General features: G+C 40.5%; 1 protein-coding gene and 1 pseudogene across 1 annotated transcript; both read left to right on the top strand.

The window, feature by feature from the left end:
• Window positions 1-11382: 11382 nt before the first annotated feature.
• On the top strand, window positions 11383-963324 carry LOC126417029 (dynein axonemal heavy chain 1-like; the record flags this gene model as incomplete). The annotated part of the gene is made up of 63 exons (XM_050084920.1): window positions 11383-11616; window positions 11705-11943; window positions 52747-53082; window positions 54023-54149; window positions 73923-74058; window positions 76022-76233; window positions 89306-89473; window positions 107312-107527; window positions 127949-128208; window positions 163757-163982; window positions 174615-174758; window positions 182823-183065; window positions 205060-205240; window positions 219805-219936; window positions 220123-220251; window positions 257822-258013; window positions 258093-258270; window positions 270657-270789; window positions 280987-281214; window positions 301738-301851; window positions 314051-314254; window positions 318176-318339; window positions 346473-346680; window positions 346853-346950; window positions 347057-347170; window positions 392167-392422; window positions 399347-399509; window positions 409702-409812; window positions 420582-420673; window positions 429278-429631; window positions 451194-451530; window positions 459097-459259; window positions 485523-485641; window positions 498725-499093; window positions 537590-537750; window positions 605103-605321; window positions 646785-647018; window positions 651181-651513; window positions 671734-671942; window positions 688260-688362; window positions 702148-702276; window positions 717130-717250; window positions 717437-717567; window positions 723497-723602; window positions 737893-738047; window positions 744223-744411; window positions 775835-775999; window positions 780635-780851; window positions 787124-787398; window positions 798615-798925; window positions 806366-806591; window positions 824933-825128; window positions 827054-827247; window positions 827487-827641; window positions 836659-836914; window positions 856030-856140; window positions 885228-885407; window positions 886412-886663; window positions 917874-918026; window positions 943267-943535; window positions 958301-958527; window positions 962940-963121; window positions 963304-963324. Coding segments are annotated over exons 1-63 (12060 nt in total), but the record flags the coding sequence as incomplete, so codon positions are not given.
• On the top strand, window positions 853342-853459 carry LOC126417922 (5S ribosomal RNA; annotated as a pseudogene).
• Window positions 963325-1153433: the final 190109 nt, after the last annotated feature.

Here is a 1153433-nt window from a genome sequence, read left to right on the forward strand (position 1 = left end):
AAACCACCCCTTCCTTCCTCCTCCTTGATTTCTATCTCACCATCTATGGCCGTCCTATCGCCCTCACTCCCACCCTTACGTACCTTGGCGTCACCCTCGACCGTCGCCTCTCCTGGACTCCCCACCTCCGGACAATCCAAGCCAAGGCACGCTCCCGACTCAGTCTCCTCAAGCTCCTCTCTGGCCGTACGTGGGGTCTGGACCCCTCCACACCTATAAGTCCCTCATCCGCCCTGTCCTTTGTTATGCCCATCCGACTTGGATCTCCGCCCCCCCCCCCCCCACCTTTTATAAATCCCTCCAAATCCTTGAACGTCATGCTCTCCGCCTCGCCTATCGCATCCGTCTCCCCTACCCCACGCGGCTCCTGCACGATCTTATCCCCTTCCCCCACCTCCTCCTTTTCCTTGAAAGGATACGGCTCCTGTACACCTCCCGCAAACTCGATCCTCCTCATCTGCTCGTCTCCCCGATCCTCTCCCACCCCCACCTGCTGCCGCGCCTGTATTCGCACGTCCCACCCGGTCTCCATCTCCCCACCCTCCTTACCCTCTCCCAAGGTGGCTTCCGCCAGCTCCCCCTCCCTGATGATGCCCTCTTCCCCTCCATCTACCCCTCCTACCAACTTTGATCCTCCCGCCCTCCTCCTGTGCTTGCTCCTCTGGGCTCCCTCCCTCCCATCTCTCCCTTTTCCCTCCCTCCTCCTTTTCTCCCCCCTCCTCCCGCGGGCCTCCCCTCCACTGTCCCTCTTCTCCTGCCCCCGTCTTCTCAGCCATTGGCATCCTTTTTCTCCCCTCTCCCCCACCTCACCCCTGTTCCCCTCTTGGCAGGTCCCCGGACTTGCACACGCTCAGTGGACATCCGCGCGCCAGAGATCACCGCCATCAGTGTTTCGTGTGTGCCGCCGTGTTTAGTGTTCAGTGTTCACCGTCACACTCCATTGTTCAGCAGTGCCATTGTCATCTTCAGTGTTTGTGCGTCGTCTCATCAGTTGGCAGTGTGGATTATCGACGAGTGTGAACGGCTCCGTGTTTGTCTCTATGTGTCTCCTGTTTTATTGCCCACCGTTCTGTAACTTATGTGTCTTCTCACTGTTTTTGCTCCTTGTATATTCTATGGCTGAAGAGCAGCGTAGTGTGCTGCTGACAGCCTGTCTGTTGTACAGGTTTTAAAATAACAATAAAGTAAAAAAAAAATTGCCAATTCCCCCCCTTCCATCCTCTTTCTTCCACACCTCCCCTCTCTTTGCCCCCTTCTCTCCCCCGAGTCCTTTTACATTTCCCTCCTCTGCCTCCTCTCATTCCGTCTCTCGTCTGCCATTCTCCCCCTTTATTAGTCCTCTCCCTCCTTGGTTCCCCCCCCCCTTCTCGTTTTTTCCTCTCCTCCCTCCTTGTTTTTCCCCCTACTCCAGGTCCCCTCCCCCCCCCATCTGCCTTGGGTCGGGAGTGCCATCTTTGTGCCGCCTTTTTCGTGCAGTGTTTTACAGCGTGTTTTTCCAGTGCGTGCTCCGTGTTGTGTCTTTTGGGAAGTGTAGCGAACAGCCATCATACTGTCGCTGGGTGTGCTTTTTATCACTTGCGAACAGAAACCAGACTGTCGCCATGTTTTTTAATTGTGTGTCTACTATGTTACTTGTCTGATTCCTGTGTATTTTATCAACATTGCCGTCCCCCCTTGCTTTCTGTTTTAACTTTCCGGATTTTTACGCCATTTTCCGCTTTAAATCACCATTTTATCGCCTGTTTTTTCTTGTTTCTTTCTTCTTCCTTTTTTTTAAAAAAAAGTCTGTAGGCTGTAGAGCAGCGTAGTAAGCTGCTGCCAGCCCGCCCCCTTGGGGGGAATTGAAAATCAATAAAGAAAAAAAAATTGCCAATGGCGATGATTAGCAGTAAGTTAACAACTCTTTTCATAGGAAATCAGAAAAGCATTCCCAAAAATGCGTGCTTCTGGATATCGTTTGCTCGTGAAGTAGCGTGATATCTGGAGTTTTCTGGTGCCAAAAAATCTCCGTCTCTTCCATAAGGTCGAGAAAGCGGCCTTTTTCACCCTTGTGCAACAACTTCAAATGCGATATAAAATCTGGAGTTGTATGATCAGTAGCTATCAGATGGGCTGCGAAATTCTATTTTTCCGCAATCTCTTTCCTCCCAAGTGCTACGTGTTCACTGAACCTCGTTTCTAATTTTCTTCCCGTGTGCCCTATGTAACCTGCATTACACGTGGCACACATAAGCTTGTAAACACCTGATTCATGCAAGAAATTGCAATCATGAATATTATTCATTAAAAGCACGCCTAGTCTGTTCGTCGTTGAGAAACCTACATTAATATTCCTCTTCTTGAATACTCTGGCAATTTTATTGCTAATGGGACCATAGAAAAGCAAAGTGATAAATTTTGGGTTTTTAGTTTCGTTTGTCTTTTCTGACTTAAATTATCTTCACTATATTTTTTGGATACCATCTCATAAATGTCCATGACGTATTTTAACGCGTAATTATTATTTCTTGCAATGTGTTTGACTATGTTTAACTCTTTCTCATGGTTTTCAGTGGATAATGGTAATCGGAACATACGATTAAATGCAAAATGGAAAAACGCTTTTTTGTGTTGGTCAGGGTGTTGTGAACCATAATCTAAGATGATATCTGTAAATGTTGACTTTCTGTAAATGTCAAATGTATGTTTTCCATTTTCCCTTCTAATGGTTAGATCTAAAAAATTAATGACTCCATTCTCTTCTTTTTCAACTGTGAAAGTAATCTTGTTGTGTAAACCATTAAATGTACTGACGATTTCTTCAATATCAGATTGACTGCCATTAATTAGCAATAGCGTGCCGTCCACATATCTATAGTAGTATACGATCTTTTCAGCTAATGTGGGAAAATTTTTTAGTAATTTCAGTTCAAGATAGTTAATAAAGATGTCTACCATAATCTCTGACACAGAGTTTCCCATGCTGAGTCCGTCCTTTTGGACATAAATTTTGTCATTAAATGTGAAGTAGTTATAGTTTAAGCAGAATGACAACAGTTCTATGAACTCATTGATTTCCACGCTGGACATATTACTGTGGTTTCTGAGATTAGCATCAATAATTTGTACTGTTTCCTCAATCGGGATATTCGTATATAAATTGACAATGTCTAGCGAAAGAAACGTAATAGTGTCTGCAATAGGTATATCTTTTATTTTCCCTACTAATTGGGCACTATTTCTAACCGAGAACTGTTGCTCAAATTTGTAATGCTTATTCAAATTAGTTAGGCATTTTTTCGAAATATTCACCAATGGGCCCACTCTCCCATGAACTACAGGCCTAATGGGGTTAAACTCCTTATGAACCTTGACTTGTGATCTTAGCCTAGGAATTTTTGGATTCATTACCTTGAGATGCTGTATCTCACGAGGGGCTATTAAATTTGAAAGTGATTTAAGCCTCTCATTTGACTTTCTTTGAATCTCATTCGTTCAGTCTCGCGCAACTGATGTAATACCGTTTTCTTGAAAAAATTTTAAAGTTTTTTCTACATACATATCTTTTGTAACAATAATAACAGAATTCCCTTTATCAGCCTTTGTGACAATTGCATTTCTTTCTTGTAATTTGTTATTCAAGCTTTTTACTATCAAACGATCCCTCCTGTTTTTATTACTTGCTTTTTCTACCTCGTTCTTTAATAGCTTTTCTACTGCTACAGCCATTTTATTCTGTACTACCTTATTTATTTTACAACTATCCATCGCGAATTTTACCTGCACTAGTGTATTCTTAATTGCCCTACTATCCAATTGTTTATGTGCGTTATATTTTAAACCCTTACTCAAAAGTTCATTCTCTTCTTGATTAAATACTATATCGGTTAAATTTTTAACTCTTGGATAGAAGCTATATTTATGTTCGCCATTTAACACTTGTCTTTTCCCTTCTCCCATTAGGTTAGCTATTTTTTGACATGTTTAGCTCTTACTTTGCAAACTGCATTATACACGATCTCATTCACTCTTGAGAGTAACAAATCTAAGGTCAAAGGAGAAACAAGTTCAACCAAATTGGTGTGTGCTTCGAACAACTGAGAATTAATAACACTTTCAAAAAAAGTTTCCTAATTTCACTTCTCATCAAAACCTTTTCGCATTTTTTCACTGTCACTGCGCACATTTGTCTTCGTCTATTGAAGTAACTTTGTTCATACCGTGGGGTAACATTTTTCTTGATACACACTTTGTTGAACTGGATATGTTGACTTGTGATCGCCAGCTTGATTTTTAACTTCTTGTATTTAAAATACGCTGCACATGCCCAGCTAGGCAAAATTTTATTGAATGGTGACTCCATGGAGTGTTGTGTGCACCACGACCAAATAGTGGATAGAATTATCTGTCCTTCCTAATGATGGTTTCCCGATGTATGATGTATACTACTTGTTCAGACCTTGTATTTTAAATTTATTTCAATAACACAATTAGAATTATAGGTATTTCTTAAGTCTGCTTTTATTTCATGTGTGTCCCACTGCTGCTATAAGTTATGTAAAATCAAATTATTTTTATTAGGATTCAAAACCGGTTGCTTGGCAATTTTATTATTGTTTTATCAACCTGTGAATGTATGTATGGGTTCTGACCCAGGGCTTATGTAGAAGTGTACAACCAGTGTTATAAAAAATGTTAGCTTGTCCAAATGGGACGAATGATATCTACATCATCGCGTCGTTAAATATGATAACAAAATTGTTAGTCCACATCCCCAACCTTTTTTTTTGTTGTTTTAATGAATATTGTTTCATGGCATTTGAATTCTTACTTAGTGGCATTTTCATACTATTACTATTTTTATATATTTGACTCCTTAGTCTTAACGTAACATTTTACGTAAATCACGAACGTTATACTTCTAACTTCCCACGCCAGATGGTGCATACTATGTTTTTTTTTAAAACTGTGTTATACCTCATTTCATGTTATTCATATATTACTCTTTTTCCTTTTCTTTTTTTTCTCTTTTACTTGTCCTGCACTCTGACAACTTATTGTCGATCTGTTTTATGTTTTGTAAGTTTTTTTTTTTTAAACAATACGCCAGTGTATTTTAGATGTTTCCTCCCCCTTCGTCTGCTATGTTTTTACGTACATTTTAAATTTGAATTACTTCATGATTCACAAATTCACAAGAGGTATTTTGTGTTAATATCTTGCAAAACCTGTAATATTAAGTCTTCACGTGACAGAAGTCACATAGAGGGGGTTCCAAACCCTGGCACATCGAGGTCTGCTGTACAGGTGCATGTAAGCGGCCTCAGTTTATGTGATCGTTCTAAGCTTGTGGTAATAACTTGATACCAGTGCCTACTAATTTTAATTGTATATTACAGGTATGTTCTTACCAACTGTTATGTCCATACGCAGGTGTAGTTGTGATTTTCTGTTTTATACTCTCTGATCGTTATGTGAAAAAATTTTTAACTTCTAGCACTGAGGATGGTCACTAAGTGACCGAAAATCGATTTTGCTGACAATAAAACAACAAAATACGCCCAATGCTGATTTTCCTTCCAATTCTATCGACTTTACCAAAGTCAAAGACTGCATAACAACATTGTCATGGATACATACGAACTGATTAGAAATCTATTTGAAATTAATGTTTGAATCATTGTTAAGAGCACAAAACTTTACCTCACAATACTTGTGTATTCCGTTTCATATTATAAGCAAATTTGGTTGCTATACCTTAAGATTCACTGTTGAAATAATAATTTAAAAGAAATTCTTGATCAGTCAAGGAAATTGAAGAATTTTTATGAAATGGAAGATACTTAATAAAACTTGAGTTTGAATTGAGGTACTTGGAAAACTTATAAGTGCTGAAGTAATTCTGATAGATTTCAGGTAAGTTGTAAATTCAGATACACAATTGTAGTAGGAGAAAGACAGCTATTGTCAAAACAGATCTGAATCCCTTTAACTGTAATAAATTATTCACCGCAACCCAATGTTGCAAGATTATTCTGCTCTGCTACAGTGAAACTTATTTTAGAAGACTGAGCTGTGTCTTATTAGCAAAGAAGCATTGCATTATATTCGAATTTTATTTCGTTTGGCAGTAGAGTGAAGATTTCGTATTGCCAAATAACGAAAATTATATATATACAGCGTGGTCCATTGATGGTGACCGGGCCAAATATCTCACGAAATAAGCATCAAACGAAAAAACTACAAAGGACGAAACTCGTCTAGCTTGAAGGGGGAAACCAGATGGCGCTATGGTTGGCCCGCTAGATGGCGCTGCCATAGGTCAAACGGATAACAACTGCGTTTTTTTAAATAGGAACCCCCATTTTTATCACATATTCATGTAGTACGTAAAGAAATGTGAATGGCTTAGTTGGTCCACTTTTTTCGCTTTGTGACAGATGGCGCTATAATAGTCACAAACGTATAAGTACGTGATATCACGTAACATTCTGCCAGTGCGGACGGTATTTGCTTCGTGATGCATTACCCGTGTTAAAATGGACCGTTTACCAATTGCGGAAAAGGTCGATATCGTGTTGATGTATGGCTACTGTGATCAAAATGTCCAACGGGCGTGTGCTATGTATGCTGCTCAGTATCCTGGACGACATCATCCAAGTGTCCGGACCGTTGGCCGGATATTTACGTTATTTAAGGAAACAGGAAGTGTTCAGCCACGTGTGAAACGTCAACCACGACCTCCAACAATTGACGATGCCCAAGTAGGTGTTTTAGCTACTGTCGCGGCTAATCCGCACATCAGTAGCAGACAAATTGCGTGAGAATCGGGAATCTCAAAAACGCTGGTGTTGAGAATGCTACCTACAACATCGATTGCACCCGTACCATATTTCTATGCTCCAGGAATTGCATGGCGACGACTTTGAGCGTCGTGTACAGTTCTGCCACTGAGCACAAAACAAATTACGGGACGATGACAGACTTTTTGCACGCGTTCTATTTAGCGACGAAGCGTCATTCTTCAACAGCGGTAACGTAAACTGGCGTAATATGCACTATTGCGCAACGGAAAATCCACGATGGCTGCGACAAGTGGAACATCAGTGACCTTGGCGGGTTAATGTACGGTGCGGCATTATGGGAGGAAGGATAATTGGCCCCCATTTTATCGATGACAATCTAAATGGTCCAATGTACGCTGATTTCCTACGTAATGTTCTACCGATGTACATGTTTCAGTGCATGACAGAATGGCGATGTACTTCCAACACGATGGATGTCCGGCACATAGCTCGCGTGCGGTTGAAGCGGTACTGAATAGCATATTTCATGACAGGTGGATTGGTCGTCGAAGCACTATAGCATGGCCGGCACGTTCACCGGATCTGACGTCCACGGATTTCTTTCTGTGGGGAAAGTTGAAGGATATTTGCTATCGTGATTCACCGGCAACGCCTGACAACATGCGTCAGCGCATTGTCAATGAATGTGCGAACATTACGGAAGGCGAACTACTCGCTGTTGAGAGGAATGTCATTACACGTATTGCCAAATGCATTGAGATTGACGGACATCATTTTGAGCATTTATTGCATTAATGTGGTATTTACAGGTAATCACGCTATAACAGCATGCCTTCTCGGAAATGATAAGCTCACAAAGGTACATGTATCACATTGGAACAACCGAAATAAAACGTCCAAACGTACCTACGTTCTGTATTTGAATTTAAAAAACCTACCTGTTACCAACTGTTCGTGTAAAATTGTGAGCCATATGTTTGTGACTATTACAGCGCCATCTATCACAAAGCGAAAAAAGTGTTCCAACTAAAACATTCATATTTCTTTACGTAATACTCGAATATGTAATAAAAAATGGAGGTTCCTATTTTAAAAAAACGCAGTTGATATCCGTTTGACAGTTATACTTTTTTTTTAAAAAAAGATTTTTTGCTTGATTTTATAGACCAAATACTATTTGTATGATGGCCTCCCGAAAGCATACACATAAAATTTAAAAAAAAATGTGTTTTCGGAATAAAATGAAAAACATAAGCCATTTTAAGATCCTATTTAACAAATCAGACCCCCCTCTTTTTGATAAAATCCTGGCTACATCACTCTAGAAAGCAAGTCAAAGTGCGAAAGCTTAACATTAGGCTGCCAGGGGTGCAAAGCATGTGGAGAGGAGTCCAGAGCCATTCCAGGCCGCCTGCGAACGCTCAGTTGCCTTGGTGACCACGATGCCTCTGCTAGGAACAGAAGAGGTGGCACAGTCTGTCGTAGCAGTGTTGCCGTGCCGCTAGGTCGCACAGAGGCCAGCAGCAATGTCGCCTCCTCTCTAGGTTCCTCATACGTTACTTGTGTCATATGCAGTGCATATGGGGAATTAAATAACCTGCAAACTAAGGTCTGTGAAATTGCCCCCCCCCCCCCCTCCCCCCATGTTATTTTCGTTCACTTTTTGCACATCATTTGGATTTTGTTATGCAGCAGATCTATTCTTGTATAAAATCACAAAGCCTTATTTTTCCCGCTTCAGATTATTCCTGCTTTCTTCCAGCGGTTTTCCAAATGCACAGCAATTCTCGACATTGTTGTTGGTAAACGCATTCCTTCAAACTGCGAAACGAGATGGAACTATAGCGCCAGAATAGTGTCTGCCATTCACGAAAACCTTCCGAGGCTAATTGAGGTTTTACATGAAATAATCGGCAGTCCAGACTCTAGTTCAACGACTACAAGTCTGTGTTTCACAAAAAACCTCCAAGTTTTTAGCTTTTTCTTCACTCTGTTTTTCAAAGCATGTTTTTGAAAACTGAACTGCTTTTCAACATTCTTCAGAACAAAACCAATGATCCTCAATTGTGCTACAATGCTGTCTCAGAATGCATAGCTTACATGAAAAACTTAAGAAATGAATATAAATTGATCGCCTTTTTAAATTCGATGAAACGCTCGACTAATTTGCAACCTGAAGCTTCTACGGATAGAGCTGAAATGATGGATGAATGCGTTGACAATTGTTTGATGTCAAAATACACAGGTGTACTTCTTCTGGATGATATTGTAACACAGCTGGAGACAAAGATTTTCACAGCGTGATAAACAGCTCGTCCTTAAACAGGGCGATGCTACTTAGTTCGCCAGTTATGCTCAGTATTTCCCTGTAGACAGCTTGAATTCATTATAGGGCGTCCTTCAATCTCTCGCGGTTATGCATACAACTGGAGACTGTACTTTCTTCCCGCCATGAAGAAACATTTCAATCTGTCGGCATCGGGTATGCTGTCAAAAGAATGACTGTGAATCAAACAGGCCACATTCTTCCAGTAGTTTTCAAACCATTTTGTCTAATTGCTTCCATTTCTGCAACAAGTGTTCATCTTAAACGTGTAAAAACGTATTTGAGAAACAATATGGACCAGGATCGCTTATGAGCTCATGTTCGTACCTCAGTTGAAAAACCATTACTACGAATACTTGAAAGCAAAGACACATGGTATGGGGACCGAGCGGTTCTAATCGCTTCAGTCTGGAACCGCTACGGTCGCAGGTTTGAATCCTGCCTCGGGCATGGTTGTGTGTGATGTCCTTATGTTAGTTAAGTTTAAGTAGTTCTAAGTTCTAGGGGACTGATGACCTCAGATGTTAAGTCCCATAGTGCTCAGAGCCATTTTTGAACACATGGTATGACGATATCAAAGAAAGATACGAAAAGAAGAAGGATCGTCGAGTTAACTTGTTTTACAGGTAACAAAGCTCAAACACCCAATCTGCCAGTTTGTTTGTAAATGAAAGTGAGTTTCATTGTTACTGTGACCAGCGACCTTGCCGCAGTGGTAACTCGGGTTACCATCAGATTACCGAAGTTAAGCGCTGTCGGGATTGGCTAGCAGTTGGGTCTGCCGAGAGCTGTTGGCTAGTGGGATGCATTCAGCCCTTGTGAGGCACATTGAGGAGCTACCTGACTGAGAAGTGGCGGCTGGGAAAGCGGTGTGCTGAGCTCACGCCCCTCCATATCTCCATCCATTGACATCTATAGGCTGAGGAGGACACGGGGGTCGGTCAGTACCTTTGGGTCTTCTGAGTACTATTCGGACAGAGTTTTAGTTTTATTATTATTATCATCATCATCATTATTATTAGCGGTAGTAGTAGTAGTAGTAGTAGTAGTCGCAGTACTAGCGGTAGTGATCGCCGTTAGTTACGCTAAGTACACGTACATTCAAACGGAACGAAAGGGAGTTCAATATGTTTCCTGGCCTCTCCAGAATTTGGGCTCATGATCCGCCCCTGCTGCCAGACACATCACTGCGAATTAATACTTACGACAACCAGCTTGAAACTGACACTGACCAGGTCCGTAGTGCCCTTGATGTCAGTCTGAATGTAAAAAATATATCTGGGGTGTTTGAAGTTTTGCGGCAAAATCTTATGCACTTTTACGGTGCAAGTACTGAGATTGGGAGGCAATAACTCTGATCCATAAGTTGCTGAGGTAAAGTGTAAATTGTTTGCGTGAATAAAAATCAGATATTAATTTCCAGCCATAAGTTTCTTAGCTAAAAATACGGAGTTTAGAATGCTCTGTCATCCTCTATAATTTTATTCCCAAAGATATAAGACCACAGTATTGTAGGCTTCAGTCCAAAACATGGTTGGATTGCCGCTCCTCGCGCTGATGTATCTTGGCAACTCTTTTCATATCTGCGTAACTACATCATCTGAACTGGCTTACTGTGTACAAATCTCTCTCTCTCTCTGATTCCGCTCCCCCCCCCCCTTCTCATACTACCCACAATAGTAAGGGACCTATTCCCTATTCCTTGATGCTCCAGAATGTGTCCTGTGCAACATATTCCCTGTTTTAGTGAGGCCGCGCCACAATGTTTTCTCTCCACTTCGACCCTTCGAAACTTCAAAATTCTTCTCTACGATGACTCTGGATACATTTTAATGTTTCTCGGCGTAACATTCGAGAAATGACACGTTCAACGGGAAATTTTGTGCTTACAATGATACGGCAAGTTCTCGATGCTAATTGAGTCGACTTCTAAGACTAAATGCCCCAAATTCATTATAGTATTACGACTCGCATCTATAGGATGGGTTTCAATTCAGTTTTTAAAAAATTATTGGAAATTTCACATAATTCGATAAATTATGCACCTAGTACTGGTCGCTGCAAAGAACAGCTGTCTTGTTTTAACAATAAATCTAATATTTAGGATTCCATGAAGCATAAGTATTCCGAGGTGACAAGACAGTCATAAGCAAAGAAAAACAATTTAGTTAGTGTTCCCTCTACGTCGGTTCGCGAGTCAACGTAGAGGATCAATCGAGTATTAGATAACTGAATTATTGAAAATAGTGAGAGGAAAACTGACACACGAAAATGAGCTATACTAATCAAAAGAATCTGTACGCTGCTGCGTACACCAGCGAGGAGGAAGATGAAGAAGAGTTACCGGCAATAAAGAGAAGACACAAGTGTCCGCAAAGCACGAAGTTGGCTGAAAAGATGCGAAAACAGCCCTCAGTTTATATGAGAAAAATTCCTCCTATTGCAAGAGAGACGTACGTAGCAGCAGCAAGACAGTGGACGACATATTTAGAAGGGCGGGACATAGTGAGTACCATAAATCCCGAAAGTGAGTTCTCAAATTCTTTTTTCTAAAGAATAATACTTAAATCTTTTTCTCTTAACTTTCCACCAGGCATTTCCTATCAAGTCGTTCAAGCCAAAGGTTCAAGTCGGCTACACGTTTCGGCAACAAAGGGAGTACGCTAGTCTGAAAATCAGCGAATTGTTAGAGGAAATGGATATTAGTAACGAGAAATTGATACCACCTCATGTTATGGAGCATTATACTAGCTACAAAAGACGATTTGGATTGTACAGCACTGTGAATTATCTGCCACTGGAAATATTTGACGACGAAGATTTCGACTGCAGGTCTGAATATTTGCACTACTCTATTTCATAGGTTACATCTTTAAAGCCAAATATAATGTAATATCTGTTAGCCCTACAACCACGGTTCAACTAACTTTAAATTTCATTTCTCTATTTAATCCCCCCACCCCCTCCCACCGTTGTCTGTTTAGCCAGGCATGCGCAAGTATTGTAAGGTTGTGTTTCTCACTTTCATTTTTAACGTGTTACACAGAACATTTGATATGAAATTTAGGCTTGTTTATCGCAGTTTTCTTGTTCGATGGGATCCTTAGTCCTAATTCGCTAGGTGTCAGTAGTAGTTTGAAGACTTCGGGATGCTAGTGTTTATATAAGGACGTTACAGAGTAAATTTGCTTGACTATAATAGACTAACATTACAGATCTAACGATAAAGTTCTGTGTGTCTAATGCTGGGTAGAGTTTACAGTAGGCAGTGAATGCAGTATTGCGCTCTCTGGCTTGTTAGTTGCAAAATGTCGACTAATCCAATTCCGCGGCCGTTGCGATAGCTGTTATTTCTAGGATACATGGTTAGATTAACAGGCGGCGGAGCCCTAGACCGGATATTTTTCTGGGGTCAAAAGCAAGGTCCATTTCTACTCGTCCGCTTTGACCCAAGACGTCTTGTATGACGTCGGTAGTTTACTTTGCAAAGGATGTAAGCGACCTGTTATTAAATGCTGTCTTTGTTTTTATTAGTATCTCGTATAATATACAATGCATTGTGCTGTTGTATTTTTATTTCTAGACACATTTGCGCTTGTAATTTTTCGACGTTTTTAGAAATAGTGTCTGGTATTGCTATCTTCGTTTGATCGCTATAGGTCAAGCGAATTGTTCGATTCAGAATATGTATTTTCTGTATATCTGCGTTCCGTTTCTTCCAGATAAATTCTCGTGTCCTATTTTTCGATGTCGTGGTTCCTCTGAGATGATACTATCTTTATTAATTGTTTTTCAAGCTTATCCCCGCCTAAAACCCCTTCATTTCCTCGGATGCCTCGTTAATTTCATTTTCTTTGCCGACTGAAATACTTTGGGTGTTATTTACGTTCGTGTATGAACATAATGGTCTATTGCCATCTTCAACAGTGTAATCGGCCTGTTATTAAACATAAACTATGGTTGTTGTGTCCGCCCCTCGTGGTCTCGCGGTAGCGTTCTCGCTTCCCGAGCACAGGGTCCCGGGTTCGATTCCCGGCGGGGTCAGGAGTTTTTCCTGCCTCGAGATGACTGGGTGTTGTGGTGTCGTCTTCATCATCATTCATCCCCATTATGGTCGGAGGAAGGCAACGGCAAGCCACCTCCATTACGACCTTGCCTAGTAAGGCATCGTTCACCTGCGCTCTGTAAAAGAAGCATGGGACTTCATTTCCATTTTCATGGTTGTTGTAACTAAGATAACACGTTCGTCTCTACGCCTAATATCACATCATTGGTCAGAGCCGAACCTCGTCATCCCCAACATCTTGTTTTCGACTTTCTACATTTCTAGTTTTCGTACATTTCTTTGTTTCGCTACAAAGTTAATATTCCATGTTACAAAAATTGTAATAATTAATGGAATTGCTTAAACGACACGACATCTTCCTTTTTCCGTTCAACAGTTATTTTGTTTACCGATGAGCTTCTTTACATCGCCCGTCGTGTTGCTTGTTGCACAGACTACTTTTAAAAAAATTAAACGATAGTGTGGCATTGATGGCCGGGAGACCCCATCCGGGGAAGTTCGGCCACAAGTCATATTGCAGGTGATACCACATTGGGCTACTTGCGCGTTGGTGATGATGGAGGGAGCATTTCACCCATTCCACGAGCGGAAAAAGTGTCCAACCTGGCCGGGAATCGAACTCGGGCCCGCTGCATGGTAGGAAAACACGTTACTACCCAGCTAAGCAGGCGGACAGTATATTTTTTTTAATAGTAACTATCACGTGTAATGATGAGCTGACAACTAAAGCAATGTTAAACCTTGAGCTGGCGCGCCAATGTATAAAATGCGCCAACCACAAATAACATTGCTTTTATCATTCCGTTGTTGTTACACAGTTGCGAGCCTGTGCCTATTCTTTCACTACAGCTTCAGATAGCACCCTGATAAGTTGTGCTGTATGTCCAGGTGAGCAGCATTACTGTAAAATGAACCGCGAGCTAGGTGAGAAAAAAATTAATATCTGTGCAAGAAAATAACTCAGACTGTGAGCGAGCAGCACATTCTGACATTATGGCAGTTTTGTATGGGTTAATTAGTAATCGACTAAGCGTTGGCTGCAATCTGATCAACTGCGCCTTTTAATGCTTTCTGTGGTGTAGCACTTGTACGCTGCAGAACACTGATATAATGAAAGTCTATTTTCTCATTATTTAACTAAACTAAGATTAACTGTGATTTTGCTCGTATATGTTTACCTTGGTAATCTAATGACAGCAGTTCTTTGCAAGCGTACAAAATACGCAGAGCGCCAGCTTGTGTCACGAAAAACGGCGCGCCCCTTCGAAGGTTAATCTTTTACCCGAATTGATGTGAAACAGCTAGAAATTGGTCGTCCGTGAACTAACGGGTCGAAAGGAACGATACAAAGATGAACGGAAGGAGACAGGAACGAATTCTAAGGAACTGTCTTTGATAGTTCACTTCGGTCGCGGCTTTCTACTTATAGTTCCCGGGAACGGGAAACGGTTGGTCTCGTTCCCGCAACGGCACGTCGGCCGGTCTCGTTCCAGCCTCGTTCCCGTTCCAGTCCCTGTCTCAGTCGGTCTCGTCCTTCGCGTGGCCACTCGTCGCAGTTCCACTGCCGACTGCTCCTAGTGTCGAGTTGTTCGTTTCGCTCGCTACACACGCCCACTCTAAATCTGTTTCAAACCTTTCTTGAACTCTGTATTTCTGGTTCTTTTTTCTATTCAGCGTCCGCGACCAGTAATGAAAATGTATTTCATAATTATGTAAATTACATAAAAATTACATTGTATGTAATACATACATCTTTTCAGTTAAGAAAAGGACATATCAGCTTGCTTCATTATTTCGATAAACAGCAGAAGACATAAAAAGACAAGTTTTTTTTGTCATTACACATGCAAAAGAAGTCAGTCGGCACGGGGGACACGAGTGGCCATTTTCAGTCCTTTTTGATACAAGGTAAAACAGCATTTTCGTTGTTATGGAAGGCAGACCAACTTACAACCGATTGAAGCCCGCACTTCATAATTCGAGTATCTGAGGAGGAGGTGATTAGTGTTTAACGTCCCGTCGACAACGAGGTCATTAGAGACGGAGCGCAAGCTCGGGTGAGGGAAGGATGGGGAAGGAAATCGGCCGTGCCCTTTCAAAGGAACCATCCTGCCATTTGCCTGAAGCGATTTAGGGAAATCACGGAAAACCTAAATCAGGATGGCCGGAGACGGGATTGAACCGTCGTCCTCCCGAATGCGAGTATCTGATCTCATAGTTTGTGAAGATAATATGATATCTTCTACAATATTATTTCACCGGTACAGGGTGGCGCACGAAAAATCGGCACCGACCACTAGACTGCTCATTGTCGCCCACCAATCATCAATTGTTTCGAAGTTATTGTTTGCATTAGCTTATTTGTTATTTCTTCACTGCCTAATAATTACATGTTTATCAATTCTGCTCGTAGCGGTCAACAAATCGTGTGTAATTGGCGAGCGGTCTGTAGTCGCTGGCGGTTTTCAGTGCGCCACTTTATATTATTTCACTGCGACCAGCCACTTTACACTACAGTTGGCTAAACGAGAGGTTTTACAGAATCACGGAACATAAATAAAGACCTTGTACTCCAGGGGGGTGGCCAGTACTCTCTCCTGGCGCTCTCCATCCTTCAGTTACGTATGCTACTAATTTTCAAGTTTCCATAAGAACCATGTACCATGCACAAATAAACGGTGAACGAGTAAAAATGAACGGTTCCCAAAAAAAAGAGCGATCACCAGTGAATTAGTTCCCAAGGAAGAACGAGTTTGCCCATCTCTAGATACAACACAACAGTTGGACCAGTGACATTAACAATCGCAGTCCTACAACTGCAGCGCCGATCGAGATCACTCGGCGCCCCCATTCCGTACGGCACCCGTGGCCAAGTCAACAGGAAGAACTTATATATCCATACTCTGCAAGCCATCCTAAGGTGTGTGTCAGAGGGTATGTTGCGTACCAATCCTATTCTCTACCTTTCCTAATCCAGTCGCGAGTACTCCACGGGGAGAACAATTGTTGCTGAGCCTGCGTGTGAGCTCGAAACGCTCTGATTCTACTTTCACGGTCTTTCCGTGAAATATTCGCACGAGAAAGCAATGTATTGATTGACTGTTCTAGGAACGGACGCTCTCGGAATTTTAGCAGTAAACAGTTTCGTGATGCAGAACGCTCTCTTGTAGCGCTGCAGTCTTTTCTCAAATGACAAAAATTACTTCAGAAAATTAAACTTTTTCCAGATGTACAGCCATGTTACAAGATACAACATGGTCATGTACGTAGGCACAAATATTCTAATGAAATTTAAAAGCGCTGCAATCGAGAAAATCTGGTGAATACTTTATTTTGTAGACTGTTATATTATTACTTTACTACACACCAGTAATCAGTAAGCGAAAGCAAATTAAGGAGAAGTACTATCAAAAACCGGTTGAAAGTTAAATACATTTTGAAACTGAAGCTATTGTAACACAAATTTAAATTTTCAAGACTGGTAAAACTGTTAAGACATTGACGGAATTCAGTTATATGCAATTTCAATGAGTTTCGTACCCATCATCTTCTGGCGATGTGATGGGTACGAAACTCATTGAAACGTTGCGACAATACGACGCCACCACTCGGCTGATAACCCGAGAAGTTAATTTGCAAATAGCTCATTTTACATGGCAGAAGACCCTCTGTTCTAAGGTTCACGATGGTGCACGGCCGATTAAGTATGGCTTTACCGTCCGCACGTTATGTAGTTAATTTTAAAAATATATATAATTTAAATTGCCATAAAATACTGTAGCTAAAGAACTAAAAATGTGTCCCAAAAAACATTAATATATTATACAGCACTTAAATATGTAGAACTCGAAATATTTACAAATGCTGTACAAAACGCAATTTCATGTCTGACAATAACAAAAATTGTAGAAAATGGAGGGAAATGCTTAAGGCAGTCTCTAGTGCGCATTCCTTCACGCGATTCTAAAATCAGACACTACACTGAGAAGCACTGAAAATATTTGTTCCTAGATACATTATCCTCTACGTACAATTTTCTCCCCTACGAATCCCAGGCGAGTAATATTCAAGTATTGACAAAATGATGATGTTGTAAGTCATATGCTATAACGAGCGGTGAAAAAGTTTCCGTTTGTGGGCGTCACTGCATCGTATAAGTAACGTAGCAAGACTTCGATGCAGCACCGACATGTAGGCAAGGAATTAGTGTAGCGTTCGTGTCTTTCCAACTTCCATGCGGTAAATGCAGGAACTTGGACTATGAATACGTTATTACCAAATGGAGCAAGACAGGACCAACGCGCTGTTGTTATTTTCTTGGCTGCTGAAGGACAAACATCGGTATACGTCCGCCGGAGAATGAAAAATTTGTATAGGGCAGCATTGTCGTCGGAAACCACGGCTGTGGAATGGTGTGCCGCGGGGTGCCGCTGCTTCATGAAAACGCACGTCACCATATCGCACGTGCCGGAAGGCCAGTATTACACTATCAAACTTCTTGTCAAAGATTTGATCAAAGATGTGATCAAATATTCCGTCAAATCTATTTGACTAAGATCTTTGACGTAGCGCTAGGAGGGGTATTACACTGTCATAATATTTTTCGTCAAAGTTCAAGATGACTGACAACAACAACTTCTTTATTAATCGCAGCAGTTGCGTGTACCACAATTGCTCTGTGTGCGCATGCGGAAGAGAAGCTGGGGAAAAAACGGAAACATACCTGGGTGAAGCCGTGGGTTTTACGACGACACGATAAGAGCATTCAACAAAACTTGTTATGTGAGCTTATAGTGGAGGACGTCAAGTCGTGCATCAATTACTTAAGAATGGGTGAGCATACATTTCTGTATGTGCTCAGTGAAGTGTATCCTCATATCACAAAGCACAATATTCACTTAAGAACTGCTACATCTGTAGAAGACAGGCTCACTGTAACACTCCGATTCCTTGCTACAGGAGAGGGTTAGGTTAGGTTAGGTCAGGTCACGTCTCCAATGTTCTTAATCTATTTTTGTATTCAGGGTGTCTCACGTTGTAAAGCACCTCACACCACAGACAGAATGCTGCAGCGATGCCAGCGCTCCATGTGGTAACATGTCACATTACAGTGAACAGAAGACAACCGACTTCTTTGATCAAATCTACAGCGAGGCCCTAGATTTGATCAAATATTGGACGACATTTGACATCTACAGCGAGGCCCTAGATGATCAAATATTGGACGACATTTGACAAAGTTCCCTATTACACCATCAGATATCATTGACAAAGATATTTGACAAAGAAATTTGATAGTGTAACGCCGGCCTAACGCAGAAATTACGCCAACTGGAGTGGGAAACACTTGAACGCCCACCCTATAGTCCTGATCTCTTCCCATACGATTATCACGCTTTCGGTCTCTTAAAAAAGGCCTTTAAAGATCGAGATTCCTGTCGGACAAGGATGTGCAGCAGGCAGTTACAGACTTCTTTACGTAGTAGGATACGGTATTTAACCAGTACTGTTTTACCAAACGTGTATCTTCAATCCGGTGATTCTGCAGGATGATTGCCTCAATGCTCACGGCGATTTCACCTGATTGTCATGCCGACTCTGGATTGTTACGGTCCTCGAACTGTTACGGTCCTCGAACGGGAACTTTTTGATCGTCCGTTATATCCCGTTAGTCGATGACTACACTTCCTGAGAATTCTCCCAGTGAATCTCAGTTTAACATCTTCCTCACCAGCGATTAGTTTTATGTAGTCGTTGTATACAAACTCTCAGACATTTAATGAATGTAACTGCTTCCAATAATTGTTCTGCAATTGTGTAATGATACAATAAAGAATCTTCCTGTCTACGTTTACGCGCAGTATTTATTCACGTTGAAGATCAAATTCCAATCCCTGCACCATGAGTCGATCCCCTGCAGTGCTTCTTGTATTTCGCTACAAATTTCTAGCGTTGCTGTTCCCCTACATAAAACACCAATCATAAAAAGCGTCTTCCACCAAGTTCAAAATGGTTCAAATGGCTCTGAGCACTATGGGACTCAACTGCTGTGGTCGTAAGTCCCCTAGAACTTAGAACTGCTTAAACCTAACTAACCTAAGCACATCACACACATCCATGCCCGAGGCAGGATTCGAACCTGCGACCGTAGCGGTCGTGCGGTTCCAGACTGTAGCGCCTTTAACCGCTCGGCCACTCCGGCCGGCTTCCACCAAGTTATTTACATTATATTGTGAAAAGTAAGGGTTCTAGAACACTTCACTGGGATGCGCCCTAAGTTACTTTTACTGCTGAAGATCACTCTACATTATTTAAGAATGTCAAGCTGTACTCTGCTTGCTAGGAAACAGAAACGCCGATAGAGGGTTCTACGCGCCCCCTTTCCTCCTGGTGCCCTAGGTGTGGAGTACATGGTCTATGCGTAAACAGGAGTTTGTTGGGAAAAAGTTGGATTGAGTATGTAGTGAAACGAGAAAAGCAATGCCGCAAAATCTCGAACTAAAAACCTGACAATGAAATCCGTTGCAGTTAGTGCCAACTACTGGAACCGACCACAACAGAACCTTCACAAATAATAGACAGAGCCGAGACAGTAGGAACACGCAGACCACGCAAGTCCCCATCGAACTGTCATGCCATTACGATATTCGAAACCAACATCAAAATCACGTGACGGCTGAAACAAGACCAAGGCCCTATCATTAAGCAATTTGTAACATACAGTTTGGTGAATAACAAGCCAACTATCAAGTATGTATGTTTAAATGAAACTAAGACCAAACTCCGTCCGAAAAGGCCCTGTAGGGCCCAACAGTAACGACCGACCGCCGAGTCATCCTCGGCCGATAGGCGTCACTAGATGCGGATATGGGCGGCATGTGGTCAGCACACTACTCTCCCGGCCATTGTCAGTTTTCGTGAACGGAGCCGCTACTTCTCAATCAAGTTGCTCCTCAACTTCCCTCACAAGAGCTCAGTGCTTCCCGCTGCCAACAGTACTCGGCAGACCCGGACTGTCACCCATCCACTGCAGCGCATACCTTTAGTGATCTGACGGTCACAGATTTCTCTCATTTGTAGCTGAAATTAAGCATTTATTTTAACCAAATTTTAATCACTGAGCGTTTTCATTTATTAGCTCAACATGGTAAGTACTACGATTGGCGTAATCTCTGCAAAATCCTCAATATTAATGCGACAGCTGTCATTTTAACATTCGATCAGGGAAACGAACTAAATGAAGTCTTCAATACTGTTCAGTACAGTGAGATGTTCGATCACCTCTCTAGTCCTAAATTGGTAGAAGTCGGAAGACTTCGGCTGATAGTCATTTGTTTTTGGTTACAGCCAACGTTACCTATCTTAGTGCTGTGTGAGGTAGCCATTGTTGTCTGCTGTGTTGTACTCCACTGCATTTCGCACATTTTTCTTTCCTTGTGATAGTGTATGTAACTGTTTCAAAAAATGGTTCAAATGGCTCTGAGGACTATGGGACTTAACATCTGTGGTCATCAGTCCCCTAGAACTTAGAACTACTTAAACCTAACTAACCTAAGGATAACACACACATCCATGCCCGAGGCAGGATTCGAACCTGCGACCGTAGCAGTCGCGTGGTTCCGGACTAAGCGCCTAGAACCGCTAGACCACCGCGGCCAGCCGTAACTGTTTCAGTTATAATTGTTATTACTTGTGATAAGTGTACGTGATTGTTGCAGTTAGATCGTTAATTAACATGTCAGTTCGCCAGATAATTTCAGTTTCGATTACTAACAACATTTAAGCGATTATTAACCTCCGCGCGTGACTTTTACTGTCGCGGAAGCAGAAGACAGTGACAGTGCCTGTACTGCGAGAAGCTGGCGGGTTTGTTGTACCTCCACCTCATGGCTCCTCAGCCCGCCGCTTTCTTTATGGAGGTCCAGACAGCTTCCTCTGCTTCCTGCAACCCGCCAACTTGAAGTTAACACGCTGCATTTATATCTTTTTTGTATTTCTCTGTGCAAGCGCCGGAATTATCTTTTCTGCAGCCGATTCCCCTTTCTAGCTACACTGTTCATCTTTCGATTCATAGTTTACAAATAAGAGGAATACAACATACTTGTTTGGTAAGAAAATTCGTTTTCAGACGTTTCCTCAAAAATAAACGCAAAAGTTTTTCCTGCCGTTGTCAAAACTGGCGTCCATGTCTAAACTTTAGACTAGGGCCAGTACCAATCACTACGGAATTCCGTTCATAGGCTGTCTAAAGCGTCGTTTCGCGTAGCCAATAGAATGATAGTTCAAATAGACCTCCCACTGAGTTGCCTGAGCCCAACAGTCTGGCGGATAGTGTTGCCAACACATGATAATTTTCTCCGGCAGACCAACACCGAAAAGTCGGACAGAATTAAATATCTCAGCGTCTTCTTGCAAAACTAAAGGTGAAATTAAAATTAAATTTAAATACTGTACTCATTCTAATAACATCTGTCAAAAATCCGTAAACCGACAAAGCCAAATTTTACCCGTCATACGATTTGAAATTCCGTCAATGTTGAGAGAAATCCGTGAAGTTGGCGACACTGCTGGAAGGCGTGGCGGTGGCGTAGTGTTTGCGATCGTCAAGTCTCAGCGGCTTCTCATTGTTCTCAATGAAGAAGTGTCGCAAATACGTGTACAGGAGAGCATCTAAGCGTGCTTGCCGCTGTTTTTTTTAAATATAAAACGAACTAAATCACCTACGCACCTGTCCTGTTAGAGAATTTTAACTAAGGTATAGTAAAATATATTTATTTCCAATAAATCTGATTTCTCCAGACACAAAGAAAGGTCCGATTTTACCCCAGACACCTCCGTCCCCGTTACCCCAGAACACACCCGGACGACCTCAAAATTAGAGCTAACCCGGGGGGAAGCCAGGACGTATGGCATCCTTTGTTTCATATAACCAGTGAGAGGCGCGAAAAGAAGCATAGCGCTGAAACTGAAAATATTCTCTTCTTCGCTGTTGATTCGCGGTTTTGTCAGTGATTTTGTTCTGATTATGTCAGTGATTTTTTTCTGATTACGGCTGGTAATTCCATTAAGCGTAATCTACTGGGGAATTTGTTGCTCCACGGTGACAGTGCTTTGGTGTATGTATCACGGGTGCATGGTCAAACATTGTAAATGTAGTAATTGTGAGGAGGACATGACACTGTAAGGGCGTAGGACTGATGTCGATGGGGCAGTGCGGAAATTTAGCGAAAGCTGCTATCTTCGAAGTGCTCGATTCGTAAGGGAAATTGATACGACTGTGCAGTTTCAGTAATTGTAGGTACGGTAGTGCAGATCTGTATTCGTATTCCGCGAACTGGGCTTGAAAAAAACAGTTATCTAATAATGACTAAGAAGTCGAGATTGGTGATGATGCCATTTGTGTGATCTGATGCTGAAGAAATACATAAAAGAATTTGTTAACAAGATGCTCTTACTTTTATGAATGACTTAATTTTTTAAATTAAAATTAATTGATTTATTAAGCGTTTACTTACAGTATCAATACCAAGCATTGGCTTATTCTATACCTTTACAACATTTTACGGTAATGTAATAAGCAGTGGTCAGAGATATATTTTACGTTGCAATAGGGCGGGGCAGTACCGAGGGGGAGGGGAAATAGGACCTCCCCAAGGGCACAGGAATACACGGCGTACAAAAACAGACAAAAAAAGACGGTTTGGGGATTAAGTAGAGATATGTGTTCCAGTTGTTTATGTAATGCTGTATTTATATGTTCGTGTTTTCTTTTGTGTGAATGTGCATTGCTGTATGTTTCCGGTTTTTGGTTTGGCGCGCGCCAGCGTGCTGCGACACTTAGAAATACGAGGTGCATTCAAGTTCTAAGGCCTCCGATATTTTTTCTCCGGACTGGAAAGAGATAGAAACATGCGCATTGTTATAAAATGAGGCCGCGTTCATTGTCAATACGTCCCAGAGATGGCAGCACCGTACGGCAGATGGAATTTTACCGCCAGCGGCGAGAATGAGAACTGTTTTAAATACTTAAAATGGCGACGTTTTCCTTACTTGAACAGCGTGCAATCATTCGTTTTCTGAATTTGCGTGTTGTCAAATCAATTGAAATTCATCGACAGTTGAAGGAGACATGTGGTGATGGAGTTATGGATGTGTCGAAAGTGCGTTAGTGGGTGCGACAGTTTAATGAAGGCAGAACATCGTGTGACAACAAACCGAAACAACCTCGGGCTCGCACAAGCCGGTCTGACGACATGATCGAGAACGTGGAGAGAATTGTTTTGGGGGATTGCCGAATGACTGTTGAACAGATCGCCTCCAGAGTTGGAATTTCTGTGGGTTCTGTGCACACAATCCTGCATGACGACCTGAAAATGCGAAAAGTGTCATCCAGGTGGGTGCCACGAATGCTGACAGACGACCACATGGCTGCCCATGTGGCATGTTGCCAAGCAATGTTGACGCGCAACGACAGCATGAATGGGACTTTCTTTTCATCGGTTGTGACAATGGATGAGACGTGGATGCCATTTTTCAATCCAGAAACAAAGCGCCAGTCATCTCAATGGAAGCACACAGATTCACCGCCACCAAAAAAATTTAGGGTAACCGCCAGTGCTGAAAAAATGATGGTGTCCATGTTCTGGGACAGCGAGGGCGTAATCCTTACCCATTGCGTTCCAAAGGGCACTACGGTAACAGGTGCATCCTACGAAAATGTTTTGAAGAACAAATTCCTTCCTACACTGCAACAAAAACGCCCAGGAAGGGCTGCGTGTGTGCTGTTTCACCAAGACAACACACCCGCACATCGAGCTAACGTTACGCAACAGTTTCTCCGTGATAACAACTTTGAAGTTATTCCTCATGCTCCCTACTCACCTGACCTGGCTCCTAGTGACTTTTGGCTTTTTCCAACAATGAAAGACACTCTCCGTGGCCGCACATTCACCAGCCGTGCTGCTATTGCCTCAATGATTTTCCAGTGGTCAAAACAGACTCCTAAAGAAGCCTTCGCCGCTGCCATGGAATCATGGCGTCAGCGTTGTGAAAAATGTGTACGTCTGCAGGGCGATTACGTCGAGAAGTCACGCCAGTTTCATCGATTTCGGGTGAGTAGTTAATTAGAAAAAAAATCGGAGGCCTTAGAACTTGAATGAATCTCGTATGCAGTACTGTCCTAAGCGTTCTTTTAATGTGTGTCAGGGCGCTGATGACCTCGACGTTGAACACCCGTAAGCCCCAACACACACACACACACACACACACACACTCGCAAGAAGCAGACGTGTTTGTGCATGTGGAAGTGTTTTTTGAGTGTGTGCAGGGGATGCCAGTTGTGCTGTTGGCTTTAAAGTCTCACAATCGCCAACACTACAGGGACTGTAGTAGTGCTTCATGCTTTCCCTCGCGATGCAAGTCTACAAAAGACTCAGATGTCGAAATCCTGTAGAAACTACGTGAATGTTGCAAATGCTAGAACATGGTCTCATCATCTCAAAGAAACTGATTATGTTAAATACATACACTTGCGTTCGGAACTGCTAATTTATTGCGACAGTGAGTGCTTAAGAGCGATGCATTTCCGTCGTGTATCTTGCCTTGTAGCGGCAGCGCTAGTGGTAGCACACAGCGTGCAACAGAAGATAGGGAGGAAAGTTTCAACAAACGTGTGAAGTACAGAAGAAGAAGAAACACTTTAGAAAAGCTTTTACCACGGGAGAAGAGTACTGATAAATGAACATTTACAGATGAAGTTCACTTGTGATGATTCAGATAAAGCCAGTTTCAGAATTCTGCACACAAATTGTGGTCACGTAATAGAGATGTTCGAAGTTAGTTGCCATCAAGCGACCGACTTCTGGATAATGAAGAAAGTAATGAAAATGCACTTCTTGTGTGGAATTAATGGAGTACTGGGCAAAATAGTTTCACCCAGTAAAATTAGAAGTTCATTACAGTGGTCAAAACTGGTTCGATGGATGAAAGATGCAAGTCAATTACTTTGTACTGCGTTTCAGAGAAAAGTTTCGTTTTCTTCAAGGAAAAACTCGGATATCATCTACCAGCAGCGCCAGCCTTGCTTTCTTGGATAAACCACAGTTTCACTTGCCACGGTAATATTGGGGGATATTTTAGTTAAACTACCTAATTAATTTGCTTTATACAAACAAGACGCTTGTATAATTTGAGTGAAGTGTCCACATATTAGAGTAGCTGTTCTTTTAAACCTGTGATGAATACAAGGCGAAAATGGGCGTAAACAGGGTGATTCGGCGATGATGTTATAAACTTTCAGGCGTAATGGGGAAAGGTAAGTTGCATCAAAAATCTTTAGTATCCATGGACTACAAATGCTTACCGTAAGAGTTATGAACTTCTCTTCATCTACGATTCTATGAAACAAATCTCTTCTACCGCAAACTCTTTGCTCTCCGCATTTTGTGAGGTGGTAGTATGGACCAAAACAAGAAAAAAAGCTGTGTGGTAAACAGGGTCTCTAGAGTGCACACTTTAAGAGCTACGAGTACTTATTTATCCTTGCTACTGTAAAACCCATGTCTTCTACTGGTCAAGTGGTCATAGATTTTGAGACAGGTCTTTTAGAGCCCATGTTTATTAGACGTTTTTCATACATTTACCCTTCTCCATCATCCCTGAAAGTTTGTATCATCATCAAGGAATCACCCTGAATAGATCCTGTTAACTCGCTAAAACCTTTCTCAGAGCCAAGGTGGGAAATTGCATGCTCATTTCGAACACTGACTTGGACAGCCGTAGTTTTCCGAAGAGAACCACGATAGGGGGCAATTAAGGTCAGTTCTGACCGCTATGACGAGGAGTATTTTTCTTTGCGAACTTGAAGAAGTGGATGTTGGGGTGTCTGGTTCCAACAAGACGGCGCCATGGCTCACTCGGCACGAACATTGATGACTCTCTTGGGTGAACATCTTTCCGAGTGTGGCAGGGGGCGAAAGACATTCCGGAGGGCTGAACGGAAAGCCTCTCCAGTTTGTCTGACGAACCGGTTTCAGGCTCTGTCTCAGGCTGATACTGATCTTCGGCCTGACATGGCTGCTTGTCCTGTTCCAGAGGTTGCCCCTCAGTCTGCAAGATCCGGGCAGTCGCAGAGGGTGGGCTTACTGGTAGTTGGGAGCTCCAACGTCAGGCGCGTAATGGGGCCCCTTAGGGAAATGGCAGCAAGAGAGGGGAAGAAAACCAATGTGCACTCCGTGTGCATACCGGGGGGAGTCATTCCAGATGTGGAAAGGGTCCTTCCGGATGCCATGAAGGGTACAGGGTGCACCCATCTGCAGGTGGTCGCTCATGTCGGCACCAATGATGTGTGTCGCTATGGATCGGAGGAAATCCTCTCTGGCTTCCGGCGGCTATCTGATTTGGTGAAGACTGCCAGTCTCGCTAGCGGGATGAAAGCAGAGCTCACCATCTGCAGCATCGTCGACAGGACTGACTGCGGACCTTTGGTACAGAGCCGAGTGGAGGGTCTGAATCAGAGGCTGAGACGGTTCTGCGACCGTGTGGGCTGCAGATTCCTCGACTTGCGCCATAGGGTGGTGGGGTTTCGGGTTCCGCTGGATAGGTCAGGAGTCCACTACACGCAACAAGCGGCTACACGGGTAGCAGGGGTTGTGTGGCGTGGGCTGGGCGGTTTTTTAGGTTAGATGGCCTTGGGCAAGTACAGAAAGGGCAACAACCTCAACGGGTGCGGGGCAAAGTCAGGACATGCGGGGACCAAGCAGCAATCGGTATTGTAATTGTCAACTGTCGAAGCTGCGTTGGTAAAGTACCGGAACTTCAAGCGCTGATAGAAAGCACCGAAGCTGAAATCGTTATAGGTACAGAAAGCTGGCTTAAGCCAGAGATAAATTCTGCCGAAATTTTTACAAAGGTACAGACGGTGTTTAGAAAGGATAGATTGCATGCAACCGGTGGTGGAGTGTTCGTCGCTGTTAGTAGTAGTTTATCCTGTAGTGAAGTAGAAGTGGATAGTTCCTGTGAATTATTATGGGTGGAGGTTACACTAAACAACCGAACTAGGTTAATAATTGGCTCCTTTTACCGACCTCCCGACTCAGCAGCATTAGTGGCAGAACAACTGAGAGAAAATTTGGAATACATTTCACATAAATTTTCTCAGCATGTTATAGTCTTAGGTGGAGATTTCAATTTACCAGATATAGACTGGGACACTCAGATGTTTAGGACGGGTGGTAGGGACAGAGCATCGAGTGACATTATAATGAGTGCACTATCCGAAAATTACCTCGAGCAATTAAACAGAGAACCGACTCGTGGAGATAACATCTTGGACCTACTGATAACAAACAGACCCGAACTTTTCGACTCTGTATGTACAGAACAGGGAATCAGTGATCATAAGGCCGTTGCAGCATCCCTGAATATGGAAGTTAATAGGAATATAAAAAAAGGGAGGAAGGTTTATCTGTTTAGCAAGAGTAATAGAAGGCAGATTTCAGACTACCTAACAGATCAAAACGAGAATTTCTATTCCGACACTGACAATGTTGAGTGTTTATGGAAAAAGTTCAAGGCAATCGTAAAATGCGTTTTAGACAGGTACGTGCCGAGTAAAACTGTGAGGGACGGGAAAAACCCACCGTGGTACAACAACAAAGTTAGGAAACTACTGCGAAAGCAAAGAGAGCTCCACTCCAAGTTTAAACGCAGCCAAAACCTCTCAGACAAACAGAAGCTAAACGATGTCAAAGTTAGCGTAAGGAGGGCTATGCGTGAAGCGTTCATTGAATTCGAAAGTAAAATTCTATGTACCGACTTGACAGAAAATCCTAGGAAGTTCTGGTCTTACGTTAAATCAGTAAGTGGCTCGAAACAGCATATCCACACACTACGGGATGATGATGGCATTGAAACAGAGGATGACACGCGTAAAGCTGAAATACTAAACACCTTTTTCCAAAGCTGTTTCACAGAGGAAGACCGCACTGCAGTTCCTTCTCTAAATCCTCGCACAAACGAAAAAATGGCTGACATCGAAATAAGTGTCCAAGGAATAGAAAAGCAACTGGAATCACTCAATAGAGGAAAGTCCACTGGACCTGACGGGATACCAATTCGATTCTACACAGAGTACGCGAAAGAACTTGCCCCCCTTCTAACAGCCGTGTACCGCAAGTCTCTAGAGGAACGGAGGGTTCCAAATGATTGGAAAAGAGCACAGATAGTCCCAGTCTTCAAGAAGGGTCGTCGAGCAGATGCGCAAAACTATAGACCTATATCTCTTACGTCGATCTCTTGTAGAATTTTAGAACATGTTTTTTGCTCGCGTATCATGTCATTTCTGGAAACCCAGAATCTACTATGTAGGAATCAACATGGATTCCGGAAACAGCGATCGTGTGAGACCCAACTCGCCTTATTTGTTCATGAGACCCAGAAAATATTAGATACAGGCTCCCAGGTAGATGCTATTTTTCTTGACTTCCGGAAGGCGTTCGATACAGTTCCGCACTGTCGCCTGATAAACAAAGTAAGAGCCTACGGAATATCAGACCAGCTGTGTGGCTGGATTGAAGAGTTTTTAGCAAACAGAACACAGCATGTTGTTATCAATGGAGAGACGTCTACAGACGTTAAAGTAACCTCTGGCGTGCCACAGGGGAGTGTTATGGGACCATTGCTTTTCACAATATATATAAATGACTTAGTAGATAGTGTCGGAAGTTCCATGCGGCTTTTCGCGGATGATGCTGTAGTATACAGAGAAGTTGCTGCATTAGAAAATTGTAGCGAAGTACAGGAAGATCTGCAGCGGATAGGCACTTGGTGCAGGGAGTGGCAACTGACCCTTAACATAGACAAATGTAATGTATTGCGAATACATAGAAAGAAGGATCCTTTATTGTATGATTATATGATAGCGGAACAAACACTGGTAGCAGTTACTTCTGTAAAATATCTGGGAGTATGCGTACGGAACGATTTGAAGTGGAATGATCATATAAAATTAATTGTTGGTAAGGCGGGTACCAGGTTGAGATTCATTGGGAGAGTGCTTAGAAAATGTAGTCCATCAACAAAGGAGGTGGCTTACAAAACACTCGTTCGACCTATACTTGAGTATTGCTCATCAGTGTGGGATCCGTACCAGGTCGGGTTGACGGAGGATATAGAAAAGATCCAAAGAAGAGCGGCGCGTTTCGTCACCGGGTTATTTGGTAACCGTGATAGCGTTACGGAGATGTTTAATAAACTCGAGTGGCAGACTCTGCAAGAGAGGCGCTCTGCATCGCGGTGTAGCTTGCTCGCCAGGTTTCGAGAGGGTGCGTTTCTGGATGAGGTATCGAATATATTGCTTCCCCCTACTTATACCTCCCGAGGAGATCACGAATGTAAAATTAGAGAGATTAGAGCGCGCACGGAGGCTTTCAGACAGTCGTTCTTCCCGCGAACCATACGCGACTGGAACAGGAACGGGAGGTAATGACAGTGCCACGTAAAGTGCCCTCCGCCACACACCGTTGGGTGGCTTGCGGAGTATCAATGTAGATGTAGATGTAGACGGTCTTCAGTGGCCTATCGCACGAGCCCTGTTGTTTGTGAGCGGAGGCTGGTGAGCCTCCGCTGTCTATTCAATGTCTTCTTCTCGTGATACGCCAAGCATTTAGGGCACTGTATGTTCCTACATCGCTACCATCCATTTACGTTGTTCAGTCGCCACAGGAACGGCTGTTCGATCATCGACCACACTCAACATGGCCATTTGGGATCGGTGCAAGGGAGAGCCTACAGTTATTACAGTTGGGGGGGGGGGGGGCATTAAGGTCCTAAGCCAGGTGTGGAGTAGGGCCTCCCCCTGGCTACTACCAAGGCACAGATTGCTTTTAGAACTGACGGCTTACAAGAAACATTGTACCACAGACTATGTTTTTAAAATTACATTTAATGAAATTTTACGTAGCCACCCAGATTTTATTAATCGTCTACACGCATGGTTCTAAGCAGGGAGATGCTTTCGGTTGTTCTGTCATGTTCCCCGACATTGTCCTCAGGATAGGGCTCCCAGAGCAGTTTTCAGTTTATTACGCGGAACTTGTTGCTATCCTGAGGGCAATGGAGCAGATGAGAAGGCGTCGTGACAAACTTTATCTTCTGCTCTGATTCTCAAAGTGCCCTTCTAGATGTTGCACAGATGTACCCAGCAGATCGTATGGTGCAACAGATACAGGACGCTCTCCTTCTGTTGCGCAGGCAAAACAAGGAAATCATTTTTTGCTAGTTTCCAGAGCACATAGGCATCCAGGGAAGCGAACTCGCTGCTGCTGCTGCTGCTAAGGAGGATTGCCCCCTTCCTCCTCCAGCCCGCCGTTCAGTCCCTTTGCTGGCTATCACTTCATTTGTAACCAAGAAGGCTACATGTTGGTGGGAGCCCAAGTGGCTGGAAGTGAGGGACAATAAACTATGTTCCATGAAAACTTCAGTGCGACCATGGATCACCTGCTTCCGCCCGCGTCGGTGTGAAGAAGTAGCCCTTACTCGGCTTAGAGTGGGACATTGTCCACTGACACGCGGCTTCCTCTTACTTACGTCAGAGATACGGGACCCAGCTGTCAGTACGACATCTTTTAACCGAATGTGTTCTATATGACGACCTGAGGGTTGAACTGGGTCTCCCACAGTATCTTCCCTCAATTTTAACAGATAACGAAGCGAGTGTTGTTCGTATCTTAAAATTTTGTGCGGTGTGCGGAATTCTCCCCAAAATACTTGATGTGCAATCTTATTGTGTCACAGAGTGGCTGGGTCACGTGTTATTTCTAAGTCGTCATCCAACCACGCTTATTTGTCCCTTTCTTAACAACATCTTTACAGGTATTTTCTCCACGATTTCATTTAGTTATCCCGCTGTGTCTCGCTGGCGTTTTATTACGGGCTTTTCTGAACCTCAACTTCCTGGTGTTGCTTTACATTTCCTGTGGTGGACTCAAACGTAGTTTTCCAGTTTATTGATCTCCTTCCATAGATTATGAAAATCTTCTTCGGCATAACATTAATGCAAGGGCGCTGATGACCTAGCTGTTTAGTACCCTCCAGCATAAATCATCATCATCATCATCATCATCAGTGGCCAGCACGCTCGCCTGATATAGCCCCCTGCGACTTTTCTTATGGGGTTATCTTAAATCTTTGCTGTATACCAACCGTCCACGGACCCTGGTTACGCCTTAGAACAATATTCGCGCTCCTATTGCTAAGACAGAGACATACTGGACAAAGTGCACCGAAACTCCTGCTTTCGACGTCCAAATGTATTGAGCAGAACGGAACCCACCTTCAAGTTCTCAAAACCCAATGAAACAAAACTTTAAATGTACATTTACGTAAAGGAAAGAGAATTAAATTGGTATCTCCAATACTTTCTCTTTTATGATTTTCTAAAATAAGTAAGTTCAAACTCCACGTGCCGTATTTTCCATGTTGGGCGGTCTGTTAGAGGCACATGGCATATTGTAACTGTTACAGTAGATGGGTGGAACTTAAAATAAAAGTAGTCTGTGTGCCTCATTGGTAAACTTATTTCTTAACCTGAGAGCGTCAACGACCTTCCCCGCACCTGGCAATGTCAGGACGAGAACCAAAAATCATGCTCAGCGAGAGGATTGTGAGTTCTCCAATCCCTCGTGTTCGCATCTTCTGCCTACCAGAAGAAGCCTTACCTCAGTCTGCGATTGTAAACGCACACTGTATCGATGTGCCTTTTGTACTGTCATATTATTAAAGTAACATAATATAGAAATGACTACTATTAGACGCATGTCATTAAAATATAGATTATATGGCAACTACCGCCTACAGAACTAGCTCTAATCAACAATGGCGTTCTTGCTCGCGACGATATTGTTGGACATAAGAGGTCGGCAAGCGGGAGTCGAAGCAAATATACTATGTGACAGAAGAATTTCGATTTTTGCCGATTGAGGATTGGAGCGAGACTGAGATAGACTATTTCAAATTACGTGAAAGGTCTCATACTTTCGTATCAGGAAACACCTTCATGAAAGCATTGTATCTTATTCTGAAAAAAGTGCAGCTGATTTTGGTGCCAAATATAGGGAAGATAGTGATACAGCGAAGCTAGTTAACGAAATATCTGCTTTCAAATTCCAAGCGAAAGGTTTGCTGAAGAGTATTGTTAGATATTTTGAAGATTTTTTTCAAGATATGGGTCGACTGATACTTATACCATAATAGAAAAACTTTGAGCATATTTACAATTCTGCCAGTGACTGTAACACGTTGTGAACGCAGTCTCGACGAACTACAGATGTCAAAAAACTACATAAGGTCGAGTGTGAGTGCCAGCAGGTTCTCAAATTTAGATATCTTGTCGACAAAATACGACACAGGTGCTAAACGTGAACTCAATAAAATAATCAACGAGTTTGCTTCGCCCAAAACAAGGAAATACAAAATAAAACTATAATAAATACACAATATATAAGAAAAATTTTAAGCTCTTAATTTTATCTCTTTTTCTTGTATTTCTAATAGTATTTTATGTACAATTAATAGTCCTTGAGGTAAAAGTAAATATCTATTCTTCATTATGTATCACACTAAAACGAGTGCACAGTAGCTGTCACAAACAATTTTTTGTTTCTTTTTCTATTTTTTACAGCTTCTAATCCTTGTAATTTATTTAACAGAGTGACATATTTAATTTGTTGTGTGCAATATTTTATATTAATATAGTTCATTTAATTAATAATTTTCAATAATGCCTAATTTTCATTAAATCTTTTAAAATGGTAGAACCTGCATAGAAAAACTACACAAAGCTAGTTTTACTAAAGGGCGGGAGTGGCTGCTTCGACTGTTCCCAGGAATTCAGGAACACCGCGGTGTAGTCGGCAGGTACGACGTCACACAGGGTATCTGAGAGCAGGCAGCGAACATTTTGTTTTTGGTGGCCATGAGGGCAACATGTCATATAGGACGTAACCAATGTGTTTCAATAAATGCGTTAACGTGTAAGTCGAACTTTTACTTAAGCTATCACGACAGATATTCAAGTATTCAAAACTATTTTCCAGTAGTTAGTTTCTACTGCTTACTTCTAAATTATAAAGTAATACAGGAAAAACAACAGAACATAGTACTAAATTCAGATGTATGTAATACTGTACCAACAACCGTTATTTTGATTTTATTGGAATAGGCAACAAGTTTCGACACTCCAGTCACGTCACCTAAAAATTTATCCCGTGAACGGTAACAAGTACCACTCTTGCATGTATAAGACAAGGCGCCTGTATTCGTATTTGGTTCCGTAGATATCCGAACTTCATGAGCATGTGTGCTTGCTCTTCACATACGTGACAGCAACTCAGAACTGTCAAGGGTAGACATGCCCATGGAGTTCGGATGGCTAGGAAACCAGCTACATACATTTGTGTCTTGTCTTACACATGCACGAGTGGTACTTGGAGTCATTCATGTGACAGGCCTGAAGATGACGTGATTGGAACGTCGAAAATGGCCGCCTAATAAAACAATATCAAAATAACGGCTGTTGACACGGTATCATTACATTTCATCGACCAGCCGCTGTTCCACGCTCCAATGCTCAAGATGGAGTTACATGTAACGTAAATTCAAGCAGAACTACAGCACCCTCTCTAATTAAAAGTTTCCCATTTTAAAAATCTTAATACAAAGTCATACACTCTGCACACGGTATGCCAATTCTTTGACTTAAAAGTAGGTCTACTGTGTAGTTTAATAGAACGTCATAGTTCTAAAACATTACAAATCATGCCGTTCTCTGGCTCTGACGTTATAGGAGGTCAATCATTATTTAGTTTTTTATTTATTATTGGTTTTCTATATACAGAGGACTGATTATTTTTTGGCCCACAAAGACCAAAGAAATCGGAATCAAAACTGAAGACAAATCTTAGAAAGAATGGAACATGCCAGTTAGAATTTGAATTTTATAAGAGTAATTGTCGTTCTCTCTTACGCATGTATTGTAATCCATTGTCTACCTGTCAAAAATACGAAGACGTGACACTAAATATGTTAAATGGAGCAAAAGTGTATGTTCTATGAATAAACAGATAAAACATTAATGTACGTTAGCTAAGAATAGTTCTTGTGCCTTGACGGATACGCAATCCTCAGCCGGAATTTGGTTGCACGTCTACGATAAAATATTATACAGTATTTCAGTTACATGTTCTTTTTCTCCTTTAGTGTTATTTAATTTCCATTAACAACAGACGCGTCAGGGCTGAGTAACTGGAATTGTATCATTCTTAATTCCGGTGTAAACGTTGAAGTTAAACAGCCCCTATACCTCCCAGGGTACTAACTCAGTGACATAGCTTATCGAGTATCGGATCAGATTTGTGATCTGGATTCAAGGTTTCCTTGCAGACAGAAGTCAACGCGTCGCTCTTGACGGAACAAAATCAACAGATGTAATTTCAGGAGCACCCCAGAGGAGAGCGATATAACTTACTGTTTTCTATACATATAAATTGTCTAGAGGACAACGTCAGAAGCTTCATGAGGCTGTTTGCAGATGACGCGGTTCTCTGTAGAAGGCTCCATTGTCAGAATATTTTAATGAACTGCAGGAAGACTTGCAGGATAGACGGATGGTGCAGAGACTGGCATTGACCCGGAACGTCAAAAAATGTAACATTTTGCGCGTACATAGGAGAAGTAATCCACATTATTGGCAAACAATTGCGAGAAACAGTGACTACCGTAAAAAGTCTAGGAGTAACCTTCCGTAGCAATCTTAAACGGAATGACCATAGGAAACATACAGGGTGTCCCAGGAGAAATGGTCAGTATTCAGGGATATGACAGGAACTGTCACGCGAAGTAAACAAGTGTAGTAAACATGGGCTCTAGCATTCATACCGTAAGAACTATGGTTCAAATGGTTCAAATGGCTCTGAGCACTATGGGACTTGACTTCTGAGGTCATCAGTCCCCTAGAACTTAGAATCACTTAAACCTAACTAACCTAAGGACATTACACACATCCATGCCCGAGGCAGGATTCGAACCTGCGACCGTAGCGGCCGCGCGGTTCTAGACTGTAGCGCCTAGAACCGCTCGGCCACTCTGGCCGGCTAAGAACTATGAGCACTACATCTTCGCTGTTGTGAAATTCATCTCTTCTGCTGAACAAGTGCTCATAGCTCTTAAGGTATGCATTTTAGAACCTATATTTACTACAAAATTTTATCTTATTTTGGTCCATACTACCATCTCCCAAAATACGGAAAGCAAAGAGCGTGCAGTAGAAGAGATTTGTTTCACAGTACCGAATATGAAGAGCTCTTAGCTCGTAAGGTATGCAGTTTACATAAACTTATGGTTTTTTTTTTTCATACACATTTTAACTGTTATTACTTTTATCCTCCCCCCATGAACCATGGACCTTGCCGTTGGTGGGGAGGCTTGCGTGCCTCAGCGATGCAGACAGCCGTACCGTAGGTACTGTTGAGAGGCCAGACAAACGTGTGGTTCCTGAAGAGGGGCAGCAGCCTTTTCAGTAGTTGCAAGGGCAACAGTCTGGATGATTGACTGATCTGGCCTTGTAACAATAACCAAAACAGCCTTGCTGTGCTGGTACTGCGAACGGCTGAAAGCAAGGGAAAACTACGGGCGAAATTTTTCCCGAGGGCATGCAGCTTTACTGTATGATTAAATGATGATGGCGATATCTTGGGTAAAATATTCCGGAGGTAAAATAGTCCCCCATTCGGATCTCCGGGCGGGGATTACTCAAGAGGATGTCGTTATCAGGAGAAAGAAAACTGGCGTTCTACGGATCGGAGCGTGGAATGTCAGATCACTTAATCGGGCAGGTAGGTTAAATTTAAAAAGGGAAATGGATACGTTAAAGTTAGCTATAGTGGGAATTAGTGAAGTTCGGTGGCAGGAGGAACAAGACTTTTGGTCTGGTGATTACAGGGTTATAAATACAAAATCAAATAGGGGTAATGCAGGAGTAGGTTTAATAATGAATAGGAAAATAGAAATGCGGGTAAGCTACTACAAACAGCATATTGAACGCATAATTGTGGCCAAGATAGATACGAAGCCCACATCTACTACAGTAGTACAAGTTTCTATGCCAACTAGCTCTGCCGACGACGAAGAAATTGAAGAAATGTATGATGAAATAAAAGAAATTATTCAGATAGTGAAGGGTGACGAAAATTTAATAGGCATGAGTGACTGGAATTTGGTAGTAGGAAAAGGGAGAGAAGGAAACGTAGTGGGTGAATATGGATTGGGGCTAAGAAATGAAAGAGGAAGCCGCCTGGTAGAATTTTGCACAGAGCACAACTTAATCATAGCTAACACTTGGTTTAAGAATCATGAAAGAAGTTTATATACATGGAAGAACCCTGGAGATACCAAAAGGTATCAGATAGATTATATAATGGTAAGACAGAGATTTAGGAACCAGGTTTTAAATTGTAAGACATTTCCAGGGGCAGATGTGGACTCTCACCACAATCTATTGGTTATGACCTGTAGATTAAAACTGAAGAAACTGCAAAAAGGTGGGAACTTAAGGAGATGGGACCTGGATAAACTGAAAGAACCAGAGGTTGTACAGAGTTTCAGGGAGAGCATAAGGGAACAATTGACAGGAATGGAGGGAAAAAATACAGTAGAAGAAGAATGGGTAGCTTTGAGGGATGAAGTAGTGAAGGCAGCAGAGGATCAAGTAGGTAAAAAGACGAGGGCTAGTAGAAATCCTTGGATAACAGAAGAAATATTGAATTTAATAGATGAAAGGAGAAAATATAAAAATGCAGTAGATGAAGAAGGCAAAAAGGAATACAAACGTCTCAAAACTGAGATCGACAGGAAGTGCAAAATGTCTAAGCAGGGATGGCTAGAGGACAAATGTAAGGATGTAGAGGCTTATCTCACTAGGGGTAAGATAGATACTGCCTACAGGAAAATTAAAGAGACCCTTGGAGATAAGAGAACCACTTGTATGAACATCAAGAGCTCAGATGGAAACCCAGTTCTAAGCAATGAAGGGAAAGCAGAAAGGTGGAAGGAGTACATAGAGGGTCTATACAAGGGCGATGTACTTGAGGACAATATTATGGAAATGGAGGAGGATGTAGATGAAGATGAAATGGGAGATGCGATACTGCGTGAAGAGTTTGACAGAGCACTGAAAGACCTGAGTCTAAACAAGGCCCCCGGAGTAGACAACATTCCATTGGAACTACTGACGGCCTTGGGAGAGCCAGTCCTGACAAAACTCTACCATCTGGTGAGCAAGATGTATGAAACAGGCGAAATACCCTCAGGCTTCAAGAAGAATATAATAATTCCTGTGGTGTCACCGCCAGACATCACACTTGCTAGGTGGTAGCCTTTAAATCGGCCGCGGTCCGTTAATATACGTCGACCCGCGTGTCGCCACTGTCAGTGATTGCAGACCGAGCGCCACCACACGGCAGGTCTAGAGAGACGTACTAGCACTCGCCCCAGTTGTACAGCCGACTTAGCCAGAGATGGATCACTGACAAATACGCTCTCATTTGCCGAGACGATAGTTAGCATAGCCTTCAGCTACGTCATTTGCTACGACCTAGCAAGGCGCCATAGCATTTGATAATTAATATTGTGAAGTATATAGCGTAACGAGAGATGTTCTACAATTGTGGATTAAAGTTAAGTATTATATCAACTGCGTACTTTATTTGCTACTATTAATTCCTTTAACTTTTCCAGACCTCACGCCAATCTGCGTGAGCTTAACGCGTGACTTTCGGCTTCCTCTCATTGTGACTTGGCTGTCTTGCCAAGTCACAACAATTCCAATCCCAAAGAAAGCAGGTGTTGACAGATGTGAAAAGTACCGAACAATCAGTTCAATAAGCCACAGCTGCAAAATTCTAGCACGAACTCTTGACAGACGAATGGAAAAACTAGCAGAAGCCGAACTCGGGGAAGATCAGTTTGGATTCCGTAGAAATACTGGAACACGTGAGGCAATACTGACCTTACGACTTATCTTAGAAGAAAGATTAAGGAAAGGCAAACCTACGTTTCTAGCATTTGTAGATTTAGTGAAAGCTTTTGACAATGTTGACTGGAATACTCTCTTTCAAATTCTAAAGGTGGCAGGGGTAAAATACAGGGAGCGAAAGGCTATTTACAATTTGTGCAGAAACCAGATAGCAATTATAAGAGTCGAGGGACATAAAAGGGAAGCAGTTGTTGGGAAGGGAGTAAGACAGGGTTGTAGCCTCTCCCCGATGTTATTCAATCTGTATATTGAGCAAGCAGTAAAGGAAACAAATGAAAATTTCGGAGTAGATATTAAAATCCATGGAGAAATAATAAAAACTTTGAGGTTCGCCGATGACATTGTAATTCTGTCAGAGACAGCAAAGGACTTGGAAGAGCAGTTGAACGGAATGGATACCGTCTTGAAAGGAGGATATAAGATGAACATCAACAAAAGCAAAACGACGATAATGGAATGTAGTCGAATTAAGTCGGGTGATGCTGAGGGAATTAGATTAGGAAATGAGACACTTAAAGTAGTAAAGGAGTTTTGCTATTTGGGGAGCAAAATAACTCATGATGGTTGAAATACAGAGGATATAAAATGTAGACTGGCAATGGCAAGGAAAGCGTTTCTGAAGAAGAGAAATTTGTTAACATCGAGTGTAGATTTAAGTGTCAGGAAGTCATTTCTAAAAGTATTTGCATGGAATGTAGCCATGTATGGAAGTGAAACATGGACGATAAATAGTTTGGACAAAAAGAAAATAGAAGCTTTCGAAATGTGGTGCTACAGAAGAATGCTGAAGATTAGATAGGTAGATCACATAACTAATGAAGAAGTATTGAATAGAATTGGGGAGAAGAGAAGTTTGTGGCACAACTTGACCAGAAGAAGGGATCGGTTGGTAGGACATGTTCTGAGGCATCAAGGGGTCACCAATTTAGTATTGGAGGGCAGCGTGGAGGGTAAAAATCGTAGAGGGAGACCAAGAGAAGAATACACTAAGCAGATTCAGAAGGATGTAGGTTGCAGTAGGTACTGGGAGATGAAGAAGCTTGCACAGGATAGAGTAGCATGGAGAGCTGCATCAAACCAGTCTCAGGACTGAAGACCACAACAACAACAACATTACTTTTATGTTGTAATGTCATGTGCTGACACGTTCCATGCCCTCGGAGATTTGCTCCTCAATTTGGACCTACCTAACTAGACGTGTAAAATAAAATAAAAATTTAGCGCCCTTGTTTATTAGACTTTTTTGATACATTTACCCTTCATCATCCCTGAAAATTTGTAATATCTTTACGGATTCACCCATACATCGCTCATTTTCAATGTGTAGTCACTGCAAGTTTAAAAGAACTTCAACTACAGGTACCGAGCGAGGTGGCGCTGTGGTTAGCACACTGAACTCGATTCGGGAGGACGACCGTTCGAAACCTCGTCGGGCGATCCTGATTTAGGTTTCCCATGATTTTCCTAAATCACTTCAGGCAAATGCTAGGATGGTTCCTTTGAAAGGTACACCCGACTATCTTCCCCATCCTTCCCTAATCCGACGAGGGTCCACTCACCCAAATCAACCAGCCAACTAATAGGTGGACACTGGGGTTTTCACTGGAGAAACTATAGAAGCGCCTTATTTATAGAAAGAGATTGAATTAGCTAATATAACTGAAACATCGTTTAAAATTTCCTGGGTCGCAGCTGTGCAGTAGAAGACATGTGTTTCACTGTAGCGAAGGTAAACAAGTGCTTATAGCTCTTAAGGTATGTAATTGAGAGCCGAAATTTACCAGATTTATTTGCTACGGTTGATCGTTCCTGTCACATCCCTGAATACTGACCCGTTCTCTTGGTGACCCTTTCCTCTGGCATGCCCCCATTAGTAGGAAAAGCAGATGCCAGACAGATTCATAGAAAGAGTCTTAAGGAAATGTAATTCGTCGACGTAAGATGTGACATACAAAGCACTAGTTAGGCCGATTCTTGAGTATTGCTCGTAAGTCTAGAACCCTTACCAGATTGCGTTAATAGAGGAAACACACGAGATCCAACGAAGAGCGGAGAGTTTCGTCACGGGATCGTTTGGTCGACCAAGAGCGTTAGGAAGATGCTCAATTCCAGTGTCAGACGTTACAAGAGAGGAGTTGTGCTTCACGGAGATGTTTACTGTCGAAATTCCGAGAAAGTACGTTCTGGGAAGAGTTGGTCAACGTATTTTCTCCCACTTAAGTCTTGCAAAGTGAGCACAACGTAAAAATTAGAGGTATTAAGTCAATACGGAGGTTTACCGATACTCATTCTTCCCACGCGCCATTAGCGAATGGAAGAGGGAGAGGGGGATCAGATAGAGGTACCCCAACTTTCCTACGCCACGCACTGTCACCGTAGCTTGTGGTGTGTAAATGTAGATGTAGAAGCATTCACCGTCGAACGCTTCGGTATTCTGATTACAAAGGGACTACATGTAGTGCAACTAGGATTATACGACGAACTGATATTCTAATAATTAGTTCAATACTTATCAAATCACTGTCTTTAGATAGTTCCCAAAATTATATCACTTTCCTGAAGTCCTAATAAGAATTGCAAGCTCCCTGCCGCCATTGGATAAGCAGCAGCCAGCAGCAAGTCGTATAATCTTAGCTCACTTATTTGTTTCCTAGTTTAATTCTTAATTTCTTTGCGTGTTTTTGGGTACTTGCATAGATTAATTCACAATTTCGGGCTTATTATAGGATTTGAGAGTTCTGAATAGTGTATTTCCCCGTAGGCGTCAGTCATTTGTTTGTTTTGAACGGCTTGTGAGATAAATGAGAGGAAAAAATTGTTGGGGATGGATACGGACTGCGCCTGTTGTGTACGGATTCAGGGGGAATTCGCCACCGTCCGTAAACAGCTGGAAGCTGTGTTGGCCGTGCTCGACAGGCTCCAGGCTGTTGCCCTGGGCCGCGGTGACATTGAGACATCCAAGGCGAGCGCTTTGGCGCCTCTGGAACCTGTAGCATCGCCTGGGATCTTTGATGCCACTGCGCCCTCGGATTCGGACGTCCCTGCCGGTCGACACTTGCCTGACGGTGATTGGCGAACCGAGGCGGGTCGCGAATCCCTGGACGGAAGGCGAAAGTTGGTGCTGGCCACAAGGCTGTACACTTCCTCCATAACAGGTTTGAGGTACTGCCCACTGCTGAAAGTACTTCTGAGCCAGCAAGGGCGGCCTCGCCTGTTGCGGCAGCGGCCGGTCTTCCTGAGAGGTCCGGACAAGCGCAGAGGGTGGGAATTGCTTGTCATTGGGAGCTCCAATGTTAGGTCGGTGATGGAGCCCCTTAGGGATTTAGCAGCTAAGGGCGGAAAGAAAGCCAATGTGTACTCCGTGTACATACTGGGGGGAGTCATCCAAGATGTGGAAAGGGTCCTTCCGCATGCCATGAGGGGTACAGGGTGCAGCCAACTGCAGGTGGTGGCTCATGTTGGCACTAATGACGTGTGTCGCTGTGGATCGGAAGAGATTCTCTCTGGTTTCCGGCGGCTATCTGAGTTGGTGAAGACTGCCAGTCTTGCTAGCGAGATGAAGGCAGAACTCACCATCTGCAGCATTGTCGACGGGACCGATTGCGAACCTTTGGTACAGAGCCGAGTGGAGGGTCTGAATCAGAGGCTCAGACGGTTCTGCGACCGTGTAGGCTGAAGAATCGACCAAGCAACAGTCGGTATTGTAGTTGTAAATTGTCGTAGCTGTGTTGGAAAAGTACTAAAACTTCAAGCGCTGATAGAAAGCACTGAAGCTGAAATCTTTATAGGAACAGAAAGCTGGCTAAAGCCGGAGGTAAATTCTGCCGAAATATTTACAGAGGCGTAAACCGTGTTCAGAAAGGATAGATTAAATAAAGTAGGTGGTGGTGTGTTTGCGTCTGTTGGAAGTAGTTTATCTTGTAGTGAAGGTGAAATAGATAGTTCCTGCGAATTACTATGGATACTCAACAGCCGTACCAAAATAATAATTGGCTCCTTCTACCGACCGCCCGACTCAGATGATATAATAGCTGAACAGTTCAAAGAAAACTTGAAGCTCATTACAAATAAGTACCCCACTCATACTGTTATAATTGGTGGAGACTACAATCTACCATTGATTTGTTGGCGAAAATACTTGTTGAAAGTCAGTTGAAGACAGAAAACATCTTCCGAAATTGTACTAAATCTTTCTCTGAGAATTACTTTGAACAATTAGTTCATGAGCCCACACGAATTGTAAATGGTTGCGAAAACACACTTGACCTGTTAGCCACAAATAATCCTGATCTAATAGAGAGCGTCATGACGGATACAGGGATTAGTGAACACGTAGCGAGGCTCAAAACCATATCAACCAAAACCACTAAAAATAAACGCAAAATAAACATTGGCTTGATGCATTCCTAAGAGAGAGTCTCCATTCCTTCCAAGCTAATTATGTAAGTGTAGACCAGGTATGGCTCAAATTCAAAGATACAGAATCGACAGCAATAGATGGATTCATACAGCATAAGTTAATAAGAGACGGGACTTATCCACCATGGTACACAAAACACGCCAGACACTGTTGCAGAAGCAACAAAAAAAGCATGCCAAATTCAGAAGAACGCAAAATCCCCAAGACTGATAAGTTTCACGGAAGCTCGAAATTTAGTGCGGACGTCAATACGAGATGCTTTTAATAGTTTCGACAATGAAACATTGTCTCAAAATATGGTAGAAAACACAAAGAGATTCTAGTCGTATGTAAAGTACGCCAGTGGCAAAAAACAGTCAATACCGTCACTGCACGATAGCGATGGAAATGTTACCGATGATGGTGCCACTAAAGCGGAGTTACTAAATAAGTTTTCCGTAATTCCTTCACGAAAGAAGATGAAGTAAATATTCCAGAATTCGAAACAAGAACAGCTGTTAGCATGAGTGACATAAAAGTAGATATCTTACGTGTTGCGAAACAACTCAAATCACTTAAGAAACGCAGGTCTTCCGGTCCAGATGGTATACCAATGAGGTTCCTTTCAGAGTATGCGGACACACTAGCGCCTTTCTTAGCAATCATACACAAATGCTCACTTGACGAAAGGTCTGTTCCTAAAGACTGGAAAGTAGCACAGGTCACACCAATATTCAAGAAAGGAAATAGGAGTAACCCATTGAATTACAGACCCATATCACTGACCTCAACTCGCAGTAGGATTTTGGAGCATATACTGTACTCGAACATTTTGAATCACATTGAAGGAAATGACTTACTGATACATAACCAACACGGATTCAGAAACTATCGTTCTTGTGCAACACAGTTTATTCCAATGAACTAATGAGTGCTGTCGACAAGGGATCTCGGATCGATTCCACATTCCTAGATTTCCAGAAGGCTTTTTCTATCGCGCAATAGGGGTGAGAGTGTCACTAATATGATACGCGAGTTGGGGTGGCAGTCACCGAAACATAGGAGGTTTTCTTTTCGGCCAGATCTATTTACGAAATTTCAATCACCAATTTTCTCTTCCGCGAAAATATTTTGTTGACACCCACCTACGTAGGGAGAAATGATCATCACAATAAAATAAGAGAAATCAGAGCTCCAACGAAAAGATTTAGGTGTTCCTTTTTCCCACGCGCCATTCGAGAGTGGAATGGTAGAGAAGTAGTATGAAAAAGGTTCGATGAACCCTCTGCCAGGCACTTAAGTGTGAATGGCACAGTAACCACGTAGATGTAGACGGGAAGTGGTATAGATGCAATATCTCCAGTTTACAGTAGGGCTGTGCACACGGTACACGCTTTCGAACGGGCACACTGTTTCACGCCATTTCACAATTCGCCGCAAAGCTCGTTCGGGTATGAGCTGCTCGAACATCCGCATGATATTTGATTCGCGTGGCGTGAGTGAGAGCAAGTGATACGTGAGAAATACCAACTTCCCACAAGAAGTCATAACTCTGCTTAAAATTTAACATTTTCATGAGCTTGAAATTCGAGCATCGTACCTTTAAACCAAGCGCAAACGAAAATAACATTTCATTTACGTGTTTGAGACTACAAGTAAACTATCGATTCTCCCATGTATAAATCCGCTTCAAATGTCTGGTTGCTTTACAAATGAATTGCTGTGATAAATATTAACGCTAAGCTTGTAATCGAGGCTAAGATTAGAAAATGTTTGATATTATGTTTAAAGTTTATCTGAAGTATCTAAGTGCTCTCATTATAAACACTGAATGAATATAGTCTGTATAATTTGCTCTCCATTTTAAGCAAAAGCTTGTTTTTCACGCATCTTAGTGCTTATGACAAAAAAAAAAAAAAAAAAGTTCAAATGGCTCTGAGCACTATGGGACTTAACAGCTGAGGTCATCAGTCCCCTAGAACTTAGAACTACATAAACCTAACTAACCTAAGAACATCACACACATCCATGCTCGAGGCAGGATTCGAACCTGCGACCGTAGAGGTCCAGATTGAAGCGCCTAGAACCGCTCGGCCACTCCGGCCGGCAGTGTTTTTGACGTCATATGTTCTAAATTACGTGTCGTACAGTGAAATAATTTTGCAAGTACATTCAGTGGTAACAGGGTGAATATCTAAAACTTGCACCGCAAGTATTGCGAAAATGGAAAGCGTTATTGATTTCCAGTTTTCACAGAATGGGTTGGTAGTCAGTGGCTCGTATTTTTAGCCAATAAACAGATTGTAATAATACTTAGAAAATGTATCTTTTATGCAAGCATTCACTTTAAGTGGATCAGTGCCTATAGACATTACCAGAATAAAAAGTAGGATAAATCAGAATGTCAGTGGTAATAGTTTCCACGCCGATTCTTTGTTTGTGCCTTTCAATGTACGTAATTGCTAGGTGCGGTGTTGTTATTACGGTATTACTTTTGGACCATCTAATTACAACTGAATGAAAAATTTTCGTGCCATTCGCGTTTCCCCTTTATTGTTTGCAAGGGCATCTTCAATGGCAGGTTCCGTGTTGTTTTTTTGTTCCATTTTTGGCTCTGTTCTTTTTCTTATAATTGCCATATGAGTTTTTGATTTCCACGCTTCACGGCGCTAGGAAATGAACAAAATCAAGTATTCACAGACCCGCAAATAGCAATTATTAAAAGAAGAACAGCGTAAAAAATGGAACAAAAACAGAACATGTAGAACATAATACATGGAATTTTTCCATTGAAGATGCCTTGCAAAGAATAAAGGCGAAGCGCATATGGCACGAAAATTGTGTATCATCCAGTTGCAATTGTCTACATGTCGTAATATTACACGCAACCAAGGAGAACAGGACTACAGAGTTGAAGATGGTACGATGTTGTTACGAGCGCATTGCGACTTGCTACTCAGATAATGTGTGACAGTCCAAGCAATACGTCGTATGAGTGGACAATGGGACTTGCAGAAAAAAAAACCGATATGCTCATAGTGTATGGAAACTGAAGGAAGACTGCTGTTCGTTCTTGTACGTTGCATGCAGCAAGATATCCCTATATACGTCAACCATCTCTGCAATTATTTATCAACCCCTTCGACTAGTTACGTGAAAGTGATAGTGTAACAGCTAGAGAACGTAACAGAAGGAAAGAAATGACGACCGAAGAGGGCGGAATTCATTTTCTTTATGCTGTTGTAATTGATCCGCACGTTAGCTCCAGCACAATCGCACGAGGAAGTGGCGTAATTCAGGAAGTGTCCTGCGTATTTTCCATCGACATCGGTTCCGTGCCTATCACATCTACATCTACATCTACATCTACATCTATACTCCGCGAGCCACCTTACGGTGTGTGGCGGAGGGTACTTATTGTACCACTATCTGATCCCCCCTTCCCTGTTCCATTCACGAATTGTGCGTGGGAAGAACGACTGCTTGTAAGTCTCCGTATTTGCTCTAATTTCTCGGATCTTTTCGTTGTGATCATTACGCGAGATATATGTGGGCGGTAGTAATATGTTGCCCATCTCTTCCCGGAATGTGCTCTCTCGTAATTTCGATAATAAACCTCTCCGTATTGCGTAACGCCTTTCTTGAAGTGTCCGCCACTGGAGCTTGTTCAGCATCTCCGTAACGCTCTCGCGCTGACTAAATGTCCCCATGACGAATCGCGCTGCTTTTCGCTGGATCATGTCTATCTCTTCTATTAATCCAACCTGGTAAGGGTCCCATACTGATGAGCAATACTCAAGAATCGGACGAACAAGCGTTTTGTAAGCTACTTCTTTCGTCGATGAGTCACATTTTCTTAGAATTCTTCCTATGAATCTCAACCTGGCGCCTGCTTTTCCCACTATTTGTTTTATGTGATCATTCCACTTCAGATCACTCCGGATAGTAACTCCTAAGTATTTTACGGTCGTTACCGCTTCCAATGATTTACCACCTATGGCATAATCGTACTGGAATGGATTTCTGCCCCTATGTATGCGCATTATATTACATTTATCTACGTTTAGGGAAAGCTGCCAGCTGTCGCACCATGCATTAATCCTCTGCAGGTCCTCCTGGAGTACGTACGAGTCTTCTGATGTTGCTACTTTCTTGTAGACAACCGTGTCATCTGCAAATAGCCTCACGGAGCTACCGATGTTGTCAACTAAGTCATTTATGTATATTGTAAACAATAAAGGTCCTATCACGCTTCCCTGCGGTACTCCCGAAATTACCTCTACATGTGCAGATTTTGAACCGTTAAGAATGACATGTTGTGTTCTTTCTTCTAGGAAATCCTGAATCCAATCACAAACCTGGTCCGATATTCCGTAAGCTCGTATTTTTTTCACTAAACGTAAGTGCGGAACCGTATCAAATGCCTTCCTGAAGTCCAGGAATACGGCATCAATCTGCTCGCCAGTGTCTACGGCACTGTGAATTTCTTGGGCAAATAGGGCGAGCTGAGTTTCACATGATCTCTGTTTGCGGAATCCACGTTGGTTATGATGAAGGAGATTTGTATTATCTAAGAACGTCATAATACGAGAACACAAAACATGTTCCATTATTCTACAACAGATTGACGTAAGCGAAATAGGCCTATAATTATTCGCATCTGATTTATGACCCTTCTTGAAAATGGGAACGACCTGCGCTTTCTTCCAGTCACTAGGTACTTTACGTTCTTCCAGCGATCTACGATAAATTGCTGATAGAAAGGGGGCAAGTTCTTTAGCATAATCACTGTAGAATCTTAAGGGTATCTCGTCTGGTCCGGATGCTTTTCCGCTACTAAGTGATAGCAGTTGTTTTTCAATTCCGATATCGTTTATTTCAATATTTTCCATTTTGGCGTCCGTGCGACGGCTGAAGTCAGGGACCGTGTTACGATTTTCCGCAGTGAAACAGTTTCGGAACACTGAATTCAGTATTTCTGCCTTTCTTCGGTCTTCCTCTGTTTCGGTGCCATCGTGGTCAACGAGTGACTGAATAGGGGTGCCGGCCGAAGTGGCCGTGCGGTTAAAGGCGCTGCAGTCTGGAACCGCAAGACCGCTACGGTCGCAGGTTCGAATCCTGCCTCGGGCATGGATGTTTGTGATGTCCTTAGGTTAGTTAGGTTTAACTAGTTCTAAGTTCTAGGGGACTAATGACCTCAGAAGTTGAGTCCCATAGTGCTCAGAGCCATTTGAACTGAATAGGGGATTTAGATCCGCTTACCGATTTTACATATGACCAAAACTTTTTAGGGTTCTTGTTTAGATTGTTTGCCAATGTTTTATGTTCGAATTCGTTGAATGCTTCTCTCATTGCTCTCTTTACGCTCTTTTTCGCTTCGTTCAGCTTTTCCTTATCAGCTATGATTCGACTACTCTTAAACCTATGATGAAGCTTTCTTTGTTTCCGTAGTACCTTTCGTACATGATTGTTATACCACGGTGGATCTTTCCCCTCGCTTTGGACCTTAGTCGGTACGAACTTATCTAAGGCGTACTGGACGATGTTTCTGAATTTTTTCCATTTTTGTTCCACATCCTCTTCCTCAGAAATGAACGTTTGATGGTGGTCACTCAGATATTCTGCGATTTGTGCCCTATCACTCTTGTTAAGCAAATATATTTTCCTTCCTTTCTTGGCATTTCTTATTACACTTGTAGTCATTGATGCAACCACTGACTTATGATCACTGATACCCTCTTCTACATTCACGGAGTCGAAAAGTTCCGGTCTATTTGTTGCTATGAGGTCTAAAACGTTAGCTTCACGAGTTGGTTCTCTAACTATCTGCTCGAAGTAATTCTCGGACAAGGCAGTCAGGATAATGTCACAAGAGTCTCTGTCCCTGGCTCCAGTTCTGATTGTGTGACTATCCCATTCTATACCTGGTAGATTGAAGTCTCCCCCTATTACAATAGTATGATCACGAAACTTCTTCACGACGTTCTGCAGGTTCTCTCTGAGGCGCTCAACTACTACGGTTGCTGATGCAGGTGGTCTATAGAAGCATCCGACTATCATATCTGACCCACCTTTGATACTTAACTTAACCCAGATTATTTCACATTCGCATTCGCTAATAACTTCACTGGATATTATTGAATTCTTTACTGCTATAAATACTCCTCCACCATTGGCATTTATCCTATCCTTGCGGTACATATTCCATTCTGTGTCTAGGATTTCGTTACTGTTCACTCCCGGTTTTAACCAACTTTCCGTTCCTAATACTATATGCGCACTATTTCCTTCAATAAGAGATACTAATTCAGGAACCTTGCCCTGGATACTCCTGCAGTTTACCAATATTACGTTAACTTTTCCTGTTTTTGGTCTCTGAGGACGGACGTTCTTTATCAACGATGATAATGTCCTCTCTGGTAAGCCGTCAGGTATTTTATCGTTTCGCCCAAGGGGGGGTCCCTCTAACCTAAAAAACCCCCGTGTGCACGCCACACGTACTCTGCTACCCTAGTAGCTGCTTCCGGTGTGTAGTGCACGCCTGACCTGTCTATCTCCATCAAGAGCTGCATGGAAATGATTATGAGAATCGGTTGATTTCTGTACATGGGCATTAAGATAGGATGGCCTAGAAGTGTCATGTATCTTATTCAGTGATGAAATGAAATGAAATGATCGTATGGCATTGTTGGCCGGGAGGCCCCATGCGGGGAAGTTCGGCCGCCGTATTGCAAGTCCTCTTTAGTTGACACCACTTCGGCGACTTGCGAGTCAATGATGATGAATGACACACAACACCCAGTCATCACGAGGCAGAGAAAATCCCTGACCCCGCCGGGAATCGAACCCGGTATCCCGTGCGCGGGAAGCGAGAACGCGACCGCAAGACCACGAGCTACGGACTTGTTCAGGGATGAAGCCACATTTATCATTCATGGCCAGGTAAACCGCCGAAACATACACTGTTGATATGTCGACAATTCCCTTTGGCTTCGTGACTTCGACCGCCAGCGTCCATGGATTGTAAACATGTGATGCGGGACAGTGAACCATCAGCTCATAGGCCCGTTCTTGATAACACGGAATACTGAACGCGCTCAACTAGCACAGCCTCCTACAAACCATATTCCACGGATGCTGGAAGACGTTCCTCTGCAGACTAGGATCAACTTGAGGTACCAACATGATGGCTGTCTATCTCATAGTGCACGAACTACTACAGTATGTCTTCACGAATTGTTTCCATATCGCAGGATTGGACGCAAAGGACCTGTATCTTGGCCGACCCGTTCCCCGTATTTGACGCCTGTAGACTTTTTTCTGTGGGAGAGGCTGAAAGACACTATCTACAAAGACATATCAACTACACCCGATGATATGCAACTACGTATTAGTGCAGCCTGCTCTTGACTTCTCCGCTGAAATGTTAGCACGTGTGCAGCAGTCGTTCCATACCAGACTGGAAATGTGTGTTACCGCTGCCGGTGGTCATTTTGAACACAACCTGTCAGAGTCCACTTAATTAATGTGTACATTTGTGTTTTTCTTTAGTGTGTGCTACCACAGGTCTTGTACAAGAGTCGGCGTGAGAGCTTTTCGAAATACATCTCGTAACCGGCTCGCACTACATTCCTACAACAAATACCACCGACATTCTAATTTAATCTACTTTTAGTTTGTTAGTGCCCAAAGCCATTGTTCCATTTCAAAAAGTGAATGTTTGCACAAGAAATATACTTTCTAAGTATTATTACAATCAGTTGATTGGATAACAATTCGGGCCCCTGACTACCATTCCATTCTGTGAAAACCGCACTTCAGTAGCACTTTCCAGTTCCGCAATATCTGCGGTGCAAATTTTAGGTAGTTTACCGTGTAGGCCTATATGAATACGGTCTGCAAATCGTACTGCGATTATAATTGGTAGAAAAGAAGTAATAAATTATTTCGACATGCCTGCAGTTGAAATTTTACTGCATGAACAGCGAAAATGCAGTAAGCGATAAGAATTTTTCCTGTAATCATCATGAAGCGAGAAAAAGTTTCACAGAAGTTTGAAATTGTGTGGCTCGTTCTTTGCAAGTCACCAAGTGCTCTCACACTGGAATACTGGATGAATATAGAGTCTGGGTAATTTGCGCGTCCTGAACTACTACAATACCTCTCGTACTGTGTTAAACCTTTAACGGAAGATTATAGCTCTTAATTAGTAGATTATGGCAGCATTCTAAATTCGGTCAATTACGATACGAAATATTGCAAATCAATATTTGTTGCCGCTTGAAGCCGTTAGATAGATAACCTGAAACTGAAACCGCGTGGGGTGCACCGAATTAGTCATTTCGCAATATAGACACAATAGTGGGTTGCTAATGACCGTTTCGTTCCCTGCTCACATATTAGAATACCAGATAAAAAAATAGCTATTACCCTTTAATCAACCTGAAGACAAGAAGGGAATTTATTATTTTATTATTTACTTATCGTATGGCAATACAGACACGTAAGAAAGAAACAGACAAATCACTAATATAACAAACGTTAATAATTGCAAACAAACATTACTAATATAACAAAGTGTAAAGCTAGTTCGCGTCCGTAGTATAACTACACGTGCACCCTGGGTAACGCTAAATGAACTAGCACATACCGGCAGTCAGATAATCTGAGGATCTCCTGCCTATAAGACGCTTTCAGTAAGAGTTATGTCACCAGAAAAGAAGAGAAAACAATTGCTTAGACATTAAATGCCAAGTAATCAAAATAATCATAATAAATGAGTTTAGCTACTATCGCGAAAACAAAGAGTTGGGAGATAGTACCAACAGACGTCGCTAGATCGCGGGACAAGCGAAAGCTTAAAAATTAGGTTGAGTATGATTACTTACGATCTGCACCATAGAAGATACTTCAATCCTTTATTAATAAAGTCCATAGTACATTAATAACATTGTTTTATTCTGTTGTGAATAAATTCCTGTACAACGCCGAAATCAAATGCGATTGCGAAAATATTATGACAGCCCTGGCACACGTCGTGGAGATAGTACGAATAGAAATTGCTACATCGCGAGACGATCGAAATCTTGAGCACAGCCTGTGACGTAGATTGCGCGATCTGTTTCAGTCGTGCTTAAACGCAGCACTAATTTGCAGTCTTTGGCTTTGTCCACGTTAAACAAAATAATCAACAGGCCGATTCATAACAATAACCTAACGTACAGATGTGACTAAATACTTAGACCAAGAGAATCAGAAAGTAAGTACGAATTAAGATATACTAACTTTCTTATGCAAGTAAGAGAATTATGACTGAAATATTAATCAGATAATTAATATTTTAAGCATTGGCTAGGCGACCGTTATTTAGTTCCGATCGCTCGATAACTTTTGTCTTCTCAGCTACTAACAAAGTTTCAAGTTAAATACACTAATATGGCGTATATAAATGAAATCAACAGCATATAACATAGGCACCAAGTGAAAAATTTTATAAATATGCTGACTGCTGTTTTGACAAGAAACTGAAATCATCATAAAATACTGGGATTTCATTTATTCACATGTCACTAGAGTTGTTTATAATACTTATTTATGTTACCCTATAACAGCTCACACACACACACACACACACACACACACACACACACACACAAAACACTAGTAGCCATCTTGATTATCATTGAATGTATTAACCGACTCCGGTAAGTACGTTCTATTGTCGATACTGCCACATTTTTTAAGCTTTGCACTACTTTTGAATCTTTTTCTGTTAAAAATAGTGTTCTTATTATTTGAAACGTCTGTTGCTAAGTAACAAAAGATTTTGTAATTGATTGATCAGTTAAATATATGGTAATTGTGCAAAGCCGCCACTTATAAGTTTAAAATGGTGGTAGCTACTAAAGTGAGAATTCATGTTTTGCCATGGGAACTTTCAATTCCCCTCGTTTCGTGGTGCGAAGAAAGAATGTAGCAGCAGCCTACTGACAACAGCACCTTCCCAATACTACAAAATTTACTGATTTGCATGTTGCAGAATTAGTTTTAACCGTGTCACATATAAAATTTCTGTACTTACAGGACTCCGGATGAATGGATAAATGTCGGCATCGTCGACGATGTTAGGCACCCAGTTCCAGCCGAAGCATTTATCCCGCTCACCGGAGGAACTGACGGCAGCATCCCTACCGGCCCAGACAATGATATAACCAGCCTCTACGATTGGGTCCGCGTTGCAGTCACGGATTACGACAAGGAGGCGAAGCTGTACACAGTTCTCAGCACATCTGATGGGACTGACAGAATCTTTCATCTACCCAGGATCTACGTCATGTTTAAAGCGGAAGATCCAATAAATTTTGCCGATAGAATCGCAGATGCCGTTCAGAGGAGAGACGAGGCCGAAAACAATATAAAGTGAGTAAGCCGGAAGTGCAAACCAGAGGGCACTTCATGCTATGCAGCAGCAACCATAGTATCCTTTTTTTGCTGGTTCCCGAATTGTTAAAATCTGTGACATTCAAAAGCAGTTAGAAATATTAATACAAGATAACATAATGATCACAGACTCTTTTAATGGTTTTATTTCTATACTTTCGACTAGTAGCAGTATTCAAGGACTCAACTTATTAGCTATACGAATAATCACTACCATTCTGTATAAAGATATACTGGATCAACTGTATTCGTTCTTTTCTTTTTTTTTAAAAAAAAGTGTAAAGATGTACTCATTCTCATAGCATTCGAGAGATTTTTTAATTTATTGGTTTTCGATACGCGCCCACACAGCCACCTCAACAGTGAACAGACGATACGACAGTGTGCTTTGACAATTCAGTATGTTCATTAGCGTCAAACCGAAACCCTGGTTCGAAGCTACAACGGCTTAGATTTGTCATGTGACGCCATGCTATCGTTTTTTATGTTAGCTATGACGATACGAAGGTAAGAACAACGCAACACCCAGTGCGAGCGGAGAAAATTTCCGACTCGGCCAGGAATCGAACTCGGGCCTTTTCGGTTAACAATCTACCGCGCTAAACCCACAGCAACCGAGCAGCACTCGATAATGTTTGCAAAGAAACATTTTGCAACAAACAGTTCACCTCGCTCGGTAGTTGTTTCAGTATTTCACTATATACAATGGGAGAGAGTGTGTAGGAAAATACTAAAATACCAAAATAATCGCCTTTTTGAAAAGTGTGAAGTATAAGGTACATTATTTCAGTATATCGAAATGTTTGTGAACAGTGGTGAGTACGTTATATTCTAAACTTATCGGATTAATTGATATTCATGTGTCACAATTAGCCGCTATACGTTTTAATAGTTTTTATTTCTCACTGTTATTCCGAAGGTACCAGTTCTACGTCGACTGTATGATGCTGCCGGGAATACCAGATCTAAACGAAGCAAGCCTCAATAAACTGCTGAAAATGGCATCAGGCTTAAAGTTTTCGCCTCCAAGGGACAGTCTCGACAGGGTAAACTGATTTGAAATGTTCCTGAACTAAATGTTTCAGTTAGTTTAGTTACATAGACAAGCGATATTTACGCACTCTACTATCACCACGCCTGAGGTTCAGTATACCCTCGTAGAATGACTTTGTCTCACGTACACAGGATCTGAAGACTCTCAGTCACTCTTACATTAGGTTATTGTTAAAAACATATTTATTTACTTGGCATTGTTATTGGTTGGATTCTAAACTACAGCAAGAATTTGATTTTAAAGCTGGACTATGCGACTGACCTGTGAAATATTGCTATACCAAGAACGGAATTCAGCTTTTTGCTCACAGCTGTTTTTTTTTCCTTTTCTTCTTCTACTTCTTCTTCTTCTCCTCCTCTGACATTTGGACTGACTTGTCCAATTAGTTGTGGGGGAACTACATTAGAGCTTGGACTCCAAATCACAGTGCATTTCTCACAATAACATCGTTTGCCAGAGACGAAGGTGACGGTAAGTGACAGAAAACATTTGAATCGACTGGAGATCGAATTCCCAAAACGCTGGATTCGTAACTTGGCATTTACACTTTTCCTTTTTTCTCCGAAAATGAATAGAAAAAAAGGATGAGTTGAAATAGAACATCATCTTCTCTTCTTGTGGTTTATTACTGCGAAACGCAAGGGAAGACTCAACTCCTCCTGATAAACGTAACTCAAATTGTCTTTGAAAATAAAATATTTCAGTCTTCTTGTGCTAATTCTACTTGGCGACCAAACTTCTGAAGTGAAGATTCTATCTGAGATTAAAATCTGTTGGAACTGTGGAAATTCATTTAAAGTGACGCCAGTCTAAAACCCGACAGCCGTTCTTAAAACAAATCTTCCTGGCAATGCCGTTCTTAAACTAAACGCCCTAGGATGCTAAAACTTGGTTATGAAATTAAATCTCTACTTACACATTAAAAGAAAAGCATTCGCTAATAACGAAGACTGTAAAACAAAAGTTTTCTTGAGACCAAGACGCTGCTTAAAGGCGTAAAAATCTTCGACTGAAATCAGCTTTGATTCCCCGTTCGATTACTGACCGAAAGAAACTTGACAGAGACCGCGTCGCGAACCCTCTTCATATAACTAAAATTCCTCATTCCGAAAATTTTCATGTTGCGCTTACAATAACTAGGATTAAGTTAACTGGAACATCTTTCCTAAATTAGCGATTTATATGCAGGTGCCTTCCATATACTATCCGAATCTTGCGTTACTAACCACATCTGCAAGCATCACCAAGTCAAGTATGCATTGTTTTACAACTTTTTCTCATGTCTACATCTTACTGAACCACTGTCCGCTATAATTACATCCTTCAGAAGTCATTCCGTGTCCACTTGTTGCAATAATGATCCGAAGAGCGTAACTTTAATCTCATGTCTTTTGATTACTTTCTTTAGTCCGAAATACTAAGCCCATATTGCGAAACAAAAGATTTCCCACTTTTATTCTCGCTCGTTTAGAAATCGTCCAGAGCTGCTGACCAAGCAGTTACCTCAAGTTGTAGCTACTGTCTTCATAGCAAAGACTACAAAATGTGCAGTATCCAGATGGTTTTTTCGTGAGGGAGTTCTTCCAATCCGGTAGTAAGGTATCTTCGATTTGTAGGCAATTCCACGATGTTCTTGTAATGAGTGCTAATACATCACAGTTTCAAACCTGAAAGCTATCTTCGCAAGTAAAATGGTGCACCGTTGAAGCCATCACTTAACATTCACGGCAAACCGAGGAGTCTGTTAAACACATTTTAAAACTTTCTTTTTTCCTTACTCATGATTAATACGGTTACAGCAATGACTACGAACGTTTGTATGAAAGGATTACACATTTTTGACCGTACCTGTGCCAATTTCGGGTACAGATTTTCAAGATCCGCAGGTGCTCTGGGGAAACTAGCATGGATTTTTCGTACGTCTAAATAGTACTGACAGACGTAACTAAATCCAGCTATTCTTAGGAGAAGAAAAACTTCTTAGCCAAGATCGCAATAAAACACTGCATTGTGGATGAACGCTTTCGGTAAAACTATGTTACCATCATCAGATCTTCGTACTGGTTATTATAAACATCTTGTTTCGGATGCAGGTGCACAACATATGACGTGAATGATGTGTACGCACGTCAAATGTAAAATTTAAAATTATCGTGTACACAAATCGCCTACTTAGGGTGGTCATCCACAATGCAGTGTTTTATTGTGATCGTGGCTAAGAATTTTTTCTTCTCCTAAGAAAGTAAATACATATCGCCCCTTCATACTTAATATGAGTAAACTAATAAACCCAGATATTCTGTTATTGATGTCCGTCGGTGGTTCTACAGTGCAGTATTAGAAAGTTACTTCATAAAACTGTTTTCTTCATCTGTTAATTTTGTGCACTCTGCAGAGATAGTGTCAGTTTACTTCGAGACTGCACAAACCTAAATCCCCATTTTTTTCCACATTCAGTGTTGCCCCACAGCCCTGCTCGTAAACAACCTTGACTTCGCATAGCTTGTCTGACACCTGTTGGTTGTTTACTAGAACACTTGCATTACCAATGTAGGAGTTTGGCGCTGTCCTCAACGCCTAAGTAGTAATCTCGGCATCACAAGTCTCCATTGCGAATGTGTACAACGTAGCGAATAACACGCGATGGCTGCATGCGTTAAAGGCTTTTATCCCGCTGGGAGACGAGACAATCCATTACTGTTTCGTTGAATGTGGTGGGCCGCTGACGGATGCAAACCGCATTCACTCTCTCTCTTCCTCGACCGACAGAAACTGGCATTCACGCATGTCTCTCATCAAATTACCAAGGATGAGAAAATCACACGGGTGCACGGAGGCCGAATGGCATTGTGGGGGCGGGCTTTATCGCGCAACAGGATGATTCCATCCAACAGCATTCCCGTGCGTTTTGCCTTGATAGTGCGTCGCAGTTTCTGCAAAGTGTCTTCACAGCGCGGGAGATTCACGCTCGAGGAGCTCGACGAGCATAGGGCTCCTGCTGTCGAAAAAGAGGTCACTATTAATAGTCTTTGTGCAGCGCGTGACGTCATCTAAGGATTACACGGTCACCACTGAATGTAGGTAGGTGAAACAGATTTGAGTTGTACCATTGCTAGCAGTTTAGCATTTTTGTGACCAAATTTAGCATGTTTTAAAGTAATGCGGTATGAAAAAATTAATCAAAGATAGTTTATTTTTTGTTCAAAACATAAAAATACATTATTAGGATTGTCTTAGTTTCCACCGGGCCGCCACACTGTTTTATTAACATTCGACTTGCCGTGTAGTGTCGTAACATCACACTTGTCGGACATTCTTAATAGTTTGTTGTAGTTGCTTGGGGGAATCCCAGACAGGACAGAAACTTTATTGTAGATCCAGACGGGAGATTATTTGTTAATTTTTTGTTCGATCGCAGCTAATTAGTACGTAATGGTTATGTCGGATTAATGATCATAATTCACTAGTAATATTTTGACAATTACCACGAAATACAGTAAAGTTCAGAGTGCACGTTGATATACGAGTTTGAAGACTAGCCTAAACAAATCGAAAGCTACTCCACGAAAATATACTGTAAGTATTGCTAGTGCAATATTGTGGCTGAAATCTGCTCTTTAAAAGAACATATTCCATCTTGAAGACACGTCAAAGCCCTTTAACCATTGAAACGTCAAAGAAAGATTGAGTTCCCAAAAATAAAATTACTTGACGATGCAAAACGCAGAAACCACGCTAGCCGTATTTGTGTGTCTGCATATTTCTATTTTGACGACTGACCATTTATCCCAATTAATGTTAAAAAAGTTAAGCATCCATAATGTTTATCCTTATTTTTAACTAATACAGGTACCATAAAATATTAAAAATGTATTGTTCGTTCGTAATTTTAACCGAAAATTATATCTTAAGTTTTGTTTTAGATAGTTTTTAAGATAGTATTTACCTACATGTCACGATATCTCCTACCGACGCAAGGTAATTGATGTTTTCTGTTCCTTTCATCGAGTGATACATAGACGTGGGTACGATGATACACTGTGAACACAAACTACCTTACTAATATCCTTCGCCCTCCTACCTTTGGCGAGGAAGTTCCAAATTTTTATACTCTCTCTCTCTCTCTCTCTCTCTCTCTCTCTCTCTCACTCTCTCACACACACAGTATAATATTAACTGATAACTTTAAAGAAACAGTAGGCTTGTTATTAAAATTACAGTATTATATAACAATGAATTTCTTCAATATGGTAGAATGGTGGTTTGAGTGCTTGTTCTGGTAAATAATTTGTGCCTCATGAGGTCATAACTGTTAAGTAAGCTTGACAATCTGCTGTAAACAGGTACATTACACTCCTTAAATACTTTTTGATAACATATTGCAATTATAATTATGTAGTTATTTACACGCACAAACTGCTGCTCTCATTTGTTCCTTTAGTGGCGTCATTTTGACAGTAATAGCAACTCCAGCTAGTTTTTCTTTCATTTTATTTATTTTATTCATCCAGTGATCCTCTCTCAAAGATGTAGGATTTGACGTAATGCAACGAAAATAAATAGTTCAAAATATAGCCTACATAGACAATGAATGTATAATTATATGTTTTTTTGGCAGTAGGACAGGTGGTGTGCCATGGACTTGCTGAAGCCACTATTGTGGCATTTTCCCGAAATGATTTAGGGAAACCACAGAAAACCTATATCAAGATGACTGGGCAGACAAAACCCCATCCTCCCGAATATGAGCTCATGGTCTTAAATTTCAATGCTTTGTTAAATAGGCCTGTATTGTAGAATGTTCTTTTAATTACATCAGATAACTTATAGTATTAAACATAGTTTGCACAGCATTACTCCAAACCCTGTAATAAGGATACCCACTGGTGACTCCTGGCCCATGAATGTGCTGATATGGTCCTTGCACTCCCTCCAATATGTTCGGGAAACTGACTCCAGCCTCATAATCGTGCAGCGATGCTCCTTGCATATCTTAATGTCCTCTCTTCACTCCACCTGCAAAAGTCAGTATCCCACCATGGTGAGTGATAGGACATTACTATTATGCACCTGTTTTGTGGGCAGGGATAAAATACGGGGAGCAAAAGGCTATTTACAATTTGTACAGAAACCAGATGGCAGTTTTGAGAGTCGAGGGGCGTGAAAGAGAAGCAGTGGTTGGGAAGGGAGTGAGACAGGGTTGTAGCCTTTCTCCGATGTTATTCAATCTGTATACTGAACAAGCAGTAAAGAAAACAAAAGAAAAATTTGGAGTAGGTATTAAAATCCATGGAGAAAAAATAAAAACTTTGAGGTTCGTTAATGACATTGTAATTCTGTTAGAGACAGCAAAGGACTTGGAAGAGCAGTTGAACGAAATGGACAGTGTCTTAAAAGAAGGGTATAAGATGAACATCAACAAAAGCAAAACGAGTATAATGGAATGTAGTCGAATTAAGTTGGGTGATGCTGAGGGAATTAGATTAGGAAATGAGACGCTTAAAGTAGTAAATGAGTTTTGCTATTTGGGGAGCAAAATAACTGATGATGGTCGAAGTAGAGAGGATATAAAATGTAGACTGGCAATGGCAAGGGAAGTGTTTCTGAAGAAGAGAAATTTGTTAACATCGAGTATAGATTTAAGTGTCAGAAAATCATTTCTGGAAGTATTTGTATGGAGTGTAGACATGTATGGAAGTGAAACATGGACAAGAAATAGTTTGGACAAGAAGAGAATAGAAACTTTCGAAATGTGTTGCTACAGAAGAATGATGAAGATTAGATGGGTAGATCACATAACAAATGAGGAGGTATTGAACAGAATTGGGAAGAAGAGGAGTTTGTGGCACAACTTGACCAGAAGACGGGATCGGTTGGTAGAATATGTTCTGAGGCATCAAGGGATCACCAATTTAGTATTGGAGGGCAGCGTGGAGGGTAAAAATCGTAGAGGGACACCAAGAGATGAATACACTAAGCAGATTCAGAAGGATGTAGTTTGCAGTAGGTACTGGGAAATGAAGAAGCTTGCACAGGATAGAGTAGCATGGAGAGCTGCATCAAACCAGTCTCAGGACTGACCACCACAACAACACATCAACAACAACAACAACAACAACAACATCGTGCACTATAAATCTTGGCAGAAAATTTTCTTGTAAAAGCATTGTATTGTGATCAGGTGTTGTAATGTGGCAGAGTGTTGTCCCTTTTCATTAGGCCAATTAATCATTACTCTGAGTTCTCTCACTAATATTTAATTGAGCAGTCTGTGTTAGCTCCCTTTTTAAACAGGTGTAGTGTAGTAGGACTAATCTTTTTCATCTCATTTGGCAGTTTGTATTTATGTATAAAAATTCAACCTGCATTTGTTTGTGGTTGCAAAACTCGAAAACTAAGTCAATCAACTGACTTGAATTGCAAGTTTTTATCTGCCTATTTTTTCATAAATATAATAATAAATAAATATGTAACATATAAGAGGGAAATGTCCCAAAATTCTCAAAAATTCTTGTCCAATTTACTTCAGATTTTTACATGTTAGTGTAAGAAACATTTGGATGATATTTTTTAAACAACAATGTAGATTTTTCTGGTAAAACTGACTGCGAGGAAGAAAATACTCTGCTGTAAAAATTTGGTAATTTGTTTCCTTTGTCGCAGGTAATTTCAACTACGATAGCAGGGCATTTAAATCATTAGAGAAAATGTTTCACCCAATATATATTCTTTCTTATAATATGTTTTTAAACATGAATTGTTCATACAACAATGTGCAGTTTTGTTGTCTTCCTCACAGATTGTTTTTACAGAAAGCAGGAAAGTTGTATTTATGGCGTATCAGCTTCTGTTTGGAATTCTACTACAGAATCTGAATTGGCAATAACAGTAAACGAAGCTCAAGGTCACAGGAAGGAGGGAGAGAGGAGATGGATAGAGGGGTGGCAGGAAATAGACATAGAGAGCAGAGAGTAGGAGAGGGGCAGGAGGAGATGGAGAGACGGGGGGGGGGGGGGAGGAGGAGAAGAAGAAGGAGATGGACGAAGAGAGTGGGAGGAGGAGATAAGACAGGGACGGGGGGGGGGGGGGGCAATGTGATTAGAATGTATGTCCATTTCCCGTACATATTAGAAACTTGTGCTTTCACTTTTCTTTCTTTTTCATTCAACCAGACTGAGCCACAGCAGTGCATGGCTGGGTACAGCTGGTAGTATTAAATAATTTTAATTGATGATAGGAAATGTGTTTGGGTTTCTTGTTTTTGCTTGGTAAATATAAATGCAATTTGGCTCTTCTTCCACGATTGTGTAGAACTAGTAATGAAATACTTTGTAACATTTTCCCTAATTTGCATGACAGATTGGTAAAAGTACTAGCTTGGTGCAGTAAGAATACATAGTTTTTTAAATAGTTCCTGTACATTTATCCCAACAACTTTTGATTATAATTCTTATTGCCCAGTAAAACAGTCCTCTAAGAGCGTATTGTATGTAGGAATAGTATGTCATCACAGGACATTGGCTATTACAAAGTAACGCCATTCTTTTTTGTTGACGGTATCTTTGTATATTTGTTCCATGTTAATTGACAGTCAGTATTCACCCTAAAAACTTTCTGTCAGTTACACAATTTATAAATTTGTCATTTATACTTACCATGATGGAATTGTGTTTCCTCTTTATTTTGAAGCACATACTGTTTGTTTTCTTTATGTTCATTCTTAATTCATTACATATAGCCCAAGTGTGAACATCTTGAAAGTTATTTGTCTTTTCTAGAAGGAGTTCTGGTGTTTTATGAGTGATTATGATGTTGATGTTGTTGACAAAGAAACTTTTTCTTCGTATCTTGTACTGTCTGGAAAGTCATTGCAGGGTGTCTCATACTTTTTGGGTCAAATTGAAAGAGGTGATACTGAGTCCACAACCAATTATATTGAGATACTTATTTCCTGCCTCCCTGATTGGTTCATGTTACCTACTGTTGCAGCAAGATGAGCTGCCACAGTTCTTGGAAACTGTAGCCTTGTTGTCCATGAAAGGCTGTGGTTTCAACACAACAGAGCACCAGCCCATTTTAATGTTAATCTGTGCGTGCATCTGTACAACATGTATACACCTTGTTGTATTGCAAGGGATGGGAAGTCCTGTGCCATCGCCTGTGGGATCGCTGGATCTAAAACCTCTGGACCTTTTCTTTTGGGGTTACATCAAGATGTTGGTGTATGAAACCCCCATGGAAATGAACCCTCGTAGAAACGGATGAAGATCCGGTTGCTAGGGTCCAAGGTGTCTGTCTCCTGGTACAACAGACAAAAGGGTACTTAGAGAGAGCACAGCAGAATGTCATGCACCATTGGCATGCATACATTGAGGCTTGTGGTGATTACTTTGAACAGTTACTGGGAGCTACGTTGTAGTTATGTGGCATGCACTATGTACATCTGCATCTACATGATTACTGTGCAATTCACATTTAAGTGCTTGGCAGAGGGTTCATCGAACCACAATCATAATATCTCCCTACCATTCCACTCCCGAACAGCGCACGGGAAAAACAAACACCTAAACCTTTCTGTTTGAGCTCTGATTTCTCTTATTTTATTTTGATGATCATTCCTACCTATGTAGGTTGGGCTCAACAAAATATTTTCGCATTCGGAAGAGAAAGTTGGTGACTGAAATTTCGTAAATAGATCTCGCCGCGACGAAAAACGTCTTTGCTTTAATGACTTCCATCCAAACTCCCGTATCATATCTGCCACACTCTCTCCCCTATTACGTGATAATACAAAACGAGCTGCCCTTTTTTGCACCCTTTCGATGTCCTCCGTCAATCCCACGTGGTAAGGATCCCACACCGCGCAGCAATATTCTAACAGAGGACGAACGAGTGTAGTGTAAGCTGTCTCTTTAGTGGACTTGTTGCATCTTCTAAGTGTCCTGCCAATGAAACACAACCTTTGGCTCGCCTTCCCCACAGTATTATCTATGTGGTCTTTCCAACTGAAGTTGTTCGTAATTTTAACACCCAGGTACTTTGTTGAATTGACAGCCTTGAGAATTGTACTATTTATCGAGTAATCGAATTCCAACGGATTTCTTTTGGAACTCGTGTGGATCACCTCACACTTTTCGTTATTTAGCGTCAACTGCCACCTGCCACACCATACAGCAATCTTTTCTAAATCGCTTTGCAACTGATACTGATCTTTGGATGACCTTACTAGACAGTAAATTACAGCATGTATGTTGAGATAAAAAACCAGTAGTCAGAAATACATATTTATTGTGTTATGGACGTTATACAAGGGCGATGTACTTGAGGACAATATTATGGAAATGGAAGAGGATGTAGATGAAGATGAAATGGGAGATAAGATACTGCGTGAAGAGTTTGACAGAGCATTGAAAGACCTAAGTCGAAACAAGGCCCCGGGAGTAGACAACATTCCATTAGAACTACTGACGGCCTTGGGAGAGCCAGTCATGACAAAACTCTACCATCTGGTGAGCAAGATGTATGAGACAGGCGAAATACCCTTCAAGAAGAATATAATAATTCCAATCCCAAAGACAGCAGGTGTTGACAGATGTGAAAATTACCGAACTATCGGTTTAAAAGTTACAGCTGCAAAAATACTAACGCGAATTCTTTACAGACAAATGGAAAAACTGGTAGAGGCGGACCTCAGAGAGGATCAGTTTGGATTCCGTAGAAATGTTGGAACACGTGAGGCAATACTAACCTTACGACTTATCTTAGAATAAAGATTAAGAAAGGGCAAACCTACGTTTCTAACATTAGTAGACTTAGAGAAAGCTTTTGACAATGTTGATTGGAATACTCTCTTTCAAATTCTAAAGGTGGCAAGGGTAAAATACAGAGAGCGAAAGGCTATTTACAATCTGTACAGAAACCAGATGGCAGTTACAAGAGTTGAGGGACATGAAAGGGAAGCAGTGGTTGGGAAGGGAGTGAGACAGGGGTGTAGCCTATCCCCGATGTTATTCAATCTGTATATTGAGCAAGCAGTAAAGGAAACAAAAGAAAAATTCGGAGTAGGTATTAAAATTCATGGAGAAGAAATTAATACTTTGAGGTTCGCCGATGATATTGTAATTCTGTCAGAGACAGCAAAGGACTTGGAAGAGCAGTTGAACGGAATGGACAGTGTCTTGAAAGGAGGATATAAGATGAACATCAACAAAAGCAAAACGAGGATAATGGAATGTAGTCAAATTAAATCGGGTGATGCTGAGGGAATTAGATTAGGAAATGAGACACTTAAAGTAGTAAAAGAGTTTTGCTATTTAGGGAGTAAAATAATTGATGATGGTTGAAGTAGAGAGGATATAAAATGTAGACTGTCAATGGTAAGGAAAGCGTTTCTGAAGAAGAGAAATTTGCTAACATCGAATATAGATTTAAGTCTCAGGAAGTCGTTCCTGAAAGTATTTGTATGGAGTGTAGCCATGTATGGAAGTGAAACCTGGACGATAAATAGTTTGGACAAAAAGAGAATAGAAGCTTTCGAAATGTGGTTCTACAGAAGAATGCTGAAGAGTAGATGGGTAGATCACATAACTAATGAGGAGGCATTGAATAGGATTGGGGAGAAGAGAAGTTTGTGGCACAGCTTGACAAAAAGAAGGGACTGGTTGGTAGGACATGTTTTGAGGCATCGAGGGATCACAAATTTAGCATTGGAGGGCAGCGTGGAGGGTAAAAATCGTAGAGTGAGACCAAGAGATGAATACACTAAGCAGATTCAGAAGGATGTAGGTTGCAGTAAGTACTGGGAGATGAAGAAGCTTGCACAGGATAGAGTAGCGTGGAAAGCGGCATCAAACCAGTCTCTGGACTGAAGACCACAACAACAACACATGGACATACACAGTGGACATCACATTGTCCAATATCATCTGATAGGTCCTTATTTGCTGCCTCCCCATTTGACTGGTCCATGTTACCTGGTGTTTCTGCAAGTTATGGTGTTGCAGTTCTCGGAGACTATACCTTTGTTGTCTGTGAAAGGATACGGTTTCAACTTGACGGTGCACCAGCCCACTTTAATGTTAATCTCTGCGAGCACCTGTACGACATGCACCCTTGTCGTTAGGTGGAAAAGGGATGTCATCTCCCGTGGCAGCTCAATCACCGACTTTCACACCTCGGGACTTTTTCCTCTGGGGTTTCATCAAGTTGTTGGTATATGAAACTCCTTTAGAAACGGATGAAGAACTAATTGCAAAGGCCCAAGCTGCCTGTCTTCTGGCACAGTAGACACCAGGTAGCTTTGAGAGAGTTCATGTTGTTGCAGGACATTTCACATATAAATGTTACAAACTTTGTTAATGTTTATTGTACAACTCTAAACTAAAACTGTCCCAGCAGGCCTCAGAAGGCTCAGTGGTACCAACTGACCACTATGTCATGGTCAGCCAATAGACGTCACTGGATGCAGATGTGGTGGAGCATGTGGTCAGCATACTGCTCTCCCGGCTGTTGTCAGTTTTTGCGACTGGAGCCACTACTTAGCAATCAAGCAGCCCCTAAATTGGCCTCGCAAGGGATGAGTGCAGCCCATTTGCCAAAAGTGCTCGGCAGACGTGGACGGCCAACTTTGTCATTAGATTTTCTGTAACTGGTTCAAATGGCTCTGAACACTATGGGACTTAACTTCTGAGGTCATCAGTCCTCTAGAACTTAGAACTACTTAAACCTAACTAACCTAAGAACATCACACACATCCATGCCCGAGGCAGGATTCGAACCAGCGACCACAGTGGTCGCTCGGCTCCAGACTGTAGCGCCTAGAACCACTCGGCCACTCCGGCCGGCTTTTGTAATTCTGCTGGAACTGATTTCACTGTTTTCAGTGAATGTATGTAACCTCGCTATGCAGCTCAGCATCCATCGCCATGTGCTGGCTCAGTTTCCCTCATTTCTGCCATGCGGAAATCAAGGCAATTTCTGCTTTCAGGCGTGTCAGGTACTTACTCATCTCTGTGTTCAGCTTGCTGTGGCCCCTGACTTTCCTGTCTGGCCTGGCCGCTGTACAGCAAGATGCCAGCCATATATTGCTCAGTTAAATTTTCCATCCTTTGATCGGTATTTTTATAAGAACTGCTGTCTGTACTTCACACAACTCCAGTTTGTGTAATATTAGCTTGCTTCATATGACACAGAGTAGCACCAGTCTGCAGGTGTTTAATGTCAATTTCTTTACATGCGTACTTGTAGTACCAAACCATTTGTTATCATCTGTGTTGTGGATTGTTCAGCATGAGTATTACACGTTCCAGTTACATTAATGTGACCACCACCTATGTTTGATGTTAACGTGCAATGATCATTCACAGATAAGCAGTGGCAGCACTAGCTATGGAGGGTAAATAAAGCAGGGATGTGGAAAACTGCAGTCATTATCATACTGTAGGAACAGAGCGATTTATTTTACATACAAAAGGGCATGATCATTGGCAATCGGGCCAAAGGTGGAAGGATTTCTGAAGCAGCTAAGTTTCTAAATTGTTTGCTTGTCACTGTGGTTAAAGAATATCATGTGTTGCAAAATGATACTATCCCAAATCGGTGCTGAGGAAATTGTGGTGCACCACAGGCCATAGATGACAGGGGTGAGCAATGGCTGTGGACATGAGTGAAAGCAAATGGATGTGTGACTTTTGAGCATCTGACCACTCAGATGAACCAAGGGGCTACCAGCAGTGTCTTCTCAACAACTGTTCAGTGAGCGTTGCTGCATATGGGTCTCCGCAACAGGTACCTGATTTATGCATTCATACTGACTGCTGTTCAATGATGAAGACTGTAATTTGCATGTAAATATCACAACTGGATATCAGCTGAGTGGCAGAAGAGGGCATTTTCAGATGAATCATGTTTTATGCTCTGTCGGACAGATAACCTTTGTTGTGTATGGTACGAAAGTCTGAAATTTGAGGTGACAGCCTGAAGAAGGGAGTGTTATGGTCTGTGGAGTGTTTTTGTGGCATTGTCTAGGTGATCACATCATTCTGAAAGGCACAGTGGATCAACGGAAGTTTACTTCAATCCTTGGGGACCATATCCACCCATGCATTGAGTTCATTTTTCCTCAGCATGATCTACCAGCACGACGCACTTTTTTTTCCTGAGTAAGGTCTACGAGCAGGACAATGCAATTTGACACACAGCTCGAAGTGTATGTGCATGGTCCCAGTCGCACCAGGATGAGTTTACCATACCCCCAGACCACCAAACTCCCCAGATTTAAATCCAGTTGAGAATCGGGTTGTTCATGCTGTGGATCCTCAACCTAGAAACATAGTGCATCTGGCCATGGCACTGGAGTCAGAATGGCTCCACATCCCTTGTTGTTACCTTCCAGAGTGGTATGGACTCTCTTCGTGCTGTCTCAGAGCGGTCTGCACTGTAGAAGCTGGTTACTCAGGCTTTTGACAGGTGGTCACATTAATGTGAGTGGACCGTATAATACTCATATCTCATCGGTGGGCTTGCAGTGTATTATTGTCAACTCTGCTGCATCCATGCTTGTACTTCTCACTGTAATTAACATCCCTTCACTATGTTTCTGTGTGTAGTTCATTGTTTCTATCAAGTAGAGATGCCCTATCTGTTGTATTAGCGTTACTGCAGTCCCTCTTCAGGCCACATAGGTACAGCCAGCAATCTTGTGCATCTACCACTAGCCAAACCATCTGATAAAATACCATAAAATTCTCAAATAAGTCACTGCTGTGATAAGCAGACACACACGACTCCCAGTGATTAGGCTATGTTAACCCTTGTTGCAATCATCATATATCCATTGTGCATTGCTTTCAATTGAAGTTAATTAAGACAACTAGAAACAAAAACATACATATTTAAATACAAACATCTGCTTACCTCCTCTGTTTTCCACACACTACGATGTACCACGTAACTATATTAAACATATGCATGTCGCCAAACCATTGTTCATGAAGGTGATAACATATACCTAAATTTTCAGTCCATTATTTAAATGACCCAGTTTATATGAACAATCCTAGTAAATTTGGAAATTTTATTCAGGAAATTTTATTCAGCACATGTACTGATACAGCTCGTTTTATCATAAGGTATTGTGTAAGATGTTTGGCTACTGTAATGAATTGGTCAGTATATTGATGTCAACAGAAAAGGCCTATTCATCGTTCATTGGAAAATTAGGATCTGTGGGAGATCTTTTCAGCTTTAAGCACAGATATTGCATTAACATACATGGTTATTCTGCATTTGTGCAATATGTAATGTGTGAAACAACACTTCATTTTCATGACCAAGTGCAGAACCAGAACATTTCTATGCTGGACAGCTGGCAAGAATTCTACAGGAAGAAGAAATTAACACTTTTCATGGTAAGAATTCTCAGTAAATGGTGTGGTTAGGTTATCCTTAGCAACATTAGTTAATAGTCAAGATTGAATAGCAGTGCTGAAGGTAATTATACCATACTGCAAGTGAAGATGATATGATTAGTTGATGAGCAACTGTTAAATCCTCTGATTACAGTTACTATAAACAAGAATTTTAGTAGTCAAAAAAATTTCACCTACCACACCAGAAGGCACCCACCACACCAGAAGGCTTCAGTCGTGCCATCAGTTCCATGACAGCTTCACAGCAGTCATTGCAATCACACCTGTGGCTCTTCAGCTGACAGTGTTGGCTTCATCTGTTCTCTAGCCTCCAGTCTGCTGCAATATTGCCTGATTATTGTAGTCTCTCCTCAGTCGCACAAACTTCTGATCACCCCAAAATAGAAAGTCTAAATGAGTGCAAGAATTTGCTCAAGAATGTAAATGACACAATAATTTGAATTGCATTAACACATATTTATTCTTCACTAAGCTCAATTATTAGGAACAGTGACCAGTAGTTTATCGACTATTTTCATAATATTAGCACACTGAAAGAGACCAACATGTACAATTAGAGTGGTGAAGATAATTGTCCTTTTGTGGCACAAAATAAAGTTCATATCTACATTAAAATATTACATTTCACACTTGACACAGTCCTGTAGTAATTTATTAGAGAAAAAATACTATGTGGTAATTTAATTAAGCTTGTCCATAATGAACATCGTCTGTCAAAAAATCACTACTTTCATTGACAGTAATCAGCCATACCACATAATAATCATAGTTTAGTAAAAATGTTTGTTGATTTAGGTTACAGAAAACATTCAAAAGTTACTAAACATTAAAGTTCTTGAGTTCGCAGTTTTTGGTGCGCATATTTTCTCGTACTGCATGTGCATAGTAGTGGTGTGACTCAGTGCTGTAAGCTCACCCAAATTTGTGAGCTTTCAAACTGCAAACTGCTAGTTCTGAGCAACGTTTGGTAACTTATAGACAGGAGTAAGAATGAATTTATTTCCTAAATTACATTATGCATTGAAAATCAGCTAGGCTGGATTTCACTGTTTTTGATGAACTACAAGAACTAATGTGATTTTGATTTATAAAAAAGTTTGTTGGTCACAAATTCAGAAAGATACATTGACACTATTATTTTTATACAGTGTGGATCCCCTGGTTTACCTTTATGATGCAGATTTTAGTAAATTAACATGATTATTATGTAGTGAGTTAATTAACCAATGCTGTACGTCATTTTGTCCAGAAAAATTAGAGTAACAAAAGTATGTAGCTGAGGATCGAAACTTAACAGTGAAGAACTCTGCAATGGAAAATGGGTCAGCTTGTGAACTTAGTTTAATTATTTCATAAGATAATTAGTTCCATATAAGTGAAAAGATGCTACTGGAAAGTTGGAGTGCTTAGCTGTACAGTGGATATGTTACTACATGAAATTATACTGATTAGCTCACAAAATTTTCACATACTGAACTGTAGTGCTAGGTTTAATTAACCATAACTGAATCATCATGCTCTATAGCCAAACTAATGGTATCAGCGAAATCAGAGTAGTTTGAAGAATAAACAACAATAAACATATATGGAGAAAAGCATATTTATGCTTCTGGAATATCAGTACTTAATGCCACATGTTACTTATAAAACAGTATTAAAAATAAAGAATTAGAGAAAGGAAAAAATAGTTATTAGCAGCAGTCAAAGACATAACAGATGTGGAGAATCCACCATGCTACATTGCAAGTCATACAGTACCCAGCATTGATTGGGCTTTCCATGAGTATTGTAACCTGATGAGCACCACAAGAAATTTGGTGACCTGTACTGTCCCACTGAAGTAGTTTTGTGCTTGACTATAGTGATGGTGTTTGTGTTGTGTGAACTGCAGGTGATCTGAAAACCAAAGTTTGTGGGTGTAATATGGTGGTATGTTTGGTACTATTACAGTAATAATCTAATTTTAATTATAAACAACAACATTATGGAAAGATGCTACTCACCATATAGTGGAGATGTTGAGTTGCACACAGGCACAACAAAAAGACTGTTAACAGGTAAGTTTTTGGTCAAAAGACTTCCTTCTGAATTAGACAACATACACATATTCATGCAAACACAACTTGCTCACACATGACCAATTTCTCTAGTTGATGAGGCAGCTTACTTGTTTAGCAGTCTTTTTGTTGTGCTTGTCTGTGATTCAGTATCTCCACTGTATTGTGTGCCCAGAGGCCTAGGCAATTTGTTTGGACATCCAATCCCTAAGTAACTCATGGAATGGAATACAATTACTGCTCTACACTGGATGAGCCAAACCAATTGCAGCATACTGCATGATTTATGTTAACAAAACTATGAAACGAAATTAATTATCAGATGACACTAATTTGTTACTACATAATCATGGGAAGATGAGCACACAGACATAAATTTAGTGGCTGAGCTGCTAATCTAGAGGTTGTGATGGTTGCTTTGTGTGCTTATGAATGCATCTAATGATTATTTGGGAGGCTTAAGGAAACAGTCAGTGAATAATGTAAAAGAATACACGACTAAAGTGCTTAAATAAAAAGGGAAGCAAAGTTAATGAACTTTCAGGATTTAATGTAGACTAACCACACTATTAGATTTCATTGTCAGTTTATTCACAGGTGATAAAAATTTACGTTGAATGATGGCCTTACACATGATAATGTTACTCTCAGTGCTATAAGTGAAATAAAAAACAACTATCCTATCTGAGCATACACAGGCAATGACTAATGTATGCTGAAGGCAATGTGCAGGGCATCAAATTGTTAATCTGAATGGTCCTAATGTTTAACCAGTTCACTCAAGCCTATTGCAATAGCTGATACTTTAAATTATAGCTCAGCAAACTGCACACAGTGCTGTCACTTTAACACGTTGCTCATAGGTCACACCAAACCTCACCATCTTACTCCACTAAGAACAGCATCAAAAGAAGATCCCTCTGCCATTTCAGCTTGCTCCCTTAAACTCTCTCGCATGACTAACACTGTAGTCAGTCAGCTCTAAAGTTCTGGTGTTCTATAATATTATTTTAACTTACAAGATTTTTTAACATATTCAATTTCAAAGAGATAAGAACACATCTTTACGATTAATTAGCATCCCATTATAACATAGACTAATTTTAGATACAGCTGAAACTGTGTTTTCAGATAATTGTTTTACACTACAAATCAAAATTGCAGGAATCTAGTAAAATTCATGTACAGTATTTGGTCTTCACATTCCTGGAGTACTGCTCTAATCAGCTAACCTTCTTACAACATAATATTACCAAATCTTGGCTTAAAATACATATAAATAAATTGGGATAGTAAGGTAACTTGTTGGCAGAACACTAGGAAAATGCAGTTAATATGCAAAGGAGATTGCTTACAGAATACTTGTGTGACCTATCCTAAAATATACATTAAGTGTATGTGACACACACACCATATAGTACTAACAGGTAATACTGAACATATACGAAGAAGGGCAGCAAGTCTACCCACATGTTGTACAACCCGTTGGAGAGGGTCATGCAGATGTTGAAAAACCTGATTGACTGATTCTTAAGGATAGACTTCAACTGTTCCTCAAAAGCCTAATCAAAATGTTTCAAGAACCAGCATTCACTGAGGAATCCAGAAATGTAGCAAAATTTCCTATTTACCAATCCCATAGGTGACTTGAAGCACTCTCGCATGCATTATAAGCAAATGGAACAGGAAGAAGCCCTCCTAAATAGTACATTGGGAAATACCTTCTCCAGTGTCATTCACATTGTTTTGCAGAATATAGATGTAGATGAATATATTATGCAGAACATCTGTAACTTCTGAAAATTCTCAAAATATTCCCTTATTCACATGATACATAGTGAAATTGGCATGAGTGTTTCTTGTTTTGTTTCTGTACAGTAATACTATTGCTTAAACCACGTAAAGCAAAAATATAGATTACACCTGATGCTATAGAATGAAAATAGTTTTTCGTGGCACTTGAGATTTGAAAATTCAAAGTATTTCACAACACATTGCACAAATTTTGTTACAATCAACAAAAAAATCCCATTTAAATTTTACATAAAATTTTAGGATCTAGGTTTTCAAAGTGAATTTATCTGAGACAATGCAAGTCAGCTTAAAAAAATAAATGTATGGATTTTGCAAATAGCTGGTTCCATGATACTTTCTACACTAGCATGCAAAAGGTGAACAATGTAATGAAATTAACCACAGAAATAGTGAAAATATAGAAGTGCAACAAAGCACTTTTTTGCATAGGGTGGGTAACAATGTGCAATAGTTTTATAACTTTCCAACTCATAATCTTTAGATAAAATTTCCATAGAAACTCTGTATTCTCATATTAAATATATTACAAATCAACGCTTCATCCACTGAACTAAGATGTCAACACTTTGTGATGTAGGAGAGCACCGAGAATCTAAAAGAAATTTAAATACAGTTCCAGGAAAAGTATACTGTTACGTCACTCACACTGGATGTGTCACCATGAGATATTCCAAAACTGGCTTAGAAACTACTGATATAGTGCAACAGCATTCTGTTAAATAGTTGGTGATGACCATGATAGTAATAATAATAATAATAATAATAATAATAATAATAACTCAGTGTAGCTCAGTGGCCTGGTGCAAGTGTTTCAGTTGGATGCCACTTCAACAACTTGGTATCCCTTCCATTCCTGCTGAATCTTTATATCAATGACAAGTGAATGCTAGATTAATGGTAGACTGAAAATTCCATGGTCTGAGCAGGATTCTATCCCACAACCTCTTCATTCCCAGGCAGTGGCTTACCACTAGACTACTGGGCCCCACTTTGCAAAATAGATAATTGCCAATGTTTTGACTGTTTAATAACATACTGAACATCGGGCATCCCGGAAGAAAGTAGTCATCAAATTGGAACGTATTTTATATATTTTAAGATACAATGAAAATACTTGGGTGCATCATAACCCATCTCTTATCATGTTTGTCATTTGTATAATGAATGCATAAGGAAGCAATTTTTTGCTCTCTGTGATTGATCTCTCATCCTCTTGTAGTTCATTTAAGAGCTTGGTTCATAATCATAAAAAAAGTAAATTTAGATTCTTCACACTTACATTGTGTTCTTACTTTGTTTACTACGAGAGATTATTTGGCCTTGTTTTTTTTGTGTGTGTGTGTGTGTGTGTGTGTGTGTGTGTGTGTGTGTGTATGAGGTGTATGAGAGAGAGAGAGAGAGAGAGAGAGAGAGAGAGAGAGAGAGAGAGAGAGTTTTAATTTGCTCTGCTTTTTCGTGTCATAGCTGGAACTTGAAATAAGGAATGATTACAAGAGAACAATGTGTGAACTCAGCTTTCGTCGCACTATTCAACTATATCCAACTACCTATGCTTATGTGAGACCACCAGAACAGCAACAGTATACGGTGCCAGTGAAGGGTAAGTCTATGAAATAAGACATTTTTTCAACAATGTTCTTTTATTTTTAACAATGTTGCTGTGAGTACGTAGGGCTTATTTGAGTCTGCAGTTTTTGATATTAATCTTAATAGGTCTATCAAATTCCATAACTAGGTCCATATTGGCTATGTAGCATATATTTGTGGCTACTAAGTAAAGTAAATAGACTTGTTCAAATGACAAATGGCTACGTCTTCCCAGAACACTTTTTTTACTTTTTTAATATTATTTTGAAAATTAGTATATCATTGCACACCTATTTTTTGGAGCAAACATTCTTGATCATCTTTTGGTTTGGCTTTTATCGAATTCTTTGTGTAGAAGATCATATATAATATCAAAAATCAACTCCTGTCAGAGCCAACCAACTGAATTGGTCCTGTTGGTGTTTTCATTACGGTTGCCTTTAATTGAGTGGACTGTAAGATTCTGTTGGGAAATGGAATTCTCAAGGCACTAACAGAATTCTTTGTATATGTAGGAGGTTCTGCCTTCGTTAGAGAAAGGTCTCTTGGACAAATCACAACCGAGGGATAAAACTAAACTTGGAATGAGGGAACATAGCATATGGAGCCTCTCATAGTTCAGTACGGGGTGTTTTCCTGTTCTTAACATGCACCAGTGAGCTGTCTAAGTCTTTCTAATGACAGAATCATAGTAACTGTAGGTCTAAATCAGCCATACCTGATGTAGCCTGGATGATGGCTGAACAGGTGTATAAGTGACTGATAGCAAAAGCTTTATTGCTTCCTGTTTTGATGTAGCCTACCACAAATTCCTCTCCTGTGCTAACCTCTTCCTATCAAGGTAGCACCTGCACTTGGTGTCCTCAATTATTAGTTGACTATATTGCTTCCATAAGAAGCTCAGCTTCAGACGGCCTCCCACCATCATCATGCTCTCCAACCCACCCCGATTTTAATGATGTAGGGTGGCCATAATGACTAGCCATGGGAGGCTAAGTAGTTGTAAACATTGCCACCCCCAACCCACTTCCGGCACGCGCTACTGTTACCTGCAACCTCTCTTGTAAATTGAACATAGTAGTTTAGATCAATCTTTGAATCAACAAGTTGTCCCTGGAGTTGGAGCCAATTCCATCTCCCATACTCCCTTGAGCACCCACTCCCTCCCTATGGTGGAGTTCTGTGCTAAAATATGTGCATGCAATCACTTGCAGCCACTTGCCTGTTTTCTCTGAAAGCCTTCAGACCCCACCATTTGGTACAGTGTTTGATTATTGCTTGTTGGAAGATTTTGTTCTTTTTGGTATTCACTGTGGACTGATCTTCTAAGCTTATGACAACTCTCCTGTGTTACAGATTTTGTCCCTTGCCAACCTTCACTAGGTGAACTTGATCATTACTGACCACTAGGAACTGGGATTTGTTCCACTGATTACTGTGTCACTGAACACTGAGTGATGTTGTACCTCAGATACCAACATCAAGTAGGATCATAAGCTGGGGATGACCATTACTTACACTGAGCAGGAGGAGTCATGTCCACATACAAGTCTGTCAACAACACTTACGTTGGTGGAACCATCAACCAGCTGTCCACCTAAATGTATAGCCACTATAAAATTGTGGCTAAGGGCAGAATTAACCACTCAGTTGTGTAATGTACTGCTGAATACAACTTGCCAACATGCACAGCTTCAGTGACTGTTTCTCAACCCATACCTTCTGATTTAGTAATGTCATTTTTAAGAATTGTGTTAAACACGTGTATTGTTTATGCTTAGTTTTTTGTGTATGATAATTATTGTTGATTTTATTTCAATTGAGCTCTTGTTTTAACCAATGTGCTAAGCTTTCACAGTGAACCTCCCACTCTGCAGTTGTCTAACATTGCTAACAGAAATCAGTTTATCAAGCACAATAGTTTAGGTATTGGTACTGCAGGCATTGTCATTAACTTAATGTTTTTCACTTTACAGGCTGCATCGGCACTGGCATGAATGATTTTATTGGTAAAAAAAGTAACTTACCGCAGCTTACAATCTATGCAATACCTGAAAGCTATCACGCTATGCTGCATATAGTTGAAGAGTGTGACAAGGTTGCTAATATGAACCTTTTCACATCTGCATTTGGAAAATTTGTGCCACTTGAAGAATTTGAATCTACTCAGACTCATACTACTGAAAACGTATGTACAGTAGTCATTATATAAACCTCATGTGTGTTGGGTCACTGTGTTCTTACAATTGTAAAAATTGCACTGCAAAGAAAATGAATTTTTTCATGCAGTGATGGTGACATTTTTCCACCAGGGTTTTAAATTCTTTTGGACTCTCTTATTGGTAACATCATAAACACACACTACTAGTTTCTTCTCACACTGGCATTTTTAATTGTAAAAGTACGTCAACAAGTACGTCATAAGGAGCAGGCTATAAATTTCACTAAGTCTGTCGTACTGCATGCCAGAAAGCTAAGTTCATATTTGTATTTCTGCATCTACATGCATACCAATGGAAGTGTGTGGCAAAGGGTATTTGTCATTGAAACACTTTTAAGAGTTTCTTGTCATTTCATTTGTGTGTGGCTTGCTAATGCCTCTGTGCATGCTGCAGTTAGTCTAGTCTTGGCTTTGCATTCCTTATGGTAGCAATGCGAAGGGAACTGAAGTATGTATATATATAGATTCTTCTCTTAATATGGATTCTTGAAAACCTTGTAATTAATCTTTTGTGGGATAACTGATATTTATCATCACACATTTACCAACTCAGATTATTCATTTCATTGACACTCCCCTGTGAATCAAACTTGTGGCTATTCATATTGCCCTTATTTGTGTACAACTGATAGCTTCTATGAGTCCTATTTGAAATGGGTTCCTCACAAACATGAGTGGTGTTCTAAGATTGGACATGCAATAGTTTTGTAAGCAATTTCCTTTGTGGGCTGACTGTTTTTTCCCAATGCACTATCAGTGAAGCAAAGTCAGTCACTTGCTTTACCTACAAATGAGACCATGTGGTCATTCAGTCACCACACTTTTGTTACACCAAGTTATTTATACGAAGGGTAGTCATAAAGTTTGAATTATCACCACAAAAATATCAAGCTGTGTTTGTGATGGTGTTGATTCTTCTCTGCATATTCACCCTCCAATGTGACACTTTTTTTTCCAATGGTTAATGACTTGGCAGTGACTTTTAATTGTAGATATCTGCATTTTAATTCTTTAGGAAATGTTCCATGTTGAAAATCACCTCATTTTCATTCGGTAAATGCCTGACACACAATAGTTTCTTCGTCTGAGGGAAGAGTAAAAAGTCACCGGGTACTATGTCAGGAGGATAATTTAGATGGGGCCGGGGAGGGGGCGGCGGCAGAAGAAAAATTTGCCCGAAGAACAGCATGTATGACAAGATGACAAGTGTTCTGCGAAGAATGAAGTGGGACATCGTGGAACAATGACACTCCTTGTTTTACCACCACACTATGTCACTTAAAAACTCTAAACATCATCTTATCTGTTGACGATTGTGACTCCTCGTTTTTGTTTTTTTTCAATGTTGAATCCACATTTGCTTGTATCACTCATCCATTGTGATTAGGTGGTTAAAGAAGTCATTTGGATTGGCCTGACTTGGCTGTTACATTTGCACAGGTGTCTTGATTCTGCAAGCTTTTTGAAAGGGAGTGAGTAGTTGCAGGATGCAGTGGGGAGCAACCCTTGTCCTGTTCAAAATGTCATATGGGCCTCCAATTCTCCTGAAACACCTGATTTTTTAGAGAGATTGTCTGCCACATCATTTTTTGTTGTTGATATTTGTTTGAACAAACTCCAAGAATTTGCACCACCTAATCACTTTGTTATACGATAGTGCATTGTTGCTGTAGAGTTCCACCAACATAGCATTGATTGTTCCAGTATTGTTCTAACCTTGGTTGGTCTCATAGGAACTTACCTCCACCTACCATCTAAGCTTGGGCACAGTTTTTATGTTCGAGGGCTGTATGGTTGGTAAAAATGGGAGCTAACTCAGCTATAAATTCTGTATGGAATTCAGTAGGAATTCTATTGGATTTGATACAGAATTTATAACTGAGTTAGCTCCCATTTTTACCAACTATGCTCAATAATGGTCATTCTATTGGGTATTGGAGCCTTTTTTGTGATAACAGCTTTTCCTGAATGCCACTGACATTAATCCCTCATCATTGGATTGGTGTGTGAATTAAACTGAGGCAGTATTTTTGTACCTACCTTTGTAATGGAGCTTAACATTTCTGACCTCAGTTTTATTTCCTGTGTCATCCATGAAAGTCTGGCACTAACTTTGGTGCCACTGACAGTCTTTACATATAACTAGAATTTCTTTAGGTTTTGATCAAGGTGTTTTGGTTAGATTCTTCTACAGTGGTCACTGAAGCCTTCATGCATTGCCATTTTGACAGTGAAACGTATTTCATTCAGCATCTCTCTATCTGTAAGTTCCTCATGGAGTATACCACTACTGCCTGTTTATGTATTTGTAGTTTACTGAACATTTAAATCTTTCTGCTCATTTTGATTGTCCTTTGTACTTCAGTAATAATTGTTGCTACAACAGCAGTGATCATTGGTGCTAGTGTGATCATCCTGAAAGAAGTCAGGTCTATTTGTTGGCATTATGTCTAATACACACTGAAGCACCAAAGTAATTGGTACAGACATGCATATTCAAATACAGACATATGTAAGCAGGAAGAATACGCACTGCAGTTGGTAACGCCTCTATAAGACAACAAGTGTCTGGCGCAGTTGTTAGATTGGTTACTGCTGCTACAGTGGCATGTTATCAAGATGTGAGTGAGTTTGAACATAGTATTATAGTCGGCACATGAGCCAAGGTAGTGATGAAGTGGGATTTTGCCGTACGACCATTTCATCTCTAACTGACAAACCAGGGACTCCTAAGATACGACGTGGCAAACAAATGGTAATGAGATGGGGAGCTATTAATATCAATGGGGGCTACTCTGGGAAGAAGTTAGAGCTGGCAGAGGCTTCAAGTAAGATGGGGCTGGACGTTTTAGCTGTTATTGACATTATTGACATTCGGGTAAGGGGTGAGAAAGAAGAGGAAGTGGGAGAATACAAGGTCTACCTGTCAGGAGTCAAAGGAGGAATAGCACAATGGGGTGTAGGGCTTTACATCAGGAAAGAAATGGAACCCAGTGTAGTTGCAATAAGGTATGTAAACGAACGATTGATGTGGACAGATTTGACGGTGTCTAGCAAGAAAATTAGGATTGTGTCAGTATATTCGCATTGTGAAGGGACAGATCAAGATAAGATGGATAGTTTTTAGGAGGCACTCAGTGATGTAGTTGTTAGAGTAAAGGAAAAGTACAGTGTTCTGCTCATGGGTGATTTTAATGCCAGGATTGGAAATCGAACAGAAGGGTATGAAAAGGTTATGGGTAAATTTGGAGAGGACATGGAGCCCAACAGGAACGGGAAACAACTCTTGGATTTTTGTGCCAGTATGGGCTTAGTAATCACAAACTCCTTTTTTAAACATAAGAACATTCACCCGTATACTTGGGAAGGCAGGGGAACCAGATCTGTCATTGACTATATAATAACAGATCAGGAATTCAGGAAGGCTGTGAGGGACACACGTGTATTCAGGGGATTCTTTGATGACACTGATCATTATTTAATCAGCAGTGAAATTGGGATTGTGAGGCCGAAAGTGCAGGAGGTCAGGTCCATATGTAGGAGGATAAGAGTGGAGAAACTTCAGGATAAGGAAATCAGGCACAAGTACATAACAATGATCTCAGAAAGGTACTAGTTAGTTGAATGTAGTCAATTTACAGAAATTGGAAAAGGAATGGACAAGGTACAGGGACACAGTACTAGAAGTGGCTAAAGAATGTCTTGGAACAGTAGTGTGTAAAGATAGGATGAAGCAAACAGTTTGGTGGAATGACACAGTCAAGGCAGCCTGTAAAAGGAAAAAGAAGGCGTATCAAAAATGGCTACATACTAGAACTCAGGTAGACAGAGAAAGTTATGTTGAAGAAAGAAACAAAGCCAAACAGATAATTACAGCATCCAAGAAGAAATATTGGGAAGACTTTGGAAACAGGTTGGAGACTTTGGGTCAAGCTGCTGGAAAACCATTCTGGAGTGTAATTAGCAATCTTCGAAAGGGAGGTAAGAAGGAAATGACAAGTATTTTGGACAGGTCAGGAAAACTGCTGGTGAATCCTGTGGATTCCTTGGGCAGATGGAGGGAATATTTTGAAGAGTTGCTCAATGTAGGTGAAAATACAATCAGTAATGTTTCTGATTTCGAGGTACAATGGGATAGGAATGATGATGTAAATAGTATCACATTTGAGGAAGTGGAGATAATGGTCAGTAGATTGCAGTGCAATAAAGCAGCTGAGGTGGATGAAATAAGTCGGAACTCATCAAATACAGTGGAATGTCAGGTCTTAAATGGCTACACAGGATAATTGAAATGGCCTGGGAGTCGGGACAGGTTCCATCAGGCTGGACAAAAGCAGTAATCACACCAGTCTTTAAACATGGAAACAGAAAAGATTGTAACAACTACAGAGGTATCTCTTTAATCAGCATTGTGGGTAAAATCTTCTCAGGTATTGTTGAAAGGAAAGTGCGAGTATTAATTGAGGACCAATTGGACGAAAATCAGTGTGGGTTTAGGCCTCTTAGAGGTTGTCAGTACCAAATCTTTAGCTTACAGCAAATAATGGAGAAGTGTTATGAGTGGAACAGGGAATTGTATCTATGCTTTATAGATCTAGAAAAGGCATATGACCGGGTTCCTAGGAGGAAGTTATTGTCTGTTCTATGAGATTATGGAATAGGAGGCAAACTTTTGCAAGCAATTAAAGGTCTTTACATGGATAGTCAGGCAGCAGTTAGAGTTGACGGTAAATTGAGTTCATGGTTCAGAGTAGTTTCAAGGGTAAGACAAGGCTGCAACCTGTCTCCACTGTTGTTCATATTATTTATGGATTATATGTTGAAAACAATAGACTGGCTGGGTGAGATTAAGATATGTGAACACAAAATAAGCAGTCTTGCGTATGCGGATGACTTACTTGTGATGGCAGATTCGATTGAAAGTTTGCAAAGTAATATTTCAGAGCTAGATCAGAAATGTAAGGACTATGGTATGAAGATTAGCATCTCCAAAACGAAAGTAATGTCAGTGGGAAAGAGATATAAACGGATTGAGTGCCAAATAGGAGGAACAAAGTTAGAACAGGTGGATGGTTTCAAGTACTTAGGATGGCAACATAGTGAAAGAACTGGAAGCGAGGTGTAGCAAAGCTAATGCAGTGAGCACTCAGCTATGATATACTCTCTTCTGCAAGAAGGAAGTCAGTACCAAGACAAAGTTATCTGTGCACCGTTCAATCTTTCGACCAACTTTGTTGTATGGGAGTGAAAGCAGGGTGGATTCAGGTTACCTTATCAACAAGGTTGAGGTTACGGATATGAAAGTAGCTAGGATGATTGCAGGTACTAGTAGATGGGAACAATGGCAGGAGGGTGTCCACAATGAGGAAATCAAAGAAAAACTGGGAATGAACTCTATAGATGTAGCAGTCAGGGCGAACAGGCTTAGATGGTGGGGTCATGTTACACGCATGGGAGAAGCAAGGTTACCCAAGAGACTCATGAGTTCAGCAGTAGAGGGTAGGAGGAGTCGGGGCAGACCAAGGAGAAGGTACCTGGATTCGGTTAAGAATGATTTTGAAGTAATAGGTTTAACATCAGAAGAGGCACCAATGTTAGCACTGAATAGGGGATCATGGAGGAATTTTATAAGGGGGACTATGCTCCAGACTGAATGCTGGAAGGCATAATCAGTCTTAAATGATGATGATGATGATGATGATGATGACCATTTCATGAGTATACTGTGAATCAGGAATCTGGTAAAACATCAAATCTCGGACATTGCTGTGTCCAGAAATATCCTGCAAGAACGGGACCAATGCCAACTGAAGAGAATTTTTCAGTGTGACAGAAGTGCAACTATTGAGCATCAACAAGTGTCAGTGTACGAACCATTCAACAAATCATCATCAGTATGGGCTTTCGGAGCCAAAGGCCCACTCGTGTAACCTGACACAAAGCTTTATGCATCGCCTGGACCTCTCAACCTGACGTTTGACTGTTCATGACTGGAAACATGTTGCCTTGTTGGACAAGTCTCATTTAAAATTGTATTGAACGGGATGGTATGTGTGCAGTGTATGGGTATGGAGACAGCCTCATGAATCCATGGACCCTATATGTCAGAAGGTGACTGTTCAAGCTAGTGGAGGCTCTGTAATGGTGTGAGGCATGTGCAGTTGGAGTGATATAGAACCCCTGAAATATGTAGTTATGACTCTGACAGGTGACACATATGTAAGCATCCTGTTTGATCACCTGCATCCATTCATGCCCACTGTGCTTTCCAACGGACTTGGGCAATTCCAGCAGGACAATGCGACACCCGACACATCCAAAATTGCTACAGAGTGGCTCTAGGGACACACTGCTGGGTTTCAACACTTCTGCTGACCACAAAACTCCCCCAACATGAACATTGTTGAGCATATCTGGGAAGCCTTGCTACGTGCTTTTCAGAAGAGATCTCCACCTCCTTCACATTCTTATAGATTTATGGACACCCTGCAGGACTCATGGTATCAGTTCCTTCCAGCACTACTTCAGACATTAGTCGAATACATGCTACGTCGTGTTGCGGCACTTCCGTGTGCTCGTGGGGCCGCCACACGATATTAGGCAGGTGTACCAGTTTCTTTGGCTGTTCAATGTATTTGTGTCATGAATGGGCACATGAACTATTTATTCTAAGTAGCATTAAGAGAAAGTGTTTTATGTCATTTCACATTGTCTTGTCATGCCATCTCTTACAAAACTCTAACCCTCCAAACTCTTTGATGATTAATGTCTCATTCATTAATAAGAACATGGTTACGTCCTAGAGGTTTGATTTTCAGCTACATCTGGAAGTGAGTCAGTAGTTGATAGAAGGACCCAATTATAAGCAATGTTTACCCATGACGCTAAGTGTTGCCCAAACAATCTAGCATGCAGCTTCAGTTTCCACCTTGGTGGACTGAGTTTCTTCTCTATTGCTATGAATTCAACAACTTCATTTCCCATTAGCCTATCCTTTCAATATGCACTTAGATTTAGACAAAAAATTTCATTATTGTTAAATTTGGGATTCATGCAGTGTTCATATCGTATATCAAAAGTCATAGAATGATAATTATGAACACCTGTACAGATAACAGCAGAACTGTGTACCTATATAAAAACCTGAAACATTACTGACCTGTAACGGGAATCCAATAGCTACCTGAATGCAATTAGGTACTGGTAGTGTAACATTCTTGGTCACTTCAACAGCAACTGCTGAGCTTATCGGTATGGCATCTTGCTGTATAACTTATTGCTGGCACACTGGCCAACATATCCATAGAATTCAAGTAAACAGAAGTAATTGTAGATGCTGCAGTTTGTACCTTAATGTATGTATATAATTATGTATTTTTCTTTCATGACAATACTGTCAGTTTCTGTATATTTATGGACAGGAAAGATTTATATAAATTATGAAGAGAAAAATAATCCAAAATCTATGATTTGTAATTACTTAATGCAAAATTGACAGTTTTCACTAATTGTCATGAAATTTGGCATTTTCCCCAGTTCTGTGTAAAAATGAAAATCTGTGGGTGGTAGTTTACTAGTATTGGTAACTAACAGTTATTCAATGATGGAATTGGATTTTGACTTTTTTTTATCAAGTCTTAGAATTTAGTATTGTCTTAAAATAACAGTTGACTTCCCACGTAAAGAAAAAAGATGTGACTTCAAACTAACTGCATTCCAGTAACAGCACTAGTCATCATTATGATATTTCCCAACCCTTTTGCCGAATATGTTACACAAATAATTGTATTTTTAAGAGGTCTTTAATATGGTTCTAAATTAAACTATATATTTTAGTAGTACACAAATATAAATGTGAAAAAAATCAGGTATGACACTTTTTTTGCAAACATGTAAGCCAATGTGGCATCTGATAACCTCCCAACCTAATCTAGGCTCCAGCCTGTGCAACGGATCACGCTGTGATTACAGATCTCATTCATGAAATGGTAGCAATAGTATTGAACAAATATTGAAGTAAATATTATTCGTATGGATAGACCATATTTGCATGGCAACATGTGTTCTGTGCTGCAATTGGCTGATAGAAGCAAGTGAGTGGGAACAATGTTGATTATGTGTTTGTGAAGCTAAATTTCTGTAGTTGGCAATTTTCATATTTACTCTTGCTTATGACAAAATATATGCAGTTTAATTGATGCACTACATTAAAGATCTATTCAAACAACATTGTTTTTGGTATGATTTGTTGCCCAAAAATATAGGAAAATCTGACATTGCTGTATGAAAATATTACCTGTGTTCCAAGTTAAGACAGAGGATAGTTTTATCATTGTGAGAAAAATGAATTTATGGTGATTAAAACAGTAAGATTTTGAGAAATATAGGGACTAAATATATGAGGCACAAGTGAAGGAAATGCTGAAATGCCCTCTGTTGCATCTTCAAATCAGGCTTTTAACTATTCTGATCACAAATCCATGTATTAAAAATTTTGCACATGGATGGAGCATCAACCATAGCATTAAATCTTCTTGTAGTGTTAGTAAACAGTCAGTCAGTTGGAAAATGGAAGGTTTATTAAAATCCCTTTACCATAGTTTCAACATTTGTTAAAATGTTTTCTTCAGAAACAGGTTTTGAATGGAAACTTTTGTGATCGCTCCTTATATAAATGATTTTTTAATAATGTAAATAAATCTGATCTGTGATGTCAATATATATAATGCAATTCATAAGTATATTTTCATTTTCGATGTAAAGTGGAAAACAATTAAATAAGACAAAAATAGGAACATACAGTACTTAAAAAAAGCCGTCTGAAGCAATTACTGAAATTGAAAGAAAATAAAGCCACAACTGACAGAAGATAATGTAGAAAATAATGAGCATCAACAAAATTTGCAAAAAATAATACGCAAGCTGCCCATAATATAAAATAGTTTTTCCTGTTTCTCCTCATATTTTACATAACTACTCATTCAGCTATTTCAGTTATTTTCAATTGCAGCTGTTTTCTTGCTCTGTTATACTTCTTATCAAAGTATTGAAGTGGGATGTGATTCATTCCTCATTGTGTCTGCAGCATTTCATGAGTGGCACATTGTTCTGGTGGTTACAAATGGCTAACGTCGTGGGCCACTCACTGAACATTCACTAAGTTTGGGTACTAGAGTTCCACACTGGTCACTGTGCATGATTCCTCAGTTTTGAGCATACTTTTGACCATCATTTAGCAGGATAACTTTGTCTCTCAGGTAGGGAAATCCTGCCTTATTTGTCTCTGCCTGGATTTTGAGAAAATTCAAAACCCCAAAAAACTCATTCTTAGTGTGAGCTCTACACTGAATAAGTGAATGGTTACTGAGGGCAGACAGTCATTAGTGATTGGACTCTGTGGCACTTGATACACATCAGTTGTATTAGGTTTACTCAAGCATTTGGAAAAATTTTTCACCATTCATCCATTGTTTCCCAAAGGCCCATGAGACTACCAATTAAGGGGGCCACATGTGTATATACACTTCAACAATTGATAGAACTGGATCACATTACTTCTGAAACATGGTAAAAGTCATGACGGCCCTTGCTACTACCTATTGTGCCTCATTATCGCCACCTGAGGAACAGCGTTATAATGGAACTACATGATTGCTAGAGATACAAACGCCATCATCACAGTCCCTATTACCAGTAATTTGTAGTGTGATTTGTATATCTATGGCTGTAATAGTGATCAAGATGAAAACAAAATTCTCTTAACAGAGATTCCATAAAATGACTGTTGTCTGTGACTAGGACTTGTCAATAGTGTAATACTTGTGCTGTATGTTATAGTTCAGTGACTGCAAACCCATCAATACTAAAAGCACAACCTTAGTGTTATAAAGCTTTGGAATGAGGTTGTTACATTTATTGTTGCCATATTTTGTACATTTAACCAAAAAGGTGCAATGTCGTTGAAATCATGAAATGTTCCCCAGAGCCAAATCTGTACTTCTTAATGTTTGTAATTTAAGTACAGTTACAAATCAGACTTTTGCCTTTAACAGAAGAGACATAAATGATCCCAGATGTAAAAATAATCTGGATGAGGGTGAGTAGGACTTAACACACCAAGACTTCTGTACAAACTTAATTATGTATACAGATTGGTTCATTCATCGCAGGAATTGACAGTTTCAACAATTTTTTATTTTTGCGTATTATTGACATTAATAATGGCAAGATATCAAAATATGTGACATAAATGGCCGTATCTTTTGATTGGATTGAAATAGAAACTTTAATATTTTAGACCGCCAATTGACCATGGACTTTAGTATGTGGAAAAATGTCACAGTGATTTCTAAAAAGCTTATGATTCCATACTTTTGACAATAAACGTAGGTGTGGTACTATGATGTGATGTACCAAGTGAAATTTGTGACTGCATTGAGTACATTTTGACAGGGAGGATGCAGTATGTTATGTGGGATGTAGAGTTATTGTCAGATGTAGAGTAACTTTGGTTATGCCTCAGAGAAGTGTGTTGGGACTCTTACTGTTCATTTTCTTTGTTAATGACCTTGTGGGCATTATTAATGGTAACCTTAGACTTTTTACAGATGATGCAGTCATCTATAATGAAGTACTATCTGAAAGAAGACTCGTAAATATTCAGTCAGATCTTGATAAGATTTCAAAGTGGTGCAAAGATCGGCAGTTTGCTTTAAATGTTCAGAAATTTGAAATTGTGCACTTTACAAAATGAAAGAGTATAGGATACTATGACTATAATATCAATGAATCACAGTTGGAATCTGCCAACTCATACAAATACATGGGTGTGCAAAGATTGCCAGCTTGCTTTAACTGTTCAGAAATTTGAAATTGTGCACTTCATAAAATGAAAGACTGTAGGATCCTATGACTATAATATCAATGAATCACGATTGGAATCTGCCAACTCATACAAATACACGGGTGTAACACTTCGTAGGGATGTGAAATGGAATGTTTGCGTAGGCTTAATTGTGGGTAAAGCAGGTAGCCAACTTTGATTTACTGATAGAATACTAGGGAAGCGCAATCAGTCTGCAAAGGAGATTGCTTACAAATAACTTCTACAACCCATTCCATAATATTGATCAAGTGTGTGGGACACATACCAAATAGATCAACAGGAGGTGATGAATGTATACAGAGAAGGGCAGCATGAGTGGTCACAGGTTTGTTTGATCTATGGGAGAGTGTCACAGAGATGCTGAAGAAACTGAATAGAAGACTCCTGAATTCAGGCTTAAGCTATCCCATGAAAGTCTATTAACAAAGTTTCAAGAACTGGCTTTAATTGACAGCTGTAGAAAGTTACTACAATCTTGGGTGTATCATTCACACAGGGATCACGAGGACAAGATTCGGATAAGTACATCATGCACTGAGGCATTCAATCAATCATGAATGGAATGGGAAGAAACCCTGATAACTGGTACAGCAGAATGTACCCTCTGCCATGCACTTAGTGGTTTGAAGAGTACAGTTGTAGATATAGACGTAGAATAATACCAGTCTTCAGGCATTGTCCATAGGACTAGGTTAGCTTAACCAGTTTGAGTGAAGAATGTAAAGAGACGCAAAAAGATGTAGAATGTATTATTTAAGTACTTCGCAGATTGAGCAGCAATCTGCAGTTCAGTGGACCAAATCTTCTGAAAGGGAAAGGAATGTTACGCCAGCATCTTCCCTAATAGATGCATGTTGCTTTCTAAATTGCAACGGCAAGGCCATGGTACTGCTGAGGTGACATGATATGAGCTTCCAGCCTGGTCCAGTGGAGTGTTGGGTTATTCATTCCATACACCGTTTTGTAATAAAACCGAACAGAGCAAGTATAAATACTAGCCGCCCAAACCTAACAGTGGCTGTTGTTGACTGCTGCCCACTCTGAGAACTAGTCCACACCAGCTGTCTTCCCGATGTGGGTAATCCAGCCTCATTTACAACTAGCCATTGTTGTTGATAGCTGCTGGTCTATGGTCCACACCTAGAACTCATGCTATGGGGGCTTCAACTGGTTCCATCTGCTGGGGCCTCCTGCAGGCTGACAACAACCGTCTCTTGGGTAGCTTTGAGAGGCACACCTGACGTACTTCAGGTCCACTGCCTGCTCTGTGTAGAGGCACCCTGCTGCTCGATGCTCACATTTGTGGGCCACTCATGCTGCTCTCTTCACTGTGGTCCCAGGTTCGAAGCACTGCACATCTCTCCTTTAGGCTGCTATCTGGGGCTGTAGGCCACACACACCAGCTCCTGTCACTGCCCTCCACTGCTGGACCATCCATGCTGCATCAGTACCCCCAAACAGAACCACTGGGACATAGTTACAGCACAAGGCCACAGCACTGTTGCGGTTTTCTGACTGGAGGAATTACTGCCACCACCACACACTGCCGTCCTGTTGTCAACGCTGCAGCCATGATGCCGTCCATAGTGGCTGTATGAATGCTGCTGAAAAAAATATGTTATTGATACCACTGCTTTTATGATTCCATGACAGCTGCGGAATTAGCTCTTCCTGACATTCTGTGGTGTGAATAATTCACTAATCATCCGAGCACTGTAATTTAAAAATATGATTCCAGGTTAAATGAGAGAAACATCCTTATGGCGTTAATCTTATCAAGATAAATAAATAAACCAAAATACAACCTATTTCCATAAACATTATTAGTTCTTAATGCCTATCTGTGAAGAATGTGAGCTTTATGGATGTACACACCCTCCTTTTTCAGTGTCAGCCAAGCCCAAATTGTACGAGGCTTCCATAATGTAAATTGCTTACAGATGTCTTGGGGACCTACTGAAAATACATCTCTGTCCTTTGAGACTCTTACTTTGCTTGTTTTCAATACCAAATGACATTCAAACTGGTGGTTTCTAGGAGACACCTTGTATCAGCACTCTAGTTCTGTTGAATTACTAATCAACATATTTAAATATTTCTTGCTTGTTGAGAGAACATTAGGTTTTGAGGTTAACACTGGCTTACTACTTACAGGTTATCAAATTTTTGCAAAGTTCCTGGCTGGAAACCATTACTACGAATATCGTAATGTGTTTGCGAGATGTTGGGAAAGGTTGGTTTGATATATTTGTTGACAAGTGGCATGTATATGAAGTTTCAAAGCTCTCTAGAATGATGGAACTAGCAAAGCTCCGGATGCAGGTATTTCTTCCATTCTTTTCATTATCTAAATATGTTACAACATAATGGACGTTTCATTTGTGACATCTTCCAACTTATGTAAATTGTAGCTGTGTAAAACATTTTTGTGTTTAATTTTGAAGTTGTTTCAGTGTTCATTCGTAGCACATGTTGGTGTAATTTTATGATTTTGATACTCTAGTGTGTTAACAGCTTGTTTCTATTACACATTATTTTGAAAGTAGTGATATATTACTACATAATACAGTCTGCCTCGATAGCTGAGTGGTCAGCATGACGGAATGCCATGGTAAGGGGCCTGGGTTTGATTCCCGGCTGGGTCGGAGATTTTCTCTCCGCTAAGGGTCTAGGTGTTGTGTTTTCATCATCATCATCATCTCATCCCCATCTACATGCAAGTTGCCGAAGTGGCGTCAACTCAAAAGACTTGCACCAGGCGACTGGTCTACCCAACAGGAGGCCCTAGCTACACGACATTTCGTTTCATTTCACTACATAATACAATAACTTCCAAGTGCCTCCATTTTCTGTTTGGAAAAAAAAAAAATTTAAGGCTTTCGTTTTACTCATCCAGCACTGAAGGTGATGGGCTTATCTTTCTACCGAAGTTATAAACAGGGAGTCACAAAATTTTTTTGAGAGGTTAAAAAAAGGTAGGGCAGAGCAGGTAAAATAGAAGAAAAGACAAGTAACACAATGACTTAAAAAAACCACTCCGTCTTCAGGCCACGAGTGGCCTACCGGGACCATTGGACCACCGTGTCAACCTCTGTGGAGGATGTGGATAGGAGGGGCGTAGGGTCAGCACACCACTCTCTCGGTCATTAAGATGGTATTCTTGACCGAAGCCGCTACTATTCAGTCGAGTAACTCCTCAATTGGCATCACAAGGCTGAGTGCACCCCGAAAAATGGCAACAGCGCATGGGGGCCTGGATGTTCACCCATTCAAGTGCCAACCACACCCGACAGCGCTTAACTTCGGTGATCTCACGGGAACCGGTGTATCCACTGCGGCAAGGCCGTTGCCCAACACAACGGCTTAAGTAAAAAAATAATTAAAAAATACCTTTGATAATGCATTCTTTTACAGAGCTTTCAGTTATTTTCCATCTTTTCATACACTATGTGATCAAAAGTATCTGGAGAACCCCAAAAACATTTGTTTTTCATATTAGGTACATTGTGTTGCCACCTACTGCCAGGTACTTCATATCAGCGACCTCTGTAGTCATTAGAGATCGTGAGAGAGCAGAATGGGGTGCTCTGCGGAACTCACGGACTTCAAACGTGGTCAAGTGATTGGGTATCACTGTCATATGTCTGTATGCTAGATTTCCACACTCCTAAACATTCCTAGGTCCACTGTTTCCAATGTGATGGTTATAAACAGGGAGTCACAAAATTTTTTTGAGAGGTTAAAAAAAGGTAGGGCAGAGCAGGTAAAATAGAAGAAAAGACAAGTAACACAATGACTTAAAAAAACCACTCCGTCTTCAGGCCACGAGTGGCCTACCGGGACCATTGGACCACCGTGTCAACCTCTGTGGAGGATGTGGATAGGAGGGGCGTAGGGTCAGCACACCACTCTCTCGGTCATTAAGATGGTATTCTTGACCGAAGCCGCTACTATTCGGTCGAGTAACTCCTCAATTGGCATCACAAGGCTGAGTGCACCCCGAAAAATGGCAACAGCGCATGGGGGCCTGGATGTTCACCCATTCAAGTGCCAACCACACCCGACAGCGCTTAACTTCGGTGATCTCACGGGAACCGGTGTATCCACTGCGGCAAGGCCGTTGCCCAACACAACGGCTTAAGTAAAAAAATAATTAAAAAATACCTTTGATAATGCATTCTTTTACAGAGCTTTCAGTTATTTTCCATCTTTTCATACACTATGTGATCAAAAGTATCTGGAGAACCCCAAAAACATTTGTTTTTCATATTAGGTACATTGTGTTGCCACCTACTGCCAGGTACTTCATATCAGCGACCTCTGTAGTCATTAGAGATCGTGAGAGAGCAGAATGGGGTGCTCTGCGGAACTTACGGACTTCAAACGTGGTCAAGTGATTGGGTATCACTGTCATATGTCTGTATGCTAGATTTCCACACTCCTAAACATTCCTAGGTCCACTGTTTCCAATGTGATGGTGAAGTGTAAACGTTAAGGGACACATACAGCACAGAAGTGTACAGGCCAACCTTGTCTGTTGACTGACAGAGACCGCTGACATTTGAAGAGGGTCATTATGTGTAATAGACAGTCATCTATCCAGACCATCACTGCATCAGGACCCACTGCAAGTACTACGACAGCTAGGCGGGAGGTGAGAAAATTCAGATTTCATGGTCAAGCGGCTGCTCATAAGCCACACATCATGGTGGTAAATTCCAAACGACGCCTCGCTTGGTGTAAGGAGTGTAAACATTGGACGATTGAACAGCGGAAAAACGTTGTGTGGAGTGACGAATTACGGTACACAATGTGGCGATCTGATGGCAGGGTGTGGGTTTGGCGAATGCTTGGGGGACATCATCTGCCAGTGTGTGTAGTGCCAACAGCAAAATTCAGAAGCAGTGGTGTTATGGTGTGGTTGTGTTTTTCATGGAGGGGGCTTGCACCCCTTATTGTTTTGCATGGCACTATCACAGCACAGGCCTACATTGATGTTTTAAGCACAATCCTGCTTCCCACTCTTGAAGAGCAATTTGGGGATGATGATTGCATGTTTCAACACAACTGAGCGCTTGTTCATAATTCACAGCCTGTAGTGGAGTGGTTACACGACAATAACATCCCTGTAATGAACTGGCCTGCACAGAGTCCTGACTTGAATCCTATAGAACATCTTTGGGATGTTTTGGAATGCCGATATTGATACCTCTCTTCAGTGCAGCACTCCGTGAAGAATGGGCTGCCGTTCCCCAAGAAATCTTCCAGCATGTAATTGAACGTATGCTTCTGAGAGTGGAAGCTGTCATCAACGCTAAGGGTGGGCCAACACCATATTAAATTGCAATGAAGGGCGCCGTGAACTTACATGTCATTTTCAGCCAGGTGCCTGGATACTTCTGATCACATAGTATATATCTAGATAACCTTATATATAATTTGAAACCAATCCAAGTAACTCAAATACGGCTTTGTTTGTAAACCTCTGAACAATAACAGAAAAAAGCTTCTTGTGATTCCACAAATGACAAGACAAGAGAATCATACAGGAAATGCAACATAAGCAATACATAGAACAACTGAAGTGAGCAGTACAAACTAAAAGAACATAGTGATAGTGAATTAGTACTTTTCTGCACATATACAGGTGTGAGTTGCTGGAAGATGGCACGACAGAGACAGTGCCATGTGCACGCTTCCTGCAGGCAGCCTCTAATGGCCAGCTCATGCTGATACTGTTGACAGTATTTAAGTTCATACTCAACAGCGACACTACACTTGGCGCACTCATACTCACATGGACTAGTCGCAGGATACAGCATACCTTTCCCTCACGTAAAGAGGCCCCCAGGCGACGTAGGAGATGTCAGCCATCCAATGAGAGACACAACCATCAGATCCTGAGATGCAGTAGCTGGTGCTGATTGCAGTGGCAGGACAATGTGGCAGGTGGGCGCCAGAACATAGGGCCAGAATGCATGGGTTGTGGACATGCATGAGGGCAGTGGGCCTGTGCAGTGTCTGATGACAGCACCTGCGAGGAGGGTGCCATTTCAATCTCTGCATCATCATCAGCAGGCTGGTCTCAGTGTGGATGAGATGGGGCTAGACAAACCAGCATTATGGTTGAGGTGGTGATGGTGAGGGGTCCGTTGGAGGTGGCCTGACCAGAACAACTGTCGATGGCAATGGACTCAAGGCTGGAGATGGACTGGCGCTCATTGCCAGGAAGCTGGAACCCCAGGGTGCCGCATGTGAAGGAGACAACCAGTGAAATGGGGGGACCTGCACAGCGGGGGGGATGGGCTCAAGGTGAAGGGTGATGGGACGGGCTGTGGCGACATGGGTCGCACCAGCTAACCTTTAGCTTCCAGTGGTGAGTGTTGGCGCAACTTATCAAAGTGGCATCCTACCAGCCTGTCGGTCATATGGACATCACAAAGACAGTGTTTGGTGGACAACAGTGGCTGGTATCCAATTTGTCTGGCAACCAAAACCTCACACCCAAACTGATAATCCTGGTGTCCAGCATCCGGATGAACCCAACTGCAGCAGGCAAGGTGTGGGCTGCAGAATGGGGAGGAGCATGTGTGGCTGGTGGTTGTGTAGCATCTCAGCTGGGCTCCAGTCCCCCATAGACATGAAGTGATAGGTGATAGGTTCTCAAAAAAATGGAGAAGGGCTGGAATGTACAACAAACTTTTTCATTTGGGATTTGAATGTATGCACTAGTTATTCCACCTCACCGTTTGATTGAGGAGGGAATGGCAGAGCCATAACATGATGAATGCTATTACAGGAACAAAACAATTGAAAGGTGTGAGATATGAACTGGGGCCTGTTATCAGATGCTAAAGAACAAGGTAACCCCTCAATAGAAAAAATCCTCGAAAGCATATTGATTGTGACCTCAAGTGCCACTCACCAGAGAAAGTAAGAAATTTGGGAAAAGTATCCACTAGCAACAGCCAGTAGGAATTTAAGAAGGGTCGCACAAAGTCTATGTGAATGCATTCCCATGGCTGGCACGGAGTGGGCCAGGGGGAACAGAGGTGCCCTAGCAGCTACCTGTAGTCGGACACACTGCTCACAAACTGCAACAAAACTGGCAATTTTGCCATCAGTCCCTGCTCAAGAAATGTCTCCTAGTTGACAGTTTCCTGTTGAGGAAGGCGTAGAACCTCTCGACGTAGTGCAGCAGGAATGACTACTATGGGAGATAGGTCTTCCGTGGACAACAGCAAAACACTGTCAGAAACAGAGGCGATCCATTGAGGAACAGTAGTTGCTCAGGGGGTCCAAAGCCTGACCCGGTGGTTTTTTGGTAAGCCCTGTTGAACAAACCAAACCACTTGATGGAGAACAGGATTGGTGAAAATGACAGCTGCTGTGCGCAAGCTCGTTATCGGGAAACCCTCGACTGCCACCTGAGTTTCGACATCAAGAAGGAAGCAAAGCAATTTTTCATAATCAGGACAGGAATATGGGACAAGGCATTGGCATTGGCATGTTTAGACATAGGTCAAAAATGGACTTCGTAATTCTAGCAAGACAAGAACAGCGCCCAGCATTGTAGGCAGTGTGCTTGCTTTGCCAGGCAAGAAAACATGAAGGTTAAACAATAAAACCAAGGGTTTATGGTCAGTAGTAAGGTGAAAGTTGGAGCCTTACAAATAAAACATGAAATTTCTGGAAAGCATAGACTATGGCTAGAGCCTCTTTTTCCACCTGAGAGTAACACTGCTGAGCCGGAGTGAGAGACTGAGGCCAATATTACAGTATCGTATTTCTTTGACAAAGATATGATCAAATATTTGTCAAATTTGTGTGACAAGATATTTGATGTGGTGCTAAAAAGGGGTGTTACACTGTCATCATATTTTTCATCACAGTTCAAGATCGTTGACAGCAACAACTTGTTGTTATGCACAGCAGTTGCATGTACTACAATTGTACTGTACACGCATTTGGAAGAGAAGCAGGGGGCTAAAAAAGAAACTTACCACAGTGAAGCCATGGGTGTTATGACGAGACGATAAAAGCATTCAACAAAATTTGTTATGTGAGCTTCTAGTGGAGGACATCAAGTTGTACATAAATTACTTAAGATTGGATGAGAATAGATTTTAGTATTTGCTCAGCGAAGTGTCTTGTCATATCACAAAGCACAGTACTCACGTAAGAACTGCTGTATCTGCAGAAGACAGGCTCACAGTAACACACTGATTTCTTGCTACAGGAGAGAGTTACCCTAGCGTACAGTACAGCACTCAAATACCCACCACAGTGTGTATTAACTAAAATAAAATGTGGAACGTGTGAAGCAATCTATAAAGCACTAAAGGACCAATATCTGAAAGTAAATAAATCTTCAGTTCACTTTATGTGCATTAAGAACTATTTTTATTGTAGATCAAATATCCCTCCATGAACCATGGACCTTGCCATTGGTGGGGAGGCTTGCGCGCCTCAACGATACAGATAGCCATACCGTAGGTGAAACCACAATGGAGAGGTATCTCTTGAGAGGCCAGACAAACGTGTGGTTCCTGAAGAGGGGCAGCAGCCTTTTCAGTAGTTGCAGGGGCAACAGTCTGGATGATTGAGTGATCTGGCCTTGTAACACTAACCAAAATGGCCTTGCTGTTCTGGTGCTGCGAACGGCTGAAAGCAAGGGCAAACTACAGCCGTAATTTTTCCCGAGGGCATGCAGCTTTACTGTATGATTAAATAATGATGGCGTCCACTTGGGTAAAATATTCCAGAGGTAAAATAGTCCCCCATTCGGATCTCCGGGGGGGGGGGGGGGGGCTACTAAAGAGGGCGTTGTTATCAGGAGAAAGAAAACGGGCATTCTACGGGTCGGAGCATGGAATGTCAGATCCCTTAATCGGGCAGGTAGATTAGAAAATTTAAAAAGGGAAATGGATAGGTTAAAGTTAGATATAGTGGGAATTAATGAAGTTCGGTGGCAGGAGGAACAGGACTTTTGGTCAGGTGAATACAGGGTTATAAATACAAAATAAAATAGGGGTAATGCAGGACTAGGTTTAATAATGAATAAAAAAATAGGAGTACGGGTAAGCTACTACAAACAGCATAGTGAACGCATTATTGTGGCCAAGATAGACACGAAGCCCATGCCTACTACAGTAGTACAAGTTTATATGCCAACTAGCCCTGCAGATGATGAAGAAATTGATGAAATGTATGATGAGGTAAAAGAAATTATTCAGGTAGTGAAGGGAGACAAAGATTTAATAGTCATGGGTGACTGGAATTCGAGAGTAGGAAAAGGGAGAGAAGGAAACATAGTGGGTGAATATGGATTGGGGGAGAGAAATGAAAGAGGAAGCCGCCTGGTAGAGTTTTGCACAGAGCATAACTTAATCATAGCTAACACTTGGTTCAAGAATCATTAAAGAAGGTTGTATACATGGAAGAATCCTGGAGATACTAGAAGGTTTCAGATAGAATATATAATGGTACGACAGAGATTTAGGAATCGGTTATAAATTGTAAAGCATTTCCGGGGCAGATGTGGACTCTGACCGCAATCTATTGGTTATGAACTATAGATTAAAACTGAAGAAATTGCAAAAAGGTGGGAATTTAAGGAGATGGGACCTGCATAAACTGACTAAACCAGAGGTTGTACAGAGTTTCAGGGAGAGCATAAGGGAACAATTGACAGAAATTGGGGGAAAGAAGTACAGTAGAAGAAGAATGGGTAGCTTTGAGGGATGAAATAGTGAAGGCAGCAGAGGATCAAGTAGGTAAAAAGACGAGGGCTAGTAGAAATCCTTGGGTAACAGAAGAAATATTGAGTTTGACTGATGAAAGGAGAAAATATGAAAATGCAGTAACTGAAGCAGGCAAAAAGGAATACAAATGTCTTAAAAATGAGATCGACAGGAAGTGCAAAATGGCTAATCAGGGATGGCTAGAGGGCAAATGTAAGGATGTTGAGGCTTATCTCACTAGGGGTAAGATAGATACTGCCTATAGGAAAATTAAAGAGACCTTTGGAGAAGGGAGAACCCCTTGCATGACTATCAAGAGCTTTGATGGAAACCCAGTTCTAAGCAAAGAAGGGAAAGCAGAAAGGTGGAAGGAGTATATAGAGGGTCTATACAAGGGCGATGTACTTGAGGACAATATTATGGAAATGGAAGAGGATGTAGATGAAGATGAAATGGGAGATACGATACTGCGTGAAGAGTTTGACAGAGCACTGAAAGACCTGAGTCGAAACAAGGCCCCGGGAGTAGATAACATTCCATTAGAACTACTGACGGCCTTGGGAGAGCCAGTCCTGACAAAACTCTACCATCTGGTGAGCAAGATATATGAGACAGGTGAAATACCCTCAGACTTCAAGAAGAATATAATAATTCCAATCCCAAAGAAAGCAGGTGTTGACAGATGTGAAAATTACCGAATTATCAGTTTAGCAAGTCACAGCTGCAAAATACTAACAGAAATTCTTTACAGACGAATGGGAAAACTAGTAGAAGCCAACCTCTGGGAAGATCAGTTTGGATTCCGTAGAAATATAGGAACACGTGAGGTAATATTGACCCTACGACTTATCTTAGAAGCTAGATTAAGGAAAGGCAAACCTACGTTTCTAGCATTTGTAGACTTAGAGAAAGCTTTTGACAATGTTGACTGGAATACTCTCTTCCAAATTCGGAAGGTGGCAGGGGTAAAATACAGGGAGCGAAAGGCTATGTACAATTTGTACAGAAACCAGATGGCAGTTATAAGAGTCGAGGGGTATGAAAGGGAAGCAGTGGTTGTGAAGGGAGTGAGACAGGGTTGTGCCTATCCCCGATGTTATTCAATCTGTATATTGAGCAAGCAATAAAGAAAATAAAATAAAAGTTCGGAGTAGGTATTAAAATCCATGGAGAAGAAATAAAAACTTTGAGGTTCGCCGAAGACATTGTAATTCTGTCAGAGACAGCAAAGGACTTGGAAGAATAGTTGAACGGAATGGACAGTGTCTTGAAACGAGGGTATAAGATGAACATCAGCAAAAGCAAAACCAGGATAATGGAATTAGGTTGGGTGATGCTGAGGGAATTAGATTAGGAAATGAGACACTTAAAGTAGTAAAGGAGTTTTGCTATTTGGGGAGCAAAATAACTGATCATGCTCGAAGTAGAGAGGATATAAAATGTAGACTCTTAATGGCAAGGAAAGCGTTTCTGAAGAAGAAAAATTTGTTAAGATTGAGTATAGATTTAAATGTCAGGAAGTCATTTCTGAAAGTATTTGTATGGAGTGTAGCCATGTATGGAAGTGAAACGTGGATGATAAATAGTTTGGACAAGAAGAGAGTAGAAGTTTTCGAAATGTGGTGCTACAGAAGAATGCTGAAGATTAGATGGGTAGATCACATAACTAATGAGGAGGTATTGAGTAGAATTGGGGAGAAGAGGAGCTTGTGGCACAACTTGACTAGAAGGAGGGATCGGTTGGTAGGGCATGTTCTGAGACATCGAGGGATCACCAATTTAGTATTGGAGGGCAGCGTGGAGGGTAAAATTCGTAGAGGGAGACCAAGAGAGGAATACACTAAGCAGATTCAGAAGGATGTAGGTTGCAGTAGGTACTGGGAGATGAAGAAGCTTGCACAGTATAGAGTAGCATGGAGAGCTGCATCAAACCAGTCTCTGGACTGAAGACCACAACAACAACAAAGTAATAATTACATTCTGTGTTTCACAACTACAAAATTAATAGAAATGAATGAAGTTGATGAGGCGCTTAACAATGTGAAGCATCATGAGTACAAAAATAGATTAAGAAGACTAGTGAACTCAGAAAATTTCATATATACACTGTGTCCCACTCAAACCTCCCTGATCTCAAGGACCCAGGAGGCAAAAACCCAGTAGATACGAGAATGAAAAGTGCACCATATTGTAGAGCGTCACAAAGAATTAATATTCCCACATCAAAGTGCCAAGTATCATCGCCAGAGTGCAGGATGGTCGCATTAAGTGAAAATGGCAGCTCCACGGCAGCATGCGCAAGTAGTAATGTGTTTTGCTGAAACAAAATTGCCAATTATGGTGCAAAGAAATTACCGCCGTGTGTATGAATGTGATCCACTTGATGTGAAAACAATTAAGGAAGGGTACAGGGAGTTTCTGGCAACAGGAAGTGTTCTGAAACATTCTGGCAGTGCACGTTATGGAGTTTCAGAAGAGACACTGGAGGACATCAGACATTTCTCAGAAGTCCATGTAAGTCAATTTGTCAAGCATCTAGGCAACTTGATGTACCTTGATGAACATTGCATTGTATAGTTCACCAGTGTCTTCGTATGTGTGCTTACAAAGTGCACATTCTGCAACATCTGATGCAGAACAAAAAACCACGCCAACAACAGTTTGCTGCGGATATGCTGCAGCATATTGATATGGATGCCAGTTTCTTGGAAATATGTTGATTTTCAGATGAGGCAACCTTTCATCTATCAGGAAGGGTTAATAGGCATAATGTTCGGATTTAGGGTTTGCAAAATCCACATGGATTGTTGGACCGTTCTTCTTTGCGGAACAAACAATGAATGGGTCAGTGTATTTGTGTACCCTCAGATACAAGACCTGCAACCCAACATCATTTTTCAACAAGATGGAGCTCCGCTGCATTGGTCAACGGCTGTTCACAAGCTCCTGTATAGGAAATTTCCCAGTCGTTGGATTGGATGCGGAGGATCCATTGCCTGGCTACGACATTCACCTGACATTATGCCGCTTGATTTCTTCATGTGGGTATTTGTGAAGGACCACATGTATCCGACAAAAGTGGATGATATTCCTATGTGGTGACATTATATTACTAATGTGATTGCAACTATAACAGACGAAATGTTAACAAAGAACTCGCCAAGAAATTGAGTATAGACTAGATATTCTTCGTGCTTCAAGTGGTTGACATGTAGAGGTGTATTGATGATAAATAAATAAATTCTTTGAGATGCTCTACAGTGTGGTGCATTTTTCATTGTCGTATCTCATGAGCATAGCTTGAGCGGAGGCCGTTTATTTACTTTATGTCCGCAGCTGTGCACCTGGGCCGAATCTCACGGCTAATGACCTCCGCAATTTTTTTGTAGCTCTCCACTCTTCTTAATCTATTTTTGTACTCGGGGTGCCTGATGTTGTAAAGCGTCTCATCAGCTTCATACATTTCTATTAATTTTGTAGTTGACGGCACACACGAATTAAACTTCGCAGCCATGTTTACAAACACACTACTGGTGACAGAACGCTGCAGCAATGCTAGTGCTCCAAGTGGTAACATTTCACATTGCAGTGAACAGAAGACAGTGAGGCCACAGATTTGATCGTATTTATTTGACGACAAGCAAGATTTGACAAAGTTCCCTATTAGAGCATCAAATTTCTTTGACATAAATATGACATATCAGCTTTGACAAAGAATTATGATAGTGTAATACTGATGAGTGAAAGCAATAGGTCATTCAGAGCCATTGTCATTTCAGTGCGATAGGGCCACACCGAGGCCATACTGTGAGGCATCAGTCGCCAAAACTATGTGCTGGTCCAGAGAGAATGTAGCTAAACAAGGGGCCAAGTGTAGTTTGGATTTCGACATTCAAAAAGTGTGTTCACAATCCAGGCTCCAGCAAAAAGGTATGTTCTTGCATAACAAGGCATGCAATGGGTGAGCCAATGTGGCTGCCCCCAGCAGGAATTTATTGTAGTAGGCTATCTTCCTTAGGAAGGCCTTAAGTTCCCTTGTGGACGAGAGGTGAGGCATAGACATAACAGTGGTGATGTGGTAAAAAATTGGAGGTTGAAAAAACAGATTTCGTGAGGTTACACTGTAAGCCTGTGGTCTGTAAGGTAGAAAATAAAGTGCGCAAGTTTCTCAGGTGATTGCCCTTAGAGGAGCCCATGACAACACTTTCACCTAGATAATGATTGCAACCTGGGGCACTCATAGTCAATTGCTTTAAAAATCATTGGAAAATAGCAGGGGCACTAGCCACACCAGAAGGAAGGCACAAAGGGATCAAAAGGAGTATTGAAAACCAGAACTCGCTGAGACTCTTCATCCTCAGGAACCTGCAGAGACACTTCTGACAAATCAGTTGTAGAAAAGTACTGACCACCCAATATTTTTACCAACAATTGCTCCTGGCATGGGAGAGGATACGTATCCATGATCGACTGTGCATTGACAGTAGTACTTGAGTAGCCATAGAGGCAAAGTTCCTTGTCGGCTGCCAAACTACAACCAATGGAGATGACCAATATCTAGCCATACCGGTGTCAACTGCAGTGTGCCTAAACTCACATAGGTTTGAGAAGTCAGTAATGTCACTGCAGCACCTGAGAGAAGTCACAAGCTTTGGAGTCACACAGTTTAAACCATGTCCATATCCTGAGAAACCTTTGGCAAATGACTCACAAAGGCCACATGGCCTTTTTTCTGGCAAGCATTACAAGAATTGCAGTGCTTAGGCCACACTAAATGTTCATGCTGGACAAAACAGAAAGGAGAAGATGGAAACAGAGATCACTGATGCTGGCACTGTGGCAGTTGCAGTTGCTTGGCCTGGTCCTGGTCTGTTCAATGCTGGGCCCGCATGTTTATCATCACTACTGCCAATTCCTCATGCACACTATCTGTGGTATTAGTCGGTACATCTTGTGCCACTACTGCCACATCACCTCGCGCTTCAATTTGATCACCCACTGCCCAAGAAACTCCAATGAGCTATTTTCAAAACTTCTGCCAGTGGTGGTTTTTCACAGAATAAAGCCTTATGGTGCACTTCCTTGTCTGTAGCTAAACAAATAACTGTGTCACATACCATAAAGTCTGCATAAGAGTCATTATGGGCATCAGTAGTGAATTGAACTTATGGTTAGGTCTGTGAAGTTCGACTGTCCTGGCCTTGTATGATTGGCTTGGTTTCTTGCAGCATTGGTAGAATTGAATTGGTTATTATGAAAATGTCAGAGTCCATAAAACATGACTTTGAGATATTCAAAGAAAACTGTTTTATGCTTCAATGGTAGAAGATATGAAGTACTTGGATTTTTATACTCTGGTGTCCATGGAAACCATTGAATCTACATCTTCAAATCATCAATTTTTATTTTCATATTCTTCAGATTAATTTTTTTTATCTTGGTGACATGACCTTTTTGAACCAAATTAAAATATATAATATTACAACTATAGAATAATTTATTAATAAACACAAATTACAAATAGTTTTTTAACATAATCATCATTACAGATAAGCATTGTTGCAACATTTTCTGTAGGTTTCATACATTTTCATCTTCAGCTGTTGTAGGCCAAGTGAATAAATTAATATAAAAATTTTTATGCTCCTCTGGGATGTACTGTTTCAGTTTTTGTATATCGTTTATCTTAACTTTGTTTATAGGATATTTCTCTCCATGTGCTAAGGTTGTTGGGAGTCTGATATTTGCTAGGGATTTTAAAAGTCTGAAAGAGTTTTGAGTCAGTCCATCAATGAATGATCGGGCTACTAATACCTCTGGGTTGTGGCTGTCATACTCAAACATATTGTACTGTGAAACACTGAAGTTGACTTTCATTGAACCGTCTTTTCCTATAGTGTTTCTGAACCCTGGGAATTGTGTTTAAAAAGATCTGGCCACCAGTCCTTATAGTTTTTAACAATGTTGTTATCCTCAAGGTAGTTGGCAATGAATGAGGTATTTTTATTGGCAGAATGAAGAATAAGTTCAGTATATTCTTTCACAGTGTAAATCCTTATCAGTTTGTCATAACTTTCTTCTTATACCCCCAAACACCCTATCACAAGGTAGGAAAGAGTGCCCTCGGATAGGAAAGTATTGAAAATTGTTTTCAAACATACCAGTCCCTACTAATGCCACTAGGAATCGGACTACTGTATTGTTATGGTTTTGTCCTGGGCAAAAGTAATGTTCTTTGAAGAATGCAAACAAGAAACTACAAATCTCATTAGCTCCCTTTTTGGCTATTCCTTCATGGAATACAAAGGAATGAGGTTTGCCACTCTTAAGGTCGTAAATACAGAAAGTAAAGACCCAGAGCTGATGTAGGTAAGACACTTCCTGTACTGGAATGCAGGGAAATGGTACGCTCTGCATAAAATCCATACATATGCCTTTGACATCATCATTTTTCTTGCACTTTTCCTGTACAGTTTTTATCTTTTTATAAAACTTTTTGGTCCTTCGAATATGAACTATTTGCTCAGCAACAATCACTCTTTTAGCTCAATCACAAATGTAAGTGTTTTTAGTTTAGTTTTAAGCTCCTCAAAGTAACCACAAACATCTTTTTGAGGTCTATCAAGCCTGTAATTATAATTCTCATGGTAAAACTTTAAATAAAATCCATATTTTACATCCAAATCAGCGACGTCTCTAGAAATAGTGAATGCATGATCTTTACATTCAAACCAGCCTTCAGATACTTAATATCTCTGTTTGCATAGTGAGTAACTTTTACCTCAAACGATTCAATGTGTTCCTTTATTTTATCAATAACATCACCTTTTATAGCTCTGATTCCCATGTTATCTACAGGAGATTTTCCTAAAACCAGCAGGTCTCCTAATCTTCGAATCCTCCTCTCACTCTTCAGGCCATGAATACAAATAAATGCAGTTTCACATACCGGTATTCTCTTTCCCTGAACTTGAACATGATATTTGAAGTTCTTCTCGCTACTTTTTGGATTAGAATAAACAAGGGAAACACAGGCTTTATTTTAACTATACATATACAAAACATGTATTCAACCTTTAGTTTTTAAATTCATACTCAAATTTTTCCCCATTGCAGTTGCAGGAATGTTTTGTCCTTTGTAGTTAATGTATTCTTCTCCTTGTAATCTAACCTTCTTTGTATTCGTATTTATCATAATGCCGTATACCTTTCCTGTTGTTATGACTGTTACCTTCTTCATTTGAGTCCATGCTCTCTTTTCTGATTAAATTACCACTACTAATGAAAGGTTAGACAAGAACCACACGAGATTTTTCTTACAATATGGTGCCAACAATAGATCCTGAAATCAGTACAGGTAAAATCTGATTGTTGTTAATGTAGGAACATAAACCATAGACCATGTCCGGTGATTCAAAAAAATATTACATAAAACTAATGGAACATGTAGTACGAAAACTCATGATATTTTCGTACCAACTAAATACTTTGGCAACGATTTTCTTGGTTTTAAAACTCATGACGTTCTGAATGCAGTTGCATGCATCTACAGATAGAGAATGCAAAAATACTGAAATATGAATTTATGAAAAATTGGACTCGTGACCTTTTCGTAATAATTGATTCAATTCAACTCGTGCCACTCTGTCATGCATTCATTTGTGATGGTGTTTGGACAATAAACTGCACACGTGATCAAATGGAAGAGCTGCCGGTTCTTATAAGGAGCAATCTGACACAGTGATTGACACACCTTGGGTGGAATCCACGAGAGGAATAAGGCTTTGTACAAATTCGAGTCTGTCATACCAAAAGCCAAAAAATGCAGTCTGAGTCTGTTTTCTTGAGCTTCCCAGTCCTTGGCTGAATTGTCATACGGATAAAAAGTTGGTGGATGAACCAGTGGAATAGTACCCAGCTGTTAATGGAAGTCGACAAAGAGTAATTGGTGAAGTAAGCTGTTCAGTCAGAGCTGGTAGAAAGGCATCCATAATAACTACACCCACTGAAACTGCACACATGGAGACCATTCCAAACTCATCACCAATTATGTAGTAAACAAGTGATATATAAAACTGATCCAAGTAACACAAATATGACTTTATTCATACTCCTCTGAATGATAACAGAAATAAGTCTTTCGTAACTTCACAAGTTACAAGACAAAAGAATCGTACAGAAGGTGCAACATAAGTGACACACAGAACAACTGATGTGAGTGGTACAAACTAAAAGAACATAGGGAGAGTGATTTGGCACTGTTTTGCACGTATTTAGAAATGAGCCACTGGTATATGTGCGGCGAAAACCATGCCATGCGCATGCTTCCTGCACGTGTCCTCTAGTGGTCAGCCTGTGTGAATCCAGTTGGTGATTGATTTAAGTACACATGTGCAGTGACACTACATGCACATTCACTCACTCTAGTTGCAGGATGCAGCAATATCATTATAATAAGTCCCAGTAGACTTATGGGAGCTGCCTTGAAAAAGAGTTTTTGATGGTTTGATTTCTGTTAACATTTACATTTATTAAGAGAGAAAAGAGAAAAAGTGATAAATAATTTAAAATGTAAAGTTAATAGATCACCAAATAGTCAATGTGCTGAATTGTTGATAGGCACATTGATGAGTAGGGAACATTCCTGGCTTATAGATGAACCCTTTTTCAGAACTATGTAGCACACAACGTGCGTGCAGTTGAGATCATTTGATTGTTTCACTACTGTTGGCCATCATTTCAAGTCTCTGGAAGCAGCAGCATCTACCTATGAAGCATTCCTGAAGTACTTTTCCAAGGGGGATATACACTGATAAGTCAAAACATTGTGACCCCTGCCCACAGCAATGTTACTTGCTGCCTTATGACATTGCAGGCATGTTACATGGTAACCAAAGTATGTAAGCAGAGCAGACAAGAACAGGGTATCATCCTAGCGAAGGTGTGGGCTGTGAATGGGAAAATCCATTGAGATAAGTGACTTTCAAAAAGGGCAGATATTATTATGCAGATCCTACAAAAGAGTATCTTGAAAATGCTGAAGCTATTAGAATGTTCACATGTTACTGTCGTGAGCCTCTACAGAAAGAGGTAGAGGACAGTGAAACTACCACTAGCTGCTAAATGGTTGGATGTCCATGGCCGTTCACAGAATGTGGGGTTCGGAGGCTTGCCTGTGCTGTAAAGTAGTATAGATGGTGATCCGTGGCATCTCTGCCAAAAGAGCACAATGCTGGTGCATGCACAAGTGTTTCAGAGCACACTGTTCATTGTATGTTGTGGAACATAGAGCTCCAAAGCAGGATAGCCCTACATGTTCACATTTTGACCCAATGACTTCATCAGTTACAATTGCAGTGGGCACAGGACTATGAGGATTCAACCATTGATTAATGGAAGTGTGTCAGCTCTTTCAATGAATCACATTTTTGCTACACTAGGTCAATGGTTTCCTCCACAGATGTCGTCATTGAGCTGAATGGCGCTTAAAATATGCAGCGCACCATGGACACAGGGTGGTGTGAGCAGTACTATGCTATGGGAGACATTTTCCTGTGATTGCCTGGGACCTGTGGAAGAAATCGAAGACACACTGACAGCTGAACCACTTGCATCCCTTCATGCCTAATGTCTTCCCTGATGGAAATGTCATCTTTCACCAGTATAACTGTCTGTTTCTTGGAGCCAGAACTGTACTACTGTGGTTTGAAGAGCGTTATAGTGAATTCGCATTGATGTCTCAGCAACCAAATTTACCTGATGTAAATCCTGTGGAACCCACCTGGATTGTTAGTGGGCACCATCAACATGTACACAAATCAGCAGCCCATTATTTATATGAATCACGTGACCTGTGCATAGACATCTAAAGCCACATATCTCCACAAACCTACCAACAAACTGTCAGATCTCTGATATGCAGAATCAGTGATATAATTTGCTCCAGAGACAGACAAACAAGCTTAATAAGCGGGTGGTCGTCATGTTTTGTCTCATCAGAGCATCATAGAGCCTTCACAATGTGGGCAGTGGGTATTAACCATCACTTATACGTACAGGAAAGCAAGTGGGGATATGTGAAGGTACATCACTGAAAAAGAATATAACTGCGCTATTTTCAATTTCACTATGTTAGTTCTGTATCAAGCTAAAAGTCATTTGTCCAAAAAATGATCATCTCATTTTTGACAGATGATCTCTTTTAGGAGGAATGAAAGTGAAAGATTCTGGACAGGCAAGTGCATACTTCTCAATTATTTTTAACGAATATAAATAGATAACAGATATGTAATTTGGAAGCTACCTTCATGAATTAATAATTTTTTTTTTTTTGTTAATTTTAAATTTTCTACTATTGCTGTGGCAAAATGTTTTGCTCTTATTAAACTACATCTTTTATATTTTTTTTCGTTTACAGAGTGCACTCAGACAGTTAATTGAAGCCTCACTACAGATGTTAACAAATCTAATAGAGACCCCATGTCTGTGTACCATGGACTGCGATGAGACATTTACATGGGGTGATGATGTTGTTAACACCCAGTTCAAACCATTAGGCATGCCTATATTTGTTTTATATTTGAATGTGGATGAAAATGGTGTGTTCTACAACACAAATCCACTGAATTTTGAGGTTTGTTTTATAAAGACTAGCATTTTTTAGAACTATAATACTTTTTTATATTTTGTTTGCTTAATCAGTTGCTATAACTTAATGGTTGAGCCTCTTCGTTGATCTGTGATGCTTGCTATGATGACGCATACATTTCATATCTAGTTTCAATTCAACAACCAATGTTGTAGATTCTGAATCAGGAAATATTTGAACATTGAACACTGTGAAACTGAATTTCAAATTTTTTTGATAGGCTAAGCCACTAAATTTAGTTTAGTTTTCCCAAATGAATCAAGTGAGTATAAAGGTAGCACAAATTGGCTAGAGAATACATCATCCTGGCTAAAATCACTTATATTGTGTAAAACTGTTGAAATTTGTAATACAGTAGAGTCCCGTTAATCCAAACTAATCGTGACCAGACCTTGTTTGGATTACAGATAAGTAGGTACACCATGGTAAGAAATGGGAACAAGTGTGGGAACAATGGCTCACTCTCACTCCCTGCCCGTCCTTGTTTTTGTGCATTGTTGAGACTTTGTAGTGTCTGACGTCAGTGCACTGCCATTGGCTCTCAAATTGCTGTTTATGTTAGTTATTGATTGCTGGCACTTGTAACAGTTGTATTGTATTCGTTTAGGTGTAGTGGTGTACGTATTTTGGTCATGAGCAAACGGAAACATGCAACATTAACTCTCAAAGAAAAAATGAATGCTTTGAAGCAGATAGACAATGGTGAGAATGATTGGAAGAAGAACCGAGTGAAGCTTGAACAGTCCTGTGCAATGTCTTCAAGAAAAACACTCAAAATTCGGCAGACTTTGAAACAGTCCCAGTACGATACAGTGGATGAAGTTCTTTTCCTTTGGTTTATGCAAGAAAGAGGAAGGGGAATTCCTTTGAGTGGAGCACTGGTTCAGGAGAAGGCTGTTTACCTGAACAAGTTAATGAATAAGTTTCCTTTAATTTACGTCTATGGTCATAAAATGTTTGATAACAGATTACCGGTTTCGGTCTTTAATGACCATCGTCAGATCTGTTTCATAAAAACAAAGTCCTAATGTACTGCAGTTTATAAAACAGATCTGATGATGGTAATTAAAGACCGAAACCGGTAATCTGTTATCAAACAGTTTGTGACCATAGAGGTAAATTAAAGGAAACTTATTACATATACGGGTCACTGTTTTTTTACGACGATATCGCAGCTTGTGAAAGTTAATGAATGGTGGTGATTCTTTTAGTACGAGTACGGGTTGGTTGGACAAATTCGAAAAACGTCATGGAAACTGTCAGCTAACAATTGCTGGAGAGAAGCTTTCTTCTGGCTGTGATACAGTGAAGCAATACTTGGTTGAATTTGAAAAAATGATAAGAGAGGGAAAGTATTTTCCCAAAAAAATTTATAACGCTGACAAGGCTGCCCTTAATTTTAGGGCATTGCCAACAAAAAGCCTGACATCAAAAGCAGAAGACCATGCTCCTGGTTTAAAAGTGCAAAGATCATGTTACTATTAGTGTGCAGCAACGCTGCTGGTAATAACAAGCTGCCTTTAATGCTGATAGGCAAATCTGCTAGGCTCAGAGCTTTTAAAAACTGCAAACATGAAGTCCCTTATTATCGCAACCAGAAAAAAAGCATGGATGGATGGTAAGGTGTTCAAAGAATGGTTTCATGGCCAGTTTGTTCCCTCTGTTTGACGATTTTCTAAGGAAAATCATATGTCTCTCAGTGCAATCCTTTTGATTGATAACATGCCATCTCACCCCAGCACTGAGGAATAATGTAATGGAGAAATTGTGGCGAAGTTTTTGCCGCCGAATGTTACACCACTTGTACAGCCGATGGATCAGGGCATACTGCAAACATTAAAACTGATTTACAGAAAACAATTTTTAAGAATGCTGATCCAAGATGATAGCATTCCTTTAGTGGACAAAATAAAAAAGACCATGTTGTTTATTGGGCCACTGAGGCATGGCAGAATATTTCAGAAAATGCTCTGAGAAGATCGTAGAGAAAACTGTGGACATCTCTTGAATTTCAGGACAACCTAGTTAAAAATGAAGAGGAAAATCTACTACAAATGATACAGACAATCCCTGGATGTGAAGAAGCTAGTGAAAGAGACGTAAATGAGTGGATGGCAGTGGATGGGGCATGTGTGAAGAACGTTAGTGATGCTGGTTTAGTTTCTGCTGTGACTCAAGACCAGGAAGAAGTGGACTGCTGTGGCGAAAGTGACAATGAGCCTGAAAGCGACAAAGGAGAGCTGGTGCCACACAGTGACGCAGCAGCAGAAGCCCTTGACCTCGTGCTATGTTATTTGGAGCAACAGCCCACTGCCACACCTGCTGATTTGATGTTTTATGAGACAATGGCACAACTATGTGTCATATAACAGACTGGCTTCATTACGCCAAAAAACAATGACTGAGTTTTTGTCATCTAAAAAATAGGGATAAAATGTCCGCTGTATTTTAGTAAGTTTGACAGCTTTTCTTTCATTGTTATGCATTGTTTAAACCTAATGTTTTCTTGCTAATTTTTCTAATGCCTGTTTACTGTACTGTGTAAATTAAAATAGTGTGTATGTACAGCAGTTTACTACACAGTTTTCCATACTTAGACCAACATATTTCATGTTCGGATCACTGGGATTTGGATTAGCAGAACTCTGCTGTACTTACAATGTAGATATTTGGCAAGTGCAACACTTGTGTCAAATCCTATAGTGTTTCATCCTTCCCTCCTTTTGCAACTGTGAAAACACTCATTGCTATTTACAAATTGCACCATTTTGTACATAAAATTAGTGTAATAAATTTGATTTTGTGAGGCAGTTTACCAATTTGTGAACTCCCATTCTTCTCTGTGTGCTTTTCAGCAGAGGGCATTATTAAGATAGATTTTAATAAAAGTTCATTTTATTGTGCTGTAAGGGTTGTATTTCTTCCAATATGTTTGAATAAATGATCTCATCTTGGCATGCCCCAAACATCATGGTTCTGAAGACGTCTCATCCATTTGGAATCATTCATTTTTCTTAGGTGATTGTAAAACTGGACTTGTGTTTCTGCATTGTATCCATAATGTACTATGTTTTAGAATATATTTCTTCTCTTGATTTTTTTCAATGTTGATTCTGTTTTCATAAATGGGACCCAGTAAATTGTAAGAGCTTTCTCTCTATCTGCCAATATTTCATTAAGAAACATCTCTCAGAGAGGGTAAAACACTAGTGTGTGTGTGTGTGTGTGTGTGTGTGTGTGTGTGTTTTCATTGGTTTTATGAGAGTTGTATGCTAAGTTTGGAAAGCTATTTCCATATTTCTGTATCTTCTTTTCAAGGCTTCTTTATCTAGCCTGTTGACTGTGTAATCTTATCCTTCCACACATCTCCAATAAAGTTCTCATTCTTTGCACAAATTTTGAAACACTTGGAGAGGAGTAAGATTATAAAAGAAGAACTTTTGTACTTACTTTGATTATCTTGTTGTTGTTGCTGTTGCTGGCTCAAAATCTTATTGTGTATAGAAGTACATTCTTCCTGCTGAAAATTTTGATTCAGCGTTGCGAGGTCTTGTTGCACTAAACTGATGAAGATTTGCCTGTTGCTGTGAACATCCTTTTTATTTTATTCCATTGTTCTAAATCACACTGACTTTACAATTTTAACTTCTTTCATACCAAAACTTAGATAGTTGTTGACAAGTTTAGCAAAACACATGCGTTTCCGTCAGAGGGATGCCCACCACTACTTACATTCTGCTGTACTCACAATTTCCAAAGAGTTCACAAAGCAAAAGAGTTCACAAATTTTCTGGACAGGAGAATAATCTTTACCAAATTATATCATTATTTCATAAATAAATCCAGAAACAAATTTAATAATTAACGTTAGATTGTGCAGTTAATAAAATGAATTGTAACTACGCCAGAAATTTTGTAATTTTAGTTATTCTTAAAATAAGTGTATATTTACTGTTAGTACATATTGATTGTAACACATTAATTTCTTTTTTATACAATTTAGCCTGAAATGTAATACATCATATACAAAATCATATGAATTCTTTTAGTGAAACAGCTGAGATAATTTTAACCTATGCAAGAATCGATAGTATACATGGTATCGATTATTTCTATAAAAAAAGGTAGTTTTAGAGGAGGGTGAGTCATTAACTGGAATGCATGAATCCAGATATTTAAAGCTATTCTAATGTATCACATTCTGTGTTTAGCTGATTTGTATTGTCCTTGATATTTGACTCTACCTCTGTTTTTCATAAGGTATTTACAAGACAATCTGTTATGCCATTTATGCCACTTATTTCAGTACATTAATTTGTTCTTTGCTGTTTGGATATCTTCTGTCATTATTTCTGTATCATCCTTGGAAAGCTAAACATAGTCCCAATCCTTAAAGGTTCTTAAGTGTAAGCTTATGGACCCATTCTTGTTTTATTTTTTCCAGTTCACAATTGAACAAAAGTGGCAAAAAATAGATTTCCCTATCAAACTCCTGTTGTGGAAGGGTTTAGAGTGTCATCCTTGAAATTTTATTTGGGACTTGGTGTTAACCAAGGTTGCATTTATAGTCTCTAGCAGTTTATTATCAACTCCCCTTTCTTCCAGAGTGTTAAGTGGCACACATATTCTCAGCTTCTTGTTTAAGTTGTTTTAAGATGGAGAGTGACAGGGTCTTATAGGTTGCTAGGTGAAATGAGATGCCATGATAATTATTCACACATGCGCACACGTTTGTTTGTGTGTGTGTGTGTGTGTGTGTGTGTGTGTGTGTGTGTACGTGTGCGCGCGTGCGTGCGTGCTCATGCTCTTGCTAGCACATGCGCGCATGCTTGCGTGTACTAAGTCTGAAAATAGCTGGCTGCTTGCTGCATGTATTCCTCAATTTTTAAATATTTTGTGTTCGTACATTTGTACGGGGATACTGTAATTTAATTTTGTGAAATGATGAAATATACTTTTCAACTTCCAGTGAATATTCAAGAGAAGAATTTACATTTTAGAACATAATCAAATGATTGTGAATGGAAAGTCAATTACTGCACGTGTGTTAAGCAAGGGCCACCGCGCCAGCAATTAGACATTAATATATTTTTACCTTTTAAGCAAACATGATTCAAAGACTTTGTAGGTAAAGATTGCTTGTACACTTACTTGTAAAAAAGCTTACATTCTGTTGTGACGGCACTCGCAGGGTACTGTACTGCATGCCTCATAACTGGTAGTTTCTCCAAGGTGACTATGTAACTACAAATAATGGTATTAAAGTCACTAATTTACTCAAGCCACAATGTATACATTTCAAGTTATATGAGGAAAATCTGGATAAAATGCACAAGTTCATTAAGGATTGCTTAGAAGCAAAATCAAAACCGGGTAAATTACATATTACTGATTCAATGCTCAACCCAAGCTAGCCAGATTGCAGTCTGTAAATATTCATAAACCAGAGTAGAAATCTGGAGTTCCCTAGCCGTGGGCTAGGGAATTTAAGAAAAACTGCCCATAGAATTCAGAGATAGCTGCTCATTATTTCACTTCACTGGTATCACAATTCAACTGGAGCTATAGTCTGAATACTCTGGCTTGGAGCTGTGCTGTATCTCAAATACTGGCCAAGTGGAAGGTTACTTGTCTTGCTATCTTTTCGTACAAATTACTGGTGTAAGGAGGGGGTAAGGCAGCCTTGGGAGCTGCCTCTGGTGCCATCTGTCCGAATGGGGCCGTCAGCAGGCCTGACTATAAACATGTTGTTATGCTGCTGATGTCTGCAGAGCAGGCAACCCAGCAGACCGGCTGAACTGCGGGTACATACGAGCCCCATTAAACAGCAACCTCTCCCTCCCCCCTCCCCCTTCTCACTAGGGAGGGATGAAAGATGATGGAGCCCTCTTTATTTTGTGGAGAATGGCCATGGAGGTTGTGCAGATGGGTTGAGATGTCTCTGGATCAGCGAAATCAACCTCCTTTGGAACAGTGTTGAAATCGGCAGTCACATCTTGCTCATGGGGATGTGGCCCTGGAGTCAGGAAGACCTGGCTTTGGGTGCTATGGCTAGCCGAGATAGAGACCCAAATGGAGTGTGTCCAAGAATAAAACATGGCATCGTTCTTGTCGCACGAGATCAAACCTGTTATAGCTGTTGAGACGCTTCCTCGCAGAGCCTGATTGTCTGTTTGGTCGTCTGATCTGGAGATACCCAACAACTTGGTAATTTGAGCTGGCATCCGTTGTCTTTTGCACAATGAAATGTGGAGACAAGCTCTTTATAGCTTGAACCTGGGCAGACACCCCATATTTGATAAATCACTATGGTCAACCAGCCCAACAAGAAAGCAGGGTCCCCTGGTGTTGAAGGTTGAGCTTTGCTGCTGGATGGTGACTGTCTTAGGTGTGCTGCTTAAGAATTCCGTAAGGTGAATGTGGAGTATTGTAGTGTGCACCATATTGGTTGAGTTGTGCACTTCCATTCCCAACTTTGCGAATAGGTCGAGACCAAGACTATTACAAGAGTCCTAAGATTTGACCACTAACAACTTTGCTGAAATTGTGGTATCTGTATAATATACACTAGTACAGAAATGGCTGCAGACTGGTATGCAGTCATTGCTGTAACTGGTCAGCTGATGGTGGAACAATGTGAGCTGTGGTGAGCCTAACTGTCAATATGTTTGCAAATCCTTCCAGTGATGGGTGCAGCAGATTACGATGTCTAAATTTAAAGGTTTTGTGGAACATGCTAAAATAGCGTTGAGCTGAAAGTTACATAAAACTTGCGCCCTTTACTTTCATCCATTGTGGAGAATTCTGCACTTAGGCCTTGTAGCCTTTTATTTGACAATAATTGCATTTGGCCCTTCACTGTTGGGTTATCAAACAATCAACACAAGAGTGTAAGTTACTAAGAACTTGTTTCCCCGGTATGTCCTAAGAGCAGACAGGTGGTTTTCATGTTGTGTCTTGAGAGCAGGAAGTTGCCTCTGACCTGTTGTGTGAACTGGAGCAGCATGAGCGCTCTGGGTGTTGCTTTACTAGTCTAAAATGCGATCAAGGCATCCTGCAATGCCACAGTCAGTGTCATTGTTTATTCAAAAGCAAAGATGAGTAGTAAACAAGTGTCTAATGAAGGTGGTGGTATTCTCTCTCCCTTGAGCATGGTGTTGTTTCTAGAGAGGAATTCAATCCATGCAGTAAAAGTGTCAGAGAAGAGTCAAAGAAGTGGTGGGACACTCATTGGTTCACTGAGAAAATTTCAAAAATATGTTCTGCATGAAGCACTAAATTATCTCTCGTGTTCAAACATTCTCATCACCATTTTGTTGTGATGGTAGTCAAAGAGTGCTGTATTGTGTGCCTAATAAATGGCAATTTCTACAATAACTAAAAATTACAATATTAATAAAAGGCTCCAAATTTGTTCAAGGCAAAATATGTATAGTTCATGCCGTATGAGGAGACGTGTTGTATAAGGACACATGTTCACTTAAGACTACTTTAGAAGCAAAGTCCAAACTGAATAAGTTGCATTCCTGATTCAAGTCCATTCCAGGCTACCCGGTTTACTGGGTGTACATTTGCTATCCAAATTAATGACATTCAGCTTATGTTACGTATGAAGTTCACTAGACTTTGTCTGTTTATACTTTTAAAAAGTAATTGAAATATCTTAATTCAATGGAATCCTTTTGGTCTAATGAATTACAGCACACACTAAATGTGGACAAATGTAAGATAAAACCCATAACAAAGATAAAGAATCCAACACTATACATTTACAAAAGAAATGGTGGAAATTTGGAGCAAGTCAAATTGCATAAATATTCAGGAGTAATAAATACTAAGAAGGGATATGTAAATGGACCAACACATTAAATAAGTAGTAGAGAATGGCAAATGGAAGATTCAAATTTGTTGGAAGCCTTCTGGCAAAGTGCAATGAAAACTATAAAGGAAGTTCCTTACAGAACACTAGTGCAAATCTAATGCTATTGTTGTATATTTTATGTAGGAAGATTGAAGTATGCATTTACTCCCTGCCTCCTGTCCAGAAGTTTTGTCTCGTGATTTTACAGTTTCCTCAAGAGACTTTTCGTTGTGATACTTTTATATAGTTACTAATTTATCCAATATTGTGTAGCATATTCATTATTCCAATTACTTGATGGATATATACATCTGTGGTAAAGGCAGGTCACCATTTAGATTTGGCACAGCTTTGAAATATAGAATGGTCTTGATCGCACAATTTTTTACTAAGCGTTATGTGATGATGAAATTTTGAAAGGCGTGTTGTTGTTGTGGTCTTCAGTCTAAACACTGGTTTGATGCAGCTCTTCATGCTACTCTATCCTGTGCAAGCCTCTTCATCTCCAAGTAACTACTGCAACCTACATCCTCCTGAATCTGCTTAGTGTATTCACCTCTTGGTCTCCCTCTACGATTTTTACCCTCCACGCTTCCCTCCAGCACCGAATTGATTCCTTGATGCTTCAGAAAGTGTCCTACCAACTGATCCCTTCTAGTCAAGTTGTGGCACAAATTCCTCTTCTCCGCCATTCTATTCAGTACCTCCTCATAAGTTACGTAATATGCCCATCTAATCTTCAGCATTCTTCTATAGCAACGCATTTCAAAAGCTTCTGTTCTCTTCTTGTCGAAATTGTTTATCGTCTATGTTTCACATCCATACATGGCTACACTTGACACAAATATTTTCAGAAAAGACTTCCTGCACTTAAATCGGTACTCAATATTAACAAATTTCTCTTCTTCAGATACGTTTTCCTTACCATCGCCAGTCCGCATTTTATATCCTCTCTACTTCAACCATTCTCAGTTATTTTGCTGCCCAAATAGCAAAACTCGAGCACTACTTTAAGTATCTCTTTTCCTAGTCTAATTTCCTCAGCATCACCTAATTTTATTTGACTACAGTCCAGTATTCTCATTTTGCTTTGCTGATGCTCACCTTTTATCCTGCTTTCAACACATTGTCCATTCCGTTCAACTGTTCTTCCAAGTCCTTTTTTGTCTTCAACAGAATTACAATGTCATTGGCAAACATGAAGGTTTTTATTTCTTCTCCTTGGATTTTAATTTCTGCTCCAAATTTTTCTTTTCCTTGGATTTTAATTTCTGCTCCAAATTTTTCTTTGGTTTCCTTTACTGCTTGTTCAGTGTACAGATTGAATAACATCAGGGGCAGGCTACAACCCTGTTTCGCTCCCTTATCAACCATTGCTTCTCTTTCGTGCCCCTCGACTCATAATAGTATTCTGGTTTCTGTACAAGTTGTAAATAGCCTTTTGCTTGCTGTATTTTACCCCTGCTACCTTCAAAATTTGAAAGACAGTATTCCACTCAACACTGTCAAAAGCTTTCTCTAAATCTACGAATGCATAAACGTAGGTTTGCCTTTTCTTAACCTAGCTTCTAAAATAAGTTGTAGGGTCGATATTGCCTCCTGTGTACCTACATTTCTACTGAATCCAAACTGATCTTCCCTGAGGCATCTTATACCAAATTTTCCATTCATCTGTAAAGAATTTGTGTTAGTATTTCTCTCACCTTTCAGCACCTGATTTCTTTGGAGTTGGAATTGTTATATTCTTCTTGAAGTCTGAGGGTATTTTGCCTGGTCTCGCACATCTTGGCCACACCGGATTAGCCGAGCGGTCTAAGGCACTGCAGTCATGGACTGTGCGGCTGGTCCCAGCGGAGGTTCGAGTCCTCCCTCGGGCATGGTTGTGTGTGTTTGTCCTTAGGATAATTTAGGTTAAGTAGTGTGTAAGCTTAGGGACTGATGACCTTAGCAGTTAAGTCCCATAAGATTTCACACACATTTGAACATCATACATCTTGCCCACCAGATGGAAGAGTTTGGTCATGGGTGGCTTTCCCAAGGCTATCAGTATTTCTAACGGAATGTTGTGTACTCCTGGGCTCTTGTTTCTACTTAGATCTTTCAGTGTTCTGTCCAATTCTTCATGCAGTATCATATTGTCTCGTAGAGGAACGTGTGAGTAGATGAATGACGAACGCTAACTTCACTTAACAAAGGTTTATTCAGCACTTACATATACAAGAGCACGGAGCAGTGCCTCCGGCCAGAACACATACGGTATATATACAGCTACCGAACATTTCAGTACAATGATTCATGCCATTTGTGGGTACTTCTAGAATGTACTCGAACCGAATATAGAAATTAAAATGTTTCTGCTCAGGTGAGTTTTGAACTCACAACCCTCTATATATCAATATAGTATCATAACCACCACACTATGGCGACTGCACTACTGGGCTCATTCTGTGACATTGCTCCCTCCTTAAGAGAACAGTGTCTCAGTGTTATGTCCTCCTAGTCCAGGAACAAGTTATCGGTCCTGCATGCTCCGACTCCCGATGACTGATGTTCACCATGGTGGTGATCTTCTTAGAACTTCCCTTGCTGCTATGTTCTTCGGTACCTTTCCACTTGTTGCCTGTCACTGGAGCTTCAAATGTACCCTGGTTGCTGGATCCTTAAAGGGCTTCATTCGAAGGATGTGGACTGTATCTCTGCACTTTCGTCCTCTTGTGTCGGGGTCGAAATCTTCAACTTCATAAGTAACATCAGACAACTGTCTTACAAACTTGCACCTGAGGAGCTTCTCAGAGAAACCAACCTTCCAAACAGGAGTGACGAGGTCACCAGACTGGTAGGCAACAGGCCAGTGGCTTGCGTCATACCTTCAGCGATTGTTTTCTTGAGCCTGCAGCATGTGGAGTCGAGCTAACTGCCAAGCTTCCTCAGCTCTGGTTAACACCTGGCCGATGTAGTCATTGTCCATGTCATCAGGATGTAACGGAAGCACAGTGTCTGTCGTCGTTGCCTCAAGCCCATGCACCAGGAAAAATGGCGTAAATCCTGTGGTGTCTTGTTTGGCGGTGTTATAGGCGAATGTCATGAAAGATAGCACCTCATCCCAGTTGCTCTGCTCAGCATTGATGAACATTGATAACATGTCGGCCAAGGTCTTATTAAGGCGTTCAGTAAGCCCGTTAGTTTGTGGATGGTAGGCAGTTGTCATGTGGTGAGTAATGTTGCACCGACAGTTTATCTCTGGCACAAGATTCGATTGAAAAACTTTCCCTCAATCCATAATTATCGACCCTGGGGCACCGTTTTTTAATACGATGTCTTCTACGATGAATTTGGCTACCTCAAATGCTTCGGCTGTTTTCACGGCTTTTGTAATGGCATAGCACATCAGATTATCAGTGCAAACAATAATCCATCTATTGCCACTAGCAGACATTGGAAATCGTCCGAGGAGGTCAATCCCAACATGCTGGAAAGGCGTTTCAGCTGGTGGAATTGGCATGAGTCGGCCAAGTGGTTTCTGAGGAACTGCCTTTCTCCTCTGGCACTCTCGACAGTGCGACACATAGTGACGGACACTCCTAAATAAACCTGGCCAGAAAAATCTCTTGCGGATCCTATCGTATGTCTTAATAAATCCTAAATGCCCAGCCTCAGGTGTATCATGGAATTTCTGTAGAACATCTAAGCGCTTGTGTTTAGGAACCACTCTTTCCAAATGGATCAAACTTTATCTTGCAAAGTAATCCATTAACTGCCTTAAATTGTCCATTCACATCCTTTGACCGATTTAAGGCAAGAATAATTTGAGATATTGTGGCATCCTTCTTCTGCTCAGCAGAGAGATCCTGGAGTGCAGTGAGACAGTCAATATCTTCATTAAAGTCTTGATGGTCTTGCACAGCATTTCTTGAGAAAGTCGGCATCTTGGTGTTTTCTTCCACTTTTGTACACTATGGTAATGTCATACTCTTGAAGTCATAATGCGCACCTGGCGAGTCGTTCTGTTGGATACTTAAGACCTGTCAACCAACAAAGTGAATGATGTTCTGTAACAACTGTGAATGGCCTTTCATAGAGATACTGTCGAAATTTGCACATGCCACAGATCACAGCAAAACATTCTCTTTCTGTAGTTGAGTAGTTTCTCTCGGCTTTTGTAAGTGTCCTAGAAGCATAGGCTACAACCTTCTTTTTTCCATCCGAAATCTGCACCAGAACAGCACTGATCCCATACCCACTGGCATCTGTGTGTGTTCTGTAGGTGCTCTCTTATCATACAGACCAAGTACAGGGTCAGTTGTCAGAGCTTTTTGCAGCACATCAAAAGAATCTTGTTGAGCACCACCCCAGATAAATTTAGCATTGGCTTTTAACAACTCTTAGAGTGGCCTGGCTTTGATACAAAAGTCTTTGATAAAATGACGGTAATAAGAACATAATCTGAGGAAGCTTCTCACATCTCTAATACTTTTAGGAATAGGAAATTCCGTTATAGCTCTCACCTTTTCTGGGTCTGGCTGCACACCTTCGTTTGCCACAAGGTGCCCAAATATTTTGATGTCTTTTGCTCCAAAGAGAGACTTTCTTGGATTAAGTTTCAGTCCGGCTTGTTGGAGACACTTAAGAACGGCCCTCAGTCTTGTTATGTGTTCATCAAATGTCTCTGAGAACACTATAATATCATCTAAATAACAAAGACACATCGTCCATTCAGGTGCCTTAGAAGATTATCCACCAGTCCTTCAAAAGTTGCTGGTGCTTTACACAAACCAAACGGCTTTACCTTGAACTCATACAGGCCCTCAGTGGTGAGGATTGCAGTTTTCTCACGATCAGCCTCATCTACTTTGATCTGCCAGTATCCCAAGTACATGTCCATGGTTGAGAAAAACTTAGCCCCATTCAGACAATCTAGTGTATCATCAATTCGTGGAAGAAGGTAAACGTCCTTTTTGGATATCTTATTAAGCTTCCTGTAATCAACACAAAAGTGCCAACTGCCATCCTTCCTGACGAGAACCAATGGTGACGACCATGGGCTCTGCGAAGGCTGAATGATGTCATTCTTCATCATTTTCTCTACCTTGTCGCGAATTATTCGACATTCATGGTATGCTCTCTGGCTTATTGCTTAATGGTCTCCAGTCTAATCCGGTGCTTCACTATCGATTTGTCTAATTTGCTCTTCACCTGTGGATTGAGGCATTCAGAGAGCTCGTGAAGAATGGCAAGTAGCTTCTTCTGTTGTTCCTTAGTGAGATCTGGTAATAGTCGAGCTAGAAGATCTTGTCTCGTAGTGGTAGCACTAATTTTGCCCACAGACTCGGCATGGGAGGTTTCTATGATGCTCAGCTGCTCTGCAATTAATGACTCAGCGTTCGCCACACACTTGCATCTTGGAAGGATCTGCGGTTCTCAGTGACAGTTAACTATCCACAATTCACCGAATCTGTTCTTAAACAAGACGACAGAGGCTGGGATGACCAAGTTATCCTTCAGTGGTATGCTTCTCTTACATTCCACTACAAGATCCATGGGTTGATGAATGGCATGACACAAGACAGCAACCTCTCTGGTGCTGACTGCAGGAATGATCACTTCATCCAGCACACACAATCTCCACACAAGCAGATGCACATCTTCCTGTCCACAGTATTTCATCTCGTCTAGCGTAATCTTCAAGCGACGACAATCAATGTCCCATCTGAGAATGATGTCATGACTACACACTAGTAAGACGATGAATTCTGAGGGCTGTGTATAGTCACTTATACCCACACGAATGACACATCTTCCTGTAGGTTTTACATATTTCCCATTAGCCACCTTCAGCAGAGATGTTTTGTTGGCGATGAATACGGTTCTCTGCAGCTGGCGATGGTACTTTTCCGAAATGACTAAATATGATGCTCCAGAGTCCACAAGAGCTTGGGCTGGTTAGCCATCCATGAGGATATTGACGTAGTTTCCTATCATTTTTGTAGTGATTGACAGCGGAGGATTTTTCTCTTTGGTGGCCTCACCTCCGAGGAAGGTCGCACCCTTTAGTTTTCCAGGTTGTGGCGGCTAGGTGATCGGCTGGAGCTTCTAAACGGTGATGGAGACTTGTGAATTTTAAAATTTTCCCAGCGAATTGACTGTGCAAACAAATTTCGCACTTGCAGCCGGTCGTTGTTCAATACTTCGCTCGATATTTCAACTGGGCACCTGCCAGTCATCTTCAGGTGACCCGTCGCAGACTGGCGAAAACGTCCTCCGTTCCACAATATATAGCGTACTGTAAGTATTCTGTGCATGCGTTGAAAACTTGATAGTTGAACCACACTGCCCGCCGGCAGCGCCCTCGCCGGTGGAATAGCGGAACTCAGTCGCCCTCTGTGTTACTGTTTGCCACGGCCGTCGACACACTCTGTCGTCTCCGATTTGAGCAAATCGTGGAGATGATGGGATTCCATGCTCTATCCAGCTGGTAGCCGCTGTCACGGTTTAACAGATTTTCCGCCAGTTGTATTTCTACGGATTCTTTAATAATGGAGTCCCAAAAAGACGTTGTTGTGGACAAAATCATTGTTTTCTCATACTCCATTGAATGTCCAGTAGAAATACAATGTTCAGCAATAGCGGACTTGCTTGGCTGCAAAAGGCGGGTGTAATGTTGATGTTCAGGAAAGGGAAACTTGCCGTGCTCTGTGAAGGCTCCTACTCAACGCAGTAATTTAACCTCTGCAGAAAGGGCTGCATTAAGAAATCTGAGAGAGGACCCTGACGTAGTGGTATTGAAAGCTGACAAAGGTAATGCAACTGTTTTGTTACCTCGTGGTGTGTATAAAGATAGGATGTATGGTCTGCTAAGTGACTCTACCTATAGGAGGATTGATTACGATCCTACAGGACGTGTGCAACGAAAAACTTCAGCACTATTAAATTCCTCCTCCTCACCGCAAGAGACCATCAAGAGGTTAAGACCACATGGTTGTGTACCTCCAAGACTGTATGGCCTTCCAAAGATTCATAAAGAGGGTATTCCTCTGTGTCCAGTAGTGAGCAACATTGGAGCTCCTACATATGATTTAGCTAAACATCTCGCTTCCTTACTGAGACCTTTTGTAGGCAAGTGCTCACATCACACACGAAACTCAGCTGATTTAATCAATAGACTGGGGGCTCTTCGTCTAGAGCAGTGTAGACCTTCTAGTAAGTTTTGATGTGGTCTCACTTTTTACAAAAGTTCCGCTTCATAGAGCTCATACTGTTTCAGATCTAGATAGCTTACCTCAAGAACTCGCCTATCTAAAGACAGTATTCAGCGAAAATGGGTATTCCATCTGGCAGATTAACAGGGTACTAACAGGTAAAACTAAGAAGCAGGAAGTGAATAAAGAGGAGAACATGCCGGAACAATCTTTAGCTTTTCTTCCTTTTGTTGGACAATCTGTTACTACGAAAGGCCGGAATTTACAAGATATCATGCCAATGTGGTATGGCTTGCATAGGTCAAAGCACACGCACCGTGAAAGAACGCTGCACTGAACATCAATGTTACACCCGCCTTTTGCAGCCAAGCAAGTCCGCTATTGCTGAACATTGTATTTCTACTGGACATTCAATGGAGTATGAGAAAACAATGATTTTGTCCACAACGTCTTTCTGGGACTCCATTATTAAAGAATCCATAGAAATACAACTGGCGGAAAATCTGTTAAACCGTGACAGCGGCTACCAGCTGGATAGAGCATGGAATCCCATCATCTCCATGATTTGCTCAAATCGAAGACGACAGAGTGCGTCGACGGCCGTGGCAAACAGCAACGCAGAGGGCGACTGAGTTCTGCTATTCCACCAGCAAGGGCGCTGCTGGCAGGCGGTGTGGTTCAACTATCAAGTTTTTGACGCATGCACAGAATACTTACAGTACGCTATATATTGCGGAACGGAGGATGTTTTCGCCAGTCTGCGACGGCTCACCTGAAGATGACTGGCAGGTGCCCAGTTGAAATATCGTGCGACGTATTGGACGACGACCGGCTGCAAGCCTGAAATTTGTTTGAACGGTGATGGAGACCTTGATCGGCGTATTGGGGAGCGTCCTCTCCAGCGGCTAGCTTGAGGTGATGGTGACCTACGTCGTCCTGCACCCACATCTTTTTGCTCATCTTTGTTTTCCCGGAGTTAGCATTGGCTAAGATCGGTCTGCTGTCTTCTGGCGCTGGCTTCATCAATTATCCGCCACCTTTGTCGACAATAGCGCACCACATGTCCTGGTTGTCCGCAGTGGAAACATACTGGTTGGTTATCCTGGGTCCTCCAGACATCAGTCTTCCTTGGTGCACAAACAGGTTTCTCATGCGGCATTGTAGGAACATAACTTCACCTGGGTCTCGACTTTTTTACCGTTTTAAAGGGAAATGAAGGACGAAGGATTGGGTTCAATGTCTGTTCCACTTCCTCCCTTATGACCTCCTGATGCGTCTCAGTTATCTGCTTGCCGTGCAATCCTAGTGCCTTCTGAACTTCCTCACTCACTATATGACAAAGAACAGTTGTGAAATCAGTTTCTTTCTCCATCACAGACACTGATACGAACTTTGGAAGCCATTCAATCTTCTTGCATTTAATTCTTTTTTTATGCATTGTCTCGATATACTGGCATCATTTTATGAAGTCGTCTGCTGTCGAAACTTCCTTCAGGAGTAGGGCTTGATACATGTCCTCAGCAACATCCTTCATGAGATGTGCAACCTTATCTTCCTCCTTCATTTGAGGATCCACTATTTTACACAGCTCCAAGACGTCTTGAATGTAGGACACTGTCATTTCTCCTGGACGCTGTGCCCTGCACTTCAATTTATTTTCCCTTGCGCTTTTGTCATTGTGTGTCGCCAAAATACTTGCGCAGTTCCATCTGGAATACTTCCCAGGTTTTGAACTTCTCCTCATTGTTCTCATACCATTGCTTGGCTGTGCCCTCCAAGTAGAAAAATATGTTAGCCAAACAGACGGTGTCATCCCATTTGTTAAATTTGGCTATATGCTCATATACCTTCAGCCACTTGTTTGGATCTTGGCCATCATCACCAGAGAACCCGGAAGGATGTCTCATGTGGTGGCACACAGTTGCTGTCATCATGACGTCCTCTTCTTCTTCTTCTTCTTCCGTCTCTGATAGATTGTGATTTGTTGAATATGGCTCGAACTCAGATTTGCCGCCACGTAAACGGCGGCTCTGTCGTGGCCTGATGGGAGCCACTGTGTCATCGATAATGTGCGCTGTCACAAATTCCAATACCTGGCATCTCCACCAGAATAATGTCATGTAGAAGGAGGTGTAATTAGATGAATGACGAACACTAACTTCACTTAACAAAGGTTTATTCAGCACTGGCATATATAAGACCGCGGAGCAAACTGCCTCCAGCCAGAACACATACGGTATATATACAGCTACCGAACATTCCAGTACAATGATTCCTGCCATTTGTAGATACTTCTACAATGTTCTTGAACCAAATATAGAAATTAAAATGTTTTCAGTGCAGGTGAGTTTTGAACTCATGACCCTCTATGCAACAATCTCGTATCGTAAACACCACACTATGGCGACTGCGCTACTGGGCTCCTTCTGTGACAATATCTCCCTTGTTATCTTAATCTACGTCCTCTTCCATTTCCATAACATTGCCCTCAAGTACATCACCCTTTTGTATAGACCCTCTATATAACACTTCCACCTTTCGGCTTTCCCTTCTTTGCTTAGGACTGGTTTACCATCTGAGCTCTTGATATTCATACAGGTGGACCTCTTTTCTCCAAAGGTCTCTCTAATTTCCCTGTAGGCAGTATATATCTTACCCCCTAGTGATATGCACCTCTACATCCTTACATTTGTCCTCTAGCCATCCCTGCTTGGCTGTTTTGCACTTCCTATCGATCTCATTTTTGAGATGTTTGTATTCCTTTTCATCTGCTTCATTTACTTCATTTTTAAATTTTCTCCTTTCATCAATTAAATTCAGTATCTCTTGTGTTACCCAAGGATTTTTACTAGCCTTCATCTTTATACCTACTTGATCCTCTGCTGCCTTCAATATTTCCTCTCTCATAGCTATCCATTCTTCTTGTACTGTATTCCCTTCACCTGTTTTTGTCAATCATTCCCCTATGATCCACCTGAAACTCTGTACAACCTCTAGTTGTTTCAGTCTATCCAGGTCCTGTCTCCTTAAATTCATTCCTTTCTGCAGTTTCTTCAGTTTTAACCTACAGTTCATAACCAATAAATTGTGGCCAGAGTCCACATCTGCCCCTGGAACTGTCTTTCAATTTAAAACCTGGTTCCTAAATCTCTGTCTTACCAATATATAATCAATCTGAAACCTTCCAGTGTCTGGAGGCCTCTTCCATGTATACAGAATTCTTTCATGATTCTTAAACAAAGTGTTAGTAATTATTAAGTTGTGCTCTGTGCAAAATTCAACCAGGCTGCTTCCTCTTTCATTCCTTACCCCAGTCCATATTCACTTCCTACTAATCCTTCTCTTCCTTTTCCTACTATCGACTTCCAGTCCCGATTAAATTTTCATCCCCATAACTACTTGAATAATTTTCTTTTATCTCATCATACATTTCTTCAATTTCTTCTTCATCTGTGGAGTTATTGGCATATAATCTTGTACTGCTGTTGTAAGTGTAGGCTTCATGTCTATCTTGGCTACAATAATACATTCAGTATGCTGTTCGTAGTAGCTTACCCATATTCTTATTTTTTTATTCGTTATTAAATCTACTCCTGCATTACTCCTATTTGATTTTGTATTTATAACCCTATATTCACCTGGCTAGAAGTCCTGTCCCCCCTGCCATCGAACTTTACTAATTCCCACTATATCTAACTTTAACCTATCCATTTCCTTTTTTAAATTTTTTAACCTGCCTGCCTGGTTAAGGGATCCGACATTCTATGCTCTGATCCATAGAACGCCAGTTTTGTTTCTCCTGATAACAATTTCCTTCTGAGTAGTCCCTGTCTATTTTACCTCCAGAATATTTTTCCCAAGTGGACACCATTATCATTTAATGATACAGTAAAGCTGCATGCTGTCGAGAAAAATTACGGCTGTAGTTTCTCCTTGGTTTCAGCCGTTCACAGTACCAGCACAGCAATGCTGTTTTGGTTGATGTTACAAGGCCAGTTCAGTCAAACATCCAGACTGTTGGCCTGGCAACTACTGAAGATGCCCTACTAATGACAAGGTTCATGGGGGGGTTTTGAAACTCGTAACACTTAATAAAGAATTGTGTGACCAAGACTTCTCTCTGTTTCAGAGTTGTGCCATATTCATTATTTATTCTCGTATCACATGACTGTAGGCTATATTCTCTCCTATGTTTTATTACCTTTCATCCAAAAATTTGTCTTTCCCTTATAAATTCCTGCCCCATCCCCTTATTCCTACCAAATGTATATTGTAATTCTTAACTTATTTCATATTCTGTGTTTGACATATTTAAAGCATCAGCTAATTACATCTGCCTTTCTATTGCATTACCAACCAGTTAAAAGTGAACCACTAATGACATGAGATTATTCTACCTGTTCTCTGTTAGTGTCTGAAGAATTCCATTTTTCCTCTTGCCATTTCTACCCAGTAGTTGAGAAATGGTTACAGAAACCAGTCATGTAGTTGTCAGTGTGTTGATTTTGTTCTTGAAATGTCTTTTTTGCTGATACATTGTGTTAAACTTTATCATGATAACTGTCTCGTGTGCCCAATCTCATGTTAACATTTTAGTGTGACCTGACATATTTTTCACTAAGTGTGGTTACTAATTTCTTTCTTCCTGAGTAATGATTTTATAAATTTTGCTGTTCAGTTACAGTAAATTTAGGTATTCACCAGTTGAGAGTAACAATTAGAATGATATATAGTGTTCTCATATCTTACGTCTTGTAGGCTACCTGTTTAAGCAGTTGTGAATATTAACCAAAACTTCACAGTACATTTTACTCACAGAAGTAATTCATTGTGAACAGCTCATTTAAGTTTGAGAGTAATGAAAATATTAACAGACACCGTACTAATGAATCTAATTGTGCTGTCAAGGAGAATGACATATACAGCTATAAAACTCTTTGACAATAAATCTATTGGAATTTAATGTCTGACAGTGTGCAGAAATGATATCATATGAAATGCAAACTATAGTTTTCTCCTTGTAAATCTAGAACAGAAATAAATCATCAGCTAAAACTTCTTAATGTCCAGCAGCCATATAAATATATATTTTTAAGAATTATTTTCAGTTTGGTCAATTATCATGTTCAGTACCATAAGTTATTTTGAATGTAGTGTACAGACTACAAAATAGTGAGTGCTTGGAAGTTTGACTTTTAGCTGGCTATAACATTTATGCATGCAGTCATGCCTGTAAAGCTCAGTTTCCCTTTGATTTGATTTACTTGTAATACCTTTAACACTAAAATAATCGATTCTATGTCATTGCTATGCAAGCTTTGAACTGATGCAATTAGTTGATCATTACAGGAAGTTATAATGCAGCTCCTGAACTCAGCTGTAAGATTAACCCACACGATAAAGCAAGTACACCCAATGGTGCTACAAAATTTGAAGTTTCCGGAGGATCTGTTGCTATCTTCTGTGGGTCTTATGGATCCTTATGTGTGTAAAATGAGAGAAAGAATAAGAAGTTGCATTCAGCATTCAATAATACCTCTCATAGCCTATTCCAAGGAGTATTACAAACACATGGATCTGTGGAAACTAAATGTTGATGAATACATCAGGTTTGACAATAGCTAAGTGGATAAAATATCAAAATGCAAGAGTTACTATTTAACTTTAGTTTTTATTTAAACTTACTGTCAACATAAATAATTCTTATATACTTCTTTGTAATAGGAAGTGGTTAATGAAGTTAATATTTTTTTCAATGAATGATGGTAACAAGTTATGCATCCAGAAATTGCAGTAGATATACGACATATTATTCTTTTTGTGGGGTTATGCTCTCAGAAACAGAATTATATAATGAATAATGTACCATTCCAATTGTATGTCTTCTAAGCCCTTTCATTTGGTAGTAAAATGTTGAACTGTACATTCCTTACTTTCTCCTGTGTTTTTCTCTACCTCTCCCTCCCCTTTCCCTGTTATTTTTAATAGGATCTTCTCATTGGTACATGGGTTTCTAATTAAGGTATAGTAAATTTCAAGGAGCTATATTTTATTATATTCTGAGATGTTAACCTGTTAGGTATCTCCCTGCTTTAACTAACAGCAAGATTATTGTGATAAGTGTTTTTCGTTTTTACATAATATCTGATCTGTCATCTAATTTTTTGGAGGAGATTTTGAATGTGTTTCCAAGTGACTGGCTTGTACTGTTTAATATAGAGTTCAGACAGCTCCATTGTTATTTATGTTTTAATCCTTATTAATCTGTTGTACATTTGTGTTTTTATTCAGTTGTGCAAGCAGGAATTATAGAGAATGGGATACATTAAAAAAGATTTATCATTTTAATTATATATAAAAACAAAGATGAGGTGACTTACCGAACAAAAGCGCTGGCAGGTCGATAGACACACAAACAAACACAAACACACACACACAAAATTCAAGCTTTCGCAACAAACTGTTGCCTCATCAGGAAAGAGGGAAGGAGAGGGGAAGACAAAAGGAAGTGGGTTTTAAGGGAGAGGGTAAGGAGTCATTCCAATCCCGGGAGCGGAAAGACTTACCTTAGGGGGAAAAAAGGACAGGTATACACTCGCACACACGCACATATCCATCCACACATACAGACACAAGCAGACATGTCTGCTTGTGTCTGTATGTGTGGATGGATATGTGCGTGTGTGCGAGTGTATACCTGTCCTTTTTTCCCCCTAAGGTAAGTCTTTCCGCTCCCGGGATTGGAATGACTCCTTACCCTCTCCCTTAAAACCCACTTCCTTTTGTCTTCCCCTCTCCTTCCCTCTTTCCTGATGAGGCAACAGTTTGTTGCGAAAGCTTGAATTTTGTGTGTGTGTGTTTGTGTTTGTTTGTGTGTCTATCGACCTGCCAGCCCTATTTATCATTTTAAATGTGAAAAAAAAAAATTGGCCCAAGGGTCAGAGTACAGGAAGAAATCTTGTACCATCTTGGAAGCAAATGTTTTTGGTGAAACACCTGTGACACTATCACTTTGTTGTTTTCATATTGAAAGAAAGATGGATTGGTTGATCTGCAGTTAAGTGGAGAACCACCAATCATTGGATAAAAGATTGAATATTAACTGATCATAATACAAAAATCATCGCAAATTTTCAAGGGTTGTATTAGTATGTGTACACAGTAATTTTGTCCTACAGTTTAGATTCTTTAAAGGAAATAAATGCGAAGAAATTTTCTCCACAGTTACACATTTTATCAGCTGTAGTATTTTTGTAACACTTCCTGGCAGATTAAATTTGTGTGCTACACCGAGATGCAAAATTGAAACCTATGCCTTTCACTGGCAGCTGCTTACTGACTGAGCTAACATGACTCACGGTCCATCCTCACAGCTTCGCTTCTGCCCATACTTCGTCTCCTACCTTCCGAACTTCAGAGAAGCTCTCATGCAAAACTTGCAAGTCTGGGGCTCTTGGAGGAAAGGATATTGTGGAGACATGGCTTAGCCACAGCTTGTAGGATGTTTCCTTAATGATATTTTCTCTCTACAACACAGTGTACAACGATACAGATAGCCGTACCGTAGGTGCAACGACAGCGGAGGGGTATCTGTTCAGAGGTCAGACAAACGTGTGGTTCCTGAAGAGAGGCAGCAGCATTTTCAGTAGTTGCAGGGGCAACAGTCTGGATGATTGAATGATCTGGCCTTGTAACACTAACCAAAATGGCCTTGCTGTTTTGGTACTGCGAATGGCTGAAAGCAAGGGGAAACTACAGCCGTAATTTTTCCCGAGGGCATGCAGCTTTACTGTATGATTAAATGATGATGGCGTCCTCTTGGGTAAAATATTCCGGAGGTAAAATAGTCCCCCATTCGGATCTCCAGGTGGGGACTGCTCAAGAGGACGTTGTTATCAGGAGAAAGAAAACTGGTGTTCTACGGATCGGAACGTGGAATGTCAGATCCCTTAATCGGGCAGGTAGGTTAGAAAATTTAAAAAGGGAAATGGATATGTTCAAGTTAGATATAGTGGGAATTAGTGAAGTTTTGTGGCAGGAGGAGCAAGACTTTTGGTCGGGTGAATACAGTGTTATAAATACAAAATCAAATAGGGGTAATGCAGGAGTGGGTTTAATAATGAATGAAAAATAGGAGTGCGGGTAAGCTACTACAAACAGCATAGTGAATGCATTATTGTGGCCAAGATAGACACGAGGCCCACGCCTACTACAGTAGTACAAGTTTATATGCCAACTAGCCCTGCAGATGATGAAGAAATTGATGAAATTTATGATGAGATAAAAGAAATTATTCAGGTAGTGAAGGGAGACGAAAATTTAATAGTCATGGGTGACTGGAATTCATCAGTAGGAAAAGGGAGAGAAGGAAACATAGTAGGTAAATATGGATTGGGGCTAAGAAATGAAAGAGGAAGCCGCCTGGTAGCATTTTGCGCAGAGCATAACTTAATCATAGCTAATACTTGGTTTAAGAATCATGAAAGAAGGTTGTATACATGGAAGAACCCTGGAGATACTAAAAGGTATCAGATAGATTATATAATGGTAAGACAGAGATTTAGGAACCAGGTTTTAAATTGTAAGACATTTCCAGGGGCAGATGTGGACTCTGACCACAATCTATTGGTTATAAACTGTAGATTAAAACTGAAGAAACTGCAAAAAGGTGGGAAATTAAGCAGATGGGACCTTGATAAACTGACCAAACCAGAGGTTGTAGAGAGTTTGAGGGAGAGCAAAAGGGAACAATTGACAGGAATGGTGGAAAGAACTACAGTAGAAGAAGAATGGGTAGCTTTGAGGGATGAAATAGTGAAGGCAGCAGAGGATCAAATAGGTAAAAAGATGAGGGCTAGTAGAAAACCTTGGGTAACAGAAGAAATATTGAATTTAATTGATGAAAGGAGAAAATATAAAAATGCAGTAACTGAAGCAGGCAAAAAGGAATACAAACGTCTCAAAACTGATATCGACAGGAAGTGCAAAATGGTTAAGCAGGGATGGCTAGAGGACAAATGTAAGGATGTTGAGGCTTATCTCACTAGGGGTAAGATAGATATTGCCTACAGGAAAATTAAAGAGACCTTTGGAGAAAGGAGCACCACTTGCATGAATATCAAGAGCTTTGATGGAAACCCAGTTCTAAGCAAAGAAGGGAAAGCAGGAAGGTGGAAGGAGTATATAGAGGGCCTATACAAGGGCGATGTACTTGAGGACAATATTATGGAAATGGAAGAGAATGTTGATAAAGGTGAAATGGGAGATATGATATTGCGTGAAGAGTTTGACAGAGCACTGAAAGACCTGAGAAGAAACAAGGCCCCCGTAGTAGACAACATTCCATTAGAACTACTGACAACCTTGGGAGAGCCAGTCCTGACAAAACTCTACCATCTGGTGAGCCAGATTTATGAGACAGGCGAAATACCCTCAGACTTCAAGAAGAATGTAATAATCCCAATCCCAAAGAAAGCAGGTGTTGACAGATGTGCAAATTACCGAACTATCAGTGTAATAAGTCACAGCTGCAAAATACTAACGCGAATTCTTTACAGACGAATGGGAGAACTGATAGAAGCCGACCTCGGTGAAGATCAGTTTGGATTCCGTAGAAATGTTGGAACACGTGAGGCAATACTGACCCTACGACTTATCTTAGAAGAAAGATTAAGGAAAGGCAAACCTACGTTTCTAGCATTTGTAGACTTAGAGAAAGCTTTTGACAATGTTGATTGGAATACTCTCTTTCTAATTCTGAAGGTGGCAGGGGTAAAATACAGAGAGCGAAAGGCTACTTACAATTTGTACAGAAAGCAGATGGCAGTTATAAGAGTCGAGGGACATGAAAGGGAAGCAGCGGTTGGGAAGGGAGTGAGACAGGGTTGTAGCCTATCCCCAATGTTATTCGATCTGTATATTGAGCAAGCAATAAAGGAAACAAAAGAAAAATTCGGAGTAGGTATTAAAATCCATGGAGAAGAAATAAAAACTTTGAGGTTCGCCGATGACATTGTAATTCTGTCAGAGACAGCAAAGGACTTGGAAGAACAGTAAAACGGAATAGATAGTGTCTTGAAAAGAGGGTATAAGATGAACATCAACAAAAGCAAAATGAGGATAATGAAATGTATTCGACGTAAGTCGGGTGATGCTGAGGGAATTAGATTAGGAAATGAGACACTTAAAGTAGTACAGGAGATTTGCTATTTGGGGAGCAAAATAATTGATGATGGTCGAAGTGGAGAGGATATAAAATGTAGACTGGCAATGGCAAGGAAAGCGTTTCTTAGGAAGAGAAATTTGCTAACATCGAGTATTGATTTAAGTGTTCGGAAGTCATTTCTCAAAGTATTTGTATGGAGTGTAGCCATGTATGGAAGTGAAATGTGGACGATAAATAGCTTAGACAAGAAGCGAATAGAAGCTTTCGAAATGTGGTGCTACAGAAGAATGCTGAAGATTAGATGGGTAGATCACATAACTAATGAGAAGGTATTGAATAGAATTGGGGAGAAGAGGATTTTGTGGCACAACTTGACTAGAAGATGGGATCGGTTGGTAGGACATGTTCTGAGACATCGAGGGATCACCAATTTAGTATTGGAGGGCAACGTGGAGGGTAAAAATCATAGAGGGAGACCAAGAGATGAATACACTAAACAGATTCAGAAGGATGTAGGTTGCAGTTGGTACTGGGAGATGAAGAAGCTTGCACAGGCTAGAGTAGCATGGAGAGCTGCATCAAACCGGTCTTAGGACTGAAGACGACGACAACAACAACAACAACAACAACAACAGAGTGTGCACTGATATGTAACTCCCTGTCAGATTAAAACTGTGTGGTGGTCCGCCATACAACCCAGCACCTTTGCTTTTCACGGGCAAATGCTCTACCAACTATTGGTAGGTATAGGTAGGAGATCAAGTACTGGCGGAAGCATGTGAGGATTAGTCATGAGTTGTGCTTGCACAGTTCAGTCCATAGAGCACTTGCCCATGAAAGGCAAAGATGCCTATTTCAAGTTTCGTCCAGCAATAGTTTTAATATGCCAGGGGGTGCACACTCTGCTACAGAGTGAAAATCTCATACTATAATTTTTTATCGTGTGTAAACATGTAGTTCAGACCAGTGAATGCAACAGTATATGACAGATAACTGTAGCAAACTGACATCTTTGCAGAACAGCGGTTGTACATATCAATCTGGATGGTGCTTTGAAATATAGGAAACTGAAACACTGACAGTGCAAAATGTTTGGAACAATGAAGTATGCACACTCAGCTGCTTGAAGACCACAAAAACGGGAAGGGAGCGGGAGTGTGCATTTGGATGTGTGTGTGTGTGTGTGTGTGTGTGTGTGTGTGCGGGTGTGTGTGTGTGTGGAGGGGGGGGGGGGGGAGCAAGAGCTTCAAAAATAGTGTGAATACTGTTTTCTGTCATGTCTTTGTGCCAAGCGGGATCAAATAAAGAAAAAGAAAAAAAATATTGAAGCCTGGAGCGATACAAGAACAAGAACAATGGTTTCACTTTGCTCTGTTCCATTGGATAAGTTTTCCCATTACGGGTATAATTCCATACTTGTGGCATAGTCTGCTTTCTGTTATAAAGGTAATACTGGTTGAATGTAAAAAGAATGCCTTTAACAATGCCATAACATTACAATTTCCCAAGTACAATTGTGCCAGTATTATATGATTGGCCGCTTTACAAAAAATGTTTGAAAAGAGTGACTCATCGATCTGATGGGTATTTAGCAGGATGCTAAAGCACTGTGCTGCCTCTGTTAGCCCCATACTTAGCCACACTTTAAAATTTGTGTGTAGGATTGGCCATTTTTGTGAGTGATTAATGTACTCAGTGGTGCAACTGCTTTATAGAAGAGGTGAGAGGGATAATGTAGACAATTTTTAGACCTGTTTCTGTGCCATCCATGTTGCAAACATTATTGAAAAGGCTGCATATATAAGAGTACTTGATCATTTCACTTCATATAATTTGCTGTCAAACAGAGTTTGATTTTGGAAGAGATTTAACCACTGAAAATGATATTTTCTCTTTTCTCTGCATGACACTTGACAGTTGAAATGGAAAGTTACGATCACTAGCTATCTTCTTTGAGTTAACTAAGGTGTTTGATTATGTTGATTGCAAGATATTACTGCAGAATTTGGGTCATTATGGGATAAGAGGAGTAGCCCACAACTGATTCCTCTCATACTTCACAGTAATGAGAACAGCTAAGAGGTGGCATCTGATTGGGGTTAGGTTAATTGAGGGAGGAGGGTGCCCCAGAGGTCAATGCTGGGACTCTTAGATATATCAATGATGTGCCTTCTACTTTGACAAATGATTCAAAAATATTTTTGTTTATTGAGGACACTAGCTGAGTAGTGAAAAATGTGCAACATAGGCAGTGTGTCAACTAGTGCATTTCAAGACAAAGTTCATCACTTGTAGAAAATAAATTGATGCTAAATCAAAGTAAGATCCAGCTTCTACATTTTATAACACACAAGTCAATTAAAACTGCCATTTTGGTTACACAGGGCATATGATTAATGAGTCAGAACAATTCAAATTTCTAGGTGTTCAGATCGATAGTCAACTGTCATGGAAAGCCCATATTCAGAATATTGTTCAAAAACTGATAGCAGTTATATTTACCATTAAAACAGTATTTGCAATAAGCAGTGATCTAACATTAAAATTAGTCTACTTCATTTATTTTCATTCCCTTATGACATGAGGCATATATTCAGGCATAACTCTTCCCATTCACAGAGGGTATTTTTGGCCCAGAAACAGGGGGTTTTAGTAATATTTGGTTTTATTTTGTTAACCTCTTGTCAACACATGTCTGCGGGGTTCTTATATTGGCCTCTCAAATGAAAATTTCACACACACACATACACACCATTAACAATATGACCTTATTCTCAAGACTCAGCATCTATCAATCAGTTAATACTAGGCAGAAATCCAGTTTGCTTTATGATCATACCTCCAGAAAGGCTTGCAGTGTGCTGCTGCATCCACTTTCGGTAAGCTACAACAAGAATTAAAACATTTTAGCTGTAACTTCTCACTTTCAATGCTAATCTGAAGAATTTTCTCATGGCCCACACCACCTATTCTGTTGGGGAGCTCCTGAAAAACAATTTAAGTCCATTCCTATATTACATTGTTGATTATGCTAATACATGCTTATCAGGTGTAGTAGGATGAAACTAGAATTTCCTTATAGATAGATAGACATCAGTGTAGGGCTCATGAGACTGCATCTGCAGCACCATCTGCTTTCTGTAATGGTTGATGACGAATGTTAACACATGGTAACCCAAGTTCCATACATCGGTATCTGTTTCAAACCCCTAAACATGTTGAGTTGTGTGCCTATGAACTACGATTTGCAGACAGCATTGGTCTTCTGTTATCATTTGAAGAACTGCTGCAGAATCGCATTGAATGCTTGTCGAAGCTTTCAGCAAACATGCTCTTGGGAAATAACAGTGTTTTGAGTGGTTCAAAATACTGAAAAGTGGTGATTTTGACGTGAGAAATGACGTGCACGGGAAACCACCGAAAAAGTTCGAAGCTAACAAATTGCAGGCTTTATTGGAAGAAGATGATACTCAAACTCAACAAGAACTCGCGGAACAATTCACTTTGACACAGAAAGCCATTTTTCTTTGGTTGAGAGCAGTGGGAAAGGTGCAGAAAGTGTGAAAGTTGGTTCTGCATGAACTGAATGAAAGACAGAAAGCAAATTGAAAGACCACTTGTGAAATACTGCTCACCAGATAAAAAAGAAAGCTGTTTCTCCATTGGATAGTGACAGGTGATGAAAAACTGATATATTTTGAGAATCATAAGCGCCACAAATCATGGGTGAATCTAGGCAAACTATTGACATCCACTACAAGATCAAATCTCTTTGGAAAGAAGACAATGCTCTGTTTTTGGTGGAATCAGAAGGGTGTAATCTATTATGAGTTGCTAAAACTGGTTGGTGAAATCGTTAATACTGATTGCTACCAACAGCAAATGATTAATTTAAATCGAGCATTACATGAAAAATTGCTGGAATTTGGAGAAAGGCAACGCAAACTCATATTGCTCCATGATAACGATCCATCACACACAGCAAAACGGGTCAGGGAAACAATCGAGGCATTCAGTTAGGAAATACTAGGGCATGCAGCTTATTCTCCAGACTTGGCTCCATCTGATTATCATCTGTTTGCATCACTGGGACACGCTATGGCAGAACAATGCTTCAGTTCATATAAAAATGTACAAAATTGGCTCGCAGAATAGTTCGCTTCCAAAGAGGAACAATTTTTTTGGCATGGCATTCATAGCCCACCAGAGAGGTGGGGGAAATGTATAAATAGCAACGGAGATTATTTTGAATAGAACATTGTTTATCAGTTTCAAACAACAGATGTGCACAATTATTGCAACCAAATTCTGGTTTCATACTTCTACACCTGGTAAAACTTGCCCTCTGCATAAGATTTACATACATTTTATTTTATCTATTATTACTTTTCTGATGTAAATTCAATATACTGACTCCTTCCATGACCATGAAGATTTGCTCCTCAGTTTGGTCCCATGGAATTAGCCATGTAAAATAAAAAAATAAAAGGATCCATAGTTAAAGGCATTTTACATATCTCCAGTTTTGTGGATGGGTGCTGTCGTTTACCGTGTTGTAAAGTCAACAGATGATCAAAACCAATTGCAAAATGATTTAGACAACAATTCTGTTTGGCGCAAAAAGTGGCAATTGACTAATGACATGCAAAGTACTAAAAGAAATCTGCTAAATTTCGGTTACACGGTAAATCACTCAAGTGTAAAAGTTATAAATTTAACTAAGTACAGGATGTATCATGAAAGATTCCCGTGAGGGGTCTAGGGGTCACGCGGCACATTTGCCAGTTGTTGCTGCTGCATCTGCTGATTGTCGCTATGCATAGTTCTTGGACACCAGTACTTTGCATGTGCCCACTACACTGTATGACTGAGTATATGGGTGTTTTGTTACAGGTTGTTCGTCTCAAGTTTATTTGCTTCAAATATTGTAGCTAGACATCGTTATTGATACTGCGCCAGTTTCAGAGGTTTCACTGCCTGTATGTTACTGGGCCCAGTCCTCAGGCAAACACACCATACATGTGTCTTCTATACTGTGCGACTAGGTGTTCGGGTGTTTTGTTTTGAGTTTCCTGTCAAGTTTCCATTCGGTATCAATCAAATAATGGAAAATCCAGGATGTAATGTACATTATTATGAAAAGGAAAGTTGCTACTCACCATTTAGTGGAGATGCTGTGTTGCATATAGACACAACAAAAAGACTGTTACAATATAAGCTTTCAGCCAACAAGGCCTTTGTTGAAAGGCCATTCAGTATGATATACAGGAAGGATCAGTGAATGATTGATGTGTTGAACTAAGCCGAAACAGAAACGTATGTGGAATGTTGGCTTGAATTCTGGTACTTCAGACTGGTGTGTCAAGAGCATCTGCTCACAGAGATGTGCACAAACTGAAACCATACGAACTAACAGTAATGCATCAACTGAGAATGTTGCTCAGCATTGTTATTGTAACTGGCTGTTACAGTCTGTGTATGATGGAGGAGTTGATCCTGAGATGATTTTGTTTTGTTTTGTTAAAGCATGGCTGCAGTTATCAGCGTATGTAAATGCTCAGACCAATAGACATTAGAGCTCCAAAAATCCTCATCAATTACATCAACAACCTCTACATGAGGTGTCTGATGTGCAGTTAATGCAAGACGATTTGCTGAACCAATCATTTTTCACGAAACAATAGGTTCTGACAGTTATGTGAAAAAATATACTGCATCCTTTTTTTTTTCAGATCTAACGCCTACAGTTATTTCGTGCAGGATAATGCAAGACCACTCATCACCAACACTTCTGTGACAGCAGTACCAACTGTTTTTGATGATAGGATATTTGACTGGCCTCCTCATTCTCCAGATCTAAATCCGTGTTATTTTTATCTTTGGGGAATGTTAAAAGACAAGATGTGTGCAACCAATCCCCACACACTCGAAGAGGTGGAAAACAGGGTTCAGCTAGTCATTTACCAGATTTTGGCTGCTGGAATTCATCAAGTGTTTGCTAATGTGTTCAGGAGATGTCAGGCTGCTCTTATCACAGAGGGGCATTGTTTTGAGCAGCTGCTGTAAATAAAGGTAAGCTTAAGTTAAACAGAGGGCAGCATTGTTTATACGTACCTGAGGGGAAGTTCGCATGTGCATCTGACTACTGGCAGATCATTATCCGAGAGTCAGGTGCGACTGTGGCGGCTGGGTGTGGCAGCAGCTGTCGGGTGCAGCGATGGCGGTCGGTGGCTGTGCCACGCGACCTGTGAACCCCTCCCGGGCATCTTTCATGGGACACCCTGTACTTAGAGATTACAATTACAAATAACTTAAATTAGAATAATGAAATGATAATGTACATCTACATCTACCTCTGTAAATCAGATTGCAGAGGCAGAGGGTTCATCGAACCACCTTGACAATAATTCTCTATTATTCCAATCTTGTACAGTGCACAAAGAATGAACTTCTATATCTTTCCGTGCAAGCTCTGTTTTCCCTTATTTTATCATGAAGATCATTTCTCCCTGTGTAGGTCAGTGTCAACAAAATATTTTCGAATTCGGAGGCAAAAGTGGTGATTGAAATTTCGTGAAAAGATTCTGCCGCAACGAAAAACGCATTTGTTTTAATGATGTCCACCCCAAATCCTGTATCATTTCAGTGACACTCTCTCCCCCATTTTGCGAGAATTCAAAACATGCTGCCATTCTTTGAACTTTCTCAATGTACTCTGTCAATCCTATCTGATAAGGATCCCACGCTATGCAGCAGTATTCTAAAAGAGGATGGACAAGCATAGTGTAGGCAGTCTCTTTAGTGGGTCTGTTACATTATCTAAGTGTTCTGCCAACAGAACACATGCTTTGGTTAACCTTTCCCACAATATTTTCCACACGTTTCTTCCAATGTAAGTTGTTTTTAATTCCTAGGTATTAAGTTGAATTTACAGCCTTTAGATTTGACTGATTTATTATGTCACTGAAGTTCAACAAATTCTTTTTAGCACTCATTTGGATGACCTCACACTTTTCATTATTTAGGGTCAATTTCCAATTTTTGCACCATACAGATATCTTTTCTAAATTGTTTTGCAATGTCCTGATGACTTTACTAATCGATAAATGATAGCGTCATCTGAAAATAACCAACTATGGCTGCTCAGATTGTAAGTTAGTTAGTTGGTTGCATGTTCCATTGATCAATTGCGTGGTACGGTAGCCGTTGATGTATATATATATATATATATAATGGAAGGAAACATTCCACGTGGGAAAAATTATATATAAAAACAAAGATGAGGTGACTTACCGAACAAAAACGCTGGCAGGTCGATAGACACACAAACAAACACAAACATACACACAAAATTCAAGCTTTCGCAACAAACTGTTGCCTCATCAGGAAAGAGGGAAGGAGAGGGGAAGACGAAAGGAAGTGGGTTTTAAAGGAGAGGGTAAGGAGTCATTCCAATCCCGGGAGCGGAAAGACTTACCTTAGGGGGAAAAAAGGACAGGTATACACTCGCACACACGCACATATCCATCCACACATACAGACACAAGCAGACATATTTAAAGACAAAGAGTTTGGGCAGAGATGTCAGTCGAGGCAGAAGTGTAGAGGCAAAGAAGTTGTTGAAAGACAGGTGAGGTATGAGTGGCGGCAACTGGAAATTAGCGGAGATTGAGGCCTGGCGGATGACGAGAAGAGAGGATATACTGAAGGGCAAGTTCCCATCTCCGGAGTTCGGACAGGTTGGTGTTGGTGGGAAGTATCCAGATAACCCGGACGGTGTAACACTGTGCCAAGATGTGCTGGCCGTGCACCAAGGCATGTTTAGCCACAGGGTGATCCTCATTACCAACAAACACTGTCTGCCTGTGTCCATTCATGCGAATGGGGCTTCAAGCACCAGCGACGTCACAGCCTATCTCTGACGTCACAACAACGTAATGATGACGTCACAATGACGTAATGATGATGTCATAATGATGTAATTATGACATCACATTCTCAACCTATCTATGACGTCATAATGACGTAACTATGACGTCATAATGACGTCATGCTTATTTCCGCATGTTTTGATACTAACCTTACATAATATGACATCTTTAGCTCACTGCAAAAATTTTTTTTTATGAAGTTATGATATACTTGGTGGACTTTTGCCAACAGCGTTGACCTTATTTCCACATGTTTTGATACTGACCTTACATAATATGACGTCTTTAGCTCACTGTGATAGTGTTGACAGTGCCACAACCTACATAGCTATATTTTGTTAAGTCATGATGATGGCATGGTGATGTACTTGATGGCACTGACCTTACGTAAAATTCACGAACTCCGGAGATGGGAACTTGCCCTTCAGTATATCCTCTCTTCTCGTCATCCGCCAGGCCTCAATCTCCGCTAATTTCCAGTTGCCACCACTCATACCTCACCTGTCTTTCAACAACTTCTTTGCCTCTACACTTCTGCCTCGACTGACATCTCTGCCCAAACTCTTTGTCTTTAAATATGTCTGCTTTTGTCTGTATGTGTGGATGGATATGTGCGTGTGTGCGAGTGTATACCTGTCCTTTTTTCCCCCTAAGGTAAGTCTTTCCGCTCCCGGGATTGGAATGACTCCTTACCCTCTCCTTTAAAACCCACTTCCTTTCGTCTTCCCCTCTCCTTCCCTCTTTCCTGATGAGGCAACAGTTTGTTGCGAAAGCTTGAATTTTGTGTGTATGTTTGTGTTTGTTTGTGTGTCTATCGACCTGCCAGCGTTTTTGTTCGGTAAGTCACCTCATCTTTGTTTTTTTATATATATATATATATATATATATATATATATATATATATATATATATATATATAAAAAAATAGAGGGAAACATTCCACGTGGGAAAAATATATCTAAAAACAAAGATGATGTAACTTACCAAATGAAAGCGTTGGCATGTTGATAGACACACAAACAAACACACACACACAAAATTCAAGCTTTCGCAACCCCAGGTTGCTTCATCGGGAAAGAGGGAAGGAGAGGGAAAGACGAAAGGATATGGGTTTTAAGGGAGAGGGTAAGGAGTCATTCCAATCCCGGGAGCGGAAAGACTTACCTTAGGGGGAAAAAAGGACAGGTATACACTTGTGAACACACACACATATCCACCCACACATATACAGACACAAGCAGACATATGTAAAGGCAAAGAATTTCGGCAGAGATGTCAGTCGAGGCGGAAGTACAGAGGCAAAGATGTTGTTGAATGACAGGTGAGGTATGAGCGGTGGCAACTTGAAATTAGCGGAGGTTGAGGCCTGGTGGGTAACGGGAAGAGAGGATATATTCAAGGGCAAGTTCCCATCTCCGGAGTTCTGATAGGTTGGTGTTAGTGAGAAGTATCCAGATAACCCGGACGGTGTAACACTGTGCCAAGACGTGCTGGCCGTGCACCAAGGCATGTTTAGCCACAGGGTGATCCTCATTACCAACAAACACTGTCTGCCTGTGTCCATTCATGCGAATGGACAGTTTGTTGCTAGTCATTCCCACATAGAAAGCTTCGCAGTGTAGGCAGGTCAGTTGGTAAATCACGTGGCTCTGCCTTTGATCGTGCACACCTTCCGGGTTACAGGACTGCAGTAGGTGGTTGTGGGAGGGTGCATGGAACAGGTTTTACACCTGGGGCGGTTACAAGGGTAGGAGCCAGAAGGTAGGGATGGTTGTTTGGGGATTTCATAGGGATGAACCAAGAGGTTATGAAGGTTAGGTGGCCAGTGGAAAGACACTCTTGGTGGAGTGGGGAGGATTTCATGAAGGATGGATCTCATTTCAGGGCAGGATTTGAGGAAGTCGTATCCCTGCTGGAGAGCCACATTCAGTGTCTGATCCAGTCCCGGAAAGTATCCTGTCACAAGTGGGGCACTTTTGGGGTTCTTCTGTGGGAGGTTCTGGGTTTGAGGGGATGAGGAAGTGGCTCTGGTTATTTGCTTCTGTACCAGGTCGGGAGGGTAGTTGCGGGATGTGAAAGCTGTTTTCAGGTTGTTGGTGTAATGGTTCAGGGATTCAGTACTGGAGCAGATTCGTTTGCCACGGAGACCTAGGCTGTAGGGAAGGGACTGTTTGATATGTAATGGGTGGCAGCTGTCATAATGGTGGTACTGTTGCTTGTTGGTGGGTTTGATGTGGACGGATGTGTGAAGTTGGCCATTGGACAGATGGAGGTCAACGTCAAGGAAAGTGGCATGGGATTTGGAGTAGGACCAGGTGAATCTGATGGAACCAAAGGAGTTGAGGTTGGAGAGGAAATTCTGGAGTTCTTCTTCACTGTGAGTCCAGATCATGAAGATGTCATCAATAAATCTGTACCAAACTTTGGGTTAGCAAGCCTGGGTAACCAAGAAGGCTTCCTCTAAGCGACCCATGAATAGGCTGTCGTGCGAGGGGGCCATCCTGGTACCCATGGTTGTTCCCTTTAATTGTTGTTATGTCTGGCCTTGGAAAGTGAAGAAGTTGTGAGTCAGGATGAAGCTGGATAAGGTAATGAGGAAAGAGGTTTTAGGTAGGGTGGTAGGTTACCCCATTCCCTTAAATGACACTAAATGCATATACTATATTTATAGATTTATTTATTCCTATTCAAGAATTCATCTATGGTATAGAAGGAGTTGTCAAGGAGATATGATTTCAATTTACAGCAGAGGGCCTCTAAACACTACCTTTGGGAATGTCAGAAATTACTTCTATTTTACTCAATGTCTTTCGGTCAGTTACTATGAACTGTGACCTCTCTGACAGGAAATCATGAATCCAGTCACATAACTGAGTCAATATTCCAATTGTGTGGTACAGTGTCGAAAGCCTTTTGGAAATTAGAAATATGAAATCAGATTGAAATCCCTTGTCAGTAGCACTCAGCACTTTGTGTGAGTAAAGAGCTGTTTGTGTTTCACAAGACAGATGTTTTCTAAAGCCATCAAGAGACTGTGTGTCAGTAGATCATTTTCTTTGAGGTGATTCATAATGTTCATAATGTTCAAACACAATATATGTTCCAAAATACCCATTAATGATATGGGCCTGTAATGTAGTGGGTTACTCCTACTACCTTTCTTGAATATTGGTTAGAAGTGTGCAACTTTCCAGTTTTTGGGTATGGATCTTTCGTTGAGTGGTTGTATATGAATGTTAAATATGAAGCTATTGTATCAGCATACTGTGAAAAGAACCTAACTGGTATACAATTTGGACCGGAAGACGTGCTTTTATTAAGTGATTTAAGTTGATTCACTACTCAGATGATATGTGCTTCTACATTAATCATGTTGGCAGCTGTTCTTGATTCGAATTCTGGAATATTTACTTTGTCTTCTTTGGGGAATGGAGGCTGTGTTTTGTAACTCTGCTTTGGCAGCACTGTTGTCAATAGTATTTCCATTGCTATCATGCAGAGAAGACATTGATTGTGTCTTGCTGCTGGCATACTTCACATACGACCAGAATCTCTTTGGTCTTTCTCTCAGGTTTTGTGACAAAGTTTCATTGTGGAAACTATTAGAAGCATCATCCATTCAAGTCCACACTAAATTTCGATCTTCTATAAAGATTGCCAGTCTTGGAGGTTTTGTGTCCATTTAAATTTGCCATGTTTTTTTCATTGTTTCTGCAAAAGTGTTCCGGTCCGTTTTGTGTACCAAGGAGGATCAGCTCCATTGTTTGTTAATTTATTTGGTATAAATCTGTCAGTTGCTGCCGATACTATTTTGGGGTTACAATATTCAATCTCACTAGACAACCCTGCATTCACTAATCTATCTATCCATTTTGATGCTCATTATTAACTCAGGATTATTTGTTGGTAAGACTTCAAGTGTGTTTTCACAACCATTTACTATTTGTGTGGGCTCATGAACTAACTGCTTGAAATAATTTTGAGATAATGTGTTTAGCATATTTTCAGATGATGGTTTATGCATACCTTCAGAATTAAATATGTATTTTCACCAACATATTGTGGGTAAGTTCAAGTCAATACCAACTATAATTGTGTGAGTTGAGTACGTGTTTGAAACCAAACTCAAGTTTTCAATGAACCTTTCAGCAATTGTTTCATTTGAATTGGGAGGTCACTAAAAGGATCCAATTATTATGTTATTCCAGTTGCCAAGAGTGACCTGTGTCCATACTGACTCACAGGAACTATCTACTTCAATTTCGCGACAAGCTAAACTACTAACAGCAATAAACACGCCACCACCAACTGTGTTTGGCCTATCATTTCAGAATACCATTAGGTTCTTTGCAGAAGTTTCTGCCGAACTTATCTCTGACTTTAGCCAGCTCTTAGTGCCTATATCGATTTGAGTGTCAGTGCTTTCCATTAGCGCTTGGATCTCTGGTACTTTCCCAACACAGCTACAACAATTTACAAATGTTATACTGATGGTTCATGTATTTATGTTATTCCTGTGTTCAACCTCCACCCTTTGAGACTGAAGCCCCTTTTGTGTTTTCCCAAGACGCTCTAACCTAAAAAACTGCCCAGTCCACGCCACACAGCCCCTGATACCTGTGTAGCCGCCTACTGCATGTAGTGGACTCCTAACCTATTCAGCACAACCCCAAACCCAACCACCCAAGCCAGCTGGAGTGGCCGTGCGGTTCTAGGCACTACAGTCTGGAACTGAGCGACCGCTACGGTTGCAGGTTCGAATCCTGCCTCGGGCATGGATGTGTGTGATGTCCTTAGGTTAGTTAGGTTTAATTAGTTCTAAGTTCTAGGCGACTGATGACCTCAGAAGTTAAGTCGCATAGTGCTCAGAGCCATTTGAACAAATCACCCAATGGTGCAAGTTGAGGAAACTGCATCCTACATGGTGGCAGAACTGTCTGAGTCTGTGATTCAGATGCTCCATTTTGCTTTGTACCAGAGGTCCGCAATTGTTCCTGTTGACTATACCACAAATGCTCAGCTCTCCTTTCAATCTCACAAGCAAGACTGGCAGCCCTTACCACTTCTGTTAGGCACTTGAAATTAGAATCTCATCTGATCCAAAGTGAAACATGTCATTGGTACCATGTGAGTCACCACCTTTAGTTTGCTGCACCCTGTGCTCTTCATGGCATCCAAAAGGACCTGTTCCACATATGGAATGACTCTACCAGGTGTGCACATGGAGTGCACATTGTCTTTCTTTCCGCTCTTGGCAGCCATATTCCTAAGGAGCCCATAATGCGCCTAACATTGGAGCTCCCAATTATCAATAATCCCACTCTCTGTGGTTGCCTGGATCTTGCAGGCTGAGTGGTTTCCTCTGAAACAAGATGGGCAATGGCATCTCACTGAGTGACAGTCTCAGCCACAGACAGCACCTGGAAGCTGTTTGTCAGATTAACTAGGGGAGGCCTTTGCTGACTGCCATGCTCTGAGCTGACCTTCCACTCAACCACAGGTGAGGGTTCAACCTCAGTGTGAGCAGTAACTGGGCTTGCCAGTGGTGAACACTGATCGGAGGACTCGGACATGCTGGATGTCTGTTGGATCCCCACGGCTGGCCCTCAACAGTGTTGCCCATCCACTGCAGCTTCAAGATATGTAAATGAAGCCATCACAGTTTAATATTTTTTTGTGTGTGGGATCTAAAATTTAAAACCTCTCTCACACCGGCCTGATTTAGCTTCATTGATCAGGATAGTAGAAACATGCATATGTTAAGGGAATTTTCATTCACAAAGCAGGCTTATCACATTCACACAGTTCAATACTGTTCTATCCTGATTAAGTTGAGCTTAACTTAAATTCCATAAGGCAGTGAAGCAATTTCGAAGTCCCGGTGCGACGAAAATTGTCAGTCGATCTCCTGGAAACATTTGTAATAATTATTAACTTTCGGTGATCACATGGGGAAGACCGGAGATCTGCTGGTAAGACCGTGTTAGCCTATTTATTTGAAGTAACTGGATATCTTGAGCATACAAAACGGCAGGTTCGTCCAGTGTAAATCAGATGTTCCCCACTGATCCCGTGCAACACAACGTAGTAAGCAGACACTGTCAATAATAATCAGTTAAATAATACGCGAACACACTTATTTAGTTTAGTTCGTGTATTAAATTCCTTCTCATACAGACTCTCGTCAAGATGGCGACTAGCTCAACAATACATACATATACATCCTCCTTCTATCACGACTAATCAGCAAGAAGACCTTTATTCTTTTCATAAGAGAAAACATAGATAGCAGAGAAGCTATTCCATGGACTAAATGGACGCTCCAAGTAATAATTGGGCTTGAAACTACTTTGCATTGATAATTGGTAAGATAAGAAGAGATATTTCGAGATATGTACTGAGTTATATAATTTATAAAATTTCTGAAAATATCGCGTAGAGACCGCTGCAAGAGACATTACATCGCCCCTCGCAGCGAGCAAAGTTGATATGTATCCACTTTGCGAGCTAACTATTGGCTTAGCTAACTCGTTAGAATTTGTGGGACATACGTTCCTATAAATTTTAAGAAGTTACTAAGATTTTTTTGATTACAAGAATTGAAAGAGATTCGGTATCTTTGTTACCTAGATACCTAGTTGTTGCTTTCACGTGTACTGGGGCATACCCACATCCCACGTACACAACCAGGGAAGATGGACTTATATAGTTTTTTAATCAGGTCTACCTATTCAGGAACTGGCCTTCACAGGGAAAACCTGGAGGCTTAGACCCCAACTAGGTATCACAGATGATAGGAAAGACAGAATAATTTAGAAATTTGAGAGATATTCTAGAATTCATAGGAAAGATAAAATCTGCCTCATAGCAAAAAAATAAAAAAAAATCAATCTTTACACATGCAAATTTTTTACAATCTTCTGAAAAATTTTCTTCATCGATGTCTTGCTGAACTGCGGTGAAACTGATCGAACAGGAACATGGGACACGGCACTGAGGACAGGCGTCGCATTGGCGTACCGGACAGGAGATGTAACAGATTTGAGAGACCAGAAGGAACCTCAGGAACAGGTACTCAGGATTGTGGCATGAAACAATCGAAATTCGTCTAAGGAATGGTCAACTATTTAAGATTCCTGGAAGAGAAGGGTTAGTCGAATTTCTCCAGATTCATTTTGAACTCAAATATGGACCTGATCCATCCAATCTTCCATCTGAGGAATGGGAAAATCCATTCGTCTTATACTTTCCACACCTAGGTGTCTTAATCGATACTGTAGTTGCACAATATCACAACTCCAGATCGGAAAACCATTTTGAAAACGTGGATAATTTCATCCATCTTCTTGAGTAAGCCGAAAGGTTCTAATCCTGATTTTAATTATTTATTTATTTATTTTTATTTTTTTTTTTCGTTGGCTTTTCCCGGTGGAAGTAGATCTGAATCTTTCCTAATTTGGTTTCAAGTACAAATGTGGATAGCATGTCAGAATGTTAAAAACTTTATTATTTGAGACAATTTCCAAAAAAATTATATCTTACTCATACATGATTAAAATGAAATTTTACTGAAAGAGAAAGTTTAATTAAGTCTTGCTGCATGACCTCTCCATCTGAAATTAATTTTTGTTATTATTGATTGACGATGAAATTTTTCTCTTTTATACTCCGATTGCGGCATTTTCCCATGAACATGTATGAATGCAATATAACAATAAACAAATCCAACTGGAAAATGACACATTATTATAAATTCAATGAAGAACTTTCTTATTAACTCTAATTTTATAAACACACACTAAGCTAGTTAATTAAATTCTCTTGAATAGAATTTAGCTCGCGCCAAAAAAAAAAGAAAAAACCAGTGAGTCTTTATATCTGTGGAGAGTAGCAATCGATTCTAATTTCCTAACCCGGTTCATTTGTTCTCCTGTGAACTGCGCCGTATTCGATCATATAGTTTCAGTAAACTTATTCTCACTGGAGATTAACACTCGCTGAATGTATATTATTTCACACGCACAAGCTTCTTTGGTGATCATCGTGTAGACAGATAATCCGTAAGTCTTCACAGCAGCAATAGCTACAGTTCCACTTACTTTTCTAAATATTCCTATACTATCACAGAAGCAATTGCTTACTGCTCATTAAACTATCACAGATGCTTGGCATGCTGTCATTTAACCTATCACAGTAGCTGAAGCATACTGTACTTCGCACTTCAATACTTCATACAGACTTTTCATTTAATTTGAAACATTTTCCTTAAAAGTACCTCTTTAGGTCATCATGGGGAAATAATCCTCTTATTCTTCCAGAATCCGGATATGCTAATAAATACGCACCAGGATTCGGTACATCAACTACACTCCTGGAAATTGAAATAAGAACGCCGTGAATTCATTGTCCCAGGAAACGGGGAAACTTTATTGACACATTCCTGGGGTCAGATACATCACATGATCACACTGACAGAACCACAGGCACATAGACACAGGCAACAGAGCATGCACAATGTCGGCACTAGGACAGTGTATATCCACCTTTCGCAGCAATGCAGGCTGCTATTCTCCCATGGAGACGATCGTAGAGATGCTGGATGTAGTCCTGTGGAACGGCTTGCCATGCCATTTCCACCTGGCGCCTCAGTTGGACCAGCGTTCGTGCTGGACGTGCAGACCGCGTGAGACGACGCTTCATCCAGTCCCAAACATGCTCAATGGGGGACAGATCCGGAGATCTTGCTGGCCAGGGTAGTTGACTTACACCTTCTAGAGCACGTTGGGTGGCACGGGATACATGCGGACGTGCATTGTCCTGTTGGAACAGCAAGTTCCCTTGCCGGTCTAGGAATGGTAGAACGATGGGTTCGATGACGGTTTGGATGTACCGTGCACTATTCAGTGTCCCCTCGACGATCACCAGTGGTGTACGGCCAGTGTAGGAGATCGCTCCCCACACCATGGTGCCGGGTGTTGGCCCTGTGTGCCTCGGTCGTATGCAGTCCTGATTGTGGTGCTCACCTGCACGGCGCCAAACACGCATACGACCATCATTGGCACCAAGGCAGAAGCGACTCTCATCGCTGAAGACGACACGTCTCCATTCGTCCCTCCATTCACGCCTGTCGCGACACCACTGGAGGCGGGCTGCACGATGTCGGGGCGTGAGCGGAAGACGGCCTAACGGTGTGCGGGACCGTAGCCCAGCTTCATGGAGACGGTTGCGAATGGTCCTCGCCGATACCCCAGGAGCAACAGTGTCCCTAATTTGCTGGGAAGTGGCGGTGCGGTCCACTACGGCACTGCGTAGGATCCTACGGTCTTGGCGTGCATCCGTGCGTCGCTGCGGTCCGGTCCCAGGTCGACGGGCACGTGCACCTTCCGCCGACCACTGGTGACAACATCGATGTACTGTGGAGACCTCACGCCCCACGTGTTGAGCAATTCGGCGGTACGTCCACCCGGCCTCCCGCATGCCCACTATACGCCCTCGCTCAAAGTCCGTCAACTGCACATACGGTTCACGTCCACGCTGCCGCAGCATGCTACCAGTGTTAAAGACTGCGATGGAGCTCCGTATGCCACGGCAAACTGGCTGACACTGACGGCGGCGGTGCACAAATGCTGCGCAGCTAGCGCCATTCGACGGCCAACACCGCGGTTCCTGGTGTGTCCGCTGTGCCGTGCGTGTGATCATTGCTTGTACAGCCCTCTCGCAGTGTCCGGAGCAAGTATGGTGGGTCTGACACACCGGTGTCAATGTGTTCTTTTTTCCATTTCCAGGAGTGTATTATATATGGACCTGTATAAATTAGACTCCATTTTCTGATGGTCTTCTTCAACCTTGATGACTTGATGCGTCTTCTTAAAATAATTTTCTGTCTGATATTGAAAGTCTGAAACCGTTTGATGTTTCTGTCATGGATTTCCTTTCGCTGTCTTGCTTTCTCTGTAATATTAATGAGAGCATTGAAAATTTTTTCTTCCCATGACATTTTGGTGTCCTCGAGTTTAGGCAAGTTATCTACCCAAAAGTTTCTTTCGTTGTCTCTGAACATCAGTTCATTCAGGGTAAAGTTTGTAGAACTATGAGGTAAATTATTATAAATCTGCTCAAACTCGGTCAAATAGTTTATCCAGGTAGTTTGTTTATCATGACAGTACGTTCTCATGAATCTGTTTAGTTCTCGAAAAACCCGTTCAATTAAATTCCCTTGTGGATGATAGCAAGATGTAAATATCTGTTTTATTCCTAGTTGTGATACTAATTTTCTCCATAAATATCCAGTAAATATCTTCGCATTGTCAGAGATTATAGATTTTGGAATCCCTGCATGAGGAATGTAGTCATTTACAAACTTTACTGCGGCAGCTCTTGCAGTTGCTGATTTTATAGAATATAGTTTAACATATTTTGTAAACACATCACAGAATCCAATAATGTACTTAACACCACCTCTGGCTCTAGGAAGTGGTCCACAAATATCACATGATATAAGTGATCTTGGTGCTTCAGGTATTATTGAGTGAAGCGCAATTTTATTTCCCTTGTTGTCCAGCTTAGCCTTTTGACAAAGAACACATTTCTGCATGACTTTGTGCACTTTTCGCCTTATATTTGGGAAGTAACAATAATATCTAATCTTATTAGCACACTTTACAACACCAACATGACCCCAGGTCAAATGTGTAAACCAAATTAATCGTTCTTCATATTCTTCGGGTATGCAGACACACCACTTTGGATTCTCAGCCTTCCCAGATTTAAAAAATAAAATATTATTCACAAGCCGGTAGTATTCCAAGTTGACCATAGGATTTTGTTGATTGAATTGTGGTATTATAGCATTCCATCGTCGATCCTTCTTCTGAAGCTGAGCCATTGTCTTACATAAAGGAATATAATATAACTTGTAATTATTTTCTTGAAGAAGAAGCACTGGAAATTCTGCCTTATTATTTACATCCAGTTCAGGTGTTATTCCTTCTGGAGATCTTGACAACGCGTCAGCTATATTTTTTTTTTTTTTTTCCAGCTACATGAATAATTTGAAACTGATATTCTTGCAGTGCCAGTGTCCACCTTGACAAGCGAGGATGCAGCAACTTACAAGTTTGTAAAAAGGCTAGTGATTGGTGGTCACAATAAATGGCTATCCTTGAGCCATATACATAATAATTAAACCTTTTCAAAGACCAAATAACTGCTAAAGCTTCCAATTCCGTAGTGGCGTATGCTCTTTCACAGGTGGATAAAACTCTGCTAGCAATTGTAATTAGACAAAAGGTTTTTACACCATCGATGTACCTAATTTGAAATAAACAAGATCCTAATCCCACATCTGATGAATCAGTGGCTAAATAGAATCCAACATTCATATCAGGGTGGTATAATAACGGAGCATTTATCAGTTGATCCTTAATTTCACAAAAAGCCTTTTCACAATCATTAGACCATTGCCGTGGTACATCTTTCCTCAGGAGCTGGTTTAGTGCTTCAGAGTTCATTGCTTGAGTTTTAATAAATCGAAGAAAAAATGAAGCCAAGCCTATAAAGCCTTTCATTTGTCTTCTGTTTCTTGGTGTTGGAAAATTTTTTATTGCACTAATCTTCGCTTCTGTTGGAAGAATGCGTTTTGCATTAATCATATGTCCTAAGAATTTAATTCTCTGTAGAGAAAATTGGGATTTTTTTAGATTTGCAGTTATACCAGTTTGTTTGAACACAGCAAAAATCCTCCTAATAAGTTGTACATGTTCCTCCCAAGTTTTAGAGGCAATTAATAGATCGTCCACAAAAATTGTTATTCGACTACGTAGTTCTGGTCCTAGGGTATAGTCCAACGCAGAAATAAAAACTCCAGAGCTGATATTGAGACCAAACGGAACGACCTTGAACTGATAGCTTCTCCCTCCATATATAAAAGCAGTGTATTTTCTTGAGTCCTTGTCTAACTGGACTTGCCAGAACGAACTTCTCAAATCAATACTGGTTAAATAGGATACATCTTGAAATTTCTGTATTAACTGATCGATGTTCTCCGGATGTGTGCGCACAGGTACTATAATTTTGTTAATTTCCCTTGCATCTAATACCAATCAAACTTTTCCTCCTGGCTTTGGTACAACAAGCAACGGAGAACAATATGGGCTGTTCGACGGTTCAATAAGATTCCAGTTTAATATTTTTTGTATCTCTTCCTGAACTGGTTGTTTTAATCGCCAGGGAATGGGATAGTGTGTGCGGCAAAATGTCTTATGGGGCTTAATCTGCAATGTACAAACATATCCTCTAATAATTCTGGGCTTTTCATCGAAAACTGACTCATATTCTATTAATATATTGAATAATTGTTCCCTCTGACTATCTGTTAGGCAATCTGTCTCAGCAATCTTCTGTTCAACTGTTTGTCTGAAATCCTCTACTTGAATTGACTTGATTGGTAGTCGGTACATATTATTATTTTCAGCACAAATCAGCTGCACAGCAGCACCACGGAAATATCGCTCATACACTGCCTCCTATCTCAGTAAGATCAGTGTAACAAATTGAGCTTCGATTTTAAAATGCACCTTTCCTTCTACCAAGTTCAACTTGCAATTGCAGGCTTGCAAAGTTCCAATGCCAAGAATACAATCTTCTAACAACTTTTCCACTACAAGGAATGTGCATTGTTTAGCTCCATTTCCCAATTTTATCTCTATAAGCGTTTGTATCTTGACATTCCGCGATTTTGCTCCCACTGCACCTATAACTCGGCAATTTTGTACTGTTAGGACAGAGATTTTCTTAATTTTACTAATTCTGCGAAACAAAGTTCCAGATACTACGTCTGTAGATGAAGTTGTGTCCAATACAGCATTGGTTAAAATTCCTCCCACTTCTGTGATGATCTCAGACACAGGAACCCTTTTATCATCGACTACACAGGCCTCTTAAGTCTCTCGTCAATTCATCTGTCATTAATTCCCTTCGTTATATCTCAACATTGCCACGGAATTAATTTCGTTAAAAACAGGTTTGCCCCTTTTGTATTCCCCGGCCGACTTTATGGAGCATAAAGCGGCCCTCTTCAGGATGTCGATTATTATTTCCTCTTGAATCATCTACTACTTCTGTTATGACTGGTTGTTGTTGTTGATGACTGGTTGTGTTATTTGCTTCAAATCGAGGGTCAGAATTTCTGTATGCATTATTATTATTATTTGAAAACTGCTGGTTCTAATAATCTCTTGCATTTCGAAACATTGGGTTGTATCTGCGACCTGTTTGATTGTCTCTGAATCTGCCCCTCGCAGCACTGTTATTGAAATTTCCATTTCCGTTGCAATTGTTTCCGTTGAATCTCTGACTATTGCTAGTATAATAATTATTAAATCCGTTTCCGTTCCAGTATGCGTTTGGCGCCTCAATCGCTCTCCTCTGCATAACCGGTTGTCTTGGCTGATGTTCATCTTCCTCGATCGTATCTATAGTGTCAAGCGTAGTCATGAAAGAGTCAAGGTCATGCTCATTAATATACAGTATTCTATTTCTGGCCGGAAGTCGAGATTTTAATATGCCAATCACGTCTTGTAGAGGCATAGGCTTATCCCAATACCACGATTTGTTTATATATTTCTCAAAGTATTTCTTTAAAGACCCACTTGAAAAGGAAAAAGGTTCCGGGTATAATACCTCCTGCCTTAATCGTTCTTGTACTCCTTCAGACCAGTATTTGGATAAAAATGCTCGTTCAAAATCTTCATATGTGTCCCAAGTTGATATCATATCAGATGCCCATATAGCTCCTGACCGCTGAATATAACCGGTCACAAAACTAACCTTTTGCCACTCACTCCAATTTTTTGGCAGTACTCCCCTAAAACTTCTTATAAACACTACGGCATGAACATTTTTCTTGTCTGGGTTGTATATCTGCAATTGCTGTTGTTTCAGCATTTTCTCCTCAGTATTGCTTTTACAATTACATTCATTATGACTACCCTCATAGTGTTGTGATTGATGTTAATTGCAAAAACGAACGTGTGCATTAATGTCCCTGTCTGTACTTGATCAGTTAAATAATGTAGCTCGATTGATAGATCTTGTTATGGGTTCATTTCCTTGCATGGAACACAAATCTTCTTGAGATAGATTTAAAGATCTCTCAATGTTTTCTTTCCATTGTTTAAGTTCTTTGCCCAGTTGTTCTCTGGCTTCTCGAAAACCTTTATTAAATAAATTTTCTTTAGAACTCACGGTCATAAATTGTATAGCTGCTCTGACCGTATGTTCAGTATTGTCTGAAGAAATGCTTTGCCTTTCCAGACTTAACTGCGAGAATTTTCCCGCAAGGATGTTTACCTTATGATCAACCTCGTCTTGTCTCTTCTTTATGTTATTTATGGATTTATCCAAATTTTGGATGTCTTTCGGGATCTTGTCTTGTGATTGTCTCAAATCCTGCATACCTGCTGACATCTCATTTACTTGTTGCTTTAATTCATCTTGAACTTCAACTAATACCGGAATTACCGCCATAGAACATTGGATCTGTTCTTGTGCTTGAACTATCTGTGGGATTGACTCGACCTGCTCTTTAATAGTATCAAGCTTAGTAGCAACATACTCGGTTAGCTCTAGGCATAACTTCTTCGCATTTTCATTACACTGCTGAGTGACTTGCTCAATTTGAGGAGCTAATTGTAATTCTGTCTTTTCATTCTGAATTTTCAATTCTTCCGCAGTTTTATTTAATTTATCATCAAGTTTCTGAAAACTCTCAACTAATTTATTATTTAATTCCACTTGATTAGCTTCTAATTGCTCCTGGACTTTCACTTGATTGGCTGCTAATTGTTCATTCAATTCCCTTTTAGTCTCTATTTGCGCTTTAGTTAAGTCTGTTACATTTTTGGCTAACAGTGTTAACTGCTGCATGATTACAGTCAATGGGTTTATTTCGTCCTGCTCAGATGACATTAAAACACTTAAGCTTTGTTGTGGGGCCCGACTGATGCTGCCGCTAGGCACTACGTCAATTAAGCTAACCTCAGAAACAGCTGAGGGCTGTTGTGATTCGCTCTGCTGTTGCATTGCCATTTTATAAGCCACCCTAGTAAGAACCATTAATACGCAGAACAACAAATATATAAAGTCACTCGCATCTGAGTTAATATTGTCACTGACCTAAACTTTGCATAATACTCACTTATAATAAACACTTCCTGTCTAAAGTTCAACCCAACATTCACTTAATCAATCTGATTAAAACTGATAGACATTTAAATAGTTATTCTAAATTTCTATCTACAAAAATTTACTTTTATATTGTCTGGCCTGAACGACGTTCTTGTAGGTTGTGGCGAAATTGTGACTTCTGGAACAAGCCTCGTCTTCTTTTCCCTCATGCACATGCAACATAAAATTCACACAATGTTTAAGTAATGCTCAAAAATGTGTCCTGTCACGGTCGCCAAATTTAATATTTTTTTGTGTGTGGGATCTAAAATTTAAAAACCTCTCTCGCACCGGCCTGATTTAGCTTCACTGATCAGGTTAGTAAAAACATGTGTATGTTAAGGGAATTTTCATTCACAAAGCAGGCTTATCACATTCACACAGTTCAATACTGTTCTATCCTGATTAAATTGAGCTTAACTTAAATTCCATAAGGCAGTGAAGCAATTTCGAAGTCTCTGTGCGACGAAAATTGTCAGTCGATCTCCTGGAAACATTTGTAATAATTATTAACTTTCGGTGATCACATGGGGAAGACCAGAGATCTGCTGGTAAGACCGTGTTAGCCTATTTATTTGAAGTAACTGGATATCTTGAGCATACAAAATGGCAGGTTCGTCCAGTGTAAATCAGATGTTCCCCACTGATCCTGTGCAACACAACGTAGTAAGCAGACACTGTCAATAATAATCAGTTAAATAATACGTGAACACACTTACTTTAGTTTAGTTCGTGTATTAAATTCCTTCTCATACAGACTCTCATCAAGATGGCGACTAGCTCAACAATACATACATATACATCCTCCTTCTTTCACGACTAATCAGCAGGAAGGCCTTTGGTCTTTTCGTAAGAGAAAACATAGATAGCAGAGAAGCTATTCCATGGAGTAAATGGACGCTCCAAGGAATAATTGGGCTTGAAACTACTTTGCATTGATAATCGGTAAGATAAGAAGAGATATTTCGAGATATGTACTGAGTTATATAATTTATAAAATTTCTGAAAATATCGCGTAGAGACCGCTGCAAGAGACATTACAACAGCATGGAGCTGAGAGAGAAGTGTCACCAACTTGGCTCGCATCCGCACACAACAATCACAGTCCCTATCCATACTAAAGACCATGGAAAACTACACAACCCAGGCAAATGGACCATCAGCACATGCTGTGGAACTCTACTGTAGGTGCTGATGAAAATGCAAGAACTGTGTCTAATAAATTAGATTAATATGCAGAGATTCAGAAAGTGAACTACTGAAGCACTCAAATGAGACTAAACAATTCACTCCTGACTAGGAACTTGTAATATATCGCAAACTTGGTTTACTTGTGGTACAAACGAATTTGCTAGAACTGTGTCAGTTAGATATTAAATTAACATGCAGAAACTCAAGAAACTAAACTATCAAAGCACACAGAAGAAATTATACATTTCAGTCCTTGTTAGGAACTCGTAAAAGTCACAAAATCTATTACTTCCCTGTTGCTGCTTCTGTCTTAGCTGGTTGCTGCTACCTGACTGGTGACTAATACCAACAAATGATCACTACCTTACAAAACCAAGAAACTAACGACTATCGGCTCGAGCTACAGAACTCTCTTGTAGACCCTGATGAAAATGCAGGAACTGTGTCTAATAAATTAGATTAATATGCAGAGATACGAAAACTGAACTACCAAAGCACTCAGATGAGATTAAATAATTCGCTCTTGGTTAGTAACTTATAATATGTCACAAAATCTGTTTACTTTTGATGCAAACGAAAACATGAGAACTGTGTCTATTAGATATTAAATTAACACATATAAACTCAAAAATGTAACTATTAAAGAATGCAGATGAAATCGCACAATTTACTCCTGGTTAGGAACTCATAAAATTCACAAAATCAGTTACTCCCCTATTGCTGCTTCTGTCTCGGCCAGTTACTGCTGCCTGACTGGCTGTTGTGGGAAAGTAAACAAAAGACTGCAATTTATTGACAGAACACTAAGAAAATGCACCAGGTCTACCATAGAGACTGCTTACACTACACTAGTCTGCCCTCGTGTGGAGTACTGGTGTGCAATGTGGTATATGTATCAGATAATATTGATGGAGGACATAGAGAAAGTCCACAGAAGGGCGGCTTGTTTTGTATTATCACAAAATAAGGAAGAGAGTGTCGCAGATATGATAAGTGAATATATTTTGTTGGCACCCATCTACATAGGGACAAATGATCATCATCATAAAATAAGAGAAGTCAGGGCTCCCACAGAAAGATTAAGTGTTTTTTTTCCGATACACTGTTCAAGACTGGAAAGGTAGATCAGTAGCTTGAAGGTGGTTTGATGAACACTCAGCAAGGCACTTAAATGTGAATTGCAGAGTAATTGAGTAGATATTGATGTTGACTATGGCATATTTTTCCTCCATGAACCATGGACCTTGCCGTTGATGGGGAGGCTTGCATGCCTCAGCGATACAGATGGCCACACGGTAGGTGCAACCGCAATGGAGGGGCATCTGTTGAGAGGCCAGACAAACGTGTGGTTCCTGAAGAGGGGCAGCAGCCTTTTCAGTAGTTGCAGGGCCAACAGTCTGGATGATTGACTGATCTGGCGTTGTAACACTAACCAAAACGCCTTGCTGTGCTGGTACTGCGAACGGCTGAAAGCAAGGGGAAACTACAGCCGTAATTTTTCCCGAGCACATGCAGCTTTACTGTATGGTTAAATGATGATGGCGTCCTCTTGGGTAAAATATTCCGGAGGTAAACTAGTCCCCCATTCGGATCTCCTGGCGGGGACTACAAAGGAGGACATCATTATCAGGAGAAAGAAAACTGGCGTTCTATGGATCGGAGTGTGGAATGTCAGATCCCTTAATCGGGCAGGTAGGTTAGAAAATTTAAAAAGGGAAATGGATATGTTCAAGTTAGATATAGTGGGAATTAGTGAAGTTTTGTGGCAGGAGGAGCAAGACTTTTGGTCGGGTGAATACAGTGTTATAAATACAAAATCAAATAGGGGTAATGCAGGAGTGGGTTCAATAATGAATAAAAAATAGGAGTGCGGGTAAGCTACTACAAACAGCATAGTGAATGCATTATTGTGGCCAAGATAGATACGAAGCCCACGCCTACTACAGTAGTACAAGTTTATATGCCAACTAGCTCTGCAGATGATGAAGAAACTGATGAAATGTATGATGAGATAAAAGAAATTATTCAAGTAGTGAAGGGAGATGAAAATTTAATAGTCATGGGTGACTGAAATTCAAGAGTAGGAAAAGGGAGAGAAGGAAAAATAGTAGGTGAATATGGATTGGGGGTAAGAAATGAAAGAGGAAGCCGTCTGGTAGAATTTTGCACAGAGCATAACTTAATCATAGCTAACACTTGATTCAAGAATCATAAAAGAAGGTTGTATACATGGAAGAATCCTGGAGATACTAGAAGGTATCAGATAGATTATATAATGGTAAGACAGAGATTTAGGAACCAGGTTGTAAATTGTAAGACATTTCCAGGGGCAGATGTGGACTCTGGCCATAATTTATTGGTTATGAACTGTAGATTAAAACTGAAGAAATTGCAAAAAAGGTGGGACTTTAAGGAGATGGGACCTGGATAAACTGACTAAACCAGAGGTTGTACAGAGTTTCAGGGAGAGCATAAGGGAACAATTGTCATGAATGGGGGAAAGAAATACCGTAGAAGAAGAATGGGTAGCTTTGAAGGATGAAGTAGTGAAGGCAGCAGAGGTTCAAGTAGGTAAAAAGATGAGGGCTAGTAGAAATCCTTGGGTAACAGAAGAAATATTGAATTTAATTGATGAAAGGAGAAAATATAAAAATGCAGTAAATGAAGCAGGCAAAAAGGAATTCAGACGTCTCAAAAATGAGATCGACAGGCAGTGTAAAATAGCTAAGCAGGGATGGCTAGAGGACAAATGTAAGGATGTAGGGGCTTATCTCACTAGGGTTAAGATAGATACTGCCTACAGGAAAATTAAAGAGACCTTTGCAGAAAAGAGAACCACTTGTATGAATATCAAGAGCTGAGATGGAAACCCAGTTCTAAGCAAAGAAGGGAAAGCAGAAAGGTGGAAGTCATAGAGGGTCTATACAAGGACGATGTACTTGAGGACAATATTATAGAAATGGAAGAGGATGTAGATGAAGATGAAATGGGAGATACGATACTGTGTGAAGAGTTTGACAGAGCACTGAAAGGCCTGAGTTGAAACAAGGCCCCGGGAGTAGACAACATTCCATTAGAACTACTGACAACCTTGGGAGAGCCAGTCCTGACAAAACTCTACCATCTGGTGAGCAAGATGTATGAGACAGGCGAAATACCCTCAGACTTCAAGAAGAATATAATAATTCCAATCCCAAAGAAAGCAGGCGTTGACAGATGTGAAAATTACCGAACTATCAGTGTAATAAGTCAGAGCTGCAAAATACTAACGCGAATTCTTTACAGACGAATGGAAAAACTGATAGAAGCTGACCTAGGGGAAGATCAGTTTGGATTCTGTAGAAATATTGGAACACGTGAGGCAATACTGACTCTACGACTTAACTTAGAAGAAAGATTAACGAAAAGAAACCTATGTTTCTAGGATTTGTATAAAGCTTTTGACAATGTTGACTAGAATACTCTCTTTCAAATTCTAAAGGTGGCAGGGGTAAAATACAGGGAGCAAAAGGCTATTTACAATTTGTACAGAAACCAGATGGCAGTTATAAGAGTCGAGGGGTATGAAAGGGAAGCAGTGGTTGTGAAGGGAGTGAGACAGGGTTGTAGCCTCTCCCCGATGTTATTCAATCTGTATATTGAGCAAGCAGTAAAGGAAACAAAAGAAAAATTCGGAATAGGTATTAAAATCCATGGAGAAGAAATAAAAACTTTGAGGTTCGCCGATGACATTGTAATTCTGTCAGAGACAGCAAAGGACTTGGAAGAGCAGTTGAATGGAATGGACAGTGTCCTGAAATGAGGATATAAGATGAACATCAACAAAAGCCAAATGAGAATAATGGAATGTAGTCGAATTAAGTTGGGTTATGCTGAGGGAATTAGATTAGGAAATGAGACACTTAAAGTAGTAAAGGAGTTTTGCTGTCTGGGGAGAAAAATAACTGATGATGGTCGAAGTAGAGAGGATATATAATGTAGACTGTCAATGGCAAGGAAAGCGTTTCTAAAAAAGAGAAATTTGTTAACATCGAGTATAGATTTAAGTGTCAGGAAGTCGTTTCTGAAAGTATTTGTATGGAGTGTAGCCATGTATGCAAGTCAAACATGGACGATAAACTGTTTGGACAAGGAGAGATAGAAGCTTTTGAAATGTGGTGCTACAGGAGAATGCTGAAGATTAGATGGGTTGATCACATAACTAATGAGGAGGTATTGAATAGAATTGTGGAGAAGAGGAGCTTGTGGCACAACTTGACAAGAAGAAGGGACCAGTTGGTAGGACATGTTTTGAAGCATCAAAGGATCACAAATTTAGCATTGGACCGCAGCGTGGAGGGTAAAAATTGTAGAGGGAGACCAAGAGATGAATACACTAAGCAGATTCAGAAGGATGTAGGTTGCAGCAAGTACTGTGAGATGAAGAAGCTTGCACAGGATAGAGTAGCATGGAGAGCTGCATCAAACCAGTCTCAGGACTGAAGACCATAACAACAACAACAACATGGCATATTTCAGTGTGTTGGGAAATATTTCCTGACTCTTTGATTTGGTTACAGAAATATATTAATTTTAAGTGTATAAAGTCAGTACAATATTTTAAAATTTTATCGCAAATACAGTCGTAGCAAGCAAAATAACTAATTTCCAGTGAACTGAGAAATTGTAAAATCTCCATAAGGATTTTATTATTATTTTTTAGATAATGTCCAAAGGTGATGCCGGCAGTGAGAGTTTCTTCGTAAGTAAATCTAATGCATTTTAATTTAGTTGTTTATTAGTGGCTGCTACCTTTACTGCCATTGTGGGGAAATAATTATTATATTTGATGGCTGATGATTTCAAAGGTTGCCATTTTTGCTAGATCTGTTTTCTGGGGGCCCAATTTCATTTCAATCAAGGTTTTTTAATAATGTCGCAAATAATTTTTGCCTGATTTCCTGGTGCTGTGTCAAGGTCTTGTGCCACTCAGCCAATTACTGACAACACAGATGGGTAATGCAGGTGCAGATTGTGGCTGTTCTGCCAGCAAAGCTTGCAGACTGCTGTTATTTCATTATATGCTTCTTGCTATTCAGTGTCAGCTAACAATTTAGAAGCTTGATCCATAAGAGCAGTTACCATATCACTAAGTACTTGCTGCCCGTGTTTGTGCCATGTTTGTTGCAGTTGTGACCAAGGCAATTACTTCTAATTCTTACACCTGATCATTGTCCAATGACACTCTGAGCAATCATCTGCTGTGTGCCTGTATCTTCTACATATGGCACATGTTGCAGTTATATATTTACTACAAGGTGCACTATGACCTGTTAAATTACATATTTTACAGTGTGTTGGAACAAAGTACTCTTTCCCAATATTATGCTTGAATTTAGATTAATCAACTGGCTTAATTGGCTAACTAAAAGTAACTTTCCAGTTTTCTAAGTCTTGTTCTGGACATGGCAAAAATTACAGTTTTCCTGAGAACAAGTACAATGTTTCTTCACGACTCACTCTAAGAGGCTGCTGCAGATGTCAGTGTACTGGGTTGGAACCACTTCTGGTATCATGTCAGTGTGCTGGGTTGGAACCACTTCCGGAATCATTGTGCTCCTTTGGCTTGACCGATATTTCTTGCCCACTATTTCAAATTGGTGCTGGACCTGAGCACTTCTGAAAGCCTATTTGTAGCCTTGAACACTTCTGACAAACAGTTTCTAGGGGTCGCCTAGTCCTGTGCTGTAATCCCCTACCTGGGCTGGAAACCCCTACTATTTTGTCAGGATGGAGGTCAAGGAATCTGTGTGGCACCATCATACACAATGAAGCAAGATTAAATATTACTTCTTTTATTCCTGAGAATGCATCTTGTAACTTAGTTTTACTTGGTGGCTGGTGGCTTCATAATCTAGAGTGGAATGTGCAGAATCCAGAGGTGGACTCAGGGCTGCCAAAGGTCATTGCATCATCCCCCAGTGCAGGCCAGTGACTCAGAGTATGGTAGGGTGCCAGAGGGTTCGGAAGGCACTCTCCGTCAGCTGGTCTGATCTGGGTGAGGAAGTGACCAGAGCATGTGTGTCTGGCTCACACTCCATCCTAAGAGTACTTTATCCCTCTGCCCATATTGTCCCGTCAGATGGACCATGAGGTTGGATGCCAAGATGTGTTGAATGCTGATCCTGGACCACCATTTTGGTAGGCTGTCTGACCTGAATGATGCTGTAGTTTCAGAGCTGCACTGGAATGGTGTTGATAGACTCATGGATTACCCTTCAGTGGCAGCTTCAGTACAGGATGTTAGTTCATAGTCATCCATGAATATGGATAAATGGTCATCCCATCAGGCAGCAAGAGTATGACCATTACTAGAACAATCTCACACAAGATGTTAGAATATAATAAGCAGAGAATTAAGTGCAAATGACATGAATGCAATTGACACTACTGGTTGACTGACCCTAGGCTAGTGGGGTGGAGTATTTATGGTGCCAAGGATGCCTTGCTATGTCTTTTGTAATGACTGAGTCAGTTTTGCTCATTAGAGTTGTCAGCAGTCTTCAGTTGTGCTGTATTGGCACACACACACACACACACACACACACACACACACACACACTCACACTCACACACAGTCTTTTAATGTGCTAATTTTTGTTCCAGCGAATATGAATCAGAAAAACATGAAGCTGATGAAATCAAAGATCAAATTTCACTACTAGCCAAACTAAAGAAGCATTTGGAACTTACTCTACCAGAACGAATTTGGATTGGACCTTTCATTGTCATCATAGACCCACTGAAAAAATTCCTTGTAAACAAGAGGCAAGACTTGTATGCAAAAATGCTGGAAAGTTTTGCAACTCGACAGAGAGAAGCTATTGAAGATGTAAGAAATCATTTTTAAACAAGGACACTACCTACAAATATTGTTACTGTTGTTTGTCTCTGAGAAAAATTCAGATACCTTGTAAGAGTTGTCTGAATGTTTCCCATTTATAAACTGATAAAAAGTGCTAACAGTTACCATTTTCGACTGTTCTTGTATCGATTAATTTTTAATGATCTTTAACTTGTAATATTTTGACACCTTATATGTGTTGCATGCACAGGCATGTGTATCTATGTGTGAGTGTATTTTTGTATTTTTTATTAGGTGTTGCCATGCACTTTTGGACAGTGGTATATTGTAAAATATAATTTTAGTGCACTTTTAAGTAACTTTTACAGACTCCAAATTATTTGCTGTATGCAGATTCCATGACCTCAGCTGCTTTGAGTATTAATGTGTTACCCGACTGTGACATAGAAAATTTTTTACCAGACTTGGGCTCAGAACGCTTGGCAAAAATTCTCATATATTAGAGTTGGGTATAATCATTGCAGCTGAGGTAACTGAAATTTGCATTCAGTGAATAATTTGCCATAATCTTTCATATAGCTTCTGATCATCAAATCATGTGACTTTTGTAGTCCTAGTACACTAAAATTATAGTCTGGTTTTCTTTTTATGGAAGTTCAGTGAAGTGCTCCATATTTAAATATGTATATATATAACACGCCACATATGTTTATGAAATTTATAGACACTAGTCTGTGATATAATACTTTACTAGCTTATTATAAAACACCATAAGATGCCTTCGTATCATCATCATTTATTACACTTAAACAGGTCATTTAGGCCCAGGAGAGAAGACAAAAATATACAGAAATGTAAACATAAATCGTAATAAAATGATCAACACATCCAGTCCACAAATCGTGACTAATTAGGATTGCAACATCACAAAAATTGCTTTCATATGTTCACCCATTTACTTCTGGCTCATGCATCCTCAATTCTGGCTGTTGGATCTGCCTCTTCCAGGGCCACTAAAGTTGTTTGCAGATAACCTTTTGTACAAAAGGCTGACCTGCTAATACTTTGTTAGGGAGAGTACCTCTGCTCAGAGAACATGTCCTGCCCAGGGTAGTCTTCCCCTTGCAGTCACTCTCCCAGTATCAGCTTTCTTAAACTCGTGATACAGATCTTCATTGTGTCTTCTTCTCCATCTTCCAGTTTCTGTATTGTAAACTGCACCATAAATTTTCCTTAAAATCTTCTTAAAATCCTCCATTGCCTGCGCAGTGCTCATGTCTCACAACCGTAGAATGTAACTGGTCATGCTGTCATACTTTCCTGGGATACAATGTGTGACATGTATAGGTAGTTTAAACTGTCATAAACCCAGTTTGCATTTATTATTCGTTGTTGACTTTCCTTCTCTGTCTCACTTTTACTCGATCAATCTCCTTCACCCTCTTACTTCCAACTGCATGTCTCACCTTTTTGCAGCACAATGTTGAACAGAACTGGCCACAGAGGATTGCCCTGTCTCAACCAGTTCTTAACTGTGAAGGGTGCTGACAGTTGTTTGCAGAGCAAACTTGGTAATTTTATTCATTGTAACAGCCTGATATACTTCATTGGTATGCTGAACTCCTACATTATTTTCCAGAGGGCTATCTGATTAATGCTGTTGTATTTCTGCTGGAAGTCAATGAATGTGAGTTGTAGGTCTTAATCAAATTCATGAAACTTCTCCACCATTTGTTTCATTGTGAAGATGTGGTCATGTCTCACAACCATAGAATGTAACTGGTCATACTGTCATACTTTTCTGGGATGTGCCTACAGCCCCTCTGAGCAAAAAAAACTAAATGATCGTATGGCATTTATTGGCCGGGATATCCCATTCAGGGTTCGGCCTCTGTATTCCAAGTGTTTTTAGTTGACGCCACTTCAGTGACTTGCATGTTAGTGATGATGAAATGATGATGGACACACAACACTCAGTCCTCTGTCGGGAATCAAACCCGGGCCCCCTTGTGTGGTAGACGGTAGCGCTACGGCTGCACTATGGAGGTGGACTTAGTCGACTCAGTGTCAGAGTGGTGTAAACTATATCCTGTCTTCAGCAGCAAGATCCTTCATATACCTTTCAGACCCACTGGCTACAATTGTGTACATTAAATTTTACTGTCTCTCAGGTGGAACTGAAATATTTTTCCCCATTGGAAACCTTAAGTACACATTTGTGAATTTTGAATCATTTTATCATGTAAAAGTGCTGCCAACTTTTGAGCTTCACTATAGCAGTGCACAGCAGCATTTGACTGCCAGAATACATGGAATTGGTTTGTTATATTCCACTGTATGAATGAATTATTAATGTTATATTGCATTGTAATTATTGAATGATCAGTTTACTTCTTACAGTAGTGAATATTTCAAAATTAGTTATTTCAGACTATAAAAAGAAACCAAGTTTACAAATTATATTTTGAAAATGGGTACTTGTTTTTGTTAGATCTTGCATCTAAAGTCATTAAAAATTACCTAAGAACATTACAGCATAAAATTCAGGTCTGAAAGGGGAATACACTTTAAAATAAATGTTATGCCCTGTATATGTGTAAATTAGATCTAGAGTAGAAGCATCAGTGTGTTATCCATCAAAACAGACAGCAAAATACCCAATATTGCTTTACGTGCAGAGTAAACCAAATTCGTCATACTAGATACAGAGACAGTCATGTGGCATTGTTTTCTAAGAACCTTGTGGGTTTATGTAATTTCCTTGTTGGAAAACATTTTCTTCCCCGTGTGTAATGCCTTCTTCCATGCAGTATATGAGAGTAATTTCTTAAATGTATTGATTTACTGTAAGTGACTATAATGCATCTTCAGTTTCACACCATGTTTATGTTGATGAAAATGCTGATGATGGTGAGAGAAAGTAGAAGACAGGAGTTAGTGCCAACACATAGTCTAGCCCTGTCAAATAACACCACCAGGCTTAATATACTGTCTGACAAAATCCAATCCAGATAATGACAGCTGTAGGAGACCTGTAAGTATCAGTGTAAGATCCAAAGAAATGTCATCTACAGGTGAGAGTATTTAGATCATCAGTACAGATCTGTCACTAAGGCTAGTCCTATTGAGTCAGCACAAGAACACTCTGTGAGAAACACAATTGTATCAAGTAGAATTACTACTTTTTAGAGGCCTGAGGACTTATATGATCTCAATTGGTCTTTTTAAAGAATGTCACATGTGGTATTTGTTCTGCCATAGCTGTTTTTCTCCCTTATAGTTTCATAATGTTGCAAATTGTTGTTGTATTACTCTTTTGAGTACTTTTTTAAAGCATAGTGCATGTGTTTTGCTGTTCAAAAACTGACAAAAATATTACAGTACTGACGGAAATGCTATTGGCTACAGGCTGTCCTCTGAATTAGGTAGAGCTCTCTGTTCCTAGCACAAGATACTGTAATCCCAAGAGTTATCCATCCTTCATCCTGGCTTTTGTTTAGTTTAATTATTTAAGAGTAAAACAAGACACAATATTCTGCAGGAATATATTTAAGGAAGAGTTTAGTTTTAAACTGCATGATTAGGTTTATAAGATTGCCCCCACCATCCAAGTATTCTTCTCATAATTCCTCTGTAAACATTGTGACTCATTGCTTATAGATCTTTGATGAAGTTCTTTTTTTGTGTGGTATATGTCTAAGTGGTCATTGTACTACATTGTCATCATTTGATCATAAAGATCAGATAAACAGTTGACTATTGGTTTTACATCTAAATCACTGAGCATTGTTGGACTCACTGCTGTGGCGCACCTTTCAAATAGTTGTTCAGCACAATATTCATAAACCTGAAGGGCCTGTGCTTCATCTTTTTTGTCTATAACCACTCTCCCTTTCCTGTTATTGGTTCTACAGTGGTACAGTATTGGCATATATGCATCAAGGAGAATCTGTTAATTTTAGTGTTTTCCATGTTAAATTCTGATAGGCAGAAGTCTGCTGGAATTGCAGTGATCATTTCCTTTTCCTGTTTGGATATGAGAAGTTCACACTTTTTTGACAGAAGACACTAAAATGCTTTCTTTAATATCCATGACCTCTTCAAATCTGTATTAGTTGATCTTGCTATTCGCTTTTTCAACTGCAGCTGTATTTATTATGGAGCTCTGTTTTTCAGATGAATTGACTGTAAATCAGTTTAATACGAGGATTGGAACTTAAATAGTGGCAACTATTTATTCACAACCAGTGCAAAAGAGTTAGATGTTTGCACCTGTTACTGTCCTTGATTGTAGTCACCAGCATTGTGTAGAGCCTGTTGCCAGCAACGTGGAGGGCGTAGTATACCGTTAACAGAGCCTGTTTTGTTGATGGTGTGAATGGAGCGGTCTACTGCATGTCGAATCTCTGGAACACTTCTGAAGCGAGTGCCACAAAGCCAAAACTGAAACGCCAATCCAACGAATGGCGTCATTATGGGTCACTGTGAAAGTCAAAAGTGTGTCAGAGCCCCAGTATGGTGAAAGTTATGGTGATTCTCCTGTACAGCTGTGATGGTGTTATCTTAATGCATTACGTTCCTCCACAGCAGACCATCAGTGAACAGTATTACTGTTCATTTTTGGAGCATCACCTGTGACCAGCTTTGCGAAGGAAGTGGCGATTCTTTCTGTGCAACCCACCCATCATTTTGCATGACAATGCATGGGCGCACACAGCACAAGCTGTGGCTGCTCTGTTCGGTTGATGGGACTGGAAAGTACTGTACCATCCACCATACTCCCCAGACTTATGTGATTGTGACTTTGATTTGATTCCGAAGATGAAGGAACCACTTCGTGGCATTCGTTTCAGAACTGTTCCAGAGGTTCGACAGGCAGTAGACAACTCAATTCGCACCATCAACAGAACAGGCTGTGCTAACGGTATACTACGCCTTCCACGTCACTGGCAACGGGTTCTACACAATGCTGGTGGCTATATTGAAGGACAGTAACAGGTGCAAATGTCTAACTCTTTTGTATCAATTGTGAATAAATAGTTGCCACTATTTAAGTTCCAACCCTTGTATTTTCCACAAAACATGCAAGTAAAAAGAATTTGCTGTTTTGTGATCAAATATACACTTTTAGCTATATGTTAACCACTTTTAGAGGTGGTAGATAAGTAGTTAAAGATTGTTAACAGATTTTTTGGTTTATGGTGTCTTTAGTACACAATAGAACACTTGTATGTGGTACACAGTAAAACAGTGTAGTCTCGTGGATGCTGAAAAATTCAGGCTGAAGACAATGTATCAAGTCGCAATACGTGTTGGTTAAAGTTTTTAATAAGGCAGTGACACCAACGAATGTAACTTCTGCGTTTAGAAAAAGGTGGAATTAATCCACTTAATGTCACATCCTTGCGGAGTTGGAGTTCTGTAAGTCTGCAGTTTCAGACCTCTCTCTAAATTCGGATGACATGATTATTGCAGTAGAACCATCAGATTCAGATAGATGTGTGATCTGTCAACACACTTTAGAAGATAATATGCAAAATGTTGAAGACAGTTGTGGTTTTCATGCCAATAACAGTAGCACCAGAATATTGTATATCTAACTGAAGGAGTTTCATGGTTTCCCAAAGACTCGTCTCGGAAATCAGCTGGATATTCAAAAGAGAGAAACTTCATATGGACTTAAGTGTCTGAGAAATTGACCATTGAAGAAAAACCTTTAAGGAAAGGGGGAAAATAGAAGAAAAAGAGAAAGGAAGTGTGGAGAGGGCTGACAAGCAGAAAACTGAGCAACATGAAGATAAAAGGACTTCAAACAAAGGTAGTGAACAAAGTAGTAAAGATGAAAGTTATATGATAAATCAGACAGATCTTTTTAATTTGAACTGGAATGTTTTTATTTGTGACTATATTTTGGTAGCATTTCCAAAAGATATATTTTTTGTAGCTAAAGTGTTGAAGCCAGTAGACAGTGATGATGAATATGAGGTCGTATTCATTCTAAAGAGTAAAACATAGGGCAGGTGTGAGTAGGTCTCGCACTCTAATGGTTCTGTACAAATTTAATTATGTATGTATATAGACAGTTCATCCATCCCATGAATTGAGAATCTCTACGATTTTTGGACGTTATTGACATCAATAATGGTAAGATATCTGTTCTGGGAATTCCAGGACTTTCGGGACTTGTAATTTCAAGTTTGAAGTTTCATAGCAAATAACAAGGAATATTTTTTTCACGTGATATAATTACAAATTAACATTTTTTTCCCCCATATTTGTATTGTTTGAAACCTTCCTTCTTGCCTGATTTCATGATTCTAGGTCACTGGGAAGTACCCAATAGGTTTCGATGATGAGTTTGTGAGCCTCAAAATATGTGGCTTAGATGGCCTGTCTCTTGATTTCATTGACTTAGATGCTTACATTTATTACACTGCCAAGGGATCATGGACTTTAGCATGTGACATAAATTTCAGCTTGTTACCGAACCTGTTTCTGAGAAAATGGCTCTTACCAGACAGACAGTCAGTCTAATAACAAATGCCATAACAATTGTTTTTCATAAAATATAATTACATATTAACAATTTTTGGATTTTTTTCTTCAGTTGTACTGCAGAAAGTTGCTTTTCGCTAAATTTTATCATCCTAAGTCAACAGGAAATATGCAATAGATTTCCAATCAGTGAGTTTGCAAGTGTTAAAATATGTGACATTAATTGGTGTGTCTTTTGGCTTCATTGATTTGGAAGCTTCATTGGCTTGGAAGTTTCCGTTTTTTACACCACCAAGGGATTATAGACCTTAGTATGTAAGGTAAATTTCTACTTCATAAATTGATCTGTTTATGAGAAAAAGGGTTTATAATAGTCCGACAGACAGGTGGATGGACAACAAAATGAACCTATACGGGTTCTGTTTATATCAATTGAGGTACAGAACCTTAAAAAATAACAAGTTTTGTTTCTCAGAAACAGAAGATACAATGTATGTATAGCGCTAGGACGATTCTGCCTCCAGCGTTGACTGTGGCTACTAAATGACTATCAAATTATATTCGATTTCTGATCAGTTTAGGTAACCTTGGTGTTTATTGAACAAAACTTAACAGTTGTAGCTGTATTGAACTTATTCATTTATGTTATATGTTTGATCTAAGCTCTTCAGGTGTTAATAAATGTAAAAAATGATTAAGTTATAACTTCATTATACAGTGAAACCTGCTTTTACACTTTTCAAGGGACATCAAAAAACTGGGGTAAGATGTAGGAAATAACGTTTTAAGCTTTAAAAGTTACTTATAGCATACCCCCTTGCACTTTATGCATGATATATGCACATAATAGGCATCAAAAGACTTGTCAGGGACTTGTTTGTTATCTAATAAAGGTTTATTATCTAATAAAAACTGCTGATGTAACTGGAACTGTTAACTGTGCCTTCCTTGCCAGTTAGCTGTTCAAGCATTCAGATACAAACCATGTCATGTTGATGTGACAAAGTAGGTGACAGGTAATGCATCCAAGGTGTTTTCCTGATGATCTTACAAGCTCTGCATGAATGTGCTGCACCGAGTTCTTCATCTGTATTGTGTTTAAAATTAGCTTTTGGTAGTTCAGTGTGGAGTGAGTGGAGGGAAGCACAGTTGCCAGTGTGTGGTCTGGTAATGATAATGCATGTCCTACTCAGTGCAGAACCTGGCAAGTTTGTTTGGTTGTGTGAATGGCAAGTTGCACAAGCTGGCCGATTTGGAATCTTTCACAAATGATTTAAAAAAAAAACTATTCAGTAATAAACTCTGAGACTTGCATATCTTATAGCTTAATTAGTCAGCTTCATTATGACCTACTTATCATTCATTACTGGTCATAGTTATTATGATATTTTGATATTAGGTAAACTACAGCAAGAATTCTTAGAGTTTGAACTGAAAAATAGCAGTCTCTTTGAATTTGTGGTTGGTGTGTGGTAGGTCGTATGTTGGCTGCATGTGAAATGTAGATAACATATTGAATTATTCTCTAAACTTGGAAGGATATCACTGTGTCCAACCTCAGGAAAATCGCATGTGTGTAGACTAGTCTGTCATGAACATATGTGGCAGCGAAAAAGCCAGAATGAAATACTCATAACTCCGTCATATCTCCTAAACAGTTTGAGGTATGGAAACAAGATTTTGGCATATGATAGCACACAGAAAGGAGAGTATTTTGCCATACAATTAATATGTGAATGTTTTATATCTACCACAATATTGAAGCAAATTCAGAATTTTTCAGTGAGGTAATGTAATTTTTAAGGACCATCAGTAGCTGGTGAAATGAAAATTGCTTTGCGTTTTGTAACAAAATAAATGAAGTTACACTGTTTATTTTTATTCTGAGAGTGGGCATTTTCTTCAAATTGATCCTTTCTTGCTTTCAGTTGCTAGTTTAATAATACAGTGTTTCATTATTCTGTTGCAATTTCAGCTGCATTTGGTGAGATGAATATTTGTAAACCGTGGTGTGTTTTGGCAAAAGAAACAGATTTTAACATGGCAACAAGAGAAGTTCCGTATTATTCAAAACTCATCATAGTCCTTCATGAATCCTTAGTTGGGCCGGCCGGAGTGGCCGAGCGGTTCTAGGCGCTTCAGTCTGGAACCGCATCACAGCTGCGGTCGCAGGTTCGAATCCTGCTTCAGGCATGGATGTGTGTGTCATCCTTAGATTAGTTAGGTTTCAGTAGTTCTGAGTTCTAGGGGACTGATGACCTCAGATGTTAAGTCCCATAGTGCTCAGAGCCATTTTTGAATCCTTGGTTGACAACTCAAGATCTATCTTGTGGTTTAACATTTGCAATGGCTTCTTTTGTCAGCATTTTAGCCTCATTGAGTGTAAACTACTTGCTGTTTTTTGCCACATTGCATTTCACCTAGGCCCATATATTCTCAGTCAGATTTAAATTAGCACTATATGGAAGAAGCCTTATTAAACTATGTCCTTTAGTGTTGGGTTTGTAGACCAGGTAGTATGGAGTTTTTGGCTTGTACAGCACAAGTTCCAGTAACTTTGCCATATACATGGTAGGTTCAAGTTTATCCAGTAAAACATTTCTGTGTGCCCAGAGCAATATATCTGCTTTCCTCCACTGCACAGTTGTAGCTTTATCCATCATGACAGAGTGATATGGTGCATTGTCCATTTTGTTATTATTGAATTTGCAGAAATGTTTTGCAGCAGAACATTATTTTCACAGGCAAGTAAATGTGCTCCTGAATGACCATGTGTATTGAAAATGTCATGTTCAGACATGCTTCATTGCTGTTATTAATGCATCACTGACACAAACCACATGTTCACAATACCTGATGACTACAGAACACTTCAACACTAGAAAATATCACTTTACAACGAGCGCTAATGAATTAGATGCATCTGATATATGACACCACATAGTATGTTTATGCACGGCATGTCAGTAGGGATGCTTTACCAACTGAACCGCTGGTGACGAGGTAGGGAAAACAACTCACCATTGGTGCTACGTGGGCAGCGGTGTCAGGTCCCCTCCTGTGAGCCAAATGTCAAAAGCTGCAATAATTTTAAACTCACTATAGGGCTCATCATTCCACTTGAAGAGTAACACGATCTTCACATTAGTGTGAGCAACTTTCTCAGTAAAGTGTGTGATGTCACCTTTAGTTGTGTAAGTGAGATTATGGTTCAAATTTGTTCTGTATTTTTCCACAATGGTTCCCCAAAGAACCCAAAACAGGACATTTGGCTTAAAAATACTAGTTATCTGGTAATCCCTTCTGAAAGAGTACTGTACCAGGGTTAAATTTAGTGACTAAGTTCTTGTTAAATGTAAATATTTTCGAGTTGGAGGAGACCACTCACTGAAAAGCAGAAGTAATGAGTTCTCAATAGGCACACACAAAAGAACGAAAACTTTCTGATTTTCAGAAATATCGTTTGATGAGTTAGAGTAAAACGCACACACACACACACACACACACACACACACACACACACACACACACACGCCTATGCTCCTACATGGTGCTGGCTGTACCAGGTATGACATTCCACTCCCATGACCAGTGCATTCCTGGCCTTGTTATAGCTTTTCTCCCTAAGACTTGACTTGTACCTTATGCCCTGTAATACTAGACTGATTGTGAACTTGTAGCATTGTCTGGAAAGTTTTTGACCACAGTCTGCAAAGCAGGCACTGTGACACAATATGCAGTTTTCCTGCAGACACTCAGATGTTTCCCATAATTCACCATCAGAGCTGAATTCAGGCTTTTGGTCTGTTACCTATTATAATACAAACTACGAGACATTTAAGTCTGAAAGATGTCCTGCAAAGAATCCTCTTGTTTGTTTATTTGGGAAATTAATAAGAGATGAAACAGGTATAGTTCTGAGGCCCCCTGCCCCCCCCCCCCCCCCCTCCTCCCAGAGTTGTGTCTGTTCACCAGTAACCCTGTTGGAAGATATTTTGCAGAAACAAAGGCACCCAGCAAATCGGGCTGTTGATTTTATATATGAGAATGCAGTGCTGATGTCACTTGACTGATGTCAAATTGCAGTCCTGCGAGTTTTGCATCATTTACATATGTTACAGACAGATATAATATAAATACCTAATTACATACCTTATTTTACAGATATTGGATGAATTTAAACAAATATTTCGTAAGCTACTGGAAAAACCAAATTCGATAGAGCATCTTTTTGAAATAAAAGAATGGATGGAAACTGTACCAGTAACTGTGAAAAACCTGGAAGAAGCTACGAGAAAAATTGTGATAGTAAGTAGATTATTTTATTTACAAGTTTTGACTATTTTCTTGTAAAGTGTCTTGAGATGTACTCGGTGTATTTCAAGTAACAGAAGAAAAGAAAGTCCCACCAAAAAAATGAGTTAACACTAGAATGGAAGGATAGTGAGAGATAGTTCTTTAACATCTCATTACAAGTATATTGCTTTATCTTTTCTGTTCCTGATTTTTTTGTGCAGTATGGAGCACTGTTAGTCTTCTGCTAGTACTGAGCTGAATCATTTACAAACTCTCCACTTAATTTGTTTCTTGTTTTCCGTCTGTAAGTATCAATCCTAGTAATGCTTAGTAACAAAAGAAGTACTAATATACTAGCTGGTTAATGCTTATCTGACTGTCCTATCCCCTCTATATCTGCATATCCTGTGCAAATTCACACACATTTTCATTCACAAATTATGTTCTCAGTGGAACTTCAGTGAAATTAAGTTGCACATCTTTGAACAAATGTTGATTCTTAACTTAGTATTTAAATTGAATAATTGAGTGCGACCTGGTAAAAATAGCACCTGCAACGAACCACACAAATGTTGGCGTGGTTCCTGCTTTCATGCAGTATGATCATCCCCAATTGAACAGCTCCGTCAGGAGGGTCAATATGGAGCTAGATCAGCTGCTTCGTGCAGCTACTTTGTCAGGCATAGGTTTGGTTCCTGTTGATTGTATTGCTAGGTGGGACTTCACGAAACATGGCCTGCATCTCAATAGGAAAGGGAAGGGTAAACTAGCTGGGATGATACCAAAATCTTTAAGGAGGGGGGGGGGGGCACTGAAACTCATGGGAGTACTTTGTTAGGGTAAGATCAGTGTCCAGTCATCCAAAATTGATTGAAATTAAGCTTAAAAAGAAGTTCAGACAGGCAGGTATTAGAGATGTTAAAATATCACAAGATTCTAATAATAGTACAGTGAAAAATAATGTTAGTATGTTGCAAGATTAACATAAAAGCACAGTGAAAAATTTTGTTGGTATATAGCATCAGAATATAGGGGTATTAAAAAAAACGTAGTAGATGAGCTTCTTGTTTGTTTAGAAGATTTAGAAACTGAGCATGGAATAGATGTACTATGCCTGTCTGAACAACGTATAGTCACAGGTATGAAAATGGTAAATGTAGGTGGATATAAACTTTCAGCACATTGTAAGTAGAGACACTATGGAGAGGAGTTGCCATATATGTTAAAATCTGTCGTAGTGTGAAAAATTTGGAAACTAAAAAATGTTGCATAGAGCAACATATATAAGCATGTGCGAGTGAACGTAAACTAAATAATGGCACCTGTATAATGTAGCCGTATATAGGTCCCCATTGGGAAATTTTCAACTATTTTTGAAAAACTTGGCTTCTTTGTTGTGCTATCTGTCAGACAGAGGAAAGCTAATTGTTGTTTGTGGGGATTTCTATGTAGATTTTCTAAAAGAGTCTGATAGAGAGCTTGACCTTGAAGTATTACTTGGTTCTTTCAGTTTGACATCAGTTATTGATTTTCCTACTCAGGTGGTACAGGAAAGCAGCACACTGATACTGTTTTCACAGACCAAGATAAATTTAATCAAATAAAAACTATTCCTGTTAAGAATGGTCTGTCTGATCATGATGCACAGCCAGTTACTGTATATGACGTAACTCCATACGATAATGCAAAACAGCCCTCCAAAATAGTGCATTCAATAAGCGATTTCACAATTCAAAATTTTGGGGAAAGCTTGCAACAGTTAGACTGGGGTGAGGTGTTCAGGGAACATGATGCTAATTTAAAATTTAACCTATTTCATGATACCTTTGTGAGTATGTTTGAAAACAGTTTCCCTAAGAAAACAGTGAAATATAATTATAAGAACCTATGTAAAAAGCCATGGCTTATTAAAGGGATAAAAATATCTTGTAAACAGAAAAGGGAAATGTATCATATAGCTTGGAGGAGTAATGATACCGAAACAGTGAAACATTGTAAAAACTACTGCAATGTATTAAGAAAAGTTATTAAAAAGTCCAGAAGTATGTGCGTTATGTTGAGATTAACACATCTGATAGTAAAAATAAAACAATTTGGAATATTGTTAAAAGGGAAACAGGGCAACTGAGAGTACAGGAAGACTGTATTTCTATCAAACTCAATGAAAAGTTTGTTAACAAGAAGTCAGAAGTAGAAAACATTTTTAATAATCATTTTTAAGTGTTGTAGAGAAAATAGGATCCAGCTGTTCATTAGAAAATGCAAGGCAGTATATGGAAGAGGCAGTACCAATGCAATTTGATAAAATTGAAACTCAACCCACCTCTCCCACTGAACTTAGGAAAATAATAAATTCACTCAAAAGTAAAACCACACATGGAATTGACGGCATTTCCAACACAGTACTAAAAGCTTGTTCGCAACAAATAAGTAGGATTCTCAGCCACTTATGTAGTAACTCACTGAAACAGGGCATTTTCCAGATGATATTGTTACACCATTGCCCAGTCTCACTTATGACAGCTTTATCCAACATTATTGAAAAAGTAATGTATTCAAGAGTAGCATCACATATTTGTAAAAATGAAGCACTAACAAAATGTCAATTTGGTTTTCAGAAAGGCTTTTCAGCAGAAAATGCTATACCAGCACAGGAAGACAGTATTACCATCAAATTGAATGAAAACTTTACGAACAAAAAGTCAGAAGTTGAAAATATTTTTAATAATCATTTTCTAAATGTTGTGGATATAGTAGGATCCAGGTGTTCATTAGAAGATGCTAGGCTGTTAATGGAAGAGGCCATACCTATGCAATTTGATACAATTGAAATCTCACCCACTTCTCCCTCTGAAATTAGGAAAATAATAAACTTGCTTAAAAGCAAAAACTCACATGGAATTGATGGCATTTCCAGCAAAATACTAAAAGCTTGTTCTCAACAGATAAGTAAGATTCTCAGCCACCTGTGTAATAGCTCTCTGGACCAGGGCATTTTCCCTGATAGACTGAAATATGCTATTGTGATACCTTTGCATAAAAAGGGGGATGGATCTGATGTCATCAATTACCGTCCAATCTCCCTTCTAACAGCTTTATCCAAAATTTTTGAGAAAGTAATGTATTCAAGAGTAGCTTCACATCTCTGTAAAAATGAAGCACTAACAAAATGTCAGTTTGGTTTCCAGAAAGGTTTTTCAACAGAAAATGCCATATATGCTTTCACCAATCAAATTTTGAATGATCTGAATAACCGAACACCACCCATTGTGATTTTTTGTGATCTCTCAAAGGCTTTTGATTGTGTAAATAATGAAATTATGCTAGACAAGCTCAAATATTGTGGCATGAGTGGGACAGTGCACAAATGGTTCAGTTTGTACCTAACTGGACGAGTGCAGAAAGTTGAAATAAGCAGTTCTCATAATATGCAAAGATCAGCACATTTCTCAAACTGGGAAACTATCAAGAATGGGGTTCCACAAGGGTCAGTCTTGGGTCCTTTGTTGTTCTTAATATGTATTAATGACTTGCCATTCTATATTCATGAAGAGGCAAAGTTAGTTCTCTTTGCTGATGATACAATTATAGTAATCACACCTGACAAACAAGAATTAACTGATGAAATTGTCAATAATGTCTTTCAGAAAATTACTAAGTGGTTCCTTGTAAACGGACTCTCGCTGAATTTTGATAAGACACAGTACATACAGTTCCGTACAGTAAATGGTATGACACCGTTAATAAATATAGACCTTAATCAGAAGCATATAGCTAAGGTAGAATATTCCAAATTTTTAGGTGTGTCCATTGATGAGAGATTAAATTGGAAGAAACACATTGATGATCTGCTGAAACGTTTGAGTTCAGCTAATTTGCAAATTTTGGTGATAAACATCGTAGTAAATTAGCTTACTACGCTTATTTTCACTCATTGCTTTCATATGGTATCATATTTTGGGGTAATTCATCACTGAGGAAGAAAGTATTTGTTGCACAAAAGCGTGTAATAGAATAATAGCTGGAGTCCACCCAAGATCATCCTGCAGCCATTTATTTAAGGATCTAGGGATATTCACAGTAGCTTCTCAGTATATATACTTTCTTATGAAATTTGTTATTAACAACCAAACCCAATTCAAAAGTAATAGCAGTGTGCATAACTACAATACTAGGAGAAAGGATGATCTTCACTATTCAAGATTAAATCTAACTTTGGCACAGAAAGGGGTGAATTATACTGCCACTAAAGTCTTTGCTCACTTACCAAATAGTATCAAAAGTCTGGCAGATAACCAACAAGTATTTAAGAAGAAATTAAAAGAATTTCTGAATGACAACTCCTTCTACTCCATAGAGGAATTTTTAGATATAAATTAAGAAAAAAAAATATTAAAAAAAAAATAAAAAAAAAAACAAAAATAAAAAGTTGTTATATTAACTTAAGTATGTTGTTAAATTAACTTAATTATGTCATATATTGGAAAAGTTGACTCGTTCCACATCATTACGAAATATCGTATTCATGATACATGGAACTAGTATTAATCTAATCTAAACCAGCTTTCACTGAAGAAATATTAAATGCATTGAATCACCAAACACCACTCATTGGGATATTTTGCGATCTCTCAAAGGCTTTTCATTGTCTGACTCATGAAATCGTTCTAGATTATCTTAAGTATTGTGGTATGAGTGGAACAGTGCACAAATGGTTTAATTTACACTTAACTGGAAGAATGCAGAAGGTTGAAATTAACAATACAGATAGTCTCCAAAAATCGGCAGAGTCCTCTAACTGGGGAGGTATCAAGAATGGTGTCCCACAGGGTTCAGTCTTGGGTCTCTTATTGTTCTTAATATAACGACTTGCCACTCTATATTCATGAAGATGCAAAGCTAGGTCTTTTTGCTGATGATACAAGTACAGTAATCACAGCCAACAAGCAAGAATCAGCTGAGGAAATTGTAAATAACGTCTTTCAAAAAATGATTAAGTGCTTCTCTGCAAAAGGACTCTCACTGAATTTTGAGAAAACACAGTTTATACAATTCTGTACAGCAAATGGCATAACACGATTGATAAACGTAGACTATGATTCGAAGTCTGTTGCTAAGGCAGAATACTCAAAATTTCTGGGTGTGTGCATGATGAGAAATTGAAATGGAAGAAACACATTGATGATATGCTGAAACGGTTAGGTTCATCTACTTATGCTATCAGGGTTATTGCAAATTTTGGTGATAAACATATCAGTAAATTAGCCTGCCATGCCTGTTTTCATTCACTGCTTTCATATGGCATCATATTTTGGGGTATTCATTCCACAAAAGCATGTGATCAGAATAATAGCTGGATCACCTTGCAGATATTTATTTAAGGAACTTGGGATATTCACAGTACCTTCGCAATACACATATTCACTTATGAAATTTGTAATTAATAACCCATCCCAATTCAAAAATAAGAGCGAAGTGCATAGCTACAACACTAGAAGAAAGGATGAGCCTCACTATTCTGGATTAAATCTCACTTTGGCACAGAAAGCGGTGAATTACCCCGCCACAAAAATCTTTGGTCATTTGCCAAATAGATAGCCAACCAACATTTAAAAGCAAATTAAAAGAATTTCTGAATGACAGCTCCTTCTACTCAATAGATGAATTCTTAGATATGAAGTAGTAACTGTAAAAATAAATAAATAAATAAAAATAAAAAAATAAAAAAATGAATTATTTTGTGTATAGAAAACGTTAAAGTGACACGTTCCACATCATTACAAAATGTTTTATTCATGATCTATGGAACAAGGATTAATGTATGTGTGTATGTATGTATGTATTTCTCATTTTAATGAAGCAACTCTCTAAATGAAAGTACAGCTTTATATGAGGAGAAAACAGAATACAGTGGAAATACACACATGTGCCCATCTCGTTTCTACATTCATTTTTCATACAAAATTTCTAAAAGTGGATAAGTAAGATTTCTTATTACTTGGTAATAACTACGTCTGTGTAATGTTACAGTGCTTTAAAAGTGCATTAGTAAAATCTCCAAAAGTTAAATAGTTACCATAGTGATAGTTATGCCATTGACAAGTGTTTTTAATAGAAATTAAGCTAAAATATTAAATAAAAAAGTATATAGGGTGTGCATTGAAATTTTGAAAATTAAATATTAGATACGAAAATAATTTTCCAGGTGCCAAACTCATATAAATAGTATATCAGTAGAAATGTGATACACTGTTTATTGTGTGTGGATATTCAGGAATGTTGATATTTAAGAGAAAACTTGTGTTATTTACAGAAATGCACTGAATGCTGTGACAAAACGTTAACAAATATTCTTTGTTAGTGGCAGGAATTTTAAAGAAATTGTATATTCATTAATCCATCATTGTTGTACATCATAGATTTTAGGCAGGATATTGAACAGGTCAAACATAATGCGCACTATTTGTGGAAAAGAGAAATATTACAATTTAGTTGATTACCCAACATGTAAAGAAAAATGACTGTTTCTACATGTCTATAAATTCTTGACAAAATAGAAACAGTGCTTTATCAGGAATGGCTTTAAAGTGATTTTAATTATCGATTTAAAAGCATGTTTCTTTTGATATGTTGTTCTTTTTTCTGGTAGGATGATGTGGTGAATACTTGACGTGTATTTGATTTTCCTGTCATACAGTAATGTGTGTATCCTTGTTATGTATTAGCCTGCTGGTTTTCTTGAGGCTGTCTGTGGTGAGTAAAATGCTTTCAAGGACAAACAAATACGGATTATTTTGACCAGTAAATTCATTAAAGGGAAATTCATAAAAACTCCATTTTTGAGATTACTAATTATCCCCAACCCCCTCTTTGTTTGAATTTTAAATATGTTTGTGCTCTGAGCAGGGCTACCCCAGAATATAATTCCATAGCTAAGCAGTGAATAACACTGGGCACATAATATGCTTGCAGCATTATTTGTTGGTTGGTTGTAGATGTTAATATATTTTCATGGAGTAGCACACCCTTGAGTGTTTTTGACAAATTACTCATATGTGTATCCCATTCAAGTTCTGCTGAACCCATCGACCCAAGAACGTAGTTAGATTTAAAGCAGATGAAGCGGATGAAATAAATGGGAGGAAGTTCACATTTACTGTTCTTTCAGTGTTTGCAATTAATTTGCTTATGTTAACAAATACTAACAAAGAGATAGAGGGGCTCGCCAGTACTTACCTCAGCTCAGTACAGCCTACAGATACACGAAACAGAACTCTGCCAAAACAGATATCTTTGGCTTCCCTGTGACAACCATGCCTCCATCCTTGCTAACCTCCCTGTTTACCTTTCCCTGTTGCTTCATAACCTGGGTTGTGAGTAACTGAATCCACTTTCCCTTCTTCCCCTTTTTTCCCCTCTCTCCTCTCTGATGAAGGAACAAAGTTCCGAAAGCTAGGAATGTAAATTTTCTGATCTGTTTTGTGAATCTGTCGGCTGTACTGAGCTGAGGTAAGTACTGGCCAACCCCTCTATCTCTTTGTTAGTATTTGTTTCACATCTTTATATGAGATTTTCCATTAATCATTTGTTTTTGTTAAAGCAGTATGAGAATCAAGCGTGGTCTTAAACCTTGAGGTACTTCATATTTTCTGACTTTAACATTGAATTCTTACTGCTATGAAACGTCTGCAGGTTTCCAGATGTAAAAATAAAACTGCAGGAGAATATTTTATGTTCTGAAGATGGCATTAGCCAAAACCGTTAATAGTGGATTGTAAAAAAAATTGTGTGGTCGAGGCGGAGCTTAGAAAGTGCTACAATATGATCACAGACTCATTACAGACTGTCTTCAATTGATAAATGTTTGTTAATGCCTTCTTCTTTATTGAAATACCCCTCTTAATTTGTGCTTTAAATTTATCTTCACAGCTATTTCCAGTTGAATCATTAAATTTATCTTTACAGCTATTTCCAGCTGATTCAAAATTCTCTGTTCTCAGACAGATATGAACATAAATTTTCATTTTATCATTATTCTTAGCAAAAAAAGTACAAATAGATGACTTTTGTTCATAGGAGTATGATATATTTGACCATTTCTGGTACTCGTTGTCTCAAGAAGATTTTGAAAGCAAATGGGAAGCTGTTGGATGGCCATTGCGAGTATATGAACAAATAGATGAGACAAATTTGTTCCATGAGGAGGAAATAGAAAGGCTTCACAAAATCCAAATAGAAGACGAATTTGCTTTGTATGCCAGACTTGAGCAGATAACAGTTCAAGTCAGTCAAATGGCCAGAGAGACTGATATAGCTAAGGTAATTTCAAGAGTGTTTAATATTGTGTTAAGCATGTTCTGTAGGTATATTTGAGACACCCTAATTGATTCTAAAGAAATAGAAACTTAGTAATAATAAGTTTTGAATGGTGATGTGTGTTTTCTTCAATTATATTTGTCTCTAATCAAACTAGTAATCTAGTCAGTTGGTTTTCAAAACAGCCCAAAATTTGTGGAAGTTTTTTTCTTCAATGTTCCTGTATGTCTTTTGGGGCTGAATCTGAATTTCATGTTATCTGCTTTGTAAGAGCTCGGCTTCTCACCTCAGACTCCAGCTCTCATCTGAGATACGAGTATGTCTACAGAGTGGCAAGTGAAGTGTTTATCCTTTTCTGTGTTTTCCATGGAGTATACTTATTACATTTTGTACGTGTTTGTCTGTTTAAGAGGGTTAATCTCACGTTTTTGTAAGAGTAAATTCATTCAGTCCGTTGGTGACACATCTGGGGGTTACAAGTCACATATCTAGGATTGTCTGCTTTTATAGTCACTTCTTCAGTAGTTTTGTTAGGATTGACATGATGTGCGCATGCTGTGTGTGGACGTAGGAGAAGCTGGCCACAGTTTGCGAATAGCTCAACATGCTTTTGGCTATGGTCAGTCACCTTCAGACTGCTGTTTCAGGGTGTAGAGGTGGTGGAGAATCTGGCGCATTGTATGGGATACCTCAGGCATCACTTGTTTTGCACACAGACTCTGCTTCCAAGGCCCCTCCTAGTGCACCTGATGTGGTGAATCCACTCTCACAACAGTGTGAGTGGCGGGTGGTAATGTGTTCGCGTCACTCAAGCTGGAGAGACATGACCACTCCTTCAGCAGGGTCTGACAGGCATGGTGATGGTGCGGAGGGGGGAGGGGGGGGGGTGTTTACTGGTTATTGGGAGCTCCAATGTTAGGTGTGTTATGGAGCCCCTTAGGCAGATACTGTTCTGGGCTGGAAAGAAAACCAATGTGCACTCGATATGTGTGCCAGGGGGCCTCATCTGAGATGTGGAGGCAGCCTCACCTGTTGCTATCGAGCATGCAGGGTGCAATTGTCTGCAAGTTGTGGCTCACATCGACACAAACGATGCCTGTTGCATGGGTTCTGAGGTGAACCTCAGTTTGTACAGATGGTTGGTGGAGGTGGTGAAGACTCCTGGCTGCAGGGTGCAAGCAGAGCTTGCAATTTGCAGCATTATTCCCAGAGCTGATTGGGGTCCTTTGGTTTGGAGCCGAGTGGAGGGTCTCAACCAAAGGCTACGTCGACTCGGTGGAAGTATTGACTGCAGATTTCTAGACCTGCATTATTGTATGACCATTTGTAGGACTCACCTTGATAGACCAGTGGTGCACTACACAAAGGAAGCAGCTACTCAAGTGGCAGAGTACTTTTGGAGTGCACATGAGGGTTTTTAGGCAAGGCGGTAATTTGCTTGCTGTGAATCGACTGGCGAGTGTTCATTAGCACACGAATGAACATTCGCTAGTTGATTCACAGCAAGGGAAGTCAAACAGCATTCACAATAAAGACACACTGACTGCAAAAGTTTTATCACCAAACTGTCAAAGTATTCATAATGAAGTTCCTGAATTTACTACCCACCAAGAAAGATCTAACACTCAAATTATTCTTGGAACTGAGAGCTGGCTGAAACCCAAAGTGGAAAGCTCTGAGATATTTAATGAGTCATGGAACATATATTGCAAAGACAGATTAGTGACTATTAGGAGGGGCACTGTTTGTTGCAGTTGGCAAAAATGTTGTATCCATTGGTGTCGAAGTTGAGTGTGACAGTGAAATAATCTAGTCACATATAACAGGCGTAGGTGAAACTAAGTTAATTGTTGGATCTTTTTACAGGCCACCCAATTCTGCTATGACAGTTCTAGAGTCGTTCAACGAAAGTCTACTGTCAGTAGTGTGTAAATACCCATATCATGCAATACTAGTTGGAGATGACTTTAACTTGCCTAGAATGGACTGGGATGTCTATGGATTCGTTTCAGTGGTTACAGACAGACAGTCATGCAAAATACTTTTGAACATGTTTTCTGAAAATTATCTTGAGCAGCTAGCCTGGCAGCCCACACACAGTGGAAATGTCATAGACCTTGTAGCTACAAACAGGCCGGACCTTATCGACAAAGTCAGTATAGAAATGGGAATTAGCGATCATGATGTCATTATCGCAACTAAGATTAAGAAAGTTAATAAATCAGTCAAGAAGGCTAGGGGAGTGTTTCTGCTAGAAAGAGCAGACAAACATTTATTAATATGTCACTTAGACAGTGAATTGGCATCACTTAGTTACAGTAAGATGGATGTAGAGGAATTATGGGAACAGTTTTAAGTAGATAGTAAATCTTGGTCTGGGGAGTTACATGCCTAGTATGTGGATAAAGGATGAGAAAGACCCACCATGGTTTAATAATGAAATTCGGCGGGGGCTGAGGAAGCAGAGGCTGTTGCACTCTTGGTTCAAAATGGGATGCACAAATAACAACAAGCAAAGGTTAGTAGAGATTTATGCAATTGTGAAAAGATCTATGCGCGAAGCATACAACAACTACTACTGTCACAGCTTAACAAAAGATATGACAGAGAACCCAAGAAAGTTCTGGTCGTATGTGAAATTGCTAAGTGGGTCTAAGGCTTCCTTTCATTCCCATGTTGACCAGTCTGTTGTGGCAATTGAAGATAGTGAAACAAAAGCTGAAGTTTTAAATTTCACATTCAAGAAATTGATCACACAGGAGAACCGTACAAACATACCATCATTTAACCATCAGACAGACTCCTGTATGGACGGCATAGAAATAATCAAACCTGGCACAGAGAAACAACTGAAAGATTTGAAAACAAATAAATCACCAGGTCCAGATTGAATCACAGTTAGATTTTACAAAGGGTACTCCATGGCATTGATCACTTACCTAGCTTGCATTTATCACGAATCTCTCACTCAAAACAAAGTCCGAAGCGACTGGAAAAAATCACAGGTGACGCCAGTATATAAGAAAGGTAAAAGAACAGACCTGCAAAATTACAGGCCAATATCCCAAACTTCTGTTTGCTGCAGAACCCTTGAACATATTCTCAGTTCATATATAATAAACTTTCTTGAGGCGAAGAAGCTTATATCCACAAATCAGCTTGGTTTTAGAAAGCATCGCTTGTGCGAAACTCAGTTTACCATTCTCTTGCAAGATATATTGAGAACTATGGATGAAGGGCAACAGACAAATTCTATATTTCTAGATTTCTGGAAAGTATTTGACATGGTGCCCCATTGCAGGCTGTTAAAGGTATGAGAATATGGAACAAGTTTGCAGATATGTGAGTAGCGCAAGGACTTCTAAAAAAATAGAACCAAGTATGTTGTCCTCGATGGCAGGTGTTTATCAGAGACAAGGATATCATCAGGAGTGCCCCAGAGAAGTTTGATAGGGCTGCTGTTGTTCTAGATACACATAAATGCTTTGGCTGACTGGGGGGTTAGCAATCTGTGATTGTTTGCTGCTGATGCCGAGGTGTACAGTAAGGTGTCAAAGTTGAGTGACTGTAGGAAGATACAAGACAACTTAGGCAAAATTTCCAGTTGGTGTGATGAATGGCAGCTAGCCCTAAATGTAAAAAAAATGTAAGTTGATGCCGATGGTTGGAAGAACAAACCAGTAATGTTTGGATACAGTGTTACTAATGTCCTACTTGCCACAGTCAAGTTGTTTAAATATCTTGGCATAACATTGCAAAGTGATATGAGGTGGTACGAGCATGTGACAACTGTGGTACGGAAGACAAACAGTCGACTTCAGGTTATTGGGAGAATTTTAGGTAAGAGTGGTTTACCTGTAAAGGAGAATGCACATAGGACCTTTCTTGAGTATTACTCAAGTGCTTGGGATCTGTACTAGGTCGGATTGAAGGAAGACATCGAAGCAATTCAGAGGCGGATTGTTAGATTTGTTACCGGTAGTTTTGAACAACACATAAGTGTTACAGAGATGCTTCGAGTACTAAAATGGGAATCCCTGGAGGGAAGGCGATGTTCTTTTCAAGAAACACTAGTGTGAAAATTTAGAGAACTGGCATTTGAAGCTGAGTGCCAAACAATTCTAATGCTGCCAACATACATTGCATGTAAAGACCACGACGATAAGGTACAAAAAATTAGGGCTCATACGGAGTCTCACAGACAGTTGTTCATCTCTCATTCTATTTGCTAGTGGTACAGGAGAGGAAATAGCAAATACTGGTACAGGGTACCCTCCACCATGCACAGTACAGTGGCTTGCAGAATATCTTTGTAGATGTGGATGTAGATGCAGATGAACACAAAAAACTTAAAATTTTTCCTCTTTCAGTTTTATCTTGTATTTTGAGAACTACGTTTTTGCTTATGATGACCACTCTACACAGAATTACAGTAGACAAAATTTTCCACAGAATCCACCAGTCAGGTTTGATTTTCTGATGAGCAATATCGGCACTGGACCATGCTGAAAAGCAATGATTTATTGGCCCTTCCGCAATAACGTCAAAAATGCCCACTTCCACCCCTAAAATTTGGAAAATATACATGTTATCAACAAAAACCCCTACACCTTTTGAAAGCACATTAAATCTCCTGTAAGCGACACCAGTTTTCTCATAAGGGAGGCAAGAGAAAAACAAAAATTACGAAAAATGCCTTTTGTACCTTACAGCCAAATGACCCCACCCTCCCACCTATCTATCTCTCATTGGTGCTAAACTTTTGGTGTGTTATGCTTGCAAGAGATTGTTGTGAATGAATTGATGGGAAAGCAAGTTTGTTGAAAACATTAACAGATTATATTTGCATCATATTAGGTACATGACACTGGAGAGGAAGAAGAATATGATGTCCGTATGTAGTAATGTAGAGATCATGTAAAATAAGTGAATGTCGAGCCTAGGATTGGTCATTTCTTTGAGTAGGTTCTCCATCTGGAAATGAAAGAAGGCATTTAGTGACAGAATATGAGATACAAAAGCATGTAACTTGTATATTGAACTGGTGCTAATGTCATGTGTGCAGTTCTTTCACTTGTCTCTGTTTGGCTGTTAGTGGTCCTGTCATTGTATCTTTGGGACTAGAAGGTTCAGGTGAAGGATCCAGAACAAGGAAGCTCCAGGCAAAGTGTCAGGCTGTGGAATGTCTAGTCTGAACAGTGGGTTGTTGCTGTCCTTCAACTGAAAAATTTGTAGTTGGATGATTAATGTTATGATAGGGAAAAAGTGATTCATAAATATGCGTAATGCTGCAAGTATCACAAAAATTAATACCTTCTGTCACCTCAGCTGCTTCGATAGTGATACTGCAAGAGGCCCATCCAGATAATCTTCTATATCAATATTGTCGTCAATGTTGGAGCGTGATCTTTCACATTGTTAATACTGTTTCATGCGAAACAGTCCTGCTCATGTACGCCCACACTGGTCTTCGCAATCTGTCTTGCATTTACAAGATATAAGCAGAAGATGCCTCTCTGGAGCTGGGGGTTTCAGTGTTGTAGTGGGGAGCTAACCCTCTTTTTGTCACATTCCAGCCCCAATGGTCTGGATCCAAGTATTACAGTGTATGTGTAAGGCAGGGATATGGTCTTTCACCCCTACTTGCTTTTGAAGAAGCAATGACAGAAATAAAAGAATAGTTCAAGAGTGGAATTAAAATTCAAGATGGAAGGATATCAATGATAAGATTCACTGATGATATTGCTATCTTCAGTGAATGGGAAGAGGAATTGCAGGGCTTGCTGATTGGAATAAACAGTCTAATGAGCATAGAATATGGATTGAGACTATATCAAAGAAATATGAAAGCAATGAGAAGTAGCAGAAATGAGGACAGTGAGAAATTTAACATCAGGATTAATGATTGTGAAGAAGATGAAGTTAAGGAACTCTGTTACCTAGGCAGGAAAATAGCCCATGACGCATGGAGCAAGGGGGACATCAAAAGCAGAGTAGCACTGGCGAAACTGGCACTTCTGGCCAAGAGAATTCTGCTAGTATCAATTTTAGGCCTTAATTTGAGGAAGAAATTTCTAAGAATGTACGTTTGGAGCATGAAATTGTATGGTAGTGAAACATTGACTGTGGGCAAACCAGAACAGAAAGGAATCAAATCATTTGAACTGTTACAGCAAATAATCGAGGTTGGCATAGGAGAGGAATTTGAGGTAGGTTGCATCAAAGCAGACAGATGATTCAAAAAAGGTGTGTGTGTGTGTGGGGGGGGGGGGGGGGGGGTTTGTTGCCACATTCATATGCTCAAGTGGGCACATTTTCTAACCAATTTGCGACTCATACATCAATTATGTATAAAGTAAGTACAATAAAAGTGTGACAGTTATGTTCGATGGGTACTCCATGGACAGAAGGATACCAAGTCTATGGAGAGATTGAGTAGGTTGAACAAAAAGCACTCTGTGGAGATACAATTTAGCAGCACCATAACAGCAACAGTTTCACAAATAAATTTCTATCAAATGCAAAAAAAGCAAGGATAGACAAATCACCATGCTCATGGCAAAATGCAATGAATGTGGAATCACCTCCAAGCAGGCAGCTGATGATGGAGACACACAGATTAAGCAGATAGCAGAACACCTGGCTTTGGCTCACAAGAGTGTTACAATTGTGGGGAAGATGCTGATCTTCTGGTCATAATGATGGGTCTCAAAATCGTCCCAGTGTATAGTTCCTAAAGCCAGGGAGAGGTACAGCTCCACAGCTCCTCTACTATCTGGGAAATGGAGAAGAATGTTGCCAACCACTTTCTCTTCATCCACACAATGAGTGGTTCTTACCCTATGTCTGCATTATTCAACAAAGGCAAGGTTAAATTTCTCAAGATGCCCTCCAAAAATCAGGGTATTGAATCATACATTTCCCATTCAGTGATCCTTCAGCACATCAAAAGGAAATAACAGCAGCTGGTAAGAAATTTCTAATTGACCTTTATGAATGGTAACCACCCAATCACTACATTCAGCAAGTTGAGGTATAAGCAGTATGTTACATCAGCGTACAAGGCATTAACAAACATAGCCCCAAAATCTTCCATTGAAGCTGCAGCTCAATAACACACCTTCAGAGTTATCCACAAGAAACAGCAGTGGATTGTAATGTGTGTGGATCTGGAACAGTTGGGGTGGGAGCTGACAAAAAATGGGTTGACTTCCCACTACCACACTGAAATCCCCAGCTCCAGAGAGATATGTTCAGCTTATTTCTTGCAGATGCCAGACAGAATCCCATGGTTGGTGTGGGTGACAAGCAGTACTGTTCCACATGAAGCAGTGCCATCACTGTGAAGTGTTGTGCTCCAATGCCGATGACAATTTTGATATACATGTGGCATTTAATAAGTAATGCAACACATTTTTTTCTGAGAGCTGAAGGATTTTATTCAGGTTTTCACTACACCATACTATTTTCCACTCTTTTGGATGCAAAAACCCTAACTTTCAACATACTCTCAGTTCAGTACAATGCCCTTACGCCACGTTACTGGGAGCGCCTGTACGCCTGTACCACTGTAATGGCCGATGCTGGAGCCATTGTCTTATTGCTTCAATAACCTCTCCATCATTCACATACTGCATTTGATTGTTTTCATTGGCCCAAACAGATGGAAGTTGGAAGGTGTGAGATCTATACTGTATGTTGGATGAGGAAGAACAATCCAATGGAGTTTTGTGAGCTCCTCTCAGGTGTGCAGACCTGGATGAGACCTTGCATTGTCGTGGGGAAGGAGAAGTCATTTGCATTTCTGTAACAATGAACATGCAGAAGTTGGTTCTTCAGTTTCCTGATGGTTCCACAATACAATTCAGAGTTGATCATAGCACTATGAAGGAGGTCATCAAACAGAATAATGTGCCAAAAGACTATTTCCTTGACTACCAGCTGAGGATGTGGCTTTGATCTTTTTCTTCAGAGGAAAAGTGGTGTGGTGCTACACCATGGATTGCCATCTTGTTTCCAATTCAAAGTGAATGCATGTTTCATTGACTTGATGATGTTCAACAAAAAATTGTCATGATTAGCCTCATAATGTGCAAGTAATTCTGCACAGATGTTCCATTCATTACTCTTTATGGTGTCCTGTTAGGCAGTGAGGACCCAGCACTCACAAATCTCTGAGTATGCCAACTGGTGGATGAGTGTGTCAGCAGTACCAACAGATGTCTAGTTGTGCAGCCAGGTGTTTGAATGTGATCTGTTGATTATCTCAAATGAGAGTGTCTACACTTTCCAACATTGCAGGAGTTACAGCTGTTTGCGGCCGGCCAGTACGTGGGAGATTGGACGGGTTTGCATAACCTTCTTGCGATGATGACAGACGCCTCGCCCAATGACTTACTTATTTTTGTTCACTGCCATGTCTCTGTAGATGTTCTGTAAGTGCCCATGAATATCTGAAATGCTCTGGTTTTCACCAAAAGAGACTCAATGACAGCTCGCTGCCTGGAACGCTCCTCTGTTACAGATGCCATTTTGAAGGTTAACATATGGCACCATCACCTATCAGAACTTTGTGAAACTGTAGGGGGTGAAGTAGGAATATTCCATGATGACCCACAACAAATTCTACTTTTTTCCCAACCGAAATTGGCCAAGAAAAGAAACATGTTGCATTACTTACTGAACACCGCTCATACAAACAAAGACCATTTGGATGAGCCACTTGCAGTACCACTGTCTGAAGCAGCTGAGGTAACAGAAGGTATTAATTTATGTAATATTTTGTGCTTTATGCATCTTCAGAATCAGTTTTTATCGATCGTACCATTAATCCTTCAAATACAAATTTTTCAGTTGATGGACAGCAACAACTCACTGTTCAGCCTCGACTTTCCACAGCCCCTGGCGCTTTTCCTGGAATTTCCATTGCTCAGGACCATTCACCTGGACCTTTTAGTGCCAAAAATACATTGGCTGGTCCATCAACAGCCAAACAGAGATGAGTAAAAAAAATTGAGCACATGCCATCAGTACTTTATACATCGACAGTTCACTCTACAAATTATCTGCCTTCTGTATCTATATTCTGTCACCAAACACCTTTTTTTTCCATATGGAGAGCCTACTCAAAGAAGTGACCAATCCTGGGCTGACATTCACTCATTTCATAGAATATGTACATCACTACACACAGATATCATATTTGTCTTTTTTTCCAGTGTCGTGTACCTAATACGTCATAAATGTAATTTGTTAATGTTTTTATCAGACATGCTTTCCCATCAGTTCATTCAAAACAACTTTTTTTAAGCATAGTACCCCCATGAACCATGGACCTTGCTGTTGGTGGGGAGGCTTGCGTGCGTCAGCGATTCAGATGGCCGTACCGTAGGTGCAACCACAACGGAGGGGTATCTGTTGAGAGGCCAGACAAACGTGTGGTTCCTGAAGAGGGGCAGCAGCCTTTTCAGTAGTTGCAGGGGCAACAGTCTGGATGATTGACTGATCTGGCCTTGCAACACTAACCAAAACGGCCTTGCTGTGCTGGTACTGCGAACGCCTGAAAGCAAAGGGAAACTACAGCCGTAAATTTTTCCCAAGGACATGCAGCCGTACTGTATGGTTAAATGATGATGGGGTCCTCTTGGGTAAAATATTCCGGAGGTAAAATAGTCCCCCATTCAGATCTCTGGGTGGGGACTACTCAAGAGGACGTTGCTATCAGGAGAAAGAAAACTGGCGTTCTATGGATCGGAGCGTGGAATCTCAGATCCCTTAATCGGACAGGGAGGTTAGAAAATTTAAAAAGGGAAATGGATAGGTTGAAGTTAGATATAGTGGGAATTAGTGAAGTTCGGTGGCAGGAGGAACAAGACTTTTGGTCAGGTGAATACAGTGTTATAAATACAAAATCAAAACGGGGGAATGCAGGAGTAGGTTTAATAATGAATAGGAAAATAGGAGTGCGGGCAAGCTACTACCAGCAAGGTAGTGAACGCATTATTGTGGCCAAGATAGATACGAAGCCCACACCTACTACAGTAGTACAAGTTTATATGCCAACTAGCTCTGCAGATGATGAAGAAATTGATGAAATGTATGATGAGATAAAAGAAATTATTTGGGTAGTGAAGGGAGACGAAAATTTAATAGTCATGGGTGACTGGAATTCGAGAGTAGGAAAAGGGAGAGACGGAAACATAATGGGTGAATATGGATTGGGGGAGAGAAATGAAAGAGGAAGCCGTCTGGTAGAATTTTGCACAGAGCATAACTTAATCATAGCTAACACTTGGTTCAAGAATCATGAAAGAAGGTTGTATACATGGAAGAATCCTGGAGAAACTAGAAGGTATCAGATAGATTATATAATGGTAAGACAGAGATTTAGGAACCAGGTTTTCAATTGTAACATGTTTCCAGGGGCAGATGTGGACTCTGACCACAATCTCTTGGTTCTGAACTGTAGATTAAAACTGAAGAAACTGCAAAAAGGTGGGAATTTAAGGAGATGGGAGCTGGATAAACTGACTAAACCAGAGGTTGTAGAGAGTTTCATGGAGAGCGTAAGGGAACAATTGACAGGAATGGGGGAAACAAATACAGTAGAAGAAGAATGGGTAGCTCTGAGGGATGAAGTAGTGAAGCAGCAGAGGATCAAGTAGGTAAAAAGACGAGGGCTATTAGAAAACCTTGGGTAACAGAAGAAATATTGAATGTAATTGATGAAAGGAGAAAATATAAAAATGCAGTAAATGAAGCAGGCAAAAGGGAATACAAACGTCTCAAAAATGATATCGACAGGAAGTTCAAAATGGCTAAGCAGGGGTGGCTAGAGGACAAATGTAAGGATGTAGAGGCTTATCTCACTAGGGGTAAGATAGATACTGCATACAGGAAAATTAAAGAGACCCTTGGAGAAAAGAGAACCACTTGTATGAACATCAAGAGCTCAGATGGAAACCCAGTTCTAAGCAAAGAAGGGAAAGAAGAAAGGTGGAAGGAGTATATAGAGGGTCTACACAAGGGCGAAGTACTTGAGGACAATATTATGGAAATGGAAGAGGATGTAGATGAAGATGAAATGGGAGATATGATACTACGTGAAGAGTTTGACAGAGCACTGAAAGACCTGAGTCGAAACAAAGCCCCCGGAGTAGACAACATTCAATTGGAACTACTGACGGCCTTGGGAGAGCCAGTCCTGACAAAACTCTACCATCTGGTGAGCAAGATGTATGAGACAGGCGAAATACCCTCAGACTTCAAGAAGAATATAATTATTCCAATCCCAAAGAAAACAGGTGTTGACTGATGTGAAAATTACCGAACTATCAGTTTAATAAGTCACAGTTGCAAAATACTAATGTAAATTCTTTACAGACGAATGGAAAAACTGGTAGAAGCCGACCTCGGCAAAAATCAGTTTGGATTCTGCAGAAATTTTGGAACACGTGAGGCAATACTGACCCTACGGCTTATCTTAGAAAATAGATTAAGGAAAGGCAAACCTACATTTCTAGCATTTGTGGACTTAGAGAAAGCTTTTGACAATGTTGACTGGAATACTCTCTTTCAAATTCTGAAGGTGGCAGGGGTAAAATACAGGGAGCGAAAGGCTATTTACAATTTGTACAGAAACCAGATGGCAGTTATACGAGTCGAGGGGCATGAAAGGGAAGCATCGGTTGGGAAGGGAGTGAGACAGGGCTGTAGCCTCTCCCCTATGTTATTCAATCTGTATATTGAGCAAGCAGTAATGGAAACAAAAGAAAAATTCGGAGTAGGTATTAAAATCCATGGAGAAGAAATAAAAACTTTGAGGTTTGCCGATGACATTGTAATTCTGTTAGAGACAGCAAAGGACTTGGAAGAGCAGTTGAACGGAATGGACAGTGTCTTGAAAGGAGGATATAAAATGAATATCCACAACAGCAAAACGAGGATAATGGAATGTAGTCGAATTAAGTCGGGTGATGCTGAGGGAATTAGATTAGGAAATGAGACACTTAATGTAGTAAAGGAGTTTTGCTATTTGGGGAGCAAAATAACTGACGATGGTGAAAGTAGAGAGGATATAAAATGCAGACTGGCATTGGCAAGGAAAGCGTTTCTGAAGAAGAGAAATTTGTTAACATCGAGTACAGATTTAAGTGTCAGGAAGTTGTTTCTGAAAGTATTTGTATGGAGTGTAGCCATGTATGGAAGTGAAACATGGGTGATAAATAGTTTGGACAAGAAGAGAATAGAAGCTTTTGAAATGTGGCGCTACAGAAGAATGCTGAAGATTAGATGGGCAGATCACGTAACTAATGAGGAGGTATTGAATAGAATTGGGGAGAAGAGAAGTTTGTGGCACAACTTGGCAAGAAGAAGGGATCGGTTGGTAGGACATGTTCTGAGGCATTGAGGGATCACCAATTTAGTATTGGATGGCAGCGTGGAGGGTAAAAATCGTAGAGGGAGACCAAGAGAGGAATACATTAAGCAGATTCAGAAGGATGTAGGTTGCGGTAGGTACTGGGAGATGAAGAAGCTTGCACAGGATAGAGTAGCATAGAGAGATGCATCAAACCAGTCTCAGGACTGAAGACCACAACAACAACAACAAAATCCCCATGGTACACAGAGCTTGAACATCATGGTTATAATTGCAATTGACGAACTTAAGTGGGAAAACAAATTAAATACCTGTCTCCATATAACAACACACCGGTACAAGTCCCACTATCAAGTTGCTGCTCTGTACATTTTTTAAAATATCGGTCATGAGTGTGGCCTTTACAATGCATTTTTACAGAGAAGAATATTTATATAAAAATACCTAAAACATGAATTTGTCACCACAAACTGCCCTTATGTGTAAGACATTAAGAAAGGCACTTACACACCAAACAAGGATAAAACTAGTGGTACTTGTTACATACAGTAGCTACGGATTTAAAACTTAATAAATGATGAACAACTTGAGCTCACGATACTGTTCAAAATTGGACAGGATAGTAAACTCATTACTTGGATTTCAGCTGTAACCAGGGTGCAGGAACAGTATAATAAGCACAATAATTCTCATCGGTTTCTGGAGAACCCAGAAAAAGAGTGCCAGTGCACCATAACGGAGCCCTCAAGACCACCTGGAAGTAACATTGTGGCCACAGACTACCAGAGTGTAGAAGAATTGACAATACTTTCGTAATAGTCTTCCACAATGTCATCAGGTCATTGCAGGATCCACAAGACTCCATGCCACAGAATTCCAGATTACCATGCTGCCCCTTGACTTGTTCTACAGGGGCTGACAGAGCCTTTCATGATACACGTGCCTCTAGCAGTTGCATTTGTCCCACACTATTACTGATGTGCCAGCCACATTGAACTCACCACAGCTGACTGCTCTGGCCCAAGCCATCGCACTTAGTGTCACTTATGGCACCTCATGGGCAGCCACCACATGACCCAGGTGCTGCAATCCAAGTCTCTCCAGTGGCAGCTTGCATGCACCCAAATAGTCTCCTGCTCACTGCACAAGAAACGCTTGTGATGATAAGTTTAGAGAGAACAATCAAACTGACAGAGGTGGTAGAAGGCGCAGTGAAACCATAGCAAAAAACAAATTGCTACACGCTATCCAAGGGTCATTGTCAGTGTGTTCTATGCATTCCTTTCACCTACAGTATTTCTTGAGGCAACACATTTGACGTGTGGTTCACTATCTTCATGATTATCCCTGTTGGATTAGAGGCAGGCCACTATTCAGCTATTGAGAATTGTTCTATGTCATTCCTCTGTAGCATTTCTTTCCACTCTCTTGAAATAAACTGTCGATGATTGTCAGTCAGAAACTGTTTATGCTTGCATTCATTTGTGAAGCAATGGTTGTCCAGTTTTGCAGACATCTCCTTTTTTTTTGCTCCTCTCAGTATGTACTAGTTGTCATACTTTGAACTCACCTCTAATACCACCATTGGCTGCATTAAATTTCCACAAGATTTCTGTAAAGGACCAAATAAATCTATGGCCACAATATCGTTAATGCCTTTTGATATTGTTTGGTGCATAGACGCTTGGTGTCTTAACAGCTGCTGCCTTTGCCTTCAGGCATATGTCACATGTGTGGAGGATCTTACGAATGTTTCTGTGGATTTCCAAAAAATAGACACACTCAGCATTTGTCTGCGCCAAAATGGTCATTTCTGGAATTCATGGACTGCAACAGGTATTCAATTTTGTGTTCCAGAATACAATACCCAAGCCTGTGTTAACTCATTCAGGTGCTGATAGATTGTTTGATGAATCAGATAGTATTTCCGCTGCACAACTGTACTTTAATGTTCTTCAGTTGCAGATGCTCAATCTCCCATGATATTCTTAAGTAACTTTGTCAGGTATGATTTATATGGCACTTCCAGTATCAAATTAATGTAGTGTTCTGGCTTCCAGGACATTAGATAACTCTAAATTGCTAATGTGCAAAATCAGGACCCATCTAGGAAGGTAGCTGTGGCGCAATTTTCTTTACAGAAGAAAATAATGTCTTATCATGATTACAACCGTAGTGACCCTGAATGTGAATCCCTGCAGGATTGCAGGTGCCTCTCTTTCATTTACGGTGTACTGCCACCCCCACTTGGTCAGACACCTGCACCTGCTCATAGACATGATAGGTCTTATGTTACCATAGTCAGCCTCATTTATTGGTACGGATATACACACAGTCCAAAATGCAAACTATCTCAGGCCATGGAGATCTAATTATTCAAGTATGGACATAAAAGTAATTGTAGATTACACAGATGTCTTAATCTCATCAGATCGCCATAGGCATTCCCCAGTTCATCTCCATAGAGTCTTCTTTTTCAGTAGGTGCAATCATTAATAAGCTTCCTATACCATCCATATAAGCTAAGGAATCCTCGTAAGCTGCTTCTTACAGTAAGGCACTGCAAAACTTAAAAATTGCTTTTAATTTTGCATCCTCTGGTTTTATTCCTTGTACATTGGTAACATGCCTCAGAAACTTTATTGTATCTTTTCCAAATTCTGACTTCTTTAAATTTGCAGTTACACCCTCTGTCTCAAAAGCCATGAGTTGTTGTTGTTGTGGTCTTCAGTCCTGAGACTGGTTTGATGCAGCTCTCCATGCTACTCTATCCTGTGCAAGCTTCTTCATCTCCCAGTACCTACTGCAACCTACATCCTTCTGGATCTGCTTAGTGTATTCATCTCTTGGTCTCCCTCTACGATTTTTACCCTCCATGCTGCCCTCCAATGCTAAATTTGTGATCCCTTGATGCCTCAAAACATGTCCTACCAACCGATCCCTTCTTCTAGTCAAGTTGTGCCACAAACTTCTCTTCTCCCCAATCCTATTCAATACCTCCTCATTAGTTACGTGATCTACCCACCTTATCTTCAGCATTCTTCTGTAGCACCACATTTCGAAAGCTTCTATTCTCTTATTGTCCCAACTAGTTATCGTCCATGTTTCACTTCCATACATGGCTACACTCCATACAAATACTTTCAGAAATGACATCCTGACACTTAAATCTATACTCGATGTTAACAAATTTCTCTTCTTCAGAAACAATTTCCTTGCCATTGCCAATCTAAAGCCATGAGTATGTCTTCAATCATCTTCACTTGTTTTTCCCATGTTGGACTTCCGATTAAACTGCCATCTGCATACATGGTCACCTTAGTAATTAACTGTTCGCCAAGTACTTTGTTGATTGATCTTATGAAAGCTGAGGTGGAAATATTGAAACCAAACAGTAGAATACAGTATTTGTAGCTGCTTCCAATGTACAAAAATGTTGTGTGCTATCTGAAATCCTTGTGAAATGGTACTTGCTAGTATCCAGACCTCAAGTCACAAAACACTTTCATCCCATGGAACTTATGGAGTAAGTCTTCTAAGTTTTTATGTCTGTCTCACTGTGGAATTAATATCTTAGTCACTGTGTGTGCATTTAGAAAGAGTCTGATGTCCTAATTTTGCTAACAACAAGAAAGAGTAATGACCCAGAAACAGCCAAATATTATAAAAACTACTGTCCTACATTAAGAAAGGTTATTAAAAAGTCCAGAAGCATGTGCATCATGTCTGAGATTAATACCTTTGATAACAAAATCAAAATAATTTGGAATATTATTACAAGGGAGACAGGACAACCAAGAGTACAGGATGACGGCATCACCATCAAAGCGAATGGAAACTTGATAAACAACAAGCAGGAAGTCGAAAACATTTTGAATAATCATTTTTTTAATGTTGTAGAGAAAATAGGATCTAAATGTTCATTAGAAGAAGCAAGGCAGTTAATGGAACAGGCCTTACCCACACCATTTGATACAATTGAAATTCCACCCACCTCTCCTGCTGAAATCAGGAAGATAATAAACTCTCTCAAGAATAGAAGCTCACATGGGATTGATGGCATTTCCAGCAGGATAATAAAAGCTTGTTCCCAAGAAATAAGTGGGATTCTTAGCCACATATGTAATAGCTCTCTGAAGCAGGGTATTTTCCCAGATAGACTGAAGTATGCCATTGTTATACCACTGCATAAAAAAGGGGATACGTCTGATGTCAACAACTACCGTGCAATCTCTCTTCTGACTGCCTTATCCAAAATTCTTCAAAAAGTAATGTATTGTAGAGTAGCTTCACACCTTTGTAAAAATAAAGTTTTAACAAAATGTCAGTTTGGTTTCAGAAAGGTTTTTCAACGGAAAATGCTATATATACTTTCACTAATGAAATATTAAATGCTCTGAGTAACCGGAAGTCACCCGTTCGGATTTTTTGTGATCTATCAAAGGCTTTTGATTGTGTAAATCATGGAATACTTCTAGATAAGCTCAAGTACTGTGGTATGAATGGGACAGTGCTCAAATGGTTTAAATCATACCTAACAGGAAGAGTGCAGAAAGTTGAAATAAACGGTTCACATAATATGCAAAAAACTGGTGATTTCTCAAACTGGGGAACAATCAAGAATGGGGTGCCGCAAGGTTCAGTCTTGGGTCCTCTGCTGTTCTTAATATATATATTAATAACTTGCCATTCTATATTCACGAAGATGCAAAGCTGGTACTTTTTGCCGATGATACAAGTATAGCTATCACACCCGACAGACAAGAATTAACTGGTGAAATTGTAAACGATGTTTTTCAGAAAATCATTACGTGGTTCTCTGCAAATGGGCTCTCATTAAAGAATGACCCCATTAATAAATATAGACTTCGATCAGAAATCGGTAGCTAAGGTAGAATATTCCAAATTTCTAGGTGTATGCATTGATGAGGGGTTGAACTGGAAAAAACACACTGAGGATCTGCTGAAACATTTGAGTTCAGCTACTTATGCCGTTAGGGTCATTGCAAATTTTGGCAATATACATCTGAGTAAATTTGCTTACCACACCTATTTTCATTCTCTGCTTTCGTATGGCATTATATTCTGGGGTAACTCATCATTGAGTAAAAGAGTGTTCATTGCACAAAAGCGTGTGATCAGAATAATTGCTGGAGCTCATCCAAGATCATCCTGCAGACACTTATTTAAAGAGCTAGAAATCTTCACTGTAGCCTCACAATATATATATTCACTTATGAAATTTGTTATTAACAATCTGAATGAATTCAAAAGTAATAGCAGTGTACATGGCTACAACACTAGGAGAAAGGATGATCTTCACTACTCAAGGTTAAATCTAATTTTGGCTCAGAAGGTGGTAAATTATGCTGCCACAAAAGTCTTTGGTCACTTACCTAGTAGCATCAAAAGTCTGACAGATAGCCATATAGCATTTAAAAGGAAATTAAAAGAATTTCTTAATGGTAACTCCTTCTACTCTATTGAGTGTCATGTAATATTTTGTCGAATGTAATATTTTGTATAGATACCTTTTATTAACCTGACACATTCCACATCATTACGAAGTGTCATATTCATGATCTATGGAACAAGTACTAATCTGATCTAATCTAATCTAGTTGACCGTTTGATAATTCCTATCTGTAGTGTCTTTTGAATTTCCTCATACACTGCTCCACATTTGACTGTTAGATTGGATATGGCCTTACCAAAAAGGCCCATACTATCCTGGCCGTATGGAAAGCTACTGTCCCCACACCCTCCATCCAACAGTTTTCTGACCCGTCGGTCCTGTCACCTCTTTCCAATTCACGCCCGCACCCTACCGTGTGACACACTGGTCTTTTCCCCTTCTCTGCTCCTCTCCTTTTTCACTCCCCCCACAGCCTCCTGACATTGTGTCTGGCAGCCTTATCCTGCCTCCTATCTAGTCCTCGCATGCTCCACCAGAGTCTCTCTCTCCATCTGCACACTGCTATCTCTGCCCCTCCTCCATCCCTGTTGTACCCATTCAACAGGCCAGCTCATTGGTCAACCAACAGAGAACATGCTGAATAGCATGTAATGCATGTAATAGCACAAAATAGAAATATGTTATTGATTACTGATTCACAGAAGATTATAGGATCATAATGGAAAGAGTGCCAGACTCTTGACTGATAATAATTTGTAATAAGTGAAGTCCAGTTAGCTAAAAGATAAATAAGCCAAAGAGCACCATCACAATGCATGCAGTGAAATTTTATAACAAATTATTTGAGTGTCTGAATTAAACATTCAAGGTGGTCAATCAGAAAGAGATAAGCATTGAGAATGGTTTGCAGGGAATTGATTAAAATGAGAGATCACTTCTGTGGCAGACTTTGAGGCTCACAAAACCCATCTTCTTAAGTGTTGATCATCATCTGAGACCTTATGAACTATGAATGATTGAAATGATAGAGAAGAATTCCTGTGCTCCATATGGAAGTGGAATAGTTATGGAGGAGATTATTCTGGTATCTTATGTACTGTTCACCATACAACATACAGTGGTGTGTAAAGTATAGATTTAAATGAAGAAGCCTTTGAGAGAGAATTCAAAATTGCTGTTATGGACCTCCATGTTACTGCTACTGCATAAGAGCTGTGCACTCACAGACTTGCCTAGTTAGCAGAACAACACTGAAGAAACATCCGACTCAGTAAGTAGATACAGGCAAAAAAAGCACTGTGCAGTATCTACTGTTTTACTCCAAAGTTTTGGGAGCCTGTGTTCAAATAAGTGTGTAGAAACATATAGCTTCCTCTAACTTCTGTGTTACATAATTTATTTCAGTTTAAAATTAAAGAAACATGTATACACTGAGACATACTGACTGTCATTTTTCCCATGCACTATATGCAAATGGAATAGTTAGGGAGGGTACGATTGTGGTATCCTGTGTACCGTTCACCATACATCACGCAATGGTCTGTAAATTATAGCTTTAAATGAAGAAGACCTCTGGGAGAGAATTCAAAGCTCCTGCTGTGGACTGCATGTAGGGATGTTGTTGATGGGGTGACAGTGCTCAGTATTTCCAATTTGGACCTCCCAAGTTGCTACATGCCTAAATTGCTGCTACTGCGTAAATACTTGACATCACAGCTACTGCAGATGAGACTTGATACTTGGCAATTGCACAAGTAGGCATGAATTAAGTTAGCTTACAATGTTCTAAATAAATATCTCAAAATCTTAGTAAATTAATGTACCTATGCAAATTGTCCCTAAGAAGTACAAGTAACGTGGGAAGTTTAATCAAGTGTTAATTAATGTAAAATGCAATATACACCATATAGCAGAGATGCTGATTTACAGATAGGCGCGCATGTGCCAACGCAACTCACACACACAGCTGCAGTCTCAGACAATTGAAGCCACACAGAGAATGCGGTCTTGTGTGTGAATTGCATTTTCTCTGCTGTATGGTGAGTAGCAACTTTCCTTTTCATAATATTGTTACATTCCATCCTGGATTTTCCATCGTTTAAAATGCATTGTATTTTTTCTGGTAATATTTTCAAAGTTATGTATTTTTAAATATTGTGTACTGATGTGTGGATTTACAGTGGATTCTAGTGATGCAAATAAATACATTATTCACAAAATTCTGACTCAGGAACCACAGTCAATGTTGCAATACATTTGTTGCTGATGCGCGTTTATTCACATTCCCAGCAGCTAGTGTACATAATCACATTATTGTGCATAACTGTTATACCCAACTCATATGCAAATTTTAATTAATTCACTGACTGAAAATGTTACAGTGGATGCACTGAAGTATGGAAGTGTCAGAATATGTCCATATTTAGAATGTTTAAATCAAATAATATTCGCTAGCTTTTTACTTAATATTTCAAATGTTTTTTATTCCAGTCTTTGATCACAATATGAATTCTTTAGACAATGACCGGTTTCAGTCTGTAATGACCATCCTCATGTCTATAATATACAAATATATACACCTATTGAGCAGTGTGTCTTTCAACATAATACAGCAATATGTATCGCAATATACTATCTTATAACCAGGGAAATGTACAGAAAATATGGTAAAACGTACCTTTTTTACACCATGTCCTAAAGTGATAAGGCCATAATGGCATCGTCAAAACATATAAATATAATCAGCATAGCATCGTCATATAGATCTAAAATAAGGTGTAGAATAGACCGCATCGTCCACAGAGTCATTATTGCAACTGGCTACAGAAGCACAGTAGCTGCCAGTAATTTGTTTGCCTACATCCTCCCTAGATGTTGCTACTGTCGGCTTAGATGTAGTCATCATTTACACAAAAAACATAATCTGATAAAAACACATTATGTAAAATGCATGCAGCATACTTTTAAAATTGATAACTATTATAGAAACCAATTGTGATGCATTAAAAGACGAATACAGTTACCCATATAAAATTATTAAAAGGAAATATATGAATAGAATAGGACCGATCCTTTTTATGGTGAATTTACGGTCAACAATTAATATACGTATTACATTGCATGTAGCAACCTATAAATTGCCTATGGAAGATAAAATGTCTATATGACAGCTGAAAAAAGGACAGATCAATGAGCAGCGCCCTCTGTTGGGTCGGCCGTCAGGATGTTATTTAGGCGTGCACTGATCTTATGAACTTAACCACTAGAGGGCTTTACGTACAATATTATATGTCTCCCACAGAAAACTTTTAAACAACATATTAACAGTCAATAAATAAAATTATATAGTCTGGTTAAACATTCAATGAGCAGGTAGGACATAATCAATTACAGGATTAGTGCGATTAATGTATGGAAGTAGGCAAATGTCTGCTGTTCTCGACATAAATCGTCAAGTAAGGCTAGGTATAAATACACGAGGCATTACTTGGTTATCGTAGTACGTTATCAAACAAAGCAAAGTAGGCATTGGGCACAAAATCGCTTTGCCCATTGAGCACCTTAGTGGGCTCATGCTATTTCGCTTTGTAAATCTCCAACTCCTCCAGCAAGTCAAGAGCGCGACCCTTCTCTGCCCTGTGTAGAATACGCATACAGCTCTCGATATTGCCTAGGGTGTGGCCGGTTTCTGCCAATTGCATTCCCAATGCAGTTATGTTATGTGCCTGCAAATGCTCCCTGAATCTAACCAGGACATGCTGTAACAAAGGTACGTTTTTCTGTATTTTCTGCGCATTTCCCTGGTTGTATGATAGTATATTGTGATACATATTGCTGTATTATGTTGAAAGACACACTGCTCACAAGGTGTATGTATTTCTATATTATAGATTTGAGGATGGTCATTATGGACTGAAACCGCTCATCGTCTAAAGAATTCATGTTGTGACCAAAGACTGGAATAAAAAACATTTGACAGTATTACATCACTGTTTGTGTACGTGACCATGTCGCAGTTGGTGATACTTAATGTTTATTATTAACCACAGAATTTTTTGTGTCAGTAAGCATGAGATTATAATCCTGACGTCCAAAGTTGTTGATAAACAGTATCTTTTAGAGTGTCAACCAAATTTAGAATTCCATCTTATGATTGTTGATTAAATTCAGTAGATTTCTCAGTTTGACTTTTATTGTTGTAGGCTCATGAACTGGCTGTGGAAGTTAGACGTATGTGGAAAGCAATGAAAGAGACTCAGGAACATGGCCAGCTGCTGAATCAGAGACAAAGGCTCTTCGGTGATCCTATAACTCCTTTTGATGCACTTGTGAGGCTCATTAAGGAATCTGAACCATACAGAAACATGTGGCTTGCAACATCAGGTATCTTTTGTCTGTAATGCATAATGTAATGTAATGTTTAAATAAGTTACACATTCTTTAAGTAAAAATGCACTTGGTCATTTCTTTTTATAATAGAGTATGTCTCATGGTGAATTATGTTTAGCAATTTAGCAACAATTTTATGTTCTCTAAATACATGTTTTATGACATAAATTATGAGCTCTAATAGCTTAATATTTAACATTAAACTGCATTCATTTATGATTCAAATTTGTTAAAAAAAGAATGGTGAAGAATGTAAAAGAATATGAAGAATGATAAGTAATAGCTAAACTCGTGGCAATTAACACAAAATGGTTTAAACTAATGTATTATTCTTTATTTTATGCAAATACTATTTCTGGGATTGTCAACTCATTTTGAGGAGGGGGTGGGGGTGGACAATTTTAATGTGAGGTCACTTCCAAACAGTATTAGTAGCTGATGAAATGATGACAGACAGTTATCAAGGCCTTGGTGATAATTGGCTGTTAATAATGTGGAAGAACTGGTAATAGGAGGAGATACAAGTAGATACCTTCATATAATTCTAAAGTTAAAAAATAGAGAATTGAAGAGGATAAGACATTTAGAGAATGGTTTTGATGAGGGACACCAGAAACAAAGGAAGAAATAAAGTGAGAAAGAGGGAGGCGCAAAAAGTGGTTGTAGAGGCAAAGAGAAAGTTGATGAATAAATGGACCACAATGGTGGAACAAGATAATAAAAGATTTAAAAGCTACTGTATGGAATGAGTAGACATAGGAGAAGATGAATAAATGGCAGAGAATAAAATAATCATTGATAAGGATAGAAATGAGGAGGTGGAAGAGGAGAAGGAGGATGAGGAGGAGGAGGAGGAGGTGGAGGTGGAGGAGGAGGAGGAGGAGGAGGAGAAAGTTAAAGAGATGTCAAGGACATATTTGATGATTTGCTGCATCCACATGGAACAGTGGAGGAAGCTAGAGATGTAGAAGAGTAGAAGAGATAGTGGAACGGAAATATGGAGAGATATAATGTGATAGAAGAGATGAGGGTGTACACCTGCTGTACAGAGTTATGAATGTTATATGCAAGAAAGTGAGAATTCCAGAAAACTCAAAGAGGGAATAACAGTCCAGTTTTCAAGAAAGAAAGACAAAATATTTAAAAAAAACTATGGCATTGTCATGCTTAAGTGCTACTGTGCAAAGCTATTTTTGAGAAGACTGGAGGAATGAACGAGGATAACAAGGTAAGAGCAACTTAGGAAAGTATAACTTCAGGTCAGGACAGTGCATAGTAGATCCCCTGTTTGCAGGTAGACAGATGCTGGAACACCACCGTGTATAAAGGAGAGACATACTGATGGTCATCTGTTATTTAGGGAAGCACACAAAACTGTGTCCAGATTTAAAGTGTAGTGGGGACTGAGAAGAAAAGGGTCAGGGGAGGAGCATAGTTTTCTACTGTCACAATCACCCCCCACCCCAAATCCCCCCACCAAATATGACTCACCATCACCAATTATAATGTGCCATGAGTGACAAGTATTCCAATAATGATAACTAAATACTTTTTTTGCATCAGTGCTTAGTTCATCATATTAGCATAACTTACAAGAAATGCCGTTCACAGCATTGGAAATCCATTTGTCTGAAAATTTGAGAATCACATGTGTCACACAATCAGGCTATCTATCACAGCATGGACATCAGGATACTTTACACAATATAAATTCATAGTGTGCGGACTCTATAATCAGTACTTCATTTAAATCCAAGATGTGAACACAGGTCTACAAACTGTGGCTGTGCAAACATTCAATGAAATTAACACTACTTCTTTCTGTTGCCTATGCCTTCATGTGGGAGGTCAGTCTTTATGTTGTTTTTTCTGCTGAGTGTATGGTCTTTCTGCTTTGTGTTGCCTTACACAACTGCCTATGCTTTTCCAGTTCTAGGTTTGTGCTCTGTGTCAGATTTGTTGACAGCAGGCACTGAATAAGTACCTTCTATGTGAAATCTTCTGTGCAGATGATCATGCCAGAAACCATCTGACTTCGGGTAATCTACAGGTTGCAAGCCCATCTATTTGCAAGACTGTCACACAAGCAACTGAAAAGCATCCTGTATTAAACACCCGTGCAGCTTGTAATTCCTAGAATTCCTTACTATTTTTCACTCTGCTTTATTCTCCAAAAATTAGCAGATAAATTTGGAATTTTTTTATGCACTATATAAATGCTATATGCTTTTCTTTAGGAGGGAGTGGTGAGGGGAGGGGACAGGGGACAACAGGTCATGACACTCATGGCCCCTTTCCTCCCAGATCTATGTCTGCTGAGAATGAAAGAATTGAACTAGTGAAGAATAATTTGCATGAGAGTGGGAAGAAAGAGATCAGAATGGCTGAAGCAGAGAAATGATCCAAGCTAAGGAAGCACACATCTCCATTACTTTCCATAATGTCGATTGGTGAAATAATAACACAAGTAGCAAGAGAGGCAGGATGGCAGCAACACTTGTTGTTGATAATTTGATGTGGCTAAACAATGAGGGAAAAGCACAGAAGTAATTTGATCTTTGGGAAGAAGTTTTCCAAGAGTATGGAATAAAATTAACAGCAGAGAAGTGTGAGCTGGTATTGAGCCTACAGTATTTAGCAACAGACTTCCCTATAAAAAATTTTGGTTCCTCTGCGGCCTCACATGTGGGATAATTCTAAAACATGATGTGAACTGGACTGACAAAATAATCTAAGCCCCAATGTGTGCACTGTACACCCACTTGCTGCTGAGAAATCAAGTTAAACACTAACTTCATAATCTCGTGTCCTGAAGAAAGAGCTCCTCATTTTTTCAGGTTTAAACACAGAGCTTCCACACATTCTAGTCTTTCCAATTCCCAACATGCAATTCCATATTACTATACTTTCCCCACTGCTTCTGTTTGCTTGGTTCCCACTGGCTGCCACTATCAATTCTTACTTACTAAGCTGCTCAGTTTTACCAATGTGCATTACATTACATAGTAATACAGCTGAAGAATTAAATGGCCAACATCAGTGAGAGTGTTCATACTCAAAATGAAATAAAAACAACACATCATATGTCTAAATGAATTGCTTCTCTTAAAACATTCCATTAAAGGATCTGCCACCTCCAATGCATTAACAACTGTACATGAATTAGTTATTCTCTATACCTGTTATTCAATCACAAAGGTTGACCAATATCACAAACATCCTTTATTTTGTTAGTTCAGTACTAGGTACTTCAAACTTTCATTTTATAAAATTTCATTAACAGGAATATTCTATTGATAAACTAAGACATATGTACCAAGTGTATAAGTATGAAATGCTATAAAGATTTGACACTGCACCATTTTGTTGTGCCATCAACAAGTGTCAGATGTGTATGAGTGATAAATTAGAAAAAGTGATTTTTTGTTTTTATTTGAAGAAAACTACTGCTTAATCATATCGATTGCTTTGAGAAGCTTATGGTGAACATGCTCTATCACAAGATACATGTGATGATGTTTTCAGCCTTTCAAAAATGGTGGCTTTGATGTTATAGACAAGGACTGTGGAAAATCGTCAATACAATATGAAGATGTGGAATAGGGAGCGTTATTGAATGAAGATGATTTGCAAACACAAAAACAACTCACTGAGCAATTGGGCGTTCGTCAACAAGCTGTTTCCAATTGGCTAAGAGAGATGGGAAAGATTCAGAAGCATGTGTTGAATGACAGGCAAATGGAAATGCGTAAAAACACATGATATTTTGCTCACTCAATACAAAAGGAAGTCATTTTTGTATTTTATAGTTACAGGTGATGAAATTGGATTTATTTTGAGAATCCCAAGCACAAAAAATCACGAGTAGACCGAGGCACACCATCCACATCGACTGTAAGATTGAATCACTTTGGGAGAAAGACGATACTCTTGTGTTTTGTGGGACCAGAGGGTTGTGGTCTATTATGAGCTGTTAAAACATTGGGAAACTTTTGTTACCAACAACAATTGAATGATTTGAATTGATCACTGCTTGAAAAAAGCCCACAATACTGAAAGAGGCAACACAAAGTCAATTTTCTTCACAACAGTCCTCCTTCACATAAGGCAAAGCCAGTTTGCGACATGTTGGAAGACTCAGATGGGAAGTTCTGTGGCTTACTCACCAAACTTGGCTCCTTCTGATGACCACTCGTTTGCATCGATGCAGCACTTTGGTTCATACAAAGATGTGAAATAATGGCTTGATGAATGGTTTGCAGAAAAAGGGAAACATTTTTACTGGCGTGATATTCAGAAATTGATGGGAAAAATGTATAACAAACGATGGAGCGTACTATGAATAAAGCACTGTTTATCATTCTTCTGAATTCAACAAGTTTTTTAGACAAAAATCTACATTTCATACTTGTACTCTTGGTAATCTGCACATTTTCAGTATCAAGTAAGGATGTGCAAATTTAGAAATTAGGTGATCTAGTTTTGCATGTTGTGATATGTGCAAGAAGTGTCAAGTTTGGTTTGGTTGAATTATACCTCAGTGGCCTGTGTAGCGAGAGCTGCTCCTCTACACCATTGCTGTTTGGTGGCTTTCCCTCCTTGGGTCAGGCCTAGTTTGATGGCTAGCGTATCTGCTGCTGCTGCTAAGCACCCTGTCAACTATACATTTTGCATAGAATAATAGCATCCCTTTCAACTTTCCTTACTGGAAATATTTCAGTCCCATTTGCATACAGAAACATCCTGTCCTACTGCAGTATTTCTAATGGAAACCACAACAAAAGGTTTATAGACCTGGCTGCTCACAGCTTAAGTTCTCTCAAGTGCTCTGTACTCAGTATTCCTCATTGGAAATCTTTAAGTTATTAAAACCCACACTCAGGTGTTTCTCAGTGACCATCTGCGTGGCTTCCACCTGCACCACTAACAAGTATGATTTTCTTCATTGTCAGGGTCTGCTTGGAACACAAGAATAAGTGTTCTCTGATCTTCACACCATCCCTCTGTTGCTATTCTGGTGTAGTTTTCTACTCTCTCCTGAAAGCATTCTTCTACACCTTTCAGTCATTCCGCTTGATATCTTACCCTTCATCAATCTTCCTGGGTATCTTCTTATCATCCATTCTCTTCACATGCTCATACTACTTTAAACTTTTTCCTGAATCTTTCCTTGTTGGGTTTCCTTATGGGTTATCTCCTCAGTCATCTTTGGTATTACAGGAGGGGTCTGGGTAATTTGGCTCTTCTCTTTAATCTTCCCCAACCTATCCCTATCCCTCTCTTCTACCTAAGTAAAGATTAGTCCCAAAAACAAGAAGAGTATAATATACTTTTTCGGGTGTCTATCAGTAATTCTAAACATTTCACCTCATGAAAGTATCTTTTTTTCATTTCTTCCATTTTCCTAAGTTATACTCCCAGGTACTTGAAAGATTCCACTGATCACAGCTAATGCCCACTAACTATCATGTTTTCTGTAGATCTATTCCTTTTACCTGTTTCACCAGCAAACATTTCTTTGCAGTAAATTCCCAAAGATGTAATTACTTCTGTACTTCTAGGTCATTGTCTGCCTACATCAAGTTATTCATGAATCATGAGGGATATTTCAAGTCAGCTATTGTGGATTTGGCTTAGAGCTTATGTTGCTCAGGAAATTTGTACTGTTACAACAGCACTGTGTATTTAGTGATTAAACTACTGAGTTTAAAATAAGTAGTGGTGTCACCTAACTTGTTTGATAAAATTAACTCCAGCTACATTTATTTATTTATGTTGCAGGTAACAAATCTGCAAAAAACTGCCATTTTTTGAAAATAGGAACTCTTTTGCAGTAGCGTTCAATTGGTCTCTAGGCAACACCTAATGAGTCAAAATCATTCGAAGTAGACCTGATCATGTGTTTATGTTCTCCTTCCAAGACATGTTTATTAAAACAGAGTGGTAACTTGCATGACTCCCTATTAAAATTGCCAACTAAAGCAGTTCCTATGCACACTTATCTTTCCTGCTTAGAATATCAACCCTTTCTCAATTTTTTGTATGCCTCCTTGATGCCCTTTCTGTGGTATGGTGTCTTGCTTGCTGCAAGCCAACACTGGTCAGTCTCTTAATCTGGTCTATATCCACCACAGTGGTGCATGTGCTCTAGGTCTTCAGCTGTTGATTTTTCCTTCTGTGATTGTTCTTTCCATTGCCTCTTGCCTTCTAGAAATGTAATCAAAATATTTCAACTGATTTTGGTTGAAAAGTGTCTACAGTCTTGTTCTGATGTCAAGCTGCCTCAGGATCGATTCATTGGTTTGATCTCCTGTCCACGGTATTTGACGTACTCTTCTGTAGCACCACATTTCCAGAGCATCAAACCTGTGATGATCTGCTATCTTCAGTGATCAAATTTCAGCTGCATATTTCATGATAGGGAGTGTGAGTTTTTGTCTTGACAGTTACAGTGCCCTTCCAGATTCAAACAAGTTTTGCTGTAGAATTCCTTGTAGTTGAAATGCAGCTATGGATTCCAGGTTTGCATTCTGCAGTATTAATGACAACAGATCCTAAGTACTCGAAGCAACTGATGACCACATAGCCACCAGTTCTTGTGATGTCTGGTCTGTTGTCATTAGGGTGATCTACAGTCGTCACTTTGGTCTTTGTGTTGTTGATTTTGAGACCATATTCACTACTTCATTCGGGCTACTTTTGCATGAAGATTTCCAGCTGATGTTCATTTTGCAATTATCGGAGTGTCATTCCTTACCTGAGATTGTTAATTTCTCTGCCACTTACAACAGAGCCATCATACCAATCTTCAAGTACCTCCCTCATAACGTGCTCACTACATGCATTTAACAGTAATGGAGAGAGAATGAAACCTTGTCTGACACTGTGTTTGAAAAGTACAGTCTCCGGATCAGATAGACAAGGTGTCTTGGTGTACCCATTGTGATGATGAGTGTCCACAGCTTTGAGCATTTCATCTTGTCAAAAGCTTACTTTTAATCCACAAAGCACATGAATATTCTGATATTATATTCCCTTGCCTTCTCTATGGACTGCTGGATGTTTAGGATCTGCTCAGGGGTTCTAAAGTCTGAAATAAACGCAGTTTGTTCATGTGACATTTGTGGAAGCGAGAAGGTTTCAGCCTCTCATTCAGCCTCTTGGTGTACCCATTGTGATGATGAGTGTCCACAGCTTTGAGCATTTCATCTTGTCAAAAGCTTACTTTTAATCCACAAAGCACATGAATATTCTGATATTATATTCCCTTGCCTTCTCTATGGACTGCTGGATGTTTAGGATCTGCTCAGGGGTTCTAAAGTCTGAAATAAACGCAGTTTGTTCATGTGACATTTGTGGAAGCGAGAAGGTTTCAGCCTCTCATTCAGTATAGTGAATGTGATTTTATGGGCACGGGAGGGCTATAGTTTGATAGTTTGTGCAGTCAAGTGGAGAACTTTGCTTGAACAGTGGTATGAAAATGGAGTGGCACCATTACTTTTGCCAATTATTATTATTATTATTATTATTATTATTATCATCACCAAATGTACTACTAGGAGATCAGTACAGACCGGTAGCAATTGGAAGCACTTAGTTTTCTACAACAAACTTTATTGCTGATATTCAAAATTTTATACGTTAGATGCTGGAATGAAGTCTAGTTGTATGAGCAGCAAAAGGTCATACAGTATGTGATACATCCCCATCCTACCTCTTACACTGCCAGATCAAAAGTACACCCCTGTATAATGCAAAATTAACCACTTGATGTCATGAGAGATGGATCCACCATTACAAAGGAAGGAAGGAAGGAAGATAAGGGTTTTACATCCTGTCCACAATGAGGTCATTAGAGATGGAACACAAACTCAGATTGGAGACATCCTGGAATTTGTCTAGTGCAACTTAGGAAAGTCATGGAAAACATAAATGTGGATGGCAGGACACAGATTTGAACATTTGTCCTTCCAAATGCAAGTACAGTGTGCTAACCAATGTGCTACCTCACTCAGTTCCACCAGTATAAAAGGAGACAGGAAGTATTGCGTTGCAGTAGATAAGCAGTATCAACAGAATGGGTTGGTCAGGACAGCTCAGTGACTTAGAATGTGGACTAATCATTGAATGTCACGTGAATAACGAGTTAATCAGAAGCATTTCGGCACCTCAAAATCTGCTCAGGTTGACTGTTGGTGATGTGATTGTGAATTGAAAACATAAGGAAACAACCATAGTTAAACCTAGACTAGGCAGTTCCTGTTGAACAATTTGGAGGGTGGTTGTAAAAAATCGCATGAAATCAACAGAAGAAATCACGTGTTAGTTCCAAAGTGCTACCAGCAATCCAGCTAGCTCAGGGAAGGTGCATAGAAAGTTAAAAAGAATGGGACACGACGGTTGAGTAACTGCTCATAAACCGTACATTTCCATTGTCAGTGCTAAGCGATGCTTGAGGTTGTATAAAGAATGGTGCCACTTGACAGTGGATGATTAGAAATTAGTTAATTTGGAGTGAGTCACTCTCTACACTATGGCAATGCGGTGGACATGTTTGGGTTTGGTGAATGCCTGGAGAACATTACTTACCATCACGTGTAGTGCGAACAGTGCAGTATGGATGGGGTGGTGGGATGGTATCGGTGTGTTTTTGTGGTTACAGTGTATTTGTTCTCTTATTGCCATTACGAAGAAACTAAATGTGGAAGGATATGAATGCATTTTACAGGATTGCATACTGTATAGAGCAGAGGAACTTTTCAATGACGACAACTGATTGTATTGACATGGATTTGCACCCTTTCATAAAGCAGCGTCTATGAGACAACAGGCAATAGTTTGTGGACAATAACATTCTGGAAATGGACTGGGCTACCCAGAGACCTAACCTGAACCCAATAAAATACCTTTCAGATGAGTTAGAATGTCAACTTCACTTCATACTCCAGCATCCAACATCACTACCTTTTGTGATTTTTGCTACTGAAGAGGAATGTGCTGCCATTTCTCCACAGGCATTCTGACATCTTATTGAAAGGGTAGCCAGCAGAGTTCAAGAGTAAAGGTGAAGGGTGCACACGTCTGATATGTCCACTAATAGGTGTTCGGGTACTTTGATTAGATAGTGTATATGCTACAGACCATAGCCATTTAATTTTGCCATAGCAGTTAAATAGCTTTGAGAGATGACACAGCAAAAGCAGCAGCGGACCAAGTTGGTGAAAAGACAAGGCCCAGTGGAAATCTGTGACTAATATATAAGATATAGAATGTAACTGACGATAGAAAAAATATGCAAGTATAGGAAATTCAGAATGCAAAATGAAATATAAACATCTAACGAGTAAGACAGACATCACTCTCAATATGAGCTAGCAGATATGGCTAGAGGACAAATGCCAAGGTTGTAGAAGCATGTGTGAGGAATTTAAAGAGGCTTTTCGAGAAACTGAACATTTGTTGTAGTAATTTAAGATCTGTTTATGACATTTTTAGTAGGCTACATAATTTACTGCTATCATCAGGATATGCCAAGTGTCCCTCAAAATAACTATCTAGTGTATCTTTTTGTAGCATTTCACAAATATTTGTGATGTAATTTCACAATAAATGAATAGTCAGCCCGAATAAATACTACTCCTCATGTGTTTCTTCTGACACCAACTATCAACAGAAAACATAAATTTATTTCTTGTTACAAATCAAACAGTTTTAAAACTGGAATTTGATATTCCCACACAATAGAACAATCACACGTTAGTCCAATTTTTATAATATATAATAACAGGGACAGCAAACCATCATGATTAACAATATTATGAAAAGGATAGATTTCTACTCACCATAAAGATGACGTATTGTGTTGCAGACAGGCACAACGAAAAAACTGTCTGCAACTCAACATCTCATCTTTATGGTGAGTAGCAATCTCTCCTTTTCATAATATTGTTGAGATTCCAGCCTGGCACTTTCCATTATTTAAACATAATGTTTAACAAGCAATATGGGGCAAGTCAGCCAAGGACGACATGGCAAACAAATGTTCGTCAACCTTACAGTGTCTGTATCATTGATTGCATTAGACATTGATCAAGTGCAAGCCACATATCAACAATACTAATACAGTAAGGCCAGTATCACTCTGATGGCCTGGTTTTACATTTCCTGTATGCTAACATTATAATGTTGTTGTTATTGTTGTGGTCTTCTGTCCTGAGACTGGTTTGATGCAGCTCTCCATGCTACTCTATCCCGTGCGAGCTTCTTCATCTCCCAGTACCTACTGCAACCTACATCCTTTTGAATCTGCTTAGTGTATTCATCTCTTGGTCTCCCTCTATGATTTTTACCCTGCACGCTGCCCTCCAATACTAAATTGGTGATCCTTTGATGCCTCAGAACGTGTCCTACCAAACGATCCCTTCTTCTAGTCAAGTTGTGCCACAAACTTCTCTTCTCCCCAATCCTATCCAATGCCTCCTCATTAGTTATATGATCTACCCATCTAATCTTCAACATTCTTCTGTAGCACCACATTTTGAAAGCTTCTATTCTCCTCTTGTCCAAACTATTTATCGTCCATGTTTCACTTCCATACGTGGCCACACTCCAGACAAATACTTTCAGAAATGACTTCCTGACACTTAAATTTATACTCGATGTTAACAAATTTCTCTTCTTCAGAAACGCATTCCTTGCTATTGCCAGTCTACATTTTATATCCTTTCTACTTCGACCATCATCAGTTATTTTGCTCCCCAAATAGCAAAACTCCTTTACTATTTTAAGTGTCTCATTTCCTAATCTAATTCCCTCAGAATCACCCGACTTAATTCGACTACATTCCATTATCCTCTTTTTGCTTTTGTTGATGTTCATCTTATATCCTCCTTTCAAGACACTATCCATTCCGTTCAACTGCTCTTCCAAGTCCTTTGCTGTCTCTGACAGAATTACATTGTCATCGGCGAACGTCAAAGTTTTTATTTCTTCTCCATGGATTTTAATGCGTACTCCGAACTTTCTTTTTGTTTCCTTCACTGCTTGCTCAGTATAAAGATTGAATAACATCGGGGATAGGCTACAACCCTATCTTCCATTTCCATAATATTGTCCTCAAGTACATCGCCCTTGTATAGACTCTCTGCATACTCCTTCCACCTTTCTGGTTTCCCTTCTTTGCTTAGAACTGGGTTTCCATCTGAGCTCTTGACATTCATATAAGTGGTTCTCTTTTCTCCAAAGGTCTCTTTAATTTTCCTGTAGGCAGTATCTATCTTACCCCTGGTGAGACAAGCCTCTACATCCTTACATTTGTCCTCTAGCCATCCCTGCTTAGCCATTTTGCACTTCCTGTCAATCTCATTTTTGAGACGTTTGTATTCCTTTTTGCTTGCTTCATTTACTGCATTTTTATATTTCCTCCTTTCACCAATTACATTCAATATTTCTTCTGTTACCCAAGGAGTTCTACTAGCCCTTGTCTTTTTACCTACTTGATCCTCTGCTGCCTTCACTACTTCATCCCTCAACGCTACCCATTCTTCTTCTACTGTATTTCTTTCCCCTATTTCTGTCAATTGTTCTGTTATGCTCTCCCTGAAACTCTGTACAACCTCTGGTTTAGTCAGTTTATCCAGGTCCCATCTCCTTAAATTCCCACCTTATTGCAGTTTCTTCAGTTTTAATCTACAGTTCGTAACCAATAGATTGTGGTCAGAGTCCACGTCTGTCCCTGGAAATGTCTTACAATTTAAAACCTGGTTCCTAAATCTCTGTCTTACCATTACATAATCTATCTGAAACATGTCAGTATCTCCAGGCTTCTTCCATGTATACAGTCTTCTTTTATGATTCTTGAACCAAGCGTTAGCTATGATTAAGTTATGCTCTGTGCAAAATTCTACCAGGCGGCTTCCTCTTTCATTTCTTATCCCCAATCCATATTCACCTACTAAGTTTCCTTCTCTCCCTTTTCCTACTACCGAATTCCAGTCACCCATCACTATTAAATTTTCGTCTCTCTTCACTACCTGAATAATTTCTTTTATTTCATCATACATTTCTTCGTCATCTGCAGAGCTAGTGGCATATAAACTTGTACTTCTGTAGTAGGTATGGGCTTCGTGTCTATCTTGGCCACAATAATGCATTCACTATGCTGTTTGTAGTAGCTTACCCGCACTCCTATTTTCCTATTCATTATTAAAGCTACTCCTGCATTACCCCTACTTGATTTTGTATTTATGATATTGTATTTGCCTGACCAAAAGTCTTGTTCCTCCTGACACCGAACTTCATTAATTCCCACTATATCTAACTTTAACCAATCCATTTCCCTTTTTAATTTTTCTAACCTACCTGCCTGATTAAGGGATCTGACATTCCACGCTCCGATCCGTAGAACGCCAGTTTTCTTTCTCGTGATAACGACGTCCTCTTGAGTAGTCCCTACCCGGAGATCCGAATGGGGGACTATTTTACCTCCGGAATATTTTACCCAAGAGGATGCCATCATCATTTAGCCATACAGTAAAGCTGCATGCCCTCGGGAAAAATTATTGTAATATGCAGTATAAAATATTTCACAACTATTTGCAATTAAAAAGGCAAACCGCTACAATGTTCTCTAGCACTCTTCATATTAGGAACATTTGTTTGCCATGTCTATTACTATGCTGCGGTATTAGTTTCCTGCTGATGTAATGGTCATTGTTTGCGGTATGCTGTCCATAATAATGGATATCATTTGGCCAAATCATACTAGACTAATTTAGATCCATTCTATCAGATGAACGTACTGCACTTGTAAAAATATATTGTTTGTAATAAGAATCAAATCAACATTTTCAGCTGACATTGGGTGTCATATGAAATATGATGAGTGGCATTTCTTTGGACTGGCTCCACTGGAAAAATTAAACTGCAAATATATGTGAAAACACCAGAGATAATATGTCTGATGACTCTCTGGAGAGATACCTAGTATTGCTTGAAGATTCTAATCCCTTTAAGTTAAGACCCGCCCTTGCTAGATGTTTGTCATTTAAAAATTTGTTTGGCTCTGCGAATATAGATGCAAGCCTGTTCTCATATAGCAGACATTTATTTGCAAATGTGTTTATGATGGTGCTTATTATTAGTTTGGATAGTGGATATACACATTATGCTAAACAAACTGAGGTCCTTGTTTTACTAATAAGGTACTATTCACTTTCACTTTGAACAGAATTCACCATAATATGATTAAAGGCACCTTTATGATTATCCTATTATCCTTGAATTCTGTTGCATTGCCTGATGTACCTTGTTTCAAATTCAAAATACTTTTAATGTGTAGGTTGAGTTGATTTTCTGTAATCAGCATAAGTACACCAGTCTCATTGCTAGGAGTCACAACAGTTCTTAACGTAGAGTTGCTATTATTTTGTATCCGATTTGTAGCAAATCATTTCCAACATAATTACAACACCTGAAATCAAAATAATTTTATGCTGCCCACCCACCGTTTAAAACTTTATGTTCAAACTCCACATTATATGGGTATGAAAATTTATAACAAAGTGAAAGGAAGAGAATTGCTCAGTATAAATTTAGAAACACTGAAAAAATCCTTATATGAGAAACTAGTGCAGAAATGTTACTATTAAGTAGAAGACTTCATAAATGACAACATGAAAATTTGGGCAGGAGAGAGCAAGTACTTAGGACTGTCAATCTTAAAAGTTTGTTACTTTTGAAGAAAAATTATTAACTGCTTAATTAAGTAATTATTCAGTACTGTATATTATATTACTGGTATTATAAGGAAAACTGTAAACCAGTTTTTGTGTTTTGACTAGTCTTCTGTACTTTTAAGTCAATGTCTTGAAATTGTATGTTATGAGACAATAAACTTCTACTTCTACTTCTACTTCACAGTGTTTGGTTCATCTTTATCAACCCTCTCTTTCCTTTCACTGTCTTCCAGTTTTATTGACTTTCCAGTTTCCTAAGTGCTTCAATTTTCATATCATCATCACTGTCACCATCATCATAATTACTGCAAATGGTTTGTTTATCATAGCATGCACACGAGATTGGTTCTTGCAAATTCAGTACTGCAATTCACTTATTACCTTGGCCAGAAATTCCATTTTAAGTCTTTCCATGAATCTTTGCAGTAATTTAATTTCCTTTGAATTCAGTGCACTTAGTAGATCTGCACTTTCTGAGACATAAACAGTTACAGCATGACCAAGGATTGTCACTGATTGTGAATTTCATAAACTTTCAAACAGTTTTCGTGTATCCAACAATTAACAATTGACTCAGCCCATGAAATTCTGGTGATAACACATTTTTCACATTGAACTACCGATGTTTAAAAAAAGTATTAAAATATTAAACATTTTCCAGATGTTCTGCTAAAATTTTGCACTGTTTCTCTACATCATCTTTTTGGTGAATTTCATGTAGTTACTGCCTGAACCAGATAAAAAGTATTTCTTATAAAAAACTTGCCTGGAAATAGAACAATTTAGAGGTGTATAAATAATATATTACTTATTCATTTTCAGATTGGCTACGGTGGTATGATATCTGGATGGACAACCCTCTTATTAACATAGATGGAGAGATGATTGACAAAATGGTTTCTGAAATATACAAGACTATGCAGAAATCTATCAAAGTGTTCGCTGATATACCTGGTAAATTCCTCTTAATTCCAGTATATTATTGTGTGTCCTTTTTTATTTAGGTGTTTGGGTTAGGTGTAACTTGTTCAGTGATTATATTCATGTGGATCAGTAAATACTGAATTGAGCCATTTTATTACTTTTGCACATTATAAAGTAATAAGTAATGTTTCGGTTTCATCATGGTGATTTTTGTAGGTGTCCAAGCTATAGCTATGCAAGTAAGAGACCAAATGGAAGAGTTCAAGCCTCTAATCCCAATCCTCCAGGGTTTGAGAAATCCAGGAATGAAGCAGAGACATTGGAACCAGCTAATTGCTGAAACAGGTTATTATTGTGCATGTGATTTATGACTAGTATTTATATTTTATTGCTGTAATTCTTTACATATACTGTAAGTTGGTATGTGTTTTGTGTATGATGCTCATGTGCTTCAAAATGCTTTGACATGTATTTCTTGGTGTGGACATCAAAGATACACAAGCAGTGGATCTGTACTGGCATGTGGCATTGGAAAGTAGGAATTTTAAAATTCCCTTTATTGTACCTGTGTGCCAAAAAGAAAGCTTGCGACTGATATTGTGATGAGCTTTCTACTTTTTCTGTAGTTTATCAGTTTCACATGCTTGAAATGGAATTTTTGTAAATTATTTAAGATTGCAAACAGTTGTATTAATTGCAGACATTGTGTACTTTAATAATGTGTTTAGTTATGGAGTAGAAATGTTGAATAAAACACCTTTGAGAACTTTAGGATAAGAAATGTATCGTTGAAGCGTTAGTGGTGCATCCAAATAGCAATGTTTAAAGCTTGAAAGTTACGAATGAAAACTAGTCACTGGTTGAAACTTTGCAAGCATGCAAAAATGATGATTATATGGCATTATTGCACAGGAGACTAGTGTTTGCACTATTGATAGTACATTACTTGTGCATAGAGATTTGGGGTTCCAGTCGCTATCTGACACACAGTCTCAGTGTGTCAGAAGTGACCTTGCATCATAAACATTTCAAAAATGTCATTTCTGAAAGCTGTTATATTAAAAGCTCGTAGATTACATGTACTTTTTGTTCCAATAGATCCATAGTGAGGTAATCCTCTAGGATGTGGAACATGTCACAGAGCGAGAATGCACAAAAGATATTTACAAAGACAAATAAATATGCTAATGTACCTTCCACAGATCCTAAGTGAAACGGTCCTCGTGGACATATTTTAATTTAAAAGAAAAATAACATATTTGTCACAAAACATGTAAATGTTCAGTACACTGAGGGACATATGGTATTTATTAGGCTGTTGTAACCATGCATCATCAAGTAGAAAATTCATTTTACGACACTTATTTACTATGCACACATTACTGCACTGAATGCGTACAGTACTCAGATTGTATGTAATACTCATTTCATATTATTAGTAACTTATAGACATTAGTCAGTTCTGCTAAGAATTTTTGTCAGTGGAGTAGCAGGAGTTGACTGAAATTTTTTATGCCTGCTGGCAAGTTACTGAAAATGTGTGTTACTGAGTAAAGGACACCTTTCTCGACCAAAGTAAGTGACTTTGTCTTTGTCAAGATTATTCATATTTTTGGCATTAATTACATGAAAAGAGCTGTTGGTTTCAAAAGGCAATATATTTTTAATGATAAATGTCATTAAGGAATAAATATATTGGGGGAAAAAGAGTTAATGTCCTTTCAAAGTGCCGCCACGCAGTTACACGCGTCCTCTACATGCGGCGCTTTCTGCCAGCCATACAGCAGCAGCGCCACCTAAGCGGCCAGCCAGCCAGTGGCCGCTAGACTTGGACTCAGTTATGATTTGACTGTGAAAGTGTACACACGTCTTACTCTGTTTACTGCTGAGCTCTTACGTGGCCGACAGCCCCGCACGCTATTTCATCTTCTGCGGCCTTCCACCACACGGCCGCGGGTGCCTTTGCTTGGCCAGTTCACCACCAACGACCTTGTATGGGTACGGGGATATGGCAGGCTGCCAAAATGGAATCCTGGCCGCATCTTACGACACTGCGGCCAACGCCTGTATGAAATCCAGACGGACTCGGGTGTTGCAGTGCGTCATTCAGACCAGCTTCGGCCTCGTGTGCCGGCAACGCCTGTTTCGGATGCCGCTACACTACCTTCGGCTCTACCTGACGCTCAGGATACTGGAATCTCTCGTTACTCACAACACAGTCCTCTCATCATAATATTGGTGCCAGCACAAGAACTGACGCCACTAGGAGACGTGCCCATGCAGGAACCAGATGACCATCATCTGTAGGAGCCACTCTACTCTCCTCCTCCTCCTATGGACGTGGACACATCGCCCGTGTCTCCTGTTATAACAACCGGACTTGCCACAATGGGTAGATTGGTGCACGGGGCCCCAGCAGATTCGACCCCCACGTCTCCTGTCATCTCAACCTGTTATCATTGGGGACACTGTCCATATGGCAAGCCTCCTCCTCGAGACTTTACATTCAGTCAAACAACACTTGATTTCGTCGCGGCATCAAATGCGGGGCGTCTCTCATCGTTGTCTCGACCTACTTTTCCTCCTTATGACGAGACGGCGGAAGACTGGTCTGATTACGAAAAACGTCTTCGACAGCACTTCTTGGCATTTCATGTCACGGACGAACAACCATGTAAGTCTCTGTTCCTTTCCTGGATTTCACCTCAAATGTATCGGTTGTTGTCGCAATTGACTCCTTTGAAAGATCCTGTGTCTTTGTCCTTTGGTGAAATGTGCTCACTTCTGTCCGTCTATTTTCAATAGCAAACACATGTGGTAGTCTCTCGTGTTACCTTTTGTCATTGTCAAAAACAACGGAATCAATCCTATTGTGCTTGAGCTGCTGAACTTTACGGCCTCAGTAGAAAGTGTCAGTTTGTTACTGAAGTTCACAAAGAATCCTACACTGATTCCGTGGTACGGGATGCTATTATCCGATCGGAGCCCGACAAAGAAGTTAGGCAACAAGCCCTTCAGTTGGCAAATCTGACTCTAGATGAAGTCCTATCCATCGCTGAGTCTTTTGAAATTTCTTGTGCCGCTGGAGCGCAAGTAGAGGCATGGGGCGACGTCGGGGAAATACAGGTACAACCTCTGTGTGATGTTGAAGAAGTGTGTGGCGGTCCCCACCGGCCGACATGGCCGCAGTATGCTCCCAAGCGCAGCCTCGGCCTAATCGTAAACAAACCTCTAAGAAACTGCAGCAAAACCCATGGCAACTTCCTTCATGTCCGCGGTGTTTTGTGAAACATTCACAAGACGATTGTCCACAACGTTGGGCCGTGTGTCACAAATGCAAAAAAAAAAAGGGTCATGTGTTGTCCGTTTGCAAGTCCGACCACATACATGATGTTAATGAACATGACGCTGATTCTGATTCTGTGTTGTCTGTCAATTGTACTTCTTCCATTTCAGGGAAGTTATTCCTCACAGTCCAAATACTTGGTCGAGATGTTTGCATGCAGGTGGATACTGGTTCTGCTGCCACTACCATCAATTCTCAGACGTATCTTCAGTTGGGTTCTCCAATTCTGTCACCTGTCACTAGGCAATTGTTGTTGTTGTTGTGGTCTTCAGTCCTGAGACTGGTTTGATGCAGCTCTCCATGCTACTCTATCCTGTGCAAGCTCTTTCATCTCCCAGTACCTACTGCAACCTACATCCTTCTGAATCTGCTTTGTGTATTCATCTCTTGGTCTCCCTCTACGATTTTTACCCTCCACGCTGCCCTCCAATACTAAATTGGTGATCCCTTGATGCCTCAGAACATGTCCTACCAACCGATCCCTTCTTCTGGTCAAGTTGTGCCACAAACTTCTCTTCTCCCCAATCCTATTGAATACTTCCTCATTAGTTATGTGATCTACCCATCTAATCTTCAGCATTCTTCTGTAGCACCACATTTCGAACGCTTCTATTCTCTTCTTGTCCAAACTATTTATTGTCCATGTTTCACTTCCATACATGGCTACACTCCATACGAATACTTTCAGAAATGACTTCCTGACACTTAAATCAATACTGGATGTTAACAAATTTCTCTTCTTCAGAAACGCTTTCCTTGCCATTGCCAGCCTACATTTTATATCCACTCTACTTTGACCATCATCAGTTATTTTGCTCCCCAAATAGCAAAACTCCTTTACTACTTTAAGTGTCTCATTTCCTAATCTAATTCCCTCAGCATCACCCAACTTAATTAGACTACATTCCATTATCCTTGTTTTGCTTTTGTTGATGTTCATCTTATATCCTCCTTTCAAGACACTGTCCATTCCATTCAACTGCTCTTCCAAGTCCTTTGCTGTTTCTGACAGAATTACAATGTCATCGGCGAACCTCAAAGTTTTTATTTCTTCTCCATGAATTTTAATACCTACTCCGAATTTGTCTTTTGTTTCCTTTACTGCTTGCTCAATATACAGATTGAACAACATCGGGGCGAGGCTACAACCCTGTCTTACTCCCTTCCCAACCACTGCTTCCCTTTCATGTCCCTCGACTCTTATAACTGCCATCTGGTTTCTGTACAAATTGTAAATAGCCTTTCGCTCCCTGTATTTTACCCCTGCCACCTTTAGAATTTGAAAGAAAGTATTCCAGTCAACATTGTCAAAAGCTTTCTCTAAGTCTACAAATGCTAGAAACGTAGGTTTGCCTTTCCTTGAATCTTTCTTCTAAGATAAGTCGTAAGGTCAGTATTGCCTCACGTGTTCCAGTGTTTCTACGGAATCCAAACTGATCTTCCCCGAGGTTGGCTTCTACTAGTTTTTCCATTCGTCTGTAAAGAATTCACGTTAGTATTTTGCAGCTGTGACTTATTAAACTGATAGTTCGGTAATTTTCACATCTGTCAACACCTGCTTTCTTTGGGATTGGAATTATTATATTCTTCTTAAAGTCTGAGGGTATTTCGCCTGTTTCATACATCTTGCTCACCAGATGGTAGAGTTTTGTCAGGACTGGCTCTCCCAAGGCCGTCAGTAGTTCCAATTGAATGCTGTCTACTCCGGGGACCTTGTTTCGACTCAGGTCTTTCAGTGCTCTGTCAAACTCTTCACGCAGTATCTTATCTCCCATTTCATCTTCATCTACATCCTCTTCCATTTCCATAATATTGTCCTCAAGTACATCGCCCTTGTATAGACCCTCTATATACTCCTTCCACCTTTCTGCTTTCCCTTCTTTGCTTAGAACTGGGTTTCCATCTGAGCTCTTGATATTCATACAAGTCGTTTTCTTATCTCCAAAGGTCTCTTTAATTTTCCTGTAGGCAGTATCTATCTTATCCCTAGTGAGATAGGCCTCTACATCCTTACATTTGTCCTCTAGCCATCCCTGCTTAGCCATTTTGCACTTCCTGTCGATCTCATTTTTGAGACGTTTGTGTTCCTTTTTGCCTGCTACATTTACTGCATTTTTATATTTTCTCCTTTCATCAATTACATTCAATATTGCTTCTGTTACCCAAGGATTTCTACTAGCCCTCGTCTTTTTACCTACTTGATCCTCTGCTGCCTTCGCTACTTCATCCCTCAAAGGTACCCATTCTTCTTCTACTGTATTTCTTTCCCCCATTCCTGTCAATTGTTCCCTTATGCTCTCCCTGAAACTCTGTACAACCTCTGGTTCTTTCAGTTTATCCAGGTCCCATTTCCTTAAGTTCCCACCTTTTTGCAGTTTCTTCAGTTTTAATTTACAGTTCGTAACCAATAGATTGTGGTCAGAGTCCACATCTGCCCCTGGAAATGTCTTACAATTTAAAACCTGGTTCCTAAATCTCTGTCTTACCATTATATAATCTATCTGATACCTTTTAGTATCTCCAGGGTTCTTCCATGTATACAACCTTCTTTCATGATTCTTAAACCAAGTGTTAGTTATGATTATGTTGTGCTCTGTGCAAAATTCTACCAGGCGGCTTCCTCTTTCATTTCTTAGCCCCAATCCATATTCACCTACTATGTTTCCTTCTCTCCCTTTTCCTACACTCGAATTCCAGTCACCCATGACTATTAAATTTTCGTCTCCCTTCGCAATCTGAATAATTTCTTTTATTTCATCATACATTTCTTCAATTTCTTCATCATCTGCAGAGCCAGTTGTGGCATATAAACTTGTACTACTGTAGTAGGTGTGGGCTTCGTATCTATCTTGGCCACAATAATGCGTTCACTATGCTGTTTGTAGTAGCTTACCCGCATTCCTATTTTCCTATTCATTATTAAACCTACTCCTGCATTACCCCTATTTGATTTTGTGTTTATAACCCTGTAGTCACCTGACCAGAAGTCTTGTTCCTCCTGCCACTGAACTTCACTAATTCCCACTATATCTAACTTCAACCTATCCATTTCCCTTTTTAAATTTTGTAACCTACCTGCCCGATTAAGGGATCTGACATTCCATGCTCCGATCCGTAGAACGCCAGTTTTCTTTCTCCTGACAACAACAACCTCTTGAGTAGTCCCCACCCGGAGATCCGAATGGGGGACTATTTTACCTCCGGAATATTTTACCCAAGAGGACGCCGTCATCATTTAATCATACAGTAAAGCTGCATGCCCTCGTGAAAAATTACGGCTGTAGTTTCCCCATGCTTTCAGCCGTTCGCAGTACCAGCACAGCAAGGCCGTTTTGGTTGTTGTTACAAGGCCAGATCCGTCAATCATCCAGACTGTTGCCCTTGCAACTACTGAAAAGGCTGCTGCCCCTCTTCAGGAACCACACGTTTGTCTGCCCTCTCAACAGATACCCCTCCGTTGTGGTTGCACCTACGGTACGGCTCTCTGTATCGCTGAGGCACGCAAGCCTCCCCACGAATGGCAAGGTCCATGGTTCATGGACTAGGCAATTACGAACTTATAATAAACAGAATATTTATCTCTTGGGACAATTTGATGCTGAGGTATCTTACAAATCTGCCATTCGCACTGTTCCCATATTTGTGGTTGACCATGGTAACGAGGAGAATCTTCTTGGTTTTGATGCCTTTCACGTTTTTGGGTTCTCCATAGATGACTGTCAATATCGTCTCTGATGCTATTCCTTATGCTCAAGGGGATTCCTTGTCGATGACATTTTTGTCCCTTTTTTCTCCTGGGTTAGGCCATGCAAATGACTTTGAAGCTCATATCATGCTCAAACCCACTGCTTGCCTAAGTTTTTTCGGGCTCGGCCCATTCCTATGGCCCTTTGTGATCAGGTCAAACGGGAGCTGGATCTTCTCACTACTTCAGGGGTCTTGCTTCCTGTCACTTCCAGTGAGTGGTCCTCTCCTGTTGTTGTCGTTGCTAAGCCAAACGGTTATATTCGTCTCTGTGGTGATTTCAAAGCCACTGTAAATGCTCAATGCCTTATCGACACTCACCCTATGCCTCAACCTGAAGAATTGTTCACTAAACTTGCTGGAGGCCAGTATTTTTCTAAACTTGACCTGTCAGAAGCTTATCATCAACTTCCTCTCGACACTGCTTCCCGGCAGTTTCTGGTCCTTAACACGCCTTTCGGCCTCTATCAATACCAACGATTGCCATTCGAGGTTGCCAGCGCCCCTGCTCTCTTTCAGCGATTCTTGGAACAATTATTGCTCACTGTCCCTGGGTGTATAAATTACCAGGACGACATTGTTGTCATTGGCTCCACCATTGACGAACATCTTCAAAATCTCCGCACACTTTTTCATGTCTTACAGACTGCCGGTCTTCAGTGTAATTTTCAGAAATCAAAATTTTTTCATGCATCTGTCACGTACTTGGGGTTTCAACTCTTTTGGGATGGTATTCATCCGCTTCAGCAAACTGACGCTGTGATCGATGCCCATCCTCGCCCTACATCTGTTACGGAACTGCAGGCCTTCTTGGGGAAAATAGCATACTATCGCAAGTTTTTACCATCTGCTGCTTTGGTGGCTCAGCCGTTGCATCGCCTGTTGCATATAAACGTGTCTTTTCATGGTCCGCGTCATGCGATGTGGCTCTCCAGAAATTGAAGACTATGCTGAAACTGGCCCCGTGCCTGGCTACTTACTGACCTGGCCAATATCTTGTTCTTGCCACGGACGCCTCTCAATATGGCGTCGGTGCAGTCCTTGTGCACCGTTTTTCTGACGGATCTGAACAACCCATTGCTTATGCCTCCAAAACGCTCACGGATGCCCAACAAAAGTATTCTCAAATTGAAAAAGAAGCTTTGGCCATTATTTACGCTCTTCATAAGTTTCGTGTTTTTCTCTATGGATCCAAATTTCATCTTGTTATGGATCACAAACCACTTGTTTCCTTGTTTCATCCATCAACGTCACTTACCAACAAGGCTGCACACTGCCTCCAGCGTTGTACTCTTTACTTGTCTCGTTTCAATTATGAGATTCATTTCTGGCCAACGGCTCAACATGCAAATGCTGATGCTCTGTCTCGCCTTCCCATGGGTCCTGATCTGGCTCGAGGCTGCTACGGGTTCTGACCCTACCCTCTCCCGGGTTTTACGCTGTATTCAGAAGGGTTGGCCAGATCGTCCGTCCGCTAAGGCTTCTGATCTGTTGCGGAACTACTACGCTTTGCGTTACTGCCTCACGTTTAGGGATGGTGTTATCCTCCTTTCCACCGAAAATGCTTCGCCGTGTGTTGTGGTACTTGCGTCTTTGCATGCTTCGGTCTTGTGCCTCCTGCACCAAGGGCACTGGGGTGTCTCTCGCACAAAATCTCTGGCACGCTGTCATGTGTACTGGCCTGGCATTGACTCTGAAATCCCACACATGGTCACTGCCTGCGGCCCTTGTGCGTCACAGACCACTGCCCTGAAGTCATCTTTGTCACCGTGGCCTTCGCCTGAGAAGCCCTTGGAGCGTATTTATGCTGACTTTGCGGGACCTTTTTTAGGTACTTATTGGCTTCTCATTATTGACGCCTACTCTAACTTTCCTTTCATTGTCCGTTGCATGTCGCCTACCACCACAGCAACCACCAATGCTCTAGCTCACATTTTCTCTTTGGAAGGCCTTCCCTCTACTCTTTTTACTGATAATGGTCCGTAATTTGCCTCTTCCGATTTTGCAAATTTTTGTGCCCGTCATGGCGTCATGCATGTCACGGCCCCTCCGTTCCATCCACAGTCAAACGGTGAGGCTGAACGACTGGTCCACACATTTAAGGCTCAGATGAGGAAGCTCCTGACTTCTTCTGCTGATGATGTGCTTCTCCAATTTCTGGCTTCTTACCGTTTCACGCCCATTGGCGACCACAGCCCGGCTGAGCTCTTACGTCGCGGACAGCCCCGCACGCTATTTCATCTTCTGCGGCCTTCCACCTCATGGCCACGGGTGCCTTTGCTTGGCTGGTTCACCACCGACGACCTTGTATGGGTACGGGGATATGGCAGGATGCCAAAATGGAGTCCTGGCCGCATCTTACGACACTGCGGCCAACGCCTGTATGAAATACAGACGGACTCGGGTGTTGCAGTGCGTCATTCAGACCAGCTTCGGCCTCGTGTGCCGGCAACACCTGTTCTGGATGCCGCTACACCACCTTCGGCTCTACCTGACGCTCAGGATACTGGAATCTCTCATTACTCACAACACAGTCCTCTCACCATCATATTGGTGCCAGCACAAGAACTGACACCACTAGGAGACGTGCCCATCTGTAGGAGCCACTCTACTCTCCTCCTCCTCTACGGACGCGGACACATCGCCCATGTCTCCTGTTATAACAACCGGAATTGCCGCAATGGGTAGATTGGTGCACAGAGCCCCAGCAGATTCGACCCCCACATCTCCTGTCATCTCAACCCGTTATCATCGGGGACACTTCCATCCGTATGGTAAGCCTCCTCCTCGAGACTTTACGGCCAGTCAAACAACACCTATGGACCTTAGCAATCTACAGGCCACCTCCATCAAGACCTGTGCAAAAAATTCAAAGGGGGGCAAAGGGTTGTGACTCGCCGATCTTTGAAAGTGCCTCTACATGTGGCGCTGTCTGCCAGCCATGCAGCAGCAGCGCCACCTAAGCAGCCAGCCAGCCAGTGGCCGCTAGACTTGGACTCAGTTATGATTTGACTGTTATAGTGCACACATGCCTTACCCTGTTTACTTGGTCTGTGACTTTCATGTATTGCGTCTTCCTTGAAATATATTTGTTCAACTTGAAGTTATAACGGTTTGAGTAACAGATTCAGTTGCTTTTTGTATCTTACAAGATAACATTACTTTACTCCTTGAGTAATCCATGGCTTCCTTGTAGACTTTGGTCCAATTTGTGTTACTTTTGTTTGGGAGGGTGGGGAGGGGACAGTTTTCAAAAGAGGTTGGGACATTCTTAATAAAATTGTGGTATTTTTCATCCCTGCCACGAGTAGCCCATACATCCTCTCCATTTCATGTCTCTGAAGAGTTTCCTACACTTTTTATGTTACTAACCACCCCCTTGAACTCAGATTTAGTACCTTTCTATGCAGTATTAACATTTAACAAAAGGAATTGCATGCTGTGGTCTGAGAGACTATTTACTATTGATTTTGTAATATAATTTGTTCATTAGGTCTTTTGATAAAGATTCTGCCAGTAGCTATTTTTGAGTAAGTAGATACTGCAATTGGGAAGTTCACAGTAGGAATTAAGCTAAATCATAGATTTACGAACTGTAATAAATTGTTACTAGAAGAGCTTTTAAGAAAATCTATGGCTCAAATGGCTCTAAGCACTGTGGTACTTAGCATCTGAGATCATCAGTCCCATAGACTTAGAACTACTTAAACCTAACTAGCCTTAGGACATCACGCACATCCATACCCGAGGCAGGATTTGAACCTGCGACCAAAGCAGCAGCGCGGTTCGGGACTGAAGTGACTAGAACCACTCGACCACAGCGGCCAGCAAGAAACTCAATATTAAAACCATCAGCAACCTCTATTTATTTGTTTTTTTTTTCTGTTAAATAGGCCAATAAAGCTTGAAGGTGATTTATGAACAGATTAAAATTACCTGCTACAGATGATGCTCTAGGCCAAATTTATGAATGTTATGTTTTAAGTTTATGACAGTTCCTGATGAATATGGCAACTCCTCCTCCCTCTGTTCCTACTCTACAAAAGTGAGTTGTTAATGTGATTGCTGTAACATTTAATATATCTGTACCAGTGGTCACATGATATTCAGAGAGGCATGTTATGTCGACTGAGTTTGATGACTCTGATTCATTCACTCCTGCAGAAAAGTAGCTCATTAATTTTACTTCTTATCAATTGAAGGCATAAAGTCTTAAAATGAGTCCATGATGATATTTTTGGCACTTTATTTTACAGGTCTGTCTTGTTCACACAAACTTTTACACTTCGCTGTTTCCAGTTTTGGCTATTGCCATCTTCAAATCTGTTACGAAAACAAAATAGTGTCAAGGTTGCCACATGTTCGGGAAATGAGGGGAATCAGGGAACTTCAAACATGTGTGGGAAATCAGGAAAATTTGAAAATAAAAACACTAGAAAAATCTTGTTTTTTGTCTCAGTAGATGAAATGATTTGTTTACTGAGATGTCATGAATCGTTGCTAGCTGGGTGCACCCGAGTACATGTGCAACTTCCCTACTCCCTCATTCTCACTGCTTCTCCCCTTTCTACCACTCCCCTCAGCTTGCAGTCAGTGCTGCCACCACTTCTCACTGTTAGCCTAGGAGCTGCCAAGGGGAAGTAGGGAGGAATGAGGAGTAGTTCCCCCCCCCAGTCTGATTCTCAGGGACAGTTGATGCAGTGGTTGTAGATGGTGGTCGTGTGTCCATGGGAGGTGTGTGAATGTGTGTGTGCCCTCATTTTCTGACAAAGGCTACAGCCAAAAATTTAGTTATGAGAGTATGATTATCTTTTCTATGTGCCTCTCTGCGGCTCAGCTTTAATCTTTACAATGGATTGCTACCTATTCTAATTAGTATTGATTCTCAGAGTATTTGTGCAAGTTATCCATTGCATGGATTGTTCATCGCAGTCTCATTTCATCAACGTGGTGTCTGTGACACATGGATAGCTGGCCCCACAAGTGGACTTCCATGACAGGCCAAAACTGCAGGCCATTTCTGTGGGTATTTCTAATGGATTGAGCCTGCTGATCTGAAGCCAATCGTTTCTCACCAATGTGCAGGCCCTGCCTATCAGATTTAATCTCACTGACCTGCCCACAGGCCAGGTCTGTTTGTGTGTGATGTAATGCAGCGGATTTTCGTGATTTATCCATGGACCCAAGACTCCGGTGCTCCTCGGCAGGCCAGAGGCAATGGCTGATGGATTTCAGGAATTGTGACTGTCTCACTGCAAGTACTTTGGACAGTGTGGCATTTTATAGACATTTTATTTGTTCTAGTACATTTTTGACACTTTGAAAGTAATTTATATATTAGAAAGTATGGACAATAAGGAGAAGAAAACTATTATTCGCTGGCAGTTTGTACGCTATGTACTCATGTACTTCTTGAAATAAAAATCACACACTACTGTAAAATAATAGACATAACACTGTGGCAATAACCAACAATAACATAGTAAAACCAACATTTTATTGGCGGTCACCTACAGTGTTGGTTTATACAACTCTTCCCTGCCTTGTGCACTTCTTTCAAGAGGCCTACTTTTTCCTGAGGTTATTTCTGATGAAATCAATGAAGGTATTTTAAATCCATTTTGTGACTCCAAGGAAATGCGTATTTTTGTCACCAAATGTGTTTTGTTTTATTGAAATAAAATAGGTTTAAAGCAACCAACCAACCAGCCACCTAAAAACAGTTCATTATAAAAGATGTTGATGTTAGTACTTGAGACTTTTGGTCACGTGTTTAGAAATACAGAAGTCCTTACCTTTTACCTACCCTTGAGATCTCAAAATTTGTCATGGAAAAATGCTAAAACTTGTCTGGAAATCAGGCAGACATCAGGGAATTTCAATTGGGGTAACTTGTGGCAAGCCTGAGTGTGTAACCAGCTAAGTTCAATTTGCTGATGCTAAATCTGTAAAGGCCTGGTGCTACCTAAGAAAGATAAATAGTGTTTTACATGATTAACTCTCCTGCCACAAGAGTTCATATGAGGTCGATCATGATGTCAATCTTGATATACCTTGATGCTGATGCAGTCTTTACCAGGTCACATAGTACTGGTATATTGTACCCAGGATCTCTGTCACCCACTATAACCATGGCGTCACCCTTGGCGAAGTCTTTACTTAGTGATCCTAAATTCTCTGTCACCTGCCCAAGACCAGCAATGACATTTAAAAAACATGTGACCTGATATTGTGATCTTAGTTTATCTTGAAAAAATTGCCTACAACTCTAGCATGAGAACTACTTAACAACAAAAGTTTTTTTTTTTATCTTTACTTTTCAGTTTATTGCTGAAAGTCTGTTATGCCCTGTCTATACTTATATCTGCCCGAGACTCATCAGTTTCATACACAACACCATAAAGCAGTCAGATGAAGTTATGGCATTGTTCCTACTGTTAACTGATGCAGAATCTTTCCTATCCTTGTCTAATTAAGCCTGGAGGGCTACATAGCCTACAAAACCATGCCACTACAGTCACCCAAATGAAAAAAACTACAGCATCCATCACTTTAAACTCTGGAACTAACAATTCTGTGGCAAGTCAGGCACTTTGTGCTCATGATAAAAATAATAACTTAGTAAGATTAAGTCAGTTACATTACCTATAAACAAGAAAACATTTTTATAAACATTTGACCGATAAGCAGTTGCATGTAAACAAACAACTTGCACAAAGTTTCTGAACGAAACAACTGGAATACAATGTTAAGGAAAGAGAAGAAGATATAAGTGAAGATGAGATGGGTGATATGATTCTGGAAGAAGAATTTGACGAAGCACTGAAGGACCCAAGTGGAAAACAAGACCACAGAATAGGTGACATTCCCGCAGAATTATTGAGATCCTTGGTAGTCAGCCATGATGAAATTATTCCACCTGGTGTGCAATATATATGAGGCAGGTGAAATAACCTTAGACTTCCAAGGGTATAATTATTCCAATTCCAATGAAGATGGATGCTGACAGGTGTAATCATTACCAAACCATTTCTTCAATAAGTTCTAATTACAAAATATTGCCACAAATTGCTTACAAAAGACCAATTTGGATTCCAGAGAAATCGATGACCACACAAGGCAATACTGCCCCTATGACCAGTCTTAGAAGATAAAATGAAAGACAAATCTATATTTATAGCATATATATAGATATAGGAAGACCTTTTGATGTTGATTGAACTACAGTCTGTGAAATTCTGAAGGTATCAAGGATAAAATACAGAGAAATAAAGGTATCTTTGACTGAGCTGCAGTTGTGAGAGTTGATGTACATGGAAGGAAGATGGTAATTGAAAAGTTCAAGTAAGCAGTAAAGAAAACTGCAGAGAAATTTGGAAAGAGAAAAGTTCCAGGAGATAAGTAAATGCTTCAGGATTGCCCTTGACAATGTAGTTGTCACACAAGGCAAAGACTGAAAAGATCAATTGAACAGAGTTTATAGTGTCTTGAAAAAAATTATTCAGTGAACGTCTGTGGAATCCTACTCAAAATATTATCTACACACTCCCCCATATAAGCCTTAGAAGTTTGTAACAAGAATTTCTGAACAGCCTGTATGTTTCCATAACAACTGTTGTTGTGGTATTCATTTCAGACACTGGTTTGATGCAGCTCTCCATACTACTCTATCCTGTGCAAGCCTCATCATCTCCGAATAACTACTGCATTGGAACCTACATCCCTCTGAATCTGCTTACTGTATCCATCTCTTGGTCTCCCTCTACGATTTTTACCCTCAACGCTTCCCTCCAGTACTAAATTGGTGATCCCTTGATACCACAGAATTTGTCCTACAAACCGATCCTGTCTTCTAGTCAAGTTATGCCACAGATTCCTTTTCTCCCCAATTCTATTCAGTACCTCCTCATTAGTTACGTGATCTACCCATCTAATCTTCAGCATTCTTCTGTTGCACCACATTTTGAAAGCTTCTATTCTCTTCTTGTCTAAACTATTTATCATCCATGTATCACTTCCATACATGACTACACTCCATACAAATACTTTCAGAAATGACATCATGACACTCAAATCTATACTCGATGTTAACAAATTTCTCATTTTCAGAAACACTTAACCTTGCCACTGCCAGTCTACATTTTATATCCTCTCTACTTCGACCATCATAAGTTATTTTGCTCCCCAAATAGCAAAACTCATCTACTACTTTAAGTGTCTCATTTCCTAATCTAATTCCCTTAGTGTCACCTGATTTAATTCACTTACATTCCATTATCCTCGTTTTGCTGTTGTTGAAATTCATCTAATATCCTCCTTTGAAGACAGTGTCCCTCCCGTTCAATTGCTCTTGCAGATCCTTTGCTGTCTCTGACAGAATTACAATGTCATTGGCAAACCTTAGTTTTTATTTCTTCTCCATGGATTTTAATACCTACTCCAAATTTTTCTTTTGTTTCCTTTACTGCTTGCTCAGTATACAGACTGAATAACATCAGAGATAGGATACAACCCGGTCTCACTACCTTCTCAACCACTGCTTCCGTTTTGTGATCTTCCGCTGTTATAATTGCCATCTGGTTTCTATACAAACTGTAAATAGCCTTTCACTCCCTGTATTTGACCCCTGCCACCTTCAGAATTTGAAAGAGAGTATTCCAGTCAACATTGTCAAAAGCTTTCTCTGAGTCTACAAATGTTAGAAACATAGGTTTGCCTCTCCTTAATCTACCTTCTAGGATAAGTCATGGGGTCAGTATTGCCAAAATTTTTACAGACTACAAACTGATCTTCCCTGAGGTCGGCTCCTACCAGTTTTTCCATTCATCTGTAAAGAATTCGAATTAGTATTTTGCAGCCATGACTTATTAAACTGATAGTTTGGTAATTTTCACACCTGTCAACACTTGGTTTCTTTGGGATTGGAATTATTATATTCTGCCTGAAGTGTGAGGGTATTTCACCTGTCTCATACATCTTGCTCACCAGATGGTAGAGTTTTGCCATGGCTGGTTCTCCCAAGGCTATCAGTAGTTCTAATGATATGTTGTCTACTCCCGGGGCCTTGTTTTGACTTAGGTTGTTCAGTGCTTCACACAGTATCGTATCTCCCATTTCATTTTCATCCACATCCGCTTCCATTTTCATAATATTTCCCTCAAGTACATTGCTCTTGTACAGACCCTCTATACGAGATGCTATCCAAAATTTTTGGGACTGGTGCTGCCATATGTTGAAACCTTACCTTTGGACTAATGGTCACCATCACCCTTGAAGTAGTTACCATCTGCATGTACACACCAGTCCCAGCGCTTCTGCCACTGGTCAAATGTTTTCTGGAAGTCCTGTTTTTTGAGGGTGTTTTTCACTGCCAGTGATCCTTCTTTGAATCCTCTCTAGATTGTCGAACTGACGACCTTTCAACTTGAGTTTCAGTTCTGGGAATAGTGCGAAGTCGCAAGGTGCCAAATCTGGTGAGTATGGTGGGTGGGGTTCAACCGCCATGTTATTTTTTGCCGAAAAGCTCCTGATGAACAAGGGCATGTGACAGGGCGCATTGTTGTGATGCAGCAGCCAGTTCCCTTGATGCCAAAGTTCAGGCCTTTGTCAGCACATGTTTTCACATAACCATCACAAAATGTCACAGCAGTACATGTAATTCACTGTTTGGTTGGTGGGACGAATTCTTTGTGCTCAATTCCCTTGGTATCAAAGAAAATGATGATCATGCTCTTCACCTGTCTCGTTTTTTTTGGGTCTTGGAGAGTCTGGGCTCTTCCACTGGGACGATTGTTGCTTTGTCTCTGGGTCATAAACGTAAATCCAGCTCTCGTCACCGGTGATAACAGTGATCAGTGATCAGTCAACATTCATTGACATGTCCCATAACCAATACCCACTTTATCCACAAGGTCTTGAATGGTTCAACGTTGATCTGTACGAACCAATTGTTGAAGTTTGGCAACAATGTCTGGCATTGAGCAGCTAATTGGCCTTCCAGTGTGAGCACCATCTTTGACATCGTCTATATGGCCGGCCCTGAACCAAGTGTGCTACTCAAACACATGCGTACGGCTCATGTTCTGTCCCCCAAACACTTGTTGAATCATTGCAAGGGTCTCCGTAGGACTTCTACCGAGATCCACACAGAATTTGGTACACACACGCTGCTCTGTTCGGGGATCCATCATGAAATTGCCACACATCAAACACAGATTATTTCAGAAATCACTGCGGACACACAACACGTCCTCCAAGCTGAATGCCACTCCGCACACTGACTCATCAGATATGCAGCTCTCGCTACCTAGCGATGCAAAGATCCACTACTCCTACTTTCCAGATAGCACCAACACTCCCGAAAATTTTGGATTCCATCTCATATGCTCCTTCCACCTTTCTGTCTTCCCTTCTTTGCTTAGGAATGGTTTTCCATCTGAGGTCCTGATATTCATACAAGTGGTTCTCTTTTCACCAAAGGTCTCTTTAATTTTCCTGTAGGCAGTATCTATCTTACCCCTAGTGAGATATGCCTCTACATCCTTACATTTGTCCTCTAGCCATCCCTCCTTAGCCATTTTGCACTTCCTGTCGATCTCATTTTTGAGACGTTTGTATTCCTTTTTGCTTGCTTCATTTACTGCATTTTTATATTTTCTCCTTTCATCAATTAAATTCAGTATCTCTTCTGTTACCCAAGGATTTCTACTAGCCCTCGTCTTTTTACCTACTTTATCCTCTGCTGCCTTCACTATTTCATCCCTCAAAGCTACCCTACTTCTTCTACTGTACTTCTTTCCCCCATTCTTGTCAATTGTTCCCTTATGCTCTCTCTGAAACTCTGTACAACCTCTGGTTTAGTCAGTTTATCCAGGCCCCATCTCCATAAATTCCCACCTTTTTGCAGTTTCTTCAGTTTTAATCCACAGTTCATAACCAATAGATTGTGGTCAGAGTCCACATCTGCCCCTGGAAACATGTTACAATTGAAAACCTGGTTCCTAAATCTCTGTCTTACCATTATATAATCTATCTGAAACCTGTTAGTATCTCCAGGTTTCTTCCATGTATACAACCTTCTTTTATGATTCTTGTACCAAATGTTAGCTATGATTAAGTTATGCTCTGTGCAAAATTCTACCAGGCGGCTTCCTCTTTCATTTCTTATGCCCAATCCATATTCACCTACTATTTTTCCTTCTCTCCCTTTTCCTACTATCGAATTCCAGTCACCCACGACTATTAAATTTTTGTCTCCCTTCACTATCTGAATAATTTCTTTTATCTCATCATACATTTCTTCAATTTCTTCGTCATCTGCAGAGCTAGTTGGCATATAAACTTGTACTACTGAAGTAGACGTGGGCTTCATGTCTATCTTGGCCACAATAATGGCCACAATAATGCATTCACAATAATGGGCACAATAATGCATTCACTATACTCAAGAGGACATCGTTATCAGGAGAAAGAAAACTGGCGTTCTACGGATCAGAGCGTGGAATGTCAGATCCGTTAATCGGGCAGGTAGGTTAGAAAATTTAAGAAGGGAAATGGATAGGTTAAAGTTAGATATAGCGGGAATTAGTGAAGTTCGGTGGCAGGAGGAACAAGACTTCTGGTCAGGTGATTACAGGGCTATAAATACAAAATCAAATAGAGGTAATGCAGGAATAGGTTTAATAATGAATAAAAAAATAGGAGTGCGGGTTACCTACTACAAACAGCATAGTGAATGCATTATTGTGGCCAAGATAGACACAAAGCCCATGCCTACTACAGTAGTACAAGTTTATATGCCAACTAGCTCTGCAGATGATGAAGAAATTGATGATATGTATGACGAGATAAAAGAAATTATTCAGGTAGTGAAGGGAGACGAAAATTTTACAGATGGGTGACTGGAATTCGTCAGTAGGAAAAGGGAGAGAAGGAGACATAGTAGGTGAATATGGATTGGGGGGAAGAAATGAAAGAGGAAGCCGCCTTGTAGAATTTTGCACAGAGCATAACTTAATCATAGCTAACACTTGGTTCAAGAATCATAAAAGAAGGTTGTATACCTGGCAGAATCCTGGAGATACTAAAAGGTATAAGATAGATTATATAATGGTAAGACAGAGATTTAGGAACCAGGTTTTAAATTGTAAGACATTTCCAGGGGCAGATATGGATTCTGACCACAATCTCTTGGTCATGAACTGCAGATTGAAACTGTAGAAACTGCAAAAAGGTGGGAATTTAAGGAGATGGGACCTGGATAAACTGAAAGAACGAGAGGTTGTACAGAGTTTCAGGGAGAGCATAAGGGAACAATTGACAGGAATGAGGGAAAGAAATACAGTAGAAGAAGAATGGGTAGCTCTGAGGGATGAAGTAGTGAAAGCAGCAAACGATCAAGTAGGTAAAAAGACGAGGGCTAATAGAAATCCTTGGGTAACAGAAGAAATATTGCATTTAATTGATGAAAGGAGAAAATGTAAAAATGCAGTAAATGAAGCAGGCAAAAAGGAATACAAACGTCTCAAAAATGAGATCGACAGGAAGTGCAAAATGGCTAAGCAGGGATGGCTAGAGGACAAATGTAAGGATGTAGAGGCATATCTCACTAGGGGTAAGATAGATACTGCCTACAGGAAAATTAAAGAGACCTTTGGAGAGAAGAGAACCACTTGTATGAATATCAAGAGCTCAGATGGCAACCAAGTTCTAAGCAAAGAAGTGAAGGCAGAAAGGTGGAAGGAGTATATAGAGGTTTTATACAAGGGCGATGTACTTGAGGACAATATTATGGAAATGGAAGAGGATGTAGATGAAGATGAAATCGGAGATACAATACTGCGTGAAGAGTTTGACAGAGCACTGAAAGACCTGAGTCGAAACAAGGCCCCGGGAGTAGATAACATTCCATTAGAACTACTGACGGCCTTGGGAGAGCCAGTCCTGACAAAACTCTACCATCTGGTGAGCAAGATGTATGAGACAGGTGAAATACCCTCAGACTTCAAGAAGAATATAATAATTCCAATCCCAAAGAAAGCAGGTGTTGACAGATGTGAAAATTACTGAACTATCAGTTTAATAAGTCACAGCTGCAAAGTACTAACGTGAATTCTTTACAGACGAATGGAAAAACTAGTAGAAACCGACCTCGGGGAAGATCAGTTTGGATTCCATTGAAATGTTGGAACACGTGAGACAATACTAACCTTACGACTTATCTTAGAAGAAAGATTAAGAAAAGGCAAACCTACGTTTCTAGCATTTGTAGACTTAAAGAAAGCTTTTGACAATGTTGACTGGAATACTCTCTTTCACATTCTGAAGGTGGCAGGGGTAAAATACAGGGAGCGAAAGGCTATTTACAGTTTGTACAGAAACCAGATGGCAGTTATAAGAGTCGAGGGGCATGAAAGGGAAGCAGTGGTTGGGAAAGGAGTGAGACAGGGTTGCAGCCTCTCCCCGATGTTATTCAATCTGTATATTGAGCAAGCAGTAAAGGAAACAAAAGAAAAATTCGGAGCAGGTATTAAATTCATGGAGAAGAAGTAAAAACTTTGAAGCTCGCCGATGACATTGTGATTCTGTCAGGGACAGCAAAGGACTTGGAAGAGCAGTTGAACGGAAGGGACAGTGTCTTGAAAGGAGGATATAAGATCAACATCAACAAAAGCAAAATGAGGATAATGGAATGTAGTCGAATTAAGTCAGGTGATGCTGAGGGAATTAGATTAGGAAATGAGACACTTAAAGTAGTAAAGGAGTTTTGCTATTTAGGGAGTAAAATAACTGATGATGGTCGAAGTAGAGAGGATATAAAATGTAGACTGGCAATGGCAAGGAAATCGTTTCTGAAGGAGAGAAGTTTGTTAACATCGAGTATAGATTTAAGTGTCAGGAAGTCGTTTCTGAAAGTATTTGTATGGAGTGTAGCCATGTATGGAAGTGAAACGTGGACGATAACTAGTATGGACAAGAAGAGAATAGAAGCTTTCAAAATGTGGTGCTACAGAAGAATGCTGAAGATAAGGTGGGTAGATCACGTAACTAATGAGGAGGTATTGAATAGGATTGGGGAGAAGAGAAATTTGTGGCACAACTTGACTAGAATAAGGGATCGGTTGGTAGGACATGTTTTGAGGCATCAAGGGATCACAAATTTAGCATTGGAGGGCAGCGTGGAGGGTAAAAATCGTAGAGGGTGACCAAGAGATGAATACACTAAGCAGATTCAGAAGGATGTAGGTTGCAGTAGGTACTGGGAGATGAAGAAGCTTCACAGGATAGAGTAGCATGGAGAGCTGCATCAAACCAGTCTCAGGACTGAAGACCACAACAACAACAACATGCTGTTTGTAGTAGCTTGCCCACACTCCTATTTTTTTATTCATTATTAAACCTACTCCTGCATTACCCCTATTTGATTTTGTATTTATAACCCTGTATTCAGCTGACCAGAAGTCTTGTTCCTCCTGCCACCGAACTTCGCTAATTCACACTATATCTAACTTTAACCTATTCATTTCCCTTTTTAAATTTTCTAACCTACCTGCCCGATTAAGGGATCTGACTTTCCACGCTCCGATCCGTAGAACGCCAGTTTTCTTTCTCCTGATAACGACGTCCTCTTGAGTAGTCCCCACCCGGAGATCCGAATGGGGGACTATTTTACCTCCGGAATATTTTACCCAAGAGGGTGCCCTCATCATTTAACCATACAGTAAAGCTGCATGCCCTTGGGAAAAATTATGGCTGTAGTTTCGCCTTGCTTTCAGCCATTCGCAGTACCAGCACAGCAAGGCCATTTTCATTAGTGTTACAAGGCCAGATCAGTCAATCGTCCAGACTGTTGCCCCTGCAACTACTGAAAAGGCTGCTGCCCCTCTTCAGGAACCACGCATTTGTCTGGCCTCTCAACAGATACCCCTCCGTTGTGGTTGTACGTACGGTACGGCTGTCGGTATCGCTGAGGCACGTAAGCCTCCCCACCAATGGCAAGGTCTATGGTTTATGGGGGGGGGCTATAAATACAAAATCAGATTGAGGTAACACAGGAATGGGTTTAATGATGAATAAGAAAGTAGGAATGGGAGGTAAGCTACTATGAAGTGGACATATTAGCATAGCAAAGATAGATATGAAGCCCATGCTTACCACAATAGTACAAGTTTACTTGCCAACTAGCTCTGCAGATCATGAAGAGATTGAAGAAAAGTTTTATGAGATAAAAGAAATTATTCAGATAGCTAGAGGTGACAAAAATTTAATTGTGATGGGGGGCAGGAATTCTAGAGTAGAAAATGGAAAAGAAGGAAAAATAGGTCAATATGGGCATGGGGAAAGGAATAAAGAGCAAGCCACATGGTAGAATTTGGCACAGAGCATAATTTAATCATTGCTAACACTTGGTTTGAGAATCATAAAATGAGATTGTATACATGGAAGAGTCCTGGAGACACCAGGTGGTTTCAGGTTGATTGTATTATAGTTAGACATAGGTTTAGGAATCAGATTTTGAATTGTAAGACAATTCATTGGTTACAACCTTAGATTAAAACTGAAGAAATTTGAAAAAGGTAGGAATTTAAGACAATGGGACCTGGTTAAGTTGAAAGAACCAGAAGCCGTTGAGAGTTTCAGAGGGAGCATTAGGCAACAGTTAACTAGAACAGGGCAAATGAATACAATAGACTACGAATTGGTAGCTTTAAGAGATGAAATAATGAATGCAGCACAGGGTCAGAGACAGGCCTTGCAGAAATACTTGAATAACTCAGGAGATATTGAATTTAATTGATGAAAGGACAAAATTTAAAAATGGAGCAAATGATGCAGGTGAAAGGGAATACAAATGTTTAAAAAGTGATATTGACAGCAAGTGCAGAATTGCTAAGCAGAAATGGCTAGAGGACAAATAGGATTTACAAGCATGTTTCACAAGAGGAAAGATAGAATCTGCCTACAGGAAAATTAACGAGGCCTTCGGGGAAAAGTGAAACAGCTGTGTGAATATCCAGGGCTCAGGTAATAAATCAGGCCCAAGCAAAGAAGGGAAAGCTGAATGGTGGAAGGAATATATAGAGTGTCTGTACAAGGGAGATGAACTTGAAAACAATATTATAGAAAGGGACATGGACGTAGATGAAGATGAGATGGGAGATATGATACTTCGAGAAGAGTTTGAGAAATATCTGAAAGATCTAAGTTGAAACAAGATCACAGGTCTAGATGATATTCTGTCGGAATTACTGATAAACTTGGGAGAGCCAGCCACGACAAAACTCTACCACCTGGTGTGCAAAATATGAGACAGATGAAATACCCTCGGACTTCAAAAAGACTGTAGTAATTCCAATTCCTAAGAAAGCGTTGCTGACAGATGTTAAAATTACCAAACTATCAGTTTAATAAGTCATGCTTGCCAAATACGTATTACTGAAGAATGGAAAAACTGATAGAAACTGACCCCAGGGAACATCAGTTTGGATTCCAGAGAAAATTAGAAACATGCAAGGAAATACTGACCCTACGACTTGTCTTAGAAGATAGGTTAAGGAAAGTTAAATTTACATTTACAGCATTTGTAGACTGAGAGACAGCTTTTGAAAATGTTGACTGGAATACTCTCTTTGAAATTCTGAAGGTAGCAGGGTAAAGTACAGGAAGCAAAGGGCTACGTAAAATTTGTACAGAAACGAGACAGCAGTTATAAGAGTAGAGGGGCATGAAAGGGAAGCAGTGGTTGAGAAGGGAATTAAATGAGTTTGTAGCCTATCCCCAGTGCTATTCATTATGTACATTGAACAAGCTGTAAAGGAAACCAGAGAAATATTTGGAACAGGAATTAAGATTCAGGAAGAAGAAATAAAAACTTTTAGGTTTGCCAATGACACTGTGATTCTCTCGGAGACAGCAAAGGAATTGGAGGAGCATTGGAACAGAATGGACAATGTCTTGATAGGAGAATATAATGAACACCAACAAGCATTAGTTGACATGACACATTGTGAGGCATTAAAGAATTGCTAGTATGGTAATAGATAAAAGTGAACAAATACAAGTGAATGTAGGTTGCAGCAGTTCTGTAGAGATGAAGAATTTGCAGGGGAAAGACTGATGTGGACAGCTGCATCAAACCAGTCTTTAGAATGAAGACCACAGCATGTAGTAGTGATGATGTTGAAAGGAAGACAGAAGGAAGATTTGCTTCAGAAAGCACTATTAAAATGGAGGACATATGCATTAGGTGTGTAAGGAACATGGCATTCTAGCTACTTTATTAGCTATACCTTTAATTGCATAAAACCAGTTTTCTAACAAAACGTCCTATTCAGTCCAATGCCTTGGAGAGGTCTTAGAAAATAGCAACTGGTGATGATACTTTGTGTAAATTGAGAGTATTTTTGAGTCATCATTCTTCTGACTGGTTTTATGCGGCCCCCACAAATTCCTCTCCTGTGCCAACCTCTTCATCTCAGAGTAGCACTTGCAACCTACAGCCTCAATTATTTGCTGGCTGTATTCCAACCTCTGTCTTCCTCCACAGTTTTTGCCCTCTACAACTCCCTCTAGTATCATGGCTGTCATTCACTGATGTCTTAACAGATGTCCTACCAACCAGTCCCTTCTTCTTGTCAGATTTTTCTTTTGTCTTGCTTCCATTATCAATTGTAATGTCAGAATTGCTTCTCTGGTGCCTTTATCTTTCCTATAGCCAAACTGATCATAATCTAACATATCCCCAATTTTCTTTACCATTCATCTGTATATTACTCTTGTTAGCCCTCATGAACCATGGACCTTGCCGTTGGTGGGGAGGCTTGCGTGCCTCAGCGATACAGATAGTCGTACCGTAGGTGCAACCACAATGGAGGGGTATCTGTTGAGAGGCCAGACAAACACGTGGTTCCTGAAGAAGGGCAGCAGCCTTTTCAGTAGTTACAGGGGCAACAGTCTGGATGATTGACTGATCTGGCCTTGTAACACTAACCAAAACGGCCTTGCTGTGCTGATACTGCAAACGGCTGAAAGCAAGGGGAAACTACAGCCGTAATTTTTCCCGAGGGCATGCAGCTTTACTGTATGGTTAAATGATGATGGTGTCCTCTGGGGTAAAATATTCCGGAGGTAAAATAGTCCCCCATTCGGATCTCCGGGCGGGGACTACTCAAGAGGATGTCGTTATCAGGAGAAAGAAAACTGGTGTTCTACGGTTCCGAGCATGGAATGTCAGATCCCTTAATCGGGCAGGTAGGTTAGAAAATTTAAAAAGGCAAATGGATAGGTTAAAGTTAGATATAGTGGGAATTAGTGAAATTCACTGGAAGGAGGAACAAGACTTTTGGTCAGGCGAATACAGGGTTATAAATACAAAATCAAAACGGAGGAATGCAGGAGTAGGTTTAACAATGAATAGGAAAATAGGAGTGCGGGTAAGTTACTACAAACAGCATAGTGAACGCATTACTGTGGCCAAGATAGACACGAAGCCAATGCCTACCACAGTAGTACAAGTTTATATGCCAACTAGCTCTGCAGATGACAAAGAAATTGAAGAAATGTATGATGAAATAAAAGAAATTATTCAGATAGTGAAGGGAGACAAAAATTTAATAGTCATGGGTGGCTGGAACTCGGCAGTAGGAAAAGGAAGAGAAGGAAATGTAGTAGGTGAATATGGATTGGGGGGAAGAAATGAAAGAGGAAGCCGTCTGGTAGAATTTTGCACAGAGCACAACTTAATCATAGCTAACACTTGGTACAAGAATCATAAAAGAAGGTTGTATACATGGAAGAATCCTGGAGATACTAGAAGGTTTCAGATAGATTATATAATGGTAAGACAGAGATTTAGGATCCAGGTTTTAAATTGTAAGACGTTTCCAGGGGCAGATGTGGACTCTGACCACAATCTATTGGTTATGAACTGTAGATTAAAACTGAAGAAACTGCAAAAAGATGGGAATTTAAGGAGATGGGACCTGGATAAACTGAAAGAACCAGAGGTTGTACAGAGTTTCAAGGAGAGCAAAATGGAACAATTGACAGGAATGGGGGAAAGAAATACAGTAGAAGAAGAATGGGTAGCTTTGAGGGATGACGTACTGAAGGGAGCAGAGGATAAAGTAGGTAAAAAGACGAGGGCTAGTAGAAAACCTTGGGTAACAGAAGAAATATTGAACTTAATTGATGAAAGGAGAAAATATAAAAATGCAGTAAATGAAGTAGGCAAAAAGGAATACAAACGTCTCAAAAATGAGATCGACAGGAAGTGCAAAATGGCTAAGGAGGGATGGCTAGAGGACAAATGTAAGGATGTAGAAGCTTGTCTCACCAGGGGTAAGATAGATACTGCCTACAGGAAAATTAAAGAGACCTTTGGTGAAAAGAGAACCACTTGTATGAATATCAGGAGCTCAGATGGAAACCCAGTTCTAAGCAAAGAAGGGAAGGCAGAAAGGTGGAAGAAGTATATAGAGGGTTTATACAAGGGCGATGTACTTGAGGACAATATTATGGAGATGGAAGAGGATGTAGATGAAGATGAAATGGGAGATACGATACTGCGTGAAGAGTTTGACAGAGCACTGAAAGACCTGAGTCGAAACAAGGCCCCGGGAGTAGATAACATTCCATTAGAACTACTGACGGCCTTGGGAGAGCCAGTCCTGACAAAACTCTACTATCTGGTGAGCAAGATATATGAGACAGGTGAAATACCCTCAGACTTCAAGAAGAATATAATAATTCCAATCCCAAAGAAAGCAGGTGTTGACAGATGTGAAAATTACCGAATTATCAGTTTAGCAAGTCACAGCTGCAAAATACTAACAGAAATTCTTTACAGACGAATGGGAAAACTAGTAGAAGCCAACCTCTGGGAAGATCAGTTTGGATTCCGTAGAAATATAGGAACACGTGAGGTAATATTGACCCTACGACTTATCTTAGAAGCTAGATTAAGGAAAGGCAAACCTACGTTTCTAGCATTTGTAGACTTAGAGAAAGCTTTTGACAATGTTGACTGGAATACTCTCTTCCAAATTCGGAAGGTGGCAGGGGTAAAATACAGGGAGCGAAAGGCTATTTACAACTTGTACAGAAACCAGATGGCAGTTATAAGAGTCGAGGGACATGAAAGGGAAGCAGTGATTGGGAAGGGAGTGAGTCAGGGTTGTACCCTCTCCCCGATGTTATTCAATCTGTATATTGAGCAAGCAGTAAAGGAAACAAAAGAAAAATTCGAAGTAGGTATTAAAATCCATGGAGACAAAATAAAAACTTTGAGATTTGCCGATGACATTGTAATTCTGTCAGGGACAGCAAAGGACTTGGAAGAGCAGTTGAACGGAATGGATAGTGTCTTGAAAGGAGGATATAAGATCAACATCAACAAAAGTAAAATGAGGATAATGGAATGTAGTCGAATTAAGTTGGGTTATGCTGAGGGAATTAGATTAGGAAATGAGACACTTAAAGTAGTAAAGGAGTTTTGCTATTTGGGGAGCAAAATAACTGATGATGGTCGAAGTAGAGAGGATATAAAATGTAGACTGGCAATGGGAAGGAAAGCGTTTCTGAAGAAGAGAAATTTGTTAACATCGAGTATAGATTTAAATGTCAGGAAGTCGTTTCTGAAAGTATTTGTATGGAGTGTAGCCATGTATGGAAGTAAAACATGGATGATAAATAGTTTGGACAAGAAGAAAAAATAGAATTTTTTGATATGTGGTGCTACATAAGAATGCTGAAGATTAGATGGGTAGATCATGGTAGGACATGTTCTGAGACATCAAGGGATCACCAATTTAGTATTGGAGGGCAGTGTGGAGGATAAAACTCGTAGAGGGAGACCAAGAGATGAATACACTAAGATTCAGAAGGCTTTAGGTTGCAGTAGTTACTGGAAGATGAAGCAGCTTGCACAGGATAGAGTAGCATGGAGAGCTGCATCAAACCAGTCTCTGGACTGAAGACCACATCAACATCATCATCATCAACAGCAGCTAATAGCTGTTAAGCTAATTGGGTGATAATTCTTGCATTTGTCAGCTCTTGCATTCTTTGGAATTATATTGATGAAATTTTGCTGGAGTGTCCTCGACTGCGCACACTCCGGCAATCTTTTAATCTCCCGGGCACTTTGGCTTTGGTTTTATCCGACGATGCCTCCATGGCTGACAATGTTTTACATTTTATCCGTAGTAGTCCTTTTTATGGTTCGATTTATGGAGGTCCTGCGCCTTTCCCTTTCTGTGTCTTTTGTCCTTGTGTCTGTTGCTGTTCTGGTGTGCCGTCAGATGGTTGACTCTTTCCCTTTTTTTTTTCTCGTGGTCAGTCAACCAGTCTCCGGCCATCCTCCTTTCTTCTGTTTCTTTCTGTCTGGTGTTCCTCTGTCCTGTTCTTGTCTGTAGTGTTTGTTGCTGCATTTGTGTTCTTTTAGCGCCTGGGGGGACGTCTCCTCCCCCTTTGGTTTTTACCTGCTCCATAGATTTTCGGCTCGCCTGATTTTGGAATGGGGGACTGATGACCTTCGCTGTTTAGTCCCCCTTAAACATCCCAGCAACCACCACTATATTGATGAAATTTTTCCAAAAGTCAGATGGTATGTTGCCAGACTCATACAGAATACATAACAACATGAATAGTCATTTTGTTGCCACTTCCCATAATCCTTTTAGAAATTCTGCTGGAATGTTATCTATGCCTTCTGCCTTATTTCATTTTAAGACCTCCAAAGCTCTTAAATTCTGATTCTAATATTAGATCCCCCATATCTTCTAAATTGACTACTGTTTCTTCTTTTATTAGATCAGACAAATCTTCCCGTCATAGATGCCTTCAATGTACTCTTTCCACCTGTCCGCTCCTCTGCATTTAACAGTGGAATTCCCATTGCACTTTTAATGTTACCACCCTTGCTTTTAATTTCACCGAAGGTTGTTTTGAATTTCGTGTTTGCTGAGTCAGTCATTGTGACAATCATTTCTTTTTCGATTTCTTCAAATTTTTCATGGAGCCATTTCTTCTTAGCTTCCCTGCACTTCCTATTTATTTCATTTCTCAGTGACTTGTGTTTCTGTATTCCTGAATTTCCCTGAGCATTTATGTACTTGCTTCTTTCATTGATCAGCTGAAGTATTTCTCCTGTTACCAAAGGTTTCTTCACAATTACCTTCTTTGTACCTATGTTTTTCTTTCCAGCTTCTCTGACTGCCCTTTTTGGAGATGTCCATTCCTCTTCAACTGTAATGCCTACTGAGCCATTTCTTATTGCTGTATCTATTGCCTTAGAGAACTTAAAGCATATCTCACCATTCCTTAGTACTTCTGTATCCCACTTCTTTGCTCAATGATTCTTCCTGACTAATCTCTTCAGCTTTAACCTACTCTTTATCACAACTACAGTATGAGCTGAGCCTGTATCTGCTCGTGGATATGCCTTACAATCCAGTATCTGATTTCAGAATATATTTCTAGCAAAGATGTAATCTAAGTGAAATCTTCCTGTATCACCCCGCCTTTTACAAGTATACCTACTCCTTTTGTGATTCTTGAACAGAGTATTCTCTATTACTAGCTGAATTTTATTACCAAACTCAATTAGTCTTTCTCCCCTCTCATTCCTTGTCTCAAGCCTGTACTCTCCTATAACCTTTTTTTCTACGCCTTCCTCTACAACTTACAACTGCATTCCAGTCCTCCATGACTACCAGATTTTCATGTACCTTTGCATGCTGTATAACCCTTTGAATAGGCGCATATACTGTCTCTATCTCTTCATCTTCAGCTTGCAACGTCAGCATGTATACCTGAACTATCATTGCCAGTGTTGGTTTGCTGTATATTCTGATATGAACAACCCTGTTGGTGAACTGTTCACGGTAACACACTCCTGCCCCACCTTTCTATTCATAACGAATCCTACTCCTGTTATACCATTTTCTGCTGCTGTTGATACTACTGTATACTCACCTGACCAGAAATCCTTGTCTTCTTTCCATTTCACTTCACTGACCCCTACTATATCTAGATTGATTCTGTGCATTTACCTTTTCAGATTTTCTAACTTCCCTACCTCATTCAACCTTCTGACATTCCATGTCCTGGCTTGTAGAATGTTACCCTTTTGTTGGTTATTCAATCTTTTTCTCATGGTCACCTGCCCCTTGGCGGTCTCCACCCAGAGATCCAATTGGGGGCCATTCCAGAATCTTTTGCCAATGGAGAGATCATCATGACACTTTTTCAATTACAGGCCACATGTCCTGTGGATATGCATTATGTGTCTTTAATGCAGTGGTTTCCATTGCCTTTGGCATCCTCATGGCTTTGATCATTGGTGATTCTTCCAGCTTTATGGGCAGTTTCCCACCCCAAGGACAAGAGAGTGCTGTGAACCTCTGTTGCTCCTCTGCCCTCTTTGACAAGGCCATTGACAGAATGAAGGTGACTCCTTACGCTGGAAGTCTTTGGCCATCAATGCTGATTCTTAATCAAAATTTAAGCAGTGGTGGGTTTAGAACCGAGAACATTTTGATTACTTATCAAAGGTGCTACCCCCCCCCCCCCCCCTTCCCCACTGTTTTTTGTTTTGTTGATTTTCCTTCTTCACATTTGTTCGGGTCGGACACCCCATGACATCTGTTGAAGTTCATCCTAGGTCCATTAACTCAGTTTTTTTTTTTAATTACAGAAGGCAGCTAACCCACTTACCGAACATGCTGAGCTACTGTGGTGGCTATTTTTTGTTTTTTTTTGTTTTTTTTTTTTTTGTTTTTCATTTTGGCTGCTCCCTAGACCATGGCCATTTCCCAAGAAATACAATGGCAATAACAGAGCACCAGAATTACACAGGCATGTGAGAACATTAACAGAAAAATTAACAGTCCAGGTTGAGTCTGATGATAATCAAAATCCAGTATAGCAAAACCGTGGTAGAGTCCTAGTCAGCAATTAGACACTTCACTGAGCACAGCTGAGGCAAGAGAGGGCAAGGCCATGCTGGCAGCATGCAGCCAGGAATGTCCAGCAATGGTGATGCTGTCAGTGAGCAAAGCAGATGTCCTCATTTGATTTTCTTGCCAGCAGCATTGAATACGAATTCTTTGGCTGTGGTGGTGGCATAAGTGGGTGTAGCACTCCATCTCTCCCCTCCTCTGGGAAGCTGGCACTGCAGGTGTCAGTAGAAGAATGCTCTAACAACCCCACAGTGTCAGTCCAATAAACACAAAGATAATTAATTGAATGCAAAATAAGTTTCTGACAGTTCTGTGAGCATCAGCAGACATATAAATGTATAGTATTACACTTTGAGAACCAGAGTTGTATGTAGGCAGTGCCTATGTCGTTTCTTGCAATAAAAAACAAGTAAAAAATGTACTTGTCTTGGATTCTTGATGTTAGTGGCTCAGCTCGTAGTCTTGTTAACAAAAATTTGGGATACAATTCTTCTGGGGTCCTGGTCTTGATATGGTATGTTAACAATGATTCTTCGTAATGAATTCCTGAAATGAACTTGGGCAGTTATGAGATTTTGTTGACTTACATAAAAGTGTAACTGGATAAAATTGCGGACTTTTGAAATAAATATTTTTTTAACATCAGTTCCCCACACCCCACCCTAATCAATTGCAAAACAACTCTTGAATGTAAAATATTTGCTCATTGTCGAATTTCAACTAACACATATTTCATAGTTAAACATGGTGGCCTGACCCAGACTTACTTCCAACATCCAAACTCTTCCTCCACCTGACACAGACTTATTTAAGACACATTATTCACAGTCAACAAAGATGATACATTCTGACAGTACAAAGAATTTGTTAGATAACATTGTAACAAGCTTGTGATAACCTTTATATAGAAATGTTATTTGGAACACAAATATTTTGTAGAGAATAAGTAATTTTGTTATTTGGAACACAAACATTTTGTAGAGAATAAGTAATTTTGTAATCTTGAATATAATTTCTATAACAGATTTTTAATTACTTGTGTACTGGCAAAAGCATCATTATCTGCTGGTTAATGGCAAAAATGCAAAACTGATTTCATAGGATAATTAATCTTTGCAGAGATAAAGCGAAAATGCCAGAAAATGGATCTACCCCCCCCCTCCCCCCACCTCCACACACTCACACACACACGAGAAAGGGCAGAAAATATGAAATGATAAATGAAATTAAATATCAAATAAAGATGACCAAACTGCATAATAATCCCAGAAGCTCCCTTTTGAATCATAAAAGTATGCAAATTTCAAAGAAATATTAGAATAAGCATGGTATTCAGAATTTCATTTGACACCAGTGTATTGTTATCTACTACTGAGTAGGCATTACAAATGTACAGATTTGTCTCCAGGAAAGGGGCCACCTAGCTGAGACTGCTGTGGGAAATGGGCTAGCATGGCAGAAGAAGGCACGAGCTTCGCCCAGGTGACCTGGCAGCAGCAGCTGATGTGTGGAGGCTGCTGCCTGGTGACAGGGTTTGTTCCATTGGCTTGCTGGCATCCGAAGAGGAGTTGCCAGTATATGGCTGGATGTCAGCTGTCTCCACCCTGGTGGGGCACATGGCCGGAAGTGAGCTGGATGATGGTGAACTGGCTGCAGAAACAACCTTGCACATGACAGTGGTGTGGAAACTATGCTTTCAGCAGAGAGGGACACCTGAGGCAATGTCTGGAGAGGGGACACTGGGTGTTCCTGTGGGAGAGCAATGTGCAGGCAGCTGCTATCAAACACTAGCTGATGGCTCGGTGAGGCCAGCAGTCACATTGTGACATCACCCAACAGCACATCAAGCAGTAGTATCCCCATGGTGCCCAGCACATGGAGTAAAGCAACTCCTGCAGGAGAACTCCATTCTGGCATCTACAGTCATGGTGTGTCAGACCCTCACTGATGGTGCAGGTGGTTCTGGTGACAGGCTTCTGCCATTCAATGGTGTGCTCTTGTAGGTGCTGAGAATTAAGAGGCAACACATTTGTCCAGCAAGCACTATACTGACTTCCCGTATGACTGCTTATGAAACAATATATATAACATAAGGTGAGTGATACTATTGTGGGTGCAGAAATAATGAAATAATGCTGAAGTGTACTGTGGGCCATTATTGGAGAAGATCGTCTGAGGTAACCCTTCAGTCATGAAAACTTAGGAGAGAGCCTGCATAGTAGCTTGTGTCATGGCAGAGAGCGTGCACATGATGTAGATAATTTGATCATGTGGTAACCCCCTCCAAAAACATAGAATTATATAACGGACCTGCTAAGTCGATTCCCATGGCTGATTGGGTATGGGCAATGGAGAGAAAGTTTGTAGTGGTGCTGCCTGCTGCCCTGCAAAGTATTAGCATTCGCAGACAGTCTTCCCAATTGCTGAACCAGTGCCAGGCCAGTACACAAAATCCTGTGCAAGGGCCTTCATACAGGTTATATCCCAGTGGCCATGGTCTCGGAGAGCAAGGAAGCAAGTCCACAGGATTGGAGGGATGATGTCGTGAGGATTGTCCATATAGGTGCTAAGGAGGAGTGTGCAAGCCAATGTCTGAGTAGGAAACAGACAGACTACTATGAATGCAGTCTCTTGGGCCAACCATGCCACACAAAATGGACCTCCCTGCCAGAGCCCATTATTATGCCGAGTGGCCTGTGCTAAGCAATGGACCACGACTCGAAGTCTATCTACTCTGTGCTCCAAGTTAATGTCAGTCTGAAAACAGATGACTTAGGTGCTATTGACAGCCAGGTTGGATCCCATCTGCTGGCACAACAGTGTTTCTGCATTAACATGCTGTAACATAGATCTGTAATGAATCTCATAGTGATACTCAAAAACAAATCTCAATACTGAAGCAGTTGTGCATTCCTGTCAGGAAGCTGCAAATCGGAACAGAAAAGCACCACAAGTGGTTTATGGTCTGGGATGATATGGAATTTGTTGCCATAGAGGAAAACATAGAATTTTGGGACAGAATACACAATGAATAAACCTTCCTTTTCTAAATGAGAGTAATTGCATTCAGTTGCTGTTAATTGTTGGAGGGACACACGATAGGCTTTTCAGAGCCGTCACTGTTTCTGTGAGCCAAAACCACCCAAATCCTGTGTTGGGAAGCCTCTGTTGCAAGCATGAGCTGTTTGGTTGGTGTAAAGGTACCAATACATTGTGATGACCTTAGCAATGATTTTATATGCACGAAAGCTCTGTCACAGTCCAAAGATGAAATGAAAGAAATGCCTTTTTCTGCAGCTTTTTGAACATGTGAATAATATCTGCCACACTGGGGAGAAATTTTGACTAACTGCTTTTGCCCATAAATGATGGACGTTCCAAAAGGTACCATGGTTCAGACATGTTGTCAGTGGCTGTTACATGGTGTTCTCTTTAGGTTTGAAGCCATCCTTTGAAAAAAGGTGACTGAAGTATTTGATTCCTGTATGAAAAAAACTTCTGTTTCAGCAGACTGCACTTAAGGGCCACTTTTTGCTGTTTGGTGAACAGAATTTGAAAGTTAGCAATTATAAACTTCACTCAGCACAGTTGAGGCAAGAGAGAGCAACGCCTTGCTGGCAGCATGCGGCCAGGACCATTCAGCAATGGCGATGCTGTGAGTGAGCAAAGCAGGTGCCCTCGTTTCATTCTCTTGACACAGCATTGAACATGAGTTCTTTGGTTGTGGTGGTGGCATAAATCGGCGTACTGCTCCATCTCTCCCCTCCTCTGGGAAGCTGACACTGTAGGTGTCAGTAGAAGAATGCTCTAACAACCCCGTGCCCTCAGTCCATTAAACACACATATAAGTAATTGAATGCAATATTAGGTTCTGGGCATTTCTGTCAGTATCAGCAGACATAGAAATGTATAATGTTGAAGTAAAAAATATACTCATCTTGAATTTTTGATGTTATTAAGGAACACATGATGAGAATGTCATCAAGATAGTTTGAACATCATCGAGCACCTTGGATTAACTTTCCTAAAACCCACTGGAAAATGACAGGAGCACTTGTGACGTTGAATGGCAGGTGCCTATAATGGTATAACGCAAAGGGATTGTTAATAAACATAAACTGTTGATAGGTGGAGCCCAACTAAAGGTGTATGTATGCCTATGTCTGATCAATTTTCAGAAAACACTCACCACCAGCCAGCTTCACTTGTATTTATTTTTGGCAGGAAATAATGTACCATTCGACCATTGATTGGGTGTTAATGGTGGACTTAAAATCCAAGCATAAAGTAAGTGCCCCTGGAGGCTTTTGTATATCAGCCATATGCGTAGTCTACTGACTGGATGAATGGGTTCAATGATGCCCATGGCCATACAACCTGTCCAGTTTGCTCTTGACAGGAATAGGCCAAACATTACGATATTCCGGAACAGTCATTGATTTAAGGACGACATGAGCCTCATAATCTTGTGCAGCACCCAGTGTAGATGAAAACAGAGACTGTAACTCATGGAAGAGTGCATACAGTGTCTGAAATCGGATGGAGTCAAAAATGAGATGCACAGCATCCTAAATTTGAAAACCAAAAACTGTGGATGTGTCAAGACCAAATAGGTTTTTCAATGTTGCCCTTTTGATGACCATAAATGTGATCACGCTCTTGACATGCTGATAGACATTGTCAATTGTGAACTGGCCTCAAACAGGAATTGGAGTGATTGTTGCAACCAACCTAACCATGATTGGTGAAGAAAAGAGAAGGGTGATCAAAGCAAAATTTCATGAGAGACACAGGTGTCCTGGTATTGAGCTGGAAATGGAACAAATGTTCCTGCCCTTATGTAAACCTGTGAAACTTCACATACTCTACAACTGTGTCCAAGGGACAGTCATGGGGGCAGCAAAGTCAGACAGCCATGTGGGCAGCAACTGTGGGAATGCACAATCAGGGTATGAAGGGAAACAGTATCTGAAAGGGCCACAACCCAATGGCAAATGGTGCAAACATGAAGAACACAGTGAAGACATCACTGAAAGACACTGTTGCTGTGGAACTGAATGCACCGTTACTATGTTCATTGTGTCCTCAAACTGTTCAGTCATAGCATGTGGCACTTGAAATGGCTGAGTGACAGCCAGCACATCCTCGATTGTGGGATCTTCTGATATGATGTCTCATGACATAGAATGGGTGATAACATCAAATGTCAGATAGTTCGCATGGGACTGTTTACAGTGAGCACAAAAAAATCTGCACTTCTGACTTAAACCCTGGAGATCGCTACCCGCACCTGACAGGACTTGTCTGGTTTCTATTGTTCCTGGTGAAACTCCATATGGGATGCCAAGCAATTCTCAAATTTGAGAAAATGACAACACCTCTGTGGACATTAATGGGGCAAGTTTCCAAAGTAAGTGAAACATTCTGGGCTCCATCAAGAGAAGAAAAAGGATTTTTGCCAAATTGGGTCTGCAAACTGAAATGCTGCTGCAAATGCTGCACATATGAGTCGCATAATTCCTTTATATTGTGGAACAGTGGAAATGGTGGGGGCACACGTGGGTGAGACATTGACAGTTGCAGAAAGGCAATGGCACCCTGTGCAGTCATAACCAATTCATGAATCTAGTTTTAAGTACTGCTGCTGTTGCTGTTCAAGCTGTCACTCCTGTTGTAATAACTGGACCAGTGATTGTGCTCGCACTTAACGGAACGCATGCAGGTATGAAACAGCCTCGTCACCAAAAAGTGTAGTATCTACAATTTTTATTACAACTAAATACATAATAAATGCAATTCCAGTGATGGAGCACCAGAATTATACAGTCACAGAACATTAACAAAATAGCAACAGTCCAGTCCAAGTCCAATAACAGAGGAAAGTCTTTATAGGAAAACCATGAAATGGCCCTAGTCAGCAAGGAGAACCTTACCTGAGCATGGCTGATGCAGAAGAGAGAGAGCCCATGCTTGCATCGTGTGACCAAACTACTCGGCCAGCGTAATTGCTAACAAAATGGGTGGTTGTGGTGGTAGCCGTAGGTGCACCTCCACAACATCTGCTATTAATTATGAAATAAGAGCCTTTTTCTCTTTACTTCAAATAACAAGGTTTCAATGAAATTCTTAACACTAAAATTTTTGTTTTGTCTACAGTTGACTTCAAGGCAGTACCTTGTGTAGCATGTCTCTTTCTGAAAAGAAAATAACAGTTGCTTTTGCTGTTGTTATGTAGACAACTATGGAAATTGTAGAAATAGATAATAATGTAAATGTGTGTGATAATTACTGAAGTACACATCATCAGTGGACAGTGAATTGAAAAAGACAATGTTATTAAAATGCACATACATATGCAAATAGTTACGGTATATGTATCATGTGCGACCAAATCAACAGAAGATGGTTCTACACTCACAGATATCAAAGTTTGTCAAAAAAGAATATTTACGCAAGTACTCCCACTAAAATGTGGTGAGCTGCATAAAATGACACTAGCAACCACTTCAGAGACAGATTCATAGGAATACTTCACTTGTAACGACAGCGAAGTAGATCTACTTTATATCATCTCCTCTTTCTGTCTTAGTTGACACGACCCCTCAGGAGTGACCAAGAATCTTATTAAAAAAAAAAAAATTGTACCGTATTTACTGTTCTATAGTCTCTGAAATGACACAGAAGTAGCAGACTTTTTTCTTAGTCGTTTCAAGTAATAAACACAAAGTTTTTAAATGTCATATATTAGTAAAAAGATAACTGATAATACTGTACTAAAAGTTAAGTTCATTCAATAAAATAAATCTCCAACAATGAAACTTTTATTCTTTACTTTTAACGTATTGTGTTTCAAATGTTTAAATAGGTATTGAGCTTGAATATACTCCCAACCTCACATTCAATCAATGTCTCGATTTGGGGCTTGCTGACCATGTGGAAGTAATGACACAGATATCAGAGACAGCTGCAAAGGAATATGCCATTGAATTAACATTGAATAAAATGAAGGGAGACTGGGCCCACATAGATATGGAAGTAACACCCTACAAAGCCACAGGTATGTAACAATGGATTTACTCACCTATAATGTCTGTGTTATATTGTTGATAATTTTATGTAGGTTATTTCTCTTTTAGGCACTTACATAATGAAGATTGCGGATGAAATAACTCAGATGCTTGATGATCATATTGCTTTGACCCAGCAGGTTTCATACAGTCCTTACAGACCAGCATTTGAAGAAGAGATTACTGATTGGGAGGAAAAACTGCATCTGACTCAAGATGTGTTAGATGAATGGGTAGAATGTCAGAAGTAAGTAAAAGAGAAAACTGACACACAGATACTGCTGGTGTTAGTACACATAAGGTAACCATATTAATAGCTCACTTTGTGATGATCGAGCGTGTATCAGGTCTCACCAATCAAATAGACAGACTGTGTGACACATACATACTCCACAAGCCATCATACAGCGCATGGTGGAGGGTACTGTGTACCTAGAGTTGCCATCTGTTCACATATATGGGGGCCGTCACCGGACCTTCTTATCCTGACATCCCGAGAAGCTGCAATTTTGTCCTGATTGTGCGAAGTACTGTTATAAACTTGGCTCAAGTAAGAAGTAATGTCATCTGTTAGTGCAACATGTAAATGCAGCCTCAGTTAGTTTTATCTGTGTCAACAAGTTTATGTTGACAACGTTGTCCCACAGATGGTGTTGCTTGTTGCTTATACTGTATCAATGTTGCAACCACCTTCTACACAGTGAGTCACTAATTATTGCCACCTAGAATAACTTTGAAAGTGTGATAGTAGCTGCAAAGTCTGTGGGACAAATGTTTCATGGGAAGGGGGGGGGGGGGCATAATGTGATGTTGATTTTTTGTTGCTAGGTGGGGTCGCATCAGAGATATGAAGGCCAACTTTGATTTTTAAATGGGCTGCTATAGTTTGGTACTTATTTTCTGATAGCGGCTATCAAGACGAATCCAATGATGTGTAACAGTAAGGTCAATGAAAGTCAAAAAGGCAGTATGAATGTCCATTTACAGAAGGTGTTCGAAGTGATGACTGTTGGTATCAATGCAGTGCTGCAATCTTCTTATCATGGATTGAGTGGTATTCCTTACTTGCCATTCACATGTAAACACCATTTGACAGTTTCTCAATACAACACTAATAGAAACAGTAAGACTAGTATCATCAAATCAAACAATGTGACTGATGTATTCCTTCGAAGAGCAAGTTGATATGCTTCTTATTTACAGAGAATGCCAATGAAATACAGTGAGAACTGGAGACTTAAACGCTGAAAGATATCCTCGGCGTACTCACCCTATACGTGTCGTACATTTAAGTATGTCCACGATAAATTGAGAACAACGGGATCTTTAACACATTGGAAACATATCTGGCAAAGGAAAGTTACTAACGAGGAAATGGAAATTGGTACTCTTGCCACTGTGGTTTGAGATCCTTGTGTTTGTTCGCGTCAAATCACAAGGGAATGGGGCATGGGACAGAGTAGTGTTGTTCATGGTCTGCACCGCCATAAATATCATCCTTACCATACCAGTCTCCTCTAAGAATTAACTGGTAGGGATTTCAGATTCAGAGGGATGACACATTTATTAATTTGATTGTATTTACTGATGAAGCTACATTCACAAACCAAGGAAATGTTAATTTGCATAACATGCATTATTGGGCAATTGAAAATCCATGTTGGCTGCGGCAAGTTGCACACCAAAAACAGTGCTCGATCAATGTTTGGTGTGAGATTCTGGAGGACAGAATTATAGACCCCTATTTCATTGAAGGAAATCTTAACGGTAAAAAGTACACCACATTCCTGCAGGAAACATTAGGCCTATTATTGGAAGAAATACCTTTAGGAACAAGGAACAAACTGTGGTATCAACACAATGGGTGTCCGGCACATTTTTCTCTGATGGATAGAAATGAGTTGCAGAGACAATTCTCAAATCGTTGTATTGGATATGGAGGAGATGTGTTGTGGCCGGCTCGTTTGCCAGACTTGACGTCTCTGGATTTTTTCTTGTGGAGATTTGTAAAAGACATTGTTTATAAAGATGTTCCAACTACACTTAAAGATATGCGAGAGAGAATTTTCAGAGCATGTGTTTCAATAAATGCCAGTGTGATAAGAAATATCACTCAGTCCATGATAAGAAGATTGCAGCACTGCATTGATACCAATGGTCATCACTTCGAACACCTTCTGTAAATGGACGTCATGCCACCTTTGTGAGTTTTGTTGACGCTGAAAGACCTTACTGTTACACATCAATGGATTCATCTTGATAACCGCTATTGGAAAATGAGTACCAAACTATAGCATCCCATTTAGAAAAATGAAATTGGCCTTCATATCTCTGAAGCGACCCCACCTAGCAACAAAAAACCATCATATTATGGGCCCCATTGTCCCACGCAACTTTTGTCCCACAAATTTTTCAGCTCCTGTCATAATTTTTATTCTTGGTGGCAATAGTTAGTGAATCACCCTGTAGATCTAGTGCTATAATCTGAGAAAATACCAGACTTCTCCAGTAGTATGGGGCTGGAACTATTTAAGCAGCACCAAGTAATAGGGCAGTTCCCATTTGAATAGCAATCTGATGAGACAATTCTTTCTAAACATAATACAAACAAAAAGTGTGAGTAATGTTTGGAAGTGTAAACACTCCATGGAAGAAATGTAACAATATTATGAGAAGGAACGTTGCTACTCACCATACAGCAGAGATGCTGAGTCATAATTATCCTCCCAACCTTGTACAGAAACAAATCTCCTGTCCCTTATCTTTCCAGTCTCCCACCACCTCCCAAAGTCCCATCGTCTGGCCACAGAGGAGTATACCCCTTGTAACTCAGTGCCACCCAGGACGGGAGTGACTGAATTACATTCTTTGCCAGGGTTTCAATTACCTCTCATCATCCCATGCAATGAGAAATGTCCTGACCACTATCCTTCCACCCCTCCCACAGTGGTATTCTGCCATTCACCGAACCTACACAATGTACTTGTCCATCCTTACACAACCCCTGCTCCCAATCCCTTACCTCATGGCTCATAGCCTAGTAATAGATCTAGATGCAAGACCTGTCCCATACATCCTCTCACCACCACCTACTCCAGTCCGGTCACTAACATCACTTATCCCATCAAAGGTGTGGCTACCTGTGAAACCAGTCATGTGATCTACAAGCTAAGTTGCAACCACTGTGCTGCATTCTGTGTAGGCATGACAACCAACAAGCTGTCTGTCTGCATGAATGGCCACCGACAAACTGTAGCCACGAAACAAGTGGACCACCCTGATGCTGAACACACTGCCAAACATGATATCCTTAATTTCAATGACTGCTTCACAGCCTGTGCCATATGATCCTTCCGATCAACACCATCTTTTCTGAATTGCGCAGGTGGGAACTTTCCCTGCAATACGTCCTATGTTTCTGTAGCTCTCCTGGCCTCAACCTTTGTTAGTCACTGTATTCACATATCCAGCCCCTTCCCTGTTCCCATTCGAGCACTACACAGCCATCATTCCACCACCATATGCAGTATTTTTATTTCTCTCCTTTTCCGCTACTCCCTCCCCCCTCCCTCCCCACATCATCCCTATCCTCCATCTAACCTGTACCACTACAGTGTCTGCCACCCCCATCATACTATCCCTCTCCCTCTCTGCCCTGGCCCCCTCCTTAGCCCAACCCAGTCGCCACTCCCATCATGCACTGGTACTGCTGCTCGCAGCGTGGTTTCAGTTGCCTGAGACTACAGTCGTGTGTACGAGATGCGTTTGCGTTTGCTTGTGCATCCGTGTGTGTGCGTGTTGACAAAGGCCAAGGGCCGAAAGTTTTAATTGTGAAAGTCTTCTTGTTGTGCCTATCAGTGACTCAGCATCTCTGCTATATGGTGAGTAGCAACTTTCCTTCTCATAATATTGTTACATTCTCCATGGAAGACAGGAGGATTTACTTTCTTAAAGAAACCAAAAAGCCTGAAGCAAATGCCAACTGCTAAAATTATGCGAGTGTTTGTTTTCTAACCCTGCACGCAACACCACTGTGGAAAGAGTATTTTCACTGATGTCACCCCAGTGGACTGATGAAAAAAATTGACTGCTGCCAGGGACTGTGGAATTAATTTTACTGTTCTAGTTTAACTACAAGCTGTCTTGACTGAAGTTTTATAAATATACACTACTGACCATTAAAAATGCTACGCCACGAAGATGATGTGCTACAGACACGAAATTTAACCGAAAGGAAGAAGATGCTGTGATATGCAAATGATTAGCTTTTCAGAGCATTCACACAAGGTTGGCACTGGTGGCGACACCTAAAACATGCTGACATGAGATAAGTTTCCAACCGATTTCTCATACACAAACAGCAGTTGACTGGCGTTGCCTGGTGAAACGTTGTTGTGATGCCTTGTGTAAGGAGGAGAAATGTGTACCATCACGTTTCTGACTTTGATAAAGGTCGGATTGTAGCCTATCACGATTGCGGGGCATTGGTCGAGATCAAATGACTGTTAGCAGAATATGGAATCGGTGGGTTCAGGAGGGTAATACGGAATGCCGTGCTGGATCCCAACGGTCTCGTATCACTAGCAGTCAAGATGACAGGCATCTTATGCACATGGCTGTAACGGATCGTGGAGCCATGTCTCGATCCCTGAGTCAACAGATGAGGACGTTTGCAAGACAACAACCACCTGCATGAACAGTTCGACGACGTTTGCAGCAGCATGGACTATCAGCTCGGAGACATGGCTGCGGTTACCCTTGACGTTGCATCACAGACACGAGCGCCTGCGACAGTGTACTCAGCAATGAACCTGGGTGCACAAATGGCAAAAATCATTTTTTCGGATGCATCCAGGTTCTGTTTTTAAGCATCATGATGGTCGCATCCGTGTTTGGCGACATTGCAGTGAACGCACATTGGTAGTGTGTATTCGTCATCCCCGTACTGGCGTATCACCCGGCGTGATGGTATGGGGTGCCATTGGTTACACATCTCGGTCACCTCTTGTTCACATTGACGGCACTTTGAACAGTGGATGTTACATTTCAGATGTGTTACGACCTGTAACTCTACCCTTCATTCGATCCCTGCGAAACCCTACATTTCAGCAGGATAATGAATGACCACATGTTGCAGGTCCTGTACGGGCCTTTCTGGATACAGAAAATGTTCAACTGCTGCCCTGGCCAGCACATTCTCCAGATCTCTCACCAATTGAAAACATCTGGTCAATGGTGACCGAGCAACTGGCTCGTCACAATATGCCAGTCACTACTCTTGATGAACTGTGGTATCGTGTTGAAGCTGCATGGGCAGCTGTACCTGCACACACCATCCAAACTCTGTTTGACTCAATGCCCAGGCATATCAAGGCCGTTATTATGGCCAGAGGTGGTTGTTCTAGGTACTGATTTCTCAGGATCTATACACCCAAATTGTGTGAAAATGTGATCACGTGTCAGTTCTAGTATAATATATTTGTCCAATGAATACCCGTTTATCATCTGCATTTCTTCTTGGTGTAGTAATTTTAATGGCCAGTAGTGTATAAAAGGGAAAAAAGACTTACTGAAAGGTGTGAAATCTTCGGAAAAATATGGTGTACCAACTACTTCTGGCACAGCAAGTTGCATGTAATTGTGTTCAAAATAAAACTAGTTATATTAAATAAATGATTTACTTCATTTCTGCACCTCTATCTCAGTGTTTTGATGAGGTCCCATCTAGATATGGCAAACCTATGTGTACCACTACTAATCATTTTCTTTTCTCTTCCACCTGCATTAGAGTGAGGGAAAAATGCCTTATCCATAAGCCTCTGTAAGAGCCCTGATTTCTCTATTCTTATCTTCATGGTCCTTACATGAAATGTACCTTGGTGGCAGTAGAACTGATCTGCAATTGGCCTCAGCCTCAAATTTCTGGCCTCAGCCTCAAATTTCTGTAGTAATGCATCATGGAAAGAGTCTTCTTCCCACCAGCATTTCCCATTTGCGTTCACGAAGCATATCCATAATACTTACATGTTGATAAAATATACCAGTAAAAAAGTCTAGCAGCATTCCTCTGAACTACTTTAATGTCTTCCTTTAAATCTGACATGGTGGAGATTCCAAAAATTCGAGCAGTACTCAAGAACGGGCCGTAATTGCGTTCTACGTGCTGTCTCCTTTATAGATGAGTTAGACTTTCCCAAAATTCTCCCAATAAAGCAATGCCCAGCATTTGTCTTGCCTACTACCTACCTGATGTGCTCATTCCATTTCATATCACTCTGCAGCGTTACGCCCAGATATTTAATTAAGCTGACTGTGTCAAGCGGCTCACTACTAATGCTGTGGTTGAACATTACAGGATTGTTTTTCTAACTCATCCACATTACCTTACATTTTTCTACATTCAGTACAAGGTGCCATTCATCACACCAGCTAGAAATTCTGTCTAAGTCACCCTGTATCCTCCTGCAGTCACTCAATGATGACAGCTTTTGGTACATCACAGCATCATCAGCAAACAGCTGTAAATTGCTTCTCACCCTCTCCATCAGATTATTTATACATATAGATAATAAGAGCAGTCCTATCACATTTCCCTGGGGCACCCCTGATGACACCCTTATCTCTGATAAACACTCACTGTAGACAACGTACTGGATGCTATTACTTAAAAAGTGTTTGAGGCTCTCATATATCTGGGGAAAAAGTCTGTAAGCTCCCAAACTTTTTCAGTGGTCTGCAGTGGGAGCACCGTGTTGATTGTTCTCCCAAAATCTAGGAATGTGGAATATGCCTGTTGCCCTCCATCTGTGTTTTGTAAGATATGATGTGAGAAAAGGTCAAGCTGAGTTTTGCCCAAGTGAAGCTTTCTATATCTGAGCTAATATGTGGACAAAAACTTCTATGTCTCAGGGAAGTTTATTATATTTGAACTCAATATATGTTCAATAATTCTGCAGTGGACCAAAGTTAAGGATACTGCTCTGTAATTTTGTGGGTCTGTTCTTTTGCCTTTCTCAGTACAGGAGTCACCTGCTCTTTTTTCAGTTACTGGGACTTTGTGTTGGAGCAGAGATTTGCAATAAATGCAAGCTAAGTAAGTGGCCAGTGCTGCATAATAATCTCTGTAAAACTGAATTGGAATTCGAACATTTGCAGCCATTTTTGATGACTCGCATATTGATCCTGTGCTCAGAGATAAACAGTTTGGGCCTGGACTGAAACAGTTCTGAAAATGGCTATTCTAGGTCATAGCACTGTTGACATGTCTTGCAAAAGTCTTTAGGTTCTAGAAGGTTCGTGTTTTGTGGGCAGAATTGGCATAGGTCATACTGTCACATGCAAGAACTTGGAAATCGATAATCTGACCCATGGAAGTAAATATTGGTATTAGTGGATTGAGGGAACTAGTAAATAGCTTTGAACTAAAGGGCGTGCCAGGCTACTTCTGCGCCCACATCTTGCTACATAATGTTTGGACAAGTAATCAATAACATAGTCTGCATAAACGCAACTTGAATAACAATAAATTGCAGATCCTTTATGTTTGAAGATATGTTAATGAAGTTGGACCAGGAGCTAAATAACGTCAAATGCAGGATGGCAGTTCTTCTGGAAAACTAGGAATTCTCAGGGAATTACATTTTACTTGGAAAAATCAGGAATTTTGCAAAATATCGGGGAATTCTGTGTTTTCTTAACCTAACATTGGAATGGAATTTTATTGAGCTTCTTAAATTAAAAATTTTAAAATACTTAAAAAAACTGTGGTTAAATTACAGCTGAGGAATGAAAAGTCATTATTGTGATGTGATTAATCTCCCCTTCTGCAGCTCACCACTAATTTCTCAGGGGCTTGTTATAACATGATCTTCATCCAAATACCTGGTAATTTCAGGGAGAGATTAACCATGGTTATTTCTTCTTATTGAGCACTGCTACTCCAGTGCAATTGTATATGTGCTGGAAACCTTAAAACTTAACATCCACAGACAGTCATACATTTTAAGTTAGTATACTATTCTAGACTATCAAACTGATAATAATTTTTTTTAAAAAAGAAACACTTTCACTATGATGAATATCTTTTGTCAGTTCATTAGATATTGAGCAACACAACACTTCACTCAAATGATAAGTTACACTTCATATCTCCTTACTAAGATGAAGGATGTCATAGCAACTATAAAACATACACCATTGTATAACACTGGTAGTTCTGAATACACATTTGCTTTCGCAAATTAAAATTAGTTAAAACATCGGAAGTTAAAAACTGTTAACTTATGTTGTTTGTATGAAGTAATATTTCATATTAGTCCATTTTAAAACATTTTTAATTATGACGTAGTGCTAACATGGACTATCCACAATGAATAAGTATCAACTAATCTCTGCAAACCACCTGGTCCCGAAGTACTTTGATCAAGTTTACACAAACTTTGTTACAAAGTAACTAGTCCTTTGGTATGAATTTAACTTCATGAGGTAAGTTATAGTCGTAAATTGTGTGATCTTACACTATTTTTATATTATCTTTGTTTCCCTGTATGTGGAGCCTAGCCACAGCAGGTACTTGTAAACCAATTCACCTCTAGCGTGATTATCAGTTCGTTATTTAAACAGGATGACTATTCATCACTTAATCATACTCTTTGAACATGAAGTAATCATTAGTTCCTGTTATGGATTGAATATTGCTGTAACATCATCTGGAAGTCACTGGTGCATGGGCTACATCTGTGGAATCCTGTGAAAACAGATTCTAACATGTGGATAAGAGAAGACTTCCACAATGTAAACTACTGATTATGGAAAGAGGAAGGATAGACGTGGTATACTCCTGGTGGAGAAGAAAGAAAAGGAAAAGAAAGACTAGGAATGTTAGAGCCAAAGAAAGAAAGAAAGTAGAGCCCAAAGACAGATGCGTATTCCATTCCACACCCTGAGGCTCCATTTCTGGGAGGTACTTCACTGATGGCCTGAAGGATTAAGGTATTTGCCAGTCTTACAGAATGGTCACCACTGGCCCTGGAATTTGATTTTTATAACCTACTATTGTCAGCCTATGGAGAGAGTACAAACACAAGCAGTAACCACCACCTAGTTAACAAACTAAACTCGTAAGGAAGCTCTGGCCTTGGAGCCATACCTTTTACCTTCTCTACACTGCATTCAACTAAGATGAGGTAAGCAGGTGGATATGCTAACCACCCCTAAAAGATGTAGAAACTCAATCATACAATGTAACCAACTGAATATAGGGTATGAATTCTGCTAGTACAAAACTCTCAGCAAACCAGGTTGCTGTGATCCATGAGAAAAGTATACAAAACATACTAAGCTGTAATTGAAAAATAGGTATACATCTCTTGTCATTCAATGTATGCAGTTACTTGTGACAGGAGACTACTAATTTTTATAGATATTTAAAAAAATAGTACTGTACATGGCTAGATAATTTTCCAGAAATACACCAACTCCTTGTGTGGCAGCATTCTTTATTTATAATTATTCTCTTCCTAAATTGCCTGTGAGAGAGGTGTATGATAATACCTATATTGTTACCTTAACATTCCCTTGTGTCTTATAATTTAAGTGTTACAATTGTGATAGTAAAATAACAAACACATTCAGGTAACGTATTGTTAATATATGTGGAATTTTAAGAAACATTGATGTAACTTCAGTAAGCACAGAATGTATGTGGCACAAGTATGAATGTTTAATTACTATTTGGTACTTCTTATTTGTGTGTATGGTTTGCATGAAGCACCTGCAAGAGAGACTCATTAGACTGTTAACGTGTTGTTACTGAAATTACAGAAAAAATCATCAGAAACATGTGTTGTGCATCCAAGGAAATAATGTTGCCTGTTATTTAAAAATATTATCTTATTAACAATTTTTTGCTTGGCAGTTTAGAATTACACAAGGAAAACTGTTTGGATCACACAATACAAAAAAAAAGATAATCTTATGCTATCTGCTCATCATTTAAACTTAAGTGCTCAGATTCCCCAATATATGGGAATGAAAATTTACAACAAATTAGGTTCACTGAAAGAAAGTGACATGATACTCTACTTCAGCAATGCTACTAATCAGGTGAAGATTTGATGAAGGATGAACTGAATATTTGAGCTGGATGTAGTTTTTCAGTTCTTGTTATGTAAATATGTAAAGATGCTGTTTCATACAAAAGTTTTATTAGTGTTTAAATACTGCTCTATCTTGTTAATGACAATTTTATATCAGTGAAGTTGTATTAACCATATTTTGGCTTCTCTCCTGTACACTAATCAAATGATTGGCATCTGTATGTTATGAGATGAATGAATCACATTTGACAATTACATAACACCTCATCCTCCATTGATTATAATGCAGTCCCCTGCCACATGGTACAGATTTGTGTAACATTCTAGACAAAGACTAGATTAGTCGTTCAATATTTGAAACAGTATTAGAGAAGGAAAGTTGCCACTCACCATATAGTGGACATGCTGAGTCTCGATAGGCACAACAAAAAGATTCACACAGTTATAGCTTTCGCCACTAATGCCTTTGTCAAAAATAGACACACACACACACGCAAACGTGCAATTCGCTTACAACTGCAGTTTCAGACAACTAAAGCCACACAGTCTAACGCAACTCAGCAGTGTCTGAGACTGCAGTTGTTGAGCGAGTTGCGTTTGTGTGTGTGTGTGTGTGTGTGTGTGTGTGTGTGTGTGTGTGTGTGTGTGTGTGTGTCTATTGTTGACAAAGGCTTTAATGGCCGAAAGCTATAATTGTGTGAATATTTTTGTTGTGTCTATTGCGACTCAGCATGTCTGCTATATGGTGAGTGACAACTTTCCTTCTCTAATATTGTTACATTCCATCCTGGATTTTCTGTTGTTCAATATTTGAAACACAAACATGCTTTTAAGCATAGTAGCATACTAGCTCCTTCAGCAAATACACATAAATCTCTTTATCTTATGTTATTTGCAGCTTTCCCCATTGTTACCCAACTTCTGCAAATTAGGCACAAATGCCTCTGCTGATCCACATTTGTTAATGCTCTCTTATGCTTGTGTCAACATCACATTTGAATGTTTATTTCCACGACTTTCGTGTATCCTGTATTACATATGTATAACAACGAAAATAATTATTGACAATACAGTGTAAATGGATAGATAAAAAAATCTACTCACCAGGTGGCGGCAGGAGAAAATACAAACAAAAATGTTTAACTTTTACAAGGTTTTGGAGTCAGTGGCTCCTTTGACTGGCATAAGATTTCCAGGGGAAGGAAGAGGGGTGAAGGAAAAGGATTGGAGAGGTTTAGTGAAACAGTTCAGAAAAGCCACCAAGAATCTTAGCTCAGGGGAGAGTTACTGGATGGTAAGTTTCCCCTGACCCAGGATTCTGGGTGACTTGTGAACTGTACCCCTTTCCCTAAACCTCTCCAGTCCTTTTTCTTCACTTCCCCTTCCTTCCCCTTCAACTACCTGTCAGAAGAAGGAGCCACTGGCGCCAAAAGCTTGTAAAAGTTAAACCTTTTTGTGTGTGTGTTCTCCTGTTGCTGCTTGGTGAGTAGATTTTTGATCTATCCATTTACATTGTACAAATATTATGAGAAGGAAAGTTGCTACTCACCGTATAGCAGAGATTCTGAGATGCAGATAGGCACAACAAAAAGACTCACACAATTAAAGCTTTTGGCCATTAAGACCTTCGTCAACAATAGATATGCACTACATACACACGCACGAGCGCACCCACACCCACCCACCCACACCCACACACACACACACACACACACACACACACACACACACACACACACAGACATACACGCACCACACACACACAAGCCCAACTCACAGTTGCCTGAGACTGCAGTCATGTGTGTGCATGTCTATTGTTGACGAAGGCCTTAATGGCCGAAATCTTTACTGGTGAGAGTCTTTTTGTTGTGCCTATCTGCGACTCAGTATCTCCTACTCTTAAATGATGGGACCACATAATTCACTATATTAACACACAAATTGTTTGTTGCACTTTTTAAGGGCAGATTGTTTGCCCTCTACAAAATAGGCGATACTAGCTTTTGGTCTCTGTCTGTTAGGGTCTTTTTAAGACTGCTGTTCTTATACTGTGTTACATGGCTGTGAGTGTGACAGCCCACATTGATACAGCAACAAATTGAGCAACTACATTCACAGTGTGATCGATAGGATGTCTGTATATGATAACTCCTTTCTCCCATTCTGTCTCTTTCTATGTGGACATGTCTTATTGCATTGGTTCTCTACAACTGAGAGGTGCATGCACGCAGTCACCAGTCACCAACCCATTCAGCCCCCTCCCCCACCCCCCATGCCATACACATATACACCCCTTCATCGCAATGGCATATGTCGATGGTGGAGGAAACACATGACAACCTGGTACATCATACATATGCAGTCTTAAGGATGTGATTAATATCTTGTCCACTGAGTTTACTTACTAACGTTTTCATATTTATCTGATGATTCACCTAGGCTGGATTGATTTGCTCTAATCCCCCCCCCCTCCCTCCCCCCCCCCCCCCCCGCCCTTCCCCCTGTTTTTAATGTTGTGTGTGCTCTGTAATTGCAGAGAATGGATGTATCTGGAACCAATATTTACGAGTGAAGATATAAATCGACAGCTACCTGTTGAAAGCAAGAAGTATAACACCATGGATCGAAACTGGAAAAGGATTATGAAAGGTGCATTTGACAACCCTAAGGTAATTTGTAAAGAAAAATGTTAAGAAGTAAAGCGCACTCTCTCTCTCTCTCTCTCTCTCTCTCTCTCTCTCTCTCTCTCTCTCTCTCTCTCACACACACACACACACACACACACACACACACACACACACACACACATAATGCTGTGACTTACCAAACCAGAAAGCGCTGATAGATAGACACAATAAAAAACACACAAACACACACACAAATTTCAAGCTTTTGCAACCCACGGTTGCTTCATCAGGAAAGAGGGAAGGAGAGGGAAAGACGAAAGGATGTGGGTTTTAAGGGAGAGGGTAAGGAGTCATTCCAATCCCAGGAGCGGAAAGACTTACCTTGGGGGGAAAAAGGGACAGGTATACACTCGCGCACACACACACATCCATCCGCACATATACAGACACAAGCAGACATATGTAAAGGCAAAGAGTTTGGGCAGAGATGTCAGTCGAGGCGGAAGTACAGAGGCAAAGATGTTGAGTGATAAGTGATGTACGAGGGGCAGCAACTTGAAATTAGCGGAGGTTGAGGCCTTGTGGGTAACGGGAAGAGAGGATATATTGAAGGGCAAGGTCCCATCTCCGGAGTTCTGATAGGTTGGTGTCGGTGGGAAGTATCCAGATAACCCGGACGGTGTAATACTGTGCCAAGGTGTGCTGGCGGTGTACCAAGGTATGTTTAGCCACAGGGTGATCCTCATTACCAACAAACACTGTCTGCCTGTATCTGTTCATGCGAATGGACAGTTTGTTGCTGGTCATTCCCACATAGAAGGCTTCACAGTGTAGGCAGGTCAGTTGGTAAATCATGTGGGTGCTTTCACACGTGGCTCTGCCTTTGATCGTGTATACCTTCCGGGTTACAGGACTGGAGTAGGTGGTGGTGGGAGGGTGCATGGGACAGGTTTTACACCGGGGGCAGTTACAAGGGTAGGAGCCAGAGGGTAAGGAAGGTGGTTTGGGGATTTCATAGGGATGAACCAAGAGGTTATGAAGGTTAGGTGGACGGCGGAAAGACACTCTTGGTGGAGTGGGGAGGATTTCATGAAGGATGGATCTCATTTCAGGGCAGGATTTGAGGAAGTCGTATCCCTGCTGGAGAGCCACATTCAGAGTCTGATCCAGTCCTGGAAAGTATCCTGTCACAAGTGGGGCACTTTTGGGGTTCTTCTGTGGGAGGTTCTGGGTTTGAAGGGATGAGGAAGTGGCTCTGGTTATTTGCTTCTGTACCAGGTTGTGAGGGTAGTTACGGGATGAGAAAGCTGTTTTCAGGTTGTTGGTGTAATGTTTCAGGGATTCAGTACTGGAGCAGATTCGTTTGCCATGAAGACCTAAGCTGTAGGGAAGGGACCATTTGATATGGAATGGGTGGCAGCTGTCATAATGGAGGTACTGTTGCTTGTTGGTGGGTTTGATGTGGATGGATGTGTGAAGCTGGCCATTGGACAGATGGAGGTCAATGTCGAGGAAAGTGGCATGGGATTTGGTGTAGGACCAGGTGAATCTGATGGAACCAAAGGAGTTGAGGTTGGAGAGGAAATTCTGGAGATCTTCTTCACTGTGAGTCCAGATCATGAAGATGTCATCAATATATCTGTACCAAACTTTGGGTTGGCAGTTTTGGGTAACCAAGAAGGCTTCTTCTGAGCGACCTATAAATAGGCTGACGTACAAGGGGGCCATCCTGGTACCCATGGCTGTTCCCTTTAATTGTTGGTATGTCTGGCCTTCAAAAGTGAAGAAGTTGTGAGTTAGGATGAAGCTGGCTAAGGTAATGAGGAAAGAGGTTTTAGGTAGGGTGGCAGGTGATCGTCGTGAAAGGAAGTGCTCCATCGCAGCGAGGCCTTGGACGTGCAGGATATTTGTGTATAAGGAAGTGGCATCAATGGTTACAAGGATGGTTTCCGTGGGTAACAGATTGGGTAAGGATTCCAGGCGTTCGAGAAAGTGGTTGGTGTCTTTGATGAAGGATGGGAGACTGCATGTAATGTGTTGAAGGTGTTGATCTACGTAGGCAGAGATACGTTCTGTGGGGGCTTGGTAACCAGCTACAGTGGGGCGGCCGGGATGTTTGGGTACTGTACTCCCACCTCGACTGACATCTCTGTCCAAACTCTTTGCCTTTACATACGTCTGCTTGTGTCTGTATATGTGCGGATGGATATGTGTGTGTGTGCGAGTGTATACCTGTCCCTTGTACCCCTTAAAGTAAGTCTTTCTGCTCCCAGGATTGGAATGACTCCTTACCCTCTCCCTTAAAACCCACATCCTTTCGTCTTTCCCTCTCCTTCCCTCTTTCCTGATGAAGCAACCATGGGTTGCGAAAGCTTGAATTATGTGTGTATGTTTGTGTTTGTTTCTGTGTGTGTTTGTGTGTTTTTTATTGTGTCTATACCAGCACTTTCTCATTTGGTAAGTCACAGCATCTTTTTTTAATATATTTTTCCCATGTGGCATGTTTCTTTCTATTTTTTATATATTTGGATATGGAATAATTTAAGCCATCCTTCTCACAGAATACATTACATTTATCAGAAAACAAGATGAGAAAACTTACATCTGTAAAGAATATTATGTAGATAAGTGGCTAAACAGGTTGGTAGAATATTGTCCAATAAGTCTGCATCTCATTCTCTTATTTCAACTGGAACCACACCAAAGATCTTCTAAAGCCTGGTGTTTCTTCAAAGGTCAATTGTTGTTTGATACTGTTGCATATTTTGGAATGTTCTTTTCCCTCATTCATACAATCTCAGATGTTTAAAGTATGTTTTGTTTTAAATCAAATTTATTAATGTGTTTTCTATATGTATTTCCCTTCTCCCGATACATTGACAACACTTCTCTACTGTAAGTAGCCATGTCAACCAATTTAATGAGTCCTCCATATTCATCACAACATATTACTACACAGAGAGGTGTAGAGGCTTATAAAGCCTAAAGTAATATCAATAGGAAATAGGAGTCACAAACAATACATAACACCTGGTTTCGTAATTTACATAAATTAAAAAACAATTTAAATGTAGGTGTGATTGCATGTGTGTGAGGAGAGCTTCTAATTTCTGTGAGTGTCTGTGACCATAGAGTGATAAAAATGGAGTGCACATATAATTCTGTTAAATGTTAACTGATCATTGAAAGAACACAATAGTTCTGAAAATGTTTGCTGCAGCTTCAGCTAAAACAACAAGGATGAGACGTAGCACTGTTAGACCATGATGTACCAGCCCAGTAAGCTCTTTTCCAAGTCAGTGACACCAGTCCAGAAATCCATAGTACATGTATTATGAGCATATTTCTTGAGGTGTTAAATATATTTTGTAATTATTATCATGTGGAACATGTGCCAAATGAATTAATAAGACAATTAAAAGTTTAATAGGATATTGTATTACAAAGGGTACAAATTTCTCCAAAGCAACTAACTTTGTTAGTACAATATTAGGTCCTTTTAACATGCGAAATTCCGCAGATACGCTAATCAGTAAACACATACAAAAACGAAACAAGTATCACAAATATTGAGAATTTTTGCTACCACAGAAGCTTGCAAGAATGGCAGCAATGACTTACTATGGACTGTACTGCTGCTTTACATACCTAATTAATGTTACTTCTGTTTACCCAGCAACACAGTATCTGCACATTTGAAACATATAGCTAGTTTAAATGTAATTTTTTTGTATGCAACTTGAAAACAAAGTTGTACACATTGCCTGTTTTTCAACACACAATTTTTTGTTTGGAGTACTTTGATGATTTTTCCTTTCTTTGTTGTCTTTTGTTCTCCGCTGTGTATTGTGTCAGTAACCATGTATAGTGAAAAGAATAGACTGCTAATAACCACATCTAGGAGGCATTGAGTCGCAGATGGGCATAACGTGTGTGACAGCTGTACTTGTGTGAATGTGTGTGTGTTTCTACTTCAGAAGAACAACATTGTCTGAAAGCTTAAATATTTTAGTGTTCTTTTGATTATGCCCGTCTGTGACTCAATGCCTCCTCTGTCCTTTCCATATTTTTAGTATAAGGAAAAGGATAGACTGCTACTCACCAAATAGTGGAGACGCTGAGTTGCAGACAGGCACAACAAAAAGACTGCTGGGTCATTCCATGTCAAGTGGCCTAAGGGTCCTCACTCGACCATCTCCAATTTTGATGAAATTTTTACAGGATGTACGTACAGACCTTACGTGAAGCAGTGCAAAATTACAGCTTCATAAGTAGTATGGTGGGGCCACTAGCCACCTATTCGTAAAGGCTCATTTTTTGTGACATTGCGACTGAAATGAACAAATGATCAACTTTGTTTTGCCATTGTTCAGGATCTAAGAGACCTGTCATGCTGAAACTTCATGATCCTGTTCAAATTTTTGGGTACAATTTCTTAGCTGTAAAACAAAAGGTCAAACTATGGTAAATTCATCATAGTGTGCTATCAAAGTGGCTCATAAATCTTTTTGTACCAAATTTTGACTACGCTTTATTGCCTTGTATCTGCTGAAAGAATAGCTTTCTGAAGCTGATACCTTAGTTATCTACAGCCTGTCAGCATGTTATAAAGCTCTGCAAGTGGCATCCAGATTGCTCAAATAATAACTGAGTTATCTGAGCTCACCTTTTCTCATCAGAAAAAAGTTGTTTTTACTTTGGAGGCAGACCAGTTAAGTGTCAACAATGGAGTTTGGTAACATGCTTCAACAATCAGTCTGAAGCACACAGTTGTGTAGTGAAGAGTGTTCAGATGTTGTATGTGCCCTTTTAAATGATGTGCAGTGCATTGTCATTACTGAATAAACATCTTTTTTCAGTAAGAAAAAATTATTTCAAGGTACGGGGTGACTTTTAGAAATGTTTATCAGATTATTTAATTTTTTTCTGTTGCATTCTCAAGTAAGTTCCCTTTATCTATGATTGTTTAATATTTTTCAGTTGGAAATATACACCACTTCTACTTTATCTAATATTGAAGCAAACGGCAATTGGAAGCATAAGTTTAATTGTAGTGTAATGGATATCAATGAGGTTTCAGTAACATGTCTCATTGGCCTTGCAGATAATTCTGCATGTCTTCTGAAAACATACACACATCAATAAGGCATCATTCCAATCAAAGAATTTTCAGTAGAGCAACAGGAATTAATAAAGCAAAGAAGTGAGATATGCCTTACTGAAAATGGACAAATATACTTTCATCACAAAACAATACTGGTGGACAAATATGACTTTCAACAGAGATCTTGTTGTAATCCTTTCGGTGCAAAGAACCATTCTGTTAAAAAGGGTTTACGGATTGTCAATGTGGAAATAGCAAAACAATTGCAAGCCGTGACTAAGAGCAATGTGAAACCTGGTCAGAAGATCTGTCGAACTTGTAGAAAACAATTTTTAGCAAAGAAAGCAGAAAAATCGCAGTCAACTTCAAACCAGTCAGAAGATGATGCATATTCAGAAGTATCACTCCATTCAAGTCGACTGCTTTTGGGGTCTCCCCTCTAAAATTTCAGAGAGTATCAAAAAGGGATGTGAAAGGTTACGCAAAACGAAAAATAAGTGAAGCTCACGAGGCAATTGCGAATAACATTGCTGCTGGTGGAGGGTTCACCCCAAAAGATTTTCAATCACCTAGTACAAGCAAGACATGTCCTGATTGTGAAGATTATAAGTGGCTGATTAAAGAATTCAAAGAGAAGTTGCAATTGTCAAAGCAGCCTGAAAAATTGAAAATACTGACATTAGTACCACAAAGCTGGACTATAAAAGAGACAATGCAAGAATTTGGTGTTTCAGAGAAGATGGTAAAAGCAGCTAGGAAGTTACAGGCAGAAAATGGTATATTAGCTCTGCCAAAGAACAAGTGTGGCAAGAAGATTCCAGATGCCGTAAAAGAAAAAGTGGTAACATTTTTTCAGAATGAAGAATTTAGCCGAATTTGTCCAGGTAAAAAAGACTGTGTATCAATTAGAATATAAGGATAGAAAGTTTTGATGCAAAAGTACCTTCTTCTGAATAATTTGAAAGAAATATTTTCGAATGTGAAACTCAGTACTTGGCGGCAGCGGAGTGAGAACACGTTCACCGCTGTATGAAGCATTGATACGGCTGAAATTGTCTTCTGGGGTGGGTGAACAAGTTGCGGGCGCGATCGAGTAGTGAACGGCCAGGCAGTAAGTGTGCGTAGTATCGGCGAGTTGTTGACAAGATGCGGGTGCAGTAGCTGTGGCGGGATCGTATGTTGCGCAGTTGTTTGTTCTGACTGGGTCGAGGTCAGTGAGCCAGCAGGCAGCGGCCGAGACGACGTCACTGTCGGTAGCGGTCGACCAGAGTTGGTGCGGCTCGGGTGCTGCATAGACGGAGTTGTGGCATGTGCAGTGTTGCACTGAGAAACAGCCGGCATTGTTGTCGGTGTAATTGGTGCATTGTCGTTGATCAGTAGGATGTCCTTTTTCAATTTGTTTCTGTTTTGTTGGTGACAGGTGCTGAATTAAAGCGGCTTTTGCTGTGGTGTACTTGTCACTCAAATTGTCACAGATAATGTCCGTTATTATATGATAGTCCTTTAGGTGCCTGAAGAGTACGAGGTGTTTTTCACTGTCATCAGTGATGCCATAAGAGGAGAATGTATCCTCTGCAGCCGTGAACCATATTGGAAGTTGGTCCGAGAGAAATGTTGGTGGTTGAATGCTGCAAATGAGGGACAAGTGCGGAGAAGCGGCGGGAAAGTTGGCGCGAACATTCGAACTCAGGAAGACGGGCTGTGCGGAAACCGGGTCGAACAAATTTGCACGCGGCACGGAAGATGTGGTAGTTGTGACGGGTGTTTGTGAATTCGACCAGGCATGCAATTTAGCCGTAGTTCGGAGTTTGTGCGAACTGGGATTTGCAACATAGTCCCCGTTTGTTGCAGTCCATTGTTTGGCATGATTGTCCGATGTCGAAGCACTACACAAAGTTAATTCATTACACAAAAGCAAGTCAGAATTGTCCAAATTAATCGGCGAAGGAGCACTGCACTGTCCGGAAGTGAAATTACCGACGTGTTGAGCAGGTTTCGATGGACGACGTGTGCGCCTCGGTTGCATTGTCGGTGTGTGAATAGATGATGAAAGTTACCAAAAAGCACGATTCACACAAGAATCGGGAATTTACACACTTAATTACACTTCTTGTAAACTGCATCCAGATGCAGCTCGAAGTGAAGTCGATGGACGTAGAAATCCAACAAAGGGTTGCTGCATTGTTTGTCCATGGCCATGTTCCAGCACACATTTCTGGCGTCGTAAGCAGCGTTCATGAGCATCGAGGGTCACCAGTGTGGGGATTGGGATGTTATGTATGGTAATATCGAACCCAACATTAAGTACTTCCTCGTTTATAATGAATTAACTTTATTTTGATCATGTCGGTACAAACACATCTGCTCGAATACAGAGTTCGGAACACACTGAGATCAACAGTTTTCAAAGAAGTTCGTTCTCGAAGATGAGGCAGTCGACTCTTGCAGTTGATAACAGCCACAAGTTCAAACAGTTGGTGCACACTGATAGAGATACATTAGAAGCCAAGCAGATGACCACCAACGATTTTATTGAAGATCTGATTTCGAAAATTGACAGACTTTCCACTCATGTTGCAAAGCACCACAGCAAGCACCTAAAATGCGTAAAAGAAAGCTGCAAGCCAACTGAACTGATCATATTAATGGACTTTGCTGAAAATTATTCCTTCATTGTCCAGGATGCAGCTCAAGGTTTTCACTGGAATAACAGCCAAGCAATTTTACACCCATTTGTTGTGTACTTCAGAAATAACTTGGACATCAGAGCATCAGCTACTGTATAATAAGCAACAGCCTGAAACATGATGCAATCGCTGTACATGCTTTTATAGTGAAATTAATAGAAGATCTAAAGAGTCTCCTTGGAAAAAATCACACACATTTACTACTTCAGTGATGGATCAGCAGTGCAGTACAAAAAATTAAAAATTTTCTGAATCTCTGCCACCATCAAAATGACTTTAGAATCTCAGCTGAATGGGACTTTTTTCCTACAAGCCATGGAAAATCTCCATGTGATGAAATTGGAGGAACTGTAAAGTGCCTGGCAGCAACAGCAACCCTTCAAAGACCAACTGAGGACCAGATTTTAACACCAACTGATTTGTTTAAATACTGTACAAAGAATATAAGAGGAATGCAATTCGTTTTTGTTTCAAAAGAATAAATTGAAACATTAAAAAGTGAGCAGGAAGCAAGGTTCAAAAATGACTGCACAGTATCAGGAAAAAGAGAGAATCGCCATTTTGTGCCATTAAATGAAAAGCAAGTTTGTATTAGAAGAGTATCCAATGATACAATTTTTTTTTTGTGGCGAATGTTGACCAAAGTCAAGCAACAGTTTCATTCAGAAATATTACAGCCTTACAACCTGGTCAATACATTGTATATATGATGGAAAATGGTGGATTGGTGGTGTGTCTGAAGTTTCAGAAGAAGAAAATGATGTTCTAGTCAGTTTCATGCACCCCAATGGACTTGCACATTCATTGTATTGGCCAGCTAGGCAGGATGCTTGTTGGATTTCAAACCAACGTATTATTTCTGTCATTCCAGCTCCATCAGCAACATCGACGGGACGTTAAACACTAATATCCTCCTCCTCCATCAGCAACAAGAATGGGCCAATATTATAGCTTGTTAGAATCAACTGTAATTGCTATTAGTAACAAATTTCAGCAAATGAATTAATAAGAACTGAAATATTTGGCTTGGGAACCCGAAAGAGTATGACTGGCACATGTATTTTTTAATGTAATATAAATGTAAGTTTATTTGGTACGACAAGATTTACAGGCCACTTTGATAGCACACTATGATGAATTTACCATAGTTTGACCTTTTGTTTTACAGCTAAGATATTGTACCCAAAAACTTGAACATGATCACGAAGTTTTAGCATGACAGGTCTCTTAGATCCTGAGTAATGGTAAATCAAAGTTGATCATTTATTCATTTAAGTCGCAATATCTAGATATATAATATAATGAAAATATAAGTTTATTTGTTCTTAAATGCAAAGTCTCCAAAATAAAAACAACTTTTTCTTATCAAACAAGGTGAGCTCTTTTCAATGGAGCCGAGGAAAATCAAATTTGAGTGATTCCTTTTGAATATGACCTTTTCAAAGTGAGCCAAAATTGACTGATAAATTTTTTTAGCACACTTTAAACTTCGATAACTCAGTTATTATTTGAGCAATCTGGGTGCCACTTGCAGAGCTTTATGACATGCTGGCAGGCTGCAGATAACTAAAGTATTAGCTTCAGAAAGTTACTCTTTCAGTAGATACAAGGCAATAAAGTATAGCCAAAATTTGGTATGAAAAGATTTATGAGCCACTTTGATAGCACACTATGATGAATTTACAATAGTTTGACCTAGTGTACTACAACTAAGCTATTGTACCAAAAAAGTTGAACAGCATCACAAAGTTTCAGCATGACAGGTCTCTTAGATCCTGAACAATGGTAAAACAAAGTTGATTATTCATTTCAGTCCCAATGTCAAAAAACGAGCCTTCATGAAAAGGTGGCTAGTGGCCCCACCATACTACTTATGAAGCTGTAATTTGGCAGTGCTTCATGTAAGGTCTATATGTACATCCTGTAAAAATTACATCAAAATTGGAGATGATCAAATGGGGAGCTTGTCCAAATTTAGGCCACTTGACATGGATTGACCGTGCTACACAAGAAGTTTCACCAGAATGGCTTCTTGCGCGTTAGTCAACATACACACACACACATTGATGCAAATGCAACTCACACTCTCATGACTGTGGTCTGGCCTCAGGTACCAGAGACAGTGGTCATGTGAGTGTGAGTTGCGTTTGCTTGAGAGTGTGTGTGTGTGTGTGTGTGTGTGTGTTGTCTTGTCTTGTCTTATGCAGAAGAAGGTCTTATGCTGAAAGCTTCTTTTTGTAGCAGTCTCTTTGTAGTGCCTCTCCGTGACTCAGCATCCCCACAATAGAATCAGTAGCAATAAATCCTTTTCGTAATACTGTCATTGTTGCATCCTTGATTTTCCATTGTTTGATCTTTCCATATTGTTGTTATTCCATCCTGGACTTTCTATTGTTTGATTTAACCTTAGATAGTGGTTTATGGTTTCAATAAAATAATTTGTTTCAGATTATGGAATATTGTCCTGACAAAAAGCTACTCACTAGCTTGCGAGAATGCAATTATCTCCTTGAGCAAGTTCAGAAGGGGCTGTCTGACTACCTGGAAACAAAACGGTCTGTTTTCCCACGATTCTACTTTTTGAGTGATGATGAGTTACTGGAGATCCTTGCTCAAGCAAGAAATCCAACTGCTGTGCAACCTCACTTACGTAAATGCTTTGAAAATATTGCAAAGGTAACATAATTATCATTTCTGCTATACAGGCAGTAGTGAATAGAATATTTACACTTAAATTTCAAATTTCGTACCGTATTAGATATTCTAGTTCTTTTTATAATCAATCATGATATGCATAAAATACCTGTCTGCTGTAGTGCAGTCTTGTACTGTTTATTATAAGTTTTGGTGTGATTTTGTTTTGCACACACTACAGGGGAATATATGAAAGCATGTGAAGAAAACAAATAAAACTGATGTAAGTAAAAGATAGATTGCTATTTATCATAAAGATGACAGGCACAGACCAGCACAGTTGAAAGACACTGACACATTAGCTTTCAGCCACAGGCTTCATCAGAAAAAGAAAAACACACACACATTCCTTCACGCAAGCAAGCCCACCTCATGTACTACGATCTTGGGCACCTCAGGCCAGAATGCCGGAGTGGCAACTGTTGCGTTGAGCAAAAACAGCAATCGCAAGTGGCACAGGGAAGAAAAGGGATGGACAGCAGAGTATGGGTGGGGGAAGAGAAGATTTCTGTCTGGTGGAACATGCAGAGAATACTGTAGAAAGTGCCAGGAGAAGTCTCAGGCAGCATCGGGTGGCTGTGGGGGAGAGGGGAGGGAAAATGGGGGCTGAAAGGGAGAGGAGCGGAGAGGGGAAACGCAACTACTTCTCCTTTTAAGGGAAGTTATACAAACAACTACATGGCACAGCTATCAGCACCCGCATGGCACCCCCCTATGCCAACCTATTTATGGACCATGTAGAGGAAACCTTCCAAGACTCCTCAAACCCCAAACCCCTGGTCTGGTTCCTATTCATTGATAGTATCTTCATGATCTGAACTCAGGGCCAAGGCACCGTACCCTCATTCCTTCACGACCTCAACCCGTTCTCTCCCATCCATTTCACCTCGTCCTTACCATCTCAGCACCCCAGCATGCCATCTTCCTGCACATTGCCATCCTCCTCTCTGATGGCTCCATCCACACCTCTGTCCATATTAAACCCACCAACCACCAACAGTAAATGCACTTTGACAGCTGCCATCCCTACCATGCCAAAAAATCATTCTGATACATCCGGGCCACCTAAGGAGACAGCTTATGTGCAGTGACAAGAGCTCCCTGCCCTGGTATGCTGACGTTCTCTCAAGGCCTTCAGACACAGCCACTGTTCCCTAGACATAGTTCACAGTTAGATTTGCTGTGCCATATCCCCACACATCCCCAATCCTACCCACAAGAACCAGCTACAAAGGAGTGCCCCCTTTGTCACCCAGTACCTCGTCAGACTGGAACAGATGAATCACATCCTTCATCAGAGCTTCGATTATCGATCATCATGCCCTGAAATGAGGGACGTTGTACCAAAAATCCTTCCCATCCTTCCTAAAGTGGTATGCATTTCAACCTAATCTCCACAACATCCTATTCTACCTCTATGCTACTCCAATCCCAGCCACTTGTCACAGGGATCATATTCCTGTGGAAGACCTAGGTGCATGACCTGCACAATTCACCCACCCAGCAATTCCTATTCCAGTCTCACAGGCATAACCTAACCCATCAGAGGCAAGGCAATCTGTGAAAGCAGCCATGTCATGTACCATAACATGCTAGATTTTAATGGCTGCTTCACAACCCGGGCCAACTGGATCCTCCCCTCCCCTTTGAACTGCACAGGTGGGAGTTATCCTTATAATGCATTCTCCACTCCCTAAAGTATCTTGGGCTCAACCTACGATAACCTACTGTCTTCACACCCTCCACCCAACAGTTTCTGCCTCCTCTCAATTTACATCCCCTCATCCTCGTTGTCCTCGCTCTCTGAAACCCACCAACCAGTTTTTCCCATCTCTGCTACTCTTCTTTTCTGCTCCCCGATTTCCTCCTCCCTCCCCCACAGCCTCCTGATGCTGCCCAAGCCTCGTTCCGCCACATTCTGCCGTAGCTCTACAAGCTCCACCACACATCGCTCTCCTCCCCTCCACCAATACTCCGCTATCCCTATTCCTTCTCTACCCCACTCTGAATTGCCACTTTCATTCAGTTCAACGCTTGCAGTCTGGCTAAAGCAGAATGAAGTGTATCTGATTGTGTGAATGTGAGCGTGTTTTCCTTTTTTTTCCGAAGAGGGCTTTTGGCCAAAGGCTTAGTGCATAACAGTCTTTTCATTGTGTCTGTTTGCAACTCAATGGCCGGCCGCGGTGGCCGTGCGGTTCTAGGCGCTGCAGTCCGGAACCGTGGGACTGCTACGGTCGCAGGTTCGAATCCTGCCTCGGGCATGGATGTGTGTGGTGTCCTTAGGTTAGTTAGGTTTAAGTAGTTCTAAGTTCAAGGGGACTGATGACCACAGCAGTTAAGTCCCATAGTGCTCAGAGCCATTTGAACCATCTTGCAACTCAATGTGTCAAGTTTACTGTGAGTAGTTATCTATCTATCCTTTTAATAATTGTTGATATTCCAACTTGGACTTTCCATTGTTTTATTTGGTATAATAGTGCTTGCTGCATGTGTAAATGGAGGCCATAACAAAAAAAAATTAATAGACATCTGACAGGCCAATCAGTTACTTCTTGTTGAGCTATGGAAGATTTCTCACCACAGAATAAATCAAAGATGTGTCTAACTTCAATACTCAGTTTTTTTAGCTATAGGCACTTATTCCCCTTTTAAACAGGTTATAGTCAAGCAAAAGAAAGAATTCTGATGTTAGTTTCAGTAAGGATCAGGCTCAATCACAATCCTCAAAACTTTGAGAATTATTATAAATAATAGGCAACCTAGAAATGATACAGAATGATTCCATATGCAATTTACTGAGTAGGGGACATTGATCTATGGAAAATCCAGGATGGAGTAAGAACAAAATTATAAAATGATAGATTGCTAATCATCATATAGAGGAGGGGTTTAGTAACAGATAGGTACAATAAAAAGACTGTTACATATTTAAGCTGTTGACAAAAAGGTCTTCTTTGGTGATAGAAAACACAAATGCATTCACACAAGCACAACTCACACACATAACCACTGTCTCCAGCTGCGATGGCCAGACTTTGAGTGGCATTTGCACCTGGTGGTAGCTGCAGTCTGGCGTGGGTGGTGGGGTAGGGTTAGAGATGGCAGAGTAGGGATGGGGGAAGGTGGGGAGCTGTTTGTGGGAGCATGCAGAGATGTGGTAGGACAGTGTAGGGCAGTTAGGAGATTTGTGTAAGTGGGGGGGGGGGGGGGGGGTTGGGGGGAGAGTGGAGTGGAAAATGAGAGAAGTAGAGAAGGGGGGGGGGGGAGATACTAGAGGATGCACCAGCAGAATAGAAGGCTGTGTAGTGCTGGAGTGGTAGCAGAAATGGAAAAGGTAGGTAGAGGACAGGGACAAGAGATGGCTGAGGCCAGGGGTTATGGAAACATGGGATATACTGCAAGGAGGTTCTCACTTGTGCAAGTCAGAAAAGGTGGTGTTGGTAGGAGAAAGATCCAGGTGCTGTAGGCTGTGAAGCAGTCATTGGAGTGGGGCATATTCTGTTGGGCAAAATGTTTGAGCAACTGAATGGTCCAGCTGTCTCTTGGCCACAGTTTGTTAGTGGACATTCATGCAGACAGATGAATCATTAGTTGTCATGCCCACATGGAAAGCAACACAGTGGTTGGAGTTTAGTTTGTAGATCACATGATGGTTTTCATGGGTAGCCTTGCCTTTGTTAAGATAGGAGATGGCTGTAACCAGACTGATGTAGGTGGTGGTGTAGGATGTATGGGACAGGTCTTACATAGTGGTCAATTGCAGTGATGTGAGCCATGAGGAAATGGGTTGGGAGTAGGATACTGTATAGGTTCGTTGGGCTGTGGAATACCACTGTGGGTAAGGTAGTGGGTAGGATATTCCACATTACAGGGCACAAAGAGAGGTAGTCAAAACCCTCATGGAGAATGTGATTCAGTTGCCCCAGTACTGAGTGGGCACGGAGACGCAAGGCAGATGCTCCTTTATGCCTGGAAAGTGGGGGTGTGATAGGTACTAAGGTGACTGGAGAGACAAGGCACTGGAGACCTGTTGCTGTACAAGATTTGGAGCGTAATTTTGATCAGTGAAGGCTTTAGTGAGACCATGGTATATTTGGAAGGGGACTGCACATCATTACAGATGCATCAACCACGGGTGGCTAGTTTGACTTCATGGTATGGAATGGAGTATATGCCATTCATGGTATGGAATGGGTGACAGCTATTGAAGTGGAGGGGTTGCTGCTGGTTGGTAGGTTTGATATGGATGGAGGTACTGATGTAGCCATCTTTGAGGTGGAGGTCAATATCAGGGAAGTTGGCTTGTTGGGTTGAGGATGACAAGATGAAGCAAATGGGGGAGAAGGTGTTGAGATTCTGAAGGGATGTGGATAGCGTGTCCCTATCCTATGTTCATATCATGAAGATGTCGTCAGTGATTCTGAAACAGGTGTGGGGTTGGGATTCTCTACGGTTATGAAAGATTCCTCCAGATGGCCCATGAAAAGATTGGCAAAGAATGGTACCATGTGGATGCCCAGCGCTACACCATTGATTCAATTGTAGCTGAAGCCTTCAAGGAAGAAGTAATTGTGAATGAGGATAAGTTGGTCATGGCAATCTGGAGGGAGGTTGTAGGTTTGGAGTGAATTGGGCATTGAGAAAGATAATATTCTGTAGAGGCAAGACCTGGGCATTAGGGGCATCAGTGTGGAAGGAGATGGAATCAGCAGTGGCAGGCAGGACACTGTGTGGTAAAGGAACAGGAACTGTGAAGAGTTAGTGGAGGTATGGTTGGTGTCTTTAATATAGGAGGGTAGGTTGCATGTGATAGGCAGAAGGTGCTGGTCCACAAGCACAGAGATTCTCTCAGCATGGACACCCTAACGAGCCACAGTTGTGTGTTCAGGGTGGTTGGATTCATGGACTTTAGGAATAACGTAAAAGGTAGGAGTGCAGCGAGTGGTAGAGGTGAGAAGAGACATACTCATTCACAGGGAGAGCTTCTGGGATGGGCCAAAGAATTTGAGGAGGGACTGGAGATCCTGTTGGATTTCTGAAATGGGGTTACTGTGGCGGGGTTTATAGGTGGACAAATCTGACAGCTGGTGAAGTTTTATAAGGTTGGGCATAGTTTCTAGGTGGGGGATTGTGGTTCTTTCTGTGGATATAAGGTTGGTGTCCATGTTGAGGGAATTGGGGATTGATGGTGAAGCAAGATTTAAGGTTAAGAAAGTCTGTAATGTTAACAGGGGTTATTTTTGGACACGGGATGAATCATTGTTGGATGGAGTAGTGAACTGAGTCATGCAGGGTTCAATACTGGTTATTGGTTGAGTCTGAATGGTAGGAAACAAGGAGAGAAGAAGGTCTTTAACAAGTCCAGCATGAGTGTGTTCAGTAGTAGGGAAAAAGATAAGGCATTTGGAAATGGCTGATACTGCTATGGGACTAAGGCTATTGGAGGAAAGGCTCATGACTGTGTTTAGGATCTGTTTAGGTTCTTCCCTCCTTGCACTATCACTGTCCCCAAACTCTACCTCCCCCACATCCTCTCATAGCTGGCAAAGCCTGCCTTTCAGACCTATTAGATTTACTATGTCTTCATAAACTCCCTCCCTTCACCATACATACTCCAGAATCTGAAACACAGTCATGAACATCTCCTCCAAAAGCCTCAGTCCCACAGAAGAATTCTTTCCAAAGGCTGTACCTATCACTCTACTCCAAAATTCAACTATGCTGAACTTGTTAAAGACTTTCTCTTCTTCTCCCAGTCCCTACAGTGGAAAAACCTTCTCATAGCTAACCCTACCATTCAGACTCAACCTAAACCCTGTATTGAACCCTTCACTACTCCATCCAACCATTAGTCTCCCCCTCTGTCCCCAAATCATCCCTGTTAACATTCTAGAATTTCTTAACGTTAAACGTTTCTTCACCATCATTCCCCAATTGCCTCAATGTGGAAACCAATCTTATATCTGCAGAAAGAACCACAAGCTCCCACCTAAAAACTATTCCCAACCTTATAAAACTCCACCAGCTGTCAGATTCGTCCACCTATAAATTTTGCCGCTGTAACCTCCATTCCAGAAATTCAACAGGATCTCCAATTCCTCCTCAAATCCTTAGGCCCACCCCACAACTTTTCCCTGTGAATATGTCTCTTGCCACCTCTACCACTTGCTGAACTCCTAACTTTTACATGCTTCCTAAGGTCCATAAACCCAACCACCCTGAACATCCCATTGTGGTTGGTTAGGATGTCCATACTGAGAGAATCTCTGCTGTTGTAGACCAACACCTTCTGCCTATCACATGTAACTGACCCTCTTATATTAAAGACACCAACCATTCCTCCACTGACTCTCCACAGTTCCTGTTCCTTTACTACACAGCGTCCTGCCTGTCACTGTTGATCCCACCTCCTCCTACACTGATGCCCCTAATGCCCATGTCTTCGCTCTACAGAATACTATCTTCCTCAACGTCCAACTCACTCCAAACCTACAATCTCCTTCCAGGTTGCCATGACCAACCACAGCCTCACTCACAATTACTTCTTCCTTGAAGGGTACAAACAAATCGGTGGTGTAGTAATGGCCCCCCTACTAGGCACCATCCTTTAGTAACATATTCATGGGCCATCTGGAGGGAATCCTTCATAACCACCCTTAATCCAAAATTGTCACCTGGCTCAGATTCACAGATGGCATCTTCATCATGTGGACCAAGGGTGAGGATAGAATACCCAATTCACATTCTTGGACCATTACAGAATACGGGGAGTAGCTCACAATTGGTTCACCTCTTACTTTAGCAACAGGCAGCAAAAGGTCATTATTCACAAAGTTGATAACGGCTGTGATGTGGGGTCTGAGTGGGGTACTGTCAAGTGGGGGGGTGCCCCAGGGATCAGTGTTGGGGCCACTCCTGTTCCTTATTTATATAAATGATATGCCCTCTAGTATTACGAGTAACTCTAAAATATTTCTGTTTTCTGATGACACTAGCTTGGTAGTAAAGGATGTTGTGTGCAACACTGGCTTGGTTTCAAATAGTGCAGTACATGACCTCAGTTCATGGCTTGTAGAAAATAAACTTAACGCTAAATCACAGTAAGACTCAGTTTTTACAGTTTCTAACACACAATTCAACAAAACCTGACGTTTTAATTTTGCAGAATGGGCATATGATTAGTGAAACTGAACAGTTCTAATTTCTAGGTGTTCAGATAGATAGTAAGCTGTCGTGGAAAGCCCACGTTCAGGATCTTGTTCAAAGACTTAATACTGCCATTTTTACTATTCGAATGGTATCAGAAATGAGTGATCGTTCGACACGAAGATTACTCTACTTTGCTTATTTTCATTCGCTATTGTTATATGGTATTATATTTTAGGGTAACTCTTCTCATTCTAAGAGGATATTTTTTGCTCAGAAATGGGCGGTTCGGGCAATAAATGGTGTTAGTTCACGAACCTCTTGTCGACCTCTGTTCACGAGTCTGGGTATTTTGGCATTGGCCTCTCAATACGTATATTCCTTATTGTCATTTATTGTTACCGATATTAGTTTATTCTCAAGAATAAGCAGCTTCCACTCAGTTAATACTCAGCAGAATTGTGCAAAAAGGTGTGCAGTATACTGCTGCATCCATTTTCAATAAGCTGCCACTCGAATTCAAAAATCTTAGTAGTAATCCACACACTTTCAAATTAAAACTGAAGAGTTTCCTCATGGGTCACTCCTTCTATTCTGTCAAGGAGGTCCTTGAAAAATTAAGCTGATTTTTATTGTATTGCTGATAGCGTTTACTTAAACTTATGGATTGACTTTTTTAAGGTTCATGAACATTTATTTTTATCTGTTATTATGTTTGTGTTGTAATTTCATGTACTGACATGTTCCACGACTTTGGAGATTTGCTCCTCAATTTGGTTGGTTGGTTTGTGTGGGGAAGGAGACCAGACAGCGAGGTCATCGGTCTCATCGGATTAGGGAAGGACGGGGAAGGAAGTCAGCCGTGCCCTTTGAAAGGAACCATCCCGCCATTTCCCTGGAGCGATTTAGGAAAATCACGGAAAACCTAAATCGGGATGGCCGGACGCGGGATTGAACCGTCGTCCTCCCGAATGCGAGTCCAGTGTCTAACCACTGCGCCACCTCGCTCGGTCTCAATTTCGTCCAACAGAACTTGACAAGTAAATAAAATAAAATAAAATAACCGCAACACCTTCTCCCCGATTCACTTAATCTGAGCCTCCTCAACCCTTGGTGTTGACCTCTATCACAAGGATGGCTGCATCTGTACTTTTGTCCATATCAACTTACTAACCAACAGCAACACCTCAACTTCATCAACTGCCACACATTCCGTACCAATAAATCACTTCCATACAACTTAACCACCCATAGTTCCTCTTCAAATAAACCATGACTTTCACTGAGGTTGTCACAGTGTGAAATTACTCTCCCAACCTTTTACAGAAACAGCTGTCCGGTGCCTTGTCCTGCAGTCACATTACCACCTCCCACACATCCACTGTACAGCCACAACAGAGCATTCACTTTGTGCCTCAGTACCACCCATAATTGGAGCAACTAATTCATGTTTTCCACTAGGGTTTCAACCACCTCCCATCATTCCATGAAATGAGGAATATCTTACCTACTACCCTTCTCCTCCTCATGATGATATTCTGCCATCCACTGTACCTATGCAATGTCCTTATCCATCTCTATTTCACCACTGCTCCTAACCTCATGTCTCATGGCTCATATCACAGCAGTAGACTGAGAGACATACATCTTACCACCACTGCCTTCCCTAGTACAGCCACAGTCCTCTTGTACCCCTGCAAAGGCAGGGCTACTTGTCACAATAGTCATGTGATCTATAAACTAATTAACAACGACTGTGCTGCTTTCCACATGGTCATGACATCTAATAAGCTGTCTGTCCACATAGATGGTCACTGACAAGCTGTGGCCAAGAGACAGCTGGACCACCCGGCTGCTGAACACTCTGCCCAGCAGAGTGTGCCTCACTTCAATTACTGCTTCACAGCCAATGCCATCTGGATCTTTCTCCTACCAACACCAAATTTTCTGAATTGCACAGGTGTAACTCTTCCTGTAATTTATCCTATGTTCCCCTAACCCCTCTGGCACCTTTGCTAGTCACTGTCCTCCACCTACCTATCCCCTTTCCTGCTCCCACCCTAGCACTACACAGTCTTCTATTCTCCGCTTTTTCCCCTTCTGTACTCCTCTCCTTTTCCACTCCCTTTCCGTCCTCCCCCCCCCCCCCCCCCTCCCTCACCACTCAATCCTCTGGGGTGCGTCTAGCAGCTCTACCATATCCCCATCATGTCCCTGCATTCTCCCACAAATGTCACTGCACCTTCCCCCATCCTCAACCTGCTATCGTTCCCACTTCCCCCTAATGCTTATCACATTTCTTGTGCAAAGAATGGGTAAGGACCACTTTCCAGTCTTCTGGAATCTTTTCAGTTTCCCATATTTCTTCAAACATGATTTAAAGGTTAGTTGCAATTTTTGGTTGAGACTATTTTATTAGTTCAGCTGTAATACAGTCTTCTCCACTGACTTTATTGAAGTATTTCACAGTTCTGATTATAGCTGAGACTTGTTTCACCATTTTCATCTGTGAAATAAACACTTTGAGCTTAGTAGTCCTTTAGATGATATTTTAAACAGGCACAAATTCCGGGAGTTATTTTCAACAAAGCTGTTTTGTATGTCAAGAAGTTGTGACTTCTGTAAAGATTGTTGTGCATCCTTAATTACTCTTGCTGTTTCTTTCCTTTGCATTTTAAATTCATGAAGGTGCTCTATCTTCCCAGAACGTTTTCATTTTTTCCACTGTTGTTCTTTCTGCGACTACTTTTTCACAGGTTTCATTCCGCCAGACTTTCTTCTTCATTTTGTTGATTCAGACTGATTTCTTTGGCTAATTCTTCCCATTTCTCTGATGTAGCTATTTTAATTTTTCTTGGAAATGTTTTGATGTCTTTTTTGTGTTGTTGATCCTGATTTTGTTATATTTAATCAATTTTCCTATCTTTTTTTTTTGTTTTTATTGGGGAGAAGTTTCAGTTTAATTTTAGACAGTTGATGATCAGAGTCAAATTCCATATTTCTTATTACTTTTAGTTTCATGATTTCTTTAATACTGCTTTGGGAAATAGTCATGTGATATAGCTTTAACTCCCGTAGCATTGTATTTGGAGATATCCTTCTTTAAGTTTTTCTTGGCAGTTTTTTGAAGGAAGTTGACATCAACTTCAGCTGAAAATTTTTACAAAGATTAACTAGACCTTTGAATTTTTTGTTCTTTCTTTTATGGGTAGGATATTCTCCTACTATTTTTTGAAAAGTTTTTTCCCTCCTAATTTGTGCGTTAAAAACCCCCTGTTGTATCAAAACATTCCAAAAGTTCCCAGAATGTTTCTACTTTACTCGGATTTTTCTTATTGTCATCATTAATTGGAGCATGGCAATAATTGCATTTCACTGTGAGAAGAGAGAGTCTTTCTGGATTGGATTTGAATTCTATAGCATTATCTACTAAATTTTTATGAATATAGGAGGCAGTACCGAGTATTAGCATGCCTGTCATAGTTTTTATTCCTGGTTCACCCTTAAAAATTCTGTGGTTTTAAGAATTTCCTTTCAGACTCGAGTTTCTAAGGATACCAAGGATGCTTCAACTTAACAGTAGATTTTTGGACTCCCCAGAATTCTATTCCAGATGCATTGCAAAAAGCAATGGTGGATTCCTCTTTAGAGTTACCACCTGGGCTAGTGCTTACTTTTAGCAGCCTTTCCAGTCTGCAGTTGAAATTGTGCATTGTGCATGGTAGGAAATAAGTTCCAAGATAAGATCAGATTGTTGATCTGAAATGATTACACAGGCCAACAATGGAAAAACTTTTTTGCTGAAAATACCTTATTCTTATGTTTTTTGGGGTGGGAAATCCAAATATGATATTTAACACACTGTATCACCCACCATTTCTTCACATTTTACAGTTAAAATTATTAAATTAAGCGTTTTTTTAAAGAATTTAACAGCTTTTATATAGTTAAAATAATTTAAAAACGAGGTGTTGTGGCGTCGATAGTTCGTATCGACCACGAAACTTAACATCTGTGAACTCTTAAGTGCTTTGTCGAGCCTGCATCTTTATCTTAGTCAGTTCTTTGTTATACTTCATTCTGTATGGACACAGTGTCAAGTGTAAATATATACGAGCTACGACATATATGGGAATTAAGTTTTCTATATCCCGATTACTGATCCCGTTCCCATAGTGGTGCCCCTGCAGTTCGTTTGTGTTTTGCGTCTTCCGTGCTGATGTTTATGCAACAGGTTATATGCACTATGCAATGACCACACCAAACAATGCCTTGTTCGATGACGTGGAAGCACAACTCCTCTCACAGAGTTTCTTCGTTTCTTCGCCAACGGCGTATTTATCATTTATGCACAGTAATTTGCGTTCTCAGCCAATGCCGTGTGCTAACCTCATTAGTTTTCAACGGTCGACAACTACGCCGTTAGAGCGAATGATGGACTCAGGCTTCAAGTCATTGGATTATGTCCATCTGACGGTGATATGTGAACTGAACAATATTTTGAATTGTGTCTCTTCAAACTGAGTATTTCAAGAACAAAGTGATCTCCATTCGAACATGTGTTTAGCCACCCACCGGCATGCTACATCAGTTACTGTCAGGCCATGTGCAATGCTGCCATTACTACAAACCTCGACAGATACGTTTTGTGCACTTGGTGTTCCAGTTGTGTCCAATTCACATTTACATGCACAATTCAGTGTTTCGCATAACATGGACCCCTTACCTTGCCTCAGTGGCCTGCCACATGCCCTACAGGCATGTTATGCATGAGATAGTTTCCATACAGGTGGCATTGTCAACCCCCTCCCTCCCGCCCACTTGTGGAGGTCCCCATTTCCTGTCGCTCAGCAGCCTGCCGCTTCCACAGCATGACCTGTGTCTGCGTGGCCGGTCTCTTGCCCTGTTCCAGAAGTGGGTCGTTTCCATCCAGAACTCGTCACTCGTGGTTTCCGAGCCCCCCTCGTGTGCCGTCCATCCGCCCGTTTCCACGGTACCATCTGTGCCTGCCACGCTTTGTTTTCTTGACACACAGTCAACTATGCCAGCTGCCACTACTACAGATTCGCTCGCCTGATTTAAATCCGGGTGTACCGCGCTGGTCTCTGACTTAACCTCAGTTCAACCGCTACCCCAGGAGACACCGAAGCCACCATCGTCACCCCCTCCTGGCTGCCTGCCGAAGCTACCGCCCTTATACAAGGGCAACCCAGCATTGTGGTTCATGCTTGTCGAGCATCTGTTCGAATTACATCGTGTGTCTGACTACAATTCAAAGTTCCTCTGCCTCATCACACACCTCTACGACTACTCGAATTTGATTAGTGACCTACTCCTTTCGCCGCCGCCTGCACCAAAATACGAGTTTACAAAGAAGACTATAATGGAATGACCTCCTGCTCGCCACAAGAGTTAATAATAAAGATTCTCTACGAGGAGCACCTAGCTGTGTGGTATGCCAAACTACCTACCGATCTAAAGATCCATCTGTTACCACACTCGTTCGAGTCCATCGGCTCCTGCCTATGCATCGCTGACCAGTTGTATTCGCTACTGCGGCAACATCAGCAGGTTCATTTCACACTGTTCGTAGGCACAGCCGCCCCCACATACCGACCTTCGGCCGGCAGAGGCAGGGCTCACTCCGCTGTCACCTCGTCTGCTTCTCCTGGCAGCGTCGGCTCACTCTCTCCACTGTCTGAGCACTCCAGGATGACCCACGCACTTTACATACCGGTCTGTTTACTGGAACAAATCAATGAGGACAAGCCGCCTCAACTGTCGCAGTCTCCACATTCTCCTCACCCTGCTCACCCTTTCTGCTGGTACCACAAAGTGTTATGCGACGACGCCGAGAAGCGCAGGTTGCCACGCCGACCACAGGAACTAAGAGATGCCGAGTCCTGCAGGGAACCTAACAGGCGTCCTCTTACATTACACTCCGTTCACTCGTCCACCCGGCCGAGCGGTCGTCTCTATGTGACTGATACTGCGTCACGTCGAGCTTTTCTGGTCGACACTGGTGCTGACGTGTCGATCATTCCTATTTCGATGGCTCCACCCACTTCTTCACAGACGAAGTCACTTCTATGAGCTGTCAACGTGTCGATGTCACCTACATCAGGCTCAGTAAATATTGCGGTGACCCCATCTCCTTCTCTACATTTTCCATGGACGTTCTACATTGCGACATCGGTGAACTGATCCTCGGTATGGATTTTTTTGTCTCATTATGAACTATCTCCGAACGTCATACAGGGTTCAGTGCTCCACCATCCTTCGAAAACTCACATACTGTGCACCCGCCCCTATGTCCAACGCTCTGTGTCCACTGCAGCATACAATATCATACGCGAGTGCTCCGCCCTCGTAGGCAACATTGTGACCTGCGTTACCGACCTACTGTCAGAATACGACTCGGCGACACAACTCCGCCAGGACAACTAGAAACTGAAACAATGCATCACATCCACTTACAGTGAGCTCATCACGGCTTGTACCTCGCTTCTTCATCTGCAGTCCATGGCACTGCCACATAAACAAGATTGCTTGGCCGAGCCTAGCTCGAACTCTCACCATGTTAGTCCACAAACTGTACTTGCATGTGAAGTTCCAATCCCTCCTGTCGCACTCGCCTCATCCAGTGCCATGTGTTTCAAACAGTGGTGCTAATTACGGATGTGTGCACGTTGCAAAAACGCCCACCTCTCGAACAACTGCCGCGCATGTTGATAAACATTCCCCCTCTCTCACTCACCGGCCACATGACCCAGCGGCCATTATGGTCCCACGTGTACGCCAGCACTGCTCTTGTCTGTGCTGGTTGTCCAGTGCAAGGTTAACAGCAGACAGTCAATGCCCGTTCCCCTTCGCTTGGCACTGCATGCGCACCCATCCCCTCCATACAAGTGCATGCCGCGCTCCTGTAAGAGACATGTTACTTTCGTGCTACCTTTCTCCACTCGCGCTAACGGCTACTCCTCATCACGCCCTACTCGTCCGAGGACTCGGTGCCAGGACATTAACCAACCTCATGTCCAGTTCTCAGTTTCTTCCGTCACTGATGTAACGACACACAAGATAGTTACCACTGCTGGCCCTCCTATTAGGCATAAGGTCCGACTCCTCAACCACGTCAAGTTGCGCTAGGCCCGGCAGCAGATTAATGAACTTTTGGCAGCAGGTATCCTGCAACCTTCAGACAGCAACTGGTTGTCACCAATCCACTTTGTCCCCAAACACGAAAGATGTGTAGCAATTACAGATGCTTAAACACTCGTACCATCATGGACAATGACCCAGTTCCGAACCTCAATGACTTCACTCATATGTTATCTGGCGCCACAATTTTCAGTGTTATTGACTGTAAATGCGCCAACCACCAGATTCCTGTTAAGACATTCCTTCGATGGCTATTATCATGCCGCTCGATTTATTCCAATAGCACTTCATGCCATTCGGCCTAAAGAATGCGGCCCAAATGTGGCAGCGTTTCATTGACTCTATCTTGGGACAGTTCGAGTTTTGCTTTGTTTATCTGGACGACATCCTTGTTTTCAGCAGCTCAGTGGAGGGACATGAAAGTCATCTGTCTACAGTCCTCCAGACATTGAACTCCAGTGGTGTCAAGGTCAACAAAGACAAGTTTCAGTTGCTCCAGGCGTCAATCTCCTTCCTAGGTTACACTGTCTCTGCTGGCGGAATACAGCCTCCAAAATCTCGTGTGCAGGCTATAACGTCTCTGCCACCCCTGGCTACTTACAAAGAGCTACACCATTTCCTTGGCACCACCAATTACTGTCGTCACCATCTGCCTTCCGCTGCCCTGTTCAGGCACCCCTGACGGATGCGCTATCAGACAAACAAACTTCCGGAATCAAACCCATCTCTTGGACTGCTCTGATGCTGGAGGCCTTAGAGGCTCTGAAGAGTTCTTTAGCTCATGCTGTGACACTTGCCCACCCCGACCCCTCGGCTGAGTTATTCATTACTATGGATGCCAGCAACATCGCAGTGGGGGCAGTGTTGCAACAACGCAAGGGGGACACGGTGTCTCCCCTTCATTTCTTCTCCAAGAAACTATCTATGGCTCAGAGAAAATATTCTGCATTCGATAGAGAGCTCCTTGCTGTTTACGAGGCAATCAATCATTTCCGCCCCGACATAGAGGGATGTTCGTTTTTCGTGCTCACCGATCACAAACCACTGGCAGAAGCGTTCTGCAATCCACCTGAGGACCCACTCCCTCGACGTTACGGCCACTTTTGACCTGGTTTCTCAATTCACAACATACACCCGTTATGTCAAGAGTGCAGATAACGTTGCTGCGGATTTCTTCTCGCGGATCAGTGCTGTTTCCTTCATTGTTGATCTTTCTGATCTGGCCTCCCTCCAAGCTTCTGATGAAGGTTCTCAAGTTCTCCTATGAGATCCACAAACATCACTTGTTTTCATAAAGGCTAAATTTCCTGGCATTTCCAACAAGGTGTGGTGTGATTCTTTGACCGGCACCCTATGCCCTTTGCTCCCACCCGGACTGTGGCAACAGGTTTTCGACGCCCTGCATAACCTAGCCAACCCAGGCATTCGAGCCACCACACATCTCATGACAGAACGTTTTTTTGGAGGAATATCAAACAGGACTGTCAAACCTGGGCATGCAGCTGCATTGCTTGCCAGCCCAACAAGATCAGCCGCCACACCTCCCCATCTCTGGGCAAGTTCGACATTCCCGCAGGACGATTCTGTCATGCACATGTTGATGTGATCGGGCCTCTTCGTCCTTTGGAGGGCCATAGATATATCTTATCAACTATAGACCATTTGTCTTGCTGGGTTGAGGCTGTCCTTCTCCCCAACATTGGCTCATGGATCGCTCATTTTGGGTGCCCGACCACAATCACCACCGATCTGGGTCGACAGTTCGAATCCTCCCTTTTCACCATCCTCTGCAATATCTGTGGTATTAGAAAAAATACACACTACTGCCTATCACCCACAAAGCAATGCATTGGTGGAGAGATGGCACCACTCCCTCAAGACGGCCCTTCGATGCCACGATTGTCTCTGGTCGGAAGATCTCCTGTGGGAGCGACTTGGTCTACACTCGACCTATAAATTTGACCTACAGGGAACTATATCCGAATTTGTTTTCGGCGAGAATCCTATCCTACTGGGGGAACTTATGCTTCCCCAGTTTAACGAGGATCTTCCCCCCTCGCCAGATTTCATTAGCCGACTGCGCACGCATTTTCAACAAACGCGTTTGCACCCACCCATCAGTCACTCACTGCCCAAGAGTTACGTTCCCATTGCACTCTCCGACTGCTCCCACGTCATGCTGCGTGATGATGCGGTTAGGCAGCATCTTCAACCTCATTATCTTGGTCCCTACAAGATCCTGCGGCAGGGAAACACGACTTTTGATATCGTGATTGAACACTGCACACAGACAGTTTTTCTGCATCGCCTGAAACCGGCTTTCGTCGACCCTGATGGTCTCACACTGCCGCAGTTGGACTCTGCAGATGATCCATCCTTTTCAGATGATCCATCGTTGATCGAGACTGAAGACGTGCTCCCATAAACCTCACCGCACGTCTCTTCTGCTGAAGACTGTTCGCCACTGTTCGTTGGTTTCCCAACCTTGCCCCCTGTTTCACCCTGCGCAGGTTTCGCACCCTCACCTCCAACATCAGAAACACACACCTACTATCAGTTTGTCCTGCAGCGTGCTGCCGCACCGAGTGAATGACGTTTCCATAGAGATGTTCGATGACCGAGTGTTCATTCTTTTGACAGATACCAAGGTCCCGCCATCAGATGGTCCCTTACACATCAACATTGCACACAACCTCACACTCCTGCGCGAGTGTGACCGAGCATCTCTACGTGCTTTCATTTCTACGGACGACTCAATCCACTTAAGAGCCTCACATCTCACATGCCTCCACCACGCCATCGACCACCCTGCCCGCTTACTCCCAGGCTGGCCGCCGTCTCATCCGGCCACGGTGGCTGACTGCCTATGAAGTGGACCTGCCTCTTGCTGCTCCACCTGCACAACCCACCTAGTTCGAGATGGAAGTACCTGTGGTGCGCCTGCCTAAACGCACAATTTCCACCGATGTCAACGCCCGCACATCCTCACCCTTACATCCTCACCCTTGGACATCTACATCTGTAGTACTCCGTACTGCGGGGCGGGGAGGGGGGGGGGGGGGGGGCTGTGTGGTGTCGATAGTTCGTATTGACCATGAAACTTAACATCTGTGAACTCCATGTGCTCTGTAGAGCCTCCATCTTAAACTTTATTTTAGTCAGTTCTTTGTTATACTTCATTCTGTATGGATACAGTGTCAAGTGTAAATATATACGAGCTATGACATATATGGGAATTAAGTTTTCTATATCCCGATTACCGATCCCGTTCCCATAGTGTAATGAATGTAGATGATGCTGGTAGCACGGCTGAAAAACATTTACTGGAAAAAAAAGGTCGATTCTATTTTTGTGTTAACAGATGGTGCTTTGTTTACTGTCAACCTAACCTCACTTTCCCGTTTCCTGTACATGTGCTCAGTACAATGTCTAATCATGGTTGTAAAAACTCTGCTGACAGTTTGTGTTATATTTGTGGTGAAATTGTGATTAAAAAACATCAAAGAATTACAGACTTTGTGAAAAAGGTTTATCTATCATACTTTGCATCTAAAGTTGGTGATCAAGATAAATCTTGGGTGCCGCATGAGGTATGTTACCTGTGTGTTGAAATCTGAGAAAATGGTCCAAAAAGGAGGAAAAAGATATTTAGATTTGCTGTTCCTATAATATGGAGGGAGCCAAGAAATCATTCTGATGATTGATACTTTTGGAGTGTTATTACTGGTCATAATTCGAAAAACAAGAAGGTAATAAGCTACCCTAACCTTCTGTCCACCATCTGACCAGTAGGGCATGGTGTAGATCAGGTGGTTCCTGAACCACCAGATGATTTAAATTCTATTCCAACAGAAGCATTTTCTGATGTACAATGTGATTTAGATGAACCGATAATGATGAATTCCATTGTAATACAGAAAGTCTAGAGCCGAAATTGTTTACTGAGACTGATATTAAATATTTGGTTAGGGATCTGGGCTTAACAAAAGAAAAAGCTGAATTGCTTGGCTCTAGATTAAAAGAAAAGAACTTATTGGAACCACCACATACACGTGTAGAAAGAGAGAGCAGCAATTTTCCAAGTTTTTTCAACAAGAAGGTGATTTAGTGTACTGCTGAGTCATTCCCGGTCTGATGAATGAGTTTGGTATTGAATACAAAAAGGAAGACTGGAGGCTGTTTATTGATCCATCCAAAACTAGTTTACAGGCTGTTTTATTACACAATGGTAACATGTATGTATTTATACCTGTTGGACATTTTGTACATATGAAAGAAAGCTATGAAAACCTAGAAATAGTGCTAAATAAAATAGGCTATTTTGCTCTTGGTTGGATGATATGTGGTGATCTAAAAGTAACATTTATGCTCCTTGGTCAGCAAGGTGGCTTTACCAAATTTCCATGTTTCTTGTGTGAATGGGACAGTAGGACTAGGGATCAATATTGGTGCAGAGAGAACTGGCCTGTGAGGCAGTCTTTAAAACCTGGTGAGAAGAACATTCTATGCGAGAACCTTGTAGATCCAAAAACCGTACTCCTACCACCTCTGCTTATAAAGTTATGCCTAATGAAACAGTTTCTAAAGGGTTTGCCTAAAGATGGGCCATGTTTTAAGCATTGCTGCCAAAAGTTTCCACACTTTTCAGAAGCTAAACTTAAAGAAGGCGTCTTTGTCGGACCTGACATCAGAAAATTGATGTTTGATGTTAACTTTGAATCCACAATGACCTTGAATGAGAAAGAAGTATGGGTATTATTCAAGCAAGTCATTACAAATTTCTTAGGACATGAAAAAGACCCAGAATATGTTTCTATTATAGCTACAATGTTAAAGAAGTTTAAAACTTTAGGATTTTTCACGAGTCTGAAAGTTCACTTTTTGAACAGTCACCTTGATTACTTTCCAGACAATATGGGAGATGTTAGTGAGGAGCGAGAAGAGCATTTTCACCAGGACATTAAAGTGATGGAAAAATGCTACCAAGGCCACTGAACACCAACATGATGGGGGACTACTGTTGGCCACTTCACTGAGAAGTTCAGCAAGGGACTCATCATAGAAAAAGCAACACAAGAATCTTCAAAGGAAAAAGAGAAAGAAAATACAAACCAATTCCAGCTGACAAGTGAAACCTCTACTAATGCGTATCATTGTTTTAAGTAGCTTACTGTAAATACAAACCATGCTTATGTTGTAACAAAGTGGTTCATTAATTTCCCCATTTACTGTATAGCATAGGATTTTTATACTATATAATAAAAAGCATATTGCTCGAAAACTATGGGTGATACAAAAAACTAAGACTAGATTTGGATTCAGCTCATAAAAATCTATAAAGATCAGCTGTCAAAGTAAAAAAAAGGTTTTAAAAAATTGGCTTGTGTTCCCCCCACCCCCCCTCCCTCTGTTGGGTTGTTCTGCTCTTTCTCTGCCATTGGGAGCTAGGATTCCTCATCCATCTTTGAGACTGTTAACTGGGTTTCACCTGCAATGTAGGCAGGGACCCTCATAGGGTGCTACCATCTGGAGCCAGATGGATCCAGTTTTTTTTTATTTATTATTATTATTTTTTAATGAGGTGTTACTCCTCGCCTCCTCCTTCCTCATCACTTGCAAGATAAGGCCTTGGGCTTGGGACCAGCAGTGGTGGACTTGCTGTATATTATTATTATTGTTATTGGCATGTCCCCATTCATTTAGAATACAGTTACTTCCTATGTTTATTGAGATTAAGTAGCACCAAGAAGGCAACTTATTGATTGAATCTAAAGGAAAAGGGAAGTTACTGTAGCATTTGCTTGCTGCAACAAAACACAAAAACTAATGAACTGGAATAGTTTAAATTAATTTTGTCAATGTGTCATGAATGACAAGACATTAGTCCATCCTCAGAGGCCTGAGGCATGGTCATGTGTGTGTGAGTTGTGGTTGCATGAATGTGTGTGTGTTTTCTATATCGGAAGAAGTCCTTTTGACTGAAAGTTAAATTTATAGGAATCTTTTTATTTCACTTGTCTGCAACCCAACATGTCCTCTATAAGTTGAGTAGCAATCTATCCTTTTATGATATCATTGTTACTCCCTCCTGGATTTACCACTGTTTGAAAGACAAAACTTGGTATATAAATATGTTATCTTGGTTAAAACTTGACTATGATTTTTATTTATTTATTGTTTTATTTGTTTACTTTTCAGCTGAAATTTGAGGACGATCTTCGAATTACCACCATGTTCTCAGCAGAAGGTGAGAGTGTTGAGCTTAACCCATTTATGTATCCAGTGGGGAATGTGGAAGATTGGTTGCTGAAAGTAAGCATATTATTACATATATAATTATATTTGAATACTTCTCCATATTTTATAGTACAGATATGTGAAATTTGTTTTTACTATCCATCTCTTACCCAGACAAATTAGCCGTGTGTGTGTGTGTGTGTGTGTGTAATGATTGGATGCATTAGCGCTTCACAGTGGTTGTTTTTGCCTTCTGCCATGGGTCATATGTACATAGCATTTTTAGGACATTACTGTCTGTCTCAGAAGACATTATGTTTGATTGGTCTGATTCATTACTTCATTCAGAAATTATCTGAACATAAAAGTGTGTTGCTGAAATTTTAATTCCCACTATTTTTCCAAGAAAATTTTTGTATTTCTTTCAGTCTCATGTTGTTTCATAAACCTGTCTGTAGAGGATGTTACTGTAAATCAGACAGTATTTCTGCTAAAACTGTCTAGCAGATCAGATATGTATGCCAGACTGGGACTTCAACCTGTGACCTTTGCTTCTGTGGTTAAGAGCTCTAGCATATAAGCAATCCAAGCACAACTCTCAATCCTCCCACTTCTGCCAATATTTCATCTCCTATGCATCCAGCATATCTGTGTGTGCACCATCATGCTTTAAACAGAGACATAAACACCGTGAAAGACATAAGACCCCAGGTTCAAGTCCTGGTTCAGCACACAGTTTTTTTTTCTAGCAGGAAGTTCCAAAGCAGTACAAACTGCACTGCAGAGTGAAAATCCATTCCAGTATTTCTATTGTGTATGTTGTGTTGCAAATATGTGTTATACTTTCCTCTTATATTTTTAAGTTTGTTAAATTAATTGCATATGATACTTCCTTAATCAAAATAACTGCTACTACCCCCACTTATGTACATTTATACCGTGCGGCAATTTGTCTAATGTGTGTGGTATGATAGTTTGGTTTCCAGACTAGTAGACAATTTAGAAGTATGGATAGGGTCCACTGTTTAAGTCTCTTGTGATGCAACTTGCTTTTAATAAAATGCATTTTGATAGATGTACATGCTATGTAATAGGTAACCTCCATAAATAAGCATAGAATGGGAGGGATTCTGTTTTTCTTTTCATATACTGCCATCCAATCAACTAGCAGCCCTGCTTGTACGATTTATTGTTTTTACTTGCACATTATTTTTTTGTTAGGTTGCTTCACTTGCATGTAGCATCCTTTGTTAAAACTGCTTCATGATAGTATTATTGTTATTATTTTGCATCTATCATCTCATTGCTGAAAGATCATATTCTTCAACAGATTAAAGTGTGTCCATTGACACATTCACCATAAAAGCCATACAGGGCCTGATCAAACAATGCAAAGTCCAAGTTGTAATATCAACAGTATTATGAAAAGGATTGATTGCTGTGCACCATAAGGACGACATGGTGAGTATCAATCTGTCCTTTTCATAATGTTGGTGATATTCCAACCTGCACTTCCCATGTTTGATTTTGCATAACAGACTTTCTTCCATTCCACAACCCAGTGATGCTTTCTGTTGTTACTTTTCTCTAAAGCAGGGGCAGGCAGGAATCCTGTACGTGTGCGGTGCTCTTGCTCTTGTGCAGTTAACAGGTGTTCTGCGTGCACACAGGGGCAAGCTGGCCACCCGCTTCTCTCCCCTCCCCACCATACCGTCTCCCACTCCGTCCTCTGTAATGCGTTTTGTTTCCTAGCTTGCTTTATTGAATGAAGGTATAAGGTTGGTAAGAGTGCTAGAAAGAAATCATGCTTTGAAAGAGTACCTATTACCTACGATACGTTTTATTTAATTATCACAGGTGGAGTTTACAATACGTTTAATCTCTGGAACAAAATTTCTACACACAGACAAACACAAACAGTTATGCTAATTTTCATCACTGATGGTTGCTTTTAACCGAGACTTATTCATTTTCATAACAGAAAAAAATCTCCCACAAAAGTATGTCGAACCAAACATTAATATTATCTTCGCGGCTTCATGATGGAGACGAGGAAACTCTTGCTGTGGAAAGTCTTGATAAGAGTCTATTACACATCTTGCCAAAAGGAACTTGCCTCTCAGACGAGAATTACACTGTAGATCTATTAATTCCATTTGTAAATTGGGATGAATATCATCTACAGAAACAGCAAATGGTCTCGATAACCATTCAAAACTTGGGATAAATATGATATATCCTCAAATCGCCTGAGAAATTCCTCTTTTATTGCACTAAGTATGGAAACATATTCTTTGCAATTCTGTTCTCGCACAGTAGACAGAGTAGGGAAATGCAGTGCATTCCCTGATGAGAGCTGTCATTCCCACAGCTCAAGCTTGCTAGTGAAAGCTTGCACCTTTTCAGCCATTTCACAAATTAGCTGATTTTCTCCTTGCAAACTTGTGTTCAATGCACTCATGTGTCCGGTAATGTCCACTAAAAATGCAAGGTCAGCAACCCACTCTGGATCTTCTAACTTTGGATCGTACCTTCCTTTGTCCTTTAAAAACTGATTTATTGGTATTCTCAGCTCAAAAGCTCTTTTGAGTACATTACCGAGGCCAAGCCAATGGCCTTCACTGTGGTATTGTATGTCACCGTACTCATTCCCAATTTCATCTAAATATGTGTGACACTATGTGTAATCCCGTGGGATCTCAAATAATTAACTGCCCAAATAACCACTTGCATGACGTCCCCCAGTTTTGCTGCTTTTGCACAGAGTACTTCTTGGTGCAAAATGCAGAGGATGCTGCACAGTGATTCTTCTGTACGCTGAGGCTTTTCTCTTAGTAATCCAACAAATCCCATTTGTTCCCCTTTCATTCCAGGTGCTCCGTCTGTTGTCACTGACACTAAACGTTCCCAGTTTAAGCCAGCTGAATCGACAGCTTCTTCAACGGCTTTTAGGATGTCCGTGCCGGTGGTCGTGCTTTTTAAAGATATCATATCTAAAAAATCCTCTGCTATGTGAAGAACAGTGTCCACGCCGCAGACATAAATCACTAATTCCGCGGTGTGCATGACGTCCCCCAGTTTTGCTGCTTTTGCACAGAGTACTTCTTGGTGCAAAATGCAGAGGATGCTGCACAGTGATTCTTCTGTACGCTGAGGCTTTTCTCTTAGTAATCCAACAAATCCCATTTGTTCCCCTTTCATTCCAGGTGCTCCGTCTGTTGTCACTGACACTAAACGTTCCCAGTTTAAGCCAGCTGAATCGACAGCTTCTTCAACGGCTTTTAGGATGTCCGTGCCGGTGGTCGTGCTTTTTAAAGATATCATATCTAAAAAATCCTCTGCTATGTGAAGAACAGTGTCCACGCCGCAGACATAAATCACTAATTCCGCGGTGTCTAAAATATATATGGACTCATCAAGTGCGATGGAAAATGCAATAAACTCCTGCACTGCACTACTTAATTGACGGTGAACGTCACCTGCCATGGCACTTACATGGCGCCGAGAAAGAGTGATAGCTGGAAACTGATTTGTATTCAGTGGGAAAAGTAAATCAGCAGCGTCATTGATGCGCTCCTTTATAAACTCACCTTCAGCAAGTGGTTTTCCAGTTCTCGCTATATTAAGCGCAATCTTATAACTTGCACTTACTGCTGGGCTATCATTGTTGTCGTCCTGAGAAATTGAAAACAGTGCTCCATAAAGTGTTAAATCATTTAGATGAGAGACATGATGAAATACAACGTCCACTACGTAGTGGTCGCTTCGCATCGACGTCCGCAGTTTAGCCAGGTACTACCCGCAACCTGCCGGTTGTCACCACCGCCCTAGTTGACGACTGCACGCGAGCAGCACACGTGCATCACTGTGCGTTCATGAGCCGCATGCAACGGTTGCCCGCCCCTGCTCTAAAGCATTACTTTACTGATTTTGCATAACAGCTCTTCTCCCATACCACAACCCAGTGATGCTTTCCTTTGTTACTTTTCACCGAAGCATCACTCCACTCAGTGTCCAAACCACAAATGCTCTGACATCCAAGCCATAATGTATCAAGAGTCTCGTCCACGCACAACGCATGGCAACACAACTATAGAGATAGAAGAACTACATAGATAACAAAAAATTGGTAGTAAAGATAAAAAGCACACAAAAATCAGTAAATTCTTAAATGAATTAGGCAAAGCTGCAGTCTGTTTTCATCACTATTCAACATGCACATAGAACATGCAGTAATTGTATGCAAAAAATACCGTACAAGTATCAGAATAAATGGAGAAAGAATACAGATGTTTAGGTCTTTGGGTGCTGTAACTATGATAGCTTCAGATGAAACAAATCTACACAGATACAGTACTAAGTGATGAGTAGAAAATGAAAATCAGCTGAAAAAACACAGAAATACTTGTGCTTCAAGGAATCACAAGTAGTAAACATTAAAATTAGAGCAAATAAAATGAAACAATATCATACAAATACTTGGAAAGCAAGGTAACTGGAGATATAAAAAACATAGAAGATATAAACAGAGAGTTAGAGATGCAAAAGCAGTGTTCCTTAATAAAAGAAATGCTTTATTCTAACAACATGAATATTGAAGTGAAGAAAAAGATGAGCGGGTTATGCCTTTGAAACATAAATAATGTTCAAAAATGAAATGAAATGTCTTGAAACATTTGATGTATGGTGATGGTGATGCCTGTTAAAGATGAAAGTGGCCAGACATAACCACCAACCAGAAAGTCCTGCAAAGAATTGGCAAAGAAAGGTCATTTAGGAGAACAATAGAACACAGAAGACAAGAGTGGAGTCACAATGCAGGAGTCTCTAATTATGATGAAAACATGAAGTTAGCTTCTAGTAAATCCAGATAGAGAACTGGCAACCAATTGAAATATTGATGAAGAAGAAAATTTAAACATATTATTGTTGAAGGAGCCTTGGAAGACTTTTTCACATTTCTGCTGTGTCCTCTAACATATGTACTCGCAAGATAAAGATGGAAGATCTGGAAATTGATATGGCAATATTGTTGCTGTTTCATATGATGTTATTAATGTTATAACACAAATTTTCGTTGGTAGGTTCCATAATTTCAGTAAACTGTCTTCATCCAAGAAAGCTAAAGGGTATCACATTCCGTTTGTATCAGTATTGTTAAAATATCACAAGGCTAGATTAAGCCACTTCATGTGATTCACATAAAAATGGTTTTACATTGTTCTTCACTCATTGTTCGCTTCTGTCACTTTCTGGCTTTACAGTGCTCACGCATGATCTGCTCCAACACACACCATATCTTGTCCACTCAGCGAATACATACATACCACTGTTTTGTGGTCTTCAGTTTGAAGACTAGTTTGATGCAGTTCTCCATGCTAGTTTATCCTGTGCATGCCTCATCACATCTGCATAACTTCACCAACACTAATTTGAACGTGCGTACTTTATTGAGAACTTCACCCCCCATACTTCCTTCCATTATCAAATTGACAAGTCCTTGAAGCCTCAGAATGTGTTCTATCAACTGAGCCATTCTTTTAGTCAAATAGCCATAAATTTCAATTTTTCACAATTTGTTACAGTACCTCCTCTTTGTTTTTTTTGATCAACCCATCTAAACTTCAGCATTCTCCTATAGCACCACATTCCAAATCTTATGTTCTGTTCTTGTCTGAACTGCTTATAGTTGTGTTTTCACTTCTGTATTGGGGTACACTCTTGACAAATATCCTGAGAAAGACTTCCTAGCTCTTAAATTTATATTAGAGGTTAAAAAATTCCTATTTTCAAAAATATTTTCAAAAATTCTTTTCTTGCTGTTGCCAGTATGCAGTTTATATCCTCTATACTTCAGCCATCATCAGTTATTTTGCTGCCTGAGTAGCAAAACTGATCTACCACTTGTAGTTTCTCATTTCCTTATCGATGTCTCTCAGCATCAATAGTTTTAATTCAGTTGCATTTCATTACCCTTGTTTTACTGTTTTGATATTTATCTTATAATCTCGTTTCAAGACACTGTTAATTTTCCTCAGCTATTCTTCCAAACCCTGTACCATCTTTGACAGGATTACAGTATCATTGCCAATCCTTAAAGTTTTTATTTTTCCTCCATGGACTTTTTAATTGTCTTTCCTAATTTCTCTTTTGTTTCCTTTGTTGCTTGCACAATTTGCAGGTTGAATAACATCAAAGACAGTCTACAACTCTGTCTCTCTCCCTTCTCAACACTTCTTTATCTGAGTTTAATTTCACGGTGCAGTATACTCCATTACTGCCAGTGGCATCAACTTTTAACATTTTTTTGTTCCTGTATCTAATTTCATCAGGCATATGGTATTGCATTAACTGCACATTGGTATGTTACCTCATGAAAATCCTGAGCTGGTTGGAGGACCTTGCCCATAATGCTTCAAATTTTCTCAGTTAGGGAGAGATCTGGTAACCTTGCTGGCCAAGATTGAGCTTGGCAAGCACAAAGACAAGCAGTAGAAACTCTCACCATATGCAGGTGAGATCATCTTGCTCAAATGTGAGCCCATTATGGCTTGCCATGAAGGGCAACAAAACGGCATAAAATATGATTGACTTGCTGCTGTGCTGTGAGGAGGCCATGGGTGACAACCATGCAGGTCCTAGTATGTATGAAAAGAAATGGCACCTCAGATCGGGTCATATGGCAGGCAACAGTCAAGTTGACATCACATCACTGTCTGGTGTGTTGCTAAGACACATCTTCATTGGCCCTTGGGACTCAGTTCGAAGTGGGACTCAGCAGTGAAGACAATTCTACTTCAGTCAATGAGTTTCCACGCTTAAGACATGTGTGGAGACTACCTGGACAGCTATGGGATACCAACCTGACTGTCACCTGACATATGGTCTAAGAACCAGGAGTGATTGTCTGGGTTGCCATTTCCTTTCATAGCAGGACTCCTTTGATTGCCATCTGTGGCACCCTTACAGAACAGTGGTATGTCAGTCGTATTCTATACCCTTCATGGCAAGTCATCCTGGGCTTACATTTCAGCAAAAATAATGTCCACATGCACACAGCAAATTTCTTCTACAGTTTGTCTTCATGCTTGTCAAATCCTACCTTGGCCAGCAAGGTTGCCAGATCTCTCTTCCCAATGGAGAATGTTTGGAGCATTATGGGCAGGACCCTCCAACCATCTCAGGATTTTGATGTTCTAATATGCCAGGTGGACAGAATTTGGCATTATATTCCTCAGGAGTACATCTAACAGCTAACAATGCCAAGCCAAATAACTGCTTCCATATGGGCCAGAGGTGGACCAGTGCATTATTGACTTGTTGAGTTTGTGAAGCTTTTTCTCTGGAGTAAATCACTCTCTTCTTCTGTACATGTGCATCACATCTACCAATTTCTGACCCATTCACATAATTCCTTCATGGTGCATATTTTTTTCCCCTCACTCTCCTCTCACCCCTCTCTCCCTCACCCCCATCCCCCCTCAGTGTATTTTCATTGTGACTTCTGTGAAGCAGTGTACACTCAGTCGCAAAAGTATTCGGACAGTTGGAAGTTTCACAATGAGTCTCGAGAAACACTGACTATGAAACCCAAACATATTTATTAGCAATATATATGCGTAACAACATTAATTACAAAAGAATTATTGTATTATTTCGTTTCCAAAACATAAGTAACAGAAAAATTAACAACAAAAATGAAACATTCTGCACACCCTGCTGCTACAAAAGTATTCGGACACTGTCCATTAAATGTTCATAAGTTGTACGACGAAAATGTCAATACCGTGTGGGTTCACCTCTCATTTTGAATACCTCCTCCAATCTACTAGGCATACTTTCCACAAGTTTTTTCATGAAATCTGGGCCTATATTTGCCCATTCTTGGCACAGTTTCTCTTTCAAGGTCTCCTTCGTGTAGATGTTGTCCGCACGGAGGGTCTGTTTCAATTTAGACCACAAATGTTCTTTTGGGTTAAGGTCTGGTGATTAGGGAAGGGGGTGCAATACTTTCGGGCAATTGAAGAGCAAACACATTTGTACAATATGTGCGGTATGGTTGGGATCATTATCCTGATAAAAATGAAAGTTGTTCGCAATACCTAGATGTCATGTCCTCACAGTATGTTCAAATACGCTTCCTTGTTCATCGTATCATCAATGAACACTAAATCACCCACACCATTGCCGGACACGCATCCCCACACCATGATGCTCCCACCTCCAAACTTTACTGTTGGTTTGAGGTTCCTGGGATTCAGCTCTTCATTGATCTTTCGCCACACGTTTGCCTTTCCGTCGCTTTACCATGATGTAAATTTACATTCGTCGCAAACTATCACCCGATTCCACCAAGCCTGATCGTATTCGGCGTATTCCCTCGCAAACTGCATATGTTTCTTCTGGTTCACTGCATTTATGAATGGCTTTCGCCTTGCCACTCGACCATGGTACTGTGATCGTTATAGTACTCTCTGCACGGTTTCGGGATGAACTTTTATACCAAGGTCTCCCTCTACCTCACTTGCAATTCGTGTGGCAGATATTTTCAGATTCTGTTGTACCTTTCGCACAACCACACATTCATCTCTCTGTGAAAATGTCCGTGGCCATCCTATACTGCAACGGAATTCCAATCGGTCTTCTTTCTCGAACCGTTAAATAATGTCGTGAACTGTACTTTTCTTCATGTTCACTATTGCAGCAATTTCCCTGCAGGTTTTCCCCTTCGCGTGATGATAAACGACAAGTTGCCTTTGCTCGAATGTAGAACACTTCCCTCTGCGTCCCATCATTGACCTGCACAGGCTCACGATACGTGTTTACTAATCATCGCTATCGTTTCACGGAAATGTCGGACACACTGCACTCGCTTCACCCTCTGTGTGTCTCGGAGTGAACTATTCTCTCATGTTGTCCGCCTTTGTCCAAATACTTTTGTTTCACCTTCCCATGACGTTTTCAGGAAATATTATATAACAGACACATGTCCAACAATAATTCTTCGTATTTGACACGTGTTTCACGTTGCGACATCGTACCCAGAGTCCCAATGACATTACGAAGTGCAATTTCTGTATTTGTTCATGCAGCAAACTGCAAAATTTTATGCCATTACGTGCTGTCCGAATAGTTTTGCGACTGAGTGTATACAGTTTTTCCTTGCTAGTCCAACTATGATATTAGCACCTGTGTTCCTTGTTACTTCTCTTGCCTACCTGACTCATCATTTCTTCTAACACTGTATTGATACCAATGGGCTTCTTATCAAATTTTTTGGTAATTTTTTCTTTCAGTTACCTGTTGTTTTTCTTCTATTTTCTCAGTAAATTCTTAAAACATTTTATCATATCTTTTAGTAACCTCTTTTTAACTGCTTGTTGGTTTTGGTAAGCATTTTGAACTTTCATGTAGTATTTTACTAGTCACTTAAAACATTTTCTAGATTCGGTTCAGCATTTCTGATGTGTCACATTTTGTCTTATGTCTCTCTTGTACAGGATGTCTAGCTGAAGGTTCCAGCTTTGCCTTCCCATCAGTATTGTGCAGCTATAGTCCACCCCTAAGTAAATCCCCTGACTCATCACTGATAACCCATTTCTACCTCGAACACATCTCTTCCCATATTAATTGCATTTAATTTGTTAGCTGCCATCGTGATAAATCTATCTTTCATAGTTACAAGATAAGAGCACATTCATATATTTATTTTATTATTTTGAGCTTTCCTCAGTACAGAGGCTTCTCTCCAACATAATAATTTACTTGGAAATTACAATACAAACAATAAACGTTCTTAAACTATATTTTCAAAATATTCCTCCAGGTGTTTCGATCTTGTGTGTCCTCTTCCTCTGCGCCCATTCTCCTCATTGTGTGCTGTACATTTTGGAGCCAGGTGGTCATTGGTTGTCCTCTTCTTCTTCTCCCCTCCGGTTCCCACTCCAGTATCAATTTTAGTATTCTGGTTTTCTCCATTCGTCGTACATGCCCGTACCACTGTAATTTCTTCCTATCCGTAACATCATATATTCTTTCTTTTATTTCCATTCTCCTTATTATTTCGGTGTTCGTTACCTTTTCTTTTCCGGAGATTCTTGCCGATCTTCTCCAGAAGTCCATCTCTAGTGCTTGTAATTTTTTAATGTGCTTCATGTTAATTGTCCAGGTCTCCGTTCCATACAGAACTACACTCTCTAATATGGATTTGTATATTAATTTTTTAGTTCTGCTCATTACATTCCTGCTCCATAAGACTGAGTTAAGCATCCCAATGACCCTCCGTCTGCTACTAATTCTTTTATTGATTTCTGACTCTGATTTTCCCTCGATTTCTAAAATGGATCCCAAATAACAAAAAGTGTTTATCTTTTCGATTTTCTTTCCTTCAATGTATAGCTCATCTGAATCATTAGTCATGTATTCTGTTTTTTGGTAATTAATCTTCAAACCCCAAGTTTTGTATGCTACTGCTAGTTGATTGCACATATAGTTAGCAATAGTTAGCATCCTCCCCATCTTGTGCTACGACTACTTGATCATCAGCAAACAATAAATGATGCAGGTAAACTCCATCTCTTATTTCTAATCCCATACTGTTACATTTACGAGACCATGTTCTAAGGCTAATATCTATATAGATTTTAAATAATGATGGTGACATGGGACAGCCTGTAAAAGGCCTTTGCTTGTTCTAAATTTCTGTGAAAGTTTATTACCAACTTTCACTTGGCAAATGTTATCTTTATACATCTGTTGTATTATTTTAATCAAGGAAGGGTTTATGTTTGCCATATGTAGTGCTCTCCAAAGCAATTTTCTTGGAACAGTATCATACGCTTTTTCTAGATCTATGAAAATTAATCCTATATTTTTTGATTTTTCCCTATGTTTCTCCAAAATCTGTCTTAATGTGAAAATATGGTCTACACATGATCTCCCAGCCGTGAATCCACATTGTTCTTCTTGGGTTCTAAAATTTTTTTTCCAGTTTGTTTTTAATTACTTTCGCAAAAATTCTCGTTAATGTGTTTGTAACACAAATTCCTCGATAGTTTGAACAAATTTTGCGATCCTCTTTCTTAAATATTGTATTAATGTAACCTAGCTTCATCTCGTTGGGTACTGAATCTCCATGTATCATTTTGTTGAAGAGCTGTGTTATCCGTTTCAGAATTTTGTCACCCCCAGATTGTCACCTCCAGATTGATATTGCCTGGTCCCGGTGATTTACCATTCTTTCCTGTTCTCAACGCCTGAAGTACTCCACTTTCTAAAATCTGGATCTCATCAACTTCATGTCCTTTTTCTTCAGCTGTTCCTTCTTCTAGATATTCTTCTCTGTCCTCATTTAATAATTTTTGGAAATACTTTTCCCATTCCTTTTGTGTTATCAGTTGGAGATTAGTTTTGCTTGTTGTATCCTGTCGAAGCCCTTTTAATTCTGACCATGCTTCTTTTGCTCTCCCAAATCCTAATTTGCTATTCACCTTGGCACATGTTCTTTCCCATGCTTCATTTTTTGCCATCAATATTTTTTTCATGACTTTATTCTTCTTTTCCTTGTATATTGATCTTGTTTCTTCTGATTTATCAGTCAACCACTGAAGGAACGCATTTCGTTTTTCTCTAACGAGGGCCTCTAGTTCCTCTGACCATCACTCTGCTGCACGGTTGTGGTTGCCACCTTTTTTACCCAACACCTCTGTTGCTATGATTTTCACATTAGTTTTTATATAGTCATATATTTCCTCAGTACTTCCTTCAAATGATTCAACCAGTTTCCTTTCCATCCTGGCCGCAAAGAGTGTTCTGATAATTTCGTCTTGTAGGCTGTCAATATTAAAAGGTAAATTTTCATCTTTCTCAGTTTGGTTCGTTTTATTTATATTACTTGTATCATTCCTTGCATTCTTCCATGGCCAGGAAGACTTCATTTTTACTAGATAGTGGTCTGATCCACACTGGGCTCCTCTATAAGATCTGATGTCTACTGCCTTGAAACTACTTATTTGCCTAATGATAATATAATCTATTATAGAACAAAATTCTTTAGTGTTCTGTTGCCAAGTATATTTATGGATGTTCTTATGTTTGAAAAATGTGTTGGTAATTTTTAGATCAAATTGTTCACAAATTGCAATCAATCGTTCCCCATTGTCATTATGTTCATCCTCTCCATGTTTTCCTACTATTCTACATTCATGTATACAAAAATAATTTGCTAGTATAGTGTATGACATGACAATTCTCATTTGCTTAACTCTTTTCAAAGGTTGAAGAAATTATGAAGAACACAGTCCGCTTAACTCTGGGAGCTTCCCTGAAGGAAATTAATGAAAAGGATCGCAATCAATGGGTTCTTGAGTGGCCTGGTCAAGTAGTTATTGCTGGTTCTCAAACACACTGGACAGAAGGTGTTGAGAAAAGTGTTCTTAAAAACTGCTTAGAAGATTACTATGGCAGTATGCTGAAGCAGGTGACCACAATGCAGTACTGCATGGGTGTAAAATAAATATGAAAGGGTTTCAAAACTCTAGATTTGCTTTTATACACTATGAAGCAGTTTCACTATATAACATCTTGAACTGAAACTTACTTGCTGCCTCTGTCATTCTCTCTCTTTCTCTGTCGTCTTCTTCTTCACTTTTGTCTTCTATCTGTGGTTAAAATGATGCTAACTTTCTAAAAATTCACTTCATTTCTTAAAGGATTCACATATATGAAGCCAGAAATGTTTATGACCTAACTTAGTTGCATTCTCTGTTTTTCTTAGTAGTGTAATGTATTTATTGTCTGTAAGTCACCTTACAGCATGCCAGAGGGTAGACCTATGATTTAGCTCTATTTCTGTTCCAATATAGGATGGTGCATGAGAAGAGTTCAAATTACTCTGATTTTTCCATCATAGTCATTTCGCTAGCTGTATGTAGTAGATAAGGTACCTCACTATTTGTTTAATCTAGGAACAGTGTTTTAACTCTTGAATTCATCCAATACTTTCATCCATTTTCTATCTTTTGCTGGGTTTATTTGACTGATTATATGAACCTATGTATCCGTATGAACTGTAGATTAAAACTGAAGGCATTGAAAAATGGTGGGAATTTAAGTAGACTGGATCTGGATAAACTGAAAGAACCAGAGGTCTTCACGGTAAATGATGACAGCCAAAACAGTTGCAGGATAAAGATTTATTATAATTCTTGACCATGGTTTCAGTATATCGAAATATACCTTCATCAGAAGTAAAATACACCTGTTTTCAAGATTTTAAATGAGATGTCCATGTATTTCGAAACAGCCTTTGAAACCTGGGCAGGTATATATTTCAAGATTTTAAACATGGCTGAAACAGCAACTGTTGAAATTCTTCACGGTAAATGATGACAGCCAAAACAGTTGCAGGATAAAAATTTATTAAAATTCTTGAACCAGAGGTTATAGGTAGTTTCGGAGAGAGCATTAGGGAATGATTGACAAGAATGGGGTAAAGAAATACAGTAGAAGAAGGAGGGGTAGCTTTGTGAGATGAAATAGTGAAGGCAGCAGAGGATCGAGTAGGTAAAAAGGTGAGGGCTAGTAGAAATCTGTGGGTAACAGAAGTGATATTGAATTTAATTGATGAAAGGAGAAAATATAAAAATGCAGTAAATGAAGCAGGCAAAAAGAAATACAAACACTCAATAATGAGATTGACATGAAGTGCAAAATGGCTAAGCAGGGTTGGCCAGAGGACAAATGTAAGGATGTACAGACATATGTCACTAGGGGTAAGATACATACTGCCTACAGGAAAATTAAAGAGACCTTTGGAGAAAAGAGAACCACTTATATGAATATCAGGAGCTCAGATGGAAAACCATTTCTAAGCAAAGAAGGGAAGGCAGAAAGGTGGAAGGAGTATATAGAGGCTCTATACAAGGCAAAGTACTTGAGGGAAATATTATGAAAATGGAAGAGGATGTGGAGGAAAATGAAATGGTAGATATGATACTGCGTGTAGCACTGAAAGACCTAAGTCAAAACAAGGCCTCGGAGTAGACAACAGTCCATTAGAACTACTGATAGCCTTGAGAGAACCAGCCATGACAAAACTCTACCATCTGCTGAGCAAGATGCATGTGACAGCTGAAATACCCTCAGACTTCAAGAAGAATATAATAATTCCAATTCCAAAGAAAGCAAGTATTGACAGGTGTTAAAATTACCTAACTACCAGTTTAATAAGTCACAGCTGCAAAATACTAACATGGATTCTTCACAGATGAATGTAAAAACTGGTGGAAGCCAATCTAGAGGAAGATTAATTTGGATTCCATAGAAATGTTGGAACACGTGAGGCAATACTGAACCTACAACTTATTGTAGAAGATAGATTCAGGAAAGGCAAATCTACGTTTATAGTATTTGTAGACTTAGAGTAAGCTTTTGACAATGTTGAATGGAATACTGTCTTTCAAATTATGAACATGGCTGGGGTAAAATACGGGGAGCAACAGGCTATTTACAATTTGTACAGAAACCAGATGGCAGTTATGAGTTGAGGGGCACAAAAGGGAAGCAGTGGTTGAGAACGGAGTGAGACAGGGTTGTAGCCTATCTCCGATGTTATTCAATCTGTATATTGAGCAAGCATTAAAGGAAGCAAAAGAAAAATTTTCAGTTTGAATTAAAATTTATGGTGGAGAAATAAAAACTTTGAGGTTTGCTAAAGACATTGTAATTCTGTCAGATAGAGCAAAGGACCTGCAAGGGCAGTTGAATGGAATGGGCAGGGTCTTGAAAGGTAGATATAAGATGAACATAAGCAAAAGCAAAACTAGGATAATGGAATGTAGTTGAATTAAATCAGCTGATGCTGAGGGAATTAGATTAGGAAATTAGACACTTAAAGTAGTAAAGGAGTTTTGCTATTTGGGGAGCAAAATAACTGATGATGGTCAAAGTAGAGAGAATATAAAATGTAGACTGGCAGTGGCAAGGTAAGCGTTTCTGAAGGAGAGAAATTTATTAACATCGAGTATAGATTTAAGTGTCAGGAAGTTTTTCCTGAAAGTATTTGTATGGAGTGTAGTCATGTGTAGAAGTGAAACGTGGATGATAAATAGTTTAGACAAGAAGACAATAGAAGCTTTCAAAATGTGGTACTACACAAGACTGCTGAAGATTAGATGGGTGGATCATGTAACTAATGAGGAGGCACTGAATAAATTGGGGAGAAGAGGAATTTGTAGCATAACTTGACTGGAAGAAGGGTTGATTTTAGGACATGTTCTGAGGCATCAAGGGATCATCAATTTATTCCTTAGGGGAAGCGTGGAGGGTAAAAATCATAGTGGAAGACAAAGGCATGAATACACTAAACAGATTCAGGAGGGTGTAGGTTGTGGTAGTTACTCGGATATGAAGAAGCTTGCACAGGATAGAGTAGCATGGAGAGCTGCATCAAGCCAGTCTCTGGACTGAAGACTACAATAACAACAATGTATCCTCACATGTAATAAGTCGGAGAATTTTCCTTTCTTCGTTTGGATAGCACTGTAGATTAAAACTTTTTGGTTGTGCATTAGGACATAGACCTTCAGGTGATCAGAACTTCATGCCAACACTGACAGCTGACACTCAGCATAGAGAAATGCTGTTAAAATCATTACTGACAAATCACTGAAGTCAGACTTAACTGTGAAATTTGCACTTATGTCCATCAGGAAGAACTTAAGATTGAACAGACATATACATCAGATTGTTAGGAAAGCTGATACTGGAGTAGGAATCATTGGTAAAACTGTGATTTCCTAGGAATGGAGTGGTCACATGCAAAACACATTAGGAGTGAGTGGGGGAGAGAATTAGGTTTAGGGATTAGTTTCTCATTGACAGCAAAGTCATTTGAGAATGTTGTTCTTGAGTATTGTTCATCAGTGCAGGATAGCTACCAAGTTGAATCAAAGGAAGATGAATTGAGAGCTGCACAATTAGTTATGTGTTCAGTCTATGTAAGTGTCACGGTTTTCTACAGGATATATATTATGCACAAAATGAAAAAAAAAATCAGTGTTGTACATTCCAGGATGGCGCAAGAAACATTTTACTGTCTTCACCTCATGCAATATGTAATCACCATGATGATAAAATTCAGAGAGTTTTGGATTTACATGAGGACATACCAAAAATTGTTTATCTGTACATCTGTGAGTCCAATAGGAAGGGAAAAATAATATTGGTTATGCACCCTCTGACATGTGGCTTATAAAGTACAGGAACAGATTTACACATAAATTAATGATCTGAGTCCTGTTGGTTAGTCATTTTATGCAAATATATAATAATTACTCAGAAACTGCTTCTCTCATTTATATGATATTTAATTTTGTTAATTTCTTGATGTCATTGGCAGCTTGATGGTCTGAGGCAGTTGGTGAAAGGGCCCTTAAAGCGCATTGAGAGACAAGTGCTTTCTGCTTTGATTGTTATAGAAGTTCATGCAAGAGATGTCACAAGTACTTTAGTGTTACAAAATATTTCAAATATAAATGATTTTGACTGGATTAGTCAGCTAAGGTATGTGAATAATAATGTCTGTATATGTTATGTTGCCAGTGGAGTAAGAGTGGTGATACTGACTGATATGGGAGATTTCCTACATGCTTTTCATGCAAAAGAGTGTATTGTTGTTATATATGCAGGTCATTTCTAAATGTTTTTAATGTACTTACCACTACTAACTGCTGTGTATTTCATTGATGGAAGAACCACAGATACAGTGAAAATAATTAGGTAGTAAGAAAAATATTAGTAATTAAATTTGCATGACTAACATATGATAGACATAGGGCTGATTGTATAAAGATCACAGTCGAGATCAGTATTGTTCTTACAAGGGGAGGTCATGACTTGGGAATTCAGATTAGTAGGAGGTTTGGTTTGCTTTTAATTTATGTACAATGTGTTATCCTGTAGCAGTAATAAAATGCCCTGGCTGGCCAACTCCTAGAAAAAAGGTTTCAAAGTTTTACCCACACATTATATACTAGTTTAATAAACCATGGAACTTGCGTAAAAGTAGCTCATTTGGGGAGCGGCTATGACCCGGGCCCTTGTGCCTTTTACCAATAAATGGTTATGGCCCATTGGATGTGGCAGAGGATCCCACGCTATCATGAGCTTTTTGCGAATAGGCTGTGCCTGGTGTTTAACTGTCAAGGAGTTGGATGAAGTGTATAATCCCTTTTCTGTTTGAATGTTTCATTCTCATTACCTTGCTTTTGGTAAACTTCCCAAAGAAAAGTGTTGAGTTAACTGGTCCTCCTGGTATTTTCGTCATGGTCTCTTTCCATGTGTATTGTGAGACAGTTTATTTTGGCACTGTTTGCCTTTTTTTGTTTAATGAAAAAAGTAAACAATAATTGTTACAGGCCATGACTGAAACATTTCTTAAAAAGTGGCAGAAACCATGTACAGGGTGCCTCACAAAACATGCCCAGGAGGGGTCTGCGAGTCATGTGGAGAGTTTGCCAGCTGCCACTGCTGCATCTGCCAGCAGTCACTATGCAGAATTCTTAGATACCAAAACTTCATGCGTGCCCCCTACACTTTGCAACTGAGTCTACTGGTGTTTTCTTTTGAGTTTTTTTGCCAAGTTTAATTGCTTGAAATATTGTTGCTAGATGTCATTATTGCAATTGTGCCTAGTCTGAGGCTTTCCCTGCCTTTATGTCACTGTGCCCAGTCCTCAGACAGAAAGACTGTGCGCAGGTCTTCTACACCATGCGACTGAGTGTGGAGGCGTTTTGTTTTGAAGTTTCTATCATCTTTCCATTCGGTATGTTATACATGAAGGATCGACGAATGATTCTAGTAGAATGAGGTTTTCACTCTGCAGTGGAGTGTGCGCTGATATGAAACTTCCTGGCATATTAAAATTGTGTGCTGGACCGAGGCTCTAACTCAGGACCTTCATCTTTCGTTGGCAAGTGCTCTACTGACTGTACTACCCAAGCACAACTCATGATCTGTCCACACAACTTTGGTTCTGTCAGTACCTTGTCTCCTATCTTCCAAACTTCATGAAGCGCCTTTGTGACCTTGAAGAAGTAGCACTCCTGGTAGAAAGGATATTGCGGGGACATGGCTTAGCCACAGTCTGGGGGATGTTTCCACTGTGAGATTTTCACTCTGCAGCAGAGTGTGTGCTGATATGAAACTTCCTGGCAGATTGAAAGTGTGTGCTGGACCGAGACTCAAACTTGAGACCTTTGCCTTTCGCAGGCAAGTGCTCTACTGACTGAGCGACCCAAGCATGACTCACGACCCGTCCGCACAGCTTCAGTTCTGCCAGTACCTCGTCTACTATCTTCCAAACTTCACAGAACCTCATATGCAAACCTTGCAGAACCACCAGGCCTGGAAGAAAGGATATTGCGGAGGCATGGATTAGCCACATCCTGGGGATGTTTCCCGAATTTTCTTGAAACACATGCTCAAAGAGTTGGAAGACGGGGTTCAACTAGTCATTTCCCAGATTTTGGCAGCCGAAATTCGTCGCGTGTTTGCTAATGTGTTCAGGAGGGACATCATTTTGTGCACCTATTAAATTATTAAATAATATCAAACTTAAGTTAATCAGATGGCAACATTGTTTATGGCTAAGTGGGGAGAAGCATGCATGCAGCCAACTATAATCAGATCAGTGTTTGAGAGTCGGGTGTGGCGGCGGCGGCTGTCAGATGCGGTGGTGGCAGCTGTCAGATGCAGTGGCTGAGGCAACCAGTGACCGTGCCGCATGACTCGCGGACCCCTCCCAGACACTCTCTACGATTAAGTCCAATTTTGTTTCTTCCCTTTTTGAGTTGCAAGTTGTAAGGTTTCAATTGAAAAAAAGAGATAAAAAAGTTAAAAATGGTGATGAATGATGTGGGTTCACATCCTGTTAAATGCAATGTTTTTCTTTCTTTCCATATTAGCATTGTTAACACATTCTGAGGTTTTCTTATGAAAGTTACATTAGTGTGTTCTGCAACATTCATTGTTATGTGCAGTCCATCCGATTTGAGAATGAAGGATGAAGTAAATATTTAACAATTTCCTAGTGTGTAGTAATGAATAACCAAACTGTTGCAAATGAAATCATTAATGATTTTGAATGTTTTTAGCATGGTGCAGTAGAGTCAGCAACAGTAAAATGTAATTATATTAAATTTCAGCCTCCAGTTTCACAAGCAAAGAAACTTTACCTAGGTTTTGGCTATTATAATGTAGCCTTCTTCAGAAATGTCACAATATAAAATTAAATTAAAAAACATCTGGCATGTACTAATTTAATTTTATATTGTGACATTTCTGAAGAAGGCTACATTATTGTAACCAAAACCTAGGTAAAGTTTCATTGCTTATGCAACTGGAGGCTGAAATTTAATATAATTAATGATTTTATTTTATGTATGATGCAGCTGTTTGTTAGACCTAATGAAGCAAGTTAAAATAAATATTTTATTTAAAATCAATTATATACAACTTTTATTTCAGTTATAACAGATCATCAGTTAGAATAAAAATATCTTCTTTATATTACAACAGTTTTACATTTTTTTTTACATACAGGAAGTTGAATGATAATTATCACAAAAACACTGAAAAAACAAAAACTATTCTGACATCTGGCACAGTTTATAAAAGATGAATTTTTATACGAACAACATTTTTGTAAAAGATCTGTGGAAAACACACTTCAGTGCCATCCATAAAACTGCCTCTTTCATCAGAAAGTTTATAAGCATACCAGCATGCCGGATTATTTCATTAAAAATTGGTGATGACAGTTGATGATGTACCATTGGTTGTATTTTTATACAGTCTTGACAAAAATTTATTTGTTTGTCAATTTTGTATCTGTTTTATTAGATTTTTTTTTACTTGCCAGTAAAAGTAGATGTCACAAGGCTGAACAAGAGGAGTACATTATGGGGAAATCACTTTTAATTGTGCAAGTTGGTGACTTCTCCTCATCTCAAAAGACCTCATCATGTAATTCAGGCTTTGTTTGCCCACTCCAAGAGTAAATAATCAACAGAAACTTTTCTTTCCCAACATAAGGCACTAGACAGCCATTTACAGATGATGACATATGATCCTGTTTTCCAGATTTTGATGATGTTATTACAACATTTGTATATTTTTGAGAATATTCGTTTTCTGTTTGCGGAACTCAAGGGACGCATTTGCCATTTGCTTCTTGCAGATAAACTTTGGGTAGCAATTTCCCAGACTTAATGAAGGACTATTCTGTGGTGTATGTATGGGAACTTCAATTTATGTCATGCCTTCGTGTAAAATCATTTTTGTTCCTTTGTTCGCAAGAGTTCTATTGCAGACTGACTAGTACTAACATCCTGGAAAGGAGAAATGAGATAAATTAAAATACGTTGTATGGAGGGTGGGGGAAAATAAATAAATAAAAAATAAATAAAGCAAAATTTTTTAAAATAATTTGTGATAATTTTTTTGTCTGGTCAGTGTTAATAATGAGACTGTTAGTGAAAGTGGGTATTAATTTCATTGCCTGCATTAAAAAAAATCTCTGCAGATGTCATTGTTTGTTGTATAGTTATGGTTTCTTCACTTTTCATTGACGAATCCTATGCTTATGCTTGAACTTCTTAATCAATCTTTCAGAGACTTTAAATTGAAAATCTGCAAACCGCCCTGCTTCTGCCAAGGTCCACTGTTGCAAATACTGCGTAGTAAACTTTCAATAGCTTCCACAATATGAGCATATGTCCAGGAATCAATGACTGCATGCTTATCAAACTGATTCCCATCTTCGTCCTATTCGGGTATATACAGGGTGCCCCCCTTATCTTGACCACCCTAAATAACTGTTTGTCCAGATGCAAATTACAAAATGTTTCAAGCAAATGTTCTTTAGCCATCAGGGGGGACATCAATCAGCATGATTGTCTTCATTGTAGCTTTGTTTATTACAAAGACATGAATGGGGTATGACTTTTATAAATGGCACCCTGTATTTTTTTATTCGGTAATTCATTTCCTCTCCTAAAGGCATATTTAAAAATGCATCACAGTGTACCATTCACTGAAACACAATGTTATTAGTTACATAACACACCATTGATGTTGATGCTCCCAGCAGTTAGTGCAGGTACTCGGGGTAATTGAACACATCCTCGTGCTGACGTTGGCAGAGGACAAATGTAACCATAAGTAGAATGCACATCTGTCATTCTGTCAACCATCATCAGCTGAAGAGTTGTGTGAGTGGAATGTACACCAATGAAGAGAAGGTAGAAATGCTACTCATCTATGGGGAATGTAAGTTAGCAGAACAGTAATTGCAATACTGTTTTCTTATGTATGGGTTCATTTAGTACAGTAGTTTAGTCCTTTTAGATGCTGTTGTTTAGGATAAGAATACAGTAAAGGCTGTCCTTCCTACAAACTGCATCAACATAAAGTATATTTTATTGTTGTTGTTGAAGGTAGGCAAGATACCGCACAATAAACTTGGTTTCGGTGCGGCCAGTGGTGGGCTACACCTAAGCTGTTTTAGCTTCCCTGTCAAAATCAATCAAGGTAGGCAAAATGCAGCAAAACTGTACAGAGATCGATATCCTGACAAGAACCCCTTTCCTGATGGATTTTTCTTGTCTTGTTGTGACACTTCAGGAAATGGGAAGTTTCAACCCACGACAATGCAATCATCGTAACAGCTGCATAGGCAAAGCTGCCGAAGTTACTGTTCTCGCTTCTGTTGCTATGAATCCACATGTGAGCACACAACAGCTTGAACATGAGATTGGCATTCCTAAAAACAGTGTATATCGTATTCTTACACATCACCATGTACAACTACATCAAGAATTGCATGGGAATAATTTCCAGAATTGTGTACAGTTCTGTCAGTGGCAAATCCTCACCAACCAGAACTTCTTCTCCCATGTTCTGTTTACTGATGAATGTTCCTTCTCAGACAAAGGACAGGTAAATACAAGGAACATGCATTATTGGTCCAGTGACAACCCACGATGGCTTAGACAGCATCAGTGTAGAGTTAACGTCTGGTGTGGGATGCTTAGTACTACAATTATTGGCCCTTATTTCGTCAATGGTACTTTAAATGGCACAGCATATGCCAACTTCCTCATATGAATTCTTCCTCGTCTTCTGGATGAAGTGCTGCTAAGAAGCAGAATGCTTATGTGGTATCAACATGATGTATGTCCAGCACATAATGCCTTGCATGCACATATGTTCTGAACCGAAGCTATCCTGCCAGATGGATTGGTCAAGGAGGAACAGTTACTTGGCCAGTTAGGTCTCCTGATTTAAATCCTCTGGACTTTTTTTCTTTGGGGATGCATTAAAGACATTGTCTATCGCAATAGTCCAACAACTCCAGAGGACATACAGGAACATATCGTGCTTGATTGTAATTCTCTTCAGCTGGCTACACTGGAAACAGTAAATAATTCTTTCATTCAATGAGTGCACCAGTGTATCGGTGTCCAGGGTCGCCACTTTGAGCACCTTTGGATGTTCTACTCCTGGGCAGTGGTAAAGGAGAGTCGAAGTTCAATTTTGCATTATGTTTTTACTTGGTTCTTATTTGTTTTCTGAAAACTCCAGCAAGTGGATGAGTTTGTGATCCCAGACTCAAAAGTCAGTGTTGTGTTATGTAATTAACAATGTTGTGTTTTAGTGAATGGTACACTGTGATACACTCTTGAATATGTCTTTAGGAGAGGAATAAAAAATACAGTGTGCTATTTTAAAAAAGTCATACCACTGTTCATATCTTTGTAAAATAACAAAGCTACAATGAAGGCAATCATGCTGATTGATGTCCTCCTGATGGCTAAAGAACATTTGCTTGAAAAATTTTGTATCTGGCCAAATAGTTATTTAGGATGGTCAAGATAAATGGGACACCCTTTACTCCTTCTTTTCTAATCGACTGCATCCTTCCTCCCTTTGTGTGTGTGTGTGTGTGTGTGTGTGTGTGTGTTTCGCAGATTCCATGTAGGATGAACTTTTTCAATATTTATAACATTTGTTTTATAATCCAGAGAGAGGTATTTCTCATTTTTGTGGATGAGTTCATCAGTAACAGATATTTTTTGAGCCATTATGTAAATGGTACATGCATAAATTTCTTCACTTATCACTGTTGGTTCACGAGAAATTGAAGTTGAAGGTTCCAGTACGATCAAACTGTTGTCAGTCACCAATCCTATGAACTGAGCCTGCATGTCTCAATAGTAACTTTGATTTTTCGCTGTATAATGAGTCTTGTGTAATTTCATCTCCAACTTCTGATACACTCATGGTTTCTTTATTAACAGACATATTCGGTTCAGCAGTCTTTAACAATATAAACAGCAATATTCCAGAAGGAACTGGCACATGTAATCAAGTTTATACAATACAACCAGTTAAAATGTGAAATATGGCAATGTATGTGCCCTGTAAGTACTAGTATTTCAATAGTTTCTGTAGCATCTTGGATATCCTGAAACATCTGCCTATCAACAACAGATCAAGAGTTAACCTCTTCAATGGAATAAACAGATTTTTTTAAAAAGTTCTAAAGTGGCTTCTTGCACCTCTTCACATACTATAATAGTTAGGAAATGACTTTTTAATGACAATAGTACTGTATTGATATTTACCTCCCCCTCTAAAAAGTGGATTTACTATTAACTATTTTAAAATATGATTTTAATTTGAACTCATTTCATTAGGGCTAACAAACAGTTGCATCATAAATGATTTCATTTATGATGATTCTGATTTCTCATTTTATTTGAAAATCTTTCTGATTATAATTAAAGAAAAAAATGGCAGAAGGTGGGATTGATCATGGACCAGCAGATTAAAACATTAAATGTGCTGCTAATGAGTTATTTCTACATAAGATCCAACATTCACTAGACTAGTACATAAATTGCAGGTAAAACTTTGAAACCTTTTTTCTGTGAATTGGCTGGCCAGTGCATTTTACTTCTGCTACAAGATAATGCCCATCAGGTAAACTAAAAGCCAGCCAAGCCTCATTCCAATCTAAAATTCTCAAGTTGTATCCTCTCCTTGTTAGTTTAGAAAATGCTAAATCAGAATTAACAGTACGAGGTTCAGTGTTGATATAAATTAGTACAAGACATATTTCACAATGGCACTCAATCAGCTATCAGTACAATTATTGTCCTTCAATGGTTTATGGATACTAAAAGGACCCTAATGTTAGTTGTTGATCTTTGTCGGTGAAAGGCAAGTTTCTGTCACATTCCTTGGAGTTGTGGCATATCATATATTGGTCAGACTATCAGGACTATGGAGGACTGGTGTTGCTTTACAACAGCCAAGCAACTCTGGCACTGGTCATCCAGTATAATATAATAACAGAGATTTTGGCATTAACTTACAGCTGTTGGGATAGTGTTATTAAGTAAACAGTTGAACTTAAATTAGCAAGTAACTGTATATAAATAGAGATGGAGGTGTTGTGACAGTGCTACGACATTTAACAGTGCCGCCGCGACAGTACGCGCAAACGGCGATAGAGGCGCTCCGCAACTCGGCTGAGCGCGGGGGCGCCACCTAGCTACGAACGGTGCCGGCCGCATGTCACAGCACTGCAGTCGAATAAGAGATACTGAGTTGTTATCATGTAACGAGCTATTGTTTCTAAGTGAGTGTGTTTGAATATCCACACAATTATTGGTGATTAAAGGTTATAATACTTTTTGGCGACGAGGTCGGATATTTTCACTGCATTGTGGATTTGTGTGTTCGTGACGGGGCAGACATGGAACAGCTTATGCAAGCGCTCATTGAACAACAAACACAGCTGAAGGCTGCTATTCAGGCGTTGTCGACATCGCTTCCTCATCGTCTGTCTTCCTCTTCTCTGCCTCCCTTCCCTCCTTACGACGAGGCTGCTGAAGATTGGGAGGATTATGAGAAGCGTTTGCGGCAACACTTCTTGGCTTTCGGCATTGTCGAAGTCGTTATTTCTATCTTGGATTTCCCCACGGATCTATCAGCTGCTATCTCAGTTATCCCCTCTGTGGGAACCTGCCTCTCTGTCCTTCCAAGAAATGTGTGACTTATTGTCTAACTATTAACGAAAAAAACACCCACGTCGTTGCTGCCAGTGTGGCGTTCTACCGGTGTTGTAAACAGCCCCATCAATCTTACCGGGGTTGGGCGGCGGAACTACACGGTTTGAGTAGGAAATGTCAGTTTGTTACGGATACTCATCATGAGTCTTATGCTGATTCAATGGTTAGGGATGCTATTCTACGGCTTGCTCCTGATAAAGAAGTTCGGCAACGTGCCCTACAACTGCCAAACCCATTGTTGTCGGAAGTTCTAAGCATCGCTCAATCCTTTGAAGTGTCTCACGCTGCTGGCGCGCAAATAGACGTGTGGTGTGATGTAGGTGCTGAACAGTCAACTTTCGACACGGACAATTTGCCTCTTTCACAGGAGAATGAAGATGTGGCGGTGGTTCACTCGCGTAAACAATGTCGCGTTGGGCCGCAACACTCGCAGCGAAAACAGCAACCATAGAAGCAGGTTTGTTCCGCATTTCCTTCTTGTCCACGTTGTTTCGTATAGCATGACAGGGCCGCGTGTCCAAAACGCTGGGCCACGTGTAATTCATGTAGGAAAAAAGGCCACATTGCTTCTGTGTGTCAGTCCCCTAAAGTTCCTGTCGACGAGGACGAGGCATCGGACATGGATGTTAACTGTGTGCTTTCTCAAACAAATAAGTTGTTTGTTACTGTTCGTGTTCTGGATAAAGACATTCGCATGCAAGTGGACACTGGCTCTGCAGTAACTCTCATTAATTCTCGCACGTATTTGGAGTTGGGCTCCCCTCCCTTGTCTCCAGTTACGCGAAATCTGAGAACTTATAATAAACAGAAAATTCCTATCATTGGCCAGTTTGAAGCTTCCACTGCCTACAAGTCTGTTGTTAGGCCCCTCACGTTTTATGTGGTGGATCATGCGGACACTGAAAACCTGTTCGGTTATGATGCTTTCCAGTTGTTCGGGTTCTCCATTGATGATGATGTGCACCTCATATCTGAGGATATTCCGTATCAACAGCTGGATGGATTGTGTTCTGAATTTTCATCCGTGTTCTCTGCTGGTCTGGGTCGTGCCAAGGATTTTGAAGCCCACATTACTCTTAAACCTACAGCTCGCCCTAAGTTTTTCCGGGCACACCCTATTCCGGTGGCGTTGCGTGCACCTGTCAAGGCTGAGATAGACAGGTTAACAGCTTCAGGGATTCTTCTTTCTGTTACCTCCAGCAAATGGGCATCGCCAGTCGTGGTGGTTTCTAAACCAAATGGGAGTCTGCGATTGTGTGGTGATTTTAAAGCCACTGTCAATGCTCAGTGCCTCATTGACACTTATCCTCTTCCCCCTCCTGAGGAGTTATTTACCAAGCTCGCTGGGGGCCAGTTCTTTTCCAAACTTGGCTTATCGGAGGCGTACCATCAGTTGCCGTTGGATGCTTCTTCCAAGGAATTTCTCGTCATCAACACTCCTTGTGGGTTGTATCAGTACCAGCGGTTACCGTTTGGCGTCGCTAGCGCGCCGGCTATTTTTCAGCTGCTTTTGGAACAGCTCACGGCTTCCGTTCCCGGCTGCGTAAACTATCTGGATGACATTGTTGTCACGGGGGCCTCCACTGAGGAGCACCTTCGCAATTTGCGTTCACTGTTTTGTGTTTTGCATTCGGTTGGGTTGAGGTGCAATCTGGACAAGTCACAGTTCTTCCAACCCTCCATTGTGTATTTTGGTTTCCACTTGTCCCGTGAGGGTATACGTCCTCTACGTCAGCACGTTGCGGCCATTAATGCTCTACCCCGGCCGTCTACGGTCAAAGAACTTCAGGCGTTTCTAGGCAAGATTGCTTATTATCACAAATTCATTCCATCCGCGGCGGCAGTAGCTCATCCTCTGCATCAGCTGTTACGCAAAAACGTCCCTTTCTGTTGGTCTGACGAGTGTGAGCAGCCTTTTGTCCACCTGAAGGCTCATTTGCAGTCGGCACCTTGTCTTGCCACATTCCGTCCGAGTCAGCACTTGGTTCTGGCGACTGACGCGTCACAGTATGGCCTAGGGGCTGTTCTCACCCATCGGTATGAGGATGGGTCAGAACGACCCATCGCCTATGCTTCCTAGACCCTCAACGATGCGCAACGGCGTTACTCTCAAATCGAAAAGGAGGCGCTCGCTATCATTTATGGTCTAAAAAAGTTCAGCGTTTTTTTGTATGGTTCTAAGTTTCACCGACCACAAGCCGCTGGTCTCTCTGTTCAGCCCATCAGCGTCGCTTCTGGATAAGGCAGCTCACCGCCTGCAATGTTGGGCCTTATACTTGTCTCGTTTTCACTATGAGATTCACTATCGCCCCACGGCCCAGCACGCCAATGCTGACACATTGTCGCGATTGCCGATGGGCCCCGACCCGGTTTTTGATCGTGATGAACTACTCTGTTTCCACATTGATGAGGAAGAACGTCGTGCGGTCGAGGGTTTTCCACTTACAGGTTCGCAGGTCGCGTCGGCTACTGCGCGGGACCCGGTCCTGCGTCAGGTGATCGGTTTTGTTCAATGGGGTTGGCCGGACAGGACCAAGGGCCGGGCATCGGATCCCCTTTGCAACTACCATGCCTTGCGCCTTTGTCTGTCTGTTCGTGATGGTGTTGTTCTTCTGGCCTAGGATGGCGCATCTCCACAGGTCGTGGTGCCAGACTCTCTTCGTAAAGATGTTCTCAAACTGTTGCATGAAGGCCATTGGGGTATTTCTCGGACTAAGTACCTGGCCCGCAGGCACGTTTATTGGCCCGGTATTGATTCGGACATCGCCCACATGGTTGCTGCGTGTGGTCAGTGTGCTCAACAACTGGCTGCACCTCGTACAATGCCCTCTCCGTGGCCTGATCTGGCGCAGCCATGGGAATGGGTGCACGCTGACTTTGCCAGCCCCTTCCTCGGTACTTATTGGCTACTGTTGATTGATGCCTTCTCGAAGTTTCCGTTTGTTGTTCGATGTCCGTCGCCCACCACTGCGGCGATGACGCTGGCTTTGTCCAAAATCTTTGCGCTAGAAGGTCTTCCATCCATGATCGTCACGACATTGGCCCTCAGTTCTCTTCGCAGGCCTTCCGTGATTTTTGTACTGGACAAGGGATTCATCATGTTACAGCACCGCCCTTCCATCCGCAATCGAATGGGGAGGTTGAGCGACTTGTCCGCACTTTCAAAAGTCAGATGAAAAAATTCCTTAGTGATTTTTCCACAGATGACTCTCTGCTGCAATTTCTGAGTTCTTATCGCTTCACGCCTGTGGGTGATCGCAGCCCTGCTGAACTCTTGCATGGCCGCCAACTGCGCACTCTACTGCACCTGCTTCACCCTGTCAGGCCTTGTGCTGTGTCCCCTAGTGCGGGAAAATACTCGGTGGGCGCCGACGTGTGGGCACGAGGGTATGGATCTCGCCCTAAATGGTTTCCAGGGGTGGTCAAGGCTCTTCGCGGCCGCTGGCTTTGTGAAATACGTACGGACGACGGCATGATTGTTCACCATTATGACCAGATGCGCCCATGAGTGGTGGTCACGCCAGTGCCACCGCCCCTTCCTTCGCCTCCACCAGCCCAAGAAGCCAGTCCTGTCACTGCTGCCGATCTACCGTACGTGTTGATGCAGCCGCCGTCGCTACCGCTTCCGAGTACGCCGGAACCGGCCCCAGTCGCGACACCGCCTTCTCCGGGACCCATCTCGCTGGAGCACACCCCCAGGTCCACGTCACCTATGGATGCTGCTCCGGAGTTTTCACCCATTATCTCGTTTCGACCATACTCTTGTGTCTCTCCGCGGGATCTTCTCGGGGCCTCACAAGAGGCCGTGGATGTCTCCGCACTGTCCATGTCTCCAAGGAAGTGAGTGTTTTTTTTTTTTTTTTTTTCTTTTTTTTTCCAAGGGGAGAAAAGTGTTGTGACAGTGCCACGACATTTAACAGTGCCGCCACGACAGTACGCGCAAACGGCGATAGAAGCGCTCCACAACTCGGCTGAGCGCGGGAGCGCCACCTAGCTACGAATGGCGCCGGCCGCATGTCACGGCACGGCAGTCGAATAAGAGATACTGAGTTGTTATCATGTAAGTAACGAGCTATTGTTTCTAAGTGAGTGTGTTTGAATATCCACACAATTATTGGTGATTAAAGGTTTTAATAGGAGGCTTTTTACAAAAATTCTCCATAGCATCCTGCTGTCTCTCCATTGTCAAAAACTAGAGGGACAGAGTTAATGAATTGATTATTAATATTAGTTTCTGGTGTTGGGCATCTTGGTTTTGTGGTGATTTTACTATTTAGTTTGCATGTATGTCATTTCCAAAATTGCTCTGCAAACTGAGGTTTTAAATTCCCTTGCACAGTGCATTCATGCTGCTTTTGTGTCATGAAAATGACAAAAGTGTGCACCTTTCGAAATATCAGCAGTTGTCGATGATGTCACCCTGCTGCATTGCCATAAGTGATTTAAACAAGACTAGAGGAGTTCAGAGAGTAGAGTATGTAAGAGAAGGAAAAAGGGAGGAGGGATGGAGTGGAGGAAAGGCAGAGAGGGTGTAGATGAATGGGGATACAGGAAGGAAAGAGAGAATGGGAGAGGGATTGAAAAAGGGGGAGCGGTGGAGGGAGAGGGGAAGACTGTTGTGCATGACAATTTATGATCAAACTTATCTTCTTACAAGCATGCCTGCTACTTCCTGATCTTTTAAAAACTTTTCTGACCTTCCTTCTAATTTCATACATAGTTTTCTATATAGTACCTACCACTTACTTCCGTTATCACAGTTCCACCATAAATTTTCACCATCCCTTTTTCAACCTTTTCTTAACTATTTTTTCAGATATTCCTCTTGTCTCCCACACAATCAATGATGAATCCCCACTCTTTCTATCTCTGCCAGTTTGAAAACTCTCCTTTGCCCATCCTCTTCCTGAAATGTTGTCTGGCACGTGGTATCCCGCTTAATGGGCTCACCATTAAAACTGGCATATCAGGCAGTCATTTATCTCGCTGCAAGAACCTTCATGTTTTCCAGTTACATCATACAATCCAAGTTCAAACTATGCTTGACGTCTTCTGTTTCTTTCGCAAACTCCTTTTACTCTGTGACCACAACTTCCTTCATGCCCGCCAACAGTTGAAACTGCATTCCCAGCACCATCTGAGGAAGCTGTCCCAGCTCCTCCTATCCTGTGACCACATAGGACAACCTACAGCCAAGAAAGAGCTTACAGCTTTGATTCTCCACCCCCCCCCCCCCTTTTGCCCCTCTGTCAACCCATCATATTTCCTCGCTCATGCCTTGATGACTTATTCCTCCTCCCTTCGCGAAACATACTGTTAAATTAAATGTAGATGGTAACTCTATAGACTGCATAACAAGTACAATATTCTGAAGAATGAGTATTTTTTCTTAACTTGAAGTGATGTGAACACACAAAGATAGTGGAAAACAAAATTTGCTCGTCATGTTTGCCTTTAGAGCATCCACCCAACTAGACACATGTGTAAGGATTCTGGCAGGTGCGCTGGCCCGAGATTGAATCCACCTGGCAGATTAATGAGGAGGATCAATGTACCGAACAGCCCAGGTGTGATTTTGGGGCAGTTTCCCACATCCGAATAGGTGAATACCAGACTGGTACCTAAGGACCACCTCAGTTATGTGATTCACAATAATTTAGAAAACATTTGCATTGTTCTATGTGGTTAACAGTACATGTGGACAGTTTGGGTCCACATATTCTGTCCTGAGGGGGTAGTGGGGTGGCAAAGGACTCATGGCCACCTCTTAAATTAACCATGTCACATCCATAAATTACCGTGTTGACTCCAAATAGGTGCAGGACAAAGGCACAAGAAAAAGAAGAAGGTGTTACCCCTTGAGTCCTGGTATCGTCATGTAAAAGTGACGGTCTTCTAGCTACATACTACTCATATGTAATTTCTTAGCTATGGAATTCTTTTCTGGGGAACAAATGCACAGAATATGAACACAATTTTCAGACAACAGAAAAGCACCATAAGAAGAACAAAAAATCGTAATTGACTTGACTTGGGTACATAAACTATACCATGTTAGTACATTTACCAATCAGTGGTATAAATCAAAAATAATTTCAGTAATAGCTGGCCTGGGCGGCCGAGCAGTTCTAGGCACTACAGTCTGGAACCGCGCGACCGCTACGGTCGCAGGTCCGAATCGTGGCTCGGGCATGGATGTGTGTGATGTCCTTAGGTTAGTTAGGTTTAAGTAGTTCTAAGTTCTAAGGGACTGATGACCTCCGATGTTAAATCCCATAGTGCTCAGAGCCATTTGAACCAATTTTTTTCAATAATTACTGCACAAACAACTTTGTACATGATGAAGGAACAGGATCTAGACTGAACTTACATTTACCAAGAAATAATAAACCTAAAACTGAAAACAGCATTTTCTGTGAAGGAATAAAACTATACACTAAATTGTGCAAGAAGATTAAAGCAAACTTGTGTAAATTGTTAAGCACTATGTTCTATACATTGAAATATTATTTAGACAGCACAAAGTAGGAGTGTGGTATAAACTGTAAGACAGGTAATAATAACAATAATACAATATCTGTCATTGCACATACAGTTTCACTCTGTGCTTTTCCTTCTTCTTTTCTTTTGTGGAAAAAGTAACTCGCAAAGCTATTCAATGTAAAATACAAATATCTTACTCTTTTTCTGAGCGCAGCTTCTGACTTGTTATAGAGAGATACTGACTCAGTGTTTCAGGTCTACAAATGGGAAGTTGCTGCATGCAAAACGAAAACCAAATATCATTGCTATGGTCCTGATGTCACCTGATATTGTGTGTAGTGTTACAGTATGAAACAATGTGTATATAATGCGTTTAACGCGTGCTGTGATGGGAGAGAGAAGTCGGTGAACAGGGTGGCACTATCCTTTTACAGTATTAAATAACTTCTTTGCAGAACAGTATTGTATGCTAGGGATGAACCAGATGAGGTAGCACTGCTTTGAACAGACTATTCTTGTATTCAGAAGAGTGGAGGCTCCAGTCTTCATCCAGCCATCCTCATTTAGGTTTTCTGTGGTTTCCCTTAATTACTTTAGGCATATGACAAAATGATTCCTACTATAAGTCCATGGCCAACTACCTGTCCCATCCTTGTCAAACGAGACCTATAAGGAGATAAATGCCTGTCCACTATCCTTGTAAAAGTGATGTATGAATCAATAAAACTTTTACTGGTACTACTTTTCCAGCTATTGCTTCATCATTGGCTAGTCTTTCTTCTTCTTGTGCCTTTGTTATGTAATGCCCTTATACATTGTATGTACTTTTTTGTGTATCATATAAGTTTCTGAAACATGCAGTTACATCTTCTAATGTCACCCCTTGTTGTCCCAGATGACATAGGAAAACTATGTATGTGTGTCTTCTACATTTTCCCTTTTCCCATACTCAAGTAAATTTTTGTAATTGCAGAAAGAACGGTATGAAGCCTCTAGTGTTCTGCTTTGCTGTGTTGAATGTAATTGTCACAATGGACACTGTGGTGTATGCAAATATCACAAGAGGCAGTATTGTATCCAAGTCTCTCTGTTTGACATCAGCATACATCAGGAGTAGATCTTCAAATGTCTTATTAAAGCTTTCTGTAAGACCATTCATCTGTGGATGGTAGATACCATCACTCTGTGGATGACGTCACAACTTGAAATTATGTCTGATACTAGTCTCAACTGCAAAACTTGTCCACGATCAGAGATCATCACATGGGGTGCTATGTGCTTCAAAGTGAAGTCTTTGATGGGGAACTTCGCAATTTGTGGAGTTTTGGCTGTTGGCACAGCTTTAGTGACAGCATAATTGGTGAGGTAGTCGGTGCATCCCAAAGATGTTCAGGCTCACATGTGGTTCCTCTTCATTGAAATGTCTTGGCTCAAACTCATCTAGGGGTTCAACTGCACGTGTTGCATTACACACCCTAAATTCAACACTTGTGACCCTTTGATTAAATTGTCTGGCTGATGGCAAGTTTGCGAAATACAAAGTTAACATAACATATAATCATAGTAATAATAATATCGGGAATTAAATTAATGACCGATAAATGTTAGAATAATGTTTATTCAGAAAGCAAACTAATAGCAAAAGTGGTCGTATTTAGAGTTACTGTTACACTCGAGTGCATACCCCTTTGACATAGTTTGATCATTCACAATCTCATTGCAAAATACAAGCTACCTACACAAAAAGTTAAGAGTTCACACCAGGTGCGTGGCTGCTCACTGTTCAGAGACTTAAGTATCGTGATACCATGCAACGTGAAATTTTCTAAGTCATTTCACTTCCTACTTGCGTAAAGACGGACTGTCCACTTTGCATCTCAATCCAAACTGCCCCATTTGGTGACTCGACCAGCACTGTCTCTGTCCATCCCCGGCCATGTTTCCCATGCGCCGAATATCTTCCCTACAGTACAAAAGTAATTATTATTCACTAAACTTTACAACAAATATTCTATTACCTAATGACTCAATAAGGTGTCATGCTGTCATCGTTCAATGTGTTTTGTGTGGAGGAAATGATGAACTGATGCTCAAATGTAAATACCAGTAATTTAAATTTACTATGTCTTTTAAACAAAGTTACAGAGTTGATATTTACAATGTTTGTCATTTTAAGGATGTGCTTTTATATGAAATGTCGATCGTTAAGATTGACCAAAGCATTCAGATTTTAGCATTCAGGTCTTTGTTACAAAACTTGTTAACTTCACTTAAACAGTAAATCCTAGATATGATCAATATTCAAGTTTTATTGGGTTCACCATGAAAATTTATGGGGGATGGCAGACTAAAATTACTGTGGTTTGATTCCCTGCATTACTACATAATTAAATAGTTTTCATAAATGTTTCCCTCTATGGTCGATCTTAGGTCCGCCATATTTAACACTGCTATGTCTCCTTGGCCACAAATGGCTTGTACTGGGTTTCCGTATAACGTAGGTCCTCTTCTGTCTCACTCGCACACTACAATGCTTAGGCCTCAATAGACAATAGACGCCTGTCAATTTCCCCATCTCATGGTGAATCTGTGCCCTTCGTGGCACGCGGTCCTGGACGACAGGGTTTGTTTCACAATTCCTGTAGACTAACTCTTTTAGCTATATATTCGAATGAGAGCACAATGCTCTTTAATTCACAAAATTCTGTGAAAGGTTGATTCCAATTCGGTGGAATGGCCCTACTGCAGATGAGATTGGTACCGTATGCACCGGAGGTAACTGGCTCATGGTTCTGCCATAGGCATTCCTTACAGTTGCTCTTGTAGTCACTAACAGACTGTTAGAGACCTAGCCAGTGGTTCCTGTGCCTGATTCTGTGAAGTCCAAATGTTGGAGTGTCGTTGAAATAGATGAGCTGGGATGATGAGCAACCACATCCACCATATTGGATCATAGTTCCTCTTATACAAAGTTCCAGTTCCTTTGTTTGGTTCCTTATTCTTAAAGGCTTCTATGGCTTTCAGCAGTGCTTGATCTTATCTCTGTCCAACAATGCTGTCATTTAATGCAGTGATGACTGAATTTTCATCCATGCTGCTGCGTTCTGCTGCCTGATTCCTTGAAAGGTATTCAACATCCTTGTTTTTGTTTCTGTTTTTGTATACCATTGTGATGTCATACCCCTGAAGCCTCAGTGCCCATCTCGCCAGTTGATCCACTAGATCTATCAGGCTAGTCATCCAGAATAGAGAATGGTGATCTGTCAACAGTGCATGGTTTACCAAATAAATGTGACTGTATCTTGTTGATGGCCCAAACAACTACAAGGCACCCTTTCTCAGTTGTAGAGCAATTCTTGTTGGACTTGGAAAGTACTCTGGAAGCGTAATCTACACCAATTCCAAAACCATTAGAAACATAGCATTCTTGTCATACAATGCTAGGACTGGAGAAGATTTTAGCAAAGAAATATCTATCTTGCATCTTGTTCCAGGAAAATTTGGTGCCTCCTGACAGTAGTTCTTGTGAAGTACAAGCCTGGGTGTAGGTGTCCTTTATGAATCGCCAGCAGTATGAGCACATTTTAAGAAAACCGCATCAGGAATGTGTTGAGGAGTTGGAAAATCTGTGATAGCTTTTATTTTTTCTGGACTGCGACAGATTCCATCACCATACACTGGGTGCCCAAAGATTTTCATTTCTTGGGTGACAAAGAGGTACTGTTTTGTATTGAGGCAGAGATCTGCAATTTGAGTGCACAGTTATCAGATAGCGTAGATGTTATTGTATTTGAAAAAAGGTGACAGTATCATAAAGATCGCAAAGACACATCATCCATTTAATGTGTTGAAGCATGTTGTCCATCAAATATTCAAGGATGGCTGGAGCATTATGTACTCCAAACACGAAACTTGTAGGGACCATCAGGAGCTAATGAAGGCAGTCTTTTCTATATCAGCCTCATCAACCTCGATTTGCCAGTAACCGACTGCATGTCCATAGTAGAGAAATACTTTAGTCCATTCAAGCAGTCCAGGGTGTCATCACAGCTTGGCAATGGATTGATTTCTTTCTTCATGATTTTGTTCAGTTGTCAGTACTTGATGTGGAAATGCCATGTGCCATCCTTCTTCATAAGAACCACTGGAGAGGACTGGGGACTCTCTGAAGGACTACTAATTTAATTCCCCCAGTATCACTCAGTTTAATTCCACTACATTTTATTATTCTTCCTTTAAAATTGCTGATGTTCATCTTGTAATCTGTTTTCAAGGCTCTATTCATCCCAGTCAGTTGCTCTCCCAAATACGTTGCCGTCTCTTACATAATAAATATGATATCAGCCCCCAAAGTACTCAGTTCTTCTCCTTGAACTTTTAATTTCCTTTCCAAATTTCACCTTGATTTCATTTACAGCTTGCTCAGTATCCTGACTGAACAAGATTGGGGAAAGACTACCATCCAGTTTCATTCTCTTCTCAACTACTTCTTCCCTTTTATGACATTCGACTCTTGCAACTGCAGTAGTAAATAGCAGATAATCTGAAAATAGTCTTGAAACAGACAAAAATCAATTATTAGAATAAAGAGTAAGTTCAGATAAATAAGTGTACAATAAATATTCTTAAATACCTATTAATTATGTTAATCTGGGTTCTTGAGGTGACTAATAGTTATTATCTTTACTTTTTCCCTTTTCTTGTAATGTTATATTTTGTGGCAAGATATCAAGCAACTCCTAAATTTAGATAATGTGTATATACGAGGGTTGCACCAAAAGTAAGATTCCCAATGAGCTGCAGCCTCGAGGGAAGGTACTAGGCTAAATCCGACAACAGTGCCATGCGCAGTGGTTCCCCCACTCTCGAGCCCGTCCGTCCGTGATTTGCTACATTGCTCAGTGTTGGCTTGGCAGCTGTCAGAGATGGAAGTGTTGATTGCCATTCCCGCCAAGTGCGAGGTTCGAGCAGTACTTCAGTTTCTCCACGCAAGAAAGTTACTGCCTGGCAATTGACTAAGGTTTATGGTGAAGAGTGCATGTCTGTTCAGCATTTCCACAAATGGTGCAGGACTTTTGCTGAGGGTCACATGGAAATTCACGATGATGAACGGAGTGGAAGACCACCAATTTCAGATGCAATTGTCCAGAAGGACAACAGTGAGCTGCTCAAAGATCAGAGGGTCACTGTCCATGAACTTGTTGAATGCATTCCTGAAGTTTCCCATGGCACAATTGAAAGAACTTTAACAGAAACGTTGTGTTATCATAAAAGGGTGTATATGACCCGGGACAACCGGGAAATCCGAGAAAAACCCAGGAATTTTTTCATCCGGGAGAAAACCGGGAAAAACCTGGGAATTTTTCATTGTTTTAGCTTTCAGTTAAATTTTTGTAATTTTGACTGCAGAATTGATTCTCTAGCAAAGAATGTTATTGTATCCTGCTACTGGAGAATGATACTGCAGCAATAAAATATAAACGAGAGGGAAAAAAATAAAACTTTAATGGCAAAAGACATGTGCAATTTACAACAACAAAAAACTGTCCACGCACAAGCGTCTGCAAATAGCAAAAATATGTCAAAGGCCGTGGGGTGCAGACTATAATTCTTCGTAACAATAAACTGCTTGCTATGAGCATGACGTCACAACTGTTCACATTAGGTTCGTTTGACCAATTGCCAGCGGTCTGTTGCGCATGCGCATTTGACTCTCGTATTATTTATTTTATTTATTGTGTCAGAAGCAACTAAAAAAAAAAAAAAAAAAATATTAGATACATTAGATAAAAAAAACTATTAGATACATTACTACATACATACATACACTATGGTTTATAAATTAAACTAGTCAAGAATGAAATAAATGATTAGACACAGATTGTGTTGTCAAGCATAAGGTAATTTTAATCTATACAGTGGATGCCCAAAAATTTGCAACGTCCAGTGCACTTTGTGTAGCGTTTACGAGGTCCTCCATGGTGCACACACTTGGAGGTAATGTGAATTGTAGTAGATGTGTTGATGTCTGCACGGCAGCTCCGCAGTCACACTGGAGAGAGTCCACCTGGAAGCCCCTCCTCTCCAGATTACTCTTGGATCTTGTGACAGAAGAATGCAGGCGGTTGAGTGATTTCCATGTGAACCATTTCTCTGTGTGGCCTGGGGGAAGAACTTCTTGCGGGATCAGCCACTCCTCCAGATGCTGACATCTGACCTGCCATCCCTTCTCCCAGTGTTGATGTGGAGTGTCAGTGAGTGGTTCTGTACTGTGAAGGAAGCTCTTTCTAGACACAAGTCTTTGCTGTACCGGTTGGTGGCCATGTAGTGGGTGGGCTTCGTATGTCAATGCCTTCTTCATTTCACTCCGTGCTGCTGTATCTCTTCGGATGTCCGGCGGGGAGGGGGGGGGGGGGGGGGGGGGGCTATGCCGGATAAGCAGTACAGTTTACAGTTTTTCCACAGGTCTCATTCAGAGAAACATCAACTTTCTTTGTATGTGTAGATCTGCACCATACTGGGCAAGCGTATTCAGCTGCAGAGTAGCAGAGGGCTAATGCGGATGTGCGCGCTGTGTCTGGCTGAGCTCCCCATGTTGTTCCAGTCGGCTTCCTAACCACATTGTTCCTGGCAGCCACTTTTTGCTTTGTTTTTAAGCAGTGTTCCTTATATGTAAGAGCACGGTCCAGAGTGACTCCGAGGTATTTTGGAGTCTTGCAGTGTTCTAAAGAGATTCCTTCCCAATCTGTCTGCAAGGTTCTAGTAGCCTGTCTGTTTCGGAGGTGGAAAGCACAGGTCTGGGTCTTAGAAGGATTTGATTTCAATTGATTGTCCCTTTAATAGGCAGTAAATTCTTTCAGAGCATCAGTTAGCTTCCGCTCCACCCTCTCAAAGCTGTGATCTTGTGCTGTGATCGCTCGGTCATCTGCACATATGAAGCTTTGTGTTCCTTCTGGTAACGGCTGGTCATTAGTGTATATATTGAAGAGGGTGGGTGCCAATACACTGCCCTGTGGCAACCCATTTTTCTGCTGCCTCCATCTGCTTCTTTGTCCTTGATATTCCACAAAATATCTTCGGTTCTGCAGAAGATTTCTAATTAGACAGGTTAGTTTGTAGTTCTTGGTGAGGTTGTATAGCTTCAGCAACAAGAGTCTGTGGTTGACAGTGTGGTAGGGGGCTGAAAGATCTATAAACACCGCTCCTGTTATCTGCCGCCTTTGGAAGCCTTCTGTAATTCTTTGGAGGATCAACCTTTCCAATACCTTCTACAGGTGGCATAAGAGGGAGATTGGCCTATAGCCTTTGGGGTCATCCCGGTCTTTCCCTGGTTTATGTATAGCTGTAATTTTTGCTTTCCGCCAAGATTTTGGTATCCTGCCACTCTTGACACAATTATTCACTAGCTCAAGTAGCCAGCACTTTGCGCCTGGACCAAAGTTCTTGATCTGTTCACTTCGTATGTCATCTACCCCTGCTGCTTTTCCAACTTTGCACTTATTTAGAGCTGAGTCGAGCTCATTCAAACTGAATGGTCGATGACTCGCGTATAAGCAGTACCTTCTCCCGCTACTTGAAGTTTGGCTGTTAGCTGTATTGGTAGTAGCAGCAAGTAGCCAGATACAAGCGAGAAAAATTTTTCCTGTGCGCCCTAGCTGCCAGATTCATGCTTGCACAGAGTTGTCGTGGGGAGCGGGTTAACCTCCACGTGACCCGTGTTTACGTTAAGTGATTTCGCTGCTTCTCTTCGTGTACAGCTCCCACGTCAAATGAAAACAAAACGGATTTCTGTGGCCAGGAGCTATCAAGTGAATTAAAATACATTCACATAATTACAGAGGGCAAAAATATATTATTAATTACAGTTTTCTGATTTTATTTCCAAGTTAGTAGCAGTCAAGCATTAATCGCCTTGCAGAACAGTGAAGTTATTTTTGCAAGTTTGCTAAAGAAATTTGGCTTTATTAATCTTTCCGCCAAGGCAATCATTTTATTTGAAATGAAGTGTTTCATTCTACAGTATTGGCTAGTTCCAACTGTTCACTGAATTTCAAGTGCGCGTTATCATCATCTGCCATATATGGCATTATGCGGTAATAAAGAACCAAAAATGAGATCGTAGAGCACTGGTACTCCAAGAAAATTTACATCCCAAAAACCACACTGAAAAGCTTAATATCAGATGGGACCTACTTCATTGTGAATCTGGAAAAAGCCAATTTGCACTTTAAGCCGAATTATGCATTTTAGTATGGTTTACGAAATTCCGATGCTCTTTGGAGTATCCTCTGATGCACCGTTTCTTTTATGGTGTAATGTAAGCTCTCTTAGTGCTTTATACACACAAACATATGGGCTTCCTACACCACTGCAGTTGCTCACGCACAATAATGCCTGTTTTCTGACGCTCTCTGGCAACTGGTAAATCAAACCTATTTCTAACAGTCTCCGGATAGTATTGCAAACGGTGGTTAGAAAAGCGTTATTTTCAAAGTAAATTTCTTTTTACGCAACATGAATTATGTTACATGTGAGAAAGTGGGATGGATATCTAAATCACAGAGCGTTCGAAACTGAACAGTTTGAGGACCAGCCACTTACAAGAATTTCGAGCCGAGACATTTATGTCATAATTTTAAATTTACTGGCACATTTGTGTGATGTGTCTTAAAGTGTAACACACACAAAAAAAAAAAATATTACATGTGAAAGCTTAGCTTCTGTTGTAGCGTGTTAATCATAGAGACTAACATTATATGTGAAAGCTTAGCTTTTCTTGTAGATATACGGTACTGTGTACATTAATGTAAACCGTTAACTTTTCCTCTTGCGTGTTCGCACTATGTAACCAGTGATCTTGCTATTGGCTGACTATCACACGTGTCCTGTGCTCTGAATAGCTGCTGTCATCGGCTGACGAGATCTCATGGCTTGAGATATGACTCGCTTACAAAAGGGCATTGCAACCTCGGTTTCAACGCTCCGGAAACTAACGCGCTGTGTTTGGTGCAATTCGAATTTATACTTTCGTAATATGCAGTGTATATGTTGCTGCAAGTCAAAGGGCTTTCCAAAACTTCTCTCCTTTTTATTATTTTATTTTTTTTTAAATTAAAAGTCTCTCCAAAACTTCTTTGCCCCGTCTTTTCTTTTTTTTCCGGGAAGTTCTATGCGATTGTATAAAATGTTAACCATTCAAAGGATTGATAAGTTTTACAGTTCCGAGGGAAAATCTACGGAAAACTTACTGCCACTTAGCACAGAAAAATTGTATTTTCGCCCGGGAAGAAGCATATTTTTTAAATTGGATATCCGGGAGAAATCTGGGAATAATCCGGTAATTTTTTTTCCCTGTCCCCGTATACACTTTGCATAAGGTGTGTGCTCACGGGGTCCCCCGGATGCTGGCTGACAGACACAAGGAGCAACGCCTTGACTGTTCTCGCAAGTTTCTTCAAAAATGTGAGGGGGGAGGCAACAAGGAGAAGTTGTTGGACTCTATCGTCATGGGAGATGAAACGTGGGTGTTTCATTACACCCCCCAAAACAAAGCAAAAATCTTGTCAGTGGCGTCACTCCGATTCACCGCCACCAAAGGAATTCAAATAAACACAGTCGGCAGGAAAGTTTATAGCGACTGTTTTGGGATCAGAAAGGGGTACTCCTCATCAATTTCATGCAACCTCGGATGACAATAAACTCTGGCAGATATTGTGAAACATTGACCAAACTCTGGTGAGCAATTCAGAATCGCCATTGAGGATGACTGGTGGAAGGAGTAGTGCTTCTTCACGACAAACTCGGCCCCGTGTCGCTCGTCAAACACAGGAGCTTTTGAAGAAATTTGGGTGGACTGTTATCCACATCCCCTGTATAGCCCAGACTTGGCCCCCAGTGATTATCACCTCTTCCCCAAGCTAATGGAATATTTAGGTGACAAATGCTTCAAGAGCGATGATGAAGTCCGATCAGAGGTCACACGCTTTCTCAATGGGTTGGTGGGATTCTTCAGCTTAGGAATACAAAAGCTGCAGCACCATCTTCAAAGGTGTGTCGAAAAAAATGGAGATTATGTTGAAAAATAGACAAAAGTGTAAGCTTTTCAATGACGTATAAACGAATAACAATAAACAATGTCTCCTATTTGTATAAAATATGGGAACCTTACTTTTGGTACAACCCTCATAGCTTCATAATTTAGTAGTGTTATTTTATCTACAGCTACATCTACATTCCATGAACCACTGTGAGGTGCATGGCAGTGGGTGCATCCCACTGTATCAATTACTAGGGCTTTTCCCTGTTCCGTTCATGTGTGCAATGCAGAAAGAATAATTGTTCTATACTTCTGTGCATGCTGCATTGAATCTAATCTTGTCCTCATGATCCCTTTGGGAGCCATATATGGGGGTTTAGTATATACCAAGAGTAATTTAAAGCCAGTTCTTGAAACTTTGTTGCTAGACTATCTTCTGATAGTTTACATATATCTTTAGGAGCCTGCCAGTTCAGTTCTTTCAATAGCTCTCTGACACACTCCCATGGGACAAACAAACCTGTGACTACTCATGCTGCCTTGACCATTCATGCTGCCCTTCTCTGTATTACCCCCTTCTAGTCCTATTTGGTACATGTCCCACAGACTTAAGCTAACCTAGGGTGTGTCACACAGGTGATTTGTAAGCAATCTCCTTGATAGACTGATTGTATTTCACTTTTATTCTACCAATAAACCCAAGTCTGCTACCTGTTTTATCTACATCTGAGCCTAAGTGATCATTCCATTTCATGTCACTACTAAGTGTTACACCCAGATATTTGTATGAATTGACAGATAGGATACTATGGAAAATCCATGTTTGAATGTAACGATATTATGAAAAGAACATTGCTTCTCACCATATAGTGGAGATGCTGAGTGACAGATAGGCACAACAAAAAGAATGTCACAAAATAATGTCTCCTTTTCATATTATTATTGCTAGGTAGGATACCATGTTGTTTTCATTTTGTGAAGTGTACAGTTTTGCATTTCTGAACATTTAAGGGAAGTTACCAGTCTTTACACTACTTTGGAATCTAATGATTTTTTGACTGAATACTTGTACAGCTTTGTTCAGACTGCGCTTCATCATAAACAACTGCCCTAATCTGTGAAAAGTCTATTATTAATATTGTCCACAAGATCATTAATATACAACATGAACAACAAGGCACCCAATACACTTCCCTGGGAACACACAACATTACTTCTACATCTGTCGATGACTCTCCAGTGAAGATAACACGCTGCACCCTCCCTACCAGGAAATCCTCAGTCCAGTCACAAATTTTGTCTGATACTCCATATGATCATAATTTTTATAATGGGAATAGGTGCAGTACTGAGTCGAATACTTTTCAGATTTTGAGAAATATTGCATCTACCTGACTGCCTTGATCCTTGGCTTTCAGTATGTCATGAGACAAGTGTGAGTTGGGTTTCACATAATCTATGGTTTCAAAATCAATGCTGGTTTTGTTCAAAATACCTGATTACATTTGAACTCAGAATATCTTCTAAGATTATGCAACACATGCCAAGGACATTTGATAGTAGTTTTGTGGACCACTTCTGCTACCTTCGTGTAAATGGATTGCCCTTCCATCTACTGGGGATGATTTTTTGTTCGAGAGATGTATGAAAGATTATACTTAACATAGGGGAAAATTCAGCTGTGAAATGAGTGTAGTATTTGATAGGGATTCCATCAGGCTCTTGTGCTATGTTTAATTGTAATGATATTTATATGCATGGAAATGTGACTGTGTGAGTAATATGTTGTACGTATTATTTTTTTGCCTTTATTTGTACGTATGCACTACTAGTGTGTAAATTGACATGGCCAGTAGGCAATACACAAGTTGCTTATGGAGATAAGAGGCCCAAGAGGACCAGTAAAACTACAACAAAAACAAATCAAAAGACATTTACATATATAAGGTACATATATAAGATTACATGTAATTTAACTATACTGTAGCCAGAAATCAAATAACAAAGTTATTAAAATACATACCTTATGTACCATTTATAACAGCTGTGTCAGAATTACTCTTTGAAATGCATAACAGTGCAGAATAACCTAATCATGTGACAAAACTATCAGGTGCGATCAAAAAGTTTCCATTTGAGAGCATTGCTGCAGTGTATATGCAACATAGCATGACTCCGGCGTGAGTATATAAACACCGACAGGTATTCAAGGGATTAGTGTAAGATTTGTGTCTTTCCAACATGCATGCAGTAACTGTGGAAACATGAACTATGGTGAGATTATTACCAAAGTGTCCACACAGAAGCAGTGCACTGTTGTTCTTTTCGTGGCTGCCGAAGAGCATACTTTGGTAGATACCCATCAGAGAATGAAGGATGTGTATGGAGCAGCATGTTGTGAGAAATGGTGCACCAAGCATTGCTGCAGCATCATATTATACATCGCCATATCACAGATGGCTTAATGCAACAGTTACACCAACTCAAGTGGGAGACATTCGAGCATCCCTCCTGTAGTTGTGATCTCTCCCCATGCAAGCATCACGCCTTTGGTCCCTTAAAAATGGCCTTGATGTGTCAACAATTCCTGCCAGATGAGGTTGTGCAGCAGTCTTCACACAGCAGGAATCGATTTTTTGCCAATGGATATCTTCAACCCAGTGTGTCAATGAGATGATTGCCTCAGTCTTCACAATGATTTTGCATGATTGCCATATTGGTTCTGGACTGTTTGGCCTTTTAGAAACTTTTTGATCACCTCTTATACGTATAGTGTGCTACATTTTGCTGCAACTTGAAAACAAATATTAAATTTTATTCAGATAAGGGTCTAATTGTGTATATGTAAAGGTTCAAATTTAAATCCTATTTCTGTGTGTTCTAAAATGTGCAGTCATCTCAGTTTGTTAATTTTTTAATTCAGTAACCAATTTTTCTTTGTTTTGTGTAGTAACCATCTTTTTTTTGAGTACTCATAGTCATAGAAAAATGATTAAAATATGTTGGCGGGTCTTTAAAGAAATAATGGAATTTCACAGGTATTATTGGGTAGATGACTCCCAACTCAAGGTGCGTGCTGTCAATGCAGAATTCCAGTATGGTTATGAATACCTTGGCAACAGTGGACGGCTGGTGATTACACCCCTGACAGATCGTTGTTACCTCACACTGACTGGTGCTTTGCATCTCAAATTTGGTGGCGCACCTGCAGGACCTGCAGGCACTGGCAAAACAGAAACAACAAAGGTAACTTGCTGGAAATTCTGAACTCACACTTTTCCTTACATATTAACTGTGTGTTTCAGTAATGTATATTGTCAGTACTGTAAACTAATTTACTTTAGGCATGCAAGAAGTTTTTTGTTTGTGGAACCAAGCATTCCTAGTGAAACTATGTATTTTAACTATTTGTTTTCAGGACTTGGCCAAAGCATTTGCTATACAGTGTGTTGTGTTTAACTGTTCAGATCAGCTTGACTATATGGCTATGGGGAAGTTCTTCAAAGGGCTTGCAAGGTAACACATTTCAAAATTGGTAGACTGGCAATCCATCACCCTATAACCCAATCATTTAATCATACATGCAGACTAAAAAATATCTTGAAATGCTTGATTTTAACAGTTCAGGAGCTTGGGCTTGCTTTGATGAATTCAACAGGATTGACATTGAAGTGTTATCAGTTATTGCTCAGCAGATAACTACAATACAAAAGGCACAGCAAGCACGACAAGACAGGTAAGAAATAAATTTAGAATTAGAAGAAATTCCAATTAGTACATTTAAGGAACAGTTATTGAAATATTGAAAAATTACCTCTTTAAATGTAAAATCGTAGCTCTTCATATTTGGAACATGTGGCTTTTATTTGAATGACTTCAGTAGTTATGCTTCAAATGCATTTATTACCTCAGAAGTCGCTTATTACTTTACTTTGAAGTATATATGCGCTCTTTATCATGCTGCACATAAAGGCTGAAGTTAAAATTTATGTTACATAATTCACTGAGTACCTTATTTTGCCAAATTTTTCAAAACATAAAGACATGAGAAAATTATTTCATGCATGTGGAGTTTATTTAAGAATGTTCAACATTTCTCTATATATTTCTGAAACTACTGATAACGTTCTACAGATTTCTTTTTAATCTGATTTGCAACATACTCACTGATTTGCAGATCTGTGATAATCCTCAGGCACCTGTATTACTAAACAGGTGGAAGAGATTCGGTATTAACCCTTCAACTTTCTCTTTCCATCTTACAGATAGAAGATCATAATAGCAATTGCACTTTCTAGAACTTAAACCTAGAGACAGAAATCTCATAGAATTTCATGTACTATGTAAAAACTCATTTATTTGACCCAATTAATCTATCATAAAACTGAAGGTCTTGCACTCTCTTGATTTTTTAAAATATGGTACTCAGAGAAGACCACAGTGGACAGCAGGATGTCAGTTATCATTGCAACGTTTTCTGAAAAATGTGTTCACACCATCTTAGTTCAGGGGTAATGACTCATACACCTTAGTCAGCAGATAGTTGCACGGGGTTGCTCCCATGTGAATTTTGATGAAAGTTTCTTTGGAAAACTGTAAGGAACAGTAAATATGCCATGAGAGTATGTAACCTCCCCCTCACTTATCGACCTTAATGACAGTGAAAAATGAAACCGCGTGTACCTAATGGGAGTTTTGGAAAAGCAATCGTCACCGAAGTTAACCTGTCGGTAAAGAGGGAGGAAAGGGTTACATCTAAATGAAAGGAAATGTGCTAATGAAACTGGTGGAAATTAATTTTGAAAAGGGGTAAAGTTAATAAAGAAGGTAAATGTGCAGCCGTTACGTTAACAATTAAGTAGCGGTAATTAGGTATTTGAGATTTGGGGAAATCACGGTCGCCAGTCCTAAGGACAATTACTATAGTAACTGAAAAAGAAAGATTATTACACATATAATTAGCACTAGAAGCGTGGCAACTGAAGGTTGACACGTGTAGTGTGAAAACTGAAAGTTTGTCAGAAGTAATAAATTTCGCTACATCCTGACTTAATTTAGCAAAAGAATTAATAAAACCAGAAAATCGAAAGTTAATTTAGTGACTGAAGTTAATAGTGAGCTTTCTTTCTGAAGCACATCGAAATTCAGTAAAATACAGTTAGTCTTGGACTACCTCAACAATCGTTTCAAAAGCTACTTGAATCTATGCAATTTAGAAATAAGAGATTTAACTTTGATCTTGAATTAAATGATTCTGAACAATTAACAATAGTAAAATGTAGTACGTACCAGGCTGAGCTGCAGTCACAGGTAAGCTAAAATACGGTAACAAAGCTCGCACTCTTAATTCGTGCTTGTGTAATCTGAATATTGTAGCCAGCTCTGAGACTTTAACTGAACTTTGAAATTAAAGCAGTGAAATGGAATTATGCTGGCGTTTGAATTTCAACGACACTCGGGTTCATTTCGGAAAAGGAAGGGACCCTGCTTGGCAATGCAATTGGGACAATGAGCAACAAAGGTTCATGCTAAGTTGCTGTAATTTTGCGAGGCAAATGGAACAATTTGAAAAGCTGAGGTCTGCCATACAGTTCTGAAACTTTACGTGCTTTTAGTCTTCCTTGTTGGTTGATTGAAGGTTTGAAGCCGTCGATCGAGGAGGTGGCGACAGTCACTCATTGTCGGCCGTCGCTGTTGCAGAAGCTGGATGTTGGCGCGCCTTCTTCTCGACACGGTCACCAGACGAAACGGGCTCTTGATGTGCGCTAGTTAATGTTTCCCGTCCGCGACACCATGTCAGAAACTATCATCGCAAGTCGAGCGCAATTACATGCTGCCAAACCCCGAAAGCGCGGCAACTCGCGGGAGCGTCACACCACGCACCTGCTCCACTCGCTACACCAGCCAGACTCCGACTGCTCAGCCCGCGCTCCACGCGGCAGAGTTAACACTCCCAAAGATCCTACACACTTTGATTCTTCATACGACCCATCGATGTAATCGTTCGATAGCAGTTTTCCCTAGGCAAGACCCAGCGTAAAAATACAAATAATATTTACGAAACAAACCAATTATACATCGACATAAGTGCATAAATATATATATATATATATATATATACAAACAGTAAAACAATTACAATATTTAAAGAGACAGAAATGTCATATCTTGAGGTAACAAAACAAGGAAAAAAATAATAGTACAATAGATGAAAATAGGAGGATATGCATTTCCGGCGTTACACGTGCCCCACATTGTCTGAGGATGTTCGTGTAACGTAAACAGACTCAGAAAATGTCCCAAAAAAGAAACAGCGGAAATGCATATGCTCAAAACATCATCAAAAGTTTAGCATTCGTCTAATTAATCATAAATCAATTTTTAGACCATAATAATTGAGTGGAGACACTCCTAATCTTATTCCACTCTGTCATCTTGCACAAAATAAAACAGGTTGACAACATATTAAAATTCATAGAAAATATAGAAAATGGTTTAGCTATTCCAAAATCATTAAAATTCGTAACACTATGAGGAATGGAATACTATTTGCAAAATTAATTAGATTGCATGGTCATAAAACCAGGTAGATCAAAATACGCAAATAAATAATTAAATAGACTACACATTTTATATAACCTTTTCATAATTAATATTATCGTCACGAGAATCTACTTAACGCTAAACAAGAAAATAATACACATCAGATCGAAAAAAACATAAATATTGACAGTAGAATTCTTTCAGCTGTCCAGGAAGAAAAACAATTCCGCCTTCCGTACTCGCAAGTACAAAGAATGCCGACAGCGGCCCAAGAGCCAACAGCGGCACAAGAGCCGACAGCGGCTCGCCTCGCCAGTATTGTTGCGCCCGCGTGTGCGGCACGCTTGATCTCACTCGCCCTTGTGACGGCGTTTCCAGAACGTCCGTTCCACTGAATTCTTTCGGAAAAACTCACTCCCGAGTAATCTCAAGGAGTCCATAAACACTATCACAGTGGATAACTCAACACTGTCCATCATCACACGCATGTATTAGCCTGAAACTTAAAACAGCGTCTAAGTACATCGGCAATGACTAGTAAATCACATATTTATGGAATCTTACAGCTAGTTACAAAATCATATTTACATTGCTTAATCTACTGTGACTCAGCTGAAAACTTAAAATAGCAGCTTGGATTTTTAAATTGATTAATATTCAGAAACTCTTAAATCATTTAATCAACATAAATTACTTATTAATTACAACTTCTTTAATGACCTCTAGGTCAGGCAAAAGCATCGCCACATGGCACATCCTTAAATCTTACACTCTATATCTACATACTGTGCAAATTACCCTATCTGTGGTACTAATCAATCCTTGGTTGGTACAATTTCAAGTCTACAATATTCCGTAAGCATTTGTGTGAGGTATACCAATGACTTTATATGGTCCATTATAAACAAACTTAAATTTAGGGATTTCATGGTCTATCTCGCTCGATTTCTCATGAGCTTTTACAAGTACTAAGTCTCCGATTGCAAACTTAGCAAAACGCGCTTTAGCGTCATGACGACGTATGCGAGCATCAGCTTTTAGCTTCGTTACTTCTCGCAAACGATCTTTTTCACACCAATACTAATGTCAATCGGTGGAGGGAATTTGATTATCACTTCCACTAAACTTTTACTTCTGTCATCCAACAGGATTTCCTCTGGAGAAAATCCCGTAGATTCATGTCTCAAGGTGTTCATAATTCTCTTAAATTCTGCTTCATATTTGCCCCATGCCCTATGGTTGTGATGGCAGTAGGTACGGGAAAGTCGGCCTCGTCTTTGTTCGTGTGTTACGTTTGACACACCTTCTACAATACTTTCCAATTCACTTTCTACATTATTGTCAATGCCGAGATTCTTCACATTACAGTAGTTCAGATTCATACCTACGTCAATACCATCCGGCCAGTTAACAATGTGTATAGGCTGGTATTGCCTATGCACACCGTCTCCTGCCTCGTCAAAACTAACTACTATTGTTTTATCTTGGGACGTACATGTCAACGTTTTGCTTTCGCAGTTAATCACTGCACGGTACTTTAATAGCCAATCTAACCCGATAATTACTTCCGTAGTTAAGTCTGGCACGACGACAAACTCTTGTTCAAATCGTGCCCCACATATCTCGAAGTTGACAAAAATCTGTTTTGTGACCGGTTTACTGGCCTTCCCAGTAGCACCGATAATTTTCACTCCTGTTACTGGCATAACTACGATGCCAGGTCTGTCTTTCAGTAACTCAAATATTTTCCCAGATACAGCACTCAATTCTGCACCGGTGTCAATCAACACGTTTAGTTGTAGGTCGTGCATATTAACAGACACTACTATCTGTCTACACTTGTCCTCGACTGTTTCTTTATTTTCCCACAGTAAATCCTCGTCTATATCCAGGTCATTCCAGAAAAAAACATCCGGCTTAGATCCTAAATCCGGTTTATCTGGCGGCTTTTTCAGCCTCTGTTCACATACAGTTTTAATTTCAACACGTCTGTCCTGAGGCTTAGTCTGTAGCTTCGCCTCCAATACCGAAACCTTTTCCTGTAACTCGTCAACTAGTGAGTGTTGCTTTGCTATCGATTCACTAATTGTCACCTTCGTTGATTCCTCTTTGGTCAGATTGATCTCATCTGCCAATCTACCTGGAGGAATGTGCCCAGTCGCATCTGAAATTACTTCCTCTGGATCTGCGCAACCCACACTGCTACCGTCTGACCGCATAACGTCAGCTCTAACCTCATACACGCTGTAATCTATGTGCTTTTCCACCAATCGTGTCCGGCTATCACTAAAATTTTCGTAATCTTTCTCCTTAATACTCTCGCAATATTTAAACTGGAGGTTTGCGTCGGATGGGTCGGCTACTTCTACCACTACAACTTTCGGTAAAGTCTGCCGGTTAGGGCCAGAACTTTCCGTTACTACTTCAACATTCAATTCCTGCGGGACGAAACACGACGCATCTTGCTCGTGCTCCCCATTAACATCAACTATTTCTAGTAAAGTCTGCCGGTTAGGGCCAGAACTTTCTATCACTTCACAACTACTATCCTCCTGTGGGACGAGACGCGGCAAATCCTGCCCGCGCTCCCTATAAACACTTCTCCCGTACAGGCCCCTATAATCTCTTAGTTCGTCGTATAAGCGACCGAACTGCCTTAACCAGACCTCATCCCTCTCTGCATCCCCTCGCTCGATGACGGACGTTTTATCCGACATCTGATCTTCTCTCAACAATTGCGAACCATTCTTAAACTCAATCTCCAGTTCCGCTGTGGGTATTACAGCTGCCACTTTATAATCGATTTCCGGAACACTACTTAAATTGTTCTCACTGACAGTGAATGTACTACCTACTGCCGTGTATACTGCTGATCTACTACTTGTGGGCGCACTCCTTTCTCTTAACACTGGCACACTCTCCCGCCGTTGATTATTCCATACGGAATTTTCATAACGGCGACACCTGGGTTTTCTCTTGTTATTGGGCCGCCAAAATTTCTCCACGCCCGCTCGGCCCCTCACCGGCGCGGCTAATGGTTTCCCTGTCTCGTCCCAGCAGATACGCTCCCCGGATACTGCTGAGGCGGCTGATCACACCCTCTGGCGTTATTACTATTCTGTGAAGCCCGTATCACGTTAGTATGATACTGGTTTCTGTCATTCCTGTTATTATTTGCATTGTACCGATTGTTATTACGGTCCGAACCATTATTGTTATTGCTGCCAAGATTGCGGTATGCATTATTCCCATAGTTATCGTTGTTGTGATTCCTGTTGTTGTTACCACGGCCTCCACCACTGTCGCGATTGTTGCGCCAATTGTCCTCGTCCTCAACTCTTTCCAGGAAATCATTGATTGTCCTGTAATTGCTTCCTACGTAGCGTTTTGTATCATCTGGAAGCTTCTTGTAGAGTTCCCAGACTATTTCGGATTCCGTGCGGCGATCACGCAAATATTCCAACTTGCGGATCCAGCCCTCACAAAACTCCCTCATCGAACCGCGCGAATTCGCATCGAAAGGCCTCGATACGACAAATTCGCGCCAGACACTTTGCTGTTTTTGCTCTGACCAGTATTCAGCCAGAAACAAATTTTTAAACTCGTCAAAAGTCAGGTTCGTAATGTCGAGGTTTAAGCCCCAACGCTTGGCATCACCAGCCAGCACATCAATAACCGCATTAATTTTTCTCTCATTAGTCCATGATCTGGGTAAAACTCTTTCACAATTTTTAATGAAATCCGTCGCGTGTATACCGCCTTTTTTCAAGGGGTCGAACCGCTCCTCTTTCGTCAACAATTCCGAACTATGTGCACAGATTGGCACATAGCTCTGTTTTTCGTCAAGTTTCTTTTCTAATTCCGACACTCTCGTAATTACTTGGCAAGTGGTTGTCGCAAGCGTTTCCACTTCCCTCTTTTTCTCTTCGCAGGTATTAGCCTGCTCCCTCACTTTAGTGTCTACTTCGGACACTAAAGCCTTTAAAGTTTCCACCTTCTGTTGATCCTCTTTTTTCACTAATTGAATTTGTTCCGTCACCTTATTCTCGATGATCGGAGCAACTGCTTCTCCTACACTTTTCTCGATTCTGCTAATTTCGGAATCAAAACGAGTATTTATGCTCGCAATTTCCGCCTGAACGCCTATCATTTCCTGTTTAAGATTACCGATTTCGGTATTAATTACAACAATATCTTCTTTGATTTTATCAACTTTTGTATTAACAACTCCAACATTGTTGTTAACAACATTAATAGCTTTGTTCTGATTGTCTAGCTTTCGTTCAATTTTTTCAGACTGAGCTTCTTGCTTGGCAGACAGAGCTATAATTTCTGCCGATTGACTCTTGATTTCATTAATCAAAACATTCAATAAATCAGTTAAATTCCCGGAGACTACCGGTTTTACTTCCGTAGCTGGTTCCTCTATATATGTTCCCCCGTATTCATCATCAAGGGGTACAGATTTGATTTTCGCTTCCGATTCTGAAACATTTTCTAAAGTTTGGAATTCCATTTCTGCTCTTTGTTGCGTTTCGGCGGTCGCGTCTTTCATGCTAGCCGCCTGCCCCTGAACAATGGGAACCGCCGTGCGCGTTTCCCACTGTTCGACCGATTGTTCCGTATCCAAGTCTACCAAATTTTGGTAATTGTTGCCTTCACTCATTTTAATAATTTACAATATAAATGACAAATCTCAAATGTAATTAGGATTACTCCCACTACTTATTCTCGCTGACGTAACGGCCTGTACGTAACCAGTACTTTGTTACGACATTTGCACCAAAGAAAATTCGTGTCCAGAACAACCTCAAATCTGAAGATTGTCCTGTCACCAGGTCGCCACGTGTAACCTCCCCCTCACTTATCGACCTTAATGACAGTGAAAAATGAAACCGCGTGTACCTAATGGGAGTTTTGGAAAAGCAATCGTCACCGAAGTTAACCTGTCGGTAAAGAGGGAGGAAAGGGTTACATCTAAATGAAAGGAAATGTGCTAATGAAACTGGTGGAAATTAATTTTGAAAAGGGGTAAAGTTAATAAAGAAGGTAAATGTGCAGCCGTTACGTTAACAATTAAGTAGCGGTAATTAGGTATTTGAGATTTGGGGAAATCACGGTCGCCAGTCCTAAGGACAATTACTATAGTAACTGAAAAAGAAAGATTATTACACATATAATTAGCACTAGAAGCGTGGCAACTGAAGGTTGACACGTGTAGTGTGAAAACTGAAAGTTTGTCAGAAGTAATAAATTTCGCTACATCCTGACTTAATTTAGCAAAAGAATTAATAAAACCAGAAAATCGAAAGTTAATTTAGTGACTGAAGTTAATAGTGAGCTTTCTTTCTGAAGCACATCGAAATTCAGTAAAATACAGTTAGTCTTGGACTACCTCAACAATCGTTTCAAAAGCTACTTGAATCTATGCAATTTAGAAATAAGAGATTTAACTTTGATCTTGAATTAAATGATTCTGAACAATTAACAATAGTAAAATGTAGTACGTACCAGGCTGAGCTGCAGTCACAGGTAAGCTAAAATACGGTAACAAAGCTTGCACTCTTAATTCGTGCTTGTGTAATCTGAATATTGTAGCCAGCTCTGAGACTTTAACTGAACTTTGAAATTAAAGCAGTGAAATGGAATTATGCTGGCGTTTGAATTTCAACGACACTCGGGTTCATTTCGGAAAAGGAAGGGACCCTGCTTGGCAATGCAATTGGGACAATGAGCAACAAAGGTTCATGCTAAGTTGCTGTAATTTTGCGAGGCAAATGGAACAATTTGAAAAGCTGAGGTCTGCCATACAGTTCTGAAACTTTACGTGCTTTTAGTCTTCCTTGTTGGTTGATTGAAGGTTTGAAGCCGTCGATCGAGGAGGTGGCGACAGTCACTCATTGTCGGCCGTCGCTGTTGCAGAAGCTGGATGTTGGCGCGCCTTCTTCTCGACACGGTCACCAGACGAAACGGGCTCTTGATGTGCGCTAGTTAATGTTTCCCGTCCGCGACACCATGTCAGAAACTATCATCGCAAGTCGAGCGCAATTACATGCTGCCAAACCCCGAAAGCGCGGCAACTCGCGGGAGCGTCACACCACGCACCTGCTCCACTCGCTACACCAGCCAGACTCCGACTGCTCAGCCCGCGCTCCACGCGGCAGAGTTAACACTCCCAAAGATCCTACACACTTTGATTCTTCACACGACCCATCGATGTAATCGTTCGATAGCAGTTTTCCCTAGGCAAGACCCAGCGTAAAAATACAAATAATATTTACGAAACAAACCAATTATACATCGACATAAGTGCATAAATATATATATATATATATATACAAACAGTAAAACAATTACAATATTTAAAGAGACAGAAATGTCATATCTTGAGGTAACAAAACAAGGAAAAAAATAATAGTACAATAGATGAAAATAGGAGGATATGCATTTCCGGCGTTACAAGTAGACATTCACATGCACAATTTTTGTCTTTGATGCCTGGTTATTAACTTCTATGTATAGCATGATGTATAAATGAACATGAGGTCAGAAGTTGTTTCTCACTCATTAGTACTGAAGTTGGCAGCTGTCATGTGCCGTAGTGGTGGTCTGTTATCACTTCTGTGAGTGATAGCTTGGGATAAGGATGGGGAGGGGAATGGGGAGACACTACATCAGTGGCCACCTTCTTCAACCATCAGGATAATTCTCTTCTCTGGTGTTTGCGTGGCAGCTTATACACCCTCCTTTAGGCCATTATTGAGTTTAATACATTCCTTGCTACATCATATTTTCCAAGATTTGATATAATGTCCAAAATCTGCTACTAGTAGAGGCTGTCTTTTACAGCCAAACCGGTACTTCATTTTCCTGGACAATAATGTAGCAATAAAATGGAGTGAGCAGGACTTCGTGGACATAGGGTCGCTTCACGTACCCATGGGTTATATTGGCAAGGGCGCTTTACCTTTCCTTCCAGCTTTTATTCCTGCATTTGGGGGCTCCAGAAAAGGCTCAGATAGTTGCACTGGGTTGCTTCCATGTGAATTTTGATGAAAGTTTCTTTGGAAGAAATGTAAGAAACGGTAAATTTGGCCAGAGAGCACGCACCCATATGCACGATTTTTGTCTTATATAACTATGTTGGCCCTTTTTTCACTTTATTTGTGCTGCCATATTGGAAAATGAAAACATAAACTATCACCCCTTTATCCATTAAAATATCTCTCTTCACAAAGATACCAATTAAAATTTAAAAATAGGCTGCATATTTTAATAGTCTGTACTGAAATTTCAAATATTATAAATTTGATGCAATGTATGATTGGTAGATTACAGATACATTATGATTTGTAACCAACTAAAATGAACTTCAGTGTCATCAACACTGTCATCGGTTAGCCTAGTAAATCTAAAGACTATAGATTCAACACTAATGCTGTGTATTTTAAATTACTTTTAAAGGTAACTTTCTTCCCATTTCTAATGTTAATTCGGAGCCCCCTCCCTTGACCCAGACTCCTGCTCCCATAGTATTTTTTGCCAGATATAATTGCTGTACAGATATCTGTACCAAGTTCCTGAGAAAGACTGGCCCTTCTACATCTACATAGATACTCCACAAGCCACCATACAGCGCATTGCGGAGACTACCCTGTACCACTACTTGTAATTTCCTTTCTTGTTCCACTCACAAACAGAGCAAAGGGAAAATGTCTGTCTGTATGCCACTGTATGAGCCCTAATTTCTTGTATCTTATGTTCGTGTTGCTTATGCGCCATGTATGTTGGTGGCAGTAGAATCGTTCGGCAGTCACCTTCAGATGCCAGTTCTCTAAATTTTCTGAATAGTGTTTCTCGAAAAGAACATTCTCTTCCCTCCAGGGATCCCCATTTGAGTTCCCAAAGCATCTATGTAACGTGTTGTTCGAACCTACTGGTAACAAATACAGCAGCCCGCCTCTGAATTCCTTCGATGGCTTCTTTCAGTCCAACCTGTTAAGGGTCCCAAACACTCAAGCAGTACTCAAGAATAAGATGCACCAGTGTCCTGTATACGTTCTCCTTTACAGGTGTACCACTCTTTCCTAAAATTCTCCCAATAAACTGAAGTAAACCGTTCATCTGGCCTACCACAGTTTGCACATGGTCATTCCACCTCATACTGCTGTGAAATGTTATGCCCAGATATTTAAATGACTTGCTTGTGTGAAGCAGGACACTAACAGTACTGTAACCAAACATTGTTTGATCTTCCTACTCCTCTGCATTAACTTATATTTTTCCACATTTAGGGTTAGCTGCCATTCATCACACCAACTGGAAATTTTGTCTAAATTGTCTTGTATTTTACTATAGTCACTCATTTTTGACACCATTCACCACGGCATCATCCACAAACAATCACAGATTGGTGCCCACCCTGTCAGCAAAATCATTAATGGGGAATAAAAAATAAAGTAGATGAGCTATTCGTGCGTTCAGATGATCTCAAAAATAAAGAGTGAGATTGATATACTCTGTCTGTCTGAACACCATGTAACTGTGAGCATGGATAGTGTCAATATAAGTGGGTATAATTTAGCAGCTTCCACTTGTAGATCTAGGATGGATAAAGGAGGAGTTGCCATTTTCATTAAACAAGGGTATGTATGCAAAACTGTAAAGAAGTAAGCAAATTTTGTGTTGATCAGCACTTTAAGGTAGTGCATGTGAACTTCAGCTAGATAATGTAGTATTGATATTAGCAACAGTGTGCAGGTCCCCATTAGGAGACTGGTGGCTGTTCATAAAAATGTTTGACTCCCTATTATGCTGTCTGTCAGACAAAAAGAAGACGTTATTAATCTGTGGTGATTTCAGTGTAAACTTTCTAAGTAATTCTGATAGGAAAAGTGAACTAGAAGTGTTATTAACAACATATAACTTAGAATCAGTGATCAATTTCCCTACACGTATAGCTCTTGGTTCAAGAATCATGAAAGAAGGTTGTACACATGGGAGAACCCTGGAGATACTAAACGGTTTCAGACAGATTATATAATGGTAAGACAGAGAGTTAGGAACCAGATTTTAAATTGTAAGACATTTCCAGGGGCAGATGTGGACTCTGACCACTATCTATTGGTTATGAACTGTAGATTAAAACTGAAGAAACTGCAAAAAGGTGGGAATTTAAGGAGATGGGACCTGGATAAACTGAAAGAACCAGAGGTTGTACAGAGTTTCAGGGAGAGCATAAGGGAACAATTGACAGGAAAGGGGGAAAGAAATACAGTAGAAGAAGAATGGGTAGCTTTGAGGGATGAAATAGTGAAGGCAGCAGAGGATCAAGTAGGTAAAAAGACGTGGGCTAGTAGAAATCTTTGGGTAACAGAAGAGATACTGAATTTAATTGATGAAAGGAGAAAATATAAAAATGCAGTAAGTGAAGCAGTCAAAAAGGAATACAAACGTCTCAAAAATGAGATCGACAGGAAGTGCAAAATGGCTAAGCAGAGATGACTAGAGGACAAATACAAGGATGTAGAGGCTTATCTCACTAGGGGTAAGATAGATACTGCCTACTGGAAAATTAAAGAGACCTTTGGAGAAAAGAGAACCACTTGTATGAATATCAAGAGCTCAGATGGAAAGCCAGTTCTAAGCAAAGAAGGGAAAGCAGAAAGGTGGAAGGAGTATATAGAGGGTCTATACAGGGGTGATCTTCTTGAGGACAATATTATGGAAATGGAAGAGGGAGGTAGATGAAGATGAAATGGAAGATACGATACTGCGTGAAGAGTTTGACAGAGCACTGAAAGACCTGAGTCGAAACAAGGCCCCGGGAGTAGACAACATTCCATTTGAACTACTGACGGCCTTGGGAGAGCCAGTCCTGACAAAACTCTACCATCTGGTGGGCAAGATATATGAGACAGGCGAAATTCCCTCAGACTTCAAGAAGAATATAATAATTCCAATCCCAAAGAAAGCAGGTGTTGACAGATGTGAATATTACCGAACTATTAGTTTAAGAAGTCACAGCTACAAAATAGTAACGCGAATTCTTTACAGACGAATGGGAAAACTGGTAGAAGCTGACCTCAGGGAAGATCAGTTTGGATTCCGTAGAAATGTTGGAACACGTGAGGCAATATTGACCCTACGACTTATCTTAGAAGAAAGATTAAGGAAAGGCAAACCTACGTTTCTAGCATTTGTAGACTTAGAGAAAGCTTTTGACAATGTTGACTGGAATACTCTCTTTCAAATTCTGAAGGTGGCAGGGGTAAAATACAGGGAGCGAAAGGCTATTTACAATTTGTACAGAAACCAGATGGCAATTATAAGAGTCAAGGGACATGAAAGGAAAGCAGTGGTTGGGAAGGGAGTGAGACAGGGTTGTAACCTCTCCCCGATGCTATTCAATCTGTATATTGAGCAAGCAGTAAAGGAAATAAAAGAAAAGATCGGAGTAGGTATTAAAGTCCATGGAGAAGAAATAAAAAGTTTGTGGTTTGCTGATGACATTGTAATTTTGTCAGAGACAGCAAAGGACTTGGAAGAGCAGCTGAATGGAATGGACAGTGTCTTGAAAGGAGGGTATAAGATGAACATCAACAAAAACAAAACGAGGATAATGGAATGTAGTCGAATTAAGTCGGGCGATGCTGAGGGAATTAGTTTAGGAAATGAGACACTTAAAGTTGTAAAGGAGATTTGCTATTTGGGGAGCAAAATAACTGATGGGAGTTGAAGTAGAGAGGATATAAAATGTAGACTGGCAATGGCAAGGGAAGCGTATCTGAAGAAGAGAAATTTGTTAACATCGAGTATAGATTTAAGTGTCAGGAAGTCATTTCTGAAAGTATTTGTATGGAGTGTAGCCATCTATGGAAGTGAAACGTGGACGATAAATAGTTTGGACAAGAAGAGAATAGAATCTTTCGAAATGTGGTGCTATAGAAGAATGCCGAAGATTAGATGGGTAGATCACATAACTAATGAGGAGGTATTGAATAGAATTGGGGAGAAGAGGAGTTTGTGGCACAACTTGACAAGAAGAAGGGATCGGTTGGTAGGACATGTTCTGAGGCATCAAGGGATCACCAATTTGGTACTGGAGGGCAGCGTGGAGGGTAAAAATCATAGAGGGAGACCAAGAGATGAATACACTAAGCAGATTCAGAAGGATATATAAATGGATTGTCAGACCATGATGCACAACTGATAACTTACAAAACCTAACAGGGTGTACAGTTCAGAAACCCTTAAGTAAAAGTGTGAGGTCGCTCAACCCGGTATATATACAGCACTTCAGAGAAAGCTTAAGAAATGTTAATTGGGGAGATGTATATAATGAGCCAAATGCTAATGATAAGTGCAGCATATTTCTTGATAAATTTATATCCCTCTGTGAACATTGTTTCACAAAGAAAATGACTAAGTGTAACACCACACACTTTTCAAAGAAACCTTGGATTACTACAGGTATTAAAGTGTCTTCAGAAAGAAAAAGAAAACTATGAGTCAGCAAGAACTAATAAATATCCAGAAGTAGTTTTACCCTATAAAAATTATTGTAACATAGTGAGAAAAGTTGTAAGGGAATCAAGAATATGTATGTTAGAGAAGAAAATACAACTCTGGCAATAAAATCAAATCAATATGGAATGTTGTTAGAAGGGAGACAGGAAAAGTAACCACTGGGGTAGGTAGTATTACTGTTAAAGAGAATGAGACCATCCTAACCAACAGTACACAAGTAGCTAATGTATTCAACAACTATTTCTTAAGTGTAGGAGAAAAAATTGGTGAGAACAGTTTAAAGGAAAAAGCTAGGCAGTACATGGAAGAGCCTGTTTTGAAAAAATTTAGTCAGGTTAAGTTCATCTAACAACCTCTTGTGAAATAAGTAAAATTATTAAATCTCTGAAAAATAAATGTTCTGTTGGAGTAGATGCCATCTCTAATAAGATATTAAAACAATGTGGAGCAATTACAGCTGATGTTCTGAGTCACGTATGTAATGCATCACTAACTCAAGGTATTTTCCCAGACAGGTTTAATTAAATATGCCATTGTCAGGCCTCTCTACAAAAAGGGGGACACCACAGATGTCAATAATTATTGTCCAGTATCCTTGCTTACAGCATTCTCAAAAATATTCGAGAAAGTAATGTACTCAAGAGTGGTTAGCCATCTCAACAGTAATGGGATACTTAGTAAATCACAGTTCGAATTTCAAAACTGCTGTTCCACTGAGACAGCAATATACAATTTCACTGTCCACATAATAGAGTCTTTAAATAGTAAAATGTCACCAATAGGAATTTTCTGTGACTTGTCCAAAGCATTTGATTGTGTGAACCATAACATTATGTTACAGAAATTACAATTCTTTGGTATAAATGGAATAGCATATGAGTGGTTTAAGTCATACCTACAGAACAGGAAGCATAAAGTTTCCTTATATGGAGCAAGTGATTTAAATATGTTTCATCCAACTGGGGTGAAATTACTTTAGGTGTTCCACAGGGTTCAATCATGGGTCCCTTTCTGTTCTTGATATATGTGAACGACCTCCCTTCCTATCTGAAACAGGAACAGGTATACACTAGCACACACGCACATATCCATCCACACATACAGACACAAGCAGACATATTTAATTGTGTCTGTATGTGTGGATGGATATGTGCGTGTGTGCGAGTGTATACCTGTCCTTTTTTCCCCCTAAGGTAAGTCTTTCCGCTCCTGGGATTGGAATGACTCCTTACCCTCTCCCTTAAAACCCACTTCCTTTCGTCTTCCCCTCTCCTTCCCTCTTTCCTGATGAGGCAACAGTTTGTTGCGAAAGCTTGAATTTTGTGTGTATGTTTGTGTTTGTTTGTGTGTCTATCAACCTGCCAGCACTTTTGTTCGGTAAGTCACCTCATCTTTGTTTTATATATATAATTTTTCCCACGTGGAATGTTTCCTTCCATTATATATATATATATATATATATATATATATATATATATATATATATATATATATATATATAGAAAGATGATGAAACTTACCAAACAAAAGCGCTGGCAGGTCGATAGACACACAAACAAACACAAACATACACACAAAATTCTAGCTTTCGCAACCAATGGTTGCCTCGTCAGGAAAGAGGGAAGGAGAAGGAAAGACAAAAGGATATGGGTTTTAAGGGAGAGGGTAAGGAGTCATTCCAATCCCGGGAGCGGAAAGACTTACCTTAGGGGGAAAAAAGGACAGGTATACACTCGCACACACACACATATCCATCCACACATACACAGACACAAGTAGACATTTGTAAAGGCAAAGAGTTTGGGCAGAGATGTCAGTCGGGGCAGATGTACAGAGGCAAAGATGAAGTTGAAAGACAGGTGAGGTATGAGCGGCGGCAAATTGAAATTAGAAATTAGCGGAGATTGAGGCCTGGCGGATAGCGAGAAGAAAGGATATGCTGAAGGGCAAGTTCCCATCTCCGGAGTTCTGACAGGTTGGTGTTAGTGGGAAGTATCCAGATAACGTGGAATGTTTCCCTCTATTATATATATATATATATATATATATATATATATATATATATATATATATATATATATATATATAAACAAAGATGATGTGACTTACCAAATGAAAGTGCTGGCAGGTCGACAGGGAAACATTCCACGTGGGAAAAATATATCTAAAAACAAAGATGATGAGACTTACCGAACAAAAGTGCTGGCAGTTCGATAGACACACAAACAAACACAAACATACACACATAATTCAAGCTTTCACAACAAACGGTTGCTTCATCAGGAAAGAGGGAAGGAGAGGGAAAGACGAAAGGATGTGGGTTTTAAGGGAGAGGGTAAGGAGTCATTCCAATCCCGGGAGCGGAAAGACTTACCTTAGGGGGAAAAAAGGACAGGTATACACTCGCGCACACACACACACACACACATATCCAGCCGCACATACACAGACTCAAGCAGACATTTGTAAAGGCAAAGAGTTTGGGAAGAGATGTCAGTCGAGGCAAAAGTAAAGAGGCATGTTTAGCCACAGGGTAATCCTCATTACCAACAAACAATGTCTGCCTGTGTCCATTCATGTGAATGGACAGTTTGTTGCTGGTCATTCCCACATAGAAAGCTTCACAGTGTAGGCAGGTCAGTTGGTAAATCACGTGGGTGCTTTCACACATGGCTCTGCCTTTGATCGTGTACACCTTCCGGGTTACAGGACTGGAGTAGGTGGTGGTGGGAGGGTGCATGGGACAGGTTTTACACCGGGAGCAGTTACAAGGGTAGGAGCCAGAGGGTAGGGAAGGTGGTTTGGGGATTTCATAGGGATGAACTAAGAGGTTACGAAGGTTAGGTGGACGGCAGAAAGACACTCTTGGTGGAGTGGGGAGGATTTCATAAAGGATGGATCTCATTTCAGGGCAGGATTTGAGGAAGTCGTATCCCTGCTGGAGAGCCACATTCAGAGTCTGATCCAGTCTCAGAAAGTATCCTGTCACAAGTGGGGCACTTTTGGGGTTCTTCTGTGGGAGGTTCTGGGTTTGAAGGGATGAGGAAGTGGCTCTGGTTATTTGCTTCTGTACTAGGTCGGGAGGGTAGTCGCGGGATGCGAAAGCTGTTTTCAGGTTGTTGGTGTAATGGTTCAGGGATTCCGGACTGGAGCAGATTCGTTTGCCACGACGACCTAGGCTGTAGGGAAGGGACCGTTAGATGTGGAATGGGTGGCAGCTGTCATAATGGAGGTACTGTTGCTTGTGGGTGGGTTTGATGTGGACAGACGTGTGAAGCTGGCCATTGGACAGATGGAGGTCAACGTCAAGGAAAGTGGCATGGGATTTAGAGTAGGATCAGGTGAATCTGATGGAACCAAAGGAGTTGAGGTTGGAGAGGAAATCCTGGAGTTCTTCTTCACTGTGAACAGATCATGAAGATGTCATCAATAAATCTGTACCAAACTTTGGGTTTGCAGGCCTGGGTAACCAAGAAGGCTTCGTCTAAGTGACCCATGAATAGGTTGGCATACGAGGGGGCCATCCTGGTACCAATGGCTGTTCCCTTTAATTGTTGGTATGTCTGGCCTTCAAAAGTGAAGAAGTTGTGGGTCAGGATGAAGCTGGCTAAGGTAATGAGGAAAGAGGTTTTAGGTAGGGTGGCAGGTGATCGGCGTGAAAGGAAGTGCTCCATCGCAGCGTGGCCCTGGACGTGTGGAATATATGTGTATAAGAAAGTGGCATCAATGGTTACAAGGATGGTTTCCGGGGGTAACAGACTGGTTAAGGATTCCAGGCGTTCGAGAAAGTGGTTGGTGTCTTTGATGAAGGATGGGAGACTGCATGTAATGGGTTGAAGGTGTTGATCTACGTAGGCAGAGATACGTTCTGCGGGGGCTTGGTAACCAGCTACAATGGGGCAGCCGGGATGATTGGGTTTGTGAATTTTAGGAAGAAGGTAGAAGGTAGGGGTGCGGGGTGTCGGTGGGGTCAGGAGGTTGATGGAGTCAGGTGAAAGGTTTTTTAGGGGGCCTAAGGTTCTGAGGATTCCTTGAAGCTCCGCCTGGACATCAGAAATGGGATTACCTTGGCAAACTTTGTATGTGGTGTTGTCTGAAAGCTGATGCAGTCCCTCAGCCACATACTCCCGACGATCAAGTACCACTGTCGTGGAACCCTTGTCCGCCAGAAGAATGACGATGGATCGGTCAGCCTTCAGATCACGGATAGCCTGGGCTTCAGCAGAGGTGATGTTGGGAGTAGGATTAAGGTTTTTTACGAAGGATTGAGAGGCAAGGCTGGAAGTCAGAAATTCCTGGAAGGTTTGGAGGGGGTGATTTTGAGGAAGTGGAGGTGGGTCCCGCTGTGACGGAGGACGGAACTGTTCCAGGCAGGGTTCAATTTGGATAGTGTCGTGGGGAGTTGGATCATTAGGAGTAGGATTAGGATCATTTTTCTTCGTGGCAAAGTGATATTTCCAGCAGAGAGTATGAGTGTAGGACAGTAAATCTGTGACTAGGGATGTTTGGTTGAATCTGGGAGTGGGGCTGAAGGCGAGGCCTTTGGATAGGACAGAGGTTTCGGATTGGGAGAGAGGTTTGGAGGAAAGGTTAACTACTGAATTAGGGTGTTGTGGTTCCAGATTGTGTTGATTGGAAATTTGAGGTTTTGGAGGGATTGGAGCTGGAAGTGGAAGATTGAGTAGATGGGAGAGACTGGGTTTGTGTGCAATGAGAGGAAGTTGAGGTTTGCTGGAAAGGTTGTGAAGGGTGAGTGAGTTGCCTTTCCGGATGTGGGAAACCAGGAGATTGGATAGTTTTTTGAGGTGGTGGGTGGCATGCTGTTCTAATTTGCGGTTGGCCTGTAGGAGGATGCTCTGAACAGCCGGTGTGGATGTGGGAGAGGAAAGATTAAGGACTTTTATTAAGGATAGGAGTTGACGGGTGTGTTCATTGGCTGAGTTGATGTGTAGGTGAAGGATTAGGTGGGTGAAGGCAATGGATTGTTCAGTTTGGAACTGGTATAGGGACTGATGGAAAGAAGGGTTGCAGCCAGAGATGGGAAGTTTAAGTGTGAGGCCTTTGGGGGTAATGCCAAATGTCAGACAAGCCTGAGTAAATAAAATATGGGAGTGTAATCTGGCTAGGGCGAAGGCATGTTTGCGGAGGGAATGTAAATAAAACTTAATGGGGTCGTTGTGGGGGTGTTGTGAGGGTGACATGGTATTAGAAGGTGGAAAGTGTAACATGAGGCTGAAATGAAAATGAAAATAAAAATAAAAATATATGGGGAGAGATAAAGGTGAACTAGAAAGCAACTGGAGATCTGGTGTGAAAAAAGGGGAAAAAGTGTTGGTTAGAGCTGTGCTATGTTGATCCTGTGGTGAACTTGTGTAGGTAGACAACGCTGTGCATAACGGTTAGGTGGTTGTGTTGCCGTCAAAACACGTTAAAGGGTGGAGAAATTCGGGAAAATTTCGAAAAAACTATTTGTAAATGTATTAAAAGGAGTGGTTTTGTGGTGGCAGATTATGAAAATGAGGCTAACAATAGTCTGACGAAGAAATAATGACGTTAAAACCTGTGGGAAGCGGCTAAAAATGATCAGTGATGTGAGAAAAACAGAAATGTAAATAAAGCAAAAATTATTAGAACTAGCCGAAATGGTAGTTTAATAGGTGAAAGGAACTGGATTTTATAGCAGCGGCAGTGTTATTGAGTATATATCGGCGGGATAAAATTGTATAGTAGATTACAGTAAAAGGGAGAAGGTGAATACAAAGTGAAACTACTGGCAAAAACAGAAAGAGAAAATAAGACGACAGAAAAGATTTTGAAATCCAACAGTGACAATAACAAACGTAATTGTTGGGTTCAAATTAATGATACGAATATAATAGAGGGAAACATTCCACGTGGGAAAAATATATCTAAAAACAAAGATTCTGTAACTTACCAAACAAAAGCGTTGGTATGTTGATAGACAAACAAACACAAACACACACACAAAATTTGAGCTTTCACAACCTAAGGTTGCTTCATCAGGAAAGAGGGAAGGAGAGAGAAAGACGAAAGGATGTGGGTTTTAAGGGAGAGGGTATGGAGTCATTCCAATCCCGGGAGCAGAAAGACTTACCTTAGGGGTCTGTATATGTGCGGATGGATATGAGTGTGTGTGAGAGTGTATACCTGTCCTTTTTTCCCCCTTGTTTGGTAAGTCTAATCATCTTTGTTTTTATAAAAACAAAGATGAGGTGACTTACCGAACAAAAGCGCTGGCAGGTCGATAGACACACAAACAAACACAAACATACACACAAAATTCAAGCTTTCGCAACAAACTGTTGCCTCATCAGGAAAGAGGGAAGGAGAGGGGAAGACGAAAGGAAGTGGGTTTTAAGGGAGAGGGTAAGGAGTCATTCCAATCCCGGGAGCGGAAAGACTTACCTTAGGGGGAAAAAAGGACAGGTATACACTCGCACACACGCACATATCCATCCACACATACAGACACAAGCAGACATATTTAAATATGTGTGGATGGTCTTTAAATATGTCTGCTTGTGTCTGTATGTGTGGATGGATATGTGCGTGTGTGCGAGTGTATACCTGTCCTTTTTTCCCCCTAAGGTAAGTCTTTCCGCTCCCGGGATTGGAATGACTCCTTACCCTCTCCCTTAAAACCCACTTCCTTTCGTCTTCCCCTCTCCTTCCCTCTTTCCTGATGAGGCAACAGTTTGTTGCGAAAGCTTGAATTTTGTGTGTATGTTTGTGTTTGTTTGTGTGTCTATCGACCTGCCAGCGCTTTTGTTCGGTAAGTCACCTCATCTTTGTTTTTATATATAATTTTTCCCACGTGGAATGTTTCCTTCCATTATATTGATATCATCTTTGTTTTTATGTATATATATATATTAAAAAAAATTGTTTCATATGTGCATTTCTTGTGCACTTGACATGTTCCACATCATAACGGCTACCATACCGTGGGACTGATCAATGGAACACGCGATCAACTAACTAACTGTATATAGAGAACTGTATATAGAGAACAACTGCTGTCCTGTCCCACTTCCCTAGGGCTTTCCTGACGATACCCTTGTCCCTGACGAACAGTCACCATTGAAGACAACATACTGGGCTTTATTATGTAATAAGTCTTCGATCCACTGGTATGTTTGTGATTTTATTCCATATGCCCGTACCTCCATTAACAACCTGCAATGGCGCTCTGAGTCAAATGCTTTCCGGAAATCTAGAAATGTGGAAATTGCTTGTTGCCCTTGCTCCATACTTCTTAGTACCTATTGTGAGAAAGGGGTAAGCTGAGTTTTCACATTAGCAATTCTTTCTAAAACCATGCTAATTCGTGCACATAAGCTTCTCAGTCTCAAGAAAGTTAATTATATTCTGAGAATATGTTCAAGGATTCTGCAGTAAACAGGAGTTAGGGATATTGATCTAAAATTTTGCGGGTCCGTTCTTCTACCTTTCTTATATACTGGAGTCACCTGTGCTTTTTTCCAGTCACTTGAGACTTTGGGCTTGGCAAGAGATTTGCAATAAATGCAAGCTAGTTAAGGGGCCAGTGCCAGAGAGTACTCTTTGTAAAATCAAACTGGGATTTCATCCAGACCTGGTGATTCATTTGCTTTCAAAATTTTTAATTGTTCCTCTACACCATGTATGATTATTACTATGTTGTCCATAAGGCAGTCTGTCCAGTGTTCACTGTTTGTACAATTCTCCTGTGCGAACAATTTCTTGAACATGAAATTTAAAACCCAGCTTTCGTTTTGCTATCTTCAATTGCCACACCAGAGTTGTCAACAAGGGACTGAATAGAAGCCTTAGACCCGCTTAGTGATTTTACATACTACCAGAATTTTCTCGGGTTCTCTGCCAGATCTTTTACTAAGGTTTGATAGTGGTAGTTGTATGCTTCATGCAAAGATTTTTCACGGGCGCAAGAATCTCTACCAACCTTCGCTTGTCGGTTGTGCATTCTGTTTTGAACTGAGAGTGCAACAGCCCCTGCTTCCTCAGCATCTGCCGAATTTTGTTATGAAACTGTGGTGGGCCTTTTCCATCCTGTATCCACTTACCAGACATATAATCCTAGAGACCACAATTTACAGTCTGCTTAAATTTTCCCATAATTCCTCTACATCAAACTTACTGGAACGAAGTGTTGCCAATTCACTGCCTAAGTGAGATGTTAATAACTGCGCATCTGCTCTATCAGAAACTCTCTCCTATACTTCTTGACTAATTTATTAACTCTCATAATCATAGTTGCTATAATATCATGATTGCTAATCCCCGTTTCAAAACCGACGTTGTCTATAAGGTCTGGCCTGTTTGTAGCTACAAGGTCTAAGATATTTCCATTGCATGTGGAATACTGAGCTAGCTACTCAAGACAATTTTCAGAAAACATGTCCAAAAATATTTCGCATGACAGTATGTACCCTCTGCAGTGAATCCATAGACGTCCCAGTCTATACTCAAATACTAACAAAGAGATAGAGGGGCTAGCCAGTACTTACCTCAGCTCAGTACAGCCGATAGATACACATAGAACAGAACTGAAAATTTACATTCCTAGCTTTCAGAACTTTGTTCCTTCATCAGGGAGGAGAGAGGGGAAAAAAGGGAAGAAGGGAAAGTGGATTCAGTTACTCACAACCCAGGTTATGAAGCAACAGGGAAAGGTAAACAGGGAGGGTAGCAAGGATGGAGGCATGGTTGTCAGAGGGAAGCCAAAGATATTCTACTGTAAGTACTGTGCCAGCTTCAAACCAAAGAGGATGCATACAGAAGTAAAGAGGTATATGGTATAAAGATAAACACAACTATGTAGGATGAAAAGATGCATGAATGGCTAAAGAGGAAAGGGAAAGAGGAGAAGACTGAAGAGTGAATGGGAGTGAGGTTGTTTAACGTAGGTTCAGTCCAGGGGGATGGCGGGATGAAAGGATGTGTTGGAGTGCAAGTTCCCATCTCCGCAGTTCAGAGGGACTGGTGTTGGGTGGGAGAAGCCAAATGGCACATACGGTGTAGCAGGCTCCCAAGTCCCTAGAATTATGCTGGAGGGCATGCTCCGCTACTGGGTATTGGGCATCCCCTAGGCGGACAGTTCGTCTGTGTCCGTTCATGCGCTCAGCCAGTTTGGTTGTTGTCATGCCGATGTAAAAGGCTGTGCAGTGCAGGCATGTCAGTTGATAAATGACATGTGTAGTTTCACACGTAGCCCTGCCTTGAATTGTGTATGTTTTACCAGTAGCGGGGCTGGAGTAGGTGGTTGTGGGGGGATGCATGGGGCAGGTTTTGCAGCGGGGTCGGTTACAGGGGTAGGAACCGCTGGGTAGAGAAGGTAGTCTGGGAATATTGTAGGGTTTAACAAGCATGTTACGGAGGTTAGGGGGGCGACAAAAGGCAACTCTGGGTGGTGTGGGGAGAATTTTGTCAAGGGATGATCTCATTTCAGGGGTTGACTTGAGAAAGTCATATCCCTGGCGGAGTAATTTGTTGATGTTTTCGAGGCCAGGATAATATTGGGTAACAAGGGGGATGCTTCTGTGTGGTCTGGGGGTAGGAACATTGTTGTTGGACGGGGAGGAATGTATTGCTCGGGAAATCTGTTTGTGGACAAGGTCTGCAGGATAGTTGCGGGAGAGGACGAGTAAATAGTGTTATATGGTCGAGAATCCCCAAGACTGTATTTGTTTTAATAGAAACACTTCACTTTGGTATGTATGATGCTGTTGCGACTTTCAATGATGGCAACATTGTAAAGTGCAAGGTATTTAGAAATATGGGAATGAAGATAGGTTCTAACATGGTACGAGCGATGCTTGCTTTAGACAAGGAATGCCTTCGGGCTGCAGATAGGGCTGTAAAGAGTCTAGAAATACAAGCAAGAGTAAACAGGAGGAGGAACAAGAGGAAGCTGGAGGAGGAGTTTGCAGAGGATGAAGATAATCCATCCTATGGACCTGGAATGCACTAAAAAAGTTAATCCAATCTTTGTCGCTCGATTCCCAAATCTTTTATTTTCTCCTACTAATTACATGTTTTCTAAGGATCTTCCAAACATATTTGTTTCAAACTTTCAGTAAATGTTACACAGTACCTTCTGCGTAATTTAACACAGCCTTTTTCCAAAAAACTGTATATTTTTGAATATATAAATAAAAAATTGCAAAAAAATGTTGTGAATTTTCATTACAATTGAAAAAAAAATCATCTTTAATAACTGAACTAAAATTTTGTAAAATCCCTGTGTTAAGTTGTAGCCCATATTCCAATAAATAATCTGTAAAAAGTTCAACTTCCTACCTCAGATACTTTGTGAGGAAAGATGTAATTTATAAGTGTTATTTTAACATTGCAAGTATAGGGCGTTCCGGAGCCCCTTAAGGGGACCACAGCCTGGTTCAGGTCGAAAAAAATCCATTACCATTCTCCACCAGGGTTTTGACTACCTCTTGTCGTGCCCTGAAATGAGGAATATCATACCTGCTATCCTTCCCAACCCTCCCATGTGGTATTCCACTGCCCACGGAATGTACTCAGTATCCTTGTCCATCCCTACTCCATCCCTGCTCTGAGCAACTTGCCTTGTGGCTCATATCCCAGCAGTGGAACCTAGATGAAGACCTGGTCCATACATACTCCTACTACCACCTACTCCAGTCTGGTCACAAACATCTACCCCATCAGAGACAGGGCTACCTGTGAAAGCTGCCATTTGATCTATACAAAATACGCTGCAGCCACTGTGCTGCCATTATGGCTTCGTTCAGCAAACATTAAAGTATCATTGAGTTGCTCAGTTAACTCCAGTGGCAGATGCTACAAGGGGACCATTCTGCATCGCGATATTGTCTACTGTTGAAAGCTCTTAGTTCTTTTGCCTACTAAAAACACCATCAAGTGAAACTTTGAGAGATTTGAGCCCACATGGAGGCTTACCAGCAATCGTCTTCCTACAAACCATACATGACTGGGCCACAAAAAGGGGAAACTGATGCTGTTACAAATGTACCCTCTGCAGTACACCATAGGATGGCTTGTGGAGTGTAGACATGGATATGGGGATGATAATTAACAAGATGTCTGCATGAAAGGCCACTGACAAACTGTGGCCAAGAGAGTGCTGATCACCCGGCTGCTGAACATGCCACCCAACAGGATTTGCTTCACTTCAGTGACTGCTTCACAGCCTGTGCCATGTGGATTATTACTACTGACACCAATGTTTCCAGATGGTACAAATGAGAACTCTACCTAAAACATATCCTTCGTTCTCATAACCCCTCTGGCCTCAACCTTCACTAGCACCTGTCGTCTACCCCACCCCATTCCCTTCTCCCATTACTCTTGCCTTCTGTTCCACATATGCACTTACTTGGACTTTTCTTTTTCTCTCTACATCTCTCATCTTCCCCTTTTCCCCTCCCTATGCTCATAGCAGCCCTATCCTGTGCTGATCAAGTCCTTGCTCACTCCCCCAGCAGCACATTAATTTTCTCCACTCGTATCCGGCAGTCCCTACCCCTCCCTTTACCATGCCACTGCCTTGTGCCCCATCCCCTCCACTCATACTGGATTGTTGCTCACACCAGACACAGTCTGCATTCGGGCTTGAGCGGGCATAGTCAGTAGTCATAAGTGTGCAAGTTGTGTTTGTGCATGGATAGCTCTGGAGTGTATGTGCACTTGTGTGTGTGTGTGTGTTCTGATTCTGCAGAACTTTTTTGTCTCAAAGGTGAAAGTTTTGCAGTCTTTTCATTGTGTCTGTCAGTGACTCAGTGCTTCCTCTGTGTGATGAGTACCAATCATATCGTTTTCGTATTTTTGTTATCATGGACTTTCCATAATATGAGTCTTTATGGGATTAAGACTTAAACTTTCAACTGTGAACCACTTGCAAACCTGACCAGCTATCATCTGAGCTGCTAGGGCTGTGTTTGGATCCTTGATTAGTATGGTTGTGTCACTAGAAAACATTACTGTTTCAGAACTGCCCTTCAGCTGCCTTCAGTCATTTATATGAAGTTAGTAATGAAGTTGGCCCAGTACCGATCCCTGTTACAATCCACACGGTATGTTCTTCCATGATGAGGTTATTTTCATGCATGAGATACAATCTGTTACTGACCTCTCTGCTTTCCGTTATGGAGGGTGGTCCTGGTATGTCAAAGGCCATAGTATGCATAGTGTGGGGTTCACATTCATGCATTCATTCAAGGTTCTCTTGATCTTATAATGAAAGAGGCATTGTAGTGATGTGGGAGTTGTTGAGTTAAACATTATCCAAGACAAGCCACAATTAGACACTCAATTGATTATTAAATATCGTTACACTTTATAAAATAATTTGTTATTAGATTTCACTAAGGAAATTAGCAGGAAAATTAGAATTGGTACTTTGGAAAAATGTGCTGCCTCCTCAGATATATATTAAATAGCTTCAATTGATGTCTTCCTACTAGCTTAAGGCGACCACAGCCTGGTTCAGGCCGAAAAAAATCCATTATCACTTTTAATCATATTTCGATAGATTAAGGTTTTATTTAAATATTCTGAAAAGGATTTTGCTTATAAATGTTTTTTTTTTCGAGCATTTAAAGAACATTTTCCTATCACGTGTTTTTGTGTGCCACTCCCACTTTTCTGCATATATTTTAGATCTGTATATCCCCTACATTGCATGTTAGGGATTTTTTTTTTTTTTTTTTTTTTTACTCCCGAGTGTTTTGGCTATCCTTCGAATGCAACAGTCGGTATTCTTTTGCTTCTGCTGTTTGTAAACAACATGCTTTCAAACATGTGGTTAGTTTTGTTCAAGTGTGATTGCGAGTAGTTGTTATACTTAAGTTTGCAGTACTTGTTTACGTGTGTTTTGTTGTGTTTATTGAAGGTGATGAAATGTAAAGGCATTTTCAAGAAACGACAATTTAGAGGAAATTAGTTTAGAAAGCTTTCTGTACAAATTTAGAGGAAATTAATTTAGAAAGCTTTCTGTACAAGAGTTTATGTCACCTGCCAATGATGTTTCTAATTGTAATTCTTCAACAAGTGCATCATCAAAGAACCTCTCACCATTTCAAGAGAGTTACAACGAATTTACTGTAAGTGACAAGGGGTGCAGTAATTTTATTATAAATTTGAGAATATTATCAGATGTAATTCCTAAATTTGTACAACGTAGACAGTGTGGTGAGTCACAGAGTGTGAAAGTTTGTGAGAGTGCCAGTGGGAGAAAAGGCCCAGCAATTGCTTTGGATTTAATTTGCACTAAATGCTCAGCTGTGATTTAATTTATGAGTTCTTCAAAACTAGATGCAATTGGCCCTTATGAAATCAATACTAGATTAGTTTATGCCTTATGATCCATTGGCAAGGGCATGGCTGCAGGGAGAACATTTTGTTCAGTGATGAACTTACATCAACCACCAAATAAATTTGAAAAACTGACTGCAGTACTAGAGAAAGCTGTATGTGAGGTTGTAACATGCCCGGGGGTAATTATGGGGTTGGGGACCCTTAAACTGGTTATCGTTTCTGCTTTTCTTGACCGTGCGCCCTATCCACACCATATACCTGATAATCCCGCGGCGGTCGTATTGTTCTGCTCCACACTGCTGTTGGCTTGCCTGAAATTATCTATCAAAATATGGAAGCGGGTTTACGGGAGCCACTTAACATTAAAACACAGCACTGTCCTATCAAAATATGCAAGCGGGTTTAGGGGAGCCACTTAACATTAAAACACAGCACTGTCCTATGTCTGGTATGAACATCTATATTCTGAGACGATATAGAAACCATAGGTTGAACTGTTTACATTCTAATTCATAAGTGTTTGTCCCAGTTAATGTATGATTACCAGTCCACAATGACACTCAGACAAGCGTACGTGTAACCGACACGACGCGGGTGATTGTTGTTGATGCGGAAGCGAATGATCGCACGTAAGTTCTTACGCTCGTCACGCATACACAGATATCTGGTACCAGTCCTCCTTGACACTAGTAATAAATTTTAACACTGTTCACAAAGTTAAATTTACAATTCACAGTTCTCAGTTTTATGAGCGTGAACATAACCGTCACGATGCGGTTGATTGTTGATGGTGCGGAACGCAATGATCGAATGCACGTTCACACACTTGCTACAAGACACTGGCACTTAAATACTCCCTTTTGTGGAAAATAGTATTACTGATTCACATTAGTTCATTCTTGGAGACCGAACATGGCACGGATGATTGATTCTGTACAGTACGTCACGCAACGAGAGGGTACACAAATACAATTTCAGCAGCACTGCTCATTTTTAAATTACTTATTGATGCATTTTCCTCTGAATCATTTGCTTATTTTATCACTTTACTGTAATAGCACTTATAGCAACACTTCAACTTCCATACTAACAATGCCTCTCACATGCAGAGCTACACACAACACAACATAGTAATTCCGTGTCCCGTGCTTGACTCTCTACTAGACTTGGCCACTGTTTCAATGTTTCGATACAGTGTATCGATACGTGGAACTGTTTCAGTGTTTCGGAACGGCTGTGGTTCACTGTTTCGAAACAGTGGTGTTTCATTCCGCCACTGTCTCGGATAACCGGACCAGATTCGATCTCCAGCCAGACACAGAAACTGTATCGTTGTTTCAAAATATGGCTGTTTCAGTCCACCTGTGCTTGGAAAGGTCTAATTGAATCGAAACAGTGATGCTTCATTCCGCTTTGTGTCGGACGAGATTCGTGCTCGGCACAGGTACTGAAACACAACATACCGCTTTGTGAAACACTTTCAAGAGTGTCGAAATCTTTTTGACAAGCAATAGCATGAAGCTTAAGATATCCGAAAATAAAGCTTCGTTTCTAGCTGACTGCCCTATTCCAAAATGGCGTAACATCTGCTTTAAAAACACTAACCAAACAATAAAACAACGCATACTATTCGCATTCAAAGTAATAAATATGTGAAAATCATTCAGTTAAATTACACTTTTTTGACAACATACGCTTCTCTGTTCATGTACAGTAATCATATTAAGGAACGCAAGAAAGCCTACAACATTTTGAATAAAAAAAGTCGTAGAGTGACAGTTATTAGACATATACATAAATTTAATGTAGGTATAATTGCAAGCAATCTGTTCGACATATCACTGATAGTGTAATGGTGAACGGGAAGGGCTGGGAAGCATGGTGAATTTATAGTAGGCGAATGGTTCGAAACACCTTGAAAGACAAAAATTTTTTCTGTTATATTTTGTTATTTATTCGAATTATTTGGCTTTATTTGTGAGTCTACAGTCACTGTGCCTATTATCCACAATGATTCCCTTTGTGTGCATGGAAATTACGAAGATGGGTATATTACCCATACTAACGGAATGTGGGAATCCCAGTAGCATATCCGTTGTTTCTGCAGTTTGCTCCCACCTCCAGTTCCGTTCGTGGTGGTTCTTCAGTCTTCAGCTATGGCTGTCCTCAGCCAATTGAAAAGTATGAAAGTCACACGACATGAAAGCAGCGCATTTGCTGCAGGAAATAAGAAACTGCCAAGACGCCTAAGTGATAGTTTCATACTTCCTGCAACATGATTAGCGCTCTCGCACCTCATTTGTGTTTATATGGACATACTTATACAGTAGACATTCAAGATGATAAAATGTGTAGGTTTATAAGATTACAAAACACACACTGTTTCACCGTTTCGAAACAGCGTATCGAAACATTACATTGTACTGTTTCATTTGTTTCGAAACAGTTACGTGTTTCAATTTGCCCATCTCTACTCTCTACAGATGCGGCTGCCTGCAAAGATACTCCACAACTAAGCCAGCGATATGACAATACGCTTACATTCCCGCTTGACTCTCTACAGATGCGGCTGCCTGCAAAGATACTCCACAACTAAGCCAGCGATATGAGAATACGCTTACATTCCCGCACGAAAAAGTTTTCGAATTGTCGAAGAGAATATCGAAATATAGATAACTGCCTGCTGCAGGCGTTTAAAGAGATGGTGTTAGGGGAGGGGGTTTATTGCGCCATCCCATGGGCATAGACCCATTGCCACATTGTGGACCAGACGTGAGTTACAATCACTCATGGAAACATGAAGAACAATTGTTAAATACGCAAAGTTTTACATGGTAAAAGGACCCTACCTACAGTGCAACCTGTACAGCAAAACTCACAGTACAGTGGATATACAAATAGTTAATACACTTAGACACAAGAATATTGAGTCCCTGAAACAGAAAGTTCTACAAATACAAATACAGTAGGTTAGATATGATAGGTGGGTGCCTGAAAAAAAGAGAGAGAAAAAAAATAGCAGAAAAACACACGCATTAACTGCTACTCCAAGTAGACAATATCACTGGTTACACTATTAGGCAAAAACTAAAACTCCATCAGCACTACACCAACAAAAATCCAGAAAAAAGGAAAAAAACTACTTCACTACTCACAACACTGCATCACAAGGGAGCATTCTGAGCATTGAAAGGGGTGGGGAGTGACTGTAGCATCGATGCTGCGCTGACTGGCGGATGTGAAGTATAGTCGTCAGCTCGCCACTCTCGCCTCGCCTCACGGTAATCCGTCCATTGGCGTACATGAAACATGACAATGATGGTTTCAGTGTTGTCCTAGCAATGCCTATCCAACTTACTCATAGTCCGTTACTACTACAGTAAACATTACGATGTTCTATATGACATAATAATCACATACAATATTCAGAAGAAAAATATGTGGATGTCCACTAAGTTAAATTTAGTTACTAAGTGAATGGTACAAAAATTAATACCAATCATTAAGCAGGAGCAGTAAGAAGCTTCTAAATGAAAAAAAACTTTTAGATAGCACAACCTATATACACTAGACCCTAGTAATCACTCGAACCATGTCACTGTGTGGGCAAGAAGAATATAATACATATAATCTAGGTTCAACAGAAGAAAGTGAAAAGAATGAGAGAAAAAAAATTCCATATAGCAGTAACACATCCTAGTTAAATCTCACTCGATTAAAGTGTCTTCTTGAAACCACATAATAATCAGAAATTAATGTCTGTACTTAAGGACAATAGCAGTTGACATATATACAGATTCAGACACGTCACAATATATCACTCAGTCATTAATCTTTCTCACTATAGTGTAGTTTAATGTTTTCCACTTGGTGTTTGCCCTTGTAGCATGAGGTATGCTGTTGATTACACCCTCATAATATGTTATATATGCTTTCCACTTGCTATGTTTCCAGTTTCACACCTGGTCATACGATGCATAGTGCCTTGCGTTCTGATATCCGCAGCCGCCACCGTCGCTTCTGTGACAGCCATAGACACAGAAACTTCCGTAATGTCTCCTGTCATAATAATTATTCCAATGTTGTCCACTGTGTCATCATTTGAGTGGGTATTTGTATTGGTTTCATTGTTCCCTGATGCTCTTCTATTATCTTTTCCTCCTCCCGTTCCTTGTGAATCATACAATGTGTCTAATTGTCCTAAGGCCGACTTCATTGCCTCTACATCATCTATAGGGATTGCTAAAAACTTATCCTGAACTCCTGTCGGTAATTTACTTATGATCAGGGACACTATTGCTTCTGTCATCACTGGTTCACCTAAATACAAGTTCCTCTCATAAAAATCTTGAAAAAATTTCTTTAATTTCTGGTCACACCCTCTCTCAAACATTCTACCCTGGTATAGACTGTTTCGTACTTCATTTTGCTTCCGTCATGACCAATGTTGTTGCAAAAATTCCTTGTCAAATTCAGCAAATGTTGTACACTTATGTCCTATTCTCATACCCCAGGTACCAGTTTCACCTTCCAATCTTGCTGCAACGAAGCATACCTCTCTTTTCTCTTCCCATAATTCAGGTAACACGCCCTTAAATTGATCTAAGAAATCCTTAGGATGCCACCTCCCATTTGATTCGAAGTTCTTAAAATTCCCTATTCCAAAAAAGGCCTCATCATTTTCTATACCAATTACGCTACCTCCGGCAATGCTTCCATCAGTTAAAAGTGATTTCACTTTGCTTTTCATCTGCTGGCCGATCTGTTTCTTAGTATTGCCTACCTCATTGTACACTACTTCTACTCGCTGTGCCTAAGCTTCCTGGTTTGGCACAACAGCTGATATCCTGTATTTACAGTGGCTCACTTCCACATCCAGTTGTTCGAAATGCTCGTCGAAAATAACCCATTCTGTAAATTCTTCCTTCACCTCCTTGACATCCAATGGTAACTTCATTTATACTTTGATGACTTGATTCAGCCCGCTTCTTTAGAGCCTCATTAGTTTCGTCGATCTTTTAATTGAGTCCTTCGTTTATCTGCTCTACTGATCGCTTAATATCTTCCCTTAATTGTTTGTAATCATGCACTATCGATCGCTTAATATCTTCCCTTAATTGTTTGATTTCATGCCTCTGGTGGCTAATTTCTTCTTTTATTTGTTTGTTATTATGCAATAATGTTTTGAACGTGTCAGCAATGATTTCTGATAGACTACTGTCCCCTGTACCGGAATCCTTTGACATTTCACTACTACTTGCTTCTGGTTCTGACTCCACCTGATTACTTTCACCTAAAGAATCTGCTTTCACCTCCCTGTCTACTGCAGTTGCACAAACCTCATTACTTGCATATTGAACCATCGTAACGTCACCCAAGCAAGAAATAAACAAATCACAATAACACCCGTAGCATAGAATGGATGGCAATAACTACAACCAAACTGCAACGCCGTATGCATTCAGCACTGTAATTCATGCTCAGAAGCACACATAACATACAAGATCAAGTAATCAGAAAAAAAAACAATGAAATATAGGCCTACATAAATATAGTTCTGCAATTGTATTAACTCTTGTTGAAAATTAGAATACTAAATAAGCAGGATCTGATAGTGACATTTCCTTTACTGTACGATCGGCAAAGTAAATATTGTCTCGTGACATTAATTTTCCTCCCACCGTGAACCATGGACCTTGCCGTTGGTGGGGAGGCTTGCGTGCCTCTGCGATACAGATGGCCGTACTGTAGGTGCAACCACAATGGAGGGGTATCTGTTGAGAGGCCAGACAAATGTGTGGTTCCTGAAGAGGGGCAGCAGCCTTTTCAGTAGTTGCAAGGGCAACAGTCTGGATGATTGACTGATCTGGCCTTGTAACAATAACCAAAACGGCCTTGCTGTGCTGGTACTGCGAATGGCTGAAAGCAAGGGGAAACTACGGCCGTAATTTTTCCCGATGGCATGCAGCTTTACTGTATGATTAAATGATGATGGCGTCCTCTTGGGTAAAATATTCCGGAGGTAAAATAGTCGCCCATTCGGATCTCCGGGTGGGGACTACTCAAGAGGATGTCGTTATCAGGAGAAAGAAAACTGGCGTTCTACAGATCGGAGCGTGGAATGTCAAATCCCTTAATCGAGCAGGTAGGTTAGAAAATTTAAAAAGGGAAATGGATAGGTTAAAGTTAGATATAGTGGGAATTAGTGAAGTTCGGTGGCAGGAGGAACAAGACTTCTGGTCAGGTGACTACAGGGTTATAAACACAAAATCAAATAGGGGTAATGCAGGAGTAGGTTTAATAATGAATGGGAAAGTAGGAATGCGGGTAAGCTACTACAAACAGCATAGTGAATGCATTATTGTGGCCAAGATAGATACAAAGCCCACACCTACTACAGTAGTACAAGTTTATATGCCAACTAGCTCTGCAGATGACGAAGAAATTGAAGAAATGTATGATGAAATAAAAGAAATTATTCAGATAGTGAAGGGTGATGAAAATTTAATAGTCATGGGTGACTGGAATTCGGTAGTAGGAAAAGGGAGAGAAAGAAACGTAGTAGGTGAATATGGATTGGGGCTAAGAAATGAAAGAGGAAGCCGCCTGGTAGAATTTTGCACAGAGCATAACTTAATCATAGCTAACACATGGTTCAAGAATCGTAAAAGAAGGGTGTATACATGGAAGAAGCCTGAAGATACTGACAGATTTCAGATAGATTATATAATGGTAAGACAGAGATTTAGGAACCAGGTTTTAAATTGTAAGACATTTCCAGGGGCAGATGTGGACTCTGACCACAATCTATTGGTTATGAACTGTAGATTAAAACTGAAGAAACTGCAAAAAGGTGGGAATTTAAGGAGATGAGACCTGGATAAACTGACTAAACCAGAGGTTGTAGAGAGTTTCATGGAGAGCATAAGGGAACAATTGACAGGAATGGGGGAAAGAAATACGGTAGAAGAAGAATGGGTAGCTTTGAGGGATGAAGTAGTGAAGGCAGCAGAGGATCAAATAGGTAGAAAGACGAGGGCTAGTAGAAATCCTTGGGTAACAGAAGAAATATTGAATTTAATTGATGAAAGGAGAAAATATAAAAATGTAGTAAATGAAGCAGGCAAAAAGGAATACAAGCGTCTCAAAAATGAGATCGACAGGAAGTGCAAAATGGCTAAGCAGGGATGGCTAGAGGACAAATGTAAGGATGTAGAGGCTGACCTCACTAGGGGTAAGATAGATACTGCCTACAGGAAAATTAAAGAGACCTTTGGACATAAGAGAACCACTTGTATGAACATCAAGAGCTCAGATGGAAACCCAGTTCTAAGCAAAGAAGGGAAAGCAGAAAGGTGGAAGTTGTATATAGAGGGTCTATACGAGGGCGATGTACTTGAGGACAATATTATGGAAATGGAAGAGGGAGGTAGATGAAGATGAAATGGGAGATACGATACTGCGTGAAGAGTTTGACCGAGCACTGAAAGACCTGAGTCGAAACAAGGCCCCCGGAGTAGACAACATTCCATTGGAACTACTGACGGCCTTGGGAGAGCCAGTCATGACAAAACTCTACCATCTGGTGAGCAAGATGTATGAAACAGTCAAAATACCCTCAGACTTCAAGAAGAATATAATAATTCCAATCCGAAAAGAAGCAGGTGTTGACAGATGTGAAAATTACCGAACTATCAGTTTAATAAGTCACAGCTGCAAAATACTAACGTGAAATCTTTACAGACGAATGGAAAAACTAGTAGAAGCTGACCTCGGGGAAGATCAGTTTGGATTCCGTAGAAATGTTGGAACACGTGAGGCAATACTGACCCTACGAATTATCTTAGAAGCTAGATTAAGGAAGGGCAAACCTACATTTCTAGCATTTGTAGACTTAGAGAAAGCTTTTGACAATGTTGACTGGAATACTCTCTTTCAAATTCTGAAGGTGGCAGGGGTAAAATACAGGGAGAGAAAGGCTATTTACAATTTGCACAGAAACCAGATGGCAATTATAAGAGTCGAGGGACATGAAAGGGAAGCAGTGGTTGGGAAGGGAGTGAGACAGGGTTGTAGTCTCTCCCCGATGTTATTCAATCTGTATATTGAGCAAGCAGTGAAGGAAACAAAAGAAAAATTCGGAGTAGGTATTAAAATCCATGGAGAAGAAATGAAAACTTTGAGGTTCGTCGACGACTTCGTAATTCTGTCAGAGACAGCCAAGGACTTGGAAGAGCAGTTGAACGGAATGGATAATGTCTTGAAAGGAGGATATAAGATGAACATCAACAAAAGCAAAACGAGGATAATGGAATGTGGTCGAATTAAGTCAGGTGATGCTGAGGGAATTAAATTAGGAAATGAGACACTTAAAGTAGTAAAGGGGTTTTGCTATTTGGGGAGCAAAATAACTGATGATGGTCGAAGTAGAGAGGATATGAAATGTAGACTGGCAATGGCAAGGAAAGCGTATCTGAAGAAGAGAAATTTGTTAACATCGAGTATAGATTTAAGTGTCAGGAAGTCATTTCTGAAAGTATTTGTATGGAGTGTAGCCATGTACGGAAGTGAAACATGGATGATAAATAGTTTGGACTAGAAGAGAATAGATGCTTTCGGAATGTGGTGCTACATAAGAATGCTGAAGGTTAGATGGGTAGATCACATAATTAATGAGGAAGTATTGAATAGGATTGGGGAGAAGCGAAGTTTGTGGCACAACTTGACCAGGAGATGGGATCGGTTGGTAGGACATGTTCTGAGGCATCAAGGGATCACCAATTTAGTATTGGAGGGCAGTGTGGAGGGTAAAAATCGTAGAGGGAGGCCAAGAGATGAATACACTAAGCAGATTCAGAAGGATGTAGGTTGCAGTAGGTACTGGGAGATGAAGAAGCTTGCACAGGATAGAGTAGCATGGATAGCTGCATCAAACCAGTCTCACGACTGAAGACCACAGCAGCAGCAGCAGACATTAATTTAATAATACAAAAGAATTTCAACTGTCACTGTTTGTAATTACGTAATTATAGAATGCAATCTGTACTGCCAGTTAATTACTCTCATTGCTTCAGTTGCGTGAGGTAACGTTGTGATGTGCGACTTACTTTGCGTTGTCTGCTGGCTCCGTAGTCGCAGCTGTTGCGTAGCGCCATCTCAGTTGACGCCGTCCAGCTCTCAGCACTGCACCCTCTCTGCAAAGGTATGGTAATATTTGGTACGTCGCTCCTAGGCGCCGCTCACGTTGAATACGGTGATGGCTGCCAAAAAAGTTTTCACTTTCGCCCATAGGTGCCACTAGTGTCGTCTTCCATAATGGCTGCCAATTCACAAATAGGTGCCACTAGCATCGTCAAAAGCGCACCACCGGGGAGTATGATTACTTTGTAGCACTAGTTCTTTGCACTATCACGGATCAGACGAGTATATACACCGTCTCATAAGTTCTTTAACATACATATCCCACAGCTAGCTTGACATCACTCAACAATCCAAATTAACAGTTGTACAGAAATAGTTCATTCTCCGAATTAATTATATGGCAATTCTTATCCGAAAATCGCAAGTCCTGAATACACGTCGCCATGTAACACACCTGGGGATTCAAATGGGGGTGGGGGACCCTTACACTGGTTATCGTTTCTGCTCATCTTGACCGTGCGCCCTATCCACACCACGTACCTGATAATCCCGTGGCGGTTGTATTGTTCTGCTCCACACTGCTGTTGCCTTGCCTGAAATTATCTATCAAAATATTCAAGTGGGTTTAGGGGAGCCACTTAATGTTGAAACACAACACTGTCCTATGTCTGGTATGAACATCTATATTCTGAGACAATATAGGAACCATAGGTTAAACTGTTTACATTCTAATTCGTAAGTGTTTGTCCCAGTTAATGGATGATTACCAGTCCAAAATGACACTCAGACGAGCGTACGCATAACCGACATGACGCGGGTGATTGTTGTTGATGCGAAAGCCGAATGATCACACATAAGTTCTTATGCTCATCATGCATACACAGATATCTGGTACCAGTCCTCCTTGACACTAGTAATAAATTTTAACACTGTTCACAAAGTTAAATTTACAGTTCACAGTTCTCAGTTGTACAGGCGTATGCGTAACCGTAACGATGCGGTTGATTGTTGATGGTGCGGAACGCGATGATCGAATGCATATTCACACACTTGCTACAAGACACTGGCACTTAAATACTCCCTTTTGTGGTAAATAGTATTACTGATTCTTATTAGATCATTCTTGGAGACCGAACATGGCACGGATGATTGATACTGTACGGTACGACACGCAATGAGAGGATACACAAATACGTTATCAGCTGCACGGCTCCTTTTTAAATTACTTATTGACGCACTTTCCTCTGAATCATTTGCTTATTTTATCACTTTACTGTAATAGCACTTGTAGCAACACTTCAACTTCCATACTAACAATGCCTCTCACATGCAGAGCTACACACAACACAACATAGTAGTTCCGTATCCCATGCTCAACTCTCTACAGACGTGGCTGCCTGCAAAGATACTCCACAACTAAGCCAGCAATATGACAATATGCTTACAAGGTCAGTGAGGAAAGCATGAAACTGCCTACTAGGGAAGCAGTGGAAGAAAATGATGGATGTTCAGATATTGCAGTTGCACTTTGATGGAAGTTGATAGAAAAGAGGACATACTTCTCTGAGTGGAGTAGTGACTGCCACGAGTGTAGACACCGGTAACGTGTTAGATGTGGAGATAATGTCTAAATATTGGAAATGATGGAAAGTCAGGGAACATAAAGAACACAACTATGTTGCTAATTTTGAGAAACAAGTGATGGTATGGAAGTTCATGGAGTACAACAAATATTTCATCGCTCCGTAGAAACAAGAGGCATAAGGTACACCAAATATTTGGGCGATGGTGACAGTAAAGCATACAACAATGTAGTGAACTGTAAGCCATATGGGATGCCATTATTAGAAAAATAGAATGTAGGCCATGTTCAAAAACGTTTGGGAACAAGGCTGAGAAAGCTAACTGTTGATATGAGGTGAAAAAAATTGGAAGATGGAAAATTGTTGACCGGACGGGGTCGGTTAACTAAAGCTGAAATAGAAAACTTGCAGGTATACCATGGGCAGGCAATTAAGAGAAATAAAGAAAATCTGGAGACAATGAAGAGAGATGTTTGGGCCATATTCTTCCATAAATCCTTTACTAATGATAAGCCATGTCATGGATTGTGTCCATCAGGAGAAAATTTGTGGTGCAAATACAACAGGGCTCAGGCAACTGGAGAATCTTATTCTCACCAGCACTCTCTTCCTGCTGCTGTTATTACAGCAATTAAACCTATTTTCAGAGACTTGGCTCATCCTGACCTCCTAAGTAAATGTCTGCATGGGCAGACACAGAACCCAAATGAATGTTTCAACAGCATAATTTGGAACCGCCTCCTTAAATCTGTATTTGCAGGCATGCACACAATGAAACTAGGAGTTTGTGATGCTGTTATTACATTCAGTTGTGGTAATATTGGAAAGTGTTGGTTACTGAAAAATCTGGAAATTAATTGTGGTGAAAATATGATCACTGGGCTGAACATTGCGATAAAATGAGGATAGTCGATGCAGACAGGTCTGCATCTAATATGGCCAAGAAAGCAAGACAAACATCCAGGAAGGTGAAAAAGAAGCTGGAAGACCTGCTAGTGGTCAAAGAAGGGCCATCATATGCAGTAGGACAGTTTTAATTAACTGTAAGTAACAAATTTCAAAAGTTTTTTCTTTTAAATCAGTTTCCAGCAAACTAAAATTTTCGGTACATATGTCCCATTATATCAGATACTATCATAGATAAATGAATGAAATTTTCAGAGACTCTGCATAGCATAAAAAGCCACCTCTGGTACTACATTCATTAGTAATCCCCCATTAGGAAGTTCACAAAAAATATTTTCTTCAGAAAAAAAACTTAATATATTTTGTTAATAAATTTAAAAAAGTAGGTCTTAAAAACTATAAAATGGATAAAGCAGATTTTAGTACAGTTGGCTCTGTTATCATCATGTAACTTACAGTAAAAATATTAAGGTCCTGCATCAAATAGTTTTTTTCAGAAATGGGTCAAATACTTGCCTAAATTAACGTGGGTTAGATAGGCAGGGTGTAACATCCACATATGTTATTCACAGAGCAATTTACTTACAATATAAGCCTGTTCCAATAAAAGTTTCTATAGTCATACAACTAGCAGGAATCTTAAACTTTGGGACCTCACTTCCTTATGACACCATATGAGCTAATCTCAGCCTCGGCTTAGTCAGTTTTTCTGAATTTGTTATCTTTTGTTTATCCTCACAGATTGAAAGTACGTTGCTGGAAATTCCGTGTAACGGGGATTTTCTTCATAGGAATTGCATGTTCTTGAAAATGAATGGCTTTAATCTAAAGTAAAAAAAACAAAAAACAAAAAACAGTAGAAAGTTCATGAGAGTAATTAGTATCATGTTAAAATGAACAGACCTTCTGTATTGAAAAACCTCTTAATGTGGATCATGCAGATAATCGTACAACACGGTATACACATTTTTGCTTTCATTGTGAAATAGAAATAATGTTGCAAACAAAATAAGTATGTGACATAAACTTCAGTCCACTGACATTTTAACTGATGTGTGTCACAGATTTTTAGCTTATTCTCGTGTGTGTATTGTAAGGGTTCAGATACGTTGGTTAAAATTTCACAGGTTTTGTGAAACACCTGTACCCTTAGCGGTTAGTATAATTGAGTAATCATTCATAATTGGCATTCAGCTAAGTTTAAACAGCATTATTATTGTTGGTTAAGGCATTGAGAAGATTCTGGGTTTGCGGGATAGGATTTTATACATCCCAGGACAATCAGGAAATCTGGGAAAAACCCAGGAATTCTTTTCATGTGGGAGAAAACTGGGAATAACCCAGAAATTTTTTAGAATCATGGGAATTTTTCATTGCTTTGGTTTTCAGTTAAATTTTTGTAAGTTTGACTGATAAAAACTGTTACTCTAACAAAGAATTTTACTTTATCCCCGTACTGCAGAATAACACTTCAGCAATAAAACATAAATGAGAGAAAAACACCGACATGAAACTTAAATTGCAAAGAAAATCCACCATTTACAACAAAACACAGTGCACACATAAGCATACACAGTACACACACAAGCACCTGCCAAAAACAAAATGTGTCAAAGGCTTTACGAAGAAAACTATGCATTTCTATCTACTTGAAGTGTGTCTGTTGGCTGTATAAGCAGTAGTAGCAAGCTGCCAGATGCTAGTCGTAAAAATTATTTGAGCATGCCCAAGCTGCCAGATTTGCACATGCCCAGAGCATGTCTAGAGCAGAGTTGTGGTTGCAGGAGTTAGTTTCCATGTGACCTGTGTTTACATTTTGTAGTTGGCTATTTTCTCTTACATTACGGCTCTCACATCAAGTGAAAACAAAACAGATTTCTGTGGCTGGTAGTGTATTAAAAAACATTCACATAATTACAGAAGTCTAAAATATGTTATTGGTTTCAGTTCTCTGATTTATTTTATTTCCACATTATTGGCAATCAAGCATTAATCACTTTGGCAAACAGTGGAGTTATTTTTGTTTGTTTGCTAAAGAAATTTGGCTCTTATTTGTTTTTTCTGCAGTTTATTTGAAACAAAGTGTTTCATTCAACACTATTGGCTAGTCTCACCTATTTGTTGAAATTCACATTTTCATCTTCAGGCATGAATGGCATAATGCCACAATAAATAACCAAACATGAGATAATACAGTGCTGATACTCCAAGAAAATTGGTACCCCAAAAACCACACTGAGAAGTTTAATACCAGGTAGGGGCCTACTTCAGTGTGAATATGGACATACAGATGTGCACTTTAAGCCAATTATGAAGTTTAGTATGGTTTACGAAATCCCGTTGCTGTTGGAGTATTCTGGTGTCCTGTTGGAGTATTCTGGTGTCCTGTTTCTTTTATGAGGTCTTTTAATGCTATATATGTATGGTCGTACATAAATGTTCTTTTGAAGGCGACTAAGCAGGCAAATTTGGTCAGTAGTATTGAATAAAATGTTTTGTTTCAAATATATTGACAGCTTTAGAAGAATTTTACAAATCTACCTTCCAGAAACACAGTGTTTTTCAATCACATGTTTCAACAATTGCCTGTTACGTTCTCTATGCTTGACATTATTTCTTAATTTGTGTTGTTTACATCTTAAATTTACAGAATGCCATTGTTTGGTAAATTACAGACTGGCAGCACACCATGTTTTATCATTGTAACTCCCCACTAGGCTTTATATTTACTATTGGAGTAGGATGTAAAGTGCCAGTTATACAGTTTCTTGACTTCACAGATAACTGTGTTAAATTTTTTATACCATTTTAAAAAGTCATGAATAATGTATTGTCCTTAATTCTGGCATATAAAAACAACCTTTCTTAATTTTTGCAAGAACTCTTTATTCCTTCTTAATAGCCTTTTGCAGTGCTGTGTGGATATAAACCTGGTTGCAAATGCTAGAGAACAGAATTGCAAAGTATGAATTTTAAAAAATCTATGCCACATGCAAAATATTAGGGTTCTTCAAATTGTAGAGTCTAGTTTTGAAATTAATGTTCTGCCAGGAACTACTTTCTTGTATTGCATTCCTTATCTGGATAGGATATGATAAAACAGTTGCCCTGAGTACAATAACTCCATATGTCCTCTCTGAACATTATAATGCAAGTGATCATGTGATGCCTCACTACACATGAAATTCCAAACAGAAATGCAATGAAAGGCATATGAGCAGAGCAAATACTGAGCAAGGGCTTCTTATGTCATCGTAGCTGTGCATTGCAGTAAAGCCTGTTCTCTGGCACTCCCTGGAAACTGCTCAAAAGATCCTACTTCTAACAGGTCATGGGAAAATATTGGGAAAGGTGGTTTCGTAAGCATTGCTTGAAGGACTGATAAGTTTTACAGTCCTGTGGATAAGTACACTGTCACTAAACATGGAAAAAGTGTATTTTTCGGGGATGGAAGTGTAGCACACACTGTGATGTGTTCACATACATTGATTTAGCAGTCAGATCTTGAGATAATGTTCAAGTGATGTGCAAAGGCTGGCAATTTAATTTTCAGAAATATAAAATTTTTACTTAAAAAAATCACTGACACACAACTTGAATCTGTCATACCAATACCCGAGTTTTACAATTTCTAAGGATATGACATAGAAGGACCACATAGGCCCAGTTGTAGGTAATATGAGATACGACTGTCGGGATATAATTCCTGCAAACCCTGTGAAATGCTTTGCAGAGGATACATCCCATTGTACCAATTATAAGGGTCTTTTACCATATCCATTCACATATGGAGTGTGGGAAGAAAGATTGCGTAAGTGCCTCTGTGCATGCTGTAATTAGCCTAATCTTGTATTTGCAATCCCTATGGGAACAATACACAATGGCTTGTATTATATTCCGAGGATCATCATTTAAAGTTGGTTCTTGAAAGTTACTTGGCAGGATTTCATCCGAAAGTTTGCATCTATCTTCAAGCATTTGCCATTTCATTTCTTTCAGTGTCGCCGTGAGACTCTCCTGTGGGTCAGACCAACCTGTGAGCATTCATACTTCCCTTCTGTGTATACATTGTGTCCCCTATCAGTTCTACTTGAGTAATATTCTGTGTTGAGTCACACAAGTCTTTTGTATGCAATCTCCATTCCCTAGTATTCTGCCAGATGGATTGCAGTCTGCTGTTTCTTTGCCTATGACTTACTTCTACATTCTGCATCTTGTATGATGGAGTGGGACTGCAGCTAGTCAAAGACTTGAAGAAAATAGTAGTAACACCCATAATTTTAGTTAATGACTTTGTTTAGCTAATAGTTTTGGTGCCTCATTGGCACTATCTTCAGGCCCCTATACACAAAACTTGTAAGTCATCTAGTTGATTGTGCTGTTATGGGGACCACTACACCCAACTGGTTTCTGTAGACTTGTCGGCAGGTGTGGATCCTTTATGCCTCGTAACAAGATCTGAAGAATCCATGTATACTAAGAAGAAGCCTGCCGAGACCAGTTGGATATTGTGGCTCCTATAATAACACAAATGACTAGATGACTTACCTAATTTCATCTGTAAGGGGCCTGAAGATGGTGCCAATGAGGCACCAAAACTGGTAGCTAATTAAAATCATAATGTAAAATTGTAGTTGTTGGCTTCTATTTTCTTCAGTATTTCTATATTTGTCTATGACACACCATTCAATGTAACATGCTTGTTCTCCCCACCAAGAAATTCTCAATCCAGTCATATACCTTGCATGATTCCCCATGCAATCGTTCTTTTGGTTATAAGTGTTTGTGCAGTACTGATTCAAATATCTTTGTAAGTTAAGAAATTCTGCAACTGGTTTACTACCTTGATCCACAGCTTTCAAGGTGTCATGCGATTAAAGTGCAAGTTGGTTTTCACCTGATCATTATTTTCAGAATCCATTGAAGAGGTCATTCTGCTCGAGCTACTTCAGTGGATAGTGTATTTATATGAAGAAGGGTGGCACAAATGGTAATAGGTTTGTTTGACACTTGGGAAAATGTCTGGTGATGCAGAAAAACTGAAACTGACAAACACTTGAAGATAGATACCAACAATTCTGCAAAAGCCTACTTACAAAGTCTGAAGAAAAATTTTGTACTGCTCTCTGTGTATGACTCCTGCAGTAAGCATCTAGAAAAAATTAGACTAATGACAGGTTCACAGGGCATTTATGTAATCATTCTTTCTGCTTTCCATACATGAGTGGAATGGAAAGAAACTGTAACAAGTATTACAATGCCATCCAGTATACAGTGGTTTGTGAAGTATGGGTGTAGATCTAGATATAAGAAGCTATCTACTTGTTCTTTGATCATAATTGCAACCTGTTGTTATGGTAACTGTTTTTGACAACAATGCTGCTTGTCTTCGTTATAAAAAAATCAATCTGAGGAGTATTTTGGGTATTTATAAAAGATTATTATTGCAGCCATATGGATTCTGAATTTCAAACAGCTATTGAAATGATAACATAGCTCTTCAACAGCAGTAATTATTTTCTACCGTGTTCTGCTTCTGTGCTGTCAATGGCATTGTGAATGCATGATGAGATCATGTCTGTAAGAGATTTGACAGACTTTCTACTTCAGTTTCTGTTTAATATCATAATATATAAGTGAGACTTTATCGTAGTCATTTGTGATACTTTTATTTTCGTTTGTTTCTTGTCTTTATCAGGTTCCTGTTTGAGGGCGTTGAAATTGCGCTGAAACAGTCTTGTGCCGTATTTATAACAATGAATCCAGGTTATGCGGGACGAACAGAACTGCCTGACAACCTGAAAGCCCTCTTCCGACCTGTTGCAATGATGGTGCCAAATTATGCACTCATAGCAGAAATTTCTTTGTTTTCATTTGGCTTTTCAGATGCCAAAGAACTTGCCAGAAAAATAACCACTACATTTAAGCTGAGTTCAGAACAGCTTAGTACACAGGTAAATAGTTCCATAGGAAAGAGTATTAATAACAGTTAATGGGATTCTGTATCATCAGAAAACTGTAAAGAGATTTGATATTATTATTCACTTGTCATAGTTTTCATATTTTTATAATACCTTGAGTGTTGAGAGAAGAATTCAGACAGATGATTTATTGGAGAAAAAAAAAACCTGTTACCATCATGAAATTATTTCATTGTTTACAATTAGTTAGAATTTATTTCCCTAATGGTATTTGTTTTATTATGTGTAGTTTTTATGCAAAAATCAACATATAAAAAATGAAAAAAATTTTATCCCTCCCTCAGAATTTTATGATTAATAAACTTACTGAATGAAAACAGTTATGGAACTTTCTAGATGGTGCAATATGGAAAATAAGGGAAAGGCATCCTCTCACATATAGTGGATTGATGCATGGAGCATGGTAACAAATAACAGAAAACAGCATCACACTATAATTCAGGCACTAGCTCTTTCTCCAGCAGTAGTACACACATTCACACAGACACCCGAACGCACACTCCCATGGCCACAATAAGTCTTGCTGTGGGTTTTTGAATTATGTCCTACTACGACATATGGGAAGTAAACATCTGAATCATTATTATGTCTATTGAAGTAATAGCTCAGCTTTCTGCTGATCATTCATTGAACACATTCTGTGCTTCCGATAGCTTGCACATGTAATAGTGTAATTCTTAGTTTACAAATTTTCAGCAAGTGACACAACTGCTTTATCAGCCCTGACATGAAGTTGGTGCCTCAGTCCATGACCATTGCCTCAAGGACACCAAACTTCAGCAACAATTTATTCAGTGCTACAGTGTTTGCCTGTTGATTCGGAAAGAGGATCATTGCAACATATTGCAAGAAATGGTCAATAACAGTTAGAACGAAGTGGTTCCTATTGGTGTCTCGGTAAAAGGTCTGGAATTACCCATTCCATTTATCTGTGGTTTGGACGCCCTTGGCAACCTCTATAGAGGCACTTGCTGGTGACTCAGATCTGCACATCTGTACTCTTGTCAATATGTCTATCTCTTGCAGCACTGTGACTAATATGATGGTGGCAGCCAGGTCCTTCAGGTTTAATGTATGTACTTTCCTTGATGTATCGGGTGGCAGACCGTTTAGGAAAGCTTCAAATACCCTATCCTCCACTTTCTGGAGAATAAATTTGTTTATTTCCACATTCCCTGTCAACTTGTATAACCATTAATCTTTCTTACTCTGTCAACAAAATTTACCACTGATTCACTTTGCCTATACAACACTCCACTCAACTATTCACAACAGAATCTAAAACTGTTTTGCTTCTTATAGTGCTGCCCGAGACCGCAATAAATGTACTCAAATGTAAATGCATTTCTTAAGTTTTCGTGATGCATATGTCCTTGCTCCTCTTATTAAGCCAGTTTCCTTATATTTAGCAACTGCTCATTGTCCATATCCCAGCCTACTAGGTCATCTATAAATGCCTACAGATCCTCCATTGTCTTGTGCAAACCAAACTGGCAGCAGCTGAATCTAATAAAGGACGGCCAAACTGGACAAGTCTCTATCTTCTCGTATAACAACTTGCTGCCTATGCATTTCCATGTTGTCTGCTTTTAACTGAACTAGATGACCTACCAAATATTCGATCACTTCTTGCACAGAAAAACCCTGTGTATCAGACTCAGACATTGTGCAACCTCTACCCACACAAAAATTACAGAAACAACAACAACAGTAATAACATAAGCAATTGTAACACTGACACATGACTTCTAATCATAAGTCATCTTGACTCAGTACACTGTTTAACAAAATGACCAAGTGTTGGCACATGTGACACTTAACTAGTGCCAACTGTGCACATGATACTCCGGCACAACAGGTTGCTTTGTGTGCACTTCACTGGATGCATGACAGTGTAATCCACACCAGTGTTTCTATGGAACTGTGAGCTATCACCAGATTCTTCTGGCTTTACAAACTCCACCATCAAGTTCATAAGACAGTCTTCTTACCTAACCATTCCTCTTGTACCCAAAACAGGAGAGGAAAAAACAATCGGTCTGCATGCCGCACTGTGTTTGTAATGCTGCAAGCTGAAGCTGGTGACATCATCCTCAGTCCAGTCGTCTATGGTACAAATACTTCTGACACGACTGCAAAACAGTTATGCAACCAGAAGTAACATACATGAGTGAAACTATTTTCAAAACATCTTAACATTGCAGAAATAGACAGAATACTGGAGATAGAAAGAAAAATAATCGGAATGTGTATAAAGAGAAATTACAAAGAAAATTAACCCTAGTAACTAACTTTTACTGTAATAGTCAACAAGGAAAAGGAATCGGTAATATGTATGATTTGGAAGAAACACATTTAATTCTCTGGACTCTGATCACGGCAGCAGAAAACAGAATCATGAGGCAATAATAGAAAAATTATTGAACAGTAATATCAACAAAAGGCTTCTCCACTTAGAAAGCAACAAATGACCTCACAAACTCATTTCTGGTATGTGTCATCAGATAAATGGATTGCATTCATTGCAAATCTTGACAAAAATGTAAGTCGTGTAGGTTTTTTAGTATGATAAGACTGAAGCATAATACAGTATTTTAAATACTAATGTTTTTTATTTTTATATTAACTCATCACAAACTTCCCACATGAAATTGCAGTTTAATAGTTTTAGCACAAGTCAGTAACATTTTCATATGAACTTTCTCTTGATGCATAAAGAAAGACTAAATGCATAATACATTAGAAGTCTAGGAGCTTACAAGAAGTGACTGCACTGAAGTAAGGAACTGAAGAGACTGTGGGAAAGTGAAGTCTTTGGTGTGAATTTCGTGGTATATATAAAACAATACTGTTCCATGAAACATCTAGAAGGTTCTATTGGTCAAATTAACAGAGAGAATGATTTCTGCTTTTAATGATAGAGACAAATTTAAATGAAACTATTTTGTTTCATGAATCAGAATTCTTAGTAATGCGATAAAAAGAAAAGATATTTATATATTTGAAAAAAAAATTAAATAATTTGCAAAAAAATTAAATAATTTGCAAAGTATGTTGTGTCACAAGCTTTATAGCAGTTAAATTTGTAAAGTAATCATATGTAAGCAGCTTTTTTTATGAGTGACAATACATCAGTCTTAGAAGAAGAAATAAAAACAAGTTTGTGTTTTATATTTATCATGAAATTTATAGTGTAACTAATTTTTGTAGCAGGACATTATTATGCAGAATCATGTAAAATTATTATTACATAATGGACAAACACAGTACTTCAGCAGTGTACTAATTCACTGCACAAGTACGGAAAAACACGAACCTCATATTTTGTGTCTGAAAAAGAAGCACAAACTTTACTGACCCATCTCGTAAATTTTTCTGGTTGACTTTTTCGATCTCTGCCCCTTTCCTCAACCCCTCCAGTCCTTTTCCTTCAACTCTCTTCCTTACCCTTCAACCCTTCTGACGGGAGAAAGAGCCACTGGCTCCAAATGCTTGCATACCTAGAACCTTTTTTTCTGTGTGTGTTCTGCTGCTGCTTGGTGAATAGTTTTTTATCCATCCAGTTACTTCATAATACTTGGTTTGTTATACATAAGAAAGTACAATAGTCATTGTGATGATACTAGGTGACCAACGCCCTCCCCTCCACCCTCATGGCATAGTAAGGACTCGGATTGTGAAATGTGCCTAACTCAGCAACAGGCTATTGTCACAGATAGTGTGCAGGGATTGGCAAAGTGATGCAGTCAACATGGTGGCCTTGGAGCTGACTCAGACCCTGGGTGGTGAGCACACAGCCAGCACAGGCAGTTGTGACTGCTCAGTAGGAGGCACACCAGTGTATGCAGAAAAAAACATCAGTTCCCAACATGATTGATGGCGATTAAACAGTGGTAGCATCTGCTATCATAAACAGTGACAGATAGGATTTGTGTTTGCCCATAAGGACAGTGATGAACACGAACAGTGTTTGCTTGCACCCCAAGCCACCTTCCCTACCCTCTAACTCCTACCCTTGTAACCACCGCCCCCGGTGTAAAACCTGTCCCATGCACCCTCCCACCACCACCTACTCCAGTCCTGTACCCTGGAAGGTGTATACGATCAAAGGCAGAGCCACGTGTGAAAGCACCCACGTGATTTACCAACTGACCTGCCTACATTATGAAGTTTTCTATGTGGGAATGACCAGCAACAAACTGTCCATTTGCATGAACGGACACAGGCAGACAGTGTTTGTTGGTAATGAGGATCACTCTGTGGCTAAACATGCCTTGGTGCACGGCCAGCACATCTTGGCACAGTGTTACACTGTCCGGGTTATCTGTATACTTCCCACTGACACCAACCTATCAGAACTCTGGAGATGGGAACTTGCCCTTCACTATATCCTCTCTTCCCGTTACCCACCAGGCCTCAACCTCCACTAATTTCAAGTTGCCGCCACTCATACCTCACCTGTCATTCAATAACATCTTTGCCTCTGTACTTCCGCCTCAACTGATATCTCTACCCAAATTCTTTGCCTTTATATATGTCTGCTTGTGTCTGTTATGCACGGATGGATATGTGTGTGTGTGCGAGTGATACCTGTCCATTTTCCCCCCCAAGGTAAGTCTTTCCGCTCCTGGGATTGGAATGACTCCTTACCCTCTCCCTTAAAACCCACATCCTTTAGTCTTTCCCTCTCCTTCCCTCTTTCCTGATGAAGCAACCGTGGGTTGTGAAAGCTTGAAATTTGTGTGTGTGTTTGTGTTTGTTATTATTTCTATCAACGTACCAACGCTTTCGTTTGGAGAGGTACAGAATCTTTGTTTTTAGATATACACTCCTGGAAATTGAAATAAGAACACCGTGAATTCATTGTCCCAGGAAGGGGAAACTTTATTGACACATTCCTGGGGTCAGATACATCACATGATCACACTGACAGAATCACAGGCACATAGACACAGGCAACAGAGCATGCACAATGTCGGCACTAGTACAGTGTATATCCACCTTTCGCAGCAATGCAGGCTGCTATTCTCCCATGGAGACGATCGTAGAGATGCTGGATGTAGTCCTGTGGAACGGCTTGCCATGCCATTTCCACCTGGCGCCTCAGTTGGACCAGCGTTCGTGCTGGACGTGCAGACCGCGTGAGACGACGCTTCATCCAGTCCCAAACATGCTCAATGGGGGACAGATCCGGAGATCTTGCTGGCCAGGGTAGTTGACTTACACCTTCTAGAGCACGTTGGGTGGCACGGGATACATGCGGACGTGCATTGTCCTGTTGGAACAGCAAGTTCCCTTGCCGGTCTAGGAATGGTAGAACGATGGGTTCGATGACGGTTTGGATGTACCGTGCACTATTCAGTGTCCCCTCGACGTTCACCAGTGGTGTACAGCCAGCGTAGGAGATCGCTCCTCACACCATGATGCCGGCCCTGTGTGCTTCGGTCGTATGCAGTCCTGATTGTGGCGCTCACCTGCACGGCGCCAAACACGCATACGACCATCATTGGCACCAAGGCAGAAGCGACTCTCATCGCTGAAGATGACACGTCTCCATCCGTCCCTCCATTCACGCCTGTCGCGACACCACTGGAGGCGGGCTGCACGATGTTGGGGCGTGAGCGGAAGACGGCCTAACGGTGTGCGGGACCATAGCCCAGCTTCATGGAGACGGTTGCGAATGGTCCTCGCCGATACCCCAGGAGCAACAGTGTCCCTAATTTGCTGGGAAGTGGCGGTGCGGTCCCCTACGGCACTGCGTAGGATCCTACGGTCTTGGCGTGCATCCGTGCGTCGCTGCGGTCCGGTCCCAGGTCGACGGGCACGTGCACCTTCCGCCGACCACTGGCGACAACATCGATGTACTGTGGAGACCTCACGCCCCATGTGTTGAGCAATTCGGCGGTACGTCCACCCGGCCTCCCGCATGCCCACTATACGCCCTCGCTCAAAGTCCGTCAACTGCACATACGGTTCACGTCCACACTGTCGCGGCATGCTACCAGTGTTAAAGACTGCGATGGAGCTCCGTATGCCACGGCAAACTGGCTGACACTGACGGCGGCGGTGCACAAATGCTGCGCAGCTAGCGCCATTCGACGGCCAACACCGCGGTTCCTGGTGTGTCCGCTGTGCCGTGCGTGTGATCATTGCTTGTACAGCCCTCTCGCAGTGTCCGGAGCAAGTATGGTGGGTCTGACACACCGGTGTCAATGTGTTCTTTTTTCCATTTCCAGGAGTGTATTTTTCCCACGTGGAATGTTTCCCTCTATTATATTCATCTTATTATTTTTTAAATTATACAGAAATTGTGTGCCCCCCCCCCCCCCCCCCCCCCCCCCCAACACAAGTATACTGATAAAGGGCCAAACATGTCCTTATCACAGTCAAACAATGGAAGATCCACAATGGTATAATGACAATATTATGGAAAGGATAGATTGCTACTGACCATATAGGGAAGACAAGTCACAGACAGGCACAACAAAAAGACTTCTATATATTTGGGCTTTCAACCGAAAGGTCTTCTTCTAAAGTAGAAAACTCTCTCTCTCTCTCTCTCTCTCTCTCTCTCTCTCTCTCTCTCTCTCACACACACACACACACACACACACACACACACACACACGTCAACCATACATGACCACCATCGCTTGCCACTGAGGCCAGACTCTATATGGTGAGCAACAATCTGTCTTTTATGTAGCATCCAAGGAACACACAGCTATGAGAATAATAGTTCAGGCTTACAAAAGGCTTGAAACTTTACCCTTTATCTTAGAAAGATCTTTTGCTGCATGTTAATTAATATCACAATAAAATATCAAACATAATCTGTATTTTAATGTACTTACGATGATGCTCATATGCTATGATAATAAATATCACAATTTTCAGGATCACTATGATTTTGGAATGAGAGCTGTGAAAACAGTTATTGCAGTTGCTGGTAATCTGAAACGTGAAATGCCTGATATGGATGAAAGGCAAATAGTGCTGAGATCTTTGAGAGACGTTAATGTGCCAAAATTTTTAAGAGATGATCTGAAACTTTTTAATGGTACTGTTATTTTCTATCCTCTTATATTGATATTTCCTTAACTGTTTAACTGTTGTGGAACTATTAATATGCAGTGTCATACCTTTCACCAGGCACTGTGGACGTCTTTAATGAGGCAACTTGCCTTTCACTCAGTGACAATGGTGTGTTTATTTGTGTTAAATGGTTGATGCTTGAGTGCTAGGGATGAGTTAACATTAAAATTCAAATTTCTTCCTTAATTTCCCAGTAGCTGTTCAGGGTAAGGTTGCTTAGTTGGAATATTTTTGTGAACTTGCTATTGTGACTGCTTGTTGATTTTAACTTCTTTTTGTTTTTGAATATCCTTCTGTAAAGGCATTAAAGTATAGTTGCCTCTGTAAAGTGTCCTAGGTAGGTGAAGTTTGCTCCCTAACTACACAGAGCGAGACAACTTAGAGATAGTGGAAGTGACAGGAAGCTTAATCCATTTATTTGTACATTTGACTTGGATTTGTTACTTGTCAACAAAGTACTGAATCATAGATTCTGTTATGTATTGTGGTATTTATAAAACAGTACCTCAAGATATGTCTTATACATGAATCCAAATGATTTTATTCATATACAAAGGTATATTTATAATGCTCAATAAATTACCTGCTGCCAAACCTGAAAGATGCAGGATGTGATTAACATTATGCCTTTGTTGCTTTTTGTCCTTGTGAAAATAAGCAATCATTCATCCAGAGGTGTATGTTTGAAGACTCACTTTTCAACACAGTTAGGTTCATAAAGCATTTTGCATTTCTCTTGAGAATGCTTCACTTCCATGAAAACTGAACTTGTGTAAAACTTACCTGCTTAGTGACTTCAGTTTGTTACATCTTAGGCTTTACTCTCTATACAGGTGATGACTAATAATACAGGTTTACAATGTATCGCATTGGTTTAGGGGAAACCAAAACAAACAATTTGATATGAGACACTTGGTCTATAAAGCCGGGAAATAAGCTCAGATTGGACAACAAAAGCTACCTAAGTTACAGTGCTTGCAAGTCATATAAAAAGCCATTTGTAAACATTATGCAGAAACTAATTTTGCTCTAAACTTGTACAAGCACAGTAGTCTCATATTAAGAAGGCCAGAGAAACAAAAGGCTTATTTGTTAATTTTATGCTGTTAAAATTCACAAACTTTTAAGTAAAGTATGCACAAAAGTCAATTTTGTAATTTGCAGGTGCAAAAGCAAGTTGTGTGTAATATTCAAGGACAATTTTGGCGAGACAACGAGATAAGCTTCAAACAGTTAAGACCAACTGAGTCAGTGTTGTGTCACAAAATGCAAAGAAATTCTGGTCATGCGTAAAGGCTGCTAGTGGGAACAAAGTTAATGTCCAGTCACTCGCAGATGAGACAGAAACTGAAATTGAGGATAGCACAAACTGAAATGATCAACTCAATTTTGCTAATGTGTCCTTGCAAAGGAGACCCCAAGAGAATTGCCCTGATGTAATCATCGAACCATTGAAAACATGAGTGAAATAAGAGTTAGTTGTGAAATTTTTCACATTGAACAAATCTCCAGTGACCGACTAAATCACTATCAGATTCTATACTAAAATTGCGGCTGAGTTAGCCCATATTTTAATTATAATCCAACAAAGATCCCTCAAACAAAAACCAAGCCCAGTAATTGGAAGAAAGTACAAATCACAATCGTTTGGATGAAGGGTAGTAGAAATGATCCACAAAACTACTGTCCAATATCCTTGACACCTGTGTATCTTGAACGTTTTCCCAGCGTATTGATTGGTCCATTATATTTCGGGCTTGCAGCCGGATCACGTTGACATCTTGGTGCGATATTTCGGCTAACAAACATGCAGCCATCTTCAGGTGAGTACAAGACTGAAGATTACTGGTGCGCGTCGGTCTTTATATACCGAAAATTGGCGCGGCGGTGCCTGCGCAGTGGAGAAGGCTAATACCGTGCCCCCTATTTAATTTGGCGCGCTCTGCAGCAGAAGTGGGCCGCGCATGCATAGTGGTGTACCTACATTTGCGCTATCTGTCGTAAAGTGCCTTCGCGCAGCTGAGGCGCGGTAGTCGAAAGTATAAAATCAATTTTCGTCAGCCGTCACAAAAGATAGATGTCTATCGTTTCTGGATGTCCTTGTCAATCGTAGAACCGATGGATCTTTGGGACACTCCGTCTACCGGAAGCCCACACACACAGATCTATATTTGCAGGTGACAAGCTGCCACCACCCTGCACAAACCATGGGTTTGCTGCATACTCTGGTGCACCTGGCACATGTGGTATCTGATAAGGACAGCCTTCCTAAAGAATTAGAACATTTGCAATCCGTCTTCAGGGAGAATGGATATTCTACACGCCAAATCTGCACAGCTGTAACAGAGAAGAAATGTAAAGAGAAACAAGAAGAAGAAGACAACGAGGTGGTCAGGTCCAGGGCGTTTCTTCCGTATGTGGGCAACCTCTCCTCTAAAATAGGAAGGATTTTAAAGAAGCATTGTGTTAAAGTGATCTTCCGACCACCTACGAAAATATCGGCTTTGCTTGGCTCTGTGAAGGACGATCTGGGTCTGAGGAAGGCGGGTATTTATAAGATCCCCTGTCAATGTGGCAAATCCTACATTGGCCAAACCACTCGCACAGTACGGGAAAGATGCATGGAGCATGAGCGCCACACACGTCTACTACAGCCTAACAAATCAGCCATAGCAGAACACTGTATTTTGATGGGGCACTCCATGGATTATTGTGGAACAAAAATTTTAGTGACAACTAGATCTTTTTGGGAATCCATTATCAAGGAGTCCGTGCAGATACGATTGGCAAAAGATCTTATTAATCGAGACGGCGGCTTTCAGATGGATAAAGCATGGGATCCTGTAATTTCTTTAATCGCTTCACAGAGACATGGGTCTGCATCTAGTGCGACGGCTGACGAAAATTGATTTTATACTTTCGACTACCGCGCCTCAGCTGCGCGAAGGTGCTTTACGACAGATAGCGCAAATGTAGGTACACCACTACGCATGCGCGGCCCACTTCTGCTGCAGAGCACGCCAAATTAGATAGGGGGCGTGGTATTAGCCTTCTCCACTGCGCAGGCGCCGCCGTGCCAATTTTCGGTATATATAGAACGACGAGCACCGGTAATCTTCAATCTCGTACTCACCTGAAGATGGCTGCATGTTTGTTAGCCGAAATATCATGCCAAGATGTCAACATGATCCGGCTGCAAGCCCGAAATATGATGGATCCTTGACACCAATTTCCTGTAGAATCTCAGAGCATATTCTGAGTTCAAATATAATGGAGATATAGCGAACAGAATGACCTCCTTCAAATCGGCAAGCATGTATTCCAAAACCCTTGATCATATGAAACCCAGCTTGCACTTCTCTCACATTATGCATCAAAAGCTTTCAATGAAGGCAGTTAGGTAGATGCAGTATTTCCTTATTTCATTTCCAAAAAGCATTTGTTTGGCTACCATATCTACATTTACCAGAAGTGCGATCATAGGGGTATCAGGTGAAATCTTTGACTGGATTGAGGATTTTTTTGGTAGGGACAATGCAGCAAGTTATTATTTTGGATGGAGAGTCATTGTGGAAAATATTAGTAACCTCAAACTTCTCTCCTATGATGCAATTATATACATACATCAAAAAAAGTTTTGCATCAGCCTGGTTCTCTAAATTCCAGAAGATAGATGTTGACTGTGGATATTGTATCACAGACACAGTCCCTTTGACTGTTCAGAGATGTCACTAAACCCGCCCGAGGTTGTAAACAACCACACATAAGCAGCACCTATTAGACGGAGTGGTTCTGAAGCCGATCAGTTCCAGTCATTCCACTAGGAAGGAGGTACATGGCTCATGTTGTCTGTATTTCGACCATGCCTAGAAGATCAGTACTGCGATTTGACCACGTCTGCACAGTTACTTTGTGCCAGGAAGGGCTCTGTGTCCAGGTGTCTCTGAGTGGACCAAAGCAATGTTGTTTGGACATGGAGGAAATACAGAGACACAGGAACTGTCGATTACATGCCTCGCTCATGCCACCCAAGAGCTAGTACTGCAGTGGTTGACCACTACCTAAAGATTATGGCTCTGAGGAACCCTGACAGCAATGCCACCATGTTGAAAAAGGTTTTCGAGCATACACAATATGTTGTATTACGACTCAGTCTGTGCACAATAGGGTGCACGATGCACAACTTCACTCCCAATGTCCATGGCAAGGTCCATTTTTGTAACCATGACACCATGCAGCGTTGTACAGATGGGCCCAACAACATGCCAAATGGACCACTCAGGATTGGTATCAGATTCTCTTCAACGATGAGTGTCGCATAGTCCTTCAACCAGACAATCGTTGAAGATGTGTTTGGAGACAACCCAGTCAGACTGAATGCCTTAGACACAATGTCCAGTGAGTGCAGCAAGGTGGAGGTTCTCTGCTGTTTTGGGGTAGCATCATGTGGGGCTGATGTACACCGCTGGTGGTCATGGAAAGTGCCGTAACGGCTGTATGATATGTGAATGCCATCCTCCAACCGGTAGTGCAACCATAGTGGCAGCATATTGGCAAGGTATTCGTCTTCATGGATGACAAGTGACCCCATTGTGCACATCTTGTGAATAACTTCCTGCAGAATAATGACTTTGTTCGACTAGAGTGCCCAGTATGTTCTCCAGACATGAACCCTATTGAACATGCCTGGGATAGATTGAAAAGGGCCGTTTATCAGGGTGTATACGACCTGGGACAACCTGGAGATCCGGGGAAAACCTGAGAATTTTTTCATCCGGGCGGCAAGCGGGAAAAACCCGGGAATTTTTTAGAATTCTGGGAATTTTTAAAAAATGGTTCAAATGGCTCTGAGCGCTATGGGACTTAACACCTGAGGTCATCAGTCCCCTAGAACTTAGAACTACTTAAACCTAACTAACCTAAGGACATCACACACATCCATGCCTGAGGCAGGATTCGAACCTGTGACCATAGCAGTTGCGCGGTTCCGGACTGAAGCGCCTAGAACCGCTCTGCCACAGCGGCCGGCAGGAATTTTTCATTGTTTTAGTTTTTAGTTAAATTTTTGTAACTTTGACTGGTATGAACTAATACTCTAACAAAGAATATTACTGTTTCTTGCTACTGCAGAATAATACTGCAGCAATAAAAAACGAACTAGAGGGAAAAAACGAAAATAAAACTTAAGTTACAAATTAAATGCTCCATATACAACAACAAAACACAGTCTCATACAAGCATCCACCAACAGCAAAATGTGTCAAAGGCTTTAGGAAGACTGTGATGTATCTTAAAGTGTAACATCCGTAAAATAGATCAACATTATGTGTGAAGCTTAGCTTCTCTTGCAGCTTATTAATCTTAGAGACCAATGTTGTATGTAAAAAATTTTCTTTTCTTGTAGCAGCACTTTGTTCATCAATTTAAAACATTACCTTTTCCTATTTGTGTGTTCGCGCTACTGAACAGTGATGTTGCTATTGGCCGACTACATCACGTGTCCTATGCTCTGAATGTCCGCTGTCATTGGCTGGCGAGATTGCTTGACATGATCTACGACTGGCTTACAAAAGTGCATCGCAGTCTCGATTTCAATCCTTCGGAAAGTAACATGCGGTGTTTGGTGGAATTCGAATTTATGCTTCTGTAATACGAAAATATGCAGTGTACATGTTGCTGCACATCAGACATCTTTCCAAAACGTGTTTTTCCCCCCGAGTTTAGTTTTCTAAGTGCCGGGAAATTCTACGCCGGTGTATGAAACCACAACCATTGAAAGGATTGATAAGTGTTACCGTTCCGAGGAAAAGTATACTGTTACTTAACATGGAAAAAGTGTATTTTCATCCGGGAGAAAGTGTATTTTTAACCGGGAAATCTGGGAAAAATCCGGGAATTTTTTTTTCCTCATCCACGTATACAACCTGGTTTATGGGCGATGTGACCCACCAACCCCTCTGAGGGATCTACACCGAATTGCCATTGAGAGTGGGACAATCTGGACCAATAGTGCCTTGATAAACTTGTGGATAGTATGCCATGACGAATACAGGCATGCATTAGTGCAAGAGGACATGTTACTGGGTATTAGAGGTACCAGTGTGTAGAGCAATCTGGACCACCACCTCTGAAGTTCTCGCTGTATGTTGGTACAACATGCAATGTGCGGTTTTCATGAGCAATAAAAAGGGTGGTAATGATGGTTATGTTGATCTCTATTCCAGTTTTCTGTACAGTTTCCAGAACTCTTGGAACTGAGGTGATGCAAAAATTTTTTTTGATGTGTGTGTAAGGGAGTACTCTCTGAAAGAAGCTGCATAAACTTTCAGCCAGACATTAAGATTTCAAAGTAGTGCGAAGATTGGGATCTTGATCTTCAGAAATGTAAAAGAGTGCATTTCAAAAATTAAAAAAAAAGTAGTATCCTATGACTATAAGTGAGTCACTGTCACCTCATACAAATATCTGGGTGTAACACTTTGTAGAGAAATGTAATAGAATGATCACATAGGCTCAGTTGTGGGTAAATCAGGTGGCAGACTTCATTTTATTGGTAGAAATGCAGACATTCTACAAAGGAGACTGCTTACAAATCATTTGTGTCACCCTTTATAGAATATTGTTGAATTGTGTGGGACCCATACCAAATAGCACTAACAGGGGTTATTGAACATATAAAGAGAAAGGCAGCACGAATGGTTACAGGTTTGTCTGGCCTGTGGAAGAGTGTCACAGAGATCCTGAAGAAACTAAACTGGCAAACTGTGGAATATAGGTGTAAACTATCCTGAGAAAGCCCACTTACAAATTCTCAAGAACTACTCTTTCTCTCCGCAGGATGACCACAACAGTCATGTAAAGAAGCTTTAATAGCTATATACACATATGTTAAATGCTTTTGTAATGCCAATATAGTCTGATGATGAGGTGTCACTTCAAAACACGTTCCTAAATAAATAACTTAGTTGTCAACATATTTTGTGACTGGTAGCAGTATCTGAGAACCTTTGCATTCTGGCTTTAAATGGTGACTGGAGGTATACTACAACCCACTATATATCACTCCCATAGGGATTGTTAGGAAAAGATTAGTTTAATTATAGCAGACACAGAAGCATTGAAAGAATCATTTTTCCTGTTCTCCATATGTGAATGGAACGGGAAGAAGCCCAATAACCATTAAAGTAGGACGTACTCTTTGCTATCTCCTTCACAGTATTTTGCAGAGTATAGATGTAGATGTGGAAAGTGTGGTAGGGTATTTTTAATCTTGCATGGTGCACAGGCATTGTAGCTTAAATGATTATGTTGGCCAATTTGCATTCATAGATCACAAGTGTCCTATACCAAATTGTCTCTACTTCCCCTATAACACCATGGTACATTGTAAACAGTAATCATTTACACCATGTATAGGAGAAAGTAACAATGTTGTATTGACACTGATAGTTCCTTATTTGGGGTGGACAGATAACTGCTACGTCAACAACTGGTATGATCTTGCCCAAACTCATTTCTCAGGCTTCAAAACCTCAAACTATTTGCATGTTTATAGCAATGGGAGAAAAACTACAGGAGAAACTGAAAGAAGGAGAAATCCAATTTCAGTTATGCAGTACATTGCTTGCCAATCAAACTATACACATACAATCCCATAGAAATGTCTTTTCATTGAAAGTGCTGACTGCGTGACTGGTGAAATAATGAATAAAATGCAGTTTTTTGTTGTTTAAAAGTTTGCGTGTGAGTCAATTGATCTCTCTGGCATGCTACTGAGGCAGTGCATACTACTATGAAATGTTAGAGTGGGTTCATACTTGATATTTTAAACCTGTGTATTTTAATTTCTCATACTTTCTGCTCAGTGTAACTGAATGAAACATGTTAATAGTGGTGTTTCATCTGTCTTGGGTTGGAGAACTTTTAGAAATGTATAAAACAGAACTGAAAACAGCCAGTAAAAAAATACATTCCTTTTACGTTTTCTGTGCTGCACTTTTGAGTTGCTTTTTAAGTAAATTGTATTCTAAGAAGAAGAGTGTGATGATGTGTAGATGTATAGTCACAAGAAATTTAATTAACAAATACAAATATGAACACTTCAAAGAACTGTGACTGACACCCAAACAACAGGGACTGATGCATTGAGAATAGATGCATTGAGAATAGAAAATAGTGCATTGAGAATGGCTAGCTACTAGCTGAAATCTGGATTTGCATAATAAAATCTAAAAAAGGATGACTGATCGCTGCACTCTATAATTTGTAAGCCAAAAAATGATGTAAATTCAGTGTATAATTTTTGTTGTATAGGTGGTGAAATAATATTTTTTTTTACAGAAATGCATTCAGACACCTATGGTGAAGACAGCTTATCAGTATTATTTTGTTGTGAATGTAGGGGACTAGGATAAATCATGGGCACTTTGTATATGTTTCAACTCTTGTTCAGTTATAATATGAGAATCTTGTGCATATGATTTGGCAGGAACATACAAATCATACAGGTAACTGGTATTTGTGCTTGCCACCATAGATGTGGTAAATTTGTCACTGAAGAAAGGAGAAACAGTTCTATTTCTTAATTTTCCATCTACTATTCGACCTATTTCACATTCAGATAGTTTAAAATTTCCTTTCTACCACAAACTTATGAGCCTGAAGTGGAAAATGTGTTGGAAGAGTGGAAGAAGAAGAACCCAGCAAGCCCTCCACAGACCCTGATTTATTGAAGGAGAAGGAAGAACTTCTATGGTGAAGACTACAGCTTGGAAGCTGTATTATGTCACAGTGACAACTGTCTTCCTTCTATTCCTGTTGGCCATGCAATTTTCAAGATGTACTCTTACACCAATATGGCAGTCCTTTTTGATTTGATCAAATATGCTCAACTCAAGGGGAAAATTTGGTGTGAATTAAATGCCAACTCTTTAGAATTTATGTGGAACAGTAGTGATAGGAAATCAAATTATATTTCAGCAGACTGGCATGCAAAAAATTTTAACACTGGTAAGAAAAATGTTGTTGCTGAATGGAGAAGGGCAAGCCTTTAAGTATTTAAAGAGAGACTTTACTTACGTTAATTGATACAGCAGTTGAGGAAGGTATTTTCATTGGGCCACAAATTTTACAATTTGTATAGGTCCTGCATTGTACCAGATTTTGGATGCGAAAGAAAAGCAAACTTGGGAAACGTTCACGAATTTTTAGGCAACCAAAGAGATGAAAACTACAGTCATTTCTTGCTAGTACTTCTGCAAAAGTACCATCGACATGAATGCAACATGTCCTTTAAAATCTATTTTTTACACTCACACAGAGACATTTTCTCTCCTAGTTGTGGAGATGTCAGCATAGAGCATGGAGAAAGGGTGCATAGGGTGTTTTTGTTCCATTGCAGAGGTATCAGGGCCATTTCAATGAAGCATTGCTTGAGGATTACTGATGGTCTTTGTGTAAGGATGCTTTGGAACTCACTCACTAGAGACAAACCAAACGTCAGTGATCTCATAAAGCCACTACATGATTTTCTTCAGGCCCAACCAACTGCCAGGTATTTTGCCATCAATTTAGAACTCTTAGAATGGTACTGCTATTTAAAAAAGTGAAATGGCCTTTCAATTTTGTTGGGATATGTAATTAAAACATATTGTTCCCTCTTAAACCGTCATAATAAAATATCATAGGAACTAGAAATAACAAATATTTTTCTTTTTGACTTTCCATTTTATCAACACAAAAATAACAAGATTATGCTCATAAAGTGAAGGAAACATTAAAAAATTGTGGGGCAATGTAACAAGCACAGGAGAGGGCAAGCTGCTTGGAAAAGTCTGCACCTTTTTGCAGTTGAAAACACAACCCATTCTGAGCAGTTAGTCATGACAGATCAGGTAATTACTTTGTGCTCGACATGCCATGTAGCAAGTTCATCTGCAGCAGCCAACTGGTTTAAACATATATTTACCATTTATTTATGTACTATTTGCTTTAGATATATCCAACTTTTAGAAAATTGTAATAGTTCATAGGTTAAAAGTTTTTGTATTGTTTGTATAAAAATATATGTCAAGCAAGAAATGCAGTATTTTGATGCAGTATTAGATCTCATACTTTCAATACGTGTCTGAGAACATTTTTAATAAACTGTCCTTTAGGAATAGTCTCAGACTTGTTCCCACGAATGGTAGAACAAGCTATTGATTATGGAGAAATGGAAAAGGCCATCTGCAAGTCTTGTCTTGTCCTACAAATGGAAGTTGTTCCAGGTAAGAAAGCAACCAACTGTTATATTTTCTTTTGGTGTAGCATACTTTCTAAAGCCTCCATTTAGTGTCAGTTTTGTGAAAGTGGTGAAAGGAAACCCATGGATGGCTTCATTAAAAAATGATTTGGTAATAAAAATTCTAGACATGCTGTTCGTGAACCCCTTATGTTCTGTTAATGTTCACTTGTTAAAACTACACTTGCATTACTCCACATTAACACAGTTTTAGAAGTTTTGTTATGTACTTATACTCTATATTATTTATTTATTTCTCCATATAAACATCTTTACAGCTTGTGGAATAAATCACTGTTTTATAAATATTGTATGTGAGTAAATGCACAAACATGGATATGTGTGTGTGTGTGTGTGTGTGCACACCCCCTAACACACACACACACACACACACACACACACACACACACACACACACACTCTTACTCTTATGTAAAGTACAGAAAAGTGATACTGTAGTAAATAAACTGTTTTTGGCTTGCAGCAGCAAATTTTAAACTATCGTATTTCAATTCATGTATTTCGCATGTTCTAAAAATAATAATGTATTTCACATGCTCTAAAAGTGCTGCTACTGAGAAGAAATAGTGATCTATTAAGTAAGGCCTTATGTTTGTAGGGATGTGTTGGAATGACAAACAACTGAGGAATTTCGGTAATTCCTCTGTTGTTTGAATCTACATCATAATTCTGCGTTAGGAGACCCAAAATGGTAAAGTATGTTGGAAAATGGATCTCAGCTGGTATCAATAAAGTGTACCTGGTGAACGAATGAAAATCAAACTAGATAAGGCATACTATGCCTGCAGAAAAATGTACATCTCAGTATATGTACCAATGAATACCAAATCAAGACACTATAATACAGTAGTCAGACCATGAGCCCTCTGTGCAGCAGACTACCTACCACTAAGCAAGTAGACCCCAATACGAATCCATAGTTACAAGAAATGAAATTCCTGCGAAAAACCAAGGGTCCTACCATATGGGAGACATGAACTCTACCAACACCAGGAAAAACCTCTTCGATAAAGATGATGAATTGTTTTCAGTTGCCACCTGTACAGAATGGATCCCCATAGATTATCCTACAAGATTTTCAAAGTAGTCAACCAGGGTAAACCCACTGGATCTCTGTGGACCAAAAAATTGGAAAAAGACTTTGCAGAACTTCATATCAGGCATGCCTTAGTAACAACAGTGACAAATATTTTTATATTGAAACCATTGTGATCCAATCTGGAGCATGATGGTCTTGGAAGATCATAAACTTAGCCTCATCACTTGTCAACAGTAATGGTCTTGCAAAGTATTCTGGGGGAGTTGCTTCAAAGTGTAGCATGCTTCCATTTTCCTCTCTTCTTGCTGGTAGAATCAGAACTCCCCAATGCATCAATTTGGCAGCTACCTTTCTTGTTGCCAAAACTCCTGTTAAAATTTTCTGAACCTAGCTCCCTAACAGTCTAGTTAAGGTTGCAGTATGTTCGATGGCTTGTTATTGGTCTTTAAGCTCAAGTCTCCAAATTTTCTTAATATTTTCCTCTGTTCACGCAGTTAGTGCATATTCGAAGTGGTTTGCTGTCAATCAATATGTTATTTTGAAAGGATAAAACTACTCTTATAGTTGAGTTTTCCATTGTGTCTTCTTTGTATGCTATTTTCAATATGACAACAGTTTCTGTGGAGTTGTTATAGCAGAAAGCAAAATTTCAGCCACACTTTGTTCATTTAACCCGCCATCATAAAAAAATGAGGGAGGGGGTGGGGGGGGGGGGACCTGCTATAAGCAGGTCTGAATTTGTAGGAGCTGTGTGTGACATCCCTCATGAGAAAAATGTGTACGGTAATGGTATGTAGAGAGGCACATAATTTTGTATCATGTTTAATGCTCCTTAAACTCTTGTATCAAGTGAGATAACGCAACAAATAAATGGAATGATATACTTGTAATGGCATTTAGAAGCTCTTGGAAAGATGAGTGCAGTGCTATAAAGCTAGTTAATCACAAGATTGAAAGTTTTTTCAGTGAAATCTGAGAAAAGTGCAGAAATTGAAATAATAGGTGTCTGGAGTTGCTTGTTGTGGCATAAACACAGAAATGTGGAGCACTCATTCTGCTTGTTTCAACAAAACCTGTCCACTAAAAAATGAGTATCTCCAAACATCTGATATGGTTTTCTAAGAGACAATAAGGATATAAATCCATTTACAGAAGTCATAACTCACCTGCATCAATGTCGTATAAATTAGGGCCAGGAGGAAAAGTGTTTTATCTTAGTGACAAAGGTGTAGCTTCTAGTTTCTTATAACAACTGAGCCTGGTGTGAGAGCTCCACATGGTGGTGTCTTCAGTGCAATAGCTGAGTCCTTCTGCCTTGGGTTTCAATTGGAGCATTTTTCTTGGATAAATTTTATGGAATTGGTGGTGTATAGCTTTAATGAATATTGTTGTTGTTGTGGTCTTCAGTCCAGAGACTGGTTTGATGCAGCTATCCATGCTACTCTATCCTCTTCAAGCTCCTTCATCTCCCAGTACCTACTGCAACCTACATCCTTCCGAATATGCTTAGTGTATTCATCTCTTGGTTTCCCTCTACGATTTTTACCCTCCACGCTGCCCTCCAATACTAAATTGGTGATCCCTTGATGCCTCAGAATATGTCCTACCAACCCATCCGTTCTTCTAGTCTAGTTGTGGCACAAATTTCTCTTCTCCCCAATTCTATTCAATACCTCCTTATTAGTTATGGAATCTACCCATCTAATCTTCAGCATTCTTCTGTAGCACCACATTTCGAAAGCTTCTATTCTCTTCTTGTCCAAACTATTTATCATCCACGTTTCACTTCCATACATGGCTACACTCCATACAAATACTTTCAGAAACGACTTCCTGACACTTAAATCTATACTCGATGTTAACAAATTTCTCTTCTTCAGAAACACTTTCCTTGCCATTGCCAGCCTACATTTTATATTCTCTCTACTTCGACCATCAGCAGTTATTTTGCTCCAAAATAGCAAAACTCCTTTACTACTTTAAGCATTTCATTTCCTAATTTAATTCCCTCAGCATCACCCAATTTAATTCGACCACATTCCATTATCCTTGTTTTGCTTTTGTTGATGTTCATCTGATATCCTCCTTTCAAGACCCTGTCCATTCCGTTCAGCCGCTCTTCCAGGTCCTGTGCTCTCTCTGACAGAATTACAGCGTCATCAGTGAATTTCAAAGTTTTTATTTCTTCTCAATGGATTTTAATCCCTACTCTGAATTTTTCTTGTGTTTCCTTTACTGTTTGCTCAATATACAGATGGAATAACATCGGGGGTAGGCTACAACCCTGTCTCACTCCCTTCCCAACCGCCGCTTTCCTTTCATGCCCCTCGACTCTTATAACTGGCATCTGGTTTCTGTAAAAATTGTAAATAGCCTTTCGCTCCATGTATTTTACCCCTGCCACCTTTAGCATTTGAAAGAGAGTATTCCAGTCAACATTGACAAAAGCTTTCTCTAAGTCTACAAATGCTAGAAATGTAGGTTTGCCTTTCCTTAATCTATTTTATAAGATAAGTGGTAGGGTCAGTATTGCCTCACGTGTTCCAACATTTCTGTGGAATCCAAACTGATCTTCCCCAAGGTTGGATTCTACCAGTTTTTTCATTCGTCTATAAAGAATTCATGTTAGTATTTTGCAGGCGTGGCTTATTAAACTGATAGTACAGTAATTTTCACATCTGTCAACACCTGGTTTCTTTGGGATTGGAATTATTATATTCTTATTTAAGTCTGAGGGTATTTCGCCTGTCTCATACATCTTGCTCACCAGATGGTAGAGTTTTGTCAGGACTGGCTCTCCCAAGGCTGTCAGTAGTTCTAATGGAATGCTGTCTATTCCGGGGGCCTTGTTTCAACTCAGGTCTTTCAGTGCTCTGTCAAACTCTTCACGCAGTATCATATCTCCCATTTCATCTTCATCTACCTCCTCTTCCATTTCCAAAATATTGTCCTCAAATACATCGCCCTTGTATAGACCCTCTATATACTCCTTCCATCTTTCTGCTTTCCCTTCTTTGCTTAGAACTGGGTTTCCATTTGAGCTCTTGATATTCAAGCAAGTGGTTCTCTTTTCTCCAAAGATCTCTTTAATTTTCCTGTAGGCAGTATATATCTTACCGTTAGTGATACACGCCTCTACATCCTTACATTTGTTCTCTAGCCATCCCTACTTAGCCATTTTTCACTTCCTGTCAATCTCATATTTGAGATGTTTGTATTCCTTTTTGCCTGCTTCATTTACTGCATTTTTCGCCTTTCATCAGTTAAATTCAATATCTCTTCTGTTACCCAAGGATTTCTACTAGCCCTTGTCTTTTTACCTACTTGATACCGTTAGTGATACACGCCTCTACATCCTTACATTTGTTCTCTAGCCATCCCTACTTAGCCATTTTTCACTTCCTGTCAATCTCATATTTGAGATGTTTGTATTCCTTTTTGCCTGCTTCATTTACTGCATTTTTCGCCTTTCATCAGTTAAATTCAATATCTCTTCTGTTACCCAAGGATTTCTACTAGCCCTTGTCTTTTTACCTACTTGATCCTCTGCTGCCTTCACTACTTCATCTCTCAAAACTACCCATTCTTCTTCTACTGTATTTCTTTCCTCCCTTCTTGTCAATCATTCCCTAATGCTCTCCCTGAAGCTCTCTACAACCTCTGGTTCTGTCAGTTTATCCAGATCCCATCTCCTTAAATTCCCACCTTTTTGCAGTTTCTTCAGTTTTAATTTACAGTTCATAACCAATAGATTGTGGTCAGAGTCCACATCTGCCCTGGAAATGTCTTACAATTTAAAACCTGTTTCCTAAATCTCTGTCTTACCATTATATAATCCATCTTACACCTTCCAGTATTTCCTGGCTTCTTCCATGTATAAAACCTTCTTTAATGATTCTTGAACCAAGTGTTAGATATGATTAAGTTATGCTCTGTGCAAAATTCTACCAGGTAGCTCCCTCCTTCATTCCTAACCCCCATTCCATATTCACATACTACTTTTCCTTCTCTTCCTTTTCCTACTATCGAATTCCAGTCACCCATGACTATTAAATTTTCGTCTCCCTTCACTATCTGAATAATTTCTTTTATCTCATCATACATTTCTTCAATTTCTTCGTCATCTGCAGAGCTAGTTGGCATATAAACTTGTACTGCTGTAGTAGGTGTGGGCTTCGTATCTATCTTGGCCACAATAGTGCGTTCAGTATGCTGTTTGTAGTAGCTTACCCGCATTCCTATTTTCCTATTCATTATTAAACCTACTCCTGCATTACCCCTATTTGATTTTGTGTTTATAACCCTGTATTCACCCGACCAGTTGCCTTGTTCCTCCTGCCACCGAACTTGACTAATTCCCAGTATATCTAACTTTAACCTATCCATTTCCTTTTTTAAATTTTCTAACCTACCTGCTAAGTAAAGGGATCTTACATTCCACGCGCTGACCTGTAGAACGCCAGTTTTCTTTCTCCTGATAACAGTGTCCTCCTGAGTATTCCCCGCCCAGAGATCTGAATGGGGGACTATTTTACCTCTGGCATATTTTACCCAAGAGGACGCCATTATCATTTAACTATACGGTAAAGCTGCGTGCCCTTGGGAAAAATTACAGATGTAGTTTCCCCTTGCTTTCAGCCGTTCGCAGTACCAGCACAGCAAGGCCGTTTTTGTTAGTGTTCTTCATTTGAAAATATAAAAATTGAGGAGAAAAGAAATTTGTGGCGTGACATGACTAGAAGAAGGGATGGGTTGATAGGACATGTTCTGACACATCAAGGGATCACCAGTTTAGTATTATAGGGAAATTGAGAGTAAAAATCATAAAGGAAGACTAAGTGAATTGCGAATTGTGTTTTATTCATCTCATGACGTACATTTGCAATCCATTTGGTTTGTGTACAGGAGACATGTCAGAAATTTATAAAACAATTACAATGATTTTTACATTAATAAATAATAGCACTATAATAAATAATAGCACTAAAAGATAACACATTGTACCCAGCTCAAATTTCCAGTTTGTCCTGCATGAATTCATCCACTGAGTAATAACACTTCAGTGTCAGCGCCTCATATAGTTTTCTTTTAAGTGAACCTAAATTCACCTGCATCAACTTGTTCCCTTTTAATTTATTACAAATTTTCTTTCCCATGTATTGAGGTCCGTGGGCATACGGTCTGAGGCAGTGGGTGGGGAGCATGAAGTTTTCTTTGTTTCTGGTATCATGTGAATGGACAAAACCGTTTCCCACAAATAATTCATGTCTGGTGTACAAAAATATAATAATCTCATATATGTATAAGGACGGCAGAGTTAATATTTTAAGTTTTCTAAATAATGGTCGACATGATGCTTTGTGATTTGCAGTGCACATATTTCGTATGATTTTTTTCTGTATTTTTAGTATCCACACTATGTTTGTCGCGTTGTGTCATTTGCCGTTGACAAATTTGCATTGCAAATGCAAAGCTCCTCAGTTTGTTTGCCAGGTATTCAATGTGTGCCTGCCAGCTCAAATTTTTATCTACATTTAAACCTAAGAATTTGACTGAGTCAACTTCTTCCATACCTTGGTTGTTATGTACAATGTTAATCTGCTCACATTTTGACTGTTTGGTTCTGAACTGCATCATGTGAGTCTTAGATATGTTTAGATTCGACCCATTTAGCTGAAACCAAGTTTCTAAGGTACTGAGGGTACTGATGACAAATGTGGGAATTTTTTCCGAGTCCTGATCTTCAACTAAGACAGAAGTATCATCTGCGAACAGAACTGATGGGGAGCTGATATTTAATGGTAAGTCATTTACATAAAAGATAAATAGGATTGGGCCTAATATGGATCCTTGTGGAACAGCCTGAGATATTTTTTACCAGTCAGAAAAATAATATGTGCCATTTGATGAAATGCTAACTCTTTGCTTTATGTTGGATAAGTAGGAGTTAAGCCATTGTAGGGCACTGCTGCTAATGCCATACTTTTCAAGTTTGTAAACAAGCAATGCATGGTTTACGGAATCAAATGCCTTTGTGAGGTCGCAGAAAATTCCTGCCACCTTATTTCTCTTGTCTAATGATGTGCTTATTTTCTCAATGAAACTGCTTACTGCATCAATGGTGTTTTTACCCTGCTGAAAACCAAATTGATTGTTTAGAATAACAGAATATTTTGCAATGAAGTTTTGGATTTGTGCAATAGCAAGTTTTTCAGATATTTTAGATAGGACTGGGAGAACGGAGATAGGACAATAATTTCCCATGATCTCTCTTGATCCCTTCTTGAAGATTGGTTTGACTTCAGCATATTTCAGTACCTCTGGGAAACAGCCCTCTTCAAAACATTGATTTATTACTGAGCTAGTGGGTTTGCAATTCTATTGTGTACCACTTTAATAACTTTGGTGGGTATTCCATCCCAACCTGCAGATTTTTTTTTTCTTAATGTTTGAATAGCATTTTCTACATCCTCTACAGAAACTTTTGAGAATTTTGTAAAGTTTTAATAGTTTTTGCCTGGGCCAAAGGGATTTACTTTGTTGTGATAATCTCTTACATCTACATCAGACTTTGCTACATTTATAATAAATTCATTAAGGTACTCTGGTATTTGAGCTGTATTACAATAGTATTTCCTTCAATGTCAACTTCTGAAATTTCTTGGTTACAGGCTTTAACACCAAACTCAGATTTAATGACAGACCACATAGCCTTTGTCTTATTTTTATGATTTAAAATTAGCCTGTTATTTGCCAGTTGTTTTGCTGCCTTGACAACTCTTTTAAATATGGTTTTATATAGTCTAACATATTTAATGAAATCAATATCTTTATTATATTTTAGTTCTCTGTGCAGTTGCCTTTTCCTTACACTGGAAATTTTTATGCCCTGGGTAATCCACTTAACTGTATTTGTTATTTTACTGCTGCAGAATCTAGATAGAAATGTTTCATCAAAGTCTCCAAGAAAACTGTTTAGGTATTTCTCAAAGTTTTTGTCACTTGAGTTACAATAATCAAAAGGCCATGTTTTTATCTCTTAGCTTCTCACTAAATGTTAGCAAGTTTTATTTGCTAAAATTCATGCTCATATGGGTTCTCACATGTGAAATGTTCCTGTCTGTCTGTCTGTGGCAGCTCAATGAACAATGCACAATGATCTGAAATACCTAGATCTAGACAAAATTTATACACATCTTCATATACATAATTAGTTAGAACTTTGTCAATGCACAGAACACGATGGAGAGGCTTGTGTTCCCGACAGACCCAGCCAGTGGCTGTAAGCTGTCCAAGATGATGATGATGATTGTCAATGCATGTTGCTGATTGACATTGTCTCTGGTGGGTTCAAAGAAATTCAATTTGAAACCATGTTTCTTTACTAAGTCAGTGAAACTTGACGCGTGGCTACTATCACATGTGATATCAATATTAAAATCAGCAGCTATTACAACTTTTTTCTTTTTTTCTCTTCAAAGGTCTTCTAGCATAATTTGAATCTTAGATAAGAATAGTTCTGTTGTTGATGTCCTAGGAATTCTGTATATTGAGATTATTATAACATTTGCTAGTGAGTCCGCAATTTCTACACAACAGCTCTTGAACGTACATTCTTCATTTAAATAATTAAAAAAAAACAGCTTCTGGTCTCATAATTTATATCACTATGTAGAAGTATACATGAGCCTCCACGTGACTTGTTTTTTCTGCAAAAGCTACTTCCTAATCCGAAGTTCCCTATTTCGTTTAGAATTTTAATTGTGTCTTCAGTAAACCAGTGCTCATTTAAACAAACAACTTTAACATTTCCACATTCTGACAGAATGATTTGCAATTCATCTATTTTGGAGCTTTTATTGTTAGAAGCATCAATGTTTAAGCCATTAATATTCCAGTAGATAACATACCTACTTTGACTATCACTTACAGTTAGCACATCTCCTGCCAGATAATGGTTTGGTTCTGTCTTTCTTAATGCTACACAAGTTTTTTCACCCCCATCACTACTTATAAGTTTCCCTTATTTTTTATGAGCTGGCAAGTATCTACGAACATCTTACTGAATATTTTTGAGCCCAACCTATTCAGATGTAGACCATCTTTGACAAGTCACTTTGCACTTAGAAATTTGTTGGGATCCTAGTTTATTGCACTGTTCTTTAATATTGCTGTTTATTCTCACTCACCGATCTTCTGTACACAATGCCACATATTATTATTCTGGAATTCGGGTAGAGTCTTCTGGCCAGTCAGATGAGGTTTCTAGGAGATGAAAACAGTTAGCAGATTCAGGAGGCTGCAGATTGCAGTAGATACTCGGAGATGAAGAGGCTTGCACAGGATAGAGTAACATGGAAAACTACATCAAACCAGTCTTTGGACTGAAGACCACAACACCAACATGCATAAAATGCATGCATTTATAATGGAGAAAATCAGAGATTACCATCATCTCTCTCACATCTACAGTCATCAAGAAGTTGTATATCATTTCTGTTCCCAATTTCATTCTTAATAATGCTCCAAGTCACCTTTGTTTTTTTTAATACTTGATTAGAAGTAGTCCTCTGAGTTAGATAAAGATCTCTGTTCATCACAGATATGCCATATGTCTGTCATACTTTCTCGTGGCTTCCAATGTAGTTGTTCATGACCAGTTGCAAAGAAAACTGGATTCTTAGTGCTGTAAGAATATTTTTAGGAAAGAATTAAATTTTAAACTGCTGTGTGTCCATTGTAAACTCTGTATCTTAGTAAGCATTATTCTTTAAAAGGTGTTGTTGACCCACCTGCAGCAGGAATGAAGTTGGTCATATGACTAGGTACAGCAACATTTGTGTTCAAAGTATTTTGCATTGTTACCCTGTAGCATAGACGGCCATAATAGCATGCTGTTAACATCAATAGATTTATTGATGATGAGATGGAGGAAGAAGAAAATATTGATTTAAAAGGTGATGGAATGTACAATTACTACATTACATGTTGACTAAGTTGATTGTGGGCAAATTTTGGAAGGGGGAAACTATGCGAAGCAGAACAAAAGAGTCAAAGTGCACACAAAAAATGCCCCATTGTTAATGTGGATAAAAGTATTATTAAGCAGCAATTTCACTAATGAAGTATAGTCTGTATCAAGAAATGGAGTACTCCGAAAATTTTGAACTGTCTCTCCTAAAGAACTGGACTGGAAGGCTAGCAAGAAAACACTGGGAAAAATGTTGTGCCTATGATATTTGCATTTAAAAGGTGACAGAATAAAAGAGTCACCATGTGTGAGTTAGTTGACAGTTTCAAAAAAGGCATACTGCTTTTCTTTTTACAAAAATGACACATCAGAATTAAAACAGTCATTAGTGTACTCAGATGAAGTGTATGCTCATACTCACTACACTATGAGTAAAAGTCACATATTTGTGTTCTTTCTGGATCCTTGATTTCTATAGGAACATATGGATGAAACTACTTGTACACTATGTCTCTGAAGGCAGTGTTTTTCACCTCTCATACTTTCACTTCTCTTTTTCTTTCTTCATTTTATAGCTGAAGTTTTGTCACTGTAAACTTCACAATTTCTCGTACTAGGTCTTGCTCTGCTATAAATATGATAGGGAAGACTAAGAATACAGTGACATTGAAAAATGTCAGAGACAATTGAAAATTAATTACGTGTTCTTTCACTTCTGTTACAGAATTTGTGAAAAAATGTATACAGTTGTATGAGACAACTGTTGTGCGTCATGGACTGATGCTGGTTGGCCCTGCTGGTGGTGGAAAGACAAAGGTAATAAATGTTACTACATCTAAAAGTGAATAAAGATTAAGCAACACAGCTTTCATGGTATGCACTCTAAAGTTTTTTTAGATGTACTTACATTACTAACTGATATAGGTACATTTGATCCACACGAGATGAAACGCCAGAGATGGCTAAACTGATGTGATTCATTTCTTAAACAAATAAGGCTTCACCAAAATCTCATGTTTCACTTTTTCACTGCAGCATTAGATTGAAGAGTTCATAGCAAAAAGAACATGTTATTCTTAATGAACAGAAATCGTCAAATGTTATGTATCTTCAGGTGTACGCCAATGAAGTGTTATAGGACCATTTCTGTCCATAGTATATGTAAATGACTGAAAGGATAATGTCAAAATCTTCATAGAGCTGTTTATGGATGATATTGTATGCAGAGGAGTCATAACACTAGAAAATTGGTTGCAGAATGCAAGAAAACAGCAGAGAATCAGTACTTGGTGCAGGTATTTACAACTGACCCCCAAATTAAAGAAATGTAATTTAGTGTGGTGGAAAGACCCATTTTTGTGTGTTTTCACAACTGCCAAACAATATATAGAAATAATAAAATTGATTAAATATCTGAGCGTATGCATTCAGAGTAATTTAAAGTGGAACCTCGTGTTGCTCGTGAAGATTTGTTGATTTGGGGGGAGAGGGCCAAACAGTGAGGCCATTGGTCGCACCAAATTAGGGGAGGATGTGGAAGGAAGTTGGCCACATCCTTTCAAAGGAGCTATCATGACATTTGACTGAAGTGATTTAGGGAAGTCACAGAAAACCTAAATCAGTAAGGCCAGACACCTGTTTGAACCGTCATCCTCCCGAGTATGAGTCCAATGTGCTAAACTCTCTGTGTCACCTTGCTCGGTAGCTCATGAAGGAAAGACAATGTTGTTACCACCAGTATCTGTAACACAAGTGACAGTGTCTAGTCACATTATTTCCGTAAGACACTAAAGTTTTATTGAGATAAGTTAATTCAGATCTGTGTAATAACAGCCTGAAACTCGTGGGCTTTTCAGAATAGGTTCCAGTGTGCATGCATACATATTGCTTGGTAGAATATTTTGTGTTGTCTTGTTTGAGGCGTATGCAGCCTGAAGGTTGCTCTAGCTGAACAACTGGATGCCAGTGGAAGATAAATAATACCGATTAATCTGACACTGAAGGATTATGTTTAGCAGGAAACTCTTTATTCAATGAGAGTAGGAGGCTAATTGAATTGTAAACTAGAGTGACAGTAGAGAATGCATGGAGAAGGTAGAAGCACGTGTGTGTGTGTGTGTGTGTGTGTGTGTGTGTGTGTGTGTGTGTGTGTGTGTGTGTGGTGGGGGGGGGGGGGGGGGGTGTAGTGGTCCTGGCTGACGGGCTCAGAACTCTTTTGACAGCCACAATTCACTTATTACTCATGAAACACAGCACATATAGCAGCCAGTTTGGAACTACTTTGACAGTGTCAGTATCGAGAAGCCAGGCAGGGAAGTGGACACAGCATCCAGAGCGAGTCATCCGAATCAGTGGATGTTCTGCAGGCAGCTGCTGCAGTTGGTGGTGCTTGTGGTTGGGCATCTTGTTCAGACAGGTGCCAATGTCTCCATTGTGAAGTACATGGTGATGCCCTTGAAAAGTGTACAGAGGGTTGACTCTGTTCGAAGAAAGTCATTGACCTGCTATTCACCAATATGTCCATTGTCTGCATACTTCTCCATGACACATGGTACAGGCGAGTATACCGAGATTGTAAGATTTGTCTTACGCCGTCAGTGTGGAGCATGCCATTAGACTAGTGATCCAGGTCCTGATGCACGTAACAAAGTGGTGTGCTTTGATGTGATGCCTTTGGAGGATGTGTCTGTGTGACATGGTTCCACAGATCCAGCTGGTCTTGCGAGGATGTTTACAGCGTATCAGCATTGACGAATTTCCCAGGCAGATGCAGTGTCTCTCTGTAGACCAACTCCATGGCTGAAGAATAGATCTCAGGTTGATAAGTTGTTCATAGGCCAAGTATAACCTTTGGAAGAGCCAAAGTTCATGTGTTTACATAGCAATGAGCACTGTCGTCAAGGAATGGTACCAGCATTCAACCATGCAATTGCTAGTGGGATGGTAATTGGTGGTCTTGTGATGGACATACATCTACATCTACATCTACATCTACAGCTACATCTACATGGTTACTCTGCAATTCACACTTAAGTGCCTGGCAGAGGGTTCATCGAAACATTTTCATACTACTACTCTACCATTCCACTGTTGAAAGGCGCATGGGATAATGGAACACCTAAATCTTTCCATTCAAACTGTGATTTCTCTTATTTTATTATGATGATCATTTATCCCTATTTAGGTGGGTGTCAACAAAATATTTTCGCATCTGGAAGAGAAAGTTGGTGATTGAAATTTCGTAAATAGATGTTGCCGCAAAGAAAACCACCTTTGTTTCACTTACTGCCACCGCAACTCACATTTCATATCAGTGACACTCTTACCCCTATTGCGCGATAATGCGAAACGCGCTTGCCCCTCTTGGCATCCTTTTGATGTCCTCTGTCAATCCTACCTGGTAAGGATCCCACACCATGCAGCAATATTCCAACAGAGAGCGGACAAGTGTAGTGTAGGCTGTCTCTTTAGTTGGTTTCTCGCATCTTCTAAGTTTTCTGCCAACAAAGCGTAGTCTTTGTTTTGCCTTCCCCACAATATTATCTATGTGGTCTTTCCAATTTAAGTTGCTTGTAATTGTAATTCCTAGGTATTTAGTTGAATTGACAGCCCTTAGATTTGTGCGGTTTATCGTATACCCAAAATTTATCGGATTTCTTGTAGTACCCATGTGGATGATCCCACACTTTTCTTAATTTTAGTGCCAATTGCCACTTTTCACACCATACAGAAATTCTCTCTAGATCATTTTGTGATTGGAATTGATCGTCTGATGATTTAAATTACAGCCTGAAAACTTGACAAACTGTGCAAATAGGTCCAAATCAAACTTATTTCCCAGTCGATAGTGAAGTGCTGGGCGTCCAAATCTCGCTAATCGTGCTGACACAAAGGTAAAGGCTTAGCATTTCAGTGGTAATATCAGTTGGCACTGCCTGTGTCCAGCCAGTGAAAAGATCAATTATTATGGAAAGGTAGCATCAACTGTTTGATGAGCAAGTGGTCCTGCAACATCTAGATATATGTGGATAAAACATACAGTTGTGTCTGGAAAGTCATCAGTAGGGGTATTTATATGGTGAGACACTTTACACCTGCCGGCCGGTGTGGCCGTGCGGTTAAAGGCGCTTCAGTCTGGAACCGCGTGACCGCTACGGTCGCAGGTTCGAATCCTGCCTCGGGCATGGATGTGTGTGATGTCCTTAGGTTAGTTAGGTTTAATTAGTTCTAAGTTCTAGGCGACTGATGACTTCAGAAGTTAAGTCGCATAGTGCTCAGAGCCATTTGAACCATTTGAACACTTTACACCTTTGGCATTGAAAACATGTTCTTGTCCATTCTCGACAGTCCTTTTCCATGCCTGGCTACTCGAAATGTTTGGGAGACCAATAGAAAAGTGGGATGTACCTCTGGATGGTGTAAGTTATGTGTGCTATCTAAAGTTTTTGTTCCTAATGCTGGTGGATGAAAGGGTTGAGGTTGGCCGCAAGAGACGTCACAGTAGAGCTTGACATCTGCTCCCAGACCGTCGGTGAGCTGCAATTGTAATGCCGATGCCTCATTGTTGACAAACTTTTGGAGTTCTTTATCTTCTTGCTGCACTCAATTCAGTGCAGAATAGTTGATAGGACTCATCACACTTCTGATGCATGAAAAACAGTCAGCCACAATGTTACAGTTGTCAGTGGCTCTCCTCAATACAAAAAGGTTGTGGTCTGTGAATATTGTGAACACTAGCACTGGAGCTTGAGGACACAAGCATTTCACTGCTTCAGAAGCTTGCTGTCGTAGGCACTCCACTTGCTCAGAGATGGTGCAGTTTTCATGAAATTTTACCAGTGACTGCCATGAACCACCTGACCACTGCTGTAGCACCTTGCTGACAGCCATCTGGCTTGCATCCACTACCTATGCAAGAGATGCATCGAGCTTAGAATGATTTAGTGGTATGTCAGCCATGCTCCGCACACATAGCCTCAGTCCACTGTGCTGCAGAGTGGCCCCTTGCCTTAGGACCAGACAGCACCGCATTCAGTGGTTCTTGCAATTCTGCTGCATGAGGCAGGTGGTGGTAATAACTATTTAAAATAACAAAGAAGCAATGCAATTCCGTGATTGGTTGGCTTAGGTAACTATAAAATCCCACCAATCTTGTTTGTCAGAAGATAGGGAGCTTGCAGCAGAGATACTATGTCCAAAGATGATCACTTCAGATTGTTCAAAAATACTCTTGGCAACATTCAACTCGACTCTATAATTCTCCAAATGCTTGAACACCTCTTGTAGATTTTATTGGTGTTGTTCCCCAGTCTCCGAGAACATGAGCTTATCATCCAGTTACACAAAATCGAAAAGGAGGCCTTGAAGGACAGAGTCAATGTGAATCTTTGCCACATCTGGGCTATGTTTTGCTATGTGAAGGTCATACATGTGATCTCAAACAGGCTGAGTGGTGTTATCGTTGTGGTCTTTGGAATTTTCTCTTTAGCCACAAGTTTCTGAGTGTAGGCCTTACGACAGTCGAGACACTGAATATTACCACTCCTTGTAATGTGTAGATGTAATCTTTTAGTAATGACCCAGAATATCGATCAGCCACTGTTCTCATATTCAGTGCATGATAATTTCTGCAAAGGCACCGGGACTCACCTTTTTTTGGCACCAAATGTTAGGCAGAGTACCACAGACTGTTCAACAGTCTAATAATGCCCGCTTGCATTCAGCTTTCATGATTGCAAGAAGTCTAGTGCTAAACGCCCAGGTTGACACAACACTGGTGGTCAATCGGTTGTCTTGATGTGAGCACCATATTGTACTGAAACTGTTTAGTTGCTTTTGCTGGCCTGGTCAAATTTGGGAACTGCTTTAACAGCAAAGTGTATTCATCCTCAGTGCCTGGACAAGCTTTGCAGTGTGGTTGGTTGATCTGTGATGAAAACCGGTGACAGTTAAACCAGTAATGCTGTCCACCAATCAAGCGTTCGACATGTCTTAATGTGCAAGTAGATGTGCACCAATAATCGCTTCTGTGATCTCTGCAACAGTGAAATTCCATGTGAACAGATGATGTAGACCTAAATTTAGCTCTGTTCGCTGGGTTACATAGGTTGCAATAGTCGAATTATTGGCAGATGTTAGAAGGGAGTTGAAATATGCTCACTATTTTTTATATACTGTATTTAGCAAATTTCGTGACAGTACCTTTTCCGTGAAATGTTTACAAGACGATATTTGCCGTTTTGTGTTGGCTTCAGTCGTCTAGTGAAAGTATGATTCCACAATGCAGTTTCGTTGGCTACAGAAATGACCTGGTTCAATGCGTTTGCCTTATTTTTGGTGCTTCAAATACCATTTCTTCGAATGTTGTTCCTTCTTGATGTTTATATAAAAAAAGTAGTAACATAATTCATTTTTCCTGTTCACTAGCAAATATTTATAATGGCGACCTGCACATTGTTCCACTGTCACACACACCGAGAGTTCACTGCCAACTGACTACAGTCAAAGACGACTCCAGCATCAAAGACATTTCACACAACACACAAGCTTCCACTTGTAACCAGTCTCTTTGATATTCTTCGTCACATCTACTAATATTAATCAATATGCTGTCACTCTCAAAAATATAAGTAAATTAGCATAAAATAAGGCAAATTACAATTTAAAAGAAATATTCTGACATAAATATAAGAAAACATTTACAACTTCCCTCATTAGATTTGGTACCGACAAATCTGGTAGAAAATAACACATCTCCCAGATCCACTACAGAGTTGAATGTGTACAATGATGCAGTGAAGACCATAACAGATACTGAGGTCCGAACCAGTGTCTATGAGAAATTTCAGGCCAGAACGTCTGTTGCTGATGAACTGGTTCCTGGATGGTGATGGGCAATCAGTTATTACGCCTACAATCAACTACCACTGGCATTTAGGTAGAAGCGCTGTGATGTACATTTTTGCACATTCTCGCCAAATCTGCACTGATATCAACAGAGAGACTTGTCACCTTTCGAAGATGTAGTGTTGCTCAGAGACTGGCTCCTTGAATGTCTACCCTAATGCACTCTGCTTCTGTTGTGTCCAGTGCTGAATTGCAACAATAATGCACTGACCTGCATGTATAACATGTTTACTTTTGCTGTGACCAAGTCATGATTTGTGTGCTTGACCTTAGCTGAGGCTGTTATACTGCTGCTTTTTGCTGTGACCACTCTAATCTGGCCAGGTGTGATTGCTTCCTGTTTGCAGTCTGCCATCTCCACCATGGCATCCAATGCACACTAGTTGCTTCAATTTCCGGTGATAATCTACTGCTCCACTGTGTACACAATAAGTTGTCTGGAATGGTGACTGTGTCCACTTTACTGTGCAGATGCTTATGGTGCTTATGATCATCAATGTCTTATTGCATAAGAACTTGGTGAATTTGATCTTCCTGCAAAAGCAGCAACTCTCTGTATTACTTCTGCCTTGAAGTTTTTGTAGGAATCTGCCACCAGGGGTGCAGTGATGATGTCTTGCACCTCGGCCACGAAACGGTGGTCTAGCTGACTAACAACATCTACATCTACATCTACATCCATACTCCGCAAGCCACCTGACGGTGTGTGGCGGAGGGAACAAATGCAGACTTCACAGTTTGGCCATAATTCCAGCACAACAAAAACTTACTTCCACCTGCATGAACCATTAGAAGGGGCTATTGAACCAAAATGGCATCAAATAGACCGCTAGTCTTGATATGAGGCATTCTTCAGTTAGCTCCTGAGCTCAATAGAAAAAATGGCTATAGATCATTTCCTTCAGCTCACAGATCATGTTGGATCACAACTTGTCGGGTAATTCAAACTGATTGACTTAACAATACTGATTAATCTGATGCAAAAAGATTACACTTAGTGGGAAACTCTTTATTCAGTGAGAGCAGGAGGGTAATTGAACTGTAAAACTAACCAACAATGTAGAACATAAAACATCAACAAACATGGAACATAACAAAGGAATAAATATTGCATATGATGAAGGCACAAGCACAAGTGAAAAGTAGAAACCAGCACCCCAGGGGGCTGGGCACAGAAGCTATGATTCAGTTATTACACATGAAACACAGCGCCTTTAGCAGCCAGTGTAGAACTACCTTGACAGCCATGATTCATCTGTTACACCACATGACATTGCATGAACACACACTACACAAACACTTCACTTCCCTTCTCTACCCTAGTGCATAACAGCTGCCATGTCAGATGCCATAGGCTGGCAATCAGTGCCTAGTCTCATAACATCTTGTTCATGTGACATGCCATACTATTCCATTCATATAGTTGACTCACCTCAGCAGGCAGTGAATCCACCACATTCAGTGTGGACGCACATTTATGCCTGACCTGCTGCGGAAACCTTCAAGTAGTGAGCATGGAGGCCATAGATGTGGATTGCAAGTATGTTTCACTGGGTGCAAATGTGCATTGGCTGAGAAGAGTGCCGACATAGACCACACACTTGCAATAAACTCTGTGTCTGGGTGGCGCAGTAGTTAACCCAACTGCCTAGTGAGATGGAGACCCTGGGTTCGAATGTTGGTCTGGCACACATTTTCACTCGGCACTGCTGTTGCTGCACAAAGTCCCGATGCAGATGATATCAATAGTCCCTTCCCTTCCCTTTTATTCCTCCCCTCTCCTCCTTCACTGTACATGATATTCCATTCACCATTGTGTCTTCCAGTATAGCAGGTATCTGTAGTTGAACAACTGTTCATGATACGAAGTTCCATAAGAGCCAACCAATTAATGTTTGGTTGATTTGATTTCTTTAATAGTTTGCTCACTTTTAATGTATTGTTAACAGAAGAACATCCAGTTTAATAAACTGGTAAACCTTTTTGTTACAACTTCAAGTTGAACAAATATATTTCAAGGAAAAGACGAGATACATGAAAGTCACAGATCAAGTAAACAGAGTAAGCCATGTGTACACTTTAACAGTCAAATCATAACTGAGTCCAAGTCTGGCAGCCGCTGGCTGGCTGGCTGCTTAGGTGGCGCTGCTGCTGCATGTCTGGCAGACAGCGCCGCATGTAGAGGACATGCGTAACTGTGTGGTGGCACTTTGAAAGATCGGCGAGTCACAACACTTTTTTAAATATGTTATATTTTATTGCAGCGCCATTCTTAGTATTCAGGAGATAAGTATCCTGCAAAGAAGAGGAAGAAACTGAGTATATCCAAAATTTGAATGTTTGTTATATTCAGTGCAACCTTGTAAATGTATCTCATTCATACATATTTTACATACAAATTTGATTGTATGGGGATAAAAAAGGAAAAATTATGAATTAATTTTATTTCCCTTGTTAGTTCACTGTTAGCATTATTTATACTGATTCATTATATGTATAATTACTTTATTACAGTGCTATGAAGTCCTAGCCCATGCTCTAACAAGTTTGAAAGGGAAACCATCTCCAAGTGGGTTACCATTTGAAAAGGTCCATACGTATGTGCTAAACCCGAAGTCCATCACACTGGGACAGTTATATGGTGAGTTTGATGCCCTCACTCATGAATGGACAGATGGCATACTGGCAAGTCTAGTACGTGGTGGAGCATCAGCTGAAGATGATGACAAACGCTGGTATGTGTTTGATGGTCCAGTTGATGCTGTGTGGATTGAAAATATGAACACTGTCCTGGATGACAATAAAAAGCTCTGCCTAACAAGTGGAGAGATTATTAAACTGCAGGAGTCTCAAACAATGATGTTTGAGGTATGTTCTGTAAGACTAGAAAGCATTTTATTTTATTTCCTTTTACCCATTTCTCTTGCATTATACTCGTGAAAATTGGAATGAGGCTGAAAGATCTTGAAGTGATGATCCTCGTGGCAGTGTAGAACTTATGTGGTAAGATATTTGAGAAGCCAGGTTGTATGTAACACAGTTCTGAAAGCTTTCATTTGGTCCTATCTTGATTATGGTGATATTAGTTATGATTTTGTACATTTTCTGAAGATGCTGGACACACTCCGCAAATGGCGGAAAGGGCTTGCAGAATCTTCTGCATCTCCTTATGAGTTGATACACGTATAAAGCCTAGTTCTAGTTCTACATCCACATCCATACTTTGCAAATCACTGTGAAGTGCATGGCAAAGGGTCCTTCCCTTTGTACCAGTTAGTACATTTTTCTATTCCATTCACATATGGGACATAGGAAGAGTGATTGCTTCAGTGCCTCTGTGTGTGCTGTAATTATTGTAATCTTGTTTCTACAATCCCTATGGGAATAATACAGATAGGTAGGTGGTTGTAGTGGTTCCTGGGATCATCACTTAAAGATGGTTCTTGAAAGGCACTAAATAGGTTTGATTTGATAGTTTGAAACTATTTTCGGTCCATTTAGTATCTTCATTTGACCATTCTTGTGACCCTTGTTCATATACATTCGGTATACCCTCTTAGTTCTATATTGTATGGGTCCCACACACTTGAGCAGGATTCAAAGGTGGGCTGCACGAATGGTGGTGGTAAGTTCCTATGTGACCAAACTACTGAGGTCTCAGTCCCTCAGCACAAGTGTTTTGTGAGCAGTGTCCTTTATAGATTTTTTTGGATTTGCCTAGTATTCTACCAATGAACCAAAGTTTGCCACATCATTTACCTAAGACTGAACCAAAGTGGTAATTGGTGAATGGGAAGCGCATTTGAGTGGTAACTAAAATGTCCTGTATCCCAGGATTGAGCCCAGCCACTGCTTAAATTTTGAATGAAAATCTTTGGAAGTGGTGGCTAAAGACTTCCACTATAACAAGTCATCAAACTGACAACAGCCTTGTCAAAGAGCATGGAGGAGCACACGGAGTTTCAGGGCAACCTCTCGCTCTTGGTGTTGGTGGGGATTCTTTTGGGCCCTGGAGCTTTGTTCAGTTTTAATGATTTCAGCTGTTTTTCAGTGCCACTGATACTACATCACTGATTTTTTCTTGTGGTGTGAAAATTAAATTGGGGCAATCCTGCATGGTTTTCCTTTGTAAAATAACATTTGACTAATGAGGTCATCATTTCTGCTTTTGAATTGTTACTTTCAGTTTTGCTTCCTGCCTCACCTATGAGTGCCTGGACACTAACTTTGGTGCCAGAATTTCTTCAAGTATTGTGAGAAATCACTGCAGTAGTAGTTGGCAGTTTCATGCATTTGACTTTGGATAGCTAAATGAGTTTTGTTCAGTGTGTCTTTATCTATAGCCCTATGCTTTGTTTTTATAGCTATTATGCAGTAATATCTGTTTCTTTAGAAGTGTGATTACGAGGTTGTATACCATTGAAGGGTCCATCCCATCATGAACTGTTGTACTAGATATACATCCATACAGTGCATGATTGTCTATTCTTTTACACTTGAGCCAAAGTTATTATAATTATTATTTTATTTATTTATTCATCGATAGCCCATTCATTATAGCAGTACAGGATATCCCAGCTACATTACAGAAATAAGATGCGCATATGTAAAGCAGGACAGGATTAAGCGAGGATAGGGCAGCAAGTCTCATACAGGCTGCTGTTCAGAGCAGAATTTGAAACACCCCTCACTGAGTCACATTGTTACTGCCTCCTTATCTAGTTTGCTGTTTATATAAATCTTTCTACTTGTTTTAGTTGCATTTAGTACTGTCGTATTCATTTTGTTACAACTGCCTTGTGATCACTGATACTAATTTTGATGTGAATGTTCTCAAAGTGGTTAGGTCTATTCCTTGCCATTAGATCCAATATATTTCCATCATTTTCATGATGGTTTTCATAAAAGGCATTTAGAAGTGTTTCACATGCCCACCACTAACAAAATTGTAATTATCCCAATTGATTATTGGATGACTAAATTCTCATCTGTAGATTTAGTGTGATTGGGAACATACATACTAGTGAACTCAGAGTTTATCGAAATTTTTCTGTTACGTCTGGGGATGAGTCTGGCAGCTGATAGAAGAAGCCAGTTATAAGTTGATGCTCACCCTCAATGACTTGTTCTTGCATGAACAATCTCACATGTAGCTTCGGTTAACGTCTTGGTGTATTTGAGTTTCTTGTCTACTACGACAAATATACCATACGCTTTTCCCATTAGCGTATCCTTTTGGTATATGCTTACATTTTCTCCACAAATCTCACTGGTATCAATTTTAGGTTTTAACCAGCATTCTGTTCCTTGGACTATGTAAGCTCCACTGCTTTTTAGGCGTTTTTCAAACTTTTGCACTTTGTTGTGAACCTCTAGGATTTTAATACTCTTGCCTATGGTGGGCATTTCTTTGGATCTTGATATTTCCAGGTCTCCTACAGCTATTATCATCTGATGTGGATAGAGAGTGCCCTAATCCAAAATAAGTAAATAAATAAATAAAATCCTTGTGTGCACCTCACATGCCTGTATAGCAGGCTCAAATGTGTAGTGCACAGCTGACCCATTTAGGGGAACTCTACAGTTCTCAATGCTATGGCACAAGTTGAGAAACTTGCAGCCTATTTTTTCACAAAACCTTTGATGTTCAAGCTTTCCTCTTGACTCAGAATCATGGTGCAATGATCAGATGTGGGCCAATGCAATAGAGTGTGAGCTTTGATGAAACTCTGTGACCAAGGTTGGTCTTCTCAACTAGTAACCAGATATGATCTCAGAACCCAGATGACTGGCATTGTTTGCTCTGACACGCACCACAGTTCACAGTTGGCGTCACCGTATTCCATTAATGGCTGCTAGAACAGCTTCTTCAGCACGTTGAAAGAGGTCCCCAAGGATACCTACTGACTGCAAAATAAGTTCTTTCCCATCCCATCCAGCCATTATTCACTGCATGCTTATACTGCCAACAACTACACTGAAGTCCAAAGAAACTGGTATAGGCATGCGTATTGAAATAGAGAGATATGTAAATAGGTAGTATACAGAGATGGGGTCTGCAGTGCCTATATAAGACAACAATTGTCTGGTGCAGTTGTTGGATCGGTTACTGCTGCTACAATGGTAGGTTATCAAGATTTAAGTGAATTTGCGTGTGGTGTTATAGTCGGCGCACAAGCGACAGGACACAGCTCTCTGAGGTAGCGATGAAGTGGGGACTTTCCCATACAACCATTTCCCAAGTGTACAATGAATATCAGGAATCCTGTAAAACATCGAATCTCTGACATCAATGCAGCCGGAAAAGGATCCTGCAAGAATAGGACCAACGACAACTGAAGAGAATCTTTCAACCTGACGGAAGTGCTACCCTCCCACAAATTGCTGTAGTTTTCAGTGCTGGGCCATCAACAAGTGTCAGCATGTGAACCATTCAATGAAACGTCATCAATGTGGGATTTCGGAGCCAAAGACCCATTCATGTACCCTTGATGACTGCGCAACACAAAGCTTTACCCCTTGCCTAGGCCCATCAACACTGAACACTGACCTTTGTCTGTTCATGACTGGAAACATGTTGCCTGGTTTGACGAGTCTCGTTTCAAATTGTACTGGGTGGATGTGTAAGGAGACAACCTCGTGAATCCATAGACCCTGCATGTCAGCAGGGGACTGTTCAAGCTGGTGGAGGCTCTGTAGTGGTATGGGGCATGTTGAGTAGGAGTGATATGGGATCCCTGCTATGTTTAGATATGACTCTGACATCTGACACATACGTAAGCATCCTGTTTGATCGCCTGCATCCATTCATGTCCATTGTGGATTCCGACAGGCTTGGGCAATTCCAGCAGGACAATGAGACACTTTGTCTCCAGAACTGCTACAGAGTGGCTCCAGGAACACTCTTCTGAGTTTAATCACTTCTGCTGGCCACCAAACTCCCCAGACATGAAGATTATTGAGCATATCTGGGATGCCTTTCAACGTGCTATTCAGAAGAGATCGCCACGCCCTCCTACTCTTATAGATTTATGGACAGTCCTGCAGGATTCATAGTGTCAGTTCCCTCCAGTACTACTTCAGAACATTAGTCAAGTCCATGTTGTTGTTGTGGTCTTCAGTCCTGAGACTGGTTTGATGCAGCTCTCCATGCTACTCTATCCTGTGCAAGCTTCTTCATCTCCCAGTACCTACTGCAACCTACATCCTTCTGAATCTGCTTAGTGTATTCATCTCTTGGTCTCCCTCTACGATTTTTACCCTCCACGCTGCCCTCCAATACTAGATTGGTGATCCCTTGATGCCTCAGAACATGTCCTACCAACCAATCCCTTCTTCTGGTCAAGTTGTGCCACAAAATTCTCTTCTCCCCAATCCTATTCAATACTTCCTCATTACTTATGTGATCTACCCATCTAATCTTCAGCATTCTTCTGTAGCACCACATTTCAAAAGCTTCTATTCTCTTCTTGTCCAAACTATTTATCGTCCATGTTTCACTTCCATAGATGGCTACACTCCATACAAATACTTTCAGAAATGACTTCCTGACACTTAAATCTATACTCGAGGTTAACAAATTTCTCTTCTTCAGAAACGCTTTCCTTGCCATTGCCAGTCTACATTTTATATCCTCTATACTTCGACCATCATCAGTTATTTTGCTCCCCAAATAGCAAATCTCCTTTACTACTTTAAGTGTCTCATTTCATAATCTAATTCCCTCAGCATCACCCAACTTAATTCGACTACATTCCATTATCCTCATTTTGCTTTTGTTGATGTTCATCTTATATCCTCCTTTCAAGACGCTATCCATTCCATTCAATTGCTCTTCCAGGTCCTTTGCTGTCTCTGACAGAATTACAATGTCATTGGCGAACCTTAAAGTTTTTATTTCTTCTACATGGATTTTAATACCTACTCCGAATTTTTCTTTTGTTTCCTTCACTGCTTGCTCAATATACAGATTGAATAACATCAGGGAGAGGCTACAACCCTGTCTTACTCCCTTCCCAACAACTGCTTCCCTTTCATGTCCCGCGACTCTTATAACTGCCATCTGGTTTCTGTACAAATTGTAAATAGTATTTCGCTCCCTGTATTTTACCCCTGCCACCTTTAGAACTTGAAAGAGAGTATTTCAGTAAACATTGTCAAAAGCTTTCTCTAAGTCTACAAATGCTAGAGACGTAGGTTTGCCTATCCTTAACCTTTCTTCTAAGGTAAGTCGTAAGGTCAGTATTGCCTCACATGTTCCAGTATTTCTACGGAATCCAAACTGATCTTCCCTGAGGTCAACTTCTACCAGTTTTTCCATTCGTCTGTAAAGAATTTGTGTTAGTATTTGCAGCTGTGGCTTATTAAACTGATTGTTCGGTAATTTTCGCATCTGTCAACACCTGCTTTCTTTGGGATTGGGATTATTATATTCTTCTTGAAGTCTGAGGGTATTTCGCCTGTCTCATATATCTTGTTCACCAGATGGTAGAATTTTGTCAGGACTGGCTCTCCCAAGGCTGTCAGTAGTTCAAATGGAATGTTGTCTACTCCCGGGGCCTTGTTTCGACTCAGGTCTTTCAGTGCTCTGTCAAACTCTTCACGCAGTATCGTATCTCCCATTTCATTTTCATCTACATCCTCTTCCATTTCCATAATATTGTCCTCAAGTACATCGCCCTTGTATAGACCCTCTATATACTCCTTCCACCTTTCTGCTTTCCCTTCTTTGCTTAGAACTGGGTTTCCATCTGAGCTCTTGATGTTCATACAAGTGGTTCTCTTATCTCCAAAGGTCTCTTTAATTTTTCTGTGGGCAGTATCTATCTTACCCCTAGTGAGATAAGCCTCTACATCTTTACATTTGCCCTCTAGCCATCCCTGCTTAGCCATTTTGCACTTCCTGTCGATCTCATTTTTGAGACGTTTGTATTCCTTTTTGCCTGCTTCATTTACTGCATTTTTATATTTTCTCCTTTCATCAATTAAATTCAATATTTCTTCTGTTACCCAAGGTTTTCTAATAGCCCTCGTCTTTTTACCTACTTCATCCTCTGCTGCCTTCACTACTTCATCCCTCAAAGCTACCCATTCTTCTTCTATTGTATTTCTTTCCCCCATCCCTGTCAATTGTTCCCTTGTGCTCTCCCTGAAATTCTGTACAACCTCTGATTCTTTCAGTTTATCCAGGTCCCATATCCTTAAGTTCCCACCTTTTGCAGTTTCTTCAGTTTTAATCTACAGGTCATAACCAATAGATTGTGGTCAGAGTCCACATCTGCCCCCGGAAATGCCTTACAATTTAAAACCTGGTTCCTAAATCTCTGTCTTACCATTATATAATCTATCTGATATCTTTTAGTATCTCCAGGATTCTTCCATGTATAAAACCTTCTTTAATGATTCTTGAACCAAGTGTTAGCTATGATTAAGTTATGCTCTGTGCAAAATTCTACAAGGCGGCTTCCTCTCTCATTCCTTCCCCCCAATCCATATTCACCCACTATGTTTCCTTCTCTCCCTTTTGCTACTCTCGAATTCCAGTCACCCATGACTATTAAATTTTCGTCTCCCTTCACTACCCGAATAATTTCTTTTATCTCATCATACATTTCATCAATTTCTTCGTCATCTGCAGAGCTAGTTGGCATATAAACTTGTACTACTGTAGTAGGTGTGGGCTTCGTATCTATCTTGGCCACAATAATGCGTTCACTATGCTGTTTGTAGTAGCTTACCCGCATTACTATTTTCCTATTCATTTCCTGACCAGAAGTCTCTGGAATATTTTACCCAAGAGGACGCCATCATCATTTATCCATACAGTAAAGCTGCATGCCCTCGGGAAAAATTACGGCCGTAGTTTCCCCTTGCTTTCAGCCGTTCGCAGTACCAGCACAGCAAGGCCGTTTTGGTTATTGTTGCGAGGCCAGATCATTCAATCATCCAGACTGTTGCCCTTGCAACTACTGAAAAGGCTGCTGCCCCTCTTCAGGAACCACACGTTTGTCTGGCCTCTCAACAGATACCCCTCCGTTGTGGTTGCACCTACGGTACGGCTATCTGTATCGCTGAGGCACGCAAGCCTCCCCACCAACGGCAAGGTCCATGGTTCTTGGGGAAAGGTCAAGTCCATACCACGTTGTTTTGTGGCATTTCTGCATGCTCGCAGGTGCCCTACACAATATTAGGCAGGTGTTACCATTTTCTTTGGCTCTTCAGTGTAATGGAACCCTACCCTTTTGTATATACCACCCCTTGTCATGGGGGACAGCACATAACCTAATGGGTGAAATAGGTCTTACTGGCTCAGTTTCTGTGGAAGAACAGTACTTTGGTTTGGGGGATGGATGAAACACCCCGGGTTTTCCACTTACGAATGCCAACAGCAAATATTTGGTTACTGATTTGAGCCTTTCTGCTTTGGAATGCTAGGTCCGCAACTGTATAGTATTGAGGAAAGTCTGAGAAGTTTTTATTTTGTCCATCTCAGTTCCTGCAGTGTTACTAGTTTCATGCTGACTCGCTCATTCTCAAACCACACACCTAAAAATAAAGAAGTACATGTCATACAGAAATATTTACATACAATATGCATATCCATATTACAGGTAAATATATGATTATAGACATACCTTGTTCTTAATCTTAAGTAGTTATAAAAAATGGTGCCAAAAGGCATGAATAGCTTTGTACAAGCAAGTCAAGACTGTGAGCAAAAAATACTCTCATTGATAAGGCAGCCTATGTGTCTGTTGTTACACCTGAATGACACAATCAAATTGAAACATACAGTTGGTAGTGGTCAACAGGACACCTTGGTAGGTGTTGCCCTCATACGTGTGAGCATACGGCTACCTATTAGCTTGCTATGATGCTGCCATACCCACTGTCATACATTGATAACAATAGTATAACATACAAAAGTACCAGTTTTACGTTACAAAAGATGTTAACAATTATGTTTTACAAAAATAACGTGGTATTCAGGTGAAACATACAAAGACTGGAGGTGACGATTAGCATGCCTTCCCATATATGACCCTGTATTTTAATTGTGAGGTACAGTATTTCTGCCCATCTCTTGAGATAAAAATACAGTATCAAAAATTGCTACATTCCATACAGAAAGTCAAAGCTAAAATCTAAAAATCCTTTGCTTATTATATGTTATTCCCACACTGTCTGGAGAAATAAAAGGTAGGTGAAAGACATAAAATGTTACATATTTTATTTTACATTATTGATATAACCTTTAATAAGGAACCTCGTTACACAATGAATAAACAGCACAGCACCAAACTAAGCATCATGTGACATAATTATTATCTATGGTGCAAAGACCACATTAAATGCCAAAGTCCTATTTGTACATTGATATTACGTGCATAAATCATAGGTAAAAGTATTATATAAAATTAACATTAATAGATCATTTCATAGGGCTGTATAACCATAAGCACCATTGATAGAAACAGCACAGCACATTTTATGACCAATGCATACCATATCATGCAATACCTGGGTTGTGGAATCTAACCCCCTACCACATTTCATATTGTGCACTAAGTGTTTCCTATTAAAAGAAAAAAAAAATCTCCTATTGCTTATAAGGTGCCATGAAAAATTATGAATTTATTGTAAACAGTGTAGTCATATCCATGCAACTATGCCAACAAATATTACCACATGTGACACCTTCCCACATATCAATACATAAATAAAGTTATTACACACCAATGCTTATGGATAATACTAGTGATATGATTCCTTATATCATATCACATTGACATGCATTAGCCTCGTTATTCACAGTATAATACTGTCTACTATACAGCAATCCTTTGTCAAAACACGCCCTTCTTGAGTTATGGACTCAAATATCTAACCACAGTATATTTCTGGTACTAGCTACTTAGTACCAGGAATATTACAAATCACCTTATGCTTGCAAGTGATTGTGAATGGATACATCTTCCCGCGTCTGTATGTATGTGTGTGTGTGTGTGTGTGTGTGTGTGTGTGTGTGTGTGTGTGTGTATGTGTGTGTGTGTGTGCGTGCGCGCGAGTGTATACCTGTCCATTTTTCCCCCTAAGGTAAGTCTTTCTGCTCCCGGGATTGGAATGACTCCTTACCCTGTCCCTTAAAATCCACATCCTTTCATCTTTCCCTCTCCTTCCCTCTTTCCTGATGAAGCAACCTTGGGTTGCGAAAGCTTGAATATTTGTGTGTGTGTTTTTTATTGTGTCTATCAACATACCATCGCTCTCTCGTTTGGTAAGTTACAGCATCTGTGTTGGGAAACATTCAACGTGGGTGCACGGCCAGCACATCTTGGCACAGTGTTACACCGTCTGGGTTATCTGGATACTTCCCACTAACACCAACCTGTCAGAACTCCGGAGATGGGAACTTGCCCTTCAGTATATCCTCTCTTCTCATTACCCACCAGGCCTCAACCTCCCCTAATTTCAAGTTGCCGCCGCTCATACCTCACCTGTCATTCAACAACATCTTTGCCTCTGTACTTCTGCCTCGACTGATATCTCTGCCCAAACTCTTTGCCTTTACAAATGTCTGCTTGTGTCTGTGTATGTGCGGATGGATATGTGTGTGTGTGCGAGTGTATACCTGTCCTTTTTTCCCCCTAAGGTAAGTCTTTCCGCTCCCGGGATTGGAATGACTCCTTACCCTCTCCCTTAAAACCCACATCCTTTCGTCTTTCCCTCTCCTTCCCTCTTTCCTGATGAAGCAACCGTTGGTTGCGAAAGCTAGAATTTTGTGTGTATGTTTGTGTTTGTTTGTGTGTCTATCAACCTGCCAGCACTTTCGTTTGGTAAGTCACATCTTCTTTGTTTTTTATATATATAAATAGAGGGAAATATTCCACGTGGGAAAAATATATCTAAAAACAAAGATGATATGACTTGCCAAACGAAAGTGGTGGCATGTTGATAGACACACAAACATACATACAAAATTCAAGCTTTCGCAACCAATGGTTGCTTCTTCAGGAAAGATCAAAGGAGAGGGAAAGACGAAAGGATTTGGGTTTTAAGGGAGAGGGTAAGGAGTCATTCCAATCCCGGGAGCAGAAAGGCTTACCTTAGGGGGAAAAAAGGACAGGTGTACAGTCACACACACACACACACACATATCCATATGCACATACACAGACACAAGCAGACATTTGTAAAGGCAAAGAGTTTGGGCAGAGATGTCAGTCGAGGCGGAAGTACAGAGGCAAAGATGATGTTGAATGACAGGTGAGGTATGAGCGGCGGCAACTTGAAATTAGCGGAGGTTGAGGCCTGGTGGGTAACGAGAAGAGAGGATATACTGAAGGGCAAGTTCCCATCTCCGCAGTTCTGACAGGTTGGTGTTAGTGGGAAGTATCCATATAACCCAGACGATGTAACACTGTGCCAAGATGTGCTGGCCGTGCACCAAGGCATGTTTAGCCACAGGGTGATCCTCATTACCAACAAACACTGTCTGCCTGTGTCCATTCATGCGAATGGACAGTTTGTTGCTGGTCATTCCCACACTTTTTAGAAAGCTTCACAGTGTATGCTGGTCAGTTGGTAAATCACGTGGGTGCTTTCACACGTGGCTCTGCCTTTGATCGTGTACACCTTCCGGGTTACAGGACTGGAGTAGGTGGTGGTGGGAGGGTGCATGGGACAGGTTTTATACCAGGGGTGGTTATAAGGGTAGGAGCCAAAGGGTAGGGAAGGTGGTTTTGGGATTTCATGGGGTTGAACCAAGAAGTTATGCAGGTTAGGTGGACGGCGGAAAGATACTCTTGGTGGAGTGGGGAGGATTTCATGAAGGATGGATCTCATTTCAGGGCAGGATTTGAGGAAGTCGTATCGCTGCTGGAGAGCCACATTCAGAGTCTGATCCAGTCCTGGAAAGTATCCTGTCACAAGTGAGGCACTTTTGGGTTTCTTCTGTGGGAGGTTCTGGGTGTGAGGGGATGAGGAAGTGGCTCTGGTAATTTGCTTCTCTACCAGGTCGGGAGGGTAGTTGCGGGATGCGAAAGCTGTTTTCAGGTTGTTGGTGTAATGGTTCAGGGATTCCGGACTGGAGCAGATTCATTTGCCACGAAGACCTAGGCTGTAGGGAAGGGAGCTTTTGATGTGGAATGGGTGGCAGCTGTCGTAATGGAGGTACTGTTGCTTGTTGGTGGGTTTGATGTGGACGGACGTGTGAAGCTGGCCATTGGACAGATGGAGGTCAACGTCAAGGAAAGTGGAATGGGATTTGGAGTAGGACCAGGTGAATCTGATGGAACCAAAGGAGTTGAGGTTGGAGAGGAAATTCTGGAGTTCTTCTTCACTGTGAGTCCAGATCATGAAGATGTCGTCAATAAATCTGTACCAAACTTTGGGTTTGCAGGCCTGGGTAACCAAGAAGGCTTCCTCTAAGTGACCCATAAATAGGTTGGCGTACGAGGGGGCCATCCTGGTACCAATGGCTGTTCCCTTTAATTGTTGGTATGTCTGGCCTTCGAAAGTGAAGAAGTTGTGGGTGAGGATGAAGCTGGCTAAGGTAATGATGAAAGAGGTTTTAGGTAGGGTGGCAGGTGATCAGCGTGAAAGGAAGTGCTCCATCACAGCGAGGCCCTGGACGTGTGGAATATTTGTGTATAAGGAAGTGGCATCAATGGTTACAAGGATAGTTTCCGGGGGTAACAGATTGGGTAAGGATTCCAGGTGTTCGAGAAAGTGGTTGTTGTCTTTGATGAAGGATGGGAAACTGCATGTAATGGGTTGGGTTGAAGGTGTTGATCTACGTAGGCAGAGATACGTTCTGTGGGGGCTTGGTAACCAGCTACAATGGGGCGGCCGGGATGATTGGGTTTGTGAATTTTGGGAAGAAGGTAGGGGTGTGGGGTGTCGGTGGGGTCAGGAGGTTGATGGAGTCAGGTAAAAGGTTTTGTAGGGGGCCTAAGGTTCTGAGGATTCCTTGAAGCTCCACCTGGACATCAGGAATGGTATTTCCTTGGCAAACTTTGCATGTAGTGTTGTCCGAAAGCTGACGCAGTCCCTCAGCCACATACTACCGATGATCAAGTACCACGGTCGTGGAACCCTTGTCCGCTGGCATAATGACGATGGATCGGTCAGCCTTCAGATCACGGATAGCCTGGGCTTCAGCAGTGGTGATGTTGGGAGTAGGATTAAGGTTTTTCAAGAAGGATTGAGAGGCAAGGCTGGAAGTGAGTAATTCCTGGAAGGTTTGGAGGGGGTGATTTCGAGGAAGAGGAGGTCGGTCCCGCTGTGACGGAGGACGGAACTGTTCCAGGCGGGGTTTAATTTGGATAGTGTCTTGGGGAGTTGGATCATTAGGAGTAGGATTAGGAGCATTTTTCTTCATGGCAAAGTGATATTTCCAGCAGAGAGTACGAGAGTAGGACAGTAAATCTTTGACGAGGGCTGTTTGGTTGAATCTGGGAGTAGGGCTGAAGGTGAGGCCTTTGGATAGGACAGAGGTTTCGGATTGGGAGAGTGGTTTGGAGGAAAATTTAACTACCGAATTAGGGTGTTGTGGTTCCAGATTGTGTTGATTAGAATTTTGAGGTTTTGGGGGGAGTGGAGATGGAAGTGGGAGATTGAGTAGATGGGAGAGACTGGGTCTGTGTGCAATGAGAGGAGATTGAGGTTTGCTGTAAAGGTTGTGAAGGGTGAGTGAGTTGCCTTTCTGGAGGTGGGAAACCAGGAGATTGGATAGTTTTTTGAGGTGGAGGGTGGCATGCTGTTCTAATTTGCGGTTGGCCTGTAGGAGGATGCTCTGAACAGCCGGTGTGGATGTGGGAGAGGAAAGATTAAGGACTTTTATTAAGGATAGGTGTTGATGGGTGTGTTCATTGGCTGAGTTGATGTGTAGGTGAAGGATTAGGTGGGTGAGGGCAATGGATTGTTCAGTTTGGAATTGGTATAGGGACTGATGGAAAGAAGTGTTACAGCCAGAGATGGGAAGTTTAAGTGTGAGGTCTTTGGGGGTAATGCCAAATGTCAGACAAGCCTGAGTAAATAAAATATGGGAGTGTAATCTGGCTAGGGCAAAGGCATGTTTGCGGAGGGAATGTAAATAAAACTTAATGGGGTCATTGTGAAGATGTTGTGAGGCTGGCATGGTATTTAGATGGTGGAAAGTGTAACATGAGGTTAAAATGAAAATAAAAATATATGGTAAGAGATAAAAGTAAACTAGAAAGCAACTGGAGTTTTGGTGTGAAAAAAGTCGAAAAAGTTTTGGTTAAAGCTGAGCTATGTTGATCCTATGGTGGACTAGGGTTGGTAAACAACGATGTGCACAAAGGTTAGGTGGTTGTGTTGCCGCCAAAACACGTTAAAGGGTGGAGAAAATTGGGAAATTTCGAAAAAACTGCGTGTAAATGTATTAAAAGGAGTGGTTTTGTGGTGGCAGATTATGAAAATGAGACTAACAATAGTCTGACGAAGAAATAATGACGTTAAAACCTGTGGGAAGCGGCTAAAAATGATCAATGATGTGGGAAAAATGGAAATGGAAATAAAGCGAATGTTATTAGTACGAGCCGAAATGGTTGTTTAATAGGTGAAAGGAACTGTTTGTGAACTGGAAACGGTGGATTTTATAGCAGCGGTAGTGTTGAAAGCGGAAAAAAAAAATTTTTTTTGGTTATGGTTTGGAAGTGGGTTATGTATTATTGAGTATATATAGGCGGGATAAAATTGTATGGTAGATTACGGTAAAAAGGAGAAGGTGAATACAAAGTGAAACTACTTTGCAAAAACAGAAGGGGAAAGTAAGATGAGAGAAAAGATTTCGAAATGCAACAGTGACAATAGCAAACGTAATTGTTGGGTTCAAATTAATGATATGAATATAATAAAGGGAAACATTCCACGTGGGAAAAATATATCTAAAAACAAAGATTCTGTAACTTACCAAACAAAAGCGTTGGTATGTTGATAGACAAACAAACAAACACAAACACACACACAAAATTCGAGCTTTCACAACCTAAGGTTGCTTCATCAGGAAAGAGGGAAGGAGAGAGAAAGACGAAAGGATGTGGGTTTTAAGGGAGAGGGTACGGAGTCATTCCAATCCCGGGAGCAGAAAGACTTACCTTAGGGGTCTGTATATGTGCGGATGGATATGAGTGTGTGTGAGAGTGTATACCTGTCCTTTTTTCTCCCTAAGGTAAGTCTTTCCATTCTCGGGATTGGAATGACTCTTACCCTCTCCCTTAAAACTGACACCCTTTCGTCTTTCCCTCTCCTTCCCTCTTTCCTGATGAAGCAACCTTGGGTTACGAAAGCTTGAATATTAGTGTGTGTGTGTTTTTATTGTGTCTATCAACATACCAGCACTTTCACGTTTGGTAAGTTACAGCATCTTTGCTTTTTATATATCTTTGTTTTTTATATATATTTTTCCCATGTGGAATGTTTCCCTCTATATGATGGTTGTTGCTCACTGTTATATTGTGAGCTTGAAATATGAGGTGATATCGGGTTTGCATCTAGTGTACACACGCGACTGTTAATACACAGTACAATAGAGATGTGTAGTATGTAGATAATATGTTTTTGTAGATATTTCATGTATATAACATTTTTTACGTGTTTAGGTGTTGCTATCTGAAACTGTCAGCCATAATAAACTGTAAGGCAGACAATACAATACTGTATGTACATTCCACTTGGTTGGAAAAGATAAATGTTGTGTTTTTGTTTAGGCACCATGCTTGTGTGGTACAGACAGAATAAAAGTTTATTATATTTTCCTCAAATATTGGGTTGTCATTTGAGTGAGTGTGTTCCCTCCTCAATTTTATTGCAAGAAAGCATTATATACGAGAAAATACCTCATTTATATGGAGGAGGCAGATGTGTTAGCATTTAGCATCTGACATCAGGATTATATGTTTGTGGGAATAAACTGCCCATAAATGACATGGTGTGTGTCAGTATATTTAATTGACTTGCATACCTCATCGTATTCCAATGCAGAGATTGATGGACAGAGAAGCTGCCCACACTCATCCAGAAAATAATTTTCATAAAGACTTAAGATTATTTAAAAAGAATTATTGTTTCCTGTGTTTGATAATATACAGCTAAAAATTTCAAGTTCATTTCCACAGTTTGCATCAAAGCCGGATCAATGAGTTGGGTCCTATTCAGTTTTGAAGGTAGTGAAGGAGCAAAGTTCAGAGACAAACATGGAAGGTACATTTTCCATTGCTGCAGGAGTCATGAAGAGGAACAATCTGGCAAGCAAAGGCAGTGGCAGACAGGGTAGCATAATTTGCTGACGGGCAAAGGAGGTTCCATATGGAGATACTAGTGTAGCTCTTGGAATCTGCTAGGAGATTAACATAACGTTTAAAGAGAAAAAAGACCAGTTGAATCGAAACGGAAACCCTGTGGGTCAGGAGAGGTGGACTCAAGAATTGTCATATTTGGAAGATAAGTAGTCATAATAAAATTTTTGAGGTGGAATAAGAATTACTCACACATTTCACTGGTAAGATTGTTCACATTATGTTACATAAGGAATCTGATGTGTATGATATCACAAACGGTAGAGAGTTCACTTAATAGGGACTGCACCCCTTGTTCAGAGGAGATGGTGAAGGGGTTGACCAAGAGCAGATCATGTCACCGCTGTTTGCTTGGATCAGAGTGGTGTACTTAGTAAGCTGTGATACAATTTGTTTTTGATGAGTGAAGTATGTCACGTCATTTAGGAAGTGACTTTCATCATTTTTAACAACTTTTTGACTTTTATGGTGACATTACTCCCAGGCTTACATGTGATTAGCCTATGCCATGCCCGTACATCTGTTTTCGATACTGTGATCATATGTTGGACTATGCTCACTAGTTTGCTGTGTAGATGTTCACTGGTTGCAAATGCATGTGTAAAATATGACAAGAGTGAAGAATTCTACGTTGATTTGATACTGAGTTAGGGTTTCAGTATCCTGGCATTTTATGAGTAAAGTTGTATGTGAAAGGAATATTTTAAAAGGTGTTTGTTAAACTGGGTACTTAACTTTTGCCTGTGTGTTTAATTTTACAAGGGCTCTGTGAGTTCTGAATTAGTTGATCCCATGAAGGTTCCATGGATTCTGATGTTGAGTACAAGTTACTTTTAATGAGATGTGAAACTTATGAATACTAATTTAGTTTGAGGACACAACACCATAACAAAAATAGTCTAGACTAGTGGGGCTAACCCACCTCTTCCTTAGCCTATTATTTGTTGTTGTTGTTGTGGTCTTCAGTCCTGAGACTGGTTTGATGCAGCTCTCCATGCTACTCTATCCTGTGCAAGCTTCTTCATCTCCCAGTACCTACTGCAACCTACATCCTTCTGAATCTGCTTACTGTATTCATCTCTTGGTCTCCCTCTACGATTTTTACCCTCCACGGTGCCCTCCAATGCTAAATTTGTGAGCCCTCAATGCCTCAAAACATGTCCTACCAACCGATCCCTTCTTCTAGTCAAGTTGTGCCACAAACTTCTCTTCTCCCCCACCCTATTCAATACCTCCTCATTAGTTACGTGATCTACCCACCTTATCTTCAGCATTCTTCTGTAGCACCACATTTCGAAAGCTTCTATTCTCTTCTTGTCCAAACTAGTTATCGTCCATGTTTCACTTCCATACATGGCTACACTCCATACAAATACTTTCAGAAACGACTTCCTGACACTTAAATCTATACTCGATGTTAACAAATTTCTCTTCTTGAGAAACGCTTTCCTTGCCATTGCCAGTCTACATTTTATATCCTCTCTACTTCAACCATCATTGATTATTTTACTCCCTAAATAGCAAAACTCCTTTACTACTTTAAGTGTCTCATTTCCTAATCTAATTCCCTCAGGATCACCCGACTTAATTTGACTACATTCCATTATCCTCGTTTTGCTTTTGTTGATGTTCATCTTATATCCTCCTTTCAAGACATTGTCCATTCCGTTCAACTGCTCTTCCAAGTCCTTTGCTGTCTCTGACAGAATTACAATGTCATCGGCGAACCTCAAAGTTTTTACTTCTTCTCCATGAATTTTAATACCTACTCCGAATTTTTCTTTTGTTTCCTTTACTGCTTGCTCAATATACAGATTGTATAACATCGGGGAAAGGCTACAACCCTGTCTCACTCCTTTCCCAACCACTGCTTCCCTTTCATGCCCCCCGACTCTTATAACTGCCATCTGGTTTCTGTACAAATTGTAAATAGCCTTTCGCTCCCTGTATTTTACCCCTGCCACCTTCAGAATTTGAAAGAGAGTATTCCAGTTAACATTGTCAAAAGCTTTCTCTAAGTCTACAAATGCTAGAAACGTAGGTTTGCCTTTTCTTAATCTTTCTTCTAAGATAAGTCGTAAGGTCAGTATTGCCTCACGTGTTCCAACATTTCTACGGAATCCAAACTGATCTTCCCCGAGGTCGGCTTCTACCAGTTTTTCCATTCGTCTGTAAAGAATTCACGTTAGTATTTTGCAGCTATGACTTATTAAACTGATAGTTCGGTAATTTTTACATCTGTCAACACCTGCTTTCTTTGGGATTGGGATTATTATATTCTTCTTGAAGTATGAGGGTATTTCGCCTGCCTCATACATCGTGCTCACCAGATGGTAGAGTTTTGTCATGACTGGCTCTCCCGAGGCCATCAGTAGTTCTAATGGAATGTTGTCTACTCCCGGGGCATTGTTTCGACTCAGGTCTTTCAGTGCTCTGTCAAACTCTTCACGCAGTATCATCTACATCCTCTTCCATTTCCATAATATTGTCCTCAAGTACATCGCCCTTGTATAAACCCTCTATATACTCCTTCCACCTTTCTGCCTTCCCTTCTTTGCTTAGAACTGGGTTGCCATCTGAGCTCTTGATATTCATACAAGTGGTTCTCTTCTCTCCAAAGGTCTCTTTAATTTTCCTGTAGGCAGTATCTATCTTACCCCTAGTGAGACAAGCCTCTACATCCTTACATTTGTCCTCTAGCCATCCCTGCTTAGCCATTTTGCACTTCCTGTCGATATCATTTTTGAGACGTTTGTATTCCTTTTTGCCTGCTTCATTTACTGCATTTTTATATTTTCTCCTTTCATCAATTAAATTCAATATTTCTTCTGTTACCCAAGGATTTCTATTAGCCCTCGTCTTTTTACCTACTTGATCGTCTGCTGCCTTCACTACTTCATCCCTCAGAGCTACCCATTCTTCTTCTACTGTATTTCTTTCCCCCATTCCTGTCAATTGTTCCCTTATGCTCTCCCTGAAACTCTGTACAACCTCTGGTTCTTTCAGTTTATCCAGGTCCCATGTCCTTAAATTCCCACCTTTTTGCAGTTCCTTCAGTTTCAATCTGCAGTTCATAACCAATAGATTGTGGTCAGAATCCACATCTGCCCCAGGAAATGTCTTACATTTTAAAACCTGGTTCCTAAATCTCTGTCTTACCATTATATAATCTATCTGATACCTTTTAGTATCTCCAGGCTTCTTCCACGTATACAACCTTCCTTTATGATTCTTGAACCAAGTGTTAGCTATGATTAAGTTATGCTCTGTGCAAAATTCTACAAGGCGGCTTCCTCTCTCATTCCTTCCCCCCAATCCATATTCACCTACTATGTTTCCTTCTCTCCCTTTTCCTACTGACGAATTCCAGTCACCCATGACTATTAAATTTTCGTCTCCCTTCACTACCTGAATAATTTCTTTTATCTCGTCATACATTTCATCTATTTCTTCATCATCTGCAGAGCTAGTTGGCATATAAACTTGTACTACTGTAGTAGGCATAGGCTTTGTGTCTATCTTGGCCACAATAATGCGTTCACTATGCTGTTTGTAGTAGCTAACCCGCACTCCTATTTTTTTATTCATTATTAAACCTACTCCTGCATTACCCCTATTTGATTTTGTATTTATAACCCTGTAATCACCTGACCAAAAGTCTTGTTCCTCCTGCCACCGAACTTCACTAATTCCCACTATATCTAACTTTAACCTATCCATTTCCCTTTTTAAATTTTCTAACCTGCCTGCCTGATTAAGGGATCTGACATTCCACGCTGCGATCCGTAGAATGCCAGTTTTCTTTCTCCTGATAATGACGTTCTCTTGAGTAGTCCCTGCCCGGAGATCCAAATGGGGGACTATTTTACCTCCGGAATATTTTACCCAAGAGGACGCCATCATCATTTAATCATACAGTAAAGCTGCATGTCCTCGGGAAAAATTACGGCTGTAGTTTCCCCTTGCTTTCAGCCATTCGCAGTACCAGCACAGCAAGGCCGTTTTGGTTAATGTTACAAGGCCAGATCAGTCAATCATCCAGACTGTTGCCCCTGCAACTACTGAAAAGGCTGCTGCCCCTCTTCAGGAACCACATGTTTGTCTGGCCTCTCAACAGATACCCCTCCATTGTGGTTGCACCTACGGTACGGCCATCTGTATCGCTGAGGCACGCAAGCCTCCCCACCAACGGCAAGGTCCATGGTTCATGGGGGGAGCCTATTATTTATCGTAAAGTAAAGAGGTATTTCACCAGGAAGAGTGCTGCATCAGACGAACTTGTGCAGTAGGTGAACAAGAGAGTTTTGCTGGTCACTGTGTAACTGAGATCAAAGTCTTTTCCACCAACCTAGGTGAGTATGAGCCAGAGTATTCTCGGACATGTCCAAATCTATGTTAGCCATCCCTTGCGTAGAGTTTCTATTATATGGAGAAGTTGAAAATGTTACTTGCTACAGCTTGTAGAAACTAACATTACAAACTGTGAAATCTTGAAAAATTGTATTGGAAGAGGGTACAAAGGGATATAGGAATCCAGGGCGTTCAATAAGACAACACGCTGTCAACAGTGCCATAAACAGGAGAGAAGATCTGTGTATGAGGTTTGTGGCAGCTGTTCTTGATATGGCATATTTTAACTTGGATTCTATACACAGAAATGAGGCCATCCCAATACATCTCTGCCAACACTTTCAACTAGGTGAAGGGTGACATGTGTGAAGAAAAATCATAAATTTTGTTTGGAATAAGGTCTCCTTCCTAAATTGTAGAATATTGCAATGGTGTCAAAGTTTTTGATGATTGTGATACACATTTCTTATTATACTTTAGTTTCTCCTGTAATGTTTCCTATATCAATAAGCTTTATTTCTCCCCATCTGTCTATTCCTTTCACATTAAATTCCATGCTTTATGTGCCTTCAACATACAGTATGTGTATGAGTGTCAGTTGTAAGGACACTGTGATTGATATCCTTACCAGTGAGCGACCTGGCAGTAGATGGTTTCTGGTAAGTCTTACCTTCTAGAACTTTCTGTAGTCTCTCAGCTCCCTGGTGTACAAAGCATTGTAATGTTGCACCAGTATAACTGTGCTAGTGAATAGCAAGTGTGTAATACCAGAAGTTGGACATAACTGGCCGAGTTAACTCTGTTGAAAGAGTTGAGATACAGGAATCCACAATAGGAAGTGTTTAATAGTCCACTGACAGGAGTATTTAATTGGAATAAGAACATTGAATCGTCCAGTGAATGATTTTTAGATTTTTGAGTTTCATCAAAGTGAATTTGTCTGATGTCTGATATGTTTAGGCATGTTCATACTGGTGGAAACTGAATAAATTACATTAAAGGATATCATCTTTTATTCCAGAAGAACCTTACCATCTTTAATCCATAAAATGATATGACACGTCATGCACAGTTAGGCTACAGTTTAATTTTTTATGTGATCATAGCTGTTTAAGTCTGCTCGTCAAAGGTCTGATAGCAAATCATTAGGAACATCGTCAGTTCAGTTAAAATTACAGTGGCAGAGCATACACACTGTACAACTGTGCATAAATTTACATTGTAAATGAATTTAAAGTTGATTTTAGAGAATATTAATTGTGCTAAAGATGTAATATTGATTACACAGAAATATTAATTGATCCTTTCTATCCAATAAGTTTAAATTATATAACACTACTTTAATGAGATATATACTAACTGGGATATTTATGATGCATGAATTTCAGTTGTACTATGAAGCATTCTAGTAGATGGGTTGCCTTTTGTTTCTTTTTGTAGTATACAAACTGTGATGCACCACTGTCCATATGCTGCATTTTGGGCAAATTGTAACTGAGCCACAACAGGACACCCCATAGTCTGCTAGGAGTGTACACTCTTAAGAACATATCCAGTCACATACAGTAGTATTTAAGGGGGATGACATATTTACTTTTTGATGTATTATGCCTTTAATGAAGCATGTACTTCAGATGTTATTCCATATTTTTTTTACTGTTAAGTGAGGAATTTTTGACATCTTGAACAACAGTATGTTTTACACTTTAGCATATCACAAAACAGCATTCAAATTGTGTAACTGTGTCCCTTCGTAGGTGGCAGACTTGGCTGTGGCATCACCAGCAACTGTATCACGTTGTGGTATGGTGTACCTGGATTCAGGTGTTCTTGGATTACAACCTCTTATTGACTGTTGGCTGCGAAGAGGACTGCCACAACTGGCTGTTCAATATAGAGAACAACTGCGAGAACTGACTGACAATTATCTCTTTCCTGCTCTCACTTTCCTTCGGTCTGGATTGACTGAAATAGTTGCAACACAAGACAATGCCCTTGTGTTTTCATACATCAGGATGGTCAATCATAGACTGCGGCCTCTTGCTAATCCTGAGGGAAAGCCACCACCCGCACAACCTTTTCTGGATTTGATGCGTAAGTAGTTCTTAGTAGCATGTTACTGTTATGTGCTTATCAAAAATATTGTTTCAATGTTGCTTTTGTCCCACAACTTAAACACCTTAAGCTACTGTTCAACTTATTCTTTATTGTGCAACCAGTTTCTATCAAAGATCATTATAAACGATAGACTTTTGTTAGCAGCACAAATATATATTAAAGAAATGTTAATGGGCACTCCAGGCATCTCCCTCTACAATATTAAACATTATTTATAAATGTTGTGTTTTTGACATTGCCTCATTTTCTTTTTGTAATGCGCAGTGCAACTTTTGCTGTTAACAAAAGTCTGTGCAGGATAATGGCCTTTGAACAAAACTGTACACTCAATAAAGATGAATTAAACAACAGCATGAGATGTTACATGATGGTATTTCTACTGCTTATTGAAAGTCTTTTGAGTACTAAACCGTAGATGATAACTTTTTGTGCTTTCTTACTGGAGTATTACATGCCTATTATGTATTGCAGTAATTAAGCTATAGTGCTATTGTAGCTTTATTCAATTTTGATAACAAAACCATAATTTCATCACTTGTCAGTCATAGTGACATACAGAGGCATGAAGAATTTCATCTTTACATATCTTTAAAGTAATAGTCCTATATGGAAAGGCTTGAGATTCTCAGCATCTACTTAAAGAATCAGTCCAACTCCCTAAACACAGACATTGCCTCCTTTTTCCAAGGTTTGGTGAATGGTACCCAATAGAATAGTTTGTGATTGAAGGGACCCTCCATGAAATACAGACACTGTGAAGAAACTTCTAAAGAAACAGAGGCTACTGCACAATAGGTGTAAAACATGGGAGTTGGTGGTCATGTGTGTGAGGTGAGCTTGCTTGTGTTAATGAATGGTGTGTCTTTCTCTTTCTTTTCGTGACAAAGGCTGTGCCAGAAAGCATGTGTGTAACTGTTTTTTAATTGTGTCTTTCTGCAACTTATAAATGTGTCATCTTTACAGTAAGTAGCAATCTATAATTTCCAACATTTTTGATACTCCAACCTTGAGTTTCCATTGTTTGTTTTCATAGGGCTATAGATATAGAGGTGCTGAATTAAACATATTTGCCTGTCAAGAGAGCAATACATAAAGCCTTCACTGTCTACTTTAGCAGAATATTGTCAAAATCTGTTGCAAAACCCAAAGGAATTGTTGTTCTATGGAAAGCTGTTAGTGGCATCAAAATTAATGTCCAGTCACCTACAGATGAGGCCGGAACTAAAATTGAGGGTAGCAAAGCAAAAGCAGAAATCCATAATGAAATTTTCACTCTGCAGTGGAGTGTGCGCTCTGTGAAATTTACTGTCAGATGAAAACTGTGTGGTGGACCAAGACTCGAACTCGGGACATATGCCTTTTCTGTGCAAGTACCCTACCAACTGATCTATGCAAACACGATTCAAAACTCCTGTACACAGCTTTTTCTCCACCAGTACTTCATCTCCTACCTTCCAAAATTCACAGAAGCTCTCCTACATTTTAGCTGGAGAGCTAATATGAAGTTTTGAGGATGCAGTCTACCAAGAAGTTTAAAAAATAGAAATGCTCAATTCCATTTTGAGGATGCAGTCTACCAAGAAGTTTAAAAAGTATAAATGCTTAATTCCATTTCAAAATGTTCCTTTACTAAGGAAAATGCATGAATATTAGTTCTAGTTCTCATACCACTGAATAGGTGAATGAAATAGATACTAGTGTCATTGACATTGAGAAACAGCTGATAAAATTGAACAAAGCTCCAGGGCGTAATGGAATCTCTTATCAGATCCAGTCCTGCATTTGCACTGAGTTAACACCTCTCTTAACTATAATCTATTGTAGATCCCTTGAGCTAAAAACAGTGCCCAGTAGTTGGAAGAAAGCACAGGTAAGACCCACAGAAGTGATCCAGTAACCCTGACATCTGTTTGTTGCAGAATCTTAAAGCATATTCTGAGCAAAAATGTAATGAGGGATCTTGTACAGAAGGACCTGAATCAGCATGGATTCCAAAAACATAGATCATCTGAAACCCAATCTTACGTTTGCATAACATATTGAAAGCAGTGGATCATGGCAGTCAGGTAGATGCAGTATTACTTGATTTCCAAGCAGCATTTGAATCAGTAGCACACCCAAGTTCATTATCAAAAGTACTATCATATGAGGTATCAAGTGAAATTTGTGACTGGATTGAGGATTCTTTGACATGAAGGATGCAGCAAGTTGTCTTGCATGGAGAGTCATTGACAGAAAAGTAACTTCAAGTGTACCCCAGATAAATTTATTGGGACTCTTGGTTTTCATGTTGTATATTAATGACCTTCCAGCATTATTAATGGTATCCTCAGACTTTTCAAAGATGGTGTAGCTGTCTATAATGAGGCACTGTCTGAAAGAAGCTGTGCAAATATTCAGTCAGAGCTTGATAAGATTTAAAAGTGGTGCAAAGACTGACAGATTGCTTTAAATGGTCAGAAACATTGCATTTTGCACTTCGTGAAATAAAAGGAGTATCTGATGATTATAATATCAGTGGGTCACAGTTGTAACTGATCAACTTATACAAATACCATATTTGCCCAAGTACAAGATGATCCTGAATATAAGACAACTCCTCTTTTTTGAAGACTCTCCTTGTGAAAAATTTTCTTTTTAATATCTTCTGACTAATCAAAATTATAAACTTTTATTGATGTAAGACATCTACCTGAAAAGTTAACAAAATGCCTGTTCTAACAATATGATGCTTATTGATTGTCTACATTTTGATAATACAAGGAGAAATAAAACAAACACAAAAAAGTGTTTAATTTTTATCTTCACTGCCTTTCTGTTTACTGAGCCTGTCATCTGTGGTATCACCACTTTTATTCATCATTCTAACTGAACAACTGTGAAAATTATATCTTTGGTATCACAAATATTTGGCAGTTTCTTCTGAATATGTTTCAATTTCTGAGGTTATGGCTACAATGGGACCTGGAGACCACAACATTTTTTTCTTCCTGAACACACAGTGGATTTTGCTTCTGTACAGATGTGAGGATGTTACAATGTCTGTTACTTCCAAACATATCGTCTGCCTGCCATTCTCTCATTGGCTGTGTAGGACCAGTGGACATCCCACATCATTCCCACCACACCTCGTGGTGAACATTGACAACATTGCTGCAAAAAACGCATTGGTACGACACTGACCCTGATCTAGACTTTCAGCAGCTCCTGTAGAAATGAATGCTATTGCTGAGTATTTGTCCAATTTGAAAGTCAGTTCTATTCCGAGTACAAAAGGATTCAGGCAAACTGCAGTTTAAACAAGGTAAATGTTCATAAGAAGTGACTGCATTACGAAATTTGCTGCCTGCTCGACATTTACCTCCCCGCACTCATCACAGTTCTCAGCCAAGTTGTTGTCACTGTTCCCCATCCAACATTCCATAGTTCACATATGAAGAGAATAGTCCTCCATTGAGGGGCATTCCAGTGTATATGCTTGTGAACACACCAAAAATACCATCCTACGTGATTAATTGTGTATGATGCGTGTGTTGTTGTCTTCAATCCAAAGACTGGTTTGATGCTACTACTATATCTTCACAAGCCTCTTCATCTCTAGGTAACTGCTGCAACCTACATCCTTCTGAATCTCCTTACTGTATTCATCTCTTGGTCTCCCTTTAGGATTTTTATCCCCCCATGCCCCCTCCAGTACAAAACTGGTGATCCCTTGATGCCTTAGAAGTGTCCTGCCAACCGATCCCTTTTTCTAGTCAGGTTGTGCCACGAAGTTCTCTTCTCCTCTATTTTATTCAGTACCTCCTCATTAGTTGTGTGATCTACCCATCTAATCTTCAGCATTCTTCTGTAGCACCACAATTCGAAAGCTTCTATTCTGTTCCTGTCTAAACTGATTATTGTCCACATTTCACTTCCGTACATGGTTACACTCCATACAAATTCTTCCAGAAAGGACTTCCTGACACTTAAATCTATACTCGATGTTAACAAATGTTTCTTCTTCATGAATGCTTTTCTTGCCAATGCCAGTCTACATTTTGTATTGTCTCTACTTCTACCATCATCAGTTATTTTGCTGCCCAAATAGCAAAACTCATCTACTACTTTAAGTGCCTCATTTCTTAGTCTAATTCCCTCAGCATCACCTGATTTAGTTTGAGTACATTCCATTATCCTCATTTTGCTTTTATTGATGTTCATTTTGTATCCTACTTTCAAGACATTGTCCGTTCTGTTCTGCTGCTCTTCCAAATCCTTTGCTGTCTCTGACAGAATGACAGTGTCATTAGCAAACCTACTCTCTTTTATTTCTTCCCCCCGGACTGTAATTCCTACTCCAAATTTTTATTTTGTTTCCTTTACTGCTTGCTCAGTGTACAGATTGAATAACATCGAGATAGTCTATAACCTGTCACACTCCCTTCTCAGCCAGTGCTTCCCTTGTGTGCCCCTCGACTCTTTATAACTGCCATCTGGTTTCTGTACAAATTGTAAATAAACTTTCGCTTCCTGCATTTTACCCCTTGCACGTTTAGAATTTGAAAGTCAACATTGTCAAAAGCTTTCTCTATGTCTACTGATGCTATATACATAGGTTTGCCTTTCCTTAACCCACCTTCTGTGAGAAGTTGTAGGGTCTGTATCACCTTACATGTTCCTGCATTTCTCTGGAATCCAAACAGATCTTCCCCAAGGTTGGCTTCTACCAGTTTTTCCATTCTTCTGTAAAACTGATAGTTCGGTAATTTTCACATGTGTCACCACCTGCTTTCTTTGGAATTGGAATTAATATATTCTTCTTGAAGTCTGAGGGTATTTCGTCTGGCTAATACATCTTGCTCACCAGATGAAAAAGTTTTGTCATGGTTGGGTCTCACAAGGTTATCAGTAGTTCCAACAGAATGTTGGCTACTCCCGGGGCCTTGTTTTGACTTAGGCCTTTCAGTGCTCTGTCTAATTCATTTTGAACTTCTTGTTGATCTCTTTTTTAAAACATTTGTACTTCCTCTTGCCTGCTTCATTTACTGTGTCTTTACATTTTCTTCTTTCATCAATTAAATTCAACATTTCTTGTGTTACCCACAGTTTTCTTCTACCTCTCGACCTTTTACCTGCTTGATCATCTGCTGCCTTCACTGTTTCATCTCTCAAAGCCTCCCATTTTTCTTGTACTGCATTCCTTTCCCCTGTTCCTGTCAATCATTCTGTTATGTTCCCTCTGAAACACTCTACAACTTCGGGTTCCTTCAGTTTAGCCAGGTCACAACTCTTCATATTCCTACCTTTTTGCAGTTTCTTCAGTTTTAATCTACAGTTCATAACCAATAAATTGTGGTCAAGTCCATGTTTGCCCCTGAAAATGTCTTACAATTTAAAACCTGGTTCCAAAATCTCTGTCTTACCATTATATAATCAATCTGAAATCTTCCAGTGTCTCCAGGTCTCTTCCATGTATACACCCTTCTTTCATGATTTTTAAACCCAGTGTTAGCTATGATTAAATTATGATCTGTGCAAAATTCTACCAGGCGACTTTCTCTTTCATTCCTTTCTCCCAGTCCATATCCACCTACTACTTCCCCTTCTAGTCCTTTTCCTACTATCAAATTCTAGTCCCCCATGACTATTAAATTTTCATCTCCCTGAACTATTTGAATAATTTCTTTTATCTCATCATAGATTTCTTAAATCACTTCATCGTCTGGGGAACTAGTTGGCATGTAAACTTGTACAACTGTGGCGGGTGTGGGCTTTGTGTCTCCTATTTTTTTTATTCTTTATTAAACCTATTCCTGCATTACTCCTATTTGATTATATATAATCATGTATTCATGTGATCAGAGATCCTGTTCTTCTTGCCACAAAACTTCACTAATTCCCACTACATCTAACTTTAACCTATCCATTTCCATTTTTAAATTTTCTAACCTACCAGCCTGATAAAGGGATCTGACGTTCCACACTCTGATCTGTAGAACACTAGTTTTGTTTCTCCTGATAACGACATCCTCCTGAGTAGCCCTCACCTGGAGATCCAAATGGGGGACTATTTTCCCTCCAGTATATTTTACCCAGGAGGATGTCATCTTCATTTAACCATACAGTAGAGCTGCATGCCCTCGGAAAAAATTACGATTGTAGATTTCCCTTGCTTTCAGCCGTTCGTAGTACCAGCACAGCAAGGCCATTTTGGTTTGTGTTACAAGGCCAGATCAGTCAATCATCCAGACTATTGCCCCTGCAACAACTGTAAAGGTTGCTGCCCCTCTTCAGGAACCACACATTTTTCTGGCCTCTCAGCAGATACCCCTCCATTGTGGTTGCACCTACGATATGGTTATCTGTATCTCTGAGGCATGCAAGCCTTCCCACCAATGGTAAGGTCCATGGTTCAGGGGGGGGGAGATGCATATGTAACTGATAATGTCATAAACAAGTAAATGATCATTTTGAGCTTGTGCATAGAATACTGCTTATGATTGCGTGGATTTATAGAAAGCTATAAAGGTCAATCAAAAAGTTTTCATTTGGAAGCATTGGTGCAGCCCTGGTGCCATGTAGTGCAACTCCGATCTGGATATATAAGTACCGGTACGTAGACAAGGGAGTAGAGTGGTATTCATGTCTTTCTGACATGCTTGCAATAAATGTGGAAACTTTAACTATGGCAACATTATTACCACATTCATCTAAACAGAACCAATGTTCTGTTGTTCTTTCTTGGCTGCTTGTGGGTAAACATCAGTAAACATGTATTGGAGAATGAAGAATATGTTTTGGGGCACATGTCTGCCAAAAACCACCATTGTGGAATTGTTCACCAAGTTGAGTGCTGCTCACAACTAATGCAAGATGCCAGTCAATCTGGAAGGCCAGCCTCATCAAACCACTGGAAACTGGACTTGAAAGCATCAACAAATGTAGTGGCATCAACCATTGCCCCGTCCATTTCCTGCTAGAAGGGTGATGCTCATCTTGTTCTTTGAGTCCCAGGGCCCATTGCGTATTGTTTTGAAGGAACCTGATGTGTCCATCACTGGGGAACAGTACTGCACATCACTGGAGAAGTTACGGTGTGCAATTAAGGTGAAACATTTGGGATAACTGCGACAAGGGGAGCTGCTGCTTCATGATAACATCAATCCCCACATCAGAAATGTTGTAATGCTGAAGTTACACCAACTCAAGTGGGAGACACTTGAGTACTCACACCCTAGCCCTGATGTCTGATCATGCGACTATTACACCTTTGGTGCCTTGAAAAAGGCCTTGGAAGGTTGACGATTCTTTTTGGATGAGGATGTGCAGTAGTTATGGACTTCCTGACACAGTAGGAGACAGTGTATGCCTACAGTGATTTTGCAGGATCGGCAGATCAATCCGGACTGTACAGCATTTGAATGGAAACTTTTTGGTCACGCATTGTGGGAGTGAATACCTTAATATTAATCTTTAGTATTAAAATGTTTTGGTAACTATTAGCATAAACATTGCAATATACATCGTGGTACTAAGACTGACTAGTAATATTATTCTTAGCTGTTCTCCTTGTGCCGTGGATTCTGTTCTCAATTGTTTGGAGTGTGGGAGCAACATGTGACGGTGCATCCCGGACAAAATTTTCTGATTGGCTGCGAAGGCATATTAGGCATCATGGCCATGTACCAGCTTTCCCTCATGAAGGACTTGTTTATGATTACAAGTATGTAATCTGTGTATTGTCATTTAAATAAGTTAGAGCATATAAATGTCCTGTGACAAACATAAAGCATTACATTTCAAACACTGTTACCTAGTTGCTGTATGTAGTAATTTGTACTATGTGTATCAGTATAGTTTACTGTTGGTGCAATGTCTTTTGACTTGCTTATTTCTTTCTTAATGTAGTCCTCAGTTCATTCCACAGCCATGAAAGTTTCCTTCTCTATAGCATTGGAAAACATGATGAATTGCATGTTTAAAGTCATGAAAATGTATCTACAAAATTAATGATATTAGGAAAAGGATAGGTTGCTACTTATTGTAAAGGTGACGCATTGAGTTGCAGACGGGCTTAACGAAAAGACAGTTACACATTAATGGCTTTCGGCCAAAGCCTTCTTCAGAAAAGAAAACACACATTCACACAAGCAAGTACACCTCATGCACACATGACTATTACCACTGGCAGCTCTAACCAGATAGCTGGTCGGAGCTGCCAGTGGTTACAGTCATGTTGTGTGAGGTTTACTTGTTTGTGTGAATGTGTGTGTGTGTGTGTGTGTTTTATTTGTTGAAGAAGACTTTGACCAAAGCTATTAATCTGTAACTGTATTTTCATTGCACCTATCTGCAACTCAGTGGGTCATCTTTACACTGAGTCCTTTTGCTAATGTTGTTGGTATTCTGACCAGGAGTTTACATTGTTTGATTTTATCTACAAAATTGGCCATTTTGCGAATATGTATCACCACAGTCTTGGAAAACCAATCTTTTCAATTAAAAGACCCTGGAACTCTCATATTTAACCACTCTGAAGCCAGTGTGTAGCATCTTGACAAAGTTTAATGTCACAATAACATATTGCCTTTCAAATCATTTTTGCTCTCTTTGCAATACCATAGTTTTAAATGGCATAACAGCTTGTCTGCAGATATGTTGTTTTGTCACTGTATTTTGAGACATGCATAAAAAATATGGAGCAACCTGTATCCCAACGTACCAGCACTTGCAATAAACAGCGTCTACAGCATTACATACATGGAATACATAAATCTATTGTTATATCTAAAAATAAAGATGATGTGACTTACCAAACGAAAGTGCTGGCAGGTTGATAGACACACAAACAAACACAAACATACACACAAAATTCAAGCTTTCGCAACCAACGGTTGCTTCATCAGGAAAGAGGGAAGGAGAGGGAAAGACAAAAGGATGTGGGTTTTAAGGGAGAGGGTAAGGAGTCATTCCAATCCTGGGAGCAGAAAGACTTACCTTAGGGGGAAAAAAGGACAGGTATACACTCGCGCGCGTGCGCACACACACACACACACACACACACACACACACACACACACACACACACACACACACACATATTCACACAAGCAAACACTGTGTGTGTGCAGATGGATATGTGTCTGTGTGCGAGTGTATACCTGTCCTTTTTTCCCCCTGAGGTAAGTCTTTCCACTCCCGGGATTGGAATGACTCTTTACCCTCTCCCTTAAAACCCACATCCTTTCATCTTTCCCTCTCCTTCCCTCTTTCCTGATGAAGCAACCGTTGGTTGCGAAAGCTTGAATTTTGTGTGTATGTTTGTGTGTCTATCAACCTGCCAGCGCTTTCGTTTGGTAAGTCGCATCATCTTTATTTTTAGATATATTTTTCCCATGTGGAATGTTTCCCTCTATTATATTCATATCATTAATTTAAGTCTATTGTTATTAATATGTTATTCAAGTCGTTACTGCTGTGATGTCAACATAATTTCCAGAGGAGTAGCACAGCTCGAAAAAATTGAAAAAAGAGACAGAAAAAGTAAACATCAATTGAGGAAACCATTTTTTTGTTCCAAAGGCAAATATATCTCTGCATGGTCATTTAAACAAAAAGGCAAAATAATAATAATAATAATTATTATTATTATAGTAATAATTTGCTCAAAATATTTCAGAAAATACAGATTTAATTTCACTGATGGTGACAGACTGAAAGTTCATGAAGAATTTTGGAATTAGGTGATACAGACAGCTAGCAACTGTAAGTCAGTTCACTTTTAGAAAAGGTGGAGAAGCAAAGTAATAGGCTCAACCAAAAGAAAATTCAGAAATAAACTTTTTAATCAAAGATTGTATTGTATTGTATTTATTGTATTTATTTATTGGTCCAGTAAATCTTACATATACAGTACAGCACAACAGATATTGGACAGGTCAAAGTATATCTTACAATTAAAACACTTTAGAAACTAGAAAATTATGTTCACAAAATTTTACAGCACTTCATATACTGCTTCTTTAATATGTTGTCAATGTGAGTTTCCCATCTAAGATTATTCTGTAGCCAGACCCCCAGAAATTTTGTATTAGGCACACTTGCAATATCTGTGTCTGACATCTGAATTCTTATATCCTCTTCAGTGTTTCTCTTGACATTATGAAAATTTAATGCTATTGTTTTACTTTTATTTATTATTAGTTTGTTTTGGTTGAACCAGTTTACAACATATGTTAATGCCACAGACAGTCTTGTCTGTAGTATCTCTGCAGTCTTCCCACTGACTAATATGCTTGTGTCATCTGCAAACTGGATAGTGCTATGGTACTGGTTGGTTGATGTTAGGTCATTTATATATATCAAAAATAGGATGTGGCCCAGTACCGAGCCCTGCGGTACTCCATATTTTACTGCTTTATATTCAGAATAGTGTCTTGTTGATTTATTTTCTTTGTGAAAATGTATTTCTACTACTTGCTTGCGGTCAGTAAGATATGATCTAAACCAGTTGTTAGCCATACCTCTGATACCACACTGGACTCGCATTCGGAAGGACGACGGTTCAATCCCGCGTCCGGCCATCCTGATTTGGGTTTTCCGTGATTTCCCTAAATCAATCCAGGCAAATGCCGGGATGGTTCCTCTGAAAGGGCACGGCCGACTTCCTTCCCTAATCCGATGAGACCGATGACCACGCTGTCTGGTCTCCTCCCCCAAACCAACCAACCAACCTCTGATACCAATTCTTTCAAGCTTCTGCAGCTATAGGGTGTGGTCTATGATGTCGAAAGCCTTAGACAGATGAAGGCATATGCCAGTTACTTTTTGTCCACTATCAATTTTTTGGAGTACTTCACCCAGAAATTCATATATTGCTGTTTCTGTTGATCGGCCTTTCCGGAAGCCATGTTGGGTTGTGGATAATATTTTGCACTTTTCTAGAAAATCTAGCAACCTCTTATGAAAAAATTTTTCTAGTATTTTCGAAAATGTAGATAGCAAGGCAATAGGTCTATAATTGGCTATGTCTTCTTTCTTACCTTTTTTGAACAGTAGTTTCAGTTTCACTGTCTTTAAGCAGGAAGGAAAGACTCCATATGTTAATGAACTGTTGAAAATGTGGGCTAATGGTATTGCAATGAGGTCACCCACATTTTTAATGACATAATCTGGAATCTCATCCACACCTGTTGAAAATTTTGTTTTTAACTCTGTAATTGATAGTATAATTTCCTTAGGGTTGGTTGGAGCAAGAAATATGGAGTTGGCAGTTTCTATTTTCATTTGATGGTGTTCTAACAGGATTTTTATTTGAAGATTTTATGTCAGAGAGTAATTTTTCACTAATATTTGCAAAGTATGTATTAAAAGCATTGGCTACTTCTTCTGGATTTGTAATTTTTTGCCATCTTGGATTACCTGGAGATTTACATTTTGGGAGGTCTCATTTCCTACTTGTTCTCTGACTATCTTGCACATGGCTTTCATTTTGTTCCTGGCCATTTTTATATGGTGATCATTTGTTGTTTTTTTAGCTGCTTTTATGACTTTGTGAAGCACTCTCTTATAATTCTTGAAATACCCAGAAATTCTTCTGTAACATTTTGTGTTTTTGAGATTTCGTAAAGTCTCCTCTTTTCAGCACATGATATTTTAATGCCTTTCGTCAGCCATGTAACATTTCTTTTTCTAGTTTTTAGTGTTTGGTTTTTATCTGGAAAAGAAATATTGAAATAATGGGAGAATATTTCCATGAACATGTCAGACTTTTTACATGGGTCCTCATAGTTGTCTATATCATTCCATGTTTCTAAAAACAAAGATGATGTGACTTACCAACTGAAAGTGCTGGCAGGTCGACAGACACAAACAAACACAAACATACACACAAAATTCAAGCTTTCGCAACAAACTGTTGCCTCATCAGGAAAGAGGGAAGGAGAGGGAAAGACGAAAGGAAGTGGGTTTTAAGGGAGAGGGTAAGGAGTCATTCCAATCCCGGGAGCGGAAAGACTTACCTTAGGGGGAAAAAAGGACGGGTATACACTCGCACACACACACATATCCATCCACACATATACAGACACAAGCAGACATATTTAAAGACAAAGAGTTTGGGCAGAGATGTCAGTCGAGGCACTTCTGCCTGCTTGAGTCTGTGTATGTGCGGCTGGATATGTGTGTGTGTGTGTGTGCGCGAGTGTATACCTGTCCTTTTTTCCCCCTAAGGTAAGTCTTTCCGCTCCCGGGATTGGAATGACTCCTTACCCTCTCCCTTAAAACCCACTTCCTTTCGTCTTTCCCTCTCCTTCCCTCTTTCCTGATGAGGCAACAGTTTGTTGCGAAAGCTTGAATTTTGTGTGTATGTTTGTGTTTGTTTGTGTCTGTCGACCTGCCAGCACTTTCAGTTGGTAAGTCACATCATCTTTGTTTTTAGATATATATTTCCTATGTGGAATGTTTCCCTCTATTATAACCATTCCATGTTTCTTTTTTTAGTAAGTGTCTGAAGTGTTCTAGGTTGTACTTGCTAAAATTTCTACCTTTTCTTGTCGTTTGTTGTTCAGTATTTCCTGCAGTCTCTACTGGGAATTCAATAAACTGTGCATAATGATCACTGAAACCCGTATTCATATTTCCAGATTTGTATAAATATTTATCTGTATTTATTAGTATCTGATCTATAGCACTACTTGATGATTTGGTGACTCTGTTGGGGGATTTGATAGTTGTATGTATATTGTAGGTTTTTAATAAGGCCTCAAGGTTTAATCTGTCTTTTGAGTTCTTGTAGAAATCTATATTAAAGTCACCACATATGATGGTTGTTTTACTATTTTTATACTGTTAAGTGCCTTCTCAAGATTTTCAGTGAAAGTAGTTACGTTTCCATCTGGGCTTCTATATATGCAAATAACAATTATATTTAAATTTGTCAGTTGTGTAGCAGAAATTTCGAAGTTTTGCTCTTCCCCTAGCTGGTTAGTGAACTCTAAATTATCGTGTTTGACGTCCTCTCTAACATATATGCATGTTCCTCCATGCAGGGAGGTTTTCCTACAAAAAAAAGATGAAAGGGTAAAGCCCTCTCTCCTTGTGTGATGTAACATTTGTTCATCTGATAACAATATTTCTGTCTCACTAACTTTATTTGATAAGGATTGTACATTTTGGTGCAGGAGCATAAATTTCGACGATGACTTATTTACTAGGTTGTTTTGACCTACCTTATGTTCGACAGCTGCACATGACATATCATTTTTAACACTTTTAGAATTGAAGTTTTCTTTCCAGAGCGATGTTTTAGAAGATGAAATCAACATTTCTCTGGAATCACTTGCCATAAAAAACATTGTGGTTCTTTCCTGTTTCGTGTTGGGCGAGTTGACTTGCAGTGTGATGGCGTTTCTGCTGTAATTTTTGGAGTTGTAATTTGAAGAACTGCAACTAGGCCCCTTCAACACTTCCTGAAGTCATTGGAGTAATATGCTCTCCATTTGAAATTGGTGATTCCATAGCTGCTGCTGCTACAATTGGAGGCTGCAGTAAGCCTGGCTGATTTCGGTTTAATTGTTCCATGATTGCATCGCACAGTGCTACTTTCCCTTTCATGTTTCTATGCAATCCATGGGTAGTTGAAATCTTCTCTTTTTTTACTGTCTGCATTAATATATGTCACATTGCTGAAGAGCTTGCATATTTTCTCGACCTTTCAGTTAGTTGCTTCGATTTCTGCATTCACACATCATGTTTTGATGAGGTCATGTCCCATAGGGATGCTTATTACGAACACTTTCATGTCCATAACTTTTGCCAATGTTTCCCTTAAAGATCGCAAAGTGCATTTTGCCTCATTTTTGTAGACAACGTGTGCGCCAGCTAAAATAATGCAAGAGTTACAACTTCCATGGTTACTGTGTGTGTCAATATGTTGAGTAACTTCTCGCAGTGGAGCACCTGGCATCACAAATCCAATAACACTTTCATTTATTAGTTTTTCGTTCATGATCTTTGCCAGTCCTTTTCCATGACTATCAGAAAATAAATAAATAATGCCAGCATCTTGTTTTTTACGATGTCTGTTTTTGTTTGTTGTTTTCGGTTCCGAAACTTTCGTTTGTATATTTGCTTCACTTTGTCTGTTCGTTTTTTCTGATAGCACACTCAATCTGTTTTTGCACACGATATTAGAATCAGTCAATAACGTTCTTTGAGAATTTGACAGTTTACTTTTCACTACCGGTATGTTTGGAGATTCGCTATTTCGAGGAAAGTTTGATCTGTTTACATGCTTTTCCGCTACCATGCTAGAGTTGTTTGTTTGGACACTTTTTTTGTTTACTTTCAGTTCCTTGCAACAGTTTTTCTTCAGGTGGCTGTATTCCATGATTTACTACATTCGATTTTTGCACACTGTTTTTTTGTATTAAAGTTACACTGCTTCTTTGAGATTTATCTTCCTGGATAGAGTTTTCTTCAGTCACTGATTCCCATTTTCCTGTGGAGGCTGTGTCTTCTTGCTTCCCGTATTTTCCCGATTGAAGTTCTTTTATATCCTGTTTTAGAGTACCGATTATGAATTGTAGACTTTTTATACGTTCATTTAGCTTTGATATCTCGTCCTTACAACTCATACACGATTTCTTTTTTCCATCAAATTTTACTTTTTTTTGCGGAGATACACAATTTACTTTAACACTAGCCACCATCTTGAATGCTCGAAAGGTTCATGATTGTCCATCCTCCTTTCTATCAATTTTTGATTTGATGACGTCTTTCATTCACCAAGTTTTGTTCAAACAGAATGACCACAGCATCATTTATAGACATAAAAAATAACTGCACAAGCTAGCAGTGGCTAAATCAGCTTTTACCAAAGAAAAAAAATTAGATACCATATAAAAAACTTTCCCAACCTCTCTTCACATTATAGTAGGAAGAATTCAGAGGAAGTTTACTTGCCACAAGAATTAAATCTTTGAAAAATGTATCTACTGTATGACATTCGGATACTTAAAAAGAAAGTGACATGGTCCACATCCACGAGGATCTCCTCAGTACAGATCTATGGAACGAAAAACTAATCTAATGTAATCTAATACTTGCAAAAATATCACCTCTGAAAAGGAATCTTACTATCAAAGCATATTTAATACAGAACTTGACCTTTTCTTCAATGTACCTAAATATGTTATTAATAATAGATGCTATAAGTTCTCTCATATGAATACCACAGAGTAAGAAATTCACCAATCAGAGCAAGACACTCACAAAAATCAGAAGTGTTTCACATGGTCTATGAAAGACAGCATCAAGATGAAAGCTGCATCAGAAAGAACCCCTGTAGCTGAATTTGATCTGGAGGCTGTCTGCAACTGCCCAAACACAAATGCTAAAGCATTGTTTTATTGACAAAGACTTGCTGTGTATGGTCTAACTTTATACAATACAACTTCAAGAGAAGCCAGTTGCTAGATGTGGAATTAAAGGACAGTCAAACATGTTTCTGCAGAAATTTCTTTTATTTTCTAGAAACAAATGCAGATGGCAAAGACTGAAATTTATTTTCCGATACATGTCAAGAGCAAAATAGAAATGTGAGCCTGTCTGCTATGTTCCTGGATGCTGTTGATTATCTTGATGTCCCTTAATAAATCATGTTTTTTGAGCAGTTCACTTGCAAATGGAGTTTCACTCAGTTCATGTGTGAACAGGAATTTTTTTTTATATATTTTACATCAGGATTGTTCACTGACTCAGAATGACTAATGAAAAGTTACTTGTCAGTGATGTTCAACAGAAGAATATTTTGAATTTCCCAGAACTGAGATATTAAAAGATAAAGAACAGAAAAGTTGATAGTGTTGGAAATAATGTGAACTGTCTCTAGATAACCTGGTTTCACTAGTAAAGAGAAGTCTTGGAACTTACTTATTTTTAATACAGCTGTACATCTGAAGCATTTAAAAGAGCAGAAACTTCATGCAGAACTAAAACGGGTTTACAAGAATTTTTTACATTTCAGCCTTTGTATTCTTCTACAATTCTCACACAGGAGGATAAGATCTAATATATTTTTTATCATTAAAACATGGGGACTCTACGACAGCAATATCATTTCTACAAGTCTTTAATGGCAGATCAACATCCAGTGAAGAAACAGAAATTAATGCTGGTGATAATCACAGTTGACCCAACTTTCAGTAAGACTTGCTTCATTGTACACATACAATTATTTTGTGTTTTTATGTATTTTGCCATATATTCATGATGATTATTCTTTTTGATGTTTAAAGCCAAATGGCTATATAATTATGATGACCAATAACAATATGGAAATGGTAGATCACTACTCATCACATAGAGGAGGTGCTAATTCACAGACAGGCACAATTAAAAAGAATACTTGCAATATTAATAGCTTTCAAACACAGTCCTCCTGCAGAAGTGGACCTCTCATACACTCACACAACAGCAACTTGCACACACATGGCACCTGTCACAGGGAGTAGTGCAACTGGATCCGACTTGAGTAGGGTGGGAAGTGGGGGTAAGAAAGAGGTGTGGAGTGGGAAAGGGTTGTGGGATACAACTAAGTATTTGAGATACTGCTGTATTTCTGAAATGAGATAACTGTGTCAGGGCTCCCCCATTCGCTTCACATTGTTCTCCTCAGCCCTAGTGAGCCATCTTCTTTAGTGTTGATCTTTACCTCAAGGACAGTCGCATTAGTGCCTCCATCCACATAAAACCCACCAACCATCAACAATACCTCTGATTCGATAGCCGCCACCAGTTCCACACCAAGAAATCCCTTAGGTGCTCTTGGTTTATTCATCTGTAGTGAAGAGTAGTGTCTCTACAAATATCTCAAAAATCTCACTGAGGCCTTCACAGACCAAAACAACCCTTCCAATCCTATCCAAAAACAAATTTCCCATGGCTTATCTCACCATTCACCTTGGGCAATGATGAACTTATCATTTAGTGCCTTAAAGCACAATCATCTTCATCGGTCAGCTACCATGCCCCACCACCCACTGTCCGGCCAGAAAGGAGCAGTTCTCTCGTGGATCAGTACCACACAGGACTTGAGCAACTGTACCACATTCTCTGACTTGCTTTTGGCTATCTGTCACTGTGCCTTGAAATGAGAGATTTTCCTCTCTAACCTCCACACCCTACCACAGTAGCTATTTTGCCACCTAACTCCTCCCCCCCAAGCAGTACCCTTGTCCATCACTATTCCACCCTTGCTCCCATCCCCTTGTCTGACATGTCATATCACTACAATAGACATAGGTGCAATACCTGTTTGATTCATCCTCCCACTACCAACTACACCTGTCATGTTACAGGCATCTCCTACCCCATCAAAAATAAGGCCACCTATGAAACCAGTCATGTGATCTACAAAATCAGCTGCAACCACTGTGCAGTCATGGGCATGACAGCCAACAAGCTGTCTATCTGCATGACTACTGTCAAACTGTGGCCGAGAATAACTGGATCACCCAGTTACTGAGGATGCTTCCCAATACAATGTGCTTGACATCAACTGAAAGCTGAAATATTTCTGTTATTCTTTCTCAACGTGCCTGTTTGTGACTCAAAATCTCCTTTGTGTGGTGACTCGCAAACTGTTCTTTCCATATTGTTGTCATCCCATCCTGAACTTTGTATTGTTTTATAAATGTCTGAAATACATTGCTTAAGAATATTCATCACAGTTAAGCAAAATAAATTTTTATATGAGTGAATACTTTGTTATTGTTATTATTACTATATCAGATGTAACTAACCAGACCACCAAGATGATTAAAGATTAAACAATGTATCTACAACAATGTTTGTTTTTTGTCTTGTAGTGTTTAATGTTAAAGATGATAAATTGTTGAATAAATCCCAACACACTCTAGGAGCCACAAGGTATGAGGATTATCAGCTTCATGAACTTAGTTGGTAAAAGTGTTTCTGCTGTTGCAAAACTTCTTATGCCATTATCTCAAAACACATTTTTAAAAAAAAGTCAACATGACTCTAAACTGCCAGAATGTATGAGTGAATTGAAATCTGATTTTTCTACTACGTTCAAATAATATCTCTTTTTTTCTATACATCATGGATTCAACTCAAAGTCTTTTCTTCTCTCAAATAGTATGCTCATCTGTTTTTTTCTACATCTCTTCTCCCAGTCAGATTATCAGATTATGTTAATTTTGAAATTACATCACTTGAGCATTAGTGATTTCAACATTGTTTTGTTAAAGTAGGTGATTCAAATAATTAAATACATATTTTAAGACATTTGTTTTTAGCAGACACACATTTTAATTATCTCATTTGTGTGCAGAATTAGGTGGGTTCAAATGTATGAGATACTCACTAAATGAAATTTATTTAACATAGGTTAATTGTATCATAGGAACATTCAGATGAGAGAACTGATACATTGTGAGACAGAATTGCAGGACAGTACTTTACCTTAGGAGGCAAAATGTACAGTATTGCTGATAGACACTGCAAAAATGCCACACTACCTAGCTTTCTACATCTACATCTATACTCTGCAAGCCACCTGACAGTGTGTGGCAGAGGATACCTTCAGTACCTCTATCGGTTCTCCCTTCTATTCCAGTCTCGTATTGTTCATGGAAAGAAAGATTGTCAGTATGCCTCTGTGTGGGCTCTAATCACTCTGATTTTATCCTCATGATCTCTTTGCGAGATATATGTAGGAGAGAGCAATATACTGCTTGACTCCTCGGTGAAGGTATGTTCTCAAAACTTCAACAAAAGCCCGTACTGAACTACTGAGCATCTCTCTTGCAGAGTCTTCCACTGGAGTTTATATGTCATCTCCAAAAGCTTTTGTGATTACTAAATGGTCCTGTAATGAAGCGTGCTGCTCTCCGTTGGATCTTATCTATCTCTTCTATCAACCCTATCTGATACAGATCCCACTCCGGTGAGCAGCATTCAAGCAGTGGGCCAACAAGTGTACTGTAACCTACTTCCTTTGTTTTCAGACTGCATTTTCTTAGAATTCTTCCAATGAATCTCAGTCTGCCATCTGCTTTACCAATGATTCATTTTATTAATTTCAGGACTATTAGTCTCTTTCTCAGGGAAGAGGGAAGGACAGGTTGGGAAAGTTTGAAAAGGAAAGGCAAGTCACTCAGCCCCTAGGATTAGAGGGCAAGGGCAAGGTGCCAGAGAGAGTACGTCAAAGATGGTGCCTTGGTGCTGTGTCAACCTTAGTATGGAGATGACAAGTACAGAGGGAACAGTAAAGCTGGATTAACGGGAAGAATAGTGAATAGTGCAGTTAAGAATGGGAACAGTATTTTTAAAGTCTAATGATGCTGTAATTGTAGGTTGGTCTTTCTTTAAGGTATTCTCTGAAATAATTTGTAAGGCCCATAATGTCTCATATGTTCTTTGGATTTCTACAAAATTCAAAATAGTCTCTCTCGAGACAGGTTTCTACCAACATCTCTCTGCAAATAATTCTTGGTCGTATTTAGCAACTGTGACTTACTAGATTGATGATTTAGTCATACTTATACCTAAAAGCACTATCCTTATATGCTATTGGGATTATTCCATTAGTTTGAAGTTATCTGGATACTTTGCCTGCCTCGTATATCATACATACCAAATGGAACAATATTTTCATGCTTGGATTTCACAAGAATTTTAATAATTCTGAGGAAATGTTGTGTATGGCAAGAGGCTTGTTTTCAGTTGAATTTTCCAGTGCTGTTTCACATTGGTCTCTTGCTATCACATTTTCATCATATTTACCATCCTGTTTCATATTATTGTCCTCATGTTTATTACTTTTATAGACACTTTCTGTATGTTACCTTCATACGAGTGTTATCTGCTTGGTTTTGGTTTTGAATCTGACCTCCTAAACTTTAAAGAGCTGCTACTCTTTCCTCCAGAGTTTTCTTTATTTTGTGTGTAAGCAACAATTTATTTTTCTTATAGTCATGCATCCCTCTACAGCTTTACATTTTCCCTCTAGCCAATATGTACTTACCACGAATCTCATTTTTCATACTTGGGTGTTCTCTTTTCTCTGCTTCATTTCTCGCATTTTTATATTTTTCTCCATTGATCAGTTAAATTATCTCCTGTGTTATCCAAGGATTTCTGCAGGGACATAGATATATTAAACACAGAAATGCACAGTACTGATGTACTAGCTATTTCCTCAGACTTCCCCAGTTATGTGAATGCCACATATATTTCACACATCTATGCCTGATTTCTCTCCTGATGTATTTTTCCTTTCTATTTACCTCATCCTTCTTCCACCTATTTCATCACACCCTGTCCCTCTTTCACCTGCTTCTTCACACCCTGCCATTCATCCACCTGCCTCATCACACCTTTCTCAGTCTACTTCTCCTCTTCCTGTTTCTGTCCATCTCATGTACTACCCCATTTTCACCTCCTTTCTCCCAACCGCAGTGTGAGGTAAGTGGTTCTTATACCCACACAGTAATTCCCGTGTGCACCAAATTTGGTTCCAATCAATCAAACGATTTAGAATATGTGGAACATAAGTACATACAAACTTACATTTTTATAATATGCGGGCTTTTTGCCTGAAGGTTTTCCTATGTACATGTATGTCACTGTCCACAAATCTCCTCATTTCCTCTCTCTCTGTCCCTCTCCTCCTCCTCATTCTGTCTATCTCCCCTCACTTCATCTCTTCCTGCCCCTCTCTCTGTCTGTCTCCTCCTCCCATTCTCTCTGTTTTTCTCCTCCTCCCACTTCTCTGTGTGTATTCCTCCTCCCCCCTCTTCTGTCCCTCTCATCCTTCCTGTTCAATCCTCCTATCTCCTCTTTCTGTTCATCTCCTCACCCCAACTCTCTGTGTCAATGTCCTCCTGACCCCCTCAGCTCACCACCTCCTCCTCCCCTTTCAGTCCATCTCCTCCTCCCCCCTTACTCCATCTCCTCCTCCATACTCTCTGTTTCTACTCCTCTCCCCCTCACTCTGTTCACATCATCTTGCCTTTTATCTTTGTCTATCTTCTCCCCCCCCCCCCCTCTCACTGCCCATCTCCTCCTCCCCGTCTCTCTGCCTCTCTGTCTTGACGTCCCGTGTCATTCTGTCTATCTCCCCGCCCCCAACAATCCATTTCATCCTCTGCTCCTCTCTCCCTCCGTGCCTCCCCCCCTTCCCCCTCTCTGTCTCTCTATCCATCTCTTCTATCACATCTCTCTGTCCATTTTCCCTGCCCCCCTTTCTCTGTCTACCTCCTCTTCGTACTCTTCTCTCTGCTCGACTCCTACTCCTTCTCTGTATACAGTCCCCCCTTCTTTCTGTCCATCTGCTCCTTCTTGTCCATCTACTCTTTCCTGTCAATTTCCTCCTTGACCCTCATTCTATTCATCTCATCCCTCAACACAATGTTGATCTCCTTGTGCTAACTCTATCTCCTTGTAGCCCAAGCCCCTGGCTGACAGGCCGTCTCCTCTTCCCACCCCCACCCCTCTGCATCTTCTCCTCATCCTCTCTCCATTCTTCTCTTCCTCCTACCTCTCCTGGTCCATCTCCTCCTCCCCCTTTCTCTGTCAGTCACCTCCATTATCCTTTCTTTCCTCATCTCTTCCTCTTCTCTCTTTCTCCCCCTACCTCTTCTCTGACCGTGCCTCCTCCTGCTTCTCCCTGTCCATCTCTCTTCCCACTTACTCACTGTCCATCTCGTCATTCCACTCACTGTGTCAGTCTCCTTCTTCCTCATCCCAGTTCATCTCCTACTGCTCCCCACTCAGTCCATCACCTCCTCCTCTACCTTTACTCCATCTCATCTTCCTCCTCCTCTCTGTCCATCCACTCCTTAACCCTGGCTCTGTGCACGTCATCTCGTCCCCTGTCTTTGTCTGCCTGGAGCCATCTTTTTTGCACACCATATGTAACAGGGATGTCCAAGAACTATCTGATCTAGTTGCAATACCAGCTTTCAATAGCTCCTTGAACTCCACTTGTATTGCCAGGAGCCTTGTCTGGTGAAGGCCATCTCAGACAAGCAGTAGCAGGCTCACCAGGTGATCTGCGGATATGGTGCACTGTCAAGTAATGACGCTTCCAGTCAGTGGCAATCAGATGGCTGAGCACTGCAATTCTAGCTGCATGCAGCCAAAAGGATTGCCCTCATTCATTGTAGTAATTGTCTTGTTCAGCTAAAAAACAGTTGGACCCACAGACAACATCATTATGACAAACCCGAATGGTTTCTGCACTGTTGTATGGGCACAATCAACTCCAATACAGATGACATGGTTGATATATTGGCACTGCAGCTCACTGTATCGAAACTCCGGTTTTTTAAATTCGATGACAGATGAAAATGAGACAAAAAATCCACACCAAATATAAGTTCTTCCACATTGAAAATAATAATGTCCAAATAGGCTCTTATTGAAGACCCAAATACGTTGTCATTGCGTCAAAGCTCTGGGAGGAGGGGGGGGGGGGGGGAACAGTGCTACTGCCCAGGATGGCAAAATTTTAGTTTTAGTGTGGCTTCAAATGAATGGATTAAACAAAATAATAACAGTTTTCCATAATTAAAGAATGTGATAGTAAGTTGGTGATGATTTCAGCCATAAAATCTGTTTTTTTCCGGGAAATTACATATAATCTCATGAAACAGATTATAAATGAAGTGCAGGAGTTTTGACACCTTGGGTGCATCTTCCAAAATAGCAGAGCTTGCTAACGGCAGTTTTGTCAACTCCATGTGTGCCTATAGAACACTTAAAATGTACCTGTGGCAGCTTGAAAGTTCCTGTAGAAGTGAAAAACTCTACAATAAGGAAATAAAGATATATGATAGATGTGATGACCTAATGCTTGCTATACAGCAGCCTTACACATCTGTGTCAGTATCATCAAGAAAAATACATTATAATACATAAATAAATTTAAAAAATACTACCGGGTGATCAAAAAGTCAGTATAAATTTGAAAACTTAATAAACCATGGAATAATGTAGATAGAGAGGTAAAAATTGACACACATTCTTGGAATGACATGGGGTTTTATTAGAACAGACACGTGAAATATCTCTTGCGCACGTCGTTTGGTGATGATTGTGTGCTCAGCTGCCACTTTCGTCATGCTTGGCCTCCCAGGTCCCCAGACCTCAGTATGTGCGTTTATTGCCTTTGGGGTTACCTGAAGTCGCAAGTGTATCATGATCGACCGACATCTCAAGGGATGCTGAAAGACAACGTCCTACGCCAATGCCTCACCATAACTCCGGACATGCTTTACAGTGCTGTTCACAACATTATTCCTCGGCTACAGCTATTGTTGAGGAATGATGGTGGACATATTGAGCTTTTCCTGTAAAGATCATCATCTTTGCTTTGTCTTACTTTGTTATGCTAATTATTGCTATTCTGATCAGATGAAGCGCCATCTGTCGGACATTTTTTGAACTTTTGTATTTTTTTGGTTCTAATAAAACCCCATGACATTCCAAGCATGTGTGTCAATTTGTACCTCTCTATCTACATTATTCCGTGATTTATTCAGTTTTCAAATTTATACTGACTTTTTGATCACCCGGTATATGCACTACCTGTCACATGCCACAGTCTTGTGAATCGAGACATTGTGACTAAGTGGCATTTAACATGAAAAGTTGCATGGCATCCATCCCCTGCTACTCCCTCTCCTTTGGATCTGCCAGTAATACCATTCACATTGATTTTCTTTTAAGTTTTGTCTCATTTCCTTCACTTTCTTGGTACTGAAGCTATAATCAATAGATATTAATATTAAGATCATATGGAGAAAGAACCCTTTTGAACCTTCTTTTGGACCTGAAAGAATTAACTACACTGCACAAACTCTTTATTCAGTTTTACCATATTTCAAACTTTGGATTTCAACAATTTTAGTTAGTGCTTAACTGTTACTTCTCAGTACAATAAACGAAATTGCTTTTAGAACTGCTTGTTTTGACCCATAAATCGTGCTGATGGCATGTCAGAAAGCACACCTTTTCGATGTCTGACCAGAGACGTTTTTCCTGTATCTGTTACAGACACACTAATTAGCTGCCAGTGATTTATAGACTTTTTCAACAAATAAAGCATATATAAGTCATTTGCTGTCCTGTGACCATCCACTTCACACAACAGAAAGCCTGACGATGTCGCTGACTGCAATACTCAGCTATGCTGGTTGCTGCAGATCTCATACCGTCTACTCCCCTCTGCTCAGGGAATGAGAGAAAGTGAACAGATTTTAGCTATAAACTCCATGAGCAACATAACTTAATTTTTGATTGACATAATTATGAGGTGCATTAAGGTTACAACACTGCCAACTATTTTTCTCACAAAACTGATCACGTGAAAACTCTGAAACTTGTGTCATTTCTTGACAAATCTCCCTGCAGCTGTAAACATTTTTCATAATGTCAATTACATAATTCCTTGACCATTGCAAATGCTGCTTTTAGGAGTCTGATTTAACCACTGGAAAATCACATACATGCCTCACTCATTGTTACAATCAGTGAAAATAAAATCCTAGTCTTCCCGTCATCATGCATAAGGTTTGTGTGGTAACATGCTATGGATGCAGTATTCGTGGCACCCACCTGCAGTGCTTTTATTGCAGTTTTAAGTATTAAAAACATTCATTACTCTCGCTGCTGTTGCTAGAATTTTATGTGGTATACAGTGGCATCTCTGGATGCACCCGTAATTTTGGAGTTTCACTCAAAATGTTTGAATTGTAGACATTCCTCTTCTGTTTTACTGACTGGAGCCTCATATGTACCTCTGGCCTTAGACATACTCACATCAAAAAGATGTGTGTCAGAGTGATGTGCGCAAATAAGGTCTCATGAATGAAAAAGGTTCACAATGTCTGGAAATGTGAGGAGGGGATGGGGAAAGGGGCACTTGAAATTATCACGGTACGTGGCAGAATCCCTGGAGTCAGCCCTGCATTCTATTTTCACCATAAGTTTTGATGCATGAATCGTTACTGCAGCGAGTATATGCTGTATTAATGAGCAAGTACAACACTCATCTGGGGGTAAACACTTACCTCAGACCTGGAATCTGCAATAAAACTTTTACCGGAGATGAGGTTGTGCATGAATAATTTCTGTTAATGTTGCAATGCTAATGAGATTGCATTTGCATGCTGCCTTTCATCCCTTAGTTGCGGACACACACATTGCTGATGACAGATGTTGGCATGTTTTAACATCCATCTGTGGCATTTGGGTAACAGCGAGCTGCATCTCCAAAATGTTTGTAATATCAACTCAGTTTTCCAGTATTCATATAAAATCTGTGCCAATCATTTTTCTGGCACATAAAATTGTTATAACGTCAAGTTGAACACATATATTTCAAAATGACACAACACATATAAGTCACAGAGCAAGTTGACAAGCAATACATGTGAACATGGTAACATTTGAATGAGCACTGAGTCCAAGTCTAGCAGCCGCTGCCTAGCTGGCCGCTTAGGTGATGCAGCTGCAGCATGGCTGGCAGACAGCGCCGCATGTAGAGGACGCACGCAATTGCGCAGCGGCACTTTGAATGATTGTCGAGTCACAACACTTTTCCACCCTTTGAAATCGTTGCACTGGTCTTGATGGAGGTGGCCTGGAGATGGCCAACGTCCATAGGCGTTGTTTGACTGGCCGTAAAGTCTTGAGGAGGTGGCTTCCCGTACGGACGGAAGTGTCCGCCAATGATAACGGGTCGAGATGACAGGAGACATAGGGGTCGAATCTGCTGGGGCCCCGTGCACCAATCTGCCCATTGTGGCAAGTCCAGTTGATATAACAGGAGACATGGGCGATGTGTCGGCGTCTGTAGGAGGAGGAGGCGAGTAGATTGGCTCCGACAGAGGATGGTCATCCCGTTCCTGCATGGGCACATCTCCTGCTGGCGTCCGTTCTTGTGCTGGCAATGCGATGATGGTGAGAGGGCTGTATTGTGAGTATTGAGAGATGCCAAGATCCTGAGCGTCAGGTAGAGCCGAAGGTGGTGTAGCGGCATTCGGAACAGGCGTTGCCGGCACACGAGGCAGAAGCTGGTCTGAATGACGCACTGCAACACTCGTGTCCATCTGGATTTCATAGAGGCGTCGGCACGGTGTTGTAAGATGTGGCCCGGACTCCATTTTGGCCACCTGCCATATCCCCGTACCCAGACGAGGTCGTCGGCGGTGAACCGGCCAAGTGAAGGCATCCGCAGCCGTGAGGTGGAAGGCCGCAGAAGATGAAGTAGCGTGCGGGGCTTTCGGCCATGTAAGAGCTCAGCCAGGCTGTGGTCGACCATGGGGGTGAAACGGTAAGATGCCAGAAACTGGAGAAGCGCATCATCAGCAGCAGAAGAAGTCAGAAGTTTCCGCATCTGATCCTTAAATGTGCGGACCAGTCGTTCAGCTTCACCGTTTGATTGTCAATGAAACGGCGGGGCCGTGACATGCATAACGCTGTGATGAGCACAAAAATCCGCAAATTCGGAAGAGGCAAATTGCGGACCATTATCAGTAACAAGAGTAGAGGGGAGGCCTTCCAAAGAAAAAATGCAGGCGAGAGCACTTGTGGTTGCCGCAGTGGTAGGCGACATGCAACGGACATTGAAAGGAAAGTTAGAGTAGACGTCAATTACGAGGAGCCAATAAGTGCCTAAAAAGGGTCCCGTGAAGTCAGCATGAATGCGCTCCCAGGGCTTCTCAGGCGAAGGCCACAGTGACAAAGATGACTTCGGAGCGGCGGCCTGTGACTCACAAGGGCCGCAGGCAGCGACCATGTGTGCTATTTCAGAGTCGATGCCAGGCCAGTACACATGACGGCGCACCAGAGATTTTGTGCGACACACATGTCAGCACCTTTGGTGAAGGAGGCGCAAGACCGAAGCACGCAAAGATGCAGGTACCACAATACGTGCGAAGCATTGTCAGTGGAAAGGAGGATAACACCATCCCTAGCTGTGAGGTGGTAACGCAAAGCATAGTAGTTCCACAACAGATCAGAAGCCTTAGGGGACGGACGATCAGGCCAACCCTTCTGAATACAGCATAAAACCCGGGAGAGGGTAGGGTCAGAACCCGTGGCAGCCTCGAGCCAGTCCCCGGTGATGGGGAACCCGTCGACAACCCGCTGCTCAGCAACATCCAGGTGAAAACACAATAGTTCGTCCCTACTGAATGCCAGATCAGGACCCATGGGAAGGCGAGACAGAGCACCAGCATTTGCATGTTGAGCCGTTGGCCAGAAATGAATCTCAGAATTGAAACGAGACAAGTAAAGAGTACAACGCTGGAGGCGGTGTGCAGCCTTGGTGGGAAGTGACATTGATGGATGAAACAAGGAAACAAGTGGTTTGCGATCCGTATCAAGATGAAATTTGGAGCCATAGAGAAAAACACCAAACTAATGAAGAGCATAAATAATGGTCAAAGTTTCTTTTTCAATTTGAGAATACTTTTGTTGGGCATCCGTGACCATTTTGGAGGCATAAGCAATGGGTTGTTCTGAACCGTCAGAAAAACGGTGCGCAAGGACTGCACCGACCCCGTATTGAGAGGCGTCTGTGGCAAGAACAAGATGTTGGCCAGGCCGATAAGTAGCCAGGCACGGGGCCTGTTTCAGCATAGTCTTCAATTTCTGGAAAGCCACATCTCATGACGTGGACCAGTGAAAAGGCACGTTTTTATGCAACAGGCGATGCAACGGCTGAGCCACTGAAGCTGCAAACGGTAAAAACTTGTGATAGTATGCTATTTTCCCCAAGAAGGCCTGCAGTATCTTAACAGATGTAGGGCGAGGTAGGGCATCGATCGCAGCGACAGTTTGCTGAAGTGGACGAATACCATCCCAAGAGAGTTGAAACCCCAAGTACGTGATAGATCCCTGAAAAAATTGTGATTTCTGAAGATTACACTTAAGACCAGCACTCTGTAAGACATGAAAAAGTGTGCAGAGATTTTGAAGATGTTCTTCAGTGGTGGAGCCAGTGACAACAATGTTGTCCATGTAATTTATACACCCAGGGACAGGGAGCAATAATTGTTCCAAGAATCGCTGAAAGAGAGCAGGGGTGCTAGCAACCCCGAATGGCAAGCGTTGGTATTGATAAGAGGCCGAAAGGCGTGTTAAGGACCAGAAACTGCCAGGAAGCAGTGTCCAGAGGAAGTTGATGATAAGCTTCTGACAGGTCAATTTTAGAAAAATACTGGCCTCCAGCAAGTTTAGTGAACAGTTATTCAGGTCGGGGATAGGGTAAGTGTCGATGATGCATTGAGCATTTACAGTGGCTTTGAAATCGCCACAGAGACGAATATCACCATTTGGCTTAGCAACAACAATGACAGGAGAGGACCACTGACTGAAAGTGACAGGAAGCAACACCCCTGAAGTAGTGAGACGATCCAGCTCCCGTTTTACCCGATGACGAAGGGCCACAGGAATGAGCCGACCCCGAAAAAACTTGGGCCGAGCAGTGGGTTTGAGCATGATATGAGCTTCAAAGTCGTTTGCATGGCCTAACCCAGGAGAAAAAAGGGACGAAAATGTCGTCAACAAGGAATCCAATTGAGCATAAGGAATAGCGTCAGAGACGATATTGACAGTCATCTATGGAGAACCCAAAAACGCGAAAGGCATCGAAACCAAAAAGATTCTCTGCGTTACTCTGGTCGACCACAAGTATGGGAACAGTGCGAACGATGGATATGTAAGATACCTCAGCATTCAATTGTCCCAAGAGAGAAATCTTCTGTTTATTGTACGTCCGTAATTGCCAAGTGACAGGTGGCAGGAGTGGAGAACCCAACTGAAGATACGTCTGAGAATTAATTATAGTGGCAGCAGAACCGGTATCCACCTGCATGCGAACATCTCGACCAAGGATTTGGACAGTGAGGAATAACTTCGCTGAAAGGGAAGAAGTGCAATTGACAGACAACTCAGAATCAGAATCAGCATCATGTTCATGAACATCATGTATGCGGTCAGATTTGCAAACGGAAGACACATGACCTTTCTTTTTGCAATTGTGACACACAGCCCAATGTTGGGGGCAGTCCTCGCGTGAATGTTTTGTAAAACACTGCGGACATGAAGGAAGTTGCCGGGGGTTTTGCTGCAGTTTCTTAGCGGGTTGTTTACGGTTAGGCTGAGGCTGCGCGTGGGAGCGCACTGCGGCCATGTCGGTCGGCGGGGACGCGCCGCACGCGTCGTCAACAGCGCACAGAGGTTGTATTTCCCCAACATCACCCCACGCCTCTATTTGCGCCCCAGCGGCGCGAGAAATTTCAAAAGACTGTGCGATGGAGAGGACTTCATCTAGAGTCGGATTTGCCAACGGAAGGGCACGTTGCCGAACTTCTTTGTCGGGCACCAACTGGATAATAGCATCCCGTACCATGGAATCGACATTGGATTCTTTGTGAACGTCAGTAACAAATTGACGCTTTCGACTGAGGCCGTGAAGTTCAGCAGCCCAAGTGCGATAGGATTGATGCGGCTGTTTTTGACAACGATAAAAGGCAACACGAGAGGCTATCACATGCATTTGCATTTGAAAATAGACAGACACAAGTGAGCACATTTCAGAAAAGGACAAAGACGCAGGATCTTTCAAAGGAGGCAATTGTGACAACAACCGATACATTTGAGGTGAAATCCAGGAAAGGAACAGAGACTTACATGGTTGTTCGTCCGTGACATGAAATGCCAAGAAGTGCTGTCGAAGACGTTTTTCATAATCAGACCAGTCTTCCGCCGTCTCGTCGTAAGGAGGAAAAGGAGGTATAGCCAACGACGAGAAATGCCCCATATTTGACACCACAACGAAATCATGAATCGCCGATGTTAGAAGCATTTGCTGTACAATGAGACTTTGCAATAGTTGCTCGACAGTAGCCATGGAAACCTGTGAGTCAACGGTGAAAACGAAAAATCCACTACCTCGTCGCCAATTGTTATAACGTCAAGTTTAACAAATATATTTCAAAACAACACAACACATATAAGTCACAGAGCAAGTTGACAAGCAATACATGCGAACACGGTAACATTCGAATGAGCACTGAGTCCAAGGCTAGCAGCCGCTGTCTGGCTGGCCGCTTCGGTGGTGCAGCTGCTGCATGGCTGGCAGACAGCGCTGCACGTAGAGGAGGCGCGTAATTGCGCGGCGGCACTGTGAATGATCGGCGTGTCACAACAAAAATCTATGCCAACCATTTTTCTGGCACCCTGTCTGCTGGTCAGGAGTATGATGATAGCAGCAATGGAATTTGTACTGCTCTGTTGAGAGCTTTCAAGTTTAAATGTGCAACTTGATCATCTAAAAGTTTGACCTTTTGCTCTTTTGTTGGTGCATCTGCACTCATCACACGTTTAAGCGCTAGTTATGGCACTTGCTGCTTCAATGTACTTCAATGACAGCTGTGTTGTCTCTCAATTTTAGTGCATACAGAAATTTCAGACAGGGCATTCGCTACTGCGTCAGCCATCTGTGCCAGGGCCTGCAATGACAAATCTTGTGTTGTTATGGCTGTACAAATACTAGCTGGTAATTTACATAGCCTTAGCACACATAGCAACTGTTCAGGCAGCAGATCAGGACCTGCTAAAGCATGTAAAACTCACAACATTTGAGATGAGGAGCTGTTGTCCTAGCTGTTCATCATTAAAAGCTTTCTGCTGCTGAATCTCTGGCAAAAGTGTGTAGCATTGGATGTGTGCCTGCTTAAGTGAGGTGTAGCAGTATTGTGATAGAACACCTTTAGTTTCTTCTATCACTGCTCCCTCGAAATGTGCAACTGCAATTACATACCTGTCATGGCTGGTGCACACTCCGTGTTGTGGAAAGATGCACTCTGTGTGCATGAATCACATCTGTGGATGATTAGGCCCAAACAGCAGAAGTTGAATATGACCCTAACAGGTTGTGGAATACACATCTTGCTCATTTTGTCAGTGGCTGCATGTTTCAGCATAGCTGAAGACATGGTTTCTCCCATTTTAAATTCAGTCTCTGGCATTTGTGATGTTGCATTCATTACTATCACAAGAAGGGAGGTAATGGTGGTGGTGGTGGGGGACAATTTTCTGTTCCAATTTTCCTCTTAAAGGCTCACTTCAGAGTCACCACTATGAGTAATTTGTCAACAAGAAATAATGCCCATATAAAATCTGCGGACATGATGATTAGTCAGTATGTTCTTTTTATTGCACACACACTAAATTGTGACAAAGCATGGAAATGCAAAGGATATCTGACAAAACTCTCTATCTATAATGAAGACACTCTGCTAAATCAGCAATTCATCTTCTGTCTGTTGTGTCGGCTACAAGCACAGGGACTGATGTGACCACAAGCTTCTTGTCATTGGCAGATTCATTCATTTTCTGGAAAAGATAGCTAACATGTAACCCAACATATGTTTGCAATATTATATAGCCCGGTGGAGTTGATTGCATTTTTTAACCACATGCTCCCAAGGAACCATGAAGGATTAACAATAAATTATCTTTTAGAAAGAAGCAGCAATGTGACATCATAGAGCTTGTCCTTTCATCATCAGCTGCACGAAATACTTCAAAATTAATTTGTGCAGCTTTGGATCATCAGCTGTGTCTGTTCTTTCAGATATGCATGTAAGTATTACAAGATGAGGGAGGCACACGACGATAACAACATTGGTCTATGTTCCTCATTGTTGTTCTCCATGTGTGGGAATTCAAATGATGTTGGAGTGTTAGGTGATGAATTTAATTGACCAGAATCTAAGGCTGTAGACAGTGTGATAGCTGAAATTCGGGTCAGTCCAGGGAACATTCATGGATAGCCAAAGTGGTTAAGGGACCATATGCACAAGTGGGAAAACCCGGTATGCATATTTTTTGTGTTTCAGTTGGGTGATAGATTTATATCTAACACAGCTGATGTCAAGGAATCCACAGTCAGCCAGTTAATTTCAAAATCTTTCAAAGATTTATCCAGCACACAGAGGTCTTCCGTGAGTACTGCCACTGTACTAGAACAGATGAAAAGAAGTGTTGTACATTTCAGATTATGCAGTGTTTATTTCATCTGAAACTAAAATGGTCACTGCACCAAAGAAAACTCAGTTGCAGATATTCAACCCTTTCTGCACCTTACTAACACTAATTATACACTGAACTTGTTACAGGTAGGCACTCTGCTTGTGACTAAGTGCTCAATTTGCTGTTGCAGTGCTAGATAATAAACTTTATTGCAACGTAAAAACCAAACCATAACTCATACAACTCCATTAAATAGCACATTCAACAACAGAATAAAATATATATAAAAGCAAAGAGAAAACGTAAGTCAATGACTGTGTCAAATATAATCATTAAAAATAGTTATCACTTGCACATAGCATTACGTATCATATAACACAGCACTTCATTACTATAGTTTTAAGGGCCAGATCATACATGAAATTACCAAACAGCTCCTCTTAATTGGATTCAGTATTGTGGAGCAGGAAACTTCAGTTGGTGACTCAGCTGTTTTCCATAAACATGTCCTGTAGGTTCATTTTTGAAAGAATTTATACAGTTCAGAGATGAATGCAGTCAGTAGCATAATCGAGCAAAGGACAAAGATAACTTACCATTTAGAATATAATGTCTGTATGTGTAAAAGATTATTTATCCAATGTCACTGTGAAATTACTGTTTTAATGAGATACCTGTGCTCATCAATTACTAAAATTCTAATTTTGTGCTAAGCATAGTATTAGAAGGCCACAAGAACTCACAGTTTCAAAAGTTGGAGAAGTAAAGGTCATCATATAGCATCATGTAACTGATGTGTTTAGCAGCATACAAGTACATAATCAGAATTGAACTCGTTGTTGTCTGCCTAACTTTGTTCCTTCTGCTGCTCATGTTTCATTGTGAACTTTCCATTATCATCCTGTATTTCATAGTTTAGAAGATAGCAGCAAAAATTTAATTTCTTTTGCTGAATTGTACTGAACTAAATGTGAATAGGCATATATCACCTTGAAAATAATCTAGACTGGAAGTGAAACATAAATAGTTTATAACAGTTACAATATACTGATTCAGGAGATGCTACTGGGAGAGGGGGGGGGGGGGGGGGGTATCAAATTTTATTTTAAGGAAGCATTTCATGTATTTTCTAGTACAGTACTTAACAATATTTATTTTTAGAACATTTCATATTCTTATTGATATTGTCATGTTTTACCGCAAAAAGAAAATCATTTAATTTGATTTTTCTATTACTAAGTGGCAGAGCAACTTTGTATTTATGAGTGAAAGCACAGTGTTAATACTGGCAAAAATCCATGACATTGAATATTTCATTTATAATTTAGATATATTGGTCATACATTCTATTTGCAATGTTTGTTGCTCTAGGATAGAATTTGGAGTGACTTCACCACATTATTTTTTAAATTTCATCTACAGATGGAAAATTAGAGTCCTGTAGTAACAACAAGTTGCAACAAATTATGAAGAACACCTTTTTATTCTCATTGCAATGCAGAATTTTTTTAACTTCAACTGAAGACACAGTTCATACATTTATATTTGCTTGCTTCAGCAAGGCTTAATGTTTACTGATATGTCCCAACAGTTGCAACTTTGATTTGGAAGATTTGTAAAAGATGTAGAAAAAATGAGCAGTTATAGTTTGGAACATAAGTAGAAGAAATAGAAAAAAATTAAATAATCATAAAACACAAATGATAACAGGACATAACATGTTGGAAGTAGCAATAGTTGCTGTATTTCTAGATTTTTATAACAAATGTGACATTTAGTATTGTGCAATAAAAATTTTATATCCACATAACACCATGAAGGAGGAGGTACATTTTTTGCTCCATAATAAGAAAAAATGAGCAGTAGATTTTATTCAGATTATTCTTAAATATTTCTTATGCTTCCTGCAGACTTCATGACGGTGGTTTCACAGACACAACTCCAGATGGTGAACCATCTGTTCCTATGTGGCAACACTGGTTGAGTGGTGTAGAAGAGTATATAATTGGTCCCGAGACGAAATTTGAAGGTATGTTTGATGTAATTATTTACAACTTGTAACCGCTATTCTGATAATATAAATATCTCCAGGTGACTTGTGATGGATGTAGAATGAAATACATTGCCCCTATGTATAGTTTCACATGCACTCTATGATGTATTTCACAGTCAATGGAAAGAGTGAGGTCACTGTACAGTTAAGGTATGTATCAGGCAATAGACTGGCGTATAGACAAGATTGAACTTGTAGTTTTGGACGTTTTGTGCTTCAGAGCTGACAGACTAACTTGGTAACTCCTACCTACCAGTCATAAAAAAGCTTTGTTCCCCCAACCTTACTCTACCACTTACTTATCCCCACCATCCTCCACGGTTGCTAACCCCATGTAACTCTAATGACCCACTTCAACACTGTTCTTCTTATATTCTTCCATGATTATATCTACTATCTAGTGCTTGCTACTCTGCTGAGGTGGTGCCATGAAATGTTGTTATGTATTCACAAACAAACATATATGATACATTAAAAATTTATGTAAAAATGTCCAAATTGTGTTATAGTCTATAGAATATGGAAAATCTTGAGAGCACCGTAGAAGCCAAAAGAAATAAGATTCAGTACTTGTTTTTTCATGATGTCATCAGATTGATGGATTTGCAAACATTAGATATAATATTAATGCAGTAATTGTTTTTTGGTAACATATGTTATAGAAAACAATTTTTCAACAAAAACAATCAATTTTTGAAAATGTTTTGGATAGATAAAAAAATCTATTCACCAAATGGTGGCAGGAGAACAGACATACAAACGATGTTATGAATGCAAGCTTTCGGAGCCATCAGCCCATTCTTCTGTCAGAAGGGTTGAAGGCGAAGAAAGAGGGATGAAGGGAAAGGGGTAGAGTTCAGAAAAGGCACTCAGAACTGTGTGTCAGGGGAGACTTAATGGACAGGAAGAGAAGCAAATACTAAACCTCACCAGAAAACAGTTTTTCATCTTATGTTATTTTATGTATTTGTAAAATTATTACAGTTCATATGTTACTGTTTGAAATTGATTCACAATACAACACAACACATGTTGTTATATAACACATTTTTCTATCAAAAGATATTTTAATTTTGTTTTCAAATCGTTCCCTTTCTGTGGCTTTGGTGAGCTTGGCAACTTGTTAAACTAAACGAAATGATTGATAAGCAGAACTTAATCTGTAATTTTGGGTTTGTCAAAAATGGTTTTTTTTTTGTCCCAGTGTCGTGATCATGTGCATCATTATGGTATATTTTTGGGGGGCAACAAAAAGAGTGTGTACTTTGATAATTATGAAGAACATATAGACACTTTATGACAAGAAACTGTGGCTTACTCTGTGCATAGATCTTATTGTCTTTTCTGTAAATGCACCACTCACCTCCATAATTTGATCACATACTTAAGAAAAATGTAAGTTGTCTTTAAACACAACTCGTAACACTTAGCTATGGACTATCTTTGATGACTGCTAAGGAGATACAAGCTACTATTGATTTTTCTACATATAAAATTAATGTAGTTTACTAACAGAAATCTTCATCCACTTACAACCTAGAAACTTAAGTTACCATTTTCCACTGCCATGATAATACACTTATTAGTTACATTTGTCTGGTGACAGCTACCTGTTTTAAATAAATAAATAATAAATAAATGGTTTATTTGTCCACAATAACAAAGATTTACTGGCTTTCATGTGATAATTGAAGTATTTACTTATTTTCATTATACTATTAACTGCTAGAGATACCAGGTCCTTATGCTGTGCCAGAGAGTGAGATTGTGGTGTCACTGCCTAGCTTATCATGCTGGAGTTACAGGGTTGTGCCATGCCATTAATATATAGGAGGATGAGATCAGGGCAACTATTGAGCACTGCTGTACACCATGTGTTAACATTTCATTGATTGATGGGAAATTGATGACCTTTGTGTGTGTTATTTTTGTATTTTGCTTATGGTTCATCAGGTATGTAGATGATTCTCCGATGTTATTTGACGTACACTATCTTAGAATAACCCATGGTTCACTGAGTCAAAAGATTTTGTCAGGTATATAAATAGATATGCAGCCTACCTCTTCTGGTCCACTGGTCCAGGAGACAGTATACTTCATGCATTAACTATGTAACAGCTGTTGTTGTGCTTTTATGCTTGAGCAGACATTTAGTACATTTAGATGAGCAGTTTCTCTAATACTGCAATTAATAAAATAAGTAAGAGGTTCTGCTATCTTTTGAGCAAATCCTGTAACCCAACTGAGTATGCCATCCCACCCTGATATTTGTTCTTTAACATTTGCACGTCTATTACCATGTGTTTTACATCTTTATTTACTTCCACGGATTTAAAATCAACATTCTGTAGAAGATTATCTGGTGAGGGATAGTCAACAACAGAAATGAAATACTTAACCAAAGTGCTACCTCTGATATTTTTAATACTTCATTTCTGTGCATGTGTGTTGCTTAATGAGTCAGTGTTCATCATCTTGAGAGTCATTTGTCTCTCTGACTTTGCCATTCACCTGAATCCTAAGGTCTGCAGTTTATATTTTAAAGGTTTTCTTGGGCTGATTATATTGTGTCTTCAAAATCTGCATAATACACTCCTGGAAATTGAAATAAGAACACCGTGAATTCATTGACCCAGGAAGGGGAAACTTTATTGACACATTCCTGGGGTCAGATACATCACATGATCACACTGACAGAACCACAGGCACATAGACACAGGCAACAGAGCATGCACAATGTCGGCACTAGTACAGTGTATATCCACCTATCGCAGCAATGCAGGCTGCTATTCTCCCATGGAGATGATCGTAGAGATGCTGGATGTAGTCCTGTGGAACGGCTTGCCATGCCATTTCCACCTGGCGCCTCAGTTGGACCAGCGTTCGTGCTGGACGTGCAGACCGCGTGAGACGACGCTTCATCCAGTCCCAAACATGCTCAATGGGGGACAGATCCGGAGATCTTGCTGGCCAGGGTAGTTGACTTACACCTTCTAGAGCACGTTGGGTGGCACGGGATACATGCGGACGTGCATTGTCCTGTTGGAACAGCAAGTTCCCTTGCCGGTCTAGGAATGGTAGAACGATGGGTTCGATGACGGTTTGGATGTACCGTGCACTATTCAGTGTCCCCTCGACGATCACCAGTGGTGTACGGCCAGTGTAGGAGATCGCTCCCCACACCATGATGCCGGGTGTTGGCCCTGTGTGCCTCGGTCGTATGCAGTCCTGATTGTGACGCTCACCTGCACGGCGCCAAACACGCATACGACCATCATTGGCACCAAGGCAGAAGCGACTCTCATCGCTGAAGACGACACGTCTCCATTCGTCCCTCCATTCACGCCTGTCGCGACACCACTGGAGGCGGGCTGCACGATGTTGGGGCGTGAGCGGAAGACGGCCTAACGGTGTGCGGGACCGTAGCCCAGCTTCATGGAGACGGTTGCGAATGGTCCTCGCCGATACCCCAGGAGCAACAGTGTCCCTAATTTGCTGGGAAGTGGCGGTGCGGTCCCCTACGGCACTGCGTAGGGTCCTACGGTCTTGGCGTGCATCCGTGCGTCGCTGCGGTCCGATCCCAGGTCGACGGGCACGTGCACCTTCCGCCGACCACTGGCGACAACATCGATGTACTGTGGAGACCTCGCGCCCCACGTGTTGAGCAATTCGGCGGTACGTCCACCCGGCCTCCCGCATGCCCACTATACGCCCTCGCTCAAAGTCCGTCAACTGCACATACGGTTCACGTCCACGCTGTCGCGGCATGCTACCAGTGTTAAAGACTGCGATGGAGCTCCGTATGCCACGGCAAACTGGCTGACACTGACGGCGGCGGTGCACAAATGCTGCGCAGCTAGCGCCATTCGACGGCCAACACCGCGGTTCCTGGTGTGTCCGCTGTGCCGTGCGTGTGATCATTGCTTGTACAGCCCTCTCGCAGTGTCCGGAGCAAGTATGGTGGGTCTGACACACCGGTGTCAATGTGTTCTTTTTTCCATTTCCAGGAGTGTAGTTGTGAGGTTAAGAAGGTTCAGAACACATGTACTCTGCCTGGGCCCGATCAGACACTGTGGAAGTTCTGTAGTATTTTAAAATGGTCTTCCCTTCTCTGAAAGTGTGGCATTAGTGGTAAACAATATCCTATTTTTCCTCTTTTCTGTTATCTTTGAAGGCATTAGTGCTATAGATTTTCTGAGTTTCTGTTGAGCAGTTTCTGGTATTATTGGCATAGATGAATTTAGAAATTCTCTACCATCAGACAGAAGTGGTCAGAATAATGAATACCTAATCTATCAAACAATGGAAAATCCAGGATGGAATGTAAATATACGAGAGAAGGAAAGTTGCCACTCACCATGTAGCGGAGATGCTGAGCCGTGATAGGCACAATAAAAAGAATCATAGCTTTTGGCCATTAAGGTATTTGTCAGCAGTACACAGACACAGACACACACACACACACACACACACACACACACTAGTATGGTGGGAGTGGCGGAAAGTGAAGTGTTGCAGTTTAGACGGAGGGTATGAGAGAAGGTTCGGAGGGGGTAGGGAGTAAGTAGCGGAAAGGAGAGAAATAAAAATAAAAGAAATTAAAACACTGGGTGTGGCGGTGAAATGACAACTGTGTAGTGCTGGAATGGGAACATGGAGGGGGCTGGATGGGTGAGGACAGTGACTAACGAAGGTTGAGGCCAGGAGGATTATGGGAAAGTAGGATGTACTGTAGGGAAAGTTCCCAGCTGCGCAATTCAGAAAAGCTGGTGTTGGTGGGAAGGATCCATATGGCACAGGCTGTGAAGCAGTTATTGAGATGAGGAGTATCATGTTTGGCGGCGTGTTCAGCTGCAGGTTGGTCCACTTGTTTTTTGGCCACAGTTTGTCGGTGGCCGTTCATGCGGACAGACAGCTTGTTGGTTGTCATGCCTACAAAGAATGCAGCACAGTGGTTGCAACTTAGCTTGTAAATCACATGACTGGTTTCACAGATAGCCCTGTCTTTGATGTGATAGATAATGTTAGTGACCAGATTGGAATAGGTGGTGGTAGGAGGATGTATGGGACAGGTCTTGCATCTAGGTCTATTACAGGGGTATGAGCCCTGAGGTAAGGGATTGGGAGCAGGGGTTGTGTAAGGATCATCATCATCATTTAAGACTGATTATACCTTTCAGCGTTCAGTCTGAAGCATAGTCCCCCTTATAAAATTCCTCCATGATCCCCTATTCAGTGCTAACATTGGTGCCTCTTCTGATGTTAAGCCTATTACTTCAAAATCATTCTTAACCGAATCCAGGTACCTTCTCCTTGGTCTGCCCCGACTCCTCCTACCCTCTACTGCTGAACTCATGAGTCTCTTGGGTAACCTTGCTTCTCCCATTCGTGTAACATGATCCCACCATCTAAGCCTGTTCGCCCTGACTGCTACATCTATAGAGTTCATTCCCAGTTTTTATTTGATTTCCTCATTGTGGACACCTTCCTGCCATTGTTCCCACCTACTAGTACCTGCAATCATCCTAGCTACTTTCATATCTGTAACCTCAACCTTACTGATAAGGTAACCTGAATCCACCCAGCTTTCGCTCCCATACAACAAAGTTGGTCGAAAGATTGAACGGTGCACAGATAACTTAGTCTTGGTACTGACTTCCTTCTTGCAGAAGAGAGTAGATCGTAGCTGAGCACTCACCGCATTAGCTTTGCTACACCTCGCTTCCAGTTCTTTCACTGTGTTGCCATCCTGTGAGAATATGCATCCTAAGTACTTGAAACCATCCACCTGTTCTAACTTTGTTCCTCCTATTTGGCACTCAATCCGTTTATATCTCTTTCCCACTGACATTACTTACGTTTTGGAGATGCTAATCTTCATACCATAGTCCTTACATTTCTGACATAGCTCTGAAATATTACTTTGCAAACTTTCAATTGAATCTGCCATCACAACTAAGTCATCCGCATATGCAAGACTGCTTATTTTGTATTCACATATCTTAATCTCACCCAGCCAGTCTATTGTTTTCAACATATGATCCATAAATAATAAGAACAACAGTGGAGACAGGTTGCAGCCTTGACTCACCCCTGAAACTACTCTGAACCATGAACTCAATTTACTGTCAACTCTAACTGCTGCCTGACTATCCACATGTTGTTGTTGTGGTCCTCAGTCCTGAGACTGGTTTGATGCAGCTCTCCATGCTACTCTATCCTGTGCAAGATTCTTCATCTCCCAGTACCTACTGCAACCTACATCTTTCTGAATCTGCTTAATGTATTCATCTCTTGGTCTCCCTCTACGATTTTTACCCTCCACGCTGCCCTCCAATACTAAATTGGTGATCCCTTGATGCCTCAGAACATGTCCTACCAACCGATCCCTTCTTCTAGTCAAGTTGTGCCACAAACTTCTCTTCTCCCCCACCCTATTCAATACCTCCTCAATAGTCATATGATCTACCCATCTAATCTTCAGCATTCTTCTGTAGCACCACATTTCGAAAGCTTCTATTCTCTTCTTGTCCAAACTAGTTATCTTCCATGTTTCACTTCCATACATGGTTACACTCCATACAAATACTTTCAGAAACGACTTCCTGGCACTTAAATCTATACTTGATGTTAGCAAATTTCTCTTCTTCAGAAACGCTTTCCTTGCCATTGCCAGTCTACATTTTATATCCTTTGTACTTCGACCATCATCATTTATTTTGCTCCCCAAATAGCAAAACTCCTTTACTACTTTAAGTGTCTCATTTGCTAATCGAATTCCCTCAGCATCACCCAACTTAATTCGACTACATTCCATTATCCTCCTTTTGCTTTTGTTGATGTTCATCTTATACCCTCCTTTCAAGACACTGTCCATTCTGTTCAACTGCTCTTCTGCGTCCTTTGCTGTCTCTGACAGAATTACTATGTCATCGGCGAACCTCAAAGTTTTTATTTCTTCTCCACGGATTTTAAACCTACTCCGAATTTTTCTGATGCTGAGGGAATTAGACTAGGAAATGAGACACTTAAAGTAGTAAAGGAGTTTTGCTATTTGGGGAGCAAAATAGGTGATGACGGTCGAAGTAGAGGGGATATAAAATGTAGACTGGCAATGGCAAGGAGGGCGTTTCTGAAGAAGAGAAATTTGTTAATATCAAGTATTGATGTAAGTGTCAGGAACTCATTTCTGAACATATTTGTATCGAGTGTAGCCATGTATGGAAGTGAAACATGGACGATAAATAGTTTAGACAAGAAGAGAATAGAAGCTTTCGAAATGTGGTGCTACAGAAGAATGCTGAAGATTAGATGGGTAGATCACAAAACTAATGAGGAGGTATTGAATGTAATTGGGGAGAAGAGGAGTTTGTGGCACAACTTGACTAGAGGAAGGGATCGATTGGTAGGACATGTTCTGAGGCATCAAGGGGTCACCAATTGAGTAATGGAGGGCACCGTGGAGGGTAAAAATCATAGAGGGAGACCAAGAGATGAATACACTAAGCAGATTCAGAAGGATGTAGGCTGCAGTAGGTACAGGGAGATGAAGAAGCTTGCACAGGATAGAGTAGCATGGAGAGCTGCATCAAACCAGTCTCAGGACTGAAGACCACAACAACAATTATGGCCAACACTGACCTACCTTTTAATTTCACGCATATGGTCGTTGTGCACACAGCACTCCATGAAGTCGCCAATCAATAGAATTAGTCAACACACACTCTCTCTCTCTCTCTCAAGAAAATTCAACTCACACCACATGACCGCAGTTTCTGGTCAGACTCCCACCCCCCCGAAGAAAGTGGCTTGTTGTGTTGAGGAGGACCGGGTGATGCAAGTGGAGGAGATGTGTTGAGGGTCTGGATGAATGTACATATGGTATCCTCACTCTCGATCCAGATGATGCCATCAGTGAATCTGAATGATGTAAAGGGCTTGGGATTTAGGGTGGATAGAAAGGATTCTCCTAGTGGCCCATAAATGGGGTGGCATAGGATGGTGCCATGCAGATGCCCATAGTCATACGCCGGATTTGTTCATTGGTGATGCCTTCAAAGGGGAAGTAATTGTGGGCAAGAATATAGTTCGTCATGGGAACTAGGAAGGAGGTTGTAGGTTTGGAATTTGTCAGGCATTGGGAAAGGTAGTTTTCAATAGTGGCAAGGCCATGAGCATAAGGGATGTTAGTGTTAAAGAAGGTAGCATCAGTAGTGATGAGCAGGGCATCATGTGGTAAAGGTACAGTAACTGTGGAGAGTCGGTGGTGGAAATGGTTGGTATCTTTTATATACGAGGGTAGGTTGCGGTTAATAGGCTGAAGATATTGGTTTTCAAGAACAGAGATTCTCTCAGAGGGGCACAGTAACTAGCCACAATGGGGTGTCCTGGGTGGTTGGGTTTATGGACTTTAGGAAGCATGCAGAAGGTAGGACTGGAGATAGTTATAGGGGTGGGGAGATCGATGGATTCCACAGAGAAGTTCCTGAGATGGGCCTAAGGATTTGAGGAGAGTCTGGAGATCCTGCTGGATTTCTGGAATAGTATCACTGTGACATGGTTTGTAGGCGGAAGAATCTGACAGTTGGAAAAGTTCTTCTGCCAGGTACTCTTAGCAGTTCAAAACAATAGTAGTGGTGCCTTTGTCAGCAGATACGGTTGTAAGCTCGGGATCACTTTTTAGGTGGCAGGTTGCAGTTCTTTCTGCAGATCTAAGGTTAACTTACATGTTGAGGGATTTGGGGAATGATGGTGAGGCATGATTTGAGGTTAAAAATATTCTGGAAAGTTAAAGGGATGATTTCAGGGCAGTGGAGGTGTATCACAGTTGGATGGAGGAGTGAACTGAGTCAGGGTTCAACACTGATCTTTGGTTGAGTCTGATTGAGAGGGCTGGTGGCAAAAAAGTGTTTCCATTGTAGGGACCAGGAGAAAGAAAGAAGGTCTATGTGTCCTGCATAATTGAATTTGGGTGTGGGGATAAAGGTGAGGCCTTTGGAAAGGATTAATACTTTTGTGGTACTAAGGCTTCTGGAGGAGAGGTTCATGACTGTGTTTCGGGTCTGTATGGTGGTAGGAGGGAATTTTTCAGGAAGGCATAAATGTAGTAGGTATGTAGGGCAAGATTTGTCAGCTATGAGGGAATGTGGAGGAGGTTTGGGGGTTGTTGTAGAGGTGGTGGGTAGCAGTAGTCCAGGGTGGGAGTTGGAAGTGAATGGGATGGACAGTTTTTGGAGATGGCATTGTGCATGCTACTCTAATTCCTGAAGGTCAGAAGCTTCAGTGTGTGATATGGGGTCCTGGAGGTCAGGAGCTTAAATATGTGATACGGGATCCTGGAATTTGGGATTGGTCTGGCATTATCAGCCAGAGACTGTGGTCATTTGTATGTGAGTTGCATTTGCATGATTGCGTGTGTTATCTAATTCTCATGAAGCACTGTTTGGCTGAAAGTTTTGCTTGGCAGTCTTTGTGTTGTGTCTATCTGTGACAGCATCTCCGCCGTATGGTGAGTAGCAACTTTTAATTTCATCTGTATCTGACGAGTGTACATAATTATATTTATCGAGATTTCTTTTTAGCTCTGAATTTTAGTGTGTTATTATTTGTTTGTTATTGGCTACTTGAATTAAATATCATTATTTTTTGGACAAAAAAGACACGTATTTTAATAGAATTGTATAAGATAATGTACTGGAAGTAGATTCCATCAGGAGCTGTAAACTTTTCCCACCTTCGGGTAACAAATGGATTTCAAAATAAAAATGTTCAGGTTCTTTTAGATGATCTGCTAAGAGAGCCAGTTCTTGAGATGGTTAAAATATGAGAAAGGCCATGCTGCATGAACAAAAACAAATGGTAATCAGAAGGGGTAATGTCTTGTGAATAAGGCAGGTGAGGTAAGATATCCCATAAAGGTCCCTTCAGTATTTCTTTCACTCGGTTTGCAACATGTGGTTTGACATTGCCATGAAGCAGAATGACTTTGTCATGTCTCCGAGCATATTGCAGACGTTTTTGTTTAAGGTTGCAATTGACATTGAGTAATTGTGTCTCTTAGCCATCAATATTCACTGTCTGACCTAGTTGCAGCAGCTCATGGTACACCACACCAATAATGGTGCATTTTGTCACTTACCTCAAAATCATTGTCTTTGTAGCATCAAAATTCAATCTCTGGATAATGTTTCTGACAGATCGTGCTTTCCATATGATTCCTCTAGCAAACAGTGACTTTCTGCAGCAGATTGTTTTGAGATGAAAGTGGAAGAGTGACATTTCCTGCAGATCTGATTTGTAGGTACCTAACGTGACACATTCAGTACACTAGGTACCTATCCTGATGCATTCAGTACTCTAAATAGGTTTATTATTTTCACTCCACATGCTGATCTGGAACCCTAATGCTTCTGTTGTTAAATAGATCTCATGTCACTCTCTGCTATACTGCTCTAGTACAACTACTGCCCTCTCTTCATCCAAAGCAAGAATAAATTCAAGCTCCTAATAACAATGCCAGTGTAGCTATTAATGTGACACTGGCACATAGGTGATGGCAATGTTCATATTATATACTAAATTTTGAGGAGCTGTTTTGCTATCCCTTTCCCAGACATTTTTACCACCAGCTGTAATTTAAACATGATTGCCTTTCTTTCATTTAACCTGCTTCTGTGGTAATTTTTTCCACCGTTTACTGAACGTGGTACTAGATTCAACTTTCATGAACATCCTTTGTGTGCAAATTTTTGCAGATGGATGTAGAGGGGCCTTTTCCATGATGTCAGTATAATGTAGGAACATCTTTGCACCTCTTGGCATCAGAATGTTCTTATTTGGAGTTTTGTCAGAAGTTTTATCACCACATTTTGTTTTGTCTCTGTTGGTTGTTTATCACAATCATGCTCTAGTGCCAGAAATTTATTTTATGCCATTATCACTGCAGATATATGGGGGGGAGGGGGGTTGTAATTAAACTTTTGCTACTTGAGCCAGTGTAGACGGAAAACTATTTACCGTGTCGGTACCGAAGTTTATAGGACTGATGTTCAGACTGTGTGCTGCAGGATTTCATTTTTAGTAGTGTTAGTGTCATGACTGATCATTAGGTACTGGTACAGTGATGTAGAATTGTAACATTTGCATTAGTGTGCATTACAGTTGCAAACTGTAAATGTAGGTCTGTATAAGTTGAACAAGGCTTTACTCGTAAAACTGTTTTATCAAAACAACAGCAATAGTGCTGCTGCTATTCACAAGTATCAACGCGTTAGAGGAATGTGGAGAGGTCCTCTTTCTGTAGCATGGTTGAAGAACATTATTCAGAATCTTGAATTAACTGGCAACTTTAGAATTGCTGCTAATAGAAGCCAGCTGTTGATTGCACCACAAATTGTCAAGGAAATTACTGTTGCCATGCCTCAGAATGCTGTATGCAATGTGCGATCTTTAAGCAGTACACAAGCTGTGTCTTGACAGCTGAACATTCCATGGTACATCATTTGAAAACTGCTGTGAACGGCTGTGAAATGGATCTCTAATAGTGTTTGTGGCTGTCTTTGATGCAGGTGGTCATCACATTGAGCAATATTTGTAACCTAGCACATGAATTTGGTATGCAATTAAAAAATGTTACCCTTTTGTGCAGAGATTGAAAGTGTTTCTTTCAGTGGTTTATTTGTTATTTCTATTTTGCCTATCCTTACAGATGTTTCCACAAAATTTCATTGTCCTATAGTCACTTGTTTTTCATGGAGGCCCTCTCAGATAGCGGAAGTTTAATAATAACCAGCCCGTGCTTACTCTTCTTGCTTCCTTTCATGGTTTGTTTGGTACATGCTGTATTTTCTGTAAAGAATGACCATTATCAGCTATACTGTCATGGGTTAGGTGACATGACCAAGCTATAAGTATTTCTTTTCCAGCTCTTGACATTTTGTCACTGCTTTTGCATATTTGGAGTTCTCAGTATAATATTAGTTAAGACAATATTTATATGCTGTTTTGACTGTAACATATTTTTCAAGGCATTACCATCACATTATGTAATGTCCCCAAAACTTTCTTGTGTCTCCAGATCTCTTCCATGTCTACAACTGTCTTTCATGACATAAATGGGTAGTAATGATTTGTGCAAAAGTCTACCTGGCAGTTTTCACTTTCATCTGTTTCCTCAGCCCACGTTCGCCTACTATTTACACTCTCTTTTTTTTCCTGCCGTCGGATTCCAGTCCTCTCTCACAATTAAATTTTGATTTCCCTGAATGTTGTGAGTAATTTATTTTATCCCATCATACCTCTCATCATCATCATCTGTGAAGATAGTAAACATATAGACTTTTACTATTATGGCAGGTGCTGGCTCTGTGTCTGTCTTGGCTATGATAACACATTAACTATTTTTGTTTATAGCAGTTGACTCACAATAGGATTTTTTTATTAGTTACTAGACCTACTCCTGCTTTAACCCCACATGATTTGCGTGGATTACCCTTTTCTCCAGGGTTAGAAGTAATTTAATTGCTGCCGCCATATTTCACTAACTCCAATTATATCGTATAACACCAACCTATCCATTTCTCTCTTTAAATGAAGGTGTCTGACATTCCGCGCTCATGGTATTACACTCCTAAGAAGTCTGTATCAATTCAAAAGGTGGGCTGATTTTACCTCTGAAATATTTTACCCAGTAGTATGTCACCCTCATTAATCCATGCATCAGAGCTACATGTCCTTAGAAATTATAATTACTGTAGTTTCCTCTTGCTTTCAAATATTTGCAGTACCAGCTTGCATCTGCATTAACTATTAATATATTTTTTTAAATTCTTTACTGCATTAGCTAGCTCTCTTTTGTGTACCTCCTCCTGCCCATCACACGTTTTCTTATTGGCTTCTTAGTAACCAGGCCTCCAGAATTGCAGTATTCAATTATTTTATCTTGCTTGTGCAATTACCAACAGAGTTACGAAGCATCAATGTCTTTTCCAGGTTTTAGTAAATTAAATTAACTTTATAATATTTTACCTTTTAATTTTGACATTGGATATTTATTTTCAGACATTGAAGTACCTACAATCGACAACGTTCGATCAAGTGCATTATTAGCCATACTGGTAACATGTGAACACCAGGTTCTATGTGTGGGGCCTACAGGAACAGGAAAGTCAGTGACAGTAGCATCAACACTTTCAAGAGGCTTGCATCGTCGATTTCTTTGTGAATTCTTGGCCTTCTCAGCACGGACATCAGCCAATCAGACACAAGATCTGATAGACTCAAAATTGGACAGGAGGCGAAAAGGTGTTTTTGGGCCACCACTATTGAAGCGACTTGTTTTCTTTATCGATGACCTTAATATGCCAGCCCTGGAAACATTTGGGGCACAACCACCTATTGAACTATTGCGACAGTGGATGGATTTTGGAGGTAGGTCTTGAAATTATGGTGGTAGTAATTGCTTCAGAAATACATGAAAATATTTTGTAGTAAATCTGTGTGTGTGTGTGTGTTTTACTTATTTTGTTAGTTAGTCGGTTGGGTGATTGATTTGGGTGAAGGGGACCAAATAGCGAGATCATCAGTCCCATCAGATAGGGAAGGATGGGGAAGGAAGTCAGCCGTACCCTTTCTAAGGAACCTCCCGTTATTTACCTGAAAGGATTTAGGGAAATCACAGAAAACCTAAATCCGGATGGCTGGACTCAGGTCTGAACCAACATCCTACCGAATGTAATCTGGTGCGCTAACCACTGCACCATCTTGCTCTGTAGTTAATTTGTACGCCACTATGTAGAAACATGTAAATTTTATGTCACAAGGCCCAAAATTTGAGCTCCACACGAAATTATCCAGGAGCTAATCATACAACAATGCTGTACAGTGCTGCCTGTAAAAGTAGAGAATACTTGAAATTTTGTGTGTGACTGGAACAGTTATACCTCCTTCACTTGCTAACATAAAGATTCCCTTTGTAGACTCTCACAAGAAATCAGAACAATGTAATTCCTAGTTTGTTAATATATACCTTGATCCATTCCACATCCAAAAAAGTACTCCTTCGTGATGGAATCTGTGGGACATGATGAATGAATGAATGAATCAGTGAAAGTTCTCATTAATATTTCACCTTGCTCTGAAATGAATAGAGAACATGAATTCTTCACCAATTAATATTCCATCAAAAGATCTAAAACTTAAGTGACTGTCTGTATTCTATAAGTAAGTATACTTAATTTCTAACCATATATTTTTAATGGAACTAAAGCACAGGATGGGAAAAGTCCATTTGGGTTATTGTGTTCTGGAAACCATCCAGGTACATTGTTGGCATATCCACTGGGGACCAGCATGCAAAATTCCTGAGGGGATTGGGGGGGGGGGGGGGGGGGGTGTTAATTATAGTGAGATAAACAGCAACACTTACACCACCGAAATAGTTCCATTTCAAGAATAATTTTTCATTAGATTACTAATAATAATGCATTGTACTTCATGAAGAACAGTTAAATTTTTAATATCAGAAACAATTGATTGGAAATATTGAATTCGCTGTGGTGGTTTTGTATAGAGTGGCAGTTTTGATTATGTGCTTGACAACTCCATAGTGGGCAGTGACAGAAATTGTAAATGGTTGTTGTCAGTCTATCTATTGAAAACAGTGGAGATAATACTGAAAACAGACACGAAGTGGATTGATTATCCAATTCTTGAAATGTGATAATTTTAATGCTAATATACCATCATTAGATATGGTGGTATCACAAGATTTGCTGAGTGAAAATGTGTGGGAAAATATAATTAAAATACATAGAAGTGATGAAGCAGTCTCAGAGGTGGAGTATTTGTATTTTAATTAGATAAAGTTATAAGCAACAACAAAGATAAACCTACATCATTAAAGAGTGACAGTGCAGTAGGAAATAAGTTTTCAACATCCTTGATGAAAAATCAACCATGTTTAATGTTTACTACTATTAATGAAGAAGACGTATTAGTGATGTTTTGCTGTGCTTGTGTTAAACATGCTCAGCAAGTGTGTAAAACAAATAGAACTTCATCTGGTCAAAAGATGGTATAGCAAGGAAGAATACGGAAAAGAACCTTAATGCCATATATAAACATGAAAAAAGTGTTATTTGGATTGTATACAGCAGGAAAAAATATGCAGAAAGCAAATACATGTTTCTACATGCACAGTAAATGCTTGTGAGCTATTTTAACAAACAGGAAGGAATAGTAAGATGCAACTGTCACAGTGTTATAATCAGTTTGTGGCCACAAAAAGAGAGTGTAGTTTTCATGACTATCAAGATCTTATACAGCTACCAATTACAAAATCATGTGATTTTTTTGAAACTGGCTGACCTTTTTCCCATTTTCATGGATGTGTCAGCTGATAATTTTTCTGAAAAACACTTGAGTTTACATACACAAATAAAAAAATACCACATTCTGCTGTTTTTGTGAAACAGTATCAATGGAAAATGCTGACACAGAATCCCTTGAAGAAAAATTTATCCAAGCTTTCTGAGAAGATGGCATAGGCATGGAAATGTTTAAGGAAATACCTATAGAATTTCGTTCAGATGGAGCTGTAAGTTTGCCAGTAAAAAAGAAAGTGCTGCAGCTAGAATTTTGAGAAACGTATACCCACACCTGATTAGTGTACACTGTAGGATGGATCCTGTTTATGAACAAGTTTTCAGTGTTATAAATTCTGTTCATAGCTCTCAATGCTTCTTAGATGAACTTAATAAAATTTTCAGTGAACCACATACAGCTGAAAAACCTAAAAACATCGTGGCATCCTTACGCATCACAGCTTACCTGAAAGTTGAAAAGCTGTCATATATGTTGGATTTCTAGTGAGAAGGATGATTAATTGGCAGCATTCAAAGTTTTTAGTTGTATCATGCACTTCTTAAATGTAGAATCTGAAGTGCATGAATTATGAAGTAGAGGTCGAAAATTGGCAAGTCTTTATAATAAGCTTTCCTGAGAACAAATTTTCTACTGATGGATTTCTTATCAGATAAATCATGTGATCTGTCTCCAATTACTATAGCAATGCAAAAAGAATGTGTTTCCAACTGTGAAACAGCAAATAAAATTAATTCCACAACACAAACTCTTAAATATATGCTTGTTAAGGATGACCTTTAGTTGAGTTAATGCAAATAAAATTATTTAGTGTACCATAACCTTTAACCCAAAGAGGAAGCTGAAAACAGAGAGTTTGACAGAATAAGAGAACAAATAATCCAAGGTTTAATAAATGAATTTAGAAGGTATCCTTCACATGAAGTGATACTGTGTTTCTCAGTTTAATGGTAAAAGTGGATTGTACAGTAACTCTGATGTATATAAAGCAGCTGAGTTGCTTGGTTTGGATGGTGACACTGCAGTGGAAGGAGTATAAGTCAGGTTGTCTAACCATATTTGTTTTGCCTGTTTTTGAACAATTAATATGGAAATTCAATTCTGTGCATCTCTCAACTGCCACATGTGAATGAGGTGTCAGCATTGTTCATAGTGTCAAACCTGCCAAAAAAATTGTTTGTTGGTGAAACCTTTACAGTCTCTAATGACAGTTAAACCTAATAGGTCACCACTGAATTTGTGAGATGTCTTTACATCTCAGATGTGCCACCTCCAGGTGTCCTTCAGGAGGTAAGTCTTACTTGCTAAAGGAAAGGACAGAGCAGGAGCTTATGACTACAAAACTTTTCTTTAAGTTAAGCGTAATTTTGTTTGACATATTTTAATATCTGCATGTCTTTTAAAGTGACAAAATTATTCATGCATGCATTTATATATACTTGTTACTTTCCAAACCATCATTTTTTTGCTCAGTCAAATTTTACCAATACCACACAGTGCTGGAGGTTTTCTGCTACTGGAAGTAAGTTACTCCTTCAGGTTATAGTTGTTGCACTGGTGGGATTATGACAGGACTAATAATTATATGGTGAGCAACATTAATCCATCCATTAATCTATAAGATATTCAAAGTCCACAGCAAGAGGTCCAGCACCAAGCTGTGACAGACACTTGGCCACTTTGAGATGTCTCAGAGATGTATTTGGGGCTTTGGTCCATAGACTTGTATTAGACCGTCATATACTGGAAAAAATACCAGTTTGATCAAAAAGTTGTTTCAGTTTCTGAAAATATAACATGTGACTGTAATGCACAGGCAGGGGTGGCTTAGAGACTCACATGCACTGAATGTGTGCATTATGGTTGCCTGGAGTGTAGTCTACACCACCTGCACCTGCCCGCCAATGAGCAGACGGGTGCCCTGGAGTGCCTGTGTCCTAAGCGGCAACAATGGAACATATTGATCTAGACACTTAATCATCTGCGGTATGAAGTACAGGATCACTGAAATTCATTCCTTTTATGACATTAGTGTAATGCCAATAATATCTTCTTTTTTGTACCAAATGCATCAAAATGCAATTTTTTGTCCAGGATCATAAGTTACCTTCAGTTACTTGAATTGTGATAATACTAATTTTATATCCATATATGGGGGATGAGTGATTATAAGATATAGGTGCCTGAAGTCCTACTGGGTAATAGATAAAGGAATCTCACTGAAATCATATATCGATTATGACCCATCTGGATAGCCGTGCACATTAACACGCCACTTCAGGATTGAGACAGGCTGACTCTGGATCAAATTTAGAAAATTTAGGAAACGTTCACACACTTTCATGCAGGAAACACTAGGTGCAGACATTTGGAGTATTGTCATATACGATACTTTCACAACACTGTGCCTGGCATCGACAGAATACATTTCACCAATTGTAGCAACTTAGAGCGAAATCTGAGGAAATCCTACTATTTTTCAACAAATGACACAGAAAAAAGACATCATTTCATGTTGGAAAGATGTAATTTGGATACTGCTGAGTTGAACTTTCTCATTAATTATTATATTATTGCAATGGTTGGCTGTCTCTGGAAGACCTTGTAGTGACTGCTATCTCATCTGCAGTACCAACTTCAAACAGGATCTTAATCACTTCCAGTGTGGCTTCAGGAGATACCATTCCATTACTGATAACCAAACTCAGTTGAAAGCGGCTGCATAAGAAACATTTTTATGCAAGCAATAATTAATACCTTTTTGATTTTAAATGCTTTGGAGATCTACATTATTATTACCTAGATAGATAATATCCTTGGACAGCTCCAGCAATAAGGCTTCTGTGGATATCCTCACATTATTATGCAGTCCTCATAGAAACAGTGTTTTTTCATGTAAGAAATAAGTGAATTTCTGACAGACTGATTCGAACAGGAGAATGTTGGCACTCAAGGTAGCATCTTAGATGTTAAGGACTTAGATTTTGTGACTTGATAATTGATTACAGCTTGACATGACTACCACATTGTAGGAATATTTATACTGGATCTCTTAAGGTATTTGTTATGTGAAAGTTCTTTAGTTATAGGTCGTAGAGAACAGACAAAATAATTCTGCTCAAATTCTGTCAGAATCTGCAACACTTCCATTGAGGAACATAGTTATCAAATGTCAGTATTTACCGAGAATTAATACTAACTGGCACCTTTGATGCTGAACAATGCACCATCTATTGAAGTGCAGAAGAAACTACACTCTAGAAATTAGTTGATGTCTTTATTTTTATTGTCTATCTGTCAGGTTCTGTGGGACTATTCAAGACAGGTGCTTGACCATGGAATGAGTTAGTACATAGTTTATGGAATGCCTATAAGAATTTTTGTAATTGAAATAGTTTTAAAAAAGTTGTGAGAGAGTATATGAATAAACAACACATTAAAAAGTCTTCAGCTGCTGGAAGGAACTCTTGTGCTAAATAGGAGTAGTGTGCCACAAGGAACATTTCAACTTGGATTTGAATACTTAGGGTTTATTACTCAATTTTTTCAGTACTGCTGGAAACTTAACTGATGAAACCTAATGAATAGAGCACACTTTCCATACAGTGCTTAAGAAAGTGTTATCCAAGTGCATATTGTTTTTCCATACAGCTTTGACTGAATGAATGTTGCAGTTTCTTCTGAATGAGTCAGTATTGTCAACAAAAAATCTTGTGAGGGAATATATGTACAAGTGTGGCACATGTGGAATTCCAAGACACTAGAACAACAGCATGCATGTCTTCCATGGCCTGGCACCACAGATGTCTCTATTTTTTTTTTTATTTATTTATTTATTTATTGTTCCGTGGTACCAAATTAAGGAGAAGTCTCCATGGTCATGGAACGAGTCAATACATGAAATTATAACACAATATTAGAAACAGATAAAATGAAATATAAAAAAACATATTCAGGTGACAAGTTGTAAGTTTAAATGAAGAAAATCAACAATGTAACATTGGAATTTGCTTAATTTTTTAACTCTTCCAGGAGCTCCTCGACAGAATAGAAGGAGTGAGCCATGAGGAAACTCTTCTGTTTAGACTTAAGAGTTTGGGCTATTGCTAAGATTTTTGAGTTCTTGTGGTAGCTTATTGAAAATGGATGCAGCAGAATACTGCACTCCTTTCTGCACAAGAGTCAAGGAAGTGCATTCTACATGCAGGTTTGATTTCTGCCTAGTATTAACTGAGTGAAAGCTGCTAACTCTTGGGAATAGGCTAATATTGCTAACAACAAACGACATTAAAGAAAATATATACTGCGAGGGCAATGTCGGAATTCCCAGACTATTGAATAGGGGTCGACAAGAGGTTCTCGAACTTACACCACATATGGCTCGAACAGCCCGTTTTTGAGCCAAAAATACCCTTTTTGAATCAGAAGAATTACCCCAAAAAATAATACCATACGACATAAGCGTATGAAAATATGTGAAGTAGACTACTTTTCGTGTTGAAGTGTCACTTATTTCAGATACTGTTCTAATGGTAAATAAAGCAGCATTTAGCTTCTGAACAAGATCCTGGACATGGGTTTTCCGCAACAGCTTACTATCTATCCGAACGCCTAGGAACTTGAACTGTTCCGTCTCACTTATAATATGCCTATTCTGTCTGATCAAAATATCGGTTCTTGTTGAATTGTGAGTTAGAAACTGTAAAAACTGAGTCTTACTGTGATTTAGCATCAAATTATTTCCCACAAGCCACGAACTTATTTCATGAACTACATTATTTGTTACTGTTTCAATATTACGCACAAGATCCTTCACTATCAAGCTGGTGTCATCAGCAAACAGAAATATTTTTGAATCACCTGTAATACTAGAGGGCATATCATTTATATAAATAAGAAACAGCAGTGGCCCCAGCACCGACCCTTGGGGAACGCCCCACTTCACAGTGCCCCATTGGGACTGAACATCACTACCACTCTCAATATTGCGGAGAATTACCCTCTGCTTTCTGTTCCTAAAGTAAGAGGCGAACCCATTGTAAGCTACTCCCCTCACTCCATAATGGTCCAACTTCTGCAGTAATATTTTGTGGTCAATACAGTCAAAAGCCTTCGTTAAATCAAAGAGAACACCTAGCGTTTGCAACCTTTTATTTAATCCGTCCAAAACCTCACAGAGAAAAGAGAATATAGCAATTTCAGTTGTTAAACCATTTCTAAAACCAAACTGAACATTTTACAGCAAATTATGTGAATTTAAATGCTCCAGTAACCTTGTATATACAACCTTCTCGATAACTTTAGCAAACACCGATGGCATAGAAATAGGTCTAAAATTGTCAACATTATCAATGTCTCCCTTTTTATAAAGTGGCTTCACTACCGAGTACTTTAAACGGTCAGGAAACCGACCACTCCTGAAGGAAAAGTTACAGATATGGCTGAGAACTGGGCTAACATACATAGAACAATACTTCAGTATTCTGCCAGATACTCCATCATATCCATGAGAGTTCTTGGTCTTTAGTGATTTAATTATTAACTCAATCTCCTTCTTGTCAGTATCATGGAGGAGCATTTCAGGTAACAGTCTCGGAACACTTTTTTCTAAGAGCACTATATGATTCCCTGTTGGGCTAGGTTTCTATTTAGTTCACCTGCTATATTCAGAAAGTGATTATTAAATACCATACATATATGCGACTTATCAGTAACACGGACATTCCCACTACGCACTGATTCTATATCCTCGACCTGTCTCTGCAGACCAGCAACTTCCTTTACGATTGACCATATGGTTTTAATTTTATCCTGAGACTTAGCTATTCTATCTGCATACCACATACTTTTTGCCTTCCTAATAACATTTTTAAGCACCTTAAAATACTGTTTGTAATTGGCTGCTGCATTTAGATTCTGACTGTTTCTAACGTTTTGATATAATTGCCACTTTGTTCTACAAGATATTCTTATCCCTCTAGTCAGCCACCCAGGCTGCCTGTTTGTGCTAGTACCCTGTTTTAAACGTTCTAACGGAAAGCAACTTTCAAAGAGCATGAGAAAAGTCTTGAGAAAAGCATTATATTTATCGTCTACTGTATCAGCGCTATAAATATCTTGCCACTCTTGTTCCTTTATAAGGTCACCCTAATCTAAGTTAAGAATATACTTGGTGAGTGCACAGCATTTCCCCTAACCATAACACCATACAAGATAATAGAGTGAAAGTAAGCTAAATAAATAAGACTTGCATTTCAGGGACAGTGAAGATCATTCTTACAGTTAAGACAGAAGAATTCAGCTCCAACAGAAAATGTTAAATGTGATACTTCTCCCCTCATTCCTAAGAATTTAAAATGATTGACTTGACTTTCACTTTTACAAGAGTTCCATGTTACAAACAGTATGCTTTGTGTTTTGTTGCAGTTAACAACCTGTTGCAGAAGTATTGCTTGGTCCACAGAGTCAAAAGGTTTATCAAATAAAAGAAAATAGCTACTGTCCCCAACATGTCATTTAGCCCTGTAGTGCCTTACACACAAAAGAATACATTGCATTTTCTGTGGATACCAGTTACCTGAAACCAAATTGTGAGTCTTGCAGGAAATTGTGTACTGATATGTGCCCCGATCCTCTTGAGCATTCCTTTCTCAAAAACTTTTGGAAACAGTAGTAGCAACAAAACTTGGTAATGTGTCTACATTACATCTTTCACCCTCTTTATGAAGTGCTTTGACTTGTATTTCAGGTTGTTAGGAAAGTGATCACATCTAAAAGACATAGTACACAGTTGATAGATTACAGAACTAAGCTTCTCGTCTGCACACTCTCTCTTAGTGCTCTACAGGCTATTCATCAAATCAGATTGGGTAGTTCAGATGGTTCAGGGCACTATACTTATTCTGCAAACGCAGAAGAAACAAGTGGTCTTCTGCTGGTACTTGGGAATCGAGGGAATGAGGAAGCTGACAGAGCAGTGAAAGCAGTGTGAGGAAAACACTGCAGTTCACCACAGCATCCTCCCCAGGCTATCACGTTATGGGTAACAAAGAGAGAGATGGCTGAGTGGGAAAGTTGTGGTTGGTCAAACTAGTTATTCAACCATGTTGCACTTCCTTTCACACTCAAAGGACAGACGATGTTGTCTTCACTTGCCTCCAAATCGGACACAACCCAGTGACACATGCTTATCCCTTGCAGCACAGTGATCACCAGAATACGGTGCTTGTGGTCTGGCTCTCACAGTAGTAGAAGAAGTAGATGTTTATTGTCTCATAACATACAATTTCAAGCCATTGACTTAAAAGTACAGGAGACTCATTAAAACACAAAAACTGGTTTACAATTTTTCTTATAATACCAGTAATATAAAGTACAGTACTGAATAATTACTTAATTAAGCAGTCAATAATTTTTCTTCAAAAGTAACAAACTTTTAAGATCAACAGTCCTAAGTACTTGCTCTCTCCTGCTCAAATTTTCATGTTGTCATTTATGAATTCTTCTGCTGAATAGTAACATTTCTACACTAGTTGCTCATATAAGGATTTTTTCAGTGTTTCTAAATTCATGCTGAGCATTTATCTTCCTTTCATTTTGTTGTAAATTTTCATACCCACATAATGTGGAGTTTGAGCATAAAGTTTTAAATGGTGGATGGGCAGCATGAAATTATTTTGATATCTGGTGTTGTAGTCATGTTGAAAATGATTTGTTACAAATAAATCAGGGTTACTGTGTACAAAGATAATCAGCTCATATATGTATAGTGAGGGAACATTTAGTATACTCAGATTTTTAAGGAGTGGGCGACATGATTTTCTTCAGCATACATTGTGCATATTTCTAATGATGGTTTTCTGAAGTTTTAGTATTTGACATATGGTTTGAGTTACCCAAAAATACAATACCGTACCTTATTACTAACTCAAGTAGCTGTGATATACTACTTTTCTTATGCCCATACTGGTAGCATTGTACAATATTCTCATTGCATATGCTAGGCTATTTAATTTGTTTGCAAGGTACTGTATGTGTGATCCCCATGATAGATTTTTATCTAGTTGCATTCCTAGGAATTTCACACAGCTAGCTTCCTGCAAATCCTGGTTTCTGTGACTGACCTGAATATCATTTAATTTTGTTTGCTTTGTTTTAAATTGCATTAACTGAGTCTTTTCCATGTTTAATTTTAACCCATTTAATCAACCAGTTATCTAAGCTTTCTAAAGTATTTAATACAGTTTGTGGAATTTGATCTGTAACGTTACTTTCAATGATTAAAGATGTGTCATCTGCAAATAAAACTGAGTGACACTCAATATTAAGTGGCAGATCATTTATGTAAAACAAAAACAGAATGGGACCTAAGACAGAACCTTGGGGTAGTCTATGTGAAATGGTTTTCCATTTTGAAGCATAAGTTCCTCTCTCTGATGTTATAACCACTCTTTGTCTTCGGTTGGTTAGATGGGACTTAAACCATTCTAATACTGTGCCCCTAATTCCATACTTTTCCAGTTTACAGAGTAGCAAGGAGTGATTCACACTATCAAAGGCCTTTTATAGGTCACAGAAGATTCCTGTGGCTTGCAGTGAGTTGTCTAGAGACGAGATAATTTTATCAACAAATTTATTTATAGCAGATATTGTGGTTTTGCCTTTTTGAAATCCATACTGATTTTTTGAGATTATTTTAAATTTTTCTATGAAATTTTGAATTTGTGCGGTGACTACCTTCTCAAATATTTTTGACAGTGACTGAAGAAGAGAGACTATATGATACTTTCCCATGTGTTCTTTTGTGCCTTTTTTGAATAGTGGCTGAACTACTGCGTACTTCATTGTGCCTGAAAAATAACCTTCTTGAAGGGCTGGTTAACTAGTTAACTATTGTAGTTAGTGGTTGTGCAATTATTTTAGAGACTGCTTTTAACTCTTCTGTTGGTATCCCATCCCATCCTGCTGATGTTTTACTTTTTATTGACAGTATCACATTTTCTATATCTTTTACAGTAGTTTTTGTAATGTACTGAAAAATTCACTGTCAAGTTGCTCAGTGATGAAGAAATTTACCGTGTCTGGATACTCTGCTACGTTGACATTAGATTTGTTTACATTTATAAAGAATTCATTAAGCAATTCAGAAATTTGAGCAGGATTTACAATAGTTTTATCCTCTATCTTGATTTCAGAAAGATCGTGGCCTTTACCTGTGGCACCTGTTTCAGCTTTGATCACTGATCATAATGCCTTTGATTTGTTTTCACTATCCAATATAAGTCTATTATTTGCCAGTTCTTTGGCTGCCTTTTCAACTTTTTTAAAAATATGTTTGTAATCTTTTGCATCATGCGTCATGTTCTAACTTCATGTGTGTTTTATGCTGCTAGGAGGGAGGTCTTTGGTCTACTAAGGCCCTTAAATATCAGTTCTAGACAATGACTAGACAATATCAAGAAAATTGTTGACATTTTGTGTGTCATCAGGACTCTTGCTCAGTTCATTTGGTCAGAGATTTTATTGTGTTTTTGGGTGGCTGGTTTATTTTGGCAGTCAACCAGCCAGTTTATGCCATAAGCTGTTTTATTTTTTACTAGTAATGTATGACAATGACCCGAATAGATATACTGGAGTATGTAAACCCTCTGATGATGTAGTAATTGATTGATAATTGCCTGTTTCCTGAAGCTGAATGTAATGTAGTTGTCTTGGAACAACATCTTTCAAGAGTTATATATATTTACCTGGGCTTATAAAACTGGTTTAACTTTCCAACTATTGACAAGAAGTGATTATTAAATATTTTACTCATCTCTGATGATCACTAACAGTTTTAGTCTCACACAAAAGAGGTATAATATGTTGAGCCACCCACATTCTGCCCTGATACTTCTTTCACAATTGACCGTATAGTTTTAATTTTATTCTGAGAGCTTTCTATTCTCTTAGTGTAAAATATTGTTTTAGCGTGTGTGATGATATTCCTCAGCACTTTGCAGTATTGTCTATAGTGAAATTCTGTTACTTGGCTCTGACTGTCCTTCACATTTTGATACAATTCCATCTTCTCCTGTATAATATTCTAGTTCCATTAGTTATCCACATCATTATCTTATTAGTACTGCCATTTTGTGATGGATGGATAAGAGCTACTAATTAACTGATGAAGGTATGATGAAATTTATATGTGTCATTCAAGTTATCAGTATTGTAGACTTCTTGCCAAGTTAGCCCTTTGAGATTGGATTTATATGTCTGCATTGTAAGTGGACTCACTCTAAATATTTTGTTTACTACTTTAGGATATGACACTGTTTTGATTCCTTGTAGTATTACTGTCTTTGCATTATTGTCTGACAGATCTTTACTAATTATTCTCACGTTGTGACCTTCAACTAGACAACAATCTGTGAGGATATTGTCTGCTGCCATGGCACTGTTTCCCTTAATTCTAGCTGGAAAAGTACACTGTTTGTACCAGGTTGTAAGATTCAAGTAAATACACAAACACTCTTTTCTCTGCGGAATCAGTCAGAAAGAATATATTGAAATCACTATGAAACATCAACTATATGCCTTTATTAATAACTGAGTGTAGTGCAGCATCAAGTCTGAATAGGAAAACCTGTAGTCTCCCCCCCCCCCCCCCCCCCCCCCCATACTCCCCTCCACCAACCCCAAAATTCCGAACTCTCCCACACAACCTTCAAATATCTGTTCTTTACAATGTTTTGATTTGTAAACTCTTTTGAATGAAACATTATACTTGGCATAAATGGCCACTCTTGTCTTTCGCAATGAACTCCTTGCTTAGAAATCAGATAAGATATACCCCTCCAGAGGAAGGCTTAGTATTTCTTCACTATGTAAATCATGCTCTACAGGGCTGTATTTAGGCAGGTGCAACTTATGCAGCTGCTCAGGGTGGCAAAGTTTTGAGGGCAGCAAAATATTGTCATTGAAAAATTTTTTATGTATAATTTTAGTGTTGATTGCATCAGTATTCAGGCATTCGGTAATTTATTGGGAAAATGTTGACAAATGTTTGGGTCTGTCATTAAACTCACATTTTACTACTAGTCTACCTGTATAATGCCTTCCATGTATGAACACATTAAGGCACTGTCAAACAGGGATTGTGTAGCCTGCGCAGTCTCTGTGCTGTATGCATTTTTTGATGAAACGGGGCTTGTACCCATGCTAGACTGCCCTTGCTTGTAGCTGGCAGGTTGTGATTTTCTACAGAATCCATAGTGAGCATGTATGCACAATATGGCAGCAGGAACAGAAAGACTGATTGAGTTGGTGCATGAAATGTATTTTTGCATGATGTACAACACTGTGATTATAAAAATGAGATGAGAAAGGCAGCAGCAAGGAAGAAAATTGACATAAGTGCATATCAAGTGTGTGTTTTCTTTGTTTATGAGTAAATGCCCAGTTGCATGATGTAGTACCAGTACTATAATGTTCAGTTGAAATAATAATGTCCTTGCACAATCTAATGGTGCCATTATAGAACAATTTAAGCTATAAATGTGCCGCTTTGACAACAAATTCTGCAGTATCATTTGTAAGCCTATAACCCTTAAAAAGACTCATCACTCTTGAGTGAGTATACTGAAGGCATTTTCCACTATACAACGGCCCCTGCATATTTGTTTATTGAAAATTGCTTTTGAAGGACCTTTCAAGGCTGTCGATTTGCTTTGACAACAGATTCTGCAGTATCAGTTGTAAGCCTATATCCCTTAAGAAGGCTCATCACTTGTGAGTGAGTATACCAAAGGCATTTTCCACTACATGACAGCCCCTGCATATTTGTTTATTGAAAACCGCTTTTGAAGGACCTTCCAAGGCTGCCGATTTGGGGAAATGGATCATCAGATATGTTTGTAATTTAAACCTTTTCCTCACCCATCAGCACATGAGGAATGGCCATGTTTGTACCCAGCAGTGCTTTCACAGGCAGAACACATTTTCCTCACATGAACCTGTGTCTACTGTAGCTGCCCATATCAATGAACACAGAGTTGTGATCATAATCAATAACTTTAAGCAAGACAATTGAAAGAAGTTTTTGAAACAAAAATAATTTGAGCCACTCTTTTTAGAACACTTCATTCTAACACACTTACCATTTATGCTGCCACTGCAGTTAGGAAATTGCTACTGTTCTATTAACCCCATCTCAGTTTTCTTCCTGATTTCCTCTGCTGGTTGAGGCAATTACGATGGTTGTAAAATGTTGCACTGTTCTTGACACACACATTTGACTAAACTGGAGATAGTTGTCCTTCCCATGTGGAATTAAAAAATGGTGGTGTGATGTGAATCACCAGCGGTCAAATATCTCGAACAAAATGTACTATTTGTTAGTCATAAATGCATCATATGAAATAAAATAATTTGCAAATTGCTCAACTGACAAAACAGAAGGATCTCAGAGATTTGTACAGCAAATACATAAAATTCATGAAGGGAGGCACAGGTTCAGTCAAGAATATCAGAATTGGCCATGGGCAGATCGCTGTTGCCATGTCATACATCATTAAATGGTGAAGAGTTGGAGGAACCGTTTCCTGATGATGGGGATCAAGAGGAAGAAGCATAATTGAATCTGTAATGTCAGTTCATCTGACAAAAAAGCCAAAACAAAAAGAAATAATTGGAGGAGGAGGGGATGATTAGTGTTTAACATCCCACTGAATAAATGAAGATGTAGCTGCTGTCAGAAATTATCAGCACACTAGAGACAGTAACAGGAGAGAGAAGTGAGCTCAACCATATGGCAGGCTATTTCTGAGTTATGCTTACTTGTTCAAGATATTCTCAGCTCAACACAAACTCATTTAAAAATACAACTGTGACAGATTTAGGAGAGACTGAACTTGCAATGTTAAATGATGAAACCCTACCACATGTATCCCCCACAGCCCTTGCGGTCACCCAGCTTAGTGGTGTCACAATGTAGTGCTGATGCTGTAACATAAAATGAAGCCACCATTCTCCAATTTTGGAACGAGAACAATTTTCCAATGACTTTTCTAGCACCAGAGAAATGTATGGTATGGCAAAAGTTTGTTTCAGTGTAGATGATTGATCTGTAGCTCTTACTTGCTTGTACACAGTGTTGACAATATTTTTCAGTTTATATTTTATTTATATAGTTCCATGTTTTATTATTATTATTATTAGTATTTTTGTTATTATTATTATTATTTCTTAACTTTCTCAGACGTTAAGTCTGGTTAAAAATGGAAAGTGATGCGGACTTTGATCAAGCATGACTTCCTTTTAACTGTACGGTATATGTTACATTGCATTTAGGAACTTTCGGGTAATTGAACATGTATTAATAATTACAGATTTCTGTAGCTGTATATGTACGTTTGGATGTAGCTGTATTGCGTTGATGATGTACTGGTGGATATTGTGTGGTATGAGTCCTGTAGTTGATAGTATAATTGGTAAAATGTCAACTTTATCCTGATGCCACATGTCCTTGACTTCCTCAGCGAGTTGGATGTATTTTTTAATTTTTTCTCCTGTTTTCTTCTGTATATTTGTTGTATTGGGTATGGATATTTCGATTAGTTGTGTTAATTTCTTCTTTTCATTGGTGAGTATGATGTCAGGTTTGTTATGTGGTGTTGTTTTATCTGTTATAATGGTTCTGTTCCAGTATAATTTGTATTCATCATTCTCCAGTACATTTTGTGGTGCATACTTGTATGTGGGAATGTGTTGTTTTATTAGTTTATGTTGTATGGCAAGTTGTTGATGTATTATTTTTGCTACATTGTCATGTCTTCTGGTGTATTCTGTATTTGCTAGTATTGTACATCCGCTTGTGATGTGATCTACTGTTTCTATTTGTTGTTTGCAAAGTCTGCATTTATCTGTTGTGGTATTGGGATCTTTAATAATGTGCTTGCTGTAATATCTGGTGTTTATTGTTTGATCCTGTATTGCAATCATGAATCCTTCCATCTCACTGTATATATTGCCTTTTCTTAGCCATGTGTTGGATGCGTCTTGATCGATGTGTGGCTGTATTAGATGATACGGGTGCTTGCCATGTAGTCTTTTCTTTTTCCAATTTACTTTCTCCGTATCTGTTGATGTTATGTGATCGAAAGGGTTGTAGAAGTGGTTATGAAATTGCAATGGTGTAGCCGATGTATTTATATGAGTGATTGCTTTGTGTATTTTGCTAGTTTCTGCTCGTTCTATAAAGAATTTTCTTAAATTGTCTACCTGTCCATAATGTAGGTTTTTTATGTTGATAAATCCCCTTCCTCCTTCCTTTCTGCTTAATGTGAATCTTTCTGTTGCTGAATGTATGTGATGTATTCTGTATTTGTGGCATTGTGATCGTGTAAGTGTATTGAGTGCTTCTAGGTCTGTGTTACTCCATTTCACTACTCCAAATGAGTAGGTCAATATTGGTATAGCATAAGTATTTATAGCTTTTGTCTTGTTTCTTGCTGTCAATTCTGTTTTCAGTATTTTTGTTAGTCTTTGTCTGTATTTTTCTTCTAGTTCTTCTTTAATGTTTGTATGATCTATTCCTATTTTTTGTCTGTATCCTAGATATTTATAGGCATCTGTTTTTCCCATCGCTTCTATGCAGTCGCTGTGGTTATCCAATATGTAATCTTCTTGTTTAGTGTGTTTTCCCTTGACTATGCTATTTTTCTTACATTTCTCTGTTCCAAAAGTCATATTTATATCATTGCTGAATACTTCTGTCATCTTCAGTAATTGGTTGAGTTGTTGATTTGTTGCTGCCAGTAGTTTTAGATCATCCATGTATAGCAAATGTGTGATTTTGTGCTGGTATGTTCCAGTAATATTATATCCATAATTTCTATTATTTTGCATGTTGGATAGTGGGTTCAGAGCAAGGCAGAACCAGAAAGGACTTAATGAGTCTCCTTGGTATATACCATGCTTAATCTGTATTGGCTGTGATGTGATATTATTTGAACTTGTTTGGATATTGAGTTTGGTTTTCCAATTTTTCATTACTATGTTTAGGAACTGTATCAATTTAGGATCTACTTTGTATATTTCCAATATTTGTAGTAACCATGAGTAGGGTACACTATCAAAAGCTTTTTGGTAATCAATGTATGCATAGTGTAGTGACCTTTGTTTAGTTTTAGCTTGATATGTCACCTCTGCATCTATTATCAGTTGCTCTTTACATCCTCGTGCTCCTTTGCAACAGCCTTTTTGTTCTTCATTTATAATTTTGTTCTGTGTTGTATGTGTCATTAATTTCTGTGTAATTACTGAAGTTAATATTTTGTATATTGTTGGTAGGCATGTTATGGGGTGATATTTAGCTGGGTTTGCTGTGTCTGCTTGATCTTTAGGTTTCAGATAAGTTATTCCATGTGTGAGTGTATCAGGGAATGTGTATGGGTCTGCAATGTAACTGTTATTATTATTATTATGGGATTCTGGATACGTATCGTAATATACATAATAAACAGTTAAACAGTTCCCAAGTTTTCCATATACACATATATTTTACCATAAAGACTGATACACATGAACACTGCATGAAGTACAAAGGCAGACTGGATTAAATATGGTGGCTCATCAGAGCAGTTAATATTCCAAAGATTGTAATTTGTGTGTTCGATGTGACCTATCGATGCCGCCACCCCCCCCCCCCCCCTCCCCCGCAGTACGGAGTATGGCCTGTGAGACCTGAGGGGGGTCGTGTGGGTGTCAGCGAAGTGGCAAGCGCACGATCAGAAGCTCCATATCCGTTGGGTCGGCGTGCGAAGGTGTGGAGGTGGCCGCTGGTCCAATTCGTAATCCAAAAACCGGTGGGGGAATGATGCGTCGGCCAACTTTGGAGTAGCGGTATGGGAGAGGAGGCGTCATGTAAGCGTGCCTTCCCCAAATGCAGATTGAGCTGACCGAAGAAATGGAAGCTCAAACACGTGATGGGTCGCACTCTTGTGGGAGGGACAAGCTATGCGCTATCCTGACGTTGAGTTCCTCGGTGAGGGTCGGGTCTTGCTGTCGATGAGCAGTACAAGCACATGATTATCTAACACCATAATCGACACGTTGTTGATGTGGTCAGGTGGTACATCGCAGTGCAAATGGACGGACAGCCAAACCTAGTGATCCAAGAAGAAATGAATCCTTTGGCTACAGTTTCTGCTGTGATGTTGGGTAAGGGGACAGCTTCCACCCAACGAGACATTCAGGCTATTGTGGACAGGATATGCCTGTGGCCCTCCGACGGAGGCAGGGGACCGATAAGGTCGATATGTGCACGACAGAAATGTCCTTTAGGGATGTCAAACTTGCCAAGTGGCCGAGAGGTGTGACATGCTATTTTGTTTCGCTGACAGGAAATGCAGCTGCGTGCTTGTTTGACAGTCCTGTTTCACATTTTTCCATACAAAACGCTCGGTGACGAGGCGAGTGGTGGCTCGGACACCAGGGTGGACGAGATTATGCAAAGCATTGAAAACCTTTCAGTGCAGCATGGGTGGGAGCGAAGGCCGCAGAATGTCCGTAGAAGTCGCACCACACTTCGTCCAAAATGCCAGGGAACTTAGTGTTGGTAAACACGAGCAAAGACTGCGGCTGCATGAGCAGAACCTGAGTGTCCTTGTATGAAGCCTGTAGAGTGGCGAGGTCGGATAAATCAGTGTTACTTGAAACAGCAATTATCTGTGAGAGGAAATCAGAGGGGATGTTCTCTGTGCCTTTGATGTAGCGTACGTCCGTAGTAAATTGAGAGATCAGGTTGAAGTGGCAGAAACATCGGGGGGAGGATCCTCTGGCGGGTTGCAGAAGTCATCCACCAGCAGTTTTTGATTAGTAAGAATGAAGAAAGGATGGCCCTTGATGTCAGTGTGGAAATGTTTGACGAACTTGTACACTGCCAGAAGCTCTCTATCAAAAGTGGAATATTTCTACTGTGCTGTAGACAGTTTTTTAGGAGAAGAAATGAAGTGCTGAAACTGTGTTGCCTTTGCTGTTGTAATACTGCCCCGACCGTGATGTCACTGGCGTCCATAGTGATGAACAAATCGGCAGACGGATCAGGGTGGGGGAGTATGGCTGCGTGAGCTAAAGCTGTTTTAAGAGCTCTGAAAGCCTCTAGCATGGGTTCAGTCCAACGGACTGGTTTAACACCCAAAATTGATAGTACCTAGGAAACATCTGAGTTCTTTGTACGTAGCTGGGGGTGGCAATGACACGATAGCCTGCACACAGGATTTGGGAGGCTGTATTCCATCTGCGGATAAAGTGTGGCTCAGAAATGTCACAGAAGACTGATGCAATTGGAATTTTTCTTTGTTGACCTCGACACCGTTGGATGCCAAAGTCTGGGGACCTGGGATGAATGATCTTAGAGGGCTTCAGTCGATTTGCTGAAACTGTGTATGTCATCCAGGTATGCAAAACAGAACTTGAATCGTCATAAGAATGCGTCAATGAAACATTGCCACATTTGTGCCACATTCTTTAAACTGAATGGCATGAAGTTGTACTGGAACAAACCAAGCGGCGTGATGATTGCAGCCTTTGGAATGTCTTCCGGTGTTACGGGAATCTGGTGATAAGCATGTTTGCAGTCAATCACACTGAAGATTGTACCACGTGATAATATATGAGTGAAATCATTTTATGTTTGGCGCGGGGTAATTGTCCATGACAGTGCAAGCATTTAAATGTCTGTAATCACCACACATCTACATCTACACTCCACAAGCCACCTGATGGTGTGTGGCGAAAGCTACCTTGAGTACCTGTCTTGGTTCTCCCTTCTATTACAGTCTCGTATTGTTCATGGAAAGAAAGCTGTCAGTATGCCTTCTGTGTGGGCTCTAATCTCTCTGATTTTATCCACATGGTCTCTTCGCGAGATATACATAGGAGGGAACAACATACTGCTTGACTCCTCAGTGAATGTATGTTCTCAATACTTCAACAAAAGCCCATACTGAGCTACTGAGCGTGTATCTTGCAGAGTCTTCTACTAGAGTTTATCTATCATCTCCATAATGCTTTCACGATAACTAAATGATCCTGCAACAAAGTGCACTGCTCTCCGTTGGATCTTCTCTATCTCTTCTATCAACCCTATCTGGTACGGATCCCACACTGGTGAGCAGTATTCAAGCAGTGGGCAAATAAGTGTACTGTAAACTACATCCTTTGTTTTCGGACTGCATTTCCTTAGGATTCTTCCAATGAATCTCAGACTGGCATCTGCTTTAATGACGATTAATTTTATATTGTCATTCCATTTTAAATCACTCCTAATGCCTACTCCCAGACAATTTATTGAATTAACTGCTTCCAGTTGCTGACATGCTATATTGTAGCTAAATGATAAAGGATCTGTCTTTCTATGTAATTGCAGCACAGTACACTTGTCTACATTGAGATTCAATTGCCATTCCCAGCACCATGCGTCAATTCCTAGCAGATCCTCCTGCATTTCAGTACAATTTTCCATTGTTGCAACCTCTCGATATACTACAGCATCATCTGCAAAAAGCCTCAGTGCTCTTCCGATGTTATCCACAAGGTCCTTTATATATATTGTGAATAGCAACAGTCCTACGACACTCCCCTCTGGCACAGCTGAAATCACTCTTACTTTGGAAGACTTCTCTCCATTGAGAATGACATCCTGCATTCTGTTATCTATGAACTGTTCAATCCAATCACACAATTGGTCTGATAGTCCATGTGCTCTTACTTTGTTCGTTAAATGAGTGTGGGGAACTGTATCAAACACCTTGTGGAAGACAAGAAACGCAGCATCTACCTGGGAACCCGTGTCTATGGCCCTCTGAGTCTCGTGGATGAATAGTGCGAGCTGGGTTTCACACTATCGTCTTTTTTGAAACCCATCCTGATTCCTACAGAGTAGATTTCTAGTCTCCAGAAAAGGTATTATACTCGAACATAATACGTGTTCCAAAATTCTACAACTGATCGACGTTAGAGATATAGGTCTATAGTTCTGCACATCTGTTTGGTGTCCCTTCTTGAAAACAGGGGTAGTCTGTGCCCTTTTCCAATCTTTTGGAACGCTACGCTATTCTAGAGACGTACGGTACACTGCTTCAAGAAGGGGGCCAAGTTCCTTCTCGTACTCTATGTAAAATCGAACTTGTATCCTATCAGGTCCAGTGGCATTTCCTCTTTTGAGCAATTTTTATTGTTTTTCTATCCCTCTGTCATCTATTTTGATATCTACCATTTTGTCATCTGTGAGACAATCTAGAGAAGGAACTACAGTGCAGTCTTCCTCTGTGAAACACCTTTGGTAAAAGGCATTTAGTATTTTGGCCTTTAGTCTGTCATCCTCTGTTTCAGTACCATTTTAACTTTACTTTCGAATTTGTTGAACGCCTCTCACATAGCCCTCCTCACACTACATTTTGCTTCATGTAATTTTTGTTTGTCTGCAAGGCTTTGGCTATGTTTATGTTATCTGTGAAGTCCCTTTGCTTCCGTAGCAGTTTTCTAACTCTGTTGTTGTACCATGGTGGCTCTTTTCCATCTCTTACGATCTTGCTTGGCACATACTCGTCTAATGCATATTGTACGATGGTTTTGAACATTGTCCACTTTCTTTACATTCTTCACATTCAAAAAGAACCGTTGTGTTTGGTGATGAGGTGAATTGGAGAAGACCAATTGCTGTCCGATGGCTGTAGAATGCCTGCCTCCAGAAGTTCGTTCATTTGCTGCTGGGCCATGTGCAACTTAAAATGGGGTTGAGGCATCTAACCTTGTGTCTAATAGGAGGGCCGGCAGTGGTAATTACCTTGTGTGTCATTCCTTCAGTGACGGAAGAGACTGTGAACTGCACAAGAGGCTGCGTGTGCAGCACGAAGCAGAGTGGGGCACGCAGCGACTGTCTGTTGTTACCTTTGCCTTGGGTAACCAGCGCAGGCGAGAGAGGTGCTGGTGTCACACGATAGACAGTGATGGCCATTGAGTTGCTTGGCTGGTGTGTGGGAGAGGAGGAATGTTTATCAACAAGCTGGGTGGCTGCCTGCGTAGTGGTCGTGGTCGTGCTGTGCAAGCAACTGTTTATTAGAGACACTGTTTGAAACACGAGGCACTGCACTTAGTGGGCACTTGGGTGGTGCGATGGTCACTGAACGTGAATCATCATATGCAGTGAATGTTTTTGAACTAACCTGATCGGTGTTCGAACTGATGCTTGGCAATGAAGTTTGATCTGGTGAAGAAATTGCGGACTGCAGTTTCAACAGAGAGGTGTGGGCTGCAGCGAGCTCGTTATAAGTGTGAGCAAAGCATTGTTTCAGCTCGTCATTCTCCTGGCAGAGGTACACCACTGAGTCATATTCTGAAAGTAGGTTAGTGACGCAGGTCACAATCTTGCCTGTTAGGGCGGAACAGTCGCGAACTATATCCCATGTTGCGGCAGAAATGGATCCAGGAGTATGGGTGCCGGAGCACAGTATCTGAGTGTTAGACAGGTGGTGTAACACTGAACACTAGACTATGTTCAGGGAGAGCTTTTAATGGGACAAAAAATCCATACTGAGAATTGGTTCGTCAATGTTGGCAGAGAAGGGGATAGGTGCACCATCACCTTCACAGAACCAACAGTTTGTAATGTTGATGCATTGACAGCTCGTAGGAGAGACTTCGTTGGTGAAAAGTCGGTGGGAGCCAATGATCGAGATATAATAGGCACGTCAGTGCCAGTGTCAGTTAGGTAGACAAACTGCAATGAAATGTCTGTCAAGTATAAATGACCGCTCAGCCGAGGGGACGAGTGGACGGAGTGCAATATTAGGGGATGCCTGTGAATTCCCTGCAGGACTTTGCGTCACTTAGTTCATGCGGTCAGCATTTGGGTGTTGGAAAGGTAATATGCACCTCTTGGCCTCAGCTCCAAAAATCTTGCCGTACCAACAGTATGGATGAGCCAGATGTGGTGGTGGCAGTGACTGTGATAGCGCGGAGGATTGTCCTCGTTGATCTATTCTGGAATGTAAACCGGGACATATGGAGCGTAGGGAAGTCTTTAGTGCTTGGAAGGAGGATAGAGTGAACGAGTACTGCCTAGCGGTGTAGAAGGTATGGAAGTGGAATGGGCCCTGCCCCTGCCTGCAGACAGCCAGTAAACAAGAGGTGTAGTGTCGCACAGCGATGGGTGATGAGCTGGGTGTTTCTGGCACAGGAGCGCATACAGTTGATCTGCGATGCATAGGCGAGAACCGATAGACTCAAAAGAGTGTGGCAGTAGGTGTATCTGTAGGTCGGTAGGTAACTTGGCAGACCATACCGTCCACAGAGTGACGTCTGGTATTGTGTGTTCACTCATGAGTAACCTGAGGCGGCGCCAAAGTTGTGACGGAGTGCAGTCCCCCAGGTACTCCTCGTACAGAATCTTGATTATCAGTTCCTGTGGTGACCAGGCAGGTCGGTCCAATATTGTTTTCTTGGTGAACTTGTACTTTGGTGGCGGTGGAGGTGAAAGTAGGAGATCACAAATTAAATCCGAGTGGCCGTGAAGGTGTGTGACCTAACATAGGAACTTGGTGTTGTCATCAGTCACTTGATGCAGCTCAAAGAGGTGCTCTGCCAGTGCGAACCATGAAACTGGATTGTCCTCATATAGGGGAGGTAGCTTGGGTACGCAGCTTGGAGGTGGAGACGAAAGTGGCTTTGGCGTGTCTTGGAAGGCCTGCGGTCCCACTGCACAAGAGTTCATGCTGGGATCCGGCATCACCAGAGCAGAAATGTTGCTAGTACACACGTTCGGAAGAACGGCCAAAGCCATGATGCGGCAGGCACGGTCGGCACTGTGGGCGCGAACGGGCAAGCAGCGCATAATGAGGGCCCGTAAACTGGACTGGAAATTGCAGGAATAGCACTGACATTGTCCAACTCGGAAATGACGCGGACTGCTGGTGCGGCAGACGCAGATGGTACTGCGGAAGGAGGAAGGAGTGAGTGGTTGTATGGTCGGAATTGAGGTCTCCCATGAGTGGAGGGGGGGGGCGGGGGGGGGGGGGGGGGCGGCTTGGAGCCTAAAGTGGCAACAATGAGAGTTTTCCCCACACACTGGCCATGCACCCTTCATGGTAGGACCATAAAACATTGATGAAACCTGTTGGCAGTCACACTGTTGTAGTACAACGTTGCTGGGTGAAGAGGTTATGTTGGGTGCACTTGTATCCACGTGGTCACGACACTGGGCTGCCAATCTGGTGGTTTGTTCTGGCGAACTGGATACATAAACATGTCTGTTACTGATTTGTGAGGAAGGTGAGGCTGGCGTAGCTTGGTAATAGTTGACTGCGTGTGTGTCTTGCACAAATGGTGGCATTGCGCACGGCACTACTGTAACCGATGTCATGGTGAGTAGAGGATCAATGCACGTGTGTGAATTTCGGTCCCTTTGAACTTCGTACGAGTGATCGATCATCATACTATTTAGTAGACTGTCTACTTTTCACGTGTTGTTGTGCGTAATCTGGCAAAACAAAACCTGAGTCCATTGTTTGAGGTAACTGCGTAACACTCAGTCGTTGTGGAGTTGCTAAAGTAGAGGTTATCCTCCTTGAAGCTCCGTTAGCTGTGAAATAACTGAGGGCAGAGGGTTGTGTTGGCCTAGTCGTAAAGGATGTTCAGTGATGTAGCCATGGCGTCGGACGTGAAACCTGTTGATTGTATACAACCGTCGCGGAAGACGTAGAACTTTTTGTCTGGGGTCACCAATATAGGGTTCTGGATATGGATCATAATATATGTAATAAACAGTTCCCAAGTTTTCTACATACACATATATTTTACCATAAAGGCTGATGAACATGAACACTGCATGAAGTACAAAGGCAGACTGGATTAAACATGGCAGCTCATCAGAGCAGTTAATATTCCAAAGATTGTAATTTGTGTGGTCGCTGTGACCTATCAATGCCATATTGTTATTATTATTTACATTTTATGGCCTTCATTGGACCACTCTAGCCAACTTTATACAAAGAATTCTTCAGTTTCCTGTCAGCCCAGTACTTCTTCTTGGATCTTATCCTTCTTTCTTCATCAGAAATCACCCTTTCTATTGTCTGTTTGTTGATTCTTGTTTGCAGTCTGGTTTGTTTGTCTGTGACTTTCCTGATTTTGTCAGTTTTCTTTCTTAGGTCTTCCTGTGTAATCTGTAGCTCCTTCATATTTCTGTAATCCACTTAATGTTGCACTTACTATTCCACAATTTTTCTATTATTCTCCTGATGATCCTGTTCTCTGGTGTTCTGATTAGATGTCTGAAAAATGATATGAGTTTGTTCCTGATTGTACTCATTACTAGTTCTATTTCCTTGTAGACTGTTTCATTTGTGGCTACTCTCCAGTGTCCATCTTTCTGGTATGATTGTATGATTTGTTGATGCATGTTCTGATGATTCTTCTCTATATTTTGAGTATTTTGTCTGTTTGTGCAGTGTTAGTTGTTTTGAAGATGGTTTTGCTTGCATATGTTATTTCTGGTTTAGTGACTGTTCTGTAGTGTTTTAATTTTGTTGCTATTGACAGACTCTTTTGTTGTAGGTGTTTTTGGTGAAATATTGTGCTCTAGTCAATTTGTTTATTCTGTTATGCCATGTTGGCTTTTCATTGAGGTTATATGTTATGATTTCTCCCAGATATTTAAATTTATCTACAATTTTGATTTCTTGGTTTCCTATGGCAGTTTTGTTTATGAGTGGTGGGTCAGTTAACATGACTGTTTTTTCAAAGGATATTCCAAGACCAATTTTCTGTGCTATTTCCTGTATTGTATTTGAACTGAGAATATGTTCAAGGATTCTGCAGCAAACATAAGTTAGGGTTATTAGTCTATAATTTTGTGGGTCCGTTCTTTTGCCCTTCTTATATACAGGAGTCATTCACAGTTTTTATTGTGTCACTTGGCACTTTGTGCTGGGCAAGAAATTCATGATAAATGCAGGCTAGGTAATGGACCATTGTGTTATAATAGTCTTTGTAAAACTAAAATTGGTTTCCATCTTCATCTGGTGAGTTACTTGCTTTCAGCTGTTTCAGTTGTTTTTCTACGCCAGGGATGTTTATTGCTATGTCGTCCTGCGGCAGTCTATTTGATGGTCAAACGAAGATATGTGTGTACAATTCTTGTGCAGAACAATTTCTTGAATGCAAAATTTGAAACTGTGGCTTTTGTTTTGCTATATTCAAGTGCCTTACCAGACTGATCAACAATTGACTGAAAGGAAGCCTTAGACCTGCTTAGCAATTTTACATATGACCACAGTTTTCTCAGGTTTTCTGCCTGATCTGTTGCCAAGGTATGACTGTAGTGATGGTTGTATGCTTCATGCGTAGGTGTTTTCACAGAGCATGAATCTCTACTAACCTTTGTTTGTTGTCATTTGTGTGTTCACTTTTGAACCGAGAGTGGAACAGCCTCTGCTTCCTCAGCATTTTCCAAATTTCATTATTAAATCATGGTGGATCTTTCCCATCCTTAATCCACTTACTAGGCACATAATCCTTCAGATCATGATTTACAATCTGCTTAAACTTTGCCCATAATTCGTCTGTATCCATCATTTTTTAACTAAGTGATGTCAGTTCACTGTCTAAGTGAGCTGCTGACAATGGCTTATCTGCTCTTTCTAAAAGAAACACTCTCCTAGCTTTCTTTGATGATTTATTATCTTTTGTAACAATAATTGCTATAATGATGTCATGATATGGTCCAGCCTAATTGTTGCAGCAAAGACTAAGGTCTTTCCATGGAGTGTGGACTTCCAAACTAACTCCTCAAGACAGTTTTCAGAAAATGTGTTCAGCAGTGTTTCATGCTGTTTATGACAAAATAATAATTTACTAACCTTTTGGAAACGTTCGCTCTGTGTTTTTTAGAGTTTTTGTTGTGTTGAAGTCATTTAGTAAATCACATGCTTTAGTTTTCAGCTAACGTTTCTTATTGTTTCTAGTGAAATATGTTGGTAGAATTTTCATTCAGTGTTTTAACTTCATTGAGTGTTCCAGTGGCCACTTGAATGTTTGGTTTTAGCTAATAATTTTGTGAAGTTTTATTGGTATTGGTATTAGCTGTGGTGTAGTTGTATTAATACAAGTAGTTGCTTTCTTAGGACACACAGAATTTCGACACCACTATTGTTAGTTCTATAAATAGTTCTACTGATATAACTGAACTTAGTTAACGTAGATGTATACTTTTTTTTTTCAGTAACTGTAAAATTTTACCATGAGTGAGAAGTGTGGGCTCTGTCGTAGGTTTGTGAGTAGTGGATTACAGTGGGAGATTTGTTCAAAGTATTTTCATTGGGGGAGAGAATGCAGTGGGGAAGCCCATGGGCATTCAAGCAAGATCCTCTCCTGGGAATGCAGAATCTGTAGAAGAAATAAGTTGATAGAGGAGCTGGAGCATAAGATCTGTGCCCTTCAGGTGCAAAGGAGGAACTAGATAGGTTGAGGAGGGTGAAGGGTGGTGGCGAATGGGAGCTGGCAGTAGGAAGAAGGCAGCTCACAATCAGAGGAGAAGGTATTCGGATAGTTATACTTTGCGTATATGCAATAGATTTGACCAACTGTCAGAGTTGAGTGGAGAGGGGCCTCTTGTAGCTGTAGATGTAGGAAACATGCAGCAGTCCTTAGCAAATAGGAGGCCTAGGTTAGTTGCACAGTCAAACCGAAAGAAGAAGGTTCTGCTGCTAGGTAGTTCACATGGTAGAGATGTGGGCCAGCAGTTGCAGTAAATGTTGGGGAGCGAGTACCAGGTCACCAGCATTATGAAGCCTAATGCAGAGCTGGCTCAGGTGACTGACAGCATAGGGGAGTTATGTAGGAATTTTACAAATGAGAATCAGGTATTGGAGCAGGGAACAGTCATGATAGGGATGAGGAATATGATGTAGGTGGTGACCTGGTAAAGATGGATACTCAAACCGGTGGCACCTTGTCAAGGAACAAGAGTGGCAGGATGTTTATAGTGCCAATAACCTAGATGATAAATATAATGCTTTCCTTGACACGTTTCTCATGCTCTTTGAGAGTTGCTTTCCATTAGAATGTTCTGAATTGGGTACTAGCAGTAATAGGCAGTCCGAGTGGCTGACTACTGGGATAAGGATATCATGTAGAACAAAGTGGGAATTATACCAAAATGTTAGAAGTAGTCACAATCAAGCTGCAGTAGCCCATCATAAACAGTACTGTAAGGTGCTTAAAAATGTTACTAGGAAGGCAGAGTATGTGTTATGCAAATAGAATAGCTAATTCACAGGATAAAATTAAAACCATATGGTCAGTTGTGAACTATGTGTCTGGTCAACAGCACAAGGTTGACAAGGTAAAGTTAGTCAGCAGTAAAAATATTTCTGTTGCTGATAAATCAAATATATGTACAGTATTTAACAATAATTTTCTGAGAATTGCTGGTGAATTAAATAAAAATTTAGTTTCTACAGGGAATCATATAACTTTCTTGGCAAATGCCTTTCCGAAATGTCAAATACTCCTCTGTGATACAGACAAGGGGCAGATTGAGTCAATAATTAAATAACTGAAGACTAGGGACTCTCATGGTTATGATGGAGTGCCTAGCCGAATTTTAAAGTACTGTGCTGCACATGTTAGCCCTGTATTTAGCCATATTTGTAATTTTTCCTTTAGGAATGGTCAGTTTTCTGAACAATTAAAGTACTCAGTAGTAACGCCGAGAATGGGACAATGTAGACATATTTCTATCCCATCAGTGTTATCTGAAGTTATTTAAAAAGCTATATGCAAGTTTAATTGATCATGTTATATCACATAATTTATTACCAAATGTACAGTTCGGCTTTAGAAGTTGCTTAACAACTGAAAATGCTATATTCTCTTTTCTCTGTGAGGTACTTGATGGGTTAAACAAAAGGTTTCGAACCCTACACATATTTTCTGATTTAACTGAGGTGTTTGATTGTGTTGATCACAAAATATTGCTCCAGAAGTTGGACCATTGCAGAATACGGGGAGTAGCTCACAATTGGTTCACCTCTTACTTTAGCAACAGAGAGAAAAAGTTGGTCATTATTCACAATGGTGAGAATGGCTGTGATGTGGGGTCTGAGTTGGGTACGGTCAAGTGGGAAGTGCCTCAGGGATCAGTTTTGGGGCCACTCCTGTTCCTTATTTACATAAATGATATGCCCTCTAGAACTTGATTTTAATTGAATTTTATTTGATCCTGTAAGATTACATGGTGTACAGTAAATGCACGTGTAATATAGGACATGTCAAAGTATTAACATTTTTTATCACTTATTTTTCTACACCTTTATCTTACATTTTTACATCACTGATAATGAGTAACGAAACTCTAAAATATTTCTATTTTCTGATGACCCTAGCTTGGTAGTAAAGGATGTTGTGTGCAACATTGGCTAAGTTTCAAATAGTGCAGTTCATGACCTCAGTTCATGGCATGTAGAAAATAAACTAACGCTAAATCATAGTAAGACTCAGTTTCTACAGTTTCTAACTCACAATTCAACGAAACCTGACGTTTTAATTTCACAGAATGGTCATATGATTAGTGAAACTGAACAGTTCAAATTTCTAGGTGTTCAGATAGATAGTAAGCTGTCGTGGAAAGCCCATGTTCAGGGTCTCATTCAAAGACTTAATGCTGCCATTTTTACTATTCGAACAGTATCTGAAGTGAGTGATCATTTGACACAGAAATTAGTCTACTTTGCTTATTTTCATTCGCTTATGTCATATCGTGTTATATTCTGGGGTAACTCTTCCCATTCTAAATGGATATTTTTGGCTCAGAAATGGGGTGGTTCGGGCCGTAAGTGGTGTAAGTTCACGAACCTCATGTCGACCCCTGTTCACATGTCTGGGTATTTTGACATTGGCCCTCTCAATATATATATTCCTGAGTGTCATTTCTTGTTAAAAATATTAGCTTATTCCCCAGAATAAGCAGCTTTCACTCAGTTAATACTCGGCAGAAATCAAACATGCATTTGAATCGGACTTCCTTAACTCTTGTGCGAAAAGGTGTGCAGTATACTGCTGCATCCATTTTCAGTAAGCTACCACTCGAATTCAAAAATCTTGGCAGTAATCCATGCACTTTCAAATTTAAAATAAAGAGTTTCCTTGTGGGTCACTCCTTCTATTCTGTCGAGGAATTCCTTGAAGATGTAATCTGATTCTTGTTGTATTGTAGATTGCGTTTACCGTATTTACTCGAATGGAAGCCGCACTTTTTTTTCCCTGTTTTTGCAATCCAAAAAACCGCCTGCGGCTTAGAATCAAGTGCAAAGTAAGCGGAAGTTCTGAAAAATGTTGGTAGGTGCCGCCACAACTAACTTCTGCTGTCGAATATATGTAGCGGTACACAGGCATGATTTGCAGGCACAAAGATAAATATTGGTGCCAAAACCGCCGTGTTAGCAAATAAATTAAAAAAAAAAAAAAAAAAAAAAAAAAAAAGATAGAAGACGAGCTTTTTTCTCCGCCCTGAGTTTCGACCACTGCATTTTCGTACATTATCCAACGAAGTAAATAGAAATTCCGTATTGTTCATCTTCGAATGTAGCAGCCTTTCAAATATTCATAGCAACAAAAATAAATTTCTTTACATAAAAATACCAACAATGCACAAGGCTTTAGGATTTTTGCACGCTGGGGCTCATTAAGATTTCATGTAGCGGCACGTGTTGCTTTGTCGAATTTTGTGAAGTGCTTGTTGGTGTTAGTGAACTATAATGAAGCGCTTTTATTATAGTGCCAAATTCAAGAGGGGAGTTATTTCTTTTGTGGAACAAAGTTCTAATCATGCTCCAGGTCTGCGATACGGGATTGATGAGAGCAACGTCAGGCGATGGCGACAGCAGAGAGACAAATTATTTGAATGTTCAAGTAGCAGGAAAGCATTTAGTGGGCCAAAATGTGGCCGATACCATGCACTAGAAGCGATTTTAAATGAATTTGTTAAGGAACAGCGTCAGAAATTCCTGCCTGTGAACGCCGAAATTTTAAAAATTAAGGCACATGAAATTGCTAGAGAGCAAGAAATTGAAAATTTTAAGGCTAGTCGCAGCTGGACTGATCTGTTTATGAAGCGCTGGGTTTTTTCACTTCGGTGGCGAACTTCAGTTGCACAGAAGCTGCCGAAAAATTATGAAGAAAAACTTGCGGAATTTCAGCGCTTCATAATTAGGCGGCACACCGAAAAGCAACACCTTCTTGGTCAGATAAGAAACGGTGACCAAACGCCTGTATATTATGACATGCCGTCAAATTATATGGTTGACGCCAAAGGAAAGAAAGACATAAGTGTTCTTAAATCAGTGGGGGGAAAAACAGCAGCTGTCCGTCATGCTTGCTTGCAGCAGGTGGACATAAATTACCCACATTCATAGTTTTCAAGCAAAAGACTTTACCGAAATTGGAAGTGTTTCCAAAAACTGTAATTGTACGAGTAAATGGAAGTGGGTGGTTTTCGGAGGACATGGTGCTGGAATGGATTAGGTGTGTGTGGAATCATCATCCTGGCACAATGCTTGGTTTACGCAGTCTGTTTGTATTAGACACGTACGCAGGCCATACAACACCTCCAGTAAAACGAAAATTAGAGGAAAGCAAAACGAACTTGGCAGCAATTCCAGGTGGGATGACGTCGATTTTGCAACCACTTGACGTCTGTTTGAATAAACTATTTAAGGACAAGCTTTAACGCATATACCCAGACTGGCCTTCGAAAAAACGACGGACAACTGACACCAACAGGACGTGTAAAACGTGCAAGTTTGTTGCAAGTGTACCAATGGATTTATGATGCATGGAAGTGTGTTCCAAATCAGACTGTGCAACAAGCATTTAAAAAAATGTTCGATATCCAATGCACTAGATGGTATGTAGGACTATGCTCTGTATGAAGAAATGAGCAACAAAGAATCGAGTGATAGTGATTCAGAATCATGACTGATATTTTAAACATTTCGTATAAGATGTATTACAAACCTAATAAAATTCTGTTTTCATTCTTATTTTATAAGTGTTGTTACTCTGCATTGCACAGGATAGAAAGGCGTGGAGAGCTGAATCAAACCAGTCTACAGACTGAAGACAACAACAACACACACTGCATCACTAAAAATCTACTACAAAAATTCGACTGGCAAGACTGTTTGGGATGTTGTCAATGTGGCCAACTCTATGTTCTGAATTTTTACGTACCTGTGACAAGAGATAGTTGCTAATAGGAACTTTTATGAATTGCGAATCACACGCAGTATTCTCTTCACCGTAAGAATAATATGTATGTAAACATTATGCCATGAATTATTTCGTGTTTGCTGCTATCTCATTTAAATCTTGTCTGCCTAATGAACTGTGAAACTAGGGTGAGACAACACCAAACGCGGAAGAATATACATATCATGTCATGTTTATATTCGTATTATTCTTATGCTGAATAGTGATACAGTCAGAAATGAAGCGCGGCAACTGACTAGATTTTTAAATGTAAGATGACTCTGTGCAGAATGTAATGCACTAAAGAGGCGTCTGCAAAGATTTTCAAACGGAGAAAAATTTTCACTAAACTCTCGTTCAGAACATCATCTATCATACGCAATCTATCATTTGGTTCTTGTTGACCATTATCAAAGAAAGCAGCAGTGTAAGTAACAACAAATAGCAGTCTCTTGCCATTGTTTTTAGCTAATGAGACAATTCCTCTCTTTTTTTATTGTAAGCGGCGGTACCGCACAAAAGCAAGACATGCTGCGAGCGGCGACAGGTGGTAAACACTCATTATCAGAATGCGAGAAACAATGCATGACACAGTGCAATAATGCATTTTCAGCTCAGAGTGACATTAACACCTCTAACGAAGAGAACGGCACTTATCAGAGCGAAGGAAAATAATCAATCGATTCTAACCAGACGAAGCACGTGAAAAAGGAAGGGTACACATATAAATACGGACAGAGTGCCTGATGCATAGCAATGGTTACCTGGTAAAGCTTAACTGCTAAGATTATGACTTGAACCAAACTACTGAAGCTGTCTCTTCATCCATTCACCTAAATGGTGTCTCATGTTACAATGGACCAACTTTGTTTCGATTTGGATGTGCGGTCTAAAACTTTTCTCTCCCCTTTTTGAATTTGAGTCTCAAATTTCAGGTATTTACACACCACTGATCGTAGATTTTCTTTGAATGACTTTGGAACTTCAAGCAGAATTGGGTGGCCAGTAAAAACACCCAACAATTAACTTGGTTTCACCTAGACCTGTTGTACACGGCCAGGTAACTTCACTGTCACACTCAACTTCGACCTCAATAGAGACAATATTTTTGTCAACTGTGATAAAGACTTCCCCTCCAGACTTCCCCTCCTATGGCCTCTAATATTTCTGATATATCTTCCATGACTTGCTAAATGTCTCAGAGCTTTCCAATTCGGATTTCAACCAGCTCTGGGTTTCAAGAATAATTTGAGCATGAGAACTATCCTGGAGAGCAATAAATTCAGGAACTTTGCTACAAATAGGCCTACTGCAATTTTCTAATAAAATTTGTCTTTACTTGAATGTGGTCTGACTGGCCTTGCTGTATATCTACTGGGAAAAGTTCATCACCGTATCTCAGACTACTGCCTAGCCTAAAAGAACCTCATGTGCGCTCCACAAGTACTCTGCTACCCGAATAGATGCGTCCTTTGTGTAGTGCACCCATGACCTGTCAAGGGGAGTTGTACCTGATAATGCAGGTCTAAAAATATGCAGCCAATATCATCACAGAGTCAATGAAGCCTTTGGCTGAGACCCTCCACTCAGCTCCAAACCAAAGGTCCCTGATGAAACCTGGGAACAATGCTGCAAGTTGGGAGCTCTGCTTGCACCCCACTCTCAAGGCCAGCACTTTCACCACCTCCACCAGCTACCTGTATGAGCTGTGGATGGCGACAGAACCCAATGCGATAGATGTTGTTGGTGCTCATGTGAGCTACAGGGTGCAGAAGACTGCACCCTACATGCTTGATAGCTGCAGGCAAGGCCACCTTTACATCTCATAGGAGGCTGTCGGGCAGACATATTGAGTGTGCATTGGCTTTCTTTCCAGCCCTGAACGCTATTTATCTAATGGGCGCCATAATTCACCTAATGTTGCAGCTCCCGATAACTAGTAAAAGTCCACCCCCCATGTGGCTGCATGGACCCTGCTGAAGCAGTGACCACATGTTCACTCACAGAGCGAATGGGGGAGGCCAGACAGACAGTCTCCACATTGGTCCTCCGCCTCGAGTGACATGAATGTGTTACCACCTGCCACTGAACCTACTGTGATGGTGGTATGGATGGATGATCTAGGTTAATGGTGCTCCATATCAAAATAAACCTGAAGAAAATGACTGCGAGATAGTAAACTTCAGAAAATACTGTGACTGGACTCATATTTTAGTGGTAAAACTGAAAGTGAACTGTGTGGTTCCATACATTCAGCTGAAGTTGTGGTTCAAAGCAGTAACAATGGATGTCAAGAACATAATGCTCTCAAGCAGACAATTTTCTTGTTTCCAATAATGACCCATTTGACTGGGAAAACAATGACCAGACACTGGATTATCAGTTGGAAATGGTATTAATCAAAACAGAAATGCTGATTTTCTTATGTCCTCATGGCAATAAGCCGATGGATCTCAGTGATTTTGTGGCAAACAATTATTTCAAAGAGTTTTGCTGAATGACAAAATTGTCAATCGTGAATATCTTGCATATTCTCCTTGCGAAAGATGGTTGTTCTGTGCATGTTGTAAATTATTAGGAGTTGCATCTCAATTTGCAATGTCTGGTTTCAATGATTGAAGTCATGCTGGAATATGAATAGCTGAACATGAAAATTCTACCTCTCACAGACACTGCTTGTTAAAATTAAGAAAAATAGGAAATGAGATGAATAGAATTGACAAATCATTGCCCATCCGGCATAAACATGGAGTTACATATTGGAGTAATATGCTAAAGACTTGTTTCTGTAGATAAGAAGCTATCTCATAGGAATCTAGCATTTTGCAGAAACAAAGTGGTGTTTGGCCCTGTGAAAAATGGGAATTTCATGATGTGTCTTGAAATTAATTGAGAGTACGATTCTTTTTTGGCTGACCGTATAGCAAGGTTTGGAAACCCTGGAAAAGGATTTATTTCATACTTGTCACCAGCAACTTACGAAGATTTAATATGTCTTATGGAGAGCTCAGTATCCCAAAAAGTAATAAATTTATTTCTTCTAAATATTTTACAGTCATAGTAGAATCTACACCATATATATCCCATAACGAGCAGATAAGTATAATAACCAGACCTGTAAATTAAGATGGGCTGTATTCTATGAGAAATGCAGATCAGAATGGAGAGGAGCTCTGTGAAGCAGTTTTGAATCCTACAGAGCTACATAGACTGCAGTTTGATAACTGCAGAGGTCATTCATACAATAATGCAACCAACATGTCTGATTCATATTCAGGCTTGCAAGCAAGATTCAGGGACCAAAACCGGAATTTTCTTCATTTTATGTTCGGCTAACTCGATGAATGTAACTGTCTCATGAGCTGTACAATGCTGCTCTGCTGCAGAATGGTTTTTTGAGTTAATTTAAGGTTTATACAACTTCTTTGCAGGTTCTACAGGTAGATGGAACATCTTGCAAACATTTTTTTGATTTTGTGAGTATGACACTGAAATCACTGTCTACAACAGGATGGTATGCCCATGAGGATGCATTGAAGAGTTTGAAAGCAGACTGGAAAACTGTGTTTGCTAAATTCAGAACAGTTTTAGAAAATGATGGTGGCATAGTTAAATGTGAAGCTCAGTGTCTTCTTAGAAAGTAGTATTGAGATAACTTTCATGACATCAGTATGGGGGTTGTATTCTGCAACAGTTTGACAAAGCAATGAAAAACCTGCAAGGTGAACATGTATACATGTCATCTTATGTTGTAATGTATGAACCCCCTACAGAGTTTTAGCTGAGCTTTTGACATCATTTTCAGTTCAAAAGGATTTAGCTAAAAAGAAACATAAGGAGACCAGGATTTTGGAATCAGCTGCTGAGAATCAGAAAGGAAATGTGAAATTAAATGCTAGGGATTCTTTGATGAATGATGTGACTCATAAGATGAACACATATGTCCTGAAGAACAAACATGATCAGATTGTGTTGAGATCTGGAGAAAAATTAGTATGTTGCATTCTAAGATTTTGCAAACTCTTCAGGATGAGTTACAGAAGAGGGTTAATACCTGTGGCCACGAGCTGGACTCCAGTCTATCACCAGCAATGGAGGGCGAAGTTTTGACAATGCCACTCGTGCCGGTGAAACGCCAGAAAAATGATCAAACAAATGTTGACTGAGGGACCCAAAACAGAAGCCAATAGGCAATTTGTCTCTCAAACATCTGCAAACTAGAAGCGGTTCAAATTTGTGATGCTGCAGAGAAACTTAGAGCCATCTATAATTCTGACAGAAAACAACTTTGATGACGAATGTATCTGTTGTAAAAGCTGCCTGTCGTCCATGAAGAAAGATGATGGTGGTAAGTTGTTCTCTCTTCCATTTCTGTATTGAATGTTGGTTCAAAAAAATTGGTGATGTCTGTCCAAATGTGTACACGGCACTCAAAATTTACATCTATGCTCTGTTGACAAATTGTCTAGCTGAAGAGCCCTTCTGTGTTTTAAAATGGATTAAGAACTACCTGTGGACAGCAGATAATCAAGAACAACAAGTCATTCGTAGACTACTAGCTGTAGAATCAGGCATGACCGTTAGTGTGGATTTTCAGCAAATGATAAACAAATTTGCATATACAAAAGAAGGGAGGAAGTCACTTCTCTAACTTCTCTGTATTTAGGAAAAGGTCTGTTAAATGATATTGTATCATGCATTTGGGACTGACTAAATTTCACATTTAAATGAAGTAATTTTGGCAGGATATTAAACTGTATTGAGTTTCTTTGTATTTTTACCATACATTGTGCCGAAGTTTGATGCTTTTGTTGTAATTTTTCAGTAAAAGGAGCTGTTGGAAGTGTGGCAATTATTTCATGATTTTTTTAATATTTAACTTGCACATGTGCTTCGTGTTATATGTTATTTAAATATTTAAGTAAAGTTTAGGACTGAACTTAATGATCACGCAGCTGTGAACGAATATCAATAATGAAGTTTAGGAACAGTGAGCGTCAAATAATAATACTGCATAAGGATGTCATACACCCTAAATACAGCCATGATGTTCTGAGAACCAAATACCCCAGTGTCAAAATCTATTAGCAGTTGATCTACTTTACCCCTAATTTTCATAACATTTTGATGGAATAAGTTTACTGTGTCTTCTGTTCTGCATTCCCCATTTATTGAATTAACTTCCAACTTTAAAGGGACCTTTCTCAAATAGGGCATTCCTCCCACCTGACTTATCTTTAAAATGGTCAATATCACTGGAGTTAGGCTCAAGTGTGCTCATATCCACCCACTGTCCCACTTTGCTGTCGTTTATAAGTAATAGTACCACCAAACACACAACCATATAAGAGCACAGAAATGTTACTAAATTTTGAGTTGCTAATCTTTTTCCAGTTTAGGTACACCCAAACAATCACAAGACACCCAAACATGTCAAGGGCACAGCGATGTGCAAAATTAAAAAGTCACAGAGGCCTAGAAAAGATTTAGCAGACAGTGTTCTCCTGATGATGCATGTAGAAACTCAAAGAAACAAACTGATAAAGACAGCAGCCAAGGAGGCTTACGTGATTCACTCTTTCTGGCTTCATACAGTGACTTTGCTGTTGCCCAGGATCATGCACAAATGAGAGGAAGGGTGGCTGGAATTGAAGGACAATAAGCCTTTGTTGATGAAACTGTCGCCTGTACTGTAGTCCCACCGAGCCATTGAAGTGAAACAGAAGCTGTTAAGATACTTGTTTTGGACATCACTCTTTGATACAAGGATACCTTCGCTGGTGAAAGAACTAACCAATATTCAGTGCTTATGTCAAACAGATCTCAGTATGCCATTGTGTTTTAGGATACACATTAGCTTCTCAAGTGATGCCTACTCATGAAATGGCAAAGGACGTGGCTTGTGTTTTGATATTCATAAATTTTTGATTAACTTATCATGATATTCCTAAACTGATTGAAGGAGAATTTAATTTACTGTAATGGCTACTTGTACATAATCAGTCTCAAAATTTTATGAAATTTTTAACCAGTTAGCTGTATTTTTAAGAATAACAAAATTTTTATTACTTTTTTGTTTTTCTGAAATGTGTATGACTATTTAGCTGCTGGTTGTTTTATTTACTTATGCATGGTTGATAATCACTATACACTGGTGTGTGTCCTATCATTAAATCATCTTCATCTCTTGGCTTATTTTCCAGAGAAAGAAAGAACTCACTTTGGTTATTTAAGGACATTTTTGTTCCACAGGTTGGTATGATATAAGAAACATTGGTGAATTTCGTACACTTGTGGATGTGATTTTTGTTGGGGCCATGGGCCCTCCTGGTGGAGGACGGAATCCAGTCACTGCTCGACTTCTCAGGCACTTTCATTTCCTCAGCTTTCCTGAACTTGAAAATACAAGTAAGGTAATTAATCCAGTCACTGCTCGACTTCTTAATTGCTTTCATTTCCTCAGCTTTCCTGAACTTGAAAATACAAGTAAGTTAATTAATCCATTAGTGCCAAAAAAGAAGCATTTAATGAAAAAAAAACAATTTTACATTTCTAGATTTAATATAATATACTCTACCATATATGCAATACTAAACACTGTTGAGAGCCATACGTACACTTTTAAATTGAGAGAAACATATTAAAATATGTTCAAATTATAAATAAAGAATGAAAACAACAAATTACATCTACATGTTCACCTACATCTATATTCTGAAAATCATCGTGAGTTGCATGGCAGATGGTACATCCCATTGTACCAGTTACTAGGGTTTCTTCCCATTCAGTTCACATATGGAGCACAGGGAGAATGATTGTTTGAATGTCTTTGTGCATCCAGTAATTATTCTAATCTTCTCCTCAACATCCCTATGTGAATGATACCAAGGGAATTGTAGTATATTCGTAGAGTCATCATTTAAAGCCAGTTCTTGAAACTTTGTTAATAGACTTTCTCAGGATAGTTTATGCCTGTCTTCAAGGGTCTCCCAGTGCAGTTTCTTCATTATCTCTGCGACACTCGCCCACAGATTAAACAATCCTGTGACCATTCGTGCTGCCCTTCTCTGTATACATCCAATATCCCTCATTAGTCCTATTTGGTACAGGTCCCACACACTTGAGCAATATCATAGGATGGGTCGCACAAGTTATTTGTAAGCAATCCCCTTTGTAGACTAATTGCACTTCCCCAGTATTCTACCAATAAACTGAAGTCTCCAGAATGAAATCAAGGGATCTATGACGGATTATAGTTAGAAGAGGGACTAACTGAACCGCAAATTTGGTATAGTATCTGACAGGGATTCCATCGGGCCCTGGAGCTTGTTCAGTTTTAACCATTTCAGCTGTTTCTCAACACCACTGACTCTGATACTTATGTCATTCATCTTTTCAGTGGTACAAGGATTAAATTGAGCAATTTTCCTGGGTCTTCCTTCGTAAAGGAGCATTTGAAAACAGAGCTAACTAATTCAGCTTTTGCTTTGCTCCCTCAATTTCAGTTCCTGTCTAATTTGCTAGTGACTGGACATTAACTTTGGTGCATGTGACAGTGTTTACAAACAACCAGAATTTCTTTGGGTCCTGTGAAAGATCATTTGACAATACTTTGCTATGGTATTCATTGAAGGCATCGTGCATTGCTCTCTTGACAGCAAAACTCGTTTCACTCAGCATCTCTCTATCTATGCTCTATGCTTTGTTTTACACCTATTATGCAGTAGTCTCTATTTCTTTAGAAGTTTTTTTGCAGTGACTGTATACCACAGAGGTTCCCTTCCATGATGTACTGTGCTACTGGGTACGTATGTGTCCAGTGCTTGGTCAACTATTCGTTTAAACTTGAGCCATAGTTCCTCTATGTGCTTCTACCCTCTGCTGAAAGTTTCAAGTTCCTCATTGAGATATGACACTACTAATATTTTATTTAGTTTACTGAATGTGTATATCTTTGTGCTTGGTTTAGTTGTCATTTGCACTTGGGTAATCATTGTTGCCACAACCACATTTTGGTCATTGATACCAGTTTTGATGTGGACGTCCTCAAAGAGGTCAGCCCTGTTTGTTGCCATTAGATCCAATATGGTTCCAACATGAGTGGAGTTCCTAACTATCTGTTCTAGGTAGTTTTCAGAGAAGGCATTCAGTACTGTTTCACAGGATGTCTTATCATACACACCACTTACAAAACTGTACTTGGTATGATAAGCAGCAAAACATTCAACACACAGTCCCACATAACGTTTCTGGCACTGGTATGTAATGGTGTTTTACAGTTTATTCCAGCACGTTGTCTTTCTTTGAGTTCCTGTATTTTCACAATCTGGTGGTTCATTCCATTGAACCAGAACTTATCTGCTACAGTACTGGAATGTGGGGTTAGTCCACATCCTTTCGGTGGTATCAAGTACCACTCCAATAAAGAACTGATAAGAGCCCGGCATCATTTCCTGTTAGGAATATTTTTTCTATACTGATTCGTGTTTTGGTCTGTTTGATCAGTTTCACCTATTGCTTGTAGTATTCTGTCAGTATGAAGGGTTGAGGCATTTCATGGGGTACTTGACTGCTGACAATATTTTGAAAGACTAGTTACTAGATTCGCAACAGTTGTATATGATGCCACAGAAACAATGGAGATGTCATACAATTTGTGCAGAAACAGACCATTATCATCTTGTGCTGCAGAATGAATAGTGCATCTTTCATCTTGCTACATTTCCTTCTTCTTTGGAAGGGGTCAGTTTGTAGGGATATTATATTCTCTCACAGTCCCAGTGCCCCAAAACCTTGTTCTCTTGTTGCATTTTTAAACAAGCATCTTTTATTATAAAAGTCTTCAGTTATAACATATATCCTTTCCATTTTACATTCCCTTTCTTCTATAGTAGCTTTTTCCAAACTACTTTCTTGGATTATCTCCCAAAAACATTTAAATTTTTTTAACCTTCTTAATTTGGTCAATGTCTGTTTTCAGAAGTCACTATTATTGTTGTAAACAAGAGCAAGCATTGTAAACAAGTTGTCAAAATAGAAGTGAAATGGTGATTTCATTTCTGGAGGTAAATCTTCAGTAGTTTTTATGAGAGGCACAGTTGCTTTGCTGAAACACTTCCCTGCCTTGGGATCTACATCTACATCTACATACATACTCTGCAATCCACCATACGGTGCGTGGCGGAGGGTACCTTGTACCACAACTAGCATCTTCTCTCCCTGTTCCACTCCCAAACAGAACGAGGGAAAAATGACCGCCTTTATGCCTCTGTATGAGCCCTAATCTCTCTCATGACTAGCTGACCAGTCTGAATACACATTGAAGTCCATCAGGTAACCACAAGGTATTCAGTGAGCAGACCTTGTTTCTGAAGTTGATTGGTTTACCTTGAATAAATTGTTTCAGCCCATGCCTCCCGAAATACCTGACCATGCTTTCATCATAGAACAAATTCTGTTCAGGAACAAAATATTTGGAAATCTGTCTTACAGTGAGTAACAAGAGGTCGAATTTTCCACAATTTATCACTATTTGTTTGCACCATGAATTTTCCACAATTTGTCACTGTTGTTTGCATCAAAGTTATCACTGTTAGAAAAATGAGTCAACCAAATGACCCGTTCAGATCTATTCATCCTCTTTGCACTATACGCCAGCTTATTATTTGTTCATTATTGCTCTCCCAATACATTCTTCTTATTCTCTCTCTCTCTCTCTCTCTCTCTCTCTCTCTCTGTCTCTCTCTCTCGTTTTAAATCGTAGGCCTACCCCCTAAGGACTAGATTTACTACCAAACATTTCACTTCCTCAGTGATTACAGAAGGATCGGGATGATTCTTAGGTAAAGGTGTATCTTCATTTCCCTGGGTAATTACATTGATAACTTCATTGATGAATAGGTCAAGTAACTCAAGTGCGCTACAGATATCTTGTTACTGGAAAGGGGAAATGTTAAAATTCTTTTCAAAATCTACTTTAATCCATGTACCCATTTTATCACAATGAGAGTATGACTTGGCCTGAACTGTTGTAAACTGTGGTGGCTGGAACAAGCATAGCCATTGGCACTGAACCAGGCCTGCATCATTTTTCAAGTTTGAAGTTTGTGCTGCATGTGATTCAAGTAATGTCTTTTCTCTATTTGAAGTTCTAACTTCAGATTCAGCAAGAAGTTGTCTTGACTAAGACTGTCAGGAATTGCTCCATCTTTGTCATACCAGAACCCCACCAATCAATATGTTTGAATTAGTTGTGGCAATGAAAATGTTGGCACATTGTTCATTTCCAAATACTACATCAAAAGCTTGATGATGATGATGATGATGATGATGATAGTAATTTCTGAAAACAGACATTGACCAAATTAAGAACATTAAAAAATTTAAATGCCATGGGGAGATAATCCAAGGAAGTAGTTTGGACAAAACTGCTCAAAAGAAATGATACATAGAATGGAAAGAATATATTTTATAATTGAAGACCTTTATAATAAAAGATGCAGGTCTAAAAGTGCAAAAATGTGGCATCATAATATAGTAATGAAGTCAGAATGTCTGTATACAAACATTAAACTGTAAATGAGAAAAATTAGAATTTATAGAAAGTTGAATAATAAGGAAAATATCAGGCCCATGAAAAAATGTGGAAGGTTGTAAATTATGAAGTCATGATGAAATTTATTGAAACATAGAAAACATATCAGAAGTAGTAATGAGAAAAAAATGACTGTTATTTATAAAACATGCATATCAAATACAAGACAGTAGAGTAACCAAAACGTTCTTCAGATATTTTTGGGATAAAAATTCAAGTTTGATCCATAAAGTGAAACAGGATATAGAAAAAAAAATACAAAAGCTGAAGAAACAATTGACAGAGAATTATTTACGGAAAAAGTATTGAATAAAGAAGGATTTGGGCATAGAAAAGTGAAGGAAACTGTTCTGTAATGGACAATGACAGGAAGAAAGAGGACAAGATTACTATACATGATCTAAATGATCGAAGCAATTTCATAGATTTACTGTAGCTAAATTATTTCCCATATTATCACAGGGCTTTGCATGCACACAGAAAAACTCAATATTTCTTTTTCCACATATCACAAGTTCTCCATATGTGTCCACCTACTGATTCTGATGATATCTATTTGATAATCAAGTTCTTCCCACACTCATTGTGTCATGTCTATTATCTATTGAAAAGCAATGTTGATGCAAACTTACAGTTCTGGTAGGTATGCTGATAGAGGAGGCAGATTCATGCATTGTGCCTGTTCACTGCACCATTCACAAAAAATGTTGCTTTATCACTGAAGATGAATTTTTCACAAAACCCATCCTCTTCCATAAGCCATTGCAACTGTGCCAAAAAATCAAAGTGTCTGAATTTGTCAGGGCTTGTAGTAATTGCAAGCAGTAAGACTTTACTTGCAATCATTTGCTTAAGATCTTCCAAATAGTCAGTTGTGGTATATTCATCTCTCTGCTTCCTCTGTTTGTCAACTTCTTCTACGTCTACATCTACATCTACATGATTACTCTGCAATTCACATTTAAGTGCTTGGCAGAGGGTTCATCGAACCACAATCATACTATCTCTCTACCATTCCACTCCCGAACAGCACGCAGGAAAAACGAACACCTAAACCTTTCTGTTCGAGCTCTGATTTCTCTTATTTTATTTTGATGATCATTCCTACCTCTGTAGGTTTGGCTCAACAAAATATTTTCGCATTTGGAAGAGAAAGTTGGTGGCTGAAACTTCATAAATAGATCTCATTGCGACGAAAAACGTCTTTGCTTTAATGACTTCCATCCCAACTCACGTATCATATCTGCCACACTCTCTCCCCTATTATGTGATGATACAAAATGAGCTGCCCTTTTTTTGCACCCTTTTGATGTCCTCCATCAATCCCACCTGGTAAGGATCCCACACCGTGCAGCATTATTCTAACAGAGGTCGAACGAGTGTAGTTTAAGCTGTCTCTTTAGTGGACTTGTTGCATCTTCTAAGTGTCCTGCCAATGAAACGCAACCTTTGGCTCGCCTTCCCCACAGTATTATCTGTGTGGTCTTTCCAACTGAAGTCGTTCGTAATTTTAACACCCAGGTACTTAGTTGAATTGACAGCCTTGAGAATTGTACTATTTATCGAGTAATCGAATTCCAATGGATTTCTTTTGGAACTCATGTGGATCACCTCACACTTTTCGTTATTTAGCGTCAACTGCCACCTGCCACACCATACAGCAATCTTTTCTAAATCACTTTGCAACTGATACTGGTCTTCAGATGACCTTACTAGATGGTAAATTACAGCATCATCTGCGAACAACCTAAGAGAACTGCTCAGATTGTCACCCAGGTCATTTATATAGATCAGGAACAGCAGAGGTCGCAGGACGCTTCCCTGGGGAACACCTGATATCACTTCAGTTTTACTCGATGATTTGCTGTCTATTACTACGAACTGCTACCTTCCTGACGAAATCACGAATCCAGTCGCACAACTGAGACGATACCCCATAGGCCAGTAGCTTGATTAGAAGTCGCTTGTGAGGAACGGTGTCAAAAGCTTTCCGGAAATCTAGAAATACGGAATCAACTTGAGATCCCCTGTCGATAGTGGCCATTACTTCGTGTGAATAAAGAGCTAGCTGTGTTGCACAAGAACGATGTTTTCTGAAACCATGCTGATTACATATCAATAGATCGTTCCCTTTGAGGTGATTCATAATGTTTGAATATAGTATATGCTCCAAAACCCTACTGCAAACCGACGTCAATGATATAGGTCTGTAGTTCGATGGATTACTCCTACTACCCTTCTTAAACACTGGTGCAACATGCGCAATTTTCCAATCTGTAGGTACAGATCTATCGGTGAGCGAGTCGTTGTATATGATTGCTAAGTAGGGAGCTATTGTATCAGCGTAATCTGAAAGGAACCTAATCAGTATACAATCTGGACCTGAAGACTTGCCTGTATCAAGCGATTTGAGTTGCTTCGCAACCCATAAGGTATCTACTTCTAAGAAACTCATGCTAGCAGCTGTTCGTGTTTCAAATTCTGGAATATTCCATTCGTCTTCCCTGGTGAAGGAATTTCGGAAAACTGCTCTCAATAACTCCGCTTTAGTGGCACAGACGTCGGTAACAGTACCATCGGCACTGCACAGCGAAGGTATTGACTGCGTCTTGCCGCTTGTGTACTTTACATACGACCAGAATTGTGACACCACTGCACATGTGATCAACAGTTTCTTCACTCACTGCTGGCCAACCCATTGATTTCACATTGCAGAGGCATCCTGAAGCTTAAAGCTGTGCATACTATTGCCAAATGGAGTTGGCAGTGATACATCTTTGTTGAACTTCATGTACATTGCACTGTTGTGGTAGACTGGTGTGAATGCATTTCAAGCACAGCATACACTTTCTTGGTACCAGTCGCCATCTTGCCTAATAGCTCACTGCTGTGCTCCTATGACAGGAATCTTAAATATGGCTGCAACAATACAAATTTTTTGACTGTTTCAGACACAAGTTGGAATATCAACAACATAAGGAAAAAATAGATTGCTACTCACTGTAAAGGTGACACAGTGAAGTGAAAACAGGCACAATGAAATGACACACATTAGCTTTCAGCCAAAACCTTCATCAGAAGGGGAAACACACACACACACATTTATTCACACAAGCAAACACACCTCACACACACGACTGCGACCTCCGGCAGCTTGAACCAATCAGAATGGATGTGTGTGTGTTTCCTTTTCTAATGGAAGGCTTAGGGCATTATATATGGTAGACAGGTGAGCACTGGGCAGGGAAAAATAGACAGGTCATAAAATAAAAGATTATGGGAAAATAAACAGTAGTGGCAGTAATAAGCTAGACAGAAATTACTGAAAAAAACATTGTGAAAGAGTCACTAAGAGTGGAAATTATAGGACACTATGCATGGTAGACAGGTGAGGTCTGGGAAGGGAAAAAAGGAAAGAAAATAAAAAGATTGTGGAAAAATAAAGAACAGTGAATGAAGGGAATAGTTACTGAAAAGAAATGCTGAGTCCACAAAAATCAACATAAGTTTATCCCAGGTGGTTATGTGGGTGGGAAGAACTAAGTAGTTCCCGCATGTTGAGTACTGAGAAACTTATGGCAGGAGAGAGAACAGAGATGGCATGTGCGGTGAAACAGGCGCTTAGGTCACGACTCTCATGTCATACAGTGTGCTCTGCAACAAGATATTGTGTGTTGCCAGTATGCTCTCTCTGTCTGTGCCCATTCATCCCATGTGATAACTTGGTGGCAGTCAACCAATGTAGAACACTGACCACTGCTTACATGAATGGTACAGCACATATTTCACAGCTATTTCTTCTGCCTTTGGTGGTAAACATTTTGCCTGTTACAGGACTGGTGTAGGTGATGGCAGGAGGGTAAAACCTGATTTACAATGGGTATGGTCACATTGGTAGGAGCCACAGGGTAGAGAAATAGATGCAGAAGGAGTGTGGAGTCTGACCAGGACAGTATTGTGGAAATTGTGAAAATATGAGACAGAATGGGCCTCTTTCAGGCCACGATTTTAGGAAGTCATAGTCCTTTTGAAGTAACTGACTAACACATTCAAGACCAGGATAGTGCTGACAAGTGACTAGAGGCGCACTCCTACATTGTATTTTGAAGGGATCAGCAGTGCCAGGATTGAAACCTGCTTTTGAACTATTTCTGATTGGATAATTATATACAGTGAAGGCTGTGAGAGTCGTGGTTGTGTTGCTGTAGAGAGTCTGCATCTGAACAAATATGTTTGCCTTTAATGCAAGGGATGTATAAGAGGGAGAGTTTTATATTTAAAGGATAGAAACTGTCAAAATGTGAGTACTGCTGTTTGTGCGTAACCTTAATGTGAATGTACAGGGGGTAGACAAAGTGCAGGAACACCACACACCCAACAAATTACCATACCTAAGATGGTGTAGGAAAACTGTTGGCATTCAAAACAGCTTCCAATCCATCTTGGAATGGATAAATGTACATCCTGTATGGTGTTCAAAGGGAACTTCTACCGTTCTGTAGGTAAAATAGTGGCTAGTTCAGGTAACACTGCAGGTGATGGGTAGCAATTGCTCACCACACAAAGGCTCAATCATACTGAGCTCTGGTCGCCAGGGGAGATGTGACAGTTCATTTGCGTGCTCACAGAAGCAGTCTGAATGATGCAACCTTTGTGAACTGGGGTTCTGTCATTTTGGAACACAGCATTGATATCAGGAAACAAATATTGTACCACTGAATGACCTGATCAGCGAAAATGGTCAGATAATTCTTGGCAGCAAGTCAACCTTGCAGAGTAACCATGGGGTCCAAGAAATACCATAATATGATTGTCCAAATCACCAAACCTCTGCCAGCTTTCACTCTTGGCAGCAAACAGTCTGCATCATAGGCTTGGGATGGCATATGCCAGGCGAAAACTCAACCACAAGTTTGGAACAGTGTGAAACAAGACTCATCTGACCAAATGTTTTTCTTCCATTGTTCAATAGCCCATGTTTTAATGGCTATGGCACTTCCTTTTCCTGTTACAAGCACTTAATCACTAACATGCGGTTTTGGAATTCCAGCTCTCCCTGCAATTCCTCACTTAGGGGATTTTTTGACGTTGGCATGGTGCTGATTGGGTTTGTGAGTGCAACATACAGTTCTGCAGTGACTTTTTCAGATGTTGATCTCTTACTTTTCGCCACAATCCTTTTCATTGACTTGTGCTACGATCACTCAACTCACAATTATGTCCACGTTGTGACTTAGCTTTTCCTATGTGTCTTATTAATCTTTGATATGGTGCCTCTTGAAAGACCAAACACTTCAGTTACCTTGGTTACAGAAGCACTCACCATAAGACCACCAACAATTTGCCCAAGTTCCAATTCACATAGCTGTGATATACTGTACTAGCAGTTGTGACCACAACTAACAGTAGCAACATATTTAGGGCATTGCACAAGTGCCATTCATGGTCAAACATTGACAGCACCACTCGCAAGCTTGGCTAGCATGTGTATTATGTTTAAGCAAGCATTTGTTGTGGTGTATCTATATTTTTGTCCAACTCCTGTAAGTGCATAGCTGACACTTGCTGTGGATGAAGTTATCATCAAGGATTTCACATAGCAAAGATGTCATCAGTGTATCTAAACCAAATCAGGGCTGAATGCTTATAAATCCCCCCTCCAAGTGGTACATGAAAAGACTGGCATAGGAAGAAGCCAGTCTGATTCCTGTGGTCATACATCTGATTCTTTAGTTATTTCATGTTCCATAGATCTTTTATCGAAACAGTGTAGAATGAGTCACATTATAGGGTATGTATACACGATTTGTGTTAACATTAATGAACGTATGTTTTTTTAGTTATACTCATGCAGTTATGCTTAAAAACAAGTTTATTTTTATTTATTTTTTTAAACCGAATACCAGTTTCTAAATAGAAATTCATCCACAGTGTAGAAAAGAAGTTGTCCTCCATCACAGTGGGACCCACCTCCTCTTACTCAAAATCACCCTCTCCAAACCTTCTAGGAATTTCTCACCTCCATCCTTGCCTCTCAATCCTTATTGAAAAACCTTAATCCTACTCCCATCATCACCACTGCTGAAGCCCAGGCTATCAGTGATGTGAAGGCTGACCGATCCATCGTCATTCTTCTGGCGGACAAGGGTTCCATGACCGTGGTACTTGATCGTTGGGAGTATGTGACTGAGGGACTGCGTCAGCTTTCAGACACCACCACGTACAAAGTTTGCCAAGGTAATCCCATTCCTGATGTCCAGGCGGAGCTTCAAAGAATCCTCAGAATTTTAGGCCGCCTACAAAACCTTTCACCTGACTCCATCAACTTCCTGACCCCACCGACACCCCGCACCCCTACCTTCTACCTTCTTCCTAAAATTCACAAACCTAATCATCCCGGCCGCCCCATTGTAGCTGGTTACCAAGCCCCCACAGAACGTATCTCTGCCTACGTAGATCAACACCTTCAACCCATTACATGCAGTCTCCCATCCTTCATCAAAGACACCAACCACTTTCTCGAACGCCTGGAATCCTTACCCAATCTTTTACCCCCGGAAACCATCCTTGTAACCATTGATGCCACTTCCTTATACACAAATATGTCGCACGTCCAGGGCCTCGCTGCGATGGAGCACTTCCTTTCACGCCGATCACCTGCCACCCTACCTAAAACCTCTTTCCTCATTACCTTAGCCAGCTTCATCCTGACACACAACTTCTTCACTTTCGAAGGCCAGACATACCAACAATTAAAGGGAACAGCCATGGGTACCAGGATGGCCCCATCGTACGCCAACCTATTTATGGGTCACTTAGAGGAAGCCTTCTTGGTTACCCAGGCCTGCCAACCCAAAGTTTGGTACAGATTTATTGATGACATCTCCATGATGTGGACTCACAGTGAAGAAGAACTCCCGAATTTCCTCTCCGACCTCAACTCCTTTGGTTCCATCAGATTCACCTGGTGCTACTCCAAATCCCATGCCACTTTCCTTGATGTTTACCTCCATCTGTCCAATGGCCAGCTTCACACATCCGTCCACATCAAACCCACCAACAAGCAACAGTACCTCCATTATGACAGCTGTCATCCATTCCATATCAAACGGTCCCTTCCCTACAGCCTAGGTCTTCATGGCAAACGAATCTGCTCCAGTCCTGAATCCTTGAACCATTACACTAACAACCTGAAAACAGCTTTTGTATCCCGCGACTACCCTCCCGACCTGGTACAGAAGCAAATAACCAGAGCCACTTCCTCATCCCCTCAAACCCAGAACCTCCCACAGAAGAACCCCAAAAGTTCCCCACTTGTGACAGGATACTTTCCGGGACTGGACCAGACTCTGAATGTTGCTCTCCAGCAGGGATACGACTTCTTCAAATCCTGCCCTGAAATGAGATCAATCCTTCATGAAATCCTCCCCACTCCACCAAGAGTGTCTTTCCGCCGTCCACCTAACCTTCGTAACCTGTTAGTTCATCCCTATGAAATCCCCAAACCACCTTCCCTACCCTCTGGCTCCTACCCTTGTAACCGCCCCCGGTGTAAAACCTGTCCCATGCACCCTCCCACCACCACCACCTACTCCAGTCCTGTAACCCGGAAGGTGTACACGACCAATGGCAGAGCCACGTGTGAGCGCACCCACGTGATTTACCAGCTGACATGCCTACACTGTGAAGCCTTCTATGTGGGAATGACCAGCAACAAACTGTCCATTCGCATGAATAGACACAGGCAGACAGTGTTTGTTGGTAATGAGGATCACCCTGTGGCTAAACATGCCTTGATGCACGGCCAGCACATCTTTGCACAGTGTTACACTGTCCAGGTTATCTGGATACTTCCCACTAACACCAACCTATCAGAACTCCGGAGATGGGAACTTGTCCTTCAATATATCCTTTCTTCCCGTTACCCACCAGGCCTCAACTTCCGCTAATTTCAAGTTGCTGCCGCTCATACCTCACCTGTCGTTCAACAACACCTTTGCCTCTTTACTTCTGCCTCGACTGACATCTCTGCCCAAACTCTTTGCCTTTTAATATGTCTGCTTGTGACTGTATATGTGCGGATGGATATATGTGTGTGTGTGCGCGCGAGTGTATACCTGTCCCTTTTTCCCCCCAAGGTAAGTCTTTCCACTCCCAAGATTGTAATGACTCCTTACCCTCTCCCTTAAAACCCACATCTTTTCTTCTTTCCCTCTCCTTCCCTCTTTCCTGATGAAGCAACCGTGGGTTGCGAAAGCTTGAATTTTGTGTGTGTGTTTGTGTTTGTTTGTGTGTCTATCAACATACCAACACTTTCGTTTGGTAAGTTACATCATCTTTGTTTTTAGATATATTTTTCCCACGTGGAATGTTTCCCTTTATTATATTCATATCAGAAATTAGACTTAAAATTTGCTTCGCTGTCTGTCAGATATTTTATTTTATTGGGCAAATGATCAAAGATTTTTGTTGCTACATATTGAACTCCTTTCTCAGTGTCTGACAAGTTTAATAATGGGTAGTAAAAGTCATTTTTCAATCTAGTGTTGTAAGTATGGACCTCCCTGTTCTTCCCAAATTGTGATTATGGTGAATTTCATAAGCGAATATATATCTTATGACACTGCAGTTAAAATACCTAACTCCATAAGTAGATACATGACATCCATCACTGAACACTGCATGTTATTCTTACTGCTTGCTTTTGTGCAATCAGTACTTTATTTATATGTAGTGAGTTACCACAGATAATTATTCCATAAGACATTATTGAGAGGAAATATGTTAGGAGGTCAGTTTGTTTGTTTACAAGATTAGCAATTATATGAAGAGCAAGAGTAGCTGAACCTAATTGTTTGCGAACTCAGTAATATGCTTTTTCCAGTTCAAGTTTTCATCAGCATGTACACCCAGAAATTTGGAGCAGTCTACCACATTTACTGACTCCTGGTCATGTGTTACGTCAGTTATTGGTATGACTTTATTTGTTGTACAGAACTGAATTTTTTTTTCTTCCCCTCCATGTTTAGGGAGATTCCATTTCCTGAGAAACGCTTAATAATTCTTGGATTTACTCTGCACAACTTTATGCATTCTGTTTGATAAGTATTATTCAAACCAACTGTGTGTATTTAAGTAATCATTTCCATAAAACTTGAGTTTTTGTAAGAGAGTATCGTGATCTGCACAATCAAACACCTTGGAAAAATCACAAAAACACCAACTTGTGATACTTTATTATGTAAGGCTTGTAATATTTGAAGAGCGAATGTGTGAATAGCATTCCAAGTTGAGGAACCTTCTGGAATCCAAACTGTGATGTGCTAAGTAAATTGCTTCTACTTAAATGTGAGACACCTCATGAGTACTTTACTTTTTTGGATATTTTGGAAGATGCCAGTACAGATATTGGTTGATTATTACTTAAGCTTGTCTTCTAATCTTTATTATGAAAAGGTTTAACAATAGCTTATTTAAATCTGTCTGAAAAAATTCCATGTGTCAGTGATGCATTGCATATGTCACTAAGGCCCATTACTTATTGAGTTGGAACAGCTTCTCAGAATTCTTTGTGAAATTCCATCAACACCACATATGGTTTTTTTTTTTTTTTTTTTTTTTTTTTTTTAACTTTTACAATTATTTTAATTTCTGTGGAGGATGTCGATGCTGCTTCTAGTTACTTAATGTTGTGTGGAATTATATTTTTAATACTTTCATTTGCTTCCTCAGATGAATCATTTAATCATATTTTTGCTGCCACAATTAGAAAGCAATTATTAAAAGTACTTCCAATTTGCAAATCCTCAGCCACAATATTGTCATTTAGTTTAATTAACACAGTATCTTGTACACTGACACACTGTCCTGTTTCCCATTTGACAATACCCCATACAGCTTTAATCTTATTATCTGGATGACTGTACATAATTGTAGATATTTTAATGATTTTCCTTCAGATGATGTGATGAAATGAAATGAATTGATTGTATGACACTGATGGGTGGGAGTCCCCACATGGGGTTGTTCGGCTGCTGAGTTTCAAGTCTTCTCAGTTGACACCACATTGAGTGACTTGCTTCTCAGTATGATGATGAATTGATGATGAGGACGGGGTATTGAACCCAGGCTCACTGAATGGCAGTCAAATGCACTGAACTCACAGCAAAAGACAATATTATAATTTTTTTTGTTATTAATCAGTATCCTACTACCTTACAGCACACAAGGTGGAAAATTGACTGATGAGATTAGTTAAAACATCCAAATAATGATTCTAGTTCAATTTTACCATCCATATCTTTTAAGAAGTCTATATTGAAATCTTCACAAACAGCTAACTGTTTCTTCTTGTCTGACAGATAGCACAGTAATGCATCTAGATGTTCTTAAAAATCTGAAAGTTTCCTGGAGATATCAGTAGACTGTTACAATCACCAGAGAAGCATTCTGCAGTCAACAACTCACAAACTTGTGTTTCTAGGTTCTAATCTACACAAAAAATATTTGTTTCAGTAGTTTTGACTTTTGTGTCCAAAATTTACACATGTATGCCGGCCAGTGTGGTCGAGCGGTTCTAGGCGCTTCAGTCTGGAACCACGCGACCGCTACGGTCGCAGGTTCGAATCCTGCCTCGGGCATGGATGTGTGTGATGTCCTTAGGTTAGTTAGGTTTAAGTAGTTCTAAGTTCTAGGGGACTGATGACCTCAGATGTTAAGTCCTATAGTGCTCAGAGCCATTTTACACATGTATGCAACTCATCTTTTTTCCATGTTATCTCTACATGAATATGATGCTAGTCTGTACTCCCAGATATTTAACTTCTCCATTCCTGTGGTTACGTTGTAGAGGCACAGAACATCCATCACTTGAAAAGATTTGACATCTTATAGGCATACAAGAAGCTTATATATCTCTTTTCTGCTGTGATTTCTTTACGTACTGTGTATCTGTAAAATCATTCTAACCTAAAAAAAAAAAAGGTGCCCCTCTGACTCCAATAACCATGGAGATTTTGTCTTGCACTCTAGTGGCCCCTTTTACACTTTGTGCAAGGTGCTTAGCTAACATTTCCTTCCCCCACCTTTTTAGATGCAGACCATATTTTGTACCCCCCCTCCCCCCCTTACAGTTGAAGCAACAGATATGGAGCAGACATGAGACTTTGTTTCAGTTAAAAGCTATTTGCTCTGCCCTTTGTTAACATGGCTACCATACCAGTCATGTTAACCATAGTTCGTCATGAAACTGTAAAACCTCCACAAACACCACACTAGTGTGTGCTGCTGCTGCTGCTGCCGCCCCTATTACCTCCAGGTTACCTTTAATGCTATGTTCTAAGTTTCAAGCCAGGCTCTTTCTGCTCCTCATACTAAAAGTACCTGATGATCTCCATCAAAATCTTTGCACAAAGTCCTTATGTTATCTCTCTCCTAGCTAAGCTTGGCAGTAGGTTTCATGATGCTTGTGACCTGATGTTCTAAATCTAATTTTTCCAGCAGCATTTAGGCTACACCTCTCCTGTGACTGCTAACAAACAGCAGAACTCTTTTCTTTGTGCATTACTTTTGTGCTGACCTATCCTTAAAGTCTTTCCTATGCATCTTCTGCGCTCTACAGTGCTCAAAAACTGGCTCAGGCTCTCATGCTGTTTCAGGTATCAAGTCAAACTGATTGGTAGGTGGAATTTGAAATGTAATTGGTAAGTGGAATTTGAAATGTAATTACTGAGGTTTTCTCCTTTTTCCTATTACTTATCACCTAGCTCACATTGTCTCTTTCCCCCTTTGCATTATGTGATTCAAAATACCCATTTTTAATTCTGCCTGAAGGGCACAAATCTTGCTTCTTCCTTGTTCCATGATTTTCTTGACTCAACTACATAATCTGTAACTACATGGAAGAGTCTCATTCAACAATTTATTTGTTTCTTCACTACAGCTATCCAAGTGAAACATCAGCTCTCAGTCCTGACATGTTTCTCCCATGCTAATTAACCTATGACAACATCCACTTTTGTTACACATGACAACGCACTTAAACTTCAATACAGTAATAATTTGTAAATACTTATCTTTTGGTTAGTTGTGCAGCTAACTTGTAGATGGAAGGTAGCTGTAAAAACATAGTTAAAGTACTTATTGGTAATTATAAAGTTGTTCAAGTTGAGTGGGAAAGATGTCATAGGTTTGGAACAAATGAGTACTGATTGAGATAATGTTTAGCAGCAGACAGCCCCTGTACATGGGGAATGTTGACACAAAAAGTTCTGAAAAGAATATATACTATGAAATATCAGAAACATTAACTGAGTGATTTCTGTTATTATATTAAATTTATCAATGGTCAGATTAAAAGATCCAGTTGTATACAGAGCATTTAAGTCTCATAAGAAACACACACAAAACCAGTGGCAAAAATATTAACTTAAAGCTGGAAAACAAGTATCTGATGCTACCTCTGTAGCTGATATCTTCAGTGAGTTCTTTGCCTAAGCTGCAAATGATCTTATCCAAAGCAACTTTCAGAATACTAATGTGCACTACATTGAGAATTGTAAACCTCCCATGGGATCTATGTTTCTCAAGCAGGTCACACAGAGTGAGCTCATACTGGCAATGAGCTCATTAAAGAAACTTTCAAGTGGTTTTGATGAGATTCCAGATTTTATTATAAACCAAACAAGATATAATATTGTAGAACCTCTGAAGCGTATTGTTAATCACTCCTTTTCCACAGGTACCTTTCCAATTCTTCTAAAGATTGCAAAAGTAACCCCCCTGCACAAAAAGGGAGCCACAGACAATGTTAACAATGACAGACCTGTAGCACAGTTTAGTGGCTTCTCAAAGATCTTTGAGAAGCTCTTTTATAATGGGTTGCTAGAGTTTGTTAACAAAAACTCATTTCTGTCAAATCATCAGCATGGCTTCAGGCAATCTAGAGCCACAACCACAGCAGTCTATGAATATTTGCACTCCATTCTAAAAGCTGTAGATGAAAAGGAAATGGCTGCTGGAATAGTTGGACCTATCCAAAGAATTTGACATTTTCGATCAGGTTTCCTACTACGTAAGTTGGAAAGAAAGGGAATTAGAGGTATTCCAAATGAATGGATTAGATCATATCTCACTAGCCGGCAACAAAAAGTTGTTCTCAAACAAGACACAATAACTGAAAACATTTCAAGAACAACAACATACACATCAGAGAAAACTACCATAAATATGGTATGCCACAAAGACCAACATTAGGTCCTATGCTCTTTCTTTTGCATATTGATGACCTGAATGACACTTTCCATGCCAAACAGAAAACATTATTTGCAGATGATACCAGTATTTTGATTACAGGGCCAGACCAAAAAGAGCTTCAATTAACTACAGATGCATCATTGCTGGAGCTAACACACTGGTTTGAATAAAATAAACTTATAATTAACACTGGGAAAACAGTGGCCATGAACTTTCTTGTATCCCACTATAAACAACCAAATGAACACGCATTGAATATAAACAACAATATTTTAAAATTAGTTGATTTTTTTATTTATTTACTTAGCATCCTTGTATCTCATCATTATAAAAAGGATATAGGATTTGTCATACATTGCCTTACATAGAAAATAGGACATGAAAAGATTTACAATTATATGTCTATAAATAAAATATTATTACATATAACATGAAACCATATGCGTAACAACATTCATAATATACTAAGTTAGAATAACAGACGAATATAATTTAGTTTTCAATGAGCATTTTGGGTCATTACAATGAAGGAAATAAGCTACTGTATGTATATGTAGAATTTTGGTATACTTTTAATTTCCTTTGCTAGTGCACTAAATAAGATTTTTGGCTCATAAAGAACACTTTTTTGATACGTAGCTTTTGTGTGGCTATCTATGAAAGTCATCTCTATTTCTCGTTCTGTAGTTATGAACTTGACTGTTTAACAAAGAATGATGTTAAGTTCCTAGGATTATATCTGCAGAGTGATCTCAAGTGAAATACACACATTAAAGCACTTACAACCAAGCTATCATCAATCTGTTACATGCTATGGATACTAAGCACAAGCTGTAATAGAGAAATAGTAATACAGGCATATCACACACATTTTCAGTCAACAATCTGATATGGAATAATATTTTAGGGGAGTGCACCCTGTAGTCAATCTGTTTTCAAAAACCTAAAAATGGTCTATCAGGATCATTTGCAACATAAAGGGGCAAGGTTCATGTCACTCTCTTTTTCCTACTCTAAAGATACTACACCTTCCATGCCTATGTATATTTGAAACAATAGGCTTTGTAAGAGAATATTTAAGAACCTCCAATGCCTTTAAGCTGAACTGCTCTGTGCCCAATTATACAACAAGAAATGGCAATAACATTCATGTCTCATTTGCCAGACCATCAGCCAACCAGAAGAGTGTCCTTCATAGAGGCACATAATTGTATAACCACCTTCCTAACAACATCAAATTGGTAAAGCAAGACAGCTTGTTAAAAAAAAAAGCTGAAGTCATTTCTGATGGACTACAGTTTCTAATCTGCAAATAAATACCTCTCAGATTAAAACACAATTTTATAATGTTAAATTAATAAACAATTTATGGCAATTATTTGTTTTTTAAAGTGTACTAGTTGTACATGTAATGTTGTATTAATGTAGATATTTGTAGTCCACAGCAATGTGTGTGTGTGTGTGTGTGTGTTTGTGTGTGTGTGTGTAATGAACTTTCTGTATCATTTACTGGCCTGTCCTATATCTGTACAAGATGTCACAGGACCAAAACTAAATAAATAAATATAAAATTTATGGAATGTATAAAAAAAGTTTAAAAAATTGATGACAATTATTCTGAAACTGTGGATCAACTGAAGAACAATCTAGACATAATAAATCTACAACCATTTTCTTAATGTGAAAAACATTACATAAAAAATAAAGTGTCGTCACAATCATTTAACCAGAAAATATATAAATCCATCATGTAATTAAAATAATTTACAATTAACTCAGTCCAGTTTTGTCTAAATTTATTTACATAATTCATCAGGATGTGATTTTCATTTATATGTAAAACAACTGGGCTATTATGAAACAAAATAGATTTAATGTCAAATAATGAAGATAGATATATTAGTTTTGGTAAACAAACAGAAAATTTAAGAATGAGATTTATTAGTGCATTTAAATTTTTACCTGAGAGCCTTGAAAAAGAGTTCTTCAAATTTAAAAAAGAAACAAATGAAAAATATTAGAATAATTTTTCCAGAGAAAGAAGTAAAAATTTTATAATTAAAACAGGAGTATACCTTATGATGAAATGGATAGTTGAGAAAAATGTGAAAAAACAAAATTTTCAGCAAGAAAGACTAAGACTACAAAACAGGTGATGAAGATTATAATCATGCTAAATTATTTTGCAACTTATTTTTAAAAAAAATCTTGGTGAATATCATGACTTACATTTAAAAACTAATATTTTATTATTAGCTGATGTTAGTGAAATTTTTAGAAAATACATATAAAGATATATAATTTAGATCCATCTTGGTTTTATATGACTCCTGGTTTGTCTTGGGATACTTTGTTAAAAATAACAAAAGTTACATTGCAATTATTAGATGATTATGACATGATTTTAGTGGTTGAAAAAGGAATAAGATAAGGAATATCACAGTGTTGTAAAAGATATGTTAAAGTAAATAATAAATATAATAAAATTTGATAAAGTCAGTATCTACCAAATGATGGATTTGAATGGTATGAACCAAACATTTATTCTAAAAAAAAAAGTGGAATTTCAGACACGTCTGAAATGCGTTATATTTTCAAAGTTGATTTAAAGTATCTGAAACAAATACATGATATACATAAAGATTTACCAACAGCACCTGAAAATAAAATTATACCAGAAAATAATGAAAAAATTATTAACTTCTTTGATAATAAATGTAATTATCTTGTTGTACCTAAAAACAAAGATGATGTGACTTACCAAACGAAAGCGCTGGCAGGTCGTTAGACACACAAACATACACACAAAATTCAAGCTTTCACAACAAACAGTTGCTTCATCAGGAAAGAGGGAAGGAGAGGGACAGATGAAAGGATGTGGGTTTTAAGGGAGAGGGTAAGGAGTCATTCCAAACCCAGGAGCGGAAAGACTTGCCTTAGGGGGAAAAAAGGACAGGTATACAGTCACACACACACACACATATCCATCCACACATATACAGACACAAGCAGACATATTTAAAGACAAAGAGTTAGGGCAGAGATGTCAGTTGAGGTGGAAGTGCAGAGGCAAAGATGTTGTTGAAAGACAGGTGAGGTATGAGTGGCGGCAACTTGAAATTAGCGGAGATTGAGGCCTGGTGGGTAACGGGAAGAGAGGATATATTGAAGAGCAAGTTCCCATCTCCGGAGTTCGGATAGGCTGGTGTTGGTGGGAAGTATCCAGATAACCCGGACGGTGTAACACTGTGCCAAGACGTGCTGGCCGTGCACCAAGGCATGTTTAGCCACAGGGTGATCCTCATTACCAACAAACACTGTCTGCTTGTGTCCATTCATGCGAATGGACAGTTTGTTGCTGGTTATTCCCACATAGAATGCATCACAGTGTAGGCAGGTCAGTTGGTAAATCATGTGGGTGCTTTCACACGTGGCTCTGCCTTTGATCGTGTACACCTTCCGGGTTACAGGACTGGAGTAGGTGGTGGTGGGAGGGTGCATGGGACAGGTTTTACACCGGGGGCCGTTACAAGGATAGGAGCCAGAGGGTAGGGAAGGTGGTTTGGGGATTTCATAGGGATGAACTAGCAGGTTACGAAGGTTAGGTGGACGGCGGAAAGACACTCTTGGTGGAGTGGGGAGGATTTCATGAAGGATGGATCTCATTTCAGGGCAGGATTTGAGGAAGTCGTATCCCTGCTGGAGAGCAACATTCAGAGTCTGGTCCAGTCCCGAAAAGTATCCTGTCACAAGTGGGGCACTTTTGGGGTTCTTCTGTGGGAGGTTCTGGGTTTGAGGGAATGAGGAAGTGGCTCTGGTTATTTGCTTCTGTACCAGGTCGGGAGGGTAGTTACGGGATGCGAAAGCTGTTGTCAGGTTGTTGGTGTAATGGTTCAGGGATTCAGGACTGGAGCAGATTCGTTTTCCACGAAGACCTAGGCTGTAGGGAAGGGACCGTTTGAGGTGGAATGGGTGGCAGCTGTCATAATGGAGGTGCTGTTGCTTGTTGGTGGGTTTGATGTGGACGGACGTGTGAAGCTGGCCATTGGACAGATGGAGGTCAACGTCAAGGAAAGTGGCGTGGGATTTGGAGTAGGACCAGGTGAATCTGATGGAAACAATGGATTTGAGGTGTGAGAGGAAATTCTGGAGTTCTTCTTCACTGTGAGTCCAGATCATGAAGGTGTCATCAATAAATCTGTACCAAACTTTGGGTTGGCAGGCCTGGGTTCAAATGGCTCTGAGCACTATGGGACTCAACTGCTGAAGTCATTAATCCCCTAGAACTTAAAACTAGTTAAACCTAACTAACCTACGGACATCACAAGCATCCATGCCCGAGGCAGGATTCGAACCTGCGACCGTAGCGGTCTCGCGGTTCCAGACTGGAGCGCCTTTAACCGCATGGCCACTTCGGCCGGCGCCTGGGTAACCAATAAGGCTTCCTCTAGGCGACCCATGAATAGGTTGGCATACGATGGGGCCATCCTGGTACCCATGGCTGTTCCCTTTAATTGTTGGTATGTCTGGCCTTCAAAAGTGAAGAAGTTGTGGGTCAGGATGAAGATGGCTAAGGTAATGAGGAAAGAGGTTTTAGGTAGGGTGGCAGGTGATCGGCGTGAAAGGAAATGCTCCATCGCAGCGAGGCCCTGGACGTGTGGAATATTTGTGTATAAGGAAGTGGCATCAATGGTTACAAGGATGGTTTCCGGGTGTTCGAGAAAGTGGTTGGTGTCTTTGATGAAGGATGGGAGACTGCATGTAATGGGTTGAAGGTGTTGATCTACGTAGGCAGAGATACGTTCTGTGGGGGCTTGGTAACCAGCTACAATGGGGCGGCCGGGATGATTAGGTTTGTGAATTTTAGGAAGAAGGTAGAAGGTAGGGGTGCGGGGTGTCAGTGAGGTCAGGAGGTTGATAGAGTCAGGTGAAAGGTTTTGCAGGGGGCCTAAGGTTCTGAGGATTCCTTGAAGCTCTGCCTGGACATCGGGAATGGGATTACCTTGGCAAACTTTGTATGTGGTGTTGTCTGAAAGCTGACGCAGTCCCTCAGCCACATACTCCCGACGATCAAGTACCACGGTCGTGGAACCCTTGTCCGCTGGAAGAATGACGATGGATCGGTCAGCCTTCAGATCACGGATAGCCTGGGCTTCAGCAGTGGTGATGTTGGGAGTAGGATTAAGGTTTTTTAAGAAGAATTGAGATGCAAGGCTGGAAGTCAGAAATTCCTGGAAGGTTTGGAGAGGGTGATTTTGAGGAAGAGGAGGTGGGTCCTGCTGCGACGGAGGACAGAACTGTTCCACGCAGGGTTCAATTTGGATAGTGTCCTGGGGAGTTGGATCATTAGGAGTACGATTAGGATCATTTTTGTTCGTGGCAAAGTGATATTTCCAGCAGAGAGTACGAGAGTAGGACAGTAAATCTTTGACGAGGGCTGTTTGGTTGAATCTGGGAGTGGGGCTGAAGGTGAGGCCTTTGGATAGGACAGAGGTTTCGGATTGGGAGAGAGGTTTGGAGGAATGGTTAACTACTTAATTAGGGTGTTGTGGTTCCAGATTTTGTTGATTGGAATTTTGAGGTTTTGGAGGGAGTTGAGCTGGAAGTGGAAGATTGAGTAGATGGGAGAGACTGGGTTTGTGTGCAATGAGAGGAGGTTGAGGTTTGCTGGAAAGGTTGTGAAGGGTGAGTGAGTTGCCTTTCCGGTGGTGGGAAACCAGGAGATTGGATAGTTTTTTGAGGTGGTGGGTGGCATGCTGTTCTAATTTGCGGTTGGCCTGTAGGAGGATGCTCTGAACAGCCGGTGTGGATGTGGGAGAGGAAAGATTAAGGACTTTTATTAAGGATAGGAGTTGACGGGTGTGTTCATTGGCGAAGTTGATGTGTAGGTGAAGGATTAGGTGGATGAGGGCAATGGATTGTTCAGTTTGGAACTGGTACAGGGACTGATGGGAAGAAGGGTTGCAGCCAGAGATGGGAACTTTAAGTGTGAGGCCTTTGGGGGTAATGCCAAATATTAGACAAGCCTGAGAAAATTGAATATGGGAGTGTAATCTGGCTAGGGCGAAGGCATGTTTGCGGAGGGAATGTAAATAAAACTTAATGGGGTCGTCGTGGGGGTGTTGTGAGGGTGACATGGTATTAGAAGGTGGAAAGTGTAACATGAGGCTGAAATGAAAATGAAAATAAAAATATATGGGGAGAGATAAAGGTGAACTGGAGATCTGGTGTGAAAAAGGCGAAAAGGTGTTGGTTACAGCTGGGCTATGTTGGACTTGGGTTGGTAGACAACGATGTGCACAAAGGTTAGGTGGTTGTGTTGCCGCCAAAACACATTAAAGGACGGAGAAATTCGGGAAAATTTCGAAAAAACTGCGTGTAATGTATTAAAAGGAGTGGTTTTGTGGTGGCAGATTATGAAAATTAGGCTAACAATTGTCTGACGAAGAAATAATGACGTTAAAACCTGTGGGAAGCGGTTAAAAATTATCAGTGATGTGGGAAAAACGGAAATGGAAATAAAGCGAAAGTTATTAGAAATAGCCGAAATGGTTGTTTAAAAGGTGAAAGGAACTGTTTGTGAACTAGACACGGTGGATTTTATAGCAGCGGTAGTGTTGAAAGCGTCGAAAAAAATTTTTTTGGTTATGGCTTGGAAGTGGCTTACATATAATTGAGTATATATAGGCAGGATAAAATTGTATAGCAGATTACGGTAAAAAGGAGAAGGTGAATACAAAGTGAAACTTCTGGCAAAAACACAAAGAGAAAATAAGACGACAGGAAAGATTTTGAAATGCAACAGTGACAATAACAAACATAATTGTTGGGTTCAAATTAATGATATTAATATAATAGAGGGAAACATTCCACGTGGGAAAAATATATCCAAAAACAAAGATGATGCGACCCACCAAACGAAAGCGCTGGCAGGTCGATAGACACACAAACAAACACAAACACACACACAAAATTCAAGCCCCTGCAACCCACGGCCGCCCCACCAGGAAAGAGGGAAGGAGAGGGAAAGACAAAAGGATGTGGGTTTCAAGGGAGAGGGCAAGGAGTCACTCCAGTCCCGGGAGCAGAAAGAGTTGCCCTAAGGGGAAAAAAGGACAGGTACACACTCACACACACACACACATCCATCCGCACGTACACAGACACAGGCAGACATATGTAAAGACAAAGAGCTTTGTCTTTACATATGTCCGCCCGCGTCCGCACATGTGCGGATGGATATGCGTGTGTGTGTGTGTGTGTGTGTGTGTGTGTGTGTGTGTGTGTGTGTGTGTGTGTGTGTGCCTGTGCGCGAGCGCACACCCGTCCCTCCCTCCCCCCCAAGACAAGTCCCCCCGCCCCCGGCACCGGAACGACTCCCCACCCCCTCCCCCAAAAAAATATCACACAAATATATCTAAAAACAAAGATGATGTAACTTACCAAACGAAAGTGTTGGTACGTTGATAGAGACAATAACAAACACATACACACCCACAAAATTCAAGCATTCGCGGCCCACGGTTGCTTCGTCAGGGGGGAGGGGGGGAGGGCGAGGGGATGTGGGATTTTTGGGGGAGGGGGTGGGGAGTCGATCCAGTCCTGGGGGCGGGGGTACTTGCCTAGGGGGGGAGGGAGGGATGGGTGTGCGCTCGCGCACATGCACACACACATGCATATCCATCCGCACATGTGCGGACGCGGGTGGACGTATGTAAAGACAAAGCTCTTTGTCTTACATATGTCTGCCTGTGTCTGTGTATGTGCGGATGGTTATGTGCATGTGTGCGAGTGTTTACCTGTCCTTTTTTCCCCTTAAGGCAAGTCTTTCTGCTCCCGGGATTGGAATGACTCCTTACCCTCTCCCTTAAAACCCACATCCTTTCGTCTTTCCCTCTCCTTCCCTCTTTCCTGATGAAGCAACCGTGGGTTGCGAAAACTTGAATTTTGTGTGTATGTTTGTGTTTGTTTGTGTGTCTATCTACCTGCCAGCGCTTTCGTTTGGTAAGTCACATCATCTTTGTTTTTAGATATATTTTTCCCACGTGGAATGTTTCCCTCTATTATATTAATTATCTTGTTGGTTATCGAAATCTTAAACAATATGATTAGGAATGAAGATAACAATAATATATAAAGTTTTAAATTTGAATAGGTTACAAACATATGCAGATTTACATATGAAGATGAGAATGAAAGCAAAAAATTACTTTGAAATAGATTTTTATAAATTGGTGATAACTCAGTATATGGAAAAATTATGAAAAATTTATGAAACAGAGTAGATATAAGATTAGTTGCAAATATGAATAAATGTGATAAGAATCAGAATCAGAATTTTTATTATACTATAACATACAAAGTCAAATCAGAGATCTGATGTACTGGGAACTTGTCAACATTACATTTACATTGCAATTACAGTTTGTATAAACAATATTACAAAAAGAATATAGCAACACTCCAGTTTACATGTATTACATGTTTACTTAGTGAACATGTTTTTACAATCATTTAATCAACACAAAACTGCTAAGCTTAATTTACAGGTGATGTTTCCTTACTCAGACTTCCACATCATCACTCATAAATTCTTCGACTGAGTTATAACATTTCTTCACTAATGACTTGTGCAGCTTTGTTTTCAGTTGCCCTAGCTCCATGCTGTTTATTTGTTTCTTTTTTAGCATATTATAGATTTTCACGCCCATATATGCTGGGTTTTGTGCATATAACTTTAACCTGTGAGTAGGAAGCATGAAGTTTGTCTCATCCCCAGTGCTGTATTGATGCTTAAAATTGTTGTCTTTGAATAACATAGAGTTTCTGTATACAAAAATAATCAGTTCATAGATGTACAGACAGGGGAACTTATTATTTTTAGATTTCTTAATAGTGGGCAACAAGATTCTTTTGGTCTTGCATTACACGTATTTCTAACAATTGATTTTTTGTAATTTTAATATTCTATTGATTTTGCATGTATTACCCCAAAAGATAATGTCATACCTTATAACACCTGTGATAAACTACTTTTCTTTTCTCCATGCTAGTTGAATTTGACAAACACTTCATAGCAAAGATCAGGCTGTTTAACTTATTTTCTAAGTATTCTATATAAGAAGACCAAGATAAATTTTGGTCCAAATGTAGCCCTAAAAATTTAACATAATCTGATTCTTTCAGTTCCTGGCTTCTGTGGATAATATGAATTTCATTTATCTTAGAGTTTTTAGTTTTAAGCTGTGGTAAATTTTTTTTTCCAATATTCAATTTTAATCCATTTAGTTGGAACTAGTTTTTTAAACTGTCTAGTAGATTTGTGACAGCGGAGGGGATTTGCTCTGAGTGATAACTTTTGAGGAGGGCAGCCGTATCATCAGCAAATAAAACTGTGTGTGAATTTATGTTTTGTGGCAAGTCATTTATGTAAAGTAAGAATAAAATTGCACCCAGAATTGAGCCTTGTGGAACAATCATCCATCCAGAGAAGAAATTCCCCGTGCTTCATGATATAACTACTCTTTGTTTTCTCCTTGTGAGTTATGACCTGAACCACTCTAAAACACAAAGTCCAAATCCATATTTTTCCATATTATACAGCAGCAATTGATCGTTTACACAGTCAGCTGCCTTTTGTGAGGTCACAGAACAATCCTGCAAATTTGCTAGACTTGTATAAAGCAGAACAAATTTTTTTCATAAACTCATTTATGGTGTCTATTGTGTTTTTGCCTTTCTGAAAGCCGTATTGATTATCTGACAGTAGATTTAATTTTTCTATAATTTTTTGATATGCATTACTACCACTTTTTCAACTATTTTTGAGAAAATTGGGAGAATAGAGATTGGGTGGTAGTTCCCCATATCTTCTCTTGAGCCTTTTTTGAACAAAGGTTTTATCTCTGCATGCTTCAGGGTGTCTGGAAAGTGGCATTTTTTGAGTGATTTATTGATTATTGAGCAAAGGGGGTGAGCTATTATCCTGGCAGCTGATTTAACTAATTTAGTAGGAATGCCATCCCACCCTGCAGAGTTTTTGTTTTTGAGCTGTAATATAGTGTTCTCTACATCTGTGGCGGAATTTTTTTTAAATTTGTGAAAGCATTCTTCCGCCTTCTGACCTAATTGTACTTTTTCAGTATAAGCAGTTTCATCTGCAACTGATATTGATACATTTATAAAAAAAATGTTGAAAGATTCCGAAATCAGAGTAGGATTTTTTATAGTTTTATTTCCCACCTTAATTTTGGAGATAACTTTGCTGTTAGTTCTCATCCCCAGTTCTGATGTTACGACAGACTAGACTGCCTTCGATTTGTTTTCGTGAGCCAAACTGTATTTATTATTTACCATTTCTTTTGCAGCTTTCAGTACCTTTTTAAATAAGCCTTTATACTGTTTGACATAATTTATGAAAACAAGGTTTCTGTAGTATTTCAATTCCTTGTGCATTTGTCTTTTCTTCCAACTGGATATTTTTATTCCATCGGTGATCCAATTTAGCTTATTTGACATCTTTGTGTGGAGTACTCTAAGTGGAAATAAATGCATTAAATACATGTAAGAAACTTTCTAGAACCCTGTTAAATTGTTCAGAGATTGGAGTATCATCTTCAACTTGCCACACCACTTATTCTAATTTAGAGCAGAACTGTTTTAAATTTTCAGCTGTAAAATGTCTTTTGCTATAAGTATTTTTAGTGCTTGGTTCATTTGCATTTGCTATTGCTTTCTGTAAAAGAATTGCCGGCCGGAGTGGCCGAGCGGTTCTCGGCGGTACAGTCTGGAACCGCGAGACTGCTACGGTCGCAGGTTCGAATCCTGCCTCGGGCATGGATGTGTGTGATGTCCTTAGGTTAGTTAGGTTTAAGTGGTTCTACGTTCTAGGGGACTGATGACCTCAACAGTTAAGTCCCATAGTGCTCAGAGCCATTTGAACCATTTTTTGTAAAAGAATTTTTATTTTTGATAAAAATAATTTTGTTGTCTCTACTCCTGGGATGCTATATATAGAAACAATAATAATATTTTGTGTTTCTAATTCAATTGAGCAGCTTTCAAATACTCCTTCTTCATATAGAAAATTGGAATCATGTTTTACTTTATACTCTACAGAGTTATTTACAAGTGTGCATGAGCCCCCAAGAGTACTACTTGTTCTACAAAAACTTGAGGCTACACTGAAATTTTTTGAGTTATTTAAAGTTATGATACTATCTTTTGTAAGCCAATGCTCGTTTAAACAAACAATTTAAATATTTTTACATTCTTAGTGTAAAATTTGTAGTTCATCAATTTTACTCATTCCTTCATTTTGATGGGTTGTAACCATGCCATTTATGTTCAAGGGCATTAAAAAAGTGCTTTTCTTCTGCCTAACATTTCAAGAATAGCGTTCTAAGGATTTTTACACTTCCTATTCTTTTTTTCCTTATTTAAAGTTTATAAACAGTTTATAAATTAATAGCTGAAACAAATTTTAAAAATAGAACAATATTTAATGAAAATTTATATATAAAAAAACAAAGATGAGGTGACTTACCGAACAAAAGCGCTGGCAGGTCGATAGACACACAAACAAACACAAACATACACACAAAATTCAAGCTTTCGCAACAAACTGTTGCCTCATCAGGAAAGAGGAAAGGAGAGGGGAAGACGAAAGGAAGTGGGTTTTAAGGGAGAGGGTAAGGAGTCATTCCAATCCCGGGAGCGGAAAGCCTTACCTTACCGCTCCCGGGATTGGAATGACTCCTTACCGACTCCTTACCCTCTCCCTTAAAACCCACTTCCTTTCGTCTTCCCCTCTCCTTTCCTCTTTCCTGATGAGGCAACAGTTTGTTGCGAAAGCTTGAATTTTGTGTGTATGTTTGTGTTTGTTTGTGTGTCTATCGACCTGCCAGCGCTTTTGTTCGGTAAGTCACCTCATCTTTGTTTTTTTTATATATAATTTTTCCCACGTGGAATGTTTCCTTCCATTATATTTAATGAAAATTTAGTTGATATTCATATGAATAAAACAAAAATTTTGTTTAGTATACATATTTATATTGGAATGGCCATACTTGATGTATTGAAAGAAATAATGTGTGATTTTGACTATAGAATAGAATAGAATGAAATAATTTTATTGACGTTAGCCCATTAAGGCAGTAGACAAAGTCATACATATAATACAATGTAATTCATGTTGCAATAGAACAATAGGTTTGTTATTACAGTGTAATATTACAATTGGTGAAATACTACAAAGTCATACTTATAACACAGTATAATTCCTGTTGCAAAAGAGCAATAGAGTTGTTATTACAGTATAATATTAAAATTAACAAGGTCATACATATAATAAAATATAATTCATGTTGCAAAAGAACAATAGGTTTGTTATAATATTATGATTGGTGAAACCCTACAGTCATAATACTATATAATTCCTGTTGCAAAAGAGTAATCGGTTTGTCATTACAGTATAATATTACAATTGATGAAATCCCTTATGTCCTGGAATGGGTGGGCAACTAACCTGTCATACGGTGCTTGTTTGAATGGTTGCTCTGGTAAATCTTGCATAGCTAGTGGAAGTTTATTAAATAATTTGTGCTGCATTAGTTCATAACTGTTCAGTGATGTTGTTGTTGTTGTTGTTGTTGTTTTTGTCTTCAATCCTGAGACTGGTTTGATGCAGCTCTCCATGCTACTCTATCCTGTGCAAGCTTCCTCATCTCCCAGTACTTACTGCAGCCTACATCCTTCTGATTCTGCTTAGTGTATTCATCTCTTGGTCTTCCTCTATGATTTAACCCACCACACTGCCCTCCAATGCTAAATTTCTGATCGCTTGATGCCTCAGAACATGTCCTACCAACTGGTCCCTTCTTCTAGTCAAGTTATGCCACAAACTCCACTTCTCCCCAATTCTATTCAATACCTCCTCACTAGTTATGTGATCTACCCATCTAATCCTCAGCATTCTTCTGTAGCACCACATTTTGAAAGCTTCTATTCTCTTCTTGTCCAAACTATTTATCATCCATGTTTCACTTCCATACATGGCTACACTCCGTACAAATACTTTCAGAAACGACTTCCTGACACTTAAATCTATACTCAATGTTAACAAATTTCTCTTCTTCAGACACATTTTCCTTGTCATTGCCAGTCTACATTTTATATCCTCTCTACTTTGACCATCATCAGTTATTTTGCTCCCCAAGTTTTTCCATTCGTCTGTAAAGAATTCGTGTTAGTATTTTGCAGCAGTGACTTATTAAACTGATAGTTCAGTAATTTTCGCATCTGTCAACACCTGCTTTCTTTGTGATTGAAATTTATATTCTTCTTGAAGTCTGAGGATATTTCACCTGTCTCATACATCTTGCTCATCAGATGGTAGAGTTTTGTCAGGACTGGCTTTCCCAAGGCCGTCAGTAGTTCCAATGGAATGTTGTCTACTCCCGGGGCCTTGTTTCGACTCAGGTCTTTCAGTGCTCTGTCAAACTCTTCACGCAGTATCGTATCTCCCATTTCATCTTCATCTACATCCTCTTCCATTTCCATAATATTGTCCTCAAGTACATCGCCCTTGTGTAGACCCCGTATATACTCCTTCCACCTTTCTGCTTTCCCTTCTTTGCTTAGAACTGGGTTTCCATCTGAGCTCTTGATATTCATACAAGTAGCTCTCTTTTCTCCAAAGATCTCTTTAATTTTCCATTAGGCAGTATCTATCTTACCCCTAGTGAGATAAACCTCTACATCCTTACATTTGTACTCTAGCCATCCCTGCTTAGCCATTTTGCACTTCCTGTCAATCTCATTTTTGAGACGTTTGTATTCCCTTTTGCCTGCTTCATTTACTGCGTTTTGGTATTTTCTCCTTTCATCAGTTAAATTCAATATTTCTTCTGTTACCCAAGGATTTCTACTAGCCCTTGTCTTTTTACCTACTTGATCCTCTGCTGCCTTCACTACTTCATCCCTCAGAGCTACCCATTCTTCTTCTACTGTATTTCTTTCCCCCATTCCTGTCAGTTGTTCCCTTATGCTCTCCCTAAAACTCTGTACAACCTCTGGTTGAGTCAGTTTATCCAGGTCCCATCTCCTTAAATTCCCACCTTTTTGCAGTTTCTTCAGTTTTAATCTACAGTTCATAACCAATAGATTAAGACATAGTTTATATATAGGTTTACTTCTGTCATAATTTTTTGCTCAGGGTAACACAGGTTTACAGTGTGCCTAATTAACCTAATAGCTTTCTTCTGCAGTAGAAGGATGTAACGCACACAACTGGAGTTTCCTCATGAAATTATACCATAAGTTATTATGCGTTGGAAGAATGAGAGATAGGATATTCTAACATAATATTTAGGTACAAAATCCATTAGTCGCCTTAACAGATAGATTATCACTAAGATACGTGACACGTTGACCCCAGGATAATTTGTCATCCAAATATACCCCTAAAAATTTAACATAACTAGGCTCATCTGATGGTAGCTTGTCTTTTAGACTAAATACTATCTGCTGAGTTTTATTTTCACTAAGCAAAAATCCATTTGCTCTAAACCTGTTGATGCTTGAGCAATTGTCTTTGTAACACAAGTTTTAAGGCTATTGGGGTCATTACTGCTGTCCAGAAAAGTTGTATCACATCTGCATATAGTACAGTTTTTGCTTTAATACATGACGGCGGGTCGTTAATCATTATTAGGAACAGGAAAGGGCCCAGTACAGATCCCTGTGGGAGACCTGCCTTAACTAGTTCTACACTGGACAGTTCTTTGCCAACATGCTTACGGTTCTGTAAAAATGATCTTGATAGTTAGGCTATTACCTCTAACACCATAGAAGTCTAGTTTTTCAAGTAGTAATGTATGTTCTACACAGTCAAAGGCTTTGCTTAGGTAACAAACACTGACTTGAACAAAGTCTTTATCCTCAAATACTTGATGGATGTATTTTACAACAGCATCTACCACATCAATTGTTAACACATTTTTCCTAAAACCATATTGAGATCCACTAATAATTTCTATATTATCAAAGTAATCAGATAATTGTTTGTAAATTGTGCATTCCAGAACTTTAGAAAAAGATAGGACTATGGAAATTGGCCATTAGCTTGAGGCAGAGTCTTTATCTCCTTTATTATAAACTTGAACTACGCTAGACAATTTAAGCTCATAAGGAAAATATCTTTCAGCTAGACATTTGTTTATACAATGTGTACACTTTACTGCCTATGACTTTCTTCAGTATGTTACAGGATAAGTTATATATGTCTACACTGTCTGATGATTTTATCTGTTTCACTATTTTTAATACAAAATCTGGCGAGACCTCAGAGAAACTGAAGATACTTGTATTTGTTTATGATCTACAACTATTTTTTGACAGTAACTGTGATGAGCTGATTTTGGGTGTAGCGATACTACTTCCTACTTCTTCAACTGATCATTGAATTTTCGGGGAGAGATATTAATTCTAACATTTCTTTCATCTTTAGCAACACTATTTATTAGCTTCCAAGCAGCTTTGCACTAGCTGGTGGATTTCTCAATATTTCTGATATTGTGTGCTTTTCTGGCTTCTATGATTGCTTTTTTATATTCATTCCTACATGTAACATAGGCTAGTTTAGCTTGATTAGTCTTCAATCTACAATAAACATTGTGCAACATTGTAACTTGGTTTTTTTGGAGTGGTCAGCTGTTCTGTATACCATGTATATTGTCTTTTTAGAACTTAAGTTTTCAAGACTTGATCAGTTATGCCTACTTTGAATTTCTTTGTTGGAATGCAGTCATTAAAGTGTGCCAGAAATACTTTAAAAAACCTATTATAGTATATTTGCTGGCAAATTGTTACTTAAGGTATAGGGTGTGTCTCCATAACACTTGCCAAACCAGTCTCTGCCAGCAAGGGAATTACAAAATCTATGAATTTTTTTCATCTGAGACAGGTCTGATGATCACAATTCTTGGGACAGGCTTAGTTATACTAGTCTTATCAGGAGGGAACCTACTTGTATAATTTAAGGTTACAGGACTTAGATCAGAAAATGCAAACTCTTGACACATCACATGATTCGTCTGTTGTTTTAAAATTCACAAAAATATTGTCAAGACATGCTTGTTCTCTTGCGGGCCTATTATTGACACAGTGTAAGTTGGATTGTCTTAGTAGATTTTGAAGTTCAGCAACACTACGTTTGTGTGCTGTTACATCAAGATCTGAATTCAGATCACCACCTATTACAATATCATAATTTATCCATCTAGTTTCACCAAGTACATGTAACAGCTTGTCCAGTTTCTCTAGAAATACACTGATGATGCCCTTAGGTGATCTGCACAAGGTTATTACCAATGACTTAAAACTTTCTAAAACTATACCAGCAGCTTCAAAGCTCAGTTCATCACACAAAAAATCTAGATCCAGTCTATTGATTGAACATCTAAGTGACTTGTTAACATAGATTGCTACATCACCTCTTAAATGCAATTTTCTGCAGTAGATATTTGCTATATTATAATTATCAAATTTAACGAATCTTAGGTCAGTCTCAGTAGCCCAATGTTCACTCAAACACAAAATATCAAACCCATTTTCTATTCCAATATTATTGACAGTAAGTTCCTTATCCCTCACCCCTTGAATGTTAAGATAGCATATTTTAAGATGAAATCTGCCCCCAGGGGCTCATCATTCATTTTCTGGGTACGGGCTTGGCGACCCCAGGGTTCCTGAGCCAGGGACTGGTAAGTGCCGCCAGCCCCTGTCAACGTAAGCTCTGGGCATACTTCAGCGACCACCATGTGGCGCGGCGCTGGAATGTTGTGTGTCTCAGGGAATGGGGATATTGGCATGATCGCCCGGATCGCGAGGATGGAATAAACCTCTATAAACAACCCCTCAATCTCAAGGTGTGCTGCGTGCTGATGAGATGCATGGCTGTTGAGGTGGAACAGTCATTAGCGGGCAACCTCTGGGGAACCTGCTGCACCTCAGTTGTATAAGGCCTACCTAGGCACACAGGGCTCTGTCTAGGCAGACTTCTAGTTCCCTAACTGCTCGTGGGACCGAGATGGAACCCTTGAACTTTTATCCTTCTCCTCCCAGCGGAAAGTGTGGACCGCTGGTGGGTTCTAACACCCAATCCAACAAGAGGGCTTGTGTAGCCAGTACTCCTGATTCAGTTACTAGTAACAGAATGCAAACTGCTTCGCATAATGTGTTTCTCATAATTAAAAGAAAGGAGGGGAGTTTCGATGAAGTTTCACCATTATATACAGAAAGGCTTAGAAGGCATTGCTGGCACCTTAAAATCTCTCAAGCACTTGTGAAATGGAATCTTGTTGGTGGAAACATCTAGCTTCCAGCAAGTCCAGAACCTTCAGAAAGCACAATTTCTTGGGGAGTTTGCGATAGAGACTGAATTTCACAACACCTTGAACTACAGCAAGGGTGTTGTGACTTGCAGAGACCGAGCGAGGTGGCGCAGTGGTTAGACACTGGACTCGCATTCGGGAGGACGACGGTTCAATCCCGCGTCCGGCCATCCTGATTTAGGTTTTCCGTGATTTCCCTAAATCGCTCCAGGCAAATGCCGGGATGATTCCTTTCAAAGGGCATGGCCGACTTCCTTCCCCGTCCTTCCCTAATCCGATGAGACCGATGACCTCGCTGTCTGGTCTCCTTCCCCAAAACAACCAACCAACCAACCAACTTGCAGAGACATAGTTGACATTCCCCAAGACGAACTGAAGGCTGAATGGTCGACATGCAACACGTTATGAAGCGGGTGGATGGTGCTCTCATGACATCTGACTCATTTATCCTTATGTTTAACAGCACCAAATTGCCAGAGCATGTGAAGGCAGGTTTCCTACGTCTCAGTGTATGGCCTTATTATGCGGGAGCTTCTGGTGGTCAACTGTATCAAATGCCTTAGCCAGGTCTAGGAAAAGGCCAGTTACATAGCTGTTCTCATCTAGTGCTTCTAAAACTGTTTTTGTAAATTGTGCTAGTGCAGATTATGTGAAATATGGCGCCGAGTGAGGATCGTGAGTGTGTAAAGTCCGGAAAAAAGTGTAAAAATAACGAGGAAAAGTGTTTATCATGCAGTATAGTCAGTGTGTATTGTGAAAACTTGTGCATGCCATGCTACATAATAAAGAAAGTTGCAGAAAAAACTGTGGAACCACAAGAAGTAATAAGGAGAATTAGACATGTGGAGCATCTACATCGTCTTTCGGGGAAACAAGTGTAATATCAAGTTCGGATCCCTGCCACTACAAGAAACGTGCGATTAAAGGTGTAATGTGCACGATATGTAAAACTGTGTGTCATTATTCATGTGTTAACGTAAATCCTAAACGTAAGATTTGGTTCTGCGCAAAATGTAGCAGAGAAGATCCTGTGCAAAAACTTAATAAGGTGGATTACACAAACAAAATCATTGCAGTGTTAGTGGAAGATATATGCGTTTTACAACACGAGTGCAACAAATCCCCACAGCTAAACACAACGGGTATAAATAAATCGCACAGTGAACTCCACGCAGGAACCATTAACTATAGTAGCAAGAATATAAGTCATAACTTGTGTAAGAAGTACGGGAGAGTAGGCAGTAATGGCGTATGCAAAACAAAGTTCCGTTCTTGGTGTGCAAAACATGATCCGTCGCCGAAAACACATGAAAATTCATCGTCAGAAAGGAAATATGATACCAATGTCTACAGGGCCAGACTAAACCCACCTATTCAATTACGAAACGAATACGAAGTGCTAAGCGAAATAAGTGATGATAGTGCTTCAGAAAATATTTTTGAAAATTCACAGGTACTTGTTTCAGCCGTTGCTGCTCCCCTGAACAGGCCTACGTGCAATTCATGTCAACATATGCCTAGGTCACAGCAAAAAGTACATAATCACATGGGAAAACTGCACATTCTAGCTGATAGCCACGGGCGCGGAATAGCCTCTCTTGTTAATGAGGCACCAGTTGTGAAATCTACGAGTTATGTCAAGCCTGGGGCTTCTCTTTCGGACGTAATTAAGAATGTTTACACTGATGAAATTATCAAGTTGACTTCAAAAGACTTTGTAGCTTTGTTTGGTGGCTCTAACGATGTATATAAAAATGAAACCTCTAAAGCCTGCACAGAATTGAAAAAGGATCTGGCTCTTTTGTCTCATACAAACATTCTCTTTGTCAACATTCCACATCACTATGATCTGCCACACTGGTCTTGTGTGAACAAAGAGATTAGTGCTGCTAATGAGAATTTTTCCAGTATATGCAGTCAATTTGAAAATGTTTGTGTTGTTGATATTAGTGGCACTGGTTGGAGATTCCACACTTCTCATGGCCTTCACTTGAATGGCCTAGGGAAGAAAATTGTAGCACAAAAAGTATTGGATGAAATAAAAAGGCACCATCAACGATAGTAACAGTAACACCACAAAAATCAATAACAGCAGGTTCATCACAAGTAGCAACAACAACAGAAGCAACAGCAACATCAAAATCATCACCATTAGCAGCAGTAAAATTACCACAAATGGTCAAACCACAATCAGTAACTGCAACTAAACCTTCAGTGGAAACAACAGCAAAACCAACAGATACTACAACAACAGATCCACCATCAACAGAAATAGTGCCAATAAAAGAATCAACGGCAGCAACAGCACGAAGAATCCTGTCAGCACCACCATCACAACCACTACCACTACCACCACCACCACCTCCGGCCACAGAAACAGCAGCAGCAACAGCAGCAGCAGCAGCAACTGAACCAACAACAACAGTAGCAGCAGCAACAAAACCATCAACAACAGTTGCAGCAACACAACACTGCCTAAGGAGGAGTCAAAGACAAGGTACATCTGCATCATTAAATAAGGACTTTTTATGGCTTCAGACAAAGAAAAGGAAAAGATTGTGAAAAATCAGCAAGAAAATTTGCAGATAAGTCACAACTACTATGGAAAAAGCAGCACATTACCAGGTAATGACAAAAGAAAAAATACTTGCAAAACAGTCAGGATAATGTGTCAGAATATTCAATGTCTCAGAAACAAAGTACTAGATCTAGAAGGAGCTTTAAATAATCTTGCTGATGTCTCTTGTATTTGTTTATCTGAACACTGGTGCAAGGCTAGTGAATTAAGTCTCATAAATATAAGCAAGTTTAATTTAGCATCACATTATTGCCAAAGTGTTTTTAAAAATGGTGGGGTATGCATTTACTCTAGAGCAGGACTGCAGTTCAAAGTGAAAACAGAATTGGACCATCTAAATATAGAAAAACATTTTGAATCATGTGCCATAGAGTTAAAAACTGAGGAGAAGAGTGAAAAACTAGTTGTCATTACAATATATAGATCTCCACTGGGTGACAAAAACATATTCTTAAAAAAAAATAGAAGCAGCATTAAGCACTTTTCACAGTAATGAAGTGAAATTATTTTTATGTGGAGATTTTAATATTAACCTGTTAATTGAAAGTGATGAAAAAAGACAGCTTTTGAGTATATTCAGCAGCTTCCACATGAAACCACTCTTTACAGGTGCCACCAAAATAACAGAACTGTCATCTTCTCTTTTAGACAATATTTTCACAAATATGGAGAATGGTATCACTGAGCTACTAAATGTAAACTTAGGTCTTTCGGATCACAATACACTATTAACATACATAAATTACTCTATCCCCAAGGCAGTAAAATATAAGTGGGGATACAAAAGACACTTCTATACAGAAAAAGTGAATACTTTCATCCAGTTGTTAGCTAATGAAACCTGGGAAGATGTCTTTGCACAAACAACAACCGAGGAATCTTTCAATGCTTTTTCTAGTAGATTCATGTCCCTATTTGAGATGTGTTTCCCAAAAAAGCTCACAAAGATCAATGTCATACCTAGGAACACAAGCCAGTGGATAACACCTGCTATTAGAGTATCTAGTCAAACACTAAAACATATCAGTCAACTCAAAAAAGGTAACAAAGATGAACACTTCACAGATTATGTTAAGACATACAAGAAAATTTACAGGAAGGTGATCAAAAAAGCCAAGACAATGCACAATGACAGTGTAATTGCTGGGTTAGCGAACAAATCGAAAGCTATATTGAATGTAGTAAAAAAAGAAATCGGCCCAAGCAAAAATGTTAGAAATCCAGATGACTTTGTTTTAAAAGATGATGGTGTGCTAGTCAGAAATCTTACTTTAGCAAATTACATTATAGACTACTTCATAAATAGTCCAATAAATCTGAGTAAAAATTGTTCTAAGATTAGTAGAACATCAATCCCAGAAGAACAAAGTGTTAATTCATTATTGCTACCTCCCATGAACTAATTGGAAGTTAATCAAATAATAAAAACAATGAGGAATAAAATGTCCTCAGGGATTGACGAGATACCTTGCTCAGTCATGTTGAGATGTGCTAGTGTCATATCAGACCCACTCTCACACATCTTAAACATATCATTTTCAGAAGGTGTCTTTCCACAACGATTAAAATTGCAAAAGTAAAACCATTGTATAAAAAGGGCAATATACATGAAGTGGGAAACTATAGACCAATAGCTTTATTATCGGTATTTTCAAAAGTAATAGAGACAGTCATGAAAAACCGAATTACAAATTACCTCAAGAAATTCAATCTATTGTCTGTAAACCAACACGGCTTTCGCAAAGGAATGAGTACAGAGTCAGCCATCACCCAATTCATTGAAAATATTGTAACGGGGCTAGATAAAAACAACAGTACAATAGGAATAGGAATAAATTTGGACCTCTCAAAGGCATTTGATACTGTGCAACATGATATCCTGCTGGACAAATTAGAATATGTCGGTATACGAGGAGTAGCTAAAAAGTGGTTTCAGTCATATCTCCATAATAGGAAACAGGTAGTAGAAATTGCAACAACAAACAGTAAAAACCAAAGTATTGTTTACAGATTGGATATTCAGACTGTGCCAATTGGGGTACCGCAGGGGAGTGTTCTAGGACCTCTCCTATTTCTTCTTTACATAAATGATATCAAGATTCCAGTACATGGTCCTCATATAACCCTGTTTGCGGATGACACAAACATTGTAGTAACTGACATAAACCAGGTATTGCCAACATCTACAACCAGAGTTATAGAATATTTGCAAAATTGGTTTGAAGTGAACAAATTAACCATAAATATCTCTAAAAGTAATTATATCTATTACAGGAAAGCAAAGTCACACTCTGATCTAGATCTCAGAATACAAAATAAAGAAATTGTGAGAGTTGCTACCACAAAATTCTTAGGTGTACATATAGACCAAAATTTAGACTGGAAATCCCATATCCTGTATCTCTCACATAAGTTAAGCTCTGCTTGCTTTGCTTTACGTGTTATTAGCTTTGTATGTAGTAGGGAATGTAACAGAGCTGTTTACTTTGCTTATATACATTCTGCTATTACCTATGGCCTCACCTTCTGGGGTCATAATAAGAAAAATCTCAAAACCATCTTCACTCTACAAAACGAGCTGTTAGAATAATTACCAACAGTTCAAGGCTAACTCCTTCAAAGCAATTATTTAAACAGCTGAATATTCTACCCCTACCGTGCCTCTATATGCAGAAAAGCGTAATTAATGTAAAAAGAAATATTAACAATTTCCAATCCAACTCGGATCTACATACTTACAACACAAGAAAGTGCAATGACATTCATATAAATAGAGTTAACAAGGTTTTGGTGCAGAAACAAACAAACATACAAGGAAGCAGATTGTATAACAAACTACCGGTAAAGATAAAAAAAATTAAAAAAATTGTCTTCATTTAAAGAAGCAATATTCAAATTTTTAATGACCAACTGCTATTATAGTGTAAAAGAATACCTGGAATAGCTTCATACTAAACAATTATATTTATGTACTCTGTGCCAATAGTAATTTTTATCTGACTGTTGCTATGATCTAAATAAATAATATGTACAAAAGTGCTAGAATTGTATGTGTTATATCTAAATATCAACTGTGTATTCCATGTAAAAAGTCTTTCTCATACATCAATGTAAATAATCCAAGTTCTACATGCTATTTCAATGTAGTCTGATGTTATGTAGTGTACTATGCACATCTGTATTTTGTATAGTATTGTTCACCCTATATGTGTGTATATATATACTATGTATTTTTTGACGAAATCCATGCAATGTACATTGTCTCTGGATGAATAAACTACTACTACTAATACTACTACTCCAACCCTATGTGGTGTTTTAAATGCCAACACTTTGGACACACTACTCTCAGCTGTAGAGGGGAAGCCACTTGTGGGAAATGAGGTAAGGCCGCCCATGAGGGAGTTGGTTGCTCCTCTCCTCCCAAGTGTGTCAACTACTCTGGGGATCACCCTGTGTGGAGTAGGGAATGCAGAGTTTTCCTTGAGGAACAGAAGATCCAGGAACTTAAAACCACAAAACGCATCCCGTATGGTGAGGCAAAGAAAATATACAAGTCCATGCAGCCACCCACATTCGCTGCCTCCTTTTCTTCCGTTCTGAAACAGCCAGTCTGGAAAAGAAAACTGATGCCGCTACACAAACTGAGGTTGCTACTGTCAGCACTAGCACCTGCGTTTGTCAATGTACGTGTGCTGCTGCTGTTCCGCCCCCCCCCCCCCCCCCCCCCCCAGCCTTCTGACCAGGCCGTGGTAGCTGACATCATGGACCTTCCTGCCCCTTCCCGGGTCCAGTCTTGTGCACTGCCCAGCCCTGCTACATTCCCTACTGCTTCTGAGATTTTGTCTCCAATGCCACCTCAGGCCAACAAATCTAAGCCAAAGCCAAAGGTAAAGACTCACCCGCTGAAGGAGACTGAAGTTATACAGTCTGCTGATGTTGTCATTCTCTCTGATGTCTGTCTCGCCTCCTCTTCAGAGGCGATGGAGGTTGATGTCAGACTGGGGCAATCATCTCGCCCCAAAACTGAGCCTCCACCTGTTGTGGGCTCTCCTCCCCGACAGAAAGTGAGGATGAAGGTACACCCACCCTGATAAATGGCTCCCATTATACAGTGGAACATGAATGGATTCTGGGCACATGTGGAGGAACTGAACCTCCTAGCATGGCTGTGTTCACAGGAAACACATTTAAAACCATATGATGCTCCTGTACTAACGGGCTATACGTTATATCGCAAGGATGACCTGACTGGGGAAAGGGACAAAGGCGGAGTCGCCGTGTTTGTTAATAATGACCACCACTCCTCTGCTCTCCCCCTGGATACTGACCTGCAAGCAGTTGCAGTTGAAATTCATTCACATCAGAGGCTTACCGTTTGCTCCCTTTATTTACCTCCTCTAGATGCAGTGAACTTAGAGGCTCTCACAGATCTTATCGAACAACTCCCCCTCCCATTTCTCCTCCTGGGTGACTTCAATGCCCATCATGTCCTGTGGGGCTCCACTTCTCTTTGCACTCAAGGTCGAGTTTTGGAGAGCCTCCTGACATCTCAAGTGTTGTGCATTCTCAACACCAGTACTCCGACTCATTTCTCTGGTGCTACTGGGTCATTTTCAGCCATTGACCTATCTTTCTGCTCTCCAACCCTCACCGACTCTGTTCACTGGGAGGTCATTGACGACCTTCATTCCAGCGATCACTTCCTCATCCGCATCCATTTCCTGGATGGTGTATTGCTGGAGCAGAGGCCGCCATCACGGCTGATTGGCAGGGCTAACTGGCCACTGTTCAGTCGGTTGGCTGTCTTTGAACGCTGCAACAGCGTACAGGAATGGGTGGATCACATCACACTTGTGATCCATCATGCTGCTAACCTGTCCATACCAAAGTCTTCTGGCACTCTTAAGCGGCGCCTTGTGCCTTGGTGGACAGAAGAGTGCCATTCAGCCATCCGGGACAGGTGTGCGGCTCTTAGACGGTTTAAATGCCGCCCAACAGTGGTCAGTCTTAGCGCCTTTCGAATCGCGAGAGCCAGGGCCCGCCGCGTCATTAAGAAGAGCAAGAAAAGGTCATGGCAGGAGTTCCTGGACTCCATCAACCGTTCCACTTGTTCCACTAAAGTATGGGAAGCCATCTGGAGGATTTCCAGTAAACGCAGCCGTTTACCAATAGCTGCAGTCCTGAACCAGGGATGCCTCCAAACGACACCCAGAGCCATTGCTCAGATGCTGGCAGAGCATATTGCACATAGTACTGCCACTGCAAATCAGGAGCCAGCATTTCATCGCTACCGTGCGAGAGAGCAAACTTGGACATTCAGTCGAACAGTTCTGAGGCCTACAACTCCCCTTTCTCCATGTGGGAACTTGAATCAGCACTTACTGAGACTTCTGATACTGCACCAGGTCACGACCGCATCCGGTACTCCATGCTTCGTCATCTGCCAGTGGCGTCGAAGGAAATCCTCCTCGAATGTTTTAATCTCATATGGCAGACAGTAGTGTTCCCCACCTCGTGGAGGGAGGCAGTTCTCATCCTCTCCTCAAACCAGGAAAGGACCGCACATGTCCCAGTATTTATTGGAGCATCGCCTTGACGAGCTGTGTCGGAAAGACCCTGGAACGGATGGTTAACCGTCGTCTGGTTTGGCTGTTGGAAACCAGACAGCTCCTTAGCCGCTCTCTGTGTGGATTCCGAAAATTTCGGTCCACCGTCGACAACCTGACCCTCCTAGAGGCAGCTATTCAGCAGGCTTTCCTCCATCAGCATCACTGTATCGGTATCTTCTTTGATATCAGTAAGGCATTGATATACTTGGAGACACTGTATTCTTGCACAGCTGCATCACTGGGGCTTTCGTGGCTGCCTCCCCATTTTCATTCGGTCTTTCCTGTCTCAGCGGTTTTTTCGGACCCAAGTTGGTAACACACTGTATGATCGCTTTGAGCAAGAGAACAGTGACCCCCAGGGCAGTGTTTTAAGCATTACCCTCTTTTCCATAGCCATCAACAGTATAACGTCTACAGTGAGGAGTGCAGTACAGTGCTCCTTATTTGTGGACGACTTTGCTGTTTTCTGTTCCTCCTCCAGTGTTGCAACCGTGAGCCATCAGTTGCAGCTAACAGTGCGGTGGTTACATGAGTGGGCTGCAAAGATGGGTTTTCGGTTTTCTGCCGATAAGTGTGTTTGTGTTCATTTTAATCGTTCTCGTCATCTTTTTACTTTGCCTGCCTTGCATATGGGGGATACTGTCCTACATTTTAGAGACACAGTGCGGTTTCTGGGCCTAATTTTTGACTCCAGCTTGTCATGGCTGCCACACATACGCGACTGAGAGCCAGAACCCTGAAGGCACTGAACATCCTCAAGTGCCTCAGCCACAGGTCTTGGGGAGCGGACAGAGCGCGTCTCCTTCAGTTTTATCGAGCTTTTGTGCGTTCACGACTGGACTACGGGTGCACAGTGTATGGGTCAGCGAGGCCATCTTATTTGCAGATCCTTGACGCTGTCCACCATGCTGGGATCCGACTGGTCACGGGTGCTTATCAGACCAGTCCCATACCCAGCCTCTGTGCTGAGGCTGGGGAACCGCCACTTACCATCCAGCGGCAGCTCCTGCTGGTGCACCAGGCTTGTAAGTTTCTTGCAGCTCCCACCTCACCTGCTGATCATCTTGTTGCTCATCCACCTCTGGACCACCTTTTTCCCACCATCCCCGGACTACGTTGCTGTTTGGGATCCTTGTGCAATGTGTGCTAGAGTCCCTCGGCGTGGAGTCTGTACAACCCCAAATCCTGGGTTTTAACCGCCTGCCACGCTGGTTAATGAAGAGGTCCGGAGTGATTTTTTGATTTATTGCAGTACAAGAGAGATTGCACTCCTGCCACCGTTTTTAATGCAGCATTTTCTGCCATTTCATCTGAGCACCACAACTATGTAGCTGTTTTTACGGATGAGTCGAAACAAGGGGATTCCGTTGGTTGCTCTGTTGTTTTTCCGGATCGTGTCCTCAAGGTCCGACTGTCTCAGACTTTTACTGTCTTTGATGCAGAATTGTCTGCGATCTTGCGGGCACTGGAGCAAATGAGACATTATTCCTGTCCTAAATTTCTTGCCTGTTCTGATTCACTAAGTGCCCTACACTCTTTGCAACGTTTGTATTGGTCTCAGACTTTTACTGTCTTTGATGCAGAATTGTCTGCGATCTTACAGGCACTGGAGCAAATGGGACATTATTCCTGTCCTAAATTTCTTGCCTGTTCTGATTCACTAAGTGCCCCACACTCTTTGCAACGTTTGTATCCAGCAGATAAAATAGTCCAGACCATCCAGCATGCCCTCCTCCACCTACAGAGATTGTGGAAGGTGGTGGCTTTCTGCCGGGTTCCGGGGCATGTCGGCATTGCTGGGAATGAAAGGGCAGATCTCGTAGCCAAGGAGGCGTGTCTCGATCCACAAGTATCTCAGTGTGCTATACCCCTGCACGCACTCACCTCGCTGTTGAGCTCATGAGTCATGCGTTGGTGGAAGGATGAGTGGCTGGAAGTGACTGACAATAAGCTCCGTATAGTCAAGCCCACAACGTGTGTGTGGTGTATTTCCTTTCAGCCCTTTCAGGACAAGGTTCTCCTCACTCGGCTTTGGATAGGCCACAGCCCTATGACGCATGGCTTCCTGCTCCGGCGGGAGGACCCTCCAGCGTGTGGTGCTTGTGGCGTACAGGCAGCTGTGCCAATGCAAAAGACAAACAAATAATCACAAAAAGCCGTGTTTATAAGATCATTCTTGCTACATTGGACAGATGCGCAGGTCAGTCTGCACCAGGCGTTAAGAACGTTATAGAAGCTGGATAATGAAAAAGCCTTTTTCAGCCTTTGCAGAACATTGCCTCAACAAAAACCACAAATACATAATAGATGTACAAGTCTTACACTCAGCCAGTTAGGAACTTTTTTTTTATGTGTACATCCCCACTCACATGTTATTAAATGAGCAGACCCAATTCATTTACTCACATCTTTTAGATGATATCATAACTCTGGGATAATGGTAAAACTTTGGGACTCAGTCCATCAGTAGATTAAAAGTTCTTGGCTCATGCACAACTTTATTCATAGGCATGTTTGGTCATGTTAGTGTAATTGATGAATTGTGTAATTCCATATGTAATTTGTTAAAAATTGTCATTGAAGTGATTTTACATTGTGCCAGGAACCAAAGCATTAAGAAGTTGAGATGGCTGTCTCTGCCTGATCATCATGTTTATCTGTGCATTATTATCTTTGGAATCAGTATTGTACTTGAAAACGGGGCTATACCCAAAAACTAGGCAAAACACAGTGTTTGTTTGGAAAAATGTATAGTTGTCACGAAATTAAAAATTTAAATTATATTTATAAAAAAGCAAACAACTAAAGATAACTATTCAAATAAATGTAAAGAATATATTCTAGAACATATCAAAAATTTAAAAAAATTAATTCTTTTAAAAGGATGTTTCTAAAGTTTTTGAAGAGCTATACAATTTCAGTATAAATTGTATATTAAAAGAAATATCAAAGTTGTTATTTGATACATCTGCAAAACTGTTAATTACTGCAAAACTGTTAATTACTGCAAACACCACATATTATGAAAAAAGTATTTCTCAAGTTGTATTAATGTTATGAGTTTAAAATAAGGTTATGATGGTTGGGAATATAGCTTAGGAACAAAGAACATATAGCTGATTTATTTTTTAATGGAAAACCTAAGTAGATGAAATGTGAATTTTTTTAAATGAAAAATAAAAAGATCTATTAGATTTTTTAGCAATGGATAGTAAAATAATTTTATTAGAGTTTGTAGAAATAAGAAACTAAAATAATTAAAATATTAAAAATTAAAAAAAAGTGTTTGTATTTTAATATTTTATTTATTTATTTATTGAGATTTTCCACTATAAAAAGGTTTTTCTCCAACATAACAAATACCTGGAAATTATTACATCTTTTACATAAGATCTTTATTTATCCCCACAGGATGTCCCTCCAGGTGTTTCGATCTTGTGTATCTTCTTCCTCTGCACCAAGACTTCTCATTGTTGATCGTACATTTTGGAGCCAGGTAGTCATAGGGTGTCCTCTTTTCTTCTTTCCCTCTGGTTCCCGTTCCAGGATCATTTTCGGAATTCTGGCTTCCTCCATTCCCCTTACATGCCCGTACCATTGTAACTTCCTTCTACCCATCATGTCATTCTCTTTATTATTATGTCGTTTCTTACTTTCTCTTTCCTAGAAATTCTTGCTGATCTTCTCCAGAAGTCCATTTCTACTGCTTGCAGTTTTTTAGGTGTCTTCAGATTTACAGTACAAGTCTCCACTCCATACATAACTATGCTCTCTGGTATCAATTTAATATGATATTTTTGGTTTTGTTTATTACATTTCTGCTCCATAAGTTTGAGTTGAGCATCCCAATGACCTTCCTTCCACTGCTAATACTTTTATTAATTTCTACCTCTGATTTTCCCTGCAACTTTAAAATGGATCCCAAATAACAGAACGTATTGACCTTAATTTTCTTTCCCTCTATGTATAAGTCATCTGGATCATTAGTGAGGATTTCTGTTTTCTGGTAATTAATCATCAGTCCTCACTTTCTGTATTACATTGCTAATTGGTTACACACATGTAATTTGCATCCTCTCCATCTTGTGCTATAACTACTTGATCATCAGCAAATAGTAGTTGATGTAAATAAGCCCCATCTTTAATTTCTAGCCCCATCCCATTGCATTTATGAGACCGTGTTTGAAGACTGACATTATATCGATTTTAAATAATGTTGGTGACATGGGTCAGCCTTGTAACAGACCCTTGCTTTTTCTAAATTTCTGGGAAAATGTACTACCAATTTTCACCTGACATATGTTGTCTTAATATATTTCTTGTGTTATTTCAAGTAAAGGACCCTTTATGTTTGCCAGATGTAATGCTCTCCAAAGTAGTTCTCTTGGGACAGTATCATATGCCTTTTCTAAATCTGTGAAAATTAATTCTAATCGCTCAAGATTCCAGTTTTTTCTAGGCATTTTATTAGTGTTTTTAGAATTTTAATTTTTCCATGTGAGTGAGGAGCTAGCCCACTGCACAACCCCCAACTGGGGGACAGATAATTTATTCTCAAGGTTTTCTTCCTTTAGCTTTTCATAAGCCAATATTCTCACAGAAGGAGCCGAGTAGCGCAGTCGTCATAGCGTAGGGGTTACGATACTAGATTGTTGTGTGCAGGGTCATGAATTCAAAACTCACATGGATTGTACAATTTTAATTTCTATATTCGGTTCGAGTACATTCTAGAAGTATCCACAAATGGCAAGAATCTGTGTACTGGAATGTTCTGTAGCTCTATGTATACCGTATGTGTTCTGGCCAGAGGCAGTTTACTCCACGCTCTTTTATGTGCAAGAGCTGAATAAACCTTCGTTAAGTGAAGTTAGTGTTTGTCATTCATCTACTTACACCTTCCTCTACGTGACATTATTTTGGTGGAGGCACTGGGTATTGGAACTTGTGATACCGCACATTATCCACGACACAGTGGCTCCCATCAGGCCACGACAGAGCCACCATTTATGTGGCAAGAAACCTGAGTTTGAGCCATTTTCAACTGATCGCAAGCTATCAGAGAAGACAGAAGAAGAAGAGGAAGTCACAATGACAGCAACTGTGTGCCACCACGTGAGACATCCTTCCGGGTTCTCTGGTGACGATGGCCAAGATCCAAATAAGTGGCTGAAGGTATATGAGTGTATAGCCAAATTTAACAAATGGGATGACATCATGTGTTTGGCTAACGTATTTTTCTACTTGGAGGGCACTGCCAAGCATTGGTATGAGAACGAGGGCAAGTTCACAAGCTGGGAAGTATTCCAGGCGGAACTGCGTAAGTATTTCGGAGACACACAATGACAGAAGTGCAAGGCTGAAGATAAAGTGCAGGGCACGATGTCTAGGAGAAATGACAGCATCCTACGTTCAAGATGTCTTAGAGCTGTGTAAAATAGTGGATCCTCGAATGAAGGAGGAAGATAAGGTTGCGCATCTCATGAAGGGTGTTGCTGAGGACATGTATCAAGCCCTACTCCTGAAGGAAGTTTCGACAGCAGACGACTTCACAAGATGGTGCCAGTATATCGAGACAATGCATAAAAAAAGAATTACACGCAAGAAGTTTGAATGGCTTCCAAACTTCGTATCAGTGTCTGAGGTGGAGGAAGAAACTGATTTCACAAGTGTTCTTTGTCACATAGTGAGAGAGGAAGTTCAGAAGGCACTAGGATTGCACAGCGAGCAATAACTGAGACGCTTCAAGAGGTCATAAGGGAGGAAGTGGAACAGACATTGAACCCAACCTCTCATCCTTCACTTTTCTTTAAAATGGTAAAAAAGTTGAGACTCAGGCGAAGTTACATTCCTACAATGTCGTGTGAGGATCCCGTTTGGGCACCAAGGAAGACTGATGTCTGGAGGACCCAGGATAACCAACCAGTATGTTTCCACTGCAGACGGCCGGGACATGTGATGTGCTATTGTCGAGAAAGGTGGCAGATATTTGATGACGCCCACGCCAGAAGACATCAGACCAATCTTAGCCGATGCCAACTACGGTACGACGAAGATGAACTAGAAGATGTGGCTTCAGGATGATGTAGGTCACCATTACCACAAGCTAACCACTGGAGAGGATGCTCCCCAACATGCCGATCCAGGTCTCCATCACCATTTAGAAGCTCCAGCCAATCACCTAGCCACCACAACCTGGAAAACTAAAGGGTGTGACCTTCCTTGGAGGTGAGGCCGCCGAAGAGAAAAATCCCCAACCGTCGATCACTACAAAAATTATAGGGAACTACGTCAATATCCTCATGGATGGCTGACCAGACCAGGCTCTTGTGGACTCTGGAGCATCATATTCAGTCATTTCAGAAAAGTACGATCGCCAGTTGCAGAAAACCATATTTTTTGACAACAAAACATCTCTGCTGAAGGTGGCTAATGGGAAATATGTAAAACCTACAGGAAGATGTGTTATTCGTTTGGGTATAAGTGACCATACACAGCCCTTGGAATTCATTGTCTTATAAGAGTGTAGTCACGATGTCATTCCATGATGGAACTTTTTGAAAGCTTCTCAAGCAATTATAGATTGTGGTCACTCAAAGATTATGCTAGACGAGATGAGATACTGTGGACAGGAAGTTGCACATCTGCTTGCATGGAGACTGTGTGTGCTGGATGAAGTGATCATTCCTGCAGTCAGCGCTAGAAAGGTAGCTGTCATGTGTCATGCCATGCATCAACCCATGGATCTTGTAGTGGAATGTAAGAGAAGCATACTTCTGAAGAATAACTTGGTCATCCCAGCCTCTGTCATCTTGTTTAAGAATGGATTTGGTGAATTGTGGATAACTAACTATCACTGAGAACTGCACATCCTTCCAAGAAGCATGTGTGTAACAAATTCCGAGCCATTAATTCCAGAAAAGCTGAGCATCATAGAAACCTCCCATGCCGAGTCTCTGGGTGAAATCAGCACTACCACTAAGAGACAAGATCTACAAGCTCAACTATCACCAGATCTCACTAAGGAACAACATAAGAAGCTGCTTGCCATTCTTAAAGACTTCTCTGAATGCTTCAATCCACAGGTGAAGAGCAAATTAGACAAATCGACGGTGAAGCACCGGATTAGCACTGGAGACCATCAACCAATAAGCCAGAGACCATACCATGTGTCAGCAATGGAACATCGAATAATTTGTGACAAGGTAGAGAAAATGATGATGAATGATATTCAACCTTCACAGAGCCCATGGTTGTCACCAGTGGTTCTCGTCAGGAAGAAGGACGGCAGTTGGCGCTTTTGTGTTGATTACAGGAAGCTTAATAATATAACTAAAAAGGACGTTTACCCTCTTACAAGAATTGACGATACACTAGATTGTCTGAAGGGGGCTAAGTTTTTCTCAACCATGGACATGTACTCGGGATACTGGCAGATCGAAGTAGATGAGGCTGATTGTGAGAAAACTGCATTTATCACCCCTGAGGGCCTTGTATGAGTTTAAGGTAATGACGTTTGGTTTGTGTAATGCACCAGCAACTTATGAACGAATGATAGATAATCTTCTAAGGCACTTGAAGTGGACGATGTGTCTATGTTATTTAGATGACATTATAGTGTTCTCAGAGACATTTGATGAACACATAAAAAGACTGAGGGCCGGTCTTAAGTATCTCCACCAAGCTGGACTGAAACTTAATCCAAGTAAGTGTCTCTGTGTAGCAAAAGAAATCAAAATGCTTGGGCACCTTGTGTCAAATGAAGGTGTGCAGCCAGACCTAGAAAAGGTGAGAGCTATAACGGAATTTCCTATTCCTAAAAGTATCAGAGATGTGAGAAGCTTCCTCAGATTATGTTCTTATTGCTATCGTTTTAGCAAAGACTTTTGTATCAATGCCAGGCCACTCCAAGAGTTGTTAAAAGCCAATGCTAAATTTATCTGGGGTGGTGCTCAACAAGATTCTTTCGATGTGCTGCGAAAAGCTCTGACAAGTGACCCTGTACTTGGTCTGTAAGGTGAGAGAGCACCTACAGCACTACACACAGATGCCAGTGGGTATGGGATCGGTGCTGTTCTGGTGCAGATTTTGGCTGGGAAAGAGAAGGTTACAGCCTATGCTTCTAGGACACTTACAAAAGCCGAGAGAAACTACTCAATTACAGAAAGAGAATGTCTTGCTGTGTGTGGGGCATGTGCAAATTTTGACAGTATCTCTATGGAAGGCCATTCACAGTTGTTACAGACCATCATTCACTTTGCCGGTTGACAGGTCATAAGGATCTAACAGGACGACTCGCCAGGTGGGCACTACGTCTTCAAGAGTATGACATTACCATAGTGTACAAAAGTGGAAGAAAATACCAAGATGCCAACTGTATCTCAAGAAACGCTGTACAAGACTTTGATAAAGATAGTGACTGTCTCGCTGCACTCCAGGATCTCTCTGCTAAGAAGGAGGAGGACACCAAGATATCTCAAATTATGCTTGCCTTAAATTGGTCAGAGGATGTGGAAGGACAATTTAAGTGAGTTAATGGATTTTTTTGCAAGAAAAACTTTGATCTGTTTGGAAAGAGGTAGCTACCAGTGATTCCTAAACACATGCGCATAGATGTTCTACAGAAATTCCATGACACACTTGAGGCCAGACATTTAGGATTTATTGAGACATACGATAGGATCCACAAGAGATTTTTCCGGCCAGGTTTATTTAGGAGCATCAGTCACCATGTGTCGCTCTGTTGAGAGTGCCAGAGGAGAAAGGCAGTTCCTCAGAAACAACCTGGCTGACTCATACCAGTTCCACAGCCAAAATGCCTTTCCGGCATGTTGGGATTGACCTCCTTGGGCGATTTCCAACGTCTGCTAGTAGCAATAGATGGATTATTGTTTGCACTGACTATCTGACACGCTTGCTACTAAAAAAGCGTTGAAAACAGCCGAAGCCTTTGAGGTAGCCAAATTCATCGTAGAAGACAATGTACTAAAACACGGTGCCCCAAGGTCGATAATTACAGATCGAGGGAAAGTTTTGCAATTGATTCTTGTGACAGAGATAAACCGTTGGTGCAACATTACTCATCACATGACGACTGCCTACCATCTACAAACTAACAGGCTTACTGAACACGTTAATAAGAACTTGGCCAACATGCTATCAATGTTGAGCAGAGCAACTGGGATGAGGTGCTACCTTTCGTGACGTTTGCTGACAACACCACCAAACAAGACACCACAGGATTTACACCATTTTCCTAGTGCATGGGCGTGAGCCAATGATGATGATGGACACGTGGACAATGACTACATTGGCCAGGTGTTAAACAGAGCTGAGGAAGCTCGGCAATTAGCTCGACTCCGCATGCTGCAGGCTCAAGAAAATGATCGCAGAAGGTATGGCGCGAGCCACCGCCCTGTTGTCTACCGGCCTGGTGACCTCGTCTGGATCTTCACTCCTGTTTGGAAGGTTGGTCTCTCTGAGAATCTCCTCAGGAGCTACTTTGGACCTCATAAGGTTGTAAGACAGTTGTCTGATGTTACTTATGAAGTTGAAGATTTCGACCCCGTTTTCTTGAGCCTGCAGCGTGCCGAGTTGAGCTAACTGCCAAGCATCCTCAGCTCTGGTTAACACCTGGCTGATGTAGTCATCGTCCACGTCATCAGGATGTAACGGAAACAGTGTCCATTATCGTTGTCGCCTCACGCCCAAGCACTAGGAAGAATGGTGTAAATCCTGTGGTGTCTTGTTTGGCGGTGTTGTAGGCAAACGTCACAAAAGGTAGCACCTCATCCCCGTTACTTTGCTCAACATCGACAAACAGTGATAGCATTTCGGACAAGGTCTTATTAAGGCGTTCAGTAAGCCCGTTAGTTTGCGGATGGTAGGCAGTTGCCATGTGATGAGTTATGTTGCACTGACAGTTTATCTCTGTCACAAGATGTGATTGAAAAACTTTCCCTCGATCCGTAATTATCAACCTTGGGGCACCATATTTTTAATACAACGTCTTCTACGATGAATTTGGCTACCTCAAATGATTCGGCTGTTTTCATGGCTTTGGTAATGGCATAGCATGTCAGATAATCAGTGCAGACAATAATCCATCTACTGCCACTAGCAGACATTGGAAATCGTCCGAGGAGGTCAATCCCAACGTGCTGGAAAGGCGTTTCGGATGGTGGAATTGGTATGGGTCGACCAGGTGGTTTCTGAGGAACTGCCTTTCTCCTCTGGCACTCTCGACAGTGCAACACATGGTGATGGACACTCCTAAGTAAACCTGGCCAGAAAAATCTCTCGCGCATCCTATCGTATGTCTTGATAAATCCTAAATGTCCGGCCTCAGGTGTGTCATGGAATTTCTGTGGAACATGTATGCGCATGTGTTTAGTAATCACTAGTAGGCACCTCTTTCCAAACAGCTCAAAGTTTTTCTTGCAAAGTAATCCGCTAACTACCTTAAATTGTCCTTTCACATCCTCTGACCGATTTAAGGCAAGCATAATTTGAGCTATCTTGGTGTCCTCCTTCTGCTTAGCAGAGAGATCCTAGAGTGCAGCGAGACGAAATCTTCATGAAAGATCAGAGATACGGTCCGTATCCTTTGAATGAAGCTCTATAAGGATCCTGCAACCCGGGCATAAATGTGGAGCTCCAGCAACAGGCAACAGGCAGAAAGGCAACGAAGAACGTAGCGGCAAGGGAATTTCTAAGAAGATCACTGCCAGGGCGAATATCAGTCATTGGGAGTCAGAGCATGCGGGACCGATAACTCGTTCCTGGAATAGGAGGACGTAACACCAAGAAACTATTCCCTTAAGGATGGAGCAATCCCGCAGAAGACGCTGAGTAGCGCAGTCACCGTAGTGTAGTGGTTATGATACTAGATTGTTGCATGGAGGGTCGTGAGTTCAAAACTCAAGTGGACTGTATAATTTTAATTTCTGTGTTTGGTTTGAGTACATTATAGAAGTATCCACAAATGGGAAGAATCATTGTACTGGAATGCTCTGTTGCTCTATATATACCGTATGTGTTCCAGCCAGAGGCAGTTCATTCCATGCTCTTGTATGTGCAGGTGCTGAATAAACCTTCGTTAAGTGAAATTAGTATTCGTCATTCATCTACTTCACTTCCTCTATGTGACAATATCATGCTACAAGGCAGCAGCTGCTAGTTTTGGCCCACTCTGGGTATTTTATTTCCCCGGTACCCTCCATATCTGGTGAGTGTTACCCTATCTGCCACCTAAGAAGGTGCCCACTGGGCGACTAGCAACTCCATACGGATATTTTAATATTTAATCTCAAAGAATATATATTTTTTTTCATGCGCGGGTATTTCAGTGGTTTTATATTCAGTTAAAATTAATAATTTTAATTGATATATTTATTGATGTAATTCAGACAAATTAAATGATTAAAATAGATTAATATTAGCACAAAATTTTATCGAATAAAATTAATTTAATAATGATAAAATGGGGCCTACATACATAAAGTGCGTGAGGGCCCTATTTTACCTCTACTGACAAATTCATGCCTTCTGTCTGCCATGGATGGTGAAAGATAGACAGTACAAGATTGCTGAAACATCTGATAGGAGTTTTTACAAAACATAAGAAAATGAATTGTCTTCATTTTTTCCTGCTATCCCCAAAGGCTCAATTGCTGTGGGCAATACTACATTTTAATCTTTGCTGTAAACTACTTAGGGGAATTAATGGATAAAAATAAACAGAGAAATGTAAAACGTGTACCCAAATAGGTAAACCAGCATAAGTCCCAATATGGAAGCTGCTCACCATGGTACATATTTGTGCAGTGTGTGGCTTACAGGCTTGCTGGGCCATCATTATTTTCACTTCAAAGGAGATGCTGGAATGTGAATGTCTGCTGTCAACATTGTGTACTGCACCCACATCTGCCTAGAGGATTCCAGCTGTCATCCTGACACACAGAAAGACAACTTCAAACAACTGAGAAATAATAAGGACTTGTTCCAAGCAGGAATCTTCAAATTGAAGCTCCTGTTGACAGATCTCTTTGTCAGAAACCAACCTAATTACAGCTGTCCTGACTATAATTCAGCATAAGACACTTTATACAGAGTGGTAACAAACTGACTCTTCTGACTGAGACCCTATAAATCTGCTGCCCAAACGTGGTACATTAGGTGTGGTTGCACCAATAGAACTCCACCATAGATAAAATATCATAAGCATGCTATTAATGTTAAGATGTCAGTAAGTTGATAATTTCATTAAATGAGAGGAAAGTAGGTTCTTTAAATAGTGGCAACCTGCATAACAAGTGATTCATATGGGGAATTATGTACAAATTTAAATAAAAATAAAAAATTAAAAAAAAGCTTGATAATATTGGTGTCTGTTACCTTGCAGGCAGTGAAGTACTGCCATAATTGCTTTTTGTATGCCTCCCAATCCTCTGTCCTCTGCAGACTCGTAATAGGTGGGAAAAGAAGTTGAATAGTGATGGCCTGCTATGGTGCCTCACACAACTTTATAGTGATGGCGAAAGAGGTGCCAATATGTGATAAGCTGAAACTAGTAAATTAGCAAAGTATGAAGTTGAAATTTGTGTTACATATTAAGGTTGACAGTCCCTTGTTGGTGTAAAGAATTTATGCATCAAAACCTGTAGATGAACAATCCATATACATACACAATTAAGTTTGCACGAAATCCCCGGAGTATGAGTCCTACTAATATTTTCTCTCCCCCCCCTCCCAACCTGTCACCCATTCACCCCCCCCCCCCCCCACCTCCCCTTCCCCCTCTGCCTGCCCCACACACCTATCTTCGTATACTATGTATAACGCATTTAGCTCTCTCCTCATATTTACTCTTTCATGGTTTTCTTCTCAGTAATTTATGTCTTGCTTATTACCTTATCATCCCGGGAGATCCGAGAAAAACCCGGAAATTTTTTCATCCAGGGGAAAACCGGGAAAAATCTGGGAATTTATTAGAATTTCAGGAATTTTTCATTGTTTTAGTTTTCAGTTAAATTTTTGCGATTTTGACTGGTAAGAACCATTACTCTAACAAAGAATATTACTGTATCCCGCTACTGTGGAATAATACTGCAGCATTAAAACATGAACGTGAGAAGAAAACGAAAATAAAACTTAAATTGCAAAGGAAATGCGCCATATGAAATAACACAGTGCTCGTACAAGCGTCTGCCAACAGCAGAATGTGTCAAAGGCTTTCAGAAGACTATGCAATGCTTCATAACAACAAATTGCCTTCGATGAGCATGACGTCACAACTGTTTACATTAGACTCATTTAATCAGTTACGAGCGGGCTCATGCACATGCGCAGTTGTCATGTATGAGTATTACCTTCTCCCGCTTCTGGCTACAGAAATGTGGCTGTTGGCTGTGTAAGCAGCAGTAGAAGCAACCAGCCACATGGTGCCCAGAAAAATTTTACTGGCACGCCCAAGCTGCCAGATTCACACATGTGCAGCAGGCCCAGATCTAGTGGGGAGTGAGGACAAACCGGGGTATCTGAACCGGGCGGCAATTTTGAGGGGAGGGGGCAAATTCATATTCTTGAGGAAAAAAAAACCTTGTTTCACAAAGCACCTAGCATCCAGCGCATGTCGGTCTATCAATTATTCATATGATTTTGAAACGCACCCCTGCTGGTTTTTGAACACATTCGAAGTTGATTTCTGAATGAATTATAAGTTGGTTTTTGAATGCGTGCATAGTGTACGTGACGTCTTTGCCAGGGGAATCCTCGTGATATTTAGAAATAAACTTTCCTGCAGACAAAACAGGACGGGGCTATACGAGCTGAGCGGAATAAAGCCAAACCGGTGAATGCCAAGTGCTGCTTGTTTATGTGGTTGATTCGGTTTGCAAATGTTCAGTGTTGTTAGGGGAAAGCTCACCAGATATGGTGGGTACTGGGGAAAAAAATACCCAGGGTGGACCAAAATTAGCAAGCCTCTGCCCCTCTAAAAAGGGAAGGGGGTTGGCAGCAGGAATGGCATCCGGCTGTAAAAACATTCCCAAAACAAGAGGAATGATGGATGCTTCTCAAGATAAATGTTCCAGAGCAATAGCCTCCCATTTGGATCTCCGGGGGAGGCGTTTTGCAAAGGATCCAAAGGTGTTCAAGATCAGAGTGGGAACTCTAAATGTGGAAACGATGACGGGAAAGGGAACATAGATAGTAGACATGATGCAGAGGAGGAATATAAAGTCTTTGTGTGTGCAAGAGTCAAGGTGGAAGGGCAATAAGACACAGATCTTAGCTGAAGGCTATAAGCTGCTTTATAGTAGTTCAAGCCCTGAATCAAGAAATGGAGTTGGAGTTATTCTGCACAGAGAGCTTCAAGAAGAGGTATGTGAAGTCAGCAGAGTAATTGATAGGATAATGTGTGTTAAGATGATGTTTGGTGGAGTAATGGTAACAGTGCTGACAGCCTACGCATCCCAAGCGGGATGTTCGGAGGACGAGAAGGAAAAATTTTGGAGAGATTTGGATGGAGTAATGGTCAGAATACCAGAGAATGAAAGAGTGATAGTCGGAGGGGATCTAAATGGTCATGGCGGAAGGAAAGGTGAGGAAGAGAGGTGGCATGGAAGATGGGGATATGGCGAGAGAAATGAGGAAGGAAAAAAGATAGTGGAGTTTGCAGTGGCTTTTGGTCTAGTGATTACGAATACCTACTTCCAAAGAAAAAGGGAAAAACTAATAACATACAGGAGTGGCGAAAATAAAAGCCAAATTGATTACATATTATGTAGAAGGAACAATAGTGGGGAGCTGCGAAATACTAAGGTCATATACGGTGAAGGAATACCAACACAACATAAGTTGATTGTAGCAGATTGTGAGTTGAAAGTATGTAAAAGACAGAGGCACATAAATCAATGTGAAAGGAAAATTAAGTGGTGGAGATTAAAGGATAAAAATTTGAGAGAGGAGTTCATTAAAAAATTACTGGGAAAGGTAAAATTGGCAGAGAGTGTGCAGGAGTGGTGGAAAATAAATAGTGCTGTTATAAGGAAGACTGGGGAGTGTTTGAGTTAACATCTGGGAGAGGGGTGCCAAAAGATAATGAAGCATGGTGGTGGAATGAAGAGGTGCAGAAGGTTGTTAAGGAAAAGAAAGATGCTAAGAGGAAGTGAGATATGTCCGGAAGTGCTGAGGATGGGCAAGCATACAAAAGTGCAAAGAAGGAGGCAAAATGAGCCATGGCTAAAGCTAAAGCTGAATCAGTAAGGGAGGCATACGAACAACTACAGAAAAATCAGGATATGAGCAACTGATACGGATTGGCAAATCAAGAGATAAAGCTTCTAAGGATCTAACACCAATAAAACAAATGAAAGATGAAACAGGAATAATTCTGGGGTTGAATTATTTTGAGAAATTGCTGATGAAGAAAATGTAAGAGTGAAAACTGAGGAAGGAGGGGCAAACGAAGGATTAACGATGGATATAAGTAGAGATGAAGTTGAACGGGCAGTTGAAAAGATGAAAAATGGAAAGGCAGTTGGCCGAGACCAGATCCCTATTGAGGTATGGAAGTGTCTTGGTAAAAAGGGAATTGAGCTCCTATGGGATTTAATGAAGATGATTTGGTGACAGGAGGAGGTGCCAGACGAGTGGAGAACTAGTGTACTGATCCCAATATTTAAGGGGAAATGTGATGTGCAGGACTGCAGTAACTATAGAGGTATTAAACTGATGGCACACACAATGAAAATTTGGGAAAGAGTTATACACTCCTGGAAATTGAAATAAGAACACCATGAATTCATTGTCCCAGGAAGGGGAAACTTCATTGACACATTCCTGGGGTCAGATACATCACATGATCACACTGACAGAACCACAGGCACATAGACACAGGCAACAGAGCATGCACAATGTCGGCACTAGTACAGTGTATATCCACCTTTCGCAGCAATGCGGGCTGCTATTCTCCCATGGAGACGATCGTAGAGATGCTGGATGTAGTCCTGTGGAACGGCTTGCCATGCCATTTCCACCTGGCGCCTCAGTTGGACCAGCGTTCGTGCTGGACGTGCAGACCTCGTGAGACGACGCTTCATCCAGTCCCAAACATGCTCAATGGGGGACAGATCCGGAGATCTTGCTGGCCAGGGTAGTTGACTTACACCTTCTAGAGCACGTTGGGTGGCACGGGATACATGCGGACGTGCATTGTCCTGTTGGAACAGCAAGTTCCCTTGCCGGTCTAGGAATGGTAGAACGATGGGTTCGATGACGGTTTGGATGTACCGTGCACTATTCAGTGTCCCCTCGACGATCACCAGTGGTGTACGGCCAGTGTAGGAGATCGCTCCCCACACCATGATGCCGGGTGTTGGCCCTGTGTGCCTCGGTCGTATACAGTCCTGATAGTGGCGCTCACCTGCACGGCGCCAAACACACATACGACCATCATTGGCACCAAGGCAGAAGCGACTCTCATCGCTGAAGACGACATGTCTCCATTCGTCCCTCCATTCACGCCTGTCGCGACACCACTGGAGGCGGGCTGCACGATGTTGGGGCGTGAGCGGAAGACGGCCTAACGGTGTGCGGGACCGTAGCCCAGCTTCATGGAGACGGTTGCGAATGGTCCTTGCCGATACCCCAGGAGCAACAGTGTCCCTAATTTGCTGGGAAGTGGCGGTGCGGTCCCCTACGGCACTGCGTAGGATCCTACGGTCTTGGCGTGCATCCGTGCGTCGCTGCGGTCCGGTCCCAGGTCGACGGGCATGTACACCTTCCGCCGACCACTGGCGACAACATCGATGTACTGTGGAGACCTCACGCCCCACGTGTTGAGCAATTCGGCGGTACGTCCACCCGGCCTCCCGCATGCCCACTATACGCCCTCGCTCAAAGTCCGTCAACTGCACATACGGTTCACGTCCACACTGTCGCGGCATGCTACCAGTGTTAAAGACTGCGATGGAGCTCCGTATGCCATGGCAAACTGGCTGACACTGACGGCGGCGGTGCACAAATGCTGCGCAGCTAGCGCCATTCGACGGCCAACACCGCGGTTCCTGGTGTGTCCGCTGTGCCGTGCGTGTGATCATTGCTTGTACAGCCCTCTCGCAGTGTCCGGAGCAAGTATGGTGGGTCTGACACACCAGTGTCAATGTGTTCTTTTTTCCATTTCCAGGAGTGTAGAAGCAAGATTATGCAAGGAGACTGTGGTGTGTGAAGAACAGTTTGGGTTCACGCCTGGAAGAGGAACGACTGATGCAATACATGCTTTAAGGCGGATAGTGGAGAGACATGGGGAGCTACTAGCCGATCTACATATGGCTTTCATTGATTTGGAGAAAGCATATGACAGAGTCCCAAGGGACAAAATATGGAGAAGCATGAGAGAGCAGTGTGTGCCAGAGAAGTATGTGAGGTTAGTGAAGGAAATGTACAGAGGAGCAATGACACAGGTGAGAAGTAGTGTGGGAATGACAAAGGAGTTTCCAGTAAAAGTAGGGTTACATCAAGGGTCTGCGCTTAGTCCCTACCTCTTTGACCTGATTATGGATGTGCTGGTGAAAGATGTGAAGAAGGAAGCACAGTGGAATATGATGTTTGCGGATGATGTGGTTCTTTGTGAGCAGAGCATCGACAGACTTGAGGAAAAGCTGGAGGACTGGAGGAAGGCACTAGAAGAAAGAGGGATGAAAATTAGCAGGACAAACTCAGAATATTTAGCACTGAAGGATGTGCAGATGAGGTCTTGCAAGATCCAGGATGATGAGCTGAAATCGATCTGCAAATTTAAATACCTGGGGTCGTACATACAGAAGGATGGAGGACTGGAAAGCGAGATACAACACCGAATAAATTGCGGTTGGAACAACTGGAGGAAAATGAGTGGAGTGCTGTGTGACAAGAAGGTGAGCATTGGGTTGAAAGGGAAAGTGTACATACAAGTCGGTGGTAAGGCCTGCTATGATATATGGGGCACATACATGGCCAATCACATTAGCCCAGGAAAGGAAGATATAAGTGGTTGAAGTGAGGATGCTGAGGTGGATGTGTGGGGTAACAAGGAAGAACAGAATTAGAAATGAATTTGTTAGAGGAGCTGTGAAAGTGTGACTCATGCGGAAAAAGATACAAGAGAGCAGACTAAGGTGGTACGGACACTTACAGAGAAAAGGGGAAGAGTATATCGGAAACAGAGTTGAAGATATAAAGACTGAAGGAGCGAGAAGGAGAGGAAGACCGAAGATGAGGTGGAAGGATAAGCTATCCGGGGACCTAAGGGAGAAAGGATGGAAGAAAGAAGAGGCAATGGATAGAGAACTATGGAGGAGAAGGATCCAGAAGAGCAACGCCGACCCTACGTGACGTGGGACAAGGCGACGATAAAGAAGAAGAAGAAGAAGAAAGAATAAAGTCCAGTTTTTCTGAAGAGTTCTTGTTTTCATGGTTACAAATAATACTATCCAGTATTAATTGCGAGGGGTTTTCTTAAATAGGAGGGGGGGGGGGGATCAGACTGTCAAACCGACCGACTGGGAGCAGGAGAGGCACAACAGGTCATTTTAATTTTCATTGTTCTGAAATAGTTTAATGGCATCCATTACAAAATATACAGGTTTGAGTTCCACAGAGCAAAATACAGTGACGTGCAGTATAACAGTTTTGTTTGAAGATGCGTGGTACCTCACTGCACACTTAAGACCAAATGACGTGTCTTGCATATCCTCGAAGATATATCTTTTATGTATCAGATTCTTCAGAATGATGTGCACTACAAAATGAACTTATTTTTGAAAAGCCTTTTTTTTTATTTTTGTCGTTCTGATACGCAGAGCAGGTCTCTATGTGACCCGTTTTTACATTTAGTGATTTTTGTTTCCTCTTCGTTTACTGCTCTCACATCAAATGAAAACAAGATGGATTTCTGTGACTGGGAGCTATCAAGTGAATTAAAATACATTCACATAATTACAGAAGGGCAAACTATGTTACTAGTTTCAGATTTTATTTTATTTCCACATTTCTGACGGTCAAGCATTAATCGCCTTGCAGAGAAATGAAGTTATTTTTGTCGGTTTGAAAAATAAATTTGGTTTTTATTAAACTTTCCTGCTGAGGCAGTCAATTTATTCCACACTATTGGCTAGTTTCAACTGTTCGCTGATCTTCAGGTGCACGTTTTCACCTTCTAGCACGTATGGCATTATGCTATAATAGAGAACCAAACATGAGATAATACAGTACTGGTACTCCAAGAAAATGTACATCCTGAAAACCACACTGAAAATTCTCTGCCTCGTGATGACTGGGTGTTGTGTGCTGTCCTTAGGTTAGTTAGGTTTAAGTAGTTCTAAGTTCTAAGGGACTGATGACCATAGCTGTTAAGTCCCATAGTGCTCAGAGCCATTTGAACCATTTTTGAACCACACTGAAAAGCTTTATATCTGGTCGAGGTCTACATCATTGAGAATCTGGACATACAAATATTCACTGTAAGGCGAACTATGCATTTTAGTGTGGTTCTCGAAATACCGATGCTGTTGGAGTATCCTCTGATGTCTTGTTTCTTTTATGACATAATGTAAGATCTTTTAATGTTTTACACGTACGTACATAACGGGCTTCCTACATCATCATAGCTGCGAAAGCGCGGTGACGTCTCTTATCTGCTGCTCTCTGACAACTGCTGAAATAAATCTATTTTTAACAGGTCACGGGAAAATATTGTGAATTGTTGTTCAGAAAGCATTATTTTCAAAGTAAATTTCCTTTTACACAGGATGAACTATGTGCGAGAATGTATGATGGATTTCTTAAATCACAGAGTGTTTGGTCTTTTTTAAAAATCAACTCTTTGTTGATGAGCCATTTAGAAGAATTTCGAGCTCCGAAGATCAGGGATTTATGTCGGTATTAAAAATTTTGCTGGCATATTTTTGTGGTGTATCTTAAAGTGTAACATGTGCTAAACAGATCAACATTATAAGTGAAAGCTTAGCTTCTCTTGTAGCTTATTAATCTTCGAGACAAATATTATATGCGAAAGCTTTGCTTCTCTTGTGTCAACACTATGTATATTAATTTAAACCATTAACTTTTCCTGTTGGTGGAATTCGAATTTATACTTTCGTAATACGAAGATATGCAGCGTACATGTTGCTGCACATCAAAGATCTTTACAAAACATGTTTTTTTCCCCCTGAGTATCATTTTCTAAAGTGCTGGGAAATTCTACGCTGCTGTGTAAAACCATATCCTATCAAAGGATAAGTTTTACAGTCCTGAGGGAAAGTATACTGTCAATTAACATGGCAAAACCGTATTTTCACCCGGGAGAAAATGTGTTTTTAACCAGGAGATCCAGGAAAAATCCGGGAATTTTTTCTCCTTGTCTGTGTAAACGCCCTGTCCACCTATAAGGCCTCAGGTGTTCATATCTCATCCAGTGCAGGCATCAACAATTAGTCTTTCCATCTCACCCTGTGCAGTAAGTATCCCCTGGCATGGGGTTGTGAATGACTATTCCGTAACTCTCACCACTTCATAAGTGTCACCAGTCCTTTTCCTTCATCCCTCCTCCTTTCCCTTAAGTCCTTGCACCCAAAGAAGGGGTCACTGGTTACAAAAGCTCACACTTCTCTTGCATGTTTTATGTGTGTTTCCTCTTGCTGCCACTTGGTGAGGTTTTTTAATTTGACCGTATAATATTTTAAACAGTGATTATTTTTGTTGATATAAAGTGTTGTTTAATGGTTATACTCTCTGTAAGGACATGTTGTCATTAGATTCAGGCCGTAGGAAAAAATGTGTTATTCAATTGCCAATTTTTCCCAGTAGCGGCTTCTCATCACTACTAACACCAGTATGAAAAAACATATCTTCAGTATCCATTAAATAAGCATGAAAAGGTTATAGAAGCTCCTAGTCCCAAAAAAAATTTAAAAAAATAAAATAAAAAATAAAAATAAAAATAAAAAATCAGTAAAAGGCCAGTCCTGTTGTGTGCACCATTAATGTAATGCTGGACACTTAATATCAATTAGTGCACAGAATAATCTACTTTCAACTACTGAATAGTAGTGAAACTTTTTGTTTGCAGATTATGGTTTGCATTGGCATGAACATTGCAGAAGATAGTAAATTAGATGCTGTTTGGTAGGAGTATTGCAAATGACATAATTTTCATCATAGATTTCTCATTACTTACCAACCAGTTTTTTAAACAATTTATGTGCTATATTTCTGCACCTATATCTATATTATATGAATCATTACAGTGCACATTTCAGAGGATATATTTTATTTTGTTGTCTTTTAAGAGTTCTTCTCATCCCATCTTTATCTTCTCATCTTCAGAAAAGAGATGTCGAAGGCTGAAGAATATTTATAGATTCAGTCCTGGAAATGAATTCTAGGAGGTTTTCAGTTAGATTGTCTTGAAATATTTTGTGTCTTTCTTTGTATGTATATCAGTTGAGATGTTCATAAAATGTATTACCTTTTGCCTTGAGGCAGCAAAGCCTATGACCATACACACTGTTGTTTTTGCACACTTGATATACCCTACTATTCTCTCTTAGTGTGGACCCCAAACACTTAAATTTGAATGCAGCCTGCACAAGACTGTTGTAAAGCAATCAATTTTATGGACAAACCAAAGTTTTCCACTCTGCTATGAGTGAAATAAAGGTCCATTTACTTTTTCAACAAACAATGTGCAATTTTTTTACTTGATATTACTATGCAAATTTAATCCCAGATATTTGTTGTAGGTAATTGATGCCAGTAGTGGTTTATTTATATTGTAGCCGAAGGAATGCAACCTTTTATATATATATATATATATATATATATATATATATATATATATATATATATATATATATGAAGTGCTTTGTAGCCATACATTTCTCTACATTAAGGGCTAATCACCATTATTGTTATCAGGTTGATATGTTGCCCGGGTCTTGGTATTAACATAATTTCTATTGTCTAATGGTTTGTTGTATGTTATCACCCTAAGAAATTCTAAACTGCTAATAATGAAATTTGGTAATGGAATGTTCTGGTGGAATATAAGCAATTTAGTAATAGCAACTCACCGAATAGTAGAGGTGCTGAGTCTTTGGCACATAAACAAGACTGAAAACTTTACTAATTTTTGGACCATGCTTTTTTCTATCTAGGGTAAACACACACACACACACACACACACACACACACACACACACACACCACCAGTAATTTCTTTGCTCGGTATTGTCTGCAACCATACTTCGCAAACCATTGTCGAGTCCATAGTACTCCACTTGATCAGATCATTCCTGCATTCATTTTATATCTTCATTATGGTGTTTAATTTTACTTCTATGTTCCCATTGAAGCAAGAAACATTGCTTTTGGGAAGGTAGGAGACGAGGTACTGGCGGAAGTGAAGCTGTGCATGGGTAGCGTAGTTGGCACTTGCCCATGAAAGACAAAGGTCCTGAGTTCGAGTCTTGGTCTGGAACACAGTTTTAATCTGCCAGGAAGTTTCAACTTTGCTTTTGGTTTGCCTTATTTTGTTTTTAGGTTTGTGTATGCCAGTTCTCCTTGTGACTGACTCAATTCAATGATTTGACATTGCAGTTAAATCAGCATCTTGAATTTACTTGTCCAACTACCTCAATGACTTGTTCAACTACCTCATTTTTTAATTTGATACAATTTTCTACACTTGTTTCCTTACCTTCACAGTTGTTATTTTCATTATCAACATCATCAGTCTCTTTCACAGCCACATTGCCCTTAGGTGCAATGGATTAAATTTGTATCCTCCATAACATCACTTCTTCACCTATAGCGAATTATTTACTGTAGTAGCTGTCCCATCACTTATTATTGCCTTGTATAGTTGAAAACTACCCACATAATTTTAATTTTGCCCAGTTATTTACAGACAGTCATTTAAAGCACTGTCCTGTCCCTGTACTTTCTCTGTGACATTGACGGACACTTTTTCGAATAAGTATATCAAGGTTTACTGTTCTAAAAATTATTTTCCCAACTATGTCATGCATGCAATCCACATATCTAAGAAAATGATCAAAAAGCTATAATGTGAACCTGTAGTGAAGTATGCCTATGGGGAACCACAATGACAACCTTATATATCAAAAGGACAGAACTCTTTTTGCCATTTAAAATTGATAGTGTCTCCTTGATCTGAATATTCACTCTGGCTACTATTATTTCAGTTAAGTAACACCATTGTATTTTCCAAATAAAGGTATATGATGAAGTAATAAAGTTGCACACTGCATTTAATAATATTGTGTACTAGTTCAAAAGTATACATTGATCTTCATACATTAGATCATGTTGCTTTCTACCTCACTACAGGTTGTTATCTTTTAGATTTACAAAAAATCTTGTGAAACTGTTGTGTTGTCAATATCTTATGACTTAATTCTGATGTTTAACATTGAATACCACAAGGCACAAAATTCATGGAATCCTCAAACTCTCAAAGCATTCCATCTGGATGGATGGAAATGGGCCATGCGACATAGACTGAGGCGAGTGGTTTTGATGAGTGGATTGGGTGAGGAGCAAAGGGAGGTATGGAGTGGGATGGAGACTGGAAATGGGAGGGAGATTTGGAGATAGGGAGTGAGATGGAGACTTGCAGTGGGAGGGGGGTTTGGGGAAGCATGCTGGCACCTGGGAGGCAGGCAGTAGGTTTGCAGTATAGGATTGTAGGCAGGAGAGGCAGCACAGAATAGGAATGTGAGACTCTGGCACTGCCATCTGTGAGTTTGTGGAGGGCACAACGACACTGCTATGGGGGGGAGGGCCTTGGGAGGGGGTGAGTGTACAGAGGAAGGGGAGACACTGGACAAGAAGGTGTCAGTACAGAATGAGTGAAGTTGAGGTCAGGGGCAAGGTGGAGGTTTATGTGGTATATGGGATTAGTGGAGGTTGATTAAGTGAAGCAGATGTTACTCCCATAAACCATCAATGCAGTCCTTAATATGGAATTTTAGCTCCAATACCTATTGGACTAAAACAGGAAAAAAAAAATTTAACTGAAGATGGTACATTGCTAACAACAATGTTCCTAACCAAAATTGTGTAACATCTGTTTAATGCATCCCTGTACATTTTAGTCTTCAGAATTTTGCATCTTTGACTTTGTAACAGATAACTGAAGTAATTGCTGTGACACCTGCATTTATTTTCTTATTTTTGTAATGATTGAAGCATTGTTTATTATTTATAAATATTGTTAATAAAAAATATGTATTTGAATATTGTCTGTAGTCAGAAAATATTTTGTTCTGTATAGGTTCGAATGTTTGGAACAATTGTGTCATCATGGCTTGGCCGTTGTTCTACAGTGGACAAAAGTATGGAAACAGCGGTTGTATCAGCAACAATGGCAGTGTATAGTGCAATTGAATCAGAAATGAGGCCTACTCCTGATCGTACCCATTACACATTTAACCTTAGAGATTTAGCACGTGTTTTCCAGGGCCTTCTAATGCATGTACCAGGAGAAATTAAAGTAAGTTGACTGAGAATGCATAATACTTTCCTAAGTCCTACATCAAATTATCTCAAAACTCTTAGGTAGTATTGTGTTGCAGCCTTTGAGCTGCTAAACTCGGCAATAAATAAATTAAAGGCTCTAATAGAGTATTTGCAAACTGCCACCAGACAGTTAATTATAAATTCAGGTAATTTCTTTGCATTTATGCATACATTCTACTTAATATAACCATTTTCTAATTTTGTGAAGTTCCATATATGTGCCCAGAACCACTATTTATTTTTTGTTAATTGTGGTTATTTAATTCATGAAACCTGATAATTACATCAATGTCTTAATGCCTCAGCATCTATATTGAACTTTCTAACAGTGGAAAGTACAGGATGGAATAACAGCAATATGGAAACGATATATTACTACTCGCTACACAGAGGATACATTGAGTCATGAAGAGGCACAATTAAAAAGAATGTTGGAAATGTTGAGCTTTTGGACTGTGTCCTTCATCAGAAGTAGGAAATACACATACATTTACAAGGCACAGTTCACACATACACAGCCAATCTCTGGATGCTAAGGCCCAATTGTAGCTGTGCCTGAGATAAGCTGGGGGAGGTAGTGGGGGTACAGAAGAGACATAAGGTGAACAATGGTAGGGATAACAGGGTGGGAATGAGTAAAGATGTAAGTGGTGCATGTGGGAGCAGGTTGCAGGAATATGGTGGGGCAGGAGAAGGACAGTATCTACATGCGTTGGCAGGGTAGAAGGTGTGTGTAATACTGTAATGGGGGCAGGGAAGATGATAGATAGGAACTAACAGAGATTGATGCCAGGAATGAAGGATATGTTGCAGGGAGAGATGTGCAGTTCAGAAATTCTGATGTTGGTGAGGAGAACACAAATGGTACAGGCCATGAGGTAGCCATTAAAGTGAAGCACATCACGTTAGACAGCGTACTTGGCAACTGGCTAGTCAAACTGCCTCACAGATAGTGTGTTTGCTGCTGTTGGTAGTAGTTTATCTTGTAACAGAAGTTGCAGGTAGCGTGGGTAGTTGTTCTGCTTGACAAACAGAATAAATTAATAATTGGTTCCTTTTATCAATTCTCTGCAAAGATGATACAGTTGCTGAACATTTCAAAGAAATCTTGAGTCTCATTTCAAATAGGTACCGGTACCCCACTCATACAGTTATAAGTGGTGGTGAATTCAATCTACCCTCAAAATGCTAGTGAAAATGCATGTTTAAAGAAGGTGGTAAGCCCAAAGAATCGTCTGAAATTGTACTAAGTGTTTTCTTAAAAAATTATTAGTTCAGGAACCCAATCAATGCATAAATGATTGTGAAAACATACTTGATCATTCAGCAGCAAATAATCCTGAGCAAATAGGAAGCATCGAGATGGATACAGGGCTTAGTGACCACAAGGTCATTATAGCAAGACTTAATACTATACTTCCATATCCACCAAAAATAAAAGGAAAATATTTCTATTTAAAAGGAAAACCACATAAGAATTTGCTTGATGTCTTCCTAAGAGACAGTCTCCACTCCTTCCAAACAAACTGTGTAAGCATACAGTCACAAAACTTGCAGACTTCAATCTTTCATCATCATTCTCTAGAATTACATCCAGTCATGGAGGGTCATGTATATTTGTTAAAATTGGTATTGATTATTGTAACATAAAACCCATTGAACTGTTAGCTGAAGAGAAAGCTTTTGAAGTATCTGCAGTGGAGCACTCTGCATTAAAATTAATAATCATCTGTGTATATAGGAGTCCTGATGTGAACTTAAATGATTTCTGTCATCAACTCTGCAGCTTTAAATACTATAAAAAACTTCAACAAAACAGTGATCATATGTGGAGATATCAATATAGATTTTCAAGAAATCTCAAAAGACCAGCAAGGCGTAATGGCTCTACTAGAAGCATATAACATAAAAGCCACCATAGATTCTCCTACAAGAGTTACACCAACAACTAGCTCAACAATTGATCAGATATTAATAAACACAAATGTTATTCACAATTTCTGTGCAGGGAATCTTAATACTTGCTTTAGTGATCACTATGCACAATTTATTGCTTTACACACCCCAAGTGAAACAAATGAGAAAGAGGAACTAGTAAAAGAAACAAGAAAATTCACCAACAAACAAATAAACGTTTTTATACAGAGACTAAGTGAAGAAACCTGGTACGAAGTGTATACTTGAGAAAATACCAACAAAAAGTTCGAAAAATTTATGGAAATCTTCATGTCATACTATGGAAAAAAAAAGATTACACAATATAGCAAAGACACAGAACATGCCTCATGAATTTCATTTGTACCTGAAGAATTACAAGAGGATCCTCAAAAATGTTGTTTGTAAGGAAAGATAAAACACTGGCAAATGACAAATACATTGAAAATTCAAAAACCAAATCTAAAGCTATGTGGGAAGTTATAAAGAATCAAACAAGTGAAACTAAACAGTATAAAAATATAAACTTATGATATGAAGGACAAATAATTTCTTGCCCAACAAAAATTGCAGGGACCTTCCACAAATATTTTGCAAGCGTGGTGAACAGTTGGTGAGTGGACTGGAAGAACACAACAGAATATTTATTTATTCTTTGCCCATGGACTCCAGCTGAGCGTATTGGGTGTGTCATACAATAGGCTGTTAACATCAAACTTGATTTCATTATATATAAATGAAACAAATAATTAAACAGAAATAGTCTATAAGCATACAAATGTATTACATGTTTCACTTTATATATACACACAAATCCAAACAACATACAGAAATGATAATTTTTAAAGGTACATTTCAGTAATTATATATTTAAACACATTCTTAGTATTCACCCAAACTGTATATACATTTCTCTGTGAGATATAGTTTCAAATGATGGTTAAAACATTTTAGGTCTGTTTCTTTTTTAATGATTTTGGGGAGTTTATTAAAAAACCTTTTGCCTGCTTCTTCAGGGACAGTCATAGACAGTTTTAGATTTCTGTTTATCGTGTAGTAATTTTCATTTCCTCTTGTACCGTGTTTGTGTACATCTTTATTTAGGAGGTGTCTATCGCTAGACCTTACCGCCATTATGCTTTGGTATATGTACAGTGAATATACTGTCATAATATTATAGTGTATAAAAGCTTCTCTACAGGTCTGTCTGGGTGGTATTTTTGCAATGCATCTCAGTGCCCTTTTCTGAATTGTGAATATTCTTTTGAAGTAGCTCACCTCCTTCATCCAATAATGTGAGGAACATGTCTACATCGTTCCTTTCACCCACAAATACTGAAGAAATTTTATCAGTTATAAAAACCTTCAAAACAGGGTACTCATGTGGAATTATTAAAAAATGCTTACGTTAGCTGAACCCTTGACACATTTGTGCAACAGCTCACTGGCATCAAGAACCTTCCCTTCATGCTTAAAAACAGCAAAACAGAAACCACTGCTCAAAAAAGGAAATCCAGAATGTCCAATAGTCCTATTGCCTGTATTTTTAAAAAAAATTAGAATTTTTTTTATAAGACATTGTCTGATTTCTTAAATAAAAATAAAATTCTCTCTCCCTCACAAATGGTTTCAGGGAAGGCTGTTCAACTGAAAGTGCAATATTTGAATTTCTTAATGAAATCTATACTAAACTGGATACAAGTGAGTTTGTGACAGGCATATGTCTTGATTTATCCAAAGCTTTTGACGTCATTGACCATAATGCCCTGCTGCAGAAGCTCGTCCTTTTAGGAATTAGAGGTAAACCCAATGAGTGGCTCGGGACATACGTATGTGGTCACGAACAGGTGGTTGAAGTGCAATATACTGACCATAACAAAATCGGCTACTACTAGTCAGGATGTGAAAATGTGAAATATGGCGTCCCTCAAGGATCAGTATTAGGACCCATTCTGTTTCTCCTCTATGTCAATGATCTTATGTACAACAAGTATTGCCAAACTAGCCTCGAATTTGCAGATGATACAAGCTTCCTTATTAGTGGTAAAATAGGAGAAAAACTAGAAGACTCCACCACCCAAACAATGAACAGGGTAGAACTGTGGTTCAGCTATAACAAGCTAATTATAAACAAAGAAAAGACAGTAGCACTGAACGTCTATAATCCAAAAGGAAGACACCACCCAAATAATACAAATAGAACTAAGGGACAGAGTTCTTGAAAGTGTTGACAGCACAAAATTTCTGGGACTCTGGCTCCAGAACAACACAAAATGGGAGTTACACATTGAATATTTGCAAAGAAAATTAAGCAAAACCTGCTACCTGATGAGGATCGTAAAAACTTGTTGCAGCAAAGCCAACCTGTTAAATGTATACTACTCCAATGTGCATTTTGTAATTAAATATGGCATAATCTTCTAGGGCAATGCAACAACAAATATTAAACTTTTCAGGATGCAAAAGAGAATATTAAGAATTATTGAAGGAATAAACAATACAAAATCATGCAGACCCATATTAAAAAAACTGTCAGTTCCTCCTTTTCCTTGCATTTTTATCTACGAAACATCAGTTTTCATCATTCTATATATTGATAGACACCCAGATATCTTATTAAAAAATGAAAATATATAGGCATACAATACAAGGCAAAAATCTGACCTTCATATGAAACAGGTGAGAACACATTGTGCCAAAAAGGCACTCTACATACTGGGATAAAGATTTACAATAATCTGCCTAACCGTATTAAATCAGTAGGTAAACTCAGTAGTTTTAAGGCTGAACTAAAGGCATACTTAATTAATCATTGCTTTTCCAATCTGACAGAATACCTACAAACCAAACAACGAAAATAAAGATGCATTATGAATATTCTACTTTGTATGTTGCCTCTAACATTTGTTGTATAAATGATTCTTTGCGAAATTACTTCAATAACTAGTCCTTAGGAATGCAATACAAATGGTATTTTATCTTGTAAAGACCTAACCATGTCCAATATCCTTGTATATATTCTATACATGTAGGATTTGAAGGACTAATTAATAAGTACATCAGTTGTGGCCTAAATTTAAGGAAATAGTATTGACAGCAGTTGAGAGACTTATATAAAATAAATTATTAATAAATGGAACTGATCCTGCATGGTACTGAAAACGGTCAGAACACTATTACTTAAGCAACCAAAAAGCAAGCTTTGTTTAAAAGAATCCAAAATCTCCAAGACTGGCAATATTACACTGAAGCTCAAGACTGAGTACTGTATTCAGTGTGAGATGCTTTTGATAGCTTCCAGTTGCAAACTTTGTCTCAAAATCTGCAGAAATTCCAGAGAGCATCTGGTCATATGTAAAGTACAGCAGTTGTAGGACATAACCAATACTTTCAATGTAAAATACCAATGACAGTACCACTAAATTTGAGTTACTCAATATGGTCGTCAGATGTTCCTTAACCAGAGAAGACAAAGTAAACATTCCAAAATTTGGATAAAGAACAGCAGCCAACGTGAGTAACTTAGAAACAGATATCCTAGTGTAGTGAAGCAACTTACATCAATTGGTAAACACAAATCCCCTGGTCCAGATTGTACACCAGTTTGATTCTGTTGTGACTTGGCGAGACAGCCAAGTCACTATGAGAGGAAGCCGAAAGGCACGCGTTTAAGCTCACGCAGGCTGGCGTGAGGTCTGGAACAGTTAAAGGAGTTGAGTCTAGTAAAAAAAAAGTACGTAGCTTTGGGAATACTTAACTTTAATCCATAATTGGTAAACATCGGTCTGACGGTACATGCATCACAAGATAAATAGCAAATGATAATGGCGCCTTGCTAGGTCGTAGCAAATGACATAGCTGAAGGCTATGCTAACTATCGTCTCGGCAAATGAGAGCATAATTTGTCAGTGAACCATCACTAGCAAAGTCGGCTGTACAACTGGGGCGAGTGCTAGTAAGTCTCTCTAGACCTGCCGTGTGGCGGCGCTCGGTCTGCAATCACTGATAGTGGCGACACGCGGGTCCGATATATACTACTGGACCGCAGCCGATTTAAAGGCTACCACCTAGCAAGTGTGGTGTCTGGCGGTGACACCACAGATTCCTTTCAGAGTATACTGATGCAATAGCTCCATCTTAGCAATCATATACAACCCTCTCCCTTAAAACCCACATCATTTCGTCTTTCCCTCTCCTTCCCTCTTTCCTGATGAAGCAACCTTGCATAGCGAAAGCTTGAAATTTGTATTTGTGTTTGTGTGTTTTTTTATTGTGTATCAACATACCAGCACTTTCTCGTTTGGTAAGTTACAGCATCTCAACCTCCTCTCATTGCACACAAACCCAGTCTCTCACATCTACTCAATCTCCCACTTCCAGCTCCACTCCCTCCAAAACCTCAAAATTCCGATCAACACAATCTGGAACCACAACACCCTAATTCAGTAGTTAACCTTTCCTCCAAACCTCTCTCCCAATCCGAAACCTCTGTCCTATCCAAAGGCCTCACCTTCAGCCCCACTCCCAGATTCAACCAAACAGCCCTCGTCAAAGATTTACTGTCCTACACTCGTACTCTCTGCTGGAAGTATCACTTTGCCACGAAGAAAAATGATCCTAATCCTACTCCTAATGATCCGACTCCTCAAGACACCATCCAAATTGAACCCTGCCTGGAACAGTTCCGTCCTCCGTCACAGCGGGACCCACCTCCTCTTCCTCAAAATCACCCTCTCCAAACCTTCCAGGAATTTCTGACTTCCAGCCTTGCATCTCAATCCTTCTTAAAAAACCTTAATCCTACACCCAACATCACCACTGCTGAAGCCCAGGCTATCCGTGATCTGAAGGCTGACCGATCCATCGTCATTCTTCCGGCGGACAAGGGTTCCACGACCGTGGTACTTGATCGTCGGGAGTATGTGGCTGAGGGACTGCGTCAGCTTTCAGACAACACCACATACAAAGTTTGCCAAGGTAACCCCATTCCCGATGTCCAGGCGGAGCTTCAAGGAATCCTCAGAACCTTAGGCCCCCTGCAAAACCTTTCACCTGACTCCATCAACCTCCTGACCCCACCGACACCCCGCACCCCTACCTTCTACCTTCTTCCTAAAATCCACAAACCCAATCATCCCGGCCGCCCCATTGTAGCTGGTTACCAAGCCCCCACAGAACGTATCTCTGCCTACGTAGATCAACACCTTCAACCCATTACATGCAGTCTCCCATCCTTCATCAAGGACACCAACCACTTCCTTGAACGCCTGGAATTCTTACCCAATCTGTTACCCCCGGAAACCATCCTTGTAACCATTGATGCCACGTCCTTATACACAAATATTCCGCACGTCCAGGGCCTCGCTGTGATGGAGCATTTCCTTTCACGCTGATCACCTGCCACCCTACCTAAAACCTCTTTCCTCATCACCTTAGCCAGCTTCATCCTGACCCACAACTTCTTCACTTTTGAGGGCCAGACATACCAACAATTAAAGGGAACAGCCATGGGCACCAGGATGGCCACCTCGTACGCCAACCTATTCATGGGTTGCTTAGAGGAAGCCTTCTTGGTTACCCAAGTCTGCCAACCCAAAGTTTGGTACAGATTTATTGATGACATCTTCATGATCTGGACTCACAGTGAAGAAGAACTCCAGAATTTCCTCTCCACCCTCAACTCCTTTGGTTCCATCAGTTTCACCTGGTCCTACTCCAAATCCCATGCCACTTTCCTTGACGTTGACCTCCTCCTGTCCAATGGCCAACTTCACACGTCCGTCCACATCAAACCCACCAACAAGCAACAGTACCTCCATTATGACAGCTGCCACCCATTCCACATCAAACGGTCCCTTCCCTACAGCCTAGGTCTTCGTGGCAAACGAATCTGCTCCAGTCCGGAATCCCTGAATCATTACACCAACAACCTGAAAACAGCTTTCGCATCCCGCAACTACCCTCCCGACCTGGTACAGAAGCAAATAACCAGAGCCACTTCCTCGTCCCCTCAAACCCAGAATCCCCCACAGAAGAACCACAAAAGTGCACCACTTGTGACAGGATACTTTCCGGGACTGGACCAGACTCTGAATGTGGCTCTCCAGCAGGGATACGACTTCCTCAAATCCTGCCCTGAAATGAGATCCATCCTTCATGAAATCCTACCCACTCCACCAAGAGTGTCTTTCTGCCGTCCACCTAACCTTCGTAACCTGTTAGTTCATCCCTATGAAATCCCCAAACCACCTTCCCTACCCTCTGGCTCCTATCCTTGTAACCGCCCCCGATGCAAAACCTGTCCCATGCACCCTCCCACCACCACCTACTCCAGTCCTGTAACCCGGAAGGTGTACACGATCAGAGGCAGAGCCACGTGTGAAAGCACCCACGTGATTTACCAACTGACCTGCCTACACTGTGATGCATTCTATGTGGGAATGACCAGCAACAAACTGTCCATTCGCATGAATGGACACAGGCAGACAGTGTTTGTTGGTAATGAGGATCACCCTGTGGCTAAACATGCCTTGGTGCACAGCCAGCACATCTTGGCACAGTCTTACACCGTCCAGGTTATCTGGATACTTCCCACCAACACCAACCTATCCGAACTCCGGAGATGGGAACTTGCCCTTCAGTATATCCTCTCTTCTCGTCATCCGCCAGGCCTCGATCTCCGCTAATTTCAAGTTGCCGCCACTCATACCTCACCTGTCTTTCAACAACTTCTTTGCCTCTACACTTCTGCCTCGACTGACATCTCTGCCCAAACTCTTTGTCTTTAAATATGTCTGCTTGTGTCTGTATGTGTGGATGGATATGTGCGTGTGTGCGAGTGTATACCTGTCCTTTTTTCCCCCTAAGGTAAGTCTTTCCGCTCCCGGGATTGGAATGACTCCTTACCCTCTCCCTTAAAACCCACTTCCTTTCGTCTTCCCCTCTCCTTCCCTCTTTCCTGATGAGGCAACAGTTTGTTGCGAAAGCTTGAATTTTGTGTGTATGTTTGTGTTTGTTTGTGTGTCTATCGACCTGCCAGCGCTTTTGTTCGGTAAGTCACCTCATCTTTGTTTTTATATATAATTTTTATATATATATATTTTTCCCACGTGGAATGTTTCCCCCTATTATATTCATATCATTGATTTGAACCCAACAATTATGTTTGTTATTGTCACTGTTGCATTTTGAAATCTTTTATGTCATCTTACTTTCTCTTTTTGTTTGTGCAAGTAGTTTCACTTTGTATTCACCTTCCCTTTTTACCGTAATCTATCATACAATTTTATGCTGCCTATATATGCTCTATAATACATAACTTACTTCCAAACCATAACCAAAAAATTTTTTTACCGCTTTCAACACTATCGTTGCTATAAAATCCACTGTTCCCAGTTTACAGACTTTTCTTGTGTAACCTCGTGAATACTATTTCACAACTTCAGTACCTTTCACCTATTAAACAACCATTTCGGCTAGTTCTAACAACTTTTGCTTTATTTCCATTCCCGTTTTTCCCACATCACTGATCATTTTTTAGCAGCTTCCCACAGGTTTTAACGTTATTATTTCTTCGTCAGACAATTGTTAGCCTCATTTTCATAATCTGCCACCACATAACCAGTCCTTTTAATACATTTACACGCAGTTTTTCCGAAAATTTCCCGAATTTCTCCGCCCTTTAACGTGTTTTGGAGGTTAATACAACTACCTAACCTTTGTGCACATCGTTGTTTACCAACCTAAGTTCACCACAGGATCAACATAGCTCAGCTTTAACCAACACTTTTTCGACTTTTTTCACACCAGAACTCCAGTTGCTTTCTAGTTCACTTTTATCTCTCCCCATATATTTTTATTTTCATTTTAGCCTCATGTTACACTTTCCACCGTCTAAATACCATGTCAGCCTCACAACGACCCCATTAAGTTTTATTTACATTCCCTCTGCAAACATGCCTTCGCCCTAGCCAGATTTCGCTCCCATATTTTATTTACTCAGGCTTGTCTGACATTTGGCATTACCCCCAAAGGCCTCACACTTAAACTTCCCATCTCTGGCTGTAACCCTTCTTTCCAACAGCCCTATACTAGTTCCAAACTGAACAATCCATAGCCCTCACCTGCCTAATCCTTCACCTATACATCAATTCACCCAACGTACACACCCGTCAACTCCTATCCCTAATCAACGTCCTCATCTTTCCTCTCCCACATCCACACCGACTGTTCAGAGCATCCTCCTACAGGCCAACTGCAAATTAGAACAGCATATCACCCTCCACCTCAAAAAACTTTCCAATCTCCTGGTTTCCCACCTCCAGAAAGGCAACTCTTTCACCCTCCACAACCTTTCCAACAAAGCTCAACCTGCTCTTATTGCACACAGACCCAGTCTCTCCCATCTACTCAATCTCCCACTTCCAGCTCCATTCCCCCCAAAACTTCAAAATTCTAATCAACACAATCTGGAACCACAACACCCCAATTCAGTAGTTAACCTTTCCTCCAAACCTCTCTCCCAATCCGAAACCTCTGTCTTATCCAAAGGCCTCACCTTCAGCCTTACTCCCAGATTCAACCAAACAGCCGTCGTCAAAGATTTACTGTCCTACACTCGTAGTCTCTGCTGGAAATATCATTTTGCCACGAAGAAAAATAATCCTAATCCTACTCCTAATGGTCCAACTCCCCAAGACACTATCCAAATTGAACCCTGCCTGGAACAGTTCCATCCTCCCTCACAGCGGGACCCACCTCCTCTTCCTCAAAATCACCCTCTCCAAACCTTCCAGGAATTACTCACTTCCAGCCTTGCCTCTCAATCTTTCTTGAAAAACCTTAATCCTCCTCCCACCATCACCACACCTGAAGCCCAGGCTATCTGTGATCTGGAGGCTGACTGACCCATCGTCATTCCTCCGGCTGACAAGGGTTCCACAACTGTGGTACTTGATCGTCGGGAGTATGTGACTGAGGGACTGCATTGGCTTTCAGACAACACTACATACAAAGTTTGCCAAGGTAAATCCATTCCTGATGTCCAGGCAGAGCTTCAAGGAATCCTCAGAACCTTAAGCCCCCTACAAAGCCTTTCACCTGACTCCATCAACCTCCTGACCCCACCGACACCCCACACTCCTACCTTCTACCTACTTCCTAAAATTCACAAACCCCATCATCCAAGCCCCCACAGAATGTATCTCGGCCTACATAGGTCAACACCTTCAACCCATTACATGCAATCTCCCATCCTTCATCAAAGACACCAACCACTTTCTCGAACGCCTGGAATTCTTACCCAATCTGTTACCCCGGAAACCATCCTTGTAACTATTGATGCCACTTCCTTATACACAAATATGTCGCACGTCCAGGGCCTCGCTGTGATGGAGCACTTCCTTCCATGCCGATCACCTGCTACCCTACCTAAAACCTCTTTCCTCATTACCTTAGCTAGCTTCACCCTAACCCTCAACTTCTTCACTTTTGAAGGCCAGACATACCAACAATTAAAGGGAACAGCCATGGTTACCAGGATGGCCCCCTCATATGCCAATGAATTTATGGGTCGCTTAGAGGAAGCCTTCTTGGTTACCCAAGCCTGCCAACCCCAAAGTTTGGTACAGATTTATTGATGACATCTTCATGATCTGGACTCACAGTGAAGAAGAACTCCATAGTTTCCTCTCCAACCTCAACTCCTTTGGTTCCTGGTCCTACTCCAAATCTCATGCCACTTTCGTCGACGTTGACCTCCATCTGTCCAATGGCCAGCTTCACACATCTGTCCACATCAAACCCACCAACAAGCAACAGTACCTCCATTATGACAGCTGCCACCCATTCCATATGAAACAGTCCCTTCCCTACTGCTTAGGTCTTCGTGGCAAACGAATCTGCTCCAGTCCTGAATCCCTGGACCGTTACACCAATAACCTGAAAACAGCTTTCGCATCGTGCAACTACCCTCCCGACCTGGTACAGAAGCAAATAACCAGAGCCACTTCCTCATCCCCTCAAACCCAGAACCTCCCACAGAAGAACCCCAAAAGTGCCCCACTTGTGACAGGATACTTTCCGGGACTTGATCAGACTCTTAATGTGGCTCTCCAGCAGGGATACGACTTCCTCAAATCCTGCCCTGAAAGGAGATTCATCCTTCATGAAATCCTCCCCACTCCACCAAGAGTGTCTTTCCACCATCCACCTAACCCTCGTAACCTCTTGGTTCATCCCTATGAAATCCTCAAACCACCTTCCCTACCCTCTGGCTCCTACCCTTGTAACTGCCCCCGGTGTAAAACCTGTCCCATGCACCCTCCCACCACCACCACCACCTACTCCAGTCCTGTAACCCAGAAGGTGTATATGATCAAAGGCAGAGCCACGTGTGAAAGCACCCATGTGATTTACCAACTGACATGCCTACACTGTGAAGCCTTCTATGTGGGAATGACCAGCAACAAACTGTCCATTCGCACGAACGAACACAGTCAGACAGTGTTTGTTGGTAATGAGGATCACCCTGTGGCTAAACATGCCTTGGTACACGGCCAGCAGAACTTGGCACAGTGTTACACCATCTGGGTTATCTGGATACTTCCCACTGACACCAACCAATCAGAACTCCAGAGATGGGAACTTGCCCTTCAATATATCCTCTCTTCCCGTTACCCACCAGGCCTCAACCTCCGCTAATTTGAAGTCGCCACCACTCGTACCTCACCTGTCATTCAACAACATCTTTGCCTCTGTGCTTCCGCCTCTACTGACATCTCTGCCCAACCTCTTTGCATTTACATATGTCTGCCTGTGTCTGTATATGTGCGGATGGATATGTGTGTGTGTGCGTGGGAGAGTATACCTGTCCTTTTTTCCCCCTAAGGTAAGTCTTTTCGCTCCTGGGATTGGAATGACTCCTTACCCTCTCCCTTAAAGCCCACATCCTTTCGTCCTTCCCTCTCCTTCCCTCTTTCCTAATGAAGCAACCGTCGGTTGTGAAAGCTTGAATTTTGTGTGTGTGTTTGTGTTTGTGTTTGTTTGTGTGTCTATCAACATACCAAAGCTTTCGTTTGGTGAGTTACATCATCTTTGTTAGAGGGAAACTTAACTGTAACTTACCAAACGAAAGTGTTGGTACGTTGATAGAGACAATAACAAACACAAACACACACACAAATTTCGAGCTTTCGCAACCCACGGTTGCTTCATCAGGAAAGAGGGAAGGAGAGGGAAAGACCCCTCTTTCCTGATGAAGCAACCGTGGGTTGCGAAAGCTCGAAATTTGTGTGTGTGTTTGTGTTTGTTATTGTCTCTATCAACGTACCAATGCTTTTGTTTGATAAGTTACAGAATCTTTGTTTATAGTGAGAGAGAGAGAGAGAGAGAGAGAGAGAGAGAGAGAGAGATCTGAACTAACTTAATTTAATCCTTAAACATATCCAAAAGGCCTCAAAAACAACACCTGGGGAATAAGGCAGTATTGTGAAATTATTGAAGCCCATAGGAGCAATAGAGTTGAGGAACATACAGAAATCGTCGTGGATATTTGGCAAGCACAAAATCTCCCAGGATGCTGGAAGTGTCTGCTCATCCACCCTCTCCACAAGAAGGTGACAGGGCATACCTGGTAAATAACCACAGAAAGATCTCTCCCTTAAGTCATATATGAATTATTTTCAGCAAGTTTACTTTTGAAAACACAAGCATAGCTCGAACATAAGACCAGCATACGACCAGCTAATAGCAAGCCTGCTTTCAACCATGGCGCTTACGCATAGTACTTGAAGAAGGCATATGACTTTGTTGTTAGACAATCCCTTTTTGATATTGTAAAAGGACAGTGACTAGACTCAGAGAGTAAGCCTAAGATATAATTTAAGTAACTGATTATTGGTTATGGAAGCAAAGTCAGTCGAATATCTTGCAATAGACTCTGTGATTCTAACCTAACTTGATACCATGTAAATTATGTTTTTGTTATGCATAAGAAACATTACTAACATCAACACAGCATTGCTGACTGCTGATTCTGTAGATATCAAACAAACCCTCTGAAACTGTATTTTCAGATGCCTGTAAGAAACTCATATTTTGAATGTTGAAACCATGTAAGTCCAGTACCCCATATTTTGCTACCATTAATTGAGTATAACAATAAAAGATCATGTTAGTATAATAAGCGTTAAGTCCCATAGTGCTCAGAGCCATTTGAACCATTTGCTCAGTATAATAAGCTTCATGGAGGAGATACTATTTCGGCTAATTACAAAATTGTATTGATTATAGACAAAGCAAACTGCCATGGAATATCAAAACCCAATTAAATGGTGTTTTCAAACACACTCATTTTCAGAAAAAACAGAACATGTACATTAGTACAGGACATGTACATTAGTATGTTTTGAAGAAATGATTAGCCTTTAAACCATGTTGGCCTGTGGCTTAAGGTAAACATCAATATCGCAGCATAACACCACCTACCAGTGAAACGTGCCTACGTCTCTTGTTGTTACTGAAGGTAATGGATCAGTGTGACTTGTGCAGATGTGCATGATACCTTGAAGATGTATTCACGAACTGTACCTTCAAATCAGTGAGTCTGAAAGAGAGCACATTATTGGCATGAGAGAATGCGGTGCATCCATCAGGGAAATTGCTGCTCATGTGGGATGAAAAGTTTCAGCACTTCAACAGGTGTGTGCAGAATGGTTCCTGGAAGGCCATGGAACACGAGGAGATGGGTCAGGTTGAGCAGCCAGACCATCCCGTGAGAAGATTGACATCTCATACAAAAGGCATTGCAGGACAGATCTGTGTCAGCCTTGGCTCTGGCACAACAGTGGAACAGATTTAACACTATCAAAGGTGACAGTCAGTTGACATTTATTACAGCATGGATTACGTGGACGTCGCCCACTTTTCTGCCTACCTTTGACAAATGTGCAGAAACATGCTAGATGACAACAGTGTATGGAACAATGTCACGGGGGACAGGAATGGCATCAGATAGTGTTTTTGATTGAATTCAGGTTCTATTTGTTTGAAAACAATGGACACATTTTGGTTCGCCACAGACATGGGGAGCAGCATCACATTGACTGCATTCACATAAGATATACAGTACCAACTCCAGGCCTTATGGCTCCAACCCCATTGTGTAACTCGTAGCTATACCCTTTCTGTACAGCACCCCAGATGCTGTTTTTCACCAAGGCAATGCGTGATCACATGTTACTGCATGAACATATGCCTTCTTTGTGTCACAGGATGTCAGCCTTTTGCCCTGGCCCACCAGACTTATGATCAATGGGAAATATGTGGGATCTGGTGAAATGGATGGGTAGATCACATAACTAATGAGGAGGTATTGAATAGAATTGCGGAGATGAGAAATTTGTGGCACAACTTGACTAGAATAAGCGATCAGTTGGTAGGACATATTCTGAGGCATCAAGGAATCACCAATTTAGTATTTGAGGGCAGCGCGGAGGGTAAAAATCATAGAGGGACACCAAAAGATGAATACACTAAACAGATTCAGAAGGATGTAGGTTGCAGTAGGTACTGGGAGATGAAGAACCTTGCACAGGATAGAGTAGCATGGAGAGCTGCATCAAACCAGTCTCTGGACTGAAGACCACAACAACACATGGTGAAATGATGGGTGCAGCACTGTGACTCAATGCCAACCACCACAGATGAACTTTGGAACACGACATGCCCTGTACCTACTAGGCAACAGGACACATCCTGAACTGTGGTGACTGGAATGCTAATAATTTCTGCAGAACATACTAATGTATATGCCCTGTGAATGTGAATGCCCTACCTCTAGTTGTTCAAGCTTCACACAATGCCGTAAATATACCACAAAGGAAAATCTGCTGTGATTATAATTGATATATCTCATCCATAAAAACATATGCATTTTGAATCAAGAAATATATTTTACATCATAATTGATGTTTCAAACATGCTACATAATGTTTAGTTTGAATTATTTGTTTATTCTTTTGGTCTGACAAATACCATTTTCCATAGAGCGTTTCTCTCACAATGATACCACAGCAGTAATGGACTTGACATACTTGGAAAAATGCAACATTTTCATTTCCCTTAGAAATTTTCATTCACTAAGATCCTAGATTTTTGTTGGTTACTAACACCAGTTGCCTATAATAACAATAAAGCACTCCGTCTTCAGACCACAAGGGGCCCATCGGGACCATCCAACCACTGTGTCATCCTCAGCTGAGGACGCAGATAGGAGAGGTGTGTGGTCAGCACACCACACTCCTGGTCATTATGATGGTTTTCTTTGACCGGAGGCACTACTATTCGGTCAAGTAGCTCCTCAATCGGCATCACAAGGTTGAGTGCACCCTGAAAAATGGAAACAGTGCATGGCAGCCGAGAAGGTCACCCATCCAAGTGCCGGCCACGCCCGACTGCTTGTAACTCCGGTGCTCTGACAGGAACCGCTATACTAACAATAAACAGTAAAATATTTTCAGTCCAACTTCCCCTTGTGTCCAAATTTGTTTTCCAAATTGCACAAAAGTTTCCCAAATGACAGTAATTGAAATCTATTTATCTTGAACTAATCAAAACAGCAGTAGTACAACTTAGCATACTATAATTCAAGTAATCCAGATTTTAAAAAAGTTCAAAAAGAGCATGAAGATTTTCTCGTTTCCCACTTTGCTTCACATAAACATAAACACACCTACACCTATGTTTACACTCTGCAAACCATTATGAACTGCATACCAGAGGATATATCCCATTGTACCAGTTACTCAGGTTTCTTCCTGTTACATTCAAGTATGGAGTGCAAGAAGAATTGTTGTTTAAATGCCTCTGTGTGTGCTTTAATTAATCTAATCTTGTCCTCAAGATCGCTATGTGAGTGATACATAGTGGGAATAGTATGTACCTAGAGCCATAATTTAAAGTCTGTTCTTGAAACTTTGTAAGTAGCATTTCTCTCTTCGAGGGTCTGCCAGTTCAGTATCTGCAGCTTCTCCGTGACCCTCTCCAAAGGATCAAACAAACCTGTCACTATTCTTGCTGCCCTTCTCTGTATACATCCAATACCCCATATTACTCCCATTTGGTATGGCTCCCACACACTTGAGCAATATTCTAGAATGGGTCGTATGAGTGATTTGTAAACAATCTCCTTTGTAGAATAATTGCATTTTCCAGTGTTTTACCAATAACACACCTTACCCACAAGTGAGCCTGTGTGATCATTCCATTTCATGTCCCTACAAAGTGTTACACCAAGGTATTTGTATGAGTTGGCCAATTCCTACTGCGACTCATTGATATTATAGTCATAGAATAGTACATTTTTTCGGTTTGTGAGATGCACAATTTTAAATTTCTGTTTAAAGCAAGTTCCCAATCTTTGCATCACTTTGAAATCTTATTAATGTGTGATTGACATGGTGTATACGACCTAGGACAACCGGGAGATCCGGGAAAAACCCGGGATTTTTTCATCCGGGAGAAAACCGGGAAAAACCCGGGATTTTTTTAGGACTCCGAAACTTTTTCATTGTTTTAGTTTCAATTTAAATTTTTGTAATATTGACTGGTAAGAACCGATACTCTAACAAAGGATATTATTGTATCCCACTACTGCTGAATATAACTTCAACAATAAAACATAAACGAGAGAAAAGAACGAAAATAACTTAATTACAAAGTAAATGCGCCATATGCAAAAACGACACACAGTGCTCATGCAAGCGTCTGCCAGCAGCAAAATGTGTCAAAAGCTTTAGGAAGACTATGCAATGCTTCAAACAACAAATTGCCCCCGATGAGCGTGAAGTCACAACTGTTGGCAATTACGAGCGGGCTCATGCGCATGCACAGTTTAGTCGCGTTTGAGCAGTAGATTCTCCCGCTTCTGGCTACAGGAATGTGGCTATTGGTTGTGCAAGCAGTCGCAGCAAGCAGCTAGATGCTACAGGGAAAAGGGGGCGCCAAATTCATATTCTGGAGGGAAAAAAAACTTGTTTCGCAAAGCACTTATCATCCAGCGCACGTTTGCCTATCGATTATTTTGAAACTCTTCCCTGTTGGTTTTTGAACACATTTTAAGTTGATTTCTGAATGAATCATAAGTTGACTTTTGAAAGCGTGCGTAGTGTACGTGATGTCTCTGTCGGGAGAATCCTCGTCATATCTAGAAATAAACTTTCCGCAGACGAAAGGGTTCGGGGCTATTCGAGTTGAGCGAAGTAAAGCCGAACGGATGATGCTAATCGCTGTCTGATTATGTTGTTGCTTGGGTTTGGGAATGATCAGCGTTGTTATAATTACTAGCAAAATACGCAGATTCAGGCTACCAGAATGGAAATAAACGACTGACAGGAATAACAGGCTAGAAAGATGACGTACTATCTTCTCGGTGTACCCAAGAAAATGAAATTTTGACAGAGAATTTTTGGCCGGGTCGCTACACTAGTAAGGACCAGTTGTACTGTCCCCGGCTAGCAGCCGATTAAGTTCTATTCTGGAAGTAACACGGAAAACGTGTTGTACGAACATGTAACAACACCTAACCAGAGAATAATTGCGGGATAACTAAACCTGTGATTCTGGCAGAATTAGTGAAATTTATCGACGAACAAATTTTTACAATTGAAGGAATAGCTGTAGAATTGGTGATGACAAGATTGTTTGTTAGAACGTAGGAGAAGAAACGGGGACATCACACAAATTATGGAAGAATAAGACGATTCTAAATTATATAACAATTTCGTAATACTACTTTTCGATCTCATACTTGAGAAGCTGGTGCGTATGAATAAAATGTGAAACTATTTCCTAACATAAAGCTTTTTGCTTGTAGTAGGCCTAATATGCATTAGATAGTGGCACTTCGTGAAATATATTCTGTCGCGTTTAAAAATGGCCATTTGTGCCAAAACATTCTCGTTTATTTGGTGTGTCTTACAAAATTGTTCCAATATGAGAAAGACCTCTTTTGTTTTATCTAGCAGTCAGTGCCTAAATAGACGTAATCAGATCAAGAATCCACACCAGTCTTGGGTATTATTTGTGTTAACGGCATTTTCAGTATTAGATAACGGCATTTCGATTTTTCATGTAGTGAATCGTTTGACGAGCTTTGATGAGGTAATAGATTCTTTCGCAGAAAAGAAAGCATGCCATGTAAAGCTGTAGCAAGATTAGAGAGAGAGAAAATGCTAGGAGGTTGAAGAAATGTCTCCTTTCTTGCTTGTCTCTTTTCTTTGTTGGATTTTATGTATCCTATATTTAATTTTATGCCACACAAGACAGCAAGTTATTAGCTAATCTATATGTATAAAACAAAGTCGGGTTTGTTACAACACTTATAACTCGAGATCTGCTGGACCAATTTTCATGGTTTTTGATTTGTTGGATTTGTCTCCGCCCCGAATAGCAGAATACATCTTAAAAATAATGAAAAATTGACGAATACTTGAAAAATGCGTTATTTTCCCTAAAAGTTCTTTAGTTTCGGAGCTGTCAAATTTTTTTGTCAAAATCTGTAAGTAATTATTGACATTTGTGCATGTGTTCATAAACTATTTAAAATGGATGAATAAACTATTATGTGTATTTTTTTTAAAAAAAGATTGAAAAATATTACGCGTGCATTCAGAAATGTGTAATGAATACTTAATCATTTCAATAAATGCTCATTTGTTTATTACATGTCAAACATTTGTTGTCCAATCCAGATCTTGAGGCGAATGAGGAGATGCATAACCAGGCTTTGCTCTTGATCGAAGATATGTGTTACCTCATGTGCGGCAGTTTGTTAGTTAGGTTAGGAATGCCAGCGCCAGATCGCGGAATGAATGACGCATTTAATAGAGAATTGGAACGTGAACGTGAATATGATCCACATGAACTAATCCAATCAGTTCAAACGAATGTACCACTGTTGAATCCTAAGCAGAAGGAAGTCTATGATACACTGATTAATGCAATTGATGATGGAAATGGTGGCTTATTTTTTTTTTGATGCCCCCGGTGGAACTGGGAAGACATTCCTCATGTCATTGATTTTGGTCACTGTACGTGCGAGATCCGAAATTGCAGTAGCAATTGCTTCTTCTGGAATAGCGGCCACATTGTTAGACGGATGCCGTACGGCTCACTCAGCGTTAAAATTGCCATAAAACCTTCAAACTACTGAACAACCGACATGTAACATTTCGAAACACTCCGCAATGGCCAAAGTTTTAGTAGCATCAAAAATCGTCATATGGGACGAATGCACAATGGCGCACAAACGCGCATTGGAAGCACTAGACCGAACATTAAAAGATCTGCGCAATGACTCGAGATGTTTTGGTGGTTCAATGATTTTATTATCTGGCGATTTCCGACAAACACTACCAGTAATTCCAAGATCTACTGCTGCCGACGAAATAAACGCTTGCCTCAAAGCATCAAATCTGACTATCGGTAATGGCCGTGTTCCTGTTGACGAATCTAGCGGTTTGATTTCATTTCCTCCAAATTTTTGCAATTTCGTCTCATCAAAAGACGAGCTTATCAACAAAGTATTTCCGGATATCATTGCTAACCACAAAAATACTAAATGGTTAAGTGAGCGAGCAATTTTGGCGGCTAAAAATAAAGATGTAGATGACCTCAATTTTATAATTCAAAATCAAATCGTAGGTACTCTGTATTCATTCAAATCTATCGACTGTGTAACAAACGAAGAAGAAGCCACTAATTATCCAACTGAATTTTTGAACTCCTTGGATGTGCCTGGTTTACCACCGCACAATTTACAACTGAAGATTGGCTCGGTAGTCATCATGCTTAGAAATTTAAACCAACCAAAACTGTGCAATGGAACGCGTTTGGTGATAAGAAAACTGATGAGCAATGTGATTCACACGTCGATACTTAAAGGAAAATTTAAAGATGAGGAAGTTCCTATTCCAAGGATTCCGATGATCCCAACAGATATGTCCTTTGAGTTTAAACAAATTCAATTCCCGATTCGTCTTGCCTTCGCCATGACGATCAACAAATCACAGGGCCAATCCTTGACTATTTGTGGCCTCAATCTAGAAAATGAGTGTTTTTCTCATGGTCAATAGTACGTGGCATGCTCACGTGTCGGCAAACCATCCGCATTATTTGTTCTTGCGCCTGACCAAAAAACAAAGAATGTCGTTTACCACAAGGTGCTTGAATGAAAATCCGATTAATGAATTAATCAGAGTGTATCACAACCTGCACAACATAGTTTTCAATGATTTTTTTCTGACATGTGTTTGAAATACTTAATTATTATTATTTTTTAAATTTTTATTCTCATTCTGTATGTATTCATCATCATTCATCAAAATAAAATACTTTTATATTTCTATCTATATTAATATTATTTTGTATCATTGTATTACGTTAATCAAAGCCTAAATTAGTTCAGCTAAAAGGTAACGCGACATTCATTGACTGTTAGGCGGTACGAGTTCGCCGTGTCAGCTAGTAGGCAATAAAGAGTGCAAATTTTCTGAAGAGTTCTTGTTCTCCCGATTACAAATAATCCCATCCGTTATTGATTGCGGTATTTTTTTTGAAGAGGGGTAGACTGTCAGACCGGCTGACTGGGAGCAGCACCACAGGACATTTCATCTTCAACTGTCCCAAATATAGTTTGATGGCATCTATTAAAAAATATACACGTTTCAATTCCACAGAGCAAAATACGGTGACGTGCAATAGAAGAATGCTTTATGAAGGGGCGTGGCACTGCGCTTTGGCACACTTAAGACCAAATAACATGTCTTACATTTCCTCGAACACATATGTTTTATAGTGGATAGTCTTCACGTGATCCGTGTTTACATTTAGCGATTTTGCTGTTTCCCGTTAGTTTACTCTCAAGTCAAATAAAAACAAACAGATATCTGTGGCCGGGAGCTATCAAGTGATTAAAATACATTCACATAATTATGGAGGTCTAAAATATGACATTAGTTTCAGATTTTATTTCCACCTTTCTGACTGTCAAGCATTAATCGCCTTGCAGAACAATGAAATTATTTTTGCCTGTTTGCTAAAGAAATTTGACTTTTATTAACCTTTTCCACAGAGGCAGTCAATGTATTTCAAACGATATGTTCAATTCCACAGTACTGGCTAATTTCAACTGTTCGCTGCATTTCAACTTCACGTTTTCATCTTCTAGCACGTATGGCGTTATGCCATAATAAAGAACCAAACATGATATACAGTACTGGTGCTCCAAGAAAAGTTACATCCCGAAAACCACACTGAAAAGCTTAACATCAGGTCCAAGTCTACTTGATTGAGAATCTGGACATACGAATGTGCACTTTTAAGTATGCACTTTAAATGTGCACATTTTAGTTACGGTTCACGAAATTCCGATGCTCTTGGAGTATCCTCTGATGTATTGTATCTTTTATGACATAATGTATGATCTTTCGATGTTTTAGACGTACGTACATACGGGCTTCCGTCATGGTAACTGCGCAAGTGCGGTGACGCCTGTTATCTGCGCTCTCTGGCAACTGCTGAAACGAACATATTTCTATGGTGGTTTGAAAAGCGTTACTTTCAAAGTAAATATCCTTTTACATTAAGTTGTACTATGTGCGAGAATGTACCATGAATTTCTTAATTTACAGAGCGTTTGACTCTCATTTAAAAATCAGCTGTTTGATGACAAGCCATTTAGAAGAATTTCGAACCCTGAATATCAGACATTTGTCATTATTAAGAATTTTACTGACACATTTGTGTGGTTCTTAAAATGTAAAATGAAAAACGCGCAAAAAAGATCAACATTATATGCGAAATCATAGCTCTGAGACCAATATTATATGTGAAAGCTTTGCTTTTCTTGTAGCAACACTATGTATATTAATTTAAACTATTAACTTCCCCCGCTTGTGTGTTCGTGCTACGTAACAGTGATATTGCTGTTGGCTCACTACGTCACGTGTCCTATGCCCTGAATATCCACTGTCATCTGCTCCTGAGATCACATGACATGAGCTATGACTGGCTTACAGAAACGCATCACAATCTCGATTTCAATGATTCGGAAAGTAACATGCGGTGTTTGGTGGAATTCCAGTGTATACTTCCATAATACGAAAATACGCAATGTACATGTTGCTGCGTATAAAAGATATTTCCAAAACTCGTCTTTTTCTCTGAGTTTCGTTTTCTAAAGTGCCGGGAATTCTATGCCTGTGTATAAAACCGTAACCATTCAAAGGATTGATAAGGGAAAATATACTGGGACTTTAACACGGAAAAAGCGTGTTTTCACCCTGGAGAAAGTGTATTTTTAACTGGGAAATCCGGGAATTTTTCTTCCTTGTCCACGTATACACCCTGGATTGAATATCTATGCAGCGTCTTCCAGACAGTACTTCATCATAGATAATTGCATCATCTGCAAAAATTCTGAGAATATTATGAATATTGTTTGCAAGGTCATTAATATACAACATGAACAGCAAGGCCCCCAACACACTTACCTGGACACTCACAGAGTTACTAGATTAGATTAGTTTTTTGTTCCATAGATCCGTGCTGAGGAGATCCTCGTTGTGGAACACTTTTTTTTTTAAAGTTGAAATAACAATACTAATAGTATGAGTGTACACAATACATAATCTGTTTCTATTAAAAAATTCGTCAGTGGAGTAGGAGTTGGCCACTAATAAGTCTTTCAGGCTCCTTTTAAACTGATCTTTATTTGTAACTAAATTTTTTTATGTTTGCTGGCAAATTATTGAAGCTGAGTGTTTCTGAGTAGTGGACCCCTTTTTGAACTAAAGTAAGTGCTTTTAAGTCCTTGTGCAGATAATTTTTGTTCCTGGTATTGTATGTATGAACTGAGTTCTTTGTTGGAAAAAGAGATATATTATTTAGGACAAATTTCATTAAGGAGTAAATATACTGAGAGTCAGTCGTTAGTATGCCCAGTTCTTTGAAGAGGTTTCTACAGGACGTCCGTGAATTTACTCCACAAATAATACATACGGGAATCAGGTCTCTTAGCTACTGTAATAACCTGAACACCACTTGCATGAAACTTGTATTTATTGTAACTGCACAATTACACATAAACAAGCCTCACAAGTGTCACTGGTCGAAACATAATCACAACTGCACAAAGGCCTGCGCCAAGACCCGCATCCTAAGAGTGTATCAGTGCGCAGAGATACCACTTTGCCCTATTCTGGTGGTCGATGACCACCACAGAGCCCCCCCTTCCAGTGCGGAGCACAGTGAGAGGAGGTGATGTAGGTTGGCGTGGTGATCAGTCTGTTGTGATGAAGTCGATGTGCCACGCCGGTGGGCATAGCGGGCGGCCAAAACTGGAAACTGGGATCAAGCAGCCTGGCGATGCAGGGGGATGGTGTGCCATGAGTGGCACGCGAATGCAGAGGTGGCTGTCCTCGTTGATTGAAGCGGTGATTGCTGCCTCCTGCACGTCTGTTGTTACCACAAATGTGCGTTGGAGTGTAACCTGGGCGGATGAATTGTCCAATGTGGGGGGGAGGGGGGGGGGAACGTGCAGGACAAACAGTGTCCTTGTCCTATCTCGTAGCTGGAGAAACAGGTCGTCGACTGGAAAAGGTGACACGTCAACGTGGAAAACGGCAACGCTGGCGTCGTCGGTCTGCGTCGTCCGGAGCAGTTGGGTCGTCGAAGTGCCAAGAAAACAAGATCGTACCGACCCGTGACATGTAGTCAGCAACGACATTGTCCGCACCCTTGATATAACGGACATCTGTTGTGAATTGACATATTAAGTCCATGTGTCTGAAACGGCAGGGGGGAAGGTCGGTTGTGGGATTACGCACAGCATCCGCCAACGGTTTGTGATCTGTATATATGGTCACTGACCTACCCTCAATGTCCTCTCAGAAATGCCAAACTGCCTCGTAAATAGCAGAGTTATCGGTCGAAGGTGGACCACTTATGCTGGGATGCTGACAACTTCCGTGAGAAGAAATGTAGTGGTTGTGCAGAGCCTGCCACCTGCTGCAGGAGCACAGCGCCAATAGCAGCGTCTCTTGCGTCAGCTGTGATTGATATTGGGGCGTCAGTACCGGGTGCGCGAACGTGACAGCATTTGCTAGTGCCGTTTTTAGTGCGTCGAACGTGCGTCGCATGTCGTTGCCCCACGGGACCTTGCGGAGCCCTGAAGTATTTTTCCTGATGAGTGCATCGGTCAACGGAGCCTGTAGGGGTGCGGCGTGTGCGATGTGCCACCGGAAAAAATTTATCATCCCTAAAAAGCGACGTAGGTTGCGGTAAGTCTCGGGCAGGGGAGGTAATGTACGAGGGCAGTTCAATAAGTAATGCAACACATTTTTTTTCTGAAACAGGGCTTGTTTTATTCAGCATTGAAATACACCAGGTTATTCCCCAATCTTTTAGCTACACAACACTATTTTTCAACGTAATCTCCATTCAATGCTACGGCCTTACGCCACCTTGAAATGAGGGCCTTTATGCCTGCACGGTACCATTCCACTAGTCGATGTCGGAGCCAACGTCGTACTGCATCAATAACTTCTTCATCATCCGCGTAGTGCCTCCCACAGATTGCGTCCTTCATTGGGCCAAACATATGGAAATCCGACGGTGCGAGATCGGGGCTGTAGGGTGCATGAGGAAGAACAGTCCACTGAAGTTTTGTGAGCTCCTCTCGGGTGCGAAGACTTGTGTGAGGTCTTGCGTTGTCATGAAGAAGGAGAAGTTCGTTCAGATTTTTGTGCCTACGAACACGCTGAAGTCGTTTCTTCAATTTCTGAAGAGTAGCACAATACACTTCAGAGTTGATCGTTTGACCATGGGGAAGGACATCGAACAGAATAACCCCTTCAGCGTCCCAGAAGACTGTAACCATGACTTTACCGGCTGAGGGTATGGCTTTAAACTTTTTCTTGGTAGGGGAGTGGGTGTGGCGCCACTCCATTGATTGCCGTTTTGTTTCAGGTTCGAAGTGATGAACCCATGTTTCATCGCCTGTAACAATCTTTGACAAGAAATTGTCACCCTCAGCCACATGACGAGCAAGCAATTCCGCACAGATGGTTCTCCTTTGCTCTTTATGGTGTTCGGTTAGACAACGAGGGACCCAGCGGGAACAAACCTTTGAATATCCCAACTGGTGAACAATTGTGACAGCACTACCAACAGAGATGTCAAGTTGAGCACTGAGTTGTTTGATGGTGATCCGTTGATCATCTCGAACGAGTGTGTTCGCACTCTCCGCCATTGCAGGAGTCACAACTGTGCACGGCCGGCCCGCACGCGGGAGATCAGACAGTCTTGCTTGACCTTGCGGCGATGATGACACACGCTTTGCCCAACGACTCACCGTGCTTTTGTCCACTGCCAGATCACCGTAGACATTCTGCAAGCGCCTATGAATATCTGAGATGCCCTGGTTTTCCGCCAAAAGAAACTCGATCACTGCCCGTTGTTTGCAACGCACATCCGTTACAGACGCCATTTTAACAGCTCCGTACAGCGCTGCCACCTGTCGGAAGTCAATGAAACTATACGAGGCGAAGCGGGAATGTTTGAAAATATTCCACAAGAAATTTCCGGTTTTTTCAACCAAAATTGGCCGAGAAAAAAAATGTGTTGCATTACTTATTGAACTGCCCTCGTATAAAGGCGACTCTGTCTGACGTGGGGCAGGTCCCTTCTGCGGAAACAGTATAGCCCAAATATGTCACACTAGCGGACCGCAACTGAAATTTATCGTCGTTGATTTGGACTCCATTCTTGGGGGGAATACTAAGAACTGTTGATAGGGGCTGTTCATGTTCCTTTAGGGTAGTTGATGAAATGAGAATGTCGTCCAAATACGCGTAACAGTATGGGAGTGAGAAAAGGATGTAGTCAATAAACAGTTGCCAAGTCTGTGCAGTGTGTTTGAGGTCGTACGGCATGTAACAGTATTCGTACAGTCCGAAAGGGGTGATAATTGATGTTTTAGGGATGTTGTACTGGTACATGGGGATCTGATGGTATGCTTTTCGACAATCAAATACACTGGAAACGCGTGCACCATGGAGTTGTTGGGCGAAATCTTGTATGTTTGGTATAGGGTAGTTGTCTAAAATTGTTCTGGCGTTCAACTGACAGTAGTCGCCACACAAACGAAATGAACCATCCTTCTTGGGCACTAGATGTATAGGCAAGGACCAATTGCTGTTGGGTGGATGGACAATACCTGAATCTAACAGATTCTGTACAGCGGTTTTTACTTGCTGTAATTTGGTGGCATTAAGGCATCGAGCCTTGTTGCGTACTGGGGGGGCCTTCCGTGGTGTTCAAATGGTGACAGGTACCGTTAGTAATTGCGCCTATCACCTGTGGGACGCCCTGGGGAACCACACTGGGACTAGGTGGGGTAACACATACTACATTAGAGGTAGGAATGTCACTGACCTGCAGGAAAATGCATCGTTGCGGAGGTATCTGTGCCTCGGTGGACTTCTCGTGGGTGTATCCTCGCAGTGCAGAAGCGTCCCCTGCTGCCTCCCGTGTGCTGACATGGCGGTGATCAGCTGTTGCAGGCGTGCGTTTTCGGCAGGAAGGTTGGTGATCTCGAGGTGCTGGGTTGTCAGGTGCGACCGGGCAGCGGACAGGGCATGTTCGGCTGTCACGGTGGGCAATGTAGCACAGTGTGTGGCAGGGAGCGGGGGGAAGGTGGCGAAAATCCCCGGTATCCTGTTTGCGGAAGCGTGATGCAGGAGGGCTGCTGCCTCGCAGGGTGCGTGACAAGAACGCGCAGCATCGCCCAACGTGATATGATACCAGCATAGTGGGTATGCTGGGTGTTGTGCCTGAGCCGGCAACGTCACGTGGTGTGTTCTGTTGCACCCATGTGGAGATGGGTGGGGCAACCAGTTGAGCAATCGTAACAAGTACGGCCGTCTGGCCACCAGGGGGCTCCATCGGATGTTGCTGTGAGCTGCGAGCCTGGCCTCTGCCGGCCGGCCGGTGAAACATACTAGACATGACGGCAGTGTTGTCAACATTTGGAGTGTCAGAAAAACAGGAGGACGCGACCTGGCGATGTTTGATGATGGAATATGCCTGGTCCGCCAGTTGTAGTTTTTCCTCCAGAGTGGCGTTTTGGTAAGCCAGCAGGTGTAGTTGGAGGTTTGGCGGTAATTTCACAAGCCACAATGCCCAGAGTGCGAGGTCAGGGAGTTGCTCCTTGCCCACCTGGGCCCTTAAATGGCGCCAAAGTTGTGAGGGCGTACGGTACCCTATTGGCACGTCGTGAATTATGTAGTGGATGGCTTCTGCTGGAGGGCGCGATAAGTGCTCGATGATGCGAGCTCTTGTGATGGCATATTTGTGCTGGCTTGGTGGCGAGAGCAATAGGTCACTGACCAGGTCTGGTTCGTCGTGGAGGTGGGTAATTAATCAAATGAAACGTGCGTCATCTCCCCACACTCTGTGAATGTCCAGAATATTGTCCACTAACACAAACCATGATATAGCGTTGTCCTTCTGTAGTTGTGGCAGCTTCAGAAACTGCCCTACAGGTGGCTGCTGTGGCATTTTGGGAAGATGGCAATGGGGGGGCAGCGGAAGCCTGGAAACTGGTATAGGGTCGAGTGTCTGTACTGTAGTGCAATTAGGCCTCTGACCAAACGACACACACGGCGCGGGAGCAAATGTGGTAGGCACAGGCGCCGCGGCTGCTGCAAATGCGGTCGCATGCTGTTGGTATGTCGGAAACGTAGTGGTAGGCACTTTGGGCGAAAGTACCTGGTCGTGTGTCGGGCTGGTATGTAACATATTCATATGGGATGTTGCTGAGCACTGTGGTGAGGGAAGTTCTTGTTTCACCTGCGGTATGAAGCCCAGAAACTGCCACGCGTTTGGATGTACTGCAACATGTGTGGGCCACGGTGTGTGGACTTTACTAGTGGGGTTATGTTGTGCACACGGGTTTAACTCTGTAATCGGAGCCCTCGATGGCTGAATTACCGGCGATTCATCCATGAATGAAATTGTAGGCAAACTCATGGCGAGCTCCGGGTCACAAATCACGTGGTGGTTCATCGGTGCGTAACGGTGGCAGGAGGAAAGATTAGAAACGCGTGTACCGTGATAGTATCGAAAAAGTCCGGGGTCACCACTATGGGAATCAGGTCACTTAGCTGCCGTAATAACCTGAACACCACTGGTATGAAACTCGTATTTATTCTAACTGCACAATTACACATATACACATATAAACAATCCTCGCGAGCGTCACCTGTCGAAACATAAACACAACTGCACAAAGGCGCTGCCAAGACCAGTGTCCTAAGAGCGTGTCTGTGCGCAGAGATACCAGTCTGCTCTATTCTGGTGATCGATGACCGCCACATACGTATTACACGCTTTTGGACTCTGAAAACTTTTGTTTGACTTGAAGAGTTACCCCAAAATATTATACCATATCACATTATGGAATGAAAGTAGGCAAAGTATGCAAGCTTTTTAATTTTTATGTCGCCTATGTCTGCTAACACTCGAATTGCAAATACAGATTTGTTAAGGCGTTTCTGCAGTTCTGTGGTGTGCTCCTCTCAACTGAATTTATTATCAAGTTGTAATCGCAGGAATTTAAGACTGTCAACCTCTTCTCTCTCCTCTCCTTCATAATTTATGCATATGCTAGGTGGAAACCTGTTACAGGTTCTGAATCGCATATAGTCAGTCATTTTGAAGTTTAATGTCAGCTTTAAACCATTTATTAATATCCATGAAAATATGATTAGCAGATCTTTCTAGAACTACACTCGACATACTATTTATTGCAATACTTGTGTCATCTGCAAACAAAACGAACTCTCCTTCTGGCATTGTAACTGATGAGAGATCATTAATGTACACAAGAAAAAGCAATGGCCCTAAGATGGATCCTTGTGGGACACCACATGTAATTTCTGACACCCTTTGTTTCCTGTTAGCAAGGTAAGACTTGAACCATTTTGGAGCACTGCCCGTGACACCATAGAATTCTAATTTATTTAAAGGGATGTTGTGGTTCACACAATAAAATGCCTTTGACAAATACAGAAAATACCTGCTGCTTGTAATTTGTTATTTAATGAATTAAGTACATTTTCACTGTAGGTGTAAATAGCCTTCTTGATATCAGAAACCTTCAGAAATCCAAATTGATAATATGTTATTTGTGGTCAGATGGTTGAGAAGCTGCCTGTACATTACTTTTTCTAAAATTTTTGAGAATGCTGGCAAAAGTGAAATCGGCCTGTAGTTTGATGGTATCTCTTTATCCCCTTTCTTGAATAGAGGCTTAACATCTGCATATTTTAGCCAGTCATGAAATGTCCCAGTTATAATTGACTGGTTACACAAGTAACTTAGAATTGTACTAAACTCACAAGAACATGCTTTAATTAACTTTGTTGATATTTCATCGTAACCACTAGAATGCTTTGTTTTTAAAGATTTTATCATGGGAGTTATTTCTTTTGGTGAGTGACATATTCAAGTACCTGAAGCTATTTGTAAAGACTAGTTTCAGATATTCAAGGGCATTATTTACTGATCCTGACAATCCCATTCTATCAGTAATGGATTTAAAGTACTTGTTAAATAGATTTGCCACACTATGCCCATCGGTTACGAATGTGTCATCTACCCTTAATCCTATTTGCTTCTGTTCCTTTCTGGTTCTATCAGTCTCCTCTTTCACTGTATCCCGTATTGTTTTTATTTTGTTCCCTGACATTGCTATCTTCTTCTCGTACTGCATTTGTTTAGATGTCGGAATTACTTTTTTAAATATTTTACGGTATTCCTTGTATTTAGCTAAATCATCAGCATTGGAGCTATTCTTGGTCGACAGCTACATTTTCCTTTTTGTCTTACAGGAATTCTTTATTCCTTGTGTAATCCATGGTTTTATTATAGACTTCTGTTTAATTTGAGTAACTTTTAGAGGAAAACAGTTTTCAAACATGGTACTGACATTGTTCATGAATGTGTTATATTTTTCATTCATGTCATGAGCACTATAAACATCTTTCCAGTTCATATCTTCGAGCAGTTTTCTAAAACACTCAATTTTTGGTTAATTGACTACTCTCCTGTACTCAGATTTAACAGTCTTGATAATCTGCGTAGAATTTACGTCTAAAACAAGAAGCTGCATGTTATGATCTGATAGTCCATTTATTACAGGTTTTATGATATGATTTTGTTCCTTTGATTTGTCTATAAAAACTTTATCAATGACTCTCCTTGAGGATTTTGTGATCCTATTTGGAAAGTTTACAGTGTGAGTTAGATTGAAACACAACACTACTAACTGCAGTAAATGTTTACTGGAAGATTGCACTAGAAAATCTGTATTAAAGTCACCAGCAATCAAAATTTCTTTGTTTCTTCCTGTTAAATAACCCAAAAGAGCTTCTAGATGATTTATGAATAGATTATAATTTCCTGCAGGTGCTCGGTAAATAGTTACTATTATATAGGAGCTGTTATGGAACTCTACTTCTGTTGCACATGCTTATAGATGCAGCTCTAAACAGAATTTATTAATGTCAATGTTCTTGAATTTATGGCAGTTTTTAATAAATGTGGCAACTCCTCCTCCATCCATATCTACTCTGCAGAAGTAGGAAGCTAGTTTAAATCCTGAAATGTCTAACATATCTACACCAGTGGTCACTTGATGTTCAGAGAGGCAGATTATGTCAACTTGGTTGGATGAATTCATTTCATCAGTATAAATGAATAGTTCATCAACTTTATTTCTGAGTCCCGGAATGTTCTGGTGTAATAAAGATAACTGATATTGCATACTGATGGGATTATAACTGCTTTGGCGAAGACTACATCTGACAATGACTCTATATCCGAGATAACATGCTGTGCCCTCCCTACCACCTCAGCCCAAACACAGATTTCGCTTGATAGCTGTATGATCATATATTTGATAGTAGGTGTAGATGTGGTACTGAGTCAAATGCTTTCCGGAAGTCAAGAAATACTGCATCTTCCTGACTGCCTTGATCCAAAGCTTTCACTACGTCGTGTGAAAAGCAGGAGTTGGATTTCACATGATGTTGTTTTTGAAATCAATGTTGTTTGGTATGCTGGATGTCATTCTGTTTGAGATAACACATTATGTTTGAGCTCAGAGTATGTTCTAAGATACTACAACAAATCATTGTCAAGGATATTGTACAGTAGTTTTGTGGATCACTTCTACTACCCTTGTTGTAGAAGGGTGTGACATTCGCTTTCTTCCAATTACTAGGATGGTTTTCCATTCAAGGGATGATACCATTAGCCCCTGGAGCTTTGTTCAGTTTCAGCTTTTTCTCAACACCACTGAGACTACCACTTACAGTGAGTCCAAAAAGTATTCATCTAGCTGCATATCTTTTAGAAAACGAAGTTTGTGTTACATGAAAAGAAATGTGTACAAAATCTAAAGAGCCACTCATGTAAGAAGTACCTCAGTAAGTCATTTTTGTTGAAAAGAAAGGAAAGAAATACGTCCAAATCGGCAGCAAAGTTAACAAAATAGGAAATGTAATACAAGAGGTAGTTGATAAAGTATTCATCCACCATCAGAACATGTTGAAATTCTGTGTGCAGTGATTAAACTATAACGCTGAGCCATGGCACATACTAGAGTCAACCATGCACGGCCCCACTCCATCACCTGTTGTGATTCTGAACAGCGCCAATACTGTGCAATTAGCACCATGGGCCATAAGAGTAGTGAGATGATGCTAATTGAAAGGAAACTTATTCTGCACTTACATAATGAGTGAAATCTTCTTACGAGATTGCTAAAGTAGTCGGTAGACCTAGATCAACGGTTAAGTCGATAATAGGTTAATTTTGCGCAACAAAAGTATTAAGAAACCAACCATGTACCAGATGCCCTCAAACTTTGACTGATGCAGACATGAGATTTATCATCAGGGAAATGAAGAAGAAACCTAAAATCAGCACTCATAAGTTGGCTGGGGAGTTAGGGTCTAGGGGAAAGAAGGTATGTGCCAGCACAATTAGAAATACCTTCAAAATGTATGGATATCACTGCCGGGTAGTGTGCAAGAAATTTTGGGTCAGTGAACAGAATCAAAAGAAACATCTTCATTTTGCAATAGAACATAGATTCAAAAAGGAAGTCTTCTGGAATAGAGTCATATTTTCTGATGAGAGTAAATATAATGTATTTGGGTCGGATGGCGGTTGAATGGTGTGGCGTAAGAAGAATGTGGAGATGTTGCCACACAATGTTGTGCCAATGCCGGTCGCTGTGGCCGAGCGGTTCTAGGCCCTTCAGTCCGAAACAGCGCTGCTGCCACGGTCGCAGGTTCAAATCCTGCCTTGGGCATGGATGTGAGTGATGTCCGTAAGTCCGTAAGTTAGTTAGGTTTAAGTAGTTCTAAGTCTAGGGGACTGATGATCTCAGATGTTAAGTCGTATAGTGCTCAGAGCCATTTGAACCATTCTAGTGCCAGTGGTTAAAGACAGTGGTAGCTCCTTGATGGCGGGGGGCTGCATAAGTGCTGCAGGTGTTGGAAAATTACATTTCATAGAAGATACAATCGCTCACCATATGTATATCAACATTTTAAAGGACAATCTGAATCCTAGTGCTGAAAAATTAGGTCTGCAAGGAAATTACATTTTTCAACAAGATAAAGGCTGGGGCTCCTGTACAATACCCGTCCTCAGAGCCCAGACATTAATCCTATTGAACACCTTTGGAAAGTAATGGAAGATGGCATCACGAGAAGAAACATTTCTAACAAGACAGACCTAAAAGAAGCACTTCAAGATGAATGGGACAAAATTCCAGCCTCTCTGATGGCAAACTTGGTCAAGTCGATGCCCAGACGACTACAAGCAGTAATAGCTGCAAAGGGAAACCCCACTAAATATTAATTTTTGTAATTGAAACCATATTTTCAGATTGTAAATTAAAAACATATGAGTGGATGAATACTTTTTGAAGTAGCCCTTGAATAAATTCTCCATTTTGTCAAATTTGTTATCGCTATGGTTGTATTTATTTCTTTATCCATCAATAAAAATTACTTACCAAGGTTCGTTGCATATGACTGGATGTTCACATTTTATGTTCCCTTCATTTCTTGTCACATATACTTAGTTTAAAAAAAATTACAACTAGACAAATACTTTTTTGACTGACTGTATGTCACTTATCTTTTCAGTGGCATGAGAATTGAACTGGGGTAGTTCTTGAGGGTAATCCTTTGTAGAGGAGCATTTGAAAAAAGAGTTAAGCATTTTAGATTTTGCATTGCTGTCCTCAGTTTCAGTTCCTGTCTCATCTGTGTGTGATCAGACACTTACTTTGTTGCCACTACCAGACAGTCAAAATTTAAAACATACAAATAGTGTTTCACTTGTATAAGGTTTCCCAATGTAAAGAATAATGAACCTTATATTTTGCTTTCCATTTCCTATACAATTTGTCATTTCAGTATGTTTATTTGGTGCTGTGAGATCATAAGATCACTACATCATTGTCTTTTATACTAGTATGAAGAAGAAGATAGATTGACAGTAGGAGACAGTTGTACAAGGATAAATTAATGAGTGGGAGAAAACATGCAGTATATAAATTTGTAATTACTGAAGTAACATTGCAAGAACATCAAGGCCATGGGCTTTCTGCACCAACATCATGAACAGAGTTTGTGATCCTCTGAGAATTTTACTGCTGCAACTCCTCAGCATCATTATCCTGGATTCCACCTATTCAAAGATTCTTTCAGTTTCAATGCAAGCCCCAGTTTTACTAGTACTCTGTTCAGTGCAAACACAACACCATGCCAAGGAAAATAGATAAACTGTCTTTGAGCTGAGTTTTTGTTGATCTGTAGCAAAGCATGTAACACTTGCCATAAAAGTTTTCTGGCTATGGAACTGCGTCTTGTTGTGTAAAACTACTGCTGGAGAAAAACCAACGTTTCTGCCACAGTTGCAGTGGCCTTCTTCTGTGTCTACTAGTGCCTTCTAGCTATGCAATGTCCCTTATATTTTGTTATTACTGTTCATTGTGCATGCCATTATGTCATAATTTTAAAAAGATAGTTCATTTCATTGGTCGCTTCAGGAAGAAGGAGAGGGAACTTTATTTTAATAGGTTATTGTGATGGAGGGTGAGCGTAACCTCTGTTGTCTATTGGCTCTTGTGTTATGTGCCATGATTTGTGGACACTGTCTGTGGTCCTTAAGGGGATACGCCCCTGAATGGGCTGCATTTTTAGCATTATCTTCACCCTCATAGTGCAACTGATCTATAAATGAGAGATAGCTCAAAACTCTAACACACAATTAGGGTCATTAGTCAAAGCATTTCCCAAAAAACCATTCAGATACTTATTATATTTAGATACTGTCAACAATATTTATAATAGTATAAAAAATAAAACACTATTTCACTGCGGTACCATTTTCTTTGGAACCACTGACTGCACAACTTGGAAAAAGAGTCAGAGTACAGACAACATTCACGTAAGTGTTTTATACCTCCAATTTCCTTCCCTGATGCTGATCTGTGAAAAATAAAAGTTATTTATTTTACTACAACAAAATTATTTTAAAATGTAGCTCAAATATCACTGACATCATCATCATGTTATAAATTTTTCAGGAAATAGTAGACAAGGGAGGTAGAGGAGGTGAGTTTAACTTCAGTCATTTAGGAGAAAAGTGTAGCTACCTGAATGATGAAAATTCAAGTTTTTGTAAATCGCAAAAGAAGATTTACAGATTTATTGACTTACCACTATGCTCATTTAGAACATTCCAGCTGCATACTACAGTTGTCCTCCTGTTTCCTTATCCTCCAACTCCTTCTCTTCATTCTTTTATTTATCCTAGATTCCTTGGTAGCAGCTTCTGCAACCGTCTCTGCTTCGCTTACCTGCCGCTTATCAATAGCAGTTAGAACTGAATTCATATTCTTTCCCATCTGGATCTTCAGTTTCCTTATAACATTGATCCTTGAAATTGCACCATCATTGATTGTTATTATTGCCCCCATTACACCAATATTCAGCACCGTCAGCTCAACACACAGTGTTGGGTATTTTCTCCCATATACAGCTGTTGAAGCTTTCATTTGCATTCTGACAGAGACCTTGCATACATTTCCTAAGTAGATTCTTATTTGTCAGATCCCTATATATAGGCCTAATTGCCTCCATTACAGCAGGTGGTAGGGAATGCTTGTGGGTATATTTTATGCCTATAGCATTGCTCAACCAGTACGTGCACCACGAATCTTCCCCATTTGGATACAAACCATGCTGTGGCGTTTCATCTGTTGACACTCTGTGGAACCATGTTGCCCAAACAGCTCGTCTCATGTTCTCCAAATCTCCTACATTTCTCCTTATTGCTAGTCCATAATATTGAGTCAAAGAATCAGTTTCACTTTTTGTAAGATGACCTGGACCACCTACATGTTTTCCGTCTGGCAGTTTTTTTCCACTGAAGTCTTTACACAATTTTCTCACCCGAGCTCCCATTCTTTTTTGTACATGCCCATCACATTCAAGCTTTTCTATTAGTGTCCCCATATGGTCTGTCCATTAACAACAGTAGTGTGTTGTTTACAGTCTCCATCCCCAAGGTAGCCTACATACCTCACTCCATGACTGACCTCTGATCTTCTAAAAATTTTTATAGCTCCTTTCATTTCCATGTTTTCACTTGGGCCATCAACGTTCTTTACACAAACATGGGTGCCAATAAATTTACTTGAACAACCTTGGCAGTGCTTTGTTAGACATTCATAATCTAGTATCTTGCCAGTTTCAGTAAATGTGGCAGTTACAGTCCCATTCAGAGAAGTATGACCTCTCTTCTGCCAAGATCCATCAAATGCTGCTACAGTGTCTGTATTCTCAGACAAGGCTACTGCTTCTTCTGCTGCTCTTTTCATTGAATGTTCACATACACCACATAAAGCATTATATATTAATTTACTGTACCTGTCAGTGGAGGTGGAGGCAAATCCATCACTGCACAAAAAGTCTGGGCAGCTCTCCTTCCCCTTCCAATACATCACATTGAATAAGCAAGCTGAATATTTACACTGTAATGTCGACTATCAGTTACTGTCAAATTCATAGTATCACTGTGCATCTTACATGAGTTACAAGCAATCACTAAGCGACTTGAAAGACCCTTTCTTGCTGAAATGTCCTCAGAAACGTCAGTGCTACCTTCACAATTGCAGTACTTACATTTCGCAGCACTCTACAAAAGTCTTGATGGTATATTTAGGTTCGCATTAACATTTCCATCATTATTGCTCCTCACAATACTACAAGGCTTGTTCATCTTACATTCAGAAAGCAAAAGTTTATGTCTAGAAGCACTGCCTGTAGACACAGTTTACATGGGCGACTTTTGAAGCAACTGAAGCGTATTATTCGGTTGTGTGGAACTGCTTGCTACAAAACTTTTGTTTGGGGCTAAATTTCTTTACTCTCGGCATTTGTAGCACAGGAAACACACACACAGAAACAAAACAACACAGAAGATCTGCAGCGGATAGGCACTTGGTGCAGGGAGTGGCAACTGACCCTTAACATAGACAAATGTAATGTATTGCGAATACATAGAAAGAAGGATCCCTTATTGTATGATTATATGATAGCGGAACAAACACTGGTAGCAGTTACTTCTGTAAAATATCTGGGAGTATGCGTACGGAACGATTTGAAGTGGAATGATCATATAAAATTAATTGTTGGTAAGGCAGGTACCAGGTTGAGATTCATTGGGAGAGTGCTTAGAAAATGTAGTCCATCAACAAAGGAGGTGGCTTACAAAACACTCGTTCGACCTATACTTGAGTATTGCTCATCAGTGTGGGATCCGTACCAGGTCGGGTTGACGGAGGAGATAGAGAAGATCCAAAGAAGAGCGGCGCGTTTCGTCACTGGGTTATTTGGTAACCGTGATAGCGTTACGGAGATGTTTAATAAACTCAAGTGGCAGACTCTGCAAGAGAGGCGCTCTGCATCGCGGTGTAGCTTGCTCGCCAGGTTTCGAGAGGGTGCGTTTCTGGATGAGGTATCGAATATATTGCTTCCCCCTACTTATACTTCCCGAGGAGATCACGAATGTAAAATTAGAGAGATTAGAGCACGCACGGAGGCTTTCAGACAGTCGTTCTTCCCGCGAACCATACGCGACTGGAACAGGAAAGGGAGGTAATTACAGTGGCACGTAAAGTGCCCTCCGCCACACACCGTTGGGTGGCTTGCGGAGTATCGATGTAGATGTAGATGTAGAATAACTACAAAACCACACACGTATGAAATTCCAAAATCATATATTCTCAGATCTTTGTTTACATTCACCATAGCCCTCTAGACATGCCTGTACTTTGGTTGTGGGAGTTAGGGCCTTCTAGAATACACCTGTGTTAACAATCTGTAACTAATGATGGAAAAAATGGAAGATCAAAATAATGCATCGCGTATTCTGACACACTTCAGACAGACAGATGAGCGTAGCCCCTGTGCAACATTATGTTCAACCTCAATTTTAGAATGAATAGAAAATGATAATGCCCATAAACTATACATTTTTGAAATCAGCATGAAATGCTCTTTTCTATAGACCAAGAAAATTTTGTAAAATTTTTTGTCATTTCCACAAGTATGTCCCCCTAAGTGACCAATGAAATGAACTATCTTTTTAAAATTATGACGTAATGCCATGTGCAGTGAAAAGTAACAACAAAACACAAGGAACACTGTATAGCTAGAAAACACCAGTAGAGCCGGAAGAAGGCCGATGCAACTGTACCCAAAACATTGGTTTTTCTCCATCAGTAGTTTTATACAATATGATGTGGTACCATACGCAGAAAACGTTTTTGTCAACTGGCTCTGGCTGCGGAAGCCTATGCAATTACGTGTAACACTCATTTGACAGAAACCTTTCCAGATTGCAGTTTGTAACTTTGTTGATCTGTCATTGAAGCCAACATTTGCACAAAATCATCACACAGAGAAAGTTTAAATTTTAAATTTTGTGAATAATATGAAATTGCCACCATTGTTCATCATCCACACTTTTATAAATGTAAACTGCAGCTGTTCCACTTTGTACAATATCTGGTGGAGCTGCGTTAACACAAGATTCTTCTACAACAAGAACACTACTTTCCACAACCAAGTACTCTAGACTGAGTTCCCTGTTACTTTTATTTACTATGCTGTCCAAAGAATTATATGCTTCAGTAAGTTGGTTGCATATGATTCATCAGGTAGATTCTAAGTTTTGTAGTCTTGAATCTAAATGATCACTATTGGATTTTATTTTAGATCTAATAGGTCACTGTTAGATTTCATTTGGTCACTATTGGATTTCATTTGGTCACTGCCAGCTCTCATTTCTGTTTGCATATCTCCCAGTTTCCCTTAGATAATTCTTAGTTTATCATTCTGGTCAGGTTTCCTATCAACTTCCACATCTTTTATACTGTTAAAAATATCCCGAGTTTCATATGATACTCCTCCACCGCTTGCTTCACTTTCAGCTTCTTTATTGTCATTCATTTTAGCTATATTTGAGAGCGTAATACCTCACAAAATACCAAAATTAAGGTCCTAGGTGTACGTAGCTTCTCTTTTCCCCTGAAATCTCATGCAAAGAGCATTTGATTGTGTCTTTAGTTTCATTTTCATATGAATGTAGAAAGCTGCACTATTAGTGAGACAAAAATTCCTCAAATGCAACTGAAAAATACAATGGCAAAAGGGGTACAACAGGCTATGATTAAATAATTCTTCTAGATGTGTACAGGCACCATTTAGTCAATAACCTGTGCTGCTTGCTGTCATAACAACAAGGTTCCTGAATTCTGTTGATTGTACTCCACTTGTCCATTGTTTGATAAAGAGCCATGGCTTGATATTTTTCTGAAGATGCTGAGATTTCAAGGCTCCTAGCAATTGCTGCTTGCTTTGAAACTTATTGCATCCAATCTTTCATCTTTCCAATCTGTTAGTTTTGAGAGCAACTTTCCATCTCAGTGCTGCACTACTCCTTAGAAGTCAACACTTTTAAATTTTTGTGTTATTTGTATGTTACACATTTCTCCAAACTTTTTTTCAGAGGTATTGGTAAGAATCAGATGTATTGCCAAGTTTTTATACCCAAAAGTTTTCATAGCAACTTCCATTTCCATCACTGATCTTGTACCTATTGAGTACTTCAGAGGCACTAGGAGTAAAAAAGCATGATGTGCTTTATCTTGCTGAAACTATTGAAGCTGATGCTGCTACATTTATTGCTGTTGTGGGTCTGTGCTGAAGAATGAGAGATGACCTTTACTGCTGTTGCCAGAATCATTGCTGTTGTTGGTTGATGTTGAACTGTATTTTTCGGTGTAAGTAGCTGGTAAGTCCCCAAAAATTGTTTCATTTATTCATAAATCCATTGTATCCTTGCAGTTTACTTTGGAATGGGTTTCAGTGCTATTTCATCCTTGTTTTTGTGGTCAAATGTTTGCGAGGAATGAAAAAAAAAGACTCCCTAGAAATTCACAATTACACAATGGATTTTTGCCCAGCTTTTCATAGAAAATCTAACAGCTGTAAATGGACAAATGGGGTATCAAATTGACCAGCATGAGGTCTAGTTATGCAAATCAGTGTTTACTTGCTTGGGATTAATTTGGGTAATTAGGTAAAACTTAATTAGTGATTTAAGGGAAATTGTTTTCTGAATTTTCTTAGGTAATGAAAGAATGGGAAATAGACAAATGGGGTATGGAATTGATGAGTGGGCTGTCTAGTTTTCCAAAAATAGAAAAAAAAACTTGAAAGTAATCAACATAATTAAGAAAAACTTAATTAGAGATTTGAGGGAAAACTGAATATTTCACAAACTGCTGCTGCTAACTCTGTGAATGAAGTGTTGAAAAGTTCATTTTTTCAAAGCCTAGCTATTCTGTGCATAAAAAGCACATTGGTACGAAATTTAACTGCCAAGAACGTCAAAATAAAAAAAAATTGAAAACAAATGTCAAATGTTGTGTGAAACGATTTGTCTAAATGTAAGAAATAAAATTGATTCGAGATACGTTTGATGTGCCTTTGAATTCTTAGTAGCTCTTATTATTATTTTCATTTCTGATATTGCTGCCATGTTATTTGTGTGTAGTTCCATCCTGAAGATCTGTGAACAAGCAGCACTGATGAATATGTATTGATCTCTCTCTCCCCCTCTCCCTCCCTCCCTCTCTCCCCACCTCCCTCTTAACTCTCTTCTTCCCCTCTATATACCTCCAACCCCCCCCCCGCCCCCCCCCCCCCCACACACACACATTATATTTGAGTCCTATAACAAAGATCACATGACTGGAAGAGTAACAACTTAATATTTATTACAGGATGCCCATCATATGTTACGCTTGTGGTATCATGAATGCTGTAGAGTGTTTCAAGATCGCCTTGTGAATGACCAGGACCGAAACTGGTTTGATCAGCTGCTAAACCAGCACATCGAAGCAGACTTTGAAGCAGATCCTGATGAAGTTTTGGGTGACAGAAATATACTGTTTGGTGATTTCATGGATCAGATGGCAGATGTTCGGCTGTATGTAGAGATAACAGATATGACTAAGGTCAGTGAGGCACTTGAAGTATTTTACAATAAATTCACATACACTTTGCAATTCTTTGCCCACCAAGCAGTGTGTGTAAATTGGCTTGTGAGGAATCTGTGGTACATTTATGTATTACTCGTACGCAGCTTCATTTAAGGGCCACATACATAATATGACAGAAAAGGAATGTTGTCTTCAAATAAAATCAGTTCGAAGGAAGTGGATCAGCAGTAAGTTTGTATCACCCCTTTATTTCTAAATTCATGGAGCAGCTCTGAGGCATGCATATATATTTAACTACAATGTGTCTAGACCATCAAATCTTGTCTTCCTTAATTTTACTTAACAGATTTAGAACATCAGCACACTGGCATCCATGATGTCAGCTAGTGTGATTGTGGAGGTGAAATTGGGTGAAAGTGAGTTCAGTTTTATCTCAAGATTTTTTTTTTCTATTTCTGTGCTTTCTCTGTTTCTTCCAGTCTGATAAGGATATGGATAAACTCGTCATTGAGTGCCCCTAACCCGCAAACGCACACACAAAAGCAAACTTTTTGTAATAAGAAAACATCTGTTTACCAATTATGGGTTTTCACAGCACTTCTGAGTAACATGAATATGTGGTGGTATGTCCCCATGCTCAGATGCAGATTTGAATCCATTGTGAGACACCTCTGATGAGATCATCACCCCTTGTCCACATTATTCCACTCTTCACTGGTGAATCTGCATATGTTGCGTAATGTACATGGTCATTGTTGACATCCAAAAACAGCTCATTTCAATTGATTCCACATGTTTGATTTGGTTCATGTCTGAGGAACAGGCAAGCCACTCCATTCTGGTGAACCTAGCATGCTGAAGGAATGAGCACATGTGTTATTCAGCAATATGACATTATCACCAAAATGTTGGTGATACAGAGCTACTGTCAGTTGCAGAATCTTGTCCCTCTATAGTAGATTAGTGAGACTGCTCTGAACAACCACAAGAGGTGTTCAGTGGCCCCATATAATGCCACCCCACAACATCACTCCACCACCACCAAACTACACATGTGGGAGACAGTGTTGGAGGTGATCAATATACCCTGTTGTCTCTAGACATGTCGTCTGTCATTAGCAAGGTACAAACAGGACTGAGTTACGTCAGTGAACAGTATCCAGTGTCAACCCTGGGCTGACCATTCTGCATGATTTCTCACTCATCTGTAACGGAATCCATGGTGATGTGATGTATGATGTGGTGCTTGCCATGGTTGCTGGAATGGATATTTGCGTCATGCAATCTTCTCCTAACAGTTTGATGCTATACATGACACCCTGTAGCATTTTCAAATGCTGAATTCAGTTGGAGCACTCAGCCCATGGTTCCTTTCACTCAAAAGTCATAGATATCGATCATGCAGTTTACCTGTTAAATGTGGATGACCTGTGTGGTGTAAGTCCTCAACATTAATTGTTCATTGGAACTGAGTCCATGTTCACACCACATCACTTTGATTCTGGTTCACACTTTGAGCAACTACCCTGGTTGACAAGACTTATGTGCTTAAATTGAGATTATAATCCTATTATTGGTCGCGACTGGCCTTCGTGGTGTGATGGATATTTACTCTTCTGTTCTGCAGATGCCTCTAATGCATTGCTACTGTTGCTTTACTTCAATTGACTGGCTGCATGCATTCGACTGTCATGTATTTTTATGAACCATGTCAGGGATGACCTTCAGATTGGTGCAGGAACAGTTACAATATCAACATGCCTGTATGACGTATCAGGGTGATGCAAAACATTTGTTGATGTGATGGATTACGCATGGTGTGTTTACGGAAAAGGTCAAACAAATGAGAAAGGCATAATGTTAATTTTGTTATTAACTGCCGTGTACACAATTGGTTCATTTTGATAACCAGAGACATGAATGGGATACTGCATCTGTAAAAAGATGTCATCAGCAGTTGCTTGCAACAGTCCGATGACATCTGAGCAATATGTTCATGTATAATGGCCTTCAGATCAGGTAGAGGCTGAATGTGTCCCAGGTAAATACTTTCTTGCAGATGTCCCCCAGAGCCAAAAGCCACATGGATTCTGATCAGATGATCTTCAAAGCCATATGAACCTCTGGAGATGAACCATTCGTGAAAGGTTGCATTAAGCAGATCTTTCACTGGGCGAGCAACATGATATGTTGCCCCATCTTGCATGAAAGCAGCAGCTTCTGCACTGTTGTAGTCTTCCAAAGCAAGAATCACATGCTGTAGGAGGACGTCTCGATAATGTGCAGACATCATGGTATACATGAACTGGGAATAAAAGTGGTTTAACAGTATCCCCAATTCACCAGCTGTGTGTATTCACTGCTCCCTGTAGTGTAAAGCGTGTTTCGTCACTCAGTAGAATCTTGCGTGGCCAGATGTCATCAACTTCAATCTGTACTAGAAACCAAAGAGTAAATTCAGAAAGTTGCTGCAGATCACGGGGTTTCAGTTGCTGCACCATCTGGATCTTGTAATGGTATCAGTGTAAAATAGACCACAAAACTGTCCATACTGTTAATCATAGGCTGGACATTTCTCCTGACACTGCTTAAGCACTAGCACTATCCTGGGCATGTGCTGCATTGTCATTTACAACAAAAGCAAGCTTATCAGTTATTTCCACTGGGTTAGGACACCTTCGTCTTCCAGGTGCCTTACAAAGCTCATCCATGTTTTTGGATTTCGTTATCATCTTCTTTAAATCATTTAATGACATCGAGCCTCTCAGACCTTTCAGTCATCGATATTCTCTCAATGCAGAACTGTAATTTACATAAAACAGTTTCAGAAACAGTGCACTGTCTCTCTTCTGATATTCCTACTGTTCACTCATGTTTTGGCTTGTCAAATGACAGGTTGAATGAAATGATCGTCTGGCATTGTTGGCCAGGATGTCCCATTCGGGTTCGGTCGCCAAGTGCAAGTCTTGTTTCAGTCGGCGCCACATTGGGCGAATTGTAGCCAATGGTGAGGATGAAAGCATGATGAGGACAACACAACACCCAGTCCCCGAGCAGAGAAAATCTCCAACCCGGCTGGGAGGCAAACATGTCACCTCCCAGCTAAGCAGGCGGGCACAGGTTGGATGTCATACTGTAATACAAATAGTGCACATTACCAGATTTTCACTTGGTGCCCACAGTTGGAGCTAATGTTTTACCAGTGTAAATCGGTTCTGCATTAACACATTAGCATTCTACCAAGTTTTGCTGCCATACAATAATAACAGCCCACACTGGACCTCCGTGAGTAGCTGCACTTCAATTATAACCACCTAGTATTGATTCTTTTGTGATGTTGACAATGTCACATAATTCAATTTGACCAGTTACAGAATTAATTAGATGATGTCTTCACTTATAAATACATAATTATTTGTAAGAGTTTTTTGATGAAATATTTTGCTTCTTTGGCAGGTTGACCTCTCATGTTTGTTTGTTAGTTGTAGTTTCCCCACTTGAAGCCAACAAAATGGTTTCTTCTAACAAACATTGATTTCATCTGCTGGCATTGATTTTGGAATAAATGGAAATGTTTGCTGAAAATGCACAGAATAAGTATGTGATGCATCTCCTATTAGTTCCAGATTACCTCAGGGATCTAGACTATTCTCAAATCTTCTAGAAGTTTCTGTAACATTGTGGAACAGTTTACAACAACCTCCAACATTCTAAAAGGCACATTTGTGCCTGAATCCCCACTTTCTCACTTGGTTCCAAGCTGCTTCACCACCTACTGATAAGAAGTCCATTGGTGCAATGCCCTCTTTTGACTCAGATCCAAACCATATAGTTCCATACCAAACCTCCTTCTTGGATGGGGGATAGAGAGCTAGCATGCTATAAAACCACCATGGGGCTGTGAGAGTGTGTGGTGGAATTATGGGGGCAGGAGTGGACAAGCCATATTTTCTTATACTATGTATTTGAATTGTAAGTTTTAATTTACATCTATTTCTGATAATACCCCCTGTCCACATTCTCTATAACATGGAGCACTGGGTCATTGGGTGGTATGAAGTATTCTAATACATAATATCATTTTCATCCTATAGAGGATGCAAATTGCCATATTCAATGAACATTATTCATAATATTAAAACTGTTCTGTGAAACAAAGTAAATCTATTTGTTGCAGCTGTCAAGAGTTCTTGAAGAAGCTCTGGCTGATTACAACTACTCAAGCACTGCACCAATGCGCCTTGTACTTTTTACTGATGCAGTACGACACACTTGTCGCCTGGCACGGATTTTACGGCTTCCTCGTGGGCACGCACTTCTCCTTGGAGTTGCAGGTTCTGGCCGACGGTCATTGGCACGACTGGCTACTCATGTTGCTGGGTTGGCTGGTTCTGAACTGCAAATGAGTCGAACATATGGTCTGTCGGACTGGCGTGATGATGTGAAGTCTATGCTCCTGAATTCAGGTGTCCAGGGTCGACAAAGTGCATTCGTGTTCTCAGATACTCAGGTTAGTAACAACAATGGGAGGTCATGTAAAATGTAGAAGCAGTTAATTTGGTTGGAAATAATATTTATAATGCTGATGATAGCTCATTATATAATTACATGCAGGCCAATTTAAAAAATATATGTAGAAACTAGCGGAGAAACCCGACACTGCCCAGACATTTATTTATAGCTGTGCATCCATGCCTGTACCATGCAGCATTTGGTCTTGTGTGAATATTTATGACACCATTTCTCCTAAACTATGAGTCATGCAATGTCATAATTTTGTAGGTACATGCAATGGTATATGTGGATACTGTCTGGTGAATGAGTTGCAGATGGAGTTGCTAACAATGAAGTAATAAATTTAAACATCATGCATGATACAGCAGTTTGTCGTACATCTCATTGTTTATATCTCATGAATTGTGTGTCTTATGACAATATTATGACAAAAATAGTTGCTACTCACCATATAACAGAGATGCTGAGTCGCAGATAGGCACAACTAAAAGACTGTCAGAAAGTAAGCTTTCCGCCAGTAAGACCATCATAGACAAAATACACACACACACACACACACACACACACACACACACACACACAAATCAAACACATGACCACAGTCTCTCTCTTGTCTGAAAGAGAGGTATGTGTTTACTTGAATTTGGTCCATTGGTTTGTATTAGATGGAACTTTAAGGAACACCACATGTAATTAATTCCTAATCATGTGAAGACTGACTGCCTACTGCACAGGTATTTCATGACATCCTTTGTTTCCTGTTAGTTAGGTAAGACTTGTTTTGTATCACGCCTGGAAGGCGGCGCGTGTGTCTGCTCCTGTGAACTGAAGGGTAGGCTGAATGTAGGAGGTGAGTAAGAGCAGGAAAAGGTGAGAATCTTTTGGTACTGCTCTTATAAATGGTTTTACTGTATCACAATGTTGACTGAATACATAATTTTGCACTGAGGTGCGAAACCTTAGACCCGTCGTAAGTAGTACATAGTCTCAATAGCAAGCTGAGGTTGAAGCGATGTTTACAGGCTGTCTGCTCTTGATGAAATGGGCAGAATCTGCAGCGGAGCTCGTAGAGCTAGAGGGTGCTATTGTCAGTGTCTGTCGTAGTGCCAACTTACGAACTTGCAACTACGCCGTGGCATCATTGCTATCGCTACCACAACTTGAACCATTTTACAGCATTGCCAGTGACACTGTAATATTCTAATTTATTTAAGAAAATGGTGTGATTCACACAGTAAAATGGTTTTGACTGGTCACAGAAAATGCCAGTAGCTTCCAATTTGTTATCTAATGAATTAAGTACATTCTCACTGTTTTTGTAAATAGCCTTCTCTATATTAGAACCATTAAGGAACCCAGACTGTGACTTGGACTATACATTATTTGCAGTTAGATGCTTAAGAAGACACTTGAACTCGCCCTTTTCAAATATTTTTGAAAAAGTCAAAATTGGTTGGTAGTTTGATGGTATTTCTTTATCCCCCCTCCTTCTAAAAAGGTATAACTTCCGCATATTTTAGCCCGCCTGGAAATGTTCTGCTTATAATAGATCGATTACACAAATAACTTAAGATAGAACTCAACTTGCGTGAGCACTCTTTGATTAATTTTGTTGATATGTTTTCTTAACCACTATAATACTTAGATTTTAAGGATTTTGTGATGGACATTGCTACTTTGGGAGACATGAGTGTCATTTCCATTTCACTGAAGTTATTTGTAAAGACTGGCCTCATATCTCCATTGTACTGTTTAAGGAACCTGATAGTCCCAAGCTGTCAGTAGTGGAAACAAAGTACTTGTTTAAGAGGTTTGCAACACTACATACACTTGTTAGCAATGTCTCATTTACTTTCAGAGCCATCCGTTCCTTTTCCTTGCTATCCCCACCAGTCTCTGTCTTCACTATATCCCATATAGTTGTTATTTTGTTGCCTAATGTAATTATCTTTTTCTCATAATTAAGCTGCTTAGATTTCTCGATTACTTGCTTCAATATTTTGCAGCTTTCTTTGTAATGCGTTACAATGCTAACATCGGAGCTGTTCCTAGATAGTGGATACAGTCTCCTTTTTGTCACACATGATATCTTTATTCCTTGTGTAATCCATGGTTTATTTTAAGTTTTCTGTTTGATTTGAGTTACCTTTAGGGAAACACTTTTTGAAAGAGTAAGTAACTTTATTAATGAATTACTTGTATTTTCGATATGAGTCAGAAGTATTATAAACATCTATCCAGTTCATGTCTTTGAGCAATCTCCTAAAATTCTCAATTTTTGACTGATTTATTACCCTGCTGTACTCAGATTTAATAGATTTTTTTTATCCTGACAAGTTTCATTATTTAACACAAGATCCTGCATGTCATGATCAGATAGCCCATTTACTATTGATTTTGTGATATGACTTTTTTTCTAGATTTGCCTACAAATATATCATCAATTGCAGCCTCAGAGCATTTACATACCCTAGTTGCAAAGTTCACGGTAGGAATTAAATTGAGTGACAGTGTTACTGATTGCAATAATTGTTCACTGACAGAGCTTTTCAATAAATCCACATTAAAATCACTTGCAAACACTATTTCCTTGTTGTTTACTGTGAGATGTGGAACATACAAATGCACACACATATGTAAATCAATTTTTATAATGTGTATGGATTACAAAAGGCTGTAACTGTTTAATGCATCTTTGATAAGATTTACAGAGAATGTGAAAAGTTCAAAATTTAGCTTGTTGTGGAAGCACAGAAAACTGCAGCCAGTATGTGTATGTTGATCTATAAGAGAAAAGTTCCATGTCAAGAGTGTAAATTGCATATTCTGTACAGAAAGTATTGTGTGTGTTAGAATTTAACAGTTAAACAATGAAAATTCCCTTTTGGAATATCAACAGTGTTATGAAAGGGGTAGATTGCTGCTCACCGTAAAGATGAAAGGCACAGCAAAAAGACTGTTATACATTGAACTCTTTGACAAAGCCAAATAGGATTGAGCTGGAGTGGCTGGAGATAGCAGTAATGGTGGGAGGTGTTCTTGCTACTGTGAATGTGGTGTATTTTCCTTTCTGAAGAACACTGTGGCCGAAAGTCAGTGTGTAACAGAATTTAACATTTGATGTTCTGTCATTACTGTTCCGAGAAGATTTCATCAGTGGTAGTGTCAAACACCTCCAGATACCAGCAATATTTGCAGATGGCATCAGCTGTGGAAAGAGAATATTTGTGCAGAGGAAAAACTACCAGCCAGCCAGATATATCACCACAAAACATTGAAAAAAATTGCCTTTAGTTTGAATGTTGTCCACAGAAATCGACATATGATGCCAGTGGAGATTTATAATTCTACAAATAATGGTTTGCTTGCTGTCTAAATGAAGCTGAAAATTAAATCATATACAGGAAGACAATGTTAAACATATGAATTATACTACAAAAACGTTGGAAGCCAAATGGGAATAAACATTTCCTGCTTATTTCAGTTGTAATGGTGAGGCAAACTACTACATAAACAGCAAGAGCAACCAGCACAATATTTGAATATGGGGTACAGCACAACTCACCAAAAGTTTTATTCATGGAGATTACAGTGTCAACAACTATTTACCTAGACTTTTTGACAGAGCAAGTAGGAACCATCCAGTAGTTCTTATACCATTCTTGGCTGCAACATATTTTTTTTTCTTCAGTTTTATGTTTAATACATGTACAAATGTCACAGAAAGTAGCACTTTTAAACTTGAGAAGTAAGAGCCACCCTACCTTACACCTGTGGATTTCTTTTCATGGCATTAGGTGAAAAACGCGTGTGTGTGTGTGTGCGTGTGTGTGCCTCCTTTGCCAAAAACAATTCAGATGTCAAAATTTACATTTCTAATGTGCCTTTATTGGTAACTCCACATATGCTTATCACATAGATCTTGTGCCTGTGACCAAGGATAGTCGTGTAGAACACCTGTAATTTTTTCTGTCACATTGACATTTTTTCCGTTTATGCTCTTGCTTTCTCATTTCAAATATATGTTGTGTGAAACTTACAATGTATATGAAATGAGAATTCTGAAATGTACACTTTGTTTTCTCTACATATCATCTGTCCCTCAGTTTGTGATGATTGGTCTTTGTTAATTTGTTTATGCATTCACAGATCATTTTTACTATGGTATTACACATGGTGCAGAAGGTGCTTAAAAAGGCAGGGAGGAATGTGCTTAATTACACCTTAGTGTTGAGACCAACTGGGGTAAATACTAACATTTATTCCAGATGTTGTATTGAGTTAGTGGTTGCATCCATCTAGATTATCTGTATGAGACACATAAGGATTGATTTACTGCTAAAAGAGTGTTGACTTCAAGGGTCTGCTGATAAATTATCAGCATGTAAACTGATTGTGTTAACGTCTTGCACTGAGAATTTAGAGGCATATTGGACTGGGCTGAATCTGCTGTGTGCATATCTCTGCCAAGGCTGCAGAACATATGCGCTGAATAGGACAAAAAAATTGTTTATAGTGATATGAAGTACCCTATGCAACACACTGTACAGTGGCATGTAGAAGTACGTATGTAAATGTGTATGCTTCCAGTGAATCACAGTATGACATCATCCATACTTACAATTTGGTAATGCGCTTTTCAGCCTTAAATCATCCTGAATGCACACCTGTAGATATTTTATCTACATTTCAGCTTAAATTACTCTAGATCCATAATTATAGATATTGTATGGTTGTGATTATTCACAGCAGCTAATTGTAAATAAAACAATGGAAAGTCCAGGTTGGAATATCTACAATGTCATGAAAATGATAGGTTGCTACTCACTGTAAAGGTGACATGTTGAGTTCCAGACAGGCATGACAAAAGACTTATACATTTAAGCGTTTGGCCAAAGCCTTCTTCAGAAAAAAAAACCACAAGCAACCACACCTCATGCACACATGAGCACCATCTATGGGTGCTCCAGTCGGAATGCAGCTGTGTCATGTTGGACGTAAGCAGCATTCTGGACTGGTGCAGGGAAGGGCGATGTGTTGTAAGGATAACTGCCATTAGTGCATTTCAGAAGAGCTGGTGGTGAAGGTGAGGATCTAGATGGCAAGGGTGATGAAGCAGCCAGTGAAATCAAGCATGTTTTTTCCAGCTGCATTTTGTGCCACCGGGTGGTCCATTTTGCTCCTGGGGTAAGATAAGCCTATAACAGGACTGGAGTAGGAGGTACTGCGTGGGTAGATGGATTTGACAGGTCTTGCACCAGTCTCTCCCACAGGGACACGATTCCTGCGGCAATGGGTTGGGATTGGCAGTGGCATAGGGATGGAGTAGGATGTTGTGGTTGTTGGATGGGTGATGGAACACCACTTTAGGGAAGAGGATGGGGGGGGGGGGCTGGAGCTTTGGCAGGATTTCTCTCCCCTCTATTCATGACATGATGATAGATAATCAAAGCGGTGATGAGGATGTGGTTCAGTTGTTCCAGGATGGTTTTGAGTGATGGAGGGAGCACTCCTTTGTAGCTGGTTCTTGATAGTGGTGGGAGAATTGGGGGAATGTGCAGATACAGCATAGGAAATCTGTTTGCGGACTAGGTCTGGACTATAGCGTCTAGGTGTGAAGGCTTTTGTAAGGCCTTAGGCATAATGGGCAAGGGAGTTCTTGTCACTGCACATATACCGTCTTCAGGTGGCCAGGCTGTATGGGAGGTATATTTTGGTGTGGAAGGGATGGCAGCTGTCGAAATGCAGGTACTGTTTGTGTTTGGTAGGTTTAATGTGGACTATGATGTGGATGGGGCCATCAGAGAGGTGGAGGCCAACATCAAGGAAGGTGGCATGCTGGTTTGAGGAAGACTAGGTGGGCAGGTTGTGAAGGAATGAGGATAGGGTGTCTTAGCCCTGAGTCAAGATCATGAAGATACATCAATGAACCTGAAGCAGACCAGTGGTTTGGGTTTTTGGGAGGCTTGGAAAATTTCCTGTAGATTGCCTGTAAACAAATTGGCATAGAAGGGCACCATGCGGGTGCCCATGGCTGTTCTGTGGATTTGTTTGTCTATCTTCCCTTCAAAGGAGAAGTAGTTGTATGTTAGGATACAGTTAGGAAGGTGTGTAAAGAATGAGGTAGTGGGTTTGGAGTCTGAAGGACGTCAGGAGAGGTAGTGTTCAATAGTGGCAGAACTGTAGGCATGAGGGATATTGGTGTATATACAAATGCACAGGATATACAATCACTCTCATCTTCATTCCTTGATCTCTTTATCAAATCATCCTTAATCCCAACAGATGGCAATACGCTCATTTCCCATGAATCATCTCATCAAGCCATAAGTTTAAGTGAATGCAGTCAACAATATAACGTAAGAATCAGCTTAATTTGTTCAAGGATCTCCTCAACAGAATAGGAGGAGTGACCCATGAGGAAACTTTTCTGTTTTGATTTGAAAGAAGATTTTGAACTCTTGTGGTAGCTTTTGTGCATAAGAGTCAAGCAAGTGCAGTCCAAATGTTGGTTGGATTTATGCCTAGTATTAACTGAGTGAAAGCTGCTAATTTATTGGGATTAAGCCAATATTGTTAACAAGAAATAACAGTAAAGAATATATATATTGAGAAGGCAATGTCAAAATACCCAGACTAATGAACAGGGGTCGACATGAGGTTTGCCAACTTACACCATCTATGCCCCAAACTGCCCATTTCGGAGCCAAAAATATCCTTTTATAGTGGGAGAGTTACCCAAAAATATAATACCATATGATATAAGTGAATGAAAATAAGCAGAGTAGACTAATTTTGGTGCCGAACGATCACTTACTGCAGATACCATTTGAATGGTAAAAATGGCAGCATTAAGTCTTTGAACAAGACATGGGCTTTCCATGATAGTTTACTATCTATCTGAACACTTAGAAATTTGAACTGTTCAGTTTCACTAATCATATGCCCATTCTGTGAATTTAAAACATTGGGTTTTGTTGAATTGTGTCTTAGAAACTGTAAAAATTGAGTCTTACAGTGATTTAGCATTAGTTTATTTTCTGTAATAGTAGAGGGAATATCATTTATATAAATAAGGAACAGGAGTGACCCCAACACTGAATCCTGGGGCACGCCCCCCCCCCCCCCCCCCTCCACCATTTGATCAATTTGATCATACTCCACTCAGACCCCACAGACCCCACATTGAATCATTCTCAACACTGCAAATAATGACCTTTTGCTGTCTTTTTGTTAAAGTAAGATGTGAACTAAAAGTGAGGTACTCCCCATATTCCATAATGGTCCAACTTCTGGAGCAGTGATCAAAAGTATCCGGACACCTGTCTGAAAATGACGTAAAAGTTCTTGGCGCCCTCCATCAGTAATGCTGGAAATCAGTATGGTGTTGGCCCAACCTCAGCCTTGATGACAGCTTCCACTCTCGCAGGCATATGTTCAATCAGCTGCTGGAAGGTTTCTAGGGGAATAGCAGCCCATTCTTCATGGAGTGTTCCAAAACATCCCGAAGGTTTTCTATAGGATTCAGGTCAGGACTCTGTGCAGGCCAATCCATTACAGGGACGTTATTGTCGGGTAACCACTCTGCCACAGGCCGTGCATTATGAACAATGCTCGATTGTGTTGACAGATGCAATCGCCATCCCTGAATTTCTCTTCAACAGTGAGAAGCTAGAAGGTGCTTAAAACATCAATGTAATCCTGTGCTGTGATAGTGCCACGAAATCAACAAGGGGTGCAAGCCCCCTCCATGAAAGACACGACCACACCATAACACCACCGCCTCCGAATTTTAATGTTGGCACTACACATGCTGGCAGATGACGTTCAGCGGGCATTCACCATACCCACACCCTGCCATCAGATTGCCACATTGTGTACCATGATTCATCGCTCCACACAGTGTTTACGCTCCTTACACCAAGCGAGACATCGTTTGGCATTTACCAGTGTGATGTATGGCTTATGAGCAGCCGCTCAACTATGAAATGCAAGTTTTCTCACCTCCCACCTAACTGTCAAGTACTTGCTGTGGATTCTGATGCAGTTTGGAATTCCTGTGTGATGGTCTATTACACATTACACATTACAAGCCTCTTCAACTGTCGATGGTCTCTGTCAGTCAACGGACAAGGTCAGCCTGTACATTTTTGTGATGTACATGTCCCTTCACGTTTCCACTTCACTATCACATCGGAAACATTGGACCTAGGGATGTTTGGGAATCTGGCATACAGACATATGACACAAGTGACACCCAATCACTTGACCACATTCGAAGTCCATGAGTGCTGTGGAGCGCCCCATTCTGCTCTCTCACAATGTCTAATGACTACTGTGGCTGCTGTCATGGAGTACCTGGCAGTAAGTGGCAGCCAATGCACCTAGTATGAAAAACTCATGATTTTGGCGGTGTCCGGATACTTTTGATCACATAGTGTAGCTTGATTGTGACTACTTCTAACATTTTGATGTAATTCCCACTTCGTTCTACATTATATTCTTATCCCACTAATCAGCCACCCAGGCTGCCTTATACTCCTCAACATTCAAATATCTGCTTTGTGCAGTGTCATGATACATCTGTGGTTTCAAACAGAATACTGTTTTTTATGTACGTGACCAGTCCCCCACTCCACAAGGAACTCCTTGAAAAACAGGCAGCTAATTTGCATTCTGATAAAGGAAGCCTCTGAATTGTCCAATTATTTAAGTGGTGCTCCGGTATACCGATAATGTCAGAGACTATATCTATAAGCAGTTCACTAACTTTATCTCTAATACCTCTTATATTTTGATGAAATGTGCTAATTCATTCTCTACTTGGATACCTGACCTCCTCTGAAGGTGATTCCTTAGTTAGAGGGACTTCCTTTAAGCAGGTATACCTATCAGCTGACTTCAATCTAAAAACTGTGCAGCTCTAACACCAACTACTACAGGAATTTTTCAATGAGTGATCTCACCACCACCCACTACAATGTCACCTATAAGCTTTGCCAGCCTTCCCTTCTCATACCTATTGAGGTGCAGGCCATGCCTAATTAAACCTGACCTATTGAAAGACTCAACTGGCACCACTGCAATGTGACCCATGCCCTCTGCCATCAGTGCCTTCTCCTGCCCCGTGTTAACACGCCTAACAGCCGTGAGGCTAATCATCATGCTCAAACAGTTGCACAAAATGCACATTAGTGCCACCAGTTTGAGTAGCTATCTTTACCAGGTCACCACCTACATCATATTCCCCAACCCTATCTAGACTATTCCCTGCTCCACCCAGAATCACTTCCTGGACCTCTTTTGTAAGATTCCTGCATAACTTCTCTATGCTGCTCCACCCAGAATCACTACCTGATCCTCTTTCGTAAGATTCCTGCATAACTCCTCTATGCTGTCAGTCACCTGAGCCAACCCTGCACTAAGCGTCACAATGCTGGTGACCTGGTGATCACTCCCCCAACACTTCTTGCAACTGCTGGCCCTCACCTCTACCGTGCGAACTACATAGCAGCAGAACCTTCTTCTTTCTGTTAGACTTTGCAACTGACTTAGACTTCCTACCTGCTGAGGACTGCTGCATGTTTCCTGCACCTACAGCTACGAGAGGCTCCTCTCCACTCAACTCTGACAATTGGTCAAATCTATTGCATCAACTCTGTGTCATTGACACTTCCACTCAGCTGAGGTTTTGACAAATAACAGTTCTTTTGACTCTCATTCTTTGTGAAATCTTACAAAAGCTTAGTGCTATACCTCTTTATTGGGTTATGTGTTGTCAACACAACTGGTTCCTTCCTAGGGTGGACACTCACTAATTCTCACACCTTTGGTAGCCACTGGCTCTCTCCAAAGCCTATTAGTGTCTGTTGGCACTTGGTATATTCCTCGATTCCCCAGAGGTGGACTGACTCTTCCTTTTCTCCTCCCATTCTTACTATTACTATTACTATTACTATTAAACACTTATTTAAACCTCTCATAAGACTGAAATCTATCTACACTCGACAGTCTTCACTGCAATGCACTTATCTGTAAATGATTTTTCACAAGATATATCTTTCTGTTGTAGTGCCAAGCTACAGGCAAGGTTTCATGAAATGCCTGGGCAGGTTGTTCCTTCTCAGTCAAAGGTCAGAAATTTCTTATTTACACCTTTTCGCATTTCAAACCTAAATCCTTCCCAGAATTGATTCTCACAACCACTCACTCCTGCTTGAGGAGCACTACTTCTAAAATTTACTCTTCCTTCATTTCCCTCTAAATGTCACTCTAAGCACCCCATATCATTTCCAGAATGATTCGCTAGTAGCCTAATCTTTTCTTGTAACAGAATCTCATTAAATCTCATTATTCATTTTCTTCTCTAAGAATTCCAGCACTTGTTGGACATGATGCCTATGTGTCTTAAGTTCGCTGGTCTTATGTTGTAATTTTTCAAACTCTCTTTTATTTTTGCTTCATCCACTATTCATTCCAATACCATCTCATTCGAATACATGACTTGATTATTGATTTCATAGTTGTTCCATAAAATAAACTTGCATAGCGTGTGCTTAAACTCTTCCTCACCTCCCTACAATTTCGTAACTACTTCTCCTTTTACGTTATTACCAATTTTTTTCTTTTACTCTGCGTCATGTAATAACATTTTATTACTTGCTAGCAAGTAGTTAAAAAATCAGCACTTTCCATTTTGTTGAAACTGGAAAGTTGCTTCTAAATACAGAAAGTAAATTAATGATATGAATATAATAGAGGAGACATTCCACATGGAAGAAATATATCTACAAACAAAGATTACATAACTTACCAAACGAAAGGGTTGGCATGTTGATAGACACACAAACAAACACAAACACAAAATTAAAGCTAAGACTGGAATCTTTAAAGAATAATAACATGCGAGAATTTAAATAATGCAAAACGAGCCAAAGTATTTCAGGTGACTTAATTATATTGCTGTTCAGAATAAAACAAAATTTTGTTTAGAGTAGCTTCGAATATTTTGTCATTGCTCAATGATATTTCCTTTTACAGTCTCAGAATAAAATCCTTTTTCATGTTCATGAGCTCACAGACTAATCTCTATTTTAGAAAAGTCCAGAATAGCAACTCGTAATAGCAAAACTCAGAAAATTAATTAAGAACAAGTTTCTTTGTTACATAGCCATATCAAAGAATAAAAACCTTTTTACAATTATATCTATGCTACTCATTTAAAAAAACTCTCTAGTCCAGTTCTAAGTTTAGTTTAAACATTCACTCAGAAATGTCATTCTTGTCTTTGTTCCATGACGATCTCTGTATCAAGTCCTCCTTAATCCCAATAGATGACAATACACTCATCTGTCATGGATCTCCCCCACCCCCACCCCCCACCCCTTCCTCTATACTTATATAGTTTAAAAACATTTTACTTACATTCCATTTTTTGCTGCAAGAAATTATCAACATTTCTTTGGAGGCAATAACTACACGGCTTTCAAATGAGAAGTGCATGAAGAAATAGATCTGAAAAAGTTTTATCTTGCTTCAGCTTGGATTCAACTGATCACAGTGGAGTTTCCAGTGACATTTGACTTGTTTGTATTCGTGAATCATTAAATCCAGTTTCACTCTCAGAGACCTTTAGCTCTACTCCAATTTTCACATTTCCCTCTTCCATAAACTTCTTCTTCTTCTTCTTCATTGAAGGGACGGGTATTGCCAGCTGCAATAGCTCCCTAGAGGATGTGGCAAGGTCTTGGCAGGGCACAATGGAGTTGATAGCACACTAATTCCTTCTGCACATGGCAGCAATTGCAGCCACAGTGTAGTGTTGTCTTCTCTTGGCTTGTAAACTCCAAGGTCATCAAAGGTAACATCCACTATACAATCACTAAACTCGCAAAAAATTATGAACCGTTTTCACTGTTCATTTAATAGGATCTATTTACTTCATGTTTCATATACCTTTTCTGTTCAGTAGTTACACGAACTACTTTCTCTTCTTTTCATAGATGATTCACACCATATGTGGAGCAGCAACTTTACAAACCTGCCACCCAACACATCTCTGTATACTTGAGTATTGATTGAACCTACGTTATACACTACTGGTCATTAAAATTGCTACACCATGAAGATGACGTGCTACAGATGCGAAATTTAACCGGCAGGAAGACGATGCTGTGATATGCAAATGATTGGCTTCTCAGAGCATTCACACAAGGTTGGCACTGGTGACGACACCTACAACGTGCTGACATGAGAAAAGTTTCCAACCGATTTCTCATACACAAACAGCAGATGACCAGCGTTGCCTGGTGAAACATTGTTGTGATGCCTCGTCTAAGGAGGAGAAATGCGTACCATCACATTTCCGACTTTGATAAGGGTCGGATTGTAGCCTATCGCAATTGCAGTTTATCGTATTGTGACATTGCTGCTCGCGTTGTTCGAGATCCAGTGACTGTTAGCAGAATACAGAATTGGTGGGTTCAGGAGGGTAATAAGGAATGCCGTGCTGGATCCCAATGGCCTCGTATCACTAGCAGTTGAGATGACAGGCATCTTATCCGCACGGCTGTAATGGATGGTGCAGCCACATCTCGATCCCTGAGTCAACAGATGGGGACATTTGCAAGTCGACAACCATCTGCACAAACAGTTTGATGACTATCAGCTCGGAGACCATGGCTGCATTTACCCTTGATGCTGCATCACAGACAGGAACTCCTGCGATGGTGTACTCAATGACGAACCTGGGTGCATGAATGGCAAAACACCACTTTTTTTCGGATGAATGCAGGTTCTGTTTACAGCATCATGATGGTCGCATCCGTGTTTGGCGACATCGCGGTGAACACACACTGGAAGTGTGGTGTCACCGCCAGATACCACACTTGCTAGGTGGTAGCCTTTAAATCGGCAGTGGTCCGTTAGTATACGTCGGACCCGCGTGTCGCCACTATCAGTGATTGCAGACTGAGCGCCGCCACGCAGCGTTTCTAGTCTAGAGAGACTCCCTAGCACTCACCCCAGTTGTACAGCCGACTTTGCTAGCGATGGTTCACTGTCTACATACGCTCCCATTTGCAGAGACGACAGTTTAGCATAGCCTTCAGCTACATCATTTGCTACGACCTAGCAAGACGCCATATTCTTCAAGAATGTATTCTGAACCATGTACCGCCAAGAGCGACATTCATCATTAATGGATTAAAGTTAAGTATCAAACTAATTATGTCCGCTTTCTGAATTCTAATTCCTTGTCATGTTCCTGACCTCACATCAGTATAGTCCTTCCCTCCTCACGCCAGCCTGCATGAGCTAAAACGTGTGCACTTCGGCCTCCAATAGTAACATGGTGTTGGCTCTTCTGCCAACACAACAGGAAGCATGTATTCATCATCACCATACTGGCGTATCACCCAGCGTGATGGTATGGTGTGCCATTGGTTACACGTCTCGGTCACCTCTTGTTTGCATTGACGGCACTTTGAACAGTGGACGTTACATTTCAGATGTGTTACTACCTGTGGCTCTACCCTTCATTCGATCCCTGCAAAAACCTACATTTCAGCAGGATAATGCACAACCGCATGTTGCAGGTCCTGTACGGGCCTTTCTGGATACAGAAAATATTCAACTGCTGCCCTGGCCAGCACATTTTCCGGATCTCTCACCAATTGAAAATGTCTGTTCAATGGTGGCCGAGCAACTGGTTCATCACAATACGCCAGTCACTACTCTTGATGAACTGTGGTATCGTTTTGAAGCTGCATGGACAGCTGTACCTGTACATGCCATCCACGCTCTGTTTGACTCAATGCCCAGGAGTATCAAGGTCGTTATTATGGCCAGAGGTGGTTGTTCTGGGTACTGATTTCTCAGGGTCTATGCACCCAAATTGCGTGAAAATGTAATCACATGTCACTTCTAGTATAATATATTTGTCCAATGAATACCCATTTATCATCTGCATTTCTTCTTGGTGTAGCAATTTTAATGGTCAGTAGTGTACTATCTTCTGTTGCTACACCAGACCTGCTCAGCGAGTGACTGGGTAGAAGCATGTGACCTATTTAGTGATGTTACATAGGACCACAATTTTCTCAGGTTTTGGCAAGATCTTTTCACTGAAGTATGACTGTGAAAGTTGTATGCTATAATCATTATTATTTTTATAGACACACAAATTTAAACAAATTTTTTTCCTGTCAACATTCCACATTCATTTTTGAAATGAGATTCCAACAACCCCTGCTTCCTCAGCATTTAACAAATTTTATTAGTAAATCATTGTGTGTCTTTTTCACCCTTAATCCACTTACTCATTACGTACTTCTCCAGAGCATGCTTTACAATCAGTTTAAACTTTGCCTATAATTCTCCTCCATCCATCATATTGGAACCAAGCGATGTCCATTCTTTGTGTAAGTAGGATGATGATAACAGCTTTTCCACTCTTTCCTGCATATATAGTCTTCTGGTCTCATTGATGTAACCACTGTCTCTATGGTGCCATCATGACACTAATCCCTGTGTATTCTGACCCTATCGATAAAGTGAGGCCTGTTTGTAGTTGCAAGGTCTAAAATGTTTCCATTGCATGTGGGTTGTCGTAATAGCTACTCAAGACTGATTTTGGAATGTGTGCTCAGAACTACTTCACGAGACTCTCTATCCATACCGCCTGCAGTGAATCCATTGATGTCCCAGTCTATACTCAGTATTGCATGAAAGGTTCTCCTGCATTACTGAGGATAGACTTTCTTTGAATAGTTCTACAAATGTTAGATAGAAGTCCCTAGGTGGTCACCAAGATTAATGGTCCTACTGTTCTTACCTGATTGTAAGATGAGGTTTTTTCCCATATTCGTCAGTCAAAAATACAAGGTCATCTTATATTCCCCAATTAATCCTTGCTGCTGAAGTTAGCATTTTTATGTTGTTTAGTACATTATATAGGGGTCATATATTTACACATGAAACTTTGGCTGTTGAGGTCACATGCAGATTTATTTTAAGGACTCGGAGGGGTGGGGGTGGGCAAACAATACTCGTATTCCAACAGCCTCAAGATTTCTCGATACGCCAAAGCACTTGATACAATATCGACGTTGCTTGAAGATCATGTGACATTTGACTTTCATGGTGGGAGTGCAAGAGATAAGCGATAAATTGTGGGCTAGCCACTACAACAATTTATTACTCTGTTTAAAATTTGACAATTTTGTGAAATGCAAGAGGAAATAGCACAAATTTCTATCATTTTACAAACTCATGTTGTATTTGAACAGGTTTGCAATAAGCCTCATACATGTATGGTTACCATGTACAAGCATTAATGCTGCTTTTTAAATAACATAACATTCAATATTTTTTTTTTTATTATAAGAGAGCATAATGATTTACTAAGAACGTTGCAGATGAAAAATTCAGTGAAATTCAGTTGCTGTTCACGTATTAGAATAATGTATAAAAACATTACCAGCTTTTAATTAGCTTTAGAACATATAGAGAAATTGAGACAAAGAAAAGAAGGAAAATTGATCCAGATTAATGTCTAACGAACAAAATAATTCATATTAAATCGACTATAATTGTTGTCATGAGAATAAGTTACAGCAGCAAGACTTGTCGAGGAGTTAGTTCAGCAGATCGCGAGATGAGTGAAAGTTTGGGAACTGGACTGTATTGTGATTGCGATCTTTTACTTATGTGTTAGTTGCTGATGTTACAGAGGACTTGCACCCTACTAAATATTCACAGTTGCTCAAGCACAGCAATACTGTAGGGTTTAGGGGGGGGGGGGGGAGCAGTGATACCAGCATGACTGAACTGAGTATGGGGAGGGGAGCAGTGAGCGGGCAGCAAATCGTGTCATGCTGCCAATCATGGGAATGTATCCCATGTACTTTGTATTTTAGGAATGTCTGCCATGTTTAAGCTGCAGTTTGCATGTATCCATTTGTAGTCTGAATTGAACTGACTTTAAATTTGGACAAATACTCAACAACAGTATTCGTTCCTGTAGGAGATGGTATATGTCTGTACAGGGGCTGTGGTGTATATACGTGTTGGGTACTGTAATGTTGTCGATGTGCACCATGATGTATGATGGGGAATTAAAGAGAGTGCTGGTTCTACACAGGCAATGAAAGACAGGTAGGCAAACAATTTGTTTGGATCCAAGAGCCATTGTAACATTCTCACATCGGTGTAGAAGTGAAATCTGATACGTATTCAGGTAAAAAGGGCTGTAGTCTTAGGTCGCATGGTAACCACAACCTCAGAATCTCAACATATTCAGAAAAAAAACAGCCAAATATTTGTGACAACAATGATATAAATTTCACAGCTGTTCTATTAGGATGATGATGATGATGATGTTCGAATTGAATGTCATGTGACTAGGGCCTCCCATCGGGTAGACCATTCAGCGGGTGCAATTCTTTCGATTTGATGCTACTTCGGTGACTTGCACATCAATCAGGATGAAATGATGATGATTAGGACAACACAACACCCTGTTCCTGAGTGGAGAAAGTCTCCTACCCAGCCGGGAATTGAACCCAGGCCCTTAGGATTGGCATTCAGTCACACTGACCACTCAGCTACTGGGGGCGGACACATGATGATGTTTAAAAATAGCGACATCACAGATGACAGGGTTAGTAAGCAAAAAATGTAGAAAGGAAAAAATCCACAAACTAATGTGAACCATTTCTTTTCATTTATTTTATTTCTCCTTGTATTATCAAAATGTAGACAACCAATAAATGGCATCAATTTAGGATAAGTGTAATGTTAATTTTTTAGGCAGATACTTTATTTAAATAAAACATTTCATGATTTTGATTTCTCATAATAGTTTAAAAATAATTTTTTCACAAGACATCCCTGAAGAAAAGGGGACATATTAACAATCAGGTTTGCCTTATATTCTGGTAAATACCGTGTATGATGATCAGTTATCAATAGGACCTGAAAATGCAACATTTATTTCTAGAAAAATTTGCATGTATTTTTGGCAAAATGTGCGTATAATTTTTTTGTTTATAAATGATTAGATGCACAAATTTATGTTATCAAACTATGTGCCTGAAAACAAAGCCTTCATGTGAAGAAATTGTGTAATAAAAAAGACTTTTCACTGGAATGTTTACTTTTGCAAAAACTAAAATAGTTTTCTCCCTGCCTGCCTCCCTCTCCCCAGAGGCCCAAAATGATCTTTGCTTTCTTCTTTCTTAGGGCTTCATTTTGTTTATGGTGAGAATCAGCAGCCTTTTTCCCTCAGTGAACCAATCTCCCAATTCTGCTTCTGGTTCATCATGTGTTTGCTCCAGTATTGATTCTGAAAATGCAGTTATAGTTGCCCTATTTCAACTTCAACAACAGTTTTCACTCTCTTGTGGTCAGGTTATCTTGTTATAAATTTTTCTTAATGTGGGTGCGGAGTGACTTTTTGTGCAGGAAAGGAGAAGTAGAAATAGAAATATTAGACTGAGTATGAAGTTGCCTAAAGCTAATAATTAATTAAAGACAGTCAGCCATTGTGTTGACTGAATCAGAAACCGGATCAGCTAATTTCCAGGTGTTATATTTGACAATTCTAGCAAAACCTCTTCAGCCCTTAATATGTAGACATGAAAGAAAACAACAATTTCGAGAGTTGGTTTATTGTCACGTGGGAGATAAAGAGTGATTATACCAACTTTTGAACTGTCGGACTAGACAAATGGAAGTGTTTCTATGTTCTAAGTTGCTACTGTATTTACTCGAATCTAAGCCACACTTTTTTTCCGGTTTTTGTAATCCAAAAAACCGCCTGCAGCTTAGAATCGAGTGCAAAGCAAGCGGAAGTTCTGCCGTCGAATATATGTAGCGCTACACAGGCATGCTTTGTAGGCACAAAGATAAATACTGGCGCCAAAATCTCTGCATCAGTAAATAAATTAAAAAAAAGTGGAAGACGAGCTTTTTTTCTTCGCCCCGAGTTTCGACCACTGCATTCTCATACATTATCCAACAAAGTAAATATAAATTCCGTATTGTTCATCTTCGAATGTAGCAGAATTACAATGTACTACGAAAATCCGACTGGCAAGACTGTTTGGGATGTTTGTCAATATGGCCAACTCTGCGTTCTGAATTTTTTCCTACCTGTGAGAAGTGATGGTTGCTAATAAGAACCTGATGAAAAGTGAATCACATACAGTATTCTCATCACCATAAAAATAATACGAATATAAACATTTTGCAATGTATTCTTTCGTGTTTGCTGCTATCTCATTTAAATCCTGTCTGCCTAATAAACTACGAAACTAGAGTGAGACAACAGCAAACGCGGAAGAATATACGTATCGTGTCATGTTTATATTCGTATTATTCTTATGCCTAATAGTGATACAGTCAGAAATGAAGCACGGCAACTGAATAGATTTTTTAATCTAATATGACTAATTTCTGTGCAGAATTTGACGTACTAAAGAAGCGGCCGCAAAGATTTTCAAACGGAGAAAAATTTTCGCCTAACTCTCGTTCAGAACATGTTCTATCATACGCAGTCTATTATTTGGTCCTTGTTGATCATTATCAAAGAAAGCAGCAGTGTAAGTAACAGCAAATAGCATTCTCTTGCCATTGTTTCGCTAATGAGACGATTCCTCTCTTTCTTTGTTTTTTTTAATTGTAAGCGGCGGTAGCACGAACAAAAGCAAGCCATGCTGCGAGCGCCGACAGGCCGTAAACATGCACTATCCGAATGCGACAAACAATGCATGACACAGTACAGCAATGCATTTTGAGCTTAGAGTGACGTAAACACCTATAACAAAGAGAACGGCACTTACCAGATCAAAGCAAAATAAGCAATTGATTCAAACCAGACGAAGCACGTGAAAAAGAAAGGGTACCCGTATAAATACGGACGGAGCGTCTGACGCATAGCAATGGCTACCTGGTAAAGCTTAACTGCTAAGCTTACGACTCGAACCAAACTACTGTAGGTGTATCGTCATTCATTTGACCTGAATTGGGTCTCATATTGCAATGGACCAACTTTGTTTCGATTTGGAGGTGCGGCGTGAAACTTTTCTCTCCCCTTGAATTTCGAGTCTCAAATTTCAGGTGTGGCTTAGGTTCAGGAAATTTTGTTTCCTTTATTTCGAGTCTCATTTTTCAGGTGCGGCTTAGATTCGAGTGCGGCTTAGATTCGAGTAAATACGGTAAGTCCCACAGCTGATTCCTGTGTTGTGTTACGCTGTGTCTATCAAGACCATTCAGCCACCCAGGGCCAATTTAAGGCTTAAGTGACACAAACCGCCACTTAAGAGCACCAAGCTGAGAGGGGCACCTTAGGTGCCACAACAGTAAGATTTCTGTATACAGTGTATCACAGTAAGTAGAACAAACTGACATAGGTGAAAGTATACAGAGGGAAATGGGGAGACAAAGGGTAATTTGCTTCTGTAAAAATGTTCTCAAATTGGCCCTGCTACCAACCACAACTGACATTTTTCAAGACCATTGAGTGCACCAATACATCAATGCGTTCATGCAGTTATTATTTTGCAAACCCATTCTTACACATATTATTTTACCAAATCGGGCTTAGCCAGATGATATGACGTACTAGTAACTGAAATAGTGATATGTTTTTGATATTTTTTGGGGAAAATAAATCTATTTCAAACAATTTCCAAGAAAATAGTTCATCTGGATACACTTCACCATGAAATAGCATTTATCAGGTAACTTCACATTTTGAGACATAATTTGAATCCATAGTTGCATTTATCACAGAATACAAATTTTTCAGGTCCCTAGTTAGAATAAACTATTTTACATGCTCTCATTCTAAGAGACACCATAGAGATGTTTGGGATTTCAGCCAGGATGTAACAGCATAGCTTGGGAATAAGCAACTGCACACCAACACTTCTGCTCTCGACCCTTTTCCAATCAACTGTTGGTGATCAAAAATTCTTCTCCAAACATGTTTGAACCAGCTTCCTCTCAACAAACACCATTACATTAGTATCCATTAGTAACCTTGAACATGGGGACAAATAGACAAGAACTAATTTATTATTCTCATATTTCAAAGAGTCCTTTTATCAGTGAGTATAACAATGAAATGAAAATCTGTTACTGAAATATGGTTTGTTTCTGAATCCTTGCCACAGCACTAATGTAGCTCAAAAATTTCTTTATATGTTTACAGATTAAGTTGGAGTCCTTCCTAGAAGATGTTAACAGCATTCTTAACTCCGGTGACGTCCCTAATTTGTATGCAGCAGATGATCTGGAACGCATCAACCAGAAAATGCGTGGTTTTGTGACAGAGATGGGACTCCCACCAACCCCAGCTAACCTATTTTCAGCGTATGTGAAACAAGTTCGCGCCAACTTTCATTGTCTTCTGACAATGAGGTAATTGGTAATAATTTATCAGATTGTGACTGGTAAAACTTGCTTTCATGTTTTATTAATCACAGGGAGTTTTTCTATACTATTTCAGAATCCGCTTTTAACAATCTATTGTAGGAATCATTATATTTATTGTAATCATATAGAAATGTTAAAACACGTGAGGCAATACTGACCCTACGAGTTATCTTAGAAAATAGATTAAGGGAAAGGCAAACCTATGTTTCTAGCATTTGTAGACTTAGAGAAAGCTTTTGACAATGTTGACTGGAATACTCACTTTCAAATTCTGAAGGTGGCAGGGGTAAAATACAGGGAGCGAAAGGCTATTTACAATTTGTACAGAAACTAGATGGCAGTTATAAGATTCGAGGGACATGAAAGGGAAGCAGTGGTTGCGAAGGGAGTGAGACAGGGTTGTAGCCTCTCCCCGATGTTATTCAATCTGTATATTGAGCAAGCAGTAAAGGAAACAAAAGAAAAATTCGGAGTTGGAATTAAAATCCATGGAGAAGAAATAAAAACTTTGAGGTTCACCGATGACATTCTAATTCTGTCAGAGACAGCAAAGGACCTGGAAGAGCAGCTGAATGGAATGGACGTAGTCTTGAAAGGTGGATATAAGATGAACATCAACAAAAGCGAAATGAGAATAATGGAATGTTGTCGAATTAATGATGTGGAACATGTCAGGTTAATAAAAGATGTCTGTACAAGATATTACATTACACAAAATATTGCATGACACTAATGTTTAAGTTGTTTTTAGTTGTTTATTTCCCTTAATTTATATCTAAAAATTCAGCCAATGAGTAGAAGGAGTTGTCATCTAGAAATTCTTTTAATTTATTTTTAAATGTTAGTTGGCTATCTGTCAGGCTTTTGATGCTGTTTGGTAGGTGACAAAAGACTTTTGTGGCAGCATAATTTACCCTTTTCTGTGCCAAAATCAGATTTAGCCCTGCATAGTGAAGATCATCCTTTCTCCTGGTATTATAGCTATGCACCCTGCTATTACTTTTGAACTGGGTTGGATTATTAACAACAAATTTCATAAGTGAATATATATACTGTGAGGATCCCTAGATCCTTAAATAGATGTCTGCAGGATGACTGTGGGTGGGCTCCAGCAATTATTCTGATTACACGTTTTTGAGCAATGAATACTTTTCTACTCAACGATGAATTACCCCAGAATATGCTGCCATACGAAATCAGTGAATGAAAGTAGGCATAGTAAGCTAACTTACTGAGATTGTTATCACAAAAATTTGCAATACCCTAATAGCATACATAGCTGAACTCAGACGTTTCAGCAGACCATCAATGTGTTGCTTCCAGTTTAACCTCTCATCAATGGACACACCTAAAAATTTTGAAAATTCTACCTTCGCTACAGACTTCTGTTCAAAGTCTATATTTATTACTGGAGCTGTGCCAATTACTGTACGGAACAGTATATACTGTGTTTTATCAAAATTTAAAGAGAGTTCGTTTGCTGAGAACCACTTAATAATTTTGTGAAAAACATCATTTACAATTACATCACTTAGTTCTTGGTTTTTGGATGTTATTACTATACTTGTATCTTCAGCAAAAAGAACTAACTTTGCATCTTCATCAATGTGGAATGGTAAGTCATTAATGTATATCAAGAACAGTAAAGGACCTAAGACCGAACCCTGTGGGACCCCGTACTTGATAGCCCCCCATTTTGAGCAATCAGCTGTTGTTTTAACATTACATGAACCACTTATTTCAACTTTCTGCATTCTTCCAGTTAAGTATGAATTAAACCATTTGTGCACTGCCCCACTCAAACCATAATGATTTAGCTTATCTAAAAGAATTCCATGATTTACACAATCAAAGGCCTTTGAGAGATCACAAAAAATACCAATGGGTGATGTCCGGTTATTCAGAGCATTTGATATTTGATCAGTGAAAGCGTATATAGAATTTTCTGTTGAAAAGCCTTTCTGAAAACCAAACTGACATTTTGTTAGTACTTTATTTTTACAAATATGGGAGGCTACTCTTGAATACATTACTTTCTCAAAAATTTTTGATAGAGCTGTCAGAAGAGAGATTGGGCGGTAATTGTTGACATGCGACGTATCCCCCTTTTTATGCAATGGTTTTACAATGGCATATTTGAGTCTATCGGGGAAAACACCCTGCTCCAAAGAGCTATTACATATGTGGCTGAGAATCCTACTTATCTGTGGGGAACAAGCTTTAAGTACCTTGCTGGAAATGCCATCAATTCCGTAAGAGCTTTTACTTTTCAGTGAGTTTATTATTTTACTGATTTCAGAGGGAGAGGTTGGTGGAATTACAGTTGTTTCAAACTGCACAGGTATGGCCTCTTCTATTAGTAGCTGTGCCTCTTCTAGTGAAGATCTGGATCCTATTTTCTCCACAACATTTAAAAAATGATTATTGAAAATATTTTCAATTTCTGATTGTTTGTTAGTACACTTGTCGTTCAGTTTTATGGCACTAAAGTCTTCCTGTGCTCTTGGTTGCCCTGTTTCCCTTTCGATAATATTCCAAATTGCTTTAATTTTATTATCAGAGTTACTGATCTCAGTCATGATGTGCATGCCTCTGGACTTTTTAATAACTTTTCTTAGTACTGCACAATAGTTTTTATAATATTGAACAATTTCGGGGTCAGTACTCCCTCTTGCTGTTAGATACAGTTCTCTTTTACGGTTGCAAGATATTCTTATTCCTTTAGTTAGCCAAGGTTTTTTATATGTTTTCTTGGAATTATGTTTAACTATTTTCTTGGGAAAACAATTTTCAAATACCCTTAAAAATGTATCGTGAAATAAGTTACATTTCAAGTTTGCATCGGGTTCCTTATACACTTTATCCTAGTCTAGCTGCCATAGGCTTTCCCTAAAGTTTGCAATATTTATATTATTAATTGAACGCACTGCTTTGAAAGTCTGATTTGATATACTGCATGGAGCTATGTCATGTACTGTAACTGTCTGTGCACCATGATCTGAAAGACCATTCTCAACAGGATAAGCATTTATGTCCTTAAACTTATCTTGGTCTATAAAAAAGTTATCTATCAATGTACTGCTGTTCTTTGTTATCCGAGTAGGAAAATCAATGACGGAGCTCAAACTGAAAGAACTGAGTAATACTACAAGGTCATTCTTCCTATTACACTCTTTCAAGGAATCAACATTGAAATCCCCACAAATGATAATTTGCTCCCCCCTGTCTGACAGATAGCACAACAAAGCATCCAAGTTCTCTAGAAATAGCTGGAAATTCCCTGAGGGGGACCTATACACTGTTACAATTATGAAAGTGCCATCATTTAGTTTAAGTTCAATGGCACATGCTTCCATATGTTGCTCTACACAAAATTTTTTAGTTTCTAAATTTTTTACTGTGGAAGCTTTTGACATATATGGCAACTCCTCCTCTCATCATATTATCTCTTCCTACATGTGCAGCTAATTTGTACCCATTGATGCTAACCTTTTGCATATCAATGACAATGTGATGCTCAGACAGGCATAGTACATCTATTACATTCTCAGTTTCTGTATCTTCTAAACAAAGCAGAAGCTCATCAATTTTATTCTTCAATCCCCAAATATTTTGATGAAATATACTAACATTATTTTTCACTTTACTTTTTTGAGTATCTCGAACTTTTTTAACATCTTTAGTACTTGCCTGGCTGAGTTTCCCACTGGACACTGATCTTCCACTAAAAAAGAGTTTCCACCATGAGATGTAGTTCCTCCCCCCTTTAAATTTCCTGCTATCGGCCCAGCCAGTTTACCCTTCCCTTTCTTGTTGAGGTGTAGGCCATGTCTAGTATAGTCCCACCTACAGAGTGAATCAACAGGAACCGCACCAATGTGTGACCCTGCACCAGATCCAAGTAGCCGTTCCAACTCCAAATTAACTCTCCTGACAGAAGAGCTCAAATGAGGTCGGTCGTGGCGCTCCAGAACCGACACAAACCCAACACTGGTATGACTCGATGTTGACGCAATCTTTGATGTAGTTTAGGCAAGAAGAGAATAGAAGCTTTCGAAATGTGGTGCTACAGAAGAATGCTGAAGATTAGATGGGTAGATCACATAACTAATGAGTAGGTATTGAATAGAATTGGAGAGAAGAGAAATTTGTGGCACAACTTGACTAGAAGAAGGGATCAGTTGGTAGGGCATATTCTGAGGCATGAAGGGATCACCAATTTAGTACTGGAGGGCAGCGTGGAGGGTAAAAATCGTAGAGGGAGACCAAGAGATGAATACACTAAATAGATTCAGGAGGATGTAGGTTGCAGTAGGTACTGGGAGATGAAGAACCTTTCACAAGATAGAGTAGCATGGAGAGCTGCATCAAACCAGTTTCTGGACTGGAGACCACAACAACAACAACATGAGAAAGAATAATTACAAACCGAGCAATCATATTTTATAGTAGGTTATTTGTCCTTCAAATGTAGGCAGCTATGATTCTGTACAAACACACTTATAATGATTTATGCAAAGGAAGGGGGGGGGGGGGTTTGAAGGGTAAGAAATTGCTGACACTCCAATGAATACATTCTTCTAAACTGTTAAATGAAGATGTACATATTTATAACACCAGGAGAGACCTTGACAAAAGATGCGACAACGGCTCCTAACACGTAGGTATCAGTTAATTTAACAAACTTCCAAAGTACTGAAAAAAATTTAAAGGGAAGCTGCTTTTTAGTAGCTTTGCATGAGTTTATTACTAATAAGTGTTAGAGTATGACAGAAAGTGTGTCAGAGGAGTAGCAACAATGAAAGGAAAGGGATAGAGTGCTATTCAGCATAAAGATGACATGTTGAGTTGTAGACACCCATAATGAAAACATTGTTACACTGTTAGATTTCAGCCAAAACTTTCTTCAGAAAAGGAAACACACACACCATTCACACAAGCAAGCATGCCTCATGCCCACATAACCACTGTCACTGGCAGCTTGCATTGGAGAGCCAGAGAAATGTCAAAGGAGTAGATTATCTTCATTTATGCTGTATTATTTATAAGTAATTGAGATATCTGTGTTTTGTAATTGTGTCCAGAAAGTCATGACATGATTTGAAACGTATGTTTGTAATTCAGAATAATTATTGTTTTCATCTAAGGAGAAAAATAAATAATAAGTGACTTGACTAGTCAGTAAGCATACAGGATAACCAGCTTACATGAAGAGAACATACCAGTTGCATCTGTAAGATGAGGTGCATCATTTACATATTAAAATGTAATAACTGCTCCTATCCTGAAAAATATCTACCGTGCTTAATCCATGTATGGGGTTGAGTTTACATGGCCAGAGTTTTCAGCCTACAGAGGACACCAGTTTCAATAACTGTGAATGCAAGTAAATATCAGTTCTGCAGGATCTTTTTCATTAAGTATAATTTGCTAAGTGTGTATTCTATGTTCTTTGGATAAATATGTTCAAAAAATTGGACTGTTGAAAACAGTATAATGGAGATATTCATAAACACATGTGCCAAAGGGAATAATGTGTGCAAACTTTAAAACTGTGTATTACGTCAGATGCATAGATGCAAGTCCAGTGTAAAAAATATGACTCTGCACAAGAGAAAATGAAAATTATTTAAGTAAAAATTAAATAAAAGATTAAATTATCATAGTGCTGTTAGAAGAAGGATGAGGCTTAAAATAGGAAATGAAGCAACAGAATGGACAATAAGAAAGTGAGACACTGGGCTGTTGCTGAACACAAGATCTCCGAAGAAACACAATAATAATCTATGTGAAAAATGCTAGAAACAAGACAGAAGCATTAAATGTCCTAAATGTGACAGGATGTTACATTTTCGTTGTGGAAACATAGACCTGTTACTGGCTGTAGATGAAAAATCTGTGAAGGAGAGGAAATTTAATACATCCATTAACAAAGCAAGTACACAGTTACTAAATAGGCATTAAGTGCACAGCAATGATATTGTTTATATGTTAAAATGAAGACACCCAAATATCATATGCCACTGTGACTACTTTAAAAGATGACAGTGGCATGAAACCTCATGATGACTAGTATAAAACACTCACACATGGAAAGAGCTTCCAGATTCATTGAAAAATCAACAAAAACATCTCAGACAGAGAAGAGAAGGGTTCTTATGCTATCTGATAGCTGTGGAAGGTATTTATTTAAGTTGAATAGTTCAGAGCTCAGTGCAGCTTATAGTGTGAATGCTGGATGTACCATTCTTTTTAAGTGAAAGGATTTGTTTTTCTGCTGGCTAAATATTTCAGCCAAATTGATACACTAATAGCTATAGTCTGCTCAAATGACATAGAGACAATTTCAAACAGTAAAAGTGTTAGAAACAGTGCTATTGCAGTCCTTTCACCACTTAGACATGTGACAAATCTAATATGTATGATAAACCAGAGCTATATACTAATAATAAATTATTTAATTGTGTAGTGGTGCCACCTGATGTCACTGCAGAAATGAATAGCTGGTGCAGCCCCACTGAGGATTGCTGTGGTGGCTTTACATAAGGAGCACATATCATCGGGAACAACCTCTGATGAAACCACACAAGATATCAACATGTAAACTGTGCCAGAGCCAGTCTGAGTCAGTGGCGATACAATATGTGGAGTTTATGGCAGATGCTATCAGTGTGGCTGTTGTGTATATAGTGTGGGATGAACTTTGATGTAGCGTAAACTGGGCCTTGGTTCAGAATAAGAGCTTAAACTGTTTCTGAGGAGCTTCTTGTATACAGGATGGTAAAAAAATTCCATACCTTGAGAGAATCTGAGTAGACGGAGAGGGGGGGGGGGGGGGGGGGGGGACAGTCAACATGGGTTCCAAAATGCACACCATATGTTCATCATTGACACTATCAAACACATCCCTTATACTTCAAGGCTGTTGCTATTACATCCCACTTCCAGAATACAGTAAATAAATGAGGACACATTCCTCTGTTATTGTCCATGGGTGCAGCATACAGTAAACATCTGTTAATGTTACTGTAAACCATATTTATGTTTTGGCCATGTGGAGTGCATACATTGATGGCAATGGAACCACATTGTGTTTTGATAAGTTTGTGAAATGTTTTCACAGTGAAGTTTCATCTTTGAACTTATCAGCATAATGGAAGCCTATTATTCCACACAGGAAATGCAGACATTACAGTACCGATGCCATTTTCATCAACTGCACCCACTGCACCACTCGCAGCTAAATAACAGTTGGCAGTTTTGAATCTACCACCAGCTCGCTGTTAGGCAAGCATCACTCTTCCATTGCTAGTCAATCTGACAAGGAATGGATCACTGAACTGGAGGGCATGACTAGGAACTGTAAATTTAACTGTTCTTGTGGAGCCTCATTTCAGGATGAAATGCTTCCCGATGCTTTTATTCAAAACCTTGCTGATAATAGAACACAGCCTGAGATTCAAAAACATCACAGTCCTTGTCTCAGTGACGCACTTAAAGTAATCAAAGCTCAGGAAGTTCAAGTTAATCTGCCTGTTGTTGCTACATTGACCACGGATAATCAGGTACTGCAGTGCCTAGAATTTTTCAGTCGCCTTTGACCTGACAATCATTGGCAACACTTTTGTATTGATTTTTCTAGTCTTTTCTGGAACAAAAGATGGCTCATTGTTATTGATGCATGCAGGAAACCACCTTTTGTTATCCCAGTGCAGTCTATTACTAGTGCTAGCACTATCAAAACACTCACTTCTGTCTTTTTCTTACAATGATTGTCACAAACAATTGTTTCAGACAATGGTCTGCAGTTTTCTTCTATATAATTTAAAAATTTTGCCACCACTCTCTCATTAATCAAACAGAGAGGCAGAACCATGCTTAGTGTTCTAGAGAAAATACTTTGTTGTTGTTTCTGAGCATCTTTTGCAGTGTACCTGCTGACAATGCTTTGCTAGCAGAATTCTTACATAGTCATCACCACCCCACTTTGTTGCATCTCTTTCACCCTAACCACTCTGTTTCTCATGTAAACTTTCCAATGAAGTTCTGTATGAATAACGAGGTTTCCTATCATGCCTATAATAAGCCTTCCAACTGGGAAACCAGCGTTTTCACTCAGACATCTGGCCATCCTGATTGTACCATTCATGGCACATCTGGCACCCATCTTCAGCACCTAAATGATTTCATTCCCGTGATTACAGTAATTCTACCATAAAGATTAGTTTTTCAGGCATGTTGTCTGCAACACAGCCTGCTGCACTGGAGCAAGCCCTCGCTGGTGCCTGACAACCAGGCGTGTGGGTCTCCCGATGGCTGTGACATAGAGATCAACCTCTGCCAACTTTCACAGCTGCCTTCTTCACAGCCACTGCTGCAGCCACAATGCCTGTCACTGTGATGGCCATCATAGACATCGAGCATGCACCAGCTGTACAAAATTCTGCGTCCTCAACATTGCCAGTGCTGCACCCACATGAACACTTGGATGGACATCTACCTCCAGATTCTCAGCAGATGTTCCTGAATGTTTGTAAGGTGAATGTCGGGACGCTTGTGGTTTGTGCCATTGTGCCACAGCCAGCTGCATCAGCAGTGGCACAGCACAGACCACCTGCTCATAATCATCCACACCATCACTGTGTATTCACAGTACACAATTTTATTGGGAAAGAATGTGGTATCAATGGCATCTTTGTCAAACGACTGCAACACACCATGTGCCACCCACAGCTAAGTGAGAGATGGAACTTTTAAATCTGCTGCCAGAGGAGCGTCAGTCTTCCATTACTTGCAGTTGTTCATTGGTTGGCAGTTATGCCACTGGAGGACACAAATCCACATGACCTAACTGCTCAAGACTCTGACTGGCTGGCACATCTTTTTAAGCAACCACAACTCTGAGCTTGTCTATCATATACAGTGCATCTATAGACTCACCAGCAGTAGTGTGGAAGACTGCAGCGAGGGCAATACATCGAACATAGGACAGTGATGCTAAGCAATACTGATCTTAAAAGATGTAAATGAGGTGTGATCAAAAAGTAAAGGGAATTTTTTAATGTTGTGGGCTTTATACAACAAATTTTCAATTTTTTTTCCTTTTCTTTTTTGTTGCCACATATGTTCCTGATGTATGCTTGCATTTTCAGCCATTTTGAATATTTAGTTTATTTTTACGAGTTGCAAAAGGTTATACATGTTTTCGAGTGCTCAGCAGATTTTTACTTTCAAAAAAGATTGATCAAAGAATCTGCATGAAATATTGTTTGAGTTATGGAATAAAGTGCAGCACCGCATTTGAAATGTTGCCTGTGTCATTTGGCAAATCTACTATGAGAAAGACAAGTGTTATGAGTGGTATAAATGTTTCAATGTGGGTCGAGAAGACATTGAAGACCACGACTGCTTTGGATGCTGTAGGACATCAGGTACTGTTGACAATGTAGAAGAAGTAAAGAAAATGGTTCTTAAAAATCACTGCATCACCATCAGAGAGGTTGCTGATGATCTCAACGTATCATTTGGCTCATGCCAAGCAATTTTTTCAGATGTTTTGTGCATAAAATGTGTAGTAGCAAAGTTTGTTCAGAAGTTGTTGAATTTTAACCAGAAATGATGTCGCATAGACATTATGTAGGAATTGCTAAATGAAGCTCACAATGATCCAGAACTTATAAGGAAGATTATAACAGGTTATGAAACGTGGGTATGTGCATATGATGTCGAAACAAAGCCCAGTCATCCCAGTGGAAACTCTCTAAAGGGCCAAGACTGAAAAAAAAAGTGGTAAGTGTGATCACATTCGAAGGTTCTTCTCACTGTTTTCTTCAATTACAATGGGATAGTGCATCATGTGTTCCTGCCTTATGATCACATGGTTAATAAGGAATAATACCTGGAAGTACACACCATTTGTGTGAAGCAGTCCAAAGAAAACAACCAGAAATGTGACAAAACCACTCGTAGAAATTGCATCATGGTAGTGCTCCCACTCACACATCAGCACTTTTTTGTGTTTTTTTTTTTTTTGTCAAAAAAACAAACATTCTGTGTTGCCTCAGCCATCATACTTTCTGGACATGGCCCTCTATGACTTCTTTATTCCCTAAGCTGAAGAGAACCATGAAAGGACATCGTTTTGCCACCACTGATGTGACAAGAACAGAATCGCTGAAGGAACTGAACACCATCACAATATGCGAGTTCCACTAAGTGCTTCCAAGATTGTAAAAAGCTTTGACACAAGTGTATTATATCTGAGGGAGATTTCTTTGAAGGGGACAAGGCTGATGTTTATGAATAAATAAAGAGCCTTTAAGAAAAACAAAAACTCCCATTGCTTTTTGATCACACCTTATTTAGGTGTATCAGCATTCTAGGCTATTTTTTACTTTCAGTAGTGTTACTATATTGTAAATACATCAGGGTCACAGAAGGTCCCACAGCATTCACAGCTATGTATAACTGTTATTAAACTACTGATAAAACTGACATGATCTTCAGTTGCTTCCATTTCCTAGACCATGACAGAAGACAATATCTGCAATTTCCTGTGTGGTATAATAGGTTTCCATTGTCCTGGTAAATGCAAAGATACAACTACACTGTAAAAGCGTTTCACAAACTTATCAAAACACAAACGAGTCCATTCAAACTGATGTATGCTGTGCACGTACTCAAAACTCTGAATACAGTTTACAGTAAGACACTAACAGATGTTTAATACATGCTTTATCCATGGACATCAACAGAAGAGTGTCTCATTTATTTACTGCAGTCTGTAGGTTGTTCGCAATAGGAAAGAGCTTGCGGTAGAAGAGATGTTTCACAGAAGCGTCGTTGAACAAGTGCTCCTGTCTCTTAAGTTATACATTTTATAGCACCTGTTTACTTGACATTTTTGTCCTGTTTAGCTCCACACTGCCATCTCTCAAAATGCAATACAATTAATCTGTTTTTTAAAAAGTTCTAACAACTTCTAGGAATATGTAATTGTTTTAGTAACAATACCAGAGAAGGAAAGTTGCTACTCACCATATAGCGGAGATGCTGAGTCACGATAGGCACAATAAAAAGATTCATACAATAAAAATTTTCGGCCATTAAAGCCTTTGTTAGCAGTAGACACACATACTAACATAAACGCAACTTGCACATACGTCTGCAGTCTCAGAGAGCTGAGGCCACACTGCGAACAGCAGCACCAGTGCATGATGGGAGTGGCGACTGGGTGGGGGTAAGGAGGAGGCTGGGGCAGGGAGGGGGAGGGATAGTATGGTGGGAGTGGCGGACAGTTTAGATGGAGGGCAGGAGAGAAGGTGCGGAGGGGGGAGGGGGTAAGTAGTGGAAAGGAGAGAAATAAAAGAAATTAAAAGACTGGGTGTGGTGGTGAAATGGTGGCTGTGTAGTGCTGGAATGGGAACAGGGAGGGGGCTGGATGGGTGAGGACAGTGACTAACGAAGGTTGAGGCCAGGAGGGTTATGGGAACGTAGGATGTATTGCAGGGAAAGTTCCCACCCGCGCAATTCAGGAAAGCTGGTGTTGGTGGGAAGGATCCATATGGCACAGACTGTGAAGCAGTCATTAAGGTGAGGGATATCATGTTTGGCAGCGTGTTCAGCAACAGAGTGGTCCACTTGTTTCTTGGCCACAGTTTGTCGGTGGCCATTCATGCGGACAGACAGCTTGTTGGTTGTCATGCCTACATAGAATGCAGCACAGAGGTTGCAGCTTAGCTCATAAATCACATTACTGGTTTCACAGGTAGCCCTGCCTTTGGTGGGATAGGTGGTGTTAGTGACCGGACTGGACTAGGTAGTGGTAGGAGAATGTATGTGACATGTCTTGCATCTAGGTCTATTACAGGGTACGACATTTCTCATTTCAGGGCACAACAAGAGGTAATCAAAACCCTTGCGGAGAATGTAATTCAGTTGCTCCAGTCCGGGATGGTACTGAGTTACGAGGGGAATGGTCCTCTGTGGCCGGACTTTGGGAGGTGGTGGGAGACTGGAAAGATAAGGTACAAGAGATTTGTTTTTGCACGAGGATGGGAGGATAATTACGGTCAGTGAAGGCTTCAGTGAGACCCTTGGTATCTTTTGAGATGGACTGCTCATCACTGCAGATGCGACAACCATGGGTGGCTAGGCTGTACGGAAGGGGCTTCTTGGTATGGAATGGGTGGCAGCTGTCGAAGTGGAGGTATTGCTGGTGGTTAGTATGTTTGATATGGGTGGAGGTACTGATGTAGCCATCTCTGAGGTGAAGGTCAACATCTAGGAAGGTGACTTGTTGGGTTGAGTTGGACCAGGTGAAGCAAATGGGGGAGAAGTTGTTGAGGTTCTGGAGGAATGTGAATAAGGTGTCTTCACCTTCAGTCCAGATGGCAAAGCTGTTATCAATGAATCTGAACCAGGTGAGGGGTTTAGGATTCTGGGTTTTTAGGAAGGATTCCTCTAGATGGCCCATGAATAGGTTAGCATAGGATGGTGCCATGCGGGTGCCCATAGCCCTATTGTGGATTTGTTTGTAGGTAATGCCTTCAAAGGAGAAGTAATTGTGGGTGAGGATACAGTTGGTCACAGAGACTAGGAAGGAGGTTGTTGGTTTGGAATCCATAGGGCATCTGGAAAGGTAATGTTTGACACCAGTAAGGCCATGGGCATTAGGAATGTTAGTGTACAGGGAGGTGGCATCAATAGTGATGAGCAGAGCACCATGTGGTAATGGGACAGAAACTGTGGAGAGTCAGTCGAGGAAATGGTTCGTATCTTTTATATAGGAGGATAGGTTCTGGGTAATAGGTTGAAGGTGTTGGTCTATGAGAGTAGATATTCTCTCAGTGGGGGCACAGTAACCAGCCACAGTGGGGCGTTCTGGTTGGTTGGGTTTATGGACTTAGCAAGCATGTAGAAGGTGGGAGTGTGGGGTTTGGTAGGAGTATGTAGAGAGATGGACTCTGGGGAGAGGTTCTGTAATGGGCCTAAGGATTTGAGTTGTGACTGGAGATCCTGCTGGATTACTGGAATGGGATCACTGTGGCATGGTTTGTAGGTGGAACTATCTGACAGCTGACGGAGTCCTTCTGCCATGTAATCCTTGTGGTTCAAAACAACGGTGGTGGAGCCTTTCTCAGCAGATAGGATTATAAGGTCGGGATCAGTTTTTAGATGGTGGACTGTGGTTCTTTCTGTGGATGTAATGTTAGTTTGCATGTTGAGAGATTTGGGGAATGACGTTGAGGCAAGGTTCAAAGTTAAGAAATTATGGAAAGTTAACAGGGGGTGGTTTGGAGGCAGTGGGGGGAGGGATCACGGTTGGATAGAGGAGTGAAATGAATTAGGCAAGGTTCAATATTGGTCTTTGGTTGAGTCTGATTGGTCAGGTTGATAGCAAAAAGTGTTTCCACTGCAGGGACCGGGAGAAGGAGAGAAGGTCTTTAACTAGTCCTGCACGGTTGAATTTGGGAGTGGGGCAAAAGGTGAGGCCTTTGGAAAGGGCTGATATTTCTGTGGGACTAAGGCTTCTGGAGGAAATGTTCATAACTGTGTTGCGGGTCTGTTTAGGTTCTGGGTTCTGTGTGGTGGTGGGAGGGAGTTTGGGAGGGTGGCGTAAATGTAGTAGGTCTGCGAGACAGGGTTTGTCAGCTATGAGGGGGCGTGGGGGAGGTTTGGAGGTAGTTGTAGAAGTGGTGGACAGTGGTACTCCGGGGTGGGAGTAGGAAGTGAGTAGGATGGAGAGCTTTTTGAGGTGACGTTGTGTGTGTTTCTCAAGTTCCTGCAGGGCAAGAGTTTCAGTGTTTGTTATGGGTTCCAGGAATTTAGGATTGCATAGCAGGAGAATTTTGCGGATGGAGAGAAGGTACTGCAAGGAGGATTGGGCTTGGTTGACATGGTTTTGCAGGACTGTTTTGATGAGGGCTAAGGATTGGCGGAATCTGAACAGGTGGAGGTCATTGTGGATGGAGGGGTGGCAACCAGAGATGGGTAATTTGGTGGTAAGGCCATTAGGGGGGATTTCATGAGCCAAAAAACAACGCAGGAACAGTATGTGGAACTGGGATCTGGCTAGGAATAAGGAAACTTTTCTGTATTGACGCAGATGGAAGGAGCATGGATCCGTGGTGTGCAAAAAATGCGAAAAATTACGTAAGAAAGTAGAATTATGTCCGAAAAATTACTCAAAAATACACCCAAATATGTGTGGAAAGTACGAAATGGGTGAACAAGGGGGGAAAGACAATGATAGTGGAAGGCGAAAACTCACTAAAATTTGTGAGAAATTACAAGGGTCAAAGTAGAAAATTACTAATCAATAATAAATATGTGTATATTACTGTGGGTAGCAGGTTTAAGGGTGGATAAGCGTAAGGGGGACGGCAGATACGACTTTGAAGAGGTGGATTTAGTGGGTGCGAACAGGCATAGAATGGGGAAAGTGTGGGAGGTGGGGAGAGGTTCGTAGTTAGAAATGTAAGATTGTGTGGCACCGGAAAAGTGCAACAGATAACACGGAAAAATCCAGGAATTGACACAGGGAGTGTGATTAGTTTGAAGGTATAGGCTTCATTATATTGGCGGGAGTAATGTTGGACCTAAGATGCTGCACTAACAATCAGCGCGGTCTTCAGGCCATCTTTTGCTGGTGGCCGAGATGGTTGATACAGTGTGGCTCATAAGTAGAGCATGGAGTGCAGTTCGTAAGGCAGCAAGAGAAACATAGGAAAGAAAAGAAAGAAGGAATGACATTGAGTATAGCAGATGTGAAAGAATATAGTTACGAAGGAAAACGGCACAGGGTTAGGATCGAAGAAAAGCCGTCAGGCAAAAATCAAACAATGGAAAATCCAGGATGGAATGTAACAATACCAGAGAAGGAAAGTTGCTACTCACCATATAGCGGAGATACTCAGTCACGATAGGCACAATAAAAAGATTCACACAATTAAAGCTTTCGGCCATTAAGGCCTTTGTCAGCAGTAGACACACATACACACATGCGCGCGCACACACACACACACACACACACACACACACACACACACATACACACACACTCACACACTCACATAAACGCAACTTGCGCACACGTCTGCAGTCTCAGAGAGCTGAGACCACACTGCGAACAGCAGCACCAGTGCATAATGGGAGTGGCGACTGGGTGGGGGTAAGGAGGAGGCTGGGGCAGGGAGGTGGAGGGATAGTATGGTGGGAGTGGCGGACAGTCAAGTGTTGCAGTTTAGATGGAGGGCAGGAGAGAAGGTGCGGAGGGGCAAGGGAGTAAATAGCGGAAAGGAGACAAATAAAAGAGAGTCTTTTAATGTCTTTTATTTCTCTCCTTTCCGCTATTTACCCCCACCCCCTCTGCACCTTCTCTCCTGCCCACCGTCTAAACTGCAACATTTGACTGTCCACTACTCCCACCATACTATCCCTCCCCTTCCCTGCCCCAGCCTCCTCCTTACCCCCACCCAGTTGCCTCTCCCATCATGCAATGGTGCTGCTGCTTGCATTGTGGTTTCAGCTCTCTGAGACTGCAGACATGTGTGCATGTTGCGTTTATGTGAGTGTGTGTGTGTGCGTGCGTGTGTATGTATGTCTACGGCTGACAAAGGCCTTAATGGCCGAAAGCTTTAACTGTGTGAATCTTTTTATTGTCCCTATCACTATGTGGTGAGTAGCAACTAATTGTTTTAGTATTTAGAAATATCTTACAAATTACTGCTTCTAGAAGTTGATTATCTACAGTCACGGGTTGTAGATTTCCATTATCAGCATGGCAGGTAATAACATTCACTGTAAACTGGCCTCAAGTATTAAAAAAATAAGGTGATTCTTCTTCACTGTCAATTGCTTGTGTGATTATTTAAATATCAAGAATGATATTGCAGATAATACAAGCTGTTGTGTGTAATCTGGAAAGCAATAAACTTTACAAAGTAATGGCTTCTCTGTCGGTTGTGATATGTAAATAAGTACAGATAATATATAATAATTAAATGATAACTATTAATAAAGTTTACGTAATGAGTTTGTGACATCTGCTTCTCTTAACACTTGCTTGCCTTCACTCTTTCTTTATACACATAAAACTTAGATCCCCCCTTCATAATGAGACCTATGAAACATGGTCAGTGAATAACTGAATCATGATTTTAAATGTCAAATAATGCTTTATGATGTTGTTGCAAACTGGTCTTATTATTTCAGAACAGAGTGTGACAGTAATAATTTTGTGTAAGAAATTTCCTAATTTTTCTTTGTGAAATACCTGATTAATCATTTCTCTGCTAACAGTCCCATTGGAGAGGTGTTCCGTGCACGTCTTCGACAGTTCCCTGCCCTTGTTAATTGTTGCACAATTGACTGGTTTAGTGCATGGCCTGAAAGTGCTCTTCAGGTGAGGCCAATAAAACATCATAGCTGTGTTTATAATTGTAGTACAGATACTTTCTTGTATTAAGAAGTGTAGTGTGCAGTGTTGCCTGTGTTTTTAAATTATCAAATAATCTTTGGATTTTATTTTTATGTCCTAGTTCAGTTAATGTACTGCAAGAACTGAGGAATACGTACTCAACAAGAACTTCCATAGTTATAAGGGACACATTCAGTCTATAAATGTATTTTTACTCTTTCTTCATGCTTCTCTCCCTCCCTTTCTCTTCTGACAAAAATTCCATCTGGAATTGTTTCACCATCTATCAGTTGTGGTGACATAGGTGTTAATAAAATTATGTTCTCAATTCCTTTCCCGGTATGCAGAAAGACATACTAGGCTCTTAAGGATGGCTACTGTCCTCCAAGCATAGTCTGCCAATAGTTGTTTGTTATCATATCTACAGATGCACCCAATCCTCCAGTCATTCTCATGAGAGAACAACAGCTGAGCTCCACTTAACTACCCACATTCTTCACAGTGACTACTTGTCATCATGCCTGGAAAGATGATCATCCTCATCTCTGTGCCTCACAAGTCACTCTTTCTACATTCACATTCTCCTCTCCACTATCTTCCAGTCCATTGTGTGCCACACACTACTCCTGCAGTGTTTACCATGATGAGCCAACTGGTGTCACATTGCTAGTATGTCTCATTTCTGTCTCTCCCTCCCAACCATCAGCGGTCCTCCCCTTCATCCTTTAGCTGCCCATGTCACCTCATTTCTCTGGACATAACTATTCATCCTAAGGTCTTCGAGACACACATCCATGAAGCTCTCGCTAAGTTAAGTGATAAGTAGTGAAATAAGAGCTAATTCAGTTAATATTACATTTTAGACCATTGCATTTACCTCTTCTCTAGGCTGTCTATTGAAGGCTTTGCTTTTCTGTGTGTATTTAGATGGGAAAGAAAGTGTTTAGTAAAGGCTGGTAGTCATTAGTTTTGTCTACATTCTAGGTGTGAATTTTGTGCATGTGTAGATCTTTATTTTTTGCTATACTTAGTGGTTCAAAGTTAAATTAATTGATGTCTGTCATATGGAGTTTAGGTAGTTAATTAAAACTTTTGAAAGTAAGTTTAAAAGTTTCTTTACATTAGCATTTCGTTACATATTACAGGTAACAAAACTTCAGTGCTCCTGTGCCAAGTTATTCTCTGCTTTTGTGTAAATTATTCTGTCAAATCTTATGTGACAAATGTGGTGGTTGGCGTAGAAATCTGAAGGAGGGGGTGTTCTGTGAAGACTGTAGGTTATGGTTTTATTGGGGTGAATGTAGTGGTGAGCATAAAACAGTAGAATATGAGGCTCTTCCATACCAATGTAGATTATGTAGAAAGGGCGGAAAAATTGCTTAACAGGAGGCTGAATTAGAAAATGTGAATTTGGAAGGGAGGAAAAAGAGACAATCTGCCTGAAAAAGGAAGCAAGCAAATGGCGAAAAAGGGATACTGTTGAAAAAACTTTCTAAATTCAGTTAGTAAATCAGTGTGGCTTCCTATCTGAAGCAGCGGAGGAAGGGCCTCATCCAGAAGTAGTTGAATGTAGACTAAAGCAGGATATTAGCTTAAAGAAAAAAGACAGGTTGGGATCAAATCAGAATAGGAAAGGAAGAATTCTGCTTCTAGGTAGCAGTCATGGGAGGGGCATAGGTCAACAGCTTCAGGAGAAATTAGTTGCAGGGCACCAGGTCACAAGTTTTGTGAAACCAAGTGCTAGCCTTAGCCAGGTGACGGCCAGCTATGCAGCGACTTTCAGAAGGAAGATCAGGTAATTATAGTTGGGGGAGCAGGAAACAGCCTGACTATGAATCCCGGATATAGTATTAGGAGTGACCTGGATAAAATAGGAGCAGAAACTGGGCACATAAATGTGTGGTTTGTGAAGGTTTTTCAGCGCCATAATTGACCCCGGGTAAACACTGCTATAAGGCATGTCAACACTGAACTGAACAGGATTCTCCGGACATGGCCAAAGTCTCAAGTAAGTGTTGTTCCAGTTGATGCTATTGGCAGGTGGGGATACACTACATATGGCTTGCACCTAAATAGGAAAGGGAAAGATGTGTTAGCTTCTCTATTAGCAGATACTGTAAGGGGGCCACAGTCACACAAGGGGAATAAAAAATAAAGTAGATTAGTTGTTAGTGTGTTTAGATTATCTCAAAAATAAGAATGAGATTGATATACTTTGTCTGTCTGAACACCATGGAGCTGTGGGGATGGATAGTGTCACCATAAATGGGTATAATTTAGCATCTTACACTTGCAGATCTAGAATGGATAAAGGAGGAGTTGCCATTTACACATAACAAGGGTATAAATACAAAACAGTAGAAGTAAGCAAATTTTGCGTCAATCAGCACTTTGAAATTTATGCATGTGAACTACACATAGAAAATGTAGTGTTAATACTAGCAACAGTGTACAGACACCCGTTAGGAGATTGGGAGCTATTAATAAAAATGTTTGACACTCTATTATGCTGTCTGTCAGACAAAAAAGAAGTTATTAATCTGTGGAGATTTCAGTGTAAATTTACTAAGCAGTTCTGAAAGGAAAAGTGAACTAGAAGTATTATAAAGGACATATAACTTAGAATCGGTGATCAATTTCCCTAGAGTCGGTGATCAATTTCCTTACACATATAGCTCAAGACAGTAGCACTGTAATAGATAATGTATTTGTACAGCAAGAGGATGTAAAACTAAAACATACTTTCCCTGTGATAAATGGATTATCAGACCATGGTGCACAATTGATTAACTTACTAAACCTAGCAGGGCGTTCACTTCTGAAACCATTAACTAAAAGTGTAAGGTTGCTCAATGCGGTATCTTCAGAGCGCTTCAGAGAAAGTTAAAGAAATATTAATTGACAATATGTATATAATTGTCCAAATGCTAATGGTAAATGCAACATATTTCTTTACAAATTTGTACCCCTTAATAACAACAACAACCTAAATTTAACACCAAACAGTTTTTGTATGAGACAGCAAGAATTAGTAAAGACTCAGAAGTAATTTTACACTATTAAAATATTGTAACATAATGAGAAACGTTGTTAGAAAATCAATAAATATCTATGCTAGAGATGAAATTAACAACTCAGGCAATAAAATCAAATCAATATGGAATGTTGTTGGAAGGGAGACAAGAAAAATAACTACCGGGGTAGGTAGTACTACTATTAAAGAGAATGAGACCATCTTAACCAACAGAACACAAGTAGCTAATGTATTTAACAACCATTTCTTAAGTGTAAGTGAAAAATTTGGTGAGAATAGTCCAAAAGAAAAAGCCAAGCAGTACATGGAAGAGTCATTTTTGAGAAATCTTAGCCAGATTAATTTTCACCTAACATCGTATTGTGAAATAAGGAAAATCATTAAATCTTTGAAAAATAAATGCTCTGTTGGAGTGGATGACATCTGTAACAAGACGTTAAAACAATGCGGAGCAGTTACAGCTAATGTTCTGAGTCACATATGTAATACATCACTAACTCAAGGTATTTTCCCAGACAGGTTAAAATATGCAATTGTCAAGCTTCTCTACAAAAAAGGGGACACCATAGATGTCAGTAATTACTGGCCAGTATCCTTGCTTGCAGCATTTTCAAAAATTGTCGAGAGTATAATGTACTCAAGAGTGGTTAGCCATCTGATCAGTAATGGGATTCTTAGTACATCACAGTTCATACTTCAAAAATGCTGTTCCACTGAGACAGCGATATACGATTTCAATGCCCACGTAATAGAGTCTTTAAATGCTAAAATGTCATCAATAGAAATTTTCTGTGACTTCTGCAAAGCATTTGATTGTGTAACCGTGACATTATGTTACAGAAATTACAATTCTATTGTATAAATCGAACAGCATATGAGTGGTCTAAGTCATATCTACAGAACAGTAAAAAGGATTCTTTGTATGGTTTAAGTAGTTTAAATAGTTTAAGAAAGTTTGCCACTTCATCTAACTGGGGTGAAATTACATTAGGTGTTCCAAATGGTTCAATCATGGGTTCTCTTCTGTTCTTGATATATGTGAATGGCCTCCCTTCTTATCTGTAGCAGGAAACTAAACTGGCACTGTTTGCTTATGATACAAGCATCATTATCAATCCAGTAAAAGAAACTCCTATAGAAAATGATAAAATAACATCTTTGGAAAAGTTATTAATTGGTTTTCTGCAAATGGGCTTGCTCAGGACTGAAAAAACACAGTACATTCAATTGTCTGTTGCAAGGAGTACAGTTCCTTCAACAGGAGACAGTAGCCAGGGTAGAGCATGGTAAGTTTTTGGGCACACATATAGATGAGAATCTTAATTGAAAAATTCATATTTTGGATCTCCTAAAGTGAATAGGTTCAGCAACTTTTGCAATCAGAATAATTGCCAATTTTGAGGATATAGAAATTAGTAACCTAACATATTTTGCATACTTTCATTCTATGATGTCATACAGAATAATATTTTGGGATAATTCAACACTTAGACAAAAAGCATGCACTGCTCAAAAGAAAGTGGTTAGAATAATGTGTGGGGCTCATCCTGTAGGCATCTGTTTAAAAGGTTATGAATTCTTACAACAGCCTCACAATACATTTATTCAGTAATGAAATTTATTCTCAACTGTTATGATGATGACAAACGAGTCGTCACCAATGTCGACTGGTGACCAGTGCTAAATAAAAACATATAAATCACAGCAGGTTTGTTGGTAACGTCGATAAAGTGTTGGCTGCATGGTCTGGATCTGCAACTACTAAAATAATTAGAAACCATTGGTAAAAAATAATATGTATTGTACTTAACTGGTTGTACAGGATTGTTCTTGGCTGCATACATATAATTATAAATAGAAAGCTATTGAGGCCTCACTGCCTTGTTAGAAGTTGCTGCCTATTAGCTGAAGGCTGTGCTGCTTTACTACTTGATGTCTCAAGCAAGAGTGGACAGAGCTTGCTAGAAACTTGATACAAGCTGCGAAGTGGCTCTAGCGCACTGGTCGCGACTCGCAGGTCCAACAATACTAATATGGACCACGGCCGATAACCGCAACCCCTAACAAGTGTGGTATTGAACATGGATACCACATAAACAACATGGACCAGTTTAAAAACAACAGTGATATTCATGATTATAATACCAGAATAAAGAAAGACTTACAGTATCCTCTACATAACCTACCTTAGCACAGAAAGGGATAAAATATATTGCTGTAAAACTTTGGCAATATATTACCACATGAAATAAAATGTCAGACAGTAGTAATAGTTTCAAAAATAAACTGAAATCATATCTCCTTGACAACTCCTTCTATACCATAGATGAATTCTTGATAGGAGTACATAAATCTTTAGGTATAATATATGTATTTTGTGACATTTAAGGGAATGGGGTCGGTAATAAAAATTTTAAGCTAAATGAAAAAAAAAAAAAATCCCTTGATTCATGTGTACATTCCTTATGCACTTGACACGTTCCACGTCATTATGGTTACCATGAGATTGATCAATGGAACATGTAACTAACTGACTAACAAACTAACCGGTCTCCACTGTTGAGCTACAGCACCATGTCTTTATGGGGGGGTTGCAGCAATGTAACTCTCTCTCTCTCCCTCTCTCTCTCTCTCTCTCTCTCTCTCTCTCTCTCTTTCTGTGTGTGTGTGTGTGTGTGTGTATGTGTGTGGGTGTGTGTGTGTGTGTGTATGTGTGCAGTATTGCTTAGCTTTGAAGGAGGATGTCATCAGAAAGCAACATTTTCGTTCTTGTTTAAGCGATTATCAACTTCTTAATACCTTGGCTATATGGTAAATTGTTATCTTTGATTCTTCTATTATCTCCGTTTGATAGCCATAAACCATATGCTGACTGTAAATATCAAATTCAAAAAATTCATTTTACTGCTGTCACTCATGTTTGTTATATTACCAGAAACATCCATGTTAGTAGAGAATAGAGTTAAACAATGGAAAATCCAGATGGAATAATGACAGTGTTATGAAAAGGATAGATTGCCACTCACCATATAAAGAACTTGTTGAAGTTACACACAGGCACAACAAAAACACTGCCCTCATTTGAGCTTTTGGCCAGTAGGACTTCTTCTAAAGTAGAAAACACACACACGTTCATACAGTCACAACTTTCATACACAGGACCACTGTCTCTGGCTGCTTGTATTGGCTGACCATTGTAACAGCTGCCACATTCACAAGGTATTTTATGAATTCCAAGAATACTGAGCCCAAGGGTGTCTTTTACTGGGAGTAGCATCTCTAATTTTCTTGGATGTAAAAGTGGCTCATGAATAAATAAAATTTCTACTACCAAATAATAATAAAACACTATCATCTCACATTGCACTTTCACATTAATTTTTTTTCTGGAAAACTTTCCACTAAAGCTCTGCAATGGACAGTACTAACATCTTAACCTGTTTCTTAGCTCAACATCATGGTCATTATTACTCAGTTTATTAGGCAAGTAAATGGAGTGATATAGTACACAAAATAGAATTTAAACATAATTCTCATGGCCCGCAATTCAGTAATAGTGTGTGTAGTGATGGATTTTGAGATGTGAATGAACAATGCAACACTAGTTTTAACCCAAGGGATAAACAGAATCAGGTTGGCCTATTGTTGAAAGACAGGTTGTATATTCAGTAATTGGATAGATGAAAACCCAGTCACCAAGCGGCAGCAGGACACACACATAAAAGGAAGTTGTAATTATGCAAGATCTTGCAGCAGAAGGGTTGAAGAGGAAGGAAGAGGGATGAAGGAAAAAGACTAGAGAGGTCTAGTGAAAGGGGTAGATTTCAGAAGAGTCACCCAGAACTGCAGATCAGGGGAGACTTACCAGATGGGGTGAGAGGGAAAGACAGTGTTTCCTTCTCATCCCATCTGGTAAGTCTCCCCTGACCTACATTTCTTGGATGACTCTTCCAAAATCTATCCGTTAGACATCTTGAGTCCTTTTCCTTGACCCCTCTTCCTTCCCCTTCAACCCTTCTGCCGGAAAGAGAAGCCACTGGCTCCGAAAGCTTGCATAGTTATTATATACATCTCCTGCTGCAGCTTGGTGAAGTAAATTTTTTATCTATCCAGTTACATTATATTGTCAAAAATTTATTGTTTTGTTGTTATGTTAGGTTGTATATTCAGAATGATTTATGCTTTATTCCCCATATGGGCACCTAGATTTTGGTTTTCTGTGATTTGCCTGAGGCAAATTCCAAGATGATTCCTATTATAAGGCCATGACAATGTGTCTCATCTTTGTCAACCTAGACCTATAAGTTGTAAATGACCGTATGTGTGACAATGTATGTTTGCCTCATTAAGAGGAAACATTTTTAGCCACCCAAGATTCTAAAAATCTTGTTTGTGCAGGTTAATTGATAATACATTAATGTTCTCTATCCAGAGCCAAGACATGATATCTTCATTCCTCCACAGGCTCAATATTCTGTCTCCCATCCAATTCAACTGGACCTCCTTAGCAAAGTGTGCCACTTTCCTGAATGATGACCCCTACATCTCCAGTGACTCCCAAAAAAGTTCTGTCCATATCACACTGGCTGACCATCCATCCACAGTGCCTCTATTGCGAGATGTACCATTCATTCACACTAATAGATCATTCCCATACAGTTGGTCTACACATGACTGGCACATCTGCTTTGACAAGCAATTCCTTTCCCAGAAGGCTGTATTCACAGATAGGCACTACATTCCATGCCTAGTCCACAAACAAGTCTCTCATCCCTAGTCCACAAACAAGTCTCCCATGCCATATCCTCACATCCTCCTAATTTATACCCACCGCAAAAAGCAACTTCAAAAAATGATCCCATTATTATCCAGTATTACTCCAATACATTAACCACTTTCTTTGTCAAAGTTTTGGCTATTATCATGTCCAGAAATGAGTGGCAGCTTACTCAAAATACTTTGCACCCCTCTGCTGTCCTAACAATCTGTGAAATAACTTGGTCCATTCTGAACCAATCTCTTGCCACATCAGTTACATGACTCTGGAAGACCTACTGCAAGATCTGTTCTATACTAGTAAATCCTATTCCCTTCCCATCCCATCACAGGCATAACATATGGTATCAGAGACAGGACCACATGTCGTGACTGCTGTGGCTTCTGCGAAGTGTTTTATGTAGCCCACACAGTGGCAGAAAACACTGCTTGAGTACAACATACTTGACTTCAATGGATATTCCTTAACATATAATCTTAATGCCAGTGATACTAGATAAAGAATCAGTGTTCTCTTGAATGCACAGAGGTTTTGAATAAATTAAAGGTTACTAGATGGCTGGGCTGGGTTGGAGAAGGAGATGGATAAAGGTTTTGTGCTGTAGATGTGTACAGCCAAGATGCTGGGCGTATCAGCTCTTGTATTGCTGTTAGAGAATGGTAACAAGTATTTGATATCCAAGGAGAGGTATTGAGGACACGAGTGACTGAGAAACCAATTAAGAAAGAAGAGAGTGTGAAAATCATGTTTCCTATCTCATCACATCCATCCTAACTGAGTATAGGAAAGACTGATGTAATGAAAGAACCAAATGTTACACACATGTCGTATGCAAGCACTTGTGCTGTGATACACCTTTTACTATTGAGCCAATTATTCAATTGACAAATTCAAGTGACATATTTTTAGCAAGTGTATATCATGTAAAATTAAAGTTGATGGAACGGTGTTCACATATAATCTGGCAACAAAGATACTCATGATTATTTTATGTTATGAATTGGGGAGTCAGTGTGCAGTTTGCTGCCTGGAGAAATCGTTTGTGCAAATTTGTTCTCTCAGTAATGTAGGTGATATCAGGCTTGTAATTGAACTTTTCATGTTTATTACAATTCACTTCTTTTGCACAAAACAGAGTGGAATAAAGATTGACAAAACTTTTACTACATGACAAAATTTAAACTTCTTTGGCATGGGCCCTAACCAAATTTTGATACATGTACCACAACTATAGTTGCCTCTGCACCTCTGCCTTTTATATAATCCAAGAATTGGAAAATTTATTTGCTGAATTCATTTATTAAATAAATTAATTTACAATGATTAATTCTGACTTTCAGTTCTTTACGTATTTCATTTGATTAAAGATACATATACCAACTTGTACATCTTGTCTTTATCATGAAATATAAGTTTTTTGCATGAAAATCGATTTTTACAAGTCATTTAACAGTACAAAAAATATACATTTAATTATCTTGTTATATGTGTTTTATGTTCCTAACATTTACACATCTTACTGTTCCAGAATACAGGGTGTCCCACTCAAACCTCCCTGATTTCAAAGATCCAGTGAAAAAAAACTACAATAGATACAACAATGAAAAATGCACCACATTTTAGAGCATCTCAAAGAACTCATTTATTTATTAGCAATACACCTCTACATGTGAACCATTTGCAACACGAAGAATATCGAGTCTATATTCAGTTTCTTGCGAAGTCCTTTATAACATTTCCTCTGTTATTGTTGCAATTGCATTAGTGGTACAATGTTGCACTTTGGTCACATACATGTGGTCCTTTACAAATCCTCACATGAAGAAATCAAGCGGCGTAATGTTGGGGGAATGTGGTGGCCAGGCAATGGATCCTCCGCGTCCGATCCAATGATTGGGAATTTTCCTATCCAGGAACTTGTGAACAGCTGTTGACCCAATGCCGCGGAGCTCCATCTCTTTGAAAAATGATGTTGGGTTGCAAGTCTTGTATCTGAGGGTAAACAAACTGCTGCATCATGTCCATATTCACTGACCCATTCGCTGTTGAAAGCCACCTTAAAACCAGATGTCAATGAGTTATCTGTGAATCGAAGTCATTGTAGAAATAAGTGCTCTCATGTGATACACTGTTTATCTTGTTAACCATAATTTATATGCTGATGACATTTAGTTGAATCTAAGCACCAGCATTAAAAACATTGCCGCCATCATGTCAGGTATGGATGACAAACTTTTTTCAGCATCATGATAGACACAAAACGTGGATCTAAAGTTAATCCTAAGAAATCACAGGTCTTCCTAAGCTGGCCAGTGAACACCTTCATGAAACAATCCTGTACATATATGAAGACGCTGGTGAACTACACGATGCAATGTTGATCGAGGTACATCAAGTTGCCTAGATGCTTGACGAATTGACTTACTTGGGGTTCTGAGAAACGTTTGATGTCCTTCACTGTCTTTTATGAAACTCTGTAACATGCAGCACCAGAATGTTTCAGAATACGTCCTGTTGCCAGAAACTTCCTATACCATTCCTTAATTGTTTTCACATCAGGTGGATCACATTCATACACACGACAATAATTTCTTTGACCAGTAATCTGCGATTTGGTTTCTGCTAACCACACTACTGTTTGCGCGCACTGCTGTGGAGTCGCCATTTTCACTTCATGTGACCATGCTGCACTCTGGTGACCATACTTGGCACTTCTGATGAGGGATAATAAATTCTTTGAGATGCTCTACAATGTGGTGCATTTTTCATTGTTGTATCTTCTTTGGTTTTTCTCTCCTGGATCCTTGAAATCAGGGAAGTTTGAGTGGGAAACCCTGTATAACGAAACTGCATAGTTAGTTTTTAATAGAATGATTCAGAATCAAAGGAAACATGAATATAGGTGCCTGTTTGCAACATAATTTTCAAACTTGACTCTGTCAATCAAACATAGTAGCAAAATATATCTAAAAACAAAGATGATGTAACTTACCAAATGAAAGCATTGGTATGTTGATAGACACATAAACAAACGGAAACACACATACAAAATTCAAGCTTTCGCAACCCACGGTTGCTTCATCAGGACAAAGGGAAGGAGAGGGAAAGACGAAAGGATGTGGGTTTTAAGGGAGAGGGTAAGGAGTCATTCCAATCCCGGGAGCGGAAAGACTTACCTTATGGGGTAAAAATGACAGGTATACACTTGCACACACACACACACACATATCCATCCGCACATATACAGACACAAGCAGACGTATCAAATATATTTTTTTCCCACGTGGAATGTTTCCCTGTATTATATTCAAAACATAGTAGCAAGTTTTACAATTATTGACAATTTTATACTGCATAGTATAGTTTGGAGAAAGAAATCATGTAAGCTACATTCCAGAAACATACAAAATTTCATGTCGCGTGAGTTCTTAATAACTGGTATTGCACCGTTCATACTGTCCAACTGGGTTTACCATATTACAGTGGCTTCGTCAAGTTTTCACTATATGTTGTATGTTGAACTATATTATAGTAGTAAAGATGCAGCAGGATTAATTATTGTTCTATTTTTGTTGGGAATGTTTTTTCTCTAAAATGTTAGTTTGGATGTAGAAAGGAGACAGAGGTTTCCTACATGCTATGACAGTTAATTATTTCTCATCCAAGATCTTTCACTGTTCTTTGATAGGGAATTGGACACCACAAGGACATAGGAGAAATTGTTTCATGAAGGTGTTCATTGGCCAGCTTAGGAAGACTTGTGATTTCTTAGGATTAACTTTAGATCCACGTTTTGTGTCTATCATGATGTTGAAAAAAGTTTGTCATCCATACCTGACATGATGGTGGCATTGTTTTTAATGCTGGTGCTTAGATTCAACTAAATGTCATCAGCATATAAATGATGTTTAACAAGATAAACAGTGTACCACATGAGAGCATTTGTTTCTATGATGACTTCGATTCACAGATGACTCATTGACATCTGGTTTTAAGGTAACTTTCAAACACAGTGTTGCACTGTTTGAGAAAGTCAGCTGTTTCATTTTCGTAAGTAATATATGATAATCAACAGATGGAAAGTGGTACCAAAATCATGCAGTGTTAAAATGCTGACTTCTCACCGGTCTGTGACGTGTTTAGTTTCATCAATCTCTTTGTTTAATGCAGTTGCTGAGGGATGATGTTTCTGGGAACCTGATTGGTGTTTGTCATGGATGTTATAAGTTTTAAGACAGTCAGTTATCTACTCATGAAGAATATATCCAAGGCTTTAGGTGGTGTGGGTAATAAGCTTGACAGTCTGTAGTCACCTAATGCTTTTGGGGTATCATTCTTGGGTTCTGGTCAAGTTAAGCTCATCTCTACTCATTAGGATATGCATCACTGACAAGAGAGAGATTGAAGATGTCTGTAAGAACTGGAAAATAATATCAGCAATGTTTTAACCATACCCATGTTCACTCACTATTTACTACCTCAGAAGAGATTCTCATAACTGCTTTTTATTGTGTGCATGTATGGCCTTATTTATAGAAAAATGTGTGGTGAAGATGCTATCTTGAGGATGATAATTTATCATAATTTATGAATTGACTGTTGTTGAGAAGACGTTATTAATTCATCTGCAGAAGCTTGAAAGACAGCATCAGATTTTTGGCTTTCTTATGCCTTACACAGTTTTCTCCACAATGTTGCAGGATTTGACCTACTGCATACAGCTGAGCTGGTGTACCTTTACTCGTTTCATGCTTGTATTCCACACATGAATTCTCCTTACTGTCTTGTGTTTTTTGTTCGTAATCTGTAATAGATTTACATGCCCAGTATCTTGTAAAAGTGATCCATAGATAAATAAATCAACTACTGCCACTACTACTGCTACTACTACTGCACTTATGTATTGACTTTAGGCTATATAAATCATACAACCAGTGTTAATTGCAAATTTAAAATGTTTAATGTATAACTGAAATTGAACTAGGCATACATCTCAACTCTATAAAGTGCCAGAAATGTTATGTGTATTAAAATATTCTGGGCTATTATGCCATGGTCTGATGAATTTGTTATTGAAACCCAATCTTTCATCCCAATCTGTGGAGGAGATCTTCAAGGGATTGCAGTTTGTTTGAGGTATGAAGATGTCCTCCGCAGATGGGGAGGAAATGTTGGGATTCAATAAGAAGTTCATTAGGTCACTGCATAATGGCTTGAATATTTTAACAGTTCTGATATACTTCAACTGGCCACAGTGTCATGTACAGTACAGTTTTCTACGGAACTGTAATTAATTATATGACTAGACATCAATACTTGGAGTAATTCCATACATCATATTTGACAGAGTTTGAGACTTCATACACACATATATAAGCTTGATTAAAACCATCATCAATTTTTAATAAAGCGTGACCCAAATGTATAAAATATTGAAGGAGACCCTGAAAAATATGTGCTGCTACAGCTTGAAAAATATGTACTGCTACAGCTTAGAAAGGGCGGCAGGGGGGTGGGGGGTGGGGGTGGGGGGGGGGGAGGGAGGGATTTCTTCTTTTTTTTAAATATTTGATTATTTTGTTAGTCTGTACATAATGTTGGAATTGAAAAATCACCTCTGCCACAATCTTTGATTGTATGAGGCATGTTATGTCATGATAAAGATTTGATTTGACACAGTAAACACTGCAACTAAACTGTCAGCATGGCATATATGAAAACATTTGAAATATTGTCATTTGATATTAATCATATTCATGTATATTACAATCACATCGTAGTTACTTAATTCAGATACACTCAGTACAGCATTCACATCGCACAGCAGAAGAATTTCCTTTGTACACAATGTCTTGTGCTTGCTCATCCATGACTGTGTTATATGATTCAAGTCAGGTACATGATAATATTTTCCTTGGTTGTGAGCTATAAGAAGATGAACTTTTTATGTTCTTTGCAGTCTGTTGCTATGCGGTTTATGGATGAGATGCCAGAACTTGATGTTACCGAAGAAATACTGAATGGTATTGTAATCACATGCCAGTATATGCATCAAAGCTCAGCAGATGCTAGTGAACAATACCTACAGGTTTGTAATTCAATAGTAACTTCTGCACATATAACCAGTAGTTTTTCAGTGATTGTGCTTATATTCGCTTACTATAAATAAGTTGATGTGTATACCCAATAATAACAGTAAGATTGGATTAACTTTGTGTTCTACTGTAGTACAGCTGCATCCCACTCTATTGCTGCCACACACTTAGCAAAAATCTATTGAATTAATTGAAACACACACACAGAGATATATATGAAAAGAGGAGGAGGATGACGAATGAACCATGTTGTATTCAACAGCAAATAATACTTTCATGGTCATATGTTTATGTTCTTTATCTGCACAATTTTAAGGTTCTTCTTAAAAACATCCCATTATATTTTTCTTAATTCGTTTGTTCATTCATTCATGGTATTCCTTTGATCCCATCAAAAAGGAGAACTTACTCACTGTTTATGTTCAGTTTTAGCTTAATCAGGCACCTGAAGTTGATGGAGGTGCATTCCATCGAAACTTTGCTATGAGACAATGATGCTACTTGGCTGACAACCCGTGAAAACTTCATATATGAAATTTGCCAAGAAAGCCTGCACTCCCATACCACTTCTATTTGTCAATCAATGGAAACTCCATATTGGAATATCAACAATGTAGAAAAGATAAATTACTACTTACCATAAATATGACATGTTAAGTCAGACAGTCGCAGATAAAAGACACTTACATGTAAGCTTTCAGCCATAGCCTTCAACAGAAAAATAAAGAGAAACACACACCATTCATTCACACTAGCAAGCACACCTAAAGCACACATGGCAGCCAACTCTGGAAGCTCAGACCAGGATGCATTTCTCATGCAACTCTACAATGAAAGTTCCAGGAAATTTTGCTCCTTGATTCGAGATAATGAAAAAATTTGTAAAAGGATATCCTTCAAATTATTTTCTATTAGTTTCTGGGTAACATGTAGTTTTGACCTCTGTCAGAAGTTTTTTTTTCTAAGAATGTGCCAGTTCCAGTGTAGCCAGCTTTCTCTCATTCTGTTGGCTTACAAAATAGTTCATCAAATTTGTAGTTTCAGAGAAAACTGCTGCTTTAGAAAACTAATTTTTCTCTAAATCCTTACCTGACTCACAAGCTACACTTCGCAGTAACAGTAATCGGGTTCTGAAGGTGACCTGTATTACAAATTGAAACTTGGAAGTGCACATCTGTTACTCCATATTGCGGATTGTAACATGCTTGAATTCTCTGTGGTGTGTTGTCTATGAAGTGGTTCAGACATTGCTGTTGAAGCATGTACTACTCTTTGACAGCTGCCTTCTCAGGAAATTCAGTGTGTGGGGAGGACTCCTGTAATGACACACTGCAAGTTTCAGTTGGTCCCAAGGTATGCTTAACTCAGATTAATATCAGCAAATACCATAGACCATTCCATTTGGTTGATTCCTGCTTTGTGGAGGAAGATGTTCAGAGGGTGTGCATGGTGTACCTGTCCATTATTGTCCTTAAATAGAAGCCTATTATTGATGTGTTCACTTCAGTGCTTGACATGGGGCTGGAGGATGGACTTTTTTGTGTTGTTGTTGTTGTTGTTGTGGTCTTCAGTCCTGAGACTGGTCTGATGCAGCTCTCCATGCTACTCTATCCTGTGCAAGCTTCTTCATCTCCCAGTACCTACTGCAGCCTACATCCTTCTGAATCTGCTTAGTGTATTCATCTCTTGGTCTTCCTCTACGATTTTTACCCTCCACGCTGCCCTCCAATACTAAATTGGTGATCCCTCGATGTCTCAGAACATGTCCTACCAACTGATCCCTTCTTCTTGTCAAGTTGTGCCACAAACTCCTCTTCTCCCCAATTCTATTCAATACCTCCTCATTAGTTATGTGATCTACCCATCTAATCTTCAGCATTCTTCTGTAGCACCACATTTCAAAAGCTTCTATTCTCTTCTTGTCCAAACTATTTATCATCCACGTTTCACTTCCATACATGGCTGCACTCCATACAAATACTTTCAGAAACGACTTCCTGACACTTAAATCTATACTCGATGTTAACAAATTTCTCTTCTTCAGAAACGCATTCCTTGCCATTGCCAGTCTACATTTTATATCCTCTCTACTTTGACCATCATCAGTTATTTTGCTCCCCAAATAGCAAAACTCCTTTACTACTTTAAGTGTCTCATTTCCTAATCTAATTCCCTCAGCATCACCTGACTTAATTCGACTACATTCCATTATCCTTGTTTTGCTTTTGTTGATGTTCATCTTATATCCTCCTTTCAAGACACTGTCCATTCCGTTCAACTGCTCTTCCAAGTCCTTTGCTGTCTCTGACAGAATTACAATGTCATCGGCGAACTTCAAAGTTTTTATTTCTTCTCCATGGATTTTAATACCTACTCCAAACTTTTCTTTTGTTTCCTTTATTGCTTGCTCAATATACAGATTGAATAACATCGGGGATAGACTACAACCCTGACTCACTCCCTTCCCAACCACTGCTTCCCTTCCGTGTCCCTCGACTCTTATAACTGCCATCTGGTTTCTGTACAAATTGTAAATAGCCTTTCCCTCTCTGTATTTTACCCCTGCCACCTTAAGAATTTGAAAGAGAGTATTCCAATCAACATTATCAAAAGCTTTCTCTATGTCTACAAATGCTAGAAACGTAGGTTTGCCTTTCCTTAATCTTTCTTCTAAGATAAGTCGTAGGGTCAGTATTGCCTCATGTGTTACAACATTTCTACGGAATCCAAACTGATCTTCCCCGAGGTCGGCTTCTATCAGTTTTTCCATTTGTCTGTAAAGAATTCGCGTTAGTATTTTGCAGCTGTGGCTTATTAAACTGATAGTTCAATAATTTTCACATCTGTCAACACCTGCTTTATTTGGGATTGGAATTATTATATTGAAGTCTGAGGGTATTTCACCTGTCTCATACATCTTGCTCACCAGATGGTAGAGTTTTGTCAGGACTGGCTCTCCCAAGGCTGTCAGTAGTTCTAATGGAATGTTGTCTGCTCCGGGGGCCTTGTTTCGACTCAGGTCTTTCAGTGCTCTGTCAAACTCTTCACGCAATATCATGTCTCCCATTTCATCTTCATCTACATCCTCTTCCATTTCCATAATATTGTCCTCAAGTACATCACCCTTGTATAGACCCTTTACATACTCCTTCCACCTTTCTGCTTTCCCTTCTTTGCTTAGAACTGGGTTTCCATCTGAGCTCTTGATATTCATACAAGTGGCTCTCCTTTCTCCAAAGGTCTCTTTAATTTTCCTGTAGGCAGTATCTATCTTACCCCTAGTGAGATAAACCTCTACATTTTTACATTTGTCCTCTAGCCATCCCTGCTTAGCCATTTTGCACTTCCTGTCGATCTCAATTTTGAGACGTTTGTATTCCTTTTTGCCTACTTCATTTACTGCATTTTTATATTTTCTCCTTTCATCAATTAAATTCAATATTTCTTCTCTTACCCAAGGGTTTCTACTAGCCCTCTTCTTTTTACCTACTTGATCCTCTGCTGCCTTCACTATTTCATCACTCAAAGCTACCCATTCTTCTTCTACTGTATTTCTTTGATCTCCCTGAAACTCTGTACAACCTCTGGTTCTTTCAGTTTATCCAGGTCCCATCTCCTTAAATTCCCACCTTTTTGCAGTTTCTTCAGTTTTAATCTACAGTTCATAACCAATAGATTGTGGTCAGAGTCCACATCTGCCCCTGGAAACGTCTTACAATTTAAAACCTGGTTCCTAAATCTCTGTCGTACCATTATATAATCTGTCAGTATCTTCAGGATTCTTCCATGTATACAACCTTCTTTCATGATTCTTGAACCAAGTGTTAGCTATGATTAAGTTATGCTCTGTGCAAAATTCTACCAGACGGCTTCCTCTTTCATTTCTCTCCCCCAATCCATATTCCCCCACTATGTTTCCTTCTCTCCCTTTTCCTACTTTTGAATTCCAGCCACCCATGACTATTAAATTTTCGTCTCCCTTCACTACCTGAATAATTTCTTTGATCTCATCATACATTTCATCAATTTCTTCATCATCTGCAGAGCTAGTTGGCATATAAACTTGTACTACTGTGGTAGGCATGGGCTTCATGTCTATCTTGGCCGCAATAATGCGTTCACTATGCTGTTTGTAGTAGCTTACCTGCACTCCTATTTTTTTATTCTTTATTAAACCTACTCCTGCATTATCTCTATTTGACTTTGTATTTAGAACCCTGTATTCACCTGACCAAAAGTCTTGTTCCTCCTGCCATCAAACTTCACTAATTCCCACTATATCTAACTTTAACCTATCCATTTCCCTTTTTAAATTTTCTAACCTACCTGCCCGATTAAGGGATCTGACATTCCACGGTCCGATCCGTAGAATGCCAGTTTTCATTCTCTTGATAACAACGTCCTCTTGAGTAGTCCCCGGCCGGAGATCCAAATGGGGGACTATTTTACCTCCGGAATATTTTACCCAAGAGGACACCATCATCATTTAACCATACAGTAAAGCTGCATGCCCTCGGGAAAAATTACGGTTGTAGTCTCCCCTTGCTTTCAGCCGTTCGCAGTAGCAGCACAGCAAGGCCGTTTTGGTTATTGTTACAAGGCCAGATCAGTCAACTGACTGTTGCCCCTGCAACTACTGAAAAGGCTGCTGCCCCTCTTCAGGAACCACACGTTTGTCTGGCCCCTCAACAGATACCCCTCCGTTGTGGTTGCACCTACAGTACAGCCATCTGTATCACTGAGGTACGCAAGCCTCCCCACCAACGGCAAGGTCCATGGTTCATTTTGTAGCAATGTTAATTATGAGCTGCTGTTAGGGGCATGACATGCATAAGAAGAGCTGTCAGGACCATCACATCAGGCAAAAGACTGGAGCACTGCAAGCCTGTAGTCACCCTGTTGTGTATTATGACCGTTTTCAGCCTTTATGTGTTTGATGCCTCTCATCAATGCAAAGAAAACCAAGGGGCCCTCACTATAAGCCAAGAAATGCACAATTATGAAGCCCACAACAAGAGGACCATAGACATACCAACCTCTCAACTGCCTGGAGCAAAAGACAGTTTTCCAATTATCTCCATAAAAATGTTCAATGCACTGCCTCAAGAAATGCAATGTCTGCCTCAAGTGATATACAAAAAGAAAATTTACAGGACTTGAAAAAGCAACCATTATTCTCTGTTGGAGAATTTTGTAATAGTGACTAACATTACTGAATAAAATAATATTGTTTTCATCTGTTATATATTCTTTTTGTGAAAAATATTCTTCATATATCATATGAAAAATTTTAAACAATTTATATTTAATATGGTAACTAGTGTAACTTAAATGACACCTCTCCAGCCATGAGAACTCAAATCTAGTAATAAAGTAAAATAATGTCCAGATACTCTCAGCCATCAAGAATGATAAGTAGGTGACATCCTTATATGATACTGTCCCAAAACAAGACTGACCCTCCTCCCAGCTGAGTCTGTATATTGCTACCTGACAATATCCTCAGCCTTATTCTAAGACCAGCATCCATTAGAAAATCCTGCTCTTGTCAGTGAAGTGAATTTGATAGATTGGTCCAAGTTCCATCTCAGGTGCTCCCTCACCCACCTTCTTCACACACTATGGTATGGGAGGAGGGTTTGTTCTGTTGTTTGTAATGGATGCCTTGTGGCTAAATTAATCACATGGAGATACTTGCATGCACTGTGGATCGGCATAGCTCTCCCAGTTGTCACCAAAAAGGCTGTGCACAACTCTGATGTATTCACCTTGGGGCACCTAAAAGCCATGATTTCTAGTTAGCATTCTGGAGAATACTCAGTATTGTAGAACACTTAGTATAATGTCGTTTATTGAAACTGAACTACTCTTCTCGAACAATCACTATATACACACAAAAACAAATAACTTGTAGACGACCATTCATCAAGAGCGTTGATGAGGTCCATCGGAGCTGGTCCTAGCTCAGCGAGGAACTGGCTGTACTGCTGCGGCGCTGGCCTTATAAAGCCGGCGGAGTACTCCAACTTTCTCTGTATCTGTGAGGCGACCTCTGCAGAAAAAGGTTCTCATTAGTCTCTAGCAAGTTCTGTTTGTTTTGAAGAATTGTTTTCCTTTTGGTTGTGCGTGCAAGTGCTTGTGCATGTTATATGGTACACAGGGGTGTCTTGAGTGTAGTCTGCCTGGCAGGGGCCATCTGTGGCAGACGTAACATACCTCCCTTCCAGGGGGGGGAGCTGCGCGAAATATCGATAGCTGATATGTCGTGGAGATCTGCGGCTGCGGCTCCCTGGAGGAGGCTGTGAAGGCTGCCTCTTGGAGAATATGGTGCTGTACATCCTGCGATGCGGACTGACCTGCGTACTGGTTGTGATGGCAGCATGGGTGGGACCAGTGGCATTGGTTTGTCTTCATTGGTGGCCATCGGCCGGTGGGGAGGCGCTGGAGAGGGGCCGGGCAGCTGGTCCATCAGCTGCAGCTGCTGTGTTTGTGGTGCTGGTGGCGGTGACTGATGCCCTGAAACGTCACCCATGCAATGAGTATATGGCATTAGTGAAGGGGTCTGTGTAGGTGGTCCGGAATGGGTTGTAGAGGTGGCGGTGGTCCGTGTCGTTGGGTGCGGTGCAGGTGTCTCAGGGTAGCGAGGACGCAATTGATTTCGATGACGATGGACGATATGGCCATCCAAGATAACATCAAAAAATTGGCGACAACTGGAGCGGTCTATGGCGGTGGGCAGCCAACCTGCTTTAGTGCCAAAACCTCAGGTCCAGACTAAGGAGCCGGGGAAGAACCGGGACTGCCCAGGAGGCACTGTAATTCTTAGAGAGGGGAAGAGAATATGTAGGAGGGTCCTGGGTTGGTGGCCGTGGAGTGCTTCTGTTGGGCTTTTGTCCTCTATCGGAGTGGCTCGATCGGAACTGAGGAATAGCGTCAGAGCATCTTCAAGGGAGTGGTCTTTGGTATATTTGAGCATTTGGGTCTGGAAAGTTCTGACCAGGCGTTCCGCTTCCCCATTGGATTGGGGATGGAAGGGCGGGGTGAGAAGATGTTGGATGCCGTTGTCGGTGCAAAAGGAGAGGAATTCTTGGCTTCGAAATTGTGGTCCATTGTCCGTGACTGTGGCGTTTGGTAATCCTTCCAAGGAAAATATTTTTGCGAGGGCTGATAAGGTAACGGCCGGCCGGAGTGGCCGAGCGGTTCCAGGCACTTCAGTCTGGAACTGCGCGACCGCTACGGTCGCAGGTTCGAATCCTGCCTCGGGCATGGATGTGTGTGTCATCTTCAGGTTAGTTAGGTTTAAGTAGTTCTAAGCTCTAGGGGACTGATGACCTCAGACGTTAAGTCCCATAGTGCTCAGGGCCATTTGAACCATTTTTTTGATAAGGTAACGTGCGTGGTAATTGCTGAACACTGGACGATGTATGGGAAATGGGAAAATGCATCAGTGACTAGGAGGCATTGGTGGCCCAAAAATGGTCGCGCGAAGTCAAGGTGGATGCCTCCCCCAGGGACCGTTCGGCATAGGCCAGGGAAGGAATTTTTGGGGGTGACAGGGCAATTGTTGGGCACAGACGGTACAGCGCTGCACCATCTCTGTGATGTCAGACGTGAGGCTGAGCCAAAAAACATGCCTTCTTGCTAGGTATTTGGTGCGAACGATCCCCCAGTGCCCTTGGCGACGAATATGGAGGATGGTCGGCTGCTGGGATCTCCGAACGATGACCCTCGGTTCTGCTGAATCTAAGCGAAGGAGGACTCCATCCACCACCAAAAGCTGGTGTCAGATAGAATAGCACAACCGGAGGTGGTGTTTATCCTGAGGAGGCGGCGAGGATGGGCAACCATGGAAAATGTGGTGTTGGACGACTCGGAGGAGGGAATCTTCTGCGGTGGCTGCAGCTACTTTGACAGCTGTAACGGGAAATGCCTTCAGGGCCTCTTGGACATCATCATCAATCTGAAAAACGAGGAGGTCCAACTGGTCAAAAGCAGGGTGCGGACCTTGTGGTAGACGCGACAAGGCGTCCGCGTTGGCGTGCTGGGAGGTGATACGGACATGCATGGTGTAGTGAAATTGGGATAAGAACAACGTCCAATGCTGGAGACGTAGGGATGTTTTGGTCAGTAATCACGCGGAAGGCGCAAATAAAGAGAGGAGCGGTTTGTGGTCAGTAATAATGTGAAAGGACTTGCAATAGAGAAAGGGATAGAACTTGGAACAGGCAAAAACCATGGCAAGTGCTTCTTTCTCGATTTGGGAATATTTGATTTGTGCTGTGGAGAGAGCTTTTGAGATGTATGCTATGGGGCGCTCTGTGCCATCCGGCAATTTGTGAGACAGGACGGCTCCCACACTATACTCAGAGGCATCCGTAGCAAGTATCAGAGGAAGATTTGGATCATAAGGGATGAGACATGAAGCGGATTGGAGCTGCTGTTTGAGAGTATGGAAGGTGGTCTCGCAGACTGGGGTCCAACAGAATGGGACATTTTTGCGGCAGAGGTGGTACAGGGGTGCTGCCACTTGAGCTGCAGAAGGAACAAATTTCCTGTAATACGAAATTTTGCCCAAGAAGGATTTCAACTGATGAAGGTCCTGGGGATGGGGCAGGTTGTTAATGGTGTCGATATGAGAGAAAGATGGAGAAATATCATTGTGGTAAATGATGTGACCCAGATAGGAAAAAAGATTGTTGGAAAAATGAACATTTAGAAATATTACATTTCAGACCTTTAGTTCGAAGGCGGAGGAAGAGGATGCGGAGGTTGGCTATGTGCTCTTCGGAGGAGGACCCCGTGACGACTATGTCGTCTGGTAATTTATACAGGTCGGGATATCAGTGAGAAGTTGTTCAAGGTATCTTTGCAAGATTGTAGGAGCACTGGCTAAACCGAACATGAGTCGGTTTAGTTGGAAGAGGCCGAAAAGAGTATTTATAACAGCGTATCGTCGGGAATAAAGATCAAGAGAAATTTGGAGATATGCTTCTGCTAGGTCGATTTTGGTAAAGTAGGAGCCCCCTGCCAATTTGCGAAAAAGATCTTCCGGTCGTGGAAGGGGATAGTCGTCAACGAGAAGCTGTGGGTTGACTGTAGTCTTAGGCTGCGTTCACATTGCCGGCCGGGCCGGGCCGGGATGACGCGTACTGGCTCGGCTCGTGCCTAGCCAGCTCAGGCCGACGAGTAGTACATTCACACTGTGCGCCGCGCCGAGCCGGGACGGCGAAATGGGGGAAAATCCACTTCTCCGATTTTTCATGTTTTAAAAATTCTTAGCGGTATACAAGACTTCGCCACATCGTTTTATGAACTTATTTTTTCCTTAAAAGCGTTACTTCGTGAAAAAAGAAAAAGTCTACTTTTCGTTTCGCGTGATTTCTTAGTTTCATAACGCTTCCCAACCGATTTTGAAGAAAGTATGCGGCGAAAGAATCTGATTTTTGTACACGTGGTAGTGCAACATCTTAGCTTCGTATTGAGTCATTTATCTTTCCATATTTCCTAACAGTAATTGTGAAATGATGCTATTTGTCAACGTTGTGCACTTGATTTACAAATCTTGTAGTGAAAAAGTTATGTAGTGGGTAGCTTACTGTTAGATCCGTTTTAGACCATACATTGCTGGGAATGAAATGTAGCTAAAAGTACCAATAAGTTTTTGAAATGATAATGATACTGATATCTGTCTCTGGTCTCAAGTAATGTGAGCTATTCAGTGGCGTCAGTGCCGCGTCCGCAAGCCACGGAGTTCGCGCGGTTACAGCTTGGTTTAGTGTAGTCATATAATGCAGGACAGAAAAAAACTAATTACTAGTGATCAGCGCAGACCTAGTGCCGGTCCCTATTATTATTTTAATAGTCTCATTCTCTAGATAAATCCAAATGTATAAGAATTTTTCCCTCGGCTACTGGACAATCATCTGCTATGCTTTTATAATTGGCCACACGTTGCATGACAAAAGACAAACAATTATTTGTCATCAACATTCTACAATTAGTATGATGTACATTTCGTATTTCGAACTAAAAGAAAACTGAAGCGCAATTCTGTAGTCTCGTTGTCTACTTTGGCAGAAAAAATAATGAAACTACTATAGATCGGCACAGATGTGCGTTTCATTGTTCCTCATTGTTTTTTTTTTTCTTCCTTGGCGGGCTGCACTGCACTGTCAAGGTAATCCCCACTCTTTGGCTAAATGGCTGGCGGGAGGCCAAATAAATAAATTTAAAAAGATCTCCACCCTTCGACAGCTGACAAGCAAGTCAGCAGAAAACGCAGCTGCAGTCAACAGTTGCTCGCCTTTAGCTAGTCTGTGCTGTCATGTAGAACAATGTCTTCACTCTTTTATTGGTATTGTTTTGACTCTGCAGTAACTCGTCGAGTTTTGAAGTACAGCAGAACTAGGAGGTTATGGATTCATCCTATGAATTGCGACAGACATTTAGGAGAGTTTTTTTCTTTATATGAAGAACTTAAAAACTATCCTGAAAAATTTTATTCAAATTACTGAACGAATCATAATACATTTCAGTATGTGCTGCAGAACATTCAAGACAAAATTTCTAAACAGAACACAAATTTTCGCAGAAGTATAACAGTAGAAGAAAAATTGTGTATAACGATAAGGGAAGATTCGTTAGTACACACTTTTTGGTTTGCAGTAAAACGTTGTACAGCATTCACTACCTCCAGTTAATTGTAGTCATGCTTTTGTATTTTAAATTTCACAAACGCTTACCTCTGAGGGGAAGAGAGTTTATGGGAGTCCTGAGAATCATTAGGAAGTAATTAGCTTCGTCATTTTGGGTAATGTCTTGCTGTGCCTTCAACGAAGAATCGCAGAAATACTCCTTCAGAATTTTCCAACTTTTTTCTTCTTTTTTCTTCATGATGCAGCGCTTGGCAGTGGTGATGGTTCATCATGTGGAGCCACTGATGACCTCACAGAATTCTTTTCATTACCTTGTAAGATAGACAGATTGATAGGCGAAGAGTTTTGAGATAGTGCCCTTTGACTCAGTGGTTCTATTTCCACTGATAAGGAACTGCCACAGCATGACTTTACAATGCATTATCATCTGGTAGGGACACATTTCCGTCCCTCAGTGACACTCATATCTGTCTCCGTTTACAAGTAAATGCGAACTATTCAGTGGCGGCAATCCTGCGATCGCTGGCAAGCTATTGTTGTAAATGCTTGTAAATACGGTAGATTAAATAAATGAAAGTAATTTCGCATGTATCATTGTAATAAACATAATTTTTCCTCACTGATTGTGAAATGTAACATCTCAAAATAAAAGACGTGTGCAGTCACACTTGTGATGAAAGCAGAAGGGAGACGTGTGACGCGTGTACTGCAGAAGCTGTAGTGCTGCTCCACAGGCTCGCGCCTGCGGTCGGCTCGCGCCGGCGATATTAAACACTCGGGGTGTCGTCGGCTCGGCTCCGGGAGGCTCACGCCATGTCGGTGCGGCCCGGCCGCCAGTGTGAACACCTCACTTCAGAACCATGTGTTTGATACCGAAGCGGGCGGCGGCCTGGCCAGGCTCGGCTCGGCCCGGCCGGCAGTGTGAACGCAGCCTTAAAGTCACCACAGAGGCGAAGGCGGCGGCCTGGCTTCTGCACGATGACTAAAAGCGTGGACGACAAGCTGAACCGCACGGGCTGGAGAACCCCTTCATCGTGAAGATGTTGGAGTTCTTCTTTGAGCGGCTGTTGTAGTGCCACTGGTACCTGACATGCCTGGAAGAAGCGGGGCTGGGCAGCGGGACGGAGTTGGAGCGAGGCCTCAAAGTCCTTGGCACAGCCTATGCCTGGTGAAAACAGGTCCTGAAATTCATTACAGAGTGCATCAACTTCAGGAAAAGGAACGTGGTGAGACACTAGGTGAACAGAATCCACAATGGAAAATCCGAATAAGCGGAAGGCGTCCAGTCCAAATAAGTCTGCTGTGGAGGAATTGTTGACAACCAGAAACGTGACTGGATGGTGAACCGATTTGTACTTGACTTGAGCCGTGAATTGTCCTAGGAGAGCTATCTCTTGCTTATTGTACACCAGTAGGTGCTTAGGGGCTGGAGAGAGGGGTGGTGAACCAATATTGGCATATGAAGTGTAATTAATCAATGATACTGCTGCGCCTGTGTCCACTTGTAGACGCAGAGGCTTGTCATTGATAGTGGCGTCTATAAAAATTTTTAATGTCGAGGAGTTGTCTACCTTGTTGACGTCTATTGGGGTGTTGTTCAAGCCGTCTGGATATGGCCTGGGCTGGCGGTTGCTGGAGGTGGTTGTTTTTGCACGACAAACAGATGCTAAATGGCCTTCCCTGCCGCAGTGTGTGCATTGCGCCCAGCGGTCTGGGCGATCTTCTCTATCATGTGTTGAATAGCAGGTGGGGCAGGAAGGCAGGCGGAGACGATCCCCACGACGACATTGCTGGTTGTGTTGCTGCAGTGGCTTCTGGCTCCAGCTGGGATGGTGCAACTCGGCGTCTTGTTGTGGAGGCGGTCTCCGACCGCGTCAGCGGTAGGAGTTCGGCGTTGAGCCCAGGATTACTGCGACAGCTTCGGTGTCTGGCATGGCGTCGTCACAGATTGCTGCTACATTTTCCCAGGATTCCAGTCGATGATCGGCAGCTGTAGAAATTTCGAAATTACACCCTAATTCTATGACCTGCTCGAGGGACGAGTCTTCTACTTGAGGCCGTCGTGGTGGAAAGCAGCGTCTGGTGCTGCCTGTATCAAGTGGTCACGCCCCATGTCATCAGCGTATGATTCCTTGGAAAGATGTGTGTGACACTTAGAGTTGCTGCTGAGACCTCGCATCTCAGCAGCCCACTGGTGATAGGTCTGCTCAGGTGTTTTCCGGCATTGGTAGGACTCGACGCGGGCTGCGAGCACATGATATTGGCATTTGTAGTAGGCATTTAACATCGCACAGATGGCGGTGAAGGTGAGGGAGTCAGGGTTTAGTGGCTGTAGTTATGTGAGCAGGACCTACATCTTCGATTGGTTCCATGACAAGAAAGAAGCGCACTGCCTGTCTTCTTGGGTGACTTGATGAATCGTGAAGTGTTGCCGGATACATCGTTCATATTTTTCCCATTCTCCAACTTCATCGTTGAGTGCTTGGAATGGTGGTGGCGTCGCATGGCGGTGGAGGCTTCAGATTTCGGTGATCAGTTGTGTCTGAGTTTCCAAAAACTGGTGCAGAAGTCCTTGAAAGAAATGTTGCCATTCTGTAGGTGTTGCTGTCATAACCATGATGTTCGTTGGTTCGTTCCACTATACTCGTCGCCACTGGAGAATACTCAGCATTGTAGAACACTCAGTATAATGTCGTTTATTGAAACTGAACTGCTCTTCTCGAACAATCACTATGTACACACAAAAACAAGTAACTTGTAGACAACCGTTTATCAAGAACATCGGTGAGGTCCGTCAGAGCTGGTCCTAGCTCGGCGAGGAACTGGCTGTACTGCTGCGGCGCTGGCCTTATAAAGCCGGCGGAGTATCCAACTTTCCCTGTATCTGTGAGGTGACCTCTGCAGAAAAAGGTTCACATTAGTCTCTAGCAAATTCTGTTTGTTTTGAAGAATTGTTTTCCTCTTGGTTGCGCCTGCAAGTGCTTGTGTATGTTATATGGTACACAGGGGTGTACCATATAGTCTGCCTGGCAGGGACCGTCTGTGGCAGACGTAACACATTCATCATCTGGTGTTGTAGACTGTAAATGACCACTTTGAGACAGATATATTTTGTTTCTCATGATAGGAACTGGATGCCTGAACAACTTTGCTATGGTCAGTAAAATTTTTCTCGGTTTGTGATCACATTGTCAGTATGTAAGACTACCAATGTTTCAGTCACTGTTGCAAATGACCTCCTTCAGGTTGTTTGTAAACAAAAACGCCTTGAAGAACATTGACCAAAATGTTGGTAGTTTTACATACTGACAATGCTGTCACAAACCCAGTAAAATTTTGACTGTGACAATAGCCACAGAAGCCTGCATTTATATTTGACTTTGCTATGGTGTAAGCCAATCTGGTAAGCAACTTTGGAAACTGAAGACCTTCCTGCAGTAAAGTAACAATTAATGTATGGTCTGAGCTTGAAGTTACCATTCACAGACTGAGCAGTAAACACAGGCAACATTTCTCAGTTCACAACTGGATAATTTGGCCCGCAGCTTGCTCTGATAAAATGTCCTGAAAATTAAGATCTACATTTACCTTCACTACCCATGTGGCTGTATGTAATGATTTGCTATAGTCAAAAAAGTTTTAAAAATTAGCATCTGAAAAAAAAGAAAAAGGAAAAAAAAAACACAAGTTGTGCAAGTCATGAGAGTGACATAATACTTTTATTGTGCAGTTCATGACTAAAAGAAGAGATCAGTTTCTTGGACCTAGCTTGAGACATCAAGTAATTGTCAGTCTGGTAATGGGTAGAAGTGTGGAGGGATAATAATTGTATAGACATATCAAAATATGTTGTAAATGTAATGATTTTTAATGCAAATTTTGTAGCCCAGTATACAGAGTTACTTAAAGTATATTTTGTGTGTTTTGTATGCCTGTCACTTGTCTTATTGGGTCAGGTTCTTCAATATGGGGATTTTCTGTAAAATGAGAAAAGTGTTTTGCTCTAGACACAGTTGTAACCCATTATGCAGACAGCATGGTCCTCCTGTTAATTATCTTTCCAGTTTGTAGCATTGATTTTTTTTTTTTTTTTTTACTTTTGTGAAATATTCAAAATATTTTATCTCATAACTATTTGCACAGAGCTTCACACTTACATTGCATGTTTTTATATATGAGTTGTTTTAACAGGAGTTGTCACGACATAATTATGTGACTCCCACTAATTATTTGGAGCTTCTGTCAAGTTTTCAGCGACTATATGGTACCAAAAGAGGAGAATTGGCAAACGGCATTAAGCGGCTTCAAACAGGTTTGCTCATTAATCTGATTATTTTAATCATTTTATACCTAAGGTTCTTATCATTTTATTCATACTCTGTGTTTTAAAATTTTGCAATTTGCACACTGTTATGCAATTGTGTGTTAGTGAATAAAAGTCTATTACCACTATTGACATGTATGAATATAACTACCAAAATTCTGATGGTCTCCATAGGGCTTGACAAGCTTCTGAGCACTGCTGAAGAAGTGAAGCAACTTCAAATAGAGCTAACAGCAATGAGACCAGCACTTGAAGTAGCTGCCAAAGAGGCTGCAAAGATGCTGGAGAAAATAGCTGAAGACACTGTGAGTACTAAAGTGCAAAGTATATCTTTTCAGTCTATTTTATTAGTTGGAATGTGACATTGCAGTGCTTGCAAACAGTATGCACCTCTGCTTAAAGCAGTCAACTAGTGAAATTCTAGCTATATAATGGGAGCAGGCACTGTGACTTATGCATATTTTCTGCAGTGATATAGACAACAGCAGATGAGAATTAGAAAGATTCCTTTACAAAGTTCATTTCTCAGTCTCCACTGACCCTTACTGTCAAGTTTTATTTTAATGTAACATAAACAAGTGAACAAAGTTGCTGCTCACACATAAATAAAATTTGTCTTATAACCCATGTAAAAAAGTGTCAAATGAGAAGTATGTGACATGTATAGACATTTTTGCTGTATTATTTATCATAAGTGTTTAAATGTATACTCTGGAAGCAGTTTCTGTGCTAATGTGCATTTTGGATTATTGCACATCCATAAAAAATCGTCCCAAACAGGGATCTGAGGAATACATTGTGTAAATGAATGAATGTACTTATTGTTACCATCATTGATTGCATTAAGATTTTGTACTTGCTCTTGGCAATTTGAGTAAATATGTTGGCAAGTAGACAGGGGAAAGCTGAAAGGAGCAAAGAGTATATGGATGGTCTGAACAAGGCAGATGTACTTGAAGGCAGTATCATAGAAATGGAAGAGGATGTAGCTGATGATACTATGAGAAGAATTTGACAGAGCACTAAAAGACCTGAGTTGAATTCCGAAGAAAGCAGGTGTGATAGCTGTGAATATTACCAAATAATCAGTTTAATAAGTCATGGTTGCAAAATACTAACATGAATTCTGTACAGAAGAAGAGAAAAACTGGTAGAAGCAGACCTCAGGGAAGGTCAGTTTGGATCCTTGAAAAAAAAAAGGAACACATGAGGCAGTACTGACCCTTCAATTTCTCTTAGAAGAGAGGTTAAGGAGAGGCAAATCTAAGAGAATAGCATTTATAGACTTAGAGAAAACTATTGAGAGTGTTGTCTGTAACACTTTCTTTGAAGTTCTGAAGGTAGCAGGGGTAAAATACAGGGAGGGAAAGAAATTTTTAACTAATATGGAAACCAGATGGCAGTTGCAAGAGTCAAAGGGCATGAGAGGGAAGTAGTGGATGAGAAGGGAGTGAGGCAGGGATGTAGACTATCCTTGATGTTATTCAATCTGTACATTGAGTAAAGAAAACCAAGGAAAAATTTGTCATGGGATTTGGGGGAGAACAGATAAAAACTTTGAGGTTTTCTGGTCACATTATAATTCTGTTGGCAAAGGATTTGGGAGAGCAGTTGAATGGACTGGACATTTTCTTGAAAGGAGGATATAAGATGAACATCAACAACAGCAAAACAAGGATAATGGAATGGAGCCGAACTAAATTGGGTGATGCTGAGGGAATTAGATTAGGAAATGAGACACTTCAAGTAGTAGACGAGTTTTGCTATTTGGGCAGCAAAATACCTGATGATGGCCAAAGTAGAGAGGATATAAAACATAGACTGACAATAGCAAGAAAAAAACTGAAGAAGGGAAATTTGTTAACATCAAATGTAGATTTAAGTGTTAGGAAGTCCTTCCTGAAAGTTTTTATATGAAGTGTAGCTATATGTAGCATTGAAACATGTAAATTAGAGAGATTTAGACAAGAAGAGAACAGAAGCATTTGAAATGCAGTGCTACAGAAGAAATCTGAAAATTAGATGATTAGATCAAATGACTAATGAAAAGGTACTGAATAGAATTGGAGAGGAAAAAAATGTGGCACAACCTGACTAGAAGAAGGGACCAGTTGATAGGACACATTCTGAGACATCAAGGGATAGTAAATTTAGTATTTTTTTTTTTGGGAGGGGGGGGGGGGAGGGGGGGGGATAAAAATCTAACCAGAATCAAAAGGATGTAAGTTTCAATAGTTGTTCAGAGATGAAGAGTAGCGTGGAGATCTGCATCAAACCAGTCTTTGGACTGAAAATGTTGTTGAGACATGTAGTATATGCTGCGAAAGGAGGAGGCTAATGAATGCAATCAATTTCTTCCTTTATAAATAAAGAATCTTCAGAATCTCATAAGTTGGTGTGCTTTCTTTAGCTTTGCATCTACATCCATTCTCCACTAACCACTATTAAGTGTATGTCAGAGGCTACTACCTGTTGTACACGTATTTGGTTGTTTTCCTGTTCCATTTGTGAATGGAGCATGAGAAGAAGGGGTGCATAATGTTATGAGAAGTCTAATCTTTTATTCAAACTCAGGAAGCAGACTATTGTAGGATAGTCATCATCTGCCTTCAGTCATCTGCCAGTTTAGGTTTTCCAGCATTTCTGTGACATTCTCCTAAGAAAAAATTAACTGAAGTCTATGACGTGCTTTACTTATGACCAAATGTATTTGATTATTCCATTTCATATCTCAGCAAATTGTCAAAGCCAGGTATTTGTATTAGTGGACTGATTCCAATGTGAGTCATTGATATTGTAGTCATGGGATACTACTTTTCTGTATTTTCTGTGTGTGTGTGTGTGTGTGTGTGTGTGTGTGTGAGTAGTAGTAGTACAGAGTGGTTTTAAGTAAACTTTCACTACTTGAGTCAGTGTAGACAGAAAACTGCTTACTTTATGGATACCTAACTTCATAGGCATGATGTTCAAACTGTGTTTTGCATGATTTGCATTGTTAGTAGTGTTAGTGTCATGACTTACCATTGGACGCTGCTGGTGGAATGATGATATATCTGGTTAAAATCAATGTGCATCACAGCTGCATTCAGTCATTATGGGTGTGGATAAGGTGAGCAGGCCTTTAATTGTAAAGCTGTTTTATCAAAACAGCAGCAATAGTGTTGCTGCTCTTTGCAAATATCGAAGGTGTGGTCACAAAGATCACCAGATTTGAACCCTTGTGATTTCTGGCTGTGGGGTTGCCTAAAGGATGTGGTTTATTAATAGCATGCTAACACACATTGGAAGTGTATGGAGTGTATGAGTGTAATGGGGAAGGTCACTAGCATCCCACTTTCCCACTTGAGAAGTTTTTGGCAACAGTAAAGCAATCTCTAGTGCAGTTCCAGGCTGTCATGGATGCTGATGGTCATCACACTGAGCAACATTTTTAATCTGGAACCTAAGTATGCTACACAATTAACAAACATTATCCTCTCACATGGATATTAAAATGTGTTTCTTTCAGTGGTTTATTCATTACTTCTGTTATGAATATCCTTACAAATGGTTCCACAAAGTTTTATTGCCCTACAAACATTCATTTTCCATGAGGGCTCTTTCAAGTTGCCAGTCTTTACATCCCTTTGATACGTTAAGATCTCACTGATATCTGAGGTTGCTATTAATACTGTGTGCCAAGTTATTAATGTACCACATGAACAGCAGTCTCCCAATTCATTTCCTTAAGGCAAATCTGAAGATACAGCTAGATCTACTGATTATTGTGCATAATACACTCCTGGAAATTGAAATAAGAACACCGTGAATTCATTGTCCCAGGAAGGGGAAACTTTATTGACACATTTCTGGGGTCAGATACATCACATGATCACACTGACAGAACCACAGGCACATAGACACAGGCAACAGAGCATGCACAATGTCGGCACTAGTACAGTGTATATCCACCTTTCGCAGCAATGCAGGCTGCTATTCTCCCATGGAGACGATCGTAGAGATGCTGGATGTAGTCCTGTGGAACGGCTTGCCATGCCATTTCCACCTGGTGCCTCAGTTGGACCAGCGTTCGTGCTGGACGTGCAGACCGCGTGAGACGATGCTTCATCCAGTCCCAAACATGCTCAATGGGGGACAGATCCGGAGATCTTGCTGGCCAGGGTAGTTGACTTACACCTTCTAGAGCACGTTGGGTGGCACGGGATACATGCGGACGTGCATTGTCCTGTTGGAACAGCAAGTTCCCTTGCCAGTCTAGGAATGGTAGAACGATGGGTTCGATGACGGTTTGGATGTACCGTGTACTATTCAGTGTCCCCTCGACGATCACCAGTGGTGTACGGCCAGTGTAGGAGATCGCTCCCCACACCATGATGCCGGGTGTTGGCCCTGTGTGCCTTGGTCGTATGCAGTCCTGATTGTGGCGCTCACCTGCACGGCGCCAAACACGCATACGACCATCATTGGCACCAAGGCAGAAGCGACTCTCATCGCTGAAGACGACATGTCTCCATTCGTCCCTCCATTCACGCCTGTCGCGACACCACTGGAGGCGGGCTGCACGACGTTGGGGCGTGAGCGGAAGACGGCCTAACGGTGTGCGGGACCGTAGCTCAGCTTCATGGAGACGGTTGCGAATGGTCCTCGCCGATACCCCAGGAGCAACAGTGTCCCTAATTTGCTGGGAAGTGGCGGTGCGGTCCCCTACAGCACTGCGTAGGATCCTACGGTCTTGGCGTGCATCTGTGCGTCGCTGCGGTCCGGTCCCAGGTCGACGGGCACGTGCACCTTCCGCCGACCACTGGCGACAACATCGATGTACTGTGGAGACCTCACGCCCCACGTGTTGAGCAATTCGGCGGTACGTCCACCCGGCCTCCCGCATGCCCACTATATGCCCTCGCTCAAAGTCCGTCAACTGCACATACAGTTCACGTCCACGCTGTCGCGGCATGCTACCAGTGTTAAAGACTGCGATGGAGCTCCGTATGCCACGGCAAACTGGCTGACACTGACGGCGGCGGTGCACAAATGCTGCGCAGCTAGCGCCATTCGACGGCCAACACTGCGGTTCCTGGTGTGTCCGCTGTGCCGTGCGTGTGATCATTGCTTGTACAGCCCTCTCGCAGTGTCCGGAGCAAGTATGGTGGGTCTGACACACCGGTGTCAATGTGTTCTTTTTTCCATTTCCAGGAGTGTAGATAACATGCTGCACCCTCTCTACCAAGAAATCGTCAGTCCAGTGACAAATATGTTTAGTAACCATTAGTATGGTAGCAAGTCATAGGGTTTTCAGAAGTCAGTAAATACTGTTCCACTTGATTGACTTGAGCCATTGCTTTCACAATGTTACGTGAAAAAGTATGAGTTGGTTTTTAAAGGGCTAATGTTTTTGAGGTTTGCGCTGTTTGACATGGAAATTCAAGTTCTCATTAAATTTGACAAAAGATGGATGTCAATAATTTGGATGATAGTTTTGTGATCAGTTCTGCTACCCTTTTTTTTAGGCAAATGTGACCTGTGCTTTCATCAATGTGCAATTTTCTGTTTGAGGAATGTTTTGCATATTATGATCAATAATTAAACTCATCCATAAAATCTCTCTAGGATTTCTTCACTTTTAGAAGTTTCAGCTGTTACTGTCTCTCAAACTAATATCTATATCACTTTTCTTTGCTGTATTCCAAGAAGTAAAATGAGGAAGTGCTTCTGGATACTCCATTGTGAAGGAACACATGAAGGTGGAATACAGTAGTTGTGCTTTTTCAATGCAACTTTCACTTTTAGCTCCCATATTATCCCTCAGTGTCTGGCCACTGACTTTGGTGTTTGGTTAACCAGAATTTCTTCAGGTTTTGTCAATAAGTTTCCACTACAGCAATTTTTTAAGGCTTCACATGTTACCCTTTTGACATCCAAAACATTTAATTTAGCATTTCAGTTTGTGTAGTGCTGTGGTGAATGCTTGTGCGGTAATTTGTATAGAGAGGCAGTATACTGTGGATGATTTCCTCCCATAACTAACTTTATAACTGGGTACCCACCTAAGCAGTGCTTGGTTAACTACTCTTGTAAATTTTAGCCACAGTTCCTTACAAGCTCCTGCTCAGATTTTATGCTTCCAATATTTAATACCACATAAACTCATTGCTTTTTGTTTGACACTAAAAAAGCAGTGTCATATCATTTGTGTTTATTTTTTAAGGCACTGGGACATGTTTCATTTATTTACAGGCAGTAGCAGAGGAAACAAAGATAGTTGTTCAAAAGGAAGAACAGGCAGCAGCTGTTAAAGCTGAGGAAACACAGGCCATTGCAGATGATGCTCAGCGTGATCTTGGTGGGTGTGGTATTATTTGTTTTATTTTAATTATTAGCTATCTTACTTAGATACCAATTCTAGAGGTATAAGTGATATAACATGGGCATTGATATTTCCATTAACTTATTTAAGAGTGTAAGTGGTGATCATAAAGGAAAGTCCCAATTCATAAATGTGAGACAGTTATTTTAATCTTCTTCTAGACTCTGTTTAAGTAACAGCACATTAGATAACTTGTTGCAGAGGTATTGTGTTTGGAAAAATGGCTAACACTGCCAGTGTACACTGGGCCCTCAGGGAATTTCCAAATGCTAAATGAAACCCTGTTTTATATACTTAATGCTGTGCAATGTGTCCGCATGCTTAGCTGAGTGGTAATGTGCTTGCCTCCCATGCAGAGGGCCCGGTTTCGATTCCCAGCCAGGTTGCAGATCTTCTCCTCTTGCGGACAGTGTTGTGTTGTTCTCATTATTTCATCCTCATCCACAGCATGCAAGTCGCCCAATGTGGCATCGACTATAATAAGACTTGCACTTTCCGGCTGAACTTCACCAGTCGTGGCCTCCCAACCAGCAATGCCATATGCTCATTTCATTTTTGCTGTGAAATGTGTTTGGAGTGAAAAAAGTGGGTACCAGCACAGTTAATTGCTGTAAAGAAACATCATAACAAAGATCCTTGTGTATCGGTGTAGTAAATACACCACTCCACAGTGAGAGAGTTCTGTTTAACACTTTGCTGCACTTCACAGTGCTTCCCTCTATCTTCAACCACCACAGGTTGTTAGCTCATGAACTAGAAAAGCTAATAAGATATTGGCTGTAGTTGAAAAGTGACAGTGTTACTTTGAGTGACTCATATCATCAACTACTGTGTATATTGACTGCCCTTATGTATGTATGTAGAGCTGTGCTACTCTACCGTCTTCAATTCTAGGCCGCATTTTTACAAGCCCTACACCAGGAAAATTGTGTGATCTTGTAAGGATAACTTATTTATTTATTTAACATGGCAAGATTAGGACTATCAGGTCCTTTCTTATATCTAACCAGGTGTTCTGTATACTAAGGTAACAACAGTATTATGAAAAGGATAGAATGCTACATACCCGTAAATATGACAAGTTGAGTTGCAGACAAGCACAATGAGAAAACTGTTGCACAAGAGTTTTCAGCCAAAGCTTTCTTCAGAGAGAAAAACACAGTGCACGTCATGCATACAACTGTTATCTCTGTCCACTCCAGTGAGAATGCAGCTGTGTCAGGTCAGATGAAAGCAGTAATCTGGAGTGGAGCAGGGAAGAAGGAGGGATAGCAGGTCAGGGGATGGAACTCGGCACTGCTTGGCAGAGCCTGCAGTGATGAGATGGTGTCGGGGCAATGCTGCCAGGCATATCATGAGTGAGTGGGGGGAGGAGGGGAATGGCAGGTGGAAAAGGAAAGGAGCAGAGAAGGATAAAGGACCGGTGAGTGCACTGACAGAGAACAGCTCCCAATGAAGGTGAGGGGACATGAACTGAGAGGATGTGATAAAGGGTGTGGAAACTGTTGGGTGGAGGGTGTCGCGACAGTAGCTTATCATAGTGTCAATATAACTATGAAAACAATCAATGACTGATAAAATTATTTAATTGTATGGATAAAAAATCTAGTCACCAAGCGGTGGCAGAACATACACATAAAAGACTGTTGTGATAGGCAAGCTTTCGGAGCCAGTGGCTCCTCCTTCAGGCAGAAGGGTTGAAGGGGAAGGAAGAAGGCTGAAGGAAAAGTACTGGAGAGGTCTAGGAGGAGGGGTAGGTTTTGGGAAAGTCACCCAGAACTGTGGGTCAGGGCAGACTAACTGTACGGGATGAGAAGGAAAGTCTTAATTTTTGGGAAGTCCTATAATGATGACAGAATGAAGTGCTTCAACATTTTCTTAAAAGCAGCAGAGCACTGAATTGTGCGAAAAGTGCAGGGTAAATGTTCCACAGGCAGACAGGAGTGAGGATGAAGAAGTTTGCAAACGTTTTTATTCTATGAATGGGCACAGCTAGGATACTAGGAAGGTGAGACCTTGTGTCTGTATTATTGGAGTGTGGCCATGTATGGAAGTGAAACGTGGATAATAAATAGTTTGGACAAGAAGAGAATAGAAGATTTCGAAATGTGGTGCTACAGAAGAATGCTGAAGATTAGATGGGTAGATCACATAACTAATGAGGAGGTATTGAATAGAATTAGGGAGAAGAGAATTTGTGGCACACCTTGACTAGAAGAAGGGATCAGTTGGTAGGGCATATTCTAAGGCATCAAGGGATCACTAATTTAGTATTGGAGGGTAAAAATCGTAGAGGGAGACCAAGAGATGAATACACTAAGCAGATTCAGAAGGATGTAGGTTGCAGTAGGTACTGGGAGATCAAGAAGCTTGCACAGGATAGAGTAGCATGGAGAGCTGCATCAAACCAGTCTCTGGACTGAAGACCACAACAACAACAAGTTGCTACTCAGTCCTTGAGCAAAAGTAATAAGAAGTAGTGAGAGAGCTGCCTTAAAGCATTGCATTAGCAGCCAGGGGCCATTAGGTGCCAGTGTGGTGATGTGGGTCACAAAAACAGACACACAAAAGGGGATTGTGAGATGAGGATAGTTCAGTGCAACAATAAACTGCACCATGCAGTGGTAACTGGGTAGCAAGCAGGTTGATGTCACCACACCAGGGCAAGTATCATGTTATGGGCAATGTGACTAGGTACTGGGGTTTAGTGAAACAAATGCACACCAGAGGCTTATAAATAAGTCTGAAATTTGAAACAGGGGAGGGGCATTTCTCATTGCCAGAGACCAGGAACACCACTATGATACCGGAGCTATGCTGGGCATTGAGACAATTGGAGGTTGCCTGCAGTAGCTGTGGGCTTGAGACAGGGCTGTGCCTGCTGTCAGCACTTTGTTCTTCACAGGACTTGGTGTCACAGCCCTGCCAACCTGACATCTGTGCCTGCTGAGTTTCTCGTAGGACTTGGCACCTTAATGCCAGTTGACATCCAACTCCTGCCAGAGAGCAGTGAGTCAAACCCAATGCAAAACTGTCTCCACCTGCCACAGCGGTGAAGGGGACCGAGTGAGGGGCCACCAGGGCTCTGCACCAATGAGGGAAATGGTGCACCACTGACGTCAATGGCTGTAGCCTCCAGACGACACTGACCTGCCACAGGCCAGCCATCAGCAACATAGGGGCCTGATTAGCATTCAGGTCGGAAGCCACCGCCCATGCATCAGTGCTGACTGGAGTAACTGAGAGAGAGGCATATGTGCCTTCTGAGGCATGACATGTAATGTATTGGAGTTAAAGTCATCCTTTATTGTCAACAATGTTTCCACTGGATCCTCCAGCCCAACACTCACTTCTCTTACTCCTTAGAGTGGTGTCAGGAGCAGCTGCAGCTGCTGACAAGATCAATAACTGTGCATGGTTGGTATATACGACCTTTCAAGGTTGCACCAGAGGCAATTTCATGAGAGGTACTAGTGAGGGCAAGGAAAGAGGCAAAGAAGAAGTGGGAGGATGAGCAACAGGAGAGGGAGTTCAGGTACCTCATGCTCAGTGTGCATTGAGACCAAGGAAATAACTGATATTTATTGTGATTTCTGAATATTGTTCTTTTGTATGTAGTATAGGGTATTAAAACTTTAGATAAGGTTCTATGTTGATTTTAGGGTAGGTTTTATCATTAGTGTGTTAAGACTTGCTATTCAGAGACAGCAGGCTTCTGGGGGGAGGGGGGGGGGGGGGGACAGAGGTGATACAGATTCCTATCCTCAGTTTGTTGTATGGGAGAACAGCCAGAAGAGAAGAATGCTAGTTTTGGCATTGCTATGCCTCTTCACAGGGGACAGAATGGGGCTGCTGCAAGATCATAACCTGAATGGTGGAGTCCTATTTTCCATGCAGATGTAGTGTTATTCAGTCACAGTCCGCCTCCAAAGCTGAGTTGTCAGTGTGGTAGAATGCCATGCAAGGGGCCCGGGTTTGATTTCTGGCAAAGTCGGAGATTTCCTCTGCTCATAGTCTGGGTGTTGTGTTGTATTCCATATCATTTCATCCTCATCGGCACACAGATCACCAAAGCCTTGCACCAAATTACTGGTCTACCTGATGGGAGGCCCTAGCCATACACACCATTTCATTTCATCCAGTCACAGATAGCCATTAAGTTTAGTGTTTAAAGTGTGGAATTTGCAGAGTGAAATTAGGAGGTGGAGGAGGTGTTTTCAGGGGTACAACACTAAGCAGTTTCAAAGGAGCACAGGAAGTTACTCAGTGCATATGTATGAATAAAGGAGCAGATAGCAGACACATAAGGAGATTGGTATGGTACTGCATGAGTCCAGGAGGACACCAGACACAAGCAATATAAGCAAATTGAACAAAACCATGGAGGCTGCAAGGGGGTTAGTGGAGGCAAATAAAATAACTATGGAATGGGAATCCATGCAAATCGTGAACTTAAAGAGCAGTGAGTTAAGTAACATGTGCATGCTTCGACAGCATACTAAGGATAAAAGGATTACACCAGGGCCTCATCCAGCACTCCAAACTCGGATTTGGAAGTGGTACAAACATAGATGCAAGTATCAGGTGCAAGAATAACGATGAAAAAACTGCTGCAGTCCCTAGGATATAGTATCTGGGATGCAAGGATGGAGTTAATGACCTTGCAGGAACCTGTCCATCATGCACTAGATAGGCAGTTAAGCCCACTCTTGCTGTCAACTAAACAGTATCTGAAGGGATTGTGAAAGGTACAATGACAGCTAGTAGCATAGCCAAGCAGCCAGAACTTGCTCGTCTACTATCGTGGTACTATGGTGGCCATAACAATGGATTACGCGGGGTTGTATGTACCAGTAAAGCTACCAGTAGTGAGGAAGGATGCATTGTTTAGGTGTTCCACAGTGCACACTTATCTATTGAAGTTAGTGTCAGTTGGAAAACTTGTGCACTTGAGAGAGGAAGGAATGCTACTATTGGATTGGCAGCAGATGAGGATTGATATGTGGTGATGACAGAGGATGAGCTTTACCAATGTCAGAGCAGGGTACTAAGCATGTGCCTGACTTGCAAGATAGCAGTAGGTGGGAGCACATCATGCAGTTGTTCAGAGGCAATATGGATGCACGTCCTTCTGAAAAATGGGTGACCAAATCAGAACCTTATTTTCAGAGAACAAGTTTTCATTGGATATACTCAGTATACAATATCATAGCAGCATATTTGCGCTGAGCAATGGAAACTCATGGGGGCGAGACGTTTCGAGCTGTGAGGTGGTGGACTGTTAAACAATGGGACTATGTGTGATATTATGGGACCCACATTTCATTTACCAGCTACTATAATGGGGGTTACTCTGTTGAATGTGACATAGCCACAGCTGTATTGGTAAGATAAACCTCTAGATGTGTTGTACAAACAAAATTTACTTTGACACCTGGGAACCAAGCCTGGACTATTCACTAAGTCAGGTGATAGCAACATATGATGGGCAGATCACTGCAAAGTGATTGTTGCAGCATGTGGAACAGTATTGGGCTGGTAGATGTTGGGTAACCATGACAGGTGTAGGAGTTCCTGTCCCCATAGTGACTCTTTGTTGTGCCTAGATTTGATGTATTTGAAATGACAAGCCGTGTGAAAACCCAATGCAGGAGTAGTTCAAGTTCTTGTAGACTGAATTCCCCAAGCAATGGATGAAAGGTATATTAACAAAGTTGCTGATTAATATAGTAATTATGTAGTAGTTAAGAGTAGCTGATTTAGTATTATGTGTTTGATTTAAAGATTAAGGATAAAGGTGATTGCAGTAGAGGAGCGGGCCACAGTAAGAATAAGACCTGAGGGACTCATCTCCATGGAGAGGGGCAGTGCAGTGATGCAACCCAGTTTTTAAGCAAGAGTAATAAGAATGAGTGAGAAATTTGCCATAGGGCATTTCATTAGCAGCCACAGGCTTATAAGGCATTTGTGGCAATATGTGGGTCACTATAACATACACACAAGAGGATTGCGAGATGAGAATAGCTGAGTGCAATAGAAAACTGAAGCAACTGCATGAGACTTGGCACTATGGCCCCACTGTCCTACTGTGTGCACCTTCTATCACCAGTGCTGCATTCAAAGTGACAACTGGTGCCTCAGCACCAGCTACCATGTGACTCCCACCAGAGGGAAGCAGGTAGAATGCTGCACACAACTGTCTCCACACCCTGCTGAGGTGACTGGAACAGAGTGAGGGGCAATCATGGCTCCACACCAGCATGAGAAGTAATGCCACTGATGTCAACAGCCGTGACCTCCAAAGGCTGTCACTCAGTCACAAGCCTGCTGTCAGCATAGCACAGTGCCTGCTCTCTCTTCAGTGTGGAAATAAGTTTCAAAACTTCCTAAGGGTGGTGTAGAGGCAGACGGAAGTCTTGTGGCACTCACCACTGTATTCTCTGTGCAGTTTAAATGCTCATTCAAAATTACACATAATTCTTCACCAGTGAAGACAGATCATCATTCATCTAAGCAGTCACAGTATTTATACCTTTAGGTTAGGTACTTGGCCAGAGCTGGAGGTTATTGGTGTGGAAATGATATTACAGGAAGACAAAACTGATGAAATATCTTTGACATACAAGGAAAACAAATGTAGGCCTAATTGGACCCCTGTGGCACTCCGAGATCATGTTCCCAGTACAATTTTTCATTACCATAGACATCACTTTGCTTTCTGGTTTTCAAGTAACTGTCAGACCACTTCTTCATGGTTATATTTCAAACCACTTCAGTGTTGCTTTCTGGTTTTCAAGTAACTGTCAGACCACTTCTTCATGGTTATATTTCAAACCACTTCAATGCCCTGTCTGATAAATTTAGCTGTCACATTTTTCTGAGCAATATATCAAAGTTGACAGTATAAAAAGATTTGCTGAAGTTTATTAGTGGCAATATTGTGGTTTCACAGTTGTCCATAGCTTATCTCAGGCCATCAGTTACCTTGATAAGCACACTGATTGTACTGTGGAGTTTGTAAAAACTGGACTACTATTTGTCAAATAAGTAGAATCACACAAGTGTTCAGTAATTTGCCCACAAACAATATATTCTATGGCTTTGGGAATGACAGATAGTGTGCTGATTGATTGGTAATAACATGCCAATTGTGGGTTTTCAGTCTTAGCGATAAGTCAGAGTATAATTCTTTTCTATGAATTTGAATGTATTCCATTCATGAGGCAAAAATTAAATATGCCTATTAAGACAGGTATTAAGCTGTCGGTGACATTCTTGATCATGTTTATGCTAATACCATTGTTGTTTATCACTTTGTAAGAGATTCTCACTATCATTGTTCATGTTATGTTTATTGTTGTGTGTTTTAAGTGGAAAGCTTTCTGGTTCATTATGTAGTTATGGTATTCTTGTGGCCGATAGTTCATTGGTGCGTGCAAGTTCGTAGGGAAGCAGCTTACTCACGCCATATAAAATTCATATGCTTTCCATTGTGTGCCAGCCTAGTCCGCTGTAACTAGATATGACATCACGAATGTTGCGCAATATCTGAAAAATAAAGTAAATAATCTGAAAAGTTAATTGCATGTCAGGAGTGATGCTGAACTAATAATGTGTTAAGTTTCAGTTTGGTAACTTAAACGGTTTTCGAAATTTGGACATTTTACATAAATATCATTGATGCAATAGGAAGGAGCTAGAAACTTCAAAATTTATATTCAGATTCCTTTTTCATTGTAATTTAGTAGAAACAGCATGCTGGATCTCACAAAGTAATATTTTGGTTGAAATTCATGATTTCCTGTTTTGTGTCCTAAAAGTTCGGAAGCGAGCTAGATTAAGTAAGTGATTAGATAAAGCTAGGATGTTTATATTTAGGTAGAATGGAGGTACACTATAATAACAAAGATGTGAGAAGTTTCAAAAAGGTAGCTATAAAACTATAGCTGTAGCGTCCCTCCAAAGGGCAAGTTCAGAGTTCATCTATTGCATGTAGTACAATTAAAATAATTCTCTCGTCAAAAGTATTTAACCTAGCCACATTAGAATTTTATTATAGATACTTACCTATGTGCTGATTGCACAATTAAATTGAGAATTTCATTGGCCTTCAGCGAATGAAGCAGTTAATTATTTAGTAAATTGAAGTGGTGTTTTGCTAGCCCAGTGGTTAGTCAGTAAGGCAAATGTTGTCGGCTGCACCTTTGGCAGTCCGCACCATGGCTATATAAATAAAGAGTGTGCGAGCTAGATTTAAGGCCCCAGTTCTCTTCTAGATTCGTATCAGCATGCACTCCGTGTCAGAAACCGCATCGCATTTGTGCAGTTGCCAGGAACAGCCTTGGATGCCGTATTACGTAACTCAATATGCACTTAACAATGAGTTCACATTGTGGTAAAGTGTTAATAGTGGAACGACTTCAGTGATTGAAACTTCCTGGCAGATTAAAACTGTGTGCCCGACCGAGACTCGAACTCGGGACCTTTGCCTTTCGCGGGCAAGTGCTCTACCAACTGAGCTACCGAAGCACGACTCACGCCCGGTACTCACAGCTTTACTTCTGCCAGTACCTTGTCTCCTACCTTCCAAACTTTACAGAAGCTCTCCTGCGAACCTTGCAGAACTAGCACTCCTGAAAGAAAGGATATTGCGGAGACATGGCTTAGCCACAGCCTGGGGGATGTTTCCAGAATGAGATTTTCACTCTGCAGCGGAGTGTGTGCTGATATGAAACTTCCTGGCAGATTAAAACTGTGTGCCCGACCGAGACTCGAACTCGGGACCTTTGCCTTTCGCGGGCAAGTGCTCTACCAACTGAGCTACCGAAGCAAAGGTCCCGAGTTCGAGTCTCGGTCGGGCACACAGTTTTAATCTGCCAGGAAGTTTCATATCAGCGCACACTCTGCTGCAGAGTGAAAATCTCATTCTGGACTTCAGTGATTTATTCTCAGTTTGCATGTGTCGTATTTTCACGTGTTGCCGCAAGACAGACTTTCTATCATTACTAGTGTGGTGTTTGATGAATATTAACATCAAATTTTGGCGAGCATTCACTTTGAACATTTACATCGATAACAGTTATTGAACAGTTTCATCATCTAAGGATATTAGGATCCACGCAATAGACTCTGAACAGCTCTGATAGTACAATAGCTGATAGGGGTAATCTTTTGTCTGGAATTTTACGCTTTATCATTTTCAGAATATAGTGAAAATTGTTATAGTAAACTGCATTTTCTATGAATCCCAAACATCATCCTAAATCCTCAGAGTAATGAACTTCAATAATCAGAGTGGGCACAGTGAACTCTTAATTACAGGCATCACGTTTTTGCTAATCACTTTCTGGTTGCCAACATGGTAGTTAGAGAGCCTGCATAGAGAACGGCAACAAACATACAATAGGAAATAATTCTTTATTTTCCACCTGCCGCCCCACAAGTTGATTGATGCAGAGGAATTCATTCAGTTCATTGCCTGAGACCTGAAAATTGGTTGCTGATTTTGATTTTCCAACAACTGAGCTACAGAGATTCTTCCGCAGAGTCACTGTTGCCATGTTAGTGCATGCATAAGAATGAGCATGCCTAGTTTTGGCATTGTGAATGCATTGCCTTAGCATGCTTTGTAGCTTTTTGTATTCTCTGTAACTGTTGTGTTTCAGAGTTGCCTTATATCACCCATGAGCAGTATCCCTGTTGTTCATCATTTTATGTATTTCTGTTGTCAGCCAAGGAGCAGGAGATTTTCTTACACAGGCTGTGTATAGGGGCATGTATGTTGCATAGAACAGTGAGTTTGTGCATTTTACCTTCAATTGTGGGCTCACTGGTTATTTGATGCCACGAGGTTTCTGAGCAGTTGCCTGTTTGAGTGTCATGATCTATTTGTTTAGTTTCTACAAGTTATATATGCAATTTGATTTCTGGGGGCAGCACAGAGTAGGCCTTGAATATTACATCATATGCTGAGAGGCTGAAGCTGAAGTTCGACCTATATCTGTTATTCTTCCCCCCCTCCCGATCAAATGTATAAGAGTGTGCCTGTGCACTTATAGTGTGTAGATTATAATGGAAGACTGTTCATGTAGTTGCAACTAAAAAGTAGGGATTGTCTCTCAACAAGTCTATGTTCAGGTTTCCCATTATGATATGTTTGTATTGACGCTTATTTCAATGAGCATTAATTCAGCCTGTGTTTCTTTCCTTGGGTTGATGTGCTTAAGACTTTGGGATCAGTTTGTATATAGACCCAACACCCCTGCCATGTTTGTTTGATCAGTCCATCCTGTATGTGCTGGGAAATAAACATATGCAGTGGATATGTGTGGTTTTAGCCATGTTTCAAACAGGATAATTATATGAAAGTAGAGATGGAGGGAGAGTAGACCCAGTTCTTTGTAAAGTGCAGATAAAGGATGGATGTTGGAATGAGCTACTAACAGCTCTGACACATACTGCTGACCTGTTTGGAGGAGGTTGCCTGACAGGTAAGACCTCGAGTATGCCTCTTCCTGCAGAGTGAAGCACTGGCCTGTATTTCTGGGTTGCAGCATTCCTTAACCAGTGGTGCCCAAGAGGTTTATGCCCTACAGCAGTTCTTGCTCACAGCGCTGAAGCAGCTGAAACAAGAGGTTACGATTTTGTGAGGTTAAGGAGGAGTGAGAATCAGAGTATTCATTGTGAGGAAATATATCTGAGATAGTAATTAATGTGAAAAGTTAATCCACTATATTAAAGGATGAAATGCAGTTAGTGTGTTGTACAGTTCAGAGTGGCAAGGGAGAGGTGTGTTATTTACAAGGCTGATGCTGCCAGCAGAGAAAAATAAATCTAACAACTACAAAATTAAAACAGAAAATGGCAGTTAAATTAAATATAACTAAAATAACACTGATTGTAATATTGTTCTTGGTAGTTTGAACAAAGAAGGTGGGTGAGTGATGTGACCAAGGAAAATAGTAATAATTAGTGTGCTGCTATTACAAACAGGTAGAGAAATCTCAGGGAAATTTCATTCATAGCTGATGCATTGGAAGAAATATACTCTATACTCCTTCATGTAAGCCTGTATGGGTCTAATTTAACTCTTGGTCATCATGTAAGATACAATTTGGAGACAGTAACATTAACCTGTATTAGAAACAGGGCATCTCTAAGACACACTCATGCAGACCGATAGGAAAACCGGTAATGAAGTACATATATTCCTCAACTCATGCCGTCTTCCTTCATTAATATTGCTTTATAAAAGTCCCTGGCTAACAAGCAGAAATTTTTGAACCAAGGTTTTGTAAGCAACCTCATTTGTGCATTAATTACTCTTCTGTATGATTTTACTAATAAATCTGGATCAGGATCTGGTCACGTCTAGATTTTTTTTAAATGTGATCATTCTAGCTTAAAACCTTTCATGTGGCTAGTCAGTGATCACACAGTAATTAGATTACATGCATTACATGGCATTTATTTATGTTCTAAGTTAGCTGCTGATCTTTGTACCAAATGTTTATAAGGCCCAAGTCTCTCTACAGTTTGCAAGAGTTTCCTAAAGATATCGGCTGTCAGTGTACAGCTTTATCTATGAACAGCCTTAGTTAGAAAGGTAAAACTATTGTGTGTAAGTGTGTATGTCTGGGATCTCCTCCAAAACCATTGATTAATTTGAACCAAATTTGACACAGAAACAGTAGGCCTAACCAGTATCAGCACTCTGGCGTTTATGACCTTTTAGCTCAAATAGGAGTGGAGATACGGGCAAAAACATGGTTTTTCCAGTCTCTGCATGTAGGCTGGCCTGCACAGTAGGCATATTGTTTGAGAATAGTATTGGCCTACCAAATCAACCTGCTTTGCAGGGCACCCTACATTCAGGGGCAAGAGTCTGTTTTCTGGGTGCTGACATGTAGGATGCCCTGCATGAGAAGTGTGCTGCACTGGAGTAGTGTCAGCATGCTTTATAGACCAGCTTTGCATGGCGGCCTGTACATTTGGAAAAAAAGTCAATTATTTTCAATACCCTCATGAGTAGTCTGCTCTTTAAGACGAGCATGTCAGTGTTGCAGGGGCTGCACATGCTGATGAGCAAGGCTGGGGGCAGGTTGAGATGAATAAAGGATGGCATGGAAAGTGTGAGGGGGAGGAGGAATTGGACAGAGAGGAGGAGGAGGGAGAGATGCATGAGGCAGGTGGAAAGTGTAGAAGGTTACTGGGCAGGTGGAAGAGGAAGATGGGGAGGTAGAGATGGAAAGAAAGAGTGGGAGTAGGGTATGGTCAGAGGGAGGTGGGAGGAAGATATGGTGACACACAGGGGTGGAGGTAATGGGCAAAGAGGGGTGGAGGAGGAGATGAAGATGCAGAGAGTGTGGAGGAGGTAATAGACAAATAGAAGTAAGAGGAAGAGGTGAACAGATAGAGGGCAGAAGAGGCGTGCACAGAGAGACGCAGAGGCATATTCAATATATATGTCGAATTCACATGTAGGCAGAGCCAGGGGCAAAAGGTTAGCATGTATAAATATAACATCTTTATTGCAGTCAAATGTTCCAATATTCCGAAGCATGGGTGAGTATTTTTCTTGTGAGGGGACAGGCAGAACTGTATTGAATTTTTTTTAGGAATCAAGAAATGCACCATCAACATTGACTCTGCCATTTGCGTGACTGAAAAGAGACAACAATTTCTCAAAATTAATGCATGTTGAATCTGTGTTTGTTCCTACAGAATAGTTGTTTGGTCTTCAAAAACAGATTTACACATGCAAAAACTAGTAAATTGTTGAAAGGAGTCCAACACTTACTAATTGAAACCAGTAAGAGAGAGTGAAATATCTCAAATAATTGCGCTCATATGAGGTGCTATCTAAAATTTTTGGGACTGGTGCTGCCATCTGTTAAAAACCTTTCCTTTGGACTAATGGTCACCATCACCCTCAAAGTAGTTCACATCTGCATGTACACACTGGTCCCAGCTCTTCTGCCACTGGTCAAACGTTTCCTGGAAGTCCTGTTCTTTGAGGGTGTTTATCACTGCCAGCAATGCTTCTCGAATCCACTCTAGAGTGCCGAACCACAACCTTTCAAATTGAGTTTCAGTTTTGGGAATAGTGCGAAGTTTCAAGGTGCCAAATCTGGTGAGTATACAGTGGATGGGGGTACATCTGCCTTGTTGTTTTTTGCCGAAAAGGTCCTGGTGAGCAAGGATATGTGACAGGGCGTGTCTTCGTGATGCAGCAGCCAGTTCCCTTGATGCCAAAGTTTGGGCCATCGTCGCCGCACACTTGCACGGAGCCACCACAAAACATCACAGTAGTATGTGGAATTCACTGTTTGGTTGGGTGGGATGAATTCTTTGTGCACAATTCCCTTGGTATCAAAGAAAATGATGATCATGCTCTTCACTTTGCTCTTCTCCTGTCTCGCCCTTTAGGGGCTTGGAGAGCCCCGGCTCTTCCACTGGGATGATTTTTGCATTGTCTCTGGGTCATAACCATAAATCCAGCTCTCGTTGCCAGTGATAACCTGTGACAAGAAGGTTGGATCATCAGATGGTGTCTGATGAAGGTCTGTGTACACTTTAACACGCTGTGCTTTCTGGTCGGGAGTCAAGATCCTTGGCACAAATTCTGCAGCGACACAATGCACGCCCAGTTCATCAGTCAACATTTGTTGACATGTCCCATAATTGATACTCACTTAATCTGCAAGGTTTTGAATGGTTCGACATTGATCCGCACGATCCAATTGTTGAAGTTTGGCAATAATGTCTGGCGTTGTGCGCCTAATAGTCCTTCCAGTGTGAGCATCATCTTCGACATCTGTACGGCCGGCCCTGAACCGAGCATGCCACTCAAACATACGCATACAGCTCATGCTTTGTTCCCCATACACTTGTTGAATCATTGCAAGGGTCTCCATAGCACTTTTCCCAAGATTCACACAGAATTTGATACACACGCGCTGTTCTGTTCATGGATCCATCATAAAATCGCTGCACACCAAACACAGAGTATTACAGAAATCACTGTGGACACACAACACATCCTCCCAGCTAGCACCTCTCACCACCTAGCAGTGCAAAGATCTACTACTTTCCAGATGGCAACACCAGTCCCGAAAATTTTGGATTCCATGTCATAGACTGATGTAGACTTATTGGATCAGTATTTCATTGCTGTTGTACATAACTGAACTGCTTCAACTATGTTTTGCATTTTACTGATTTCAGTCCTTTGTGACTTAACATTTGTATACATGCACCATTTCAGATGAGGCAATGCCATTGTTAAATGCAGCTGAAGCCAGCCTGAGAGCATTGAATAAAGGAGATATCACTGAAGTCAGAGCACTCAAAAAGCCCCCTGCAGGGGTTCATCTTGTTATGGAAACAATCTGTATTGTCAAGGATGTCAAACCAAATAAGGTAAAAATACATTGAAGATGTTTATAATTAATTTGTGACAAGTTATTTTTGTTAAGACTTCAGAATGGTATCTCATTTCATTCTTGAGTTATTGATTTTTATGTCCCATGGACAGCCACATGCAACAAGCCCATTTCTGTCCCTGCACATGGGGGAAATATGTTTGCATCTACATAGATACTTCATAAGCCACCATATGGTGCGTGGCAGAGGGTACTGTGTACACTACTTGTCATTTCCTTTCTTATTCCACTTGCAAATAGAGTGAGGGCAAAACAACTGCCTGTATGCCTCCATATGAGCACTAATTACACGTATCTTATCTTTGTGGTCCTTAAGTGGAATGTATGTTGGTGGCATATTGTTCAGCATTCAGCTTCAAATGCTGGTTCTCTAAATTTTCCTATAGTGTTCCTTGAAAAGAAAGTCACCTTACCGCAAGGGATTCCCATTTGAGTTCTGAAGCAACTCCGTAACATCCGTTGTTCGAACCTACCGGTAACAAATCTAGCAACCCGCTTCTGTACTGTTTCAATGTCTTCCTTCAATCTGACCTGGTATGGACCCCAAACACTCAAGTGGTACTCAAGAATAGGACACACCAGTGTCCTATATGTGGTCTCCTTTACAAATAAACCACTCTGTCCTAAAATTCTCCATATAAACTCCTAAAATTCTCCATATAAACTGAAGTTGACCATTTGCCTACCTACCACAGTTCTCACATGCCCATTCCACCTCATATCACTTTACAACATTGTGCCCAGATATTTAAACTTGATTGTATCATGCAGGACACTAGTAATACTGCATGCGAACATTACACATTTTTCTGCATTTAGGGCTAGCTGCCATTCATTACACCAACTGGAATTTTGTCTAAATTGTCTTGTATCTTCCTAAAATCACTCAACTTCGACACATTGTGAGCAAACAACCACAGATTGCTGCCCACCCTGTCAGCCAAATCATTTATGTATGTAGAGAATGACAGCATTCTTATCACACTTCCCTGGGGTACTCCTGACAATACCCTTGTCTCTGATGAAGAACACTTGGCATCAAGGACAATATACTGGATTCTGTAAATAAGAAGTCTTCAAGTCACTTACATATGTGTGAACTTATTCGATATGCTCGTACCTTTGTTAACAGCCTGCAATGGGACAACGTATCAAATGCTTTCCGGAAATCTAGAAATGTGGAACCTGCCTGTTGCCCTTCATCCATAGTTCTAAGTATATCATGTGAGAAAAGTGCAAGCTGAGTTTCACACAAGCAATGCTTTCTACAACCATGCTGATTTGTACACATAAGCTTCTCAGCCTCAAGAAAGTTTATTATATTTGAACTGAGAATATGTTCAAGGATGTGGTCATAACAACTATCATATTTCATAAACAGTTCAAGATAATGTGAATGAGGTTTTTTGCAAATGATAGCATGCAAAGAGGCACATACGTTGTATGATAAATACTTGAAAATTCTTTATTCTCCGTGGAATGTAAGTAACTCATCCACAGCAGTGAGAGGTCAGCAGCTGAGGATGCACATTTAGTCCTCTATAGCACTGTAGGAAAACCAAAGCGGTGCATGTACAGGCATCCACAGCACCTTGTGAGTGGCTGAACAAGATGTATATAGACATCCACAGTAGTGAAAGAATTAATCTTGCAAAGAAAATGATATAAGGAACTTCATTATGTATGGATCATTCTGTTACAAGGCAGTGCTACCAACAACGTGTAACTAAATATCTCCTTTGGGGTGTAATTAAAAATGGTCTCTTATTTTCTGAACAGACCTTGTATAGGAAACTATTTTTCATGATCACTTTTTTTTAGAGAAAACACTTCCACTTCACTTACAAAAATTATCCACATATCCACACCAAGATCTTTTGGTTTTCTTGTTTTTATATTTTATTTTTCGTTTGTTGAATGATGTCAAACACCTCATGATTGATCTGGAAAGATCTTTAGATTTATAGTACAAGAACAGTGACAATGTCATAAGAACTTTCTCAATGATTTTAAATATCCACTGTAGGCTGTCAGATTCCTTATACAAGATGACCTTTGTTTCATCATATATCATACTTTTGGCCAGTTTAAAGCTGTGGCCATGTCAACATATCATATTAATGATATCAACAAAGCAAAACGATAAATCACTGATTTAACATTGTCACAGTTTGCATATAACAATAACTGTTAAATTACAGCTGTGTTGTTGATATATGTGTCGTATTCGAAAACTAAATCAAACAGTGGAAAATCCAGGGTGGAATGTATCAATATTAGAGAGGAAAGTTGCTACTCACCACATAGCAGAGATTCTGAGTTGCGATAGGCACAACAAAAAGATTCACACAATTATAGCTTTCGTCCATTAAGTCCTTTGACAGCAATAGACACACATAACACACACGCACACACACACTCACATGAACACAACTTGCACACACGCAAACGCACTGTGTGTGCAAGTTGCGTTTGCGTTTGCGTGAGTGTGTGTGTGTGTGTGTGTGTGTGTGTGTGTGTGTGTGTGTCTATTGCTGACAAAGGCCTTAATGGCCAAAAGCTACATGTGTGCAAGTTGCGTTTGTGTGAGTGTGTGTGAGCGTGTGTGTATGTGTGTCTATTGCTGACAAAGGCCGTAATGGCCAAAAGCTATAATTGTGTGAATCTTTTTGTTGTGCCTATCACGACTCAGTGTCTCTGCTATATGATAAGTAGCAACTTTCCTCTCTAATATTTTAAAACTATTTAGTGCTAAGTGGGAAGAGACTCTTGTTCTCACATGCACACTTCAAAAATCAGCATCTATAATGTTGTGCATCACTTACTGCATACAGGAACACATTTTTTTAATATCTCATGTAACTAAATTACTGCTAACAAGTGGTAAGTAATGTAACAGTAATTGTAATTTGCTAAATGTAAAAACATTAAATTAGTGCTTTACCTTTTCGCTTTGTTGGTATTATTTTTAAACTGTTGAAAATGGCCATAGGCCAAAACTGGCTTGTAATGTAATGTACTACATGATGAAACAAAGCTCATCACTGATAAATAATTTAACAGTCTCCAATGGATGTTTAAAATAGTTTTATCATTCAGAAATTATTTCAGGGCTGTGGGCCCACACATAAAGTAATTAATGGTGTAAGAACAGATTGTTCATTTGGCACATCTTGTTGTGTTTGTGTAGACAGGACAAACTGAAGATGCCATTAATATAAAAGGTAAAATATGTCTGAAATGTAGCTATTATCCTTCAGCAAACATTTATATACATACTGTGGATAATAATTACAGTAAAAAAATCTTTTGGACTCTTGAGCAGCTCTCTTACTGTGAAATATGGTCAGTAACTCAGTTTTTGATAGCAAGAAATATGAGGGTAGCAGGAAATCATCAACAAATGTGTATGATTCCAATAGTTATAGCTAAGTATATAAGTTGTTGTTGTTGTGGTCTTCAGTCCTAAGACTGGTTTGATGCAGCTCTCCATGCTACTCTATCCTGTGCAAGCTTTTTCATCTCCCAGTACCTACTGCAACCTACATCCTTCTGAATCTGCTTAGTGTATTCATCTCTTGGTCTCCTTCTACGATTTTTACCCTCCACGCTGCCCTCCAATACTAAATTGGTGATCCCTTGATGCCTCAGAATATGTCCTACCAACCGATCCCTTCTCCTGGTCAAGTTGTGCCACAAACTTCTCTTCTCCCCAATCCTATTCAATACTTCCTCATTAGTTATGTGATCTACCCATCTAATCTTCAGCATTCTTCTGTAGCACCACATTTCGAAAGCTTCTATTCTCTTCTCGTCCAAACTATTTATCATCCATGTTTCACTTCCATACGTAGCTACACTCCATACGAATACTTTCAGAAATGACTTCCTGACACTTAAATCAATACTGGATGTTAACAAATTTCTCTTCTTCAGAAACGCTTTCCTTGCCATTGCAGCCTACATTTTATATCCTCTCTACTTCGACCATCATCAGTTATTTTGCTCCCCAAATAGCAAAACTCCTTTACTACTTTAAGTGCCTCATTTCCTAATCTAATTCCCTCAGCATCACCCGACCTAATTAGACTACATTCCATTATCCTTGTTTTGCTTTTGTTGATGTTCATCTTATATCCTCCTTTCAAGACACTGTCCATTCCATTCAACTGCTCTTCCAAGTCCTTTGCTGTGTCTGACAGAATTACAATGTCATCGGCGAACCTCAAAGTTTTTATTTCTTCTCCATGAATTTTAATACCTACTCTGAATTTTTCTTTTGTTTCCTTTACTGCTTGCTCAATATACAGATTGAACAACATCGGGGAGAGGCTACAACCCTGTCTTACTCCCTTCCCAACCACTGCTTCCCTTTCATGTCCCTCGACTCTTATAACTGCCATCTGTTTTCTGTACAAATTGTCAATAGCCTTTCGCTCCCTGTATTTTACCCCTGCCACCTTTAGAATTTGAAAGAGAGTATTCCAGTCAACATTGTCAAAAGCTTTCTCTAAGTCTACAAATGCTAGAAACGTAGGTTTGCCTTTCCTTAATCTTTCTTCTGAGATAAGTCGTAAGGTCAGTATTGCCTCACGTGTTCCAGTGTTTCTACGGAATCCAAACTGATCTTCCTCGAGGTTGGCTTCTACTAGTTTTTCCATTCGTCTGAAAAGAATTCGTGTTAGTATTTTGCAGCTGTGACTTATTAAACTGATAGTTCAGTAACTTTCACATCTGTCAACACCTGCTTTCTTTGGGATTGGAATTATTATATCCTTCTTGAAGTCTGAGGGTATTTCACCTGTTTCATACATCTTGCTCACCAGATGGTAGAGTTTTGTCAGGACTGGCTCTCCCAAGGCCGTCAGTAGTTCCAATGGAATATTGTCTACTCCGTGGGCCTTGTTTCGGCTCAGGTCTTTCAGTGCTCTGTCAAACTCTTCACGCAGTATCATATCTCCCATTTCATCTTCATCTACATCCTCTTCCATTTCCATAATATTGTCCTCAAGTACATCGCCCTTGTATAGACCCTCTATATACTCCTTCCACCTTTCTGCTTTCCCTTCTTTGCTTAGAACTGGGTTTCCATCTGAGCTCTTGATATTCATACAAGTCGTTCTCTTATCTCCAAAGGTCTCTTTAATTTTCCTGTAGGCAGTATCTATCTTACCCCTAGTGAGATAGGCCTCTACATCCTTACATTTGTATATAAGTAGGTGAGACTATTCAAAGGCAGGTTGACAAACAACATTGATGAGCACTGTGTAGGTTATACATATGTCATCACTTATTATTTATTGACTACAGTTGACAAAAAATTGCAGGAAAAAAGATATTTGTGTGATTGTTAGTGATTTTTTCATACATTTTTATGTCCACAGTTATTGTGACAAATAATGTGACCTTGGTCTTCTTGGATTTTATTGCTTCATGCTAACATTAGATTGATACAGCTGCCAAAATGGAAGGTACTCCTTAAATATTTTGGCTGGGAGCTAGTTGATCACCCGTCATTATGTTTTGTTCCTTACAGAGATTGACTAGTGCTTCTTTCAATATTTAAAGTAGTTCCTTGGTGATTGCTGTTTTGACAAAATGGTAAAGGAATATTGCTGTTGAAGCATGGTTTTTCCCCACTGTTGGCAGAATACTGTGAGGAAAGGTTAGAGTAACTGATATACCATTATTATGAAAAGGAAATGCTACTCACCATATAGCAGAGATGCTGAGTCACAGATAGGCACAACAAAAAGACTATCGAGGCTGCAGTCATGTGTGTGAGTTGCATTTGTGAGAGTTTGTGTGTGCATGTCTGTCATCTATTGGGTGCATTTCTGTCATCTATTGCTGACAAAGTCCATACTGGCCAAAAGCTTTATTTATGACAGTCTTTTTTTTGTGCCTATCTGTGACTCAGCATCTCCACTATATGGTGAGTAGCAACTTTACTTTTCATAATATTGTTACATTCCACCATGGATTTTCATTGTTTGATATACCATTATAATATAAATCAAGGTGTAGAAATATATTAAAAATTAGATAAAACTTTAAATCTGATCATTAATTGTAACTAATTTCTTATTTTATGTATATGTAGCCAGTGTGCTTCTTTGATAATACTTTGAAATTGCATTCATTTTATGCAGATCCCAGGAAAAGGTATTGGTGAGAAGATATTGGACTACTGGGAGCCAGGAAGGGGACTCCTTGCAAATCCAGATCACTTTCTGAACTCACTCATGAATTTCGACAAAGAGTCAATAACAGAGGAGATTATCAACAAGCTTGAGTCATATGTAGTAAATCCTTTATTTCAGCCAGAGAAGATAATAACAGTGAGTTACTGTACTTTTATCATTATGGTCAGATGGTATTACATTATGTTACATAAAAAATTGCTCCCTTTCTGTTTCTTTTTGCATCTGTTCTCTTTCTGTTGTCTTTCTTCAAGTCAAACGTTGTTTCTTGTAGTATTCAAATATACAGGGTGATTCAAAAAGAATACCACAACTTTAAAAATGTGTATTTAATGAAAGAAACATAATATAACCTTCTGTTATACATCATTACAAAGAGTATTTAAAAAGGTTTTTTTTCACTCAAAAACAAGTTCAGAGATGTTCAATATGGCCCCCTCCAGACACTCGAGCAATATCAACCCGATACTCCAACTCGTTCCACACTCTCTGTAGCATATCAGGCGTAACAGTTTGGATAGCTGCTGTTATTTCTCGTTTCAAATCGTCAATGGTGGCTGGGAGAGGTGGCCGAAACACCCCCCATAAGAAAAAATCGCAGGGGGTAAGATCAGGGCTTCTTGGATGCCAGTGATGAAGTGCTCTGTCATGGGCTTCCTGGCGGCCGATCCATCGCCTCGGGTAGTTGACATTCAGGTTTCATAACTAACCTTTTTCGTAGGACTCTCCATACAGTTGATTGTGGAATTTGCAGCTCTCTGCTAGTTCTGCGAGTCGATTTTCCTGGGCTGCGAACAAATGCTTGCTGGATGCGTGCAACATTTTCATCACTCGTTCTCGGCCGTCCAGAACTTTTCCCTTTGCACAAACACCCATTCTCTGTAAAATGTTTATACCAACGTTTAATACACCACCTATCAGGAGGTTTAACACCATACTTCGTTCGAAATGCACGCTGAACAACTGTTGTCGATTCACTTCTGCCGTACTCGATAACAAAAAAAGCTTTCTGTTGAGCGGTCGCCATCTTAGCATCAACTGACACTGACGCCTAGTCAACAGCGCCTCAAGCGAACAAATGTACAATTAAATGAAACTTCATAGCTCCCTTAATTCGCCGACAGATAGTGCTTAGCTCTGCCTTTTGTGGTTGCAGAGTTTTAAATTCCTAAAGTTGTGGTATTCTTTTTGAATCACCCTGTATTGTACTGTGACAAATTATACAGCATACTGTCATCTAGAAAAATATTATTTAACTGATGAATCGATTATATTGTAACATTGCACAAACACAATGATATAATTCCACAAACCAACATTTAACAATGAAGTGTTTCATAGTCATGAAAACGTTAGAGTGGCTGAGGACCAGGTGCACCACCTGATATACGACTATTTGCAGATGGCACGTCACTTGCTTCTCTGTCTGTTCCACTGTGAGGTGGCCTCTTTAGAACAGCTGTGGATGTGCATGCTGTTCAGTTATGTGCACTCACTGTATATGGTTTTGACAGTCCTTCCCCCTTCGGGGAAAACTGCTCATCATGGAAATGTCCATGCTTCATTGGAAGGAGATGAGTGCTGGAGCAGGTGTTGTGTCACCACAGGGGAATACAATCTGAAATGCTGCGGGCATGGACAGGTGTGCCACCCACTCCTGCACAAGAGACCACAAGGAAGCAGCAGGGATGGAGGCACTGTATACATGTCCATCTCTGGGCAAGCACTCAGTGATGGATGCAGCAGAAAAGACAAAGGCAGTGGTGGTTGTGACATGGGCCATGGAGATGGAGGTGGCCTGCTGCTAAATATTCTGTCTGGCAGTGGCAGTACCCAGAACAAAACTGGTGCATGAGCTGAAGGGGGCGTAGACCATGCTGTGGGTGTCGGTGCGAATGGTAGAGGCAAATGCGGAGGCAGCACGGTCTGTGGTTTGTATTCGGTCATGTGTGGGTGAAGCTCATCATAGTAGCAGGACACCAAGTCATCAGAGGCGCGCACAATGCAGAGGCAGCAGTCTTGGGGGTGATGGACAACCACTGGTATCCAGTTAGGATGCTGACCTAACCTGAAGACCCAGATGGCGGAGCCTGGATGGAACCACTTTGAGGTGGGTACCTGCAGGTGTCTGGGTGTTGGCTGGAGCAGATGAAACAGTGTAGGGGGCTGGCAGCCATGAAGCAGCTCCACCCAGCTATAGTCACCAGAGAATGTATAGATGCTCAAGAATCTATTGAAGATTTCCCCAAAAGAAGATTGCATGATGTATTTTTTCATTTCAGTTTTGAAAGTACACACTAGCCACTCAGCATCACCATTTGACTGAGGGTGAATAGGGGGCCTTAACATGCTGAATGCCACTCTTTGTAGAAAAATCTTTAAAATCCTGAGACACAAACTGTGGGCATTGTCCATCACAAGCATATACAGTAATCCTTCCAAGGAAAAACCTTTGCGAAGGCTGAGACTGTAGCTGCCATGGTTATGGACGTTCAGTGAACTACATAATGAAATTTTAAGAAAGCGTCAACTACAACAACCCAAAGGAGCTAAGGTAGAGCCACAGAAAATTAGCATGAATATGCTCCCAGGGGTGCTGGAGAAAGAGAGAGGCATGGTGCCACCTAATGGATGGCACATTGTGGGCAGGCTGACACAGCATGCATGATCTCATTGTGAATTCCTGGCCAAGACACATGGTGCCAGGCCAGCAGTTTTGTATGAGGATCGCCCCAATTGTTCAGATGGAGAAGACACATAATGTCCCGACACAATGTTGATGGGATCTCAACTTAGGGTGCCGACTCTTCAGTACTCTACAGGAGCACACCACCATGAACTGAGAGGCAGTGGCAGAGAGCATAACAATTTTGTGAAAGATCCAATGCATGGCCTGATGGTTTACCCAGCAGCCATGGAGGAAAAATTGATTAAAATCTGGATTGGGGTCAGTCGACAACTGAGAAAGAGTATCCACGTTAGCGTGCTGTGCCGTGTGGCAGACATGAATGTCATAGTTATAGCATGACAAAAACAGAGCGTAGCATTGCAGGCAATTGCCCTCTTTGTCCAGAAGAGATGCCAAAGGATGGAAAAGAGAAACTAGAGGTTTATGACCAGTAATAAAATGAAATTTAGAACTGTAGTGGAAACCGTGAAATTTTTTGGGTGTGTACACAATAGCAAGAGCTTATTTTCCTATCTAGGAGTACACTGTTGCACGTGGTTCAGTGTTGTGGAAGCATACACAGTAGGGCATTTGGAAACATCCATGTATTTGTGCATAAGAATGGCCCCATTGCCATACTGGGAGGCATCTGTGGCCATAACAAGATGTAGAACGGATTGGAAGGTAACCAAGCAAGGTGCTGAATGTAATTTGGACTTCAACAGGGTAAAAGCACTCTTGAAGGCAGGCAACCAGTGAAAATGAACATCTTTACATGAGAGAGCATCAAGAAGAAATTTATGGTAGTACCCAATCTTTACGGCATTGACATGTTGACGTAAAGGCTTGACACAAGCATATCAGACTTTAAAACTGAGGTAGATTGTAGACAGCTGAAAAAATCGCATTTTGTCCAAATTATGTTTCAGCCTGACAGCCTGCAGCACCATGAACATGGCACATAGGTCCTGCAGGTGTTCATCTGTTGAGGAACCAGAGACCACAGTATCATCTGGATAGTTAATGCACCCCAGCATGGAGGCCGAGAGAAGCTCCAAGTATTATTGGAAAATAGCAGAACCACTAGCAATGCTGAATGGCAGATGTTGGTATTGGTGTAACCTAAAGCGGGTATTCACTACCAGAATACATTTGGAATCATCATCCAAAGGCAATTTCAAATAGGTTTCTGACAAGTCTATTTTGGAAAAATATTGGACTGTGACTAAGAATTCATCCTGAAAGGATAAGGGACAGGTATCAATAATAGTGAATTTACAGACTTTTTTAAAATCATCTCAGAACCAAAGGTTCTCATTAGGCTTTGTGACAATTACAACAGAATAGACCATTCGTTAGAGGTGACAAGCACGACAACACCCAAGGACAGGACTTGGTCAAGGACAGAAGTCAATTGAGTTCTGCTTTGACTGGCTCCCTTAAGGAACAAATATTGTTGGTAGAGAACCTGATCTGAGACCAGATGCTTTTCATCAGAAATAGAGAATGAGAATCCAAAAGGCCTGAAGGCATCTAACCCAAATAAGTTTTCAGTGTTGGCATTATCTACCACTAAAGAGGTCAAAGGATTAGGAGGAGAAACCACAGTGGCTACTTTGCATAAGTTTCTATCTGATTTCCTGCTTCCTTAGATACTTCAAAAGACTGGACAATGTTCAAAATCGCTTTGAAAGAGGGATTTCCACATTGCAAGGCATGTTCACAAACTTCTCTGTGAGATGCCAAGCATATTATAGCTTGTCAGGTCACCACATGAGTCCCAGTGAGCTTCTGTAACAAACTGGCTATGATGGCTAAGCCCACAAAGTTCCACTGCCCAAGCTCTGTATGCCTATTGCGATCCTTTTGACAATGGTAGAACTCAACACGAGCAGCATGAGTATGTACATGATAATTTGAGAGCAACTGGCACATTTCATCAACAGAGAGAATGGCAGGTTCCTGTAGAGGAGCTAGCTGATACAAAAGGTGATGAACGTGAGGAGAAATTCATCACAGTAAGAAAGGCTTATGCACATTGGGGACGAAAACACCAAAAGCTTGGAAATGTTGCCAAAGACTATTTTATGTATGCATCCCAATTCTCCACATCATACGAAGGAAACTGTAGGGGTTGTGATAATGGTGATGAACCCTGGCATAACAACAAAGCTGTAAAATTACTTAGTGCCATGGAGAGAGCAGCGGCTGGTTGGTGATGTTTCGTTGTTGTTCAGCAAGAGATTGAAGAATTTCTACCAACACACTGGCCAGTCAACTGTGAAATGAGACATGCTGAATAGAATACTGCACTTGTTGCCAAAAATATTGTAACATTTCACAAACACAGTATTAGAATTCCACCAACCAACTTTCAATAGTGAAATGTTCACTAGTCATGAAAACATTAGATCAGTTGAGGGCCTGGCATGTGTGCTTGTGTACAGTTGTTTGCATGTGGTGCAGAGCTTGTGCGCTGTCTATGCCACTGTGAGGCAGCCTCTTTAGGCTGGCTGTGGAGACATGAAGTGTTCAATTATGCACTCTCATTGTATATATTTACAACAAATTATTGTTTTTCCCCTTAATTCAAATGTAGGAAGAATGATTGTTTGAATGCCTCTGTGTGTGCAGTAATTATTCTTATCTTATGATCCCTATGTGAGTGATATGTTGGGGATTGTAGTAAATTCATAACCATTTAAAGGCGGTTCTTAAAATTTGGTTAGTAGACTTTCTCAGGATAATCGCATGGATTAAAAAAAACCTGTGAAACCTGTGACTATTTATGCTGCCTTTCTATGTATATGTTCAATATCCCCCATTTGTCCTATGTGGTATGTGTCCCACCCACTTGAGCAATATTCTAGAACTGGTTGCATGAGAAATTTGTAAGCATCTCCTTTGTGGACTGATTGCACTTCCCCAGTATTCTACCGATAAACTGAAGTCTACTACCTGCGTTACTCACAACTGAACCTATGTGATCATTCCATTTCATATCAATACAGAGTGTTATTCCTGCATATTTGTATGAGTTGGCCAGTTTCAAAAGTAACATATTATCATCATATGATACTATGTTTTTTTCTGCATCACTTTGAAATCTTATCAAGATCTGACTGAATATTTATGCATCGTCTTCAGTACATGGAACTGAATCATCTGCAAAAAGCCTTATTTTTTGCTATTAATATTGTCTGCAAGATCATTAATGTTCAATATGAACAGCAAGGAACCCAACGCACTTCCCTGGGGCGCACCCAAAGTTACTTCTGCATCTGACAATAAGCCTCCATCCGGTATAACATGCTGTGTCCTATCTACCAAAAAGTCCTCAGTCCAGTCACAAATATCAGTTGATACCCCATATAATTGTACTTTTGATAATGAGCATAGCTGTGGTATTGAGTCAAATACTTTTTGGAAATCAAGAAATACTGCATGTACCTGATTGCCTTGTCATGTGAGAAAAATGCGAGTTGAGTTTCACATGATTGATGTTTTCGAAATCCATACTGGTTGGCATTAGGGAGGTCATTCTGTTCCAGATATCTCTTTATGTTTGAACTCAGTCTATGTTCTAAAATTCTACAACAAATAAATTTCAAAGATTCTGGACAGTAGTTTTGTGGATCATTTCTACTACCCTACTTATGGACAAGTGTGACATGTGCCTTTTTCCAAGAACTGGGCTCAGTCTTTTGTTCGAGGGATCTGCAATAGATTTTAGTTAGACTGCTTACTAACTGTGCTGGAAATTCAGTATAGAATAGATTGTGATTCCATTGAGCACTGGAGCTTTGTTCAGTTTTAACAATTTCAGCTGTTTCTCAGCACCACTCACACTTATAATTATTTCGGTCATCTTTTCAGTGGTATGAGGATTAAATTAGGGCAATGCCTCCTGGGTTTTTCTTTGTAAAGGAACATTTGAAAATAGAGCTAAACATTTCAGTTTTTGCTCTGCTAGCTTCAATTTCAGTTCCTGTCTCATTCGCTAACAGCTTGACACTAACTGTGGGCCACTAACAGCCTTTACATATGATCAGAATTTATTTGGGTTCTGTGAAAGAACACTTGCAGTATTTTGCTATGGTAGTTATTGAAAGCATCACGCATTGCTCTCTTGATGGCAAAATGCGTTTCATTCAGCATCTCTTTATCTATAGACCTATGCTTTGTTTTACACCTGTTTTGCAGTAATCTCTGTTTCTTTAGAAGTTTCCTTACAGTATGTATACCATGGAGGTTCCCTCCCATTATGAAGTGTTCTACTTGGTACATATCAATTCAGTGCATGGTCAACTATTCTTTTAAACTTGTGCCAGAGTTACTCTACATGCTCCTGCCCTGTGCTGAAAGTTTCAAGTTCCTTGTTTGAGATATGATACGACTAACTTTTTTGTCTAGTTTACTGAACATATATATCTTTCTGCTTCTTTTAGTTGTCCTCTGTACTTTCTTAATCATTGTTGCCACAACCGCATCATGCTCACTGATACCAGTTTTGATGTGAACATCCTCAAAGAGGTAAGGTCTATTTGTTGTCATTAGATCCAATATATTTCCGTCATGAGTGCGGTTAATATTCTATCTGTTCTAGGTAGTTTCCAGAGAAGGCATTTAGTAAAGTTTCACAGGATGTCTTATCACATCCACCACTGACAAAACTGTGATTTTCCCAATTAATTGTTGGATGATTAAAGTCTCCACCAATGATTATAGTATGCTTAGGTAACTTATGTACAATGAACTGAAGTTTTGACTCAAGTTTTTGGATATATCAGGAGATGAGTCTGGTGGGTGATACAAGCATCCAATTGTAATTTTATTCTTACCTCTGACACTGAGTCTTGCCCAACAGTCTCACACGGAACTTCAATTTCTATCTTGGCAGATCTGAGTTTCTTGTTTACTGCAACAAAGATACCACTTCCATTTCCCATTTGCCCATCCTTTTGATATACAGTTAAATTTTCCCAAAAAATCTGAGTGCTATCAATTTCAGGTTTCAACTAGCTCTCTGTACCTAGTGTTATGTGAGCTTCACTGCTTTTCATGAGTGCTTCAAACTCTGGCACTTTGTTGTGAATACTTCAGCAGTTTAACATTAGGATTTTAATACTCGCACCTGTGGGAGGCATTTCTTTCCATATTATACTGTTACCTCTGGCTTTCCTGCAGCTATTGCTATCTAGATTGGACCAATTTAGGGGCATCCTACAGTTCTCAACCCTATTGTACAAGTCCAGGAAATGGCAGCCTAGCTTGTCACAGGACCTTTGAAGTCTCTGGTTCAGCCCTTCCACTCAACACAGAACCAAAGGGCCACAATCAGTTCTGGAGACAATGCTGCAAAATTTTGAGCTTCGTTGGAACTCCTTGTGCAAGGCTGGTCTTCTCAACCTTCTCTGCAAGTCATTGGAATGGTACAAGAATGGCCTTGGAGCCCAGATGACAAACATAATTCATTCCAACAAGCGCCACAATTTGTAATGGTTGCACCCTGTTGCCTCAATGGTTAATGGAATAGCCTCGTAAACATGTTGACTGAGGCCCAAGGCATACACACTGAGTGCATCTGGCATTTTTTCCTGACCCTTGCTGGTATTTCCCTAAGTTGTACCATGATTTTCCATGCATTTCAACTACCAATTATTAGTAGATCTTTACCCTTTTGTGTTTGTCTCCTCCTGACACCAGACAAAACAGGGTTCCCCAAACTTGCCCAGTTGCAGTGAAAGCCAGCACCTCAAACGTGTTGTTTAGGGGGATCAGTACAACACCCTGAGTCTTCCCTGATCCCTGACCACTCTGTACAGCCTAGATCTACCATTGACACGCTACTCACAGTCAAGTGGATGTGTAATGACAGATCTTGTACTTTCTACAGAGGAGACAGGATCCTGAGGAGAGGATAGTACTTGAAGTACCTCTGGTACAAGTATCACAGACACATGATTCTCAGGAGCCCTTCAAACACCCCAATTCGCTGCAGCTGCCAATCATTTGACAGTCGTCAGTGCGATTTCCAGGGTGATGTTTCAGTTAATTTGAAAACCATTTATTATTAATTTTGCCCTCATGCCTCTTCCTTTCAAGTTCTGCTTATTCTTGATGAGTGTTTACAGACACCTTGCACAAAATATTCAAGACAACTCACTTCCTTCAGTCACTGAGGCTAGAGAAAAACTAAGATGATATGAGTATGCTATGTTAAATGACTTGAGCAATAAAAAATTAAAAGAAGAGGTCAGAAAGTATCAGAAATACTGTGTAGACCTCCTAAGTTCTGAAAAACAGAAATATTTTGAAAGTGTCATTCAAAACTCAAATAATATTTCCAAAACATCATGGTCACTAATAAACAGAGAAATAGGTAAACCTGGGAAACATGCAACTGAAAATCACTTGCTGATAAATGGTTCAATAGAAACTCATCAGAATAAGATAGCAGATCTGTTTAACAATTACTTTGCTGCTGTTGGCTCCAGCATAAACAATCAGCTTAAAAATCATAAATACAAATTCAGAGGAACACCAGTGTCAGGAAGTATATTTTTGACACCAAAAAGCAAAGAGGAAATAATTAAAATAGTGAGTAGCTTAAAGAATTCCCATGCAGCAAGATATGATGCTCTTAGCCTGGACACTCTTAAGAAATGTATACATAAAATTGCATCACCTTTATCAACAGTTACCAACTTTCATATGGAAGTTGGTCTATTTCCAGATGACTTGAAAACTGCTCGAGTAGTGCCTATTTTTAAAAAAGGAAATAGAAATGTAGTAGAAAACTTTTGACCCATTTCTATTCTTCCAATAATATCCAAAATCTTTGAGAAAGTAATATACATAAGAATCTGGAACTTCCTGGTATGCAAAAAAGTGACTTCTAAGGGCCAGTATGGGTTTGCCAAGGGGTCATCCACCATTATAGCAGCATCCAACTTAATTGAAGGTGTCGCTCAAGCAATAGATAATAAAGAACTTGTATGTGGCATCTTTCTAGACTTACAAAAAGCATTTGACTGTGTTGATATGATCATATTGCTGTACAAACAGTGGAACTACAGCATTCGAGGCACAGCCCGCAATCTGATGAGGTCCTACTTGACAAATAGGACGCAGTTTGTGTCTATCAGCACTACAGAGGGAGCATACAAATCAAACACCACTGACATAAATTTTGTATTCCACAGGGGTCAATATTAGGGCCACTTCTTTTTATTATTTATGTTAATGATATTCAGTCCATAACAAACCATGCTACACCTATCTTATATGCAGATGTTAAGTCCCATAGTGCTCAGAGCCATTTGAACCATTTTGTGTGAGTTTGCGGTCTTTGTGAGTCTGTGTCTTGGTATGTCGAAGTCCAGTTTGCCTCTGGTGTTGTGGGGATGTATGTTCTCTCTGGTCTCGAAGTCAGTTAAGTTGCTATTGACATGAAGCAGTGCTGTGTAGATGTATGGATTCACAACAGTTAATATCATGTGCTTGATAAAGAGGGGGTGGCAGTGTTTCTTGGGTTTAACTGTGCTCATTATTCTGATTACTTTTTTTTGTATTTTCAGAATTTCACTGACAAAGCAAGAATGTCCCCATAATGATATGCCATAGGAAATGTGTGATTAAAACAGGCCAAAATATACCACCTTTAGATACTCATCAGTAACTACATCTGTCAGCCTCCAGATGAGGTAACACACTCTTGCTATTCTCTTGCAGATGTGGCTTATGTGTTCCTCCCAGTTTCATTTTGAATCATTGTGGAATCCTAACAATTTTACTGATTTGCTATCAACAGCTGTAGCTAAACCCAGAATTAATTCTTGTGTTTTATCAGGATTACATAGGAGTTATTATAGAGAGTATGGGTAACATGTTAAGACAATAAGTTACGAGAATACCTAAGCTGTAGCTTTTACATGTACCGGGGTATACCCGCATCCCGAGTACATAACCAGGGAAGATGTAGATTGGTGTAATTACGAAAAAGGTCTACCCATTTGGGAACTGGCCTTCACAGGGAAACCCTGGAAAACCCGGAAGAATAGACCCCAGCTCAGGTATTAAAGAAGATAGGAAAGCCTAAATCCAGTAATTTTGAAATATATAGAAGCTCTATAGATTAGATCAAAGGAAAAGTGCCTCATAGCCAAAAAAATTTTACAATAGTGGTCAAAAAAAAAAAAAAAAAATCTTCAAAATTCTTCTTTCAACGATGTAGCCGGCGATCTCGTTGTGAAGTCGATGGAACAGGAACACTGGATACGGACACCGGGTAGGCGACGTACAGCGTTTGGTGGAGGCGGCACGGAGGACAGGCAATGGCTTATGGTACAGGATAGAAGCTGTTAACGTGCTGTAGAAACAGGAAGATGATCTCAGGAACAGATGGTCAGGGACGTGAACATGGAACAGGTTTAAAGTGGAATAAGAAAAGGTTCTGACTGCATAAATCCCTGGAAGAGAGTGGATTAAGGCAACGAAGTCCATATTTCATCGTTGAACTCAAAATCGGAGTGGATTCTTATATTCTTCCATCTGTACTAGACTGGAACATCCATAAGTCCTGACAATCGCGATTTTTTTTTTTTTTTTTTTTTTTTTTTTTTTTTTAGTCCTCAATACCAAAGTTGTTTTGCCTTACAACTGCTGATTGTCCAAAACATTGCCAAATAGACTGTGGGCATTTAAATTTTGTTGTAGCTCATATCGAATGTATTCCTCTCAAAAAGAATTTTTAATCTAATCTTCGTTTTGTTATAGTGCAGGTGGAAGTAGAGCATTGAATCTGTCCGAGGTTTGCTTTCAATTACGAAATTAAGGATAAAATTTAAGTTTACACCTGATGAAAAATTTTAAACATAGGCATATGACACTGACTCCACAAAAGGAATAATTTGAAAAATTTTCATTATTCTTATACTTAATTGATTTATAGATCCACTTGCAAATAAATATCATTAATGATGACGTATGTTCATTTAACAAATCATCCAATCGCAGAATCTTCTTCATCCTCTCATGAACATTTATGGAAATATATTTCAACAATTATGTCCATGATATGAAACACACAAACTGCTATTCTTAAAATGTTAGTTAAAATTCTTAAATTAATTCTCCTGGTAAAGAAGGCATAATGAAAAATGTAAATATTATAATAATTTTCTCTCGCGCAACCAGAGAGTTTCTTCAATTGTTTGCAACAGTGCTTCATTTCACAGTTCATTTGTTTTCTTGCGCGAACAGTGCACATCATACACACAGCGTATTTACTTACATATCCCACACTGTTCAAGTTTCACACGCAATTCTCACATAAGTGCCGTGTCTTGAGGAAATGTAGATGCACTTTCATTGTATATCACTGTGGCTTCTGCTCATAGTCCACACTTACAAACACTAGTAATTAACAAATTCTTCTACCTATCTTAAAATTTTTGTGCTAAACTATCACAGGAGTAATCTCACTGTCTCTTAACCTATCATAGGAGTAATCTCACTGTCTCTTAACGTATCACAGGAGCAATCTCACTGTCTCTTAACCTATCACAGGAGTAATCTCACTGTCTCTTAACCTCTAGACAACATAAACTTCTTGATATTTATATACACATTCGACTCATAGTCAAATTCCACTCTAAATTCTTCTCCATATTTGGTATCACAGATATACGATCCTTCAAAAAATTTCTTAATATCATTATGCGGGAATAATCCCTTTATTCTTTTCGATTCGGGATATGCCAACAAGTATGATCCAGGATTTGGTATATTTACAATAACATATGGTCCGGTATAAATAAGATTCCATTTCTTTATGTTCTTCATCAGTTTCGAGGAATGGATGTGTCGCCTCAATAAAACCTTTTCTCCAAGATGAAACGTCTGAATCCGGTGAATCCGTTTATCATATGTCAATTTCCGTTGTATTGCCTTTTTAGTTAAATTGACAAGTGTGAGTCGAATCTTTTCCTCCCATTTTAAATTCTGGTCTTCATACTTTGGCAGATGGTTTATCCAGAAGTTCTTTTCAATCTGACTAAACATAAGCTCTGTTGGAGTAAAGTTAGTTCAGGTATGTCAGATTATTAAATATTTGTTCAAATTCTGACAAATAATCAGCCCATGATGTTTGTTTACTGTGACAGTATGTACGCATAAATCGGTTTAATTCTCGGAAAACTCGTTCTATTGGACTACCTTGTGGATGGTAACATGATGTCAAAATTTGTCGAATACCAAGTTGTGTTAATGTTTGCTTCTATTTAAATCCGGTAAAAATTCTGGCATTATCTGTAACTATGGATTTCGGTAAACCTACATGCGGAAGATAGTCACGCACCAATCTCACTACAACAGCTCTGGCAGTAGCACACTTTAATGGATATAGTTTTACATATTTTGTAAACACGTCAAAGAATCCAACAATGAATTTGACTCCTCCTCTTGATCATGGGAGAGGGCCGCAGATATCACACAAAATTAACGCCCTTGGCTCTCGTGGAATAATTGAATGCAGAACATGCTTACTACCTCTATTATCCGGTTTTGCCTTTTGACAGAGTAAACAGTTTTGTATTGTTTGGTGCACTTTTCTCCGAATATTCGGAAAATAACAGTATGCTCCTATTTTATTGGCACATTTAATTACACCAAAATGTCCCCATGATAAGTGGGTAAACCAAATTAATTTTTCCTCATATTCCTTCGGGATACATACACACCACTGTGGATTGTTGTCCATCCCACGTCTGAAGAATAATACTCCATTTAGTAATTTATAATGATCTAAACTAGCCCTTGAATTTTGTTGTTCCTTTAGCTGAATTATCTTCTTCCATCGAGGGTCTTTTCGTTGTAAATTTCCCATATCTCTACAAAGATGTACATAATAAGTCTTGTAGATATTGTCCTGCAACAGTAATACTGGAAAATCCGAAGTATTTACTGATTCTGTTTCCGGCATTAAACCTTCTGGGGATCTTGACAGTGCATACGCAATAATATTTTCTTTGCCAGACACATGAATAATTCTAAATTGGTACTGTTGTAGTGTCATAGTCCAACGTGACAGTCTAGGATGTAACAATTTACATGTTTGCAAAAAGGTTAGTGATTGATGGTCACAATACACAATCGTTTTCGAACCATATAAATAATAGTTAAACTTCTTGAATGCCCAGATAACCGCAAGTGCTTCAAGTTCTGTGGTCGTACAGGCTCTTTCACAGGGCAATAACACTTGACTAGCAAATGCTATCGGACAGAATGTTGGTACCCCTTTTATTTTCCTTATTTGGAAGAGACAAGCACCTAATCCAACATCCGATGAATCCGTGGACAGACAGAACTCACAATTCATATCAGGGTGATATAATAAGGATGCGTTAACGAGTTGGTCTTTAATGTCTCGAAAAGCTAGTTCACATTCTTCAGTCCATTGCCATGGCACATCCTTCCGTAGAAGCCAGTTTAATGCCTCAGAATTCATGGCTTGAGTCTTTATGAAACGACGGAAGAACAATGCCATACCTATAAATCCCTTCAGCTGTCTTTTATTCCGTGGTGATGGAAAATTTCGAATTGCACTTATCTTCTTCTCGGTAGGCAGGATACCTTTCGCATCTATCATATGTCCTAAGAACTTAATTTGTGGTAAAGCAAAATGAGACTTTTGTAAGTTTACTGTAATTCCGGTTTTCTTGAAAACAGCAAAAATCCTTTCCAAAATATGCAAATGCTCTTCCCATGTTTTCGTGGCTATTAATAAGTTATCAACAAACACAGTTATACGACTTCTCAATTCTGGTCCAAGAACATAATCCAACGCTGAAATAAATATTCCGGCACTAATATTAAGTCCGAACGGGACAACTCTAAATTGGTAACTTCTCCCAGCATAGATAAATGCGGTATATTTCCTAGATTCTTCATCCATTTGGACCTGCCAGTACAAACTTCTCAAATCAACACTAGTTAAGTACGAAACATCCTGGAAATTTTGAATTAATTCATCTATATTTTCCGGATGAGTTCTTACAGGTACTATTATTTTATTAATCTCTCTTGCATCCAGAACTAATCTAATGTTACCTCCAGGTTTTGGGACGACTAAGAGCGGAGATCAATATGGACTAGTTGATGGCTCAATCAAGTTCCATTCTAACATTCTATTTATTTCCCTTTGAACGGATTGTTTTAAACACCAGGGGATCGGATAGTGCGTGTAACAGTAAGTCTGATGTGGCTTCACTTGTAGGTGACAAATATACCCTTTAATAGTTCCTGGTTTCTCATCAAAAATCTCTTCATATGCCCCTAACAAATAATGAAGCTGCTGCCTTTGTTCTCCGGTAAGCTGATTGGATTCACTAGCTTTTATCATTGTTGTTTGATTAAAGTCCTCTTGTTGTATCAAATCCTTTGAAAGCTCCTTCCAACGACCGTTTGTAGTGTCAATTAATTGAATTATGGCACCGCGACAATATTTCTCATGCACAGTTTCCTTTCTATTTAAATCCAGTCCTATCTCTTCTCCATTGAATCTAAATTTAACTATTCCTTCCAAAAAATTAATCTAACAATCGTACTCCTGCATACTCCCAATACCAAGAATACAGTCCGCTAATAACTTCTCCACTACAAGGAACGTACATTTTATTGCTACATTTCCCATTTTCATCTCTAATTGTGTTTGTATTTTGACATTGGGAGAGCGTGCTCCAACAGCTCCGATGATTTTGCAGTTCTGTACTGGAAAAATTGGTACCTTCTTCTTCCTAATAATTCTCCGAAAAAGAGTGCCTGAGATGACATTGGCGGAAGCGGCGGTGTCCAATATCACATTCATTGGAACTTCCTCTATTTCAACAAATACTTCCGACACCGGAACACTTGATCTGTCATTATGACACGTTATTAAATCCTTTGTTAACTCTTCAGTCAACAGCTCACCATCATTATATCTTAACAATTGTAATTTTACTGTTTCGCCCCTAACAGATCCCCTGACCGCTCCTCCAGGGCACGATGCGGTCATGTTCAGTTTGACTGATTATTGGTCCGATTGGTATTTGTCTCTTCAGCTACTTCAGTGATTATCGGTTGTTGTAGTGAATTCTGTCTATGTTGTCTTGCTTGATTCGTGTAATTATTGTTGTTGTTCTGCTGGTGTTGGTAGAACTGTCCTGTGTTGCCATACATTGGATTATATCGATTAAAATTTCTACTGTTCCTAAAATAGCCCCTCGCTGCACCATTACTAATGTTTCCATTATGGTAATAATTATTGTTTGCATTTTGTCCATTGCTAAGTCTCCTCTTATTGTTACTGCTACCATTACTGCCATTCCCACTCGAGTTGCAGCTCGGATTCGCTTCTATTGCTCTTCTTTGATATGACATTTCTCTTGCCCTTTTATTGTCCTCCTCAATTATATCAATACGATCAAGCGTAGTCATAAATGAGTCTATATCCTTATCATTTACATATAACAGCTGATTCCTTATACTGGTGGGTAGTCTGGACTTGAGTATTCCAAATATATCCGGCAAAGGAATCGGTACATACCAATACAAAGATTTATTAATGTATTTCTCAAAATATCTCTTTAGAGATCCTGTAGAAAATGAGAAAGGCTCAGGATATAATACTTCCTGCCTAAGTCTTTCTTGTATTCCAGCAGACCAATATTTTGCTGGATATAATACTTCCTGCCTAAGTCTTTCTTGTATTCCAGCAGACCAATATTTTGCTAGAAAAGCCTGCTCAAATTCTTTGTAACATTTACAAGAAGATGTTTGTTCGGATGCCCACAATGCTCCTGATCCTTGTATATATCCAGATACAAAACTAATCTTTTGCCATTCTGTCCAAGATCGTGGAAATAGACCTCTGAAACTTCGAATAAAGACTACAGGATGAACATTCTTTTTGTCAGGGTTAAAGATTTGAAATTGTCTCTGTTTAATCATCTGTTCCTCAACGGTACTACGATTCCAAAAATCATTCTGTTCGTACTCTTCCCTGTGGCTATCCGTTATATCGAATCTAACTTGTGACGTTCCAGTTCTGTCTACATCGGATCTTGACGTGGACGGAATTTCACGCGCAGATTGAGAATGTTGTTTCCTACTTCTCGCTGTTTCTAAATCCTCCTGCGAGAGATTTAGTGATCTTTCGATATTTTCTTTCCAACGTGAGAATTCTTCACCAAGTTGTTCTCGAACTTCCTTTAACCCTTTGTTGAAAAAATTCTCCTCGGAACTCTCTGAAATTGACTGTAAAGCTACTTTCACAGTTTCTTCTATGGTTTCCAAAGGAAAATTTTGCCACTCTAATGTCATTTCTGAAAACTTTCCCGCAAGTACATTCATTCTATGTTCCACTGTCTCCTGTTTTTCCTTCACTTCGTCAAATTGCTTCTTTAGATTATCTTGGGATTCTATAATTTCTGGTATCATAGCTACGGAACACTGTATGTCCTCTTGAGCTTGTATTACTTGAGGAAACAGTTCTACTTGTTTTTGTATCGTGTCAATTTTGACGGATACATATTCGGTTAGTTCCGCTTTTAATTTACTATTGTTTTCATGGCATTGTTGGCGGACCTGCTCAATTCGAGCAATAAGATTCTGTTCGGTCCTTTCTGCCTGTTCCTTTATTTCCTGTGTCTGGGTATTTAATCTCTGATCTAATTCGGTAAAGGTTGCTCTTAACTGATTTTGTAATTCTGTTTGATTTTCGGCTAATTGATTTTGGAGTTCATTTTGTATCACGGATAAGTCTCGTTTTACCTCCGCTTGGCCTTCGGCTAATAGAGACAACTGTTGCATAATAACAACTAATGTGTCAACAACAGTCTGATCAGCTGTTGTATGAATGTTTTCTGAACCAGCGGGATTATTTATATTGCTAGCGCTAGCCACAACAGTCTCAGAATTGCTATCCGTGGCCTCTGCTCCTGCGCAAACAGCTGAAGGCTGTTGCACTTCTCGTTGCTGATTCAATGACATTTTAAATGACGCTCTAGTCAATACCATTAAATAACTGTCAATATCAGGTTCTAATCACTAAATACAGTTTCAAATTTACTGTCGTAGACACACTTAACTTTCAAATTACTTCACAGATGGTATAAAGTTCAATGTCCAGATACGAAAATCACACAATATACAGTTCTACAATCTAACTACTATCTGGAAAAAAGTTCTTTCTAAATTGATTTCAAACTATTTTAACTACAGGATAAAAAAATTATATTTCTCTGGCCTTGTTCTGTAGTTTCGGTGTTGTCCAACAGTTGAAATCATTTCTTGGTATCAGCAATCTTTTACTACGGGCACCGAATCTCTCTTCAGATTAGTTACCTCTCGTTCTCGTTGGTTTTCATGAAACAAAAAAATACATATATTATATAACAATCCAAGAGAGTCCTGTCACGGTCGCCACTGTAATTTTTTCCTCCTATCTTTTCTACGTAATTCTGTAGCTCTCAATTCGTTCGAGCAATCAATCATTCATGATAGGAAACACAGTCATAGCTCAGTCACTCAAAATGACTCTGAAATTTTACTTGTTAGAATGAAATCAGGCGATGATTATTCTTCTCTGCAGGCTCGTGCTTTGCGGCAGTCTGCTAATCTGTACAAATAAAATGCCTCGTAATTTTGGGAGCGTTGTATAATCAGTCGGAAAACCTCAAATCAAGGGGATATTTGGCTTTGATGAAGTTTAACCTTCCGAAGAAGTAATGGAGCTCTTGGATTATTAAATGCAGGTTCGTATCCAGTCTTTCGGAAGTTCCCTTCTGATTAACAACTACGCAATATATCGATAAATATCATTAATTCTCAAATTTCCAATACACACCTTTTATTTGAAGGAGCAATCTATATATATTTCCTTTTTAATTGTACAGTTTCGTCTCAGTTATCTTCTGTCATAAATCTCAATAATCAGATTACAGTCCTTCCAAACCAAGCTCAGGCTAATCGGCATGAAGACAATCTCGGAAGCTCCCTTTCTTTTTTTTTCTAACAACCACCAGAGAGAGTACTACATAGAATACTTATGCGCTCATGGCATAGCTATTGTATGAACTACTTTTCGCATGGATTCTGCGAGTATGAAGATAGAAAATTAGTAAACGTCATTCGAGGGTAGAATTGTATCTGAATAATTCATCGAATATATAGAGATATTACAGAGTTCATTAGAAGAAAACCAATTCATTACTAGTTCTAGTTTTTCCTGTGTTGCCTGATGCAGGCAATTTCTGTGAACAATGTTGGAATTTTGCTTTCATTGATTTTGAGACATTTTCAGTTAGTGATTATGTATCATAATCAATTATACTTCATTTTAATTAGTCTAAGAATGTTGTCAGATGACTTAATTTCATCAATAAAATAAACCAATAATGTTTAAATGTGTACTTATTCTTCTGTATAACTTCGCATGAATTTTGTAATGCAAGATCAGTTTCATCAAAATGGTTATACAGTTTTCATTAAATGTCATCCTGTTCTGCTACTTTACAAACTTTTATTTGTAAATGACTTCGCATGAATTTTGTAATGTAAGATCAGTTTCATCAAAATGGTTATACAGTTTTCATTAAATGTCATCCTGTTCTGCTACTTTACAAACTTTTATTTGTAAATGTATCTATTCCAGTGTTTCACTACTTTCTCGTTTACTCTCGGCTCTGAGTTTAATTTTTATTTGAATGTCCATCTTAGTATTAATACTGGGCAATCTGAAATAGATTGTTACAACCCAGTAAAAATGCTATTTCCTTTGAAGACACTCTGTTTGCCATCATATAATATTTTCCTTATCTAGTACCTGACTCCTGAAATACTTATTGTACTTCATATAGTGTTGAGGAGTTCATGAAGGATGAACTGAACATTTGAGCAGGATAAATTTACATATAGTCTTGTGTGTAAATGTAGCTGTCCTTCACAAAAGGGAGGAAAGAAAAATAAAAGTTTATATTAATGTTAAAATTCTTTGTACCAATTAGGCCTAAGTTGTGTTATCCATTTTTTTGACGTGTCTCCTGTACACTAATCATATGATTAGAAATTGTATGTTATGAGATGAATAAAACACTATTCACTATTCACTATAACTCTGTCTTTCCAGACATCTAGGAAGCTTTATGGTTGATTTTTGTCTTTGCTTATATTCTAATGAAAGGGTATTTGGTATTTCAATTTGAATGTGTATTTTATTGTTATTATTATTATTATTACTATTTTGTTCTGCAAGAGAGTGTTTCCAATGATTCTGAAGCACAGTTACCTTCTACCACGAATTTAAGTGTCATAAAGTAGCAGCCTGAACTTTTATCACTCTTCATGATTGATCAGTTTCTCTCAGATTACTGTTACTTAGATGGCAATGGCTTACTTGGAATTTGTCAGAAAGAAATGATTCCTTTTCCATTTCTTCTTCTCTTTAGTGTTCTGTGAAATTCAAACAGTGCAAGAAATTTTCCTGTATTTACTTTTTGTGACAAACTGTAATTTCAAGTCAGTTCATAGTATTGAGGAATTTTGGATATATTTCTTCATCCCATCTGTCACATATTTTGTGAATTTTCTCATTAAACTGCAATTGTTTTCCATTTCCTTGTTAATTAGAGTGGTTGATGTCAACTTGTTCCTTAGAGGTCTGTTAGTTAACAGATTTTGGTTAACAGCAAAAATATCTTTTTAAGTATTGTGTAATTTGTAATTTGAAGAGCATCAATTTACCAAATTTGATTTAATTATTTCCCTTAAATTGTATTACAGAGAGTAGTGGTTAATATACTGTATTGGCAGAATGCAATGTAAACTCATTGTAGTGCACAGTACTTTGCTTTTGAAGTGGTGCAAGGGGCTGGTACCACATTTGAAATTGGCACTCCCATCTCCTTGCAAGCATCAAGCATCTGTCTTTGCTTTTGTTCAGTGGCCAAAGCCTAGCTCCCATGCCCTACTTGGTCTACACTCTTGATCTTAGTTAAAATGGTAGGAGTCTTGTCTGTCTCCTTTATAATGGAGTCCTGGTATGATGACACCAAGACCCTTGTCTCTCCAGGCTGTATCTTTTGTTTATTCTACAACTGATATTCATCAAATACCAAATTTTTAAATGCCCCTTTGCTTGATATGTTGCGTGAGCTCAGTGCAGTACTCAAAAACAGAGGAAATCTTTAGGCCTATGTAGCTGCTGCTGCATTCATAGAGGCATGTGAAGATGTAGTCAACTTTAACAGGCTGTAGAATATCTTGTATCTTGGAATTAGGCTGGAATACTGGTCTGAATCCATATTTCTGCAGCACATATCCCACTTTGCTAGTCATCATCTCACAGTGTGGGAGGACTGCATCTGGCTTGACCTAGGTTGAGTCATAGGACTCCCTTCACAGTGTTCCACTTTATGTGCTAATAATGCTGCCAGATGTTTCGTGAGTCTGTAAGTAGACAAACTGATGACACCAACAGTTGGCCTAAGACGATGCCTTCCTTGTGTATGTTTAGCAACGTGTAAAGGCTCAGAAATATAAGTACCCTTTAATAGATTTCGTGTGTTTCTGATGTCAGATCATGATTAAGCTTCTGGTACATACCATCCTCTAAAGATTTCTGCATTTTCTAGTGGTGGTATTTAGTATTAAAAACAAAGTAGGCTTTCTTTCACTGATTGCCGAGACAACCAAGTCGTCATTTTCATGTGAAAATCTTAAGCCTTGCCATCCTTTCACCTAATATTAGAGTGTGCTGAGTATATGTGACATAGAGAAAATCTTGAGAAGTGTACTATACCTGAGTAGAGTAGATATAAGATTTGGTTTGAAAAGACATGTGTTCTCATATTGTTTGCATGTGACTCGCTCATCCTGAAGAACATTATCACTTTTGTTAATTATCCTATGGCTGATTTTGTGTTTCTGGCACTTCAGAACCCAAACTATGACATACTTGGGAATGTTTTGTTTATTCAATAAATCATTAATCTGTCTGTCATAACTGATACTAATATATTTGAGATCAATGACAGCAGAGAGGTGGATTTGTTCTCCTACCTTTCTTTAGAGAGGCACAAATGTTGCCTCTTTCTTATACTCTGGCAAGTTACCCGATATGAAAAATTTATTTATTATATCTGTTAAGAGAGCCTGTACTTATTGTATTCATTTTTTAACACACAGCTTGCTACTTCATGTAGGCCTGCTAACTTTTTTTATGCTCTGGTGCAGTCGTTGTAGTAATGTGGAAATGACTAAGTTGTAAAATGTTCACATGCCACTGTGGTTAAAGTATAGTGTATGTGGTAAAATTGTACTATCCAAAACTGGCACCAAGGCAGCTGTGATTCACCATGGGCCCTAGATGACAGGGGTGAACAACAGCTGCAGAGATGTGTACAGGCTAACAGACATGCACATGTTGGGCTACTGACCATCCAGAAGAACCAAGGGCCTACTAACAGTGTCTTTTCAACAACCATTCGGTGAACATGCTGTGTACATATTTTATGGACTGTACAGTCTATAAGATACACTTTTTTCTTTGAAGAATTGCCTCCAAAATTCAGGTGTGTCTTATACTCAAAATTAATATAAATATGTCCATTGTTTGGTTTAAAATTCCCCCCAGTCTTAAAAATGGCCATATATTCGATGCTGCAGGAAACCTATCTCTATCTGGCAACATTGGATTCAACTGCCTGCAGCAGTGTACTGATGCAATGAAGGTGAGCTGCGGTGATTCACAAGCTTACCAACACTGTACCTCTCCCAAACCACTATCAGAAATCCAGATCACTGTCTAGCTTATGATGCATCATTGCAGTCTACAGTGCTAGTGAACTTGGCTTGTGTTATTGGTAACGGTACAATATTTTTGTTAGTGGCTAACTTCATAACGGAAAAAAAAGGTATTTATATGATGCAGACTACAAATTGAAAATAATACCATATGCAGAAGTACATGGAAATAGCGCAGCTGAGTGGCATTTTGGTCCTTCACCAACAGAAACAAACCTTTCGCTATTGGCAGGTTAGTAAAGAATAACTGGAAAAAATTGAGAAAGACTTAAGTTTGCAAGTAGAGGACTAAATAAATGTAAAGCGGCCAAAACTAGAAGATGATGTACTGAAATCGATTCAAGGACACTGTTAAACTGGCACTGGAATTAGTACAAAAATGATTCAAATAAATGCTCATAAGCTAGCACTACAGTGGAACTTAACACACTTTAAGGATGAGTTGGTTGGTGCTACAGGTTTATGAAGCGCCATGGAATTAGCATGTGAACCAAAACCAAAATATCTCAGAAAATGTCACAAAAGTATGAAGAGAAAACGTTATCTTTCCATCCCTGTATTATTCAACATCAAAGGAAAACTACTGTGGAACTAAGCCAAATAGTGAATATCGACAAAACTCCTCTGACATTTGATGTCACAAGTAACAGAACTGTTGCTACAAAAGGTGCTAAAACTGTAACTATAAAAACAAGTGCACATGAAGAAATGCACTTCACGGTTGTCTTTTCATGTTGTACTGACAGCACTAAGCTTAATCCAATGAAAACAATGCTAAAACATTCTGAAATACTGCCAGGTGCTTTTGTTCACATACACGATGAGGGTTGGATGGATGAGGCTGGTATGAAATTATGAATTGAGAGAGTGTTGAAGAGAAGGAAAGGTGCTTCGTTGAAGAAGAGTTGTCCTCTTGTGCTAGATCTGTTTAGTAGTCATTTGAAAATTCTGTGAAAGAGAAATTGAGACACAGAAGTACAGAGCTTGCTGTTATTCTGGGAAGATTTACTTTGGATGAAATCTGACATGAATTCATGCTGAAGGGAGTATTAAAATAACCTACGATCAAAGAAGTATGTCAGTTGATAAAATAGTTGTGATCTAGAGTGAGAGAAGACGTTATTGTTAAGTCCTTCATGAAGTGCAGCAGAAGTAATGCTCTCGATGGTAGTGAAGAACATTTTATACATGAAGAGGACAACAATGAAGATCAAGAGCAAGAAGAAGAAGAAGAAGAAGAAGTAAGTTCAGTTGACAATTTTCAGGGATTTCAAAGGTCATTTCAGCTTTATAAACTACGATTTTTTTAGTTTGGCTTTGCAATCTAATAATAAAAATGTTATTTTAAAAATGCTTAAAAATTAAGGTGCATCTTATAATCTGCAGCAAATTGTTTCAATCCAAGAAAGAACATCCCTGAAACAGAAGGTAGAACACGGCGTGCCCCAAAGTTTGGTCATAGCCCCACTCCTCTTCCTCATTTTTGTAAATGACCTAAGTGAAGTCAGTGAGACACTACAATTTTCAGACGAGACCACTCTTATTGCCAAAGGGGAAAATTCTGCCCAAGCAGTCATGAAGTCTGATGTACAGTTCAAAAACACTAAAAAATGGTTCATCGCCAACAAGATGAAAGTAAATGAGGAAAAAACCCAGCATATGGTATGCAGCCTTAGAAAAAACACGTACACTGACCACATAGAATCTGTGAAACTGTTAGGCTTAACAATAGACCACAAACTCTCGTGGAATGGACACACTGTACATGAATGCAAGAAACACTCTCATGTAATATACTTCCTATGAAGATTAAAAAAGTGATTACAGACCAGTTTCTGATAACTGTGTACTATGCTTTGTTCCATAGCCATATTTTGTATGGATTACAGCTATGGGCTCATTCGGTAGGCTGCAAGGATGTGCTGCTACTTCAAAAGAAGGCAATAAGAATTATTACATCGAGCATCAGCCAGGAACACTGCAGACCATTACTCAGAACATTGGGAATAATTACTGTTTATAGCCACTATGTATTATTATGCCTTATCCACATAAGGGAAAACCTAGACACCTACAGCAAGAGGCATAACATCCATAAACATAATGCCCACAGCAAAGAAGACATAACTCTACCAACCTGCCGACTGTCCAAAACAGGAGACAGTTTTCTGGTGATTGCTGTAAAGATGTTCAACAAACTACCTGTTGAATTGCATATCCTGCCACTGGACAACTTCAAGAAACAAATTGCTGAAAGCCTAAAACAATGCTCACTATACTCGGTCCAAGAATTCTTTGACTATGAAGAAAACGAATGGACACAGTGAACATGACAGTCTATATACATTACCTGTATAAAGTTTAGATGTTATTCTGTAATTCATAATATTGTAAATAAACTTGATTGTAACTTTGATACGGTCTGTCCAGCCATGGCTGGTGAACGATGAAGACCTGGTAGTCCGTAAAATAGGGTACAGCAGATACTGGTTCATGCATCCATGCTGACTGCTGTTCATGGGCGATGAACACAACTGGCTGCCCACTGAATGGTGACAGGTGGCATTTTCAGATGAATCACATTTTATGCCCCGTCAGATAGATGAACATTGGCATACACAGTTTGAAGAAATGTCTGAAATCAGACACCCTACTACAATCATTGAAAAGATCCAGGTCGCAAGAGGGAGCAATAAGGTGTGGGGAAAGTTTTTGTGGCATTCTCTGGGTTATCTCATCATTCTGAAAGGCACAATTGGTCAGCACAATATGCAGTTTGTTTTTCCTCAGCACAATGGCGTCTACCAGCAGGACAGTGCAATGTGTTGCTCAGCTTGCAGTGTACATGTGTGATTCAGAGAGCACCAGGATTAGTTTACCGATCAGGCAGTTCACACCAGAATAGAAATCTAGAACGCCTGACCATGGTACAACATGTCTTTTCATGTTGGCATGACTCCACATCCCTGTTCATATCTTCCAGAACCATATTGACTCTCTCCCTGCACATCTCTCAGTTGTCTGCCTGCAAAAGGTGGTTATTCAAGTATCTGACAAGTGATCACATTGATGTGAGTGGACAGTGTGATACCAAATGAGACACAGAATCAAATGCCATAGACAAATCTAGAAAAGCCCCAGTCACTCTTTTCTTGTATCGAGTCAGTTTAGCAGGTCATGGAAAAAATTTGATACTGCTGTTATTGTGAATCTTCTTTTCTGGAACCCATGCTGAGAATTGTTTACTAAGGTTATTTGCAGAAGAAAGATTCCATTTAACAACTTGCCAAGTGTTGAAACCAACGAAATTGGCATGTAATTATTTATGCCACCGGTTGTTCCCTTTTTATGCAGTGGACATATCTCAGTAATTTTTAAGAGTTCATGAAAGGTGCTCTGACCAATTGGACTGTTTATTAAAGGTGTTATTGGTTTTATTAACTCATTTTTGCATTCCTTAAGTAATGTAAATGATAGTCATCCCATCCACTGTATGTTTTTATTTTGAATATTGACATTATTTTCATTACATCATATTCTATTATTCTCCTAAGGAAGAATGAATTCCTCATTTTAACTGAGTTTATTTGTACTCCTGGTTCAGTTTCTTCTTTGTATGACTTACGTAAATGGTTTATGATAGTCTCATGTACTGTCTTTGGCTCACTCATCAGCATCTGATTTTCTTCTGGTGATGATATTGTTGTAGATGCCCTTCTTACGCTCTTGACAAACAGGGACATGCCAGAATTTTGAAGGATTTTTATGTGGGTGCTACTCATTTCATCTGTGATATTTGTGTCTCCACTCAAAATTATGTACAAGGCTAATAGTAAAATTGTCTTGTGTTTTTACATTGTTTAGGAACATCATTATTTCCTTCAAATTACCTGTTTAGTTTATCTTTTACCATTAACAGACTAATAACAACCACTTACAGCAAATGACTGTAGCAGCTTTTAATAAAAGATTTAATTTTGATGCTAACTGCTTTTTTTTTTTACACCGTTGATTTTCTACACACAAATAGAGTACAGGAGTTGAATGATTGTTAGTACTACCTGCCGCCGTTGGATAAGCAGCTGCAGCAGCAAGTCGTATACTCCTAGCTCACTCATTTGTTACATAGTTTAATTCTTAATTTCTTTGCCTGTTTTTGGTACTTGCATTGTTTAATTCATAAATTTCGAGCGTATTATAGTATTTGAGAGTTGTAGCATCGCGTTTTAGTACCTGAATAGTGTAAATTCGCGTAGTCGTTTGTCTACTGTTTTGTTTTGAACGGCCAGTGTCGGTTGGTCGCAGTCAGTGTGCTCCCTGCCGCCGTTGGATAAGCAGCTGAGCAGCAAGTCGTATAGTCCTAGCTCACTCATTTGTTACATAGTTTAATTCTTAATTTCTTTGCCTGTTTTTGGTACTTGCATTGTTTAATTCATAAATTTCGAGCGTATTATAGTATTTGAGAGTTGTAGCATCGCGTTTTAGTACCTGAATAATGTAAATTCGCGTAGTCGTTTGTCTACTGTTTTGTTTTGAACGGCCAGTGTCGGTTGGTCGCAGTCAGTGTGCTCCCTGCCGCCGTTGGATAAGCAGCTGAGCAGCAAGTCGTATACTCCTAGCTCACTCATTTGTTACATAGTTTAATTCTTAATTTCTTTTCGTGTTTTTGGTTCTTGCATTGTTTAATTCATAAATTTCGGGCGTATTATAGTATTTGAGAGTGTAGCATCGTGTTTTAGTACCTGAATAGTGTAATTTCTCTTAGTCTCCTTCCGCCGCCGAGCAGTGTCAGCAGTGCGCAAGTAGCAGCATTACTGCATTTACTAGGCAATCTTGTATTTTAATAACCGTTTAAATTTTGTCGATTTGTTTACGCTCTCTGTAGATTAGTTCAGACGTTCTTAGCAAAACAGTTTTTAGCATGGATAGGGACTGCAACTGCTGTGTTCGGATGCAGGCTGAGTTGGCATCCCTTCGCTCCCAGCTTCAGGCAGTGTTGGCTTCGGTCACACAGCTTGAGGCTGTTGCCAATGGGCATCACTGTGGGGGTCGGGATGGGGGTTTGTCGGGGACGGCCAGCTCGTCCCACGCATCCCCTGATTGGACTACGACTGTGGTTGCCCGGGATACTGCCCGCATTGAGGCTGATCCCTCACCTATGGTAGAGTGGGAGGTTGTTTCAAGGTGTGGCAGGGGGCGAAAGACATTCCGGAGGGCTGAACGGAAAGCCTCTCCAGTTTGTCTGACGAACCGGTTTCAGGCTCTGTCTCAGGCTGATACTGATCTTCGGCCTGACATGGCTGCTTGTCCTGTTCCAGAGGTTGCCCCTCAGTCTGCAAGATCCGGGCAGTCGCAGAGGGTGGGCTTACTGGTAGTTGGGAGCTCCAACGTCAGGCGCGTAATGGGGCCCCTTAGGGAAATGGCAGCAAGAGAGGGGAAGAAAACCAATGTGCACTCCGTGTGCATACCGGGGGGAGTCATTCCAGATGTGGAAAGGGTCCTTCCGGATGCCATGAAGGGTACGGGGTGCACCCATCTGCAGGTGGTCGCTCATGTCGGCACCAATGATGTGTGTCGCTATGGATCGGAGGAAATCCTCTCTGGCTTCCGGCGGCTATCTGATTTGGTGAAGACTGCCAGTCTCGCTAGCGGGATGAAAGCAGAGCTCACCATCTGCAGCATCGTCGACAGGACTGACTGCGGACCTTTGGTACAGAGCCGAGTGGAGGGTCTGAATCAGAGGCTGAGACGGTTCTGCGACCGTGTGGGCTGCAGATTCCTCGACTTGCGCCATAGGGTGGTGGGGTTTCGGGTTCCGCTGGATAGGTCAGGAGTCCACTACACGCAACAAGCGGCTACACGGGTAGCAGGGGTTGTGTGGCGTGGGCTGGGCGGTTTTTTAGGTTAGATGGCCTTGGGCAAGTACAGAAAGGGCAACAGCCTCAACGGGTGCGGGGCAAAGTCAGGACATGCGGGGACCAAGCAGCAATCGGTATTGTAATTGTCAACTGTCGAAGCTGCGTTGGTAAAGTACCGGAACTTCAAGCGCTGATAGAAAGCACCGAAGCTGAAATCGTTATAGGTACAGAAAGCTGGCTTAAGCCAGAGATAAATTCTGCCAAAATTTTTACAAAGGTACAGACTGTGTTTAGAAAGGATAGATTGCATGCAACCGGTGGTGGAGTGTTCATCGCTGTTAGTAGTAGTTTATCCTGTAGTGAAGTAGAAATGGATAGTTCCTGTGAATTATTATGGGTGGAGGTTACACTAAACAACCGAACTAGGTTAATAATTGGCTCCTTTTACCGACCTCCCGACTCAGCAGCATTAGTGGCAGAACAACTGAGAGAAAATTTGGAATACATTTCACATAAATTTTCTCAGCATGTTATAGTCTTAGGTGGAGATTTCAATTTACCAGATATAGACTGGGACACTCAGATGTTTAGGACGGGTGGTAGGGACAGAGCATCGAGTGACATTATACTGAGTGCACTATCCGAAAATTACCTCGAGCAATTAAACAGAGAACCGACTCGTGGAGATAACATATTGGACCTACTGATAACAAACAGACCCGAACTTTTCGAATCTGTATGTACAGAACAGGGAATCAGTGATCATAAGGCCGTTGCAGCATCCCTGAATATGGAAGTTAATAGGAATATAAAAAAAGGGAGGAAGTTTTATCTGTTTAGCAAGAGTAATAGAAGGCAGATTTCAGACTACCTAACAGATCAAAACGAAAATTTCTGTTCCGACACTGACAATGTTGAGTGTTTATGGAAAAAGTTCAAGGCAATCGTAAAATGCGTTTTAGACAGGTACGTGCCGAGTAAAACTGTGAGGGACGGGAAAAACCCACCGTGGTACAACAACAATGTTAGGAAACTACTGCGAAAGCAAAGAGAGCTCCACTCCAAGTTTAAATGCAGCCAAAACCTCTCAGACAAACAGAAGCTAAACGATGTCAAAGTTAGCGTAAGGAGGGCTATGCGTGAAGCGTTCATTGAATTCGAAAGTAAAATTCTATGTACCGACTTGACAGAAAATCCTAGGAAGTTCTGGTCGTACATTAAATCAGTAAGTGGCTCGAAACAGCATATCCAGACACTACGGGATGATGATGGCATTGAAACAGAGGATGACACGCGTAAAGCTGAAATACTAAACACCTTTTTCCAAAGCTGTTTCACAGAGGAAGACCGCACTGCAGTTCCTTCTCTAAATCCTCGCACAAACGAAAAAATGGCTGACATCGAAATAAGTGTCCAAGGAATAGAAAAGCAACTGGAATCACTCAATAGAGGAAAGTCCACTGGACCTGACGGGATACCAATTCGATTCTACACAGAGTACGCGAAAGAACTTGCCCCCCTTCTAACAGCCGTGTACCGCAAGTCTCTAGAGGAACGGAGGGTTCCAAATGATTGGAAAAGAGCACAGATAGTCCCAGTCTTCAAGAAGGGTCGTCGAGCAGATGCGCAAAACTATAGACCTATATCTCTTACGTCGATCTCTTGTAGAATTTTAGAACATGTTTTTTGCTCGCGTATCATGTCATTTCTGGAAACCCAGAATCTACTATGTAGGAATCAACATGGATTCCGGAAACAGCGATCGTGTGAGACCCAACTCGCCTTATTTGTTCATGAGACCCGGAAAATATTAGATACAGGCTCCCAGGTAGATGCTATTTTTCTTGACTTCCGGAAGGCGTTCGATACAGTTCCGCACTGTCGCCTGATAAACAAAGTAAGAGCCTACGGAATATCAGACCAGCTGTGTGGCTGGATTGAAGAGTTTTTAGCAAACAGAACACAGCATGTTGTTATCAATGGAGAGACGTCTACAGACGTTAAAGTAACCTCTGGCGTGCCACAGGGGAGTGTTATGGGACCATTGCTTTTCACAATATATATAAATGACTTAGTAGATAGTGTCGTAAGTTCCATGCGGCTTTTCGCGGATGATGCTGTAGTATACAGAGAAGTTGCTGCATTAGAAAATTGTAGCGAAATACAGGAATATCTGCAGCGGATAGGCACTTGGTGCAGGGAGTGGCAACTGACCCTTAACATAGACAAATGTAATGTATTGCGAATACATAGAAAGAAGGATCCTTTATTGTATGATTATATGATAGCGGAACAAACACTGGTAGCAGTTACTTCTGTAAAATATCTGGGAGTATGCGTACGGAACGATTTGAAGTGGAATGATCATATAAAACTAATTGTTGGTAAGGCGGGTACCAGGTTGAGATTCATTGGGAGAGTGCTTAGAAAATGTAGTCCATCAACAAAGGAGGTGGCTTACAAAACACTCGTTCGACCTATACTTGAGTATTGCTCATCAGTGTGGGATCCGTACCAGGTCGGGTTGACGGAGGAGATAGAGAAGATCCAAAGAAGAGCGGCGCGTTTCGTCACTGGGTTATTTGGTAACCGTGATAGCGTTACGGAGATGTTTAATAAACTCAAGTGGCAGACTCTGCAAGAGAGGCGCTCTGCATCGCGGTGTAGCTTGCTCGCCAGGTTTCGAGAGGGTGTGTTTCTGGATGAGGTATCGAATATATTGCTTCCCCCTACTTATACTTCCCGAGGAGATCACGAATGTAAAATTAGAGAGATTAGAGCGCGCACGGAGGCTTTCAGACAGTCGTTCTTCCCGCGAACCATACGCGACTGGAACAGGAAAGGGAGGTAATGACAGTGGCACGTAAAGTGCCCTCCGCCACACACCGTTGGGTGGCTTGCGGAGTATCAATGTAGATGTAGATGTAGATATCTATCTCTCTTAATTAGTTTGCAGTTTAACTTGTTAAATGTGCTTGAAGGATATTATTTGTCATTTCTATATGAGTGAATGAGCACACATGCCAAACATATATTCCTTTCATTTGATTTCTTAAAACCCTTTTCATTCTTTTATATTTAAGTTCAGTTTGGGCTTTTATCTTGATTAGTAATCACACAAAGTGTCCATTATGTGTAATTTTGCTTATTAATCTTTATGATGTATATTGTTTCATTTATCCTTTTATAGGTATCAAAGGCATGTACATCTCTTTGTATGTGGGTGCATGCAATGTACAAATATTATTTTGTAAATAAAGCTGTGGCACCTAAGAAGGCAGCTCTAGCAAAGGCAAAGGCAGAACTGGAGGCAACTGAAAGAGCATTAGCAGCAGCCAAAGCTAAAATGAAAGCGGTGAGTAGAGAGAGAGTTTGTGGCACCATTTACACAGCTTATGTAACAGCTAGACTGTATTTTTATTTCATCCTGGACTTTCCATTATTTAGTTAGACTATAAAGTGGTGGAGACAAAGTATTTAAAATATTTAAGCGTTTAAATCAAAGAATATACAAGGGAAAACAAGAAAAATTGGTATCTAATGTCAGTCTGTATTTTTTTTAACCATTTGGTGATAATCAATGGAATAAATTACAGTTTTACATATACCCTACAACAAACAAAAACATACAGAACAAGCTCTATACTATCCTGTGTAAATAATGTGTGGAATAACATTATCAAGATGAAGACTTATACTAGAATGTGAAGTAGCTTTTAAATTACATTATGCTACATTAATACTTGTTCCATATATCATTAATATGGCATTTTCTAATGTGCAATGTGTCAATTTAATGTAAGTTTTATTTGCACAAAATAATCTCCTTCTTTTTTATTTTTCTTCAGTTACTACTTCATATCTAAAAATTCATCCATTGAGTAGAAGGAGTTGTCATTCAGAAATTGTTGTAATTTATTTTTAAATGTTGGTTGGCTGCCTGCCTGTCAGACTTTTAATGCTATTTGATAAAGGACCAAAGATTTTTGCACAGCATAATTCACCTTTGTGAGGAAGGTCAGATTAAGCCCAGAATAGTGAAGATCATCCTTTCTTCTAGTGTGGTAATCATGCACTTTGCTATTATTTTTCAATTGGGGTGGGTTCTTATAACAAATTTCATAAGTGAATATCTGTATTGTGAAGATATAGTGAATATCTGAGTTCCTTGAACAAATGTCTGCAAGGTGATCTTGGGTGGGCTCCACCTATTATTCTGATTACACAGTTTTGTGCAGTGAATAATTTTTCTCTTAATGATGAATTACCCCAAAATATGATGCCACATGAAAGCAGTGAATGAAAAAAATGCATAGCAGGCTAATTTACTGATATGCTTATCACCAAAATTTGCAATAAGCCTAATAGCGTAAGTGGCTGAATCTAAATGTTTCAGCACATCATGAGCATATCTCTTCCAATTCAGTTTCTCATCAGTGCACACAAACAGAAATTATGAATATTCTGCCTTAGCAACAGATTTCTGCTCGAGGTCTATATTTATCAATGGTATTATGTGGGAAAAATATATCTAAAAACAAAGATTCTGTAACTTACCAAACAAAAGCATTGGTACGTTGATAGAAACAATAACAAACACAAACACACACACGAATTTCAAGCTTTCGCAACCCACGGTTGCTTCATCAGGAAAGAGGGAAGGAGAGGGAAAAATGAAAGGATGTGGGTTTTAAGGGAGAGGGTAAGGAGTCATTCCAATCCCAGGAGCAGAAAGACTTACCTTAGGGCGAAAAAGGGACAGATATACACTCGCACACACACATATCCATCCGCACATATACAGACACAAGCAGACAAATGTAAAGGCAAAGAATTTGGGCAGAGATGTCAGTTGGGGCGGAAGTATAGAGGCAACGATGTTGTTGAGTGACAAGTGATGTACGAGGGGTGGCAACTTGAAATAGCCGAGGTTGAGGCCTGGTGGGTAATGGGAAGAGAGGATATATTGAAGGGCAAGTTCCCATCTCTCTAATTCTGATAGGTTGGTGTTAGTGGGAAGTATCCAGATAACCCAGACGGTGTAACACTGTGCCAAGATGTGCTGGCCATGCACCAAGGCATGTTTAGCCACAGGGTGATCCTCATTACTAACAAACACTTTCTGCCTGTGTCCGTTCATGCGAATGGACAGTTCGTTGCGGGTCATTTCGACATAGAAAGCTTCACAGTGTAGGCAGGTCAGTTGGTAAATCACATGGGTGCTGTCACACGTGGCTCTGCCTTTGATCGTGTACACCTTCCGGGTTACAGGACTGGAGTAGGTGGTGTGGAGGGGTGCATGGGACAGGTTTTACACCGGGGGTGGTTACAAGGGTAGGAGCCAGAGGGTAGGGAAGGTGGTTTGGGGATTTCATAGGGATGAACCAAGAGGTTACGAAGGTTAGGTGGACGGCGGAAAGACACTCTTGGTGGAGTGGGGAGGATTTCATGAAGGATGGATCTCATTTCAGGGCAGGATTTGAGGAAGTCGTATCCCTGCTGGAGAGCCTCATTCAGAGTGTGATCCAGTCCTGGAATGTATCTTGTCACAAGTGGGGCACTTTTGGGGTTCTTTTGTGGGAGGTTCTGGGTTTAAGGGGATGAGGAAGTGGCTCTGGTTATTTGCTTCTGTACCAGGTCGGGAGGGTAGTTGCGGGATGCGAAAGCTGTTTTCAGGTTGTTGGTCTAATGGTTCAGGGATTCAGGACTGGATCAGATTTGTTTGCCATGAAGGCATAGGCTGTAAGGAAGGCACCGTTTGATATGTAATGGGTGGCAGCTGTCATAATCGGGGTACTGTTGCTTGTTGGTGGGTTTGATGTGGACGGATGTGTGAAGCTGGCCATTGGACAGATGGAGGTCAACATCGAAGAAAGTGGCATGGGATTTGGAGTGGACCAGGTGAATCTGTTGGAACCAAAGGAGTTGAGGGTGGAGAGGAAATTCTGGAGTTGTTCTTCACTGTGAGTCCAGATCATGAAGATGTCATCAATAAATCTGTACCAAACTTTGGATTGGCAGACCTCGGTGACCAAGAAGGCTTCTTCTAAGCGACCCATAAATAGGTTGGTATACGAGGGGGCCATCCTGGTACCCATGGCTGTTCCCTTTAATTGTTGGTACGTCTGGCCTTTGAAAGGGAAGAAGTTGTGAGTTAGGATGAAGCTGGCTAAGGTAATGAGGAAATAGATTTTAGCTATGGTGGCAGGTGATCGGCATGAAAGGAAGTGCTCCGTCGCAGCGAGGCCTTGGACTTGCGGGATATTTGTGTATAGGGAAGTGGCATCAGTAGTTACAAGGATGGTTTCTGGAGGTAACAGATAGGGTAAGGATACCAGGCGTTCGAGAAAGTGGTTGGTGTCTTTGATGAAGGGTGGGAGATTGCATGTAACGGGTTGAAGGTGTTGATCTGCGTAGGCAGAGATACATTCTGTTGGGGCTTGGTAACCAGCTACAATGGGGCGGCTGGGATGATTGAATTTGTGAATTTGAGGAAGTAGGTAGAAGGTAGGGGTGCGGTGTTTCGGTGGAGTCAGTAGGTTGATGGAGTCAGGTGAAAGGTTTTGTAGGGGGCTTAAGGTTCTGAGGATTCCTTGAAGCTCCGCCTGGACATCGGGAATGGGATTACCTTGGCAAACTTTGTATGTAGTGTTGTCTGAAAGCTGACACAGTCCCTCAGCCACATACTCCTGACGATCAAGTACCACAGTCGTGGAACCCGTGTCTGCCGGAAGGATGACGATGGATCGGTCAGCCTTCAGATCATGGATAGCCTGGGCTTCATCTGTGGTGATGTTGGGAGTAGGATTAAGGTTTTTCTAGGAAGATTGAGAGGCAAGGCTGGAAGTGAGAAATTCCTGGAATGTTTGGAGAGGGTGATTTTGAGAAAGAGGAGGTGGGTCCCGCTGTGACGGAGGACGAAAGTGTTCCAGGCAGGGTTCAATTTGAATAGTGTCTTGGGGAGTTGGATCATTAGGAGTAGGATTAGGATTATGTTTTTTCATGGCAAAGTGACATTTCCAGCAGCGATTACGAGTGTAGGACAGTAAATCTTTGACGAGGGCTGTTTGGTTGAATGTGGGAGTAGGACTGAAGGTGAGGCCTTTGGACAGGACAGAGGTTTCGGATTGGGAGAGAGGTTTGGCGGAAAGGTTAACTACTGAATTGGGGTGTTGTGGTACCATATTGTATTGGCTAGAATTTTGAGGTTTTGGGGGGAGTGGAACTGGAAGTGGGAGATTGAGTAGATGCTGTGACTTACCAAACGGCAAAGCGCTGGTAGACAGACACAATAAAAAACACACAAATTTCAAGCTTTCACAACCCAAGGTTGCTTCATCAGGAAAGAGGGAAGGAGAGGGAAAGATGAAAGGATGTGGGTTTTGAGGGAGAGGGTAAGGAGTCATCCCAATCCTGGGAGCAGAAAGACTACCTTAGGGGGAAAAAAGGACAGGTATACACTCGCACACACTCATATATCCATCCGCACATATACAGCGGTATTTTGGCTTGTGACTTTTTCAGTGGCAATAAGTGACACATTAAAATGACACATCTTCAAAGTATCCAGGAATAGTTAAGTTGCTAACAGTAGAAAATACATCACTAAAAATTGCAGAGGGAGGCAAAGACTTGACTACGGTAATCACTTTCAAGTGAATTTAAGATGGAGCAGTTATAGAGGTGAAGTAGCCGCATGGTATAGACTGGCACAGAGAGCTTCATATACTAATCTTTTGACTGAAGACCACAACAACAATAATGTATTTTATAAAGAAGCTGATTTGAGGTAGCAACATTGGTAGTGATATGTGTAGTATCAGAGACACAAATAGTCTACACACTCGACTCTCTTTTTCTGTATGGAAGCATGTAGATGGTGAAGTAAACTGTGCAATTTCTGTATCCATGTACTACTCTGCAATATGGTATAAACAACATTAAATCTCACATGTAAGCACACTATTCTTAGTCTTTCTTGTAACTGCAGGTACTCGATGGCCTTAAACTGCTTCAAGACACATTAGAGAAAACAGAAGCTCATAAAGCTGATCTGGAGGCAAAGATGAAACTTTGTGAGGAACGAATGGGACGAGCAGTGAGGCTTATATCTGGACTTGCAGATGAACGAGAACGTTGGGGCATATCAGTGAAAACTCTCTCTGAATCTGTTATCAATGTTGTTGGAGATGTGTTGCTCAGTGCAGGTAAGGAATAAATTTCTCAATACATCTACATATGTACCTGACAAAATAATGACCAGATATGATCTGTTTTCAAAGTTACATTTTTCACTAGAGGTGACAGTCCTACTTGATGAAAACAAACAGCTTGAACAAATTTATGACCTTTGCTGAGAAGATACTGACTGCATACATAAAAAAAATCTGTGGCTTTTATGTGGTCTGTGCTTTCATTCATCACTATAATAGCTGAATAGGTACACCATAAAATAATTATATTCATTAGAGTAGAAAAACTCATATGTGGCAACTTTAAACAAGTAAAATTGACCCCCAGATGCCAGAAGTAGCCATGTTTATATGCCGAATGGAAGGCTGTGTGCAACATTCCTTTGTGTCTAGAATGATAAAAAAATGAAATGATATATTCACATCAGTAAGCAGCTATAATCACAAGCAATGTGCTGATGACACATATGTTTGTAGGTAAATTTGTATTTTATCAGCTTGTATTTTTAAACCTGATTGAATTAGCTGAGGACCGAACAAAATGTATGCTTTATTTTAGATGAAGTATTAAATTAATAGTGGTGTGCAACATCTTTGGAAAATGTACTGCATAACAGTAATCTATAACATATCTAGAAAGTGTAGAGAATTTTACAGAATAGTACTACAGTATGTGTAAGAACTGTCTTCATACTTGAGCAGTAGCAAAACTGCAACAACTGACAGATGTTTATCTGCCAAATTTTAACACTTTAAAATATAATTTGTATTGTTTTTTACTTACATAAATACATAGGCTGCCACTGCCAGTTTCATTCTGATTGGAATTCCCTGTATCTGCGGGTTGCTGGATACTGGTGCACACATCAAAGAAACAGGTGAGAAACGATGATGACTCAAGCTGGGAAGACCACCTGCAGTTGAGACTCAAACCCACACCAGAGTCGACCAACAGGGCAGACAAAAGGGCAGACCTGACACAACAAGAGCAAGGGACTAGCAATCTAGGCTGCAATGAAGTGTAATGAACTTTCAACACAATGCTGTCAACAGATCAAGTACAAGACACAATCCAAATAGACACACCAGACAGATACACCAGTATCGAAACAAAGTTGTTGGTGAGTAGCCAGTAATATGGTGTAGAGAGTAATGAACTCTATCAGACAAAGTACATGACTGACTGAGCAGTTAAGGTATGATAGTATTTATGCCAGCTGTGAGGGGCACTGTTGACCAATGTATTCACAAGACGAGACAGTAGCACACTCGCTAGGCGAGTGCAGTACTGTGGCAACGCTGCCCTCTATCGGTCATCGAGATCCATTTGTTCTGGGGGCATTCAACTTCTGTGTTGCCCAATACCAGAGGCTCCTTCTAGGTGTATTGCCACAACATTTTATAAAACAATGAAATAAACCAGCGTTTCATCCGAGTTGTAGTGGCTGTCCTCAGGGCAAAGACTATAAATACTTTGAATATGATAAATTTCCTTGACTCAGGAAAATGCCTCTCCACAAATCAGCACGGATCCAGAAAGCATCATGATACTCGTCTTGCCCTTTCATCATAGGATATCCTGTAAACCATAGATGAAGTGCAACAGGCAGAATTCCAAAAAGCATTTGGCACAATATCTCACTGCAGACTGTTAATGAAGGTATGAATGTACAGAATAAGTTTTCAGGTATATGAGTGGCTTGAAGACCTTTTAAGTAATAGAACTCAGCCTGCTGTTCTGGCTGGTGAATTCTTATCACAGATAAGTGTATCATCAGGTTTGCCCCAGGGAAGTGTGATAGGACTGCTTTTGTTCTTTATACACATAAACGATGTGACAGATAAGACTGAGCAGCTATCTGTGACTGTTTGTGCAGGAGGACTTAAAAAGAATGTGTGTTTGACATGTTGAATGACAGTTTGCTCTAAATGTAGAAAATTTTGGTTAATGCAGATAAGTAGGATGAAAGGAACTTGTAATTTTTTGCTATGGTATGGGTGGTGTGCTGCTTGACACGATCATGAAAATTAAATATAGGCATAACATTGCAAAGCAAAGTGAAATGGAACAAGCACATAAGATAAGTGGTAGAGAAGGCAGTGGTAGGCTTTCTCTTATTGGGAGAATTATAGGAAAGTGTAGCTCATCTGTAAAGGAGATCACATATAGAATACTAGTGGAATGTGCTTTTGAATATTGCTCAAATGTTTGGGGTCTGCACCATTTCAGAGTAAAATAAGTTATTCAAGCACCTCAGAGGTGTGCTGCTAGATTCGATCAACAGTGAGTATTGAAGACTTGTTTTGTGAACCTAAATGTGAATACTTAGAAGGAAGACTATGTTCTTTTCACAAAAAGTTATTGAGAAAATTTAGAGAACTCAGCATTTGTGACTTATTGCAGAAAGATTCTACGTACAAGGGGCAATACATAAGTAATGCAACACATCTGTCTTTTTTTTCTGGCCATTTTCAGTTGAAAAATGTGGAATTTGGAGGGTGACATTATGGAGTATTCCCACTTCAGCCACTATAATTTCATGAAGTTCTAAAAGATAGCGGCACTATACGTAGCCTTCAAAATGCCATCTGTAACAGAGGTAGGGTGCAAGCAAAGAGCTGACATCGAGTGTCTTTTGGCAAAAAACCGTAGCATCACAGATATTCATAGGCACTTACAGAATGTCTGCTTAGACTTGGCAGTGAACAAAAGTCATCATCGCAACAAGGTCATGAAGACATGTCTAGTCCTCTCATGTTGGCCAGCTAAATACATCTGTGATTCCTGCAGTGTTTGAATAAGCAGACACTCTCTTTTGAGGTGGTCGATGGATCACAGACTCCTCACTGCTCAGCTGGATATCTCTGTTGGTAGCGCTGACACACTCAGCCACCATTTGGAATACTCTAATGTGTGTTCCGTGCCACTTAACAGATGACGATAAAGAGCAACAAAGGACCATCTGTGCAGAATTATTTGAGTGCTACAAGGCTGATTGCCACAATTTTTTCTCGAACATTGTCACAGGTGATGAAATATGGGTTCGTCATTTCAAATTAGAAACAAAACAACAATTCACCTCTCCTCCGAAGAATAAGTTCAAAACCGCAGCCTCAGCCAGTAAAATCATGACGATGGTCTTCAGGGACTCTGAAGGGATTATTGTGTATTGTGTATTGTGCTCTACTCCCACGAAATTGAAGAAACATCTTCAGAGTGTTCATCATGTCAGAAATGCAAACGAACTTCTCCTTCTCCATGACAGTTCAAGTATGCACACCCAAGAGGACTGGGGCTGTTGTTTTCCATCCACCATACAGCTTGGTTCTCACACCTTCCAACTCGATCTGTTTGGCCCAATGAAGGATGCATTCTGCATAGAGCAGTATGTGGATGATGGGGAGGCTGTTGATGCAGGAGGACATTGGCTCTGGCATCAACTATTAGAGTGGTACCATGTGGGCATTCAGGCCCTCCCAGTAATGTGACATAAGGCTTTCACAGTGAACAGAGATTATGTTGAAGATTAGGGTTTTGTTGCAAAAAGAGTGGGGAATACTATGGTGTGTCAGAATCCTGAACAAAACCAACCTCATTCTTTAATTAAAAAATAATGTTTTGCATTACTTATTGAAGGCCCATCATACATTTCGCACCACATAGAACCATGCAGTCAAAGTAAGAGAAATTAGAGCTCTTACACCTTTTGCAGTGCGCCACATGGTGGCTTGTGGGTGTCTGTACATAAAGATTAAAACAGACATTTTACATTTTGGTAAATTCTTTTGACAAAATTTTGATCACCATATTTCTCTGCTGAATGTGTAAATACTGTATATAGTTACCCTAATCTATATAGAGAGAAATGACCACCGTGATATAATAAGAGAAATCAGAGCTCGCATGTAAAAATTTAGTTGTTCATTTTCCCATGTGATATCTAAGAGTGAAACACTCCAGAAATAGTCCAAAAGTGGTTCTATTGTCTGCCAAACACTTAAGTGTGAATTAAAGAGAAATTTTGTAGATGTAGTTGGTTATTATTCTTTTCTAGATATGTCATTATGTTTGAGCTCGGTATATATTCTGATATTTTACAACAGATGGATGTCAGAGACACCAGATGGTTGTTTTCTGGATAGCTTCTGCTTCCTTCTTGTAAATGAGCATGACCTGTGCTATCTTTCCATTGCTTAAAGGATAACTGCAAACTCTGTATAAAACTGATGGGAATTCCATCAGGCATTGTAATGTTGCTCAATTCTGCAGTTTCACCGGTTTCTCAGTGCCACTGATTCTCATATGAGCCATGCATCTTTGCCATTATGTGAGAATTAAACCACAGCTGTACTTCTGGATCCTTCTTTGTAAAGGAAAGCTTGAAAGCAGAGTTCATCATCCATATTAGTAAAGGAAAACTTGAAAGCAGAGTTCATCATCTCTGCTCATGCTTTGCTTCGCTCAATTTCAGTTGTGAATGGCCAGGGGCAGTTGGCAGCTGTAGTGGGTGGTAGAACAAAGTTGACAGCATTAGGAGCCATTAGTATACCAGTTACCTGGTTGCAGGCTGATGAGCCCTCAACTAAACAACATTGATTCAACACACATTTTATTAGTGAACCAGCTTCAGCAATCGCTGTGTTGCTCAGCAGTAGCAACATACTTCAGGACATGTGCTGAAGGCAGACACTATGTAAGCAAGCTGCCTGTGGCCTTGGGTGGCCCGCGGTAATGCCAGTGACTCACTAGGACTTCTGACTCGAATGCATGTAGTGGCATGTGCACCGTCTGATCACAGCTTTGTGCTGAGGGCAGGATGCACCGGAGGGTGCAGAATCCTGTCGTGGAAACAAATCTCCGCCAGTTCAAACAAATCTCCCACTATTCAGTTACTCAGAAAAGTAAATCTTTAATTGTAATTTGTGAAAATCAGGCAAGCAACAATAGACAGATTCAGTTGTAAAATTCTGAACACATATAAAAGACACATGTTGGAAACCATTGTAGATCAACCTGCAGCAAGTTTTGAAATAAGTAAGATCTGTGTCTGAAAATAAGGGATAATGTTCTGCAGACACTTTAGTACATGTTACAAGTGTATGTACCGACTGTTATCTAAATTTTGTGCCCTGGGAGTTTACTCCATGATTCAGTTAACTTACTTTTTTTGTGCTTAACTGTGAACTTGTAATTTTTTTTCATTTAAAGTGTTAAATATCAATAATGGCTAGTGCAAACTGTGATAATAGGGAAGACATTGGACTGTGTTGTTTTGAAATGAAAATTACCATGTACACAGTGTTTGTACTGATATGACAGTCAGATCTGAAGTACAGTGATGTAAGTGTTTTGTTCAGTGACTGTGTTAATTAGGTATTTACCATACATGAATGTTTATGAATTATTACATCAGCATAACGTAACTTCACTCGAACAATATTTCAGGGCATCTACAAAGTGCAATATGTGGCTATCTGTTTATCTGTACTGTAATTATATTAAATGAGACTCGAACTGGCCATAAACAGTAGTTCATTCAACATCTAAGAGCAGTTAAAGTGTGCGAACTGCAAATTGGTTTGGGCTGTATTGTTGGAAGTGGATTGTTCCCACCATCAACTTTTCAGCTATTTTTGATGGAGGTGCTGTTACTGAAGCTAACCGTGCGTGTGAGGATGTGTTCACTGCCAAGTCACTCAGACCCCAGGATGAGAGGGTCCTGGTGGTAGTCTAGTGTGTAAGGACAGCTATTGTGGACTAATTTGTGAGTTATACATATTATTAGACTATTCTAATAATAGAAAATGACTCAGCTGTAATCAATGAATAAATTAGAGTTACTCTGTAAGTAATTTAATGATAGAGGCACACTTGACCATGTTAATGTTACAAAGTGAAAAAAATGTATGGTAATGTTATGAAGTTATTTATGTACATGATTTTGTACCATTATCAAAACTGACCCTGTTCCAAACCTCGGTGGTGAACTTACAGGCATAATTTTCTGCAAGTTTGATACATCTGATAGATAATCATTTTCTAGCTAATCATTTTCCTACAAAATATTGCAGCACATTTGCATATCCTGTGCACTCAAAGGGTCCTCCTGAATATGTTTGGCATGAATGTGTTTTATTATTTTCTTTCGTGATTTAATAATCTCAACCATTTCTCCATGTTCTCATTTCTTGTGTGAATCTGTTCCTGTTGTCATTCATTATTGCGTTCCTTTGAAAATTGTTTTACGTGTGTGCTACACATTTTCTACTTTTCCTGGTGATTTCAGGTGCAGTGGCATATTTGACACCATTCACTGACAGCTATCGTCGCAATCTCATATCGAAGTGGATTACTTTGGTGTCAGAACGTGCCATACCACATACAGACAACGTCTCGCCAGTTTCTACAATGGGGGATCCAGTACTCATTCGCACTTGGCAGATCTTTGGCTTGCCAAGAGATACACTGTCAGCTGAGAATGCTGTTCTGGCTTTCAATTCCCGACGGTGGCCGTTGTTTATAGATCCTCAGGGCCAAGCAAACCGTTGGGTGCGTAATATGGTATGTACAAGAAATAAATGATTTTTATTTCATGTATACCTGGATTTCTGCCTGTATAACAAATGTTAAATTCATTGTTCACATGATGAACAAACACTAAAGTGTTTTAATATAATTTTTTAATAACTGAGATGCAAAATGTTTCCTAAACATTGGCTTTGTAGAGAGGAATGAGGAGGGAACCATACCAGCGAGAGTAACAGGACACAACCTTATCCCTTTGACTACTGTTGATGAAGTAACTTGTCATGCTTCACCTCTCCGCAGGTACTGTTGTCAAATTGAAGTGCAGCCTATGGCTTTTTCTCGAGTGCTATCAATGACTTGACTTGAGCCTCCTTGCTGACCCCTAAGTGCTAATGACATGTATAGCCGTGACACCTCTGATGTACCTGCATGCTGTTTAGGCATACAGCAGATTTTCCACTGCAAATCACAGTAACCTTTCACAGTTTTGTTCACCAAGCTGTGTCCAGCTATGTAGTCTTGTTTTGCTTCATGTCATATTGTTCATGAAGACTGGCGTAACAGTGTTTTTCTCAGCCATTCTACAATGAAAATAACAAGATGGCATGATTGCACTGAGAGAGAGATCATAGAGATACTCATGAACATTTGAGATGTAGCAAGTGAGCATTCCCCATCTGTTAACATCTTCTGCTCCCAACAGGTATTGATTTTTTCTCAAGGTATTTTTTTTAAATCTCTGATACAATTAGTTATTAGTTGTGATAGGTACATGGAAACCTGTAAATCAGTTATCATGCAAAGTTCAGTTTAAAATCATTGTTCAGTTTATTCTTCTTACAGCACTGATTCCATTGATTTAGCTGTAGATTATATTAATTCAAAGTTATAATTAATTGAAGTTAATACTGTAGTTCAGTATGTGGAAAAAAACCTGTAAGCTAATCAGCAGAATCCAGTATAATGACGTACATCGTATTTGAATGGGAAACATTCTGACCACCAGTGAAATATGTTAAATTACCTTAAACTAATTAGCTTGTGAAATAATTAAATTTCTGATCCATAACCAAACATCATTGCGTGTTTTGCCATAACCACTGTTAGATTCTGATCTTCAACTACATGCTTTTGTTACCTTAATCTGACGTACACCGCTAATTAGGCTATACAGATGTCATTAAAAAAATCTAGGTAGTCCAGTGGAAGACATGGTTTTTGTCACTATTACCTTTAATGACAACACAGTATCTCAGAACAAATAATTCATCAACACTTCACGATTCACACCAAATTAGAGTAATCCCAAGTCCTTCAGTCTCGGTGATCTCATACTGTTTTAGTTAGTCCTTTATTGGTTGATCTGTGTTGTTACATCAGCCCCCCTCCCCCTTCCAATAAAAAATTCCTTTTTTATTTTAATCCAGAGCCACAGGTGTTTCAGGGAAGTGGTGGTTTATAATACAGCCCGTTCTTGTAGTCTTTGGAACCATCAGGGGTTCCTGCTGGTGGCAGCCAGTCTAGAGGGTGTGTTCCTCTGCACTGCACCTCTTGGAGGTGGTGTGACAGGTTGTCCTGGGTTGGTGTCCACAGGTGCCTCCATGTCCAAGTATGCCGGGTTTAACTGCTCAGTAGGAACCATTTCATCTCATCCATTACATTGAATTTTAAAGGTGTGTGCTCCAAGCAGTAGGACCTTTCACAGGCCATTGTATAGTGGCCTAACTAGTGGTTGGATAAATTCATCCTTCAGTCAGACAAAGGGTACGCTGTAGAGGTTCTCATATATAAAGACACTCCTGTATCCATGTATCGGAAGAGTGGATGGGTGATTTGGGTCATCATTTCTTACAGGTGTTGACTGAACTCAGTGACAGTGACTGGAAAAGTTGGTAATTAGTAGGGGTAGCTCTTCACCATACATGAGCTGTGCTGGTGGATGTTGCAGATACTCTTTGATTGCCGATCACAGGCCCATCAGATCATTTACGTATGAGAAGGACACTGCGGACCAATGTTTAAACCAGCGGAAACCCCATGTATGACTTCTCCCACTCAAGGAATCTCCACTGATTACATTGGTTGAATTATTAAGTGCAATAATCTGCATTCTATTGGTTAGATATGACATCCATTGTTTGGCTATACCACCATCTGCATATCTAGGAGAAGGTGGTGATCCGTACAGTCAAATGCCTTAGATGTTGCTGTTGTGGCCTTTAGTCCAGAAACTGGTTTGATGCAGCTCTCGATGCTACTCTATCCTGTGCAAGCCTCTTCATCTTCGAATTACTACTGCAACCTACATCTTACAGAATCTGCTTAGCTTATTCATCTCTCGGTCTCCCTCTGTGACTTTTACCCTCCACACTTCCCTCCAGTACTAAATTGGTGGTCCCTTGATGACTCAGAACATGTCCTACCAACCGATCCCTTCTTCTAGTTGAGTTGTGTCACAAATTCCTCTTCTCCTCAATTCTATTCAGTAATTCCTCATAGTGATATATACATCTAATCTTCAGCATTCTTCTGTAGCACCACATTTCGAAAGCTTCTAGTCTCTTCTTGTCTAAACTGTTTATTGTCCATGTTTCACTTCCATACAATGCTATACTCCATGCAAATACTATCAGGAAAGACTTCCTGGCACTTAAATTTATACTCGATGTTAATAAATTTCTTCAGAAATGCTTCCCTTGCCAGTCTACATTTTATATCCTCTATATTTCAACCATTATCAGTTATTTTGCTGCTCAAATAGCAAAACTCATTAACTACTTTTAGTGTCTCCTATTGTAATACCCTCAGCTTCACCTGATTTAATTCGACTACATTCCATTATCCTCATTTTGCTACTGTTGATGTTCATCTTACATCCTCCTTGCAAGACACTGCCCATTCCATTGAGCTGCTCTTCCAGGTCCTTTTCTGTCTCTGACATAATTACAAAGTTTTTATTTCTTCTCCTTGGATTTTAATTCCTATTCCAAATTTTTCTTTTGTTTCCTTTACTGCTTGCTCAATATACAGATTGAGTAGCATCAGGGATGGGCTACAACCATATCTCACTCGTTTCTCGACCCCTTTCATGCCCCTTGACTCTTTAACTGCCATCTGGTGTCTGTACAAATTGTAAAGAGCCTTTTGCTCCCTGTATTTTACCCCTGCCACCTTCAGCATTTGAAAGAGAATATTCCAGTCAACAGTGTCAAAAGTTTTCTCTTAAGTCTACAAATGCTAGAAATGTAGGTTTGCCTTTCCTTAATCTATTTTTTAAGATAAGTCATAGGGTCAGTATTTCCTCACATGTTCCAGCATTTCTACGGAATCCAAACTGATCTTCCCCAAGCTCAGCTTCTACCAGTTTTTCCATTCGTCTGTAAGGAATTCATGTTAGTATTTTGCAGCCGTGGCCTATTAAACTGATAGTTCGGTAATTTTCACATCTGTCAACCCCTGCTTTCTTTGGTATTGCAGTTATTATATTCTTCTTGAAGTGTGAAGGTATTTCACCTGTCTCATACATCTTGCTCACCAGATGGAAGAGTTTCATCATGGCTGGCTCTCCCAAGGCTACCAGTATTTTTAATGGAATGTCGTCTGCTCCTGTGGCCTTGTTGCTCTGCCAAATTCTTCATACAGTATTGTATCTCCTGTTTCATCTTTCTGTACATCATCTTCCATTTCCATATTATTGCCCTCAAGTACATCTCCATTGTATAGACGCTCTATATACTCCCTCAGTCATTCTGCTTTACCTTCTTTGCTTAGGATGGATTTTCCATCTGAGCTCTTGATATTCATACAGGTGGTTCTCTTTTCTCCAAAGGTCTCTCTAAATTTTCCTTAAGTCAGTATCTAACTCCTAGTGATACATGCTTCTGTGCCCTTACATTTGGCCTCTTGCCATCCCTGCTTAGCAATTTTGCACTTCCCGTCGATCTCATTTTTGAGACACTTGTATTCCTTTTCGCCTGGTTCATTTACTGCATTTTTATATTTTTGTCAATTAAATTCAGTATCTCTTCTGTTACCCAAGGATTTCTACAAACCCTCGCCTCTTTACCTTCTTGGTCCTCTGCTGCCTTCACTATTTCATCTCTCAAAGCTACCCATTTTTCTTCTAGTGTATTTACTTCCCCTGTTCATGTCAATTGTTCCCTAATACTTTACCTCCCCTGTTCATGTCAATCGTTCCCTAATACTCTCTCTGAAACTCCTTACAACCCCTGGTTCTTTCAGTTTATCCATGTCCCATCTCCTTACATTCCTACCTTTTTGCAGTTTCTTCAGTTTTAATCTACAGTTCATAACCAATACGTTGTGGCCAGAGTCCACATATGCCCCTGGAAATGTCTTAAAATTGAAAACCTGGTTCCTAAATCTCTGTCTTACCATTATGTAATCTGTCAGAAACCTTCCAGTGTCTCCAATCCTCTTCCATGTATACAACCATCTTTCAAGATTCTTAAACCAAGTGTTAGCTATGATTAAATTATGTTCTGTGCAAAATTCTACCAGGCAGCTTCCCCTTTCATTCCTTACCCCCATTCCATATTCATCTACTACTTTTCCTTCCCTTCCTTTTCCTAAAATAGAATTCCACTCCCCCATGACTATTATATTTTCATCGCCCTTAACTATCTGAATAATTTCTTTTACCTCATCATACATTTCTTTAATCTCTTCATCATCTTTGGAGCTAGATGGCATATAAACTTATACTACTGTGGTAGGCTTGGGCTTCTAATGGTCTTTGGACGATAGAAGAGACAGTGTGATACTGGCGTGCAAGACTCACACATCTCTCGAAGTTGACTCACATATTGTGTGCAGCCGATCTTCTTCTCGGGTCAGATGGCAGCATTGATCTTCACAAACTCTTCTTCTCCAAAAACTATAGCTGGTTAAGGTAATTTCAAAATAGACTTCTTTTCTACTCTTGAAATGATTCTGTACTCCCAGGATACTTTTGTTCAACTCTGTTATATTTTCATCTCCACAATATAGCTACTTCACAGGATTCACACAAATGTTCAACTCTCACGAGTCAACACCGTCTTAGATCGTTAGAAACTAGCAGACACAATTATAATAATTTTGGTTTAATAACCACTATAAAACCAGTTCTTGCTTCTCGCAAGTCCAACATCCGAAAGTCAAATGTAGGTGTATTTAGTTCAATACATAATTGATTTGTTCACAACAATACAGTCATTACACTGTCAAGAAATAGAGCATGCCTGCTCCTTGCACTGGACATACAGATTCTCAGGCACGCACTGCAAACACTTGTCGACACCTATAGACTGTCACTATTGCTGTATTCTCCCAATACATATCCATCTTGCACACACAGAAACTGGCAGTGAAATAGACACATCTCCACTCTCTCACCCTCATACTTAAAATATTGGGTGTTCGAGACAGTGGAAAGATGAGTGTGCTCTCTCTCTCTCTCTCTCTCTCTCTCTCTCTCTCTCTCTCTCTCTCCCACCTTTTTTTTCCCTACTCCTGCATTTCCATTATTTGATTTGGTATTCATAATCCTGTATTCACCTGAAATTACCAAGCTTTGCTATTTTTTAAAATTTGGTGATGAACATGTAAATGGGATTCACAGTGGAGCCATTCTTCTGAAACCTGAACTGTGATTTGCTGAGCATATTATTGTTGCTCTGGTGGGATACTATTCCAGAACACATCACCTTCTCAAAAAAATGTTAGAAAATGATGTCAGTACTGAAACAGGTTGGTAGTTATTAACACTTCTTCTATCACCTTTCTTATAGAGGGTCCCCAGCTTGTGGTCTAGTGGCTAGCATTGCTGCCTCAGGATCACAGGTTCCCAGGTGCCTCTCAGCCAGGTTGGGAATTTTCTCTACTTGGCTACTGGGTGTCTGTGATGTCCTCACCATTTCAGCATCATTTGGGAAAGTGATGAGAGTAATTTTTCCAAACAAACAAGAAGCTCTGCTACCTTATTACTCAACCCATTTAGATTCCGACGAAATATGCCACTCTTACTTTTGCCTGTATTCAGACATTTTGTGGAGCTCTTCTGTTATATTAATTTACTTCATAACGGGATGCCAAAATTCTGATTCTGCGCTAAAAAAAGTACCCCACTGATACCAGTAACCACAGGGATCTTGTTTTGTGTCATGGTGGGGCAAGGGGGGGGGGGGGGGGGAAGGAGGCCCTTATTTTTCTGCAAGAATCTGAGCCAGCCTCCCTTTCCCTCTCTTATTCAAGCACAGACCATGTCTAGTATACCCAGTCTCCCACTGTAGCAATGGGCACTGCACTAATATGAGATTTCCTTTCAGTCAGCAGCAGCCCACTCAACTGTGTGTTCATACAGCTCACAGCAGTGTTAACCAGGGTTGGTCATGGTGTTGTGGGACTCTTCACATGTGTGTGTGTGCAGTTGCTACTCCTATTAATATGACCTCCAATGCTGTAATTCCTGTCTTCAGCCAGGCCATTCCCTGCTCCACATACTATGATTACCTGATCTGCTTTTTCAAAATCTTTACAAAAATTTGATATGTACTGTCATCTGGATAAGTCTGGCACTTGAATCCACAGTACTTGTGACCTGGTACCCTGTTCATAATTTTTCCTGTGACATCTGGCGTACACCCTTGCCATTGCTACTACCTAGCAGCAAGACTTTTTTCTTCCTCCTGTCTTTTTGTACCAACCTACACCTAGTTTGTTTGCTTGTAGTCTGCAGCATCCTACTTTTACCTACAGCTGGTTGCAGCTCTTCCCCTTGTATTTCAGATAACAAGTCACCTATTAGATACTGTGAGCTTAAATGTATATGAAAAAGTTGAATATCTGTTCCACTCTAGCTGATGTTTATTAAAGAGATGTAATGTGTACTGCAGTTGGTGAATCTTGGTCTGTTATGCTACTGTCTCATAGTCTCCATTTTGATGTTCAATAAGTGAAGTGGATAGTGGAAAAAAAGTAATTCTGGAAGAAGTTTGTTTGTTATCAAAATGAAGGAAGTCATGATAAGTATATAAGGAGTAACAGCCTGTGATAAATTCTTATACTGAATTCATAGTAGTATTTCTAGATTCCTACTGTTCTCCATTCATCTTCCACAAATGAATGAAGAACTTTTAATAAGATTTGCATTAGGCATAGTCCATATCAGTTAAGGCAGGCTTGGAAAAATTCTCACCTTCATAGTCTTGAATGTTATTGAATTTAGCATATGTTAAAATTAAGGACTAAGTAAGGAACACATATTTTTTTGTTTTCTCCAAAAAAATTTTTGCTCCGAGATACAGCCCTCCAAAGATGACACTGTGCGTACCATTTTGAAGATGTGAATTTTGAAAAAAATGTTAAAATGCTGTTTCTCTGGAACAGTTCTATATATTTTGTTGTTTTTTTTATTTGAAAAATAATTGCTTTATAATTACAAAGAAATCATCCATTTGGACTTATTTGTGAAATTTCTTGTACTATAGTGTTCTGAACTTTTTTGTAATTTATGGATTTTTTTTTCTCAAAAATGCCAATCCATAAAATTTTGATTTTGATTAGTACCATACAGTTCTACATTCCCTGAACAGGAGAGCTTCCACTTTTGGATTGAACAGGTTTTATAAACAATTGAAATTTTTACCATACATAAAACCTTTTTTATCATCACATAACAATCTCATAAAAATCAGAACCTAGCCTTATTTAACATAATTTTAGTTTTGAAATATGAGTAAAGACAGTCATTTTTCAAACATTTCAAATGGTTCCAAAATGTATGTGAAAGGTCCAAAGACTTAAAGGTTTCAATTTATACAACTTCTGTGCACTCAGTTTTGTACTTAAATGAGCCAGTCAATGAACTAAAAAAGTGTTCCATTACTTCAGTATCTTCCTTTGATATAGAGTGACACCTGCCTGTTGAGCCAATGGGAACTGGAGCACTTACAGTCTTCAAAACGTTGTGAACAGGAAGCGAACACTGGAGGCATTGTTGCTGTCCATCAGCTGGAAACCTATATCCAGCAAGTGGTCCATGTGGTAGCATAAAGTTCACTACAATTCCATTTAACTCATATCTGGTGTCCATAACCTCTGCAATCCACCAGTCACAGTCATACACAGACGACAAACATCCCCCTCCTCAGGTTGTGATTCTGAATATTATCCTGATGTTTCTGAGGTTTTGGCTGAACGAATGAAATTTCTTCTTTCTTCTTCTTTAAAGTGCATGCAATATGAATTCATTCATCACTTTGACTCCAAAAATGTGTCTTCTGAATTCCTTTCACAGGGGTAGTTTGTTTGGACCATTCTTCTTTTTTCTCCTCATGGAATTCTTCAATTTTCTCTTTGGACAAAAGAATGAGAGCTGTGGATGTGTAAGATTTCATGACTCTTATAAAATCCACAGCATTCTGAATTGCAGCTGTATTTGGTCTGGAAAGATTGTGTTGTAGCATGATGCTTCAGCAGGCTGCCTACACCATCAAAAGGCCCCTTCCCATGACCAATAGCACTGCATACCCAGTCAGTTGGCACTAGCGACTGAACTCAATTCAAACATCTGGTAATGATTTTTAAAATGACTTGGAGCACAATCGGAAATAATGATGATCTTCTCTGCCGCTGTTTGCATTTGAAGAATTTTGCACATTGCTAGCAAAGCATGTAATGAGTCATTTCATATGTCATCACTTATAACTGTAACACTTGTGGTCTTGTTTTGAAAATATGTCTCTCCTTTAATAATTGAAACCTGGTAATTACTCCAATGGACACCCTTGTACTTCTTGTGTGAGAATTACAGACCAGTTCTCAGCAAAATCACAATGAAGCACTAAACATAGTTCTTCAGCCTGTACACATCCTTTCACTTCTGCAGTGTGTTGCTGTTGCAGTTTCTACAGATGCTAGTGTGTTACTGCTTTCACTGACCATTTACCAAGTTCATCAATGAAACTGTTGAAGGCAACAGTTTTCTTAATAAGCTTATTTTCCTCCAATGTCACATATGTAATTTCTGCAGAATTATCTGCTACATCGTCCAGGCCAAGTGTCTGTAAAGACAGTCCTCCCTTTCTATGACTGTCACCACATTCTTGAAACAAACAAGTCTCTTGCTTTACATTACAGACTACTAATGACTTCACATGCCCAATCAAGGTGTCATATGTCATGTGCTCGAGTAAGTTCTTCAAAGTTACCACACAAAGTTCAAAATTTGCATAGTACACACATAACCATCTCTAGGTGGGTGTGGAACTACCCACTTAGGTTGTAGTGCATAAAATTTTGATCTTCCAATATGTGAAGTTGTATAGTTGCTCTTACAAATTGCAAAAGTTTCTTCAATACTGTGAGTCATGTACCTCTTCACTTTCTCAACTTTTTGACCTACAACTGTTACAGCTATAGTGTCTTTTTTGTTGGCACTCTGGAGAGAACAGTCCCATTTATCTTCCAGATTCTATTTCAACTTGAGCAGCTTCTACAGTATGACCATAATAGGGATTTGCTCTCCCTAAGACTCTTTTTACAGACCTCACATTTCTTGATTTGTCTTCCATGTAATTTGATACTGATGAAGAGTGGTTCAAAATTGTTTTCTTTGAAAATGTCTCTGGAATAATAGTTAAAACTTGCACTTTTTCACTGTAGGATGCACAATATTCAACAGCTGAACTGATATTTGTGAAAAATTCCTGGCAAGGGGTGCAAGAGTACTTTGGTTCATCTTCCTCTGAAGATGGAATTTCTACTTTGAAGAGTGTGGTCAGTTTTGCTATAGTGTATTCATCCATAGCTTTAGTAATTTGTCTGCGCTTTCTTGATGCATAGAGCTGATGACCCGACTTCACAGATCACGGTTTATTAACAGGACTAACACCTGCCTCTTCAGTTGACTGACTCAGGGTATTTAATTCTTCCTATATTGATGGAAAATCTGCATCATCTGCACCATTGGAGGCTTCACCTTGTTCAGATTCTATCATTGTTGTTATTCCATCAAAACATTTAGTACACAAAATGTCATCGCTGGAAACATCTTCACTTTGACACAGTCTTCCAATGAGAACACTCATTCCCAACCTGAACAAAGTCTGCTTTTTGTTTGTCTTGCGTATCGCTCTTTTATGGAGATGCAAATAGTCAGCACATTTCACTCTCCTGTGGCCCTGGTCAAAAGAGATTTCAAACAGTTTTTTTCACAAAACACACTACAACTGTGTCAACTGGCAAATTCCTCATGAAAACACAGAACTCACTGGATAGTCTCAGATTTCTTAAAAGCCTCTTCAGTAAACAAACTAGCACTGAACAACTACAATACAGAAACCTGGCAATGAACAACCGTGACAAAGAAACTGACAAGAAACTAAAACAAAGTGTAAGAAATATCTGCAACAATGAAAATGAAAAGAGATAACTGCAACAAAGAAAGTGATAAGAAATAACTGCAACAAAGACAATAAAAATAAACATTGTAACAAAGAAATTAGTAAGAAACAATTTCAGTGAAGACACACATTATCCTTAGTAATAATATTTAAAACAAAACCTGCCCGACGTAAAAGTGGAAGCTCTCCTTTACAGAGAATATAGTATTACATGGTACTATTCAACAGAAAAAAATCTAACTTTCCTGTATTGGCATTTTCAGGGGGGGATTTGGATTTTGTAAATTATAACAAAAATTCAAAAGGCGAGAGTAAAAGAACTTCAAAAAATATGTCCAAATTGAGGATACCATTGTAATCATGAAGCAATTATCTTTCAGATAAAAAAGACTCTTAACAAAATATCTAGAACTGTCACAGAGATACAGCATTTTAAAAAAAATTCTGAGATGCATCTTCAAAATGGTGTTCGCAGTTTCATCTTTGGTGGCCTGCATCTTGAGGCAGGAATTTTTTTGGAGAAAACAAAAAAATATGTGTTTCTTACTTACTCGTGAATTTTAACATACGCAAATTTCAATAACATCTGAGACTATGAAGGTAACTCCCCTGCCTGAAGTGATACGGATTGAGCCATAAGCATGCAGTTTTGCAGTTCCAAGTGTCATTTCTTTAGATTAGATTAGACAATCACTAAGCTATTTCATAAAAGGTTTCTTTCTTGTGTGAAATAATTTGTATTGATTTATTCTGTGGCCACTTAGTTAATTTAACCATTGAATATTTCTGTGTTTTTGTTGTACATAATTTTTAGAGGTAATTTAATCATTTTGTGATTTTTAGGGAAAGGAGTCAGGTATGTCAATTGTAAGGCTGTCAGATTCAGACCTGCTACGGACACTGGAATCTGCTATACGTCTGGGCAAGCCATGCCTCATTGAAAATGTGGGTGCAGAGATAGATTCTGCTTTGGATCCAGTGCTTCTTCGACAAGTATTTCAACAGAGAGGCACAGATATGCTAAAGTTGGGTGATAGTGTAATACCTTACAACCACGATTTTAGGTTGTACATTACAACAAAACTTCCAAATCCTCATTACACACCTGAACTCACTGGCAAGGTTATGTTGGTCAACTTCACTCTAGTGCCAAGGTAAGTTTCATAGTTTAATATGAGGAGCTCTTTTAAAATAAGTTTCAATAAAATACAGGAAAGCTTGTGTGTAAGGAACCTTATTATGTTTTTTAACCTTGAACATGAATTATTTATTGTTGTGATTAGAAGTATAGAAACAGCATAAGCAGAGGAGTTGTTCAATTCATCAGGCTATTTTGATGGTGCAGATGATTTAAAAGATCCTACACCTGCAAAATAATTCCCTACTGCAATAAGGAGATGTAAAATGAGGAATAAAAAGTAACACTGTGTTCTGGAAGAAGAAAGGTGGCTGTGGAACCAATTAATACAATCATAATTTGGAGGTGTATCATAAACCAATTTCCAACATGAAGGACGAGGTGTAATCTAATAACATAGACAGTGAAAGTCTGAAAAAAGTGGAGGAAATATGGCAAGTACATTTCAAACAGAAAAGCTGAGGAGTGGTTCCAAGGAAAGCAAACACAAAGATAATAACCAGAGACATAAGAGTAGACAAAAGATAATGTTGTTTTTACTCCTTCCAGTAATGTTTCTTCTCTCAATATTCTAGTTTTGATCAGAGCAGTAAGATCAGTTTTAAAGTGTGCTAATGCAAGGATTACAGGAAGTGTTCTTCTTTCTATTCTGTTGCTGTGCTCCATATCCAATAAAGTCCGTAAGTTCCTTGTACTAGTTATCATTTTTATTAACGTATTTGGTTTCGGGTATAAAACTGTGCAACAATCCGTGACTGTGACTATCCCTCCACCTCTAGGTCCTTTGACATTTGAAATGAGCTGCAGTATTCCTAAACAAGTTTGCCTGGACACAAATGCAAGGCTGGATCCCTGAGTAGTTAGGGAATCTAGGGGAGGCAACTATAAGGGACATTCAAAAGTTTCTGTTCAAAGGCCATACAACCCAGAATTGGTATGCCAAGGAGGCAAAATTGCCATGAACATTTAGGCAATCATCTCATCAACACACCAGGCTGAAGATACCCATTAGATAAAACACTGTGTCCTGCTGTGTGAGTAAGTCCATAACTGTCTGCAGCACATCCTAGTCCAGCAGGAATTGTCAATCCTTCAAGGCCTTGTTTAAGGGACTGAAGGTGTGACAATCATATAGGAAGATATCAGGACTATAGACCTTGTGCTTGATTGGCTCCCATAATAGATGATGCTGGCCTCCCAGATCAACCGACATTTTGTGTTGAATTTCAACCAGCATAGAACCTGGCACACAATGATAGTTTAATTCTTCATTCTCTGATTGATGTCTATATGTGTTTATCCTTTGGCATCCGTGAAAAGAATAATAGCACATTGGTCATGTTCCAACACATTTGGTAAAAACATTGCTGTGGTTGACATTTCTGCATTTCCTGGATGCACATCGGAAAGACACAAATGCCACAGTAATCCCTCGCCTACTAAGAAAAAGAAAGTTAATGGTAAACTCAAATGGATTACAACAGGAATAAAGATCTCTAGTGCTAGAAAGAGAGAGCTCCACAATGAGTTAAAATCAAACAGAAATCGAGATTTTGTTATTTATGTCAAACAGTATAAAGCTGTATTTAGGAAAGTTGTAGCGGCAGCTAAAAAAATGGCAAATAATAAATTCATACGAGAAAACAGAAATAAGACAAAAGCAGTGTGGTCAGTTGTTCAGTCTGAACTAGGAGCCAAAGTAAGACATGAAAATGAAATTATAGTAAACCCTGTTCAGATGTCAAGTTGTTTCAATGAATTCTTCCTAAACGTAGTAAGATCGGATGTGGATATGACATTCTATCAGGGCATCACAAATTTGGAAAACAGCCAGAACACATCTTTTAAACAATTTGAAAAAATAACCCAAAGGGATGTGGAAAAAGAAATATTGTCTCTAAAAAACAAAACCTCACATGGGTGGGATGAAATAACAACATCTGTAATCAAGTATGTGTATGATATTATTTCCCAACCGCTGTCAACTATTATAAATCAATCTTATGAACAGGGATGCTTCCCAGAGGTATTGAAATATGGTGAGATCAAACCTCTATTCAAGAAAGGATCGACAGAAGATATGGGGAATTACCGCCCTATCTCTCTCTTGCTGGTCTCTCTAAAGTGTTTGAAAAGATTGCAGCAAAACAAATTAATAACTTTCTGACTGTAAATGATATAATTTTTAAAAACCAGTTCGGATTCCAACAGGGTAAAAGCACTGTGAATGCTATAAATAAGTTTATCCAAAAAATGTGCTCCACGTTAGATAAAGGTAGAAAGGTCACAGGTATATTCTGTGATCTGACTAAAGCTTTTGATTCAGTGAACCATGCATTACTCCTCCACAAATTACAGATGTATGGAATCAGAGACACTGCTTTAAAATGGTTTAGCTCTTACCTGTCAGGTAGGAAACAAAGAGTAATTTTAACTTCAAATGGAACCAATTATTCATCATACTGGAAAACAGTTCCCCAAGGAGTCCCACATGGTTCTATATTGGGTCCCTACCTGTTTCTTTTTTACGTAAATGACCTACCACTTGCTATTGATGTTCATTCAGTCTTATTTGCTGATGATACATCAGTTCTAATTGAAAATGAGGTATCTGAAAATATTCCAGAAAAAGCCAAAAATACTTTAGAAAAACTTGAATCTTGGTTCTATCAAAATGGACTAAAACTAAATGTAACTAAAACCAAAATGATGCAATTTGAAGCTAAATCAGTAGAAAGGAGTGAAATAAAGATAACTTGCAATGATCAGGATATCACAGAAGCAAACCACATGAAGTTCTTAGGCCTAAATCTTGACAAAAATTTAAATTGGAAGGTACACATAGATTACTTAGCAAATAAACTGAACAACTTAGCATTTGCAATGTGTATTTTGTCAGGTGCCACAAACATGGATACCAGAAAGATAGTTTATCATTGCTACTTTGAGTCAGTTATTCGTTATGGCATAATCTTCTGGGGAAATTCAGCAAATGTCACTAGGCTCCTAGTATCACAAAAGAAAGTAATTAGAAACATGTGTGTTGCAAAAAAATGGGAATCCTGTCGACCACTGTTAAAAAATTTAAAAGTACTATCTATCCCCTCACTTTACATATATGAGATGGTGGTGTTCCTATATAGAAATCAACATACACTAGACAATTTCCGTTTTGACCACAACTACAGCACTCACCACAGAGATAACTTCAAACTTCCAACACATTGTTTAAAACTTTATGCCCAAACGCCAGAGTATATGGGGTTAAAAATTTTCAATAAAATAATAGGCAGTAATATATTTAAAATGGAGATTGGTTCACTGAAAAGATTGCTCTTTACTCTCCTGGAGGAAAAGTGTTATTATTCTGTCGATGAATTCATTGAGGACAGCTTCACAATCTGAACACAGGGATTGTAATACATTTATTATTTTATGTACAGGTGTAGCTGTAACTTAGAAATGTAAAATATAATGTAAACTTTTGTATTTCTCTTAAAAAAGTGAAAAAAGTTTCTTTTGTAAACCTTGACATGTCTCCTGTACATCAAACCAAATGATTTGAAAATTGTATGTAATGAGATGAATAAACCACATAACATAACATATATACCCTCATCAGAGTAACACTATGCATAATTGATACAGGAGCACCCTCTCAAACATAAACATTTTGATTACCAACCTGCACATTCAGACTAAAAAATTCCTGGTTTCATTTATAACCTGTCTCCATCATTCTTAATAGAAGTCTTTGGATTTTGGGGAGAGAGAAAGAATAAAGAAACGTATAGAAATAGGATCAGTAGGAGAAATGTCAGTGGCTAGATCTTGTTTTATGTGGATCTCAGCTTGTAAATAAGTGCCTCATACACTGTGATTTTGAAGTTGTTCATCACAACACTTGTAGTGTGATAAAATTTCAGGGGACTGCTGTGATTATAGTATACAACAGTTATGGCTTCATTGCCAGTCCACATGCCATAGTTTCATCTGTTATTGCAGCCATTGTGAGTGGCGCCATATGTAATAGTTACTCCTCCGTCTGCTTGGACATCGAGTGTTACCCATTTTGCCTCAGTTGATGTGTAGAGTCTTACGTGATTGTGCTTCAGTTGTGCATGTCTTGTGTATCTACAGGATACTCCTTAATTGCCAAATGTAGCTAATTGGATGCAATATGTGATGGCTAACAGCGATGAGGTACTCCAATCTTTGGATGCAGAGTGGCAGAGATACGGTACTCCGATCTTAATGTTCCAGGAAAGGTTTTAAAGGTTGTGACAGAATGACATTTTAAAAATGTGGGGGATTGTAGAAGATGAAAATTTGAACATTTTGATAGAAGTGAACTATATCCAGAAATGTTAAATAATGTTTCTACATTCCCCACTGGGCTGTTGAAAATCAATGCAGTACCTGTATGAGAAAGTACCAGGTGTGATTCACAGTGAACTTTTTGGCCAGAATTTTTGGCGATCACCATATTTGGCCACACGTCTTACTAGATCATTTGAATGGTGCAAGGTTTTTGAACTGTCTGGACTATGCCTTGCCTCAATTTCTGAAAGATGTTCCTTGCAATTGCAGACTGCTTTGTGGTTTCTGACCTCACCTCTCCTGACTTTTTCCTCTTGGGTTAACTAAGGTCCTTTGTGTACTCAGCACCAGTTGTACCAATAGCTGAGCTTATTAAGCACATCTTTACATCATTTGGTACAGTAAAAAGTTAGGATGGAATCTTGCAGAGAATCACACAAAACATGATTAATCACAGCACATTGCGTAAAGAGGTTGATGGTTGTCACATTGAACATTAATTTTCAATCTACAGTGGTGAAGCAACAGATTAGATTTACAGTATTTGCCTGTACTCTACTGTCAGTAAATGTTTTTCAGAGTACAGTATTCTGGTGTTTCATTTAGCCTACCAAATGTGCAGACAGGACATAGTGCTGTGGAGACTGTATTTCACTTTTCTGGGTACAGGTTCCTTATATCAAAATTTCATCCTCTACAATCTCCCAAATTTTTAAAATGTCATTCTGTTGCACCCTCTACACGGCATCTTCTCAGTTCACTGCTGAACCTCCAAACAAGTTCACTTAAAGTAAATGTTGTGTGACTTGGACCTCCCATTGGGTAGACCGTTCACCAGGTGCAAGTCTTCCAATTTGATACCACTGTGGTGACTTGCGTGTCAATGGGGATGAAATGATGGGTGATTAGGACTACACAACAAAAATCTCTGACCCAGCTGGGAACTGAACCCAAGCCCTTAGGATTGACATTGTCATGCTGACCACTCAGCTATGAGGGGCGGACAGCAAGTTCACTGAGCTTGGGATATAAAACCATCCCAAAAGTTCAGATAAGATTTTGGTAACTAGCTGTCTCACAATATAAAAAAGGATTAAAATATTGAAGGAATTCAAACATAATTTGTAAAAACTGGCTCCACTGGTCCTACAAACTACAAGCCAGTAGAAATTCAGTGTTGTAGTTAGTTTTTAAAATTAGGTACCATTTTAGAAGAAATTCACACTTAACTTAATCCTTTCAATGCTTAGTTCATGCAAACATTTCAACTGCTGTGTGTAGTGTAACTCACCTAACGCCAGTCCCGACTGCGCTGGCCATTTTTGTCACACAGTGCAGTGCACCTACTGTGCTGAATTGTCATCACTGATGTGTCTGCTTATTTGTCTACTAATATTCACAAAACTTTACACTGAAGGAAAAGGCTATCTTCCATAAATTCTTTCAAGTATAGTGTAGACCAAGAAATGGGCTAAAACATATTCCCACACTGCTTCTTTTTCACCACTATTGCTATTCCTTCCTTTTGTTTTACGTACTGCAACTGACATATTTTCTCCAGGTCGGATTGCTTTCCAAGATGATTCAGTAATGCATGGAAAGTGTTTTTCTCATAGCTGCATGATGTTTTCTGATAGTTACCCCCTTTATTTTGTTCATTCTTTGTGATGCTTCTCCAAAATTTCAAGAACAATAGTTAGTGGGAACTTGGACATAGACAGGTATCAAGAATGTATTACATGCATGTGTAGTGTGTGAAAAAATAAATTTTTGTACCCCCCTTTTTTTTCAAATGCATTCATTCACAATTATTAGGTCTGTTTTTCCAGTTGATCCTGTTCCAACTGTATGACATGTGGACAACATATAGATGTCTCTTTTCTCATGCCTCTTGAACACCATTAGTGTGCTAATCAAGATAATTTCCAGTTCTCAGCTTCTGCAACCAGAGTTCAAAATTTTGCATCTTTTTTTTCTATTCACACGAAATGCACCTACTGCATTATTTTCTGAGCCATGCAAATAATGGAAGAGAACTGGATTTGTGTACCAGTTGTCAATGTACAACGTTGATCTAATTCCTAATTATGTTTCCAGAAGTATTGTAACTACATTGTCCATTTATTAGAAATCTTACTGTGAACACTTTACCTGCTGGCAGGTGAGTACAGGAAACATGAAGCACCATTTCCTCATTATCGAGGTGCTGAAGAGCTAGGATTGACTAAAGCCAAAGATGAATGCAAATTACAACGTCCCTATCACTATTCATAAGTAACCTTTCTACTTCTGAATTTATCAATCCTCTCTGCACACCTTCGAAGAGCTTCACAACAAATTCCTGTATTGTAATCTGGATGAAAAGTGTGAATGGTAAATAGAAAGCATCATTTGACACCAGTGAGCAACATTCATTAAGTTGTTAGTATCACTGTACTAAAGGGCCGTAGGTTACATTATGTATTCAAGTCACAAACAGCGAAATTAATATGTCCGGCATGAACACTGGCGACATTATTGCCTCCTACTGCATATGTCTTTTTGCTATCATGTGTGTGTGTGCACTTTTGTGATTGAGTACGCACTGCAAGCATTTATAGACTTAAGTAAGACCCACAGTGTATAAAAAAGAGAAAGGGTCTCTAGAATGAAATCAGAAAAAAGAAGCTTTTACCTACCACTCAGTGGCAGGCAGGAACATCAACTTAATGGTGACGCAAAAGCTTAATTTTGGAACAAGTAGAGTGTAGGAAGAATCTAAAAATTAAGCAGAACATCTGGATCAGTAGAGGCCTGGCTGTACAGTATGATAGGGAAACCATCACTGAATTTGAAGTTATTGAGATGTTATTTGTATTTTATGTGATGTTATATGTGAGAATGCAGCATTCTCCTAAAACAGACTCATTTTGTTTATGGGAAACAGTGTTTTTAAACATTTCCTGCCCAGATTTCAATCTAAAGTTACGAAATTCATGCCGTCTATAAGTATCTGTTATATTAATACAGAATAGCTTACTTTATGCTTTAACATTTGTGTTGACACAAAGCTGTATCCGAATTTTCAGATGTGTGCACTACAATCATGGTATTGAAGTAAAAATTTTAGTGGTCTTCCTTTTTCTTTTGTTTACAGTGGCTTACAGGATCAACTGTTGGCACTTGTTGTAATGCAGGAACGGCCAGATCTGGAGGAGGCACGTAGTTCACTTATTGTAAGCAGTGCACAAATGAAAAATGAACTCAAAGAAATTGAGGATCGAATCCTGCACAGATTGAGTGTGTCAGAGGGCTCACCTGTAGATGACATTGACCTTATTGTCACTCTTGAGGCATCTAAAGTCAAAAGTGAGGAGATAAAGGTAAATAGATTGAATTTATCCCCCAGCTCCCTAAAAGCCAGTAACTATAATATCTAATTTTCAATGACATTTTGAATAGGAATAAATGTTTCCAATTAATGGCTGTATGGCTTAGTAGTGAACTGCAAAACTACGTATCCATAGTTCTTAAGATTGATCTCCAGCCAAACCTAAGGTCTTTATCTGCCACCACTTCTTTCACTTCTGTCACTGTTTGTTAAAGTGAAAAATGCTGAGTTGCACTGTGGTTTTGTGTCCACACTAAATCTTCCTATAACTGGCTGGATTAGTTAGTTCAAATGTTGTTCTCAGCCTAATGAAACACTGCAGTGTTTAAACCAACTGTCAGGGTGATGACAGCTTTACTTTTTTAGTTGAGGCATTGACTGGTGGATAGGCCCATAAACAAATGGATATGTTGACACACACACACACACACACACACACACACACACACACACACAGAAATACCATAATTTTAACATAGTATATACTGATGGTTCCAAAACGGGGGACACTATTGGCTGTTCTATCTTTTTACTCAATTGAATCTTTAGAATACATCTTTTCAATCAGCTTGATGCATTTCGTACCAATGTCTATGCAAATCTGTGAGCAATGGATCACGTGAGATATGACTGGGAGGCGAAATTCTTCATCTCAGTTCCCTCAGTATTCAGCAGACCATCTAGCACATTATGTGCCCATCATATGAAACAGTCCAGAATATTCAGGACACCATTTTTATATGCAAGGAAATGGAAAAGAGGTGTCACTCTGTTGAGTACCTGAACTGTTCGAAATTTGTGAGAATGGTGTGTCTGATTCCACAGCAAAGGAGGTGTGTCCTCTACCCAATTTCATTCAATGTGCTATGCCTCTGTGGGCCACAATGGCATTGCTGAGAAGGTCCATAGTGTCTCTATGGAAGGAAAATGGCTGCAAAAAGTGGATAACAAGTTTAAGTGAATAAAAGGGGAGGCAATCAGTGACCAATTATAGAGATTTTGAAGTGTGATTAACACATCGTAGAGTAGGACATAGCTCCTGGTAGCTTCACTTCCTTCTCAGATGTGAGGTGCTGTCAGTTAATGATGCTTTTGGAGTACTGCTTCCAGTTAGTCAGTTTGTAACAGAGAGTATTTTATGGCCTGCCCAGAGGGCAGAAGCCAGTTTATTAGCAGACCTGCCACCAACTCTAAATAACTGTGAGATGAATGTGATTCTTATTTTAAAATTTTGTGTTGTGTCTGACCTTTTACTTAAACTTTGGACAGGAAGTTTTGTGCATACAGAGAATAGTTGACCCATTCAGTTATGATGTAAATGATCATCCAATCATTTTATCTAGGCTTTATATTTCATATCTTTTCTGGTCTGGTAGCTGTGTTTTGATAGTATCCACGTATCTTAAACACAGACTGTGTTAATATTTTTCAGTTTTGTTAACAGTTTTCAGTTTCATACACTTAAGTCTGGTTGAGTGTATAGCTGTGAAAAAGAGTGTGAGAGAATAAATGTGATCTCATCTAGCTTTTGAAATGTTGATATTTCACCCAAATTTCTCTCTCAAAAGTATTTGGAAGGGCACTGATAACCATGATGTTGAGTGCCTTAAACAAGAGCAAACAACAACAGTGAAAAATAACTGTCATCTGGCATAGTCAACTTTCTACCTGCTGCCTGTGACACACCAGCAGGGCAGAAAGTTATAAGTATAGCTTTTTTCTTTTTCAATTCTCAAGTTGTCTTTTGAACAGCTGGTTACAAATCACAGTAAGGCATCACCCTCCATTGGTAACATGTCAGGAGGGTAGCAAATTGCATACTTAGCTTTCTCTGTGTCTTTTGTAATTTAGTTATTAAGTTAGTTATGCTGGGATGGATATATTGTGTGTGGATGCAGGATCTCAGATTGCAAACAGCTGAAGACACTTTTGACCATTGTTTCTTCAGGTTTCTTACGGGGCGGGGGGGTGTTAGTAGTGATGGTGGAGAATGTGGTGTGTCACATTGGGCACCTCAAGTGTTCCATCCATGGACTCTGCTGCCAATACACCTTACAGTGTTACAGTGTACTTGTCACAGTAGATCTGCCCTCACCATAGGGTGAGGGGTGTTTGGTAAAGCAATCAAATCACTCAAGGGGAAGGATCAGCCTGGAGGCTGGCTGTCTGACCTCACCCCATGTCTTTTGAACAGCTGGTTACAAATCACAGTAAGGCATCACCCTCCATTGGTAACATGTCAGGAGGGTAGCAAATTGCATACTTAGCTTTCTCTGTGTCTTTTGTAATTTAGTTATTAAGTTAGTTATGCTGGGATGGATATATTGTGTGTGGATGCAGGATCTCAGATTGCAAACAGCTGAAGACACTTTTGACCATTGTTTCTTCAGGTTTCTTACAGGGCGGGGGGGTGTTAGTAGTGATGGTGGAGAATGTGGTGTGTCACATTGGGCACCTCAAGTGTTCCATCCATGGACTCTGCTGCCAATACACCTTACAGTGTTACAGTGTACTTGTCACAGTAGATCTGCCCTCACCATAGGGTGAGGGGTGTTTGGTAAAGCAATCAAATCACTCAAGGGGAAGGATCAGCCTGGAGGCTGGCTGTCTGACCTCACCCCATTCACTGTGTGGGTGCACAGATGGCCACTCCTTCACTAGGGTCCAAACAGTCACACAGGAAGAGGGGTTTGCTTCTTATTGGGAACTCCAATGTTAGGCGTGTTACGTAGCCCCTTATGTAAATAACGTCCAGGGCCTGAAAGAACTCCAATGTGCACTCAGTATGTCTGCCAGGAGCCTCATCTGAGACGCGGAGGAGGCCCTGCCTGTAGCTATCGAGCATGCAGGTTGCAGTTGTCTGGAATTAATGGCTCGTGTCAGCTCTAATGACTCTTATAGCTTGGGTTTTGGGTGAAGACTGCTGGCCTAGTGCGTGGGCTGCATGCAGAGCTCACAATTTACAGCATAATTCCCAGAGTTCATCAGGGTGCTTCAGTTTGGTGCCAAGTAGAGGGCCTCAACCAGAGATTTCCATGAACCATGGACCTTGCCGTTGTTGGGGAGGCTTGCGTGCCTCAGCAATACAGGTGGCCAAACCGTAGATGCAACCACAACGGAGGGGTATCTGTTGAGAAGCCAGACAAACGTGTGGTTCCTGAAGAGGGGCAGCAGCCTTTTCAGTAGTTGCAGAGGCAACGGTTTGGATGATTGACTGATCTGGCCTTGTAACACTAACCAAAACGACCTTGCTGTGCTGGTACTGCGAACGGCTGAAAGCAAGGGGAAACTACAGCCATAAATTTTCCCGAGGGCATGCAGCTTTACTGTATGGTTAAATGATGATGGCGTCCTCTTGGGTAAAATATTCCAGAGGTAAAATAGTCACCCCATTTGGATCTCCGGACGGGGACTACTCAAGAGGACGTCATTATCAGGAGAAAGAAAACTGGTGTTCTACAGATCGGAGCCTGAAATGTCAGATCCCATAATCGGGCAGGTAGGTTAGAAAATTTAAAAAGGGAAATGGATAGGTTAAAGTTAGGTATAGTGGGAATTAGTGAAGTTCGGTGGCAGGAGGAACAAGACTTTTGGTCAGGTGAATACAGGATTATAAATACAAAATCAAATGGATTATTCAGGAGTAAGTTTAATAATGAATAAAAAAATAGGAGTGTGGGTAAGCTATTACAAACAGCATAGTCATCGCATTTTTTTTTTGTGGCCAAGACAGACATGAAGCCCATGCTTACTACAGTAGTACAAGTTTATATGCCAACTAGCTCTGCAGATGACGAAGAAATTGATGAAATGTATGATGAGATGAAAGAAATTATTCAGATAGTGAAGGGAGATGAAAATTTAATAGTCATGGGTGCAGTAGCCACCGGAAAGATCGCGGGAGGCGCACATCGGCACGGCGCGTCACGGACGGTAGTTGCCGCAAGTAGAGTCCCATCCACCAGAGGGCACGTGAGAATTTGGACACGACCTCTGCCAGTGTAACTATAACAACAACAACTCAGGCAGCACAGACCATGCCCAGTCAGATAACATCGGGCATGCCTAGGACACAGTCCCGGTCTACGCTAAGTGAAGTGCGACGTAAATGTGAACAGTGTTACTACAATGGGTGACTGGAATTCGATAATAGAGAAAGGAAGAGAAGGAAACTTAGTAGGTGAATATGGATTGGGGATAAGAAATGAAAGAGGAAGCCACCTGGTAGAATTTTGCATAAAGCATAACTTAATCATATCTAACACTTGGTTCAAGAATCATGAAAGAAGGTTGTACACATGGAAGAAGCCTGGAGATACTAGAAGGTATCAGATAGATTATATAATGGTAAGACAGAGATTTAGGAACCAGGTTTTAAATTGTAAGACATTTCCAGGGGCAGATGTGGACTCTGACCACAATCTATTGGTTATGAACTGTAGATTAAAACTGAAGAAACTGCAAAAAGGTGGGAATTTAAGGAGATGGGACCTGGATAAACTGATTAAACCAAAGGTTGTACAGAGTTTTAGGGACAGTATAAGGGAACAATTGACAGGAATGTGGGAAAGAAATACCGTAGAAGAAGAATGGGTAGCTTTGAGGGATGAAGTAGTGAAGGCAGCAGAGGATCAAGTAGGTAAAAAGATGAGGGCTAATAGAAACCCATGGGTAACAGAAGAAATATTGAATTAAATTGATAATGGAGAAAATATAAAAATGCAGTAATTGAAGCAGGCAAAAAGGAATACAAACGTCTCAAAAATGAGATCAACAGGAAGTGCAAATTGGCTAAGCAGGGATGGCTACAGGACAAATGTAAGGAAGTAGAGTCTTATCTCATTAGGGGTAAGATATAATAATAATGGCATGTGACGAGGGCCTCCTGTCGGGTAGACCGCCCGCCTGGTGATAGTCTTTCGATTTGACGCCACTCCAGTGACTTGCGCATCGATGGGGATGAAATGATGATGATTAGGATAACGCAACACCTAGTCCCTGAGCAGAGAAAATCTCCGATCCAGCCGGGAATCGAACCCGGGCCCTTAGGATTGACAGTCTGTTGCGCTGACCACTCAGCTACTGGGGGCGGACAGGGGTAAGGTAGTTACTGCCTACATGAAAATTAGAGATTAGAGACACCTTTGGAGAAAAGAGAACCACTTGTATGAATATCAAGAGCTTAGATGGAAACCCAGTTCTAAGCCAAGAAGGTAAGACAGAAAGGTGGAAGGAGTATATAGAGGGTCTATACAAGGGCGATGTACTTGAGGACAATATTATGGAAATGGAAGAGGATGTAGATGAAGATGAAATGGGAGATATGATACTGCGTGCGTGAAGAGCTTGACAGAGCACTGAAGGACCTGAGTCGAAACAAGGCCCCCAGAGTAGACAACATTCCATTGGAACTACTGACGGCCTTGGGAGAGCCAGTCCTGACAAAACTCTACCATCTGGTGAGCAAGATGTATGAGACAGGCGAAATACCCTCAGACTTCAAGAAGAATATAATAATTCCAATCCCAAAGAAAACAGGTGTTGACTGATGTGAAAATTACCGAACTATCAGAGTCGAAACAAGGCCCCGGGAGTAGGCAACATTCCATTAGAACTACTGACGGCCTTGAGAGAGCCAGTCCTGACAAAACTCTACCATCTGGTGCGTAAGTTGTATGAGACAGGTGAAATACACTCAGACTTCAAGATCCCAAAGAAAGCAGGTGTTTACAGATATGAAAATTACTGAACTATCAGTTTAATAACTCACGGCTGCAAAATACTAACGCGAATTCTTTACAGACAAATGGAAAACTGGTAGAAGATGATCTCGGGGAAGATCAGTTTGGATTCCGTAGAAATATTGGAACATGTGAGGAAATACTGACCCTACGACTTATCTTAGAAGATTAAGAAAAGACAAACCTACGTTTCTAGCATTTGTAGACTTAGAGAAAGCTTTTGACAATGTTGACTGGAATACTCTGTTTCAAATTCTGAAGGTGGCAGGGGTAACATACAGGAGCGAAGGGCTGTTTACAATTTGTACAGAAACCAGATGGCAGTTATAAGATTCGAGGGGTACGAAAGGGAAGCAGTGGTTGTGAAGGGAGTGAGACAGGGTTGTAACGTCTCCCCGATGTTGTTCAATCTGTATATTGAGCAAGCAATAAAGAAAACAAAAGAAAAATTTGGAATATGTATTAAAATCCATGGAGAAGAAATAAAATCTTTGAGGTTTGCCGATGACATTGTAATTCTGCCAGAGACAGCAAAGGACCTGGAAGAGCAGGTGAACGGAATGGATAGTGTCTTGAAAGGAGGATATAAAATGAACATCAACAAAAGCAAAACGAGGATAATGGAATGTAGTCAAGTTAACTTGGGTGATGCTGAGGGAATTAGATTAGGAAATGAGACACTTAAAGTAGTAAAGGAGTTTTGCTATTTGGGGAGCAAAATAACTGATGGTGGTTGAAGTAGAGAGGATACAAAATGTAGACTGGCAATGGCAAGGAAACCGTTTCTGAAGAAGAGAAATTTGTTAACATGGAGTATAGATTTAAGTGTCAGGAAGTCGTTTATGAAAGTCTTTGCGTGGAGTGTAGCCATGTATGGAAGTGAAACATGGACGATAAATAGTTTGGACAAGAAGAGAATAGAAGCTTTCGAAATATGGTGCTACAGAAGAATGCTGAAGATTAGATAGGTAGATCACGTAACTAATGAGGAGGTATTGAATGCAATTGGGGAGAAGACTGCTGGCCTAGTGCATGGGCTGCATGCATAGCTCACAATTTACAGCATCATTTCCAGAGTTGTTCAGAGTTCTCCGTTTCGTTGCCAAGTAGAGGGTCTCAGCCAGTGATTTTCTCAGCTCTGTGACAATCTTGGCTGCAGATTTCTGAGCTGTGTTGCAGTGAGAATAGTAGGGTTCCCCTTGATAGGTCAGGGGAACACTTCACAAAGGAAGCAGCTACTGAGGCAGCAAAGTACTTACGCAGTGCACATGGCATTTCTGTAGGCTAGACTGTGATTATTGAAAAGACAGATTAGATGCCATAGGAGCGGGAATGTTCATTGCAGCCAACAAAAATATTGTCTCTGTGTTCATTTTGAGTGCGACTGTGAAGTTATATGGACATGTATAAGTGGTCTAGGTGCAATCTGACTACAGAGCCCTTGCTGTGGAAAGAGATGTAAGGAATGTAGATATAACTAAAAGTGATATGTTTATGTGTAAAAGAAAATTTAATTGTAATAAATGTAAGAGGGCATTAGCCAGTGAAAAATGGGAACTAGTTTAAAATGCAAAAATGTCGATGATAAATTGGAAAATTTCTTTAAACTATTCAATAAAACTGCTAATGAAACCTGTTCTTTAGTAAAACAAGTAAACAAAGCTATTAATCGCAAAGCTGAGGATTTCCCTCCAGAAATCGTTGAACTGAGAGAGAACATGAAAGACTGTTACATACTGTTTAGGGATACTAAATTGCAGTACTATTTAACAAAATACAAACTGCTCAGAAAAGGAATACAGAGAGAAGTTAACTAGCCTTAAAGCTCATAAATATGCCTGTCAGATAAGCAACTCAACCTGTGTTAGTAAAACAGCTTGGAAAATAATGTACATATAAAGAATGTGGTAAACAGCAACTCATCGACACGCCAGCATAACATCAAAAGAAAATGACGGTATAACAAATGACCCAAAAGAAGTGTGTGAGAAATTCATAGAGATGTTTAACACAATTGGCACAAATGAAACACGTGGCAGGGCATCCTGTTTAAATGTTACAAAAACAAGCCAATCTTTTTTCATTGTTTCATTTAGTCTAAGATCTGAGATTCATATATTTTTAGAAAAAAGGGTCTTTCATCATACAAGTGTACCAAATCTAGAGATATTGAATACACCATATTGTTTAGGAGCCACAGTTTTAATTTCTTTTTTAGTTCTGTAATGGTCGATTTGGATCTATTAGGGTGGAAACAATTCCGTAGTTTTATGCCTGCATAGTGAGGGTTTTTCTCGTAAAGTGTGGTTCAGTGAGAGATATTGTCGGATCTCTCTCTACCTCTAGTGTTGTGTTCATGTGTCTCTTTATTAAATGTTTTGTTACTGTTTAGTGCCATAATGATTATCTCAAGTACATATAAGTTATGAACAGTTAGTATTTTAAATTCTTTAAACAAATTTCTGCAAGATTCCATATCACATTTCCGTCCCATAATTCTAAGTGCCTTCTTCTGTAGGACAAATACTCTTTTCATATATTCTTTACTGCTGGATCCCCATATCTCTACCCATTAGCTTAGATGTAATTCAAATAGTGTAAAATATATTTGCCTCAGAGTGTTAACGTTACAAAAAGATGTCAGTTTTCTTGGGGCATATACGGCAGTAGATAGCTTTTTGCAAATATTATTTACATGGCCAGACCAGTTTAATTCTGCATCAAGTGTCTGGCCAAGAAATGTCACAACCAAAGAAACTCACAAGATACTTCAATGTGGTGTGCCTCAAAGAATTATACTTGGGCCTTTTCTGTTTCTTGTGTACTTTAATAATTTAACTGAGCCCAAAAACTGCAAGGCTGTAAGTTATACTAATGACACATCTTTTTTCAGCTGGGACTGTGTTATGAAAACTTCTCCAAACAGTAGTGAAATCAATTATAATTTTCTGTCACGTTATCTTACTGCAAATAAGCTACTCATATCTAAAGAGAAGACAGTGACGATGCAGTTTATGCTTATCTATAATCACAACATAAATAGAACTCTATTTACACCTCCATTGCCCCTGAGCTACACAAACAAACACATATTTTTGGAAATAATTGTTGATGTCATGGAAAGAACATATAGACCATATGTGTGAGAAAATCAATACAATTGTGTGTATACTGTAAAGGGTCTCAGCCTTCTTGGGTCTCAGCCTTCCTGTGCTGTGATAGCTTGAGACAAATATATGTCCATATCTTCATTAGGGTATTGAGATGTGGGGTGGGCACCAACTTTCTATACAGACAGACAGGGTCTTCAGACTGCAAAATAGGCAGTAAGAGTGAGTGGTAACTAAGGTAAACACGAGAGAGCCCTGCAGAGAAATCTGCAGGGAAATATAAAATACTAACCATCTACTCTATGTACACCCTTCAGACAGTTACGTTTGTGGAACAAAATCTAGAATATAATATAACAAACAGTAATATGCATAGGTACAATACACATAGAAGGGAAAACTTTTACAGAATTGCAAGTCGAAAAGGCTGCAGGCTGTAGTGCACATACAATAGGAACCGTCTTTATAACAGGCTTCCATCTGACCTTACGACAGCTAACATGAATACTTTAAAGAATAAATTTAAGCATCTATTAATAGAGAAAAGCTGTTATTGAGTAGCAGATTTCAAGTTGTAGTATCCCTTTGTAAAACAGTGTATATAGCATAAGTTTGTTTTTGCAACACAAAAATGATAATTTCTGATCTTCACACACTATATCGGTGTATGTATTTATATTTCAAGTTGTAAAGTGTCTCTATAAAACAGTGAATATAACATGTTTGTTTGTAACATGTTTGTTTTTCTAACAAAAGCATAATAATTTCTTACCGTTACTATTTAGATCGATGTGTGCATGTATGTACGTTAACTAGACCTTTGTATATGTGAACTAAAATCTGTGACAATGTCAAAAAATGATTGTTTTGTGGACAGCAAACAGACAACGAAATAAAAAATAAACATGTGCAATGATGAGCAGTCCTTTCCAAATATGATGAATCTCTTGCTGAGGCCTTGGCAGAGCAGAATTACCATCCCCTCCTTGCACAGAAAAAGATCTCCAGTGCCTTGTCTTCCCAGTCACCCATCATACTTACTGACCAGTCACAAAGGAGTGCCTTCCTTTTCGTGACTCAGTACACACCAGGACTGGAGCAGCTGAATCTCGTTTTCACCAAGAGTTTCAGCTATCTCCCACTACGCCATGAAATGAGTAATATTCTACCTACCACTGACACAGTGGTATTCTGCAGTCCTCCAGCCTATGCAAAATACCTGTCCAGCCAAATTCCACTGCTATTCCTAACTCCTTGTTCAATGGCTCACATCACTGCAAATGTGCCAGATGCAAATCCTACCCCATACATCCTCCCACTACTATCTGCTCCAGTCCTGTCACAGGCGTTTCTTATTCCCTTAACTCGGAGGGACATCTGTGATAGCAGTCATCTTCCATCTTAGCTGCAACCACTGTTCACCATTTTGTGTGAACAGCTACTGCCAAACTGTGGCCATGAGACAGCTGGAACACCCAGTTGGACCACAATACCTGTTGCTTGACTTTAGTGAGTGCATCACAGCCTGTACCATCTGTATTCTTCCCACCAACACCATACATACATACTTACTGTTCAATGCTACAGCCCCTTTTAGAGCCATGACATCTTTTGTCACTTGCCTCGATTCTTCTTTGCCCATTGGTTTCCTTCTCCAATTCCTGACTCCCATTGCTTTGATGTCCTCATCCATATCTTCAAGCCACTTTCTCCTTCTCCTTTTGAACTTTCCAATAAAGACTTTCTTAACACTCTTGAGTTTCTGCCATTCTCTGTATGTGACCAACCCATCTTATTTTTCGTACTTACTCTGTAGCAGTCTTCCTCTCTCACTTCCCCCAATATCTTTCTCAAAATCTTCCTTTCCCATCTCAGTGACCCAGTGACCACCCTACTTCCCTTGTAGTCATCACCCAGTCTCCCAATCCATACATTTCTGAAGGGTTTAAAATAGTGAGATATATTTTGATTTTTATACTCTTATTAACATTCCTTCCACTTGCTATCCTTTTTTGATTTTCTGCTGCCGTCCAATTACCTTCTCTTATTACCAAACCTAGATATTTAAATACTTCCACTATTTGATATTCTTTAGTGTTCATTTTAAATGAGATCTTTTCACTATCTCTACTAGGACCTCCCGTCATCATATACTTTGTTTTCCCTATATCCTCTTCCAGTCACAACTTCTGTGCTACTCCTTCCAATACTGCACCATTTCCTTCAAAGCTCTGACGTGGATTGCAACTAAGGCTACATATCAACGTATGCCACCACCTGGACCTGCTCATTACATATTGATGTCATTGAGTTCATTGGCATTTCCTGAATTTCCTCCTCTAATACTAAGTTAAAGAATAGCACAGAGTTCACACCTCCTTGCCACAGCCCCATACCTAACTTGAACTCACCTGATGACTCTTGTTATGTTCTGACCTTATAAACTGTTGCTTTCATTGTTATTTCTGCCAACCCCACTTGTTTTAGGGGGATTCTAATATCTTTAATACTTTTAAGAATCTTATTCTTGTCTAGACTGTTGTATGCTTGATTAAAATCAGTGTACAACAAATGAAATTGCTTGTCTCGATAAAAATAACTGGTCACTGTGGGTCTATTTCTTCTAAATCCAATCTCTTAATCTCCAGTATCCTTTCCACCCTGCTTTCCAGTCAAGAAGATAAAATTGTACTACACAGCTCATGTGTTGTATCTAAGAGAGTAATCCTGTGGTAACTGCTGCATTCTAACTTATTGCCTTTCTTACATAATGGCCAGATTTTTCCCATGCTCTGAACTTTAGGCATTTCTTTCTTTGCCCATGTTTACTTTATTAATTCATTAATGGCCACTTGTATCTTCTTTCCCCCAAATTTTAATAATGCAGCCTTTCTGCCTTCTTCTTCTGTCACTGTATTATTCTTTAAGTTTTTAATTGCATTCTTCACTGATTGCATTCTGATGGTTTGACTTCTGCTCCTCCACTTGTATTCTAATTCCAGTTATGAATCCAGTTCCTCCTGTTCTTCATTCAAGGCTTTCTCTCTGTTACCTCCTTCCTTCCTTTGAGTAACTCAGTAAAATAATTGTGCCATCTTCCCAAAGCTATGCTTTTATCTCAAGTTAGTTTCCCTCTTCATTCTGGTAGAAGACTGCTCTCATTTGGAAGCCTTTCTTCAGTTCTCTAGATTTTTCATAAAACTTTCGTATTTCATTATTGCCCCTCATTTTGTCCAACAACTCTATCTTTGCCCTTTCATTCTGGCTTTCTTCACACTGCATAACTTAGCCACTCATTTCTTCTTCTATCTATACTCTTCAAACACTAGTATTGTTTTCCTTCACAGCATTCTTTGCCTCACTTTATTCATCTTTTGAATTATCAATGAACACTCCTCATCAAAACATTTAACTGTTCTTTTGTGTTTTACACCCCCCCTCCCCCCCCCCCCCCCCTCCAGTACTTCCTCTGCAGCAGTCTCGCATTTAGTTTCTGCATCATTTTCCTTCCTTGTATTCTTTCCTCTTGTCTCAAAAATCACTTTTAATTTCTTTTTGTATTCTTCCTGCTTTTCTTTAATTTGGAGACTTTCTATACTGTGTTTTGCTTTCCACTAGTCTTTGTGTTTCTTGCCATATTTGTCTTCTGCCTATATCTGATAAATCTTGCACTATACCTCAAAGAACACAGCCTCTCACTAACTACTGTGAAACGAATTATATTTCCCATCATTGAGCTATATATAATGGCCTGTATCTCCTTCACTATGTATTGGTCTGTGTTTCCTGAAAGCTATCATTCCTTGTCCTTTCCACCATATTTCTTGAAGTGCCACTATTTTCATTCTATATTTATCTATTTCTTCTCTAATTTCTTGCAGTCTGCCATGTTTCGTAAGTGTCTTCACATTCCAGATGGTTATCATAATATCCATTTTCCATCTCATTAATCTTTTTCCTCTTCTGAGGCCAGTGTGTGGTCGTCACAACACTTTCATTTTCTGAGTGGGGATTACTAGCTGCGAACCGAACACCCAACCTGGAGGACAAGGATCTTCCCTTGGGTTTTACTCCTGGGTTTTCTTCCCTAGGCCTATAGAGCCTCTCTTGCCCTATGTGAGACCCAATTTGTCTGGCTCATCTGCCAGTGCCTGTCTGTCTTATATGACCTTGCCAGTAGCTATACTTCTACCAGTGTAGCCCTCAACTTTCGTGGAGCACACGTACCCTCCTGGCTGGGACTAAAGGTGTCCTATGGGAGGTTCCCACCAACATCAGCTTTTCTGAACTGCAGATGAGGGAACTGTGCCTGTAACATATCTTTTGTTCCCGTGAACCCCCTGGTGTCAACATTCCCTAGTCCCTGTCTTCCAGTTGCCTCTTATCTCCATCTCTGCCCCTACTCCAGCCTCAGAAGCACCTTCCATCCCCGTGTCTCACCTGAATAGCGCTTTCTCTCTCCCTTCTTCTCTCCCCTCTGCCTTCCCCTAAGCACAGCTCTCCTGATGCTGCATCTATCAGCACACCAGACTGTCCAAACCACACTTCTCGAGACTCCTACAGGGCCACTGAAATAGCTTCCCCCAGCCCTATCCTGATATCTATCCCCCTCCCTACCTCTAAACCCACACAAACCAAAATTGCTGCTCACTGCAATGGTCCCACAGCACCCAGAAATGACAGTGTACATGTGAGTGTGAGTTGTGCATTTATGAATGTGTGTGTGTGTGTGTGTGTGTGTGTGTGTGTGTCATCTGATAAAGGACTTTGTCCAAAAGCTGATGCTTTCCCAACAGTCTACTTTTACATGTGTCTGTCTGCTGCTCAATGCTTCCTGCATGTAGTTAGTAGCAATATATCTATTGGTATAGATAGTATTGATTACAAAGGTAGCTTAAGAATACTTCTTAAATGTGAATATTTTAGGTTAGGTGTCACTGTGATTGTTATGAATAACAACTGGAATTAAAAATTCCTGTAAACAGTCACATTTATTTTATTGTATTTTCCACTGTGTGTTTTGAAGGATTACACCTACATATCACTTGTATTTATATTAGTCAATAAAATATAGATGTACTGTACGTACAACTTATGCATGCCACTGACACTGTCAGGCAGCAGGAGAGAAAAAAGCTGTTTTAATACAAAGATCAAAGTTCTGTGGATGTTTTGATTGCATTGAAATGTAAATACCATTTAGAGTTGTTACCAGGTCTGGTAGGGTATGTAAGGGGTGTGAATACCATCAGATATTGAGCAGTGGCTATGAAGGACATGAAGATCATAAGTTCTCATTCACACACCATTTACCAGTACCTGTCAGAGTTTGGGGCCTCACTGTTGGCTGCCATTTGGCCATCTGATCAAATCATGCAATATCCAGAGTTGTGGGGCATTAGGATGTGATAGTGTCTGCAGGCTGAGGATGACACAGTGGTCAGTCAGTACTGTTAAGGTCTTCTGAGATCTGTTAGGATGGAATCTAGTTTTGTTAGTGTCTGATGTTGCTCTTCATGGGAAGGTGACGACAACCATATTTATCATCAAGATTCCAGTCAATCACCTTCGACCACTAAAGGGAAGGTACATGAAATGTGTGCCATGGACACTGCAACCTCTTCACTTCTCAGCATACCATTTGAAAACAAGTAATGGACTCCATGCAACATTCTATGTCATCCCACCCCATTAGTCAGACGCTAACAGCACCTAGACTTGGGAATTACCATTGCATATGTAGGCTGCATATCACATCACAAATGTCTATGTTTGTAGTAGTGCCATGACCAAGAAGCATGGACTGCTGATGAATGGTGTCACTTCATGCTTGAATTGCTGTTCATTAGTAATCTGAATGACCACCGTCGGTGATTATGCCTGTGACTTACAAAGAGGTCCCATTCTTCCAATGTTTCAGGAGGCATGTTGGTGTTACTTCTGGCTTCATGGTGCAGTGTATGTTTTCAGTTAAAGCTGGTAGTGATTGAAGGAAATCTGACAGCACCAGCATTATGGTGTGGTATGTGGGCTTTCAAATAAGAGTGAAATGATGGCCTTCAACTAACAGACTCAGGATTATAATATTAAAAGTTTGGGATGGTTTTGTTGTCTAGGGGCTGGCATACATAGTTGCCGCATTACAAGCCAAATTCTGCTGAGTCTACAGTATGCAATATGAATATACACATGAATTGAATGGTCGAAGGTTCCTATCACTCGGCAATTATGAACTTTGAATCTTATATAGAAATTTATAAATGAAAGATTGCAATTAAGTAAATTCTGCAGGTACTATTTTGACGACTTCAGATGATGGGTACTATAGCAGAAATACCTTTAACAATGCCCTTTATCACTGTAAAACACTTATTGGTGTCGATGGTCCAGCAATTATATAAAATATAAGTTGAATAGCAGGGAAACAATAGATTCCTACTTCACCTAATTGGTTTTGAACAGCTATATAGCTTGCGAGATATTCACTTCTAAACGCATGCTATGTCTTCACTGCAGAAGCCACAGAAATCTCACAAGTGCACCAGTTGGCACTACAACATATTTCTATGTCCCATGACCATGCGCAAACTGCTTCACTCTCTCAAGTCCTTCCCGTGACAGTGCGTCCATCGCACCGAACTGTCCAGGATCTCTCGTGTCCTCTCCCATATTCCCCTGTCCCCCCTTGAAATGATGCTCCTCCCCCTCTTCCATACAGTCTCTCCACGTATCTTGTTCGGAACGATCGCTGTGATTGGCTAGAGCACTCCTGCCCTGTCTCCAAGCCAATGCATACTCACAAACATAATGAACCACAATGAGATTTTCACTCTGCAGCGGAGTGTGCGCTGATATGAAACTTCCTGGCAGATTAAAACTGTGTGCCCGACCGAGACTCAAACTCGGGACCTTTGCCTTTCACAGGCAAGTCCTCTACCAACTGAGCTACCGAAGCACGACTCACGCCTGGTACTCACAGCTTTACTTCTGCCAGTACCTCATCTCCTACCTTCCAAACTGTACAGAAGCTCTCCTGCGAACCTTGCAGAACTAGCACTCCTGAAAGAAAGGCAGAGTGAAAATCTCATTCTGGAAACATCCCCCAGGCTGTGGCTAAGCCATGTCTCCGCAATATCCTTTCTTTCAGGAGTGTTAGTTCTGCAAGGTTCGCAGGAGAGCTTCTGTAAAGTTTGGAAGGTAGGAGACGAGGTACTGGCAGAAGTAAAGCTGTGAGTACCGGGCGTGAGTCGTGCTTCAGTAGCTCAGTTGGTAGAGCACTTGCCCGCGAAAGGCAAAGGTCCCGAGTTCGAGTCTCGGTTGGGCACACAGTTTTAATCCGCCAGGAAGTTTCATAATGAACCACATTCGAAATACTGTATTTACATTTAAATAACTTGAAATTAAATAAATATTCCTACAGCTGGACCATAAATACGCTCTAACACACATTATTAAATACATAAATAAATTAAATAAAAATATATCAAAGGAATAGAACAGAAGTAAGCCAGTTGTCTAATGTCTCTGTGCTTTCTAAAACACAGTAAATAATGGACCAATATCTTCATGTATAGTATATATCGGATGTAAACAAAGAAATAGATGAATAAATATATTTATAAGCAAGCTGCTACCGTTTTTTCGTGTAACTCTGGAGTACTTATGGCCTGCTGCGATCGATAGTAATCGGCCACTTTGACTTCCAATAACTCATGTACTATTCAAGTTACATGCCTGTAATTTATACCAATTTTGGTTTTCAGTAATAGCTTTCGAAAGACATGTTGATCAACAAAATTGGATAAACCGTTTAGATTTTGAAAATTCATTGCTGGGTGTTAGTAGAATAATTTATCATCAGATACTAAAGTTTAAACTAATAAAGATATTGAAAATCTGATTACACCATCAGGATCGTCGTGCAAATAATGGTAATGTACATGTTTCTTTTTGAGATATCATGATTCATCTGGCTACTATTAATTTCTTTACGAACTGTGAAATGTCTGCCATTAAGGTTTCACAAAGTCCGCCATTTTGGCACTCCTGGCATGTCTCCTTCATCTACACAGCGTCACCAAGGAATTCCCAGCTGTGCGGGTGGCTGAACCATGTGGTCCGGCCATTGTGCGGTATCATGTGGTTGCTAACGAGCCACAGCTTGCCGAGCAGCCCGAGCAATGGCTGCCAACTCTGAACTTAAAATATTTCCGGGGCACCACAAATCACCTGTTACCACACAGGTGACTATTGGTTATGATTTCAGGTAAAGGACATATAGATTGAGGGAACTCTGACAGCACAACAGTACGTCACTGACACCCAGCTCCCATATGTGTTACCTCTCTTGAGACAGTATTCTAGTGCTATTTTTCAACAGCACAACTCTTGCTTACATATGGAATGTGTGTCAGTGAAAAAAATGGAAATGAGTATATGGCATCATTGGCCGAGAGGCCCCATCCGGGGAAGTCCAATCATCAAGTACAAGTCTTATTTCAGTCGACGCCACATTGAGTGAGTTGCGCACCAGTGATGAGGATGAAATGATGATAAGGACAACACAACATCCAGTCCCCAAGCGTAGAAAATTTTCAACCTGTCCGGGAATCGAACCCGGGCCCTCTTGCATGGGAGGTGAGCACAGTACCACCCAACTAAGCAGGTGGACTGTGTCAGTGAACTATCTGCTTGATACTGAGGTATTCCTATGGCTAGCAAGATCCCCAGATTGTGTCAGGAGAGAATACAATGGTTCCATGGTACCTTTACTAAGTAAATCAGAGTGTGCATCCAGGGCAGAACAGTTGTAATGACCGATACATAAGTGGACTCGTATTGCGAAGTTCTTTGTGAATTTTACTCCATATTGTAAGCAGTGAAATAACATCACAATCTCTCTCAACCCGTAAAGTTTCATATCATTGTCTACTCCTTTATGGGTGCTTATCTTTTTTTATCCTCTAGTGTAACATACTATACACTGAACTAACAATGGTGGTGTATAGGAGCTAATAAGTGGAATGAACATATTGAAAAGATGAATATGTAATGCTGGGATAGGATGGGTACTGCTTTGGTCAAACAATGTTTCTAGCAGTAAGACATCCAAGTAGCCTCTTACAAGAGGTATTCATATGTAAATCGTACTGTTTACAATGGCAGAAAGCGAGAGGCCACACTCATGTGTGAACATCTATCTCCCCACTGCAATTTCTCACTATCCTGCAGCAGTTTCCATATTTGTCCATTGTGACAATATTAATTCTTTTACATTCACAGTTTGTCAAACTGTTCAACAGAAATTTATGATTATGCAACATTCTGTTGTATTTCATTTAAAGGTAAATGACTGCTTTATGAGATGGACTGTACAAGAGAAACTTGTATCTATGATTTTTTAACCACATATTTAAGTAAATATCTTATTGATATATATTTCTCATGTATTTCTTATGGTGTATGTCATTATTTCATTACAGCAAAAAGTGAAATCAGCAGAAGAGACACAAATTAATATTGATAATACTAGAGCACTGTATATACCTGTTGCAAACCGAGCACAAATACTCTTTTTCTGTGTATCAGATCTGGGCAATATTGATCCCATGTACCAGTATTCATTAGAATGGTTCATCAGCATATTTATTGGGAGCATGACCAATACAGAAGCATCAGGTCAGTAATATATGAAAATTTTCTGCATTTGTGTTCTATAAACAAGGATATTTTCTCATGTATATAATGCATATTTGAACTATCAACTGTTTTTATTTAAAAAAAAATATCTGCTGATTTCAGTCTTGGACCATCTTCACGGATGAGGGTTAAAATGCTTTAAGCCACCGTATTGCATTAGTCATTACCTAAAGTATGTAGTCGATGCCATGAACGTAAATATATGGCACAGCACTTTAAAAGCAAACATAGCATACTAAACATATACAGAGCAGTGCTGAAGAGACACAACAGTACCGCTCTGTATACATTTAGTATTTGTAATCCTGCTTTTAAAGTCCTGTGTCATATATTTATATTCATGGCATGCGCTACACATTTTAAGTAATGACTAACGAAATATGGTGACGTAAATCATTTTAATCCATGAAGATGGTCCAAGACCAAAACCGGTAGATATTTGGGTTTAAAATAAAAGCATCTGATGTTTCAAATAACCATTTTATACATTTCTTAATGGCTGTAGACAGTCACCTCCCAAAAATGATGTTTTATCAAATGGCATTATTACAATTTTAAAGAAAAATTATAATGATTCTTCTTTCTAAACTGTCCTACATTCTTATTACTATTATTTGATAATCATCAGTAATGTAAAAAGATAAAACAGTCCTCAGTCAGTACTGTTGCTACCGAGCGAGGTGGCGCAGTGGTTAGCACACTGGACTCGCATTCGGGAGGACGACGGTTCAATCCCGTCTCCGGCCATCCTGATTTAGGTTTTCCATGATTTCCCTAAATCATTTCAGGCAAATGCCGGGATGGTTCCTTTGAAAGGGCACGGCCGATTTCCTTCCCAATCCTTCCATAACCCGAGCTTGCGCTCCGTTGTCTAATGACCTCGTTGTCGACGGGACGTTAAACACTAACCACCACCACCAGTACTGTTTCTCTGTTGTGCCCAAATGCAGAGTGACACAGTGTGTCTTTAAATGCAAAAAATTTAGGTCAGATTCCACCATGACTTTTACTGCTATTGATTGATGCTTCAATTTTACTATTACCAGTTACAAATAAATTGTGACTGCTAACAGTAAACTTACAGTTTCAAGTAATTACAAAAGTGTGGCCAAATGTTATTCTTGCATGGTGCTTTCAGTGTCATAGTTAATTAAAATTAAAAGTTAAATTGGCATTGTAATGATTTTTTATATGCTATTCTGTAATATGGTCAAAAATTATGAACCTGTATATTGTATTTATATTATGAAAAGGAAAGTTGCCACTCACCATATAGCGGAGATACTGAGTCGCAGATAGGCACAACAAAAAGACTCTCACAAATAAAGCTTTCAGCTAGTAAGGCCTTCGTTAAAAGTAGATGACAGATACGCACGCGCGCGCGCACACACACACACACACACACACACACACACACACACACACACATGACAACAGTCTCAGGCAACTGAACCCAGCCTCAGTTGCCTGAGACTGCAGTCGTGTGTGAGGGTTGCATTTGCATGAGTGTGTGTGTGTGTGTGTGTGTGTGTGTGTGTGTGTGTGTTTGTGTGTGTGTCATCTATTTTGATGAAGGCCTGATTGGCTGAAAGCTTTATTTGTGACAGTCTTTTTATTGTGCCTCTCTGCGACTCAGCATCTACGCTATGTGGTGAGTGGCAACTTTACTTTTCATAATATAGTTACATTCCATCCTGGTCTTTCCATTATTGTATATTGTATTATTTAGATCTCATTATAAAAGAGAACATTCAGAAATCTTATACCTAAAGCTTGACTATCATGATGTAATAAATCATAGTATGGTTCCTTTTGTCTAAATACCTGTATCTGGATATCATTATATTTGGAACACGGTTCTTTCTGTGACCATGTCTACAAGCTTGATATTCATTACTTTGCAGCTGACATAAATGAAAGAGTGGAGAATATTAATAATTACTTTACATTTAGTTTATATTCCAATGTCTGCCGAAGTCTATTTGAAAAACACAAGATGCATTTTGCATTTCTCTTATGTGTAAGAATATTGATGGATGAAGAAAGAATAGATCCCACAGAATGGCAATTCTTATTGGCAGGGGGAAACCCTCTACAGGTATGTTTCTGATAGTAATGTGCTAATTGTTATCTAACTTTTAACTGTGCAGTACTTTCATTAAATTTATTGATATATCTTCCCGAACTTGGAAAAACTAGTGATTCCCCATGTGTAGAACTTTTCAATAAGAATAGCATATGTATCAAACATATGATAGCTCTTTTGAGTTTTATTCTTCTTTCTTTTACTAACATTTTACTTGTTATGTTTAAACTTCACACCAATGTTTCAATTAGGAGGTTGAGAATCCTGCCCCAGAATGGTTATCAAGCAAATCTTGGAAAGAAATAATGTCCCTTGAAGCACTTCCAAAATTTAAGCCATTTGTAGATTCATTTGTGTCTCAGTTGGCTGGATACAAAAAGATATTTGATTCGTTGGAGCCACACAAGTAAGTAAAAAAATTATTTTTTATCTTTTTCAGTTAATAACATGGGTTTACAAAAACAATGAAAATTATTCACATTAAATGGAGATAACAGTGGTAGTAGTATTCTTGGTACAGTTATGTAATTATATATCCCAGATTTTATTTTTAATGTACAATGTGGTCAATCGCTTTGAAATTATTTGGCTGTCTAATATTGTTTGTTTTCAGTTTGGATAATAATAACATTTCCTATGTCACACATAAACAAAGTTTAGAAGACAGCAAATAAGTATTGTAAAATATGATAAATACAAAAGTCCATACACTTTGGTAGAAAGATACTCATTAAGCTTGCTACAGAATAATGTGTCTCCTTAAGGTCCATGTTACAAACTGCCTTTTGTGCTTCATAGAAGTCATAGAAAGCATAGACTATTGGTAGAGCACTCTGTATCTGCAAATACATATGTCAAGATGGCATCAAGGTCGAATAGTCAGTCACAATACTTGACAAGTAAAAGTAAAATTCGCATAAATAAGTGTAGTAAATGTAACTCATATATTGACAAGTGTAATATATATAGTGGAAATGTGTTAAGCATGCTTTATAACATCAAAAGTTATGGAAAACAGACGTAACGAAATGGTCAAATTAGACAGCATAGCAACAACATCTTACCAGCAAAGTACAATTTCACTTCGAAAAGTCTCAGGACTCTGTTATTGTGGAAAGTGTGTGTGCAAGGGATTATTGTTGTTGTGGTCTTCAGTCCAGAGACTGGTTTGATGCAGCTCTCCATGCTACTCTATCCTGTGCAAGGTTCTTCATCTCCCAGTACCTACTGCAACCTACATCCTTCTGAATCTGTTTAGTGTATTCATCTCTTGGTCTCCCACTGCAATTTCTACCCTCCACGCTGCCCTCCAATACTAAATTGGTGATCCCTTGATGCCTCAGAATGTGCCCTACCAACCAATCCCTTCTTCTAGTCAAGTTGTGCCACAAATTTCTCTTCTCTCCAATTCTGTTCAATGCCTCCTCATTAGTTACGTGATCTACCTATCTAATCTTCAGCATTCTTCTGTAGCACCACATTTCAAAAGCTTCTATTCTCCTTTTGTCTAAACTATTTATCGTCCTCATTTCACTTCCATACGTGGCTACACTCCATACAAATACTTTCAGAAATGGCTTCCTGACACTTAAATCTGTACTCGATGTTAACAAATTTCTCTTCTTCAGAAACAATTTCCTTGCCATTGCCAGTCTGTATTTTATATCCTCTCTACTTCGACCATCATTAGTTATTTTGCTCCCCAAATAGCAAAACCCCTTTACTACTTTAAGTGTCTCATTTCCTAATGTAATTCCCTCAGCAACACCTGACTTAATTCAACTACATTCCATTATCCTCATTTTGCTTTTGTAGATGTTCATCATGTATCCTCCTTTCGAGACACTGTCCATTCCATTCACCTGCTCCTCCAGGTCCTTTGCTGTCTCTGACAGAATTAAATGTCATCGGTGAACCTCGAAGTTTTAATTTCTTCTCCATGGATTTTTATTCCTACTCCAAATTTTTCTTTTGTTTCCTTTACTGCTTGCTCGATATACAGATTGAATAACATCAGGGATAGGCTACAACCCTGTCTCACTCCCTTCCCAACCACTGCTTCCCTTTCATGCCCCTCGACTCTTATAACTGCCATCTCGTTTCTGTACAAATTATAAATAGCCTTTTGCTCCCTATATTTGTCCCCTGCCATCTTCAGAATTTGAAACAGAGTATTTCAGTCAACATTGTCAAAAGCTTTCTCTAAGTCTACAAATGCTAAAAATGTAGGCTTGCCTTTCCTTAATCTATTTTCTAAGATAAGTTGTAGGGTCAGTATTTCTTCACATGTTCCAACATTTCTACAGAATCCAAACTGATCTTCCCCGAGGTCGGTTTTTACCAGTTTTTCCATTCGTCTGTAGAGAATTTGTGTTAGTATTTTGCAGCCGTGCCCTATTAAACTGATAGTTCAGTAATTTTCACATCTGTCAACCCCTGCTTTATTATATTCTTTTTGAAATCTGAGGGCATTTCGCCTGTCTGATACATCTTGCTCACCAGATGGTAGAGTTTTGTCAGGTCTGGCTCTTCCAAGGCTATCAGTAGTTCTAATGGAATGTTGTCTACTCCCGGGGCCTTGTTTTGACTTAGGTCTTTCAGTGCTGTGTCAAACTCTTCACGCAGTATCATATCTCCCATTTCATCTTCATCTACATCCTCTTCCATTTCCATAATATTGTCGTCAAGAACATTGCCCTTGTATAGAACCTCTATATACTCCTTCCACCTTTCTGCTTTCCCTTCTTTGCTTAGAACTGGGTTTCCATCTGAGCTCTTGATATTCATGCAAGTGGTTCTCTTTTCTCCAAAGGCCTCTTTAATTTTCCTGTAGGCAGTATCTATCTTACCCCTAGTGATACATGCCTCTACATCCTTACATTTATCCTCTAGCCATCCCTGCTTAGCTATTTTGCAGTTCCTGTTGATCTCATTTTTGAAACGTTTGTATTCCTTTTTGCCTGTTTCATTTGCTGCATTTTTGTATTTTCTCCTTTCATCAATTAAATTCAGTATCTCTTCTGTGACCCAAGGATTTCTATTAGCCTCAAAATTTAAGAATGTCTCTCTCTGCACAAGGCATGGCTTTGTTTGCTGTCTTGAGATTTGAGGATGTCATTGGTGAGCTGCTTCCAGTTCTCACTTGGCGGTCACCTGACCCCAAGGGCACTACTCTGGTGAATTTCTCCATTATGCCAATGTAGACTGCAGGATTTTCGATTGTGTTCAGTTTGGAAAATTTTCTCTCCATGTTTCCAAAAATCTTGTGGGGGGGTTATGAACAAATAACTGATGATTGGAAACCACACTTTGACACTTTCTACATCTAGTGGAGCATCATGAAGAAACCAATACATCAACATCCCAGTCATTGTTGTGTTCTTATTTTGCTCACCACATACACCCGAAAAGAGACATAGTTTGGTGACACCATCCAAATAGGCTTGAAGCAGTTGATGACAAATTGCTGAATCAACCTGGTTTGACCTCTTCACAAACTCATTCTCTGGCCAAACATACGAGGTCACATTTTTTTGTGTCAGTGTTCGTAGAGAAACTTAGGCAAACCATGAAATTATGGAATTACATATGTCTTGAATAACAGGCCGCCTGATTTGAGACTTCTGTAAGAATGAAATTCTTCTGGCAATCGTAACTGGACTGCCTTGCCTTTCTTCTATTTATCTATCATAAAACACGTTACTTCAAATTCTGTGAGCCGTGAGCTGATGTTTCAAATTTTTCTTTTCAGTTCATTGATTTTCCAAGAAAATCCTACTTTTTGGGTATGAGCATGTAGATCATGTGTCAACATAAGTTGCTCTGAAGCCGATACTAAAATTATTGCAGAATAGTGTCCTGTAGTAGTCATACTTATGTCCAAATTGAGACCTTCCTCACAGAAAATTTCTCACGCATTATTTTCACGTTTAACTCACTGCTCAAATATTGGTGATGAAGCATTTTTCCTCTAGAATAATAACTTTTGATATGCTTGACTTGTTCAATGTGTCTGTCAACTGCAGTTTTCTTATCTTCATGCAGCTTTATTCTTCTGTCACCTCTCCTTTTTCAACAGTTGCAGTTGAGAAATCATCAATTGTACTCTGACAGATTTTGTTGAGTCTCATTTTTTTACCTTCAAAATCTCCATGAAACAGCTCTGCAAGCCCATATGATTCTAGAAACTCCTTCACATCTTTTTATAAGTACAAAGTTGGTAATTAGTTCCTTTCTTGTCACTTTGTCTCCTCTAAGCTCAATTTTTCGATGAGATGACATGATGACATGCTATCGAATATAGTTGCTCTGCCAGTCTCGGTTAGTTTCTTCAAAAAATTCTTCAAGGATCTGCTGTACGTCCTGCATAGTGAGTTCCTTACATTTCAACTTGGGTGTTTACAGTTTGGAACTGCAGAAACCCCTTTGGTTGATACCTGAAGATAGATGAACAATTACAGATACTAGTTGTAGTTCAGTGTTTCTATTTTCAAGTACATTGAATCAATGAGAAATGTGTTTGAAAGGAGAATTATATTTTAGATTTGCAGAGATTACCCTGCAATGAAGAGCTTAATTTATATGGTTAGGTCATTAACTCCAGCAGTATTAAACTTGTAACTTATAAATAATTGAATATTACTATAACATTTATGTTTTCTTTACTTAACATATTCCCTTACTGCAACAATTGAAAATTTTTCTATCTTATCAATTTTTGTGTTTATGATTTTTTGTAATGCAGAATTATTTTGCCCACTGGAAATAGTTTTGTGTACCTCTAGATATGATTTAAGTTCTCCATCTTCTCTACTGTCTCTGTCTATTCTTTGATCATTAACATGGAATTTGACCTATTTATTAGTGGGTCTTTTCTAGATCTTGTTCAAGTACGAAACTCAACTGGAGCAAACTTAAGTTTACTCCCTATAATTCTATCATTCAGGCCCCTTCTTGCACGCCTACATCCACTTGGCTTCTTTACATCTCTGTTATTCCTTCCAGAACCTGGCTAATCCCTTGTGGGTTGGTTTCTTGGCTTACAATTTCTCATATTGTCTTCTGTTTTTCCCCATATAAATCAAAAAGTCATTAATGTTACTCTTGGGGACTGGCAAAAGCAATTCTCTTACAATTTGTGTCTGTTTATTTTCTAATCCTATTTTTATTGCCTCATTTTCTGATTCTTTGTTCAAGTACTTAAGTTTGTTAATCAAATACCAACAGAAACCTTTAATAGTCCCTCTCATGGACTCGTAGCTCTCACTAGCCCAGAATTCACAAGCAGTTTTCTGCTATTCTCCCTTTTTTCTCAAAAATAATTTCCTGCATTATTCTCAAGAATGGGAAGGTCACCCATAAGCATCCTCTCTCCAATATCCTCTTATAAAGGACATTTTCTTCCTGATCACTCCTATTTCTAGGTAACTCACTAAATTCTCTGATAAAGTCAAGGGGGTGCACATTCCACATGGTTCAAAAGCTATGAAACTTTTTACAATTGATAAAGTAAGCTTCATTTGATACAGTAAAAACATTATGATTTACTGTTTTCAATGTTGGTAAATTTTAGATCCATTTACAACTTGATATTGTTCTACACTTTCATTGAACTCTTCAAGTTTTTATTCAGTAGTTAACAAACGTCTGTTTTCAACTTCATTTCCCACTTTTTCTATTTTATTATTCAATTCTGCTTTTGTTTTCTCCATTTGTAACTCTAACTTATCCTTATTTTCAGCATTAATTTTCTTTAACTGGCCAGAGGTCATCGGACAAGAACAGACTACTGCTTCCACCCTCTTTTCATAACAATTTACAATCCTATCTTGTGTAGCTTCACATTATTTGCTGTCTGTTTATTCTTACATTTGTTTCGTTAGTTACTTTTCCAACTTATTATCCAAACAAATTTGTACAGAGTCTACCTTTTTGTCCAAATTTTCCAATTTCTTTAAATTTTACTACCACTTGTATTCATTGCTACTCTTAAACTGCTGATGTCACTTTTGATACATTTAGTTACTTCAGTGAACTCCAGTGAGCATTTCAATATATCTATCTACATAAAATTCGTGTTCTAATTTGCTTTCACTGTTACTAACATTTGAAAGTGCTGTGGGTGATGCCCGAGACTGTTCTTTGGTAACTTCACTAGCATTTACTACATCATAGCAAGTTATATCTAACTTGGACCTAAACTCACTGTCTTCTCTAGATTTTAGTTCTTGTTCCCATACTGTCTTCGCAAGATTTACTTTTAGCCAGTGCTCTCTCTCCCTTAATGTCTACCTCACGTCCAACAGCATGAAGCACACTGTCTTTTTCATTACATCACTCATTTTGACAAAATAGTGAATAACATTTAGTAGCAGGAACACCTTATATTAATTATTTCTAACAGAAGTTGCTGCAGCTGTCTTGCCTGCTGTCATCTGCTCGCTGATCCTTTTCATATTCCTGTGTCAGGTTGCAAAGTTTATAGCTGAGCTCCCCTCTGGTTCTTCACTGACCACGTCTCACCAAACAAAATGTCAGACCCCTTTGCCTCTCATTGGTTGACGAAGTTTCACCCAAGATCCATTTATTTTTTATTTATACAGCATCCTAGTTACTTATGTCTCTTTCATTAATATTATGTGTGCTGTTCTATTTACTGTCCACACAGTAACAATGGAAAATCCGGGATGGAATAATGACAGTATTATGAAAAGGATAGATCTCTACTGACCATACAGTGAAGATGTTGAGTCACAGACAGGCACAACAACAAAAAATGCTAAACAAGTAAGCTTTCAGTCAAAAGGCCTTGTTCTGAATTAGACAACATACACACAGACACATTCATGCTGGACACGGCAGCCAGAGATGGTCATGCAAATGTGAGTTGCATTTGCATGTGTGTGTGTGTGTGTGTGTGTGTGTGTGTGTGTGTGTGTGTGTGTGTGTGTGTCTGTGTGTGTGTATGTGATTCAGAAGAAGGCATTTTGGCCAGAAAGCTCATTTGTTTAGCTGACTTTTTGTTGTGCCTGTCTATGACTCATCATCTCCACTATAAGGTGAGTAGCAGTCTATCTTTTTCATAATATTGTCTTCTTTTGCCTCCTTACACTTTACTCCTACAGTGCCACTTGAAATCTTTATTTATGCATGGTTCCTTCTCAGTTCACTTTTATCATCAGTTTCTAGGTTTCCAGTCTACTTTAACCTCAACACTCCGCTGCGGAGTGAAATCTCATTCTGGAAACATCCGCCAGGCTGTGGCTAAGCCATGTCTCCGCAGTATCCTTTCTTTCAGGAGTGCTAGTTCTGCAAGGTTCGCAGAAGAGCTTCTGTAAAGTTTGGAAGGTAGGAGACGAGATACTGGCAGAAGTAAAGCTGTGAGTACCGGGCGTGAGTCGTGCTTTGGTAGCTCAGATGGTAGAGCACTTGCCCGCGAAAGGCAAAGGTCCAGAGTTAGAGTCTCGGTCCGGCACACAGTTTTAATCTGCCAGGAAGTTTCATATCAGCGCACACACTGCTGCCGAGTGAAAATCTCATTCTGGAGATGGAGGTAGATTTTATTGTTATAATGAGAGCCAAGGTAAGAAAGATCATAATGAAGTGTGTGTCTTTCTGTACCATTACATTGAGAACTTTGTCCCCACAAGAGAACTCAACTTGTTCAACATGCATGTGGCCAGAATTGCAATCATACAGCTGTAATAATGTTATTTTTCTTAAAAGGTAATGGCAAATTTGATAAACTCTACCACTGTTTACTCATTGGAGGGCACTCTTATCCACATCTGACTGAAACTTAGGTGTGATGAAAAGGAAGTTAAAAATTTGTGACCTAATACTTATTCCAGATACGTGTATGTCACTTATCACCTAATTTAGTCACCTTAGTCCTTTTGAAGTTTATGCAGTAAAAACAAGAGAAATAGGTACCCTTTTATATAAAAAGGTTATCATCTTTAAAATGGCAAGAGGCACAGGATAAAGAATAATTTACTCCTTCTAACATTCTGTACTATTTGTACAGTTTAAAAAAAAGGCAAGTGGTTCCTAGGCCCTATATCAAAGGACACTTAAGTCATTTCCTTTAGGTCAGTGAAAATTCTCATGAAAAAGAAGTAAGAAGATGATATTGAGAAACTACTGAAGTATATTACACATTGATAGTATCAAATATTTATAATAAGCTTAAAACATATCCTATAACAGAAATGGGTAAAGATGACTGAAAAGTGACTGGAACCAGTTTTTTTTTTTTTTTTTTTTTTTTTTTTTTTTTTTTTTTTTTTGTAACATGTGTTTTGTGTTCATTTTTGTATGAACTTAATATTTTGTGTGAACAAGTGGCCATTCATCATTTGTAACAAGTTTTGTATTTGTTTTTGCATGAACTTTGGCAGTTTTTTGAACATTAGTTTAGATTCATGAGCATTAAGGAACCATAAGTTATTTCGTTGTCATTTAAATGCACCTCATATCATTATGTATGATAATTTTTCCTTGTAATAGTATGCTACAAACAGAAATGTATAATTTACATTACATATATTGTACTCTACTTACTGTCATTCATTAAATGTAAGCTTTTACTTTTCATGCGTTCCAAATATGTGCCTTAAAATGTACTTCCTTCCTCATTTATTGCTATTAGCTGTAAGGGGATAGCTCCATGTGATAAGAATCTCCATAGCAGCTACAAATATTTTTCAAACTATATAATATTAGCCTTACTACACACTCCATCAACTTTTTTCTTATTAAATATCTTTTGCTTTCTTGATACGTGTTTGCCTTTTGAGCTGCTGAATTCAGCTTCGTAATACTGTCAGTTGTTGAATCTATTTCTGAGTGTATTTTACTTTATTTTACTGGATTTCTTTTTAAATTCATCTTTCTTCCTGATTCATATTGTCTGTCTCTCTCCTTCTCCCTTTAATTTTCGAAAGTCACCCTTCTGTTTTTTTTTTTTTTTTTTATTTTTTTTAATTTTTATTTGTTAAATACGTTAAGTGCCTCCAAGAAACATCTCTCTACCTAAATAGTTATCAATGGAATCTCAGAATTTTATTTACATATAATTACTTCAGTGACGCAATTGCTAACTTTCCTTGGATATTTTTTTTTCCAAAGTTTTATTAAAATAATGTTCTGCAGTGACATTGTGTCTCAGTATACCAAAAATGATTTATTACTGTGACACCGTACAAGAGAATGTGTCAAGTAATCATCTTTAGTTAACATAGCTCTGCCAGATCAGTGATGACTTCACCTTGAAGTGTTATTAATCCCCTGCCCCATGAGTAGTATTTAATTTTGCTAAAATGTCAGCCACAGGGTAATATAAATCAATTCTTAATAATAATACAGGCTTTGGAATATTACAAAGTACAAAGTGGTAGAAACAGAATTCTTGGTTTGTTGCAGGGAGCCTTTACCTGACCCATGGGAGTCAGAACTGGACGAATTCCAGCACTTACTAATCCTGAAAGCATTACGGCCAGACAAGGTTACAAATTCAATGCAGATATATCTTAGCCATAACCTTGGTCAACAGTTTGTTGAACCACAGACAACTGAACTTTCTGCCATGTACAAGGAGTCAGGTCCTGCAGTGCCACTGATATTTGTGCTTTCCACTGGGACAGATCCAGCTGCAGATCTTTACAAATTTGCTGACAAGGTATTTGAAACTCAATTTTCAGTGTGTTGGGTTTTACCACACTGTAATCTGTTTACAGTTGATACAGTATAATATATATGAAATTTATCAAAACAGAAAGATATAGGTTGCAGTTGTTACTCGGAGATGAAGAAGCTTGCACAAGATAGAGTAGCATGGAGAGCAGCATTGAACCAGTCTCTGGACTGAAGACCACAACAACAACAACCAAAAATTGTATTTTCAGTTGCATTGAATGTTAATGTTGTCATGGGTTTGATACAGAAAATTCAAATAAGAACTTTGTGAAATTACAGACTGAAAGGTTGGCCAATACTTTCTGTCAGAGAATGTAAGTATTAGTGACAGGAACACTTAAAGAAGAAAATACCAGTCCTAACTTTCTTCAGGAGAGGGAAAAGGAGATTGGTTAGGGAGCATTAAAAAAGGGATTACTTTTTGGGTGGAAAGGTTCGGAATGTCAATGAGACTCATCATTGAGATATCCACCTGAGCCCAGGGGAAGGCAAATTTTGCATCGCAAAGATAAGCACTGGCCAGCTTTCATGTACCATGTAATTCTTGTCATGCACAGTAGTCGACCAATGCATATGCACAGCAAGCAATTTGTTTTTTGAAGTTCTCAATATGTTCAATGGTTTGATGCTTCCATCTATCTTTTCCTGTCTTGGGCTAATATTTTTGTCTCTATGTACATGTGATATTCAACACCTTCAATATTCTCCTTCACGTATTTTTATCCTTGTTTGCACCTCTCGTTTTCCCACTTCCTCCAACCACAAAATTATCTGTTCCATGACCTTCAATACTCAATGGAAAATCAGTGGGTTTGGAGCTAATTACTGTCTAGGCTTCATTGTACCATTCTTGCCTGCCTATCAAACTGTCAGAAGCCTTTGGCACCATAAGACTCCTGTCACATCAGTCAGTTGTTCAGAGAAATAACAGTGTTAATAGTACTGCTTATTGACACTGCTGTCACTTTACTCACTGGCAGCAGATTGCACTGGTCTTTGCGCCTCCTAATACTTATCACTAACCAAAGTAAATGGTTCAAAGGGCATGAAATGTTGTAGAATTAGTGTACTATGTGAACATCCATTTATTCAATTTTTTGTATGTCCATCCTTTTTGACTGGAGGTCTAGTTGATGCTGAAGGGGTTATCATGATCCATATATTCACTGCATCAATGGCCAACATAACTGGTTTATGCAGACTATCTGTAACTGTGATGTCAGCACTCCATGATGGTTGGAGTGCTGGCATCACAGTTACAGATGGTTACATATGGATTGTGATAACCCCTTCAGCATCAACTAAGGCCTGAAGATGGTGCACTGAAGTGCTGAAACTGGTAGCTACACAATAAATAATATCATAAGGATGATGGTAAGTATTTTGTTTCAAGCATGATGGTTGGAGTGCTGACATCACAGTTACAGATAGTCTGTGTAAACCAGTTATGTTGGCCACTGGTGCAGCGAATATACAGGTCGTGATAACCCCTTCAGTAGTAAATAAGGCCTGAAGATGGCGCAGTGAAGCACCAAAACTGGTAGCTACACCGTAAATAAAGATCATAAGGATGGCTGTTGGCATTTCATTTTCTTACAATTCATTTGTGCAATTTCCCTTAAATAGATTTTATCTAAAAGTTGTTACTAAGTATGTTGTCCGTTTATACATGATAACCTAGTAGAGACCTTCAAAATGTGTTGTGGGCTGTGAAGTACTGGTGATTGGCAACTACCTAGCCATTTGTCCAACAAACAACTACAGAAGGCATGATACAACATGGCAGGACAGACCAAGGAAATAAACAGCCAATATGGCAAAATTAGCATCCTGGAGGCTTTTTGAGCAGGCCCAGGTGAAGAGATACAGCTGGAGAGTAAAATACTGTGTACTGTAGTTTCTTTGCCAGGAGGCTCCCTGGAAAAGATGGGGCACCCTGTGCCTCAAAATAGTTCATCTATTTCTCCTAATTACAGCGTGATTCTGAAAACATATTTCTTTTTCTGCTGAAGATCACCCCATCAAGGCTTCCATCCAGTCACTCATTGACCAGTCTGGTTTGGTAGTAGAAGATAGCAAAAGGAAGGCTGAAGTTTTAAATTCCACATTTAAGAAATCGTCCACACAGGAGAATCATACCATCATTTGACCATCCCACAGAGTCCAGTATGGATGACATAGTTATTAGCATCGCTGGCATAGAGAAACAACTGAAAGAGTTGAAAACAAATAAATCACCAGGCCCAGTAGGAATCCCAACCCGGTTTTACAAAGAGTACTCAATGTCATTGGCTCTTCACTTAGTTTGCATTTATCGTGAATCTCTCATCCAGTGCAAAGTCCCAAGTTATTGGAAAAAAGCGTAGGTGAAAGCTGTACATAAGAGTAAAAGAATGGAGTCGCAAAAATACAGACCAATACTCCTAACATTGGTTTGCTGCAGAATTCTAGAGCATATTCTGACTTCAAATATAATAAATTTTTTTGAGACCAAAAAGCTCATTTCCATGAACATTTAGGAAACATTGCTCATGTGAAACGCAAGCTTGCTTTTTTCTCACATGATATACTATGAACTATGGATGGAGGATTTCCGAAAAGCATTTGACACAGTACCCTGCTGCAGACTGTTAATGAAGGTATGTGCATACAGAATACACTCCCAGATATATGACCATCTTGAAGACCTCTTAAGTAATAGAACCCAGTATGTTGTCATTGAAGGTGAGTGTTCATCAGAGGCAGGGGTATCATCAGGAGTGCCCCAGGGAAATGTGACAGGACCATTGCTATTTTCTGTATACATAAGTGATCTGGCAGATCTGGTGGGTATCAATGTGCTGTTGTTTGCTGACAGTGCTGTAGTGTACAGGAAGGTGTCACAGAAAAATGACTGTAGGTTGATTCGAAATGACCTAGACAAAATTTCTAGTAGGTGTGATGAATGGCAGCTGGGTCTTAATGTAGAAAATTGTAAGTTAATGTGGAAGTGTGGGAAAAACAAACCTGTAATGTATGGATACAGTATTAGTTGCATCCTTCTTGACAGTCACATCATTTAGATATCAGGGCATTACATTTCAAGCCATATGAAATGGAAGGATTGTGGTAGGGAAGACAAATGGTCGACTTCGGTTTGTTGGGAGAATTTTAGCAAGGTGTAGTTCACCTGTAATGGAGACTGAGTATGGGATGCTAGTGTGACCTATTCTTGAGTACTGCTTGAGTTTTTGGAATCTGCACCAGGTTGGATTGAAAGAAGACATCAAAGCAATTCAGAGGCGACTTGCTAGATTTGTCCCCCTGAGGTTGAGTCAGCATGCAAGTGTTATGTGTTAGCTTTGAGAGCTCAAGTAGGAATCCCTGGAGGGAAGAAGACATTTATTTTAAAGAACACTACTGAGAAAGTTTAGAGAACGGGCATTTGGAGCTAACTGCTTAAAAATCCTACTGCCGCCAACATACATTTCGCTTGAGGATAAGATGCTAGAAATTAGGGCTCTTATGGAGGCGTATAGACAGTTGTTTTTCCCTCACTCCATCTGCATGTGTAACAGGAAAGGAAATGACTAGTTGTGTTATAGGCTACTCTCCACCATGCATGGTATGCTGGCTTGCAGAGTATGTACACTATATAATCAAAAAGTATCTGAACACATCCAAAATCGTACGTTTTTCATATTAGGTGCATTGTGCTGCCACCTACTGTCAGGTACTCCATATCAGCAACCTCAGTAGTCATTAGACATCATGAGAGAGCAGAATGGAGTGCTCCGCAGAACTCACAGACTTCGAATGTGATCAGGTGATTGGGTGTCACTTGTGTCATACGTCTGTACATGGGATTTCCACACTCCTGTACATCTCTAGGTCCACTGTTTCCAATGTGATAGTGAAATGGAAATGTGAAGGGACATGTACATCACAAAAGTGCGCAGGCCGACCTCATCTGTGCACTGACAGAGACTGGCAACACTTGAAGAGGGTTGTAATGTGTAATATGCAGACATCTATCCAGATCATCACACAGGAATTCCAAAATGCATCAGGATCTACTGCAAGTACTATGACACTTAGGTGGGAGATGAGAAAACTTAAATTTCATGGTCGAGTGGCTGCTTGTAAGCCGCATATCACACTGGTAAATGCCGAACGATGTCTCGCTTGGTGTAAGGAATGTAGACATTGGATGATTGAACAATAGTAAAATGTTGTGTGGAGTGACAAATCACAGTACACAATGTGGCGATCCGATGGCAGTATGTGGGTATGGCGAATGCCCAGTGAACATCATCTGCCAGTGTGTGCAGTGCCAAAAGTAAAATTCAGAGGCGGCGGTGTTATGGTGTGGTCATGTTTTTCATGGAGGGGACTTGCACCCCTTGTTGTTTTGTGTGGCACTATTACAGCACAGGCCTACGTTGATGTTTTAAGCACCTTCTTGCTTCCCACTGTTGAAGAGCAGGGATGGCGACTGCATCTTTCAACACGATCGAGCACTTGTTCATAATGCACGACCTCTGGGAGAGTGTTTACAAGACAATTACATCCCTGAAATGGACGGGCCTGCATAGAGTCCTGACCTGAATCCTATAGAACACCTTTGGGATGTTTTGGAATGTCGACTTCATGCCAAGCTTCACTGACTAACATCGATACCTCTCTTCAGCGCAGCACTCCATGAAGAATGGGCTGCTGTTTCCCAAGAAACCTTCTAGCAACTGATTAAATATATGCCTGCGAGAGTGGAAGCTGTCATCAAGGCTAAGGGTGAGCCATCACTATATTTAATTCCAGCATTACCGGTGGAGGGCGCCACAAACTTGTAAGTCATTTTCAGCCAGGTGTCTGGGTACGTTTGATCACATAGTGTATGTAGATGTAGATGTAACAACATTTGGACACAGTATTAAATGTTAAATATTTAAAAACACGAAACAGAAAAGGATGTGGCTATGACAGAGGGCAGAGAGACCATATAAGCCCTCAGCCTCAACTGATAGAGGGGAGAATAAACCTAAGCGTCATCAAAAAGAGTCACCCATATCATGTATTGGCTAACCATCATCTGATGCCTTCTGCCTAAAAGTCTACATCTACATCACCATCTGTACTCTGCAAACCACTTGAAGTGCATGGCAGAGTGTACATCTGAAGGTACCAGTTATTAGGTTTTTCCCATTCTATCACATATGAAACAAAGGAAGAATGATTGTTTAAGTGCCTCTGTCTGTGCTATAATTAAGCTAATCTTGTTCTCACGATCCCCATTGGAGTGATACATTTGTGGTTGTACTACATGCCTAAGGTCATTATTTAAGGCCAGTTCTTGAAACTTTGTTAGTAGGCTTTCTCTGGATAGTTTATAGCTATCTTCATGAGTCTGTCAGTTCCCTTTCTTCATTACCTGTGTGATGCTCTCCCATAGATCAAACAAACCTGTAACCATTCTTGTTACCCTTCTGTGGACACATTCAGTATCCCCTGGTAGCAATATTCTGGGTTTGGTTGCATGGGTGATTTGTAAGTAATATCCTTTGTAGACTGATTGCATATTCCCAGTATTCTACCAATAAACCAAAATATGCCACCTGTTTTACCCACAACTGAGCCTGTGCTCATTCCATTTCAAATTCCTTCTAAGTATTGCACAGGGAGTTAATCAATTCAAACTGTGACCATTGAAATTATTGTCATGGGATTCTGCACTTTCTCATTTTGTGAAGTGCACAGTTGTACATTCCTGACCAGTTGCCAGTTTTTGCACCACTTTCAGATCTGACTGATTATTTATGCAATTTGTTTTAGACAGTACATCATTTGCAAAAAGCCTGAGATTACTATTAATGTTGTCATCAAGGTCATTGATATATGACACAAACAACAATGATCCCAACAGTTCCCTGGGATGCACCTGAAGTTACTTCTACATCTGTTGATGACTCTCCATCAAAGATAACTTGCTGTATTGTCCCTACCAAAAAGTCTTCAATCCAGTCATAAATTTCACTTGATACATGACTGCACTTTTGATACTAAGTGCAGAAGTGGTACTGAGTCAAGTGCTTTTTGGAAATAAAGAAATACTGCATCTATCTGACTGCCTTCATCCAAAGCCTTAGGGTGTCTGTGGTAAAAGATTACGCAACTGCTTAGCAGCCAGCAGCTTCTAAATTACTAAAGCTGCCGGTAGCACTGAGCAATGTAATCATAACATGGCTGGCCCCGTGCCAGGGCCGAGTGGGCTTCAGTGTAATACATTGGAAAATGACGTTGCTACCGCTGTAGCCAGTGCCACATGTGACTTTGAGGAACAGTTTCGTCTATGTGAGTAATGATTTTGTTAAGAAGGTGTCATCTTCATGCAGCCGCTCGAGCAACAGCATTGGACCACTCACACAGAAGATGCCACGATTATTATAGGAGGAGAAGGTGTACACGCCTTCCAGTTTATAAAGCAATAGACAATATTTCTATTAATACCGAGAACTATGTAGGTGCACAAGTTATCCTGCACGGTCCATCAAGTGTTCTTTGGTGGAGTTCTTAACTTTAGCCGGCTGCTGTGGCTAAGCGGTTCTAGGCGCTTCAGTCCGGAACCACGCGACTGCTACGGTTGCAGGTTCGAATCCTGCCACGGGCATGGATGTGTGTGATGTCCTTAGGTTAGTTAGGTTTAAGTAGTTCTAAGTTCTAGCGGACTGATGACCTCAGCTGTTAAGTCCCATAGTGCTCAGAGCAATTTGAACCATTTCTTAACTTTACCCTTAGCAACAATGATGTCCATCAACACGGTAATGGCTGGATCACCATTGCTCTAGTACATGTACCTAAAGTCAATACAATGACAGGACTGGAATCGTTCAACAGCCGTGACGTCATTGCTTATCGGACGTTTCAGATCGGAGTGGTCTACAATAGAGATATGAGTAAATCATATTACGTGTCGTCGATGCATTGGGGAGGTCATTCTGTGAGAGATACCTCATTGTGTTTGCACCCAGAATGTGTTCTAAGATTTACAACAAATCAATGTCAGGGATATTGGACAGTAGTTTTGTGGATCACTTCTATTACCCTTCTTGTAAATGAATGTGACCGGTGCTTTCATTCAAATGCTGGGCACAGGTTTTTGATTGAGGGATCTGTAATAGATTACAGTTAAAAAAGCAAATAACTCAGCCACACATACATTACAGAGCCCAATAAGAATTCGATCAGGCCTTGGAGCTTTGTTCATTTTGAATGACTTCAGCACTTTCTCACTGACACTGACACTGTCACTTACGTCACTCACCCCATTAGTGTTAAAAATACGATGATTAAGTTGGGGCAATTCTCCTGAGTTCTCTTCTGTAAAGCAGTCAAGAAGCATTTCTGCTTTTTGCTTTGCATCCTGTAATTGCAGTTCCTGTCTCATCCATCAGTGATTGGATGCTACCTTTTGTGCCACTAACGGCCTTTATACATGACCATAATTTGGGTTTATGAAATATCATTTGACAGTATTCTGTTATGGTAGTCATTGAATGCTTCTCACATTGCACTCTTGACAGCCAAATGCATTTCATGTAGCATCTCTCTAACTATAGCCCTGTGTCTTATTTTGCACCTATTATGCAGTAATCTCTGTTTCTTCAGAAGAGTCTTTACAGTGACTGTATACAATGGCGGATCCCTCCAATTATGAACTGTTCTTCTGGCTATGTATCTAGTTAGTAGTGCATCATCAACTATTCCTGTAAACTAGATTCACCGTTCCTCTACATGCTCCTGTCCTGTGCTAAAAGTGTCAAGTTCCTCTTTGAGATATGACACTACAGCTTTTCCATCTAGTTTACTGAACAAATGTAAGACACATCAGGTTGCAGAAGGGCATGATTAAAAGACACTCACATGTAGCTTTCGACCACAGCCTTCGGCAGTAAAGAGACCCCACACACACACACACACACACACACACACACACACACACACAAAAAGCAAGCAAGCACACCACACACACACACTACTGCCAACTCCAGCATCTTGGGCTGAAAATAACATCACATGGGATGCAAACAGCAGTCTGGAGGGGAAAAGGAAGGGGTAGTAGTGTACAGGTGGGGAGACAGACAGATGCTGCCTGGTGGAATGTGCAGGTACTAGACTCCAGCAGGCACAGCATCAGGAGATTGTGGGGTAGGGAGGTGGGGACAGAAGGAAAAAAAGGAGAGGACCGGGGAAAGATGGGCAGATGCATTGGCAGAGGGCTGCAAATAAATAGCATGAGAGACAAGAATGGCGAGGAGATTATAGGATATGGGGGGGGGGGGGGGTTGAAACTGTTGGGTGCAGGGCATGGGGACAGTATGTTACCTTATTACTGTAGGTTGAGGCCACGATAATTATGGGAGTGGAGAATGTGTTGTAAGGATAACTCTTGTCTGCACAGTTCAGAAAAGCTGGTGGTGGAGGAAAGGAGCCAGATGGCTCAGGTAGTGAAGCAGCCATTGACACCCAGTGTGTTATGTTCAGTTGCATGTTGTGCCATAGGATGGCCTACTTTGCTCTTGGTCACAGGTTGGTGGTGGCCTTTCATCCTCGTGGACAGCTGGTTGGTAGTCATACCAATATAAAAAACTGTGCAATGATTGCAGCAGAGCTGGTAAATGACATGGTTGCTTTCAAAGTTGGCTTGGCACCTGATGCTAGGGTAAACCTGTGACAGGACTGGAATAGGAAGTGCTGGGTGAGTGGATTGGGCAGGTTTTGCACCTGGATCTTCCACAGGGATATAATCCAGGTGGCAAGAGGTTGGGATTGGGAGGCATAGGGATGGACTAGTGTGTTTTGAGGTTGGATTGGCAATGGAACACCACTTTAGGAGAGGTAGGATTTCCCTCACTTCAGGGCATAGCGATAGGTAATCAAAATCCTGGGTAAGGATGTGGTTCAGTTGTTCCATTCTGACATGGTACTGGATGACGAAGAGGACACTTGTTTGTGGCTGGTTTTTGGGGTTGGTGAGAGGATTGGGGTTGTGAGGGGGAAAGGCACAAGAGATCTATTTGCGGACTAGGTCTGGGGAGTAATGCCTGTCTGTGAAGGCCTTGGTGAGACCCTCAGCACACTAAACAAGGGGGTTTTTGTCACTGCAGATACATTGTCCTTTGGTAGCGAGACTATGTGGGAGCGATTTTTTGGTGTGTAGGCATGGCATCTGTCAAAATGCAGTTTCTGTCAGTGGTTGGTGGGTTTAATGTGGACAGAGGTGCGGACAGAGCTATCAGAGAGGAGGAGGTCAATGTCTAGGAATGTGATGTGCTTGGTTGAGGAGGACCACATGAAGTGGGTGGGAGAGAAAGTGTTGAGGCTATGAAGGAACGAAGATAGGGTGTCTTGGCCCTGAATTTAGATCATGAAGATATCATCAGTGAACCTTGCGACGTGCCCAGTCCACAAACCCAGCACTTCCTATTGCAGTCCTGTCACAGGTTTTCCCAACGCAGTCAGGTGCCAGACCACCTGTGACAGCAGCCATTTCATTTACCAATTCTGCTGCAATCATTGCAAAGCTTTTTATATTGGTGTGACCACTAACCAGCTGTCCACCAGGATGAATGGCCACCACCAAGCTGTGACCAAGAGCAATGTGGGCCACCCTGTGGCACAGCATGCAGCAGAACTTGATTTAAGTGGCTGTGTCACTACCTGAGCCATCTGGCTCCTTCCCTCCACCACCAACTTTTCTGAACTGCACAGATGGGAGTTATCCTTACAGCACAATCTCCGCTCCTTTAATTATCCTGGCCTCAACCCACAGTAATGAGGTAATATACTGTCTCCATACCCTGCACCCAACAGTTTCCACCCCCTATGTCCTATCATCTCCTCCTCATTCTTGTCTCTCACCCTATTTTTTTGCAGCCCTCTGCCAACACATCCACCCACTTTTCCCCACCCCTCTCAATTTTTGTTCCTTCTGTCCCACCTCCCTGCCCCACAACCTCCTGATGCTGTGCCTGCTGGAGTTTAGTCCCGGCACACTCCACCAGGCAGCATCTGTCTCTCTCCCCACCTGTACACTACTACCCCTTCCCCTCCAGACTGCTGTTTGCATCCCACTTGATGTTATTTTCTGGCCCAAGATGCTGGAGTTGGCAGTCATGTGTGTGTGTGTGTGTGTGTGTGTGTGTGTGTGTGTGTGTGTGTGTGTGTGTGGTGTGCTTGCTTTTTGTGCGTGTGTGCGTGTGTGTGTGTGTGTGTGTGTCCTGTCTTTACTGGTGAAGGCTGTGGCCAAAAGCTACATGTGAGTGTCTTTTAATCATGCCTGTCTGCAACTTGACATCTCTTCTTTGTGATAAGGAGCAATCTATCTTTTCCTACATTTTTGAAATTCCTGCCTGGGGTTTCCATAGTTTGATTTTTGCTGCAAGGCTTTCTTCCGTCTTAACAGTCCTATGATGTTTTCCTTTGTACTCTTCTCTGTAGTATTACTTTTCTCAGCATCCATTCTTTTTTTTCTTTTTGTCTTTATTTCCAAACAGCATCTACTTTCGAGCCACACTGTATCAACAACGTTTCGCGCATATCGGACTTCATGACCTCACAGATTGTTGATGCAGCATCTAATGTCCTAGTTTCTTTTTTCTGATAGTTAATTACATTTATTCCTATTGGTTCGACTTCATCCCTCATCCTGACATATATTAGAGTTTCACTTTCCACTTCTGCCGATGCCACATGAACTTTTGATCCTCAACCTCTCATCCCCCCCTCCCTCCATCTTTGCTTATCACAACACAAACACAAACACACACACACACACACACACACACACACACACACACACACTCTGAAACCTCATTGTTCCATTTAACCCACATTGCTGTACATTTTAACCTATTTGTGCATTGTTGTACATGGTTTCACGCATTTTTGCGTATTTTAATGTACTTGTCCATATTTTCACGTTTCTGTGCACATTTTTGCATATCTGTGAGTGTTTCTGTGTGTAATTAAGTATTTTTTTACACATCTTTACACGAATTTTCCCATATGTAGCTCCTTTCACAACCATCAACACCTCTTTTGCTCATTTCTGCATCATTCCCATTTCCTTCACACTATTCCTGCCATAGTGGACTCTTGCTCCATCTTTCTGCATCAGTGCAGAAAAGTATCCTGTCCCTGACTAAAACCCAGTCCTACATGCTGTTTTTCAAATGCTGCCTAAACCATGGAATTCCCCCAAATGAACTAACTGTAAAGATTCCTTTCTCTGGGCACCACCTCTCCTTCCACAATGACCTACACCTTTTCAGCATCTGCCAATCCCTGGTACTGCAAAAACTCATCTCCACAGCACAGGCATCTCAGAACAACCTCTGAGCTTGGCTTGAGTGTTAATTATCTCCCAGAATTTTAATAAACAGCTGTCAGCATCATCTGAACCACTTCCTCCACCCTTCTCACTCCACAGAAACATGTATCATTTATTTAACACACAATTGTGGATACCATAGTTATACATCCATATTTTTCTCTTGTAGAATGCTGGGTCAGCAGTTACTTTTGGCATAGGAAACATTTGTTTCATGTCCATTGTTATTATGTTGTGCTCTTTCTCAGTCCCTTTAGCCAGAGAAGTTAAAGACATGATCATATTTTTAACCGCTGTCAGCCTTTCACAGATGGAATTCGTGTTGTTTTTTCATTTGTGTAATTTCTTCTGCACGTAATTCTGGGTTACTTGTTGCTGTTAGAAAGGCATCACATGTTGAACAGCCTAGAATGTGCGAAGCACCTTCAGGTGTGTGTGAGCATTCGGCCATTTTGATGTGGCTTGTGACAGTGTGTCTTCTGAGAAAGACACCAGGTGGCAGAGTATAGAACTACACTACGTCATCACCTGCCACCTGTTGCAGAAAGACATAACTTCTTCAATCCAAGATGAGGAGAGTATTGTTAAGAATGTCATAGCGTGAATACCTCAATTTCGACAAAAGTGTGGCTTATGACTATATCTCTCCAACACCTTCAGTTGCTTGGATAAAAAATGTACTCACCATGTGGCGGCAGGAGAGCACCTGTGAAACTTTAGGAAATTTGCAACTAGTGCCGCCTCCTCCTGGCAGAAGGTTTTAAGGGGAAGAAAGGGGCACGAGGGAAAAAGACCGGCGAGATTTAGGAAATGGGAATAGTTATGGAAAAGTCATTCAGAATGTGGGAGACTTACTGTACGGGATGAGAAGGAAAGACCGATTGTTGGGGACTGCACCAGATGAGATTTGAAAACTTGGGAGCTTAAAGGTGGAAGAACGAGAAATAAACAAGGCAGTGATTACTGATGTAAACATCCTTTCATAGTAAATGAGAGTGGAAAGCTTAAGTGCATTATACATGATAGAGTGGTTGGGTTGGGGGTGGGGGTGGGGATGGAGGAATAGAAAAGTCAAAAAATAAAAGATATAGAAAACAAAAAGGGTGTGAAAACAAACAATGAAAATCCAGGATGGCATTGGATGGAATAATATTGTCATTAAAAGTAGATATTAAACAGATGTTAATTTCTTTGGTCATGGCATTTCCTCTCTCTACCTTTTTCTTTCTTCAATGCCCTTTAGTTTTCTATATCTTTTATTTTCTGATCTGGTGTTTTTTCCCTAACCTCTACAAAGTTTAAGCATCAGAAATTAATTATTATTATTTATCATTGCAAAATCAAAGTGCACATCCACACATAAAAGCAGACATATGCGAGCACTTGCATGTGTTTGTGTGTGTGTGTGTGTGTGTGTGTGTGTGTGTGTGTGTGTGTGTGTGTTCCAAATCTCCTCCGAAACCAGTGGACCAATGTCAACCAAACCTGGAACACACATACCTTGCTGTCAGATGACAGTTGCTTGAGGGGTGGCGGGGGGGGGGGGGGGGATGGGGATGGGGATGGGGATGGGGGTGGGGATGAGGGGAAGCATAGGTGTACAGTGCATGAATTTTGTTAATCCAATATTTGAGAATGAGAGCACTTAGTGATTAGCAACAAACTTTACACATAATTTCAAACCTTTACGAAACTTTTTCTTGCTGACAAGCCCTACAAAATGATGAAAGGAAAAATATGTATCGCTTATTAGGTTCTGCTATTCATGCAGTAAAATCACCTCATGGGTTTTCAGAATATAATTTAATATGTGTTTCATACTGACTGTATTCATGACACATTTACTTTTACAGACATTATTCACACTGAGAGCCAGTGCAAAATTTTATTGTTGTATGACATGTAGTTCAGGAGATGTTAAGTCATAAACATTAAGCAACAGGCCAGATCCTCTGTGGTACAGGCACGGACACACATGGGCAATGCTGGCCTTCTCCTCATATATATGAAAATCATTTTTGCCCTTAACATAAGTTTTCATGGTGAATTTTATATTCTCTATACTTAGTAACAAGCCTAAGTGTCTCTGCAGCCTGCTTACACAGACATTCTCTTAAAATTAATAATCCTTATCTCTATATGCTGTACAGTTAAATGTCTGTGTTATAATATAAACTGGAAATTAGAAAATAACCGTGATTCGTATTTATTACAATCTGCATTAAAGCAAGAAACTTGATTGCATTTATCAAAGCCTTTTCAGGGATCTTGTTGGTCAAAATTGTCTCAATATGTATCTCTTACTACATAGTCATAAACATAGATTAAGCACATTAGTCACTGATACATAATTTTATACAGTACAAACACTAATCATTTTAATTTATTACCTGTCTGTGGATATAACAAATATGAAAGGTACATTATAAATGAATTTGAACTTTGAGATTTTATTGTCTGTGTCACTAGATTTAGCATGAGTTTTCACGAGAACAGCTTCCCCAATATTGAACATAATTGGTTTTAGATATGTATCATGTATTTTGATTCTTCCTAATGTACACTTGTGCATTTTTTCTCTCAGTAATTCTTACTCTTGTGAAGCATTGAAATTGTGTCATGATGAAAAATTAATCAGTTCTTCCACTACACTTTTCAGCTTAACAAACAATGTAACCAAACTTGCCATAAATCTGGTGCTTTCATATGGCATATAGTTCATAATTTCTTTTTTCTCAGCTACATATTTGCCCTACATCCTGTGGTGGTTGTGGCAGTATGTTGTAAAGTACCTACCTAGGTTGCACATGTAATGCTTGGCTGGATTGCCCTGTGTGTGGTAAACAGATATGCAAATAATTTCTACTCCTTTGTCTTTCACTCCATCAGTCCAAATTTTGGAAATAAATCAAAGTCCATTATCCAATAATATTGATTTAATTTCCTGATTTTTACAAAATGGTCATTTACAAATCTGTCGAACACTGCTTTGGTTGTGGAGTCATGTAAAGTACACAGCCTAACAAATTTTGAAAATGTATCTAGCACAAATAATATATATGTAAAGTTACCAGAAGTTTTAGGTAATGGACTGTAAGAATCTGTTGCCAAGATTTATAAATTATCTTTGGGTTGTATGCTTTGCATTGGACCATGGCTAGTCATATTTGACACTTTTAACTTTCGAAATTTACCACACGTTATACTCTCTCAGTTACTTTTCTCATCATGTTGTTAAAAGTCACAGATTCAGCTATCTTATCTACACATCTTTTTTGGCAACAGTGACCAAAAGCCAAATGAAAATAGTCTGTTAGCTATGATACATATATGACTAGCCAACACACATGCAGCTCTTGTCCATTTACATTATGTCATATATACAATAAACCAACATAAATATTACAATAATTTTTAATTTTTCAACAACTTCATCTTTAGCATCAAATTTGGTATTAACTTATTTCAGACTTTCTTCTTCATTCTGATAGCAATGCATTTTTTTAGTCTCTACTTACTTTCTTCCCTCAACACCCTTGAAATACATTACTATGTATATGTCATACATATCCATTTAATTAACTATCGCATAAGGATCATATGGTAATCTTGACAATGAATCAGCTATATGTAGTTGTCTACACTTCTTACATAATGTGCTGTTGCCCAAAGAGCAGGTTGTCAAAGCCAAGTTGGTACCCTACAACTAAACCTCAGAACAGTATTGTCACTGCATGCCACACTAATGAGTGAGAAATATTGATGTAGCCACACCTAGTGGAACTTTGCTACACTGCTGGAATCAATGGTCTACTTAACCTAACTTGACCCAGTTTGCAGTCAACAGTCAAGATGACAGCATTGTCATAGAACGAACTTTATGTGAACATTATGTTGTATTCTTCAAGTGAAGAGTTTTGTAAATTTCTCTGTATCAAGTGATACTTTAATATGCAGCCAGTTTAAATGCTCAGAACATTCCTTTGAAAATGGATTATATAGAGCTCAGTAAATCTTCATAACCATATTGGAATAAAGTGAACCAATATTTTACCTGTTCTATTTCCACTCCATCTCCTCCCAGAACAAACCAAAGAACCCACCTTTGTTCTGGGGCATGTATTTTTATACAGAACAACACATACTTTATAGTCAAATTTTTGTCAACCTTCTGTGTAGCAGACCACAGTTATTTAAAAATGACAACACTTTGTGGTCAGATGAACCACAAATTCTTTGCAATTATTAAACCCAAGACAATGGCTACAGCTTCTTTTATTTCATATTTGGGAGCTCTACTTGTGAAAGGTGCATGTCCAGATAAAAGAACTACTTTTCTTTAGTAAATTACATAAATTTGGATCATGAAAGACTTGCCCACCATGTATTTGTGATAAAAATTGTAAGTACCATGAAATGCTTTTAATCTTTTTTAGTTTTCAGAAGTGGAAAGTCTTTTATTGGTTCAATCTTTTATGGGTCCTTAGTTCTCCCCGATGTCATTATAATATGAATTTGCATTTCTTTATCTTTGGTGTCATTCCATCACATTTCAGTGCATGGAAAAATTCTTTAAGTTGCAGTGTTCTTCCCATGAAAAAGTTCCTATCAGCAAATCATCAACATAGATCATAATTCTGGCATTAAGTGCTTTTCCTAACATGTAATCGAGAGTTTGTATGAACACTGATACAGATGTGTTCAGTCCAAAAGGAATAACTTAATGTGGACAGCATTTCCCAGCAAAGAGGAAAACTATCTATTTTTTTGATTCCTGCTCTAAGGCAATTTGCCAGTAATCCATGTCACATCTAGATTTGTCATGTACCACACATTGTGAAATTTCTGCAACATATCGTCTAAACATTCTGGATTATCTGTGTCATGTTTTACAACATTGTTTAAATTGTATGCATCTATTAGAACTCTGCAGTCTTTTTTATTAACTAAAATCAATGGATTACTGTTTTGAGTCCTACATCATTCTGTAATTCACCACTTTGCCATACAGTTCATTTCATTTTGCACCCTCTTCTCCCTAGCTAGCCAATGGCCTTGCCGCAGTGGTAACACTGGTTCCCATCCGATCACCGAAGTTAAGCACTGTCAGGCTGGGCTAGCAGTTGGATGGGTAACCATCTGGTCTGCCTAGTGCTGTTGGCAAGTGGGGTGCACTCAGCCATTATGAGGCAAACTGAGGAGCTACTTGATTGAGAAGTAGCGGCTCCAGTCTCGTAAACTGACATACGGCCGGGAGAGCGGTGTGCTGACCACATGCCCCTCCATATCTGCATCCAGTGACGCCTGTGGGCTGAGGATGACATGGCAGCCGGTCGGTACCAATGGGCCTTCTGAAGCCTATTTGGATGAAGTTTAGTTTATTCCCTAGCTAACGGTACCTAATTAAAATGTCCACAAAGTGATTCATGTGGCACTGTTTCAATTTTGTATTCAAATTTATGGACTAAACCAGGTTTCTCTGAAAATACTTCTTTATTAGTAATCAAAATATGGTATAACTCTTTCTTTGTACAGATTTTATATTCGAAACTTGTCCTACTCAGGTTGCAAATTCGTCCTCAGAATAGGAAATTCCATTCAAATTTCAAAAGTGATAGAATTCCCCTCCTTCACTTAGTCTATTACATATAAATAAGGCAGTTAGTTGCAACTGTGTATCATGATTTGTACCTGTTCACTAGCTTCATCGAAATTCATTTCCATCTTACCTTTTCCTACTTAACAAATTATCACCCTCTTATTACAGCCAATAGGTTTGCTGCAGCCACCAGTAGCACTTAAATAACTTCATAGCCATAACAAGCATCTAAACAAAAACTCACTCTGTTTTAATGTGTTCATAAATCAAATCAGATAGAACACTGCTTTGACTATCAGTGTTTGCTGAAAGTTGAGTTTCTATTCTATACATTTCAATAGGAACTTGATTTTGACACGTTTCTCTGATTCATTATCCTTATCCTCCCATAATGAGTCTTGTGCTACTTCTAACTCACTCAACAGCACATCCCGATGCTTTATTTGGGGGTTTCTCCTGCCTCTACCTACTTCTTTCTTTGGTTTGATATAATACATGTTTTATTTCTGATGTATTTAATTCACCAACAGTTTCACCATCCTCAGAACTCTCATCTGAATCTAATAAGTCCATCTTGACATCGTGTACACTGTAATCTTCTGATTAATTTACAAATTTCACATGACTATCAAAAGTTGTATGTTCATGCTGCAAATTACAGTTTCCATCTGTCTGCACAATTCTGTCACCTTTATACAGTCAGGAGAGGGTCAATTAAATTTTGATTTATCAGCATCTCACATGCATTATCTTCTCTATATTCACTAAATCTTACATTCCTCTCTCTTTCTTTCACTTTTCTGACCCATCATGTATTTGACCAAGTTGCATTTGCCATTCCCTATCATCTACCATTTTGAATTAATTGACTGAGACAGTTTCCAAGCTTTTTTGCATTTACATATGTCTGCCTGTGTCTGTATATGTGCAGATGGATGTGTGTGTGTGTGTGTGTGTGTGTGTGTGTGTGTGTGTGTGTGTGTGTGTGCGCGCATGTGCGAGTGTATACCTGTCCTTTTTTCCCCCTAAGGTAAGTCTTTCCGCTCCCGGGATTGGAATGACTCCTTACCCTCTCCCTTAAAACCCACATCCTTTTGTCTTTCCCTCTCCTTCCCTCTTTCCTGATGAAGCAACCTTGGGTTGCGAAAGCTTGAGATTTGTGTCTGTGTTTGTGTGTTTTTTATTGGGTCTATCAACATACCAACGCTTTCTCATTTGGTAAGTTACAGCATATTTTTATATAGAAAGAGAAGCAACTAAAAATACTGGATCTAACATCACAATAAGCATATGAATAACAAAAGGGAAATAAAATGTGAGGACAGAATGAATGACAAATTGAAGCAACATGATCAGTAATTAGCAAATATGAGGAAATGCAGCCAGTCAACTACAAATGATTTGTGGATGGCACACAGGCAATTGTAAACCTAAGTACAAAAACACAAGTGTTCCTCCTGCTGCACCACCTAATACATGTGATCTGTGTATATACCTGTGTGTGTGTGTGTGTGTGTGTGTGTGTGTGCGCGCGCGTGCGAGCGCAGATCACTTGTATTTGCTGGTGCAGCAGGAGGAACACTTGTGGTTTTGTACTTAGGTTTACAATTGCCTGTGTGCCATCCACAAGTCATTTGTAGTTGACTGGCTGCCTTTCCTCATTTTTGCTAAGTACTGATCATGTTGCTTCAATTTGTCATTCATTCTGTCCTCACATTTTATTTCCATTTTGTTATTCATATGCTTATTGTGATATTAGATCCAGTATTTTTAGTTGCTTCTCTTTGTTTATATGAGTGTCTCACTAGACTAACGTAATTCACAGTCTTTATTTTTGCAGTTTATATTTCAGATATAAATTTTACTTGTCTAGAGCCTCTAAGAAATCCCTAGAAATGGCTTTTGCATTTGTTCAAACAAATTTAGTCTTGTTTATGATCTATGTCAGGATTTATTTCCTGTTTCATCTTTGTATTGCCACATCTTAATTTAATAGATACAGATTAAAACTGAGTAAAAATGTTGTAATCATCAAACATGTTCCTCATAGTTTTGATTTTGAGATGACTGTTGTGGTAGTCTTCTTTGCTGCTATATGATGATAAATTGTTTGAAAATCTGTTTATATCTGCAGATGAAAATGGGAAAACGCATGTTTGTGATATCACTTGGGCAAGGACAAGGACCCAGAGCTGAAAGCATGCTGCTGAATGCACTTGAGATTGGAAACTGGGTCTTCTTTCAGGTAAACAGTTTAAAGATAAAGTGAAGAAACTAATGTCACCTGCTTGGACCAGTGACATCATGAACATATCAGCAATCTATGTAAATGCAGAAGATTGAAACTGTACATGATCTTTTATTGAGCAGTTCAGTAACTGTACCAAAGACCCTTCTTTTAACACACACATTGACTTTGCCAGTTAACAAACAAACTATCACCTTACATCCCAAGCTAGACTTTGGGATGCTCTGTTTATAGTGTTATCACTACAAATGTTATTCCAGGTATATACTTCAGTTACCATTATGTCACTGTTCAAAGTTGACAACCAGTTTTGAAAACTCCATTCATTCATTCACACATCATGTTTTGCAAATCCTAGCGTGGAAGGAATTTTTCAGGAAGTGGAATGAGTCAAGTTACACATTAACAGACAGAACCAACCATTCTGGCTATCTCTATAAAGTATACTATCAGCAGATTATGATTGGCACTAGTCTTTTCAAACTGATAATTATGGAAAATCAAAAGATGCTTATTTTGAAGGAAAATAAATGTTGTTGTTATTGTTGACATGAACAAATACCTATCCTTGGTACAGAACCTAGAGAACTTTTGCATTTGTACTTTTATTTCTAGTCAAGTGAGAATGACATCAGTTGGCAGCTGGTAAAGACAAGTGTCAGTAAAAACTTTTCTGTGTTTCTTATTTGTGTATTCATACTGAAGTAATGGGGGGGACTAATTTTATTGGCATTGATATGTTATCAGATGCTTTCTTTGCTGATGAGAATCTCAGCAGTCTCTTCTAGCATCCTGTCTGCTTTTTTATTGCCTGTTTTGCCAACTTTATTCATGAATCACTGTATTATTAGCACAGCACAAGTATGGGAAGCAGTCAGAAGAATCTCTTGAAAGCAAAGCAGGCCACCTATCACAACTGGACTGAAGGAGTAATGTCTCTAAATCAGACCTACAGACATTGCCCAGACAATGACACAGCATTCAGCCAAGACTATTGTTATTCCTAGCCTGGATCCAGAATCCCAAACCACCATCTAAACAATGAAAGGGATGGCTTAAACTTCATGTCTAATAACACTGAGTACTGTAATTGGCCCTTCTCCATGTGGAAGCTAGGTTTGGCTCTCTCTCTGAGACTTAATACTACATCTGCTTGTGACCAAATCAAGTACAACATTCTGCAGAAACTTCAAGAAAAATCAAAGAAAATCCTTCCAGAAGTTTTGAATAAAATGAACATATAGAACAATTTGTCACCTTGTACAGGAAGACAATTTTGGTCTCCCTCCTCTAAACAGGGAAGGGCAAACTAGCCTCAGCAGTTACCAAATCATCACCTTAACTACTTGTGTAGGGAAGACATTGGAATATATGATAAACCATCACCTGATCTGGAACCTTGAGATCAAGAAGTTCTTTAGTTGCTCTCATTGTGGGTCAGGAGGTATCAATCCACTACTGACAAGTTTGTTAGTTGTTCTCATTGTGGTTCAGGAGCGATCAACCTACTACAGACACTCTAACTATGTATACCAAATGTGAGCGGCATTTTTTATAGATAAGGTGCATGATACCTCTTAGAAGCACAGTACATTCTCATAAAGGTCTGCCAATAGGGCTTCCCTGGAAGGCTGCCTGTACTTATGTGGTCCTTCCTGTTACAATGTATTTTAGATACAGAGTTGATGGAGTTGTATCTGACTGATCTGAATAAGAGAATGATGTTCCTTAAGGCAATATTATAAGCTGCTATTAATGGTATGATGTACACAGTAAGGAGCCTTTGTGCCCTGTTCCTTATTTGTGGATGATTTTCCATTTTTTTGTTCCTCTTCCAACCCTGCAACAGTGACTCGCAATTGCTATTGGAAGTTTGGAGGACTGGGTGCTCTTACAGATTTGAGGTTGGTTACAGATTAGTGTGTGTGTGCGGGAGGGGGGGGGGGGGGTGCACGTGTGTGTGATGGATATACACCTAAGAGATCTAAAGGCGAAATCTCTCAAGGTAATGAGGTAATGAACAACGTATCAGTATTTTTGATTGCCTGAATCACTGGTCTTGGTGAGCAGACAGGGTACATCTGCTGGTTTATGGATCAACAAGATCTACCTACCTGATTATTCCTGGTATCCATCATGAGGGGATTAGGCTGAACAAAGGTGCGTATAGTGTATTCCAATACAATACTTAGCTTCAGTGCTGAGCCTGGAGAGCTGTCACTTGCCATCCAATGGTAGCTTTTTCTGGTGCATCTAAAGTAGAGATTACCTGCTGTTCCAGAGTCATTGGCTTGCCAAATTATTGCTCATTCTCCCACAGAAGAAACAATTTTCTCAAGTTGTTGAAGGCTAGTAGGCCTTTTTTCTAGATCCTTGAAAACCATGACCTACTGACACCTCTGTTCCTTCCTGTTATAAATTCCCCCAGGTATTTAAATTTGTCCACCATTTGCACAGTGCCTTCCAGTGTTTCTATCTGCAGTGCTATTTAATGTCTTTGTCTTGTTATAGGCGATCCTCAGTCCCACCTTTCTGGCTACCTTACTTAAGTTGTCGAGTTGTGTCTTTGTGTCTTCTTCCGTCTCACTTACTATTGCTATGTCATCTGCAAAGGCTAGGCAGTCTACTTGAGCCCTGTTGTCCCTTTTGTCCCCCACATGGGTCTTTGGTATTCCCATTTCCTCGTTTATTGCTCTCCACTGCCTGATCACTTCGTCCAGTGCTATATTGAACAACAATGGTGACAATCCATCTCCCTGTTTAACACCAGTCTTGATCTCAAATTCTTCTGACAGTGCTCCTCTGAATCTCACCCTTGCTTTTGTGTCTGTCAGAATTTCTTTTATGAGTTCTTGTGTAGTTCCATCAAGTCCTCTGTTCTTCGGGATCCTAACAGGAGTCTGTCTGTTGATGGAGTCATATGCCTTTGTGAAGTCCATGAAGGTTATTACTGTCTTTTTGTTTTTTAAGGCCCTATGTTCTATCAGTTGCTTCATGATGAATATCTGTTCTACACAACCTCTTCCCTTCCTGAATCCCACTTGGTAGTCGCCAACTGTACTTTCTACCTGTTCTTCTACTCTCTTGAGCAATAGTTTTGACAGCACCTTGTATCCGACCTCTAGTAGCGATATTCCTCTGCAGTTGTTTGCATCTCATCAGTTTTGTTCTATTAAGAATTATGTTTTGAGTTCCATCTGCAACAAAATAATGAATCTTCTCACAAATCTGATCGAATACTCAGTAAGCTTGTATTTTGTTCACTAAACAAGACCGTTGAATTGTATCAAATGCCCTCCAAAAGTTGGAAGATGGCATCATCCTGGCTTCATTTGTCTATGGTGCTCTGAATCTCATGGACAAATAGAGTGAAACGATTTTTGCAAGATCTTTATGTGGGAATCCATATTAATTTTTATAGAGAAGATTCTCATTCTTCAAATATATCATGAAGTGTGAGCATAAAACATGCTCTGAAACTCTATAACAGATTGAAGTCAGTAATAAACACCTATAATTGTCATCAGTCTGATGATCCTTCTTTAAAACTAGTATTGCATATGTTTGTTTTCCAATTGTGAGGTGCTCTTCATTCCTCCAGTGACCTACTGTAAACTACTGTTAGAAGAAAGTTCTTTCACATAATATGTATGCAAAGTCCCAGGTACCTCATCCAGTCCAGTTAACTTTTTCATTTTTGAGTGCTTGTTGTGCATGGAGCAAGGCAAAGTGGCAACTGCTTGGAAATACCTCAAAGCTGCATTGGCCATGGTTAACAGCTGCCCTAAGCTACAATTTTTTTTGGGCACCAGTGGTAAAAATTGTGACACCTCTGGACCAGGAACCCCAGATGCCACCACATTTTCTGATATACATCATGTCAATGGTGTGTCCTCACAAGAGGCTGAGTGGCAGTCAATGGTGAGATTGCACATCTTTGAATGGAGGACAAGTATGGGAACAGGGTGCTCAGCTGTCTCCTTACATCTTAACAACAGGTTTGAGTTAAAGGATGCCTCTGGTGGCAACAGTTAGTAAAACTTGGATAGTGTTTACTTTTGATGAGCATCCGATTTCTTAACTGACTCTCAAAGAGACAAGCTCTGCTATGTGCACTTGTTACTAATTGTGCAATTCATGTAAACTTCATGATTATGTTAACACTGTAAGAAAAGATAAGATTGCTACTCACTGTAAAAATGACATGTTAAGTTGCAGACAGGCACAATTAAAAGACACATACACATAAGCTTTTTACTACAGCCTTTATCAAAAAAGAAAGAGAAACACACACCATTAATTCACACAAGCAGGCACACCTCACACACACTCGACTACCAACTCGTGTAGCTCGGACCAGAATCAGCTAGAGTAGTCAAATGCCAACATATAATATGGAAGATTGCTTCTTTAACTGTGTGTGGGCTACATGGCTTCCAAGCACCAGGATTTTGATTTAATTGTAACCTTGGGAGGTAACTGATACAGCAAACATCGCATATGAAGTGAGTGTCACCATAGATATGCAGCAGTGCATTGTTCAGGTGAAACCAACATTGAGTAAAAGTGAATTTTATTGATGGCTTTAACTGTGTGTGTGGTAGATGTGGACATTGGTAGGCATGTTTCAGTGTTAAGCAACATGGTTTAACACTTTCTGGTCAGGCCACAGTAACTGCACCAGTACCCAGGTGTCGTAGATTTTCCATCTCCTTTGTGTGGCTCTTGCTTGTAAGATGGAGGAGGAAAGCAGATTGCTGTCTGTTTCAGAAATACTGTTATCAGTCATTGTCAGTTTCGGAATTTCCCCATTTTACAACAAACTTTTGTGATCAAGACATAAACTGAAGCACACTGCAACAACAAATGTGTGGGAACTGATCACATCTGTAATATTTTTTCGTCATGTAGCACTTGTGGAAGCAGGAATGTCCATTCACCAGCTCTTAAAACTACTAAAAGTGTGAACAACCGACTTCCAGCAGCCACTGCTTGGAAATAATGCATCATGAAATAACAATCAGGAAAGCCACACTTGGAACTTCTTCCAGCACTGACTGTTTGGGAAATCACACCATGCCCATAATTTCTATAGGCAATGATCAGAATGTGTTAAAAATAGATAGTGTTGACAGGAGATTTGAATGTTGTTAATGCAACAGAAAAGTCTGGAGATACTTAATTTAATATAGAAATCAGTGTAATTTCAGGATTCATATTAACATATGTATGTATTAATGTAGTTTTGAAAAGTAATAAAATCCAAGATCCAATACTTTGCCCAACAATGTTGGCCACAATCCTAAATGTTGGTAACAGAATGATCAATAATAATATAATTATTAAATTTCTCGTCATTAGAAACTAATATACGGGGTGTCTCAAAAGGTACAGTACAACTTTAATGAGCTATAGCAACCAGACTACTTAAGATATTCACACTATGTTTGGCTTATGTGACACGCTACCTCACAAAGCTTTTATGCCATTCAATTAATTTCCACATGTGAGCCATGGGTGGCATGCACAACATCCAGTCTGTATTCAACCTACATCCACGCTAGGTGCAATGTATCTCTATAAACTGTGGCAGTGGCAGGAACAGTTCAGTTCTTCAAATCAAATATTGGAAAATCCAGGATCGAATGTAACAATATTATGAAAGGGATATTTGCTACTCACTTTATAGCAGAGATGCTGAGTAGCAGATAGGCACAAGAAAAAGACTGTCACAAAATAAGAAGTCGACCGACAAGGCCTTTGTCGGAAATAGGTGACACACACACACACACTCCTGCAAGTGCACCTCACACACACATGACAACAGTCTGTGGCCACTGAAGCCACACTACAAGCAGCAACAGCAGTGCATGACAGGGAGGGCAACTGGGTGGGGGTAAGGAGGAGGCTGGGTCGGGGCAGAAGAGGGATTTCAGGATAGGGGTGGGGGATGGTGAGCGCTGTTGTGGAGTGTGGAGGCACAAGGTGGAGAGAGGGTAGGGCAGCTAGGTGCAGTCGAGACCTTAGACAGAGAGGGGGAGGCAGGTGGAAGAGGACTGGTTGTAGAAAAGGACAGAAGTAAATAGTGTATGGGTGGAATAGAGGTATGTGTAGTGCTGGAATGTGAACAGGGAAGGGACTGATGGCTGAGAACAAAGACTAATTAAGGTTGAGGCCATGAGGATTACAGAAATTTACGATATATTGCAGGAAGAGTTCCAACCTGCGCATTTCAGAACAGCTGGTGTTGGTGGGAAGGATCCATATGGCACAGGCTGTGAAGCAGTCATTGAGATGAAGGATATCATATTTGGCAGTGTGTTCAGCAACAGGGTGCTCCACTTGCTCTTTTGGCCACAGTTTGTCGGTGGCCATTCATGTGGACAGACGGCTTGTTGGTTGTCATGCTTACATAGAATGCAGCACAGTGGTGCAAGCTTAGCTTGTGGAACACATGATTGGTTTCACATGTAGCCCTGCCTTTGATGGGGTAAGTGATGTTTGTGACGACTGGAGTAGGTGGTGGTGGGAGGATGTATGGGATAGGTTTTGTATATATGTCTATTACAGGGGTATGAGCCACGAGGTAAGGGACTGGGAGCGGGGGTTGTGTAGGGATGGACGAGTTTGATGGACAGCAGAATACCATTATGGTATGGGGGGGGGGGGGGGGGCAAGGATAGTGGGCAGGACTTTTCTCATTTCAGGGCGCAACGAGAGGTAATCGAAACCCTGGCAGAGAATGTAATTCATAATTCAGATGCTCCAGTTCTGGGTGGTACTGAGGTATGAGAGGAATGCTTCTCTGAGGCAGGACGGTGGGACTTTTGGAGGTGGTGGGTGACTGGAAAGATAAGGCACAGAAGATTTGTTTTTGTACAATGTTTGGAGCCTTAGATGAGATTTATGAAGAGAAATAGCTATGTACAGTCATAGTTTGTGTTTATATTGATGGCATTTTGATTGAGACTAATTTGTAGAAAAATCATGTAGTAATCATCCACAGGTCCAGCAATCATTTAGAATCACTGATACCACAGTTAATCTACAGAAGTGACAATCTGTAAGGAAACAAATTAAATTTCTCAGTTGTCTTATTCACACCATTTTATTGAGGGGAGTGAAGAATTTTTCAGTCCCAAAATGTAACAAGCAATTGAACTAATTTTTGCAATTCTGCAGCATGCTTCTTCAACAGGCATTGTTTATCATTACCTGCTATCCAGAATGAGATTTACACTCTGCAGCGGAGTGTGCACTGATATGAAACTTCCTGGCAGATTAAAACTGTGTGCCCGACCGAGACTTGAACTCGGGACCTTTGCCTTTAGCGGGCAAGTGCTCTACCAACTGAGCTACCAAAGAACGACTCACGCCCGGTACTCACAGCTTTACTTCTGCCAGTACCTCGTCTCCTACCTTCCGAACTTTACAGAAGCTCTCCTGCGAACCTTGCGGAACTAGCACTCCTGAAAGAAAGGATATTGCAGAGACATGGCGTAGCCACAGCCTGGGGGATGTTTACAGAATGAGATTTTCACTCTGCAGCGGAGTGTGCGCTGATATGAAACGTCCTGGCAGATTAAAACTGTGTGCCCAACCGAGACTCGAACTCGGGACCTTTGCCTTTCGCGGGCAAGTGCTCTACCAACTGAGCTACCGAAGCACGACTCACGCCCGGTACTCACAGCTTTACTTCTGCCAGTACCTCGTCTCCTACCTTCCAAACTTTACAGAAGCTCTCCTGCGAACCTTGCGGAACTAGCACTCCTGAAAGAAAGGATATTGCGGAGACATGGCTTAGCCACAGCCTGGGGGATATTTCCAGAATGAGATTTTCACTCTGCAGCGGAGTGTGCGCTGATATGAAACGTCCTGGCAGATTAAAACTGTGTGCCCGACCGAGACTCGAACTCGGGACCTTTGCCTTTCGCGGGCAAGTGCTCTACCAACTGTGCTGCCAGGAAGTTTCATATCAGCGCACACTCTGCTGCAGAGTGAAAATCTCATTCTGGAAACATCCCCCAGGCTGTGGCTAAGCCATGTCTCCGCAATATCCTTTCTTTCAGGAGTGCTAGTTCCGCAAGGTTCACAGGAGAGCTTCTGTAAAGTTCGGAAGGTAGGAGACTAGGTACTGGCAGAAGTAAAGCTGTGAGTACCAGGCGTGAGTCGTGCTTCAGTAGCTCAGTTGGTAGAGCACTTGCCCGCGAAAGGCAAAGGTCCCGAGTTCGAGTCTCGGTCGGGCACACAGTTTTAATCTGCCAGGAAGTTTCATTATCTGCTATGTTAAATTTATTGAAAAGATACTGAAGATACTGAAGACTCCTACAACAACATTGTGGAAAGCATTGACAATGTCTTACCAAAGTGTTCTCCAACTTAGTAACTGGACAAGTATCGTTTTGCATCCAATTCCCAAAAGATTTGACAAAGAATGTATAAACAAAAAAATTGACATAGTTAACCATCATTCAGTGCAAACAGTGAACTGTTCACAATCTTGCAACAAAAGTAGAATATCCATTAACTTTGAAATGTAAAGACTGTCTTTTGATAAATTCACACATCACGGATTCCTCTTGAACAGACAGGGGAAGGAGCAAGTATGCTATAGACTGTCTTTATTAATTAAAATTAAAAATTGTATAAAACCAGATGCATTTATCTCTGAATCGACCAGTCTGCGTGAAGACATCAGTGTTTCACCAAAATAAATACAATGTGAAACCCAGTGCAATACGAGTGCCTAAATCAAAACAAATGCTACTTGACAAGTGGATTACAATTAGAAGCACAACAGCACACGATAGGCAGGGCCCAGAATCCAGGGAACCAGCTAGCAAGAAGACACCACCCACATGTCACCCCCCCCCCCCCCCCCCCCCCCCCTGCGGGTTTGGGGTTTAGAATAGACCCGCGGTATTCCTGCCTGTCGTAAGAGGCGACTAAAAGGAGTCTCAAATGTTTCGGTCTAAATGTGATGGTCTCCTCTCAGGTTTGACCTCCATCTTTCCAAGTTCTTCCGAAGAGCGAACCAATTGGGGAAGGGCACCTTACATGGTGCATTTTGTCCATCGTGCATTGAGACCTCTAGCCAGCTTTATCGTCATCGCATTGCTGTCCCGCTCGTTCTCAATCTCTTGGGCGACGGTACGTTCCTGGGTGCAATTTCCACTATGCACTGTGCCGTGTTGCTTTTTGTGGAGGCGACGACATGGACTTTATTGCACCTAATATCCAGCATGGTAGCCAGTCCGTTGTGGTGGGGCCGCCATGTACCCTGTTGTTTGTAGCCCCCCTGACAACACAGGAATTGCTCTACTGATGCTGTGCTGTTTTCTCCCCATATATGCCAAGGAGTAGATGGCCATCTCCCTGGGGCATCAGGACTCCTGGCAATGGCCATCCTGCCAGGTGGCCCTTGCTGTGGCTGGGTGGCGCCTGTGGGGAGGGCCCTTGGTCGGAGTAGGTGACATCAGGGTGGATGACACGCAGTGAAGCGTGGCACATCATCTCTTGCTGGTGGCCAGCCACCAGCAGTCTCTAAGCATTCGAGGGCTCACTTTAAAGCTAACGTGTATGACCCCAAATCGTTCCCCTCCCTGGCCACACCATAGGAGGAATGCAAGGCTATGAATGACAGTGAAACGTATTCGCCCCGATATCTTGTCTGTACCAGAGCTGATGGGGAATCTTTTGTATTTGTGAAGCCTCAGTTCTTTGTAGATTATTTAGAGGACAAGTTCGGGGAGGTGAAGGGCTTGTGCAAAATGTGGCCCAATTCAGTCTTGATAAAAACAGCATCCTCTGCCCAGTTATGAGCCTCACTCGCTTGTAAGAAGCTGGGGGATGTTTCAGTTACTATCACACCCCATAAAAGCTTATATTTGGTCCAGGGCATTATTTTCCGCAGGGATCTCCTTTAACAGTCCGATGACGAGCTGCGCGCCAACTTAGACCGACGAGGTGTCCATTTCATCTGGCGCATCCACCGGGGTCCGAGGGTTCATCAAGTTGCCACCGGTGCCTTCATCTCGGCCTTCGAGGGTGACACATTACCTGAGAAGGTCAAGGTGATGGTCTACTGCTTTGATGTAAAGCCCTATATCCCTCCCCTATGCGGTGCTTCAAGTGTTGGAAGTTCGGTCATGTGTCTTCCCGCTGTGCTTCCAGCCTCATGTGTCGCGATTGTGGTCGTCCATCCCATCCTGATACTCCATGTGCCCCGCCTCCCATCTGTGTCAACTGCGGAGAGCACCATCCTCCTTGCTCGCCGGACTGTCCGATTCTGCAGAAGGAAAGGAAAATAATGGAATACAAGACCCTGGACTGACTGACCTACACTGAGGCTAAGCGGAAATTTGAACGGCTTCATCCTGTGCGCATGACTTCTTCTTATGCCGCCACTGTCACTCCTGCTGCAGTTCCATCAGCTGGAACACTTACAGTCACCTCTCAGAGTCGGAGGATCACACCTGCCCCCTTGATGGTGGGGGGGCTCTTCCCTCCCTGTTGCTCTCACACCACCTCCCTTGAGAGCAGTACCACCTCAACCACGGGGGACACTGGTCCCCACTTCCAAACCGGAGAAATGTAAGTCTTCTTTGGCTTCTCTCGCTAGGAAGGGATCCCTTGGGTCACCCCCTTCCCAGGTTCCTACCAGAAGCACAGAAGACACCCACCAGTGGCTGAAGAAGCCACAGGTCGCTGGTCGTAGGGCTTCGCGATCATCTTCAGTCCAGGAGACTGACTCCAAGAAGCCCTCCCAGCAATGGCAACCAAGGGAACAGCGCGAGAAAGCGAAATTGTAGACCCATAAGACCAAGGAACCTGCAGTGGCACCCACTCCACTGCTACCTACAAGCTCTGTGTCTGAGGATGAGGTAGGGATTCTGGTGTCCGCTGAGGACCTAGATCTTGCCGGACCCTCGGACACAATGGATGTCACTCACACGGGTACTCAGTCAGTGGCAGCAGGTGACCCAGCGGTGTAATCTGCCACCCCAGTCCCTTCACGCCTTTCTCAGCCATGGACAATGTCATCCTCCAATGGAACTGCAGCGGTTTTTTTCCACCATCTAGCTGAGTTCCGACAACTTCTCAGCGTTCACCCTTTCCTCTGCATTGCTCTTCAGGAAACTTGGTTTCCGTCAATGCGAACCCTCGCCCTCCATGGCTATCAGGGTTATTACAGGAACTGAGCAGCTTATGAAAGGGTATCTGGTGGTGTCTGCATCTACATCCTTCACTCCCTTCACAGTGAGTCTGTCCCTCTACAAACACCTTTCGAGGCTGTCTCTGTTCGGGTGTGGACACCTCAGGCTGGTACTGTCTGCGGTCTGTATCTTCCACCGGATGGTGATGTCCCACAGCATGTCCTGGCTGCACTGATAGCCCAATTGCCGCCCCCTTTTCTGTTACTGAGTGACTTCGACGCGCATAACCCTCTGTGGGGTGGATCAGTGGCAACAGGCTGAGGCGCCACCATTGAGCATGTATTGGCACAGCTTGACTTTTCACTTTTGAATGATGGTGCCTTCACACATTTCAGTGTGGCGCATGGCACGTACTCAGCCATCGACCTTTCGATCTGCAGCCCTAGCCTCTTACCGTCTGTCCAATGGCGTGTGCACGACGACTTGTGTGGTAGTGATCACTTTCTGATCTTTCTGTCACTGCCACAGCATCCCTCTTCTGGGTGCACCTGCAGATGGACTATGAACAAGGCTGACTGGGACTTGTTCTCCTCCATTGCCACTATTGAGCCTCTTTCCAATGGCGCCACTGCTACGGTGGTTCACTCCGTCATCACTGGCATCGTTACTGCCACAGAATCTGCCATTCCCTGTTCTTCTGGGTCCCCTCAGTGGGGGACTGTGCCTTGGTGGTCACCTGAGATCGCTGAGATGATAAAGATCGCTGGCGGGCACTCCAGCGTCACAAGCGACATCCCTCAATAGAACACCATATCGCCTTTAAATGGATGCGTGTGGGGGCCCGCCCCATCATTTGCCAACACAAGCAGGAGTGCTGGGAACAGTATGTGTCCACCATTGGCCTCCATGTCACTCCATCGCACGTCTGGGCCAAGATTCGACGCCTCTATGGCTATCAGACCCCTGTCAGTGTCCCTGCACTCTCGCTGAATGGAGCAGTTTGTACTGACTACGACATAATTGCAAACCGCTTAGCAGAGCATTTTGCTCTGAGTTCCACTTCTGCAAATTACCCACCAGCATTGTGCTCCCTGAAAGAGCGGTTGGAACATTGGAGCCTTTCATTTCACATGCGCCATCCGGAATCCTACAATGTTGCATTCAGTAAGTGGGAATTCCAAAGTGCCCTAGCTGCTTGCCCTAATACAGCTCCCGGGCCCGATTGCATCCACTGTCAGATGCTCAAACACCTCTCAGTGGACTGCCAGCGACACCTCCTCTACCTTTACAACCGTATTTGGGTCGAGGGTGAGTTTCTGTCGCAATGGTGGGAAAGCATCGTTATTCCCCTTTTGAAGCCTGGCAAGAACCCATTGTAGGCAGACAGCTACCGCCCCATTAGCATCACCAACGTTCTTTGCAAGTCGCTCGAATGCATGGTGAGCCGGCAGTTGAGTTGGGTACTCGAGTCTTGGGCCCTACTGGCTCCGTCTCAGGGTGGATTCCATAAAGGCCACTCTGCCGCCGACAATCTGGTGAGCCTGGAGTCAGCCATCCATACGGCCTTTGCCCGCCATCGGCACCTCCTCGCTGTCTTTTTTGACATGTGGAAGGCATATGATACGACATGGCGACATCACATCCTCTCTACGCTTCATGGTTGGGGTCTTCGGGGTCCACTGCCGATTTTTGTTCAGAATTTTCTGTCGTATCGTACCTTCTGTGTGCAAGTTGCGGCCTCCCATAGTTCCCCCCGAGTTCAGGAGAACGGGGTACCACAGGGATCTGTCTTAAGTGTCTGCCTGTTTTTAATTGCAATTAATGGGCTTGCTGTGGCGGTGGGAACATCTGTCTCAGCATCCTTGTATGCTGACGACTTCGGCCTCAACTATATCTCCATTGGGATTGCAGCTGCTGAACGTCTGCTGCAGGGCACTATCCGCAAGGCACAGTCTTGGGCTGTAGCACATGGCTTCCAGTTTTCAGCTGCCAAGACCTGCATTATGCATTAGGCACAGGGCCCGAAGGACTCAATCCCTCCAGAGGCCTTCCGCCGCCGCTTTCTTTCCATCCTTGCCATGTATCAGGGCTCTGGCGTTGTTTACACTGATGATTCGTTGGTTGCTGGTCGTGTCGGTTATGCTCTCACTCTAGGGGACCATTACGAACAACACTCATTGCCGGCTGGCTGCAGCATTTTCACTGCTGAGCTGGTCGCCATCTTTCGTGCCCTAGACTATATCTGCTTCTGCTCAGGTGAGTCCTTCGTTATCTGTAGCGACTCCCTGAGCAGTTTACGAGCTATCGACCAGTGTTTCCCTCGCTCTCGTCTGGTGATGTCCGTCCAGGAGTCCCTCCATACTCTTGCCCGTTGCGGCTGCTCTGTGGTCTTTGTGTGGACCCCAGGACATGTTGGGATACCAGGCAATGAACATGTTGACCACCTGGCCAAACAGGCCACCAGTAAACCATCTCTGGACATTGGCCTCCCAGAGACTCATTTGCAAGCTGTCTTACGCCACAAAGTTTTCGAACTTTGGGACGCTGAATGGCGCAACCTGGCCACACCAAACAAACTCCGTCCTATCAACGAGACGATGAATGTGTGGTTGCCCTCCATGCGAGCCCCTCGAAGGGGCTCAGTTGTCCTTTGTCGGCTCCGCATTGGCCACACACGCTTGACACACATCCATTTATTGCACCGTGAGGACCCGCCTCACGTGTTTGTCTTTATTTTGTGTTGAGTCTGGCCTTTGGCCTACGATTTTAGACTGAGTTTTTTAGTGTGTTTCTTGGTGGCTGGCTTTTCCTTTTTTGTCTCTATGGTTGGCCAACCACTGTCACACTCTGTGTGATTTTAATTCCTTTTGTCTGGTCTCTGTTTGAGTCTTTCTTGTCCTGTCATGTCTTATCGTCTCCATTGTTCATTTTTATTCTTTGTGGGTGTTTGAAGGTTTTGGAACAAGGGACCGATGGCCCTAGCAGTCTGGTCCCTTCAATCCCACAAACCAACCAACCCACACCTCAAAACAAGGAGGATTTTTTACAGCTAGCAATACTAGATGTAAAAAAGAGGTAAGTGGTCAAGCAAGACACGATATAGTCCCTGCTTCACACTTTAAATTGTTCCATCAGAATGTTCAGTCTCTTTCCAATAAGCTGAATGAAATACAAATCTATAAGTGATATTTATGTTTTATGGTTTACTGAACACTGGCTAAATAAAGACATGATAGAACTAGCACTCCTACCTCAGTTTAAATTAGCTGGCACGTTTTGTAGAGAAGTACTCAGGCATATGTTCAAGAAGATATAGACTTCACTAACATAACCAAATTTGACAGCTTGTCTAAAGAAAGAGACATAGAACTCTCAATAGTAGAACTGCCAACTAGAAATTCTGTAATCATCTATGTATATAGGTCACCAGATGGTGATAAAAAAGTTTTTTTGTAATCATATGGAAGAGCTGTTAGAGGATTTCAACACCCTCAAAAAATATTATCATATGTGGAGATTTCAATGTTGATTTCTCCAAACCCAGTAAATTTAAAGATGAAATCAAAGATTTACTGAAGTCCTTTAACCTAAACCCAACTATAACTAACCCAACTCTTATAACCACTACTTCTGCAACAACCATAGATCAGGTGTTTGTAAATACAGATAAATATACCTGCAACACACAGACTGCAAACACTGGTTTTAGTGACCATAATGCCCAAATACTAACAATCACTATTCCAGGAAATGCAAAAGCCCAGAAAACTAGAGCTGTTGTCAGGAAGTTTAATAATGAAAACATAGATTAATTTTTTTATCTCTTGTGTCAGGCTTTGGCAAAATTTTTGAAAAACTATTTCTTAGAAGGCTTACAGCCTTTCTAAATAAAGAAAACATAATAAGTGATGTGCAACACAGATTCAGAACTGGCAGATCAACACAGTCAGCTATTTATACCTTCTTAAATGAAATTCTAACTGCAGTAGATAATAAGCAACATGTGTCTGGCATATTTCTTGATCTTAGTAAAGCCTTTGATGTAACTGAACATAGTACTCTTTTGCAGAAGCTAAGTAATTATGGAATACGAGGCCTGCCAAACAAGTGAATAAATTCCTACCTTCATGACCATCAACAGATCACTCAAATAAAATACAAAGACATAAAAACACAAAAAATTCTAATTTTTACAGTAATGCACAAAAAGTTACATATGGAGTTCCTCAGGGGTCAGTCCTTGGGCCAATTCTTTTCATTTTTTATGTTAATGATTTGTCAGAAAAAATAACTAAAGGGACAACAGTACTTTTTACAGGTGACACAAATATCCTAATCAAATCATGTGATGAAAAAACAACAGTTACAGGTATAATACAAAATTTAACACAGTGGTTCAGAACAAATAAGCTAATAATAAATAATGAAAAAAACAGTGACAGGCAATTTCCACAGTTCACAGAAACTACATCCTGCAAGACTGATTTTTAAAATTGATGGAAAAACTGTCTCATCTGTGAGCGACACAAAATTTTTAGGTATACATATTCAGCAAAACCTAAAATGGGAGACACATCTTAATCATGTAAATAAAAAGCTAAATCCTCTCACAAAGTACAAGCCGTGCGTCAGTGATCACAATGTACCATGGCAGTATTCGGTCATTGCTGATGTACGGCATTAAATTTTGGGGGAACTCTGTAGATCCAAACAAAAGATTTAGGCTGCAGAAAAAGATTGTTAGAATTATAAACCATGCTAAGTACAGAGACTCCTGTAGACCAACATTTAAAAATCTCAATATACTGCCTCTACCATTCTTATATATGTATGAAATACTAAATTTCACAAAAGGAAGTATTTTAAAAGATGGAAATATCTTCAAGTGTATCTGTGATTTCCACCCTCATGATACTAGGCAGAAGCATTATTTGCATGTCAATACAGTAAGTACAAACATTTGTAAGAGAGGAGTGTATCATACTGGCATAATGCTGTACAATCTCATGCCATCCTATTTGTAACAGATGCAAAATTTACAAAAGTTTAAAGTGAAACTGAAAGAGTACTTGCTTGACCACTGCTTCTATTCTGTTTCCGAGTTTTTAGAGCACCAGAAAAGTATAGTTAGACTGCTCAAATATTCTTAATCAATTTATCATTTTATTTCATTATATTAATTTTGTCATCAATATTCAACATGTATTGAATAATTTTTAATTATTTATCTTTTCAGAGTAACAGTGTGTATGATGTTGTATATACTGTACCAACCTGACTTTTCCTACATCGTTTGTGCAAAATATGTACCTAAACATGATTTACAGGACCAACAAAGAAATATAAATACAAATACACATTTTTAACAATATTAAGTCAGCAGAACTTGCAATACGTCTACCCACTATCAATTATTGAGACGAACAGACTTTTTAACTATATTAACATGGCGGAGCTCATAATATGTCTGCCCTCTATGATATATAGACACAGACAGAGCTAAAGCAGTTAAAAAATTGAAGAGCATTTTTCTACTTCTTTTTTTTGTATGTCAATGTTATCCATGGTACAAAATTATTAGGTGTGAAAGAACGAGGGAGAAAAGAAACAAATTATAATAATAATAATAATAATAGTAATAATATTATGCTACATCATAGTGTTTCTTTCAAACCTTATTGAATTTTATGATTAGTTGTCTGAGTATGAAATTTGAAATTTTGTTGTTAATCTCGCACTTTTTTTGACATTTCTGAATCATCTTTTGAGTTTAATGTGTATAGACTTGACTTTTGTGACTAAGCCATTGTCAAGAATTTCTGAATCCTCTTGTAGTTTAATATTTATAGACTTAATTTTTGTGACTAAGCCATTATCATGATTTGGTACATACTGATCACAGTGCATAGTCTGTGTAGCCATTCTACAATTAGTTCTGAACTTCTGTGTTTTCATTGTTAGCACTGGACAATTTTCATATACGCTCTGTTATTTCTGTATAAAGAATTATAAAAGATTAGATAGTTACTTCTCCTAGTGACTGATCATATATTGATGTGCCATCAGTGTTTGAAAGCAAATACCATCACTCTTACTAGTTTGCAGTTTTTCATCTATGTTGTTGTTGTTGTTGTTGTTGTTGTGGTGTTCAGTCTTGAGACTGGTTTGATGCAGCTCTCCATGCTACTCTATCCTGTGCAAGCTGCTTCATCTCCCAGTAAGTACTGCAGCCTACATCCTTCTGAATCTGCTTAGTGTATTCATCTCTTGGTCTTCCTCTATGATTTTTACCCTTCACACTGCTCTCCAATAATAAATTGGTGATCCCTTGATGCCTCAGAACATGTCCTACCAACCAATCCCTTCTTCTTGTCAAGTTGTGCCACAAACTCCTCTTCTCCTCAATTCTATTCAATACCTCCTCATTAGTTATGTGATCTACCCATCTAATCTTCAGCATTCTTCTGTAGCACCACATTTCAAAAGCTTCTATTCTCTTCTTGTCCAAACTATTTATCGTCCATGTTTCACATCCATACATGGCTACTCTTTGTATACTTTCAGAAACAACTTCCTGACACTTAAATCCATACTCGATGTTAACAAATTCCTCTTCTTCAGAAACGCTTTCCTTGCCATTTCCAGTCTACATTTTATATCCTCTCTACTTCGACCATCATCAGTTATTTTGCTCCCCAAATAGCAAAACTCCTATACTACCTTAAGTGTCTCATTTCCTAATCTAATTCCCTCAGCATCACCCGAGTTAACTCAACTACATTCCATTATCCTTGCTTTGCTTTTGTTGATGTTCATCTTATATCCTCCTTTCAAGGCACTGTCCATATCGTTCAAATGCACTTCCAAGTCCTTTGCTGTCTCTGACAGAATTACAATGTCATCGGCGAACCTAAAAGTTTTTATTCCTTCTTCATGGGTTTTAATACATATTCCAAATTTTTCTTTTGTTTCCTTTACTGCTTGCTCAATATACAGATTGAATAACATCGGGGAGAGGCTACACCCCTGTCTCACTCCCTTCCCAACCACTGCTTTTCTTTCATGTCCCTTGACTCTTATAACTGCCATTTGGTTTCTGTACAAATTGTAAATAGCCTTTCGCTCCCTGTATTTTACCCCTGCCACCTTCAGAACTTGAAAAGAGAGTATTGTAGTCAACATTGTCAAAAGCTTTCTCTAAGTCTACAAACATAGGTTTGCTTTTTCTTAATCTAGCTGCTAACATAAGCCATAGGGTCAATATTGCCTGACGTGTTCCAACATTTCTACGGAATCCAAAGTAATCTTATCCGCAGTCAGCTTTTACCAGTTTTTCCATTCGTCTGTAAAAAATTCATGTTATTAATTTGCATCCGTGACTTATTAAACTAATAGGTCGGTAATTTTCACATCTGTCAACACCTGCTTTCTTTGGGATTGGAATTATTATATTGAAGTCTGAGGGTATTTTGCCTGTCTCATACATTTTGCTCACCAAATGGTAGAGATTTGTCAGGACTGGCTCTCCCAAGGCTGTCAGTAGTTCTAATGAAACGTTGTCCACTCCCGGGGCCTTATTTCAACTCAGGTCTTTCAGTGCTCTGTCAAACTCTTCACACAGAATCGTATCTCCCATTTCATTTTCATCTACATCCTCTTCCATTTCCATAATATTGTCCTCAAGTACATTGCCCTTGTATAGGCCCTCTATATACTCCCTCCACCTTTCTGCTTCCCCTTCTTTGCTTAGAACTGGGTTTCCATCTGAGCTCTTGATATTCATACAACTGGTTCTCTTTTCTCCAAAGGTCTCTTTAATTTTCCTGTAGGCAGTATCTATCTTACCCCTAGTGAGATAAGCCTCTACATCCTTACATTTGTCCTCAAGCCATCCGTGCTTTGCCATTTTGCACTTCCTGTCGATCTCATTTTTGAGACGTTTGTATTCCTTTTTGCCTGCTTCATTGACTGCATTTTTATATTTTCTCCTTTCATCAATTAAATTCAATATTTCTTCTGTTACCCAAGGATTTCTACTAGCCCTTCTCTTTTTACCTACTTGATCCTCTGCTGCCTTCACTACTTCATCCCTTAAAGCTATCCATTCTACTTCTACTGTATTTCTTTCCCCCATTTGTGATAATTGTTCCCTTATGCTCTTCCTGAAACTCTGTACAACCTCTGGTTTAGTCAGTTTATCCAGGTCCCATCTCCTTAAATTGCCACTTGTTTGCAGTTTCTTCAGTTGTAATCTACAGTTCATAACCAATAGATTGTGGTCAGAGTCCACATCTGCCCCTGGAAATGTCTTACAATTTAAAACCTGGTTCCTAAATCTCTGTCTTACCATTATATAATCTATATGAAACCTTCTAGTATCTCCAGGTTTCTTCCATGTGTAGAACCTTCTTTTATGATTCTTGAAGGAAGTGTTAGCTATGATTAAGTTATGCTCTGTGCAAAATTCTACCAGACGGCTTCCTCATTCATTTCTTACCCCCAGTCCGTATTCACCTACTATGTTTCCTTCTCTTCCTTTTCCTACCATCGAATTCCAGTCACCCAGACTATTAAATTTTCGTCTCCCTTCACTATCTGACTAGTTTCTTTTATCTCATCATACATTTCTTCAATTTCTTCGTCATCTTCAGAGCTAGTTGGCATATAAACTTGTACTATTGTAATAGGCGTGGGCTTCATGTCTATCTTGGCCACAATAACGCGTTCACTATGCTGTTTGTAGTAGCTTACCCGCACCCCCATTTTTTAATTTGTTATTAAACCTACTCCTGCATTACCCCTATTTGATTTTGTATTTATAACCCTGTATTCACCTGACCAAAAGTCTTGTTCCTCCTGCCACCGAACTTTGCTAATTCCCACTATATCTAACTTTAACCTATCCATTTCCCTTTTTAAATTTTCTAACCTACCTGCCCAATTAAGGGATCTGACATTCCACACTCCGATACATAGAACGCCAGTTCTCTTTCTTATGATAACGACGTCCTCTTGAGTAGTCCCCGCCCGGAGATCCGAATGGCGGAGTATTTTACCTCTGGAATATTTTACCCAAGAGGATGCCATCATCATTTAACCATACAGTAAAGCTGCATGCCCTCGGGAAAAATTATGGCCGTAGTTTCCCCTTGCTTTCAGCCATTCGCAGTACCAGTACAGGAAGGCCGTTTTGGTTAGTGTTACAAGGTCAGACCGGTCAATCATCCAGACTGTCGCCCCTGCAACTACTGAAAAGGCTGCTGCCCCTCTTCAGGAACCACACGTTTGTATGGCCACTCAACAGATACCCCTCCATTGTGGTTGCACCTTCGGTACGGCTATCTGTATCACTGAGGCACGCAAGCCTCCCGACCAACGGCAAAGTCTGTGGTTCATGGAGGGGTTTTTCATCTATATGGAGTGTAATTCATTTCCATTTGTCCATCTTCTTATGTGTCTGAGTAAGTTATGTTTAAATAATTTCTGTTGTTATCAAAAGTAACTGTGCTTAGACAGTTTGGTCTTGTTTCGATGTTTTTAAATAACTTTTAGTGAAATTTTGTACTGTTACTTATTGTCATCAAAGAAACCCGAACTACAAGGTCTCATTTGCCTGTGGATGTAACATACTATCCTCACAGATTGCTTTAGTATTTATAGTTGCAGTTATTGCTATTATTTCATATGTCCACAGACGTCAGTATTTTGAAGGTCTGTAAATTTGTCAAGAGTATCTGTACATTGATAGTGTAGGTTGAAGTTTGCCTGTTTGCCTGTGTTGGCAACAATGAATAAAACTAGAATATTATTTACTGTTGATGAAAGCACCGCTTCTTAACTGTCACTCAAACAGACTAACACGTTTTGAGATTTCTGTTGTGGATACTTGTCATGCCAAATTTACATTAATTTCATGTTTTATTAGAGTTAGCTTGTGATGCAGCACCATGGCGAATATAGGTAAGAGGGACATTCATAAATAGTCCACAGGTTGATATTACTATGGATTTTTTGATGCAACATCAATGAAAATTGCACCAGATGTAGTTAGGAGCTTCAGAAAGAAGCACATTTTTGTTTTTTCACTGTGTACTCTTAACAAAAAACTGGTGAGAGGTAGAAATGGACACTGCAGGGGTCTTGGGTACGTAACTGTTGATGACCATAAGCCGTACATCAATATCAAAACTTCATGCCGTAAAAATGCTACAGAAATCCACAGTGTATTATGTGAAGTTTGTAATGAATTTACAGTGGACTGTAGTACAGTTTCTTGTTGGGTTAATCTTTTTCGTGATGGTTGCATGAACATAGAGAGTAATCCAAGACCCGGAAGGCCAAAAAGTCAACGGATGAAAGAAATATGAAACTTGTGGCAGATGCACTTGAATAACAGTGTGACTTGTGAGGAATTCTTTGGAGCAACGGGAATTCCATCACCAACAGTATTCCATATTCTGACGTATGATTTGACCTAGAGAAAGATTACTGTGAGGTGGGTCCCTTACCTCAAGAGAAGCTTGACATTGCAACCTTGCTCAAACCACAATTCTACTGAGAAGCTCAAGAATTCTTGTGTTGCATGGTCACTCTTGATAAAACATGGTTTAGAAACTTTGAACCAGAGTTGAACTCATAGTTCAATGAGTGGAGAGCTTCAGATTCTCCACATCCAAACAAATTTCCACATGTCATTCAATGTCAAGCAAATGATTTTTGCTTATGATCACCAAAGAATGATCATGACAGATAAATTTCCATGTGGAACAAGTGTCACAGTAGTATATTAGCGTAACTTCATACAAAACCTGCTCAGAGGATTTTTTGACAATAGAAATTATTCCAATACCAAGGAAATAGCGAACCAAATATACTGCGAGCACAGGACAATTTGTGTCATTTTACATGCAGCCAAAATTATGTTACGAATCATGAATGAAAGAGTGGAATGTGTAATGGAGGAGAATTTACTGGAATAGCTTGATTTTTGAATGAATATAGAAGCATGAATGTAAGAGTACTCTTACAAATTTTGGGAGGGGGGTTTATTGAGAAGCAAAGAGAGTGATACACATGTTTTATAGACCTGAAAAAAGTATTTGACAATGTGGCTCAGGATAAGCCTACAGTTATAATGAAGGAAAAGAGGATAGACAGAGGAAGGTAAGTGACATATAAAATCATTATAGTTAAATTGTCAGTGAGAGTGAGAGGAGAAAGGACCAAATGGACTGAACCACAAAATGGAATAAGACAAGGTTGCCTCCAACTTTTTTCAATCTGTACTCAGACAATATGACTGAGCACTGCCCATGACATGATGACAGGGAAAAATCAGGGGAGGAGGTTTGGAGATGACATGACCATTCTAGTATCGATGAAAAAGAATTGCAGGAAATACTGAATATCACTGAAACTAATTGGAAGAACTATGGAATGAAAATCAAAGGTAAACAAAATAATGGCACTAGAAGGAGAGAAGCAGCAGAACATTAGTAAAGCTTTAAATACCTAGGAAGCAGGATACAGAAACAAGTGGAAGAGCAGCACAGACATTAAAATCAGGATACTAATGGCGAAAGAGGCATTTTGTAAGCAAAAGAGCAATATGGGCAAAGATTTGAGGAGAAGACTGAGAGTGTGGTTTGTATAGATTGTCCTCCTGTATGGTACTGAAATGTGGACAATGGCGGTGTGGCAGGGGATGTAAAAAGTAAATTCAATGTATAGGATTTACAATTAGGAGGTACTGACAAGAGTAGAGACCACAAACAATTACTCAATGTAATAATAGAAAAGAATCTGGATATGACCTCCATGTTAAGAAAGAAGGAAGGAGGTGCTTATAAAAACCATCTTATGGCTGACTGTCTAAAGCAATTGTTTTTAAGTTAGCACAAGAACTAAATTCAGATCAAGCTGAACACAGAAATGTGCACTGTATAAACCTTGTCATAGATTATTTTGCTGTGAAGTAGGAACAACTTCGACCATCAAAATGTCACAAATCAAGTAGAGTTCCATTGCGATCATCAGCTCATAACTTAGTGACATTGCAAAAGAGACAGATTCATTTTGCACAAATATACACTAAAACAAAGGAAATGATGATGCTGTTGTTGGCCTTCTCACATTGCTAATTTTTTAAGGAGAATATCAGTGACGCTAAGTAATGAGTGCAGATAACCATAATTTCTTCCAAAATAATTCTTGAAGGTGTTTCATTGGCACTTAGCATAAGAATTGAAAAGGGAAACTGAAACTATTTGCAGTGAACAGTAAGTATATGTAGTTTGACAGCAGCTAATAATTACTGAATACCTCTTGCAAAAATGTTCTCTACATTTAATAGCAGTAAATACAGAATTCTTATGAATTTTTTTACTAAATATGTGCATAGATTGTGGACAACTGCATGTGTATTGATGAGAAGAAATAATTAGTGGGGACATGTAAGTCAATGAGCAACGTCATTTTTGTCAGCTAATTCCAAATTGAAGCTGTGTCTTAGTAGCTCAGTGGTTATGTGCTGGATGTTGGTCTATGGTCCTAATGATAGATCTGGGTTTCAACTCCAGTTCAGTGCCCCCCTCCACCACAAAACACTTCTTTCTTTCTCCTCTTGTAATATTTGATACTTTGTAAATTGCCAACCTGAATCATCTCCAAAAGTACCTTGCCCAGTAAAACATGGTGGTGGTTAAACCAGTATTCAGGTTGATGAAAGGTCTACCTAAGCAGACAACACAGATTTGTTCCTCTTCCACTGCGGACTATTGAAACTTCCATCTACAGGGAAATCCACTTAAACCAATGGCCAACAAACTGTAATATGTATGTTTTCATTATACTCAGCCTATTTACCCTGACATGACACCTCTGTTGTGTACAGTGCATTTTCACTGTCAAACTGTCCATGCCACCCACTCGGCCATGAATTCCTGGCGGTCAAATGATATGTCCTCTATTATATTTATTGTACTCTTTACTCTGTTGTACAACAAATCGTGTCTTCCCTTCCTCTCCAATTCTTCAATTGCTTCAGATTCCTTTTTTAGCCATTTTTCCTAGTTTGCTCTGTTTCTCTACATGGTTCATTATTCAGCCTCCTGTAGATCTTTACTACATCTTCATCACTCTTATTTTTGAATTTTCATCTCTCCTCCATTTTAGAATTCATTTCCTGTGCAACCCACTATAATTTTTTGCACTAATTTTATGATTTATTATATTAGCGTATTCCATCACGTATTGACATTATCAGGTGATTCTTTGTTTCACACTGTGTTAATATGCTCGAGTGATAGCATTTTTCAAATTCTTTCTTCTACTGATCTTTGCTTTTTTGGATCTCACTTTTTCAGCACAACAGTCTTCGTGTTTTCATTTTTATTTCTGCCTTAAGCAAATTGTGATCACAATATATGTACCTGGTAATTTATGAAGCTTCTTAATTCTGTTTTTGTACCTTACATCCACAGTATAAAATCAGTTTTGTTTCAATAATTATCTCCCAGTGACTTTCAAGTGTAGATCCATCTCCTGTTGTAACAGTCCTGTGCTTGGACATCCTGTCAACTCATTGGCGTCTTGTAGCTCGATTCTTCAGTGAAATAGCTGAAAACTGTTTTGTGAGATCATGCAAGTGACATACACTATAGCCGGCCGCGGTGGCCGTGCAGTTCCAGGCGCTCCAGTCCGGAGCCGCGCTGCTGCTGCTGCGGTCACAGGTTCGAATCCTGCCTCGGGCATGGCTGTGTGTGATGTCCTTAGGTTAGTTAGGTTTAAGTAGTTCTAAGTTCTAGGGGACTGATGACCACAGCAGTTGAGTCCCATAGTGCTCAGAGCCATTTGAACCATTTTTGACATCCATTACACTTTTGTTACTGTTCAGTGCTCTTCACACATTTATTAGCCCTGTAAATGACGTGATGCCCTGGTACGGCTTTATACTCACACATTTTATGAGAGTTATAGTCCTCACAATAGTAACTCCAAAAAATACACTTAGTAAATTGTCTCAATGAAGTTGCATGATAAATGATGAACACAACAAGAGTTTGCACAGTGGTAGCAAAATGAAAAGAATGGTTCCCATGATGTTTTCAATAAAACTACATAAATTAAAGAATCAAGTGATAAACCTATCACTGTACAAATCTAAATGTTAAGTGGTAAATATTCAAGTTCAGACTTACTTTACAAAACATTTGCACAGAGGTGTTGCATGTTTGATAATTAAACACTAACTTAATTCATAAAAGAGTAACTCGAAATTTTTGCACTGTGCACTCAGAATGGACAAATAGATTGCACACAGATATTGCATGGTTGCTGACACATAGATATTGCATGGTTCCTGAAGCACACAGGATTGTAAGCTACATAGATCTTATGTGTGTGATTACCAGTAGCAGAATCTTTCAGCACAGATGTTGCCTGCAAACATTCAGACCATTGACTATTTTGGGTGAAGTCGAATTGATTAGGATTTTGTTACTGAGGATGGATTATAAGCGCTGATAAAAATTTGCTGTGGGAAGTAAGTGGTGGTGCAGGAATTCACAAAAGTTAATAGAACTATTTTATGCATGTGTGTTGGGAGTACCCTATTTATGAATATGATAGCCATCTTAAAAAAAATATTTTACATTATGGTAAATTATGCAGATTCTTAATCAGGTTCTTAATCAAATAGTAAATTATGTCATCTTGTTCATAAAAATAATGGCAACAAAAGTATAATGTCAAACTTCAGAATCTAACAAGCACAGAGGCAAAACCTGCAATGAAAAATTAGGTTGATCCTGATCTTTAATGTTAATTGTTTTGTAAGTTAACCGGTTCTGTGAAAATTGGCATATGTTACGTAAAAGCTGGCATATGATCCTTATACTGTTGCATGTCAGTTTATCAAAATTGTGGATTAGCTCACTAGAAATTTCACATGATGAACTGTAGTATTATTCTCAGTTAGGGCTAATTTTCGGTTTTCAAAGTTCTCATGAAGTACTTACAGTACAGGAAGACAGTACATTAAAAATAATAACTGCAATAACTAATGTAGTAGGTAAAAGCTTAGTTAAGTTTTTGAAATTTATATGAGCGTCTGTCACATGTATAATACTTAGATAATGTACAAAATTTGAAAAATAAGTAAAGCAAAAATTTAAAAAAAATTTATTGCCGGGGTTAAAATCATAATGGATGCTGCAGTTTGAACTTGCTATGTCTCAGTGTGATTTTTTGAACCATGTATTGTCACTACTAGTGACGTTCCCTGATCTTTACTACTTCCAACATCATTACTGCCTACAATGGTTCCCTAATTCGAGTCACCTAGATTACTACTTTGCAGCAGTGGCAGATAACCAAAAAAACCTCTAGGACGGCGTGCTAAAGATATCTTGAGCTACGTTACTTTTACTGTAATAAAAAAAAAATCAAGCCACATGCAAAGTTTAAGAAAGTTTTATTTAAACTGATTATACACATATACAAGACAATGCCATCTTATCATATAAAAAAGTTACAATTATGGTTCTCTTCCTTAAATGATGAATTCTGTGCACCCTTTCTTCGTGGAAAATTGGTTAATTAAATTGTCAATAGGACAATCAATGTCAGGGTGAGTGTTCAACAGAGCTAAGCCATTAAGTTGATCCTCCTTGATTGTCGAACTCAGCCATGTCTTTGTACGCTGCAGTGTTGAAAAACTTCTTTGTACTGTAGCAGTAGATGCAGGTAGACAAGCAAATATTTTTTATGGCTTGTGCAGAGTGGGGTAGTCAGATCTAGGACAAACAGACAACTTTTTAGTTATTCATTCTTAATATTTCTGCTTATGAATGTAAACTAACACCCTATTCAGCGAATAGTCCTTATTAATAATGCTACATATCGAAGGTTCTCTGTATGAGAAAAGAGTAGAATATTTGCGACTTTTCTCAAACAAATGCCAGACAGAATAACATATGGAGATCACTATATCACTTGAATGGCTGCGACTTTTGTCATAGGTATTTGTTAGCTATCTACGTGGCAGAGAGAAACATATAAAATATGATGACGCGGACGTACATGCTACGTAGGAAAGTACAACTACTCGATAACTCGATTCATTTGAGTCAAAAGAAATGAACGAACCAGTAACAATTTTCTGTACTGATTTATATTTCCTTTGCTAACTGGTCATTGTGTTCTGAAGCTGGAATACACACCTGGATAATATATGAGGTATGTCCACAAAGTGAGTTTCATTTGGTTATATAAAACAAACATGTACAGACACAGAAAAAATATTTAATGTACAAAAATCTACAGCTGTTAAACTACTTTTCTACATAGCTTCCAAAATTTTGTAGGCACTTGTCATAGGTTGGCACACGTTTTTGTATGCCTTCTTCATAGAAGGTTGCCGCCTGTGTTTTCAACCAAGTGATAACATGTCCTTTCGCTTCATCATCACCAAGGACAGATTTTAGGTGTAAGAAGAGAAGAAAGTCACAAGGAGCAAGATCCAGGCTGTATGGAGGATGATCAAACATGTCCCAATGAAATTCCCGTAAGAGTTGTTTGCTCACATTCGCCATGTGAGGTTGGGCATTATCGTGGAAAAAAACAACAAATTTCAGTTTTTCAGTAACCATTTCATGAATTAGTGATCATGAGATCTGCAGAACTTCCATAGCAAGGGCAATAAGTGTACACTTACAGTTGTGCTTAATCTTCTCTTGAGCTGTGTGAACCAGTTCATCAGTAACCACAGATGGGTGTCTATTTCATTCTTCCTCATGCACTTGATCATGCCCTTCATTGAACAGTCTGACCCATCTTCTAACCATTGAATCACTCATAGCATTTTGTCCATAAACCTCACAGATTTGCCGATGAATTTCCTTTGGTTTAACTTTCTTTGCATTTGGAAAATGAATCACAGATCTGATTTCACATGCGACGGCATTTTCAGTTATGGTTGGCATTATAAACAAGCACTACATAGCACACATCACCAGCAGCAATCTGAAAATGGCATATGTCTTCTCCTTGAGTCAGAGTAACTGCCACACATGCTCAGAACTGCGATCGTAGTGCTGCTGCAGATAGAAATAGAAATGGAACTTACTTTGTGGATGACCCTCGTATCTTTTTGCATGCCATCTAGCCTACGCTGATGATGGTGTCGCTTGCATAGTCAACTGTTTTCACACACTTAGTCATTTTCTGTCATAATCATTCCTACAACAGTTCTTGCTTTAAATTGTCATCATGAATAGTACATTGTATATTCATCTGACTACAACTCCCCACATATATCACATCTGATCTCAGCAATTTGTATCAGATTGATATTATTCCAAGCTATCTTTCATTTAAAGTTTTCTAGTTTTCCAGCTTGTAGCAGTATTCTTACAATACAGGTACCAATCTTTGTTTTGTCTTTAATGTGTGCAATTAAATCAAATACTGTAAGTGTGGTTATACTGTCATCATTGTTTTACACAGCATTAGTTATAATGTACTGTGTTTCCAGTGGGGTAATAAATGAGAAACAATTTAGGATGGTCACAGTTTTGATGCAATTACAGTTTATTCACAGTTTTGGCAAATAGTGAACACCTTCAGATGTTTTCAGCTTGGTTACGGTGTAACACGCCAACTTCATCACAATGTCTCGCAGCTGCCAATTCAAAATTGTGGCATTAGTAAAAAATAGACAGTATGTCTGTCCTTATAAAATATGCTATTGTGTTGGCTTTTAGTATTGTTTTTCAGAAGAAGATGTATAAAATGCAAATTAATTGTTATTGTTTAGCTAAATGTAGCATACTATGTATAAAATCTGCATTTTCAGTATATTAGTAACTGCTGCTGTTTGTGAAGTATTTCATAGGCTGTAATAACCTTTGAAAAATTTGTCCTTTTCAGAACTGCCATCTGGCACCAAGTTGGATGCCACGGCTTGAGCGACTCATTGAAAATATTAGCCCTGAGAGTTCACATAAGGAATTTCGTGTCTGGCTTACGTCGACGCCATCACCATCCTTTCCTGTTTCAATTTTACAGAATGGTACCAAGATGACAGTTGAACCCCCCAGAGGAGTTAAGGTAGTACTTATGATCAAAAAATTTATACTTTCATGAATTGTGCTTAACAAATATGTAATGAGTAGATGTTTCATATTTCAGATACAGCTGATGAATTTTAACCTTCTTTATTTAGCACATCTTTGAACTATAGATAGGCCTTGATCACAGAGTTCTTTATTAAATGTTAATCATTTCAGAATTTCATCATCAGACTGAGCCGGTGGAATTAGAGTGTCCAAGGAAATTAATGATAACAAATATGTACAGAATAACATAACTGTGCATCTAATAATCCAAATACAGAATTTTCAGTTAACATTGTACTTACATTTAAATTAAACTGTAGTAAAAAGCTCATGAATGTGATCACATAGACTGAACTTAATCCAGATCTTGTATAGGGATAATTGATGGTGCTGTTGTCTATTTGAAGAGAACTGATGCTAAACTGACTGTGGTGAATAAGCTACCAAAGAAGTAAATGAAGGCCAGTACTACTTGGATAACTTAATTTCCACTGTCAGTTTGTCACTGGTTCTCTTTGAATAAACAATAGCACTGTAAAATATGCCTAATGAGATCTATATTATATTCAGTCTATGTGCTCTCTTTTGTGAGCTTTCTACTAAAGTTTGATGTAAGTGTAAGTATGATATTAATTGAAAATTCTGTATGTGGGATAACAAGTTGCATAGATATGTTATTATGTACATATTTGTTATTGTTAATTTCCTAATTTGTTATTGTTAATTCCATAACTTCAGTCTGACGGTGAAAATTTGAAATGCACAATGCTTAATAAACTATTGGGTGATCAAGATCTTTCTATAGTTCAGAACCATGCCAAATCTAAATAGGTTTCTGCCTCTGCTGTGGATACATTTCTCCATCATGTAATCTCTTCTTTATTTGTAAGTTTCATTCCATAATTGGCCAGATATTTTATAGGTACATAAATATATTTTAGACAGTTATAATAAATAAATGCATGTTTAATTATTTCAACGAATTTACATTTTCAGGCAAACATGATTCGTGCATACAGCAATCAAGTCACAGAAATGGCAGGCTACATAAGCTCTGATGGAGTAAAAGTGCCTATTTTCAAATGGCTTCTTTTCTCACTGTGTCTCTTCCATGGTGTATGCCTAGAGAGACGTAAGTTTGGACCTCTTGGTTTCAACATACCATATGAGTTCACTGATGGAGACCTCCGTATTTGCATTTCACAGCTTCACATGTTCTTGGAGGAGTATGAAGACATTCCATTTAAGGTTAGCAGATCTTGATTTTTCATTAAAATAGCAACGTACAGAACTACTTGCAACTCTTAACATTTTCAGCAATTTATTATAATGTTTAATGGTTCATGGCACATGGTGACAATAGCTCATCATAATTAGCCAGTTGATATATTTATATCAGAACTTGATGTTAAATAAAGTAGCCGCATGGAGTAGCCATGTGGATAGAGGCGCCATCTCACAAATTGCACAGCCCCTCCTGCTGGAGGCTTGAGTCCTCCATCGGGCATGGGTGTGTGTGTGTGTTGTTCTTAGCATAAGTTAGTTTAAGTAGTGTGTAAGTCTAGGGACTGATGACCTCAGCAATTTGGTCCCTTATGAATTCACACACATTTAAATAAAATAAAGTTATACTGCAACTTCCTAGTCGTCATGTCTTCCTTTTTTTTTTAAACGTCTGTATACAATTTTTCTCTGAATTATCTGGTTTTATATTCATGTATAATCATTTCTGAAGTGAGAGTACGTGACTGTTTCATTGTAGGCCGTACACCATTGTACTGCTTCCAATTATTACTGTTTTTCTATTTTTCATATTTGTGTTCACCCATAATCTCAGACATCTGTGAACAGTATAACTTCCAATGCAATGATGTGTCTAGCAAACACCATAGGCAAACATTCAAACTTCCCTAATATCACCTTCTATTTTGCATTTAAAATAGTCAGTAATGGTTTTTAATTTGTATCACAAGAGACATAATGCAGCAGGTGATACATGAAAAATGAATGGATTCATTACTGTTCCAAGAATTGTAAAGAAAGTATTTCATAGAAGGATTCAGATAAGAGCACTATTAATTCACAAGATGGTCTGCCAGTCTACTGAAACCTTAGGAAGAACTTCACTTCTCAATATTTTTATCCCTTAATTCAATATTTCATTAATACTGTATGTCTTTTTCAAACCATCAGCTCAATTCATCCAGTGAGCATTAGAAACAAGTAACTCCAGGCTGGATTATCAACAATATTAGGAAGAGGATAGATTGCTGCTCACCATGAGATGACACATTACGTTACAGACAGGCGCAACAAATTGGCTGTTGCACATCACACTTTCAGCTAAAGCCTTCTTCAGTAAAGAAAACACACACACACACACACACACACACACACACGCACACACACATACACATACACACAAACAAGCACACCTCATACATACATTACCGATACCACTGCCAGATTTCCTGTCAGGACTGCTGGTGGTTGTAGTCACATACGCATTATGTATGCTTGCTTGCGTGAATGTGTGTATATTTTCTTTGCCAAAGAAGACTCTGACCAAAAATTAAAATGTGTAACAGTCTTTTCATTGCACCTGTCTGGGGTCATCTTTACAGTGCATAGCAGTCTATCCTTTTTCTAATATTGTTGTTAGAAACAAGAAAACTCTACCTAAAGATTTAAAGTCACATACTGTGGCCCAGAAAGGTGTCTGTTATTCAAGAACACAAAATTTTAATGTTGTTGTGGTCTTCAGTCCTCAGACTGGTTTGATGCAGCTCTCCATGCTACTGTATTCTGTGCAAGCTTTTTCATCTCCCAGTAAGTACTGCAACCTACGTCCTTCTGAATCTGCTTAGTGTATACATCTCTTGATCTCCCTCTACGATTTTTTCCCTCCACACTGCCCTCCAATGCTAAATTTGTGATCCCTTGATGCCTACCAACCGGTCCCTTCTTCTTGTCAGGTTGTGCCACAAACTCCTCTTCTCCCCAATTGTATTCAATACCACCTCATTAGTTATGTGATCTACCCATCTAATCTTCAGCATTCTTCTGTAGCACCACATTTCAAAAGCTTCTATTCTCTTCTTGTCCAAACTATTTATCATCCATGTTTCACTTCCATACATGGCTACACTCCATACAAATACTTTCAGAAACAACTTCCTGACAGTTAAATCTATACTCGATGTTAACAAATTTCTCTTCTTCAGAAATGCTTTTCTTGCCATTGCCAGTCTACATTTTATATCCTCTCTACTTCGACTGTCATCAGTTATTTTGCTCCCCAAATAGCAAAACTCCTTTACTACTTTAAGTGCCTCATTTCCTAATCTAATTCCCTCAGCATCACCCAACTTGATTTGACTACATTCCATTATCCTCGTTTTGCTTTTGTTGATGTTCATCTTATATCCTCCTTTCAAGACACTGTCCATTTCGTTCAAATGCTCTTCCAAGTCCTTTGCTGTCTCTGACAGAATTACAATGTCATCGGCGAACCTAAAAGTTTTTATTTCTTCTCCATGGATTTTAATACATATTCCAAATTTTTCTTTTGTTTCCTTTGCTGCTTGCTCAATATACAGATTGAATAACATCGGGGAGAGGCTACACCCCTGTCTCACTCCCTTCCCAACCACTGCTTTTCTTTCATGTCCCTCGATTCATAACTGCCATTTGGTTTCTGTACAGATTGTAAATAGCCTTTCGCTCCCTGTATTTTACCCCTGCCACCTTCAGAACTTGAAAAGAAAGTATTCCAGTTCCAGTCAACATTGTCAAAAGCTTTCTCTAAGTCTACAAATGCTAGAAACATAGGTTTGCTTTTTCTTAATCTAGCTTCTAACATAAGCCATAGGGTCAGTATAGCCTCACGTGTTCCAATATTTCTACGGAATCCGAACTGATCTTCCCCAAGGTTGGCCTCTACTAGTTTTTCCATTCGTCTGTAAAGAATTCGCGTTAGTATTTTGCAGCTGTGGCTTATTAAACTGATAGTTTGGTAATTTTCACATCTATCAACACCTGCTTTCTTTGGGATTGGAATTATTATATTGAAGTCTGAGGGTATTTCGCCTGTCTCATACATCTTGCTCACCAGATGGTAGAGATTTGTCAGGACTGGCTCTCCCAAGGCTGTCAGTACTTCTAATGGAATGTTGTCTACTCCCGGGGCCTTGTTTCGACTTAGGTCTTTCAGTGCTGTGTCAAAGTCTTCACACAGAATCGTATCTCCCATTTCATTTTCATCTACATCCTCTTCCATTTCCATAATATTGTCCTCAAGTACATTGCCCTTGTGTAGGCCCTCTATATACTCCCTCCACCTTTCTGCTTTCCCTTTGTTGCTTAGAACTGGGTTTCCATCTGAGCTCTTGATATTCATACAACTGGTTCTCTTTTCTCCAAAGGTCTCTTTAATTTTCCTGTAGGCAGTATCTATCTTACCCCTAGTGAGATAAGCCTCTACATCCTTACATTTGTCCTCTAGCCATCCCTGCTTAGCCATTTTGCACTTCCTGTCGATCTCATTTTTGAGACGTTTGTATTCCTTTTTGCCTGCTTCATTTACTGCATTTTTATATTTTCTCCTTTCATCAATTAAATTCAATATTTCTTCTGTTACCCAAGGATTTCTACTAGCCCTCGTCTTTTTACCTACTTGATCCTCTGCTGCCTTCACTACTTCATCCCTCAGAGCTACTCATTCTTCTTCTACTGTATTTCTTTCCCCCATTTGTGATAATTGTTCCCTTATGCTCTCCCTGAAACTCTGTACAACCTCTGGTTTAATCAGTTTGTCCAGATCCCACCTCCTTAAATTCCAACCTTTTTGTAGTTTCTTCAGTTTTAATCTACAGCTCATAACCAACCAATAGATTGTGGTCAGAGTCCACACCTGCCCCTGGAAATGTCTTACAATTTAAAACCTGGTTCCTAAATCTCTGTCTTACCATTATATAATCTATCTGATACATTCTAGTATTTCCAGGATTCTTCCATGTGTACAACCTTCTTTTATGATTCTTGAACCAAGTGTTAGCTATGATGAAGTTATGCTCTGTGCAAAATTCTACCAGACGGCTTCCTCTTTCATTTCTTTCCCCCAATCCATATTCATCTAGTATGTTTCCTTCTCTCTCTTTTCCTATTCTCGAATTCCAGTCACCCATGACTATTAAATTTTCATCTCCCTTCACTACCTGAATAATTTCTTTTATCTCATCATACATTTCATCAATTTCTTCATCATCTGCAGAGCTAGTAGGCATATAAACTTGTACTGTTATAGGAGGTGTGGGCTTCGTGTCTATCTTGGCCACAAGAATGCGTTCACTATGCTGTTTCTAGTAGCTTACCCACACTCCTATTTTTTAATTCATTATTAAACCTACTCCTGCATTACCCCCATTTGATTTTGTATTTATAACCCTGTATTCACGTGACCAAAAGTCTTGTTCCTCCCTCCACCAAACTTCACTAATTCCCAGTATATCTAACTTTAACCTATCCATTTCCCTTTTTAAATTTTCTTACCTACCTGCCCGATTAAGGGATCTGACATTCCATACTCCGATCCATAGGACACCAGTTTTCTTTCTCCTGATAATGACGTCCTCCTGAGTAGTCCCCGCCCGGAGATCCGAATGGGGGAGTATTTTACCTCTGGAATGTTTTACCCAACAGGACGCCATCATCATTTAACCATACAGTAAAGCTGCATGCCCTCAGGAAAAATTACGGCTGTAGTTTCCCCTTGCTTGCAGCCATTCGCAGTACCATCACAGCAAGGCCGTTTTGGTTAGTGTTACAAGGCCAGATCAGTCAATCATCCAGACCGTTGCCCCTGCAACTACTGAAAAGGCTGCTGCCCCTCTTCAGGAACCACACATTTGTCTGGCCTCTCAACAGATACCCCTCCATTGTGGTTGCACCTATGGTACGGGCATCTGTATCGCTGAGGCACACAAGCCTCCCCACCAACGGCAAGGTCCATGGTTCCAAATTTAATAAATAGCCTGTAAACAGATTTTCTGATTGGTGGCAAAGTATATACTCCTATCTAATATGCAAGAAGATGAAATCAATGCAGTGCTACTCTTGCCATAAAAAAAGGTCACTAGAATTACAGAACCGTAACCACTTACCATTAAACAATAATTACTGAAAGTATACAGACACATCAGGAGCAATTAAGTGTGTTCAGTATGTAATTATTGTCCAACGATGAATGTCCCATGTCTACTTGTTGCTGAAATTTGATGTCTTCAGACAATATGTGAAACAATAAAATTGTGATGGAATAGTAGTTCATAGTGACTCCAACTTGCCCTACTAAAATCAGTAATTGCTTTAATATCTTTGCCATTAATATATTTTGCTGCTGCCATAATATATTGCACATCAAATATTTCAGTTTGACTAAAAGATTGTCATATTTCACAAACCACATTGCACAAAAGTAGCTTGGTCTTAGAGGCAATAATATAAAATAATTTTTCAAAGTCATTAGTTTTTTAGTTATTCTGAAGCTGTTTGCTTCTTCATTGTAAATTTTTGTACTGTATAAATGAGTGAATGCTTGTGGTGACATGCTTGTGAGAGTCTATGCATAATCTTCTGTTTCCACTAAAGTTACATGTACGATCTGTTCGATGATTTACCATGATTGCTCTGGACAACACTGTTTTGTTTTATACTGTCTTGTGTGTGTTTTAAGAATAAGCATCATTAGAATTGTCAGTCTTTTTAGGCTGGGCTGGTTCTCATTCAAACTCAGTAGGGGTTATTAATATCATCCTCTCCCCCGCAGAATGTACAGGTTCTGTCATTACTCATCTTGACTATGAGTGGCATGTCGATGGTAGATGTAGGCATCCTGTACAGGGTGGACAGGGACCCGGGAGGACTCAAGGTGTTGTACCGATCCCCGCAACCAAAAAGTTTGAGGTGCTGTCTTTCATTGAAACTGAAACTGAGTCAGTGGGACCCACTTCACCTATTTTGGAGAAACCTGTTTTGTCCAGTGTCAAGAAGAGCCAAATGCAATAGGATAAGGGTTTATTAAATGTCAGCAGTTCAAATGGTTGCCTCACAAGTGCTGAGTGCTCCCTGCTTGCCAACAGCGATCGACAGACCGGATGGTCACCCATCCAAGTGCTAGCCCAGCCCGACAGCACTTAGCTTCGGTGATCTTATTGGAACCAGTGTTACCACTGTGGCAAGGCCCTTGGTGGTGAATGATCGTACCCATAGGTAAATGGCAAGAAGGAACAGGAAAGGACACCAGGTGCACTCAGTGTGTATGCCTGAGGGCCTCATTCAACGTGTTGAAAAGGATATTCCAGCAGCCATTGAGGGAACAGGGTGCAACCAGCTTTGGTCACACACATCTACAAGAAGGGTTATAGAAGTGATCCATGAAACTACTGTCAACCCAACTCGTACTTTTCTCAGAGGGCATACTGAAAGCTATGGATCAAGGCAGTCAGATGCAGCATTTCTTGATTTCTGAAAAACATTTGACTCAGTACCTCACCTATGGAATTTGTCAAAAGTACAGTCACATGGGGTATCAAGTGAAATTTGTGACTGAATTGAGGAGTTTTTGGTAGGGAGGACATAGTATGTTATCTTGGATGGAGAGTCATCATCAGATGTAGAAGTTAACTTTGAGATGTACCCCAGGGAAGTGCATTGGACCCCTTGCTGTTCATCTTGCATGTCAATGACCTTGCAGACAATATTAATAGTAACCTAAGACTTTTTGCAGATGATGTCATTATCTATAGTGAAGGACTATCTGAAAGAAGCTACTAAATATTCAGTCAGACCTTAACAAGATTTCAAAGTGGTGCAAAGTTTGACAACTTGCTTTAGATATCCGGAAATGTAGAAATTGTGTACTTCACAGAAAGAAAAGATATAGTATCCTATTACAATAATATCAGTGAGTCACTGTTGGAATCAGCCAACTCATACAAATACTGGGTGTAACACTTTGTATGGATATGAAATGTGTAACACTCTGTAGGGATATGAAATTGAATGGCCACAGAGGCTCAGTTGTGAGTAAAGCAGATAAGAGACTTATGTTTACTGGTAGAATACTGGAAAAGTGCAATCAGTCTACAAAGGAGATTGCTTATAAATCACTCAAGCAATCAGTTGTAGAATATTGCACAAGTGCTTGGGACTCACACCAAATAAGACTAACAGGGGATGTTGAACATATATAGAGAAGATCAGCATGAATGGTTACAGGTTTGTGTGGCCCATGGGAGAGTGTCAGAGAGATGGTGAAGGAACTGACATGGAAGAATCTTCAAGACAGATGTAAACTATCCCGAAAAAGTCTACTAACAAAGCATCAAGAACTGGCATCAAGAACTGGCTTTAAATGCTAACTCTAGGAATATATTACAGTCCCCTTCATATTGCTAACATAGGGATCATGATAAGATTACAATAGAATAATTACTGTGCATGCAGAGGCATTTAATCAATCATTCTTTCTGTGCTCTGCACATGAATGTAACAAGAAGAAACCCAAATAACTGATACAATGGGACATTCCCTCTGCCATGAACCTCATGGCAGTTTGCAGATTATAGATATAGATGTATTATTATTTATTTATTCACAATCAATACTGTGGTGAAGAGTGTAATGTTCTACTGCACTTCAAATTATTTGACATACAGAATCTGAGAGAGCATTCATAACTAGAAATTTTGACTTGCCATACAACATGATTACTATCTGAATCTTTGTCTGCTCCAAGTACAAAATACTTAACAGACATGGTATTCAGCCAATATGCCACTAGGTATGCTGGTTATTGTGAGATTATATAGTTCATATCAAATTTTGATCACAATTTTACATAAATTTTGGTTTTTTTATATATCTGTTACATTAGATCAATAATCAGCACTCACATAACACTGTTTATGCCAACAAATCTTGTAGCTTTACCAGGAAGATCAGTTGTTAGGCAAGGTGTACCTATTTCTATCATCTATTACTTCTGCAATTGTTTCAAGGAGGTCACATGTAATGAGCTTTATGTCTCTGGTGTTTTAATTGCACCTCTTTGTTCTGGTTTCATAAAAAATAAATACAAGTTAATGAAATGTATCTGAATTACCTTAATGTTGATGATGATATACTGTTTGCTTTTAATGGAAACAGAAGAATTGAGGAGAGTGAGTGTGGAAGTAGGCCCAAAAATTGGTTAGAATAACACCTCACAAACTTATAATCAAAACAGAGAATGCAACACAAATTAACAATCAAGTCATAGAATCAATTAATGATATTTTATGTTTATGGACAGCTGAAAAGAATGACTTGCTAGATTGCCTAATGATGTGGCATGGAATGCCTTCAGTGAAATAAGTTTGGGTTTTTAGAACTTGTAATGTATCTGAAAAGGAAAGCGTATGATCAGTTTTGACGTATGTCAGTAATACTTGGTATTTAAATGCAAAAATGATTCTAAAACTAAGGTTTGTTAAATAAGTGATGCAGAGACACATCTTAGGAATTATTAGAAGAGACAGGAAAACAGTGAAGTAGCTTAGTGGTGGAAACTTAAACGGAAGAGGTACTGATGAATGAAATGCAGTTGGAATACATGTGTGTTGTACATGTTACCAGGTGAATGGATGGTATACTATCCTTTCTAGTTAGTCAGTTAGTTGTTCCATAGATCAAATTCACAATAAATATTATGATGTGGAACCTATCAACAGAGCAAACATAAAACACTTATATTCAAATAAATAAAAAATAACATGATCGGATGGATAAAATATGTACTTGCAAGTAATGGCAGAAGAAAACATATACACTCCTGGAAATGGAAAAAAGAACACATTTACACCGGTGTGTCAGACCCACCATACTTACTCCGGACACTGCGAGAGGGCTGTACAAGCAATGATCACACGCACGGCACAGCGGACACACCAGGAACCGCGGTGTTGGCCGTTGAATGGCGCTAGCTGCGCAGCATTTGTGCACCGCCGCCGTCAGTGTCAGCCAGTTTGCCGTGGCATATGGAGCTCCATCGCAGTCTTTAACACTGGTAGCATGCCGCGACAGCGTGGACGTGAACCGTATGTGCAGTTGACGGACTTTGAGCGAGGGCGTATAGTGGGCATGCGGGAGGCCGGGTGGACGTACCGCCGAATTGCTCAACACGTGGGGCGTGAGGTCTCCACAGTACATCGATGTTGTCGCCAGTGGTCGGTGGAAGGTGCACATGCCCGTCGACCTGGGACCGGACCGCAGCGACGCACGGATGCACGCCAAGACCGTAGGATCCTACGCAGTGCCGTAGGGGACCGCACCGCCACTTCCCAGCAAATTAGGGACACTGTTGCTCCTGGGGTATCGGCGAGGACCATTCGCAACCGTCTCCATGAAGCTGGGCTACGGTCCCGCACACCGTTAGGCCGTCTTCCGCTCACGCCCCAACATCGTGCAGCCCGCCTCCAGTGGTGTCGCGACAGGCGTGAATGGAGGGATGAATGGAGACGTGTCGTCTTCAGCGATGAGAGTCGCTTCTGCCTTGGTGCCAATGATGGTCATATGTGTGTTTGGCGCCGTGCAGGTGAGCGCCACAATCAGGACTGCATATGACCGAGGCACACATGGCCAACACCCGGCATCATGGTGTGGGGAGCGATCTCCTACACTGGCCGTACACCACTAGTGATCGTCGAGGGGACACTGAATAGTGCACGGTACATCCAAACCGTCATCGAACCCATCGTTCTACCATTCCTAGACCGGCAAGGGAACTTGCTGTTCCAACAGGACAATGCACGTCCGCATGTATCCCGTGCCACCCAACGTGCTCTAGAAGGTGTAAGTCAACTACCCTGGCCAGCAAGATCTCCGGATCTGTCCCCCATTGAGCATGTTTGGGACTGGATGAAGCGTCGTCTCACCCGGTCTGCACGTCCAGCACGAACGCTGGTCCAACTGAGGCGCCAGATGGAAATGGCATGGCAAGCCATTCCACAGGACTACATCCAGCATCTCTACGATCGTCTCCATGGGAGAATAGCAGCCTGCATTGCTGCGAAAGGTGGATATACACTGTACTAGTGCCGACATTGTGCATGCTCTGTTGCCCTGTGGTTCTGTCAGTGTGATCATGTGATGTATCTGACCCCAGGAATGTGTCAATAAAGTTTCCCCTTCCTGGGACAATGAATTCACGGTGTTCTTATTTCAATTTCCAGGAGTGTATAAAGGTTAAGTAAACATGAAACTTTTGGAGCCAGTTGTTCCTTTTTGTGGCAGAATGGTTGAAGAAGAAAGACGAGAGATGAAAGAAAAGAACTGTCAAGGTTTAAGAAATGGGGAGGCTTCAGAAATATCACCCAGAACCCTGGGTGAGCGGAGACTTATTGGTAAGGATGAAAAGGAAAGATTGATTGTTAGTGACTGCACTGGATGCAATTTAAAAACCTGAGACCTTAAAGGTGGAAGATAGACTAAAAAACCACTACCCAGGCTACCTTCTAGAAATGCCTTCCTCTCCCCAAGGTCCATTTCCAAGAACACATACCTCAAGGTGATGGAAATAACAGCCATCCCAGATTGTATCACCCTCCCTGTAGGTAGAGCATCCACTACAGTAACCTGACACAAAATGCCTGCCAACTGCGTGACTCTTCTGCCTGCAAGTCCTGCCACAGCAATTCTATCCCAAAAGTCTACCATGACATCCAACTCCTACTCAAATCCTTTCCAGCAGCTCTCCTCAGTGTCAGTCTCCTTCCTTATTTCATCTACCACATCCACATGCCCTTTCTATTTGATCCTAAATTTCATAAACGTAACTATCCTAGAAGCACCAAAGCACCAAGTTTCTGTGCTTCCACAGGAAGCCCTTGTTGACTAAAACATCTGACCCAGTGCACATAGTCTAACATCCTTTATCAAGAACATGGGCTACTTCCTTCATTACCTCCCCACTGTCCTCATTCTATTACCACTTGGATCCTTGCTTATCACTAATAATAACACATTCCAGTAAACGTAACCCCCCTCCATGCCCATGGCCTGGCCTCAGTTGGCACTACCCCTCACAAATTCTCTCAACTCCAACTCACTACATCATTTGTTACACACTTGATGAACAATACCCTTAGCCACAATTATTTCTCATTTGAGGGATTATATACAAACAAATCTTCGGCACTTCCATTGGTACACACTTGGCGTACTCCTGTGCTAACCTACTTAAAGTCCATCTCGAATAATCCTTTCCAATTATCCAAGTTTGTAAACTCCTTGTCTGGTTCACGTCCATTGACATCTTTGTGATGTGGATCCAGGCCAAGGCACTCTGGCCTCATTCCTCCATAGTGTCAACAGTTTCTCTCATTTTGATTTCACCTAACGCTCTTCAGCATGGCATGCTGCATCCTGGACATTGACCTGCACCTCTCTGATAACTCCATAAAAATATTTGTATAGATAAAGCTCAACCTTCACTTTGATATCTGCCTTTCCTTGTGCACTAAAAACTCTCTCCCATGCAGTGTAGCCACGTGTGGATGGTGCATCTGTAATGAGAAATAATTCCTTGCACAGAATCCACATCAGCTCCATATTCTCCATCTGCTCTCATCAGCTAGCCACAAAGGAGAGCCCTCCCATTACTCGTTATCAATCTGAGCAGGAACAACATCCTCTACCAAAGTGCTGACTGCCTTTCATCATTAGCAACAACAAAATGTGGTCAAGCTACCCACCGAGTGATAGAACGCTTTGCTGAGCACAGCATATTCCCATACTCCACTCTAATGGCTGCCTTCTGACCTGACCTACTCCCCCCCCCCCCCCCCCCCCCCTGTCATGCCAGCTTCTCTGAACTACACAGCTGTAATCTGTAATTACCCTTATGGCACATCCTCCTGACATTAACCTGTTTCACATCTATCTCAACTCTATCCTCATGTGTCCCACTTCACTCCATTTATCTACACCCACAGCATTCTCCCTGCAGTCTCCCTTTCCCTCCCACCTCCCCCTTGTCGTCAGTCTTGTACCACAATTTTTGCCATGTACAACTTACCTTGCCTGCTGCACTAGTGCTCTCCTTGTTCCTGTCATTTTCTCCACCAGAAATACCACTCGTCCCATTCAAACTACATTGTCAAGGCAATGTAGCCGTGTGTGTCTTATATTTATACTACTGTTTATCTTCAGGTATTTTGTCAATTTTGAGATCAAGAAACTCAATGAATTTGGTGAGTGCTCTCAATACATTTATCCAAGGTTTCCCCAAGTACAATCATGGTTTCGTCTTCCTCCCTGCAGGCAGAGGAATCAACAAAGAACAGTTACATCTCTGTACCATATCTTAGTGGTTTCTCAAAGATGATAATAGGTTTCAGTGCATTATAAGCAACAATCTTTTACTATGAAAGCATCAAGGAAGACTAGGACCAGAAACACAGCTGTCTTTTAATACCTGCATCACCTTATTGTAATTTTACTGATCTATAAGCCTAATATGGAGTCCTCTTTCACCCACGATCAGTGATTTATTAAATAATGCTAGGAATTTTCAGTAAGCTGAAATAACAGACGTTACAATCAGTATGCATTATTTTACAACTGACTCTGAAATGATAATCAATTTCCAGTTTTATGTTGTCTATCATTCATCAAAAAATAGCTTCGTAATACAATGGCACTGAGTCTAACACAGTTCAGTGAGTGGCAATATTAACACAGGTTCTTTATGTTTACATTTATTAATTAGGTGACTAGTTGTAACTAACTGCTTTATGGCAGCTAAAAGTGACTATTAATGACTGAATATTTAGCAATGATAGAATGTGGAGCTATTCACCCTGGGTAGTTATAGACTTCTATATATTATTGTCTAAAAGTTTTTATAACATATAAGTTAATTATATTTTAAATATAATAGAGGGAAACATTCCAAGTGGGAAAAATATATATAAAAACAAGATGCTGTAACTTACCAAATGAAAGCATTGGTATGTTGATAGAGACAATAAAAAACACAGACACAAATTTCAAGTTTTCGCAACCCAAGTTTACTTCATCAGGAAAGAGGGAAGGAGAGGGAAAGATGAAAGGATGTGGGTTTTAAGGGAGAGGGTAAGGAGTCATTCCAATCGAGGGAGTGGAAAGACTTACCTCGGGGAAAAAAGGATAGGTATACGCTCGCACACACACTCATACCCATCCGCACATATACAGACACAGGCAGACATATGTAAATGCAAAGAGGTTGGGCAGAGATGTCAGTCGAGGCGGAAGTACAGAGGCAAAGATGGTGTTGAATGACAGGTGAACTTTGTGACTCTTCATTTACATAGCTAGCAGCAGCTGTTTGTAAAATGTTTAAGTTTTCCCTAAAATCACTAGTTAAATTTTTACCAACTGTCATGTGTACTCTAAAGCAAGTAAATAATTTTTTGCAAATTGCGTCCCATGCTTGTCAATTTGATACCCTATTTGTCCCATTTCCCACACTTCATTTGGCGATGAAATTTTGAGCAAAAATTCATTGGGTAATTTTCCCTCAAATCACTAATTAAGAATTTATTAATTATCATGATTACTTAAGCAAGTAAATATTATTTTGAAAGACTATACCTCACACTTATCAATTTGAAACCCTATTTCTCTATTTCATTTGCCTGTGAAAATTTGCACAAAAATCCATTGTGTAATTCATAGGGAGTATTGTTTTCACTCCAATCAGACATTTAACCAATAATTAAAACCAAGCTGAAGTTACTTATGATGGACAGTTGTTAATATGTTAATTAATTCCTGGGTAGAAGAGTTTGTAACTCATTTTGAAAAATCTGTGTGGTGTTCTATATTATAGTGATTAATTAATATCAGTATTATATTATAAAAGTAAGTGTACAATGTGTATGTTGCTAAAACTCTGAAATTAGTCCCCATAGGATCAAGGGAGTTATATGGTATGGTAGCCCTCTATCCCCCATTCATGTAGAAGGTTCCCATTTTTACCTGAAGGGCATGCTTTTGAAGATGTAAGAGTTGGAAAGTTTCGCCATCTAGAAATTTCTAGAACCTGCCAGAACATTTGGGAAAATTCAAGAACATTCCAGAACATTTGAGAGTGTTCCACAACATTCCAGAATGTTCTGTAATGTTCCACAAGGATATGGGATGTTCTGGAGTGGTGGGAATAATCTGGAACATTTGAGAAGATTCCAGAATGTTTGTGAAGATCTGGAACATCCTAGATCATTGTGAATCATTCCAGAACACACTCAAATGTTGTCGAACATTGGGGACAATTCAAAGTCTGTTTGGCATGTTCTCAAATTTGCTACTGGTGGGGCTACCCATTGTTAAGGGTATATAAAGAAAGGCCCATCTTGGTTGTGAATGTCAGTTTCTTATGAGTGATGAAGGAAGGAACTGAAAAAGTAGAGCAGTGAATGAATAAAAACAAACAGTGAAGTGTGAGTATTCAAAGTACTACAGTGACCAAATACAAATTGAAAATAAAATGTGAAAAGTGTGTAAAGGGTGCTTAGTGCATTTTTTAATGGAAAGTTGATTTGATGTATTGTTAATAAAAGGTTGATTTGATGTATATTTTAGACAATGCCCTAAACATAAAAGAGGAGGAGATCTTTCCAGTTCCGAAGTAACTTGGCAAAAACAAAAACAACATTGAAAATATGAAACTGAAGGATCAAGAATTGTGAAAAAGTAGGGCAGTGAGTGGCGGGGGGGGGGGGGGGGGGGGGGGGGGGGGGGGGGGACAGTGAAGTGTGAGTAGTCAAAAGTGTGAAAACTGTGTAAAGTGTATTTAGCATATTTATTAATAAAACGTTGATTTGATTTATATTTTAGACAGTGTCCAAATGTAAAAGACAAGGTTCAATGCAAGACACCTATAACAGTTCCCACAATGAAACTTTGTCTGAAACCTGGCAGAAAATCCAAAGAGATTCTGGTCATATGTGAAGTATGTTAGCGGCAAGAAACAATCAATGCCTTCTCTGCAGGATAACAATGGAGATACTATCGAAGACAGTGCTGTCAAAGCAGATTTACTAAACACAGCCTTCTGAAATGCCTTCACAAAAGAAGACGAAGTAAATATTCCAGAATTCGGATCAAGAACAGCTGCCAACATGAGTAACATAGAAGTAAATATCCTTGGAGTAGTGAATCAACTCACATCACTTAATAAAAGCAAGTCTTCTGGTCCAGACTATATATCAATTAGGTTCCTTTCGGAGTATGCTGATGCATTAGCTCCATATTTAACAATCATACACAACCGTTCGCTCAACGAAAGATCCGTACCCAAAGACTGGAAAGTTGCACAGGTCACACCAATATTCAAGAAATGTAGTAGGAGTAATCAACTAAATTACAGGCCCATATCATTAACGTTGATATGCAGCAGGACTTTAGAACATATATTGTGTTTGAACATTATGAATTACCTCGAAGGAAACGATCTATTGACACCCAGTCAACATGGGTTTAGAAAACATCGTTCCTGTGAAACACAACTAGCTCTTTATTCACATGAAGTGCTGAATGCTATTGACAAGGGATTTCAGATCGATTCCGTATTCCTGGATTTCCAGAAGGCTTTTGACACTGTAGCACACAAGCAGCGCGTAGTAAAATTGCGTGTTATGGAATATCGTCTCAGTTATGTGACTGGATTTGCAATTTCCTGTCAGAGAGGTCACAGTTCATAGTAATTGATGGAAAGTCATCGAGTAAAACAAAAGTGATTTCGGGAGTTCCCCAAGGTAGTGTTATAGGCAGTGGTGGTGGTGGTTAGTGTTTAACGTCCCGTCGACAACGAGGTCATTAAAGACAGAGCGCAAGCTCGGGTTAGAGAAGGATTGGGAAGGAAATCGGCCGTGCCCTTTCAAAGGAACCATCCCGCCATTTGCCTGAAACAATTTAGGGAAATCACGGAAAACCTAAATCAGGATGGCCGGAGACGGGATTGAACTGTCGTCTTCCCGAATGCGAGTCCAGTGTGCTAACCACTGCGCCGCCTCGCTTGGTGTGTTATAGGCCCTTTGCTGTTCCTTATCTATATAAACGATTTGGGAGACTATCTGAGCAGCCGTCTTTGGTTGTTTGCAGATGACACTGTTGTTTATCGACTAACAAAGTCATCAGAAGATCAAAACAAACCGCAAAACAATTTAGAAAAAATATCTGAATGGTGCGAAAAGTGGCAGTTGACCTTAAATAATGAAAAGTCTGAGGACATCCACATGAGTACTAAAAGGAACTCGTTAAACTTCAGTTACAAGATAAGTCAGTCTAATCTAAAAGCAGTAAATTCAACTAAATACCAGGTATTACAATTATGAACAACTTAAATTGGAAAGAACACATAGAAAATGTTGTGGGGAAGGCTAACCAATGGCTGCATTTTATTGGCAGGACACTTAGAAAATGTAACAGACCTACTAAGGAGACTGCCTACACTACACTTGGCTGTCCTCTTTTAGAATACTGCTGCTCAGTGTGGGATCCTTACCAGATAGGACTGACTGAGTACATTGCAAAAGTTCAAAGAAAGGCAGCACGTTTTGTATTATCGTGAAATGTGGGAGAGAGTGTCACAGAAATGGTACGGGATTTGGGCTGGAAATCATTAAAAGAAAGGCGTTTTTTTGTTGCGACTGAACCTTCTCATGAAATTCCAATCACCAACTTTCTCCTCTGAATGTGAAAATATTTTGTTGACACTGACCTACATAGGGCAGAACGATCACCACGATAAAATAGGGAAATCAGAGCTCGTACAGAAAGATATAGGTGTTCATTCTTTCCGCACACTATGCTACATCTACTTCTACATCTACATGATTACTCTGCAATTCACATTTAAGTGCTTGGCAGAGGGTTCATCGAACCGCAATCATACTATCTCTGTACCATTCTACTCCCGAACAGCGTGCGGGAAAAACGAACACCTAAACCTTTCTGTTCGAGCTCTGATTTCTCTTATTTTATTTTGATGATCATTCCTGCCTATGTAGGTTGGGCTCAACAAAATATTTTCGCATTCGAAAGAGAAAGTTGGTGACTCAAATTTCGTAAATAGATCACGCCGTGACGAAAAATGTCTTTGCTTTAATGACTCCCATCCCAACTCGCGTATCATATCTGCCACACTCTCTCCCCTATTACGTGATAATACAAAACGAGCTGCCCTTTTTTGCACCCTTTCGATGTCCTCCGTCAATCCCACCTGATAAGGATCCCACACTGTGCAGCAATATTCTAACAGAGGACTAACGAGTGTAGTGTAAGCTGTCTCTTTAGTGGACTTGTTGCATCTTCTAAGTGTCTTGTCTATGAAACGCAACCTTTGGCTCGCCTCCCCCACAATATTATCTATGTGGTCTTTCCAACTGAAGTTGTTCGTAATTTTAACACCCAGGTACTTAGTTGAATTGACAGCCTTGAGAATTGTACTATTTATCGAGTAATCTAATTCCAACAGATTTCTTTTGGAACTCATGTGGATCATCTCACACTTTTCGTTATTTAGCGTCAACTGCCACCTGCCACACCATATAGCAAACTTTTCTAAATCGCTTTGCAAGTGATACTGGTCTTCAGATGACCTTACTAGACAGTAAATCACAGCATCATCTGTGAGCAACCTAAGAGAACTGCTCAGATTGTCACCCAGGTCATTTATATAGATCAGGAACAACAGAGGTCCCAGGACGCTTCCCTGGGAAACACCTGATATCACTTCAGTTTTACTCTATGATTTGCCATCTATTACTACGAACTGCGACCTTCCTGGCAGGAAATCATGAATCCAGTCGCACAACTGAGACAATACCCCATAAGCCCGCAGCTTGATTAGAAGTCGCTTGTGAGGAACGGTGTCAAAAGCTTTCCGGAAATCTAGAAATACAGAATCAACTTGAGATCCCCTGTCGATAGCGGCCATTACTTCATGCGAATAAAAAGCTAGCTGCATTGCACAAGAATGATGTTTTCTGAAGCCATGCTGATTACATATCAATAGATTGTTCCCTTCGAGGTGATTCATAATGTTTGAATACAGTGTATGCTCCAAAACCCTACTGCAAAGTGACGTCAATGATATAGGTCTGTAGTTCGATGGATTACTCCTACTACCCTTCTTAAACACTGGTCCGACCTGCGCAATTTTCCAATCTGTAGGTACAGATCTATCGGTGAGCAAGCAGTTGTATATGATTGCTAAGTAGGGAGCTATTGTATCAGCGTAATCTGAAAGGACCTAATCGGTATACAATCTGGACCTGAAGACTTGCCCGTATCAAGCGATTTGAGTTGCTTCACAACCCCTAAGGTATCTACTTCTAAGAAACTCATGCTAGCAGCTGTTTGTGTTTCAAATTGTGGTGGATGTGGAAGAAACGGTATTGAGACTAGCTACAACGACCTTGTGATCACCAATCCCTGTATCAGTCATGATGCTCTCTATTAGCTCTGGATTGTTTGTGGCTAAGAGGTCAAGTGTGCTTTCGCAACCATTTACAATTTGCATTGGTTCGTGGACTAACTACTCGAAATAATTTTCGGAGAAAGAATTTAGGACAATCTCGGAAGATGTTTTCTGCCTACCACCAGTTTTGAACAAGTATTTTTGCCAACATATTGAGGGAAGGTTGAAGTCCCCATCAACTATAACCATATGAGTGGGGTATTTATTTGTTATAAGACTCAAATTTTCTCTGAACTGTTCAGCAACTATATCATCGGAGTCTGGGGGTTGGTAGAAGGCACCAATTATTAACTTAGTTCGGCTGTTAAGTATAACCTCCACCCATACCAATTTGCACGGAGTATCTACTTCGACTTCACTACAAGATAAACCGTTACTGACAGACACAAACACTCCACCACCAATTCTGCCTAATCTATCTTTCCTGAACACCGTCTGAGACTTCGTAAAAATTTCTGCAGAACTTATTTCAGGCTTTAACCAGCTTTCTGTACCCATAACGATTTCAGCTTCTGTGCTTTCTATTAGTGCTTGAAGCTCAGGGACTTTCCCAGCACAACTACAACAATTTACAACTACAATTCTGACTGTTCCTTGATCCAAGCTAGATTGGAATAATAGAGAATTGTGAAGGTGGTTCGATGAACCTTCTGCCAGGCACTTAAATGTGATTTGCAGAGTATCCATGTAGATGTAGATGTAGAGGAGATTGTGCCAGTGCTGAAGCAAAATGGTGAAAACAAAAACAACAGCAAAAAAAAAAAAAGGAAACAGACAAAGAGCACAAAGCACCTTTAAGTTCCCAACGAACGACAGTGAGCACCATGAGAACCAGAGAAACCAAAAAACAATGAAATGAACAGTTTGAAGAATCAAAAATTGTGACACAATCTTATAATAAGAGACTTATAACTCAAGACAGCCATGAAAATATCACGCTATGAGAAGTGTGGACAAGGGCAAGTAAACTATACAATCTAACAAATGTGGCATTCCACTGTTACCTGAAGAAAGAGTGTAACAAACACAAATATGTCATTATTGTAAAAATGGATAACATTTGCCAATTTTGCAATGCAAAAAAATTCTGTAGAGAAACACCAGGATACTGTTGTATGAATGGAAAAATTTGATTACCACCGCCAGAAGTATCTCTGCAGTAAGTTTTACGTTACATGACCTGGGAAACTCCAGAATCAAAACAATTTCTTCAAAATATAAAAGTGCTTCCAACTGACTTCTTTTGGTGTCACTTTGATCAAGGCTGACAGAGATGAAATCAATTATGTTTTTCAATCCAAGGACAAATCTGTCACAATATGGGATCATTACTACCACTACCCAGTGAAGAGCAAAAATTTCTGTGCAAGTAGATTTCATCAGAAATGAAGAAACAGAAATTGATCAATGATGTACAAATATCAATGAATTGAGATAAGTAGTAATTAATTAAAATATATATTACTAGCTGCGGTACCTGGCTTCGCTCAAGGAGTTGATGTGACACTGTGTGGTAGGTGGAATTAAAGGATAAACTTTAAAGTACATGACATAAAAAAATGTTACTGAAAACATTTTCTAACTATTTACAATACTTGTTAAAATATAAGAGGTAAAAAATTATTGAAAACACATTATAACTATTTACAATACTTGTTTATGAACAACATTTTTCATTTCTTATCTGAGGTATATATGTACAAATTTTTCGAATTTTCTACCTGAGTGCAAGCTACATATGGCTGACTGTGACAAAAGCAAGTGTCTTTGAGGTTGATGTGAAAATATTTTAAAGTTTGTGTTTGTGCTTTGTTAATTGAAAATCAGTAGGCTAGTTTGATTGGAAATTGCAGTTTTTTAAATTGGAATGGTAGTTCAGTAGAGATCAGTGGTATTCTGGGGATAAATAGTGATTGTTCTTTGTACTTTGCAGACATAAGTTCAGCTCTGATGATGTTATTCGGTAGCTGTTCCATTATATAATTTTTGGTGAGTTTAGATTTCTGAGTAGTATAACTGGAGACCCAATTTTAAGTCAAAGGCAGTGTAATGACATTCCTGGTACTTGCAAAAAGTTTAGAAATTCTGTACTGAAGTTCACACTTTCTTCAACAGTTACCATCATGTTGATCAATTTGTATATTCTCTCTTCACCAGGAATTTTCTTTTGAATATTAAACTTGATATTGTTGACAATATTCTTCTTAGTTGGCAAAATTGCCCTTTCAAATAGCCAATCCAGTCTGGTATAGTTGTGAACAATGTTTGGTTTAAATTTGGTCGGTGAGTTCATTTTCAACAGTGGCTATGTTGCAGAATTCACTGTTGTGTTTAATGAGGCCATTCGTCTGATCAGTAGGATATGTGCCCTCATGTATTTGTAAAAGTCATTGAGCAAAATGTGCTGTTGTTTTGTTTGTTGATAGTTCAACTCATGTATTTTTTGTTAGTCACAGTATTTGTATATGTGGCCAGAGATGGGCTTTTTTTAAGGCATGCATTGATCTCATCTGCTGGTACTGACTTGGGAATGACTGAAAGTATTTGTTGAAAATCTCCTGAGAGTATGAGCAGAGCTCCTCCCATCACTTCAGCGGTTCTTCACAAGTCTTCATAATGCATAGACTTCAGACAAAACATAACTAATTTTCATGTTTGCTTATTTATTATATTTGACTTGTCCTACATGTGTGTAGGAGATCACAGCACTAGACCCAAATAAATAAGTACTGTCATGTCAAAGCAGTAAGCATGTTCACCTCATTGAGCAAAGTCAAATCATTCATGAGCCACTGTTCAAACTGTACCCCTTCAGTCCATAAGGTTTTGATATTGGATTAATACAAAATAGAGAAAAAGTTAAGACGGTGATTTCAATGTTTCAGGTATTCGACATAGTCTTCTCGCACTTTAGTACAATGCACAGCATGTTCATACAACCACATGAAACTGTCATAAAAGTCTTTATTTGGGAACTTGTTCAAATTGTATGTCACATTTACTTCATTTTTATCAATGTGTTGACACATCATGTGAATTTCTGCACTTCATCATTTTGTGATATGTTTGTTTTGGTAACAAGTCTCATTACTCATGATGAGTTTTATCCAGAAAGGAATTGCCTGTGTTTTGCATTTCAAACAAGTCACATCCCACATCCATCCATCATTGTTTTTGTTTGGGGATCACAGTGTGTGGGACAAAATTCGCACACACTTTTCTCGTCTCCAAAGCATTCTGGAGAATGTCTTTAACCTTAATTTAGAGATGTTGCTCCATTGTAATGTTGACACACTATGGCCACACAACCACTTCATAACACTGGCTGCTCACAAATTGACTGGTCAAATGCACATCTGTTTTTATTGTTAGTTACAGTTGCCACAATTGTAACTGTGCTGACATCATGTGTACACCAAGATTAAAATCGGTCTTGGAACTTTTTGGATGGAGGACATACATATGACATTATTAAAAATTTGCACAACTCACTCATCTTCAAAAATGTGCTTGTCATGAGTGATTAACAGTCTGAAGTTGTGGGACTGGAACCGGTGATGCTTTTAAATGTATTTTTTAATTTTGACAACTGTTTCCCCTTTTGTAACCACAATGAATTCCTTAGATAAATTACAAGGGAGGAGGAGATAGCATTTTAACATCCTGTCGACAACAAGGTCATTAGAGATGGAGCACCAGCTCAGATTAGAGAAGGATGGGGGAGAAATTCTGCTGTGCCCTTTCAAAGGAACCATACAGGTATTTGCCTGAAGCAGTTTAGGGAAACCATGGAAATATAAATCAGGATTTCTGGATGCAGGTTTGAACCATTGTCCTCCCAAATGAAGAGTCCAGAGTGCTAACCACTGCGCCACCTCGCTCGGTAGATAAACTACAAAATAGAAGAAAAATAGGCAGAGACAAAGTATGGAACAGTCCTAAGCTGGAAAACATAAAGTGTGCTGTTTTGCTGCTAAATGACCGAGTTAAAACAGCAACACATGTCAGGGACAAAGCTATGTTTCATTGTTATTATCTGAAAGGTAAAAGAAAATAAAGAAGTAATAAGCAGCCAAGAAGGTATGTAATGTTTGGTTCATTTCTGAAGTTCGCAGCCCATGCAAAGGTACTGGTTAATGGACACAGAAAAATACCTACTGCCCTGTTAAATGCTTGCAGTCCTGATGATTTTAACACATATTTTATTGGCGTTGCTGGAAATAATGTAACCGAAGTACCAGATTTAGAAATTGGTATTATTGGTGCCGGCCAGAGTGGCCAAGTAGTTCTAGGGACTTCAGTCTGGAACCGAGTGACCGCTACGGTTGCAGGTTCGAATCTTTTTTGGGCATGGATATGTGTCATGTCCTTAGGTTATTTAGGTTTAAGTAGTTCTAAGTTCTAGGGGACTGATGACCTCAGATGTTAAGTCCCACAGTGCTCAGAGCCATTTGAACCATTTTTGATATTGTTGTTGTTGTGGTCGTCAGTCCAGAGACTAGTTTGATGCAGCCCTCTATGCTCTGTATCCTGTGCAGACTTCTTCATCTCCAAGTAACTACTGCAATCAACATTTTTCTGAAGCTGCTTAGTGTAATCATCCCTTGGTCTCCCTCTATGATTTTTATACTGCACACTGACCTCCAATACTAAATTGGTGATCCCTTGATGCTGCAGAACATGTCGTACCAACATATCACTTCTTCTAGTCAAGTTGTGCCACAAATTCCTCTTCTCCCCAATTCTATTCAGTACTTCCTCATTAGTTATGTGCTCTACCCATCTAATCTTCAGCATTCTTCTGTAGCACCACATTTTGAAAGCTTCTGTTCTCTTCTTGTCTAATCTATTTATCGTCCGCATTTCACTTCCATACATGGCTACACTCCACACAAATACTTTCAGAAATCTATACTCGATGTTAAGAAATTTTTCTTCTTCAGAAACGCTTTCCTTGCCATTGACAGTCTACATTTTATATCCTCTCATACTTCGACCATCATCAGTTATTCTGGACCTGAAGACATGCCCGTATCAAGCGATTTGAGTTGCTTCGCAACCCCTAAGGTATCTACTTCTAAGAAACTCATGCTAGTAGCTGTTCGTGTTTCAAATTCTGAAATATTAGATTCGTCTTCCCTGGTGAAGGAATTTTGGAAAACTGCGTTCAATAACTCATCGGTAACAGTACCACCGGCACTGCCCAGCGAAGGTATTGACTGCGTCTTGCCGCTTGTGTACTTTACATATGACCAGAATTTTTCAAATTTTCTACCAAATTTCAAGACAATGTTTTGTTGTGGAACCTATTAAAGGCATCTTGCATTGAAGTCCATGCCAAATTTCACTGTTCTGTAAATTTTAGCCAATCTTCGGGATTTTGCGTTCTTCTGAACTTCGCATGCTTTTTTCCGTTGCCTCTTCAACAGCGTTCAGACCTATTTTGTGTACCATGGGGGATCAGTTCCATCTCTTACCAGTTTATGAGGTATGAATCTCTCAATTGCTGTTGCTACTGTATCTTTGAATCTGAGCCACATCTCATCTACATTTGCATAGTCAGTTCGGAAGGAATGGAGATTGTCTCTTAGGAAGGCTTCTAGCGACACTTTATCCGCTTTTTTAAATAAAATTATTTTGCGTTTTTTTCTGGTGGATTTGGAAGAAACGGTATTGAGCCTAGCTACAACGACCTTGTGATCACCAATCCCTGTATCAGTCATGATGCTCTCTATTAGCTCTGGATTGTTTGTGGCTAAGAGGTCAAGTGTGCTTTCGCAACCATTTACAATTCGCATTGGTTCGTGGACTAACTGCTCGAAATAATTTTTGGAGAAAGAATTTAGGACAATCTCAGAAGATGTATTCTGCCTACCACCAGTTTTGAACAAGTATTTTTGCCAACATATCGAGGGAAGGTTGAAGTCCCCATCAACTATAACCATATGAGTGGGGTATTTATTTGTTACGAGACTCAAATTTTCTCTGAACTGTTCAGCAACTATATCATCGGAGTCTGGGGGTTGGTAGAAGGCACCAATTATTAACTTAGTTCGGCTGTTAAGTATAACCTCCACCCATACCAATTTGCACGGAGTATCTACTTCGACTTCACTACAAGATAAACCATTACTGACAGACACAAACACTCCATCACCAATTCTGCCTAATCTATCTTTCCTGAACACCGTCTGAGACTTCGTAAAAATTTCTGCAGAACTTATTTCAGGCTTTAGCCAGCTTTCTGTACCCATAACGATTTCAGCTTCTGTGCTTTCTATTAGTGCTTGAAGCTCAGGGGCTTTCCCAGCACAACTACAACAATTTACAACTACAATTCTGACTGTTCCTTGATCCAAGCTAGATTGGAATAATAGAGAATTGTGAAGGTGGTTCGATGAACCTTCTGCCAGGCACTTAAATGTGATTTGCAGAGTATCCATGTAGATGTAGATGTAGAGGAGATTGTGCCAGTGCTGAAGCAAAATGGTGAAAACAAAAACAACAGCAAAAAAAAAAAAAGGAAACAGACAAAGAGCACAAAGCACCTTTAAGTTCCCAACGAACGACAGTGAGCACCATGAGAACCAGAGAAACCAAAAAACAATGAAATGAACAGTTTGAAGAATCAAAAATTGTGACACAATCTTATAATAAGAGACTTATAACTCAAGACAGCCATGAAAATATCACGCTATGAGAAGTGTGGACAAGGGCAAGTAAACTATACAATCTAACAAATGTGGCATTCCACTGTTACCTGAAGAAAGAGTGTAACAAACACAAATATGTCATTATTGTAAAAATGGATAACATTTGCCAATTTTGCAATGCAAAAAAATTCTGTAGAGAAACACCAGGATACTGTTGTATGAATGGAAAAATTTGATTACCACCGCCAGAAGTATCTCTGCAGTAAGTTTTACATTACATGACCTGGGAAACTCCAGAATCAAAACAATTTCTTCAAAATATAAAAGTGTACAACACCTGCTTCCAACTGACTTCTTTTGGTGTCACTTTGATCGAGGCTGACAGAGATGAAATCAATTATGTTTTTCAGTCCAAGGACAAATCTGTCACAATATGGGATCATTACTACCACTACCCAGTGAAGACCAAAAATTTCTGTGCAAGTAGATTTCATCAGAAATGAAGAAACAGAAATTGATCAATGATGTACAAATATCAATGAATTGAGATAAGTAGTAATTAATTAAAATATATATTACTAGCTGCGGTACCTGGCTTCGCTCAAGGAGTTGATGTGACACTGTGTGGTAGGTGGAATTAAAGGATAAACTTTAAAGTACATGACATAAAAAAATGTTACTGAAAACATTTTCTAACTATACGTGGCTGAGAATCCTACTTATCTGTGGGGAACAAGCTTTAAGTACCTTGCTGGAAATGCCATTTTTTTTTTTTTTTTTTTTTCACAATATAATGCTAATTTGCGGTTGGATTCTGCTCAAATTATCAGTTCATCTTCGATGAACTCTTCTAATGAGTAATAACATTTGTGTATAAGAATTTCATGTAACTTCTTTTTTAGTATCCCTAGTTCCATGTTTAGAATGTTTTTGCCTTTAAGTTTGTTGTAGACTTTCATGCCCATATATTGTGGGTACTGAGCGTATAATTTCAATCTGTGGGCAGGAAGGTGGTTGGCTTTTCCTGTTTTGTCTCTATGGTTGGCCATCTTTATTCCTATGTCGTCTGTTGTCATGTCCACTGTTCATTTTTATTCTGTGTGGGTGTTTGAAGTTTTGGAAAAAGGGACCGATGACCATAGCAGTCTGGTCCCTTTAATCCCACAAACCAACCAACCAACAGGAAGCATAAAATTATCTTTATTACTTGTACTGTATGGATGATCACATTGGTTTCTAATGAACAATTCCAGTTTGTTGTGTAAAAATATCATTAGTTCATATATGTATAGGGAGGGGACAGTTAAAATTTTTAGTTTCTGTAATAATGGATGACATGATTCTCTTTGCTGTGCAGTGCACATATTACTGATAATTTTCTTCTGGAGCTTCAGTACACGAGATATATTATTGGAGCTCCCCCAGAAAATAATGCCATATCTTAAGTAACTTAGATATGCTACTTTGCGAGTGGACATGTTAGTAGCACTTGAAAATATATGCATGGCATATGCAAAGCTACCCAGTTTGCTGCACAGGTACTCAATATGTGTGTTCCAGTTTAAATTCTTATCGAGGTGTAGACCTAGAAATTTGGCAGAATGCACTTCTGTTAATTCTTCAGTTTTATGATAACTAATTTTCTGGTCTCTTGACTGTTTGGTTCTGAATTCAATCAAGTTTGTTTTTGATATGTTAAGCTTCAGACCATTAAACTGGAACCATGACTCTAGCCTGTCTAATGTACCAGTGACTCTATCAGGAATCGTTTCTGTTTCTTCGCTTTCTATCAAGACAGACGTGTCATCAGCAAACAGAACGGATGGCGAATTTATGTTTAATGGTAAGCCGTTGACATATAATAGAAAGAGAAATGGACCGAGGATCAAACCTTGCGGGTCACCCTGTGTTATTGTTTTCCAGTCTGAATGGTAGTTTACACCATTTAAAGAGATGATTGTTCTTTGTTTTCTATTAGATAAGTAAGAAGTAAGCCATTGAAGTACTGCACCCTTAATCCCATATTTTTCTAGTTTGTGGATTAGCAAGGAATGATTTACAGAATCGAAAGCCTTTGTCTGGTCGCAGAAAATTCCGGCTACTTTACTTTTTTGTCTAGAGCTGTGCTAATTTTTTCTATGAAATTATTTATGGCACCTGTGTATTTTTCCCTTGCTGGAAGCCAAACTGATTGCACAAAATAATAAAGTTTGGATAGCAGATACTTTCTCGAAAATTTTTGACAGCACTGGAAGGAGGGAGATATGATGATAATTCCCCATATCTCTCTTGACCCTTTCTTAAAAAGTGGTTTTATTTCCGCGTATTTTAATGATTCTGGAAAACAACCTTCTTCAAATGATTTGTTGATTAATTCAACTACTGGAGGACTTACTATTTTGTACACTGATTTAATTACTTTCGCAGGTATCCCATTCCAGTCCACCAAATTTTTATTTTTTAGTGATAGTATAATGTCTTCTATTTCTTTGATTGTAATATTTCTAAATTTCATGGGAGATATATTGTGGCTAAGGAGATATTCACACACTTTGCCCTTTAAGAATCCCACATAGAACATCATTATTTTCAGTTTACTTGTACTCAAAGAGGTGTTTGTGCCTCCATGTCCTTCATGAAACTGATGCCCCTCTTTCACTGGACTAGAAAAGTGAGTGTCTCAAACTTGACAGTCTGAGGTACAATTTTTCTTTTTTCTGCTGAAAGAATACCAAATAATATTATTCCCTGTCAGAGGAATTTAATGGATGGCTCTGGTAAAATGGAAATGTCGTGTGGCTAGGGCCTCCCATCAGGTAGAATGGTCACCTGGTGCAAGTCTTTCGAGTTGATGCCACTTTGGCATCTGGCATGCTGATGGGGGTGAAACGATGATGATAAGGACAACACAACACCCAGTCCCTGAGTGGAGAAAATCTCCAACCCAGCCAGGAATCGAACCCGGGGCGTTAAGTATGACATTCCATCGCGCTGACCACTCAGCTGGACGATGGCTCTGGCGAATCAAGCACAAGTGAATTAGTATTTGTTGGTTGTGTTTCATCTCAACCCAAGATCAGTAAAAATTAAATTTGTGAAAACCTACAAATGCTGTGCAATAGCAAGATGTGTACCCCAAAAGAGGAGTGAGGCACCTGATACTATATACAGTCATGGTGAACAAAGTTCAGCCACAATCTTTGCAACTACACCTTCCCTTTCTCTTCCCTTTTTCTTCTTAATTGTAAATAACTACTCTAACCAAATGCTTGGAACAGAATTAATTGTAAGTGCTCTGAAAGACCAGGAATTCATTTTGATCAGTCATCTTACAGTTTCATGTGTAAGAGGAGAGAGAATTGAAGCTATTTGTTGAATTTATTCTTCGATGTTCGTTGATTATAGTCTTATCAAAACCCCACTGCTTCTTACGTATATGAGTCAGAGCAAGAACCTGATGCATTGCCCTGCCGTACCTTCCTGAGTGTCATTCTTCTCTATGCTTGCCCTGACAAATGCAGATTTCATTGCCAACCCCACAGTGGCAAACTGAAAGATTCAGATCCACTTTGAGTAACTGAGGCTCACTTGTTCCACTTTCAACTGTATTGATTCTCAGAGGAAGTACAATTACATATTTATTTCAGTGGTGTGCTGTCTAGTTGCATTCAAGCATATGGGGGTTTAAATCCTTGCCCAGACATCCAAACTTATGTTTTCCTTTGTTTCCCTAACTGCTTACAGCAAATATCGGATGGTTCTTATGAAACAGATATCGTCAATTTCCTTCCCCATACTTTCCCATGTCAAGCATGTTTTCCATCTCAATGGACCTCATTATTGATTGACCTTGTAACACTATTATCGATTGTGAGTAGTTAGTACAGTGTAATTAAGTGTATATAACTATGAAGTGTTTACTCTTTACATGTTAAGTTCTTTGAATTGTTGGAGGGAAATGGAAAATTGTGATGCATATTTTGTTTTAACTTAACAATGTGCCAAAATAATGAAACTTTATTAAACACACCTGGTTGTGAAAACGAAATTGTATGTAGAACACTGGTTCATACTTAGGGATCTTGTATTGTGAAATAGAGAAGACATAGGGAACCCCCTCCACTATGGAAGGGGCTTGGCACATGAGAAAACGTGAAAGTGGCAGTCAATCTGGGCAGCAAGAGAGAGAGTACATTAAGCAGTCAGTGGCCAGCAGTCGCATAGTCAACACTGCAGGTGCCTGGTGAGGCATTCTGAAACCAAATCTATGATGGAATGGCCTCGGATGTGGTTTCCACTGTAAAATGGTGCTCTTGCATTTGGAAAGGCTCTAAAGATGATGAATATGTTGCCAAGAAGAATTAAATAGAGCTTAAAACTGCCAGAAGGAGACCTGATAGCCACTATGTGCTTGCCACCTCTATTGCGCCACTGCTCCGCCTACTTTGGAAAGCATATGTATGCCAGTATGAACCAGTGTGCTTGTGTGTGCTTTTGCAATAATAATTCAAGTGTTGCAAAATTCGTGTTTGAACTTTGAAACTGTCCTCTTCATGATACCAAGTGGGGTCCTATCCTAAAAGTGCTAAAGACTGACTATCCTATTTATGAAGAAATGCAAATTTGTTTCTATTTAAATGTGCCTAAGTTTCAGTTTTAAAATATATAAAAGTTGCTAGTAACATCATTTGTTTCATAGCTAAAGAGAGAGGCACATTATTTTAAACTTGTTAAAAGAACTTTATTTTGCTGTGAATTGCCACTACTTTGATTTTGCCAAAGTTTAGTGCTAAAGAGTATAAATGTTGATAATTAAAATCACTTGCTTAGCATGTAATGAAAAACGCACATAATGCTAAACCTATCTGAAACTTTGCTTTACCTTGAATTTATTTCCGAAGCTAAATAAGAATATTGCTAGTGTAAATTGTTATAAAGCATTGAAGACTAAATAATCTTAAGTGGGGTTGTAATTCAGCATTTATGTGATGCAAATTCTTTCTGAAATATGTGCATAGTTGCTTATAAAGAAAGGGACAGTTTAAGGGCCCCCACTTTAATCTTTGCTAGTAGGAAAAGGTTAATTTCAATTCGGTTTTTGCTATTCAAATCTGGAACATTTCCACAGTAGAGTAACATGAAATATCTTAGTACAGTGTTAAATTATTGCATTTGTGATGTGTACGTGTTAGTCAAACTTGAACACTTGTCAGATGCCACTTAGTCTCGTGAGGTCTTGGAGAACATATTGTGCTGAATTAATTGATGGTTGAGGTAGTAATTATAGTTAACAGGAGTAAAGTCTCTCTTACATTTCTGTGATTGCTAACCTATGCTATTAATAGCTACTGTTATCCACTGTACATTTCACCTGGTAGTTGTGTGTGTTCATTGCACTTTACTAAAACAGAATTTATGAAAGTCCCTTTTGCAAGAGTATATTTAAATCCATTGAAAATAATGTTTTCATATTATTATGCATAATTAGGCTAGTGATCCTTTATTATTTCATTTGAGGGAACTTTATTGCTTTCATTTCTTACAAAATTAAAGTCTTTCTGCTTTCTACTAGTTGCCATAGTACGAAATTCAGACATGATATCCTTTGTCCATTAGGTTAACACATGATCAATTTCAAATTCTTCCCAGAGGGTAATGCTTACTGCAAGTTAAGCTTATATTTGGCATTTTACATTGTGCGGTAGTGTTAAAACCTTTCATCTTTCCTCTCTCCCACCCCCTCCTTCTCAATAAAACTCCCCACCCTGCACCATATGTATAAGCTGAGGGCTATTGGCTGCTTGTTAACCAGATGTAAAGGACAAGACAACATAACAAAATGCAGTGTTACTGTTGTATGTAGTAGCTTTTAAATTTTTTCACAAAGAAACAAAAAAAACTTTGCAATGCCCAGCTGCCCAACACTCCTCTACATGCTCAGTAAATGGAATTTGATAGCATAAACAGGCGGGGAACAACCTGTCCTGATGTTACTTTAGAGGCAATCTGGCATCCATATTCCGTATCACACAATTGGTCATGATGATAAATAGTAACACAGCAGTGATATTATATCATCTGCGAATAGGCAGAATGTATGTGTTCATTATGGAAAGAATATTTATTCATTCCGTCATTTGTTACTTCGGATCTTCCAGCTGTGCCATGATGCTTTTGTGTCTCATTTCATATAAGCAATAGAAAAAATAATTTAATAATAAAGTATGTTTATCTCCTTCAGGTTCTTATGTACACTGCTGGTCACATTAACTATGGTGGTCGAGTCACAGATGATTGGGACAGGAGGTGTATCATGAATGTTCTTGCTGATTATTACAGAATTGAAGTGTGCGATGAAAATCATCAGTTTGAAGAGACTGGAATCTACCATCAGGTGAGTCATGGTGTTACACCACTTGTTGAAACATTTTACTTTGTAGATATTTTGTAATTGCTACTGTTTACTTATTTCTAGTCTTAGGAAGAAGATTTAGATACTTGATATATTTATAGAATATTTAATAAATATGGCCATGGGAAAACGTCTCAGTAATTTTGGTGCTGTATATGAATCTTAAGCTCAGCTGTGTTTAGCTGTGTGTTTTCTGGAAGTGAACCACCTTAGCAAAGTGCCAGTGATGCTACCTGAATAACTCTTGGAACTGCTATAGTGATGATTTTATTTTTTAATAATTCATGTATGCTTTCTGTGAACAAACTATTGTCTGACAGGAATAGTGTTTTGTACAACTGTACTGAAAAGTGGATCAGATTTGATAGCTGCTGAACACTTTTTTGTGAGGGCACTAATTTAGTAGTGTACGTATGTAGTCCATACAGTTTTATATTGCATGTAATTGTATTGGGTGATAGATTGTAGATTGTATTTTATTGGTCCAGTTGTCTACAAAGCAGCTTATATGTAAGACATTAGACAAATCAGTTTATAAATATACAGGTGAAAGTGATATGCATACTTATCAAAGAGACAACAATACACCACATATGTTAAGTCTTTTTATAGTTGTTGTGGTCTTCAGTCCAGAGGCTGGTTTGATGCAGCTCTCATTTTGATAGTACATTTTGTGAATTTAAATATTTTTCGATGGAGTAAAAGCTGTGATGCTGTAAAAATGACTTAAAAAATTTGCCAGGTGTTAGTAATTGCTTTTATATTTTCAAGAAGTAACAAAGTGTAACCCACATTCTGAAAGTACCATTTTAGCACACATATGTGTTGATTTGGAGTTATTGCTTTTATATTTTCAAGAAGTAACAAAGTTTTAAACCACATTTTGAAAGTACCATATATGAGTTGAAGTGGATCATATGTAACCTTTTGTTTTCTCCTCTCTCTGGTAAAGTGTTCATGAGTACCAGGGTTTTTGTGTACTTTGCTGCATTCTAAACGGAACACACATCATAAAAAAATGTAAATTTATTGGGTCATGGAGTGACAGGAAGAATACAATTTAGGCAGAGTCATGGAGTAACAAGAAGAAGAAGACAAAGTAAAGAGCTACTCACTTATGGAACAACAACAGAGACCCTGGAGGTCCATATATAAACTTAAAAAGATGCTGTCTCCATCTAGTGGTGCCGGCTTCATCGTGTGCACACATGGTGATCCTTGTGACTGCAGATGGTCATGGTGTCATGGTGCAGCCTCAGGAAGTCACCTCGGGTATCTGTGGGCATGCCATTTGAATGTCAGCATGTACTATGCTTGTGATAGTGACCCGACTTGTGTTTGCAGTAGGAATAGTAGTATGCTACTGCACTCATCGTTCGTTGTGGGGGGAAGGACCAGATGTTGCCATCAGTGATTCTGTTATAGCAGATAGCATCAGGGGCAGCAGCCAAGACCAGTGTGTATTGGTGAAAGTGACTGGGACAAGAGTGCCCCCACTACCTGCAGACCCAAGGGTGACCAGTGGACAAGACCACTGATAGGGGGGCAGGAGCCATCTGGACATCAGAGTCCATGATGTGTGGCATTCGCTCAGCCACTGACAATGGCGGACTGAAGAAGTGGGTAGTCTCTAGAAATGGAGAACTGGCTAACATCCTCTCTGGTGTGCACAGTGGGAGGTGCTCGGACTGGTCATGGGAAGCAAACCCTCTGCTGGTGCCGATGAAGTGGTGTTCACTAAGGAAGGCAGGTATGGACAGGCCTGCCCAACACCCTGAGTGACCAGGGCCAAACTAAGGATGAGCTGTCAAACCCACACTAGAGAAAGGGCTCTGCATCTCTCCTGGCATGCAACTGGTTCTGGTGTTATGGCATGAGTTGATCTTCGGTGTGAATATTGAGATGGCTGAAATCTGTTGAGGGCACCATCGAATGCCCCTGACCGAAAATGGCAAGCCTGGTGTGAATGTTAATGAAATTGGTGCAGGTGGGTGACACCTGCTCAGCAGCAAGAGCTTGAGAAGCATCTACAGCTGAGAGCCGTGCAGCAGTTTGGCAGAGCTTCAGCCGTGTCTTAAATGTTTGGACAAAGAGTTTCACCTCCATTCGACTGTGGATGAAAGGGAGGTGCCATGACATGCTGAATGCCATTGTGTGTACGAAAGGCCTTGAAATTTTACAATGCAAATAAACTATGGAAAGCTGGAAAAAGTGAGACCCAGCAAGATTGTATTTGAGGCCCCCAGAAAACAATAAACAAGGAACAGAAGTTGTTTAGGTGATCCTCCATGATCGCACCTGTCACGATGATATCAAGGTAGTTAATGCAATGATTAACAGCTGGTGTAACCTGTTCTAAAAATGTTGAGATATGGTGGGTGCACTTGCACTCCCAAACATTCCTGTTGGTACTGTTAAAGGACGAAAGATGTATTAACCACAAGCAATGGTTTTGATGTCCTGTCCAAAGGAATCTGAAGGTAGTCTTTTGCCAAGTCGATTTTCAAAAAGAATTGAGCCTACCAACTTTGTGAGTAGTTTCTTTAGGCAAAATAGGGTGTAAGTGTCTATGAAAGTATTAATAGTGACCTTGAAGTCGCCGCAGAGCTGAAGCTGATCAGAAGGCTTATTTACAATCACTAAGGGTATAACCCATTCACTTGAGGAAAGTTTAATCGCTCCCAATGATATAAAGCAATCCATTTCTGTCGTAACCTGGTCATATGAAGCCACTGGCACCAGCTGCACCCAGAAACAGTGGGTGCAAGCAGGCAGAGGGTTTGAGGGTGACATGCTGTTTAATTTTATGCACAACATAACCCTGTGACAAACAGATTTGAAAACTCATAACACAAGGAGTCCAATTTGTGATATGGCACTTGATTTGACACCAGCTGCAATACATTTTTAATAAAAAACCAATAGCAGCAAAAGCATCTAACCCAGACAAGTTTTAAGTAATCAGCAAGGACATAATCAACCGAACAGCTGACTTCTAAACTGCATCAGCCATGCGTTTGCTGAGAATAGGTATCTGTTGTTTTTTTATAGCTTACCAATAAATGGTTGATGCCTGATGTAGGTTCAGAAGTTGAGTAGGGACCAGGTGGCCTCTGTAAAGTAGTAATGGGCACTTCTACAAAAAATTTGTTCTGGCCTTCAGAGAATGGCAAACTCAACAATGAAACAGTATAAATATTAACTTCCGTTGGTTCCTGAAATGACTCAGAGAGGGGGTGCAGCAGAAATCAACATACTGCTGCTATGTGATATTTTTGGTTACATTTACCAAGTGGTCCAGTGCTTGGGGCTATCTGGCTGCTTGTGCTGTACAAAATTACACTGAGGTGACAAAAGTCATGGGCTATTGATATGCACATACACAGATGGCAGTAGTATCGTGTGCACAAGGTGCACAAGGGCAGTGCATTGGTGAAGCTATCAGGTGATTCATGTGAAAAGATGTCTGATGGGATTATGGCCACATGATGGGAATTAACACACTTTGGGTGCAGAATGGTAGTTGGAGCAAGAGGCATGGAACATTTTATTTCGGAAATTGTTAGGGAATTCAATATGTTGGGGTCCACTGTGTCAAGAGTGTGCCAAGGATCCCTCATTTCAGCCATGACCTCTCACCACAGACAATGCAGTGGCTGACAGCCTTCAGTTAATACCCGAGAGCAGTGGTGTTTGCATATAGTTGTCAGTACTAACAGGCAAGCAACACTGCATGAAATAACCAGAAATCAAACATATCCGTTAGGACATTAGGGCAGTGCCACATAATTTGGTGTTAATGGGTTATTGTAGCAGACAACAGAAGCAAGTACTTTGACTACAGCATGACACCACCTGCAGCATTTCTCTTGGGCTCCTGACCATGCTGGTTGGCCCCTAGATGTCTGCAAAACCATGGGCTGGTCAGATGATTCCCTGTTTCAGTTGGTAAGAGCTGATGGTAGGGTTTGAGTATGAATGTGAGCTCACAAAGCCATGGACCGAAGTTGTCAATAAGGCACGTGCAAGCTGGTGGTGGCTACATAATGGTGTGTGCTGTGTTTACGTGGAATGGACTGGATTGTCTGGTTCAACTGAACCAATCCTTGACTGTAAATGGTTATGTTTGGCTGCCTGGAGACCATTTGCAGCCAACTGTGGACTTCTTGTCCCTCCCCCCCCCCCCCCCCCCCTCCTTCAATATTTGGAATTTTCATGGATGACAATGCATCATATCACAGGTCCACAGTTGTTCACAATTAGTTTGAAGCACATTCTGGGTGGTTCGAGCAAATGATTTGGCCACCCATATTGCCCGACATGAACCCCATGGAACATTTATGGGCATAATCAAGGCATCACTTAGTGCCCAAATCCTGCACCAGCAGCATTTTCGCAATTACGGACAGTTATAGAGGCAGTGTATCTAAATGTTTCTGCGGGGGACTTCCAGTGACTTGTCGACTGGAGATGATCCACTACACTGTGCAAAAGGAGATCTGACATAATATTAGCACATATCCCATGAGTTTTGTCATCTCAGTGTAGAGGTGCCTGAAGGAAGTGTCGTTCACTGTTTCTACTGCAATGACATGTTTGGCCCTATTGGATTGTTTGTTATGTGGCTACCTCCTTTTCCCCCTGTGTGCTTGGTCCATGTGTCAGGGTTGCATGCTGTCGACAATGGCAACATCACTCCAGGCCTCTAATTGGCAGCCCAGGTGTGGGAGGCCTCAGAACAACTGCGCAGTATTGAAAACCACCTCCATTGTAGGGTCCTCAAGTTGAAAGGCACACTGACACACTTCCTTATCTAAGGCTGAATGAACAATTACATCTCTGACCATTATGTCTGCATATGACACCTGATACTTAGCTGTGATGAATCTACATTACGACTGGGGCTATGTAACTCAGTCGCCCAAGCACAGTACAATTTCTGTTTGCGTCACTGGTAGAATTCAACATGCACAGTGATCACTTCTGTATGTTTGCAGTGATAGGCTGACCGCAAACTACACATTTCATCAAAAGAGAGTAATGCTTGGTCTTGGAGAGGAGCTAACTGGCACAGTAAGTGATACATAAGAGGGGATATCAATGATAAGAAAAGAGCTTTAGAAACCTCCTTGCTGGTTACTTGAACAGCAACAAAATGTTGGCAAAGATTCATGGTAGGGTGGGAATGGGAGTGGCTGAACAACCAGCAGCAAGGCCTGAATCAACATAGCAAACAACCATTCCAACACCGCCATGTTCATCTTCTGTTGTTGCAGGAATGACTGGAGTAGACATCCATGGCAGAATTGATTGGCAGAAAAACTATAAGATTCGAAACATACAAAAATCCTACTCTCCCTAGTGACCACTTGTGTTCTAACCAGGAACACAGGCAAACATAAAGCCATAAAAGAAATAAGAATTTATTGGGTTATGGAGTAACAGATACAATGTAGGTAGAGTCGCAGGGTGACAGCAGCAACAGTACAGAGCAGATAGTTACAAATTTAGGAAACATTAAAAACTGTATAGCCTTATAAAGATACTGCCTCCATCTGGTGTTGCTGGACTCATGCCCCATATGCATGGCACTCTAGGTAACTGCGGTGAGAGATGATGCTGCCCTTGGTGTCCTTCTCGGGTTCTGTGGGTAGACCGTTCGAATGTTGGTGTGCACTACGCTTGCTGAAGTGGCCTGCCCTGCATTCATAATATATGTAGTAACCAGCAAGTCACTGGATGTGGTCCTTACCTATTACATTTATTTTGAAGAATAGGAGGGTTTATATAATGTAGACACATAATGTAGACACATGGTAAAGGAGAGATACCAAAAATCATAAACAGAGGTTTACAGGAGTCTCTAGGTTTGCATCCAAACATGATTCTGATAGCTCTTTCTTGATGTCTTCCCCCCAGGGGCTCAGCATTCATTTGCTGAGTACGGGCTTGGCGACCCCGGGGTCCTGAGCTGGGGACTGGTCAGCGCCGCCAGTCTCCTGTCACCGTAACCCCCGGACATGCTTCAGCGACCACCGCATGGCGCGGCAGTGGAATGTTGTGTGCTGCGGGGAATGGTAATCTTGGCTTGACCGCCTGGATTACGAGGAAGGTAAACCTCTATAAAAAACCCTCAATCTTACGGTGTGCTGCGCGCCTATAAGATGCATGGGTGTTGGGGTGGAACAGTCGCAAGCGGGCAACCTCTGGGGCACCTGCCGCACCCCAGTTGTATAAGGCTTACCTAGGCACGCGGTGCTCTGTCTAGGTGGACTTCTAGTTCCCTAGCTGCTCGTGGGACTGAGATGGAACCCTCGAACCTTTATTCTTCTCCTGCCAGCGGAAAGGGTGGACCGTGGTGGGTTCTAACACCCAATCCGACAAGAGGGCTCGTGTAGCCAGTCCTCCTGATTCAGGTAGTAGTAACAGAATGCATGCTGCTTCGCAGAATGTGTTTTTCATAATTAAAAGAAAAGATGGGAGTTTTGAAAAAGTTTCGCCATTTTATATACAGAAGGGCTTAGAAGGTATTGCTGGCACATTAAAATCTGTAAAGCGCTTGCGAAATGGCACCTTGTTGGTTGAAACATCTAGCTTCCAGCAAGTCCAGAACCTTCAGAAGGCACAATTTCTTGGGGAGTTTGCGATAGAGACTGAATTTCACAACACCTTGTACTACAGCAAGGGTGTTGTGACTTGCAGAGATTTTGTTGACGTTCCCCAAGATGAACTGAAGGCTGAATGGTCCCGGGAAGGAATTGTCGACGTGCAACACATTACGAAACGGGTGGATGGTGCTCTCATAAAGACTGACTCATTTATCCTTACATTTAACAGCACCAAATTGCCAGAGCATGTGAAGGCAGGTTTCCTACGTTTCAGTGTACGGCCTTATTACCCCAACCCCATGCGGTGTTTTAAATGCCAACACTTTGGACACACTACTCTCGGCTGTAGAGGGGAAGCCACTTGTGGGAATTGTGGTAAAGCCGCCCATGAGGGAGTTGGTTGCTCCTCTCCTCCCAAGTGTGTCACTCGCTCTGGGGATCACCCTGTGTGGAGTAGGGAATGCAGAGTTTTCCTTGAGGAACGGAAGATCCAGGAACTAAAAACTACACAACGCATCCCGTATGGTGAGGCGAAGAAAATCTACAAGTCCATGCAGCCGCCCACGTTCGCTGCTTCCTTTTCTTCCGTTCTCAAACAACCAGTCTTGAAAACCGATGCCGCTACACAAACGGAGGTTGCTACTGTCAGCACTAGCACCTGCGCTTGTCAATGTACGTGTGCTGCTGCCGTTCCGTGTGAAGCCTGCTGCTTCCCCCCGGCCTTCTGACCAGGCCGTGGTAGCTGACATCATGGAACTTCCTGCCCCTTCCCGGTCCAGTCTTGTGCACTGCCCAGCGCTGCTACACCCCCTACTGCTTCTGAGGTTTTGGCTCCAATGCCACCTCAGGCCAGAACATCGAAGCCAAAGACAAAGGTGAAGACTCGACCACTAAAGGAGACTGCAGTTATACAGTCTCCTGATGTGGATGTCATTCTCTCTGACGTCTCTCTTGACTCCTCTTCTGAGGCGATGGAGGTTGATGTCAGACTGGGGCAATCATCTCGCCCCAAAACTGAGCCTCCACCTATTGTGGGCTCTCCTCCCTGACAGAAAGTGAGAATGAAGGTACTCCCACCCTGATAGATGGCTCCCATTATACAGTGGAACATGAATGGATTCCGGGCACATGTGGAGGAACTGAACCTCCTAGCACGGCAACGCCCCCTGTGCTTGTGTTTACAGGAAACGCGTTTAAAACCATCTGATGCTCCTGTACTAAGGGGCTATACGTCATATCGCAAAGATGACCTGACTGGAGAAAGGGCCAAAGGCGGAGTTGCTGTGTTTGTCAATAATGACCACCACTCCTCTGCTCTCCCCCTGGATACTGACCTGCAAGCAGTTGCAGTTGAAATTCATTCACCTCGGAGGCTTACCGTTTGCTCCCTTTATTTACCCCCCTGGATGCAATGACCTTAGACACTCTCACAGATCTTATCGACCAACTCCCCCGCCCATTTCTCCTCCTGGTAGACTTCAATGCCCATCATGTCTTGTGGGGCTCCACTTCTCTTTGCGCTCAAGGTCGAATTTTGGAGAGCCTCCTAACATCTCAAGTGTTGTGCATCCTCAACACAGGTACTCCGACTCATTTCTCTACTGCTACAGGGTCATTCTCAGCCATTGATCTATCTTTCTGCTCTCCAACCCTCACCGACTCTGTTCACTGGGAGGTCATTGACGACCTTCATTCCACCGATCACTTCCCTATCCGCATTCATCTCCTGGATGGTGTATTGCTGGAGCAGCGGCCACCATCGTGGATGATTGGCAGGGCTAACTGGCCACTGTTCACTCGGTTGGCTGTCTTTGACCGCCACAATAACGTACAGGAATGGGTGGATCACATCACGCTTGTGGTCCATCATGCTGCTGACCTATCCATACCACAGTCTTCTGGCACTCTTAAGCAGCGCCTTATGCCTTGGTGGACAGAAGAGTGCCGTTCAGCCATCTGGGACAGGCGTGCGGCTCTTCGCCGATTTAAATGCCGCCCAACAGCGGTCAATCTTACCGTCATTTGAATCGCGAGAGCCAGGGCACGCCGTGTCATTAAAGAGAGCAAGAAAAGGTCATGGCAGGAGTTCCTGGACTCCATCAACTGTTCCACTTGTTCCACAAGAGTATGGGAAGCCATCTGGAGGATTTCCGGTAAACATAGCCGTTTACCAATAGCTGCTGTCCTGAACCAGGGATGCCTCCAAACGACACCCAGAGCCATTGCTCAGACACTGGCAGAGCATTTTGCACAAAGTACTGCCACTGCAAATCAGGAAAGGACCGCACATGTCCCGGTAGTTATTGGAGCATCGCCTTGACGAGCTGTGTCGGAAAGACCCTGGAATGGATGGTTAACCGTCGTCTGGTTTGGCTGTTGGAAACCAGACAGCTCCTTAGCCGCTCTCTGTGTGGGTTCCAAAAATTTCGGTCCGCGGTCGACAACCTGACCCTCCTAGAGGCGGCTATTCAGCATCACTGTATCGGTATCTTCTTTGATATCAGTAAGGCACATGATACTACTTGGAGACACTGTATTCTTGCACAAATGCATCAATGGGGCTTTCGTGGCCGCCTCCCGATTTTCATTCAGTCTTTCCTGTCTCAGCGGTTTTTTCGGACCCAAGTTGGTAACACACTGTCTGATCGCTTTGAGCAAGAGAAAAGTGACCCCCAGGGCAGTGTTTTAAGCGTTACCCTCTTTGCCATAGCCATCAGCAGTATATCGTCTACAGTGAGGAGTCCAGTACAGTGCTCCTTATTTGTGGACGACTTTGCTGTTTTCTGTTCCTCCTCCAGTGTTGCAACCGTGAGCCGTCAGTTGCAGCTAACAGTGCGGCAGTTAGAGGAGTGGGCTGCAAAGATGAGTTTTCGGTTTTCTGCCGATAAGTGTGTTTGTGTTCATTTTAATCGTTCTCGTCATCTTTTTACTTTGCCTGCCTTGCATATGGGGGATACTGTCCTACATTTTAGAGACACAGTGCGGTTTCTGGGCCTAATTTTTGACTCCAGGTTGTCATGGCTACCACACCTACGTGACTTAATAGCCAGAACCCTGAAGGCACTGAACATCCTCAAGTGCCTCGGCCACAGGTCTTGGGGCACGGACATGGCGCGTCTCCTACAGTTTTATGGAGCTTTTGTGCGTTCACGGCTGGACTATGGGTGCACAGTATATGGGTCAGCGAGGCCATCTTATCTGCGGATCCTTGACGTTGTTCACCATGCTGGGATCCGACTGGCCACGGGTGCTTATTGGACCAGTCCCGTACCCAGCCTCTGTGCTGAGTCTGGCGAACTGCCACTTACCATCCGGCGACAGCTCCTGCTGGTGCACCAGGCTTGTAAGTTTCTTGCAGCTCCCAGCCCCGGGCTACGTTGCCGTTTGGGATCCGTGTGCAACGTGTACTAGAGTCCCTCGGTGTGGAGTCTGTACAACCCCAAATCCAAGGTTTTAACCGCCTGCCACCCTGGTTACTGAAGAGGCCTGGAGTGATTTTAGATTTTTTGTAGTACAAGAGAGATTGCACTCCTGGCACCATTTTTAATGCTGCATTTTCTGCCATTTTATCTGAGCACCATGACTATGTAGCTGTTTTTACGGATGGGTCAAAACAAGGGGATTCTGTTGGTTGCTCAGTTGTTTTTCCATATTGTGTCCTCAAGGTCCGACTGCCTCAGACTTTTGCTGTCTTTGATGCAGAATTGTATGCGATCTTGCGGGCACTGGAGCACGAGACATTCTTTCTCTCCTAAATTTCTTGTCTGTTCCGATTCACTCAGTGCCCTTCACTCATTGCAACGTTTGTATCCGACAGACAAAATTGTCCAGACAATCCAGGATGCCCTCCTCTGACTACAGTGACTGGGGAAGATTGTAGCTTTCTGCTGGGTTCCGGGGCATGTTGGCATTGCTGGGAATGAAAGGGGAGATCTCGCAGCCAAGGAGGCATGTCTCACCCCACAAGTATCTCAGTGTGCTATCCCCTTGCATGCACTCACCTCGCTGTTGAGCTCACGGGTCATGCGTCGGTGGGAGGATGAGTGGCTGGAAGTGACTGACAATAAGCTCCGTATAGTCAAGCCCACAACGCGTGTGTGGTGTACTTCCTTTCAGCCCCATTGACGGGCTGAGGTTCTCCTCACTCGGCTTCGAATAGGCCACAGCCCTATGACGCATGGCTTCCTGCTCCGGCGAGAGGACCCTCCAATGTGTGGTGCTTACGGCGTCCAGGTCACTGTGCGCCTCATTTTATTGGACTGCGTTTTATTTTCTGACCAGCGGGTCATGGCTGACTTGTCAGCAGACCTGCCGTCTCTTTTAGGCAACACTCGGACGAATGTGGTTAAAGTTTTAAAGTTCTGTGCCCTGTCAAATGTTTTTACAAAGATTTTAGGGGGAGGATTTTAATTTGCTCACTGTGTGACGAGCTCACCCATATTTTATGTAAGTGGCCAGCCAATAACAATTTCCTGTGACATTCTTGTTGCTATGTTTCCCCTTTCCTTAGGTTTTACTTTCTTATGTAGCATTTTCCTTCTTTTCCTGCTTTCTTTGAGTGTGTGCTTTAGTTTTCTTAGGTCTGTCCGCATTCGTTCCTTTTAATGTGTGTCAGGGCGCTGATGACCTCGATGTTGAGCGCCCATAAGCCCCAACACACCACCATCACCACCATCTTGATGCCTTGAAAGAGCTGATAGCTGGTTTAGAGTTTCCCCAGAAAGTCAACCCCATATTTAAGGCAAGAATGAAAGTATGTGTGGTTTGCATTCATTACTATTTTCTCATTGCAACAGGTTTTAGTGAGCCAAGAATCTCTTGCTCAGTTTTGTGTTAAGGCATTTAATATGTTTATTGCATTTTACATTACTTTGCAATGATAGTCCTAAAGATTCAGTTTCTGTACTGTTACCAACTGGGTCAGCATTGATGGAGGCAAGTGGGGTGTATGTCTTCTTGTTTGGAGTAGTGCAAAATTTTATTGCAATAGTTTTTATTTTTTGCTTTCCCTGTTAATAGAATTGTGGTATCATCTGGAAATAAGATTATTTTATGAGCATCCACATGTAAGGTTACATCATTTGTATACAGAAAGAATAGAAGAGGTCCCATTACTGATCCTTGGGGTACGTCATATTTAATTATTTTATAGTCTGACAAGTGTTGAGAAATAGTTTTTAAGTTGATACTTGTGTAATTCAGGCAGATTATTTGCTTAGAATTGCTCGGGAAGGAACTGATCCAATTGTTGGACAGATCTTGAATATCATATTTTTTCAAGTTTTGACAGCAGAATCGAATGATCCACCTCATAAGAAGCATTTCATAGGTCACTAAATACTCCTGTTGATTCCTGTTTCTTGTCCATCAGGCTAGGTATGCAGTTGCTGCACTCATAAACGTCCATTGTTGCTGACTTCATAATTTCGAGTCCGTGTTGCTCAATACATAGTATATTGTTTATTCTTATGATTTCTGTAAATTTGTCATACATGAATTTTTGTAATATTTTTGGAGTGCTAGGGGAAATTGTGGTGGGTCTGAAGTTATTTATGTTATGTGTCTTATCGTTTGTATGTACTCTGAATGACCTTAGATATTTTCAGTACATCATGGAAAGTGAGTGCTTCAAGTGAGCTGTCACAAAAGTATTTCCATTAGGTTTGGTGCAGTCTTCTTTAAGACTGTAGCAGGGACACCATTAATGCCAGCAGAGTTTGACTTTTTTAGTCCTTTTGTTGATATGTATTTGCAAACTGAAATGACAAATGAAAATTTTTACCAAGGCTGGGATTCAAACTGGGGTGTGCTGCTCACTAGGCAGACATAACCACTATGCCATCCTGTCACGGTGGCTTTGCACAACTGCACGAACTGCTGTAGCATGCCTCCCTCCTCAGTCCAGATTTTTATTCATCACTTCAGTCTTCATACATACAACATAGATGTTTGAGACCTGAAAAGTTTCATCCTTTTATTGATTTTGTTCCTTCATCTTGTGAAACAGAGCCAGTGTACATTGACACTCTACATGCACTTACACTCATCAGCCAGAACATTATATAAACCTGTCCAGGTGATTGCAGATCACGTGGTGAGGAATGACTGCTAGTCAGACACGTGCAGAGTGTATGTATTGTTAGTGAGGATGCAGTCCATGTGTAGAACAGGGAAGACGTGTGATCTATCTGAGTTTGACTGAGGGTAGATTGTGTTGGCCTGGAGGCTCAGCACAACTTGTCAGGTGTTCAAGGAGTGCTGTGGTGAGTATTTTCAACGTATGGCAATACCAGATCAAGACGTGTTGGGGTTGGGCAGCCATCCTTATTCCAGATGTTGGACCAAAATGTGGTGAAACCAGATCAAGCCGTGGGCAGCCACCCTCATTACAGATGTTGGATGTCATAGGTTGGCAGACTGGTAAGCAGAACAGGCAGTGAACTGTGGCAGAACTAACATCAGACTTTAATGCTGGGTGGAGTGCAAATGCGTCTGAGCACCCAGTGCACCGAACACTCTGAATGATGGGCCTCCACAGCCAACGATGCTTGCATTTATAAATTTTAACACCATGACATGGGCAATTACGACTGAAATGCACACATGACCATCAGCACTGGACATTGAAACAATGGCAATGGCAGAGCACTACATGATCTGATGAATCCCACTACCTTCTTCATCATGCCAATGGGAGAGCCTGAATCCATTGTCTTCCAGGAGAACAGTTCCTTGACACCTGTACTGTGGGACGGAGACGAGCTGGTGGTGCCTCCATTATGCTCTGGGGCACATTCCCATGGGCATCCATGGGTCCATTGGAGCTTATACAAGAGACCGTGACAGACAAGGAGTATCACACACTGGTTGCAGATCATGTACACCCCTTCATGACGATGACATTTCCTGATGGCAGTGGCATTTTTCAACAAGGTAATGCACCATGTCACAAGGCCAGGAGCGTGATAGAGTGGTTCAAGGAACACAGTGGTGAGTTTCAATTGATGTACTGGCCCCTCTACTTGTCAGATCTGAACCTGATCGAATACATCTGGGATGTGATTGAACATTGGCGTCAGAACTCATTGGCCCCCTTGACAGGAATTAGGTGGCTTGGGTGCATATGTGGTGCCATCTCCTTCCAGTGACCTACCAAAGCCTCATTGCGTCAGTGCCATGCCCCGTTGCCACTGTTATCTGTGCTGAAGGTGAACATGCCGGCTATTAGTAGGTGGTCACAATGTCCAGGCTGATCAGTGTATTTGATAATCGTTGGAATGGATGTTCTTATTTAAGTTTGATTTTGTCATATTATGAGTGACACATGTGAAAAAATTGTTAAATGTGTTGGCTATTTTATGGGGTTTGTTACTTTTTTATTGTCTTGTGATAGTGTTATATTTTTGCATGGTACTATGTGAAGGGCTTATTTCAGTAGTGGTACAAGTCCATTTTTCTTCATATTGAGATACAGAGTCCTAAAGTTAAATGAGCGCTGAAAACTCTGCAGTTGAGATACCAGAAATATTCAAGCATATGACTTCTTGCTAGAGATGAACCTTTCTTTCTGTTTGTTTGGCTCATTAATTTCAGAAGCATTATAGACAGAAAAGTGGAGGTAATGGACTTGTACCTTTGTGTTTTCCCCACACTTTTTTAATAACACTCCAAGTAGCCTTTACATTATTAGCTGAATTATAAATTTATTCATCATTATGAATTATTTTCGCTGCTCTTATTATTTTTCTCAGTGTTGTGGAATATTTTTTGTAATCTTTTTCTTCTTGTGTTATGGCCTCTGTAGGACCACAGGTAGCCCCTTCATGGACTGCATTTTCCTCTTCTTCTCTCAGAACCTCTTCATTCTTTATCTTCGTCTCTCCCGCTCGTCTTCCGAGATTGTCAGTGTCCGTTTCTCCTGTCGGCTCCACTGGTGACACTCTAATCTTTTCCTGTATTCTTCTCTGTCATTGATCTCTGGCATATTGGTCAGTGTAGATTTGTTCCCTCAATTTTCCTTTCCTTCGACCTTGATCCCCAATTCCAACCAGTCCATCCTAAGTTCAACAACCCACTTGGTTCCTGTCTTTCCCCTGTCCTCCCTGTTGTTTCCCACACTCTCTTCATCATTCTGTCTGTACTCATCCTAACTACATATCCAGCAAACCTTGCCCTTTTGAGTCTGATTTCCCCAGATATTGTTCTCATGTTCCGGTACAGTTCTTCCCTAGGTCTTCGCATCCACCTCTTTTGGGACCCAGTATTTTTCTCAGTATTTTTCACTTGTCTTTCTCTAGTTGATCTGCCCCATTTCTTCCTAGTGTCATCATCTCAGCAGCATATAATACTGCATTCCTCACCGTTGCCTTGTAGTGGCTTATCTTTGCCTCTGTGGATATAATCTTTTTATTTTATATCTCTCTCGTCATGCAGAAGACTGACCTCATCTTCTTTATCCTCTCCGTTATTCTCTCCTTGCTCCTGTTCCTTCCTGTTATAAATTCTCCCAGATATTGAAATTTGTCCACCATTTGCACAGTGCCTTCCGGTGTTGCACAGTCTGCAGTGCTGTTTAATGTCTTTGTCTTGTTATAGGCGATCCTCAGTCCCACCTTTCTGGCTACCCTGCTTAAGTTGTCGAGTTGTGTCTTTGCATCTTCTTCCATCTCACTTACTATTGCTATGTCATCTGCAAAGATTAGGCAGTCCACTTGAGCCCTGTTGTCCTTTTTGTCCCCCACATGGGTCTTTGGTATTCCCATTTCCTCGTTTATTGCTCCCCACTGCCTGATCACTTCGTCCAGTGCTATATTTAATGACAATGGTGACAATCCATCTCCATGTTTAACAACAGTCTTGATCTCAAATTCTTCTGACAGTGCTCCTCTGAATCTCACCCTTGCTTTTGTGTCTGTCAGAATTTCTTTTATGAGTTCTTGTGTAGTTCCATCAAGTCCTCTGTTCTTCAGGATCCTAACAGGAGTCTGTCTGTCAATGGAGTCATATGCCTTTGTGAAGTCCATGAATGTTATTACTGGCTTTTTGTTTTTTAAGGCCCTATCTTCTATCAGTTGCTTCAGGATAAATATCTGTTCTACACAACCTCTTCCCTTCCTGAATCCTGCTTGGTAGTCGCCAACTGTACTTTCTACCTGTTCTTCTACTCTCTTGAGCAATAGTTTTGATAGCACCTTGTATCCAACCTCTAGTAGCGATATTCTTCTGTAGTTGTTTGCATCTCTCTTGTCCCCCTTCTTGTGTATTGGTACCACAATTGCATTCTTCCATCCTTCTGACAACTTCTTTGTTCTCCAGATCTGGTGAATTATGTTGGTCATGTTGTCTATTGCTTTGTTGCCTCCCCACTTTATCATCTTGGCTGCTATACCATCTTCTCCCGTTGCCTTATTATTCTTTAGATCGCTTATGGCATGTGTGACTTCATCCCTGGTTGGAGGGTGTGGCTCTCTCTCTTGTGTGTCAGTTCCCAGTTTCAGCTCTTCTTCAGGTGGTTCACAGTTCAGCAGGTCGTGAAAGTGCTCTGCAAAATTCTGACAGTTTTCCTTCGCATTGACAGCCAGCTCCCCTTTATTATCTCTTATAAACAGTTCTCTACCCTTGTATCCAATCAGACTATTTTTGAATTTCCCGATAAAGTGTCTGCTCTTGTTTTTCCTGAAGTTGGTCTCAATCTCGTCCAGTTCCTGCTTCATCTTCTGTCTTCTGGTCCATCTTATTGTTCGGGCCGGTTCCTTTCTTGCTCCTAAGAAAACTTCCATTTTTGTGGGTCCTTCTTGCTGCGCCAGTCTCTCCAGGCTTTCCTGCGAGTCTCTACCGCTTCCTCACATTCCTTGTTCCACCACCAGTGCTTCCATCTATTTTCTTCCTTTCTCCATAGTTCAGCCTGTTTTGTTATATTTCGCTTCATGTTGTCCCCTTCATTGAATGATTCAATTCCTTCCTCACATCTGGATCGATTGTGTCTTAATTTGTCTCTGTCTATCTTTATGTTTTCTGTTCTTCTATTCATTTGTGGCAGTCTGTCCCTGTTTGGAATCCAAAGGCACTTAACTTCTGTAAGATAGTGATCCGATTTTATTCTTGTGTTCTTCCTGACCTTTGTGTTCATGATCTCTTTAGAATTTGTCCAGCTGATTGCTATGTGGTCAATTTGGAATTCCCCAAGGCGGGTGCATGGGATTGCCCATGTCTTTTTCTTACATGTTTTGGCCCTGAAGTGTGTTTTCATCAATCTCATTTTGTGTTCTCGACACAGTTCAATTAGTCTTTCTCCATTTTTGTTTGTCTGCTGGTGTACAGGGTACTCGCCCACTATTCCTTTATGTTGCTTCTCTCTTCCAATCTGTGCATTATAATCTCCTACGAGTATCTTTACATGTCGAAATGGTATGTTTTTCAGTGTATCATCTAGCTCTTCCCAGAAACTATCTGCAACTTTCTTGTCTTTCCTGTTCTTGTCATTTGTAGGTGCGTGTCCATTTATTATTGTATACACTTGGTTCCCTGCTTGAAATGTCAGTGCTGATATCCTTTTTGACCTGCTCTTCATTTCAGTTATGCCATCCTCATATCTCTTGTCTACTATGAACCCTGTACAAAAGCACCTAGGTGCGTGTCTTTCCTTTTTGTAAGATATACGTAATTCATTTTTTGTCTTACATATTTTATGAAGTAGTCTCATTTTCTAACATGAAATGCTTATTCCCCCTGAGATCCAACAGTTTTGTTCTAGAATTCCCCCTTATGGTTACAGTTTTCTGTAGAAATGCATTTTGAAGATAATGGATTACTGTACCTCTTTACTTCTGTATGCATCCTCTTTGGCTTGAAGCTGGCACAGTACTTACAGTAGAATATCTTTGGCTTCCCTCTGACACCCATGCCTCCATCTTTGCTACCCTCCCTGTTTACCTTTCCCCCGTTGCTTCATAACCTGGGTTCTGAGTAACTGAAGCCACTTTCCCTTCTTCCACTTTCCCTTCTTCCCCTCTTTTCCCCTCTCTCCTCCCTGACGAAGGAACAAAGTTCCGAAAGCTAGGATACGTAAATTTTCTGTTCTGTTTTGTGTATCTATTGGCTGTACTGAGCTGAGGTAAGTACTGGCCAGCCCCTCTATCTCTTTGTTAGAATCAGAATATTTTGACAACTTCAGCTATCTACTGTAGATGGAGCCTCCACAGATGGGAGGCCGTGTGGAAGAGACTTTTTGGCACAGGTGACAGTTGTTTGTTTGCTGTGCAGCTGCTGAGCCATCTTCCGAAAGACCTGCCTCACACTGCCCTGTTACACCCTCCTTGCTTCACATGTCTTTCCCTACCCCATACCCACCTCCACCTACCCAGGAAATTACTTTTGATAATCAATATTCAGTAATCAGTCTCACCACTACCACTAGCATGTTTGGATGTCTGCATGGTTGTGTGTTGAATATGTGTTCTCTTACTAGATAAAAGCAATAACTTGAAAGCTAGTGTTAACTGTTTCCTGTTATGTTTTCCTGTGTGCCACCCAACAGACCTCTATTTCAGACAATTTTAGATACCTTACAGAAAAGTTGGAGATATAGGCCTCCAGTGATAGGTGTTAATATGTCAAAATATGTTTCCCACCACTCATTAAATATGCAAGGTCTTAATGTATGAACATTTTCAATTAACAATATTTCATAATTAACAAAGTTTCTGAGTTAGCTGATTAGATCACTGCAACTATATTAACAAGTAATATGAAATGAGCAATGAACTTCATTTATTTATGAATTTGAAATTACTAAGCACTCACTGTGTACTGGGGTACACTATCATATTGTATTATCATAGTTTAGGAAAAAAAATTAGAAAATCTTGGAAGGCTGAAAACATAGCAGATGGGAATGAATACTCAGCTTGATTTGTCTCAGTATCATTTTTGTATATTATATTATATCAAATCAGTGTAAGCCATTTGCTAAATAAAATTAGGTTATCTATTTTCCCAATCACATAATGTGCATAATACTGTATCACCTTATATAGCATATCAAACTGTAATGGAGAGAGCACCTCACTTTCCTCCATAAATGCTAAATACAAGTTACGATTGAGCCTCAGTTTGTCTTTAAACTTATCTTGAATTTCACGCTTATAAACTTTCACTATATGTTTTCATACACTTGGCCACTGGTGATCTACTCTTTATCTTCACATTTACATATATAGGGACAGAGAGGAAACATGCATTGATATTCAGTATGATTTACTTACATGTTATGTTTAAATCTCTCTTTGACATAATCAAAAAGGCTAATTACAACTTATGTATGTTGATGTAACCACCGTATTATTTGAAGTTCACTTGTAATATGTGGTTCATTATCCAAAAGGATGTTAAGTTTGCCCTCAAGTTATTGTATACTTGAATCTTCCACATTTTCTACTGTTTTTGCAGTTTTATTTGATACAGACATGCTAACATTTAATTGTGACTCTCTGGTATAATAGGCTTTGTCTGAAAACAAATAAAATGAAAAGTGTTGCTCCACATGTGGACTGACACATTGATTTGCATGTCTGATCTCATACAACAGAGTGCATAATGTTACTGCATATGTAAGTATTGGATGGTACCTTACACTGAAGTTACAATTTTGTCATTTGTAAACAACAGTGTAATGAAAAGGGTAGATTGCTACTCAGATTAGATTAGATTAGATGAGATTAATACTAGTTCCATGGATCGTGAATACGATATTTCGTAATGATGTGGAACGAGTCGAATTTTCTAATACATGACATAATTAGGTTAATTTAACAACATACTTAAGTTAATATAACTTTATTTTTTTGTGTTTTTTGTTTTTCTTTATTTTTTATTTTTTAAATATTTTTTCTTTTTTTTCTTAATTTATATCTAAAAATTCCTCTATGGAGTAGAAGGAGTTGTCATTCAGAAATTCTTTTAATTTCTTCTTAAATACTTGTTGGTTATCTGTCAGACTTTTGATACTATTTGGTAAGTGACCAAAGACTTTAGTGCCAGTATAATTCACCCCTTTCTGTGCCAAAGTTAGATTTAATCTTGAATAGTGAAGATCATCCTTTTTCCTAGTATTGTAGTTATGCACACTGCTATTACTTTTGAATTGGGTTTGGTTGTTAATAACAAATTTCATAAGAGACTATATATACTGAGAAGCTACTGTGAATATCCCTAGATCCTTAAATAAATGTCTGCAGGATGATCTTGGGTGGACTCCAGCTATTATTCTGATTACACGCTTTTGTGCAATAAATACTTTATTCCTCAGTGATGAATTCCCCCAAAATATGATTCCATATGAAAGCAATGAGTGAAAATAGGCGTAGTAAGCTAATTTACTAAGATGTTTATCACCAAAATTTGCAATGACCCTTATTGCATAAGTAGCTGAACTCAAACGTTTCAGCAGATCATCAATGTGTTTCTTCCAATTTAATCTCTCATCAATGGACACACCTAAAAATTTGGAATATTCTACCTTAGCTATATGCTTCTGATTAAGGTCTATATTTATTAATGGCGTCATACCATTCCCTGTACGGAACTGTATGTACTGTGTCTTATCAAAATTCAGTGAGAGTCCGTTTACAAGGAACCACTTAGTAATTTTCTGAAAGACAGTATTGACAATTTCATCAGTTAATTCTTGTTTGTCAGGTGTGATTACTATACTTGTATCATCAGCAAAGAGAACTAACTTTGCCTCTTCATGAATATAGAATGGCAAGTCATTAATATATAGTAAGAACAACAAAGGACCCAAGACTGACCCTTGTGGAACCCCATTCTTGATAGTTCCCCAGTTTGAGGAATGTGCTGATGTTTGCATGTTACGAGAACTACTTATGTCAACTTTCTGCACTCTTCCAGTTAGGTACGAATTAAACCATTTGTGCACTGTCCCACTCATGCCACAATACTTGAGCTTGTCTAGCAGAATTTCATGATTTACACAATCAAAAGGCTTTGAGAGATCACAAAAAATCCCAATGGGTGGTGTTCGGTTATTCAGATCATTCAAAATTTGACTGGTGAAAGCATAATGGCATTTTCTGTTGAAAAACCTTTCTGGAAACCAAACTGACATTTTGTTAGTACTTCATTTTTACAGATATGTGAAGCTACTCTTGAATACATTACTTTCTCAAAAATTTTGGATAAAGCTGTTAGAAGGGAGATTGGACGGTAATTGTTGACATCAGATCTATCCCCCTTTTTTGATGAATTTTGATGAAATTTATGTTTTGATGAAATATACTTACATTATTTTTAATTATACTTTTATGAGAACCTTTCCTTATTCTAACATTTGCAGTACTCTCCTGTCTGAGTTTCTCATTGTGCTTAGGCCTAGTTCCTATACCAGTGGTCACATGGTGTTCAGAGAGGCAGATTATGTCAATTGGGTTGGATGACTTTAATTCATCAATGCAATTACCTAGGACTGAGATACAACTTGGTGGAGATAAAATTTCTGGTGATTGGTGAAAATTTATAATTGATAGCTGTGATTGGTGATCCAATGTGCTAGAATTGTGCTGTTTAATTTCTTTCCTAAACTGAAGATTTGTTTCAATCCTGACCTCTCGTAGAACTTGACATCTTTCTGTCTTACCTATCCTAAAAAAGGTGCTGCTCCAACACCTGTAACCACTGGTATTTTACCATTCATGGCAGTGCCTCCCCCCCTTAAATTTCCTGCTATTACCCCAGCCAGTTTCCCCTTCCCTTTCCTGTTGAGATGTAGGCCGTACCTGGTATAGTCCCACCTACTGAGATAATCAACAGGAACCACACCAATATGAGCCCCCACACCCGACCCAAGCAGCTGTTCCAACTCCAAATTAACTCTCCCAACAGAAGAGTTCAAATGAGGCCGGTCATGGCGTCTCAGGACAGATACAAATTCAACATTGGTGTGTCTCGATGCCGACGCAATCTTTACCGGGTCACACACTATACTGTACCCAGGATCTCTGTCGATGCCACAATAACCACGGTGTCTTCCCTGGTAAATCCTTTACAGAGTGAACCTAAATCCTCTGTCACCTGATCCAGACTAGCACTTGGTTTGAAAAAATTTGTGACCTGGTATTCTGGTCCTAATTCCTCCTGCAGAAGTTGGCCTACACCTCTGGCATGAGAACTGCCTAACAACAAAACTTTCTTCCTTTTCGATGACTTTCCTACATTCTTTTTCAATTTCCTATTGAAAGTTTGTTGTGTCCTGTCTACACCTACCTCTGCTTACTCACCATATAAAGGAAACATTGAGTCACAGGCAGGTACAACAGGAAGACTGTTATATGTCTGAGCTTTCTCCCAAACGGTCATCTTGTAGAGTAGGAAACACACAACACACACACACACACACACACACACACACACACACACACACACACTCTTTCATGTTTGTGCAACACATGGCCATTATCTCTCATCCATGACAGTCGTCATGAGTGTTGTGATGAAGCAAGCTGGGATAATTTTAATTCCCTTCTTGTTTTGCCATCTGCCTCCTTAAATTTGTTTTGTTACTTTTAACTATTTACCATTAGAATACGCGAGTTTAATCTGCATTTTCATATAAGAGAAAGGTTGGCCCTCAGTTTTAAAGTATATAACACCAGATCTAATTTTGTGCTTAGTTTTATGTAGGTAATTGATGTTCTAATTTATTTTGACTATTCCTAGTTAGTATCTTTCATTACAGGGTGAAATCAGTAATTGTTTCATAACTTAAATTCTATTGTTGACTTACAAATATAAATTCTGTAATAATTATAAGCATTTGGAAGACGAGATACTAGTAATCTGAAAGTATCTATTTGGCTCTATTCAAAAACATGTTAGCAAAGCCAGCCCCAAATAAATTCCAAAATAATTAACAGTTTTCTCAAATGTATTGGTTGCATAATGATATTGATTAATTTTAAATAAATCGGCTTAACTCTTGCAGTAGAAGAAACTGTTAAAAAGACCAATTATTTCGATGTACTCAGTTAATTTAATGAGTTAAGTTTTAATTATAATTTCTGTAAATTTAACTTTGAACAATGTGTAGTTTCAGCACCTATTATTGTGATGATACATAAGGGCCCGATTTTCCCGAGACAGTCAGTCCACAGTCAAGTTTCAGATGAGTAATCTGTGTTGGCTAGAACAACAGCAATGCTTCAAATTAGCAGTGTAATAAATGTTAAACAATTGATCTACAGGAGGTGCAAAATGGCTAAGCAGGGATGGCTAGAGAACAAATGTAAGGATGTAGAGGCTTATCTCACTAGGGGTACGATAGATACTGCCTACAGGAAAATTAAAGAGACCTTTGGAGGAAAGAGAACCACTTGTATGAATATCAAGAGCTCAGATGGAAACCCAGTTCTATGCAAGGAAGGTAAAGCAGAAAGGTGGAAGGAGTATATAGAGGGTCTATACATGGGTGAGGTACTAGGGGGCAATATTATGGAAATGGAAGAGGATGTAGATGAAGATGCAATGGGAGATACTATACTGTGTGGAGAGTTTGACAGAGCACTGAAAGACCTAAGTCGAAACAAGGCCCCGGTAGTAGACAACATTCTATTAGAACTACTGACAGCCGTGGGAGAACCAGGCCTAACAAAACTCTACCACCTAGTGAGCAAGATGTATCAGACAGGCAAAGTGCCCTCAGACTTCAAGAAGAATATAATAATTCCAATCCCAAAGAAAGCAGGTGTTGACAGATGTGAAAATCACCGAACTGTCAGTTTAATAAGCCATGGCTGCAAAATACTAACACGACTTATTTACAGATGAATGGAAAAACTGGTAGAAGCCGACCTTGCGGAAGATCAGTTTGGATTCCACAGAAATGTTGGAACACATGAGACAATACTGACCCTACGACTTATCTTAGAAAATAGATTAAGGAAAGGCAAACCTACGTTTCTAGCATTTGTAGACTTAGAGAATGCTTTTGACAATATTGACTGGAATACTCTCTTTCAAATTCTGAAGGTGCCAGGGGTAAAATACAGGGAGTGAAAGGCTATTTACAATTTGTACAGAAACCAGATGGCAGTTATAAGAGTCGAGGGACATGAAAGGGAAGCAGTGGTAGGAAAGGGAGTGAGACAGGGTTGTAGCCTATACCCGATGTTATTCAATCTGTCTGTATATTAAGCAAGCAGTGAAGGAAACAAAAGAAAAATTTGGAGTAGGAATTAAAATCCATGGAGAAGGTATAAAAACTTTGAGGTTCGCCGATGACATTGTAATTCTGTCAGAGACAGCAAAGGACCTGGAAGAGCAGCTGAATGGAATGGACAGTGTCTTGAAAGGAGGATATAAGATGAACATCAACAAAAGCAAAATGAGGATAATGGAATGTAGTCAAATTAAATAGGGTGATGCTGTGGGAATTAGATCAAGAAATGAGACACTTAAAGAAGTAAATGAGTTTTGCTATTTAGGGAGCAAAATAACTGATGATGGTCGAAGTAGAGAGGATATAAAATTTAGACTGTCACTGGCAAGGGAAGCGTTTCTGAAGAAGAGAAATGTGTTAACATCGAGTATAGATTTAAGTGTCAGGAAGTCGTTTCTTCAGTTCTGACAGTATTTGTATAGAGTGCAGCCATGTATGGAAGTGAAACGTGGACGATAAATAGTTTAGACAAGAAGAGAATAGAAGCTTTCGAAATGTGGTGCTACAGAAGAATGCTGAAGATTAGATGGGTAGATCACATAACTAATGAGGAGGTATTGAATAGAATTGGAGAAAAAAGAAATTTGTGGTACAACTTGACTAGGAGAAGGGATCGGTTGGTGGGGCATATTCTGAGGCATCAAGGGATCACCAATTTAGTATTGGAGGGGAGTGTGGAGGGTAAAAATCGTAGAGGGAGACCAAGAGATGAGTGCACTAATCAGATTCAGAAGGATGTAGGTTGCAGTAGGTACTGGGAGAGGAAGAAGCTTGCACATGATAGAGTAGCATGGAGAGCTGCATCGAACCAGTCTCAGGACTGAAGACAACAACAACATGCTTTTAAGGTCTTTAGACTGTTATAAATATTATTTATTTTACTTTTCTGTAGTTGAGATGTTTTGTAGATGCTTGACAACGATGACTGTGTTGAAATTGAGCATTAGCGCAACAAATAAAAAGTAAATTTATATCCTACAGTGGGTTATGTTTATTTTTACAAGTTGAAATGTATTGTGCAGGAACTTGCTAACCTAACAATATGAGAGTACAGGAGTATTAAATTACACTTTTCAAAATGACCAGTACCAAAAGGCCACCAAATAAATATATACATTATTTATAAACTTTACAGGCTGTTGTGTTGTGAATGTTATTGAAGTTACTGGGAAAGTGTGTGCAGTATTTCATCATTTTTTTTTTTGCTATGCTTTTCAGTTAATTTCCATTTTATTTATTTTTTATTCAGTTAATATCATTTATAGTTAAGAGCTATACTTTTTGTCTTGTTCTGATTAATTATTACTTGTCATGTAAATAACTCCTATTATTCTCCACAAGAAGCAAATGTATGAGTTCATATAACCTGTATGAAATTCTACAGTTGCCTGCAGATGCACTACTTGCAGACTATGTAGATTACATTCGTACGTTACCACTGAATGATGATCCTGCACTTTTCGGGCTTCATGCAAATGCAGATATCAGCTATGCACAAAGTGAGACATACAGCTGCCTAGCAACATTGCTAGCTCTCCAGCCTCGTGTGGTTGGAGGGGAAGCACAGAGCCAAGAGGAAGTAACTTCGTCCAGTGCCAGAGCAGTACTGCAGCAAGTTCCACATCCTTTCAATCTGTCTCATGTATCAGAAAAGTAAGTAAGCAAGAAAAATTTATGAGTTGTGTTTCTAAGTCTTACCCTTGGGAGACTGTTTCCATCAATCTGAGGAACATTGCAGAACTCTTTTTACTAACATGTCCTGACAATAAAAGACCTGAGCTATTTCATGCCATGGCTTGAAAGAATGAAAAATACTTTTTGATGTGTACTTTGCAGGAATAGCATTGATCACAGATAGAGATGAAACTTATTGTATATGAAATACTTCATTTCATGATAATTTATTATGTAATTATTGATTACAAAGAAAATATGAAGATACATCGCAGGCAATTAGTGTGAACATTGCCTTTTTCTCACATATAGTGGGAATTGCTCAGTCCATAACATCAAAATTAGTTAGAAGGATTTCTGAGTTTGCTTTACTAGTAATTTTAAAATCTTACATTAACATTTACGTACTTATAGGTTTTAACATTCCATCTTATGTAACATATCCAAAAATAACAACAATACAACCTCATTATAACAGCTGTTGCATTATTATAGACCAGTACAACAGCACCACATGTCAACAACGGAAGTAGAAATGTTAAGTTATAAAACTGCACTTCCATCAAAATATGTATACATTGCTGTGCAAAACTTAAGAATGGGATAGATAAAATACATAACGTATTGACAACTCAGTGGAAATGAGTGAAAGTGTGGGAGCATGTTGCCAGAGGTCTCCTAGTCATGTACAGAAAGCCAGATGTCACATGCCATGAGATCAGTACAACTATAACACCAAATAGACCTGGTCCCGCAACACAGGTAATTGAACTAATAGGAAAAGACAGTGTGTGTCAGTCAGGGAGCAGTTATGGTAGACTCTCGTGGTGTTATTCACTACAACATGGCCTGGATCCAACATCTGGATGGCTTCCCATGGGGAAGAATTGTCGAGAAACTGGAAGGAGGATGAGGTGTGATGACTGTAGGAAAGGAAGTATTGCTCATGGCATTGTTTCATGTGCAAGGGGAGTCATCCAAACTGCAGGCACTGAAGGAGAGGAGATGGTAGACCATGGTCAGCTACAGTAGCAGATGATCATGACATTGTGCAACAGGCAAGAAGGTACCCATGTCAAACAGTCAGTGCAGTGGCGTCCACATTTAACAGGACAGCAAGGCACATAATCTCACATTCCACAGTGGCTTGTCAGCTGCATGGAAGTAATGTCTTAAGTTGTTGACCAGTACCTTGTGTTCATTTTGGTATCTGCACATCAGCAGCACCATTTGCATTGTTGCCAAGAGCATAAGGTCTGGATCAACGATGGGTGGCCCACTTGCTTTTCTGAGATGAAGGCAGAGTCAGTGTGAGTAGTTATTCTGGATGTATGCTGATATGGTGAAAGGTGGGAACATGTAATGCACCAGTAACATTATCGTATGTGATCAGGGTGTTCTGATGTTGGGAGGTGTAATCTTGCATGGGTGCACTTACCTCCAAATCTTTGAAAATGGTACACTAACTACCAAATGTTACTGTGACATTGTACTCCATACCCCTGTGTTTCTTTTCAGGGGTGCATTCAGTCCTGACTTTATTTTTATGGATTACCATGTGCAACCACATTGAACAGTACAAGTGGAGGAGCTCTTGGAATGAGAGGATATTCATTGAATGCACTGACCTGATAATCTTTTGTTGACTTAAATCCCATTGAACGTATGTTGGGTGCATTAAGGAGACACATTGCAGCACATCTGCATACACCAACGACCATTCAGTAGTTATCACCTTTGCATTGGTGGAGGAGTGGAACACCCTACCATAAGAACATCTTACAAACCCTTTGGCCAGCATGGGAGCATGTCGCAGAACATGCATTGCCATACATGGTGTTAACACACCCTATTAAGAACCATGTCTCACCTTTCATAATGTCTAGGGAACCATCATAAATGACAGTGACTTCAGTGCAATTATTGTTTTTGAATCAGAGTGTCATTTTTCTTTGTCTTATTGCATATGTCTTACAGGTACCTTCTTGTACTATAAAATATATTACAGCTGTTCTTTTCATATATGGTGTGATTTTCATTGCGCTATGTTACTTGGCAGACACATAATGTGGAAGTTACTTCCATCCTTAAGTTTTACACAGAATTACTTTTTTCTGACCTTTAATTTACACTAATGGAGAAAAGCAAATAAAGGACATACAAAATCTTATACTGGTGCAAATAAAATATTTGTAAACATCATCATACTGGCAAAACAACTGTGATTTGGCATTTTATATGCACATTATAAAAAACCTAATCTTCAGTCAACACATAGCGTAAGTAATTGTTCTTGATAACATCATTACCTATTCTCATATTGTCAATGCAGAATAGTCAGATATGGTATATGGGTTTGAAGAAAAACTATTATTTTGCTCACATCCTTATTACATTGAGACAAATAGGTACGATGTTAAACAACTGATGCAACTCAGAAGAATAAAGATGGAAACTAGAGTCATGTATCTCATGACCCTATTTTCCAAAGCAAATAACTCACAAAGACTGTGAGTGTTTGACAAGATAATTAGTAATTTAAAACACACCATATGACAATTATATACAGACTACTAGTAAACCAAGCACATAAATTTTTCTAAATTAATTTTATTGTTATGGAGTGAACAGTTCCCAACATGTGTGGGAAAAGGCAATGTTTTATGTATTGTCTGCAAAGTGTGTATAAAAACTGAAAATCTAAAAATACATCCATAATCATGAATGCAACAAGCTTCATAATTACTACAAAAATTTCATAAACAAAATTCTACTATACTGGAAACCATTGACACAAAAACATCATGAATTATATTCTGGCAAATAGCTCATTGGAAAATAAAAGTCCTTTGACATATTCAACATCATCAAACTTTACAGTTAAATGAAAGATAACAATGACAGCAAAAGATATATTTGACAGATTGACTAGACAATTTAAGAAATGATGCAGCACAGGAAATGAAAATGGGGAACCTTGCCAGATGACTTGAAGGGGAAACAAAAAATGTGTAAGAAAATGAAATGCCTACAGCCATTCTTATGATCTTATTTATTGTGTAGCTACCAGTTTCAGCACTTCAGTATGCTATCTTCTCAGTTGATGCTAAAGAGGTTATCACGATCTATACATATGCTGCATCAGTGGCCAAGATAACTGTTTTACACAGACTATCTGTAACTGTGATGTCAGCATCAACTGTTGGAGTTGGCAGCGCAACCTAAGGGCCATGTTTATCCAGCAGGGTGACTGGTCCAACACATTCCAGTGGGTGCTGCTGGGTGTCCACATGGTGCATACCTACTAGCTGAGATTTTATATGGTGAGACACTGTCCCTCCCCAGTGATTAGTCTTTTCCAACCATCCCCCTGTGCCAACCTTTGGTTAATAGTGTTTGGTGTCACATTGCCAACCTTCATGTACACCCACCCCTCCCCTCATACCCTTCCTAAAATTTTTGAATCCAGCCACATGTGACCAAGTCATGCCGTGTGATGATACTGTCCATGCCGCACTACAGCCCCCATTCTTGGGCCCACATAGAGTTCTCCAATACATCCCCAACACATATGCTGTATAGTAAGCCAGTCATGGTCTCCATCAGCAATTGAAACCTGCCTGGCATCTCATCAACGAGCCCCCTGATACAGGCTCTACCATCACAGTGGCTTGCCGCCCTACTCCCAGCCCTCCCTCTCCTGTGACTTCGTCCCTTCCTTTCCAGACACTATTCCACATCTGCTGCTTTCACCAAAAGGATCTTAGCCTCACAGTTACAGACAATGAGCTGGTAGTCACAGGGGTCCACATGATTGCACGGTCTCACCTGAGTTCCTGGTACATCATTTATATGTAGTTCTCACCTTACCTAATAATTTCAACTCTGCACACATATTTCACTGATGATGATGGCCACCTGGCCATCTCCAGGACCCCCTCCAGACAGCAACCTCCTCGCAGACCCACCTGAAGCACACATACGGGGGGATACATCTTCCCCCACGTCCCCCTCAAATGTCAAATGCTGTGTGGGCCGCACTGTCCACACACACACACACACACACACACGCACACACACACACACACACACACACACACACACACACACACACACACATATTTCCATGACTATCATCTCTATACCCTGCACCGCTGCACCGGACCACCCTTACCAGCCGGAGGGGGGGGGGGGGGGGGGGCTATGTGGGAACATTAGCATTGCTGGTTAGAGGAAACGACTCCCAGTCTTATCTCTCTTGGTTGATGATAGCAGTTCATTTCATTCTGTGACATAAGTGTGTTATGTCATGTATCCTTGTATATATAGAGTTTCTATAAAATAAAGTATGTTGTGTACTCCGTAGCCGTGTGTTGTCTAACATACACTATCACTACATGCTGGAGTGCCACACAACTATTAGTTTTACTCAGTACTCAGTTTTTTATCCTCCGAGCTTTCTGATTTTCCAAACCAGTCTGGACACTTATTTTTAATTCACTAAATTCTGCGTATGAGAAATGCACAAACAAAAAAATCAAATCAGTACTTATCATTGTTACAAAATTTATTACAACTCTGTTACTTAACATTAATTTTACATGGTTTTCTCATTTGGCATTACATTATAGCTTTCTGTTTATTAATAATGACATGTCAATATTTTTAAAATCGAACCCTTTTTCTCATAATTTGTTATTTTTAGTTTAATTGTGGTATTTTATGAAATTTTCTTCTGTTGTTAAGCCCAAACATTTGCGAACATACATTGAAAATTATTTTACCAAGTTTTATTCATAATTACATTTGATTTTTACAAGAAGTGTTTGTTTTCATCGAAATATAATTAAACAAGCAGTACCTAACAATGTATCACATTTTGTTAGTTATGTACAATTTTGTTAGTTATGTACAATGTCAAAATACGTATCCACATCTCAAATCATAGTTATACATATTTTGTCATCATCATTAAACTCCTTCTGAACAGGCTTCAGGAGGCCCAGTGGTACTGACTGACCACCCTGTCATCCTCAGACAGTAGGCATCAGTGCTTGTAGATACGGAGGGGCACGTTGTCAGCACACCACTCTTCTGGTTGTTGTCAGTTTTCCTGACCTGAACAGCCACTTCTCACTCAAGTAGTTCTTCTATTGGGCTCACAAGGCCTAAGTGCACCTCATTTGCCAACTGCGCTTGATAAACATGGATGGTCACCCATCCAAGTGCTAGCCAAGCCTGACAGCACTTAACTTTGGTGATCTAACGGGAACCGGTGCTACCACTGTGATTGGGATAATTATTATTTGACATAATACAGTTTCTTTGTATCACGTAATAAGTTTTAATCATGTATGGACAGATATCAAATAGTTTGTAATATGTCGGTATCAGTTCATTAGTTTGCTGTTTTGTCAGTAACAGCTCTTAGAGTCTAGTTGGACAAGTATGGGCAGGTAGTAGTGTGCTTTTGTTTGAAGCAAAGCATACCACTAACCAGTCACAGTGAGTGAACCGAAGAGACAAAATCACTTCATCAGTGGGACAGATAGTTGACTGTGGGCTTACAGTAGGCATACTGCACTCTATAGGACATACAGGATCTGTCACTAATTGTCCACTTGCTCGTAAGTGTTGTGTCTGTGGTAGGATAGGCACCCTGTATAGGGGAGACAGAACCATGGATAACTCTGAGTATTTTATCCATCCCCCAATTCAACACATTTGTTGTGCCATCTTCTTCCAAAACAGAACCTAAGCCAGGTAGGCTCACTTCACCTGTTTTAAAACCTGCTGTGTCAAAAATGGACTGATAACCTCACAGTTTAGTCCTTCAACCACCAACCAACCAATCAAACTAGCAACCAACCAGCTAACTATATGGTGCCAAGAGGAAGTAAACACAAAATGACAATGGCCTATTAATCATCCGTACTTCAGACATTTGCAAAATAATGGCACCCTTTACAGAAATGCCAGAAAGGAATGGGAAGGAAAACTAGGTGTACCTAATGTGCATGCTTAGAGCCTCATTCAAAATGTTGAAGAGGCTACTCTGGCAGTGGCTGAGGGAAAAGGGTGCAGCTAACTGCAGAATGCTGTGTGCAGTGGGACAAACAATTCCTGTTGTCTGGGCTCTGAGGTCATGCTTGAGTTATTTCAGCAGCTGCCAGACAAGGTTGAGTGTGCCAGGCCTGCTCACAAAGTTACAACAAAAACTGACAACCTACAGCAATGCCCACAGAACTGATTGTGGCCCTCTGGTTCTGAGTTGAGTGGAAGGACTGAACCAGAGACTTTGAAAATTCTGTGGCAAACTAGCCTGTGAGTTCATGGACTTCTGTCATAGGTCTGAGAGCTGTACCATCCCCCTAAATGGGACAGATGTACACTAATCATCAGAGATTATTACCCAGATGTGGGTTGCATGCAAGGGTTTCGTAGATTAGGGGCACTCCAGTCAGTCTGTAGGGGACCTGGATGTGCAGTATAAGGTCCAAAGAAATGACACTACAGGTAAGAGTATAAACTCATAGTGATTAACAACTGACTGCCAGTCTCGCTAGCGGGATGAAAGCAGAGCTCACCATCTGCAGCATCGTCGACAGGACTGACTGCGGACCTTTGGTACAGAGCCGAGTGGAGGGTCTGAATCAGAGGCTGAGACGGTTCTGCGACCGTGTGGGCTGCAGATTCCTCGACTTGCGCCATAGGGTGGTGGGGTTTCGGGTTCCGCTGGATAGGTCAGGAGTCCACTACACGCAACAAGCGGCTACACGGGTAGCAGGGGTTGTGTGGCGTGGGCTGGGCGGTTTTTTAGGTTAGATGGCCTTGGGCAAGTACAGAAAGGGCAACAGCCTCAACGGGTGCGGGGCAAAGTCAGGACATGCGGGGACCAAGCAGCAATCGGTATTGTAATTGTCAACTGTTGAAGCTGCATTGGTAAAGTACCGGAACTTCAAGCGCTGATAGAAAGCACCGAAGCTGAAATCGTTATAGGTACAGAAAGCTGGCTTAAGCCAGAGATAAATTCTGCCGAAATTTTTACAAAGGTACAGACGGTGTTTAGAAAGGATAGATTGCATGCAACCGGTGGTGGAGTGTTCATCGCTGTTAGTAGTAGTTTATCCTGTAGTGAAGTAGAAGTGGATAGTTCCTGTGAATTATTATGGGTGGAGGTTACACTAAACAACCGAACTAGGTTAATAATTGGCTCCTTTTACCGACCTCCCGACTCAGCAGCATTAGTGGCAGAACAACTGAGAGAAAATTTGGAATACATTTCACATAAATTTTCTCAGCATGTTATAGTCTTAGGTGGAGATTTCAATTTACCAGATATAGACTGGGACACTCAGATGTTTAGGACGGGTGGTAGGGACAGAGCATCGAGTGACATTATACTGAGTGCACTATCCGAAAATTACCTCGAGCAATTAAACAGAGAACCGACTCGTGGAGATAACATATTGGACCTACTGATAACAAACAGACCCGAACTTTTCGAATCTGTATGTACAGAACAGGGAATCAGTGATCATAAGGCCGTTGCAGCATCCCTGAATATGGAAGTTAATAGGAATCTAAAAAAAGGGAGGAAGGTTTATCTGTTTAGCAAGAGTAATAGAAGGCAGATTTCAGACTACCTAACAGATCAAAACGAAAATTTCTGTTCCGACACTGGCAATGTTGAGTGTTTATGGAAAAAGTTCAAGGCAATCGTAAAATGCGTTTTAGACAGGTACGTGCCGAGTAAAACTGTGAGGGACGGGAAAAACCCACCGTGGTACAACAACAAAGTTAGGAAACTACTGCGAAAGCAAAGGGAGCTCCACTCCAAGTTTAAACGCAGCCAAAACCTCTCAGACAAACAGAAGCTAAACAATGTCAAAGTTAGCGTAAGGAGGGCTATGCGTGAAGCGTTCATTGAATTCGAAAGTAAAATTCTATGTACCGACTTGACAGAAAATCCTAGGAAGTTCTGGTCTTACGTTAAATCAGTAAGTGGCTCGAAACAGCATATCCAGACACTACGGGACGATGATGGCGTTGAAACAGAGGATGACACGCGTAAAGCTGAAATACTAAACACCTTTTTCCAAAGCTGTTTCACAGAGGAAGACCGCACTGCAGTTCCTTCTCTAAATCCTCGCACAAACGAAAAAATGGCTGACATCGAAATAAGTGTCCAAGGAATAGAAAAGCAACTGGAATCACTCAATAGAGGAAAGTCCACTGGACCTGACGGGATACCAATTCGATTCTACACAGAGTACGCGAAAGAACTTGCCCCCCTTCTAACAGCCGTGTACCGCAAGTCTCTAGAAGAACGGAGGGTTCCAAATGATTGGAAAAGAGCACAGATAGTCCCAGTCTTCAAGAAGGGTCGTCGAGCAGATGCGTAAAACTATAGACCTATATCTCTTACGTCGATCTCTTGTAGAATTTTAGAACATGTTTTTTGCTCGCGTATCATGTCATTTCTGGAAACCCAGAATCTACTATGTAGGAATCAACATGGATTCCGGAAACAGCGATCGTGTGAGACCCAACTCGCCTTATTTGTTCATGAGACCCAGAAAATATTAGATACAGGCTCCCAGGTAGATGCTATTTTTCTTGACTTCCGGAAGGCGTTCGATACAGTTCCGCACTGTCGCCTGATAAACAAAGTAAGAGCCTACGGAATATCAGACCAGCTGTGTGGCTGGATTGAAGAGTTTTTAGCAAACAGAACACAGCATGTTGTTATCAATGGAGAGACGTCTACAGACGTTAAAGTAACCTCTGGTGTGCCACAGGGGAGTGTTATGGGACCATTGCTTTTCACAATATATATAAATGACCTAGTAGATAGTGTCGGAAGTTCCATGCGGCTTTTCGCGGATGATGCTGTAGTATACAGAGAAGTTGCAGCATTAGAAAATTGTAGTGAAATGCAGGAAGATCTGCAGCGGATAGGCACTTGGTGCAGGGAGTGGCAACTGTCCCTTAACGTAGACAAATGTAATGTATTGCGAATACATAGAAAGAAGGATCCTTTATTGTATGATTATATGATAGCTAATCAAACACTGGTAGCAGTTACTTCTGTAAAATATCTGGGAGTATGCGTGCGGAACGATATGAAGTGGAATGATCATATAAAATTAATTGTTGGTAAGGCGGGTACCAGGTTGAGATTCATTGGGAGAGTGCTTAGAAAATGTAGTCCATCAACAAAGGAGGTGGCTTACAAAACACTCGTTCGACCTATACTTGAGTATTGCTCATCAGTGTGGGATCCGTACCAGGTCGGGTTGACGGAGGAGATAGAGAAGATCCAAAGAAGAGCGGCGCGTTTCGTCACTGGGTTATTTGGTAACCGTGATAGCGTTACGGCGATGTTTAATAAACTCAAGTGGCAGACTCTGCAAGAGAGGCGCTCTGCATCGCGGTGTAGCTTGCTCGCCAGGTTTCGAGAGGGTGCGTTTCTGGATGAGGTATCGAATATATTGCTTCCCCCTACTTATACTTCCCGAGGAGATCACGAATGTAAAATTAGAGAGATTAGAGCGCGCACGGAGGCTTTCAGACAGTCGTTCTTCCCGCGAACCATACGCGACTGGAACAGGAAAGGGAGGTAATGACAGTGGCACGTAAAGTGCCCTCCGCCACACACCGTTGGGTGGCTTGCGGAGTATCAATGTAGATGTAGATGTAGAAGCATTTGGAACAGTGTGTCAGACTTTGAGACCTATTTTAAAAAGGAGTGGAGGGCACACAATACAAGGTACAGAAAATGGTAAAACTCAAAATTGATAGCGGTGAGATTTTTGTTGAAAACTGATGCTTGTATAAAAAAGATTGACTAATGGGAAATGAAGATGTTGTATTTGTCACATCAGACAAGAAACTCAAATCCACCTAGCTAGAAACTGAAACTGTGTATGAGATTGTCTAGCCAAGACTCAGGCTCAAGGCTGGGCAATTACTTATAATTGGATCCTTCTGCTGAGCACTAGATGTACATCAGATATAACTGATTTATTTAGGGAAAACGTAAGTTCAGTAGTATGTAAGTTACACAATCATACTATACTCCTCGGAGGAGATTTAAGTCATCCATCAATCAACTAGGATGTTTGAAAGTTTTTTGTCAGTGGTGGGCATGACAAAGCATCCTGTCAAACATTACTAAATGCATTTTCTGAGAATTTGCTAGAACAGATTGTTCAGAAGCCCACTCATGATGTAAATATATTGGATCTAACAATAACAAATAGACTTAATCACTTTGAGAATGCCCATGTAAAAACTCATATTAGTTACCATAAGGCAGTTGTAGCGACAATGATTACCAAAGTACAAGAGGCAACTGAAACAAGTAGAAAGGTTTAAAGAAGCAGTAATTTCATTTCTCAATGAGGAACTTGATACTCTTAGCTCAGGCCAGAAGGATGTACAGGAACTATGGCTCAAGTTTTAAAGAATGAGTGATAAAGCACTGGGTAGATACAAAGCTAGTCAAACAGTTCATGAAGGGAGGGATCCATTATGAGAGGCAGTTACTATAAAGAAACACATTTGGCTGTACAGAGAATAATACTCCCGTAGCAGAATACTGTCAATTGATCTTTCACAAAACTTAAAGAAATTATTTTCATATTTGAAGGCTGTTAGTTGCACCAAGGTTAGTCACTTATGGATGAGACAGGAACTGAAATTGAGTATAGCAAAGCAAAATCATAAATGCTTAACTCCATTTTCAAATGTTCCTTCACAAAGGCCGGCCGGTGTGGCCAAGTGGTTAAAGGCGCTACAGTCTGGAACCGCGTGACCGCTACGGTCGCAGGTTCGAATCCTGCCTCGAGCATGGATGTGTGTGATGTCCTTAGGTTAGTTAGGTTTAAGTAGTTCTAAGTTCTAGGGGACTGATGACCTTAGAAGTTAAGTCCCGTAGTGCTCAGAGCCATTTGAACCATTTGAACGTTCACAAAGGAAAACACAGTAGAGTTACCCCAATTTAACCCTTGTACCTCAGAAAAGCTAAGTGGAATGGGTATTAGTGTCAGTGGAATTGAGAAACAGCTGATATTTTTAGAAGTAAACATAGCTTGTTAGAAGTAAGCATAGCCCCAGGACTCAATGAAATCCCTGTCAGATTCTATACCAAATTTGTGGCTGAGTTATCCACTCTTTTACCTATAATCTATCATACATCCCTCAATCAAAAACCATTCCCTGTAGCTGGAAGAAACCACAGGTCACACCAGTCCACAAGAAGGGTAGCAGAAGTGATCAACAAAACTACTGTCCAATATTCTTGAGATTTATTTGTTTCAGAATCTTAGAGTTTGAGGTGTTTGAAGGAAACTTAAATGTGGAGGGTGGATGACATTGTACCACACTTTTGGAAAATAGGATCGTTAGGGTCCAGAACAGAATTATTAAGCCAGAAAAAAAATGTATCATGTAATGAGGTAGTAAAATTTGAGTATCATTTTAATACTTTTGTGTAATGTTTCTTCTGCCATTTTTGCTCTCTAACTTTACATTAGAGCACAGAACATAAAAACACTATTCTACACACAGACAATATCTTGTCATTTACATTTATCTCTGTCCAGTTAGTCATGAGATAATGATGTACATTGACTGGTGTCTGAGACAGCCATCTTGGGTATGAAAACCTCACATTGTATGTCTTAAATTGGTTTTTATATGGGGTCTCTGCTTTATATGCTCTTGTCATACCTGGCTTTGACCCACTGGTTTTTGAAGTATGGATGTAGATGTAGATGGCATTACATGCCTACAACTAATAATGACATTCATTCTAATACAGATACCCTGTTTTTATGTATTTATTTTTAAATTATATTTGCTATTTTATTTTATATTTTTGTGTTTTCCGTTTTACACTGTGGGGTACTCATTGCTACAGCTGATAAGAAGAAGAAAGTGAAAACACTTTCTTCTAAGTACACATTCGGTACACTGCAATTTATCCCTCACCCAAAATGAAAGTACACTTCTTGCTATATGGCTGTCCAATTTGCAAGAATAGCCACACAGTCCTTTGCCTCCTTGACACTAAAGTTTGTCCTTTATATGAAGGTTATATCATTGCAGATCAAGATTATGTTGTATATAGCCATAAAATGTGTCTCTTGAAGGCAAATGCACATATAAGTGCCTTGTACACACAGTTTTAATATCCATTCATATGTGACTGACAGATGAGAACTATTTTAACATTTGAGTTTCTCCCTCACAGTCTACAGTCTGGTAGTCAAGTTGAAGAAATTGAGGGAGGGACAAAAGGAGCTGATGATTCATTCAAACATATTTTTAATTCTGTCATAAAATCCTCACCGTAAGACATGGATGGATCCTTGTGATAAGATGATTTCATGTCTAGCTTCTTCGGTTTACTGCTTTTAAGCTCAAAATTTTCCCTCTCTGTGGAGTTGGTGGGAAGGGTATACATGGAGTCATTTTATTCTGAAACTTTTTTCCAGAAATTAATACTTTCTGAGATATGGGTCTTTTTACTAGTATTGAGAGCTGCCAGTACTTAGTGGAGTTAGTTGTTGAGTCATTACTCAGTTCTTTTTCTTTTTGTTTGTCTCTGTAATTAGTCCCTAAACTTCTGAAATGATGTTTGCACAGCTTGAGAACTTATGGAATTCATAACAGAGACTTCAAGTAGCTGTTGGCCTGTTATGCTCTGAAGCAGTATCTGAATCTGCTGACCCTGTAACTGAAGGACTTCAATCAAAGACAGCTCCAATGATAGTACTGGCGCAATAAACCAGAAACCTTACATGAAAATACACTGCCAACAAATTATTGAATTTCCATCAGAGTACAAAAATAGCCATTGAAATCAGTGCAGACCAAAAGCATCAGTTTAGAGAATTCACACATGTGCAACACTTGAACGAACTATGCAGAAAGACAACAAGTACTAAGAAACTTGTTGAACATAGACTGAGAAAATCACAGAATGCAATGAACACTGATGCATACATGGAATGTGATGAACACCACTGCATGCAGACTATAACAACATAAGAAGCAAGAAGATGCTGCCCCACAGAACAAACTAGTGCACAAGCAAAATCAAGCCAGTTGAAAACCACTTGAACAACCTTCAAAAACAAAATGCCCTGCCCCAGCAAAATAAACTAATACATGGTGAGAAACACTAAAACACACTTGAAGAATACAGAAACACAAAACCATTTGCCTCACTGCCATTGAAGATTATGGCGGATGAAAGGAGAGACGATGACATTAAAACACATTGTTAACACATGTGAGAAACAGACTCATCACCATTGGAGTATCCTGTTACTGAAGAGTGAGACCTGCTGAAAAGAGACACACAGTATACAGTAACAACTGTTTATTACAAGAACCATACTAAATACAACTTCTGAGTATGATGTCTATAAAACTTGAGAGCAACATTGTCTTGAGGAGCAGGGAAGATTAATAACAACACAGTACTATGAGTCTGAGAGCTTGTAGGCAGTCCACAGATGAGCGGCAAAGTGCCGTAATGCCTCGACCCCATGGGGCAATGAGCTCATAGGCAAACTGTGTAATGCAGTCCCCTCAGTAGCCACTAGTGGGACTGTAGTGGTGAATGTGGCTCACAACAGCACAACACCTTGGCAGCAGCTGGAGTGTCAGGCATGGTGGGGTCCATTGCAGAACTCATAGCAGAGACTTCAAGTGGCTGTGGGTCTGTTCAAGCCCAGAGTGTTACTGTCTTTCAAAATGTGGGTCACCAACCTAAGTAGATAACTATGGAAGGACGCATCCATGGAGTCACGTGGAAATGTGACTGTGCAGATGTAATTAGGACGCATGGCCTCAGCACTGTGTGCTGTGACTTACATACCACATAATGAAAAGGCTGTTGTCTCTGGATGCTGTGGTGTCTGCTGGTAGCTTGGCTGTACACAGTACCACGACTATTTATAAACAACCTCTGAGATGAGGCAGAGGCTGTTCCTGACCCCCTAAGCTTACTGTGAAGTATGGTGGCTGAATGTGGAGGGGCCCAGCCCTGCAAATACCATGCACAGCTTTTACTTTATTTATGAATGAAGTGGAATTCACATGTAGTGGGATATGATTACAATAATCGTGTAACACTGCCTGTGCTGGAAGAAAGCAGGTGTGGTGTATGCACAGGGTGGCAAAACCCTATTTTTGAGTCTCGTATGACTGCACCTAACACAGTCATTTAAAGAGTAACAGATTAGTTAAGGAGGTCCATTTGTATGGGCTCCCCAGTCACCTAACCATAATATCTTTGATTTATGGCTATGAGCACATTTAAAGACATTGGTTTATTCTGCACCCTTCAGGAACATGCAAATGTTACAGAATTGTGTTTCCTATCCATGTGATTCAATCTGAAGGCTGTCAGGGATGTTCAGACAAGTTCGTAATTCTTTGAGAACGAGGGTTCAAGGATTATAAGAATGAGTGGTAACCCCATTGAGCAGCTGCTTTGGTGTTAACAGACAGATGGCTAGTGTAGGACAGAATGGTCCCATATCTCAACAATCATCTGTTTCCAGGCATAGGTTTAAAGGACTTCTTTGTATTTTTGACCAGAACTTCCTCTTGTAAGAATATCGAACTTTTTTTAAAAAAAAATCCTGTATTACATAACAAAAAACAAAAAAAAATAAATTGTGTTTAGTTTTCAGATTATACTTACATTGCCTATTATTTTGCAGGTACCCAGTGCTGTATGAGGAATCGCTAAACACAGTATTAGTGCAGGAAGTCATTCGATTTAATCGTCTGCTGAAAGTAATCCATTCAAGTCTACAAGAACTGCTTCGAGCTCTGAAAGGCCTTGTTGTGATGTCTGAAGCACTAGAAAATATGGCCTACAGCCTCTATACAAATATAGTACCTTCTATGTGGTCCAGCAAGGCTTATCCCTCCCTCAAGCCTCTAGGTACTGTGATTTCTGATTGCTTTACCTACTGTACACTAATTTTTATTGTAGTGAGAATTTGGTTATAATATATCACCTTATCAACTGCTTGAAACTTCTAACAATACTAAAGATGAATAAAGATTCAGTTGTTAATCCTTTATGTCCCTGCAGAGTTTGATTGCTGTTTGTTTGCAAATAAGCACTCATGTACCAAATTTCCAATTAATTTTCTTATGGCACTCAGTCTCCAAACTGTAAAGAGGTCTACTTCAAACGACTTTTATCTTATGCAACTGTATAATGCTGCAGACTGTAGTTTGTAGTATGCAGAGCTCATTTTATGTTGGGACCCTTATTATTTTGTCTCAGCTACTTGTGTATGTTGTCCTTCTTTGTGATGTGCCTGTAAAATTTTTTGTAGTAATATTATGTTTTACAGTACCCCCTAGAAAGCAATCAAAATTTTACATTCAAAGATATGTTACATTTTTAAAACATTCTTCACAATTCAGCATGTCATAGAGGATAACACCCACATTCCATGCTGCTAAGTGGGTAAAATATTCCAGAAGTAAAATAGTCCCCCATTCAGATCTCCGAGTGGAACTGTGCAGGGGGATGTTGTGATCAGGAGAAATGAAACTGGCATTCTGTGAATCAGAGTGTGAAATATCAGATCCCTTAATTGGGCTGCTAGTTAGAAAATTTAAAAAGGGAAATGAATATGTTAAATGAATAAGTTAAAATTAGTGAAGTTAGGCGGCAGAAGGAACAGGACTTCTGGTCAAGTGCATGCAGGGTTATAAATACAAAATCAAATTCGAATATGCAGGAGTAGGTTTAATAATGAATAAAAAAATAGAAATCCAGATAAGTTACTATGAACAGCAAAGTGAATGCGTTATTGTAGCCAAAATAGACACAAAGCCCACACCCACCAAAGTAGTACAAGTTTATATGCCAAATAGCTCTGCAGGTGAGAAGGAGATTAAGGAAGTGTATGACCAGATAAAAGAAATTATTCGGATGGTTAAGGGAGACAAAAATTTAATATTCATGGGGAACTGGAATTTAATGGTAGGAAAAGGAAGAGAAGGAAATGTAGTAGGGGAATAAGGACTGAGGGAAAGGAATGAAAGAAGAAGCCGTCTGGTAGAATTTTGCACAGAGCTGAATTTAATAAAAGCAAACGCTTCGTTAAAAAATCATGAGAGAAGGTTGTATAAGTGGAAGAGACACTAGAAGGTTTCAGATTGATTATGTAATGGTTAGGCAGAGATTTAGGAACCAAATTGTAGATTGTAAGACATTTCCAGGGGCAGATATGGACTCTGACTACAATGTATTGGTTGTGAACTACAGATTAAAACTGAAGAAACTGCAAAAAGGCTGGAATTTAAGGAGATGGGATGTGGATAAACTGAAAGAACCAGAGGTTGTAGAGAGTTTCCGAGGTAGCATTAGGGAATGACTGACAAGAACACAGGAAAGCAATACAACAGAAGAAGAATGGGTAGCTTTGAGAGATGAAATAGGCAGCAGAGAATCGAGTAGGTAAAAAGACAAGGGCTTGAAGAAATCCTCGGATAACACAGGAGATGTTGAATTTAATTGAGGAAAGGAGAGAATATAAAAATGCAATAAATGAAGCAGGCAGAACAGAATACAAATGTTTAAAAATGAGATCGACAGGAAGTGCAAAATGGCTAAACAGGAATGACTAGAGGACAAATGTAAGAATGTAGGAGAATATATAACTAGGGGTAAGATAGGTACTGCTTACAGGAAAATTAAAGAGACCTTTGGGGAAAAGAGAACCACATGTATGAATGTCAAGAGCTCAGATGGAAAACTAGTCCTAAGCAAAGAAGGGAAAACAAAGATAGGAGGAGTATATAGACAGGCTATACAAGGGAGATGTACTTGTGGGCATTGTAATGGAAATGGATGAGGACGTAGAGGAAGATGAGAAGGGAGACATGATACTGTGTGAAGATTTGATAAAGCACTGAAAGACTTACGTTGAAACAAGGCCCCACGAGCAGACAAAATCCGTTAGAGCTACTGATAGATAGCCTTGGGAGAGTCAGCCATGACAAAACACTTCTATCTGGTGAGCAAGATGTGTGAGACAGGTAAAATACCCTCAGACTTCAAGAAGAATATAATAATTCCAATTCCAAAGAAAGCAGGTGCAGAAAGGTGTGAAAATTACTGAACTATTGGTTTAATAAGTCATGGCTGCACAATACAAACATGGATTCAGTTCAGAAGAATGGAAAAACTGGTAGAAGCTGACCTTGGGGAAGATCAGTTTGGTTTCTGGAGGCAATACTTACCCTACAACTTCTCTTACAACATGGGTTAAGGAAAGGCAAACCTACATTTATAGCATTTGTAGACTTAGAGAACGATTAGATTAGATTAGATTAGATTAATACTTGTTCCATGGATCATGAATACGATATTTCGTAATGATGTGGAACGAGTCAAATTTTCCAATACATGATATAATTAAGTTAATTTAACAACATAATTAAGTTAATATAACAACTTTTTAAAAATTTTTTTGTTTGGTTTTTTCTTTTCTTTTTTTTCTTAATTTATATCTAAAAACTCCTCTATGGAGTAGAAGGAGTTGTCATTCAGAAATTCTTTTAATTTCTTCTTAAATACTTGTTGGTTATCTGTCAGACTTTTGATACTATTTGTTAAGTGACCAAAGCCCTTAGTGGTAGTATAATTCACCCTTTTCTGTGCCAAAGTTAGATTTAATCTTGTGTAGTGAAGATCATCCTTTCTCCTAGTATTGTAGTTATGCACACTGCTATTATATTTGAATTGGGTTTGGTTGTTAATAACAAATTTCATAGGAGAGTATATATACTGAGAAGCTACTGTGAATATCCCTAGATCCTTAAATAAATGTCTGCAGGATGATCTTGGGTGGACTCCAGCTATTATTCTGATTACACACTTTTGTGCAATAAATACTTTATTCCTCAGTGATGAATTGCCCCAAAATATGATGCCATATGAAAGCAATGAGTGAAAATAGGCGTAGTGAGCTAATTTACTAAGATGTTTATCACCAAAATTTGCAATGACCCTTATTGCATAAGTAGCTGAACTCAAATGTTTCAGCAGATCATCAATGTGTTTCTTCCAATTTAATCTCTCATCAATGGACACACCTAAAATTTTTGAATATTCTACCTTAGCTATATGCTTCTGATTAAGGTCTATATTTATTAATGGCATCATACCATTTACTGTACGGAACTGTATGTACTGTGTCTTATCAAAATTCAGTGAGAGTCCGTTTACAAGGAACCACTTAGTAATTTTCTGAAAGACAGTATTGACAATTTCATCAGTTAATTCTTGTTTGTCAGGTGTGATTACTATACTTGTATCATCAGCAAAGAGAACTAACTTTGCCTCTTCGTGAATATAGAATGGCAAGTCATTAATATATATTAAGAACAACAAAGGAACCAAGACCGACCCTTGTGGAACCCCATTCTTGATAGTTGCCCAGTTTGAGGAATGTGCTGATGTTTGCATATTATGAGAACTTTCTGCACTCTTCCAGTTAGGTATGAATTAAACTATTAGTGCACTGTCCCACTCATGCCACAATACCTGAGCTTGTCTAGCAGAATTTCATGATTTACACAATCAAAAGCCTTTGAGACATCACAAAAAATCCCAGTTGGTGGTGTTCGGTTATTCAGATCATTCAACAATCCTCTGTCTCAAATGAAGTTGTTGCTGATGGAACATAGATCCTAAGCTTCCTTCACTAAACCACACACCAGAACAGATTATATAGATAGTCATTTCAAGTAGAAAATAAAGACTGGTGTATAATGCTACAAAAGACAACACACAGATTTTTTTGGAATCGCTTTTTGCTTTTCAATTTACAGCCTATCTCCAAAGCCTGTATTTAGAGCAATACAAGTCTAAAATTCCATTTTAGCCAATCGCGACACTATGTGGGTGGACAGAAATGAAATGCCTTCAAATTTTTTCTGTGAAACTTCCTGAAATACTTTAAATAAAACAAAACTGACCACTCATTGGGAGAAATGTGTGTGTCACCAGGGTGACTATCTTGTGAAATAAACACATAGAATGCTAATAATGTTTGTTTTATTTATAAAACTTCAAGAGTTTTCACATTAAAAATTTGGAGGCATTCCTTTTTGGGATGCCCTTGTATATACCAGTTTGCTATTGGGAAGCTCAATAACTTAGGAAACTTAAGTAATTTTGTAAAAGCATGTTCTTTCTGTTGTATTATTGTGCACCCTCTCTCATGTATAATGTATTAACTCAGTAACAGGACAGGAATTTGTTTTCTAAGGAAATCTGATATGCATTTTACCATTTACAAGAAAAAATGACATTTCATTAAATTGCAGGTGCTTGGGTGCAGGATTTGATTGCCAGGATCAAGTTTCTTCAAGATTGGATTGATTCTGGTATACCTGCTTGTTTTTGGATTTCTGGCTTTTTCTTCCCACAAGCCTTCCTTACTGCAACATTACAGAACTATGCTAGAAAGTATGTAGTGTCCATAGATTCCATTGGTTTTGGATTTAAGGTAATAACAAAATTTTCATTAATTGATTAATAAGACTTACATATATCTATGAACATAATGTAATTGGAAAATGTAATTGGAAATACTAGTAGATCCGACCTCGGGGAAAATCAGTTTGGATTCCATAAAAATATTGGAAAACATGAGGCAATACTGACCCTATGGCTTATCTTAGGAGAAAGATTAAGGAAAGGCAAACCTACGTTTCTAGCATTTGTAGACTTAGAGAAAGTTTTTGACAATGTTGACTGGAATACTCTCTTTCAAATTCTGAAGGTGGCAGGGGTAAAATACAGGGAGCGAAAGGCTATTTACAATTTGTACAGAAACCAGATGGCGGTTATAAGAGTCGAGGGACATGAAAGGGAAGTGGTGGTTGGGAAGGGGGTGAGACAGGGTTGTAGCCTCTCCCCGATGTTATTCAATCTGTATATTGAGCAAGCAATAAAGGAAACAAAAGGAAAGTTTGGAGTAGGTATTAAAATCCATGGAGAAGAAATAAAAACTTTGAGGTTCGCCGATGACATTGTAATTCTGTCAGAGACAGCAAAGGACTTGCAAGAGCAGTTGAACAGAATGGATAGTGTCTTGAAGGGAGGATATAAGATGAACATCAACAAAAGCAATAAATCACGCAATAATGTAGATAGAGAGGTACAAATTGACACACATGCTTGGAATGACATGGGGTTTTATGAGAACCAAAAAAAAATACAAACGTTCAAAAAATGTCCAACAGATGGCACTTCATCTGATCAGAATAGCAATAATTAGCATAACAAAGTAAGACAAAGCATAGATAATGTTCTTTACAGGAAATTCTCAGTATGTCCACCATTATTCCTCAACAATAGCTGTAGTCGAGGAATAATGTTGTGAACAGCACTGTAAAGCATGTCCGGAGTTATGGTGAGGCATTGGCGTCGGATGTTGCCTTTCAGCATCCCTAGAGATGTCGGTCGATCACGATACACTTGCAACTTCAGGTAACCCTAAAGCCAGTAATCGCATGGGCTGAGGTCTGGGGACCTGGGAGGCCAAGCATGACGAAAGTGGTGGCTGAGCACACGATCATCACCAAACGATGCGCGCATGAGATCTTTCACGCGTCTAGCAATACTTGTTTTTTTTTTTTTTATTCTAATAAAACCCCATGTCATTCCAAGCATGTGTGTCAATTTTTACCTCTCTATCTACATTATTCCATGGTTTATTAAGTTTTCAAATTTATACTGACACTTTGATCACCCGGTATATTGCCCTGCGAATCTCCTGCTCATTCCCTTCCACAAATTCAAATTCATGGGGACTGTTGATGTTAATACAGAAGAAGTGATGTACAGGGTGCCTGGTGGTAAAGGTATGAGAACTGTAGAGAGTTGATGGAGGAAATGGTGTCTTTTATACAGGAGGTAGGTTACAGGTGATAGGCTGAAGGAGATCATGCACAGTGGCAGAGATTCTTTCTGTGGGGACACAGTAACCATCCGCAATGGGTCATTCACACAGGGTGGTTGGGTTTATGTGGTTTGGGAAGCATGTAGAAGGCAGGAGTGCAGGAAGTGGTGTGGGGGAGTAGATAGATTGACTAAGGGGAGAGGTCCTGGGATGAATCTGATTCCTCAACATGGAAGCCAATCTCTCATCCACAGAAAGAATCAAAATCTGCCACCTAGAAACTGATTGCTCCATCACTGTGGTTGTGAATCACTACAATTACTTCACATAGGGACTGTACCAGCTGTTGGATAGGTCCACCTACACCCCTACTACAGTGGCCCCATTCCAGAAATCCATCAATATATCCAGCCCTTCCTCAAAAACTTAGGGACCAACCCAGAATCACTTTCTTGAATATTCATACCTCCTCACCCCTACCACTCACCACAGTCCTAAATTCTACATATTTCCTAAAGCACATAAACATATCCATCCAGAATGTAATGGGTTAATGTGCTCCTACAGGGACAATCTCTGCCCTCGTGCACCAATACCTTCAGTCCATTACACATAAGTTACCCTCCCATAAGAGACCAACCTTTTTCCTCCTCCTACTCTTGACATATGTTGTTCTTTAGCAAGCAGTGCCCTGCTTGTCACTGTCAATGACACCTTCCTCTACACTAACATCCACAGTGCCCACTCCCTTGCTGTTATTGAACCTTTACCTTTCCCAACTCCCAATTGACTGAAAACCAGCAACCTCCTTCCAGGTCACCACCACCATCTGTATCCTCACCCCCAATTACTCCCACTTTGAAGACAGCACTGAAAAGCAAAACCTAGGGTACAGCAGTGGGTACCTACATGGTGCCATCCTGTGCTAACCTATTCATGGGCCATCTAGAGGAATCCTTCCTAACCAGAATCCCAATCCTTTCACTTAGTTCAGATTCACTGATGACATCTTCATTCTGTGGACCAAGGGTGTTGATACTCTATCCATATTCCTCCAGAGCCTCAACACCATCTCCCTTGTTCACTTCACTTGTTACTCCTCTGCCCAAAAAGCCACATACTTCGATGTCACCCTCCAACTCAGTGATGATTGTCAGTGTCCATCTACATCAAACATACCAACCGCCAAAAATACCTCCACTTCAAGAGCTGCCACCCACTCCACACCAAGACGTCCCTTCCATCAGCTTAACCACCCATGGTCATTGCATCTGTAGTAGGAGCAGTCCCTCTCCAAATATCCTAATGGTTTCACTGAGGCCTTCACAGACCAAAATTACCCTCTCAGTGTTGTTTAAAAACAGATCTCCAGTAACCTTGTCTCCCCAGTCACGTACCATCTCCCACATACCGAATGTTCAGCTACAGAGGTGCTTTCCTTTCATGACTCGTACCATGCAGAACTGGAGCAACTGAACCACATTCTCCAATGTGTTTCGACTATCTTTCATCGTACCTTGAATGGGAAGTAATGTCCCTCTGCCCCCCCCCCCTCCCCCACAACAATCCCATAATGGTACTCCGCTGCCCACCAAATTCATGTAATATGCTTGTCCATCCCTGCTCTCAGCCTTTTGTTTCATGGATCACATCCCTGCAATAGACAAAGATGCAAGACCTGTCCCACATATCCTTCCACTATCACCTACTCCAGTCCTGTAACAGCATCTCTTATCCCATCAAAGACAGGGCCACCTGTGAAAGCAGCCATGTGATCTACCAATGTAGCTACAACCACTGTGCCGCATGAGCTGTCTGTCCTCATTAACAGTCATGGACAATCGGGGGTCAAGAGACAGCTGGAATAAGCTGCCAAACAAGTCACACAAATGATGTGTTCCACTTTAACTACTTCTTCACATCCTGTGCTACCTGGATACTTCCTGCCAACACCAGCTTTTCTGAATTGCACAGATGTGAGCTCTGCAACATACCCTTCCTTTCCATAACCCTCCTGGCCTCAACCTTCCTCCAGCTGTCTGTCCCCTTTCCTACTGCCACTGTAGTATTGCATATACATTCAGTCCACTGATATTAAGAGATTTAATCAAACATGTAACACCAGTAACTTAAAACTATGTCTTTGTGGATCAGCACTTTCTTTCGCTGACCGCTTCAATTCTATAATACACAACCAGAGGTTTCTGTCTCAAGTCTAGGCTGTACACCATACACTCCCCTTCGAGCACCTTCATCTGTTTTTGACCTGTCAGTAAACCAGACTATGTCTCCTGAATGGTGTCGTGGTTCATTCTTCCACTGCTCCATTCTTCCAGTTGTTACACTGAAAGGTCTATTGAAGCAGCTGGAAGTTGCTGTATGATCAGCCTCATTTCCCCAGACCATTGCTATATTTACCACATTCACTATTTTGGTGCGAGATTTTGGAGGTTCTAAAGGAATCCAGTTATTTCCAGTTTTTAACCTGTATGCCCCTATTACTGCCTCTATTGTAACCCAAGGATGCAATGGGAGCATGACCAGCATGGTCTCCATCCCAGCAGTGGGTGTGCTGCTAATTTTGCCTGTTATGGCCATGCAGGTCAATCACTGCATTTCCACAAGCTCCTTGGCATTCTCTTTTTGTTCTACTTTATTCTGCCATAATGTGGCCACATAAATTACTGAGATGAATAGGGTGACAGAATAACAGGAATGTTTGAAATGAGCAGTGGCAGCCATGGGCAGGTGGCAGCTCTACAGGTTTGTGACAGTTAGCGAGTAAACAGTCTGTCATTTCATTAATCATGGATCAGTGGAATGGACAACAGCATGCGTTAGCCATAAAAATGTTTTACAAAAACAATGACAGTTTGGTAGCTGCGCAGAGGGAGTTTTGGTGTTTTTATAATTTAGGATGTCATGATGCTGTTCCGTTGAAACACACAGTTAAATGTTGGATTAATAACTTTGAAGAGACTGGATCTGCCCTCAAGAAGAAAGCAACAGGATGACCAAGAAGTATGTGTTCTCCAGAAAACGTTGTTGTACCCGAGTCTGTATTACGTAGCCCATGGTATTCAATTTGTAAGCAAGCAGCAGTGGTTGGAATGCCCCAGGAGAGTGTTCGCAGAATTCATCATCTTGATTTAAAATTTCATCTGTACAAACTACAGATGGTGCAACAATTGAAGGACTATGATTATCGGTTACAATTAGGATTCTGTCAGCAAATGATAACAAAAATAAACAATGACAATGAATTTCAAAACAAATTGTGAATGTCAGATGAGGCAAATTTACATCTCACAGGTTCTGTGATAAACAGAACTACTGTTACTGGGCAAATACAAATCCTAATGACATTCATGAGAAGCCTTTACATGCTGGTAAAGTGATAGTATGGTTTGGTGTTTCATCATGTGGGATTATTGGACCGTATTTTTTCACAAATGAACAGGGAAACACAATAACTGTCAATGCCGATCATTATGTGGAGATGTTACGAACTTTCATTACACCTTTATTGAACAACTTTCCAGGCATTCAAGAAGCCTGGTTTCAACAGGTTGGAGTGACATTACACTCTGCACGACAATCAATGGCATATGTGCGAGAATTGTGTGACAACCGAGTGATCTCACAATTTGCTAACATTCCCTGGCCCCCTAGATTGCCAGATTTATCTGTTTGTGATTTTTTCTTGTGGGTCTACCACAAGAGCAAAGTCTACACAACTTGACCAAGAACCCTGGATCAGTTAAAACAGAGAATTCAGGATACAGTTCACAGTATCCCAGGTGAGATGTTGCAGCGGTCAATTAGGAATCCCAACAGCAGATTTCACAAATGTATTCGTACAGGAGGATGCCATCCAAAGGACGTAATTTTTAAAAAATGATAAATGCCATCAATGTTTCGTAAATGGCAAAGTTGTAAGGATTGAATTACTGTGAATGCAATTTCTTTCCTTCATCTCTTCTTGTTTTATTGTGTTACGGAAATGTTCCCATTTTTCAGTGTCGCCCTGTGTATCCAGTACATGCTCCTGGAGATTAGACTCCAGTTTTTTCCACGGGCCCTGCTATTGCACATAAGAGCACCTTTTGCCATGGAATATACATTCTTTATTTGAAGGGTCCATGATAGTTTCACATCCAGGGTTACCATTAGAGACTTCAATACTCACGCTACTGGTGCAATTGTGTCAAGGTGCTTAAGATTCCAGTATATGTCCTGGATACTCTTCTTTGTTAATGATGCTACAACACTTTTCCTGGGAATGATCCATAGATCTTGTTTTCTGCACCAGTTTTGAATCATGTTCAGAGTGCACTGTGCATTGCTCTAAAAGTACTTGTAAATATAACCTTTAGCATTTAACCCTTTGATGAGATCATTCACCTCTAGGTTCCACAGTAATGGGGACAAAACTCCTTCTTGTGGACACCCTCTGGTGGTGTTGATCACCATTGTCTCATTCGTAATGGTGCCTTTGCAAGATTTTTATAAAATAATTAGTTTTTTAATATCTCTTTTTAATTAGGCATTTTTAGTTTGTTGAAAGAGTTTAGTATTAAGTATCAGATTTTAAATGTATTTTTCCTGTATGATTTTTTTTAGATAAATTAATTTTATGGGTGTCAGAAAATTTTTTATAATTGTGTTAGAATGACATATACTACTATACAGTCAGAGTTTAAAACATTTCAAATAAGATTGAAAAAAGGATAAGATCGTAAATTTGAGAATATACATGGTCCAAACGGCTTACTGCATGTTACGACTTGTAGGCTGCTCTCTATGCCTGCAGCTGTCGGCCAGTTTTTTCTGAGACGTAGCAAAAATAAGGGATCTTGTGATACGTTGAATTGAGTTGAATTTTATTTCATCCAGTAAGATTACATTGTTGTTGTTGTTGTTGTTGTTGTTGTGGTCTTCAGTCCTGAGACTGGTTTGATGCAGCTCTCCATGCTACTCTATCCTGTGCAAGCTTTTTCATCTCCCAGTACCTACTGCAACCTACATCCTTCTGAATCTGCTTAGTGTATTCATCTCTTGGTCTCCCTCTACGATTTTTACCCTCCACGCTGCCCTCCAATACTAAATTGGTGATCCCTTGATGCCTCAGAACACGTCCTACCAACCGATCCCTTCTTCTAGTCAAGTTGTGCCACAAACTTCTCTTCTCCCCAATCCTATTCAATACTTCCTCATTAGTTATGTGATCTACCCATCTAATCTTCAGCATTCTTCTGTAGCCCCACATTTCGAAAGCTTCTATTCTCTTCTTGTCCAAACTATTTATCGTCCATGTTTCACTTCCATACATGGCTACACTCCATACGAATACTTTCAGAAATGACTTCCTGACACTTAAATCAATACTCGATGTTAACAAATTTCTCTTCTTCAGAAACGCTTTCCTTGCCATTGCCAGCCTACATTTTATATCCTCTCTACTTCGACCGTCATCAGTTATTTTGCTCCCCAAATAGCAAAACTCCTTTACTACTTTAAGTGCCTCATTTCCTAATCTAATTCCCTCAGCATCACCCGACTTAATTAGACTACATTCCATTATCCTTGTTTTGCTTTTGTTGATGTTCATCTTATATCCTCCTTTCAAGACACTGTCCATTCCATTCAACTGCTCTTCCAAGTCCTTTGCTGTCTCTGACAGAATTACAATGTCATCGGCGAACCTCAAAGTTTTTATTTCTTCTCCATGAATTTTAATACCTACTCTGAATTTTTCTTTTGTTTCCTTTACTGCTTGCTCAATATACAGATTGAACAACATCGGGGAGAGGCTACAACCCTGTCTTACTCCCTTCCCAACCACTGCTTCCCTTTCATGTCCCTCGACTCTTATAACTGCCATCTGGTTTCTGTACCAATTGTAAATAGCCTATCGCTCCCTGTATTTTACCCCTGCCAACTTTAGAATTTGAAAGAGAGTATTCCAGTCAACATTGTCAAAAGCTTTCTCTAAGTCTACAAATGCTAGAAACATAGGTTTGCCTTTCCTTAATCTTTCTTCTAAGATAAGTCGTAAGGTCAGTATTGCCTCACGTGTTCCAGTGTTTCTACGGAATCCAAACTGATCTTCCCCGAGGTTGGCTTCTACTAGTTTTTCCATTCGTCTGTAAAGAATTTCTGTTAGTATTTTGCAGCTGTGACTTATTAAACTGATAGTTCGGTAATTTTCACATCTGTCAACACCTTCTTTCTTTGGGATTGGAATTATTATATTCTTCTTGAAGTCTGAGGGTATTTCACCTGTTTCATACATCTTGCTCACCAGATGGTAGAGTTTTGTCAGGACTGGCTCTCCCACGGCCGTCAGTAGTTCCAATGGAATATTGTCTACTCCGGGGGCCTTGTTTCGACTCAGGTCTTTCAGTTCTCTGTCAAACTCTTCACGCAGTATCATATCTCTCATTTCATCTTCATCTACATCCTCTTCCATTTCCATAATATTGTCCTCAAGTACATCGCCCTTGTATAGACCCTCTATATACTCCTTCCACCTTTATGCTTTCCCTTCTTTGCTTAGAACTGGGTTTCCATCTGAGCTCTTGATATTCATACAAGTGGTTCTCTTTTCTCCAAAGGTCTCTTTAATTTTCCTGTAGGCGGTATCTATCTTACCCCTAGTGAGATAGGCCTCTACATCCTTACATTTGTCCTCTAGCCATCCCTGCTTAGCCATTTTGCACTTCCTGTCGATCTCATTTTTGAGACGTTTGTATTCATTTTTGCCTGCTTCACTTACTGCATTTTTATATTTTCTCCTTTCATCAATTAAATTCAATATTTCTTCTGTTACCCAAGGATTTCTACTAGCCCTCGTCTTTTTACCTACTTGATCCTCTGCTGCCTTCACTACTTCATCCCTCAAAGCTACCCATTCTTCTTCTACTGTATTTATTTCCCCCATTCCTGTCAATTGCTCCCTTATGCTCTCCCTGAATCTCTGTACAACCTCTGGTTCTTTTAGTTTATCCATGTCCCATCTCCTTAAATTCCCACCTTTTTGCAGTTTCTTCAGTTTTAATCTACAGGTCATAACCAATAGATTGTGGTCAGAGTCCACATCTGCCCCTGGAAATGTCTTACAATTTAAAACCTGGTTCCTAAATCTCTGTCTTACCATTATATAATCTATCTGATACCTTTTAGTATCTCCAGGGTTCTTCCATGTATACAACCTTCTTTCATGATTCTTAAACCAAGTGTTAGTTATGAATCATACAGTAAAGCTGCATGCCCTCGGGAAAAATTACGGCTGTAGTTTCCCCTTGGTTTCAGCCGTTCACAGTACCAGCATACCAAGGCCGTTTTGGTTATTGTTACAAGGCCAGAGCAGTCAATCATCCAGACTGTTGCCCTTGCAACTACTGAAAAGGCTGCTGCCCCTCTTCAGGAACCACACATTTGTCTGGCCTCTCAACAGATACCCCTCCGTTGTGGTTGCACCTACGGTACGGCTATCTGTATCGCTGAGGCACGCAAGCCTCCCCACCAACGGCAAGGTCCATGGTTCATGGTGGAGGAAGATTACATTGTGTACAGTAAATGTACGTGTAATATAGGACATGTCAAAGTAGTAACATTCATTATCACTTATTTTTCTACCCCTTCAGCTTACATTATTACATCATTGATAATGAATAACAATATATACAAATTTAATGGCAACACTGTAAAACTCTTTTTCAATGAGATAGTCTTTAAGTTTCTTTGGAAAGTCATTGTCAAGTACACTCTCTTGCAGGTCTTTAGGCAGACTTCTTAGTAGTCTGATACCAGAGTACTGGGGTCCTTTTTATAGCATTGCCAGTTGGTGGGGTGTGCTCCTTACGTCATTCTTCATTCTTGTATTGTGGGTGTGTACACAAGCATTTGTAATCCAGTCCTCACTACCTTTTGTGATGTACATTATTGTTTTGTATATATACAACAACGAAAAAGTTAAGATACCTAACTTCTTGAAACAGTTTCTGCATGTTTCAGAGGTCTTTCTTCTTAAAATGGTCCTAATTGCTTGCCTTTTTTTAATGTGAACACTCATTTTGTAAGTATGGTTCGAAAAGTCCATGATACACTGTACACAGAAGATTCTTGTCTGAATACTGTGATAGTTGTATCATTAAGAATATGATAGAGCTCAGTTTCTTACAGACATTATTAATATGTTTTTTTTTTCATTTCAGTTCATTATCCACAAGAATACATAAGAATCTAGCAGATTCTACTTCTTCCGGCCTTGTTCCGTCAACCTCTAAATCCATGTCTACAGCCTTCTCCTTGTTTTTAAACACTGCATACAGAGTCTTTTTTTAGATTTATAACCAGTTTATTTTCCAACAGCCAGTGAGCTGTGACATTTGCAGATATGTATGCTCTTCTCTCAAGCTGTTCCATACTTTGGTCATGTCATCAGCATACAATACATGTCTTTTTATTATGTGCACTGTAAGTATGTCATCTACAAACTTCCTGTACTAGCCATTTTTAACAGCAATATAAAAAATAATCTTGAACTCTGTTTTTGAAGGCTTCCTTAGTAGTGGATACAGAATGGAGTTTATATAACAGGGATCTAAAAGCAGCTTTGTTGTGTTGAAGAGGTTGACATGATTTTCTGTGGATAACTACATCAGTTGTCATCTTTCTTTAAATTTGGAAGGTCACATGACTCACATTTAAACCAGAGATCCAACTAGGGGACTTCAAGCGTCAACTTCGCGTCTCAATATCTCGGGATGTAATGGGAATATTGCGATGCAATCAACACCATTGTGTATGTGCTTTGTCATGCTATGGATTGCTGAAGAAAAAATATAGGAGGTCCATTTAAAAAAACATAAGTTTGTGTTAAAAAACACATATGCCTTCGTTTTAGAATGTTTCCAAATATGTACATTCATGGGCCCCAGCCCTACATTGATACCGGTAAAAGTCGTTTTCCAATAGCTGTTATTGTTCCAGAGATATTTTGGGTGGACAAGATAGCTGGGACACCCTGTATAGGAGGTTCCTGTATCATGGCCATATCTACTTCCTGTCTTCCCAGAAGATGATTGTAAGTGGCTGTTTCCTCCTTACTATGTAGCAGGTTTATCTGCAAAACTCCCAGCCACAAACTTGCTGTGATGGTCATTTCCAACGCCTGTAATTACCTTGGTAACCTGCGAGAATCCAGTTTCAGGTCCTGTTCTCACATTGCCCACTCTGTGTTTCCTCACCGACATCCATCATAAGGGTTTCGCAATCAGATACAGCCATTTGGTTGATTACCCTCTAGTCCTCTTCTATCTATGCTCTCTGGTTCTGCACCAGTGCTTCCTCACAGTCTTTGGAGGAACATCTATAAACAGTTTTGTGAACCAAACCAATATCTTTGCAGTCTTCAAGAGTTCTGGTGTTCTCATGATCAGCAGCTTTGCCTTCTGCCATGGACTCACATTCAGGATGATGATGTTTAAAATTCACGTCCAGTCATCTAGATTTAGATTTTCCATGATTTCCCAAAATCACTCCAGGCAAATGTTATGATGATTCTTTTCAAAAGGCATGGCTGATTTCCTTCCCCATCCTTAATACAACATAGCTTGTGCTCCATATCTAATAACCTCAGTGTTGGAAGGACGTTAAACGCTAATCTTCCTTCTTTCCTATCTCCCAAGGGATACCTTGGTCATGATCTTCTTAAGCCAATCCACTGTTCCCTATGTCCTCATAGACCCAACTAAATTTAGGGCCTAGTCTCACCCGTCCCCCCTCCCAGTCCTCTCAGAGAGAGGCATCTTGACTAGCCTTTCCAGCTGCGAAATGATGTTGACTAGTCAATATCCCTGTTGGATAACCACCATACTAAAAACTGAAACTGCAGTACTACCGGTCTCTTTTCCTGTTTTTTTGGTATGGCTTTTTCTGGATCTGATTATCCTGAAAGTGGGCATACTAGAATCCTCCCTTGTTCTCTTGCTCCTTTTCATGGAGGTTGAAGGAGTCTGTTTACCCCTTTCTGTCAGGGTTGGTCTTTTTTGAGGTCTTTAGCTCAAAGTATTTTAATTCCCTCCATTGTTATTTAGGATGCGATTCTTTGCCTTAATTTTCTTTTTTGCCCCAGAGAAGAATTTGATCTTCTTCTGACCCAACTGTCACGCAGCTGACCCAACTGTCACCTGATATAGTAGCAGAAATGACTTCTATTGGTTCCAACCTTGGTGTTTGGGTAATTGAGACATCATCAAGGACGCTCTCCTCCCCCCACAATATTCGAATTGTTTTCTGTGTTCTCCATACTGGTCCCACAAAAATTGGAGATGTATCAGGTCAGCACCAGCTAAGGCCAAAGCTGGTGTAAGGTTAATTACTCACTGAGGTTGCCTGGTATCCCTGATGCTCTGTTCATGACACATCTTCCCATTGCCACACACCCCTTGGCACATATCATATCACACTTTGGGTTGGGAACCTAGAGAGTTTGGGAAGGGCTACAGAAATGGATGTCGGAAGAGATGGGATGCTGTGGGAAACACTTCATAAAGTTCATCCATTGAGACTTGTTCAGCTACAGCAGTCATAGGCCTCAGCTTCACACGAACACACAAACCTCGCCACCTGCTTTCTTAGTGCTACAATAAGGTGGTATCCCCCCAGAGAGAATGCACAATGTAAAAACAAAATCCTTGAAAAGCCTGTAACTTTTATTGTGTAGTGTGTCATCATGGTATAGAACAATAACAAGAACAGCCAACTTTGTATACATACTCATAGAATCGTATTGTATTCTTCTGAGGCAGCAAATGGGGCAGGGGAGGGGAAGGGGAAAAGGAACAAAAACACACAACACAAAAATATTTAGCTTAGTTTGTAGAAGAAACCATGATAAATGAAACATCAAATATGGCAGTACAGTAGAACTTTAATTACCTGAATTAACTGGGACCTGACCCATTTGGATAATTGGGTGTTTTATGAAAAAAGTGTCTATGTATTTTAATTACAGTAATTACATGCTATATGTTCAGTTCTGTATGTTGAAAATGGGAGAAAGAAATATTTTTAAAGGAAAAGAGACTTTAAATAATTAAAATTAAAATGAGATACTTTTATGTACATGCTACACAGTTAACTGTACAGTACAGGTGCTGAAAGTCATTGCTTGCTGAACTTCTGAATCAAAGTAAGCTGTTTAACTGTCTTCGTCTGTTTTTGGGTAGCGAAGTCCCGAATCTGCTTGACAGTGAGAAACTGCATGTGGTCACAATGTGGCTGTCACTCCATCCACTTCAACAGAGTTTCAAGGCCAGCAAATGCTTCACTAGCTTATGGTCCCATGTCTGCTTCAGCTTCGACATTGAGGTCATCTTCTTGCTCGACACTTTCTTATCACACTTTTTAGAATTTGAAACCCAAAGTCTGATGAATCACACACCACCCATTCTGCTGTATCTTCAGCACTAACTTCTGAATATCCAGGAATTTTCAAAACAATGTTTGTTAATTCCTCAAGTGGCATATCATCCTCATCATCTCATGTCTATTCCATTTCTTTTCTTGAGCTTATTTTTCCTTTTTTCTCCTTTTCCTTCTCTACTTCAGTTGATATTCTTTGTAACTTGTTCCATGCACGTTTTGATGTGACTGCCTTTACCAACCTCCAAGCTTCTGCCACCTTGTAAGCTCAATCTTTCAAATTAATTTTGTTTTTTGTGGTTACCCAACATACCTTCTATGTCTTCATTCTCTACCAAAAGTTTCCTTAAAAGTTGCCTTCTGTAATGGCATTCCATGGTTTGAATAACAGACTGATCCAGTGATTGCAACAAGCTTGTGAAGTTTCGTGGTAAGTTTGGTGGTAAAAAGATGGTTATAAACTGGCTATTTTCTCTTTTCAACACTGCTGGAAGGAGATGGTACGTCATCAACAATCAAAAGCACTTTACTGGCACCTTTTCCAAGAGATTTTTGTTGCCTTTTCTCTTCAGGGAAGAAAATTTTGTAATACCACTCAGTAAACAATGCTGCAGTCATCCAAGCCTTGGGGTGGTTTTTATAAAAAGAGGGGAAGCTTTTTCACATATAGAAATGCTCTTGTGCTTTTTGACTTCCCTATCAACAGATGGGGTATTTTATGGCCTCGTGTAGAGTTTGGACAGGTAAGCGCCGTTCCTCACTAACTTTATGTTCTGGAGCACTACACTTCCTTTTAGATGCTAAAGTGGTTTTAGGCAGAACTTTCCAAGCAAGACTGTGTCACAAAAAAACTCAGGATTGTAGGAGTCTGTTACAACTTTAAATTTTTCAATAAAATTTTCTGCAGCTTTGGAGTCTGTTGAAAACATCTCGCCACTTAAATCTAGTTCATGGACACTGTGCCAGCAATTAAAATTTCTTAGCCAGCTATTACGTGCTTTGAAGGCTGAACAACCAAGCTTCTGAGCTGAGAGTTTAGCTTTTTCACAAAGAATTGGATCCGAAACTGCGTTTCCTATGGAAAGTTCCTGCAAAAACCACTTGAAAACAGAATCTTGTAAATTTTTGTCTGTTGCAGCCTTCATTGCTTTTCTTGAAGACTTCTATCTTCGTTTTCAAGCACTGACACGAAGTTTAAAAGTGTAGGTTTGCTCCTTTTAATGTCTGAAGTCATTGCTTGTCAAACTCCATACATTTATTTCTTCCAAGAAAATTGTACAACCAGTGCTTACCCACCATTTTTTATTGGTGTTAAAACTGTGCCGAATATTGTTAGTTTCAGCTAACTCAAAAGCTAGGATTCTCAAGTCGGTTAGGGTAATTCCAAAGAGCCTGTCTTCTAATATCAGCACATGTTGAGCCAGCTGTTTTTCCTGATCGTCAGTAAAGACATTTTCAAACCTGCCCAGCTTTTTTACAGCAGCCACTTCTGGTGCCAAAGCATTTAAGTGAGCTTTTTTCACTTTTCTCTCCAGTGTAGATTTAGAGACATTAAATGAATGGGCAGCTTTCAGAAAACCCATCCTCCCTTCTAAAACTTCTCGAATGGCCTCTGCCATGCTCTGCTCGTCCCAGCTATTTCCAGATGAAGTTCACTGATAATTGCGAGGCATCTTGTAGGCCTATTCTGAAACCAAAATAAATTATTAGCTGTTTAAAAATTGTCAAAGAAAATATGGTTAAAGTTTAGTTGTGATTATACATAGGCCTATTTTAATTCATTACTTATTTCATTTAAAATAACTTAAACGCATTGCCAAAACATTAATGGAAATGGTCAGGTAAAACAGGACACATCAAAATTGTATCCCATTTTGGGCACCCCAAAAGTGTCCCATTTTGCCAGACCGTGATGCTTTTGACAACCAAAATGGCTGACCCCTGAACCGTTACTCACTAGCAATATTTACATACATGAAATTTTTGTTAAAAGAGCTATGAAAAAACACAGTATGTACTGGAATTGTTCCGAAGGATGGAGAAGCACAAGAATAGTTGTTCTGCAATCGAAAGAGAACAAAGTAAGTAAAAATCTCACTTGAAAACTTTGAAAAAATATTTCTTCACGAAACACATGGCTAGCATTGAGAGATCAACTCAGAATGCTGTCATGGCGGTCAGGAACCAGTTTAGCCTGTTTCCCATGAGATAACACCACCAGTCAAGCTCCTAGGCTCAATATCCCGTTTTGCCCGCCTATCCCATTTTGGGGAACTTTCCCCTAATGTTTTTTTGTTTTTATTTCTCTTACTTACACACATACACAGACAGACACACACACACACACACACACACACACACACACACACACACACACATTCATGCAAATGCAACTCACACATATGACTGCAGCAGCTGAAGTGTGTGTGTGTGTGTGTGTGTGTGTGTGTGAGTTGCGTTTGCATGAGCGTGTGTATATGTGTGTGTTGTCTATTTTTGACAAAGGTTTTGTTGGCCAAAAGCTTATATTGTGACAGTCTTTTTGTTGTGCCTATCTGAGACTCAGCTTCTCCACTATGTGGTGAGTAGTGCCTATGCTTTTCATAATATTGTTACATTCCTTCCTGGCTTTGAAATAATACTGTCAATAATTCAGAGGCTTTGAACTAGCAGAAGGTACTATTTTCCATAATATTTACTCATACTAAAAATGTACCTTCAGATTTAAAATTTTGTAACTGCAGGTGCTAGAAAATTTCCCAGAAAAGAGACCAGAGGATGGCTGTAGCATCTGGGGGCTATACCTGGAAGGATGTAGATGGAGTCATGTAACTCATCTCTCAGAATCAAAACCAAAGGAACTGTATACAGGTATATTATTTTAATGATTTTATGCCTATGATTGAGTTTTTTACACTTTTGCACTCTTTTTATTGAAAATCGTACTACTGATATGAATGTTTGTAGAAGTAAATCAAGAACACTAGAGATGTTGTAACATCATTTCCCACATGTAAAATGTAAAGGCTAATTCATAGACAGAATAAAAGCTGGTTTACAAGGCTACAAAAACGTCATCTCTTCTAATTAGCCAAGGAGATGAACATCATTTTCAGATAAAAACTTCAACATCCATCAGAATAACTGAAGTATTTACTTGTCATTAAATAAGGTATGTAACAGGTTGCAAATAATATTCCAGTTGATTAAGAAAAATTAATTCATTTAATTCTGCATGAAGTTAACTAACAATCTGATGTCTCTTAGGTACATCTACATTGGGCAGATTTAAAAATACAGTGGAAGTGGAATCTGTTTCTACCAGATATGCTACTCTTCTTATCTATTCTTTAGTATTTATGTTTCAGGAAGCCTAGTAACAATGTAACAAACTTCACAAGATTTTGTTCTTTGATTTTGACCTTCCATGGATAATAACTATGTCAAAGGAGTCAGTTTTTGTGGTATTCAGTCAGTATCCAAACTGACTGAGACATTCATATCTTGCTTAGACTTATCACTGCAATTTCTGTCTTGTAAAAGCAGAACCATAATATCATCAGCAAAGAAAATCATAGTTATGTTTTGCTGCAAGTCTTGTGTTTTGGTGCTGAAGCTCAACTTAAAAAACAGCAGTGAGATTGATGACTCTCAGTGTGTCCCAACTGCCATAAAAGCTGTTGGATAGGGCAACTGACCAATTAACTCTTTACATCCCTTTACTGTATTTTCACCCAGCTGATGAGAGGTTGATGCACTCTGTGGTCACAACTTTATCAAGTGAGTAGGCATGTAAAAAATCAAACGCACATGTAATGTGACATTAGCACATACAAGGAATCGACCTACATGTACCAAAATATAACATTACTGAAACAAGCCCTATATACAAAGTATGGTTGGTGGCAATGTATAGTCAGTTCCCTGCAACACCTAATAATGATTGTTGTCACAACTTTGTCAGCTGTGTGAACTGTGCTACTCGAATAATAAATACTGCAAAACAAACTGTCAAATGGCAGGACATTAGAAATTGTCTAACATAGAAAAAGTTATATGATGCTGTAATTTATGAACTTCATACTAGTGCCTGAAGTGAGAGTGAAATGGTGTAGTTAGTTTTAATGTTGGTAAATTGAACACAATATTCACGGTGACTCTCTCTACAGCAGACTGAATATATTACTTGCTTTTGTGCTCAAAACAACTTTCGATTAGCTGCAGTTTGAACAGCATCCACTTTGAAGTAACGACACATTTAAACAAATTTCAATAGCATTGAAAAGCACATAAGCTCTTTGTCAACTGCCTGATGCTCCCATATGGTACAGTTTTACAACCACTGTGTTGTCTGAACCAGACAAGTTGCCGAGCTGCCCCAAGACACAAGGGGAGAAAGCCTTACTGCCCCAAGGAGAGACATGTATCTGGACAGTGAAATTGTGAGTGCCTTCTGATAATTGTTGATACCATTGCAAATGACTCAATTCAAGGCTTCTCATTGTTCTGAGGCAGATGTGCAGATATTTGGACAGTAAAGGTGTTTATTGGAAACCTTTGACAAACTTGTAATGTAACCATCCAAGAAACTTTCAGTTATCAGAGAACCCAAAGTAATTTGAGATAACAGATTAATGTTTTCAGAGAGGAACTTATTTGGTGAAAATAAGTGTTTTTTAGCCTGGGGAAAGTGGGAATTATGCAACAGCTATTAATGTTGCTGTTAAATAATTTGGTTGGCGAGGCAAAGACTCCGAGCTGGCCAGTCAGATAGTGGGATATGTCCATAGTAAATTTTACATAAATGCTAATGCTAGGGGAAAGAACTTCATAATGTGAGTCACTTCCATGCCTTCCTTCATCAGAAATATTTTGCACCTAGACCTATAGTAAGGCACTTCAACATTTGCACATGCAAGCTATGGCTAGTAGTAAGAGATGTAGCCATTACATGCCCACCCAGTCCAGCTCTAGCCATAGCCACAAAATATGCACTACCTGCTGCCTTCATGTAGCCAACTAGAAATGCCCGTCAACTACCACTTGCTGTCAGCTGAATTTGCAAGTCCAAGAATAGCAATGACACTTAGGAAAAATGATGCTGAAAATGTTGTTTAATGTGATGGGTGTAGTAATGTTTTTCTCTTTTAATAATAATGATGGAATGACGGTTCCCCTTACTGAACATTACAAGTGGATAATCTTGGTTTGCTAAGTGTGGAGGATAAAACTGCAGGTACAGCATGGGGATATGTAACAAAAAAGGTCTCCCACTACAAACGAGTTCCTGTATGGGAACATTTACAGAAACAATGAATTGCAGATTGCATTTACAAAGATGGGTTGCCACAAAAATGTCTGTGAAAAAATTTTTCAAAAACTTTCAATTGAGTTGGTCCAGTAATCCCCACTACTCATGAAGGCATCACGAGTACATACAAAGGGTGCCCACTATCTGTGTCTGGTGGAATCAGTTTACACAGTTTTTTAAGACTACATGAGAAACATCGTTAATGATCTTGAAATATAGTAAATGGGGCTAACCTAATAGAGTGATCAAATAAATGAACTTGGAGGTTCCATGAGTGTGTCTAATCTTAACACAGTAACTAAAGCAAAATACAAATTAATGAACCAGAGGTAGCTCATCTAACACAGTGACTAAAGCAAATACAAAATACAAATAAACAAACTAGACATACAGAAGGTGAAGCTAATCTAACACAGTTGATGATTTCATTGTCTAACAACAGTATGCATGGTGATGCAGTGGTTAGCATATACTTTACTGAAAAGAGATCAAATCTTGGTGCACTCTATAATTTAGAAGGCTCCATGAAGTGTATACTCCATGCTCAGGACATGAGACCATCAGATGGGTTCTGAACAATTTTACCCTGAAGTATGGTATAAATCTCACCTAATAGTTCTCCATAGCCATTGCAGGAGCCCAAAATGCCATTTGCTATATAGACACTGGAAACAGACTTACAGTTTATGGCTTATTCTGTAGCTCAGTGATAAGCCATTAAGTTCTGATAGTGAAATAACTTGAACATAAAAGTTCACACCATAAGAACATTAAAGCTCTGCACTCGTCATGTGGACAGCTTGGCATTGACACAGGAGGGGGTCAGGAGTTGGGTACGCTTCCTGTAGCATGCTGTAGGGAAAAACTACAAGCGTTCTGGCAAGTAGGTGCATGGCAGAGAAGACACTTGTCATTGGATGCATAAAACTTGCAAAGTGGTTTTTCTTTGCTGGGCAACACATAGTCTGCTGCAGTGTGAGATCATCTGGTAGAGCAGAACATAATTTTTTCTGAAAATAAATTGGTAGTAATGTACACTATTTAAATTTCTGCAGCTAGTGCACCTGTTGTTTTTGTTGTTGTGGTCATCAGTTTGAAGACTGATTCGATTCAGCTCTACACCCCTGTCTATCCTGTGCAGATCTTCTCATCTTTGCATAAATACTGCAACATACATCAATTTGAACCATTGTATTGTATTCAAGCCTTGGTTTCCCTTTACTATTTTTACCTTCCCCACTTCCTTCCCTTACCAAACTGGTGATATGGCTATCTGATCGTCAACATTTTCTGTAGCACTACATCTCAAAATCTTCTTTTCTGAAGTTTTTATCATTCATGTTTCACTTACATTCAGGCTACATTCCAAACAATTTTGGTAAAGACTATGTGACATTTATATTTATATTGAATGTTAATAGATTTCTCTTTTTTGGGAATACGTTTCTTGGTATTGCCATTCTGCATTTTAAATCCTCTCTACTTCTGCCATCATTGGTTATTTTGCTGCCCAAATAATAATAGAGCCCATTGACTATTTTTTGTGTTTCATTGCCTTATGTAATCTCCTCAATGCTGCCTAATTTGATGCAATGACATTCCATTCCCCCTGTTTTAATGTTGTTGATATTCATTTCATAACATTTTTGCATGGCACTATCCATTCTTTTCAGCTGCTTTCCAGGTCTTTTGCTGCCTGTGGTACAATTACAAGAGTCATCAGCAAATCCCACTGTTTTTAGTTCTTTTCCCTGAGCTTTCTCTCACCAGTTCCTCCTTGGTTTCCTTCATAGCTTGATCAGTTTATAAATTGAATAACGTAACGGTCTCACTCCCTCTCAACTACTGCTTACCTTTCATGTCTGTTGACTGTTTTAATTGCAGTCTGGTTTCTGTAAAAGTTGTGGATAAACTTTCACTCCCTGTGCTTTACCCATGCTACGTTCAAAATTTCACAGAGTGTAGTTCACTTAACATTGTCAAAAGCCCAATCCAAATTTACAAGTGCTATAATTGTAGGTTTGCCTTTCATTAACCTATCCTCTAAGACAAGTTATATAGTCAGTGTTGTCTTGTGTGTTCCCTACATTTTTGCGGAATCCCAAGTAATACTACCTGAGATCAGCCTTTACTTTTTTCAGTCTTCTGCAAATAATTTGTAGGAATATTTTGCAGCTACGTTTTATTAAACTGATAATTTGATAATATTCACACCTGTCAACTCTTGCCTTTTTTGGGATCGGAATTATTACATTCTTCTTGAAGTCTGAGGGTATTTCACCTGTCTCATATAGCACATAGTGCAAAGTCTTTGCAAAATATATATGTTTGTAAGCCCTTTACCAATTTGATCATATAAGAGATTACTTATACAATTTGAGCATAATGACATTTCATCAGCTTTTATCAGTCACATATATCCAGATGTACTAATTTAATCATCAGTAACATATATGTAAAAGGGAAAACAGTCTAGATATTAGACAGCAGATACAAAACCAAGTTGTGTTGGAAGCTTTCTTCAAAATTAATTTAATTACAAATTTAGCTGCTACCTGCCGTTATGTAGGGTAGTGCCAATAAAAAAATTTAGAGGAAAAAAAATTTCTTCTCATGGGATAATTTGTTCCTGCTGACTGTAGATATTTTCATCAATGTCAATTACCTTTCAGCATTATCTTACTTCTTTTATTCATTTATTCTCTGTTAAGCATGTTGTACTACATACATTCCTGGTTAACATGTTGAATAATACTGTTTTGACTCAGCGTTTAATATAGTGTGTAATTGTTTCATCTAGTAGCAAATGAAATACAAATAACAATTTGTGAAGCTCTTCACGTGTTATTAGTACTGTACAGTTTCTTTGATTTATTCCTTAACAGATATGCCTCCAGTCTGGCTGATTCCTGAAGTGAATCATGTGACTGCTGAAACTGGTATCTATGAGTGTCCTGTTTACAAGACACTGACAAGAGCTGGCACTCTGTCGACGACCGGTCACTCCACCAACTATGTACTCGCTATAGAGTTGCCAACTGATAAGCCACAACGTCACTGGATAAAAAGGGGCGTTGCACTCATATGTGCACTTGATTATTAGAAGTAAAATTGCAACCATGCATGTCACACAATGTACATGTCACTAATAGGATATTGTAGTCCTGCTTGTCACACAATGCACATGTAGCTAACAGTGTACTCACATATATAAGGAGAATTGCAATTGTAGCCCTGCATGCTACGGAGTGTGTATGCCACTAGAAAGGCACTTTTCTGTGTAAGGGAACAATTGTAGCTCTACATGATACATTATGTACGTGCCACTAATGATGCACTCATATGTATAAGGAAAATAATTGTAGCCCTACATGTTACAGTATGTGTGAGGCACTGACACTTCTCTCATAAGAATAAGGAACACAGTTGTAGTCCTGCAAGTTACAGTATGTATAAGCCACAAACAATGCACTCAGGTAAACAACAATTGTAGCCCTGCATGTTACAGAGTGTATTTGTCACTAACAATGGACTTTTATGTATATGGAAAACAATAATTGTATCCCTGCATGCTATGGAATGTGTGTCAGTAATGACAATAAAAATTATGCCATGCATTCTTATAAAATGCAAAGTGCATTTCTTTGCTTAATAATAGAAAAGAAACATTGAGATTGCCTCATTTATTGTGTCAGAAATATGCTTCAATGACTGCTTTCCTTCTTCTCGTTTTCGTTCTTTTCTTTCAAATTAACCCAGTGGTCTTGCATATAGAGTAAAGAAGTGGAATAATATATAGATGCTTTTCCAATCACTTACAACTTTTCTGATAAGTGTAACCACATAATATGTGATTCTAATGGGATGAGATGAAAATATCAATATCGCAATAATATGCCAAAAAGCTTAAGGAAATTTCAGAAGTGGGATTTCATTATTCTTTACTGGTGCTTTTTTATTTACACATGGTGCATGGATCTGTATTGCAGCTGTTTCCATCAGTGTTGACCAAATAAGCATAGACTTTACGAAGTAACTTAATCAGTTTTTGACAATATTATGTAACTCAATAGATAATTGGTGCTTTTTGATTTATACGTGTTGCATGGATCTGTATTGCAGCTGTTTCCATCAGTGTTGACCAAATAAGGATAGACTTTACGAAGTAATGAACTTAATCAGTTTTTGACAATATTATGTAACTCAAGAGATAAAAAATCTACTCACCAATCGGTGGCAGGACAATACACTCATAAAAAAGGTTTTACATATGCAAGCTTTTGTAGCCAGTGGTACCTTCTTCCAGCAGAAAGGTTGAAGGGGAAAGGACTGAAGACATTAGGAAAAGGTGTAGAGTTAGATAAAGTCAACCCGAATCCCATGTCATGAGAGAATTACCAGATGGGTGATAAGGAAAGACTGATTTTTGGGGGACTGCACTGGGGAAGATTTCAAAACCTGAGAGCTTTAAGGCAGAAGACAGGGTAATATGCAAGATAGAGATTACTGTTAAAACTTTGTGTATGAGTTAATAAGAGTAAAAAGGGAAGTGCATTGTATGTCAGACAGGTCAGAAAATGAAGATGTAGAAAACTAAAACATAGTGAAGAGAGGAGTAGTTTCTGTGAAGAAATTCTGAGACAGAACAAATTAATGTAAATTAAGGCCAGGTGGGTGATGAGAACTGAGCACATGTTGTAGCACAGGTTCTCACCTGTAGAGTTCTGAGAAACTGGTGTCTGGGGGAAGAATCCATAAAGCGAATGTGATGAAACAGGCACTGAGGTCACAACTGTCATGTTGTAGAGCATGCTCTTCAACAGGATATTGTGTGTTGCCGGTGTACACCCTCTGCCTATGCCCATTCATCCTAACAGATAACTTGGTGGTAGTCATGCCAATGTAAAAGGCTGAACAGTGTTTACATAACATCTGGTATGGTCATTTCACAGGTGGTTATTCCTTTGATTGTATATGTTTGGAGTTGCAGGGCTGGAATAGGTTGTGGTAGGAAGGTGCATAGGGCAAGTCTTGCAGCAGGGTCGGTGAGAGCGGTAGGAGCTATAGGGTAGGGAGGTGGGTCAGAAGGAACATAGCGTCTGACAAAGGTATTGCAGAGATTGGGAGGGAGACGAAAAGCTATTATAGGTGTGGTGGGCAAAATCTAAGACTGAATGGATCTCATTACACGGCATGAGTTTCGGAGGTCACGGCCTTGTTGAAGTAGCTGATTAATATATTCAAGACCAAGATAATATAAGTGGGAAGTGGTGTACTCCAAAGTTGTTTTTTTGGAGGGATCAAAAGTACCAGGATTGAATGTGATGGCCCAGGAAATCTGCTTTTGAAATAGGCTAGTGGGGTAATTGTGTCCAGTTGAGGCTGAGGTGAGAATCATGATGTATTGCTGTAAAGAGTCTGCATCCGAACAAATACATTTGCCTCAAATGCCAATGGTGTGTGGGAGGGAATGTTTGACACGGAAAGGATAGCAACTATCAAAATATAAGTACTGTTGTTTGTTAGGTGGTTTAATGTGGGCAGAAATGTGTAGCTGGACTTCAGTGAGGATGAGCTCAGCATCAAGGAAAGTGGCATGGGATTCAGAATATGACTATGTGAAATTTAATTGGGAGAAGGTATTTGGAGATTCCAGAAATTTTAACTTGTCGGCCTCACCGTGAGTCTATATGGCAAAGATGTCATCAATCTATCTAAACCAAACCGTGGACTGAAGCCATTTGGATCCCAGAAAAGCCCCCCCCCCAAGTGATCCATGCAAAGGTTGGCATAGGAAGGAGACAGCCTGGTTCCCATGGTCATACCCCTGATATATTTGTATATCAGTCACTCAAAGGTGAAGTACTTCGTAGTAAGTATGAAGTTGATTAAGGCGAGCAGAAGGGATTTCATAGGTTTGGAATCAGGTGGGTGTTGACTGAGGAAATGTTCAGAAGCAGACAGACCACATACGTGAGGGATGATGGTATAGATGGAGAATGCTGTTACAGAGGGAGGTGGCATCAATGGTGACAAGCAAGGTGTGTGGTGGGGTGGGATGGGCATGGATTTCGAATGATCTAGGAAATGGTTGATGTCTTTTAATACAAGAAGGAAGGCAATGTACTATGGGTTGCAGATATTGATCAGCTAAGGTGTTCGGTGGGTGCTTTGAAGTCAGCAACTATAGGATGTCCAGGATGATTGTGTTTGTAGATCTTAGGAAGGTGGGAGTGCATGGTTTAGATGGGGTGAGAAGACCTGTGGATTGAGGTGCTAGTCCCTGTGAGGGGCCTAAGGTTTTAAGGAGGGACTGCAGGTCAGTTTTAATCACTGGGATGGGGTCGTGAAGGCAAATGCTGTGTATAGAGGCTCAGACCTTCACTAACATACCCCTGTTGGTCAAGAACCACAGTGGTAGGTCCTTTGTCTGCTGGGAGGATGATGGAGCCATCAGTTTTTAGGTAAAGTAGATACTGGAGTTTAGCAGAGGATAGATTAGAGTCATGTTATAGGGTCATGGGGAAGGGTTGTGAAGCAAACCTGGATGTGAGGAATTCTTGGAAGTCCTGTAAGGGATGATTTTGTGGTAGTGGTGGTGGATCAAGTTGTGATTGTAGACAGAACTGTTCAAGGCAGGGTTCAAAGTCTGGTTTGCCTTTGTAAGGGTTTTCAGATTGGGTTGCAAAGTGATATTTCTAGTTGACATTATGCATGATGGAAAGTAGGTCCTTCATCGAAGCAGCATGATTAAATGCAGGTTTAGGACTGAAAGTTAGATTCTTGGTTAATATAGATAATTCAAAAGGGGAGAGTTCTTTAGATGAGAGGTTGACTATAGTTTTGTGACTAGTTCCTGTTATTGGGAGTTATTATTCGTCTGGGAGGCAGTTTGGCCAAGCTTGGTTTGTAGGAAAAGAGTGGTGGCTGATGGTATGGATGTTTAGGGAGCTGCAGAGGGGCAGGAAGGGAAATACCACAGTTAAGGTAGTTAGGAGAAGGTGGGATAGCTTTTTGAGGTGAAATCTGTTATGTTTTTGTAGTTTGAAGTTAGCTGGCACATGATACCACCCAAGGAAACATTTTAGCAGATAACTGCAGGATTTTGTAGAAGGCGAGAGGTCTGGTGGAGTGTAAATTGACAGATGTGGCATATAGGTCACAAATTAGCTGGGTAAGTCAAGAGATTGCTGTATTTGAAACTGTAAAACAGCCAGGCATAGAGTAGGATTACATCCAGAAACAGGGACTTCAATGTTAGGCTTTGCGAGTAACTTCAAGGGACAACCAGGCATCAACAAACATAATGTGGAACCTTAGTTCTGATAGTGCAAAAACATGATTTCAAAAGGAAAGGATGTAATATGTGATGGGATTCATCATGCGATGAGAGGACAGTTTGGAATGTTTGAACAGACAGTGGTTAATGAGAGCCAATGAGTCGGTGAGAATTTCATGCCAGTAAAGCGGTTTATATGGTACAAGAAAAAAGAAAAAAATCAGTAGGGAAAGTCATGAAAAGAGAAAAAATTTTAAAAACTGGGCAAACAGAAAGTCATAGGAGAAAATGTAAACTACTTTACTTGGCAAATAAAGTAATGTAGCGGACAGCAGTAAAAGGTGATCAGAGCAGTTTGCCAAAAAACAAAAAACAAAAACGTGAAAGAATTATGTGTAAACAAGGTACGTGGAGAGTGGGAAAGAAAATACCTGTCAAATTTGCAAGTAAATTGTCAAAAGACAATTTGGAGAAGGCCCTGCAGTGTAGTGAACCATTAACAAATTGTTATATGCAAATTCGTAAATAGCCATGGACCCATCTACATGCAAGGAAGTCAGTACTAGAAAATGTGTAGGGGAAAAGTTTTGATTAATATGGGTGCTACAGAAAAATAAATGAATGGACTAGCACATAAAGTAGAAATAGACTATAATTTGAAAAAGACTAGCAACAACAAAGACTGACAAGAGAGTTACAATAGGAGGAATGATGCCCAAATGGGCTAGTATAACAGCAAAGTAATCAATTTCTGACAATATAGTGTAATTGGATAGATAAAAAATCTACCTACCAAATGACAGCAGAAGAACGACATACGAAAAATGTTATGGGAACGTAGGATGTATTGCAGGGAAAGTTCCCACTTGCGCACAGGCACAGGCTGTGAAGCAGTCATTCAAATGAACAATATCTTGTTCGGCAGCATGTTCAGCAGCAGGGTGGTCCACTTGTTTCTTGGCCACAGTTTGTCAGTGGCGATTCATGTGGACAGACAGATTGTTGGTTGTCATGCCTACGTAGAATGCAGCACAGTGGTTACAGCTTAGCTTGTAGATCACATGACTGGTTTCACAGGTAGTCCTGCCTTTGATGGGATAGGTGATGTTAGTGACTGGACTGGTGTAGGTGGTGGTGGGAGGATGTGTGGGACAGTTCTTGCATCTAGGTCTGTTACAGGGGTATGAGCCATGAGGTAAGGGATTGGAAGCAGGGATTGTGTAAGGATGGATGAGTATCTTGTGTAGGTTCAGTGGAGTGTGGAATATCACTGTGGGAGGTGGTGGGAAGGATAGTGGGCAACACATTGCTCATTTCAGGGGACAACAAGAGATAATCGAAACCATGGCAGAGAACATAATTCAGTTGTTCCGGTCCTGAGTGGTACTGAGTTTCGAGGGGATTGCTCCTCTGTGGCTGCACGGTGGGACTTTGGGAAGTGCTGGGAGACTGGAAGGTAAGGCACAGGAGATTTGTTTTTGTGCAAGGATGGGAGGATAATTACAGTCAGCGAATGGTTCACTGAGGCCCTCGGTATATTTCGAGAGGGACTGACTTCTTTTCCAATTGCAGAGGGGCAAGGGCTGGAAGAGAGCTCCTACATTTAAACAACTCACTATGAAGTCACAAAACACGGTTTCTGTAATTCTTCTGTATTCAGATAAGTACTCAACTCACAACTGATAATTAACAAAGCCTTTCAGACAGCATGTTCATACATGATACTTCAAAGCTTCAACAAAACCATAAGTTCATGTTTAACTCGAGATAGCATGACACAGAGTCTGTAACATTCTTTTTTTGTTAGTGCTCAACCATTGTTGTCAGGCCCCTTTCTTCTTTGGAGTCCACAACACCCCTAAAGCATGATTGCAAAATGCAAGTGATCCCTCACTGGCCAATTCTAATTACACATCTGTCACCACTATCTATGCTGTGCCTGCATTTTTCTTTCTCATATCTGCACATATATTCCAACAAACCCAGGCACAATAGATGCTCTTTATGCTACTCTCAATTATAGTCATGTTTTTTCACATGCACATTTTTCATCAGTGTAGTAAAAGGAACGTGAGACATGTCGCTATGCTTTGTATCAACATGTATCATTACAACTGGCATGAACTTTAGTCCTAAAATATGTACTTCATCCTATGGACAAAATCCAAGGAAATATGACAGAAATTAAGAGTGGAAAGTTATAGAAACCACACCCTCACTTTATTGCAAACTCTTATTAGCAGTTGTGAAACCTAGTGGAAATCTCTGACTACACTATTGGGCTATAAATCATCATCGCAGTTTGCACTACACCAGAAAACCTAGACAGATGGTCACAAAAGTTTTATAATGTTAAGTTCCTTGCAGGCATTGATGTGGGACTTTTGTACTGGCAAGTGAGTGTCTCAGAAGAATCTAGAAAAAATATGGCCGTCTTGTTTGTTGGAAGGAGGTATCTGTTTTGTGGTACCGTTTGAAATGAATGAAAGTTCAGTTGCTCTTTAGCACTGCATTAGGCAGTGTATTAGAGCCTGACTTATTGCAAAAAGTAACTTCATATGTAGATGACATATTAAGAGCTACCTCTATTTGGGAAGAACATACTGATTTACTAGAGAGGACATTACAGGAGTTTTCAGTTGCAGGAGATGCAGCAAATCTCCAGAAATCAAAGTTCAGGAGGTGAATTTCTAGGCTATGTAATTCCTTCCACTGAGATAACACCAGATCCAGATAAAAATTAGTGCAATACAGAATTTTTCAGATTCAAGAACTAAATACCAGCTTAAGACATTCTTAGGATTATGTTCATTTTTAGACCCTCCTTACCTGATCAGCATACCACACCTCACACATGTCTATTTCAGTTCCATGAATAAAAAGGTAAATGTGATAATCATGTAATATAACTGTAACTTTGTTAATAGACTTTCTTAGGATAGTTAGACATAAACTATCCTTCTAGAGTCTATCCTTCTAGAGTCTTCAAGCTCAGTTCCTTCAGTATCTGTGTGGCACTCTCCCATGGCTTAAACAAACCTGTGACAATTTGTGCTGCCCTTCTGTGTACGGTTAATATCCCCTGTTAGTCGTATCTGGTAAGGTTCCCAAACACATGAGCAATATTCTAGAACTAGTTGCATTGTAAGCAATCGCCTTTGTATATTGCTTACACTTCCCCAGTATTCTACCAATAAACTGAAGTCTACCACCTGCTTTACCCACAACTGAACATATGTGATCATTCCATTTCATATCTCTACAAAATTTTACACTCAGGTATTTGTATGAGTTGGCAGATTCCAACAGTAACTCATTGATATTATATAGTCATAAGATACTACTTTTTTTGTTTTGTGAAACGCAAAATTTTATGTTTCTGGGCATTTAAAGCAAGTTTCCAATCTCTGCAACACTTTGAAATCTTATCAATAACTGAGAGAATATTTATGCAGCTTCTTTCAGATAGCACTTCATTATAGATAACTGCATCATCTGCAAAAAGCCTGCTTTTACTATTAATATTGTCTGCGAGATATACCAGTGGTCACAGGTGTCAGAAGGATGCCTTTTTTAGGATAGGGAAGGGGGAAAGAAAACGAGTTTTAAGAGAGATTGGCAGACGCACTCAGTTTGAGAGAACAGATGAACAGGAATCAGATTTTAGCATACAGCCTCCATTTAAACAATGTTTAACAGAAAGTAATCAGAAACTGCCAGTTCATCTTCGCCAAAGCAGTTATAATCCCATTAGTATGCAGTATCAGTTATCTTTATTACACGAGAACATTCCAGGACTCAGAAATAAAGTTGATGAACTACTCATTTGTATCGATGAAATGAATTCATCTAACCAAATTTACATACTCCGCCTCTCTGAACATCAAGTGACCACTGGTATAGATATGTTAGACATTTCAGGATTTAAGCTAGCTTCCTACTTCTGCAGAGTAGATATGGATGGAGGAGGAGTTGCCACATTTATTAAAAACTGCCATAAATTCAAGAACATTGACATTAATAAATTCTGTTTAGAGCTGCATCTAGAAGCATGTGCAACAGAAACAGAGTTCCATAACAGATCCTATATAACAGTAACTATTTACTGAGCACCTGCAGGAAAGTACAATCTATTCATAAATCATCTAGAAGTTCTTTTGGGTCATTTAACAGGAAGAAACATAGAAATTTTGATTGCTGGTGACTTTAATACAGATTTTCTAATGCAATCTTCCAGCAAACATTTACTGCAGTTAGTAATGTTGTCTTTCAATCTAACTCACACTGTAAACTTTCCAACTAGGATCACTAAATCCTCAAGGACAGTCATTGATAACATTTTTATAGACAAATCAAAGGAACAAAATCATATCATAAAACCTGTTATAAATGGACTATCAGATCATGACATGCAGCTCCTTCTTTTAGATGTAAATTCTAAGCAGATTGTCAAGACTGCTAAATCTGAGTACAGGAGAGTAGTCAATCAACCAAAAATTGAGTGTTTTAGAAAACTGCTCAAAGATATGAACTGGAAAGATGTTTATAGTGCTCATGACATGAATGAAAAATATAACACATTCATGAACAATGTCAGTACCATGTTTGAAAACTGTTTTCCTCTAAACGTTACTCAAATTAAACATAAGTCTATAATAAAACCATGGATTACACAAGGAATAAAGATTTCCTGTAAGACAAAAAGGAAAATGTATCTGTCGACCGATAATAGCTCCAATGCTGATGATTTAGCTAAATACAAGGAATACTGTAAAATATTAAAAAAAGTAATTCAGACATCTAAACAAATGCACTATGAGAATAAGATAGCAATGTCAGGGAACAAAATAAAAACGATATGGGATATAGTGAAAGAGGAGACTGGTAGAACCAGAAAGGAACAGGAGCAAATAGCACTAAGGGTAGATGACACGTTAGTAACCGATGGGCATAGTGTGGCAAATCTATTTAACAAGTACTTTATATCCGTTACTGATAGAATGGGATTGTCAGGATCAGTAAATAATGCCCTTGAATATCTGAAACTAGCATTTACAAATAGCTTCAGGTACATGAATATGTCACTCACTTCACCAAAAGAAATAACTTCCATAATAAAATCTTTAAAAACAAAGCATTCTAGTAGTTACGATGAAATATCAACAAAGTTAATGAAGGCATGTTGTTGTGAGTTTAGCACAATTCTGAGTTACTTGTGTAACAAGTCAATTATAACTGGTACATTTCCTTACTGGCTAAAATATGCAGATGTTAAGCCTCTATTCAAGAAAGGGGATAAAGAGATACCATCAAACTACAGACCGATTTCACTTTTGCCAGCATTCTCAAAAATTTTAGAAAAAGTAATGTACAGGCAGCTTCTCAACCATCTGACCACAAATAACATATTATCAAGAACACAGTTTGGATTTCTGAAGTGTTCTGATACCGAGAAGGCTATTTACACCTACAGTGAAAATGTACTTAATTCATTAAATAACAAGTTACAAGCAGCAGGTATTTTCTGTGATTTGTCAAAGGCATTTGATTGTGTGAACCACAACATCCTTTTAAATAAATTCGAATTCTATGGTGTCACAGGCAGTGCTGCAAAATGGTTCAAGTCATACCTCGCTAACAGGAAACAAAGGGTGTCAGTGCAAGGGACTAGTGAATTAAGTCATCAGTCTTCATCAGAATGGAAGAAATTACATGTGGTGTCCCACAAGGATCCATCTTAGGGCCATTGCTTTTTCTTGTGTGCATTAATGATCTCTCATCAGTTACACTGCCAGAAGCAGCGTTTGTTTTGTTTGCAGATGACACAAGTATTGCAATAAATAGTATGTCAAGTGTAGTTCTAGAAAGATCTGCTAATGATATTTTCATGGATATTAATAAATGGTTTAAAGCCAACTCACTGACATTAAACTTTGAAAAGACTCACTATATGCAATTCAGAACCTGTAAGAGGTTTCCACCTAGCTTATGCATAAAATATATGAAGAAGAGCAGATAGAAGAGGTTGACAGTCTTAAATTCCTCGGATTACAACTTGATAATAAATTCAGTTGGTAGGAGCACACCACAGAACTGCAGAAACACCTTAACAAATCTGTATTTGCAATTCGAGTGTTAGCGGACATAGGTGACATAAAAATGAAAAAGCTTGCATACTTTGCCTACTTTCATTCCATAATGTCATATGGTATATTATTTTGGGGTAACTCTTCAAGTCAAACAAAAGTTTTCAGAGTCCAAAAGCGTGTAATACGTATTATTTGTGGACTAAATTCACAGACGTCCTGTAGAAACATCTTCAAAGAACTGGGTGTACTAACTACTGCCTCTCAGTATATTTACTCCTTAATGAAATTTGTCCTAAATAGTATATCCCTTTTTCCAACAAACAGCTCAGTTTATACATACAATACCAGGAACAAAAATGATCTGCACAAGGACTTAAAAGCACTTACTTTAGTTCAAAAAGGGGTCCACTACTCAGGAACACTCATCTTCAATAATTTTCCAGCAAACATAAAAAATTTTGTTACAAATAAAGATCAGTTTAAAAGGAGCCTGAAAGACTTACTAGTGGCCAACTCCTTCTACTACACTGACTAATTTTTTAATAGAAACAAATGATGTATTGTATATATATTCATACTATTCTACCCCATTGACGAATTTTTTAATAGAAACAAATTATATATTGTATATATATTCATATTATTAGTATTGTTATTTCAGCTTCTTATTAAAAAAAAAAAAATTGACATGTTCCACATCCACGAGGATCTCCTCAGCACGGATCTATGGAACGAAAAAATAATCTAATCTAATCATTAATACACAATAGAGCAGTAAGGGTCCCAACACGCTTCCCTGGAGCACACCTGAAGTTATGTCTACATCTGACAGTGACCCTCCATTCAAGATATCATTCTGCATTCTCCCTATCAATCCAATCACAAATTTAACTTTATACCCCTGAAAAACAGCATTGACCTGACTGCCTTCATCCACTGCTTTCAGTACGTCCTGTGAGATAAGCGTGAGTTGCTCTTCACATGATCAGTGTATCGGAATCCATGCTGGTTGGCACAGTGGAGTTCATTCTGTTCAAAATACCTCATTATGTTTGAGCTCAGAATTTGTTCTAAGATTCTACAACAAATCAATGTCAAGGGTGTTGGACAATAGTTTTGGATATCACTTCTACTACCATTCTTGTAGGCTGGTGAGACCTGTGCTCTTTGCAAGGACTGGTCATGGTCTTTTGTTCAATGGATCTATGAAAGATTATAGTTAGAAGAGGGGCTAACTGAGATGCAAATTCAGTATAGAATCTAATGGGGATTCCATCAGGTCCTGGAGCTTTATTCAGTTTTAACAATTTCAGGTGTTTCTCAATACCACTGACTCTGATACTTATTTCATTCATGTTTTTAGTGGTATGAGCATTAAATTGGGCAATTCTCTTGGGTTTTCCTTTGTAAAGGAACATTTGAAAACAGATTTAAGCTTTTGCTTTGCCTCCCTCAATTTCAGTTCCTATCTCATTCCCTAGAGACTGGACACTAACTCTGGTGCACCTGACAGCCTTTACAGACGTCCAGACTTTCTTTGGGTTCTGTGAAAGATCACTTGACAGTATTCTGATACGGTTGTCATTGCAGATGCTTGCTTAATAGCCAAATGTGTTTCATTCAGCATCTATCCATTCATAGCCCTATGTTTTTTTGTGCTTATCATGCAGTAAGCTCTGTTTCTTTAGATGTTTCTTAACAGTGACTGTATACCATGGAGATTCCCTCCAATTATGAAGTGTTCTACTGGGTACATATCTATCCAGTGCATGGTCAACTATTCTTTTAAACTTGATTCAGAGTTCCTCTACGTACCCATGCCCTGTGCTGAATGTTTCAAGTTCCTCATTTAGTTATGACACTACTGATATTTTATCTAGTTTACTGAACATGTATATCTCTCTGCTTACTTTAGTTGTCCTTTGGACTTTGGTGAACATTGTTGCCACAACCATGTCATGGTTGCTGATACCAGTTTCATGTGAACATCTTCAAAGGGGACAGGTGACCAGGTCTATCTATTGCCATTAGATCTAATATACTTCCATCATGAATGGGTTTTCTAATTATCTGTTCAAAGTAGTTTTAAGAGAAGGCATTTATTAATGTTTCACAGGATGTCTATTAAGTTTCACAAGATGTTTTATCGCACCCACCACTAACAAAACCTCGGTGGATTTGAGTTTCTTGCCTACTGCAACAAATATGCCACCTACATTTTTCAGTTGTCTATCCTTTCAATATAGGCTTAAATTTTCTCCAAAAATCTCACTGCTATCAATTTCAGCCACCTTTCTGTACCTAGTGCCATGTGAGCTTCACTGCTTTCCATGAGTGTTTTTAACTCTGGCACTTTGTTGGAAATCCTTCAGGATTTTAATACTCTCACCTGTGGGCTCTTACAACAATACTTCTGTGTCTCTTACAGCTATCATTATATAGACTGGATGAGAGTCACCTAATACAAAAAATCCTTTTGTGCACTCACACCTGAGTAGCAGCCTCCAATGTGTAGTGCACACTTAGGGGACCCTAAAGTTCTCAACACTATGGAGCAAGTCCAGGAAGTCGCAACCTAGCTTGTCACAGGACCTTCAAAGTCTCTGGTTCAGTCCTTCCATTTGATTCTGAACCAAAGTGCCACAATCAGTTCTGGTGACAGTGTTGCAAATTGTGAGCTTCGTTGAAACTCCATGTGCAGGACTGGTTTTCTCAACCTTCTTTTCCAGTCACAGGAATGACCCAAGTATGATCACAGAAGCCAGATGACGGGCATCATTTTTTCCAACATGTGCCACAATCTGCAGTTTAGTTGCACCCTGCTCCCTCAATGGATGCCAGAATAGCCTCTTCAGCATGTTGAATGAGGCCCCCAGGAATACATATTTGAGTGCACCTGGTGTCATTTCATGTCCCTTGCTGGCATTTCCATAAGGGGTATCATCATTCACCATACCTTTGAACTGCTGACAATTAATAGCCTCTACTGTCTTGTGTTTGCCTGCTGCTGATATTGGACAAAACAGGTTTCTCCAAAACAAATGAAGTGAGTCCCACTGCACAGTCAAGCGGATGAACAATGACAGATCCTGTACTTTCTGCAGAGGAGACAGAATCCACAGAAGAGGATAGTGCGTGAGATACCTCTGGTACAGGTATCACAGGTACTGACTCTTCGGAGCTCTTCCAACTCACCAATTCGTGCAGCTGCCAATCGTTTGACATTAGACAGGGTGATTTCAGCTCCTTATGAACATCAGCCAACTCATCCTATGTTCAGGAACAGCATTCACAGTGGGGCTGCATTTTGGCCGGTGCAATGATGTATAAGGCAGTGAACAAATCAATGTAAATTAAGGTTGCTGATTATCTTTTTTGGTTGAGCCAAAAAGTTGCTAATTCCCTATAAGAATTGAAGCAAATACACAAAACGTGATTTCTGTTAAGGTAACAAAAAACCTGTGGTAAAATGTACTAGTTTCCTAAAACATTTTTAGGTTAATTACAGTTGTTAACAAACTCAAAAACATAGTTAATTTACAATAAATGCAGATAGTGTATAGGTCTACTCCTCTTTAAGGGATAACTAGATATAATGTTATATATTATATATAATATAATATGTTAGTTAGAAAATCTGCTACAATAACTAAATCACAAATGCCAATTTGCTAAGGATTTCTTGTAGATTACTCGAAGGACAATGGTATCTTCTGAAAATTCGCAGACATGCACTTTATTTGTGTTGATATACAGAGAAGTTCAGAGGTGATGCATTCTTTGGCAGAACTGTGAACCAAAAATGCTGATTTGCTCTGAAATAAATTACATATCGAAAAGACTTGTCCTGGTAACTTATGAAAATATAGTTTTGTAAGCATTCAAAAATTCTCAAAATGACCTACATCTCATGTAATTGTAAATGAAATGTGCCACAAGGTTTACCTGAATTCTCAGAAATCATAGAACAAATGACAGTTTGTAGAGTATTGTTGATGAAAGACAATTACAGACAGCATTTCTTGGATACATGTAAGAATATTGCAGATTTACAGCATGCTCACCATCGCTGGAGGAAAGTTAAATTACTTATGTCATAGAATTCTACAGAAAAACTAACTAACTACCACAAAATCCATAATAATGAACTGTTCTACAGGCAAAATGTGCAGTCTGATCCATGGCGTGTTTCTATTTCTGCTGCATGTGAAGATGCTTCGATTTGTTACACACACCACACATGGGACTTCTACAGTGCAGCAAAATATTAAAAAAAGATAAATCCTCACTGCTATTTTTCCAACATGCTGAAATGTATCAAAGAGCTAATAAAAATGTGTGACATGTCAGGAAACAAAGCCATCAAACAAACGTTATCCCACTGAACTGTACCATGTGCTGCCAAACAAACCACTGCACATCTTAAGCTTAGGCGTGGAGTCAAATATTTAGTAACACTTTATGAAATTTTTTCAAAGTATGTCAGATTATATGCAACAAAGCCTACCACTGCAGCTCCAATTATTAAGTGAATTTTGAGTGATTATATACCAACTGTCTGCAAGCCTGCTGCCTTGCTTCTTGTTAATGCATCAGCTTCCACTAGCAGAAAGTGGAAAGCATTTTTACATGAACAACAAATCAAACTAATTCTAATATCAAAATTTCATCCAGAAAGGAAGAAAAATTCCAAGAATTTAATACATTAATGTGTACTTATGCAGCTAAACTACAAACATGTTGGGTAGAGTAACTTAACTATTTGGTCAAATTGTAAACATTTTGCTGCTGTACACCACACAATACACACTAACTGAACATGTATGTAAGGTAAAGTGAAGGAATGAATGGACAGATCCTTTTTCACTGCTTCCAAGAAAGAATGCTCCTATGAAAATAAGGTAAGGCAAGTTTTAGTCACACTTACAGAACAAGAACTCCAAATGAAAGCTTGTTACGATAAGCATATAAGTTCTGTATGAAGATATCAGGTAGGAGACTGTATATTTTTGAAAACTCACTGAAAATCTTCTTTCTATGTCATATACTATGTACTTTCCAATTTTGCATGCAAAATTACCCCACTTTTGCATTTTTCATATATACGTTTTTGCACTTTTACACAATTATTTTTGCTCCTCTATTGTCATTTTTGTCACTCTTAGGCATTATAAAGATCAAGCAATCATCTCAAAACATTTTGTATATGATGTAACCAGTGAGTGTTGGTTTGCTGTCTGCATGCAAAAATGCAGTTATTATTCCGGACCGTAGCTACAGTACACATGGGGACACTGTTGTTGACCTTGTGGCAGTCAAATTCAGATCATATAAACTGGCAGAAAATTCCTTCCAATAGCGACCATCACAGGATGCCATTCGGGTGTGCTGCTCACTGACCAAGCAGCAGGTAGCCGCTTATGAACAGTTGGGATGAGACACCAGTGAAAACAGCAGCAGCAGTGGCAGCATCAGTGTTCCTCATAGCAACAGTCACACCTGTTTTCAGTGGCTGCATGACGTGCCATGCCTTGTGAATTCGTGAGCACTGCAGAGTAATGCTTATTGATGGCGATGTGTAATGAGGCCCTAAGGAGAGGGACGTGGTACGCAGTCCAGAAATCAAACAATATATGCCAGTGGCACTTGACGGTAGTGTAAGCAGGTGGAGAGCACACTGAATGAAACTAGGATTTTTTTTTTTTAGGTAAGTTTCCAATTTTCATGCATGGAAAAGTGATTAGTTAGTCACAAAATAGATTCAATGCAGGAGAAGTGCAAACAAGTACTAGTGAACGTAAAGTGAGCATCTCAAAATCCCATCCCCAAAAATCTTAACTACCATACTGGCCAATGAAACACAGATAAGATGTAGCACTTCAAAAGCTGGGCCAAGTGGTGACAAATGCATGCAAATCCAAGGTGGGGATTTGCAGACATGTAAAAATGCCTACAGACTTGGTTGCAGCAACAGTGTGCAGCTAATGTACTTATTTCAGCATCAGTACTGAAAGAAAAGGCTTTAGAACTTGCAAAAAAGTTAAATGTTGAAAACTTCCATGCTTCTTCTGGTTTGTTACACTGCTTCAAAGTAAGATGTGGCATTATTGGCCCCAGAGTTTGTGGGGAGGGTAACAGTTTGGATAATGTCACCACAGAATGTCGGAAAGAGTGTGATCTCCCAAATATAACTGCAAAATACAGTCTGAAAGATATTTACAACACCAACAAAACAGGATTTTTTTTAACTTTTTGCTAGACAAAACAATGACTTTTAAGGGTGAGCCCCGCTTTTTGAGAAAAAGGGGCAAGCAAAGAATGATGGTACTCCTTACCATAAACACAGATGGCTCTGATAAACTTCACCCACTAGTGATTGGGAAATCAGCGAAACTTTGATGTTTCAAAGGCATAAAGTTGTTTTCCACTGAGTGTGAGTCAAACAAGAAGGCATGGATGAATGCAAACCCCTTCAAGAGTCACCTCGATGAGCATAATCCCCACATGGATCTTGAGATGAGGAAAATACAAGGGTCACTCCAAAGAAATGCACAATATTTTTTTAAAAAAAATCCATCTTTTTATTCAACATGTTTGAAAGTTTTACAGTGTGTAGATACATCCTTTAGGAACAATATTTTCATTTCTCCACATAATTTCCATCCCTCCCAACTGCCTTATGCCATCTTGGAACCAGCACCTGTATACCCGAACGGTAAAATACTGGAACAGCCTGTTGGAGCCACTGTTTGGCAGCATGCACAAAGGAGTTATCATCTTCAAACCTTGTTCCACGAAGAGAGTCTTTCAGTTTCCCAGAGAGATGATAGTCACATGGAGCCAGGTCAGGATTGTAAGGCGGGTGTTTCAGTGTTGTCCATCCGAGTTTTGTGATCGCTTCCATGGTTTTTTGACTGATGTGGCCGTGCATTGTCATGCAACAGCAAAACATCCTGCTTTTGCCGATGTGGTCGAACACGTCTCAGTCGAGCTTGAAGTTTCTTCAGTGTCGTCACATATGCATCAGAATTTATGCTGGTTCCACTTGGCATGATGTCCACAAGCAAGAGTCCTTCGGAATCGAAAAACACCGTAGCCATAACTTTTACAGCAGAAGGTGTGGTTTTGAATTTTTTTTCTTGGGTGAATTTGCACGATGCCAATCCATTGATTGCCTCTTCATCTCTCGTGAAAAATGATGGAGCCATGTTTCATCAACTGTCACAATTCTTCCAAGAAATTCATCTCCACCATTCTGGTACTGTTCCAAAAGTACACTGCATACCGTTTTTCTTGTTTCTTTGTGAGCCACTGTCAACATCCTGGGAATCCACCTGGCACAAACACTTACAGTATTCTGCAAACACTCCCTTCCCCTATCCCAAGGTAGCATGACAATTTGTTCATTGTGATGCGTCTGTCAGCAGTCACCAATTCGTTAACTCTGTGCACATTGTCTGGAGTGCGTGCAGTATGAGGCCTGCCACTGCGAGGACAATCCCCAATATTGCCGTGCCTGCTTTCATCACGTAACCTGCTTGCCCACCGACTAACTGTACTGCGATTGGCAGCAGCATCTCCATACACCTTTTTCAACTTCTTGTGGATGTTTCCCACTGTCTCGTTTTCACAGCACAGGAAGTGAATAAAGAGGAGAACATTCCGGAACAATCTTTAGCTTTTCTTCCTTTCATTGGCAACACTTCATTTAAAACAGCAAGAATCCTCTGAAAATTTCAGGTAAAAGTGGTTTTCTACCCACCATTGAAGACTGTGGACCTTGTGGGATCAGTTAAGGACAATCTGTTACTATGAAAGGCTGGAATTTACAAGATACCGTGCCAATGTGGTATGGCTTAAAATAGGTCAAACCACACGCACTGTGAAAGAACGCTGCACTGAACAGCAACGTTACACCCGCCTTTTGCAACCAAGAAAGTCCGCTGTTGCTGAACATTGTATTTCTACTGGACATTGAATGGAGTATGAGAAAACAATGATTTTGTCCACAGTCCTTCTGGGACTCCATTATTAAAGAATCCGTAGAAATACAACTGGCGGAAAATCTGTTAAACCGTGCCAGCGGCTACCAGCTGGACAGTGCATGGAATCCCATCATCTCCACAATTTGCTCAAATCGAAGATGACAGAGTGAGTCGACGGCTGTGGCAAACAGCAACACAGAGGGCGACTGAGTTCCACTATTCCACCAGCGAGGGCGCTGCCAGCAGGCAGTGTGGTTCACCTATCAAGTTTTCGACGAATGCGCGGAACAGAGGATGTTTTCACCAGTCTGCGACGGCTCACCTGAAGATGACTGGCAGGTGCCAAGTTGAAATATCATGCAAAGTATTGAAAGACGACCAGCTGCAAGCCCGAAATTTGTTTGAAGAGTATAGTTGTCTTTTTCCTTCTTCTTCCCTGTGCTACTTGAAGGTTGTAAAATTTCTGTCCTCTAAATGATGCTGTAAGATAATAACTTATATTTAAACTATTTGTGTGTTTATTAGTTGTGCTGTGTTTAATCCTGTTATCCACTAGTGGGAAATACTTTTGTATATTTATCAGACTTTTAAATTCATTGGAAGTGGTGACACAGTTACCACACACCATAAGCGCACCTCCATTTTCATATTCCAATACTTACAAGTCGAGCCTGCAATCCATTGTCTTGACAAAGTCTGGTCATTATTATTATTATTATTATTATTATTATTATGCAAATCATTTCTTTGCACTGAAACCTAACAATGGCAGCATTGTGTGTCACTAAGCTCGCTGTTTTTCAGTGTCAACATCTGTGCCTGTGGCTATTAGTCAATTGGATAAAAGAAAAAGTATGTCGTGTTCCCACTGTGTGTGGAAGAAGTACATCTCCTGTGTTTACCATGTTTTTAATGAAGATCACTTAAGAAAGACCACATAACATACGCAGTGAATACACAATAATAACCAATGGAACATTACAGAAAACTTAGGTAGAACACCCAAGAAACTTTGTGTGAAATCAACACTGGAACAATTATAACGTAGCACATCATTTAAAAATCATGGAACGTGCCAAAGCAAGGTGTAAGTACATGTCAGCGCTCCTCACGGCTGGCACGCAAACCTCATTACACTTGTGTTCCGTCAGCTGATCACAGCTGCCAGCTGCACGAGCACCTTAGTCGCCACACACCCCCCACGGGAGAGTGGAGTGCCGTTGTTGTTGATAACAGCCTCAGACGCTGTCCTTGAATCTGGTCGAAAAGTGCACACAACGTCCAGACCGCGTTGTACGTTGTGTTTGCATCAAAGGAGCTGCGTGAGGTACTGGATTATCAGCTGGTGAAAACGCCAGTCATTGGAAGGAACTGTACGCATCGAAAGATTCCTCCAAGGTAAAAGCAGGTTTAACTCGGCCGACCGACACTTTGTTCCTTTTTCCATTCACCATAATGTCCATCGTTTTGTCCCCCGGTGAGGTACCTGGTAGCCACAGGGATTCCCCAGAGACCAACTCATCAGGGGATGCATCAAGGTCTGGCTTAGTGATGCTGCGGAGGCTGAGTAGCAATAAAGGAAGAGCTGTGGTCCACTTTGATTTTTTTAATTTTATTTTTGTAATGTAATTTTAATTTTCACCCAAAGGCACATTCAACACAGCGCGAAAAAAATACATGTCTTTCGTAACAAAACAAGAGAGAGAGAGAGAGAGAGAGAGTCCACAGTTAGTTCTTAAAAAACAAAAACCTACGCAAAAGTAAAAAGACGAACAAAATTATTTATAAAATCGGTCGCTGGCTCAGCGCTCTTCTGCGTGCATGATCGTAAATTATATCTTTGTATTGGCGGAGGCGCGGAAGTCAAAGTACCATTACAGGCAGCATTGAAGGACCAGTGCCACCATTCAACCATATCATTGCTGGCTCGTTACGTGATGAGATGCACCACTAAACTTGCTCAGCCGAGTAAACAATTCAGACTCGAACTGGCGTCCTCTGTCAGTTGTTATATGTAATGGACAGCTGAAACGAGCTACCCAGTTGGACATAAAAGCGACAGCCAGCATTTCAGCAGAAATGTTGTCAATCGGAATAGCTTCTGTCCAGCGAGCGAATCTATCAATCATGGTTAGCAATTAGTGTTGACCCTCTGAGGGCGGTAAAAGTCCCAAGATGTCCAAGTGGACATGGGCAAACCTCTCGGTCGCGTCTGGGAATTTGCCTACTGGCCCAGGAACATGAAGTGAAATTTTGCTGCGTTGACAACTGATGCACGTGGGAGCCCACTGACGGGGCAATCTTTTTGTATCCCAGGCCACACGTAACGACTAGATACAAGCTTCATCACCACCTTTACCCCTGGATGACATAAATCGTGGAGGTTATTAAATATTTGCTTACGCAGGTCTGCTGGGACGAATGGGCGCGCTTTGTTATTGGAGGTGTCACAATATGTCTTAAGTGTTTAATCTTGGTACATCAATGAGCTTGAGCTGCAGGTTGTAACGTTCCCTGGCAAACTCACACATTAAAAAACTGAAATTTATTTGTACCATATACGCCACTCTGAGCAATTTGTATATAATGTAATTATTTAATAAAAAATATTATTGAATTTTGTGAAAAAGACATTTGTTATTATTGTAATATTTTTTTTGTAGTAATATTCTCTCTGTATTTAGGATGGTAATATTTCTATATTAAATATGCAATTGCGAAATGTGTCAATATCTGAGATATCAGAGATAAATTCAGCCAGAGGGAAATAATGTCGTGAAATTACAAAGAAATGTTAATAGTCAGCAATACTATAAAAGCACAATGCACTATGTATTCTTTGGTCTTCCTCGTTTAGAGCTGAAAGCGGTAGGAAGATGTATCGATGTATTTGGTGAATGGGTAGACTTCTTTTGTCTCTGTCTAGATTTAGCCGCCATTAGAGGAGGCGTTACAAATTAATGTGAGTTCAATTATTGTTTGATCTAAATATATCAGAATTTATCAAAAGTGTGTATTATTAATGTAAATTAGCTTTCCCATGTCATCTATAATATTTCTTTAAAGAGTTTTCAGCATTTTTTTAGCGGTGTTGCTGGGCTGTGCCGCGACCGATCAATTTGCAGCGGCGGCACATTTAAAAAATTGTTCCGCTAAAGGAAAAATCAACCAAACTCGTAAATCGGGAACAGATAGATAAACATTAACAGTGAACTAAGAGAATGTTCTTCTTTTACAGCGATCCAGAGACTGACTGAGATTTTAAGAAAAAATAGTTACACATTTGTGCATTCTTAGACGGATAGTTAACATTGAAATTTAACAATTTTGGTTCTTTCAAATAACTTTAATGTATAGCGAAGTAGGTTTGATCAGCGATAATTAAATGTCGGCTTGGTAATAATTAACCATTTTCTGCTAATAGTGATAATCTTGTGTTCAAAAGCTAACGCCGGGAAAGAATTCAGTAAAAATATTTAACAAAAAATCCACTGCATTTAGAAAATGTGTGCCAAGGCCGAATGATGTGAAAAATTTAATTTTCAACCAAATATTCTTAATCAGTTAATATGAGTTCACGTAATTTTTAAATGTACGTAATTCTTTTGAAAGTGAAAATTTTTATTACCACACGTAAATAAGAGAGAGGTTCTACAACAAAGTTCGCACGCAAAGAAAGTAAGGTAAAGAAAATTAACTTAAAAGCAAGTTTTATTCTTTAACGAAATTTACACAGCAATTACAGCGATTTCGTTAAAAGGTCTGCTATGTCATCGTTTAGGCAATTTTCAAGTTCTTGATGCAATTGTTGTGCTTGGGTCAGGCGTGCAAAGTCAATAGTCTCTGTGATTGCATTGACGCGCGACAGTTTGCCTCTACATTGTTCAACCCAGAAATGTGTTTAATGTTGGTGGAAAATTGAGCAATAAATTCCAACTGATTAAACTGCCTTGGTGAGCATTTGTTGATATTCTGGCAGAAGGCGAATGTCAGAGGTTTATGGTCCGTATAAATTGTAAATACTCTTGCCTCCAGCTGTGTTCAGAAATATTTCATGAAAGCGTAAATGGCCAACAATTCCCAGTCGTAAGTGCTCCATTGTTGCTGAGCGGGCAATAATTTCCAAGAGAAAAAAGTGAGGGGCTGCCAGGCTTTGCCCACATATTGCTGCAATACTGCGCCAATGGCCACCTGCCTAGCATTGATCACGAGCGCAAGAGGTGCATCTAAATTAGAGTGAGCAAGAAGCATTGCCACAGCTATGCTTTTCTTGGCCGTTTCGAAAGTGTCTATCATTGTCTGTGACCACTGCACAGGTGCTTTGCCTTTTGTTTTCGGATCGTCCAGCGCTGCTGTAAGTGGTTCTGAAGCTCCGCCACATGTGGTAATGGCAGTGATAGAAATTGACGATTCCAAGGAATCTACGTAATTCTTTGGCTGTCTCTGGGCGAGGAATATCCAAAATGGCTTTAACTTTCTCTGGCAAAGGGTGCGATCCCGTAGGAGTAATTAGGTGACCCAAAAATGTTATCTCCGGTTTTCTGAACACACACTTAGTGACATTCAAAACAATGCTGTACTTGCCAAGGCGCTTAAAAACTTCAATGTGATGCTGTTCATATTCCTCTGGCGTCGCTGAGAAGATGAGTATGTCATCTAGGTAGGCAAAACAACACGGTAACCCTCGTAATACAGAATCAATGAATCGTTGCAATTTTTGTGCAGCGTTTCTCGGGCCAAACGTCACAAATAAGCTTTTGAACAAGCCAAAAGGCATTGTAATGGCTGTCTTCAGAATATCTTTCTCAGCAACCGGAATTTGCGTGAATGCTTTGGCACAATCCAACACACTAAACACCTGTTTGCCACACAATGCATGATTGAAGTCTTTTTAGGAGAGGCACTGTATAGCGGTCTGGAATTGATCTCACATCTAAGGCTCAGGAGGTGCCGCATGGCCGCCACGTGCCACTCTTTTTAGGCACCAAATGCAAGGGTGATGACCACACCCCACCAGATGGGCAGATAATGCCCTTGGCCAGCATAACATCAAACTCTGCCTTAGCGATCACATACTGGTCGGGAGCTAATCGTCTGGGTCTGCATGAAATCGGGGGGCCAGCCATCATATTAATGTAGTGTACCGTATCATGACGTACTTTTTGTGGGGCCCCTGTAGGCCCTGTGAGAGCAGGGCACCACGCTAGCAGCTTAGAGTACCTGTCGTCCGCAGCCTGGATCGCCTTGGCATCATAAGTTGCAGCATGCCAGAATCCAGCAGTGGACAGTTCTGTGACTATGTCCAGCAGCCGAGTGTTGGCAACATCAGGCGGTAATGTGCCAAGAGGTGTGAGCCAATGATAGGCTCCATCACGTCTGTGACTGTGAAGTTCCACACCAAAGAAAGTCTCAGTCAGAGATCTAGTTCCAAATGCTGTACTCCATACGTTGTGATTGCAGAAGTGGCCAACAGTTGAAATGCAGCAGCCAGACAGTATTTATGTAGCTTATTGCATGGTAGAATGCTGAGGTCAGATCCGGTGTCGATCAAAAACTTTCAGCCTGTCTTGAAGTCCGTTACGAATAGACATACAGAAGATCTGCCCAGTGCATTTACTTCCGTGTGATGTTTGTTGCTGGTATATGCACAAGGTAGATTACATTTGCATGCCTGTTCTCCATGTCGCTGATGATACCAACATAATACGTTAGTAGGCGGCGCGTCATCAGAGGTGTGTGTGCGCGATGAAGAGCGGCTTCAGGATCTCTGTCGGAACTGTCCTTTAACGTTCTGGCCGGCAAGCAATTCATTAATTTTTCTACTGAGGGTGTTGACCTTGATTAATAAGTTCTCATTCAGCTGTTTGTTGAGTGTTTCCACTTTATTCATGGGACTATTGTAGTCGGGCTTAGTTCCCATCGAAGCACTGGAACTTGCTATCAACAGATCAGAATAGGAAGCAGGCACAATTGCGTCTTGAATACGGCAGGCGAGGTCAGCTGCAGCATCAAGTGGCATATCGATTTGTGATACAATGATGATTTTCACTTGAGCCGGCAATCTAATGCTCCATAATGTATGAAGGAGTGTATCCGAGACCATGCCTGCATCGATGGAGGTATTGGGATGGTTTTTTGTCTCCAATGTCCTCCTGTGTTAGAACCTGCTATACCCTCTCCTTATGTGAGGCAGACACTGATCAAATTAATTCTGTCTTGAGTTTCGTGTAGGCCTCTGTGTTGGGCGGCGAAGTTACAATACCCTGTACTTCGGCAGCATATCGATGGTCAAATTGGCTCACTACCAATGCCAGCTTGGTGGAATCTGACGTAACACCTGCACAGAGAAAACTCACCTCGACTTGTGTGAACCATAACATGGGGTTGTGAGGCCAGAATGGTGGTAGTCGTACTGCCAGTCTTGAAATCGTGGGAGTTTCTAGTGTATCAGTCATGTTTTGGCTAACGAATGTGACTTTCTTGGTCCTGATTAATTGTCTTCTTAGCCACAATCATGTCGGCGTCACCAGATGTCGTATTCCCACTGTGCGTTAGGCTCGTGACTAACTATCGCGTACTTATTGTGGAAGAAGTACATCTTCTATGTTTATCATGTTTTAAATTGAAGATCACTCAGGAAAGAACAGATAACATAGGCAGTGATTACACAATAATAACCAATGGAACATTACATAAAGCTTGGGTAGAACTCCTCAGAAACATTCTGTGAAATCAACAACGGAACGATTACAACGTAGCACATCGCTTAAAAGTCATGGAACACTCACGTGCCGTGCCAAGCACTCCTTGCAGCCAGCACGCGAACTTCGTTGACACTAGTGTTCCATCAGCTGATCGCAGCTGCCAGCCGCGCGACAGCTTTAGTCACCATGAGTATTTTGCAAAACGCTCTACGTAAGAAGAAGAGAGAAAAAAAAATTTTCTATTTTTAATTAAATGTTTTCTCCCTCTACCTTGGCGGCAATCCTCTCTAAACTTTTTAACTTCTTAGTTATATTTCAAGAACCAACACTGAAAGGAGGGAGGTAATATAACAAAACAGGTACAGATGCGCGCGTGCACGCCCACCCACACACACACACACACACACACACACACACACTCAGATATATATATAATAGAAGGAAACATTCCACGTGGGAAAAATTATATATAAAAACAGATGAGGTGACTTACCGAACGAAAGCGCTGGCAGGTCGATAGACACACAAACAAACAAACACAAACAAACACACACAAACAAACACAAACATACATGTAAGTCACCTCATCTTTGTTTATATATATATATATATATATATATATATATATATATATATATATATATATATATATATATATATATGCACGAACACCTGCATTGTGCTGGTGGTTCAACACACAATTGTGACGTGCAGTGTAAATGCACAACGTGTTTTCTTTGTAAAGCCAGCAAAGTCTTTATTCTCATTTTAGTGTGTCTGTTGAAAACTCAATGCTTCTGTTGTTTGGTAAGTGATCTTCTTTACTTCTAAATTATTTACATAATTCCCCTTCTAAATGGCAGAGGAAACAATGAGCAGCCGACAGACACATTTGAAAGTGTGTTTAACACATTGACTGCTGCATGCTTAGTGACAGATGTTTCACCATCATGCCAGACCAGGTACATGGTGAGAGGCTCTGCCTGTGACAACCAATGGCTGAATTGTTGTCAGGTGTACAGTTCTGTTGTGGCCAACACTGGCCACTTGGCGGTCAACAAGTTAAAAGTAGACTAAGCTGTCCAACACAGTACTTCCTCATACATAGAAAAACATGCACACATTCATACATGAACAATTCACACTCTCATGACCACTATTGTCTCTGTTTGCTGAGTTGTTTTTAATGTTCTTTACATAGCTTACACACAGATAGAACATTTTGCTTCTGGAGATAATGAGAGAAAACCAGAAAATACTTTATTTCAAAACTGCTTTGTAGAATTCTAGGTGAGCAGGAGATATCTATCTCAACTTGGATTAGAAACCATCATGAAATTTCAGTATGCCACTTGACTGAGTTCAAATTTTTTCATTGAGCCGTAGTTGAAATTGAAGACTCCCATTTAAATTACTTGATACTGCAATCTTCTGTTGCAAGAAAGATGATTTGTTTTTAACGACACTGAAGACCATATTTCTGAAGACATGACTTCTTTATGTATGACTGTCAATCTCTTGAAAGCATTATGGGACCATAATGGTCCAGTATGGAAATCTTCAATATAATTTCCCTTATGGTTTTTTTTTGTGAAAAACGCAACCAAAAACATTTGAAAATAGAGTATTATGTTTTGAGACACATAGATGCCTCTCTGAAGAAGGTATATTGCTAAAACTCCCTTTAGCACTGGCACCATAATTTCCAGGTCTGACACACAGTGCCTCTTGACAGATAGTCCACATCTTTGCCAGATGGACTCATGGCCGACTTTTAAAATCTCTAAAAATCTTCTCCCATTTCAATTTCTGAATCCCATGCCACTTTCTTTGATGTTGATCTCATCTTCATTGAAGGCCAGCTACAGATTTCTGTCCACACTAAACCTACTAACAAACAACAGTACTTACATTTTGGCAGCTGCCATCCTTTACATGTCAAATGTTCCTTCCCATACAGCCTTGGCATTTGAGGTAAATATATTTGTTCAGATGCAGACTCTTTACGACAATACTCCACCATTCACACCTCAGCCTGCACTGGATGTAATTACGTCACCAGCCTAGAAGATTTCCTGGGCCATCACATCCAATCCTGGTACTGCTGATCCCTCCAAAAAATAACTTTGAAGCACACCACTTGTTACTCAGTAGTATCATCACTACTTCCAAAAATCATGCTGTGAAATGAGATCCACTCAGTCTGAGATATTAAACACCACAACTAGAACAGCTTTTTGTTGCCCTCAATAGCATTGCCTCCGATAAAAAATAGGAGGAATACATTGCAAAGACTTAACAATAGAGAATCGTTATCTGTGCTATCAAAATTACAGACATTATTTTCTGTGTTCTTTTGTAGTGGAAGAATGAGTGGTTTTTGTTTTGTTGTCTTATCAATTCTGCTGTTCTCACTGATGGACATTAATTGTTCATGGTCTGTAACTGATACAATAATTTGTAATAGAAATATAATTGTGTTGAATATATGTATATACGAGATCAATAATTGCACTGCATGTTTTTGTGAGTAGCAAGTACCGATCCTGTATATGATTCAGTACATAATAATTAAATGTTGCCCTGGCCATTTCTGTGTAGGCTCATTATTATAGTGATGCCATTAATGACAAAGATTATATAAGTTCTTCCAACGGTCATTTAATGCTAAAAGTATATAAGGAATAATTTTAATAATTTGAAAATGGTGTCCCGCAATATTTTTTAATTCATACTAGGCCAGAGGTACAGTTTTTTTTTTGCTAACAATATCAATGAATGCTTACGCTACAATTGCACATAGGTAGCTATCCTGGAGCATTAAGCCCCACAGAGAAAATTAATTAAAATTTGTTTAAATGTATTATCACTTAATATTAAAAATGGATTTTAATCCATCGTGAGTAGGACTGATGTCTTCATGTTGGGATATGTATGCTATCGTTGGTGATAGTGCTCTGAGAAAAATCAGCCGTGGCTTTTAACAAACATAAAAGAGGAAAGATTTGTTATTTCTGTTTTCCAAAATCATTTCATACAATAAGAATAATGGCACAGTTATCATTGTATGAAGAATTCAATAATAACCAATCAATTAATTAATTATTATACAATACCTCCCAGTCTCCACAATATCCTTGTCAGACCCTATGCTCCTTCTGCACCTATCTCCCTACCCTATGGCTCCAACCCCTGTAGCCATCCCCATTGCAAGACTTGCCCTATGCACCCTCCAACCAGCACCTACACCAGCCCTGTTACTGGCCAAACATATACCATGAAAGGACGAGCCACCTGTGAAATGGTAAGTCATATACCACGTCTTTTGCAAACACTGTTCAGCCTCTTGCATTGGTATGACTACCACCAGGTTATCAGTTAGGATGAATGAGCATAGGCAGAGAGTGTATACCAGCAATACACAATATCCTATGGCAGAGAATGCTCTAAAAACAGGGCCTCCCAACCTTTTCAGCTGGCAGTCGAAAATCCATGGTGGACCCCTAGTCATTCAAGAGCACAGTAACTTCAAATTTCAGAGCGAAACCCATGGGAACTGAAAGCTTCTTAATGCAGGTGCCATGTTCCCAATGATTCCTCCCCCCCCCCCCCCCCCCCCTCGAAGTAACAATAGTCTTTGGTTTAGACATGAATGAAAACAACTTGAAATTAACGATCCAGTTTGAATTCCCACTGTATCCAGACACTTAGTAGTGGATTTACTCCCTTTATTCAACACACTATAGCCTGATTAAAATTACTTGGTAATTGAAATATCACACGATGGAGCTTTCTTCCTCCAAGGGCAATCAACGTCACGTCCAAACTGTTCACTGTTGACAAGCTGTCGCTTATGGTCTGTTCACTTCCACTATTTGGCTACTGTTGTGTAAGAAGCATGCATATTTTATAACAGTCGTGTGTGTGTGTGTGTGTGTGTGTGTGTGTGTGTGTGTGTGGTTTTTCATGAAATCCGAAGAAAAATGTTCAAATGTATGTAAAGTCTTCCTTTGGTCATCCTCCCTCCTCATTCATTTCAACTGGAAACTTACCTTGTTGTGAAGGCGATGGAGAAACTGCAGACTTCTTCAATGATTCTGACTTCAGCCACCGATCCATATTAGAAGTAATAAACTGGTCAAAAATAGACTTATGAAACAGGTAGTGCACTGACAAGGCAAGTTTAACATTTAATGATGCCTGGGGCTGGATACGTGCCAGTGAGCGCTGTGATTGGTCGACAAAGCTCGTTCCGCGCATGTGTAAAAGGTTTCAGTGCATCTAGCGCCATGAGCCAGCGTACAAACGACCCCTGTATTGTTGCTAAACAGTCAATCAGAAGAGCCACATTCTCCAGCACTAAACTGTGTATACATTCTCACTTAGGAACTGCAAAGACTGCTTGGGGATATGACCTGAAGTAAAAGTACACACGTTTTTCACAAAAAAAAAAATGTAATGAATTTGATTTTAACGTTTTTATTCAATAATTTTACTCATTATTTTACACGATTTGGTGAAAGATGCCCGCAGACCCCCTACAAAGAGCCGGCGGACCCCTAAGGGGTCCGTGGACCACAGGTTGGGAAGCCCTGCTCTACAACATGACAGCCGTGATCTCTGTGCCTGTTTCTTGCCCTATACATTAGTTTTCCAGAATTCCTGAGGTGGGAACTAGCACTACAATGTGTCCTTGGTTCTTGTCACCCACCTCGCTTTAATTTATATTAATTTCTTCTGTCTCAGCATTTCTTTATGGTAATTACTCCTTTCTTCAGTCCATTTTAATTTTCTACACCCTTCATTTCCCGACCTGTATGTTTTTCACCACCTCACTTCCACTTCGGTTACGTACAATGCACTTAGCTTTTCACTCTTATTAACTCATGCATGATGTTCTAGCAGTAATCCCTGTCTTGCATATTACACTGTCTTCCACATTTAAGCTCTCAGGTTTTCAAATCTTGTACAGTGCAGTCCCCAGCAATCAGTCTTTCCTTCTCATCCTGTCTGGTAAATCTCTCCTGACCCGCAGTTCTGGGTGACTTTTCCAAAATCTACCCCTTTTCCTAAACTTCTTCAGTCCTTTTCCTTCACCCCTCTTCCTTTCCTTCAACCCTTCTGCCAGAAGAAGCAGTCACTGGCTCCAAAAACTTGTATAAGCACAATCTTCTTAATGTGTGCGCTCTCCTGCCACTGCTTGGCGAGTACATTTTTTCATCTATCCAGTTACATTATATCACCTTTGGAAACACATGCATTATGATGAACACATAGCAAAGTATCTTATATTAACTTTTGAAACACTTGCTTTAAAATGATACACATTCAATTTCCTGTTATAAAAGAAATTTCTAAACCTTGCGCAATACTATCAAATTTTAGAGACCAGAACACATCTCCAACCAGTCACATTATCTGATATCTGCTTTCATAGTTCATCAATAACCCTGTTTTCTTTTTTGTGTCATGATTAACTCTTCACTAAGGTCATACCCATCTGGTCTTGGCACCAAGAAGCCAAAATCGTATTAGCTGTTGAATGTTATTGTCATTGTTCCACCCCAAAGATTGGTTTGATGTAGCTCTCAACATTAGTCTATCCTGTGCAAACTTCCTCTCTTGGCATGACTGATACACCTTCATCCACTTGAACCTGTGTACTGTAGTTAAACATTGGTCTCTCTCTACGGTTTTTACCCACCACACTTTATTCCATCTTCAAATAGAATAGTTGTAGGTTTCTCATGATATGTTCCATCAACGGATACCTTCTTTTAGTCACATTGTGCCATAAATAACATTTTTCCAATTTTAATGCAATGCTTCTTCATTAGTTACTTGATCTTAAGCATTTTTCTGTAGCATCACAATTCAGAAGCTTTTATTTTCTCTCGTGTGTATGGTTTATCATACACATTTCACTTCCATGTAAGGCCTACATATCAGAAAAATACTTCATAACACTTAAATTTATATTATACAATACAATACTTCTCTTTTTCAGAAGTGATTTTGTTTCTGCTGTCAGGCTGGATTTTAGATCTTCACTTCTCTTCCCATCAAAAGTTATTTCCAAATATCATTTCCTCAGCATCATTTAATTTAATTTGACCACATTCTATTACACTTTTACTTTTGTTGCTATTTATCCAACAACCTCTTTTTAAGAGCTAACCATTCCACTGAACATTAAATGCATTAAATTTATTCACAGATGAGAATATGGATAACCGTCAGCTCTATAACAGAATCACAACAGTGAAAATTTGTGCTGGACTAGGATTCAAACCTGAATTTCCCACTTATTGCAAGTGGCTGCCTCACCATTTGACCATCCAAGAACGTTTCATAGCCTGACCAAAACTTCCTTATGTGGTCAACCACGTGTCTACACCCTGTACTCTTGCATCCATCATGTATATTCCCACACAGGGGAGACATTGCCAAATATCAACAGATATGGTATTGCAGTGCCTGTGTTATTCTGAATTACAATGCAATGCATGCATGTATGAAGGGACATAGCATCATAATTTGGAATAACACAGGCACTACAATATTGTATTCCATTCAACTGCTTTTGCAAGTTCCATGCCATTTCCCTTTTTTAATTTAGTTTTTCATTTCCTTCGTGACAAACAACGTAGATAAAAGTAGGCCAACAATCAAGTATATTTCACAGCACAAGTATGACACAAACTTTCATTGGCATAACAAACAGTTCCAAAGAGCAAAACTGAAAGAGTAATCCAGAATAACATCATTCAGCTTTGTGTGCAGAGATAGTAGGTAGATGGTACACTGCAAATGGAGAAGTCATTGAGCAGCTCATGACATCAGTATAAATAAGACAGTCATAGTTTGGCCAGGTGACAGTGGCGCTAGGGGGCACCAGCACGAGCATCATGCACAGTAGGTTTGAGCTGGGTGCAACGGTGCAGTTCTCAGATAGCTGAGCCCCAGCATTCTGGATGGATTGTTGAATCTTTGTGGTGTACCAAGTTGAGACCCTAGGCTGCTGCCACAGAGGCATGCTGCATGGCACCCAAATGTTGCGGGGGTGGAGGGCAGACTAGTTGAAACTGTGACTGGCAAAAGAGGTGGTACCACTGACAGTTTTGCCTAAGTTATGGTACCCCCGTGGGATACTGCAGTGCTTCCCCCTTCTGTGGGCGATGAGCAGCTCTGATTGGTGTGGCCCTGCACCTGGCAGGACACTGAGAGGTATGTTAGGAAAAAGCAACATCCATGGAAGTGCTGGAATGACATGCAGGCTAAACCAGCAACTGGTTGGCCCACAAGGAGGTGTACAGCTATAAGGAGCCCTTGTGGTGGTGGCTCCTGGGCTGCGACATTGTGTGGGAGGGCACCAGAGATGCCAGAGAGCATTCCAAGTCCACATCTGGTTTGAATGGGTGTGGGTGCCCTGACTGGAGGTGCTGCTCAGATAGGTCCACCAAAGCTCCCTGCTGTGGCACCACTGGTGGCTGGTCATCTATGGGTGGCCTAGAAAATCAGAGTGATGAACACATAGCAGGAGGCGGCATGCAGAGTTGCAGGGTAGAAGGAAAGAAGGGCTTCGTAGCTGGAGTGCAAAAACGTTGAGGCAGGGGTTAGAAGAATCTTGTATAGTGAACCTGTGAGGAGCTTCCGGAGAGTGATCTGGAACTGTGGTGGCTGGTCACCCATCCACAGGCAGACTTGTTTTATGCCTGGTCACTTGTCCTCGTGCCCACATTGGGTGCCTGGCTTGGTGGTTGGTGGCCATGGAACAGCTTCATCATCACCTTTTCCCCAGTAGTTGTAGCCCTGTATGAATTCAGAAAAAGTTAAAGCACTGCCTGTAGGTGATTTGCCAACAAACTGTTCACCTGTGTTTTGAAGATTCAGACAAGTCTTGCAGCGTCCCCTTTGGATTGGTAGTGGCAAGGTGGTGACACTGTGTTGCATGCCATTCTCTTTCCAGAAACTGTACAAAAGGTGCACATAGAGTTGTGACACATTCTCTGACACATTGGTGAGGGGAAGACCCTCCGTGATGAAAATTTTGATAAGTTCTTTAACAGTGGCTTCCATGCTAATGGTACGGTGGTTAGCTTCAGTAAGCATCTATGACTATCAATCAGACTGTGTGCAAAAATAGGCAGGTTAAATCAATACAGATTCTGCCCCAGGGCTGCGAGGACACTGGCGAGGGAAAGAATGGCTGGTGAGCTGCTGCTTGCCGTGTTGCACAGTTATGACAGTTCCATATGAGGTGTACCCCAATGTTCATGGTTCATGGGGTGTGAGATATCTGCTGAAGGCATTCTAGAAGGACCACTCAGAGAGTTTTGGTTTTGTTAACAAAATTATGGGGTCCACTGAAGTGAGTCTGTGATGGAGGTAAAAATAGTGCTGTTGTGGGCTAGATTTCTGGCTGGGGAGCTCATTCAAGCCATCCCTGCAGGATGTATTGATGCTCTTGCTTTAATGTTGTGTTTGTGCCCACAGTGCCCATGATACAGGGTCTGGTAATGTGAAAGTGATATATGGCACCTGGGCCTCATCCTCTAAATGGAAACAAAGGAGCTTTTCCTGTTAGAATGTTGGACTGGGGCCCATTGGGAGGTGTGGCAGGTCATTGGCGTTGGCATGCTGAATAGTGTTTCTGAAATGTATCTCACACTTCTTTTTGCTGAGAAGAAGAGCCCAGCACTGGAGCCAGTGCTCTGTTCAAGTGAGTGGCAGGACCAAAGAGTGAAGTCAGGGGGTTATGATAATTGATTAAATGGAAACTGACTCCACACAGAAAAATGTTAAATTTTTTGGTGCAAAAATGATCATGAGTGTTTCCTTTTCAGTTTGCCAATACTACTACTGACCTGTTATAAGCTTTCATGAAGTGTAAAAAAACTGCTCTTCAGAGCCATTGGCATTTCAGTGCTCTAATACAGCACCCAATCCCTATTCAGATGCACGAGTCACCATCACCAGCAACTTCCCCTGCTGAAAAGTGGAGAGGTGTGTTGTGGAGTGTAAGGCCTGTTTGAGGGTATGGAACACCTGTTCACAATCTGTCACTATGGCAAGTGAGACCCTTTCCTTTCTAAGATTGTGTAGTGGGTATGCAAATTCTGAGGAAAGATTGCAGTTTCTTCTAGTTGAAGGGGTGTGGGAGTTCTGTGATTACCTACACATGCATCTTCACAGGTTAAATTCTGTTTTGAGAGATGATGTAGCAAAGATATTTGACTCATGGTTAGAAGAATTTGAATATGTCAAGATTACATTCTAGGCTGGCAGCCTGTAGTGTGTGAAATAGTTGCCATACAACCTGAAGATGTTTGTCCGTTGTAGCTCCAGTAAGGACATCATCATCTAAATAATTGATATATCCAGGAATATCTTTTAATTGTCTGACATACTATTAAAAAAAGGCTGGGATACTATGTGTAATACCAAATGCTTAAATTTATAAAGAAAGGTCATTTGGAACTAGGATACCCATACCCAGGGGGAAGGGGGAGCCATGCCCAACCATCCCGCAGATCTCAGAGAAAGGAAAGTACATAACACAATCAGGCATTTTTCTTTCAACAAACTGATTTAAAAGTCAGTGTTATGCAGGTTTCCACAAGGTTGGAACTGAAACTTTTTACAGCTTCTTACAAGCCACTTTCTGTCTTCCAAAATATTAAAAATACATCATACCCCCAGGTTTAGAGTTCTTGTGGCTCTGGAATTGGGTAAGTGTTGATTTCATGAATTTACTTTAAATCACCACATAAAGTTTTCTCATCATTTTTTTTCGTAATTAACAACAGTGTTCCCCCACTCACTGACATGTTGGTTCAATGACATCGAGGTTTGTCAATCTGTCCAGCATGTCTTTTACTGCAGTGCTAAAGGTATAGGCCAGTTTCTTTAATGTGATAGGTACTGTGAAGTTTTTGGTTTTTCCAGGCCTTCTTAAAAAAATGTTGGTGCACTTGTTACAAATGTCTTCTAACTTCTTAAAAGGTACTTGGTTAGAGACAAAATTCATGGATTCATCAATGATGGACCCAAAAGTGGAAAAGGCATCTAAGCCAAAATGATTTTCTGCACTTGTGCTCTTTACCACTAGGAATGTAAGTTACCACATGATGTTCTCGTTAAGCCATCTCTATTGACAGAAAATGTTTGGTACCGATTTGAGTGTTGGACATCTGGAGGTTTGGGTGTCAGCTGCATCCCCATCTTCAGCCATTTCATCATACAGTTGGAACAGCAAAGAATGTGTTACCATCTGATGTGATAGCAATTTGGCCAGTAGGGCCTCCTGGCACTTCTGTGGCAAGATTAGTGCAAAATGACCTCCATGGTAAGGACTGGCAGTGACTGATGCTGTGCTGAGTCCATGTTTACACAATGTAGCAGTATGTTCAGTCATTGTCATTGCCACTTTTGTTGTGACAAGTAACATAAATAAAAGTGTGGCACAACAGTCAAAAGGTAGATTACACGTCACAAGTATGGTACAAACACTGAAATGTGTAATGAACAGTTCCAAAGAGTCAAATGGACAGAGTAATCCAGAGTAACAGCATGAGTAGCTTCATATGCAGAGATAATAGGTAGATGGTGCACTGCAAAAGGAGGTGTTGAACAGTGGTGCTAGCTGGGTGCCAGTGCAATCATCATGTGCAACAGATTCACAGTGGGTGCAGTGGTATCACTCTCTGATGGCTGGGCCCCGTGACTAGCATCCCAGCTAGATTGGTTAACCTTTGAGGACACGCCACTCTATGTCACTTAGCTGCAGTCGCAGAGCCACAACGATGGGCACCCCATGGTCACGGATGTGGAGAGCAGACTGGTTGTAACCATGACTGGCAAAGGAGTTGATGGCATCAATGGTTTGCAATACTTGCCAAAAGATGTGGTAGCCCAGTGGGTTACCACAATTTTCTAATCAAATTCACACTGCAGCCCCAGATTTAATCTTACTAAATTCTATTACCTTTGTTTTAATTTTGTTGATGTATTGAAAACAGTTCTGTTCAGCTATTCTTTCAAGTCCTTTGACAGTGTCTGATAGAATTACAAAGTTGTTGGCAAATCTTTAATATAGTTTCTTCCCCTCAAATTTTAATATCAGTGGCAAATTTCTCTTCGGTTTCATCTACTTCTTACAAAATGTAGGGATATAATAAAATGAGGGATAGGTTACAGTGCTGTATCATTCCCTTCTCAACTTCTGCTTCCCTTTTATGTAAAAAGCTTTCTCTAAATCTACAATGCTATAAATGTGGATGTGCCTTTCATCAATTTACCTTCCGAGGTAAGTTGTAGGGTCAGTATTGCCCCATGTATTCCTTATCATGCAAGGCTGGCTTACATGAGTGATTCCACTCTTTTGTAAACAGTTTGCATTAGTATTCTGTTCATGAGTTATTAAACTGATGATTATGTAATATCTATGTCTGTCAGCATCTTGCTTCTTTGGAATTGGGACTAGTACATTCTTCTTGTTTGCTAATGGTTTTGCTTGCCTCATATGTCTTGCATACCAGGTGGAATTAGTTTTGTTATGGCTGATTTGCCCAAGAATCTCAATAATTCTGTGAGAATGTCATCTACTCATGGTATCTAGTTTGACTTAAGTCTTTCAGTGCTGTGGCAAATTATTGTCACAATACTTCACCTTCTTCTTCTTCTTCTTCTTCTTCTTCTTCTTCTTCTTCCCTTTTAATAGTTTTGTCTTCTAGTTAATTTCCTTTATACATCTTTCCTATATATTGCTTCCACATTTTAGCTTTCCCTTCTTTGTTTACTAGTGGCTCCCCAGCTTAGCTCTTCATGTTCATATAGCTGTTTTTCCATTTTGCTACTCACCATATAGCGGAGATGCTAACTCGCGATACGCACAATAAAAAGATACACACAATCATAGCTTTCGGCCATTAAGGCCTTTGTCAGCAGTAGACACACATATACACACAGCAGGTAGGACATTTCTCTTTTCAGGGCACAATTACTGTGTTACAAGTAATTGGTTTTAGGTATGGTGATAATTGTGAGCGCGCGCGCGCACGCGCGCGCACACACACACACACACACACACACACACACACACAAACGAAATTTTCACACACGTCTGCAGTCTCAGAGAGCTGAAACTACACTGCGAGCAGCAGCACCAGTGCATGATGGGAGTGGTGACTGGGTGGGGGTAAGGAGGAGGCTGGGGCGGGCACGCGCGCGCGCGCGCGCACATACATACACACACACACACACACACACACACACACACACACACACACACACACACACACACACAAACGAAATTTTCACACACGTCTGCAGTCTCAGAGAGCTGAAACTACACTGCGAGCAGCAGCACCAGTGCATGATGGGAGTGGTGACTGGGTGGGGGTAAGGAGGAGGCTGGGGCGGGGAGGGGGAGGGATAGTATGGTGGGAATGGCAGACAGTGAAATTGTGGTGTCGTAACTAGTGCGCGATCGCCCATTTGTCTATTAAAAGCTTTACTTCAGAATGTATGTGGGCTGCAATATAAGCCGATAGAGTATTATACGGTCAGTAACTGACGAGTTGTGTCCTGCAGACTGACGTCACGACCATCTGTTGCAGCTTGTGATAGCAGTGGAGTAGCGCCGGCAGGCCACTTACATTATACGAAACTAAAAATATTAATAACTAATAAAGGAATAACCTGAGGAGCGTCATATTTGATGTACAACCTTCTGTTGTGAAAACAAACAATATGTCAATGTCTGAGATCAAAAATAGTTGTATTTTGGAAGTTAGTAAAATTCCATAAAAAAATGTAATTTTCCGACAGTCAAGAATTTAAATAAATACAGTGATGCAATCGTTCACCTTCAGTGACCATGTACGATGATCTGATAACACTTTCAGTGTTCATATATAAATTTCGAAAGCTTTTAGTTTCAGAAAACCTCTGTGACTTTTCTATAATAATAATTTCAAGAATTCTAAGTAAATATGTGTATTTATATATAAAAACAAAGATGAGGTGAAAGCGATAGACACACAAACAAACACAAACATACACACAAAATTCAAGCTTTCGCAACAAACTGTTGCCTCATCAGGAAAGAGGGAAGGAGAGGGAAAGACGAAAGGAAGTGGGTTTTAAGGGAGAGAGTAAGGAGTCATTCCAATCCCGGGAGCAGAAAGACTTACCTTAGGGGGAAAAAAGGACAGGTATACACTCGCACACACAACATATCCATCCACACATACAGACACAAGCAGACATATTTAAAGACAAAGAGTTTGGGCAGAGATGTCAGCCGAGGCAGAAGTGTAGAGGCAAAGAAGTTGTTGAAAGACAGGTGAGGTATGAGTGGCGGCAACTTGAAATTAGCGAAGGTTGAGGCCTGGCGGATAACGAGAAGAGAGGATATACTGAAGGGCAAGTTACCATCTCCGGAGTTCGGATAGGTTGGTGTTGGTGGGAAGTATCCGGATAACCCGGACGACGGTGTAACACTGTGCCAAGATGTGCTGGCTGTGCACTAAGGCATGTTTAGCCACAGGGTGATCCTCATTACCAACAAACACTGTCTGCCTGTGTCCATTCGTGTGAATGGACAGTTTGTTGCTGGTCATAACCACATAGAATGCATCACAGTGTAGGCAGGTCAGTTGGTAAATCACGTGGGTGCTTTCACATGTGGCTCTGCCTTTGATCGTGTACACCTTCCGGGTTACAGGACTGGAGTAGGTGGTGGTGGGAGGGTGCATGGGACAGGTTTTGCACCAGGGGCGGTTACAAGGATAGGAGCCAGAGGGTAGGGAAGGTGGTTTGGGGATTTGATAGGGATGAACTAACAGGTCACGAAGGTTAGGTGGACGGCAGAAAGACACTCTTGGCGGAGTGGGGAGGATTTCATGAAGGATGGATCTCATTTCAGGGCAGGATTTGAGGAAGTCGTATCCCTGCTGGAGAGCCACATTCAGAGTCTGGTCCAGTCCCGGAAAGTATCCTGTCACAAGCGGGGCACTTTTGTGGTTCTTCTGGGGGGGATTCTGGGTTTGAGCGGATGAGGAAGTGGCTCTGGTTATTTGCTTCTGTACCAGGTCGGGAGGGTAGTTGCGGGATGCGAAAGCTATTGTCAGGTTGTTGGTGTAATGATTCAGGGATTCCGGACTGGAGCAGATTCGTTTGCCACGAAGACCTAGGCTGTAGGGAAGGGACCGTTTGATGTGGAATGGGTGGCAGCTGTCATAATGGAGGTACTGTTGCTTGTTGGTGGGTTTGATGTGGACGGACGTGTGAAGTTGGCCATTGGACAGGTGGAGGTCAATGTCAAGGAAAGTGGCATGGGATTTGGAGTAGGACCAGGTGAATCTGATGGAACCAAAGGAGTTGAGGTTGGAGAGGATATTCTGGAGTTCTTCTTCACTGTGAGTCCAGATCATGAAGATGTCATCAATAAATCTGTACCAAACTTTGGGTTGGCAGACCTGGGTAACCAAGAAGGCTTCCTCTAAGCGACCCATGAATAGGTTGGCGTACGAGGGGGCCATCCTGGTACCAATGGCTGTTCCCTTTAATTGTTGGTATGTCTGGCCTTCAAAAGTGAAGAAGTTGTGGGTCAGGATGAAGCTGGCTAAGGTAATGAGGAAAGAGGTTTTAGGTAGGGTGGCAGGTGATCGGCGCGAAAGGAAATGCTCCAACGCAGCGAGGCCCTGGACGTGCGGAATATTTGTGTATAAGGAAGTGGCATCAATGGTTACAAGGATGGTTTCCGGGGGTTACAGATTGGGTAAGGATTCCAGGCGTTCAAGGAAGTGGTTGGTGTCTTTGATGAAGGATGGCAGACTGCATGTAATGGGTTGAAGGTGTTGATCTACGTAGGCAGAGATACGTTCTGTGGGGGATTGGTAACCAGCTACAATGGGGCGGCCGGGATGTTTGGGTTTGTGGATTTTAGGAAGAAGGTAGAGGGTAGGGGTGCGGGGTGTCGGTGGGGGTCAGGAGGTTGATGGAGTCAGGTGATAGGTTTTGCAGGGGGCCTAAGGTTCTGAGGATTCCTTGAAGCTCCGCCTGGACATCGGGAATGTGGTTACCTTGGCTAACTTTGTATGTGGTGTTGTCTGAAAGCTGACACAGTCCCTCAGCCACATACTCCCGACGATCAAGTACCACGGTCGTGGAACCCTTGTCCACTGGAAGAATGACGATGGATTGGTCAGCCTTCAGATCACGGATAGCCTGGGCTTCAGCAGTGGTGATGTTGGGTGTAGGATTAAGGTTTTTTAAGGTCACTGTTGCATTTCGAAATCTTTTCTGTCGTCTTATTTTCCTCTTTCTGTTTTTGCCAGTAGTTTCACTTTGTATTCACCTTCTCCTTCTTACCGTAATCTGCTATACTATTTTATACCGTCTATATATACTCAATATACTACATAAATATTCCGCACGTCCAGGGCCTCGCTGCGTTGGAGCATTTCCTTTCACGCCGATCACCTGCCACCCTACCTAAAACCTCTTTCCTCATTACCTTAGCCAGCTTCATCCTGACCCACAACTTCTTCACTTTTGAAGGCCAGACATACCAACAATTAAAGGGAACAGCCATTGGTACCAGGATGGCCCCCTCGTACGCCAACCTATTCATGGGTCACTTAGAGGAAGCCTTCTTGGTTACCCAGGTCTGCCAACCCAAAGTTTGGTACAGATTTATTGATGACATCTTCATGATCTGGACTCACAGTGAAGAAGAACTCCAGAATATCCTCTCCAACCTCAACTCCTTTGGTTCCATCAGATTCACCTGGTCCTACTCCAAATCCCATGCCACTTTCCTTGACGTTGACCTCCACCTGTCCAATGGCCAACTTCACACGTCCGTCCACATCAAACCCACCAACAAGCAACAGTACCTCCATTATGACAGCTGCCACCCATTCCACATCAAACGGTCCCTTCCCTACAGCCTAGGTCTTCGTGGCAAACGAATCTGCTCCAGTCCGGAATCCCTGAATCATTACACCAACAACCTGACAACAGCTTTCGCATCCCGCAACTACCCTCCCGACCTAGTACAGAAGCAAATAACCAGAGCCACTTCCTCATCCGCTCAAACCCAGAATCCCCCACAGAAGAACCACAAAAGTGCCCCACTTGTGACAGGATACTTTCCGGGACTGGACCAGACTCTGAATGTGGCTCTCCAGCAGGGATACGACTTCCTCAAATCCTGCCCTGAAATGAGATCCATCCTTCATGAAATCCTCCCCACTCCGCCAAGAGTGTCTTTCCGCCGTCCACCTAACCTTCGTAACCTGTTAGTTCATCCCTATCAAATCCCCAAACCACCTTCCCTACCCTCTGGCTCCTATCCTTGTAACCGCCCCCGGTGCAAAACCTGTCCCATGCACCCTCCCACCACCACCTACTCCAGTCCTGTAACCCGGAAGGTGTACACGATCAAAGGCAGAGCCACGTGTGAAAGCACCCACGTGATTTACCAACTGACCTGCCTATACTGTGACGCATTCTATGTGGGAATGACCAGCAACAAACTGTCCATTCGCATGAATGGACACAGGCAGACAGTGTTTGTTGGTAATGAGGATCACCCTGTGGCTAAAGATGCCTTGGTGCACAGCCAGCACATCTTGGCACAGTGTTACACCGTCCGGGTTATCTGGATACTTCCCACCAACACCAACCTATCCGAACTCTGGAGATGGTAACTTGCCCTTCAGTATATCCTCTCTTCTCGTTATCCGCCAGGCCTCAATCTCCGCTAATTTCAAGTTGCCGCCACTCATACCTCACCTGTCTTTCAACAACTTCTTTGCCTCTACACTTTCGCCTCGACTGACATCTCTGCCCAAACTCTTTGTCCTTAAATATGTCTGCTTGTGTCTGTATGTGTGGATGGATATGTGTGTGTGTGTGTGCGCGAGTGTATACCTGTCCTTTTTTCCCCCTAAGGTAAGTCTTTCCGCTCCCGGGATTGGAATGACTCCTTACCCTCTCCCTTAAAACCCACTTCCTTTCGTCTTTCCCTCTCCTTCCCTCTTTCCTGATGAGGCAACAGTTTGTTGCGAAGGCTTGAATTTTGTGTGTATGTTTGTGTTTGTTTGTGTTTCTATCGACCTGCCAGCGCTTTCGTTCGGTAAGTCACCTCATCTTTGTTTTTATATATAATTTTTCCCACGTGGAATGTTTCCCTCTATTATATTAAATATGTGTATTGTGTGTTAGGATGCGTGTGAATGAGAATGCGTGCGTGAGAGTGTGTGGGACGTTCGGCATTATTAAAAATCATTCATGTAATTCTCTACAGGGACTGGCAAGTGCTCCAACTCTGTAACATGGGAATGAATCCACTAGTGGTTCACCTACTAGTGAATGTCGGATGTCGAAGTATGTATGCTTATGTGTAAGACAGCCAGAACATTCGCGACTACATAATAAATTTCCAGACGTAGAGTAAAGCTTATAGCTCATTTTGTTTTGTTTATTTAATTAGAGAGTTTTGTGTTATTTAATTTGATGACGTCAATGAGCCTAGAGAAGTGGTTGGTGCTTGCTAGATTTTGGCGCGAGCCGCGCCCTAGAAGTGAGTTCTCATTGGTCGTAAGTTCCGACAGCCAATGAGAAGCGAGATGGTTGGCCGCCTGGTGAGGAGATATACACTCCTGGAAATTGAAATAAGAACACCGTGAATTCATTGTCCCAGGAAGGGGAAACTTTATTGACACATTCCTGGGGTCAGATACATCACATGATCACACTGACAGAACCACAGGCACATAGACACAGGCAACAGAGCATGCACAATGTCGACACTAGTACAGTGTATATCCACCTTTCGCAGCAATGCAGGCTGCTATTCTCCCATGGAGACGATCGTAGAGATGCTGGATGTAGTCCTGTGGAACGGCTTGCCATGCCATTTCCACCTGGCGCCTCAGTTGGACCAGCGTTCGTGCTGGACGTGCAGACCGCGTGAGACGACGCTTCATCCAGTCCCAAACATGCTCAATGGGGGACAGATCCGGAGATCTTGCTGGCCAGGGTAGTTGACTTACACCTTCTAGAGCACGTTGGGTGGCACGGGATACATGCGGACGTGCATTGTCCTGTTGGAACAGCAAGTTCCCTTGCCGGTCTAGGAATGGTAGAACGATGGGTTCGATGACGGTTTGGATGTACCGTGCACTATTCAGTGTCCCCTCGACGATCACCAGTGGTGTACGGCCAGTGTAGGAGATCGCTCCCCACACCATGATGCCGGGTGTTGGCCCTGTGTGCCTCGGTCGTATGCAGTCCTGATTGTGGCGCTCACCTGCACGGCGCCAAACACGCATACGACCATCATTGGCACCAAGGCAGAAGCGACTCTCATCGCTGAAGACGACACGTCTCCATTCGTCCCTCCATTCACGCCTGTCGCGACACCACTGGAGGCGGGCTGCACGATGTTGGGGCGTGAGCGGAAGACGGCCTAACGGTGTGCGGGACCGTAGCCCAGCTTCATGGAGACGGTTGCGAATGGTCCTCGCCGATACCCCAGGAGCAACAGTGTCCCTAATTTGCTGGGAACTGGCGGTGCGGTCCCCTACGGCACTGCGTAGGATCCTACGGTCTTGGCGTGCATCCGTGCGTCGCTGCAGTCCGGTTCCAGGTCGACGGGCACGTGCACCTTCCGCCGACCACTGGCGACAACATCGATGTACTGTGGAGACCTCACGCCCCACGTGTTGAGCAATTCGGCGGTACGTCCACCCGGCCTCCCGCATGCCCACTATACGCCCTCGCTCAAAGTCCGTCAACTGCACATACAGTTCACGTCCACACTGTCGCGGCATGCTACCAGTGTTAAAGACTGCGATGGAGCTCCGTATGCCACGGCAAACTGGCTGACACTGACGGCGGCGGTGCACAAATGCTGCGCAGCTAGCGCCATTCGACGGCCAACACCGCCTTTCCTGGTGTGTCCGCTGTGCCGTGCGTGTGATCATTGCTTGTACAGCCCTCTCGCAGTGTCCGGAGCAAGTATGGTGGGTCTGACACACCGGTGTCAATGTGTTCTTTTTTCCATTTCCAGGAGTGTAGTTTTGAGTGTGGGAGAGTGAGAGAGAGGGGAGTCACGAGCTAGCTTTGATTGGAGGCGGTTATGCTGGATGTGACATTTCGCATTATGTGTAAGATGAAGTCTTGGGATGACTTCCGTGTTATGGTCCAGTGTTAATGGTATCTGGTAGTGACCAGAAATTGTTTATGAAAACTTTAGAATGTTGTGATAATTCGTTCTGATGAAAATCATGAGTGATCTTTGAATTATATAGCGTGGCGGTACTGAGTATATTCTTACTGAGTATTTTATGGCGAGCATAAACTTTTACTAAAGACAACCACTGAATGTGTGCAGAAGTAATTGACCGATCATTGACTATGTTACAAGTAATTGGTTTCATAATTTGGGAAGGTAAAAGTTCTGGCTGTTTTAGGTATGGTGATAACTGTGAGCAGAAACTTTAGTAGTTTTCTTAAATGTGGGCTGATGATCTTGCTTAACTGCAATAAAGATCTATTGAAGGTTTAAATTTGAACTTCATGTTTAAAGTACGAGTGACATCCCCTTTCCGAATCATTTCTTTAAAGTACATAGAAAATTTTCAGCAAATTTTACTTATAGTGGCCTCCGGCGTGTAGCGATGAGGTTACAGTTTCCTCAACACTGCTTTTCTGTGATCTCATAAGTAGCTGCAGTCAGGAGTTTACGTGTGAAGATCTACCGCTGTAAAGAGGTAGGTGAACAAAAATTATAAAAGAAATTGCATTGCAGCAGCAACGTATAATCCGTCGCAATTGGAGCATCGCAAGCATGCACGTAAAAATCTGTCGCAAAATGTTGCAGTTTAGACGGAGGGCAGGAGAGAAGGTGCGGAGGGGGGGAGGGGATAAGTAGCGCAAATGAGAGAAATAAAAATAAGAATAAAAAGAAATTAAAAGACTGGGTGTGGCAGTGAAATGACAGCTGTGTAGTGCTGGAATGGGAGGGGGCTGGATGGGTGAGGACAGTAACTAATGAAGGTTGAGGCCAGGAGGGTTACAGGAATGTAGAATGTATTGTAGGGAAAGTTCCCAGCTGTGCAGTTCAGCAAAGCTGGTGTTGGTGGGAAGCATCCATATGGCACAGACTGTGAAGCTGTCATTGAGATGAGGGGTATCATGTTGGCAGCGTGTTCAGCAACAGGGTGGTTCACTTGTTTTTGGCCACAGTTTGTCGGTGGCCATTCATGCAGACAGACAGCTTGTTGGTTATCATGCCTACATAGAATGCAGCACAGTGGTTGTAGCTTAGCTTGTAAATCACATGACTGGTTTCACAAGTAGCCCTGCGTTTGATGGGATAGGTGATGTTATTGACTGAACTGGAGTAGGTAGTGGGAGGAGGATGTATGGGACAGGTCTTGCATCTAGGTCTATTACAGGGTATGAGCCATGGAGTATGGGATTGGGAGCAGGAGTTGTGTAAGGATTGACAAGTATATTGTTTAGGTTCGGTGGACGGTGCAATACCATGGTAGGAAGGGTGGGAAGGATAGCGGGTAGGACATTTCTCTTTTCAGGGCACAACGAGAGGTAATCAAAACCCTGGCAGAGAATGTAATTCAGTTGCTCCAGTCTGGGATGGTACACTGAGTTACGAGGGGAATGCTCCTCTGTGGCCGGACTTTGGGAGGTGGTGGGAGACTGGAAAGATAAGGTATGAGAGATTTGTTTTTGTACAAGGATGGGAGGATAATTATGGTCAGTGAAGCCTTCAGTGAGACCCTTGGTATATTTAGAGATGGACTGCTCATCACTGCAGATGTGACGACCACGGGTGGCTACGCTGTACAGAAGGGACTTCTTGGTATGGAATGGAAGGCAGCTGTTGAAGTGGAGGTATTGCTGGTGGTTAGTAGGTTTGATATGGACAGAGGTACTGATGTAGCCATCTCTGAGGTGGAGTTCAACACCTAGGAAGGTGGCTTGTTGGGTTGAGTAGGACCAGCTGAAGCAAATGGGGGAGAAGTTGTTGAGATTCTGGAGGAATGTGAATAAGGTGTCCTCACCTTTAATCCAGATAGCAAAGTTGTCATCTATTAATCTGAACCAGGTGAGGGGTTTAGGTTTCTGCATTTTTAGGAAGGATTCCTCTAGATGTCCTGTTAATAGGTTAGTATAGGACAGTGCCATGTGGGTGCCCATAGCTGTACCGCGGATTTGTTTGTAGGTGATGCCTTCAAAGGAGAAGTAATTGTGGGTGAAGATATAGTTGGTCATGGAGACTAGGAAGGAGGTTGTTGGTTTGGAATCCATAGGGCATCTGGAAAGGTAGTGTTCGATAGCAGTAAGGCCATGGGCATTAGGAATGTTAGTGTACAGGGTGGTGGCATCAATAGTGACGAGCAGGGCACCGTGTGGTAAAGCGAAAGGAACTGTAGAGAGTCGGTCAAGGATATGGTTGGTATATTTTATATAGGAGGATAGGTTCTGGGTAATAGGTTGAAGGTGTTGGTCTATGAGAGCAGAGATTCTCTCAGAGGGGGCACAGTAACCGGCCACAATGGAGCGTCCTGGTTGGTTGGATTTATGGACTTTAGGAAGCATGTAGAAGGCGGGAGTGCGGGGAGTGGTAGGGGTAAGTAGAGAAATGGACTCTGGGGAGAGGTTCTGGTATGGGCCTAAGGATTTGAGTAGTGACCAGAGATCCTGCTGAATTGCTGGAATGGGATAACTGTGGCATGGTTTGTAGGTGGAAGTATCTGACAGCTGACGGAGTCCTTCTGCCATGTAATCCTTGCGGTTCAAAACAACGGTGGTGGAGCCTTTGTCTGCAGGTAGAATTATCAAATCAGGATCAGTTTTTAGATGGTAGACTGCGGTTCTTTCTGTGGATGTAAGATTAGTATGCATGTTGGATTTGCTTTAGTATGCATGTGGTTTTTCCATTGTTTGATTTTTGCCTGATGGCTTTTCTTCAACCCTAACCCTGTGCTGTTTTCCTTTGTAACTACTTTCCTTTGCATCACTATACTTAATGTCCATCCTTCTTTCTTTTCTTTCCTGTGTTGCCTTATGAACCACAATGCACGCTCTACTTATGAGCCACACTGTATCAATCGATGCAGCCGCGTGCAACAGACGGCCTCAAGACCACGCTGATCGTTGGTGCAGCATCTTATGCCACACATTACTCCCGCCGATACAATTAAGCCTATACCTTCAAACTGATCACGCTACCTGTGTCAGTTCCCATATTTTTGCGTGTTATCTCCCGCACTTTTCCGGTGTCACACTATCTTACATCTCTAACTACGTACTCCTCCCCACCCCCCACACTTTCTCCATTCCATCCCTGTTCACACCCACTAAATTCACCTCATCCAGTCACATCTGCTGCCCCACTTCTTTATGCTTATCCGCCCTCAAGCCTGCTCCCCACAGTAATATACATATATTTATTAATGATTAGTTATTCTCTACTTTGACCTTTGTGACTTCTCGCCAATTTTAGTGAGTTTTCACCTTCCACTATCGTCATGTTCCTCAAATTTTTTGCATTTTTGCACTATCATGGATCCTTGCTCCTTCCATGTGCGTCAATACAGAAAAGTTTCCTTATCCCTTGCCAGATCCCAGTCCCACATACTGTTCCTGCGTTGTTGCTTGGCTCATGAAATCCCCCCTAATGGCCTTACCATCAAATTACCAATCTCTGGTTGCCACCCCCCCCCCCCCTTCCACAATGACCTCCACCTGTTCAGATTCCATCAATCCTTAGCCCTCACCAACATAGTCCTGCAAAACCATATCAACCTTCTCTCAATCCGCAAAATTCTCCTGCTGTGTAATCCCAAATTCCTGGAACCCATAAACACATTGAAACTCTTGCTGTGCAGGAACTTGAGCAACATGCACAACGCCACCTCAAAAAGCTCTCCATCCTGCTCACTTCCTACTCCCGCCTCAGAGTACCACTGTTCACCACTTCTAAAACATCTTCCAAACCCCCTCCAAGTCTCCTCATAGCTGACAAACCCTGTCTCGCAGACCTACTACCCTTACCCCACCCTCCAAAACTCCCTCCAACCACCACACAGAACCCAAAACCTAAACAGACCCACAACACAGTCATGAACCTTTCCTCCAGAAGCCTTAGTCCCACAGAAATATCAGGCCTCACCTTTTGCCCCACTCCCAAATTGAACCATGCAGGACTAGTTAAAGACCTTCTCTCCTTCTCCCGGTCCCTACAGTGGAAACACTTTCTCACCACCAACTTGACCAATCAGACTCAACCAAAGATCAATATTGAACCTTGCATAACTCAGTTCACTCCTCCATCCAACCGTGATCCACCCCCACTGCCTCCAAACCACCCCCTGTTAATTTTCCAGAATTTCTTATCCTCGAACCTTACATCACCATCAATCCCCAAATCTCTCAAATAAAAACTGTGCTAATTACAGTCACCAGTAATTTATAAAACTTTGTTATCATTGTTCATATATAAAGGTATACCTGATTGTCAACTTCCTGATAAAGTAAATGAAAAATCCATATAACGGACTGCAGCATTTATGCAGCTAAATATTAGCAACTTCTGCCCTTATTTAGTTTGAGAGTAATTAAGATCTTTCACAGAAACATTGTTACTGAAATAGAATCTCATATTTTGGCAAACTAGACAGCATAACTCAACAGAAATTATTATTCTATATAAAAGTCCCAGTTAAAACAAATATCTCTCCATATTCAGTTAATCAGCAACATAACTCTTTAATTGTAACTTTGGGAGATGCATTTAACAATAATACCGAACTTCAGTATCAATTATTGGAAATTTAAAGTCTGCAGAAAGTTATGAAATTTGCAAGATATTTGGCTCATAAAAGGAAATGTACTGTAGACAAGACAGTACAAACTACAAGTCATGCTGAGTTTTATCTAAATTTTGCATCTGGGAGACAATTCTGTAATTCAGTGACTGTTTTCTGAGGAATGTCTATGATGTTGCAATTAATTACGATCAGAGACTGTGTCAAACTTTAATAATGATCATGTACTGTCATCTGCTGTGACAGCTGGGTCAGACATTGAATTGTGTTTTTAATTCCAATAGTTATTTAATGTGCATATAATTTTTTATAATTTCATGGCTGTTAAGACCTCAAGAACTGTGTTAATTATTCATTTGCTACACATGAACTTTTCTGTCACTTCAGTGTTAGGTGATTGCACTCAAATAGACTTCAAGAGAGTGTAGTAAGTGATAAACCATTTTTCTGTGAATAAATTGTAATAAATTAGACTCAGTCTGACAATAAACCATGGGTTACTTAACATCTAAGTCCAAGCCTACATCATTAACAATAGCCTACTTCTGACAACCAGTTTTCAGCCATATTTGACAGAGCTGCAGTTACCCATAGCAGATGTGTACAGACTGATACGGTTATGCTACACACTGACACTAACACTGACTTCTCTCATTTTTGTCAGTGGTGTGAAGATTAAATTTGGGCTGTTCTCCTGGGTTTTCCTTTGTAAAGGAATGCTTGAACACGGTTACGGATTTCTGCTTTTGCTATGTTACTCTCAGTTTCAGTTCCTGCCTCAATCATGAGTGAATGGGCACTAACTTTGGAGCAACCAGTAGCCTTCACGAATTTCTTTGGGTTTTGTGAAAGATCATTTGACAATATACTGCTAGAGCAGTCTCTGAAGACTTCATGCATTGCTGTCTTGACAACAAAATGTGTTTCATTTAGCATCCCTCTATCTATAGCCATATGTTTTGTTTTGCACATATTATGCAGTAGTCTCTATCTCCCTAGAAGTTTCTTTACAGTGACTGTACATCATGGAAGGTCCCTCCAATTATGTAACTAAATATCCATCCAGTGCATGGAAAACTATTCTTTTAAATTTGATCCTTAGTTCCTCTTCATACTCCCGTTCTGTGCTATAAGTTTCAAGTTCCTTGTTGAGGTATTACACTACTGCTTTTTTACACAGTTTGTTGAACATACATATATCGCTGCTTGTTTTAGTTGTCCTTTTTACCTGTTGCCAAAACTGCCTCATAGTCACTAATACCAGTTTTGATGTGGACTTCTTCAAATATGTCATGTTTGCTGCCATTAGATCTAATAGTTTTCCATCATGAGTGGGATTTCCGAACTACCTGTTGTAAGAAGTTTTCAGAGAATGCATTTAGCAATGTTGCACAGTATGTTTTGTCATGTCTACCCTAACAAAACTTTGAGTTTGCCAATTGATAACTGGATGTTTAAAGTCTCCACTGGTGATTCCAGTATGAGTGGGAAACTTACATATAAGTGAACTGAGGTTTTGTCTACAGTTTTCCATTACATCTGGAGGCGAGTCTGGTAGTCCACAGAAAGATCCAGAAATAATTTTACACCCACAACTGATACTGAGTCTTGACAAACAGTCTTGAATTTCTTCTCTACTGTGAAAAATACACCACCCCCATTTCCCATTAATCTGTTCTTTCAATGCATAGTATACTTCCACAAAAATTTCACTGCTATGAATTTCAGATTTTAACCAGCATTCAATGCCTAGTAATTATGTGAGCATCACTGCTTTTCAGGAACACTTCAAAATCTGACACTTCTTTTTCAGTGCTTTGGCAGTTAACTACTTCATTTAAACACTTCTGCCAGGGGGGGATCTTACATTAATACTTCCAGGTCTCCTACTGCTCTCATTATCTGGACTGGATGGAAAATTGCCTGATCTAAAAAACACTTATGTGCATCCAACACCTGGGTAGCAGTATCTGACGTGCAGTGCACACCTGACCCATTTAGGTGGAGCCAGTTCTCAACACTATGCAAAATTCCAGGAAATTGCAGCCTAACTTGTCAAGGAACCTTCGAAGTCTCTGGTTCAGTCCTCTCACCTACTCAGAACAAAGGGGCCACAATCTGTTCTGGGGACAATGTTGCAAATTGTTCATTGAATTTCTTCATTGTTAACTCCATGGGCAAGGTTTGTCTTTTCAACCTTCTGTAAGAGTCGCTGGAATGTGGTTTCACCCTGTTCCCTCAATGGTGTTGGAATAGCCTCTTACACACATTGAGTGAGGACCCTAGGCATACACACTGAGTGCACCTGGTGTCCTTTCTGTCCCTATCTACCTTTTCCCTAAGGGTTGCCATTATTCATCATACATTTGAACTGCCAATGATTAGTAGGTTCCTGACCTTTTGCATTTGCCTCCTCTTGACATGGGACAAAGCGGGTTTCCCAACAGGTGAAGCAAGTCCAGCTGGTTAAGTTTTGGTTTCAGCGGAAGATAGCACCTTGAACCTACTGGTTATGGGGACACCTTGAGTTTGCACTGGTCCCTGTCTACCATGTAAAGGGTCCCATCACAGTCAAGTGGATGAGAAATGACAGATCTCATACCACTGCAGAGGAGACTGGATTCACAGGAGAGGGCAGTACTTGAGATGCCTTTTTGTAATTCTGGTACACGACTCTTAGAAGCCCTCCCAACACACCAGTTCACAGCAGCTGCAAATGGTTTGACAGTAATTAGGGGGATTTCCAGCTGCTTATGAATGTCAACTAACTCATCCCATGTTTGAGTGTAGCATACACATTGGGTCTGCATTGTGGCTGGAGTAATGTTTTACAGGACAGTAATCAAATAACTTTAAACTAAGCCTGCTGATTATTTTTAATCTGCTGAGCTAAAAATATGACAGATTCCCTTTAAGAACTGAAGCAATCAGTACACAAAACAAGATTTCTATTAAACCAACAGAATAACATATGGAAAAAGTACTGGTTTCCTACCACTTTTGATTTTATAATCACTAACAAATTCGAAAATAGCATTAAATTATAATAAAGATAGATGATATACACTCCTCTTGAAAGGAAAAAGTAGATATAACACAATGTGTTAGTTATAAAATGTGCTATAGTTACTAAATCATAAACACTGATTTACTATGCATATGACAAAAGTAATTTCAAAACATTCTCAAAAATGTATGTTTATTCACATTGATACATACTGAAATTCAGAGTGAATTATTCTTTGACAGTGACAGTAAATTACAAACATTGATATGCTGTGACATAAGTTATCCACAATATCATTAACTTACAACAGTTTTCAAAAATAGACTTTCATAAACTTCCAAAAATTCTCAAAAACAAATCTGATTCTCATGTAACTGCTTTTGTAAGTTTTGTGTGTTGTGGATAACCTAATCTATAACATAGCAATGTTTTTGATTTATTGTTACTGCCAAAGAGTAATTCACCTTAAGTTTCTGTATATATCAAAGTGAATAATTATACATTTTTCAGAATTTTCGGAATTTACCAATGTCATGTTCATAGTAATATGATGTTTGTGATTTAGTTACCATAGCACATATTATAACTAACACATTGTGTTACATCTAATTTTTCCTTTCAAGAGGAGAGCATATTCTCTATCTTTATCATAACTTAATGCTATTTTTTAATATGTTAGCAAATATAAAATAAAAAGTGATAGGAAACCAGTACTTTTCACCCCAAGTTATTCTGTTGCCTTAATATAAATCTGATTTTGTTTACTAACTGATTTAGTTTTTAAAGCAAATAAGGAAATAAGTCTCATTTTTAGCTCAACAGATTAAAATGTAAGCAGCGGACTTAGTTTAAAGTTATTTGATTACTGTCCTATAAAACATTGCACCAGTGACAAAGCAGCCCCACTGTGAATGTTGTTCTCAAACATGGGATGAGTTCATTGACATACATAAGCAGCTGGAAATCACCCTGGCTACTGTCAAATGAGTGGCAGCTGCTGCGACTCAGTGTATTGGGAGAGCTCCCATGTGTCATGTGCCAGAGTTACCAAATGCATTTCAAGTATTTTCCTCTTCTGTGAATCCTGTCTTCTCTCCACAAAGTACAGGATCTGTCATTACTCATCCACTTGACTGTGAGTGGCATCCTGTACATGGATAGACAGAGTAGGGTGGACTTAGGGTGTCCCCCCTAACCAATGAGTATGAAGTGCTATCTTCCACTGAAACCGAAACTGAGCCAGTGAGACTCGCTTCGCCTGTTGGGGAACCTGCTATGTGCTATGTCAAGTGGAGGCAAGTGCAAGCAGTTAGGGCCTACTAATTGTTGGCAGTTCCATTGTACAATGAATGATGGTTCCTCTTAGGAAAATGGCAGCAAGGGAAAGGAAGGAACGCCAGGTGCACTCAGTGTGTATGCCTGGAGGCCTCATTCAACATTTTGAAGAGACCACTCCAACAGTCATTGAGGGAACAGGATGCAACCAACTGCAGATTGTGGTGCTTGTTACAGCAAATGGTGCCTGTTGTCTGGGCTCTGAGGTCATACTTATTCCAGCAAATAACAGAAGGTTGAGTTTCAATGAAGCAATTCAATGAATAATTTGCAGCATTGACCCCAGAACAGAGTGTGGCCCCTTGGTTCTGAGTCAAGTAGAAAGACTAGGCTGCAACTTCCTGGACTTGTGCCATAGGTTTGAGAACTATAGGACCCCCTGAATGGATCAGGTGTCCACTACACATCAGTTGCTGTTACCTAGGTGTAGGGTGCATATGAGGGTCTTTTTAAATTAGGCGACCCTCCATCCAGTCTACATAACAACAGCTGTAGGAGACCTGGAAGTATTAGTGTAAGATCCAAAAGTATAGCCCCCACAGGTAGGAGTAGTACATCCTAGTAGTTAACTGTGAAAGCATTCGTAACAAATTGCCAGAGCCTGAAGTGCTCCTGAAAAGCAGTGAAGCTCACATAATTATTAGGTACAGAGAGTTGATTAAAATATGAAATTGAGAAGAGTGAGATCATTGTGAGAAATTTAAGTATGTATCGAAAGGACAGTCTAGTGGGAAATGGAGGTGGTATATTTGTCACAGTAGATAAGAAACTCAGATCCACTGGCATAGAAACTGAAGCTGCATGAGAGACTCTCTGGGCAAGACTCAGTATAAGTAGTGGGCATAAATTGTATAATTGGATCTTTCCTCAACCACCAGACTCACCTCCTGAAGCAAACAAAAACTTTTAGACAAAAATCTCAGTTCACTCATATGTAAGTTCAGCAATCATAATATAATCATCAGTGAAGTCTTTAATCATCCAACAATCAATTGGCACAATTACAGCTTTGTTAGCAGCGGGCACAAGAAAACATCCTGTGAAATATAACTAAATGTCTTCTCTGGAAACCACATAGAACAGCTGGTTCGGAAACCCTCATCATAATGGAAATATATTAGATCTAATGGCAATGAGCAGACCTGACAGCATTTAGGATTTCCACATCAAAACTGGCATTAGTGACCATGAGACAGCTGTGACAACAGTGATTACTAAAATATAAAGGGAAACTGAAACAAGTAGAAAGATACATACGTTGATCAAAGTGGATACAGATTAAATGAGATCACAGGTTACACATATTCTGTGACATTCATTGTATAACCAAGAATTTTAAATTACTACTTGTTTAATGTGCAGGATACGATGCAATTGCCCCCACTGGCTCATGAGTCATGAATTTATGAGTGAATGACGACAAGAGACAGTTGTTTGATATGTAGACTAAGGTGCTGTATTTTCTTTATTTGTGGATTGGTCATGTATATCATAGGGAGTGAGGATAAGGATATCAGGTGTTTATATTACTTTGAAAAGCAGTACAGTTTTCAATAAAAACATTCAACTTGAACAGAATATGGAAAACACCTATAAATAACTCAACATGCGAAAAACCGGGAAAGCAATTAAATTTATGATTACTATCATTGTATGGAATTACAAAGTAAACATAATTTTTTATTCATTTTGTTTTATGTTGCAATCAGCAAGAAAATTTCATGATAGTTCATTTTTACTTTGAAGGGGCCATGTTTTTACACATTATTGATAAATGGCATGTTTAAACTTTGTTACAGTATCAGTATAGTTCTACAAAGGTGTAGTCCAACCAGTATTGTTGCTTGGCATTTCTGTCACATGAGACAGCGTTGCTGGTAGTAGTAGGATTGAGAGGAAGCAGAGATCCAGAATGAGATTTTCACTCTGCAGCAGAGTGTGCGCTGATATGAAACTTCCTGGCAGATTAAAACTGTGTGCCCGACCGAGACTCCAACTCGGGACCTTTGCCTTTCGCGGGCAAGTGCTCTACCATCTGAGCTACCGAAGCACGACTCACGCCCAGCCCTCACAGATTTACTTCTGCCAGTATCTCGTCTCCTACCTTCCAAACTTTACAGAAGCTCTCCTCCGAACCTTGCAGAACTAGCACTCCTGAAAGGAAGGATACTGCGGAGACATGGCTTAGCCACAGCCTGGGGGATGTTTCCAGAATGAGATTTTCACTCTGCAGCGGAGTGTGCGCTGATATGAAACTTCCTGGCAGATTAAAACTGTGTGCCCGACCGAGACTCCAACTCGGGACCTTTGCCTTTCGCGGGCAAGTGCTCTACCATCTGAGCTACCGAAGCACGAATCACACCCGGCCCTCACAGCTTTACTTCTGCCAGTGTCTCGTCTCCTACCTTCCAAACTTTACAGAAGCTCTCCTGTGAAGGAGGTAGGAGATGAGATACTGGCAGAAGTAAAGCTGTGAGGGCCGGGCATGAGTCGTGCTTTGGTAGCTCAGATGGTAGAGCACTTGGCCGCCAAAGGCAAAGGTCCCAAGTTCGAGTCTCGGTCGAGCACATAGTTTTAATCTGCCAGGAAGTTTCAGGAAGCAGAGACCTCCCATGCCCTATCTCTACACAGAGGAGTATTCCCCTCATTGCTAGTGCTACTATCCTTCCCACCTCTCCTACAATAGTATCGCACCACTCTCTGAATCTACGAAATATCTTCATCCATCCCTATGCAACCCCTACTCCCAACCCCTTGGCTCATGGCTCATATCCCTGTAATAGACCCACCACCACCTACTCCAATCCAGTTGCAAGCATCACTTATCCCATCAAAGGCAGGACTATATTTGAAACCAGTCACATGATCTACAAGCTAAGCTGCAGCCACTGTGCTGCATTCTAAATGTACATGACAACCAACAGGCTGTCTATCCACTTGTATGACCACCAACAAACTGTGGCCAAGAAACAGTTACACCCAGATGCTCAGCACACTTCCCAACATTATGTTCTTCATAGTTTGTACCATCTAACTCCTGCCTACCAACACAAGCTTTTCTGAATTGTGCAGGTGGTAACTCTCCCTGCAATATAACCTATGTTTCTATAACCCTCCTGGCCTCAGCCTTTGTTAGTTATTCCACTATATGGTGAGTAGCACTATCATTTTCCTAATACTGTCACTATTCCATCCAGGATTTTCCATTATTTTAGTGAACACATATTTGATCAACTACACTCTGCTGACACACTTTAATTACTCTTGTTTGGTAATACAGTTTCTCTTGGGATAAAGTACATCTGGCTCTGCATACAATTAGTTCACTTCCAAAAGCAAAAATTGTTATTGCACACCAAACAAATCAAGTAAATACTGAAACTTCATTCTTTACCTCACAAGGAGGGAACGTGCTTCACAATAGATTCACATCGCTTACACATGGCATAATTCTGAATTGTGCATACAACCCTAATAGTCTGCTATAAAATACAACACTCTCCAACAAGAAAATATAGACTTTATTCAGTGGTCAGGCTTCAGCTATATGAATGCAAGCAAGAAATCTGCACAGTGTACCTTCTATCAGTAAAGTGAAAACAGCTAATGTGACAGCAAGGAGATATACAGGGTGAGCACAAAGTCTTGCCCTGATTATAAAAATTTATAACAGAATAACCATTTGACATAAGTTACATTTGATGCCGTTACATAGTTTAATGTTACTAGTTTTTTAAGATTACTTGCGTTAGTAAATCTCAACGTGTGTTCTCTTGGTAGCTTGGAGAATGTTGAGGCGGTATTCCAGTCCCACCAGGTGTTTCGTAATGTGTTCTGTCACAGTGCCCACAGCAGCTTGTATCCTAGCCTTCAGTTTAATGATGTCAGCAATTGGTGTGACGAAGACTCTGTCCCTGATATAGCCCCAGAAAAAAAAGTCAAGTGGCGTATTGTCTGGAGAGCGGGCTAGCCAGGGTGTTGGACCGTTCCTTCCAATCCAACGATCCGGACATTACTCCCCTCTGCAGACATTACGCCCCTTGACTTTATATATATATATATAATATTTGGGACTTCAAGTCCAGTAAGATCAATACAACCTGCATAGAGCTGAATGATTGGGTCTTGTTTCCATGGGATTCTCTTCTCTAAAGTAGTCCGAATTAATTTATGCCCTGATATCTTCTCAACAAAGATGTCCATGGATATTTGATATGAGTTTTTCTATGAGAAAGAAAGTCAGGATCCAATCTAAAAAATTACACAAAAGTAATCAATTTTTGAAAATGTAATACAATTGCATAGATCAATTCACCCAGCAGCGGCGGGAGAAAACACACATAAAAGTTATGGAATTGTGCAAGCTTTTGGAGTCAGGGGCTCCTTCTTCTGGCAGAATGGTTGAAGGAAAAGCAAGAGGTTTGTAGGAAAAGGAATGGTGAGGTTTATGAAATGAGAAAAGTTAAATAAAAGTTGCCCAGATTCCAGATCAGGGGAAGCTTATCAGCCAGGATGAGACAGAAACAGTGACATAAAAAGAGGAAAATCAACAATGATGTGCAGAAACCTGTCGTAAGTATTTAAAAAGCCAATGCAGTAAGAAAAGATGATGAAACACTAAAATGTACTAAAGAAGCTCAACATAAAACTAGCTCTATCTAATAAATATTTTACCAACTATGTACACTGACATAGCAAAGTGGCATGAAAAACCGGCTATAAACAAGAGTTTTTGCTTCACTAATATCACTCGGATAATTTTTTTTAACAAAACTCACAACAAATATTTGTACAAGAATTTACACAGACACACACACACACAGTACTTATGATGGCATTATGATGACAGAGCCACACTGTTGTCATCTTGTGATTGCACTTGTATTTCTGTGTTTTCTTTTGGCATTACATTTTCCTTTTCAGGTGAGGGAATCTGAAAAAAATTACATTAATTAGAAGAAAAGTATGATGCTCATAGCTGATCACAATAAATTTCAGTATTAAACCTATTCAATAATGGATAAAATTCAGGAAGAAACATTCATTTAAGTTTTCAGCTTGATGTACAGAAACAGCGAAAAATAATTCTTGAATCAAGATTTAATTCATTCCTTACAGATGAAAACTAAAATCCTGACTGTCTGCTCTATGTGCCATATTACTATTATTGCAGGTATTGTTTTATTTTCTACACTGTTCTTGGGAACTATTCTGCCAAAGAGAAGAAAATCCCTTGCCTCATTTATGGAAGTATATATTTTTGCCTTTAATTGTATGGAAATGTAAAGTAGTAAATGGACATACCACTCCAAAATGGTTTCTAGGGTTGAAGGACCTGCACAGCAGACTAATGAGATGCATATTAAGATTCAGTGAGTTCAGTTAAGTAGTAGTGCATAACCCAGGGAAGAAACATAGAACTGTGTCATGGCCTTTCTGAATGGCAGGCAGTGCAGATCACTGACAATAACTCAAGCTATACAGGATGCAGTTGATCTTGTGTGATGGTCTGTTGTATAAGGTAATTATGTTAAGGGTTTGGCTAGTGATGGTGGCCAAGTTGAAGCAGGGAGTCTTGAGAGAGGCACATGACCACATATTGTCTGGTCATGAAGGCTGCAGAGCAAAACACCAAAGGAAGGCTGAGAGGTGCTGGTAGAAGGGAAGAAAGGGAAATGTGTATCAGTATGTGAAAAATTGTATGCAATATACACAGCATGCAGATTTAAGTTATGTGCGAATACTATTACAAACATTGCCAGAGGCATCAAAGCCACGTGAAATGATTGGGATAGAGGTGCTGGGACTATTTAATCAGACTCCAGCTGGAACCATTTTGGTTTGACAATAACGGATCATTTTTCTCAGCGTTTGGAGCTGATTACTGTGTTGAACCACTGTTACAAGCAAAGGTCAATGATTAGATACTTAAGTATGCGGTGCCCAAGATGCGTTGAAAAAAATCCACTCTCTGAACCAGCTCATAGAGTTGCAAGAAAGTCATATCTTGGTGGAAGTGATGCTACAGCATCTGCAGAAATATAGGAAGGGACAGCATCACACGGCTGTGACCTTAAGTGTCATGGTACCTGGCAGCATAGCTGCTCTGACTCTGTTCCACATTGTCTTCATCTAACTTAGGTAGGAAGCAGCCCCCTTGTAGACTGGGTCACCAATCATGATTCAGGCACAAAGAATGGAGGATGAAATGTGATTGGATGTGTGACATTTTGATGTGCATGGCAGTAATAAATGTATTTGATCACATTTAAGATGTATAAGTCTATTGAGCAGACCATTATGACCTTGAAAGGTTGATGAGGTGTTAAGCAGCATATGGTGAGTTGTCAAGATAACATGGCTAGTGAGATGGTAGTAGTTGTACACTGTGTTCTATCTTCTCTTGAGAACTAATGGACTGCTAAGCCACATACAATTTATGGAATGTGAATATTTATAAATATTATACATTGTTGTCCATGCATGTTGTGTTGTGTATTAGTCCAGGGTAGAGGCCTGGGGGCCACAGTCTTCCAAAGGAGGGGTACTGCAATTTTTTGGTGGTTTTGTAGAAGCATGGCAGTGCAACACTGCAGAAGCCATAGGCAACCGGTGAACACATGTCAGCATGCCAGTTATAGCAACTTGGCTGTTTATACAATGTGAGACAGACCAGACCTGGAAGGATAGGGGTATTACAGAATAGGCCAAGTGGCTTCCCCACCAGTGGGCAGTGGAAGTGTTATGAGGAATGTGACCAGCAGTGGCACAATGGCCCAATGAATGAGCTGTTATCCTGTATAAATAGCTGTAACCTTTTAGCAGAAATATTCACAGTTTGACAATGACTAGGGGCTATGCTAGGCACTGCTGCACCATGGGTCAGCAAGCAGCTATCATGATCCTGGGCAGCTGCTACCAGGGCACTAATAGCTCCAAGACCTGCTTCCAGGACTTGGTGCTGCTTCATGGGGGAAGTGGGGGAGGAGGGGGGGAGGGGGGAGCAATCCAGGGTTGTCCCAGCAGGAGCTCAACTCCTGTCCAGGGAGCAGTAGGTTATGACTGGAATTGTACAATCCTCCCTTCTACACTGGTGCATGCAACATAGATCTCTCATCACCACACACAGAGGTGGAACCTCCACTGGGAGGCTGGTGTCCTCTGCAAGCATTCCAGTTGTGTACTGTGTCACTGATGGCACTTACAGAGCACAGCATGCCTAACTGGAATGTGTGACACTAGCAGGCTGCATGTGTCAGCATTCCAGGATTCAAACATCAGGATGTGCTGGCCTGTCGCCAGCCAGCATTGTGTCTTATGTACCGACCTCACCATGTTCTGTGAGGGGCATGGTCACCACACCACACCATATGAATGTAGCTGCATGAGTTTTAATGGAGTGATTGACTTGTTAGAATTGTTTTAATGAGCTGTCAATGACCTGCATCCTCACCATGACCCTGCACAGAAGTGGCTTGCCACACTCGGACCAACTTCACAGTACTCAGATATGTCTTGGCAAAATAAGAGTTATAGAACAGCCAGAATGTTATACTGACACATTTAAATAAAAATAGAAAAACTCTACTAATCAGATGGCAGCAAACTGACAGAGATATACAAAAGCTGAAATATTGAAAATCCTGTGGAACCCATGACTCCTTAAATCAGTTCTCATTAAGATTCCAGTTTCAAAAAGCTACTAGTGATCTGTCAGCCTGTTGTAGCACTCTATGCCTGTAATACCCTAAAACACCCTTGCTTATCAACATGTTTAGGAAGCTATTTTTCCCATATGGAATGTTCCCTCTATTATATTCATGTTTAGGAAGATAGGTGGACAGGTGGAGTAATAGATGAAACAATTCACTTACATTTGTTTCGAAAAATCACACCTAACATTTATAATAAGTATGTGTACACCGCACAATCAATAGTCAAAGTATCAGGTATAAAAAGCTAAATAAAATGAACAAAAGGAAAATCCACTCAAGAAAACTATAAAATTATGAAACAGGCATGCAAAATTTTAGTACTGTTGATAGGCACATATAAAAAACCACAGCACTATCCTAGTTTCCAGAATTAACAGTTCCTTCCTTAGGAAGGAGAAGGTTATTGGCTGAGGGAGGTTAAAAATGAAAGGACAGCTTGTTCAGACAAAGAATTGGAGGGACCCACATGTTGTGAGAATAGGTTATGCCTATAGGCACATATGAAAAATCACAACATCATCCTAACTTTCTGAAGGAACTATTATTATTCCTGAAAGCTAGACTAATGCTGTTTTCTTTTTTATACATGCCCACCGGCAATACTGAAATTTAGCCTCCAGAAGTTAAGTACTTACCAGAAATTGTGTTCATAATTCTAGAGATGAAAGGAACATTCTATGACAGCTGTTAGAAGTAAATGAAAGAACATTTTCTAATATTTAACTTGGGAGGCCATAGTTTCACTCTCTAAGAGTTGTCTTGATGCATAAGCCACAGGATGCTCCTCACTGTTGGCCTTCTAACTCAGGACACACCTCAAAGCAGGAGGTTACATTCATCACACGACAGTATAAATTCCTTCTGAAAATCTAGAAAATTAAAACTGGATTTGACATTAACACTTTGTTCAATACTTTGACTGCGTGCTGACAGTCCCCCATCCAAACAAATTTTGCAGCTTCTTTCTACAGCTGTGTGAGTGGTTACGTTATATCTGTGAGTCCCCCCACGAATTCCTACAATAATTCGAGATTCCCAAGACTGACTGTAGCTCCTTACCCAACTTGGTAACTGGGAAATCTTTTACTGCAGATACCAATCTTGGAACTGTTTTCACTCTATATTTGCTCTAAGTTATCTACTTCCTTCAAAGCAAAACAACACTTTCCCATGCTTAATGTCAGACATTCAGCCTACAATCTCTTAAATACTTCCCTCAGCCATTTCTTATGTTCCTCCAGGTCTTTTGAGAACACGATTATACCATTCACATAGAATAGACATTGCTGATGCTTCTGTTCTTTCAGCAGTCCATCCAACAATCGCTGAAATGTTGCAGGAGCATTCTTTAATGCAAACAGCATTCTCCAGAATCCTGGGGTCCCAGGGTACTGAGAATACTGTCTCCAGTTGGTCCTCCAGAACCACCTCCAATTGATGGTACCCACTTTTTAAATTCATGGATCACAAATACCAGCACTGCTCAAAGTTATCGATGGTCTCTATGATGTTGAGTGTGACGTGCATCTGTCACTGTCTTGCTATTAAGGCGATAGTAGACACAGCAAAACCTGCACTTCTTAGAATCGTTTGTAGACTTCTTAGGCATGATGGTGGTGATGTGTGGTTTGTGGGGCCCTTAACTGTGCAGTCATCAGCGCCCGATTCTTAGGCATGATCCAATGCCTGGACTACTGCTTTCCTCTATCATGCCATCAGTTAACTGCTGGTTGATAAAATACTCCATAATTGATTGTAAATATCAAGGTATCCATTAAGGCTTCCAGTACACTGGAACTTCATTTCTCATCAGAATTCAGTGCTGTGTAACAGGCATCACTTGTAGTGGAACAAAAGGGGGGGAAAAAAAAACAAGTCTCCAGACTCCAAAAATAACTCCTCCATTAACACTCTTTCTGTTCCCTTTTAGATGCTCTGTCTTTTTATGTAATGCAGTCAAGTGATTGCCTTTGGCTGCACATGGTTTAGACCCTCTGTGCAACAGTCCAGATTTGGTACTAACATCCCTTACATCATTTTCATCTCTGTGGCATCTATTCAGATTCATGGGTATCACCTTCATGCAATATTTCCCTTAACAACACAATTTGCTGTATCTAACAGATCATTCCCCTCCATTGGCTCTGTTACACACAGCAGATTGGCCAGTTAGTCCAGCACCATACTCACCCAAAGCGACTTTCTGGTGCCATCTGGCACACAATCATATGAATTAAGTCTTAGAGTATTTGTACGCAGATTAATTGGATTACGCAACATGACAGATGCATCTCGCAACAGGTCTATGCTGGCAAAAGCTTCTCCTAACTGGAATGTTATCCCACTAAATTCCACCACATATCACCAAAGGTCAATTTTGGCATGATGATGATACAAAAAGTCCAATCACAGGATACTGCAGTAACCTTCACTCACATGAGGAACTACTTCTACATACCACTTAAACTGAACTGCCTCCACCTGAAAATATATCTCCATTAACCACAATGGTCCCATATTATTATTTCCCACCCCACGATACATTTAGCATGGCTGGTTCCATCACCTCCAACCCACTGGGTCTCTGCTATTTACTAACACATGCACCCCTGTTGTCCAACTAAACTTATGCTTCTTGCCCTCTACAACTCATTCTGCCTCTGCATATGTACTTGCTGCTTCCAAGTCTAACAAGAATGCCTTACGGTGGACCTGGGGTTTCCTCGTACATGTGAAAGCTACTTTTTTCCTCCCTGCCCACCCCTATTACTGTCACCAACATTCCATTGCTGACACCCATCACCTTTAACCCACTGAGGTTTGCAGAACTGCTTCTGCACATGCCCTGTCCATCCACATCTGTAACATTTTACGTTTGTAGAGAACACTCCACACCTGTCATGTATACCTACTGACATATCAATCTCCTCACATTTCATAGATAACCTGACGGCAGAATATGGTTCATCTTGAGCACCTGTGCACTCTTCTTGATATATCAGGCGATAAACCCTTCTGGAAAGCACAAAGTACTCTTTGCAATACTTCCTGCAGCTAAACTTTATTCGTTTCTTCATTTTCACTCCAGCAAATACGTATGCATATTTATCTCCCATATCTTATCAGCAAAATTCTCCAATGCTTCTCTGTGCAGGGTGTATACAACCCGGGACAACCAGGAGATCCGGGAAAAACCGGGAATGTTTTCATCCGGTAGAAAACTGGGAAAAACCCAGTAATTGTGTACAATTCCGGGAATTGTTTTTGTTTTCAGTTAAATTTTCGTGATTTTGAGTGGTAAGAACCAATACTTTAACAAAGGAGATTACTGTACCCTGCTACTGCAGAATAACACTGCAGCAACGAAAGTAAAATAAACTTAAGTTGCGAAGGAAATGCGCCATATACAACAACAAAACACAGTCTTCATACAAGCGTCTACCAACAGCAAAATCTGTCAAAAACTTTTGGAAGACTATGCAATGCTTCATAACAACAAATTGCCCCCGATGAGTGTGATGAGACAACTGGTTAAACTAAATTCCTTTCAGCAGTTGCGGGCGGGCTCTTGGGCATGCGTAGTTGAGTCGCGTATGAGTGGTACCTTCTCCCGCTTCTTGTTACAGAAGTGTGGCTTGGCGCCACTACCTAATATTGCCTTGGTTCAGAAATGTAGTAAATCTGGGCCTGATGCACAGAGCAGTCTGAGTTTTGATGGGGAGGAGGGTTGTCTTCACGTGATCTGTGTTGACATTCAGTGATTTTGTTGTTTTCTCTTTGTTTATTGCTCTCACGTTAAATGATAAAACGGATTTTTGTGACCGAGAGATATCAAATGAATTAAAATACGTTCACATAATTACGGATAGCTAAAATAGGTCATTAGTTTCAGATTTTATTTCCACCTTTCTGACAGTCAAGCATTAATCACCTTGGAGAACAATGAAGTTATCTTTGTCGGTTTGCTAAAGAGATTTTGCTTTTATTAATCTTTTCTGCTGAGGCAGTCCGTTTGTTTGAAACGAACTGTTTAATTTCACACTGTTGGTTGGTTTCAACTGTTCGCTGATTTCAAGTGCACGTATAACATTATGCCATAATAAAGAAACAAACATGAGATAATACTGGTACTCCAAAAAAATTTGCATCCGAATCTGGACATATGAATGTGCACTTTAAGCTGAATTATGCATTTTAGTATGGTTCACGAAATTCCAATGCTCTTGAAGTATCCTTTGATGTCTTGTTTCTTTTATGACCTAATGTATGATCTTTTCATGTTTTACACATACGAACATATGGCCTTCCTGTGTCATCGCGCAGTGACGACTGTTATCTGGTGCTCTCTTGCAACTGCTGAAACGAACCTATTTCTAACAGGTAGCGGGAAAATATTGCGAACGGTGGTTTGAAAAGCGTTACATACATTAAAAGCAAATTTCCTTTTACGCAAGGTGAAATATGTGCGAGAATGTACGATGAATTTCGTAAATAACAAAGCGTTTGACTCTCATATAAAAATCAACTCTTTGAGGACGGCCATTCAGAAAGAATTTCGAGCTCAGAAGATCACACATTTACGTCGTTATGAAAAATTTTACTGGCACATTTGTATGATGTATCTTAAAGTGTATCACGTGCAGAAAAGATCAACATTATATGTGGAAGCTTAGCTTCTCTTCCAGCTTATTAATCTTGGAGACCAATATTATATGTGAATGCTATGTACATTAATTTAAACCATTAACTTTTCTTATTTGTGTTTTCCCACTTCTTAAGATTGATCTGGCTATTGGCTGACTACATCACATGTCCTATGCTTATATGTGAATGCTATGTGTATTAATTTAAACCATTAACTTTTCTTATTTGTGTTTTCGCACTTCTTAAGATTGATCTGGCTATTGGCTGACTACATCACATGTCCTACACTGTCATCAGCTGGCGAGATCACATGACATGAATGATGAGGGGCTTACAAAAGCGCATCGCAATCTCGATTTCAATGCTTAGGAAAGTAACATGCGGTATTTGGTGGAATTCGAATTTATACCTTCGTAATACGAAAATATGCAGCATACATATTGCTGCACATCAAAGGTGTTTCAAAATGTGTTTTTTCCCCCGAGTTTCGTCTTCTAAAGCGGCGGGAAATTCTACTTCGGTATATAAAACCATAAACATTCAAAGGACTGATGAGTTTTACAGTGCCAAGGAATAGTATACGGTCACTTAAGACGGAAAAAGTGTATTTTCGCCCAGGAGAAAGTGTATTTTTAACCGGGAAATCCGGGAAAAATCCAGGAATATTTTTTTCCTTGTCCATGTAGACACCCTGCTGTTCCTCTTCATAACATGACTCCTCCACTCCTGAAAGAACCGTACACTAATCTGTTTCTTATAACTCTGCAGAAGCCACTGCTTCAGGTGCTCAAATGTCTCTGCATTCCTCAATACCTGTATATTTTTCACAGAAGTTTTCACCTTTCCCATTAGACATAATTTTATCACACCTAATAACTGACTATTGGACCAACTACCCATACCTGCTGATTTTGTCAGATCCTCCATGGACAATACCACATCCTCAGGTGGCAGCCAGATCCACCTCATGCTCTGGCATCTGAAGCAATGCTATTTGCTCGTCCTTAACTGCAATTTGCCCTCGCAACTCCATGTTATCTGCCAACAGCCTTGCTACCTTTTCAATCAAGAACCATACTGCCTCTGGTTCTGATATGCCCTGCATCCTCAACTTTGTTATTGTAAAACCTTTATGCCTCTTTCATACGGGAATGTTACTGGGGTAAACTGGTGAATGTGACTTACTCCATGTACAATCTGTCAACTGCCTGCATGTGTGTCAACTTTATCTCACAAATAATTTACAGTCACCATTCTTGAAGTTAACTGTCTTAGTGGACCTGCTATGCAGTGTCACTAAACCATGGCATGTGGCTTCTTGTCCTCTGCAGTTGAGGCAAGTGCTGGAAGAGAGCTCTGATCTATTTAAGCAACTGAAATGACATAATCAGGCTTGCAATAACTGTTCTGTATTATAATAGTAGTGTTTCCACTGTACAATTATTTTTATGATTGTGTGAGATGCAGATCGCTCATAACTTGTAGCTCATAACAGTTTGTAACATGTATGTGTAATGCTTTGACATTACAGATTGTTCAGGAGTTGATATTCTTGCCTGTGCCTTTTTCTCTGTGAATTCTGAGGCATCATCAATCCACAGTGCCAAAGCATAAGTAGGCCTCCACAGCAGGTGGACATGTGCACTCAGTGTTGCGCCTTGTCAATGTCCTTAGTTGATGGCTTTCCCACTCCATCTACACACATGTTAAAACAAAACATGCACAGTGGGATTTTCCATACTTAAAACTACCTAAACACCGTTTTCAGTTCCCATGAACCTCTTTTGTTAGGCTAAGTGGTTAGAAGTGAAGCATTTGATTCCCGGAATTGACATGTTGCACCACAATACGCAATACACACAGTAGAAATACACAGCAGCTGACAGATGGAAAATTACCACCAAGTCATGCATTATAACCGATCATGAACCTTGCAACATGACCATAACAGTGCTATGTAAAACTAACAGTGATTCTGTGTATAACACAGTATGCCAAGCAGACTGCACTGCAAACACCTATCAGGCACCGACTGCTACTCCCTGTGGTTACCTTGAAATTATAAAACATTTGCCAGTTTCTCTGGCCCAAAACAATGTAACCTACAAATTACAGTGACATTTCCACCTAAAACCCATGTCTGGTTCAAATTAATGATATGAATATAATAGAGGGAAATATTCCACGTGGGAAAAATATATCTAAAAACAAAGATGATGTGACTTACCAAACGAAGCGCTGGCAGGTCGATACACACACAAACTAACACACACAAACACACAAAATTCAGGCTTTCGCAACAAACTGTTGCCTCATCAGGAAAGAGGTAAGGAGAGGGAAAGATGAAAGGATGTGGGTTTTAAGGGAGAGGGTAATGAGTCATTCCAATCCCGGGAGCAGAAAGACTTAGCTTAGGGGGGAAAAAGTATACACTCGCACACACACACATATCCATCCACACATATACAGACATACAGACACAAGCAGTGCTGCTTGTGCCTGTATATGTGTGGATGGGTATGTGTGTGTGTGTGCGAGTGTATACCTGTCCTTTTTTCCCCCTAAGGTAAGTCTTTCCACTCCCGGGATTGGAATGACTCCTTACCCTCTCCCTTAAAACCCACATCCTTTTGTCTTTCCCTCTCCTTCCCTCTTTCCTGATGAGGCAACAGTTTGTTGCGAAAGCTTGAATTTTGTGTGTTTGTGTGTGTTAGTTTGTGTGTCTATCGACCTGCCAGCACTTCGTTTGGTAAGTCACATCATCTTTGTTTTTAGATATATAAAACCCATGTCTGTCAAACACACCAAAAGTAACCAATTGTTCTCTCTGACTCGCCCAACTATGATGACACTGCACTATGATGACACTGCATGCCGTATTGTAGACATCATGCTGTGTGGGCCATGAACCATGTGCTGCCCACTGAAGATGACAGTGTACCTTTTGACTCTAAGTGTAGTTGGCCCCAGGGTTGGTGTAGCAGCTATGGTGCAGGACGCTTGGCAGCAGAAGGCTGAGCTGGGATTGCTGGCCAGTGTTGGCCCAGAGAAACTTGGCTATTAAAACGGATACTTTATTGCACTCAAACATCTGCGCTCTGCGGGAATGGAATAGCAACCACATTGCCCAAAGAATGTGGCTCTGGCAGAGGGCTAGTGAGGTGACAGCCTGCATACAGCCAGCTGGTCACAACGTGCATATCCAGGATTGCTAATGAAAGTGCACAGTGTGCAGCATGTAAACACAACCCACACCATTACGGAGCCACCACCAGTTTACACAGTGGCTTGTTGACAACCTGGGTCCATGGCTTCAGCGGGTCTGCACCACACTCTAACCCTACCGTCAGCTCTTACCAATTGAAATCAGGCTTCTCATCTGACCAGGCCACAGTTTTCCAGTCATCTAGGGTCAAACTGATATGGCCAGAAGGCCAGGAGAGGTGCTGCAAGTGATGTGCTGTTAGCAAAGGCACGCACATTGGTCGTCTGCTGTCATAGGTCATTAATGCAGAACTCATCAGACTGTCCTAATGCATATATTCATCATATGTCCCACATTGATTTCTGGGGTTATTTCATGCACTGACAACTATACACAAATGCCACTGCTTTCAGTCATTAAGTGAAGACCGTCCACAACTGCATTGTTCATTGTGAGAGATAATGCCTCAGATTTGGTATTCTTGGCATGCTCTTGACACTGTGGATCTCAGAAACTACATTCCCTAATGACTTCCAAAACAGGGTGTCCCATGCATCTAGCTCCAACTACCATTCTACATTCAGAGTCTGTTAATTCCCATCATGTGGTCATTATCATGTTGGAACCCTTTTCATATGAATCACCTGAGTAGAAATGAGAGGTCTGCCAATGCACTGCCCTTTTATACCTTACGTACATGATACCACTGCCATCTGTATACGTGCATATCACTATCCCACGACCTAATTATAATGCAAATACTGCTTGTCCATTTTTTCCACGCGATGCATCATTTTGCATGAATCAGTGGTGTGCTGTATGCCACTTAATATTTTTATGTTGTGTTAAAAATAAATTACAGCTGTGGTACTTACATCTTTCTTTATATTGTTGATTACACTAAGTCTGTCACTGAGAATGGCTAAGGCAAGAGCATCTTTTATAATCTGAAAAAGAAACAAAACCAAGTGTTTATTCACTAATGCAAATTTTTTCAAATAACAAAATTTCAGATTTTGTTTGTAATTATCACTCAGTTGAGATGCAACTGCTCCAACATTTACAGCGTCATCAAAGAAGTACTTACAATTTATAGTGTGTGTGTGTGTGTGTGTGTGTGTGTGTGTGTGTGTGTGTGTGTGTGTGTGTGTGTGTGTGTGGTTTGAGGTTTTCGGGCGCTAAACAGCGTGGTCATCAGCGCCCAAACGCATAGAAACAGGAACACATGCAGTGAAGGGACAAAGATGGACAGTGAACAAGGAGAACGGCTAAAAGACACAGACCTGACGCAGTTCCAAATCCTCACATACAGAGGCAAAACAAGAGGAGAAGAAACACACTAAAAAAGGAAAGGAAACACAAGGAAAAGAGAACAGAAATCGAAGCGAAACAAGTAGGTAATCGTGACTGGCAGACCTCTTACCTAAAGCCTGGGTGAGCCAGTCATCAAGCAGCACATTAAAATCCTCTCCCTAAAATCCGAGGCAACAAATTGGACAGGACACAAAACCGTAAGACCTTAACCACAGTCGTTGCGTCATCTTGCAAAATAGAGGGCAAATCCGGTGGCAAGGAAACCACCGCCCTCTGGTCAGAGAATAAAAGACAGTCAAGTAAAATGTGGCGGACAGTAATCTGGACGCCACAAGCACTGCCGCCGGAGTAAAAAACCATGCGTTAAGGGACTGTGCCTGATGCGGAGGTGAGTGAGGAGAACCTCATCCCACCTGCATGACTGGTAGGACGTACGCCATGGCCGCGTGGTGGCCTTGAGCAGACGCAGCTTATTTTCACCGAATGCCAGCCACTCCTCTTCCCATTGACGCATAACATGAAAATGCAAAAGGGAGGTAACAGCATGGAGGGGGACGGCACATTCAACAATGTGAGGGAGGGAACATGCATCTTTGGTAGCCACATCCGCCAGTTCGTTTCCCCTAATACCCACGTGCCCCGGCACCCAGCAGAAAGAAACCTCCTTCCCCTGCCGTTGCAGGTGGAGTAGGGCATCATGGATGTTCTGGACGACCGTATCCGCTGGGTACAAGTGTTGCATGGTCTGAAGGGCACTCAGGGAGTCAGAACAGATGAGAAACTTAAGACTGGGAACGCATCTCATCTGCTCCAATGCCCGCAAGATCGCAAACAATTTATAGTCTGTCTGTATTTTGAGTTGTTGTATTTTTAATGTTACAGTATGCAAACTACCTGAATCGTTAACTAATTTATTTGCAAATCTACACAAAAGTGCAGAATTTCACACTGAAAAAGCTCATGCTGGAAAATTTACACATGTGGATACACACACACACACACACACACACACACACACACACACACACACACACACAGATATCTGCAATAAATTATGTGTAGCCTCTATTCCATATGGAAAGAATTTAAAGTGGCACTGCTTTTATGAGTAACCAAAATTTGAATGTGGAGCACATTGATTCCTTAATTTTCTTTTTTTATTCTTCATGATACCACTGGGCGCAATACATAAGTGGTCATAGTATATTCCTAGACTCATCCCTCCAAAGTTGGCACTTGGAACTTACTAAAAATGATTTCATAGGTTAATTTGTGTACATCTTCAAGTGTCTGCCAACTCAGATATTGCAGCATCTCTGTGGCACTCTCCCACTGGTCAAGCAAACCTGTGACTATTCATGCTGCCCTTCCTTGTACACATTCATTATCCCCTGTCAGTGCTATATGGTATGGTTCCCACACACTTGAGTAATATTGTAGGATGAGTCACACAACTGTTTTAGAAGCAACCTTCTTTGTAGAGTGATTGCATATTGCTAGTTTTCTAGCAATGAACTGTATGTGATCATTCCATTCCATATTCACATTTTCAAAGTGCTACACTTGTATCAGTTGACTGATTCCAACTGTGATACATTTACACTGTAGACCCAAAGAAACTAGGCACGCATGCCTAATATCATGTACGGCCCCCCGTGAGCAAGCAGAAGTGCCGCACCACAATGTGGCCCAGACTCGATTAATGTCGGAAGTAGTGCTGGAGGGAATTGACACTATAAATCCTGCAGGGCTGTCCATAAGTCTGTAAGAGTACAAGGGGGTGGAGACCTCTTGCGAACAGCATGTTGCAAGGCATCCTAGATACGCTCAATAATGTTCATGTCTGGGGAGTTTGGTGGCCATCAGAAGTGTTTAAACTCAGAAGAGTGTTACTGGAGCCACTCTGTAGCAATTCTGGATGTGTGGGGTGTCACATTGTCCTGCTGGAACTACCAAAGTCTGTCAGAATGCATAATGGACCTGAGCAGATGCAGGGGGATCACACATGATGCTTACGTACTTGTCACCCCTCAGCCATATCGAGACGTATCAGGGGTCCTATATAACTCCAACTGCAAATGCGCCACACCATTACAGAGCCTCCACCAGGTTGAACTGTCCCTTGTCGACATGCAAGGTCCATGCATTCATGAGGTTGTCTCCATACCCGTTCATGTCTATCCACTCGATACAGTTTGAAACAAGATTTGTCTGACCAAGCAACATGTTTCCAGTCATCAACGATCCCATTTCAATGTTGACAGGCATAGGTGAGTCATAAAGCTTTGTGTTGTGCAGTCATCAAGGGTAACGACTGGGCCTTCAGTTCCGAAAGACCATTTCGATGGTGTTTCGTAAAATTGTTCGCATGCTGACACTTGTTGATGGTCCTGTGTTGAAATCTGCAGCAATCTGCAGAAGGGCTGCACTTCTGTCACACTGAATGATTCTCTTCAGTCATCATTAGTTCTATTCTTGCAAGATCTCTTTCCAGCTACAGCGATGTTGGAGGTTTGATGTTTTACCGGATTCCTGATATTCACGGTACACTCAGGGAATGGTCATACAGGAAAATCTCCACTTCATCACTACTTCAGAGATGCTGTGTCCCATCGCTCATGCACCAACTATAACACCACATTCAAACTCGCTTAAATCTTGATAACATGCCATTGTAGCAGCAGTAACATGTCTAACAACTGCGTCACACACTTGTCTTATATAGGCACTGCCAACTGCAGTGCCGTATTCCGCCTGCTTATATATCTCTATATTTGATGATGCATGCCTATACCAGTTTCTTTGGCACTTCAGTACATATTGTAGTCATAGGATACTAAGTTTTTTCCATTTTCTGAGATGAACAAGTTTACACTTCTGAACATTTAAAACAAGTTGCCAATCTTTGCACCACCTTGAAATTTTAGCATGATCTGAAAAAAAGTGCAGCTTTTTTCAGACTTTACTCAATTATACATACCCTGCATCATATCCAAAAATTCTGAGGCTGCTATTAACATTGCCTGCACGGTCATTAGTATACAACAAAGACATGAATAGCAGGTGCCCCAACACTCTTCACTGGGACACACCTGAAGTTGTTTCTACATCTGTCAATAACTTTCCATCTGAGATGATATGCTGCAGCTTTCCTACCAAGAACTCCTCAACTCAATTACAAATTATACTTTACACTCCATTAAATTTAACATTTGATAATAAGGGTAGGTGCGGTACTGAGTCAAATGTTCATTGAAAGTCAAGAAATACTGCATCTACCTCATTGTCTTGACTCATGGCGTTCAGGACATCATGTAGGAAAGGATGCTTTGGATTTCATACGACTGACATGTTCGGAGGCCCTGCTGGTTGGGGTGGAGGAGGTAATTCTGTTTGAGAAACATTATAACATTCAGATTAGAATATGTTCTAGGATTCTACAGCAAATGAATGTCAAGTGTGTGTGTGTGTGTGTGTGTGTGTGTGTGTGTGTGTGTTTGTTTTTCTGCGTGCATGCTTGTGTGAATGGGAACATATCAAATTAAAGCTAAACACAAGACAAGCATATAAATACAAATCAAGCTGTAATTTGTGCACTAATGAACTTCACACAACTATTGTGCATTACTGGAGTTCAGGCGATGACAGATTATAATTTTATATTTAAAATGAATATGTATCTTTTCTTTTGGATCATTTTAATACGTCTGTAACATTATCTTAGAAATTCTACACACAGCAATAATGTATTAGAAGCATAAAATAAACATATTAAGCAATCTCTTACCTCCTTTCTTGCTTCGTCTTGAATTACGGCAATATCATCAAGCTGAAAGATAAAGATGTCAAGCAGTATAGGAAAATTTTTTTGCTGTCTATAAAATAATTATGTGGTCTATGTAATTAAGTGGTTTGGGATTAGAGCACACGACAACTAGGTTATTGAATGCTTACACAAAACTTATATCAAACAAATGTGACTACTGTACATTAAGTATAGCAAAAATTACATTAAAATTAACAGTGAAAGTGCTCAGTATGTATTTTCTTTTTCCTGTCTTAATTACAATGTAGTGAGCACTGATACAGTTATCTCAGATCAGAAATTAAAATCAAATTACTCCAAACATGGGCAACACCAGAAATTTTGCCAAGAGAGGGGGGGGGGGGGGGGGGGAGGAGGGGGGGAGTGGCAGGGGGAGTGGCAAGATTCTGTTCTGAAATAGCCATTTTTCAATTGACTGAGGGATCCAAAAATGTGTCTTGCCCTAAGAAGAAAATCTGTCACAAGCTATACAAAACAAACTGTATCTCAAAGGCAGATTACACTGATACTTAAAGGATCAGCATATTTTAGTTCTACATGAAAAAATCATTACTTTATGTTATTAATATTGTTCACATCATAACTAGAACCAAGTCCAAATCCGAAAGCAGGGTTGTCAATGAAGTACAACACTTGGCACTGAAAACACATTTGTTACGAACACCACTTATCGCCAGAACCAAAATGAACTCATGGATAGTGTGCTGCTATTTATACAAATGCCAAATATTCCAGAACATACAAACAAAAAAATTTCTAGAACTTCCCAAAGATGATAAATACTAACTGCTAGTTGTTGGGTTAGAACTGACAACCTGCAGCACACTAGACAGTGATGCTAACTGCTTTGCCACACTGCATACAGCACAGCTCATGGCAACATGGAGAGCATCACAAACTATGCTTACCCCAAAAGGCAGACAAATGGGGGCAGCTGACAATATATCACATACATACAATGGAAAGGCATAAAGACAATGTTATGAAAAGGAGAATGCCTTCTTCTGAAGCAGAAAAACACACACACACACACACACACACACACACACACACACACACACCACATGATCACTCTCTCTAGCTGCTGAGACCAGACAGTGAGCAACTGGGCATGATGGGGAAGCACTCTGGATGGTAGGGGTAAGGAGCAGGCTGGAAGCAGGGAGCGGGAGGGGTAGCAGAGCAGCAATGGGGGATGGTAAAGTGCTGCTTATGGAAGCACACAGAGATGAGATGGGGAGAGGGTAAGCCAGGAAGGTATAGTTTGGAGGTTAGATGGTGTGCGAGGTGGGGGGGGCGGGGGGGGGGGGGGGGGGGGGGAACAAAAAAGGAGAGAATTAAAAAAAACTGTGGTTGCATTGGTGGAATAGGGGGCTATGTAGTGCTGGAAGGGGATAGGTTGGTGAACAACAATGACTAATGAAGGCTGAGGCCAGAGGGAAAACGCAAACATAGGATATATTGCAGGAAGAGGTCCCACTTATGCGATTCAGAAAAGCTGATGTTAATAGGAAGGATCCAGATGGGACAGGATGTGAAGCAGTCATTGAAGTAAAGAATATTGTCTTGGTAGCATGATCAGCAATTGGATGGTCCTACATTTATTGGCCACTGTTTGTTGGTGGACAGACAGCTTGTTGGTTGTCATACACATGTAGAACACAGCACACTGGTTGCAGCTTAGCCTGTACATCACTTGACTGCTTTTGCAGGTAACCGTACCTTTGATGGAAAAAAGTGATGCTTGTGAGCAGAGTGTAGTAGGTAGTGATGGGAGGATGTATGGGACAGGCCTTGCATCAAGTTCTATTACAGGGATATGGGCCAAGGGGTTGGGAGCAGGGGTGGAGTATGGATGGACAAGGATATTGTGTTGGTTCAGTGCGTGGCAGAATACCATTGTGGGAGGGGTGGGAAGGATAGTGGGTAGGACATTTCTTATTTCACGGGGTAGTTTAACCCTGACGGAGAAAGGGATTCAGTTGCTCGAGTTGTGGGTTGCGATGTAGTTGGTCATGGTGATTAGGAAGGAAGTAATTGGTCTGGAATCCATTGGGTGCTGGGAATGGTAGTGTTCAGCAGTGGCAAGGCCATGGGCATTAGGGCTATTAGTGTAAAGAGAAGTGGCGACAGTAGTGATGAGCAGGGCACCGTGTGGTAAAGGAACAGGATCTATGTCAAGTCAGTGGAGCAAATAGTTGTGGTCTTTTACATAGAAGGGCAGGTTGTGGGTAATAGGCTGAAGGTGTTGGTCTAAAACAGCAGAGATTCTCACTGTGGAGCATAGTAACCAGCAACAATGGGGCATCCTGGGTGGTTGTGTTTATCAACTTTAGGAAGCATGTTGAAGGTAGGAGTGTGGGGAGTGGTAGGGGTGAGGACAGAGATAGACTCTCTGAAGAGATTCTGGAATGGGCCTAAGGATATGTGGAGATCGTGTTGGATTTCCAGAATGGGATCACCATGGGAACAAATCTGACAGCTGCTGGAGTCCTTCTGCTAGGTAATCCTTATGATGCAAAACCACAAAGGTCGAGCCTTTGTCAGCAGGTAGGATTATAAGGTTGGGATCAGTTTTTAAGTGGTGGGCTACAGTTATTTCTGCAGATGTAAGATTAGCTTGAATGTTGAGGGATTTGGAGAATGGTGGTGAGGAAATGTTCAAGTTTAAAAAAATTCTGGAAAGTTAACTGGGGGTGACTGGGTGCAGTGGGGGGTCATGGTTGGCTAAATGCAGACTGGCATTCTTACCACAGGTAGTTTGCTGTAGTACCTGGTAAATCCCTGCACCAATGTTGCTGGTTTTGCAAGCATGGAAGATGGAAATATGGGGTGCTGCAACCATCATCACAGCTATGACGTACCATTTCTCAGGGAGACAATGCCCAAAATTATGTGGACTTTAACTTTTGTTTGATGTGCTACTCTGCACCTGAATATGATTGCATGTAGGTTCAATCACCTCACACAAGGAAGAGTGATACAACAGTAAATAATACTTGCAGGATTATCATTGGCTATCTTAAACTAACCTTAACTGAAAAACTTTACCTCTGAGCCTGAACTGATCCTCTAAACATCAGAAGAGGAGTACGTACTTATTTGAAACTTATGTGGAGCCTAAGAATCAGTAAGGATCATTTGTAACTGCAGATGGGAACTTAAGTCAAGGAGGAGCAATACGAAGAACACACAAGGGCTTGCACAATCACCAGAGGATATTCTTATGAACCAATGGAAAACAACTTAGGGTAACATGGGTGAGCAGATGAGATCTGTTGAAATTGCTCAAGAACATTAGTATGGGTCAGCTCTCTGTAGAACTGAAACAGGTTGAGGACAAGAAGCCGGCAAATAAAAGACAGTTCACTGAAATGAAATGTACTAGAAGATGTGAAGCATGAATGTGGAAAATCTCAGTCAGTGCAAAGTTTTAATCTGTCCCCAAAATCTGGTGAAGCGTGACCTCATGAAACAATTTCTCCAATGGTCAAGGAAATAACACTGGCAGAATACTATTGGGCACTAAAGACTACACTGTTGAGCGCCCATAACACCATATCCATATCCATATCCAGAATACTATTGTAAATTAAATAAGTAAGTTACTGTTTTAAAAATCAGTGTAAAAGTGATTTTCTGTGTAATGGAGTTAAATTGTTTCTTGAATTGGGGTAAAGTATATTGTGATTGCTAATGACAGACATGGCAGTAACATTGCCAGATGTCACTGTCATTTAAGCTGTTGTTCAATATTTTTTATTGTTGTGAGTGTAAAAGTTAATATTGTGTTAGAATATTTACAATTCAATCTTTTGTTAAATAAAGTGTACTGATACTGACACAAAATTAATAAACAAATAAAACAACCAAAAACACTCTTTATCATCCACATTTCCAGAGTACTGATACAGCAACAGATCTATAAAGATGCCATCAGCAACAAGATACATCCAATGTCCAGTACTGAATCCTCTATTATTTCTCAAGTTATTAAGTTTTTCCCATAAAATGTTGGATCATTCTATCTGACAGGTGAATTGAAATAACTGTTCAGTTAATGAAAATATATGTCTACTGCATTTGTGGGGGCTTTGCACCTGCACAGTATCAATTATGCACAATGTTATCTGACAGATTAGTTTCTTTTAGTGAGTTTTATCATTGTCATGTAGCAGGTTCTTTTTTGGCTCTTTGGTTTTTTGTTGGTTCTTTGTACCCTTTTTGTCTGAATGCCTCTGTACACATAGTCAGTGGTTTATTGAATAAAAGACTGCAATTTCTCTCTACAACAATGCGAATGTTATTTTTGAGTATCAGTTCACCCAGAATTCCTGTAGCAGCGACTGTGGAAAAGCTAGCAGGTCAGCAATATCCAAAATAAGCAACAAAGTGCTATGCAGAAACAATGGCTTATTCTAAGGAACAAATGCTACTGGTCCATTTTACCACCACTGTGATATTTTTAGTGCCTTGCAATGTGTTTTGAATGATGCTGAACAGACTTTTCATGCAGTAAAATCAGAAAGTGATGACCTTTCACATAGGGTGATGGTCATCTAACCTCTCTGCCATGGGAAGTTCCCTAAGGATGCCAAGCACTTATGGACACACATGCCAGCGATGCTGCACATAAACAAAAAAAGGCTATTGCTAATGGGAATCCCAGACACCATCCATTTACAGCAGCCATGCTACCAGCTAACAAAGGTGAGAATTTGGACTACAACCCAGAAGAGAAATCTTGGTGCTGTTTTCACATTCTGAGACTCCACCAATGTTCTGCAGCATGCAACCACCCTAACTCTGTGACCTACAGTAGATGTTATGGGTCAGGACACATTTCAAAAGTGTCTGCAATGTAAAATAGTTAATCACACTAGTTTAGCATGAATCAGAGGTGAGCACTATTCCAAAAACAGCATCTGAAACAGAAACTTCAGTTTCCTTCCATCAACTGTGAGCTGCAAATGAGAGGCCCATCAAATTATATGACACTGCCACATGCACACTGGATCTCTTGACTATGTGTACCTTTCATTTGGGAATTCCTAACATGAACCAGTATTGTTAGCAGATTTTTTTTATGGCATTTCATGCTAGGAACAATGAGCCAGTGCCAGGCATAACAGGCAGACTACCCATTTGTCCATAAAATCAGATCAGCAGTTCCCAGCACAATGGGGACTAAGTGGTTAATGAATGTTTACTATTCCTTGAAGTCAAATCTGGCTACTACAAACAAGAAGTGTGAAGACATTAATGTGAAATGAATGAATTTACGTATAGAAAATCGCGTTTTACAATTTCAACACTGGCCACTAAGAAAAGAGAATTGGGTGAGACTAGGAAGTGACTAGTACAACTGAGAGAGGACACCACATATTATGAAGAACAACCAAATTTTCGGACTCTTTTCTTCCTGGCAATTTTGAAGGAGATGGAAAATCTCGGGAGGCTTACAAATAATCTTATTGGTTCCTCTGCAGATGACAGACAGTTTATTTAGCTGGAAGAGATGCTGACTAGCACTTTGTTGAATTTAGATGAGATCGACTTGCAGGGCAAGGATAATGTGCGGTTTGGTTGAAGTCCAACAGTGGACCAAGGTTGCCCGTTTGAATCACAGTTGTTTTCAAAACTATGCAAACTTTATGGGGTCCAGCAACTTCAAACAGCAGCTTATTACCAATAGAGCAAATGACTTGGAGGGTGTTTGCATTGTACCCTTAAAGCAGCATTTATGTGACATAATGAACAGTGAACGAAAGCTTGCCGTTGGTGCTTCTGCAGGTTCAACTGGCCTTCAAGGAAGTCTTAAAAGCAACCTTAGCAGAATTTTTATGTAGCAAAATACACAACTTTCCAGTGGAATTCGTGGTTGCTGCTCCACTGACAAATGACATTGAACTGGCGGCTTTGGTTAGGGGTGTTGGACAACACACTATTGGTATCCTGGAAACATCACCTCCACAGCCACAAAATGAACACATGTGCTCATGCATAAGGCATTGGCATACTGTGAATACACAAATGCTCAGAGATAACACAATCCATGAGGTTTTACATTCTCCTTCTAGAGGACTAGATCGGGTATTTAAGGGAAGATAGCAGAGGTTTAACATACTGTTCAAAGGAAACCTTTGACAGTTTCTGTACAGAGCCTGAAACCACTGTGTATATTACAGAATCTAGCAAGCAATAATGGGGATGAGGCTCCACCAGAGTTTCAACATTCGCAAGAAAGGGCCGACATCACCGAATTCCAGAATCAAGCTCCAACCAACGATACTGTTGATGATGCAACACAAATCACACAGCAAGATGATGCAAACCACACACAGAATTCCCAAAATGGGTGGGTGTTTAAAGCTCCACACTTCCTTTGTCAGTATCTATGGGATCAGGGGACCAGCACAGAACTTACCACATGAGGAACAGCCCAGTAGTTGTGCCCAAAGTACAATATCCTGGTCAGTAGATGACAGCGCAGAAAAGGTCAAGTCATGCTTTGTATTGCAGCCTGCCACACTATGACTGACCGTGAGCCTGAACAGTATTGATAGGCCTACAATGTTACTTGAGTGACTAATTTCTTTGAGTGAGTTTTATCTTTGTAGAGTAGCACGCAGTTTATTCTTTGTATCCTTCTTGTGTGGACACTTGTGTACATGTGCTTAGTGTTTTATTTAATAAAATACTGTAGTTTCACTCTACAACCACATGAGTGTAATTTCAATTATCAATACACCCAGAATTTCTAACCATGTTTGCTCAATTTTGCACTGATGTGACTAAATAAAAAATGAGGCTATTTCCCATTAATCTTAAGTCATTTGCTAGAATTGATAAGCCAAAATAAACAAAACTACACATCCATGATGTGGGGCTGATGTATTCTCTTTTAGTGCATGTGTAAAACACTTGACAGCTGGTATAACGTTACTGAAATTGACAACAACTCTAAACAGAAAAATAAAAAAATTATGCCTTTGTGGCACCGATGAAATCAACACCAACATCAATGCATACATCTTTGAACTAAGCTAAGATTATCTTTGGCCTGTTCCTCCATGTTCAGTTCTTTGTGAGCCTAGCTTGTGTTTGGGTGAATGAACTACTGCTAAATGGGGATTGTTTGGTGTAACTAACTCAAACATCTTCCTCACTGGTGACCCCGAGTTGTAACATCTTCCGTTTTCGCCGTCTGTCTGTGTCCGCGACCTCCGCATCGGTTATTTTCACTTGTACTACATCGACAAAGCATTCGAACAATGACTTCAGCCCAGTGCCTAACACCGAATTTTGTGATCGACATGCATCGTGTTGTGGGTGATGTACACCTGCCAGGTCTGCAACACGATGCCTCTCACTCGACGATTACGCCGATTTCGCCGGACGTCTTCGAGCCCGCAACAATAAGAGAGGTTAGGAGTGTGCATGACTCCAGCTATCAAACACCTTTGTTCCCACCACATGTGCCCTCCCTCATTGACTGTGCAGTTACCTCTTACAGATCTCTGTGCAGTACGGGACCAATGCCGATTTCTGCAAATGCTTCGTTGGACAACCCAGGACAATGATTTGCCATGCCGCAATCCATGCAGTACCATGCGGATACCTGCCACGTGGCCGGAACTGCTTCGTTCACAGGTCAACCTCCTAAGCATCTGACCACACCCGCTCCTGCCTCTGTTCAGCATCAGCACATGCCTTCTTACTTCGATACCTCGGCCTGCAACAGGAACAATAACTTGTTATCTGTGCCTGACCTCCACCTCCGTCCCACTGCTATACTTCATTGTTTTGTGCCATGAAATTTGCCTTATCTGCACACCATTTGGAGTGGAGTGACTATGAACAGTGAACATTCACACATTCTGTCCCACGTTCGACATCATTTCCCATGGTGTGCTTCTGGACAGCCCGCAACTCCGCAGCCTCCCTGCAACACAGGTGGCCCCGACTCTTATCATACGTTGAGCTTTCCACGGAATAACACGCGTTTTCAAACTTTGAACTTTTTCTCACCTGTGGCCCCCGCACCAGCTCCAGTCGAGCTTCCGCTACCGTTCTCGGCACATCTCGGTGCCTCATCTACATCAGTCTTCCGCGACACATCAATCCGAACACCCCGCAACGTGTTGAGCTTCCGGAACCGCAATTGACACATTATGGTGTCTCACCTGCGTCGGCCTTCCGTGTCATGACGGATCATGCTCAACCACAACGTGTCACCTTCACGCTGCCTCCCGAACAGCCGTCGTTGCCACATCCCCTGGAGACACACTCTCCTGGAATACTACAGCAACAACAGCTTGTTTCAGGCAGTGCCCCGACGAACTCAACTCATCCTGTTGTTCCGAAATTCTACAATGCTTACTGACGCTGCCGCCGTTTAATCCTGACAGAGCTACAACCTGGTTCAAAACTGTGGACGAAGTGTTCGACCATTACAAAATAGACGAGTCAACCAGGTTTCTGTGCCTCATCACCCACCTGCATGACCAGGAGGACTTGACTGCTGACCTGATCGATGCCCTGAACTCATCTACCTGGTACACTGTAGCCAAAAAGACAGTTCTACGTCGGCTTGCACACTCAACTGAGGCAGTAATACAGCAAGTGCTCCACGTTGAGCAACTAGGCAACAACAAACCTTCCCAGGTTTGGAGATGGCTATGTGCCCTGGTCAGCGCCGATCTACTCTCTAACACAGCTCTCCTCGCCATCTGGTCAGATAAACTATCTCCTCACATCCACTTTGCTCTGGCTCAGAGGTCTCCCGAACCTGTCGAGCAAAGAATGACAATTGCTGACAGGCTACATGATGCATCACTGCTCTATTTTGCCAGCCACTGCCTACCTGACAAGCCTCAGGTTCAGGCTCATCATCCTGTGGCCGGATGCGGCCGGGGCCGCACTATGCCTACAGTTCCGTTCACTCCGGAAGCAGTAAACAAGCTACTGGGATGTCACCAGCTCCGCCCACAGTCACGCCCCCTCCTGCAACTGAGCCTGCTGCGGCCACTGAATCTCGGCCACCGCCACTGGCAACGAACGTTCCGCAGGAAATGCAACTGCACTATCCATACTGTTACTTCCACACCCGGTTTGGTCAGGCGGCACAGAACTGCAGACCACCCTGCTACTTCCCAAACGCCAACTGCAGGTAGGTCTGGGTGCTGCCCCCTGTGCACAACATGACAGGCACCCCCCAGTGCTCCATTCTGTCTGCGAATGACCGGATAATTGTGGACGACTTTACATTAAAGACATTTCATCGGGACACCTTTTCCTAGTGGACACAGGTGCCGATGTTTCGCTGCTGCCTATGTCCTTAGCATCGTCGAACATCCGCCCTCATCATACTTCACTGCAGGCCATGAATTCAACTAAACTACAATGCTCGGGTTCAACTTCCCACGTCGTCTCACTCTCCGCAAACTGCAAACTCGAGTGGACTCTTTTAGTGTGCGAAATTGACAAACCTATATTAGGCATTGACTTCTTGCAACACCACAAACTTTCACCGGACCTAGTGTGAAACACCATGTTTCATCACCCGTCCAAGACTCACTTCCCCTGTGCTCCGTCGAGCAAACCCCCCCATGACACATCAGTCCTGGCTCATCTCACCCGCACATGCTTGTCTCTGTCGACGACGTTACAAGAAACAACACACAAGTGCCTTGTCGAGCTTGAAAACGTCGCTCGCCTACACAAGGAGAACTTCGAGCTCTCCCTCCAGCTCCACAAAACTCAGCTCCAGCTCTCCAATGCAGCAAAGGAATTACAGACACTACTGCAAGGACAAAGCAAGGTCAGTAAGAGCACCGAATCTGCTTGCAGTCCCAGCAATCGAGCCTCCATGTGTTTACCTCCCGCTACCCCTCGCAACTGTGCTATCAAGACTGCCATAACATGTACTGACAGCTCCGCAGGGCCACACCCTCCTAATATGGCAGCGTTTGACACTCGGCCGGGCACGAGTGCGCATGCGCAACCAGCGTCACGTGTTCCCGAACTGACGGCTCCTACCCCACCACTCACGGACAGCATCTCAAACCATGCAACTTCGGCTTCTGCACGCTGCCGTGCGACCACCACTGACAACACAAGCAGTGCACTCGCGCCAAGCGTTTTGCCCGTGACCGTGCTGCCACAGGCCACTTGACCGTGCTGCCACAGGCCACACCCTTGGACAATGGACTCACTAACAGCTCAAGAGCTCTACTGAATGCACCCGACCACGGTGCCACTGCTTTGTGCCAGCAGCCATCTTGTCGCATTGACTCCTGGGACACTTTGCTGCCTCGGCTCCCATCAGATCTGCCGAGTGGCTCCGAACACCACGACCACGCATCGCCTGCCCCGCCCGCCACACATTGTAAACAAACCACCTCCCGCGCCGCCGGCAACATTTCTGTCGTCACCAACGGCACAGTTCAAAAGCTTCACCTCACACCAGGTCCCCCGATCTCCAGTAAACCACGTCAACTTTGTCCCGAGCACCTCTCCGACCTTAAAAATCAGATTTCTCAACTACTGAGCTCCGGCGTCATTGAGCCCTATGCTAATAGCTGGTCTACGCCCATACATATGACACCCAAGAAAGATGGGTCCTGACACATGTGTGGAGACTACCGACTAAACGCACAAACAATTATGGACACCTACCCCATACCCAACATTTCCGACTTTACCAGTTCCCTTGCAGGTGCGACCATGTCCTCTGTCATTGATTGCAAACGGGCCTACCACCAGATCCCCATGGCACCTGAAGACATCGAGAAGACAGCAAATCACCACCCCGATCGGGTTATTTCAGTTTCGATTCATGCCCTTCGGTGGAAAAATGCAACCCAGACCTGGCAATGCTTCATCAACGAAGTGCTATTCGACCTAAAATTCTGCTTTGCATATCTTGATGACATTCTTGTGTTCAGCTCCTCCATCGAGGACAACATTCGACATGTGCAAACTGTTATGAACACTCTTGCAGCAGCAGGCATCGAGACCAACCAGGACAAATTGCAGCTACATCAACCTGCTGTCACTTTTCTTGGGTTTTGGGTCTCTGCCGACAGCATTTCACCACCTCCTGAGAAAGTACAAACAATACTAAACCTACCCAGACCTTCGTCATTCATAGAGCTCCAGCGCTTTCTGGGGATGGTTAATTATTATCGCCGACATCTACCTCGGGCTGCGGAAATTCAGGCTCCACTGATGGACGCCTTGGCAGGCACCAACACTTTGGGATCTCGGCCCGTTCCATGGACTCCTGCTATGAGTGACTCGTTCACTGCCCTCAAAAATCTTCTTGCTGAGGCCTGCACCATCGCACATCCTTATCCCAATTCGCAGCTTTTCACCACTACAGACGTGAGCGATACTGCCATCGGTGCTGTCCTTAGCCAGATAATCGATGGCCAAACTTCGCCTCTGCAGTTCTTCTCCCGCAAGCTCACCAATGCACAACGGAAATATTCCGTGTTTGACAGGGAGTTGCTCACAATCTACGAAGTGATCAAGCATTTTAAGACTGACATTGAGGGACGGCCTTTCTATGTTTTAACGGACCACAAACCCCTGGCTGCGACCATTACAAACCCGCCAGCTGACCTGCCTCCTCTCCGCTTCAGATACATGGACTTCATATCTACGTTCACCACTGATGCCAGACACATAAAGGGTGCTGACAATATAGTTGCTGATTTCCTCTCACGAGTCGACGCCGTCCATTTGCTGTTAGACCTCTCTGAACTGCCTAACCTCCAACCCACCGATGAGGAAACACGAAACATGATTTCAGACTCTACTACTTCACTGCACTTCGCCCGCACCACCTTCCCTGGCAGTTTTGGTAAGATCTGGTGCGACAACAGTACAGGCACGTTATGCCCCCTCATACCAACCATGCTCCATTGAGCTGTCTTCAACGCATTGCATAATTTAGCCCACCCCGGTATTCGTGCGTCCGCCTGCCTCATAGCGGAGCACTTTGCGTGGAGAAACGTCAACAAGGACTGCCAGCAATGGGCACACTCCTGCGTCGCCTGCCAATGCTGCAAAGTACACAAGCACACTTCACCCCCCTTGGCGCCTTTTTGATCCCTCCTGCGCGTTTCCAGCATATTCATATTGACATTGTCGGCCCTCTCCCCCCCCCCTCTAACGGCTTTTGTCATGTTCTTTCGTCTATCGACTGAACAACTCGCTGGATCAAGGCTGTCCCCCTCGCCAATATTACAGCAGAAACTGTTGATCGAGCTTTCATCGAGTCATGGGTATTGCGTTTTGGATGTCCAGCTATCATCACGACTGACCAGGGCAGACAATTTGAGTCGACCCTGTTCAGTGAGGTTTGTAACATTTGCGGCATCCGGCGCATCCCTACCACAGCACATCATCCGCAAAGTAACGCGCTAGTTGAGCACTGGCACCACACTTTAAAAGGCGGTTCTTCAGTGCCATGACTCTCTATGTATGGAGGCCCTTCCCCTTGTGCTACTTGGCATTCGTGCGATCTATAAGGAAGACCTCAAAGGCACAATAGCCAAGTTCGTATATGGCCAGAACATTGTTCTCCCTGGCGAACTTGTGAGCCCTTCTGCTCCTCTCTCTCAGTCTGACTTACCTTCCTTCGTGGACCGTGTCCATATCCCTCCACCCACCAGCCACTCCCACCCTAAGGTTCACGTCCTGAAATCTCTGGACAATTGCGAGTACGTCATGCTCTGAGATGACACTGTCCATGCTCCCCTCCAACCTCCATATACCGGCCCGAACTGCATTCTCCGGCGCTCAGCCAACACCTATGACATCCAGATGAAAGATTCAGCTGTTACAATCTCTCTCAACAGACTTAAGCCTGCTCATGTCAAGCCTTCTTCTACCCCCTTCAGGCCACAACCAAGCCACTCACTGTTGTGGCTCACGACACTCCGACCACTTCCTCCCCGTCGGACTTACACACTCGGTCAAGTGACTTCCAGCTCCCATCGTCGAGCTGTCGTCTGACCTCGCCCTCTACTCCAGTCTCACGCACTCAGTCAAGTGACCACATGCTCCCCACATCGAGCTTACCTACGATCATGCCCTTGCCGCAGGGCCCTTCAACCTCTCCACCGTTGCCTGCCTCGCCCTGTCAAGGTTTCTCACGCTCCCCATCGTGAACGTGCCCTCGCTCGAGGTGTTTGTGCCTGTCCCCCCAGACATAATCCATGACATCTCAATAATACTGTGTGATTATACACTGTTTGTCATGTGTTTCTCTTCATCCAGTGCTCATGACACAACCTCCGCCACTCCCTGCCACCTGGTGAAATGTGTTTCCCTCCCGCCCGACGTCGACCTGGACATGCTTCGTGTGTTGGCCACACCCACCGGAGACATCGTCGTCGACGCTCCGTTCCAACTGCAAACCGCTGGCCTACCTGTCGCCACACGACCAGCAGGCCCAGTATGACACCCGGATAACATCAACAACTTCCAAGTTAGGTGGCCGAACTTTCCTTCATGACATCTACCCACACAGCTCCCCGACGATGCTGTCGAGCTCGAGCTGACCTTGGTCCGGCTCCTGCCGACGCCAGTCACTCCCCCCCCCCCCTCCCCCCCAGCCTCTCAAGAGTACTCCGTACTGGGGAGGGGGGGCTATGTGGTACTGATGAAATCGACACCAACATCGATGCATCGACACCAACGCCGATGCATCGGAACTATGATAAAATTATCTTAAGCCTGTTCCACCATGTTCAGTTCTTTGTGAGCCTAGCTTGTGTTTGTCTGAATAAATGAACTACTGCTAAATGGGGGTTGTTTGGTGTAACTAACCCGAACTTCTCCCTCACCTTGTTTATCATTTTTACTGTGTAGTAACTGCTTGCTCACCTACGAACTTAGGAAGAAAGATTACAATTCAATGTTCCATCGATGACAATGCCATCAGAGACAGAACACAATTTCAAAATAGGGGAGGATGGAAAAGAAATCAATCATGCCATTTTAAATGAATCATCCAAGTCTCCATCTTAAGTGATCTAGAGAAATCACAGAAAATGTTAATCTGGATGATTAGATGATGATATGGACCAAGCCCTCCTAAATATGAGTCCAGTGTTATTCAATTACTCACTTATGGTACCTGTAATGTTGTAAAGGTGTTACCACAATTGTATGAAGTTTGAAACCTTACAGCGTGGTCATACTAAGTACGTCACTTCATAAACCATGTACTTTAACTGCTTATCTTTTTATATTGCTGACGTTGCAAATATAAGAAGGAGCCGAAAGTAAAGAAGTTCACATATGAGCAACTGAATTTCAGATACAAACATTAGTGCATATAGCATCTCTTTTTGCTTTGGTGACAGTGGTAACGTATGATTGTGTACATGACACTGAAATTGTTGGAGTGACATCCTGACATAAGGCTGCCTAACTGGTCCTGCATCTAAGGGAGATTGGTCAGAGCTGATTTCCACGTATGTACACGTCACTCACTGGTTTTCCAGATATCCTCAGCACTGAGTAGGATTAAGTTCAAGCAACACAGATGCCACAAAAACACCCTTGTGGTGGTGGCATGTTTCTCAAACCATTCAGACACAATTTGTGGACAATAGGGTGCATTTTCCCCTTGCACATGTTCTCACACATAATTACCTGTACCACATGGCTGAATAGTTCTCGTCTAGCTTATGGGATTCATTGTCTCTCGTGCTTTTTGAAGTACTTGTAATACGAAGATTTAATATGGCGGCGAGCGCAAAAGTATGTCATGCATCTCCTCGGAAAAATGTAATTATTGCCAGTAAAAAGAAACTGTGTGCAAATTGTAAGGACGAAATATTGAAACTACACGAATGAGTAGACAGTCTACAGTTTGTTATTAGTGCATTAAAAATGGAAATTACTAAACTTCAAACACCAAAATGTGAACAGCTGATAAAGAAAAGTGTGCCGAAAATTACACCAGAAATAATGCCCTTTTCTGGCGAATGGTCTCAAGTGATCAAGAACGAAGTTAAAAAAGTGTTGCAAGAAGAAAATAGTGCTATGAAGATTACAATCAAGCATTCAGAAGCACAAATACCTCAGAATGAGTAAAATGCAGTGAAAAACCGTATACAATCAAGGATTCAGAAGCACAAATACCTCATAATGAGCAAAATGCAGTGAAAAACCGTATCCATGTTTCGTGCGAAAACTTGCGATCTGTTAGGCCTCAAACAACTGTTACAAAAGGAAATAAAATTCTTGTTTTAAGTGACAGTCATGGCAGAAACTGTGGGAGTATACTACAAGACAAATTAGGCAAAAAATTCAGTGTGCAAAGTATTATAAAACCTGGGGCGCCAATTAAAGAAGTTGTGAAAAACACAGACAAATTAACTGATAACTTCTCCGTCAACAATACTTTAATCATTATTGGTGGCACAAAGGACACTGATAAACCTCTGGAAGAATTACAGATGAGCGTGAAAGATTCTTTGGAATACATACTTAAACTCATGCAAAAAACAAATGTAATAATTCATCCAATACTGCCAAGACATGATGCACATGGTCTAAATGGAAAAATCAAAGTTGCAAACTGCATTATGTTAGAAAAAAATCAACACTGCCACAAGCGTGTGTAGGAAGATATTATCTGTGAATTTCAAAATCGAACGCCTGAAAAGAAATGAATATACAACTCATGGTTTATATCTAAACAAACAAGGGAAGATTCACATTTGTAATAGGCTTGCTTCTTTCCTATACATGGCGAAAACTGAAAAACCAAGTACTGGTACAGGAAAAAAGCATATGCAAACAGACAATCAGATAGAAAGTGCTTGTCTCAAAGTGAAAGTGCCACCCACGAAAAAACAGTTATGGACCATTTTATATAAAAAAAAATAAGCCCAATGAAAATCATAACAACATATTTACTAGGTCGAATTTCAAGCCATCAAACACAGCAACAAGGCAGCCGTTAATGGACAGATGGGTGAGAAAGGATGGAAAAAAAGTGAAAATTGAAAAAAAAGTGAAAATTGGGAACATTTTGACAGAACAAGGCAGGAACCCACAAAGGGTGAACCAGCAAGCCACGCGGCAAACACCATGAATACCATCCCTGGAAAACATGAGGATTTTTTACCACTAAGTACGCTAGCTCAAATAGTGGGGTAAGTGGTCAAGCATGAAATGATTCCCTCCCTGTCCCTAATTTTAAATTACTCCATCAAAATGTTCAGTCACTCGCGAATAAACTAAATGAAATAGAAATAATATGAAATGATCTAAATGATATTTCTGTACCATGCTTTACAGAACACTGGCTCAAACAAGATATAGAAAATATTGAATCATGGGGGTACTTGCATATACATTAAAGAAAATACTGAATTCAATATTCTAACTAAATACCATGAACTGTCCTGTGAAAAAGATATAGAACTCTCTATTGCTGAACTACCAAGGCAAAATATAGTTATTATTTGTGTATACAGGTCACCAGATGGAGACAAAAAAGTGTTTTACAATCACATGGAGGAGCTCTTGGAAGAAATTCACTCTCCCAAGAAAAATATAATTAGGCCTATATGTGGTGACTTTAATATTGATTTCTCAAAATCCAATAAATTCAGAGATGACATTATAAATTTACTACAGTCGTTCAACATCAGTCAAACGGTAACTGAATCAACTCGAGAAACACCTACCTCTGCATCTATTATTGATCACATCTTGATAAGTATGTGCAAATATGCCTATAACACAAGTTGTAAACATGGGTTTTAGCCATCTCATTGCTCAAATTCTTGCAATGAATGTTTCAGGACACCGAATTCCCAGTCAAATACAACACACTGTAAGGAATTTCAGTATAAAAAATGTGGAATATTTTTGTTCTCTCCTAGAGGGTGAAAGTTGGAAAGATGTATATCACTGTAATGAGACCAATGAGAAATATGATAAGTTTATGGCTACATTCAAACATTTTTTTGAAATGACTTTTCCCAAGAAAACAACTATGTTGAACTCTACTAAAAAACAAACAAGTGGATTACAAAAGGGATAAGGCTATCATGTCAAAATAAAAGGAGATTGTATGAGTACTCCAAGCATAATACCAATCCTTGCTTTATTGCATATTTCAAAAGATACAAAAGAATACCAACACAAGTTATTGGGAAAAAAAAAAATTCTAGAAAATGACAAAATATTGTGTGATTCCAAGAATAAAACTAAAGCAACCTGGCAAATTATAAGGAAAGAAATGGGTACCAGGCCAGTTAATCACAGTAATACAGAGCTGATTATGAATAAAAATAAACTAATTGACCCCAAACATGTTGCTAGTGCTTTCAATAATTATTTCTGAAACATAGCACAGCAGTTAATAAACACACACCACGACAAAGAACCAACCAGTCACTCAGATCAAAAAATTCATTCAAACACATTATTCCTGTATCCAGCAACACCTGAGGAATGGTCAAGAATCCTAAATGAATTACCTAATAAATGTTCAGTGGGTGTTGATGAGATGCTAGATGCTATTATTAAAGCTAGTGCAACATTTATCGTGGAACCATTAACAGACATAGTAAATTCATCTTTTGAGAGTGGTATATTTCCAAATAATCTAAAAACTGCAAAAGTAACACCTTTGCACAAGAAGGGTGCAAAAAGTGATATTGCTAATTATAGAGCAATTTCGGTTTTGTCAGGCTTCAGCAAAATTATGGAAAAAAATGTTCCTTAGAAGATTAACAGTTTTCTTAAATAAAGAGAGGCTGATAAGTGACTCCCAACATGGGTTCAGAGCTGGAAAGTCAGCTCAGTCAGCAATTTTTGCCTTCTTAAATGAAGTATTAAAAGCAGTGGATGATAAACAACATGTATCTGGGACATTTCTGGATCTAAGTAAAGCCTTTGATGTAATTGACCATGGCATTCTCTTATGTAAATTAAGTAATTATGGAATTAGAGGCGGTCGTGAAGATGGTTCATGAGGCAAGCGAAGCGTGCACTGTCGTCCAAAGCACAGACATTGAATGTTTGCTCAACCAGAACTCCGGGTGAGCAGGTTTGAAGTCTGGTAGTTTCGGCAGATTTGGCACTGCTGTCACTACAGAAGTGCACCTATTTCTTTGGATGGAAGTAGAGCATGCAGAAGATAGTGAGTCTGAATTATTGGCATCCCGTAATGCGGGTATCGCAAAATTCACTTGACGCCGGGAGGGGGGGGGGGGGGGGGGGGGGGGGGCGGAGGATCATAGTCAAAATGTGCATTCTCATTGACATGGTAGCTCAGAGACAAGCCACAAGTACTTAAGTACATTGGTGAATGTCCGTTATGCACACTGTATTCACCTGACCGTGAGTGGTGGGGCTGGTTGTAGATGTCCGGGTAATTACTGTCCAGCACAGAATTGTTGACTTGATTAGAAGCAACACAAGGATACCACACATGTCCACTAGGATGCACACTCGGTGTGATATTTGCTGTTTGGAGAGCATTGAGTACCTACTGACTAGCCGGCGCGGGAGGATACACACGTGGCGGGAACTGATTCGAGTTTGAATTTACGACTGGATTTTCCAAAGTAGCAAAACTTCGCTCGACGCCACGGACTGTATTGAACTGTGCATTCAACATAGGAGCAGGAATGTTCTGAACAACACTCTGTGGAGAACACGTGGAAAGGTCTAGGCTAACAAAGCCAGAGTCCGCGACCATTGGCAGTTGGTAGAAACTGGCGGCACCCGATGAATTCCACTGCATGTTCGGGCTGAAGGATTCTGAAGAGCCTTGCGGCATGTCCACTATGACATCAGGAGTGCTGGAAAGATGTTGCTGAAATCCCGGCGGTGGTGAGTGCTGAAAGGCCATTGTCTGAAGCTGAACAATGGACCTCGCAAAGAAACCCGACGTGGTAGGCACGTAAATAACCTTCGGGCGGTAACTCGGACCCGTATTACACAAAAAACGGGGTCACCAGTGAGGGAATAGGATATAGTTGTAGGTAAACAACTACAATTCTCTCAGATACAGATTTATTAGCACTTCGCTTCTACACAGTTACAAGTCCGGAGGCTAACTGCTGTTAGCGGCCAACATCCTCCCCAAAGCCCTCTCCTCAAAGATAGCACACTTAAACACTGAACAAATATCGATATTTATGGCACTCTACGCCACAAGAGTATCAGATCAGATTTGTGACTGGAGCCAAGACTTCCTTGCAGATAGGGTCATTGCTGTTTACAATGTATATAATTATCTAGTAGAAAGTATTGGATACACTTTAAGACTGTTTGCAGATGATTCAATTGTCAATAACAAAGTAGGAATGCCAAAAGACATTATGAATTTGCAGAATGACCTGTAGAGGACTGATGAATCATGCAGGCTCTGGCACTTGACCCTGAATGTAAATAAATGTATACTCTTCATACATAGGAAAAGAAAACTACAGCTGTACAACTACACTATTGATGACAAACTGCTGGAAACATTATTTTACCATAAAACACCTAGGACTAAGAACCCAGAGCAATCTTAAGTGGAATGACCACATTAAACAAAAATCAGGAAAAGCAGATGCCAGAGTGAGATTTAAAGGGAGAATCTTAAGGAAATGTAAATCATCCATGAATGAAGTGGCTTATAAGATGTTTGTTTGATTGAGTCATGAGTATTGTTCATCATTATGGGATCCTTGCCAGGTTAGACTGATGAAAGTGACAGAGAAGATCCAACTAAGAGTGGTGCATTTCATCACAAGACCATTTCATTAGAGGTAAAGTTCAACAAACTCTACTGGCAGAGATTACATGAGAGGCATTGTGCATCTTGGAGAGGTCTGCTATTGAAATTTTGAGAGAGCACATTCCAGGAAGAGTTGGACAACATATTTCTTCCTCGCACATACAACTTGCTTAATGACCATGATGAGAAAATCTGAGAAAGTAGAGTCAATAAGGGGCTTACCAACAATCATTCTTCCCACATGCTATTCATGAATGAAACTGGATAAGGGAGATCAGTTATTAGTACCAGAAGTACCCTTCACCACACACCATTAGGTGGCTTATGTATTTTGATCTAGATGTAGATATAGAAAACCCCCCTTCTTACTACTTAGAGCTTGAGTGTGCGCCATTTGTCAAGCACCCATGATCTGGCCATGATCTGATGCTCAGATACCACACATTTTGCTCATCCTGTGCTTGCCTACTACACTGTTGGCCACCACTAGATTTGAGGACTATTATACCATGTGACATGCTGAGTTATTCAATTGACAGTGGAAACAGGAGCTGAAACTTCCTCACAGATTAAAACTGTGTGCCGCACTGAGACTTGAACTTGGTACCTTTACCTTCCGTGGGCAAGTGCTCTACCATCAGAGCTACCCAAGCATGACTCTTGCCCCATCCTCAAAGCTGCCAGTACCTTGTCTCCTACCAGACTCAAAGGTCCCGAGTACGAATCTCAGTCCAGCACACAGTTTTAATCTGCCAGGAAGTTTCAGACTGAAAATTTCATTTTGGAAACAGGAGCTCTTTGGCCCAATACTGCAGTTGATCATTGGTGTACAAAAACAATTAAACACCTTAAAGAAAAACACCTGAATATTAAGTTCCTGAGGCATGAAAGGGCTACATAACATTCCTTCTTATAAATATGTTACTGATTTGAAAAAGAATGAAATGATCAATCATACCTGCTTTGTAAGAGTTAATTTTGATTTAATCAGTTCCAGCATGTCATCATCCATTGTTCTCTCCTGAAATGGATTTTAGATTAATTTCAGTATGAAGATCTGCCAAGTAATAAATGATTTCACGTGAAGAATGTCTTACCTCTTCTATGGCTTTCAAGTCTTCCTCTGTTTGTTGCTCTAATGTTTCCTTGCCCCATACAACCTACAAAAATATTTGCAAATCTCAGTCAAAATATGTAACTGATTCTGCAATTCCCTTTGTTGCCTCTGTTATGTTATTTCACCTTATTTTTTCTAGGATTAATGGAATTCTCCTGGAACATTTACAATATGGATACATTTTGTTCATAAGGAAATTCACATAGCTTATTGATGTAGTAACACTGCTGTTATATAATGTTTGACACAGATGCCACTATGGAAGGACAGAAGAATTTTTATATGAATGAAAGAATCTCTCACAGCAGACTGCATTTAATTCCTGATATCTAATTAAGCAGTGAAATTATATAATTCAGCAGGTAGATACAATGCAAGATATGTGTTCAATTTCAGTTTGTGGTAGTCCATGACTTATAGCAATAACAAAGTTGTTCAGAAGGTATGTTGCATGTCAAAGGCAACCTTCACTTGTCTAGGATCTTAAGAGTTAGTGTACAGCACGAATCTCTCAAGTATTGTTAACATATCACAATTAATTGATGATGACTTTAGGTACAGCATTCATCTGATTCAAGTTTTTGTGATATGAATACTTCCGCTTACCTTACCAGAGTGTGCATGGCATTGGATCTGGGAAAATGTAGGGCAGTGAAGCATAATGTTTCGTTTTAGCAGTTACACTGTTATTAAATTGGTGTAGATTTCTGCAATGAGTAATTAAATAAAAATAAGCAAAAGACACTGATTTTGTGATTGATTGACATTAAATGAAGTTGTAATTAAAGTAAGGTATGTAAAATAAAGAAGTAGGTATAACTTTTATACAAAAATCTTTCATTATAAATCTCTTGCAAACTCTACAACAAATCAAATGATTTAAAAATGTTATATTATGAGATAACAAATCACACACCACATAATTCCATGAAAGCTGCAAGTTTTATTTTATTTATTCTACCAGTAACAGTTTCAGTCACACATCCTTACCAAGTGGCGAAGATAAACCAACAAACTTGGGTGTCATACTGGATCAGTCATTAATGTACAAAAATCACTGCAAGGAACCCATCATAAAGTTATTGCAAGAAATAACATACTGAGAAAATTTAGCTAACTGCAGATGAGGAGCTGGAACAAAGGTGTTGAGAACTAGAGCACAGACATTGTGATTCTCCATCTAAGAATATACTTGCCCAGTGTAGTCCAGATTTGTACATGCCAACAAGATTAACTAAAGCTTAAATGAAATATGCCAACTAATAAACAATTGCATGAAATGCATGCCACTCGATAATCTACACAAACTTCCAGACATGAGCACACTAAGAAGCTTAAGCATACCTTCAATGAATGATGCTCCTTATTTGGAAGACTTAAATCCTGCAAGAGATTCTTGAATAAACAACTTAATGAGCCTCCAAATGACTATCTCTCACTACACAAGATATGTAGCACTTGAGATGGAATATTTGGGAAAGAGTGAAATGCGCCAGAATGGAAATAGTGCCAGTGAATGTACATCTGATCAAGAGGGGCCTTACAGATGAATATGACAACAGATACGATTGTGTGCAAAAATCATGATATGGAGCATCTCATGACTTGTCCTAACTCTGATAGTTAATGTACCATCACTGAATTATGGTAGGTAAGCAAAGAAGCAAGGTACATAGCCAAATTTTGGGCTGAAAAACTTTGATCACTGTTCACAAAAAAGTAAAACAAACAATCCACTATAGAGAAGCTTGGTGACTCAGTGATTAAGGGTCACACTAAGGATACACAGGTCTTGGGTTCAACTTCCAGTCAGTCCTGTGATATGTATCTGTCACGTATCGTTTTTTTTGCCTCTGACAAAGCTTGTTGATGGGAAAAATATCAAGGTGCTGCGTGGTTCACAGTCTAGGTTAAACTGCAAGCCCTCTATAACTAGCTGAGTAAATCAATTCAGTGGTTGAAGGAAGCTTCCAATAGCAGTGTGCTTCGCCTGTAGAGTTCAAACCTTCAGGGTGGTGGCATCTTTACACAGTTCTATAGTGCGAGTTAATTAGACCATATTATATCTTCAACATAAAGGTGATGCTGTTAAAAGGTAAGCTGAGGGTCACAAAATCATTAAATTTGAACAAACATCCAGGATGTTATGGAATCTCGAGTAGATTCTAAACTGAATATGCAGCTGAGTTAGTCCCTCTTTTATTAATAATAAACCACAGATCTGTTACACAGAAGTCCATGTGCAATGGTTAGAATAAAACACAAGTCACACAAATCTGCAAAAAGGGTAGCCCAAGCAACAAAATAACCATCCAGTATTCTTGACATACATTTGTTAGGTAATCCTAGAATATATTCTGCGCTCAAATGTAATGAGGTTTTCAATTGGAATGACCTCCTTCACGCCACCAGCATGGATAACAAAAAAATCTTCCATGCAGAACCCAGTGGGCACTTTTGTCACATGACATCCTACAAGTTATGGATCAGGACAGTCAGATAGCTGAAATATTTCTTGACTTCTGAAAAGGATTTGTCTCAGTACCACACCTACAATTAACATTTGATCACAAGGGATAACATGTGAAATTTATAAAAGAACTGAGGGTTTTCTGGCAGGCAAGACACAGCACATTATCTACGATGGAGAGTCACCGAGAGAATTAGAAGAAGTAGAAGTAATTTCAGGGGTGCCCCAGGGCAGTGTGTTGTGATAACTGTCATTCACATTGTATAGTCTAGCAGACAATATTAACAGTAAACGCAGACTTTCTGAACATGAAGCTGCAATGTATAATAAAGCACAATCTGAAGAAAGCTGCAAATTTTCAGTTGGATCTTGATAAGAGTTCTGCAAAGGTTGACAAGTTGCTTTGTTGAGAAATGTAAAATTGTGCACTTCAAAGTCTACAAAAGAGACTGCTTACAAACCATTTGTGAAACCCTCCTAGAATATTTCTCAAGTGTGTGGGACCCGACCAAATAGCACTAACAGCAACAATGGATATTGAACATATACAACCAAAAGGGCAGCACAATGGTCATATATTTCTCTGACTCATAGAATAGCATCAAGAAGATGTTGAAAAAACTGATCTGGCAAATGGCTGAAGATAGACACAAATTATCCCATGAAAGTTACTTAGAAAGTTTCAAGAAGTAACTTTGTGATGGATCTAGGTACGTACTACAAACCCCCTCTGTACAGATCACGAGAAACATCACTGAGACATTTTCGGCCCTCATTGACCAGTACCTCCAACCCCAACTGCCCATAATCTAGCCTCCCATTACAAAGATACCAACCACTTCCTTCATCGACTCTCACACCTTCAGCTCTTGGATTTTTACTCATCACTGTTGACGCCACCTCCCTATACACCAACATCCCTCAAGCCCATGTTCTTACCACTACTGAACATACCCTTTCCCAGTGTCCTTCAGACTCCAAACCCACTATCTCATTCTGTATACATCTTACCAACTTTATCCTAACTCACAACTACTTCTCCTTTGAAGGGAAAGTATACAGACAAATCCATTGCACAGCCATGGGCACCTGCATGGCATCCTCCTATCTCAACCCGTTTATGGGCCAACTAAAGGAGACCTCCCTAGCCTCCCAAAATGTGAAACACCTGACTGGTCCAGGTACATTAATGATATCTTCATGATCTAGACTTAGGACCAACACACCCCATCTTCATTCCTTCGCATCTTCATTCCTTCGCATCTTCAACAACGTCTCTCCCATCTGCTTCACATGATCCTCCTCAACCCAGTGCGCCATTTTCCTAGATGTTTACCTCCTCTCCATTGCTTGACACAGGAAATAAAGTATTTCTCAAATGTTTTACTGCGCAGGTGAACCTTCAGACAACGAAAGAGGTAAAAATCAGATGGAGCCAAGTCTGGACTGTAGGGAGGATGAGGAACAATTTTCCAACCCATTTTCCTGATTTTCTCCTGCATCATAGGGGCTGTATGGGGTTTGTCATTGTCATGGTGTAGTCTGATGAGCTGACCCTGAAGCTGTGGTCTGTGGGTCCTGATGGCATGTCGCAGCTTGTCCAATAACAAACAGTAATGGCCCCAGTTAATTGAGGAGCCAGGTTCCAAAAAGTCAATGAAAATGACACCACAATGATCCCAGAAGAGGGAAGGCCTTTCGCCCTGCTGTTTGTGAATGTCTTGGTTTCGTCTTCTGAGGGGAACATGGATGATGCCATTCCATGAACTGGATTTTGCTCTCACGTTCGGAGAAAAACAAACATGTTTCATCCTGGGTAATGATGCTGTCAAAACACTGTTTCCACTCTTCAGTAAAGGTCTTCATGACAACCTTGCACACACTCTTCATCATCGTTTTCATTTCTCTTGTCAATAATCTAGGCACCCAACGTGTACAGATTTTTCTGTACCCTAGTGACTGTACCAGTTATACCACACTACCCAATGACAAAAAAGTTATTTCAGTAAGCTGTCATGTCGTCACACGAGACATTGCCAGTCTTGAAGAGGAACTCCATCACCGACCGTTGTTGCAACCTGACATCTACATCGCTGTCCATTATGGCTCACCTGTAAATAAAAGAAAATACTTTTTATATACCGACTTATAGCTAAATGTTCCAAGCATGTTCACAAAAAATTCCATTCTCCTCCTGCAAAAAATAGGAAAAAATAGGGACGACTTTACAAAACTTTTTGAACACTGTTTGTAGTACACCTGGTTTTAGGCTCACATAACAGGATGCACACTAGAAACTGTTATAAGCAGTTTCTCACATTTTCTACTGTTTTTGTTGCTGTGAGACAGGAGGCTGCATTTTGTGCAGTGTTTGTAAGTATTATGAGTTCTCTATATTTAAGTAGTACATGATATATTAACGCTATTTGCAGGACATTGTTAATTCTTCAGGTACAGTGATTTATGGTGAGCAAAATTCAGAACATTTTTAAAACTCATTGTTGTGCACTATCTTATACCTTAAAATGGATGGTCTTCTACAATGGAACACCAGACATTTGCAAATGAACTGAGTTTCTTAAATGTCTTAACAGTTCTACAGTACTGTAGAACACACACAATATTGATCTTTTCATTTATTATTATGTTGTCCTGCCAACAAGTGATGAAAGAACCAGTTACGATGCTCATACTACATCTTAATTTAATTTCACTTACTGGTTATTGGTGTGTAGTAGATTAATAACGCAGCACACAAAGTATAGTATTGACAATATTTTCTCAGTAGTAATATTTTTAAATTTGAATAGAATATTTGTTTTGCAGTGCATGACTGTGTTGTACCTCAGAACAGTTTTTCAAATTTGGAAAAGCCTTACTTTTTGCAGTTGTTTTTGTAATTGCAGAAAAAGACAGTACCGGTAGCACACACAAAGTGAATGCTTCCATTTCAACCTAAAATAAGTAAATATATTAAACTTTTATTACAAAACTGACAAGAGGCAAAGCCTGAAAAATGTTCTGAGGTACAATACTCTTCCCTACAGATTATATTGCACTCAAAAGCATTTAAACAATCATTCTTCCCATGCTCTATACACGAATGGGACACAGTGGATTGAAGAGTATTCTTATAATGTAGATACAGATGGAGGAATGAAAATAATTTCAAAATGGGAGAACATAACATGTAAGTCCCTCAAGGAAATGTACTCAGTCTGCTTGTGTTCTTTACCTACATAAATAGCTTTCAAGGACTTTCATGAAGTGTTCATGGCAGATAAAAATTTTCCATAATTTTTTGGGCACGCATCAGACACATTAACATTTTATGTTGTAATATTTCTGCCGGTAGTGTCAAAGCATGGCAATGAGAGAACATAACATGTAAGTCCCTCAAGGAAATGTACTCAGTCTGCTTATGTTCTTTACCTACATAAATAGCTTTCAAGGACTTTCATGAAGTGTTCATGGCAGATAAAAATTTTCCATAATTTTTTGGGCACGCATCAGACACATTAACATTTTATGTTGTAATATTTCTGCCGGTAGTGTCAAAGCATGGCAATGTTAGAAACATGTTCTTCAAAGCTATAGGCTATTGAGGAGTAAAATGCACTTGTATCTCACTTCCCTTATTCATCAAAAATCAAAATGCCACAAGTGTTAAGTGCAAACACACACAGAGTAGTTGCAAAACCACAGTATTTATGAATTACATGGTTAATAATTAAAACTTATGACAGGTGTCAGAATAGAAGGTAATGAAAATTCAGAACAAAAATTCCTTTGAGGGGGCAGATATACACTGAAGCACCAAAGAAACTGATATAGGCATTCATATTCAAGTACAGAGATATGTAAACAGGCAGAATACAGCGCTTCGGTTGGCAACACCTATATAAGACAACAAGTATCTGGTACAGTTATTAGATTGGTTACTGCTGCTGCAGTGGCAGGTTATCAAGATTTATGTGAGTTTTAACATGGTGTTATAGTCAGCACATGAGCAATGGGACACAGCATCTCCAGGGTAGCAATGAAGTGGGTATTTTTCGATATGATCATTTTACGAGTGTACCGTGAGTATCAGGAATCTGGTAAAATATCAAGTCTCCCACATCGCTATGGCCGGAAAAAGATCATGCAAGAACGGCACTAATGACGACTGAAGAGAATCATTCAGTGTGACATAAGTGCAACCCTTTTCACAAATTGCTGCAGGTTTCAGTGCTGGGCCATCAACAAGAGTCAGCATGTGAACCATTCAACGAAACATCATCGATATGGGCTTTCAGAGCTGAAGGCCCAATCGTGTACCCTCAATGACTGCACTACACAAAGGTTTACGCCTCGCCTAGGTCCATCAATGCCAACATTTTACTGTTGATGACTGGAAACATATTGCCTACCTGGAAGAGTCTAGTTTAAAATTGTATAGAGTGGATGGACGTGTGTGGGTATGGAGACAACCTCATGAATCCATGGACTCTGCATGTCATCAAAGGACAGTTCAACCTGGTGGAAGCTCTGTAATGGTGTGGCGCATTTGCAGTTGGAGTGGTATGGGACACCTGATATGTCTAGATACGACTGAGAGGTGACAAGTATGTAAGCATCATGTCTGATGACTTGCATTTACTCATGTCCATTGTGCATTCCGACAGACTTCGACAATTCGAGCGGGACAACACGACATCCCACACGCCCAGAATTGCAACAGAGTGGCTCCAGTAACATTCTTCTGAGTTTAAATATTTCCGCTGGCAACAAACTCCCCAGACATAAACATTGTTGAACATGTCTGGGATGTCTTGCAACGTGCTGTTCAGAAGAGATTTCCACCCCTCGTACTCTTACTGATTTATGGATAGCCCTGCAGGGTTCATGGTGTCAGTTCCCTCCAGCATTACTTCAAACATTAGTCGAGTCCATGCCATGTCGTGTTGTGGCACTTGTGTGCGCTCGCGGGGGCCCTACACGATATTAAGCAGGTGGACCATTTTCTTTAGCTCTTCAGTGTATAATAAAAGGTATAAATGGGTTATCAAAATTTTAGCCGTCATCTCATATGAGAAGGTTTTCTCCCAGATGCATTTCCACGACTTCTTGATCACTGAATTCCTGTACAATGATACCATGGTCAGTATCACTACTTTTTCGTAATCCATGGAATGGCTAGTGGCATAACTAAGCGCGGCAATGGCGAAGGGCTCTTGACAAGGGTCCCACAAAAGAAAGGAAGGAAAAAATAAGGATGGCTTAAATTGAAAGAAAAAAAAGTGAGTAAAGTCGATCGGTCGAGTGAAGTCTTTCACTGTATTGAAATAGTCCTAATCAAAGATGTTTTTGAAAATCCTTAAGAAGTAAATTAAAGGTGTGCGAATCATTTACCTCCTCTATCTCAGGTCAGAGATCGGCCTTCGGACTCGAACATCAATTAGATGTATAAATAGAACGAATGGGCCTAGATGTGAACAAATGTTGTGGCCAAAGCCACGGCGAAGGATTCGTCATGAGTGCCCTATAAAACAGCGCGAAAAAAAATCAAATCACATTTCAATTTAGTCCTTATGAGGGCTGTTGAGGCTAATCAAGGAACATCTCTTTCTTTCGAAAGAGTTGACAAGATCCACAAACTATCTGTCCACACTATGGTATAGTTGTAGGATTTAAAAATTCGTTCCGCGAGAGTTTTATTGATACACGGAAACACTAAAGGCACTAAACACAACGATCTCTACTGATTTAGTGCTAGGAAGTCGAAAGCCCAAGTAAATATGAAAGCACTGTACTGAGACTGAAGTTACGATCTGCACTGGGACACAGACTATAGAGTTGATGCACTTTATTTAATTCTACGTCAGCTGAAACAATTTCAAATCGCATTTCATCCCATTTAAGACTCCTATGACTTAAACGGTTAATTAACCTCATGACAAAAAAGTTTTAATGCATGTATAACGCGTCACAGATTCTTATTAACAGCATTAACTGTTGTAGTACATTAATGGAAAACATACAGTATTCTTTTTAAGACGCCATGGCGACGCACTTGACTCATAGAGCATTATCTGTAAAATCGAATGTGGAAGTGCACGTTGAACAGAAACTTCGAAGAAGAATGTATAATTTCTAATATCAAGATCTTTTCTGTAATTACGAGATTTATGAAACTCTAACCCCTCCGACACAAGCTGCTGTAGACAAAGTTTGGTACCGCTAAACAGTCTAGATGACTGGCCTTGCAAAATCAAATTAGTGGAACATCTAGAATAACTGCCATGTCGAATATCTCCGTATTCATACTTATACATTTCGGTAAATGCTTGGGAGAATTTACGTTATACGTCCGCAGAAGGGTACAGTTATTTTCACGGGTGGGTGTCACGGAACGGCATAACTCTGATTTCCGTTGATGGCTTACCTTCTGAGCGCTGTCGTTGATTCATGCTCTTCTGGCATTTCAAGATTTCCTCAAGATTTTGCTAACTGGGAAGGGCCGGCCGTGGTGGCCATGCGGTTCTAGGCGGTCAGTCCGGAACCGCGGGACTCCTACGGTCGCAGGTTCGAATCCTGCCTCGGGCATGGATGTGTGTGATGTCTTTAGGTTAGTTAGGTTTAAGTAGTTCTAAGTTCTAGGGGACTGATGACCTAAGATTTTGAACTGGGAAGGGGGCATGTTGCTTGCTAACAGTCTTGTCTCAAACTGATGCTTAGCAACGACTTGGGCCGCTGCAGGGACACTTTTATTGTTGAGAACTTCGTCACGTAGCTATTTGTTCACTCTTGTAGAACATGCGGAAAACAATCACCACGTAATTAAGGAAACTATTTACCGACAAGAGCAGGTCGTAACTTACTGTGGCACCTGCGGCAGTACTCGAGAAGCCGCGAGGGCAAGGGGTACAAGGGTCACGAAGAAAAGAAGGGAAAAAACGGTTATATAGAAAGAAATGGTAACATCAGTGAGTCAGAAGCCTTTCACTATGTTAGTGAAGGGTGGCGCAGATACAAGTAGCCCGTGTGAGTATAAAGGAAATGAAGTGAAATTACAGAAATAGATTTATCATTTATTTACAATGAAAAATACGTTTGTAAAAGATATTGAAAGTGATCCCTGCAACATCAATACACAGCCGTGCAGGTCTAAGCATATTCAGATACAGCCAGCGTGAAGTACAGATATCGATCACGGCAGCTTCACGGCTGAAGCTGTCTTTCAGTTCCTGCATTGTGTGTGGATTTGTTTCATAGACCCTGCTCTTCAAGTGTCCGCACAGGAAAAAAATACGTTTTGTTAGATCCGACGAACGTGGTGGCCCTAAATGTTTGCTGACAGTTCGTTCCTCAGTGAAAACATCATGGACTCGTCAGTGGGTTGAGCACAAAGTATACCAAACATTTCCATATATACAACCGTGCTGAGGGTAGTGTCAAAAAATATAGGTCCAGTGATGCACGGACCTGTTACATCGGACCAAACGACGAGTTTTACATTGTGGAGTGGTTGCTGATAGTACATAATGTTGGGGTTCTCCGTTGTCCAGTACCTGGTATTCCGTGAATTCACATGGTCCCGGAAAAATGAAACTATGCTTTATCACCCATGATTTAATGGAAACGGTCTAACAAATCATGGCTGATGTTCTTCAAAAGCTACGAGCACTAATCTACACGTTTCTGACTGTCATCCTCCCTTAACTGCTGCACCATCGTCACCCAATATGGCTTAGAATTAAGAGTTTTTAATATCCACTGGCAAGTCCTACTTACGTAGACTTCTTTAGACTCTGAATAATTATTCCGCAAATGTCTGCAGTAACTTCTGATGTGTGAACTGAAGGAATTTTTTGCCATTTTACATTGTGCACAGATCTGCTGGTGCGCCAATTTTTATTGAGGCTATTTTGTTCTCTTTCCTGGTAGTCCTCTATCCGGATACTTGACCCTAAAAATTTTGACTTTCCTTAAACGAACCTGTTTTCATATATGCTTCCACAATTTCTATTCTTCCTTCCATAGAGAGAGTCATTTTGCAGACAGCGATAAGAAACGTCTAACATCAGTGATGAAATAAACTAAAATGTAGACAGGGGAATGCTAACAATTGACTATTGCAAAAAACTGTCGATTGTTGTAGGTGTTTAATACTTCAGAAGTCGAAATGTTGCATTCACAGAGGGGAGGCGGGCTGGTTTTATCTACACCACCCTATGTGATCAGATGGCTCTGTAAATCTTTCAGAGGTACTAATACCATGACGCAAAAAAACTGCAGCACCACGATGGAGTTGAGCACATGAAGGGACTAGTGAATTAAGTCATCAGTCATCAGAATGGGAAGAAATTACATGTGGTGTCCCACAAGGATCCATCTTAGGTCCATTGCTTTTTCTTATGTACATTAATGATCTCTCATCAGTTACACTGCCAGAAGCAGAGTTCGTTTTGTTTGCAGATGACACAAGTATTGCAATAAATAGTATGTCGAGTGTAGTTCTAGAAAGATCTGCTAATGATATTTTCATGGATATTAATGAATGGTTTAAAGCCAACTCCCTGACATTAAACTTCGAAAAGACTCACTATATGCAATTCAGAACCTGTAAGAGATTTCCACCCAGCATATGCATAAAGTATGAAGAAGAGCAGATAGAAGGGGTTGACGGTCTTAAATTCCTGGGATTACAACTTGATAATAAACTCAGCTGGGAGGAGCACACCACAGAACTGCAGAAACGCCTTAACAAATCTGTATTTGAAATTCGAGTATTAGCAGATATAGGCGACATAAAAACGAAAAAGCTTGCATACTTTGCATACTTTCATTCCATAATGTCATATGGTATAATATTTTGGGGTAACTCCTCAAGTCAAAAGTTTTCAGAGTCCAAAAGCGTGTAATACGTATTATTTGTGGAGTAAATTCACGGACGTCCTGTAGAAACCTCTTCAAAGAACTGGGTATACTAACTACTGCCTCTCAGTATATTTACTCCTTAATGAAATTTGTCCTAAATAATGTAAGTCTTTTTCCAACAAACAGCTGAGTTCATACATACACTCCTGGAAATTGAAATAAGAACACCGTGAATTCATTGTCCCAGGAAGGGGAAACTTTATTGACACATTCCTGGGGTCAGATACATCACATGATCACACTGACAGAACCACAGGCACATAGACACAGGCAACAGAGCATGAACAATGTCGGCACTAGTACAGTGTATATCCACCTTTCGCAGCAATGCAGGCTGCTATTCTCCCATGGAGACGATCGTAGAGATGCTGGATGTAGTCCTGTGGAACGGCTTGCCATGCCATTTCCACCTGGCGCCTCAGTTGGACCAACGTTCGTGCTGGACGTGCAGACCGCGTGAGACGACGCTTCATCCAGTCCCAAACATGCTCAATGGGGGACAGATCCGGAGATCTTGCTGGCCAGGGTAGTTGACTTACACCTTCTAGAGCACGTTGGGTGGCACGGGATACATGCGGACGTGCATTGTCCTGTTGGAACAGCAAGTTCCCTTGCCGCTCTAGGAATGGTAGAACGATGGGTTCGATGACGGTTTGGATGTACCGTGCACTATTCAGTGTCCCCTCGACGATCACCAGTGGTGTACGGCCAGTGTAGGAGATCGCTCCCCACACCATGATGCCGGGTTTTGGCCCTGTGTGCCTCGGTCGTATGCAGTCCTGATTGTGGCGCTCACCTGCACGGCGCCAAACACGCATACGACCATCATTGGCACCAAGGCAGAAGCGACTCTCATCGCTGAAAACGACACGTCTCCATTCGTCCCTCCATTCACGCCTGTCGCGACACCACTGGAGGCGGGCTGCACGATGTTGGGGCGTGAGCGGAAGACGGCCTAACGGTGTGCGGGACCGTAGCCCAGCTTCATGGAGACGGTTGCGAATGGTCCTCGCCGATACCCCAGGAGCAACAGTGTCCCTAATTTGCTGGGAAGTGGCGGTGCGGTCCCCTACGGCACTGCGTAGGATCCTACGGTCTTGGCGTGTATCCGTGCGTCGCTGCGGTCCGGTCCCAGGTCGACGGGCACGTGCACCTTCCGCCGACCACTGGCGACAACATCGATGTACTGTGGAGACCTCACGCCCCATGTGTTGAGCAATTCGGCGGTACGTCCACCCGGCCTCCCGCATGCCCACTATACGCCCTCGCTCGAAGTCCGTCAACTGCACATACGGTTCACGTCCACGCTGTCGCGGCATGCTACCAGTGTTAAAGACTGCGATGGAGCTCCGTATGCCACGGCAAACTGGCTGACACTGACGGCGGCGGTGCACAAATGCTGCGCAGCTAGCGCCATTCGACGGCCAACACCGCGGTTCCTGGTGTGTCCGCTGTGCCGTGCGTGTGATCATTGCTTGTACAGCCCTCTCGCAGTGTCCGGAGCAAGTATGGTGGGTCTGACACACCGGTGTCAATGTGTTCTTTTTTCTATTTCCAGGAGTGTACAATACCAGGAACAAAAATGATCTGCACAAGGACTTAAAAGTGCTTACTTTAGTTCAAAAAGGGGTCCACTACTCAGGAACACTCATCTTCAATAATTTGCCAGCAAACATAAAAAAATTAGTTACAAATAAAGATCAGTTTAAAAGGAGCCTGAAAGACTTACTAGAGGCCAACTCCTTCGACTCCATTGACGAATTTTTTAATAGTAACAAATGATGTATTGTATATATTCATAATATTAGTATTGTTATTTCAGCTTTAAAAAAAATTGACATGTTCCACATCCACGAGGATCTCCTCAGCACGGATCTATGGAACGAAAAACTAATCTAATCTAATCTAACGAAAGGTGGTAGGCATGTTTCCTGAAAGATGATTTCTATTCAAATTTCGCGCCAGTCGCATAAGAGTGGCCCTAGTAGATGCAAATCAGGTTTGCTTCAAATATACGATGCAACGGTCGTGAACGATAGTTGCCTTTGAGATAGGACGTGCGAATGTCTTTAAGGCGACAAAGACGCCATTATCAACACCTCACCGAGTTTGAACGAAGTCGTGTAATACGGCTACGAGAAGCTGGATGTTCCTTCTGCGATATTGCAGAAAGACCTGACGGGAAAGTAGCCAGGTGGTCACGAGAATGTAATATCGCAAGAAGACCGGGCTCCGGATGTCAACGCGACATTAGTGCCGAGAGGGATGGCCATCGTGTTCGGCGTATGGATTTGGCACATCGTACTGTAAGCTCCCTACTTAGCAATCATATACAACCGCTCGCTCACCGATAGATCTGTACCTACAGATTGGAAAATTGCGCAGGTCGCACCAGTGTTTAAGAAGGGTAGTACGAGTAATCCATCGAACTACAGACCTATATCATTGACGTCGGTTTGCAGTAGGGTTTTGGAGCATATACTGTATTCAAACATTATGAATCACCTCGAAGGGAACGATCTATTGATACGTAATCAGCATGGTTTCAGAAAACATCGTTCTTGTGCAACGCAGCTAGCTCTTTATTCGCACGAAGTAATGGCCGCTATCGACAGGGGATCTCAAGTTGATTCCGTATTTCTAGATCTCCGGAGAGGTTTTGACACCGTTCCTCACAAGCGACTTCTAATCAAGCTGCGGGCCTATGGGGTATCGTCTCAGTTGTGTGACTGGATTCGTGATTTCCAGTCAGGAAGGTCGCAGTTCGTAGTAATAGACGGCAAATCATCGAGTAAAACTGAAGTGATATCAGGTGTTCCCCAGGGAAGCGCCCTGGGACCTCTGCTGTTCCTGATCTATATAAATGACCTGGGTGACAATCTGAGCAGTTCTCTTAGGTTGCTCGCAGATGATGCTGTAATTTACCGTCTAGTAACGTCATCCGAAGACCAGTATCAGTTGCAAAGCGATTTAGAAAAGATTGCTATATGGTGTGGCAGATGGCAGTTGACGCTAAATAACGAAAAGTGTGAGGTGATCCACATGAGTTCCAAAAGAAACCCGTTGGAATTCGATTACTCGATAAATAGTACAATTCTCAAGGCTGTCAATTCAATTCAACAAAGTACCTGGGTGTTGAAATTACGAACAACTTCAGTTGGAAAGGCCACATAGATAATATTGTGGGGAAGGCGAGCCAAAGGTTGCGTTTCATTGGCAGGACACTTAGAAGATGCAACAAGTCCACTAAAGAGACAGTTTATATACACTCGTTGGTAAGGGGACCGGGCTACGTTAGGTTAGAATCTGTTCTGTGTATGAAGTCAGATTTCAGCCTAGGGTGGGATTAGATACCAGGACGCGTCTGTGCTTGTAGGCGAGTGCTGCATTGCGGCTTTTGCCATTCAAAAGACGCCGAAAGCATTGAAATGAGCTATGTCTGTCTCGAAAATAACGTGGCAAGCACTGTACCCTCTGTCCTCAGTTACCGGAATAACCGGACAAGTTTTACGAATATATGAGATGAAGGGAGAAACGTTCTGTTACACATTATACGTATTCGAGATGACTCATGATAACCTTGAAAAGCGCAATTACAAACATTATATTTCGTTGTATTTATTTGAAGTTGTGCAGACATATCGGTGCAGTACGTCAATTAACCTTAAAAGACTTTTATTCAGCATACCTCTGAAAGACAAACATAAAGTTTACAATAAAATACTTTGGTCACCAGAAGCACTGAAAAGTGGAAATACAAAAACCATGTTTGGAAACCACTTCATATAACAATCACCGCCCTATGGTATTAAACGCCGTTAAGCAGTAATAATAATTTGTAGACTGCTAATACCCACCTACCACAACTCAAAAAAGATTCACTACAGTAACTACCGTATAAGATACACCACCGTTCTCCCATGAACAAATTATTTTTTTTCAGATTATAATTTACATCTAAAATTCGCCTACTGATAGTTTCCAATAAACTTGGGATTTCAGTCTGTAGTTTCCGAACTATATCCCGATTACGCTGTTTTTCATCGTCAGGATGCCAAAAACTCACTCTTCCTTGGACTAAACTTAGCTTCTGACAGTCCATATTCCGTGTTTAAAAGAACGTCGGTCGATTTGACCGAAGGAAACAAACTGACCTGAATTCTAGTGATTGTCGTCCGAAGTCTGTATGTTCGGACGGTGAGATCGGCTTCAGTGTGACCGCCCACGTAGTGGCAGACTGATTTCAAAAGATCGGCCATCTTTGCCCGATGTCGGTCGTCAGCGGAATCCGCTGATATCGGTGCCACGTGAGTGCAGCGTTAGCCGTCTAGTAATATCGATCGTCAGCGGAACACGCATCGCGATATTGTTGCAAGCGCTGCGTCTTTGGACTGCACTTTGTTGCATCTTTTGAACTGCACTATACAAAAAAAGTGTTACTGAAATTGTACCTTCTACAACAGTGTTAATTCTAGCTGATATGAATAAAGGAACTAAGTCACGATGAATATTTATCATAAATAAAAATGAGGTGTTGTCGGTATTGTCGGTAGGGTGCGTGAGAAGAGACTTGGAATCGGAAGGGGGGTGGGGGGGGGGGGGGAGAAGAGGCGGAACGAAGTCTAAGTCTGGAACCCAGTTACCCTAGCTACGCCATTCCCATAGATATGCACCACAAACACGATCTAAAAACGCCGCGGGCTGAACTTAAAATAAGTGAAAGTACAACAGTATCGATATAACAGTGACCTAGATTATTATTAATCTATGTCTGATGAATAGCTGTCAGACTTTGGGAGTCTACCACATGCGGTACTCAATGGTGTGTGCAAGCTGGGTTCCTCGCTGCTCAACAGAAAGACAAAGTGCAACAAGGACCATCTGTTGACTTGCTACTTGTCGCAATGTTCGTATCATCTGCAAACAAAACAGACTTAGCATCTGGCAATGTAACAGACTAGAGGTCTTTAATGTACACAAGAAAAAGCAACTGATCCAATATGGGACCTTGAGGAACACCACATAGAGTTAATTCCAAATTAGATAAAGACTGATTACTCAGTGCACAGGTATTTTGAAAGGACACCCTTTGTTTTCTGTTAGTTGGGTAAGATTCGAACCATACTGCAGCATTGTCGGTGACGCCATAATATTCTAATTTACTTAAGAGAACGCTGTATTTCACATTGTCCAAAGCCTTTGACTGTGATAATAAGAGACAAGATCCTGATCAGCCTACGGGACACAGGATATGTTTCTTTATCCTGTATTAATCATTGATGCTCAGGCATCTGGCGACCCTCGTATTGACTCATTAGTCGAATGTAACACTATAGCACACTAAATACCTCCCTACAGATAGGACAATAGTAGAAAACCTTCATTTAGCTCACCCTAAGGAGACATTTAGCACCCCATAATAGAAGTCTTTCATTCAGCTCATCTGCCAGGATATCCACATAGGCTCCATAGCTCCTCCCCCCCCCCCCCCTCTCCCCATAGTAGATGTCTTTCAATAGCTACACCGAAAGAAAAAACAAACAAGTCATGGATCTCTCGGGAAATACTCGAGCCGTCATTTGATGGAAGAAGAATATATAAAAACCTAAGACTGTCATCGGAAGGCAGAAATAAGCTGCTTAGGAACGAAACTAACAGGAAGTGGAGTGTGAAGAGGCACTATCACAATATCTACAACTATACCCTCAATACCTTGTATACATGTGGCTGATGACTTGGGTTAATCTCTATTCCAACGACATGGGACCAATAAACTATCAAAATGATATCAGGAAAAATTGGCTTACCACGTATTCATTTTACAAATATCTACAGGGTGGTCCATTGATCGTGACCGGGCCAAATATCTCACGAAATAAGCGTCAAACGAAAAAGTACAAAGAACGAAACTTGTCTAGCTTGAAGGGGGAAACCAGATGGCGCTATGGTTGGCCCGCCAGATGGCGCTGCCATCGGTCAAACGGATATCAACTGCGTTTTTTTTTTTTTCTTTAAATAGGAACCCCCATTTTTTATTACATATTCGTGTAGTACGTAAAGAAATATGAATGTTTTAGTTGGACCACTTTTTTCGCTTCGTGATAGATGGCGCTGTAATAGTCACAAACACTTGGCTCACAATTTTAGACGAACAGTTGGTAAAAGGTAGGTTTTTTAAAATTAAAGTACAGAACGTAGGTACGTTTGAACATTTTATTTCGGTTGTTCCAATGTGAAACATGTACCTTTGTGAAATTACCATTTCTGAGAACGCATGCTGTTACAGCGCGATTACCTGTGAATACCACATTAATGCAATAAATGCTCAAAATGATGTACGTCAACCTCAATGCATTTGGCAATACGTGTAACGACACTCCTCTCAACAGCGAGTAGTTCGCCTTCTGTAACGTTCGCACATGCATTGACAATGCGCTGACGCATGTTGTCAGGCGTTGTCGGTGGATCACGATAGCAAACATCCTTCAACTTTCCCCACAGAAAGAAATCCGGGGACGTCAGATCCGGTGAACGTGCGGGCCATGGTATGGTGCTTCGACGACCAATCCACCTGTCATGAAATATGCTATTCAATACCGCTTCAGACGCACGCGAGCTATGTGCCGAACATCCATCATGTTGGAGGTACATCTCCATTCTGTCATGCAGTGAAACATCTTGTAGTAACATCGGTAGACCATTACGTAGGAAATCAGCATACATTGCACCATTTAGATTGCCAATTGGGGGTCAATTATCCTTCCTCCCATAATGCCGCGCCATACATTAACCCGCCAAAGTCGCTAATGTTCCACTTGCAGCCATCGTGGATTTTCCGTTGCCCATTAGCGCATATTATGCCGGTTTACGTTACCGCTGTCGGTGAATGACGCTTCGTCGCTAAATAGAACGCGTGCAAAAAATCTGTCATCATTCCGTAATTTCTCTTGTGCCCAGTGGCAGAACTGTACACGACGCTCAAAGTCGTCGCCAGCAATTCCTGGTTCATAGAAATATGGTACGGGTACAATCGATGTTGATGTAGCATTCTCACCACCGACGTTTTTGAGATTCCCGATTCTCGCGCAATTTGTCTGCTACTGATGTGCGGATTAGCCGCGACAGCAGCTAAAACACCTACTTGGGCATCATTTGTTGCAGGTCGTGGTTGACGTTTCACATGTGGCTGAACACTTCCTGTTTCCTTAAATAACGTAACTATCCGGCGAACGGTCCGGACACTTAGATGATGTCGTCCAGGATACCGAGCAGCATACATAGCACACTCTCGTTGGACATTTTGATCACAATAGCCACACATCAACACGATATCGACCTTTTCCGCAATTGGTAAACGGTCCATTTTAACGCGGGTAATGTATCACGAAGCAAATACCGTCCACACTGGCGGAACGTTACGTGATACCACGTACTTATACGTTTGTGACTATTAAAACGCCATGTGTCACGAAGCGAAAAAAGGGGTCCAACTAAAACATTCATATTTCTTTACGTACTACACGAATAAGTAATCAAAAATGGGGGTTCCTATTAAAAAAAAAAAACGCAGTTGATACCCGTTTGACCTATGGCAGCGCCATCTGGCGGGCCAACCATAGCGCCATCTGGTTTCCCCCTTGAAACTAGACAAGTTTCGTTCTTTGTAGTTTTTTGTTTGATGCTTATTTCGTGAGATATTTGGCCCGGTCAATATCAATGGACCACCCTGTATACGACGCTGGTGCAACCTATCTTGAGTACTGCTTGAGTGTTTTGGATCCGTGCCAGGTCGGATTGAAGGAAGAAGTTGAAGCAATTCGGAGGAGCGCTGCTAGATTTGTTATCGGTAGGTTCGAACAAAACGTAAGCCTTACGGAGATGCTACGGGAACTCAGATGGGGATCCCTGGAAGGAAGGCGGCGTTCTTTTCGGGAAACACTATTGAGAAAATTTAGAGAACCGGCATTTGAAGTTGACTGCCGAACGATTCTGTTGCCGCCAATATACATCGCGCGTGAGGACCACGAAGATAGGGCACGAGAAATTAGGGTTCATTCAGAGACATATAGACAGTAGTTTTTCCCTCGTTCTGTTTGCGAGTGGAACAGGAGGGGAAATGACAAGTAGTGGTGCAGGGTACCCTCCGCCACTTGGGGAATGTCTGTATAGAAAATGGTTCAAATGGCTCTGACAACTACGGGACCTAACATCTGAGGTCATCAGTCCCCTAGAACTTAGAACTACTTAAACCTAACTAACCTAAGGACATCACACACACCCATGCCCGAGGCAGGATTCGAACCTGCAACCGTAGCGGTCGCGCGGTTCCAGACTGAAGCGCCTAGAGCCGCTCGGCCACACCGGCCGGCTGTCTGTGTATATGTAGATGTAAATGATGTTGCAGAAATACGAGTTCACTCCGTTAACCAGGAGAAGTTAGATATGTACCAGAATTAAAACGTGCACCAGGCATGTTAACGAGCAACTCAGTGGTAACTCAAGATTCACTGTAAGAAACGCTGTGTCCTGAGACGCGAAAGAATTGAAATGAAAAGTTAAAACTCATGAATATGGCTGTGATGCGATTCTAAATTAGTCGCAAGGTTCCTAAACTTCACACGATGCTGATGTGTGTGTCGGGTCCTAATCCTGTAGCGAGAATAGGGCTACTCACCATTCGCACTGCAGCCTCGGATCTCGATCGATCTGAGATGAGGGCCCTCTCTCTACCGCTCTCCACAACAGTATGTTCTCAATGCCGCTGTCAGAAACCAATTGTTCTTCCTGCTTTGCATTTCCCTAATTCTGGCATCTCAATACGACTAATTCTACCAAAAATTCTCATCAGCCAACCAAGGCTCATCCTTATTGGTTTCACCTGTCGGAAGAAAAAAAAATTTCCGCTCGACTCCCCTCCTCTCGTCTTGTGAATCTCAGACGATGAACAAAACATAGTAGCAGCCAATGAGAGCTCTAGTCTTGGCGTTAACCTATCAGAATCAGCAAATACTCATTTGTCCCCCTACCAAGTGAATATTTTTTGAAAGCATCTTAAGTCTTTATTCGGCTGAGGTAAACGCCTCTGGTGGCGGTATGTCTGCTGGGGACGTGGCTCATTACTTAATGAAATTACTTAATGAAATTTTCAATTGGAAACACAATGTCGCCTGCGGCGTACAAGGTCATCAGTTTCCGAGCTGTCTTTTTGGAGCTGGAGCCATCAAGTCTGCAAGAGACATGTCTCCACCGTTAATCAGTGAAATGTGCTTCCGGTGCATTCTGCCGATAATGGACCACGATGAACCCCTACCGAACACGTGAAGTGACCGCCCTAGGCAGTGTCTCCTCTGAATGCGTTATGCGGAGGTTCTGCATTGTGTGAGGGACACAAGGAGGGCAACCTTGTTGTTAAGGGTACACGTCTCACATATGGAACTCAGCCGTGCTAACATTACCTCATACGAACGAAAAACTATATTTCAATAAGACTTGACTTGTTTGTTCCTTGACATGTTAAGAGCTGCATCAAATCGTCTACCTAGATTCTATCAAAAGGAGATAATTACAAGGCTGACTGAAACTGTTTGCCGGCCGGGGTGACCGAGCGGTTCTAGGCGCTAAGTTTAGAACCGCGCGACCGCTACGGTAGCAGGTTCGAATCCTGCCTCGGGCATGGATGTGTGTGATGTCCTTAGGTTAGTTAGGTTTAAGTTGTTCTAAGTTCTTGGGGACTGATGACCTCAGAACTTAAGTCCCATAGTGCTCAGAGCCATTTGAACCACTTTTTTAAAACTGTTTCTGCTCTAAATTGCTGGCGGAACTCAATATTAACCGACTTCTAATCAAAGCAGGCGGACGTCTCGGACAAGATGCAAGTAGTGAGCACACCCCAGCGTCTTCCCATGTTCCTTTTACTGATCTATCTCTTTGTCCTTTGCTATCAGAATGGATTTTCATATTAACTGGACTAGGAAGGACGTGAGGAGCGCGGACACAGATTATCATTTATCATATCAAACATACAGACTTAAAGAAAACAGTGTCACTTCTTTCTGAGAGGTCGGTTATTCTTGCAAACATTTAGCAAGCGACAAGAGCCAACGAACAGTAAAGAAAAGCAGAAAGATAGAACGATCTTACAGATCTCTCTCACTATGGGTTCTATACTGCCTCAATTACATGGTCCAGCCAGATTAATGTGACCACTGTCTATCTTCGACGTCAAAATGCAGTAACCACTCACAGATTGTAGGTAGGAGCTTTAAGAGTGGAGGGTATATTAAGCGTGTGAGGAGGATATGGAAAACAGCGCAGTTGTTGTCCGAATGCGGAAGTGGAGCAATTTACACTACTGGCCATTAAAATTGCTACACCAAGAAGAAATGCCGATGATAAACAGGTATTCATTGGACAAATATATTACACTAGAACTAACATGTGATTACATTTTCGCGCAATTTGGGTGCATAGATCCTGAGAAATCAGTACTCAGAACAACCACCTCTGGCCGTAATAACTGCCTTGATACGCCTGGGCATTGAGTCAAACAGAGCTTGGATGGCGTGCACAGGTACAGCTGCCCATGCAGCTTCAACACGATACCACAGTTCATCAAGAGTAGTGACTGGCGTATTGTGACGAGCCAGTTGCTCGGCCACCATTGACCAGACGTTTTCAATTGGTGAGAGATCTGGAGAATGTGCTGGCCAGGGCAGCAGTTGAACAATTTCTGTATCCAGAAAGGCCCGTACAGGACCTGCAACATGCGGTCGTGCATTATCCTCCTGAAACGTAGTGCTTCGCAGGGGTCGAATGAAGGGTAGAGCCACGGGTCGTAACACATCTGAAATGTAACGTTCACTGTTCAAAGTGCCGTCAATGCGAACAAGAGGTGACCGACACTTGTAACCAGTGGCACCCCATACCATCACGCCAGGTGATACGCCAGTATGGCGATGACGAATACAAGCTTCCAAAGCGCGTTCACCGCGATGTCGCCAACACGGATGCGACCATCATGATGATGTAAACAGAACCTGGATTAATCCGAAAAAATGACGTTTTGCCATTCGCGCAACCACGTTCGTCGTTGAGTACACCATCACAGGCGCTCCTGTCTGTGATGCAGCGTCAAGGGTAACCGCAGCCATGGTCTCCGAGCTGATAGTCCCTGCTGCTGCAAACGTCATCGAACTGTTCGTGCATGGTTGTCGTCTTGCAAACGTCCCCTTCTGTTGACTCAGGGATCGAGACGTGGCTGCACGATCCGTTACAGCCATGCGGATAAGATAGCTGTCATCTCGACTGCTAGTGATACGAGGCCGTTGGGATTCAGCACGGCGTTCCGTATTACCCTCCTGAACCCACCGATTCCATATTCTGCTAACAGTCATTGGATCTCGACCGATGCGAGCAGCAATGTCGCGATGCGGTAAACCGTAATCGCGATAAGCTACAATCCGACCCTTATCAATGTCAGAAAGGTGATGGTACGCATTTCTCCTCCTTACACGAGGCATCTCAACAACGTTTCACCAGGCAACGCCGGTCAACTGCTGTTGGTGTATGAGAAATCGGTTGGAAACATTCCTCATGTCAGCACGTTGTAGGTGTCGCCAACCTTGTGTGAATGCTCTGAAAAGCTAATCATTTGCATATCACAGCATCTTCTTCCTGTCGGTTAAATTTCGCGTCTGTAGCACGTCATCTTCTTGGTGTAGCAATTTTAATGGCCAGTAGTGTATTTGACGTTTATAAGAGCATGATCATTGGCTTTTGGCCCAAGGGTGGAAACGTTTATGAAACGGCAAAGTTTGTAAACAGCTCGAGTGCCACAGTGCTTAAAAAGAATGTCGTCTATGGCAAAATGGCACTATCCAAAACTGGCGCCGAGGAGACTGTGATGCACATGGGTCATAGACGACACAAGTAAACGACGACTGTGGAGATATGGAAGAGCAAAAAGACGTACAACTGTTGAGCAATTGATCCCCCGAAGAACCAAGGAGTTGCTAAAATAGTCTCCTCAGTGACCTTTCGGTGAACGTTGCTGCGTATGGAGCTCCGCAGCAGACACCTGGTTCATGTACCCATATTGACCGATGTTCATCAGCGACGAAGGCTGGAATTTGTACGCCGAAACCGCAACTGGATGTTCTCTTGCACTCAGACAATGTACAAGTCAGGACTGTTTATGCATGTGAATATGGACATGCTGAGTTATCCACTTTGGTAGAAATATAAGGACGCCTTGAGATTACTCGGGAGTGAGATTTCAAAGAATGCGAGGCAGTGGACGTTCTATAATGCCACTGCACAAACAGAGAGATCAAGAGTGCAGCTGAGGCGCGCGCAACAGTGCCATGTCGGGGCTGAGCCTCTGCGGCCCTGCGGCGTCCTTTTGTAAATACGGACTTAGAACGCGACGATTTTCTATTCAGCAAAACTAGTGTAACGCTTTGATGTAAACATTTAAGTTCTATCTCGACGCTTGCTTGAAGCACATGAACTCTCATAATGAGAAATGCAATCTGTTAATGATTGTAATATTTATGAAAAATTATGTAAACTGAACCTCGTAATTAGTTATTTATTAACTTTTTTCTTATCCTTTTGTGTACCTTGAACTATGTTACTTGCGTTTTTTTTGTACAACACTGACATGGCATTATCGTAAACATGTACCATTCCAAACGTAATGAGTTTTTGAAAGATGTAATTTAGTTTTTAAAAATGTGTTATGGTGCACTACGATGTTTTGAGCTATAGTGATATAGTGTTGTCATGATAATTACGTGTCCGTGCATGATTATGATAATTAATGAGAAGCTTAATGAGTGATTAACAAAATTTATGTAGAGAAAACTGAACGCGTTTACCCGTCTGGGAAAAAAACTTATGGAATGTAACATCGAAAATGCATATAAAATAGAGGATCCGGCAATAAAACCTCCCACATGTGACGTAGCCGTCGTGCGAGTTGTAATGAGGATACTGATGAGGAGAGTGTTTTGTTTGACAGCGGTGTGCGTGCCATTTTCTGTGTGCGACATGGCGTGGCTTGGTGAGCATCGTGCGTTTGTTGTGGAGCAATTTATTCGTGACGGTGGTTCTGTGATTAGTACCCAGGTAGCGTTTCGCAGACGATTCGAACTAGGCCACATGATCGTGTCCTGGGTAGAAAAACTACTGGGTTGTGGGTGTCAACCTTTAAAAAGACAGATTCAGCACTGAAAAAAAGTTACTGGCCGTCCTCGGACTGCAACAACGCCGGAAAATGTGGCGCGTGTCAGAGTATCTGTGCAACAATCACCAATGGGTTCAGCACTATGCAGCTGCCCTGGGATTATCTGATAGGAGTGTAAGAAGAATTCTTCATAGAGAACGTCATACGCATCCCTTCAAAACGATGGTTACCCAGGAATTAAGCGAAAGAGATTTTGAAACTCGCAGAGCTGCCTCTGAGGAAATTCTTCAAAACATTCCACCTGGCGCTTTGTTTATTTCTTCGGATGAGGCCCATTTCCACTCATCAGGAACTGCAAACAAACAGAATTTCCACTACTGGGCTGCAGAAAACCATCGCGAAATTCAACAGCGACCACTACACAGCCCTCAAGTGACAGTTTGGTGCGCCATTGCTGAATTTTTGTGCGGGGACCGTATCTTTTCGAAGAAGGTGGCGACACGGTAACGGTAAATTCGAACCGCTATTGTCACATGCTTCAGACTTTCCTCCAACCTAGGCTAAACCTGTTTATTTCAGATCATAAAGGTCAAGAAGTGTGGTTCCAATAAGACGTGGAACATCCCACACCTCTCGGCCTTCTATGGAAATGTTGCGCGTGTTGGTACCTGGTCATCTTGTCTCTTTCCGAAGAGACATCGCGTGGCCCTCAACGTCGGCTGATTTATAGTCTTGTGAGTTTTTCCTTTGGGGGAACTTAATGGCTCTAGTGTACAAACATCGTCCCACAGCACTGCAAACACTTAAAGAGACAATACCCAAGAAGTGCCAGGCATTCCGAGAGAAATGACACAAAGGTGTATGGAGAGCTCTCGGGATAGACTTCGTCAATGTGTCAACAATGGAGGACGTAATTTAGCAGACATAATTATTAAAACCAAATAATCGAAAATGGCGAAGTAGGCATTTTTCATATATGAAAATAATTTTTCTTTATCGCATTTAGTTTTTCTGTGACAACCTATTCAAATGAGGGAGGTTTTATCGCCGGGCCCTGTACCTTCTGCACCATCCACAATTTTTCGCCGTTTAATTTCTGTTGATAACTTGTAATTCTGAATCTGTAAACTTTATTACAGAAACTATATTTAATACGTAATGGATGTAATAATCTTTTTATTTGTGAATGTATATAAATGATTGTAATTATGAAGTAAATATTGTAAATTGCTGGGTAATAGTCAAGGGAACTTTATGTAAAGGTATCCTTGCGTATAGAGAGTATCTGTCGCGCTGCGAGCAGAGACGATCAGAACAGCTTTGTGATGAAAGAGTGTGGAAGACTGGAAGTGTTTGTTGGGCGCTCCAACAGACGAGGGGTGCAGCTATGGTCGCGCTTGTGTAGGCGCAGCTAATTCGTTAAGCCGCAAGTATTGAGAATACAGTAGGAGTGAACAGGCGGAAGAAGCAGCAATTCTAATTATTGCCTGTCCCGTAATTATCCGTGGCTCTGGAGACGACTCGGGGTTCTCATCCAGCAGCAGCAACAGTGGCAGCTCAGCATTATCGTCGGCGTTTCTAGCATTTGTAGACTTGGAGAAAGCTCTTGACAATGTTGACTGGAATACTCTCTTTCAAATTCTGAAGGTGGCAGGGGTAAAGTACAGGGAGCGAAAGCTATTTACAATTTGTACAGAAACCAGATGGCAGTTATAAGAGTCGGGGGACATGAAAGGAACGCAGTGGTTGGGAAGGGAGTGAGACAGGATTGTAGCCTCTCCCCGATGCTATTCAATCTGTATATTGAGCAAGCAGTAAAGGAAACAAAAGAAAAATTCGGAGTAGGCATTAAAATCCATGGAGAAGAAATAAAAACTTTAAGGTTCGCCGATGACATTGTAATTCTGTCAGAGACAGCAAAGGACTTGGAAGAGCAGTTGAACGGAATGGATAGTGTCTTGAAGGGAGGATATAAGATGAACATCATCAAAAGCAAAACGAGGATAATGGAATGTAGTCGAATTAAGTCAGGTGATGCTGAGGGAATTAGATTAGGAAATGAGACGCTTAAAGTTGTAAAGGAGTTTTGCTATTTGGGGAGCAAAATAACTGATGATGGTCGAAGTAGAGAGGATATAAAATGTAGACTGTCAATGTTAAGGAAAGCGTTTCTGAAGAAGAGAAATTTGTTAACATCGAGTATAGATTTAAGTGTGAGGAAGTCGTTTCTGAAAGTATTTGTATGGAGTGTAGCCATGTATGGAAGTGAAACATGGACGATAAATAGTTTGGACAAGAAGAGAATAGAAGCTTTTGAAATGTGGTGCTACAGAAGGATGCCGAAGATTAAATGGGTAGATCACATAGCTAATGAGGAGGTATTGAATAGGATTGGGAGAAGAGGAGTTTGTGGCACAACTTGAGTAGAAGAAGGGATCGGTTGGTAGGACATGTTCTGAGGCATCAAGGGATCACAAATTTAGCATTGTAGGGCAGCGTGCAGGGTAAAAATCGTAGAGGGAGACCAAGAGATCAATACACTAAGCATATTCAGAAGGATGTAGGTTGCAGTAAGTACTGGGAGATGAAGAAGCTTGCACAGGATAGAGTAGCATGGAGAGCTGCATCAAACCAGTCTCAGGAGTGAAGACCACAACAACAACAACATTCTTTGTCGTCCGCACAGCTACGACACTGTGAGACTGTTAACTGACGGAGTGTAACTAACATTAAACAGGCATTGCCCAGTGGCATTTCTTTTCACAACCTTTGACTAACTTTCTTGAATAGTAACGAGCAATAGTTAAAACTTCTAGGACACATGCGTTGTCATTGTCCTCAGGCGTTATTAGCAAGCAGAGTCCCTTTCCGTCCGATGCAGTCACCGAGTGCCAAAAAACATGAAAATTGATTAACTGTTTATTGCCAATTTTGTTTGTTTGCTAATGACTAGTTTCAGTCTAAATTTTGTTGCCTCAGTAACTGTTCATTCTTGTGTTGCAATTTTGATTATTAACTTTACTCGCTTAAATCATCATCATCATTTAAGACTGATTACGCCTTTCAGCGTTCAGTCTGGAGCATAGTCCCCCTTATAAAATTCCTCCATGATCCCCTATTCAGTGCTAACACTGGTGCCTCTTCTGATGTTAAGCCTATTACTTCAAAATCATTCTTAACCGAATCCAGGTACCTTCTCCTTGGTCTACCCAGACTACTCCTACCCTCTTCTGCTGAACCCATGAGTCTCTTGGGTAACCTTGCTTCTCTCATGCGTGCAACATGACCCCACCATCTAAGCCTGTTCGCCCTGACTGCTACATCTATAGAGTTCATTCCCAGTTTTTCTTTGATTTCCTCATTGTGGACACCCTCCTGCCATAGTTCCCATCTACTAGTACCTGCAATCATCCTAGCTACTTTCATATCGGTAACCTCAACCTTATTGATAAGGTAACCTGAATCCACCCATCTTTCGCTCCCATACAACAAAGTTGGTCGAAAGACTGAACGGTGCACAGATAACTTAGTCTTGGTACTGACTTCCTTCTTGCAGGAGAGAGTAGATCGTAGCTGAGCGCTCACTGCATTAGCTTTGCTACACCTCGCTTCCAGTTCTTTCACTATGTTGGCATCCTGTGAGAATATGCATCCTAAGCACTTGAAACCGTCCACCTGTTCTAACTTTGTTCCTCCTATTTGGCACTCAATCTGTTTATATCTCTTTCCCACTGACATTACCTTCGTTTTGGAGATGCTAATCTTCATACCATAGTCCTTACATTTCTAATCTAGCTCTGAAATATTACTTTGCAAACTTTCAATCGAATCTGCTATCACAACTAAGTCATCCGCATATGCGAGACTGCTTATTTTGTGTTCACATATCTTAATCTCACCCAGCCAGTCTATTGTTTTCAACATATGATCCATAAATAATATGAACAACAGTGGAGACAGGTTGCAGCCTTGTCTTACCCCTGAAACTACTCTGAACCATGAACTCAATTTACCGTCAACTAACTGCTGCCTGACTATCTATGTAAAGACCTTTAATTGCTTGCAAAAGTTTGCCTCCTGTTCCATAATGTCGTAGAACGGACAGTAACTTTCTCCTAGGAACCCGGTCATCTGCCTTTTCTAGATCTATAAAGCATAGATACAATTCTCTGTTCCACTCGTAACACTTCTCCATTATTTGCCATAAGCTAAAGATCTGGTCCTGACAACCTCTAACAGGCCTAAACCCACACTGATTTTCATCCAATTTGTCCTCAACTAATACTCGCACTTTCCTTTCAACAATACCTGAGAAGATTTTACCCACAACGCTGATTAAAGAGATACCTCTGTAGTTGTTACAATCTTTTCTGTTTCCATGTTTAAAGATTGGTGTGATTACTGCGTTCGTCCAGTCTGATGGAACCTGTCCCGACTCCCACGCCCTTTCAGTTATCCTGTGTAGCCATTTAAGACCTGACATTCCACTGTATTTGATAAGTTCCGACTTAATTTCATCCACCCCAGCAGCTTTATTGCACTGCAATGACATTCCACTGTATTTGATAAGTCCCGACTTAATTTCATCCACCCCAGCCGCTTTATTGCACTGCAATCTATTGACCATTTTCTCCACTTCTTCAAATGTGATCCTATTTCCATCATCATTCCTATCCCATTGTACATCGAAATCTGAAACATTACTGATCGTATTTTCACCTACATTGAGCAACTCTTCAAAATATTCCCTCCATCTGCCCAAGGCGTCAACAGGATTCACCAGCAGTTTTCCTGACCTGTCAAAAATACTTGTCATTTCCTTCTTACCTCCCTTTCGAAGACTGCTAATTACACTCCAGAATGGTTTTCCAGCAGCTTGACCCGAAGTCTCCAACCTGTTTCCAAAGTCTTCCCAAGATTTCTTCTTGGATGCTGCAATTATCTGTTTGGTTTTGTTTCTTTCTTCAACATAACTTTCTCTGTCTACCTGAGTTCTATTATGTAGCCATTTTTGATACGCCTTCTTTTTCCTTTTGCAGGCTGCCTTGACTGTGTCATTCCACCAAGCTGTTTGCTTCATCCTACCTTTACACACTACTGTTCCAAAACATTCTCTAGCCACTTCTAGTACTGTGTCCCTGTACCTTGTCCATTCCTTTTCCAATGACTGTAATTGACTACATTCAACTAACTGGTACCTTTCTGAGATCACTGTTATGTACTTGTGCCTGATTTCCTTATCCTGAAGTTTCTCCACTCTTATCCTCCTACATATGGACCTGACCTCCTGCACTTTCGGCCTCACAATACCAATTTCACTGCAGATTAAATAGTGATGAGTGTCATCAAAGAATACCTTGAATACACGTGAGTCCCTCATAGCCTTCCTGAATTCCTGATCTGTTATTATATATTCAATGACAGATCTGGTTCTCCTGCCTTCCCAAGTATATCAGTGAATGTTCTTATGTTTAAAAAAGGAGTTTGTGATTACTAAGCCCAGACTGGCACAGAAATCCAAGAGTTGTTTCCCGTTCCTGTTGGTCTCCATATCCTCTCCAAATTTACCCATAACCTTTTCATACCCTTCTGTTCGATTTCCAATCCCGGCATTAAAATCACCCATGAGCAGAACACTGTCCTTGTCCTTTACTCTAACAACTACATCATTGAGTGCGTCGTAAAAACTATCCATTTTATCTTGATCTGTCCCTTCACAATGCTACCCACATCCGTCGTTCGTTTACATACCTTATTGCAACTACGCTGGGTTCCATTTCTTTCCTGATGTAAAGCCCTACACCCCATTGTGCTATTCCTGCTTTGACTCCTGACAGGTAGACCTTGTATTCTCCCACTTCCTCTTCTTTCTCACCCCTTACCTGAATGTCACTGACAGCTAAAACGTCCAACCCCATCTTACTTGCAGCCTCTGCCAGCTCTACCTTCTTCCCAGAATAGCCCCCATTGATATTAATAGCTCCCCACCTCGTTACCATTCGTTTGCCGAGTCGTATCTTAGGAGCCCCTGGTTTGTCAATTAGAGGTGGGACTCCGTCACCTCCAAAGGTCAGAGGCATTTTGCTCTGATTGTTGCCAGCATCATATTAAAGTACCAGGGAAGCAGGTTGCTAGCCTTACTTGCCCCGGGTCCCATTGAGGTTTACCCCTAACGGTTGAGGGACTAACCGGTGGGTTTGGTAGCCTTTGCCGTCTGAGCACAAAGGTGACCACGACTCAGAATATGTCCGAGATGCCCAGCCTTATTCCAAAGTAACTGGTATCTCGACTGTCAGGACCACTTAATTGGCCACTCATACGTTGCCCGTGGTTCATGAACTAGGACATGACAACAGGAACCCACACCATGAACTCGCTTAAAGTAACGTAAAATTTCATTGACAAAACTAATAACTAGATATACAGCACAGAGGATTAATGAATTTGCAATTCTGGGTATTAACTTCAGTCACTTAAAGTAATATAAAATTTCACTGGTAAAACTGACACCTAAAGATACAGCACAATTTAAGAGTGCGCAATTTCATTTATTCTGTATTTAGCTTAGCAAGTGACTTCTGCTGACTTGGTACGTACCTTATTGTTCTTACGTTAAAAGTAAAAGCAGTTGCACATTTGCTTAAAGTGAATACAGTTCAGTCTTTCAATAATTAATAGTAAAATTGCTTTCCCTTTTCCAAACTTTGCATTGCATTATGCTGAGGTTATTAAGAGTAATTTTTTATGTAATAAAGTTTCAGTTACAATCAGTCATTTATTTAACCAGCAACTTCATTTAACTTTGGTTTCAAAATTTATATACCAGTTTAAGTAACTAAAAGACTCAGTGCTTTCTGATTCATTTATTTTCTTCTGGACTGTTATGGTGTGGAAAAGCGTGACAAACTTCTGTTGCCAAGCCAGTGATTATTTGCTTAATTTTTTTTGCCATTACCTTTCTTAGAACTCTGGATATTCGTTGCCCTAGTGGGCTGGCGACCGCTTAATTATCCTTTTTTTGCTAACCAGTACTTTTTTTGTATTAAATATTACGTGGTACCCTTCTTGCCCCTGTGTGGTTCGTGAGCGATTGGACTAAATTCCACCCTTTTCAAAATTATTATCAGTATTTAGGTTAGGTGTAGAATAGATTCTACCTTCAGAAGGGTCTGTTGTACACTTTTGTCTTACTAGGCGGTACTATTTTCCCTCAGTAACGATAGCCTTACACACAGTAAAATCTCATTAGGCATGTGCGATCACGGTCAGTCATATCGCAATCCAATAGGCCAATTAGGAAGAAGGAGGTTACGCACTGAGTGGCCACAATTGGCCTTTTCGTATGAATGACGTTTTATGCTCCGTGGAACGTATGGTCGTTGGCTTGTAAGGTGTGAAATGTCTCAAAGCAAACATTCTGCATGCATTATGATATGGGGAATGTTTTTGCAGCACTCCCTCGGTGATTTCATCAGTCTGGAAGACATAATTGATCAACACACATATGCATCTATCTTTGAGGACCACGTCCACCCCTACACGCAGGATATCTTTCCTCAGCACAATGGCTTCTACCAGCTGGACAATGCAGCTGACAGTGTGCGTGCGTGGTTCAAATAGCATCAGGATGAGTTTAGTCTACTCCCCTGACCATCAAACTCGCCGGAACTAAACCAAATCGAGAATCTGTGGATGCACCTCGATCGGGGTGTTCGCGTCATGGATCATCAACCGAGAAACCTGACGCAGTTACCCATGGCGTTGGAGTCACCACGGCGCCACATACCTGCCAGTACCTCGTATAACCTCACTGCCTCATTTCCTGAACGTCTCGCAGTGGTACGCGCTACGAAGGTGGTTATGCAGACTTTTTAACAAGTAGTCACATTAATGTGATTAGACAGCGTATTTTTGTATACGAGTTTGTAATGAATGTAACAAGTTTGTGATTTCATATTATTGTATTTACTTTTTTATTATTTTTGGAACTGATACTACCTGGCTGGCACGATACTGATACATGAGCATTTGAAAATGACGTACCTACACTGAAGAGCCAAAGAAACTAGTACGCCTGCCTAATATTCTGTAGGGCCCCCGCAAGCACGCGTAAGTGCTGCAACACAACGTCGCATGGATTCGACTAAAGTCTGAGGTAGTGCTGGAAGGAATTGACACCAGGCATCCTGGAGGGCTATCCATAAATCCATAAGAGTACGAGGGGGTGGAGATCTCTTCTGAACAGCACGTTGCAAGGTATCCCAGATATGCTCAACATCTGGGAAATTTGGTGACCAGCGGAAGTGTTTAAAATCAGAAGAGTGTTCCTGGAGCCACTCTGTAGCAATTCTGGACGTATGGAGTGTCGCATTGTCCTCCTGGAATTGCCCAAGTCCGTCGGAATGCACAATGGATATGAATGGATGCAGGTGATCAGACAGGATGCTTACGTACGTGTCAACTGTCACAGTCGTATCTAGACGTATCAGGGGTCCCATATCACTTCAACTACACATTGTACACCCCCCACACCATTACAGAGCCTCTACCAGCTTGAACAGTCCCCTGCTGACATGCATTGAAATCTGCAGCAATTTGCGGAAAGGTTGCACTTCTGTCACGTTGAACGATTCTCTTCAGTCATCGGGCAGAATATTTTTCCGGCCGCCGCGATGTCGGAGGTTTGATGTTTTACCGGATTCCTGATACTCACTACTTCGGAGATGCTGTGACCCATCACTCGTGCGCCGACTATAACACCACGTTCAAACTCACTTAAATCTTGATAACCTTCTATTGTAGTAGCAGTAACCGATCTAATAACTGCGCCAGACACTTGCTGCCTTATATAGGCGTTGGCGATCGTAGCGCCTTATTCTGCCTGTTTGCATATCTCTGACTTGAATACACATGCCTATGCCAGTTTCTCTGGCGCTTCGATATACGAGGGTTGGTACTGTAATACTGGCAAGTATTTATTTACTGATCGTACAAAATATAAATGTGTTTCAAAGTTTTACTGACCTTCATAGTAGTCACCAGCATTGTGTATAGCCCGTTGCTAGCGATGTGGAAGTCGTAGGATACTCTTAGCAGTGCCAGTTGTGTTGACAGTTCGAGCGGCGCGGTCTATTGCCCGACGAATTTGTAGCAGTTCTGAAGCGAATGCCGTGAAGTGCTTCCTTCAGTTTAGAAATCCAGTTGAACTTACGAGGGCTGAAGTAAGGGGAGTGCAAAGTGCAGCAGGTGGTATAGCCCTTAGTAGCCCCATCAGTCAAACAAATCAGTAACAGCTTGCACTGTACGTGCTTCAGCATTGTCCTGCAAAATGATGGTCAAGTCCTGCAGAAAGTGTCATCACTTCTGTCTCTATGCTGTTCATTTTTGGAACACAACCTACGACCATCTTAGAGATAGAAGTGATGATACTTTCAGCAGGATCTGACTATCATTTTGCAGGACAATGCTCAAGCACGTACAGTGCAGACTGTTTGTGATTTGCCTGACGGAGGTTCGAGTCCTCCCCCGGGCATGGGTGTGTGTGTGTGTGTGTGTGTGTGTGTGTTTGTCCTTAGGATAATTTAGGTTAAGTAGTGAGTAAGCATAGGGACTGATGAAAAAAAAAATGTTCAAATGTGTGTGAAATCTTATGGGACTTAACTGCTAAAGTCATCAGTCCCTAAGCTTACACATTACTTAACCTAAATTATCCTAAGGACAAACACACACACCCATGCCCGAGGGAGGATTCGAACCTCCGCCGGGATCAGCCGCACAGTCCATGACAGCAGCGCCTGAGACCGCTCGGCTAATCCCGCGCGGCCCAGGGACTGATGACCTTAGCACTTAAGTCCCATAAGATTTCACACACATTTGAACATTTGTTTGACTGATGGGGCTGCTACGTGGTGTACCACCTACTGCACTCCCCTGACTTAAACCCTTGTGAGTTCAAGTCGATTTCTAAACTGAAGGAAACACTTCACGGCATTCGCTTTAGAACTGTTACAAATTCGTCGGGCAATAGACCGCGCCTCTCGAACCGTCAACACAACTGGTACTGCTAAGAGTATTTTACGACTTCCTCATCGCTGGCAACGGGTTATACACAATGCTAGTGACGACTTTGAAGGTCAGTAAAACTTTGAAACATGTATCTATTTTGTAGGAGCTGTAAATAAATAGTTGCCACTATTAAAGCCCCAACCCTCGTACTTTGTAGCGCATAATGATTGAACAAATTTTGTAACTAGTGCAGCTACGAAAATATATATTTTCTTGTTCATAATTATCGACTACAGAGCCATGTCGTCAACCTGATGGAAAGAACTATGAAAAATTGATAACAGCTGCCTGTCATGGAAGTCTTTTACTGTGTACGTCGGCAGTTTTAATATACCGGCCGTTATACAAAATCAGTCCACACAAAAAAAGAGCTAGCGGAATATCTCTACCGCACCGTTGGAGATACTTAAATGCCACATACTACTTCGCGGAATTTTTTCATCCTTCACATTTGCAAAAAATTCAATATTCCTACAGGAATTTTCCTTCGCCCGCTAATGGCTTTGGTTGTCGTTGCCTTTAGCAAACGAACTCTGTATCATCTGCCCCAAGCGATGGCTCCTAATAGCAGAATGAATGCATTCGGCTCTATGCAGACAGTAGCCAATTGGGCTAGCGACAATGTTCAATTGAACACTGGAAAATCACCGGCCGGAACATGGACGCAACTACGACTTCAGAGAGCTACAGGCAACATATTCCCTCGACAGAATTCACTTTGCGTCCGTTAATTGCACTACGAACACAATGCTGTTTCGGGCGGCATTAACCACCGATTCATCTAGATAGCGAGCGTCGAAAACGTTGCAGTTGTGGGGCTGCACACTCTCCATCTGCTTTCTATGAGTTTTCGTCAGATTGAATTGCCGTCGACGATTTGATGGTCCGGATCACTTGAAAAGCCACATAGATTTTAATTTACCAGTCTGGAAGGTGATATATACAGACTAATTTTAAAGTTCCTCTGAATAAAATGTGGAACTGTATTTCGTTCAGCAGAAATGAATTTCATCTCTTCAACTTAGTGTAGCCTCTTTTCCATTTCGATTTCGTTACTTAGTAGCTGCTCCGAATTTAGGTACAATGTTATAAATATGGCTCAGAGAAGATAATGCGACTAGTAAACGCAATGTGTATAGCATCGATTATTTTGCAAAATGTTCTCAGGCCTTCATCAGATTAGGTAGATTCGTAGAAGGGAAAGTGTCGAAGATGTGGAGCATGCAAGAACAACAAAATAAAGGAAATAGAAAAGAATCTATGCACTAACCTTTGCTCAATCCTCAAGTGAAGAGTTCTTGAAGGAAGTCGAATAAGTAAAAACAAAATAAACAAATTTTCATTCACAAATTATTGCTAAATTCACCACTAAGTGTACGAAATAATTCCTAGGCCACTGTAGCCAACCACTGTCAAAAGGAAACAGACAGGCACAAAACTCGGGTACTGCATAGAACATTCATTATGTGATATAGTTAATAACAATTACATCAATTGTTTCTCGTAAGAAATTCGCCGAAGGAAGGAAAGAGTTCGGCACCAATAAATCACTAAGATACCTGTCAAATACTACTTTGTCCGTAGCTAAACTTTTTAAGGTTGCTGACAGACTTTTGAAAATGTATTTTCCTTACTAATGAATACATCTATGGATTAAAATGAGTGACTTCATGTAAACACTTCTTATTCCCGATATTGATTCCGTGAACTGAGCTGCTGGTTTGAAAGACAGATATATTTTTTACCAGGAATTTTATTAATATACTGACAAATAGTCGTTAGTACATCATTTCTTCGAACAGACCTGGGCAAGACGTTTATGAATTCACACAGCAAGTAATTTGTCGCAGCCGCCTTTGGGCTCATAACATCTCATCCTGGCTTGATAAGTTACCTCAAACCACGAAACTCTGTTGGTTCATTAAATGAAACTAAATAAAATACGCCAATCCTGTCTTTTTTCATCAATTATGTCTGACATCTGCTAGAAAAACGAAGATATCCGGAACATTTTCGACATTGAGCCATATCGTCAAATACTAACGAAAATATGATCATATGGAATACCTTCGCAAATAGTGATTGGCTGGAGGAATGTTTAACAGACCTCGATATATATACTGGACTGCGAATACTTCACAGAAACGAAAGTACCAGCGATGTGCGCCAAGGAAACGTAATATGACTTGTATTGTGCTCAGTATACACATACGATTTAACAGATACGATCAACAGCACTATGAGATTGTTCGCTGACGGTACTAGTGGATAAGGAATAACAGCAAGACTTAGACGAAATTTACTTGGTGTAATGAATGACATCTCTCATCAAAAATGAATAAATGCAAGATATAACCTGTAACAAAAAATTACCCGAATAATATACGATTACACAGTTAGTGCTGGATATCTTGATCACGTCACATCGTGCCAGTCTCAAAGGGTAATACCAAAAAATGATGTGAAACACAATGATCGTATTTCGAGTTAACACCTCAAAGATATTCGGGCTCACATGCGGTTCCTCTTCGTCGAAATGTCTTGGCTCAAACTCGTCTAAGGGTTGAACTGTACGTGTCGCATTACACGCCCTAAATTAGACACTTGTGACCCTTTGGTTAAATTGTCCGGCTGATGGCAAGTTTGCGAAATACAAAGTTAACATAACATATAATAATAATAATAATAATATCGGGAACTAAATTAACGACCCATAAATGATGTAGGCCACACAGTTTCGATTTGGTTAGATTAATGTTTATTCATAAAGCAAACTAATAGTGAAAGTGGTCGTATTTAGAGTTACTGTTACACTCGAGGGCATATCCATTTGTCACAGTTCGGTCATTCACAATCTCATCGCGGATTACAAGTCCATCTCGTTAACTACGAGAAATGTTAAAGAGTTCACACCAGGCGCGCGGCTGCTCACCGCTCAGAGACTTTACATTTTAACATATTTAAATAATCAAAGCTTTACCACTTTCACGCCGGCCGGAGTGGCCGAGCGGTTCTAGGCGCTACAGTCTGGAACCGCGCGACCGCTACGGTCGCAGGTTCGAATCCTGCCTTGGGCATGGATGTGTGTGATGTTCTGAGGTTAGGTAGGCTTAAGTAGTTCTGAGTTCTAGGGGACTGATGACCAAAGAAGTTAAGTTCCATAGTGCTCAGAGCCATTTGAACCATTTTTGAACCACTTTCACGTTCTAAATAAAGTAACAATAATATCCATTACATAATAAACGTTAAATTCTTTTACATAAAACCTATACAATTTCCTTATTAACTTTGAAGGTCACGGCCAGTAGCCTTGCACCAATATGCTTTCTGATAAATAAATAAAGAACGAAAGTAAGTATCATGCACTAAACTTTACAACAAATATTGTATTACCTAATGATTCAATGAGGTGTCATGCTGTAATCGTTCAGTGTGTTTTGTGTGGAGGAAATGATGATCTGCCGGCAGCTGTGGCCGAGCGGTTCTAGGCACTTCAGTCTGGAATCGCGCTGCTGCTACGGTCGCAGGTTCGAATCCTGCCTCGGGCATGGATGTATGTGACGACCTTAGGTTAGTTAGGTTTAAGTAGTTCTAAGTCTAGGGGACTGATGAGCTCAGATATTAAGTCCCATAGTGCTTAGAGCCATTTTGAAATGATGATCTGATGCTTAACTGTAGAGACTGATTGTTTAAAAGATATAGTAAATTTAAACTAACAAAGTTACAGAGTTGATAACTACAACGTTTGTCATTTTAATTATTCCCTTATATATATGAAATGTCGATCGTTAGGGTCGACCATAGCGTTCAGATTTTAGCATTTTTTGTTACAAAACTTGTGAATTTCACTTTAACAGTAAGTCCTAAACTAGTACACATATTCATCAGGTTACCCTCCATTCAGAGGCTGTTGCACGCAGCGACCGTTATTTTTACTTGTAAATAATAGATTTCAGCTATCAGTCGTCCTTTGGAAAATTTATTGGCAGATCTAGATTTCGGCTAGCAACTAGCCATTCTCAATGTTCTTGTAATACTGTGTACAAAGCCAGACCAACAGGCATTACATGCATTGACCAAAAAAGGATAGTGCATTGAGAATGGCTAGTTGCTAGCCGAAATCTAGATCTGCCAATAAATTTTCCAAAGGACGGCTGATAGGTGAAATCTATTATTTACATATTACAGATATGATCAATATTCAAGTTTTATTGGGATCACCATGAAAATTTGTGCAGGATGGCAAATTAAAATTACTGTGGCTCGATTCCCTGCACTACTATAGAGTTAAATAGTTTTCATAAATGCTTCCCTTTATGGCTCATCTTAGGTCCGCCGTATTTAAACACTGGTAGGTCTCCTTGGCCACAAAAGCCTTATATTGGGGTTCCCCTTGACGTAGGTTCACGCGTGTCTCACTCGCACACTACGACACTTAGGCATCAATAGGCAATACACGCCTATGTGTTTCCCCATCTCGTGGTGAATCTGCGCCCCTTGTGGCATCTGGTCCTGTACGACAGGATTCGTTTCACAATTCCTGAAGGCTGGCTTTTTCGGCCATATACTTAAATGAGAGCGAAATGATCGTTAACTCACAGTATGAAATAAGTATTAAGGAATGTGAATGGAAGTCTTGGATTTTGAGAAATTATGATTTATACGGTCACTGTAGATCACTTTATAGCAAACGACCAGCTTCGGTCACACAACAGGCCATCCTCAGGTATTTACATACTGAAAGAGACCATAATTTGCCACAGCGATCACAAACGAAAGCAAGTATCATACATCTCTATAACATTCCTCACAGAATACAAAGTGGCTAGAAATTAAGAATCAGTTTTGTGGAAAACTGATGCATGAATAAGGTGGACACTAAGAAAAGAGAAAAAAGAGCGATACGCTACGAAGGAGCTATGCAAATAAGTCACAAATTGATACTTGTACAGGTGTGGACGGTAAATGAAAATTTGTAAACTTTGGCGGTCGATGGATGAATGTGTGACGCTGCGCCGGCCGGTGTGGCCGTGCGGTTAAAGGCGCTTCAGTCTGGAACCGGGTGACCGCTACGGTCGCAGGTTCGAATCCTGCTTCGGGCATGGATGTGTGTGATGTCCTTAGGTTAGTTAGGTTTAAGTAGTTCTAAGTTCTAGCGGACTGATGACCACAGAAGTTAAGTCCCATAGTGCTCAGAGCCATTTGAACCATTTTTTTGTGACGCTGCAGAACAATTTCACTGCGCGACTGGCAATGATAGTAAACAGGATATGTTGATACCAGGACATAAAGCCTTTTTCGAATTTCATTCCGTATACTAAGTTGGACAGTAACTATGCCTCACAGACAGGCGCGTGAACAACATATGCAATGTCAGCATTTGAGAGAGGACGTGTAGCTGGGATCAAAAAAGTCGGTTGGAGTAATTGGCGAATCGCTCGACATTTGAATAAGAGCGATGCCACTATTAGACGATATAGGCAGGAATGGGTGAACTATGGCCGAGTGGCATCTGGTCCTGTACGACAGGATTCGTTTCACAATTCCTAGAGGCTGGCTCTTTAGGCCATACACTTAAATTTCACTTCACAGCAAACATAAAAATAGCCAAAGCCTTAGAGAGAAACAAAAATTACACGAAGCGTAATGTAGTGTGAGGAGTGCTATACGTGAGGCGTTCATTGAATTCGAAAGTAAAGTTCTATGTACTGACTTGGCAGAAAATACTAAGAAATTTTGGTATTATGACAAAGCGGTAGGTGGATCAAAACAAAATATCCAGACACTCCGTGACCAAAATGGTACTGAAACAGAGGATGACAGACTAAAGGCCGAAATACTAAATGTCTTTTTCCAAAGCTGTTTCACAGAGGAAGACTGCACTGTAGTTCCTCCTCTAGATTGTCACACAGATGACAAAATGGTAGATATCGAAATAGATGACAGAGGGATAGAAAAAAATTAAAATCGGTCGAAAGAGGAAAGGCCGCTGGACCTGATGGGATACCAGCTCGATTTTACACAGAGTACGCGAAAGAACTTTCCCCCCTTCTCACAGCGGTGTACCGTAGGTCTCTAGAAGAGCGTAGCGTTCCAAAGGACTGGAAAAGGGCACAGGTCATCCCAGTTTTCAAGAAGGGACGTCGAACAGATGTGCAGACCTATATCTCTAACGTCGATCAGTTATAGAATTTTGGAACACGTATTATGTTCGAGTATAATCGCTTTTCTGGAGACTAGAAATCTAAGCTGTAGGAATGGAAAGACTATCGTGTGAAACCCAGCTCGCGCTATTCGTCCACGAGACTCAGGGGGCCATAGACATGAATTCCCAGGTAGATGCCGTGTTTCTTGACTTCCGCAAGGCGTTTGATACAGTCCCATACAGTCGTTTAATGAACAAAGTAAGAGCATATGAACTATCAGACCAATTGTGTGAATGGATTGAAAAGTTTCTAGATAACAGAACGCAGAATGTCATTCTCAATGGAGAGAAGCCTTCCGAAGTAAGTGTGATTTCAGGTGTGCCGCAGGGGGGTGTCGTAGGACCGTTGCTTTTCACAATATATATAATGACCTTGTGGATAACATCGGAAGTTCACTGAGGCTTTTTGCGGATGATGCTGTAGTATATCGAGAGGTTGTAACAATGGAAAATTGTTATGAAATGCAGGAGGATCTGCAACGAATTGATGCATGGTGCATGGAATGGCATTTAAACCTCAATGTACACAAGTGTAATGTGCTGCGGATACAGAGAAAGAAAGATCCTTTATCATTTAGCTACAATATAGCAGGTCAGCAACTGGAAGCAATTAATTCCATAAATTATCTGGAAGCAGGCATTAGGAGTGATTTAAAATGGAATGACCATATAAAATTAATCGTCGGTAAAGCAGATGCCAGACAGATTCATAGGAAGAATCCTAAGGAAATGCATTCCGAAAACAAAGGAAGTATGTTACAGAACACTTGTTCACCCACTGCTTGAATACTGCTCACCAGTGTGGGATCCGTACCAGATAGGGTTGATAGAAGAGATAGAGAAGATCAGACGGAAGCAGCACGCTTCGTTACAGGACCATTTAGTAATCGCGAAAGCGTTATGGAGATGATAGATAGACTCCAGTGGAAGACTCTGCAAGAGAGACGCTTAGTAGCTCGGTACGGGCTTTTGTTGAAGTTTCGAGAACATACCTTCACGGAGGAGTCAAGCAGTATATTGCTCCCTCCTACGTATATCTCTCGAAGAGACCATGAGGATAAAATCAGAGAGATTAGAGCCCACACAGAGGCATACCGACAATCTTTCTTTCCACGAACAATACGAGACTGGAATAGAAGGGAGAACCGATAGAGGTACTCAAGGTACACTTGTCTTGCTGAGTATGGATGTAGTTTTAGATGTAGATGCAACATCAAGGAAGGAGGTGGTGGACTAAAACGAAAGAGCGAGAGGACCGAACGATCATCAGAGACGCACTCAGAGCTCCGGTTTCATCATTATCATTGATCCGATGTGCAACTGGTGCTTCAGTGACCAGAAGGACCATTAATAGGCGGCCCACAGAAGGGGGCTGAGCTTACGGCGTCCCGCGCTTCGAATACTATTGACCTCTGTACACCGACAACCCCATTTGCAGTGGTGTCGGGCATATTCGGCCTGGAATTTCATTGGCTGGAGTCGAACTGTGTTCGGTAACGGGTCCTGCTTCGAAAGGAGCCCCGATGACCAGCAAAGACGTGTCAGTAGGCCTCCGGGTAGTGGTGGGTTACCAACCTGACGGTCACCCGCCATATTGCCTCTCAATCAGGAGTGACGGTCTGTGGTGACATTCGATTTCATAGCATGGTCCCTTTGCCTGTCCTACGCATCACCCTTACCGCACAGTGGTATGTCGACGATATTCTACGCCTCGTTATGTTGCCGTTCATGGCAAGCCATTCTGGGCTTACATTTCAGCAAGATAATGCTCGCCACACACGGCGCGAGTTTCTACCGCTTGTTTTCGTGCTTGTCAAACCCTACCTTGTCCAGCAACGATGCCAGATCTCTCCCCAAATGAGAACGTTTGAAGCATTTTGCGCAGGGCACCCCGACCAGCTCGGCATTTTGACAGTCTAACGAGCGAACTGGACAGAATTTGGCACAATATCCCTCAGGAGGACATCAAAAACTATCAATCGGTGGCATGCCTAATAACTGCTTGCATAAAGGCCAGAGGTGGAACAATGCGTTATTGACTTGCTCAATTTGTAAAGTTCTTTCTTTTGAATAAACCATCCAATTTTTCTTAACTGGTAATCGAGATCACATAACTAATGAGGAGGTATTGAATAGAATTGGGGAGCAGTGGAGTTTGTGGCACAACTTGACAAGAAGAAGGGACCAGTTGGTAGGATATAGGACATGTTCTGAGGCATAAGGGGATCACAAATTTAGCATTGGAGGGCAGCGCGGAGGGTAAAAATCGTAGAGGGAGACCAAGAGATGAATACACTAAGCATATTCAGAAGGATGTAGGTTGCAGTAAGTACTGGGAGATGAAGAAGCGTGCACAGGATAGAGTAGCATGGAGAGCTGCATCAAACCAGTCACAGGACTGAAGACCACAACAACAACAACAATCGTTTGTTTGTTTGTTTGTTTGTACATCACATTTAGCGATTTCCGTTCCATTCGGTTAATTGAATAGTTGTGCGTAGTTTGCCTTGTCTTAGAATGTATATAACTCGTGCACTGCAGATGCATTGTAGATGTAAAAGTTGTAGTTGTTGCTGATGGACTGGATTCATGGCACCGCTAAACATATGTTTTGTCGCTACAGGTAGCTGAACAAGCGTGATGTTAACTGCGCTGGAGAAGACAGACATTCTGATGCGGAGATTGCACAGGATGTCGTATGGTGAAAATCGGACGACTGCTGGTCGTCGATTGCATAAATCTGGTGAGAGGTAATGGGCGAATCGTGGCGGCCTGAAAATATTTTAAGTTCGGAGTTGGCGTGGCCGCACAGGCCGCTCCGCAAGCCGGGGCCCAGCAGCAAACACGTGGTGTCGCTGTCGCTATATTGACGGGCCTGCCTTGGCCCGAGGTGTAGGAGTTTAAGCTTGACTAAGCTATTCCTCTTCAATTCCTTGCTGTTAGGGATGTTTTTCCTCAGGTTTTGAATTGGCCTCTGGTTTCTGTAAAAGAAAGAATTATCTGCCGGATGCCTCCGGCGGCTTCTTATTCTTCTTTTTCTTGTTACTTCCGGGCTACCTGAATTCGATCTTCTTCAGGCGGGAGAAGTCCACTGGCGGCGTCTGTTGCTGGATGTACAGGACTGCTTGGTCAGTCATTTACCACCAGTCCTCGTCGGTGAAGATCGGATGCTCGTTTGCTTCAGATCTGCTCGCCTGACGAGTTCCCTCCCGTGGATTTTCTGGTTTAAGGGTTCGCACCCCCAGTGGAACGGATACGGTTTATGTGGTAGGGGAGGGATATTGGTTACCGTGAAGGGATAGGGATTGCCATGATGGGGGGTAGCTGCCGTCGCGCAGAGAATCTGCGATCTTGGGGAGCACCTCCCTCACACAGTTCTTGTTGGGGAGGGGCAGGTACTCGAACGGCTCTTCTTCTTCCTAGCCCTCGGCTTCCATGGCCGTCTCCTCTGTCGTCTGCGTTTCTGCAGAGACAGGAGTGACGGCTGCTTCTGAGGGGGCCGTCTCCTCGTTGTCGGCGGGTGTCCCCGGCTGCATGACCACCTCCCTAGCAACCTGCGTTGCCGCGTTGGCCAGGGAGGCGGTCATTTGTGTTGCCGCGTCTACCCCCGTTCTGGTGGGGATCGGCGCCTCATCCAGTGTCGTACGAGACGCGAGGTACAGGGCGGCCCTTAGTTGTGCCACCTCCCGACATGTCTCGTCTAGTTACGCCCTCAGGGCCACCCTCTCCTCCGAAATGGCGGATTTGAGCGTGGTGATTGCGTCCTCGTTGGCTTCCCGCAGTGCTTGACGGAAGGCGTCCACGTCTTTGTGGCGCAGCCCGCTTCCCCTATTAGGGTAGGAGGGCAGGGTGTCCACTTTTTCTTCTTGTTGGGCCACCTCTTCGTGTGTGGTGGCCCCTTTCCGCTGCTTCCACGTCTTCAGATAGTCGCAGCTGCTCGCATTTGCGGCGTGCGAGTCGCCGCAATTTACGCACGTTGCTGCTGTACCTCTTGGTTTGTTGTACTTTCGTGTGTCGTGCAGTTTCCCGCTCTTAACACACGCAACCACGCCGTCGCATTCCCTGGCTGTGTGTCCCAACTTTTGACACTTATAGCACTGTAATTGTGCCACAGGCTTCCGCTTCTTCTTCTTGTTGCTGCAACCGTTGCTCCCGACTGCCTTTAGCAGGAGCTCAACAGCAGCAGCAATCTTGGCTCTTCCTCCATTCCTACGTCCCGACATGGCGTTGGGCTAGTGGCGTTGGCATGCGCGAGTGACTAACGAAGTGAGCCGCAGCGAGTCGAGCAGCGGAGTGTGTGCGAACGTTAGCCGGGGTCCAAGAACCGCGTGGCGTGGAATTCCATGGTGGCGCTGTGTCGATGAAAGAGACTTGTATGCCGAGAGTGCCAAAGATGGCGGACTTTGTGAAACCGTTATGGCAGACATTTCACTGTTGATATAGAAATTAATAGTAGCCAGATGAATCATGACATCTCAAAAAGAAACGTATACATTATTTGCACGACGATTCTGATGGTGTAATCAGATTTTCAGTATCTTTATTAGTTTAAGGTTTAGTATCTGACTGTAAGTTACACAAGAAACACCCAGCAAGAAATTTCGAAAATCTAAACAGCTCATCCGATTTCGTCGATCGACGTGTCTTTAGAAAGCTATTAGTGTGAACCTAAATTGGTATCAATTAAAGGCATGTAGTTTGAACAGTAGATGAGTTATTGGAGGTCAAAGCGGCCGATTACTATCGACCGCGTCAGGCCATAAGTACTCCACAGTTAAACGAAAAAACGGTAGCACCATGCTTGTAAATATATTTATTCATCTATGTCTTTGTTTATATCCGATATATAATATTCATGAAGAAACTGGTCAATTATTTACTGCGTTTTAGAAAGCACAGAGGCATTTGGCTACTGGCTTACTTCTGTTCTATTCCTTTGATATATGTTTATTTAATTTGTTTATGTATTTAATAATGTGTGTTAGAGCGTGTTTATGGTCCAGCCGTAGGAATATTTATTCAATTTCAAGGTATTTAAATGTAAATCCAGTATTTCGTATGTGTTTCAATACTTTTGTGAGTGTGCTTTGGCTTGGAGACATGGCGGGAGCGCTGTAGCCAGTCACAGCGCTCGTTAATGGGGAGACAGTATGGAAGTGGGAGAGTGCTGGACCGGACACAGGGAGTGCTGGACGGGAAGGCAGCGGCGGTCGGTCGTAGGAGCTACTTGGAGAGTGGAGCAGTTTGCGCGTGGTCGCGGGAGATGGAAATATTTCGTAGTTCAAAATGGCTCTGAGCACTATGGGACTTAACTTCTGAGGTCATCAGTCCCCTAGACTTAGAACTACTTAAACCTAACTAACCTAAGGACATCACACACATCCATGCCCGAGGCAGCATTCGAACCTGTGACCGTAGCGGTCGCGCGGTTCCAGACTGTAGCGCCTAGAACCGCTCGGCCACTCCGGCCGGCCTATTTCGTAGTGCCGACTTGTGCACTTGTGAGATTTTCATGGCTTCTGCAGTGAAGACGTAGTACACGTTAGGAAGTAAATACCTTACAAGCTATGTTGTTGTTCATAACTAATTACGTGAAGTAGGACTCTATTGTTTCCCTGTTATTCAACTTATATTTTATTTAATTGCTGGACCATTGACACGAATAAGTGTTTTGCAGAAATACACTGCATTCTCAAAAGTACTTCTACTATCGAACTCATCATTTAAAGTCGTTAGATAGTACCTGCAGAATTTACTTAACTGCCATTTTTCATTTATAAAATTCGCAATTGCCGAGTGATAGGAACCTTCGACCATTCGATTCATGTGTATATTCATCATGTATACTGTAGACTCCACAGAATTTGGCTTGTAATGCGGAAACTACATATCCCAACCCCTAGACAACGAACCCAGCCAAAACTTTTAATATTTCAACACTGAGTCGGAGGGTACATAGTTGAGGGCCACACCACATCACCATTTCATGTTATCTGAAAGCCCACATAGACCTACTGATAGGGCAACTTAATGATTAGTGAACAAGATGAAGCGCACTGATACCGTTAACAAAGATCCCGGACAAGGCCATCCATCGACCTCTGCTGACAAAATTAAAGCGACTACAACATCCATAGAAAGCAGTCCGAAATCGGTGAGGCGACTGTCAGTAGAACTGGACATTCCATGCTCGATTGTGCATGAAATGTTACGACATACGCAGAAAAAAAAAAAAAATCGCCGTACCATCTGCAGGTTATCCACCAATTATCTGACGAGAATTTGACAGAGCGTATGAACATGTGCCAGGATTTCTTTGAATTAGATTCCCGGCCGTGTTGGAGATTTTCTCCGCCCTTGGCCTGGGTGTTGTGCTGTCTTCATCATCAGCGACGCGCACGTTGCCCAGTGTGGCGTTACCTGAAATAAGACTTGCACCAGGCGACCGAACTTCCCCAGACAGGGCCTCGCGGGCAACAATGCCACACGGTCATTTCATTTTATTTCTTTGAAGCTGATACAAATCGCAACGTCGTCAGTCATATCCTACACAGTGACGAGGCAATAGGCAACCTTCCACAGTTGTGGGAAAGTTAACCGACATCCAGACTGACGCATCACCCGTGGAGCACCTGGAATTCCAACGAGACTCCCTCAAAAGGTAACGTGTGGATAGGAATACCCATCGACAAAATGTAAGGCCTGTTCTTCTTCGTCGAAAACTACATCGATGGGGCAATGTACCTCGATATGCTCCCACAGTTTCTTTTACCACAGCTTGTGAAGGATGGGCACGAGCATTATGTTTACTTCCAACAGGACGGGGAACCGTGCTGTTATGCCATAGATGTGCGTACGGTTTTGAACGAAATGCCTCCTGGAAGACAGATTGGAAACACACGTTCCATGATCCGGGCAGCACGTTCTCCTGATCTTACACATACGACTGGTGATTTGTCAAGGGACGTGTGTTTCGCCGACACCGTATCAAACCACTGGCGCAGCTCCGAGCCTGAATTAGACAAGGTGCTGCAGCTGTAACACCACAAATGCTGTTGAATGTCTTTCATGCCACAGCCAGTAGATAGGAGCTGCGCGGGATGTGAATGGTGTTCATGTTGAATGTAACATGCGATAAACATATGTCACTACAAATAATAACAATGCAACTATTATTTCAACAAAATCGATACTTAATTTCTGGGCAGCTTGTACACGGATTAAAAATTGGCCTGGTGCGAGTACAATTTGCGCTCTGAGGGTTCCATACATACTTAATTATGTATACATTGACATTGACCGTGACCGGGCCAAATATCTAACGAAATAAGCGTCAAACGAAAAAATTACAAAGAACGAAACTTGTCTAGCTTGAAGGGGGAAACCAGATGGCAATACGTGTAACGACATTCCTCTCAACAGCGAGTAGTTCGCCTTCCGTAATGTTCGCACATGCATTGACAATGCGCTAACGCATGTTGTCAGGCGTTGTCGGTGGATCACGATAGCAAATATACTTCAACTTTCCCCACAAAAGAAATCCGGGGACGTCAGATCCGGTGAACGTGCGGGCCATGGTATGATGCTTCGACTACCAATCCACCTGTCATGAAATATGCTATTCAATACCGCTTCAACCGCACGCGAGCTATGTGCCGGACATCCATCATGTTGGAAGTACATCGCCATTCTGTCATGCAGTGAAACATCTAGAACTAACATTGGTAGAACTTTACGTATGAAATCAGCATACATTGCACCATTTAGATTGCCATCGATAGAACGGGGGCCAATTATCCTTCCTCCCATAATGCCGCACCATACATTAACCCGCCAAGGTCGCTAATGTTCCACTTGTCGCAGCCATCGTGGATTTTCCGTTGCCCATTGGTGCATATTATGCCGGTTTACGTTACCGCTGTTGGCGAATGACGCTTCGTCGCTAAATAGAACGCGTGCAAAAAAATCTGTCATCGTCCCGTAATTTCTCTTGTGCCCAGTGGCAGAACTGTACACGACGTTCAAAGTCGTCGCCATGCAGTTCCTGGTTCATAGAAATATGGTACAGGTGCAATCGATGTTGATGTAGCATTCTCAACACCGACGTTTTTGAGATTCCCGATTCTCGCGCAATTTGTCTGCTACTGATGTGCGGATCAGCCGCGACAGCAGCTAAAACACCTACTTGGGCATCATCATTTGTTACAGGTCGGGGTTGACGTTTCACATGTGGCTGAACACTTCCTGTTTCCTTAAATAACGTAACTATCCGGCGAATGATCAGGATACTTGGATGATGTCGTCCAGGATACCGAGCAACATACATAGCACACGCCCGTTGGGCATTTTGATCACAATAGCCATACACAACACGATATCAACCTTTTCCGCAATTGGTAAACGGTCCATTTTAACACGGGTAATGTATCACGAAGCAAATACCGTCCGCACTGGCGGAATGTTACGTGATACCACGTACTTACACGTTTGTGACTATTAAAGCGCCATCTATCACGAAGAGAAAAAAGTGCTCCAACTAAAACATTCATATTTATTTACGTACTACACGAATATGCAATAAAAATGGGGGTTACTATTTAAAAAAAAACGCAGTTGATATCCGTTTGACCTATGGCAGCACAATCTAGCAGGCCAACCATAGCGCCAGCCATCTGGTTTCCCCTTTCAAGCTACACGAGTTTCGTTCTTTGTAGTTTTTTTGTTTGATGCTTATTTCGTGAGATATTTGGCCCGGTCACTATCAATGGATCACCCTGTATAGGCAGTTCATCCATCCCGAGAACCGATAATTCGACTTTTTTTGCCTGTTGTCAACACTGATACTGGTAAGATGTCGGTCCCAGGAATTCCAAGACTTTCGAGAATATTTTAAATTTAAGTTTGAAGGCGGATAACAAATGACAAATGAAATATTTTTTCGTGTGATATAATTACAAATTAACAATTTTCTAATTTTTTAGCCCTGCATGTATTATGAAAACTTGCTTCTTTCAAATTTTATTATTCTAGTTAATGGGAAGTATCCTATATCTTTTACTGAATCAGTTTGAGAGAATCAGTTTGTGACAAAAATTTCAGCTTGATACCCAATCCTGAGAAAAGGAGTGTTTAATACTCGGGCAGACAGACAGATGTACAGAGGGTAACAGCGTGAACTTGTAAGGATTTTGTTTTTACCAGTTGAGATACGGAACCCTAAAAACGATATCAGTTAGTGGCTCATAAAAACCTGTATAAACAACAATGCTAAAGAACTTGTAAATCACTACTTTCTTAAAATAATAAAAACTGGTATTTGTTGTAAGTTTTTTTTGGGAAAATGTAGTGCAAGCCTAAACGAAATCGCGAGCAAGACACTAGTGCGAGCAATTCTGGAGAAGTGTTCCAGCGTTTCGAGTCGTTATCAAGCAGGCATGACAGCAGACATGGAACGAATTCAGAGACGTGCTGTCATGATCGTGACAGGTCGGTTTATCTCATACGGAAGTGTAACAGTAATACTCAGGGAATACAACTGGGAATCCTTGGTAAAAAGACCACGAACGTCTCGTGAAACCCTACTGTGTAAATTGAGAGAACCTATATTCGAACTTAAATCACTCTCCTACCGTCATCGTATATCTCTTGTGGGGATCATGGGGAGGGGGAAGGCAATAGAGATCAGGGGGCGTTAAAAAACCGATAGACAGTCATTTTCCATTTTACCCTCGCTCAAACAGTGAATGCAATAGGACAGAAAATGGATAACATTGGTGTGATATGCTCTCGGTCATGTACTTCACAAAGGCATGCGGAGTATACAGGCTAAAATGGTTCAAATGGCTCTGAGCACTATGGGACTCACCTGCTGAGGTCATTAGTCCCCTAGAACTTAGAACTAGTTAAACCTAAGTAACCTAAGGACATAACATACATCCATGCCCGAGGCAGGATTCGAACCTGCGACCGTAGCGGTCTTGCGGTTCCAGACTGCAGCGCCTTTAACCGCACGGCCACTTCGGCCGGCGGAGTATACAGGGTGATCCGGAATTCCTGTTACGATGTATATAGATGTGTTGTAGAGGGAACTCAGGATAGTAATATTTGGTAATGAAGCCATGTTAGGAAATGCGCCATTTGGAAGATGAACGATTCTGAACGGTGGAAGGCAATACACACTGACAGAGGTTGGTGTCTCGTGTCACCTATGTCTTGTGTAACGTCATGTCACGTGACATCAGAGAATAACCCAATGAATTGAAGCTCATGTACATGAGATTGCACTGAGTGATCGAGAAAAACGGTGCATTACAGAATGGCAGACTGCCCTTTTTCCCAGAACACTGACACGTTGCTGTTCTTTGGTGAAAGTGGACGGAATGGTCGATTAGGGAAACTCCAGTATCACGAACGATTTCCTGGTCGTTTTTGCAAGACTGGAAGAACGGCTTCGGGAAACCAGCGCCTTCAAGGCTACTAGGACCGACTGTGGTCATGGCTGGACGCAACGTACTGTTGATGTGGAAGAGGAAGTCCTTCAACTGGTCGATCAGAACCAGTCTACGAATGGTCGCAACATCTCAGGTTCCCTGGATGTACCTGGAGCAGCGTCTGGCGAGTTATCCATGAACAGCCATTTCACACACAACAGACAGTACAGGCGTTAGTTGCAACTGATTTTGTGCCGTGCCGATTACTGCACGTTGTTTCTACACCGCTGTGTCGACGTTCCAGAATTTCCTCGGATCATTCTTTTCACAGATGAAGCGCATTTCACAAACGAAGTTCTTCTCAACCGTCATAACATCCACATTTGGTATGAGGAAAACCCTCATGGGACACACCTCTATTAATCGGTGTTAATGTGTGGGCTGGTATTTTCTATTGGTCGTCTGACAGGCCCGTGGATTCTACCACCCTGTCTGATGGGTCATAGCTACTTGATCTTCCTGGAAGTTGTGCTGGTGCAGCATTTGGAGGATGTTATACTGTATATCCGTCGGGCAAAGTGCTCCAGCACGATGGCGCGCAAGCCAAATTTTCATGTGACGCCCATCAACATTTCGCCATACACTGGGGGACAGCTGGATAGATTGCGGTTGACCGATTCGTTGGCCACCACAAACACCCGATTTAACACATCCGGTCTCTTTCTTGTGCGACTAAATGAAGAGTATTGTTTACGAGACTCCTGTGGTGTCACGGGACGAACTCCTTGCCTAAGTAATGGCTGTAGCGGAGGTCATTCAGGACATTCCAGGACTTTTGGACTATGTGTATGTGAACATGGTTCGCAAGCACACATCGTATAACGGAAGTTGTGGTCGCCGCTTCGAGTATATGTGGTGCGTGTGGGTTGATGCACGTGGAGCGTATATTTCAAAGTTTCTTCGAAGTTGTTCACTTCCAAATGGCGCATTTCTGGACGTTGGTGTTCTGTGTCCTCTCTACAACACTTACAACCTTGCAATATGAATTCTAAATCACTCTCTATACAGTATATAGATGTAGACGTAAAACGATTTGTTTCTGTGGTACGATCATTCAAACTGAACTTATCACCACGTTCTAAAACACTGTTTACCACCTGTGCCTGCATTTCCTCCTATTTTACGTATACGCTGTGTGGAAACATTCCGGAAGTCTTGAACGTAACACAGAATAACATTCGTGCAATCACACAGATGCATTACAGCATAACAGGCAGTTTATGAGACATTTTGATGTTACAAATTCCATTTTTGTGAGTGCAGAACGTTTTAAGTGGACCTGTCTTAAGCTTCACACGGTTATGTGGCTGCAGAGGGCCTGCCTGGTTCACAGAGTGACGAGGTGACTTGCCGGCTCTGTCCTCACCTCGGTGAGGAGCTTTAAAAGCGCTTTATGAGCTCCTATTTTCTACTATACGGGCACTCTTCTGCACAAAGAGCGCGCCGCATCCCTGTGAGCCGCCCAAGTTACGGAACAAACTTTGTCGCGGCGGCGACACGCACTTCCCCTCAAGTAAGCAAGAACATATGAGAAAACAGTCTCACCTTCTTAGGAGCAGTTTCCCAAGGCACTGTGCCAGTGATTCCCAACAACTTCCTGTTGTTGCCTCAGCGTGCTCGGACATGCGTGTATTTTCTTCACCAATATACACTACTGGACATTAAAATTGCTACTCCAAGAAGAAATGAAGATGATAAATGGGCTTTCATTGGAAAAATATATTATACTAGAACTGACATGTGATTACATTTTCAGGCAATTTGGGTGCATAGCTCCTGAGAAATCAGTACCCAGAACAACCATCTCTGGCCGTGATAACGGCCTTGATACGCCTGGGCATTGAGCCAAACAGAGCTTGGATGGCGTGTTCAGGTACAACTGCCCATGCAGCTTCAACACGATACCACAGTTCATCAAGAGTAGTGGCTGGCGTATTGTGACGAGCCAGTTGCTCGGCCACCATTGACCAGACGTTTTCAATTGGTGAGAGATCTGGAGAATGTGCTGGCCAGGCCAGCAGTCTAACATTTTCTGTATCAAGAAAAGCCCGTACAGGACCTGCAACATGCGGTCGTGCATTATCCTGCTGAAATGTAGGGTTTCGCAGGGATCGAATGAAGGGTAGATCCACGGGTCGTAACACATCTGAAATGTAACGTTCACTGTTCAAAGTGCCGTCACTGCGAACAAGAGGTGACCGAGACGTGTAACCAATGGCACCCCACATCATCACGCCGGGTGATACGCCAGTATGGCGATGACGAATACACGCTTCCAATGTGCGTTCACCGCGATGTTGCCAAACACCGAAGCGACCATCATGATGCTGTAAACAGAAACAGGATTCATCCGAAAAAATGACGTTTTGCCATTCGTGCACCCTGGTTCGTCGTTGACTACACCATCGAAGGCGCTCCTGTCTGTGATGCAGCGTCAAGGGTAACCGCAGCCATGGTTTCCGAGCTGATAGTCCATGCTGCTGCAAACGTCGTCGAACTGTTCGTGCAGATGGTTGTTGTCTTGCAAACGTCCCCATCTGTTGACTCAGGGATCGAGACGTGGCTGCACCATACGTTACAGCCATGCGGATAAGATGCCTGTCATCTCGACTGCTAGTGATACGAGGCCGTTGGAATTCAGTACGGCGTTCCGTATTACCCTCCTGAACCCACCGATTCCATATTCTGCTAACAGTCATTGGATCTCGAGCAACGCGAGCAGCAATGTCGCCATACGATAAACCGCAATCACGATAGGCTACAATTCGACCTTTATCAAAGTCGGAAACGTGATGGTACGCATTTCTCCTCTTTACACGAGGCATCACAACAACGTTCCACCAGGCAACCCCGGTCAACTGCTGTTTGTGTATGATAAATCGGTTGGAAACTTTCCTCATGTCAGCACGTTGTAGGTGTCGCCACTGGCACCATCCTTGTGTGAATGGTCTGAAAAGCTAATCATTTGCATATCACAGCATCTTCTTCCTGTCGGTTAAATTTCGCCTCTGTAGCACGTCATCTTCGTGGTGTCGCAATTTTAATGGCCAGTAGTGTATATTGGTGTGCAAGACATAAGAAAGAAAGTTACTTTCGCATGATGTATCGCTGACAAGTAACATAGCTCGGTGTAACTTGGACCATACATAGAAAGAACTGCTACACGATAGAACAGAAGAGAACAAAAAGGAACACGCAATGAGACCAACAGAAATGACATTTTTATTCTAAGACAATAGTGACACTGAAGTCACCGCGATTCACCGCGGTTCCCTGGACATTACAAAAGCGGGACATGGTTCTTAACATGGTAAGTGATTACCAGGGACGGCAGTGAATGCTCTGCAATGTGCTCCCATAATGACCACAAGGTTGGCAAGGAGTTCTCGTGGCAGGGCATTCCAGTCCTCCAACAGGGCGGTTGACTGCTACATGGTCGTTGGTGTATGTGGACGTGCTGCGATAGACTTCTCCAACCCACACCACTCGTCCTCGATGGGATTTAATTAGGCGGACCGGCAGGCCGGCCCGTACGCCGAAAATTCTCTTGATCCAAGAGTTCGTCCACCTGTTCTGATCGATCGCGCATTGTTATCCATTACAACGAAGTCAGGGCCGAACGCACATGGGGAAGGAATAAAGTGTCACAATAACTTTGACCCGCCAGAATACCGCGTTCTGTCAGTACCCCTTTGTTACGTTATGCCCCCCCCCCCCCCACACCATATCATACGGACTACTAAAACGATAATGTTCGACAATGTTCCTTCCCACCTCTCGTCATGTGAGGGTACATCCAGGATCGCTACTCAATCTGAATCTGCTCTCATCCGAGAAGAGCACGTGACCACACTCTTCTCTGGTCCAGTCCTTATGTTCTTGACACCACTGCAGGCGGTGCAGCCGGTGTGCGAGTTACAATGGAACACAATGTACTGGTCGTCTGGGAAAGAAACCACCCCCATGGAGTCACAGTCCATTTGGGATTCCGTGCCTCACAGTCCTGCCATATGGGATTGCAGTTACACCCCCGATTCGTTGTGGAACCCTTCTTGCATATTCCACAACGTAGCGGGCAGCAATGCCTGTGGTTCGAAACGCCTCCTATGTGCGTGAAGCAATGCTGTCAGCAACACCAAATCTTGGGCTACACTCTTCACGCTTCGTCTTTCTTCCAGTTTCCCGATGCTTTTTCTCCTTGTGAAGTTGAAGTCATTCAAACGTTGTCGCTGGGCCACATTGTAATGAAGAACACCACCACAGTATGGCCACAGTAGATTTTTGCGCCCTAAAGCAAAATAAAACCAAAACCAAACAGTCCTTCAAATGACTCGTGTTGCATCGGCAGCCCAATCTGACGCGATAGTCACGTTGACCCCACCCCATGTAACGTCAAGCTTTATGTGCACGACTGAGAACCTCTGGCAACATGTCCCCGCATTTTCATTCATGTTTACTGAGTAGTTAATATGTTATGGAACTTCATTTACCCCGTCCTTACGTTTTTCAGAGCAGTGTATGTAACAAATTAATGTAAGCCTTATTTGTCCGCTCGTGCCGCTGTAACTGCACAACCTATTCTGCAGCGCCACGGGGTTATATGGTATGGTAGCCCCTCCCCCGCCCGGCCCCCCCCCCCCCACCCGCACCCCCACCCCCACCCCCACCCCCATCCATGAAGGTTTCGTTTTTTGAAACTGCAGGGGTTGGGTCCGAAGCTTTAGGTGTCAAAAGAGGAAAAGAGGGCATCACACCGTTGAACTTCTTATGAGAGGTCGGTGAAGCAGCTGGGAATGAATGATGTGGTCGAAACTGGCCAGAATGTTCCTTCTGGAATGCTCAAGAATGTTGAAGAGCGTTGTACATTGTTCCAAATGTTACAGAATCTTACTGACAGTTCAAGAATGTTATTCCAGACTGTTTTAGAATTTTCGAGAATGTTCCCGGATGTTCGACAATGTTTTGGAATATTTCGTTATCCTGTTGTGGTGGGGATACGAGTACGTTTTGACTTAGAAGGGTATATGTATTCCAAGCGATGGAGAAACACTTGCGTCAGCATACTTTTGGGAATAGATTCGAGCGAATCAAGGAAAAGAGAGAGTAATAGAACTTGAAATAAACTTAAGTGGAAGTGAAATACATGGGATAGAGAACAGTGTGTTAAGTGGAGCTTTAGTGTGCTAAGTAATGACAAAATGTGACAAAATGACGAAGCTTCAAAGAGAAGCAGACCTTGGCAGTAGTGAACTGAAAAGAAAGAAACAGAACTAAAAGTGAATAAATGAAACACGTGAGGAATGGGAACACCTTAAGTTTCGCAGCGAAAGGATACGAATAGGTTGAGAGAAAACTTAACAGACAAACAACAAGATGAAATTAGAGAAGATGATCGAGTAAGACCCTCAGCAAACAGATGCAAAGAAAAGGCAGAAAAAACAAGATTACGAAATGAACTAAGTAGAGTTACAATGAGTGACAGCCTTGAGAAACATCGACTGCAAGCGTACGAACAGAACTTTAAGTGTACAAGAAGTGCAAAGCACAAGAAGCAGAGATTATGGTTTGGCAGGTGAAGCATTCCGTTATGATCACTAAAAAGTACAACACTCACAAATACGTTGTCATCGGTAAAATGGATCAAGTGAGTCAGTTCTCTGGTGCTTAGAGATTCAACAGAGAAACACCAGGAATGTGTTGCATGAGTGGAAAAATTCGTTTAACACCATTGGAAGTTTCTCCACTAGAACAATTCTATCGCGTCACTGAGTCACTCCAGAATCAAAACATTTTCTACAAAGTATGAAAGCGTACAAAGCTTGTTCTCAAATGATACCTTCTGGTCCTACTTTCCTGAACAATGAAGACCTGTTTTTTTACGATTAAAGAACAAGCCTGTCATAGAGGGCAATCGGTGTCATCATTGCGGAGCGAATCTTATAAATTTTTCCAAGTGTCTTTCACTGACGACGAACAAATGGACGTCGACCGACGTTGCGTAGTTGGAAGGACATGTATTAGATTAGAGATTAGATTAGATTAGTTTTTCGTTCCATAGATCCGTACTGAGGAGATCCTCGTGGATGTGGAACACGTCACTTTTTTCAAGCTGAAATAACAATACTAACAGTATGAGTATATACAATACATCATTTTTTAAGCTGAAATAACAATACTAATAGTATGAATATATACAATACATTATTTGTTTCTATTAAAAAATTCGTCAATGGAGTAGGAGGAGTTGGCCACTAGTGAGTCTTTCAGGCTCCTTTTAAACTGATCTTTATTTGTAACTAAATTTTTTATGTTCGCTGGCAAATTATTGAAGATGAGTGTTCCTGAGTAGTGGACACCTTTTTGAACTAAAGTAAGTGCTTTTAAGTCCTTGTGCAGATCATTTTTGTTCCTGGTATTGTATGTATGAACTGAGCTGTTTGTTGGAAAAAGAGATGTATTATTTAGGACAAATTTCATTATAGAGTAAATATACTGAGAGGCAGTAGTTAGTATACCCAGCTCTTTGAAGAGGTTTCTACAGGACGTCCGTGAATTTACTCCACAAATAATACGTATTACACGCTTCTGGACTCTGAAAACTTTTGTTTGACTTGAAGAGTTACCCCAAAATATTATACCATATTACATTATGGAATGAAAGTAGGCAAAGTATGCAAGCTTTTTCATTTTTATGTCGCATATGTCTGTTAACACTCGAATTGAAAATACAGATTCGTTAAGGCGTTTCTGCAGTTCTGTGGTGTGCTCCTCCTAACTGAATTTATTATCAAGTTGTAATCTCAGGAATTTAAGACTGTCAACCTCTTCTATCTGCTCTTCATCATATTTTATGCATATGCTGGGTGGAAACCTCTTACAGGTTCTGAATTGCATATAGTGAGTCTTTTCGAAGTTTAATGTCAGTGAGTTGGCTTTAAACCATTTATTAATATCCATGAAAATATCATTAGCAGATCTTTCTAGAACTACACTCGACATACTATTTATTGCAATACTTGTGTCATCTGCAAACAAAACGAACTCTGCTTCTGGCAGTGCAACCGATGAGAAATCATTGTGGGACACCACATGTAATTTCTTCCCATTCTGATGATGACTGATGACTTAATTCACTAGTTCTTGCACTGACACCATTGTTTCCTGTTAGCGAGGTATGACTTGAACCATTTTGCAGCACTGCCCGTGACACCATAGAATTATAATTTATTTAAAAGGATGTTGTGGTTCACACAATCAAATGCCTTTGACAAATCACAGAAAATACTTGTTGCTTGTAATTTGTTATTTAATGAATTAAGTACATTTTCACTGTAGGTGTAAATAGCCTTCTCGATATCAGAACCCTTCAGAAATCCAAAGTGTGTTCTTGATAATATGTTATTTGTGGTCAGATGATTGAGAAGCTGCCTGTACATTACTTTTTCTAAAATTTTTGAGAATGCTGGCAAAAGTGAAATCGGTCTGTAGTTTGATGGTATCTCTTTATCCCCTTTCTTGAATAGCGGCTTAACATCTGCATATTTTAGCCAGTCAGGAAATGCCCCAGTTATAGTTGATTGGTTACACAAGTAACTTAGAATTGTACTAAACTCACAAGAACATGCCTTAATTAATTTTGTTGATATTTCATTGTAACCACTAGAATGCTTTGTTTTTAAAGATTTTATTATAGAAGTTATTTCTTTTGGTGAAGTGAGTGACACATTTATGTACCTGAAGCTATTTGTAAAGGCTAGTTTCAGATATTCAAGGGCATTATTAACTGATCCTGACAATCCCATTCTATCAGGAACGGATATAAAGTACTTGTTAATTAGATTTGCCACACTATGCCCATCGGTTACTAATGTGTCATCTACCCTTAATGCTATTTGCTCCTGTTCCTTTCTGGTTCTACCAGTCTCCTCCTTCACTGTATCACATATTGTTTTTATTTTGTTCCCTGACATTGCTATCTTCTTCTCGTAGTGCATTTGTGTAGACGTCTGAATTACTTTTTTTAAATATTTTACAGTATTCCTTGTATTTAGCTAAATCATGAGCATTGGAGCTATTCTTGGTCGACAGATACATTTTCCTTTTTGTCTTACAGGAAATCTTTATTCCTTGTGTAATCCATGGTTTTATTATAGACTTCTGTGTAATGTTTTCAAACATGGTACTGACATTGTTCATGAATGTGTTATATTTTTCGTTCATGTCATGAGCACTATAAACATCTTTGCAGTTCATATCATTGAGCAATTTTCTAAAACTCAATTTTTGGTTGATTGATTACTCACCTGTACTCAGATTTAGAAGTCTTCATAATCTACTTAGAATTTACATCTAAAACAAGGAGCTGCATGTCATGATCTGATAGTCCATTTATTACAGGTTTTATTATATGATTTTGTTCCTTTGAGTTGTCTATAAAAATGTTATCAATGGCTGCCCTTGAGGATTTAGTGATCGTAGTTGGAAAGTTCACAGTGTGAGTTAGATTGAAAGACAACATTACTAACTGCAGTAAATGTTTACTGGAAGATTGCATTAGAAAATCTGTATTAAAGTCACCAGAAATCAAATTTTCTTTGTTTCTTCCTGTTAAATAACCCAAAAGAGCTTCTAGATGATTTATGAATAGATTATAATTTCCTGCAGGTGTTCGGTAGATAGTTACTATAATATAGGATCTGTTATGGAACTCTACTTCTGTTGTACATGCTTCTAGATGCTACTATAAACAGAATTTATTAATGTTCTTGAATTTATGGCAGTTTTTAATAAATGTGGCAAGTCCTTCCCCATCCATATCTACTGTGCAGAAGTAGGAAGTTAGCTTAAATGGTTCAAATGGTTCAAGTGGCTCTGAGCACCATGGGACTCAACTGCTGTGGTCATAAGTCCCCTAGAACTTAGAACTACTTAAAGCTAACTAACCTAAGGACATCACACACATCCATGCCCGAGGCAGGATTCGAACCTGCGACCGTAGCGGTCGTGCGGTTCCAGACTGTATCTAGCTTAAATCCTGAAATGGGAAATCATTGAAGAAACCAGTGGATTTTGCATACGTATAATCAAGTGGTACAGGTGTTCAAAACGGCACTAGATCAAATGGTATCCGCTGAGTATAAAGTTGTGATTCGAGTCGATAAAAGATCAGTTTGAGCACGAACGTCGATTCAGGGCACCTCAAGTCAATGAAAATGCCGATGCAGTTGAGAAGAGTGAGCACACAAGTCGTAATACAGTGGTTCAACAAAGAAGACAAGAGTAATAACGGATCGCAGAAACAAATCGTTCTTACGATATACATCAATGCCTTTAATTTTTATAAGAGGAGATGAAGATCACCATTTCAGTTCCAAACATGTGAACCGTAATATAGGGGCAGAAACAAACAGAAAAATAACTTCGAAGGTATTTTATGCATATCGCACAACGAAAAGATATCGGATTACCTGCGCTGTCCAGATTAAAATTTCATCTCCAGCACTGATAATGTTGAGCATCAGCTGACAACGTTCAAGACCATTGTACAATATACATCAGACAGGCAAATGGCATGAAAAGTTGTGAGGTGTGGAGAAAACTCGCTGCGATTCGACAACCTTGTTCGGAAGCTGATGCGAAAGCAAAGAGAACTTCACTGCAAATTTGAACATACCCAAAGCCTCAGAGACAAACAAAATTTGAAAACTGAATGCACCGAAAATGCGTGAAGCGTTCAACGATTTCGAAAGTAAAATTCTGCCAGAAAATCTGAAGAATTTTTGATCTTGTGTTAAACCAGTAGACGCGTTGAAACCACCTGTCCAGACACTCTGTGACCATATTGGTATCGAAACGAGGGATGACACAGAGAAGGCCGAAATACCAAACGTCTTTTTCGCACATTGTTTCACCGAGGAAGATCGCACTGCTGTTCGTCCTTTACATCGTCGCACGCACGTTATACTGACACACATCGAAATAAGTGACTGTGGGATAGAAAAGCAATTGAAATCGCTCGACAGAGGAAAGGCCGCTGGACCTGACGGGATACCAGTACCATTCTACACAGAGTATCTGATGCAATGCGCTCCTCCTCAAGGAACAGTGTACCGTAGTCCGCTGGAGGAGCGAAGTGCTGCTAATGATTGGAGAAAACCGCAAGACGTTCCCATTTGCAAGAAAAATCGTCGAACAGAAGCACAAAATAATAGGCCTACATCTCAGAGGCTCGTCTACTGCGAAATTTTTAACAGTTTATCTTCGTGTATTATGACGGTTCTGGAGACGGAATATCTTCATCGTAGGAATCAACATGGGTTCCAGAAACAACAATCGTGCGCAGCCCAGTTCGCTCTGCTCGTTCACGAGACGCAGAAAGCAGTAGATACGGGCTGCCCTGTTCCTTGACTTCCGGAAGGCATTCCATCAGTTACGCATTGTTGCCTAATGAACAAAATACGAACGTGCAGAATATCAGACCAACTGTGTGATTGGACTGAAAAATTTGTAGTAAACTTAGCATGTCATTCTAAACGGAGAGAAGTCTTTAGACGTAAAAGTAAGTATGGGCGTACTCCAGTGGAGTGTTATGGGACCACTAACTTTTCTTTATATAAGTTAGGAGTCCACCTGTTTTGCTGAGTGGTAACGTACTTCTCTATCATGCAGCAAGCCCTGGTTCGATTCTCCGCCCGTGGACTGGGTGTTGTTTTATCATCATCTCATTATCACCGATGTGCAAGTGGCCCAAATGTGGCGACACCTGAAATAAGACCTGCAGCCAGCGGCCGAACTTACTCGGACGCGGCCTCTCGGCCATCAGTGTCACACGATCATTTCATTTCATTTTATGATAGTCAGGGTGTAACGGGTAAAAGTACAGATATTTGTACTGGTGACGAGGACAGTGTACTGAACAACATTACTTCAGTATTTATGTCATTGGAGACTAATAATTATAGTGGTTAGGACTAGTATGTTTTTATGTTTGTTAATGGCAAAACCAGGCCATTAATGCTTATTTTCCCCTGGACAGCAGGTCCGATGTTCAAGTGTGGATGCATGGACACAAATGGGTTGGTCTGTATTGACAGGCTTAGCCTATGCAGTTACAACTGTGCAGAAAACATCATGTAGTAAATTATATGACGTATTTGTGGGAAGACTGTTATATGCATCTAATAAACAACCAACACACTGATGCGTGTGCACAATGAGGTACACATATAGAAATATATGCAGTTATATTCGTAACACACTTTGTATAAATGACCTAATGGATCATGTCTGTAGTTCCATGAGAACATTGCAAAAAGACCTGCCAAGGATCAACGCTTGGTGCAGGGAGTGGCAGTTGACCCTCAACGTAATTAAATATAGCGTATTACGAATAAATGGACGAAATGACAAATTATTATATAATTACACTATCGCAGGACATTCACCGAAAGTAGTTATATCCATAAGATATCTAGAAGTATGCGTACGGAGCGATTTAAAGTGAACGACCACCTAAATCTAATCGCAGGTATGGCAGATGACAGACTCAGTGATTCTTTAGAAGAATCCTCTGGAATTGCAGCCCACCCACAAAGAAGGTAGTTTACAAAGACCTTGTTCGATCAGTACTTGAAGATTGCTTGTCAGTAAGGGATGGATATAAGGCAGGATTGATGAAGGAAACGAGAAGTACAAATAAAAGCAGCGCGATTCGTTACAGGTTTATTTAGCAAGCAAGAAAGCGTCAGAGATGCTCAGCCGACTCCAGTGGCAGACGCTGCAAGAGAGGCATTCTGCATCACAGTGGGAAGTTCTTTTGAATTTCGGGAACGTTCGTTCCTTGAAGAGTCAACCAATGTACTGTTTCCTACGATGTACACCTTGCGAAAAGAGTATGAAGTAAAATTTGACAGATTCCAGCTCACACGGAGGCTTTCCAACAATCGTTCTTCCTTTCTGCAAATTATTCGAGATGGGAACAGGAAAAGAGGGGAGCGACAATGATACACAAAACACCCTCCACTACATATCGTAAGGTAGCTTGCGGGGTATAGATGTAGACGTAGACGAACCAGAAATAACGCAGAAGTTGAGGCAGAACAAGAGACGTGATAATGAATGACGCCACCGTTGACCTCTTAAGAAGACTGGTGGTTTTACCATCAACTTACATAGGAATTCTTCGCCACACTCACGACTACACCCAAGATGCTAAGCCCTATTTCCTAAACCATGGTCGTCCTGACTTATTTGTAACATTCATCTGCAATTCGCCATGGCCGTAGATCAAAGAAGATATGAAGACCTTATAGTGGTACACCTCCAGTTTTGTTCATACAGAGATACTCAAGTTTAAACATAACTGAGTGACGACAGTTCTTTGACTGAGACACCTGAAATACTGGAGTCCATTGCTTGTTTCAAGGGATTACCATTTCTTTCTGCTGTCACCATTCAATTATGTTTAAGCCTCTGTATCGCGAAAGTGGAGGTATACCGTTACTGAAACATGATTTCTGGACACGAACCTTCGTGGCATAATAACTCCAGTTTTTGAAAGAAACAAATGAGTCATGGATATCATCAAAAACTATTATATTTTTGGAACAGTTAGATGCTGGAAGTACTCAATCGAATATTAGAAACGTGGGTTACCTCATTCACACAATTTAGTTTGGTTACATCAAAAAACACATCCAAATCAACGTCATCAAGTCATTCGACGTGAGTTTCCAACTCTAAAAGAGGTTCCACAATCATATATTATAATAGTGAAAAAAACATTATTCATGGTCCAAATGAAAATTAAATTCACCCTGTATGAGAGAAGGCAATTGTACAAACAGATTTTCAGGACCCTATTTAAATGAGACATAATCTGGAGAAGATGAATATCCTAAATACTGAAGACTATCTCCGGAAAATGGTTTCTCTGCCAAAATAAGAATTCTTGACAACCAAGAGATAGAAGTAGATATCAATGGGTGGTGATATGCAAACTCTTCTCACAAAATTATTTAAAGCACACGTAAATATTGAGTACTGAAACTCAGTGAAATCAAATATGTTTCCAAATTTATTAGTAAAGCCAATGATGAGGCCGTATCTGCAATTATCAGAGAAAACAGAGGACACCATCCGAAAGAAGAAATATTTCTGTGTTAAATGGGCAGATCTATAAATTGTAATGAAGCGGCTTGGGGGATGTTGAGTTTCCTGTGATAGAGAACCATTAGTTGCTCATTTGGCTGTGAATTTAGAGAATGCTCAACGAATATATTTTACAAGAAAAAACTACACAGAGAGTAGACAGTGAACCACCGATGAATAGACATTAACTTCATCTTTCCAACTTTGTCGGAGTGACCCATTTGCAAGGACGTTGCTATATACCGATTTTGTAACACAAGACGAATCATTCAACAAAGAAAGTAATGAACTTCCTTCAGAATGGTGACCCACTGGTACGAGTGTAGCCGGTGCGCTCAAGAGATGCTGAGTTTCCATTTACGAATTTGACTAGAAATTTATGGAGAGACTTGTTGCAGAGATTTTAAAGAAAGTCGTTGAATATTTATGTGAAAAGTAAAGAGAAGCATGTTAGATTTTAAGATTACAGGGAAATGATAACTATTGGGAGTTCGCACTTTGAGCATCTTCATTGATAGCAACCACAGAACAAATGATGTAGCTATCTGCGATAATACTGACACTATGTACTCTATCGAATCCAAAAAGATTACAGGAGAAATTCAATAGAAAGTATCAGCGATGACATATTGCATCACATGCGAAAAGTTCACCAGGAATTACATGTAGAGTTCAATGAAGAGATATTTAATCAAGCACTTATTCATTAGGAAGACAAATACTTAACAATAAACAATCAAACATTGGTTCAACTCGGAACGAAAGCGCCACAAAAAGATGGAATCGATGCATTGAATTCCGAAAGATTGAAAGAGAAACGTTTTAGTGTAGATGAATTATTGCAGTACATTGCTCAAAACAAACCACTGTTAAAATTCAAACGGATACTTATGATTTCATCATGTGTCGTCTGAACGGTGATACTGATGGAATAACCTATCTGGGGACGCCAGAAAGCACCAGAAATATGTTTTGCATACGTTTAACGTCGGCTGAAATATGCGCCAAAAAGATATTACGCTTTCACTTACATAATCTGGATTGCAGTAACATTTATGCAATGAGAACGTGCTGCCCATTCTGCCTTGAAACTGACATGAAATGTTGCAGAACAAAACTTTCCAGTCTATCATGTAAAATGAGCATCTGAACCAGGTCAACTTTAAAAAAACCGTGTGAAGTAATCATTTGAGACGAATGTACGGTGGCGCCTAAAAGTTATTCGAGGCGTTAGATAGGACTATACAAGATATTCGACGTAATTCACAATTAATGGCAGATGCGTTAATTATACTTTCTGGAGATTTTTGGCAAACGCTTCCAATTATTCCAGAATCAACTTCAGCAGATGAAATCAGTCATGTTTGAAGAAATCATTTCTTTGCCATGAGTGCAAAAGTAAAATTAAGAGCAAATTTGAGAGTTCAATTTTCTAATGATGAAGAAGCGATACATTTTACCGTAAAAATCTTAAGTACTGGTGAAGGTAATCACCCAATTGACATGTAACTGCCCAAACTGAACTTACAAATGATTTACGTATCATTGTCAACAGTCCAGATGAGTTAACAGATAAAGTTTATACAGACATCATTCAAAATTACACAGTGTCAAACTGATTATTTAAAGCAGCAATTTTGGCAGTAAGAAATGAAGTAATTAACGAAATTAATTTAAAAATTCAAAACAATTCCTGCTGAAGGAAGAATACATAAATCAGTCGATTCAATGGTTGATATAAATGAAAATGTAATTTCTCGCACCGAATTTTTGAATTAGATGCAGATGCCAAGAATACCTCTCAGTCATTTTACTGAGAAATTTAGATTCAGCAGATTATGTATGTAACAAGAATGACCGTGAAGCAACTGTTAAATAATATAACAAAAAATGTAAATAATGTTAGGAAAATATAAAGGAAAAACACTATTTATTACGGGGATATCGCTCATATCTACTGAATTGTGGGTTTCAATTCAAAAGACTGTAATTTACTGTGAGATTAATATTTAATGTCACTATAAATAAAGCACAAGGAAACACGTTAAGATATACTACCGTCAGTTTTAAAGAATTAAGCTTGCTCTAGAATGGAAAACCCGAAGAATTTGTATATATTTATTCACGAAATAATAAGATGACAAAATGTAGTTAATAAGCAAGTATTGTAGTAAAATAACTTAAGCATGACATAAAACAGAGTTTACTTTCATTAAATTAAATAGTACTGATAGCACTGTAATTACCGTACTTAAAGGTAAATGTTATAAAATCATATTTACTGGTGCCAGATGGCTTTGTCCGGGCGAAGGAACGGCAACTCTAGATGTCTATAAATACGTTATAAAAAGGTATTATGTATGTACGTTTCACATATTGTTCTAAATCATTGGACCAGTTTCAACCAACCTTGATAAACACGCCGTTATTACCTACAAACGACTACTACGTTGTTAAGAAACACCTCCTGCTGGAGTGGGGTGGAGATGAAAATGGGGTCACATAGGAAATTGTCAGAGAGAGGGGGAAACAGAAGATGTGTATAATATATATGGCGTACACGTAGACAATCAAAGCTGCAGGTAAAAAGTTGGTGTAGATATACCTAAAATGAAGATTCTGTTGGGGAAGTTTGCGATACGGTACCTCCAAATACAACAACCGACAATCACTGACTTTTTTGTCTGGTGCTACCCTTAGTTTCCCTGTTGTGCAATGTAGTGGTCATGAGGTGGTAGCTGTTGTTGTTGCGAGGATGTGAGTATCTGAAGGGATTGCTATCGCATTCTGGTAGTCACCATGGCACCTTACGCCTCATTACGTATCACTATATATTTCAAGGGGAAAAAAATCGAGATTTCCTATAATTTTCTTGAGCTTTTACGCGTATTCTTGAACGACGACGAATATTTTCGAATGTGCTACAATATTCTTGAAAAAAATGAATAAATGAAAGACAGAGTATTTCATTTTAGAGTTGTTCATCGTTGAATATTGAAGTGGATTTCAATGTACTTGAGGATGTTTTTGTCCATTCGACGGTATTTTTGAACATTCGTTTTTACAGTGTTCTCCAGTGGTCTGGCATATTCTCGGGAGACAAATGAGAATAAAGACCATGCGGCGTTGAACTGTTTCAGCTAACGATAAATAGAAATACGAAGTTCGTCTGGAAAGAACACCCTGGTGTACACAAAAGTAAAGCAAAAAATTAGTAATTAAAGTCATCAGTCTTCTGACTGTCAAGATATTTCCCGAGGTTTCCTGTCCTGTGTGACTCTCCATCGCAAGGTATAACTTACGCGCAATACGAGGTTTGCCGAGAAAGTAATGCACCACATTTTTTTTCTCAGCTGAAAACAATGCTACGAATGCGAAACGTTACGTATGCATTATTTGAAGTCTCTTGAGTCAAGACCACCTACAATACATGGTTAATGGTGCCAGTAGAGTTATCTGTGAAACCATTTAGGTGATTCATCAGATTGTCAAATTTCGTCCACTTGTCACATTTCAAGTTCTCTTCCTCCCAAGACTGTAATATCCATTTCAAGGTTTCTGTAGGCAAACACACACTTTTGTGAAACACTTTTACTTCCAAGGAACTCAGTATCTTGAAGCACACTGAAACTAATGGCACATCACTGACTCAATCATCCTTTAATTTAATGAAAGATACTTAGTCATCCTTTACTAAAATTGTAAATGGACAAACATTCCTTTTCTGAACTTCGCTTTTATATGCTGAAAGTCAGGTATATTGTCATTTTCGCACCACTTACTGAAACTACATCATGTTCCAGTAGCTGTTGAACACTATCTTCAGGATTCTTCCTTTCCTTAGGAACTGATACTGTGTGATAAGAAGGTTCATTAGGAAAGATAGTTTGAATTGCATCATTTGTTAGTTTTGGTATTTTTCGGGGAACATGTATTGGTTCATTATTTTCCACAGGAAAAATGTCTTCCCTAACCACAAACTTAGGTTCAAAATGTTTAATACATACAACAGTTTTATCGTTCACTTCAAAATTATCTCTATGAATTAATTTAATCCATTTGTTCCTCAATGCTGTTTCTTTGGGAAACTTAAATGTTGAGGTATCGTATGTTTCACATCCTGGTATGTTTTACAATCCTGGTACACAACAGCTACGACCCATCACAAGAACAGTTTATACTTTAAATTATGCAGAACTTACTACAGAATCTAGAAAATAAATACTAGCGTAGCAGTTGTGACGACATTCACAGCATATAGCATAAATAACAGCTAGTAATAAATGCTTTCGCTTCTCTTGAACGTCACGTATACAGTGTTACACACACACACACACACACGTTATGGAAACACAAGTACGCTGGTTTGTTTACCCCACGATTGCCGCCAATTGTCAACTATCGATATCTGCCTGAAGGTCTTATTTATTGTAGGTGGTCTTGCTTGAGTGAGCGCAACAAGTTTCCGTCACTTCCGACAGATAGCGTAGCTGCAGGCAAATTTCAAAATGTTGTCTATAGATGATGACGTTACAAGCAACATGCCGTCATTGAATTTGTCACTGCATAGAAAGAAACTGTGGGGAATATTCAGAAACGCTTGTGCAAAGTCTATGGAGCATTTGCTGTGACAGAAGTACGGTTAGTCGCTCAAGCGGTCGGGGAGACCATCCACGACTCGAAAAGACATTTCGAGGACTATGAGGAGGTGATTCAACAGTGAAACACTTACTCCGCCACCAGGGCAAGCACTGGACCGCACGGCATACACGCCCCTGTTTCGCGCTGGAGGAAGGCCGCACAACGTGACGGAGATTGCGTGAAAAATTAGGGTGTGTAGATAACCATGTGTGTAATTCTCATTATGTTCAATAAAGAATTGTTGAAGGAAATATATGCGATGCCTTACTTTCTGGGTAACCCTCGTATCCTCAATTATGTGTTGACCAGAAACTCATAGGCGGCGTCTATTCTTTCGGACAAGCCCGAAAAGAACAGACACTTCATTTGATCCAGATCCAGCGGCCATACAAATACATTGCCCATGGATTTTAATGACGGTAGCTGCATTTGGTCATTGAAATGAATCGTGGTAAGAGGTGAAAATTTGTGTCGGACTGGAACTGGAACCCGGATTTCCCACTCATCGTGAGCTGTTTCCTTAACCGCCTTAGCTATCCGAGTACGCTTTCCATCTGACCCCAATTCGCGCCTGTTATAGACTACATACGTATCGTTACCTATCCATGAAGCCTTTAATCGCAGTTCCTGCTTCCCGTAAGAGATGGGACACGGTATACATAAATATAACGTTGGTCGATCTGGGGCGCTACAGAGGCAGCCACGTAATCCTCCACGGCGGACAAATCATGGCAGTGAAGTGGTGAGTATGTGCCAGTCTGTTGTATAGAATCTGCAGGGAAAGATGAGTAGATGTGGAGGTATGACAGAACGACAGAAACAGCAGTCGTATTTTGACGTGCCTAAGACCACATAGTGAATGAAGTTGTTCAGTTTGTCTGTGTATTAAAGTAGACGTTATTTCAGGACAGATGTGTTTTCGTGATGTTTTTGGATTCTTTTTTATCGCAGTGTGACTTGGGCAGGTTACCGTGAACATGAAACAGGATGTTTATTTCAACATTGTCTGTCCTTCGACGAGACTTGCCTCACAGTTCACTGACGATCCCGTCAGCGAATGTGTTACAGATCTGAAGGACAGTGAGCATTCACAGCAAGAATCACTGCCGAATGCGAATGCCGTCTGAACTCTGCTCCTCTTTTTAAACATTCCTGACCATCATTAGTAGGGCGCTGTTTAGTGTGGAAGTGGAGGGCTAGTGCAGGAATCGGATATAGCCTACTGTAACTTAAGTCATTACGACTGGACGGATATCTGATGTTCAAACACACGAATACGAATATATTCCCACAACCCTGCGACATTATGTGCACTACATTCTAATATATGAGATCGTAGTTTTTCGCCGTGAGGTTCTTGAATAAATTCTGTACGGAGTTCTTCCCACATTACATTTGACAGTTTCGAACTTTAGACGACTACTTCCATCATCATCGTCAGGAGATTAGATTTCAATAGGCCGTTAGGTACCTTATTTAGTTAGCCGCATTATGTCATGGAGATGGAAGTCGTCGAAAGCTCGAAACTGACAAAGCTAACGCTGCAAGGACTCCCCGAAGAACTTATTCAAAAATTCCAGTATGGTTAGATATAAACTAGACTAAACATTGTAGAGATGTAAACTAGACCAAACATTGTAGCACCACCGCCGAAAACGGCATCAACCTGCCGACCTCTGCTACAAGCTATCGTAACAGGAGACGCGGACGTGTATTAGGGCATGGGTGTGGAAGTGGGCATGTTCAGAAACATGTACACGTAACTGCAGCACTTCTCTGCGGCAGGTGCTCACTACAACTGGCGCATCAGTCATACACCTACTGCTTCCGGAAAATGACACACGTCGAATAGCTGTGTTTACTTCTGTAATAATTTCTTGAAACACGGGCTCTTAAATTGGTATAAATTTTTGACTGATGTCATTTCCGTTTATTATTAGACAAAAGTCAATATATTTACCATGATCAGGTGGTTTCCACCTCTATGGGCGCTCTCAAGTGTTTAATATCTACAGATAACATATAAAAATTCATTTAAAAACTAAATTATACATCTATGTGTATAGAAATACAACAGCTGCCCGCACAGTCTTGAAATACATTTGCCAGTAAACAGAGGTGTTCCATATTCAGTCACATACACATACGTATGCAGCATTCTGCTCACAACAGTATGTAGTCTCATAACAAAAATTCACTTTCCGAGTATGTCATGTTAGTAGCTGTGTTCCTTGAATGATAAAAATTTGCAGTACTAGCTATTGTTACTTGGATTAGAGTATCATTTTATTTTTACTACTGCAGATACTCGACTGCTTAGCCATTATCAAGTGTGTCAAATGATAAGCAACAGCATATGCTTCATCATAAGTACCTCAGAGGTTTCACATAATGAATGCGAGAGAACCGCAGAACATCCAAAAAATAGGAATATATCTGTGGATAGAACACCTCTCCAAGTTTCCACTCAACATTACAAGCGCTAAGTATGGGCACCGTATATGATACGGCAAATGTTAATGTTGTTTGTTGTTGTAGTCTTCAGTCCTGAGACTGATTTGATGCAGCTCTCCATGCTACTCTATCCTGTGCAAGCTTCTTCATCTCCCAGTACCTACTGCTGCCTACATCCTTCTGAATCTGCTTAGTGTATTCATCTCTTGGTCTCCCTCTACGATTTTTACCCTCCACGCTGCCTTCCAATACTAAATTGGTGATCCCTTGATGCCTCAGAACATGTCCTACCAACCGATCCCTTCTTCTGGTCCAGTTGCGCCACAAACTCCTCTTCTCCCCAGTTCTATTCAATACCTCCTCATTAGTTATGTGATCCACCCATCTAATCTTCAGCATTCTTCTGTAGCACCTCATTTCGAAAGCTTCTATTCTCTTCTTGTCTAAACTATTTATCGTCCATGTTTCACTTCCATACATGGCTACACTCCTACAAATACTTTCAGAAACGACTTCCTCACACTTAAATCTATACTCGATGTTAACAAATTTCTCTTCTTCAGAAACGCTTTCCTTGCCATTGCCAGTCTACATTTTATATCCTCTCTAATTCGTCCATCATCAGTTATTTTGCTCCCCAAATAGCAAAACTCCCTTACAACTTTAAGTGTCTCATTTCCTAATCTAATTCTCTCAGCATCAACCGACTTAATTCTACATTCCATTACCCCTGTTTTGCTTTTGTTGATGTTCATCTTATACCCTCCTTTCAAGACACTGTCCATTCCGCTCAACTGCTCTTCCAAGTCCTTTGCTGTCTCTAAGAGAATTACAATGTCATCGGCGAGCCTCAAAGTTTTTATTTCTTCTCCATGGTTTTTAATACCTACTCCGAACTTTTCTTTTGTTTCCTTTGCTGCTTGCTCAATATACAGATTGAATAGCATCGGGGAGAGGCTACAATCCTGTCTCACTACCTTCCCAACCACTGCTTCCCTTTCATGTCCCTCGACTCTTATAACTGCCATCTGCTTTCTGTACAAATTGTAAATAGCCTTTCGCTCCCTGTATTTTACCCCTGCCACCTTCAGAATTAGAAAGAAAGTATTCCAGTCAACATTGTCAAAAGCTTTCTCTAAGTCTACAAATGCTAGCAACGTAGGTTTGCCTTTCTTTAATCTAGCTCCTAAGATATGGCGTAGGGCCAGTATTGCCTCAGTGTTCCCACATTTCTGCGGAATCCCAGCTGATCTTCCCCGAGGTCGGCTTCTACCAGTTTTTCCATTCGTCTGTAAAGAATTCGCGTTAGTATTTTGCAGCTGTGTCTTATTAAACTAATAGTGCAGTAATTTTCACATCTGTCAACACCTGCTTTCTTTGAGATTGGAATTATTATATTCTTCTTGAAGTCTGAGGGTATTTCGCCTGTCTCATACATCTTGCTCACCAGATGGTAGAGTTTTGTCAGGACTGGCTCTCCCAAGGCTGTCAGCAGTTCTAATGGAATGTTGTCTACTCCCGGGGCCTTGTTTCGACTTAGGTCTTTCAGTGCTCTGTCAAACTCTTCACGCATTATCATATCTCCCATTTCATCTTCATCTACAACCTCTTCCATTTCCATAATATTGTCCTAAAGAACATCGCCCCTGTATAGACCCTCTATATACTCCTTCCACCTTTCTGCTTTCCCTTCTTTGCCTAGAACTGAGTTTCCATCTGAGCTATTGATATTCATGCAAGTGGTTCTCTTTTCTCCAAAGGTATCTTTTATTTTCCTGTAGGCAGTATCTGTCTTACCCCTCGTGAGATAAGCCTCTACATCCTTACATTTGTCCTCCAGCCATCCCTGCTTAGCCATTTTGCACTTCCTGTCGATCTCATTTTTGAGACGTTTGTATTCCTTTTTGCCTGCTTCACTTACTGCATTTTTGTATTTTCTCCTTTCATCAATTAAATTCCGAATCTCTTTTGTTACCCAAGGATTTATACTATCCCTCGTCTTTTTACCTACTTGATCCTCTGCTGCCTGCACTATTTAATTCCTCAAAGCTACCCATTCTTCTTCTACTGTATTTCTTTCCCCCATTCCTGTCAATTATTCCCTTATGCTCTCCCTGAAACTCTGTGCAACCTCTGGTTCTTTCAGTTTATCCAGGTCCCATCTCCTTAAACTCCCACCTTTTTGCAGTTACTTCAGTTTTAATCTACAGTTCATAACCAATAGATTGTGGTCAGAGTCCACATCTGCCCCTGGAAATGTCTTACAATTTAAAATCTGGTTCCTAAATCTCTGTCTTACCATTATATAATCTATCTGAAGCCTGCCCCTGGAAATGTCTTACAATTTAAAATCTGGTTCCTAAATCTCTGTCTTACCATTATATGATCTATCTGAAACCTTCTAGTACCTCCAGGCTTCTTCCATGTATACAACCTTCTTTCATGATTGTTGAACCAAGTGTTAGCTATGATTAAGTTATGTTCTGAGCAGAATTCTACCAGGCGGCTTCCTCTTTCATTTCTTAGCCCCAATCCATATTCACCTACTACGTTTTCTTCTCTTCCTTTTCCTACTGTCGAATTACAGTCACCCATGATTATTAAATTTTCGTCTCCCTTCACTACCTGAATAATTTCTGTTATCTCATCATACATTTAATCAATTTCTTCATCATCTGCACAGCTAGTTGCCATATAAACTTGTACTACTGTAGTAGGCGT

The sequence above is a fragment of the Schistocerca serialis genome, chromosome 8 (genome assembly GCF_023864345.2).
Source record: "Schistocerca serialis cubense isolate TAMUIC-IGC-003099 chromosome 8, iqSchSeri2.2, whole genome shotgun sequence".
NCBI classification, from domain to species: Eukaryota; Metazoa; Arthropoda; class Insecta; order Orthoptera; family Acrididae; genus Schistocerca; species Schistocerca serialis.